Here is a 1,153,433-nt window from a genome sequence, read left to right on the forward strand (position 1 = left end):
GATAAAGACCACCTACGCTCAACACCTGCATAACCTCATACATGCACATCAAAACAAGTGTGTCAGCCACTCCGACGTGATGGGGTCGTTATTTATCCTTTCGGTAGAGCCCCCTGACAACGCAGGGATCACTCTTCCGATGCCTGAACTACTAGCACCCCACTCATCCCAAAGTGTAGATGCCCATTTTCCCGGGGCACAGGACTCCGGTAATGACCGTCGTGCCAATGGCCTTTGCTACAACTGCATGGCGCCCTTGGACAAAGCCCTTGATCGGAGTAGGTGGCATCAAGAAGGACGTTCTGCATATGAAACGTTTCAAATTACAACAAAACAGTGGTCATTCTGATCCAACCGTCTCATGAGACTGGTCTAGAAATTTCGTTGTGGATAGTTACAGTGTTCAGTCTCATTAATGTGACCACCGCATATGTTCGAAGTCAATAAATAATAACCACTCACAGGCGGCTGATGGCAGCACTAACAGTAGAGGATAAAGCACGTCGTAATTCGGGAGCGGAACGATTTACCTGACGCCCAAAAGGGTATGGTCATTGGCTTTCACGCCAAGGTTGGAAGCATTTCTGAAACGGCTAAGTCTGTAAACTGTTCATATGTCGCTATGGTTGAAGTATACCGTGCCTGGCAAAATGGAGCTATCGAAAAGTGGCGCCGAGGCATCTGTGGTGCACCACTGGCCATAGACGACAGGGGTGAACGACAGCTGCGGATATGTGTCCGGGAACAGACTTGCAACTGTTGAGCAACTGATCAGAGTGATCACCCGGATGAACAGATGAGCCAAGCGGCTACCAAAGCCGTCTTTTCACTGACCGTTCAGTGAACGTTGCCGTGCATGGGCCTTCGGAGCAGATACCTGTTTCATGCATTCATGCTGACAGCTGTTCTTTGGCGAAGAAGGTTGGAATTTGCACGCCAATACCGCAACTGGACGTCCACTGAGTGGCAACAGGTGTGATTTTCAGATGAATCTCGTTCTACACTTTACCGGACAGATGTCCATCTAAAAGCAAACACCTTGCAACAATCATTGGAAGGATGGAAGGCGGAGGAGGAAGCGTTATGGACTGGGCAATGTTTTCATGGCATTCCATGGGTGCTCTTGCCATTCTGGAAAGAACACTCGATCAACACAAGTATGCATCTATCCTTGGGGACTATGTCCACCCCTACAAGCAGTTTGTTTTTCCTCTGCCTGTTGGCCTCAACTAGTAGGACAATGCAACGTGTCACACAGCGTGCAGTGTACAGGCGTGGTTCATAGAGCATCAGGATGAGTTCACCGTACTGCCCTGGTTATCAAACTCCCCGGATTTAAACCCAATCGAAAACCTGTGGGATAATCTCGATCGGGCTGTTCATTCCATGGATGTCAACAGAGAAAGCTAACACAGCTGGCCATGTCATTGGAGTCGGTATGGCTCCACATCCTTGTCGGTATCTTCCAGAACCTCACTGACTCTCTTCTTGCACGTCCCGCAGCAGTCCATGCTGCAAAACGTGGTTATTCAGGTTTTTGACAGGTGGTCACATAAATGTGACTGGACACTGTATAGCCCTACTGCTTTCCCTACTTGCTTAGCCACTGGGAAGAGGGACAAACCAGACATATTCGAGCGAAAAAAAAGTTGTTTAATGCTTAATATGTACTCGAACTGATAGGGTACTTTTACTTTACTGCAACAGAGCCATTATTTTTTGTGGAATATATTGAAGATAAATTTTGAGAATTGAGTCTTTGGGAAATTGCGCAATGGATCGCTATTGGTTGAAGCCTTCTCTGCTGCGCAATCTGCATCTCTTTAGGAATATGATCATGTGGGTGACATCCAGTGACAATGACCCACACAAAATTTTAAATATGGTCCAATGAATCATCTTCCAGAGAGAACTTTCGCTTCAAATAGACGAGGAACTATGGACAAATCTCGAGTAGCAAGGCATACATTTTGTCTGACGCATCCAGGAAGGTCCCAACGATAACTGGATACTGGGGCCTGTATTTTAGCCTTTGAAGGGAATGTCGACCTGGGAAAAGTTTAAGTCAAGGTGTTCAGTGTGGCATGAAACGTAACGTTCCACCACCCATGAGGTACTTCTGCTGCTTACACATTGGTCGTATGTCATCCCGCTGTACGATGGACCCAGGATTCGAAAACTATGGACGATCCCTATATCAAGTTAGTCCTTGTGAGCAATCACCTTTGTGTGTCAATTGGTGCAATTGCCCATTCTTCAAGGAAGAAAAGGAAATACAGAAATGCAAATATATTGACTGCCTATTATTTACTGAGGACTAAAAAAATGAACGTCTACATCCTATTGATATGATGACCAATCAAACGAAAGTCACAGTGACTGTCTACATCCTGCTGATATGACGACGAATTATCCGAAAATCACAAAGAAAAAAAAAAAGTTCAAATGTGTCTGAAATCTTACGGGTCTTAACTGCTAAGGTCATCAGTCCCTAAGCTTACACACTACTTAACCTAAATTATCCTAAGAACAAACACACACACCCATGCCCGAGGGAGGACTCGAACCTCCGCCGGGACCAGCCGCGCAGTCCATGACTGCAGCGCCTCAGACCGCTCGGCTAATCCCGCGCGGCCTGAAAGTCACAGCCATCACTTCTACTGGCCTAACTAACCTACCTCATTTTTTTCTAAACTGGTACTCGCATCACCCTCCTATCTTGTGGATCCCATGACACTGTCTTTGAGAACCGCTTTCCATACCCATATGAAGGGACAGCTTCCTCCTTTGGTGGTTGCTGGTGACAGGGTTACTTCTCAGGACCCCTATTCCCAGAAACCCTCAGAATAGAAGCCCAACGCCAGCCAATTCCTGAAGGAACCGCGACCTGTGGGTTCCAGGGCTGTTTGCAATTCATCAACTTCCACACTCATAGTGGATAGGTCCTTGCAAGAATCTCAGCCGCCAAAATCTGCGAAGGAGAAGAAAAAGAAGAAGGAGAATAGGGACAAGACTACTCCTGTAACCCAGGAGGCACTAGATCACCCCGCGCCCTCGGATTTAGAACCAGTACTTCTTAATGTGGTTCCATCCATGTGGGTGACAGGCAGTGATCCCGGATGTGACAGGTTCTATTGGCTTCTCCACAACTAATCTAATAATTAGTAAAACTGTAATGGATATTACTGTCACCTACTGAACTGCAACGCCTTATTTCTTCCTCTACTGCAATTTTGCGTTGTTCTATAAGAAATTGACTTTCCTGACAATCATTCCCCAATGCTCCATGGTTACTGAGCATTCTGTCGGAACTGTGCTGGCTCAGAGATGGCATCTGGATGCGTCTGTTCATTGGTTTGTCAGTGAGTGTATTCCCTTTCATATCAGATTGGAAGCAAAAGTGGTGCAGTGCACACGACCTCAGCGATCACCATTTGCAACTTTTACTTTCCTCCAGGGAGGCTACTTACTTACATTGAGTTAACCACATTAATCTAACAATTCTTTATCCCCTTTTCTCCTGCTTGGGAACTTCAATGCGCGCCACCCCCTGTGGGGGAGTACCACTTTGTCTGGTAGGGGCCTTCTGCTTCACCAGTTTCTACCTGACCATGATCCGCGTCTCCTCAATGGTGGTACTCCTGCCCACTTCAGTGCCACTCGTAGCAGCTTTTCAGCTCTCGATCTAACGATCTCTTCCCCCAATCTCATAACTGTTTTATATTGGTCACTACTTGACACTCTTTCTGACAGTGACTACTTCCCAGTTATCCTGTCGTTTCCTTGCCACCGTCAGATGGATCAGATGGATAGACTATCACACTGGGTATGCCTCTGCTGTTACCTTCGCCCCCTCCATGTCAAATTGCATTCATCATGGTTGTGCAGGACGTCTCCGACGCGATCATCCACGCCAGTGGAATTGCTGTCCACCCCTTCTGCATGTCTTCTCTGTAGCCTAACGGTGCCATGGCGGATCAAAGAGACAGAAATAGCTGTTCAGGATCGCCAAAAAGCCTTACAACGTTACAAGCGACATCCTCCACACGCTACCCTTACCACTTTTAAGCGACTTCATGCTAAGGCTTGCTATCTGATTAAACACATTAAGAAGGAATGTGGGGAGTGCTAGTCTCTTGCTTGTGAAAGTACGCTTCTTTGTCCCAGGTGTGGGCCTAGCTTTGTAGAGTTCTGGATCACCAAGGATTCATGACTGTACCAGGTCTCTTCCTTCAGAATGACCTCAAATGTTGATGAACTGGCTCTTTCTCGGTACTTTGTGACCCACTTTGTGACGGAAACGTTCTCTTGCACAGCTGTCTTCTGGATGTGTGAGTGACAAGCTGAAGACATTCGTCTATCCTCTACCACTGGGCATATCGAATTACATAATGAACCTTTCACTGGCTCGGAATTGCTTCAGGCTTTTGATTCATCTTATGATATGGCCTCAGGTCCTGATTCCATTCAGAATTAAATGACATAGCATCTGAATCTTACTCGGTGGCTCAATCTTCTTAAGGTATTCAACTATATTAGGTTCAACGATGTCTTCCTACTGCAATGGCGAGATAGACTCATTCTTCCAATCCTTAATCCAGGCAAAAACCTAAAATCCATCGACAATTACCGTCTGATTAGCATCACCAATGTACTCTGCAAACTGCTTGCAAGTAAGGTTGCCCGCTGATAACGCTGGGTTCTCGAATCTTGGAGTCTTTTTTTCCCTCCAATCACTGCGGCTTTTCGGAGGGACGATCTTCATGTGACCATGTGGCTAGGTTAGAAACATCAATCCGACCGGCTCTTTCTAAACGGCACTTGCTGTTCTGGATTTGAACTGATGCTTCACTTAATTGTCCAAAGATTCAAGAGAATGGCGTCCTGCAAAACTCCATGCTGAGTGTTACATTCTTTCTCATCACCATCGATGGGCTTGTGAGCCACTCGTCACCCTCTTGACGTATATTGACGGCTTCTTATTTGGTACAGCTTCCAGTCTGTAGTCTCAGTTGTACGCGAGCTCCAAAGTACCTGCTTGGACCTTTCCCCATGGTTTCAAATTCTCAAAGGCTGAATTGCAGGTTATGCATTTTCAATTTTGACCCAGCACTTGGAAGTTGTTGCACAGTTCCAATTTTTGGGACTCCTCTTAGCACAGTACCAAATTTGGGACTCCTCTTTGACAAAAAGCTGACAAAGTAATTCCATATTCGACCACTAAAGATTATTTGCATGCGAAAGCTTAACGCTCTCTATTTCCTTGCCCACACCTCTTGGGGTGCAGATCGTGCTACTATCCTGCTTATCTACTGGGCTCCAGTCCAGTCTCATTTGGACACTAGTTGCCAGGTTTATCGTTTGGCGGTGCCTTTGGCTTTTAAATTGATAGACCCAGTCCGTCAGTATGGATTTTTATGGATTAATGATGCCTACTGACTAGTTCTGTAGAAGTCTACCGAATTAGGGATCTTCCCTCTTCAGTTCTGATGGTACCAACTCTTGTTCATTTGTGTAAATGTCATTCCATAATTTCCTTGTCACCCAACATATCCTATTCTTTTTGCACACGAGGGACATTGGCCCTCTGACATCCACCAACCCTCATTTGAGATTACCAGTTGGTATGTTCCTCTGGCCTTCTACGATTTCTGCTATCCTTGTTAGAATATACTCCTCATGTTTCCTCAAAACCTCCTTGTTTGCTACCAGACATCGAATTACGAACCATCTATTTCAAGTACGTAAAGTCTGTTCCTTTCAGTTCTTCGTGAGTACTGACATGCTAGCGTCCTTTAAACTGATGGTTCTAAAACCATGGATAAGACAAGTTATGCTTTTACATCTCTCCCCATTCAGAAACACCATTCCTTGGGGGAACATATAGTGTTTCTATGGCGGAGCTGATGACCATTAACAGCGCCCTCCGTTTTATTAAATGGCCCGTCCTTGACCTGTTTTAATACAAGGAGGTTCAATGAGCCGTGTCCAGGCCACTGACAGATGTTACCCTGTTATCCTGTGATACTTTCTTTTTGGACTTAAATGTCTGCTGGGTTGCTTTTCTCTGGGTCCCAAGTCATGAGGATACTCAAGGGGATGAGCTGACCTACTGTTTGGCTAGAGAAGCGATTGCTCGCCACCTATTCGCTTTGACGATACCAATAGCGGATTTGCGGGTGAAACTAAGGCAATTCCTCGTTCAGAGATGGAACAGCATCTGGTGGGCTATTTCACCCTCTAATAAACTCAGTACTATCAAGGAGATACTGCTGTGTGGCACTCCTCCTCTCCACAGAGAATCCACCACTGTGCCTCCTACGTAGTTGTCATGATCCATAGTTTCATTTTACGTAACGTACCAGCCCCAACTACTACCCACCTCCCGCATTGTGGTTGTGAAACCTTACTGACAGTTTCCCCCCCTCCTGACTCTTCATGCTAAGCATGGTCATCCGAATTTTTTGCCTTCCATTTTGGCAGACGAACTATAGATAGTTGAACTGGTTCTCCATTTTCTCGATGACAGTGGTTTTTATTCTCAGATATAATGTTTTAAATTAACGCCGGGGGGAGGGGGGCGGGGAGGGGATAAGAACATCTCCCACACCACGCTGGGTTAGGGCGACCCTCGATCCTGCCTCCTTTTGCTGCTGCCTCTGCCATCCCTCTTTTCCTCTATTTTAATTGCTAGTTGGAGATTAACGTCATTTTTGCTGCATCCTGTTTCCCTTTTTAAGAGTGGCTCTCTGCTTTTTAGCATGTTTTATCCTCTTTAATACTTTGCCTATGACGTGTCGGATGGGGCTGTGGGAGTGTCTGCCCTTTCGCGTGCACAGCCCCGGGGACACGCCTCTGCAGCCTTAATTACGAGGGGCGTTCAATAAGTAATGCAATACGTTTTTTATTGGCCTATTTAGGTTGAAAAACGCGAAATTTGTTATGAGATATCGCGGAGTATTCCCCGTTTCAGCCCCTTTGGTTTCATGCAGTTCCGGTAGGTGGCAGCACTATATGTAGCCTTTAAGTGTCTGTAAGAGAGGTGTGTTCCAAACAGAGAGCTGTCATTGAGTTCCTTTGGCGAAAAACGAAAGCATCGCAGATATTCATAGGCGGTTGCAGAATGTCTACGGACCTGGCGGTGAATCGAAGCACGGTGAATCGGCGAGGCGTCTATCATCATTGCAACGAAGTCATGCAAAGCTGCCCAATCTCCCATGTGCCGGCTGGTCATACACAGCTGTGAGTCCTGCAATGTTGGAACGGCGGACATTCTCATTCGAAGTGATCGACGGATCACAATCAAACACCTCGCTGCTGGTAATGCGACAACGACGTCTTCTGGGACTCTGAAGGGGTTATTGAGTTTGATGTCCTCCCACATGGTGCAATGATCAACTCTGAAGAATATTCTGCTACCCTCAGGAGACTGAAGAAGCTACTTCAGCGTGTTCGTTGCCACAAAAATGCAAACGAACCTCTCCTTTTCCATGACAACGCAAGGGCTCTCTGCGCACCCGAGAGGAACTCACAACATTTCTTTTAACTGTAATTCCTCATCCCTCTCGCACCTTCCGACTTCCATCTGTTTGGCCCAGTGAAGGATGCACTCCGCTGGAAGCAGTACGTGAGTGATTATAGAAAGGGGCTTGCCTTATATAACCTACATATTTTTCAAAATTGTCATTAATTAAAACAATGTTCATAAAAGCGTCATTAATCAAATATGAGTGAGTGAACTAAATCACACAAACTTCATGACTTAGGTGGAACTGTTTTTCACATGACTCACTTCGAAACTTTGACTACTTCCAAGAGCTAAAGAATGCATTAAGTCCAACAAACTCAGATCTTTCAATATTTGCTTAACCAACTTCCATTAAATAAAACAATATTCATAAAACCATTATCAATAAATTATAACTGCCATAACTAATCCTCACAAGCTTCATAACTTACATTGAAACTGTTTTTCATATAATTCACATCAAAACTCCAAAACTACTTCCAAAACTAAGGGGGTGCATTAAGTCCAACAAATAAAAATCTCTCAATATTTGCTTAGCCAACTTCCATTAATTAAAACAATATTGATAAACCCACAATTAATCAAATCCCAAACATGCTTCAACTAACATAGAAACTGGTATTCATATAACTCAGGACTCGGCTAAGAACATTAATCCACTTAAGTCCAATAAGCTCAGTTCTTTGCACAATTGGTCTTAAAATTTCAAACAAATTAGCAGGATTGTAATACATTCAATATAATAATAACATATGAAATCGTCTTAGCATGGGACCGCCTCAACTTTACGACAAATTGGTGATGGACGCGAGCAAACCGAAAAGTTCTAACAGATTCAGGAGATGCACGGACCAGAAGGTGAAATAAAAATATATTCAACTTTGATCTACAAGTAAGCTTGCGGAAAACCACAACGCTCCACCGGCAAGATGGAATTACCGCACGTTAACAACGTAATCATAGACACCGATCCACGTCCTTAATTTTCACTCTTCTACCGTGATACCCCGATCGGAGATTGTTCGCGTCGACCACCGCCATTATCTGAAACATGAACACGTCAGCGGCAGACAACGTTCTGACGCAACAGATACACAAGGATATTAACCTAACCAATTATCAAAAAACTTTTAATTCTACGCAGCACAAATGAACCTTAAGCAGACATAACACACGTGACAGTGGGTCTTAAGATCTGATTAGAAACCCTCTAAAACAACAAATAAAATAATAAAATAGAAAAGGAATTAGGGAAAATATTTCGGCCCGCTTCTGAACGCCAGGCACAACAAACGCACTATTTGGTATGCATTAATCACGGCTTCATGTCTATTGGTTGTGCGTCGCTAGCACTCCCTTAAATGCCGTCAACATATCAGACAGCAAGATCAAAGGTAACTGAAACAGCTAAGATAGTTTTCAGTGCACAGCGGTATTCAATTATTATGAACAGAATCCACCAATGAACACTTCGACGACTCCGGTTCATTGGCTTTGAATCACATGCAAGAGACACGACATATCCTTGAAACCCAAATCACCGTCGGCAGCGGATCTGCATTACAGCGGCCAAACATACCGCAGCAGCGACCCACGCTCCTTCGTCGAACCGACTAGGTCATTCGCCACGCTGCATACAGGCACAACGCCGGACGTGACTGTCGCTGACACAGTTGATACCCAAACTGAACACTCAGGAAGCGCGCGCGCCGCAGTTAAATAGCCATCCGCCAAGGATACGAAGCCAAGCAGGCATCGAAAATCAGACGATCGTGATGAGAATCGATGGAGACTGGCGCCAGCGGCGTACCAGCTCATCCTCTTTTCTTGCTATTCCTCTTCTATGACCGCGTCACCTGGTCGATCTACTAGTTTCTGGAAGTCGTTATTCAGCACGTAAGGAACTAATGGCCGACAGAGCTTTTAGAACACGATGAGTTTTGAAATAAACCAAGGGTCATGTTGACATCCGCCGAGCATCAGCGACATGTCATTGTGTTTGTTAGGTGTGTGTGTGTGTGTGTGTGTGTGTCTGTGTGTACCAATTTTGTTCCATGTCGATATTAGTGGCAGACCGAACGTTGTTAGTTTATGCATTCCGACCTACGTTTTAGATAGCAATGGAAGGACACATTCTACAATCTAACAATCTAACCGAAGGATCGTCGAACGAACGCACAAAACTATAGGCACGTTTCTCTGACGTCGGTCAGCTGTAGAATTTTGGAACATGTTTTATGCTCGTGCATTATAACATTTCTGGACTCGAAAATCTCCTCTTTAGGAAGCATCATGGGGTCCGAAGACAGGGATCGTGTGAAACCCAGCTCGCTCTGTTCGTCCACGAGAGGCAGAAAGCAATAGATACAGGCGCTCGTGTAGATGCCGTGTTCCTCGACTTCCGAAAGGCATTTGGTAGAGTTCTGCACAGTCATATAATGAACAGAATACGAGCGTACGGAATACCAGAACAACTAAGTCAATGGACTGAACAGTTTCTAACAAACAGAACACATCATATCATTCTAAGCAGAGAAGCCTTCTGACGCAAAAAGTAACTTCTGATGTGCCCCAGAGGAGTGTTACAGGGCCATTACTTTTCACATTATATACACATCAAAAAAAGTTTTTCATCACACATTTTCCAGAACCCCTGAAGATAGACGTTGACTGTGGGTATTGTATCACAGACACAGTCTCTTTGATTGTAAACAACCATGCATGAGCAGCGACTATTAGACGGGGGGGGGGGGGGGGGGGGTGGCGGTCCGACGGCCGATCAGTTCCAGTCATTCCATCAGGATCAGGAAGTAGGTACACGGCTCGTGTTGTCTGTAGTTCAACCACGCGTAGATGGTCAATACCGCAGTTCAATCGTGTCAGCATTGTTACCCAGGCATCTCGGAGTTCGAAAGCGATGCTGTTCGGACATGGAGGAGATAGAGAGAGACAGGAACTGTCTATGACATGCCTCGCTCAGGCCGCCCAAGGGCTACTACTGCAGTGGATGACCGCTACCTACGGATTATGGCTCGGAGGAATCATGACAGCAACGCCACCGCGTTGAATAGTGCAGCCACACGACGTCGTGTTACGACTCAAACTGTGCGCAACTTCACTCCCGACGTCCATGGTGAGGTCCATTTCTGCAACACGACACCATGCAGCGCGGTACAGATGGACCCAACAACATGCCGAATGGACTGCTCAGGATTGGCATAACTTTCTCTTCACCGACGAGTGTCGCATATGTCGTTGGAGACGTGTTTGGAGGCAACCCAGTCAGGCTGAGCGCCTTAGTCTAAACTGCCCAGCGAGTGCAGCAAGGTGGAGGTTCCCTGCTGTTTTGGATTGGCATTATGTGGAGCCGATGCACGCCGCTGGTGGTCATGGAAGGCGCCGTACGGGCTGTATGATACGTGAATGCCATCCTCCGACCGATAGCGCAACCATATCGGCAGCATATTGCCGAAGCATTCATCTTTATGGACAACAATTCGCGCCCCCATTGTGCACATCTTGTGAATGATTTCCTTCAGGATAACGATATCGCTCGACTAGTGTGACCAGCATGTTCTCCAGACATGAATCCTATCAAACATACCTGGGATAGATTGAAAAGGGCTGTTTATGGACGACGTGATCCACCAACCACTCTGAGGGATCTACGCCGAATCGCCGTTGTGGAGTGGGACAATCTGGAGCAACAGTGCCTTGATGAACTTGTGGATAGTATGCCACGACGAATACAGGCGTGCATCAGTGCAAGAGGACGTGCTGCTTGGTATTGGAGGTACCTGAGTGTACAGCAATCTGGACCACCACCGCTGAAGGTCTCCCTGTATGGTGATACAACATGCAGTGTGTGGTTTTCATGAGCAATAAAAAGGCCGGAAATGATGTTTATGTTGATCTCTGTTCCAATTTTCTGTGCAGGTTCCGGAACTCTCGGAACCGAGGTGATGCAAAACTTTTTTTTGATGTGGGTATATAAATGACTTAGCAGACAACATCGGAAGTTCTATGAGACTTTTCACGCACAATGCTGTTGTATGCAGAGAAGTCATGACGCCAGAAAAGTGTAGCGAAATAGCCCCGGAGACATCCAGAAGTTCGACGCTTGTAGCAGGGCGTGGCTGTGACCCTCAACATTGACAAATGTAACGTATTGCCACTACGTAGACAAGAAAATATTTATTTATGATTACACAGTTTCAGAACAATTACTGGAAGTACTTACATCCATAAAAAACCTAGGAGTATGCGTAAGGAGCGATTTGAAACGGAAAGACCGTATAACGTTCATCGTGAGTAAGACAGATGCCAGACTGAGATTCATTGGAAGAAATTTTCGGGAGATATATTCCATCAACAAAGGAATTAGCTTACAAAATGCTCGTTCGACTAATACGTGAATATTTCTCGTCAGTATGGGATCCGTACCAGATAAGATTGATAGAGGCAACAGAGAAGATGCAAAGAAGAACGGCGCACTTAAAAAGCACGTTAGTGTCACGGAGATGACAAAAAACTGCAACGGCAGACGCAGCAGCAGAGGGGGCTCTGCATCGTTTTACGGTCTATGGTTAAAGTTCAGAGAGCATACACCAATAAATTGCTTTCTCGTAGGTGTCTCTCACGAAAAGACTATGAAGATAAAATTAAAAGAGATTAGAGGCCACACGGAGGCTTATCAGCAACCGCTCCTCCCGCGAACACTACGCGACTGGACAGGAAAGAGGGAGAAAGACACCGGTACACGAAGTACCATGCACCACACACCGTAAGGTGGCTTGCGGAGTATAGATTATTATTTTTTTTTTTTTTTTTTTTTTTTGTCATCAGCCTACTGACTGGTTTGATGCGGCCCGCCACGAATTCCTTTCCTGTGCTAACCTCTTCATCTCAGAGTAGCACTTGCAACCTACGTCCTCAATTATTTGCTTGACGTATTCCAATCTCTGTCTTCCTCTACAGTTTTTGCCCTCTACAGCTCCCTCTAGTACCATGGAAGTCATTCCCTCATGTCTTAGCAGATGTCCTATCATCCTGTCCCTTCTCCTTATCAGTGTTTTCCACATATTCCTTTCCTCTCCGATTCTGCGTAGAACCTCCTCATTCCTTACCTTATCAGTCCACCTAATTTTCAACATTCGTCTATAGCACCACATCTCAAATGCTTCGATTCTCTTCTGTTCCGGTTTTCCCACAGTCCATGTTTCACTACCATACAATGCTGTAATCCAGACGTACATCCTCAGAAATTTCTTCCTCAAATTAAGGCCGGTATTTGATATTAGCAGACTTCTCTTGGCCAGAAATGCCTTTTTTGCCATAGCGAGTCTGCTTGTGATGTCCTCCTTGCTACGTCCGTCATTGGTTATTTTACTGCCTAGGTAGCAGACTTCCTTAACTTCATTGACTTCGTGACCATCAATCCTGATGTTAATTTTCTCGCTGTTCTCATTTCTACTACTTCTCATTACCTTCGTCTTTCTCCGATTTACTCTCAAACCATACTGTGTACTCATTAGACTGTTCATTCCGTTCAGCAGATCATTTAATTCTTCTTCACTTTCACTCAGGATAGCAATGTCATCAGCGAATCGTATCATTGATATGCTTTCACCTTGTATTTTAATTTCACTCCTGAACCTTTCTTTTATTTCCATCATTGCTTCCTCGATGTACAGATTGAAGAGTAGGGGCGAAAGGCTACAGCCTTGTCTTACACCCTTCTTAATGCGAGCACTTCGTTCTTGATCGTCCACTCTTATTATTCCCTCTTGGTTGTTGTACATATTGTATATGACCCGTCTCTCCCTATAGCTTACCCCTACTTTTTTCAGAATCTGGAACAGCTTGCACCATTTTATATTGTCGAACGCTTTTTCCTGGTCGACAAATCCTATGAAAGTGTCTTGATTTTTCTTTAGCCTTGCTTCCATTATTAGCCGTAACGTCAGAATTGCCTCTCTCGTCCCTTTACTTTTCCTAAAGCCAAACTGATCGTCACCTAGCGCATTCTCAATTTTCTTTTCCATTCTTCTGTATATTATTCTTGTAAGCAGCTCCGATGCATGAGCTGTTAAGCTGATTGTGCGATAATTCTCGCACTTGTCAGCTCTTGCCGTCTTCGGAATTGTGTGGATAATGCTTCTCCGAAAGTCAGATGGTATATCGCCAGACTCATATATTCTACACACCAACGTGAATAGTCGTTTTGTTGCCACTTCCCCCAATGATTTTAGAAATTCTGATGGAATGTTATCTATCCCTTCTGCCTTGTTTGACCGTAAGTCCTCCAAAGCTATTTTAAATTCCGATTCTAATACTGGATCCCGTATCTCTTCTAAATCGACTCCTGTTTCTTCTTCTATCACATCAGACAAATCTTCACCCTCATAGAGGCTTTCAGTGTATTCTTCCCACCTATCTGCTCTCTCCTCTGCATTTAACAGTGGAATTCCTGTCCCACTCTTAATGTTACCACCGTTGCTTTTAATGTCACCAATGGCTGTTTTGACTTTCCTGTATGCTGTATCTGTCCTTCCGACCATCATATCTTTATCGATGTCTTCACATTTTTCCTGCAGCCATTTCGTCTTAGCTTCCCTGCACTTCCTATTTATTTCATTCCTCAGCGACTTGTATTTCTGTATTCCTGATTTTCCCGGAACAGATATAGATATAGATGCAGAACATGATTCAAACAACGCTGCGTTACACCAGGAACATTACATCTCTTCCGCGGGTCGTATAGGAGCTGCACTGAGTTGTTAATTCCGCAGCATCCACCTGAACAAAACCAGTTACGTAAAGCATGTTGCATCCAACCCCAAAACTTCGAATGTTTCCAACTCCCGAACTAAAACTGATAGAAATCTGAATTAAAATTATTTATACTCGGTTTATATACAGTAACTACGTGTTAAAAAATAATGTTCTATTTAAAAATTATAAATCATTGCTGTAGCTTGTTGGAAAGTAACCAAATAAAAGATGTGCATAGCTCCGCAGTTTATTATGGTTACCTATTTAAAGAAATATACTTTTCACTTATTATTTTATAAATTACAGAGGAAAACACGTTATCTGACACACGCCGTATTTATATAATTTTCATTCTCTGCTCTGAAGGTTAGGGTGGTAGAGAGGGCTGTTTGAGGCCGTATCCATTGTGGAGCCCAGATCTTCTCAGCCATATACGAAATGAGCTTTTTGCGGCGTAGAGAGGATCCGAATTTGGGATATTTGAGAGAGAATTTCCAATTGCGGTATATGTCTAACAACCAAGGGAGTATCTCAAAAACTCTGCATCTGAACTAGAGGATTGGAGCTGTATTTATTTATTTCTGAAACAATATGCGCCAGACACAAATACGAAGGCCTAATGCATGTTCGAGTATCTCCCTGTGTGTTCAAACATAGTGAAGTCGACGATTTGCTCGACATGTTCAGTGCATTGTAGCTACTCGTGCGTCAGAGGAAATAGTAAAGTATATTTTATATGAAGAGTTCACAGTAAGATTGTTTTGTGCTAGCTTCTGCTGAATATTCATCGGAAGCAAACGTGAATATGAAATTTTCAACAATGTTTGGACGGTGCGAAAAAAGAATCCAAAAGGGATTCTTCTTATTGACTACCCTGCAGATGTTAAAAAAATAACTGGTTAACTATACGCAAGTCCTCCCGTCAAAAGTATGAAAGATAATACGGGAGACAAGATGAGTGGCGACGGACATCCATTACGATTCTTCTTCTTTTGCTTACACCTTCGTCCCGCAGTCGTGCAGGGTCGACGTGGTTACAATCGGATATGACAAGGTTAGTTTTAAGGGGTGGCCGGATGCCCTTCCTGCCGCCGCCCAACGGTACCGACTGGCCGCCGCGTCATCATCAGCCCACAGGCGTCACTGGATGCGGATATGGAGGGGCATGTGGTCAGCTCACCGCTCTCCCGGCCGTATGTCAGTTTAAGAGCCGCTACTTCTCAGTCAAGTATCTCCTCAGTTTGTCTCACAAGGGGGCTGAGTGCACCGCGCTTGCTAACAGCGCTCGCAGACTGGATGGTCACACATCCAAGTGCTAGCACAGCCCGACAGCGCTTAACTTCGATGATCTGATGGGAACCGGTGTTAGCACCGCTCAAGGCCAAAATATTGGCAGTGAGAATTTCATCCAACACAAGAGCTCTAACTGGCTTACCATCGAGTCGAGAGCCACTGCACAGATGTGCGTTAGCGACCTCGGCTACTTTTTTATTTTGTTGTTGAAGTAACTAACCTTCTCTTCTGGAAAGAACTAAAACGCGTATTTCCTCTGAAGTGTAAGTTATGATAGATTCAGCTTCTTTTAAGGAAAAATGTAACCTGAAAGGCTTTAGCTGCTGCATCGTCCGGCATTGGCAAGAAATGGTAAATAGAGTCGGATCCAAAGAAAAGTAATAAAAATAAGATATTATACATTTTCATTAGAAATCTCTTTCTGCATTCCTGGAGAGACCAGGAGACGGTGTTACAAAAGAGGTTATTGTAAATTATTCACATTCTTGTGCTAAATTATAATACGGAAGTTTCGAAAACACTGTTTGTTTTTCTGCGATTTATTTAGTTTAAAGTTTTATGCTGTCAAATAAATCATAATATGTTCTAACGTTGCAGCTTTTTTCTAATTATATTGTTCGCAAAATTTCCAAGTATCCATGTGTAACAGTTGGATTTTGTGCTGTGGTATAAACTCCATTCTGGATAGCGCACCTCAAATGATTTTGTACGCAGCTGGTGGTCTAGTGGTTAGCGTTGCTACCTCTGGATCACGGGGTCCCGGGTTCGATTCCCGGCCGGGTTCGGGATTTTCTCTGCCAGGGGACTGGCATCATTCATGAAAGAGGCTAGACTGGACTGTGTACAGATTGGGAATGTGTACGGGCGCTGATGACCGCGCAGTTGAGCGCTCTACAAACCAAACATCACCATCGTCATCCAGTGATTTCTGACGTCCTGTTGATAACTGCAGGTTTTTTCGTGTCCAGTTCCAGATCTTAGTGGGATCTCTACAAACGTATGTGCTCGCGTGTCTACCAGTTGACAGTGGTAACAATATGGACCAGCCTTCAGTTTAATCTTCTACAGTTTTTCTTCTCTTAGAACTTTATAATTGACAGTATCATACCATATAGATTTTACGGCTGAAGTGGGGATATTGCTGTTCAATTTTTGGTTGGATATTTCAGCTTTACAGGGTTTCGTAGTATCCCCCTAGTCAGTGAGACGTATAACTTGGCAGTGACATACCGGTGAGGGGCTTCTTCCGTACCTTGGATACCTTGACTGATTCTGGAGGCATCGTGACTATATCTCTGTGATTGCTTGATGCAATTCCTCTTCACCAACGAGCGGCAGGTTTAGGTGCCAGACCCCTCATCCCAGTAAACATTGCTGTTTCAAGTAGTGAGCCGTGATGCGGCAGGCACAATGGTCCGAAAAGTTAATAGGTCGTATCTCGCAGTCAACCGCATTATGTAGAAAAACTTAAGCGGCATAAAATCCTTTCTAGCCTACTTGTGGCGGTGCTACTGGCACACACTATGTGATCAAAAGTATCCGTACACCCCCAAAAACATAAGTTTTTCATATTAGGTGCATTGTGCTGCCACCTACTGCCATACTGCCAGGTGCTCCATATCAGCAACCTCCGTAGTCATTTGACATCGTGAGAGAGCAGAATGGGGCGCCCCGCGGAACTCACGGCCTTCGAACGTGGTCAGGTGATTGGGTGTCACTTGCGTCATACGTCTGTACGCATGGTTTCCGCAGTCCTAAACAAATGTTTTTTATTTTAGGTACATTGTCCTGTCACCTACTGCCAGATACTCCGTGTCAGTGACCTCAGTAGTCATCCTACATCGTGAGAGAGCAGAATGGGATGGTCTGCGTAACTCATGGACTTTGAACGTGGTCAGGTGATTGGGTGTCACTTGTGTCATGCGTCTGTATTCAATATTTCTACACTCCTAAACATCCATAGTCCACTGTTTACGATGTAATAGTGAAGTGGAAACGTGAAGGGACAAGTACAGCACAAAAGCGTACAGGCCGACCTTGTGTGTTGGCTGACAGAGACCACCGACAGATGAAGAGGGTCGTAATGTATAACAGGCAGACATCTATCCTGACTATCACTCAGGAATTCCAAACTGCATCAGGATCCACTGCAAGTACTATGAGAGTTAGGCGGGAGATGAGAAAACTTGGATTTCATGGTCGAGCGGCTGCTCTAATCCACACATCACGAGGGCAAATGCGAAACGACTCCTCGCTTGGTGTAAGGAGCGTAAACATTGGCCGACTGAACAGTGGAAAAACGTTGTGTGGAGTGACAAATCGTGATACACTCTGTAGCGATCCGATGGCAGGGTATGGGTATGGCGAATGCCCAGTGAACGTCATCTACCAGCGTATGTAGTGCCAACAGTACAATTCGGAGGCGGTGGTGTTATGGTGCGGTCGTGTTTTTTATGAAGGGGGCTTGCACCCCTTGCTGTTTTGCGTCGATCACAGCACAGGCCTACATTGATGTTTTAAGCACCTTCTTGCTTCCCTTTGTTGAAGAGCAATTCGGGGATGGTGAATGCATCTAAGCATCTTTCAGCACGATCGAGCACCTGTTCATAATGCACGACCTGTGGCGGAGTGGTTACACGACAATAATATCCCTGTAATAGACTGTCTTGCACTGAGTCCTGACCTGAATCCTATAGAACATCTTTGGGATGTTCTGGAGCGCCGACTTCGTGCCTGGCCTCACCGACCGATATCGATACCTCTCCTCAGTGCAGCACTCCGTGAAGTATGGCCTGCCATTCCCCAAGAAACGTTCCAGCACCTCACTGAATGTATGCCTGCGAGAGTGGAAGCTTCTACCGTATCTTCCTTCGTCGTCGGCGTTGTCGTTGTTGCCGTGAGGCACCGTTATACCAAGAGGAAAGGCGCGTCGATCTTAGAGCATGAGATATGATAACCTTAAGCCATTGACAACACACAACGGTCACGGTAGCACCTGATTCCAGAATAGCTGCAGTAGTTAGGATCTACGAACTACCCCCTCTTGACCAGGTCCCCAAAACTTGTAACGAGATCCCTTCGAAACAAATTGTCATAACGATCGTCTATAAAGGCTTCGTACAACGAGAAGAAATTTTACAGTTTATGGAATAATAACAGATACGACCAAACTGTCTTGTTTCTTCTGTTTTATTTGACATAACTTTGTTCACAGTTTTATTTCGCATTCACCACTCATTCACCGAAACCCTTTGATGAACAGGTTTGGTTGCTTGACACCAACATAGTGATACAGTTTTTCTCCTTTTCATAAATGGAAGCCCGCTCTCCGCGACATAATAAAAAAAAACGGTCTTAATACCGCATCCCTCGTGAGATGCGTATAGATTTATCCCGGAATTTACCGCCCTGTAGGTGTACTCAATTTAATGACCACACTTCGCTGTCCACGATTTCGTGTAACTAAATGTCCATTTGTTAGTCTGATTGTATACCGTAGTTATTTAAAACTCACCCCTATATTTTTTCACTACGCACAATTAGCACTTCTTTACTTGTTTTTTTCCTAAGAGTAAACGAAAAACAAAAAAATTACGCCGTTTCATCGGCTTCGTCGATATAAAGCAAAACAAATCAATATGCCCAATTTTACTTCTTCTTATAGGATCGGCTACCTTACTCATTAATTTACTACATGTTGTTGTTGTGGTCTCCAGTCCTGAGACTGGTTTGATGTAGCTCTCCATGCTACTCTATCCTATGCAAGCTTCTTCATCTCCCAGTACCTACTGCAACCTACATCCTTCTGAATCTGTTTAGTGTATTCATCTCTTGGCCTCCCTCTACGATTTTTACGCTCCACGCTGCCCTCCAATAATAAATTGGTGATCCCCTGATGCCTCAGAACACGCCCTACCAACCGATCCCTTCTTCTAGTCAAGTTGTGCCACAAACTTCTCTTCTCCCCAATCCTATTCAATACCTCCTCATTAGTTATATGATCTACCCATCTAATCTTCAGCATTCTTCTGTAGCACCACATTTCGAAAGCTTCTATTCTCTTCTTGTCCAAGCCAGTTATGGTCCATGTTTCGCTTCCATACATGGCTACACTCCATACAAATACTTTCAGAAACGACTTCCTGAAACTTAAATCTATACTCGATGTTAACAAATTTCTCTTCTTGAGAAACTCTTTCCTTGCCATTGCCAGTCTACATTTGATATTCTCTCTACTTCGACCATCTTCAGTTATTTTGCTCCCCAAATAGCAAAACTCCTTTACTACTTTAAGTGTCTCATTTCCTAATCTAATTACCTCAGCATCACCCAACTTAATTCGACTACATTCCATTATCCTCGTTTTGCTTTTGTTGATGTTCATCTTATATCCTCCTTTCATGACACTGCCCATTCCGTTCAACTGCTGTTCCAAGTCCTTTGCTGTCTCTGACAGAATTACAATGTCATCGGCGAACCTCAAAGTTTTTATTTCTTCTCCCTGGATTTTAATACCTACTCCAAACATTTCTTTTGTTTCCTTTATTGCTTGTTCAATATAAAGATTGAATAACATCGGGGATAGGCTACAACCCTGTCTCACTCCCTTCCCAACCACTGCTTCCCTTTCATGCCCATGACTCTTACAACTGCCATCTGGTTTCTGTACAAATTTTAATAGCCTTTCGCTCCCTGTATTTTACCCCTGCCACCTTCAGAATTTGAAAGAGAGTATTCCAGTCAACATTGTCAAAAGCTTTCTCTAAGTCTACAAATGCTAGAAATGTAGGTTTGCCTTTCCTTAATCAAGATTCTAAGATAAGTCGTAGGGTCAGTATTGCCTCACGTGCTCCAATATATCTACGGAATCCAGACTGATCTTCCTCGAGGTCGGCTTCTACCAGTTTTTCCATTCGACTGTAAGGAATTCGCATTAGTATTTTGCATCCGTGACTTATTAAACCGATTGTTCGGTAATTTTCACATCTGTTAGCACCTGCTTTCTTTGGGATTGGAATTATTATATCCTTCTTGAAGTCTGAGGGTATTTCGCCTGTCTCATACATCTTGCTCACCAGACGGTAGAGGTTTGTCAGGACTGGCTCTCCCAAGTAGTTCTAATGGAATGTTGTCTACTCCTGGGGCCTTGTTTCGACTCAGGTCTTTCAGTGTTCTGTCAAACTCTTCACGCAGTATCGTATCTCCCATTTCATCTTCATCTACATCCTCTTCCATTTCCATAATATTGTCCTCAAGTACATCGCCCTTGTATAGACCCTCTATATACTCCTTCCACCTTTCTGCTTTCCCTTCTTTGCTTAGAACTGGGTTTCCATCTGAGCTCTTGATATTCATACAAGTGGTTCTCTTTTCTCCAAAGGTCTCTCTAATTTTCCTATAGACAGTATCTATCTTACCCCTAGTGAGATAAGCATCTACATCCTTACATTTGTCCTCTAGCCATCCCTGCTTATCCACTTTGCACTTCCTGTCGATCTCATTTTTGAGACGTTTGTATTCCTTTTTGCCTGCTTCATTGACTGCATTTTTGTATTTTCTCCTTTCATCAATTAAATTCAATATTTCTTCTGTTACACAAGGATTTCTACTATCCCTCGTCTTTTTACCTACTAGATCCTCTGCTGCCTTCGCTACTTCATCTCTCAAAGCTACCCATTCTTGTTCCCTTAAGCTCTCCCTGAAACTCTGTACAACCTCTGGTTTAGTCAGTTTATCCTAGTCCCATCTCCTTAAATTCCCACCATTTTGCAGTTTCTTCAGTTTTAATCTACAGTTCATAACCAATAGATTGTGGTCAGAGTCCACATCTGCCCCTGGAAATGTCTTACAATTTAAAACCCGGTTCCTAAATCTCTGTCTTACCATTATATAATCTATCTGAAACCTGTCAGTATCTCCAGGCTTCTTCCATGTATACAACCTTCTTTTATGATTCTTGAACCAAGTGTTAACTATGATTAAGTTGTGCTCTGTGCAAAATTCTATCAGGTGGCTTCCTCTTTCATTTCTTAGCCCCAATCCATATTCACCTACTACGTTTCCTTCTCTCCCTTTTCCTACTACCGAATTCCAGTCACCCATGACTATTAAATTTTCGTCTCCCTTCACTATCTGAATAATTTCTTTTATTTCATTATACATTTCTTCAATTTCTTCGTCATCTACAGAGCTAGTTGGCATATAAACTTGTACTACTGTAGTAGGCGTGGGCTTCGTATCTATCTTGGCAAGAATAATGCGTTCACTATGCTGTTTGTAGTAGCTTACCCCCACTATTATTTTTTTATTCATTATTAAACCTACTCCTGCATTACCCCTATTTGATTTTGTATTTATAATCCTGTATTCACCTGACCAAAAGTCTTGTACCTACATACTACATATTATTTCCAATAACACCAAACAGGTATCGCCGTTATATTTTAATTGTATTGAAAACCATGTTATTATTATTATGACCGACCAAATCGTAACAAATCGCGCGGCGTGCGTTTTTAACGATAGCTTTACACTCGCCCAGCCTTTATTCATGCAATATTATATATAAATATACAGACAGGACCAAAAGATCGCTCTCTCTACCGTAACCAATAGAGGCAAATACGCTATTCAAGCTGTCATCAAGGCTAAGGGTGGACCAACACCATACTGAATTCCAGCAATACTATGGAGGGCGCCACGAATTTGCAAGTCATTTTTAGCCAGGTGTCCGGATACTTTTGATCACATAGTGTACATATAACCTATAGAACACGGGTGGAGATGCATCCATGTGTTTATTATGGAATATAGGCAGTAGCTCACAGTTGGTTCATCTCTTATTTTAACAACAGTAAGCAAAAGGTCATTATTCACAGTGTTGAGAATGGCTATGATGTGAGGGCTGAGTGGGCCACAGTCACATTGGTGGTGCCCCAGGGATCAGTCCTGGGGCCTCTCCTGTACCGTATTTATATAAATGATATTCCCTCTAGTATTACAGGTGATTCCAAAATATTTCTTTTTGCTGATGACACTAACTTGGTAGTAAAGGATACTGTGTGCAACACTGACACTGTGGAGTTCATGACAAAAGTTCATGGCTTTTAGAAAATAAATTAATGCTAAATGACAGTAAGACTCAGTTTTTACATTTCTAACACACAATTCAAAAGAAAACGCGACGTTTTAATGGGCATTTGGTTAGTGAGACCGAACTGTCGTGGAAAGCCCACGTTCAGGATCTTGTTGAAAGACTTAATGAGATCATTTTTACAATTTGAACGGTGTCTGAAGTAAGTGATAGTTCGATACGAAAAGCAGTATACTTGGCTTATTTTCATTCGCTTTTGACGTGTTGTTGTTGTGGTCTTCAGTCCTGAGACTGGTTTGATGGAGCTCTCCATGCTACTCTATCCTGTGCAAGCTTCTTCATCTCCCAGTACCTACTGCAACCTACATCCTTCTGAATCTGCTTAGTGTATTCATCTCTTGGTCTCCCCCTACGATTTTTACCCTCCACGCTGCCCTCCAATACTAAATTGGTGATCCCTTGATGCCTCAGAACATGTCCTACCAACCGATCCCTTCTTCTGGTCAAGTTGTGCCACAAACTTCTCTTCTCCCCAATCCTATTCAATACTTCCTCATAAGTTATGTGATCTACCCATCTAATCTTCAGCATTCTTCTGTAGCACCACATTTCAAAAGCTTCTATTCTCTTCTTGTCCAAACTATTTACCGTCCATGTTTCACTTCCATACATGGCTACACTCCATACAAATACTTTCAGAAATAACTTCCTGACACTTAAATCTATACTCGATGTTAACAAATTTCTCTTCTTCAGAAACGCTTTCCTTGCCATTGCCAGTCTACATTTTATATCCTCTCTACTTCGTCCATCATCAGTTATTTTGCTCCCCAAATAGAAAAACTCCTTTACTACTTTAAGTGTCTCATTTCCTAATCTAATACCCTCAGCATCACCCGACTTAACTCGACTACATTCCATTATCCTCGTTTTGCTTTTGTTGATGTTCATCTTATATCCTCCCTTCAAGACACCATCCATTCCGTTCAACTGCTCTTCCAAGTCCTTTGCTGTCTCTGACAGAATTACAATGTCATCGGCGAACCTCAAAGTTTTTATTTCTTCTCCATGGATTTTAATACCTACTCCAAATTTTCCTTTTGTTTCCTTTACTGCTTGCTCAATATAGAGATTGAATAACATCGGGGAGAGGATACAACCCTGTCTTACTCCCTTCCCAACCACTGCTTCCCTTTCATGTCCCTCAACTCTTATAACTGCCATCTGGTTTCTGTACAAGTTGTAAATAGCCTTTCGCTCCCTGTATTTTACCCCTGCCACCTTTAGAATTTGAAAGAGAGTATTCCAGTCAACATTGTCAAAAGCTTTCTCTAAGTCTACAAATGCTAGAAACGTAGGTTTGCCTTTCCTTAATCTTTCTTCTAAGATAAGTCGTAAGGTCAGTATTGCCTCACGTGTTCCAGTATTTCTACGGAATCCAAACTGATCTTCCCCGAGGTCAGCTTCTGCTAGTTTTTCCATTCGTCTGTAAAGAATTCGTGTTAGTACTTTGCAGCTGTGGCTTATTAAACTCATTGTTCGGTAATTTTCACATCTGTCAACACCTGCTTTCTTTGGGATTGGAATTATTATATTCTTCTTGAAGTCTGAGGGTATTTCGCCTGTTTCATACATCTTGCTCACCAGATGGTAGAGTTTTGTCAGGACTGGCTCTCCCAAGGCCGTCAGTAGTTCCAATGGAATGTTGTCTACTCCGGGGGCCTTGTTTCGACTCAGGTCCTTCAGTGCTCTGTCAAACTCTTCACGCAGTATCGTATCTCCCATTTCATCTTCATTTACATCCTCTTCCATTTCCATAATATTGTCCTCAAGTGCATCGCCCTTGTATAGACCCTCTACATACTCCTTCCACCTTTCTGCTTTCCCTTCTTTGCTTAGAACTGGGTTTCCATCTGAGCTCTTGATATTCATACAAGTCGTTCTCTTATGTCCAAAGGTCTCTTTAATTTTGCTGTAGGCAGTATCTATCTTACCCCTAGTGAGATATGTCTCTACATCCTTACATTTGTCCTCTAGCCATCCCTGCTTAGCCATTTTGCACTTCCTGTCGATCTCATTTTTGAGACGTTTGTATTCCTTTTTGCCTGCTTCATTTACTGCATTTTTATATTTTCTCCTTTCATCAATTAAATTCAATATTTCTTCAGTTACACAAGGATTTCTACTAACCCTCTTCTTTTTACCTACTTGATCGTCTGCTGCCTTCACTACTTCATCCCTCAGAGCTACCCATTCTTCTTCTACTGTATTTCTTTCCCCCATTCCTTTCAATTGTTCCCTTATGCTCTCCCTGAAACTCTGTACAACCTCTGGTTCTTTCAGTTTATCCAGGTCCCATCTCCTTAAATTCCCACCTTTTTGCAGTTTCTTCAGTTTTAATCTACAGCTCATAACCAATAGATTGTGGTCAGAGTCCACATCTGCCCCTGGAAATGTCTTACAATTTAAAACCTGGTTCCTAAATCTCTGTCTTACCATTATATAATCTATCTGATACCTTTTAGAATCTCCAGGGTTCTTCCATGTATACAACCTTCTATCATGATTCTTAAACCAAGTGTTAGCTATGATTAAGTTGTGCTCTGTGCAAAATTCTATCAGGCGGCCTTTTCTTTCATTTCTTAGTCCCAATCCATATTCACCTACTACGTTTCCTTCTCTCCCTTTTCCTACACTCGAATTCCAGTCACCCATGACTATTAAATTTTCGTCTCCCTTCACTATCTGAATAATTTCTTTTATTTCATCATACATTTCTTCAATTTCTTCGTGATCTGCAGAGCTAGTTGGCATATAAACTTGTACTACTGTAGTAGATGTGGGCTTCGTATCTATCTTGGCCACAATAATGCGTTCACTATGCTGTTTGTAGTAGCTTACCCGCATTCCTATTTTCCTATTCATTATTAAACCTACTCCTGCATTACCCCTATTTGACTTTGTGTTTATAACCCTGTAGTCACCTGACCAGAAGTCTTGTTCCTCCTGCCACCGAACTTCACTAATTCCCACTATATATATATCTTGACATATGGTATTATACACTCCTGGAAATTGAAATAAGAACACCGTGAATTCATTGTCCCAGGAAGGGGAAACTTTATTGACACATTCCTGGGGTCAGATACATCACATGATCACACTGACAGAACCACAGGCACATAGACACAGGCAACAGAGCATGCACAATGTCGGCACTAGTACAGTGTATATCCACCTTTCGCAGCAATGCAGGCTGCTATTCTCCCATGGAGACGATCGTAGAGATGCTGGATGTAGTCCTGTGGAACGGCTTGCCATGCCATTTCCACCTGGCGCTTCAGTTGGACCAGCGCTCGTGCTGGACGTGCAGACCGCGTGAGACGACGCTTCATCCAGTCCCAAACATGCTCAATGGGGGACAGATCCGGAGATCTTGCTGGCCAGGGTAGGTGACTTACACCTTCTAGAGCACGTTGGGTGGCACGGGATACATGCGGACGTGCATTGTCCTGTTGGAACAGCAAGTTCCCTTGCCGGTCTAGGAATGGTAGAACGATGGGTTCGATGACGGTTTGGATGTACCGTGCACTATTCAGTGTCCCCTCGACGATCACCAGTGGTGTACGGCCAGTGTAGGAGATCGCTCCCCACACCATGATGCCGGGTGTTGGTCCTGTGTGCCTCGGTCGTATGCAGTCCTGATTGTGGCGCTCACCTGCACGGCGCCAAACACGCATACGACCATCATTGGCACCAAGGCAGAAGCGACTCTCATCGCTGAAGACGACACGTCTCCATTCGTCCCTCCATTCACGCCTGTCGCGACACCACTGGAGGCGGGCTGCACGATGTTGGGGCGTGAGCGGAAGACGGCCTAACGGTGTGCGGGACCGTAGCCCAGCTTCATGGAGACGGTTGCGAATGGTCCTCGCCGATACCCCAGGAGCAACAGTGTCCCTAATTTGCTGGGAAGTGGCGGTGCGGTCCCCTACGGCACTGCGTAGGATCCTACGGTCTTGGCGTGCATCCGTGCGTCGCTGCGGTCCGGTCCCAGGTCGACGGGCACGTGCACCTTCCGCCGACCACTGGCGACAACATCGATGTACTGTGAAGACCTCACGCCCCACGTGTTGAGCAATTCGGCGGTACGTCCACCCGGCCTCCCGCATGCCCACTATACGCCCTCGCTCAAAGTCCGTCAACTGCACATACGGTTCACGTCCACGCTGTCGCGGCATGCTACCAGTGTTAAAGGCTGCGATGGAGCTCCGTATGCCACGGCAAACTGGCTGACACTGACGGCGGCGGTGCACAAATGCTGCGCAGCTAGCGCCATTCGACGGCCAACACCGCGGTTCCTGGTGTGTCCGCTGTGCCGTGCGTGTGATCATTGCTTGTACAGCCCTCTCGCAGTGTCCGGAGCAAGTATGGTGGGTCTGACACACCGGTGTCAATGTGTTCTTTTTTCCATTTCCAGGAGTGTATTTTGGGATAACTCTTCCCATTCTCAAAGGATATCTTTGGCTCAGAAACGGGAGGTTCGTGCAATCAGTGGTGTTAAGTTAGCGAACCTCTTGTCGACGCCTGTTCACTAGTTCGGATATTGTGACATTGACCACTGTCTTTTTTGTTAAGAATATCAGTGTATTTCCAAGAATTAGCAGCTTTCACTCACTTAATTCGAGGCAGAAATCCTATCTGCATTTGGATCACACTTCCATGACTCTTGTGCACAAAGGTGTGCAGTATACTGCTGCATCCATTTTGAATAAGCTACCACAAGAATTCAAAAGTCTCAGCAGCAGTCCATGCGCTTTAAAATCGAAGCTGAAGAGTTTCCTCTTGGGTCACTCCTTCTATTGTGACGAGGAGTTCCTTGAAAAATTAAGCTGCTTCATGTGTTATATTGTTGATTACATTTACATAAAGTTATGGCTTGTTTTTTTGGGTTCATAGACATATTATCTTATCTGTTATTACTTCTATGTTATAATCTCATGTACTGACACGTTCCATGACCTTGGATATTTGCTCCTCAATTTGGTCCTACGGAAGTCTAATCCGCTTTTAATACACTCAGCCTTTCGCAGAAATTAAACTTATGACGTTGATCGCCCCGACAATTACATTACCTCGAATGTCTGTTAGTGGATTCACTATTTTGTCACGAAACAAAGTGCCTCTGCTATGTTTTCACGTAGAGCCAGTCGCGGCATAAACAGGGCGCGGAAAAACAGTTTGACTTAAAGTGTAGGGCTGAAAGACAGCATGAAACGAATGAATTTGAGTATAGGTACTAGGGAGTCACAGTTTCGTATTTACGACGCTATATGCATCAACATCAACTCCGGCTGTGTGACGGTCTTCAGATCTAAAACAAGTTTATGTATGGCAGATCTAAACATACTGAACCTTACTCGCTGTCGGTAGATGGGATTGATGTTCAATGCCGAATGATGTTTTTAAGTGCCCTTTGGTTCAAATGGCTCTGAGCACTGTGGGACTTAACTTCTGAGGTCATCAGTCTCCTAGAACTTAGAACTAGTTAAACCTAACTAACCTAAGAACATCACAAACATCCATGCTCGAGGCAGGATTCGAACCTGCGACCGTAGCGGTCACGCGGTTCCAGACTGAAGCGCCTAGAACCGTACGTACACACCGGCCGGCTAAGTGCCCTTTGATCGTGATCAGTAGGCACAGTGCCTCGACTAGAGCAGGTACCAGAGTGAGTGTTGTGAATCAGCAACATGGAACATAGTTTCGAATGAAATGAGTTTAGTAACATGCGCTTGGCCTATGGCGTTGCTCACGGCAGCCCAAGGGCAGCTGGTAGGATTTAGCAGGAACGTTATTCACCTGACTCAGAAAAATACTTTTGTGTCAACCGTCATGTGTATGGGATATAAGCATGATACAGGCAAGAAACGCGCTGCACAGTCTGACGAAGGTGTGTTGCATCACATAGAGCAAGATCCAACGACAACTACCAGACGAATCGCTCATGATCTGGGCGTGGACAGGTGTCACGTCTGGAACGTCATTCATGAGACTAGTCTACATTCTTTCCAGCGACAAAACGTACAAGCTGTGGGTCGGACGACTTCCCCAGCCATCTGGAACTGTTGACTGGTTTCTACAGCGAGTACCACGACACCCGCATTTCGGTGTGTTGTTTACGGACGAGGCTTCCTTTAATCGTAAAAACATTTTCATTTCACACAGCAGTCACGTTTAGGCACTGCAGAGTCCTCATGCAACGTACGTCCATGGTTATAAAGACTGATTCTCTGTTAACATGGGGGCGCGAATTGTGAATGGCCCGCTCATTAACTCCTCCATGTTATGTCGAAGGTTGAATGCTCACGGGTACCTTGTGTTTTTGCATGAACTATTGCCTACACTCCTGGAGATGCACCGCTTGGGGTCAGGCAGAACCTTTGGTTCCAAAATTCCACATTTTATACATGCTGTCTGGGATTACCTAAAAATGACGTTTGCTGACAGATGGATCGGACGCGGTAGATCAACGCGATGGAATCCACGCTCGCCAGACACAACTGGATTTTACTCTCTGATGTTCCATGAAAGGCAGCGCTTATACAACACCAATTGAGGATGAACAGGACTTATTGGCTTGCATTACGGCAGCAGCAGAAGTGATTCAGACTACTTCTGGTGTGTTTCAGAGAACACGCCAACTCCTGCATCACCAGCTAAGCCAGCTTGCTAGAACATGCTCATTTTAATTAAGTATAACAGCATACTCATTTTTCACTTACTTTGACTTTTTAGGGCATGTTGTAACATGAAACATGCACTAAAAAAGTTGTATGTTACGTCAGCTAAGTATGGTACACGTGTGTACGATGCTTTAAGTTTTTTTCGGTGACATCGCGACGATTAGTTACTGCAAAATTTTCTTTATATATAAATTTTCTGTGGATTTCTTTTCATTTTGAGTAAAGACGTGCATAGGTCAGATTTAAGTTACGTTCATCAAACGCCGTAAATATTCAGCTGCGATCCCTAGTCCTATACGCAAATTCATTCGCTTGATACTGTCTTTCTGCCCTATATATCTGATCAAATTGTTTTTCCGCACCCTGTATATTTACTAAGAGCAGATCGTGTATTTTTTCCGCAATCTCTCTGCTACTTTCGAGTATAGATTGTGCTCGACCTTATACATTACTAGTGTCCCAAAATTTTATCCTAGGTTGATGATAACATCGCATTCAATTCTGTTAATATCAACAGTAGGTACCATACACACTGAGATGAAAAAACTCATGGGATACCTGCTAAACCCTTGCCCGACGTAGTGCAGCAACTCGACGTGGTATGGATTCAACTAGTCGTTGCACGTCCCCTGCGGCAACATTGAGCCATTCTGCGTCTATAGCCGACCACAACTGCGAAAGTTTTGCTGGTGTCGGATTTTGTGCACGAACTGATCTCTCAGTTATATCCATACATGTTTGACTGGATTCTTGTCGGGCGTTGGAGGTGGCCAAATCATTCGCACACGAACCCTACCTGAAATCGGTACTCATCTGACCACTTCACGGCTTCAAGTCAGTCTAGGATGCAACCGATATGGTGACGAGTTCAGGAGAGGCGTTGCAGGCGATGTCGTGCTGTTAGCAAAGCCACTCACACCGGTCGTCTGCTACCTTAGCCCATTAACGACAAATTGCGCCGCACTGTCCTAACAGATGAGTTCGTCGTACGTCCCACATTTATTTCTGCTGTTATTTCACGCAGTGTTACTTGTCTGTTAGCAAAGCCAGCTCTACTTAAACGCCGCTGCTCTCTGTCGTAAAGTGAGAGATAATGCCCTAAATTTGGTATTCTCGGTCCATTCTTGACACTGTGGTTCTCGGAATATTGAATTCCCTAACGATTTCCGAAATGTAATGTCCCATGTGTCTATCTCCAACTACTATTCCGTGTTCAGAGTTTATTAATTGCCGCTGTGCGGCCATAACCATGTCGGAAACTTTTTCACATGAATAACCTGAGTACAAATGACAGCTCCACCAACGAGCTGCCATTTTATGCCTTGTGTACGTGATACTACTGTCATGTGTAAATGTGAATTATCACTATCCCATGACCTTTAGTCAACTCAGTGGATGCTTGCTTGACCTGTATCACCGGACCACGCAGTCATCCTGTCAGGAACGTTGGTGCCTGCTGTGTCCTTGGGTTTCTGTCTTATCTTAGAAGCTTACATTAACACCTTCGATACCGCTGTTGTATTGCCTTTTTCCAACAAGTTCCACTCGAAACTTTCTGTGCCGTATTTCTTGAGTATTTTTTTGTGAGTTCTGCCGGGGGTAGCCACTGAACCGTGGAAAGGCGCCTGAGACCGCACGGCTATCCCGCACGGCTTACGTATTTGGTACAGCACGCATTTTTTTCCGTGCACTTTACATCAAAGCAAAACAAAATACTTTCTTATTTTGCCATTAGCATTGGTACTTAAGAAATCGAAAGGTAACTTAGGGGTGGAGATTGATTTAAAGATACTTACGAACTGTTGTCAGCATAATCTAACGTATACAGTAAATAGATCACAACTATGTCCTAGTATTAAGTCGAACTTCCATTGTTCTTAACAAATGAAAAAATCCTCTGAGGCATTGGTTCTATAAGGGCAGTGATCTCTTCTTCTGAGAGTGAGGTCAACACCATCCGAATCGCAGTTTTCACGTCGGCCACAACCCAAATTGTCATGCAGTATTATAAATATGCTAGGATCTCTCATAGAGTCTCCATGGGATTTAAATCAGGGCTTCTCGATGGCCAGCTCAGAAGTGGAATTCCTTTGTCTTGAAACCACGGTTTTGTCTTGGCAGACCTATGAATCCCAACGTTACGTTTTGGAATAGTAAATTATCATCGTCAAATTCCTCATACATACTAACCAATTCAATTACTAGCATTCCTCTATAATCATCGAATTTCATTTTGGGGTGCAGCCATGGTATGATGAAAATTGCTTCGTTCCTTTCTACGGTACACAACATTTATGTTCTTCCGCAAACTTCAGTCGAGCCTCCTTATGCACATTGTTTAAAGGTAGCTTACGGAGCCATTTTTCGAATGCCATATTAGCGTTTTGAGCTAGGATTTGTGTAACGGGTCTGGAAGTGACTGATAATTGCAAATCGGGGCGATTTGAGAGGAACACAAGCCGCTGACTTCTGCTTTACGCAGAATCAATCGCGTATCTGATGCTGATGATTTCCCTGTCCGGCCATTTTTGCCATACTGTGCAACCAATCAGACGAAATCATCAATAAAACAACCGGAACATCCTAATTCCTTAGCAGTCTGGCGATTAGACAGGCCCATTTCTTTGTACTCGTAAATACTAACTTGTTCTTCAATCGGCAGAGACTTTCCATCGCGGAGTTATCACAATAACTCCCGTACGACGTTAGCAGACACATTTACATACTATAACTGAAGCGTAGTGCTGACATTCACCACTGTGCACATCATCAGTGTACTCGGCCCAACTCTAATGGTGAAATGAGAATTTATTTTGTTTTGCTTTGTTGTTAACTATACGGGAAAAATGCTTGCAGTAGCAAACAAGTAAATAAACATGTTTTTCCACAAATAGCCAAGTGCCTTTATACTAATTTCCACCACTGTATCTCAAAAGTACTGTGGCTCAGAGTACGATGAATATCTGTCTCCTCGAACGTCTTTCTACAGTTTATTACGGACCTGTCTTCTGACTCTTCACTCTGAAATTGTTGTTTGCCGGATTCCTCCGTCTTTCTACTTGTCTCTTCGCTAGAGGCAGCCAGCTTTTGGTTTCCTGTTTACTTCAGCACTGAGTGCGGCTGGCCCTGAAGCCTTGAATTATCACAGGGAAAGAAGGCACTTTTCCTGCTCCCATTATCAACTTTAAAGTGTTTGTATGCTTGCCACTGCTCGGCTGTCGTTTGTATAACCTTGCTGACAGTGATAGGGCCTGTAGAATATATTCGAATTCTATCCCATCTGGAAGATTTAACACTCGAACTGGACGAGGACCTAACCTAGCAGGTTGTAACACTGACAACTTCACCTTTAGAATTCCGAAACTTAAAAAATGGTTTAAATGGCTCTGAGCACTATGGGACTTAACATCTGAGGTCATCAGTCCCCTAGAACTTAGAACTACTTAAACCTAACTAACCTAAGGACATCACACACATCCATGCCCGAGGCAGGATTCGAACCTGCGACCGTGGCAGTCCCGCGGCTCCGGACTGCAGCGCCTAGAACCGCACGGCCACCGCGGCCGGCTTCCGAAACCTCACGGAACCGCGTGCCTGCGTCATTATTCGGATACAAGTTGCGTCGTCTGCTAGCTTTGCAAACACAGAATTAACGAGACAATCGTATGTGCAACCAACAACTTACTCATCTTTCAAACAAATATTATCGTAAAACTAATCGACAATTTCGTACGCTTTTGGTCGTTCACGTACGTAAAGAATTGAAAACTTTAAGCAAAACTTCCTATACTTCGTATCCATAGTGTGACTGTAGAGGCAGTATTCACAAGCTTAACCTGGCAGCGAACGCCAGTAACAACGCGCAGAGCGACTGTAGCCGTGCGACCGCACATCACCCCTGCCGACCGCGGAATAATGGCTGGGTTCGAACTCAGGACTAGAGGCTACGGAGGTGGGTACGACGTTAAAGTGTCAAAGCGCAAATAGTATCAGTTTGAAACGAACCTTTGTGGCGCGTTGACAGACTTAAAAGCACCCGCAAGCCACGTTGTTCCGTTCCTCGCTTTGCTGGACGGCACTGAGAATGAAGGTTAACTCTTACGTCCATTAGACAGGTCCTGTGAGAAAGGTTTCCTATGGAGAAAAGAATCGTCTTTAGAAGGGCGCAAAACTTTTTTCTTGAGCAGTTTAGGCGAAAGAAGCGGTGGGAGTATATCACGACAAAAAGTTACCAAACGCACCGTAGCCCTACAAAGAATGGCCATAAATGCGTTGCACAAAATTAATGAAGAACAGTGTGATGAATCTGTATAACCCCCATCCGACCACCGAGATGTAAGTTTCTACTCTTTCTCTAACTCATTTGAGGTGAATTTTACATAACTGAATAAAGAGTACCCACTGAGGAAGGCACGAAGATGCTGAAACGCGTTTGAGATTTATACGGGTTGAATCACCTAAAACTTGCACCGCAAATATTGCGGAAATGGTAAGTGCTATTGATGTGGTATTTTCACAGACTGGATTGGTAATCAGAAGGTTGTATTGTTAGCCAATCAACAGACTGTATTAATATTTGGAAAGTGAATTTTTTGTGCAAACATGCATTTTTTAATGGAACAATGCCTATTGAGACTAACAAACTAAAAATAGGGTAAATTAGAATGTCAGTGGTGTTTGTTGCAGGAGTCTAGTGCTAGTCGTTTACGAGATATCATATTTTGAAAAGTTTCCGCACCGACACTTGTTTTTGCCATTCAGCTTGCGTAGTTGCTAGATAAGGTGTTGTTAAGTTTGCTTACAGTGTGCTTGTGTGGTCCTTGAGTGCATTGCGACTTGCTAGTCAATTAGTGTGTTACGGTCCAAGCAATAGGTCAAGACTGGACGATGGGACTTATCAATGCAGAAAAAGCGGACATGCTCAAAGTGTATGGAGAGTGTAGGAAAAATGTAGTTCGTTCTTGTGCGGTGCATGCAAGATATTCCAATAGACATCAACTATCTTGGCAAATATTTATCAACCTCTTCCACCATTTACGTGAAAGTGATAGAGTAACACCTGGACAACGTAACAGAAGGAAACAAGTGACACAAAAGAGGGAGAAATTAATATTCTTGCTGCTGTTGCAATCGATCCGCACGTTAGCTCCCTCGCAATCGCACGAGGAAGGGGCCTGAGTCAGTCAAGTGTCCTAGGCATTCTCCGTCGACATAGGTTCTATCTCTGTCACGTCTCTCTCCATCAGGAACTGCATGCGAAAGACTATGAGAATCGTGTCAACTTCTGTACCTGGACATTTAGACAAGATATTCCAGATGTATTGTGTATCTTGTTCAGAGATGAAGGCACATTTACCAATCATAGTCAGGTTAACCGCCGAAACATGCATTAATAGTCTGTTGGCAATTCCCATTGGCTTCCTCAGGTGGAACGTCAGCGTCCACGGAGTGTAAACATGTGGTGTGGAGTAGTGAACCATCAGCTCTTAGGCCCGTTTTTCGTAGACGAAACAAATAACGCGCACAAGTATCGCAGCTTCCTAATCAGCTAGAAGACGTTCCTCTGCAGACTAGGAGGAACCTCTGATACCAGCATGATGGCTTTCTATCCCTAGTGTACGAAGTAATATAGCACGTGTTCCCAAATTGTTCCCAAATCGTTGGATTGTGTAACACCTCCGATTTTTATCCCGACCTGATCTGATCGAATAGCAGTCCAATATTTATTATTAATATTACCGTGAACCTAATGGGGCTGGTAATCGGAATTGACTGCTATGGAAGTTGTTACTTTCCAGTTCGTTCTGCTCAATACTATAATTCTGAATGTCTGGTAATGAGGAACACCAACACAGTTTTACTAATTACGAACTTATATTCTTCTCAAAACACAAAACAGGAGACAGCCACTGCCTTCGTCATACATATCTAATTACGGCTAATCTCAGCACAGGCTTTCTTCATTTTCCATTATCGTCACACGCTAATCCATCACTGCATCCAACACTGCAATCCAAGGTTAGACCGGCGCGGTAGACGCGAAACCAAATATCGGCACTAGTAACGTCACTGATCACTTTCGTAATGATACTTCTTCACTTTTCCCGGTATTAATCTATTACATAGGGGTCTAAACACGGCGATGGCGACACCCTTCTCCGTTAAAGACCCTATTTCAACAATGGCCTTCACACACACACTACACCCGCCAACCACTCTGGCGCAACTCCACCCTTGCTCTCGCTACACGTCACAATCGATTGTTCGCCCTATCGACCTGTGCCGAGTGCAAAGTTATAGTAAGGGCCTATGGACCCCTTACAATTGGACGCAGAGGGCCTGAAGCTTGGCCGTCCCGTTCCCCAGATCTGACCACTGTAGGCTTTTTTTCTGTGGGGAGAGCTGAAAGACACTGCCTACAAGGACATACCAACTACACCAGTTGATATGCAACGTCTGAAATGCTAGCATGTGTGCGGCGGTCGTTCCATACCAGATTGGAAGTGTGTATTGTCGCAGCCAGTGTTTATTTTCACACCACCGGTGATGGTCAGTTATCTCGTTATTGGTCAGGATCCACTTAACTAGTTGTATGCATATGTAGTGTGTGCTACCACAGGTATTGTAAAGTGTTGGAATGGGAAATTTTCAAAGTATGATCTTTCGTAAACGACACGCACTAGGATCCTGCAACAAACACCACTGAAATTCTAATTTACCCTACTTTTAGTCTGCTAAAGTCAACAGGCACTGTTCCATTTAAAAAGTGTATGTTTGTACAAAAAGTACACTTTCTAAGTATTATCACAATGTGTTGATTGGATAACAATACGAGCCCCTGATTACTCGTCCATTCTCTGAAAATCGCACATCAATAGCACTTTAGATTTCCGCAATATTTTCGGTGCAAGTTTCAGGTGATTCGCAGAATATAAAAATAGTTGTTTGGATAACATGCGGACCTGAAACTAGACTATAGTTATATTTGAAGCTGCATCATCGTATGATTGACTGATACCTAGTCTGGACTGAGGACTGTGGCTAAGACAGCGGTCTTTCGTCGGTCCCATCTGTTTGCATAGGACATCAGTCTCGTATGTCCCCTCTCTTTTCTTGAATATTTTGTCGAATAAGATTTGCAAATGACCTGTGCCAGTTAGCAAATTATGATCTTTAACTGTAATCGGTCCACCACGTCTGGAACGGGAAACGCAATATGATCAGCTTTTGGATGTGAGTTCCTTCCCATTTGGCATCTTGCTACAGTCAATAGCTGCGTTTCCTTTGTTCTCTCAAGTCTGATGCCTACCTCACAAATTCACAGACGTTTGAAGCAAAATAGTGTGATGTCGGTCGCTGCATAAGTCACTCACGTAGTCATTCCATGGCTTCCTTCCCGTGTGTCGTACGGTTCAATGTCATACCAATATGACCTCCGTTTCTAGATCATGAAGTTCCTACATCTGTTACAGAACTTTTGGACAATAATCTTTACTTCTTACAGTTGTTCTTTTTTTTGATTTGTTACTTTCTTTATGCCGGCGCCAAAGAGTCCATTCATTCATTTTATTCACTATTAAATCTAGTTTTCATGTTGTGTCCACACTTTTTTCAATTAATTTTGCCTAGAACCTTCTAGCTGTGGATGTATCGCTTGGTTTCTTTGACAGTGGTTTCTGCAGAGGGAACAGATGATTCAGAATTCGAGCCAGTCTCCTGCATACGATGCAGAGTTACTGTATTTTTTAGTTGCTGATGCTTCGCTGAGCCTGTCTGACAACGTTCCCATCGTTTTATATCCATGACTATATTCTTTACAGTGCAGTGACAAAAGTCATGGGATACCTCCTAATATCGTGTCAGATGTTCTTTTCCCGGATTAGTGCAGCAACTCGACTTGGCATGGACTCAAGAAATGTTGAGCCATGCTGCCTCTATCGCAGTCCATAAGTGCGGAAGTGTTGCCGTTGCAGGATTTTGTGCACGAACTGACCTCTCGATTATGTGTTCACCTGGATTCATGTTGGGCGATGGGGGTGTCCAAACCATTCGCTGGAATCGTCCAGAATGTTCTTCAAACAAATCTCGAACAACTGTCGTCCAGTGACACGGCGCATTGTCATCCAAAAAAATTCCATTGTTGTTTGGGAACATGACGTCCATGAACAGCTGTAAATGGTCTCCAAGTAGCCGAACATTCAGAGGACCCAGTCCATTCCATGTATACACAGCCCACACCATTATGGAGCCTCCAGCAGCTTGCACAGTGCCTTGTTGATAACTTGGGCTCATGGCTTCGTGAGCTCTGCACCACACTCGAACCCTACCATCTGCTCTTATCAATTGAAATCGGGGCACATCTGACCAGTACACGGTTTTCTAGCCGTCTAGGATCCAAGCGATAAGGTCACGAGTCCAGGAGAGACGCTGCAGGAGATGTCGTACTGTTAGCAAAGGCACTCGCGTCTGTCTTCTGCTACCTTAGCCCATTAACGCCACATTTCGCAACACTGCCATAAAGGATACGTTCGTCTTATGTCCCACACTGATTTCTGCGGTTATTTCATGCAGTGTTGTTTGTCTGTTAGCACTGGCAACTCTACGTAAACACCGCTGTTCTCGGTCGTTAAGTGAAAGTTGTCGGCTACTGCGTTGCCCGTGGTGAGAGGTAATGACTGAACTATGATATTCCCGGCCTAGTACTGACTCTGTGAATCTCGCAATATTGGATTCCCTAACGATTTCCGAAATGGAATGTTGCTTGCGTCTAGCTCCAACTGCCATTCCAAGTTCAAAGTCTGTTAAATCCGTTCGTGCGGCCATAATCACCTCGGAAATCTTATGACATGAGTCATCTGAGTACAAATGATAGCTCCGCCAATGCACTGCTCTTTTATATCTTTGTGCAGACGGTGCTACCGCCATTTGTGCATGTGCATATCGCTATCCCATGAGTTTTTGTCACCTCATTGTATATTGGCCTGCTAGTATTTGAACATTCCCTATAACGAATTATTTGAATTTGTTGCTCTAATAACGACACGTTGGCCAAACTTGTGATCGATCAATAGAATTCCAGTTTCTCTTTACATGAATGTTATTCTACCCAGCAGATTATTAGTGTGTGTTGCCAAGCCGACGCCACTATAGCTCCCTCAAATGTCTGCTGCTTTATTCTTGTGTAGCGTGAGGATAATGCTTTTATGAAAGATCGATGCCACATCTCCCTTTTCATAGAGTTTAGGACACAAGAGGAAATGACTTAGTAGGTCCTGATTCTGCCACTGACCTTAGTAATTCCGAGAGTATGTCATCGATGACTGTTGTTTATTTTCTTAACACAGATTTTTCAATACTTTGTCAAATTCGACTAGCTCGTCTACTTCTTCTGTAAACGGGGGAAGTCAGTAAGTTTTAATTAGCATCTCATAAGAAATTAAGCTACAAACTCTGAAAATTTTGATGGTATTAGTTCTTCTCTGTGTACTGGATGGTTAAAATTAAAATGCAGTTACTTATGAGGATCAGTGTGAGTAGTAATTATCGTATGGCAGTGAAACTTGGTAAGCGTTAATATAGAACAGATTTACCCTGGAAAAAAAAGTTCCAATTTTGGTCACCACGTGCAAAGCTGGTGCTGTGAATGCAAGAAAGACATATAGAAATGTTTCCATATATAATAAATTACGGATGGGACGAGGGCGGAAAAGGTCAAACAAGAGAGGAAAGCACAATGTTGATGTTATTATTTAGCGCTGATTACGCAGGTTTGTCCAATATGAGCATCGGAAACACCGACGAGATGCTGTACAGCGCTACATTCGCACCTGGTGGCCAAAATTAGAACGAATTTTTTACCAGCTTAAAACGGTTCTGCGTTAATGCATTGGTATATCTACTCAGCTTCACTGCCATACGATAATTACAGCCCACAGTGAGCCTCTGTGAGTAGCTGCAATTTAATTATAACCGCCAGTTTTTACCTTCCAATGGGGAACTTTTTCCGACGTAGGAGTCTGCCTGCATATGGGTTATTCAGCAAACTTTCCACCTCGAGGATCACCTCGTAGTCACTCTGGAATTCCCTTAAAGCAACTGTTTCTTCATCGGGGAAAGGAGGAATGAGTCACCCTGTACCATGTCAGGAGCATACGGGAGCGAGGCAAAATTTGATAGCTGAAAGAAGCAGCACGTGTGATCGTTTCCCGTGCAGAATGAACTGGGGAGTCGTCATGGAGCAAAAAAGTCCCCTAGGATAGCTTCTTGCGACGCTTCACCAACCTCCTGCAACCTCTTCATACTTCGATAGTATGCATCTGTCACAGTTTGCACCTTATGAGCAAAATTTGTTAGCACTGCACCATGACAGTTCCCGCCCGATCGAGGCTGGGTCTTCCGCTTTTCAGAGGCAGGGAATCGACTCGTTCCACTGCTCGCTTTGCTTCGTAGCGCTCGTCCATGATGGTTAGGCGGCTGAAGGGATCATCTGAATTGGCCTCATATAGCCGCGACGTTTCCGCTGCTGCCTGGGTTTGGCAGAGTTTTTGGATGAGTCTGAGCAATCGTGAAACCCAGGGGCGTCGACTTTGTAACGTTGAAAATGTTGTGCAAGCTTTCGAAAGCTGGTCCATGACTGATTTTCACTTTTTCCACTGTCACTTACATTATGATGTGTCAGTGTTCTATTGGGTTGGTGCTTAAGTCCGTAGCGTTTATCCATAAGTTTAATAAACACAACAGATACTCATAAAAGAGATTTAGTGATCAATAATATAATCTCCCTCGCTATTTACAACAGTCTGACAACGCTGTAGTAAACTTTCGCTTCCACGACCGTAGAAATTACATAGTTTTGAGGCGAATTATTGGTCGAGAAGTTTTCGGAGCACATTTTCATTCAGGAAGGTGAAAATCTGTGAGGGCAAGATCAGGTGAATGAGGTGGGTGCGGAATGACTTCCCATCCCAATACCTTTACAGTATTTTTTGTGTCTAGCAGAATGCGGACAGGCCTTATCGTGGAGTAGCATCACTTCATGCAGTTTTCATTGTAGTTGTTCTTGGATTGCGTCAGCAAAACGTCTCAGATGTTGGGATAACTGTCAGCAGTGATGGTTACATATCGTGGAAGGAATCCGTAGTACACCACACCGTAGGTCTTCCACTAGATGCATAATTTTATCTTTTGTGGATGCTTACAGTTCTTTGTACAGGGCGTTGCTGCTTTGTTTGGGCTCAACCGTGCCCTTCTTTTCCTTATGTTAGCATAAAGACACCATTTCTCGTCACCCATAACGATACAATATTGGAGTTGTGGGTGTTGCTTACGAGTCAATTGACGACGAGCAAGCAGAGATGGATTTGTGGCCACCCGCTGATTTTTGTGATTTTGGCATAGAGCATGCAGTACTCGTATACCAGATTTTTTAACCTTCACCACTGCGTGCAGAAGTCGCACGATGGTGGAATGATCACAGTTCACCACATTTGGTAGTTCTAGATTACACTGACGTGGATCATTGTGGATTAATGCGTTAAAATGATCTTCATCATATGGCAGAGGTCTTCCTGAACTTGGAGAATCAGTAATGACAAAACGATCCTCCTTAAAACGATAAAACCATTTTCCTGCCGTGCTCTGTCCAGCAGCACAAATGTTTGTGGCTGCCTCCACTGCTGTAACCCCTCTATTGAACTCAAACAGAAAAATATGTCGGAAGTGTTCCAATTTCTCCATTTGGCACTTCATTTTCTAGAGCCCACAGCTCCACTCACTATCTCCAAATGACAAAATGACAATACGTGAATTCAAATAGCAACAGTGAACTACAATTAAAAAAGGACAACCGGAATACCTGTATGCAAAATAAAAACGCTACGAACTCATGCACCGACCTAGTAGGACCAGTGTTTGCACTTCTTTGCGTCTTCACACAGAGATGGTTTCTCACTTCTTCCTTCAGCATGCCGAGTTGTTTAGCGACAATCGTCTGTGCCACCTTACCACTGTGTCACACGATGATGCACTATTGCCGTATACTCCCACCAACTCGTCTTCGTCTGTTGCAGCGTTGTTCCCTTTCAAATGCAGAAAACGATACTCAACATCGACACTCAACACCATCAATGGCCTGCTCCATTTTTTTGGCTACTCTAGCGTTGTGCAACGATACTGTGGCGCGGGGATTTGAATGTGTACTAGGACTGCAGGGGAAAAGTTTCTTAACTTGGTTTTTCCGAGGTGGTAAACAAAACTTTTCCATTATTCCTTCCAATCATCTTCTTTTGTTTATCATAATGACACGCCCATCTTTCGCCTGTTACACGCTGCCGTGTTCTTTTCCTTTTCACACTTTTTCACTTTGGACCAAACGCGAGCAAGTCATCGACTTAATTCCCTTCAACACTTTTAGACAAAATCTTTATATTTATGACTCAGATATATTGTTCCAAACACAAATTTAAAGTTCGTCCAAGTTCCCGGTTCCGCTGGGATTTGGAGGAAAGAAACGAGCTTTGCAGTGTGCTAGATCTCTCCACCCCGCCCCTTATATTATAGAATTTTATTTTATGTGTCATATGATGACAGGAGAAGTACTTGACAATAATTTACAACAATATACAGAATGATTCAAAATTGCTGTTCCAGTGGTTGTAGAGGTAAGTTAGTTGATGAAGTTTTGTTAAGGAACTCAAATCCAGAAGCGTGCCGCTTGGATATAAAATAAGGTTGAAAATCGCATCGCTTTAAATCTCCCACTTCACGGGACGTACAGAAGCTCAGTAGAGGTGCCGTCGGCAGTCCCTGTTGTTATTATGACATCATATAATAGTTTGACTACAGCAGTGGCTGGGAGAAACTAGTACGTGAGAAATTGGGAAGGTTGGTTGCGGTGCTCCACAGACGCGCTGCACCCTCAACTTTGAAGAAGACATCCTTCGTCACATAGATGAGAACTCAAGGACGAGTAATCGAAACATTGCCCATACCATGTGCTCCTACAGTATGCTGGTCAGAGTTCAATGTCTCCGCTGTGTGCGTACCATGAAGCGGGAGATTTAAAAGTGATCTGATCTTCAAAAGTATTTTACATCCAAACGGTATATTTCCGGACATGGGTTCCCTATCAGAACTTTCTCCCGTAATAGGAATTTTGAGTTATCCTGTCTACATTTCTACATACTGTAGATACGTACAATCTCAAATTCATAATGTTGAAATCCAGTCAGAAGCTTCAGCATTCAAGTTATGAAGATCTTGAGTTCATCCTTTGAATGCTCTGAGGGAAAACTCAAACGTCATGTGGTGTATTGTCTGCTACTCTTCGCCACAGCCACATTCAGGGGAGGACTTCAATGCCAGTTGGTGCTGCAGTGCTCCCCATCTGCCTCAGTCTGTTCGATCCTATTTAGTATGCACCATTGTTGTCGGGGTAGGTGAGAACCTCCTGGGCGCACCCAGGAAGCTTTGGTAGTTGGTCATGCTTGAAGGAAGACTGCTCATACCACTGAACCTTCCAGGCTTCTTACATGTCGAAGTTAACTGTCCTGCAGGCTGACTGCTGTGCGTCACAATGTTTTTGGCAAATGGTTCAAATGGCTCTGAGCACTATGGGACTTAACATCTATGGTCATCAGTCCCCTAGAACTTAGAACTACTTAAACCTAACTAACCTAAGGACATCACACAACACCCAGCCATCACGAGGCAGAGAAAATCCCCGACCCCGCCGGGAATCGAACCCGGGAACCCGGGCGTGGGAAGCGAGAGCGCTACCGCACGACCACGAGATGCGGGCACAATGTTTTTCTAGATCTCAGTCATTGGTGCTCTAACAATGAAATTTTTGAATGAATTGGTAATTCTAGGTTGTTTTTGTACTCTTGTCCATACATTCAGCAATAACTGCAATCTTCTTATGGATCATGGCGGAATATTGCTAAAGACCAGTAGCCAGTACGTGTTTTTGGGGCGAATACAGCCTGCGAAGAGGCTCATTGCTAGACTGAGTTCTGTGTCAATTACGAGGGGGAGTTGGAAAATAAGTTTCCCCTCTCGACTGTGGGCAGAGTTGTGTGATATGGGCGAAAGACGACACGGCAGGTGAGCGCGCACGTGCAAGACACCGATACACCATTGGGTAGAGGTCGACCGCGATCAAGCAGATGGCGCTGTCGCAGTGCCTGCGCAAAGTGGAGGCCAGCCGCTCAGTCTTTTTCCCGGAGCTGTGGAGAGAAGGTGCGTTTTGGAGTCGTGGTCGAAGGCGGAAGTGTGAGCTGTTATCCGCTATGAATGGGCACGTGAAGTATCAGGCACAGAAATTCATAACCGCCTTGTTGAGGTGTATGGGTCAGGTCTGTTGAGGTGTATGGGCCAGGTGTGATGTCGAGGCAAATGGTGAGGAGATGGTACCAGCAATTCAGTGATGGACGTCAGCAATTGCAGGACATACCGAGACCAGGACGGACGCGCACGGCCACTACAGATGCAAATGTCAGGGAGGTGAATGACATGATTAAAGTGAACCGGCGTATCACCATCGATGGAGTAGCGGCAGAATTTGGAATCGGACATGAACGAGTTCACAAGATCATCCACGACATTCTTCGATACAGGAAGGTGTCAGAACGATGGGTGCCCCACCAACTGACCCCGACACACTTGGAACAACGCATGGCGTTCAGTCTGGAACAGCTCGTGCGTCACTATGAATCTGGCAACGACCTTCCGTTTCGGATTGTGACGGGGATGAAACGTGGGTCCACCATTAGACACCCGAATCGAACGCCGCGTTCAAGGAATGGAAACATCCGTCATCACCTGTCCGAAAGAAGTCAAAAGCACTCCGTCTGCAGGTAAAGTGCTACTCACCGATTTCTGGGACGCCAAAGGAGTTTTGTTGCTGGACATTCTGGAGGATGCAACCATCAATGCTGCGTAGTACTGTACCACTCTGTCGAAATTGAAAAAGACTCGGAAACAGCGGCCTGGCCTTCTCGTATCTGGCGTTCTGCTGCTGGATGACACTGCGAGACCACACACAGCGACGGCAACGCAAAACCATATTGCAGCTCTTGGTTGGGAGCGCCAACACCATCCGCCTTACAGTCCGGATCTCGCACCAAGCGACTTTCATCTGTTTCCTGCTTTGAAGAAGGCTCTCGGTGGAAGGCGCTTTGGCAGCAATGCTGACGTCAAACAAGCCGTTCAACGCTTCTTCCGTATGCAACGCCCTGATTTTTTTCCTGGAAGGCTTTTTGAAGCTTATAAAGCTGTATGACAAATGTATGAATTTACTTGAAAATTATGTAGAAAAATAAAGATATGTCTTGTCTTTAATGTGTCATTCTCTTTTTCTTTTTCTTTCACACACAACTCTGACCACAGTCGACAGCGTAAACTTATTTTCCAACTCCTCCACGTATTTAAGGGGGAACACAGTCTAGCCAGATGGTACAGCAGTATTCTCTAGCTGAGTATGAAAGAGCTGAAGCTGATGATCTGAGGTCTCTTGCAGTACTTATATATTCCGTAGTCGAAAAGTTGATCCAATGATCTTTCGAGGATTCGGTTGGAGACAATTATGTCTTCGATGTTAGTGTTGCTTCAGTTTCCCTAAAGCTTTTATCCTGAGAGACCAGGGAAATATCGTCAGTATAAATAAATTTCCTGGACATTATTGCTGGAAGGTCGTATGTACACAAACTAAAAAAGAGTGAGGACAAAAAAGAAACTTGTGGGCTACCGTCATTTATTTCGTGGACTCTGCATTTAGAGTTCTCTCAGAACATCTGGAAGTATCTATTGTTGTCATGTCGCCAATTAGAGTGGTTAGTTTCCGACACAGAATGACACAGGTGAATCTGAGCAGGGGGCTGTCACATCGTAATGTATCATAGGCTGCAGTTAGATCTAAGAAGACACCCATGTTTATCATCTGCATTTCAAAACCATTTTCAACATGAGTTGCTATTGTGAGAACCTGTTCCTCACATCATCTTTCCGGTATAAAATCAGCTTACTCTATGGGCATGTATTTGTTGATGGCCCAGCAGATTCTGTTATGAATGACTCTCTCCAAGAGGTTGAACGTGACACTAAGGAGAGCAATGGGGCGGTAGATTTCAACATATGAGCAATTTTATTTGTTTTGCTTCAGTACAGCAATGATCTTAGTTTTTTTTAATATTGGTGTCACATGATCTGACTCTAAGATGTTTGAAAAGGTGTACAGCCATTTTACAATAGCAGGACCGCAGCGCAACAGAAACTCGGCGAAGATACTGTCAATGACTGCTGCCGTTCTAGGCTTCATGTACTTTATACACATATCAAATAAAAATTTTGCATCACCCCGGTTCCCAGAACTCCTGAAGACAGACGTTCACTGTGGATATTGTATTACAGACACAGTCCCTCTGACTGTTCAGAGATGTCACTAAACCTGCCCAAAGATGTAAACAAAATGTTCAAATGTGTGTGAAATCTTATGGGACTTAACTGCTAAGGTCATCAGTTCCTAAGCTTACACACTACGTAAGCTAAATTATCCTAAGGACAAACACCCACACCCATGCCCGAGGGAGGACTCGAACCTCCGCCGGGACCAACCGCACGATGTAAACAACAATGCGTGAGGAGCGCCTATTAGACGGAGCGGACCCGACGGCCGATCAGTGCTGGTCATTCCACCAGGAAGGAGGTACACGGTTCGTGTTGTCTGTAGTTCAACCATGCCTAGATGGTCAATACCGCGGTTCGATCGCGTCCGCATTGTTACTTTGTGCCAGGGAGGACTCTCAACAGGGGAAGAGTACAGGCGTCTCGGAATGAAACAAAGCGATGTTGTTCGGACACAGAGAGACAGGAACTCTCGATGAAATGCCTCGCTCAGGCCGCTCAAGGCTACTACTGCAGTGGATGACCGCTACCTGCGGTTTGTGGCTCGGAGGAACTCTGACAGCAACGCCAACCAGACAATCGTTGGAGACGTGTTTGGAGGCAACCCGGTCAGACTGCACGTCTTAGACACACTGTCCAGCGAGTGCAGCAAGGTGGAGGTTCCCTGTTGTTTTGGGGTGGCATTCTGTGGGGCCAACGTACGCCGCTGGTGGTCATGGAAGGCGCTGTAACGGCTGTACGATGCGTGAATGCCATCCTCCGACCGATAGTGCAACCGTGTCGGCAACATATTGGAGACATTCGTCTTCATAGACGACAATTCGCGCCCCCATTGTGCACATCTTGTTAATGACTTCCTTCAGGATAACGACATCGCTCGACTAGAGTAGCCAGCATGTTATCCATACATGAACCATATCGATCATGCCAGGGATAGATTGAAAAGGGCTGTTTATGGACGACGTGACCCACCAACCACTCTGAGGGATCTACGCCGAATCGCCGTTGTGGAGTGGGACAATCTGGACCAACAGTGCCTTGATGAACTTGTGGATAGTATGCCACGACGAACACAGGCATGCTTCAATGCAAGAGGACGTGCTGTTGGGTATTAGAGGTACCTGTGTGTACAGCAATCTGACCACCACCGCTGAAGGTCTCGCTGTATGGTGGTAGAACAAGCAATGTGTGGTTTTCATGAGCAATAAAAACGACGAAATGATATTTATGTTAATCTCTATTCGAATTTTCTGTACAGATTCCGGAACTGTCGGAACAGAGGTGACGCAAAACCTTTTTTGATTTGTGTGTGTGTGTGTGTGTGTGTGTGTGTGTTATATATAGCATCTGTGTGTGTTATAGCGTAGGTTGTACTGAGAAATTAATGTCGTTATTCTCATAGCATACAAGAGAGTACTCAAAACTCTCAGCCTCTGGCTCTTCTCATAGCATACAAGAGAGTACTCAAAACTCTCAGCCTCTGGCTCATGTTTAAGCCTTTCTTCCATCCCATGTCCAATTTTTGTATCGCTCTCATGTTTGGCAGGCCACTTGAATCTGTTTGACTAACTTTATGTTAAATAACTCAGAAACAGTGCAATGTATTGAATTTTTTCTAACAATTATTCTTCAACACAACTTACCTTGCAATACTCTTACATGTTTAACAGACTGTTTCTGACCACACTATATATAAAGCAAGGTGTATGTGTGTCGTTTGGGATCTCCTCCCAAACCCCTCGATTGTTATCAACCAGATTTGGCTTCACGAATTTCAGAAATATGGCGTTTATAACCTACTAGCTTCAATAAGAGCGATCCGCCCCCAATAGCTGAGCGGTCAGTTCAGTGCATTGGATTGGGGCTCGGGTATCGATTCCTAGCTGGGGTGGCAGATTTTCTCCCCTCAGGGACTGGGTGCTGTGCTGTCCTCCTCATTTCATCCGCATTGTCGACAGGCAAGTCGCCCAATGTGGCGTCGCACTCGATAAGACTTGAACTTGATGGCGTAACTTCCCACCTGGGAACTCCCAGCCACTGACTTTATACAATCATTTCCATTTCAATAAGAGCGGAGGTACGAGCAAAAATGTTTTTCCCATCCCATGGCGTCTAGGCAGCCATGCACAACAGCTATGTTGTGTGAGAGCGGTATTGGACAGCCAAATCAACCTGCTTTGCAGGACAGCCTACATGATAGAGGCAGGAAACAGTTTTGCGGGCCTCATCATGTAGGCTGCCCTCTGCATGACAGGTATATTGATGAAGTACTTTCAGCCTGCTTTATCGACTTGCTTTGCATGGCGGTCTGAATGCCAGGGGCAAATTGTCTGCAAGCTCCTAAAGTGCAGTCTGCCTGCATGACAGGCATGTTGTGAGAGTAGTATTGGTATGTGTTATTGAACTACATGGCAGAGGCTACATCTGTCGATGAATATGGCTGGGGACAGATTGAGGTAGATGGAGGAGGGGATGGATAGAGTGAGAGAGAGAAGGAAATCGACAGAGAGAGGAGAGGAGGGGAGATTCATGAGGCAGGTGGAAGATATTGAGGAGTTGTCGGCAAGTGGAAAAGGAAGAGGGGAAGGTGGAGATGCAAAGAGAAAGGGATGGAAGATATGGTCAGCAAGAGGGAGTGAAAAAAAATGACAAAGGGGAGGAGGAACTGAAGAGACAGAGAGGGTGCAGAGAAGGACACATACAGATAGAGGTTGGAGGATGTGGTGGATAGACAGAGAGAGGCAGAGGTGGATATAGAGAGGGGGAGGAGGATGTATGTTCAATATACGTGTCGAACGCATTTGCAGGCGAAACCATGGGGAAATGGCTAGTGTGGCTGCTGTTGCATGCCAACTTTGTACAAGGCAGCAAACAGCTAAATTTTCAAAGTCCTATAGTGAAGCTATATAGCTTACATATCAGCAGTGCCATTACGAGGCCGGTGTGAAGAATGACATTTTACGATGTAGAGTGGGTCAGGGGAAAACGCAACATTGCCACTTCTGACGAGCCAGACAGCAGACATCAGCAGAAATGTAGTGGGGCAGAGCAGCTAGACAGGATCACATCACCTTCATCACATGATGAAAGATACGCTATTGCTAATGCAAGAACGCATACCAAGAGTCTTTACAAACCAGTCCTATATTATAACTAACTTGTTAAGCAAGTATGGTAGAGTGAGAACTGCTGATACCTTCGCAAAAGCAAGACCTATGCAGTTGTGACAAGTGACGTTGGGCAATTGTTAGCCACTACTTCGCTCCATAAATACCCCAGCATTTTAACTCTAAGGCAGTCTGTCAGATGGATTATGGTGTAAATAATGTTCGCACTCGATTGCCTGAGCACAGTAAAGTGACATCTGGCACAAGTCTGTTGTAGATTTCGTGCACGCTACGAGCCACGACAGTAGATACTGGGTGATATGGCTACCTCAGTATAATCACCAGTCACAGAGTTCAACACCACAATCTGCCACTATCGTAAATGCGTGGGCAAGGAGGTCTTTCCTTCTGCCCCAGGTGAAGGCACCAGCATTCCTGATGCTTTGACGGACTGGCCAAGCGCAACCGGAATGGTAGGCCAAGATCGCCAAAGTATATGGCTACAGAGCAACCGCCATCACGGTTCAATGAACGAAGAAGAATGGCGGTGAGCGGGAGGGGACAGAGCACCTCACAAACCGGGCTGTGTGAGTTCAACACACGCGCCGCCTTCACTCACTGCTGTGGCATCACTGTAGGGCCAACGCCGGAGTCACCGCGGATGGTGAACCGCCATTGCAGCAGTCGGCCAGGAACACAGTGTGTGGCTTCAGCTATCTTGAGCGGCCTGAAGGCCGCTTAAGACGCGAATCCTCGACGGGCATCGACAGCGGATGTCAACAGCTCGTCAATACACTTATTGCAAATTATGGAAATAAATAACTAATTCTAAATCCTCTTTCCCTGCGCCCACTGGCGATGACTGGTCACTACCATTCTTCCGAGGAAGAGGAAATGGGCAATGAGCGAACTGAGAGAGAGCCTACCGACACAGAAACACCTCTACTTCCGCCCTCCCATCAGTCGCTTTTTGTACATGTCACCGCTATTATTCGTGCCAAAGGCGGACATACCGACATACCAACTATTAGGTTCGTGATCATTATGTTTTGGGTGTTCAGTATATACACTCCTGGAAATTGAAATAAGAACACCGTGAATTCATTGTCCCAGGAAGGGGAAACTTTATTGACACATTCCTGGGGTCAGATACATCACATGATCACACTGACAGAACCACAGGCACATAGACACAGGCAACAGAGCATGCACAATGTCGGCACTAGTACAGTGTATATCCACCTTTCGCAGCAATGCAGGCTGCTATTCTCCCATGGAGACGATCGTAGAGATGCTGGATGTAGTCCTGTGGAACGGCTTGCCATGCCATTTCCACCTGGTGCCTCAGTTGGACCAGCGTTCGTGCTGGACGTGCAGACCGCGTGAGACGACGCCTCATCCAGTCCCAAACATGCTCAATGGGGGACAGATCCGGAGATCTTGCTGGCCAGGGTAGTTGACTTACACCTTCTAGAGCACGTTGGGTGGCACGGGATACATGCGGACGTGCATTGTCCTGTTGGAACAGCAAGTTCCCTTGCCGGTCTAGGAATGGTAGAACGATGGGTTCGATGACGGTTTGGATGTACCGTGCACTATTCAGTGTCTCCTCGGCGATCACCAGTGGTGTACGGCCAGTGTAGGAGATCGCTCCCCACACCATGATGCCGGGTGTTGGCCCTGTGTGCCTCGGTCGTATGCAGTCCTGATTGTGGCGCTCACCTGCACGGCGCCAAACACGCATACGACCATCATTGGCACCAAGGCAGAAGCGACTCTCATCGCTGAAGACGACACGTCTCCATTCGTCCCTCCATTCACGCCTGTCGCGACACCACTGGAGGCGGGCTGCACGATGTTGGGGCGTGAGCGGAAGACGGCCTAACGGTGTGCGGGACCGTAGCCCAGCTTCATGGAGACGGTTGCGAATGGTCCTCGCCGATACCCCAGGAGCAACAGTGTCCCTAATTTGCTGGGAAGTGGCGGTGCGGTCCCCTACGGCACTGCGTAGGATCCTACGGTCTTGGCGTGCATCCGTGCGTCGCTGCGGTCCGGTCCCAGGTCGACGGGCACGTGCACCTTCCGCCGACCACTGGCGACAACATCGATGTACTGTGGAGACCTCACGCCCCACGTGTTGAGCAATTCGGCGGTACGTCCACCCGGCCTCCCGCATGCCCACTATACGCCCTCGCTCAAAGTCCGTCAACTGCACATACGGTTCACGTCCACGCTGTCGCGGCATGCTACCAGTGTTAAAGACTGCGATGGAGCTCCGTATGCCACGGCAAACTGGCTGACACTGACGGCGGCGGTGCACAAATGCTGCGCAGCTAGCGCCATTCGACGGCCAACACCGCGGTTCCTGGTGTGTCCGCTGTGCCGTGCGTGTGATCATTGCTTGTACAGCCCTCTCGCAGTGTCCGGAGCAAGTATGGTGGGTCTGACACACCGGTGTCAATGTGTTCTTTTTTCCATTTCCAGGAGTGTATATATATATATCTGTCTACCTCCTTCTCTGCACTCTCTCTGTCTCATCAGCTCCTCTTTATATATGGTGGTCCATTGATCGTGACTGGGCCAAATATCTCACGAAATAAGCGTCAAACGAAAAAACTACAAAGAACGAAACTTGTCTAGCTTGAAGGGGGAAACAAGATGGCGCTATAGTTGGCCCGCTAGATGGCGCTGCCATAGGTCAAACGGATATCAACTGCGTTTTTTTTAAATAGGAACCCCCATTTTTTATTACATATCTATGTAGTACGTAAAGAAATATGAATGTTTTAGTTTTACCACTTTTTTCGCTTTGTGATAAATGGCTCTAAAATAGTCACAAACATATGGCTCACAATTTTAGACGAACAGTTGGTAACAGGTAGGTTTTTTAAAATTAAAATACAGAACGTAGGTACGGTTCAACATTTTATTTCGGTTGTTCCAATGTGATACATGTACCTTTGTGAAGTTATCGTTTCTGAGAACGCATGCTGTTACAGCGTGATTACCTGTAAATACCACACTAATGCAATAAATGCTCAAAATGATGTCCGTCCTCCCAATGACGAGTAGTTTGCCTTCCGTAATGTTCGCACATGCATTGACAATGCGCTGACGCATGTTGTCAGACATTGTCGGCGGATCGCGATAGTAAATATCCTTCAACTTTCCCCACGGAAAGAAATCCGGGGACGTCAGATCCGGTGAACGTGCGGGCCATGGTATGGTGCTTCGACGACCAATCCACCTGTCATGAAATATGCTATTCAATACCGCTTCAAACGCACGCGAGCTTTGTACCGGACATCCATCATGTTGAAAGTACATCGCCATTCTGTCATGCAGTGAAACATCTTATAGTAACATCGTTAGAACATTACGTAGGAAATCCGCATACATTGCACAATTTAGATTGCCATCGATAAAATGGGGGCCAATTATCCTTCCTCCCATAATGACGCACCATACATTAACCCGCCGAGTTCACTGATGTTCCATATGTTGCAGCCATCGTGGATTTTCCGTTGTCCAATAGTGCATATTATGCTGGTTTACGTTACCGCTGTTGGTGAATGACGCTTCGCCGCTAAATAGAACGCATGCAAAAAATCTGTCATCGTCCCGTAATTTCTCTTGTGCCCTGTGGCAGAACTCTACACGACGTTCAAAGCCGTCGCCATGCAATTACTGGTGCATAGAAATATGGTACGGGTGCAATCGATGTTGATGTAGCATTCTGAACATCGACGTTTTTGAGATTCCCGATTCTCGCGCAATTTGCCTGCTACTGATGTGCAGATGATGCAGTTGTTTATCGACTAGTAAAGTCATCAGCAGATCAAAACAAGTTGCAAAACGATCTAGAAAGATATCTGTATAGTGCGAATATTGGCAGTTGACCCCAAATAATGAAAAGTGTGAGAGCTGAAAGGAATCCGCTAAACTTCGTTTGTGTGATAAATCAATCACGTCTAAAGGTCGCAAATTCAACTAAGTACTTAGGAATTCCAATAAAGAACAACTTAAATTGGGCCACATATAAAATATTGTGTGGAAGGTGAACCAAAGACTACGTTTTATTGGCAGAACACTTAGAAGATGCAACATTATCTGCAAGAGAGACTGCCCACACTACGATTGTCCGTCCTCTTTTGGAGCACTGTTGTGCGGCTTGGGATCCTTACCAGATAGAATTAACGAATACATCGAGAAAGTTCAAAGAAGGCAACACGTTTTTTATTGTCGAGAAATAGCAGGAGAGTGCTACGAACATAATACATCATTAAAACAAAGGCGTTTCTCGTTGCGGCATGATCTTCTCACCAAATTTCAATGACCAACTTTCTCTTCCGAACGAAGGAAAATCAGAGCTCGCAAGGAAAGATATAAGTGTTCGTTTTTTCCGCGAGTTGTTCGAGAGTGAAATAATAGAGCAATATGGTGAAGGTGGTTCATGAAACCTCTGACAGATACTTCAGTGTGATTTACAGAGAAGCCATGTAGATGTAGACGCAGATGGATAGTTCCACAATGGAATACGCGTTGTTGTGCGCAGAAATACAATAAGTGACTACTTGAGTGAAGCTCAGTAGGTACAGAATGTACTGTTAACAATTGGTAGATACAAAAAAATAAATGGAAGATTGCTACGGAACCGTGAATGGCTTTCCAAATCTCTGAAGCTCGCAAACGCAAGCTAAAAAACGGAACGAAGATCGATATAAGTGAAATCCTGGAGTAGCAACACAAGTTGCGGAATAAACCTCATAAGTTGTAAGTTGCTTAGAGCGAAGCCATCGCTAACACTAAAAGCGACATTTACTCAAGATTCAATAAAGTACGCCGCTCTCTCGACATGACCTTACAACCACGCGTCTCCACACCGTCTCTCCGTCTTCTCTACATTCCTCTCCGCTCCCAAAACCCGATGACTTGGAGGGGAGGATTCACGGCTTTCACCACAGTGACGAGTATGAATTTCGCTAAATACACCAGAGCGCAGGGGAAGCCTGCTAAGACTTATCCTCGCTTAACTCAGAGATTTTCCCGCCCTGGAGACGGCAAAATGGCCTTTTCGCGTGTTTTGCATCAGCCTACAAGCTACGCAGATTCGTGACGCCAGCAATACTCAGGGTACCTCCTACGCTGCAATTTCAAAAGGCCTACGCTGATGCGCAGACAACAGAATAAGGTCAGCTTTCCACAGAGCAGTTCTGCGAACCCACTGCCCAATAGGGGTTGTAAGCCATTCAGTACTCAAAGCACTGAGACTACTTAGGCTTCTTGCAACACAACCACCCTGGCCTGTCTCAGGGGAGAGAAATTTAAGGATCTTATTCCAGAAGCCATAGCTATATATTTCCCTTCAGCAAAGTTAAGAAAATACACTGGCGAAAGTTAATAATTATAGCAAAGCTATATGTGACTCTATTGTTACAAAGTCTCTGGTTTACGATAAGATTAGGGTGTACTACGAACGGTTGAAAGCAAGGGGAAACTACAGCCGTAATTTTCCCGAGAGCGTGCAGCTTTACTGTATGATTAAATGATGATGGCGTTCTCTTGGCTAAAATATTCCGGAGGCAAAATAGTCCCCCATTCGGATCTCCGGGCGGGGACTACTCAAGAGGATGTCGTTATCAGGAGAAAGAAAACTGGCGTTCTACGGATCGGAGCGTGGAATGTCAGATCCCTTAATCGGGTAGGCAGGTTAGAAAATTTAAAAAGGGAAGTGGATAGGTTAAAGTTAGACACAGTGGGAATTAGTGAGGTTCGGTGGCAGGAGGAACAGGACTTTTGGTCAGGTGAATATAGGGTTATAAATACAAAATCAAATAGGGGTAATGCAGGAGTGGATTTAATAATGAATAAAAAATTGCAGCGCGGGTAAGTTACTACGAACAGCATAGTGAACGCATTATTGTAGCCAAGATAGACACGAAGCCCACGTCTACCACAGAAGTACGAGTTTAGAAGCCAACTACCTCCGCAGCTGACAAGGAGATTGAAGAAATGAGAGAGAGAAAAAAAATATTCAGATAGTGAAGGGGAACGAAAATTTAATAGTCACGAGGGACTGAAATTCGATAGTAGGAAAAGGAAGAGAAAGAAGAGTAGCAGGTGAATGTGGAATGGGGGCAAGGAATGAAAGAGGAAGCCGCCTGGTAGAATTTTGCACATACAATAACTTAATCACAGCTAACACTTGCTTTAAGAATAATGAAAAAGGCTGTATACGTGGAAGAGGCCTAGAGCCACTGGAAGGTTTAAGATAGATTATATAATGGTAAGAAAGAGATTTAGGAACCAGGTTTTAAATAGTAAGACATTTCCATGGGGCAGATGTGGACTTTGACCACAATTTACTGGTTATGAACTGTAGTTTAACTCCGAAGAAACTGCAGAAAGGTAGGAATTTAGGGAGAGGGGATGTGGATAAGCCGAAAGAACCAGAGCATGTAGAGAGTTTCAGAGAGAGCATTAGGGAATGTTTGACAAGAATGGGGGAAATAAATACAGTAGAAGAAGAACGGGTAGCTTTGAGAGATGAAATAGTGAAGGTAGCAGAAGATCAAGTAGGTAAAAAGACGAAGATTAGTAGAAATCCTTGGGTAACAGAAGAGATATCAAATTTGATTGATGAAAGGAGAAAATATAAAAATGCAGTAAATGAAGCAGGCAAAAAGGGATACAAACGTCTCAAAAATATCGACTGGATGTGCAAAATGGCTAAGCAGGTATGGCTAGAGGAAAAATGTAAAGATATGGAGGCATATATCACTAGGCGTAAGATAGATACTGCGTACAGGAAAATTAAAGAAACCTATGGAGGAAAGAGAACCACCTGTATGAACATCAAGAGCTCAGATGGAAAACCAGTTCTAAGCAAAGAAGGGAAAGCAGAAATGTGGAAGGCGTATATAGAGGGACTATACATGGGTGATGTACTTGTGGACGTAGATGAAATGGGAGACACGGTACTGCGTGAAGAATTTGACAGATAACTGAAAGACCTAAGTCGGAACAAGGCCGCGGGAGTAGACAACATTTAATTAGAATTACTGATAGCCTTGGGAGGGCCACCCCTGACAAAACTCTATCATCCGGTGAGCAAGATGTATGAGACACGTGAAATACCCTCAGACTTCAAGAAGAATATAATAATTTCAATCCCAAAGAAATCAAGCGGTGACAGGTGTGAAAATTACTGAAGTATCAGTTTAATAAGTCACGGCTGCAAAATATTAATACGAATTCTTTACAGACGAATGGAAAAAACTGGTAGAAGCCGACCTCGGGGAAGATCAGTTTGGATTCCGTGGAAATGTTGGAACACGTGAGGCAATACTGACCTACAAATTATCTTAGAAGATCGAAGAAGAAAAAGTAAACATACGTTTCTAGCATTTGTAGACTTAGAGAAAGTTTTAGACAAAGTAGACTGGAATACTCTCTTTCAAATTCTGAAGGTGGCAAAAGTAAAATATAGGGAGCGAAAGGCTATTTACAATTTGTACAGAAACCAGCTGGTAGTTATAAGACTCGAGGGGCATGAAAGGGTTTTGGGAAGGGAGGGAGACAGGGGTTTAGGCTATCAATGATGTTATTCAATCTATATATTGAACAAGTAGTAAAGGAAACAAAAGAAAAATTTGGAGAATGAATTAAAATCCATGGAGAAGAAATAAAAACATTGAGGTTTGCCGATGACATTGTAATTCTGTCGGAGACAGCAAAGGACCTGGAAGAGCAGGTGAACGGAATGGACAGTGTCTTGAAAGGACGATGTAAGATGAACATCAACAAAAGCAAAACAAGGATAATGAAATATAGTCAAATTAAGTCAGGTGATGGTAAGGAAATTAGATTAGGAAATGAAACACTTAAAGTAGTAAATGAGTTTTGCTATTTGGGAAGCAAAATAACTGAAGGTGGTCGAAGTAGAGAGGATGTAAAATGGAGATTGGGAATGGAAAGGAAAGCGTTTCAGAAGAGAAATTTGTTAACATTGAGGAAATCTTTTCTGAAAGTATTCGTATGGAGTGTAGCCATGTATGGAAGTGAAACATGGACGATAAATATTTAAGACAAGAAGAGAATAGAAGCTTTCGAAATGTGGTGCTACAGAAGAATGCTGAAGATTAGATGGGTAGATCACGTAACCAATGAGGAGGTACTGAGCAAAATTGGGGAGAAAAGGAATTTGTGTCACAACGTGACTAGAATATGGGATCGGTTGGTAGGATACACTCTGAGGTATCAAGGGATCACGAATTTAGTATTGGAGGGCCGCGTGGATGGTAAGAATCGTGGAGGGCGAACAAGACATGAATACACTAAGCAGATTCAGAAGGATGTAGGTTGCAGTAGTTACTTGGAGAGGAAGAAGTTTGCACAGGATAGAGTAGCGTGGAGAGCTGCATCAAACCAGTCTCTGCACTGAAGACCCCAACAACAACAACAGCAGATATTGTAACGAATATGTGTTTTGAAGCGACAGTTTTGTTAACGTTGGATTAAGCAATTTCTTCATTACATTCTTGTAAAATTTAAGTAATGACATCTAACAAATAATAAATCTATGGCGGCATTGCAGGTGGAATCAATGTGGGGAAGAATTTGACTGGTCGTTTGACTCGTCAGAGAGAGAGGGTCACCTATTATTGCGACAAAATTGCTCTACTCCTGAATGGGAATACGGAACACTACATCATAGGCGGCGATTTTCATAGCGTCTTGGATCCAGCAAACCAAACACCGCACTATTCGACATGCCCGGCACTACGGGCAATCGTACGATATCTGGCGCTACACGACACGTGGCGTCTCCTTCACGGGGATCGCCGTGGCTATACATCTTTCACCGAACACTCTGCCAGCCGCCTCGACCGGATTTACGTCTCCCGAGCACTCAGCTTTGCGACAAGGGACGCGGAACTGTGGCCAACAGCCTTCACCGAGCATTTGGCATACATTTCCTCGGTCACACTCCCCCGACAACTCAATCCTGCAGCCGAGGTCCATGACGCTGAACGTTTTCTACCTGTACGAAAACGCATGGCGGCGGGAGATCACTGATACGTGGGACCGCTGCCTCCGGAGTTTACATGCACATCCTTCCATCTTACGTTGGTGGCTCGACCTCGCCAAGCCGGCCCTCCGACGAACGCTCACGGGATACGACCGTGACAGAGCGTGCTTTCGTCGGGCAACTTCGGAATTTTATTACACTGCGCTAAGGGAACTAAAGACCCAGACGCCATCACGTGAACGGCAGACAGCAGTGAATCGTCTCAAAGCTCGCCTATTCCATCTCACCACGGAACAGCTTGACGGAAGCCGAGTCCGGGCGAGGGTGCAGGATGCCATCGCCACCGGAATAGAATCCGTATATCACGTTATCAGAGAGAGACACCACCGCAAGCGCCACCTTATAAAATCAGTAGTGGCAGTAGAGGGTGGACGTGTCGACTCGCAGTGTGCCATCGCTGCGGCATTCGTCCAGCATTACAGGACGTTTTACGCCGAGGACCCACAGACTGTTCGCTAGTATGAAAACATCCTGTACGGTCTGCCTGACTCCCGAGTAGCGGCCCTGGCTCCCATAACTGCTGAAGACTTAACAGCGGCATTGGCACGCGGCGCCCTGAACAAGTCACCGGCCAGACGGCTTACCGAACGAATTCTAACGCGCCTGCTATCCTCTGATGGGCGCTCATTGGATTCAGATGTTTCAAGACCCCCTCCGTGACGATTTTATCTTTCCCACGGATTTCCTCGGATGCATCATGATACCAGTTCCCAAACCGAGCGGTTTTCATCGTTGTCACGACTATCGTCCTCTTACGCTCCTGATCGCGGGTTATAAACCTTCGCCCGTATCCTCCGCACACGTCTTTAGACCACCATCGGACACATGATCCCTCTTGACCAGACATGTTAGGTCGTGACAACAACATCCACAGGGCACTTGGCGCCTATCGCGGCGTCACGGCGCTGGCAGCGGCCTTGTCGAAGTCGATTTTGATCACGCCTTTGATCGTATCGACCACAGTTTCCTTCGCGTCGTGCTCAAACGCATGGGCCTCTCGCAGGTGTCAGCAAAGGTGAGCTTCCGCTTTATCCACGGGGCGCGCTCCCGGATTATGGTCAACGGCCACCAAGCTGAACACATCATTCTTGGCCGGTCGGTGCGACAGGGATGTCCTTTATCAGGAGTATTATTCGCGGCGGCCCTCGAACCTACAATGCACGGCCTTCGCCGACGACTGGAAGGCATCCGCGTTCGAGACGTGACCTTCCGACGTGTTGCCTTCGCCGACGACGTGGTGCTCCTGGTGCGGTCGGGCGAGGAAATCCATGCGACGCTTCAGTGGTTGTGTCGCTACGGCGCGGTATCAGGCAGTATCGTCAACATGCACAAGACGACGTACGTGGATGTCGGGAGAGGTCTTCTCTACGCGACAGCGATCCTCTTCCAAAAGGTTCCCTCACTGAACGCATTGGGGGTGCAGTTCTCCCGTACAGTTCGCCGGACTGCGACAGCCACATATCACCGGCTACTACAAAGGACACGGCGCTGCTCTGTGATAACAGATTTCGTAATATGGATTTGATTCTCCGAACGTGCTACTTCAACACATAGCTAACGTCCAAACTTAATTATTTTGCGCACATTATTCCGCTAACAGCCACCATGAGCGACAGTTTCCAGGTGGCGTACGGATAATTCGTGAGTGCAGGTCATATATTCAAAATTCGCTACACTACTTTAACGAGGTCTCAACTGGCAGAGGGACTGGAGTTCACTCGTCCACAACCGCGCGCGAGCATTCTACCTGCGGACGATGCGGCTCGCATGGACCGCGGCCAACGACAACTTGACGGGGGCGCTGCTACAGATCGACGCGCCGCGAGATCTTCGTCCACCGGCCGCTGTGGACCACATAGCTCCGTGTCTTGCCCACATCCGCGATTTCCCGGTCGAACTGAGCTACATGACCGAGGATCTCCCAGCGGCGAGGGTGCCGAGCACGACAGATTACTGCCACATCTATCAGGCACGACAACCCCGTAACAACGTCGAGCAACAACACCCAACCATCCGCTGGACCAGGGTGTGGCGAGCCGTCCGCACCCCATACCTGCCCACGTACGCTCGTTCGTTCCTGTGGTAGGTGGTGGTGAACGGCAAATTAGCCACACGCCATCGCCAGCACTCCACCCATCTCACTGACGACCCTTTGTGTCCGCGTTGCGCAGTCGTCGATTCGGACGTGCACCGCTTGACATATGCTGTGACAGGCAACTGCTGGGATCTTGTACAACATATGCTGGCACTCCTGTTGCGACGACAGCCAGAGTCTATCACGCCGAACGAACTCCTACACCCAGATACCGTTTCCTGTCCCGCTACCAGAAAGATCGCCGTCAACTGGCATTTTGCAAGCCGCGTCCAGAAGCACTCTGGACTTGTGGTTCCACCTGACGACGACTCATGAGGCGTTCCGCCACCATGCATTGTACCGAACACGACTGTCGAATTATTTAGGCGCATTATTCGAGGATCCTCCTGCCCATTGAGGCGTTCCGAGTACTAGAAGGCATACTTGAAAATGATTCATGGCACACGATCGATCCTCTGAGAAAATGGTTGAGAGTGAGTCCCCCTTACATTCATTATGCGTAGAAGACTCGGAAGCTTCTGGTGGCGGTTGTAGCATCCAGTTAAAAAAAATACATGAATATTTATACTAGGCGTGTTTTTTAAGTAAGTAGCGTTTTGAAATTTAAAAAAGACGTGCTAAGATATCTCAATAATTTTATTTTTACATGAAAGCCTGTACCTTAATCTACTTTTCCACATAATTTCCGTCGACATTGAGGCACTTGTCATAACGTTGTACCAGTTTTTGAGTACCCTCCTCATAGAAGTCTGCCGCCTGACTTGTTATCCACTGCATCACCACTGTTTTGACTTCGTCATCGTCTTGAAGACGCTGACCGCCAAGGCGTTTCTTCAAGTGCAGGAACAGATGGTAGTCACTGGGCGCTAGATAGGGGCTGTACGGAGGATGATCTAGAGTTTCCCATCGAAAAGATGTGATGAGATCTTTGGTCTGATTCGCCACATGCGGACCGGCCTTGTCTTGCAGCAAAACGATGCCCTTGCTCAGCTTCCATGTACTGTTGCTTTGATTCTGGTGTGACGTAGGCCACCCACGTTTCATCGCCCGTAACAATTTGCTTAAGAAATCATCACCGTCGTTGTAGGACCGCTCAAGGAAAGTCAATGCACTGTCTAAACGTTTGGTTTTGTGCACATCCGTCAACATTTTCGATACCCAACGTGAGCCCAATTTTCGGTAATTCAAGTGCTCGGTCACAATGCCATACAAAACACTACGAGAAACATTAGGAAAGTCATCCCGCAAGGAGTAAATCGTAAAGCGTCTGTTTTCTCTCATCTTATTGTCCACATCCTGCACCAAACTTTCGTTAACGACCGAAGGACGCCCACTCTGTTGTTCATCATGCACATTTGTGCGGCCGTCTTTAAATGCTCTCACCCACTTTCTTACCATTCCATCACTCACAATGTTTTCTCCGTAAACTGCACAGATCTCACGATGAATATCGATCGCTTTTAGGCCTTTAGCACTAAGAAATCTTATAACAGCCCGTACTTCACAGTCGGCGGGACTCACGATTATCGGAGGCATCTTAGACACTCAGTACACAACGTAAACAAGGAAGAATCAGCCTGTAATGGCGTCAGTACGTAGATTAAGGTACAGACTTTCATGTAAAAATAAAATTATTGAGATATCTTAGCACGTCTTTTTTTAATTTCTAAACGGTACTTACTTAAAACACACGCCTCGTGCTCGTATATTGGGTGTAAAGCCACACTGCTGTGGACGAAGGCCGAAGACTCTCCTGTGTAACTGCAGTCGATCACATCACGATCCCGTACCTTAGCGAAAGCGTTCAAGAGACAGATGGGCCTGTAAGTCTTTGGGTCTGTCTGGTCTCTCTCCTCTGTTTTTTTTTTATGATTAAGGGTCGCAGTTTCTCAGGTAGCAGTGACCCTACCTTGCAGCAATGTTTCATTCAGTAACGCTGTCAGAAATCTGTGCAACTGTATTTTTGAGTGTTTCTGAGTGTATGCCTTCTGGACCAGGAGTCTCCTTATTCTTTAATTGTTTAAGTGATACTGCTACCTCTTCTTGTGCAAATGGGACAGTAACGGGGCCATCTGCGCAGGTGTCATCCACTTGTCTGTATGATGTTGCTGCTCACTCGTCTTTTCGTCATCAGGGAGAAGCTTGTTCAGTATGTACCATACTGACATCCTCAGCCCTATGCAACAGCTCATATCTTCCTATTTTCAAGATTGTCTTTTGTTTTATATCTTTTGTGCAGAGGGTGCTCTTCATCAAGAAGTTAAATAGTTGCATCCTTTTCTCTTAAACAAACAAAATAATGGACGACAGGAAACTAGTTGTCCAATGTCTGAAGTGTGTCTACATGGTCTGAAGTGAGCTACAGATTTTGTACAGACCTACTTTTGCTCTTGCAAAAAGGAGGCATTTTCATAATTCAGTTGGCCAGATTTGTAGAGAGAGTATTTGCGCTGAACTTCAGAAGATTCCGCTTCCGGAGTGCTTTATTCCAAACGTGTACTCTAAAAGAAAAGTAAAAGAGGATGTAGACATTTAAAGACGTGTCAATAGTTATTTCTCCTTCATTCCATACGAGGACAGAGCAGGAAATGGAATCGGATGCGCTCTGTCAACAACTGAAAAGTAGTTCCCGGGAAATGATGTATACTTACGCTGTGCAACATAATTAAAGGGTCACTTTTCTGAAATACCATAATTTGCCTCCAATTGTACTGCAACCTGTCGTTTTTGATCGCGAAAAATGTGTGGGAATAAACGCCCCAAGGGACAGGGTGATTTCATTGACGCCCTTTCTGCCATCTCATCAGTCCTTTGCCTGTCGATTCTGAGCGGCGGTGCGTTTTCAGCGGCCAACCGTAATAAAATAACGTGATTTCGAAGGCGGGCGTCGCGGTTCCGCCCTCTATCTCAGAGGGGTCGAGAGAAGAGATGAAGTGGGTAAGAGCGGGTGTGACGATCTTCCATTCGTGTGACGATCCACACTGGCCTTAGCCGTAGTGAAATATGGTGCCAACGTGACGTCATTAACTCAACTTGCACTTCACATGAGCTTCAGGTCTCTACCCTTTTGCCGCGTGTATTGACATCTTGCTCTGTGCAGCGTCGCCGAGTCCGTGGATGACGTCGCAAGGTGCCACGCTTTTGCAATAATGCAGAGGAAGGTTGTAGGCACCTTTGAGCCAAATATCAAACTTCTGCCCTGCAACGGGAGACAATTACTGGGTTTCCAAAACTGACTCAATATTGTGTTGCGCAGTGTAGATACTTCGTTTTTGAAATTGAAGTTCTGTCAAGCTCATGCACAAACTGTAGGTCATACATAAATACCCTCACCTGTTTCTTTGTCCCAAAGAAAATTTTATGTGAAGTTATAAAGAGGTCAAATGATGGAGAGGTCAATGTATCATGTATGAGGTTTGTCGCAACCTAGAGCAGGGTCCCTCTTGTTCTGTAAGCTGTGAACTCTGCTGTATCATGAGTTATTGAGGTGTGTGTGTCAGTTATAAGTCATACGTAAGGCATGGTTTTCGTCGCTAAAGTGACGTGATGAGAACCGCTGATCTGAGGAGTGCTCAATAAACTGTAAATCAGCTACCATGCAATTGTACATGAAGAGTCTAAGCTAATTTTAGTTGTACCGTCCATCAGTGTGTTAAGGCACTTACCACATTTCACGGTTACAGAGCAATTTTGATAGCGAGTATCAAGTTATTTTTAGTAACCAGTACGTCCACTGTATTGTTTGTTGACGCGTGGTATTGCTTCGTATTTCTCTAAAGTTAAATTTGAAAAAAAAGGAGCTATACAGTATTAAAGAATTATTTAATTCTTGAGTATAAATTGGCTCTCGTTCACGGGCTAACAGTTGTCGTTCGAGTAGGTACATTCGAACAATTTAAATCATTTAAATTTTCTGTAATGTTTACGTGTGACGTGAAGAACTGGGTGCTATACACACCTCCTGAAAATTTACACCCGAGGTACCAGACGGGAATATATTACACAGATAATTTTCAAGTGACGTGCTTATCAGAGAAATAGCGGTTTTCCGTGAACCATAACCAGCGGTTTTATCTCAAATATGATTAAGCTTCTGTTGTCACGCAATTTTGTGTTTTCTTATAGCACTTCCTCACCTCTACTCTGCAAGCCTTCATATGGTGTTACGTCCACAGAATTTCGACAGAATTGTGTTCCAGTGTTTCGTCAACTGTTGTACAGTATACCAGCAATAAAAAATACTATTTTTTCATTTGTTTCTCTAGTTATTTATTATTGCGGTCTTTGTTTCTGGTTATTAGCGATACTGATGAAGATGCTGTTCAGAACGGTGCAGAAGTAAATGGCAAAGAATTTGCAACTGCTAGTACTGAATATACAAAATAGTAGCACTCTAAATTAAGTAAACAAACAAACAGCACAAAGATTTGTAGTGGGGCACAACTTAGCAAAATCGAATGGACAGTCAGTCAGAGTTGGCTGTATCAGTAAGTGTTGAGTAACTGAAGTCTGTCTGCTGGTTCATTAATTGTGCCTCTTGATCTCCAAAATTCAAAACTGAGACAGTGTCTTCCCACTGTGTCCAGTTTACAGTATTTCTGTAAGTATGCCTGGTTTCCTGACAATAACGCGCAAACATAGAGTGTTTATTCTGCAGCTTCCAGCTTCCGTGGTATTCCTTATGTTTAATGCACGCTGATCTGATTCTCCTGTGGATTATGAGCCACACTCTTCGCAACTAATCTTGCGGACTTCATTTTTCTTAAATTGTACCCCACTATATATGGATTTGCCAGTTGTTTACTTTAGTATTGTATGACTGCGAATGCATTGTTTTGTATGTTGAGTCCGTTGACATATAATCTTGAAGTCTGGTGTTCCTGGGCTGGTTTTTCTTCCAATACGTTGCTTTCGCAACATATCGTAGTTCATGCTGCATTTGGGACCGCCATTATGAATCCATTGGTGGACCACTTCATCCAACAACAAGTTAAACAGAAGCTGTGAAAACTCGTCTCCTTGACAAACGCCTAGCTTTATTTCAAAGCTTTCCAACACTGAACTTCGATACCTGGGGCTAGCAGTTTTGGTTTTCAGTGTGCCAGTTGTTTACTTTAGTGTCATACTCGAATTTAGTCTTGCAAACATAGTTTTATTTCCGGATTTCGCGTTCTTCTATAAAATAAAGTCCTTTTATATTAGAGAGAAATTTAAAATACATAAAAACAATAAAAATCTTGTGATACTCCCTGGCGATGCTTTATTTCTGGCATTACCGAGGTATCGAAATAATTTAAGCAAGTGTAGATATCACATGCAGGGAGAGGTTTAAACACCGCTCGGCACAGCCGACAATATAAAGTGTCACGAGTTGGATCTGCTACGTTTCTTATAAGCCCGCAGCTACAATCTTACAATGAACATTGCAGATCCATCATACATCACGCCCTGCTGACGATGGTGCCAAAAAAAGTTGAACCCTCGAGCGCGTTACCACCAGGACAATGAATATCTGAGGGTGCTCGTGTCTGATGAGCAAACTAGTCAAATAAATCTTATAATAAGGAACCTGTGATGGTATATCTTTATATTATAACAGATACAATTTCAGATATTGGTATCGATATCAAATACCATATCGAATCTGCTATGCCTAATAAGGTCGTTCAAAGGGCTTTCCGGAGTTCATGGAAATCCTGTCCTTCTGCTGTTCCCTGTATTGTACTGGCAGAGTACCGGAGTACCCGACATTGTCTAAGTACGTATTTATTCTATTAGTCCATCTTCTCCATCTCTCTATCTCCTTCTCCACCTCCTCTACCTGACAATCCCCTTCACCCCCCACTCTTTGTTCATCTCCTCCTGACTTCTCTCAGTCCATCTCCTCCTCTCCTTCCCTCTGTCCATCTCTTCCTCCCCCTCTGTCTGTCAATCTGCTCCTCCCCCTTCTGTCCTTCTGCTCCTTCTCCCTCTGTTCATCTCCTCCTCCCCCTCTAATTCAATCACCTCCTCACATTTCTCTTTTTCCATCTTACACCCCCTCTCTCTGTCCATCTCTTCCTTTTCCTCTCTCTATTCATTACCATCTCCTCCCCTCAGTGTTTATCTCCCCCGCTTTCCTTTCTTCATCCATTTCCTACTCTTCTCTCTCTCTGTCCATCTCCTCCTCTTCCATTTCTCTGTCAATTTCATCCTCCCCCTCTCAATGTTCGTCTCTTCTTGCCCCCTTTCTCTGCATATCTCTTCCTCCCCTATCTCTTTTCATCTCCTCCTCTTTCCTTTCTCTCTCCATCTCTTCCTGTCCTCTCTCTCTCTGTCCATCTCCTCCTCCCCCCTACGTGTGCTCATCTCCTCCTTTTCCCTCTCTGTCTGGCCATCTCCTGGCCCACATACTCTCTCCATGTTATCATGCTCACCCCAATAGGAGGCCAGTGACTCTTACCCCCACATGATTTACTTCGATGTGGTAACTAATAGGTGTACCAAACTTGGTTGAAATCGTTCCAGTGGTTTAGGATGAGCTTTTTACCGGTGGCTATTCCCGTAAACGCACATGTCAAATGTAGTTCACATACATGTAACACATTTCACACGTATTTGTTCACGAAATACACCTGTATCTCTAGCGAGTTTCGCCCTGCCATTTCATTTTCACGTAGCTCAATGTTTGTGTCGTCAAATCTCCGAACTCTGTGCTGTACAACAATATAATTTTGCAGGTACATCCACATTATATGTGGCTGTTGTCTGTGAAATGTGTTGCGACCAGAGTTAGTAGTAAAGGAATAAAAAATGTAAATGTTAAGCACGATGCGGCAGTTTTTCACGCATTTCAGTATTTGACGTCATACCTCCTGAACCATGCTGTAATTTTTCTGGTATATTCAGTAGTATACATGAATACTGTCTGCAAAACGTGTCGCAAATACAGTAGTTAGCGGTAAAGAAATAATAAATTAAAACGAAATGCTTCATGCCGCAGTTTTGTTGCATAAACAGCGAAAATGTAGAAAGCGGTCAACTTTTTACTTTTCATTATTCTTTGGGGTCGTCAGGAAGACAAAATTTTCGTAACGGTTTAAGTTATATGTAAAGTTTGTTACAAGTATATATAAGTGAGTATGTGTGTGTGTGCATTAGATACAATTTCAATATTTGTATCGCTACCAAATATCGCATCGAACCTGGTACTGAAACTTTCCTACATACACGCTTAGCAGAGTCGTTGGGAGGGCGCTATAAAGTTCATGGAAACCTTGTCCTGCATTTCTCTGCATACACCCCACATCCTAATTTAAATGTCCCCACATCCTAATTTAAATGTCCCGTGCATATGACATCGTTTGCACGTTTGCTGTTGGTGTCACAGGTTTGTAAAGGTTTGCGTATAAATGTAAACACGCTACAGCAAAGCAAACGGAGTGAAAACAGCAGCGCCTGCAAGAGGTTTTGCTGAGACAGCGGGCGAGAAGTTATCGTCGGAGGGATCAATAAAAATCCCGGCAGAGAGGCTCGGCGCGCCCCACCTGTGCACTGCCCCAGGCGATGGTGCTGGTGGTGGTGGCAGTGGTGGCGGTGGTGAAGGCGGTAGTGCTGGGTGCTGGGTCGGACACGAGGCTCCCGGCGAGGCGCAGCAGGGCGCGCGCGTATTGATCGGGCCGTTAACATAAACTTCGCAGATGGCCAAATATCGCCCGGCCAAGACGGCGGCTGCGGCCGAGCCAGCCCCGCCTACCGACAGCACCTCCGAGCCCCGCCCGCCGCACTCGACCCCCTCTTGGGCCACAGGAAAATTACTGCAAGCGGGATACAATAACCGTTACCCCAACACGGTGTTTCTCACGAGCACAGGGAGTCTCCTGTTTCCTGCGACTCGGTCTGACGGGATGTACAGTGTATAGTGCTCATAAAGCTGTAGTTGAGGGACTGGGAGTACAAATGATACAAGCGTCATTTCACAAGAAAATGTTTTAGGCGCACATTTCTTAAGCTAAAGCGTGGATCTCTTCAGAGTAAAAGATGTACAAATGGTTCTACACTCTGTGGTGATAATGTTTAGATTCTAAGCCAACGCCTAGACTCCATTTAGAAAAAAACTACCACGAGTAAAATGGCGGACGAAAGGAGGATTTTTTAAAGGACATCATATTTGCCGTTGACCGTAGCAATTATCTATTTGGCTATTTCGGCCATTGGGTCATTTTCAAGTGCTGCTGCAAAAGCTAAAAAAAATAAGAAGAATACACAGAATTGCAAAAACATGTCCTGGAGACAGTAGCACATTAAAAAACTGGCGAAAATAATATATCACACTTTGCTTCAGCACATGCCAGACTTTAAAATCCTCCGACATGTATGTATGCCACTGTGTTCTTCTTTTCCTTTTTTGTCCTTTCATTCCCCTTATGGACAGGGGTGCGCTGTCTGCGGGTACAAGTAGCTGCTTTTTAGCCATATGATAGTAAAATGTTTAAAATATATTATAAAATTGGACTCAATGATTGACAAAATAAATGTTTGACATAATAAAAAGACATAGATTGAGCCGCATAATTTAAAATATAAAAGACGGATTCGTTGATTAAGTAAAAGATTGATACAGATGAAACAGCAAATGAATGTTTCACAAATGATAAAAGATAGAGGGACAGTTGCGTAAGTAAAGAATATAAAGAGCCGGTTTGTTGAATGATTAAGATAGAGACATGGGCAAGTGAATTGATAAGGGGGCCTAGACGCCAAGAAAAGTGGTATCGTGGGAAACTTAGCAGTTGGGGTAGTGCGTTAGAGGGTGTTTCGAGGAGGAATTCGGGTGAGTGAAGTGCCACTTTGGGCCAAGCTTTAAGATGTGAGTGGAGAGTAGTGGAGAGGAACTGAGCCCTGACCGGGGGAGGTGGGGTAGGTTCTGTTTAGATCTGATAGTTCAAAAAATGGTTCAAATGGCTCTGAGCACTATGGGACTTAACATCAATGGTCATCAGTCCCCTAGAACTTAGAACTACTTAAACCTAACTGACCTACGGACAGCACACAACACCCAGTCATCACGAGGCAGAGAAAATCCCTGACCCCGCTGGGAATCGAACCCGGGAACCCGGGCGCGGGAAGCGAGAACGCTATCGCACGACCACTAGCTGCGGACGATCTGATAGTATGGGTATATATCAGTATGGATTTCATTGTCGCTGAGGAAAGACGATTAAAATTTCGGTGGGAGAGGATGAGGAGATTGGGAAGGTGCAGCGTTGGTTAATGTTGTGGCAGAGGCGTCGCAGAGGTCCAGAAGCAGTGATCAGGGAGGGAGCGTCGAGCTTATGGGTAATATAGGATATTCGGAGGTGTTCAAGATGGAGGAGGAGGGTGGAGGATATTATAAGTTGGTAGAGGATACGGATGAGACAGTGTAAGTGGATTCGACGTGTCATCGTTTATTCCTTTCTTTTCCTTTTTTTTATTTCATGCCCCTCGCCCCATGTAGGCATGGGGTCTCCACCTTCCAGCCAAGCGAATTAAAAAAAATTATAATGAGAATATACAAACAAAATTTGGGACATTTTCTATTTTAAAGTAAAATACAAACATGGACAGTTAAAAAGCGAAAATATATACATATTAAAAACACATTGCATGAGGGTAAAGTTCTTCTGATAAAAACACTGAAGCACTGCACATTCACTTAAAATCTGGAGGACCTGCACTCGAGTTAGAAGTATTGCTGGAGGAGAGAGTAAGTTCCATAGGGTTGAGAGGTGTGGGTAGAAAGATAGGGGTCTGTGAGGTAGGAAAAACATGGAGATGAGAGGTAGGAGTTGAGGTGGATAGTGGGAAATACAGTTCTACATCTACATATGTACTCCGCTAGACACCAATCAGTGTGCGGCGGAGGGTACTATTCGCGTCACAGCCATATTTCCCCCTCTGTTACACTCGCGGACCGCGCGAGGGAAAGACGAATGCCTGAACGCCTCAGTACGAGCTCTAATTTCCCTTATCTTTGAATGGTGATAATTGCGCGAATTGAAAGTTGGTGGTAATAATGTACGCTCTACATCCTCGGCGAAGATCGGATTTTGGAATTACGTGAGCAGCCCCTTCCGCTTAGCGCGTCGTCTGTCTGCAAGTGTGTTCCACTTCAAACTTTCTATGAGATCTGTAACGCTCTCGCGATGCTTAAATGTACCAGTCACGAATCTTGTCGCTCTTCTTTGGACCTTCTCAATCTCTTGAATCAGACCCAACTGTTAAGGATCCCATACATACAAACAATACTCTAAGACTGGACGAACTAACGTATTGTAAGCAATTTCCTTTGTTGAAGGACTGCATCGCTTCAGGATTCTATCAATAAAGCGCAATCTAAGAGTTCGTCTTACCCGTTACTTGTGTAATCTGTTCGTTCCATTTGAGATCATTTGGTGCGAAAGACAGAGTGTGAGGAGTAGTGTGATTTGTTGATAGGCAGTGGTTGCAGTAGTAAATGAATGGGGATGGATGGTAAAGGAAAGGAGGGAGGAGCCCTGATATAGATTGGAATAGGTGGGAAAGAGTTAAAGTTGGTAGGAGAGATAAATATTGGGACGGATCTCATTGTCTGGGATAGGGAGTTGAAGTTGCGTTGGGATGGGATATGGTGCGTGTGGTATAGAGCCGTCAGAAACATATCCCTCCGAGGGAAGACAATGGGGTGATTAGAATCTAGTCTGTGGATAGTGTAGGAGATGCAGAGGTGTTAGGTGTGGATGAGGAGTGGTGGGAATTTGATGAGATGGTAGACGATCCAGGTGAGGGAAATAGAGTGCATGGCGTTAGATTTGGAGGAACTCACAGATTTTGGTGGTGTGGATATCCATGCAACAATTTCATAGCAGAGGACAGGCCAGACCAGGAGTTTGTAGGTGTGGAGAATAGTGCAGAGGTGTAATCCCCATGTTCGGCCTGTTAGTGGTTCTAGTCTAGTGTGGGCCTTCTGTTGGAGGGATAGTAGGTGAGGTTCTCACGTTAGTTGAGGTCGAGGGTTAGTCAAAGATATTTTAGTGTGTCATATCATCGGCGAAAATAAGCCTTTCCACTGTAGAAATACAGTAACATCAGTGAGAAGCTCTGTACATCTGAGATGATGTAAACTACGTGAAATGTTACCGATGTTAACATACTTCACATAAATCGCTGCAAATCAATTTTCTAATACACTGTTTATATGTGAACTAAGGCCGTTGGCGTGAAAATACATTCACAAGTTGTACTATCTGTGCACTAATCAGAGACAGTACATCCCACTAATAGGAGTTGTACGCTTCAAATCGTAACATCATTTTATAACTGTTGAGTACATACAGCTTTCTAGGTGGTGATATAGTCGTAAGTCGCTTGCGGAAAATCTATTTATAGTAGATTACCATAAAAATACAAATGTTCAAAAATGGTTCAAATGGCTCTGAGCACTATGGGACTCAACTGCTGAGGTCATTAGTCCCCTACAACTTAGAACTAGTTAAACCTAACTAACCTAAGGACATCACAAACATCCATGCCCGAGGCAGGATTCGAACCTGCGACCGTAGCGGTCTTGCGGTTCCAGACTGCAGCGCCTTTAACCGCACGGCCACTTCGGCCGGCTAATACATATGTTATCCGCTCTAAAAGTCTCACACTGGCTTGGGTACTCATACAGAACATGGCAACAGTAATCTTACATATTGCTTTGTGTGCGTACACATTGCAACTGGTGAAAAACCACAGAAGGCGCAATATGTACGCCAACAGTGGAGCACTACAAATTTGGACAGTAGATCCCAAGACGCTACCTCATAAATACAGGATACGTCTTCTTATGAAGCCCTAATATTCTATTTGACTGCGAACCCCGATCGTGAGAAATAAATTAGAAAGGAGATTTGCTGCTATCTTTACTGAAACGTCAGTTAGGCATTATCCGAAAGTAGTGTAATAGCCAATGTATATGCTTTTAAGACTACTTATAGTAATACTGTATTTAACGCATGTTGAAGTAGACCCTGTTTTGAAATAGTGGATGCACATCTTGAAGCAAAATCATCATATTGACACAATAGATATCAAGTTACTTGAATAAGGCTATATGAACATGATATGTGATAATGCAAACAAACTTGAAATATGTATCTGTTCCTCAAGACAGGAGGGAATCAGTGAAGGAGGTCAGCCTAGAGTTCTCCGTAGCTGAAATGGAAACAAAAAACTTTCTTTCAATCAAAGCCATGTATGTCTCAGCAAAATACAAAGTTGCTTCAGACACTCAAGGAAACAAAATGGAATGGAGGGATATGACTAGGATCAGAATCAGCAAAGAAAATCCTCTAACGATGCAGTTTAAGTGACCATTACAACGTCATCTTGAGATTATTGAAGCGGATGCACAAAATGGCTCTGAGCACTATGGGACTTAACATCTATGGTCATCAGTCCCCTAGAACTTAGAACTACTTAAACCTAACTAACCTAAGGACATCACACAACACCCAGCCATCACGAGGCAGAGAAAATCCCTGACCCCGCCGGGAATCGAACCCGGGAACCCGGGCGCGGGAAGCGAGAACGCTACCGCACGACCACGAGATGCGGGCGCGGATGCACAATACTGGTCGCCCATCAGTGCCTCTTCTGCAACCTTTGCATCAAGATAAGTATGAAACGAAATTTGAGAAGTGGAAATCTTGAGGAAATAAAGAACTACATCCTTCCAATTTATCATGAGTTCTGTAACAATATAATCCATTCCCAGACAGCAATTACCATGATCCATGTTTCAGATCTGATGATGGCACTTTCAGAGTGCGGAAACCGGTCATCTAATAAACGATTGAAGCGATAGTGGCTTTTCCATTATTTTAAAAACAGAGTGATCGCCCCACGACACACCATGTGTTCACTGCAAAATGACCATGAATGTAAGAAGAGAGAGTGGAGAAAGAAGTGGACGTGGCCAAAGAAGGGGATGACAAAGACTGAAAAATGAACAACACAGTGGCACAGCATCTCGAGTGTTGTTCCAGCAAGGATATTCTTCAAAAGATACCACAGAAGGAAATGGTTCTGATTCTATATTAAGGTACTAACTGTAAGAGGGTTATAGAAAGTGACAATGAATCATCTCTCGTACGTGTTAAAACCACACAAATATATTTTCGGGGTGTTTTTTTTGCAATTTACAGCTTGTTATATTATTTCTGCATTAATTACTCAAATATTCTTGTTTTATAGCGAACGTGTATTGTACTATGAGTATCGTAGGTGTTGTACCAAAAAGATCTCCATAATTAAGCACAATAAGGAAGATCTTTTCGCACTTGTACCTGTTTTACTCTAAAAAAAGGTTATGATGCAAGAAACGTAAGTATTTTCAATATATTATAAAAAATAGCGATAAAGCACTACACTCTCGGACCATATCTACAGCTGTACACCTAGCGAGGTGGCGCAATAGTTAGCACACTGGACTCACATTCGGTGGGACGACGGCTCAAACCCTCGTCCGGACATCCTGATTTAGGTTTTCCGTGATTTCCCTAAATCGCTTTAGGCAAACGTCGGGATGCTTCCTCTGAAAAGGCAAGGCCGATTTCCTTCTCCATCCGTCCCTAATCCGATGGGACTGATGAGCACACTGTTTGGTCCCCTCACCGAAACCAACCAACCAACCATCAGCTGTACACGGACTAACTGATCATTAGAAAAAAATATCTGATGTTTCGACAGTAACTCAAGTAATTTATAAATATCCATTTAACTATGGCAGTCATTTACTCAGTTTACTTGATCAAGCACCTGTATCACTTGTATTCTCAGACCCTCAATCGTCACTACTTCGCTACATGTTCACCTATCAACGCGACGCCTGTTCCGGAAGTGGGCAAGATCTTGTTCGTAGAAGTCGAAATTTTGGCTCTTCGGAGAACATTCCACCTTGAAAAATACGTCATTCTGCAGATACCTGGTACGCAATAGCTTCTTCGTATGGAAAAAGAGGAGGGAGTCACTGCCGGCTGCGGTGGCCGAGCGGTTCTAGGCGCTTCAGTCTGGAACCGCGCGACTGCTACGGTCGCAGGTTCGAATCCTGCCTCGGGCATGGATGTGTGTTATGTCCTTAGATTAGTTAGGTTTAAGTAGTTCTAAGTTCTAGGGGACTGATGACCTCAGATGTTAAGTCCCATGGTGCTCAGAGCCATTTTAGGGACTCACTAGGTGCCATGTCAATACCAATCTGAATTCTAAAAGCGACGGTCGTGTGAAATCCAGATTGCTCTGTTCGCCCACGAGAGCCAGAAAGCAGTAAATAAGGGCGCCCGGGTAGATGCTGTATTCTTAGACTTCCGGAAGGCATTAGATATACACTCCTGGAAATGGAAAAAAGAACACATTGACACCGGTGTGTCAGACCCACCATACTTGCTCCGGACACTGCGAGAGGGCTGTACAAGCAATGATCACACGCACGGCACAGCGGACACACCAGGAACCGCGGTGTTGGCCGTCGAATGGCGCTAGCTGCGCAGCATTTGTGCACCGCCGCCGTCAGTGTCAGCCAGTTTTCCGTGGCATATGGAGCTCCATCGCAGTCTTTAACACTGGTAGCATGCCGCGACAGCGTGGACGTGAACCGTATGTGCAGTTGACGGACTTTGAGCGAGGGCGTATAGTGGGCATGTGGGAGGCCGGGTGGACGTACCGCCGAATTGCTCAACACGTGGGGCATGAGGTCTCCACAGTACATCGATGTTGTCGCCAGTGGTCGGCGGAAGGTGCACGTGCCCGTCGACCTGGGACCGGACCGCAGCGACGCACGGATGCACGCCAAGACCGTAGGATCCTACGCAGTGCCGCAGGGGACCGCACCGCCACTTCCCAGCAAATTAGGGACACTGTTGCTCCTGGGGTATCGGCGAGGACCATTCGCAACCGTCTCCATGAAGCTGGGCTACGGTCCCGCACACCGTTAGGCCGTCTTCCGCTCACGCCCCAACATCGTGCAGCCCGCCTCCAGTGGTGTCGCGACAGGCGTGAATGGAGGGACGAATGGAGACGTGTCGTCTTCAGCGATGAGAGTCGCTTCTGCCTTGGTGCCAATGATGGTCGTATGCGTGTTTGGCGCCGTGCAGGTGAGCGCCACAATCAGGACTGCATACGACCGAGACACACAGGGCCAACACCCGGCATCATGGTGTGGGGAGCGATCTCCTACACTGGCCGTACACCACTGGTGATCGTCGAGGGGACACTGAATAGTGCACGGTACATCCAAACCGTCATCGAACCCATCGTTCTACCATTCCTAGACCGGCAAGGGAACTTGCTGTTCCAACAGGACAATGCACGTCCACATGTATCCCGTGCCACCCAACGTGCTCTAGAAGGTGTAAGTCAACTACCCTGGCCAGCAAGATCTCCGGATCTGTCCCCCATTGAGCATGTTTGGGACTGGATGAAGCGTCGTCTCACGCGGTCTGCACGTCCAGCACGAACGCTGGTCCAACTGAGGCGCCAGGTGGAAATGGCATGGCAAGCCGTTCCACAGGACTACATCCAGCATCTCTACGATCGTCTCCATGGGAGAATAGCAGCCTGCATTGCTGCGAAAGGTGGATATACACTGTACTAGTGCCAACATTGTGCATGCTCTGTTGCCTGTGTCTATGTGCCTGTGGTTCTGTCAGTGTGATCATGTGATGTATCTGACCCCAGGAATGTGTCAATAAAGTTTCCCCTTCCTGGGACAATGAATTCACGGTGTTCTTATTTCAATTTCCAGGAGTGTAGTTCGACACTGCCTCCTAATTAACATAATGCGAGTGTATGGAATATAAGACCAAGTGTGTGACTGGATTGAATAGTTTCTAGCAAACACAACACAGGATATCATTCTGAACGGAGAGAAGTCTTCAGACTAAACGTAACTTCGGGAATGCTCCAGGGAAGCCTTATAGTTCCATTAATTTTCGCGGTATATATAAATGACACAGGAGATAACGCTGGAAGTTCCATGAGGTTTTTTGCGGATGATGCTGTTGTATACACAGAAGTAGCTACACTAGAGAACTGTAGCGAAATGCAGGAAGACCTGGAGCGGATCGACGCTTGGTGCAGTGAGTGGCAATTGGCCCTCAGCATAAAAAAATGCAAGATATTGCGAGTACATAGACAGAGTGACACGTTCCCTTTATTATATGATTATAAAATTGCAGAACAGTCACTGGAATCAGTTACTTCCACAAAATATCTAGAAATATGCGTACGGAGCGATTTGAAGTGCAAGCGCCCACATAAAATTAATCGCGAGTAAGGTAGATGCCAGACTGAAATTCATTGGAAGAATCCTCAGGAACTGTAATCCATCAACAAAGGAAGTAGCCTACAAAACGCTCGTTTGGCAATACTTGAATACTGTTCCTCAGTATTGGATCCGTACCAGATAGGACTAACGGAGGAAATAAAGAAGATTGAGAGAAGAACAACACATTTTGTTATAGGTTCATTTAGCAAGCGCAAAAGTGTTACAGAGATGCCCAATCAATTCTAATGGCAGACGCTGCAAAAGAGCTGATCTGCATCACGTTACGGTCTACTGTTAAAGTTCCGAGGGCGTAGTGATACGGGTTGTACTCCGCTACGCGATACCAGTTTGGGAGGTACTGGACCAAGCATTAGCGACTGCCGCGAACTATACGCGACTGGAACAGGAAAAGGGCGAAATGAAACTGGTGCACAAGTTCCCTCCGCCAGACGCTGTAAGGTGGCTCGTGGAGAACAGATGTAGACGTAGACAATACGCTGGAGTGAGACAATATTGGATGTACCGAAAAAGAAGCACTTTTGACCGTCTACTGCGCAGAGTGAGCTGGCGTGGTATCGTAGAGCAAATACAGCCTCTTGGACAGATTCCCACGAACTATGAGTGATTCTTGATCTTCGATACTGTGGAACAAATCTCTTCTGCTGCAAGCTCTTTGCTTCCCATATTTTTGGAAGTGGTAATATGGGCAAAAACTAGATGAAAATGTCGAGTAAACTTGTTCTCTAAAACGCATACCTTAAAAGTTATGAGTACTTGATCATTAGAAGTGTTGTGTTTAAAACTAGCGAAGATGAACAAGTGCTCATAGCTCTTAAGGTATACATATGCATTTTAGAGCACATGTTTAATGGACTTTTTTTCTTGTTTTCGCCCACACTGCCACTTCCCAACATATGGAAAGCAAGGAGATTGCAGTAGAAGAGATTTGTTTCACAGTGCCGAAGATCAAGAATTGCTCAAAGCTCTTAATGTATGCGTTTTAGAGCCCAAGTTTACTTGACCTTTTTCTGTCTAATGATCATTCTTCTCATATCCCCGAATACTGAACATCACTTCTGAAACACCCTGTATGTAATGCAATAAAAACAAAGAGGCGAAATATATGTAGGTCGATAAAGATAGTTGGAACAGGCAATCTTCAAAGTTCAAGATGTCAGGATGGAATTTGAAAAGGAGGGACAGCAACCTTTCCTCGACGTGTTAGTTGAGAGAAGACCGGACGGATTCCTGGGTCGCAGTGCATGTAGAAATGCCACGCACACTGACTTCTGTCTCCACGCCACGAGTTATCACTATTCATTACAAGGAACCTGGTACTTGGTTTGGAGCACAGCATTGTATGGTAGCGGAACATGGACTATGGGAAAATCGGAACAGAAGATAATCGATGCACTTGAGATGTGGTGGTACAGCCGAATGTTGAAAATTAGGTGTACTGGTAAGGTACAGAATGCGGAGATTCTCCGCAGAATCGGCAAGGAAAGGAATATATGAAAATCACTGGGAGGAAAAAGGAACAGAATGATAGGACATCTGTTAAGATATCAGGGAATAACTTCCATGGAACTAGAGGGAACCGTAGAGGGTAAAAACTGTATAGTAAGGCAGAGACTGGAATATATACAGCAGATAATTGAGGACGTAGTTTCTTAGTGCTAATCTGAGATGAAATGGAGAGGAACTCGTGGTGGGTCGCATCAAACCAGTCATAAGACTGATGACTGAAAAAAAATCTCTGGTCCATAGATTTCACTTTCAGACAACGAGGGCCTCGCTGAAGAATTATACCTACGAAAAGTGTCCCGAAGGAATGTGTGCTCAGATCATCAAAGTTAACTGGCGTTGCAGTCAAAATCAAGAACGCTCAAGGCAGAAGTTGAGACAGAGAAAGAGAAGCCAAAAATTTCGTATCTGTGCTATGCTGGACCTATATTTTAAAAGATCGGTTGACCGCTACGGAAACATGGAAACATTGTATCCAGTATATTTCGCTCCCGTCAACAAAGAAAGAAGGCTTCTCTCTAATTGCAAACACGATGTATGTCTCCGAAAGCTGGTTGTGTACCATGTTCCCTCTAGTTGAGGAGGGATTCAAGGAACATCAGCGACACAGCCGACTAAAACAACCAATAAGGTAGCTGCTGTCAAATACTTCCTGGAATATAATCATGAAATGAAATTCCATGAGACCAGTGTTGTGGTGCCAATGTATAACTACTGGGACATCGTAATTAAGGAGTCTATCGAAATAAAGATATCGGATAAATTAATAGAGACAGAAGTATCAGTTTAAATTAGGACTGAGATCCGGCACTTAATTCATTAATATCTCGCCGGCATCATATCCACTAGAGCTGGGATACGCTGAGAGAAAGAGTGTTTCATGGGATATAGTGCGGGCTCTGGAAAAAAAAACAGCATTAAAGAGTGTGGTTGGAATCTGGAGTCGAACTTTGCTATGAATAGCGGCACTTGGTCAACAGAAGTTCAGTATGGTTGAAGTCCAGACAACGAGCACAACTCGCAGCACCTGAAGTAGACGACAGGTCGGTCACCGAAATATTGCGTATAAAATTAAATAACAGCTCAGCTAAACAGCTGGAAGCTCACGTTTAATTGTAAGATCATAATATTAATTATGATGTCTCCTAATATAAAGTTCTCGGGGTTGCCAGCAGGGTGACTTCGTCGAACGGTGGAACGTTTTTATGAATGTTATTTCCATCGTCTTTTGCTTCAGCTTTTTACTTGAATAACAAAACGTAGTAACAGCTCAAGACCGCATATCTTAACGTCGGATCGAGAATAAAGGAATTGATGAGTTTAGGGTAGGCGTTCTTAAGGTAGGCGTTTTAGAGCCAATGTTTACTTGCTTTTATTTTTTTAATGATCATTCCTGTCATATCTCTGAATATTGACCAATCATTTCTGAAACGCTTTGTACATTTGTTATTCATTCCTCAAAGATGGCCGGCCGATGTGGCCGTGCGGTTCTAGGCGCTGCAGTCTGGAACTGCGAGATCGCTACGGTCGCAGGTTCGAATCCTGCCTCGGGCATGGATGTGTGTGATGTCCTTAGGTTAGTTAGGTTTAACTAGTTCTAAGTTCTAGGGGACTAATGACCTCAGAAGTTGAGTCCCATAGTGCTCAGAGCCATTGAACCTCAAGATGTGAACACCAATTGTAATGAATCAAAACGTGCTTGGAATGTGCCTAAATATCTTGGCAACATTAAATGTGTTACCCAGCCGTTTTCTAACGGCGCACTTTCGGAACAAAGTAGCACTATCTGCATAAAGAGCTGATGGCGCTTATTACTGGCGGCAAGGGCGCACAGAGCGGGGAGGAGGAAGGGAGGCGGGGGAGAGACAACTGACTGGAGCTGGAGTGCGGGCGCTCGACGCCGCGGCGGTAGTCGCCAATTAACAGCAGCGAGCGCGCCTAACGATCGCCCTTGTCGGGGCTGAATGGGTCGGGACGAGTACACAGCGCGAGGCGCCACGCTACACGCCGCCGCCATTCAGCGTCTTCTGCGTCTGCAGTAGCCATCCCGAGACGGCAGTAAAGGCCGTCGCCACAACGGAGCCGACGCCGCCAGGTGCCGCTCTTGCCCGATCCGAAACACCAGCAGACAATGATTTCGACACAGCTTATTTCATCTTCCGCTATTAAAAGAGAAACTGACGCGGAAACTTGTATTATACACTCCTGGAAATTGAAATAAGAACACCGTGAATTCATTGTCCCAGGAAGGGGAAACTTTATTGACACATTCCTGGGGTCAGATACATCACATGATCACACTGACAGAACCACAGGCACATAGACACAGGCAACAGAGCATGCACAATGTCGGCACTAGTACAGTGTATATCCACCTTTCGCAGCAATGCAGGCTGCTATTCTCCCATGGAGACGATCGCAGAGATGCTGGATGTAGTCCTGTGGAACGGCTTGCCATGCCATTTCCACCTGGCGCCTCAGTTGGACCAGCGTTCGTGCTGGACGTGCAGACCGCGTGAGACGACGCTTCATCCAGTCCCAAACATGCTCAATGGGGGACAGATCCGGAGATCTTGCTGGCCAGGGTAGTTGACTTACACCTTCTAGAGCACGTTGGGTGGCACGGGATACATGCGGACGTGCATTGTCCTGTTGGAACAGCAAGTTCCCTTGCCGGTCTAGGAATGGTAGAACGATGGGTTCGATGACGGTTTGGATGTACCGTGCACTATTCAGTGTCCCCTCGACAATCACCAGTGGTGTACGGCCAGTGTAGGAGATCGCTCCCCACACCATGATGCCGGGTGTTGGCCCTGTGTGCCTCGGTCGTATGCAGTCCTGATTGTGGCGCTCACCTGCACGGCGCCAAACACGCATACGACCATCATTGGCACCAAGGCAGAAGCGACTCTCATCGCTGAAGACGACACGTCTCCATTCGTCCCTCCATTCACGCCTGTCGCGACACCACTGGAGGCGGGCTGCACGATGTTGGGGCGTGAGCGGAAGACGGCCTAACGGCGTGCAGGACCGTAGCCCAGCTTCATGGAGACGGTTGCGAATGGTCCTCGCCGATACCCCAGGAGCAACAGTGTCCCTAATTTGCTGGGAAGTGGCGGTGCGGTCCCCTACGGCACTGCGTAGGATCCTACGGTCTTGGCGTGCATCCGTGCGTCGCTGCGGTCCGGTCCCAGGTCGACGGGCACGTGCACCTTCCGCCGACCACTGGCGACAACATCGATGTACTGTGGAGACCTCACGCCCCACGTGTTGAGCAATTCGGCGGTACGTCCACCCGGCCTCCCGCATGCCCACTATACGCCCTTGCTCAAAGTCCGTCAACTGCACATACGGTTCACGTCCACGCTGTCGCGGCATGCTACCAGTGTTAAAGACTGCGACGGAGCTCCGTATGCCACGGAAAACTGGCTGACACTGACGGTGGCGGTGCACAAATGCTGCGCAGCTAGCGCCATTCGACGGCCAACACCGCGGTTCCTGGTGTGTCCGCTGTGCCGTGCGTGTGATCATTGCTTGTACAGCCCTCTCGCAGTGTCCGGAGCAAGTATGGTGGGTCTGACACACCGGTGTCAATGTGTTCTTTTTTCCATTTCCAGGAGTGTATTTGTTAAGTACTACTTCGTATACAACGGTAAGGAGAGGTGGGCTTACAGGGTGGTGCAGTAAATGTCATCATACGGAAGCTGGACAAGAGCAGAAATGATTCGCGGACAAGTAAATACAGTAAACTGAAGTTTTACTTAACCTCTGGTGTGCCACAGGGGAGTGTTATGGGACCATTGCTTTTTACTATATATATAAATGACCTAGTAGATAGTGTCGGAAGTTCCATGCGGCTTTTCGCGGATGATGCTGTAGTATACAGAGAAGTTGCAGCATTAGAAAATTGCAGCGAAATGCAGGAAGATCTGTGGATAGGCACATAGACAAATGTAATGTATTGCGAATACATAGAAAGAAGGATCCTTTATTGTATGATTATATGATAGCGGAACAAACACTGGTGGCAGTTACTTCTGTAAAATATCTGGGAGTATGCGTGCGGAAAGATTTGAAGTCGAATGATCATATAAAATTAATTGTTGGTAAGGCGGGTGCCAGGTTGAGATTCAGTGGGAGAGTCCTTAGAAATTGTAGTCCATCAACAAAGGAGGTGGCTTACAAAACACTCGTTCGACCTATACTTGAGTATTGCTCATCACTGTTGGATTCGTACCACGTCGGGTTGACAGAGGAGATAGAGAAGATCCAAAGAAGAGCGGCGCGTTTCGTCACAGGGCGTGATAGCGTTACAGAGATGTTTAGCAAACTCAAGTGGCAGACTCCGCGAGAGAGACGCTCTGCATTGTGTAGCTTGCTGTCCAGGTTTCGAGAGGGTGCGGTTCTGGATGAGGTATCGAATATATTGCTTCCCCCTACTTATACCTCCCGGGGAGATCCCGAATGTGAAATTAGAGAGATTCGAGCGCGCACGGAGGCTTTCAGACAGTCGTTCTTCCCACGAACCATACGCGACTGGAACAGGAAAGGGAGGCAATGACAGTGGCACGTAAAGTGCCTTCCGCCACACACCGTTGGGTGGCTTGCGGAGTATAAATGTAGATGTAGATCTACTTAACTTATAGTTTTGTCCAAGCTTTGCTAAAAACTGTACAAAAGAACAAACAGGAATAAAGTACACCTATTAGAAAAATAAACTAAAGAACATCCTGCAGTGTAAGGCTTCTGCTACTAATGCACGAGCGAACTGTTGAAGGCTGACTAAGACTGAAGACCGTCGAAGGCTGCGACTGAGACTGGGCCGTGTACCTGCCGTCGGCCACCCTCCATCGCGGCGGCAGAGGGTGCTCGTAGTCGGAGCCACTGAAGGAGTGGCCAGTGGGCATGCATCATTGGATCCACTGGGTCCCCGCGTGTCCGCTGTCGGCGTCTGTCGAAAACGTGCGTTTCCGTTGACAACTGCGATACTGTGATACAGTACTCTTGTGTGTGAAGCCTGGAATCACTTCAGTATTACTCAGGCCTGCACTCTACGCTAGACCAGTGGCTCTCAATCTGTGTGCTTCCGGGCCTTGCTGGGGAGATATTGCAATATTAGAAACCTTTTGCATGTTCTTTATCAGCTTAAGGTGCTGTACGTTTCATGCAGATCTTAACGTGCGAATATCAACATGCAGCAGGATATCAGAGTAGCAATACTTCCCAATTTGATTCCAAGATGTGAGTACACAGTTACATGCACAGATGCGAAAAGTTGAGCATAAACAACAAACTAAAAAAAAAAAAAAGTTCAATTGTGTGTGAAATCTTTTGGGACTTAACTGCTAAGGTCATCAGTCCCTAAGCTTACACACTACTTAACTTAAATTATCCTACGGACAAACACACACACCCATGCCCGAGAGAGTACTCGAACCTCCGCCGGGACCAGTCGCACAGTCCAGGACTGCAGCGCCTGAGACCGCTCGGCTAATCCCGCGCGGCCAACAAACTCAACCCTCCCCTTAATTATAATGAGTGGCCAGAGACCAAGGTAAGGCACAGTGACAAGAATTGATCATCTGCTGCTGAAGCCTATGTGGTGCATTTTGAAGTGCTGCGTGACGAAGTAAGCGAGCACAAATTCGAGATGGGGCAAAGAGAGCCGAAGTGAATAGGCTGCCCGCACCAGTCATTGTGGCTGAGCATAGAAGGCATGACGGATCCCTAGGATTGTTTGACCCCAAAGACATTAAACGTATCTTTATCCTTACACAACTAGATCCAGCAAAGGTTTCTGATGCGTGGTATCTCTGTAATCAAGCAGCCTGAGAAAACCTGTGCAGTAAGAAGTAAGATTGAAACCAATCGTACCCTCTGAAGATACGGGGGATCTAAGAAGCAAAATATGGGATAAATTTCTATTGGTTTTAGATGAACATAACAACCCTACTGGGTACGTATCGTGCATAAATTGCCTTACACTATTGTGTTTCCAGTCGGGAGCGACTCATTTAAAGAAACACAGTTGTAAGAAATCCCACACAGACACAGCTCCTTCAGGGATACAGGCAATAATAAAGGAATAGGATAAGTATGTTGCAATGTGTGCTAAGGATGTGGGACCTTTTAATGCTGTTCTTGATGAAGGTTTCAAAAAATCAGGCCAAGAATTAATATATCTAGGTGCACATTTAGAAGAATTCAGCGTTTGGGAAGTCATACCACATCTCTCTACTTTAAGTAGACATGTCAAAGAACAGGGTCATGCAAATGGAAAAACCATAATGCCTTCTGGGATAACGGAAGTGCTAACAGAACATGCGCTGCAACAGTAGATATGTAGAATGATTCGCAGAATCGGGTGCATTATTCGACACTTACAGCACGTCACATAAATAGAGATTGACCTTTTATGAGTAATGTTTTATTTGCTTAGCGCTGTTGCGACAAGTTCCGGGGGTCCCCCGTTCGAAATAGTTCAAATGGCTCTGAGCACTATGGGACTTAATTTCTGAGATCATCAGTCCCCTAGAACTTAGAACTACTTAAACCTAACCTAGGGACATCACACACATCCATGCCCGAGGCAGGATTCGAACCTGCGACCGTAGCGGTCGCGTGGTTCCAGACTGTAGCGCCTAGATTTCATCCGCTCGGGGACTGGGTGTTGTCCTCATTACCATTTTTTCAGAAGCGCCAGTCACCGAAATGGCGTCAGATGCAAATACTTGTATCAGACCTCCGAACTATCCCAGACATGGTCTCCCGGCCAACAATGCCACACGATCATTTCATTTGATAACTACATTCGCTGACGTTAAGAAGACGGGAGTAGATGTTATGACAAAAACAGGTAAGAGGATGGTTGATTGAATACTTCGCTGGCCGTGTTGCATAATCTTGTTTTTGTCTCCCACCAGGATGCCAATATACTGTAATAAAAGTTTTGCAGTATCTCAAAAGAGTTCCTTGGGCAGCTCATTGTGTAAGAAGAGTACTTAGCTACACTCTCGATGAAGACAATTTCTTGTCCACTCACACTCCGACCTTCACACCGACAATAACCACTGCAAACTGCATTGTACAGTATATGAAGAAAAATGGTTTTGCACTTCTTCGAAATCATCTGTGAAACATAAGGCCAATACTCGCTGGAATAGTTTTTACACTATGCTGGAGTCCTTACACATTCGCGAGGAGAGCACGACAAGTGCCATAAACCCGTTTCCGCACAAACTTCGCTCAGTGGAAAAAGGTTCAGAATAAGCGAACGCTTATCTCGGCTTAGATACTTGACCTTTCCTGAGAAAAAGGCGGTCAAAATTTTCGACGTAGTTTATGTGCCTTTTAGCGAGCATGTAATTCAACGGAAACGGTGGCACCACTGTGTTTAGCATTACGGCTTAACACTTTTGCACCCCATGTTCCAAACCTGTCCGCAGCTCGTGGTCTAGTGACTAGCGTTGCTGCCTCTGGATCACGGGGTCCCGGGTTCGATTCCCGGCCGGGTTGGAGTTTTTCTTTGCCCGGGGACTGGAGGTTTGCGTTGTCCTCATCATTTCATCATCATCATCATTTGTGCAGTGGCTAGACTGGACTGTCTACAAAAATTGGGCCGTGTAAAAAGTGGGACCTGCGCCGATGATCGCGCAGTTGAGCGCCCCACAAACCAAACATCATCATCATGTTCGAAGCCCGACTATAATTTCTATTTTTGTTTTCCGATTTTCTACCCATGTCTGTAGAAGATTACTACAGGAATGTTTTGCATTGTATATTGAAATAACGTTGTCCTTATTCGTCTACTAATTGTATGTCTCCTGAATGAATTTTAAAAAAGCAATAAATGAATGAGCAAATTATTTGAAGTTGTCTTCTGTGCAATTCTTGTAGTGTATCTCGATTCAAAATTCACTTCAAAGAAGTGGTCCGTTATGCGTGGCTTGCGGCGAAATTATTGCCAATGCGTGAAACCTTCAGCAATGTTAACGACGTTTCTTTCCTGAGTGAGATTCATATGGAGGAATATCACTGTAGCAAACCTGCCTTCGGGCGTTGTTCGTGGTATTCGGAATTTCTATGCTTCAAATGTTGATACAATCGGTATGATCCAAGAGAATGCACCAAATTATCCTGAAGAGCGAACATAAGAATCAAGTATAAGAATTTATATAAGAATGAAGTATAAGAATATGAGAATTTAAAAAATATTTAACTCCTGAAAATACCATACATATATACACAGGGTGAGTCAGGAAAAAAGGCACAGGCTTTGAGGGTGATAGTGTAGTGATTCTGAAACTTCATATGGACATATGCCCTGTTGCGAATGGTTTCCTAGATAGAACATATGTAATAATATTTTGTTACTTGCTTTCTGAGTTATTCAAACATCGTTATTGTTCACAACGTACGATGGCGGTGTAGAGGAAGCTGAGACGAACAGTTTGATACAGGTCACTTGTGTTCCTTCAGGTCGGGAACTACTTCAAATTGGGCTTCGATGAGTCCCTAAGCTACAGCGTATGCTCGTAGCGCCAGATTTCCAGTACCCTCAGGCTGTCTTTGCGCAAAATGTAAGTCCTAGAGAAACATGAATAGGTCATTTTTTTGTAGGAAACTGTAGTTTAAAATTTTGTACAGCGACATGTTTTCGCTGGAGGGTGCGGGTTTCGAACGATTCAAGAAATGGTACAAAAGTGATATTACAAGTGTTCTCTCTCGGAAAACATTCGGAACATTGCATTTGCTCATATGGAGTTTTTTTATTCATAATCAGTACAATGCATGTACCTTTCCTCCTGACTCATCCTGTATAATACACACATCAAAAAATGTTTGCATCAACCCAGCTCCCAGAACTCTTGAAGATAGACTTTGACTGTGGATATTGTACCACAGACATTGTCCCTTCAACTGTTCAGGGATGTCACTAAATCCTCCCAAAGATGTAACCAACCATGCGTGAGCAGCGCCTATTAGACGGAGGGGGTCCGACAGCCCCTCAGTTCCAGTCATTCCACCAGGAAGGATGAACACGGCTCATGTTGTCTGTTGTTCAACCATTCCTAGACGGTCAATACCGCGGATCGACCGCGTCCACATTGTTACTCTGTGACAGGAAGGGCTCTCAACAAGTGTCTAGGCTTCTTGAAGTGAACCAAAGCGATGTTGTTCGGACATGGAGGAGATACAGAGAGATGGGAACTGTCGATGCCATGCCTCGCTCAGACTGCTCAAGTGTTACTACTGCAGTGGATGACCGCTATCTACGGCTTATGGTTCGGAGGAACCCTGACAGCAACGCCACCATGCTGAATAATGCTTTTCGTGCAGCCACAGGACGTCGTGTTACGACTCAAACTGTGCGTAGTAGGCTGCATGAAGCGCAACTTCACTCCCGACGTCCATGACGAGGTCCATCTTAGCAATACCGACACCATGCAGCGTGGTTCAGATGGGACCAACAGCATGCCGAATGAACAGCTCGGGAGTGGCAACACGTTCTCTTCACCAATGAGTGTCGCATATGCCTTCAACTAGACTACTGTCGGAGACGTGTTTAGAGGCAACCCGGTCAGGCTGAACGCCTTAGACACACTGTCCAACGAGTGCAGCAAGGTGGAGGTTCCCTGCTGTTTTGGGGTGGCATTATGTGGGGCCGACGTACGCCGCTGGTGGTCATGGAAGGCGCCGTAACGGCTGTACGATACATGAATACCATCCTCCGACCGATAGTGCAACCGTATCGACAACATATTAGCGAGATATTGGTCTTCATTTACGACAATTCGCGCCCCCATTGTGCACATCTTGTGAATGACTTCCTTCAGGATAACGACATTTCTCGACTGGTGAGGCCAACATGTTCTGCAGACATGTCTGTTTATGGACGACGTGATCCACCAACCACTCTGAGGGAGCTACACCGAATCGCCGTTGAGGATTGGGACAATCTGGACCAACAGTGCTTTGATGAACTTGTTGATAGTATGCTACGACGAATACAGGCATGCATTAATGCAAGAGGACGTGCTACTGGGTATTACAGGTACCGGTGTGTACAGCAATCTAGACCACCACCTCTGAAGGTCTCGCTGTATGGTGGTACAACATGCAATGTGAAATTTTCATGAGCAATAAAAAGGGCAAAAATTATGATTTGTTGATCTCTAGTCCAATTTTCTGTACAGGTTCCGGAACTCTCGGAACCGAGGTGATGAAAAAATTTTTGATTTGTGTATAATAAATGACACTGTGAAACCCAGTTGTAATTTTACAGTAAATACAACGACCTTGTGTCCCCTAACTTGATAAGAAATATTAGTGTACTAACCTACGGACATGGTAGGTAAATGAGAAAAATAAAAAAAATAAAATAAAAACATTAACTGGGTATCGACCACTGGGAGTCCACGACGCCAGCCAATGTGCCACCATTTCGAACGATAAAATCGCCCTCAAAACGACATCTAAACTAAGCCGACTACCTTGACAGTCATTTTCTCAGAAATGGTCGATTATCTACGGATAAGACGAGACGTGTGTTTGGATATTTTGAGCCTTCTTCCATTGAGCGAAGTTTCTGGGAAATCGGGTTATGGCACTTGCTGTGTTCTCATCGTCAGTATAACGAAGTTACTGCATTACTGATGGAAAAGAGTTTCGTTCACAGATTACAGGGATATGATAACGAGCTTACATGAGGAATTGTGGTTGTCCTGAAATCAATGAAAGAGGTCGCAAATGAATTAGAAAGTGGAAAAAGAACCTACAGCCCAGTTAGAATTTTTTTTTGCTTACATATAATTCAATACATATTCTTCAATATTATACTAGGAACAGATAGACTTGTAAGTAACTAATTTAACTGAGAATTTTTAACGGGAAGCGCAAGGGGTTAAAAATCGAACTCCGGCTTTTCTAGGTGAGAAGGTTGTAATTACTTCTAAACATAAAATTGCTACGTTCCATCGGCCGCCTTTCCAGGTACGCCGTCATGATTTCTACATCAGTTATGTACTTACATTAATTCTCTCTCTTTTGTTTATTGACACAGAGCCTTCAAGTGCGTTGTCATCGCCACCGCGAAAAAAAGACGGTTCAAGTACTGGAAGAATAGCAAACCTTACGCAGCAGATTAAGTACAACTCTGCATTTTGATTAACCCCGGTGATGATGATGACACCTTAAAGTGGCGGAGCAGACCTGAATAGTATTTACCAGATTTGGTTGCAGTTCCAAATAGTATCTTATGCATCCTAGTAATAAGCACACCTAGCAAATGGTGCTTTAGTAAAGCTGGCATGTTATTAGCAATAGCCGTAGCCTATTAAATATAGATCGCGTCAGTGATATACTGTTGAAAACGTTAACTATAAATTGTATTCTCTTTCAAGCAAATGGAAAATTGAAAAGTTGGAGTAGTAATTATATAATCGTCTTAGGACGGTTTCTTTGTAAAGCCTGTCGTCTCCTCAATTTCCAGGATTGTATTCATTTAATGTGTACTTAGTTTCCTGTTACTGACGGGCTGAATAAGTCTTCTGTTTGGAAATTGGTTATTTTTTTCTGTGATAGTACTGGAATATCAAATGATTTTCAATGTGCTGTATGAAGTAAACCATGAAGTAAACATTCTTGGAAACGTCCGTGTTAAGAGTGTGTGTAAGAGAGAGAGGGAGGGGAGGGGAAGAGGGAGGGACGGAGAGAGAAGAGAGAAAGAGGCGTTGGATTTGTGCAGTGCGGCCAGGAGAGGTGAGACGCAGGTGAAGTCCGGTCATGCTCAGTTATTCATGTGTCCGGCGTCCGTACAACAGACATGGAGCGGGTACATGGCCGAGTAGGGTCACTTGAGGCCGCCCACTAGCCTCTCGATCTCCCCTTCAGCAGGCGAGCCGTAACCTATCAAATATGGAGCTTTCCAGCATTGTAGGGCTTTTGCCTCCGTACAGTGCTGGCAGAAATACGTTCCTGACGCCCCACATTCAAATGAGCATGGATGTGACACATAGCAGACCGTCAATCGCCTGAACGCGCGACGTACTGCCATGTTCACATCTCTCTGTAAACGGATCCTCTGATATCGTGTCTATACTCAAGCCATACACATCTAGGCGCAACATTCGACCGTCATATACGACCCACCTCCAAATGGATGACTCAACTAAAATTACAGACAAATCTGTTGATAAATTGTAAAAATAATTTATTTTTTAAAAACGTGTTTCATTCATTTTTATCTTTCTAGTTGAAACCAGCCGCATTTGCTGAGAGCTCCCACTGCATTAGATGGATCATTGCTTGACTTGGGGCTATGCTGATTAGTTCTGACATATCAAGAACGATGGGAACCAATACAGTTTGTGAACTGCTGTGCTGAGCATTTCATTGTCTCGGGAAATAGACCCCAAATGGAAATACACTAACAAAAGTCATGGGATATTCCTAATATTGTATCGGACATCCTTTTGCCCGGCGTAGTACAGCAACTCGGCGTGGAATAGACTCAACAAGTCGTTGGGAGTCCACTGCAGAAATACTGTGTCCTGTTGCCTCTATAGCCGTCCGTAATTGCAAAAGTGTTGCAAGTGAAGGATTTTCTGCACAAAGTGACCCTCGATTATGTCATGTAAGTGTTCGATGGGATTCATATCGGGCGATCTGTGTGATAAAAACATTCGCTCGAACTGTCAAGAATATTTTTCAAACCTATCGCGAACAATTTCGGCCCGGTGGCATGGCACATTGTCATCCATAAAAATTCCATCGTTGTTGGGGAACATGAAGTTCGCAAATGGCTGCAAATGGTCTCCAAGTATGTGAACATAACCATTCCCAGTCAGTGATCTGTTCAGTTGGACCAGAGGACCCAGACCATTCCATGTAAACACATCCCACACCGTAATGGACCCACCAGCAAATGGCACAGTGCCTTGTTAGCAATTTGGGACCATGGCTTCGGGGGTTTGCGTCACACTCGAACCCTACCATCAGCTCTTTCCAACTGAAATCCGGACTCATCTGACCAGTCCACGGTTTTCCATTCTTCTAGGGTATAATCGAAATGGTCACAGGCCCAGGAGAGGCGCTGTAGGCGATGTCGTGCTGTTAGCAAAGGCACTCGCGTCGGTCGTCTGCTGAAACAGTCGATTAAAGCCAAATTTCGTCGCACTAGCACTGACATATCTACGCAAACGCCGCTGCTCTCGGTCGTTAAGCGAAGGCGTCGGCCACAGCGTTATCCGTGGTGCGAGGTAATGCCCGAAATTGGGTATTCTCGACACACTGTTAGCACTCTGGGTCTCGGAATACTGAATTCCCTAAGAATTTCCGAAATGGAATGTCCCATGCGTCCAGCTCCAGCTGCCATTCCGCGTTCAAAGTCAGTTAATTCCCGTTGTGCGACCGGCAACGCACTGCCCTTTTATACTCTGTGTACACGATACTACCGCCATCTGTATATGTGCATGTCAGCCGCGCGGGGTAGCCGTGCGGTCTGAGGCGCCTTGTGACGGTTCACGTGGCTGCCCCCGTCGGAGGTTCGAGCCCTCGCTCGGGCATGGGTGTGTGTGTTTCATAAGCATAAGTTAGTTTAAGTTAGGTTAAGTAGTGTGTAGGTCTAGGGACCGATAACCTCAGAAGTTTGGTCCCATAAGAACCTACCACAAATTTCCAAAATTGTATATGTGCATATCCTTATCCTATGACTGTTGTCAACTCAATGTAAATATGTAGAAACGCTCTGTAGAATTTGGAGCGTAAGAGTGTTGTTGAGGCAGAACAGAAGCTGTGAAGACGAGTCGTGAGTTGTTCCTTTCTTCTGTTATATTCTCTTTCAGCTTTTATCTCCCTGATGCAATGAAATACTGTCGCCGAGTAATACCAGCTTAAGTAAAATCATCGTGAAATTTGCAACCTTTCTTCAGCTGTCAAAACACGGAAAAGCTGATGTCGTAAAGTCACGTATGCCAACGTTAAAATGACGAAGTTCGTCCACAAAACTGGATTCGACCTAGCACTCCCCGTCCTGTTCCTACGTGAGCTGCCTTTTATACTCCAAGAGGGTTCGTAGCCATGAATTTGGACACCTCTAGAAATATGAGTTATTTGAGATATTTTCGCCGATCAGCGTTACTGGTTCGTTACCCATCAGTGAGTATTCCCATAGGTTATGACCATTTTCAGGTACAATCAAGTCTCTGCTTGATGCTGCAGGGCCGGCCGGTGTGGCCGTGCGGTTCTAAGCGCGTCAGTTTGGAACCGCGTGACCGCTACGGTCGCAGGTTCGAATCCTGCCTCGGGCATGGATGTGTGTGATGTCCTTAGGTTAGTTAGGTTTAAGTAGTTCTAAGTTCTAGGGGACTGATGACCTCAGTAGTTAAGTCCCATAGTGCTCAGAGCCATTTCAATCATTTTTTTTTTTTTTTTTTTGATGCTGCAGGCACACAGAATCTTTTGTAAATTAACGATTCATAGCACGCTGAAGTCCCGCCCCATCTGGAAGATTACTCCAGAGCTGGTGTTGCGTTCTTGCTGTGGCAGTCCGTGTCCATAACAGTGAAAATGCAAAATGCAGCACCACGCTCAGGCTAGCAGCAGTGTGGAGTGACAAAAGAGAGGAGTCGGTGGTGGAAGCGGGAAGCGGCATCATCAGCTTGGAGCCTGTGCAAGGGGACGGGGATGGCGTAGACAACAGCGGGACAGGACATGACGGGCAGCCTTGGATCATGGTCGGCGCGCGGTCGGGTCTTATAGGGCAGGGACTTGTCTGGTGAATAGCGCTGCGTGGAAGGACGAGTGGTGCTTGGTGTTGGCAGCCATCTGTATGGAGCACTGGCCGACGGCTGTCATCATCACGAGGATAGGCAGGTGAGAGGAGACTGAACTGGGACGTGACACTGTGAAGGCGGCCAGCGAGAAGACACGACGGGAAGAGAGTATCTGAGAGGGCAGTCAGATGGATAAGGCGATGCAGGAAGTTCGGCCAGCAAAGCAATGGGAAAAGCTTGCACTGGCTTGCTGTCTTCAAGGGTCATTAGTTCTTGTCTGGGTGAAAGGTCGGTGTTTGGTATCTTGGATCCGTGAAAGGTAGTGTCGGCAAGATACAAGCTGATATTTAAAACAAACTTTATAATATGGGAATCAAAAAATAAACCGCTTACAGTCGTTGTATGATCCTTTAATAGTACTATCAGTTACACGACATTAAAGTTGCGTCTTCAGATGCATCTAATAAAAAAAATAGCGCATGAGCGAATTAACAATTACAAAAATTACAAGTTAAAGATGAAGGTAAAATTGTCATCAACATGAAGGTTTGGTTGAACAGGAAGGTTTGGTTGAACAGGAAGGTTTGGTTGAACAGCACAGTGTTTGACTAGACACTGGAGGTGGCACGCACTTACTCTGCTCCAACCTTTGAATTGACTTAACCAGCTTCAATAAAAAAAGATCATTCTGATTCCGTTATCTAGTCTTTAACTGTGTAAGGTTTCTATAAAAATTTATCTACAAATTAAAATACTGAATATCCTTTTTCAAAAACTTTCTCCTCGTATAACGTGTGCTTTAGATATCGTGTTCAACTGCTGAGCAATATTGACTGTTGATTGGCCCTGTGTTGTGCGTATGAACAGTGTCGTGAAACAAAACCTTAAACTTAGTGAAATACTGAATTTAAAATACTGAAAACTAACCTAATTAAGTGCCAAAAGTAACTTATGGTGAACCCAATGAAACTATTAAATTGAAACTCAATACTGAAGTACATGTCCGCCCCCGGTAGCTGAGTGGTCTGCGTGACAGAACATCAATCCTAAGGGCCCAGGTTCGAATCTCCGCTCAGGGACTGGGTGTTGTGTTGTCCTACTCATCATCATTTCATCCCCATCGACGCGAAAGTCGCCGAAGTGACGTCAAATCTTAAGACTTGCACCCCGTGAACGGTTTGAAATGTCCACAAAAATAAACTACTACTCTACTCAGAAGAAAAATGTTTGAGATTACCTTCACTATTCATTGTAAATTAATCTGCTTGCTTCGCACAACACCTGATAATTCTGACTACGAATTGTTTCCACATAAGAATGCAAAGTGAGCTCTGCCCTGAAGTAAGAGTAATTTATCTCATGCTCAGTATGTTGTTTTGTTTCTAGTGTACTGCCGTTCTCGAAAGCAAATAGAATCACCAAATGCGGCAAAGAAAAAAAACTGCTTACTACAAAATTGGTTTCTTGCTTGTCAGAAACAATCTGTGACTTCGTGTGGCCTAAGGTGCAATGCACACACGACGAAGTATTGAAAACTTTACTAAGAATGATGGAGGACGGTTTTACATTAAAGAGAGTCGTTCTTGGAAAATTAGACTCTAATTACTGTCAAAAAAGACTGTGCGACATAAGAAGACCCTAACAGGTACGAAATTCTCTCGATACGAAAGTTACATACATCTCAGTGAACTGTGTTATTTGCGATATAATGAACACAAAAGAGATGTGATTGACACTAATCACAAATGTTATTATCTGAGGGACAAAGACTTCCTACAATTAATACTTGTGACAAAAAATATTTCATTATTGTGTATGCATTGCTTACCTTGAAAAATTCCTCCATTAAATCTTCTCCATCAATAGAATCCATAACTTATGTTTACAAACAAGTTTTCATCCCAATAATAAAGTATTCCAGATAATTTCTCTCATATTCACAAATATCAAACCCCCTTCAATAAAAACTCAACTGCTCTCCACTATGCCTCAAGTAAAAATGCCCCAGCGCTGCACAACTTACAGGCGAGTAAGCGAACCACAGATAAAATTAAACACACTCAAGGATCTTATTCATTACTCGTCCAGCGCTCTCATGTATCTTTTTCCCCCTACAATAAAGCTGAATTACATACAGTGGTAGGAAAAATCCGAAAACCTTACAACTGCTATTTATAATTTTTCAGGTATTGAATGAAACAGAAGTAGCTCTCCCTCAACATCACTGATTGGCAAATAACTGTGACAGAGGAGAATAAAAACGAACTAACCTGTTTCTACCCATAAGAATTACTTGTAACTTGGACGCCATTAAACTGCTATGGAAACGTAATGATACAGAAGACTTCGCAGGCTACTCTGTCGCTAGGGGTGGCTTCCATAATCTGTTATGGGAGGAGGAAGAGAAGAAGAGTGAAACATCTCCTCTACACTTTAATCATCACGAAAGAAGTACTTCAAACGGGTCTAAGCACTATTGGACTTAACATCTGAGGTCATCAGTCCCCTAGACTTAGAACTACTTAAACATAACTAAACTAAGGACATCACACACATCCACACCCGAGGCAGGATTCGAACCTGCGACCGTAGCAGCAGCGCGGTTCCGGACTGAAGCGCCTAGAACCGCTCGGCCACAGTGGCCGGCAAAGAAGTACTAACACAGTTACGCAAAGAAAGATGGAATAGAACGATTGTGAACTTGATGGAGAAGTATTTTCGTCACCCTCCAAAAGTGAATGCATTCAGATTACATGAAATCCTAGACAGTAACATCTCTACTTCCGAATGTCTAATCCTAATCATTGCACGATTTAAGCTCCTAAAGCGGTATAGAGTAACGATCAAAACTAAATTCAGGACGCTTTATCGGATATTTGATCCGCTATTTCTCGGTACGAGTTATGCATTCATTATATCTGTTATGGTCTCCCGTTGTATTTATGTATTAAATTATACGCGCTTTAGACAAGTGCAAGGAACGACAAACTGATGTCAACAAAGACATGCCATCAGACTGGTGATTTTGGCTGTGAACACTGCTGGATACTTCTTGGGCTATCACGAGAGTAACAGCGTAGACGAGAAGCAAGATTTCGACTCGTCACCTACTCCTCATTTTCGCGTGAAAAGACGGAACACTGTAGAAAGTAATCCTTTATAGAAATTGGACAACCCCCCTCTTACTCCGAACCCGAGGAACGTGGTGTCTACAGCATCTAATGGAAGTTTGGTGGTATGAAAAAATGGCAGAGGAAGATATGATGAAAGGCATTGACATTTACAACCGGGGAAACTTACCTGCCTACCAGAGATTTGTAGAAATCATGTAACATAGAAATCCTTATGATCTGGAGGCGAATACGGCAGTGTTGCAATTATATCAGCTGAAATACTGTATTTAGAACCACGTAGTACTTGCCAAATACTTTAGAAGACACTCATTTCCCCCAACAGATTTTACCCTATGCATGTTCCTGGCAATTGGCACTAAACTAAGAAAACTGCGAGGTCATCCACATGTGTACTAAAAGAAATCCGATAAATTTTGGGTATATGATAAATCGCACAAATCTAAGGGCTGTCAATTCGACTAAATACCTAGGAATTACCATTACGAGCAACTTAAATTGGAAAGGCCACATAGATAACATTGTGGGGAAGGTGAAACAAAGACTGTGCTTTGTTGGCAGAACACTTAGAAGATGCAAAAGGGTTCAAATGGCTCTGAGCACTATGGGAATTAACTTCTGAGGTCATCAGTCCCCTAGAACTTATAACTACTTAAACCTAACTAACCTAAGGACATCACACACATCCATTCCCGAGGCAGGATTGGAACCTGCGACCGTAGCGGTCGCGCGGTTCCAGACTGTAGCGCCTAGAGCCGCTCGGCCACCCCGGCCGGCTAGAAGATGCAACAAACCCACTAAAGAGACAGCCTACAATACACTTGTCTGTCCTCTGCTGGAATATTGCTGCGCGGCATGCGATCCTTACCAGATAGGATTGACGGAAGACATCGAAAAAGTGCAAAGAAGGGCAGCTCGTTTCGTGTTATCGCGCAATAGGGGTGAGAGTGTCACTGGTATGATACGCGAGTTGGGGTGGCAGTCACTGAAACAAAGGCCGTTTTCTTTGCGGCGAGATCTATTTACGAAATTTCAATCGCCAACTTTCTCTTCTGAATGCGAAAATATTTTGTTGACACGCACCTATGTAGGGAGAAATGATCATCATAATAAAATAAGAGAAATCAGAGCTCGAACGGAAAGATTTATGTGTCCCTTTTTCCCACGCGTCATACGAGAAAGGAATGATAGAGAAGTAGTATGAAAATGCTTCCATGAACCCTCTGCCAGGCACTTAAGTGTGAATTGCAGTGTAACCATGAGTTCGAGTTTCGGTCCGGCACACAGTTTTAATCTGCCAGGAAGTTTCATATCAGCGCACACTCCGCTGCAGAGTGAAAATCTCATTCATGTAGATGTAGATGTAGATTACAAGTAAACAGCTTATGGAGAGTCCAATGAACGAGATCCAGCAGCAGAGACATTCAGGGTTTCTGGAATAAAGTTCTGAAAGAGTCAGAAATTAGATGGTCCATTCCTATGTTCAACGGCAACGTCCAATAACCAACCACAGACGGTAGGTAGCAGCACTAGGAGTGGAGGATATGTGAAGTGTAACAGGAGGACATGGAAAACTGAAGTCGCTTTCGTAATGCACCGGAAACGGTGCGGTTTTTCCGGCTTTCAAAAGGGCATTATCATTGGCTAAGTTTGCAAACTGCTCGTGTGCCACCGTGGTTAAAGTATACCACGGGCCATGGATGACAGGAGTGAACGACGGCTGTGAAGAAGTGACGGGCAAATAGACGTGTAGCTGTTGAGAAAATGACCGTCCAGATGAACCAAGGAAATACCAACAGTGTACCGTTCAGCGAACGTTTCTGTGTATTCTCTACAGTAGGCTCCCTGTTTCATGCACACGTGGTGACTGTTTTTCATCGACGACTAAGGCTAGAATTTTCATGCCAATACTGGAACTTTACGTCCACTGAGTGGCGACTGGTCGCCTTATTCGGTGAATCACGTTTTATGCTCCATCAGACAGATGGCCCTTGGTAAGTACAGCCCTGCTCCAATCATCAGGAGTGTCGAGGCCGCAGGAAGATGCGTCGTGGTCTGGGTAATATTTTCGTGGCATTCACCGAGTGAACTCTTCATTCTGAAAGGCACCATGGATCAACATGTATGCATCTATCCTTGGGGCCATGTCCACCCTTGCATGTAGTTCGTTTTTTCCTCGGCACGATGGCATCAACCAGCAGGACAAAGCAACGTGTCACACAGCACGCTGTGTACGTGGTGGTTCGAAGAACAATGGGATGAGATTACCGTACACCCCTGGCAGCCAAACTTCCCGGATTTAAACCCAACGAAGAATGGGGAATGGGGAACGGGACCACCTCCTTCGGGCTGTTCGCGCCGTGGACCCTCAACCGGGAAACCTAGCGCAGATGGCTACTGCACTGTAGTTGGCATGAGTGCATATCCCAGTCATTACTTTCCAGAAACTCACCGAATTTCTTCCTGCGTACCCGCGCTGCAAAAGATGGTTATTCATGCTTTCGACATGTGGCCACATTCATGTGGCTGGACCGTCTACGTCGTGAACAACTGGGTTTACTGCGACTAATAGAAAATTTGTTTGCCATATTGTTGGGAACACATTTCAAACGATTGTCAAGAAAAAGCTTTTTCTGTTTCTTCGTGATGTTGTCGCAACAAAATTAATGCTTTGAGTTAAGGAATATGGCTGGAAAGAAGAAGATAAGAACACAGTCTTCATAGTAATCAAGTGTTACTACAATATAACTGTACGCAGATTGCACAACATATTGATAAATAAAAAATTAAGGTATTTTGAAATTTGTGAACCTTAAACAAACACTTATTAGCGGAAATACAAGGGGTGTTCATTAAGTAATGCAACACATCTCTTTCTCTGCCAGTTTCAGTTTAAAAAATGCAGAATTTGTTGTGGAACATCGTGGACTATTCTTTCTTGGCAGCCCCTATAGTTTAATAAGTTCAGATGGGTAACGGCGCTACGCGTAGCCTTCAAAATAGCGTCTGCAACGGAGGTGCGCTCCAAGCAGAGAGCTGTTGTTGAGTTTCTTTTGGCGGAAAACCAGAGCTTCGCATATATTCACAGGCGCTTGCAGAATGCCTACGGAGACCTGGCAGTGAACAATAGCACGGTGAGTCGTTGGGGAAGGATCTGTCATCATAGCAACAAAGTCGCGCAATCATGTCCGATCTCTCGAGTGCCGGCTGGCCGCACACAGCTGCGACTCCTGCAATATTGTAACTTGTGGACACTCTCATTTGAAGTGATCGATGGATCACAATCAAACATCTCGATGCTCAACTGAATGTCTCTGTTGCTAGCGCTGTCACACTCGTCCACCAGCTGGGATAATCAAAGATCTGTGCCCTATTGGTTCCTCGCCGCTTAACAGCAGACCATAAGAGCAACGAAAGACCATCTGTGCGGAATTGCTTGGGCGTTACGAGGATGATGGTGACAATTTTTTGTCGAACACGATCACAGGTGATGGAACACTGTTTCATCACTTCTAACTGGAAACAAAACAATAATCCATGGATTGTCGCCACATCACCTCTCCTCTGAATAAAGTCGCAGCCTCTTGCTCATAAAGTCATGTTCTCGGTCTTCTGGGACTCTGAACGGGTTATTCTGTTTTTATGTCCTCCCTTATGGTGCAACGACTAATTCCGAAGTGTATTGTGCTACCCTCAGGAAACTGAAGAAACGACTTCAGCGTGTTCGTCGCCACAAAAATGCAAACGAGTGTCTCCTTCTCCATGACCACGCAAGGTCTCACACAAGTCTAAGCACTCGACAGGAGCTCACAAAACTTCGTTGGGCTGTCTTCCTCACCCAACTTATAGCCCAAATATCACCTCTTCCTACTTCCATCTCTTTGGCCTAATGAAGGATGCACTTCGCTGGAAGCAGTACGTGGAGGATGATGAAGTTATTGCTGTAGCAAGACATTGGCTCCAACGTCTACCAATCGAGTGGTACCATGTGAGCATGCAGCCCCTGCCAGTAAGGTAGTGTAAGGTCGTCGCATTGAACGGAGATTATATAGAAGAAAAAGAAATTTGTAGCCAAGAGAGCGGGGAGTAATATGGTGTATTGGAATGCTGAATAAAACTAACCTGCTTTCAGAATAAAATACGTAGAATCACTTATTGAGCGCCCCTCATATTTTGACCTCGTACTTCGACAGAAGTACTGTACATCAGATGCACCAAAAAGTTTTTCTAAATAAATGTCAAAATAAGACGAGAAGTTTTGTCATCTACATACATCCTCCGCAAGGTGTCGTATAGGGAAAAGCGAGTCTCTAAGAGCCCTAATTTCTCGTATCTTCGTTGACCTTACGCGAAACGTAGGTTGGCCGTAGAATCGTTCTGCAGAATCGTTCTGCAGTCAGCTTCAAATGCCGGTTCTTTGAATTCTCCCAATGGTGTTTCGCGAAAAGAACGTCATCTTCCCTCCATTTCAGTTCAAGGAAGTATAATGATCGAACCTACCCGAGCCAAGTCTAGCAGTGCGCCTCATATCAGGATTCGTAGGATTAGTTGATACACCGCGCGATGTGGCCGAGCGGTTCTAAGCTCTTCAGTCTGGAACCGGGCAACCGCTACGGTCGCAGGGCCGAATCCTGTCTCGGGCATGGGTGTGTGTGATGTCCTTAGGTTAGTTAGGTTTAAGTAGTTCTGAGTTCTAGGGGACTGATGACCTCAGATGTTAAGTCCAGTAGTGCTCAGAGCCATTTGAACCATTTGATTAGTTGATACAAGTCACCACCACAAAATCTATTACGTTACTGTGAATAAGGGGTGCTTCTGACTTCCGATATATGTTAGTAAAGTTGGGGATAGCAGGAACCAAAAACGAAAATATTAAGCACACGAAGAAAGGTCATGAATTAAATATAAATAAGAACACTGGCACGGAAAGAGACGGATAATTTCAAGCAATTTTGTGTATGTGTTATGCCAAATTAAATCCATCATTTATTATGCTGAATTTAAGTTATAAGGAACGAAGCAGTTCTCATCTGAAGCAATCGATATCGGATAGTTTCACAAACTGCGACATCATCGCGAAAAAATACAGTGACCCGTATATGTAATAAGTTTCCTTTAATTTACGTCTATGATCACAATTTTTTCTGTTTAACAGATTACGGGTTTCGGTCTTTAATGACCATCATCAGATCTTTCTCATAAAATCAAAGTCCTAATGCACTGCAGCCATAGTGGCATAGTCAACTGTTAAATGCGGAATCAGCACCAGCACCGCATTTAACAGTTGACTATGCCACTATGGCTGCAGTGCATTAGGACTTTGATTTTATGAGAAAGATCTGATGATGGTCATTAAAGACCGAAACCGGTAATCTGTTAAACAGAAAAAGTTGTGACCATAGACGTAAATTAAAGGAAACCGATATCGGATAGATCTGTTGGTCGCAATAGATCTCGTAATTACGAAAAGTACGGAACTTGTATAAAATTATACCACATCGTGGTCTGATCATACTCACCACATTATCGACAAACCATTGTATAGGGAGTGAACCCTTACAGTTTTTTGATCAAGTACATACAAAGAACCTTATCCGAGGGGTCATAGCACGTCGTATATTGCAACATTTGCAAACGTGCACTTAAGAAACAGGTCTCTGAGAATCCCGATGTGTACAAATACGCCTTGCGGCAGTGCGTTCTTAAGGTCTCTGGTAGTGGCAGCACTGCGCCACATGTTTTTTATCGACCGTTGTATTCAGTAACATAGTTACATAATCTCCATTTAGGATTCCCTTTAGATACTGGTTAAATAGCTTCCACGTCCAGCTTTAAGGTAGGAGCCTTCGGGACAGTTAATTCAAGTTTCAGCATTCAGGTTTCCACTAAGGGCTGTCGATAGTAAAACGCGTAAGCAGTTCAAAGTGCATTCTCCGTCTCCAAGCAAAATGTTAGAAGCAATTTCAGCTACCACAACCTACTTTCATTGTGGAATCTATACCTATACGAGCAAGCCTCAAGTCAGGTCGTCATTTGAGGTCTCAGAAACTACATTCAGCATCATACTGAAAGTGTGCATTGCAATCAATCGAATACCCGACGTTTGTTAATAACTGTCGTACGAGACGAAGAAAATGGCGTGTTGATTAAATTGTCGTTATCCTTCAGCAAGGGTAATGTTCTCCAATTGTGATGGTAATTAGTGTCACATAAATTGGTGCGAAACAACCCCTGTTAATGTATACGGCGATATATATTGCCCTATGAGTCTGTAACCCACAACTGCTGCCCATGCATTAATTTTAAATCGAACATGATGCCATGTTTTCCTGCCCCTTTCATTTACACGCACGTTGTTATTGTGCTAATTTTTTCGCCTTTTCTGTGTGGATCACGCATTATCCGTAAATAAACTGCAAACTGTGAATTGCGAATCTTCAGTGATCCGTCTATTGATGGAACTGTAACCTGGAATGGTGGTTAAAATGGCTCTAACCACTATGGGACTTAACATCTGAGGTCACCACTCCACTAGACTTAGAGCTACTTAAACCTAACTAAAATAAGGACATCACACACATCCATGCCCAAAGCAGGATTCGAACCTGCGACCGTAGCAGCAGCGCGGTTCCGGACTGAAGCGCCTAGAACCGCTCGGCCACAGCGGCCGCCTGGAATGGTGGTCTTGTGGCCTGAAAGCCTGATACACTGTATGAGAAATGAGTAAAATAACTTCACTTGAGGAACTGACGACACAAAAGCGTAGTTTACGCCTTTAGTATTTGCAGTTCCTCGCACACTTGTTTCAGGAACATCTTCTACTCCTTGAAACATTCGCACCTCCACGCCTGGTGTCCGAAATGTGCATAGTCTACTGCGATATATTGTCGTTGCTGCAAACGACCGCGTGTCTCCAAGTAGTTAGCCGTTGGCTAAACCTTAGCAGATTACTATTCTCACAATTTCCTGTGGGGTACGGTACGACCGTATTTGACTGTTTACGATGTTTGCACTCCTTGCAATCACTATTTTTTTTTTCTGACGCCAGCACAACCTCTAAATGATACGTACGGTATGGCTGGTGTACGAGAGAGCTATAAGTCCTATATCTGACAGTGGCATCGTTGTCACAGGACTAAGGCCACGTACAAATGTAGCTAATAACATGTGAGTAATGAATATCAAAAAGAAGACTGCCTACATCGCTGACTACTGACTGACTGTCCTCGAAAGAAGTAAAACGGCTCCTATTTCAACAATTATTAGTTTCCGGACATATGAATCGATAACTGCAGGAAGGGAGCTCGTCCGAATTTTATAAATTTCCGTTTTTTGACGATGTTGATTGTGAGTGAATCAATGTACTTTTTATCGCAAAAAGGAATCCTGTTTGCACGATAACACGGACCTGGCAACGCTAGTAATTTTCTTTTTCCTGGAGACAGGGAACTAGTCGGGGACATGGTGGTGGCGCCACGCTGCTAGTTAGCGAACTACGCTTAACGGGAAATGACAGTTTTCATCCACCATAAATGTGAGGGAGGAAAGGGCACAAATAAATCGTGTTGGTGTTGAACTGGTACATCGAAAACAAGTCTGACAAGGATGTAAAAATGTTATATGTGATCGAGGACAATTTTACGAGCCACAATAAGAACAATCCTCTGGTTAAGATGATAATGGCGCTTTGTAAGATCAAAAAATTGGATGACTTTGAAAAGTATTCTTCCCATTACAGGTCACTCGTTCACATCGAATGATAGGGATTTCGGGATAATTAGGAGAAAGCTGAAGAAGCAGGGTAGATACCATGCAGCGGATACCGTTGCTGAACTCGTGAAACATTCATCAAAACAAGTTTTCCATTGGTGAAATGAAGGTGGATTCATTTAGGGACTACAGTTCCTAGTGGCCTACATCCTTGAAAAGAACCTGCCAGAGCGATAAGTGAAGGCGTTCGATGCAGTTCAGCACTGTCGCCTGATAAACAAAGTAAGAGCCTACGGAATATCAGACCAGCTGTGTGGCTGGATTGAAGAGTTTTTAGCAAACAGAACACAGCATGTTGTTCTCAATGAAGAGACGTCTACAGACGTTAAAGTAACCTCTGGCGTACCACAAGGGAGTATTATGGGACCATTGCTTTTCACAGTATATATAAATGACCTAGTAGATAGTGTCGGAAGTTCCGTGCGGCTTTTCGCGGATGATGCTGTAGTATACAGAGAAGTTGCAGCATTAGAAAATTGTAGCGAAATGCAGGAAGATCTGCAGCGGATAGGCACTTGGTGCAGGGAGTGGCAGTTGACCCTTAACATAGACAAATTTAATGTATTGCGAATACATATAAAGAAGGATTCTTTATTGTATGATTATATGATAGCGGAACAAACACTGGTAGCAGTTACTTCTGTAAAATATCTGGGAGTATGCGTGCGGAACGATTTGAAGTGGAATGATCATATAAAATTAATTGTTGGTAAGGCGGGTACCAGGTTGAGATTAGTTGGGAGAGTTCTTAGAAAATGTAGTCCATCAACAAAGGAGGTGGCTTACAAAACACTCGTTCGACCTATACTTGAGTATTGCTCATCACAGTGGGATTCGTACCAGATAGGGTTGACGGAGGAGATAGAGAAGATCCAAACAAGAGCGGCGCGTTTCGTCACAGGGTTATTTGGCAAGCATGACAGCATTACGGAGATGTTTGGCAAACTCAAGTGGCAGACTCTGCAAGACAGGCGCTCTGCATCGCGGTGTAGCTTGCTGTCCAGGTTTCGAGAGGGTGCGTTTCTGGATGAGGTATCGAATATATTGCTTCCCCCTACTTATACCTCCCGAGGAGATCACGAATGTAAAATTAGAGAGATTAGAGCGCGCACGGAGGCTTTCCGGCAGTCGTTCTTCCCGCGAACCATACACGACTGGAACAGGAAAGGGAGGTAATGACAGTGGCACATAAAGTGCCCTCCGCCACACACCGTTGGGTGGCTTGCTGAATATAGATGTAGATGTAAATGTAGATAATTCGTATGGTAAAGTCATTCCCAGAGTCCTGAAAAAGGTTCTCGCTATTTCAAATACCGTGCCATGAGATGACCTGAAAATTTACATAGTGTTATGTGCAGCATGAATATTGCTGGCTTGACGATGGGCACTTCTGGCTGTAAGGTCTGTATAGTCTTGGGACTATCTTCAAAGAAAGTTCACATATCTGTACTGCCTGTAGATGACAATATAATGGACGACATCAAGTAGTATTTGGCCTGTATCTCTCAAGAGAAGACGCAATTTTGGAATTCAGTCACATCATAGCCGACAATAACGGCATCTCGTGTTTATTACAATAAATGACAGTTATATGTACAATTCTATTTTAAAACAAAATATTTAGTCCCAAAATTAATTTAAAAATCCAATGTACTGCAGAAAGGGAACATGATTAACACCACCAAAGTCGCTTCCCTCTTTCCACTTTCGTAACACTTGACTTTTACATGTATATAATAAGCAAGTACACCTACACCAAGAAACGAGAAATACTCGTACATATAAGGATATAAAGTACGTTAAAGGGATTGTATTCATTTTTTTTGTCTCTACTGTAAAAATGGGAATGTGGACTCGTTGCCTTTCTCCAGTAAGCGGCTCATATGTTAGTAGAATTTTTTTGGCTCTACGTGTACTCTCTTCTGTATGGATACGATGCATGTTTTATTTTTTGTATTGCACAATAAAATAAATATTTCCTGTATCATTGGAATACCTTACTGTGACTATGTCGCAACGTGTGAATTGTTTGTTTTATTTTTTATCACGCCATATACACGGTGTTTCGAACTCCACCGACAAAATTACAGAGCTTGATCATGGATATTTTCTGAGTATTTTGGTGTCAAAGACCTGTGGTCTCTGGTGCCTCGTTACAAACTGCATTTTATTTGAGTTCCTAGTTTCAATAGTGTAGATGTCGTATTCGTGCCCAGGTGTCTTGTTTAGAAACAAATTGTTCCTGTCAGTCACGGTACTCCCTTTTGAGGATCGTAATACCCAGTATCCTCTTCACCCCCACAAGCTTGCTCTGTCTCGGGTTCGTTTATCCGCCAGAGTTAGTTGTCCGTTGACAGTGATACACAACAGTATTGATACGGGATATGAAATGTATTCACAGTTGCGAATATGGACAGCCATCAGCTGTACACTGGAATGACGACAATACATATTTGTGCCGCACCGGAACTCGAACCCGAATTTCTCGCGTATCGCGAGCGGTCGCCTTACCATTAGGCTATCCGAGTACGCTTCACGGCCAGTCCCAAATTTCCATATGTCATCAACCATGTGACTACGGCCTGCACACGTGTATCTATTAAGTGTATTCTCGTATAGGAGAGACATTTTAACTGAAAGTCGTTTGCCTGGTGTTGCTCAGAAATGCCTGTGTTACTCAGGAGTACGACGCATTGTTCCTTCCGACACGCATGCAGTTCCGAAGGAGCAGCCATTGTGACGACTACAGCTGACGGTTGTCCATATTCGCAACTGCGAAAACATTTCATGTATTTCATAATAGCAGTTTTTCGAGCCTTCGCTGCCTAAAATTTCAATACCTGTTGTCCATTTTAACCTCCTAACCCGAGAGCACTATGAATTTATTGACCCGGCCCCGCTACGATAGACGCATAAATTTTGTATACGACTGGCACTGTTGCGCTGGTTGAATTATCAGTGACACATGAGCATTTTGCTGCAAAGGGTATCTTCGAGTGATGTGGGTTTGGAATTTCAGTGTACACGTCGGCATACTTAGACACTCAGAACTCAGTCACCGACTCACCTTGAAGATGCCTGTACGCCTTTTTTTGTGTTTATTGGCCTTCGATTGCACCCTTATAGCCAGTCCAAACACAGAATCTCTTATAAAGTTAAAAAAACTGCAATTCCGTGGTGAATAATACAGAAAATGATACATTCAGCGTCTTTGAGAGTTAAAACAAAATCATACACGCAGTAATGCATTGGTTCCTTAAGTAAACAGTCACACACACACACACACACATGCACACACACACACACACACAAACATACGACCCAAGGCATCCAAACTTAATAGCTATATTTTAATTCCAACTTTTAAAACAAATTCCACCAGTAACTTATAAATATCTAAATTTTTCGTAAACAAGAGAATTAATATACGAGGAGGCAGTGATTGATGCATCAAGACCACCTCCGTAATCAGCCAGTCTCGGATTCTGTTCCGTATCGAGTGCAGCCGAAGAAGATGTGATTAATATCGTGGAGCTCACCGCAGTCGCAGTATGGCGATGGTGCGAGATGGATACTATGAAGTTGTTGTCGGTGGCAGCTGTAGTTGAATTTTAACCTGGCAGTTTTCCCCAAAAGAATTGCCTCGTGTTCCCTATGCTACGTAAGTTGCAGTTCGGTTCTGCCTTTGCAACATACTGTTCAGCATTCGGTGAATGTGGGTGGATTCGCCTGTACCAGGTGCCCTTGTGTACATCTCCAGTCTCTCATGCCTCGTTCCACTCATTTTTGGTAAGCCTCTAACCACAGCAATGAGATCTTCCACGGGAATGCATCGCTCTTCTATGCCACTTGTCGTCGCTTCCTTAGCCAATTTGTCGGCTGTTTCGTTCCCCACAATCCCAGCATTCTCCCTGGTCCACACAAATGAGACGCCGTTACCTATTCAATACGACTCCGATACAGCAGCAGGTGTTCGGCATGTAAATCGACCTCACCAATTAAAGTAAATGCTTTCACCGCGGAGAGCGGGTCCCTCAGTAGACAAGATGGTCAACCGCTATGATCGTGCAGTAACTTACAAGAAACCCGTTGAGTGTGAGGTCGCAAAAGCCAATAAAGTTAACTGCACTCGTCGCTCCACATATTGTCTACCAGGCAACTGCAATGTTGGCTGCTAATGGCAACAGGGGGCGGGACTGAAGGTATCCGATGGTGAGCACAGCATCAAACTACGGAGCGTTGTTAACTTCGTAGTCAACGACTAACTCACAACAGTGCTACAATGCTAGTGGCGTTGATACAATGCAGAACAATGGCAACGATGAACAAAGCAAAGATTGCACTATATAACCACGACAGCTGCTGAAGTCAACATTTCGTCGGAAAGGAACCCAAGGGATTTCGCAGAGTGAGAAAGAAGTGGTAGGTGAAATATTTACGTTTCTGCAAGATGAGTCAGTGGAATGCGAGGTATCGTACACGCTCGACTGTGCGGACAATGTAGATGAGGAGGACAATAATGACGATACGTGCTTAACAAGTGAAACTTACAATGAAACTGGTGTCGAGCCACGTAGTTTATCATCTTCGTCGGACAGAGAGCCACAAATCCCGTCTCCTGTGAAACGTAGCAAAGGACAATTGTTGTCCAAGAAGCGGGTGCTAAACGTAATTACGTACATGGAAGATCATTCGCAGCATAGCAAAAAAAGCAATATGACTTTTTAGTGCATAGGAATAACTACAGATATTCAAGGGAGGACATGGCGCACTTGTTATTAAAACAAGTGTTTGCACGTTTCAAGGATGCTCGATACAATTTATGGGATGTGCACGATAGTGACCTACTGCTTTATGCACACTAAATTGTGCGTGACATAGATTGTGGTGATTTCAAGGGAAGCTGTGGATGGCGTCATAACTTCAAACAGTGCTACAGAATTCGAAGACATGAGATAACGAAATATCAAACAAAGCGTTAACTTGACGATTCACAGTAAACTGTGGAGTCGGTCCGAAAATTTGTAGATGAGATAAACAAACTAATCAAGTCGTTCAGTAAGGAATTTGTTAATCTGGCTGGCTGGAAAATTATTTATTGTCTCGCGAGAAGTTGTAAGTTCTCTGCATCCTGCGATTCTTTCTCATGTGCGTGGTCTTGCAAAGGTAGTAGGGAATATTTACGTCACAAAAACGGGGCAAATGGGAGCAGAGAACTACAGCTATGGTACGAGCACTGATTTTGGCCAGTAGCTTGTCAAAATAACTTCCTTTACTTGATTCCTGGCCTGCGTATAAAAATCATACATCTTGAGAGCAAACAATCCCTCCTAAAAAGTATGTGACATTGCAATTCCTACCACACAGAATCAGTGAACAAATTCGGGTTTTGTATTTTTTATCCGTGCCTATAAAACATATTATCGCACTATCTGCAGTTTCGCCTTAAAGGATAGCCAGTTTCACGATAAGCTCCACCACAGATTGTTTCGCATTCGGTTGCATGCCATCACATTCCAACAGTTCTCGTCACCCTGGTACACCAATAAGATTCTGTATGCAGTCTTTAAGAGTGGGTACCTAGCTGAAGGCCCTGCGCGGTTTGTAGCTCCCAAGGAATTCGCCATCGAGCTTGATGGTGCGAACCTATGTGATCATTGTGGCGTGCTATTTTTCATTCGGTATTCATGGCGCAAGTTAATGGTCTTTTTTTCTTGATTGTGATGATGTCCATTTTCTGTAGTGTAATACATACATCCCTTCCGGACACTAATTTTTGTCGCCCACCTGACGCACACGGTGAGTCATAGCAGATAATATTTTCCTGTCATAATTGTTAACACAACACATTCGAATGAGCCTTACTAAAGATGTAACTTGCGACCTCGCACACAAGGGGTTCCTTGTTAGTGCCCCGTCAATGCTAGAAGTTCACCCGCGTAAATTGACGCCTCTTTTGGTAGACGAAATAGTTCACTCTTATTACTTGTAATACCAAGATACGCACAGTCGACGGAGTCCTTGTATTTAGAACTGTCGGTTTACATACCTGGCCATTGGTCGAGAAGGCTTTCTAAATTACTGTCATTGAATACTGGGTTCTCAAAATAGTCCAGACTAATGTGTACCCTAGTGCCTGAATTATAAGTTCGTACTCTTGCTCTCAATATGGCACCAACCGTGTTCGTTGAATTAGGTGCTGATAGCTACTTCGCGATGCCCCAACAAGTGGTGGTGCTGGTTTCTGTGTCCAGCAACGGCCGGGGTAGCATCGGACTGTAGAGTCGCAGATTTTGTTTCTTAGCACGTCCTAGAGCCATTGTTGGTGTTTCAGAATAAATTTTCTGCTGAGGTACTGCCTACATAGTGACAAGGGTGCACCCATTAAAACGACTAACAGTGCGTACGTCGGGGTGCATCCAAGAGCTCCTATGCATAATCGCAGAGCTTTGTGTTGGTATCTGTCGACTACCTAAGGCTGAGCCATACATCATCAGGGGTAACCAAGTGATACATGACATGCATACGGACGGCCATCAGATGTACAATGCATATGTATCCGAGCATACATTGCATCATACTTCTGAACAGCACAGACGGTGTATTGTCGTACGTAACCTAAGTGAGGTCGCAGCCGCTCGATTCATATGTAAAGATATTACGAGATACATACCTCATGTGGCCGACGTACGAGGGTTGTAACTTAAATAGTGGCAACTATTTATTCACATCCGATACAAAAGAGTTACGTGTTTGCACCTGTTACTGTCCTTCAAAGGACGACCAGTGTGGCCGAGCGGTTCTAGGCGCTTCAGTCTGGAACCACGCGACCGCTACGGTCGCAGGTTCGAATCCTGCCTCGGGCATGGATGTGTGTGATGTCCTTAGGTTAGTTAGGTTTAAGTAGTTCTAAGTTCTAGGGGACTGATGACCTCAGATGTTAAGTCCCATAGTGCTCAGAGCCATTTGAACCATTTTTTGTCCTTCAAAGCAGTCACCAGCTTTGTGTAGAACCCGTTGCCAGCGATGTGGAAGGCGTAGTATACCGTTAGCAGAGCCTGTTCTGTTGATGGTGCGAATGGAGCGGCCTACTGCCTGTCGAATCGCTTCAGAATGCCACGAAGTGGTTGCTTCATCTTCGGAATCAAATCAAGGTCACAAGGACTTAAGTCCGGGGAGTATGGTGGATGGTATAGAACTTCCCAGTTGCATCGACCGAACAGAGCAGCACTGTATGCGTCCGCGCATTATCGTGCAAAATGATGGTGGGTTGCGCTTCTTTCGCAAAGCTGGTAGCAGGTGATGCTTCAAAAACGAACAGTAATACTGTGCATTGACGGTCTGCCGTGGAGGAACGTAATGCGTTAGGATAACACCAACACAGTCGTACACGAGAATCACCATAACTCTAGACCGCTCCATTCGCACCATCAACAGAACAGGCTCTGCTAACGGTATACTACGCCTTCCACATCGCTGGCAACGTCTTCTATACAACAATGGTGACTACTTTGAAGGACAGTAACAGGTGCAAACATGTACCTCTTTTGTGTTGGTTGTGAATAAATAGTTGCCACTATTTAAGTTCCAACCGTCGTATATTCAGAGCTCTTTCACGCCTTTCTTTGATATGGGCTTTATGGCGGGACCATCGTAGTTTATTTTCTATATGAAGGCCTTGATATTTAAGGCGTTCTTGAATGGAAATCTGGAGGTCACCTAGTCATAAGGATTCAATCGCTGTGCGGAGAATATATACTAAAAGCATTTAAAAAAGAGACTATGGAGGAAAACTTCATTTTACTTAAAGCCGTTAGACACGGAAGAAAAGAATTTTAAAGAAAAGACGCACGTGTGCAAAATACTGTAATAAGTTAATCATCACACCCCAACTGCGAAAATCAGAAAACATTCGACGGCTCCGTAATGCTATGTATGCGCAAATGCAAACTGACAAATAGCATAGCGATGGAGGAAATATTGTCCAGGATAACTCCGCCAAAGTTTGAGAACATGACTGAAACCGGCCAAGCCGACAAGTCAGCTTATGCAACGTTTCACATTAGCTGAACTACAAATAGTTATCAAATCACTCGATAATACAGGATGTTTCAAAATGAATACACGGGTTTTAAGGCTTTGTAGCATTTATTACATTTAACTTACAATTACAAATAGTACGTACATCAAATGAAAGAGCAACTCAATTTTTTGTGTAAACCTGTGCACAAAAGGGAAGAGTACGGAACAACCGAGAGTGACTGAGAAACGCGATGAACGAGTGAGAGTCTTTCAGAAATAACCAAGAAACTTTCCGTGACATCAGTGTAAAGACTTCTTAGCAGACGCTTACAGGTACGTTCTTATTGTTTGGAGTTGTCACAAGCTCTGAGGCCTGCAGACTATGGTTTGCGTCTCAACTTGGCAAACGAAATGTTGCTACGTGATATGAAGATTTGCTGTGTCGTGTTGTCTTCAGTGATGAATCGGCACTTCACCTAAGTGGAAATGTGAACACACGGAATACGCGCGTCTGGGGGAGCAGCAAATCCCCACGAGATGGTACAGTTGCAACGAAGCTCCCCTAAACTGACTTTTTTATGTGCCGTATCACGGCGGGAAGTTTATGGTCTTTTCTTTTTCGGCGGAGCAACAGTAGCTGGTGTTTCTTATCCTGATGCGCTAGAACTATGGCTCTTTCCTCAATCAGAAGAAGCTGAACGACGCAGCTTTATTTGGCAGCAAGAGAGTGCGCCACCTCACCTGCGTTAACTCAGTACGCAGTCGGTTAAGCGACGTCGTATCCGGTCGCTGGATTGGCCGCAATGGGCCGGATGACAGAGCCTGTTTGCATGACCTCCACGTTCACACACCATCTGACGCCATGTTATTTTTATCTATGGTGGCTCATGAGGTATCATACGTATGTGTCTCCGTACCAGATGAAAGAGAGTACACTGATCAAGGTCAGGGAATAGCTCGTCTATCGACTCGATGTATGACGAATGGTGCTCACAGTAAACACTTATAAGTAAAACTGATTGAGTTTTTCTTTCTTATGATGTATTATTTATATGTTGAGTGTAATAAATGCTACAAAGCCTTAAAAGCCCTATATTCATTTCGAAACACCCTATACATTTCCCGGATTTGACAATGTCTGCTACCCCATGATCAGATTCTTGTCCTCACGCGGGAAACAGATTTTACGCATGTTAAAGACGGTGCGGAAAGATCGCATAAGATCGCAGATATAAAAACGATGAGCATTGCATTCCTTTTAAAGGGAAGAGAAAGAAGCAACGTGAGCGTACGTTGTCGTTATCCTGTGTAGATGGCATTTTAGAACATACGATCAAAAGGCGATTGGAATAAATTGTACGTAGAGCATTTTGAACCAGTACCCAAGTTACAGCTATGTTTCCGGTGAGGACAGGGTACGATAGATACGCTATCGCACCTGATAATGGACATCTAGTTATGTTACACCACGAATAAATATTTAATGGAATTTTATACGGATTTAAGTCATGCGTGTGACAAATTCCTGGCTGAACAAGAGAGGAACTTGCAGCTACCAGAAAGTATCGTCGGAAGCGTTCTGTCCCTGTTTCAGAAAAGGAAGATAATAATGTCTTCAGATCAGGCACTGTCGGACCGAGGACGAGAAGCAGGGGGCTGGCACAAGTTCTCTCCCCTGGCTGTTTAACATTTATACGAGTGACCTCCGATGCATCTTGTCAGATAGAATTAGCACACTGCAACACGTAGACGATTCGTGCATTTATGCTAGTGACGCTTCCCTGGAGGCACTTCAGAATAAATTGAGCGAAACAGTATCCAACTTCGGACACTAGTTACAGGAGAACGAATTTACCATTACACGTTGTAAGTCGCTGTCCACGGCAGACAGACGAAATGTCGCGAGATGAAGCATTGCTGAGCCGGGTGCACGCCGGAAAGATGACACAACGCTCTGTCCGCGGAGAACATTTCCAGAAACACAAGCTAACTCCAAGTCGGTTGAGAGAAGTGACGTAACCACTGCTCCACCTCTGTGCCTCCCTAGTTAGACAGGCTCTGGTGGATGCAGGATCTCAGCTCGGTGGCGAGGGGGCGAGAAACTCGTTTTTTACAGCGTCATAATTCACACAGTATAAAACAGACGTATAACACCATTATCAGTATTTCACTAAAGATCACGATTGTGAATCCAGTGTTGGAGACTGTGGCTCTGCAAACATGTAAATTAGGAGAATACTGTTTCTTTAGATTAGATTAGTTTAGTACTTGTTCCATAGATCATGAATACGCCTCTTCGTAATGATGTGGAACGTGTCAGGTTAATAAAAGGTGTCTATACACATTAGACAAAATATTACATGACACTCAAAAAAAAAAATATATATATATATATATATTTGAGGTTGGGAAATTACCCACTTACTATATCCAAAAATTCATCTAATGAGTAGAAGGAGTTGCCATTAAGAAATTCTTTTAATTTCCTTTTAAATGCTATATGGCTATCTGTCAGATTTTCAGATTTTTGATGCTATTAGGTAAGTGACCAAAAACTTTTGTGGCAGCATAATTTACCCCCTTCTGAGCCAAAGTTAGATTTAACCTTGAGTAGTGAAGATCATCCTTTCTCCTAGTGTTGTAGCCACGTACAATGCGATTACTTTTGAATTCGTTCGGATTGTTAATAACAAATATCATAAGTGAATGTACATATTGTGAGGATACAGTGAAGATTTCTAGCTCTTTAAATAAGTGTCTGCAGGATGATCTAGGATGAGCTCCAGCAATTATTCTGATAACACGCTTTTCTGCAATGAATACTCTTTTACTCAATGATGAGTTACCCCAGAATATGATGCCATAAGAAAGCAGAGAATGAAAACAGGCGTTGTAAGCTAATTAACTCAGATGTATATCGCCAAAATTTGCAATGACCCTAATAGCGTAAGTAGCTGAACTCAAACGTTTCAGCAGATCCTCAGTGTGTTTTTTCCAGTTCAACCCCTCACCAATGCGTACACCTATAAATTTTGAATATTCTACCTTAGCTAACGATTTCTGATCGAAGTCTGTATTTATTAATGGGGAACTGTATATACTGTGTTTTGTCAAAGTTTAATGAGAGCCCATTTGCAGAGAACCACTTAATGACTTTCTGAAAAAGATCGTTAACAATTTCACCAGTTAATTCTTGTCTGTCGGGTGTGATAGCTATACTTGTATCATCGGCAAAAAGTACCAGCTTTGCATCTTCGTGAATACAGGATGGCAAGTCATTAATATATATTAAGAACAGCAGAAGTCAGTCCCTCCATTTTCGTTCTCGTTAGTGGAGGTTGTTCCCTTTTTTCTTTACTAAACACATGTGCTCTGTCGGTTCTACCTGTGGACTCACGAACGCTCGGAGCAGCAGGTTCGGTCGGTGTGTGAATGTGTCCCTTTACCTGACATCCACGTAAACAGGCCCTCACGCAAGCAAGTCATAAGTATTCTATGTTAAAATTAGTTTGTAATATCTATAACTTCTTGCAAGTTTCGAGACTTTTTATTATTTCTTATTTTGCCTGATCAGTTTAGGGCCTTAAGAACCTCTCTTGCATCTTAACAGGAATAACACATACCAAAGGTCTCACAAGAAATTCAAGGAAATAATAAAATAGCGATTATCAAAATGCTCCATGATTATTGTACCTGGAATCAGAAAACGAAGACTTAAATTCTTTGGGCATATTAAAAGAATGGCATCCACTAGATTGACAAAACAAATAGTAGAATTCTACGAAAACAGAAGTAAGGCCAGAACTGAGCCAATTAAATGGATCGCTGCGATTAAGGAAGATCTTAAAGTAGCCGGTATAACTCAGGCAGACGTTTAAGATAGGAAAACATTCAGATAAAATTTGTTTGATTGGAAAGTTGGTCATAGGGACATTAGTAAACAGACTGAAACAGCGTGGTCTGATGAAAGAAAGAGACTTAATTCTGAAAGGATGAAACAAATTTGGACACAAAGGAAGACCAACCATCAAAAGGGACATTGATTCATTTTGTACCTCGAGGGGTTATATTGGGTCAATATATGAATAATAATAATAATAATAATAATAATAAGAATAAGAATAAGAATAAGAATAAGAAGAAGAATCAGAATAGGCATCCGGTATGTTCCGGCAGTCGTAAAAGGCGACGAAAAGAACAAACTACTAATAGGGCTAACCCCCCTTTTAGTGTGATTAGTTGGTTCAGGACAGAACTAATGAAGCCTCAGACAAGCGCCGTCATGGTCGGGGATGACGCTTGAACCCTGTGCCCGCCCACAATGGTAACGACACTGCTAGCCAACTGGAAGAGGATTTAAATCCAAATAGAGGTGTTTTGCAGGATAGGCTTCCTGCAACAAGCCTATAAGGAAAACAAAGACAGAGGATGAGATGGTCAGATGAAGTTAATCGATACCTCATGTTCTGTTATTACCAAGCAACAAACCTAGGAACCAACACAACTGGATACAGATCACAAGTATACACAATATTTATTACCAGATACCCAGAATTAAAATTTTTAACAGAACAACGACTAGCTGATCAGATCCGTGTAATAATAAAAAATAACAGGATACCCCAGTCAGAATAAGAAAACATCAAACAACAAGTACAACAAATACTGGAACAAAATAATGTGCAATCAGAAGACGAAGAAAATACAGTAATGGACTCAAACAAAGAACAACACGCATCAATTAAACAATCAGAGGAAAACGAAATCTTAAGACAGCCACCAGAACAAGCACAAATAGAACACGAAGTGACACACATGTTAGATATAGAATAAAAATTTCAGCTGACATATATAGAATACAAAGACACAAATACAGACATTAGACCATTCTTGCGTAGACCGCCAAATAACCCACATGTCGAAACAACAATAAAAACTATCAACACTATCATACACAACAAGATAAATGAAAACACAACTATGGAAGAGTTACAACTACTGGTTTATATAGGAGCACTCACTACACTAAATGTACACACTAGGCAGAGATCAGAACCAACCAACACACAGAAGAAACCCACAAAACTAACATGGCAACACAGGCTACAGATCAGAATAGAAAAAAAAATGGCTCTGAGCACTATGGGACGCAACTGCTGAGGTCATTAGTCCCCTATAACTTAGAACTAGTTAAACCTAACTAACCTAAGGACATCACAAACATCCATGCCCGAGGCAGGATTCGAACCTGTGACCGTTGCGGTCTTGCGGTTCCAGACTGCAGCGCCTTTAACCGCACGGCCACTTCGGCCGGCGAATAGAAAAACTGAGAAAAGACATCGGACAGCTAACACAATTTATAAGAAATGAAATGTCAGAAAAAAAACGAAAAAGGTTAGGTAAAATCTCACAACAAGAAGCGATAGAGCAATTAGATGAAAAGAAGCAGAAATTACAAACATTGGCCAAACAACTTAGAAGATACAAAAAAAAGTGAAAATAGAAGGAAACAAAACCAAACATTCAACACAAACAAAAAGAAATTTTACCAGACAATAGATAACACACACATTAAAATAGACAATCCACCAAGCATAACAGACATGGAACACTTCTGCAGCAACATATGGTCAAAGCCAGTACAACATAACAGGCATGCACGGTCGATACAAGCAGAAACAGACACATACAAGATGATACCGCAGATGCCTGAAGTGATAATTTTGCAACATGAAGTCACCCAAGCAATTAATTCTACTCACAATTAGAAAGCCCCTGGAAAAGATAAAATACCAAATTTCTGGCTAAAAAAGTTCGCCTCAACACATTCACATCTAACTAAATTATTTAACAGTTACATTGCAGACCCATACACATTCCCTGATACACTTACACATGGAATAACTTATCTGAAACCTAAAGATCAAGCAGACACAGCAAACCCAGCTAAATATCGCCCCATAACATGCCTACCAACAATATACAAAATATTAACTTCAGTCATTACACAGAAATTAATAACACATACAACACAGAACAAAATTATAAATGAAGAACAAAAAGGCTGTCGCAAAAGAGCACAAGGATGTAAAGAGCAACTGATAATAGACGCAGAGGTGACATATCAAGCTAAAACTAAACAAAGGTCGCTACACTACGCATACTTTGATTACCAAAAAGCTTTTGATAGTGTACCCCACTCATGGTTACTACAAATATTGGAAATATACAAAGTAGATCCTAAACTGATACAGTTCCTAAACATAGCAATGAAAAATTGGAAAACCACACTTAATATACAAACAAATTCTAATAATATCACATCACAGCCAATACAGATAAGCGTGGAATATACCAAGGAGACTCATTAAGTTCTTTCTGGTTCTGCCTTGCTCTGAACCCACTATCCAACATGCGAAATAATACAAATTATGGATACAATATTACTGGAACAAACCAACACAAAATCACACATTTTCTATACATGGATGATCTAAAACTACTGGCAGCAACAAATCAACAACTCAACCAATTACTAAAGATAACAGAAGTATTCAGCAGTGATATAAATATGGCTTTTGGAACAGACAAATGTAAGAAAAATAGCATAGTCAATGGAAAACACACTAAACAAGAAGATTACATATTGGATAACCACAGCGACTGCATAGAAGCGATGGAAAAAACAGATGCCTATAAATATCTAGGATGCAGACAAAAAATAGGAATAGATAATGCTAATATTAAAGAAGAACTAAAAGAAAAATATAGACAAAGACTAACAAAAACACTGAAAACAGAATTGACAGCAAGAAACAAGACAAAAGCTATAAATACTTATGCTATACCAATATTGACCTACTCATTTGGAGTAGTGAAATGGAGTAACACAGACCTAGAAGCACTCAATACACTTACACGATCACAATGCCACAAATATAGAATACATCACATACATTCAGCAACAGAAAGATTCACATTAAGCAGAATGGAAGGAGGAAGGGGATTTATCGACATAAAAAACCTACATTATGAACAGGTAGACAATTTAAGAAAATTGTTTCTAGAACGAGCAGAAACTAGCAAAATACACAAAGCAATCACTCATATAAATACATCGGCTACACCACTGCAATTACATAACCACTTCTACAACCCTCTAGATCACGTAACATCAACAGATACGAATAAAGTAAATTGGAAAAAGAAATCACTACATGGGAAGCACCCATATCATCTAACACAGCCACACATCTATCAAGTCGCATCCAACACATGGCTTAGAAAAGGCAATATATACAGTGAGACAGAAGGATTCATGATTGCAATACAGGATCAAACAATAAACACCAGATATTACAGCAAGCATATTATTAAAGATCCCAATACCACAACAGATAAATGCAGACTTTGCAAACAACAAATAGAAACGTAGATCACATCACAAGCGGATGAACAATACTAGCAAATACAGAATACCCCAGAAGACATGACAATGTAGCAAAAATAATATATCAACAACTTGCCTTACAACATAAACTTATAAAACAACACGTTCCCACATACAAGTATGCAGCACAAAATGTACTGGAGAATGATGAATACAAATTATACTGGAACAGAACCATTATAACAGATAAAACAACACCACATAACAAACCTGACATCCTACTCACCAATAAAAAGAAGAAATTAACACAACTAATCGAAATATCCACACCCAATACAACAAATATACAAAAGAAACCAGGAGAAAAAATTGAAAAATACATCCAACTGGCTGAGGAAGTCAAGGACATGTGGCATCAGGATAAAGTTGACATTATACCAATTATACTATCAACTACAGGAGTCATACCACACAATATCCACCAGTACATCAATGCAATACAGCTACATCCAAACTTATATGTACAACTACAGAAATCCGTAATTATTGGTACATGTTCAATCATCCGAAAGTTCCTAAATGCAATATAACATATACCGTACAGTTAAAAGGAAGTCACGCTTGATCCAGGTCCGCGTCACTTTCCATTTTTTACCAGACATAACGTCTGAGAAAAGAAAGAAAGAATAATAATAAAATAGTGACTGATACTATTAATGATAATAATAATTGACAATAATATTAATGATAACGAAAATAATAGTTGATACTAATAGTACTAATGATAATAATAGAAAAGGGCATTAAGAATTATATAGATTAGTACAGCACATTTGAATACATAGTTAGTATTGTAGAATCGGAATGGATAAAGAAAGAGGAGAAGATTGAAATTACAGTGAATGTTGCTGTTAGAAATGAACAGAATTTAAATAACGTGCTGGCATGGGGGAGGGAAAGGTTCTCGGGAAGAGGGGATTGACGAGAATGAGCTGCAGGTTATTATACGGGAGAGACGACTTTTGTGATAGAGGCGGGTCTCTTACTGTCTTTTGAAGTTCGGAAGGAATTTAATTTCTATTGTTTTTTGAGGAAGGTTGGATTCCTGATACAGAAAATAACTTAGAGGACATGGCAGTGTTATGCGATGGCACAGAGAAGATTATACTTCGATCAGAACAAGTATTTCTGTTTAGATAGTAGCGTAAGAGATGAAGTTAAATAAGAGGGAGTGCAATGATTGAGAAGACGATAGAGGAGGCATAAAGTATCACTGCCGCTACGCTTATGGGCATCCGCAGGCGGGAGTGATACGGTCGAAATAACGTACCTCACTAATGCATCGCACACAGGCATTCATCGCCAGTTCTAGACTGCATGAGCATTCGTTCGAAAGTCCTTGGAGAACAGCATCACAATAGTCAAGTATGGGGAGTATTAGTGTCTCTACAAGTTTCTTTTCACACTGGGAAGAGAATTTTTTTTGTAGTTCTGTAGTGAATGAACTGAGATGACACCTTATTACAGACTGCAGTTGTGTTTTCAATCCAGTCTGAGTGATGGTCCAGAATTAACCCTAAGTTCTTTGCAGAAGACTATAGCATTATTTCTGAGCCGTTTATGATTAAGGGTGGAAGAGAGTCTCTGAACTGAGGGATAATGAGACTTTTTGGGCAGTTAAAATTGATTACATTTTGAATGGGTCGAGTTTGAAACATATGCTCTGCGCCCTCTCAGAAAGACAAGTAAATCAGCATTTACATGCTGGATGGCTGTGCATAAGTTTATTGGTCTTGCACTTAGATTCAACTGAAGGTCGTCAGTGCATATGTGATATTTGCAGTGGAAAAGAATAGTTGATACATCATTAACATACACACATCAAAAACGTTTTGCACCACCCTGGTTCCCAGAACTCCTGAAGATAGACGTTGACTGAGGAAATTGTATCACAGATACAGTCGCTTTGACTGTTCAGAGATATCACTGAACCCGCCCAAAGATGTAAGCAACTATGCATGAGCAGCGCCTATTAGACGGAGGGAGTCCGATAGCCAATCAGTTCCAGTCATTCCACCAGGAAGGATGTACATGGCTCATGTTTGTAGTTCAACCATGCCTAGACGGTCAATACCGCGGCTCTACCATGTCCGATTTGTTACTTTGTGCCAGGAAGGACTCTCAACAAGGGTAGTGTCCAGGCGTCTCGGACTGAACCAAAGCGATGTTGTTCGGACATGGAGGAAATACAGAGAGACGGGAACTGTCGATGACATGGCTCGCTCAGGCCGCCCAAGGGCTACTGCTGCAGTGGATGACCACTAACTACGGATTATGGCTCGGAGGAACCCTGACAGCAACGCCACCATGTTGAATAATGCTTTTCGTGCAGCCACTGGACGTCGTGTTACGACTACAACTATGCGCAGTAGGCTGCATGATGCGCAACTTCACTCCCGACGTACATGGCGAGATCCATCTTTGCAGCCACGACACCATGCAGCGCGGTACAGATGGCTCAACAACTTGCCGAATGGACTGCCCAGGATTGGCATCACATTCTCTTCACCGATGACTGTCGCATATGCCTTCAACCAGACAATCGTCGGAGACGTGTCTAGGCGTCCCTGTCAGGCTGAGCGCCTTAGACACACTGTCCAGCGAGTGCAGCAAGGTGGAGGTTCCCTGCTGTTTTGGGGTGGCATTATGTGGGGCCAACGTACGCCACTGGTGGTCATGGAAGGCGCTGTAATGGCTGAACGATACGTGAATGCCATCCTCTGACCGATAGTGCAACCATATAGGCAGCGTATTGGCGAGGCATTCGTCTTCGTGGACGGCAATTCACGCCCCCATCGTACACATCTTGTGAATGACTTCCTTCAGGCTAACGACATCGCTCGACTGGAGTGGCCAACATGTTCTCCAGGCATGAACCCTATCGAACATGGCTGGGATAGATTGAAAAGGGCTGATTATGTACAACCTGACTCACCAACCACTATGAGGGATCTTCGCCGAATCGCCGTTGAGGAGTGGGACAATCTGGACCAACAGTGCCTTGATGAACTTGTGAATAGTATGCCACGACGAATACAGGCGTGCATCAATGCAAGAGGACGTGCTACTGGTTATTTGAGGTACCGGTGTGTACAGCCTTCTAGACCATCACCTCTGAAGGTCTCGCTGTATGGTCGTACAACATGTAATGTGTTGTTTTCATGAGCAATAAAAAGGGTGCAAATGATGTTTATGTTGATCTCTATTCCAATTTTCTGTACATGTTCCAGGGCTCTCGGAACCGAGGTGATGCAAAAATTTTTTTATGTGTGTATAATGAAAAAAGTAATGGGACAAATAGTGTTCCTTGTGGGACTCCTGATACTACATCTCTCCATTGTGATCTTTTGGTTCCAATCATCATACACGGTTGGTAAGACGTTAGGTGTGAGTGGAACCATTGTACAACACTTGAAGAAACATTTTGACTTGTGAATTTGGCAAGTAGAACGTCAAAGTCAACAGTGTCGAAAGCTTTGCTGAAATCCAAGTTAGTTTTCAGCCTGCTTTAGTCTCCGAAAGTTAGCTGCAAAATTTGAAATTGATTTGTAAAACTATAAAAGCTTCTACTAAGATGTTTTTTGCAGGCGCGTCGCGATCCGCCACGACCCCACTCTTGTAGGAAGGTGTGCATTGAATCAATTTCTCAGACGTGGTCGTAATCCCAGCGTCAAATCAACGCGGCGCGACTGTTTCTAGGCTCGTTCATAAAAGCGAAAGAAAGCAGCGAGACTGGGGCGCCACCGCAAGTGCCCAATCTGGCGGCAGTCTGCGTAACCCGACCGGGCGGCTGAGCGTGGCTTTCGGAACCCGACCCTCCTGGCGCTCTAATCCCCAGACCCGGCACCAGACCCAGCCTGCTCTCCGTATTTCCGTCTCAGTAGCCGGGGGAGAAGCCCTGCAGCCCAACCCGCCGCAACCCCCACCGGCTACAAAAAGTCTTCTCCGGGAAGCCTGCCTGTACAGCCAGGGAGTGGCCAATCCTCCGGCGGATGCTATGTTTTTGCCAGAAAGCGCGCGGGATGTAGTTACGTAGCGTCGCAAGATGAAATATAGCCTCTTTCGTTCCATCCGATTTTTCAACTGTTTGATGCGTCCCGATGCGAATTCCTCTTCTGCGTCAATCTCTTCATCTCAGAGTAGAGCTCACACTTTACGTCCTCCGTTATTATCACAGAATATAGAGGGCGTTATAAATTAGTTATACAAAAGTAATCTTTAATTGTGAAAAGGGTGATTTACTTACAGAAATGAATGATACAGTACTGAATGCAGTGTATCTTCAAGCTTCATCCTCACCAAACACTGTCAGTTCGCGACGTTCCCGCTAGGTGGCATGCGCGAATGCGTTATTCAACAGTCATCACGGAATCGGATAACTGTTAGCGTGTGCGAAGTTTTCTTTATGGTTTCATGAATCTAAAACCGCTAGTACAGTTCAGAGGCAATTCATGACTAAATTTGAAAGCCACCTTCTCAAAGATAAATTGTTAACTGGCATAATCACTTCACGGAAACTGGCTGTATATCACATAGGTTGCCGGGTCTGGATCGGAAAGTAGTCCTTAGCGCAGCAATTTGACAAGTTCGACAGTTTTAAATTCGTCATCTAAATAAGTCAACGAGACGTGCCGGCTTAGAATTCAATAGGCTTAATGTTGCAGTGTGGAAGGTATATGGAAACGACTGTCATACAAACCCTACAAATTGAAGAGACAGTGACAAATAAAAACGAGCTGAGTTTGTGTAGAAATGTATAACAAAATGTAGGCTGAAGATTATTTTCTTAAGAAAACTGCGTTCAGTGACAGAGCCACCATCTACACTTGCGGTAAGTTAATCGGCATAATGTTCGGATAAGAGGTGACTGGAAATCACGTCAGCTAATCTAACATGTATGGCACTCGAATAAGGTAAATGTTTGTTGTGCTGTAAACTGTAACAACATTCATGGTCGTTTCTTTTATGCTGAGTCAACTGTAAGTGACATATCGCATCTGGACATGTTTGAACATTATCTAATGCCTCAATTACAACTGGATGTAAGCACAGAATTTTCCAACAAGTTGGTGCGCCACGACATTATCATCGTGAAGTTATAGTGTATCTCCATAGGATTGTGCCACTTCGGTTGGACATGATGGAACAATATCCTGACCACCGCGATCACCTGATTTAACCTCAATGGACTTCAGTGCATTAAAGACATAGTACTTGCCCTTCCAGGAAACGTCGGCTAGCTGCGACAACGGATAACACAAGACGTTGCCACTGTACATCAAGACTTGTTTCATAGGATTTCGCAGGAAACTGATTACAAATGAATGTTTGTCGTTTTACGAAAGCTAGTCACATTGAACATTTGTAAATAAAAATTGAATATGTACTGCATCCCGTGCTGTATCAAACAAGTTATTTAGGTTTTTTACAATTAAAAGTTACTTCTATATATCTAATTTGTAAACACTTTATTCCAGTCTCTGTCTTTCGCCAAATTTTGTGCCCCCCTGCAGCTTCCTCTAATATCATGCACTCTCTAATATCTTAACACATGTCCTATCATTCTGTGCCTTTATCTTGCTTCCCACATATTGCTTTCCTTGCCAATTGTGCTGAAAAAATTTCTTAGAATACTATTCCATCTTATTTTGAACATCCTTTTATAGACCACGTCTCAAACGCTTCGATTCTCTTCGTTCTCAGTTTTCCCAAAACTCATTATTATTTCCATTCAGTTCTGTGCTCTACACGCACATTTTCAGAAACTTATTCTTCAAATTAAGCCCTATGTTTGATACTAGCAGACATCCTTTAGCCCTCTTTGCTTGTCTTAGTTGTCTTCTTATATTGTGATTGCTTTCTCCTTGCCTCCTTGATTCCAAGTAGCAGAATCCCTTCACTTCATCTACACTTTGTCTCCAATATTGAGCTTAAGATTATCTCTCTAACTAGCTGAGAAGCCCAGCGTATCCCGGATTCCTTAAGTTGATTCGACTGTAGGAGTGTCTTAATAGTAAAGGATAAATATATTATAACTCACTTATCTCAGTGTTTATGACGTTATATCTCTTGAACCATGATATATTTGTGTAAGTACGTTCAACGGCATGTGTAGATATTGTCAGCGAAATATGTTGCGAATAAAGTTAGTGGAAAAGAAGTAATAAATTCTAACGTCAAGCACGATGCGGCAGTTTTTCGCACATCTCATTGTTTACGACATGATATCTCCCGAACTATTACAGGTAGGTTCCTACCCCTAATGCTATTGTTGCTTGTGACAGTAAGGGATGTGAACACCAAGTTTCGTTGAAACCGGGTTCCGTGGTTCAGGAGAACTGGAACAAACACACACACACACACACACACACACACACACACACCTTTATAGTATGTATGGATTTTATTTCTGGTATCACTTATTGATTTATTCTCACTAATCCAGCTGTTCCATGATTTTAGTCCTCACGAACTAGACACGACAGCAGGCATGAAATGAATTTAGAGACCTGCTGCCAGTTGGCTCAGTTTGAACCTTACCTGTTAGTTGAGACGTTTTTCACGTAAAATGCCTATGTTGGAAGTTGTATTTTGTGCATGATTCTATGAGTTCACAGGACTTAGCCATGCACTGAAGATGGTCACTCTGTGGTTTAAACTGATATACAATAATAATAAAAAAATATCCAGTTCATACGACCGATACTGGAGTTTCCTTTGTTTGCAATAAAAGTATAATTCTCCACATTTATTGTATGCTCAAGTGCGATCTATGACTCCTCCATTACCCTTCCAAGTTCCTGCAAATGTTTACACCTATATTTAAATTTTTATCAAGCCACTGTACACTTCACAGCCTTGGGTACTTTGTACCAATGTTACCTATTTTCTGTTTTATTCTATTCATTGCTCGTTATATGCCTCTGTATTTGTCCTTATCTCTCTTATTTTTATTCTCACCTGTTTTATTCTATTTACTGCTCGTTATATGCCTCTGTATTTGTCCCTATCTCCCTTATTTTTATTCTCATAATCTCGACGCGAGATATACAGTGGAGGTAGGGTAACGGTCGCCCAGTCTTCTTCGAGCAGTGGTTCTCTAAATATAACCAACTGGGTTACGTGAAAACAACGTCATCTTTATTCCACGGGCTTCCATTTAAGTTTCCTGAGCATTTCTTTTGAACTTGACAATACCGACCTTTTAGGATCCTAGCAACATGCCTCTGAATACGTTTCATGCCTGCTGTCGTGTCTAGTTGATGAGGACTAAAAATCTTGGAACATCATCATTGGTTGCACTAGCGTCTTATATGCCATTTTTTATGCAGATTTACTGTTCTTTTCCAAAACTCTTCTAACAAATCCAAGTCTTCCCTGCCCTTTCCCTAAAACTGATTTTACCTGATCGTCTAACATCTTACCTCAGTGTTCTCTCCAAATACTTGTACCATGTTGCGTGTTCAGTCTATCGGATTTGGTGGGATGCAAAAGAGATTATTGCTACTGATTACCTTGCAAAGGGTAAAAAACTAACTGACGAATCATACTTGTGGACTAACTGCATGAAGTCTTACGCGAAACACAGATTTCAAAAGGAAACATCAATATTTCTTGAAGACAACAGATCTGCCCACAATGATACCTAGGCACTTTGAGAATTGAGAAATTCGTCGTACAAATTATAACACCTGTCAAAACTATCAGGTTTACTTCCACATGTGAATAAATTTATGTTTCAGGAATTAAAGAGATTAGTTTATTTATTTACTTAACCTGATCTTATTAGGGCCATTAGGTCCTCTCTTACATCGGTCCAGGGTTTCATATTTACAGTGTCTTTTTATATAATAATGTCCGCTTGCATAGCTGCGTGGTAACGTGATCGCCTCCCATGCAAACGGGCCCGGGTTCGATTCCCGGCCGGGTTGGAGATTGTCTCCGCTCGGGGACTGGGTGCTGTGCTGTCATCATCATTTCATCCTCATCACGGGCGCGCAAGTTGCCCAATGTGGCGTCGAATGAAATAAGACTTGCACTTGGCGGCCCAACTTCCCCGGATGGGGTCTCCCAGCCAACGATGACATACTTTCATTTTTTATATGATAATTATCTAAGAAATAATTATTTTAATAAGACAAAGAGTATTCAAATTATATGAGTGCCTGTAGAGGCAATGTGAGTAAAAAATATTGACTATTAACTAATAAAGATAATACTGGCAGTACTTCTACTACTTCTGCTGCTGCTGTCACTAATAATGATAATAATAATGACAATAATAACATTAATGGTTGTAGCAGATATAAAAAGAACTTATAGGTGTTCGAAAAAGACCTTTTCTGATATATCGAGTTCTGAGGAAAGTAAATTTAAGGAGATTGTATCAGCTAAGAATACTAGCAAACGATCGGAATCTGGTTGTGAGAAGGGTGTAAAGGGATAACGAGGGCGTACAGTAACAGTGGTAGTCATCGATGTTGCTTCAGTAGATGTGTCATTAACTGTCTTCTGAAGCAGAAGATGTTACTCAGGTCTCGAACATTAAATCCAGAATCGTGTTCCTGCTACTGAGGAGGACTTCGAGAAAGTGGCTGAATGATGGAATATGACAGAAATGACTTTGCTTTGATGGCAAACGGTGTTTTTTCCTTGATGTTCAGACAAGAGCATTAAGGTCGAGTAGAGATACGAAGGACAGTACACATTGACAAGACGGTGGAGAAGACAGAGGGTATAGAAATCTCTGCGCTTGTCTGCACGCAACCAGGATAGCTGTGCAAATGATTGTGAAATATGATCAAAGAGTCGAACATCACAGATATAACGATCACTAGGACTCGTAACCAGTTCCAGATGCCGTAAGTTTTCCTGAGAAATACCTCGCAGGATAACATCGCTGTAATCAATAGCTGGTTGTATAAGTGTCTGTACAAGTTTCTTTTTCGGGTCAAGAGGGAAGAGTTTTACATTTTTGTAGGCATGGAGAGATGGTGATGAATTGTTGCATATTGCTGTTACAGTGCAGTCCAATTTAGATTTTCATCTGTTATTACACCTACACTTTTTGTTGAGGGAGAGAAGTTGATATTTGTCCCATTTAAGAATAAAGATGGCAGCGATTCCCGATATTTAGAGCTAATGAGTGTAGAATGACCAACCAGTACCGCTTGAGTCTTTGATGGGCTGAGCTCTATTTTGAGCCCATTTTGATAGTCACAGTAGCCGGTAGTGAGAGTATCGATAATTGTCTTCAGATTTATTGGTTTTGCTCTTAGATACACGTTGACTCAAAAGAACGGGAAATTTTGGAACTGAGGTTAATCGATGAGCACAGCTACTTTACACATGTTTATTTATGTCAGTACAGAGTGTGCCTATATTGAATATCTCATCCGACAGATGAGCTCATCCTAGGTACACGCATTCCAGCAGCCTGATAGGAACGTTATGCAAGGCTTGACCAAGCACTTCATGGAGATTTCTTTCCGTGTTCTTGTTCCAAGTTCTTCGGTAGTAGCACGTCAAGTACGGTAAACCGCGCTCTTAAGGTAGCCTCACAAGAAACAAATCACACGCTGTCAGGTCAGGCGATCTTGGGGGTCATGATGAAATGATATGGTTATCAAACAATCATCACACAGCTCCCTCCGATATCCGTCTGTATGCGCATTTGTTGCGTCATGTTGGAACCAACTATTGGCAGGAAATGCGGGCCGTTCATGCACGACAAAACTTTCTACCAAGACAATGTACCGAACAAACGTTGCAGTGATTATGCGCCCATCATCATCTTCGAAGAAGGGGCATATAACGCCACTCGAAGACATGGCGCACGTGATGACTGGGTGTTGTGTGCTGTCCTTAGGTTAGTTAGGTTTAAGTAGTTCTAAGTTCTAGGGGACTGATGACCATAGATGTTAAGTCTCATAGTGTTCAGAGCCATTTGAACCATTTTTTTGAAGACATGGCGCACCATACTGCTGTGCAATGGGCGCTCGTGCAGTTGATGTTGATTTTGCTGAGACCAATAGCGAAAATTGTGTCTGTTGACAAAACCACTGCCGTTGAAGTGAGCTTTGTCGTCGTCGTGCACCTTTGTAACACGAGTTCAGCATATTGTGTACGCATTACCAGATCGTTAGGTTGAAGTTTCTGAGCGATCTGCAGCTTGTACGGATGGAATTTTAAGCCCACTTTCAGTATTCGTTGAACACACGAACGATGCAACTGCAGATGCACTACGTGACGTTGAACAGAGTGCTGTGGGCTTTCTAAGAAAGCAGTTCGCACAGCCTCGATATTGTCTCCCGTACGAGCGGTGCGGGGTCTCCCAGCAGATTGCTTCTTTAACGCAGAACCAGTTGCTGAATTATCGACGTGCGGCCTCCACACTTCCATTCTTGTAATAGGCTTTTAACGCAAAGCCACGAAGCACACCGTTCCATTGCTCCATGTTTACTGTTTACTAAATGGCCAGATACTGCGAGCAGCATTCCATGTGTCATCCGGCGCCACATACGGCGCAGCGTTGCCACAGTAGTTCCAAATTTTTCCATTATTTTGAGTCCCCCGTACAACCGGAAGTCATCATCATAGATATGGTACTTGCAGTTGGACAAAATTGATAACGCTTCGCTGATATACAGTGGCAGCGGGTGTGGGTATTTCGCTCTACACAGGCAGAATCTGCTCACGGGGGGAAACGTTGGACACAGAGCAACGACCTAAAAGGCACCTTCATGAATATTTGAAACTATGTTACGCTCGTTAACCGTGCAGTGCCATCGCATGATGCCTCACAGCTGTTCAAAGTCGAAACGCCCGCGCTCCTACTTATGTGTGGCAAGCGACAGAAATAATGCGACGTATTACCCCACTGATTAGTGAAGGGAACGTTTATCGATGGACTCGAACCAATACTTGGCAGTGCTCCAGTTGCGAAAGAGCGTTGTTAGTGAGGGTCGCCAGCCTCGCTGTGACCCGCGAGACAAGCTTAAAATAGTCGTTCCTCCAAGAGTAACGATAAATTGCCTGTAGCAATCTATTCGCAAAAAGACTCCAAGGTCCGATCGCCGGACTGGGAAACGTGCGCCTTAAAGACGATTGCGTCATCTCCAACTGGATCCATGCAGCTTCCGCAGAAATCGCCACTAAGACGAAACAAGTAAATGTTTCAAAGCTATATTGATCTCGTGCCCATGTATTTAATCGCATCATTACATTTACATTCCGCAAGCCATGTTACAGTGTGCGGCGGAGAGCACTTCTGAAATCGCGCTGCTCTTATCTCCTTTAACTCTCCTCTTGAAATGAAATGATCGTATGTCATTAGTGGCTGGGAGATACCATCTGGGGTTCTTTGGCCTACTAGTCCAAATTCTACTTTATTTGACGCCACTTCGGTGACTGCGTGTCTGTGACAAGGAAATGATGATGAGGAGAAAACAACACCCACTTCCCTGCCGGGAATCGAACCTGGGCCCCCTGAATGGTAGTTTTCTTTTTTCATGAAGGAGGGTGAGGTGGGGAGAGCGAGGAGGGGAGAGTGGGCAGGTGTCGTAACCCGAGGCTTGGCCGCGGTGCCCCCTCGCCGTCAAGATATTAGGAGTTGTGAGGGAAAATCAATAGTGGCACCTTTTTTAGTTTTCATATTTATATTTTTTTTCGTACCACACCTGTTGTTGTTGTTGTGATCTTCAGTCCTGAGACTGGTTTGATGCAGCTCTCCATGCTACTCTATCCTGTGCAAGCTTTTTCATCTCCCAGTACTTACTGCAACCTACATCCTTCTGAATCTGCTTAGTGTATTCATCTCTTGGTCTCCCCCTACGATTTTTACCCTCCACGCTGCCCTTCAATACTAAATTGGTGATCCCTTGATGCCTCAGAACATGTCCTACCAACCGATCCCTTCTTCTGGTCAAGTTGTGCCACAAACTTCTCTTCTCCCCAATCCTATTCAATACTTCCTCATTAGTTATGTGATCTACCCATCTAATCTTCAGCATTCTTCTGTAGCACCACATTTCGAAAGCTTCTATTCTCATCTTGTCCAAACTATTTATCGTCCATGTTTCACTTCCATACATGGCTACACTCCATACGAATACTTTCAGAAATGACTTCCTGACACTTAAATCAATACTGGATGTTAACAAATTTCTCTTCTTCAGAAACGCTTTCCTCGCCATTGCCAGCCTACATTTTATATCCTCTCTACTTCGACCATCATCAGTTATTTTGCTCCCCAAATAGCAAAACTCCTTTACTACTGTAAGTGCCTCATTTCCTAATCTAATTCCCTCAGCATCACCCGACTTAATTAGACTACATTCCATTATCCTCGTTTTGCTTTTGTTGATGTTCATCTTATATCCTCCTTTCAAGACCTACCACACCTAGAATACATGCAACTAGCACCGCATCGTGCACGAAATAAAGAAAACAAACAGACCCGGCGCTTTCTTGTGCCAGGGTAACATACATGGGAAAACGGGACAAGAGCTTCGTAGCACGATGCAGAAGAGCGGGCCGCTGTTATCCTTACGCTTGATCATTCAGGTATGTCTTCAGGCACATCGTAAGTTATACCACAGACAATCGGTCATGTTCTCGTCAGCTCAGTCAATGGGTATCTTCTCATTAACTGTTGATGATCCAGCCGCTGGAAGGTCACGTAGGGTACTACTTAATTAATTAGAAAAACATTGCCCGTATTTTGGGTTCCGTACATTCTTAAAATGACGTTCTTGTAGATAGTTTCAAAAGTTCAATTCGTCTTTAGATTCATCGTGGTTCACCGCATGCCCGCGGACTCAGGTGACTGCGTTGGCTTTGGTGCGTGGGAAATACAGTTCATTCGATAAAAGTAGAAGCCGAGATTCAATATGTTCCGAGGTCACTTGTAGAAAGTACGCCAAAATTTGTCGTACATTGCTCCCTACGTATTCTGTTGCGCCACATCTAAGACGGTACTCGTCCGTGTCTGGTACTCCGCATTGCGCACATAGAGACGAGTCTGCCGTATCTTATGGATGCGTGATCGGGTGCCCCGTTTACCGCTGACTATGATGTAGCATATCAAACGCAAGTCTGTATCCATTGGAATCGCGTCTATCGTCCCCCACACCAGTTTCCATCTAACATGATGATTCTTGGCCTCCACGACGGTTGGCGGAAGCCTGCTTTGGAGGACGCGATATGTTTCCCTCGCCGTCCCCTGTTTCATCGTTGGTACTGCGATGCGGACAAAGCTGTGTTCAAGGTAAAAGTGACAGAAAGAGTAGAAAGGCGGGGTGTGCCTTGCGTCGTCAGTGAGCGCGTAAGGGAGGGTGGAGACAAGGACTGCAGCAGCAAACCCGTCAAACTTTCCAGGCGGTGGGGCCACAGCTTGACGTGCGATCTGACTAAAAGGGCTACCGCTGTGTCGTGGGCGTGGACTAGGCCAAGACCTCCTCTATCTGGGGGGGGGGGGGGGGGGGGGGAAGTACGCGCGATTCATAACTAACTTTGAACAGCATACCTGTAGATGCGTTGTGTGTGTGGAATGCATGATGCTAGATGAATTCTGACGAAATGTGTCCTTCGAAGAAAGTCGAGTGTCCATAGACGAAGGATGACGAGCTTGACCCGAATTTGTTGCAACAAGGGGCGGTAATTAAGGACCATTGTGCAGCGTACGTCGTCGTGAAACTCCCAGAGACATTTGATAGTACCACTAAGCTGCAGGGAATCGACACACGCCGGGAGCAACCCGTCTCCTGTGTTCGTTCGACCGAGTTGGTGGCACTGAGACGACTTCCGGAAGGTACACTGTATGTGTCATTCCATTCTGGTAGTTTGCCGTGCTGACCACTCAGCTTCGGAAGCGGGTACTCTTCTGCTAATCCAAAGTGGAAAGGTCTCAGACAGACTAGCAACACTCTAGAAAGGTTCGAACACGTGTTTCGTAAGCCATTGTTTTTCTGTGTGAATTAAATTTTCTTAAGATTATTCCACTGGTTTTTCTACTTTTTGTTTTATGTGGTCATTTGACCTCAGGCCTCAAAAGACGGTTACTCGCAGGTATTTTACCGTTTGATTTTTTGTGAACAGTGTAATCCTGTCACATTTTCGCCCACTACGTTACATTTACTTACGTTCAGGGTCAACTGACAGTCCCTGCATCAAGCTTCGATTCTCTGGAGGTCTTTCTGCAATTCGCCACAGTCTTCTGGCGTTGTTACGTTCATATAGAGAAATGTGTCATCTGCGAACAGCTTCATGGAACTTCCGATGTTATCCATCAGATCCTTTATAAGCTTTGTAAATAGTAACGGACATGTAGAAGTAATCTGTATGGGTGGCTTGTGAGTCGTGCCTGCCTACATACTGCAAGTGGTTCGGGCATTGCCTGCGAGAGACAATGTTCCTGAATGAATTCCGGTCCATAACACGGAAGTATTCCTGCACATACCGAGACCTGCAAGATATAAAACTATGAAACTTGAGATACAAGTCTACGAATATCTCAGTTTTAGATTACAGATGTATCTACACATATCTCAACTTTAAATTACAGATGTTCAATATGTCGTCCAGCAGCGCCACGAACAATATCACATGGATATTCGAATTCCTCCCGTACTCGGGTAATCAAGTTCATCGTCACTGATGATATGGCAATACGGATCCAGTTCTTCCACTCTTGTAAATTTTTTTGTAGTTTTGGTGCATAATCGCTGTCCTTAATGAAACCTCACAGGAAGAAGACACAGGGCGTCCAATCCGGTGATCGTGGAGGCTGGCTGAGAAGTGCTAAGTCGCCGGCTGTTTGATAATCTATCCAACGGCTCGGTACAGTTTCATTCAGATATTCGCGCACTTGGCGACTCCAGTGACGGGGTGCCACGTCTTGTTGAAAAATGAAGTTGTCCTCGTTCAGCCTTGAAAACAACCAGTTTTGTAACGTAACTAGATACTGCTGGTCGTTAATGGTGTTTCCATCAAAGAAGAATGGGCCGTAAACAGATGAATGGAATCTCGCAAAAAAGCACATAGACTTTGGGTGACTCTCGTACATGTTGTCTGTGTGCATTGCGTTCTGTAAGCCCCAAGTTTGGACACTGTGTTTGTTTACTTTCTCACTAAGGCGGAAAGTCGCTTCGTCACTGCGTTTCTCGTCATGACGTAGAGCCCGTAACAGCTCTACTAGTACGGCTTCATAACCAACAGTTATCTCAAAAGATGACAAATTGTTATTTTAGGCATTTTTAACTCCCGACTGGCACGACAAGCTGACTTTGTAGGACTACTCTGGAAAGCAGTTTGAATTCATGTGACATTTTCGCCGGAAACACAATAGCGGCCAGGACTCTCCTTTATGTGCATATCCTGTGTCTATAAACTGTTGTTACCGTCTGCGATTGTCCCATCCATTCGGAGGATCACTACGGTAAATGAATCTGAAACGTCATTGCATTGTAATCACGGAATTACACTTCGCAAACTCGACAACACAAAATGATTTCTGCTGCGGAGTAGCCATTCTGCAATATGTGACCGTAACCAAACAAATGAGAAAACAACCAACATCTAGAGGCAATTGATATAAACCAGAAAATGTATTCGTCACTCCAATAACCGAGCCGTGGTGCAGCGATCGATAGTTTTGGCAACATAATATTAGATTGGTGCATAAGTTCAGAGCGTAGTTTCATAAGTATAATGAACACGGCAGATATACATAACAAAGACATTAGGTATCAATAATACACTCTTTTCACTATTTACAATAATCTTCCGACGCTGGGGTGACTTTTCGATTATGCGACTGTAAAAATCACATTGTTTCGAGTCGAAGAACTTGCCGATCCACGTTCGGAGCGCATTTTCATCCAGAAAGGAAGTTCCTTGAAGGCTGTTCGATAGAGAGCGGAAAAGGTGAAAATCTAGGGGTGCAAGATCTCATGAATAAGATGGGTGTGGAATGACTTCCCATCCCAACTCCTGTATGGTGTTTTTTGTTAGTCTAGCAGAATGCGGGCGGGCGTTGTCGTGGAGCAGCATCATTTCACGCAGTTTTCCTCGTCGTTGTTCTTGGATTGCGTCTGCAAGACGTCTCAGTTGTTGACAATAAATGTCAGCAATGATGATTACACCTCGGGGAACCAATTCGTATACACCACACCGTCACTGTTCCAGCAGATACATAACGCTACCTATTATAGATGCGCGTTGGTCTTTGTACAGGAAGATGCTCCTTTGTTTGGGGTCAACCATTCCTTTCTTTTCCTTACGTTAGCGTAAAGACAATTTCTCGTCACCAGTAACGATAAAGGACAGAAACGGTCAGCGTAGTTCACGAACCAGTTGATAAAGAAAAAGCAGAGTTACACATATGGCCACCTGATGACTTTTGTGATTTTGTTTAGAGCATGCGGTACCCATACACCTCATTTTTGAATACCCCATCCATTGCGTGCAAACGTCGCACAGTGGTGGAATGGTCACATTTCATCATATTTACCAGTTATCGAGTACGCTGACGTGGATCATTGTGGATTAATGCTATTAAACGATCTTCACCAAACCCCGAATTCTTCCTGAACATGGAGCGTAGCTAATGTCGGAACAACCCCCCCTTAGAAAGAGAAAACCATTTTCTTGCCGTGCTTTGTCCAATGGCGTTACCCTCATACACGGCGCAAATGTTTCTGGCTCTCTCCGCTGCTGTCATCCCTCTATTAAACTCGAACAGACGATTATATCGGAAATGTTTTGGCTTCTGCACTTGGAACTCCATTTTCTAGCGTCCACAGTTCCACTCAGTATCCTCAAATGCCAAAACGACAATGTTTAAACTGGAACAAGTACAGTGAACTACAAAAGAAAAAAATGACTGTCGATGAATAAGTCTGTAGCAACCGGAATGCCAACATGCAAATCAAAAACGCCGCCAGCTTATGCACCAACCTAATTCTTTGTAATACGTACATTCTTTTTGAAACACCCTGTATAATTGAAAGGTGTACCTTCTACGAGGGTCCTTCAATAAGTAATGCCCCACTTTTTTTCTCAGAACATATTTATTGTTAAGGGTCAGAATTTGGTGACAATATACATCAACATGTCTTGTCCATGTCCTATTTTTCTACGTAGTCTCCATCACTTTCTATGGCCGTACGCAATCGTTGTGGAAGAGCATGTATTCCCTGCTGGTAAAAGCTCTTGTCCTGTAGGCCTAGCCCTGTTTTCAGTGTATGACTGAGAGTCTCGTCATCTTCAAAGTGTGTTCCCTGTAGAGAATATTTAAGCGGCCCAAAGAGATGGAAGTCCGAGGATGCCAGGTCTGGACTGTAGGGTGGATCAGGCAATCATGTCCAACCCAATTTAGCTATGTGTTCCCGGATTCTCAGACTTGTGTAGGGGCGTGCATTATCGTGTTGGAGCAAGATTTCTGATGGATTCTTGTCCGACCGAACACGTCGGAAACAGTTCTTGAGTTTCAAGTATGCCTCTGAATTAATGGTTGACCCTCTTGGCATCACATACACGAGAATGTCATCACAATACCAGACTTTTCCGGCAGAGGAGGTTGTCTTGAATTTCTTCTTTTGTGGTGAGTGAGTATGATGCCACTCCATGGACTGCCTTTTTGTTTCCGGCGCAACGATCCGTGACAGAAAGGCCTCTCCTTCGGTCTCAAAGCGCTCCAACAGTTCAGATGAAATGGCCTCTCTTTGAATCTTGTGGTCCGCTATGAGCATTCGTAGAACCCATCGTGAGCACCTCTTTGACTATCCGAAAGTCTTAATCATTGCAGACGCATTTCCAATGCTGACCAACAACTGTAGAGCCAATTGTAGAGTTGTGATGGCATCCGCACGACGCAGCATGTCTGGAGCAGTGGCTGTGACGGGGCGTCCCGAGCGTGGCTGATCTTAGAGCTCTGTTTCTGCATTTCCTGAGGCTGTAACTTTCTTTACCCACCGCCCAACTGTACTCCTATCAACTGCAGTATCACCATACACTGCGCACAAACGTTCATGGATGTTCACCATGGATTCTTTTTGTGCACACAAGAATTCAATAAGAGCACGCTGCTTGTAAGGTGAATTGTATTCGTATGTAGACGCCACTTTGACGCTGTACTGCGGCTCTGCCATCTGCCAGAGCGGTTTGAAACTTCGCCGGCGCACATAGCAAACATCAAATGTGAAGCACCAACAAGGACGTTTGCCTATGTACAGCATTGGCTTAAAAAAAACAAATGTCGGGCATTACTTGTTGAACGACCCTCGTACTTCTTTGATGTTCGTCTCAGACTAGGTAGATATGAGAATTAAACAAAAAATGGTGATATGTGTCAGCGGGTTTTCTCTGGGCGCCCGTTATCCTGGTTACGCTAACGATACTCTGCCATCCACTTGGAGTCGCTGAAGAGTGTCTGGTAGCCCGCGGCGGTCGCTGGCGCATCCCTGCGTCCAGAGCGGCAGCTGCAGTGTCACCGGAAGAGGAGCAGGCGAAAGCGGTAGCCTGCGACGGAGACAGTGAGGCTGGCAGCGACAGCGTCAGCCACGGCACCCCACTTGCTCCACTCGCGGCGGGGGTGGGCGCCACGCCTCTCCATCACCGGCCCGCACAATGCGGCCGCACAATGCCGCGCCCAGCTCGCTCTCCACAGAGGCGCGTCTGGACACAAACTCCCCTACGGCCCGCCGGATGCTTCAACCAGTGGATCGTTCGTGCTGTTTCGGAAACGGAATAAATGCTACAGCATTGAGACGAATAGCCCCTGTAGAGGAAGACAGATTGGAGTACATCCAGCAAATAATTAAGGACGTAGACTGCAAGTGCTATTTTGAGACGAAGACGCTGGCACAGGAGAGGAATTTGTGTCACGCCGCATGAAACTAGTCAGAAGACTGATGATTACGCAGGGCCAGTTAGATAACGTTTCTCCACACAAGCGACATATCATTTGCCTCCCCCCTACCGTCTTCTTTCTCTCGAGTCGGATACAAGACTCTATAGCATCGTAATTTCTTAAAGATCATATTACTGGGGCGTGCTAAAAAATAATATCTCCGATTATTTATTGAGTACTCTTAAAGCTTTCTTTAAAATAAAACAAACGTTATTAACATTTTTCATCTTTTTTTCTTCATGTCTATATGTTTATGTCCCGGCATAGCCACACTGCCGACGAACACATTTCTCCGAGTGGGAGACCAGTTTCAAATGACTCTCAGCACTACGGGACTGAGGTCATCAGTCCCCTAGAACTTAGAACTACTTAAACTTAACTAACCTAGGGACATCACACAGGCGCTAGGGATACACATTAATCTGGACTATTTTGAGAGCCCAGTACTCAATGACTGTAATTTATAAACCCACCTCGAGCAATGACCAGGTATGTAAACCGACAGGTCTAAATACAAGGACTCCGTCGGCTCCACCTATGTTGATGTTACAAATAATAAGAGTGAACTATTTCGTCTACCAAAAGAGGCGTCAGTTTACGCGGATGAACTTCTAGCACTAACGGGGCACTAACAAGGAAACCCTTGTGTGCGAGGTCGCAAGTTACATCTTTAGTAAGGCTCATTCCAAAGTGTAGTGTTAACAGTTATGACAGGAAAAATATTAGCTGCTAATAACTTACCATGTGCATCAGGTGGGCGTCAAAAATTACTGTCCGGGTGGGATGTATGTATTCAAGTCGTTCGAAGCAGTATGGGACTTAACATCAGAGGTCATCAGTCCCCTAGACTTAGAATTACTTAAACCTAACTAACCAAAGGACATCACACACATCCATGCCCGAGGCAGGATTCGAACCTGCGACAGTAGCGGTCGCGCGGTTCCAGACTGAAGCGCCTAGAACCGATCGGTCACAGCGGCCGGCGGAGACCAGTTCGTTGACACCGTAACGGAGCCACAAACTCACCTTTGCTTACACCACCTCATCACTACCAAAATGAAGTCGTCGAAGGTGCGAAGATGTTCTTTAAGTTTTGGAAACATAAAAATCGGATGAAGCCCAGTCGGGGCTGTATGAAGGATGATCGACGACAGTGAACTCAAGGCGTCGGGCTGTTGCAGGCCTCGCAGAGCTCGTCTATGGTCTGACTCTGTAATGATGAAGAAGAGGGTGCTCCATGTGTGGAGGAACTCTTCAAATTTTTGCATTCAGAAACTCGATTACGACACGTTGTCACTCACGCACCAACATAGTAACGTTGCACACTGCCATGTTATACGCAACAATTCGCAGCACTCTTGTGGCAGAGGGTTGCAACTTGTGCCAGCAAAGCGGGATAGTCGACCTAGTAATATGAATGACATGTTGGCTTAGTTGATATTGAAAACAGAATAAAAAATTCGGAAGCACTACTTATCAGCACGCTCTCGTACTTTTTTTTTCCTCCTTAATTACAAACCTATCTGCTGAGTGTTAGTAAGCAATTATACTGTTACAATTCATTCATGCATATAATATTCGTAATTTTTAGAAATAACAAAGTTTGCCAATAAGTAAATGAAGTAAGCTGTTTGTTACCTCATCCAGCACTGGTTCAAATTCTTAAGAAACATTTGTAATTGTAGTTAGATCATCAAGTAAGTACTTCTATTTGGAGAATATCATCTTTACAAGATTTTTCACCACTTGGACGCAGCTTAAGAAGCTTTAATATTCTTAGCTTGTTATCAGCTTACACAGAACACTGTAGTAACATGAGACAATAGAACTCTAGGAGACGAACGAGACGCTGTACCGCCCTCTGGAGTCAAATGTTACATATTGTTTAGATGTCATAGTCGGCTATGCAGTGGGAAAGCAGAGGAGGCAGCACGCGTATTTCTGTGTTCCATAAATAGTTTACGTCTCACCTCAGCGCACTGACGAAGCGCTCGTTATTTTGCTTTGATTGTGAACAGTTGCAATTTATAGTCGAAATACTCTGAGGTCCATCATATACACTCGAAAAGATTCTATTCAAACACTGATCATGGTAATCCCTGAACGTAATTAAGGAGTACAACGCATTTCTTACGTCATTTGTATTACACCCCTTGTGTATAAAACTTTAAGATGTTGACAAAGAATATCGTATCAGGCTCCCTCTTAGTTCTGATGAGTACTAAGCTGTACGACAATATTCGGTAGCAGAGGCAAGTAAAAAGGTAATGGTGAGGTGATGAGGTCTAAAGAATGAACCATCCACTGCTAGGAGAAAAATGTTGCAAAGTACAATACAGCTACAAGATCTACCACGTAACAAGTAAAGTTCCAGCCTTCATCAGGCTACTTGCATCAAAGAGCTCTCTAGAAACTCATGAAGAGGCGTGGAATGCTTATCGTTATTGAAAAAGAGTCATATCTAATTCTCACTACATAAAAGAAAAGTTTTCTGGTAAGTGAAACACTGCACATGGACAACGAAGTTGATCGACACAGTATGCGTGATCTACCCCCAGAAAACCTGGAAATTACGAAAACTGTTCATATAGACAATGATAATGACCCAGTACCCAACAATGACGACAAAGCCCACGACGTTCAAGAGCCAGAAGACAGGCATAGGTTCTCCCCCAGGCTAGTAGATGGGCAAGATATATTCTGTGATGTGTTGGTCTACGTACACAAATGGAAAATTTCATATACAAGTAGAAATCAGCGAGAGATGAAGAGAACTTGAAGGGGTGTCCTATGACATCCGCCCACACAAAACAACGCGAATAATGACGAACAGAATGAGGGAAAAAAGCGGTAAAGAGCTTGCGTTTAAACCAAGAGTTGGCGGGAACGAATCCTAGTCACACCTCGGATTTTTCAGTTTGCGTTTTAATCTAGCTTTCACCTTTCAATGATATGAGGAGCTGCCAGCAACGATACGTGATTCGGATTCCATGTTAAAATGTAGGTTCCCTTTCCCCGGTTGTATAATTGGGGTAGGTTAACGAGACGCAAGATTTTAATGTGAAATCCATTAGACCATGGCATAATAGACCGGAATATTTTATTAATTGTTATATTTCCGGCCGTGAAAGTTTACATTTTGCAACTTGTACGCTGGCAGTGCCACGTTCCTAGGATCCACGATGCCAAACACCATCCACTCGCCTAGACTGGAAGTGATGCCCCATGTTGATTTAAATCCAGAATAACCTAGACTCCAGAGTCGTCCAGGTTGCCTCGATGCTTTGCTGTAAATATTTTCTGCTTTACATCGTCTAGACGACTGCCCTCTTAGAAAGTTACTAGCTGTGTTGCCTTCACGCTGGCCATCACGATACTGTCCGAGGCTCCCTCTGATGACGCCAGGGCTGCCCCATCCTCCATCTACATGGAGCAGTTATCACTGGCCAGGTTCCTGGCCCGCCATTCTGGGGCATAAACAAGTCCGGCCGCCGCAAAATTTATGGTCCGGCATCGAATGAGATATTGTTTGCCATTGTCCATGGTACACAGCACTTGCTCGAAGTTGGTGCCGCTTCCTCCTCTCTCCGGCGACTCAGTCCCCGTTGACACACATGGCCGCTTGTAGCTTTGGCGTGCGGCTGCATTTGGCAGACTAGTAGATACGCATGTCCCCTACTATGATATCTGGGGTCCTCCAAGGAAGTGTTATAGACCCTCTGCTGTTCATAATTTGCTTGTATACAAACAATTTAGAAGACAGTATGACCAGCCCTCTTAGATTATTTGCAGAGGAGGCTGTCGTTTACCGTCTAGTAAAGTAAGCAGAAGATCAGAACCAATTTAAAATTATTTAGACTTCTGTATGGTGTGAAAAGTGGCAGCTGGCTCTAAATAACGAAATATGTGATGTCGTACACATGATTACTAAGAGGAATCCGTTAAATTTCGGCTATACGATAAATTACATAAATGTAAAGGCCGTCATTTCAGCTAAGTATCTGGGGTTTACAGTTACGATCAACTTGAAGTGGAACGCTCACCTAATGTCGTGGGGAAGGCACACCAAAGATCGTGTTTTATTGGCAGAACACTTGGAAGATGCAACAGGTCTACTAAAGAGACTGCATACACTACGCTTGTCCGCCCCCTTGCGGAGTAATTCTGTATGGTGTAGAATCCGCATCAGATAGATTGATGTAGGATACCTGTATCATCAACGAATTTTATCATTGATATCCTTTCACCCAGAATTTTAATCCCACTCCTGAACCTCTTCTTGTATTTACGTCATTGCTTCTTCAACGTACAGGTGGAACGGTAAGGGAGAAAGACAACATCCTTGCTTTATGCCCTTTTTGATATGAGTACTACTTTCTTCATTTATTCTCACTGTTTCTTCTGCGTTCCTGTGCATATATAGTGCGTTTAAAATATAATGGATATTTTCGATTTTTCAAAGAATATTGCTTATTTATCTGCATCAGTATTATTCCATTCAGCATAGTCCCTATCAGATACCATAAACTTACGTCAGAATTTTTTCCACACCCTGAAACAACTCTGAAATTCAATCTCTGGAGTATCTTCTATCTGTCTCAGCGATGCGTTTCTAATCCAGCCTCATCATTGTTTCTAAAATGATGACCCTTTAAGATTTTCATTATTTTTGGGGACAGAAAAAAGTCATACGGAGCCATGTCTGTCAAATATTGTTTTCGGCAAATATTCATAAACAAACAAGTGTTATTAGATGCTTTATCGTTGCGCAAATGTCATGTATCGTTTCGTCACAAATATTGGCGTTTTCTTAGATTTCTTACGCAGACGACGTCGAACTTATAACTAGTGCGCCTTACTGATCGTTCAACTTTGTGACAAGAACTCATAGTGCTTAATCCGTTATAATCAAAGATCACAGTCAGCACCGCACTCGTTGATCTTCTTTCGGTTTTGATGATCCAGAATGCTTCTACTGGGATGATTGCGCCACAGGTTCGACGATATACCCTTAAACACTTGTTTCAACACCTGTTACAGAACGTATAGGTAATTATAGATCGTTCTGACTTCAGCTAGTGACTTCTGAGGAACTTGAATTCACTACTGTTTTTGTTAAAATTTCAACAAATTTTGCTGTCACGTGTTTCATACCAAAAACATCCGATAAAATTTCTTGGTATGATAAATCAATATCATCTGCGACCTATCTGATTGTGATTCGGTGATTCTTCATAATGATTACTTTCACTTTTTCTTCCATTTTATCTTTTGAATATATGCCATTTTTATACTAACTTATTAACATTTCCTAATACACTCCTGGAAATGGAAAAAAGAACACATTGACACCGGTGTGTCAGACCCACCATACTTGCTCCGGACACTGCGAGAGGGCTGTACAAGCAATGATCACACGCACGGCACAGCGGACACACCAGGAACCGTGGTGTTGGCCGTCGAATGCCGCTAGCTGCGCAGCATTTGTGCACCGCCGCCGTCAATGTCAGCCAGCTTGCCGTGGCATATGGAGCTCCATCGCAGTCTTTAACACTGGTAGCATGCCGCGACAGCGTGGACGTGAACCGTATGTGCAGTTGACGGACTTTGAGCGAGGGCGTATAGTGGGCATGTGGGAGGCCGGGTGGACGTACTGCCGAATTGCTCAACACGTGGGGTGTGAGGTCTCCACAGTACATCGATGTTGTCGCCAGTGGTCGGCGGAAGGTGCACGTGCCCGTCGACCTGGGACTGGACCGCAGCGACGCACAGATGCACGCCAAGACCGTAGGATCCTACGCAGTGCCATAGGGGACCGCACCGCCACTTCCCAGCAAATTAGGGACACTGTTGCTCCTGGGGTATCGGCGAGGACCATTCGCAACCTTCTCCATGAAGCTGGGCTACGGTCCCGCACACCGTTAGGCCGTCTTCCGCTCACGCCCCAACATCATGCAGCCCGCCTCCAGTGGTGTCGCGACAGGCGTGAATGGAGGGACGAATGGAGACGTGTCGTCTTCAGCGATGAGAGTCACTTCTGCCTTGGTGCCAATGATGGTCGTATGCGTGTTTGGCGCCGTGCAGGTGAGCGCCACAATCAGGACTGCATACGACCGAGGCACACAGGGCCAACACCCAGCATCATGGTGTGGGGAGCGATCTCCTACACTGGCCGTACACCGCTGGTGATCGTCGAGGGGACAGTGAATAGTGCATGGTACATCCAAACCGTCATCGAACCCATCGTTCTACCATTCCTAGACCGGCAAGGGAACTTGCTGTTCCAACAGGACAATGCACGTCCGCATGTATCCCGTGCCACCCAACGTGCTCTAGAAGGTGTAAGTCAACTACCCTGGCCAGCAAGATCTCCGGATCTGTCCCCCATTGAGCATGTTTGGGACTGGATGAAGCGTCGTCTCACGCAGTCTGCGCGTCCACCACGAACGCTGGTCCAACTGAGGCGCCAGGTGGAAATGGCATGGAAAGGCGTTCCACAGGATTACATCCAGCATCTCTACGATCGTCTCCATGGGAGAATAGCAGCCTGCATTGCTGTGAAAGGTGGATATACACTGTACTAGTGCCGACATTGTGCATGCTCTGTTGCCTGTGTCTATGTGCCTGTGGTTCTGTCAGTGTGATAATGTGATGTATCTGACCCCAGGAATGTGTCAATACAGTTTCCCCTTCCTGGGACAATGAATTCACGGTGTTCTTATTTCAATTTCCAGGAGTGTAAATATACCGAATAAAAATACTCTTGAATGCTGATAACAGACTAAATATCCGTTACGGTGAAAATTTTTAAAAGAATTTTCATACATATTTACTAAACAATAACGAAAAAGATGCCGCGAATCGTGCTAATAAAAAACACTAAATTATAAAGGTCCCACTACTGTTTGCACATATCTCGTATTTCATATAGTCCGTTTTTTCCCATGATTTACACCCATTTTTCTGAGAAATTCAAACATCTAGTGCCAGGTATTTATTATTTTTATGCTTCAAATTCCTATGAAAGTGCTTTGATTTTTTCATTCGTTCTGAAGCTCAAAATCGCAAATCTCTCTCTGGTGTCTTAGCCTTTCCTAACGGCTAACAGGTCGTTATCTAGCAGGTCCTCAACTTTCTTTTATATTATTTCGTATTATTTGTGTCAACAGATTGGATACACGAGCTGTTAAGCTGACTGTGTGACCGTTTTCGCATTCATCTACCTTTTCGATACTGACTGATTAAAGTTTCTTTCAAACTTCCTGACAGATTAAATCTGTGTAGCGGACAGGGACTCGTTTTCGGAACTTGGCCATTCGAAGGCAATTTTCTTAGCGGTACTTCTTTTAGAAGATTCACTGAAATATTCTTAAAAACTAAATTCTTATTTGAGAAGAAAAAAGTCTTGAAAGCGAAAATTATACTCAAAAACAAAGACTATTACCGGAAAATGAAATTCTCATTTAAACCTAAAGTCTTTCCAGAAGCAAAATGCACTGACCAAATGCAGTGTATTTGAAATGTAAAATCTACGCGTATTTTGAAATTCTTATGGGACACTAAAATATTTTTGGAGGTTAAAATAGTTTTGGAGGTTAAAATATTTTTGGAGGTTGAAATATTTTTGGAATGTAAATCTTCTTGAAATATAGGACATTTCCGGTAAACTTAATTATTTTTGCACGTGTAAGATAAAACAAATCATCTTTTTCTTGTATTACAACTTAAATCTTCATCATTAGGTAATAAACATCGGGTATTAGTTACTTTCAATAACTCAAGGTAAAACAGGAACTAAATCAGAACCCCCGTCCCTGTAATGAGACAAGTGGAAAGGTAAACAAGCGCTATGGTTCTTAGCAGCTAGTAAAGGGTAGTGCTGGCGACTGAGTTATCCACGTACGACTCAAGAGACGCCCACACAATTCAGTTCTAACAGTAACTCTCTCATGCTTTCCAAACTTCACAGAAACTGTCTCTCGTACCTTATTGGACTAGCTCCTCTGGAACAAAGCATATTGCCGAGAAAATGCCTAGCCGCCTCCCAGATGATTGTTTATAGAACGAAACTTTCATTCTGCAGTGGAGTTTTTTGTTTAATCAGTATATTACTGGTACTAGAGAAGACGAACGCTCCTGCTGTTGACGGAGCCATTGCAAAAATGGTTCAAATGGCTCTGAGCACTATGGGACTTAACTTCTATGGTCATCAGTCCCCTAGAACTTAGAACTACTTAAACCTAACTAACCTATGGACATCACACAACACCCAGCCATCACGAGGCAGAGAAAATCCCTGACCCCGCCGGGAATCGAACCCGGGAACCCGGGCGTGGGAAGCGAGAACGCTACCGCACGACCACGAGATGCGGGCGGAGCCATTGCCTCAGGTGTAATATTTCCTACTGAGAAAGACGTTAAGTGTTGAAACCAGTATAGCAAACAACAATATGTGTAAGCATTACCTGATAGCTTCTGTAATCAAATATAGATCTCGAGGCTGAACCCAAAGAGCGGACTATCAGGGGAAATTTTGAAGTAATGCGATTTTACAGCAATTTTCGAATTAAAAAAATGATTCAAATGGTTCTCAGCGCTATGGGACTTAACTTCCGAGGTCATCAGTTCCCTAGAACTTAGAACTACTTAAACCTAACTAACCTAAGGACATGACACACATTCATGCCCGAGGCAGGATTCGAACCTGCGACCGTAGCGGTCGTGCGGTTCCAAACTGTAGCGCCTATAACCGCTCGGCCACCCCTGCCGGCTCGAATTAAAAGCCTATAATGCAGCATTGAAGGTTTATTCTTTAATTCTATAAAAAGTTCAGTATACAATTTAGGATTTGGTGAATGACATTAAAAAATAAAAAGAATTTTCGTCCGGCACTTCTGGTTTTAAACTCCTCTTTTTTACTGGGGTCCATAATTATAGATTTCAGGGTAAAGTATGACAATGGTCTTATTAGACTAATAGCTCTACTTTGGGTTTACATAGTTATTTGGCTAGGCTGTTGTGTCCAGCCACTACAGCATTATGGGTATTGCATTACAATGACAGGTACAGTTGTTATATGTTATAATGAGGATGTCAACAATTTTTTTTATTTGCTGCCGGTAGCTAGTAGTAAAATTTGTACGACCACACGATTATTTTTATAAAAATAAATACCTATTTCAAAGAAACGCATTTGTATAGCTGACTTTCGATGTTTCTATAAATACTCATGGTTGTCACGTGACCGTCTTAATACGACACGAGACAGTAATCGCTCTATCAGACACTAGTTTTTAAGGTGTCCTATAGGTTCCCCGCGATGCCTCGTTAACGAATAAAGTTATCTGAAAATTGTTTCCCACGTTTTCAAGAACTCAAGAATCCGTCCCCGGCGACAGGAGGCAAAAACGTTCATGGACTCGTTTCATTAAGCGGAGGTACGAAACAAATCTGCTTTCCACTAAATCTGGCTCACACTGACTTGCCGAAATGCTGTTAACCATTCTCTTAAAAGTCTGCGGTTTTGACATTTGACCGGATGCCACTGGAAATTTGATGCGAAATTTGTGAGATGAGCGCTGACTTCTTGCATATCAGTGACCATAGCTCGTGGTCTAGTGAGGAGAAAAAAGTGGTTAGCTTTGCTGCATCTAGACTTGCGGCGTCCCTGGATCGATTCCCGGATCGGCTGGTAATTTTCTTCGCTCTGGGACTGGGTGTTTGTGTGTCCCTTATCATTTCGTCTCATCTTCATCGACGTGCAAGTCAGCGAGTTGACATCAAATAGAAAGACTTGAAGCAGGAGGCTGAACAGTCACAAACAGGGACTCCCAGCTAATAAAACACCGACGGAAGAAATAGCAACACCAACAAGGAGTTGTGCGATATAAACGAAAGTTGGTAAGTTTACATATTGAACATAATATCTGTTCAAATTTGGTACTAGTTGCTTAAGAATGGCGCTAGTAGCGCCACTATCAGGATGCTAATCAACTTTGCTTTAAATATACGCTGTAACGGTAATGAGTGCTAGTTACAGTTGAGACTGGACGTGGTGCGTTGATGTTGTTCAAGAAAGCCTTTAAGGCGACAAAGACGCCATTATGAGCACGTGACTGAGTCTGAACGAAGTTTTGTAATGGGGCTGCGAGAAGCTGGGTGTTCCTTCTGCGATACTGCAGAAATACTTGCCAGGAATGTAGCCACTGCATATGACAGCTGGCAGCAGTGTTCACGAGAATGTACAGACGCAAGATGACCGGGCTCCGGATGACCACGTGAATCCACCAAGACGGAAGGTCATCGTGTTCGGCGTATGGCCCTGATGCAGCGTACTGAATATCCAGTAGCAATCTGAGCCGCAGTTGGAACCACGGTGACACAACGAACTGTTACAAATCATTTACGTCAAGGACCGCTCCGAGCCAGACGCTCTGTAGCGATCATTCCAGTGACACCAAACTACCATCATTTGCGACATCAGTGGTGTCAAGCGAGTGTTCATTGGAGGACAGTGTGGAGGTCTGTTGTGTTTTATGATGAAAGCTGATTCTGCCTAAGTGCCAGTGATGGCCATGTGTTTGTTACAAGGAAGGCAGGGCCTGCAGACGACCTGTCAGCGTGATGGACACACTGGACCTACACCTGGAGTTATGGTCAGGGTGTGGTTTCATACGGCAGCAGGGGTACTCCCGTCGTTATCCCGTGCACCTGGACTGCAAAATTGTACGTCAGTCCGGTGATTCGACGTGTGTTACCATTCACGAACTGCATTGCAGGGTCTGTTTTGGAACAGGATAACGGTTGCCCACATTACCCAACGTAATCTACAGTGTTGACATGGTGTCTTGGCCTGCTCAGCCCGGAGAACTAACTCGAATCGAGCATTTGTGGGATATTATCGAACGACAACTCTAGCATCATCCACACAACTAGCTTTAACCGTCCCTGTATTGACCGATCAGCTGCAACAGGCATGGAACTCCATCCCACAAACTGACATCTCGCACGTTTCCTTGCTTGCATTCAGCATTCTGGCGGTTCCATACACTACTGGCCATTACATTTGCTACACCACGAAGATGACGTGCTGCTGCAGATGCGAAATTTAACCGACAGGAAGAAGATGCAGTGATGTGCAAATGATTAGCTTTTCAGAGCATTCACACAAGGTTGGCGCCGGTGGCGACACCTACAACGTGCTCACATGATGAAAGTTTCCAATCGATTTCTCATACACAAACAGCAGTTGACCGGCGTTGCCTGGTGAAACGTTGTTGTGATGCCTAGTGTAAGGAGGAGAAATGCGTACCATCACGTTTCCAACTTTGATAAAGGTCGGATTGTAGGCTATAGCGATTGCGGTTTATCATATCGCGACATTACTGCTCGCGATGGTCGAGATCCAATGACTGTTAGCAGAATATGGAATCGGTGGGTTCAGGAGGGTAATACGGAACGCCGTGCTGGATCCCAACGGCCTCGTATCACTAGTAGTCGAGATGACAGGCATCTTATCCGCATGGCTGTAACGGATCGTGCAGCCACGTCTCGGTTCCTGAGTCACAGACGGGGACGTTTGCAAGACAACAACCATCTGCACGAACAGTTCGACGACGTTTGCAGCAGCATGGACTATCAGCTCGGAGACCATGGCTGCGGTTACCCTTGACGCTGCGTCACAGACAGGATCGCCTGCGATGGTGTACTCGACGACGAACCTGGGTAGACGAATGGCAAAATGTCATTTTTTCGGATGAATCCAGGTTTTGTTTACAGCATCATGATGGTCGCATCCGTGTTTGGCGGCATCGCGGTGAACCCACATTGGAAGCGTGTATTCGTCATCGCCATACTGGCGTATCACCAGGCGTGATGGTAATACGGAACGCCGTGCTGGATCCCAACGGTCTCGTATCACTAACAGTCGATACGTCCCGTCACCTCTCGTTCGCATTGACGGCACTCTGAACAGAGGTCGTTACATTTCAGATGTGTTACGACCCGTGGCTCTACCCTTCATTCGATCCCTGCGAAACCCTACATTTCAGCAGGATAATGCACGACCGCATATTGCAGGTCCTGTACGGGCCTTTCTGCATACAGAAAATGTTCGACTGCTGCCATGGCCAGCACATTCTCCAGGTCTCTCATCAACTGAAAACGTCTGGTCAATGGTGGCTGGGCAGCTGGCTCGTCACAATACGCCAGCCACTACTCTTGATGAACTGTGGTATGGTGTTGAAGCTGCATGGGCAGCTGTACCTGTACACCCCATCCAAGCTCTGTTTGACTCAATGCCCAGGCGTATCAAGGCCGTTATTACGATCAGAGGTGGTTGTTCTGGCTACTGATTTCTCAGGATCTATACACTCAAATTGCGTGAAAATGTAATCACATGTCAGTTCTAGTATAATATATTTGCCCAATGAATACCCGTTTATCATCTGCATTTCTTCTTGATGTAGCAATTTTAATGACCAGTAGTGTAAGTTATTAATGTGCCAGAATTTCACCTTGGTAACGACTTGTCTGTCATATTAACCTGTACTCTTGCAATGTTAATCACTTAAATATGTTACCTAGAAAAACGTATTCCTGAAATTTCATTGCGTTTTTTTTTTCGACAGTGTAGCATGCCATCATTCCATTTCATTCACAGTTGAAAAAGTCTTTAATGATTATGAGAAGGCCCACATCACAGTTTTAAAACAACTCTAAACGTGCATGTCTAGATCGCCTGTGCGTGAATGCAGCCCTGTTTGACGCTCTGACACTAACTGGCACCTTTCCGCTGTGTTGCAGCGAGCACGTCGCGCAAGGGCCAGCAGCAGCAGCAGCAGCAGCACGTGGCGGTGCCGGCTGGCCTGGCGGTCACCTACCCCCCGCCGCTGCCCCACAAGCCGCCGCAGCAGAAGCCTGCGCACCTGCAGCTGCAGCAGCTGCAGCGCTACCCGCTGCCGCCCCGGGACTCGGGCGTGCCGCTCTTCGGCGCGGGCTACGCCGCACCTTCCAGGCACCACTCGCCTGCCAGCTCACACCCAGGTACCGCCCCACGTATACACCAGTTATACAGATGTTTGTATGAGTATTTTTGCTTAAATCGCAGTGAAGTCGGTATATTTCCATCTTCAGAAGTTCTGTAAATACGGAGTGGTTATAATTAAACTTTCCCTATTTAGGGCGGGTATGACATGCTGGCGAAGCATATCCCAGTAACACTGGCCAATCACGCTGCACGTCTTTTTGGTCCTTGAGCGCCAACAAGGAAACTAATTACCGTACGAGGACCAAACTTGGTAGCATTAATGTGAAGGACATGGGGAAGGGAAATAATGCAGAATCAATCCAACTGAAACATTTTTAATGTGTTGCTACAATACATCATACCGTTACATACAAGTACCATTAATGCTACAAGAGAGGCTCAGTATGGCTGTCCCGGAGAGTCTGAAGCACAAGATTGCATTCTTCACAGTAGAACGAAGCATGTCCGTAGGTATGCTAGCTACCTCTCTTGATACGCTGCGCTTCAAATCAGCACATGTATGATTGTTCCCCTCGTAAACCCTGTCCTTCAGGTAGCCCCGCAACCAGAAATCACAGGAAGTAGGATCAGGTGATCGCGTCGGCCAAGCATTTGGAAACGATCGGCTGATTATTCGACTGTTTCCAAATGTGTTTCGGAGAAGGAGGTGAACTTCACGAGCGATGTGTGATGGGCCCCCATCTTGCATGAAAACTGTAGAGTTCTGTGCGTCTCTGTCCTGTAGGGCGGGTATGACATGCTGGCGAAGCAAGTCCAAGTAACGCTGGCCAATCACGCTGCACGTCTTTGGTCCTTGATTGCCAACCTGTTCAAAAAAGAATGGACCAATGAACGTAGCCGTGAAGCCACACCATACAATGACGCGTTCGCCAAGCAGAGGAACTTCTTGTACAGTGACTGGAGGTGAAGATCCCCATACTCGGCAATTCTGTGTGTTCACGTCACCCATCTGTCCATAGGATGATCCAGGGCCAGCCCTCGTCAACGTCAGCCCTTGCAGAAAATGGAGAGCGAAGTCAACACGTCGTTGTGCGTCCTGTGGTGCAAGCTGCTGTATGATATGGATCTTGTACGGATACCATTTGAGAATGATTCGAAACACGTTCCGTACAGTGGTTCACGTAATGTTCAACTGTCGAGACACAGCACGCGCATTGCCTGATGATCGGGAATTGCGAGCAACGTTGTCTGCCAGAGCAACAGCATCAACCACCTGTCGTGCAACCGGTCGTCGGCCTCCTCCCGGAATGACGCCCAGTTCTCCAGTTGACTAACTTTTTCGTCATTCTCGGCACAGCAAGTAGAGAAAGAGGTCCCTTCCGTAACCCTTTCAGCTGACGATATTCTTGAAGTGTAGCTACAGCATTACTATTTTGATAAGAGAGTTTCACGAATAATGCCTTGCTCCTTTTGTCCAAGGCCATGTTGACATGTCAACAAGTGCACTTCGATTGGTCAGATGTGTGAGACTATGAATTACGGTGACTGCTCATGGCACCTGGTAGCCAAGTCGGAATTGGACGGTGGCCCTGTGACGCATGGAAATCGTGCACCCCATATTCTAGACATTAATGCTACCAAATTTGGTACTCGTACGGTAATTAGTTTCCGTGTTATAACGTGTTAAATGGGGAAATTTTAATTATAACCACCCGGTATATTAACAGGTGATGGTCTAGATGTCGTAAACTGTAATCATGATCATAAAGGTATTATACAGAATGAGTCAAGAAGGACTTTACAGCTTTTGAATTATATGGAAATTTATTGAGATAACTTACAGAATCGATAGGTGTGTCACTTTGTAGCAAAGAACCTCAATTCTGATTAACATAGTGTATTAGTACCTCATTTCGCTGCCAGGAGTGAAAGCGTAGGCACAGTTGAAATGGTTACTTTCACTGGTGCGCAGTATGTTCGCAGTCTTTTTTGATTTCTAGATACATATGTTTGAAAACTTTTGAATTCTACACATCGATGAAGATGTCAGAGATGGGATGGCTTACAACCAGCAACACGGAGCAGCACCTTATTTCCTCATGGAAGTTCGAGGTTTCCTCGATAATCGCTTCCCAGGTCGGTGGATTGGCCGTAAAGGGCCAACCGCATGGCCATGTCGCTTCCCAGACGTGACAACACTGGATTTCTTTCTCTGAGGTTTCATTAAATACCGTGTGTACGACGTTCCTCCCCTACCAAACAATTTACCCGACCTGAAAAATCGAATCTACGCTGCCACTGGACAAGTTACGCTGCAAGTCGTGTGGGAAGGAACTGATTACAGGTGGGATGTTTGCCGCATCATAAATGGTAGTCACACTGAACCAAAATGACACTTGACGCTTTTAGAGAAACTTGAGACTGTTTGCTCCAAAATGACACACCTATCGATTCTGTGTGTTATCTCAATAAATTCGTTTCATTATAAAGTTTTAAAGTCCTTTATGGCTCACCCTGAACATTCGATTGGTGTTTTTACCATGTGTGTAATATCGATGCTGCTGTACGCTGTCTTTGTTGGAATTTGCATTTAGACGTAACCTCTACGCTCGTTGAAGATGTACTGTTATATCTGACTTTTAGATACACATTTGTTAGGTCTTGTGCGTTACTTTCTATTTTCACAGCCTGGGTGACAGTGGATCAGCGATATTACTTGTTTAACAGTTATCACTAGAAGTGGTACCACAACGGACTGTAGTGCCCGAGCACACTTCTGTCATTCTAAAGCTCACAAACTCGCATTTTCCACGCTATGTTTAACAGACTGATTAATCGACAACTACAAGACAATACAGCTTAGAAGGAAATAAAAATCTTAGAATACACAGCACAACAAAACGATTATGACTCCGAAATTATACCATAGTAAAACACAACCAAACACACACACACACACACACACACACACACACACACACACACACACACACAGAACGAAAAAGAAGAAAGCAACATACGTAATCACAACCCATCTAGGAAACATCTCAAACAAAACAAGTTATTCAACAAGACCAACATCGCCTTTATATATCATAACAGACACAGCCGTAAATTTAAAACCACAAAGGCAACATGACAATTGCACAACATAACAACCCTGGCATCTACAAAATTTCACATAACAGAAGCCACAAATTCCACAGAGGACAAACCGGCAGAAATTTCAACATTAGGAACAAAGAGCACGCCAGAGACAGTGAAAACAACCCATCCATATTCTTTCATCTTCTGTAAACAGAAAAACACAATGTAAAGTTCATAAACGAAGCACTGGAAATCCTCCATATTACGCAAAAGGGAGCAATCATGAACATCCTTGATGAAACAAAGATATATTCCCTCTAAATTTCCTGAAGGAACAAACCGATCTCAAGCACACAAAAAATATAATGAGAACTTCACTGACATTATATTGATATTATAAAGCAGGAAAACAGGTCAAATAAACAAACCAGAGATACTAAATAACACATATCCACTGTAACAGCATAAATACCTTAAAACATAGATATGACATCACAACTCATAAACATAACAAAATTATTATGTAAAAAATAAAAAATAAAATTAAAACATGATTATCTCAACTCAAACCAGATGAAATTTCAGGTAAACAACATTATCATAACCGAATCTAAGAAAAAAACATAACCGAATTCCCACACTTCACCTACTTCTAATGTAATATCGCTGATCTACTGTGATCCACGCCGTCAAGAGGAAAATAACGTACAAAAACCAATCTGTATCTAAAAATCAGATAGAACAGTACGTCAACGACGTACATCCAGATAACATGTAAATACAAATTCCAACAAAGACTGCATATAGCATCACCGATATGACACATCAGGTAAAAACACCAGTCGAATGTATAATACTTTTAAGGTCATAGTTAAATTTTACAACAACTGAACTATCACCTATTAATGTGTTTACAGAGAACCTGACGATGTCAATATGTAGAAATGAGTTCATTGTGATTTACGCAATAAAAGTTATATATAGAGCAGTGATACGTGTATTTCATTACCATAATCACGCCACTACAACATATATTTTGCACTGCGGGCTCCAGAGAACAAAAATTATCTGTCTCTTGTTTCCCACCCAAAGGGCAAGAAGGTGCACTGAAACTTTGTCTGTAGAGCTAAGAGGCGGAAGTGGGAAGTGTCAGTAAACCCCATTCACCTCAAAAAGACCAAATTATATTATTTTCAGGATAGTGCTGCACTTAGCACAAAAAACGATGTGGTCGAAAGATATCGTGTGGTTATAAACAGAGTGCAGCTGCTCACAGTTGCTTAGTGTGGGCTGCAATTATTGTGGGGTAAGATGGGGCTAAATGAATAATTTCAACTTTTTGGGCCCCAAAGCGATAGTAAATATTTTACTATACATCTTAAATTGTAGCGCTAAATAGATCAAAGTTTTGTGTGATAAAGGTACTTTGCTTTAAAATCTACTCATTCAGCGTAAATAGCTAAATTCAAAATGTTGAAACAATCGAAAAAAATTTATGCAGCTATGTGAATCATAAATGGGATTACCTGAATCATTGTAAACAATCATACAATTATACACAGTACGGTAGATTACACTTTTTTAGCTGTTCCAGTAGTTGTTTCGTGCATTTCCCACAGCAGAATTGGTTACAATCAGCAACTCTCACACAAATTTTGTGAAACAACACCTTGCACTTGTCATACCTGATACATTCCTCTGTCTTCACATATCAGGGTTCGTATATCTGACGTTCCAGAAACCACAAGGTACGTTGTCTTCCACTGTCTCAGCTTCCGATAACGATGAAGATGAATCCTCTTCTGAGTTTGAAGGTTCCGCTTCAACACCCAGCTCATTTCTGCAATCCTTTACCTTCTTCCTACGGGAGTTTTCAAAATACAATTTACTCTTCCACCTTCTATGACAGAGATGAACTGAAGATGGCAAGCTGAATTTTTCTCTCTTCTCGCACGTGGGTACCTATGGTTTTCGTTGGAATTAACAAAACAGAAGAAAATGGTGAAGATGATGCCAGGTTAGCCTAGAGCGCTAATGCGCTGCTTCCTGGACTCGGGTAGGTGCGCCGGCCCCAGATCGAATCCACTCGGCAGGTTAACGACGGGGGCTGGTGTGCCGGCCAGTCTGGATGTTGTTTTTATGCGGTTTTTCACATCCCCCTAGGCGAAACGAGTCTAATCCCCATGTCCCGCCTCAATTACACGACTCGCAGACATTAAAAAAACACTATTTCATGGCTTACACTAGATGCAGACAGCTGGGGTACACTCATTCCGTCTCGGAGGGTACGGGGTGGCGGCAGGAAGGGCATCCGACCAACCTCCGACACTAACATCGCCAAATCCATAGTAACAAGGCCGACCCCGCATTGAAGTGGACAAAGGCCCCAGCAAATGATAATAATGATGATGTTGCTGAGCTCCGACTTTCCGAATTTCTAGGATTGTTAGAAGGATTTGTAGAGCCTGGGTTCACTTTTAATTCTGTGCTAACGAAGTAGGACTCATTATTCAGGGATGTGGACGAAGGAAGGAATTTGTGCGATAGTATTTTGTTGGGACTGAAGGGTAAATTTCCTGTGCTCTCAAATCCCTTCACAGCATACCCTGCATTAGCTCCACGTCTCCACGCGACGTAAAAAAAATTACTGAAAACAAATTTTGTAGTGGACGCTGAGGGATTATTGTGTGTAATTAGGTTATATGTATACTCTGATAATGAGTATTCCTATTCAGAAAGCCACACGAAGACTGATTCACATAGCGCCATTCCGTTATTTCTTGAATGTAACTAGTTGCTCAAATTCATGACGGAGTCGCTAGTTGTTCCATTGACCGACCTGGTGGATCCTATGCAGCTAGTATCGGAAAGATTTATAATTAGCATTCTTACATTTCAACAATACACCTTATTCTAAGCAGACTTACTATTGCATGGCGGATTGTTATGAGCGATACTGTCTTACCTCTTCTGTTTCCTTCTGGGTGACTGCTGGCTGGATGGAATACATTTGGGAGAAGCTTCTTGCCGCTTGTGCACGACTTGTCTGGTAACGGTCATATGTCATAACGGCGTCCGAGCTGTGCACACGGGCTGAGCAGTCGAATATCTTCTTATTTCAATCCACATAGCCCCATGATTCACAATGCCCCACCCTAGGGCAGCAACACTTATTCTCTTGCGTTAATGCAGAACCCATTTATGCTGAAAAAATTAGTTCCAATTCCGGCCAACAGGTGCAAATCTGGCGCTGCGAATGCAACAAAGTCGTATAGAGATGTTTCCATATGTAATGGATTAGGAACGAGACATTGCTAGAAGAAGTCAAACAAGTGAGGAAGACATAATATTGATTTTGCAATAACGACCGCTGCTTACACAATTTGTATAATATAAGCACAGGACACGGCGACAAGAGGCTTCATCCGTAATATTAAGTGATCAACAGTTGCACACAACAGCTCTGTTGGAATCTGAACAACGTGTTCCTATACCTGGCCTTCAGATCATGTAGATACCGACATGTCCCTGGTAAACGCGTTCTTTTAGATACCCACATAGATTCAGACGTGCATCTGGCAACATGTTCGTGGAAGGTTGCATTAAACATATCTATCACTCGGCGAGTGACATGAGATGCTGTCTCATATTGCATGAAAACAGTGGTATCCACGCAGTTGCGCTCTTTCAAAGCAGGAATAACATGCTGTACAAGGAGGTTTCAATAACGTGCAGACGTCACGACACACATGATAGGCCCTGGTTGTATTCTCTTAAAAGAACAATGGACCGAAAATAAACGTGCTCATCAACATACACCACACAGTGTGCAATGGCTCTCCGTATACAACATGCGGTTTAACAAAACGCCAAATTCTGCAGTTCTGCGTGTTCATTGCACCCTATAATGTAAAATGTGCCTTGCTACTCCATAGAATATTGCTCGCCACACGTCATTAACTTCGATCAATGCCAGAAACCGAAGAGCAAATACAGAATGTTGCTGCGGATCACGAGGTTTCAGCTGCTGCACCGTATGGATCTTGTACAGGTACCAGAGTAAAATGTAGAGCACAGAACTTTCCAAAGTATTGACATGAGATGGACAATTCACGTGACACTGCACTGCCCGGGGCACGTACTACGTGGTTAGTTATAGCAACAGCAACCTCGTCAGTGACTTCCACTGAGAAAGCGCACCTTCCCCTTGTAGGTGCCACAGCATGCTCATCCTAGTTTTTGAATTTCGTAATCATCATCTGTAAACCATTTAACGACATTAGACCTCTCTTCAGACTTTTCAGTCGGCGATACTGTCTCAATGCAGCACTTTAATTGCTGGCGTTCACAAAAACGGTTTCACTAACAGCACACGTATCTCTTCTCGACAGCCATACTTTTCACTTATGTTATGGCTTGTCAAATGACAGCGTGGATGTCATGGCGTCATAAAAACGGTGTACAGGGCCATATTTGTACCTGGTGCAAAAAATTGGAGCTAATTTTTTTCTGGAGTAAATCGATTACACATTAACGCAATAGCATATTTACCAAATTCGCTGCCATCTGATAATTACAGCCCATACTGGACCTCCATGGGTAACTGCACTTTAATTAGATAATTCTTGTGTATATTAAGGCTGCTGTAATGTACTTACATAGGCCCATGAAGTTTGTACAACTAGTCCTTACACAGGGTGATTTAGCTGTCCCTACCTATGGGTGTTATGCAACCCGCAACACCTTGTAATACAGCATGGAAGATCTTCATATTCTCTCACTTACATGAACTGTTAATCCTATAGAAATATTAACAGGACCTTTCTATCGGAAATTTAATGTAGTTGAATTTTGTATTGTGATACGTTTTCGCTAGAAACCATAGTTTTCGAATCATTCAAGAAAAACGGACAAATGTGACCTTCAAAGGTGTTCCTCTTGAATAAATCGAGAACTGTGTCCTCCAACGAATAGGCATCTCACCACAAAATTTAAGTACATAAAATTTCCTACACAAGGGTCATGTTCATTATTTTCTGTAGGGTCAATAGTTTGCACATGGAGCGAAAGAATGTGAAAATCTCGTGCCTGGTTTTCAGAGGCGTTGCAGGTAGAATAAAACCCTTAGGTAAGGGAAATTGAATCATCCTGTGCAATAAATTATTGATTCAAATGCCACACTCAGGTCCTCTACTATAATCATTCTGATAGTAATTTTAGTGCATTGTTGGCAATTAAAACAACAGTACATAAATTATTTCCTCAGAGTAGAACTTTCGTGAAAAGTTCAGAACAAAATCACGACATTCAGTTCTCTCTTCAGATCCAGTTGTTCATAGCATCTTTTTATTCATCATCTGGTTATTCATTCCAGTCTTGCATAGGAGCGTAGAGTAACATGCATGCCCCATATTTATTCGCATAATTACCGTCGTCTGTCTCCCAGCAAATTTCTTCTGTCAGTACCTCGGCTTGTGCCCCGTCAGATCAAAAAGTTAACAGGGTGGTTTCATAGTCTCCCTCCCCCCTCCCACTTTAGTACAGCTCATAGAAATTTCATATAACCGTGTCAAACTGTCAAAAAAGTGCTTTTTTGGGCTGACATTCAACTCGCGCGTCACACTGGCTTGGATGTCGGTTACATCGTAAAGCGTTAACCCTTCGTGTAAGTCTGTGCACTTTGTAGTCTTGTGGTAGATTCACACTGATAACACCAAGTCTCATTATCCATAATGATTTTTGAAAGAAAAGAATTGTCACGTTTTGCGTTTCTGTCAAAACGTAGGAGGCGTCCACGTATCTTTGTTTTTAGTTCGGGAGTCACGGTGTGTAGGAAAAACTTTGCACACACTTTCCTCTTCTTCAGAAGAACACTTTATTTTGAGATGTTTCTCTATGCGATTTGTGACCCAATAACGTTGACACAGCCGCACGTCCATTTCTTAACACTATTTGCATCTGACTGGTCGAATGCACATCTGTTGTTTACAGTTAGTGCAAGCTACCACCGTAATACTGCTCTGTCGTCGGAATAAAATCAGTGTCGGATCGTTTTGGACGGACGGTGTATACTGTACGTCGTTTAATAGGAGGACTGAAGTACATTCGCTCGTCTTCTCTGACCAGCAACACGTCGCTGCTTCCCCATACACTCTACGTATCAGCAGACTTCGAGCGTCGTTATAAATTGTGAGTTTTGCTGAAGCATGCTTTATTTGAGTCTGTTTCCTGTAGTGCGTCAGCTCTTGTGCTGTGACTTGCTTTCGACTTGTAACGGACAACCGACTGTGATCAATTTTTTGAGTGTTTTGGAGGACACAGTCAGCTATTGTGATACGAGGGGGACTTGGTGCACTGTCAGAAAGAGACTACATGTTCTGGGTCTCCTGTAGACACAGTTCTGCTGCCCCATAATGTGGGAGTGAAATGGAGCGACAAGTGGTTCAAAAATGGTTCAAATGGCTCTGAGCACTATGGGACTTAACAGCTATGGTCATCAGTCCCCTAGAACTTAGAACTACTTAAACCTAACTAACCTAAGGACATCACACAACACCCAGTCATCACAAGGCAGAGAAAATCGCTGACCCCGCCGGGAATCGAACCCGGGAAGCGACAAGTGGAAACGCACCCCAGAGTTAAAGTATGCTGGACAGTACGATTCTTGTAGGAAAAAAAATCCAGACAGATGTATCGTGAAATACTGGTTGGACAGGGACAAAATGCAATGTAGCGTCCACCCGTAGTGAAATAGTACCAATAATTTGACGAGTATGATGCTGATCGAGAAGGAAGCCCATCGACATCGATCGTAGACATAATGTCGAGGCAGTGTAGGAACTGATTACCAGCAATTGCAGACTTTCCGACGAAGAGGACGTGACCAAGGAACAGATTTCTGTCATCGAGGAATTAGCGCTGTACAACTCGACAAACTGAAAATTATTTTTTTTGAATTTTCTTGTTTTTCTTAGATTATTAGCCATACATTGAAACAGGACAAGGTGAAAAACAAGTGCTACATACGTTAACTGAGTACATACGAGGTTATTTCAAATGGAGTCAATGGGCATGATAAGTCGTTACTATTGGTGGTAAGGTAAAACCCAGTTCCTTCAGTTACACATAGGGCTACCTGACAGAGAGCACACTTCCATCTGCCTCTGTGATGTTCCTTCTTTGTATTACAGTGTACACAGTGCCTTGACGTGCCATGTATTGCCAGATGCTTCGCTTCAGTCATGTAGTTTGCAACTGGAGCAACAGTATTACATTTTTTTTGGCAACAGTTCTTTGCTTTCACTCTCTGAAATAATGCAAGACAACACTCGTTTTTCGTTCGAAAATTGAAATTACTGCCTTCAGCTAACACATCATCCCCATTTTCATTGCTACTGTCGATCTGAGTCGACATCACAAGAAATACATTCCAAAAACATGCCAGATTTTCCTCTTCCTTTCTGGGAAAGCAAATTGTGTGAAACCGGAAATACAACAACCTGTCACAGCTACTCATGTTGAACTTAGAGCCACAGCAATTTCAAGAGGAACCACCACAATAATTATCAAAATGAATACGTAAATATAATTATTATCGCAATACACAAGTATAAATGTGAACAGGACAGTTTTTTGTACCTAATCTATGTGCAAAATATGCCTTATAGAAAGAAATTCAATCACGGTTTGAAAACAGGCTACGTTTGTTAGTCTACCTTCTAAGACTCGAAACATATGAAGCATTACGGTATATTGATAATTTTTACTTATGGACCGTCTGAAAGCAACTGAGTAATACACAATTTTAGTGCCATACGCGTTTCACCTTTATTTTCTGCAAGGCATCATCACTTGCCTGGAATATGTACATTTGTTTGCTATTTAATTTACATATTTGTCACTGTACCTATAGGTTATAAACAGTTCTGGTGGTTGGTATTTCCTATTAAGTAATAATGTTTTGAACTGTACTTACAGGTTGGGTAGACAATTTCTTACATGTTACGCTCCTGTTGCAAATGGTTCAAATGGCTCTGAGCACTATGGGACTTAACTTCTGAGGTCATCAGTCCCGTAAACTTAGAACTACTTAAACCTAACTAACCTAAGGACATCACACACATCCATGCCCGAGGCAGGATTCGAACCTGCGACCGTAGCGGTCACGCGGCTCCAGACTGTAGCGCCTAGAACCGCTCGGCCATCCAGGCCGGCAACCTGTTGCATTTTTGGTGTTGTTCTTCTTCTTATGCGTGCCAATTTGCGGTTTTTTTTCCCACATTCCACAGCACTATGAACTGAACGCTTGTTTCAGTGCAATGTTTTGGTTTCTGTTGCCGACTGTCAAATGTTTTTGCCAAAGATCGAATGTTATCGTCAAACTTTCGAGTGTAATTATTAAAGTATCTGTGATACCACACCAAAACACACACACACACACACACACACACACACACACACACACACACACACACACACACACACACATATACGGAAACGCACAGACAAATGTATACACAAACAGATCACAGATAGTTTAATAATTACACTCGAAAGCTTGGCAATAACATTCGATCTTTGTCAAAAACATTTGACAGTCGGCAACAGAAACCAAATCATTGCATTGAAAGAAGCGTTCAGTTCATAGTGCTGTGGAATGTGGAAAAAAAACCGCAAATTGGCATGCATAAGAAGAAGAACAACACCAAAAATGCAACAGGAGCGTAACATGTATGAAATTGTCTACGCAACCTGTAAGTACAGTTCAAAACATTACTACTTAATAGGAAATACCAACCACCAGAACTGTTTATAACCTATAGGTACAGTGACAAATATGTAAATTAAATAGCAAACGTATGTACATATTCCAGGCCACTGATGGTGCTTTGTAGAAAATAAAAGCGAAACGCGTATGGCACTAGAATTGTGTTTTATTCAGTTGCTTTCAGACGGTCCAAAAGTAAAAATTATCAATATATCGTAATATTACACGCAACTGAAGAAGACAGGACTTCAAAAGTTGAAAACATATGTAGTTCAAGCTGCAGCCGCTAAAGGGCACATGTATTAGCAGCAGATGTACTTACTGTGCATATGCCGCAAAATGAGTAAATCCCAGGCAGCGACATCGTCTGAAATCGTTAACCGCCGTTGTTTATAGAGACTTGCTGACTATGTTGAAAAATAGTGTCGTCTGTCTGTGTCGCTTTGAAGTGTAGTGCACTATTCAATTAAAATTACTTAGCTTGCCATGATAACATGTAACTTACTTTTTGAAATCCTCTCGTAGTATAGGACAGTTAAAATATTGTCTACCGTACGGCTACACACAATGCCACATACCGTATATTATTACGTATTGAGGAATGTATTAGGAATCATAGCTGAGAGCTCAGATTCTTGTTCAGACATAGTGTCAGAAGTGTACTTTCGAAACACGCTTCTCCACGTTTATGATTCTGTGTACTTTTATGTGTGATTTTTCGGCTGCTTAATTTAGTTCTTTATAAGGAATATATAGGGCAATGTGACGGACTACTCACCATCGGGTTTATTTATGAGTTGAAATAAAGATTAGTGACCGTTCTCTATGAAATATGGTCGATTCTGTCACGTTATTTCCGACTATTCTAAATCTGATTCTTCCTGAAGGTCTAATTATTATTATACACTCCTGGAAATTGAAATAAGAACACCGTGAATTCATTGTCCCAGGAAGGGGAAACTTTATTGACACATTCCTGGGGTCAGATACATCACATGATCACACTGACAGAACCACAGGCACATAGACACAGGCAACAGAGCATGCACAATGTCGGCACTAGTACAGTGTATATCCACCTTTCGCAGCAATGCAGGCTGCTACTCTCCCATGGAGACGATCGTAGAGATGCTGGATGTAGTCCTGTGGAACGGCTTGCCATGTCATTTCCACCTGGCGCCTCAGTTGGACCAGCGTTCGTGCTGGACGTGCAGACCGCGTGAGACGACGCTTCATCCAGTCCCAAAGATGCTCAATGGGGGACAGATCCGGAGATCTTGCTGGCCAGGGTAGCTGACTTACACCTTCTAGAGCACGTTGGGTGGCACGGGATACATGCGGACGTGCATTGTCCTGTTGGAACAGCAAGTTCCCTTGCCGGTCTAGGAATGGTAGAACGATGGGTTCGATAACGGTTTGGATGTACCGTGCACTATTCAGTGTCCCCTCGACGATCACCAGTGGTGTACGGCCAGTGTAGGAGATCGCTCCCCACACCATGATGCCGGGTGTTGGCCCTGTGTGCCTCGGTCGTATGCAGTCCTGATTGTGGCGCTCACCTGCACGGCGCCAAACACGCATACGACCATCATTGGCACCAAGGCAGAAGCGACTCTCATCGCTGAAGACGACACGTCTCCATTCGTCCCTCCATTCACGCCTGTCGCGATGCCACTGAAGGCGGGCTGCACGATGTTGGGGCGTGAGCGGAAGACGGCCTAACGGTGTGCGGAACCATAGCCCAGCTTCATGGAGACGGTTGCGAATGGTCCTCGCCAATACACCAGGAGCAACAGTGTCCCTAATTTGCTGGGAAGTGGCGGTACGGTCCCCTACGGCACTGCGTAGGATCCTACGGTCTTGGCATGCATCCGTGCGTCGCTGCGGTCCGGTCCCAGGTCGACGGGCACGTGCACCTTCCGCCGAGCACTGGCGAAAACATCGATGTACTGTGGAGACCTCACGCCCCACGTGTTGAGCAATTCGGCGGTACTTCCACCCGGCCTCCCGCATGCCCAATATACGCCCTCGCTCAAAGTCCGTCAACTGCACATACGGTTCACGTCCACGCTGTCGCGGCATGCTACCAGTGTTAAAGACTGCGATGGAGCTCCGTATGCCACGGCAAACTGGCTGACACTGACGGCGGCGGTGCACAAATGCTGCGCAGCTAGCGCCATTCGACGGCCAACACCGCGGTTCCTGGTGTGTCCGCTGTGCCGTGCGTGTGATCATTGCTTGTACAGACCTCTCGCAGTGTCCGGAGCAAGTATGGTGGGTCTGACACACCGGTGTCAATGTGTTCTTTTTTCCATTTCCAGGAGTGTATTTTCTGACACCTGAATAGCTCTTGAGAAACAATTTTTGTCTGTGCCATTAGCTTCCAGTTATCAATATCTACAACCATACCCTGTAATATGAGTAAATGGTGCCAACGAATCGACGGTGTATTCTCATTAGATTTTATTTACACATCTGCATCACTGTTGCAACAAAATTGATTAAGATCACGGTTGCACTGTTATGGAGGTAGTTTATTTCCCAAAGCAGTGTATGCTTCTGAGATTACACCGAGTGCTACAAGTTACTGAAGAACGCTATGTAAGTGGTTCAAATGGCTCTGAGCACTATGCGAGTTAACTTCTCAGGTCATCAGTCGCCTAGAACTTAGAACTAATTAAACTTAACTCACCTAAGGAAATCACACACATCCATGCCCGAGGCAGGATTCGAACCTGCGACAGTAGCGGTCGCTCGGTTCCAGACTGTAGCTTCTAGAACCGCACCGCCACTCCGGCCAGCAAGAACGCTATGTAGAAAATTTAATTCAGTAATTTCCTTGCTGTGATTTGTCAGAACACTAACGTGCTACTGATCTGCTTATTTCATTATGGAGCTAGGCGGCTTAGTGGTTGGCTAGTACACTGCTCTTGCATCTGACTCGCATCTGATGTGTTCTGCCTACGAGGCAGCTCCATCGATGAAAGTTCAGCATTCCCCAATCCTCCTGGTTTTCCGCCATCATTTCTATAGCCCCGTGTGATGCACTTGCCTTGACGTCTTCAACTAGGTGATATCTTCTTCTGCCTCTGATCCTCTTCCCAGTCGCCTTTCCTTATGGGGCATTCTTTATGCTGCAGTCTCTTCTCACACAATGTCCTGCAAAATTTATTTTCCCTCTCTTAATTGTTTCCGGCATCTGTCTTTCCTTATTCAGCCTGTGTAACAATCACATTACGTATTTCATCTGTCCATTTTACCGCTTCCACTCACCTCCAAATCACTTTTAAAAAGCCTATAAGTATTCATCTTCTATCCGTTGCAGTGTCCATGTTGCGGAACCACATAGAGAAACACTTCATACAAAACACTTCACTAACCTTTTCCTTAACAGTTTATTTAACAGATAGCAGCAAATACTTGTAGATCATATGATGTAACAGGAACTGGTAGGGCTGCGTTGGGCGGTGAGTGATCATAACTGTAAAACTTTTATTTAACAACATAGAAACTTCATATTATAACCAGTCATAAAAACCTATAACAGCAATGCGTTAAAATTTAACAAGTGGCTGAATAACAACAGATATTCAGTAATCAATGCTCTCTCAGTCACAGCAAAATACAAGACTCATTACCGTTAATTAAAATTCATAATCAAGTAACAGACATCAAAGATACTAACCAAAATACCGAAGAAGAGAACACAGAATTGTACTTGGGAAACCCACGAAATGAGAACAATTTAGAAACACATACCAGATTCAAAAATTTGGTTGACTGCACATGCCCCGATCACCAAGCAAGTCTTACTATAACAGTGATAGAATGTAGGCCTACATGGAAATTTACTCTGAATAATCGTGCTCACAGTCTCTGCCAAATAACACAGTGGCAAGAAATCAGAAATATAACGAGGCATAAGGAACTTCGTAGCAATTCAAAATTAGGATGAGATAACTTGGCAAAATAATGTTAGTCCTTGTACTCAGAACCGGCGTTATGGGCAACAACGTTAACAATAATATGAAAGGTTCGTAACTCACTCATTGCAAAAGGAACCAGAGCGATAATTCAACAACACTAGATCGAAAGCATCATAATTTGCAAAGGGTCTACTTCAGTTAGAAGAACATACATCATTTGATAAAAGGTACAATAACATAACCCATTGGTTAACTGAGTAGCACCGCACAACTGTGCGAAATGATTACAAAACAAGTGCTCATAATTAGGGGTAATCTATTACAATGATGCTTAACAGCCACCCAATAACAAACAGTCACCATTGCGCCGACTACGAACGGATGTACAAATCAATAATGCTGTCTGCTTCTTCCATTAAGCACGATACCGGTCGCATAAGGGATAGAGTAACAACCTGCACCAGAGGGAAGCGCTGTATGACAACACACACCCACAGCTCCAGGCACTGCCCCAATTCATTCATTCCAGGAACAGCTAAGAACAGACTGCTCTACAGCAAACAGCACCAGGCGTGGCGTATTTCCACTACTCGGGCAGCACACTCTTCTTATCGTCTGCAGACTAGAACATGGCTCCCATGGCGTCCTGTCAAATCCCCGTGTCTGGCTGCACAGTGGTACACCAAGGTTCCCTCTCATGTTACTTGCTCGGTCAGACTCCCAGTTCTGCCTTATGTGCCCAGGTGGTCTCGCACACCGATTCTCACAGAGCTGGTGTCACGGTCCGCTCGCTGACAGTACCCTTGATGGAGTCACACTGTCACAGCCGCAACTCTGTTCCCACGGCTTTTCAAACTGCCGCGGCTAAGTGACGTATTGTGACGACACATCCTCCCTGCCACAGTCTTCGTTGGCCGGGGATAGGAAAGAGGCTGGAAAACTCCCACGTGCCGTTTGGTAACATCAAGGCTGCGCTTAGACTTACAGTTTACATAAACTTTACGTTACAGAGAACCAACAAACTGACACATTAAAGATCTATGTTTTAATAAAACAGTATTATCGAACAATAAAGATCATAGCAGAACATGTTCATAAGATTAAAGTTAGAAAAATAATTCTCTGGCTCCACCTTAATATCTTTAAGAAAATGTCTACATCAGTTATGGCTTAGTCTGGGTGATCTTGAATCTAAAAATACATCTATTCTTTGGCCCCATTACCAGAAAAATAACCAGAGTGATGAACCATGTGATTTGAACCGGACCCTTGAAACGTGGCAAAAGCCTGTCTATGGCCTTATCGGCGCTTGCACTCAACAAACCGAAATTGTTAGCAAAAATCTGATCCCCTGGCTGAATGGCGTGATCTAGCTCCTCGGGTTATAGCGCTAAGCAATACTTTCATAATTTATTCTTAATTTTTTCCTTGCCCTTTTCCATCTGTCTCGGATTTGCGCAGTCAGTACATTATTGAAGGACAACAGATTGAAAGGGGTGAATTAAGCTTGAAAGAAAAGTTGAGATTGGCCGGTGTGGCCTTGTGCACTTCATGTACAGCGGTGTTAAATGCTTAGTTCAATCAACACAAAGACATATCCCATTTAGTACTGTCGTTGTGGTAGAAGGTGATGAACTCTGCACGTAAATTTCGATTAACGCGCTTTGCAAATGATGGATTCAGTTAGTAATGTTGTGTATGCGCTATTCCACCACGAAGCAAAAGTCTCTAAAGGTCACTGACGTGAAAGCAGTAGTATTATCTGACATTAGGATCCTGTAAGGTCCAAACATTGCAAAAATACGCTTCAAACATTTGATATTTGTTGGTGCATTAACTTTACTCATGGGGAGTAGCCAGCAAAAATGCGAACACGCGTCTACACACACGAGCGCGAAACGGTTGAACACTTTTGACCTATGAAATGAACCAACATAATCAATGTACATCTTTTGCATCAAGTCCTCAATAACGTTGGAGGATAACAAACCTTGCTGTGTGTTCGACAACGGTTGACTGAGTCAAGAAGTCTTACAGAGGAGGAGGAGGATATTAGTGTTTAACGTGCCGTCGACAACGAGGTCATTAGAGACGGAGCGCAAGCTCGGGTGAGGGAAGGATGGGGAAGGAAATCGGCCGTGCCCTTTCAAAGGAACCAACCCGGCATTTGCCTGAAGCGATTTAGGGAAATCACGGAAAACCTAAATCAGGATGGCCGGAGACGGGATTGAACCGTCGTCCTCCCGAATGCGAGTCCAGTGTGCTAACCACTGCGCCACCTCGCTCGGTAAGTCTTACAGACCTGTATCAATTCTGCATCTACTTCTCTATCTCATTCCAAATAAAATATCGTGGATCTTCATCCTGATCTTAAATTTACCTTCGTGCCCTCCTACAGGTATTTCATGAGAGTTAAATGAGACTGGTGTCAGTTGCAATGTAAAACTATTTTACCTCTGTGACGTCCCCGGGGCAGACATCACAAGCCATTTCCCCTCGTAACATAAAGATTGACTGTCTTCGCCTTTCTCAAATGCTCTTTGATGGGAGCCAACACGGGATCTGCGTCTTGTTGGTGAGAAACTAACTTGAAAAGGAGGGGAAGTCTCGTCGAAAACGGGCGTATCACTTCACCTGCTTCGATGCCAACCACCTGCATGCCTCCCTCGCTGTCTTCGTCGAACATGCAGCTCAGCAGATCCGTGAAAAATTTCTCCGTTCCTCAAATATGTTTGAAATTAAAATGAAATGTGGGTTCCTCACCGCCGACGTGGCCACATGTCCTGTTCTCCTCAGCAACACGATCACCGGTCTAAGGGCTTGGTTATCAGATTTAGGTGAAAGGTCTGAAGCTATACATGCATTTTAAACTTCTCTAAGAAAAATAAAATGGCCAGTGCATCAAATTTATACACTGAGTACTTATCTCCCAGCAGAAAAAGGCCCCGAGAAGCATAAGCCGCCAGTCTTCTACCGTTAGGGTGTTCCTGGAACAAAATCTTAGTCACCCCTTATGTTTAATCATCCTTCTGGACAATAGATTAATAAATTATTTTCAAAATCTGGCATCGGCTTGCCAGAGCCGTATTTAGACCTTCAAACGACGCCTGCTGAGAAGCACTCCACTCAAATTTCTTTCCTTTTTTGCTTTCGTGGAAATCCACAGTCTCTAAGTGTTTAATAAAAGAATACATTGTACGTTTTGGGCTGTATTGTACTTTATTAAAATTATCCTTAGCTCAGTAAGTGAGGTTGCTAACTCAGCAAAATCGGGCACGAACTTTAGGGAGAAATTTGCCATCACTATGAAGTGGACAGCTGCCTTTTTATTCCTACGCGGTGGGCAGTTGTAAATCACTTCTGTTCGACTCTGTTCTATCCTACCGCCCACTGAAGACCCTGTCCCTATATGACTCGGAAAGGAGATCTCTGGATGGGCAAATTTCACCTTAGACAGTTTGACAGTAAATCTTCTTCAGACAGGCGCTTAAGTAGTTCTTTAATATGGTCCTAATACGACTGAAAATTTCTACTAAAGATAATCAAAATTATCCATGTTGTGATGAACGCAACAACTTCAGATCAGAAAAGATATTCCAGAATGAGATTTTCACTCTGCAGTGGAGTGTGCGCTGATATGAAACTTCCTGGCAGATTAAAACTGTGTGCCCGACCGAGACTCGAACTCGGGACCTTTGCCTTTCGCGGGCAAGTGCTCTACCATTTGAGCTACCGAAGCACGACTCACGTCCGGTACTCACAGCTTTACTTCTGCCAGTATCTCGTCTCCTACCTTCCAAACTTTACAGAAGCTCTCCTGCGAACCTTGCAGAACTAGCACTCCTGAAAGAAAGGATACTGCGGAGAGCTTCTGTAAAGTTTGGAAGGTAGGAGACGAGATACTGGCAGAAGTAACGCTGTGAGTACCGGGCCTGAGTCGTGCTTCGGTAGCTCAGATGGTAGAGCACTTGCCCGCGAAAGGCAAAGGTCCCGAGTTCGAGTCTCGGTCGGGCACACAGTTTTAATCTGCCAGGAAGTTTCAGAAAAGATATTATCTAAAATACGGCTGCCCCAGTCGAGAGTTCGAAGGGAACGCTATTGAACTAAGACAGGTTCCAGTCAGTCGCAAAGATACGGGTTTCGACTCTTCCGTTAACGGTAGTTGGAAAAAAAAGTTTGGTCAAGATCAAAAGTGGTGAACGCATTAGCCTTTTGAAACCAATAAAAGTAGAAGAGCAAAACTTGTTACAAAATAGACTACAAAACTGTTTCCTTACTGAGTGCACAATAATCTGTCACAGGACTCACCCCACCCTGAGGTATCCGAACCAGAAAAAAGGGAGACGAATATGAAGATTTTGATTGTCTAATAACTCCTTCCCTCAGCATTTCATCCACAGCGACCTTTAATTGATTCATGAGCGGTGGGGATAGACGATATAGAAAGTGTGTAACCGGAACACTATCACTTAGTTATATTTGACACTCCCTGCACTTTACCAGCTCTAACTGGTGAGTGAGGACGTCCTTAAATTCTTTACAAGAGGATCCCGAAAAGTGGGTGCTGCAAGGATCCTATAACATCCTTACGCTCGTCGTGGCACCTGGCTTCTCTGATGTCATCCGTTGGTACCTTTATCCTTGTCAGGACATTTCCTGAGCAAGTGACCCAGGTGGTTACACCCATAAAAATCTTATTTTATCCCTATTGTATTCCCTGCTCGGCCACTTCGTATCCTTCTCCTGTACCAGTACTACAGTAATCTCATGCAAACGTTTCGTATCAGTTCCCTCATGGTCTCAATTTGCGACATAAGCTCCAGCTGTTTAAGCTCCTTGGTCAGGTACTGAACATTATTCGCATGCTATCCACTGAGCACATACCTTCCAATAAATTATAAACAATTTTCTTCTCAAAAATAGAAACGGAAATTCATTAGGCTCCCTGTTGAATTCTATTAATATAATTCTCTAGTCTCTGTATGTCCATCTTTATACAGATCGTTGCAGGACCTCGTCTGTTCAGAACATAATGTCGAATCAAAACACCTTTCAGCCATCTAAATTTCCAATTGTTATTTTATCCAGCAACCAGTTTCGGTGACATATTACGCCATCGTCAGGTCCATGACCGACGTGTAGGGAGATTCCCCTCTCTGGTCCAATCAAAACAGAGGCCATCATTCAATGACTGATATCTTGACACAGTCTTCGATCATACTTCGTCGGCAAGTGATGATCGAAAGGATCGCTGTGTCAAAGATCTACGAATACCGGTCATTAAATTCTGGCCAATATTTTGACTCGATCAGAGATGGAAATCTTCCTACACGTCGGTCTGTGGCCTGAAGATGGCGTAATATACCACCGAAAATGGTTGCTCAATAAAACAATTGCACATTTACACAGCGGAAAGGTATTTTGACTCTTCATTGTCTAATTCTCTAGTGGTTCATGTGAATGCTGCACCACCAGGTACAGTTTAGCTACTGACTCAACGACGAGTTCTACTGGAGAGATTTCTACTGCAGATCAGTTCACGAAATTGCGTACACGGTAATTTTCACTCCATAACTTCCCGTAACGCCTGTTATAAACGACCAGAGGCTATTGGTACCAACAACTGATAAAATTGAAACTCCTTTAATCCTAACCTATCTCCCTGGTCCTATAATTCGAGAAGGAACTGTATGGTATGTTCAATATCCACGCGATTTTTAACTGTAAGGCTCTCCATTACGCGCTAAACCTACCAAGGCATTATACAGCTTTCTAAACATTTCAGAGTACGTTCAACGTACCCATATGCCAAACCTTCCTTATTTTCTGTCTCACTCCCACAATATTTTTCACTCCACAAAAGGTTCCGAAAGATTATTCAATAGCACTTGTGTGTTATTTTGGAAAAACTTCACTTGATCCTGTAACGATGTGATAGTGTTCTCAAATTTTTCTGCTTCCCTGACCTACGTTAATCCTCGTTTCTGTTCATATCATAAAACAATCGCGACCGAATTCTACTAACCTGAAAACGTGATAGTTCATTGAGGCTAGCTTGGAAAGTGCCAACTGAACGCGGGAGAAGGCCACACGCGCCTCTGCCAACTGTAGGTGCAATGGACCCACCAAGTGGTGGAGCACCTCCGATGACACTGCGCAGTTTCAATTGCGCTTCCCGCGGTATACGCGTTCCTGATCTTAAGTTCATACTTCATTTCATACTTGAGTAGGTCCATCATCCTGGTCACGTCACATATGTCCACGCTGGAACAAAACACCATGCAGAGTAGTATTGACCATAGTAAAGAACCCAACTAGTTATACCAAAAAATTCTCTAAATTAATTCCGTCACTGAGAGCTCATCTCGACCACAACCATAGACTGCTATCATAGTATGACGTAGCAGGAATGGAAGGACTGAGGTGAGTGATAGGTGATCATAATTTTAAAACTTTACATTAAACATATTGCAGAAATTTTGCATTATAATTGATCTTTAAATAAGTTATATAAGAGCAGTGAGCTAAAATCCAACAAGTGGCTAAATGATGACAGATATTCAGTTATCGACCAATGATCTATTAGTGAAGACAAAATTCAAGAACCATTATTGCACACATCAAAAACAGTTTTGTATCACCCCAGTTCCCAGAACTCCTGAAGATAGACGTAGACTGTGGATATTGTATCACAGACACAGTCCGTTTGACTGTTCAGAGATGTCACTAAATCCGCCCAAAGATGTAAACAACCATGCATGAGCAGCGCCTATTAGACCGGGGGGGGGGGGGGGGGTCCGACAGCCGCGATCAGTTCCAGTCATTCTACCAGGAAGGAGGTACATGGCTCGTATTGTCTGTAGTTCAACCATGCCTAGACGGTCAATACCGCGGTTCAATCGTGTCCGCATTGTTACTTTATATCAGGAAGGGCTCTCAACAAGGAAAGTGTCCAGGCGTCTCGGAGTGAACCAAAGCGATGTTGTTCGGACATAGAGGAGATACACAGAGACAGGAACTGTCGATGACATGCCTCGCTCATGCCGCCCAAGTGTTACTGCTGCAGTGGATGACCACTACCTACAGATTATGGCTCGGAGGAATCCTAACAGCAACGCCATCATATTGAATATTGCTTTTCGCACAGCCACAGGACGTCGTGTTACGACTCAAACTGTGCGCAGTAGGCTGCATGATGCGCAACCTCACTCCCGACGTCCATGGTGAGCTCCCTCTATGCAACCACGACACCATACAGCGCGGTACAGATGGGCCCAACAACATGCCGAATGGACCGCTCATGATTGGCATCACGTTCTCTTCATCGATGAGTGTCGCATATGCCTTCAACCAAACAGTCATCGGAGACGTGTTTGGAGGCAACCCGGTCAAACTGAACGTCTTAGATTCACTGTCCAGCGAATGCATCAAGGTAGAGGTTCCCTGCTGTTTTGGTGTGGCATTATGTGGGGCCGACGTACGCTGCTGGTGGTCATGGAAGGCGCCGTAACTGCTGTACGATACGTGAATGTCATCCTCCGACCGATAATGCCACCCTATCGGCAGAATATTGAGGAGACATTCGTCTTCATCGGCGACAATTTGCGCCCCGATCGTAATTTGCGCCCCGATCGTCCACATCTTGTGAATGAATTCCTTCAGGATAACGACATCACTCGACTAGTGTAGTCAGCATGTTCTCCAGACATGAACCCTATCGAACATGCCTGGGATGGATTGAAAAGGACTGTTTATGGACGACGTGACTCACCAACCACTCGGAGGGATCTAAGCCGAATCGCTATTGAGGAGTGGGACAGTCTGGACCAACAAGACTTGATGAACTTGTGTGTAGTATACCACGACGAATACAGTCATGCATCAATTCAAGAGGATGTGCCACTGGGTATTAGCGGTACTGGTGTGTACAGCAATCTGACCACCACCTCTGAAGGTCTCGCTGTATGGTGGTACAACATGCAATGTGTGGTTTCCAAGAGCAATAAAAAAGGCGGAAATGGTGTTTATGTTGATCTCTATTCCAATTTGCTGTACAGGTTCCGGCACTCCTGGAACCGAGGCGATACAAAACTTTTTTCGATGTGTGTATTAATTAAAATCCAAAACCAGGTAACTGGCCCCAAAGACACTAACGATAAAATGGAAAAGAAGCAACACAGTAAAATTACACTGGGGGAATTCATAGAATGCGAACAATTGAAAAACACGTACTAAATACAAGCATGATTTGACAGAGCACAGGCCAGTACACCAAATAAAATTTACTATAACGACGAGCAGAAATATAAAATTTATAACAAAGTTTGCTCTTAATAATCATGCTCACAGTTTCTGCCAAATAACAGAGTGACAAGTCATAAATATAACAGGGCGTAAGTTATTTCGTTACAATTCAAAATTCCAACAAGATCAGAACATGCTTCCAAAAAAGTTTCAAAAACAGCTTTATGTCTTGCATTCAAAACCAGTGTTACGGCCAGCAATATTAACAAGAAAATACAAGATTCACTCATTGCAAAAGGAACCAGAGCAGTAATTCAATAACACCAGTTCAAAGGCAGGAAGATATACTAAGGGTTTGCTTTACTTAGACATGCTTACATTACATGCCAAAATGGAAAATAACAACACCGTGGTTCACTGAGAACTGCTGCAGAACTGACCTGCAGTACAATTTTACTGCCGCCAACTTACATTTCGCGGAAAGACCACAAAGATAAGATAAGAGAGATTAGGGCTCGTACAGAAGCATATAGGCAGTCATTTTTCTCTCGTTCTGTTTGGAACAGGGGGAGGAGATGCTAGTTGTGGTACGAGATACCCTCCGCCACGCACCGTATGGTGGATGGCGGAGTATGTATGTAGATGTAGATGTAGATATGATTACTGTAGAATTATTGATAATGAGGCGTGATCAATTACAAAACTGTTTAACTGCAACGCAGTAATAAATACTCATCCCTGCACAGACTAGGAACGTATGTACACCAATAATACGGTCTTTTCTTTCTTTTAAGCACGATACCGGTCGTATAAGGGAGGGAATTAACACAACTTGTACTAGGAATCACTCGCACACCCCAAGACGCTGTCCCAATTCGTCCATTCCAGCAACTACCAGGACCAGACTGTTCTATAGCAAACAGAACCGGGCGTGTCGTACATCCACTGTTCGTACAGCATGCTCCGTTTAACGGCCGCCGACTGGACCACGACTGTCCAGACGTACAGTCAAATCCGCCCCCTTCGCCTGCTCGATGCTACTCCAGGGTTCCCATTCATGTTTGTCGCTCCGTCGTACTCCCAGTTCTGCCCGCGTGTACAGCTCGTCTGGACCGCCAACTGGCGCCAGCGCTGGTGTGACAGTGCTCTCGCTGACAGCGCCCTCTGGAGTCGCGCTGCACCTCCCGCAACTCTGTTCACGCGGCATTTCAAACTGCCGCGGCTGAGTGATGTCTTGTGACTTCAAAGTTCACTAAAATAATTCCTTACCAATAGCTATCCTTGTTATTAGTTCCTTGGTCACAGTTTACTTCGCGTTCTAGTTACATAACGTTATAAACTGGTTCTACTAACTCACACAATTTTCAATTTTATCTTCCTTGCTTGCGTTGTACAAGTTAAAATCACTGGACTTATTTTTCTGACACAGCAACAAAATGCGTTTTGCTTTCTCAGTTTCAACAGGAGTAATTCAGTAACAACTCTACAGTGTTATTCTCGTCGAAAGTTTGGCAGTGCACATGATGGTACCAGCAGTTTCAAGATACTGGTTGTTTATGTAAGCCGCCATTCACAGTTGGCTCTCATGTGCTTGTTCAAGACATATAGCGCATTCTAATAGAATTTTTCACATCTACTACAGAAGCCTAGTGTCAGCCGAGTATTAGTCTACCTGGTGTTTTCTGAGGTGCTGTTTGTTTTCTGAACCATATAGGCTTCAACTTCTGTAAGCCTTCATGATGGTCATAAACAACATCGTGGAGATCGAAGAAACCTACCTCACTTCGCGTTTAGTGTTCAGTGATGACGGTACATTGCATTCAAATAGAAATGTGAACAGCTATAATGTAGCCGCCACATGTGAACACGAGAGAGGTTCTCCAAAGCTTCATCTGTTTTTCGCTGTTTTCCGAGAAAAGTTTTGTGGCCAGTTTTTCTTCTGGAAAAGACGATTACAGGATTCACGTATGTGGCTATGTTGAAGGTCTGGCTTTTCCACAAATACGTGTCTTGTACCTCCACCGCGATATACACACTGCATTATCCATAGACCAATTCCTCACAGCAGATGTTTAGTTTCTGTACCATATTGTGAAAGTTTTCTCTTTTTCACTTAGTAGTACCACATCATTGGCAAATCTAACAAAATATCTGATCAAAAGTATCTGGGCACCTGTTGACGGACATTAATATGGATTATGTCTATTCTCGGCTTTGTGGGGTCGTGAACCCTGCTGGAGACACTTTCAACGACGAACCTTTCTGGAAGGTTAAAACTGTGTGCCACGTCGGGACCTTTGCCTTTCGCGGGCAAATGCCTTACCGACAGAGCTACCCAGGCAGGTATCACGATATCACGATCCATCCTCATACTCCCGCCAGTATCTCATCTCTTACCTCCCTCGCTTCACAGAAGTCCTCCAGCGAAGGGAGGAGGAAAAGGAGGAGGAGTAGGAGGAGTCAGAGCAGGAGTAGAGCGTTACACGTGCCGTCGACAAGAAGGTCATTAGAGACGGTGCACAAGCTTCAATCGGGGAAGGATGGGGAAGGAAATCGGCCGTGCCCTTTCAAAGGAACCGGCAACGGCCTTGCCGCAGTGGCTACACCGGTTCCCGTCAGATCACCGAAGTTAAGCGCTGTCGGGCGTGGCCGGAACTTGGATGGGTGACAATCTGGGCCGCCATGCACTGTTGCCATTTTTCGGGGTGCACTCAACCTCCTGATGCCAATTGAGGAGCTATTCGACCGAATAGTAGCTGCTCCGGTCAGAGAAAACCACCACAACGATCGGGAGAGCGGTGTGCTGACACACGCCCCTCCTATCACATCCTCAGCTCAGGATGACACGGCTGTCAGGTGGTCCCGATGGGCCACTTGTGGCTTGAAGGCGGAGGGTGCTTTCTAAGGAACCACCCTGGTATTTGCCTGAAGCGATTTAGAGAAATCACGAAAAACCAAAATGAGGATGGCCAGGCGTGGGTTTGAACCGCCTTCCTCCCTAATGTGAGTCCAGTGTGATAACCACTGTGCCACCTCGTTCGGTTTGTCCAGCGAAACTTGCATGACTAGCACTCTTGGAAGAAAGGATGTTGGCGAGACATGGCTTTGCCACAGCCTGGGGGATGTTTTCGGAATGAAATTTTCACTCTGCAGCGGAGTATGCGCTGATATGAAACTTACTGATAGATGAAATCTGAGTGCTCTACCGAGACAAGAACTCGGGACCTTTGCCTTTCGCGGGCAAGTGCTCTATCGACTGAGCTACCCTAAGGACGACTCACGACCCCTCCCCACACATTTGATTCTGCCAGTCATACTTGGGTAGCTCATTTGGTAGAGCACTTGAAGGTGAAAGGCGAAGGTCCCGAGTTCGAGACTCGATCGATACATACTCGTAGTTTTATTGCATACATGTCCGAAGGAACACTGCATCGTACTAAAACTGGCACTGCATCACCGTATTTATCCATCAATACCACGCTAGCGACTTTCGATTAAATATCTTCCATGTACGGCAATTGCAGCAAATGTGGACCTACGAATGCTGGTTAATGGCACATCGACGACGACATATGGATGTTTGGGTCTGGCCACGAAGCGTGCACGGATAGCAGAAATTTTTAAGGTGACGGCTCGCGACAAACGGGAACTCTGCGTACGAGTTACGGTCCTGCACAAATTTTCTATGTTGTCATTCCATTCTAGAGCTGGAAGCTACCAGTATTCGCAACTGCGAATACATTTCTCGTATTTCAAAGCGGCTGTACTCGCCGCAGTGCCTATTCCTTTACGCATGCATGCATGTCCCAAGGAATGTTGTATCATACTTCTTACAAACACACACTGCAATATCGCATAAATCTCATAGTTTTAACACCATTATAGCTATGTAAAATCACGAGCTATTATAAACAGTTGTAGGGGCAAGGTACGAAAATAGTATTTATCTATTTATTCATTTACGTGAATACAGGTGTCACTACCAAAGTCAGTGCAACACATCATCAGCTTTTGTGCCAGTTTCTGTCTTCCATTTTAAGTTATAGTGTATATACACTAAAGATCGATATTTTCAATAGTCGTATGGAGGATGAGGTCTGTGATTATTGAACTACATCAGAAAGGTCTACTTCATCATTCGCTATTCTATTCGGCCATTAACCGGCACAATGTCTTTGGAGGACACATCCTCTTTATCACGTTCCTTTGCGTTATGTTGTGTTTCTGTTGCTGTTGCATGCTCATCTTTAGCGTTTCAATCACGTGTGCCAATTTTGGGCGGCAGTGTAATTTTGAAAACGAAGCTGTTTACAAAGGAAGAGTGGGTGATATTATATACACTCATAGCTGTTTCAAAAGAGAGAATTGGGCTTTTGTACACCTTACTTAATCGATATGCTAAAAAGTAGGTGTTACAACTCACGTAAAACATGCAGAATAAGTGGCCCATGCAGGCATAGAACAGAACAAAGATAGCAAAAGCCTAGTTTAGTAGAGCACTTTAAACTTCGGATGCACGAGCGTGAGCAGCGGAGCCGTGAACACTGTGGGCGTAAATACCGTAGGCGGATTGCGTCAGAGAGTGAGTGATCAGAGCACCGTACGGAGAACCAATAAGAGGAGCCAAGTCCCTATCTTGCCTGACACAGAGTTCCAGTACTAAACTACACACTTGTAGCTTTTTTAAACCAAGAGAATAGCCTAGGGGATGTTACAGGCCTATTTTAGCGCATGACGATCAGCTTCATTGAGAGTGTATTGACAGTGCGCCGTGCAGCCGGTTTTATACCCTCGTCTCCGGAAAAGAGCGTCGCCAACGCAACCGCTTCTTGTGCATCATTTTAGTACAGGCATCGACCGAAGACCATTGTAGCTTGCAGACGTTATTGGCATCGACTGTAGAGCGCGGTGGAAAAATCGGATTTTTGCCATATCCACATAGATGAGGCTTGTAATCGTCCTTACCACAAGAAAAACTGGTCGCAAAACTTTTCTCGATAAACGGTGAAAAACACATGAAGTTTTGGTGAATCTGTCTCGTGTTTGCATGTGGCGTTTACGTTATGACGTTTCACTTTTCTACTTAAATGGAACGTAGCTGACAAGAATAATATACAGAAGAATTGAAAATAAACTTGAGGAACTGTTAGATGACGATCAGTTTGGCGTGAGTAACTTTAAAGGCACGGGAGAGGCAATTCTGATGTTACCGTTGATAATGGAAGCAAGATTGAAGAAAAATCAAGACACATTCGTATGATGTGTCGACCTGGAAAAAGCGTTCCACAATGAAAAATGGTGCACGATGTTCGAAATTATGAGAAAAACAGGGGACAGCTCTAGAGAAAGACGGGTAATAAAAGAACCAAGAGTGAACAATAAGACTGGAAGACCAGAACAAAGTGCTCGGATTAAAAACTGTGTAAGGCAGGGGCATAGTCTCTCGCCCTTACTGTTCAATCTATGCATCGAAGAAGGAATGACAGAAATAAAAAAAAAGGTTCAAGAGTGGGATTAAAATTCAAGTGAAAGATTCATTGACGACATTCCTTTCCTCAGCGAATGTGAAGAAGAATTACATGATCGGTTGAATGAGATGAACAGTCTAATGAGTACAGGATATGGATTGCGAGTAAATCGAAGAAAGACGAAACTAATGAGAAGCAGCAGAAGCGAGAATACCGCGAAACTTAACAGCAGAATTGGTAATCACGAGTAGATAAATTTAAGGAATTCTGCTACATAGGCAGCAAAATAATCCATCACGGACGGAGCAAGGATTACATAAAAAGCAGACAGGCACTGACAAAAATGGCATTCCAGGCCGAGAGAAGTATCAAACACAGGCCTTAATTTGAGGAAGAAATTTCTAACGATGTTCGTTTGGAGCAAAGCATTGTGTGGTAATGAAACATGGGCTTTGGGGAAACCGGAACAGAAGAGAATCGAAGCATCTGACATGTGGTGCTACAGACGAAAGTTGAAAATTAGGTGGACTGATAAGGTACGGAATGAGGAGGTTGTCGGCAGAATAGGCGAGGAAAGGAATATATGAAAAACTCTGGCAAAAAGAAGGTTCAAATGGCTCTGAGCGCTGTGGTCATCAGTCCCCTAGAACTTAGAACTACTTAAACCTAACTAACCTAAGGACATCACACACATCCATGCCCGAGGCAGGATTCGAACCTGCGACCGGAGCGGTCACGCGGTTCCAGACTGAAGCGCCTTTAACCGCACGGCCACACCGGCCGGCAAAAAGAAGGAACAGACTGATAGAACATCTGTTGATACATCAGGGAATGACTTTCATGGTAATAGAGGGAGCTGTAGAGGGTAAAAACTGTAGAGCAAGACAGACTGGAATATATACAGCAGTTAATTGAGGATGCTGTTTCCAAGTGCTAAACTGAGACGATAAGGTTGTCACAGGAAGGAATTCGTGACGGGCCGCATCAAACCAGTCAGAAGACTAAAAAAAGAAGCGTGTCATCACTGAACACCAAACATGAAGTAAACTAATTTTCTTCGATATCCACGCCCAGAAGTAATTCGCGGAACTCTTATGGCGTTGTTTATCACTTTCATGACGCCACAGAAAACAACAGATGGACAAACTCTCTGCTGACACTAGACTTTTGTGGTCGACAGGAAAAATTTTGTTAGAATGTGCTCCCAGTCTTGAACGAGCACCAGAGGACCAGCTGTAGATTGCGGCTTACGTGACAACAAGCAGGCCGTATCTTGAAATTGCTGGTACCGTTATCGAATTCTTCGCGTTGTAGAAGGTGCACTGCCAGTCTTTCGACGAGAATTACCCGCAGAGTTCCACTTGTTGAAACAGAGAATGCAAAGGGCATTTTGTTGCTGTGGCGCTTGACTAGATTAGTTAATGAACGAGCGAGCTAACTGTACCAGAAAGACCCCTACTGGCAACCTCATGAACCGACAACTTACAACTAGCTCCAAGATAAATTTTAAATCAAACTTAAAAGTCTCTACATTCTTGTATACTTTCTAAATATTAGAACCCAGTGCGTTGTCCTGGATGGCGGGTGTTCATGAGCGGTAGCATCTACACTCATGCTCTTAAATTAAGGATAATGCTGATACATGGTGAAACAATGTTCTGGTTGGCGGTTTGCGGGTTTAAATCACCTGGGGGTGTGACCATGAGATGCATTTGACCTGCGGTCGTCGCACGGTGGCGCTGGCAGAAGTCCACATACGCAGAGGTGTGTTGGTGCATGTCACAGTACGCTGCAGCGAGTAAGTGTGCAGACGTTTCCAGACGTGCTAATGGTGACTGGGTGTTGAAAATGGCTCAAAGAACACATATTGATGACGTTATGGGTGGTAGAATACTAGAGAGACTGGAGTCTGGTCAAACACAGCAGGTCGTAGCACAGGCCCTCCGTGTGCCACAAAGTGTGATCTCAAGATTATGGCAACGATTCCAGCAGACAGGAAACTTGTCCAGGCGCTACAGTGCGGGACGTCGACAGTGTGCAACACCACAAGAAGACCGATGTCTCACCATTAGTGACCGCAGACGGCCACGGAGTACAGCAGGTAAGATTTCTCGGGACCGTACCGCAGCCACTGGAACAGTTGTCTCCAGACACACAGTCTACAGACGACTGAACAGACGTGGTTTATTCACCCGGAGATCTGCAAGATGCATACCACTAACCCCCGGTCACAGGAGTGCCCGTAAAGCCTGATTTCAAGAACACAGTACATGGTAATTGGAACAGTGGTCCCAGGTTATGTTCACGGACGACTTCAGGTATAGTCTGAACAGTGATTCTCGCCGGGTTTTCATCTGACGTGAACCAGGAACTAGATACCAACCACATAACGTTCTTGAAAGAGACCTGTATGGAGGTCGTGGTTTGATGGTGTGGGGTGGGATTATGATTGCTGCATGTACACCCCTGCATATCTCCGACAGAGGAACTGTAACAGGTCAGGTGTATCGGGACGTCATTGTACACCAGTATGTCCGCCTTTTCAGGGGTGCAGTGGGTCCCATCTTCCTCCTGATGGATGATGACGCACGGCCTTACCGAACTGCCATCGTGGAGGAGTACCTTGAAACAGAAGATATCAGGTGAATGGAGTGGCCTGCCTGTTCACCAGACCTAAACCACATCGGGCACGTCTGGGATGCTCTCGGTCGACGTATCGCTGCACGTATTTCATACCACTAGGACACCTCAGGAGCTCCGACATGCACTGGTGTAAGAATGGGAGGCTATACCCAACAGTTGCTCGACCACCTGATCCAGAGTATGCCAACCCGTTGTGCGGCTTGTGGACGTGTGCATGGTGATCATATCCCATATTGATGTCGGGGTACATGCGCAGGAAACAGTGGCTTTTTGTATCACATGTGTTTCGGGACGGTTTTCTCAACGTATCACCAATATCGTGGACTTACAGATCTGTGTTGTGTGTGTTCCCTATGTGCCTATGCTATTAGCGCCAGTTTTGTGTAGTGCCACATTGTGTGGCACCACATTCTGCAATTATCCTTAATTTATGAGCATGAGTGTAGATCCGTCTTGACGTGTGATCGACCTGCTCTTGTTTCCTACAGTATACTGGGTGAATCACCTAAAACTTGTACCGCAGAAATTGGGGACATGGAAAGGGCTATTGCAGCGCGGTTTTCACAGAATGGATTGGTAGTCAAGGGCTCATACTATTAGCCAATGAAACGATTAATAATACTTAGAACGTGTCTGTTTTGTGCAAATATATACTTTTTTATATGGAACAATGCCTATTGACATTAAAAAATTAAAAGTAGGATAAATGATACTGTCAGTGGTGTCTGTTGCAGGATTCTAGTACGAGTCCTTTCCAAGACATCGTATTGTGCAAAGTTTCCACACCGACACTTGTTTGTGCCATTCAACCGGCGTAGTTGCTAGGGACGATGTTGTGTTTGCTTACCGTGTGCTTTTGTGTTCCTTGAGTGCGCTGCCACTTGCTAGTCAGTGTGACAGTCCAGGCAGCAGGCCGTGAGTGGACAATGGAACTTACTGATGCAGAAAAAGCCGAGATGCTCATGGTGTATGGAGAGTATGGAAAGAATGCAGTTCGCTGTTGTACGGTGTATGCGGCAAAATATTCCAGTAGACGTCAACCATCTCGGCAATTATTCATCAACCTCTTCAACCACTTACGTGAAAGTGGTAGTGTAACACACAGACAACGTAACAGAAGGAAACAAGTGACGACAGAGTTGGAGAAATTAATGTTCTTGCTGCTGTTGCAGTTGATCCACACGTTAACTCCCTCGCTATCGCACGACGAAACGACATGAGTCATCAAGTGTTCTACGCATTCTCCATCGACATAGGTTCCATCTCTATCACATCTCTCTCTATCAAGAGCTGCTTGGAAACGATTGTGAGAATAGTGTTAACTTCTGTAAGTGGACATTAGGACTGGGGCTCCAGATGTATTATGTATGTAGTTTAATGATGAAGCCAATTTACCAACCATGGCCAGGTAAACCACCGAAACATGCACTATTGGTCTTTTGACAAGCTCCGTTGCCATCGTCACGTGGAATTCAGCGTCCCTGGGGTGTAAACTTGTGGGGCGGGATGTGAACCATCAGTTCAATGGCTCTTTTATCATAGACGGAACATTGAACGCGCACAAGTATCGCAGTCTCCTAACAGACCATCTTCCACGGATGCTAGAAGACGTTTCTCTGCAAACTAGAAGGAACCTGTGGTACCAACATGATGGCTGTCCATCCCACAGTGCACGAAGTACAACAGCATGTCTTCAAGAACTGTTTCCAAATTGTTGATTTGGCGCAGACGACCTGTACCTCGACCAGCCCGTTCCTCGGATTTGACGCCTGTAGACTTTTATTTTTTTGTGGGGAAAGCTAAAATACGCTGTCTACAAGGATATACCAACTACACCCGTTGAAATGTAACGTCGTATTACTGCAGCCTGCTCGAATATCTCCACTGAAATGCTAGCACGCGTGCAGCAACCGTTCCATACCATACTGGAAACGTGTACCGCTGCTGTCGGTCGTCGGTTGTCTAACCCTGACATAACTAGTGTATGCGCTTGTGTTGTTCTTTAGTGTATTCTACTACACGTATTGTACAAGCGTTGAAGTGGAAACTTTTCAAACTACGATATCTCGAAAAGGACTCGCACTAGAAATCTGCAACAAACATCACTGACATTCTTATTTATCCCACCTTTAGTTTTTTGTCAGTAGGCACTGTTCCACTTAAAAAGTGTATGTTTGCACAAAACACACACATTCTAAATATTATTACAATACGTTGATTGCCGGCGGGAGTGGCCGAGCGGTTCTAGGCGCTACAGTCTTGAACCGCGCGGCCGCTATGGTCGCAGGTTCGAATTCTGCCTCGGGCATGGATGTGTGTGATGTCCTTAAGTTAGTTAGGTTTAAGTAGTTGTAAGTTCTAGGGGAGTGATGACCTCGGAAGTTAAGTCCCATAGTGCTCAGAGCCAGTTTGAATACGTTGATTGGCTGACAATACGACCCCCTGACTACCAATTCATTCAGTGAAAACCACAGATCAATGGCACCTTCCACTTCCGTAATATTTACGGTGCAAGTTTTAGGTGATTCACCGCGTATACATGCATGATCTGAGGGATAGTGTGAGCGGCAGTTAGGGATAGTGTGAGCGGCAGTTTTGCTGATGAGGCTGTAGTGTGGGGGAAAGTGTCATTGTTGAGTGATTGTATTAGTATACAGAATTACGTGGACAGCATTTCTATTTATTGGAAAAATTGTGTATGTTAACCCTCCCATCGGCTATTGTCTACGACTGAATCAGGTTCTGGGGGCAGGACGCTTTGTTGAATCTGGAGTTTAGGGCTGGTCTTTTCCTAATCCTCAAAAATGTATTGTAGCTGGAGACTACTTTGCTGCCTTACAGGTTTGTAGTTTCCCACGATGGTCTGTGCTTCCTGGCAATTATTGCAGATATACTTGTAAAAGAACTGTCAGGGAGAAGAATGTTGCCGGAGACCATAGGCAGCAGCAGGAAATGGCCAATGAAAATGCCTAAATTCTGATCACGTTTCAGATTGGCTGAAAGGGCTACACTTTATAGCAGTCTGGAGCTCGCGAAATAGAGGAGTCGGCCGGCAGACATTTTTTGGGTTGTGATGGCAGGTCGTGGGCCACCTGAGGCGAAGTCTGTGTTTTAAACTGGTTATTATTATGAACGTCTGGATTTAGTGATCCTTCGTAATCAACGAGGTTATTTTGCGGTGCAGAAAAGCTACAATGCATTCGAAAGTGCGTTCGAGTGTGCGGGCGACGAATTCATCTTAAATACTTTCTTGTTTTAGTTCGCCTGCAAAGCTGAGTGGTCAGTGTGGCTGACTGCTATGCGGAGGACACGGGTTCGGTTTCCGGTAGTAACAAATATTTTTCCTTGGTGGGAAGACGGGAACGAGGTGCTCTCAGCCTAGTGAGGCCAATTGAGAAGCTACTACGCCAATTAGTAGTGGTTCCAGATCACGAAAACTGAAAACAGCCCCTCCATACCACACCCAATGACGCCAGTGGCTGAGGATGACACGGTAGTTGGTCGGTACTGACGGATCAGCCAGGAACTGTGGACGGAGTTTTCGCTACATTTTTTTTTTTTTTGCGTGTTAGTGAACAATGGCTTGTTCGATAAAAAGAGTCCACTGTACACAATGTGTGACTTTTGGCTGCGGCCACATGTGGGATTTGGTGCGACGCTACGGAATCCCGAAGGCACTGACGAAAGGAATGTTCGAGAATGTAAGTAAATGAAGATGAGTAGGAAAAACAATCCTATAATATTCGAATACAGTATTAGCGGTTTGCTGCTTGACACAGTTATGTCGATTAAATTTCGTAAGGCGACTAGGAATAGTATGAGCACGTACGGTCTGTTGCAGGGAAGGCCAATGGTCGATTTTATTGCGTTGGGTGATTCTACGAAATTGTAGCTCATCTATAAAGGAGACAGCGTACAGAACATTAGTGTGACCCATTCTTGAGTACTGCTCGAGTGCTTGGGATGCCCATGAGGTCGCATTACACGAAGACATCGAAGCAATTCAGAGGAGTGCTGTTAGATTTGTTACTGATAGGTTCGATCAAGACGCAAGTATTACGGAAATATTCCCTGGACTCAAATGGGAATCTCTAGAAACAAGAAGATTTTCTATTCGCGGAACGCTATTGAGAAAGTTTAGAGAACCACAATTTGCCACACACTGAAGAACGATTCTACTGTTTTGTACATATTTCTAGCGTAAGGACAGCGAAGACAAGAGAAATCAGGGCTCGTATCGAAGCGTATAAAAAGTCCTTTTTCCCCTTGCATCGTTTGCGAGTGGAGCAAGAAATGGATTGATCAGCAGTAGTACAAGGTATCCTGCGCTATGTACCATACTATGGCTTCGGATTATGTGTTTACATATAGATGCAAACGTAGGCTGTCATCTTGGAGAGGGGAACTCTGTGGTGGCTTCCTGCAGTTAGTATTTATCATGACACCCTCGTAATTTGGGATCTTAAGCCTGTTTTAGACGAGAGACTTTCTGATCAAAATCGACTACTCGTGAGTGTGCATCAAGGGTTTGCATGTAAATCAGCCGCCAACCACGTCGCCTGTGGGATACATACGTGACTGTGACTGTACCGAGTGTAGAGTTCTGAATCCTGAGAATGCTGCAGTCTGCACAAACACGGGGAACTTAGCGTCGTCTGCTGACCACAGAGAACATTACTATTACAGTAACGGATTTGTGCTTATGAGTCCTCTTAACATCCTTTTACTTTGTTCTAGTGACGCACTGCAAAGATTGCACTAGAGCCCAGTATCTTTCCTACTAGTATTCTCCCATAAAACAGATGAAATGTCTGAAGGAAAAACGGTATTTACGTTCTGTAGACAGATAAATCTTGCACAATGTATAAATAAGAAGTTATTTAAAGAGAAATTTATTTTCTGTTGTTTTATGGCATTTAGAAAGAAAACAAAACACAAAGGTTGAAATAATAATGCACTGTTCGCTGACGTCTAAATATAGTTTGGCGTATTTGTAAAAACCTATTTTCTTCATCGGATAAATGCAGATCTTTAAAACGTATGAACAATGCGTTTCCTATTCTTTTAGTTCTGAGGAATGTGAAAAACTTACTACAATCTTTGTCAAGAACATCAATTATGAATTTTGTTTTGCTCATTAATAAACTCTGTTATCATTGTTTCTTCATTCATTCTGTTACTACACGCAGGGTGATTCAGCTGCCCCTACCGATCCGTTTTATTCAATCCTCACTATGTATCAGGAAAGATATCCCGACAGGCGACAGCCGCTTAATCGACGTAAGTTCGCTCTCAGAGCTTTAGGCGACTGTGAGCTGACGGAGTCATGCGGCAAAAAATACAAGTAAGGATTGGCCATGAGTTAAATGTTATTTTTGGACCAAGATATACCGTACTTCTGCCATACTGTGTCTCCAGTCTTTCTTTTGTAATTAGCGGTGTATCCATACAGGTTTTGGATGTCTCCGTAAGTTTATCCCGTTTACAATATTTACGAATAATCTTTCATAAATGATCCAGAAACGTTGCCATATAAACTGTGTTGCACCGTCAGGCGATATCAAAATGGGAAGGGTAGAAGTAACGGTTTTCCGGCATACAACCCAATGAAAAGATTAATATAAGGGTGATTCAGCTGCCTCTACCGATTTCGTTTTATGCAACACCACATGACAGAACAATGTTGTTGGCGGGTTCGCTTTGTAAACGTGAAGCATATTGTCAAAATGTCGCAGAAAAATTGGTAAAGTATACGAAGACGTTGAACCGTGAATTTAGTTTCAAAACTTTTTCTTAAGAATTTACTTTATTTACTAGCGATTCATGAAGAACATTAACACATTTAATCACACTATGTGAGCGTGGAAGTAGTTGCCAGTGGGTAACTGATGAAAACAAATCAAATGTCTTTCAACAAATGGAAATTTTATTCCTAAAAACTTTTTTTTTAGAAACAGATTTAAAATTATAATCAGAAAGCACCCTCTAAATATCAAATTACAATTTATTGAGAGGCAGAAAGAACAAATTTTTGACAGTATGAGTTTTCGGGCTGAGAACCTTGCCGCTCCCTTTTGACACGGTTGTAGTCACGACCGCTCACTACAACCTCTGAAAGACTACACTGGTGCAAATCTGCAACACACCAGATTACTTTAAACTAAAACTTTTAACAACTCACACAAGCACATAAACTATGCACCCCGTAGGAGGTTCAAAATGGCTCTGAGCACTATGGCGCTTAACTTCTGAGGTCATCAGTCCCCTAGAACTTAGAACTACGTAAACCTAACTAACCTAAGGACATCACACACATCCATGCCCGAGGCAAGATTCGAACCTGCAACCGTAGCGGTCGCGCGGTTCCAGACTGTAGTGCCAAGATCCGCCGGCGCACCCCGTAGGAGGGATGGAAATGGTACAAAACACTAACATTAAAAGATTAACTTGTCACTGAACGAGCAACTTGATAAAAAAAAAAAAAAAAAAAACCTCATACGGTGGAAGGGTGGCAACTTAATATACTAAAATAACAATTTAACTAAAAACCCATGAAATGCAATCTTACATAAAATATACAAGGTTAGCCAAACATGATCTACATTACACATATACCGCCTCTCAAGGTGATAGGCAAGATAAAAACATATTTCAGGAATTCGGCCGTTTCACTTCAAGCACATAATTTCCTTAACATCGAATCCGACAAACATGACAGAGGCAGCTATTAACGTACGGCAGGCCAACAGACAGACAGACAGACACTAACTGCCTAACAAATGCGGACGAGAGACTGACCAAGAAAACAAGTAGAATTTAACAAGTAAATGAAACAACATATCACCAATCACTTAACTTCTAATAAACTCCGATTTCTGGCGAAGAGCCGGCGCAGCACCCCCAAAACGCTCTCCCTAACCGTCCGCTGCCAGCCACTTCAACGGACGCAGGAAGGCGCGCCCATCTCCCGTCTCACGGCGTCGCAGCTCGCACCGGCCACACCGATCTCGTGAGTTGACTCCTGTTGCTCTCGTGTCAGCCGCGAAGCCACTGCCCCTCGCTATACGGCGCGGCGCACTGGACCAGCACCGACTCAAAGGAAGGCCTCAGCGCTTGTTGGTGACGTCACGTCAGCTAGGCACGGCGAACGCCAGGTCTGTTGCAGGCAGAAACGCCTGGGCGTGCTTATCACTATAAATCTCTTATTTTTGGACTAAATGCTTGATATTGTTTTGGATTCTGCAGTTTTATTTAAATGAAAGATTTTCTTACTATCGTAAAGCTACAAATGAAGATCATAATTCTGTATTACTGAATCCTCTCAAAACAAACGTCGATCAATATGAGAAGATGCTTTGCCCCATTGCAAGCTTCGGAAATTTTACATTCAAGTAACTATATTTACTTGATCCATTTTGTTATCGTAACTTACCCCAACCCCCTTACAATTAACTCGTTTCTTTTATTTATTTATTTTTATTTTCGTTTGACATCGTCACTGGAAATGTGAACTAATTTACATGTGTAAATGTCCAACTGTTGCCAGTCATTAGATTACAGTCGTCTTCAACGAAAGGAATTCTAAACAGGAAACAAAATAGCTTCATACATCGTAAATACTGCTGAGCTTAAACTTTTTTTAAACATGCACATTAGAAAAGATAAATATTCCCCTCTTGCAACTGAAAGGAGAAACTTTATAAGATAAAAAAATTTATTTGATAAAACAAGTATCTCTCTTTTGCCTCTTCTTCTATCCCCCATCCCCTCCCCCAACGTGTACAATCGCAAGATATTTGATTAACATTCAGTGCCCCTCAACCCATAGTCAACCAAGATACCTAAAGAAGAGCATCAATATGTTCACAGTTTCTTGTAAAAGCAACCCAGTACAAACGTAACTTCCTCAGATTTACAAATAAGGTAAAGAAGCACGAATTCTGTTGCTGCTGGACCGTGAAGTTGTTTTTGTATGTCAGTCCTTAAAACAGGTGGAAATTTAAGTTCCGGAGTACACTATTTGTTAAGAAGTGTAATGAATTGCACAATTAATTGATTGCAGAAATCTCTCAGAACAATGTGTGTTGGTCAACTACCGCCAATAGTTTCACATTTTCCTGTGTCAGAGAGGGAGACACCCCCATTATGAGCATCCCTGCAACAGACCTGGCGTTCGCCGTTCCTAGCTGACGTGACGTCACGAACAAGCGCCGAGGCCTTCCTTTGAGTCGGTGTTGGCTGGACCCACGTGGCGACGTCACATGCGCCGACGCTCAAGGCGGACGAGTCATCTTGTGTCTCAGTGCGCGACCGACCAACCGATCGATGCAAGCGGCCTTAAAGGTCGATGCGAACGACAGACATAGTGGCACTCCAGACGACACACAGACACTGATTGCCCCACACTGACCCAGCTGACCAACTGACCGACTGGCGAGCTCATAGCGCCCCTTAAATGCACGTGAACAGGCAACCTTTCCCCTTTCCCACCAGAGGGAGACACCAAAGCTGCGATTGCCACAGCGGCGCCACCGCCAGAAACGGAGGGCAACTGATTCACACTACGCGCTGCGGCGCGCTCTTCAAAACAGCAATTTTTACCACGGCTCAAATGTCTTAGGCCTATTTTACAAACGTTGTATACGATACTACTTTAGCACATCAACATCAGTGTGTTATATATTAAGTGGGTTTTCATTGTGTTATGTTCCAGAATGTTATTACTTCTACAGTTCTCATTTTGATGTCTCCTGTTAATTTTGTTGCTCGCAATGGTGAACACTCTTTATAAGGCAACATTCCTGAATCATTTACGAAACATTATTTGTAAATACTACAAATCGAATAAACTTACAGAGACATCCAAAACCTGTATGATTACACTGCTAATTACACAAAGAAAGATTGGAAGCATCTGGATAAGTATGGCTGAAGTAAGGGATATCTTGGTCCAAAAATATCATTTAACTCATGGGCAGTCCCTATTTGTATTTTTTACGGTACTGTGCGGTTTGCTAACGGTCGCCCAAAGCTCTGAGAGGGTACTCATATCGATTACGTCGTTGTCGCCTGTCTGTATACGGTCCCTAATACAGACGTAATGCAGGTTACGTAAAACAGATCGGTAGGAGAGCTGAATGTACTGATTTTATAGTAAAAAAACATGGCCCCTCGTACCCTTAATACCACGATTCAAGTGCTTAACTGCTCAGGAAATAGTTCTCGCAACACACGCAGTTTTGACGCTGACTTGTAAACGAAAACTACCACTCGTGGCAGGAGAGGCTCAGTCTTGTAATATACAGCAGAGGCGCTACTGTAGACCAAAGCCTTCTACACTCCTGGAAATGGAAAAAAGAACACATTGACACCGGTGTGTCAGACCCACCATACTTGCTCCGGACACTGCGAGAGGGCTGTACAAGCAATGATCACACGCACGGCACAGCGGACACACCAGGAACCGCGGTGTTGGCCGTCGAATGGCGCTAGCTGCGCAGCATTTGTGCACCGCCGCCGTCAGTGTCAGCCAGTTTGCCGTGGCATACGGAGCTCCATCGCAGTCTTTAACACTGGTAGCATGCCGCGACAGCGTGGACGTGAACCGTATGTGCAGTTGACGGACTTTGAGCGAGGGCGTATAGTGGGCATGCGGGAGGCCGGGTGGACGTACCGCCGAATTGATCAACACGTGGGGCGTGAGGTCTCCACAGTACATCGATGTTGTCGCCAGTGGTCGGCGGAAGGTGCACGTGCCCGTCGACCTGGCACCGGACCGCAGCGACGCACGGATGCACGCCAAGACCGTAGGATCCTACGCAGTGCCGTAGGGGACCGCACCGCCACTTCCCAGCAAATTAGGGACACTGTTGCTCCTGGGGTATCGGCGAGGACCATTCACAACCGTCTCCATGAAGCTGGGCTACGGTCCCGCACACCGTTAGGCCGTCTTCCGCTCACGCCCCAACATCGTGCAGCCCGCCTCCAGTGGTGTCGCGACAGGCGTGAATGTAGGGACGAATGGAGACGTGTCGTCTTCAGCGATGAGAGTCGCTTCTGCCTTGGTGCCAATGATGGTCGTATGCGTGTTTGGCGCCGTGCAGGTGAGCGCCACAATCAGGACTGCATACGACCGAGGCACACAGGGCCAACACCCGGCATCATGGTGTGGTGAGCGATCTCCTACACTGGCCGTACACCACTGGTGATCGTCGAGGGGACACTGAATAGTGCACGGTACATCCAAACCGTCATCGAACCCATCGTTCTACCATTCCTAGACCGGCAAGGGAACTTGCTCTTCCAACAGGACAATGCACGTCCGCATGTATCCCGTGCCACCAAACGTGCTCTAGAAGGTGTAAGTCAACTACCCTGGCCAGCAAGATCTCCGGATCTGTCCCCCATTGAGCATGTTTGGGACTGGATGAAGCGTCGTCTCACGCGGTCTGCACGTCCAGCACGAACGCTGGTCCAACTGAGGCGCCAGGTGGAAATGGCATGGCAAGCCGTTCCACAGGACTACATCCAGCATCTCTACGATCGTCTCCATGGGAGAATAGCAGCCTGCATTGCTCCGAAAGGTGGATATACACTGTACTAGTGCCGACATTGTGCATGCTCTGTTGCCTGTGTCTATGTGCCTGTGGTTCTGTCAGTGTGATCATGTGATGTATCTGACCCCAGGAATGTGTCAATAAAGTTTCCCCTTCCTGGGACAATGAATTCACGGTGTTCTTATTTCAATTTCCAGGAGTGTAGATACAAAGTCTACGCTCAGCGGCCATATTGGCACGTGACGTCACAAACTGTTGGCCACCTTCAGTCGGCAGTCCTGTTGGTGTGTATGTTGTGTTGAAAGTGTGTGACACGTGAAAGTGATATGTATTTCATACAGTATTCGCCTAAAGTTCTTCAAAGTATGGGATACAAGTGCCGCGTTCCCTTTTGCCAGGGAAATTATAAATCCCAAAAAGGCATGAAACTGCACATGTTTCGATTTCCCAAATGTGTGAAGTTGAGAAATCGCTGGATTTCAGCTATTCCCAGACGGTAATTTGTGTCTACGGATCATTCAAGGGCAAGTAAATGACAAAAAATTTGTAGCGTGTTATTTGTTTCCACTGCACCACATTTGCGAATTGTTTCTAAAAGCAGTTGTATATCATGTACCAGCATCATTTGTTTCTTAATTCTGGACCATTGCTGCGAGGTTAATACGAAGCTGGCTGTGAAATGTCTCTCATATTTGCAACTATTGTCACACAGAATAGTTATATTAATTAGTGTCACTCGAAAATATTTAGTATTCCTTATCATTCCTACCAGATTATTGAGTTTATAAATAATTTTATTTGGAAGAGCTACAGAATGATTTTGTTCAGTTTTACATATACAGCTATTCGGAAATAATTTCAGTTTGAGTAAATTATCTTAGAAAATTGCTTTAATGAATTCAGTGTTCGACAGATTAAGCAGTATAGAACGCAGAATATCGAGGTAAGTGCATTATAATTAAATTAACAGCACTCTGTGACACGAAATTCAATCATGGATATAGGAGAAACAATCTTTTCATGTTTAAGGTTCTAAAGTTCTGGAGAAACAGGGAAATAAAATATTTATTCGAGTGTTTTGATTTATTAAACATTATACCAGGAGGTGCTCCATTTCGTCAAATGAATTGAGTTTCGTGTGAGATCAGCAAATTTTGAAGTGGAGAGGAAAATTTACGAAAATAACCAAGGAAACAAATTCTTAAATTCTGTAGGAGCTCCAGCTGCTTTATTTAAAAGCGAAAACGTCTGCTTGTTGTTGCATATAGCCAAGTTTTTACTGCAAGAAAGCGTAGCTCCTGAGGTAAAAGACAGAATTTAAAATTACGGTTTGTATTCAAGCCTAGAAACGCGTATTTAAGGCAAATCGTCAGAATAATTTTACATCTTGAAATACCATAGGGCAGTTTTGTTCAGTTACTTAACGCACTGATATAAATTTCCATACTTTCATTACAAGGACATGTAGAAGAGGGAAGCACGAGAATCTCTATGCGGTCTCAGTTCTAAAACTCGTAAAGTTCGTATAGCTGAAGAGTGCTTAACAGGAGCGTTGCGATACAGGCCATCAGTATGTGACATCACAAGTGTGCGCGCAGGCCTGTAGTCTAGGTGGTGTTGTGTAGACTCGCTTGCCACGAGTGGTGGATTGGTACAAGACAATGGTTTGCACGGAAGGGGTTTGACACGGCAGATGCCAACCGACACGAAGTGGACACGTTCCTTAGCAGGTGGTTGTTCTGTGCAGGAGGCCACGTGGGGATGTACGGCAGCGGCGCGGTGCGCGTGCTGCCGCCGCCGCCGCCCCCGCCGCCGGCGCACCTGTACGGCGGGCTGTGGCCGGTGTACGTGCCGGGGCGGGCGGCGCCGGGCTACCAGCGGCCGCGCGGCCACGGCTACGGGCTGGCCGTGCTGCCCGCGACGCGCCACCGCCACCCGCCCTCCTACGAGGCGGCGCTGCGCGCGCGCCTGGTGCCCGGGCCCGCCGTCTCGCGCCACGGCGGCTACCCCAGGCTGCCGCCGCCGCGCCTCATGCCGCAGGGCACCGACGCCGACGGAGACTTCGCCGAGCGCCCCGACGCCGACATCCGCCACAACGAGGTCAGTCTCTCCGCCTAAGTCACACCACCCCTCGCTACGAGCGAATGAAACTTTCCTGCATCAGGATAACACTAACTCACCATTCATAACCGTCGTATCTGGTTAACTAACTCACTAAAATTCCTCCGTTGCAAACTAGCACAGAAACCGCATATACAAACCAATTACGAAAGTGTCCACGATAGACTAAAACAAGGAATCATTTCCTGCATTGCCTATACTTAAATTTCGAAGTAAACACTTCATTGTAGGGAGCACATTGTGCTCATGTGGGAGCGATCTAGATGCTTGTAAAACAATAAACTGGTAGCAAAGATCGCAGGAATACTTTTTACTCCATGATTACCGAAACTAAAACCGCCATCATCGGATCTATGGAGAACAGAAAACACTATAAAAGTGGGCTTTTTTTTCTTTATTGAATTTCAATTCCCCCCGAAGGGGGCAAGCTGGCAGCAGCTTAGTATGCCACTCTTCAGCCTACAGACTTTGTTTTAAAAAGGTGAAGATAATATATAATAAAAAAAGGCGATAAAATCGAAGACTTAAAGAGTAACATGGCGAAAAAAAATCGTGGAACTTAAAACAAAGAACAGAGGGATGATAAAATACATACGAAGCACACAGATAAAACAATAGACAGACAATTAAAAAACACGGCGACAGTCTGGTTTCTGTTCGCAAAAGATATAAAATTCACACCTAGCGACAGCACGGTTTCTGTTCGCAACATGAGAAAGACGAACAACACTGAACAGTCACCGAAACACTGCACGAAAGAGTTGGCAAATGTGACATACCACAGCCAAGAGCAGGTGGGGGAAACCGGACAGATGATGGAAAGATAAAAAAGGTGGGAAGGAGAGGAAAAGCGAAGGGGGGGGGGGAAGGCGGGAAAGGAGCCGATGGAGGTTGAGGACCCATAAGAGGGGTGGGGGGTGCTGGGCAGATGCGACAGGAAGTGGGGAACGCAGAGGAGGGGAATACAAAAGGACTCGGGGGGGGGGGGGGAGAAGGGAGGTAGGGAGAGGTTTGGTGGGCAGAAAACAGGATGGAAGGGGGGGGGAGAGGGAGCCCAGGGAAAGGACGGAGGAAAGGAGGTGTCGGGGTGGGGATCAGAGTTGATAGGAGGGATAGATGGAGGGAGAGAGGGCATCATCTGGGAGGGGGAGTTGATGGAAGCCACCTTGGGAAAGGAGATGAACGGTGTAGAGATGGAGAGTAGGGGGTACACAACAGTGAAGGCGTGGCAGGGGGTGGGGATGAGTGAGGAGAGGAGAGGAGCAACCAGTGGGTGAGGGAGATCAAGGCGGCGGGAGGTGTAAATGTGGGCTTGGATTCCACTTATATAACATGTATCATGTATACATATAAATTTAGTTACATACCTTAGGACACATACAGGTTACAACATCAAGGCAAACAATGATGATATTAATAATTGCTTACAACACGCAGGTCTTCCAAAAAAATGGTTCAAATGGCTCTGAGCACTATGGGACATAACATCTATGGTCATCAGTCCCCTACAACTTAGAACTATTTAAACCTAAGTAACCTAAGGACATCACACAACACCCAGTGATCACGAGGTAGAGAAAATCCTTGACCCCGCCAGGAATCGAACCCGGGAACCCGGGCGCAGGAAGCGAGAACGCTACCGCACGACCACGAGCTGCGGACGCAGGTCTTACAAAATTGTTGAAAGTAGCATACAGGCGTCCAAGAGAGATGACATTATAAATGTTAAGCGTCTCCATCACATACAAGTGCAAGCTAGGTACTACCGCAACTCTGGCTCTGTTCTTACACTACAGGCCCTGTCGTGAGATGGCGCTAGCAGAATAGGCGCCAATGAATGTCACAGCTCGCGTCATAACAGGCTCTGTGTGTGTGGTAACACTACGTCATTAGAGCTTGTACATAATTCTAGAGATTACTGTATCACGTAAACATACACATAACTTATGAAAACTGCAGACCTACTCAATTGCACATCTTCCTGGTCACGTATACGACATATCGAAAAGCAAACGCAAATTTCATGAGAACTGCGGAATTACAAAAATGTATATCTGTCTAGTTCCATACATAACAAGATACGATCATACATAGATATTTTATGGGATCTGCAGGGTTATACACAACACATCACGATCATACATAGATATTTTATGGGATCTGCAGGGTTATACACAACACATCAGTCTGGTGATATATAAAATCTACCGAGAGTGTATACAAATTTTAAGAAGATTACAGGCTTACACAGTCTATACCCGTTTGGTCATATATAAAAATTCCAATGAAACACACCTTCCGTATGCGCGCAGATTTTTCCAGTCATATCAGAAGCACATCTGCCTGGTTACATATAAAACATACCGAAAAGAAATGCAAATTTTCTGGAACTGCCGAGTTACGTAAGTTCACATCTGTCTGGTCGTATATAAAACCTACTAAAAATCATATACAAATTTAAGAACACTGCAGGGTAACACAAATGCATATCCGTCTGGTCTTATATTAAAAAAACATACCGATAAAATACACATTGCGTATGAGCCTATGGGTTTTGGTCTTAACAAAACCACTTAATAATGGAAGTACAACTACGTGGCAGCCTCATGTAAATGAACCACAGTCATCTAAGTGGAATTCAAGCCCACTTCTGTAGTGTTTTCTGTCCTCCCTAGATCCGATGATGGCGAAAAAAAAAAAAAAAAAAAAAAAAAAAAAGGGGGGGGGGAGAGAAAGCACACAATCCAAATATGTGTGGGAACTGCATATACATCCTAATCTCCTTCCCTCCTCTGTCTCTCTCCCCCTCCACCTTTCTTCGTCGGTCTGCTGATCCTTGCCTCTCTCTCCGTCCACCACCTCCTTCCACTCTGTCTGTCCTTCTTCTTCTTCTCCCCCCTCTCTCTCCTTCTCTTTCGGCCCCCTCTCTCTGTCCCCCCCCCCCTCCCTCAATCCATGACCTCTTCCCCGCTTCCTCTGTCCATCTTCTCTTCCTTCCCCCTCACTCCATCTCCTCCTGCTTCCTCTCGTTGTCCATATCTTTCCTCCCATTTTCCATGTCCATTTCCTCCCAGCCCTCTGTCCCTCCTCCTTTCCCACCCCCTCTCTCTGACGTTGAGCCTAGTTTATTGTTATTCCAAATTCAAAATTCTGTAGTAATAATTTCTAATCATAAACCAATAAGCTGTAAATACAGCTTTCCAGTGTTACCTACCAACGTTTAACTATTGTATATTGTATAGAGATATACATTTATATACTTGCAAGTATATATCTATATGTGACTAAATATTTATTGTACTAACGTGTAAAAATTTGAAGCATATCGGAAACGTACTTTTTGATATTTTCGGTAACAATTAGAATTAGTTACCTAAAAACACCCACGTATTACAACCCAACATAGTTTGAAAATTTCACAGCTATCACTCGACAACTTTCAGAGATTAACGAATTTGAACAAACCAACATTTATATTTTTGTAACGTTTCCCCTTTTATTACATACATATTTTACATATATACCAGATGGCATTCGAGTAGGTACATAAAAATGCGTAAGTATTCGAATGCAATGTTCCGTGAAAATTTCAAAGCAACCCGAGAAGAGCTTTCGGAGATGAGATGTTGAAGAAACGAACATCTACTTTTGTTCTTATATAGAAACTGTATATGTTCCTAATTGCAAATTCCGAGAGTTTTTGACGAAATGCTTTCAAATTTTGTCACAACGTTGTACTGGAATATGCATGTGTTCTTATATACATATTATTAATATACGTAATATATAATTTTTATATATTTGATAATAGGGAGACGATAATGTGCACTAATGGGTGACCGGATACTTCTGATAAGGTTATTTATTAGTTACAGGCACAAATATCAGATATCTAAATCCATTTGTGCAATGGAAAAAACCATTCCTTATTTCATTTTAAATACACAGTCCAACTACTCTTCTATAACAATGTCACCTGGATGCCAACCGCAGCTAAAGTTCTATCGCTAACGACACAGCCTAAGGTGGTCTTTTGTGGAGAATGCGGGGAGCGAAAGACTGGCATCGGCTAGTAGCACGCTGGCTGCTGTAAGAAGCCCCAGCTCCTTCTCCCAGGGCTGCCACACCATTGATTATAAGAAAAACAGGATGATCCGTTACCTGTTGACACGAAGGTTAACTAATCTGCACTAAACAAAAATTAAAAGTGTCATTGCCGGCTTGTGTGGCCGAGCGGTTCTAGATGCTTCAGTCTGGAACCGCGCGACCGATACGGTCGCAGGTTCGAATCCTGCCTCGGGCATGGATGTGTGTGATGTCCTTAGGTTAGTTAGGTTTAAGTAGGTCTAAGTTCTAGGGGACTGATGACCTTAGATGTTAAGTCCCATAGTGCTCAGAGCCATTTGAACCATTTTGTAAAAGTGTCATTACAACATATTGCTGGGGATGCTCATAAAGAGGAGGAGATTTTTAACAAGGAAAATTGCCAAATAGCCGTGCTGTTTGAGAAGTTATTTTATTTTATTTTATTTTCACAACCAGTTTCGGCAGTTCAGTATGCCATCTCGAAGCCCCATATGTACTTCACGTATAGATATTCGAACGTATTGATATTGACATCTGGAGCTATCAGTATCTGGATGTTGTGAACTCGTATTTCAAGTACTCCCTTCGAAGACTTGATAACAACTAGCAACTATCAAGTTTTCGAAAAAAGCACTTGCAATACAAATTCACAATGTCCATGTACTGATAGCTCCAATATGCCAATATCGATAAGTTCGAATGTCTATACATGACGCGCATAAGGGGCATAATATTGGCATATTAAATTGCCGGAACTAGTAATGAAAATAAAATAGCTTCTCAAATTGCACGGTTGTCGTCCAATATTTCACCAGCCGCTGTCCCGCGTCCACAACGGATCAACCGAGACAAGGAGGTAGTTATGAAGATATGTATTATTCTTTATACTGAGAGAATACATTCACATTTAAAGGACGGTCAAGGCGTATACAGGAGGTATTCAAAGCGTCAATCATTCCTTTCACAATATAGTTCTGCCTTTGTACACGATCGCTATCGCACGCATCGGAAAATCTATAGGATACCCCAGGTCGTATTGTCAGCAGTCACTATTGCATTCCACAGATCTTGTGTTATGCAGCTAGCAATACACAAGCTCTTTCATGTGGCCCACAGCCAGAAGTGATGAGACCGGGGGACCGTGCTGACAACACAATAGGTGCGTTACGTCCAGTCCACCTCCCGGGATAATGTTGATTCAAATAGCGGGCCACAGCGCGCTGATAATGTAAAGGAGTTCATTATGAAGCAGTCACACCTTCTGTCGCGCTGCAAGCGGAACATTCTCCAGTAGATCAGGCAGGATGGTCAGAAGAAAATGCAAGTAATTGACATCTCTTTGTCGTCCAAGTAGCTCAAACAGATCGAATAGGCTGTCAATAACGATTCCTGACCAAACGTAGACGGAGAACTGATGCTGGGAATCGATCTCCAAGATGGCGTGTGATTTTCTTCGTCCCAAAAATGGTAATTGTGTTGGCTGAAAACGCAATTTATGCTAAATGTTCATTGCCGTATTATATCACAGAAAAGCGTTTCCGGCAGTAAGTTATACTGACACTTTTAGTTTATTTTTTAGTATAGAGTCGAGCTTTACAGTCGACAGTTACGGATCACCCATTATAATACTCACAGCTAAATATATAGCATGAAAGTTAATGGCAAGCCGCTAGAAGGACCACGTACAGACCTCACTCTCATTTTTCCGAATAATAACAATTACTTCTACAAGGAGCACCGTACTTGGGATGCAATACCGTTACATACCTAAGGCTTGTAACGATAGTAAATCTTACATGGCTGTCCGAAATCAGCCTACTTTCACCGATGAGAAAAGGGCCACGTGATGCTGCACGATAAGTTTTCTCCTCCCCCACGCCTGCACAATCACGCCCAATCGGTCTTACAATTGGATATTCTCCACCATCTATCCGGACGACTACCCATTTCCCACTACCTGACCATGAAACCCCCCGTGATCTACCCATCCTTCCAACTTTCACAGAACACTCCTCTCCTCCCCATAACCCCCCCCCCCCACTCCCACACACACACACACACACACACACACACACACACACACACACACTCCTTCATCCGCCACTTTCCAAAAGCTTGGTTCGGGGACCTCCACCCAATCTTCCATCCCACATCGTTTTTAACATACTCTTCGTCCAACAACTCTTCCCATATGCTTATGTTCTGTAATTTCAATAAAGCGAAGCGCTTCGTTTTTACAAAGACTGTTGTCAATTGACTGTACAGCAAGCTCCTGATTGGCCAACATAATACGAACCTAAAAACGCGGACAATCTTAACAAACAAATTTTTACCGAAAACTGCTGTTTCCTGTATTTACAAAACAAGCTACATTTCGCATTTGATACAACATCCTTACGTTACTATTCAATGGCAACTAGTGGAACAGAAAAGTTCAATTGATCCTTTGATCTGCATAGTCTAATAACATATCAATGAATTTCAGTGCATCGGAGTGCGTGATAACAGGTTCCTATACACCCCTGGATTTGTATTCCCTCTCTTACTCTACAGAAATATTCACTACTATCTGAAAAACATGACATTTCACTTTGCCAATTTCCTACTGGAAACGAAAACAAAAAATCAACTGCGTTTGTAATGAGATATCGAAAGAATTTCGTTTTCATGTGTGCGTGAAAACACATTTGAAATTTTGGAACGGTCTTACCTGGAAATATGCATAATTTGCAGATTTATAAGTACAACATTCCGATTAAGAAACGTAATCCCTGACAGTGTCGGTACGCTGGGCGCAGGTGCTTCACGTGTCTGCAATGCGATTTTGTAAACGTCTCTATGGCAACGCCTCTTCATTGCTCTATAGGACAACTGTTTTCGCCTAAAACCGCTTGCGCTTCGCAGTTGAAAGCTGTCAAAATCACTGCCAGATGTCAGGGATTTCCAAAAGTTGACTTAGCTTTAGGTGTGTCTTAGTAGAAAAGAATAAATGAATTAAACTTAATGTATGATGTGACATTTTTTCACGTATTCCCGTGTTTATGACGTAATATCTTCTGAACTATGTGTGGTACCATGATAAACTTTTGTAGAGTTGCAGAGGTCAGTAAAAGCTACGTGGCCTATCATAATAACGCGTAACTTACTTTTTGAAGTCATCTACGACTTTCGAATTAACTTGTGGCCCTGACTTTCAATGGTCACAGAGTGATTTTCTAGTCGTGGCCATTGAAAGACGGCGCTACAAGTTACTGAAAAGCTGTGCATAAAAAAGCACATATATTCACCTGACGATGAACGGTTGAGGGTCGCTCAATAATAATGCCCAAATTTATTTTATTTTACAGCCGTTGATATACGAGGGGTGTTCAGAAGGTGAGTTGCGATGTATCGCGCAATGGAAACCACAGTGAAAATCCGATGAAGCTTTGCACAGACGTGTTGGGCAGTGTCTCTAGTATGCCCGTCGACAGCGTCACGCTGCACTTTGCAGTCCTGAGCGCACAGTGAACACGTTAAGATGCCTAGAAAATAGTGTCTCCCGCCACGTGTGGGTACCTGCCGAGATATTTTGCCTGATTTCAAGCAACCACACATAACGTAACTGTCATGCTGTTTCTTCTTCATGACAATTCTCGATCGCACACTGCGGCGGACAATGAAGACGCTCCTGCAGCGTTCTCCATGGGAAATGTTCGATCATTCACCGTACAACCCGGACGTGGCTCCCTCTGATTTTCATCCCTGATGACATAAACGAGCTGCAGACCAGTGTGGAGAATTGTCGAAAAGCACAGGCGGCTGCCTTCTATGACGAGGGTATTGGTAAGTTGCTACAGCACTATGACGAATGGCTAAGTCGGAGTGGCGACTCTCCATGCTGGCTGGAAAGTATAGCTAACTGTTGCAAATAAAAAATTTTTGATTTTCAGTGTGGTTTCCATTTCGCGACCAGTCGGAACTTGCTTTCTTGACAACCTTCGTATCTGGGAAAATGTCCTTTTTAGGTGTTTCAGAATTGACGTTTCTTCTGCACCTGTGCGAAGTTTCGAACAAACCCCACAGATCGCAGAACCCTAGTTAACCATCAAAATGACATCTACGCAAGATACTGGTTACAAGCAAACTGCTCTAATCGAATTCTTGGAAGGATCACGAAGAAAATGTTGTGTGGAAGGCGAACCAGGGACTACATTTTAATGGCAGACCACATTAGGAGATGCAACAGATCTACTGAAGAGACTACCCACACCACGCTACCTCTTGGTCTCTGAGGAGTCCTTATCAGATAATACTGACGGAGGACATCGAAAACAAACAAGGGTAGCTAGTTCTGTAACACCGTGAAACAGGGAAGACAGCATCACGGATATGATACGCGCGCTGGTGTAGCAATCATTAAAATCAAGGCGTTTTTTCGTTGCAGTGAGATCTTTTCACGAAATTTCAATCATCAACTTTCTCAGACGAATTTTAAAACATTTTGTTGGTGCCAGCCTACAAAGGAAGACATGACTATCACAACAAAATAAGAGAAGTCAGAGCTTGCACGGAAAGATTTTTTCCGCGGGCTGTTTGCATGTGGAACGATGGAGAGATACCAGAATGAGATTTTCACTTTGCAGCGGAGTATGCGCTGATAGAGAGATAGTCTGAATGTGATTCAGTGAACCTTCTGCCAAGTACTTAAGTGTGAATTGCAGAGTAGCCACGTAGATATAGGTGTAGATGTAGGTGCACCTAGCGACATATGGGGATACTGACTGCGAAATTTATTGCGAATACAGTAGGGGGCACATAAGTAATACATTTAAACGTCATATATGCTGCGGCAGTTTCTCACGCATCTCATTGTTAATTACATCATATCTCCTAAACTATGATAGGTGGCTGGTTCTTACATCCAAAACGATTGTTGCCTGACAGTAAGAGATCTGCGTACCAAGTCTGGTTGAAATCGGTCCAGTGGTTTAGGAGCGAATGTGGACCACACACACACACACACACACACACACACACACACACACACATATATATATATATATATATATATATATATATATATATATATATATATATATATTTGAAATATGTGTGGATATCCGCGTCACTTAACTGCTCAAAACCCTCTTCATAGGCATCGCTATTTAACCACTTGCGGATGTTTTCGTCATGCACGTCGATAGAACCAAAAATTCGTATTCTAAACAAAAATGTTCGTTATAACAAAATACTTCAGGCTTTGTTTCTTTATCTTTGCTGAAATCGGTGAACTGTGCTCGGAGAATCCGCAAACCGGGCAATCCACATGCGAGTAATCGAGGGCTTGATGTATTTAAAAAAAAAAAAAGAAAAAAGTCATTTAAAATCTTCAGCTTATTAAAGCATGTTTTAATAATTGTAAAAGCTTTTAGAGGCTTTCAATTTTATTTTTTTATAAACTGTGTTTGAGTGTATTATTAATGCTCTCGACATAAGGGCGGCAATGTACCCTTACCAGCTTAAACTCGTTGCAAGAATATAAATGAAGAATTATGCATATACACACCATCAAGCCTTCAACAGTAGCTATTCAGTGATAACCTCATATTTCACGCATTTCAGAAACGTGATGGTATGGACACACACTTACCACTACGTTCGTGAAACATACTAGATACAACGGATTTACAAATTTATGTAGCTCTGAGTCATCTGAGTCATGGGGAATGTGCTCAGGATCCTGGTCAGAGATACGAGTATCACTGGGATCATCTGAGTTTTCTTGCAAGTCGTCAAAAGTGGCTGTAATCTCTGAATACGTGCAAAAGTCCCTCTTAGAACCAGCCATTTTACGTGTCGCTTGCCATTATGCTCCCATGGGAGACAGCCACTGGCATTTACCATGAAGTATCGCCCTGACCTGTGTTGAGTGAAATTACAACTTTTCCCTTTTCAGTGTATCCCAGTTCCATTAGGACTGTGTCTGTGAAAAATAAAAGTCAAGAATAATGTTCACAAAATAGTGTGCCACTGTGTGAGTACACAGCTGAAATCATTTTAAAAATGTTTTGTGACAGTCACAATAGTCCTTTTTTGGATTTGCTTGTGGTACTGGTGTACAGTTCTGTTGAATGTCCTTAACTGCGTAGTGACGGTGTCCTTTTACTGCCAAATTCAATTTGGATAACAATCAGAAGTCGCCTGGGGCGGTGACCCAGGACTGTGATCCGTTTGCTGGCCGAACATTCGCGCACGACCTTCGCTTTGTGGGCTGGGGCGTTGTTCTGGCGGAGCGAACGACCACAACCTTGCCCTTCGGTATTCGGCTCGAATGCGACGAATTCACTGGGTAATGTGCCTAACTTCACAAAAAAATGATTAATATATCTGACCATGTCATAATAGGAAAAAGCGATCGTAATCAGATAATCAATTATTCTAAAATTTCAAAATATTAAAGACTCGCTATAAAACTTTTTAAAACTTTCGGAATTTTTCTGTATATTGTCTCAAACGCATTTAGCATCAAATACTTTTTTATGAAGTGATGACCAATTTCGGTGGCTTAACTAATTAACGCTAATTTAAGATAAGAATATTGTGGACAATGCAGTGGCCTTTGTATACAGTGAATGCATTTGGTCTGAAGATGGTAGTTAAGCTACCGAAACTGGTCATCACAGTTTATAAAATTTTACAATAACTGAACAAAACTTGATATTGCTTCATTGCTCCATCGCCATTTTACGTGTGTCATCAGACACATACTGTTACATTCGCAGCCGGGACACCTGCTTTGGCCGTCTATGAAGTGCGACAATAAAGTAAGAGACTGATTTTCTTTGCAAGATGTGGCAACCGTGCTGGCTTGCATAGGCACAATATCTTTGACCTCGTTGTATAAGCTGCTTTTAGTTCAAGCAGCACATCGATGCAACTGCTCAGTCGTGAGTTGTGCTATATTAACACGTGTTTGTGTCTCTCGTAATGGAAATGGAACCGCATAATTTTGCGCAACGGTATGCCATTTCTTTTTGCGTTAAATTGGACGAAAAAGCGACGACAACTTACCGTAAGCTTCAGAAAGCTTTTGGAGAGGAGGTTATGTCAAGAGCTCAAGTTTTTCATTGGCATAAGATGTTTGGTGAAGGCAGAACGAATGTTGAAGATGAAGACCGCAGTGGACGACCATCAACCTCACGGACCAATGTCAATTTGGCCAGGGTGCGTGAACTCGTACGATCTGATCTAAGATAATCTGTGAAAATGATTGCAGAAGAACTGAACATCAATAGAGAAATGGTTCGTCTAATAATAACTGAAGATCTTGGTATGAGAAAGATTTGTGCAAAAATGGTCCCCAGAAATCTCACACCACAACAGCGACAAACACGGAAAAATGTGGCAGCCGATCTGTTAGAGCAAACGGAAATCAATCCAGAATAGTTGAGCCGTGTTATCACTGGTGATGAAAGTTGGTTTTTTCAGTACGGTCCAGAGACAAAACGCCAAAGTTCGCAATGGTGCTCAAAAGTGAACAAAAAAAGCTCGCATGTCAAAGTCAAAAGTGAAATGCATGCTTGTGTACTTCTTTGATTCCAAGGGAATTGTTCATAAAGAGTGGGTGCATCCTGGACGAACAGTTAACCAATATTACCACAAAGAAATTTTAAAAAGACTTCGTAAAAGAGTTCTTCGTGTCCGTGCCAACATTGCTGATAATTGGATTCTGCATCACGATAATGCGCCATCCCATACTGCTCTGTCAGTACAGCAATTTTCAACCTCAAAACAAATTTCAGTACTACCACAGCCACATTATTCACCAGATATCGCTCTGTGCGACTTTATTCTATTTCCAAGAGTCAAAACGGCGGTCAAGGGACACCATTTTCAAACAACACAAGATGTCCAAAAAACAGTGACGAGGGTCTTGGAGGATATTACAGAAGAAGAGCTCCAGAAATGTTACCATCAATTCCAGAAGCGCTGTAAAAGTGTGTGCAATCAGGAGGGAACTACTTTGAAGGAGACAACACTGAACTTGACTAAAACAGTAAGTAAAAATTTTTTTTCTCATGTCTCGTTACTTTATTGTCGCACCTCGTGCACAGCTGTTATTGGAATTTCAAGCACCGTAACGACGCAATTCACCACAAGATAGCACTGTAGTTTGGAATTTCGTACAAGGTGTCCCTAGTGAACTGGGAACTGTGTATTCTGCTGTTTGTTGGCAGCACCGATTCCTCTGTAACAAAATAGACGGTAGAGGCGCCTACCTCTGTTTCCCTCCAGCCGCTCATATCTCGAAGCTATTTTATGCGAGTAGTAGAAGTGTAAGGTGTCAGGCAAATCCAACACCTTCCATGAAAACCCTGACATGATAGCAAATCCGGCAGTACGTCACATAGCTCCGAATAAATCCTGGCATTAAATTAACCATAGTAATACGATCAACGAGTGAGCAAACGGAATACCACAGACTAACACAAGAACACCTAAAGGCATGTCATACCTTCCCACCGTGAAACAGACGCAGTTCCGAGGGGAGAAACGAGAACAGAAGCCGAGAGCAGAACCGTGTTAAGCTAGAAGGCCCTACGACAAGGGACGGACACCCACATATCCGGCTGACCGCCAGGACTACCCCCTAGCCCATGTTAAAACATATAGCCCCGCAGAAGAACAGTATAGATCTTACGATAACACTAAAAGGGCCACACCAGCTGCAAGTTTTAGCGTGAGACTTTTTCGCGTCTCTGTTACGTTGCAAACATTAAAAACATTGCCTCACCACGAAAAGTATAACGTTTCTCGTTGGGTAGACAGAATTTTTGTAGGCGGAGCTTAAGGTTAACATTGAGACCCTGATTGGTCAGTTGAAAACATAGCCAGATAGGTTTTCTTAAACCAACTACGGGAAATTGTAGTAAAGAGAAGTTAGAAAATTGCTTCCGAGACGGCGAGGTGTGTGGAGCTGCGCTGCCCGCCGCCCCCTGACGCTGCCTAAACACCGACAAGGTAATGAACACACTCGATGCCGCCCGCATAAGAGCGCATAAGGCTTCACTCAGAACTGCAGAAGTCTCATCTGTTACATCCCCTTTTTGCGTAATACTAGTGTCGATCGTCAATTAGAGCTGATGGTATTCACATTTGCTAATTGAAGTTAAAATCTGAAACGCGATGATTTTTCTGTAATATAATTATTGAGAAACCACATCAGCCACTGTAATTTACGACAAGTTAAATAAATTAAAGTTAATTGAGGGTCACTGTAGACCATTTTTGATAGTTTTCTCTTTTATGAAACTTAATTTAAACCTAGATTATACACTGCTGGAAATTGAAATAAGAACACCGTGAATTCATTGTCCCAGGAAGGGGAAACTTTATTGACACATTCCTGGGGTCAGATACATCACACGATCACACTGACAGAACCACAGGCACATAGACACAGGCAACAGAGCATGCACAATGTCGGCACTAGTACAGTGTATATCCACCTTTCGCAGCAATGCAGGCTGCTATTCTCCCATGGAGACGATCGTAGAGATGCTGGATGTAGTCCTGTGGAACGGCTTGCCATGCCATTTCCACCTGGCGCCTCAGTTGGACCAGCGTTCGTGCTGGACGTGCAGACCGCGTGAGACGACGCTTCATCCAGTCCCAAACATGCTCAATGGGAGGCAGATCCGGAGATCTTGCTGGCCAGGGTAGTTGACTTACACCTTCTAGAGCACGTTGGGTGGCACGGGATACATGCGGACGTGCATTGTCCTGTTGGAACAGCAAGTTCCCTTGCCGGTCTAGGAATGGTAGAACGATGGGTTCGATGGCGGTTTGGATGTACCGTGCACTATTCAGTGTCCCCTCGACGATCACCAGTGGTGTACGGCCAGTGTAGGAGATCGCTCCCGACACCATGATGCTGGGTGTTGGCCCTGTGTGCCTCGGTCGTATGCAGTCCTGATTGTGGCGCTCACCTGCACGGCGCCAAACACGCATACGACCATCATTGGCACCAAGGCAGAAGCGACTCTCATCGCTGAAAACGACACGTCTCCATTCGTCCCTCCATTCACGCCTGTCGCGACACCACTGGAGGCGGGCTGCACGATGTTGGGGCGTGAGTGGAAGACGGCCTAACGGTGTGCGGGACCGTAGCCCAGCTTCATGGAGACGGTTGCGAATGGTCCTCGCCGATACCCCAGGAGCAACTGTGTCCCTAATTTGCTGGGAAGTGGCGGTGCGGTCCCCTACGGCACTGCGTAGGATCCTATGGTCTTGGCGTGCATCCGTGCGTCGCTGCGGTCCGGTCCCAGGTCGACGGGCACGTGCACCTTCCGCCGACCACTGGCGACAACATCGATGTACTGTGGAGACCTCACGCCCCACGTGTTGAGCAATTCGGCGGTACGTCCACCCGGCCTCCCGCATGCCCACTATACGCCCTCGCTCAAAGTCCGTCAACTGCACATACGGTTCACGTCCACGCTGTCGCGGCATGCTACCAGTGTTAAAGACTGCGATGGAGCTCCGTATGCCACGGCAAACTGGCTGACACTGACGGCGGCGGTGCACAAATGCTGCGCCGCTAGCGCCATTCGACGGCCAACACCGCGGTTCCTGGTGTGTCCGCTGTGCCGTGCGTGTGATCATTGCTTGTACAGCCCTCTCGCAGTGTCCGGAGCAAGTATGGTGGGTCTGACACGCCGGTGTCAATGTGTTCTTTTTTCCATTTCCAGGAGTGTAGATGTGATATGGGATAGGTCATCCTCCGATCCATTGTAGAACTTGGAAACACATTCAGGGAATATTCATTCACATTTTTGTTGAACGCAGTTGGTTTTTATCATCCTGTATTAAAACATTTCCTTTTATCAGTAGTGCAATTTATAAACAATGTTTTGTGAGTAGAATGAAATTTCCAATGGTAAACTTAACTGCTTTTTCGGCGTTATTTTACCAGCTAGCTAAAAATAGGAAAGCCTTTAACCCCTTCCACCAAATTTAGTTAGTATTAAGATTCTTTTACAGGGAGTGCAGTGGAGCTGACGCTGAAATCATTAAGTATTTGATTAAATCATCGCTAGTCTCACTGAACTCTTCTGAACTCTACATGTCATGTCTGGCGTCTCCTTACCAGCAACAGGTCCCAGGTTCAAACTAGTCAATTCCCTAAAAAAAAAAAATCACTCAGAACGTCGTTGCGCGAAAGTGGTAGGGAGACACGACTTCGAACAAAGAGACACCACGCAGAATGTTAGAGAAGTATCGCGTGGAGCAAAATTTCTGAAGGTAGCGAAAGGAAGTAGACAGCGCCTTCTCCGTCGCTTACCGCTGACGCTGTTGGCCGCTGTCCGCAGGAGGAGCAGGTGGAGGACGAGGAGGTGTACCCGTGCACGGACGTGTGCCGCGCGGGACAGTACACGTGCGTGAAGACGTGCGCCTGCATCCCGCCGTCGTGGCGCTGCGACGGACACACCGACTGCGCCGAGAGCGAGGACGAGGACGACTGCGCGCCCGCACCCGCGCCCGGCGCCGCGCCGCCGCCCGACGAGGTCAGTCGCAGCACCGTGCCTGCATCTTTCTTTTGTTTCTGTCACTGCTTCTTCACTGCGTAGATTCAACAGCAGGCACGAAAAACTATATCCCTGTCTTGTTGTTGTTGTTGTTGTTGTGGTCTTCAGTCCTGAGACTGGTTTGATGCAGCTCCCCATGCTACTCTACCCTGTGCAAGCTTCTTCATCTCGCAGTACTTACTGCAACCTACATCCTTCTGAATCTGCTTAGTGTATTCATCTCTTGGTCTCCCTCTACGATTTTTACCCTCCACGCTGCCCTCCAATACTAAATCTGTGATCCCTTGAAGCCTCAGAACGTGTTCTACCAACCGGTCCCTTCTTCTTGTCAAGTTGTGCCACAAACTCCTCTTCTCCCCTATTCTATTCAATACCTCCTCATTAGTTACGTGATCTACCCATCTAATCTTCAGCGTTCTTCTGTAGCACCACATTTCGAAAGCTTCTATTCTCTTCTTGTCCAAACTATTTATCGTCCACGTTTCACTTCCATACTCCATACAAATACTTTCAGAAACGACTTCCTGTCACTTAAATCTACACTCGATGTTAACAAATTCCTCTTCTTCAGAAACGCTTTCCTTGCCATTGCCAGTCTACATTTTATATCCTCTCTACTTCGACCATCATCAGTTATTTTGCCCCTCAAATAGAAAACTCCTTTACTACTTTAAGTGTCTCATCTCCTAATCTAATTTCCTCAGCATCACCCGACTTAATTCGACTACATTCCATTATCCTCGTTTTGCTTTTGTTGCCGGCCGCTGGTGGCCGAGCGGTTCTAGGCGCTTCAGTCTGGAACCGCGTGACCGCTACGGTCGCAGAACGCTCAGAGCCATTTGAACCATTTTTTTGCTTTTGTTGATGTTCATCTTACATCCTCCTTTCAAGACACTCACAATTCCCTGTCTTACACCCTTTTTAATCTTTGTCTCCCACTCTTATTGTTCCCCCTTGGTTTTGTACAAATTGTACATCACCCGTCTTTCCATATAGCTTAATCCTACTTTTCTCAGAATGTCAAACATCTTGCATCTAGTCCAACGCTTTTTCCAGGTCGACAAATCCTATGAACGTATCTCGATTTTTCTTCGGCCTTGCTTCTAACCTGTCTGAAACCAACCGCCAAAGAATGGCCAACAGTTTTCGGGTTGATGCAACACTCCACTTGTAGAGGGACTGTGTCAGAGCGGAGACATTCCGCGTGGCGGCTTGCATGATGGATGAGCTGCTTCCAACATGGGGTCAGTGCGGCACTGAGGTCGCGGAAGAAGCAGCAGAACACGTTGCAAAACGCACGAAGATCTCCGTGCATATCAAAACCCTGCCGCAATTCCTTCTCCCTGTCCTCCCACGTTTATCGAATTTCTATGCCTTCTTACCGTTATAATCCATTATAACAAGTGAATTGAAGATCATTGAGAATATAAGCCCTTTTTACCAGGATTCTTGTCTGTATAGCTTTTACATTACCAGCCCAAAAAATAGATTGCATATTGTGTGATCTTAAACTTTTCCGCCGAATCTACTGTTTGTACTATTTGCGGGTGTCCAGCTGGGTGAAGTCGTCTTCGTAACACGATATTCAGAGAGCGTACCTTGCCTGTAGAATGAGAGACTTCACTACTCTCTGCCGCCTTTCTATTCTGATCTCGCCCTACCCCTTCCAGAAGTGTTAAGACGGAGCTCATCGTTTTGGGACGGTGTGGTGAAGGACGCTATTAAAATTCGAGTAGCTGACGGGCTGATCGACAAGACAGCGGCTATACCCTAAGCAAACCTTAGGACCCAGCACTCAGGCAAGTAAAATAGCAGCGTCGGCCGGGAGCCACTTCCGCCCCCGAAGAGGGCTACAGAAGCTATGATGGACCGAGGTACTCGCCCAGGCCTCAGCGATGCCGTCCCCCCACCACTCCACCCGACGCGTCCTGCGACCAGGTATTGGGGGAAGGGGTGGAGAATGATTACGCTGTAATGGATGCGGGATGTAGCGAAAACGCTCACCCTAGTGGTATCACCGTAAAATGACGGCAACGTACGCTGTCTAAACATCATATTACGATGACGACTGCACCCGGCTGGACACCGAGAACAGCACAAACAATAGATTGCATATTGACACCACTCTTCAATTTTTCAGCTCTGGTATCGACCTGCTGTCTTAATGTTGCTATCCTGTCCTGTACGTTGTTTCGAACCGATGCTCTTTTATCCAGAGCATACCTGTTTCTGTTAATGCCAGCAGTTACTCTTTCAAAGGACTCCCACAGTCACATTAAACTGAAGATTGTATTTCATGCAATTATTTAAGCTGAACGTACACTCATAGTTGCCACCATTAGTAGAATAATTAACTGATTTATCGTGGAAGCCTACAGATGGATTCTACCATACGCTTAAGTTGAAAACGCTACTAGAGCTTCACATTGTCCCTTGCAGCATGTGCTTTAAGTCAGCTGACAACTGCTGCACGGTCTAATATGGTTTATGATTTTATCGAGACAAAATATAAAAAACTTTAGGGAAACGGGAAAGTACCTCATCCCCTGCTACTGATTTGGTGGTAGTATCGATGAAAATTTGTCCTTTCAGTATTGTCCACTCACCTAATCCAAATGTCTTCTTTTTCTTCCTGATTCATAGTAACATTGAATACAGTACTCATAACGAAGTTGCTTTGCCAGAGGTAAAACTTAACGACATGAAGTGCTAATTGTTACTGGTAATAAGTTCAATAGTCGTTATCGTTCCTATCGCCTGCGACCGGCAGCGACCGAGGTACACTGCACATACCAAATAAGTCATCGACTTCACAGGCCTTTATGTACTTGCCTTGAACCTATTGTCTCAGAATTAAATTACAAATAGTTCCCAATTCCCTGTTGTGACCAAGATTTTCGGGTGGTTCTTCTCCGTTGCGGAGGCAAATACCGAATCTGTAAATCCCCTACCAAAATATTGCGAACTGAGACTCTCTATCACCATACCAGCTGGCCTCTTAACTGACCGAAGAGATGCCGACTCTGCAGTGGATCATAAGTGGGAAGGTCCACTCTGTCTTCATGGATAGACAATTACAGATTAAAAAAAAATACTCTGTCTCAAATCCCGTATCCATCTTACTTCTCTCACATGCAACTCTTCCATCTCATTAAATACCCTCTTCTCCAATTCGAAGATCATAAATCCTACAAATCCCGCAAACTTTAGAATCCCACTGTCTTTCCAATTCATCCCAACCCTAAGTCGCTATACATGATGTCCAATACATAATGTCTCTTTTACATGGTTATTCAGAATGATCTAGATACATTCAACTGACTGTAACACATGATTATACTGATATCAGGTGCTATAGGTTATGTATATGGAAAAAGTAACTCAAGATTTTTTTGCCATGTTCACAAAGGTTCAATGTGTGAACCATTAGTCACAAGGCAAAAGTCGAGTCTTTATTCGCTCTAAAGTGTCCATATCGATGTCAGTTATAGCTGCCCTGGTACCTTCTCGTAAGTCAGCAATGTTATGGGAAAGGGAGGTGTGAAACACTGTCTTTGATATAACCTCATAGGTAAAAATCACATGGTGTCAGGTCTGCAGACGTTGAGAACCATGTCTGCAACTGCAGACTGCTAGCTGACATACGAGCAATCCATCTTTGTAGTAGCTCAGTATAGAAGAACTCACAAACATCATTGTGGAAATGTAGTTCAAATGGTTCAAATGGCTCTGAGCACTATGGGACTTAACAGCTGTGGTCATCAGTCCCCTAGAACTTAGAACTACTTAAACCTAACTAACCTAAGGACATCACACACATCCATGCCCGAGGCAGGATTCGAACCTGCGACCGTAGCGGAAATGTAGTCGAGCCGCCATGAACTACACAAAACTCTCTCTCAGTTGGTCTGGCAGCCATGTTGTTGGAGATCACAATAGCAAAAAAAAAAGCTTCTTAAGTTGCTGTTTCCATATATATAATCATATAATACGTTATCTCAATAAAGAGATATTTTACAATCACTTCAATCACTTGAGTGTGTCTAGATAATTTTGAAAAACCCTGTTTTTTGTTCATGATCAGCCAAAAAAAAGGTTGCAACATTCACTTTATTCCTCAGATTTCGTTCCATCTTATATTGTAGCTTGACAACGATTCGGTCCAGTTAGGAACAACGACAACACTATACCCACCATATTAGAATTTCAGGGATGGAATCTACTCAGCTGGAAAACGTCCAACCAAGTGCACTGACCGAAAGGAAGTTACAACAATAAAGCGTTTTTGACTGCCAGCTCGTGATATTTACACCATTTACTCGTAAGCTGCTAATTTAGCAGCGGAGGGAGCAGCAGGATGTTAATACACGGTTGGCCATAAGTCAGTTGTCACAAACAGTTTGAGTTCATGTTGTTTGATGTTATCTGAGAAACAATAAATGGATAGTTAACTGCAAAACATTGTTTATTTGTTTTGCAAACGTGGTGGAAACATGACCATAATTACAGTGCTCATTGTGATTTGTTTGTAGACTGCTTTCCAAATATCCAACCCCTTCATCTCGACGAGGCAGTCAGTAGTTAAATTTAAGATTTGAAGTGAGTGGTCGGTAGCGGATCTTCCTCGTTCAGTTGGGAAAAAGTCTGTTACTACAGTAGAGAATCATAATTTCCTGTACCATACTTTTCACAATCATCGACTAAGCATCAAAGTAAATCGTCCAAGTGTGACGTTCGCCTGCTTTGTTTCCTCGTTGGTTGTCCTCGGTGTCGACGTACTGCATTGCTATTCTGGCTGAAAAATGGGGGTGAAAGTTCAACACTGTACTTTAAATGATGTAGCCGACAGGTGCACATTTGCGTTTCACAGTTCTTTACTTTCACTGTTCACAACCCCCCCCCCTCCCCCCCCCCTCCAATATACACATTCAATATGGCATGTTAACTACTGTTTAACTTTCGATAAACCTCATTAATAAGTTGCAGGCACACATCCACATACTGCTACAATAGTTTACTGTTGAACATCTACGAGCAGTAAAAACCTAACCACACGTTTCACAGTATTTCAAATAAACTGAACAGACACTCTCATTCCTTTAACACATATTTCACAGTTAACTTGATGCACTGTTGTTCATCTAACCAGTACGGGTTCCGCATCTGAAACTCGGCCGTGGACGGACTGTCTCGGGACCAAAATTCGGGCCTTTATATATCCTTACAATAATAGGCTCTGGAACTACACATTGTTCGATGTTTAATTTACAGAAATTACAATTAAAACTTCACTCGTTCAATTAACTGCATACATCGAAAAACAGCGTCTTTTTAGCACTTTCTTCTACTACAAGGGTTAAGCCATATTATTTGTTTAAATCATGAAAATAACAAATATAGTTACGCCAACAATACTATTTACGAAATTGGAAATTAAGATCGCATTAATGCACTGAATTTAAAATTAAATTTTTTTATTAGAAGATAATAAACATATAATAGAACTACAAGAATACTTATTTACAATGAACACATTACTGCACTGATATGGTGCAGAAGTTAGATTGTACTTTACACACACACACACACACATGGTAGTATGCGTCACGTTAAAGAATATGAGTTGGTATTGCTAAGCTTTCTGTACAGCCTATTGCTTCAGATTGCCGCGTTTAATAGTGTGACTTAGATCGTTGTAGCCACAGGTTACGTCACTAGATGCGGTACGTTGAAAGCATTTAACGGACATGTCAAAAGAAAGTATATACTTACTGACGAAATTAAAACTGAGTTTCCATTCCTGAAATTAGAATAGCAAAGAGAGAAATTATTTTGCAGGTTCTGTAAAAGTACTTTTTCAATCGATCATGGATGTCGATCTGATGTTGTGGCACACATTAATGTGATAAAACACTAGCTAGTTGTTTCAAATAAAACTTCGTCGTAAAGTATGATATCTTTTCTTACAAAAAATGAAAATTGTGCCATTAGAAATGATGAATAAAATCGTCTTGCTGCTGGGGAAAGTTTGCTGGAAAGTTTGCTAACTATTCACACAATGAAACATTACCATTCCTTCAGGTATTTGGACAGCACTGCTGTAGTCATCAGGAAACCGTTTCAGAAGAAATTTACCTGTTCCAGAACAAAGTGTGAATCTATAAAAGCTGTTGCATTGGCTCCATACACTTTGCATTATATTTGTGAGGAACTGAAAGATGCTAAGTACATTTCAGTTTTGATGGACGCTTCTAATCACAAAAGTGTATAATTGATACCAGTGATTGTTAGATATATTGTGCCAAGTAGCATTCAAGTAAAGGTGATTGACTCCCAGCACATAACATGTGAAACGGCTGCTGTTATAACAAATCTTATCTGGAAGTTCTTAAAAAAATGTCATGTGAGGAATAAAATTGTTGCATCTACTCCTTTCGTGTTGAAGAACTAAAAGAGTTTTGCGAGTTTTCTGAAATGGGATATGAACAGCTGTTTGGCAGTGTTAAAAGCAGATGGCTTTCCTTGGACGTGGCTGTTCGTAGAATTATTGATACTCACGATTGTTTGTTGTTTCAAGAGAAATGTCCTACAATCTTAAAATAAATCTTTAGGGATCCCCAGTTACTTTTTTGGCTCTGTTTTATTCAGAGCCGACTGAAAATGCTTACATCGACAGTAAAATCTAATGAGGCAGCAGGTATGTCAGCAGATGAATATTCATAAGGAAAATGCAGTCGAAGAAACGGAGAAACTTTCAAACCATGAAAATTCATTCTTTGATAAGTTCAGTGCAAGAAGATGGCTCTCTGTAAAATTCAGATTGCTTGGACATTTCAAGTTTGTTTTATGAGACATTAATTGCATGTATTCAAAAATGGGCTTACCCATATCACGTGCTTAAACCATTTAAATAAACTGGGTTCAGCTCAAACATTCTCTTTTTTGGAAATCGGTTCATCAATGTATAAAAACTTTAGCAGATTTTGATGAAAATATTCCGAAACAAACATGTGACGATAAATTTTTTGTGGAAGTGAGCCTTGTTAAAATGTATGTGAAATCGAAAACGATGAATTAAGAACTGTTAAGCGTGTTGGTGGAAAATGGTCTATCATTGTCAACTTCCTTGCATCTCAAGATACTTGCTGCAAAATTTGCAGCTCATTGCTACATTTGTATTGGTTGTACCTGGAACTAATGCTGATGCTGAAAGAGCGTTCTCTATCACAAATGCTTTATAGACCGAGGAAAAGATGGGGTTTGGTGTGGCAACTGTGAAGGTAATACTTATAGTTAAAATTTCTGTTCAGGAGACATCATGTGTTGATTTTTATAAAATTCTGTTTGAAAATACCAAACTCCTGAATGACATCCGTTCTGTGATTCTTCAGCTTTTATTGACGTATTTTTGTAACGGAATAGTTCACAGGTGAAAAGCCGAATGTCAGTGTACAATGGGGACAATGTCTCGGCAAGCGATCACTTTACCGTACTGTACATGTTGGACACTGACATCCCGCTGTTAATCTGTGAACTGACATACACTTTTCTGCAAAGTATAATTGAGAGTGAGAAGTGAGTAACCTATGTAAGTGATAATCATTGACTACCCTAGTCAAAGATCGTATTATATTAAAGTGATGTACTGTATTTGCAAGTGACAGCAATAAAATATTTATTCAGTTTTTGATGAAAGGTATTTTGATGTACTTTTGTGCGAGTTTTTACAAAAACGTATGATGATCTACGTAGATGTAACATAAACCAAATATTTTAACGCAAATATACACATCAAAAAAGTTTTGTATCACCTCGGTTCCGAGAGTTCCGGAACATGTACAGAAAATTGGAATAGTGATCAACATAAACATCATCTCCGTCCTTTTCATTGTTCATGGAAACCACACATTGTATGTTGAACCACCATACAGTGAGACTTTCAGAGGTGGTCTTCCAGATTGCTGTACACATCGGTACCCCAAATACCCAATAGCACGTTCTCTCGCATTGATGCATGCTTGTATTCGTCGTGGCATACTATCCACAAGTTCATCAAGGCACTTTTGGTCCAGATTGTCCCACACCTCAACGGCGATTCGACGAAGATTCTTCAGAGTGGTTGGCGGGTTACGTTGATCACAAACAGCGTTTTCTAATCTATCCCAGGCATGTTCGATAGGGTTCACGTCTGGAGAATACACTAGCCACTCTAGTCGAGCGATGTCGTTATCCTGAAAGAGGTCATTCACGATGCGGGCGCGAATTGTCGTCAATGAAGACGAATGCCTCGCCAATATGCTGCCGATGTGGTTGCACTATCGGTGGGAGGATGGCATTCACGTATCGTACAGCCGTTACGGCGCATTCCATTACCACCCCACAACAGCTGGGAACCTCCACCTTGGTGCACTCGCTGGACAGTGTGTCTAAGGCATTAAGCCTGACCAGGTTGCCTCCAAACACGTCTCCGACAATGGCCTGGTTGAAGGCATATGCGACACTCATCGGTGAAGAGAACGTGATGCCAATCCTGAGCGGTCCATTCGGCATGTTGTTGGGCCCATCTGTACCGCGCTGCATGATGTCCTGGTTGCAAAGATGGACTTCGCCATGGACATCGGGAGTGAAGTTGCTCATCATGCAGCCTACTTCGCACAGTTTGAGTCGTAAGACAACGTCCTGTGGCTGCACGAAAAGCATTATTCAGCATGGTGGCGTTACTGTCAGGGTTCTTCCGAGCCACCATCCATAGGTAGCTGTCATCCACTGCAGTAGCTGAGCGAGGCATGTCATCGACAGTTCCTGTCTCTCTGTATCTCTTCCATGTCCGAACAACATCACTTTGGTTCACTCAGAGACGCCTGGACACTTCCCTTGCTGAGAGCCCTTCCTCAAAGTAACAATGCGGACGCGATAGAACCGCCGTTTTGACTGTCTAGTCGTCGTTGAACTACAAACCAGACGACACGAGCCGTGTACCTCCTTCCTGATGGAATGCCTGGATCTGATCGGCTGTCGAACCCCCTCCGTCTAATAGGCGCTGCTCATGCATGGTTGTTTACATCTTTGAGCGGGTTTAGTGACATCTCTGTACAGTCAAAGGGACTGTGTCTGTGATACAATATCCACAGTCAAAGTCAGTCTCAGGATTTCTGGGAACCATGGTGATGCAAAACTTTTTTTTATGTGGGTACTATATAGAGATAGCATTGACGAAATTTTCCGCAAAATGTCGATTCATTTCAACTTCTGATTTGTGTACCATATCGGGAATCGAACTCGGACGCCCTTGCATGGGACGCGAGCATGTTACCATCCAGCTAAGCAGGCGGACTCTTTAAGCACTATCTTAGCAATACAAACGCATTTTCAATCATGTATACTACCAACGGGGTGTGGGGCGGCGGCGTACTTTATGATACCATTAAAAAAAATAAAGAAATGTATATTTCGTCAATTGTTGTTGACTTTCAACGATAACATAATTTTTAAAGAGGTACTTATTAGTAAGTAGGGTCAGGAAACTGAAAATATTTAATATGACATCAGTTCTGGAAAGCCACATCTACCACTACCTACTTTAATTTTTGGATTAAGTTTACTTGAAAAATTTTAAAACCATTAAAAATCTGGTAAAAGAATTCATTAAAAACAATAAATAATTTTTTCCAAATTTTAAAATATACGGTACACGGTTGGATTGCAATACTTAAGAAACGTGAGCATCAAATACCCCTACACAACCACCCTTTCGGCAGATATTGCTGGGGTTAATGCTAAATTAAATGCCTTCTTGGCAGTGTCAAAATCTACGAAGCTGATGTCCAGGCTGATTGTTTGTGGGAGGTCAAAGGCCGGCGGCCGGTCGGCACGGTGTTCTGAGAGCGGCCTCTCCTCATTAAGGCCAGTGGCTTAAGGAGAAGCCCCAGCTGTGCCACCTTCAAGTCTCTTCAGTTGAAAAGCGTGGTGCTGAGGTTATCGTTCGAAACACAACATCGATATAGTAGTAGCTTCGTTGGTGTTAGCAAGAGAAGACACACATTGACAGTTTGCTCCATAATTAAAAATATCGGTTAATAACTTGCTGCTTGTGCTGTAACAAACTGACCTTCTTTTCAGAAACAAAACTCCACTGTCATCACATATTTACGAATGATTTCGACAGTTCCTAAAATTTAAAATTGAAGTATTACACTGTCCGCATAGGAACCTAGACCTAAATTGAAAGAAACAGCCGGCCGGAGTGGCCGAGCGGTTCTAGGCGCTACAGTCTGGAACCGCGCGACCGCTACGGTCGCAGGTTCGAATCCTGCCTCGGGCATGGATGTGTGTGATGTCCTTAGGTTAGTTAGGTTTAAGTAGTTCTAGGGGACTTATGACCTCAGAAGTTAAGTCCCATAGTGCTCAGAGCCATTTGACAGAAACATATCTTGCCTAATGATGGTTGGGTCTTCGCCTTTTTCAGCAGTGGCAATTCGACATATTTCAACCTCTTTCTTTGCTCCTTTGTCATAGAGATACCCCCAGCACTACTGCATGCTGATTCAGATGCTAAAGAAGTCATCTGGACTGGCCTGACACAGCTGCAACATTTCCGCTGCTGCTTCGGCTCGGCTGTCTTTTTCAAATGGCGTGAGCAGTCGCGAAACACAGCGGGCGGCCAAATTATCCGTGTTAAAAATGTGCTAAGTGTTGAAAAGTGCTCTACGGCTGATCTGATGCTAACCAGTGAATGATTATTTTCCATTGTCACCTCGGCTGTCATATGCCAGTCTTAGAGCACCAGGGCCTCCCATCCTCTTGCAATTCCCGGTTATTCAAATAGAGATGGTTTGCCACTTCGTTCTTCGTCATTTTGATTTGTTTGAGAACATTGTATGCGTAGACACCACCTAATCACGTGTTATATGGCGACGCGATGTTGCCGCACATGTCCTCCATCTTAGCTAGGGCTGCCGCAGCGTTGCTCCCGTCGAAATGCAGAAATCGAATCACCGCACGATACTCCACATCATTCTTTTTATGTCCTGTAGCGGCGGGCTACGGAATCCTGGCTCGGGGATTCTAATGTGTAGCACGACTGCAGACGTGTACCTATAAACAAACAAAAAATACGCTCTAGTAGAAATATGTACCATCAGCCGTTATTTTTGGAAACTTTATTTAGGCTACTAGTTTCAACGTCTCAATAGCGTGTTTTTCAGGCCAATACATCGAATGTCCGGAGTATTCCATTCGTATGTGTACATAATGGAGGAACCACTGTAGTAACTGGATTCCGTACAAGTCTTTCGGACAGTGTGTGCTCTTTCCACATGTATCACAGTTGCTGTTACCTGTGCAGTGAGCACACACAGTTGGACAGACTTGTCCGGAATTCACTTACTACAGTTGTTCCTGTGTTATATGCACGTACGACTGGAATACTCTGGATGTTCGATGTACTGGAGCCTGAGGAAGACGCTATTGCGGCGATGAAACTGGTAGCCTAAATAAAGTTTTAAAGAATGATGGTCGATGTTAAACGTTTCTAACACAAATCGACCGGCCGCTGTTCCTCAGTCCGTATATTTTTATGATGACTGTACGATTACAAAATATGCTGTACGAAAGCGTATGGACGAAAGTACTTTCTTCATGAGTGCCACTGCCAAGAAACATAGCTCGGTGAAACTTGGGGCATACATAGAATGAACTGCTGCTGTATAGTACAGTACAGTACGGTGCTGTAGGTAACTGAAAGAAATACGCCACGAGACATACAGAAATGGCACTTTTATTCAAAGACATTAATTACACCGCGAGGTATGATGGTCCCCTGGACGTTGCAAAAGGCGGGAAGTGGTTCCTCATAGGGTGTGTGATCAGTACGGACAGCAATGCAAGATGTTTAACGTACTACCGTGCTCGCCGCACAATTGGTAAGGAGTTGTTGTAGGGCGTTCCATTCCTCCACCAACGCATTTGAGAACTGTTGCCGGCCGAATGTGGCCGAGCGGTTCTAGGCGCCTCGGGCATGGATGTGGGTGATGTCCTTAGGTTAGTTAGGTTTAAGTAGTTCTAAGTTCTAGGGGACTGATGCCCTCAGAAGTCCCATAGTGCTCAGAGCCATTTGAACCATTTTGAGAAGTGTTGAATGGTCGTTGGTGCGTGTGGAAGTGCTGCAGTACGTCTGCTCGTCGAATCCCACACGTGCTTGATCGAATTTAAGTATGGGAAACTGGCGTGTAAGTCCACTCACCGAATATCCTCTCGTTCTTCCATCTGCGCAGTTCGATGTGGTCGTGCATTGTCATCCGTAAAAGTTAAGATAGCGTCGACACCTTTTTATACATGTTTGAAATTCATGACTCTACAAAGCTATTCCTATGGTAAAGGAAGAAAACTTCACAAGAAAAGGTCGCTAAAAATTCATTTTATTGGATGACCAGTTTCCTCAAAGCTGTGCTGTCGTGTGCCTCGCGCATGGATGTGTGTGATGTCCTTAGGTTAGTTAGGTTTAAGTAGTTCTAAGTTCTAGGGGACTGATGATCACAGATGTTAAGTCCCATAGCGCTCAGAGCCGTTTTTTGTGCTGTCGTGATCGGATCTTGTGCTTTTGAATTTTTACAACATATTCAAAAGCTTAAGATACGACGATGACAGCATAACTCTGTCAATAACCCACTAAAACGCATTTTTAAAGATTTTGGCTTGTGAAGTTAGCTTTAGTTGCCATACATTGCAGACCGCCCCCAAATGAACCGTGTCGGTAATATATAACTATTGCTATTGCTTGTAAGTGCTAAACTAGACCATGGTTGGCAGGAGCCTGCTGGAAACAGACTATTAGATATACACTTGATGATAAGTAAGAGTTCATAAGAACAGTATAGCGTTTTTGGTGTTGTGGTCTTCAGTCCTGATGTAATCCTGATGTAGTCCTCCACGCTGATCTATTCCGTGCAAGTCTATTCATATCTGCATAACTACTGCAGCCTACGTTCATTTGACTCTGTTAACTGTACTCAAGTCTTGGTCTCCCTCTATAATTTTTACCACGACCCCTCCCCCCCTCCCCAACCTTCAAGATTACCAAACTGACAATTCCTTGATGCCTCAGGCTATGTCCCGTCAATTGGTCCTTTCTTTTAATCGATATGTGACATAAATTTCTTTTTCCTCACTTCGGTTCAGTACCTCTTCATTAGTCACCGGTTGTAGCCATCCAACGTTCAGCAGTCTTCTGCAGCACCAAATTTCAAAATGTTCTATTCTCCTCTTGTCTGAACTGTTTATCGTCCACTTTTCACTTCAGTACAAGACTACGGCCCTTACAAACTCCCCCAGAAAAGGCATCCTAAGACATAAATGTATATTCAATGTCCACAAATTTCTCCCTTTTGGAAATTCATCTTTGCTCTTGGCAGTTTGCATTTTATATCAGCTCCACTTTGCTCCTCCCCAAATAGCAAAATATACCTTCTACTCTTCTACATCGTTTCCTAATATAACTGTTTCAGCATCACGTGAAAATAATTCTACTACTTACTATTAATTTGTTGTTCTTTTATTAATATTAATGTTACATCCCGTTTTCACGACGCTGTCCATTCCGATAAACTATAAAAACAATAATTTCTTGTAGCTGAATGGCCGGTAGCAAGTCTTTCAATTGGACGCCACTTCCGCAACTTGTATGTTCCTTATCTACCCCAGTTATCATACTAATAACATAACGTGGAAACTGAATAACGTGTCGCTCCAGGTGACTGCTCAAATCATTGAGGGGTGAAGCCTACATTAAAGGCAGACTGAAAACTTCCGTAGTCCGACTGGGTTTTGATCTTCTGACCTCTCGGTTTTCAACCGCGCTGTCCACTCCGGTCAACTGCTCTTCCAAGTTCTTCGGCCGTATTTTCTGTACGTATGCGTCTGAGTACTGTCTATACATATGACCGTAATACCCAAATCTGGTTCGTGTATGCTGTTCGCATTTTCTGTCTATATAGTACTAATGCACCTGAAAAATGTACAATTCTCTATCCGCAACTTTTGAAAGAATTCTTACAAGACATACAAAACAACATTTATTGATAATTTATATACACAGTGAATAACACGGGATTAAACTGGAAACCCAAATGTGTACCAGTGACGTTTTATCATATCTTGTGTTACCAGCAGGATTTTTATAGCATACTACCTGTGTGTATCCTGTATTACATCTTCGTTCTTTTTACTCCTCTGAGTACACTGTAGATGTGAAATTTGTTTTCCGTCGAAATCTGTCCTTTGTTAAGCCAGGGTACGACTTAAATTAGTGTACGCTCTGATTAAAAAAAGTATGTAGTGTAACATTTCCATGTATGGGCAGGTTCCTAAAGCCAATAAAGTAAAAAGAAGTTCTTCCCTGTCTCTGACAGAATAACAGTTCCATCGCCGAAGCTTTTTTGCTTCACCCTGAAACGCAATACCCTGTCGAAATTTCTCTTTGATTTCCATTATTGTTTGCTCGAATTTTAGATTAAAAATCATTGGAGAGAGGCTACAACCCTCTCTCACCCCCTTCTGAATTATTACTTCCCTTTCATGTCCTTCAACTACAGACTGGTTTCTGTAGATAAACTTTCGCTCTTTGTATTTTAACCTTGCTACCCTCAGAATTTCGAAGAGTGTGTTCCAGTCAATATTGATGTGTGTAGAATATCATAGGAGTGTACGTTAAGCGCAGTAATTAGAGTTTCCTGTAAGGCACAGTGATTTTGTGGCATTGTGTACGTTCGGCGCATTTTTGGAAACGGCCGTATAGCGTGCTTCCTTCCTGCAGAACGAGCCGACCACCGGGGAGTGCCTGCCGTCTGACCACCGCGTGCGCTGTCCGCACACCCGCAAGTGCATCCGCGAGGACTGGCTGTGCGATGGCGAGGACGACTGCGGCGACTTCTCCGACGAAACACATTGCGGTGAGATTTATTACTAAGGGTAATAACACACACACACACACACACACACACACACACACACACACACACACACACACACACACACACAGCTCAGAACTATCGCCAACCATAAGGTGCATGCAGGATGGTGTTCTGGTCGTGTGGTTCATAGTGCCTGTATAAAAATGGTACACTACTGGCCGTTAAAATTGCTACACCAAGAAGAAATGCAGATGATAAACGGGTATTCATCGGACGAATATATTATACTAGAACTGACATGTGATTACATTTTCACGCAATTTGGGTGCATAGATCCTGAGAAATCGGTATCCAGAACAACCACATCTGGCCGTAATAACGGCCTTGATACGCCTGGGCATTGAGGTAAACAGAGCTTGGATGGGGTGTACAGGTACAGCTGTCCATGCAGCTTCAACGCGATACCACAGTTCATCAAGAGGAGTGACTGGCGTATTGTGACGAGCCACTTGCTCGGCCACCATTGACCAGACGTTTTCAATTGGTGAGAGATCTGGAGAATGTGCTGGCCAGGGCAGCAGTCGAACATTTTCTGTATCCAGAAAGGCCCGTACAGGACGTGCAACATGCAGTCGTGCATTATCCTGCTGAAATGTAGGGTTTCGCAGGGATCGAATGAAGGGTAGAGCCACGGTGGTGACACATCTGAAATGTAACGTCCACTGTTCAGAGTGCCGTCAATGGGAACAAGAGGTGACCGAGACGTGTAACCAATGGCACCCCATACCATCACAGCGGTTGATACGTCAGTATGTCGATGACGAATACACGCTTCCAATGTGCGTTCACCGCGATGTCGACAAACACGAATGCGACCACCATGATCCTGTAAACAGAATCTGGATTCATCCGAAGAAATGACGTTTTGCCATTCGTGCACCCAGGTTCGTCGTTGAGTACACCGTCGCAGGCGCTCCTGGCTGTGATGCAGCATCAAGGGTAACCGTAGCCACGGTCTCCGAGCTGATAGTCCATGCTGCTGCAAACGTCGTCGAACTGTTCGTGCAGATGGTTGTTGTCTTGCAAACGTCCCCATCTGTTGACTCAGGGATCGAGACGTGGCTGCACGATCCGTTACAGCCATGCGGATAAGATGCCTTTCATCTCGAATGCTAGTGATACAAGGCCGTTGGGACCCAGCACGGCGTTCCGTATTACCCTCCTGAACCCACCGATTCCATATTCTGCACTCACTGGATCTCGACCAACGCGAGCAGCAATGTCGCGATACGATAAACCGCAATCGCCATAGGCTACAATCCGACGTTTATCAAAGTCGGAAACGTGATGGTACGCATTTCTCCTCCTTACACTAGGCATCACAACAACGTTTCACCAGGCAACGCCGGTCAACTGCTGTCTGTGTATGAGAAATCGGTTGGAAACTTTCCTCATGTCAGCACGTTGTAGGTGTCGCCACCGGGGCCAACGTTGTGTGAATGCTCTGAAAAGCTAATAATTTGCACATCACAGCGTCTTCTTCCTGTCGGTTAAATTTCGCGTCTGTAGCACGTCATCTTCGTGGTGTAGCAATTTTAGTGGCCAGTAGTGTATAAAGATGCCAAACAACAAATGCACACACCATGCTAGAACTGGAGCTAATCAGCTACACGGAAAAAAAATCGGCAACACTAAAAAAGATGGTAGTCGTGTTTCCACATCTGAAAGATGATCTGTTGAATCCTGTGTAGTCGTCGAATATGGGGTGTCTAGAAAACCTGCTTTCTCGGATCGGTAGACATTCAAATAAATCGTATTAATGAGTTTTATTACGAAAACTACACGACAATAATTAACTTTGAGAATTGCATAGAAGTGTCGCAAGCAAAGGGCGACCGACAAAATAAGAAAGCTCTTCAGTATAACAATTGCAGTTTGAGCTACCTAGAATGTACGAGCAAAATAATGAGCTTTGACTCTTGTATTCAGGTCGCTAATCGTGAAGGTTCTGTTCAACTGGGCCGCGGCTAGTCGGGAGCGGCGTTTATGCTCTCTTTGCATAAAGGCTGCTGTTGTCGCATTGTCGTCCTGGAGAGAAGTCGGTCAGCGTGCAACTGGCTGAAGTGTTCTTCGCAGCCCACTCTACTCTCTCGTTCCCGACTGGCACGCCGGCGCTTGACTTTACGCCGCAACATGATGCTTATTCAGATTTCGCTCTAGTGGCATAAGAGTGGCGCTAGTAGTGCCACTATAATAATGTAAATCAGGTTTGCTATAAATACACGCTGTAACGGTCGAGAGCATTAGTTGCCTTTGAGATTGGACGGGGTGAGTTGATCTTAGTCAGGTTGGCCAAGAATGCTTTTAAGGTGACAAGGATGCAGTCCTATCAACACCTCACTGAGTTTGAACGAGGTTTGGTAACAGGGATAAGAAAAGCTAAATGTTCTTTCTCAGATATTGCAGAAAGACTTACCAGGAATGTAGCCCCTGTACATAACTGCTGGCAACAGTGGTCACAGGAAGGTACTGTCTCAAGAAAACCGGGCTCCGGTCGGCCACGTGGCACTACCAAGATTTAAAACCATCGTGTTCGGCGTGTGGCTCTGGCGCATCGTACTGCATCTGCAGCAGCAACCTGAGCCGCAGTTGGCACAACAGCGACACAATCAACTGTTACAAATCGGTTACTTCAAGGACATCTCCGAGCCAGACGCCCTGTAGCGTGGAGTCTACTGACCTCCAACCACAGTAATTTGTGACTTCAGTGGTGTCACGTGAGAGCTCTCTGGAAGGCAGGGTGGAGGTCTGTTCTGTTTTATGATGAAAGCTGGTTCTGCCTCAGTGCCAGTGATGGTCGTGTATTGATTAGAAGGCGGCCAGTGCAGGGCCTGCTGCCTGCTAGACACACTGGACCTACACTCGGAGTTGTGGTCTGGGGTGCGAGTTCGTATTACAGCAGGAACACTCTCGTGGTTATCCCACACACCCTGACTGCAAATCTATATGTCAGTCTGGTGATTAGACCTGTTGGACTGCCATTCATGAAAAGCATCCCACGGGGTGTTTCTTAACAGAATGTGGACATGTTGCTCGATCAGCCGATCTGACTCCAATCGAGCACATGTGGTACATCATCGGACGACAACTCCAGCGCCATCCAGAACCGTCCCAGTATTGACTGACCAAGTGCAATAGGCATGGAATTCCGTTGCACTAACTGACATCTGGCTCTTGTGCAACACAATGCATGCCTGTATGCATGCTTGCATTGAACGTTCTGGTGGTTTCACCTGTTATTATTGCAATAGCATTCCACATTTGCAATGGCTTATCTCGCGCTCACATTAACCTGTGATGTTGCGATTTTAATCACTTAAATACGAATGTATTCCCGAATACTCTACTGTTGGGGGTGCAGTTTTTTCCCGTCAATATATACCAAATTGGAAGACAGGGGATGGACAAAAATAGGAAAACTCCTCTACAAACACAACACATTACCATGCCTAATACGGTGCAGGAAAACCGTAGTTATTCAAAACATCTTCCAGTTGTTTCAGAATGGATGAACGCAGGTAGGTCCTGGGTGGTTTTCTAGCGAAACTTATGTCATTCGTCTTGCAAAATATTGGCAATTTCAGGTAATGAGGGTGAAGGAGGATAGCGATAACGCACCAATCTCTCCTAAGTAGACCAAAAAGGCTCGATAATATTGAAATCTGGTGACTACTTTGGCCAAGGGAGATGCGACAATTCATCCTGATTCTCGTACAACCAATCCTGGACGAAGTGAGCTATATCAACAGCGCCCAGCCGTCATGGAACACAGCATCAGCGTTGGAAAGCAAATGTTGTACCATGGGATGAACCTGATCAGTCAAAATGATCACAGAATCCTTGGCAGTAATTCGACCTTGTGGAGTAACCGTGGGTCATATGGAATACTACGATATGTCTGCCCAAATCATCACCGAATCCCCGCTATGTTTCACTCTTGGGACACATATTGGGCTGGAATTTGGATACAGTGTGCAACAAGACTCATCCGACCAAATGGCTTTCTTCCATTGTTCCATAATGGAGCTTCGGCACGACGTTATCTGTTATGGACATTAGCATCACCAATGCGTGGATTTGGAATTCCAGCTCGCCCGAAAATTCCCAGCTTCTGGAACTCACTTCCTATTTTTTTGGTGCTGATATGTTATGCGACTGCGACATTCAGTTCTGCAGTGACTTTTGCAGCTGCTTTTTTCGTCACAAATCTCTTCAATGACCCTCCGTCACGATTACTGAACATACACTGTTGTCCTTGTTGTGATTTAGCGGATGATGGTTTTCCGCTTTCCCAGTAAGCGGTATAAATCTTCAATACGGTGCCTCTTGAAGCACCAAACACTTGGGCTAACTTGGCAACGGAAGCACCCGCCATACGAGCACCAACAATTCGAACTCACTCACCTCCCGCGTAATGAACTCAAAACTACACCAAACACTGTTGTGACCATGGCTGACACTTGCAAATGAACTGAAGACATTGCACAGGTGCCGTTCGTGGTCAAATACAGTAGCAGAACTTGGAGACTTGGTTAGCATCTGCATTTATGTTTAAGCATACATTTCTCGCGGTTTTTTCGTATTTTTGTCGACATGAACAAATTGGCCGGTGGCATGGGGATGAGAAATGGTGGCTTAGAGTAGCTGGCATTCCGTGTAAGCAGTGATGAAAAGAATGTTCAACAATTAATTCATTCAGCACAGTACATGTTTCAGAAGGTTAGTTACCCTCATCGGGTATGGTAAGGTGAATAATTAAACTATTCTCATGAATGGATAACCGGTGTAAGCACGCCAGCCAAAATATTGTCCACACCTGAGGAGACATCACGCCCATAAAAAGTAAGACAATTCAGTGAGGAAGAGAGCTCACAAGTTTTTTCAGCCTTATCCGGCTGAAGAACTCATTGATATTTACATTTCGCAGAGCTACCACACTACGAATATGTTCATGCTACGTTTCATATGCTGTTCCAAAAAGTCCCACACATTTTCTACTGAATTAAGATCAGGGTGTTTTAGCGGGCCAATCGAGACGCGGTGAAGTAGCAGAGTGATCACTAAACCACAAACATAAGTTGCAGCGCTGTGAACACAGCTGTTGTCATTTTGGAAAACGGGAGTGTCCACAGCACACGCATCATGAAAAAATGGCGGCACTTGCTCACTGATAATGATGAAATAAGCATTCTTGTTCATCTTCACGTTAAACTGAATGTGTGGGCACAAGTCATGGAATGAGAAACATCCCCATGACATGACACAACCACCTGCTGCCATCCGCGCTCGCTGTCACTCGCCGCCTCGGCTGTTTACACTCACAGCTTACCTTTGGTCCAACTCCAACTGACATGACTTCGCCGGCGCAGACAACTGTTCGGACCTCTCACTGCGGGCCATCCGCCACAGATATTCCAGCCTGCCGATATATCAATAGTAATCTCCAAAGAGATTGATTTAGCTGGCGTGCATACAGCACGCGTTGCTGGAATTGTTATAGGTTCACACTCCACGAACAGTGCCAATGTTAGCCACTCGTGCTGGTGAAACGTCATAAAAATCGCCAAACAAACGTTGGGCTAAAGTTCAGAGATGAAAGCCAACAGACAATACGTCAACAAAAGGTCCCGATAGCCTCAACAACTTTGTGTTATTCCTCTGACAGCCTTCTCAGATACGTTGTGGAATGCATAAATCAGTTCACTGTGGCAGAGGTAGCACTCCTGCTTGTCACTGGTTTTCTTTAGGCTACCACAGTCGTCACTCCTTCAAAGATTAACAAGTTTCTCCCTTACGTCTGTTTTTACTTGAGGAGACAAGAAATTGCCTCCACTTTGGAAACTGCACCTGACTGGACACACTGAGTCGATGAAATGACGAGGAACGGATATGATATTCACTCCCTTCTGTTAATTCTCCTCTAAAACAGAAATGGTAGCCTAAAGTAGTCTAGGGTGCTAAAATTAAGGACGGAAATAACTTTTGCACACCAAGTTACATAGCTCAATGAAACTTGGACCCTGTGTAGAAAGTACTGCTACAGAATAATACCGAAGGTAACTGAAAATAAATACGCCAAGAGACAAAAGATTATACTTTTATTCAAAGGCAACGTTTACCTGCGCGGGGTAGCCGTGGGGTTTGAGGCGCCTTGCCACGGTTCGCGCGGCTCTCCCCGTCGGAGGTTCGAGTCCTCCCTCGGGCACGGGTGTGTGTGTTGTCCTTGGCGTAAGTTAGTTTAAGTTAGATTAAGTATGTGTAAGCCGAGGGAACGATGACCTCAGCTGTTTGGTCCCATAGGAACATACCACAAATTTCCAAAAGCCTTCCGCTGTGGCCGAGCGGTTCTAGGTCCTTCAGTCTGGAACCGCGCTGCTGCTATGGTCGCAGTTTCGAAACCTGCCTCGGGCATGGATGTGTGTGATGTCCTTAGGTTAGTTAGGTTTACGTAGTTCTAAGTATAGGAGACTGATGACCTCAGATGGTTAAAATGGCTCTGAGCACTATGGGACATAACTTCTAAGGTCATCAGTCCGCTAGAACATAGAACTACTTAACACACACATCCATGCCCGAGGCAGGATTCGAAGCTGCGACCGTAGCGATCGCGCGGTTCCAGACTGTAGCGCCCAGAACCGCTCGGCCACTCCGGCCGGCGATGTCCTCAGATGTTAAGTCCCATAGTGCTTAGAGCCAACGTTTACACTGAAGTCTCCGCCATTTTTTATGATCCGCTGGACATCACAAAAGGTGGGACAGTGCTCTTAATAGGGTGTGTGAGCACCACGGGTGGGACACGCTTGTTCTGCAACGTGCTACCATCCTGGCTACAAGGTGGGTTAGGAGTTCTTTGTGGTAGGACGTTCCATTCCTCCACCGGCGTGTTTGACAGCTGCTCGATGGTCACTGATGAATATGGACATGTCTCGACAGTGCATTCCATGCATGCTCGATGAGATTTAAGTTGGGAGAATGGGCAGGCCGGCCCATTCGTCGAATATCCTTTCATTCCAAGAACTCCCCCACGTGCGCTCGTCGTTGCAGTCGCCACATTGTCATATTAAAAAATGAAGTCAGCACCAGAGTGCACTACTGAAAAGATGCATGTGACGAAGCAGTACAGAATCACAATAATGATGACAGGTGAGTGTACCGTGTTCAAAGATTTGGAGTCCAGTATTCCCACGCAATAGCATACCTCCCCACACCATAACACCTGGCAAAACGATTATGATCGGCAATGTTTCTGGGTTCTTTACGTTACCCACCTCTTACCATATTGCGGTACGTAATGTAACCAGGAATATTGTCAAACACGACTCTTTTGGTGTTTCACGTATTACAGTGTGGCGAGGCATAATGTTGCATGGGCGTACTGATTTCCAGATCTTTGAACACGGCACACTTAGAGGTCAACGTTATTGAGACACTGTACTCCTTTCCCACGTGCTTCTTTTCAGGAGTGCATTAGTCCGTGATTCCATTTTTGTGGATGACAGTGCGCAACTACATCGAACACCGCTGGTGGAGGATCTCTTCGAACGGCAGGATATTCGACGAAGGAAGTTAAATCTCATCAAACACATGTGGGATGAGTTGGAGATGTGTATTGCACCACGTCCACATGCACCAGCGACCATCTAGGATTTGTCAACCACGCTGGTGGAGGAATGGAACTCCCTACCACGAGAACTCCTTACCAACCTTGTGCCGACCATGCACAGCAAGCATTGCCCCGTCCGTGATGCTGGAACACACTGTTGAGAAGGACGTCCCGCCTTCCCTAATGTACAGGGGATCATCCTGTATCATGTCTTTTGTCAAACGTCTTTTCTGTTCGTCTCATTGCGTATTTCTTACAGTTACTTTCTCGTTATACTGTAGCGGTTCAGCTATGTATATTCCAAGTATCAGGGAGCTATGTTTCTTTGCAGTGACACACCATGCGAACGTTACTTTCGTCTTTAAGTTTTGCACACCAGTGCATATTTTATATTTTCATGTCACTCACAAACGTATTCGTATTGCTTATACGGGGCGTTCAAAACGTCTCACCGCAGTGCCGTATAATTGTCGGCCGCGCCTGCCGTATGCCGCAGTGAATAGACCGAAATCAAACTCAGTGACCTACAAGTTATTAATTTATTCATTTTTAGTTTTACTTAGAAATTTTCACATTAAATGTTGAAAGTGTCCCCCCCCCCCTGTTGTTGAACACACAATTCAATTCGTCTAATCATGTTTCTAAACACAATCTGTAACATTTCTTCTGTAACAGAAGCAGTGAAAGTGGATATTGCAGTTTTCAATTCATCGATGGATTTTGCACGGTTTTTATGGACAGTTGCTTTCGGTGCACCCCAGAAGAAAAAGTCGGGTGGTGTTAGGTCAGGCGATCGTAGAGGCCTGTGAAATTATGCGATCACCAAAGACATTAGCAAGCAGTGACATTGAAACGCGAGCTGTATGCGCGGTTGCACCACCTTGTTGAAAATAACCGTTCAGTATTTTACTTAACACAAGTTCTCCTATGAATGGGTGCAGAATATCACTGCAGTATCGTTGTGCGTTTATTGTTTCGTTGAAAAATATGGTACCCACAATCCAAACTCCTATTTTCACAGAATGAAGTGGTTCCTCATGAATACACAATGGATTTGCAGTACTCCACATACGAGAATTTTGCGAGTTCATGTACCCGGATAAATGAAATCAGGCCTCATCAGTGAACAACGTTTCATTAAGAATATTCCTTCCATTTTGTTGAACGAAATTTTTGAACCATTGACAATAATACAGTCTCTCGCCATGATCAGTATTTTTCAGTTCTTGCACGACTGTCACTTTTTATGGGGAAAGTTATAATTTTTTCCTTGCAGCTGTGTGGCCCGTTCCGATACTAACTTCGATTTCCTGGGAGAGTTTTCTTACTGAGTTGTTCAGACTCGTGGACATTTTATCGGAAATATCGAGTAGTTTATCCTCAGACAAAACGCTAGGACGACTACTTCTCCGTGCATCTGTCACTGAACCCGTACTTCGAAATTTGTTAATCAAATCTCGCACAGTATCGCGATGTGGGAGTGTTGCCTCCAAGAAAACTGAATTAAATGTTTGACGAACTGGAACTGTGTATATACCGCCAGCTTTGAACACTTGTTCGACTAAAAACACACGTTCTCCTATGGTTAGCATTTTAACAGTGCCAAAACGAAACAAACGAAGGAACTAAACTTAAACGTTCACGTCAACACGTAACGACACACACCAACGATACTACTGACGCTGGCTGAGATAAACGAAACAGTGGAATGTTGGGAGAGTCCACTTGAAGGGAAGTAACCCAGGCAGGCGAACAATCATACGGCACTGCCGAGAGACTTTTTGAACACCCCGTAGTAATCACTAGATGTTCATCTGTTGAAAGCTATTTCACCAAGTGCTCGTGTTTCGGAGGAGTCACCAGGTGGCTGCGTGAGACGCAGGCAGCGGTGTTGTGTGCTCACGGGCTGTGGCTCTTGTGTTTCAGCTTCCGAGATGAACTGCACGGCGGAGGAGTTCCAGTGCGACAACGGCATGTGCATCCGCTCCTCGTGGCGCTGCGACGGCGAGAACGACTGCAAAGACTACTCTGACGAGTACAACTGTACGCGCAAGAAGTAAGTACCGCGCGACGAAGCTGTACTTGCTGCTGCGGCCGCAGGACGGAGAGGCCGCTGTGCCAACCTCTAGAGGAGGACTCCACCTCTGGAAAAAGGAAGCGAGCGTCTCCGCCAGACAGAAACGGCCTGCTCAGCCCTTATGAAGAATTAACTAAGCTGCGTCCAACTCAGAAACATTAGATGTAGTCAAATGACCGTAAGTCAGTTACCGGATACGGTTATTGAAGATTTGCAAATGCAAAAGTGACGTGTCTGTAGGAAATAAAGTATGACAGCGTTGACTCTGAAACGCGGTAGGTCAGAGGCCTAAATAAAAATACGGCTTGTTTGAAAAAGATTCTTCCAACTTCGTAGTTCTATACACTGGCTAACCAAAAGATTATGATGAACTGTTTAATAACGTGGTGGTCAACGTTTGGGACGCAATACAGCAGCTATTCTACGCGGCACGAATTCGACAAATCCATGGTATGCTTCCGGAGGTATGTGGCTTCAGATGTCTACGCACGGGTCACGTTGTTCCCGTGGGTTGCGGGCTCGGAGCTGGCGCCCGATAGCCACGTGAACACGCGGAAAGCTGAGGAACCCCTTATTCAACAATGTGCGCTGGAAGTTCTACTTCGGAACACTGGTGCCTATGTGAGTATTGTACCACAGTCTAAAGCCGTCGACACATGTGACGAGGCAACTAACGTCGACGTGCACGCAGATGGGACATCCAGCGTCATGAGACACAGCACCGTCGCCACATGTCGCGAGCTGGTTAATCTGATTTTTGCGCTCTCCAGCGGCGGTTAGCTCTATTTGGCATACAGTTTCTTCACGAAAATGGACGTGCGTAGAATTCCTACGTTAGCTCTAGTGAAAAGCACGTTTTTCCCCATGTGCGTGTGCTAGTCGTGTTGTCCTGTCTGACCCGACAGGAAATAAAAATTTCAATATCCGTGAACATGTCGTAAAACAAAAATGAAAGATACCTGTCCGGTCAATAAGGGCTCCAGCTTATAAAAGTCCACCAAATTGAGGAAATTCACTCCTGACACAGAGCGCACTTTACATAACACGAAATATTACAGAAATACAGTCGTTCTTCGATCAACAACGCTACGCTAAAATTCTGTTACTAGCGGACAGAAAGCTACACTGCTGACTACAATATCAGATGAATGCGAATAGTATCACTTATATTGATGTGTAACATAGCTTCTGAAGTAAGGAGCGTATGTAGTGCCATAAAAATCGACAGTAGCTAAAAAATGACACCACAATTGTCTTTCTTTAGGTTCTAACGAACCTAGGAAATATGAAACGGTAGATTACAGGACTGTTTACTGACGACTCTTTTGTAACCTACAGATATTTTCTGAAGAATGTCGTTTTCTTTTAAGAACTAAAAAAATGGCTAGTCAACAGCATACGACCTCCACGTCCTACATCCACTGAAAAACGTGAAGTTTTGTTCGCTACACTTCCAGTCGAATCGGTGGATATTGAACGTAGACACTTATGTGGAATGCAATACTTACACTGTTTAACGTACCAAATAAGCCACCACAACCGTGGCTGAAGGTAAAACCACACAGTATACAATTCCTGCTATATCTAAGGCACAAACGGCAGGAATCATCAAGACATTCACCTTTGAAGCAAAAGTAATTATATTTACAAAAATAGGAAGGTCGAGTGAAGTGTAAGAACGTACGGGTCATCAGACTCCACAGAAAATTATTAAGTGTCAAAGAAAGTGCCTATCATAATAGGAACAGACAAAAACAGAAATATATGTTTCTCATGTGTTTGTATTTTTTTTCAGCAGAAAAAGTTGCATTTGTACACATATTCTGAAGTATTTCTTTCATTGTGGATTTAGTCACTGAAACCTCGAGATTCGGCTGCTTTCGTGTTTATTTCAGGATAATTCATGACTCTTGATAATTTGTTAATGCTTGGAAGGCAAAAATGTAATAAATATTTCGTTAATTATGTAAGAAAATATCTGAAAACACGCATTAATCTTAAGACTAGCTTTCTCGGCGCTAGGAGCGCTAGTGTCGTTCCAACTGTGGGACCCTAACAACTTTCGCATCAGTGAGTATCGAGACAGTGTATGTTAGACTGTGGTCGTACGTAGTTTTAGATGATCCATCATTGAAGTGGACGTGGGACTGCGACTGATCACAAGTTTATAAGGAATACCAACAGCCGTACCTTTTATAAAATATATTAATTACGCGACCAATTTGGACACTGCATTAGTGTCATCTTCAGCCCCTATGCAAACTAAATAGTGACATCCAACCCCTGTGCATTAGGACAGATACGTATATTCCTTGAGACCAGTGAATATACGTGGAACTTGCCCTAACGCACCGTGGGTCAGGTATCACCAGTTTGCATAGGGGGCTGAAGGTGACAGTATTGTAGTATCGAAACTGGTCACTTAATTAATATATTTTATAAAAACTACGGTTGTTGGTACTCTTTATTTCTACAAGTGATCGTACTCTGTCGTCAGGACAAGCACAGATCGCCCTCTGTTTTGCTTCACAGAGCAGACAGGTGTGCGACTTCGCATTCTGTGATGAGACGCCTACGAGCAATAGCTTGTCACCTACTAGTGGTTTCACAATCGTTCAATCACTTTCAATTGATGCTCACGATAGTAGCTCGCGAACAATCGACCATATTTGCTGATTCCGAGATGGTCGTTCCCAGCCGCCAGACAACAAGTCGAAGTAGCTTATGTCAGTAGGTTCCCTCACTTGCAGCACATGTAGTCACTAGAGTGAATGCCCATTTATCTCTGCGCCGCTTATACGGCTTGCCCCAGGACGTATTGTCAATATTCAGGGATATAACAGGAAAAATCTTTTCAAGCAAAAGAAGACATATACCCTATTCTAAATGCTTTCCGATATAAAACACATTTAGTGACATTGTCGCCAATGTGAGTATTGTCGACACGCTGTACCGTATCTGAAATCGGTACAAGTTCTCGCAAAGTTCGTCATACACGTGTTTATGGTTCGTTGATGGAGCAGAATGTCACCACGCGCTGGCAGTAGGACCACAGTAAAGTACTGCTGTTCCTGAACTACACGTTCAGAAGAAAAATGGGAACTGTTTAAGGCAGCGCATGGAAAATCCACGGAAATAATCTGTGATCAGGAATTCGACCTGTCGGAAAGCGCGGGCAATATTCTTAGAAAGCAGCAGTAGTAGTACCACCGCAGAAGCCGTAAACATACACTATATCTGCTTGTTCTTCATTAGTACAGACGTGTGGCATTTTTGCCAGCGCGTGAACGAACAATTTAACGGATGCTTCTCTCGTCTCAAACCCTTGCACTACTTCACTCACAACACACTGTGGACAACTGCGAGTTCAACAGGCAGAAAGACGCCCCGAGCAAAGATGTTGAGAGCAATGAGGTTTCGAAGTTCCCCTGCATATCTCACATATTGCCTCCAAACGCTTCTGTCTTATGCCACTTCCTGCCAGTTGTTTATGTCCATCTTGTTGCATAGTCTTTTAATTTTATTTGTGCATTTAGTCCTTGGTCTCCCACATGGTCTCTTACCAAATGACTTTTCTAAAAATATTCTTGAAGCCACTTGATCCCCTTTCATTCTCATCAGATGCCCCCCCCCCCTTTTTCAAGTTTTCTGGAATTTATTGTGCTCATTATTGCTAGTTGTGACAGCATGCGGATTTCTCTGTTGTGCCTTCTCTTGCAACTTTGCGATTCATTATCATAGTATGGACCATTCATTTTCTTGTAAACTTTGTTTTCAGATGCTTATGATTGATGTTTTTCTCTCTTAATTAAACTTCGTGTTTCCGCTCCATAGGTTAGGACTGGTCTGTTATTGTGTTATAAAGCTTAATTGTAGTTTTCCTTGTCAGTAGTTTAGACCCTAGAAGTTTTTGTATGGATTAGTAGGCTATATTAGCAGTTTTCACTCACATTTTCACTTCTACTTGTTTTTGATTTTGTTCCTCTATCGTTACTAAGTTCTCTTTCAGGATTCTTATTTCATTGGAGCCGTTTCCTGAGTATTTTATATGCTTGTCTTCAGTTTTCACAGATTATTCATCAAGCCATTTCTTCCTGCCTTTTTTACCCTCAGTGTATTACGTGCAGCTGTGAGGATGACTTCTTTTATTCTGTTCCCGCACTCATTAGTGTTCATTTTATGATTTTCTCCCATACTACTTAGAACCTCGGATTGATTTGAAACTTCATCATTGTATTTTAGTATTTCTTCTGCTCCTATTACATTTTCCAGCTCAAGTATGGTCATATTTCCAGGTTTAATTTTCGTTTTAGGTGCTGCCTTGAAACTGAATCTCATTGTTCTTATAATTAGATTGTGGTCCCACTCCATTCCCTTTCCTTAAAATCATCGTGCATCTCTGCTTCTTTTCTGTGTCTGTTATCTATGAGAACATGCTCAATTCGATTTACTGTTTTCTTATCACTTTAATTCCAGCTTTCTTTGTGTATACGTTTGTGAGAGAAGGGAGAGCTGTTAATAATCATGTCCGTTGATGTAGCAAAGTTTATCGACCGATAGACATTTAATTACTTTTATCACGTAAACTGTCTTTCCAGTGGAAGGTTTGTAAATATCGTCTTTTCCTACTTTTGCATTAAAGTTCCTCATGACTATCTTACATCGTGGTTTGGTATTTTGTTCCATAAGTCTGATATGTTTTCGTAGAAGTTATACTTTTTGCATCATCTGTATCATTAGCTGATACATGACGGTTTATTAGGACAAGTTGAACTGATTGGAGCTTACTCTAAGATAGCATAATCTTTCATCATCTGCTTCAAAGGATACTCCTGTGGATACGAGCTCATTTCCTACACAGAAGGTTGTTTGAAATTCGCGGGAACCAATTTCTTTACCACTATTAAAAATTGTATGTTTATCCATATATTGCACATTTCTGCCCAACAATCTTCTGTCCTTTATTGTTGCTATTGTTACATAACAAACGTGTAATTTTTTTTACTGAGGCTTCTAAAGTATCTTGTTTTAATTCGTACATTCCATGTTTCCAACTTCATGTTCGTTTTCTAGCTAAAGGTCGTCATATTTTGGGGCCCACATTTCATCTGAGGCATATGTGAGTTATTCGTCTTCTCGGAGTCTTTTCATAGACGGTTTACTAGCAGTGGGTACAACGCCAAACCTGGAGGACCGGACCTTTTTGTGTAAGGATCTCCCTCCACTAGCCTTTCTAGATTACGCACCACAAGACAGCAGTGCTGGTTTTGGTGCACCCAGAATATTTTCTTTCCTCAGTATCCCTCATATGTGATGGATGGGCATTTCCCTGTCCGCCATCTCTGGGGGTTGGGGGGGGGGGGGCGATGGGGTAGCAGCACCTCCACACGGGAACGAGGTAGGTGTCAGGCTAGAATAAAACTTCAAAGAGGTTGGATGGGGTAAGACACATACATGTGCGCCACTAGCCCAAAAACAAATGTACATTACATGTGCTCTATCTCGTAAACCGTACAGAACTGGGCATTGTACACATGAAAATGTTTTGCTTAAAATGGGCGTTCCCTGGATACTGACCATTTCTTCTTGTACACTCCGCGTACTTTCCTTACCATGCCACGTGCTTGCAAATTCACAAGGCGGCATTCAATCTCGCATTGGACAGTGGCCGTAATTTTTGGCTCATTAGGTAGAAACTTGGTAAACTTCAATTTGCACATAAAAACTAAAAACTCCAGTTGCAAGTAGTCGGTTCGTGTGGTTGCCGTAAGGGGTCTTTCTGGCGCAGCTGGGTCGCTCGTTCGCTCTCTCGTTCACTGCCCAATGTGCACGTAGCTGAGGTGGCGATAAAACAGCAACAAAAGACTTTTCGTTCTCATTTTCTACTGATGGAGCAACAGGTGAGAGCTTATCTTAAAAATGAGCTTCTTCAACGATGGTTTGGTTGTTAGTTGTGTACGCAACTCGCATTGCAACGTTGTTCTCCAGAGTCGCCAGATCCATGTTTCTCATTTTCCCTCAGTCATCATCTGCCGCCGACGCACCGGCCACGCCATTCTGGCCCGGCAGTGTCAGTGAACCGCCGTCGCTTGTGCCTCCTCTCTCGCCCCACCTGCCTGTCTCCCTTTGCGGGTATCGGCAATCAGCAACAGAGTCTACGTAAAATCCCGTTTCACCAACTTCGGGTGGTGTTCGCCGTCTCACTTAGCCACAGCAGCGAATGAATTAACTTCAGACACGCTCGCAAAAGTATGGGACGAGTTTTTGTATCGTCTGGATGTTTGTCGTATGTGTAAGGTTGCATATGCACCTAAAAATATACTCTTGTAAAACCGAACAGTTGTTTTGAAAGCCAAAGCTTTCTATTCCCTCTGCGGAGCGGATGGGTGTCTATAGTGTTTGGTAGAGGCCCTCACTTCAGCGAGCTGTAATTCACCCGAGGACTGTGGCGCACAGTTTCTTGGATGCTACGTCACCACCTCTCTTCCCGCAAAAATTTTCTGTCTTCCGTTAATGAAATCTCCTTTCATCACTTGGACTAAAACCGGCAACCACCGAGACGATCGACATCGCACTAGGGTGCGTTAAGCCTAGTCTACAAGGTAACGATGTTGTGTATCTTTGCTGCCACGATCCGGTGTCTCGCATCTGTTCTGGGACAACCCCAAAATAAAAAGTCTTATCCACACTGCGTGGGACAGTTCTGCTCGAAAAGTGTCGAGGACTTGCCTACGCATGTCTCTCTGTTTCGGTTTTACTTCTGATTAAAAATCGAAATAAACAAAAACGGAAAATTGGTGGATACGGAAGCTATTCAGTGCTATCAGTAAATCAGACCGTGATCTCCAACACAAATTAAAAGTGGAAGGCTGCAGTGAGTTTGTGATATTTTGAAAGAAGACGGTGATTTTGAACACCTTGTACAAATGGTTCGATACAGGATCAGTAAATAAACCATGAACTTAGATTTCGGCCGTCAACTATCCTTCGATACCTTGCTAGTAGAGATTCTTTTAAAATCTAATATATATATTTCCACGATTTCTAAACGAAGTATATCTTTAATTGTCCCAGTAGTGTGTGAAGTCATCATAGTATTTTGAAGGCTTATATTAAAGTACATGGAAAATTTCCCATTTTTTCTCCTACAACAGATTTGTTATTGCTTTATTTTTTTATTTATACATTGTGGATATAAAATTGTAACAAAATGTAGTATATAAGAAACACAAAATAACGAAATAAAACAACAGCAAATTATGAAACAAAATAATTAAGTATTGTATTAACTTTGTAAATACGACAGGTTGATCTCCGAGATTCTGCCTGCTTTCCTCTAATTTCTTGTGTTCCCACCGCTTTTCAAAGTGTATATCTTTTTCCCATTTCCGCAGTGGAAACGTAAATTTTTCCGACAAATATTTTAATGCTTGTCCTCGTTCGTCGCGGTTTCAGTTCTCGATACGTGGGATATCCCATAAGCAGTAATTCATTTGAAGATCTTTAGTTAGTTTAAAAGTAATTTCAATCGTCCATATTTTGCAAGATACCCACATCAAAAAAAGTTTTGCATCACCTCGGTTCCGACGATTCCGGAGCCTGTACAGAAAATTGGAATAGAGATCAACATAAACATCATTTCCGCCCTTTTTATTGCCCATGAAAACCACACATTGCATGTTGTACCACCATATAGCGAGACTTCAGAGGTGGTGATCTAGATTGCTGTACACACCGGTATCTCTAATACCCAGTAGCACGTCCTCTTGCATTGATGCATGCCTGTATTCGTCGTGGCATACTATTCACAAGTTCATCAAGGCACTGTTGGTCCAGATTGTCCCACTCCTCAACGGCGATTCGGCGTAGTTTCCTCAGAGTGTTTGGTGGGTCAGGTCGTCCATAAACATCCCTTTTCAATCCAACCCAGGCATGTTCGATAGGCTTCATGTCTGGAGGACATGCTGGCCACTCTAGTCGAGCGATTTCGTTATCCTGAAGGAAGTTATTCTCAAGATGTGCACGATGGGGGCGTGAATTGTCATCCATGAAGACGAATGCCTCTCCAATATTCTGCCTATATGGTTGCACTATCGGTCGGAGGATGACATTCACGTATTGTACAGTCGTTACGGATCCTTCCATGACCACCAGCGGCGTACGTCGGCTCAACATGACAACACCCTAAAGCAGCAGGGAACCTCCACCTTGCTGCACTCCCTGGACAGTGTGCCTAAGACGTTCAGCCTGACCGGGTTGCCTCCAAACACGTCTCCGACGATTGTCTGGTTGAAGGCATATGCGACACTCATCGGTGAAGAGAACGTGATGCCAATCATGAGCGGTCCATTCGGCTTGTTGTTGGGCCCATCTGTATCACGCTGCATGGTGTCGTGGTTGCAAAGATGGACTTCGCCTGGACGTCGGAAGTGAAGTAGTGCATCATGCTGCCTATTGCGCACAGTTTGAGTCGTAACACGACGTCCTGTGGCTGCATGAAAAGCATTATTCAACATGGTGGCGTTGCTGTCAGAGTTCCTCCTAGCCATAATCCGTAGGTAGCGGTCATCCACTGCAGTAGTAGCCCTTGGGTGGCCTGAGCGAGGCATGTCATCGACAGTTCCTGTCCCTCTGTATCTACTCCATGTCCGAACAACATCGCTTTGGTTCACTCCGAGACGCCTGGACACTTCCCTTGTTGAGAGCCTTTCCTGGCACAAAGCAACACTGCGGACGCGAGTGAACCGCGGTATTGACCGTGTAGGCATGGTTGAACTACAGACAACACGAGTCGTGTACCTCCTTCCTGATGGAATGACTGGAACTGTTCGGCTGTCGGTCCCCCTCTGTGTAATAGGCACTGCTCATGCATGGTTGTTTACATCTTTGGGTGGGTTTAGTGACATCTCTGAACAGTCAAGGGGACTATGTCTGTGATACAATATCCACAGTCAATGTCTGTCTTCGGGAGTTCTGGGAACCGGGGTGATGCAAAACTTTTTTTCAGGTGGGTATAAAATACAACCATGTCAGACGACGACAATAACTCTGGCGACTGCATGCCAGACTGAGCAAAACGTGCCCCTAGTATGTCCATACTTGGAAGGTTACGCAAAATTATTTCAGTGAATCCGCTTTCGATGGGATTCAAATCTTGTATCGCTTTAAACCTGCGAAACACTCCGAGGACATGGAAACATGCTCTGGGTCTGAACAGCAGCAGTGCCGATTCAGACTCGATTCAGCTGTGCAGCAAAAGTGTGCAACATTAAATCCTGGCGTGGACTATGAATGAGGGATATCAGCTGCGAATTCAGGGTTTCAGAACTGCTACAACATTTATTTCGGTTGAGTGCTAAGATAACTAACTCGTCCACTGGCCTCAAATGGGAAAGTCACATGTTGTACGTTCTAGAATTTAGAACGAATTTAAATATTGGCAAGTTTCCAAGTTGCGTATCCCTTTTCATGATACAATTCATGCTCATATTACACAACTAGTTATTGATTTGCTTTGGGAATTCTCCTAAGGAACTTCAGAACAGTCCCAGTCTGCAGACTGCGTACTATAGCCAGGACCTCACAGCCTAGCCCTCTTTGATTATGTTTATAATTATGGGATTTGAAGCTCAATGCCTGACGTAATTCCCTAAAGCAGCGCGAGAAATTTAAAAAAAACGAAAATAGCGCATTTCAAGTTCATAAGATCTCCAATGCTATATAAAACGTTTGTTGATTATTAAATTCGCTGGTAGCTGTGTGCGTAGCATGAAAGTCTTGAAATCTTCAAGTCGCTGGTTCGTACCTCACAACAGCAAGTAATTTCCTTTAAATTTCATACTTATTAACCAAATTCAAAGGTAAGAAGAAAGATGTATGCGATGTAAGATGTCGAGGTAAAGCATTTTTTTAACTCATTCATATTTCGACAAAATTTATTCAATTACAAAATTCGTGAACATTTTTACTAAAACTGGTTTATTGACGGGTCATCTGCCTTCTTTCCCTATTGCACTATTTGTTAAAAAAAAAAAAAAAAAAAAGGGTTCAACTGGCTCTGAGCACTATGGGACTTAACTTCTGAGGTCATCAGTCTCCTATAACTTAGAACTACTTAAACCTAAGTAACCTGAGGACATCACACACATCCCTGCCCGAGGCAGGATTCGAACCTGCGACCGTAGCGGTAGCGCGGTTCCTGACTGTAGCGCCTCGAACCGCTCGGCTACCCTGGCCGGCCACTATTTGTTCAAAAGTATATGGAGCTCACTATTGCGGAATTGAGCACTAAACGTCATGAGAGTCGGATCCGCCAGTACATGTACATCTAAATAGATACTCCACACGCCACCGTACGGTGCATGGCGGAGGTTATATTGTACCACTGCTAGTCATTTTCTTTCCTTTTCCAGTCGCAAATAATGCGAGGGAAAAACGACTATCTACATGCCTCCGAATGAGTCCTAATTTCTCGTATCTTATCTTCGTGATCCTTACGCTCAATGTATGTTGGCTGCATAAAATCATTCGGCAGTCAGCTTCCAATGCCGATTCTCTAAATTTTCTCAATAGTGTTCCTCGAAAAGAACGTCGCCTTCCCTCCATTGATTCCCATTTAAGTTCCCAAAACATCTCCGTAACACTTTCGTGTTGTTAGAACCAACCGTCAAGAAATCTTGCAGCCTGCGTCTGAATTGCTTCGATGTCCTCCTTCAATATGTGGTGGTGCAGATCCCAAACATTCGAGAGCAGTATTCAAGAATAAGTTCTACCCATGTCCTATATGCGGTCTCCTTTACAGGTGAACCACTCTTTTCTTAAATTCTCTCAATAAACATAAGACGACCAATCGCCTTAACTGCAGTAATACTCCATTTCACATCGCTTTGCATCGTTACGGCTAGGTATTTAAACGACGTGACTGTCAAGCAGGACACTACTAATGCTGTATCCGAACATTACAAGTTTGTTTTTTCTACTCATCCACATTAACTTACATTTGTGTACATTTAGAGTTGATTGCCATTCATCACACCAAGTAGAAATTTTGTCTATGTTGTCTTGTATCTTCTTACAGTCATTGAACTTCGGCACCTTACCGTACCGCACAGCGTCATCAGCAAACAACCTCAGATTGCTGCCCACCCTGTCCGCCAAATAATTTATGTATATAGAGAACAACAGTGGTGCTACCACACTTCCCTTGGGCGCTCCCGACGATACCCTTGCCTCTGATGAACACTCACCGTCGAGGAAAACATACTGGGTTCTATTACTTAACACGTTTTCGAGGCACTCACATATATGTGACCTTAGTCCACATGCTGGCACCTTCGTTAACAGCCTGCAACGGGACGCCGTGTCAAATACTTTCCAGAAATCTGGAAATATGGAATCTGCCTGTTGCCTTGCATCCATAGTTGGCAGTATATCAGGTGAGAAAAGGGAAAGATGAGTTTCGCACGAGTGATGCTTTCTAAAACCATGCTGACTCGTGGACAGCAGCTTCTCAATCTGCAGAAAATTTATTATATTCGAACTGAGAATAAGTTCAAGGCTTCTGCAGCAGAACCGAAGTCTGTAATATTGCGGGTCTGTTCTTTTACACTTCTGATGCACAGAAGTCACCAGCGCTTTTTTCCAGTAGCTTGGGCTTTTATGTTCGGTGAGAGGTTCAAAGGTTCAAATGTGTGTGAAATCTTATGGGACTTAACTGCTAAGGTCATTAGTCCCTAAGCTTACACACTACTTAACCTAAATTATCCTAAGGACAAACACACACACCCATGCCCGAGGGAGGACTCGAACCTCCGCCGTCACCAGCCGCACAGTCCATGACTGCAGCCCGATAGACCGCTCGGCTAATCCCGCGCGGCATGGAATCAGCCTTGGAGGGTGGGCTGCTGTGAAATGGCGGTGCTATTGTGCTTGTGGTATTCACTCCGTGGTCTCTTTACATGCATTGGTCTATCCTGTGCAAACCTCTTCAACTCTCCACCACCAATACAACCTACGTCCATTTGCACCTAATTATTGTTTTCGAGCCTTGGTCTTCCTTTGCAATTTTTACGTACCACACTTCCCTTAACGATTACTTAATGCCTCAGAATGCATACTATAAAACGATCTCTTCTTGTACTCATGTTATATCATAAATTCCTTTTGCGTTCAGTTTGCATGAATACCTTCTCAATAGTTGGTCGATCTTCCTCTCTGATCTTCAGCGTTCTACTGTAGTACTAAACTTCAAAATTGTCTATTCTCTTCTTGTCTGAACGTCTTACACATTTCACTTCCGTACAAGCCTACACTCCAAACAACACCGTCATAAAATACGTCATAACATTTACCTTGATGTTAGATGTTAATGAATTTCTCTTTTTCAGAAATACTTTTCGTGTCACAGCCAGTCTACATATTTGTATCCTCTTTATATCGGCCATCATTATTAATTTTACTGCTAAAATGGCAAATCTCATTTTCTACTTTACATGCCCTCAACATTTATTTAAACTACTTTCCATTAGTCCGCAGCTCGTGGTCGTGCGGTAGCGTTCTCGCTTCCCACACCCGGGTACCCGGGTTCGATTCCCAGTGGGGTCAGGGATTTTCCCTGCCTCGTGATGACTGGGTGTTGTGTGATGTCCTTAGCTTAGTTAGGTTTAAGTAGTTCTAAGTTCTAGGGGACTGATGACCATAGATGTTAAGTCCCATAGTGCTCAGAGCCATTTGAACAATTTGAACGTTCCATTACCCTTGGGCCGGCCGCGGTGGCCAAGCGGTTCTAGGCGCTTCAGCCCAGAACCGCGCGACAGCTACGATCGCAGGTTCGAATCCTGCCTTGGGCATGAATGTGTGTGATGTCCTTAGGTTAGTTAGGTTTAAGTAGTTCTAAGTTCTAGGGGACTGATGACCTCAGATGTTAAGTCCCATAGTGCTCAGAGCCATTTGAACCATTACCCTTGTTTTATTTTTGTTGATGTTCATCTTGTAATCCCTTTCCAAGATGCTATGCATTCCGCTGAACTACGCTTCCTCCTTGCTTTCCTTCATAGCTTGCTAAATGTGCAGATTGAATACCCTCAGGGATGGGCTACAATCCTGTCTCATTCCTTCTCAATTTCAGCTTCCCTTTCATGCCCTTCAACTGATTTCTGTAAAAGTTGTAGATAAATTTTCACCCCCTCTATTTGATCCCAGCTACCTTCATAATTTCAAAGTGTATATTCCAGGTAACAATGTCAAAAGCTTTCTCTGAATCAAATAAAGCTATAAACGTAGGTCTAGCCTTCCTTTAATCTGTCTACTGAAATTAGGCGTAGGGATAGTCTTGCCTCCCATAGTGTTCCATTTCTCTGAAACCCAAACCGAACTTCCCTGAGGTCGGCTATCACAATTTTTCCCTTCTTCTGTAAATAAGTCGTCTCATTTATTTGCGACAATGGTTTAATTAACTGATAGTTCACTAGTGTTAACACCTTTTAGTATCTGCTTTCTTTGTAAGTGTGAGGGTATTTCGTCGTTGTGATGTAGGAGGGGCATTCAATAAGTAATGCAACACGTTTTTCTGAAAGCTAGTTGGTTTTATGCAGGCTTCCAATACACCATATTATTTCCCACTCTTTTGGCTACAAAATCGTATTTTTCAACATGATCTCCGTTCAATGCGGACCCTTACGCCACCTTGTTGGGAGGGCCTGTTTGCCACTACACTGGTCGACGTCGGAGCCAACGTCTTGCAGCATCAGTAACCTTCCCATCACCCACGTAGTGCTTCCCGCTGAGTGCATCCTTCATTTTCCAAACAGACGGAAGTCGGGAGGTGCGTGATCCGGGCTGTGCGGTGGATGAGTAAGAACAGCACAATAAAGTTTAGTGCGCTTCCCTCGGATACGCAGACTTGTGTGAAGTCCAGCGTTGTCATGGAGAAGGAGACTAACACGCTGAAGTCTTTTTCCTCAATTTCCTGAGGGTGTGTGAGGCCGATCGGCACGCAGATCAGACAGTTTTACGCAACGTTGCGATGATGACAGACGCCTCGCCCAACGACTCGCCGTGCTTTTGTTCACTGTCAGTTCTCTGTCGACATTCTGCGAGCGCCTTTGAACATCTGCGGTGCTCTGGTTTTCCGCCAAACAAAACAAAATGACAGCTTTCTGCTTGGAACGCACCTCCGTTACGGACGCCATTTTGAAGGCGCCACCACCAATCGAAACTTTGTGAAACTTTAGGGGCTGAAGGGAGAATATTCCACGATGTCCCACAAACATTCAGCATTTTTTCAGCCTAAATTGGCCAAGAGAAAAATGTGTTGCGTTGCTAGTTGAACGCCCCTCGTATCTTGCACAGGAGGTGGAATAATTTTGGCCGTGTCTGTCTCTCCCGTGGATCTCAAAAATTCTGAGGGAATGTCGCCTACTCCAGGAGTCTTCCCTGAACTTAAATCTTTCAGTGTTCTGTCAAATTCTTCTAGAAATGTCATATCTCCCCTCTCATCTTCATTGACATCCTTTTCAGTTTCGACAGTAATGTCTTCATTTTCGCTTCTTAGTACTGACTCCCCAACTAAGCTGTTCTGCAAAAGTCTCTTTAGTTTCCTCACACGTATCATCTATTTTTCACCTAGTCACACACACACAGTTGTTCTGTAAACTATATCCGTTTAGCTGTTTTACTCTTTCTGTCAATCTGATTTTTTAAACATCTGTATTTCTTTTTGCCTGCTACATCCGATGCATTTCTATACTTTGTACTTTCTTCAATCACATTCAATACAGCACATGTTATCAGAGAATTTATACTGGGATTTGTCTTTTTTACTGTGCTGCCTTCACTGATTCATCTCTCAATGCTCCACATTCATCTTCTGTTGAGGAAGAACAGTCCAAAAGCCTGGTTCGAAAGTACTGTCTTTCCTGATCGTGATGTTTATTAATTTATTTATTCCAAACATGTCATAGCACATGTGTGACAAACGTTGATACTTTACGTTCCAGCTTGTTTAGCCACCCAGAACATCAGTATGGATACCATCACTGTCGCGGCACAAAATGATGCGGCGCCAGGTCCTGTGTGAAGTTTTCCGAAGCAGAGGCATTGTGATTTCTTTGAGTGTCTCCCTAACCGCTTGCTTCAGTTGTTTGGTATCGTCGTTTCACTATATGCCGCTCAGTTATTCTCCACAGGGAATTGTCGCATGATGTCAGATGTGGATTTCTCGGAGGCCACTCGATCGTCGCTGACAGATACACTGATCCTACCTCTGGGGTAACACTCCATCCAAGAATTCTCGAACACGGAGAGTGTAGTGGGCAAGAACACCATCTTGTTGAAGCCGAATGTCACTAAGAATGTTCACTCTTTGGAGCACTGGAATAAACCATTCACGCAACATGTACAAGTAAGAATGTTGATTTACTGCACCGTCAAAGAAACACGTATCTGTGAGGTGCCTAGTGGACATTGCAGCTCATATCATAACATGTGGGGGATTAGTTCAAATGGCTCTGAGCACTATGGGACTCAACATCTGAGGTCATCCGTCCCCTAGAACTTAGAACTACTTAAACCTAACTAACCTAAGGACATCACATCCATGCCCGAGGCAGGATTCGAACCTGCGACCGTAGCGGTTGCGCGGTTCCGGACTGAAGCGCGTAGAACCGCTCGGCCACACTGGCCGGCGGGGGGATAAGTCTCTAACTGTTATTAATAATATGGATTTTCCTTGCTCCAGACAAAATACCCTTATTCCGTCAAGATCAATAAACTGCACATTCGTTTGAAAATAAAACTTTGCCCCGTTATGGGAGCATCACAAACACATCGATTAATCTGGAGCAAGCTTCATGTCTTCGTCGCATGTCTTCATCACTGAACTCATTTACGAATATTGGCCCTAAAGATTTTATCTCCTCATATTTTCTCGCGTGTGTGAGCATAGTCTTTTTTGGAATTCCAAGTTCAACAAACCTTTTCCGCAATGATTTTATGGAAGATCTGGTCACAGAATCCGCCACTGATGCACATGTTTGTTGTTGTGTTCATGCTCGAACTGTCTTCTTTCCATCGAAAATGGATCCAGTTCAGGAGAGTTTCTGTTGTTGTCACAGTATCATTCGCTTTAGTAGAGCTTCCTTATGGAATCCTGCCGCAAAACCCCGTTGCGCATCTCTTATGGTTCTCCGGATTGTACACGTTACTGAACCCATGACTTGCCAGAACGCATTCGTCCACACTGTAGCTACTTGTGTCCGCCATCTGAAAAGAAAGAAAGGCATAAGGAGTATAAATATACAGGGTGATCAAAAAGTCAGTATAAATTTGAAAACTGAATAAATCACAGAATAATGTAGATAGAGAGGTACAAATTGACACACATGCTTGGAATGACATGGGGTTTTATTAGAACCAAACAAATATAAAAGTTCAAAAAAATGTCCTACAGATGGCGCTTCATCTGATCAGAATAGCAATAATTCGCATAACAAAGTAAGACAAAGCAAAGATGATGTTCTTTACAGGAAATGCTCAATATGTCCACCATCATTCCTCAACAATAGCTGTAGTCGAGGAATAATGTTGTGAACAGCACTGTAAAGCATGTCCGGAGTTATGGTGAGGCATTGGCGTCGGATGTTGTCTTTCAGCATCTCTAGAGATGTCGGTCGATCACGATACACTTGTGACTTCAGGTAACCCCAAAGCCAATAGTCGTACGGACTGGGGCCGGGGACCAGGGAGGCCAACCATGACGAAAATGGCGGCTGAGTACACGATCATCACCAAACGACGCGCGCAAGAGATCTTTCACGCGTCTAGCAATACTTTGTTTTTTTTTTTTTTTTTTTTTGTTCTAATAAAACGCCATGTAATTCCAAGCAAGTGTGTCAATTTTTACCCCTCTGTCTACGTCATTCCGTGGTTTATTAAGTTTTCAAATTTATGCTGACTTTTTGGTCACCCGGTATACTGGAGAACAGGGGATTGAAAGGAGTTTCGGAACTTACTGTATTGCTTTCCCTTGTTTGTCAGTCGTTGCCTACTGTTCAACTTGACTCTTAACAGTGTCTGATTCATTCAATTTATCCTCGTTCCCATCTCCCTTATTTCTTACCGTTCTACAATTTCTCCAGTTTTAATTTGCAGATCTTCAGTTTTAATAACCAGTAGATCTAACTTACGCATCTGCTTCTGGAAACGTTTCGCAGTGTAAAATCTGGCATATAGTGAAACATTAATATTCCGACAATATGGGCGTATAGCGTCAGGTCATTTGCCGGTTATGGTAGCTTTCTCTGCTCTCGTCCAATAGAAAGGATCGTTAATTTGGGGAGTGTCAAAGCAGACGCAGGTGTGCGAACAGCTGGGGGAGGCGGCGCTGCGCGGGTGGGGCCGTAAGTAGGGCAGCGGCGAGGCGCGAGCGCGGACTCGGGGGCGGCGTCGGCGGAGGAGACGACGCGCGGGTGGCGGGGGCGGCGAGGGCGGAGGCTGCGTGGGGCGCTCTTCATGAATGGATCCAGCCAGCGCCGCGCTGCGTGGAGCCGTATTGATCCGCCGCCGGCGACGCCAGCGCCCGGCCCACCCGGCCCGCGCAGCTCACGGCCACCGCCGCCGCCGCCACCCACGACACAATTAGAATCCAATTCCGAGCGCTAAACTAACAGGAAATAACGGCACGGCGCCTCCTCTCGCCATGATTCCCGTGCTGCGCTAAGGGGACACCTCCCATGGGGGGCGTGTCCGCCCGCGCATCACTGCGACACCCGAGCCGCGGAAGGTCGTCAATAAGCGTGGCTACTCAGCATGAACCTTTATCTTCTCTGGAGGCATATCGTTACCGCTTGTTCAACAGAGGCTAGTCCATCTCCCCGGCTTCCGTATGCTGACCCTCTAGCGTAGTGCACGAGCCACCGTTCCCGAGCTCAGCTTGTTTGTAGTCAGTATTGCATTGTTTAGTTTCAGTACTGTATTGTTTCAGTTGTGGAGCCATAATTGATATGAGCGGACGCGGTTACACAGTTAAGCGGCGATTAGTAGCGGGTCTGTGAGCGCACAAACATTTAGGGCAAACAGTGACAGTGACTGCTGTGCACTGAATGCAAAAAGTAGGGACGAAAGTAACTTTCGCAACATGTGACACTACCATATCATAGATACACTGAGGTGACAAAAGTCATGGTATAGCGATATGCACAGATACAGATGGAGGTAGTATCGCGTACACAAAGTATAAAAGGGTAGAGCATTCACGAAGTTGTACTTTGTACTCGGATGATTCGTGTGAAAAAGTTTCTAGTGCGATTGTGGCCGCACGACGAGAATTAACAGATTTCGGACGCTGTATGGTAGTTGGAGCTAGCCGCACGAGATATTCTGTTTCGGAAATCGTTAGGCAATTCAATATTCCGAGATCCACAGTGTCAAAACTATGCCGAGAATACCAGATTTCAGGCATTACCTCTCACCACAGACAACGTAGTGGCCGACGGCCCTCACTTAACGACAGAGAGCAGCAGCGTTTTCGTAGAGTTGTCAGTGACAATAGACAAGCAACATTGCTTGAAATAACAGCAGAAACGATTGTGGGGTGCACGGCAAACGTATCAGTTAGGACAGTGTGGCAAAACTTGGCGTTAATGGGCTATGCCAGCTGACAACTGCCGGCCGGAGTGGCCGAGCAGTTCTAGGTGCTACAGTCTGGAGCCGCGCGACCGCTACGGTCGTAGGTTCGAATCCTGCCTCCGGCATGTATGTGTGTGATGTCCTTAGGTTAGTTAGGTTTAAGTAGTTCTAAGTTCTAGGGGACTGATGACCTCAGATGTTGTGCCATAGTGCTCAGAGCCATTTGAACTAGCTGACAACCGCTTTGCTGACAGCACGACAACGCCTGCAGCGCCCCTTCTGGGCTCTGACCATATTATTTGAACCCTAGACGACTGGCTGATCAAATGAGTTCGAGTGTGGCACAGGCCTCACGAAGCCATGGACCCAAGTTGTCAATACGGCATTGTGCGAACGGTCTACCCGACGGGAGGCCCTAGCCACACGACATTTCATTTTTTGTGAAAACTGGCGGGTGCTCTGTAATGTTGTCGACTGTGTTTGTACGCAATGGACTGTGTCCTTTGACCCAACTAAACCGATCATTGACTAGAATCGATTATATTCGGCTACTTGGAGACCACTTCCAGCCAGTCACTGACTTAATGTTCCGAAAAAACTGTGGAATCTTTACTGGTGACATTGTGCCATGTCACCAGGCCAGAATTGTTTGCGATGGGTTTGGAGAACGTTCTGGACAATTCTAGCGAACTATCTGGCCACGTAAATCGGCCGACATGAATCCCATCGCGCATTTATGGGACATAATCGTTAGGTCAGTTCGTACACAGACACCGTCACTGGCAACAATTTCGCAATTACGGACGGTAGTAGAGGCAGTATATCTCAATATTTCTGCAGGCGACTTCCAACGTCTTCTTGAGTCCACGCGGAGTCGAGCTGCTGCACTACGCCAGACAAAAGGATGTCCGACACGATAGCCAGACGTATCCCACGACTTTAGTCACTTCAGTGTAGAAAGAACTGATAAAGTATGGTATAGAAATTGACCGAAAGAAATACAACATTCGACGAACGTCAATTAGACTTTTATTGAAAGACAGTAACGACACTGACGTCATCGCAATTTACACCGCAGTTTATGATGGTCTTCTGGACATTAAAAAAAGTAGCACACGGTGTTTAATACGGTGTGTGATCACGTCAGAAGGCGCAATGCATTTTGTGCAACGTGGTCACATGCTGACCACAACATTGGTAAGAAGTTGTAAGGCGTTCCATTCCTCCATCAAAAAATGGTTCAAATGGCTCTGAGCACTATGGGAATTAACTGCTGAGGTCATCAGTCCACTAGAACTTAGAACTACTTAAACCTAACTAACCTAAGGACAACACACACATCCATGCCCGAGGCAGGATTCGAACCTGCGACCGTAGCGGTCTCGCGGTTCCAGACTGGAGCGCCTAGAACCGCACGGCCACTCCGGCCGGCATTCCTCTATCAACGCGGTTGACAATTGCTAGATAGCCGTTGGCAAATATGGATTTGCTGCATGCAATACGTTTCCCCAACGTACCCCACACGTGTTCGATCTACATCTACATTTACATCCCTACTCCCCAAGACACATGACGATGTGTGGCGGAGGGTACTTTGAGTATCTCTATCGGCTCTCCCTTCTATTCCAGTTTCGTATTGTTCGTGGAAAGAAAGATTGTCGGTATGCCTTTGTGTGGGCTCTAATCCCTCTGATTTTATCCTCATGGTCTCTTCGCGAGATGTACGTAGGAGGGAGCAATATAGTGCTAGACTCCTCGGTGAAGGTATGTTGTCGAAATTTCAACAAAAGCCCGTACCGAGCTACTGAGCGTCTCTCTTGCAGAGTCTTCCACTGGAGTGTATCTATGATCTCCGTAACGCTTTCGCGATTACTAAATGATCCTGTAACGAAGCGCGCTGCTCTCCATTGGATATTCTCTACCTCTTCTATGAACCCTATCTGGTACGGATCCGACACCGGTGAGCAGTATTCAAGCAGTGGGCGAACAAGTGTACTGTAACCTACTTCCTTTGTTTTCGGACTGCATTTCCTTAGGATTCTTCCAATGAATCTCTGATTTTCCGACGATTAATTTTAAATGGGCATTCCATTTTAAATCACTCCATTCGCCGAACATCCTCTCGTTCCAAGAGCTCCTCCACATGCTCTGTTCCATGCTGTCGCACATTTTCACCTATAAAAGTGACGTCAGCGCCAAACACATCCACGAAAAGACGCAAAGCGGGAAAGAGTACGGCGTCCCAACAACTTTTACCGGTGACTGTATGTTCAACCCACACCAAAACATTCTGACCACCACAGTGGTCATGTTTGGCAATGCTCCTGTGTGAGTTACGTGTTCCCACCTCTTCCCATTTGACTTTATGTCCATAATCTCTACTCAGACTGGATCTATTCTCATCCGAGAAGCGCTCGTGACCCCATTCCTCGTTGGTCCAGTCCACGTGCCCTTGGCGCCATGGAAAACGATACCGTCACTTTTCGGATGCCAACGGAATACGACTTACTGGTAGTCGGGCAAAGAGACTACTCCATGCTGTCTCCATGTCACTGGGGAGCCAGAGATTGCGAGCCTCGCAGTTTTGTTAAATGTGGTTGCAATTGCACTCCGTGAGTCCCTTCTTGCCTGTTGCACAATGTAGCGGTCATCTGGTACTGTAGTTGACCGTGGTCGACCATCTCCTCTCCTTCGGGCAGCAGTGCGTGTGGTTCGCAACGCTCCTCCACGCATGTGAAACAATGCTGTGGGCAATACTAAACTCCTGGACTACACTCGTCACACTACGTCCTTCTTCCAGTTTCTCGATAATTCCTGCGTATGTGAAATCGTCCAAATGTTGTCTCCGAGCCATGTGAAGAACACTACCACAGTGTTTTGTAACTGCTCGCTGATTTACACACACTGTCTTTTCCCATTCCTTCCAATGCCTCGTGTTGCGATGTGCAATGACTGTCCGATGACTCCTTCCATAATAATTACAGGCTCCTGCGATGACTGTGTGATGATAACTAGCCAATTGAAACTGTGGGTCCGCCTTTATCCGCTGTTATCGGATGATGTTTGTTTGCGAACTACTTGTCTGACGTTATACAGAAGTAGGATGTAGTCCTTCTGTTGAGAGCTCTCGGTGACTTCAGAGTATAATTATGGTGGAGGGATTGTACTGTGTGTATGATGCATTGTGGAAGCATATGCACAATCTATGTGGCGCCTGTGTGGCAGCACACTGGAGTCTGGCCCTGCTGTGTAGCGCCCTCTGTGTACGTATCTGAAAGCTGACACACCGATGATATTGAGTGCATTTAGGGATCGTTTTCTCGAGCCCCATCTCATGAAGTAACTCTGGTTGATTTCGTTTTAGGTAGTATCAAGGACAGGAAGCGTAGTAGGTGTAAAGAAAACGTTGCAACCGTCACTGAATCGGCTGAGCGGTCTTAAACGAAATCCTTTGCCAAAGGTACAGTTAAATTTCGAGTATCGCTGTCAGCAGTGCATGAGTTCATTAAATTTATGCGACTGAGGCTCATGTGTATGAGTGAATTATCTGACAATGACGTGAAACAACGTGTTGCAACCTGCTGCGCTTTGTTGTCAGAACTTCCAAGTGTCGTGTCTCGTTCAAGTGTTATTTTCTGCTGAGTGTGCTAGACATCGCAGTTTACGAAGGGGAAAATCGTATCCTGGTGTGTTGAAAATCCCCAATAGTTGCAAGGGTTGGAAAGAAACCCGCCTCATATAGTGGTACAGGCCGGGACATCATTACGAAACCTCTCGAACTGCATTTTTATGAAGGACGAGCTGCACACCCGTGCTTCGCAACGAAACTTAAAGAAGAACCTTTGCATACCGCCACTTTTTAGGATTCCGTACCTCTATCAGTAAAAGCTTCCGTCCCTATAGGATCACTTTGTAATTAAATTCGTTTTTCGTAACCAAGAAGTCAAAAATTAATTATACATATCGAATAATGCAAATCAATTTCGTCAAGTTTTTAATACACAAAGCGAAATCAACAGATAACTACATCCCAGCCATGTAAATTCAATGTTAGTTTGTATTCGTAAAAATAAGATTGCGGCGCTTAATTCTAACACTGTCGTAAACTTCCAAAAATACTTCTGTCACTGAGGTTTAAAAAAAATACTAACAGCGCCATCTATTCGTTCTCTGGTGTACTACAAAACTAATAGCGCCATCTAATAGTTCTTTACAGTAGTACGTCGTCACTAAGGTAAACATGAGAACTAATAAGCTGAGTAGACTCCTAAAACTTTAAATTACGATTTTTTTTTTCTGTGATCTGATTTTGATGAAATAAAGGTTTATGTTGGCCCAATTTACGCTTCGGTTACTCTCGAACTTCCAAAAATACTTCTGTCACTGAGGTTAAAAAAAAATACTAACAGCGCCATCTATTCGTTCTCTGGTGCACTACAAAACTAATAGCGCCATCTAATAGTTCTTTACTGTAGTACGTCGTCACTAAGGTAAACATGAGAACTAATAAGTTGAGTAGACTCCTAAAACTTTAAATTACTCCCATGAAAATTCATCTGGAGTTTTGGAGATCAGCGTGTCCAAACAAGCGGACAGACATGACGGATTTAGATAAAATGTAAATCACAATATTTTTTCCATAATACCATTTTTATGAAATAAAACCTTTATATTGCCTCAAGTTGCGCTCAAGTTACCTGTGAAAACCATATGAGAATTTGTCTAGTGGATTTGGAGATTAGTTTGTTCGAACAGACACGATGGTTTTATAGTTTTATTGTTAGCGTAGATACGTGAAACGAAACATTGTTGCAAACTTGTTTAACATCTCAGCTCAGATACATGAAAATCATGGATATTGTGTGGTTACAGCAGGACAAATCTCCAGGTGTCTAGGTTCGTGATTTCCTTCCGAGGCCCCTGGGTATGGTGTAGCGCCATATCCAGCCCCGTTGGTAAGTTCCTATGGGACCAAACTGCTAAAGTCATCGGTCCGTAGGCTCACACACTACTTAATCTAAATTACGATATGGACAACACACACACCAATAGCCGAGAGAGGACTCGAACCTCCAACGGGAGGGAGCCGCGCGAACGGTGACAAGGCGCCCAAGACAGTGCGGCTACCCCACGGGGCTCCAGCCCCATTGAAATGATCACCACGAAGGCAGGGCATTACCAAGACAGGCAACTCATTATGGGAAGTATAACTCCTCAGGTGCTTCGCTAGATGCGAACGAGGACATGGAGATTCATATATCTGTATGTAGACGATGGTACACGCACATATCCACTAAATACGTAGTGTTTATATGTAACTACTCTAATACACAATGTACAACCTACTTTTTTGACATAGGGGTATGAGAACTTCTCAAACACGCCCTACATCCAAGTCAACGTATGATGTATGGTAGAGGGTACTTCCTGTTACATTATCACTTCTGACCTTTCATGTTCGAGTGACGAATGGTGCCCGGGAAGAACAACTGTTGATAAGTTTGAGTGTTTCTAACTGTTTCATGAACGTTTCGTGAGATATACGGTATCTGGAGGTAAAAGTACGCGTGGGACAAGAGTACACATCAAGCTTTCAGGTTCCTAGAGCAGAAGTACACGATGCTCCCGCCAGGCAGCGCTTCTTCAGATTTGTTCTGGAATCTCGTGGCAGTGACAGCAACAGCTGGAGGAAATGCGGTAGGTCACTTTTGTACCTTTTCAACGTTAAATCTGTGTAGCTTTGATTGAGTGTTAATAAAGAGCTTTTGACTACGATACGGACTATTTGTTTTGCAAAGTGTGAGTGCAATCTTCGGGAAAAATGCACATCAAGAAAATCGAGAGAAAATGACGAACCATGCATTGCCTACAGTCTGACATAAAGCGGAAGAAACAAACTCAGGATATCCATTTAAAACAAGAGCATATGGAAAAATTAATACCGTTGAAAAGAGCACTCAAAATGCCACGACAGCCATTACATCACTGCGGCACCGATATGATCACAGGTTGAGTTCCCTGTATAGCGGCTGCTGAGGCTACCAAGATCTTCTGACCTTCCGGCATGTCTTTTGTATCTAAAATTATCTTAGGAGCAGCATATTATACAACTTGTACGTGTCACGATCTCAGAACGGCGAAGTTGTGTAGAAACCCCTTGAAGGTAGACAACCAGGAACTCGTGATGGTCTTCCTGCCTTTCCCAATCTGAAAATCGTGCCTCGTATAGAGTGTAAGAGCGTAATGCTAGCCAGAACCATCCTGGTGACACCGCTTCTATATCAAATTCTTCTTCTGAATGAGCGAAAAATTTAGAGACAGGTGGCTGAAGCATTCTGCAAGGAATGCATCCGAGTATTTCGCAACAAGCCATATATGAAAAGACGAAGCAAAAAATAGTCAAACAGAGGGGTTGGCGTATGGGGATGCACATTTAAATTTTAAATTTGCAGGAAAGAGATTACAGGTAGAGTGTACACAGATTTCTGCAGTCAGCTCCAGTTCATAAACAAGTAGTAGGACGGCTTCGTTTGTAATAGTAGCAGAACTGCAGTACTGTCTGGTTTTGTAAAGGAATGAAATTAATATTTACATACCGAATGATGCAAATCAGTTTCATCAAAGAGTTAGTTTCACTAACATTCGAAAAAAATTGTTTTACATCCGTTGAATGAATCTCCTAAACATTTCTCAGAGAGATACTATCACAACGTCTCTGTTAATCTACCTTGTACTATATGTCTTCCGTGCTTCGTCCGTTGCAGTCCCCAGTTTTGTTGTTAGGTCAATGGTTAATCTCATTTCTGCTACTGCTCATTACTTTTGTATTTCTTTCGTTCACTCTCAATTCATATTCTGTGTTAATCAAACTCTTTATTCCGTCTAGCAGGACAGGTCTTGCAATTCTTCACTTTCACTGAGGACAGCAATGTCATCAGCGAATCTCATCACTGATTTCCTTTCACCTTGAATTTTAATCCCACTGTTGAACCTTTCTTTTATTTCCGTAATTGCCTCTTCCACGTGTAGACTGAACAGTTGGGGCGAAGGACTACATCCATGTCTTGTACCTGTACCCTATCTAACCCAAGCACTTTGCTCTTGGTCTTCCACATATGGTATTTTTCTCTCTTGGTTCTTGTGTGTATTGTATATTACCCATCTTTCTCTATGACTTAGATCGTATTTTATGAGAACTGATTTACATTGTCGGACGCTTTTTCCAGGTCGACAAGTCATATGAACGTTCGTTGATCATACTATCAAATGCAACGTCAGAACTTCATCTCTTGTACCTTTAGGTTTCCTATTGCCAAATTATTCGTCATCATACAGATCATCAGTTTTCTCTCTTTTTTGCTATTATATATTATTCTTGTCAGATGCTTGATTGCATCAACTGTCAAGCTGATTGTGAGACAGTTCTCGCACTTATTCGCCCTTGCTATCTTCGGTATTGTGTGGATAATGTTAATGTTTCTTGTCTAATAAATTCTACACATTAACTGTAATAGTCACCGTTTCCCCTATTGATTTTAGAAACTCCTATGGTATGTTATATCTGCCTTCCACCTTATTTGATCGCTAGTTTCAGAAACTCCGTTAAACTATTATTTTAATACTAATTACCCTGTCTTCGAAGTCGACTGCCATTTCTTCTTCTGTTATCACACAGTTTCTTCCACTCGTAGAGATATTCGATGTACTCTCTCCAAGTATCCGTTCCCTCTTCTGCATTTCACAGTGGAATTTCATTGTTCTCTTAATGTTGAAGCATTCGCTCTTAATTTCCCCGAAAGTTGTTGAGAATTTTATATATGTTGAATCTGTCTTTCGATTTCTTTTCCCAATCCTTCACATTTCTCATGCAGCTATTACAAATTAGCTTTCCAACATTTCCTATTTATTTCATTCATAAGTAACTTATACTGCCACATCCTGTCATTTCCCAGTCATTTTGTGCTTTTTTTTGTCATCGATCAACTAAGTATTACTTTTGTTACTCAAGGTTTATCGCAGTTTTCTTCCTCTTAGCTGTATTTGTCTGTCCAGATTCTGTGATTACCTACTGTAGAGATTTCTATTCCTCTTGAAGTGAACTATTTTCCGTGATATTCTTCATCGCAGAATATACTGACTTAGATTTATCATGGATCAACCGACTGGTTTCAACAACCGATTAACCAGTCGCCTGCTTTTTCGTTTAGTCGTTTTTCCGTCCAATGAAACAACTTGCTGAAACTAGTATCTTCGGCCAAGTCAGCTCTATGAATATTTTCTGTGCCTGATTGATTTCACATACATACTTTTTCATTCTTTTCGGTTATACATGAATCGTGCTTGGAATAGACAACGTTTTTAGAGACAAATAACGTATCTTATTTTAAGGAGTTGTAAAGGAAAACCGCTCGTATATTCCTAAAAATGAAATACTTTCAAAATTCAAGCATTTATTTGCGAAATACGAATATTTCATACTTCTTGCATTAAATATGGATTTGTAATTGTTTTTAAAAGGCTAATAACTGGTACTACATTATGGTATTGTGTTTAAACTAGCTGAGAAACTCAAAGTTGCCCGGGTATTTATATGAGCTGTGCCCGAGACATCGCACATGAAGGTTTTATTTTTGACTTAGAAGGCTCCTTCGTATACAACGTTTGAAGTAGTACAATTGGAGGCATGGACGGAGAGTTAGTTTGCTTCACTAACGTGGGAGAGAGCCATGTAGAATTGGCTATGTGAAAAGAAACTGACATTAAGATCTATTCCCGCAAAACACAATGTCTTGGCTTGTGCTTTGTTCCTAGTCATGGCACAGCATAAGTTCGCCATGTAAAGCGAAATAGTAAATTGTTAGGAATTAGTGGCACTGCAGGAATAAAAACTCACTCGACTGCGCCACTACCCATCAAAATTTCCGTTTCTATGACGTTACGTTGAAGGGACGTAACTTTAAGCTTCTTTGAGTGAGGGGTCCTGAGGTACGAGCTAGTGCATGACGTTCTCGATCAGAATTACGTCGCACCTCGCTTTCAGAATGAGTCTCCAACGAGCGATTTAAATCATGATGTTCTCGAGCCGCAGTACATTCCGCCTCACAATCTTTATTGGAGTCTTGAGACTGCATAATCCTCAGTTTTTTAGCTGTTATGGTCTATTCAGAAAGATTCGATCGTTTTCTAGGCATTGTAAACAAAATGAAATCAAAATGTAATGATTAGGCGCTATAGAGACCATTGGTAGGCAGCCAGATCACAAAGCGAGCTTAATACGAGTATATTCGTTTTTCCTGGTAAAGAATATAAATAAAACTAGTCGAAAGAAGCAAAGCAATATCATTAAATTTTTAATATACAAAGCGAAATCAGTGAATCTTTACATACTTGACAAGTAAATTCGCTTTATTTTGTATTTACAAGGATAAGACTGCGGCGCTTAATTGTGATACTAAGCTGAGCAGACGATTTTTGATAATACTTTAAATTACGTTATCTTTTTTTATTGATCGTATTTTTATGAAACGAAGCCTATATTTTGCCCCAAGCTACGCTCATGTTACCTGTGAAAACACCACGAAAATTCGTCTACTAATTTTGAAGACTAACGTGTTCAAACAGACAGACACAATGGTATGTTGATAGTGCCACAGATGCTTTGCCTTTATTCTTCCCAAGGCATCTTCAGTGTTACATTTCGAAGATGTTGATCTACAGCGTGTGTTCAATTCCTAATGCTGTGTAGTGTAAAAAATCTAAATTTCAAATCGCAATTATCGGAAGAAGAAAAGCTATAACAAAGAAACAAGAACACAGCATGTAGATCAACATCTACGAAATATACCACTGAAGATAGCTTTCAACGAATAAAGGCGAAACACATATGGCACAAAAATTGTGTTTTATCCGGTTGTATTATACGCTACTGAGAACGACAAGACTACAAACGTTTAAGACACAGCGATTTTATTTTTTATGATTGGTATAGAATAGATATAGATGAATAAGCAATTGCTTTTATATTTAAATTTATTGAAGCTTTTCTCTCTCTCTCTTTCCGCTGGTGAATAATGAGGTGGTGTAAACTGAAATGATATAAGATGTAATTCCTTTAATCGTTTGGTGACTTAGTCGCTTGCTACTGAAGAACTATCGGAAGTATTTATTTGCGAGAAATATTTGACATTATTCTTTAATCTGCTTTCAATTTATCTAATTAATATAGTTTCGTAATATGAATCATACTTGCAGTTATTCGACATCGCATTTAATTTATCTTGAGTATCACTTTTTATCCAGTCATGTCATTTCTTCCATTCCGATGCCACTGAGCGTTTCACCATTCTGATCCAAACACGAATTAACTACTAAGAAAAGCCTGAGTATAAATATGGACGAAAAACAGAGCTAAAAGCTACTTGTTGGCACTTAACAGATAGCAAATATCGGAAAGGCAATAAAAGTGATTATAGTCGATAATAGAGTGCAGTCAACCGTAATAATTTAACAATGCCAAAATGACAGAATGTTTCCGCTCAGGACTGAGTGCACCAGACTGTGTAGACTATTTTCATTCGGTTGCTCTCAAAGACTGATTTCTCTCGAAAGAAATGAGTGAATAATAATCCTACAGATATCTAAAACTACAGTCGTCTGAATCGATTCTTTCCATTCGGTTGTTCCCACAGACTGGTTTCACTCGAAAGAAATGAAGAATGAATGAATGAATAATTCAACTGATACGTAAAACTAAAATTGAATGAGTCGATTGTTTTCCAACAACTGACTGAAACTATTGTTTTCATTCGGTGAGACCATCAAAAGCATATCATTCTTCTGTACTTCAACTCCTTTCCACACTGATTCTTCTGGACGATTCTGTTAACCTGCAGTCTACTCTTCATCATCACTAAATTGTGATCTGGGTATATATCTGCTTTTGGGTACGCCTTACAAACCAATATGTAATTTTGGTATCTCTAATCCAGGAGCAATTTTCAATGTCTCCTGACATTTTCCAAGAACACCAACTTCTTTAGTGATGTTTGAACAGTGTATTCTCTATTACTAGCTTAAATTTATTGCCCAATAAGTCTTTTTCCTCTCTCATTCCTGCTACCGAGCTCATATTTTTCCGTCTTCTATTCCTTCCCCTACTACCGCGTTCCGATCACTCAAGATGATCAGATTTTCATCTGCCTTTATATACTGAATTAACGATGGTTATCCTCATATACTTTCTCTATCTCTTCATCTTTTGTTCGTAACGTCGGCATGAAATATTTTTTGTTTACGTTGGTTTGCTATCAGTTTTGATGAAAATAATCCTAAGCTGTTCACAGTAACTCACTATCCACCCTACCCTCCTATTCATGACGAATCCTGTTCCTGTTACACCTTTTTCAGGCGGTGTTTATATTACCCTATATTCTTCTGGTTGTAAAGCCGTACCTTCTTTACATTTCACGTGACTAAGTCCCAATGCATCTAAACTGAGCACCTTCAGCTTTTCTATTCAGACATGTGACATTCCAAGCACCGACTCGTAGAATGCTACCTTTCATAGGTTATTCAACCCTTTCCTCGTGGTATCCTCTGCCCCAGCAGTCCCCTCTCGAAGATCCGAATGTGGGGCTACTTCGGAATCTTCTCCCAGAGTAAATATAATCATCACTGATTTTTAATTATAGGCCAAATGTCTTGTGGATACACATCGTGTGTCTTCAAAGCAATGGATTTTATTTGCTCTTTGCACCTCACGGCGTTGACATTTACTGAAAGTTACAGTTTGCCACCCCACGGGCAAGGGAGTATCCCAAACCTCTGTACAATCTCCCGTCCTCTTCGTCGAGGTTGAGTCCGTCACTATCATAGAGCTACCAAATTGCAGGAACGTTGATTACTGCGTTTCACCAGTACAGATCAACATGTTGTTAGGTTTCCTGCAGGTATTTCTGGCTGTACTTGCGTCAGGTCGACGAAGTGATTAAGTTTGTTCATTTTCCAGAACGTGCATTTTAACGTAATCTACGGTGACTGGGTATTGTGACCGAAACCTCACGATTTTATTTAAATTCAACTTGTGCTTTCAAGTGGCAACAAATTGGGTACAGTGGCTTCAAGTTTCTTGTTTGACAGTTACACTGAAGAGCTAAAGAAACTGTTACACCTGCACAATATCATGTATCATGTAGCCCCCCCCCCCCCCCCAAGCACGCAGAAGTTCCGCAACGCGACGTGGCATGGACTCGACTAGTGCCTGGAGGGAACTGACACCATGAATCCTGCAAGGCCGTCCATAAATCCGTAAGAATATGAGGGGGTGGAGATCTCTTCTTGCAAGGCATCCCAGATATGTTCAATTATGTTCATGTCTGGTGAAACTTAGTGTTGCTGGAGCCGCTTTGTAGAAATTCTGGACGTGTGGGGTGTCGCATTGTCTTGCTGGACTTGCCGAAGTCCGTCGGAACTCACAATGGACATGAATGGATGCAGGTGATCAGACAGGATGCTTACGTACGTGTCACCTATCAGAGCCGTATCAAGACGTATCAGAGGTCCCAGGACACTCCAGCTGCACATGCCTCACACCTTTACAGAACCTCCGCCAGCTTGAACAGTCCCCTGCTGACATATGCAGGGTCCATGGATTCGTGAGGTTATCTCTGTACCCGTACATCAGCTCGATACAATTTGAAACGAGACTCGTTCGACCAGGCAACATGTTTCCAGTCATCAATAGTCCAATGTCGGTGATGACGGGCCCAAACGAGGCGTAAGGCTTTGTGTCGTGCAGTCGTCAAGGGTACACGAGTGCGTCTTCGGTTCCGAAAGCCCATATCAATGATGTTTCGTTGACTGGTTCGCAAACTGACACTTGTTGATGGCCCAGCACTGAAATGTGCAGCAATCTGCGTAAGGGCTGCACTTCTGTACCATTGGACGATTCGCTTGAGTCGTCGTCGGTCCCGTTCTTGCAGGATCTTTTTCCAGCGGCAGCGATGTCGGAGATTTGATGTTTTACCGGATTCCTGATATTCGGGGTACCTTCCTGAAATGTTCGTACGGGAAAGTCCACATTTCATTGTTGAAGTGGGGAGATGCTGCGCCCCATCGCTCATGCGCCTATTATAACGCCACGTTCAAACTCAAAAATTGCTTCAAATGGCTCTGAGCACTATCGGACTTAACAGCTGAGGTTATCAGTCCTCTAGAACTTAGAACTACTTAAACCTAGCTAACCTAAGGACATCACACACATCCATGCCCGAGGCAGGATTCGAACCTGCGACCGTAGCGGTCGCGCAGTTCCAGACTGAAGCGCCTAGAATCGCTCGGCCACTACGGCCGGCCGTTCAAACTCACTTTGTGATGTCCTTAGTTTAGTTAGGTTTAAGTAGTTCTAAGTCCTAGGGGACTGATGACCATAGATGTTAAGTCCCATTATGCTCAGAGCCATTTCAAACTCACTTAACTTGATAACCTGCCACTTCAGCAGCAGTAACCGATCTAACAACCACGCCAGACACTATTGTCTTATACAGGTGTTGTCGATATCAGCGCCCTGTGTTACCTGCTTACATTGTATTTAAATACGCATGCCTACCCCAGTTTCTACGGCGCTTCATTGTATTATAAAACTAAAATTTTTGTGATCTATTGATCTTATTATTGTTTTTTGTGTGTGTTAATATCACTTAAATGTATCAACAATTGTTAAAGCTTTTATACTAAATCGGCCGCTGCTCTTGAAATCGGACGCCATTGCAGCCGTCTGCGTAGCGTGGCGCGTGACCTTGGCTGTAGCACAGATCGTCATTTTTATCCTGGGCAGAATTTATCAGTACACACAAAAGATTCATCCTATCGCTCAATGGAGCATTTGCACTATATTTATGCGACGATTAACGATATTATTACGTGCTTTCTTTGTGAACTGAACCGTGTGCGTAGTAAATGGATTGTTGTTGAACAATTAAGACGATCGATTATTCATTCCTAAGTAACTGATCGATGCAGGGGATCGATCGTAAAATTCGCCCACATATATAAAAACAGTGCCTTAATCATAGCACTGCCTACCTTCAGTATCATTTTGATATTGTGAATACATCCATTCGCTGGACAGTTTATTTTGTTGGCGCAGAAGATGGGATGAAGGAGTTAATTTAATTTTAATTGATTTGGAAATTTACTGCGAATTTAAAAGCTAATTTATTAATTGTGCTTTATGCTCAAAACTCTAAGATGAAAGCCAGTCATACTGATTCTAATGCCATGTTCCAGCAGCCATCTTTAAACTATTTTACGTAATGAATTATTGAAAATTATTAACTGGATTGTGAAGTTTCAGTTACCAATGTTTACGCCAGCAAATAGAACAGTAAAAAGCTTAAATTAATCCAGTTTGAATCATTTGTATTGTTAGCGTCGTATTCTGAAGTACTACATTCTGAAAACGATGTGACGATTTTAAATATCGTAGTTTTACACAAGTTATTATCTGTAATAAATGACAAAGGATTTAGGAACGAATAGTAGTGGAATAGTCAAATAAAGGTCTGATCACTGTTACTAATTAACTATAATGTTAAAATTGTTATTTCACTTTTGGCTTTCGCCACTGCTACTCCATTTACAAAATTACTTTACTGAACAAAATGAAAGTCTTGACTTTTCGTGGTTTGCGTTATCAGAAGTGTGATCATGCTTGCGCCTTTGGATGGGTGGTGGACAATGGTGTCACTCAGCTTGTTCACGTCTCTGATTCATTAACACACGTAAATGAGCATGACGCTTTCCAGAGCCACTGTTTCAACGGCAGCGGCAACTATGGCTTACAAATTTTCTCAGAATCTTAAGTCCGGAAATTCTTGCATCCGCAACTTGATGATTTCAGAGACGATTTAACTCCATGTAAGTGAGAAGCCACACCACTCTGATGAAGATTCGACGCACTTTTTAACACCAAAACAATTTTATATCTGCGGTTATCGACAAAGTGTCTACACCTTTCAAGGTGTCTCTACAGTCTGTCTTCCCTCTCCTGTTGCTCACGTCAGTATGGAGCGCCCAAGCCAATCGTCCAGTCCGATGACTTATCTCCATGGTATTAATTTTACTTTTGATTAAGTGACAATATTATGAAATGGATATATTGCTACTTACCATGTAGTGGAGATGCTGAGACGCAGACAAGCACGAACAAAAAAAATGGTAAAGAAGTAAGCTTTCGGCCAAGAGGTCTTGTTCTGAATTAAACATACACTCAAACACAACGCAACTCACACCCACATGACTACTGTCTCTGTCTGCCGAGGCCAGACTGCGAGCAACAGCTCTGCGACTCAGCATCTTCGCTATATGGTGAAATGCAATCTATCCTTCACATAATATTGTCATTATTCTGTCCTGGGTTTCCCATTGTTTGAATTATAATTAACTCATTGTTAGTATAGTATTGACGATATTCTCTGAATAGTAAAAAAATCTGATTAGGAGCGATAGGTACGCCTATGATCTTTTAACAACGTGAGTATATTGTAGACATTTCTTTACTAATTTTAATACCCTCAAAATGTGATGACACTGAACTTCGCTTTTTACCACGTAGGCTCACCTGATGATGTAGCTTAAAGGCGCGAAACCGGTCATGTTTTAATGCACAACAATTTTACCAGCTGTAAACGGAATTCTTCCTAACATTATGCCTTTCGACAGCTGCGGTTGCCCGGAAAAGAAAATAGTTTGCAATCAGTTCATTTTTTAAGCCCTTGGAGTAGAGCAATCACTTACTATCAAAGAAACAGAGAAATCGATATTACATCTTTTCATCGTCTTATATTAATGCACATTTTACAAGTTTACAAAGATATCTCTATTACCAACCTCTATTCATTGTTTCAAGATTAATCGATCGATAGCCGTATCGAAAGAGCTTTTGAAACAATTGTTGATATTTTTGGGTATAGCTACTCTGTTACAACATTTTTAGATTATGATATCGGTACACGCCTGTCAATTTTTTTGGAATAAGTTACGAAGACTCTTGGAGAATATACGACGTCAGCTAAAGAAGTTAGTTTCGAAAGGAATCAGTTGCAGCCTGATAAACTAACCTGAAATAAAGCTGTGGTGAATTTTATTAACATTTCAAACACAAGCATTACGCCTGGCAGCGTAGCCAGAAGCCACTAAATTTCGAAAAGGGTCTTTCTTATCGTTTTAGGAGAATAAATGCTGATACATCAACTTGGGCTACTCAGCATGTTCGGCCATCTACATGTGTCACTGTGCACTCGTGGCGTCTCCAGAGCCACAGCCGTTGCGTCCCGTGTAAGGTGCAGGCGGCGCCGCCGCCATCCGCAGGCGCGGTAGTATTTCTCCGGCAGGCCGGTGGGGTGGGGTGTGGTGATTCAGCGCTGCCCCACGCGGCCCCGCCACCACGCCGAGCGAGCGCTCAGGCGCGAACCAGATAGTGTCAGGCAGGGCCCCTCTGTACAAGAGCTGCCTGACACTTCCGCCGCACGCGCTTCCCTCATCTGCTCCGTCCGCGCGCTCACGCCGTCAGCAGCAGCAGCAGTAGCAGCAGCGTCGGTTATGACGTACCAAGTAGACCACAGATATAGGCGCGGATCCAGTGTTCGATTTCTGGGGAGGGGCCACAGTTTGTTACTGTCTCTCCAGCCCTCTGCCACCCCCTCCCCCCCCCCCCCCCCCAATCCCCTATCGCCGAGCTTCAAATACAGACCAATTATAAACTCCATGAAGCATATTAAGAAAACGGTATAGGTAAATGGCTAAACATGACACAGTGCGTGAAAGACAAACCCTTGAAGTCTTTTTTTTCTTTACATAGTGCTAGCAAGTTATTTTGGAAAATCGGCGTATGTGTTGAAAATGGCGGCAAACCAGGCAATAAAAGCATTTTGTTTGCTACAACTTGCCCGCTGCTAATCAGCACTGATTGCTGCAAAGAGCTGTACACGGCAAGTTTCACAAGATACCGTCAGTTTACAACAGTACAGCCAAGTCGTACAAAAAAGTAGAGGGGGATAGTTGTTTCGACAGTAAACGTTCGGGCTGACAAGACGTGCGATAACAGACAGTGCGCCGTGTGACGGACATGATTTGAAGTTCCACGAAGTCTACCTATCGAGATAGCGCAGAAATCAAGATCCCTCAGCCAACATAACTTGCGGCGCGGCACGCTTCTTTTTACCGCCCTGCCAGTGTCCAGCAATGTTCATTTGTCTAGCTGAAAGCTGTAGTAGAAAATACTAGACCACTACTGTCTACTGCAGGTCGCAACATACATAGAATTGTCCAGTAAACGGGATGTGGCCACCTACTGAAATAAAAGTTTTAACTTGGCAATGTAAATTTTCAGGTGTATTTTTACGATAAAGATCACAGTTGATACTGCCAAGTCCGTACTAAGTGACTACACAATGTAAATTTCACACGTACACCACAACCACACACGTAGCCAGTTTATGGTATTTACACCCGTAACCGAAGTTAATAGAGTTCACCCGATCGCTTAGTTATGAAAATGCTCGCTCAAATGTTGTGCACTCTGCTCTACACGTAACACCTGTTCCAGTCTTAGATCGCACAACGCGCCACGCGAACTAACAGTCAAAAGCAATAATTTTGATATTCCGTCCGAAATTCCACACGACTTCCACTATACCGTTCACTTAAATACACTTTGTAGTACTTCGCGAACTCGTAATTAGCATTTTTCCGCGATTTTACAGTACTTTCGTCGGAGCTGCTTTCAATGAGATCTTACTAGTTCGAACCCTCAGCCCCGACTTTCCTAGATAACACCAAAGGCTTTGTTCCCAGCATAGATTGGCGCGAGTCTGCATTTTTCTGATTGGCTGATAACACAAACAGCAAATCAGGTTGCAGTATTATCCCGCGCTAACCCGCGCTTTACTTCAATGACCAATCATAGTAAAACATTTATTTCTATGGCAATTGCTAAATAAATAAATTTAGAAAAGTATCAAATATAAAATTACTCCTTCCGAAATTACCTATTACTTTGTGTTCTACTCACGATTCATTAGTACCATAAACTGACTGCACATTTAATTACAGTAAATTCCCTGTAGAGTTTAACTGGTACTTCGCGAATAAACAAAACAATTTTCATTTACTTCTGTTCTTCTTCACTCATACAACACTCACACTGCTAATTACTACACATATAAAACAATTATAATTACGCAAATACATTAAATATTAGTCAAACATAACTTTACAACATTGTTTTGACTACGACTGCTGGCACTGTCCGTCAACTGCTGACCTCTGCCGCCTACTAGTACAACTATTTGTAGCTCTGTAACTCAGGTCCATGTCAGCTGGTGACATCTATCGATGACTCATGCCTATAACGATATCGTCCTAAAAAGTGACAGGAGCGATGCGAAGGCGCTACGCCTCACACTCCTGATATGCCGGGTCGGGTATGGGCAGAAATGGAGAAATGGACTACCGAACAGGTGTGTGTTGTGTGATAAAAGGCAGACAAATAGAAAATAAAAAATTAGGAAGAACTTTGAGAGTATGTCTTTCACGTATTGTATCATTTCTTACATTGATCTTAGACATTTACCTGAACAGATTTTTTCAAATGTTTCACGGAGTTCATAATTACCCTATACGACTTGCCATCAACCTGAAAGTTAACGCTTCAAAAATTTTAATAATAACAATAAAATATACAAAAGTCTTAATATAATAATGATAACTTGGACAGGAAAAGACTGGTTACGAAATTCGTTGTAACAAAATAAAAACAGCTTTCCAACTCACAATTATAATTAATCTGAAAGTGTTCAGACTGTTGCAGTGTGGACTGTATACAGCTCAGGACGCTCAAACATCATAGGTATGTTCAGTTATGGGTTCGCTCATAGAGTATACTGAAAACAATAATAGTTCCACTTTCCGCCACCAGGTGAAAACATGGGGCTGTAAGCATTCAGAATGTTGTTTGATGTTTGGCAACATATGTTGATTTCTTTTGTGAAGTGAGTGTTGGTCCAAAGGGTTAAGAAGGTTGACGTTTTGCATACAGAACGCAAGTCGTTTTATCAGAGCGGCAGCGATAACAGCTCTGCATTGCGGGAATATCGCCTACAGAAACAGCTCCAAAGAGGCCCTATGTCAAAAAGGGGTAAATAATAGGATCAAGAAATTGAAGAAACAGGTGAATTAAATCGATCAGCAGGGAGAGGGACGGTTGTTGGTCAAGTTATTGTAGTTGCAACCGATGGTGCAGCACATGCGTCACATTCCACAGCCAGTGCTCGAGCTGTGTCGTGGGAATTGTCTCTGTCTTTTACACGGGTATCTCTACAACTTTCAGAATATGCACCAAATGAAGCCTCAAGATATGCTACAAGGCCTTGTCCGTTTTTTAGAACGCGTAGTAATGGATGCCACTTGGCCAGGGAATATAATCTGGATGGACGAGGCACATTTTACTGTGCACAGTGCCAAAAAAAAAAAAAAAAAAAAAAAATGGCTCTGAGCACTGTGGGACTCAACTGCTGAGGTCATTAGTCCCCTAGAACTTAGAACTAGTTAAACCTAACTAACCTAAGGACATCACACACATCCATGCCCGAGGCAGGATTCGAACCTGCGACCGTAGTGGTCTCGCGGTTCCAGACTGCAGCGCCAGAACCGCGCGGCCACTTCGGCCGGCTGCACAGTGCCGTGAATGCACAGAACTGTCGTATATAGGGCTCATACTTCACCACATGTTGTGCAGGAACATCCACAGCACTCATCTTACGTAACTGTGTGGTGTGGTTTCACAAGCTCATTCATTCTTGGTCCATTTTTCTTCGAGGAGATGATACTTCAGTGACCTGTTAGGTGTACAGTGACACCTGCAGGTTATAACGACCTCCTTTTGCAATACGTGATCCCTGGTGTCCACACCACTATTTTCATGCAAGATGTGACGACCCCACATATCGTTAGCCAAGTGAAATATTTACTTCGGGAAACCATCGGTAACGAGTACGTCATCTCCAGACAATTTCAAGATATGTGGCCTTCCAGACCCTACGACCTAAATCTATGTGACTTCTGGTTGTGGGGTATCTGAAAGATTGTGTCTATGATGGATGTATCCGGACCCTTTCTGATCTGAAGGTTATCATACGACGACATATCACTCTGACTACACCGGATGCACTGTGAGCAACTGAAGATCATGCAGTGTTACGGATGCAGCATGTTGCTGGGTCGAGAGACCATACTGAACACATGTTGTAACGTAAAAGGCACTATGCAATGAATATTGGTTACTTTTTACAAAAACTTTCACATAGCATATTTCCACCACAGGTATACATAGGTAGGCCAAGTAATAAAATGTCGTAACTCATTCCATGGAATGAGCCTGATTCTAGGATGCCCAAGAAGTGACTGAATACATTCATAAGACATACATGTTGCACGTTACTTATTTCATTATTAGATCGTTATCACCGCATGAGATGTGGTATAGCTTCAGGTTTCATGTTGTGATGGACGGCCGTCGACCACCTGGATGTAGTTTCCGGCGATGTGATTAACTCATGCCGCACCTATTTTAGCCGTCAGCGCTCGTCACATCTCCGTGAAGCACGTATAACAAGTAAAAACAAACAAAATACTTTTTTATATTAAACAATAATGTTAACATAGTAAATTCATTGGATTAGAAATACAGTGTGTCCCATAAATGTTACGACAAACTTCGAGGAGTTTTAGAGGGTGTCCTGAGGAACAAATCGGGGATAGGAACCCGTGCCCCGAAACATCATCCAACGACGCTACAAAGGTGACTTTGTACGCTGACGGACCATCGACAGAACACCTCGAAACGTTGTTTGTTATTCAGTGATCATTACTGACTGCTATGATCGCCAATGGAGAAGATGGAGCTAGTTTCTCCGTAGCACCTCCTTGCCTCGTATGTGTTGTGGATTGGCAAAACAGCCAACCCACTATGAGAGGAAGCCGAAAGGCACGCGTTTTAGCTCACGCAGGCTGGCGTGAGGTCTGGAATAGGTCAAGGAAATGAGACTAACAAAAAACGTACGTAGCTGCTGGAATACTTAACTTTAATCCATAATTGGTGAACATCGCTCTTGACGGTACATGTTTTACAGCATCAATAGTAACTGGTAATGGCGCTTTGCTAGGTCGTAACAAATGACGTAGCTGAAGGCTATGCTAACTATCGTCTCGGCAAATGAGAGCGTAATTTGTCAGTGAACCATCGCTAGCAAAGTCGGCTGTACAACTGGGGCGAGTGCTAGGAAGTCTCTCTAGACCTGCCGTGTGGCGGCGCTCGGTCTGCAATCACTGATAGTGGCGACACGCGGGTCCGACGTATACTAACGGACCGCGGCCGATTTAAAGGGTACCACCTAGCAAGTGTGGTGTCTGGTGGTGACACCACAGTATGAATGCGGTGCTCTGTTGCCCCAGAGGATGAAGGTTTCGGACGTGAGTTTCCCTCCGGAGTTTATTTTTTTCCTGGAACACTCTAAAACATCCAGTACTTTTCGGTGTACAGGAGAAAAATAAACTGTAGATGTAAACCTGTTTCTGGAACAGTCACCCACCAAGGCAACAGAGTGCCACATTCATAGCAGAAAGGGCCTGTCTATGCAGCAGCAAGCTCCATCTTTTTCACTGGCGATCGTGGCAATCAGTCGTGATTACTGAATAACGGACACCATCGCAATACATTGTGCTTTATGGTCCGTTAGAGTACAAAGTCACGTTTACTGTGGTCCTGCGGCAGGCGTCGACGCCTATAACTTCGACGCTCTGTAGTGTCGTTGGATGATGTTTCCGAACACGGATTCCTATCCTCGATTTGTTCCCCAGGGTAACCTCTACAAGGCTAGAAGTTTATCGCAACATTTCTGGGACACCACGTGTACAATAACATAAACCGCGAAGGTAGCAAAGTTATCTGTAATAATGAGCAATTTATGTATCATCTGTTCTTAGTGATAGCTGAATCTGAACTGGAGAAGGAATTGGAAGCAAGTCGCCCACGTCTTTTTACAAGAACAAATCGGTATTCGCCTCAGTCGATTTAGTGAAACAATAAAAATCCTAAATCAGGGTGGTCTGATGGCGAATCGGATGCCCTCTCCTCACGAATGCAAGTTCAGTGTGCTTGCAACTACGCCGCCTGCCGCGTGACGATGAGTGGATGCGCCGGCATCCACGGCCGCCGCGCTCCTGGGACGTGGCCAGTCCCCGAAGAATCGCTCGGGGCTGCAGGGCAGCCGAGACAAGCGGGCTAGTCTGGGAACGAAGGCAGCGAGGCGCACGGGCAGCGCCCGGCCAGTATCGTGCCACCTCGCTGGAGCCTCGGCCCACGCTGAATAATGCAGGCGCTAGTCGCCAACTAACGCCGTGCCGTATCACAGGCCCCATTACCTGGTTCACAGGCCAACTTTGTCCCTAAGCTCAAAGTGTCTTCGGTATGCTCCTGCCTGTGTATTACTCAGTGTGCCCCAGTTCTGGCTACAAAAAATATAAGTCACAAATTACAGTCCAAAAACACTCTATTTTTTACTTAATACACAGCTGAAATCGTTTTAAAAGTGTTTTTGAAACAGTCACTGACGTCATATTTTGGAATTGCATTTAGTACCGTAGTACAGTTTACAAAAAAAAAAAAAAAAAAAAAAAAAAAAAAAAAAAAGTGGTGCAAATGGCTCTGAGCACTATGGGACTTAACTGCTGAGTTCATCAGTCCCCTAGAACTTAGAACTACTTAAACCTAACTAACCTAAGGACATCACACACATCCATGCCCGAGGCAGGATTCGAACTTGCGGCCGTAGCGGTCGCGCGGTTCCAGACTGTAGCCCGTAAAACAGCACGGTCAGGTACAGTTTTCCTGGATGTTCTTAACTGCCTCGTAACGGTGTCCCTTATTTGGCACCTTCCAATTGGAGAACAAGCAAAACTCGGCTGGGGCCAAATGTGACGAACACCGTGGGTGATCTAGGAGTGTGATCCATTTCCTGGCCAAAATCTTGCACATCATATCCACTCTCTGGGATGGGGTGTTGTCTTGGCGGGAGACCACGAACCTGCCTCTTGATATTTGGGTCAAATTCGACGAATTCTCGCCCAGAAACACAGAACTTACTACAAAACTTGATGTTCCCTCGCCGCTCCACCAGCATTTTCCGACGAGTGTCAGGCACGTACTGTTATACTCGCGACCAGTATGCCTGCTGTTGCTGAAACTCCAAGGATCGTAACGCCGCAACTCGCCACAAGAATGCATTGCAGTTTGGTGTTTCACACAAGCCGTGAAACGTATCTGGGACACACTGTGTACGTCAGAATCACGTTTTTTCAGTTCTTTTCTGAAGCTCCGTACATTTGCAGGCCCCTACACACGTACCAGTTTGTCGGCCGACCGACCGACAAATTGCGTGGCAGCCTACACACGACACGACCGATTAGCAATTACAGCATCTCCCTGTTGTTGCGATTTGTTTCTCTTAGTTCATTGCTTTTATATTCTACAGATTCCGCTTGGTTTTATATAGGAACAAAAACGGAGTTTAGCTTTGGTTGTTGCTGAGGTAATAAGATAAAAAAAAGACGAGAGAAAGCTGCGGACAAAGAAGCTAGCTACATAACCGTTTCTACCCACTGGCAGAAGTTAAGGGGACCTCAGATTCGTTGCTGCTGTATCCAAACAAGTATTAACTAAAATGGTTCTTCAACCCTGCAACGTCATTTATTGTTGACTGAGGAAATACATCATGATAACGCAAACCAAATAAAACAAAGGACGTTCAGGTAAGCATTATTAATTTATTTATATATGTAGCATGAAAGATGTCCTGTAAGTGTAAGACACTCATTTCAGATTCGAACAAGAAAGACTACACATGGTGGTGGCACACTTCAGCTAATAAATGCGACAACAGATAGATAAGAAATGAAGCATTTAACACATGTTAGACCTGTAAAAAATGTCTCACACATTACTTTACATAGTAGCAGTGTTGGATATAGGCTGGACTTTTCTAACATTTACAGCAATGAATCAAGTATTGTATATTTTATGAATTAACGTCCGTAGAATGCCGATATTTCCGTTTGTAGGTTTCATATCCACTAATTATCGGAAATAAAACCTAAAAACAGAAATAAGGAATACAGAAGGTCGACGGACTTTTATTCCCTCTATGTGCCACACGAAGCCATTATGGATTCGTTAAAAAAATGTAAACAGTGCTTCATATCTTGCATCTATATTGCTATACTGCTTGCGCGACGTTTCCCACACACATCTGCATGCAGTCTTTAAATTTCCGCAGAAGCTCCGCCCTTAAAGTTTCGTCTGCCTCGCACCCTATAATGTACATGCGAAGAGCATTTAATCCCGCGAGCGGAGGGGGAGGGGGGGGGGGGGGCGAGGTTGGAGGCGTGTCTGCTGTCTGGTGGTCCTACTCACCCGACATTCCGACAAGGAATGTTCGTCGGTCGGTCAGTCAAAACTTCTACACACGTCAAATTTGTTGGTTGGTTTGTATGTGTATAGGGCCCTTAAGAATTTAGTGTTGCTGAATGAGTTGTGTTGTAGACTTCAGTCAGAAGATTGGTTTGATGCTTCTTCCCGCGCTAGTGTATCTTGTGCAACCTTTTCATCTCTGCATAACTACTGGAGCCCACCTTCACTTGAACTAACTTGCTATACTCAAGTCTTCCCTCTACAACCGCTACCCCACCTTTCATACCACCAATTTCTTGATGCTTCACAGTGTGTACTATCATCCGACCCCTTGTGTTACTCAAGTAGACCTACAAATATCTTTCATTCCTGATTCGAGTCACACCATCCTCATTAGTTATCTGATTACCCATTTAATTTTCTGTAGTCTTCTGTAGCGCCACATCTCAAAAATTCCTCTTCTCATCTTGTCTGCAAAAGTTTTATATATTCTATGAATTAACGCCCGTAGAACGTCAATATTTCCGTTTTCAGGTTTCATATCCCGTATCTATCGGAAATAAAACCTAAGAACAGAAATAAGAAATACGGATAGTCGACGGACTTTTATTCCCTCTATGTGCCACACGAAACCATAATGGATTCGTTAAAAATACTTTTGAAATTTGTGGAACTGGGAAAAAGCCCAAGAATGGTTCATATGACATTTGGAAAGTAGGAAGCAGAATGTTGTCCTCCATTGTGAACAAACAGGGAAGCGGTTCGAATCTGAGTGGCGTCATGTAAAATGGGTTTGCCACAGGATTCTGTAGCGGTTCCGTCGCTTTTCTTGGTAAGTATCAATGATCTGCTTCTTAACACGACAGATGAGTCAAAAATTTTTCTCATTGCAAATGACACAAGTTTAGTTGTAAATAATGTCGAATTTAATACAAATGACGTATCTAATATCGTAATCAGTAACATCAGTACATAACTTTCAGAGAACAGGTTTGAGATTAACTAAACCCAAAAGGCCGTGTATTGAGTTTCCGAGACATAAATCAAACAGTCAGTGAAGCCAACCATTTTAAATTCTTACAAGGAAACCTCCCCATCGCACCCCCCTCAGATTTAGTTATAAGTTTGCACAGTGGATAGGCCTTGAAACACTGAACACAGATCAATCGAGAAAACAAGAAGAAGTTGTGTGGAACTATGAAAAAAATAAGCAAAATATACAAACTGAGTAGTCCATGTGCAACATATGCATCATCATGGAGAATATGAGCTCAGCAGCGCCGTGGTCCCGTGGTTAGCGTGGACAGCTGAGGAACGAGAGGTCCTTGGTTCAAGTCTTCCCTTAAGTGAAAATTTTAATTTTTTATTTTTGCAAAGTTATGGTCTGTGCGTTCGTTCGTTGACGTCTCTATTCACTGAAATAATTTTAGTGTCTGTGTTTTGCGACCGCACCTCAAAACCGTGCGATTAGTAGACGAAAGGACGTGCCTCTCCAATAGGAACCGAAAACATTTGATCGCAAGGTCATACGTCAACCGATTCCTCCACAGGAAAACACGTCTGATATATTCTATACGACACTAGTGACGGCATGTGCGTCACATGACGGGAATATGTTGTCGACCCACCTAAATTGTACACTTGGCGAATGGGTAAAAAGATTATTCTACCTTGCCCGATTTAGGTTTTCTTGTGGATGTGATAATCACTCCCAAAAAAGTGATGAAAACATAAGAGAGTGTCACATAAGCTGGAACAAATAAATGCAACAGTTTCACATTCACACAGTTTTCACTGTGCTCTGTCAAAACATATGTTTTTAACGTTTTCAAATTTTTCCGTGTGTAGACCGTCAAATCCTGCATATGTCCAAGCAAATCTGAACATGTCCTGGAATTTTGGAGAGCGAAGTTGATTATGTGTAAGTGCCTGAACTTTCATAATTGTCTGAAAATAAAAAATTAAACTTTTCACTCGAGGGAAGACTTGAACCAAGGACCTCTCATTCCGCAGCTGCTCACGCTAACCGCAGGACCACGGCGCTCCTGAGCTTATGTTAACCTTGATGTGGCATATCCTTCGCATGGATTACTCAGTTTGTATATTTTGCTTATTTTTTTCATAGTTCCACACAACTTCTTCCTGTTTTCTCGATTGATATGTGGTCAGTGTTTCAAGGCCTATCCACTGTGCCAACTTATAACTAAATCTGAGGGGGATGCGATGGGGAGGTTCCCTTGTTAGCACTTAAGGATAGATAGGTGTTCTTGAAAGTATGACGTCGAAGGTCTTGTACAGTAACCGAATGCTACTGTCTTCACTATAAGAAACACCTCCACTGTATGTAACGCGCAAACACTTTTACTTATATTTTGGGCATTCCTGTACGTATATTCCATCATAGCCTTCTTGTTAACTGTAATGATTCTTTTAGAAGAAACTCCAACATTTATTCAGTGAAAACTGAGCGGAAAAACGGTGAGCATTTGGATAAAACTTCCTTAAGGATTATTTAGAAATTTGTACACTATTCACGAGGTTTCATTTGAAATGGCTTCCAGCAGAACCGAAAAAAATTAGCGATAAACCTGAGTATTCAAATACAAGCTAAAAGGTTTGACTTCTTCTATTGTTTAGAGGAGTTTCTCACAATCGCTGACGACTTTTCTGTGTAATGGCACTCTACGTAGTGCTACTATCCACTCTTTCAGCAAAAATTATGTCTTTAGGAGAAGTAATGAGGAGCATTGCGTTAACAGCCGCTGTTCGGTAGCCGCCAGTGTGGTGACATGTGCGTCGCAATAACAGACACGCAAGTGGAATGCGAAGCCAGAACAGCAGGATGCAGCAGCAACTTGTACCACACAGTGATAACTGTGTAGCCAGTGGGATGATATCACCACTAGAGTCCTGCATGACCGAGTAAGCGAGCACAAAATACGAGATGGGGCGAGCACACCCTAACTGGATAGGCTGCCCGCACTAGTTCTAGTGACCGAGCATACAAGCCGTGACCGAACACGTAGCACGCAACTTCAATCACATTACACGTGTCATTATCCGTGTGAGACTATAGCCACTACGGGCTTCTCATTTCCGGTGTGTCTGTAATCATGCAGCGCGAAGAAACCAGTGCAGTAAGACGTAAGATTGAAACCAATGGTTACACATTGAAGAAATACGAAGGTCTAAAAGGCCAAGTATGGAGTACATTTCTGTTGGTTGTAGACGAAATCAGTGCGTCTACTGGGTACGTATTGAAGCATAAACTGTTCCACATTATTGTGTTTCCAGTCGGAAACCACTCATTTAAAGAAACACAGTTGCAAGGAACCTCACAAAGATACCGGTAGTAATAAAAAATAGAATTACAGCAAGGTGTGTTGCAATGTGTGCTAAAGATATGAAACCTTTTAATGCTGTTTCAGGCGAAGGTTTCAGAGAACTAGGCCAAGAATTAATACATCTAGGTGCGCATTATGGAGAAGTTAACGTGGCAGATGTCATGCTACATCCCTCTACTATAAGGAGACATGTAAAAGAACAAGCTGATGCAATACGAAGCAGCATAATGCCTTCTGTTTTTGCGGAAGTTATTAATAAAACATATGCTGCGACAGTTGATATGTGGACTGATTCGCATAATCAGGTGCACTATTGGACGCTTACAACACATTACATTAACACAGATTGGTCTCTAGTGAACAATATTTTATTTATAACAAAATTCCCGGACGTTAAGAAAACGGGAGTAAGTATTATGAAATAAATTGAAGAGCGGATGGTTGATTGGGACATTTCGCAGGACATGTTACACAGTTTTGTTTTTGTCTCCGACCAGGGTGCCAATGTAGTAAACGCTTTGGAAAATCACGAAAGGATTCCTTGTGCTGCTCATTGCATAAACACAGCACTTACCCATACTTTCGATGAAGATAACTTCTTGTTAAATCATACCACGAACATCGCATCAACTATAAATACTGTAAAATGATTGTAAAGTGCGTTATGAAGAGTGGCATCTGCTCGTCTTTGAAATCATCGTTGAAACAAGAGGTCTTCACACGCTGGAACAGCTTGTACACTATGCTGGAATCCTCACACACTCAGTATAACGAAGTTGCTACTTTCTGACGGAAAAGGACTCTGCTTACAGATTGCAAGGATATGATAATAAGCTTGCAGGAAAAACTACGGATTTTCTGAGACCATTTAAAGAGGCCACAGATGGATTAACATAATCGTTTTTGCGTAGTTAGTGGATATTGTACTATAGAGAAACGAGAATGTTATTATTCTTATAATATTTCATTAACGTAAAACACCTCGCTTTTACGAGAACGTTTCGATGATTTCCACATCAGTTCTGTATTACTTGTTTCTTTTGTTTATTATCATAGATGCTTCAAGTACTTTGTCATCACGAGCCAGAAAGAGATATCGTTTCCAGGAATGGAGGAACAACTGATCATACGCAGCAGATGAAGTAGAGCTCTACATTTTAATGCACCCCAGAGATGATGATGATGACATCTTAAAGTGGTGGAGCAGACATGAAACAGACCTGCCAGGCCTGTCTGCAGTTGCAAGACGTATTTTATGTATCCCAGCAACAAGTGCACCTAGTGGAAGATGCTTTAGTAAAGCCGGCATGTTACTAACAAATCGCCGCAGCCAATTAAATCCGGAACACGTTAGTGATTTACTGCCGTTGAACAATAACTAAAATTTTGTTTCTCTTCCAAACAAGTGAAAAGTACAAGCTACGTCTGTAAATGTTTAATGTTCTTTGTATGCTTTCTTTATGAAGATGGTTGTCTTCTAGATGACAGGGACAGCACTTATTTAATGTTTCCTATTAATGAAAGGAAAAATATGTCTTCCGTTTGGAAATGAGACTCGTCTGCTATCCGCGATTGTACTGAAATATCATTTTACTTTCGAAGTGCATTATAAATTTAGCTGTGCCACGTACCCGTTCTTGGAAACGTTACTTTTGTGTTAAAAGAGAGGATACAGAGTTAAATACATTGTTTGCGTGTGTGTGTGTGTGTGTGTGTGTGTGTGTGTGTGAGAGAGAGAGAGAGAGAGAGAGAGAGAGAGAGTGTGAGAGAGAGAGAGACCCGTTAGATTTGTACAGTACAGTGCAGCGAGCCGGGGCGAGGCGAGGTGAGACGTCAGCGGTGACCGGTCATGCTCGGTTATCCGCGTGTCCGGAATCCGGACAACAGACATGGGGCGAGTACGTGACCGAACCGAGTCTTGTGGGGCCAGACACGAGCGGCTCGGCCCCCTCGTCAACAGGCGAGCAGTGACCGGTCAAACATTGAGCGCTGCAGCACTCTAATCACCACACCAGGGCAAGTCTCTTGTTTCGCGCGACGTGAATAGGTGCTGGATTTTAAAGAAACAAATTCGCGGCTGAGGCGTATAAATAAATCTGAATTTCGAGGCAGGGATCACTTCCCGCCACAGGAAAACACCAGCACCATCACAACACCAGGGATATGCGGGACTGCGAGACGACTGGGCGACATCCACAGGCCAGCAGCACCCAGGCGTTTGAGACGGGGCTGATCCTGCCGCCAGCACTGTGATTTCACAGGACTTTTGCATCACATCCCCGCCGGCCGGAGTGGCCGAGCGGTTCTAGGCGTTACAATCTGGAACAGCGCGAGCGCTACGGTCACAGGTTCGAATCCTGCCTCGGGCATGAATGTGTGTAATGTCCTTAGTTTAGTTAGGTTTAAGTAGTTCTAAGCTCTAGGTGACTGATGACCTCAGAAGTTAAGTCCCATAGTGCTCAGAGCCATTTGAGCCATCACATCCCTGCTAAGCTGTCATCCGAGCCTGCTGCCACTGACACTGACTTTCTAGTGGGACTTGGCGGCAGCACGCTAGCCACTTTCCGGTTCCTGCGAGAGGCCAGCGAGTCGTGCTCCTAGCACAGCCGTCTCCTCATGTCGCTGCAGTGACACGAGAGAAAAGAGGGACCGTGCGGGCTCCGTGGCGGCGAGGAAGTAGCGCACTGGTGACGTCAACGGCCGTGGCCTCTAAAGCTTGCCAGCCTACCACTGTCAGCAGTGCAGGGTCCCGTCTCAGCAGGCCGGGCGGAAGTTGCTGCCCGTACGACAGCACCCGTCAGCGACAAGAGAGAGAGAGGCGTGCTTGCCTCGCTACGGCATGTCGATAAAAGTCACTGTTAACTCTCAACAGTGTCCCCCCCCCCCCCAAAAAAAAAGGTGTGTGAAATCTTTTGGGACTTAACTGCTAAGGTCATCAGTCCCTAAGCTTACACACTACTTAATCTAAATTATCCTAAGGACAAACACACACACCCATGCCCGAGGGTTGGACTCGAACCTCCGCGGGGACCAGCCGCACAGTCTATGACTGCAGCGACCTAGACCGCTCGGCTAATCCCGAGCGACAGTGTTTCCCCTGTACCCTTCATATCTTTTCTTTCCTTTGTATACGTTTTCTTGTCAGCATTCTGTAAACTATGTACTGAGTCGTCCCCTAACCGTGTAGCTTTGGCTTGCATGGTCTCTCGCAACCTGATACATAAGTAAAATAAATATATCTGCTGTTTGTCGCCCACGTTTCACTCCCATATAAAACTGCACTCCAGACAAATAGTTCCAGAAAATACATCCTAAGCTTATATTTAGATTATATATTTACATATTTATCATTTTTCAGAACAAATTAAGAGTAAATCGACATTTGACTGCGTATTACTACACAGCGTGTTTCCTTAAGAGCTCGCAAAAATGTAACAGGACATAGAGAATGCTCCACTGAACAATTTAAGGCAGGGAACCTGGGGTCGGAGAAGCCAGCTTAAGGAGACATGAAAGTAAACTTGTCTACCGCTTTGTCTAGCATTACTATTTTCCAACGTATTTACAGTTAAAATGCGTACAAATTTACACGTACTGTGCTGTTAATTTACATGTACATTCTTTATTTACTGCAAAGAAATAAGGAGAACAAGCCTGATTGCTAGGTAGTCATGATGCAGGTTTTGTTTACTTCACTTGTCCTTAAGGTGGCTCTGTTGTATCGTATTTACATTGTCCCATTCCTGAGAGGATGTGAATACAACATGACGGCGCACCGCCTCACTTCAGTGTTGATGTCCTCAACCATCTCAGTGCTGTATTTCCCGGTAGCTGGGATGGAAGGGAAGGTCCTATTCCATGGCCTGCGAGGTATCTCTGACCTGAATCCCGTTGATTAATTCCCACGGGGATATGTAAATACACTTCTGTATGAGACCCCAGTGGATACGCAGACGGAATTAGGTGCCAGAATTGCAGCTGCCTGTAATGTGATTCGAAACACACCAGGGTCCGTTAGAATCTTGTTCGCCGATGTCATGCTTGTATTGAGGTTGATGGCCATCAGTTTCAGCACATGTTGTAAGATACAGTACAAATGATACGTTCATTGTGATGATGATGGTATTTGCACTTTATTGTAACTGACGTAAATAAAAAAGTACACAGTAACGTGATTTTATTCCTATTACCTTCTTAACCTGGCTTCTCCAACCCTAGGTTCCCTATCTCAAATTTTTCAGTGGAGCATCTTCTATGTGCTGTTAAATTTTTGCACATTCTTACGGAAACACCCTGTATTTGCCTTTTGTACTATCCAGATTTCCGTTTTCATGCCATTATCAAGTACAATGCTAGAAATGGTTAGACCACTATTAAGTCATGTCTATTAAGACAGCCCAAAACAGGTAAACAATGTTAACGCATGCCTTAGCCTTGTTACCTTGTTTAGTTAAACAAGGTAACAAGGCTAAGACATGCCTTAACAGTCATGATTTAATAATGGTCCAGCAACTTTTACCATTGTACCTGATAATGGCCTAAAAGCCGAAATCTGGAAAGTACAAAAGGGAAATATAGCAATACACAGTCAAATGGCGGTTTACTCTTTTTAAAAGTATTGCATGACTTGGCTCAAAAACTTTTCAACTTTTATACCTACTGCAAATCTAAATTTTATACTCTCTGAGTTTCTATCAGACAGAATACAAAGGTCTTGGATACAATGTTCCATTTCTCCCGTGACATTTTGTATCATCTCCTGATTGTCTCGTCTCTAATAATGTTCGACCTTTTAAACACGTCTACTTCAACCGTGCTTCGTATCACTGTCAAATTGTACGCCTGATTACAGCAGGCTGTCTAAATCAGTTCACAGGTAAGAAGGTAACGGCATACTACAAGGCTATGTACAACACAGATACGTCCCAACTTCGGGTTCAGGACAGATTCTCTTACTGTCAGAAGTGGATTAGCTCACATGAAGTTTTTTGCAATGAAAGAGATCTATTCCTCTCGGATACTGGTGTGAAAATGAGTGAGAAGTTCCTAAAGATGTGCGTTTGCAACACAGCAATGTGTGGAAGTGGAATGTGGACGTCAGAAACACGCGTAGAAGAAACATGAAGCACTTAAAACGCGGTGCTTTCGAAGAACATTAAAGGTAAAGTGGACAGAGAAGTCCGATATGAAGAACTACTAAAAAGAACAGGTACGAAAGAATTCTATGGAATACGGAACAGGTTAATGTGGCATCTGCTATAACCTCGATGATGGGAGGTGAAGTGGAAGAGAAGTACTATTGTAGAGCATAAGACTGCGGTATGGAGAACACTGTAGATGATGTGCGTGTAGTACCTACACAGGCTGAAAAGATTTATATAAGATAGGAACAGACGGAGGACCCCACAAATTCAGTCAAAGGACTGATGCGTATGTACTCACTACTCATGATGGGGAAATGATTTTTTACAAGAGCAGTGCGTTTCAGTGAACAACATAATTTAAAGCAACAAAGGACAGTAGAGGAATTTGAGCTTCACACATTTTTCTCACTAAACAGTTCGTGTTTGAGCACCCCTTTCGCTTTCCCAATTCAGGTTTTCTGTAGTTTGCCCGCACTACTAAAGGAGAATAGGATGAAGAATCTTCTAGGAAGGTTACTCATCTCCTTGCCAAAATTTGAATAAGGATTCGACGTTAAACCCTAATAGTCTTACCTTCATCCACTGATAAAGTACTTTAAATCTAATGATTTCTTCATTGTTGCGTCCACGTACCTTTTAGCGTAACAGAATAAACTGTGCTCCGCAGTTCTGAATTACTGTTGTTACGAGGTGCATTCAAGTTCTAAGGCCTCCGATTTTTTTTCTCCGGACTGGAAAGAGATAGAAACATGCGCTTTGATTTAAAATGAGGCCGCGTTCATTGTCAATACGTCCCAGAGATGGCAGCACCGTATGGCAGATGGAATTTTACCGCCAGCGGCGAGAATGAGAACTGTTTTAAATACTTAAAATGGCGACGTTTTCCTTGCTTGAACAGCGTGCAATCATTCGTTTTCTGAATTTGCATGGAGTGAAACCAATTGAAATTCATCGACAGTTGAAGGAGACATGTGGTGATGGAGTTATGGATGTGTCGAAAGTGCGTTCGTGGGTGCGACAGTTTAATGAAGGTAGAACATCGTGTGACAACAAACCGAAACTACCTCGGCCAGGCGGCATGATCAAGAAAGTGGAGAGAATTGTTTCGGGTGATCGCCGAATGACTGTTGAACAGATCACCTCCAGAGTTGTCATTTCTGTGGGTTCTGTGCACACAATCCTGCATGACGACCTGAAAATGCGAAAAGTGTCATCCAGGTGGGTGCCACGAATGCTGACGGACGACCACATGCCTGCCCGTGTGGCATGTTGCCAAGCAATGTTGACGCGCAACGACCGCATGAATGGGACTTTCTTTTCTTCGGTTGTGACAATGGATGAGACGTGGATGCCATTTTTCAATCCAGAAACAAAGCGCCAGTCAGCTCAATGGAAGCACACAGATTCACCGCCACCAAAAAAATTTCGGGTAACCGCCAGTGCTGAAAAAATGATGGTGTTCATGTTCTGGGACAGCGAGGGCGTAAACCTTACCCATTGCGTTCCAAAGGGCACTACGGTAACAGGTGCATCCTATGAAAATGTTTTGAAGAACAAATTCCTTCCTACACTGCAACAAAAACGTCCGGGAAGGGCTGCACGTGTGCTGTTTCACCAAGACAATGCACCCGCACATCGAGCTAACGTTACGCAACAGTTTCTTCGTGATAACAACTTTGAAGTGATTCCTCATGCTCCCTACTCACCTGACCTGGCTCCTAGTGACTTTTGGCTTTTTCCAACAATGAAAGACACTCTCCATGGCTGCACATTCACCAGCCGTGCTGCTATTGCCTCAGCGATTTTCCAGTGGTCAAAACAGACTCCTAAAGAAGCCTTCGCCGCTGCCATGGAATCATGGCGTCAGCGTTGTGAAAAATCTGTACGTCTGCAGGACGATTACGTTGAGAAGTAACGCCAGTTTCATCGATTTCGGGTGAGTAGTTAATTAGAAAAAAAATCGGAGGCCTTAGAACTTGAATGCACCTCGTATAAGAGGCACCGAAGCAACTGAGTCGTAAACAAAAGCTGACTGAGGTCTCTCCTTGAGCGAGAGCAGTCGTGCCTCACTGTTAGCTCCGCTGAACGCTGCTGAACAGAAACGTCCAGCTTAGGTTCAAAAATGGCTCTGAGCACTATGGGACTTAACATCTGAGGTCATCAGTCCCCTAGAACTTAGAACTACTTAAACCTAACTATCCTAAGGACATCACACACATCCATGCCCGAGGCAGGATTCGAACCTGCGACCGTAGCGGTCACGCGGTTCCAGACTGAAGCGCCTAGCCGGCCGCGGTGGTCTCGCGGTTCTAGACGCGCAGTTCGGAACCGTGCGACTGCTACGGTCGCAGCTTAGAATCCTGCCTCGGGCATGGATGTGTGTGATGTCCTTAGGTTAGTTAGGTTTAAGTAGTTCTAAGTTCTAGGGGACTGATGACCACAGCTGTTAAGTCCCATAGTGCTCAGAGCCATTTTTTGAAGCGCCTAGAACCGCACGGCCACACAGGCCGGCTCCAGCGTAGGGGTCACGCCAGTTGAACATCTCGTCGTCACTCGAATTAAGTCTCATTGCTGCTGCCGCTCTTCATTACGTAAACGAGAATGTTTACCTTGTATTCTGACTAAAATCCCGTGCCTTTTTCGCATAAAAAATTCGACATGATACACTGAGGAGCGTTACAACGTGACGACACTTTTCCGCTCGATGCTGGAGAGATGGCAAGGCTACCGTATCGTATCAAGAGGAATTGTGATTCCCATCCATCCATCCTGACTTAATCTTACCGTCAATTCCATAAAACTGCAGGCGTACGTTGTGACTAAATCCTTCCGTCCAAGAACCCTCTGGTTAGTTCCCTCCCACATTCTCGTTCGACTCGTACTTCTTCTCCGTCTAAGAAGCGTTAAGATCAGTTGTTCTTCTTTCATCACTTCATAACGTAGTCTAAAATAAGTAGTTTTTTTGTTGTGGTTTCCTTATATTTTCTTTACATCCGAGGCATTATTACAAGTTACTAAATGTTCACCTCTACCTCTACACATTTTTTCGTGCTTAGCTGCTAAAATCGATGTAACAGAATACAATTGCAGAATTGGTCTGCACCGAGTGTTATGAATGTTTCTGAAAAAAAATCGTGATTTGGCACAACATTTGAAAATCTGATTATTAAAACTAGTAGTTTTGGTCAAACAACAGTCCATTCTTAGGTATAAAAAAAAACGGCTTTAATCACAGGAAGTACGTCCCATCATGATCATTTGCATTTATATCAACAATATACATTAACTGAATCAAAATTATAGAATGCAGGAGACTAGCAGGTTTCTTCTTCGGGTGTAGAAAAACGACCGTAACTGGCTGTTTTGATAGATTAGAAAAGTGAAATGATCGTATGGCATTGTTGGCCGGAAGGCCCCTTAGGGGGAAGTTCGGCCGCCGTGTTGCAAGTCTTATTGCATGTGACGTCACATTGGGCGATTTTCGCGTCGATCACCAGCCCATGGGTGGAGAAAATCTCCAACACGGTCCGGAATCGAACCCGTGCCCGCTGCATGGGAGACAAGCACGTTACCACTTTTTTTTATTTTGTTCGGTATTGTTCATTGCGTTTGGTCTGGGCAGACGTCACAAGTCATCCGTTCAAGTTGATCGTTGGTTCCTTTACTCGTTTTTTTTTTTTTTTTTTTAATTTTATTACAGAGGGTGAGCAGCCCTCTGAGTGAAGACGATGAGCTACTGTGCCGGCGTTCTTTTTTAAAATGGTTCAAATGACTCTGAGCAATATGGGACTTAAGATCTGAGGTCATCAGTCCCCTAGACTTAGAACTACTTAAACCTAACTAACCTAAGGACATCACACACATCCATGCCCGAGGCAGGATTCGAACCTGCTACCGCAGCAGCAGCGCGGTTCCGGACTGAAGCGCCTAGAACCGCTCTGCCACAGTGGCCGGCCGCACCACTCAGCTAAGTAGGTGGACTTAATAGAGTAATATTATGCTAATGTTCCAAATAATTATTTTCCAAAGATATTTAAGAACTGTAAAGCATCACTTCCTTAAAAGTAATGTGTGACGGATTCCATTAGCAAATATACAAAAGACATCGTTAACAACTCTCTCGTGAATTCTAATTGCCACCTCCTGCGTACTCGGCCAATAATCATGTATTATGTTCATGATACTTCATTCGAGCCAACACTGTCAGTATTGTTAAATACAGAGGTTGGACAAAAATATGGAAACACCTCGAAAAATGCATGTTTGAACATATGTGCAGATGCTTTCTAAGTCTGTATGTTGCTTTCTCGTATATGACCGCGAACGGTACCTGTACAATGTCCTCAATACTTGGCAAGTGTCAGTCATGGTCAGAACAGTGTTCTGAGTAGTTGTGAGAGCATTAAGTTGGAGCTCAGTGCATTCGAACGTGGGTAAATTGTAAGTGGGTACATCAGTAACCGAGGCAGACGAAGCGTTTGAAGAAGCACAATACCGAAGATTTATACCGCTTACAGGAAAAGCGGAACAACGTAATTCGGTAAGTCAGAACGCTCACGAGAGTGCGTGTTGAGTCATCATGACAGACGTCATTGAAAGGGATTCTGACGAAAAATAAGATGCAGACAATCTCAAAGTCACTGCAGAACTGAATGTCGCACTCTGGTGTCGTGTCAGCTCCAAAACAACACGAAGGAGGCTCCATAAGCTGCGAATTGCAGGGAGAGCAGCAGTTATACAAATGCCCGTAAAAGGAGAACGTGGTGTCGAGGCCATGAAAACTGGACTGTGGTGCAATGGTGGAAAGTCGTTTGGTCCTCGGACACTGCTTCCAACTTCTGGCCGAGGTTTCTGTCCAGAGAGTGAAACATTGCAGAGTTCCAGTGTCGATTTGGGCAGCCAAATCGTGGTATTCCATGGGCCCCGTGGGTACTCTTCAAGGTCGTATTACTGTCAAGGATTATGCAGCCATTTTGGCTGATCAGATCTGTCCCATGATACAGTGTTCGTTCTCATCGGTGACGTAGTGTTCGAAGGGCCCTTGTTCACACAGCTGGTTTTGTTTTGTGACCACTGTCATCAGATTTCAGTATTATTGAGCCTTTCAGGTCTAATTCGGAGAGAAATGTGCTTGATGGCTATCCACCTCCGTCATCGTTAGCTGAGCTTGCCACCAGTGCTATAAGATTGCTTTGAAAACCACACAGCACCAGTATTTTTTCGTTCCGAGACGACTGGCAGCTGTTTTGAATGCCAGAGGTTTTCCTACATCGTATTAGGTGTGGTAACGTGTTATGTTTTTGACGTTTCCGTGTTTTTGTCCACCCCTGTAGCACAAATGCACAACCATTGTCACTAACTTTTTAAGAGATTGAAATAACAGTTTCGTACTGAGGATGTATCACAATTCATCAGGAGACATAAGTAAGTGAATGTAGACGGTTTCCTTTTCTGGTACCATTTGACCTGTGTGCACCTGTCTTGAAGTAAATAAAATATTGCGGTCACTGTGGCTTGCAGACGAATCTTGATTTTTCTGAAAATTTCTTGTGAAGTGGACGTAGATTTTCGGCTGCCGAGCAAGTTTCGCGACATTCGTGGGTACAGGAATTCCCGTTTTGAAGACTGCCTTGTGGAATTTGTTTGACTGGCGTAAGGAGAAAAACCAAACAGTCATTTAAATCTGCCAGTTCTGAACGGAGCCATCCGAGATATTAATGGTCAAAACTTTGATTCTGTAGAGCCGTTCAAGATTCACCCGTTTCTGCTACGCATTCTTATTACTGATGTCAAGTACGTTGCAAATATGAACACCATTTCTATTTAACGATGAACTGTCAGACCCTTGCAGAGTTTCATTTTCTCATCATCTGAGACGGTTTTCTGAATCCATGCCTAAGAACGAATGTCCCTTTCGTTATTGAAACTTCTAAGGCTGAATACAGTATACAATATTGTCAACGAAAAATGTACAATGGGAGCAACGCAAACAAAATGTTTATGTTGTAACTACTATTGTCACACCTCCTGTAAAAAAAAAAGACTGCAAGAAGTTGTTTTATGATACAAAGAGTACAAAACCTTAACTACTTACCAATAAGAGCACGTAAAGCTGCCCAACTGTAGAACGCGTGTACACGTGGAAAACCCCAAGGCAATCATACACCTCAGAATATCATGTGCCATAAAAGTCAATCATTCATGCTGTGTTTGTAACATTTGGTTCACTTTCACTAATTTTTGTGATTATCAGCAGAACTCTTGCCTGCACTGAAACTAAATGTAACATGCAAGATGAACCTAATCATTTTAGCGGACGGTGCTGTTAAATGGCGCAAGCATAGCTTTCAGAATGGGCTGCAGTTTCCATTACGCCAAATCCCACTCGCAGACTGCAGAGAATGTTCAAGATGGCTTTGACGAGCATCAAATTGAAGTAACACGTCTTTCTCTGTTTCACAGCTGGTGGAAACATTTCGACCCTTCATGGTGCGTATTGCAAAAATTGAAGTGCCTGTTTTTGCATCATCCTGTATTTCTCAAGAAGTTGGAAAAATTTCTTTGCGACGAATGTTATAAAATCAAATTGACCACGGTAATGAGCGTCCCGAAGCAATCAACCTGTTTTTGGCGACAAGGGTAGCTGTGTTAAATACTGACCGAGTGTTTCATGTCCCTTTGGACAACCCTTGTCTAACTGGTTTTTCTTTCCATTCTTTATCCATAAATGGAACTCCAGAAAACACCAGTAAATGACACAGACAGTGACCAGCTTACACTGATTTGCGGAGTATACGTATAAATGTCACCGTGAATGCAATTTTTTAAAAAATCCAGGTTCAAATCCAGACGCTCTGCTTGAGCAATCTCTTTATGATGCCAGTTGAAAGAGCTCCAGGATTAGAGCGGATGTAGAAATAGCTTCATTGATTTCCGTGCTGCTATGGACGCTAAATCTGGACTATCGACCAACGCAAACATGTAATGTGATTCGACGACTGTTACGGTTTTCCCCGACGGAGGACACATTTATTTATCGTGAACACGAAGGAAGCATTGAGTCCAGATTGTTTTCTGCCATCAGCGAAGAATAATGGAAGAAACACACTTCACATTGGGCTGCAGAGTATAAAAATAGACGCAGAAGTTCTCCAACATTCCTTGCAGTCGTATGCTACAGGTAGTCTAGTATTGACAGAAAAAGCAATAGGTAATCATTTCATTCATGGAACAAACATTGTAGTAGTAGGGAATTACATTTTCATGATTATAAGCCCCCAATGCTTACTGTGTTAGATATTTTATACACCTTTAATCCACAATCGTCCAACACCATACTGCACATTTACTTCATGTTTTCATCTGTTGTTGCAAGTTGCAGTTCAGGGACGTCCTTGAAGTAGTTCATCACCAAGCGTCAAAACTTAAGGACCAGGTCCTTTTACAAAATTCACTTTGTACGAATTTCCATTGATGATAAATCATCCAAAGAGAAAGGAATTCTGATGGCACAATGATCCAGTTTATTCATTTGAATTAACAAATTTAAAATTAGTAAGGAAGTAATAACATTAAACGTCGTGCACAATGCTGCAGTCTTTCACGCATCGAAATCTTTATGACATCATATCTCCTGAAATATGTGTGGAAAGAATTTTGTAGGTGCGTTTAGAGGCATGTGTGGATGCTGTTTGCGAATAGAGTTAGTAGTCCACAAGAATTAAATTTAAAGCTGCCTGATGCAGTTTTTCTCGCAACTCATTGTTTACGACGTCAAATCTCCTGAACTATGGTAAGCAGGTGGCTGAAATCGGTCCAGTGCCTTAGGAGGAAATGTGTACATACATACACACATACATACATCCATTTTTATAATATGTGTGGATAAAGGTACATTCGGTGGAATATGTGGATACCGTCTGCAATAGAATTGGTAGTAAAGAAGTAATAAATTAAAACGTCATGTCTGATGCGATAGTTTTACTACTTGAACACCGAAAATGTAGAAAGCGATTAACTGTTTCTGTTTCATCATTCTGTGGGGGCTGTCAACGAGGAAAAGTTTGGTAAAAATCAAGAATTATGTGTAAAGTTTGTTACAAGTCATTAAGTGCTCCCTTTCTCAGAAACTGGATGAATGTAACTTAGGTATTTGCGCACAGTGAGTTTTGCTGCCTGTAAAAATACACAGTTTTTAACTGTAATACTTGTCTTACTGTATTAAACCTTCAGTATAATATTGCTCCTCTTAATGACTAGATTATTAGAGTATTTTGAAATTGCGAAGTACTGAAAATCAATTTCTTGACACCGTGGAGGTCGTTTCACAAGCAACCTGCAACTGGAACCGTGAACCACGAACCGTGAGCCGTGGACCGGCATAGTCGTTTAGTAATACCCTAGGACAGGGATGCCCAAACTTTCGGCTTACCCGCACCCCGTTGAAAGACGACGAGTATTTTTGGACCACACATAATATACTTAACACTAACAATTAACACTGAAAAAAAAAATTCCAATCAGGGAAGAGCATAGTGTGGCTGGAGTTTCAATTCTAAAATATTCAATTTATCATAACCTTATAAAACTGGATTTTCTACGATGGGTGTGTGATATGCTCCCTTCTTGGGCCACATTAAAACTTGTCTTGGGCGCATGTGGCCTACGGGCCGCAGGTCGGACACCCCTTCCATAGATACTCTTTGGATATGAAGAGCTGTGGTAAATGCCCACAGAAGCAGTTCTTTTCATACTTTCCTTCTGAAAATCAATACTTTTAATTGAAATCTTTTGGAAGTTTACGGTCTCGTAGACTGACACACGACCGGGAGAGAGGTGTGCTGACCACATTCCCCTCCATATCCGCATCCAGTGACACCTGTGGGCTGAGTATGACACGGCGACCGGTCGGTACCGTTGGGCCTTCCAAGACCTGTTCGGAAGGAGTTTAGTAGTTTTGGAAGTTTAGGTTTACACAGAATGTCGTGTACGAGTATGTCGCCTAGTACCTCCAGTTGACAATAATAATAAGTATTTACTTTGTGGCTGTAATGTGACTGAAAGCCCTACATGACCTCATTATTCTCTGTGTTCATAAACTTGTGTTTACGCAAATGTGTGTACATATGCATTTTCACGTGAAAGATTCGAGATATTTTCTCAAATTCATCGTGTAAATGCCTTGAGCGAAGTACACTGTCATGTCATGAAACAATGTTTTATGGCTTTAGGTGAAACAACAGTTGCATTGTTAGCAAAGACTACTCGCATTCCTGTCAAAGCCTCTACCGCTATTCTTCAACGGTTCAAATTAGATTACTCGGTCATTTCAGTCTTAAATCCCTTGCCGATAAGTCAAGATAAATCATGTAAAGTCTGTGAACATGTATATGTCAATGAGGATATAAGATGGGAAAGACGAGTGGAATGTGTGGAATACTTACAAGTATTTTTCAGATACATAAAAAAGTGCGGCACTTAAGGTCCCATGCCGCGCCATTCCTCTAGGTGGACGCTTGGTACTAGTTGACCTTTCTGGTCAAAAAAGACTACTCGTTGCGGGTGCGCTCCACTTGTAATAAAAAATAATTTTGAGCACGAACTTGGCTGCAAAAAAATCCTTTAATGTACATATTATTCGCCCCCTTGTCATTTCCCATTATGAAAAACTTCAGTGACAGGTTTCAGTCCAATACAAAAAATGCCTGATAAATTAAAACTGTTTGCTCGAAAGGGGCTACAACCTTGGACTATTGCCTTTCGCAGACAACTGTTCAGCCGACTGACCTATTCATTCACGAACGTCGGAGGGACGTGCGTAACACATGGTGCGTAATGCAGTGCCGTAAACAGTATCGTGATCAGTTCACGTAGGAGTATCAGGACTGGCTACGGCATTGTATTACGCACCACGTCTTACGCACGTCCCTTTATAGCACAGTTTTTCCTCGCCTTCACTAAAGGGAAACTGGTTGTTCTGCTGGTGTTGAGCTGATCTGGTACCTTAGGTTCCGCTTAGTGTGATGGCATGATCTCATTTGCGAGCACACATTCTACAACGCAACACTCGCATTCACATCTTCCATAACGATCTACGTAATCGCTAATGAGTGATTTTGTAACTGTCGTATCGTAGCATATTTGATCTTTTTTTTCATGTTGGAGAAATGATATTAGCGACATAGTACAACATTGTGTGATTTATTAAAAGTTCTTATACAGGATGATCAGCGCTGCACTTGTGACAGCAAGGTGTCACTTTTATACCTTGAGGTGACAAAAGTGATGGAATAGCGGTATGCACATACACAGGTGGCGGTAGTGAATTGGCGGAGCTGTCATTTATACTGATATGATTCACGTGTAAAGGTTTCTGACATGATTATGGCCGCTAGGCGGGAATAAAAGACTTTGAACGACGAATGGTAGTTGGAACTAGATTCATGGGACATTCCACTTCGGAGATTGTTTGGGAATCCAGTATTCCGAGATGCACAGTTTCAAAAGTATACTGAAACTTCCAAATTTCAGGCATTACCTTTCATTACGGACAGCTTAGCGGCCGATGGCCTTCACCTAATGACCAGAGCAGTGGCGTTTGCGTAGAGTTGACAGTGCTAACAGACAAGCAACACACCGTGAAATAATACCAGAAATCAGTGTGGGATGTACAACGAACATATCCGTTAGGACAGTGCGGCGAAATTTGGCGTTGATAGGCTGTGGTGACGCTGTGACCGACGCGAGTGTCATCGCTAATAGCGCGAAATCGCCTGCAGCGCCCCTCCTGGGCTTGGATCATATCGGTTAGACCCTATACGACTGGAAAAACGTGACCTGGTCAGATGAGTCCCGATTTCGGTTGGTGAGAGCTGATGGTGCGGTTAGAATGTGGTGCAGAGCCCACGAAGCCATGGGCCCAAAAGTTTTCAATAAGGCATTGTGGCTGGTAGTGGCTTCATAATGGTGTGAGCTGTATTTATAAGGAAAGGACTGTGTCGCCTGGTCCAACTGAACCGATCAATGACTGGAAATGGTTATGTGCGGTTACTTGGAGACCATTTGCAGCCATTCATGGAATTTATGTTCCCAAACAACGATAAAATTGTTATGGATGACAATGAGCAATGTCACCGGCCGATTTGAAGAGCATTCTGGATATTTCTAGCGGATGGTTGGTTCAAATGGCTCTGAGCACTATGGGACTTAACTGCTGTGGTCATCAGTCCCCTAGAACTTAGAACAACCTAACTAACCTAAGGAAATCACACACATCCATGCTCGAGGCAGGATTCGAACCTGCGACCGTAGCGGTCGCGCGGTTCCAGACTGTAGCGCCTAGAACCGCTCGGCCACTCCGGCCGGCTCTAGCGGATGATATGGCCTGCCAGACTGAACCGACGTGAATCACACCGAATATTTATGGCTCATAATCGAGAGGTTAGTTTGTGCACAATATCCTGCACCGGCAATACTTGCGCAAATATGGATGGCTATAATGCAGCACGGCTCAATATTACTGCAGCTGTTCGAAGTTTTAGTAAGCATGTATTCTCTCAAGCAGATAAATGCAGATGTTCTGAAATGTCTGGACGACACATTTCCTGTTCTTACAGTTCACATGAGTGTGAAGAATTTCACGTTTGTCAAGGACGTGCACTGTGAATTTTGCTGTGTTCACCCAAGAATAGTATTAATATTGATTGTTTTTACATTATGCCGAGCAAGGTGGCGTAGTGATTAGCACACTGGAGTCGCATTCGGGAGGATGCCGGTTCAAACCCGCGTCCGACCATCCTGATTTAGGTTTTCCGTGATTCCCCTAAATCGCTTCAGGCAAATGCCGGGATGGTTCCTTTGAAAAGGCACGGCCGACCTCCCTCCCCATCCATCCCTAACCCAATGGGACCGATGACCTCGCTGTTTGGTTCCCTCTCTGAAGCTCACCAACGAACCTACATTACATTACTGCACAACCTTTTCCTGAAAAGGATGGTCCCTCATAACCCCTCTTTCGACTCTTTCGCCCTTCAGGTGCCAGTCTGCACAACAGACAGGTCTCACAACTCACGCAGTATTGACGCTAACGTGTAAACGAAAACGCCCAGGCGGACTCAAAAGAGGACATTATCGATTGTTGTGTCCTCTTCCACCTTTAGAGATACCCGAGCGTTGTTCAGTGCCAAAAGTTTCTAACTTCTTAACGGATTCGTTGGCAGCTCAGTGATCAGCGTAATATGTTTGTAATCCTGAATTCACTGGTTAGTCTGGCCAGAAGCAACATTTACTTTTACTTAATTCTTTGGCTGCCAACTTTTTTTGACTGAAAGATATTGATATATAGTTATTTTAATTAACGTCAGTCAAAAGTAAGAATATGAAAAACAATATTTCTCTCCCTTACAGAAAGCGGACAACACCACTTGGTAGAGCAACTCTCCAAGTTTTTAACTCACATTACAGGCACTCAAATGGGCACCGTTAGTGACGCGCCAAACGTCATTACGTGCGTGCAATTCACCGACACGAATTGTCAGGGAAAGTGTGGCAGCAGCCCGCTTTGCAAATCTGTTTATTTGGTTGCCTATCCACAGGCGCGAAATAACTCGATGTCATAATATGGAGGACAATAAAACGTGAAGAGAGCAAAATCTACATTTGCAGCTGTAATTACTAGAATTCTGCAAATCATTAGCAGGCTGCCCTTCACTAATGGGACATTGTTACGTAGCAATTACATGCAGCAAATTCCCACTGGTTGTATGATACCCTATCGTGGGACAAATGTATCCCAACTGTAGTTAAAGGGGTGAAGTCCATATTTGTTAGCAAATATAAATGTTAATCAACAATTTCTGCGTCATAATTATTCAATAAAAATAACAATTTTTATTCCTAATTAATGGTTATAAAGAAATAAATTACAATTTTATACAGACTTGCAAAATACCTTTTTGTTAAATGAAAAAAATTAAATATTTTAACATTATCGTTTAATATGTAGAATAAAAAATATTTTATTTTCTATTTCATGTTTTAAATTTTTGTACGAAGTTTTATGTCCGTACTCTTGAAAGCAATAATTTAAAAAAAACAATTAAGATATGGACGTGCAGCTTCCTAGTGGTTTTATTCGACATAAATTTCAAGTTATCGTTTATCGTTAAGTAGACAATCAGCACATTAGACATCATGATAAGAGTAATCACACATTCATTGATCATGATACAGTTTAAAATCCACCTGCATTTTATCACATTTGCCATAGTAAAAAACATGTCGGCTTGGAAGTCTCTAAAAACATTCACAAATTAGTTCTCGACTTCTTTTAAATGCACTCTTTGGTGCACAACTCTAAAAAGGTACATAAATATACTTCAATTGACTTCCCATGTATTAAACTCTACAGTACTAGGCCTTAACATTATTAAATGGCGTTAACCTCGCATCAATAGCTCTCACATACATTCTACTTTCCGTCATACAAAGTGTAATTATTGTCTTGGAAATAATAGCGCCATTTCCGTTCGTCTCATTGCGTATTTCTTTCAGTTATCTTCTGCACTGCACTGCACTGCACTGCACTCTACTGTAGCAGTTCCTTGTATGTACGGTCGAAGGTTCATTGACTATGTTACTTGGCAATGACACATCGTAACAAAATTACTTTCGTCCTCAGATTTTGCACGCCAATGTAATATAGAAACTTTTTTACTTAAGAGAGCTGGGAAATCTGCTAATCTTCGAAGACGATTTTTCGAATTTTGTGGACAACTGCGTCGCACCGTTTTAGGAAATCCGTGTCTGCGCACTGAACATTAAATCCTACAAATATCAAGAAGATAGATGACAGCCAATCCACCAGCTTCCCTTGTCACTGTAGGAATAAACACATCAAGGGCGCCACGTAGACTTACTCGCCACGAACAGGATATTGAAACAAGCAAGTCGAGCATATATGTCGCGTCCCAGTCAGGACGTTGATGACAATGTGGGCTGAGATCTGCTAAATTCCGTTTAAGGAGTGACAGGGAGAAAGTGTCCTAGGATATTTACCAGAAGTGATCTTGGAACGGAGAGGAGAAATTTTGTAGGAAGCGAATAAGGATGCAAACACTTCCAAATACAATTTAAGAACACTTTACGTTACTCAATAATACAACCTTACTCGGGTAGGTGTCTAACAGTTGCTTTTTATCCATCAGTGATTACACTCTACCACTCTAGCAACCCCAGTTCTTGAGCACTATCTTTCTCTGTCAGAAGCGAGTGCTTTGCTAGAGATTCGTTCCGCTGATACCATCAAAAACTCGAATCAATACAAGAGACGAGTGCTAGACAGTGCTCTTTTCTTCCTGTACATTGAAAACTATTAATTATTCCTCGTTACGACTGAAGCACCTAAACCCGAGGACACACGTGTAAGGCGACACTTGTTCCTCTCTATATTCTGACCGCCAGAAATATTATCACATCTCAATACTATCACACCTCAATACTTGTAACGACAGACTCTACAGAGCCCGTTCTTTGCTAACAGGTAGAAAACTTGGATACGCATACGTAATCAATGTTTCCCTCGAATGAATACAGTCTTATCGTAGTTTACTGCAGCATCGTTGAACAGTCACTTTACAGTGACGGTCCCCGACGACTCGGCTCCTCCTTGGTGATGACTCCGGCTCCGACAAAGCGACTCACTCGCTGCTCTGGTAGTCTTTTACTCTCTGCTCTGACTTCTGACTCCTAACTGATGACTCTCGAATTGTCGTTTATATGCTGCCCTCTCAGAGTTTTGGAGGAATTTGAACTGGTAGTGTTGCTTTCCACTGCTTCCCTTATAGGTCCTTTTAGTGACCTAAAATTTCTCAAAGCTTCTGCAACTCCTCGAACAGTATAGTAGCTTCGTATCTGTTCCAAAACTCCCCTGTTTCGGCCTCGGTTAGCTGGCCGTAGGTACTTCCGTCGCTTGCATCAGGTTGTCGGCCTCCTAGTCACAGTGGCGGCGGTGGCCTATCGCTTTTGCCCGGAGTTTGTTAACCGCTGCTTGGTTGTTTCACTTCCTGATGGCCACTTGCAACGTGTCTTCTCCAGCGTCAAGCCTGTGCCTTGATAATTAATAAAGTTTCCATTGTTTTCATAGCATCTATGCCACTCCTTACATCAATAAATCTTGACAGTCATCACATATACATTGACGTGACAAAAGTCATAGGAAACCTCCTAATAGCGTGTCGTACCTCGATGTGCCCAGTGAAGAGTAGGATCTCGATATACCATGGACTCAACAAGATGTTGGAAGTCTCCTGCAGAATGACTGAGCCATGCTGCCTTTATAGCCGTCCATAACTGCGAAGGAGTTGCGGGTGCAGGATTTTGTGCACGGACTGACCTGTAGATTATTTCCCGTTAATGTTCGACAGGATTCATTCTGGGTGATCTGGGTGGCCAAATTATTCGCCAGAACTGTCCAGAATGTTCTTCAAATCAATTGCGAACAATTGTGGACATGTGACATGGCGTATTGCCATTCATAAAAATTCCATCTTTGTTCGGGAGCCGCGCGGGGTAGCTGCGCGGCCTAAGGGCGCCTTGTCACAGTTCGCGCGGCTCCCCCCGTTGGAGGTTCGAGTCCTCCTCGGGCATGAGTGTGTGTGTGTTATCCTTAGCGTACGTTAGTTTAAGTTAGATTAAGTAGGGCCCGATGACCTCAGGAGCTTGGTCCTACAGTAACATACCAAAAAAACAACAACAAAAATTGTTCAGGAACATGAAGTCCATGAATGGTAGCAAATGGTCTCCGAGTAGCCAAACATACCATTTCCAGTCAATTATCTGTTCATTTGAGCCAGAAGACACATTCCACTCCATGTAAACACAGAGCACTCCATTATGGGGCAACCACCAGCTTGCACAATGCCTTCTTCGCAAGTTGGGTCCATGGCTTCGTGCGGTCTACGCCACACTCGAACCTTATCATCTGTTCTTACCAACTAAAATCGGGACTCATCTGACCATGACACGGTTTTCCAGTTATCTAGAATCAAACCGATATGGTCACAAGCCCAGGAAGGGCGCTGCAGGCGGTGTCGTGCTGTTAACGAAGGCACTGACGTAGGTCGTCTAGTGCATGGTTGTGCTTTGGGGGAGGAGACCAGACACCGAGGTCATCGATCTCATCGGATTAGGGAAGGAAGTCGGCCGTGGCCTTTCAAAGGAACCATCCCGGCATTTGCCTGGAGTGATTTAGGGAAATCACGGAAAACCTAAATCAGGATGGCCGGACGCGGGATTGAACCGTCGACCTTCCGAATGCTAGGTCGTCTACTGCCGTGTCCCATTAACGCCAAATTTCGCCGCACTGTGCCAACGGATACGTTTATCGCTCCATACTGATTTCTGCTTATTTCACGCAGTGTTGCTCGTCTATTAGCACTGATAACTCGACGCAAACGCCGCAGCTCTCTGTCGTTATGTGAAAACTGTCCGCCATTGTGCTGTCCGTGGCGCCTGAAATTTGATATTTTCAGTACACTCTAGACACTGTGGAGCTCGGAATACCGAATTGACCAACGATTTCCGAAAAGAAGTGTCCCGTGTGTCTAGCTCCAGCTACCATTCCGCGTTCAGGGTTCGTTAATTCCCGTCGTGAGGTAATAATCGCGTCGGTCACCTTTTCACATAAACTACGTGGGCGTAAATGATAGCCCCGGCAATCCACTGCCGTCGCACACTTTTGTGTACGCGATACTAGCGCCATCTGTATGAGTGCATATCGCTCTCCCCAGACTTTTGTCACGTGAGCCACTCTGCCTGGCGGAGTCCCGCCGCAGCCCTTCACGGCGCCCCGGCTCGGAGGCGAGAGGGCCGGAGCCCAAGGTGAGTTCTGGGAGGGGGGCACTGGCGCCCGGCGCGGTTGTTGTCTCTGCGCTCCACACATGGAAATAACGTTAATGGCGCGGAGGGCGGCGCGAATGGCCAAGTTTCATTACGAGGCGGGGGCCGCCGTCTTTCAGAGAGGCGTCTAACGAACCCGCGGCGGCGCGTTCGGCCCTTTTGTCCGCGCCCGCTCGCCCCTGTCTCGTCGTCGCGCTCCCTCGTCGCTCAGCAGGCACAGTGTGGCGGCTCCCGCCTTTGTTCCTCGCTGAAAGCGCACAACCTGGGGCGCATTGTCGCCGCCCGAGTTGACACCGTCGGCGCTCTGATGACGAAGTGCATACGGAGTCTTTTAGTTCGCAAGGGGGCCGATTGGCTCTCAGAAAGCTGTGTACGCGGAGAGGTAGGGGAGTGTATTACCATCATCAAATAACTGTTTCTAAATGTTTGGAAGAGGATAAGGGAAATCGCAGAAGAGGAGAAACGGAACGATCAGCTGTTGCGGAGAATGCTTTCCAGCCAGGGAACCACAATATTCGTTTCGAGGAGACGCAAGTACTAGCGGCCACAAGCGGATATTACGAAAGGCTCTACAGGGAGGCAATCGAAATCGCTAAACACCCAAATAATTTCAATCGTAAGGAGGAGGGTGTGAAATTAAACGGCATATGGATGACGGTGTTAAAGAAGATGTGTACCACCCACCCACTACTGGGTGATGGCAACGGCGATTGACGGCGACGGACAGCGGCCAATTGCACTGATGTTTTCAAAACACGTGACGTCACGCCGCGGCGTGGGAGCGCGCGGACACGGAATTTAGCGGCAGTCAGTAGCGAGCCAGTGGGTGTGTTGGACCTTCCATTGAGCTACGGACCCCCTTGAAGATGTCTCCCGCAGTCGGAGACGAAACGTTGGGAATCGACACAGAATTTGTCAACCGACCACGGAATAACAGCCCGGATAATTATAATGGACATGATTACCATCATCGCCACACGTTTCGCGCTTGCGAATAATGCAAGTCACAGCTTTTTCTTAAGTTCGCATCGAATTGATCCACACTATTTATAGCCTTCTAGTGGCTATGGCGTATCGTGCCAGCACCAACTCAAAAAACCAAGGTGTACTGTTTATAATGCTAACGACCAAAACGAAGCTCTGTCTAACAGAAATTTGGAGTATTTCATATCATTACTGACCAAATTTAAAAATTTAAAATTCTGTCATAATTCGGGTGACCAGATGCAATTGTGTAGAAAGGAGGACAAACAGCTTCAAAAAGGAGGACAAAGGAAGAAAAAAGAGGACACATCAAACGGGTCAACTGCAGATGAGGTTACCACTCGTCAGCTTTAGGCAAGTCACGCGACTGCCTGGAATTACCAGTAAAACTAGTAGTTAATTGTTACTGGTGGTCAGATGGCGATTCCCAGAGCAATATTTTTTATTTTAAATTAAAAACATTGAATGTGGTGACAGTGTGGCATCAATTGTTTTTATATTTACGCGTAGTTTTAAGATTAACAAAGATGGCTTCCTAAACGCCACGCCTGATTGGCTACTTTCATGTGACTTGTCCAAAGTTGACAGGTGGTATCCCCATCTGCAGTATTCCCCATCAAACATACGTTCAATTTTAATAAATGAGTTTATTATTTATAGACATAACATACATACACTCCCTAACAATTATTGATACTTCTCGGAGGAAGTTTAGGTTTACTTAACAGATAATTCTAAAATGACACAAATGAAAATACTTTTAAATTAATTTGGACCATCAACAGACCTTTCAAAAAAATCCAAATGGCTCTGCGCACTGTGGGACTTAACATCTGAGTAACATATGAGTAATGAGTGGATGGGCAAATGTCTATAAGGTACATTACATATGTAGAATAGTGGACAGTTGGGAATGTGAGTCTCACGGGAAGCGTGCAAGGGATAAGTCCGTGCAGTCGCGCTATTCATCTGTGTCTTCGGTGGCTCAGATGGACAGAGCGTCTGCCATGTAAGCAGGAGATCCCGGATTCGAGTCCCGGTCGGGGAACACATTTTCAGCTGTCCACAACGAGGTATATCAACAACACCTGTCGGCAGCTGAGGGTTTCAGTTAGTCATCATTTACTCCAGGGAAAAGCTACACGGTCACCAACAGTATTCTGCTCTTTTGAGAACAGTGCCCGCAGCTCGTGGTCGTGCGGTAGCGTTCTCGCTTCCTACGCCCGGGTTCCCGGGTTCGATTCCCGGCGGGGTCAGGGATTTTCTCTGCCTCGTGATGGCTGGGTGTTGTGTGATGTCCTTAGGTTAGCTAGGTTTAAGTAGTTCTAAGTTCTAGGGGACTGATGACCATAGATGTTAAGTCCCATAGTGCTCAGAGCCATTTGAACCATTTTTTTGAGAACAGTTACTGTCTTCATACATACATCCATGCCCGAGGCAGGATTCGAACCTGCGACCGTAGCGGTCGGGCGGTTCCAGACTGAAGCGCCTAGAACCGCTCGGCCACACTGGCCGGCTAACAGACCTTTCACTGATTCAAGGTTTAATCTATTCCTCTCATCAGTCACTTGGGTGATAATTAGAGAAAATATTCTTTCGGTATTAGCATTATGCCCTGAAATACTGAAAAAGTATTCAGCAAGTTTCAGGAACTCTGAGTGACAGTCAACTGACTTACTGTCACAAAAAAACTTTGTCCATTTTTTACTACAAGATAAAGTCCTAAATTCTGGATCATTATTATTCCTTTTTAGAAATTTCCTGAAATAGCAGAACTGATCAAAACATTTTGCATCTTCAATTTCAAAGGCTTTACATTTCTCCTGCAAATACGCAAGGCTTTTCTCAACATCACTGTAACAAAAATCATTTTAAGTGACATCCACCTAAAACACGAGAAGTCCTCAAACATACAGAGCCACCGTTTCAAATATTCATTTAAGAAAAGAGCATTAGAACTGGACGAATTGTAATTTTAACTGTATTACGATTAACTTCGCGAAAAAGCCGGACACTGTAAAAATCCGCCCGGACCCCGGACAAAGAGCTAAAAAGGAGGACATGTCCGGATTAATCCAGACGTCTGGTCACCCTAGTCATAATCTATTCGTTAAAAGGTATAATCTTACGTTAAAGGTTTAACACGGCAATTCAAGTATTCGAGTTAGAACTTGCGTATACAGGATGAGCCAAAAAAGACTTACAACTTTGGAATGATATAAAAATTTACTGAGATAACTTACAGAATTGGTAGATGTATCATTTTTCAGCATACAAACTCAAGTTGCACATAAATGTATCATGCGCCACTTTGGTTCGATACGACTACCATTTCTGATGTGGAAAACATACCACCAGTAATCAATTTCTTCCCACACTCGTTGCATCACGATGGGCGTAACTTGAGCAACGGCAGCGTAGATTCAGTTTTTCAGGTCAGCTAAATTGTTTGGTCGGGGAGGAACAAACACACGGGCTTACTCCGAACAATTATTGCAGAATTTGTTTCGTTAAACGAAAACACACAGCGAGCACACTCCACACCAGTGAAAATGGCCATTTCTACTTTACACTGTGGCGGCGCTCCTGATGGCGGAGAGGGGTATTGATACACTAAGTGAATCAAATTTGAGGTTGCTTGCTACAAAATGATACATCTGCTGATTTCCATATCATTCCAAAGTTGGAAAGTCCTTTTTGATACACCTTGTATCATTTGTGACAGTATAACTCATCGTGAGCAAATTACCCAGACTGTGTTCACCCAGTATTTCAGAATGACAGTACTTAGCTACTTCCCAATTTAACATATAGCTTCAAACAGTTGCGAAATTTTGCCTCTCTGACATTCGCCATAAAATAATGAAAGGAAAAAATTCATCTCTTCCTGTATTTTCGCTGTTCATCCAGCAAAACTTTAGGCATGATTTTTTTAACTTATTGCTACTTTATTATTATCTGTATACGCGACACCTTTTGCAAACAGTGTTCACATATACCACTGAATGTACCTGCAAAATTATACCATTTACGACACATTGTTCAGAAGGTATAACAACACATGGATTGAGCTGTGTGGGAACGAAATTGCAGGGCGAAATTCGCTACAGATACGGTCAGATATGTTAAGTCCCATAGTGTTCAGAGCCATTTGAATCATTTTTGAAAGGTTTTGGCTTAGCTTAACAATGATACGTAGTAAAAGGAACAAGCTGTGCATCAGCTCATGTCAGTATACTACACTACTGGCCATTAAAATTGCTACACCAAGAAGAAATGCAGATGATAAACGGGTATTCATTGGACAAGTGATTACATTTTCACACAATTTGGGTGCATAGATCCTGAGAAATCAGTACCCAGAACACTATCTCTGGCCGTAATAACGGCCTTGATACGCCTGGGCATTGAGTCAAACAGAGCTTGGATGGCATGTACAGCTTCAACTCGATACCACAGTTCATCAAGAGTAGTGAATGGCGTATTGTGACAAACCAGTTGCTCGGCCACCATTGACCAGACATTTTCAGTTGGTGAGAGATCTGAAGAATGTGCTGGCCAGGGCAGCAGTCCAACATTTTCTGTATCCAGAAAGGCCCGTACAGGACCTGCAACATGCGGTCGTGCATTATCCTGCTGAAATGTAGGGTTTCGCAGGGATCGAATGAAGGGTAGAGCCACGGGTCGTAACACATCTGATATGTAACGTCCACTGTTCAAAGTGCCGTCAATGCGAACAAGAGGAGACCGAGACGTTAACCAATGGCACCCCATACCATCACGCCGGGTGATATGCCAGTATGGCGATGACGAATACGCGCTTCTAATTTGCGTTCACCGCGATGTCGCCAAACACGGATGCGACCATCATGATGCTGTAAACAGAACCTGGATTCATCCGAAAAAATGACATTTTTACATTCGTTCACCCAGGTTCGCCATTGAGTGCATCATCGCAGGTGCTCCTGTCTGTGATGCAGCGTCAAGGGTAACCGCAGCCATGGTCTCCGAGCTGATAGTCCATGCTGCTGCAGACGTCGTCTAACTGTTCTTGTAGATGGTTGTTGTCTTGCAAACGTCCCCATATGTTCACTCAGGGATCGAGACGTGGCTGCACGATCCGTTACAGCCATGCGGATAAGATGCCTGTTATATCGACTGCTAGTGATACGAGACCGTTGGGATCCAGCACGGCGTTCCGTATTACCCTCCTGAACCCATCGATTCCTTATTCTGCTAACAGTCATTGGATGTCGACCAACGCGAGCAGCAATGTCGCGATACGATAAACCGTAATCGCGATAGGTTACAATCCAACCTTTATCAAAGTCGGAAACGTGATGGTATGCATTTCTCCTCCTTACACGAGGCATCACAGCAACGTTTCACCAGGCAACGCCGGTCAACTGCTGTTTGTGTATGAGAAATCGGCTGGAAACTTTCCTCATGTCAGCACATTGTAGGTGTCGCCACCGGCGCCAACCTTGTGTGAATGCTCTGAAAAGCTAATCATTTGCGTATCACAGCATCTTCTTCCTGTCGGTTAAATTTCGCGTCTATAGCACGTCAACTGCGTGGTGTAGCAATTTTAAAGGCCAGTAGTGTATATAGTCCATACAACGTTGCTATAGCTTCTGTTTGTCTTCGTTAGTGTATCGGCCAATTGCGAGTTGAAAGAAGAGTCACACATGAAGATCCCATACGATTAGATCAGACCCAAAACTGAGAAAAGAGGGAATGCTAGCAAATGGAACGTTTCTGAGCCACCCTGGTTTTTATTATGAATCATTGTACTGTTTGCCGCTAGTGAAGGTGGAATTTAATAGTGAAAAGTATAACGTAGAAAATGACATTGTCGATAATTTGTCTACATTATGTTCCTGGAAGCGTCTGGACTACAGGTTTTCACCACTGCCTATGTCTGAAGTGATGTCGTAGTAAAAGAAACGTGTTCTTTAGGTACGACATATGTCTCCCTTTCTGAGGCGTATGACAGAGCTAATACAATTTGCTAAATCTAGCACTTGAAATGAGCAATAGTTGGTAAGCGTCTACTAGCAACACAGGGTTCCCAGTCCTAAGCTGAACAGTAGGGCGCCGCCAGCACCCGCAGTGGAGCAGACAGATGCGCCGCATCCATCAAAAGGAGTGGAGAGGAGAGGAGAGCAGAGAACTGAAGACAGCTGCGCACAGCTGCTGTTGTCTTCTGCGCCAGGGCCGCCACCCTCCATGGCGGAAGTCGTTCGTCACGAAACTCTGGCGACTGACTTCAGCAAAAGCCTGAGATACTGTTCTCCGTGCCGTGCTCAGTTTTGACTCTGAGAATGCCGAGCGGTTTTGTTGTTGGTGTGATGTTCAGTCAGAAGACTGGCTTGATACAGCTGTACATCCTAGTCTATCCCGTTGATGCCTCTTCATCTCTGAATAAAACTGCAGCTTACATCCATTTGAACCTGTTAACTGTATGTAGTCAGGGCTAGGTCTCCGTCTACTACTCCCCTCCAATACGAAACTTACTATCTTCACAATCCGCGAAATAATCGCGAGTAAAACCAGTGAGCTACGATGTGCAGAATTGGTTTTTCTTTTATTCCGGTCTACTATCGCAAAAATTATCGTCAGACTAACGACTAACGGTCTATGATGAGCGTCCTCGGATCTATTTAAAACGTGTCCTAATACAAGGTTATTCAAAAACAAGGATCCAATTTAATTAATTTTTATTTCTTCAAATACAAATTGGAAATGACTAATTTACTCTCCGCTAGGAAAAAGAAGCTCTTTTTTTTCAATTATCGCTGCTATAGCTAGAGTGCTCGCACCAATAGGCGTCCAGTTCGCATCAGTTGTAAGATTGCTACCATACAACTCAACGTTTTCTGCGTACTTGAGTTCAGAAGTGAATCGCCAATTTCAGTACAGACGACATTTAGTTCCCTATTCTGTACTGAACAACCAACTAGAAAAAATTCAAGCCACTGTTTTAAGCAACTTCGGTCACTGCCCATGCCAACTATGACACCGTGTTAATCTACAGCTTATAAGTCTGACATGCAGCAAGAGGCGATCCACATTGAACCGTTATAGCTCGTGTTTGTAAACTTCAGCTTTCTGTTTCCATATATATATTTCGTGAAATGAATGCTGTTTACAGTTGATTCATCTTTTTTAATAACCCTGTATATAATACAAAGGATATGTTTTAAACTCATCTGAAGGTGGTCACTACAGATCGAAATATATGATAAATATAATAATAATATAACAAACGATGTGTTTTAAACAGATCTGAAGGTACTCAGCTTAGACCGGAGACGATTCTCTGTTGGCAAATTTTGTGATCATAGACTGGAATAAAAGAAACAAATTCTAAATCTACTATTTCTTGTTGCCTCAGGTTGTTTTCTATCAAACGATCCCTTATTTTAATTATGTTGCATGGTAAACTTCTATTTTCCATGATTGAACTCAGTACCTCTTCATTAGTTATTCCCTCTTCCCATTTAATCTCCTTCATTCTTCTGTAGCAACACATTTCAATAGTTTCCATTCTTCTCCGGACTGTTTATCATCCACGTTTCACTTCTGTGCAAGCCTCCAGACAAATACTTACAAAAATTCTTTACATTTAAATTTATATTAGATCACAAAAATATTCCTCTTTTCCAGAAATTCTTACCTCGCTGTTGCCATTCGGCATTTTACATCTTCTCTACTTCGCCCAACGATAGTTATTTTGCTGCCCAAAACGAGAAACTCATCTGCTACTTTTAGTGTCTCTTTTCTCAAAAAAAAATGGTTCAAATGGCTCTGAGCACTATGGGACTTAACATCTATGGTCATCAGTCCCATAGAACTTAGAACTACTTAAACCTAATTACAGCATACAACACCCAGTCATCACGAGGCAGCGAAAATCCCTGACCCCGCCGGGAATCGAACGAGGGAACCCGGGCGTGGGAAGCGAGAACGCTACCGCACGACCACGAGCTGCGGACAACTCTTTTCCCAGTTGAATTGCCTCACAGTCGTCTGATTTAATTCTGCCACGTTCCATTACCCTTATTTTATTTTTGCCGATATTCATCGTATAACCCCTTCTCAAGTCACTGTCCATTCCATTCAACTGCTGTTGCAAGTCCTTTGCTGTCTCTGGCAAAATTCAGAATTTTTATTTCTTCTCCCTGAACTTGAATTCACTTTCAGATTTCTCCTATCCTTCACAGCTAGCTCAATGTAGAAATTGGGTAACATCACGGGTATACTACAACTCTGTCTCACTCTCTTGTCACTTATTGCTTCCCTTTCACGTCCATCGGCTCCTATAACTCCAGTCTCGTTTAGATACAAGTTACAGATAACCTTTCACTTCGCATACTTTATCCCTATTAGTTACAGAATTTGAAAGAGTCTATTCCAGTCAACATTGTCAGAAAGATTCTCTAGTCCTACAAATGCTGTAAAAGAAGGTTTGATGATAGCTTTTGTTTCCTAAGAACATCCTTTAGGAATGAAACTTCTGAGTGTTGGAAGCAACACCTTACAAGTAGTGTCAGCGTTAGCAATAAATGATCAATTGAGGTGCCTATATTCTGCTTTGGAGGATGACGGGCTGAAAGGCTTCCATATTAAAATAATTTCAAGAAGGGGTTTAGGCTCACGAATTCGGAAGGCAGCCAGTAGCCCAGGCGAGGGTAGGACGGGAGTCGTATGCTCCCTAGGGCGAAACTGTTTTAAAAAGCGTTACGTGTAACAAGTGGGAATGAATGATCCTCAGCGATCAATAAAGTTCTTCTTCTCCTACGAAAAACTGAAACAGTTGTCAAGTGCGATTCCTGTGCATAGGTTTAAAGGGCTCATCCATTTCCTGGTTTTTGTAAGAAAATTAGTTAGTTCGTTTCTTACTTACTTGCAGGTTCCATAGATCATATTCTCGATGAACGTTATGATTTGAAAATCTTGAACGGACATACACGGTGACCACCGTCTATATTCGATGTCGACGTGTAATAATCAATCACAGACGGAAGGCCACAGCACTAGTAGTGGAGGCAACAGGATATGATCACTGGCTTTCGGGCCAAGGGTGGAGGCATTTCTGAAACGGCTAAGACTGGAAACTGTCCGTGAGATGTCACGGCTAAAGCGGGAGAATGGCAAAATGGCGCTATCCAAACCCCGCGCCGAGGCAACTATGGTGCGCCACGGGCCATAGATGACGGAGGTGAACGATGGCCGTGGAGATGTGTACGGACAAACAACGTATAACTGTTGAGCAACTGACCGTCCATCAACCAAGGGGCTACCAACAGCTTCACCTCAAAGACCGTTCAGCGATCGTTACTGCGTATGGACCTACACAGTAGGGGGGTGGTTCATGCACCCACTCCGATTGCTACCCGTCGGCAATGGAGACTGGAATTTGCACGCCAGTATCACAACTGTACGTGTACTGAACGGTGACAGGTGGCCTTTTAAGATGAATCACGTTTTATGCTCCATCGGACCGTTAGCGTGTATCGTGTGAAACGTCTGAAAGCGAACACCCAGCAGCAGTTGTAGGTATGGACAAACCAGGAGAAGAGAGAATTATAGTCTGGGGAATATTTCCGTGGCATTCTCTGAGAGATCTCGCCCTTCTGGAAGACATACATAAATGTGTGGCTAGGGCCTCCCGTCAGATAGACCGTTTGCTGGGTTCAAGTTTTTCGATTTGACGCCACTTCGGCAACTTGAACGTCGATGGAGACGAAGTTATGATGATTAGGACAACACAACATCCAGTCCCTCTACGGAGAAAATCTCCGACCCAGCCGGGAATCGAACCCGGGCCCTTAGGATTGACATGCTGTCGTGCTGACCACTCAGCTAACGTGTTAGGACCCTGGAAGAGATTTTGGATCAACACAAGTATGCGTATACCCTTGGGGACCATGTCTACCCCTACATGTAGTCTGTTTTTGCTCCGCACAATGGCATCTACCAGTAGAACAATACAACGTGTCACACAACTCGTAGGCTGCGTACTTGGTTCGAAGAGCACAAGGATGGGTTTACCTTATTCACCTGGCACCAAACTCTCCGACTTTAAATCCAGTCGAGAATCTATAGGGCCACCTCGATGGGTCTGTTCGCGGCATGGGTCCTCAACGGAGAAACGTAGCGCAGCTGGCCACGGCACTGGAGTCGGTATGGCTCCACATCCCTGTTGGTGGTACCTTCCGGTACGTCACCGAATCTCTTCCTGCACGTCTCGCTGCGGTACGCTCTGCAAAGGTGGTTATTCAGGTTTTTGACAGGTCGTCGCATTAATGTGACTGGACAGTGTGTAATACATTTTTTTTAAAAATTAAAAAAAAATTTGTGCAGTTGCATACTGTGCATTTACAGGTTGTTTCCTGTGTAAATGACTGACTCTTTCCATTTAAGGTTTTCTGTATGGTATAAACGGAGTTATTAAGTAGGAATTACTTTAATATGTATTTTAAAACTCTTCTGTTGTCTGTCAGACATTTTGTATGAGTGGGTAGAATGTCAAAGGCTTTTGTAGCGATACAGCTCACCCGTTTCTCTGCCAAAGTTGGATTCATTCAAGAGTAACGCAGAACATTGTTATACTTATTCTCAAACTTAGATGAAACGTTGGTAACACGTTTCATAAGCTAATATATATACTGTGAAGGGAAGATGTTCAGGTGTTAACTCTACACACAATTCTGATTACTTTCTTCTATGCAATAAGAACTTTTCTACCTAAGAGAGGAAATACCCCATAACATTACCCTGTGAGATATCTGTGAATGAAAATCTACAAAATACGTTAACTTCCTGCCTTCTACATCCGCAAAGTTGCCATTTAACATTAGGACGAGAGTAGTCGGACCTAAACGTTTTTGCCGGCCGGAGTGGCCGTGCGATTATAGTCGTTACAGTCTGGACCCGCGAGACCGCTACGGTCACAGGTTAGAATCCTGCCTCGGGCATGGATGTGTGTGATGTCCTTAGGTTAGTTAGGTTTAAGTAGTTCTAAGTTCTAGGGGACTAATGACCTCAGATGTTAAGTACCATAGAGCTTAGAGCCATTTTTTGAACCTAAACTTTTTAGCAGGCCTACTATTTGTTTTTTTCCATATGTACATCTACACTCGTGCTCATAAATTAAGTATAATGCTGATACATGGTGAAAAAACGCTCTGGTGGGCGGTTTTCGGGTTTAAATCACCTTGGGGTATGAGGATGCGGTGCTGTATTGGTGCATGTCAGAGTACGGTGCAGCGAGGAAGTGCGCAAACGTTTTCAGACGTGCTAATGGTGACTGTGTGTTGAAAATGGCTCAAAGAACACATATTGATGACGTTATGAGGGTTAGAATACTAGGGCGATTGGAGGCTGGTCAAACACGGCACGTCATAGCACGGGCCCTCCGTGTGCCACAAAGTGTGATCTCAAGATTATGGCAACGATTCCCACAGACAGGAAACGTGTCCAGGCGCTAGAGCACGGGACGTCCACAGTGTACAACACTACAAGAAGACGGATGTGTCACCCTCAGTGCCCGCAGACGGCCACGGAGTACTGCAGGTAGACTTGCTCGGGACCTTACCGCAGCCACTGGAACAGATGTCTCCAGACACACAGTCTACAGACGACTGAACAGACATGGTTTATTCATCCGGAGACCTGCAAGTTGCATTCCACTGACCCCTCGTCACAGGAGATCCCATAAAGCCTGGTGTCAAGAACACAGTACATGGTCACTGGAACAGTGGTCCCAGGTTATGTTCACGGACGAGGTCGGGTATAGTCTGAACAGTGATTCTCGCCGGGTTTTCATATGGCGTGAACCAGGAACCAGATGCCAATTCCTTAATGTCCATGAAAGGGACCTGTATAGAGGTCGTGGTTTGATGGTGTGGGTGGGATTATGATTGGTGCACGTACACCTCTGCGTGTCTTTGACAGAGGAACTGTAACAGGTCAGGTGTATCGGGGCGTCATTTTGCACCAGTATGTCCGCCTTTTCAGGGGTGCAGTGGGTCTCACCTTCCTCCTGATGGATGATAACGCACGGCCCCACCGAGCTGCCATCGTCGAGGATTGCCTTGAAACAGAAGATATCAGGCGAATGGAGTGGCCTGCCTGTTCTCCAGGCCTAAACCTCACCGAGCATGTCTGGGATGCTCTCGGTCGACGTATCGCTGCACGTCTTCACACCCCTAGGACACTTCAGGAACTCCGACAGGCACTGGTGCAAGAATGGGAGGCTATACCCCAGCAGCTGCTCGACCACCTGATCCAGAGCATGACAACCCGTTGTTCGGCCTGTGTACGTGTGCATGGTGATAATATCCCATATTGACGTCGGGGTACATGCGCAGGAAACTGTGGCGTTTTGTACCACTTGTGTTTCGGGACGGTTTTCTGAACTTATCACCAATACCGTGGACATACAGAACTGTGTCGTGTGTGTTCCCCATGTGCCTATACTATTAGTGCCAGTTTTGTGTAGTGCCACGTTGTGTGGCACTACGTCCTGCAATTATCCTTAATTTATGAGCATGAGTGTAATAACTTAGAACATTCTAGTCTGTTCATTATTTCCTGTTAGTGTGCTAAGTTTAAAGGAGATGGGATATTTTTGATTATGCAAAACTGTATGAACTCTGTTGTTTCAAAGATTAAAGTAACCCATTTGTGCGAAACCAATCAATAACTTTCGTAAAAACATCTATATTTTCTCTGTTCTTTTACCATGCATTTCATTGTCAAAATTAGACTGTTCTGCGATGTACACGCAATATTCACGAAAACCAACGATCTTACCCTTTTCATCTGTGACAACAGAATGACCTGCATGCCAACCAGCAATGATTCTGGAGACAAGGATCGTGCGAAACCCAACTTGTGCTTTTCTCACATGATTTCCTGAAAGCCATGGATACAGCCTTTCTCAACTTCTGAAAAGCGTTTTTCACTGTACCATGCTAGAGATTAGTTAAAGTACAATTATATCGGATATCAATAAAAATTTGTAAATGTATTGAGGGTATCTTAGTAGGGAGGACGCAGAATGTTATCTTGGATGGAGAGTCGTAGACACAAAGGTAGATTCAAGCGTGTCCCCAGGGAAGTGTGACGACGTCGTTGTTAAACTGCCAGACAATGTTAGTAGTAACCTCAGAATTTTTGCAATGACACAGTTATCCATAATATGCTGTCTGAAAAAGCTGCACAAATATCCACTCGATGCTCCGCTTCTCTAGAACGGTTGTCCTAACTGACTCGGCCATCTACACACACTTTCCGTCCGACCCAAATTACCAACTTTCCAATCGCTTGCATCAATGACCCCCTCCCATTAATCCCCTACTCGACGATTTCCGTAGGAGTTCGAACCTTGGTTGCTCATCCGCACCGAAACTTTTCCATCAAATATCCGTCGCGCCCACAGGCTCATGCAATTGAAGACATGATTCCGACAGAACAGACACAACACGTAGCTGTAATTCTATGAGTGCGACGGCTGTCTAGTGATAAAGTTTCGGTGCGGGTGCACAACCAGCGTCCGAACATCTACGGGAATCACAAATCTGCAAGTAGGGGGTTAACCGGTGCAGTTGGTTGCGTTGCGGGGAGCGGGAAGATGGGTATTTGGGACTGCCGCAGATCGTGTTCGGATGGCCGAGGTGGTTAAGGCAACCGTTCTAAAGAAGCAGAGCATCCGGGTTCGCGTGCCACTCCGGCAGAAATTTTCAATTCTCACAGTTACATTGCGCGCAGCTCGTGGTCGTGCGGTAGCGTTCTCGCTTCCCGCGCCCGGGTTCGATTCCCGGCGGGATCAGGGATTTTCTCTGCCTCGTGATGACTGGGTGTTGTGTGATGTCCTTAGGTTAATTAGGTTTAAGTAGTTCTAAGTTCTAGGGGACTGATGACCATAGATGTTAAGTCCCATAGTGCTCAGAGCCATTTTCACAGTTACATTGCTGCAGTGGCCTATGTCTTTCCCATCCCGTTTCCCTTCCATTCCTTTTACCCCAGTTATTCATGTATATATCCTAGCTGCTTCATCGCGAGCAGTGTCTGTTCTGTCGGACAGGTGCGACAGAACACTCAAATCTACAAATAGAAATAGCCGACTGTCAAACTGTTCCTCCAGGGTTATCGGTGTTACTGTTATTAATCTTGATATGTATAAAGACAAACTAACTGTACATTCCACACTCACATGGGGGCCGCGCCTACTCGTCACCAGCGATTTTCTCCAAATTTATGGTATCTGTGAGGCTTGGCAAGAAATAAAAGTGACAGAAGAACGAGCTCCAGATGACGAAGCGTTTAGAAAGAACAGCATTTTTGGCGCTTACGGGCGATGCATTACCAATCTACGTTAGTGTAATTTCCAGGCAACAGTTGGCACAACGGAAACAGTCGGTAACCCGAGGGTTGTGGGGTCGAATTTCTCTCAGGATTTTTTCCTTTCTTACATTGCAAATAAAACGAAATAATGTTCAATATATCACGTTTACTAATATTTTCCTAGAAAGAATGAAAAGGAGGCGAGAGCTAGCAAGCGAATGAACTCCATAGTCGTAGGTAGTGTTGTCCCCAACGAGCGATAGGCTAATTTTACCTGCACCGAAGTCTGTTGTTCGCATGCAACTGCCGGGGGCTGCTCGAAGGTGAAAATTAAACTAATGTAGTATGAAGTTCTGTGCACTTCAATTATAATAATCCCTTCTCGGAATGTTATTTGCAGAGTCATCTTGCACACTATATGTAGAATCATATCTTGGAAATTTATTTGCAATCCCAAACTTTCCTTTGCATTTCCTTTTCGTGTCTTTTATGAAAATGTTGAGAAATACAATATACTGAGCTATATATGACGGTAGTATCTGTTCCCGTTGATGACCATGCAGCTTTGCTAGAAATGAAATGGTAATTAAATGGACACCCTAGCTGCAAACAGGCGTTGATATACTTCATTGGGGACATGTTGAAAATGTGTGCCCTGACCGGGACTCGATCCCGGGATCTCCTGCTTACATGGCAGACGCTCTATCCATCTGAGCCACCGAGGGCACAGAAAATTGTGCGCCTGCAGGGACTTATTCCTTGCACGCTCCCCGTGAGACTCACATTCCCAACATGTCCACACCACTACTATGTTTGCCCATCATACTCATTACTCGTGGCAGATTAATCTACCAAGATCCGTACGAGTTCGGGCATAGCGTGTGCGTTCGCACAAGAAGGTCAAAGGCCGGGAAGCCATATTTTAACTATATATGACGGTAGTATCTGTTCCAGAAAGTACAGTTACCGTCGATGACCATGCAGCTTTGCTAGAAATGAAATGAATAGATTAATCTGCCACGAGTAATGAGTATGATGGGCAAACATCTAGTAGAATGTAGTGGTGTGGACATGTTGGGAATGTGAGTCTCACGGGGAACGTGCAAGGGATAAGTCCCTGCAGGCGCACTATCCTCTGTGCCCTCGGTGGCTCAGATGGCCGACATGGTAGCTCAGCGTGTTCGGTCAGAGAGCTGGTTGGCCTCTGTAATAAAAAATTGAGCGGAAGGATCAACAAACGAACTTTAACGGATGTCATGTGACGTCCGCAACGACCAAACACAACGATCAACAACGAACAAAATGCAAGAAAAAAAAAAGAAAGATGGATAGAGCGTCTGCCATGTAAGCAGGAGATCCCGGGTTCGAGTCCTCGTCAAGGCACACATTTTCAACATGTCCCCAATGAAGTATATCAACGCCTTTTTGCAGCTAGGGTGTACATTTAATTATCATTTTAATACACTTAGCATTATTTCATTTTATTTGAAGTGCAAGTACTGTAAAAACTGAAAATTAAAAAACTTCTGTGCATATGGACTCGACTCCATTACCCTAGCTTTACAGTTCTGAACTCTTTTCGCTGTGCCACCTACTGCCTGGAAACTAAGCTAACACAAATTGCTCATGCATCGTCCGACTCGTGCCAAAAATGCTACTTTTTTCTAAACTCTTTACCATCTGCAGCTCCTATTTCTGTCACTTTCATTTCCGATCAAACCCTGCATATCATATAAATTTGAACGGAATCGGTGATTACGAGTAGGCGCTGTCCCCTTGTCAGAGGGTTTGTCGTCTGGTTTTTCCGCAGCAGCTGTGGCCTACTCGCGTCTCGCCTATAGGTCTACACCTCAGACGTGTCGACACATTTTTCTTATACCAGTTTTAACCTAACTATTAAAACCAGTGCCCCAGTTTCTTCCACAAAAAGGCAACCAAATGTAGCAATTAGAAAACGCAGGACATGGGCTCCGTGTGTATGTAGAAATCTAACAAGTGCTTCGAATAGGAAGAGCTGATACCTCGGTTATCTGCGCGTGTGTGAAAACGTGCTCCAAAATGAGTATAATCGCTTTCTTGTCCTGCACGGAATCGAATTGATTCTTATAATTGGACCTCAATTTCGTAAACTTATAAGAATGTAACTATCAAAAGGCTGATCCAGTGCGACTTCGTGACTAAACTAGCAAAGGTTTTCACACACGTTTTCAAACACGCGCAGACAGGCTTCTGTGCAAGTCTATCTCAGAAGTTTTCAGGAACAAATACTTCCAAGTGTATACAATACGGATCAGTTAGTGGTAAAAAGAAAAGTGAGAAAACTTTCCAACAACAAAAACTCACCTATGGTGTAGCGCGTTGTCGCTACAGTCGCTACAGACGTGTTCAGAGCGCTTGAGTTTTCGTGGTTTCTTTGATTCACTGCGGATAAACACCTCGATGGCTCTTCTGTGAACACCATGGCCGATTGCTTCTGCAAGGGACTAACCAACCGGGAGCCGCCGAGCTATTTTTACCGTGCTGTCTATATCGATGAACAACAACAGAATTGTCTCTTTGAGAGAGCCCTTGGTGCGTGAAACTCCGCAATCCCTTTTTGGAACGTGTCATGCCAGCCCATGAATTTTAGCGGACCGTCATCGACTATCGAGTGTAAAAGCGCGCTTCTGCCTGTGAAACCGTGATAGCCTCGAAACCGCAACCTATTTTTGTCATTCAGACATTCCGCCATGCGCAAGCACACACACAAACACACACAAACACACACACACACACACACACACACACACACACTATACTGAAACACTAGTTTATTCAAAGGACCGCAACATATGGAGCACTATTTAATACTTATCCCATCGCAGCAGACTGGTGGTACAACTCTATAGCTGCATATTGACTAATGTATTGTTACATCTATATTGTGCTCTTAAGAAAACAGTTTGAGCACCTGCTAATGTAATGCAGAATCAAAGTGACACTGACGAATCTGTTTGCGTGCCATTCTTCTGAGCATTCTGATCGTTTAGTTATGATTCTCTAAAACTTTATACAAGTACATTTTTCGTTCACGTCAGTCGTTCCAAAACCGAAAACCGACGGAAACGAAAAGAAATGGAAAAGTATATGGAATCATTTTGCTTTTTGGTTCCAAAGAGACCATTCAAGTAGTTAACAGTGTAATTATTTTGTCACTATCAGGATACTGATCACTGATGGAAGAACATCATGCATCAAGCATGGTGAAAATTTACTATCATGTTCTTTTTTTTTCATCAGACACACCGTCACACCGTCACCGTGAGACACACACCGTCATTATAAAAAAGGATCGAACAGTATGTGGTTGCAGGTTTGAGTAGGACTATCCAGAAACTATGTCACTTCTTTGAATCACAATGAAAATACATTTGACTTGTATGCCTAAGCGTTATACTGTCACATCAAACGTCCGATTACAAACTATCACACAGCATCCCAATTTCATAGTCTTCATAATTCTCCGAGGTAAATAGAGCTCTGCAGGAAAGTTATGATTGGTATCGTTCGACACCTTTAATTCGAACAGTATAACAACGCATTTCCAGAGACAATGCTCTCAGCACTCAGCTCATGTGGTTAAGACACTAAAAACGCTCTTGACAACCCGACGATCAGACCACTGTGTCTCTAAATACGTTGTGTAAGGTACGGGTAAACTGGTTGAATGCTAGCAATCATTACTGATGAAGTATGACATCCGCTATCTCAGGGCGAAGAATGGGTAGTATTAATTCGCTCCTCAGGCATTCTCCAGGCCCGACAACTCCCGTCTGTGTGCTACAGCATGTGACGTTACCGATCACGCCATAAAGCCTTCTTTCACTGGACCACTGATCAGGGACGCAGCTGTTTTCGCCACTCTAAATGACGTAAGGAAAACAACCCAGACTATCACAACAACACACTCGCAACGACGTTATGCGTTGGTTGTTTTGATAAATGACTTCCAAGCAGCAGAGCGATAAGCAAACAGTTCTTTCGCCTGCAGATGGATCTTTTACGTTAGTTACTTTTGCGCTTGAGCTGCAAAGGAAGTCTTGTGCAATATTCGGGAATGTCTGATGTTTGGTACAACGAATAGTTTTCGCTCTTGCTACTGAATTTTAGGCCTCTCTATCATATCAACGTCTCTAACGAGTGACAGATCCGATGAAAGGGTGCTGCGTCGAGCGATAGTAACATCACGGACCAGAGTCAATGAGTCGTACTCCACGGGCTGCGAGGCGAGCCGGTAAGTTTAGCGCAATACGACGCACTACACATGACCTCTCCTCAAATTCCTTGAGTACCTTCACAAATCCCATACACCCCGCAGACTCAATGACCCAGTTGCTACGTAGTCCTCTACATCTATGTCTACATCACATCCATGCTCTGAAAACCACTGTGAAGAGTATGTCAAAGAATACGTCCTATTTTACCAGTTATTAGGTATCAGTTCCGTTCACTTATGAAACGCGGGAAGAATAACTGCATAAATGCCTCTGTGCATGACGTAATTAGTCTAATCTTGTCTTCATCATCCCTGTGGGAGCGACACGTAGCGTGTTGTAATATATTCTTAGATTCATCATTTAAAGCTGGTTATAGAAACTATTAAGTAGGTTTTCACTGGATAGTTTACGTCTATTTTCAAGGGTCTGCCAGTTCAGTTCTTTCAATGTCTCTCTGACCACGCCCGTGAGGTGTAGTGCATACCTGATCCATTTAGGGGAACCCTAAAGTTCTAAACCCTATGGCGCATGTCTAGGAAGTCACAGAACCTTCGCAGCCTCTGTTTCAAGCCATCCGCTCAACTCAAGACCATGGGGTCACAATCTGTTCAAGCTTCGTTGAAACTCTGTGAGCAATGTTGGTATTCCCAACCTTCCCTACTATTTGTTGGAATGAGCCTCAGAGCCCAAACGACAGGTATCTTTTGTCCCAATGAGAGCCACAATCTACAGTTGGTTGCACCCTGTTCCCTCAGTGACTGTCGGCATAATCTCTTCAACATGCTGAATGAATCTCTCACGCATATGCATTGAGTGTACCTTGCGTTCCTTCCAATTCCCTCATCCCATTTGCCTAATGGGTACCATTTTTCACTGTACGTCTGAGCTACTGACGACTAATAGATCCTTACCTATTTCGATTCGCCTCCTCTGGACACAACACACAGCTGGTTCCCCAACAGGTGACGTGAGTCTGACTGGCTCTGTTTCACTTTCAGTGGAAGACAGCACCTCAAACTTGTTGTCAGTTGGATGTGAATTCTCCAGTCTTGGGCTACTGTCGCGACTATACCATCGCATCACTCTCTCCCATCAGCTCCAACCGTTACCGCTTGGCACACACTGGTGTCAAAACTTAAAGACGAAAGTAACTTTCTCATGGTGTGTCACTGCCAAGTAACATAGGTCGATGAAACTTCGATCATACACAGAAATAACTGCTACAGCATAGTACAGAAAGTAATTGAAGCAAGTATGCGATGAGACGAACGTAAATGACACTTATTTAATTAACTTAAGTCACCACAATCTACGATGGCCCCCGGACATTACAAAAGGCGGCACGTGGTTCTTAATAGGGAGTGTGATCGCCAAGAACGACAACGTATGCACTCCGACATGCTCCCACACTTGTGGCAGGGTTGGTAAGGAGTTCTTGTGATCGGCGTTTCATTCCTCCATCAACGCAATGCACTGCTGCTGGTTGCTCGTGGATGAATACGGACGTGCTGCAATACCGCTTTCCACCGCATCTCAGACGTGCTCGATGGGATTTGACTCGAGGGATCTGGTAGAAAAGTCCATTCGGTGAATATACCGTCGTTCCAAGAGCTTTTTCGCCAGCGCTAATCGATGCCGTCGCGCATTGTCATCCATAAAAATGAAGTCAGGGCCGAATACACAACTGAGAAGAGGCACATAGGAAAGGAGTATAATGTCACAATAATGTTGGCCGATGAGTGTACCGTTTTCAAAGATGTAGAGGTCAGTATTCCCACACCATAACACATGTACCATCAAAAAACATCATGTTCGACAATGTTTGTGGGTGCATTACGTGTCCCACCTTTCTGTACGTCGGGTTACGTTCAGAATTGTCATAATGATCATTTTGCTGGTCCAGGTGTTTTGGTGTGTGAGGGTATAATATTGCATAGGCGTACTGACCTCCTAATCTTTAAACTTGGTACACTCACCACTCAACGTTATTATCACACTCTTTCCCCATATGTGTCTTTTCATGTGTGCGTTTGGCCCTGACTTCATTCGTATGGATGACAATGCGCGACCGCATCGAGCTACGCAATTGGGGAGCTCTAAAAACAAGACGGTATTCAGCGAATGGATTGACATGCCCCTCCCCCCGACTTAGATCCCATCGAGCACGTGTGGGATCCATTAGGAAGGCATACTGCAGCACATCCAAGTGCACCAACGACCATCCAGCTGGTGAAGGAGTGAACGCTCTGCCTCAAGAACTGTTTACCAACAACGTGGCCAGCATGAGAGCTGTTTGCAGAGCATGGATTGCCGTCCATCGGATCTGATCACACTCCCTATTTAAAACCATTTATCGCTTTTTTTTAGTGCCCGTAAGACGATAATAAATCGCTGTGACTTTGGTGTGATTATAGTTTTTGTGTTAAAGTGTCATTTCTGATCGTTCATTGTGTATATCTTTCAGCTACCCTCCGTACTATACTGAAACAGTTCTTTCTATGTATGGTCCAAGTTTCATCGGGCTACCCTATAATGTACCAAACTCTAATTGTCATAAAAACTGTCTTCTTATTCAAATCGCAACAATTTTTCGTCTATCGGACTTCAGTTTGGATACGGCACTGAATCAGAGACAATAATATAACATCTGGATGTTCAATTCAAAATTTATCGACGATATAAATGTGTATTGTAGGTAGAGAGCTGGCACTTTCTGTTTCCGCTACGCTGGGGGCTACTTTCGCTCTACACTGCTCTCCTTTTTCTCACTCTTGGCCGTAGATGATGAGACTGACTAGTCCCCACTGCTTCACATTAACCTGGGCTCTGAATAGGATTTTATGACCAACAACACTGAAAGGCGGCTCTCCATTTCATGGAAAAAAAAGAGCCCAACATATACACAAATAAGATAAAGTATAAAATTTTGTTACTAATTTTCCTGCTGAGGTATTAACTATAACACTATGAGAAAAATAGTAGTTATGAATTTGCATTCCGTAGATGCCCAATAAAAGTAACTGAGCTTATTAAACAAAAGTTAACCGAAGCAATTAAGCCTGTTGTTCGAAATCATACAGGTCACAGTTCTATACAGTCATAAAATGCACTTACTTGCGGTGTCTCCATTGCACTGAGTTCGGCGAGACCAAACTATGCAGTACCATACCTGCTCGGACATCGTTTCCCACTAAATTTTCCGAAAGAAAGTTAGCAGAGTCAGTAATTTACAGTGGGTTAGAGAGATAACTCGTAGTTTCAAATATATTTTATGAAAGACGTGATTTCAGCGAACATGGTACCTTATACATGAAATTCTGAAACACTGCTACAGCGTTAATAACAGATAGTAAAATGTCCTCACAGCAAGTCTTCGAAACTACAGGGATTGTTTTACCGTCTTGTAAAACAATCCGGTAGTGGTCCCTTCCTTCACACAGCGCAGCAAATTGTAGCCATCTATAGTTTAGAGCTTGCAGAACAGAAATTACTAGTTGAATTAGCCCGTAATTCTGAGTGTAGTCTCCAAGACGGTAGCGACTGCGTCGTCGGGCGATGCCAGTACCTAGTAGGACCGGGTGGGGCGCCCTCTTTGGCCGGGCCGCGCTGGTAACCCTTGCTGGCTGCTGCTGTCGACACACAGTGGCGAGCTACCGCCTCTGACTGCTTCTGTCACAAACGAGCCGCTCACGTACCTGTTACACCACTCCGCTACTCTCTAAGAAACGTTCTCATTGTCCGTACTTCTCCCTGCTTAGTTACATCAACATTTTAAATTCATGTCAGGTTCATAATGGTACAACAATATAGTACTTATTCTCTTTGTCTAAAATAAGACATTACAATCTTATTTAGAAATAAATATAATAGTTTACATAATAATATAAGAAGAGGTCTCTGAGTTTGGCTCTCATGTTATGTGTAAATTATAGGCTTTCTAACTGATGTTGGGGACGCTCGCCCCACTATTTCTTTGTGTGCTGTGTATAAGATTCAAAGACGTTCGTTTTTGTAACCTTCAATAGTACTGCATTGTATCTGAGAACTTTTGACAAAAATATTTTGTGTCAAAATATAGCAGAACCGTTGCACATCTCTTGACCCCCTCACACCCCCTGTCCTAAGCCACGGGAAATTCAAAAGGTTCCCTCCTCATAACCGGAAATCCATCCTGATATCTACCCAGTTACTGCTCCAGTCCCAGTATCTTTTCCTTAGATCAAGATCCAGTTCCTCCCTCGACCTTCTGAACCATCCTCCCTCCTTCGTGCTCCAGCCTCCATTCAAACGTCTCACTTCCCAATCCTACTCATCTGCCCCCGCCCCCCTCCCCCCACCTACCCACTTCCAGACATGGCCAACCCTTACCTGTATTGTCCTGTGCCCCTCATCCCGCTGTTCTTCCTTGGTCCCTAACGACACACCTACTGGCAGCTGACCTCGAGGGTCTTTCTGAATGTTTTGTAAGCTACCCGCTCTATGGGCGGACTACCCTACACAAATATTCTTCCGACGAATCTGTCGGGTACCTTCTTTTATTATTAGTTTAATGTCATCGTTCCGTACTCATATTCCCAGTTGTTTAATGGATATGACTGCTTCTAGTGCTCGTCCGGCAATCGTATAATCAGTCAATAATAAGTATTTTCGCCTATTTGTGTGCGCAGATCGTAACTCCTCTTGTTGATAGCCAACTGCCACTGCCTACAGCAAGCATTGGTCCTCCGTAGGTGCTCCTGCATTTCGTTACAATTTTCTAGCGTTTCGATTTCTCTGTATAAAGCTGTATCATCTGTGAACAGCCTCGTGAAGCTTCCAACACCATTCACCAGGTCTTTTACATATACATGGTGGGGCAGCTAAGTCATAGCACCCCTTGTATTTTCCAACCGTAATTAATACAAAGATGCCGTTTGGACAACGAATTGAAGGGACAGGGGCTACTTGAATACATCACATTTCATGTTTGTGCTATTTTTTATTACAGAGATATGAGGCCATCTTTGGTTTTTTTAAATGGAACCCTATGTTAAATTTTAGCGTAACATGATGGGCTTAGCCCTTGACTGCTCTAGTGGGGTCCCGGAGAACCCCAGACGATAGAATACAATACATAGTACGTGAACGGAAAAACAGATGGCACCTGTGTTCTTGGTAATCCTCAGTTAAGTGCTTTCAATGCGGAGTGTTGAATGCGGTGTTTCCAGTATTATTGTGTGAGATAAAGAAAAAGAAGTCTCAGAATACCCCACCAGAGTATTAACGCAAGTTGTTTTCGACTATCTCAATTAGTGTTTTACGCGACTGAAATCTTGGAGTACTTCGAAACCAGCACACTTTGGATGATAACGTTAATTGTTAAGGTTATTACTTTATTACTATTACTTTATTACTATATCTTCGTCGTTTACCAGCCATTGCTGGACAGACTGCGTCACAAATACAATGTTTATCAACTAACATTTATACAACACCATATACAAAATTTATATTACAAATAAAAGAAAATATTTATGCAGTGCACAAAAACACATAGAACATAGAGGGAATGAAATATAACTAAACAGGAAAGTAAAGCTTCATAGCAGCAAATGAAAATACCATAAAGCAAAATGTTTACAAGTCCATGTAGATCACACACACAAAGTTTCATTTTGGCAAAATATGTACTTTAAGTAAAACACAAAATTAAATGTGCAGTTAACATAAAAAGAAGATTAAATTTATGCAAAATTATATATAAAACATAACAATATTTATTATTTTGTCCATTCACTAGAACCGCTGTTGAAAAACTCTTCCAAGGAATATAGTGGATGTTGTTTCAAGTCCTGAGCAATTTTTTTCCGAAATAATTCAGGTGGCAGGGATTTCACTTCTGGAGGCAGTTGATTGTACATTTTTACGGCGACTGATGGAAAGCTGTCTTGTGTACTTGATAGGCGACACCTTGGCACTTCAATGTTCCTCTTACAGCGAGTGTCATGATTATGTATTTCTTGTCTTATGCTAAAATTGCCTTCATTTTCTTTTATATAACTGAGGCAGAAAAACACATACTGGCTAAAAACAGTCATTATGCCTAGCCTGGTGAAAATAGGCTTACAGTGGTCCAGTCTTTTGCTAGAGGATATGATACTGATGGCTTTTTTTTTGTAATAGCAACACATCTTTGCTGCCTGAGGAGTGTCCCCACAACAACAGTCCATAGCTAATGTGGCTGTGGAAGAGTGCATGGTAGACTATTGTGAGAAACTGGTCAGTTATTACCCTCTTCAGCTTCCTCACGAGGTATATCACACGAGAAAGTTTGGTGCATACATATGCAGTGTGATCATTCATGGAGAGTTTGCTGTCAATCTTGAAGCCCAGTAGTCTGACAGTCTCCATGTTTTCTTGGTCTTCAATGTTGGTTAGACTGCATATCAAATGTTGGGTTTTTTCTTGATTGATCTTCATTTTGTTTATTACGAACCATTCTTTTATTTCTTCAAACATCAAAATTGATGCACCAAGAGCTTCTGCGGCTGTATTTCCTTTGGCAATAAGGGTAGTGTCATCTGCAAACTGCAACATTTGACTATTACAGCTCATATCATTGACATATATGAGGAATAGGAGAGGTCCTAAGACTGATCCTTGGGGCACTCCATGTTCCAGTTTTTGTTCAAGAGGAGTTGCTCCGTGCACTGATACTACCTGCTTTCGGTTTTCCAAATAAGATTGGAGTGTTGATAGAACAACACCTCCTGCACCATAGCCTCTTAACTTGGCTATTAGTGGTGTGTGTGAGATGCAGTCAAAGGCTTTGCTGAGGTCACAGAGTGTCAATGCCACACTCTCTCTCTCTTCAAAACTCTGTCGAATTGTTTTTAATAGGTCCAGTGTGGCTGTCATTGTTGATCTCCCTTTGCGGAATCCGTGCTGTGTGTTTTGGAGTAAGTTGTTTTCCTCAAAGTAATTCAGTACCTGGCGGTGCATCACAGACTCAGTAACTTTGGCTAGTACTGGTATCACTGAGACTGGTCTGAAGCTGGACACCTCACATGGATCCCCCTTCTTATATATTGGTACTGTGCACGCCAGTTTAAGGAAGTCTGGGAAGACACCAGAAGATAGACATTTGTTTATTGCTATGGCTAGTGGCTGAGCTAATTCTGCAATAATTTTCTTTAGCAGTGTGCAGGACATGCCATAGATGTCTACACTTTCTGAGTGTTTGTAGGAGTTCACAATTTTTATCATGTCTTCAGGGTGTACTTCCTTCCAGTTTTGAATACTGCAACTGTCTGCATTTCTTATGTTTGCAGTCGGATCTAGGTCAGAGTGTGGAATTTCACTCACTGTCTTTTCCACTATTCTGACAAAATATTCATTGAAGTCATCAGGGCTACATGAATTTAAGCAGGAGGTAGTCTTCTTTCCGTTCTCATTTACAAGATTCCAGGCAGCTTTACAAGGATTTTGGGCCTCTTTAATGTATGTATCATTATATTTCTTTTATGCTTCCTCTACTGCCTTCCTATAAGCTTTCTAGGCTTTTAGGTAGTTGCGGTGGTGTAATTCTTTAGCTGGAATGTCTAAAGCTGATTTCATTAGGTCCTTGCACATTGTTACAATACATTTCAATTTATTGAGCTCGGCAGTGTAGCATTGTTTCACATTGATAACTTTCTGCCGGCCTTGTGATTTGTCCACAGGATTCTTCACTGGTCTTACCGGAAACATGTCATCAAATATTGCTTTTAAGGTTTGGAACAGACATAAGAAAGAATCACTGCCTACTAACTCTGCAATTTTCTGCTGCCAGTTTACACAAGATAGAGCTGCTTTGAGATCATTTAGTCTCTCTTCTTTAACAAATCTTCTTTTTAATGTGTAGTTTGAATGCCATGTGCTTATCTGCGGTTTGCTCCTCATACTAGTTTCCATTACTAGTGCACAGTGAACTGCTATCATGGGTTCAACTACACTGAGTTTATAATCCCAGATGTTGAGGTTGGTGATTATGGTGTCCAGGCATGCACCACCCCTTGTTGGGAGCTTATTTGCAATAAACAACCCATAACTGGTAATTAATCTCATAAAGACCCTCTCTATGGCATCTCCATCACCTATGTGTATGTTAAAATCTCCACACAGTGCAATTTTTGACTTTAGGAGTGTTAGGTAACACAAACAGTTCTCCATAGGTCCAATAAAATTCTCAAAGTCACCATCTGGTGAATGGTACACAGAAACAACAACTAAATCGATATTTGTTAATAACAGTGCAGCTAATTCAAGATCAAAATCCACACAAAAACTGCTTAAATCAATTTCCTTGATGCTATGGTCTCTGTTGGCATACACAGAGACCCCACCGTGGGTTGCAGTTCTTCGAAACCAAGCACTGGCCATGTCTAAGTATTCAAAAGATTTATAGAAATCACCTTCTGCTTCAGCTAGCCAGTGTTCACAAATACATAAAACATCTGGTTTAATTTCTTCTATAAAAAATGATAGGAGATCCATTTTGGTTCTTATGCACTGCACATTTACACTTGCAATGATTATAGGCATATTGTTTTCAGTACTAGAAACATTCTTGTGCAGTGATCCTTGATCCTCGTTTTTAACTTCATAATCTATTTTATTGGCATAACGGATGGTCTCCGGAACAAAAAACGCTTAATTACAACATTTTTGGGCCATACAGCAGTGTCTATTAGCTTTTCTTTTAGATGAAAGTCTACACCAATCTTAAAACTACTAATTACACCCTTAGATTCCAATTTCCTACGTGAAAGTTGCTATGACCTGGTAGGATTTTCTTCAAAAAGTTAATTACGTTTTCTGCTGTCGTTCCACTTTTCACCTTTCCTAAATGAAACCATGCTCTCTTTTCCACATACAGCATTCCTTGGTCATCACCAGTGCCTATTATTTTATTTTTCCTGTCACTAACACTTGAACTTCCAACTACTGTGATGGCATTGGTTGGAGGAGTTGATCTGATAGTCACTGTCTGTGGCAGTTTGCATGGTATATCTGTATTTAGCGCTGTGTTATTTGTTTGTTGTTCTGCAGAAGTTGTTGGGGTTTTCTTGTCCCTATGGCGAACACTTCTTTTCCTAGAACTTACTACACGCCACTCTGTATTGGGTGAGAGTTTATTTTCTGAGGAATCTGCAGAGTTGCAGACTATTTTCGTCTTTATTAACGCCAGATACTGTTTTGTTGACCGATACATTGTTGACATCAAAACACTCGTTTGATTCCATGATATCAGTTTGATTACAATTTACGGTTGGAGTTTTTTCGTCTGGAATGATCTGTTTTCCTTGTTGCAGAAAGGGATTTGAACAGTTTCTGTCACTACTTACATTATTACAGCATTCATCAGCGCCGTTTTCTCGATCACCAACAGTTGTTTTGGATGTGTGAGTCGGGTTGCACAACACATTAACCACAATATGGTGTTTATGTTTATCTGCCACCAAATCCGTTTGTTTACCATTTGCAGTACCAATGTTTTCCTGCACAAATTCACTTACTTTGCTATAAACCACTTTCCAAGGAGTCAGCACCGTTTACAAGTGGTTTCTCCCATATATTTACGTTATATTTTGGAGACTGCAATTCTTCAATCTTAGAATCAGCACTGATAATTGTATCCAGCTTTTTATTCATTGATAGGTTTTCTTCCGATTTTTATTTGTTAACTTGAGTATATTTTGCAAGTATTCTAATAATTTTACGTCACCGTTCACTTCAATATCACTTTTGTGTTTCTGCACTTAAGGTTTATGTAAATTTTCGCTACCTAACCTCTTTTCGCAGGACACACAGTGAAACTTAATTCGGTCTTTAGAACACGCTACTGTACGAGCTTCACTGTTACTAACGCCTACACACTCGTTGTGAAAGGATTTATTACACCATATTCCACAAACTAGTACTGTATCTGTCGTTTTAATAACTTTTTTGCACGCTTCACATGATTGAACAACATCAGTTGCCGCCATCTTGGCGGTGAGTATGAATGCATTATTTTTCAGAATGGCATCATCGAAGTCATTAACAGATGACGATTTGGAAAGAATAGTGAATGATCCTGCGTTTTTTGCAATCTGATGAGGAAACCACAGCAGATGAGGATGAATTTATAATAAGTGATCATGATTCCACCTCTGAAGCTACATCAGAAAGTAGTTTTGAAGAATCAGATGAAGAGGCGTGTATCAGACCTTCCCCTGACAAATATTTTTATTGAAAAAAGCAGTGCTACAAGTGGTCAAAAGAAGCTCCTCCTACAACTCGTACCCGTGCTCACAATATAGTCATCTTCCAGGTGGTAAACGTAAAGCAAAAACGATTGATTCAACTGACATATTATCTGCTTGGGAACTGTTCATTAGTGAAGATTTATTGCAACTGATACTCACCAATACAAATGTCAAGGTACATGACATGTCAAACAAATACAGAGCTCCTAAGCCAGCGTTCATAAAGCCGCTAGATATAATACAACTGAGGGCATTTCTGCTTTATTTATCTGGAGTAATGAAATCCAATCACGAGAATGTTGTTGGACTTTTTGCTAATGATAGAACTGGTGGTGATGTGTTTCGAGCCACTATGAGCGTTCAGAGATTTTTATTCATTTTGCCTTGTTTGCGATTCGATTGTGCTGCTACAAGAGATACTAGGAAGGCTGATGACAGACTTGCAGCTATTAGAGATGTGTGGGAACTCTTTATAGACAAATGTCAAAAGTATTATACTTCAGGAGCGTACGTGACAATCGATGAAATGTTAGCACCCTTTCGTGGTAGGTGCAAATTTCGCATGTATATGCCCAAGAAGCCAGCCAAATACGGCCTCAGAGTTATGTGCCTTTGTGACTCACGAACATTCTATTTATGCAATGTATTTGTTTACACAGGAAAAGGGACAAATAAAAGTACATTATCAATCCCAACACAGGATGTTTTGAAATTAATAACACCAATTGAGGGAAGCAATAGACATGTGACAGTAGACAATTGGTTCATGTCACTTGAACTCTGTGATCGACTAGAAGCCAAAGAGTTGACTGTCTTAGGCACTCTAAAGCAAAATAAACCGCAGATCCCAGAAGAATTCAAACCAAACAGAAAGCGCCCAGTAGAATCTGCATTATTTGGGCATAACGAAGGAAAGACAATTTGTTCTTATGTTCCTCGGGAAGGTCGAGCTGTTGTGTTGCTTTCATCTATGCATCACGATCAGAAAATCAGTACTCAACAGAAAAAACCTGAAATGATCATTGATTACAATGCCACAAAGGGAGGAGTGGACGCACTGTACCAAATATGCGCCGACTATTCGTTATCACGGCGAACACGCAGATGGCCAATGTCTGTATTTTATGCCATTCTAAACATAGTAGGAGTCAATGCTGCTGTCTTGCTTCAGTGCACCAACCAACTTGATGAAACAAATGATTTAAAAAGAAGAGAATTGCTACAAAAGCTTGGAATGGATTTAGTAAAGCCCCATATACAACGTCGAGATGTCCCACCCCTTTCTCGTGAACTGAGAGACGTTGTTGTTAAACTTGGTGGTACTCCTCTTACCTCAACATCTTCAGAGCCAGAACCCATGAGGAAAGCAAGATGCCACCTGTGCGCAAGAAATGTACACAAGAAAACCAAAATAGTGTGTGAAAAATGCTCAAAACATGTTTGCCCCAACCACAGATTTTCAGTGTGCCAAAATTGTTTGTAATCATATCTCAAATATGTAAAAATGTTTATAATATTCAGTGATAAAAGTGCAATTCAAAATAAAATTTACTTAAATTACAGTTTCGTTTTTCTTATTGGGGTACTCCGAGACCCCACTAGAGTGTTAGTGTATGAGCATTTCAGTAGAGTAGTTAAGGGTTAAAAAGACGGTTTCAAATGTGTGTATTTCATAATATTTAGGCAAATGGTTTTTGAGACACAGATATGTTCTCGTATCGTTCAAAAAATGGTTCAAATGGCTCTGAGCACTATGGGACTAAACTTCTGAGGTCATCAGTCCCCTAGAACTTACAACTACTTAAACCTAACTAACCTAAGGACATCACACACACCCATGCCCGAGGCAGGATTCGAACCTGCGACCGTAGAGGTCGCGCGGTTCCAGACTGAAGCGCCTAGAACCGCTCGGCCACTCCAGCCGGCGTTCCGGAACTGTCGGAACCGAGGTGATGCAAAACTTTTTTTGACGTGTGTAGTTCTGCTGCTCTTCTCGAGTATCGACACATTAAAGGAATACGGAGAGGTCATCTTTCCGCACCGGAGTTGAAGAACATGACTGGAAATTAACTGCTGATTTGGGAACTGCTCCTGGGAGAGATCGGCGGCCAATTTCGCCACCAATTGTTGAAAAAGTTACTTTGCCATGATTGAAAATGCTGCGCGATCTTGAAACAGCGCACGAACCGTGTCACGACAGCTGAGCATTCCATGGTCCACTGTTCGAAGAGTGCTGCGTTCACTTATGAAATGGTGTCTAGTGCGGTTTCAGGCTGTCGTGGATGCAGATGGTCGTCACATTGAGAAACGTTTGTAACCAAGAACCTAAAAATGCTACGCGATGAAAAAATGTTACCCTCTTACGCGGAAATTAAAATGTGTTTCCTTCAACAATTTATTCGCTGTTTCTCTTTTGCATTTCATTAAAAATGTTTACACGAAGTTTTATTGTCCTCCGAACAGTCGTTTTTCATGGGGGTTCTCTCAAGTGGGAAAAGTTTATTTATAAGCAGCCTGTATTATAGCCCTTCTTTCTTTGCGTTGTCCAAATTTCATCGAACTCTCTTACCTGGCAGTGACACGTCAAGCAAAAGTTACTTTTATCCTTAAGTTTCGCACACCAGTGTATTTATCGTATGGCCTGCAGTTCTGTGTGTGCTGTTTAGTCGGCCGTGGTAGTTTCCTCTGAGGCCGCTGTGTTGCCATCCCACCCGTTCCCGTCGCAGAAGGACTTTAAAGATATATTACTGTTGTATTGATGCATGATGCGTAATAAAGTAAACTTCAATTTCATTTACAGAGTAGTTTTGTTTACACGGTTTTTAAAGCAGAGGTATGTGAAAGCTTCTTTCTAATCGATAACTGGTATAGTATGCCATCGCCAAATTCTTTGTTTTACAGGTAAAGGAACTTAATCAAAACTGATAACTGTTTATAAGGGGTATGCTTCTTGCAAAAGGAAATCATACAGTTTTAAATTACCGATCCAACTGATTACTGTCAGTATTTTTACAAATTTTCGATATCATCTACAATAGAATCTGTGAGGGCAAGCCAATAAGTGAGGGCGATTTCTTTTTCGCTTCCTAAGTTGACAGCACTGACTCAACAATGACTTATCTCAAACTAATGGTTGTTTTTGTGCTTAAGCTATTTTATTTCAATGAATAGCTCTGTTCGTAATTATTTCATAAAATTTTATTACGGGTGCTATGTCCGTATGCACAAAAGGAGAAATGAGTCGAGTGATTCGTTTTCTGTATTCTGCATGGACTATAATTGCGGAAATTATTCTACATCTACGTTCACACTATGCAAACCACAGTTGAGTACGTGCCAGTTATTAGGACCTTTTACCGTTCCATTTGTGTACGCAACACGCGAAGAATGATTACATTAATGCCTCTGAGTGCGCTGTAATTAATTTAATCTTGTCTTCGCGATACGTAGGCGGTTATAGTATATCCATAGATTCATCGCATAACGTTGGTTCTTGAAACGTAGTAAGTAAGCTTTCACGGGACATGAGTTATCGGTACCGGTTTCGAGCAATGGCTCATTCTAAAGCGGTACCTGTATTTAACCAAGCTATGATATGCACATATATGTACATGTAAATGTCTAATATTTGGTTGTATTATAATTTATTACTTACAATATAAGATCTTAAATCTATTTTTAAGTATTATCTACTTCTGTATTCTCATTTCTGTGCTTGGTTGTTACATTTCCGATGTATGTATCAGGAAAAAAATCCAAGAAACTTGTGCCAAAGTCCAACTAATTTTAAAATCATACAATTAATAACGGAATGAAGTTAAAAACTACAAGACAGGGAAGCTGCCTTATATACACTCCTGGAAATTGAAATAAGAACACCGTGAATTCATTGTCCCAGGAAGGGGAAACTTTATTGACACATTCCTGGGAGCATACACAATGTCGGCACTAGTACAGTGTATATCCACCTTTCGCAGCAATGCAGGCTGCTATTCTCCCATGGAGACGATCGTAGAGATGCTGGATGTAGTCCTGTGGAACGGCTTGCCATGCCATTTCCACCTGGCGCCTCAGTTGGACCAGCGTTCGTGCTGGACGTGCAGACCGCGTGAGACGACGCTTCATCCAGTCCCAAACATGCTCAATGGGGGACAGATCCGGAGATCTTGCTGGCCAGGGTAGTTGACTTAAACCTTCTAGAGCACGTTGGGTGGCACGGGATACATGCGGACGTGCATTGTCCTGTTGGAACAGCAAGTTCCCTTGCCGGTCTAGGAATGGTAGAACGATGGGTTCGATGACGGTTTGGATGTACCGTGCACCATTCAGTGTCCCCTCGACGATCACCAGTGGTGTACGGCCAGTGTAGGAGATCGCTCCCCACACCATGATGCCGGGTGTTGGCCCTGTGTGCCTCGGTCGTATGCAGTCCTGATTGTGGCGCTCACCTGCACGGCGCCAAACACGCATACGACCATCATTGGCACCAAGGCAGAAGCGACTCTCATCGCTGAAGACGACACGTCTCCATTCGTCCCTCCATTCACGCCTGTCGCGACACCACTGGAGGCGGGCTCCACGATGTTGGGGCGTGAGCGGAAGACGGCCTAACGGTGTGCGGGACCGTAGCCCAGCTTCATGGAGACGGTTGCGAATGGTCCTCGCTGATACCCCAGGAGCAACAGTGTCCCTAATTTGCTGGGAAGTGGCGGTGCGGTCCCCTACGGCACTGCGTAGGATCCTACGGTCTTGGCGTGCATCCGTGCGTCGCTGCGGTCCGGTCCCAGGTCGACGGGCACGTGCACCTTCCGCCGACCACTGGCGACAACATCGATGTACTGTGGAGACCTCACGCCCCACGTGTTGAGCAGTTCGGCGGTACGTCCACCCGGCCTCCCGCATGCCCACTATACGCCCTCGCTCAAAGTCCGTCAACTGCACATACGGTACACGTCCACGCTGTCGCGGCATGCTACCAGTGTTAAAGACTGCGATGGGAGCTCCGTATGCCACGGCAAACTGGCTGACACTGACGGCGGCGGTGCACAAATGCTGCGCAGCTAGCGCCATTCGACGGCCAACACCGCGGTTCCTGGTGTGTCCGCTGTGCCGTGCGTGTGATCATTGCTTGTACAGCCCTCTCGCAGTGTCCGGAGCAAGTATGGTGGGTCTGACACACCGGTGTCAATGTGTTCTTTTTTCCATTTCCAGGAGTGTAGATAGTTGGGAACGTGCCATATCTAAAAGATAGATCATAATTCAGAATCAGTTGATAAAAACGTCAAAGTACAGAGTAGCCTTAACAAACGTAAATAACTGAATAAAAGACAAATCATACTTGAGAGTCAAATGATAAAAACATCAAAAAGTAGCGCCAAAAATATGAGTAACGTACTGCAATTTCGAAGGTTGACGGTCATATAGGAGATTGTCCAGTTTTATGAGTGGAAGCTAGATCAAAAACTCATTACTTGCTATAGTATAATAGGTATTACCGTGAGAACATACATGCATCGGTTTCAGGAACTGTCAGATAACAACCGAAACTAGTTATCTAACTTTAATTGTGATAGGAAAATTGCGGTCTAGGCATTAAAATTTTTCCTTTTTAAAAATTTTTATTTAATAAACCACATTAATACCGCCCTCTCCCCCCTGACCATGTCAGGCTTCACTGATACTTGAAAAATAGTGTTTAAGATCTTATATCGCAAGTTAAAAATCATACAATCAAACATTAGACATTTGTAGGTGAGTATATAGATAAATGTGCTGACAATAGCTTGATTGTATCTAGGTACTGCTTGAGTACACATTTCATACAATTTGTTGAGGCTGCAGAACAGCACACATAAGAATGCTATTCGGGATAGTTGGCCTCTCTCATGAAGCGTTTGCCATTTCAGTTCTTTTAGTGTCAGACTCACCTACAACAGATACTGAGTGAATATCCATCGGTCACCTATAACATTTAGTTCTTGTAGCATGACACAGTGACACATATCGGAAGAGACCAATTCATTTTAGAATCTTGCCCCCTGCCCCCTCCCCCCCCCCCCCCCTCCTCCCCCCTCACTCCTAGATAAAGCTCTGCGGACTCGCATGCCCATGGGTGAAACAGACTTACAACCATTCGTGCTGATATTCCTTGCATACATTCAGTATTTTCTGTTTCTCCTATTTGTAACATTCTAGCATCTAGGATCGTCGCAAGAATGTTTTGTGAGTAATCTCCTCTGTAGACTTATCGTATTTCCTTAGTATTCTATTAATGAACCAAAGGCCGCGACCCGCCTTACCTATGACTGAGCTTATGTAATCGTTGCCTTTCATATCCTTACAAACTGTTACACGCAAGTACTTGTATGAGTTGGGCGAATCTAGCTGTGATATTGATATTGTAGTCAAGGAATATTTTGCGAAGTGGAAGATGTTACATAGGATATTGTCTTCGAAAATGAACAGTCACGTCGAGACAGACGAGCCAATGATTCGTGATGATGGTCTTGCCAGAACTGATATTTTAGCTTTTTAGTATTAAGTGTGATTGCGCGGCAGTACACCTGGAAGATTTTTAGGTGTATACGGAATGAGTTTTTCCATGAGAAAACCGATTTTTGCGAAAACGAATTTTCGAAATATTTACAGTCTCCCGTTTAAAATGGTGTATAAAATATTGAAATGACTTAATTAGAAGTATTTTAAATTGCTTTTTAACTGTGGTATGCGATGTTCCGCACCTGATAAGGCCTTCCTTGCCAGAGATATAACTGACCACAAGAGAGTTATCTTTTCTATTGGCTACATTGCAAGATAGTTAACAATCGATTTTGCGCAATTTGTACTGTTCCCTTCGTGATTAAAACCATGTTCTTGTTGTGAAAGTCATATTCGGTGAAGTCACTGATTTTTCTTCCCTTCGACATGCAATGACCTAGTCTAAAGGTACTTAAAAAGCATGTACATTGGCGCAAAAAGTAAAGGGTACTCAGAATTTGCCTGATTTATCGTCTATATCAGTATTTGACGTCGTAGTACCGTCTAACCCTTACACTTGTAGTGACACTACCAGCTATGTTTTGTTCAGACAATGAACGGATCAGGTCTTCAGATACTGCAGCAAAAAGCTATTCGAAAATGGCTAGACAACATAGGAGAGCCATCAAAAGGAATTTGTTGTACAATTCTGATGATACTAGCTATGGAGCAGGCATGCACGGAAGTAAAAACTTTGAAGCTCATTTCCCGTAACTTTAATCTTTTTGTGTGTAGGGTACATTTTCTCAGAGTCTATTTATGGTACAAAGAGGAAATTTTCAGAAGTTGTTCCTTTATATCTGAATTAAGAGTTTTGTGAAATTATTTTGTATCAAGACATTTAGAAAAAATAAAATGTCTCAAAAACTAAAGTTTCTTTTTTTCAGAATCATTAACTGTGTAGAAAACTGAACATGTGTCCGCGTTCTGTAAAAAAAGGATCAAGAGTATAGACCGAGTAACTCACGAGAAAATGTTCCTGACTTCTGGCTCAGTCGAGCACTGTAAGCATAGGACAGTCCTTATACGCATAATGAGATTGGCGCAGGGAGCCTGCGTGTAACGGAGGAATGTTTTCATCGCTGTCACATGCGGCCCTGTGTCACGCCGAGAGCTTTCAGTCCTGCGTGGAGTGGCCTCGCGCCAGCGCTTTCATTAGCTTACGGCGCCGGCTGCTCCTCGCCCCGCTTCGCCACAAGCGGACCTTCTCATCGCAAACTGTGGAGGGTGGTCTGCCCCGCGGCCGCAGGCACTTGCTGTCTGTCGCCCGTGAGTGTGTCGGCCGCACTGAGCAGCCGGTGGGCAGCATCGCGCCCTCCTGCTAGGCGCTCATTAGCTGCGCCACCCTCTCCTCATCCGGCTCGACGGCGCTTTTTAATTTGTATCAGCCCTGCGCACGAGTCGCGCTTTGTCTGCGCCTGCCTGCCCGTCGTACGTCCCTTGTGTCTGTCACGCTTTTTATCGAATGTACTCTATTACAAGCCCCTGCGTGCAATTAGAAGCGCGTGATTACAAGTTCTTAGCCGTATAAACAGCCAAGAACAGGCATGAGGGCTCAGAAAAAAATGTTATTCTTACGTACTGTCCGCGTTGTTTGTTTGCTTCGTAAGGATCGGTTCGCGCTATATAGAACGGAAAGAAACTCGAAACCTTCGACAATGTATTCGGTGGTCATAATTAAACTGGCGTTGTTCCGAGTGCTGATGTACGGGCTGCGTGCCTGACAGGAAGCTGCAATGAAAGTGTGTTCATTAATCGCTGCGCTCGCGGATTATGCTGACAAGGGAACCTCCCCATCGCACCCCCCTCAGATTTAGTTATAAGTTGGCACAGGGATAGGCCTTGAAAAACTGAAGACGGATCAATCGAGAAAACAGGAAGAAGTTGTGTGGAACTATGAAAAAAATAAGCAAAATATACAAACTGAGTAGTCCATGTGCATGGTAGGCAACATCAAGGATAGTGTTAGCTTACGAGCGCCGTGGTCCCGTGGTTAGCGTGAGCAGCTGTGGAACGACAGGTCCTTAGTTCAAATCTTGTATCGGGTGAAAATTTTAATTTTTTATTTTCAGATAATTATCAAAGTTCAGGCACTCACACATAATCAACTTCGCTCTCCAAAATTCCAGGACATGTTCAGATTTGCTTGGACATATACAGAATTTGACGGTCTACGCACGGAAACATTTGAAAACGTAAAAAAACATATGTTTTGACAGAGCACAGGGAAAACTGTGCGACTCTGAAACTGTTGCATTCATTTGATGCAGTTTATGGACAAACTCTTATGTTTTCATCACTTTTTTTGGAGTGATTATCACATCCACAAGAAAACCTAAATCGGGCAAGGTAGAAGAATCTTTTTACCCATTCGCCAAGTGTGCAAGTTAGGTGGGTCGACAACATATTCCTGTCATGTGACGCACATGCCGTCACCAGTGTCGTAAAGAATATATCGGACGTGTTTTCCTGTGGAGGAATCGGTTGACCTATGAGCTTGCGATCACATGTTTTCGGTTACTATTGGAGAGGCACGTCCTTTTGTCTACTAATCGCACTGTTTTGCCGTGCGGTCGCAAAACACAGACACTAAACTTATTACAGTGAACAGAGACGTCAATGAATGAACGGACAGATCGTAACTTTGCGAAAATAAATAAAGTAAAATATTCGCTCGAGGGAGGAGTCGAACCACGGACCTTTCGTTCTGTAGTTGCTCACTCTAACCACGAGACCACGGCGCTCATCAGCTATGATTGTCCTTTCTGTTGCCTATCTTGCACATGGACTACTCAGTTTATATATTTTGTTTATTTTTTCATAGTTCCACACAACTTCTTCCTGTTTTCTCGATTGATCTGTGTTCAGTTTTCCAAGGCCTATCCACTGTGTCAATTTATAACTAAATCTGAGGGGGATGCGATGGGGAGGTTCCCTTGTGAGATAAATTATAGTTCCACTTTCTGCCACCAGTTGAAAATATCGCGCTATGAGCAGTCAGAAAGTGAAATGTTTCCTGTTTTGATGTCAGTATGCTCTTTTTCGCTTGACGTTGAATGCTGATTTCCTTTTTTAAGTGATTGTTGAGCGAGTTGAGTAGGCTGAAGTTTTCCGTACAAAACGCAGTTGCTATTGAGAAGAAAGACCGTGCATTGCCGGTAACATTGTTTTATCAGAAGCAGCGTTGCACTGCGGAAATATCGCCGACAGGAACAGCTGCGACGAATCCCCGCGTCAATAAATGGGCTAAAGAATATGATCAAGAAATCTGAAGAAACAGATGAATTTGGTGGTGCATCAGGAATAGGGAGGTGGCCCATTCCAATGACATTTGTTAATGAGGTTGCTGTAGCTATAGCCGACCGGACAGGATATGCTTGAAATTTTGAAGCCAGTGCTCGAGCTGTGTCACGGAATTTCTCTCTCACCTGATCAACAGTTCAAAAGATTTTGCTGCGCATTTGATTCTGATATCCCTATAAGCTACAGAATGCGCACTAAATCAAGCCCAAAGATAGGCTACAATGCCGTGACTTTGCCCTTCGTTTTTTGCCAAGCATGGAAATGGATGGGATATAGCCAGAAAATACCTTGTTTGGACGGACGAGGCACATTTTGCTCTGTGCGTTGCCGTGAAAGCACAGAACCCTCGTATTTAGGGATCTACTCTAGCAAATGTTGTGCAGGAAAATCCACTGCACTCAGTTTGTGAGACTGAGTGACGTGGTTTCACAATCTTCTTCATTATCGAATCGGTTTTCTTCGAAGAGATGACACCTAGTGGGCGTGTTAGACGTACAGGGACATCTGTTCGTTCTATGGGTCTTCTTGTGCTTTGCAAAGACGCTACTGTGTCCACACCACTATTTTCATGAAAGATGAGGTGACAACATATGTCACTTGTCAGCTGAAAAATTTGCTTCGAGAAACCTCCGGTAACGACCGCATCATCTCCAGACACTTTTAAGATGTGTGGCCTTTCCCCGAGCTAAAACCATGTGGCTTCTGGTTGGGGGATAAACGAAAGACCATTGGGGATCTTCCTGATCTGAAGGATAGCGAATGATGACACATCGTTCTGATCCACTATATATGCTGCGAGCAACTGTCGGCCATACTGTGTTACGAATGTAGCATTTTGCTGAGTCAGGAAGCCCTATTGAACACATGTTGTAACATGTGACCATATCCAAATAAACGTGCCAAAACAATCGCGTGTTTGATCGTTCCTACCCTTTTCCTGCGTCCGCATCAGATTCTAACTGCTTACAGACTCGTATTTTCACCTGGCGGCAGAAAGTAGAACTACTATTTTTTTCAGCATACGCCAAAAGTGCACCTATTAATGAAAATACGTACGGTGTTTCAGCGTGCGGCGATGTATACAACCCGCACTGCAACATTTGGAACAGCGTCAGTTTAATTATAACCATTTGTTATTTCAAATAGTGGCATTCATGGATACTAAGAACGGAATGGGATGTTTACCGGCAAAAAATCTAGCAACACTCCTATGACTTTCTTCGATATCTTTCTTTAATCCGATCTGCTGGGGATCCCAAACACTCTACAATACTCAGGAATGTGGCACATAAGTGTTTTGTACGCAAAGTACTTTATAGATGAGCTACACTCTAGGAAAATACTTCCGTGACTGGAGGCTCCAACCCAGCCCATCCAAAACAGAGGCCACTTGTTTCCACCTGAATAACAAATTAGCAAACAAAGAGCTCAAGATCCGCTTTGATGGCGGCATTCTTCCATATAATAGAACACCAAAGTATCTGGGCGTGACACTTGATAGAACATTGAGCTATAAACAACACCTTGTAAACACTGCTGAAAAAGTCAGAACTAGAAACAACATTGTCCAAAAGCTTTGTGGCACTAGTTGGGGGTCCACTGCCTCCGTTCTGCGTAGCTCTGCACTAGGACTTGTCTATTCTGCAGCAGAGCATTGTTCCCCAATATGGTTAAATAGTGCTCACATCAAGAAGGTGGATGCAGTCTTGAACCAAACGATGAGGATTATCTCTGGAACAATCAGGTCAACTCCTGTCCAATGGCTGCCTGTATTGAGCCATATCCCGCCGCCACATTTGCGCAGAGAACACGCACTTGTCAGGGAGTGTTGAAAAACCCAAAATAGCCCAGATCTTCCTATCCACACCCTGAGTAATGGAATTGAGCAAAATAGATTGAAATCCAGACACCCCCCTCTCGCAAGTGCCAAAGATCTGGTAAAGAACGCTTTTATTCTTGAGGACCGCTGGAGAGAAGAATGGGAGGAAAAGACACCGCCTCTGGTTAACACCTTATTGGGAACATCTAACAGACCTCGGGGCTTTGACTTGCCCCGCAAAATCTGGTCTACCCTTAACAGGATCAGGACGAGCCACGGCCGTTGTGCGGACTCCTTGTACAAATGGAGCATAGTGCCATCACCACAGTGCGACTGCGGCGCTGACAGGCAGACAATTCACCATATCGTAGTAGAATGCCCTCTGAGGGCCTACCCTGGGCCAACAAGGGACTTCATGGATGCGACTAACAGTGCAATCGATTATATTTCTAACCTAGATGTTTGTTTGTGATATTGTAACTGTTTTGTGTGTTATGTACTTTCAGATTTTTCATACGTGATTTGTACTTGCCATACGCTAAATAAACAAATACTGCTAAAATTCTCCCAACAGGCCAAGTCGACCATTCGCTATCCCTAAAACTGAGGCACGTGGTGGTTCCATCTCATGTCGTTTTACAAGGTGACGCCTACATATTTAATCGACTTGGCTTTGTCGAGCAGCACAACACTAACACTTCCGTCTGCATTTTTCCACATTTACAGCAAACCGCCATTCATCACACTAAGTCATCCGGTATCCTACTACAGTCATTCAATCCGACGCTGTAGCGACAGCAGAGAACAGTAACAGATCGCTGCTCACCCTATCCGTCAAATCGTTTATGTATACAGAGAGCAAGAGCGGTCCTGTAACACTTCCTACCCTGACGATACCTTTGTCTCTGATAAACACTCGCTGTCCAGGACAACAGACTGCGTTCTATTACTTAAAATGTCTTAGAGTCACTCACATATCTGAGAATCTATTATAATTGCTCTGGCCTTCGTTAAAAGTGTGGAGTGTGGTACTGTGATTGGCAAGCTGATTTTCGCACTAGCGTTGCTCTCCGAATCCGTGTTCTCTCTCAAGGAAATTTATTATATTTTGACTTCAAATTCGCTCAAGAATTCTGTAGCAAATCGACAGTAAGGAATTGGACTGTAATTTTGTGGGTCCGTCATTTTACCCTTCTATATACGACAGTCGGGTCAATGGCCTTGCTGCAGTGGTAACACTGGCTCCCCTCAGATCTCCGAAGTTAAGCGCTGTCAGGCTTGGGTAGCGCTTGCATGGGTCACTGTCCGAGTCTGTTAGGTTCTGTTGGCAGGCGGGGTGCACTCAACCCTTGTGAGGCCAACTGTGGAGCTACTTGACCCAGAAGTAACGGCACTGGTCACGAAAACTGACAACGGCGGGTAGAGCGGTGAATTGACCACAGGCCCCTCCGTATATGTATTTGGTGACGCCTAAGGGCTGAGGACGAAACGATGGCCGCTCGGTACCGTTGGACCTTGAAGACCTGTTCGATGTTACTTCTTATATACGACAGTCACCTGCACTTTTTACAAGCCACTGGACACTTTGCTTCGGACGAGCTAAATGGAAGCTAATCTGCATACGCACTGTCCACATCTGCGTCCCCGGATATAAAATTTTTGTAAACCGTTGTAACCCTCTCGGTATGTCGATACTGAGGCATTATGTCTGCGCTCGAATTGATTTATCGTCTAAAGTCTGAATCATAATTAAAATCCCTAATAAAGGTAATAGAAACCAGACTTGATCGCACTGTAATAAAATACCGGGTGATCAAAAAGTCAGTATAAATTTGAAAACTGAATAAATCACGGAATAAAGTAGATAGAGAGGTACAAATTGACACACATGCTTCGAATGACATGGGGTTTTATTAGAACCAAACAAATATAAAAGTTCAAAAAATGGCCTACAGATGGCGCTTCATCTGATCAGAATAGCAATAATTAGCATAACAAAGTAAGACAAAGCAAAGATCTTTACAGGAAATGCTCAATATGTCCACCATCATTCCTCAACAATAGCTGTTGTCGAGGAATAATGTTGTGAACAGCAGTGTAAAGCATGTCCGGAGTTATGGTGAGGCATTGGCGTCGGATGTTGTCTTTCAGTATCCCTAGAGACATCGGTCGATCACGATACACTTGCGACTTCAGGTAACCCCAAAGCCAGTAATCGCACGGACTGAGGTCTGGGGACCTGGGAGGCCAAGCATGACGAAAGTGGCGACTGAGCACACAATCATCACCAAACGACGCGCGCAAGAGATGTTTCACGCGTCTAGCAATATGGGGTGGAGCGCCATCCTGCATAAACATCGTACGTTCTAGCAGGTGTTTATCAGCCAGGCCGGGGTTGATGCGATTCTGTAGCATGTCGGCGCACCTCTCACCCGTCACGGTAGCAGTTACAAAACCAGAATCACGCATTTCCTCGAAAAAAAAAAGGCCCGACAACGGTAGATGTGGTAAATCCAATCCATACTGTGACTTTCTCGTCGTGCAATGGTGTTTCCACGACAGTTCTAGGAATTTCGGTAGCCCAAATTCTGCAGTTGTGGGCGTTGAAAGACGCTCGGAGCGTGAAATGAGCTTCGTCGGTCCACAACACAACCAATCGTCATCTTCCACCATCTTTTGAAACGCCCACTGCGCAAATGCCCTCCGCTTGACTAAATCGCCAGGTAACAGTTCATAATGCCGATGGATTTTGTACGGATAGCATCGGGGGTACGCCTAAGTGTCAACCAAACAGTAGTGTATGGAATGCCGGTGCGACGTGCGACTGTACGAGCGCTGACTTCCCCGTGCATAGACGAACCCGCTACAGTGTCCATTTCTTCCTGAACGGTCTCAGCAGCATTACACCTTGTGCTCGGGGTCTATCGTCTAAACAACCGGTGGCTTCGAACTTCGAAATCATTCTCCCCACAGCTGCATTTGTCAACGGACCTTTACCCGTTCGAATCCCTTTCCTATATCGATAGGATCGTAACGCTGAACTAGCACATTCCCCATTCTGATAATACAGCTTCACTAAAAGTGCCTTTTCAGGTAACGTCAACATGCTGCGACTGCTGGCGCATCTGATTCTCTCTCTTTTTCTTCTTTATTGTATTTCAATTCCCCATCGGGGCGGGCTCGCAGCAGCATATGCGCTGCTCTTCAGCCGAAAGACATAGAACAAACAATAGAAGACAGTGAAAAACATACAAAGGAGAGAATATGGTGAGCATAGATATAAAAAAGGGGGAACATCATGTAAGGCAAAATTCTCTCTCTCATTACAGCTCCTTTTATACACGATTGTCATGCGCAGTCACTGACGTTTTGCTGTCCAGCGCCATCTGTCGGACATTTTGTGAACTTTGTTTTTTTTTTTTTTTTTGTTCTAATAAAACTCCATGTCATTCCAAGCATGTGTGTCAATTTTTACCTCTCTATCTACATTATTTCGTGGTTTATTAAGTTTTCAAATTTATACTGACTTTTTGATCACCCGGTATAATAACCTGTCATATTCTTGATATACCCCGTACGTTACCTTCCTCGAAGTGGCTTTCACGTAGAAATTTGCCAGTTTTCTAAATAGTCACTAAAATGGTGGTCGTGTGAAGTAGCAGTCCCTTAGAAATCAGGACCGTTTTTTGGCAGCCACATCATTAAGAAACAGCGTCGTTGCAACAAAAACCACCACCATATGTAAGGCCTGTTCGAGTACATTTTCCCACACAAACGAATTATCATTTGCCGCCTTGCCGCTCCCTTCTTGCCCCTCGTAGACTTTCACAGTTTTCGCTACTAATTGTGATACGCAGTCTGTGCAAACCCTGCACTTGGTCGCCTCTTGCGCCCATCTCAGCTCGGCTGCCCAAGCGGCGGCTTGTGAGCGCCCTGGCCATCTGCAGCTTCGCGACGTAGAAAAGTCTACTAAGAAGACTGACGAGTTCTTTTTCTTTTCTTTTCTTTTTTGGCGCAGCGCCTTCATACACTCCTGGAAATTGAAATAAGAACACCGTGAATTCATTGTCCCAGGAAGGGGAAACTTTATTGACACATTCCTGGGGTCAGATACATCACATGATCACACTGACAGAACCACAGGCACATAGACACAGGCAACAGAGCATGCACAATGTCGGCACTAGTACAGTGTATATCCACCTTTCGCAGCAATGCAGGCTGCTATTCTCCCATGGAGACGATCGTAGAGATGCTGGATGTAGTCCTGTGGAACGGCTTGCCATGCCATTTCCACCTGGCGCCTCAGTTGGACCAGCGTTCGTGCTGGACGTGCAGACCGCGTGAGACGACGCTTCATCCAGTCACAAACATGCTCAATGGGGGACAGACCCGGAGATCTTGCTGGCCAGGGTAGTTGACTTAAACCTTCTAGAGCACGTTGGGTGGCACGGGATACATGCGGACGTGCATTGTCCTGTTGGAACAGCAAGTTCCCTTGCCGGTCTAGGAATGATAGAACGATGGGTTCGATGACGGTTTGGATGTACCGTGCACTATTCAGTGTCCCCTCGACGATCACCAGTGGTGTACGGCCAGTGTAGGAGATCGCTCCCCACACCATGATGCCGGGTGTTGGCCCTGAGTGCCTCGGTCGTATGCAGTCCTGATTGTGGCGCTCACCTGCACGGCGCCAAACACGCATACGACCATCATTGGCACCAAGGCAGAAGCGACTCTCATCGCTGAAGACGACACGTCTCCATTCGTCCCTCCATTCACGCCTGTCGCGACACCACTGGAGGCGGGCTGCACGATGTTGGGGCGTGAGCGGAAGACGGCCTAACGGTGTGCGGGACCGTAGCCCAGCTTCATGGAGACGGTTGCGAATGGTCCTCGCCGATACCCCAGGAGCAACAGTGTCCCTAATTTGCTGGGAAGTGGCGGTGCGGTCCCCTACGGCACTGCGTAGGATCCTACGGTCTTGGCGTGCATCCGTGCGTCGCTGCGGTCCGGTCCCAGGTCGACGGGCACGTGCACCTTCCGCCGACCACTGGCGACAACATCGATGTACTGTGGAGACCTCATGCCCCACGTGTTGAGCAATTCGGCGGTACGTCCACCCGGCCTCCCGCATGCCCACTATACGCCCTCGCTCTAAGTCCGTCAACTGCACATACGGTTCACGTCCGCGCTGTCGCGGCATGCTACCAGTGTTAAAGACTGCGATGGAGCTCCGTATGCCACGGCAAACTGGCTGACACTGACGGCGGCGGTGCACAAATGCTGCGCAGCTAGCGCCATTCGACGGCCAACACCGCGGTTCCTGGTGTGTCCGCTGTGCCGTGCGTGTGATCATTGCTTGTACAGCCCTCTCGCAGTGTCCGGAGCAAGTATGGTGGGTCTGACACACCGGTGTCAATGTGTTCTTTTTTCCATTTCCAGGAGTGTATTTGTGAGAAATTCGAGAATTTTTACATCTCTATTGGAGTTAAAAAACTAATTATACTACTGCGTCCAACTGGTCACCATTGTTTTATCAAATTTGAAATCCCAGTTTCAGGACTGCTGTGAGAATACCTTTTTTTTACAGCTAAAACAACGCACTTTATCATCGTAGTGACAATTCTGCTTAATCGTTGGTTTCAACTAAATTTTCACATTAATTGCGGTCATATTGTTCCACCTTGCAGGAAATTATATCCATGTTGTTAGTGTTATTAACACACTCACAGCCGTGTTAAACTCCGAGTTCTTAACTGGTCATTCATGCAGTACAAAGCGTTAACTGAGGATGGGAGAAACTTCACAACTCGTACATCGCAGGTAGTTACTGGCCAGGCACGCCATTCCTCAGGCGCATCACAGGCTACACGCAAGACAACACATCGGCAAGAGAATCAGGCGCAGATCCAAAAGGGGGTGGAGTAATTATGGCTGTCGAGACACCGCCCCCCCCCCCCAGCTGCACCCCCCAAAATACCACGGCTCTGCCAAGCACGGCTACATTGGTGTCGTGAAAGAGTTGTCTGGAGAGAATAGCGCTCTGTTGTCTTCAGTAATGAGAGTAGGTTCGGTCTGCATGCAAGTGATGGACATACTCGTGTGTCGCATAGACCTGGTAAGCAGACTATCCCATTGTGCATTCGCCCGCGACACGTGGGTCCCATCCCCGGCTTCATTATGAGGGGAGCTACAAGTTACAACTCGAGGTCACACTTGGGTTTTCTGCAGGGTAAATTAACCAGTATCCCCTACATTGCACAGGCTGTTATCACCGTGTTACTGCCGTTCCTTCGACAGGAATGTGATGTGCTTTTTCTACGGCGCAATGCACGTCCATGTATGGCTGCTGCAACGCAACTTTCTCTTCGTGGTGGACAACTGCCTTGCCTAGCAAGGTCACTAGTTTTCTCGCTAGTGAACAGTAGGGGACATGATGATGCGGAAACTCACTCATTCTGCAGGGCCTGCAAGAACCGTTGCCGAAATGCAACAAAAGGCGCAAGATGTTTGGAACAGTCTATCGCATGATTCCATTCGGAACCTTTATGATCGTTTGTATTCGAGAATACACGCCTACGTTGCTGCTGGGGTGTACACTATGCATTGATGCGACTGTTCGGGCACGCTTTACTGTGACATATGTGTTTCATTTCATCTGAATTTGTTGTCATATACTCCGACATTGATGAACTGTCACCACACTTGTCGACAAAATAACTTTGTCCTTGAGGGTGTTGCATCTGTTCTCCGACAGTGTGTATTATATTAGCAAACGGCTGCACCGGTGCGAGGTGTACTACGCAGTGTGCCAGAACCAGTTGCATGTTGCCTAACTGCTGTCACTGGCAAAAAGAATTTTATTTTTAATATTTCGTATATACTCACTGAAAAAAATTGTACACTTGGAAAGATGACGTCGATTTTGATCCGATGATGGTGTATGCCACCTTTGGAATAATACACGGATAATGATTTCAGCATCGTCCGCCAATAGATAGCATTGGATAGCACTGTGGCGTAGCTACCGGAGTGCCGTCTGCGCCTACTCTTCTTAGGAAATGTTCACAGCCAGAAGGCTCAGTGTGGTGCAACCTGTGAAGCAAGCAGACAAACATGCCACGGAGACGCACTCGTCCTTCCTACAGCCAACTCAGCGAGTTTTAAAGAGGTCAAATTCTGGCCTTCCGAGTGCGGGATCCTCCTTTAGGAGAACTGCCACACAAGTTGGACGTGTTACGTCGGTTGTTCAACGATGCAGGTATCACTGGTCACGTGAACACTCTCACATCCGCAGACGATGTTCGGAACGTTCACGCACCGCAGATGGTTGCCTGGTTCCTCAAATTGCAAGGATAGTAGTGGTAGACCGTACAGCTACCACATCGCAGATAAGAGGGCTCGAGATCCAAGACGTGTCAACACGAACTGGTGAGCACCATTACTAACAGTGGCACTACCGGTATGCATACGTCCAGCCCGTCGTCCTCGCGTCACAGCATCGATGTGCAACGGCCGATTGGTGCTATCAGAGGATCGCTTGGAAGATGGAATGGCGCCACGTGGCCTTCAGCGATGAAGAGATTCTGCCAGCACGCAAGTCGTGGTCGTTGCAACGTACGACGTAGACCTGGTGAGCGCTGTTCCGCAGAGTTCATGCGTCAATGACACTCTGGCTCCAACCCAGGCCTTATGGTCCAGGGTGCGATAAGCTACAACTCTCGTTCACCTTTGATGTTTCTCGAAGATACGCCAACCAGCGATCGGTACATGCAGAGTGTGGTTAGGCCCGATCTTTTGCTGTTCTTGCAACAGGAAGGTAATGTTTCAGTAAGATAATGCTCACCCACACACTGCCCGTGAAATTCAACGTGCTCTGCAAGACGGACAGCAACATCCCTGGCCAGCACGATCTGCAAACTTGTCTCCAGTCGAGTATGTGTGTGATTTGATGGGACGAGAAATTCTCCTGCCACTCATCAACCAACAACCCCTACGAAACTACGTGAACAGTTCCAGCAGGCGTGGAATAACAAAAAAAAAATGTTAACATGTGTATGAAATCTTATGGGACTTAACTGCTGAGGTCATCAGTCCCTAAGCTTACACACTACTTAACCTAAATTATCCTAAGGACAAACACACACACCCATGGCCGAGGGAGGACTCGAACCTCCGCCGGGACCAGCCGCACAGTCTATGACTGCAGCGCCTTAGACTGGAATAACATATCCCAGGACAGTATTCGCTGTCTGAACGATCGACGGGATGCCAGAGTCACCACCTTCATTACCGCCTGGAGGCTAGCGTGGGTCGATATCTGGTAACTCAAAAGTGCTTGCGCTATTGATATGAAAATGTAATCATTTCATGTACTCCATATTCACTGTTACAACAATAAGTCTTGATCGAAGTGCAGTATTAGTGTTAGAGACAGTGTATATATAACTTGAGATAATGTAACCCACGGTGCGCAAGTGACCCGTACTATTTTCACGCAGTACTTTAGAACGAGAGCTCTTAGTGACTTCCACGTAGTTCGGGAGATACGGCGTATTACATACGGGAGTTCGACTCTTTTTAAGAATCGGGATCGAGGGGAGGCCTTTGCTGTTTTAATGTAAAGGGAATGGGCGTTTCCATACGGTCACGGGCGAGCACAGGCGTGCAGTGAGCCACCTGCTGCTGGCTGGCCTTGGGCCAGCAGCGTGGGTGGCAGTGGTCAGCGGCGCCGGGCCGCGCCGCGCCGTGACTTCTGACATTCCGGCCATGGCCTAGGAGAACACGCGCCGCTGTACGCCACGTGCGCCCGCAACACATGCTCCACCACGCCCACCTCGACACACCCCCGCGGCGCTCTGTACGTTACGGCTCCTTTGTTCCCCGACTCATCTTGCCACATGCGCAGCCCCGCAACGACGTAACCCTGCGCCCCCAGCAGAATTATCAAAACGCTCTTTGTTATTTAAATAATAGATCTACTAACTGAAACTTAGTAACAGTAAACTGGTTGGAGTGGCAAGTAAATTACATACACAGCACCCCAGCTCTTTGCTTGCTTTGTCGACCGTCGCGTCTCGCTCCTTAGTCAGCAAAAATCAGAGGACCTAGGTCACATTGGTCATTGCACCGACAGTGCACAGTACCATTATGATCCAAAAAGCCGCGCGCGAAAATGCGATTTTCCAGGTGGTCATTTCTTGGATTCTATTGATCATAAAATTATGGGTCAAGTTATTTGGATAGCCCTTCGCGAGCCACCATTTGTATACCTATCGGAATAACGCGTACACAGTATACAGGCTGAGTCGCGTAAGACGTAACACCCCCATTATTCCGGGGGCGATTGCACGTATCGACAAGCGGTGTTCGGCGAATCATAGCCGACTATGGGGCACATACTTTGGTACATGCACAATAATCACAACGTTTATATTGACCGAGATAATGAGGCAAGTACATGTTATTTTAAATAGGACGCTATACTTTTTTTACCGTCGTTCGAACGCTCTGGAAAAGACGCATATAGTGATGTAACGCATGTTGCTATATGTAATTCAAATTTCGCTTAAAAGACGCTAGGAAATTGAAGGTCGAGGCGGTCGGAAGCGGCTGCAGACTGTAAACACGCCTCGCGCGACCCGCGGGCCGAGTTGCCGTGCTCTATGCAGCATGCACGGCCTACGCTACGTAGGTAAATCCTCATCCGCCCTCTTTTAAGCAAAGTTTGAATCACAATATCAACATGCGTTACATCACTATACGCGTCTTTTCCAGAGCATTCGAAAGATGGTGAAAAAAGTATAGCGTCCCATTTAAAAAACATGTACTTGCCTCATCATCTCGGTCAATATAAACGTTGTGATTATTGTGCATGTACCAACGTATGTGCCACATAGTCCGCTATGATTCGCCGGAAACCGCATGCCGATTCGTGCAATCGCTCCCGGAATAAAGTGGGTGTTACGTCTTATGCGACTCGCCCTGTATATCCTACAGCACAGGACCAAATTACGAACATTACACATTTCCTCCAGTCCAGGCAAATTGAGCAAACCCGTTGAGTCTTTTGCACTAGGTGTGGTCTAGTGTGAGCCTTCGGCGGCTTATAAAAGCACTATTTGCTCATTGGCGGTTTCTGAGAAAAACCCCAAAAAATTCATGAATTTTAGGTACGAAAAGGACCAATTGTAGGGAAGGCCACTTACATAATTTTTATTCATGGGAGATCGCCGAAAACTTTATGATATGTTCTTAAGATGATATTCTCGGGTGACTTCGAAACTTTTTTCGGTATTATTGTCCTTCACCGAGACGCAGAGGTTCAAAGTTGCCGTACTTATGAACGTAAAATATGCACTGAGCCTTAAATGTAGTTTTAGCCGACGCAGTGGTCACAAGAGTTCTAGGGCCATCGTAAGGGTTCTGAGGTCACCAGACTATGTTCTCAGTCAGGATTTTTTCACTAATAAAATTTTATGACGCACTGCCTCTGTATAATGGGTACTTCGCGCCTATAAAAATATGCCCAAAGTGGTACTGCAGTGATAAGAAATGGGCTTAAAAGGATATGAACATGCCTGAAAAGAAATTAACATCATTGCCAAAAATTTTTTAAACCTGGAAAGACTGAAAATTCAGTAATTTCTAGTAACATTTTTACTCTTTTAAGATATAAATCATAAGCCAGGCGTTTTCGATGAATTGCGATCGATGAGTAAAGTATCCAGAAAAAATGTAAAGCAAACGATTTTGTGTTAACCTTATACTGTGTGTACTTATTTGCTGTTTATATGCGTCAAAGTATACACACTCACTTCCTGAGACACTACAGAGAGATTTGGAATTCAATCCAGGACACAGGTCCTAAGATTGGAGATCAGGAAATTTACATTATTATTGCAATAAATGAGCAGAATGTATTCTAGATTTATGTCTCATAGGGAAAGTTACACCTACTTTAGTTGATAGGTTTAAAGCTTTATGGATGTGCTATAATCTACAGTACTACACTGGTGAGCCAAAGCATTATGCTCACCTGCTCCACCTTTAGAAATTATAGCAGCTGTTGTGCAGTCCTAAGGCATCGACTACCCACCGACAAGCGCAGCGCCAAGAAACGGCATCAAGAAGGCGCTGACACTCGCGCCACTCGGAGAGCGGGCAGCGCCACACCTCCTGGAAAACAGAAATCAGCACGCCCTGTCAACACTGACTTAACCAGCCGCCCATCACCGGTCGGCCTAATTCGGTCGCAGACATCGGGAGCATCAATACTGACTAATAGGAAGACGTTACTGAGCCTGCGTCCTGCGAGCAGTAATACGGAGTAAAGTACGCTACTGGCCATTAAAATTGCTACACCAAGAAGAAATGCAGATGATAAACGGGTATTCATTGGACAAATATATTATACTATAACTGATATGTGATTACATTTTCACGCAATTTGGGTGTATACGTCCTGAGAAATCAGTACCCAGGACAACCACCTCTGGCCCTAATAACGGCCTTGATACGCCTGGGCATTCAAAAAAAGCTTGGATGGCGTGTACAGGTACAGCTGCCCACGCAGCTTCAACACGATACCACAGTTCATCAAGAGTAGTGACTGGCGTATCGTGACGAGCCAGTAGCTCGGCCACCATTGACCAGACGTTTTCAATTGGTGAGAGATCTGGAGAATGTGCTGGCCAGGGCAGCAGTCCAACATTTCCTGTATCCAGAAGGGTCCGTACAGCACCTGCAACATGCGGTCGTGCATTATCCTGCTGAAATGTAGGGTTTCGCAGGGATCAAATGAAGGATAGAGCCACGGTCGTAACACACCTGAAATGTAACGTCCACTGTTCAAAGTGCCGTCAATGCGAGCAAGAGGTGACCGAGACGTGTAACCAATGGCACCCCATACCATCACGCCGGGTGGTACGCCAGTATGGCGATGACGAATACACGCTTCCAATGTGCGTTCACCGCGATGTCGCCAAACACGGATACGACCATCATGATGCTGTAAACAGAACCTGGATTCATCCGAAAAAATGACGTTTTGCCATTCGTGCACCCATGCTCGTCGTCCAGTATACCATCGCAGGCGCTCCTGTCTGTGATGCAGCGTCAAGGGTAATCGCAGCCATGGTCTCCGAGCTGATAGTCCATGCTGCTGCAAACGTCGTCGAACTGTTCGTGCAGATGGTTGTTGCCTTGCAAACGTCCTCATCTGTGGACTCAGGGATTGAGACGTGGCTGCACGATCCGTTACAGCCATGCGGATAAGACGCCTGTCATCTCAACTGCGAGTGATACGAGGCTGTTGGGATACAACACGGCGTTCCGTATTACCCTCCTGAACCCACCGATTCCATATTCTGCTAACAATCATTGGATCTCGACCAACGCGAGCAGCAATGTCACGATACGATAAACCGCAATCGCGATAGGCTACAATCCGACCTTTATCAAAGTCGGAAACGTGATGGTACGCATTTCTCCTCCTTACACGAGACATCACAACGACGTTTCACCAGTCAACGCCGGTCAACTGCTGCTTGTGTGTGAGAAATCGGTTGGATACTTTCCTCATGTCGGCACGTTGTTGGTGTCGCCACTGGCGCCAACCTTGTGTGAATGATCTGAAAAGATAATCATTTGCATATCACAGCATCTTCTTCCTGCCGGTTAAATTTCGCGTCTGTAGCACGTCAACTGCGTGGTGTAGCAATTTTAATGGCCAGTAGTGTATTTGTATATAGGAGGCTCTGGAAGCATATGAATAAAATTAAACAATGGTTCTCTTCTTATTAAAAACAAAGTTTTCTATTAATTAGAGAGTGTTTTGTACAGATAATTTTGGATTTCTGCCACCGGCCATCGCAACTTCTCTCCTTCCTCGTTTGTGTCAGTGCTGACTCCGACAATAGCCGAGACAGCAGCCATTACGCGAGGCTAGGATTCGACGAGCCATTGGTTGCTTTCCAGAGGTAAGTGGCACCAGATAGCTGGCTACACATTGATCACGACATTCCCGTAAATTACGGGCAGGTGGTTTGTGGGTGCGGAACAGGTGCCCGATAACATCCCAGACGTTTTCCGTAGGGTTCAGATCAGGCAGACTTGGTGGCCAAGATACCAAAATGAGTTCGATAGCACGCTCCTCAAACCACTACAGCACGAATGTCGCCCAGCGCCGTCGGCGAAGACAGCATAGCTCTAGGGACACAATTGCTCCACAGTATCGTAGCCCGCAGATATCATGGTGCTTTCGATCACTACGACAGGCCCAATTGAAGCCCAGGCGAATGTCTCCAGTAGCATATTGTTGCACTTATCGGCTTGGGTCCGTGGTGCAGAACATGATCTGAGTATCTGTTCGCCTGGTTAATGGTGTATCTGAACACGACCTTCAAGAAATGTGATTCATTCGACCAAACGACACGTTTCCATTGACTCACAATACAATCTCGATGACGCCGTGACAACCGCAATCGTAATTGAGCCTCACGTTCAACGATGTGCTCTGAACTGTGTGTCCGGAAACATTTTTGCCTGTACGAGCATTGTACTCTGTCTTGAGATATGCCACAGATAGCCGCCTATCCGGCCTCATAGAGCGGACAAGGCGCCGATGAGATGTTGTCGTCCAACACCTAGTCAGCTGCTCGTGATTTCACAGTCCTGCGACTGCTATTTACACATCATGTGACAATAGCACACGAATAGCTGACCAGCTATGCCGTTTCCCAGACACCAAATTATAACAATTTGCTCTTTGTCGAAGTGTACTTACCATTTGTTACGTGTGCCGTTCATAGAATGATACCACATTCGTCTCTGTTCCACGTTCCTTCGTGCATCACGTTCCCACAACGCCACCAGTGGTCATAATGTTTTGGCCCAGTAGCGTATATCAGTTCCTGTCGTCTGACACAGGAGAGTCCTGTTTGTGATGACACTCTGCAGATTCGATGGGGCGTCGTTAGTTGTATGTTGCTGTGCTGACAGTCGTTGTAAGGCGAAGACATGCTACCGAAACGTACGTGCGCGTGTTGTACAACTATAGCCATTTGTCCCATTATGTATCTGAGAGAATTGGACGTATCTACGTCTAGGTGGACAGCTGCACTACTGTAAATTGTAAAGGATTGTTCAGTGCGGAAACATGTCGTACACGCGTTAGCGATCAGTTTTCGATCAGCGTCCAGAGCAGAGCAGCGCCTGGAGCACCGAAGTCGGCTATTGGGAATCCTTTACTTACAGCGGGACAGTGAACGCGTGTGTCTCTGGCCGGGCTACTACTTACAACTAGATTAGTTACCTCTCACTCCAGCTGACGTTAGTGTATCTCGCACCACTGCTGATTCACTGTCCAGCCTGCTTCTACCACGATATAGATGTGGCCTTCAATTCTAAACTTCCTACTTCTGGCTTTGAGGACTCACATTGTCATCAGCGCGTTTATACATGGTGTTTCCGTAAGAACGCGCTAAAAGTTAACAAAACATAGAAGATGCTCCACTGAACAGTTTGAGGCAGAGAACCTGGGGTCGGAGAAGCCAGCTTAAGGAGATAATAAGATTAAAATCACATTAGTGCGTACTTTTTTATTTAAGTTAGTTAACTGCAAATACCATCATTGACACAATGAATGTGCCATTTTCATTCTATCTTACAAAATGTGCTGACACTGACGGCCATCGACCTCAGTGGAAGCATGACATCGGCCAACAAAATTCTGACGCACCCTGACAAATATCCCTGGTGTGTTTCGAATCACATCACAGGCAGTTAAAGTTCTGGCAGATAATTCCATCTCCGTATCCATGGGTCTCGGACACAAGTGACTCTAGGTATCCCCATAGGAAATAATCAAGGGGGTTCACGTCAGGTGACCTCGCAGGCCATGGAATAGGACCTTCCCTTCCAATCGAGCCACAAGGAAATGCTGTACCGGTACTGCTCCATCGTATTGTACTGTACGTCTCTGAATATTCCTCAGAAAGAATGGATCTGCCTTTGATTCATAGCACTTTCTGTCATGGGACAATATAAATACGATACAACAGAGTCACTTTATGGACAAGTAAATAAAACCTGCATCGTGATTTCCTGGTAATCATGCTCGTTCTCCTTGTTTCCTTGCAGTTTATGTAAACTTGTAAGCATGTCAGTTGTAAATAAGGTGGAAAACAGTAATGCTAGACAAAGCGGTAGACAAGTTTACTTCCATATATTCATAAGCTGGCTTCTCCGACTCCAGGTTCCTTACCTCAAATTGTTCAGTGGAGCAATCTGTATGTCCTGTTAAATTTTTGCACGCTCTTACGGAAACACCCTGCATATCGTTATATAGGATGGTCCAATGTTCGTGACCGGGCCAAATATCTCACGAAATAAGCGTCAAACGAAAAAACTACAAAGAACGAAACTTGTCTAGCTTGAAGGGGGAAACCAGATGGCGCTATGGTTGGCCCGCTAGATGGCGCTGCCATAGGTTAAACGGGTATCAACTGCGTTTTTCTAAAATAGGAACCCCCATTTTTATTACATATTCGTGTAGTACGTAAAGAAATATGAATGTTTCAGTAGGAACAATTTTTTCGCTTTGTGATAGATGGCGCTGTAATAGTCACAAACATATGGCTCACAATTTTAGGCGAACAGTTGGTAACAGGTAGGTTTTTTAAATTGAAATTCAAAACGTAGGTACGTTTGAACATTTTATTTCGGTTGTTCCAATGTGATACATGTACCTTTGTGAACTTATCATTTCTGAGAACGCATACTGTTTCAGCTTGATTACCTGTAAATACCACATTAATGCAATAAATGCTCAAAATGATGTCCGTCAACCTCAATGCGTTTGGCAATACGTGTAACGACATTCCTCTCAACAGCGAGAAGTTCGCCTTCCGTAATGTTCACACATGCATTGACAATGCGTTGACGCATGTTGTCAGGCGTTGTCGATGGATCACGATAACAAATATACTTCAACTTTCCCCACAGAAAGACATCCGGGGACGTCAGATCCGGTGAACGTGCGGGCCGTGGTATGGTGCTTCGACGACCAATCCACCTGTCATGAAATATGCTATTCAATACCGCTTCAACCGCACGCGAGCTATGTGCCGAACATCCATCATGTTGGAAGTATATCGCCAATCTGTCATGCAGTGAAACATCTTGTAGTAACATCGTTAGGACATTACGTAGGAAATCAGCATACATTGCACCATTTAGATTGCCATCGATAAAATGGGGGCCAATTATCCTTCCTCCCATGATACCGCACCATACATTAACCCGCCAAGGTCGCTGATGTTCCACTTGTTGCAGCCATCATGGATTTTCCGGTGCCCAATAGTGCATATTATGCCGATTTACGTTACGGCTGTTGGTGAAAGACGCTTCGTCGCTAAATAGAACGCGTGCAAAAAATGTAACATCGTCCCGTAATTTCTCTTGTGCCCAGTAGCAGAACTGTACATGACGTTCAAAGTCGTCGTTATGCAATTCCTAGTGCATAGAAATATGGTACGGGTGCATTCGATGTTGTAGTAGTATTCTCAACACCGACGTTTTTGAGATTCCCGAGTCTCGCGCAATTTGTCTGCTACTGATGTGCGGATTAGCCGCGACAGCAGCTAAAACACCTACTTGGGCATCATCATTTGTTGCAGGTCGTGGTTGACGTTCCACATGTGGCTGAACACTTCCTGTTTACTTAAGTAACGTAACTATCCGTCGAACGGTCCGGACACTTGGATGATGTCAAAATGGTTCAAATGGCTCTGAGCACTATGGGACTCAACTGCTGAAGTCATTAGTCCCCTAGAACTTAGAACTAGTTAAACCTAACTAACCTAAGGACATCACAAACAACCACGCCCGAGGCAGGATTCGAACCTGCGACCGTAGCGGTCTTGCGGTTCCAGACTGCAGCGCCTTTAACCGCACGGCCACTTCGGCCGGCTTGGATGATGTCGTCCAGTATACCGAGCAGCATACATAGCACACGACCGTTGGGCGCTTTGATCACAATAGCCATATACCAACACTATATCGACCTTTTCCGCAATTGATAAACGGTCCATTTTAACACGGGTAATGTATCACGAAGCAAATACCGTCCGCACTGGCGGAGTGTTACGTGATACCACGTACTTATACGTTTGTGACTATTACAGCGCTATCTATCACAAAGCGAAAAAAGTGGTCCTGCTAAAACATTCGTACTACACGAATGTATAATAAAAAATGGGGGTTCCTATCTAAAAAAAAAACGCAGTTGATACCCGTTTGACCTATGGCAGCGCCATCTAGCGGGCCAACCATAGCGCCATTTGGTTACCCCCTTCAAGCTAGGCGAGTTTCGTTCTTTGTAGTTTTTTCGTTTGATGCTTATTTCGTGAGATCTTTGGCCCGGTCACTATCAATGGACCACCCTGTATAAGGCACAATTATTCAGGATATTTGCATTACACATCAATCGTATGGTCTGTAGCAAATCATCAAATCACAACTAGACGCACATTCTGATTACTTACTTACAATGCAACAGACACTATTCATGCAATTTAACAGTTATTTTGCCTTCGTTACTTTCACTAAACAGGTGATGTCATACCCGAATTTTAGTAGAGATAAAAGTTCTCAGTGCTCGGTTTTCTTATTCTGGATCTTTACTTTCCTTTACTTCCATTCTTGACATGCAAATAAAACAGTAACAGACATCTATTCTCTTCAAATTCTGAACAGTTTAACACACCATAAGTTTTCTCTGTATTCTCAATTGCCAAGAAAATGTTTTCCATTTTTTTCAATTCCTCAGCCCATAGCTGCACGCAAAGTAGAAAGTGCTTCTCGAGCACCTCAGTCTAAATGTCAAACTGACAAAACGATAGTCTTCCCGATTGCATATTCGCTTTCTCTCTCTACGAAGTTGCGAGAATGAGTGTTTTGTGGACGTCCTCTGGTGGACATGTCACCTGTTTCACACGCACTGACCCAGCGATGTGGAGCGGTGGTAAGACGCTGAAGTCGCACTCGGGAGGACACCACTTCAGATCCCCTCAAACCCCTTCCGCCCATCCAGATTTACTTCTTCCGTGATTTCCGTAAATCGCTTAAGAGGAATGGCAAGAGAGTTCATTTGAAACGGGGCCGGCTGATTTCCTAATCTAGCTCGTGCTCCGGCTCTAGTGACCTCGTGGTCGACGGGACGTTAAACCACAAGGAAGTAAGCTTCATAAGTCCACTCCGGAGTGCAGCTTTCTCTTATGTTTCAGCAGAAACCACTTTGACGAATTTGTTATGCTTTACTTTCTTTTTTCTTGCAGCAGGGAAAAAGTAATGATACAAGAAAAAAATGGTTCAAATGGCTCTGAGCACTATGGGACTTGACATCTGAGGTCATCAGTCCCCTAGAACTTAGAACTACTTAAACGTAACTAACCTAAGGACATCACACACAGTCTGGAACCGCGCGACCGCTATGGTCGCAGGTTCGAATCCTGTCTCGGGCATGGATGTGTGTGATGTCCTTACGTTAGTTAGGTTTAAGTAGTTCTAAATTCTAGGGGACTGATGACCTCAGAAGTTAAGTCCCATAGTGCTTAGAGCCACATCACACACATCCATGCCCGAGGCAGGATTCGAACCTGCGACCGTAGCGGTCGTGCCGTTCCAGACTGAAGCGCCTAGAACCGATCGGCCACACAGGCCGGCCCAGAAAATGTTGGAATTATATGCAAACTGAAGGTGGAGAGGGGAAGAAACGAAAGGAAAGGGAAGGGATCACTGCTGTCAGCTGCATTGGGACATTAATCGGAATCGCCGGCGACGAGTGAAAATGTGTACCGCACCAGTGCGGTACACATTTTCACTCATCGCCGCCGATTCTGCGTAATGTAAAAAACTGGAAATTTGTGGTAAACCAAACTGCTGAGGGCATCGGTCCCTAGGCTTACACAATAATTAATCTAGCTTAAACTAACTTACGCTAAGGACAATACACTCACCCATGCCCGAGGGAGGACTCGAACCTCCGGCGGGGGCAACCGCGCGAACCGTGGCAAGGCTCCATCGGGCCGCGCGGCTACCCCGGGTGGCTCTGCTTAATGTCCCAGTGCAGCTGTCAACAGTGATCCCTTCCCTTTCCTTTCCTTTCTTCCCCTCTGCACCTACAGTTTACATATGATATATAACAGCTGCAGATTCTCCGCGGTGTCTGTTTTTTCGGTCACGTCCCAAAGGACAGATACCATACATTCATATGAAATCCTGGAAGTCGCGATTTAGATGCACCATTCTGTTGCTGCCACAAGTCTGTGCGCACACATCACAATCGTGTTCTGTTACAGTACTCCGCTCAGCTTTTCATTTATTCAGAGGAAGCCTGGTCTACACTGCCAGAACGCGCACCATTACGCATCAGAAAAGCCCCACCAGTATTTTACAGAGGCGTTGCGTGAGCTCGAGATTGGTGTGACGGAGCACCAACACGCATCGCTTTGACAACCCTGTCAGCATTGCGTGAGGTGTATGGTGAGGAGAGGACGATCAAAGGACAATCAATAGAGGCAGTGCAATCTCCTGAACACTTCGATCTCCTCGATCTCTCTCTCTTTCATTTAGCCTATGGGGGAAACTAAACTGTCAGATGGTCGCAAATAATCCTTATACAGTGGATGAGCTGCAGCAGAATATTGAAAACGCTATTGTTGTTATCCCTCAGGCAAAGCTGATACGCGTGCCTCACAGTTTGATAATTCGAGCACAGCGCACTCTGAAGTCAACAGTGGTCATTTTCAGCCTCTTCTTTCGTGCTCGTTAACAAGGCCCAGTCCCGCGTCAGTCTCATCGTAAACATTTTCCGGAACAGTTTTATTTGGCCCATGTTGCATACAGCTAATATCAAATAAGCCAGGGCGGGAATGATGACTGCAAATAATATCGCCTCTTACTGATATGTTCAAATGGTTCAAATGGCTCTGAGCACTATGGGGCTTAACATCTGAGGTCATCAGTCCCCTAGAACTTAGAACTACTTAAACCTAACTAACCTAAAGACATCACACACATCCATGCCCGAGGCAGGATTCCAACCTGCGACCGTAGCGGTCGCGCGGTTCCAGACTGAAGCGCCTAGAACCGCTCGGCCACAGCGGCCGGCTGCTGATATGTACCTCAGGACTTAATCACAATGGCTAGCTAAGCAAACGAAGAAATGCATGTAGCAGTAATCCGTTGAATTACAGCTCCATATCAGTAACGTCGATTTGCAGTAGGATTTTTGAACTTGTACTGTGTTCGACCATTATTAATTACCTCGAAGAAAATGACCTATTGATACATAGTCAACAGTGATTCAGAAAATATCGTTCTTTTGAAACACAATGAGTTTTTTATTCACACGACATAATGAGTGCTATCGATAGCTGACGTCAAACTGATTTCATATTTCTGTACTTCCAAACGGCTTTCGACATCGTTCCTCACAAGCGGCTGCTAATGAAATTGCGTGCCTATGGAGTATCGTATCTCTTATGCGACTAGTTTCATTTCCTGTCAGAAAGCTCACAGTTCATAGTAACCGACGGAAAGTCGTCGAGTAAAACAGAAGTAATATCCGGCGTTCTACAAGGTGGTGTTGTAGATCCGCTGTTGTTCCTTGTCTATATAAACGATTTAGGAGACAAACTGAGCAGCCTTCTGTGGTTGCCTGCCGATGATGCTCACATTTGCCGTCTTGTTAAGTCATCACATGATCAAAACTAATTGCAAAATGATTTAGCCAAGATAACTGTATAGTACTAAAAGAGGCAATTGACTCTAACTGGTGAAAAGTGTGAAGTCACCCACATGAGTACTAAAAGGAATCAGCTAAATTTCAGTTACTCGAAATCACACAATCTAAAGACTACGAATGCAACAGAGTACTTAGGGATTACAGTTACGAATGACTTAAAGTGTAACTGTTATGCGGAAATCGAACCAAACATGCGATTTATTGGCAGAACACTTAGAAAATGCAACAGATCTGCTAAAGAGACTGCCCACACTACGTTTGTCGGTCCTCTTTTGGAGTACTGCAGCGCGGTGTGGGATCGGTATCAGACACGATTGACGGAGGACGTCGAAAAAGTTCAAAGAAGGGTAGCTCGTTTTGTATTATCACGAAACAGGGGAGGCGGTGCCACGGATATGATACGCGAACTGGGGTGGCAATATTTTCTTTGCGGCAGGATCTTCTCATGAAATTTCAGTCACTAACTTTTTTCTCCGATTACGATAGTATTTTACTGAAGCCCACCCACACAGGGAGAAATGATCATTATAAGAAAATAAGAGAAAACAGAGCTTACACAAAAAGATTTAAGAGCTCGCTTTTCCCTTGGGCCGTTCAAGATAGAAACGGTAGAGAAATAGCTTGAAGGTGGTTCGATGAACCCTCCACCAGCCAATCAGTTGTGAAGTGCAGAGTTATCATGTAGATGTATATGTAGGTGTTATAAGCTAATATACTTTCATCTAACTAGGCGAAACAATGGAAAATCCCTTGCTTGATACTTCAGATCTTCACTATACCTATTTTCTGCATTCAAAAATCGAAAACGAGTCACAGTACGTAACCGGTAATGTGTTCGAATATCTAAAAGACATAGGCAATATATGAAAGGACTTACTGAAATTCATGTCATTATTGCGATCGATCTTAAATGAATTATAAGGTAGGAACCATTACAAAATGAAATAAGGAAAGCTAAGGACACCTTGTCAATGAGCGACGTAGTTTAGATGGTAGTTCTCGATTTATACAGCATGTTTCCTGGGTTAGTACCCAAGCAAACAAACTGAAAAGAGGAACTTCACATAGGGAGACGCTGTATACTGAAATTAAAGAAAAAAATGTTAACTAAAAGATCAAAAGACATGTTCTCGAAACGAATCTTAGGAAAATAACAAAACGGGAGACGTGATTGCTTGGAGTGCTTTTTAATTTCTAGTGACTGAATGTAATAATCTGCCACTTATTTACAAAATATGGGTAGAAGACGTTCGCGGAAGAAAATGATATTGTTTGTTATATTTGGTTAAATTCATAAACATGAACAGAACTAACACAAAACAGCTTATTTAGTAGGCACCGGTTTATAACAGTGCATATGGAACTCCTCGTTGCGAGCATGTAGCGCATTCGGAAACACAATAGATAACGTTATGATACTAATCCTTACTAATTAGATGGTTAGCACTTTCCTCTGCCGATCTCTCAAATTGTTTATTGAGGATTGTACAAGGGTAACACGGAGAAGCTTTAAAACCCTTTCGGCGTTTAGCTTTACATGGAGCAAGTACTATCACAATGCTAACTAGAACAACAATGTAGCTTCTAGTGTGAAATCGAACTCTAACAAAAAGTTCATCCAGGAACTGCCAAACTAGATATAAAATCTTCAGATAAATTACAATAGCTTTGTCTTTGAATGTTTACTTCTCACTGCCTCACAAATCATGTCTGCAGACACTTAAAATGTATGACGAACCGTGTTATTCAAGGAACACCCAATACGTTTCGTGTCATAGAGTCGGTTCTTGTTGTCATTATCCTAATTTATATAAGGTAGAAAACTGCTGCAAGTTAATTCTCTTCTCAAAAAACAATGGCCCTTTAAACTAGAAAGTATTAACAGTGTGAGGTAAGGTTGGAGCTCCGTAACTGACCTCCCGCTGTAGGAAGAGCCGTGGAGATTCCATCGGGTGTGGCACACATTCCAGGGCCGCACCCGAGTGACAATATCAGCGTCCCTAGCATTTAAATGGTCTTATTGTGTTAGCATTCCCAGCTGGAGGCGGGACCGTCGGTCGGCCGGTTAAGAGTAGGAACAAATCAACTCAACTCCATGTATCAGTATGGCAAAAGACCCACGCTCAAAAGTAGGTAAGGGGACAATGCACTCAAGATAACAGTCAACAGGCAGGTAACGATTTAAGTACTCGTAGAATTCTTTTTTTTTTTTTTTTTTGTGCTCTACAATGCGAAGACTGGTTTGATGCAGCTGTCCATGCTATTCAATCCTGTGCAAGCCTGTTCATCTCTGCATAACTACTGAACTACTGAACCCTACCTTCTTACTGTAGTCAAGCCCTTTACAATTTTTACTTCCTACGTTACCCTCCACCACCGAACAGACCATTTCTTGACGTCTCAGGAAGTGCCCTACAAACCGATCCCTTCTGTCATTCATGTTGTGTAGTAGATGGTTAGAGGGACGTCGCTGTTTAGTATGAAATGAAAATTAAAACACCTGCAGCCATCTATTTTTCATTTAATTTATTTGCGCAACCAGTTTCGGTGTTGCTTTACACCATTTTCAGGTCCTTGACAACCTAAATAGGAAGGAACCTGATCTCGTGTGCAGTCATAACAGGAGCCAATATTCAATAAGCGGGGTCCTTAGATCTCTGTTGAAAGACTAACTAATCTGAATTCTTTGAATAGACATCTATGAACACCAGTTATTTAATATTGGATTTTGTTATGACTACGCGCGAGATTGGATTTCTCCCAATTTCCGTTTGTCAAGGGGTCTGAGGATGGTATAATGGAACAGCGAGTCTTCTCGTGTAAAGAAATGAAATGAAAAATAGACGGCTGCAGTTGCTTGCTTTAATTTTCATTTGATTTCATTCAGTGCCACTTCATTAGTTTTCCGATTTATCCATCTCATCTTCAGCGGTCTTACATAGCAATATATTCCAAAATATCTATTCTCTTCTTGTATGACCACAATTCAGTTCCGTACAAACCTACGCTCCAAATATCTTCAGAGAACGCTTCGTCACACATACATTTACATTCTACGTTAGCAAATTTCTGTTTTTCAGAAACGCTGTACTTCCTATTTGAAATCCGTATTTCCGGCTCGTTCCTGTCGAAATTAAGCCCTAATTCGAAGCAAAGACTTCTAGTAAACATGGGCTCTAAAATTCATACCTTAAGAGCTATGATCAGTTCTTCTGTGCAAGAGTACTATTTGGCGGTAGCAAAGATGGACAATTGCTCACAAATCTTAAGGTACGTGTTTCAGAGCTCATTTTTATTAGAATTTTTTGCTTCGAATGATCTTTCCTGTCATATCCCTGGTTACTGAGCATAGTGCGTGACGTACTTTCTTTAAATTGTCTGCAGGGAAATAATTTTTGATATCTATCAACAAATAATTTAATACTCTAGCCATTTTGGTAAATCTAAGACTGGTTTGTAGCCTTTCGCCCCTACTGTTCAATCTGTACATCGAAGAAGCAATGATGGAAATAAAAGAAAGGTTCACGAGTGGGATTAAAATTCAATAACCAATGACGGACGGAGCAAAGAGGACATCAGAAGCTGCCTAGCACTGGCAAAAAGGGCATTCCTGGCCAAGAGAAGTCTACTATTATCATACATGGACCTTAATTCGAGGAAGGAATTTCTGAGAATATACGTTTGGAGCACAGAGTTGTATAGTAGTGAAACATAGATTGTGGGAAATCCGGAACAGAAGAGGACCGAAGAGTTCGAGATGTGGTGCTACAGCCGAAAGTTGAAAATTAGGTGGACTGATAAGGTAAGGAATGAGGAGGTTTTGCGCAGAATTAGAGAGGAAAGAAGCATGTGGAAGACATTGATAAGGAGAAGGGACAGGATGATAGCACATCTGCTAAGACATCAGGGAATGACTTGCGTGGTACTAGAGGGAGCAGTAGAAGGCAAAAAAAGTAGAGGAAGACAGAGATTGGAATATATGCAGCAAACAATTGAGGACGTAGGTTGCAAGTGGCGGGCGGCATCAAACCAGTCAGGTGATATATATACAGTCCCCATAACGCCGCAACTCTTAGCCATCAAGGAACCGCCCAGAGTCTAGAAATAAGGATTTCAGCAAGACATATTTACAGAGAAGTATGGGGGGGGGGGTTGCTTGTTGATTTTACATTGAATCTTTTAGAAAAAAAAGAAGTAAAATGTGCAGACCAAGACTAGTGGAAACAATAATCACAGCTATTGTTGCACTGAGTGCATCACAAACAATAGCGATAACTGACACGGGTGAAAGCATACGATAACAAGTAAAAACGTCCAGCAAGCACAGGTCTGCAAACGAACCGTTTGCGAGATACAAGATTGGTCAGAAATGTGGAAAAACTGCGAGAAATGCATGTTTGAACATTAATGCAGACGCTAGCTAAATCTGCAAGTTGCTGTATTTGGCCACGAACGGCACCTATGGACTGTCTTCAACGTTTTGCAAGTGTCAGTGTTCTGTGTAGTTGTGAGTGCATTATGCCTGAGCTAATTGACTGCTGCTTGTATGGTTCGGTGCTTCCGTTACCAAGGGAGCTGAAGTGGTTGGTGTATCTAGAGGAACCAAATCGAAGATTTATACCGCACACAGGGTAAGCGGATAAATATCGTCCGCTAAGTCACAACGCGGACAAAAGCGTGCGCTGAGTGATCCTGACGACGGACACTGCGTATGTTTGTGACGAAAGTCAGCTGCCAATGTCACTGTAGAACTGAATGTCGCACTCGCGAATCCTGTCGATACCAAAACAATGGGAAGGGAGCTCCTAAACCAGGGAATTTTGGGACGAAATGGAATTCCAAACGCACACACCATTCATGCAAATGCTCGTAATAGGGAAACGTGGTGCCGAAGTCATAAAACCTGCATTATGGGGGAAGGAAGAAAGTCATTTGGTCGGAGGAGTCTTGTTTCACACGCTGTTTTCAATTTCTGTCTCAGTTTACATTCAAAGAGTGAAACATGGCGGAGGTTCGCTGATGATTTTTGCGGCTATGTCGTGGTCCACCATAGGACCCATCGTTGCTGTGCAAAGCCGCATTACTGCCAAGGATTATGGACCCACCTGTCTTATCAGGTCCATCCCATGATGAAGTGCTTGTTTCCCAAAGGTAATGCTCTGTTCCAAGCCGACAGGGCCACTTTCCACACGGCTCGCATCGTCCAGGAGTGGTTCTGTGAGCACTGGCAGCAACCGTTACGTCACCTGTGGCCACCACAGTATCGGATCTCAATACCGTCGAGCATTTATGGTCTAATTTGAAGAGCAGGGTGCGTGATCGCTATCCATTTGTATTATCGTTACCGGTACCCAAACGTGCCCCAATTTTGCACGAAGGATGGTATCAGTTTCCCTTGAAAACTTTCAGAACCCATATTTATCCATTTCGAGATGACTGGAAGCTGTTTTGAATGCCAACAGTTTTCCTAGATTAGACATGACAATGTGTTGTGTTTGTGTGATTCTTGAAGTTTTCCCGGCGTATTGAATGTTCGATGAGATTTCGGGATTGTAGCCGGATCATGCTGACTTCTTGCCACGATATTTCGGCTGGAAATCGTCCAGCCATCTTCAGATGAGTGTCCGTCACTGGAGGCTCCAAGTTTTTTTTTCCTTTATTGTTATTTTAAACGTGTACAACAGGCAGGCTGTCAGCAGCATTCTACGCTGCTCTTCAGCCATAGGATACACAATGAGAGAAAAACACGGAGAAGACACACAAGTTACAGAACGGTGGGCAATAAAACAGGAGACACATAAAGACAAACATGGAACCGTTCACACTCGACGGTAATCCACACTGCAAACTGTTGATACGACACACAAACACTGAAGAAGACGATGGCACTGGTGAACGATGGAGTGTGACGGTGAACACTGAACACTAAGCATGACGGCACACACGAGACACTGATGGCGGTGATCTCCGGCGCGCGAATATCCACTTAGCGTGTGCGAGTCCGGGGACCTGCCAAGAGGGGAACGGGGGTGAGGTGGGGGAGAGGGGAGAACAAGGATGCCAATGGCTGAGGATACGGGGGCGGGAGGAGAGGGACAGGAGAGGGGAAGCCCGGGGGAGGAGCAGGGAGAAATGGAGGAGGGAGGGAAAAGGGAGAGAAGGGAGGGAGGGTGCCCAGAGGAGCAAGCACAGGAGGAGGGTGGATCAAAGTTGGTAGGAGGGGTAGATGGAGGGGAGGAGGGCATCATCAGGGAGAGGGAGCTGGCGGAAGCCACCCTGGGAGAGGGTAAGGAGGGTGGAGAGATGGTGACCGGGTGGGACGTGGGAATACAGGCGCGGCAGCGGGCGGGGGTGGGAGAGGATCGGGGAGACGAGCGGGTGAGGAGGATTGAGTTTACGGGATGTGTACAGGATCTGTATCCTTTCAAGGAAAAGGAGGAGGTGGGGGAAGGGGATGAGATCGTACAGGATCCGCGTGGGGGAGGGGAGACGGATGCGATAGGCGAGGCAGAGAGCATGACGTTCAAGGATTTGGGGGGATTTGTAAAAGGTAGGGGGGGGCGGAGATCCAAGCCGGATGGGCATAACAAAGGATAGGGCGGATGAGGTGTGGAGGATGGTGGAGGGGTCCAGACCCCACGTACGGCCGGAGAGGAGCTTGAGGAGACTGAGTCGGGAGTGTGCCTTGGCTTGGAGGTGGGGAGTCCAGGAGAGACGACGGTCGAGGGTGACGCCAAGGTACTTAAGGGTGGGGGCGAGGGCGATAGGACGGCCATAGATGGTGAGATAGAAATCAAGGAGGCGGAAGGAAGGGGTGGTTTTGCCTACAATGATCGCCTAGGTTTTGGAGGGATTGACCTTGAGCAACCACTGGTTGCACCAAGCGGTGAACCGGTCAAGATGGGATTGGAGAAGGTGTTGGGAGCGCTGCAGGGTGGGGGCAAGGGCAAGGAAGGCGGTGTCATCGGCAAACTGGAGAAGGTGGATGGGAGGCGACGGCGGCGGCATGTCCGCCGTGTACAAAAGGTACAGAAGGGGGGAGAGGACGGAGCCTTGGGGCACACCGGCGGAGGGGAAAAAGGTGTAGGAATCTGTGTTATGGATTGTGACATAGGAAGGACGGCGGGAGAGAAAGGAGCCGATCAGACGGACGTAGTTAATGGGAAGGGCGAAGGTTTGAAGAGGAGACCGGAATGCCATACGCGGTCATAAGCACGTTCGAGGTCCAGGGAGAGGAAGATGGCGGAGCGACGGGAGTTAAGCTGGTCGGAAAGGAGATGAGTGAGGTGAAGGAGAAGGTCGTCGGAAGAGAAGGACGGCCGAAAGCCACACTGGGTAACGGGAAGGAGGCGGTGCTGGCGGAGGTGCTGGTGGATGCGGCGGGTGAGGATAGATTCCAGGACCTTGCTGAAGACCGAGGTAAGACTGATGGGATGGTAGGAGGAGACGGCAGACGGCGGTTTGCCAGGTTTAAGGAACATGAGGATATGGGAGGTTTTCCACAGGTCGGGGTAGTAACCGGTGGACAGGACTACATTGTAGAGCCTGGCCAGGGTGGAGAGGAAAGAGACAGGAGCTTCACGAAGGTGACGGTAGGTGACACGATCGTGACCAGGAGCGGTGGTGCGTTTTGTGCGGAGTGTAGCAAGGAGATCCTGTGTAGTGATAGGGGCATTGAGTTCCGTGTGTGCAATGTTGTCCAAGTACCGGAAACCATGAGCGAGGGGAGGGACAGAGGTGTCAGTTCGATCGCGGATATCCGGGAAGAGGGAGTAATCGAACTGGGGATCATTGGGGATGGAAAATACATAGGAGAGGTAGGAGGCAAAGTGATTGGCCTTACGAAGGGTGTCAGGGAAGGGGTGATCATCATGGAGAAGAGGATAGTAGGGGGAGGGTTTAGTTCCGGTAAGGCGACGGAAGGCTGACCAGAACTTGGACGAGTTGATAGGGAGGGTAGCATTTAAACGGGTGCATGTCTGTCGCCAGTCCCGGCGTTTCTTAGCCGCGAGCAAATTTCGAATGTGTCGCTGGAGTTGCCGGTGGCGTCGTAGTGTGTCCAGGTCACGCGTGCAGAGGAAGGCACGGTAGAGACGGCGGGATTCACGGAGGAGGAGGACGGCCTGTGGGGGTAAGGTAGGACGGTGGGGGTGGATGGCGACAGTAGGGACGGGGGCCTCCACGGCCTCAGACAAGGTCTGCTGGAGAAAGGAAGCGGCATGTGTGACATCGTCGGGGTGGTGGTAGGTGAAAGGGTGGCTATCGACCTGGGTGGAGAGGGTATCCCGGTAGGCATTCCAGTTGGCACGGGAATAGTCATGGACGTACTTAGGGGGAGGGTCATTACGAGGGTCGGGGCGGAGGCGACGACCGTCTGAAACTGTGAGGCTCCAAGTTCCCGGAGTCAATTTTATAGCAAAACATTGGCGCGAAAACGCATGCGCATTGGCCTCCGTCACAGGAGCGTCCTCTATCGAAATCCGCGCCTTCTGGAGCTACTGTTCTATCTGTGGCGCGCCGGCGCATGCGTAAGGGTGAAAAATACATGTCCGCCTTCTGTCGGAATGCGTGCCCGCCTCGCTAAAAACAGACGTCAGATGTCGCCAGACGTGTGATAATGAATAAACTGTCTTCTCTCAGAGGAAATTAGAGAGATCACCGGGTCTCAAGCCTTGTCAAGTTGAAAACCACCATCACGATTTATAAGATTTTGCGCTAGGCGTATCTCCACAGATTCTTTAATTACTGAATCCCGGAAAGTTTTCGCTGGGGCCAAGATTTTCGTGGTAGAAAAATCCATAGCGTGTCCTGTGGTAATACAGTGCTCAGCTACGGACGACTTACTGGGTTGCGAAAGGCGAGTGTGGCGTTCGTGTTCAACGCACCTTCCACGTACTGTACATCTGACCGATGTAAGCTTTACCACACTGGCAAGGAATTTTATAGAGCCCGGCCTTCCGCAGACCCAGATCATCCTTTACTGAACCGAGAAGGGCACTAATCTTTGCCGGTGGCCGGAAAATTACTTGATGTTTCTTTAGAATCGTGCCTATTTTAGACGAAAGGTTGCTGACGCGTATTTCGATAGAAGACGCTCCTGTGACGGAGGCCAATGCGCATACGTTTTTGCGCCAATGTTTTGGTATAAAGTTGACTCCGGGAACTTGCAATCTCCAGTGACGGACACTCACCTGAAGATGGCTGGACGATTGTCAGCTGAAATATCGTGGCAAGAAGTCAGCATGATCCAGCTACAATCCCGAAATCTCATCGAACTGTTGTGTTTCTGTTGTTTTCTATTTGTGTTCACCCCTTGTGCTTGCGAATGTGTAGATATCTGCTGTCACTGACTTTAGTATGGAATATTGTCGTAGTGAGTACAAATTTATTTGAAATCTAACCTTTCCAATAACTTCCCATGTCGTTGGGCTGGAATGTTACACATGGCCCGTGGTTTAGGAATGTGGTAGATCCATGATCGGAGAGCGGCACATTTTGTTGGTGATGGAAGATGGCATACAGTGATAGGACACATCATTCGAAGCAAAAAAGTACATTTAAAATGGGCTCTAACACGCATGTCTGACGAACTATGAGCACTTGTTCAGTAGAAGAGCTTCGTTTTACAGCAGAGAAGGAGAGCAAGTGCTCACGGCTCTTAAGGCATGCGCTTTAGAGTCCATGTTGACAGAATACTTCTTTCTTCTTTTGCTTGATACTGCCAAATCTCGAACTATGGAAAGCAAAGAACTGGTAGTAGGAGAGATTTGTTTCACAGAACCGATGGTGAAGAAATGCGCATAGCTTCTAAAGTATGCATTTTAGAGCATATGATTACTAGAATTTTTTGTTTCGAATAGTTGTTTCTGTCATATTCCTGAATATCGACCACTCGCCCTGGAAATCTCTGTATAATGCACCAAAGTGTATATATCGAGCAGAGCGCCCAAGGTTATCCGACCTCAATCACCTGCATTTTCTGTCCGGTGTCATCTCAGAAATGAATTATACGATACTGTTGTTGATAGGGATAAAGAACTGGAGCAAGTTATTGTACAGTTTTGTCAATATTTACGAGATGATCCAGGTATCTGGAAGAATTCGTAACCCGCTGCACGTACGAGTGTAGCATTCCATGCAAATTCCAGGGTGACATGTGGAACATCCCCTTTAACAGTAGGAGTATGTAATAAATTGTAGCACGCAATGTGTCGAAGTAGTGTTGATTTCTTGCTAAGGAAGGCAAAGGCTGAAATTTTAGCCCAGTTAGAATGGGACTTAACCGAAAAGTTTATATTTCAAATTTGTTCTGATTAGGACAATATTTCATACTGAAGTCAGTAGCAACTCGTAATCGCACATTTGCAATTATCTTCCAAAGGGGTCGTTTACGGACCCATCCCTAACGGGAGCGTTATTACTTCTGTTATCCTAGGTTTTACTTTCAACCGTGCCTGTTTTTTCTGTTAATTATGACACACTCTGTGTAACTGCAGCATAACGAAGGAGTAAGCTATAGTAAGAAAATTCGATTAGTGAGACATGTTATACTTAATAGTACGAAGTCGACAAAAATATTGCTGACAGCTATGAATGAAATCTGTCCGGATATTTGTTTCCATTTCCTCTGTCCCTATTACACATGTGACAATATTTCAAGTAATCGCGGCAGTGTAGTTCTTAAACTGCCGGCATCGTTCGGCGCCGTATATTGCAGCAACTTCCTTCTTTAACCCACAAGTTAATTTTATGGTTCGCTGAGTGTGAGGGAAAGTGATCACAAGTACAAAGCTTCATGGTTCATTCCTATGTTGGTGTTAGGATTTTTCTGAAACTTAAGCTTTTTTTTCATCTGACGGTAGTGTGTGTGGTTGAGAAATGGCAAGTTGAGCAAAGGGTCATAGTTCATGCTCAACTGTACGTCTCCCTATGACTGCTGGGTAGTTTAGTTCAAAGGTCGGAAGGAAGACATGGCGATAATCAATCAATCTAAGAACTGACGGCAACATTTTCTTAGTGAAAGCTCACTCACTCGCGGAATGTGTCTCGTGTACATTTGATCTGTTTCCGGATCGTGTGTCGTCTGCTTACTACTACCATCTTCAGAGTGTTCATTCTAATTTGGTGGTTGCTGTCATGTCAACAATCGAGGAAGAGGGATCTTCATCAGTTCATTGCTAACCGTTTGTGTCGATGTTTCCTCCTGTGAAAGGCTGGCTTTGTATGTCAACAAAATTTAAAACAATAAGTAAAACAAAATATGACCCTGTAACTCGCCCTTATCGAATACTACCGCTTCTACCATTAGAATTGTCATGCATGGAAAAAAGCTGCTAATTTAATAGAAATTTATAGATGTGTCTGAATCAACTTTTTATGCAACAGGCAAAGAAATCACAGAGAGCGAATAGAGGTCATAGAATACCTTAGACATTAGTGGTCGCTGTGAGACTAAAACCTACTGGGTGCTTAAGACTTTTTTTCCTCGTCTATTTCAGGATATTATTGAGCCCCTTGAGAGTGCCAAAGACCCTGGGAAAGATCCTAGTGCGACGGGTCAACCGTCGAGGTAGTAGAGGAGAAAAATGTCGTTGCCTAATCACACGAAATATTTTACCTTCATAATCTCAACTTGAATAAAGAACTAACAACAGTGAACATTAGATTTAAATGAATGCGAGGGAGCGAGTCGGCATCTGCTACACGCTATTCCACTACAGAAAATACATTTGAGCCATCTGCGTTCATTTTCGACTTAGTATTTCATTCAACATTTTACTCGTCATTGCATCTAGTTATATAGCATATACCATATTAAACATGAAAACTGGTGAAAGTATATGAAAATAGCCTTTCGAAATTAGTTGCACAGCATGTCGCAGTATGTATAAAGGACAAGACATTCGTCATTTTAATCATATAAGAACCATCTTATTATTGCCACTTATGTCCGCCCCCGGTAGCTCAGCGTGCTCGGTCAGAGGATTAGCCTCCCCCTGTAATAAAAAAACTGATTTGATAGATCAATAACGAACTTAAAGGGTGTCTTACGACGTCTGCCCCGATCAGATGCAACGAACGAAAACGGAAAAAAAGTGGTCAGTGCAATGGACTGTCAATCCTAAGGGCCCGGGTTCGATTCCCGGCTGGGTCGGAGATTTTCTCCGCTCAGGGACTGGGTGTTGTGTTGTCCTAGTCATCATCATTTCATCCCCATCGACGTGCATGTCGCAGAAGTGGCGTCAAATCGAAAGACTTGCACCAGGCGAGCGGTCTACCCGACGGGAGACCCTCGTCACACGCCATTATTATTATTATTGCCACTTATGTGGTATGAAATAGTACGAAGTAAAAGTATCACGCCCGTTGTCAACAATTTTACACTAGCAGCAAAGGTAATTCTACAATGAGATCATAAACAAAGTAAATCTTTGGCAGTTAGATCTTCTTTAGCGTTACTGATAACAAGACATGTGGAGTATGAACTTTGTCACTGCGTACAGGTTTATGCAAAGGAAATAGGTTTCTTATCATTTTATTAAATGGCGGCTGTAGCTAATGTAATCAATATAAATAAGGCAAGCATATTAAGAAGTAGATCACACGATAGTCACTAGCAGACGTGTGCAGTTACATTTTGTCTAAGACCAACACATTCTTATTATACGAAATAAAGAACTGAAAATTAACAACATCCACCATTTTACCAGATTATCCCGTACACGTATGATTGGGGAAGCTGTGAGAGATGGTGGCATAAACAAAAAACTGTTAAGGTTGACCGAAAATTATCTAGAAGTATTTTATTACACAATTCAATCTAGTGATTTAACAGTACATGTGGAGATCTCTGCAAGCAGTTATACAATTCAGTTTCTTCCAATATATCCATCTGCTTGCTCTTAGGCAGTACATGTAAGATGTTCGCCGGCCGGGCTGGACGAGCGGTTCTAGGCGCTACAGTCCGGAACCGCGAGACTGCTACGGTCGCAGGTTCGAATCCTGCCTCGGGCATGGATGTGTGTGATGTCCTTAGGTTAGTTAGGTTTAAATAGTTCTAAGTTCTAGGGGACTGATGACTTCAGAAGTTAAGTCCCATAGTGCTCAGAGCCATTTGAACCATTTTTAAGATGTTCAGAGCTGCGTTTGTGTGTCTAACCAGGTATCCATTGTCTCGTAAGTGTTCTCCAAATGTATAAATAATTACTCTCAATGTGGGTGATGCAGTCTTTAAATCAGTTTTTCAATGTAGCGCAAGTATGCCGTCTGTATTTCACTGGATATGAATTATATGTTACCTGATATCCACCTTGAAAGATAGCACAGTGAGCAAGTTACTGTTAACAGTTTACTGTTAACAGTTCAGTGATAGAGTTGTTTTCATTAGAATCAACAGCAGACCAACGCCAACAATAATAGTTCAGGTATGTCACAAGGAGAGTATGAAGCGAAAGTATACGAGGACGTTCAACGAGTATTTCAGTACGTCCAGGGAGATGACAATCTAATAATCATGGGGCATTGGAATGCGGTAATGAGGGATGAAATGGAAGAAAGGGTTACAGAAGAATTGTTAGAATGAGCAAGGAGAAAGACTAATTCAGTTCTGCAGTAAATAGTGAATACTTTGTTCACGAATCACAAGAGGAGGTACGCCAGTAAAAATTGGGGATGCACGAGAAGATCGCATCTGGATTACGTAGGGTCAGAGATATCGAAATCAGGTGTTTCACTGCTTTGTGTACCCAAGCGCAGATAGAGCGTCGGATTACTATTTAGTAATGATGAAGAGCAGGCTGAAGTTTAAGAGAATCGTCCAGAAGAATAAATTCGGTAAGAAGTAGTATACTGATTAACTGAAGCATGGTAAGGTCTGTTTGAAGTTATCTAAGGTTGTAGGTACTGAGATAGTGAATATCGCAATAGATAGTTGTATTGAAGAAGAATGGATATCGCCAAAAAAGGGAAAACGCGGAAGTCGGACAAGCAAACACAGTACCAGGAAGAAAAGTGCGAAGAAACATTGGATGACAAAATAAATACCTCACGCTATTTTGTCAAAACTGATATTTGACATCGTGACTGTACACAAAATACAAGCTGATCCTTGCAAAGAAGGAAACAGCAACTAGCTAGTGTTAATAATGCTATTTATTTACAAAAATAGCGCCGTTACCTATTTCGAATCGACAAGTTCATCATCAGACAACTGTTCACGTTTATATTATATTTGTTGTCGTTTACATAAGTTGTTGGCTGTTTTTCCCCCACATGAGGAAATGTCCTCGGGGTGGTGATACGCAACAGCAAAAAAGATACGAGAAACGGCCTATTTAACTTCAGCTGTACCTAACAACGAATGAAAACAAAATAAACAAATCTATAAGGTAGCTGTTTCAGTTGTAGATTACGTAGCTCAAAATTCCCGTGTCATTACGTTTCACTGTTGACTGCTTATGTTCACGAAATATTTGTCCCGAATACTGTAATCATGCGAAGTGGCTTTTCTCTACCGTTTATGCACAATATGTTACATTTATTTACAGGATGAAGTCCTAGTACCTGAACGAAACATCTATCCTCTATAGGTTTTCGAATAATTCGCTACAGTCTGATTGTTACCTACTTATAGACAACTGCATCATCTGCCAATAGCCTTACGGAACTTCCGACATTATTCAATACATTGTGAACAGTAATGGTGCAGCCACAATTCTTTGAGGTATTCCTAAAATTACCTTTACATCTTCCGGTTCTGTTCCGTTAAGACCGACGTGTTGAGCTGTGTCTGTAAGGAAACCCTGAATCCAATCCGATACGCGCAAAGTTCGTAGTTTGTTCACCAAACCAGGGTGCGGAACCGTATCGAATGCCTTCCTGAAGTCGAGGAATGCGACATCGACCTGGGAGCACTGGACGAAGAGGGCGAGCTGATTTTCGCAAGATCCCTGTTTAGGAAATCAAAGTTGATTTTTACGCAGAGCTTTGACTCGTAATGTTAAGAAAGTCATCGAAAAATACGTTAGATTTTTATCGACTACCGTCTTTCGCTGTAAGGCAGAGGAAAACTTGGTCTAGTAGTCTTAACGTGAAGAGCTGCAATGTAATTGAAATCGGAGCTTAGCAGGTGGAAATTTTGAGGAGGTGCATGAAACGATGGCGACTGCGTGACAATGACGGACGGTAGCTGACAGTGGTCCCGCGGCCGCCGTCTGTGTGGGAGTGTGGAGTGTGGAGCGGCATATGGACGGCGGCGGCGGCCAGCTGGGAGCGGCCGCTCGCGTTGCCATGGCGACGGCTGCAGCCTCAGCCCCGGCGGCCTGGCCCGGCCTGGCGACTATCGATCCGGCCCGGCCGCCCACGCCTCGCTACCGCCGCCGCCGCCGCCGCCGCCGCTGCCTCTACCTGGGACACCGCCAGAATTAAATAACACCGACAGTCCACTGGCCGCGCCGTCATCCGCACTAATCTCACGTCAAATTCCTCAACGTACCAAGGTCCACACTGTCCGACAACGCGCCCTTTCCCTACACTCTCGGGCCTGTTTCATTACTCGTCAAAGATAATGACTACAGACGCCCTTGCCCTACCTCATTGCAGTCACCAACACCCAACAACACTATTTTCATCATTCAGTGGTTAGGCTAAGTAACCTGTTTTCCATTGTTCTCTTATAAACCTACACCTACATACATAACCCACAAGCCGCTGTACGATGCATGGCGGAGGATACCACCACTAATCATTTCCTTTCCTGTTCCATTCGCAAATAGAGCGAAGGAAAAACGACTATCTATAACCCTCTTTACGAGCCCTAATTTATCTCATCGTCGTGATTCTTATGCGAAACGTACGTTGGTGGCAGTAGAATCGATCTGCAGTCGGCTTCAATTTACGCAACAGTGCCTCGCGAAAAGAGCGTCATCTTCCCTCCAGGGTTTCCATTTACGTTCACGAAGCATTTCTGTAATACATGCGTGCTGATCGAACGTACCGGTAACCAATCATTCATAAAGTCTCTGAATTGCTTCGATGTCTTCCTATGATCTAACACGTTGGGGTTCCCAACCACTCGAGCAGTACTCAAGAATCGGTCGCACTAGCATTGCATAAGTCGTCTCCATTATGGATGAGCTACACTTTCCCAAAATGCTCCAAATGATGTCAAGCATTCGCCTTCCCGTCTGATTACCTGACGTGGTCATTCCATTTCATAACGTTTTGCAGCGTTACGCTTAGATATTTAATCGACGTGACTGTGTCAAGCAGCATTCTACTAATGGTAGGGCCATTAACATACCGGCCAAATTCCTTTAAATGTTCTCCAATGTCCTAAAACTATGTCCTTTTAAGGCATTTTTCAATTTCTGGAAAGAAAAAAGTCACAGTGACTCATATCAGATGAACAGGGGGCTGTGGAACAACAGTAATGCCTTCCGAGGTCAAAAATTCCCTGTTAAAAGTGGCCGTATGACATGCGACGTTGCCATGCTGCAGCAACCACTTGTCTGTAATATCCAGTCTCACCCAGTTCACCTCTTTCCTAAACGTTCCAGTAACATCTCTGTAAACCACGTGGCTGACAGGCTGTCCAGCAGGAACGAATTCTGTCTGTTATGACAAGAACCCGCACACGTTCGACGTTTCCATTTGTCTTTGAAGTTCAAGGCCTCCCTGAGCGAGGTTCATATTCAACGTGTTCTTGGCCTTCCAAAAATGGTATGTGCCAGCGAAAAGTTTGTGTTCTTGATAAGGAACGTTCCCAAAGGCCTTTTTCAACTTTTCAAAGGTCATATTCGCGGATTCCCCAAATTTAACACAAATTCCGCTATTCCATTTTCGTAGCACACAACATAAGCATAACTTCACTGATGGCGCTTTCAAAAATCACGCGATGAATGTACGGATCTGAAACTCGGTCTGAGCATCTGGAAGGGATGGACACAAGGTTCTACACAAGTATTACAACACAGCGTTGCCAGATCGCTCACAGTGTTGTCAGTCTCATTACTTTTCCCAACCATCTCATAAATAGAAATTAAAAGCTGGACTGTCACACTTCCCTGGGACATTCCTGACGATGCCCTGATGAACACTCGCCATCGAAGCTAATATATTGGGTTCTGTTCCTTAAGAAGTCTTCGAGCCACTCACATACCTGGGAACCTACCTAATCCCTACGCTCGGGCCTTCGTCAACAGTTTGCAATGGGGAGCCGACAAGTGAAAACATGTGACGGTGTCGGCCTCGAACCCGGGATCTCCTGGTTACTAGGCAGTTGCGTTAGCCACTGTGCCCCACGGTCACAGTGGTTATCACAAGTGCGCGCAATATCTCTGAACGCCCCCCGGCTGATCCACACTCCCGCCTACTGATGCATATCCTCAATCTCAGTCCACATCCTCCATGCTCGCTAATTTTCGGTTTCCGCTGGATGTTGACTGTAAATGTGTATCCGCACTGGAAGTTGTAGATTCATTACCCATCGAGACGAATCAATTATATGGATGAGTGGTGTCCATTCTTTCAGAAATTCCCAAAAGCACACATTCATATATTACAATCAGTGCGTTGTATGTTGTCATGTAGACTGAGCATCGTTATGACATATTATAATTTAACTTTCGTATGTACAAGCATCAGTCAAACTAAGTACATGACAAAGTTATATTGTAAAATGTGTCATAACTATGCTCAGTTTACATGACAACATATAACGCACTGATGATAGCTACACTGTTAGCTGAAACCTAGATTTGCATTATAATACAGATGACATTACGATAGATTCTGACCTTCTTCCTGCGCTGGATTACTTCACGGTCGTGGAGCACAATTGTTCCCATGTAATCAAACCTGGTGAAAAAAATTCGTCACCTCAGGAGACGCTGTGCATCACTGCCTCTAGACCTGATAACGGCCTCAGTTTAGCGAGGAAGAGAGAGACCATAAGTTTCTTCGGGTGTGCCGTATCCAGCTGAAGCCATTAATTGATGCTTAGATCCCGTAGAGCTTCCTAACTGCTGGGATGTTGATTGGTACTTTCCATCTGTTGTTCCAAATAGTCCCAGACATTTTCCATTAGATTAAGGTCGGATGATTTGGCGGTACAGGGTGCATGAGTGTTAGCCAAACCATGAACGTTTGCGTGCGGCACTGTGAATAGGGTTGCTGTCATTTTCATAGACAGCAGTGTTCAAAACGTACTCATCCCCAAGATGAGGAAAAAACGGCAACGCTTGGTCATCGATAATGCTGAAATAAGACACGACATTAGCTGCCAGTGGGCACTGATGTAGATCAACGAGGAAAGTTGAAAATTTTTTGCCGACCGGGATTTTTATCTGGGTCTCCTGCTTGCTACGCAGATGCACTGGCCAGTACGCCATCGGATACCGTGGTCAGCACGACCACATGGACTGCCCTAGCACGCCTCCCCGCTCTGACGGGAGTTGTGCTGGTGTAGTCTGTGCGGTTGTGCTGAGCAGTATGACCGGATGGCGCAGTGGTTTGTGTATCTGCTTAGTAAGCAGGCAAACCGGGTTCAGATCCCGGTCCAGCACAAATTTTAACTTCCCTCAGGCCAAGCTCACTGGCAGCTAATGAATTTAATTCTTTTGTGTCTTGATTCATAGTAGCTGCAGGATCATATGGTGTCCTTTCGGACATGAAATAAATAGCCCCGCTCATGTTCACGGTAACATGGGTGAATGGGCTCCAGCCAGGGTATGAAATGCATGCTGTTCTATTCGAAACGTTCGTTCGGAAACTGAGAAGGACCTCCATTCACCGACATCAGGAAATCTGTCATCGACAAGGTGTGATACTCGTCTCTCGTTCCTGTCTCGTTGTACATACGCTAGGTTACATGGTTGAGAGCGGTACACCGTTCCTTGCAGACACGATCGACAGTCCGCTGTGGGTCTAAGGTGCTGCAGCCATGGACTGTGCAGCTGGTCCCGGTCGAGGTTCGAGTCCTCCCGCGGGCATTAGCAGTTAAGTCCCATAAGATTTCACACACATTAAAAAAAGTCCGCTATGACACACCAACAAGCTAGCATCCTCACACACAGTGTGGTCATGGGCACGTCCAAACACGATGGTTTCTGTCTACCACGTCTACTCATCCCACTGCGCTGATTCCATACGGCTAACTGGCAGATAGACACCCTTTCATTGGCACGTCTTACGCGTGCGATAGAGGGTGACGCAGCCGCCTGGTACCATATCTATACCATATAAGGGGTGCCCCAGAAGATGTTTGGCTTGTGGGGCACCCGTACAAATTCCCAACCTTTGCTCAGTCCAATCTCACCGCTTTCATGAATGATGATGAAATGATGAGGACAACACAAACACCTAGCCACCTCGAGGTAGGTGAAAATCCCTGAGCCCGCCGGGAATCGAACCCGGGACCCCGCGGTCGGGAAACGAGAACGCGACCGCGAGACCACGAGCTGCGTACGGGTGCCCCAGGAGGAATGGTCAATATTCAGGAATATGACAGGTACAATCATTCGAAGCAAAAATATTTAGTAAACACGGGAACTAAAATGTGTACCTGAGGAGCTGACTACTTCTTCATCTTCGATACTGTGAAACGAATGTCGTCTAATAGGTGCCTTCTGTTTTCCATAGTTTGAGAGGTGTTAATATGGCCAAAAAGGGCCTTGCCGCAGTGGTAACACCGGTTCCTGTCAGATCACCGAAGTCAAACGCTGTCGTGCTTGGCAAGCCCTTGGATGGATGACAGTACGGGTCTGCCGAGAGCTGCAGACAAGCGGGGTGCACTCAAACCCTATGAGGCCAATTGAAGAGCTACTCGACTGAGAAACAGCGCCTCCGGTCACGAAATCTGGCAACGGCGAGGAGTGCGGTGTTCTTGACCACCAGCCCCTCCATATATGCATCCAGTGACGCCAATCGGCTGAGGACGACATAGCGGTCGGTCAGTACCGTCGAACCATCCGATGCCTGTTCTGACGGAAGGAGCAGAGGAGTATGCACCAAAACGAGAAAAAAATGTCCAGTAAGTGCATATCTTAAGAGCTAAGAGCACTACTGTGAAACACTTCTATTCTACGGAACCTATCTCTTAAGGTATGCATTTTAGAGGACATGGTTTACCTGAAAAAATTTTCTTGTTGCTCTCCATACCTCTTCTTCCCAAAATATGGAAAGCAAAGAGCTTGCAGTAGAAGAGATTTGTTTCACAGTATCGAAGATGAATAAGGCTCATATCTCTTAACGTATGTAATTCAGAGTCCATCTTTACTACACTTTTTTGCTCCGAGTGATCATTCGTATCATATCCCTGAATGTTGACCATTCCTCCTGGGGGGAGCATTTCAAAGCAACCACTGTGCTCTTTTTAATGTTATACATAATATTTTTGACTGGTGGGCTTACCGTTCTAGCTAATCCCCTTTTAGCGAAAAAGCCCCATGTCCAATGTTTTCGCCCGCATCTCGTGGTCGTGCGGTAGCGTTCTCGCTTCCCACGCCCGGGTTCCCGGGTTCGATTCCCGGCGGGGTCGGGGATTTTCTCTGCCTCGTGATGGCTGGGTGTTGTGTGATGTCCTTAGGTTAGTTAGGTTTAAGTAGTTCTAAGTTCTAGGGGACTGATGACCATAGATGTTAAGTCCCATAGTGCTCAGAGCCATCTGAACCAGCCATCCAATGTTTTCTCTTGAGATTTCGTTGCTGAAATGTTCTCAAAATACCACATTTCAATCGTCAAAACCTCTTAATTTGAACTCGTCAGCCTAGCCACAAAACGTGGAAACAGATGGAAGTCAGAGATGATCAAATCTCGTGGCTGATTCAACAATTTATATTTCAAATCCCTGGTCAGTATTGAACATATTCAGCATCTAAGTTGTATAAAATTCTCTTATAGCTTATTCACCACGTAAAATGTACCGCAGTCTATCTCTTGTCGTGCTAATGGTGTGAACAATTTAACACTCCGATAGTCCGGTACCATATTCCAAACGCTCTTGACGTCCTCATCTGCGGCTGCACTCTCCGAACGCTCTTCACGTGAATCATTATCAAGAGATGGGCGTCTGCGTTTGAATTCAGTTGCCCATTTATGACCTCCATAAATTGTTTCTACAATTGATGATGAATATCTGTCGGCAATCAACCTACTATTATGATCGCACCGTATTCCAGTTTATTTATTTAAATGAAACACACACGGTTTCGTTCCTTTTCCTAACATTTACCACGTCATAAGAGTCCGCTACTTCCATAGTCTACACCTACATCTACATCTACATGGATACTCTGCAAATCAAGTGCCTGGCAGAGGGTTCATCGAACCACCTTTACAATTCTGTATTATTTCAATGGGGGAAGTGGCAACATAACGACTATTCACGTTGGTGTGTAGAATATATGAGTCTGGCGATATACCATCTGACTTTCGGAAAAGCATCATCCACACAATTCCGAAGACGGCAAGAGCTGACAAGTGCGAGAATTATCGCACAATCAGCTTAACAGCTCATGCATCGAAGCTGCTTGCAAGAATAATATACAGAAGAATGGAAAAGAAAATTGAGAATGCGCTAGGTGACGATCAGTTTGGCTTTAGGAAAAGTAAAGGGACGAGAGAGGCAATTCTGACGTTACGGCTAATAATGGAAGCAAGGCTAAAGAAAAATCAAGACACTTTCATAGGATTTGTCGACCTGAAAAAAGCGTTCGACAATATAAAATGGTGCAAGCTGTTCGAGATTCTGAAAAAAATAGGGGTAAGCTATAGGGAGAGACGGGTCATATACAATATGTACAACAACCAAGAGGGAATAATAAGAGTGGACGATCAAGAACGAAGTGCTCGTATTAAGAAGGGTGTAAGACAAGGCTGTAGCCTTTCTCCCCTACTCTTCAATCTGTACGTCGAGGAAGCAATGATGGAAATAAAAGAAAGGTTCAGGAGTGGAATTAAAATACAAGGTGAAAGGATATCAATGATACGATTCGCTGATGGCATTGCTATCCTGAGTGAAAGTGAAGAAGAATTAAATGATCTGCTGAACGGAATGAACTGTATAATGGGTACTCAGTATTGTTTGAGATTAAATCGGTTGAAAGACGAAGGTAATGAGAAGTAGTAGAAATGAGAACAGCGAGAAACTTAACATCAGGATTGATGGTCACGAAGTCAATGAAGTTAAGGAATTCTGCTACCTAGGCAGTAAAATAACCAATGACGGACGGAGCAAGGAGGACATCAAAAGCAGACTCGCTATGGCATAAAAGGCATTTCTGGCCAAGAGAAGTCAACTAATATCGAATATCGGCCTTAATTTGAGGAAGAAATTTCTGAGGATGTACGTCTGGAGTATAGCATTGTATGGTAGTGAAACATGGACTGTGGGAAAACCGGAACAGAAGATAATCGAAGCATTTGAGATGTGGTGCTATAGACGAATGTTGAAAATTAGGTGGACTGATAAGATAAGGAATGAGGAGGTTCTACGCAGAATCGGAGAGGAAAGAAATATGTGGAAAACACTGATAAGGAGAAGGGACAGGATGATAGGACATCTGCTAAGACATGAGGGAATGACTTCCATGGTACTAGAGGGAGCTGTAGAGGGCATAAACTGTAGATGAAGACAGAGATTGGAATACGTCAAGCAAATAATTGAGGACGTAGGTTGCAAGTGCTACTCTGAGATGAAGAGGTTAGCACAGGAAAGGAATTCGTGGTGGGCCGCATCAAACCAGTCAGTAGACTGATGACAAAAAAAAAAAAAAAATATTCCAATCTCGTACAGCGCGCGGAAAGAATGAACGCCTGTATCTTTCCGTACTAGCTTCGATTTCCCTTATTTTATCGTGATGATTGTGCCTCCGTATGTAGGTCGGTGTCAACAAAATATTTTCGCATTGGGAGGAGAAAGTTAGTGATTGGAATTTCGTGAGAAAATTCCGTCGCAACGAAAAACGCCTATCTTTTAATGATTTCCAGCCCAAATCCTGTATCATTTCTGTGACACTCTCTCCCATATTCCGCAATAATACAAAAAGTGTTGCTATTTATACATTCATACCACAAATAGTACAAGCCTTAAATAACAGTATATCGTCAGTTGGTATTTTCACGATCTGTACAAGGCCTTCAATTGTGTAAATAATGATACTCTCTTCACGTTTTATGGAACTGATGGCTTTTCACAAAGATGGATGACAAACAGGATGCTAAAGATTGTGCTGAATAATTAAGACAATGTCGGAAAGGTAAAATCGCAAAGGGAGTGATACAGGGTTCAATTTTGGCTCCACTCCTATTCCTTATTACTTGGATGACCTTCCACTTAAGATTCAACAAGCAAAATCGGTAATTCTTTAGATAATACTAGTTTTATTTTAAATCTTACTACAGATGAAGTTTCAGCAGAGATAGTAAATGATATTTTTCAGACAATTATTACGTGTTTCTCTGAAAATACTCTCCCTAAATCTGGAAAAACTACACTGCATTTAGTTCTGTACAAGAAATAGAGTCAAACTGACAATTGATGCAGCACGTGTGCAGGTGTCACTAAGTAGGGTAGAACGCTCCAAATTTTTCGGTGTACATATTGATGAAAACTTGAACTGGAAGAAGCATATTACTGAGCTTCTCAAACAACTAAGCTACTTCTGCTGTTCATATAATTGCTAATCTTGAAAACAAACGTACCAACATCCTGAGATATTTTTCATATTTCCACTCAGAAATGTTGTATGGAATTAATTTTCGGGGTGATTCATCATTTAGAAAGAACGTATTGACTGCACAAAAGCGAACAATAAGAATAATATGTGGTGTTAATCCACAGACGTCATGTACGTGTCTCTTCAAGGAGCTACGCATTTTAACTGCACCATTACAATACATATTTTCGCTGGTGCAATTCGCCATAAATATTCCATCACAGTTTGAGAAGAACAGTGATATACATAAGGGTTGGAATTTAAATAGTGGCAACTATTTATTCACAACCGATACAAAAGAGTTATATGTTCACACCTATTATCGTCCTTCAAAGTAGTCACCAGCGTTGTGTAGAACCCGTTGCCAGTGATGTGGAATGCTTCATATACCGTTAGCAGAGCCTGTTCTCTTGATGGCACGAATGGAGCGGTCTAAAGTTATTGTGATTATCATGTACGACTGTGATGGTGTTATCCTAACGCATTACGTTCCTCCACGGCAGACCGTCAATGCACAGTATTACTGTTAGTTTTTGGAGCATCACTTGCGACCAGCTTGGCGAAAGGAGCGGAGACACTTTCCACGTAACCCACACATCATTTTCCAAGACAATGCGTTGGCGCATACACCGCAAGCTGTACCATCCACCATACTCCCTGGACTTAAGTCCTTGTGACTTTGATTTGATTCCGAAGATGAAGGAACCACTTCGTGGCATTCGCTTCAGAACTGTTCCAGAGTTTCGACAGGTAGTAGACCGCTGCATTCGCACCCTCAACAGAACAGACTCTGCTAACGGTATACTACGCCTTCCACATCGCTGGCAACGGGTTCTACACAACGCTGGTGACTACTTTGAGGACAGAAACAGATGCAAACATGCATATCTTTTGTATCGGTTGTGAATAAATAGTTGCCTCTATTTAAGTTCCAACCCTCGTACCTACTAATAGAGGGGAAAATTTCTTTTATTGCCCATTGTCAAAGTTGTCAGTGGCTCAGAGAGGAGTTCAATATGCAGCAATAAAAATTTTTCATCATTTGCCCAATAACAGAAAAGTGTGACAGGTAGCGAAGAAAGTTTTAAATCTAATTTGAAATAATTTCTTCTGGAAACTCCTTCTATTCCAGAGACGAATTTACTGGCATCCAGTAAAAAAAATTGTTTTTAAGTTAGCTGCATGAGTATGAATAAAATGATAATGTGTTCGTTAATGTTAACGCTAATCATGTATACATATCCTATAAACTGACAGTTCCGCATCATTTCGATAAAAGAATCGTTCATATGATCTATGGAACATGTTGTTAACTAACTAACTAACTAACTGAGCACAAAGCCGCCTAATAACCACAGTATCGCTTGTATACCAGACCAAAAGGTCGTAAATCCGTCGTGCGGCTTCGACTCGGGTACGGTTCACATACCTGTCTCGCCAGCTAGCGCCCTGCGCAGTAAGCTATAAAAGCAAGTCAAAGAAACAATCACAATACGATACTTTAAAAAAGCCAAATAAACGAAACTATTCTGTAGATAAAGTTTTCACTTGACCCGTGTGATTGCGCAAAGTGCACCAACATAATAAATACTAATTTTTATTTGTACCGACGTCATCTTACCTTTGTAGGTGTTCGTCAAAATGTGTTAGAAGAAGGTCGGGTAGAACCGGAGAGGTAAGCTTTTCGAAATTATAATTGTTATTCGGAGGGCTGTATTGGAATATTGTTGGTACTAAATAATGCTGTGAAACGTAACTTAATAGAATTACAAAACTCAATGTCATAAGAATAAATGTTCGATGATTTTACCTCCTTTTGCGGGTCGGTCGTTGTCTGCCTAAATAACTGAGTGGTCCGCGCGACAGAATGCGCGCAGCGGGCCAGAGTTCGATTCCCGATTGGGACAGGAGATTTTTTTTCCGTTCAGGGACTGAGTGCTGTGCTGTCTTCATCATCATGCTCTTCGACACGCAGGTTGCCGATATGGCGTCAACTAAAAAGACTTGCACCAGGTGACCGGTCTACACGACGGGAGGCCCTTGCCACAAGCACATTTCGTTGCATTTCGGTCGTTTAAATTAATGGAGTGTTGTGTCTGACATGAAATTACACTCATTTTCAGAAAATACAAATCACCTTGAACGACTAGAGATAGGACGTTCATATTTACAGGACATATACGTTAGTATGTTCTGCAGAAATGATTGGCATTTCAGTCGCCTCAGTTCAGCATATGCCCTGTTATCTACTAGTCATAGGGTCCGCCGTGGGCCCTGATAACTTGTTCCACGAGTAATGGCATCGACGCGTACAAGGCGCGAATGGCGTCCTGTGGTGTAGCCATCTATGTTGCATCCACCTGGCTCCAAAGTTCATCAGTGGTGATTGACACTGGGTCACAGCGCTCCACCCGTAGTTTCACTACATCCCACACGTTTTCGATTGGATACAAGTCTGGTGATCTGGCGGGACAGGGCAAAAGGTTGACCTCCTGTGACACCAAGAAGACAGGTATCGTGCAGCAACATGTGGTCGTGCAGTCGTGCATTGTCTTGCTGAAAAATGGTGTCTGTGATGTTGTCCAGAAAGGGTATGGCTACGGGTCGCAGGATATCATTCACGTGGGTCACACTGATCACAGTGCCCCAGGCACGCCCCAACAGTGATATGTGGCTGTACCCAATAGCACCCCACACCGTAAGGCCTTGAGTGGGCGCTGTATATCTTGTGCAAATGCAGTCACTGTGATGCAGCTCCCTGTCTGCGGCGAACCAAAATGCAGCCATCATTTTCAAACAAACATAACCTTGATTCATCCGAAAACACTGTCTGATGTCATTCATGTCCTCAGTGACGTCGTTCCATACACCACTCCCGTCTATCACGTTTCTGCAAATTCGTGAAAAGCAGGTGGAGAAGTGGACGACGCGCAGGTAACGGCGACGGAGTGTCACCCCTGATAGTGTACGATGTGTTCCACTGTTCCACTGTTATGCCACAGCCGAGGAGGAGGCATATCTGTCCTGCAACACCATTCGGATGAGGTGTCGATCTTCTCGGGGGATGGTCTGGATGGTACGGCCTGACCCATCTCGTCCTGTTCCTTCCGTGAATTATTATGCTCACACCCGCTGCACTGCCGAAACACTTCGTCCCTCACGAGCAGCAATTTCCCCGATGGATGCGTAACATTCTCTCATGGCAATAATACGCCCTCTTTCAGACTTACTGATTTGATGGTACGGTTCGCGAATACATCTGCAAGGCATCCTGCACGTCTGTCCGAGTCACACTGATCCATTACCTTCATTTATAGCGAAAACGACAGCCGCAGGCACATTTTACCGGTAGGGGCGATGTGCCGCGGTGACGATGTTGACCTCGAACCAGTGGGCCGACAATGGTTCAAATACTAATCATTTCTGCAAAACATATTGATGTATATATCCTGTGAATATGAACTTCCTATCTCGAGTTGTTCAAGGTGTTCTGTTCTTTCTTCTGAACATGAGTGTACAACGCGTCATTTGGTTGCAAAAATGGTTATAAACATTAAATTAAGTAAGTAAAAGTTATACGATGTACTTCTATAGTTACACGTAGGACGAAAGTTGTCTCCAATAAGAAAAATTCATAATATAGTTATTAAGTTAAAGTTTAGAACAGAATAAGCCCTTGATTTAGAAATTCATGGCAAAGAAAAGAAAAATTGGTAATCATATATGTTCTTGTAATGTGTCCAGATGACAAAAGAAAACAACATTTGTGTAACTACAAAATCGTCTGTTTCGCATGGAGGCCTTTTCACAGCTTCCCTAAGGAACGTCAATACTTGCTCGTATGCAGCTTCAGTCTGCCGTGGCACACCACCATTAAAATCATCAAGCCAGCTCTTGTCCAAACTGCCCCACTCTTCAACGTCTATTCTGCGTAAGTCGCGCAGAGAAAGCGGTCGTTGTGGACGACCAGAAACAGCTATTTTCAATCGACCCCACGCATTTTCCATTCAGTTTATGTTCCGGAAACAGCTAGGTCTCTTCGTTATGATGATCCTATCATGCTGAAAGAACGTGCTCACGAGAACAGCACGATGAGCCCACGAGTTATCATCCATCAAGGTGAAAATGCCAGCGAAATGTTGGCGATACGGTCCCATTATTGGGTGCAGAATCTCGTCCTTGCCCCGTATAGCAGTGAAATTGTCCTCAACAATCACGAGAGGTGTACGCTGGCCCCCGTACTGCCATCCCAGGACATCACTCCACCACCACCTTGTTGCACATGTCGGCTGCAGTGTTGGACATTACCGAATTGCCTCCAGGCAATTTGTTTCCCATTATCAGGGTACAAACAGACCAGAGTTTCATCCGTAAACATGACCCGAAGCCAATACTGGAGGGACCAAGCTGCAAAAACACTTGACCATCAGTAACGGAAACAATGATGTTGTGCCCCACGACCGTAGCAGCCGCGTGGTTCCGGACTGAAGCGCCTAGAACCGCTCGGCCACAGCGGCCGGCATTTATCTTACATCAAGATGGACAGGATCTGCTAGTGCTTATTAAAAATGGAGCCTGATGTGTGAATCGAACACAGTTCTTAAGCATATGAAGCTAGAATCATCCCAACAGACCACCTAACTATATAGAATTATTGTTCATGATTTTGTCATAACGAAAAATACCCCACACTAGATGGGAATTCTGATTTCCTGCAGATTGATTACAACCTGTTCGAAACATTCATATCTTTGTTCATTCGCATCACTTGTTGCCTCAGCTACGCAATGCATATTTTCGAGTTGATCTGTAATCGCTTAAATAAAATCACATAACATCCAGCTGCACAAACTAACAACTGAGTAGGATGCGAAAATTTCTGCAGGAATATTGCTATCCAGTTGAGCCTGTGGTGTGTCGTATGAACTTCCGGTCTAGCGGTAAATTTGGCGCAGTGTAATCGTAATGGCCACATACTGAGCACATTCTTCTGTTATATGTTTAAACCGAATGTCAGGTCATATATTTACGTAGGAAATGGCGGCGTGACATTTCCAGATGCAACACAACGTATGAAGAATATCGATGTATGTAATTTACCTGGACAAAATTTTCCTGAAAAAGGTAGGTTAGTGCAAAAGTTCGTGGAGATTTTGTTTGGTTTGTTGACACATACAGGTTGCTATGAGTATATTTACCAGTCGTCGTGTTTTATTTTAGGTTATAAATCGTTCTTGTGGTGACTTGAGTGTTGCACTTTTAAAGATTATGGGGATTGTTGTTTAAGCACTAGAAAAAGGTGTACCAAGTGGGAAAAGGTCTAACATTTGTGCAATTTTATTCTCTTTGGATTAAACATAGGGTTTCGGGTATTGGAGGCAGCTGGTAACATTTTTTGCCGTGGACTGGGTAGCTGCATCGAAGCCATCACCTCAGAAAATAGTTTTATCGTTTCAAGTAGGATCCATTCGACGTGAATTATTTGCCACATTACAGAAGACCAAATGGTTTCGACGAATGGCGTGTTTCGAGTTTGCCAATTTGGTCTACCGGATTACTGGCAAATGTGATGATCTGCGACCACTTAATCTTCGTGCGACACTTGCGGCCAGTGAGTGATATTTGGGAAATAGAAAGAAGGAAAGGACGGTTGGGGTTAAACGTGTCGTCGACTACGAGATCATTAGACGAAGCAGAAGCTACGGTTAGGAAGGATGAGAAGGAAGTCAACTGTGCGTTTTCAAAGGGAAGATCTCAGAATTTGCCTTAATCGAAAACTTAGATCAGGATGGTCACAATTTGAACCCCCGTGTGTTAATTTCATAGAAAGCAAATAATGGTTGGTTCTAACGAAAAATATCTGAAGCAAAGACCATCGTGTATCCTCAAAATATATGTTATCCATCTCGTGGCACAAAGGTGTTTTATGTTAAGAATTGCATCCCAGGGGTGTGCCGATTGTAGTTGCCAACTACTGAGAAGTCTTCCTGCCGCAACATTAGAAAAATTACCAAGGAAACTACAACAAGTGTTGCTACTGTATGAGAACGCTCATCTACACTCTGCTGATTCGACAAAAGAGCCTATCCAGAAAAGTAATTCCTACTGCACGTATTCTTCTGATCTTGCGCTCTCGAACGTTTACCTAATCGAGCAACCATCAAGAAAATGCTTTTTGGACGAGAATGCACTTGAACTGACGACGTCTTTACCTCCGAACCAATAGCCTTCTGCAGAGAGGAATCAAAACTGCCTGAGCATCGTCAGTCTATTCTAGTTAATGTGATAGAATGTACTGTTGATGATTAATTTCTCTCTGATGTTTTTCTGTTACATCCAATAAACTAACGAGAAACGGTCTAATAGAAATGAATTACTACTTATCATGATACCCTTACGACAAAGGTTACATTTAATAAAACAAGAAAGAAATGAGGAACGAAAAAGAAATGAACCTAGCGGGTGTGTGCACCGCCAAATCGATTCCTGCCTCCGCTAACATGAAAGGAGAAGGTAACACAAAGCTTTGGCAGTATTGTCTGTAATATGCCTTCATTAAGCGGGACTTACATTCAGTCTTCAATAATCAATAGAAAGAATAGTATCATCCGCTCGTAGTGCTTTGTCAATGAAGGTAAAATGCGTCTGATGAAAGGCCGTGTCAACTTGCATTGCACTCCAGACGAAGGGAAACCAAAATGTCAGTAAGAGGTTCATCAAGCTGAGCATGGGGCGAAGATTCTATTTAGTTCTTCTCACTTGCCGATGTATGCTCTTCAGTTACTTCCTGATTTTCTCATACCAGCGAAGACTCTAGGCTATAAGAAACTTCATATGAGAATTATGAAAGTGTAATTGTTAAATCAGACTACTACATTAAATAGCCTCTATTTGTGGCTGAATGTCACCCAGTCGGTGACGTTAATTTTAATTTCATTTCATCTGCTGATGGTGTTCAGAATGATCTGAAAGTAGTGTTGCCGATCTTGTGAAAGCTGACAATGAGAACTGGTTCAGACATTCGGGAAGTTCTTCAAGTAGCTCATTACGGCAATTCTTTGCTTACTATAGTTATTGTGTTACTTCCACTTATAATTTGCATAACAAATGTTATCAGTTGGCGCTCAAGTAAACTGATGGTCACTGCACATGTTCTGTATGTCACAATTTAGACTGCTACCTATCTTTCAATTTTCAGAATTTTACTGAAAATACTTGCATGGAAATTCCCAAGATAAGAATATCTTTTTGTTGATTCATTCCCGTCTATATCTCACTTCGATGTCCCACTACGATATCACAAGCAATACAAAAGCTCAAAACAAACGCTGAAAGCCGAGATGCTGGATGCTACTAAATGTTTTGCAATATTACACAAATGCCTAAACTGTTCTATCAGAATGGCTCATTCTAAAACGTTTACATAGGAACCTTCGACAATTTTTTTGACTCAATTGCATTTAAATTGAAAACCGAAAAGGAAAAGAGTCATTTCGTTTTAGCAGCGATTTCACAGAAGAAAGATGAAAATTGAGTGTGTGATAAGATAAGAAGTGAGAAGGATCGCTGTAGAAACGATGACGAAAGGAACAAGTGGAAAACATTAATTAAAACAAGGTGACAGGACACGTATTAAGACATATGTGAGACCTGCAAAGAGCAGAAGGTCTAGGGGGAAAGAGATATTGGAATACGTGCATCATAGAAACCGTTTAGTGCAGATGAAGAGACTGGTACAGAAGAGGAAGTATGATTTTGCAAACATGTAGCAACTTACCAAAAACTAATTTTTGTTGATATCAGCGTCAACTCTGGCAGTCAAACTTCTATCTTACCTTTGCAGATATTAATGTTGTAAAATGTTGTAAAAGGAGGTCGGATGACAAAGCACACACAACGTTTTTCAAAATTACAATTTTTCTGTAAAGATTGTATTGGAACACTCTTCACATGAAATAATACTGTGAAATGGTACTTAATAAAACTACAAAACTCAAACGTTCGTTGGTTTTTCTCCACCCTTTGCTTTTCTGTAGTTTAAATTTTTGGAGGATTCTGTGTGACATGAAACTGTAGCGTGTGAAAAAAAAAGTGGGGTGAGGAAATCTTAAACGGAGAATTATGCGCATATTGCCGTTGTTGTCTTCAGTCCGAAGACTGATTTTATGCAGTTCTCTACGCGAACCCAACATACGTATCCTCCTTATCTCTACAAAAGTACTGCAGCCTGCATCCACTTGGACCTGTTTACGGTATTCCAATCTTGTTCTTCATCAACTGTTCTCACTGCCCCCCCCTTCCCCGTCTCCACCCACACACGCCTTCCTCCATTACCAAGTCGACGATTCATCGATGCCTCAGGACGTGTTCTATCAAAGGATCCTTAGTTTCAGTGAAGTTGCAAGATAAATTACTTTTATTCTCAATAACTCCACAATATTCGATCTACCCATCTAATCTTCAACATTCTTCTGAAGCACTCCATTTCAGAAGATTCTATATTCTTCTTGTCGGAACTGTTTATAGTTCCGTTCAAGGTTACATTTCACACAAATACCTTCCGAGAAGACTTAAATTTATATTTTATGTAGACTACTTTCGCCACCCGTGTGGCCGAGCGGTTCTAGGCGCTTCAGTCTGGAACCGCGCGACCGCTACGGTCGCAGGTTCGAATCCTGCCTCGGGCATGGATGTGCGCGATGTCCTTAGGTTAGTTACGTTTAAGTAGTTCTAAGTTCTAGGGGACTGATGGCGTCAGATGTTAAGTCCCATAGTGCTCAGAGCCATTTTGTAGACTACTTTCTCTTTTTCAGAAGTGCTTATCTTGCTATTGCATCCCGCTTTTTCTATCCTCTCTACCGTGGCCATCTTCACTTATTTTTCTGCCTAAATAACAAAACTAATCTACTACTATTAGTGTCTCATTTCTAAATCTAATTCTCTCAGCATGTCCTGTTTTAATTCGACTACATATCGTTATCTTTGTTCCAATTTTGTTGATGTTTATCATTTCACATTTTTCATTAGATTTTCCATTTCGTACGACTCTCTTCTTAGTTTTTTACCGACAGAATTACTATGTCAATGGTAAACTTCAATGTTTTCGTTTATTTACTCTGACAATTAATTTCCTTTCAAAATTTCTCCGTGGTATCCTGTACTGGTTCTCAATGCGCAGAGTGAATAACAACAGGAATAGACTACAACACCCTTTCACTACTTTCTCAACAACTACCACCCTTCATACCCGTAAATTACGGCATGTTTTTGAACGAGTTGTTAATAACCTTTCACTCCCTGTATTTTATATCTGCTACTTTCAGAATTTCATTGTGCCTTCCAGTCAGTACTGTCAAATGTTTTCTCAAAATCGGCAAATGCTAGAAACATAAGTTTGCCTTTCTTCGACCTACTTTCTAAGAGAGAGCTAGTATTGCCTCATGTGTTCTTACATTTCTCCGGAATTCAAACTGATCTTTTCTGAGCTTGTCTTCTACTAGTGCTTGGATGCTTCTGTAAATAATTCGTGTCAGTATTTTTGAACCATGACTTATTAGACCTATAGTTCGGTAAGATTTTCATCTCTCAGCAGCTGCCACCTATGAAACTGGAATCATTACGTTACTCTTGAAGTCTGAAGATATTTCGAATTCATCAATATTTCGCCTATATCACTTATCTTGCATACCAGATAGAGTAGTTTTGTTATGGTATTTTCCCACGAGGATTACAGTAATTTTGAGGCAATGTCGTCTACTCCTAAGGGCTTCTTTCGTATTATGTGGTTCAATGCTCTGTCAGTTCAATTAAGCATCATCAGGATTTTGTCTATCACTAAAGGTGTTGTCAGTATTAAGCCTTACAGCAATAATCTTAACCAGAGGGATTTAGTTTTAACAGTAATTTACTTTCACGAACTAACAATAGACAGTGCATATATTTGAGTTACGAATCAAGATGTGGGGCCTGCGTAGTGTGTGGGGTCATGGAATGTTGATGCAATTAACATATAGATGTACAACGTTTTCCTTGTTTGAGATTAGGTATGGGTTAAAAACACAAAACGAACAGCTGCTGTTGAATTGTGTGTGGCAAATGAGCTTTACACCTTTGCCGTATGCATAAGACAGAAAAAAATAATTACAACAACCACTGGAGAATAGGCCTACCCAAATAGTTCCCCCTGATCTTAATTAATGGAGTTGAGGTTGCAGTCAGTGAATCAGAAAATTATTCGCCACTACTCTTTAGCTTTAACCACTAGTTACTGAAATACGAATAAAATTCATTGGCATGTTCGTATATGATAAACTTGGCAGCGGCTTGCCCGATGTTTTTCAACACAAGTAGGAGACGCTCAAGAATTAGCTCAGGTGTGGAAACGTATTTTTCCTGCTACTAGCTGGAGACCTGATGACTTCCCAGAATATGTTTACCAACACTGTGACCTTAGACTTACTTCCTGGAGTAGCGGAGAATTATCGTGCAATATTCTTATCATTTTGAGTAAATACTCTGGATGACTCTCAGTTATGGGACGACATAGGGTTAGCGAATTTATGTTTTTGAGACCAGGAAGTTTGTTCCATGCAGAAACTACAACCAGTTTCATATTTTACATTGAGAATCATCCCTCATGGCCATCAGAGGGGCAGTCGTCTGCTAGCTGAGTGGTAGAGTGTTCACCGTGTGAGAAGAAGACTGTGGTAGCTGTCGGGTTAAATCTCGCTGCAGACAAGAATTCTACTTCTTCTGTGCAAAGCTACACTCAGGAAGTTCAGTAATCAGTAAATAATTCCTCAGAAAACTTCTCCGTCACAAGCGTTCTTGTTACCTTGATTCAGTACCCTGTAGACCTAAAGGTGAAAAACCTGTAGATCTGCACACCCGTTATGCCTGCTTTTTCTGCTTCTCCCGAGATAATTTTTAGTTTTCTATGAAGCAATTGTATTGTCTTAATTATGTCACCGAATAATTTGTTAACTGGAATTCATAATGTGTCTGCCCCCTCCGCTACGTTTCCGTACTTTCTGGTAGTCCTGTATCACTCCTTCAGTATGATCGTGACTGCACGTAGACACAGACGGCTTTTATGATAAAGGTGCTTAATATCTCAACAGTTCTTAACGATGTGGAGACAAACATTTCGTATCTGTAGATTTTACACTGCCATACAGTTAAAACTTCAAAATGTAGCAGAAACACAGTACATCTACAGTATTTACAATACAATATTTGTGGAGAGTGGCTGAGAGGAATTTTTCTTATGGCTACGTAGTACGTACAGCAATAACGTGCCAGCCAAATGTAAAATCCTTTAATAAGTGTAGAAAGAAGTAGCAACACTGTAAATTGTTCAGTAATGTCGAACACGGTGTTGGATAATAAGATAAAAAGTTTTGTCGTATAGTATATTTGTCATGAGTGACACAATTTCATTCCCATTACTGTATTACAAAAGTTAATCAACAGTACCAAAATGAGAAGGCAGTATCCTATACATAAATTACAGGAGGCCTACACTTTTTCATATGTCTCTCTTTAAAACATTGTACAAATGTAATATGCTGTACCAAATACATTAAAATATCCAGCACACACAACCACAAAATATCAATAACGAAAATATTATTATTTCACTTCTGTACTTTACAAACATAACACATAGGGCTATTGGAATTTAATTTTCTAGTTTTCTACAATCACAGCAAAGAGAGGTTGTTTATTTTTTCAACAAGCTGCTTTAAGTTTAACATGCAGTACAGTAACGTGTACTGTAGTACACTTAAGGTAATCAGTTATCTTTAGTTTTTGCATTTAAGATCAGCGTATGCATTTTGCATTTGATGATGCATTCCTTTTAATGCCTTGATACTGTCATTTGTATTAAACTCTTCTTTGAGAATAAGAAATTTTTGTAAAGTTTTCACTGCACTGAAAGCTTCACTAAATCATGGCACAATAAAGTGTTCTTCTCGTCCATTTTCATGTTCGTAGACCACATGTTGGCTTTGTATCTCAGCTACAGTTTCTTCTTCGCTTCTGCACTCGCTGAGGCGTACACATCAAGATTGTTCTCCACCTGGGCGAAGCTTTTTGTTTCTCATGTTCACAAAGATGGGCAAAGTTCTTGCACTAATTCCTCCAGAGAAATGTTATCCCCACACTCATCATCACCATCAGCTGTCGCCCTCACCGTGGAATGGTGAAAAAAGGGCTTTGAATCATGCGTGTTTAAAACATTGACAATTGTCTTGAGTGACATTTTCCCAAGCCTTCGATATCATTAAAATTGCATAACGAACGTTAAAAACTGTTTAATTACTTTCTTTGGTTTTTGTAACATGTCCATCAGCTGAAGTTTCGTGCACTTAATATTCAGAGGTTTTTTAACTTCTTAGTCCATAGGTTATAAAACTGAAGTGACGTTTAGAGGTAAAAACACAAGCTTTATGCATTGGTAGATTGTCTACTATTGGATGAGCAGGACAGTTATCGGACAAGAAAATAATTTTTCGTTTCTTTTGTTTCAGCAGAGAATTCCAGTTACACGACGACTTTTCAAAAATATCAGATGCCACCCAAGATTTTGCGTTGTTTTCATAAACTATAGATAAGGGCTGAAGGTTTTTAAAAATCTAGGTTTCCTCGATTTTCCGGTCACTTTTTTCTTACATGATCCTGTCGTGTTTGCATTAACCATAACTGTGATTCTTGTCTTAGACTTTTGCCACGTGAACACTGATCACTTATGAATTTCAGTGTCTTATTTGGGGTCTTGTTGTAAAACAGCGAGTTTCGTCTGAATTGAACACATGATCTGGTTCGTAAACTTCACACAGAACAGGCCACTTCTTAGACAGCCACTCGCCTGTTACACCATCAGCTTCGCCAATAATATCATGACGAGCTCGGAAACGTTGTGGCCGAGATGAAGAACGACTGAAGTTCGGATTCCCCAGCAGACGATCGAATTGAATGGCTTTCGCTTGAAGAAAAGGTCCATTGTTCGGCACATTACTTGATTTTTGCCGCTTAAGTCATATAAGTAAAGCTTCTTCAGTATCGTTGTGCTCAAATGATTTTTAAAGAATTGAGTTCGAAAGGAGACTGTTTTCTCTCCTTCTAAATTGCAAAAATCGTTGAGTACGAGACACACAGTTTCTTCGCGATGCAGACGTATGTTTGTTTCCTATCTTTTAATCACCATTTTACGTGTAACCTTTCTTCAACATTCTATACTTTTCTCATTTCTCGTGATATATTAAGAGCAATGCTTGCATTGACTGTTTAGCACACATACTAATTTGAAACCAACAGTCTACAGAAAACAAGTCTTTGAAAATTAAAGTTACTTTGTTGTTAGCAATTTCCAAATTCGTAACAAACAAAAATTAACATTGAACGTTACAGTAAATATGTATCTCCGAAAATGTGATAAAAATACGTCGTTTTACACGATAAGTCGCAATAAGCGATGTCGTACTAAGCGATTTTTTTTAGATATAGCGTTTACATAGGACTTAGAAGGGACCGTTAGATTTCTTTGTTATAACCAATACGTCATTTAAAACAATGTTGCTATAAACGGCATCCACTTAGTATGTTATTTGCAGCTTGCAATATTTGTGGATCTTCGCGTTCCGTAATCAGTTATATACATGTTGTCTTTTCACTTGTTTTATTATGTGTTGCAGGTGGCGCCTATGAAAATATTCCTAAAGAAGATTGTTTTTAATTGTTTAATATTAAAAAGATAGTGACTGGTGATGCTAAAAAAGCTAATCACGTCCGGTAAATGAGATTTTTAGTTTGCAGTAAAGACGACATAAAAAAGTAGCTGCAACAGTTACTGAAGATAAGGCCTGCGCAAGTAATTCCCCAGCTCTTTATTTATGATGTTAGAGTTGCAGTCGACACATCTGGGTATTATTCACAATGATCCTTTAGACACAAATCACAGTTATAAAGATCCTAATAAAGCTCACTGGGCTATGCTTAAGCATTTCGTCTCCCAGTCAGCGCATTGGCAGCCGGCGCTGTAGTGTCTCCGAAATGTGACCTTCCCAAGCTAACCAGCGGAACACATCGCCTGAGCAAACGTTTTCTTCCTGTCGCAAGTCCGATGGAGAATTGAAACATTGTAGAATGCGATTGGCAACTATGTGACCATCGATTTGTTTCCTGGATTAATTCTGAACTGTCCTTCTAATTTCATTTGCTATTTCCAACAAATAAGCTGGGTGATTCTGACTTAAGACGTAACACTGGGTTGTCAAATTCATTAGTTAACTCCAGGAAAGTTGTTATACGTAGAATTCATAACTAATCTCAAATTTAACATTGTGAATTATCTGTGTTGTCGATCCCTATGGCAATGAGAACATACCGCAAGGCACTATTGGTTCGCTAGCGAAGTGGTTAGGTGACTGCTTCATGAAAGGGAAAATGAGTTAGTTCTACGTTCTAATCTCGCTGGAGACCTAGACAATTTGACTGCTTTATGCTTCCTGTCTTACCAAGCTACAGCCTTCCAGGTCGCCAATGAAATGAGAAATCTAAAGTTTAAGTCTTACCGCAATCTTGATCTCCAAATGGTTCAAATGGCTCTGAGCACTATGGGGCATAACATCTGAGGTCATCAGTCCCCTAGAACTTAGAACTACTTAAACCTAACTAGCATAAGGACAGCACGCACATCCATGCCCGAGGCAGGATCCGAACCTGCGACCATAGCAGTCGGTTCCGGACTTAAGTGCCTAGAACCTCTCGGTCACAGCGGACGGCAACTTGATCTTGTACACCATGTATCTAAAGGTGAAAAATTTAAGAAATTGTGGCGTTGCACCCTTGTTAAACTACATTTCTTTATTTATAGGACACACTTTTCAGTTTTTTTGTGAACACACAGTTGGACTGATTATTTGTCCCATCGAATAATTTGTTAACTGGATTTCTTGTTGGATCTACTCTCACTGCCAGGTAATCCCTAAACGCTTCTTGGGTAGGACACATGACTTCACGTAGGCATACAACATATCGGGGGCAAACGTGAGTACTATGTTGCTAATGCATTATATTCTTGGTAGACTCGTATTAAAGATACTGCATACTTTATTAAATGTGACATTTTTGGTAAGGCTATCATGATAAGTAGTAATTCATTTTTATCTGAACAGGGCATATTTTTAGAGCGCTTCTCGTTATTTTATTGAATATAGCAGAAAAACAGAAGAGAGATTGTAATCATCAGCCGAATATTATCTCGTTTTAAATGAAGCTATATGATGCTCAGAGACTTCCTGGATTCGACACTCGTAGAAAGCTACTGATTCGGACAAGAAGATGTCTTCAATTCATGTATATAGTGAGTTTTCGTCAAAGAAAGAACTTTTCTTGATGGCTGGTCGATAAGCAGTGAGAAAGGTAAACATTTGAAGGCGCTAGACCAGAAAAATATGTGCGGCAGAGACTGCTTTCTAGCCAAGCTCCTGGATAGATTCTTTTGCGAAATTAACAGAGAGTAGACGGCCGCTCTCGTACAGTGGCAAGACTTGATGCAGTTCCGACGGTCACTTTTCTTATGTTGCAACAGCAAGATGTCTCAGTTGTTGGCAACAGTTGGCCACTGTGATGGACATACCCCAGGGATGCACTTTTTATCACAAAACATCTTCGTGCTACCGTGTGCCTTGTACCCACAAAATTAACCCTGCACAATGCGAGCTGTCTGAACAGGGGCCCTGTCGTCTTGGAACACAGCACCACCATGAGGAAACAAACATTATGCCATGGGATGGACCTGGTCAGCCAAAAGGGGCACATAATCTTTGATAGTAAGGCGACCTTGCAGAGCGGTCAAGGGGCCTAGAGAATACCACGGTCTAGCTGCCCAAATCATCACCAAACACCCACTATGTCTCACTGTTGGGACGTAAACTCGGCCAGAAACAGTACGAAACAAGACTCGTCCAACCAAATGACATTCCTCTCCATAGCCCAGGTTGTATGCTTTCGGCCACACGTTCTCCTCTTACGAACATTTGTATCACTGATGAGTGCTTTTGAAATTCCAGTTCGCGATTTCCTGCTCCTGGAGCTCCCTTCGTGTTGTTTTGGTGTTGACATGCTTCGCGAGTGCGACATCCATTTCTGCAGCTGTCGTCCTCTTATTTTCGTCACAGTCCTGTTCAATGACCGTCCGTCGCGAACCCGCAACACACACTTTCGTCCGCGTTGTGACTTAGCGGATGATGTTACCTGCTTTCCCCTTATGCGGTACAATCTTCGATGCTGTACCTCTTGAAACACTAAACACTTCGGCTACTTTGGTTACTGAAGCACCCACAATACGAGCATCAACAATTTACCCAAGTTCGAATTCACTTAGCTCTGGCGTAGTGCAGTCAGCACTACACAGACGGCCGTTCTTACTGCCACTGACACTTGCACTGTATCGAGGACATGGCCCAGGTGCCGTTCGTGCTCCAATATACAGGGTGTTACAAAAAGGTACGGCCAAACTTTCAGGAAACATTTCTCACACACAAATAAAGAAAAGATGTTATGTGGACATGTGTCCGGAAACGCTTAATTTCCATGTTAGAGCTCATTTTAGTTTTGTCAGTATTTACTGTACTTCCTCGATTCTGATGATCAAATTGTAAATTTTCACAATCAATATGTGTGGGCTGACGAGAATCCACACGTAATTGTGCAATCACGTCATCAACACAGATTTTCTGTGAACGTTTGGGCAGGCATTATTGGTGATGTCTTGATTGGGCCCCATGTTCTTCCACCTACGCTCAATGGAGCACGTTATCATGATTTCATACGGGATACTTTACCTGTGCTGCTAGAACATGTGCCTTTACAAATACGACACAACATGTGGTTCATGCACGATGGAGCTACTGCACATTTCAGTCGAAGTGTTCGTACGCTTCTCAACAACGGATTCGGTGACCGATGAATTGGTAGAGGCGGACCAATTCCATGGCCACCACGCTCTCCTGACCTCAACGCTCTTGACTTTCATTTATGGGGGCATTTGAAAGCTCTTGTCTACGCAACGCCGGTACCAAATGTAGAGACTGTTCGTGCTCGTATTGTGAACGGCTGTGATACAATACGCCATTCTCCAGGGCTGCATCAGCGCATCAGGGATTCCATGCGACGGAGGGTGGATGCATGTATCCTCACTAACGGAGGACATTTTGAACATTTCCTGTAACAAAGTGTTTGAAGTCACGCTGGTATGTTCTGTTGCTGTGTGTTTCCATTCCATGATTAATGTGATTTGAAGAGAAGTAATAAAATGAGCTCTAACATGGAAAGTAAGCGTCCACATGTCCACATAACATATTTTCTTTCTTTGTGTGTGAGGAATGTTTCCTGAAAGTTTGGCCGTACGTTTTTGTAACACCCTGTATAGGGGTCAGGCAAAATAATGCGTAGTGGTAGTAATGGGATGGTTGTGTTTGACTGTCAACAATGTAGGTAAGGCACGTGTCGCGCTGGACTGTGAGTGTTCAGTACGGACTAGGCATCAGTGCAGGCTGCTTACGAGTAGTGCACACTTCGCATTTGCCTTCAGAGGCCGAGGTCGACATGCAATGAAAGTCTTAACAGAGTGTTTCAAAGAGGACACATAGTGGAGGCCCGATTACCCGGAGCATCAGTAACCAAGACAGCCAACTTTTTGAATGTTTCAAGAGCAGTTGTTTCAACAGTCATGACAGCATACACAAAACATGGAAAGACATCATCGGGTAAACGTAATAGTGGGCTCAAATCAAATCTAAATGACAGAGATCGTCGTACGTCAAAACAACATAAAACTACAGCGGCTAAAGTGACTGCAGAGCTCAATAACCATATTCGTTTCTATCGACACTGTCCTCTGAGATCTCCATAAAGCGAATACTGATGGGCGAGCTGCTGTACCGAAACCCGTTAGTGACGACAACCAACGCAAAGATGCGTAAAACATGGTGTCAGGAGCATAAATCCTGGACGCCAGATCAATGGAAACACGTCATATGGTCCGACGAGTCAACGTTTTCATTATTTCCAACATCGGGCCGGGTTTACGTCTGGAGAACACCAAAAGAAGTACCCGACGGGAGGCCCTAGCCACACGACATTTCCCATGGCGTGATTCCGACGGTTAAAAATGGAGGTGCTATGATGTAGGTAGCCATATTATGGTGTTCTGCTGGTCCCATCATTACTTCAAAGGCCGTGTTGCAACCAACGATTATGTGAACATTTTGGGTGATCAGGTGCGCCTCATGATTCAAATGTTGTTCCCCAACAACGATGCCATAGTTCAGGACGATAATCTACCCATTCACACAGCCAGGACAGTACAATCGTCGTATGAGGAGCATGCAACTGAACTTCAGCGTTTTTTCTGGCCAGTGCACTCCCCGGACTTGAACTTTATTGAGCCCTTGTGGGCGGTATTGGAGCGCAGACTTCAGAGCAGACTTCCGCCTGCCTCGTCACTACAGGAGTTAGAAGAGGTTCGATCCGAATAGTGGCATAACATTCCACTGGAGACTTTACAATCATTATGAGCCAGTATTACAAGAAGAATCGCAGCTGTATTACAGGGCCCAATCCCTTTTTAATAAACAATTCCCAAGGAAATGTAGGGGTTCACATTATTTTGCCTGTCGCTGTAAGGGGGTATAAAAAAGTTTTTTTTTATTTCGGGGTGTTGCTGCAGGATATATACAAACGTAGTGCGACTTCGATGTGGGTATGTAGGCACTGACATGTAGGTAAGGAGTTAATTTGGCATTTGTGTCTTCCCGGCGTACTTGCGGTAAATGCGGAGAACTGAACTGTGACGACGTTATTAGTAAATGCTTCCAAGTTAGAGCAACGTCTTGTTATTCTTTTCTTGGTTGCCGAATGACAAACAGCGGTAGACGTCCACTGGAGTATGAAGAATGTATATGGAGCAGCATATCCGTCGAAAACCACCGTTGTGGAATGGTTTCAGTTGAACGCAAGACAGCTGTCGATCTGGAAGGACAACAGAAAGTTACACCAACAGTAGTGGGAGACACTCAAGTCACCTGATCTCCCCTCATGCGATTACCACACCTTTGGTCCCTTAAAAAAGACCTTTAATGGTCGACAGTTCTGGTTGGACGAGGATATGTAACAGGTAGTTGCGGACTTCTTCACCCAGCAGCACATGGTGTTTTGCCAAACGGGTATCGTCAACCTCGTGCGCCGGTGGGGTGATTTCCTCAATCTTCAGGGCGATTTTGCCTGATTGTCATACCGCTGCTGGACTGTACGGCCTTTTAAAGAAAACTTTCCACTACACAATAGCGCAACCTGCAGCATTTATGATCAAGCAAGCGTTCCTCGCGCTATTTCCATATGCTTATCCGGCTCCTGTATACTACTTCGCTGATTCCATACACCAACTGGGACGTCCTACACACCAGTTCACTCCCACGACTTACGTCAGCGGTGAAAGATAAAACAGCCATTTGGTGCCAATTCTACACCATCTACTGCGCCCCAAAGGGAACGCTGTGTTGAAACGTCCCCTTAGAAAAATTATAAATGACTGTGCTTAAACTGACACACAATATTTTTTGCGCAACGCAATCTGACTTTTAATAATCCCTACAAAAGAATGGCCCTGACTAACAATAACCTATACCTTTCATGAATCACTTACCTCACAAAAATCTCCGTTACTCAAACTACTGCAATACAGCGAGCGTCAATACTACTGAAGGCACTAACTACTGATAGGAATAGTTAGCAAATAAAAGATTTTGATAAAGAACAAACAGTGTATTTACCTTAAGAGTGTTCAAAAGTCATAATATATATCTGTTCATGACATCCAGTCTCACAAATTTACTGTCTCTGATGGACACACGTCCAGATCATCCATTCTCAAAACTCCACCATCTCTCTCCCCACATCCACCACTGCTGGTGGGTCACCTCCAACTGCGCAACGCTACGCGCTGTTAACAGCCAACTGCCCAACACTACAATAGCGAACAACAATGCAAACCAGCCAGACTGCACACAGCACAGCCAGAGATTTTCATACAGAGCGCTACGTGGCGTTACCAATAAAAAAAACCTATACAGCCTACTTACAGTGTGTCTTTAAGAGGGTGATTAATACTTTGTCCAGCGAGTTTGTGCTGAATCTATGATGTTCTCTTCGGCCCTACAAGATTTGGATACTCCGTACGATGCTCCTCAGAGCTAACACACACACGCCGGCCGGAGTGGCCAAGCGGTTCTAGGCGCTACAGTCTGGAGCCGGGCGACCGCTACGGTCGCAGGTTCGAATCCTGCCTCGGGCATGGATGTGTGTGATGTCCTTAGTTCTAAGTTCTAGGGGACTGATGACCTCAGAAGTGAAGTCCCATAGTGCTCAGAGCCATTTGAACCATTTAACACACTCTCTCTCTCTCTCTCTCTCACACACACACACACACACACGTGTGCGCGCACACGCATGCACACAGAAAGAGAGAGGGACAGAGAGACAGAGAGACAGAGAGAGCCGTTTTGTGATCTCTATGTGGCACTTAACAGCAGATGCAGTCTCGCTTTTAAGCTTTTAATTGCGACATGAATTGCTGGCAGAGGCCTTTTAGTCGGTCGGGACGGTTGACGCGCGGCGGCCAGAGGCAACGCCCCCGCGCGGCAGCCCCTCGGAGCAACAACCCCGCGCGCCTCCCCCGGCCGTGGGCGGCGCCGCGTGGGTAGCGCGGCGCGGCGGGGCTCCCTCTGCAGAGCCGCACCAAAACGCGCCACCAGCGCCGGCGCTCAGCGCATGGCGGGCAGCGCCGATTAGTTCCGCCGCTCAAGTGGCGCGTGGGCGGCGCCCGCCCCGGAGTCCACCGCCAGTCTGCTGTGCGATTAACACACTTCGCAGCTACGTGGGCGCCAATTACGCTTCAGCAAAAAGCGAGCGAACTGCTCTCTCCACACCTTTATTAGTGGCTCCATTCCATTCGGGCCGCCCCCGCGATCTACCGTTATCAGGGAAAGCTCGTATGGCGGATACCCTCCGCGGACCCCTAATGGTATCGCAGCCGCCACGGTCCTCGTACCGTGCCACACCTCTGTGCTGACGCCGCCTGCGTGGGGGGTCGCATTTCCATTTTTTGAAGCTCAATTATCTGCTGCAGTGGCTGTCATAATTCTTATTTTTCCCCTACTACACAGCTTCGGATCTGTAGCCATTTTCAAGCGAAAACGGACATACGCTGCGGGAAAAATAAATTAATACACCTGGAAAGACGACGTCGATTTTGGTCCGATGATGACATATGCCACCTGTGGTATTATAGATGTACTGATGATGGTTTCAACGTCGTCAGCCAACAATTAGCGTAGCCCTTTAATAGTGAACGCTCACAGCCAGAAGGCTCAGTGTGACGCTAACGTGTGAAACAAGCAGGCAACCATGCCATGGGGACTAGAGATGGGCAGACTCGTTCATCCTTGGGAACTAGTTCACTGGTGATCGTTCTTTTTTGGGAGCCGTTCATTTTTACTCGTTCACCGTTCAGTTGTGGTTGGTATATGTTTCTTATGAAAAACTGAAAACTAGTAGTGTAGGTGACTGAAGGATGGAGGACACCAAGATGGGTACTTGCCTCCCCCTGGAGTATAAGGATTTTATTCATTACAGAATTCTCACACACTTTTAGAAGTAATTTCTGTGATTCTGCAGAACCTCTCGTTTAGCCAACTGTAGCCTTGTGTGGTTGATCACAGGGAAATAATATATGGTGGCGCACTGAAAACCGGCCCCGAGTACAGACTGCTCGCCAATTACGCACGATTTGTTGCCCGTTACGGGCAGATACAACAAACAGATAAAGATGTAATAATTAGGCAGTGAAGAAATAACAAATAAGCAACAACTGCGAAACAATCAATGACGATTGTTGGGGAACAATGGGCAGTCTAGCGGTCGGGGCCGATTTTTCGTGTGTCGGCCTGTACCACTGAAACAATATTGTAGAAGTTATCATATTTTCTTTGCAACATTTGACAGCCGACACTCGATTATGGAGCGCAGGCTTCTTTCGGTTGTAAGTCGGTCTGCCTTCCATAGCAATGAACATGCCGTTTTACCTTGGATCGCCGGCTGGAGTGGCCGTGCGGTTCTAGGCGCTACAGTCTGGAGCCGGGCGACCGCTACGGTCGCAGGTTCGAATCCTGCCTCGGGCATGGATGTGTGTGATGTCCTTAGTTCTAAGTTCTAGGCGACTGATGACCTCAGAAGTTAAGTCGCATAGTGCTCAGAGCCATTTGAACCATTTTACCTTGGATCAAAGAAAGACGGAAAATAGCCGCTCGTCTACAAGCAGACAAAGACTCGGTGGCCACTTGGTCAGGTAAAGACTAACAGACAGGCCGGCAGGCTCAGCGCGAACGGAAGTAAGGATTTAGGAGCTAAAACGCGTTTACGACCCAGCACGGCCACCCCAGAACACAGTCGCCTTTCGAAGGAAGATCGTAGCAAGTGCAACGTCTTTGTTTTCTGTTCGTTTACGTAAAATAATTCACATTCGCAAGGGAATTACTCGCATTACATAACGGGCCAGTAATGAGTCGTCTACCAAACCAACATTAATCGTTTTCATTTGAAATTTGCTGGTGTCTACATCATACTGTCTGCGCATCAAACTGCCATACTGTGCGGGAACTGAAGTGAGCTGATATGCCCTTTTGTTACTTGTAAAGAGGTACCTATTACATACAACGTAATTTTTATGTAATTTACGTAACTATAAAATACTTTTTAATTACCGGTCGCGGACGCTGAATAGCCAGAACCATGTGCAAGAACAGTTTGGAGCACATGTAAAATGTGCGAGCGCAGTGAACGAATCGAACAGCTGGATACTGAACTAACTAGGGGTAGTCGGCAGTGGAACTGCGACAGGTAGTCATGCGAAGAATGACGAGTGCGGCCGAGGGAGACCGAGACTGAGACGAGCACAGGACCGAGGCAGGAACGAGAACTGCCGAAGTGACCGCCGCGACCGAAGTGAAATAGTGAACTATGAACCGATCGTTCCTCGTTCCCGCGGACTATAAGTAGACCGCCGCAACCGAAGTGAACTATGAACCGATCGTTCTTCGTTCCCAGGAACTATAAGTAGACCGTCGCGACCGAAGTGAACTATGAAAGACAGTTTCTTCGAATTCGTTCCTCGGTCCTTTCGTTCATCTTGGTGAACCGTTCCTTTGGACCCGTTCGTTCGCGAACTACCCATATCTAACGGAGACGCAGTCGTGCTTCCTAAGGCCAACAGAGCCAAAAGCGTCAGATTGTGGCTTTCTGAGTTGCGGGATGGTCCTTTCGGTGAATTGCCACTCAGGTTGGACGTGCTGTGTCAGTTGTGCAACGGTGCCGGTATCAGTGGTCACGTGAACATTCTCACATCCGTAGACGAAGTTCTGGACGTCCACGCAGCACAGACACCCACCAGAATCGTCGTATTGTAAGCGCAGCTACCAAAGAACAGATAACAGACCACGTGAGCCCTTATTTATCAACACGTACTGTTGTGAACCTATTATTACCAATGAGGCAATGGGCAAGCACACCTCCAGCCTACCTTACACTCACGCCACAGCATCGATGTACACTGCTCGACTGGTGCCGTCAGAGCATGACTTTGAAAATCGAATGGTGCACCGTGCTCTTCAGCGATGAAAGCAGATTCTGCCTGCATGCAAATCATAATCGTTTGCACGTACGACGTAGTTTGGTGAGTGCTGTCTCATACACTGCATTCTCCCAAACCACACTTGCCACATCCCAGGCCTTATGGTGTGGAATGCGATAAGCTACAATTCTCCTTCAGCTTTGGTCTGTCTGGAGGGGACGCTAGCCAGTGCTCGGTAAGTGCAGAATGTAATTAGACCCATTCTTTTGCCATTTTTGCAACAGACCGGCCGCTGTGACCGAGCTGTTCTACGCGCTTCAGTCCGGAACCACGCTGCTGCTACGGTCGCAGGTTCGAATCCTGCCTCGGGCCTGGATGTGTGTGATGTCCTTAGGTTAGTTAGGTTTAAGTAGTTCTAAGTCTAGGGGGCTGATGACCTCAGATGTTAAGTCCCTTAGTGCTTACAAGGGAACCTCCCCATCGCACCCCCCTCAGATTTAGTTATAAGTTGGAACAGTGAATAGGCCTTGAAAAGCTGAACACAGATCAATCGAGAGAACAGGAATTAGTTGTGGGGAACTACGAAAAAAAAAGCGAAATATACAAACTGAGTAGTCCATGCGCAAGATAGGCAACATCAAGGATAGTGTGAGCTCAGGAGCGCCGTGGTCCCGTCGTTAGCGTGAGCAGCTGCGGAACGAGAGGTCCTTGGTTCAAGTCTTCCCTCGAGTGAAAAGTTTATTTTCTTTATTTTCGCAAAGTTATGATCAGTCAGTTCGTTCATTGACGTCTCTGTTCACTGTAATAAGTTTAGTGTCCGTGTTTTGCGACCGCACCGCAAAACCGTGCGATTAGTAGACGAAAGCATGTGCCTCTCCAATGGGAACCGAAAACATTTGATCGTAAGGTCATAAGTCAACCGATTCCTCCACAGGAAAACACGTCTGATATATTCTATACGACACTGGTGACGACATGTGTGTCACATGACAGGAATATGTTGTCGACCCACCTAACTTATACACTTGGCGAATGGCTAAAAAGATTCTTCTACCTTGCCCGATTCAGGTTTTCTTGTGGATGTGATAATCACTGCCAAAAAGGTGATGAAAACATAAGAGTTTGCCACATAAACTGCAACAAATGAATGCAACAATTTCACAGTCGCACAGTTTTTCCTGTGCTCTGTCAAAACATATATTTTGTCTCGATGTTTGTTTAGGTGTAGCATCCCCACACTACTGCGCAGTTACCTCGCATCGGACGGACGGACGAACAGATAATAATTGTCTGAAAATAAAAAAAAAATAATCTTTTCACTCGAGGGAAGACCTGAACCAAGGACCTCTCGTACCGCAGCTGCTCACGCTAACCACGGGACCACGGCGCTCCTGAGCTCCGATTATCCTTGATATTGCTTATCTTGCGCATAGACTATTCAGTTTGTATATTTTGCTTATTTTTTTAATAGTTCCACACAACTTCTTCCTGTTTTCTCGATTGATCTATGTTCAGTTTTTCAATGCCCATCCACTGTGCCAACTTATAAGTAAATATGAGGGGGGTGCGATGGGGGGGTTCCCTTGTTAGAGCCATTTGAACCTTTTGAGCAACAGGGATGATAATGTGTTGTTTCAACAAGTTACCGCTCTCCCAAACACTGCCCATGAAACTCAATGAGCTCTGCAAGATGTGTAGTAACTTCACTGGCCTGCACGATTTCCGGACTTACCTCCAATCGAACACATGTGGGAACTGATGGAATGAGAAGCGACTCCTGAGACTTGACAACCAACAACTCTTACACAACTACATGAACAGATCGAGCAGGTGTGGCATCACGTATCTCGGGAGTATCCGCCATCTGCACGGTCGACTGGATGCCGGAGTCAGCGCCTGCATTGCTACCCGTGGAGGCTAGCTAGACCACCTAATATAGGTGTTCCAGCATGGATCGATACCTAGCACCTCAGAACCGATTATGCTACTGATCTGCAAATATAATCATTTCATGTACTCCATACGCACTGTTGCAGCAACAAATCCTAGGTGAATTGGAAACCTCTAAAATTGTGTACAAATTTTTGTTTCTGCCAGTGTTTCGCGGTGAGTGAGTATGATACGCAAGCTCTCATTTTTTGCATTTGATGTGCTTTAATGTAGCATTCGAACCGCTGTAAGTTCATCGTCAGATGGAGGTGTGAGACGAACATTATCTTGTGAAAAGTGTCCAGCTAGAAGCTAGAGTCATTGTGATTGCAGTGCGTTTTGGTATCCGTAACAAATTCAGTTCAATAATGTACACATTAGCAAGTTTACACACACACACACACACACGCACGGTAAGGTACCCCTTATTCGCTGGCAAGAACACATTTTACTATATTTCCAGTTTTGGTATTTCGCACACGTGAAGTGAATGTATCAGTGCCGTAGTACAAGTGGAGTAAGGAGCGAGCGGTAGCTTCCCACGCTGGCTAGCAAAGGCCGATTTCAGAGACAGTGGGGTGAGGTGCCCATGCAGAAATCGCTTGTGACGTCAGCAAATAGATACGTAGGGAAAGTGGATTTGTCCTAGAGCGAAACCAATGTCTGAAGTAAATGATAATTAATTGAAAACCTCAGCTGCCGACAGGTGTTGTTGATATACCTCAATGGGGACAGCTGAAAATGTGTGCCCCGACCGGGACTCGAACCTGAGGTCTCCTGCTTGGATGGCAGACGCTCTATCCATCTGAGCCACCGAGGACACAGATGAAAGCGTGACTGCAGGGACTTATCCCTTGCACGCTTCCCGTGAGACCCACATTCCCAACTGTCCACAATCTACATTCGTAACGTTCCTAATATTTTCCCATCCACTCATTACTCGCGCCAACTAAGGTGACGATTCCCGTAAGAGTTCGGGCAACCTGTGGGTGGACAAATATCACGAACACTACGAATGTACATTGTGGACAGTTGGGAATGTGGGTTTCACGGGAAGCGTGCAAGGGATAAGTCCCTGCAGTCGCGCTATTCACCTGTCTCCTCGGTGGCTCAGATGGATAGAGCGTCTGTCATGTAAGCAGGAGATCCTGGATTCGAATCCCGGTCGGGGCGCACATTTTCAGCTGTCCTCATTGAGGTATATCAACAACACCTGTCGGCAGCTGAGGGTTTCAATTAATTATCATTTATTCTAGAGAAGCTGCATGGTCATCAATGGTATCTGTTCTTTCGAGAACATTACTATCTTCATATAATGTCTGAAGTAGTGCTGGAGGAAAGTGACATTAAATCCTGCACGGCTGTCCACAAACCCGTAAGACTACTAGGAGGGAGGGAGATCTCTTCTGAACAGCACGTTGCAAGGCTTCCCAGATATGCTCAATAATGTTCATATCTGGGGAGTTGCTGTCCAGTGGAAGTGTTTAAACTGAGAAGAGTGTTCCTTGCCCATGGAGCCACTCTGTAGCAATTCTGGACGTGTGGGGTGTCGCATTGTCCTGCTGAAATTGCCCAAGTCCGTCGGAATGCACAATGGACGTGAATGGATGCAGGTGATCAGGCGGGATGCTTATGTACGTGTCACCTGGCCCAGTCGTATCTAGACATAACAGGGATCCCATATCACTCCAGCTGCACACGCCCCACACCATTAAAGAACCTCCACCAGCTTGAATAGTCCTCTGCTGACATGCAGGGTTCATGGATTCATGAGGTTGTCTCCATCCGCTCGACACAATTTGAAACGAGACTCGTCCGATCAGGTAACGTATTTCCAGTCATCAACAGTCCGATGTCAATGTTCACGGACCCAGGCGAGGCGTAAAGTTTTGTGTCGTCCAGTCGTCAAGGGCACACGAGTGGGCCTTCGGTTCCGGAAGCCCTTATCTATGATGTTTCGTTGAATGGTTCGCACGCTGACACTTGTTGATGACCCAGCATTGAAATCTCCAGCAATTTGTGGAAGGGTTGCACTTCCGTCACGTTGAACGGTTCTCTTCAGTGACCGTTGGTCCCGTTCTTGCAAGATGTTTTTCCGACCGCAGCGATGTTTTACCGGACTCTTGATACTCGCGGTACACTCGTGAAATGGTCGTATCGGAAAATCCACACTTCTGCGCTACCTCGAAGATGCTATGTCCAATCGCTCGTGCGCGGACTATAACACGACGTTCAGACCCACTTAAATCTTGATAACCTGCCATTGTAGCAGCAGTAACTGACCTAACAACTGCGCCAGACCTTGTTGTCTTATATAGACGTTGGCGACCGAAGCACCATATTCTGCCTGTTTACATTCTTTTTTGAATACGGATGCCAATATCAGTTTTTTTGCCGCTTCAGTGTATATGTTAACAGAAGTTGCCTTTTGCCACTTAGACATTAGGAGGAGTTGCGGTTCATAAATACTATTTTTCGGTAATTTTACTACGCTAGGAAACGTTGATATTAATAAATAAACCGAAGATGTATGATCTTGTACGAACTATACCGAATGTACGATCAAGTTACAGACTTTGCACCATAGTCGGCTGTCGTCGATAGGATCGATCAAGTCATGTAGTCGACCATGCTCTCGTACCGTTAATTGTTAGCTTATAACCAGTGTGAACAAGTTCATTTTATGGTGTTTCTTAAATAAACGCACTGTAATGGCATCCCATGTAAAAACTATTTGCACAAAAACATCTTCCTGCTTCATTATATAACACATAGACAGTAGCACTGCACTTTCAGATTCCGATTGCGCTGCTACGGTTCCAATAGGGGCAAGGGGACATGAAACTACGAGAGTATCTCCATACAACAGGTAGGATGAATTTCTATGCGGCAGCTCACTAAGTCAGTTCAAGGACGGACTGGCTTACTGGCTTAATTCTTGCAAAACAGACACACACACACACACACACACACACACACACACACACACACACAGGGTTTTACAGGTATAGCTGAATATATTTTTATATATAGTACCTTAACATGCACACAGATCAGTGTTTTTTTTTTTTTTGTCTCTCTACATTCAACAGTCTTCCCATAAACACATCACAAACTTTAAGAACTGATGTTTTCTGCACTGTCATAACTACATCACTAAGTGGAGTATGACTGTCAGTAGAGGCTAACCGTCTTGTGTCAACGTGTCCACACTTAAACGCCCGACCTGCTGTCCAGGGCCGGCCGCGGTGGCCTTGCGGTTCTAGGCGCTGCAGTCCGGAACCGCGGGACTGCTACGGTCGCAGGTTCGAATCCAGCCTCAGGCATGGATGTGTGTGATGTCCTTAGGTTAGTTAGGTTTAAGTAGTTCTAAGTTCTAGGGGACTGATGACCTAAGATTGTTAAGTCCCATAGTGCTCAGAGCCATTTGAACCATTTTTTTGCTGTCCAGGGGAAAATAGGCATTAATAGCTTGTTCTTACCATGTTTAGTTGGAGCTACTAACCAACATAAAAACATATGACTTGTAATAGCCATAATTATTATTCTGCAAATAACGTAAACACTGATGTAGTGCTGTACAGTACAACGTTCTCACTCCCCACAGAAATATCTGCACTTGTAGGCACTACACCATACGTAGTGCTACAAAACGATACCGACAAACTTCGAGTGGTTGTAAAGAGATGCCACGAGAAACAAATTGAGGATAGATGCCCACGTCTGTAAACATTTTCAAATGCACTACAGAGCGTCAAAGTTATAGTTACCGGCGCCTGCCTCTAGCCACGCCTTCGGTAGCAATCATGATTTGTACGCTGACTGACGGTAGGTAGCACGTCGCGCAGTGTTGCCGTTCAGCGACCTCCAATGAAGAAAATGTAACTAGCTGCTTCGTGACAGTCCTTGTTTCTGTTGTCTCAGTGGATGACGGTTCCAAATAGGTTTTCCATCCACAATTTGCTGGCCGGTGTGGCCGAGCGGTTCTAGGCACTACAGTCTGGAACCGCGCGACCACTACGGTCGCAGGTTCGAATCCTGCCTCGGGTATGGATGTGTGTGATGTCCTTAGGTTAGTTAGGTATAAGTAGTTCTAAGTTCTAGGGGACTGATGACCTCACAAGTTAAGTTCACAGTGCTCAGAGCCATTTGAACCATCCGCAATTTATTATTCTCCTGGAACCCTCTAAAGATTTCATTGTAAAACTCAACTCAAGACAGTCAAATGTTCTGCGCGACTTTTGAGTTTTGTGCATATGTAGGTATGCCAATCCAGAAGCTGTGTTCTTTAAATGTTAACGAGTATGCAATGATGCCTGATAAACGTGTCAATTTGAAGCAAGGAATCCTGGCCGGAAACGACTGGCTCGAAAGTTATAAGCGAAAATCATTCTGAAACCTCTGTGAGCGGAATACATCTGTCGGATCTGTTATTGCTAAGATTGTAGGGCAGGCACCTTTCAGAGGTCGCAGTATGGACGAAACTAAAAAGAAAATGTCCAGTGAAAGTGGCTCTAGAATGCATACCTTAAGAGCTACGGGCACTTGTTCAAGAGATGTTTTCCACAGTATCGAAGAAGGACAAGTGTTCATAGTTTTTGTGGTACGAATTTTGGAGCTCAAGTTTACCAGGTATTTTCACTTTGTTTTGGTCCACACTACCACCTCTGAAAGTTGTCTACACTACAATCTTAGCAATAACAGTAACGATAGACGTATTCCGCTGTCAGAAGTATCGGAACTATTTTCGCTTATAACTTTCTACTTGGTAGTTTGGGGCCAGGATCCATTGGTTCAAACTGCACATTCTGGAAAGCTTGTAACAGCACAGAATCGTCCTCTATATTTCAATGAGTGACTTACTTGTTATGAGTAAGGTCTTCCAAATGCCACATTGCCGAAATCAGCTGATCGTGTGAACATTTTCGGCTACAGAGGCAGCATGGTTCGTATTTCTGTACGGGACTTCAAGCGACTTGTTGAGTCCATGCCACGTCGATTTGTTGCACGACGCCGCCCATGAGACGTCCGACACGATATTAGCAGGTATTCCATGACTTTTGTCAACCCAGTGTAAATCTTTCCGAGCAATCTGATTTCTCTTATTTTATTGTTGTTGTTGTTGTGGTCTTCAGTCCAGAGAATGATTTGATGCAGCTCTCCATGCTACTCTATCCTGTGCAAGCTTCTTCATCTCCAAATACCTACTGCAACCTACATCCTTCTGAATGTGCTTAGTGTATTCATCTCTTGGTCTCCCTCTACGATTTTTACCCTCCACGCTGCCCTCCAATACTAAATTGGTGAGATCTTGATACCTCAGAACAAGTCCTTCCAACCGATCCCTTCTTCTAGTCAAGTTGTGCCACAAATTCCTCTTCTCCCCAAATCTATCCAGTACCTCCTCATTAGTTAAGTGATCTACCCATCTAAACTTCAGCATTCTTCTGTTGCATCACATTTCGAAAGCTTCTATTCTCTTCTTGTCTAAACTATTTATCACTCATGTTTCACTTCCATACATGGCTACACTCCATACAAATACTTTCAGAAAAGACTTCCTAAATCTATACTCTATGTTAACAAATTTCTTTTATTCAGAAACGCTTTATTTTCCATTGCCAGTCTATATTTTATATCTCCTCTACTTCGACCATCATCAGTTATTTTGCTCCCCAAATAGCAAAACTCATTTACTACTTTAAGTGTCTCATTTTCTAATCTAATTCCCTCAGCATCATCTTATTTAATTCGACTACATTCCATTATCCTCATTTAGATTTTGTTGATATTCGTCTTATATTCTCTTTTCGAGACACTGTCCATTCCATTCAACTGCTCTTCCAGGTCCTTTGCTGTCTCTGACAGAATTACAATGCATCGGCAAACCTCAAAGTTTTTATTTCTTCTCCGTGGATTTTAATTCCTACTGCAGATTTTTCTTTTGTTTCCTGCACTGCTTGCTTAATATGTAGATTGAATAACATCGGGGATAGCCTACAACCCTATCTCACTCCCTTCCCAACCACTACTTCCCTATCATGCCCCTCGACTCTTATAACTGCCATCTGGTTTCTGTACAAATTGTAAATAGCCTTTCGCTCCCTGTATTTGAGCCCTGCCACCTTCAGAATTTGAAAGAGAGTATTCCAGTCAACATTGTCAAAAGCTTCCTCTAAGTCTACAAATGCTAGAAAGGTAGGTTTGCCTTTCCTTAATCTATCTTCTAAGATAAGACATAGAGTCAATATTGCCTCACGTGTTCCATTTTATTATGATAATCATATCTCCCTATATGCGTGGGCGCCAACAACATATTTGCACACTCTGACGAGAAAACTGACGATTGAAATTTCATGAGAAGATCCTACCGCAACGAAACACCCCTTTGTTTTGATAACCACTACCCTAATTTGCGTATCATTTCTGTGGCACTCTCTCACCTACTTCGCGAAAGTACTAAACGAGGATCCTTCATTGAATTATTTCGATGTCCTCAGTCAGTCTTATCTGATACGGATCCCACACCGCACAGCAATACTCCAGAAGAGGGTGGAAAGTTTAGTGTAAGCTGTCTCTGTAGTAGACATGTTGCTCTCCCTAAGTTTTGTGCCAATGAATCAGAGTCTCTGGTACGCTTTCCCCTCAACATTATCTATGTGATCGTTCCCATTTCAGTTCTTTAGGGATAATGCAATCCAAGTTACTACAGACAAAGCGCCAGTTTATTGTCATTAAAAAAATTTATTTAAGATGTGAGCTCCGTTGCAACTCAAATAGCGTGATATTTCAGTCGGCGATGTCTCTCGATACCGGCAGTGAAAAGGAAAACAACTCATGCGTGGTCTCCCTCAGAAAGCGAAATTCTGGAAGGGGTCGTGTAGGCACTGTTGTGCCCAGGTGAGTCCTGGGATCCAGAAGAAATTCTTTATCCCATTATCCATCGATTTCGCACTTTTAACTTATTTAGTTCCTGTCACCTCCATGAAACAAAGTTACTTGCTTCATTGTAGGCATTCATCGATCAGTGAAAGTAGTGTCAAATAACACTTACTGTGCGCCGTGTCAGAGAGATTATTAAAATTCGAATTAATGTTCGAAAGAAATCTTCAAAAATTCATAAATAGGAGATCGTATGTCTCCTAAGCCATCCTGCCCCGATGTCCTGCCATAATGGAGAACATGAACTGTTATCAGTGAACACTGATCTCGCTGTTTCACATGGATTTATATCACAGAATGCACCCAGAAACTTTCTCTTGCACGTCTTCGTAGTTGCCTTTCACTCGTAAGGAACTATCAAAAAGACATACTCGAAGGGTAATTTAGGTGGTCATAATTAAACTGATGGTTTTCCGAGTGCTACAGTGCAGGCTCTATACATTGTAGATACGATCATTAACCGGTTCTTTTACGGAATATGCGGAAAAATAATAGCTCCACTTTCTCCCATCAGGTGAAAATGTGACGCCGTAAGCAATCAGAATGTGAAATGCTTCCTGTTTCGACGTCGGTTTGCTGTTAGGCGCCTTACTGTTAAGGATTAAGAAGGTTGGAGTTCCTCGTAGGAAGCGCAATTGGTATTAAGAAGAAAGACAGTGCGCTGCTAGTAAAGTTGCTTTATCGGAACGACAGCAGTAGCAGCAGTGCATTGCGGGAATATCGCCGACAGAAACAATAAATGGGCTAAAGAATACGATCAAGAAATTGTAAGGGACAGGTGAATTAGGCGGTGCAGCAGGAAGAGCGAGGCTGCCCATTCCCACTGCAATTGTTGATGAAGCTACTGTAGCTATAGCCGACCGTGCAGCACATTCCTCAAATTCTGCAACCACAACTCGAGATGTGTAACGGGAATTGTCTCTCCCCTGGTCAACAGTTCAAAAGATTTCGCGGAACATTTTACTCTGGTATCCCTACAAGTTTCAGAATGTGCACCAAATTGCTACAACGCCGTTTGAGGAGCTGTCTGCGAGACAGCTTATTCTAACACAGCGAATGAATCAGATACAAAAGATTCTCGATCTACAAGAAGTATAGGTTATCTTTGGTACTGTAATATGGCACCAGGAAAGGTGCCCCCAGCGGGCAAGACTCTTACCGACTAAGCTATCCAGGTACTACTCAGCAGCCGCCCTCCAAGCTTAGTCGGAGGGAGCAATGCCCGCGAATCACAAAGTTCCGGATTCGGCTCCCACGCTGGCAAACAGCTTCAATTTGTCGGAAATTTTCACAACAGCGAACACTTCGCAGCAAAATGAAGATTTTTTACATTGAAGTTTAAAGTACAATACTATAAAAAGCTATTAAAATTGCGGAATTCGTGGTAGACTCGCTTCAGTTTATCCGGTAACGTACTGAAACTTTTTAAAGATCCTGTTTAATTTAAGAACGGCCAAAGGGTAGCTTTTGACAGTCTTTCTTCTTGCTAATGGAAATCTTCAAATTTCATATAGATTCACTTCGGGTTTAAGGTATGTGACAGCTTAAGGTCAACTCGCATGTTCTCTTGTTTGTAACCTGCATCTCTGATATGTGAAGGTATTGCAGATTTTATTGGTATCATGTTAGAATGAGTTTGTACGTTCCTTGAATATGGAGTAAAAGGTACTGCCAGTTTGTACTGAATATTCGGGAGAAAGTTAATTAGAACTAATTTTGAAAATGCCACATTTCATAAATTTGTCGTCAATATTTTAACAGCAGAGGGACTTGCCGTGAGACGACTAATTGTTTTCTGGAAAAACTTGTATAGGGATTAAAGGTTTTTTTGAGGAATGTTGCAATTGCAGTGCCATAAAACGTAACAAGAGTGTGTGTCACACTTAATGTCGACCAATCACTAAAAGAATAATAGGTCAGTGCTTGACAGAGTAATTCTCATTGTGTCGTGTGGTAAAGGGTCCTCATCACAGAACCGTTTAAGGGGCAACTAGGGAAGAAGAATTATTTTATGCTCCTGTTGTTGTGTTGTGTTCTGAAGTCCAAAGTCTAGTTTGATGCAGCTCTCCACGCGAGTCTACACTCTGCTGGCCTCTTCAAAAAATGGTTCAAATGGCTCTAACCACTATGGGTCTTAACATCTGAGGTCATCAGTCCCGTAATCTTAGAACTACTTAAACCTAACTAACCCAAGGACATCACACACATCCATGCCCGAGGCAGGATTCGAGCCTGCGGCCGTAGCAGCAGCGCAGTTCCGTGGTCTGTTCATCTCTGCATAATTAGTTCTGCAACCGGCATCCATTTCAACCAGCTTACTGTAGACGAGCTTTGGTCTCCGTCTACAAGTTTTACCTCCCACAATTCTTCAGTGTATGAGGATGTGACTCACCTCCTGATCCGTTTATTTTTTTCGAATTGTACCAGAAATTTCTTCTCTCCCCCACCCTGTCCAGTGTCCCTTCTTAGTTATTCGACTTTTCCACCTAATCCTGACATTTCATAAGCTTCTGTCTCCTCTGAACAGTTTGTCGTCCACGTTTCACTTCCGAGCAAGGCTGCACTCCAGCCCAATACCTCCAGAAAAGACTTCCTAACACTTAAACTTGCATTATAAATTAGCAAATTTCTCTTTTTCTTCCTCTTGCCAGTCTGTATTTTTATGTTATCTCTACTTTGATCGTCTTCAGTTATTTTACTGCCCACGTAGCAAAAGTCAACCACTACATTTAGCGTCTAGTTTCCTAATCTAATTATCCCAGAATCGCCTTATTTAATTCGGCTACATTCAGTTTCCCTCATTTTATTTTGTTTTGTGTCTCATTTCATCTTCCAAGTTTACTGCCTTCTCTGAATTAATTACAATGTAATCGGCAAGTTCCTAGTTTTTAAATCTTCTGTCTGAACTTTACTCCTCTTTCCAAATTACCTCTTGATTTCCTTTAATAGTTGCTCAATGCACGGATTTAATAACGTTGAGGATATGCTGCAATGCTGGCTCATTCGCTTCTCAGGTACTGCTTCCCTCTCACGTCCTTCAGCTATTTATAACTGCTTAATGGTTTCTGTACAAGCTGTAGATAACCCGTCGCTCTGTGTATTTTATCGCTCCTAACTTCAGAGTTTGAGTCTATTCCAGTCACCATTGTCAAAAGTTTTCTCTCAATCTACAGATGCCATAGACGTCTTTCTTCTAAGATACAGCACAGAGTCAGTATTTGATCACGTGTTCCGATGTTTCTCCGGAACGCAATGCTCTTCGTTTCGGTCGGCTTCTGCCAGTCGCTCCATGCTCCTAAACATGTTCTAATTAATATACTCGTGCCATTAGGATTCCCAGGAGAGCGTCTGCGACGTACGAATCGTCCCTTCACTTAGTCAGCACAACCATGTTACTGTATGTCGACCGAGGCTCATCTTCATTTGCAGCCAAGTTCCTGCTGGCAATCAGTCGCTCGCTCTCAGCGTTCACTTCGTTCCCTGCTGATGTTCTTGGTCATTACGGCACTTCAGTACCCCAGCCCACTTCCACTATCTGGACAAATCACGTCATCTGATCTCCTCAGTCATGACTCCCTATGGCACATAAACTGCGTGCCTTTAATGTTAGTAACAATAATGCTGAAGTCTACCAGATATTATGCAGTATGATACCACGTAGCGACGCACCTTCTACTCTGATGAAACGATGAACCTCTAACAAACAAAACACAACACAGTTCGCGGGTAACAAACAACGATTGTTTTTAATAGGCAGCTGCTTTTATAAAATTTATCTTGTGTGTCATAAACATGAACATGAAAAGTGGAGATAACTTCTATATCCAAACTATCAGAGATTCGACAGTGCTCGGTGACGTGATTTATTTAACCGACTACCGTTGTTTTTACTCACGAACTTGAGTGATGTCTATGTTAAAATCTTTCGGAACAGTGTGTGTGTGTGTGTGTGTGTGTGTGTGTGTGTGTGTGTGTGAGAGAGAGAGAGAGAGAGAGAGAGAGAGCAAGCTTCTCAGCTCAGCCGCGATTCCGTAGACAGTGTCAAAGGTGACATACCGTATACTGGTCAAGCCTTTCCAACAGAGACTGCGCTGGTTAGGATGATCCTTTGTTGCGTTAGCTTAATGAATTGACTCATAGGGTTTCATCCCATCTGCACTCTGTGTAGCTCTCGTGGGAAACGCAAGTAGGTGACCTGTGATTCTAAATAGTGTAGCAAGTAGGTAGTTCCCATGAAATAAGGTCCAGGATGCCATTAAGATGCGTTTATTTGCAAACGCCGTAAAACAGGAATAGTTTAGTGTTGTAAAACTATTCCTTTCACAACATTAATAATTTCCGAGAGCACAGTAAAGCTAAATATTATAACTGAATAGCATCTGCATACATTCTGTCGCGACTCTCACCTATGAACAGGCTATGTACGTCCTATCGCCGACTGGCGAGCTTGGCGCAGCCGAAATCTCTTACTTACATCGTGACACTTCGTAGACAATCGTGCATCTTCAGTATGTTAACAATATCCATGTGCCTATTGAATATACGAGCGTATGTATGAAGCCCTGATGACTCGTAGGCTCATGCTAGTACCAGTTATGCAAAAAGATGACTTTAATATTAATATTTAACAAAGTAAAATCCACACTCTACTGTTATGACTCATCATCGCGCCATTTGGTCCAGTTGCTGACTTTTTCTCCGTGGGGGCTTCTTGCTCCCTGCCGGATTATTCTGCATCACTACATAATGCAGCGAATTGACTGCGGCTATCTGCCGAGTTTTAAGAAGCGTAAAATTTGGAAAAATAAATGCCCTTAAAAACAAGAGACACCTCACAAGTAGGTGTGGGAGAGTGGGTGTGAGAGAGTGAGTGGGGTAGAGTGAGTAGGTGGGAGGAGGCTGGAAGGAAAAATCGACAAGTAACGGAGAAATAGGGAGTGGGGAAGTAAAGCGGCACTAAAGATAAATTCACAACAGAATTGGTTCAAATGGTTCAAATGGCTCTGAGCACTATGGGACTCAATATCTGAGGTCATCAGTTCCCTAGAACTTAGAACTACTTAAACCTAACTAACCTAAGGACACCACACACATCCATGCCCGAGGCAGGATTCGAACCTGCGACAATAACAGTCGCTCGGTTCCAGACTAAAGCGCCTAGAACCGCTCGGCCACACCGGCCGGCTAAAAGAATTGGTTTAGCATGTCAACCTTAATTTGGCTGCTGCAAATGTCTCAGTATCGACAACGTCTGAACACTTCCTGCCGCAGTTCTGATACGGTACAAAGTTGTGCAACACAGTGCGCCCAGCTTTAGAAGAGAGAACAGAGAGTTGACTAAGAAGTAAGGCTGTGGCAGAAGTAAAGCTGTGAGTACCGGGCGTGAGTCGTGCTTCGGTAGCTCGCTGGTAGAGCACTTGCCCCCGAAAGGCCAAGATCCCGAGTTCGAGTCTCGGTCGGGCACACAGTTTTAATCTGCTAGGAAGTTTCATATCAGCGCACACTCCGCTGCAGAGTGAAAATCTCATTCTGGACTAAGATGTAGTTGGGCAACGATTGGTATGTCGGTCATATGAACTGAAAACGGGGAATGTCACTATCACTCATCAACCCCTTCCTCTCATGACTTCCTTCCTCCCTCCCTCCCCCTCAATCTAATCAAAATCTAGCTGTGGGGGACTAGATGCAGGCGGAACTTTGTAGGGTATACAATTCAACACTGTCTTCATACGAATGGACTTCCTGCAAATCGTAAAGTGAGATACTATCTATACTTTTTTACTTGCTAACGATGACTGAACGTCCAACTCACAAGTTATAACATACGATTAACACTAAAAGAACAGCCGTCAACCTGAATTATTATTTATTATATCCGTTTATTACGTCTTGCTTAGTATTGTAGGACGTTTCTGTGACAGTTTTCTCTATTGCATATCTCGAAAAGGCATTTGACCGAGTGCCACATGATTTGATTTGGCTTGCTCAGAGAGAGCATGGAGTACCTGAAGAACTCGTAAGACGGCTCAGGCTGCATGGATGTGTGCGATGTCCTTAGGTTAGTTAGGTTTAAGTAGTTCTAAGTTCTAGGGGACTGATGATCTCAGAAGATGTCCCATAGTGCTCAGAACCATATGAATCATTTTCCTAAACTGAAGGAAATACTTCACGGCATTCTCTTCAGAGCTGCTACAATTCGTCGGGCAATAGACCGCGCCGCTCGAACTGTCACCACAACTCGCACTGCTAAGAGTATCTTACGACTTTCACATCGCTGGCAATGGGTTATACACAATGCTGGTGACTACTCTGAAGGGCAGTAAAACTTTGATACACGTATCTATTTTGTACGAGCTGTAAATAAATAGTTGCCACTATTAAAGTTCCGACCCTCGTATTTGTCTTGCGACTAATACACGCTGTCGGAGAAAATCTGACTCGTTAGCTTTATCAACGTTGCTCACTCCTATATTGAAGAGTGTACAGTTTCAAGATGCTTTAGCATGATCGAAAGCAATCAAAACTATTGAGGAAACTCTCAGTAAGAATGGGCAACACTCTGATACATCGCATGCAAACAGAGAAGCCATATTTGATTTATATAGTGAAAATTATAAAATAGCAAGAGAAAAGAATAATTTGCAAACTGGAACAGAAACGAAAGCACCGTGACACTTTGGTTACTATTTGAAAGATCACCTTCTAGAACTTGACCGAGATCCATTAGAATCATGGACTCACGTCACCGACACTATCCTGCATATTTGAGCTGCATAGCAACGTCGGAGGTTCTGGAAGACTGTTCTCAAAAGCGGGTTGTGTTCTCCGCCAGCATCGCAGTAGACTGAAAGCGAAACTTTTCTCAGATATGTTAGCTTCACACTGAGGTGACAAAAGTCGCGGGATACCTTCTGATATCTTGTCGGACATCCTCATGCCCGTCGTAGTGCAGCAACTCGCTGTGGCATGGACTGAACAAGTCGCTGGAAGTCCCCTGCAGAAATATTGAGTCACACTACCTCTATAGCTGTCCACAACTGCGGAAGAGTTGCCGGTGCATGATTTTGTGCGCGAAATGGACTCTCGAGTACGTCCATAAATGTTCGATGGGATTCATATCGGGAAATGTGAGTGGCCAAACCATTCGCCCGAATCTTCCAGAATGTTCTTCAAACCAAATGCTAAAAATTATGGCCCGATGACATGGAGCATTTTTATCCATAAACATTGCCAGCCGCTGTGGCCGAGCGGTTCTAGGCGACTCAGTCCGGAAGCGCGCTTCTGCTGCGGTCGCAGGTCCGAATCCTGCCTCGGGCGTGGATGTGTGTGATGTCCTTAGGTTAGTTAGGTTTAAGTAGTTCTAAGACGAGGGGACTGATGATCTCAGATGCTAAGTCCCATAATGCTTAGAGCCATTTGAACCATTTTGGACCATAAAAATTCCATCGTTGTTTGGTACATGACGACCATGAATGTCTGCAAATGGTCTCCAAGTAGCCGAACATCCAGAGGACCCAGTCTATGCCCTGTATGCACAGCCGCCCACACCATTATGGAGTCGTCACCACCTGGCACAGTGCCTTCTTGACAACCTGGGTCCATGGCTTCGTGGCAAACACTACCATCAGCTCTTACCAACTAAAATCTGTACTCATCTTACTAGACCATTGTTTTCCAGTTGCCTGTGGTCCAACCGATATGTTGACTAACTCAGGAGAGGCGCTGCAGGCGATATCGTGCTGTTAGCAAAGGTCTGTCATCTGCTGCCACAGCCCATTAACTCCAAATTTAGCCGCACAGCCCTAACGAATACGTTCGTCGTACGTCCCGCATTGAGTTCTGCGATTATTTCACGTTAGCGCTGGAAACTCTGGGCAAACGCTACTGCTCTCGATCGTTAAGTGAAGACAGTGAGCTGCTGCGTTGTCCGTGGTGAGAGGTAAAGCCTGAAATTTGGCATTCTCGGCACAGTCTTGACACTGTGGATCTCGGAATATTGAATTGCCTAAAAATATCCGAAATGAAATTACCAGTGCGTCTGGCTCCAACTACCATTCTGTGTTCAAAGCCTGTTGATTCTCGTCGTGCGGTCGTAATCACGTCGAAAAGTTTTCGTGTGAATCGCCTGAGTACAAATAACAGCTCCGCCAGTGCACTGCTCTTTTAAACCTAGTGTACGCGATACTACCGCCACCTGTATATATTTTTTAGGCCGTTCCTCTGTCCGCAGCTCTTGGTGTAGTGCTTAGCGTTGCTGGCTGTGGCTTTCAGGCTCCCGTGTTCCGCTTGCCGGTTGGGTCGGACATTTGCTTCGCTCGGGTACTGGATGTTTCCGTTGTCCTAACCATTTCGTCTCATTTTCATCGCAGAGACGCTTAAGACAATGAAGCGGCGTCAAGTAGAAAGACCTGCACCAAACGTCCGAACAACCTCAGAAGGGATCTCCTGGTCAATAATGCCAAAGGGCCATTTCTTTTTTTCGCCATTTGTCACGTATCTTCGATATTTTTGAGGTCGATTGTTATCGATGTTCAGACGTCGATGGTAAAATCTTAATCACAATTGATGCTCTACTGTACCAACATCGCACATCCCTAGCTGTGTCGCCAAGTTTAATGTGATGGGCACGGAGTGGTCCCACAGACAAGCTGGGGAGGCGCGCTGTCCTGAAGACGCTAGCTGAGGGCCCCTGAGGCAGCCTAGCCTGGGCCGGTCGCGAGGCTGAGGCTGCCCAGGGCGGCAGCGGGCCGGCGCGCCATCGACTGCCTCACCGCGCCGTCCTCTGCCGCTGCCACTGCCGCTACTGCCGCCCACGCGCCGCCGCTGGAGGCGGCAGGGCCTCAGGGCGGCCTCCAGCTCCTTCTTACACTATCGTATAGTGCATTGTCCCATCTGCCTCAAATCGTGGAAATCAACAGGGATTTCTCGTACAGAGATCTCGTGACACTGGTCGCTTTGTTCCTCGACGAGATCCAGACGCCATAGACAACGGCGCCCTTCTTTTCGGAAGTGCAGTTGTACCCAGCTGTTAAGTGAACAAAATAACGTGTGCTGAACCAGATTTGAGACTTGATTCGTGACTTCCTAGCAGACTGGACTTAACACGCTGTACTTCACGGGACGTAATCGACATACAGTGTTATAGGGCTGGTACGAAACGGTGGCTCAGTGATTCGTGCCACTCTGCTGATCCGGTGTCGAGCCGTTCCGTAATAGAACGGACAGAAATTGCGTGACGAGATAAGGAACTCAGGCCTCGGGAAAAGAAACCTTGAATTTTAAATTACATAGGTAACAAGAGATCATTTTAGTTTGTTTAAGAACATCATTTAAATGGAAAAGATTAATTCCATTTAAATATACAGGACATAGAGAATACAAAACTGAACAATTTGACGCAGGGAACCTGGGATCGGAAAAGCCAGCTTAAGGAGATATGGACGTAAACTTGTCTACCGCTTTGTCTAGCATTACTGTTTTCCAGCTTATTTACAAATAACATGCGTACAAGTTTACATGTACTGTGCTATTTATTTACATGTATAAGGGATGTTCAAAAAGAAACGAGCTGGAGGCATGATTGCAGAAACAAGTACCTGTATGTTAGAAGTATTGACCCTGGCTGTTGAGACACTTGTCCCACTGTGACACAAGGCGGTGAATGGCTGTCTCACAAAATTCCCGGGGCTGCGATGTGAACAAGTTCCGCACGTACAGCTGGACGTCGTCGTCCGCACGAGTGCAGCAAAGGTTATGCTGACGTTCTTATTTGACCAAGATGGCCCCCTTCTGATTCACTTCCTGCAGCACAGGTCAACAGTGAATGATCAGCGTTACTCGCAAACCTTCACTACCCTTCACCAAGCGATCAAATCAAAACGACCAGGCAATCTCACTCATGGGGTTATTCTGCTCCACAACAATGCATACGGCCAACACAGTCGCGGCACTCCAGCAGAAATTCAGTGGGAGGTCCTCGGCCACCCTCCATACAGTCCGGATCTCTCTCCCTGTGATTTCACCATTTTTGGCCTCCTTAAAGAGGCTCTGGGGGGCAAACGATTCACCTCGGACGGAGACGTCCAGCTGTGCGTGCGGAACTTGTTCACATCGCAGACCCAGGAATTTTATGAGACAGCCGTTCACCGCCTTGTATCACAGAGGGACAGGTGTCTCAACAGCCAGGGTCAATACTTGTAACGTACAGGTTCTGGTTTCTGTAACTAAGCCTCCGGCTCGTTTCTTTTTTAACGCCCCTTATATATCCTTTATTTCCTGCAGCTAAACAACGAGGACGAGCCTAATAGGAAGTCTTGATGCAGGTTTTGTTTACTTTACTTGTCCATAAGGTGGGTCTGTTGTATTGCATTCACATTGTCCCATGACAGAACGAGCTATGAATCAACGATTTCCTAACAGGCATCAACTTTCTCTGGATTGACGAATGCGGGAGACTGGTTCACTGGAAAGAAGAAACGAGGGACTGGCAATATGAGGACCACTCGCACACCCGATTTTGAAGACGAGAGTGGGTCAGATTGTTGTTCGCCGATGTCATGTTTGCATTGAGGATGATGGCCGTCATTTTCAGCACATTTTGTAAGATACAGTACAAATGATACTTTCATTGTCACGATGATAGTATTTGCAGTTTATTGTAACTGACGTAAATAAAAAGCATACAGTAATGTGATTTTATTCCTATTGTCTCCTTAAGCTGGCTTCTCCGACCCCAGGTTCCCTAACTCAAATTGTTCAGTGGAGCATCCCCTATGTCCTGTTAAACTTTTACACGCTCTTACGGAAACTATCTGTACATGTAAGTTCAGAAATTAATAAGAGAATGAAGAGGGCGTGACCCTTGCCCTGCACTGTACCGAACATTCTGTGTGGACGTATTGTAATTTGCAGATTTGTATATTCTTCCTGACAGTCTGTGCCTCGTGGTTTCTCCTCTCGGCTATAGTTCTTACATTTCTATAAAAATTTATTCGCAGTCGCGGAATCTTTCTGATCTTGTCTGCGTTAGGTATGAACATTTTGCCCAGGACCGGGACTCGAACCCGGATTTCGCGATTGTCGCGAGTGATCGCGTTAACCTCTTCGGCTATCCAAGCACACTTCCAGGACCGACCCAAACTTCCAGACGTCGTAATATCTGCAACTCTATCGCTCAGAGCTTGACTTGAATTCCTGCCATAGGTTTTCAAGGAGACGAACGTATTCAACGTTAGTGTGTCTGAAGTAACAGACACTGGTGGCGATCTTGCAGCTGTACTAAATTTATGAAATTTATTCGCTATTTTGGAGTGCTACTGACATGCGCTGCGTTAGGTATGAAGATATTACCTATTGTTGACACATGAAAATTTGTGCCGGACTGGGACTCAAACATGTATTTCCTGCTTGTCGCGAGTGGTCGCCTCAACCACTTCGACTATCCAGGCACGCTTCCAGGACCAAGCCAGACTTCCAAATAAGATGGATTCTGCAAGAGCGAATAAATTTCATAAATTTACTACCGCTTCAAGATCGTCATCAATGTCTGCTTCTTCAGACATTGTTAAAAATAAATTAAATAGAAGAGATTAATTCCATTTAAAATATATGTAAATTAAGTAAAGGAAATATTTAGTATCACGAAATATTTAGTATCACCGCCTACGGAACAATGTATCACGTGGGCCGCGCCCGGGCGGCCACTAATCGCTTGTTCTGTGCTGTACGAGGAGCTCATATTGTACACATCGTATAACAATCCTGCTTTGTATTTGGACTGTCTCGTTTCCGCTGTTGACATACATTCAGTGCCTGGCTTCGACGACTTTCGGTGAGCGGTTTTCGTTTTCGTGACAGGAATTCACAGAAAAAGACGTTCCTGGTGTTTCGCTGACTCTTTTTTATTATTTGCTTTGTTTTATTATTACTCGCGTAACAACTAATATATGAGATAAAATATGTTACTACGAAAAGAGCCCCGAAATACCTTTTAGTGATGCTGTGCTGTGACTTTCTTTGGATCATTAATTTTCAACAAAACAAAATATATTATGTTCTTATTCTTCTGGATCTGGCTTTCTATTAAAGGAACATTTTTTCGTTACTGTAACTCACTATAAAGTTCAACATATCTTCCTTACTTTATAGTTATAGAAAAGGTTAATGAAAATTACTTTGTTATCAATACTAATGTTACAGTACGCAATGATTGTTCAACATCAAAATTTTGCAGTGGATTTTTGTTAACAGTAAAACACCAATAAGTACCACGACTAACACTAGAACATGAGACTATTATCGGAGAAAAAAGATGTTTTTACTATAAGGTTGCCAGACCAGAACTACGCACAGCAAGATTTCTTTTATGTTATGAAGGTAAATTATCTTTTTGCACTGTTAGTAATATATTATCTGCAGCCCGCGTCAACCTGTAAAACACACCATAAAATCTGCTGCTCTGCTCTGCAATTCCGAAAGCTGAAAGAAATAATTTTACTTCACTATTACCTGCCCGCTTCTTTGCGGTATGATAGATTTCATTTAATGCAATTTGAATGCGCCGCGGCAGCGGCTCGTTCGTTCGTAGCGCAGCTCTGCCCCACGAATAATATTTAAATAACTGAAAATGTCTTAAAGGGATGGCATAAAATACCAGGCAAGCTTATTACAAATCATAATGCAAGGTTTCACTAAGTAACTCTATTCAAAACATTTAAACAATTCAATTAATTACACACCTTTCCAAGGCTATGTCTAATGGCGTCCCTCTTACAATCTTGACAAAAGAATGCTACGCTAGCGTACAATATAACGTCACAGGCTATCCTACTCACTTAACTCCAAGAAGACGACAGAGAAATTAATGTTCGTTCTGTATTATTTATACTAGTCACATATTCTCATCTTTGTTTGATATTTAATAAGTATTGTCTGTGGCGGTTTCAGTACTCACCGACACAGATATTATCTAAACTAAATAAAAAAAACAGTACATAATTTTATACAAGAACAAAACACGACACATTGTGCTTTCTCTTTATTACATAATATGTCTTTTGCTAAGAGACGTTACAGGTGCCAACAAAGCTGCCAGCACACCGACCCTAGTCGTTAATGCATTGTTGGAGTCGATCCGAAGCTGCTCGCCTTCCAGAATCCAGGAAGTTACATGCTAAAGCTCGTGACTATCCGGGTAGGTCAACGAAGAAGAAAAGTAATTTACGCAATTATTTGTTGTAATTGTGTGATTCATTTATTACTGATTTACTTATTTATTTCCCTATAAGACAAAGTCAGTTACAGTTAAGTGTCAGTAAGGTCGTCAATAGGCCACACCACTCCAGAGACCCAATCACGGAGCAACCGATAAAACCTGCAGCTACCAAGCACGTGATGAGACGCACTGCTATTTCTTTGCGTCTTCTTTAATTCCTCTTCGATTCTACTTCTTAAAGGTCTGAGACTGAGGAGCACTACCTGAGTATCCAGAATGAGATTTTCACTCTGCAGCGGAGTGTGCGCTGATATGAAACGTCCTGGCAGATTAAAACTGTGTGCCGGACCGAGACTCGAACTCGGGACCTTTGCCTTTCGCGGGAAAGTGCTCTACCAACTGAGCTACCCAAGCACGACTCACGCCCCGTCCTCACAGCTGTGAGCTTAGGTAGTGAAACTTCCTGGCAGATTAAAACTGTGTGCCGGACCGAGACTCGAACTCGGGACCTTTGCCTTTCGCGGGCAAGTGCTCTACCAACTGAGCTACCCAAGCACGACTCACGCCCCGTCCTCACAGCTGTGAGGACGGGGCGTAGCTGTGAGGACGGGGCGTGAGTCGTGCTTGGGTAGCTCAGTTGCCAGACTGCTACCCAAGCACGACTCACGCCCCGTCCTCACAGCTGTGAGGACGGGGCGTAGCTGTGAGGACGGGGCGTGAGTCGTGCTTGGGTAGCTCAGTTGGTAGAGCACTTGCCCGCGAAAGGCGAAGGTTCCGAGTTCGAGTCTCGGTCCGGCACACAGTTTTAATCTGCCAGGAAGTTTCACTCCCTAAGTATGGTTTTGTAAGCTGCCTTCTTGGTAGGCGGTCTCACTTCCAGAGGAATCTTCAGAGTTAAGATTTGCATTTGGCTTTCCTGCGATTGATTTTATGTTACCATTAAATATAAGTCGTTCCGTCTGCGTACTCCCAGGTATTAAATGGGGGTGGCTGTACCCAGCAATTGTTCACCATTCGTGTAAGTAGACAATAACGTGTTTTTCGCTTATTTGCTCACGGTAAGTTACGTATGTTTATGTTGAGATTCAACTGTCAATGCCTGCACTAAGAATCGATCCTCCGCAGGTCATACTGCAGTTTGCTACAATTTTCTACAGTTGCGACTTCATTACAGAAAACAGCATCATGTGTGAACAACCTGACGTAATTTCCGACGTTCTCCATTCGGTCATTTATGTAGAGGGTATAACAAAAGTGACACTGATAAACCTCAAGGACTTGTAGAGGGTGTCTTGAGGAACAAAGTGAGGAGAAAAACCAATGTCCTAACATGTTACGTAAGGACGTCGAATTTGTAGGGTGCTACAACCAGCCAATAGACCTAACCGTCGGCAGCAAACGTTGAGTTTCTATGCTGCCAGACTGCGAGCATTACTGTTGTGACAGGCGCTGACGCGTTGGACGTTATCCGACGTCCTGCGTACTGTCAGGCCCATTGCGAAAAATTTCATTTGCGGTCCAGTTTCGTACACACACATTATAGCTCTCACCATTGTAACTCCGCCCTCTGCTGGGGTATTCCGTGCGTGTTATGGTATCTTCACCAAATGGGACTGGTGGACGACATCGAAAAAGTTCAAAGAAAGGCAACTCGCTTTTTAGTATCGCAAAATAGGAGAGAGTGTCACGGATATGATAAGCGAGTTGCGGTGACAATCACTAAAATAACGGCGTCTTTCGTCGCGGCGAGATCTTTTAACGAAATTTCAATCACCATCTTTCTCCTCCGAATGTGAAAATATTTTGTTGACCGCAGCCTACGTAGTGAGAAATGATCATCGCAATACGAGGCGTGCTTTTAAAGAAAACGACAGTTTTGAAATTCCGGCTCCTCACCGCTGCAGACTGCATTTGGCGCTTGCGCATTGTGCACCGCACTCTGTTGGCAAACCGCAGACTCCATTTACGAGTATTTGAAATGCCTCCTCCAACTGATAGTCCCGCCGTGAAACACTGCTGTGACTAGTTTTCTTAGGACTAAAGGCGCGAAAGAGGCTGAAATTCTTAGTTGGTCCAGTGAAATGTATGGAGAAAACATAACGAGCAATGGGATGGCACGGAATGGATGAGAGCTTTTAAAGACACCCGTAGCAATGTGCATGGTGAGGAACGATGTGAACGACCTGCAGTCATTACTGACAATTTGATGCAGAAAGTAGATGAAAAATGAAAGAGAACAAACGCCTTATAAGTCCATAGGCTTGCACGGCTGCTGTTATTTAAAATAATTTTGGGTTTTGGGCCGTGTCATTGTACACTACTAAAACAACTGAACTTCCGATATTTCGACCGACTTGCTCTTCAGGGAGGTTCACTGAACACCGCAATTTAGCTGGCCATTTAGTTGTTTTAGTGGTTCACAGTGACATTGCCCAGTATCTTTTATCTAAAATCCTTTGTGATTTCGACGTTATGTGATGAGTTTTCTCAAGTGTCAAGAGGTGTACTTGTTTTCAATTGTTACAGAAGACTTAAATTATCGAAAGTTATCTTATTAGGCGGTAGATTTCTACGAGGACGGTATTCAAAGTCTAGTTGTACGCTTTTATATTGATAGGGATTATGTAGAAATGTAGATTAAAGGACATGCATCCACGTAAAATAAAACTGCAAAGGAAAGTCTATTTGTTTTATTTTTGTTTCAAAGGGGCACTTACTTAAAAACGGGCCTCTTAAACAGTAGCACTCAGTTTAGGCCATGCGTACATTGGATCGCAGCCGACAAAGAGCAGGTTAGAGCAGCGCAGCGAAGGGAATATTCTGTGACACAGGCTGTACGCATATTGGGAGGCAGTTTTCATTGTCGCGCTCACTCCGCAAGAGCATCCCGTCTTATGACGCCCGTCAGCTTAGTGAAGCTCGTGAACTATGTCCCAGCTACCGCGCGGCGAAAGCGGAATTAGGCACTCTGCTGCAATCCTCTGCCCTGCCCTGCTCTTCGTCGGCAACATCTTTTGGACTTTGAGAAAGGTCGAATAATTGCCGTGAGGGACACTGGAGCATCATCAGAGACTGATAGCATAGACCGTGGTCTATAGCAAAATGACTTCAGATTGAGAGGTGAAGCGATGGGCTCAGGAAAACGGTGTGGCAAGAACAATAGTTGTCGATCCTTCCAGGAGGATTGCAGAACGAGAAGATCGCAGGATTTTTCGACTGGCTCTGACTAATAGACGGATGAAAACAGTTAGAATCCAGACAGAAGTTACAGGCAGAGTGTCACCACAAACCATCGTGAACAGATTACTGCAGTTAGGATCTCCAGTTACCATGCATCTTTTGCCACGGACAACGCACTACGCCCTACAGAGATTTTCGTGATGTACATCCGAAGTCAAATGGGACAATGTGGCGTTCTGTGGTGTTTACCGATGAGTCTCGCTTCTGTCTGTAGCGCTCAGATCGACTTCAGCATGCCCGTAGACTCCTTGCTGATAATCTCAAACTCATGGAATCATAGCACAGGGTGATTCAAAAAGAATACCACAACTTTAGGAATTTAAAACTCTGCAACGACAAAAGGCAGAGCTAAGCACTATCTGTCGGCGAATTAAGGGAGCTATAAAGTTTCATTTAGTTATACATTTGTTCGCTTGAGGCGCTGTTGACTAGGCGTCAGCGTCAGTTGATGCTAAGATGGCGACCGCTCAACAGAAAGCTTTTTGTGTTATTGAGTACGGTAGAAGTGAATCGACGACAGTTGTTCAGCGTGCATTTCGAACGAAGTATGGTATTAAACCTCCTGATAGGTGGTGTATTAAACGTTGGTATAAACAGTTTACAGAGAATGGGTGTTTGTGCAAAGGGAAAAGTTCTGGACGGCCGAGAACGAGTGATGAAAATGTAGCACGCATCCAGCAAGCATTTGTTCACAGCCCAGGAAAATCGACTCGCAGAGCTAGCAGAAAGCTGCAAATTCCACAATCAACTGTATGGAGAGTCCTACGAAAAAAGTTAGTTATGAAACCTGAACGTCAACTACCCGAGGCGATGGATCGGCCGCCAGGCAGCCCGTGACAGAGCACTTCATCACTGGCCTCCAAGAAGCCCTGATCTTACCCCCTGCGATATTTTCTTATGGGGGTATGTTAAGGATATGGTGTTTCGGCCACCTCTCCCAGCCACCATTGATGATTTGCAACGAGAAATAACAGCAGCTATCCAAACTGTTACGCCTGATATGCTACAGAGAGTGTGGAACGAGTTGGAGTATCGGGTTGATATTGCTCGAGTGTCTGGAGGGGGCCATATTGAACATCTCTGAACTTGTTTTTGAGTGAAAAAAAAACCTTTTTAAATACTCTTTGTAATGATGTATAACAAAAGGTTATATTATGTTTCTCTCATTAAATACACATTTTTAAAGTTGTGGTATTCTTTTTGAATCACCCTGTATAATGAGCTACTGAACATGACAACAGGAAGCATTAGGTAATCGTTGAAGGGAGACAGTATGCTCGTCAGTGTGTGCCATGAGTGGTACGCCTTCTTGTGACTTCCTTCACGACTTATCCCAGTAGCATAATGCAAGACCCTATGAACCGTGGTTTATTTTCAAAGAATATTCTTAAGAATTTATTTTATTTACTAGCGGTTCATCAAGAACATTAACACATTTAATCACACTATGTAAGCATGGAAGTAGTTGCCAGGGAGTAACTGATGAAATCATAACCAGATTCCTTTTAACAAATGGGTATTTTATTCATTTTAATAGTGCCTAAAAGCATTTTTTAAAAGAAAGATTTAAAATTATAATCAGAAAACACCCTCTAAATATCAAAGTTACAATTTATTCAGAGGCAGAAAGAAACAAGTTTTGACTGTATGAGCTTTCGAGCAGAGAACCTTGCCGCTCCCATTTGACACGGCCGTAGTTACGACCGTTCACAACAGTCTCTGAAAGACTACACTGGTGCAAATCAGCAACACACCAGATGACTTTAAACTAAGAGTTTTCATAATTTACACAAGCACACAAACTATGCAACCCCCGTAGGTGGGATGGAAATGGTACAAAACACTAACAATTAAAATATTAACCTTGCCACCGAAGGTGCAACTTGACTTCTAAGAATAGTCTTACGGTGAAAGGGTGGCAACTTTATATACTAAAATGATCATTTAAATAAAAGGCCATGAAATGCAATCTTATATAAAATTCTACAAGGTTGGCCAAACAATAGTTAAGATGCTCTACAGTACACAGATACAGCCTCTCAAGATCATAGGCAATAATATCAAAGTTTCCAAAGATCAAAACATATTTCAGGCATTAGACCGCTACACTCCAAGCAATAAATTCGTTAACACACCAAAACCGACAAACATGACAGAGACAGCTACTAACGTACGGTGGATTGATAGGGAGATTACCGAACAACCCGAACCGCAGGTTGCTCTAACCCGCCCCTACTCCACAAGGGAAAACGGACCACCAATTTATAAACAAACACCTTCCCACGGGTGGGCAAACGGAGAAGAATGGTGGGACGACCCCAAAGCAAAACGGCTGGTGACCTCACCAAGAAAACAAGTAGAATTTAACAAGAGTAAATCAAACAAGATATCACCAATCACTTAACTTCTAATAAACTGCGATTTCTCGAGAAGCACCCCCAAATCGCTCTCCCGAACAGTCCGCTGCCAGCCGCTTCAACCGACGCAGGAAGGCGCGCCGATCTCCCGTCTCACGGCGTCGCAGCTCGCACCGGCCAGACTGATGTCGTCGGTAGACTCCTGTTGCTCTCGTGTCGCCCGCGAAGTCACTACCCCTCGCTATACGCCGCGGCCCACTGGACTCACGTGGCGACCTCACATGCGCCGACGCTCAAGACGGACAAATCATCTTGTGTCTCAGTGCGTGACCGACCAACCGATCGATCCAACCGCCAATGACCATTTCCTGAGCAAACTCGAGCAGACTGGCGGCCTAACGAGCAGACTCAGATGCAGGAACTAAGGCCCGACCGAGCGACCACTCGCTGAGTTCTCTTACTGGCGGAATTGCGTGCCTACGGAGTATCGCCTCAGTTGTGCGACTGGATTCGTGATTTCCTGTCAGAAAGGTCACAGTGCGTAGTAAATAGACGGAAAGTCATCGAGTAAAACAGAAGTAATATCCGGCGTTCCCCAAGGAAGTGTTATAGGCCCTCTATTGTTCCTGATCTATATTAACGACATAGGAGACAATCTGAGTAGCCGTCTTAGATTGTTTGCAGATGATGCTGTCATTTACCGTCTTGTAAAGTCATCAGATGATCAAAACGACTTGCAAAATCTTTTATGTAAGATATCTGTATGGTGCGAAAAGTGGCAATTGACCCTGAATAAGGAAAAGTGTGAAGTTATTCACATGAGTACTAAAAGGAATCAGCTAAATTTCGATACGCGGCAAGTCACACAAAGCTGAAGGCTGTACATTCAACTAAATATTTAGAGATTACAATTACAAATAACCTAAATTGGAACGATCACATAGATAATATTGTGGGTAGAGAAAACCAAAGACTACGATTCATTGGCAGAACACTTAAAAGGTGCAACAGGTCTACTAAAGAGACTGCTTACACCACCCTTGTCCGCCCTATTCTGGAGTATTGCTGTGCGGTATGGGATCCGCATCAGGTGGGAGTGACGGATGACATCGAAAAAGTACAAAGAAGGGCAGCTCGTTTTGTATTATCGCGAAATAGGGAGATATTGTCGCAGACATGATACGTGAATTGGAGTGGCAATCATTAAAACAAAGGCGTTTTTCGTTGCGACGGGATCTTCTCATGAAATTTCAATCACCAGTTTTCGCCTCCGATTGCGAAAACATTATGTTGGCACCCACCTACATAGGGAGAAATCATCATCACGATAAAATAAGAGAAATCAGGGCTCGCACAGAAATATTTAAGTGCTCGTTTTTCCCGCGTGCCGTTCGAGAGTGGAACGGTAGAGACAGCTTGAAGGTGATTCATTGAACCTTCTGCCAGGCACTTTATTGTGAATAGCAGAGTAATCACGTAGACGTGTAGATACAGATGTATCTGTCATACATTTCTTCAATATCTTCATCATCTACGAGGCTAGTCGTGAGTGTTGCGTTTGTGTCTGTCTTAGCTGTAATATGCGTTCATTATGCTGCTCATAGTAGCTTATCGGCATTTCTATTTTCTTATTCATTATTAAACCTATTCCTGCATTACCCTATCTGATTTTGTATTTATAGCCCTGTATTCACCCGATAAAAAGTCCAGTTGCTGCTGCCACCAAACTTCAGTAATTACCACTACATCTAACTATAACCTATCCATTTCCCTTTTTAAATTTTCTAACCTACCTGCCCGATTGAGGCATCTAACATTCTATGCTCCTATCCGTAGACTTGCCGGCATTAAAGATTGACCCGAACGACAGACATACTAGCACTCCGAGCGACAGACAGATACTAACTGCCTAACAAATTGCGGACGAGAGACAGACTAGCAACCTGGAGACGAGAGGCTGACCCAGACTGACCGACTAGTGAGCTCATAGCGCCCCTTAAATGCACGTGAACAGGCAACCTTTCCTCTTTCCCACCAGAGGGAGACACCAAAGCTGCGATTACCACAGCGGCGCCACCGCCAGAAACGGAGGGCGACTGCTTCGCACTACGCGCTGCGGCGCGCTCTTCAAAACAGCAATTTTTACCACGGTTCACCCTACACTGATGTTCACATCACAGACGCCGTGAAGAATATACAGATCAGCTGGCCTGCCCAGTCCCTTGACTTGTCACTCGTAGAGGACTTCTGGGACGCGATGAGAAGCCGTGTACTTTGATATCAGCCTCCAGACAATAATCTTCATGAACAGACACAGCGTGTGTTCCAGGCATTAGACACTCCTCCAGATGAAATTTGGAGGCTATTTCTTTCCATGCCACAACCAATACAGGAGTTTATTTGTGCCCGTGGGGAGCTACACCTCGTTCTGACGTTGATAATCGATGTTATCGTCGAATGGTGTGAAAGTTTTATCATTTGCTCCCTATTATGTGATCAACCTCTCCAGCAAAGGCTCGCGCTTCATGGTATAACACTTGGCAGTTCCATCAGTGCACGAGTGTTCCGTTTCGCTGCCCTCCTTCTCGTATTTTTCCTCGTCAATGCGAGACACGGCCATTACATTTATATTCATAATATACTGTTACCGGGACATGTACAACTATTGCTAAATTTTATCATAAAGAATAAATCCGCTCCTGTTGTACTTGACAAACCTTTATTTGGATAAAATCGTACACACGACCCATGTTCCTGGATGTAAATCCTATCTTCAGCCCTACAAAAAAAAGCAATGAGAACTAAGAGGGATTCTTCATAAAATTAATTAACATACCAATGAGAACATCAGGTCATACCTTTGCCGTCATTTCTTAAGCCCATGCCACATGTTGCTTAGTCATTCGCAGTTAGTTAATAGGATACATGAGGCTGGCAATGTGTGCTTATATGCTGTTACATTCATGGTTTTTTTTTCGTTACGTCCCGATTACCCGTTGTAGTACTGTTTGAGTGAGAGAATCTTTTCGTGCCTCACCCGCCCGGGATCTCGCAAGATTCTTGATAAATTTTCTGGTTTTTTTTTTACGTCACTGGTGCGACTTTCTCATACGCAATCAAAGTATGACCTGATATGAAATGATCGTATGGCATTGTTGGCTGGGAGGCCCCATGCGGGGAAGTTCGGCCGCCGTATTGCCTTTTTAGTTGACGCCACATCGGCGACTTGCGAGGAACACACAACACCCAGTTATCACGAGACTGAGAAAATCCTTGACCCCGCCGGGAATCGAACCCGGGACCCCGGGCGCGGGAAGCGAGAACGCTACCGCAAGACCACGAGCAGCGGGCATGACCTGACATTCGTATCTGTATGGACCATTCTAATGTTAGTTACTTTGATGAAGAATCTGTCTTAGTTTTCCTTGTTTTTTTGTAGCGCATGCAAATGGATTTATATCCTGAAATCCAGGTCAAATGGCTCTGAGCACTATGGGACTTAACAGCTGAGGTCATCAGTCCCTTAGAACTTAGAACTATTTAAACCTAACTAAACTAAGAACACCACATACATCCATGCCCGAAGCAGGATTCGAACCTGCGACCGCAGTGGTCAAGCGGTTCCAGACTGTAGCGCCTAGAACCGCTCGGCCACCCCAGCCGGCAAACCCGGGTCGTGTGTATGATTTTATCCAAATAAATGATTTGTCACGTATAACTGGAGCGGATTTATTCATTATGACCCGGGTTCGATTCCCGGCGGGGTCAGGGATTTTCTCTGCCTCGTGATGACTGGGTGTTGTGTGATGTCCTTAGGTTAGTTAGGTTTAAGTAGTTCTAAGTTCTAGGGGACTGATGACCATGGATGTTAAGTCCCATAGTGTTCAGAGCCATTTGAACCATATTCATTATGAAAAACATTTGTATTCATCACAGCCGCTTTTCGCACTAATACCTTGAACACTGGTAATAGGTATCCCCCATTTTCCATTCTCATTTCAAAATGTTCCCACATACTGCACATGAACTGATATCCTTAAATCGCTATTCCTCGTCTGGCTTTCTTTGTTTTTTGGATTCTGGCCCATTTACTTAGTACTAGTTGAGTACCCAGTGTTGCCAGGGTTTTATTTATTCCAGTCTTCTTTTAGTCCATGTCCCCCTTCTTCCTTGCCATCTCCTCCCCCTACCCCCCTCACTGTCCACTTCCACCACCACCCCACTCTGCCATTCCCTCCTCCCCCTCTCTCTGTCCTTCTCCCACTCTCTTTGTCCATCTCCTCCTCCCCTTGTCGATCTCGCCTCCTCCCCTCTCTCGCTCTCTCTGTTTTCTCCTCCCCCTCTCACTGTCAATCTCCTCTTGCGTAACAAGATTGTCTGAAACAGATCCAGGGGTTTGGGAGGAATTTTTACACGTGCCATGGACCACGTACGCACATGTCACATATATTTCACACAAATTTCACATGTATCTCTAGCGAATTTCACCCTACAGTTTCGTCTGCACGCATCTTAATAATTATGAAGTCATATCTCCTGAAATATGTCTTATAATGATAAAATCTGGTAGGTACCTGCAGTGGCATATATACACATTACTGGCCATTAAAATTGCTACACCAAGAAGAAATGCAGATGATAAACGGGTATTAATTGGACAAATATATTATACTAGAACTGACATGTGATTACATTTTCAAGCAAATTGTGTGCATAGATCATGAGAAATCAGTACCCAGAACAACCACCTCTGGCCGTAATAACGGCCTTGATACGTCTGGGCATTGAGTCAAACACAGCTTGGATGGCGTGTACAGGCACAGCTGCCCATGCAGCTTCAACACGATACCACAGTTCATCAAGACTAGTGACTGGCATATTGTGACGAGTCAGTTGCTCGGCCAACATTGACCAGACGTTTTCAATTGGTGAGAGATCTGGAGAATGTGCTGGCCATGGCAGCAGTGGAACATTTTCTGTATCCAGAAAGGCCCGTACAGGACCCGCAACATGCGGCCGTGCATTATCCTGCTGAAATGTAGGGTTTCGCAGGGATCGAATGAAAGGTAGAGTCACGGGTCATAACACATCTGAAATGTAACGACCACTGTTGAAAGTGCCGTCAACGCGAACAAGAGGTGACCGAGACGTGTAACCAATCCCACCCCATACCATCACGCCGGGTGATAGCCAGTATGGCGATGACGAATACACGCTTCCAATGTGCCTTCACCGCGATGTCGCCAAACGCGGATGCGACCATCATGATGCTGTACACAGAACCTGGATTCGTCCGAAAAAATGACGTTTTGCCATTCGTGCACCCAGGTTCCACCATCGCAGGCGCTCCTGTCTGTGATGCAGCGTCAAGGGTAACCGCAGCCATGGTCTCCGAGCTGATAGTCCATGCTGCTGCAAACGTCGCGAACTGTTCGTGCAGATGGTTGTTGTCCTGCAAACGTCCCCATCTGTTGACTCAGGGATCGAGACGTGGCTGCACGATCCGTTACAGCCATGCGTATAAGATGCCTGTCATCTCGACTGCTAGTGATAGGGGGCCGTTGGGCACCAGCACGGCGTTCCGTATTACCCTCCTGAACCCACCAATTCCATATTGTGCTAACAGTCATTGGATCTCAACAAACGCGAGCAGCGCCGGCCGGGGTGGCCGAGGGGTTCTAGGCGCTACAGTCTGGAACCGCTCGACCACTACGGTCGTAGGTTCGGATCCTGCCTCGGGCATGGATGTGTGTGATGTCCTTAGGTTAGTTAGGTTTAAGTAGTTCTAAGCTCTACGGGACTGATGACCTCATAAGTTAAGTGTCATAGTGCTCAGAGCCATTTGATTTCAACGCGATCAGCTATGTCGCGATACGATAAACCGCAATCGCGATAGGCTACAATCCGACCTTTATCAAAGTTGGAAACGTAATGGTACGCATTTCTCCTCCTTACACGAGGCATCACAACAACGTTTCACCAGGCAACGCCGGTCAACTGCTGTTTCTGTATGAGAAATCGGTTGGAAACTTTCCTCATGTCAGCACGTTGTGGGTGTCGCCACGGGCGCCAACCTTGTGTGAATGCTCTGAAAAGCTAATCATTTGCATGTCACAGCATCTTCTTCCTGTCAGTTAAATTTCGCGTCATATTGGTGTTGTAGCAATTTTAATGGCCAGTAGTGTAGATACTGAATCGAAAATATATTGCAAATAGAGTTAGTAGTAAAAAAATCGTAGATATTCGATTCGGCAGTTTTACAGAATGAACAACGAAAATATAATTTTTTGGAAGCGTGTCAGCAAGAAAAAGTCTCGTAAAGGTTTGAAATAATGTGTAAGATTGGTTGCAAGTCCCTAATTGCTCTCTTTCTCAAATACTGGATGCATGTAATCTGGTTATGTGCGCGCAGTGAGCTGCACTTCTTTTTCACTGCCACCCTTTGACAGGTAGTTGGTCCTTACCCCACAGGGATTCTTTCCAGACAGTACGGGATATGTGTAGTAAGGTTGGTTGAAATCGATCCAGTTCGTGAGATGGAGGTGTGGAACGTACATACATACAGACACTCTTATAAAATGTACGGATTTCAGCAGACATGATAATGACTCTGAAAACAGCAACAGACGTAGACCAAGTGGATAACTCACAACGACGGCAACATAACTCGCGTGGGTGATGCACTGCATTTACTCACTGCAAGGGAAACGACCCTTTGTTGTGGCCCAGTGACAGGGTGGACAGCTGCCGCGTGATGCTGATAGCTGTGATTAGTGGAATTTTTCACTGTCAAATTAGAGCACACAACCCAGTTTTGGAAGATTCATTTTTATTTACAGTTGTCTTGAAATGAAATGATCGTATGGCATTTATTGGCCGGGATACCCTCTTCGGGGTTCGGCCGCCGTATTGCAAATCTTTTTAGGTGACGCTACTTAGGCGATTTGCGTGTCAATAATGATGAAAATGATGTGAAGGACGCACAACACCCAGCTCCCTGCCGGTCCCTCTTACGTGGTAGGTGGTAACGTTACCGCCGCGCTTTGGAGTCGGACTACAGTTGTCTTACCACAGTTTACTGGTTTCGACTCTTGTGAGACGTTATTCGCACCAGTATCTTATTAAAAAATTAATACCTTGAAAGTTAGTTAGTCACATGTTAAGTAGACCATTTGATTCATCGAAACGTTATGGAATGGGGCAGTTTATAAGATGTATATACATGGTTAGTTTTAGTTGTTGGCTGCATGCCAGGCATTTACAAGTTCCTAAATAGCATAGGCCAATGAATATATTATTTTTCAGTCTTGTTCATTCAACTGCATTTAAAACTAGAGTTATTTTTTAAAGGATAATAATTTATAAATAAAGCTGTGTCAATGCAAGAGAAGAAGTTGTCCACATAAAACAATATGAGGTTATATTTAAAACTTGATTCACTACCAATGAGACATTTTATGTTGCTGGGCAAATGACCACTGAAAGCTTTAATAATCAGCAATAAAGGACAGCCTTCTTCTAGGTATGGAAATCGCTATTCTTCTTAAATTGTGGTTAATTATTTATGAAGAATTTCAGTGGGAATATATGTTGAGAACATGCAATTTAAATGGCTATTTCCTTGAAGAGGTACCTGCAAGATCACGGAGGTAAATATCACTAATTATTCTCACTGCTCGTTTCTATGCAATTAGTACTTTCATTATAAGTGACAAGTCACGGCAGAAAATTATCCATAACACATTCTTGAGTGGAATTAAGGAACATATGTCGATTCGTAGGGTTCCGTGACTAGCAAAACTTAATTGTTTGAGATAGTCAGTGCTATGTCTATTCCAGTTTAAGTTTCCATCAATGTGTACACCGAAAAGTTTGAAACATTGTACCCTGTTTAAATGGTTCAAATGGCTCTGAGCACTATGGGACTTAACAGCTGAGGTCATCAGTCCCCTAGAACTTAGAACTGCTTAAACCTAACCAACCTAAGGACATCACACACATCCATGCCCGAGGTAGGATTCGAACCTGCGACCGTAGCGGTCGGCCGGCTACCCTGTTTACTGACTCCTGTTCATGTGCTATCTGAACTTTTGGTAATATGACTCTACTTGTTGTACAGAACTGCGCGTGTTTGCTAAAAATTACGAGAGAGTCCGTTTTCATTTAATAATTGTTTGAGAAAATCATTAGCACGTTCTTTGGTTGCTGTCTCAGTAATGAGAGTTACTATAACAGTAGCATCGTATGCAGAAAGTACCAGTTTTCTGCTTGATGAATGTTAAGTGCTGCCTGCCGGTATGGCCGAGCGGTTCTAGGCGCTTCAGTCTGGTCGCAGGTTCGAATCCTGCCTCGGGCATGGATGTGTGTGATGTCCTTAGGTTAGTTAGGTTTAAGTAGTTCTAAGTTCTATGGGACTGATGACCTCAGAAGTTAAGTCCCATAGTGCTCAGAGCCATTTGAACCATTTGTTAAGTGGTAGGTCATTCACATTCTGTTTACAGGCTGGCCAGAAAGTATAGAAAGCTTGTAAGAATGTTGCAGGCTAGACTGCGCTGAAAAATAATTGTTAAGAAAAAATTCGATACGTTGCCCCGTTTCCGAGTTAAGTATCATTGAAGATAGCCAATCAGGCCCTTGCGCGCGCAAATTCAAGCGGCCTGACGGAGGCACTTTTTTCAAACGTGTTCTTTGGTTTCCTAAAACCGAACAAGAGAGCGTTACAGCAACTGGACATGGGACCGTAGTACGGATTGAACCAAGCCAAACCAGAGCAGTCTCGTGCGCTATCCTCTGTGCTATGAGAACAACTGATAGTAATTGTACCTGGCGGGTCGCTTGAATTTGCACGAGCAACGATCTGGTTAACTAATTTCAATGCTAATTAACTCGGAAAGGGCACAAGGTATACAATTTTTCTCTCAATAATTATTTCTTAGCACAACCTTTTCTGCAATGCCCTTACAAGCTTTACAGATTGTTCCTGACCACCCAGTATAAGCAACAGAAGTGGAACAATAACTGAACCCTGTGGGGCACCCCTCGGCAATTATCCCTACTCACTAAAATCTTCTCTCCTTCCAACGTTGTTTTAACTATTTGTCACAACTTTTTGTATTCTCCTTGTTAAGTCTTATGCAAACCAGTTGATTATAAAACCATCATTTCCCCATTTTTCTAAGAGAATAAAACGATCTATATACTCGAACGCCTTGGACAGATCACAAAAAATAAGATCTAGTGATATATTATTATTTAAGGTTTGTAATATTTGGTGTGCAACAATATTTTGTAAACTAACGCCCAACTCGATCACTTGAAGATTGTGAATAAAAAAAAGTACAGCTGTATTTAGACGGAGTCAGTTTCAAATAAAAAAGCGCAAAACAACAAGTAAATTTAAACAGACTATAGTCATTCTCCCGACGCTCCAACCGTGAATGAAAGGAGAGGAGATCTTAATACACGATTCAATTAAAAGCGTCCCAGTCATCCCATTCACAGAGATCTGTATAGGAACAGTCGTAGGAGACTTGCAAAACGGGGTGTATTGAAACGCGAGAGCGCTAGCACCCCGCGCTGGCGCGTCGGTTTTCGGGGCACGCGGGCAGAGCGCCGGACCCCCTCCCAGGCGTGCACAGCTGGCTTTGTCATCGCGGCCGGCGCGTGTCTAGCGCGCTCGTGTGGAAGGCGCTGTCTGAATGGAGATAACAGCGGCCGCGAGTTCCGCGGGAAGGGGAGGCTGGCGGCCAGTCCAGTGCAGTCCAGTCCAGCGCAGTCCAGTCGGCGGCCTCCCTGGCCGATAGAGCGCCGGAAGCGCGGCGGGTGTGCGCCCGCCCTGCCCAATGTCCGGGCTGCGCTCTGCGCCGCCGCCGTCTGCTGGGGGAGCTGCTTCTCAACAGCTACAGCACAATAGCACCGGAAACACGGGGACGCTGCGCTAGCAACTAGCACCAGACGCAACATTCCTAACCGGCCAGATGGAATTGGTTGCACATTCTCTTCATCTCCTTTGGGGAAGAGACCGAGGGAAATGGCGGACACTAATCGTATTCTATTATGTGAATTCGAGCACAACTTCACAGCACGAATCCCAAGGGCAATCGATAAATATGCCCATATCAATTGCAGTACCTTAGCGTGAAATGAAAACTTATCATTATAACCAATCATACACTATGTGATCAAAAGTATCCGGACATCCCCAAAAACATACCTGTTTCATATTAGGTGCATTGTGCTGCCACCTACTGTCAGGTACTCCACATCAGCGACCTCAGTAGTCATTAGCCATCGTGAGAGATCAGAATGGGCACTCAGCGGAACTCGCGGACTTCGAATGTGGTCAGGTGATGGGGTGTCACTCGTGTCATACGTCTGTACGCGAGATTTCCAAGCTCCTAAACATCCCTAGGTCCACTGTTTCCGATGTGATAGTGAAGTGGAAACGTGAAGGGACACGTACAGCACAAAAGCGTACAGGCGGACCTCGTGTGTTGACTGACAGAGACCGCCGATAGTTGAACAGGGTCGTCATGTATAATAGGCAGACGCCTATCCAGACCATCACGCAGCAATTCCAAACTGCATCAGGATCCACTGCAAGTACTATGACAGTTAGGCTGGAAGTGATAAAACTTGGATTTCATGGTCGAGTGGCTGTTCATAAGCCTCACATCACGCCGGTAAAAGCTAAACGACGACTAGCTTGATGAAAGGAGCGTAGACATTGGACGATTGAACAGTGGAAAAACGTTGTATGGAGTGACGAATCACGATAAACAACGCGGCGATCCGATAGAAGGGTGTGGGTATGGCGAATGCACGGTGAACGTCATCTGCCAGCGTGTGTAGTGCCAACAGCAAAATTCGGAGGAGTACGTGTTATGGTGTGGTCGCGTTTTTCATGGAGGAGGCTTGCACCCCTTGTTTCGTGGGACTATCACTGCACAGGACTACATTGATGTTTTAAGCACCTTCTTGCTTCCCACTGTTGAAGAGCAGTTCGAGGATGGCGACTGCATCTTCCAACACGATCGAGCACCTGTTCGTAATGCACGATCTATGGCGGAGTGGTTGCACGACAATAACATCCCTGTAATAGACTGCACAGAGTTCTGACCTGAATCCTATAGAACATCTTCAGGATGTTTTGGATCGTCGACTTCGTGCCAGGCCTCACCGAGCGACATCGATACCTCTCCTCAGTGCAGCACTCCGCGAAGAACGGGCTGCCATTCCCCAAGAAACGTTCCAGCATCTGATTGAACGTATGCCTGCGTGAGTGGAAGCTGTCATCACGGCACAGCTAAGGGTGGGCCAACACCATATTGAATTCCAGCATTACCGATGGAGGACGCTACGAACTTGTAAGTCATTTTCAGCCAAGTGTCCGGATACTTTTGATTACATAGTGTATCTCGTGATCAGGAGAATCAAAACTGGCATTCTACGGATAGGAGCATAGAATGTTAGATGCCTCAATCGGGCAGGTAGGTTAGAAAATTTAAAAAGGGAAATGGATAGGTTATAGTTAGATGTAGTGGTAATTACTGAAGTTTGGTGGCAGCAGCAACTGGACTTTTTATCGGGTGAATACAGGGCTATAAATACAAAATCAGATAGGGTAATGCAGGAATAGGTTTAATAATGAATAAGAAAATAGAAATGCCGATAAGCTACTATGAGCAGCATAATGAACGCATATTACAGCTAAGACAGACACAAACGCAACACTCACGACTAGCCTCGTAGATGATGAAGATATGAAGAAACGTATGACAGATACATCTGTATCTACACGTCTACGTGATTACTCTGCTATTCACAATAAAGTGCCTGGCAGAAGGTTCAATGAATCGCCTTCAAGCTGTCTCTACCGTTCCACTCTCGAACGGCACGCGGGAAAAACGAGCACTTAAATATTTCTGTGCGAGCCCTGATTTCTCTTATTTTATCGTGATGATGATTTCTCCCTATGTAGGTGGGTGCCAACAGAATGTTTTCGCAATCGGAGGCGAAAACTGGTGATTGAAATTTCATGAGAAGATCCCGTCGCAACGAAAAACGCCTTTGTTTTAATGATTGCCACTCCAATTCACGTATCATGTCTGCGACAATATCTCCCTATTTCGCGATAATACAAAACGAGCTGCCCTTCTTTGTACTTTTTCGATGTCATCCGTCACTCCCACCTGATGCGGATCCCATACCGCACAGCCATACTCCAGAATAGGGCGGACAAGGGTGGTGTAAGCAGTCTCTTTAGTAGACCTGTTGCACCTTTTAAGTGTTCTGCCAATGAATCTTAGTCTTTGGTTTTCTCTACCCACAATATTATCTATGTGATCGTTCCAATTTAGGTTATTTGTAATTGTAATCTCTAAATATTTAGTTGAATGTACAGCCTTCAGCTTTGTGTGACTTGCCGCGTATCGAAATTTAGCTGATTCCTTTTAGTACTCATGTGAATAACTTCACACTTTTCCTTATTCAGGGTCAATTGCCACTTTTCGCACCATACAGATATCTTACATAAAAGATTTTGCAAGTCGTTTTGATCATCTGATGACTTTACAAGACGGTAAATGACAGCATCATCTGCAAACAATCTAAGACGGCTACTCAGATTGTCTCCTATGTCGTTAATATAGATCAGGAACAATAGAGGGCCTATAACACTTCCTTGGGGAACGCCGGATATTACTTCTGTTTTACTCGATGACTTTCCGTCTATTTACTACGCACTGTGACCTTTCTGACAGGAAATCACGAATCCAGTCGCACAACTGAGGCGATACTCCGTAGGCACGCAGTTTAGTTAGAAGACGCTTGTGAGGAACGGCGTCGAAAGCCTTCTGGAAATCTAAAAATATGGAATCAATTTGACATCCCCTGTCGATAGCACTCATTACTTCATGAGTATAAAGAGCTAGTTCTGTTTCACAAGAACGATATTTTCTGAAACCGTGCGGTCTATGTGCCAATAAATCGTTTTCTTTGAGATACTTCATAATGTTCCAATACCCTACTGCAAATCGACGTTAGTTATATAGGCCTGTAATTCAGCTGATTACTCCTACTTTTTTTTTGGTCTTGGTGTGACTTGAGCAATTTTCCAGCCTCTAGGTACGGATCATTCCGTTAAATATGGAGTTATTTGTCAGCATACTCTGAGAGAAACCTGACTGGTATACAATCTGGACCGGAGGCCTTGTCTTTATTAAGTTATTTAAGTTGCTTCGTTACACCGAGGATATCTACTTCTATGTTTCTCATCTTGGCAGTTGTTCTTGATTGGAATTCAGGAATATTTACTTCATCTTCTTTGGTGAAGGAGCTTCGGAAAACCGTGTTTAATAACTGTATTTTATTGGCACTCTCATCAGTGACTTCACCGTTGTTATCGCGCAGTGAAGGTATTGATTGCGTCTTACCACTGGTGTGCTTTATGTATGACCAGAATCTCTTTGGGTTTTCTGCCAGATTTCGAGACAGAAGTTCGTAGTGGAAATTATTAAAAGCATCTCGCACTGAAGTACGCGCCATATTTCGATCTTCTCTAAAACTTTGCCAATCTTGGGGATTTTGTGTTCTTTTAAGTTTGCCATGCTTTTTTCGTTGTTTCTGCAACAACGATATGACCCGTTTTCTGTACCATGGGGGATCAGTACCACCACTTATTAATTTATGTGGTATATATCTCTCAATTGCTGTCGATACTATCTCTTTGAAAGCATTCTACAACTTTTCTACACTTACATGTTCAGATCGGAAGGAGTCAAGACTGTCTCTTAAAAAGGCGTTAAGAGCATTTTTTCATCTATTTTAAATAGATATACTTTGCGTTTCTTTTTGATGGCTGTAGATGTTACGGTATTCAGCCTAGCAGCAACTGCCTTGCGGTCGCTAACCCCTGTGTTCGTCACAATACTCACTATTTGTCCAGGATTATTTGTTGCTAAAAAGTCAAGTATGCTTTCGCAACCATTTACGATTCGAGTAGGCTCATGAACTAATTGTTCAAAATAATTTTTTGAGAAAGCAATTAGTACAATTTCGGATGACGTTTTATGCCTGCCGCCGGCTTCAAACGTATAATTTTTCCAGCAAATCAAGGGTAGCTTGAAGTCACCACCGACTATAATTGTATGAGAGGGGTACTTATTTGAAATGAGACTCAAGTTTTCTTTGAACTGTTCAGCAACTATATCTTCTGAGTCGGGGGGTTGGTAAAACGGTCCAATTAATAGTTAAGTCCGATTGTTAGGTATAACCTCTACCCATACTATTTAACACGAATTATGTATTTCAATTTCGCTACAAGGCAAACTACCTCTGACAGCAATAAATACGCCACCACCAACTTTATTTAATCTGTCCATTCTGAACACTGTTAGATCGTTTGAAAAACTTTCGGTTGAACTTATTTCCGGCTTTAGCCACCTCTGTGTACCTACAGCTTCAGTGCTTTCTATTAGGGCTTGGAGCTCTGGTTCGTTCCCAACACAGCTACGACAATTAACAACTAAAATACCAATCGTTTCTACAACTACCTTACTGTGTTTTACCTGCCCACTTTTAGACGGACGTCCCTTCTGTGGTTCCCCGTACCCTCTAACCTAAAAAACCGCGCAGTCCCTTCCACACAGCCCCCGGTATCCGTGCAGCCGCCTCCTGTGTGTAGTGGACTCCTGACCTATTAAGAGGAACCCGGAAACCCACCACTCGATGGCGCAAGTGAAGGAATCTGCAGCCTGCACAGTCACAGAACCGCCTGAGCCTCTGATTCAGACCCTCCATTCGGCTCTGCACCAAAGAAGCACAGGCGGGTCTATTGACGATGCTGAAGATGGTGAGCTCCGCCTTAATCTCGGAAGCAAGACTGGCAGTCTTTACCATTTCCGCTAGCCGCCCGAAACCAAGCAGTATCTGCTCCGATCCAAAGCGACACACGTCGTTGGTACCGACATGAGCCACGACTTGCAGTTGGCTGCACCCCATACTCTTCATGGCATCCAGAAGAACCCTTTCCACATCCGGAATGACTGCCCCCCTGAATGCACACGGAGTGCACACTGGCTTCCTTCCCCTCCTTGGCAGCCATGTTCCTAAGGGGCCTCATTACGCGCCTAACGTTGGAGCTCGCAACTACCAGTAAACCCACGCTCTGTGAATGCCCAGATCTTGTGGGCCGAGGAGCTTCCTCTGGAACAGGGTGGACGACTGCATCTGGCTCAGAGACGTCGTCAGCCACAGATAACACCTGAAACCTGTTCGTCAAATGAACAAGGGAGGCCCTGTGATTGGCCCCTCAGAAAGTTTTTCGCTGCCTGCCAGACTTTGGAATGGTCTCCCACTCGACCATGGGTGAGAGCTCAACCTCAGTGCAGGCAGTACCCGGGGTGGCCACAGCAGTGGACACGTGGGACGTGCTCGACATCTCTCGCATCCCCACGTTCGATCCCCCACAGTGACGCCCCTTGGCAGCAGCCTCAAGCTGTGTGACAGAAGCCAAAGCAGCCTGGAGCTGTGAGCGAAGGGTCACCAACTCAGCTCGCATCTGTACACAACAATCACAGTTCCTTTCCATTACTGCAGTTGCTCCTGTCTGAAGCTCGTAAAAATATGTAACAAGTGAAAGGTATACTCGCCTTATTAGTAGCAGGAACCAACGGTGCTGCTCTCGCTGACGGCCTCACTGATAAACGAACTTATTCAGATATTTAAAGGAGGTGAAAATTAAATAGTGACTGGGGACTGGAATTCGATAGTAGGAAAAGGAAGACGAGGAAAAAAAGTAGTAGTTGAATATGGACGTGAATATGGACAGGTGGGAAAGAATGAAAGAGGCAACCACCTGGTAGACTTTTGCACAGAGCATAATTTAATCATCGCTAAGACTTGATCTGAGAATCATGAAAGGACGTTGTATGCATCGAAGAGATCTGGAGCATCCGGAAGGTTTCAGATTGCTTATATAATGGACAGATAGAGATTTCGAATTTTAAATTGTGCCGGCCAGTGTGGCCAAGCGGTTAAAGGCGCTTCAGTCTGGAACCGCGCGACCGCTACGGTCGCAGGTTCGAATCCTGCCTCGGGCAGGTTCGTTAGGTTTAAGTAGTTCTAAGTTCTAGGGGACTGATGACCGCAGATGTTAAGTCCCATAATGCTCAGAGCCATTTGAACCATTTTAAATTGTAAGACATTTGCAGGGTCAGATGTCGACTCTGACAACGACTTACTGTCTATGAACTGCAGATTAAATCTGAAGAAATTACCGAGCACGAAAACCACCAGCTACACAGGCAAGCATATCAACTGAGTGTACTTTTGAAGAAAGGCGGTACATGTAATGGATATTGACTAGTAGCAAGTGTACGCAGAATTTACACCGATGAGCCAAAACATTATGTTTAAAGCGTGTTGTTCAACATTTCAAATACAGCACAACAGAGATTCCTGTGAGCTTCTGATAACACTGTCTCACACGGTTCCGCGGTATTTCCGTGTCTTTACAGTGCTCAGTTCACATATACGCTGTTAGCACCTCTTATATAGCCTTCCACGTCTGGTAACAGCACTAAACACGAACAATACGAATGCACTCTGGCGGATGTTGTGCCTGTCACAGAGAATTGCAACTCTAATCATATACACATCGGCCAATGGTGTGTACATATACAGTAAACGACGTTAAACTGACATCCGACCATGAGTTTCGGGTGCTTCACTTTGTCAAGCAGTGTATTCGTGAAACTAATATGATTTCCTTCCTTCCCCCCTCCTAGCTCAGATCCTATGTACGCTCTTAATAATTCTTCTAAAAATGGTAAGCTTCTGGGCTCTGTCACATCGTTTAAATACCTTGGGCTAATATGACAAAGCTATATGAAATGCGGTGAACACACAAAATCGGTAGTAGAGAAGATGAAAGAAAAATAACATTTTATGTATCGACTGTTATTATATCCATATATTCCCATTTGGCCTATTATGTCATTTTCAAGTGACAGCTCACTATGAAGTGCGTCAGTGCATCGCTGCTTTTAAGAGAACACTGTCATCGTGCCAGTCACGTTTGCGTACTCTATGTGCATAATAACAGGTGTATATATAAACTTGGACGACACAAGCACAGCGATGAATAAATGCATTTAACAACAATCAGTGTGGCAAACATCTTTTCTACAATAATGCATGACGGTGGACACAAGTAAACCGAAAATCATCGTATCGTTACGCGTTAAATAGTTATAGCTGTTGTAATCGCTATTATCATTTAGAATTATTCTGTATGAAACAGTAAAAACATGCCATGCACAATTACGCATGGCATGGTCGTCACCAGGCAGGACCACGACTTAAGTGACAGTTAGGACATGTTCTGGTTCAATGAATGGGGTCGTTCCCCCGGTTCTGGCTAGCCTATCAGCTTCTTCGTTACCAATAAATCCTTACTGACCAGAGACCAACAGCTGGTTTACTTTCCCCTGGCCTCACATGGGATACATGCATTCTGCCGCGGCCTTTGATCTCGTTGCAGGGGCTGATACAGATTTCAGATGTGCTTGTCTGTCTGAATGAATGTAGGTGTTACGATCGCTGTAGCACTTGCGTAGATTCCCCTCCGCGCACATTCTGATAACGAGTATCTCTGCCTATAATACCGTGGCTAGTTTCGCTAGAGCGGTTCCGCTATATGCCCCATATACCCAGGACCTAGGATCTTCTTCTGTTTTCGACCCGTCAGTAAACCAGACTGTGTCACCTGAACGGTATCGTGGTTCATTCATTCTCTGCTTCCAATTGTTACGCTGGAAGGCTTCTTGAAGCAGATAGAAACTACTGCATAGTCAGCAAGTATTTCCCCGAGTGTTTCTATATTTATCACATGCAGAATAATACTGTGGAATTCGGGATGTTCTAAAGATTCCTCGTTTTGTCCAGTTTTTAACCTATATACCCTAGACACTTCCTCCATTGCAACCCAAAGATGAAATGGGGACATGTGCATCTGCTGGTACTGCCTGTTATGACTAGGCAGGCAAATCTCAGCATCTCGAGCTGCTTAGCAGCCGCCTTTGTTCTACTTTGTTCCACCATACTGTATATAGCCTCATAGGTCACTGACGTCAGGAAAAATTTTACCAGTGTGCTGCAGTGTTGTAGCCACGGACAGTTTATTCTGGAAAAATTTTACCAGTGTGCCGCAGTGTTGTAGCCAAGGACACTTTATTCTATCTCTTGAGCCTTGTCCCACAGTTACGCAGGATCAACCATCGTTAATCGGATTTGGCATGTTAACGTTGAAGGGGTGGCCGGATGCCCTTCCTGCCGCCACCCTATACCCCCCAGGACGGAATTAGTATACCCCAACTGTCTGCATCGAGTGTAATCCATGGAATAGTGCGAAAGTGTGCAGATATCTGCGAGCCGTGTAACTGAGGCAGAACATGGGGACCAGCCCGGTATTCACCTAGCGGGATGTGGAAAACTGCCTAAAAACCACATGCAGGCTGGCTGGCACATCGGCCCTCGTCGTTAATCCGCCGGGCGGATTCGATCCGAGGCCGGCGCGCCTACCCGAGTCCAGGAATCAGCGCGTTAGCGCTCTCGGCTACCCTGGCGGGTTTTGTAGCCAAGGACAGTAATTGTAATTATTGGATATATTAATGTTATGTATATAAACTGAATTGTTTAAATACGGTATATCCAGATTTTATAATTATCAGATTAACACCGCAAGAAATAAAATAAAATGAAAGATAGTAATAGTGGGAATCGAACAAAAGCTAACAAATTGTCAGTCAGTGGGCTGGACGACTGACACCGTTACGTCAACCGCTGCTCTAAAATCCCTCCAACTGTATGCTTCCCGTTATTTTCCATGCAATTTCAAAGAAAAATGCTGGTCTGGTGCTGCGGGCAACTTCGCACTCATAGCGCCGGAGGGAATTATGTCATATCAAAGCATGTGCAGTTCTTCCGTTCATCCGTTCTCTGAGTTGATCGTACCTTGGCTGACCGTCGTTTCAGCACTGGAGATTGTTTTCTAGCTATCGCGGAGAGAAAGCTATAAAACATGTTTTCGTCCATTTTATTTGCATACCAGCACACATTCGAAGACACATGGCGTAATTTTAGTGCAGTTTATAGCTCGCATTCAAAGAGAAATGCCGTAACTTTAGTATGATTTCCAACTTGCATTGGGAGAGGCGTGATTAATGCATTTCCGGCTCGCATTCGAAGAGAAATGGCATAATTTTTGTGCGAAATTTACGATTAGCTGTAGCAGATTAGCACATGATAACCGTCTGCCACTGCCTTAGGTTGTCCATAGACGTTCTTACAGAGACCTACATCCACGCCCTTCTAGCGCACATGAGAACATCTTTTGCCTTGGCACATCTGCTCTTTATGTGAGTGGTCTACGTTAGTTTCGTATCCAGGGTTATATCTGGTTCCTCAAGAACGATACTACAACAGTTTCCTGGGACTAATCCTTAGATCTTGTTTCTTACGCCTGTCTTGCACAATATTTACATTGCACTACGCCTGTGTTCTAAGGATACTTGCAAATTTGTCACTATTACTATGGATAAAACGACTGCGAATCCTTATCAAAAGGAATCTATAGTATTTAACTACTTAATGAATTCGTTCAAAATAGTACATCGTAATCCCATCTTGTGGACACCCCCTTATGGTTTTGACCTATGTTTTCACATCCATCAAGGTGGCTTCTCAGTATGGTCTTAATCCACCTACCTACAGTAATCTTAGTGTCATGTTTTCTGCAACTCCACCCACGGACTCGAAGGTCGTACTGCTCTAAAAGATGCAGAGAGCTTTTGCTACTTCCCCACCAAGTTGGTGGCGTTCTGATTCACACTATTTGTATATTTGTTATGCGTACTGTTTTTCATGTACAGGAACCTCAAATGACCTCTCTTCTCTAACGCGCACATTAATCAGTGTTTCTAATGTGTTCAAAAGAAAAAAAGGAGAGACTGACTGGCCTCACAGCCTTGTTTTCGTCAGTTGTCCCGGCTCTGTCTTGCTGCTAGACTGGCGCTAAATCGCATAAAAGTCTGATTATTAGGGCTCAGGCTCGTCGTAGCAGAACCAGCAAAATTCCGTCGGGGCCTGCTGACTGGAACGAGTGAAACGTTCGCTCCTCACACTGGATTTTCTTGAAGTCAACACCTTCTTTGATAGATTCCCAGTTCTCCCGTTGGTTACCTGTAAACCATTACCTCACAGTGACTCAGCCTTGGCCTCTATCATCTTCCAGAGTTCTTTGATGAAAGTGAGTCTTTTGGAAAACACACAGAGTCTCATGTACTATCCTAGTATACCCACCATCCTCCTTCCTTAGTAAGCCTCCTGAATTTGTTGGTGAGGAATTTGGGAAGTTTGGCCCTCACAGCTTTACCTTCCAACTCCTCACAGGAAACCTTTCAGGATGATTGTTTCGTTTGGGTAATAGCCTCTCAATATTTTACCCGTCGACCTTTCTTTCTTGAAAAGTTAAACAGTGTTCTTACCTGCTTTCTTTGCAGTTCAAGATTATTATTTGACAAAGGTATATTCCTATTTGTGTACTTATTTGTGATTGAACAGTTTTCTAATTACGATGTCATGATGCCAGACGTCACTTCATTTGCGATTTCCTGAAAATCTACTGAGTTTCTTATCGAAGTTTTAACTTCAGGAAATATTAAGTCTCTCCTATGTAAGTCCCAGTCCGTTTTCACGGGACTCTTAGAGACTATGATCTGTTTAGCACCCATTTCAACTCCGAAAGTAAAACACATGTGTCAGGTAAGGATGGCCCTGTCATCAAATCCATAACTATCCATTAAGCTGGACCCAGAAGTTATGTCAGTTACTTCTTCCCTTCTTCTATTCGTCAAGACAGGTTCTGTGGTGCTGTCTGAAGAGCGAGGTGCCACGGCGAGATTGGTACCTTGCGACGGAACCACATCTAAACATGGTCGCTGCGAGAAGCAATGACGAATGAGAGACGGTAACATGCCATGCCGCTCAGCCCGAGTCAACAGTCACTGCCGAAGACGACAGCGTCGTCTCTCTACCGAGCCGGCAGTGCGGTAGTAGTATCAGACAGAGCTCTGCATAAATGTTCATCGTCAGTTGTCCTTTGTGAGAAGAGATTAGTATCTTGTCTGTATCAAGAGTTACATTAATGATCCATGACAGTAATAAATACTCCTGAATTCCTGTTCAAGTTGTAATAAAGTGATCTAATATTTTAGGTGTTTTAGTATCATCTTGGCCCTCTAGGAGTAAAGCTAAGAACCTGCCACAGTACAGACGAGTGTTATTTCGTTCGGTACAACAGGTTCCTTACCCCTGTCCGAGATGTTTAGATTGCTCTCCAGTAGGTACTCACCTCTGCTGTTTGTGTCGCTGCTTCCCCATACGATCTTGTGGGCATTTGCGTCACAACCAACCAGCAGTTGTCCATTCAGCTGCAAGCATCTGCCAGCCAGATTCCTCACTTCCTAGGAAAAATGAGCATTGTCCTCTTAAAGAAGGTAAGCTGAGACCAATAAAAACTCCTTCGTGCTTCCTTCCTCACGGAATTTCATTCTGAATTCTCTGGAAGCAAGTTCGCCAGGAACAAGAATGAAATTCCATTTTTAATATAAATGCATGTTCTGGCGTTTTTAGATTCCTAGAACAAATCAGCTTACCAGCATTTCCCCCTTTATATAAATAGGGTTCTTGGCTCAGGGCCATGTCCACTTCCTATATTCCCAGAAGGTGACTCAACGTGGCAGTTGCCGTCTTACTGTGCTGCAGGTTTATCATAAACATTTTCATCCGCCAACTTTCCATCATTGTCGCTTCTAATATCTTTAATCACCCTGTCAGTAACTTGCTAGTCCCTAAGTACTGTTTTAGGCCCTGTTCTCGCATTGCCCTCAGAGACTTCTCACCGACGTCTATTACTAGGGTTTGACCGACAGATACAACCTTCTGGTTAATTATCCTCCAGTCACTTGTAGAGACTTTCTGGTTCTGAACTCGTATCTTCTCGAAGGTCTTTTGAGGAACATCCTTAAGTAGTTTATGTACCCAGACAGATATCTTTGCGATCTTGAAGAGTTCCTCTGTTTTTATCAGTAGCTTCGCCTCTCCCGAGCGCGACATCTTGGACATCATCTCCTTCAGCAAGTCCATTGTTCCCATTCTCAAATTTGTCCAGTTACACTCTCCTCAATTTGGAGCCTTTTCAGAGAGCCATCTAAATTAGATCCTCATGCTGCGAGGTTAACAAGTGAATGTCCACCGCGCGACTGCTACGGTCGCAGGTTCGAATCCTGCCTCGGGCATGGATGTGTGTGATGTCCTTAGGTTAGTTAGGTTTAAGTAGTTCTAAGTTCTAGGGGACTGATGACCACAGCTGTTAAGTCCCATAGTGCTCAGAGCTATTTGAACCATTTTTGAAGTGAATGTCCTTGTCGGATTGCCGCCATTCTAAAAAACCGAGACTGCAGTACTAAAGGTCTGTTTCCTGGTTTCCTGCCTCTGCTTTTCCTGAGTCCTGTTATCCTGGGACGTTGACGTAATGAACTGCCTTGTTCTTTCATACCGTGTCTTGGAAGTGGAGGGATCTGTTTACCCCTTTCATCTAGAGACAGACTTTTCTTCGAGATCTTTCAATTTCCTCCTTTTGTTCTTAGGAAGACATTTTTCGCCTTTCTTTTTTCTCTGTTCTCTTGGAAGTTTCCTCCTCCATGCCCAAGACAAGGCTTTGATCTTGATCTGTCCAACTTCTCAGTGATCATTTCCACTTCTCGGTCTGGTCCATCACCATATACAGTTTCGGAAAGAATTTCTATCGGTTCAACGACACTTTTTGAGTATTGGAAGTATCATCTGGTCCACAATGTTTTAGATTAATTTCTGTGATACTTTTTTTTTTGGTTCCACGAGAATTCGGGATATATCGATCCACACCTGCGGAGTCTCATGCCAGTATAAGGCTAATTTATCAGGGAGGTCGCCCGGTATCCGTGAGGCTCTGTTCACGACAAATCTTTCCATGTGGCACGCATCTGTCGCGTCGAACTATATCACGCAGTCGGTTGGGTAAGTGCTTTCGTTTCGGCCTGTGCTATCTGACAAACGTTTTCAAGTAAATCAAATGGCCCAAGAAGGAATACTCGTCCCCCTCATCTCTGATGATGATGATGATGATTAGTATTTTAGGGCCCCCGTTCCCAAAATAAATGTTGATGAGTGCAGCCAAGAACTTTTAAACAACGATCAATTCAGAGCCGATCTTTGCGAGAATTGTAAATGCTCGAATTTCAAGATTGGTCACAGCACATCAAAACATGTAGATAAAACGAAAAATAAAAGAATAAACTTTTCCATGGAATCAACTCCCCAGACAAGAAAGTAAACACACTCTTGAGGGAGGCACAGATCCATAGAGGAATTAACTTTTCTGTTGCTCTGTTCACGAGAAGAAAAAAAAAAGTCATGTAAAGAAGATTAGGAGTTAGCGACCCGCCGATCACAAGGTCATTAGACACAGACCAAAAGTTCGGATTTGGTGTGGGTGGGGAGAAAATTGAGGAAATGGGCGGTGTCCTTTTCAAAGGAACCATCGTACATTTGCCTTAAGTGATTTGGAAACAGCACAGAATACCTGAACACACGAACGGGTATTGTCTAGCTTTGCCTCTATAAAATGAAACTCGTAAGAAGAGGTTTTCCATGTCTGAAGTTCACTTTCACAAAGACAGATTTTTAGTAACTGATCTATTGTTGGAATTAAGAGAAAAATAATCCATAACTTTTAAGACACTGTGTAGTGTAGTTATTCTTGGATGAATGAGTTTATCACATTGTATTAGCATATGAAAATGCCCTCTTCCATATGGACTGAATGACGTCTCGCAATAAATTTTAACAAATGTATCGTTTTACTAGCGTTCGTGCGACCTGCTCTTAGTCTGTTAAAAGTAAGAATGTCCTTTCTCGTGAGCGCCGAGTTGAGAAACCGAAAGTGGCGTGGAATATTTTGCTCAACCGGCCACTTACCATGTGCCTCTGCTGTCGTGGTCCTCGTCCACTAAAATGGTCCATCCCGTTTTTGCGTGTTTGGCGAGTTTACTATGAAAATCCCTGTGTGGTGCGGGTAAGATGGTGGGAAGTATTAGGTTGGTGCCTAAGTTCGTAGCGTTTTTGTTTTGCATGTTTCAATTCCGTCTGGTATGAGTTTGTTTATGGATTGTCATTTTTATTTGTAGTTGATTGTTGCTGTTTGAGTTCACATATTAAGATTTTGCCATTTACAGATAATGAGTGAGCTATGGACGCTAGAAAATGGAGTGCCACATGGAGGAATCTGAACACTGCCGACATATTCTTCTGTTTGAGCTCAGTAGAAGGCTGACAGTAGCGGAGGCAACCAGAAATGTTTGCTGTATATAACGCCATTAGACAGAGCACGACAAGAAAATTGTTTCCTCGTTTTCAGGAGGATCGTTATGACATTAGTGATTCTTCATGTTCAGGAAGACCTTCAAGGTTGTGATGAACTGCGATCATTCCACCATACTACGACATTTGCATGCTATATGGAAGGTTCAAAAATCGGGTGTATGGATCCGTGTGCTCTAAGCCGAAATCTCAAAAATATGCAAGAGGCCGTACGTGCAACTTTGCTTGCTCGTCATCAATTGACTCGTGAACAACACCGACCATTTCTGTCCTATACCGTTATTGGTAACGAGAAATAGTGTCTTTATGTTAACATAAGGAAAAGAAAGGAATGGTTGAGCCCAAACAAAGCAGCAACTCCCCGTTCAAAGACCTGTGCGCATCCACAATGGGTAATATTATGCACCTGGTGTACCAGTGACAGTGTGGTGTACGATGAATTGCTTCCCCGAGGCGTAACCATCACTTCTGACATTTATTGTCAATAAAAAAAAATGGTTCAAATGGCTCTCAGCACTATGGGACTTAACATCTGTGGTCATCAGTCCCCTAGAAACTAGAACTACTTAAACCTAACTAACCTAAGGACATCACAAACATCCATGCCCGAGGCAGGATTCGAACCTGCGGCCGAAGCTGTCACGCGGTTCCAGACTGAAGCGCCGAGAACGGCACGGCCACACCGGCCGGCTATTGTCAATAACTGAAACGTCTTGCAGACGCAGTCCAAGAACAAGACTGCATAAAGTGACGCTACTACACGATAACGGGTACCTCCTTTCTGTTAGACTGACAAAAACCACTGGACGAGTATACGGGAGTTGGGTTGGGAAGTCATCCCGCACCCACCTTATTCACCTGATCTTGCGCCCTCAGATTTTCAATTTTTCCGCTCTCTATCGAACAATCTTCAAGGAACTTCCTTTCCGAACGAAAATGCTCTCCGAACATGTCTCAACGAATTCTTCGCCTCAAAAGCACGTAGCTCCTACATCCACGGAATCGAAAAGTTACCACACCGTTGGTAGACTGCTGTAAATAATGACGGAGAATATATTATTGATGAATAGAGTCTCTGTTATGTGTATGTGTCGTATTTATTAAACTCATAGAAAAACGCTACAAATTTATGCACATGGATGGGGATTTGAACTGACATTCGTCCGGAGACCAGTATCTCAACTGCTGGGCTACTTCGCTCGGTACGAGTAGAGAGGGGAGTGGAGTGACAAAAATGGTACGAATTTCCCTTATATCGCACGTACGAGTACACGCTATTCGTGGGTCTGTACAGTACCCGACAGCACGGCAGTCCTGAGTGAACCGTGGTCAGCATTCTCTCACACGCGTCTGGCAATGATTGCTTATCTTTCATCCGGAAGCGCTCCCATACCCCGGCTGCGCGGCTAGCCGGGGAGAGCGCTGATCGTTAATTGTTTGCGACGGCGCATCGCGACGCGCAGGTGGGCGGCGCCGCCCACGCACCGCCAGCGCCGGCCGCGTGGGCGCCGCGGCGGGCATGGGCGGCGCCGGCGCCGGCGCCCCCGCCCGTCAGCTGTCTCCGTCCGCCGTCTGCCCCCGCACCTCCCCCGCCGCTCGCTGTAACGCATTCCCTATGAAAACTTAACCCCGAAGCCCAAGGGCCCACTCATCGGACGAAAATAACCTCATAACAATAGAGTGCAATATAACTTCGACGTCCAGAAAAATAATATCTCGTCTGGACTGTTCTATTAGACAGTCAAGATCATGTGTCGTGAGAAGGAGAGCTCGGCTTCATTTCTTATCACGACAGGTAGCAAAAGCGACCGAATCGGGGATTTGAAAGAGAATTAGATATACACTGACGTGACGCAAAACATGCTGTACTTTCTAATATTATGTCGGACCCCCATTTCCCAGCGTAGTGCAGCACCCCGATGTGGCATGGACTGCAGAAATATTGAGCTATGCTGCCTCTATAGCCGCCCATATTTGTGCAAATGTTGCCGGAGCAGGATTTTGCGCACGAACTGACCTTTCGATTATGTTCGGCAAGTGTTCGATGGGATTCATGTCGGACTATCTAAAAGGCCAAACCATTCGCTTGAATTGGCCAGAATGCTCTTCAAACCAGTCGCTAGCATATGTAGGCCAGTGACATAGTGCACCGTAGTATGGGAACATGAATTCCATAAAAGGCTGCAAATGGTCTCCAGGTAGTCGAACATAACCATTTCCAGTCGTAAGAGGCTCAGCTGGACCACAGAACCCAGTCCATTCGATGTAAACACAGCCCACGCCATATGGAGCACCTCCAGCTTGCAAAGTGCCTTGTCGGCACCTTGGGTTGATGTCTTCGTAGGGTCTGCGCCACACTCGAACACTACTATCAGCTCTTACCATCGTAAATCGACACTCGTGTGAACAGGCCACCCTTTTTCCAGTCGTCAAACGTCCAACCGATATGGTCCCGAGCCCGGGAGAGGCGCTGCAGGCGATGTCGTACTGTTAGCAAAGGCATTCACGTCGGTTGTCTGCTGCCATATCCCATTAACGCCAAATTTAGCTACACTATTCTAACGGATACGTTCGTCGTAGGTCCCACATCGGTTGCTGATATTTTTTCATGCAGTGTTGCTTGTCTGTTAGGACTGCAACTCTACGCAAATGCCGCTGCTGTCGGTCGTTAGGTAAATGCAGTCGGCCACTGCGTTGTTCGTGGTGAGACGAAATGATTTAAATTTGGTATTCTCGGCACACTCTTGACATTGTTGATCTTGGAATATTGAACTCCCTAACGGGTTCCAAAGTGGAATGTCCCCTACGTCTAGCTCCAACTACCATTCCTCGTTCAAAGTCTGTTAATTCGCGTCGTGCGATACTACCGTCATCTGTATATGTGCATATAGCTATCCCACGACTTTTTTCACCTCAGTATACACTCGAGAAAGAAAAGGAAAAAAAGATACGACGCATCACGAAGAAGTTATGTAAATTGGTCAGAAATTTATATTCATATAAGTATCGATGGAAAATGCAAAATTGTAAACTTCGGCGGCCGATAGACGAGTATGTGACGCTGCAGCGCAATTTCACCGCACAGCTAGCAAGGATAGTACACGCGGGACATGTAGGTATTCCGTGTACTCAGCTGGACAATAACTGTGCCTCGCAGACAGGGGTGTGAATGATATACGCAAATGTCAGCATTTTAGAGAGGATATGTAGTTGGGCAGAAAGAAGCTGGTTGGAGTAGTCGGAGAATCATTCGACATTTGAGTCGATGGAAATATTCGACGATGTTGACAGGAATGGGTGAACCATGGCCGAACACAGTGTCAAGAAGGAAGCCGTCGACCTGAAGGGACGATAGAACGAGAGGACTAAGCAATCGAGGCGCTCAGAGACCCGCCAGATTCATAATTACCATCGGTCAACGTGCAACTGCTGCTTCCGTGACCACAAGGACCATTAACGGGCGCCTCACGATGTCCCATGCGCCGACTACGACTGGCCTCTGTCCAGCTTTGTCGACCACATTCGGGCTGAATCAAACCAGCATTCAGACTGAAGATCACAACAGCTGCAACGTAGTGAGGAGATCCTGGAGGATGCAGAAGATGTAACACAACAAGAATATGTAATATACATTTACAAAAAAGATATATTGTAATGTTCCGTCTACATGACCTAAATGAAATGGCCATCGCGGATGTGGAATAAGTCATAAAATCATAAATGTATTTTCATTTGAGATATACTTACATACTTCAACATAAAGCATGTAAATGTACAGTACACCGAGGCGCATATGATAATTCTTAGCCAGCCACTGTGGCAGAGCGGTTCTAGGCGCTTCAGTACGGAACCGCGCTACTGCTGCTGTCGCAGGTTCGAATCCTGCCTCGGGCATGGATGTGTGTGATGTCCTTAGGTTAGTTAGGTTTAAGTAGTTCTAAGTCTAGGGGACTGATGACCTCAGATGTTAAGTCCCATAGTGCTTAGAGCCATTTGAACCATTTGATAATTCTTACACTATTCTCTCCACGCATCTTCAAACAGAAAAACAATTTACAACATTTACATTTGATCATATTATTGCGCTAAAAATGTGTAAATATATGACTTTACGTAAAACTCAAGTTATTTCATATTAATATAGATATAAACTTCAGTCGATGCCATTTAGAAATTTGTCAGCGGAATAGATACATCTAGAGACCAATAAATCAGCTTGAGCTCCTCTTAAACTGAATTTCATTAGTAGTTAAACTTTTTATGACTGGTGAAACGTCACTGATAATGTGTGTTCCTGAGTGAAGGTCACCTCTGAGGACCACAGCCGTCCACAATACGAGCACAAAGAGTCTCTACATTTGGTACCGGGGTTGCGTAGACAAGAGCTTTCAAATGCCCCCATAAATGAAAGTCAAGAGGGTTGAGGTCAGGAGAGCGTGGAGGCCATGGAATTGGTCCGCCTCTATCAGTCCATCGGTCACCGAATCTGTTGTTGAGAAGCGTACAAACACTTCGACTGAAATGTGCAGGAGCTCCATCGTGCATGAACCACATGTTGTGTCGTACTTGTAAAGGCACATGTTCTAGCGGCACAGGTAGAGTATACCGTATGAAATCATGATAGCGTGCTCCATTGAGCGTAGGTGGAAGAACATGGGGCCCAATCAAGACATCACCAACAATGCCTGCCCAAACGTTCACAGAAAATCTGTGTTGATGACGTGATTGCACAATTGCGTGCGGATTCTCGTCAGCTCACACATGTTGATTGTGAGAATTTACAATTTGATCACGTTGAAATGAAGCCCCATCCGTAAAGCGAACATTTGCACTGAAATGAGGATTGACACATTGCTGGATGAACCATTCGCAGAAGTGTACCCGTGGAGGCCAATCAGCTGCTGATAGTGCCTGCACACGCTGCACATGGTAGGGAAACAACTGGTTCTCCCGTAGCACTCTCCATACAGTGACGTGGTCAATGTTACCTTGTACAGCAGCAACTTCTCTGACGCTGACATTAGGGCTATCTTCAACTGCACGAAGAATTGCCTCGTCCATTGCAGGTGTCCTCGTCGTTCTAGGTCTTCCCCAGTCGCGAGTCATAGGCTGGAATGTTCCGTGCTCCCTAAGACGCCGATCAATTGCTTCGAACGTCTTCCTGTCGGGACACCTTCGTTCTGGAAATCTGTCTCGATACAAACGTACCACACCACGGCTATTGCCCCGTGCTAATCCATACATCAAATGGGCATCTGCCAACTCCGCATTTGTAAATATTGCACTGACTGCAAAACCACGTTCGTGATGAACACTAACCTGTTGATGCTACATACTGATGTGCTTGATGCTAGTACTGTAGAGCAATGAGTCGCATGTCAACACAAGCACCGAAGTCAACATTACCTTCCTTCAATTGGGCCAACTGGTGGTGAATCGAGGAAGTACAGTACATACTGACGAAACTAAAATGAGCTCTAACATGGAAATTAAGCGTTTCCGGACACATGTTCACATAACATCTTTTCTTCATTTGTGTGTGAGGAATGTTTCCTGAAAGTTTGTCCGTACCTTTTTGTAACATCCTGTATATACCGGCACAGTTAGGGATGTAAAGGAAGGGAAATAGCTTTTCGACTTATTTGGCAGCTTCATATTTAAATCAAAACATGTTGATATATTAGCTTTTTTACATGTATTTGCGCGTTTCTTACTCCTTAGTATTAGTACCCTTGTCATTTTTTAATATAATGCATAGTCTCAAGGAAAGTAACATGATGTAGGACGGCATGTCGTACAACATGTCATCATGTCATCCAACATGGCATTTGTCATGTCGTGCAGTACGACACAACGTGTCATTAAAGTTGAGGAAGCATGCATCCTCACTCTAGGATACTTCCCACTGTGCACTGATGAGCCAAAACATCATGACTTTATGACCACCCTCGTAATACCTTGTTTATCCGTCTTTGGAACGAAACACATCACTGATTGTGCGTATCAGGGACCCCAGTTTGTCGGTAGGTTTGTGAAGAAGGTATGTGGCATTAGATGTCTACCCACATCTCGTGATAATTCGCCTAAATAACGGGCTGCAGATTTGTGTACGCGGTGATGGCGCCAGATAGCGACCCAAATGGGTAGGATTTACATCAGGCGAATTTGGTCACCGAAACGTCAACGTGAGCTCAGTATAATACTCCTCAAACCACTGTCGTGCGGTTCTGGCTCCAAGTTATGCTGTTGAAGGATAACTTCGCCATCGGGGCAGACGTCAAGCATGAGGGGATGCAGACGGTTCCCAGCTGTCAGCGTGTTTTCGATCCCATACAAGCGCAGGAGGTTGTCCCCCGTAGCATAATAGCGCTCCTGTCAGCCTGCGTCCGTGGAGCGCTGCACGTTTCGAGCCGCCGTTCACCTCGATGAGCGTTTGTGGAAATGACCGTCGACCTACTCGTAGTATAACAAAAATGTGATTCACCCGAAGAGCCGAAACGTTTCCATTGATCGACGGTCGAATCCCGATGGTCCCGTGCCCACTGAAATCGTAATTGAAGATGTCGTTTGGTCAACGTGAGAAGACGTAGGTGTGCTGCGGAGCTCCATGTTCAACAATGTACGATGAACGGTGTGCTCCGAAAGAGTCGTGCATTGTGCACTTTCGACCGAAAAGCAACAGATCATCAGCTGTCCTTCTTTACACAGCAGACAAACCTCTGTACCCCACGTCCAACGGTTTAGTGCCTAGTGATAGTTTCACTGTCCTTCTACCTCTCTCTGTAGATGCTCACGGCAATAGCAAGTGAAAATTCGACCAGCATCGCCGTTTTCGAGATACTCGTTCACAGGCTCTGCGTAATGAATATCTGTCGTTTACCAAAGTCGCTTATCTCAATGGAGTTTTCAATTTGCACCCCGTACCTTCGCTATGGTGACACTCCATCCGTCTCTGCTCAGCTTACATACTTTTCATAGCTCGTCACGTGCCCGCAATGTCACCTTCACGTGATGGGCAGTGATCATAATGTTTTGGCTTATCAGTGTAGACTCATTTCCCACTCTCGGATACTTCCTATTGTAGATGCACCCTACTCTCTAGAAGCACATAAATTTGTGTCTATTTGTTCTTACACCCCTCACCACACATGTAACAGGGTATGGGTCCGGGGAAGAAGTGGTCCCCTCTGGGTAAAAAAGAATCCCCCATGCAAAAATCAGAAAATTGTTTTAGCGGCCCCCTCCAGAAATTTTATCCCCCCGTCCCCCAAAAAAAACCTTTTTAGCTATTACATGTACGCACTTCAGCCATATGAAATTATATATTGTTTACAACGGTTGGCGAATCTTCTGGGTTTAGGGGGCTTTAGCCTATAAGTTGCAAGACGCAGGTGTGCCAACACCTTGCAGCTAAGAAAGCTCACTGTGCTTGGAAATTAGGGATAACTCGTAAAAAAGCGCAATTATATCAAGATTTTTTGATTCAGATGTCTTTGAAACCACCAGATAAATCGAAAAGCTAATTCCCTTCTATTATGTCTCTAACCCAGCTGTAGTAGAGTTTTACTCTACCATAATGTTAACATTAGACCACCATAGCTTGGCAACCAGTGTAGATTTTTGTTGACTTGGGCGACGACTGATCCGGTGTAGCTTTTTTTTACTTGTCATGTTGCCTGTATCGTCTCAACAAATTTAGCTTTCACAAAACAAGAGAACGATCATTAATTACGTTTATTTGTCCACCTTCTTACAAAATTCGAACTGATCCGCACAAGTTTGAAACAAAGAAGTGGTGCGCGTTGAAAATACCCATAAAAAACATGTTTCTTGCACGTAAAATCCGAATGCATATAGTTTTGAAATCGAGTTTTCAATTTTATCATAAGAATGCATCTTTATCCGATTAACTTTAAACCGTTTCAGCGCATTAAATTCACGAGTTAACGAATTTTAGGTGCTACAATTAACTTGACTTTAAGCCACCGTATCTCGACAACGAATGAAGGTTGCTAGATAAAAGAAATTTAGTTTTATCTTTATCCATTTATCTAGCTTCGTGCAAAGTTTGAACCGATTCGTACAAGTTTAAGGTATAGGAGCAGTGCCCTTCTAAAACCTCCTAGAAAATGTTTTTGCAAGATTTTACACGTAAACTCAGAACGGCGCACATGCAAATGTTGCCATTAACTGAGCATAATTTCAGTCAAATTAAAATGTTTTGCAAAAGGAATTAATCGATGCTCACAATTTTTGCTTAATATACTACAACATAAATACAGTAAAGCAGGCGTTCGAATGGCTATACAAAAGGCCGCTGATCTGGGCCTAACCAAAAACTTTTTACCCCACGTTCCTAGCACAAATAGGAATTGAGCATCCAGACCACCCTAAACTGAGATTTTGCACACTCCCTTTTCAGATATATTTTTTGTGTATATGCATTTACAATCTTAGAGATCTAGTTTCACAGGGATGTAACATAACTCTAACTTGAACTCTTCACTTCAGTGGAACCTTGGCCTTCCGCTACAATTTTACAGCCTACCTCCCCCCCGGCAACCTCTACATCTACATCTACGTGATTACTCTGCTATTCACAATAAAGTGCCTGGCAGAGGTTTAAATGATCCACCTTCAAGCTGTCTCTCTACTGTTCCACTCTCGAACGGCACGCGGGAAAAACTAGCCTTTAAATTTTTCTATGCGTGCCCTGATTTCTCTTATTTTATCGTGATGAACATTTCTCCCTATGTAGGTGGGTGCAAACAGAGTGTTTTCGCAGTTGGAAGAGAAAACTGGTGATTGAAATTTCGTGAGAAGATCCCGTCGCCACGCGGGATTAGCCGAGCGGTCTTGGGCGCATCAGTCATGGACTGTGCGGCTGGTCCCGGTGGAGGTTCGAGTCCTCCCTCGGGCATGAGTGTGTGTGTTTGTCCTTAGGATAATTTAGGTTAGCTAGTGTGTAAGCTTAGGGACTGATGACATTAGCAGTTAAGTCCCATAAGATTTCACACACATTTGAACATTTTTTTTTTATCCCGTCGCAACGAAAAACGCCTTTGTTTTAATGATTGCTACTCCAATTCACCTATAATGTCTGTGACACTATCTCCCCTATTTGGCGATAGTAAAAAGCGTACTGCCCTTCTTTGTAATTTTTCGATGTCATACGTCAGTCCCACCTGATGCGGATCCCACACCACACAGCAATACTCCAGAATAGGGCGGACAAGCGTGGTGTAAGCAGTCTCTTTAGTAGACCTGTTGCACCTTCTAAGTGTTTTGCCAATGAATCGCAGTCTTTGGTTTGCTCTTTTTTTTTTTTGGTCGTCAGTCTACTGACTGGTTTGATGCGGCCCACCACGAATTCCTTTCCTGTGCTAACCTCATAGCTCAGAGTAGCACTTGCAACCTACGTCCTCAATTATTTGCTTGACGTATTCCAATCTCTGTCTTCCTCTACAGTTTTTGCCCTCTACAGCTCCCTCTACTACCATGGAAGTCATTCCCTCATGTCTTAGCAGATGTCCTATCATCCTGTCCCTTCTCCTTATCAGTGTTTTCCACATATTCCCTTCCTCTCCGATTCTGCGTAGAACCTCCTCATTCCTTACCTTATCAATCCACCTAATTTTCAACATTCGTCTATAGCACCACATCTCAAATGCTTCGATTCTCTTCTGTTCCGGTTTTCCCACAGTCCATGTTTCACTACCATACAATGCTGTACTCCAGACGTACATCCTCAGAAATTTCTTCCTCAAATTAAGGCCGGTATTTGATATTAGTAGACTTCTCTTGGCCAGAAATGCCTTTTTTGCCATAGCGAGCCTGCTTTTGATGTCCTCCTTGCTACGTCCGTCATTGGTTATTTTACTGCCTAGGTAGCAGACTTCCTTAACTTCATCGACTTGTGACCATCAATCCTGATGTTAAGTTTCTCGCTGTTCTCATTTCTACTACTTCTCATTACCTTCTTCTTTCTCCGATTTACTCTCAAACCATACTGTGTACTCATTAGACTGTTCATTCCGTTCAGCAGATCATTTAATTCTTCTTCACTTTCACTCAGGATAGCAATGTCATCAGCGAATCGTGTCATTGATATCCTTTCACCTTGTATTTTAATTCCACTCCTGAACCTTTCTTTTATTTCCATCATTGCTTCCTCGATGTACAGATTGAAGAGTAGGGGCGAAAGGCTACAGCCTTGTCTTACACCCTTCTTATTACGAGCACTTCGTTCTTGATCGTCCACTCTTATTATTCCCTCTTGGTTGTTGTACATATTGTATATGACCCGTCTCTCCCTATAGCTTACCCCTACTTTTTTCAGAATCTCGAACAGCTTGCACCATTTTATATTGTCGAACGCTTTTTTCAGGTCGACAAATCCTATGAAAGTGTCTTGATTTTTCTTTAGCCTTGCTTCCATTATTAGCCGTAACGTCAGAATTGCCTCTCTCGTCCCTTTACTTTTCCTAAAGCCAAACTGATCGTCACCTAGCGCATTTTCAATTTTCTTTTCCATTCTTCTGTATATTATTCTTGTAAGCAGCTTCGATGCATGAGCTGTTAAGCTGATTGTGCGATAATTCTCGCACTTGTCAGCTCTTGCCGTCTTCGGAATTGTGTGGATGATGCTTTTCCGAAAGTCAGATGGTATATCGCCAGACTCATATATTCTACACACCAACGTCAATAGTCGTTTTGTTGCCACTTCCCTCAATGATTTTAGAAATTCTGATGGAATGTTATCTATCCCTTCTGCCTTATTTGACCGTAAGTCCTCCAAATCTCTTTTAAATTCCGATTCTAATACTGGATCCCCTATCTCTTCTAAATCGACTCCTGTTTCTTCTTCTATCACATCAGACAAATCTTCACCCTCATAGAGGCTTTCAATGTATTCTTTCCACCTATCTGCTCTCTCCTCTGCATTTAACAGTGGAATTCCCGTTGCACTCTTAATGTTACCACCGTTGCTTTTAATGTCACCAAAGGTTGTTTTGACCTTCCTGTATGCTGAGTCTGTCCTTCCGACAATCATATCTTTTTCGATGTCTTCACATTTTTCCTGCAGCCATTTCGTCTTAGCTTCCCTGCACTTCCTATTTATTTCATTCCTCAGCGACTTGTATTTCTGTATTCCTGATTTTCCCGGAACATGTTTGTACTTCCTCCTTCCATCAATCAACTGAAGTATTTCTTCTGTTACCCATGGTTTCTTCGCAGCTACCTTCTTTGTACCTATGTTTTCCTTCCCAACTTCTGTGATGGCCCTTTGTAGAGATGTCCATTCCTCTTCAACTGTACTGCCTACTGTGTTATTCCTTATTGCTGTATCTATAGCGTTAGAGAACTTCAAACGTATCTCGTCATCCCTTAGTACTTCCGTATCCAACTTCTTTGCGTATTGATTCTTCCTGACTAATGTCTTGAACTTCAGCCTACTCTTCATCACTACTATATTGTGACCTGAGTCTATATCTGCTCCTGGGTACGCGTTACAATCCAGTATCTGATTTCGGAATCTCTGTCTGACCATGATGTAATCTAATTCTTCCCGTATCTCCCGGTCTTTTCCAAGTGTACCTCCTCCTCTTGTGATTCTTGAACAGGGTATTCGCTATTACTAGCTGAAACTTGTTACAGAACTCAATTAGTCTTTCTCCTCTTTCATTCCTTGTCCCAAGCCCATATTCTCCTGTAATCTTTTCTTCTACTCCTTCCCCTACAACTGCATTCCAGTCGTCCATGACTATTAGATTTTCGTCCCCCTTTACATACAGCATTATCCTTTCAATATCCTCATACACTTTCTCTATCTGTTCATCTTCAGCTTGCGACGTCGGCATGTATACCTGAACTTTCGTTGTCGGTGTTGGTCTGCTGTCGATTCTGATTAGAACAACCCGGTCACTGAACTGTTCACAGTAACACACCCTCTGCCCTACCTTCCTATTCATAACGAATCCTACACCTGTTATACCATTTTCTGCTGCTGTTGATATTACCCGATACTCATCTGACCAGAAATCCTTGTCTTCCTTCCACTTCACTTCACTTCACTGACCCCTACTATATCAAGATTGAGCCTTTGCATTTCCATTTTCTAGTTTCCCTACCACGTTCAAGCTTCTGACATTCCACGCCCCGACTCGTAGAACGTTATCCTTTCGTTGATTATTCAATCTTTTTCTCATGGTAACCTCCCCCTTGGCAGTCCCCTCCCGGAGATCCGAATGGGGGACTATTTTCCGGAATCTTTTGCCAATGGAGAGATCATTATGACACTTCTTCAAATACAGGCCACATGTCCTGTGGATACACGTTACGTGTCTTTAATGCAGTGGTTTCCATTGCCTTCTGCATCCTCATGTCGTTGATCATTGCTGATTCTTCCGCCTTTAGGGGCAATTTCCCACCCCTAGGACAAGAGAGTGCCCTGAACCTCTATCCGCTCCTCCGCCCTCTTTGACAAGGCCGTTGGCAGAATGAGGCTGACTTCTTATGCCGGAAGTCTTCGGCCGCCAATGCTGATTATTTATCAAAATTTGGCAGTGGCAGGGATCGAACCCGGGACCGAAGACGTTTTGATTATGAATCAAAGACGCTACCCCTAGACCACAGGTACACATTTGCTCTGCCCACAACATTATCTATGTGATCGTTCCAATTTAGGATATTTGTAATTGTAATCCCTAAGTATTTAGTTGAATTTACAGCCTTCAGATTTGTGTGACTTACTGCGTAATCAAAATTTAGCTGATTTCTTTTAGTAATCATGTGAATAACTTCACACTTTTCTTTATTCAGGGTCAATTGCCACTTTTCACACCATACAGATATTTTATCTAAATCCTCTATTACCAAAGTAGCTATACTTGATGCCTCAGGGAGCCTCCCGTCAACCGACTTTTTCTTTTAGTCACATTGCGCCATAAAACACTCCATAATTATGTTCAGTGTCTCTGCTTTAGTTATCCGATTTAATTTACATCTACATCTATACCTCTGCACCGGGGGCACTTTGTATACCACCAGTGTCACTCCCCCCTTTTCTAGTTCCAGTCGCGAATGGAAGAACCATCGCTGATAAACCTCTCAGTGGTCTTGAGCCTCCCTAATTTTATCTTCATGGTGTTTTCGCGAGATATACGTGGGAGGAAGCAATATATTGGTCGGCAGTTCTAGGAACGTATGCTTTTGAAACTTCAGAACACTTAGGTGACGTCATCCTCCGTTTCTTCGCACCTGGTCCTAATCCTGCTCCTTAACGTACTTTCTACATGCAACTTGCTTGCTGAACTGACTTGTATGTTTAGTCTTCGTTTCTACGTTGTGCTCATGCACCGGTCGTTCCACCACCAAGTTAGCTGTTGTGGGTACCATAGTAGAAGGTCTACCAAACCATCCCTTCTTCTGGTACAATGTACTGTGTACTTCCTTTCTCAGCTGTTCTTCTTACTACGTCTTCATTTCGTGCTTTATGAAGCTCTTAAGTTTTAACTTTCTTCGGTTGCATCATACACCAAACGCTTCCACTACCTTCTTCTCGGGTTTTCATATACTCCACGTTTCACTTCCACACAATTCTGTATTGCAGCCGTACAACTTCTGAAATTTATCGGGTCAATAGAGCAGCCCTGTTGAAGAACCCTTGCCTCGCATACGTCAGTCTGATCTTATCAGCCGTATTTTGACGTCTTATTGTAGTCTTGATTCTTAGCTAGGCCGATTTCTACTTGATCTTTATCTATCCTTCCCCTTACCTGCATTCTATGCTGGATGTGGTACTGATAGTGTTATATTTGCCACCAAACTCATTCTTACATTACATGGCCAAGAAAAGCTATAAGCGAGCTTTAGCACTGGCATATCTGCTCTCTTGCCAGTTTTATTCTTCTTCCTTTCTTTCGCTTTCTTCAGTCGTTCTTCGATTTACAATTTAAGCAACTGTGGCGATAAGCCATAATCTTTTTTTAAACTTTTTCTGATATGAGTTCTCGGGAAGCTCACTCCGTTGACGAAAGAGGGAGATTAGAAAACCTTCATTCAATCGATACCCGACTTGAATATTGCTTTTTGGTCTGTGATTCGTGCCAGTTGAGAATGATTGAGGAAATAGAGGATGTCACAAGAAGAGTAGTGTGTTCTTGTCACATGTTCGTTTAGCAAGCGCGAAAGCGTCCCGGAGATGCACATCGAACCCCAGTCGCAGACGTCACAAGAGAGGTGTTACGCATCAAGCCGTGGTTTATTGTGAAAATTCCATGAACCTATTTTCCATCAAGTACCAACCAATATATTGTTTCCGCCTAGGTAAATCTCGCCAAAAGATCATGAACACAAAAGTAGACAGATTCGAGCTCACACGTAGACTTACCAACAACTGTTCTTCCCCCGCACCAATCGCGACTCGTACCGGAAAGGGGGACGTGACAGTGATACACAAAGTACCCTTCGCTATACACCATAACGTGGCTTGTGGAGTGTAGATACAGATGTAGAAGTGGCTATGTATTAATTGATTTTTCAGTTCCATTACTCCCGCTAATTTTTTGTAGTTTTTAAAATGAGGCGTCTGTATCTGTAGCTCAGACACATTCGTCTTTGGATATCGGATAACCCTTATTCTGCCTTAAATCGTTGAAGTTATTCTCTAGTTCCCGAAATGCTAAATATTTTTTCATATTTCATCTTCGATTACTAACTGCAGGGACACAAATGCTTCTCTGTGCTATTGCTTTTCGTGAAACCAAACCAATTTTCACTGAGTATGTCCTCAGTTCTTCTTCCTTTTCTTGTCTGCATCACAAGCGTTTTATCTGTTCGTATTCTGTAGAGTCATTACCATAGTCTTCTTGAACCTACTCGTAAATCTGTTTTCGAAACCAAATGACCTTCTAGTTCCCATACCATTCACTGATCTTGCTAACATTGATGATACGTCATCTATTCCTGTTGCATTGTTTTCATTTCGGATCATTCAGCACACTGTAAGGATGTCAAATCTGGGACACCAGTCCCACAAACGTAGGACGATCAGATGGCCTCCTGCGAGACTAAAACAGCTGTCGTCGAAAGACATTCCGCTAAAAGGTAAACAAAATTAGTTCAAGCTCAAGAGAGGACATACCAAACATTAGGAGCACACATCTATTTTTAGGATTAGTAGGAGCAGCGCAAAGCGCTTAAACTATTAAAACCACAAGACATTAGGTTTGCCTTATATGGTCCTGGCGGAGGTTCGAGTCCTCCCTCGGGCATGGGTATGTGTGTTTGTCCTTAGGACAATTTAGGTTAGGTAGTGTGTAAGCTTAGGGACTGATAAGATTTAACACACTTTTTTTTTGCCTTGTAAAGAAAGAGTAAACATTAGGTTTGTCCGTAAGGAAAGAGCGTACGCCCTGGCACCATTAGCGAATAATGAATTTGTTCCACGCGTCTCCGCTTCTATCACATTTTGCAACAACTCTTGTTCCAACTTCCGTTACAAACCTCCGGTACAGATTTATTACTGGACTGTATTCGTTTGCTTCCGGCGGAATAAGTCTTCGCTTTATTAGCGTTCCGACTCGATCTGTGGAAGATTGGATCACTAAAGCCACGTGTAAATGCTATAGTCTTAGTCCAATTATCCTGTTGAAAAAGTTCACCACAAGAGTACTTCACCATAATAATCGATCAACCAACTAATGGCCACAAAACAGAGATTTTATTCTTTTGGTAATATTTGCCACCTTTCATCCTTCTGTCCTAAGGAACACAGGACCAGAACAAGAGATGTTGGCAATGGATGCTGAGTGTTATTGGCATTTTCAGTCTTTGAGGGTATCCATGAGAGCGGATCAACTTGGAAAATCCCACTCTTCAAAGGTTAGTGTCTGGGTGAGGATCCCACGCCAACACATGTAGTTTTAACTTGTCGCAAAGGTTCGCCTCAGTGAATATATCGTAAAACCGAATTCTCGCCCCATGCGGTAGCAGGATAACTTTAACGACATTGCTTGACTGACAGCCGTGACGGGAATACAAATCAAATTGTAGGAAGACAAAGGTGAACTATTCAAGGTAAAAATCTTTTAGGTTTATAGCTCGCATCATATTCCTCTTCAGTTTCTTCGCACATAATCAGGGCCCTCGTGAGAACATTTATCCACACAAGCGACTTATCATTCCCCCACCCTTTTTCCTTCGTATACTCTCACCCGAGTCAGTTTTTGGTACGCACTGTTTATAAATCTTGCACTTGGGCGTCCCTGACTCCCTTTCAGCCTGGCGTCCCAAGCGAAAGCCCCAGGGTGTAGACAAAAATATGGAAACTCCAAAAAACACATTACCACGCCTAGTACGGTGTAAGGAACCCGTTGGCTTTTAAAAAATCTTCCACTCGTCTCGACATGAATAAATACAGGTATTCAAGGTATACCTTTCTTCCTGCAAAACAGTGCCAAGTTCAGTAAACGACGATGGAGATGGATAACGCTCCCGCACTTCCTTCAAACTTCACAGAGGCTCAATAATATCGAGATCTGGTGATTGTAGTGGCCAGGGAAGATGCAACAATTCATCCTCGTGCTCACAAAGCCAGTCCTGGACGAAGCGAGTTGCGTGAATGGGAGCATTGTCGTCTTGGAACACAGCATGGCCATTAGGAAACGGATATTATTCCACGGGATGGACCGTAGCAGCCAAAATGACTACGTAATCCTTGGCAGTAATGCGACCTTGCAGGGTAACCATGGAATAATACGATATGGCCGCCAAAAACATGCCGATCTCCGCCATTTTTCACTCTTGGCAGCAAGCAGTCTGCATCCTAGACTTGGGACGGCGTACGCCTCGACCAGAATTTGGAAACAGTGTGAAATAAAACACGTCCTACCAAATTATTTTCTTACATTGCTCCATAGTCCAAGGCCTGTTAGACCCTGTTACGGTCATTTTCATCAGTGATGTGTGGTTTTGAATCACAGCTCGCCCTTCAATTATCTACTTTACGGAGCTCCCTTCGTGTTGTCCTGATGCTGACAGGATTCGTGAGTGCGACATTCAGTTCTGCAGTCACTTTGGCAGCTGTCGTCCTCTTATGTTCCGTAACAGTCCTCTTCGATGACCGTACAATACAGTCGCTGAACACAAACTTTCGTCTGCGTTGTGGCTTACGATATGACGTTTTTCAGCTTTTCCAGTATGCAGAACAACGAGACGTTGCCTCTTGTAACACCAGTGATTCGGCTGCTTTGGTTACGGGAGTATCCACCATGCGAGCACCAACTTCCCACATTCGAAATCACTTAGGTCCGACGTAATACACTTACAACGACACAAAACACTTTTCTGACCACGATTGACTCTTGCAACGTATTGAAGGCATTGTACAGGAGCCGTTCATGGTCAAATACAGCAGCGCCACCTGCAGGCTTGGTTAGCATATGCATTTACGTTCAAGAATGCATTTTTCGTATGTTTCGTGGCGTTTTCATATTTTTTGTTCAATCCCTGTACGTCTTGAACAGAAATTTGACAGCTGATGCTCCTCTCCGCTTGGCGCCCAGACGGCGGCTTGTGTCACGGACTCTGCACATAATCGATGTTCCAATCCCTCTGTTTGGATCTTCTTCAGAATTTTCGGGTGTACCTGTTTATCTGAACACTCACTGGTGACGCGCTCATTTATATGAGGTGGTTTCTGAAGAATCGTGGTTATTGGGTGAATTTCTTTCGGCTACTATTGGTGGGCCATCATCAATAGCGTAACAGACAGAGCAAAATATTATTGTCGTGCTGTGACGATGACCAATCAATAATAGCCACTAGAATTTCGCCCAGTAACCTCAGTCCTCCAGTCCTTGTATAAGTGAACTAGCGACCCGGCCCAGCTTCCCTAAGTTTGCAAGGCCGGGCGAGTTGTTTGTAATATATATACGAACCTTCTTCGTGAACCAGTTTGTATATTAGTGAAACTTGTACCAAAATCCGTATAGTGGTTCCTGAGATTAGACTCCACATACAGACAGAAAAACGGGCCGAGGGACTTTAATTTATAATATGTGCAGCTGCGACATTGGTCTTCGACAGTGTTGAGCTAACCGGGAACACCACAAGACGATTAAGAAGATGCCAACAGATAGGTCAAAACGTCGATTGTGTAAGACATAATTTTTAGCTTTTTGTGCTCAAAAACTGGTTGATGTTGATGTTAATGTGTAAGAAAAAACGAACACTGCGTGCCCTGACGACCTAGAAGATTTTACCTTCAACGACTAGATGGGTCATCTCCCCCCCCCCCCCCCATCCCCTCCCCGTACTCTGCATGACAGGATTTTCATTCATTACAGAATTCTCATACACTTCTACAAGTGAGTGGACAACCATCAGTTTTCTGGAGTGTAATAAGTTCTTGTGACACCTGCAAAACTTAGTCCCCGTATATGATATGTCTCGAAACAGATCAACTTATTCCTCCGCCTTGGATAAGTTGCTGCGGGTTCCCACATTTGAGTACAGGAGAGAGTGCTGTTCCTCTGAACACTTTTCAGACTTTTGTCCCGTAGCAGTGATTTAACATATTTTCTAATTCCATTTTTAAATTGTAGCATTAGTGTCTTATGTGCTACAGTCTTTTTCTGAAACTACATAAATTACTCCCGAAAATTAAGGTTTTTTTTTTGGGAGTGAAAGCATGTTTATGTTCCTAGGAACCAATGTTCTCTCGAAATTTAAAAGCGCTGCAATAGAAAAAATCTTTATACCGTGTTTAGTCGCGTACGTGTTACATTCTTACTCTAGTATACACCAGTAATAAGTAAGTGAAATTAAATTAAGCAGAAGTGTTATCAAATACTAGTTACAAGTTAAATACATTTTGAAACTGAAGCTATTGGAAACAAAAATAATCCATTTTCAAGACAGGAAAAGTTGTTAACGCGTTAAAGAAACTCAGCTAATTTGCAAATATCATACGTTCCATGTTAAAGGACCTTGCGCTACTTCAAAGTTCAAGATGGTGCATGACCAACGAAATGTGGCTTAACTGCTCACAGTTATACAACTAGTTTTAAAAATGAACAAAATTTTAGTTGCCTTAAAAATTTGTAACTGAAGAGTTAACAGTATATTCCAAATAACTTCAATATTTCATACAACACTCAAATGATTAAAACTCGAAATATTTACAAATGCTGCACGAAGCACATGTTCAACTGTAACAATAAAAATTGTAGAAAATGGCAGAAACTGCTTATGGTTGCCTGTAGTTCGTATTCCTTCGTGTGATTCTAACAGTCACTATATTAAAGTACCGATAAAAGACATGTGTTCCTACGTACACTATCATCTAGGTACAACGCTCTCCCCTATTGGTTGGTTCGTTGATTTGGCTAGTGGACCAGACAGCGAGGTCATCGGTCCCATCGGGTTAGGGAAGGAGGGGGAAGAAAGTCGGTTATGCCTTTTCAAAGGAACCATCCCGACATTTGATTGAGCGATTTAGGAAAATCACGGAGAGCCTAAATCAGGATGGCCGGACGTGGATTTCAACCGTTGTCCTCCCGAATGCGAGTCCAGTGTGCTAACCACTGCGCCACCTCCCTCGGCGCTCTCATCTCTTACTTCAGACACTGTCGGCCCGTCATTTCTTCACTTAAAGTTATGAAGCCTATTGCCAGTACGTTCCTCAGTAGGACTACGAAACTATCAGAAAAAAATTTACCGTAACGCAGATCGAAGATAAAAGTCATGTCGTAATTGCGAGAATGCTGTATCAATTCACTCTGAATGCGGAGTCGGCGGTCACTTCCCAGACTTTCAAAAAATTGTATTTTGGCTTCAAGAACTTGCCCATATCTAATAAACCTCTCTCTTCCTTCACGATCCTGATTCGTGCAGTGAGATTAGCTTTCTTTCGTCTGACGCGCTCGTTTATTTCTCCGCACTCCACAAAGTACAAAGACTGCTCATAGCAAGTGAAAACATTATGTTCCCAGCAAAGCTTTAACTTGACTTCCAGTTTTAGTTATTTGTATCAACTTTTAAACCAGTTACTAGGATTACAGAGACGATCCTGAAAACGTAAATGAAATAAGATATCCACTAAGTTATGAAAAGGTGCACGCGATTTTGTATAGGGTGTCTCAAAATGTACGGTACAACTTTAACCTGTTACGGCAGCCACATTAATTAAGATGTTCGTACCATGTTCGGCTTATGTGACTCACTATCTACAAGTTTTTATGCTATTCAATCAATTTCAATATTTGTGCCTTTGGTGGCACACCACAACATCAAGTCTATATTCAAACTCTATACACACTCGGCGCGACGTATCCGCATCAACTGTGGCCACGGCAGCAACGATTTGGTTTTTGAAATCATTGATGTGGTTGACAGGCGTTTGATGGACTCTGTGCTCGACTTATCCCTATACAAATAAATCCATCGGTGTAATGTCATGAGATCTGGGAGACCAGGGGACTGAACCACTCCCGTCAATCGATTTGAAAACACCTGGTGTAGAGCATCCCGCACAGTCTGAGCTCAATGTGGCGGTTCACCATCTGTTTGGAAAACAACCGTGTCTTGGCAGTCATCCAGTTGTGGTAACTCAGACAGCTCTAGTGTATCAACGTAACTATTAGAATTAACTGTTCCTCTGAGGAAACAGAGTGACCCCACAACGCGATCGACCATCAAACAACACCACACCGTCGCTGTCGGGCTGTCACGTACCTATTCCACAATATGCGGACTGGTTGTGCCCCAGATTCCAATATTGTGTTTGTTTGCCTTACCACACACGTGTAGTGTTGCTTCTTCAGAAAGTACTACGTTGTATGGAAAATTTTCATCCTCTTGTAAAAGGGTAAGAATGTCCACAGCGAACTGCATACGGTTGTGGCTCGTCGTCCGGAATCAATGCGTGCAGCAGCTGCAGTCGGTATAGATACGTCAGTAAACTGTCGCCCTAGGGCCTTGCAACCGGGGCGACGCCCTTCGAATAGACTTGTTCGGTGAACGTCGAAAAGCCAACTGTAACCGTTCTATGTCAACTTCGCATGTTCCAGGTCATCCAGTATGATGCTTCACATCAACGCTTCCTTTCAGCATAAAAGTCTTGCACCACCGACATATCGACGTCCGCGGGGGTGGATACTCCCTATACCTTGTTTGGAAGTTCCTTTGAAAGTGCGTCCCGAGTTGGTCTCAATAAACCGTTCAACATACTGAGCCTTTTCTTGAACCGTTTTTATTATCCTTCACATACGACAATCTGGAACACACACAGACAACTCTTTTTGTGTTTGTCCGTCACACAAGCCAAACGTTGTGTAAATACCTTTATTAGTTTGGCTGCTATAACACACTGAGACTCCCCGTATTATGAGCCATTCGTTGTCGTAAGAAATTCGTTTCATTTATGCCTGTTTTATCGTAGCTCTCCATTACAGTTATGTTCGAGTTAGTATCCTGCATGTCTGTCTTTAGGGACAAGCTGTCTTCCTTATAGCTTATGTAATATGAATCTATTGCATTATGCCAACTTCTCTTACAGATGTTACATCACTGGTACACGGCATTATTCCTTTCACTTTTGTTAGAGGTTGTTTCGCCAGGACCAACACACCTTTCCTTGATGTGTACTTCTCTCCAACATCCCCCATGTATTTTCGTTTTAATGTATTTCCAGTTGTCAATGTTAATTTTTCTTTATTGTGCGTTATTCTCCTGTTTTCTGTTGCTGGGAGTGCACTCGTACTGCTCTGTTAGTCGTTTTTGCGATAATAATGGAGTCCCAAAAAAATGTTGCTGTGGTCAGAATCGTAGTTCTCTCATACTCCATTGAATGTCCAGTGGAAATACAGTGTTCGGCAGTCGCAGACCTGCTTGATGGAACAGGCGAATGCAACGTTAATGTTGAGTGCAGCGCTGTCCCGTAGTGTGTGCAGTCTGCCCTATATAAGCCATGCCACTTTTGGCAAGGTATTTTGTAATTTCCGAGCGTGTCGTCCTCCACTCATCCCAAAACGTCTGCAATCTTAGATCGCGGATGGACAATCGAAGACGACAGAGTGCGCCAACGGCCGCGGCGAAGGGTAATGCAGAGGACAGCTGAGTTCGCGGTTCCAAGCAGCGAGTGCGCTACCGCTCGGAAGTGTGGTCTCCGTCAGTCAGCTGTGTATATTGTGAAACGGAGCTAGTCTTCGTCAGTCTTCGATGGCCCACCTGAAGATGAGTGGCAGATGCCGAGTCGAAATATCGTAGGATGTATTAAGTGACGACCGGCTGCAAGCCCGAAATTTGTGCCGGCCGATGTGGCCGAACGGTTCTAGGCGCTTCAGTCTGGAACCGCGCGACCGCTACGGTCGCAGGTTCGAATCCTGCCTCGGGCATGGATGAGTGTGATGTCTTTAGGTTAGTTAGGTTTAATTAGTTCTAAGTTCTAGGGGATTGACGACCTTAGAAGTTACGTCTCACAGTGCTCAGAGCCATTTGAACCATTTGAACTCGAAATTTGATTGAACATTCAATTCGCAATGCAGTTCACATGTAGCGTAAAGCTTTATTCACGCACTTCAATTACCGAGTATAAACTTTCGCATTTTCTTATTGTGTCTAGAGTTTGCTTCTTGCCACGCAGGGTTTATTAGCCAGCCATGCAACACGAGATGAAGTAAATGTATCAAGAAACTCATTTAAAAAATCCGCTACCTAATGCAGGAAATCCTCATGTTAAGGAATACCAAAAGAGAATATTCTCAGTTGATGCTATTTAGGTTACTCTCCTATGGCAGAGGTTGAAAATACCGCTTCAGATGTAAATTACTTTATTTTCACACGACCGGTTTCGGGCTGTTGTAAGCCCATCCTCAGGTGTCGTAGCTGTGCTGTGGTCCCCGAGCGCCGCATGTAGCAGGCGCGGTGTGCTGCCTATGAGCACAGAACAGAACTCTGTTCTGCACTCATAAGCAGCACATCGCGCCTGCTACACGCGGCGCTCGGGGACCACAGCACAGCTACCACACCTGAGGATGGGCTTATAACAGCCCGAAACCGGTCGTGTGAAAATAAAGTAATTTACATCTGAAGCGGTATTTTCACACTCTGCTATAATGCAAAGCTGCTGATGTTCTGCGAACAGAAATGTACTCTCCTATGGATCGCTTTTTTGTATTTACTAAGTTCCTTCCTCATAAGGAAGTTAAATGTCGAGTGTCCAGAGTGTTTCAGATCTTCTGGCAAGTTATTACGCTTCTCAGCCTGGTGTCGTACTTCGAATGGAATAAAAAAGAAAAGGAGGAGAAGCTTTTCAGAGATTGAAACTCTGAGTTGGTGCGACTGACATGCTTATATATACTTTTTGTATTTCAGACACGTTTCTTTTCAAGCTCATGGAAGAGCTTAATATTTTTTCACTTTATGCTAAAGACCCTAATTCCATTTTGAACAGATTTTATTTAATCGTATGGCTAGCCCGCCCCCCCCCCCCCCCTTCCCCCCGTCGGGCAGACCGCTCGCCGGGTGCCGGTCTTTCAATTTGACGCCACTTTGGCGACCTGCAGTTGATAGGGATGATAGGATTATGATGAAGACAGCACAACACTCAGTCCCTGTACGGAGAAAATTCCCCGACCGAGCCGGGAATCGAACCCGGGCCCAGAGGACTGACTGTCACCCTGACCATTCAGCTATCGGGGGCGGACCTTTGAACAAATAAATCGAACTGGAAAACAAAAATACAATGAAAAACTTTGGAGACCTTGTTAGAAAAGTGATGCTAGCCATGAGGGCCAATTGAATGGAATTAGTTCTACGGTAATAACAAGTGAGCGATGGTTTATGCTAACAGTCCTTCATAATTCTTTATCGTTTATTCAGTGCGTTTCTTTGATGGTTAACTATAATTTTCAGTCTATGTATCTACCCCGGCATGACTAAACACCAATTATAAATGTTGTATATAGACGCTAGACACTACGGTCGCAGCTTCGAATCCTGCCTCGGGCATGGGTGTGTGTGATGTCCTTAGGTTAGTTAGGTTTAAGTAGTTCTAAGTTCTAGGGGACTTATGACCTAAGATGTTGAGTCCCATAGTGCTCAGATCCATTTGAACCAAGACGCTAGACAATGGTCTTTGACAGGAACTGGACGCACATTAAAGAATAAATTAAGCAGCAGCTTAACGTGTTATATACCGTCCCTTCTCAAATAACTAGGCGACCTTTTCCTCATGTTGCCTACTTCTTTTGTTTCTCTTCAGAATTTGCTTATATTAAATTCCTGTTTTTGTATGCCAGCCAGCCTTGTTCCGATTTTAAGTTTATATCTGTCTCTCATAATCTTCAGTTGCGATGGTTGGTATATGACTCTAATTATGTCTGTTTCCAAATTTTCTGAAGCAGTTTTTGCGCGACTGTGCACCCCAGCCAGCATCGTCTGGTGTTCTTAACGGTCGCTAACTACGAGAATATGAGAAACGAGTGTAACCACTCCCTTGTGGTTCCTGCCCTGTGGAGAGCACAGAGAATCCTGTAACTTAGTTTTTACACAGTACATTCACATTAATCCGACCTCCAGTCAATAGCCTGAATAACCATTTCTGCAGCGCCCGCTACGAGACGTGCGGGAAGAGAGTCAGTGAGGCTCTGGAAGGTACCGACAGGCATGTGGAGCCATGCCGGCTCCAGTGCCGTTTCAAGCTGCCCTAGGTTTCTCGGTTGAAGATCACGGCACAAACAGCCCGATCGAGATGGTCTCACTGATTCTCAGTTTAAGACCGGGGAGTTTTATGGCCAAGGGTGCACGGTAAACTCATTCTGGTGCTCTTCGAACCATGCACGCACACTGCGAGCTGTGTGACCTGTTGCGTTGTCCTGCTGGTAGATGCCACAGTGCGGAGGAAAACCAGGCTGCTTGTAGGTGTGGACATGGCCCCCAAGGTTAGATGCATAGCTGAGCTGATCCACTGTGCCTTCTAGGACGACTAGATCAACCAGGGAACGCTACTAAAACATTTCGCAAACCATAAAGCTTCCTCGACAGTTGCAGGGTGTTTGCTTTCAGACATTTCACGCCGTGCATACCAGAGGCCTTCTCTCCGATGGATCATAAAACGTGATTCATTTCAAAAGGCCCCTCTGTCGCCACTCAGGGGATATCCAGTTGCGGTACTGGCGTGCAATTTCCAGCCTTCGTCGCTAATGAACAGTAGTCAGCGTGGGTGCTCGAACCAGGCGCCTGCTGCGGAGGCCCACACGCAGCAACATTCACGGAAAGGTCGTTGAGGAGACATTGTTCGTAAGCTCTTGGTTCATTTGGGTGCTCAGCTGCTCAACTGTTGCATGTCAATTCGCTCGTACATACCTCCACAGCCGTCGTTCAACCTTGTCAACTATGACCCGTGGTGCACCACAGTTTTCTGGGGGCAGGTTTTGGATAGCACCATTTCGTCATGTGTACGTTAACCACAGCTGCAAGCGAACATCTGCATCTACATATATACTCCGCTAGCCACCAAGCGGCGTGTGGCGGAGGGCACAATTCGCGCCAAAGTCATATCTCTCCCCCCCCCCCCCCCCCCGTCCCCCCTCTGTTCCACTCGCGGATGGCGCGAGGGAAAAACGACTGTCTGAACGCCTCAGTACGAGCTTTTATTTCCCTTATCTTTGAATGATGATCATTACGCGATTTGAAAGTTGGTGGTAATAATATATGCTCTACATCCTTGGTGAAGATTGGATTTCGAAATTTAGTGATTAGCCCCTTCTGTTTAGCGCGTCGTCTATCTGTAAGTGTGTCCCACTTCAGACTTTCTATGAGATTTGTAACGCTCTCGCGATGGCCAAATGTACCAGTCACGAATCTTCCCGCTCTTCTTTGGACCTTCTCAATCTCTTGAATCAGACCCAACTGGTAAGGGCCCCACACAGACGAACAATACTCTGAGACTGGACGAACTAGCGTATTGTAAGCTGTTTCCTCTGCTGAAGGACTGCATCACTTCAGGATTCTAACAATAAACCGCAATCTAGAGTTCGCCTTACCCGTTACTTGTGTAATCTGATCATTCCATTTGAGATCATTTCGAATAGTCACACCCAGATACTTGACTGATGTTACCGCTTCCAAAGACTGATCATTTATTTTGTACTCGTACATTAATGGGGATTTTCGCCTTGTTATACGCAGTAGGTTACACTTACTAATACTGAGGGATAGTTGCCAGTCATTACACCACGCATTTATTTTCTGCAAATCCTCACTGATTTGTTCACAACTTTCTTGTGATACTACTTTCCTGTAGACTACAGCATCATCGGTAAATAGTCTAAGGCCGCTGTCAATACCATCAACCAGATCCTTTATGTAAATCGTAAAAAGCAGAGGACATATTACGCTGCCCTGGGGCACACCTGAAGTTACTCTTGTTTCTGTTGAAGTTACCCCGTTCAGGACGACATACTGCTCCCTGTCTGTTAGAAAACTTTCTATCCAACAGTTTACAAACTTTCCGTTTCGGAATGCTTACGACCTTGGCCCGAAAGCCAATGATCATAACCTGTTCGACGTCAGATAAATCGCTCTCTTTCCGCATTACGACAGTGGCTGCATTATTTTGCACCTACTCCAACATGCTTTATGTACCCTCCATTGATAGTGCTGCTACCTGCTGCCTCTGAGTGGTTATTACACATTGATATCGAACATAGGCGTGACTACATTAATGTGACTGGAACGTGTACTTTTAATAACTACATGGAAGGCTTGTTCGTTCTGCAACTCCTAGCAGACTTCTTTACTCAATCACCTTGTGGATTAAAATGTTGTCAGAAAGTCAGTAAACAAAACCTGCAATTTAATATACCAATCTATTCGAAAATATCACAACACTGTAACGTTCCTTTCCCTTCGTTTCTCGTGGAGACCTGTCGCCGTCTCCAGCGTGGTCCAGGTAACGTGAGACACAGACGACTTCGCGATGTAATATCACCACATATTCGAACCCAAATGAATTACCATACTCCTATATTAGATGAAATTATTTTCGTAATGCTCATCAGGCTCGGTTTGATGTGCTTTGCTGCAGTTCCTACACCACTGATTTTAGCCGCGCAGTAACTTGATCACAGTCAGATGAACTCCTGAATGGTTTATTACTTTATTCATTTTTGGAGAGCGCTGCTGTTCCGCAACTGTGTACTGAATTCATGAATGACCACTCCAGTTGTTAAAAAGCTCTTCATTTTACTTCACGACCGGTTTCGGCTATTATATTAAACCAATTTTATAGTGGTGTCTGAAAATTACACTCTGGATTTACTACTAGATGGTGCCTGAAAATTGTGCTGTGGTTTTATTAATAGCATAGAAGTCGAAACCGACCGTGGAGTAAAGAACTTTTTAACAACTGGAACGGTTATTTATTAATTAATTTACTCCTGAACTAGTCACTGGGTGAGATGAACGGGCAGATTCTCTCTTCTTAGACTATCGAAAAGCTTTGGTACTGTACCACATGGTCGAGTATCACCTTTGTATAAACATACAGAATATCTTCGCAGATATAGTATACGAGTGATTCGATTAATTTTTGACTAGCGGAACCCAGTTCATCTACATCCAAATCTATACTCCGCAAGCCACCTTAGGATGCGTGGCCGAGGGTACATTATGTACCAATTTTCCTTTTCACGTCGCAAATGCTTTGCCGGAAGAACAATTGCTGGTAAGGCTCTATGTGGGCTCGGCCTTCTCTGATTTTATCTCCTTGGTCTTTTCGCAAGACATCCGTAGGAGGAAGCAGTATATTGGTTGACTGTTCCAGGAATGAACGCTCTCAAAACTTTAAGTGTAAACCACACTCTGATGCAGAACGCCTCTCTTGTAGCGACTGCCGCGCGGGGTAGCCGCGCTGTCTCAGGCGTCTTGTCACGGTTCGTGCGGCTCCCCGCATCAGAGGTTCGAGTCCTCCCTTGGGCATGGGTGTGTGTGTTGTCAGCGTAAGTTCGTTTAAGTTAGATTAAGTAGTGTGTAAGCTTAGGGACCGATGATCTCAGCAGTTTGGTCCCATAGAAATTACCACAAATTTCCAAAAAAATTTGTAGCGTCTGCCACTAGGGTTGACTAAGCGCTTACTAAATGAAACTGTGACGAAACGTGCTACTCTTTTTGGATCTTCTCTGTTTCCTCTGCCAGTCCTATCTGATAAAGATCCCAGACAGGCGAGCAAAACTGAAGTTTTTATCGAACAAGTGTTTTGTAGGCTTCTTATTTTCTTTATGATCCGAGGATTCTTCCAATGAAGCTGTCTGGCATCTGCCTTTTCTGCGACTGGTTTTATGTAATCATTCCATTTTTAGTCGCTCCGTTTGCATACTCGTAAGTAGTTTATGGAAGTAATACTTCTAGTAGTTGTTCTGCAATCGTGTAATCATGAAATAAAGGGTCTTTCTGTCTACTTATTCACAGTACGATGTTACATTTGTTTATGTTGAGGGTCAATTTCCACTCCTTCCACCAAGTGTCGATCGTCTGCAGGTCTTCCTGCATTTCGCTTCAACTTTCTAGTGTCGTGACTTCTCTGTATGCAATAACATCACCTGCGGAAAGCCTCGTGGAACTTCCGACGTTATCTACTAAGTCATTTATATATACAGGATGTATCAAAAAGAATCATACGATTTTTAAAAAAATCATAACTATTATGTTATTTGAGATAGCATCACCTGCGGAAAGCCTCGTGGAACTTCCGACGTTATCTACTAAGTCATTTATATATACAGGGTGTATCAAAAAGAATCATCCGATTTTAAAAAATCATAACTATTATGTTATTTGAGATATGTGCATGAACAACGTACTGTTGAAAAGAGCAAACTCTCGAGTTCTACACGGCTCCAGCTAGGTAGCAGCAGTGTGTGCCCAGTTCAGTTCTAATAAAAATGGTGTCAGGACAACAGAAAGCGTTTTGTGTTCTACGTTTTGTACAGAGCAGGTCAGTAATAACTGTTCAGCGTGACTTCGTACTAGTTATGGTGTGGATCCTCCTACAGCTCAGAGCATTAGACGATGGCATGAACAATTCCGAGAAACAGGTTGTTTGTGTAAACACAAATCGCCAGGCCGTCCCTGAGTGTGTGACACAGACGTCGAACGCATCCGCCATAGTTTCACAAGGAATCTGCAGAAATCCATTCGCCGTGCAGCTCGACAGCAAAACATGCCTCAAATGTCCGTCTGGCGTGTAATGCGTCGTAGTTTACGTATGAAACCATACAAAATAAATTCAGCTATTGCAAGCTCTTCATGATGGTGACAGACAATAACGTATGGAGTTCTGTAATTTTATTCTTGGCAAGATGGAAGATGACAGTTTTCTTTCATGCATAGTGTTTAGTGACATGGCAGGAATCCATTTAAATGGAAAGTTGGACCGTCATAATGAGAGAATATGGGATACGGAACAACCATATGAAGTTGTACAACTTGAGATGGACTGAGCAAAACTTAATATATTTTTTCCATTTTCACGGGAAAATGTGTATGGTCCATTTCTCTTTGCCAAGAACACTGTTACAGGAAGCACACATCTCGATATGCTTGAGAACTTTCCTTTCTCACAGTTGGAGACTGATCCGAACGATTTCATTTACCAACAGGAAGGGGCACCGCCACACTGGCTTCTGGAAGTGTGGAAATTTTTAAATCAATGGATTACTGAACGATGGGTCGTTCACACTGGACCAAACGATTCAGCCTTACATTACTGGTCTCCAAGGCCACTGGGCCTGACTGTATGTGATTATTTCTTGTAGGGGTTTATGAAAGACTCTGTTTATGTGCCTTCGTTACCAAGAAGAATGAATGAACTGAAACATCGCATAACAGCAGGTGTGGAACACCTGTAACTCAAGACGTTCTCGCTGGACTGTGCGGCTGATCCCGGCGGAGGTTCGAGTCCTCCCTCGGGCATGGGTGTGTGTGTTTGCCTTAGGATAATTTAGATTAAGTAGTGTGTAAGCTTGGAGACTGATGACCTTAGCAGTTAAGTCCCATAAGATTTCACGCACATTTGAACATATTACTTACAGAAATGTAGACGTACCAAATCGGGTGATTCTTTTTGATACGCCCTGTATATTGCGAAAACTAATGGTAGTGTAACACTCCCTTCGGGTACGTTTTAAATTACCGACGATTTCTCGCCGTTGAGAATGACATGCTGTGTTCTGTTTGCTAGAAACTCTTCAATCCAGTCACACAATTGGTCTGATACTCCGTATGCTGGTATGTTGTCCATTAGGCAGCAGCATGGAACTTTATCGAACGCCTTGCGGAAGTCAAGGAACATGGCACCTACCTGCGCACTTTGACTACTGCCTTCTGAGTATGTTGTACAAGACGGAGAATGTTCATCTAAATCAGAGGAAAGCACACATACCTTCCATACAATGCGCACATTTTCTAACATGAAGTTTGCACTCGGCCGGAGCAGTGTCTTCATCATTGGTCAATCAAGAGCTCTCTCCAGAGCGACGTAACACTATTGGCTCTATTAAATTTTTAGCGTGAACACAACTGATTCTCACACACTGACGAGATTGTGCCGTGACGTGTGTTATTTTAAGCCATACAGAAAAGAAGGAATGTCACTCTCAGTTATTGTCTGGGGCCGTAGGGTGGGCGTTGCGTACAATGCCCATGGCAGCGTTGGCGAGGGTGGGTGGGGGAGGGGGTGCAGGTGCCAGCCACAGGCTGGATCATTGCATGGGTTCTGTGAACTGCCTGTTCTTCCAAAAGTCTGACCCACTCCAGCTAATGAGATTCACTGACAGTCTTTCTACTGACAAGGCTATAGGGACACGTCTGATGACAAACCTCCCACCAGGGTGGGCATAGGGCTGCTGTCTCAGAAACACTGCTCCAACTCACTAAGTAACTGTGAAATATCCACAGAAAATGAAATAGTATAGCATAACTATACATGAGAGTAACGTCACATCACCCCCCACACTGTTCCAAAGAAGGATAATAAGAAAACGCCAACAACGCAAAACTCGTTCGTCATGTAGGTTGGACATCTTCATATTCAGCTAAATCAGGAGTCCACCGCAACCAGTAAACGACTACCAACAGTCTTCCATTAGGGCAAGCAAAACGCCAACTTGTAATATTGTCTGATTATTCTTCACTAAAAGCTTGAAAAGGGTATGGCTGTGGTACCTCTAATCTGAATATGGATCATTTGCGTATGTTTACAAAATTAATGCTTGGTCTGAGCTATGGTCTAAGCTTGCTATAATAAACATAGATATTAAACAACAATTTTGTCTGACATAAAGTAAAAATTTCTGTGTTTACAATACAAAACGTCTTCAAAGAAATTTAACAGTTTGTATTCTTCTTGTGCATAATTGATAAAATAATGTTCCCTACTTCAGGATATTCTGCCCATGGCTTCAATAATATCGAAGTTAGACTTATTAATTTGATTGAAGACAAGGTCTTGAACTAACTGAATTATTCTTTTAGTGAGTGACGTGTTACATTATTAAACAGTGGTAACCACCATGTTTTCTGTGTGAGAAGTGAGTGCATGAACATTTCTTGTAGTTATAAAAAAAAAACGGTAGAACTGATTACATTCATGTGCCTGCTATAGCTCAGAGTGTGCATTTACATTGCCGAATCTTCTGGAGAACAGATGGCCAACCGCACTATGAATTCACTCACCCTGACACCCGTCAGCATCCCCAGCTTGTCAGGCCGTTCCCCATGTGTACAGTCTTGCGCTGGCCTATCTTTGCGCTTCCGCACGTTGGCCAGTGGGGCCGGTAATCCTTTCTGGAAGTCGAAATGTCCGTACCGTACCTGTCAATTGACACCTCTGAATTCTCCCCGTATCTCGCCTGCTTCCAAAACCATCGAAACTTCAATGAGCGGACTATGGATACTACATACGGCCTCAGCACACGACAGCATAATCTTGTCGCTACATTTTATGATATAAATGTGCAATGAACGTAAATGATCAACCAGGGCACACTTTAATATAAAGTTACTTTGACTTGATATTTAATTTTAATTCACTTACTCATGAATCTAAGCAAAGCAATCAAAGCTGCTCAGCAAAAGTTACAAGCAAATATTTCATTAGTGAAATTGCCTCTATCAAATATCATTGCATTAAAATCTTAAGTTTAACAAATTATTATTGGTACTCAACAATGCATTTGCCCACATGGTGGTCAGACGGAGAAACGTAATGCATTAAGTTCCGAGAGGATGGTGTAAGTTCACATTAACAACAATCTCAAGACAGAAAGGCCGGTGAATATATTAAAGAAGTGACATCAAGGAGTACACAGTACCCAACGAAAAACATGATCTAGATCGTTCAGCGCTTTTCGGGCGAAATTGGTGTCTTACAAATCTTAAAATCTATGCAGTAAGTATTGTAAGGCATAGATCAAAACACTCACAATGACATCTGTAGTGTGTCCTTTGACCACGCAAGATACGAAATCTATCAGTCCTCCTTACACCACGCACTAAAGATGCCTTTTACGCTACACTATGATTCGCTGCTCCCCAAAAAGACAAATTCACTGTCTCACCAGAACACTTATTCATCACATCGCTCAGCGTAAAGAAACAATACAACCAAGCGACGCACCACATGAAAAATAGTTTCAGAGGAATGATACTGCACATTGTTAACTTATCTCCTTTGTATTGCTGCACCACCACAAGAAAATTTTAGAGGAGTGATACTGCACTTTGTTAACCTATCTCCTTTATATTTCTGAAATAAACAACAATACTGAGTCCAGATGCACTGATAATTCTTGCTGATAGTGACAGCACTACAGTCTGAAACGATCGCGAAACACGCCTGATGTTTCTGCGATAAATAAGTGTTGCACCATGCGATTTTGCGATCACACAGATTTAAAAATGGAAGCAACTGCACGAGGTTCATCTATCTCTGACGCCCTAAATGTCTACTCGTTTGTACCTCACCTCGTAGAAATACATGTGCACACAAAAAATATACTCAAACAAATTACACCGAATAAATTCAATGTTCATCACTAATAAAACTCATAGGTAAGGTGCTTCTAACATACACTCCTGGAAATGGAAAAAAGAACACATTGACACCGGTGTGTCAGACCCACCATACTTGCTCCGGACACTGCGAGAGGGCTGTACAAGCAATGATCACACGCACGGCACAGCGGACACAACAGGAACCGCGGTGTTGGCCGTCGAATGGCGCTAGCTGCGCAGCATTTGTGCACCGCCGCCGTCAGTGTCAGCCAGTTTGCCGTGGCATACGGAGCTCCATCGCAGTCTTTAACACTGGTAGCATGCCGCGACAGCGTGGACGTGAACCGTACGTGCAGTTGACGGACTTTGAGCGAGGGCGTATAGTGGGCATGCGGGAGGCCGGGTGGACGTACCGCCGAATTGCTCAACACGTGGGGCGTGAGGTCTCCACAGTACATCGATGTTGTCGCCAGTGGTCGGCGGAAGGTGCACGTGCCCGTCGACCTGGGACCGGACCGCAGCGACGCACGGATGCACGCCAAGACCGTAGGATCCTACGCAGTGCCGTAGGGGACCGCACCGCCACTTCCCAGCAAATTAGGGACACTGTTGCTCCTGGGGTATCGGCGAGGACCATTCGCAACCGTCACCATGAAGCTGGGCAACGGTCCCGCACACCGTTAGGCCGTCTTCCGCTCACGCCCCAACATCGTGCAGCCCGCCTCCAGTGGTGTCGCGACAGGCGTGAATGGAGGGACGAATGGAGACGTGTCGTCTTCAGCGATGAGAGTCGCTTCTGCCTTGGTGCCAATGATGGTCGTATGCGTGTTTGGCGCCGTGCAGGTGAGCGCCACAATCAGGACTGCATACGACCGAGGCACACAGGGCCAACACCCGGCATCATGGTGTGGGGAGCGATCTCCTACACTGGCCGTACACCACTGGTGATCGTCGAGGAGACACTGAATAGTGCACGGTACATCCAAACCGTCATCGAACCCATCGTTCTACCATTCCTAGACCGGCAAGGGAACTTGCTGTTCCAACAGGACAATGCACGTCCGCATGTATCCCGTGCCACCCAACGTGCTCTAGAAGGTGTAAGTCAACTACCCTGGCCAGCAAGATCTCCGGATCTGTCCCCCATTGAGCATGTTTGGGACTGGATGAAGCGTTGTCTCACGCGGTCTGCACGTCCAGCACGAACGCTGGTCCAACTGAGGCGCCAGGTGGAAATGGCATGGCAAGCCGTTCCACAGGACTACATCCAGCATCTCTACGATCGTCTCCATGGGAGAATAGCAGCCTGCATTGCTGCGAAAGGTGGATATACACTGTACTAGTGCCGACATTGTGCATGCTCTGTTGCCTGTGTCTATGTGCCTGTGGTTCTGTCAGTGTGATCATGTGATGTATCTGACCCCAGGAATGTGTCAATAAAGTTTCCCCTTCCTGGGATAATGAATTCACGGTGTTCTTATTTCAATTTCCAGGAACACAAATTACACACATCGAATCAAAGAACCTAAGATAACCCAGCTCTATAAAAACTTTTAAGTCTGACTCCCCAATATGTCCAACTCTGCTTTACTTATAAAGACAAGGCGTTTTACTCCGAATGGCTCCACATACCGGAAGCACAGTTTTTCAGCTGCCAGGAGAGGTGGTAGTTTCTCATCAGAACCTTATGACTTAGGTAGAAGAATCACTGCTTCATATTCCTAGCATTTCTCCTTTCCCATTGCCTGCCGCTTTCCTTATATTATTAACTGCTTCTTCCGCCCTCTGTCTATGCCTTGTCATCTGCTGTGGCGGAAATACAACCGCTTCTCAGATTCTATCCTCTGGTTCTTGATACAGTAAAACTCTGATTGGACCAGTTTTAGTTAAACTATGAGGGAGCTGGTTCATCACTAACTGCGTTTTACTGGCTGAACACTTAGAACGTGCACCAGAACTAGACTTTATACACTACGCTTCTCTCTGTATAAGTGGAGTGTTCGAGCGGGGTATGGGATCCTTATCAGATATGGTTGACGGTGGACACTGAAAGAGTCCTGACAAGTGCAGCTCATTTTGTATAACGCAAAATAGGGACGACTCTGTCATTAATGTGATAGCAGAGTTGGGCCGGCAGTAACAAAAAGAAAGCCGTTTTTCGTTGCGACGAGGTCTTGTCACGAGGTTTCAATCACCACCTTTGTGCTACATATATCAAGAGACAAAAAAGTGTGAAGTCCCAGAAGATATGGCCGGATTTCAATGTAACGTGGAACACGTACACACTGTCGGCGGGTGTGTAAATGACTTGAGCTGCAATTCTCTGCGACAGGTAGAGTTGCCACCAAAATGCGTTAATGTTTAGTGTTGCCACCACGCCTGGTACGGTACATATGGGGTGTGAACTGCGTCAGATGCGTGAATGACACGGAGATGCTGCGTACTTGTAAGAGACAACATTATCAGCACCTGACAGTTTGAAACGCGCCTCAATGGCAGTCTCCATTCGACCAGCTGATCGAATAGTGCAACATCCATGTCTGTGCAGCACACGGACGTGACAGTGACCTAATGTCAGCCTGCATGGGAACGTGAGAGTAGGCATAGTCGTCCGGTCGACCACGTCTGACTTCCACAAGGGAGGATCACCGTCCTGCGCATGAAAGATATCGTAACTCATTGACATCTGCGCCTACCGTCGATGAACAAGTAATGTACCCCCTGGAACTTTCTGTGTCATCCTGCATCACTGGTCGGAGGCTAACAGCAGCCGGATTAGGGAACTACCGTCCCATACGTCGCCTGCCGTTGACACTACTAAACAAACATCCGTGTTCAGAGTGGTGCTGTGGCCGTGATGCATGGATTGCTGATGAACGGCTCACACTGTGTTCAGCGATGAATCAAGGTTCTGCGCTAACCCTGATGACCATTATTGGCGAGTATGACGGCGATAAGGGGAGCTGACACATTTTCCAATGTTTTGGAGAGGTAAATAGTGTTAGTCCTGGCGCTGTGGCGTGGGAAACCGACAAGATCTTCAGATCATGGCTGATAGAACTCTGGACAGCACAACGTTATCTCATGGACATACTGCGTCCTCATATATTACCTCTCATGCGACAGCATTTTGATGCCATTTTTCAACTAGTTTGAGCCGTGCGCGGCTCGTGTTCATGCCATTTATTGCTTGTCACCTTGTCTTTACGGTACTGTCGCCTCTTTTCTTATTCGATTTACTGGTGTCACTAAGTTGCGGGTTTGCTTGCCCGTGAGTTGCAGCAGCTGTGCTTATCAATAAGTACACTGTCGTACTATCTCTGGAGCGACCGCTAGTATTTCCGCGTCACCCTCTGTCGGAGTTCAGTTACGACGGAGCACCAGTGAGCTCCAAGCAACCAGTACTCACCCGACCGCTGGGGACACACATCCACTGTCCGCGGAAGGAGACTTGAGCGGCGACGACCGTTGGTTGGTCGTTCGCTCGGTCGTCCCATCGGTCGACGTATATTTGGTCTTCCGGTCGCTTCTGGGCCCTTTCAATGGATCATCTTGCGGGACTTTGGTCGGTTCCTTCCTCGTGCAGAGATGTCGGGTGGCCAATGGGCCGGTGTCCCCTCTGCATGGTTGGGTTTAATCCGGTGTCTCCGAGACGTCGTCCGTCCGAAGGAAGTCGGCACGGAGCAGCAGTGAAGTCTGGACAACCATGACTCACCCAATCGTTGCCGACACACGTGACTTGAATGTGAACGACCTTGGTTGGTCCTTCGGTCGGTAGTCTCATAGGACGACGTGTATTTGGTCACCGACCGCTTCTGGGTTCTCTGTTTGTGTCGACTTGTGATTCATTCTTGTTGTTCCACAATGATTGGTTTTAGGATTGTCGGAGTTCTTGGTGCAAGTGTTTACGTGGAACTGTGTGTAGCTTCTGTGATTTCCACTGCTCAGTTATGAATGCTGTCTGCGTACTGGAGTAGGCAGTCGGTCGGTTGGGACAGAGCAGCGAGTGTGTGTTTCCTCGCTGTGTTGATGCTGTCCGGCACGGCGTGTAGTTCGACAGCCTTGGTGTTGTTCATACATTTTTTGAGTGGTTATTGTGCCTTGATTGTATTTAGACGCCAATTGTCAAGTTGTAGTGCTGCTTGTATCTTCGTCCGCGCTTATATTTTCGGTTGTCGTGCCGTTGGTCGGGTGGAGGGGAATTGATTAGGTTGTTGGTTGGTTCTTCCGCCGTCCCTAGGTCGTGTTGCCATCTGATTAATTAGTATTACGCTTGGCTGCCTGTCTCACCTAATCTTACGTTAGTTACCTCCTCAGGCCGACCCTTGGAACACTTCAGAGTACCATTTCTTCTGTTGTTTTTAGATTGTGATTTTTGTCTCAAGTGTGGCGCGAGGCCTTCAGCCGCCTATTAATTTAGTTTGTTTTAATTTTTAAATAAGGCCTTCACTCGTCTTAAGTTAAAATTTTGAAGATTCTTGTTAGAACTCATTTCTTTAATGAAAAAATGGGAAATTTGCTCTATTGCAAATCCTTGTCACCCAGGCGTTAAGCCGTGAGTTGTTCTATGTTCAGTATGTGGCCCTCAGGCGAGTTTTTATGTAAAATTTGGTAACTAAGGCCTTCAGCCGTGTGTATTCCTTAAGGGAATCTTAATAACTTGTGTTCGGGCCTTCAGCCGGATTGTTTTGAATACTTTTAAGGTTCAAATGGCTCCGAGCACTATGGGACTTAACTTCTAAGGTCATCAGTCCCCTAGAACTTAGAACTACTTAAACCTAACTAACCTTAGGACATCACACACATCCATGCCCGAGGCAGGATTCGAACCTGCGACCGTAGCGGTCGCGCGGTTCCAGACTGTAGCGCCTAGAATCGCTCTGCCACCCTGGCAGCCAATACTTTTAAGGGCATGTGTGATTAAGTGTTTTAGCAAAATAAAGTTTGTGTGTTTTGTGTAACTAACAGTAACTGATGTTGGCCCCTTTCCACAACCACAAACTGATCCGCTCTGTCCTGCGAAACCAGATTTCAATGATAATGCTCCTCCACTCATGAAACGTGTTTATATAAACTGTCTACGCGATGTTGAGGTACTGTGGTGGCTACCAACATCTCCGGATGTCTCCCCGACAGAACATGAGTAGGAGCGGGTCGGACGTCAACTCCGGATCAGTGCTGGTATCCAGGACATCAAGGACGAGTTATGACAGTTAGCCTCAGGAGAGGATACATCCACTTTATGACACCCTTCTCAACCGAACCAGTGCATGCATCCGAGCCAGACGTGGTGCTATGTTCTACTGATAAATTGACTCATAGTGCAAAGTTCTACCTGGCGGTCAGAAACAGTTTGAAAAGCTTGAAAGGGTGACAGAGGGTAGATTGTGGAGTAGAAATCACAGTTAGCATGGAAAGATTTAGGTGCTCATTTTCACCAGGTGCTATTCAACGTTCATTAGCTCCATACTTAACAATCGTATACAACCGTTCGCTCGATGAAAGATCCGTATCCAAAGACTGGAAAGTTGCACAGGTCACACCAATATTCAAGAAAGATAGTAGGAGTAATCCACTAAATTACAGGCCCATGTCGTTGACGTCGATATGCAGCAGGATTTTAGAACATATATTGTGTTCGAACATTATGGATTACCTCGAAGGAAACGGTCTATTGGCACACAGTGAACATGCGTTTAGAAAACATCGTTCCTGTGAAACACAACTAGCTCTTTATTCATATGAAGTGCTGTGTGCTATTGACAAGAAATTTCAGATCGATTCCGTATTCCTGGATTTCCGGAAGGGTTTTGACACTGTATCACTGTCAGTACTCACCCGGCTGCTGGGGACACACACATGCACTGTTCGACGGAAAGAGACTTGAGCGGCGACGGCCGTAGTGAAATCGCATGCTTATGGAATATCGTCTCAGTTATGTGACTGGATTTGCGATTTCCTGTCAGAGAGGTCACAGTTCGTAGCAATTGACGGAAAGTCGTCGAGTAAAACAGAAGTGATTTCAAGAGTTCCCCAAGGTAGTGTTATAGGCCCTTTGCTGTTCCTTATCTACATAAACGATTTGGGAGACAATCTGAGCAGCCATCTTCGGTTGTTTGCAGATGACGCTGTCGTTTATCGACTAATAAAGTCATCAGAAGATAAAAAGAATCTGCAAAACGATTTAGAAAAGGAACTCATTAAACTTCCATTACACGATAAATCAGTCTAATCTAAAAGCCGTAAATTCAACTATATACCTAGGTATTACAATTACGAACAACTTAAATTGGAAAGAACACATAGGAAATATTGTGGGGAAGGATAACCAAAGGCTGCGTTTTATTGGCAGGACACTTAGAAAATGTAACAGATCTACTAAGGAGACTGCCTACACTACACTTGTCCGTCCCCTCTTAAAATACTGCTGTGCTGTGTGGGATCCTTACCAGACAGGGCTGACGGAGTGCATCGAAAAAGTTTAAAGAAAGGCAGCACGTTTTGTATTATCGCGAAATATAGGAGAGAGTGTCACAGAAATGATACGGGATTTAGTCTGGAAATCATTAAAAGAAAGGCGTTCTTCGTTCCGACGGAATCTTCTCACGAAATCCCAATCACCAACTTTCTCCTCCGAATGCGAAAATATTTTGTTGACACCGACCTGCATAGGGAGGAACGATCACCACGATAAAATAAGGGAAATCAGAGCTCGTACGGAAAGATCTAGGTGTTCATTCCGTCCGCGTGCTATACAAGATTGGAATAATAGAGAATTGTGAAGGAGGTTCGATGAACCCTCTGCCAGGCAATTAAATGTGATTTGCAGAGTATCCATGTAGATGTAGATGTAGAACGAGTGCAACGGTAGAGAAATAATTCAAAGGCGATTCTGTGAATCTTCAGCCAAACAAACGCTTCATTGCGGTGTAATCATGTACACGTACATCTGCCAGTACTAAAATCTGAATCAGATACAGCTATACTGTGATAAACCATTCACTGCAGTCTCAATATGCAATTAGTTTGGTTTCATGTGGGGTGCCAGATGCAGCAGTTCGCCTCCCGGGTAAGTACTCGGTCGCTGTAATTGTAACCAGAGTTAGGGGCATAAAAGAGGTGCACCGGTAGAACCACACGGTCTTTGAGGAGCACAAACGCGTGTACATTTCAAAGGCCTCGGAGCGCCGCCAGCGGAACACGTGCGGCTGGCGCGGCGCGGCGCGGGCTGTGGAGCCGAGTGGTGGGCCGCGGGCGTGTGCCGCCCTGCCGCCCTGCCGCCCTGCCGGGGCGGCGTGGGCGGTCAAGGCCCTGCGTGGGCGGCCTGCGGCGCTGACACCCCCGCGGCGCCGCTCCGCACCGCCCCTCGCCGGCCCCCACAACACGGCGCATCGACCAATCACGCGGCGGCCGGCTCCTGTTTCCCTCACTACTCCCGAATCCGCCGTCCGACTGCGAACAGAAAAGATTTCGAGCACTGTGTGATCGCTCAACTGTGGCTACGAATCTTACGTACTGTACGCGCTTCGGCCTCACAACTACCCAATGTGGTAGTCCTGGGTGTCCGTAGAAATTTACCCAAGAAGAATACGAAGGAAGGAGACGCGACAAAGTAAAATTGCCATAGAGGGTATCCCAGAAATGTTGCGACAAACTTCTAGGGGTTTCAGAGGGAGTCTTGAGGAACCTATTGAGCACAGGAACCCGTATCCGGAAACGTCATCCAGCGACGCTTCAGAGCGTCCAAATTACGGGCGCTGACGAACAGTAGCCGGGAACGTCTCGCAATGCTGTTTGTTATTCAGTGATCGTCACTGATTGTGACGATCGTCGATGGATAAGATGGGGCTAGCTGCTTCGTAGACGGGCTTTGTCTCTTACGAATGCGATTCTGTGTGGCCTCAGTGGATGACAGTCCCGGACACGGGTTTCCATCAGCAGTTTATTTCTCTCCTGGAACCCTCTAAAATCTCCCGTGTTTTTCGGTATACGGGATAAAAATGAACTGTGTCAGCATAGAAAGTCAAGTCTGCTGCCGAAAGGTTGCCCTGGCGGCGGGCGGCGGCGCCTGTAACTTCGACGCTTTGTAGCATCTTCGGATAATAGTTCCCGGCACAAGTTCCTGTCCTCAATTTGTTCCTCAAGACACCCTATACAACCTCTCGAAGTTTGTAGTAACATTTTTGGGAGACTCGCTATAAATGTGTATGTGAGTTTGAATATGTGTCATGCCACAAGAACTAAATGTTACGTTAGGCAAAGAAAACATTGTATTGCATAGATCTGCTGGTTATTGCTCAGGGTCATACTGTTCCAGGAAGCCAAACGTCTCGCATTTGTTACCACTTGGAAGTGGGCAGCAGATGATACTTCCCATTGTACGAATTGTTAGGGTTTCCACCGTGGCAGTCACGTGTGTAGAGCGGAAAGAATGACTACATAAATTCTTCTGTGCTGTAAGTAATCTAATCTCGTCGCCGCGAACCCTATGGGGGAATATTGTAGTACAAGCTGCGATCACAAACTTTGAGGGCGTTGCTGCAACGTATATGTAACGTAGCGTCATTCTGATGTGGGTATACGGGAACCGATGCGTAGGCAATGGATTTGTGCCGCATTCGTGTCTTCCCGACATGTGTGTGTGGCAAATGCGGCAGCGTCAACTATGGCAACGTTGTCACCAAACGCGTCCAAAGAGGACCAACGTTCTGTTATTCTTTGCTTCTCTGCCGAAGGATAAATACCGGTAGACACCCACCGGAGAATGAAGAATGTGGATGAGAAGCATGTCTGTCGGAAACCACCGTTGTGCAATAGTGCACCAGGTTCCGTGCCGGCCGGGGTGGCCGACCGGTTCTAGGCGCTACAGCCTGGAATCGCGCGACCGCTACGGTGGCAGGTTCGAATCCTGCCTCGGGCGTGGGTGTGTGTGATGTCCTTAGGTTAGTTAGGTTTAAGGAGTTCTAAGTTATAGGGGACTGATGACTTCAGAAGTTAAGTCCCATAGTGCTCAGAGCCATTTGAACCATTTTGAACCAAGTTCCGTGCTTTTAGTGATTGATGAGGAAGGCTGGACACTCGACATTGGGACATTCGAGTACCCATCCTACAGTCCCGATCCCTCCCAACACGAATATCACGCTTTCGGTTCCTTCAAAAAGGTTTTGAAGTGTCGAAGAGTCCCCTCGGACCATGATGTGCAGCAATCAGATATGAACTTCCTCACACAGCAGACACAGTGATTTATCAAACGGGTATCTTCGACCTCAATGCCGACGGCGATTTTACGCAATTGGCAAACTGATTCTGGACGGTGCGGCATTCGAACAGAAACTTTTGGATCAATCCCTGTATGCACCTAGAGTCGCCATTTAAAGCCGGTTTCTTGAAACTTTGTAAGTTTTTTTTCAGGCGGTACTTTGCGTCTATTTCAAGAGTCTGCACGTTCAGTTTCTTCAGCATCACTGTGACACTCTCCCAAGGGTCAAATGAACCTCTGAACATTTGTGCTGCCCTTCTCTGTCAGTGTTGAATATCCCCTGTCATTCCAGTACGGTGCCCACACACCTGAGCAAAATTCTAGAATGAGTCGCAAGAGTGATTCGTAAGCAATTTTTTTCGTAGACTTATCGGTTTATTGGTAGGATACCCTGGAGAATGCAAAGCCTGCTTCCTTCTTTACATATGGCGTTGCCTAGGTGATCGTTCCATTTCATACCACTACAAAATGTTACAGGCAGGTGTTTGTATGACTCGACTGATTCCAACTGTGAATCGTTGATACGGTAGTCATAGGATAGTACATTATTCGTTTTTTCGTTTCTTTTGCGAAGTGCATAATTTTACATTTCTGAGATTTCATAGCAACATGTCGATCTTTGCACCACTTTGAAATCTTAACAAGATCGAAATGAATATTTTGTGCAGATTTTTCAGTTTCATTACACATAACCGCATCGTCCGCGATAAGTCTGTGGTTACCATTAATATATTAATTAATAGAAGTTTAAATTTATTGTATGAAGCGGTGTTAGAAGAACTGTTGAAAAACAGTGATAATGGGCGAAACAAGGTACCTGATTATACAGTGCTGGTTTCGCTACTTTGTGAATGCTTGTCCTTTCCATGTTTTGGGCAGCAACGAAGGGAGGCGGGGGAAAGAGGCTGTTCTTTTGTGACATACTGACTTCAATTATTGTTTTTTCGACATACTGTTGTCAGGTAGATTAAGTGACGTAGCCCACTTATTAGGGTAATCATATTCCCCGTACTTTATATCGTTAAATTATACTATAGAATATAGTGTAAGCCCTACACCCTACGTCCTTTTTATTGAAGTGTGCCTTGTTTGCAGGGCGCGTGTTACATGCGTGGGTGATCAAACTACTTGAACTGATAGAAATCAAACGAAATTAACAGATACTGACTGATTTCTAAATGCTACTAATGCGACCTAGTAGACAACACTGTCTAGTGCATCTACTTCTAAAGAGCTAAAGTTGGTGAAATGTTAAGTGTAATTGATTTTGGAATCATCTTATTTACGGAATGCTAGACCCATTGTCTGCTAAGGCTGGTAGTAATTGGAAAGGGTTCGACACCGATTACTGGAAATGAATTTCAGTACACATCTCCCATCAATCACGTCACCAAGAATTCCCTTAGAGCGCACATGTAAAGAGTTATTCATAAGTGCCGCTAGGGTCTCAGAAGACGATTGCGCGAAAACTACAAGACATGTAGGAAAATGACTCATATCAGTGAATAGCGTAGCTCTCAAGGTTTCGATTCGAAATTCACGCCCTGGCTTGTCACAACTGGCAGACAAATCATCACTACACAATGTAGCATCGAATTAGTTTGCGCCTGCAGATAGGCGACCAAATGAACATATTTCCAAAGTGGGTCACTGTGGCGCCTTCAATGGCAAACGTTTGTTCGGTGCAACTGAGTTCACATCCTTCACTGGACAAAATTGGAAATTTGTGCTAAGGACTATGGTACCAAACTGCTGAGGTCATCGGTCCCTGTGCTTACGCACTACTTAATCTAACTTAAACTAGCTTACATTAAGGACAACACACACATCCAAGCCCGAGGCTGGACTCGAACCTCCGACGGGGGGAGCCGCACGAACCGTGACGAGGCGCCCGAGACCGCACAGCTACCCCACGCTGTTCCTTCACTCGAACAAAGGCATTGTAGAATGGAGATTTTGTTCCTTTTCGCATGCCCTTTTCTGATAATAGAGACATTGGAGAAGGAACAAGACCGTATTTCAGAAAGGTTTTTAGTGCTGTAATGTTTCTTCCCTTTGGTTTATTAAACAAATCATTTGGAAAAGAGATACAGAATGAACAGAAATAACTTTAATACTCCAGGTTTTATAGCACTGACCGCAGAAAAGAGAGCCACAACATTTCTCTATGAAACTGAAAATTGTCACCGACTATTCTTCTCATACTTGTTTCCCCCTCTTCGTGACACACGACAGTTAATATTCTCAGTGCACTAGCGAATAAATGCAGCAATTTCCGCTAAATAACAATTCCTACACACTCTTTCTTATAACAATATTAACGTCATTCAGCTACAAAACATGTACGGCATCTGTACGCAGTTAGTCTTACGTGCCACAAGAAACAAAAACGACTGTGTTAGTAGGTACTGAAGTAATGTCATCGGTGCTGCTTATGCTGGCCATGCCACAAAGTGAGATATTCAGTTCCAATGTAAAATGTAGCATGTAAGATATTTCCACTATACGAAGAGGAATTGAAATGAAATAGCTCAAAAACTTGGTATTTTCATGTTTTGCACTAAGTTTGAATTTTTTTTTTCGAGCTATATCCCCCTTGGTATTGGGTACAAGAAACGTTTTAATCAGACCTGTAGAAATTTTTGCGCTGTTTTAAAAAGTAAACAGACGCTAAAGCTCTAGGAGCACAAGAAACTGAGATTTTTCGAAAACACTGAAGAAGTCCGAATGGTTCAAATGGGTCTGAGCACTATGGGACTTAACATCTGAGGTCATCAGTCCCCTAGACTTAGAACTACTTAAACCTAACTAACCTAAGGACATCACACATATCCATGCCCGAGGCAGGATTCTAACCTACGACCGTAGCAGCAGCGCGGTTCCGGACTGAAGCGCCTAGAACCGCTCGGCCATAAAAGGCCGGCGAAGTTCGAAATTTTCAAAGTTTTTGACTATATAACGTGTAGCCAATATAAATTTTGTTGACGAAACTTGGTTTTCGAGTGTTTCCAACCGCATGAACGCGTTAAAAGAAATAAAATCTTCTACCTCACGTTTCGCAAGGTATATGCTTTTTTCCGACATTTTGACTGGACTAACAGAATTTCTCATTGTGGTTGTGAACATTATGGTAGAACTGCCTGTACCTGCCGTTTATCAGATTCAACAACAATCATTTCTTTAGAAGTATATCAGAATTCTGTAATGAATAAAAAGTCTGTATTCCAAATCCGGGGAGAAAGAAGGTGGCAAGCGCCTTTTTTGTCCCTCACGGAAAGCCGACGCAGGTATCGTTGTTTTTGTTGTTGGTCTCTTCAGTTCGAAGACACGTTTGATGCAGGTCTCCGTTCTAGTCTATGCTATCCAAGACTCTTTATCTCTGCATACCACCACGTACATCCATTTGAAACTGCTTACTGTATTCAAGTCTTGATCTCTTCTACAACTTCTGCCCCTCATACTTCCTTCCACTCAAGGGCGCCCATGCCCTGTGGCAAAAAAGCCCCCCCCCCCCTCCCCCAGGTCTCAAGTTCTCAGGGAAAGGAAAAAGTATTGTGTATTCAAACCGTATTTCTTTCAATAAAATGATTTAAAAGTCGGTGGTACGTGGGTTTGTAACAGAGTCGGAACTGGAATTTTTTGATGACTACTTACAGGTCACCACTCGTCTTCCATAATAATAAAAATACTCCAACCCTCCACGACTAGCACTCCCCCACCCCGTTACAAACTATCGTATGGGCACCCTTATTTCCATTATCAAACCGACAGTTCCGTGATGCCTCAGGATGTCTCCTATCAACCGATTGCTTCTTTTAGTCAAGTTGTGCCATAAATTTCCCTTTTCCAGAATTCGATTCAGATGGTGCTATTATGAGGTATCAGTGAGCAAACCTGACATACGGTCAACATTTGTATTAAGAACTTCAATTTTGATATGGAAATCTCTGTGATTAGAGGCATCATTCTAATATGTCGCACAAATCACGATCATCTGTGACAAGTTCAGTTCGGATTCCTACCTTTCACAAGTAGTTCTCGCCTGTAAACGCCTCACGAATCGAAGTTTCGACTGTCTGCTGGATTCTCGCCACTCTCAAATTCCATAAAAGCAAGTCACCATGAGATAGTTACTAAACTGATGTATGCTTCTGCAACGATGATACGATATTTGGCGTAACATATCTAGTGTAACGTTCACCTCCGTAGTTGACGTGTGAGTGGTCAGCGCGGGCCACTTCTATGCTGAGGACACGGATTAGATTGCCGGTGCTGCCAGGGATTTTTGCTTGGTGAGAGGGCTGGAACAGGGCGCACTCAGCCTCGTGACGCCAATTAAGGAGCTACTCGACCGAGTAGTAGCGGTCTAGGTCACTAAACCTGTGCGGTGTGCTGTCCCAAAGCCCACCACACCGCATCTGCCAAGTTTCACTGCCGTACGAGAGTTACAACCCACACTGGACCTCCGTGAGTAACCACTCGGTATGTTCAGGTTCACTGCTGCTGTAACAAGTCGTCAGCTGACCCGCAGCTCTGCCTCTGTCGGTATTACAACAGTAGCTTAACATAGCGCTATTTTCCCCAGGCCAATCACTACTGTGATGACAGCTGTTAACTTGAGATTTCTTCAGTATAAAATCTGTGGCGCAGGTCCGCGACCGGACTATTGGCATGACTGTAGGTAAAGTGCAGCCTTTGTATTCGCGACGGCACTCGTCCATTCCACATCCAGGTCACTAGAGAATAATGATGCAACTTACGACAAAATTGGAATTCTGATATGTCGATTAGGATAATATTATCACTGAAGAGTATTTTCTCTCTGCTGATTTTCTTTTCTTGGCGTATCTACAAAAGTCACATTTGTATTTATTTATTTATTTATTTATTTGTCTTAGTCTTCGGACTGATTTCACTTCATCCATCCTTCCTAGGCGGAATGATAGGACGACAGCCAATATACACGGTGATTCATCTGCCCTTACCTATGAGTTTTATGCATACCTCAACACCTTCAAAAAGCACGTGCAAAATTTTCGTATTCTCTCGCCTGCTAGGCGTAAACTATTAGTCCTATCGAAAAAATGGTCAAGACCCTATTGTAGGAATTTTAACGTAGTTAAATTTCGTACTGTCGTACTCTTTCGCTAGAGGCCACAGGTTTCGAGTTATTTGTTCGTATTTCTTGAATAATTCGAAAACTACGGCCTCTAGCGAAGACGCATCTCAGTACAAAATTTAACTACATCAAAATTCCTTCTGAAAGGTCCCATTATTTTTTTTCATTATTAATACTTTGAGTGCAGCAAGGGAGAAAATATGAAAATCTGACTCACAGTATTTGAAGGCTCTGCGGGATGCATGAAATTCATACGTAGGGTCATCTGAATCACTCTGTATATATAACCAGCAATAAACCGACAACTGTATTCCCATCTCCGAATTATTGCAGAGGCAGCCGGTTTCAGCATTCCATTAGCCATCGTCTGGTCCTCTCTCGTAACGTAGTGGCTGAGCTTATATTCTCAGATAAAACAGCATGAGAAAGCGAAGCCGTATCCGTAGCAGTATATGTGACACGGCTATGTACTCGTAAACAACCTGACAGCAACTGATTTGATACGACCTGTCACGACTTTCTGTCCCGTGCCAACCTCTTCATCTCAAAGCAGCGCTTACATCCAGCGTCAGCGACTATTTGTGGAACGTATTCCAACCTCTGTTTTACTCTACAATTTTTATCCACTATAGCTCGCTCAAGTGTAATGGAAACTATTCATTGCTATCTTAACGTGTATCCGGTCATCCTCTCTCTTCTTCTAATTAATGTTTTCTACACATTCCTTTCACTGCCTATCTGCACAGAACCGTCTCGTGTCTTATCAGTCGATTTAATTTTCTATATCCTTCTACAATGAAGCGCCAAAGAAACTGGTATATGCATGCCTATTCAAATGCAGAGATATGTAAACAGGAAGAATACGACGCTGGGGTCGAGGACGCCTGTATAAGACAATAAGTGTCTGATGTAGTCATTAGGTCGGTTACTGCTGCTACAATGGCAGGTTATCAAGATTCAAGTGAGCGATGAAGTAGGGATTTTCCCGTACGACTATTTCACGAGTGTACAGTGAATATCAGGAATCCGGTAAAATATCACATCTCCGACATCGTTTCCGCCAGAAAAAGATCCTGCAAGAACAGGACCAATGACGACTGACGAGAATCGTTCAACGAGACAGAATTGCAACCCTTCCGCAAATTGCTGGGCCATCAACAAGTGTTAACGTGCGAACCGTTCAACGAAACATCATCGATATGGGCTTTCGGAGCCGAAGGTCCACTCGTGTACCCTTGATGACTGCACGACAAAAGCTTTACATCTCCCCTGGGCCCGCCGACACCGACAGTGTACTGTTGATGATTGGAAACATTTGCCTGGTCGGACTCGTTTCAAATTGTATCTAACGGATGGACATGTACGGGTATGGATACAACCTCATGAATCCATGGACCCTGCATATCAGCAGGGAACTGTTCAGGCTGGTTTTCTTTCATATCCACTTAAATCCGTAGCTTTCGCCACTCACTTACAGCTCTCTCTGGATGAGAACCCCAGGCTAATTGTTTTCCCAGATTTGTTGGAAAACCTACGACAATAAAAATCCCACTCATGAATGGAACTGCCTAGTTATTGAATAAAGGTTTCTGATTCGAAACTGATGTATTCTTGTATGCAACGTATTCCAGAAGGTTAGTCTGGTGTTGAGTTTTCATGCACTTAGCTTCCTGAAAATAGGTGAATAAATGGGTATTACGTCTACTTAGAGTTGTAAAACTGTTGTAGGCTAACGTAGACTACCATAAGTAAGCTTCGACTATGATAGTTCCTCTAACAGCCTTCGTCAGTCAAGATCGTAACCGCGTTATCCGTACGTTAGGTGTGTTGCAAATCTGTCTGGCGTTACCTCATTTCAGTCGCTTTGTTTGCGTATGCGATCCGTGCCTTACTACGTAGATTACCCTAGAAACCGAAAGCGACGGACTGTCTAGAAACTGAGTGAGCATATACACTCCTGGAAATTGAAATAAGAACACCGTGAATTCATTGTCCCAGGAAGGGGAAACTTTATTGACACATTCCTGGGGTCAGATACATCACATGATCACACTGACAGAACCACAGGCACATAGACACAGGCAACAGAGCATGCACAATGTCGGCACTAGTACAGTGTATATCCACCTTTCGCAGCAATGCAGGCTGCTATTCTCCCATGGAGACGATCGTAGAGATGCTGGATGTGGTCCTGTGGAACGGCTTGCCATGCCATTTCCACCCGGCGTCTCAGTTGGACCAGCGTTCGTGCTGGACGTGCAGACCGCGTGAGACGACGCTTCATCCAGTCCCAAACATGCTCAATGGGGGACAGATCCGGAGATCTTGCTGGCCAGGGTAGTTGGCTTACACCTTCTAGAGCACGTTGGGTGGCACGGGATACATGCGGACGTGCATTGTCCTGTTGGAACAGCAAGTTCCCTTGCCGGTCTAGGAATGGTAGAACGATGGGTTCGATGACGGTTTGGATGTACCGTGCACTATTCAGTGTCCCCTCGACGATCACCAGTGGTGTACGGCCAGTGTAGGAGATCGCTCCCCACACCATGATACCGGGTGTTGGCCCTGTGTGCCTCGGTCGTATGCAGTCCTGATTGTGGCGCTCACCTGCACGGCGCCAAACACGCATACGACCATCATTGGCACCAAGGCAGAAGCGACTCTCATCGCTGAAGACGACACGTCTCCATTCTTCCCTCCATTCACGCCTGTCGCGACACCACTGGAGGCGGGCTGCACGATGTTGGGGCGTGAGCGGAAGACGGCCTAACGGTGTGCGGGACCGTAGCCCAGCTTCATGGAGACGGTTGCGAATGGTCCTCGCCGATACCCCAGGAGCAACAGTGTCCCTAATTTGCTGGGAAGTGGCGGTGCGGTCCCCTACGGCACTGCGTAGGATCCTACGGTCTTGGCGTGCATCCGTGCGTCGCTGCGGTCCGGTCCCAGGTCGACGGGCACGTGCACCTTCCGCCGAACACTGGCGACAACATCGATGTACTGTGGAGACCTCACGCCCCACGTGTTGAGCAATTCGGCGGTACGTCCACCCGGCCTCACGCTTGCCCACTATACGCCCTCGCTCAAAGTCCGTCAACTGCACATACGGTTCACGTCCACGCTGTCGCGGCATGCTACCAGTGTTAAAGACTGCGATGGAGCTCCGTATGCCACGGCAAACTGGCTGACACTGACGGCGGCGGTGCACAAATGCTGCGCAGCTAGCGCCATTCGACGGCCAACACCGCGGTTCCTGGTGTGTCCGCTGTGCCGTGCGTGTGATCATTGCTTATACAGCCCTCTCGCAGTGTCCGGAGCAAGTACGGTGGGTCTGACACACCGGTGTCAATGTGTTCTTTTTTCCATTTCCAGGAGTGTACATTGATGAACCAAATATTATGACCATTGCACATTGCGACGTTGGACGCCCCCTGGTGCCGTTGCGGGCACGTGATGCGATGACAAACGTACAGAAGCAGAGCAAACACGGACGGGGATAACCCTAGCTGGAGACGGGGAAATCCACTGAGATAAACGACTCTGACGAAGAACAATTATTATTACGCAGAACCCGTGAACATGGATCTCGAAAACGGTACTCTAGTAAGCATCTACAGAAAGAGGTAGAATAACAGTGAAACTATCACTAGGCGCTAAATCGTTGGATGTGGTGTTCGGAGGCTTGTCTTCTCTGTAAAACGGATAGATGGTGATCTGTTGTATCTCTGACGAAAGAATGCAATGCTGGTACAGGCCCAAGTACACTGAAGCGCCAAAGAAACTGGTATATGCATGTGTATTCAAATACAGAGATATGTAAACAGGCAGAATACGGCGCAGCGGTCAGCAACTCCCAAGTGTCTGGAGCAGTTTTTAGATCGGTTACTGCTGCTACAATGGCAGGTTATCAAGATTTAAGTGATCTTGAACGTGGTGTTATAGTCGGCGTACGAGCGTTGAGACACAGCATCTCCGAGGTAGCGATGAAGTGGGGATTTTCCCATACGACCATTTCACGAGTGTACCATGAATATCAGGAATCCGGCAAAATACCAGATCTCCGAACGGATGGACGTGTACGGGTATGGAGATAACCTCATGAAACCATGGACTCTGTATGTCTGCAGGGGACTGTTCAAGCTGGTGGAGGCTCTGTAATGGTGTGGGGCGTATGCAGTTGCAGTGATATGGGACTCGTGATACGTCTTGATACGACCCTGATAGGTGACACATACGTAAGTATCCTGTGATAACCTGCATCCGTAAATGTCCATTGTGCATTCCGACGGACTTTGGGAAGTCCATCAGGACAATGCGACACCCCACACGTCCATAACTGCAACGTAGTGGCTCCAGGAACACTCTTCTGAGTTTAAACACTTCTACTGGCCTCCAAACGCTCCCGACATGAACATTAATGAGCATGTCTCGGATGCATTGTACCGTGCTGCTCAAAAAAGATATCCAACCCCTCGTACTCTGACGGATTTGTGGACAGCCCGGCAGGATTCATGGTTTCATGGTTTCAGTTCCCTCCATCACTACTACAGACATTATTCGAGTCCCTAGAACGTCCTGTTGCAGCACTTCTGCGTGCTCGCGGAGGCCCTAGACTATATTAGGCAGGTGTATCAGCTTTTTGGGCTCTTCAGTGTATATCATTATTCCATAAAAATGCATTATTGTTGCATCAATTTTCTAAACATTTCTTTTTTAACAGGAGATCTACAGGACTATAAAGACAATTTAAGGTAGAACCATTCAACGAAACATCATCGATATGGATTTTCAGACCCGAAGGCCCACTCGTGTACTCCTAATGACTGCACGACACAAAGCTTTACGCCTCGCCTGGGCCCGTCAGCACCGAAATTGGACTGTTGATGACTGGAAACATGTTGCCTGGTCGGAAGAGTACCGTTTCAAATTGTATAGAACGGATGGACGTGTAATGGTATGGAGACAACCTCATGAATCCATGGACCCTGCATGTCAGTAGAGGACTGTTCAAGCTGGTGGAGGCTCTTTAATGGTATGGGGCGTGTGCAACTTCAGTGATATGGGACCTCTGATACGTATAGATACAACTCTGGTAAGTGACACGTACGTAAGAATTTTGTCTTATCACCTGCATCCATTCATGTCCACTGTGGTTTCCGACGGACTTGAACATTTCAGCAGGACAATTCGACACCCCACACGTCCAGAATTGCTACAGAGTGGTTCCTGCAACATTCTTATGAGTTTAAAGAGTTCTGCGGCCCACCCCAAAACATCAACATTATTGAACATAACTAGAATGCCTTGCAACGTGCTGTTTAGAAGAGATGTCCACTCCTGCTATTTATGGACAGCCCTGCAGGATTCATGATGTCAGTTTCCTCCAACACTACTTAAAATATCATTCGACTCCGTGCCACGCCGTGTTGCGGCACTTCTGCGTGCTCGCGGGGACCCTACACGATATTAGGCAGGTGCACGATTTTCTTTGGCTGTTGGTGTATTTAGGAGCACACCATTCATCGCACGTTGTTGAACATGGGGCTCTTCAACACACCACCCCTACGTGTACGCATATTGACCCAACGAAACAATCAATTGCAACTGCAGTGGGTCCGAGAAATCGGGATTCGACCGTCGATCAGTGATAGCGTGTCGGCTCTTCGGATGAATCACATTTTTGCTACGTTAGCTCGCTGGTAGTTTCCACAAACACAGTCATCGAGGTAAACGTGCAACGCGCCACGGACGCAGGCTTGTGGGAGCCCTATTATGCTATGAGAGATATTCTCCTGACATTGCATGGAACCTGTGGTAGTAACCTAAGACACGCTCACAGCTGCGAACCACCTGCATCCCTTCATGTTTGATATCTTTCCCGAAGGTGATTTCATCTTTCAGGATTATAATTGTCCGTGTCTCGGAGTCAGAACCGATCTACAGTGGTTTGGGGAGTATTATAGTGAACTCACTTTGATATCTCGACGAAAAAATTCGCCTTACGTAAACGCTATGGACTCTATCTGGATCGCTATCGGGTGCGGCTCGTTATTTACTTGATTTACATGACCTGTGCGTAGACATCTGATGCCACATACCTCCACGAACCTACCAACAAACTGTCGAATCCCCGATATCGAGAACCAGTGATGTATTTCGTTCCAGAGACGGACAAGCAAGTAGCTAGTCATAATGTTTTGGCTCATCAGTGTACAAAGAGCCGCGCTACTTAAAGAAAACTTTTGTTCTACATAGCTATCCTCCTACCTGTTACTTAAAGTATTTACAGCAAAATTGAAACTCTCAATGTTAAATTCAGATTGTATTCGAAAATTGTTTATTTGTGACGTGAAACAGAGGAGTTGGACTAAAAATAAAGAAAATATACACACTTATCATACAAAGCTAAAAAAACGCAATTTCATGAAAAACAGATAAAGCTAAAAAAACACAAAACAAAAAACAGCAAACATCGCTTTAATATCGAGCTTACATGTATATAAAACAATTTTCTGTTATTCATAAAAAATTTCACACTGATCAGTAATAACAGGAAATTCTTACCTCAGATAATGATGTACTTTCTATAGCGTACAAACCAACAACAATAATAAATAGATTTCTATATTTGTGCACATAAACTGAACTTGCATCAAAATTAATTGCTTTGGTTACATGGTCCGCCCTGATTGCGCCGGCACGGTAGCTCAGCGTGTTCGGTCAGAGGGTCAGGTGCCCTCTGTAATAAGGAAAAAAAAAAAGAGTTAATCGACCAACGACGTTGCTTAAAGGGATGTCTTACGACGTCCGCCCCGAGCAGATACAACAAACGAAAGCGAACAAAAATGAGATTAAAAAAAAAAAAAGATAGCTGAGTGGTCAGCGCGGCGGTCTGTCACGCCAAGCGGCCCGGGTTCGATTCCCGGCTGCGTCGGAGATTTTCTCCTCTCAGGGACTGGGTGTTGTGTTGTCCTCATTATCATTTCATCATCATCAGTGGAAGGCAACGGGAAAACACCTCTGGAATCACTTCCCTAGGCGCTCATGCGGTGGACCTCTCTGACGAGGCTTCCCCCATGACAAAGACCTGCCGTAAGGCAGAACACAAAGCACCAAGGTTTTTTTTTTTTTTTTTTTTTTTTTTTACATGAAAGAGGGAGCGGTGTGCTGACCAACCACACGCCCCTCCTATCCGCATCCTCAGCTGAGGATGACACGGCGGTCGGATGGTCCCGGTGGGCCACTTGTGGCCTGAAGACGGTTACATGAAAGAGCAGAAGTACCGCAATCAGTTAATTTCTATTACTTACAATATGCAATTTATATTTTGTAAGGATATAAAATGCGCAATGGGCTAACACTGAAATATGCGGCTCTAATTCTGTGCAAAACAAAGAAAGAGAAGTTGTCGGTTCCCACTTTCTCTCTCGCACATTCATTTGTGCGTCTTTCCCCACCAAGACCACCAATGGTACCAGTAGTCCTACCATTTGCTACGTCATATATGTACTATACCAAAACTACCGAACCGTCTTTTTGGTAGAGTACAACTCTAGGTCTCACTGTGACAAACGGCTTCAATTTCTTTCGTTGGGGGAGTTTACAGGCCTTTTCTCCCCGTTATGAGAAAGCAGTCTCGGAGAAAACTGAGACATCAGCTCGGCAGGACAACGAAGGACGCCAATCTGGCGACGGCGCTCGACGCTCTGCGCAAGCGCCGTGGGCCCATTCAGCTCGAGGCGCCATTCACAGCGGTGCGCGCGCATGCGCATTGGCCGGTGGCTGCGTCGAGGTCACGGCGAGTCGTCGCCGGAGCAGGGCGCGGGGTTGGCGGGGAGCGAAGGGAGACGAGACGCCACCCCCGCACCCTCGCCGCTTCCCATCCCTTACGCGTAACCGGGGACAGCATCCAGCGGAGGGTCTGCGCCGAGGTCTGCAGTCTCATTGACTTGCCCGCGAGCTGGGAGGGTAAGCTGTGCGGAGACAGTCTGCCAAAGCAAATCTCAAATCCATGTCACTCTACCTGTCTAGTACACAAAGGGAGTATTCGATTAACTCCGCGATTATATTCACGAGTTTACCGGAATCTGAACTAAGCACGTATGTCATGCACATGTACGTATGGGATCTTAGGCGCATCTTAAAGTAGTCCCCGAAGGAATGAAATTTGTTTTTAACTTTACTGTCGCGTTTTGACACCGTAAGTCCTATGATGTCTTTGTCAGAAGTGATTGTTGCTCCCTGCATAGATCAAGAAAATGTGATAGGTCCGTTATTAGTTTCATAAACGAACAAAAACAGCATGGAAGGTGTGCTGAAACTGAATTGGCAGGGGAAGCGTGAGATGATTTTGTCTAATAGCATTAAACAGGGTGCTTTATTCTGATAGATTCTTCATTATCATGAAGACAACGCTGTGTTCATCATTATTCACGTTGCACCTAGAATCCACTACAGCCAGCAACCATTGCCCGCCTCCCTTAGCGATGTCATTAACGTCCGCCAGAGGGGTGGCCCCAGATGCGACATTATCCACTGGAACCATGCTGCTGGAAGAAATTACCATCACCATGATTTGAGCAGCGTGGGAGGTATGGAGACGTAAAATTCATTATAACAGAGTTTCATTTCCATACCCATCCATGACAACTCAAACACAAGATTACAATCACTCACAGTTATTACAACAGCCCACACTACAGCAATACACACTGCATACAGCGTAACAGATCGAAGGATCGCAATGAGAAACCGTCTCGATTAGAACTTCGTGAGATTCCACATTGCCCCCAACAGTAACAACGACTCTGATGGAAACATCACATGACATTTGTGGGATTAATCTATTCAGTGGAATGACCGCCATTTTTAAAGTTTCTGGGATATTAAAACTGCGTGCCGTACCTGCAAACAGTCCCTATTCCGTGACTAACAACGGGAGGCCGCCAATTGTGAAATTCAGATTCGACTCATACTGCGCATAATAAAAGCTCATGGCCAGAGGTGTAATGTGGCAAAGCACCAAGATGCACTTCTCAGCCATTGTCGAGAAAATCGACGGTAGAAAGAAACCGTTGCGGTGAAATACTCTCTACGATTAATACTTTTCTACAGCGCCGTGGCGCAGCGGTAAGTGCTCGGGTTCGTAATCCGAAGGTCGCCGGATCGAATCCCGCGCCATGCAACTTATATATATATATATATATATATATATATATATATATATATATATATATATATATATATATATATAAAATTTCACACTGATCAACTGATCAGTAATAACAGGAAATTCTTACCTTAGATAATGATGTACTTTCTATAGCGTACAAACCAACAACAATAATTAAATAGATTTCTATATTTGTGCACATAAACTGAACTTGCATCAAAATTAATTGCTTTGGTTACATGGTCCGCCCTGATTGCGCCGGCATGGTAGCTCAGCAATCAGTTGCAACAATTATGCGTATAATAAGTTGTTGAAAGTCGTTTGTCGTGGAAAAATAAAACTTGAAATAAAACACAGTATCACAAATAATATTCAAATGGATACAATTTATTGAAAAGTTCGGTATACACTCGCACATAATTAACAATTAGTGACGAGAAGTAGCTGGAGTATCGCACGAACCAGAGTGATAGTTATCACAGAAACATGGAAAGCAGAAAACAGCACGACATCGAGCGCATCTCATAAACGATGCGTTTTTACAAGAACAATTGTTTTTTAAATTATCTGTTGGGAAACACCTGATTGACATTCTGAAAAATTGTTCTATCGTTCGTCAGGTTTGATGCATACCACGCGTATCGTATCATATCGGCAAAAATCGGAGAAGACAATTGGTGGTGGACGATGGATTGGATTTATTTTAAGTATATATATATATATATATATATATATATATATATATATATATATATATATATATAGGGTGAGTCACCTGACGTTACCGCTGGATATATTTCGTGAACCACATCAAATACTGACGAACCGATTCCACAGACCGAACGTAAGGAGAGGGGCTAATGTAATTGATTAATACAAACCATAAAAAAATGCACGGAAGTATGTTTTTTAACACAAACCTACGTTTTTTTAAATGGAACCCCGTTAGTTTTGTTAGCACATCTGAACATATAAACAAATACGTAATCAGTGCCGTTTGTTGCATTGTAAAATGTTAATTACATCCGGAGATATTGTAACCTAAAGTTGACGCTTGAGTAGCACTCCTCTGCTGTTCGATCGTGTGTATCGGAGAGCACCGAATTACGTAGGGATCCAAAGGGAACGGTGATGGACCTTAGGTACAGAAGAGGCTGGAACAACACATTACGTCCACATGCTAACACCTTTTTATTGGTCTTTTTCACTGACGCACATGTACATTACCATGAGGGGTGAGGTACACGTACACACGTGGTTTCCGTTTTCAATTACGGAGTGGAATAGAGTGTGTCCCGACATGTCAGGCTAATAGATGTTCAATGTGGTGGCCATCATTTGCTGCACACAATTGCAATGTCTGGCGTAATGAATGCCGTACACGCCGCAGTACATCTGGTGTAATGTCGCCGCAGGCTGCCACAATATGTTGTTTCATATCCTCTGGGGTTGTAAGCACATCACGGTACACATTCTCCTTTAACGTACCCCACCTGCAAATTCCGCAATTAACACTAGGCTGACCCTTGACAGGATGTTTTGCTACGGGCGTTTCATACGACGTGGAGGACGCATAAATTGGCCAGCCCGTTCTCCTGATCTTACACCTCTGGACTTCTTTCTGTTGGGTACGTTAAAGGAGAATGTGTACCGTGATGTGCCTACAACCCCAGAGGATATGAAACAACATATTGTGGCAGCCTGCGGCGACATTACACCAGATGTACTCCGGCGTGTACGACATTCATTACGCCAGACATTGCAATTGTGTGCAGCAAATGATGGCCACCACATTGAACATCTATTGGCCTGACATGTAGGGACACGCTCTATTCCACTCCGTAATTGAAAACGGAAACCACGTGTGTACGTGTACCTCACCCCTCATGGTAATGTACATGTGCGTCAGTGAAAAAGACCAATAAAAAGGTGTTAGCATGTGGACGTAATGTGCCGTTGCAGTCTCTTCTGTACCTAAGGTCCATCACCGTTCCCTTTGGATCCCTACGTAATTCGGTGCTCTCCGATACACACGATCGAACAGCGGAGGAGTGCTACTCAAGCGTCAACTTTAGGTTACAATATCTCCGGATGTAATTAACATTTTACAATGCAACAAACGGCACTGATTACGTATTTGTTTATATGTTCAGATGTGCTAACAAAACTAACAGGGTTCCATTTAAAAAAACGTAGGTTTGTGTTAAAAACATACTTCCGTGCATTTTTTTATGGTTTGTATTAACCAATTACACTAGCCCCTCTCCTTACGTTCGGTCTGTGGAATCGGTTCGTCAGTATTTGATGTGGTTTACGAAATATATCCAGTGGTAACGTCAGGTGACTCACCCTGTATATATATATATATATATATATATATATATATATATATATATGTGTGTGTGTGTGTGTGTGTGTGTGTGTGTGTGTGTGTCTACATTTGAATTACAAAAAAAAACAAATAATAAAAAAAAAGTTGCATGGCGCGAGATTTGATCCGGCGACCTTCGGATTACGAACCCGAGAGCTTACCGCTGCGCCACGACGCTGTAGACTATAATTAATCGTAGAATTTCACCGCAACGGTTTCTTTTAACTGTCGATTTTTCTCGACAACGGCTGAGAAGCGCATCTTGGTGCTTTGCCACATTACACCTCTGGCCATGAGCTTTTATTACGCGCAGTATGAATCGAATCTGAATGTCACAATTGGCGGCCTCCCCTTGTAAGCCATATCCCCGGCATATCCCTTCATCCATGAGCGGTACTCCGGCAAGGAATGTAAGAGAGCCTTTTGTGACGTTTGGAAAATAGAAGAGACATACTGAAAGGTAAGGTCGTGTGTCGTGTACGGATAGCTGAGTTTCGTTCCTTCGTTCGCCGACACTTGCAGTAAACAGCCAGTTGTTGCTGGAATTTAAAATCTGTCCGTAAGCGAACATATTGTGGCGACTGTTGCAATTCTGAGGCTTACTTTATGTAATTTACATCTACAGTGCGTTTAAGAAGTACAGGCACAAACGAATGAAGCGAGAAGAGGACAATGAAAGAATCAAAATCGTGATGAACCCCTAGGTCTGGAAACCAATGGTTTCTCCGATAGGATGTATTATGAATGAGTATTTGAACTCATTATAACAGAGCCGCCGTACATGTGAAGGCAGGTTTCAGAATGTCTTCTCGTCGATGCCTGTACACGTTCAAAAATCCCAGGCGTGTTCCAAATACATTGGCAACTACACACAATGTGTGCCCCAAATTCATCCACGCTATCAACACGACTGCGATACATTTAAGCTTTTAAATATCCTGGCGCAAAAAAATCCACCAGATTCGAGGGGACCGGGAATACTGGCGAGCCACAACCGATACGTTTCTTATCACAGAGTCGTGCTACGTATTCCCGAAATGCAACATCAGATTTTGCCGGAGCATCATCATGCACATACCACATATTTTTACATAGACTCTCCGCAAGCCACCGTACGATGCGTGGCGGAGGGTACCATTTACCACTACTAGTAATTGTCTCCCCTGTTCCACTCACAAATAGAGCGAAGGAAAAACGACTATCTATATGCCTCCGTATGAGTCCTAATTTCTCATATCTTATCTTCTCGGTCCTTACGCGCAATATATGTTGGCGGCAGTAGAATCGCTCGGCACTCAGCTACAAATGTCGGTTCTCTGAAGTTTCTCAAAAATGTTCATGAAAAAGAACGTCGCCTTGCCTTCAGGGATTCCCATTTGAGTTCCCAAAGCATCTCCGTAACACGTGTTGTTCAAAGCTACCGGTAACGGATCTAGCAGCCCGCCTCTGAACTGCTTCGATGTCTTCCTTCAATCCGACCTGGTACGGATCCCAAACACTGGAGCAGAACTGAAGGTCAGGTCACAGAACCGTCCTATATGCGGTCTCCTTTACAGATGAACCACTCTTCCCTAAAATTCTCTCAATAAACCGAAGTCAACCGTTCGCCTTCCCTACCACAGTCCTCACATGGTTATTCCATTTAATATCGCTTTTCAACGTTACACCCAGATATTTAATTGACTTGACACTATTATACTTTATCCGAACATGGCAGGTTTGTTCTTCCTCCTCATCCCCATTAATTTACATTTTTGCACATTTACAGCTAGCTGCCATTCATCACACTAATTAGAAATTTCGTACAAGTCCTCTTCTATCATTCTACACTCACTCAGCACCTTACCGTACACCACAGCACCATCGGCAAACGACCGCAGATTGCTGCCCACCTTGTCCACCAAATCATTTATGTATATATACAATAGCAGCGATCCAGTCGCACTTCCCTGGGGCACTCCTGACGATATACCCTTGTCTCTGATGAACACTCGTCGTCGAGGACACATATTTGTGAACTTACTCCATATTCTCCTATGTTCGTTAACAGCCTGCAGTGGTGCAATGGAGCACCGCGTCAAATGTCTCCCGGAAATCTAGAAACACCGAGTCAGCCTGTTGTCCTTCATCCATAGTTCGCAGTATATCACATGAGAAAAGGACAAGCTGAGTTTCGCACTAGTGATGCTTTCTAAAACGATAGACATAACGTTCTCAGTCTCAAGAAAGATCATTATACCCGAACTGACATTATTTTCAAGGATTCTGATGGAAACCGAAGTTAGGGATATTGGTCTGTAATTTTGCGGGTCCGTTCTTTTACGCTTCTTAGCTCTTTTTTCCAGTCGCTTGGAACTTTGTGCTGGACGACAGACTCAAGATAAATGAAAGAGAGATAAGGGGCCAATGCCGTGGAGTACTCTTTATAAAACCGAACTGGGATTCCGTCTGGACTTTGTGATTTATTTGCCTTTAAACATTTCAGCTGTTTCTCTGCGCCAGGGATGCTTATTACTGTGTTGTCCATACGGGAGTCTGTCCGATGGTCTAATGACGGTATGTATATACGATTGCCTGAACGATTTCTTAAATGTGAAATTTATAACTTCGGCTTTCGTTTTGCTATCTTCAACTGCTGCAGCAGACTTGTCAACAAAGGACTGAATGCAAGCTTCAGGCCCGCTTAGTGATTTTATATACGACCAGAATTTTCTCGGGTTCTCTGCCAGATCTTTTGCTAAAGTGTGACGCTGGTAGTTGTTTTATGTTTCGCGCGTTGACCTTTTCACCAACGCACAAAGCTCTACTAACCTTTGTTTTCATTATTTGTGCGTTGTCTGTTGAACAGTGAGTGCAACAGCCTTTGCTTCCTCATCATCTTCATAAATTCGTTATTAAACCGTGCTGGGTCTTTTCCATCCTTTATCCACTTACTAGGCACTTTAACTCTCCAGATCATGATTTACAATCTGCTTAAACATTACCCATATTTCCTGTACGTCCATCTTACTGGAACTAAGTGATGTCAGTTCACTAAGTGAGATGCTAACAAACGCTTATCTGTTCTGTATAGCAGAAACACTGATTTATGAACTTTCGTAACCACATTTGGTATAAGACATCATGATCGGTAATCCCTGTTTCTATACTGAAACTCTCGATAATGATGATGAAGTCCCATACTCCTTGACAAGGCAAGGTCCTAGCGGAGGTGGTTTTCCATTGCCTTCCTCCGACCGTAATGGGGATGAATGATGATGATGAAAACGACAGAACAACACCCAGTCATCTCGAGGCAGGTGAAAATCCCTGACCCCGCCGGGAATCGAGCCCGGGACCCCATGCTCGGGAAGCGAGAACGCTACCGCGAGACCACGAGCTGCGGACATAAGGTCCGCCTATTTGTAGTGAAAAGATCTAAGATATTTCCATTGCGTGTGGGCTGCCGAGCTAGATTCTCAAGACAGTTTTCAGAATAGTGTTCAACACTATTTCTAACGACTGTCTGTCTGCACCCCGCACATAATGACTCTGTAGACATCCCAATCTATACTCGGTAGGTCAAAGTTGCCTCCAACTAGTGTTGCATTATCTGAGTATTTAAGTGATACTGACCGCAAACTATCTGTAAATGACTCAAGAACTGTCATAGCGTAATAGGATGGCCGGTAAAAACATCCAACAATTAACTTGGTTTCACTTACACCTTTTATACACGATCAGATAACCTCATTGTCACACTCAATTTCGACCTCAATAGAGACAATATTTTGATGAACTGCAACGAATACTGCCTCGACTCACTAAATATCTCAGAGCTTTCCTCTTCGGATTTCATCCAGCTCTCAGTCTCAAGAATAATTTGAGCGCGAGAACTTTCCTGGAGTGCAGTAAATTAGGGAACTTCATTACGAGTACTTTGAGGATAAAATTTACTCTAACTGCCGTCTGACTTCCCTTACTGCGTATCGACTGGCAAGTGTTCATGAGAGCATAAAAATTCTCACGTGCTCTTCACAAGTACTCTGACACCCGAGTAGCTACTTCCTTTGTGTATAGCACCGCTGACCAATCCAGGGGAGTCCCACAAATCCCAACACGATAACGCAGGTTTATAAATCTGCAGCCAAAAACGTCACAGAGTCAACGAAGCCTTTGGTTGAGACCCTCCAAACTAAAGAACGCCAATCAGCTCTCAGAACAATGCTGCAAATTGCTGGCTCTGCTTGCACCCCGTGAGCGAAGCTAGCACTCTTCGTCACGTCTGCCTGACGCTTGTATAAACTGAGTATGGCCTCAGAACCCATTCGACAGGCGTCGTTGGTGCCGACGTGAGCCAAACTTGCAAACGACTGCACCCTGCACGCTCGATAGCCGCAGGCAAGGACGTCTCCACATCTCGGATGAGGCCCCCCAGCAGATATACCGAGCGCACATTGGCTTTCTTTCCAGCCCTGAACGCTATCTGCCTAAGGGGTTCCATAATGCTACTGACCTTGGAGCTCCAGATAACTAGTAAACCCTCTCCCCGTGTGCCTGCTCGGGCCCTGCTGAAGGAGCGGCCATTTGTTCACTCACAGGGTGAATGGGAGGCCACGCAGCCAGTGTCCACATAGGCCCTCCGCCTCGAGCGACGCGAACGCGTTACCACCTGCCACTCACCCTGCAGTAAAGGTAGATCCACCGCGTCGGATACACTAGGAAGTGCATCGGAAGCAAAGCCCGTGGGTAAAACAAGTGAGGTGTCCCACGCGGCGCGCCAGATTCTCCGCTACCGCCACACGCCGAGGCAGCAGCCGAAACCGTATTCGGCTGTTCGCGGAGTGCGGCCAGCTTTCCTGCATCCTCACACAGCCCAGACACATCCTGACCATCCTAGCAAGACTAACTAAGGAAGTAAAATCCCAGATATGCAACTTGCTACCTTCCTGATTTGTCTCCAATGGACACTGATGCGTTAATGAGCTATGCAGCTGGCGATTCAGTGAACAACTAATGCGCTACAGACTGAGTGAATTTACTCTGAGAAAGACGCGAGATTGAAACTCTTAAACAGAAAATAAATATTTGCAGTCCTCTGCTGGAGGGCTCCGAATTGTAACGCGCTACATGGCGATGTGTAACATAACTATGTAGGTGCGTGAGAAACAGCGTGGTGTATACGAGTTTCGACTACGAAGAGTTCGTCCACATACGTGGTATGACAATGCCAGACCAGAAACGAGCTCTGCAACATCCGCAACAATCCATGCCTTAGGTTCACTGTTACTTTCCTGTTAAACGTCCGCAGCCCGTGGCCTTGCGGCAGCGTTCTCGCTTCCCGCGCACAGGGTCCCGGGTGCGATTCCCTGCGGGGTCAGGGATTTTCCCTGCCTCGAGATGACTGCGTGTTGTGTCGTCTTCAACATCATCATTCATCCCCATTACGGTCGGAGGAAGGCAACGGCAAACCACCTCCGCTAGGACCTTGCCTAGTCAGCGGTGCGGGTCTCCCGCATCGTCCCCTACACTCCTCGGAGTATGGGACCTCATCATCATCCTGTTAGAGATTTAGTAATTAAAGTGTCAGCTTTATGGCGATTGGTTGTAGCGCTTTCGAAAACATCTATATGTTGTTAGTGAGGGCTATATAAAAACTAATGAAACAAAACTTATTAAATTTGGAATTTCTGACATTCGTAATATTCTCCATCAAAACTTCCATATGATACTGCACAAAATTTCTGGAGGATGCTGACTGCGTAAGGTGGCATTAAGTGCATGTTGCTCTCTGTCAGTGCACCAGTACATACTGCGCGAGATAATTTCCCTAACAGAGCGCATTTCATTCCCTTCATGCTGATGTAATTATTAAACGTTTTCGTTTTAAGTGTTGTTATTATTACTAATCTTTTGACTAGCTATTTTTTATCCAATCACATCGACATATCAGAACTGATAAGTGTGAAAATGTAAATGCTTGATGTGTGTACACTATGTGATCAAAAATATCGGGATAGCGGAATTGACCGTAGATGTTACGAGATACTGACCAGCCACTGTAAAAGGAAGCGGCGAATATTGTGTTGTTAGTAGACAAGCAATAACAGCAGAATGGATCCATCAGGAGAGTACAGTTACCTCGAACGTGAGAAACAAGTCCATCCGGGACATTTCAACTTTTCTAAAACTGCTCGGGTCGACTGTTGGTAATGTGATTGTAAAATGGAAACGCAAAGGAATAACTGCTGCCAAACCAAGACCAGGGAGAGCTCGTGAGCTGATGAAAAGGAACCGTCGAACATTGCAGAGGGTCGTTGTCAAAAATCACTTGAAATCAGCGGAAGGAATTACTCGTGAGTTCCGAAGTGTTACGGCAGTCCAGCCAGCACAATGACCATGGTGCATAGGAAGTTAAAAAGAGTGGGGTATAATGCTCGAGCAGCTCCTCATAAGCCACACATTTCACAGAGAAGCCAAGATTGAGGTGGTATGAAGAATGACGCCAGGGGACAATTGGTAATTGGAAATCCGATGGCAGCGTTTGGGTTTGGCCAATGCCTGGAGAACGTTAGGCGCCATCATACGTAGTGGCAACAGTGAAGTACAAAGGCGAAAGTGGTTACGGGAGGTTACGGTATGGCGGTGTTTTTCATGGTTAGGGTGTAGTCCCCTCATTGCTCTTAAGAAAACGGAAAATGCAGATGGATAAGAACACATTTTACACCATTGTGTTCTGTGTGCAGTAGAGGAACAGTTCTTGGACTATGGTTGTGTCAGCATGACATTGCATCTTGTTATAAAGTGTCACCTGTAAGGTAATGTTTTGTGGACAACAGCATTCCAGAAATGGACTGGTCTGCCCAGAATCCGGATCAGCTCCCAATGGAACACATTCGGGATGATTTATAACGGTGACTTCGCACCAAATCCCAGCGTCCAACATCACTACCTTGTCTGATTTCGGCTCTTGAGGAATAATGGGCTGCTATTCCTCCACAGTCATTTAGAAATCTCATTGAAAACGCCCCCAGTAAAGTTCAAGCCTTCGTAAAGATGAATGGTGGACGCACCCCAAGTTAATGTCCACTAATCGGTGCCCGGATAGTTTGGTCAGATAGTGTAGTTGCCTGTAACGGAAGGTCTCCAGATCATGCACATATCAGGCCAAAGAGACACGTAATTGAAGAAGGTAAAGTATTTTGGAATTATTGTCCTAAAATAACTCTGAAACCCCGCCAAACGACATTATCGTGGATTGTAGTGAAGACTTTCTCGGCTGGTATATGACCCTCACTACCGTCCACTATTTTTGATAGCTCTGTAGTTCTCAGATAAGTCTGTCCAGTCGCAATCTGACGTGGGCTGTATCCGTTGTTCAGCAGGTCGTGCCACGAGAACGAGTTCCACTGCACGGACGGCAGCTGCCTCTCTCTCACGTGGAAGTGCGACCTGGAGTCCGACTGCCCCGACGGGTCCGACGAAGTCGACTGCCGTAAGTACCCTTCATGCGTGTTTATGTAGCGAGTGACATTGATTACTGCATTAACATATTGTTGTTGTCACATTCCCGCCACTGATGTGACAAAAGCAACACTACGGTGGTGTGTTATACAGTTCCACCGAGTTATTGCCCGCGTAGTGTTGGTAGCGCTGAGGAACAAGTACTGCATTCTTGTCTTCATACGTAACTGTGCACATGTCAGCTATAAAACGCTTTACTTCGCATAAGAAATCGTAAATCAAATTCAGAAATAAGTTTCCAGAAACCACATTATTGTTTCAAAAGACTTTGGGACTGTATGTTGGTGGATCTTAGGTGATATGACGCGTTTATAATTAAGGAAGTCGAAACCTGCTGGTAGTCAAGGGAAGGCAGGAATCGGTTCCGATTGTGGACGGGGCCGTAATCAGTTACTATTGGTTGCCTTTTACAGTTACACACAATTTATTTCAAACCAATAATTCCAGACTCAACAATAAATAAAAATACCACGCGTTATTAATGAAGGAATAAACAACAACGTAAATAATAGTATTTTCAGTGAGATACAATTTAACAAATCACCATTAAATACAAATACAACAGATAATGTTTTAAAAGCAAGCCACTGTGACCTGGGCAGAAGGCCTTACTCGCCAGGAACGGCAATAAATTAAGAATTGTTTAAAACTCGCTGCAACTTACAAATCACAGGTATTGAAATATCAAAGGCAAGTCGCCACAAACACAGCAGACGGCATCAGACGCCAGGAAAGGCAGTAAATAAGGTTTTAAACTCTTACCGCGTAAATACAAATACCAAATTACAATTTTAAGGCAAGCGACCACAAGGACGTCTGAAAGCCTTACACGCCAAGAATGGCAATAAATTAAGAATTGTTTACAACTTACAGGTGTTGAAATATTAAGGTAAGTCGCCACAAACACAGCAGAAGGCATCAGACGCCAGGAATGGCATAAATAAGGTTTTAAGGCTTACTGCTAAAAAACAAATACCAAATTAGAATTTTAAGGCAAATGACCACAATAACGGCTGAAGGCCTGACACGCCAGAAACGGAAATAACATAAAAAAATTGAAACCTGTTGTAAAACAGCAAATACAATAGTAAAAGTCAATTAAAGAAACAAGTAACTGATCCCGACTGTGCTCCAGAATTCGACCTCTGAGAAGGTCCGGCAACAAACACTTTCGCGAGCGACGTGATAGGCACCCAAGAGTTGCATTTACTTCACAAGATGGTAACTCAGACTAGTGGCAGTCTAACGACTGACTGATGATAATCTTGATGAAGCTACCTGACGTCCGATAAACCAAATGCAACGATGGAACAATATGTCAAAGCCGGAACCGGCGGTCTGCACTACGTCCAGAATACTGTGTTTAGAGCCCTCAGAACGAGAAAAGTATCAGTACCACCAGAGTAATCACCAACCGGCCTACAACCAAGAAATCTGTCAAAACTGCACGCCTTACCGGACAGCAGTGGCAAGGCGAGGAAACGTACACTGCCGTTACATACACTAACCCCCAGGGCAGGTAACTGGGGCGTTAGCGGCCACCAGGCAAGAAAAATTACCGCTGGTTGAACTTATGAAATTGTAACAAGTTGAACGCAATAAACAGTAATAAGAAGTCGAGGAAAGTTAATCAGATCCACCTTCCCCAAGCACTCCACTTGCTGCTCTTCGCCTCGGCAACACTACGGCCAGCAACACGAACCCAAGTCACTGGAGAAGCGCGGGATCTCACAATGGTGGAGGTGACTCTACTAGGATTGAAATGCACTCATCTTAAAGCTTGCTGGATCCGGTTTACGACGAACTCGTGCACCATCGTGACCACAGCCCTTCCATCCGGCAGTCCATGCGTTCCGCCAGCGGTCCCGGCGTGTTCTGGCACTGCGCGGACCTGGCTTCTCCTCATTCCCCAACCGAAATCGCCACTCACACGACCTGGGAAAACAACGACGTCGCCCCAAAGATAGGGTAACAGTTACTACATATCGACAACCGCCGCTGCTGCCACTAGCGGACAGGCAACGTTTTCGAAACCGAGTGGCGCCAGTCAACACGAGACGAAGAGAAATAAACGCAACCATGCCAACTAAACGATACCGTCTCGCCTCCAACAGAGGGCGGAAACCTAGAAGCAGCACGGCCCAGAAGTGCTAGACACCGCATACTGGGATGAATCTGTTCTATCTGGTCAAGTCGCAAGTTGTGAAGTAGGTAGCTGTTTTATTAGAGTTGTAAAGCTTTATTCATAACTAGCTGAGTACCCGCTATTGCCTGGGCATGTTATTATTCCAATCTTCTGTTATTCTATTTCCTCCTTCCCCCTCTCTCTGACCAATTTGTCCTTCCCTCCCTCTCTGTCATCGATCCGTCCATTTCTTCCAGTCCCTCTCTCTCCTCATTTCCTCCACAGCCTACCTCGATCCGTCTTTTCCTCTTCCCTCTCTCTGCCCACCTCCTCCTTCCCCCTCTCTGTCTGCCCGTCTCGTCCTACCCCCTTCACTCTACACGTTATCACTCCCACCCCAATAGGTGGTAGTGGTGGTTCTTACCCCCATAGTATTTCTGTCCAGATCGTAACTAATACGTGTACCAAATTTGATCGAAATCGTTCCGGGAGTTTGGATGAACTTTTTATCCGGGGCTTTGCCCATGAACACACATTTAAAATTATTTAACATACGTTTGAAGTATTTCACAAGTATTTATACACACATTTCATCTGCGTCTCTAGCAAATTTCACACTGCAGCTACATTTTCACGCAGCTCAATGTTTATGATCTCGTACCTCCTGAACTATGCATCATACACATTTTTCAGGTATCACCCAGTGGTATATATGTCTACTGTCTGCGTGTTGTAAATAGAATCAGTAATAAAGCAATAATAAATTAAAACGTCATGCATGAAACGGCAGTTTTAACACATGTCAGTATTTGACTTCATATCTCGTGAACTGTGTCATAGGATAATACATTTTTGTAGGTACATTCAGCGGCATATGTGGATACTGTCTGCCTAATGTATTGCAAATAGAGTTAGTATCAAATGACAGTTTTCACGCATCTCAGTGTTTATGACGTCGTATGTCTTGAACTATGTGTCACACAATGATATAATTTTGCAGGTACATTCAGTGGTATATGTGAATGCTGTCTGCAAAATGTTCTCGAATACAATTAGTAGTAAAGAAGTAATAAATTAAAATATCATGATTCATGAGAAAGTTTTACTGCTTGATAAATGCGTCAAGCGACAAACGTCGTACCGGTAAGCGATAAACTTTTTTTTCCGTTCATAATTTTGTGGGGTTGTGAGCGAAAAAACTTTTGTAATGGTTTGAAATCCTGTGTGAAGTTCATTGCAAATCGCGGAGCGAATCCATTCTCGACTACTGGATGAATGAAGTATGGGTACTCGCTTGTCGTGGGCTACACTGCTTTCTCACCTCCTACTCCAAACCCTTGGATAGGTGGATGGTTCTTACCACCACAGCGATTCTCTCCAGCCAGTGAGTGATATTCTACCAAGTTTGGCTGAAATACGTCCAGTGACTTAGCATGAGATGTGGAACATAGATGCGGAGGTCCAGTGTGGGCTGCAATTATCAAATGATATCGAAACTGCTAATGGATTAATGTCGACCCGATTTACGCTGGGAAAAAAATATTCGTTCCAATGATGGCCACAAGGTATAAATTTGGAGCTGTACACTGTTTGTATACCGGTATGACAACCACGCTATTATTTGACAAAACCGTAACGTGACTGAACAGTAAGGCTTTCGAGAAGAGACCGTGAGCTGTTAGTGCAACTGTCATATGTGAACGGCAGTAGTTACAGTGTTGCACCGAGAAAGTATCGCCGACTGAAAGGTCCAGGGAGAGGCCTGATGTCATTAACCTGTTTAAAGAATGTGATAAGCAAATTCGAAAGCACGGGCGAGCTTGGTGTAGCACCTGGAATAGGAAGTTATTGAGGAGGTTGCCGTTGCTGTAAGTGACACGCAGCACCTGCCCCGGGTAGTGCTAGTGCTCGTGTAGTGTCACGAGAGTTGTCCACCCCGTGGTCTACAGTACTGAGAGATTTGCGGTCTATTTTACACTGGTACGCTTACAACATCCAGACTCTGCAGTACCTGAAACTTCATGATCAGCAGCAGCGGTCTGAATCTGCTTTTCGGTTTCTGGTACAGATCGAAGATGGTGACATGTTTGCAAAAACAGACATAATGTCTGATGGGATAGCAGCAATCAATGATTGTATGTTACTTAAAATCCGTCTTGATCGCAAAATTTTTTTATTCATATGACCGGTTTCGGTTCATTCAGAACCATCTTCAGATCTGATATTTCAGTTACAGGAGTAACCCGTCCAAATCCAGCAACTTTCACATGTACACGAGGAGCTACTGCACACGCCGTATGTGACATGTGGCGTATATTCACAAGCATGTTTACTCTCGGTCCATTCTTCTTTGAACAGAATACTCTCGGAGGGCTTGCCAGCTGTACCGCGACGAGATCTCCTTGTACAGCATGCGATCCCCGATTTGGAAGAGCGCAGCTGTGTAGAAGCCACTGTTCTCATGCAAGATGGGGCAACACCTCATGTCGCTCCCCCAGCGGGGGACCTCCTTAATGCAACCTTCCACGAACGTGGTATGCCCTGCGATTTTCCAGATTCATGGCTTGCAAGATCATCTGATCTAAATGCATGTGACTTTTGCCTCTGGGGATATCTAAAAGAAAGCATTTACCAAGGACACGTTCAATCTCCTCCTGATCTGAGGACCAGTATACAGGAACACGTTGCTCAGATTCCACCGGAACTGCTGCGAGCAATTTTTGATCATATCACTTTACAGATGCAGCATCTCGTCGACGTCTCCGGTGCTCATACTGAACAAATTCTGTAAGCGGCGATTAATAATAAAATCAACATTATGTCTGTCTCTGACCTTTCCTGCCCACGTCCCGTTCCTAATCTATTACATATGGACACATTTAACATTTCTATGCGTCTTTCTTGCATTCACAGGGCCAGATTTGAACCTGGCGGCCAAAACTTGAACTAACTTTTTCCTGCGTAAATCGGCTCCGCATAAACACCTACCGTGTTCCGCTACCATACGATTATTACATCTCACCGTGGTCCTCTGTGAGTAGCGGCAATTTGAGTAGGTGCACTTCCATTACAACTACCTGGTACATCCATTTTTACACTGAATCGTCAAAGAAATTGGTATACGCTTACGTATTCAAATACAGACGTACATAAAGAGGCAGAATACGGCACTGCGGTTGGAGACGCCTATACATGACAAGTGTCTGGCGCAATTATTAGCTCGGTTACTGCTGCTACAATGGCAGGTTATCAATATTTAAGTGAGTTTGAACGTGGTGTTATAGTCGGCGCACGAGCGATAGGACACAGTATCTCCGATGTAGCTATGAAATGGGGATTTTCTCGTAAGACCATTTCACGAGTGTACCGTGAATATCAGGAATCCGGTATAATATCAAATCAGGTTAAGAAATAGTATTTTGTGACGATGGAGAGTTCTGTTAATAAAATGCGATGGTTCACGACATCGCAAACTGTTGTAAAGTGTCTCGAAACATCTTCTGAAATATCGTTTGTTTCGTACCCATCTTCTGTATCTTCCAAGTTGATTTTCTGAGGTGTGTAGTTTTGTCCTGTTTTCAGGCATGCTTGTTCTGCAGTCAGCAATGGATCAATCTCTTCCATAAATATTTTCAGTACTAGGCTCTACGTTGCCTTCTAAAAGTGACAAAGCAAGAAAATCATCCAATAGCTTCTTCAACTGTTTCGACCTTTCTTAGGTATACATGGCCGCAGTCTTAATCTTCTCCATATTACAGTAATGGACGCAGTTTTTCAGCAACTGTAGTAATTAGTTCTTTGCTATGGACCAAAGTATGTAATTTGATCCAAAGTTATCCAGGCCAGGTTCTTACCCCTCCAGCATTTCTATAGAGCCTGTTCCAATTCATCTAACGTCAAAAACATGAAAAAGCCGTGTTTAATTACGCCTCTTATGATATTTTTCTTGTCTACTTTGGTGGAAGAAATTGGTTCCTCATTTAATAAATGTCGGTGAGCAATCTGACTTACTTTAAAACTGAACAGGTATCTGCTTGATAAGGTTCACTACTCAAGCATCTTAATAGTCTCTAGATTTGCTTGTGCCTCACTCATGTCAGTTTCCGTCATCAACTTTATCCATAGTTCCCATTGAGCCTAAGCTGCGAGTAAGAGTACAAAATGTGCTGTTTGAAGACTCTTATCGCATAAAAAGTTTTCATTGTAGAGTTTAATCTTTTAGAATAGCAGCTGCACGAAATGTTATCCCTCGCAGATAATTAATTCTGCAGCTTCTTGTAATAGCTGTCCATGCTCTGCATTTAATAGCGTACACAGCGCCCTCTTAATCATCAGAGCTGGTAGGAATTACACAAATCTTTCTATGAAGAATAGAAGAAAATCACTTCCAATCTGTGTTTCTAAAACTGTACCTCCGTTTGAAACGAACTTTCGTGGGTCTTTTAGCTCGGAAGTTACCGTACGTAATTGGTCTGTGCTGTGCGTGTACACACAGATTTTGAACAGTTCTGCTACATTCTTTCACTTTCAAAGAGTAAATCCGGGTTATAACATCTCAGCTAGCCGGCCGCAGTGGCCGTGCGGTTCTAGGCGCTACAGTCTGGAACCGAGCAACCGCTACGGTCGCAGGTTCGAATCCTGCCTCGGGCATGGATGTGTGTGATGACCTTAGGTTAGTTAGGTTTAATTAGTTCTAAGTTCTAGGCGACTGATGACCTCAGAGTGCATAGAGCCATTTGAACCATCTCAGCTAGCTTCTGGTACTGAATGGAAGAGGAGGTTTGTTGTTGTGAATAAAAGAGAAAAGAGCATCTTGTCGTTGCGAGAGGAGCCCTAATGTGCCTTTAAGTTAGCTTAAGTTTCCGTGTTTCAGCATATTACTGTAAAGTTTTCACGGATTTCTTGCTTCCTAACCCATTCGGATTTGCCAGTGTGCTGATTCTTTGGTGTGAAATGTCATAGTGTTAGGTTTCCAGATCTCACCGCTAAACACGAAGTGAGTTGGGATTCCCCAATTAGTGATTCACGGATGTTTAATGTGTGGCTCAGAACTACTGTGTGTGCCGTGAAATTTTCTTCTATCCAGAGGCCTGAACATAACAGGTTCATATTACGACTAGCTCTGTTTCTTAACGTAAATTATAACACATGGCCCAGTCATATTAAAGTGACCACTGCGTGTGTTCGACGTCAGCGTGCAATAAACACTCGCAGACAGCAGATAGCAGCACTAGCAGTGGAGGGCACATAAAGCGTGTCGACGTGGAGGAGGAAAACCGTACAGTCGTTGTCGTACTGCAGAAACGGAGCGATTTAACTGACGACCAAAAGGTCATGACACTGTCTTTCGGGCCAGTGGTGGAAGTACTTCTGAATCGGCTGTTTGTAAACTGTTCGCGTGCCGCTGTGGTTAAAGGTGGAAAAATGGTCCTATCCAAACCAGCGTTGAGGCAACTGTGGAGCATCAAGGACCGTAGATGAGAGGGGCGAATGACGGTTGCGGGGATGTGTACGGGCAAATAGACTTGCAACTGTTGAACAACTGAATTTCCAGATGAACCAAGGGACTACCAACAGTGTCTCCTCAACAACTGTTCAGCGAACGTTGCTGCACATGGGCTTCCCGCTGTAGGTGCCTGATTCATGCATTCATGTTGACTGCCGTTCATCGCGACGAAGGCTGGAATTCGCACTCCAGTACCGCAACTGAATGTCCACTGAGTGTCGACAGGTCGCCTCTTAAACTGAATCACGTTTTATGCTCCATCGGACAGATGGCCGTTGGATCGTCGGAAGGGTCCAGAACAGAGGAAGGAGCGTTATGTTTTGTTTGTTTATCTGGTCGTCAATATTCTGACTGGATTTGTGTTGCTCGTCACGATACCCCTTCTGCGTCAACCACTTTATCTCAAAGTAGCACTTGCACCCAACGCCTATAACTATTTGTTTTGAGTATTCCAATTTGTCTTCCCCTACAGGTTTTACCGTCTATACCTTCAAGTATCGTGGAAATTATTTTCTCATATCTTATCAGATAAGTTATCATCCCGTCTCTTCACCTTATCAATGTTTTCTACATGTTCTTGTCTTTTCCCGCTTTACCACAGTCCATGATTCACTTCCATACAACGCTTTGCTCCAAACAATTGCCTTCTGCATCTGTAACAGTTTGCTTATAATGTCCTCCATGTTTCGTCTATCATGTGTTATGTTGCTTACGAGGAAAAGAAGCCATTCAATTGTCAGTTTCGTGTTCCCCAATTTTAATGTACAGTTTATCGCTAATGACGTTTCTTCTACTCCTCATTAGTTTCTTCGGTTGACTCTCAATCCATAGTGTGTTCCCACTAGACTGTTCATTCAATTTACCAGCTCCTATAATTCTTCTTCGCTTTCACTGAGAATAGCAATATCATCAGATAACCTTTCATCCTAAATTATATACCACTCTAAGTCTTTTATTTACGTTACTGTTTCTTCGATGTATAAATTGAACAGTAGGGCCGAAAGTTTACATCTCCAGATTTTACCATTTGTAATCTCAACATTTCGTTCTTTGTCTTCCACTCTTATTTTGCTCTTTTGTTTCTTGTAGATCCATAGCTATTACTCAAGTGGATATATGAACATATGTGCCACATCTCCTGCTGAAATGAAATGAAATGATCGTATGGTATTGTTGGCCGGGAGGTCCCATTCAGGTTCGGGAGCCAAGTGCAAGTCTTATTTCAGTCGGCGCCACACTGGGTGACTTGATGAAGAGGACAACACAACACCCAGTCTACGAGCGGAGAAATACTCCATCCCGGCCGGGAATCGAACTTGGACCCAGTGCACTGGAGGCAAGCACGTTACCACACAGCTAAGCAGGCGGACCATCTCCTGCTAAACTACTGGATCGATTTCAACCAAAATTGGTACATATACTCTTACAGTCTGAAAAGAGCCCCTGTGAGCGTAAGAACCACGTATCCCTCAGAGGGATGGGGATGGGAGTAAAAAAGCCCCGTAACGCACGGCGCGCAAATAACCGAAATATGTTTATCGAGTATTTGACAGTATTCCCATATACCACTGATAGTACCTCCCAAAAACATACCATTGTGCGGCACATAGTTGACGAGATATAATATCATAGCCAACGAACTGCGTAAAAATAAAACTGCAGGGCGAAATTGGCAAGAGATACAGGTAAGCTGGCCGGAGTGGCCGAGCGGTTCTAGGCGTTACAGTCTGGAACCGAGCGACTGCAACGGTCGCAGGTTCGAATCCTGCCTCGGGCATGGATGTGTGTGATGTCCTTAGGTTAGTTAGGTTTAAGTAGTTCTACGTTCTAGGGGACTGATGACCTCAGCAGTTAAGTCCCATTGTGCTCAGAGCCATTTGAACCATTTGATACAGGTAAAATATGTGTACAATCAAGTGTGAAATACGCTACTAGCCATTAAAATTGCTACACCACGGACGTGCTATAGACGCGAAATTTAGCCGAGAGGTAGAAGATGCTGTGATATGCAAATGATCAGCTTTTCAGAGCTTTCAAACAAGGTTGGCGCCGGTGGCGATACCTACAACGTGCTGACATGAGGAAAGTTTCCAACCGATTTCTCATACACAAACAGCAGTTGACCGGCGTTGCCTGGTGAAACGTTTTTGTGATGCCTCGTGTAAGGAGGAGAAAAGCGTACCATCACGTTTCCGACTTTGATAAAAGTCGGATTGTAGCCTATCGCGATTGCGGTTTATCAAATCGCGACATTGCTGCTCGCGTTGGTCGAATCCAATGACTGTTTGCAGTATATGGAATCGGTGGGTTCAGGAGGGTAATACGGAACGCCGTGCTGGATCCCAACGGCCTCGTATCACTAGCAGTCAAGATGACAGGAAACTTATCCGCAAGGCTGTAACGGATCGTGCAGCAACGTCTCGATCCCTGAGTCAACAGATGGGGACGTTCGCAAGACAACAACCATCTGCACGAACAGTTCGACGACGCTTGCAGCAGCATGGACTATCAGCTCGGAGACCATGGCTGCGGTTACCCTTGACGCTCCATCACAGACAGGAGCGTCTGCGGTGGTGTACTCAACGAGGAACCTGGGTGCACGAATGGCAAAACATCATTTTTTCGGATGAATCCAGGTTCTGTTTACAGCATCATGATGGTCGCATCCGTGTTTGGCGACATCGCGGTGAACGCACATTGGAAGCGTGTATTCGTCATCGCCATACTGGCGTATCACCCGGCGTGATGTTATGAGGTGCCATTGGTTACACGTCTCGGTCACCTCTTGTTCGCATTGATGGTACTTTCAACAGTGGACGTTACATTTCAGATGTGTTACGACCCGTGGCTCTACCCTCCATTCGATCCCTGCGAAACCCTACATTTCAGCAGGATAATGCACGACCGCATGTTGCAGGTCCTGTACGGGCCTTTTTGGATACAGAAAATGTTGGACTGCCGCCCTGGCCAACACATTCTCCAGATCTCTCACCAACTGAAAACGTCTGGTCAATGGTGGCCGAGCAACTGGCTCGTCACAATACGCCAGTCACTACTCTTGATGAACTGTGGTATCGTGTAGAAGCTGCATGGGCAGCGGTACCTGTACACGCCATCCAAGCACTGTTTGACTCAATGCCCAGGCGTACCAAGGCCGTTATTACGGCCAGAAGCTGTTGTTCTGGGTACTGACTTCTCAGGATCTATGCACCCAAATTGCGTGAAAATGTAATCACATGTCAGTTCTAGTATAATATATTTGTCCAATGAATACCCGTTCATCATCTGCATTTCTTCTTGGTGTAGCAATTTTAATGGCCAATAGTTTATTTAAAATGTATGTGGGGTGTATATAACATGTGCGCATGTGGAAAAAGCCAGGGCTAAGAAACTCTTCCTAAACTTCTGGATCGATTTCAACCAAGTTACTAACAGGAGAGAAATACTGTGGGCATAAGAAACAGCAAGCTCCTATTGGAGTGGGGGTTGTTGTGTCCGACTTCTTGGATACTGAGATGACTAGTCATAATGCAGTTAATGAGAACACTCTGAATGAGTAATACTTTATTAGGTGCAACAAAACTTATCTTTGCTCCCAGGCTTGGCTGTAGCTATATGAAACTGCACACGTGGACTTGGGGCTCAGAACACACTAAATGACCCACAGTTACTGAGTGGCGAATTGATACAAGTTCAGAATGACCGTACCGTGTCCTCACTACAGTCACTAGAAAACACAAGTTCGTAGACACTAGTTGATACAGTTCTGACAGCGTTGGCGCGTAGGCACAGTTCACTGGAGACATAAGTCTCTTCACTCTCCGACGGTTGACAAGGGCTACGTCACTACGAGCAGGCACCATAACGACGTTATTCCGACAGGAACTTCCTGGAAGTGGACCGGATATCACCACCAACAGAACTGCCCTCCTGGCTTCTGGCGATGCTACTTCATGGAAGAGGCGCGGTGCTTCCGCCTCGGAATTACGGAAGGCTCGACTTCTTCCTAGCATCTCACTGGTGCCTCCTGATACCGCTTTGTTGCGCAGTATACTTGCGGTGGTCGGTACTTCTTGCGCCGCTTTCGATACTCGACTACACCGCAGGAGTGTCAGCGAGGAGTGAGAAAGGGGGAGGAGTATATGGACACATACAGGGGGCAGGAGGAGATGGACAGAGAAAGGGGAGAGTAGGGGATCGACTTGAGGAGGTGAGGTTGAGCTACAGGGGGAGATGGACGAAGGGGGAAGGAGAAGATAGACAGAGGAAGGAAAGAAGAGGAGACGGACAAAGACAGGGGGAAGAACAGCTGGACGACGGAGGGGCAAGGAGGAGATGAACTAATAGAATACTGGAACAAATGCGTACCGGAGCACTAGAGTTTACATAATTAGGCAACTAAAATTTTAATTTTGTTAGTGGCACGTTTTGAATAGACGTAAAATAAAACGTGTAAGAAGCATATGAGTTCAAATCACAGAGAAACGGCCCCGCTATTCATAAGCGCTAAGGCTTCCCCGGGACCTGGAACCGGCCACGCTACACTGACAATATTGTCAAAGAATAATAGCTAAGCAAACAGTAAATGAGCTTAGTGCAATTAAAAATTTATATTCTTGGCTCTTCATTCGCACTTAGCGTTGTGACACACATGACTTGCATTCTGGAGCAACGGAATACAAATACCCGGATGGTCATCCGGATTTAGACTTAGATTTTTTTGAACCAAACTCGTTAATCCTTCTTTTTGTTGAAGATCCTGCACTCCATATTTAGAGGAACCAATACAGTCATAACTAAGCGTTTCAGCCAGTAGGTGATAGGTTGATAGAGTGATGCTGAATGAAAGGCGTTTGACAGTCAAGAGGGCAATGGGTCATGCCTTCAACGAGCACCATAGCAGCATATCGAAAGAATATCTCTACAAAACCCAAAGAAATTCTGGTAGTATGTAAAGGCTCTCTTAGTGGTACCAAAGTCAGCGTCCCAGGTATTCATAGAGGACAAAGTAACTGAAACTGTGGTTAGCAAAACAAAAGCAGAAATACTGAACTCAGTTTCCAAATGTTACTTTTACAAATGAAAATCAAGGAGTGTTGCCCAAGTTTAATTCTCGTGCGTTACTGTAAAGGTAAGTGAAGTAGATATTAGTGCCAGTGGCGTTGAGAAACAGCTGGAATCGTTAGTTTTTATGTCGAATTTGTGGCCGAGTTAACCCCTCTTTTAATCTTACTACACCGTAGATTACTCGAAGAAAACTCCGTGTTGGAAGAAAACACAGGGCACATCGTATTCACAACCGAGTACATGGTACGAGCACGATGGGTGTCCGATTCCATATCCGCTCATGGGTAGGAGAGTGTTCACCCAGCTTTTACCCGGTCGCTGTATAGGACGTGATAGCGTTATCAGTTGGCCTGCCTTGACGCCTCTGAATTTTTTTCACTGGATTGTAGACACGAAGTCAACGCACGAGTTCCGACGACCCAAGAGCGCATCGTTGGAGCATGTGCAATGGTATCACAGCAATCGCTTGTCACTTTGGACGCACTTGCAAGAGTAACTGTAAACGCGTATTGCGGTAGGTGGAGATCATTTCGAATACTTCGTAACATGATCGACATATTAAGAAATTTGCCACGACCACAATATTTTGTGATTTCCTTTTTGTTGCTGATATAATTTTGGAGCGCAGTTTTGTATGTTGACATTAAACCTATGACGCTAAGTTATTATTTTACATTCTTTAAACTTCAGTTCCCTCTTTCATAAATCCATTCAAGTTTTGACGCGCACCTGTCTTTCAAATCTCTGACGGAAACGATAACTGTTACTGTAGTTAACTGGTGAATCATCCTAACCTACCACTTCCTTTGCCTTGTACAAAACAGATACGTTCTAAGTTCTAAATTTTGAAATTTCACCGAAAATGCTGAGCGGATCTTGAAGAGTATAACGCCGTTGAATTCATCTGTTTATAACTGCGATAATATCAGCAGAAATTACCATGACCCTATTTGAAGAAGCGAATCTTTGTAATTAGTATAACTAGGAGAAAAAGACTATATGTCATTTATGGAGGGTTTTTTAACAATTCATTTGGGTGAAAAAAGAGTTACGGTATATTAAACTGTTCAGGATATACACTGTCCAGTCACATTAATGTGACCAGCTGACAAAAGCCAGAATATAAACCTTTAACATCGTGGACCGGTGCAAGAAGTGCAGCAAGAGATTCATTTAGGTTCTGGAATTTATCGACATGGCTGTGGAGAGGGGCAGACTAGTGTTGAAGCCAGCTGCGCTATGTTTCCCGGCTGAGGCGCGAGGAGACAGATCGAAGTGGCTCTATTGATTCTCTATTGGATTTAAATCCAGGGAGTTTGGTGGCCAGGGGAAAACTCATCCTGGCGCTCCATGCACGCACAGTACAAGCTGTGTGAAACGGTGCACTGTCCTGCTGGTAGATGCCAGCGTGCCGAGGAAAAACAATTCTCATCTAGGGGCGGGCATGGTTTCCAAGGATAGGGCTGCATACTTTTGTTGATTCATTGTGACTTCCTGAGTGCCGAGATCACCCAGGGAATGCCAATAAAACGTTCCCCGGACCATAACGCTCCCTCTTCCAACCTGGATCCTTCCAACGATTGTTGTAGGGTATTTGGTTTCAGATGTTTCTGTCCAATGGGGCATAAAACTTGATACAAATGAAAAGGCGACCTGTCGCCACTCACTGGATGTCCAGCTGCGGTACTGGCGTGCAAATTCCAGCCTTCGTCACCGATGAACAGCAATCAGCATGGGTGCATGAACCAGGTGCCTGCTCTGGAGGCCCAGCCGCAGCAACGTTCGCTGCATGGTCGTTGAGGAATCACTGTTGGTAGCCTCTTGGCGGTCAGTTGCTCAACAGTTGCTCTTCTGTTCGCCCATACATATCTTCGTAGCCGCTATTCATCCCCGTCATCTATGGGCCGTGGTGCACCACAATTGCGTCGGCGCGATTTTGGATAGCGCCATTTCGTCAAGCACGGTATAGCTTAACCACGGTGGCACGTGAACATTTTATAAACTTAACCGAGTCTGAAATGCTTCCATCCTTGGCCCGCAAACCAATGATCATGTGCTTTTGGACGTCAGATGTATTGCTCCCTTCCCGCGTTACGGCAATGACTGCACTGTTTTCCGCTTTCCCCTAACAGGCTTTATATATCCTCCACTGCTGCCATCTGCTGTCTGTGAGTGCTTATTACACACTGACGTCCAACAAAGGTGGCGGTCACATTAATGTGACTGGACTGTGTATTTGAAGCTTAGCTGAATCACCCTGTATATCAGTTTACAAATTTAACAGCTAACTTTCAGAGAATAGAGTAGCATCAATATGAAGAGTCTCGGAATTGTCGAAGTATTATTATATAAATTACAAGCTGCATTTAACACAGGACACTTTTCAGTCGCTTGTGTGGGGGCGTGGCCACGCCGTTGGACTTCTGAGCAGCAGCAAAAGCCAGGCAAAGGCGCACTTTCTCAGGCTGACAGTACCTGCTATCAACAAGAGTTCGTAAATACTCAGCTAGAACCGAAAACCGCAGAAAGTTGAGTAAGGGAAGACAGAAACGGAAAGATTCTCCACTTAGGAAAAAAAATGAAACCAGAAAGACTGGAAATAGGGGGTAACGACTGAAAGAAAAAGTGTTCTCCTCACATTTACACGCTCACATAGCCACAGTGTTCAGATCCCTGTTCACAGTCTTAGTGTGAAGTGAAAAACCGACTATGGAAATACATAATTCGATTTTATACTGTGTATCTTTGTTAAAGATTCGACAGTTTCGTACTGTTATGCTGTAGCTCTTAAATTAATTGCATTATTCTGAAACTTTTTGACGAGTGCAATTTCTTGGATGTTACGCTAAAGCGATGCAGCAAGTACCGATGTAAGTAAATTATTAGTATATTAAAACATTTTATACATTTTATTGTTATTATAATTATTATAATCATAGGCATCTGTGGCACGCTAAAAGTATAAGAGACCAAAAGTAATATCTGCAGGATGGGAGCAGGAGGGAGGAGGCAGTAACAAACTGTGACACCACGACCCCAAAAGATAAAAAAAAAACAACCTCGACGCCGTGCCAGATCTCACTGGCCACGCGGGTTCAAATGGCTCTGAGCACTATGGGACAACTTCTAAGGTCATCAGTCCCCTAGAACTTAGAACTACTTAAACCTAACTAACCTAGGGACATCACACACATCCATGCCCGAGGCAGGATTCGAACCTGCGACCGTAGCGGTCGCGCGGTTCCAGCCTGTAGCGCCCAGAACCGCTTGGCCACCCCGGCCGGCGGCCACGCGGGGCTAGTGCCTGAGAGGACATAAACTTCACTCGGCCGTGCAAGATTGTACAAGCACATCATATACCTTGAGTCAGGGGCTGCAATGACGTCTGGAGCACCATGCACTGTCAACATGGCTACCATTATTGCAGCTTCGTTTGATGCGGCAGCAGAGAGAGGGGTGCAGACAGCGGTGCACCGAACGACAACTGTAGACACACGAGTGGTTTAGTGTACAGCGTCATGATGAATGTATCTGTGTGTGGAGGCTCCGAGGAGAACAAACGTGCCAGATGTCATTCGTCTTCGCAATATGGGCCCAGCGTCACATATGATGGCATGTGGTGCCATTAGGTTCACAACTCGATCACCTCTGATTTGCATAGCCCATAATTCGAACAGTAGGCATTATATATCTGGTTGGCTAACACTGGTGGCTGTGCGCTAGTTTCGAAGTTTTTGTGATGTTTTTCAACAAGATAACGCAAGACCATATGTTTCTCTGTGCTGTTATGACTTAGTTCGATTCATAGGTTGTTCGACTGTTGTCCTTGACTGGATGCTCTCCAGAAAATCCATTCAAAACAAATGGTCATGGGATAACGATAGACTGACACACACCCCTCGCCACCCACTACGATTGTGAACTCTGCTACAAAGGTGAAGCAGCGCGGAATGACGTACCCACATCTGTGATCCAAGCTCAGGTAGATCGATGTCCAGCTGGGTTAGCGTCGTTGTAGAGGTAGCAGGTGTGAGTACTAAACTTCGAACGCCGTGTAACCCCGAGTTACCTACAAATGTAATCCTGCATACGCACAAGAAGCAAAATTTCGTCTTTGCTGTCCTTCCTGGTGTTGAAATTTTAGTAGCCAACTGTTTGGAAGTACTTCCATGGTGCACTTTACACAGATCTGAATCCAGACGACAGTAGTAGGTGTCGCAGTGGTGAGACACTGGAAACAAATTCGGAAGAACGACTGACCAGATCACGGCCCATCCAGATTATGGTTTCTCATGGTTGCTCTAAATAGCTTAAGGGAAATGACAGAATAATTCATCTTCCTTTGAAAAGGACACGGCTGATTTCCTTTCCTCATCCTTCCCCAAACGAGTTAGAGTCCCTTTCTAATGATCTTGTCGTCGACGGGACGTTAACCCCTAACCTACCTTGTTTGTCCAACTGAGTATTTAAGAGGCAGTCTCGAACATCGTGTTCGTTTCATCTGTTATGACTGAGCAACGCATTGCTTGTACTGTGACTCGAGATACTTCTTAAAGGCTCTCAATATTGTTTTAAATCACCATGTCAAGGCAGGCGGGATGAATATATCAGTTTTATCACTCAATTTGATCAGTTTCATGTAAATAGTAAATTTTAATTACTGTGGAGAGAACTGAGCTCTTGTCTTCCTTGCAGCTGCTGTTGGACCTCTGGCTTGCGAGGACGGCGAGTTCCTGTGCTCAACCCCTCGCTGTGTGAGTATCGAGTTTCGCTGTGACGGAGACGACGACTGCGGGGACTGGAGCGATGAAGACGACTGTCCGGAGATGGGGACCAGCTGCAGCCCTGGAGAATTTAGGTCAGCACAAGTTAACACTCGTTTCTGCCTCTAGCTACGCTTATCGTTATCACAATGAACGACGCTATTAACTTACAACAGCAATAATTTTACCTTGGATCTCTTCCATTGGTCCGTGTTTCCATTCAAAACCAACAATAGCGGAACTGTGGGTCCGCCTCGATGCAAAACACTTTTATTATTTATTTATTTAATTATTCCCCAAACTAGTTTTAGCGACAAATATCGCAATCATCAGTGGGTTCTTTAATTCTAAAACAGAAATAGCATAGTTATGAAACGTTGTAAAACGTTATTACATATGTACTGTTTGTTTTTTAAATATTGTTTTCTGTGAATACTTTCATAATACCCTATTTACTTTACGTCACAACATGGTTTTAAGATTGTTGTCGCTGTTTGCGGCATATTTTCTGTGTTTTCTGTTGCCGTCTTTCTCGACATACATCATGTCATCTGCAACAGTCTCAGCGACTATTCGTAAAGAAATACAAAAACGCGAACCTAGTATGTCAGCATCATACAATTGGGATTGCGGTAATGTTGTGGATACAGTTTTGCTGTATACGTCGTGTACTCACGTTCGTAGGACAGCTTGCAGCTACTTTCAGACACAGAAAAACATAACTTTCGCATTCCGTCCGTAATCCAGAACATTACTTCATTTTGCTGTTTACGTGCGTCCCAAGAAATGTATCTCACCTTGCAATAAGGCTATGGAAATTGTATTGGGAGTTCTGACGATTTCTGTTCCTCATTTAAGTGTCTGTGTGTGTTGGGGGAGATGTTCTGTTGTGTGTGTTTTCTGTATCCTGTGTCAGTCGTCTCAGAGCAGTAAAGAGTGTGTTGTTGCAAAGCGTTGTATTTTCGTATATTACGTTTTTCCCTTCCACTGTAGCCCTTTGTATGTAATAATTTTCTTCTATTGTTAGTTATCAGTATAAATTGTTGCTGTGTTTCAGAATGTGTGGATCACTTTCGATATTAGGGGGGGTTTATGGTTTTCGTTCATTAGGTATTCTGCGAAAGTGGAATATGTACTGTCACTCTTTAGAGCTCTCATATGCTCTGTGTACCTCGCTCGGCAATTTCTATTTGTTTGTCCTTTGTTCAGGAATTAAAAAAAAATCTCATGAACGGAAACAGCTCTGAACCAGAGACACGCTTACACACCATACATTCCATGAACGCTTGATTAATTTTTCTGACATAACACTCAAAAAGCAAGAACAGCAGCTACTTGACAAAGGCCCCAAATACGATTTGAACACCCACATAAGACCCTAGAGAATCTTATTACTGAGACTGATTACATCATAGGCCAACACAAAAAGTATGCCGCAGGCAGCGACAACAATCTTGTAACTAATAGTGCACCAGAATTATAGTGCCGCCATAGGTGAATCAGCTAAAATCTCCAGTGATAGGTCTACCCAACAGTACCAAATGGCACCACGCCAGACGGTCATCCAGTCTCACAGTGTGTTAGGATCTCTACATTTGCATGTGCATCTATACTCCTCGAACCAGTGTGAAGTGCGTGGCAGAGGGTACGTCCCACTTTACCACTTGTTACGGCGTTTTCCTGACATTCACACATGGAGCGCATTTGGAGAATGATTGTTTAAATGCCTTTGTATGTGCTGTAATTAATTTCGTTTTCTCCTCACGATCCCTATGGGAACTGTATGTAGAGGTTTGTAGTATATTGCCAGAGTCTTCGTTTACAGCCAGTTCTTGAAACTTTGTAAGTAAGCTTTCTCGGTATAGTTTACGTCTATCTTAAAGATTCTGCCCGTTCAGTTTCTTCAGCATCACTGTGACACTTCCCACTTATCAAACAAACCTGTGACCATTCGTGCTGCGATTCTCTGTATACGTCCATTATCCCCAGTTGGTATTACTTGGTACGGATACTTCAAAGTTGAGCAATGTTTTAGGATGAGTCGCACGAGCAATTTGCAAGCAATCTTCTTCGTAGACTTCCTGCATTTCGCTAGTATTTTTCTACCAATAAACCGGTCTGCCACCTGCTTTACCAGTGTCTGAACGTATGTGATCGTTCCATTTCAACTCCCTACAAGTTGTAACACCCACGTATCTGTATGAGTTGACCGATTCCAACTGTGATACATTGATACAATAGGCCCTAGGTAAAAGTCTGCTCAGATGCGGATATCCGCAGTAGTTGTTACCTTACGAATAAAAACGTGCCCTGTTACCGATGTCGGCGAGTTATCTGCGAATATCTTCAATAATAATTTCTTTGTATTTAAAAAGTAAAGTACAATATCAATCTTACATCTTACGTCAAATTGTGTTACCTGCACTTAATGAATGAGGCTATTTTAATCGGCATTGGAGACTGCACGACTGTTGTAACTTGAAGTCTGTGGGCCCGGGTAAATAGCAAGTGCTTACCTTCCGGCCACGACCGCTTTTGCTTCACCCAAAGGACCTGCACTTAGGGACTATGAGTTTCTACGACACTTATCTATCGTGCAGTCTGAGAAGCACGTTCTAGATGGCAACCCTGGCCACTGGCTGCCTAAGAAGTGCGAGTTGCCAAGTTTCTGCTGCCTTGAGTTAACGTTTTGAAGTGACTTGAGTGACCACGTAACGAATACATCAGAAAAAGCATTAGTGACGGCGTTTTAATAAAATGCACTCCATGAACAATATTTCATGTAAAGTGAGAGAAGGTGCTTTCACATTATTGCGAGAAATCGATCTGGAAGAAACTTGTTAATGTATTTGACGTAAATGAGATATAGTGGCTCGTTTTGCGTACAAAATAGTGTATTCTTACGCTGGACACAAAACAAGGACTGTTTGTTAAAACATGCCTGTGAGACTGACAAAGTGTTATAATTACTTTTTTAATTACTAAGAGAAACATAAGGGTTCTTGAAGTCTGCCGAATTTGAAAATAGCTGCCAAAAAAAATCATCAATCTTGACAGAAAATATGTGTGGAAATGGATTTCTCAAGACACCGTAGTGCCTTATTGACGTGGGGGCCTAAGTACGGTGCAGTGAATGTCAAGGAATTGGTATCTCATCGAACTACCATTTCGGGAAATTTAAAGGAAACCGCTGACCATCTGCATGAAGCTGTTTCTACGGAGGTGAAAAATATTTTCAGAAAAATAGCAGGGGTAATAGCAGTCGATTTATGGTGTGTTTCATATCGTAAAATGAACTACATGGCAGTGACTTTAGATTACATTAGCAATGAAGAAGCGAAAGTTCTTACTGTGCACCAGAGATTTCAAGCATGAGATTAAAGGAAACAAAAAAGCTGGTGAAAATATTACACATGAACTTTCAGAGATATTAAGGTCGTTCGAGTTATTCAGCACTGCGAAGAGCGTCATGTTTGTTGCCGACACAGGTCCAAACATTGCAACAGCAGTTAGTCAATATACGAGTAAAAGGCTCTCCTGCTCACCGCACATCCTCAATATTGTGCTAGAGCACACGACTCTAGGAGGTATCAATGATAAGAAGAAAAGATACACAGTAGTTAACAAGTTCTTGTCTTAGAGATATTGTCTTTAGCCCGCATCTCGTGGTCGTGCGGTAGCGTTCTCGCTTCCCACGCCCGGGTTCCCGGGTTCGATTCCCGGCGGGGTCAGGGATTTTCTCTGCCTCGTGATGGCTGGGTGTTGTGTGCTGTCCTTAGGTTAGTTAGGTTTAAGTAGTTCTAAGTTCTAGGGGACTGATGACCATAGATGTTAAGTCCCATAGTGCTCAGAGCCATTTGAACCATTTGAATCTGGTCTTTAGAACTGACTGCAGAAGTCGTTGATAGGAGATGAGGGCGCACAAGAGGACAGTAAACTAGACATGTTCAAGTCAATTACCTTGCAGTTAGTATTTTTGCAATTCCCAACAAGAATATTTCACTTCAACATTAGATTTGTTAAATATTATGAATCTGAATAATGACGACTGTCAAGTATATACCTAAACTTTCAAAATGCATGAGTGATGAGTGTACAGTAAGACGTTGATTATCCGAACGTCCGTCAGGCGAATGTTACTCATTAGCTCGTGCCTCCCCCCCCCCCCCCCCCCCCCCTCTTCCCGCCCTCACCGAATGCCGGGTATACTAACAGTTTGCGCTCTGTTTTAAACACTGTCAACTTCGCCGCGTAAAGTAAACTTGTGACATAATACGCCTAACCGTAAGCGTGTTGTCCTTTCTTTCAAAGATAAATATGAGATTAATAAAAGGCTAGATGATGATGATGATTGGTTTGTGGGGCGCTCAACTGCGCGGTTATCAGCGCCCGTACAAATTCCTAACCTTTGCTCAGTCCAATTTCACCACTTTCATGAATGATGATGAAAAGATGAGGACAACACAAACACACAGTCATCACGAGGCAGGTGAAAATCCCTGACCCCGCCGGGAAGCGAACCCGGAAAAGGTTAGAGGAAGGTGAATCTGCAACCATGTTACCTAATGAGTACAAGATTGGTAAGTAGACAGTTAAAAATAAAAGACGAGCGTCATAAACTTTATACCTAATCTTGGTACTATTGATGGATCCACAAGTCGTGAAAGTATGAAGCTCGCCATGAGCACGTATCTACATGATGCTGTTTACAAGTGGTTTATACACGAAAGGTCTCAAGGAGAACCTCTCTCTAGTTACATTCTATGTGACAAAGCAATTAATTTTAATGAAAATCTTGGAGGATTCAAATTTTAAGGCAATGACGTCCTGGTTAAACTGCTTTAAGTGACGACGTGAGCTTCAAATGCAAGAAGAAATCTGTCTGCCAATTCTTCAGCAGCTGATTCTTTCAAAATCAGACTAAGGGCTGTATTGAGAGAAGAAGATTATGCTCTTGAAAACGTTTACAGTGCTAGCGATTGACTCAACTGAAAAAGTTTGACATGAAAACTTCTTGCTTCACGTCGTGAATTAGCAGCACCTGGTCATAAAATAAACAAAGGTTGTACTACTGCTTTAGCTTGCACTAATGATACTGTTAACGATCGGTAGCCTATTCTCAGCATTAGTAAAAGTGAGAAACCGCGTTGTTTCAAAAACTTGAATATGCATGCAATGTCAGTTGTTTACACCTCACGAAAGAGCGCCTTGATTGACGGAACGATTTTCACGGTATTGTTTATGGACGGTTTTGCACTCTGTAAAAGTTCAACAGTTATGAATGGCAAAGGGAGAAAACATTAAGCCTCCTAGACACAGCATCACCTTATACATCATGTGATACCTGGAACGAAAAGGACGAGTTCATAAATGTGGTGTTTTTTCCACCTAAGGTAACCTCCATACTACAGCCCATGGATCAAGGCATTATAAGACTTTCAAACGGTATTGTGGAAAAGAATTGCTACGTAAGAAAGAGAAGAGGAGGGAGAAGAAAGTCTGTTAAGAAATCGAAAAAGTATTGATTTGAAACATGCCTCCAACACGATCGGAGCAACATGGCATGTGTAACGAAACAGAATTTGAAAAAAGCCTGGATCAGAATGTTGGGTATGGCGGAAAGTTCGCAGAACTAACAGAACTCAATTACAATGAATGTGATGAGGAAGATGTTCAAGAATGGTTGAGTGTCGACAATGCAGATCCAGGACACCAAATCATGCAGGATAGCTAAATTGTAAACCTCGTTACCGATAAAGTGGATACCTCTAGCATCTCATCAACTAATGGTCCATAAAATGAAGATGAAAATATGACAGCTGTTTCTGAAACATTTACATGTTTAGACACTGCTTTCGTATGGTTTTGAAAGTCAAGGCGAAAGCGAGCAATACCAGATACCTGCCCTGAAAAGTATGTGTGAGTTACAAGGGGAGGCCACGACTCTGGCATCACGGATTTACTTCAAACTTTGAACACCTTTAGTAGGCCATTTAAACAACGTATGGTGCAAGTAATAAGGTACAAAACTTTGGCAATTCCGAAATAAGTTTTACTCGTCTGTTATGTAACTGAGGTATCTGTGCATAGGTGCCGGATGCTACAGTTCACGGTGGTTCAGTGATACCGGCACGGTAGCTCAGCGTATTCGGTCAGAGGGCTGTTTGCCCTGTTTAGTAAAATCACTGGGTAAAGGAATGAACGATCAACTTGAGCGGAAGCGATGAGACGTGTGCCCACACCAATCTCAGTGAACAACACCGAACAAAACGATGAGGAAAACGAAAAGGGTAATTAGCGTTCGAACATCGTAAGACGAACGTATATGAGGCGACGGTTCGACTCCCACTCAAACCTTAATTTTTGTAGTACAAATGTAAATTTTCTGATCTTAAAAATATTTACACCTACACTATTTGTTCTTGCTGCATTAGCAACGTCTCACCGCTACGAAGGTTAACTGCCAAATGGGGCCAGCCTCCGTGTCTGCAGCTCGAACCGTAGAGGTGCAAAGTAGTTCCGGGTACCTTGCCAGGTTGCATGTATAAGGGATATCCCAAATCACGACTGGCATACATTTTCAAGAAAACTATTTACTTGTCGGTATTTATAAATATGTTTGTTCTAATAATTAAATTTAATTAAAAGTAGGAAGTGGTCAAATAACATGAAAATCACTAAAATTTCATGCAAATAGACGTGGTTTTTTTAAAATTATGTTACCTCTCAAATGTGGTACAAATTAAATAAAATGACCAGTTATGAAAAAATATTGATTAAAGATAAGTCGGTGCGAGAGTCGAATTGTCACTTCATGCACATTCGTCTTAGGAGGCTCGAGCGCTTACCACTTGACCACCATGAATTCTAACGTCCATCCCCTACCCACAGATACATCAGTTACATAATAGACGCCTAAAACATCTCTTGCCATTTTCTCGGAATTGTCAGAATATTGCACCTTACTGCTTGCCCATCATGTTGTTTTAATGGCCTACTAAAGGTGTACAAAGTTTGAAGTAAATCTATAGCTGCTACTAAGCGGGTAGGCTTGCTTAGACAGACGAAAATTAAGAATTGTTTTAAACATTAATTCTATGCATATGTACTGTATATATAAAATGAATATGCATTATAGATTTTTGTTTACTAAGCTGTACTGCATACATTCTCATTACACGTACCTTTATAATAATAAAAGAGATCACGTTATTATAAATACATGTAATTTTTTCTGGAAATCTGAGAAATATAAGTATACAGATCGAGTATCCGAGTAAACAGAATTTCCTAACCCCATGTCCCCAAACTATTTCGGATAATCGACGCTCTATTGTAATATTATTCTAGAGCAGGCTGATCCTAGAGCACTGTTTTCTGTGAACGGTCAAGTGGGCAGGCAGACTGCGGAGCATTGCCGCAGGCTGCATCAAAAAGAATCATTCAGTTTTAAAAAATTATTTCTATTATATTATTTGAGATATGTGGGTGGACAATGTACTGTTGGAAAGAGCAAACTCTCAAGTTTTACATGGTTCCCGCTGGGTAGCAGTATCTGGAAGTGCGGGAATTTTTAAATCAAAGGATTACTGAACAATGGACGGCTCGCACTGGACCCAATGATTCAGACTTACATTACTGGCCTCCAAAGTGACCGGACATTACTGCGTGTGTTTATTTCTTGTGGGGGTTTATAAAAAACTCTGTTTATGAGCCTCCGTTACCAACAACAATCGATGAACTGAGACATCGTGCAACAGCAGTTGTGGAAGCTGTAACTCAAGACATGCTCGCTGCGGTGTGGGACCAATTTGAATACCGCATTGACATACGCTGTGCATCTCAAGGGGGCATATTGAATACCTATGAAAAAAAAACTTTTCGAGTTTCCCGTTAATCAAAAAACAAAGTTCATTGTATATGTTTATTAGTTTAAGAAACATAGAGGTGTCAAATCGGATGAGTCTTTTTGATGCATCCTGTGCAGTGGAGCCTTGCGATCTGTCCGTCACGCCACACGTGATCGCCGACCTCATATTCGTAGCGCCCCCACGAGTTGTCCGAGCCTCTGCTGTGGCCACTCCGGAGATTCCTGTTCTCCTGCTCCGTGACACACACTCTTCGTTACTTGCTCTCCGCATCAATAGGGGACCGCGCCGTCTCGATAAATCCATTTCCACAAACATCTTGCAAAGCTTCGTGCAAGACCCAAGTTATAATTAGTATAATTAGTATATACAACTTTAATGGATAACGCGACTGATATATGGCCCTAGCTGTGGATCCTAAAGTGGAATATTGCTAAGAAATATTTTTTATATGAACGGAAGGTATTAACGGAAACAATCTTTGCATTAACTCAGTAATTTATTCATTTAAAAACGCAATGAATCCGATCGGATAATGAACGAATATGAAACGTTTGAGAAACACTTTATGTGAACTCTAACTAATGGATTTAGTGGTTTTCAGCTTTACTTGAATCAGCAAGAAGCACGCGCCTCTGACGCAACCTACGCTCCGAAAATTATTCTCGAATTTTTAACCCGAACAGAAATGCTACTGTTGTCATGATAGTTGTACTGAGAAACTCACACATCCATCAGAGCGTTGTTGGACCTGAGGCAGGTGATCGCAGCTGAAGTATCCACATACTTAGGAATGATCAAAGGCATTTTTAAAAGATTAACTTTATTGAATAGATGTAACTCGGTTATAATGCCCTTTGATAAAAACCCACACAAAAATGTCCCCCCTATGACGTTGTCTGTGATGTGCCTACAAGACGAACACTAGTTTCGTAGCAGGCGGCGATGTGACGGCTGAAGTGCTCCGTTGCTGACCGGGTCTGCCGGCGTGGAGCGCTGAGGCGAAACTGTTGATACTGGCAACTTATAGTGCTGCAACTGAACTGCTGATGCGGCTGGACGGAACTGCTGGTACTCTCGATTCGCGGTCTAGGATTTAACTGACTTAGCACAGTCCGGCGGTGGCCTAAATAATCGGGCGTGGATGGATATCCGCTTGGTGCTGCTAGGGCACATGACCTGGCATATCAAAATACTGCCCTGCGTACAGCACTTTCTTCTGCGACAGCCACGCTGACTGTCGGCGAAGTTGGCGCCCTCAGGCGCTGTAGAGACCTCGTGTGACTCCGTGGTATACAAGGAAATACACTACTGGCCATTAAACTTGCTACGCCACAAAGATGACGTGCTACAGCGCCAAATTTTACCGACAGGAAGAAGATGCTGTGATATGCAAATGATTAGCTTTTCAGAGCATTCACATAGGGTTGGCGCCGGTGGCGACACCTACAACGTGCTGACATGAGGAAAGTTTCCAATCGATTTCTCGTACGCAAACAGCAGTTGACCGGCGTTGCCTGGTGAAACGTTGTTGTGATGCCTCTTGTAAGGAGAAGAAACGCGTACCATCACGTTTCCGACTTTGATAAAGGTCGGATTGTAGCCTATCGCGATTGCGGTTTATCGTATCGTGACATTGCTGCTCGCGTTGGTCAAGAAGCAATAGCAGTCAGGGGAATATGGAATCGGTGGGTTCAGGAGGGTAATACGGAACGCCGTGCTGGATCCCAACGGCCTCGTATCACTAGCAGTCGAGACGACAGGCATTTTATCCGCGTGGCTGTAACGGATCATGCAGCCACGTCTCCATCCCCGAGTCAACAGATGGGGACGTTTGCAAGACAACAACCATCTGCACGAACAGTTCGACGACGTTTGCACCAGCATGGACTATCAGTTCGGAGACCATGGCTGCGATTACCCTTGACGCTGCATCACAGACAGGAGCGCCGGCAGAGTGGCCGAGTGGTTCTAGGCGCTTCAGTCTGAAGCCGCGCGACCGCTATGGTCGCAGGTTCGAATCCTGCCTCGGGCATGGATGTGTGTGATGTCCTTAGGTTAGTTAGGTTTAAGTAAGTTCTAGGGGACTGATGACCTCAGATGTTAATTCCCATAGTGCTCAGAGCCATTTGAACCATTTGAACAGACAGGAGCACCTGCGATGGTGTTCTCAACGTCGAACCTGTGTGCACGAATGGCAAAACATCATTTTTTTCGGATGAGTCCAGGTTCTGTTTACAGCAATGATGGTCGCATCCGTGTTTGGCGACATCGCAGTGAAAGCACATTGGAAGCGTGTATTCGTCATCGCCATACTGGCTTATCACCCGGCGTGATGGTGTAGGGTGCCACTGGTTACGCGTCTCGGTCACCTATTGTTCACATTGATGGCACTTTGAGCAGTGGACGTTACATTTCAGATATGTTACGACCCATGGCTCTACCCTTCATTCGATCCCTGCGAAACCCTACATTTCAGCAGGATAATGCAAGACCGCATGTTGTAGGTCCTGTACGCGCCTTTATGGATACAGAAAATGTTCGACTGCTGTCCTGGCCAGCACATTCTCCAGATCTTTCACCAATTGAAAACGTCTGGTCAATGGTGGCCGAGCAACTGGCTCGTCACTATACGCCAGTCACTACTCTTGATGAACTGTGGTATCGTGTTGAAGCTGCATGGGCAGTTGTACCTGTACACGCCATCCAAGCTTTGTTTGACTCAATGCCCAGGCGTAGCAAGGCCGTTACTACGGCCAGAAGCTGTTGTTCTGGCTACTGATTTCTCAGGATCTATGCACCCGAATTGCGTGAAAATGTAATCACATGTCATTTCTAGTATAATATATTTGTCCAATGAATAGCCGTTTATCATCTGTATTTCTTCTTGGTGCAGCAATTTTAATGGCCAGTAGTGTATCTCAGTTTTGATGAGAGCTGTTCACGCACGTCCACCTGGCGGGGCGGCCGCCCGCACGGCCTGCCTGGTGCATGGAGGACTCTTATCACCAGGTGAATACAACAGCAATGACTTAACCAAGTGCGGAGCAAGAAAATGCCCTGTCGCCCTAGTTATGCCCATCGTAATTATACATCAACAGTTGTTTAAATTATCAAATGTGTGTGAATTCCTAAGGGACCAATCTGCTGAGGTCATCGGTCCCTAGACTTACACACTACTTAAATTAACTTAGACTAACTTATGCTAAGAACAACACACACACACACACACACACACACATGCCCGAGGGAGGACTCGAAACTCCGGCAGAAGGGGCCGCGCAATCCGTGACAGAGCGCCTCAAACGTGCGGCCACTCCGCGCGGCTGTTCATCAACAGATCTGCAGAATGCCGCCGTCATGCTAACGGCTCTGCGGTAGAGGACGTCGGTCGCTGCTCGTCTGCTAAAATAGGCACACCTCCACGTCTTTCAGGCAACTCTCTAGATGTGGACAAGATGTGCATACCTCTATGCTTCCAAACGAACTCTTCTGGTGTTCAAAAGATATGTACGCTTCCCTGTCTCCAAATGAACTCTGATTTTTTTTCTGAATCTTACACCCTGCTGTTTCTTCCCCCTAAAAAGGACATGGCCACAAATAGCAGCTTATGCGTACTCGGCCAATCAATATCACAGTTTCTTTAAGCGTAGAAAATCCCGCCAAGACAACGCATCGCAATAAGAACCCCAAACACATTACAATACCCCCTTCTATTTCCGAAAAGCAGCGGATTCGGCTCCATCTACCTGACGGTACTAGCATTTGTATCAATCGTGCGTTTTTGCACCCAGAAACTAGACTTGCATCAGAGGTCCTCTGAAAGTAGGTAGTTGCTCATGAGGCTACGTCATCATTTTCTTCAAGCCGCATTTCTCTCGAAAGGCACAAGATGGTTATCTCCGGAGAGCACTCTGCAGAACACGAGAAAGTGCCAGCCTCCTGCTGATGGTCACTTGCCCGGCCTCAGTTCGGCCACTGGGCAGGGCTCGATTGTAAAACGTACAGTGTACCTCGCAGCCGTCCCTGGGCTGACGGCAGGGCGGACCCATTTTTTCGTTGCATTCTCTGCCTTGTCTGTTCCAAATCCAGCGTGCTACGCGTTTCCAAGAACACACAGAAAGAGTAGAGAAACAAGAAAGTCCTGCACCATGTTAAATTTAAAGATAAGAAGCTAGAAGTTCAACACCTACAATCACTGTGATTCGATTTACTTTAATATGGAAATTGTTATTGTAATCCACACCGCTATTACCCTCTAATTACTGAATCATCCTCATATCAAATGAAGAATGTATGCAATATGGCAGCCTCGCGGGATTAGCCGAGCGGTCTGGGGCGCTGCAGTCATGGACTGTGCGGCTAATCCTGGCGGAGGTTCGAGTCCTCCCTCGGGCATGGGTATGTGTGTTTGTCCTTAGGATAATTTAGGTTAAATAGTGTGTAAGCTTAGGGACTGATGACCTTAGCAGTTAAGTCCCATAAGATTTCATACACATTTGAACATTTTTGCAAAATGACTTGTCGTGTCTCAAACTTCGAAAGATAAAATGTTTTTGCTGACAAGATTGACGAGTGTTTTGTCATGACTAACTTCAAATACCTGCGGGTGCAGATAAGGAACTTGCAGAGGCGGATAAGAGTCTTGCGGATGCGGATAGCGTCTTTCATATCAGTGCGTGCCTCTGCTTATTGGATACTACGTTTTCTTTCGTTTTGCGAAGTGCACAGTTTTACATTCATGATCATCCAAAGCAAGTTGCCAATCTTTGGACCACTTTGAAACCTTGTCAGGATCTGGCTGGACATTTTTGCAGCTTCTTTCAGACAGTACTCCATTACAGATAACTGCATCATCTACGAAAACTCTGAGGTCGCTATTAACACTGGCTGCAAGGTCATTAATATACAACATGAGCAGCAAGGGACCCAACACACTGCACTGGGGCGCATACTAAATTATTTCGTGTGGTGCAATCTAACGATACATTTGTCAACTAGTGAACCAGCAGGCAAGAGTACTCACCAATGTAGCGGCTTTTTTCAGGAGTGCCGGTATGGAGAAGGCAGCAAAAGCTGTTGAAGGAACAAGAATATAGGTATACAGTCCTAATGTTGACGCGGCGGAAGATTTTGCTCCTCCTCGGTTAACGCCATGAGACTAAACTGTAAGTCAAATCATAGAATAATATAATACCACTACAGACAGTGGTCCACCCAATGAAACCAAGCCAATATTTTTTTTTTTTTTTTAGTGTTGGAATTCAATGCTGCAAGTATCTAAATGCATATGCATATGACATGGTTTCCGCCAAAATTATAATCGGACGACAGAAGGAAACAGAAGGCACAAAAAATTGATATACTCTCCTCATCACCGGTGAAGAATGTTTTAGAACAGAAACAGAAGGGTAAGGATGAGAAGGAGAACCGCAGGGAAGGGAGAAAAAGAAAACAGGATCTTCTGTAACCGAAAAGAAACCTTGTCCTGCAAAAAGAACATCGCTCATAACTCCCGATGCAGGTCGCAGAGTACTTACTTTGAATCTCACAAGCAGACTGGAGGTGTCGTCAGATCTGATATCATCCGTTTTAAGTACGTGAGTGGCTACCTACGGAAGGCTAGATTGTGGCGAGGGTCAAGCTAATATTTTTCGGGTCTTTGTGATTTGTGATAGTACAAAACGAACTAGATGTCAGGATGAGGAGGTAGATATAGTGTTAATAAGCAAATAAGAGTCTGGGTTGGGTTTCGGTCTGTTTTTAATGCTTTTCGCGTGTTTACATGAACATGCCAAAGAGCACAGCCACTGATTTATAACTATAGAGTCCTAAGACAAATTTAACATAAGCGTAAAAAACAGACGAGGTTTGTAACCACACGCGATTGTTACATGCTGCAATCAATTACTGGAACAGCCATACCAGCCTAGCACTCTACGTATTAGGAATAGGGTATACTTAGTAATGTGTGGTACTTCAGGCTATGAATCATGAAACAAGCCAGTTACTAGTTCTTTAATCGAAGCCTTAGGTTCAGTTACACATTACAGTGTGTATGGCAACCAGATAGGCAGATGTAGGAAAGATTCCATTAACCATAGTCCTGAGGTATCTAAAGGCAAGTTTTTCAAGTCCTTTTTAGTGTACAAGCTTAACTGAGTGTGATACTTCGCATTCAAATAGTTCCTGCGGTCAGATGGTAAACATCCGAGGCGCTAGAAGTACATTGCTGCTTGTCACTCAGCCTCGCTTGCCGACTGGTAGCTTCTACACACATCAAAAAAAGTTTTGGATCACCACGGTTCCGAGAGTTCTGGACGCTGTACAGAAAATTGGAACAGAGATCAATATAAGCATCAGTTCCGCCCTTTTTATTGCTCATGAAAACCACACATTGCAAGTTGTACCACCATATAGCGAGACCTTCAGAGTGGTGGTCTAGATTGCTGTACACACCGGTACCTCTAATACCCAGTAGTACGTTCTCTTGCATGCGTGTATTCGTTATGCCATACTATCCACAAGTTCATCAAGGCACTGTTGGTCCAGATTGTCCCACTCCTCAACGGCGATTCGGCGTTGATCCCTCAGAGTGGGTCACGTCGTCCGTATAACAGCCCTTTTCAATCTATCCCAGGCATGTTCAATAGGGTTCATGCCTGGAGAACATGCTGGCGACTCTAGTCGAGCGATGTCGTTATCCTGAATGAAGTCATTCCCAAGATCTGCACATTGGGGGCGCGAGTTGTTGTCCACGAAGACGAATGCCTTACCAATATGCTGCCCACATGGTTGCACTATCGGATGACATTCACGTATCGTACAGCCGTTACGGCACCTTCCATGACCACCAGCGGCGTACGTCGACCTCACATAATGCCGCCCAAAACAGCAGGGAACTTCCACCTTGCTGCACTCGCTGGACAGCGTGTCTAAGGCGGTCAGCCTGACCGGGTTGCCTCCAAACACGTCTCGGACGATTGTCTGGTTGGAAACATATGCGACACTCGTGATGCCAATCCTGAGCGGTCCATTCGGCATGTTGTTGGTCTCATCTGTACCGCGCTGCATTGTGTCGTGGTTGCAAAGGTGGACCTCGCCATGGACGTCGGGAGAGAAGTTCCCCATCAAGCGGCCTATTGCGCACAGTTTGAGTCGTAACACGACCTCCTGTGGCTGCATGAAAAGTATTATTCAACATGTTGGAGCTTCTGTCAGGGTTCCTCCGAGCCATAATCCATAGGTAGCGGTCATCCACTGCAGTAGTAGCCCTTGGGCGGCCTGAGTGAGGCATGTCATCGATAGTTCCTGTCTCTCTGTATCTCCTCCATCTCTGAACAACATCTCTTTGGTTCACTTCGAGACGCTGGACCCTTCCCTTGTTGAGAGCCTTTCGTGGCACAAAGTAACTACGCGGACGCGATCGAACCGCGGTATTGACCGTCTAGGCGTGGTTGAACTACTACAGACAACACGAGCCGTGTAACTCCTCCCTGGTGGAACAACTGGAACTGGTTGACAGTAGGAACCCCTCCGTCTAATCGGCGCTGCTCATGCATGGTTGTTTACATCTTTGTGCGGGTTTAGTGACATCTCTGAACAGCCAAAGGGACTGTGTCTGTGGTACAATATCCGCAGTCAACGTCTTTCTTCAGGAGTTCTGGGAACTAGGGTGATGCAAAACGAGTTTCGATGTGTGTATATAGTGCGTTTGGGCCTGTTTGCTTACAGATGGCGCGTGACCGCATAGCCTTTTGCGTCCAATTCGCGGTTTATTAATGCGTGTGACTACATACCGTACTGGAGGAAGTGAATGGCGTTGTCGGTCTCAATCTAAGTTACAAGGCTTGCTAATAACATTCGTATCTAGAGGATTTTTTATTTTTTCTTGCAACCCTGCATGACTCGGTCACTACACTCCTTAGAAAACTAACTCAAGAAAAATGCTTTTTCCCAGGCTGCGGACGTGATTTTGGTGAAGACTGCTGCAGTGTGATAAATGCAAAGAATGGTAGCATGATGACGGTGCGTAATATGAGGGTGTAAGTGCGACCATTTCTGAAGAATTTCATGTGCGAACTCTCGCTCAGCTGTATGACCACTCGTGACCGCCTGTGCTTATTAGGTTACGATAGTTAAATACAATAACATATTAAGTAGGTATTCGCATTTTTCTTTAACTGTGTATTCTCATCCCGATGCTTCTTTATACAGCTCGTATAATCAAGATTATCAATTACTTCTGGTAGGAAGTTCGTCGATGGAGTAGAAAGAGCTTGCTGCCAATAAATCCTTCAGGTCGCTCTAATCTTCCGGTATGTGGACATACGTGTTCCAGAATAACAGACACTTTTTTTTGTCCAAAGTAAGCGCATTCGAATTATTTTTATAGATTCGATACAATATTGCAGTGTCTGTGTTGTTCATAAGTACGATGCAACATTCCTTCGGACATGTGTTATGAAACACATTAAATATATTCGCAGTTGCTAATAAGGACAATCATCAGCTGTAGAATGGAATGGCGATAATGAAAATTTGTGCTGGACAGGGACTCGAACCTATCCGACGACGCCTCACAGCCAGACGCAAAGGTCCAAACCATCAACCATGCGATTGCGAATACATTTCATGTAGTTCATAACGGCTGTAGTAGCCGCAGTGCCTATTCCTTCGGGCATGCTGTATGTCTAAAGGAATATTGCATCGTACTCCTGAATAACAAACGCTCTGCAATATCATATTTATCCACCGACACCGGGCAAGCGACTTTCAATTAAAATGTTTCCCGTTTTCGGGAATATACACTCCTGGAAATGGAAAAAAGAACACATTGACACCGGTGTGTCAGACCCACCATACTTGCTCCGGACACTGCGAGAGGGCTGTACAAGCAATGATCACACGCACGGCACAGCGGACACACCAGGAACCGCGGTGTTGGCCGTCGAATGGCGCTAGCTGCGCAGCATTTGTGCACCGCCGCCGTCAGTGTCAGCCAGTTTGCCGTGGCATACGGAGCTCCATCGCAGTCTTTAACACTGGTAGCATGCCGCGACAGCGTGGACGTGAACCGTATGTGCAGTTGACGGACTTTGAGCGAGGGCGTATAGCGGGCATGCGGGCGGCCGGGTGGTGTACCGCCGAATTGCTCAACACGTGGGGCGTGAGGTCTCCACAGTACATCGATGTTGTCGCCAGTGGTCGGCGGAAGGTGCACGTGCCCGTCGACCTGGGACCGGACCGCAGCGACGCACGGATGCACGCCAAGACCGTAGGATCCTACACAGTGCCGTAGGGGACCGCACCGCCACTTCCCAGCAAATTAGGTACACTGTTGCTCCTGGGGTATCGGCGAGGACCATTCGCAACCGTCTCCATGAAGCTGGGCTACGGTCCCGCACACCGTTAGGCCGTCTTCCGCTCACGCCCCAACATCGTGCAGCCCGCCTCCAGTGGTGTCGCGACAGGCGTGAATGGAGGGACGAATGGAGGCGTGTCGTCTTCAGCGATGAGAGTCGCTTCTGCCTTGGTGCCAATGATGGTCGTATGCGTGTTTGGCGCCGTGCAGGTGAGCGCCACAATCAGGACTGCATACGACCGAGGCACACAGGGCCAACACCCGGCATCATGGTGTGGGGAGCGATCTCCTACACTGGCCGTACACCACTGGTGATCGTCGAGGGGACACTGAATAGTGCACGGTACATCCAAACCGTCATCGAACCCATCGTTCTATCATTCCTAGACCGGCAAGGGAACTTGCTGTTCCAACAGGACAATGCACGTCCGCATGTATCCCGTGCCACCCAACGTGCTCTAGAAGGTGTAAGTCAACTACCCTGGCCAGCAAGATTTCCGGATCTGTCCCCCATTGAGCATGTTTGGGACTGGATGAAGCGTCGTCTCACGCGGTCTGCACGTCCAGCAAGAACGCTGGTCCAACTGAGGCGCCAGGTGGAAATGGCATGGCAAGCCGTTCCACAGGACTACATCCAGCATCTCTACGATCGTCTCCATGGGAGAATAGCAGCCTGCATTGCTGCGAAAGGTGGATATACACTGTACTAGTGCCGACATTGTGCGTGCTCTGTTGCCTGTGTCTATGTGCCTCTGGTTCTGTCAGTGTGATCATGTGATGTATCTGACCCCAGGAATGTGTCAATAAAGTTTCCCCTTCCTGGGACAATGAATTCACGGTGTTCTTATTTCAATTTCCAGCAGTGTACATAATGAATGTACGAGTGCAGGTTGTGGACAAATGGTTGACGACGTATGGAAATTTGAGTCTGCCCATGAGTTGTGCTCGGAAAACCTAATGGTAAGATACACGCTCACGATATGCGGGAAATCCGTGTTCGGGTCCTGGTCTGGTACATATTTTCACTGTCGTCATTCCGTTATACAGCTGAGGCTGTCCGTAATCGCTACTGCAAATACGTTTCATGTATTACTGCTAGTCGATCTGTGTCCGAGCTGTTGGCTACTTTCACTAAAAGCATTATCATTGACAATCTTTCTAAAACATACACAGGGGCTTTTAATTCTATGTGAAAAATTGGAAATACCTATTGCTGTGTGATTAACACAGAACATGTAACTGGTTTGTAGGTGCAACAGTGGCAAATGCATCCCAGACCGTTGGCAGTGCGACGACGAGAAGGACTGTGAGGGAGGAGAAGATGAAGAGTCCTGTGCTGAGAAGAAACCACGCACTTGCGCCCCTGATGAATTCTCCTGCAGTTCTGGAAACTGTATTTTGGTGAGTCATTACTTTGAAACCAGGCAATTATGTGTAGCAGAGTAGTATTGTCCTGATATTCATAAACAGTCTTTATAGAAAAGCTTGGAATGTTAGTCTCTCGTTTTGCAAATTGCTCGTGTCAATGCTTTGAAAACATGCCTTAAGATACCTCGCTAAATAAGTAATATTTTGTAAAAGCTTCTTTCATCGATGTTTGCTACCGTGCGTAAGTCTGGCTGTTGGATACCTACCTTCTGAACGACTTCTTTTCTACACACATCAACAACAATTTTGCATCGCCGCTTTATTTCTAAAGTATTGGTACAGAAATCAAAATTTGGCTCTGAGGCATGCGTATGCTATATATTCATTTACAACGTGGTCAGATCACCAAATAAAAAAAATTAAAAAAAATCATAATGGTAAACTCGTCAGTTTCCCCATTGGAGGGGGGACTGGTGGGGGGGGGGGGGGGGGCTCAACAATGTCAATACATGGTGTAACGTCCCCTTGCTCGGGTGCAGGTTCTTGAATCTGTCGTGGCATACCATGTCATCGAGGAAGCCCTAATCCAAATCGTCCCACTCTTCAATGGCGATTCTACGTAAGTCGCCCGGAGTACGAGGTCGTTGTCGACGTTGTTACGTTTCTATTTAAAATGACACTTAAATATTACAATAACGCTGAGACATAACGTGTTTTCCTTTAAATTCAAATGTATTTGTGTAAATTACAATCACAAGCTCGTTGTGAAATATAAACAGTCTATGTGAGTAATGCAACACAGTGATGCTGAATATTTAATTTGAGATGTGCTCTTTGTCCCGGAGTTCTTGCAGAGAAGTGGGTTCTCTTTCTAGATTGAGTCAGCGTGTAATATGAAATAAGAGACAGGTACGCCTTAACACTTCTCGTTCCAGATTTATTGCACATGTTGACACAGACGATGCGTCACAAGACGTCAGACCAACGACCCGCCAGCGAGCTGGCTACCGTTCTTTTGTAGGTCCTAACTTGGTTTTCATTATTGTTATTGTAGATTTGAAAATAATTAAATCTGATTGAATAGACATGCGTAGTTTTAAATACTCTCATCCGTATTAGATACATAATTCAGCCAAACTGCAATATTTTTACAGGAATTCGCATTAAATATGTAAAGTAAACAATCAACTTATTACTTTTCTCAATTCCGTGAAGACGAAATTACATTCAATGTTCCTACCGTGTGTCCATGTGTGTGGCTTATGTATGATAATATCCTTTTATTAATATGCGCAGAAATTCTGTTCTTTTACATAAAGATTCCGTTTGGCAATATGTTTATAGATTTTATTATTTCGTGAATTATTTTAATTACATCGATAATCAAAGGCATTACAAACATTTGTCTCACGCGTTGACAGTAGCAAATCACATGTTATTTCAAGTACTGAGGCCAATGGACGAAAATGAAGAAACACTGCGTTATATGATTTCATTGCTCGATAATTAGAACAGAATGCAGTGATTTCAGATGTTCCTACCAATTAATCGAGCTCTGTAGGTTTAATGCATTGCCGTTTCAATATTATATACAGTTCATATGGTTCTACAAGTAGGAATTACTGGATGGACCTTGTATTTACATTATAATTATACTGTTACTTGGAATCTGGACGATTACATCAGTACAACGTAAAACCACCCAAAGTTGCAAATTTTACTTTGTTTATTCACTCGATGACTAGTTTGGGGTCGAGACCCATTTTCAGACCATCGTAAAACGTGCAACGATCAGTTACAGCGCATAGAGGTATCTGCATGCGCTGTAACTGTTCGTTGCACGTTTTGACATGGTTTTCACATCTTCGGAAATACCATTTTTGACCATGTTACGACGGTCTGAAAATGGGTCTCGGCCGGAACCTAATCATCGAGTGAATAAACAAAGTAAAATTTGCAACTTTGTACTAATTTTTCGTTGTACTGATTAATAGAAGTTGCCGACCCAAAATTATTTTAGCATGCTGGAAATTCGCTGCGTGATTACATGTCCTAAATGAACTAAGGGAGGGTAGTGTCCTTCGATGTAGGAAATCTCCTAAACTGGACTGTTACGTATCAGCATCCCAATACGTTCGTTTCAATCGATTCCATACGTGTTCTGAGAAGCAGGCAGACCACTCCATTCTGTTGATCCTAGCTAGCATGCTGAAGACACGCGTTCGCGAGAACAGCACCTGAAGGATTAAGAGGTATGGTGCAACATTTTGACCACAGCATTGAAGGACAAATGGCAGTTATGTAATCAAAAACAGATTTTACTACCAAAGTATTTACAGTTTAAAGATTTCATATAAAATGTTTACATTGTGCGCTATTAGCTCCAATATCCAGCACAGAGTGAAAACCACCTGTTTTGTTGGAGGAAAAAAGTTGGCAATTATTTCATCGAAGTTATACATCATTTTGTCTTTTGACATTGGCCACTTCCATGATTTCTTAGACGTTTGCATTGGACTTATTGTAGATCCATAATCGTTTGCATTAGTAATTAATTCAGGAAAATATTCTCCTTCATATTTGAAGATTACATACAAGCCCACAATGTGCACAACTTTGCCAAATTCTGAACCACTCCTCTTTGGCCTGGTTACTAACTAGGTGTCATCCACATCAAACTTGATAGGTGATGGTGATATTATCTGTGATCTGCAATAATCCTCATCTTCAGAAGAATCTCTGAGGGAGGTGCTTCAGAGTCTTCTTCTGGACTACTTTCTTGATTTTTAGGACTTTTTCTCAATATCTTCATAACTTAGTCCTGCATCTATGTCATACTTTTACCGGGAGTCACTGTAATCTTTGTCTGTTCTGGCAATGCCAGTACTCCATGCAGATCTTTTATTTTGAAGGGATGCATTGAAAGAGTCATGTACTGCATCTTTGTCATAAGTCTGTGAAAGGAGATGACAAAGAATTTCATCAACATTGATTGGACATATGCCGCACTTTCTGAAACCTGGTATTAGATTCCTTGTTGAGTTTTTGTGTAGTGTATTCATTAGCCATCTTAACAGAAATGGGAAATGCTGTTTCTGCAAGACAGTGTCTTTGAAGGCTTGCTCGCTGCTTTTCCACTCTGTGAGGATTTGTCTCCACACTGCTTTCATGGGCCCAAAGATAGAAACTCTCAAAGGCTATATAATGTGGGTACTGTTCACTGGCAGACAGATGAATGAAATCTATCACCTTAGAGCTGTGGAACATAGGTTGTCAAATGTGAGAACAAACTATCACAGATTACTACCTTCTTTCCTTCCAGCTTTTTCAATTTTGGTACCATTAACTTTGTGAAACACTAACTGTGTTACTGCCAAACCATCGGTTAGGGCTATCACATCTTTAAGTTCAACATGCGAATGTCAACATATTCTCTGAGAACATGCTTATTGACAGCAGCTCTACTCCTTTTAATGTTGGCTGCAAACTGCATGCAAAGTTCAGGGGAACCTGAGAGCCATTCACGGCCTGAACAACTGCCTGTGCATCAAGGAACTTTATATCCCTGTCTGTCGAGGAGTGACTTTACAATCATTCGGAGTCCCACTGGAGTGACAGGAAACCCAAATTCACTCAGATGCAAAACACGTTACAAACTGTGCTTCTTCTCCATTAATAAAAATTTATGGGAACCCTGACTGTGAATTAATTGCTTCCTTCTATTTATGTTTATTAATTAGGGTTCCTCTTGTGATATTAAAACTTGGTTCAGCTATCTTCTGTGACATCATCGTTCTTCTCATGGCTGGTAGGAATTTCTCCAGACCTTTTAGAGTGCAATCACAGTATCACCTAGTTCCAACAACTCTCTTTGTGCTTTGATGGCATTTTCACCGATCTGAAAGAGATTGGAAACATTGGTCACTGGCAGGAGTACACTATGGTGGACAAGAGCACCTGTATGATAGTTTGTAGGGAGGCCTACACTTAGGGCATGGAGTTTTTTTATTGTTTTGGAATAGGAATGACGACTTGTAAGTAGCCATAAACAAGTTCCAGTTCTGCCCTGTTAAAAACCTGTATAACACTGACTTTTAAATCATTTTCTCAATGAAAATCACCTAACTACACTATATTTTTCCCCCTGAGAGCTGGGGGCAGGAGGGGGGTTGTGGGGCTCCCTATGCCCCCCAAGTATGGGCACCCTTGGCCAGTGGTAAACTCAGTCTTTAATATTCATAGATCTGTAAGAAATGCACCCTGGGGAGACTTTGCTCCACTTTTTTGTCTTGCAAAGTTTCTCTAAAATAAGAAATTTCACAACCTATCAAGTAAGTCAACAATGACATGAACGATACTCCATTAAATGAAAAACAATGATACTTTTCAGACCTAGGCATTCTGAGTAATGAAAGTTATGGTGATTGACTTTCACAGTGAACAGTTAACCCCATGGGACCGGTGGGGTGGTGGGGGCAAGAGATTCTTCCAGTTTTATTTTTTGTATGCTTAAGCACATCTTTACTCGGATGCTCGCAAAAATTTCAAAATAGTCAGCACTCAAAGAGGTAAGAAAGGCTGCCAAACTAAAAGTGTTACCTTTCGCAGAAAAACCACTGCGACTAAAGTTCTCCTTCCCCTCCAAGCGGAGCACTGTTTGACCCTATAGAGCAAAGTAACCCAAAATAGTATACAGTTTTTTTTTCCTTAGAGGGGGAATGCTCCAAATACTGTGAAATATGTTTTTACTATAAACAAGTTTATAGTTTCCCTCTGCACTCTCTGCTTTTATGTTCATCTCATAACTTTTCTGTAAACACTGTTATGAAGTAATTGTTGAAGATTCGGTGAAACTGAATACTTCTATGACCTGAACCTAACTGGCTAGCATATTTCTTTTTAACATTTTGTCACTATGGCCAGGTAAACCAGTGACTGTTGATTTTATTTATAAACTACTAATGGTAGTTGGGTCTAAAAGCAAACTGCCAACAGCATTTGCTTTATTTACCAGTAGAGAATTTTATCATGGCCAAATAATCCGAAGAAGCACATTAACAGCTGTAGTTATCCTTGATCAATATTGTTTGACCAAAACAGAACATTTGTATTCATCAAGATGTATCTATTTGATTTCAGCAATTTCCTGTGATGTTCTGATAAGAACAATACATCTTGAAATCGCTGGACTAGCAGGACAGAGTGGGTGAGGTTAATTTGTGGAAAGGGGCCAAAATAAGTTGCTGTCAGTTGCACTCAACATATAAACTTCCTTTGTTAAAACACACAATAACATAAGCAAGAATTAAAAACTCTCAAGGTTTTAATGAAAGAGCTCCTTTGATTGGCTAAAGGTCACATACAAAAATCCAAGTTCCAAGGCGTAAGCAAGGAATTGAGGTACAGGGGTTCTTCTGGAAGTTTCACTTCTTTTAAAAAAAATTTTTTCTTCAATAAAAATAGGCTGAAGGCCTTACCTTAAATCTCTCTTATGGAACTCGGCTGAAGGCCACACATTAAGCAAGAACAATGTTACGGCTTAAGGCCAAAACAAAGATTTTCAACGTTAATTCTAAATAGGTTGAAAACTCGGCTGAAGGTCACATATCAACAAAACAATTTAATGGCTTAAAGCCTAGGAAGAAGAGCTTTCAATTTAGAAAGGCTGAGGGCCTTAGCTTAAAATATTTCATGTAAAACTTGACTGACAGCCTCATACTAAAGAATAACAATCTTATGAGTTAAAGGCAAGACAAAGATTCTGAATTTTTAATTTAATTGAGAATAAAACTCAGCTGAAGGCCACACAGCGTGCAGAAAACAATTTTACAGCTTAAGGCCTAAGAAGAAAAGCCTTGCAAATTTTAATAAGGTAAAACTCAGCTGAAGGTCACACGCAGTACTTAAAACTAAAGGAAATCACTATGTAAAACCAAGGGGCGGCACTCAGATGGTTCCAAGGGTCAGCCTGACAAGTAACACTAATGCACATTTAGGTGAGACAGGCAGCCAGACCGACAACCTCTTAATCAGAAGGCAACCCAATCGAAGGCCAGCCAACAAACCAACCAACAATATCAGTTCTGCTCCACCCTATGAGTAAAACGAGAACAAGACTTCAATAGCTCAACGTTCTGGATACTGGTGCCCAATCCAGCCAAGTCAGAATAAAGGCCCAAAACTACCAACACACTTCATCTGTCGAACTGCACACCATGCTGGACAGCAACAACACGACAAGGAAAACACACTGTCATAAACTATGTCAATGCCCCGGGCAGGTAACTGGAATGTTAATGGCCACAAGGCAGAAGATACCACTTGTGCACTTCATTAATGAAGGAGTGAATTAAATTAAGTTAAACCCCATCCAAGAAAATGGCTACAAATCTAGCTGATTTCAATGCACACGTGTTGTTGCTCGCAGGAATCTAGCAGAAAGCAACAGCGAGGATCAAACAAAGAGAAGTGATAGCAGTCGAGGCTTGATAGTAGGTTAAGTGAGCACTAAACTTTAGAGTCCTAGATCGGTGTGTGACAAACATTGTAACCTTTGCAAGAAGCACCTCACAATTCCAACTGCGCATGCACGCTGCCAGCGGCTCCAGCCTGACTCTGCGAGATAGGGACCTCCTTGCTGCTCTGTGCCAACTGACCAACTTGCAGTGCTGCTATGTCCAGACTGACTGCTGGTCCATCCATGACTCCCTTGATGTCCATTCGCAACTCGGAGACACCACGATGCAGAGAGGGTGGCTCGTACCCAACCACGCAGAGGGAACATTTCGGCATCTCTGCACAGGCAAGGAACCAACCCACGTCCAGCGAGATGACCAATTGAAGGGACCCAGAAACAGTATGAGAATCAGTTACACGTTGCCCGATGAGACGACTGACCGCACGACCAACCAACGGTCATTCCCACTCAAATCTCCTTCCATCGAACAATGCATGTGTGTCGCCAGTGGTCAGGCGAGTACTGGCTGCCCATGCCTCACCTGTGCTCTGTCCCCGACTTTGCTGCTGCTGCATCCTGACTGAACAGCCAACTGACCTCCAGACACACGACGGTCCAGAAATACTATCGGTCACTCCAGAGATGGTATGAACGTGTACGATTGATAAGCACTGCTGCTGCCACTCATGGGCAAGTAAGGCAGGAAGTTCGTGACACCAGTAAATGGAATAAGAAAACAAGGTGGCAGTACTGTAATAGAAGGTGACAAACAATAAACATGAACACAAGCCGTGCACAGCTCACATCTGCTGCCATGACATCTGTCTTTTCATTTTTCTGTATATAAATGAGAAGGTCATCATTCTTAGTTATGGGGCTTTGATTTTTTGATGTAAGAGTCGTCATTCTTAGTTGCAGGACTTTGATTTTTTTATGTAAGACTCCAAACAGATGTTCTTTTAGATCCATAACTTTGTGTAAGCAGCAACATTTTGTTTTTCTTATCTGTTTCAACCATGTGTGGCCCTTTGTTTTGGATGAATTGATACTATATAGGCCAAGGCCACCTGGTGGAAGTGTTTGATGTGATATGAATACTGATTGAATGGATGTTAAGTAATTAGTAGCAATGAAAGTAGTCTGTCACCAGAAGCATTCAGATTAGAGATCCAAATGGTGCCATATATGGTGCGACCAAGAAAGATTCCTCGATCACACCCATGGATGAATATCCCTTTCCTCTGAGCAATTTTCAGAATTGTAAATTAACTAAGTAATGCTGCTTCAGCCAGGGCTTAAAGAATGACACAGTTTTCACACTAGTATGAGGAACATTCTCAGCAGTGTGCCTAATGTCATTTTCAATTAAATTGATGCTGCAGTCAGAATGTCTGCACATTTTACTATTATTATATGATCTTCACCAAGAACCTTTTGTTATAACCCAAATCACAAGGAAAATCTCTCAACTCTACACCCAGCTTGAAAGTACTAGTTGCTTGGTAATTGTCTCCCAAAGAGCTCCGTAGTAGAATGTAATTTTCACTCTGCTGCTGCTGATATGAAACTTCCTGGCAGATTAAAACTGTGCACCAGACCGAGACTTGAACTCAGGATATTTGCCTTTCGTGGGCAAAGGCAAAGATCCTGAGTTCGAGTCGTGGTCTGGTGCACAGTTTTAATCTGTAAGGAAGTTCCTTATCAGCACACACTCCACTACAGAGTGAAAATTTCATGCAGGAAACATCCCCCTAGGCTCTGTCTAAGCCATGTCTCCTCAATACCCTTACTTCTGGAAGTGCTAGTCTTGCAAGGTTTGCAGGAGGACTTCTGTGAACTTGGAAGGTAAGAGATGAATTCTGGTTGAAGTTAAGCTGTGAGGGCGGGTTGTGAGTCATTCTTTGATAGCTCAGTCAGTAGAGCATTTGCCCGTGAAAGGCAAAGATTCCGAGTTAGAATCTCAGTCCACCACACAGTTTCAAACTGCCAGCAAGTTTCGGCTCTGTAGTAGTACTGACATTCACTCTGTGTCTCTGTGACTCAGCAATAAGATCTTCTTCATCCTCTTAACACTTTCTTTGCAAAACTTTACCTTTTACCTATGCCATTGATATTCCCTTGTGTCTGATTCATTGTCAGTTTCTTTCCATTTGATCAGATGTGCTGTCAGACCACTGACAATTAACTTATACCATTTTGTGATTTGTCTGGCGTATTTTTGCCACCAGAAGGAAGAATATTTTTGCAGTTTGTCCTAAAATTGCCTCTAGGAAGTCCACCATATACTATACACAAGCTGTTAGGATCAGCACCTTAAGGTATCAGTTTTATTTAGAGCAGAGAGGCTAGTGTGATGTTGCTGCTTCATGTATTGTTTGAACGCTACATGAATACACGTGCAGCAGCTCTTGGAAGCAACAGAATAATCAAAAGTTGCAAAATTGTGTACAACTTTGGACCAATATAATGCAGTGACAGAACTCGTGGGATACCTCCCAGTATCGTGTCAGACCTCCTTTAGCCTGGCATAGCACATGTCAATGTGGCATGGACTCAACAAGTCATTGGAAGTCACCTGCAGAAATATTGAGCAATGCTACCTCTATTGCCATCCATAATTGCGTAAGTGTTGCTGGTGCAAGAGTTTGGGCATGACCTGACCTCTCAATTATGTCCCATAACTGTTCAATGGGATTCATGTTGGGCAATCTCAGTGGCCAGATCATTCACTTGAGTTGTCCAGAATTTTCTCCAAACCTAGTGATGTATTACATTGTCATCCATAACAGTTATGTCGTTTGGGATCAAAAGGTCTCCAAGGAGCTGAACATGACATTTCCAGTCAATGATCAGTTCAGTTGGACCAGAGAACACAGTCCATTCCATGTAAACATAGCCCACACAATTATGGAATCACCACGAGCTTGCACCATGCATTCTTGACAACTTGGGTCCATGGCTTCATGGTGTCTGCACCACACTTGAACCATAGCATAAGCTATTATCAACTGAAATTGGGACTCATATGACAAGTCCACAATTTTTCTGTTATCTAGGGTCCAACCAATATGTTCACGGGCTGAGGAGAAACACTGCAGGTGACATTGTGCTATTAACAAAGGCACTCACATCAGTTGTCCACTGCCATGGTCCATCTCCCCACTGTCCTAATGGATACATCCCACATTGATTTTTGCAGTTATTTCAAACAGTCTTCCTTGTCTGTTAGCACTGACAACTCTGTGCAAACACTGCTACTCTCAGCCATTAAGTGAAGGCCTTGGGGTATTGTGTTATCTGTGGGCAGGGGTAATACCTGAAATTTGGCATTCTCAGCACATTCATGACATTGTGGATTCAGAGTATTGAATTCCCTAACGATTTCTGAAATGGAATGTCCCATGAATCTAGCTCCAACTACCATTCCACATTCAGAGTCTGTTGATCCCCATCGTGCGGCCACAATCACATCGAAAACCTTTTCGTGCGACTCACCTTAGTACAAAGCACTCTCCTTTTATACCATGTGTATGTGATTCTACCGCCATCTTTATGTGTGCATATCACTATCCCATGACTTTTGTCTCGTCAGTCTATTTACTTGTCCCAGGGCGCTGCCAATCTTAGCTCAGCATATTATGCATTGAACACTGTCACTATTGCTGCTGTTCTATGTTGTCTTTGCCATGGTGAGATTTGCTTTGATTCTTGTTAACTCAGTGTGTCACACATCCTCATCTGTATTCAAAAGCAGATGAATGGCCAGACTTCATACTGTCTGTAATGATATGTAGTTAAGTTGGCAGCAAGAGAAAACTGTCAGTGCCAGTCGAATACATTCAGTTTGTATTGATTTCACCCTTGTCAGCCACTGCAGTAAGTGTCTTCAAAGATTGCATGAATAGTGCTATGCTTAAAGTTAGCAGGAGGTGTGTTCTCAGTATGCTTCAGAGTAATTGAAAGTAGTTTATCATAGCTTTCTTGCTCATATCCTTGGGCTGATTTTGTTAGTTTCTATATTCATTTGAACCTATAATATTTATGGTATGCTTTAAATATACTGAAGAGCCAAAGAAACTGGTACACCTGCCTAATATTGTGTAGTGCTGAAAGGCCAGCCAGGGTGGCTGTGTGGTTCTAGGCACTACAGTCTGGAACCGTGCAACCGCTATGGTCGCAGTTTCGAATCCAGCCCCGGGCATGAATGTGTGTGATGTCCTTATGTTAGTTAGGTTTAAGTAGTTCTAAGTTCTAGGGGACTGATGACCTCAGAAGTTAAGTCCCATAGTGCTCAGAGCCATTTGAACCATTTTTTAGTGCTGGAAGGAATTGACACCATGAACCCTGCAGGGCTGTCCATAAAACAGTAAGAGCATGAGGGGGTGGAGATCTCTTCTCAACAGCACATTCAAAGGCATCCCAGATACACTAAATATGTTCGTGTGTGGGGAGTTTTATGGCCAGTGGAAGTGCTTAAACACAGAACAGTGTTCCTGGAGCCACTCTGTAGCAATTCTGGACGTGTGGGGTTGTCACATTGTTCTCCTGTAATTGTACAAGTTCATCGAAATGCACATTGAACATGAATGGATGTAGGTGATCAGACAGGATGCTTACATATGTGGGACCTGTCAGAGTCTTATCTAGACATATCAGGGGTCCCATATCACTCCAACTGCACATGCCCAACACCACTACAGAGCCTCTACAAGTTTGAACAGTCCCTTGCTGACATGCAGGGTCCATGGATTCATGAGGTTGTCTCCATAGCCTACTCATTCATGTCCATCCACTTGATACAATTTGAAATGAGACTTGTCTCACCAGGCAATGTGTTTCCAGTTATCAAGGGTCCAATGTTGGTGTTCACGGACCCCGGCTTTGTTTTGTGCAGTCATCAAGGATTCATGAGTGGGCCTTCGCCTCCAAAAGCCCATGTCAATGTTTCATTGAATGGTGCACATGCTGTCATTTGTTGATGGCACCACTTTGAAATCGGCAGCAATCTGTGGAAGGGTTGCACTTTTGTCACGCTGAGTGATGCTCTTCAGTCTTCGTTGGTCTTGTTCTTGCAGGATCTTTTTCCAGCCACAGCGATGTCGGAGATTTGATGTTTTACTGGATTCCTGATATTCATGGTACACCCGTGAAATGGTCGTATGGGAAAATCCCCTCTTCATCACTATCTCAGAGATGCTTTGTCCCATTGTTCATGCGCTGACTATAACTCTAAGTTCAAACTCACTTAAATCTTGACAACCTGCCATTGTAGCAGCAGTAACCGATCTAACAATTGGTTCCAGACACTTGTTGTCTTATATAGGCATTGCCGACTGCAGTGTCATGTTCTACCTGTTTACATATCTCTGTATTTGAATACGCATGCCTATACCAGTTTCTTTGGCACTTCAGTTTATGTTCTTGAGGTAAGGTATTTGTATATATGTAAGCCTTGGTCTTGGCAGATTCGATCAACGTTTGGGATATATCCCATAGCATTCATTGGACTTAATATTGGGTTTTCTGCTAACATATTGTTTGAGTCTGGTTTCTGTATAAGTTGCACACTGGATGGCATTTTCCAATGAACAATTGAAAATGTTCAGCTCACCCATTATGTTCAAAGAGTCTGCAATGGGTGTTTGATATCTCTTTCAATTGGTTGCTGTGTTTTATTTGATGGTTTCATTATCTGGGTGGCTTTATTGAGTTGATGACAGGCTTTGAAAATAGTATTGGCTTGTGATGACTTGTTATCTATTGCCTGTTGTTGACTTTGTCATTTGTACAAGCTTGGGCTACAGAGGGAGATGTCTTATGAGTGATTTACCCAAATGTCGTACAAATGTTGGCATGAAGAGTCACAGCCACTGCATGGTACCAGCCAAGCAGTGATATAGTGTTTGTTTATTTTGGCTAATATACTGTTTATGTAGTATGTCATGTCATGTATTAGGTTTCCATAAGAATGAATTGTTGGTACACTCCCAGGTACGTGATGACTTTAACATCGAGATAATTATGTGGAGATTTTTTTATGAAAGCAGTCATAGGTATTATGGTCATTCTAGCATGCAGTAACTGCTTCTCATTTTTGTTATTCTGACGGAGAAAGTCTGTAGGCCACTGACAAAGCTGCATTTGTATATACACTTAAGCGTCAAAGAAAATGGTATAGATATGCGTATTCAAATACAGAGTTATGTAAGTAGGCTGAATATGATGCTGCAGTTGGCAATACCTATGTAAGACAACAGGTATCTGGCGCAGTTGTTAGATTGGTTACTGCTGCTGCAATGGTAGGTTATCAAGATTTAAGTTCAGTTTGAATGTGGTGCTATAGTTGGTGCAGGAACGATGGGACACAGCACCTCTGAGGTAGCAATGAAGTAGAGATTTTCCCATACGACCATTTCACGAGTGTACCATGAATATCAAGAATCTGCTAAAACATCAAGTCTCCGACATCACTGTGGCTGGAAAAAGATCCTGCAAGAACGAGACCAACGATGACTCAAGAGAATCATTCAGCAATGACAGAAGTCCAACCCTTCTGCAAATTTCTGCCAATTTCATTGTTGTACCATTAACAAACTACAGTGTGCGAACCATTCAACGAAAACCATCTATATGAACTTTCTGAGCTGAAGGCCCACTCATGCATCCTTGATGACTGCACAATATTAAGCCTGGGTCCATCAACACCAACATTGGACTCTTCATGACTGGAAACATCTTGCCTGGTGAGACAAGTCTCATTTCAAATTGTATCAAGTGGATGGACGTGTATGGGTATGGAGATAGCCTCATGAATCCATGGACCCTGCATGTCAGCAGTGGACTGTTCAAGCTGGTGGAGGCTCTGTAATAGTGTGGGGCATGTACAGTTGGAATGATATGGAACTCCTGGTGCATATAGATAAGTCTCTGACAGGTGGCACATACATAAGTATCCTGTCTGATCACCTACATCCATTCATGTCCACTGTGCATTCCTATGGACTTGGACAATTGCAGCAGAACAGTCAACACCCCACACATCCAGAATTGCTACAGAGTGGCTCCAGGAACACTCTTCTGAGTTTAAAAACTTCCGCTGGCCACCAAACTCCCCAGACATGAACATTATTGAGCATATGTGTGATTCCTTTTAATGTGCTGTTCAGAATAGATCTCCACCCCCTCATACTCTTGTGGATTTATGGACAGCCCTGCCGGATTCATGGTGTCAACTCCCTCCAGCACTACTTCAGACATTAGTTGAGTCCATCCCACATCATGTTGCGGCACTTCTGCATGTTCTTGTGGGCCCTACATGATATTAGGCAGGTGTATCAGTTTCTTTGGCTTTTCAGTGTAGATCACATACATTGCTGTGTCAGTTTAGGTTTAAGTTATTTGTGTGTTAACATGGACTGTAATTGTGGAAGTAGTCCGTTTTATGGTTAAACCATCATATTACACTGACCGTTTAGGCGATTGTATTAAGCTACCGTCCTTTTCTTCTTCCTTATAATGTTTTATACATATCTATGTACAACTCCCCTCTCTGTCAGAAACACTCTGTCAAAGCTTCCTTGCTCATATCCTTGGACTATTTTTAGAATCATTGACAGAAGTTCTGCTAAATGTGGGATAAAGTGTATACTTTTTCGGGTTGTGATGTTTCCTATGTTGATTATGTTTGTTTCTGAAACTTGCTTTTCTGGTGGGTTATAATTACTGGATATTTTGTGGCTCACCTTATTATTTATTTTTGACCATGGATACTAAAAAGCCTGTACTTCTTTGGATTTTACAGTAGACACTGGAAATATAAAACTTTGCATTATATGCAATTGCATAAATACTCCAAACGATGAACATATTTCTTGCAGTATTGCACAATTAACTCATAATGATGAACAATTCTTTCTCTGGGAACATTACAATGACTATTAAACCTCAGACAATCAATGTAATTGTCAGCTTAACAGTTTCAAATTAATATGATTTGATGTTGGCTCTCACTCCACTACTCTGACCTGGGGCCACGATATGTGGATTGTGCACACACACTCCTACAGATATTTACTCCTGAGTAGTTACCGCAGTCATTGTCCCACCACAATGATGTGTATCATCCCTCAAGATGACTCACTATATACAAAATAAAGAAAAAAATTGCATTAGATTAAACAATGGAAAATAAAAGATGAAAATAATTTAAGACTAACCGAAATCACTTACCAAATAGTAGAAAAATTGAGTTACTTACAGACACACAAAAAAGAATGAAAACTCATAGCGGTTGGAAAAATCCTTATTTAGTTATTTATTTGCAAACATTTTTCATCAGAATGATAGGTGTAGGGTTACACAGTACTCATATGGAATGATACATAACACTGCAGTGTCCACAATCTGATAGAAATCAGGAAGCAAGTTAATAGATAAAGTATTGAGGAAAACTTGGAGACACTTCCTGCATTAGTATGCTGGCAGTTTACACATCAATAGGCATTATTAATAACAAGTTGTTTGGTGCTGGTGCTTCCAACAGTGCTTACCGGGAAGTTTCTCTGTCTCGCATAATCAAAAACTGGTTAAATTAGGGAGGAAGAGAGAAAGAAGGGTGGGCTTTGGGCAGGGGGTGGGGGGAGGCTGGGAGGGAGGAGGTGTCACATCTCACCGATCTTAATTCATTGCAGCAGAAATGGAGTCAGTTATTTCAAATTTTCAAGACATTTCTATTTACATTCTTTTACTATTGGGATGCTGCCATCAATGTATGCCATAGTAAGGCGTATAAGTAGCTCTCTCTTTGTGCCAATGTTCTGTTTTGTCATTGCCTAATGCTCTTCAGACTTAACAGACTGAAGCCAAATTATGTTGAATGCTAATAAACTAAGCTTCATTTTGCTGTAGTACATCTCAGTATGACAGAAAGGAGAAGAAATACAGTTGAGGCTGTGGAAAGATGCTAAAATGATATAGACTGACAGCTGATTCAAAACACGTGCATGTTTGGTGTACATTTTATATATTTTTAGAAGAAAGACATTTAGTGTTCTAATGTTAAAGTACCACTTTTGTTATTAAATTCACATTTGATTACATTTAATCACAACCACATCCCCCAGCCTAAAAAAAAGGAAGTTAGTAATTGACATACTCAAAAATCTCAAACAATTTGTCTGTCAGTGAATCACAGGCAGTGTGAGTGAGATTGAGACAGGCAACATATAACCCAATGACAGCTAATCTATAAGTCTGGATTAATAATCTTCATAAATATTTTGCTTCGTTCCATTTAGCCACAGAAAGAAGAACATATTATTCTTTCAATAATGTACAGAAAAGTGTTTACAGATTTGGTTATAAATTTTTTGAGAAGTTTTTATTGTATTCAGGTTAATAATACTGTTGTCACACATGTGACCTTTGACAAAGTGCATCTTTGACTTCTCACTCTAATATCTGAATTGTCTGTTTCTTTAGAAAACCTGGGTCTGTGATGGAGTGCCTGATTGTTCTAAAGGAGAAGATGAAGCTTTATGTGAAATTACATGTGAAGAGAACCAGTTTCGCTGTGAGAACATCACTTCTGCCAATGATACATCATCCTCAAGAAGTTCTGTTACTTGTATCAACCGTAAGCATATGTGTGATGGCAAGAGAGATTGTCCTAAAGGAGAAGGTATACTTATAATCATGTGCAAACTGATTACTCATTTCTGGTTAAATAATGTATGATTTGCATTATAATTGTTTGGAAACGTTCTTAATTAGTTACTTGTGTCAGTTTAATGTTCAGTACTTATTTATTGTTACTGTAATTGAAAGAGCTTAGGCAAGATAAATGTTTGTTGAATGGAAAGGAATGATTAACAAGCTTAGCATAGCAGTAGGTATAACAACATTATTATGTTATATTTAGTGCTGAACTGAAGTATGAAAATAGTCTTATATTAAGTGAGATACAAATCAGAGGCTTTTTTATTAGATTTATAAAAGATCATGCAAGTTTAACTTAAGATAAGTTGTGACCTTTCAGGAAATAGTATAACATATGTTTTCACCAGTAATCCAGGTGATAAGTTGTGAACTTTCAGGGAATAGTATAAAATATGTTTTCACCAGTAATCCAGGTACTAGACAGGTGATCAATTAGCCTGTAATGTTACTGACCTTTTACATTGCCTTGTGGTTCTCACTGGTGTCAAAAACCTTCTCGCTTAATTTTAGGTTCATTCAAGTGAATAATGAGACAATAGCACAACACAGTCAAGTTCATCTATTTTGTTCATTGCATTTATTGCTATAAATCAATGATGATCAGCTTGTGATAAGTATTTTTACAAGTTATGATATTGCTGGTTTGGAATTCACGTAATGAATCTATGAGTGCCTTAACAAAGTTTTTCAAGTGGTAACACAGATAATCAACATTGTAACACATGGTAAAACCTAAGATTTATTGCATAGTGAATGCTAGTTTCCGACTTTGAAATCTACATGAAGTTTTAGGTTTCACTCTCGGGCACTGACTGACAAAATCTTCATGCACAATGCCTATTTGTAGTCGTAAGTACTGCATAAAAATATAAATCAACAAAGTACTGACTATTATGTTTTATTCATTAACATAAAAGACAGCAAAATTGAAGGACACATGCAACAGACAAAGAAGCAAGTTTATTTAACTAGCAGCTGTATAACCAACAAATGACAGAATTGTAGGTGCTGTTTTATGGAAAAGCGGTTTTATGTGCACAGGGATCCCCAAAGTTCGCCAAGATATTTTTAGAAAGTGAAATTTTCTAATTGGACTAATTAACAAACTAAGAGGCAGAATTCAACAATGGTAAATCCAGTATGGAATGTAAGAACATTATGAAAAGAATAGTTGTTACTCACCATATAGCGGATGTTGAGTCGCAGATGGGCACAACAAAAAGACTGTCAGAGAATGAGCTTTTGGCCCTACAATCGTGTGTGTGTGCGTGTGTGTGTGTGTGTGTGTGTGTGTGTGTGTGTGTGTGTTCTACCTCTGATGACGGCTTGCTGGCTGAAATTCATTTTCTGACAGTCTTTTTGTTGTGCCCATCTGTGACTAAGCATCTCTGCTATATGTTAAGTAGCAACTATTCTTTTCAGAATATTGTATTGTAACAAAGTAAGAGGGTATTTAAGTGAAAGTATATATTTTCATAAACAGAAGAATCAGAGTTACAAAACTATGGTACTGAATTTGGGAAATAACCACTTTGTAAAAATAAAACATTCTAGAACATGAAAATTTTGGATTCCGTACAAATAACTTTTGAAACATAGAGTTTTTGGAAAAAGAAAAACATTTATTGAACCATGGAGAACGAAGACTTTTAAATGAGGTAAAACAATCTAGAAACAATCAACTGCCAGCAACACTGAAAATTTATGTTCACATGTCAAGAAGATGTTTAGATAAGAAACAAATTTCCTACTATCATCAGTAGTTTGAAAACTTTCCTGTGATAATAAATTTTATTTAAATACTGCTTGAATAACAAATTGGTTATTTCATAATATGTGGAAATAAGAGGAGGGGAAGAATTAATATTGGCATCAGGAGTAGTATAAGAACAAGTAATGTAACCCTACCATGCTCTGTCATGAGCTAGGACTGAATTTTGAGTTGGTGCTGCTGTGGCTTCCAGTAGCAAGTAATTGAGATAAAACTAAAGCAGACTTAAAAACATGTTCATTATATTAAATATGATCCAAGTGTTGGAATAAGTATTGCTAATAGAAACAAATAGAGTATAACAATAGAAGGGGTCTTCATGTTTTTCACTTCTCATTGAGTGGTCAGAAGTGCTACAAATTTAACTCAGAATTTCAAACTTGAGCTTAATACTAAACAGGAGTGATGTACCCACTACTATTCTACAGATTGCCATATAATTATTCCAAAGACTTCCATTTTCTGCTAATACTTGGAAAGGGATCTTATACAGGAAGAGGAAGTACAACAAAAATGGTATTTAGAAGATTCAAACTCTGATCTGCATATTCAGATGTAAAATTACCACAAATTCCCAGAATTACTGCAGTGTAAGATCAGAATGATTTACTCTGTAAAATCAAACAAATTACTATTCACAGACATTTTCAAGTATCAGTTTCCTTGATTTGCTTATTGTTTATAAGGCATTAAATACCAATAATCAAAAATAAATTTCTTATTTAATCAATTTTTCTTGGTTTATTGTATGTTATTTAACAGGCATTTCAGTGTTCTGTAAGGCATTACCAAGACAATAAATGTTGCTGATACGTCTGAAGCATTGCACTTGGAGGCATCACAAGGGGCTTCAAACAATTGTCAGCATAACCTGAAGATGAGAAGCAGATTCTCCTTTGAAACAGTGTGAAGTTTAATTGACACTGGTATAGAACAAGGTCCGATTTCAACCCTCTACTTTGACCCATGATGTAATATTTCAAGTAGGCAACAAAGTTTACATGAGTTTCTAAGACAACCACAGATAACATTTATTAAGAGGCCCATTACAGCCTTCATGATCGTGACAACAAAATAGACAGTTAAGGTTGAGAAGAAATGTAGAAAACACACAAAATATTTCAGTCAGCTAATGAAATTAACGTAAAAACTATGAAAATTAGGGGGTTGTGGACAGGAAAAACTAAAAAACGTCAGTAAAGCTAACATCATTCCAAAGCAACAACAGACTTAGAGAATCACATAATGGATTCCTCTAGAATAAACTGAATGAAAAAGTACAGAAAACACAAAATTGGAGTTTAACCATTTGGATGAACTATATGGCTCAAAGGAAGAAAGAGATACTGGACACGCCCCAACACAAAACAATGACATAATTGAAAAATAACACACACAAATTCCTCTGGAATAAAGCAATGTATATATGCAAGTGAAATCACAGTGTGTCACAGACATATGTAACTCAAACTAAGACAGCAATACCAGACACTTTCCCAAAAAGCCACCACATAATCAGGAAATGGCACACTCAGATTACTACAAAATAAACTAAACAAAAAAATGCAAATGACACACTAATGGAATCGAATATTTCACTGAAACCGAGACATGCAAACCAAACACACACCAAAAAAAAAAAAAAAATACGAATCCCTCCAGAATAAACTGTAATTGCCGTACAAATGAAAAGTAACAAGTAAAAAACCAAAAACAAATAAATAGCCAATAAATACCAAATACTTTATCCCACTCAACTGAACCATTACTACAAACCACATCCCAAAAACGAACACCCACCACAGGAGTGAACCACCAGTAAGAGCACTGCCACAAAAAGAACAATCTATTTCTTATACACTGCACTTCCACACACATGCATGGACAACCATGCACCCGCGCGCGCGCACACACACACACACACACACACACACACACACACACACACACACACAAAAACAGCCAAATATTTGTACGAACAAAAACTATAAATAACATTACTTCCTGTTTCACTCATGACCAAATGAGCTCTGCACTTAGTTTCCTGCCTAACCTCACCTCAACAAATGTGCCACATTACAAAAGCAGCCAAATAATTGTTAAGAACAACGGTATAATCATAATCACTAATAACACTTTACATGCAATAATTTAAATTATGGTCTTAAGTTGCTTCTAAGCCTTACCCTTGCAAACCATGCCAAATACAGAAGAACACACTCATACTGGTAATAAATAAAAATGTAAACATAATTGGTACTTGCTTAAACTATGCTCTCAGGTTTCACACTAATCACACTTTTGTACAGCACTACATATTTGGAATAAATGGCATAGTTTACAAACATCGTAGACTTCCTCGTTAACTAAAAAAACCACAGATAATATTTAATAACAGACTGCTTAAATTCTTTGTAATGTAAACTCATAACGTCACACACGATGTCACATGTCAAAGCAGATGTGCAGACTCGTACTGTGTGCTTGAGCCGTTGACACCATGGCAAGCACCTTAGGTGCAGAATTTATAATATTTTCAATACTTGAATGATTCTACAGTCTATTTTCAGTGTCAGCAGTCACCTTTTACTACAGAATCATATCTGTACCATCAGGGTGTCAGCAGTCACCTTTTACTACAGAATCATATCTGTACCATCAGGATGTTATATGTTTTAACTATCTATGCTAGTATCATGAATACTGTCTAACATGACAGAACAGTCTACAATTTAAGCTTGTATTTCAGCACTAAAAGTGATGTATCCTCTTATATTACCGTATGTTTCCTACATTCATACCTTATCTCTTATATCTATGCTCATTTCATTTTTCTGTAATGTGTTAGTTTGAAATGAAAACTGTAAAGTTTTGCTGTAGGAAGACTTGACAAATAGTTGTTATCAAGATACCCTGTCTTCATATGTTTCTGCCAGATGAAGAAAACTGCCCACAGCGAAGAGAATGTGAACTACGTTCAAGATGTGAACACCTCTGTGTTACCAATGCAGATGGAAGCAAAGGGTGTGCCTGTCGCACGGGCTACGCTCTCAGCAGTGATCACTACAGGTATCTACTTTTTAAAAGACATGTGGAGCACTACTAGACAACATTGTTGTTGAACAATTCTCAGTTGTTTATATGAGCAATTAATTTGTATTGTACATTAGTAAAGTGTGCATTTAGACTTACAATTTTTGAATATTAAACTTACTCTTAATACAATATAAAGAGTAGATTACATTATTTTTAAGACAAGTGAAACTCAACCCTTTGAGATGTATAACATGCCACCTCAAATCATTGTGCTTCAGAAGGCACAATAGCAATGGGATTGCACATTGCTATCTTGGAAATATTCAAGGGATGTACACAACAGGCTGTTGCTAGTAGATTATTGCTACTGATAATTGGCAATGAAAAATACAACAGCAAGGAGCTAGCACCAAAATGAAAGACTAAAATACAACAGAAATGTTCTTCCAAAATTGCCTCACAAATATCAAAATTACAGACACTGAGATAATATAGCATTTAATAGAAAAACAACTTAGGTGCTCAACAGAGGAAAAGTCTTGACAAATTCTGGTTTTGATGATAATTAATTATTTGGCAGTGTTTAAAGAAGTGCACTTCAATAAAACTTATCCATGTAAGACATTCTTGGATTAGAAACAACTGACTGAGCAAAGAGTAATTACTACAACATTATTAAAGACATAGAAAAATAATTAACTTTTGACAAAAAATGACTAGAATAAAGCAATACCGGAATGATTCTATATAGATTATGCAAGAAAATCATTCACCTACTAGCAGCTGTTTATTGTAGGTTACTGGAGCACTAACGTATTGCAAGCAGTTGGGGAGACAAGTGGGTTATTCCCATTTTCTAGACAGATCATTGTGCAGATGAGCATAAATATAGACCTTAATCACTGACATCAGTCTATTGTAAAATTGTGGAATTTACTGTGTTAAATACTCATTTATTATGACCTCCTTGGAGACCAAAACATTGGTTCTGTAAGAGTCAGTATGGTTTCTACAAATAGCACTCATGTTAGTCTTGGTTCAGTCTGTTCATTTTTAACATCCAGACATTCAGGATGCAGTAGATAGCAGTGTCCAGGTTGATGCCATGTTTGTTGACTTTCAGTGGGCATTAAGTACAGTTCTTCATTGTTTTCTGTTGAACAAAATGGAATAACAGACAACCTTTGTAATTCATTGGAGAACTTTCTAGTAGATGAAATGACATCTTTATTTGGGAAAAGGAGTGTTATAATGTCATTGCTATTCACTGTATAAATATAAATGCTCTGGTGTGTATCATAGGAACTTCCATGAGACTGTGTATTCCATTCCATTCCATTATGGCAGCTGCAGCAATAGTAGATAATGATTCAGATGAGTGAATATTCTCTGTTGCTATTATGTAACTATTTTATTAATTCCAATTACACATTTCACTCAGTTAGCGCACCATCAGGGTGAAACAACAAGAAAATAATTACAGCTCAAACACATGAAACTAGTGATCAGCAGATCTAATATCACTAAAAGATGAGTAAATTTAGAACACTTTAAAAACTTCTTGGTTTAATGTTGAATACATTAAATATGGGGCCCCGGTTGTAATGTAAAATGGTGGTAAAAAACACGCTTGTCAGGAACTACAAGTTAATGCAGGGGAACCATAAAAAAGGTAAGAAGATAAATAGTGAAAACATTGAACATAACAAGTTGGGAGGGGGTGGAGGAGTGACGGATAAAATATAAAGGTAATTAAGAAAGCGATGTCATGTAATTAAAACTCGCCATAGCAGAAGGAAGAGTCAGGTGCAGCGGTTGATACATGTTTACAGTGAACAAACTGAATGGCGTGGAACTGCAATGCCCTCACCAACCATAAACATAGAAATGGTGTAGCAAGTTTACAGAATACGAACTGTGTCAGTTGAGGGCCAGCCAGGTGATGGTTCTGGATCGGGAATTAAATAAGGTACAGGGGAATGAGGAGGGAAGGGGAGGAAAGGGGTAGGAGGAGGTAAAGGGAAAATGGGAACCTCAAATATCAAACAATGGAAACTCCATATATCTAATATGGAAGAATGGGCAAAGGGAAGGAGGGGGCAGAGGTAAAGGGAAAATGGTGTGATGTGAGGTTCATGTAAAACAGAGGGTAATATAATAATAACAGGAAGGGAAATTTGTCATACTGTTAGAGGAAAAGACTGGAAAGAAATATGCCAAAAAGTATTGGTAGAAAAGGTAGGAAGGGGTATGGGGGAGGGAGGAAATTGGTTTTAATACGGAAATAGGATAAGGGGGGGGGGGGGGGGAGAAAGGGGTGGTAGAATGGGAGGGAAGGGCATGAAAATTCCATTTTGGATGAAAGATGAATGAAATGTTCCTTCCTCCCCCTCCATCTCTACCACCCACCCAACTATCTGCCCTCTTATCCTGCTTCCTTGTTAAAACCAATTCCTCCCCTCCTGTCTTTCCTATGAATGCTTATAACACCTTTCTTTCCATTCATCCCAGGTCAAAATTTTCCTGTAACAATATGACAAATATCCCTTTCTGTCATTATAACAATATTATGAGAAGGAAATCAAACAATCGAAAATCCAGGATGGAATGTAACAATACCAGAGAAGGAAAGTTGCTACTCACCATATAGCAGAGATGCTGAATCACGATAGGCACAACAAAAAGATTCACATAATTATAGCTTTCAGCCATTAAGGCCTTTGTCAGCAGTAGACACACATACACACATCCACGCACACTCACGCAAACACAACTTGCACACACGTCTGCAGTCCCAGAGAACTGAATCCGCAGTAGCAACTTTCCTTCTCATAATATTGTTACATTTCATCCTGGATTTTCCATGTTTGATTTCTGTTATTATAACATTACCTGTATCTTACATGAAGTTCACATCACACCACTTCCCATTTACCTCTGCCCACACTCCCCGTTGCCTGTTCTTCCACATTAATACATAAGGTTCCCATATATTTAACTTTCTCCCCTTTTCCCTCCTCCCCACCCCCCTCCTCCCCTTCCCTCCCCATACCCCTACACTTAATTGAAATTCCCACTGCTCCAGCACCATCACCTGGCCGGCACTCAATTCATGCAGTTCCTATTCCATAGCCTTACTACACTATTTTTGTGTTTATGGTTGGTGAGGGCACTGCAGGACCACCCCAATCAGCATGATTGTTGTAAACAAGTACCTACTGGTGCACCAGCTCTTCCTTCTGCTATGGTGAGTTTTAATTGCATGACATCTCTTTCCTATTACATTTTTACGGGGTGTTGGTGGGGTCAGGAGGTTGATGGAGTCAGGTGAAAGGTTTTGTAGGGGGCCTAAGGTTCTGAGGATTCCTTGAAGCTGTGCCTGGACCTCAGGAATGGGATTACCTTGGCAAACTTCGTATGTGGTGTTGTCTGAAAGCTGACGCAGTCCGTCGGCCACATACTTCCGACGATCAAGTACCACGGTGGAACCCTTGTCCATCGGAAGAATGACGATGGAGCGGTCAGCCTTCAGATCACAGATAGCTTGGGCTTCAGCAGTGGTGATGTTGGGAGTAGGATTAAGGTTTTTTAAGAAGGATTGAGAGGCAAGGCTGGAAGTCAGAAATTCCTGGAGGGTTTGGAGAGGGTGATTTTGAGGAAGAGGAGGTGGGTCCCGCTGTGACGGAGGATGGAACTGTTCCAGGCAGGGTTCAATCTGGATAGTGTCTTGGGGAGCTGGATCATTAGGAGTAGGGTTAGGATCATTTTTCTTCGTGGCAAAGTGATATTTCCAGCAGAGAGTACGAGTGTAGGACAGCAAATCTTTGACGAGGGCTGTTGGGTTGAATCTGGGAGTGGGGCTGAAGGTGAGGCCTTTGTATAGGACAGAGGTTTCGGATTGGGAGAGAGGTTTGGAGGAAAGGTTAACTACTGAATTAGGGTGTTGTGGTTCCAGATTGGAATTTTGAGGTTTTGGAGGGAGTGGAGCTGGAAGTGGGAGATTGAGTAGATGGGAGAGACTGGGTCTGTGTGCAGTGAGAGGAGGTTGAGGTTTGCTGGAAAGGTTGTGAAGGGTGAGTGAGTTGCCTTTCCGGAGGTGGGAAACCAGGAGATTGGATAGTTTTTTAAGGTGGAGGGTGGCATGCTGTTCTAATTTGTGGTTGGCCTGTAGGAGGATGCTCTGAATACCTGGTGTGGATGTGGGAGAGGAAAGATTGAGGACTTTTATTAAGGATAGGAGTTGACGGGTGCGTTCATTGGCTGAGTTGATGTGTAGGTGAAGGATTAGGTGGGTGAGGGCAATGGATTGTTCAGTTTGGAACTGGTATAGGGACTGATGGAAAAAAGGGTTGCAGCCAGAGATGGGAACTGTGAGGCCTTTGGGGGTAATGCCAAGTGTCAGACAAGCCTGGGAAAATAAAATACGGGAGTGGTCCTGACATTGTAGCTGGTTACCAAGCCCCCACAGAACGTATTTCTGCCTACGTAGATCAACACCTTCAACCCATTACATGCAGTCTCCCATCCTTCATCAAAGACACCAACCACTTTCTCGAACGCCTGGAATCCTTACCCAGTCTGTTACCCCCGGAAACTATCCTTGTAACCATTGATGCCACTTCTTTATACACAAATATTCTGCACGTCTAGGGCCTCGCTGCGATGGAGCACTTCCTTTCACGCCGATCACCTGCCACCCTACCTAAAACCTCTTTCCTCATTACCTTAGCCAGCTTCATCCTGACCCACAACTTCTTCACTTTTGAAGGCCAGACATACCAACAATTAAAGGGAACAGCCATGGGTACCAGGATGGGCCCCTCGTACGCCAACCTATTCATGGGTCGCTTAGAGGAAGCCTTCTTGGTCACCCAGGCCTGCCAACCCAAAGTTTGGTACAGATTTATTGATGACATCTTCACGATCTGGACTCACAGTGAAGATGAACTCCAGAATTTCCTCTCCAACCTCAACTCCTTTGGTTCCATCAGATTCACCTGGTCCTACTCCAAATCCCATGCCACTTTCCTTGACGTTGACCTCCATCTGTCCAATGGCCAGCTTCACACGTCCGTCCACATCAAACCCACCAACAAGCAACAGTACCTCCATTATGACAGCTGCCACCCATTCCACATCAAACGGTCCCTTCCCTACAGCCTAGGTCTTCGTGGCAAACAAATCTGCTCCAGTCTGGAATCCCTGAACCATTACACCAACAATCTGAAAACAGCTTTCGCATCCCGCAACTACCCTCCCGACCTGGTACAGAAGCAAATAACCAGAGCCACTTCCTCATCCCCTCAAACCCAGAACCTCCCACAGAAGAACCACAAAAGTGCCCCACTTGTGACAGGATACTTTCCGGGACTGGATCAGACTCTGAATGTGGCTCTCCAGCAGGGATATGACTTCCTCAAATCCTGCCCTGAAATGAGATCCATCCTTCATGAAATCCTCCCCACTCCACCAAGAGTGTCTTTCCTCCGTCCACCTAACCTTCGTAACCTCTTAGTCCATCCCTATGAAATCCCCAAACCACCTTCCCTACCCTCTGGCTCCTACCCTTGTAACCGCCCCCGGTGTAAGACCTGTCCCATGCACCCTCCCACCACCACCTACTCCAGTCCTGTAACCCGGAAGGTGTACACAATCAAAGGCACAGCCACATGTGAAAGCACCCACGTGATTTACCAACTAAACTGCCTACACTGTGAAGCTTTCTATGTGGGAATGACCAGCAACAAACTGTCCATTCGCATGAATGGACACAGGCAGACAGTGTTTGTTGGTAATGAGGATCACCCTGTGGCTAAACATGCCTTGGTGCACGGCCAGCACATCTTGGCACGGTGTTACACTGCCCGGGTTATCTGGATACTTCCCACTAACACCAACCTGTCAGAACTCCGGAGATGGGAACTTGCCCTTCAGTATATCCTCTCTTCTCGTTATCCGCCAGGCTCAACCTCCGCTAATTTCAAGTTGCCGCCAGTCACACCTCACCAGTCTTTCAACAACATCTTTGCCTCTTTACTTCTGCCTCGACTGACATCTCTGCCCAAACTCTTTGCCTTTACAACTGTCTGCTTGTGTCTGTGTATGTGCGGATGGATATGTGTGTGTATGCGAGTGTATACCCATCCTTTTTTCCCCATAAGGTATGTCTTTCCGCTCCCGGGATTGGAATGACTCCTTACCCTCTCCCTTAAAACCCACATCCTTTCGTCTTTCCCTCTCCTTCTCTCTTTCCTGACAAAGCAACCGTTGGTTGCGAAAGCTAGAATTTTGTGTGTATGTTTGTGTTTGTTTGTGTGTCTATCGACCTGCCAGCGCTTTTATTCCAAATAAACGTATAGAGAGACTGATTAATGTTTGATTAATAGTTTAATATCCTGAGTGACATAACATGGAACAGTGACACAAAACTGCGTCCAGAAACAGAATGTGAAAGGGCAAAATGATAGTGATACATGAACTAATTTCTGCTTCATCGTAAGCAGAGCACATGAAAATTTAGATGTTGATGCACATTCGTATTGTGATGGGCAACTGTCCGATTTGCTTCGTGATTGTTGCTGCTCTCATCATCCTCAATAGTGGCAGAACTTTGACCTACGCTAAGCTGTGTACATTACAGAGTTAGGTGACTCTGTGGTAAATACAGATGACTTATATTCTGCAAGAGTGGGGCTCAAATACTTGTTCAGTGATTGTGGTTTAAATTTTCCATGGTTTCCCTAAGTCATATCAGGTGAATATCAGTATGAGTTCCTTAGCAGGCCATGACAACTTTCTTGATCTGTCCTTCTGCAGCTGATCTACACAAGGTTATAAACTCTAACCTCCTTTGTATCAAATAGCTCACCTTGCACAATCAAAAATATTTGGCTGATTACTGGCAACCTTCGTCGTACAGTATAATTAATAGTTTACTGATGTATCACACTACAACTGATTGCATCTGCCTTCAACAGTCTCCTGGAGTCATTGCATGCAGACTGATCAAATACTAAGGAGCATATGGAGAGATATATGGAAATGACTAGCAGCAAACTTAATACTTCTTGGCTGCTACAAATAGTGCCAAAATGCTTTTAAGTTAACACAACAACTGAAGTTGCTTCAAACTATAATGCTTACTAGAACAATGATCCAATAATGTTCACAAGCTGAGTCATTACTTATAAAAAATTTTCATTTATAATTATTGTAGAGTGTTACTCTTTTTACATACCTGTAATGACAGTGTGTAAAATAATGGAAAGGAAACCACTCACCTGCAGTTGATTGATCTGTGAAGCATCGAACCACCTAACAAGAAATTGTTTTCATACTAGCTTTATATCTCTCGCTCTTTTTCTAGTAAAAGTAAACACACACACACACACACACACACACACACACACAGTTCACAGCACCCTACCTCACACTCCTGTGGCCACTGTGAAACTCGTTATTGAGTACTGATTATTGAAAGCAATTGTCTAAGCTGATGGAGGTGGGGAGGGGGTAGGGGGGGGACAAGGAGGGTATAGTGGGAAAGAGGCTCCACAGATGCACAATGAGATGAAAGAAGTATGGAGGGTCGAGTAAGAAGGGTTACTTCCTCTTTCTATATCTTTTTTTGCTCTGTTCCCTGTGTATCTTTCATCTTACTGTGCAGCCATCTGTCCCACTACACCTCCTTGCATCCTTCCCTATATCCTCCCATCCTCTATCAGCTCAGGCAACTGCTTTCAATAATCGATACTCAATAGTCAGTCTTACCATGGCCACAGGAGTATGTGTTTGGGTATATGTGTGGTTGTGTGTGTGAATGCGTGTACGTTTATTTAAAAAAAGAGCAAGAGCTTGAAAGCTAGTGTGAATGCTGTTTTCTGTTCCATGTTTCTATGCTTCACACACTAGTCTGCTATAGGACAGTGGTTTCCTTTTCCTTATTTTACATATTTCTGCACCCAGGAATTTCCATTTTTGTTATGTAATGACAGTGTACATCTATATAGCAAAGCTAAAGAAATGAAAATACTCCCAATGCTAACAATGTGAATTCTTTCTTCCACAGTTGTCATGACATTAATGAGTGCCTGTTTGAAACAGATCCTGTCTGTAGTCAAACATGTAATAATACTATGGGGTCATTTACATGTGGCTGCATGACTGGCTACATATTGCGCCCTGATGGCCGAACATGCAAGGCTATGGGTGCTGCACCAACGTTATTGTTTGCCAATAGAGTTGACATTAGACAGGTTAGTTCTGTAGATAATTATTTGATAGAAATGGAAAAAATATGTATACTTTCTAATATAAATTTAGGTGTTTGTAGAATTTCCCATCTTGATGGCTAAGAATGCAGTATGCACCTCCTGTGAATGCTTTTAAAATTTTATTGTTTTATGTCTTGGTTTGTAAATAAAGGTTTTCTATAGTACACACACTCATACATCGTATTCTTAATTTTTAAAGCTGTTTTGTCATAAAATCACTAAATAACCATAGGAAATCAAAAACAGGGAAATCTTGCTTTCTGTTGAGAGGGCAATACATGAATTTGCTTCAAACATTGCACATGGATTCCATTAAATAAGTATCATACTTGAGATTCTCTTATATATTAAGTAGGCTGAAATCAGTACAGCACAATATATTTGGTAAACCTAAATAGCTTACAATACAAAGAGAAATAAAATTGTTGTGTATATAATTTCAATTCAGAGGCCAGTCTGTTGAAGACTGAACACTGTACCATGAAACCCAGAAAGATTCTGAAATATAAACTATAACTTGGTGTATGATAATGCACTGCTGCTCACCGCAGAGGGCAAAGGCTGAGCAGCAGACTGGCATGTAATAAACACAAAAAAAATTGAACAGTCTAGTGCAGGACGGAGGTTAATAGAGATTGTTTTAGGATGTACCAAAAATGTATGTGCAGGGCCAAGTTAGATGACTTATGGAAAAAATGTATAGAGAAAATTGAGAATATCAGTGAAAGGTGGGGTATCCATAGTATGAAAACTACCTCTCTTTCCACTTCATGCATTGTCATTTCTGTGCCACACATCTTTACCCCCAATTGCTAATGAATTTGTCAGGTAGCAGTGCTGAGAGACAACAGTGCCTGTATATGTTTTATTATCTGAACTGAAAGACTTCATCTGAAAGCTAAAACATTTTCTGCCTTTACTTAGTGCTGCTGCTCAGTGCTTGGCCTATATGGTTGTTAAGGATCTATTCATTTATATGTGTGTGTTGAGCAGACAGTATTAATAGTACCTTCAGGCTTTTTGCAGATGACAGTTATGTATAATGAAACACTATATTTAAAAAAGGTGCACAAATACCTAGTCAGATCTCCACTAGCTTCAAAATTGTGAAAAGGTTGGCAGAATGTTTTAAATGTACAGAAATACAATATTTTACTCTTCAAAAAATGCAGAGAATTAGTATTCTATGACCACAACATCAATGAATCACAATTCAAATCAGTCTCTCACACAAATACCTCTGTGTTACAATTTGAAGGGATGTGAAATGCAATCCTCATGTAGGCTCAGTCATAGGTAAGGCAAGTGGCAGACTTCATTTCATTGACTGTTATATATATATGAATGAAGGAACACCAAATGAGGTTTATGCCTCTATAAGTTAAGACAGAAAGACAGAATAATACAACACTTCAATATCTGAGCTAGTGCCGGCACTGGATCAACCCGATGACTTAAGTGCTGAGTAGTAGAAGTCCCTGTAGCATCCCATTCCAGGTATAGGCAGTAATCCAGATAAGGGTGACCAAATGATGTGGCATTTGATATTGCCGAGTGAGGGGCCATGTGTGCTTATAAAGCCCTGACGTTGTAAAGATATGCCTGCCATCAGTGAGTCTGTGATGGCATGGCACAACGTGGTTGGTGCAATACTGTCGTGCAATTGTTTGCTCTGGGTAAGCCACAAGGGTGTTGCTGCATTACCACAGAGGCAGCTACATGAATGGTCCGCATCTGCACTGTCCAGCTGGATGCTGATATGCATGAGCCATGAATGGCTGGCCATAAGCTGTGTGAAATGTGACCTGCAGTTGCTGGGCAGCAGGTGTTGTAATGTAGGCATTGGTGATACCCCACTGTTTCCCTTCCCCTCCACTCCCCCCCCCCCCCCCCCCCCCCCACACAAAAAAAAAAAAAAAAAAAATAAATAAATAAAAATAAAAAATAAAAAAATTCCTCAGTGTGGTGGCATGCTGTGAGAGGCCACGGCAACAGTGGAGGCATCCAGCAGGTTGATGAGGTCAGACCCAACGGAGCTGGGTGCAGACATGTCCAACTGGCATTCCAGCATTTGCTCCATGGGCCCTGGAAAAACCGGAAGAAAAACTTGAGGCAGAATGCGACTCTTGCCAATCATGATGTGGCATAGGTGAATCCAGGTCCATGGGTGTCTCAGTAATGACAGCGATTAGGATGGCGACTGTTCCTGGGGAATCAGGAGGTACGCCGTCTGTGGTGGCTGCTGCAGCAGTGGTGGCACCGTGGGTTGCAACACTAGGTGCTGTGATGGCTGGGGCTGCAGTGATGGAGGGAGTGGTGCTGTGAAAGAGGTGATCCAGGTTTCGAAGGCTGCCGTAACAGTGGTCATGACTAGGGAATCCTGCTGGTAGTGCCAGGCTGCTGGTATGAAACCTGTCTTTGATAACTGCCATGGGAGAAACTGTCTGCTTGCACAGTCTTTGGAACAGTAAGACCTGACCAGTCTCAGAAACAGTATGAGGACATATCTGATTCTAATGTCTGTGATGATGGTGTCCCAATCCAACCCAAATGACATAGGTTGCTCTACTAACAGATTTGACTGTAATCCCAGGCTCCAAGGAATGACCACTGTTAAAGAGCCTGAAATATGCCTTGGCACAGACCTGGAATTTTGATGGAGCAAGAGGAGTATCCGTGGACTGAGGAGGATGGAGGAAATGCAACGTAGAGAGACCTGCCATTCAGAAGTTCAGCCAGCAACTTATCTCCCTGATGCATCATACAGAATAGAAGCAGAGTATTTTCTTTGGAGTGGGGCTGCCTTAACTTCAATATCTACACCTTGAAGGTATGCACAAATTGTTCTGCTTCACTGTTAGATTGTGGTGAGAAAAGTGCTGATCTGACAAGGGTGATGCCACCTGCCTTGCAGAAAAACATGAAGTCTTTTGAAGTCAGTTGTGGGCCATTGTCAGATACAACAATAGTTCGTAATCCTTCTTGACAGAATATAGTTGCTAGAGACTGAATTGTGCTGGCCGATGTTGCGGAATGTGGAAGGACAATAAAAGTACATTTGATTAAAACATCCACCACAATAAGCCATCACAAATATCAAAATGACCGTATGAAATAGATGTGAATTCCTTGCCATGAGGTGGCTGATCAGAGCTAGTCAAAAAACAGTTGGTGAGGAGCAGCCAGGTCCACTGGACAAGTCCGATGGGTGTCAAGAACAACCACCACAGGTGGCAACATTTCCAGCTCTGTGCTGTTCAAACGATTCTGTGCCTCAGTTATGTAAATAACAACCTCAAGCTATCAGGTCCGATGGTTTGAGGACTTCCACCAGAAGTTGGGAATCAATAGCATTTTAAACAGTAGTGTCCCACAATTCGATGTCCATGTGCAGTTTACTGAAGGGACACACAAATTTGCAGATGCAAGTCATGCCCCATAGCCCCCTAAGCTGCTACTGATAGGTCTGGGTAGGTTGGCACTTTGTTCAGGAGAACTTATATCATGCAGCAGCTATCACCACCTGAGAGTCTAAATACTTGCCAAGAGTGGCAGTGACCTGCAGGAAATTGAGTGATTCAGGTTCAGTAAGGGGGAAAAGCTTAATGCAAATGTGCAAAATGTCCACACCAACACAAGAAAGGAACATCATCCAAAATGTTGTAGGCTGTAAAATGTTGGAAATAGCTGCAGTTTGCATTTGACCCACTCCTCTGTGACCATGTTGGACTTTGAAATGGCAGAGCCGATTGGTGTCTGTTGCTGTTGTCATCAGCCTGAGTCATGCATTGAAGCAGGGCTTGCTGCAGAAACTATTGGTCTTTCAAAAGCAATGACTCCTTGTCCATCAGTTGAGCAAACTGCATCAACTGAAAATTAAGACATTCATTTAATGACACAGATTCCTCCTGTAGGGTGGCAGCCATGACGAAAAACTAAAAAGAAAAAATTGTATCATGATCCACTGTCAAAGGGGATTAGACACAGATCTGGAAAGCATGGATGTGTCACCATGGCAGAAAATGGAAACCATCACAACAACCAGCCTCTGTTACTACTAATTTGTTGTATCTGAAATGGTGGAACAATAAATAACAGAAGGTGTGAATTATCAACAAGGTTTATTCCTCATCCATTAAAGACAGAAGGATAGGTCAATACAGCCCTGCAGTACCTGACCTAGCACTAGCATTGGGATGACGATCAACAAAGTCCTTGGGTGAACCATATGGCTTGAGTGCTGAGTAGTAGAAGTCCCTGAATAGTCCAGATCCAGGTGTAGTTGATAATCCACATGAGTGTGAACCAAATGATGTGGTGTTGAGTATCAGCAATTTTGAACTCCAAGACGAGACTGCCAAGTTGCCAAGTGTGTGCATATAAAACACCGGCAGTGTAGGGGTATGGCCATCGTCAACGAGTCAATGATGGCGTGACATAGCATGGTTGGTGCATTACTGTTGTGCAGCTGTTTGATGTGGGTACACAGGCAGGTTATTTCTATGTTACCATGGAGGCAGCTATGCGCATGGGCCATGTCTGCACTGTCTAGGTGAGTTGCCTTGCACGTGTGCCAGTAATGGCCAGCCATAGGCTGGTGACACATGACTCGCGGCCACTTGGCAACAAGACTAACAAGGGATATTAAACATGTACAAGGAAATGCAGCATGAATGGTCACATTTTTGTTTGACTAATGGGGAGTGTCACAAAAATGCTGAAAAATTTGAATTGCTAGATGCTCAAAGATAGGCATCACTTATCTCACGAAAGACTACTTACAAAATTGCAAGAACCAGTATTAGGAGAAGTATCTAGAGGTATACTTTCAGTCCCCAGAAATTGGAACCACAAAGTCAAGATTATGGTAATTACAGTGTGAACATATAGTCCAGTGAAACTGTCAGAAAAAAAGCCTGTACCTTGCAAAAGGTGAGGTAGAAGATTTTATTTTTTTAACTCGTTCATATTGTTGGAAAGGTTACAAAACCAAGATTTGTCAACAAAATTTCTCTTGGGAAAACTTTCTGCAGTCAAAAAACTTCGAAAATTTTGGACTTTTTTCAGTTTTTTCAAAATATCTCAGTTTCATTTGCTCCTATCACTTTAACGTCTATTTTCTTTTTTAAAGAGCATAAAATTCTCTACAAATTTGATTCTTACCATTTTTTTCTACTCCCAGTATCTAAGGCGCTACAGCACGTCAAAAAATACCAATTTTTCAAATTTCGAGCAAAGTGGCAAATTACCTAATTTTTGAACACTGTTATTTCAGTTTCTATTTGTGTATTATAAACATATTAATCATCATGTTATTCATTGGAATTTACCATCTCAGGACCAGGACAAACAGCATCATATTCAGTAACTACGAACACATTCACGTTGGATTGCGTGAAGTTTATTTATGTTACAATATGTAATATGATTGCATGCAGGTGCCGTACATTTTCTACAGTTGATTGACGTTAATGATCAGTTATAAGAAAAAGTATGTAGGAATTGTTCTTTAGCGGACAAAAGCGTATTTATTCTTTGGCGGGCGGAAGGCGATTATCTCTGGTGATTGTTCACAGCACGCTGACAGCTATTAGCACACAACAATAAGGGTCCTACAGTTTGGAGTCGCTTCCATTCAGTATATGTTGTGGTGCTGAAAATGAGTATGTCTGACATGAGTTTGTGTTTCATTTGCGAAAAAACTGTGGTGAATTGTGGACACAATGTGAAAAAGAAGCCGGTCGGTGTGGCCGTGCGGTTCTAGGAGCTTCAGTCTGGAACCGCTACGGTCGCAGGTTCGAATGCTGCCTCGGGCATGGATGTGTGTGATGTCCTTAGGTTAGTTAGGTTTAAGTAGTTCTAAGTTCTAGGGGACTGATGACCGTAGATGTTAAGTCCCATAGTGCCCAGAGCCATTTGAACCATTTGTGAAAAAGAAAGGACTGAGCACACTTATCGATTGTAGTGCTAAACGCACTGAGTCTGCCCACCCATTTTTTGAAAACGCTCACCAAGTGATGTTGCATGAAGCATGCTACAAGAAGTACATTAATGAGAGAATGATAGCAGCTAGCCTTCGACATCCTCAGGAACCAACAGGCGTGCTAAGTCGGTCGCAGGAAAAAGGTCAGTTCAATTTCAAATAGAAATGCTTCTTATTTGCAAAAGGGAATTCTGATGACTTTTTAACCAAGCAGTTAAGATTGCCATATGCTGAACGAAATTTTGTTTACAAAGTAATGAAATTGGAAGTGCAATCGACAGTATTAGAACAGGCTAAACGACGTCGTGATGAATTTGGTCAACAAGTGATAGAGTGGATTCAAAATGTAAATGATTTGGTTGCTGCAGATAGGTGATACCACAGATTTTGCTACAGATAGTTCTTTCACCGTGTTTCAGCTACTGGACAGAATTGAGGTTACCGACCTGCAACACAAGTAGATGAAGGCATGGAGGCTAATTTGCCTACCTGGAAACCAATACGGAAGAATGTCAATTTTCTATGGACGATCTGTTAGAGCAAATACCCACATCACCCCGTCCTGATATTCGAACTGTCAAGATTCGCCTTTTCCGGAAATATGGTGACAATGTGGTGATAACTGAAACACCTTCAAAGCCAGGCACAAGAAGATGCTGACGTTATGATTGTAACATCTGCCATTTCAAGAACCAATGATTTTGGAAGTGTTGTCATTGTAGGAGATGATGTTGACCTGCTTTTGCTCATGACCGGTTTGGGGCAAGGCATTGAAAACCTACTTTTCTCAAAGCCAGGAAGAGGAAATGTAGAAGACAAGTGGTTTTCCACTGCATCTTACAAGTTTGACAGTGAATATATTCTGTTCACTCACGCTTTTAGTGGATGTGATGCAACATCCGCTTTTTTTGGTCAAGGAAAAATTAAGTGCTTCAATATTGTTGCGAAAAATGAACATCTATCCTCAGCGCTTTGCACATTCAATAAACCACTTGCTACCCGTGAAGAAATAATAACAGCAGGAGAACAGGTTACTATCGCATTGTATAGTGGAGGTGTCAGCAGTTCCCACACACTAGACCATTTGCAGTACCAGTTATTCGCCAAGTCTGCCACAAAAAGCAAACTGAATCTTGCACAGTTGCCACCTACACAAGATGCTGCACGTCATTCGTTGCGGACCTACCAACCAGTCCAAAGTTGGATGGGAAACTGGAAACCTCCTGAGAAATGGGGCTGGAATCACAGTGACCACAGTCCAATATTCGTTATAATGAGCTAAGATTCAGCACCTGAAGCACTTCTTCACATTGTTTCATGCTCACGCAAGCTGAACTGTGGCGGAGCGTGCTCCTGTAGAAAAGCGCGTTTGAAATGTTCTTCAATTTGCGAGAAATGTATTGGGGTCAACTGTGAAAACGTGCCAAAATTTTTATATGAAGACAGTGAAGAAGATGTTATGGAGGATGTTGAGGAAACGGCTGACGAAATCAACGAACTTGCTGAGACTGACTCGCTGTTTAAAGAAGAGGTCAATCTGGGATCAACTCTATGTACAGACCCTGAATCCGTAACTCAAGGTATTTCTGGTGACACTGAGGAACCTGCTCCATCAAAACGTTGGAAGGGATGCTCATACCTGTCTCAAGTGCACTAAAGTGCGATATTACAAGTATTACACACCCAGAACTGTCAACATTTTTTAGTAACTGACAATGCATTTTAATTGTAATAAAGCTACTTGTTTTTAATGTCAACTGTGTGGCCTTTATACACAAGAATAATTACCTACCTAATTAGGTTGCCTATTGCACTAATATAGTTCAGTTTCCTGAGACAATTTATTTTGTGTGTGTGTTTGTGTGTGTGTGTGTGTGTGTGTGTGTGTGTGTGTGTGTTAATGATGTATTTTTATATTTATAGTTTTACAAATACCAGGGCTGAGGTGGCCCATAGTGAACTTCAGGTAGTGATGTAAGAATCACAATAGTTGGGTGCCCAGCAATCCTCATGTTGCATACAGAGAAACTGAATACCTGAAAGTGAGGTGGTAAATTCAAACATATAGCATGATGTATAATGTATTTATACTACACAAATAGAAACTGAAAAAATAGTGTTCAAAAATAAGGTATCTTGCCACTATGCTAAAAATTTGAAAATTTGGTATTTTTTGACTCCCTGTAGTGCCTTAGATACTGGGAGTAGAAAAAAGTGGTAAGAATCAAATTTGTAGAGAATTTTGTGCTCTTTAAAAAAGAAAATAGATGTTAAAGCGATAGGAGCAAATGAAACTGAGATATTTTGAAAAAACTGAAAAAAGTCCGAAATTTTCAAAGTTTTTTGACTGCAGAAAGTTTTCCCAAGAGAAATTTTGTTGGCAAAACTTGGTTTTGTAACCTTTCCAATAATATGAACGAGTTAAAAAAATAAAATCTTCTACCCCACCTTTTGCAACGTATATCTGCAATTTGACTGGACTAATAGGTTAAAAACAGTTATTCTTTTCACATTCCATATGCTGTTCTAGTGGGAAGAAACATAAACATTTGGTACAATGCTAAGCTTCCTCTGCCATGCACTTGACAGTGCTTTGCAGAGTGCACATGTAGACGTATATACTTGGTTCCGTCCTAAATTGTCCATAAATGCACGAAATATGAATTAGTGAATTTTGTTACAATTAACAATTTGTGAACTATATTATTAGTGTAGTGGTGTACTGATAACATAGCATGTCCTCCACTGTGAAATCTAACTGTTATCCCTAATTTTTACTGATGTGATTCTAAAGCTCTGAGAAAAATTGGAGTAATCTGAACATTCATTGGTGCTTGAGATTCACTACTGAAGCTTATTTGATTGGATACTTTGAGAGAAGGCAACATATTTGCATTTGGGCACATGGTGGGGTGATCATTCAATGTTTGAGTTTCAAGAAAATCAAGGAGCCTTTTGGTGCCACAATGGAAACTTGGCAGACAACACACCATCATTCCATAAAGTGGTCTGTGGACACACCAGTCCCATGCTTTTGGATGAGAGGCACATTATGCTAATGTCAGAGGTATGCAATAGAGGTAACACAAAAGTGTCAGTGAATGAGTTGAGAAAAATCTTGCCAACACAACACAATGGGATTGTGGTCACATGCTCTGGTATTTATTCTAGGTGTTGGCATTTTTTAATACCAAAAGTCCCTTCAGGACCCAGACATTGGGTAGGTGATGCATCATGTGCCCCTTATTTGTGAATTTCTCAACTTCTTGTATCAGGTAACAGGCACACACTGGTGGCAGGAAGGTTTGCTTGAAGTAACATGTAACCGTCCGTAGTGATGATGCCTCAAATTAGTGCAGATACCTTATCATCCCTTGTTTGAGTAATATGGGTTCATTGAAACTTTCTGAGAACCTAAGGAGTACTGGGCTCAACGGTGGGTAGGTCTGTCCAGTTTGGACCATGGCTCTACAATCATTATACTGATGCTTTGGCAGTACCACTTCCATGTTATTCCACAAGAGCAATATCTGGCAGTTTTATTACTGTTGGCGAGTGGCGAATGGTACAACCTTTCAACAAGTCTGACCCTCTATCTGGATGATTTTATTGGGCTTTTACTTTTTTGAGACAGTGTGTGACTGACATTTGACTACCAGCTAGCTCTGTTTTTGGGATGAGCTGTTCATCTCATACTTACAGCTTGGGATGAACTAATGTCTCTGTCACCACCTTTTGACAGTGAAAAAAATTGATTGTTATTGGTGCACACAGTCTTTGCATAAAATGAGAGATTTACATCACAGTATTGCAGAGGGTGCTCTGTTATCTAAAAGTAGGACTGAAAACTTGTTACTGATGCTATTTGGTGAGAGATAAAAAAATGAGAGCCCTGTGTGAGAGCCTGTTGTCACCTAATCCAGGATTTTGGACAACTATCCTTTTCATTCAACAACTTTTTTTTCTGAGAATTGAGATTCAACTATCTTCTTGTTCTGTCTGTGAACAGTGCTTCAATGCTCCAGTTGTGGCTGATAAGTAGATGTTCCTCTTCTCTTATTAGCATTGCTATTATTCACTTTTTCAGTATAGATTGAACTAGATGAAGCATGAGGTGATAATTTCTGAGAAAACCTCCCTGTTTTGCTGCCCCTTCTAGATTATTTTATTAAAGGTGGAATTATATTTTTTGGATCCACAATTAGTCTCCTGTTGTTGAGAATCTATACAAGATGATATCTTCAGAGTAATAAGACAACCAACTATGTCGTCCAAATTCAGACATACTGTCCAATTGTGTGTAACTTGTGTACTGAGGAAACAGCGTCAAAATTATCTTAATGTGAAATGGTGCAATTACTGAGAAAAATATTCTTCCTTCCATTTATTTATTTATTGGTCCTGTGAACCTAGGGCTGTACACTGTACAAAAGATATTGGATGATTCCTTAATTACTATATACATTTCTTGAAGTATTTTTACACATATTAGTTTAGCAAAAAGAAATATTACACATTACTTATTATTCTGTACACTTTAAAAATTCAACCTTAATGGTGCTACAGTTTTGTTTTTCTAGTTAGTCCCTTACTGCATGCAAGCAGTGCTTGGCCACGTAATCCTTCATGGTGGATTTGAAATTATTTCTGTCTCTTATTTTTGTAAACTTTGGTATTTCATTGTACCATTTGAGGTTGGCTGGCGTATGCATTTCTGTAGTAGTGATGTATGTATCTGTTTTAAGTGTACATCATTTATTTCTCTTGTGTGGCAGCTGTGTACAGATTCATTACAGGTGATGCGTGGACTGTTGTTGTTTGATTGTTCATTTAAAACAGTTACACTTTCTAGTATGTAAATAGACGAAAGGTGTTGTATTTTATTTTTAGTGAATAGATGCCTGCATGATGATCTTTGTTCTACTCCTTCCATTAGTCTGATAATGTTTTTCTGTGATCTAAGTGATATCAAAGTTACTCCACAGTTTCCCCAAAATACTATACCAAATTTCAATACTGAGTGAGCATAAGGAAAATATGTGTTCCTTAAATTATCACATGATAAACAGTTTCTTAATGTTTGTATTATGAAACATGTTTTCCTCAATTTTCTGTTTTGTAGTCTACATGTGGTTCTCATTTCATATTTTGTGGTATCCATATGCCAAGAAATCATATATTCTGTTTTCCTACTGTTTGTCCATTTATTTCAATGGCAATGTGTTTTCAGTTGCCTGAGACTGCAGTCATGTGTGCGAGTTGCATTTGCATGAGTGTGTGTGTGTGTGTGTGTGTGTGTGTGTGTGTGTGTGTGTTTTCTATTGTTGACAAAGGCCTCAATGGCCGAAAGCTTTAATTGTGAGAGTCTTTTTTGTTGTGTCTATCTGTGGCTGAGCATCTCCACTGTATGGTGAGTAGCAACTTTCCTTTTCATAATATTGTTACATTCAATCCTATATTTTCCATTGTTTGATATTTCAATGTGCGAATTAGCTGGTGTCTTATTCTTGGGGATGAATATATTGTTTGCAACAATATTTTGCAGATTTCTAATCAAACTGTTTGCATAAAAGTAATCTGTTCTATTCTTGGTGATGGTCTTAATGTTGTTTTCAAAGGTTTCTTTCATATTTCCTGGTGTCATCTAAAAATTGATATATTTTTTTTCTGTTTCTGCTGTTTACATCCAAATCATTGATGTGTAAAACAGGATTGGACCTAAATATGGAACCTTAGGGATTCCGTGGTTGACCACTAATAAATTTTACTGATAGATCGGTAAATAGTAAATATGCCATTTACTTCATATATATATATATAAAATGGAGGAAAACATTCCACGTAGGAAAAATATATCTAAAAACAAAGATGATGTGACTTACCAAATGAAAGCGCTGGCATGTCGATAGACACACAAACATACACACAAGATTCAAGCTTTCACAACAAACTGTTGCCTCATCAGGAAAGAGGGAAGGAGAGGGAAAGACGAAGGATGTGGGTTTTAAGGGAGAGGGTAAGGAGTCATTCCAATCCCGGGAGCGGAAAGACTTACCTTAGGGGGAAAAAAGGACGGGTATACACTCGCACACATATACCATATGTGTGGATGGATATGTGTGTGTGTGCGAGTGTATACCCGTCCTTTTTTCCCCCTAAGGTAAGTCTTTCCGCTCCCGGGATTGGAATGACTCCTTACCCTCTCCCTTAAAACCCACATCCTTTCGTCTTTCCCTCTCCTTCCCTCTTTCCTGATGAGGCAACAGTTTGTTGCGAAAGCTTGTATTTTGTGTGTATGTTTGTGTTTGTTTGTGTGTCTATCGACGTGCCAGCGCTTTAGTTTGGTAAGTAACATCATCTTTGTGTGTGTGTGTGTGTGTGTGTGTTGTGTGTGTGTGTGTGTGTGTATATATATATTTATATGTGTGTGTGTGTGTGTGTGTGTGTGTGTGTGTGTGTGTGTGTGTGTGTGTGTGTGTGTGTGTTCCTCCCTCCCATGGAGTTATGAGTTTGTGGTGACATCAGACAATAAGACTGATACAAGTTGAAACAGTTTGAACATTAAAATTTAAGGATCTTTTGTAAAAAATTAAAAAAAAGTACATGTTCTTCGTACCTTTGTTCTTTGATAGTCGAGTTTGGTTGTAGGTTTGTGTTGTACTGTGGAGTTTATGTGTGTGTTAAATTAATGTGTACTAATCATGAAAATGAAGTACACAGTGCATTCACATCCAGTGTACATTCTTTTATTTAAGAGGAAATCATAAATTTCCCACAAGTTAAGCTAGTCACATGCTATTCCTCTAATACCCCCACTCTTAACAACTAGTTTATCATAGTTGATGGCACCAGAGGCGTTTGATAAGTCTAGGAATATGCCCAAGGTATGTTCCTGGCTATCCAGGGCCTGTAACATTTCCTATAGATAACAAGACATTGCTGTTTCAGTTTTTGCTGTTTTTCTTGTGGTGGCAAACATCCACTTTGAAATGTGAAAGTCATTGATGAACCTGAAGATTTCTGGGATTGTTTGTGTATTATTATGACTAAGTAATGAAATTAATTGTAACCAAACCTTACATCATACCCTTTCCTTTTTCATCATCTAGCTTATCCTATCCTAAATACTAACATCCCTTGGCCACACACCTTTAGTATTTTCCACTGCCTTACTTCCACAGCTTCACAATGATATTGGCATCTGTATGATGACTGTCTTTCTTTTGTACAAGAACTACTTTGCTTCTGACAGAACAGTCCACAAATGTACTGCCGTGGGGCACAGTACGTACTTTGACAGGTGCACACATGGACTATTGTCAACAAAAACTCTTTGAGAAGCTAAATAATCACTCTCATATGAATCTCATGCCATAACATTTGCTCACTCCTCAGTTCATTGTAGGTCCTACATCACACTTTCTTTGATATTCTATTGATTTTCCCATACCAGCTATAGTCACTGGTGCATTGTTTAGTACGACACCTAAACTGTCACCAGAGCAAATAATGTATTATCCTTATAGTTGTGTCTCAAGTAACTGACTTGCATGGAGTACAATACCTGTTGTTCTCTGCCTAAAGTAAGTAATGATGTCTTCTCTCTCCATTTCTTTATGCCTTTATTCTGAACTGTGTTAGTGACAAGAACATTAAAAAAAATTCTTCTCATTATTGTACTACAGTAACAAAATTCAACATTTTGTGCTATCATTAAAAATATATTTCTTCTTACAGGTTAGTCTCAACAATGCTAAGTTCACAGCGGTGTTGAAAGGCCTACACAATGCAATTGCTGTTGACTATCACTACCATAAAGGACTTATTTTTTGGTCTGATGTATCAATGGATGTCATTCGACATGCAAGTCTGAATGGTACAGGACCAGTAGGTGAGTTTCACAATAGGAAGCAATGTAGGAAGGTACAGTATGTAATAACTAGAGCGTGGAATAACACACATCATTCTTTATGTTATTATTTTAATGTATATCTGTATTACTTTTACATCCTTATTCTGATAGTGAAAGGTTCTAGTGGCATGATACAATCAGTGTAAGTAATGATCTTTTGGATGTGAAGGAAGAGAAATGTGGGAGAGGGGGAGTGTTAAGGAATTGCCTATAGGGGAAAGAAGGATGTGGTAACACTGTGTTACCATTTGTACTGTACTGGCACCTTGGCAGCAGTTACCACAACAGGATGCAAGGTGCCAGTGCAGACTGTCACAATTCAACTTGCCTACATGGGTGTCCAGCAGCACAGATCCAGCTGCCAGGCAGTGGCATGCTCAAATATTGAAGGTAGCTCTGTGTCAGCATGTGCAGCCAATGAACAGCACCACCAAGAGAGACTGATAAACAATCAAACAATCTCACTGATATAATCCCAGAGCGGAGTCTGCTCGGCATCTTTCTGTTAAAGTGTTTTCTTGTGTTATCTGGACTTTGCTCTAGGGCTCTCTGCATTGTATTGGATTGATTGTACATGAAACTTAACTTTTATATGTGTGTGTTGTTACTACAGGGAACAGAGTAACATAGGCTGCTTCTACAACTACTTTGACATACATACTCCACAAGCCACCATATAGTGCATGGCAGAGGGTACCTTGTACCACTAACAGTCATTTACTTTCCTAAGCCATTAGCAATTGGAGTGAGGGAAAAAAGACTCTCTGTATGCCTTCCTGAGGGGAGGAAAGGCAGGGGCTATTTTGCACATTGGAGGGAGGTGTAGAGGTGACAGGGGGGAGGAAGACAGGAAATATTAAACCTGCCAGAATGCAGAGAACCACCTGTATAGCCAAGAGGATTTCAAGCCAAATGAAACCTCCCTTGATCCCTTCTCTCCTCTTGTTATCCTGATCCTGTCAACTATGTAGATAGGGACTGTGCCTCTACTACAACCATCAGTTCTAAATTCCTTCTGATTTGGACTGCCAACATTCTCTTGTTAAAACAGTTACTAAGCTTTTCTAAGCAGATTTTTGTGACATACAGCGAAAATCCCTTTTTGCACTTTTCAGCAGACTGACCAAACAGAAAAGTAACATGGAGGAAAGCATATGAAACACAACAAGCAAAAAGCAATGAATTACAATTACTGTTATTGTCTTAACATTGTTCGTAATATGAAATTAAAACAATTTAAATTTTGCCCATTTAAAAAAAACTGAAATAATTAATTGCTTCTGTTTCTTTCTAATTGAAATTAGCTCTACTCTTTCATAAAACCACATTAAAAAGATACTAATGTTCTAATGTGAGACTTATATTAACAATCATTATAAAATCATGAAAAATAAAAATTGTAACACAATGTTGGTTAAAACACTAAAGTTGACAGTCTTCGTAAACAGAGAACAGGATGAGCAGAAGGCAGGTTGCTAGTAGAGTCACTATTGTCAGATTGTGATTATTATTCAGGCAGTGACTCTGTATACTTCCTCACCCTTCCAAACACTGCGAACCTATAATGTAGGTGGCCATGATCCAACCCGCTGACAATGAAAATCTTGCTTCCACACTAATGCTGTGTTACATTATCAATAACTTTGCATATAGTCTGTGATTTTTGTTTTGTTCCTAGGCTAAATTTGAGCAGGAATATAATGCACTTTTTGCAAAAATCTTTATGAAAATCAGTGTTAAAGGTTGTGATAATGTCAAAGAAATCTTAAAATGTGGGAAATGTAACATGGAATTGTTAATGACGGAAAGTATTTTATTGAGAAAATATGTCTTTTATTGGTACCAAAAAAAATGGATGTAAAAGTGGGAAAATGTAAAATGTGGGAACATAAAACAAGGTTTTACTGTAATAGGTTTCTTTTGCTAAGGCACAAGGTAAATGTATTTTTCATTGCAATAAAAGACAAATTAATATAACTTTTCTCATATAAATCTGTAGAATCTTATAGTTAGTTTTAGTTTATTATGCAGTCTCAAATTTCACTCACTGAATATTAATCAAAACTGAATGCCAAATTCCATAAATGTACTGATTGACTGTCTGACTACAGACTGAACTAATTAATTAATGGAAATTACGTGAGATCCCAATGTAAACTGAATGAACATTAGCTAAATTTCTGGGATTTTTCTGAAAAAAGGAAGAAGAGAAATACTTACACCATTGTATACATGCTGTAAATTGATTTTCGATGAGGTGGCTAATTGGAGTTGCTGAATTAATAGAAGTCACAAGGTGCAGATGTTTGCCAACCAGTATTCACTTGTTTCCATTCACTACCAGCTGTAGTGAACAATATTGAATGTGGTTGCATTTTAGTAACTAATTTATGTTGACTTTGCCAGGCCAAGTTTTTGCAGCAAATGTTAACTCCAAGTGTCATTTCTGATTTTGTAGATGTAGATAACACAGTGTTGGTAAGAGCCAGAAATCAGTGAGTATGTTCAATATCATTCAGTTTCTATTGATTCAGCAACTCCCAGTAGTCATCTCACATTTGCCACTCTAGGATTCATGTATAGTACAGATACTAAAGTTGAAAAATAACAGTGGAAACAAATAGTAGCAGGCTACCACTTCTCTTCAGATACCTACAACCACGGAGGTGGCAGTTTTCTGAAATATTCCTGGTGGATAGAATATTCCATCCTCTTCTGGGAGTGAATTTGGAACAGGATTTTTTTCTGACATTTTGGCTGATAAGTGTACAGCTATCTTCAAGATGAGTTATTGAAAGAATTAAAACTATTTGGCACAACACTGTGGAGTAAATGCATGTGCATCAGAAATGAGATACTCAGCAACAAGAGCATCAGTCAAAGATAAAGCTTTGTATATGTAATAAATAAAACATAACAAGCACCAAATCAGAAAATCCACATTGCTTACAAATTATGTTATTGATTATTAGAATGGATGGCATGTGTTGAAATGCCAGGCACTGGTGTCTCAGAACAATAATTCCTTTGAGAGCGCAGACATAAAATGAATCATTTCTGTGATTTTTCAAGCTGGAAACCCTCATCTTTATCAAGCAAAATTTCTGATAATTGTACTCCCGCAGCTTTCTTGACCACTGAACCTCCATGGAATGTTGTCAGACTCATTAATCCTGTAATCCTGGAGTGGGCAGTGGAAATACAGTGTTCAACCTCTGCAGATTTGTTGGGCTGTAGAAGGCAGATGTGTCACTATTGTTCAGTTTATACTTGCAGGTGTGTAGCTGCCACCATATTTTCCAAACTGAGCGTATTTAAAACTTTAGTACATTGGACCCATGTAGTGTCTGACAGGCTGTCAAATGAACTGGTACTTGGAAGAGGCATTCAGTAAAAATGAATATACAGAACATGAAATTAAGAGTGCTCTGCAAGCGAAAACACCAGACCAACCAAAGGAAGAGCATCAAGAAAGAGGTGTAAGGTCTACAGACTTTCTACCACATATGGGAAATATTTCTTCCAAAACTGCTAGAATAGTGATGTGGTCTTCATTCTATCAGCCAAGACTGCAGCTCTTCTGGGATCTGGGATAGATAATCTACTTTCAGAAAAGATGGGTATTTATGAAATCCTTTTGTCAGTGTGGTAAAAGTTACATAGGACAAACAACACACAGTGTACAAGAATGGTGCATTTAGCAGCAGCAACACAACCACCTTCTGCAGTTCAGCAGATCTACAGTGGTTGAAGATGTATTTACACAGGTCATTCCATGGGTTATGGGAGATTCAAGATATTGGCCACAGCCTCATCCTATTGGGATTCAGTGGTCAAGGAAGCTGTGGAAATACAATTAGAGGACAACCTGCATAACCAAGATGAGAGTTTCCAGCTTCATGAGAACCATTTGTTCATGTCTGTATTCTCAGAGGAATTTTTGTTCTGTGTGTTTGTTGCCTGGCATTCCAACATATTCCATCCATTTTAATAAGTAGCCACACAATTCATAGACACTGTGGATTTGTTGATGCGGTGCTTATTACATTCTGTTCTTAGATGCATGAAGTTTTATTTATGATGGACACTCTCTTTGCCATCTGTCTTATCCCTGAGGCACAAACAATTATTACTCCACAATATTGTCAACTAATTTTAATTCTATCACTAGTTTGCCTTGAAGATGATTATCTCCTGAAATGTTGGAAGGAAAAATAATATTGTCCTGGATGCATGCCCAAAAGATGATGGAATACACAGATTTAAATGTTTACTTTTGTGTGTGTGTGTGTGTGTGTGTGTGTGTGTGTGTGTGTGTGTGTGTGTGTGTGTATTTGAGTATGAGGGGTGGGGGTTCATTCTGGAAATTCTACTATCTATCTCAATAAGAAGGATTTTAAAATGACTATTATTTTCAAAATACTCTAATATTATAATAGTAATTGTCCTTTAATTGCACCAAAAGGAAAATTTGGTTGAGAAACCTGTAAAATAACAGAGAGATAGAATGGGTGGTCATTATTTACCTCCAGCAGGTAAATTCCTAGCACTGCCTATAGACAAGTATAGAAGTGAAAGCATTAATTCTAGCTTTTGGAAGTATTAGTTCCTTCCTCAAGGTGTAAACAAGGATAAGTTAGAAAGGTTACAAAGGAGCACCAGGTTACTCTCTTGACATTGGAATGAGAATAACTCACCTGTAATAAGGATGAAGGGAATCAAAGGTATCCTTTGTCACTCAAGCTAAAACGTTGATGATCTTTTAACTAGAATACACAACTTAATTACTTTCTCAACCAAAAGAATCAATAAACAAAATGTGATTGTTTTTGTGTGGATGCATATGTTGATTTTAGCAACAGTGTGTCTCTCCTAAGAATTGTCAGTTGTATTTTCAGTGGTGTTTTGGCAAATATTTGCAGTCTTGTTTTGCGGTCTGTAGCTGGAGTCAGCCCAAACAAACATTGTTCATCATATCCTTCATGCGATGCCCAGTGTCAACGGAAAGCATTGGTTTGTTTCCCATTAAAAACTAAATAATTTTTAAAATTGTGTTTTATGTGTCCACTTGACAGAGCCATCTCAGATTAGTCTGGTGTGATATTCATTTTATTGGTACGTGTTAACAGGGACAGTAAAACTCTAGCAACAACTGGGCTGTACTGCTCCATGGCAGTAGCAGTCAGCGCAATTCAGTATGATGCTATTGATGCTGGAGTACTGGTTATTCTTCATGTTTTACTGTTCCCATAAATGCATGTTGATAACAAATATTGGAGTGGACTAATTTGAGACCAATCAATCAAATAAACACGTAAAATTCTGCTTTAAAAATAATTTTGTTTGTAATGGGGAACAATCCAACACTTTCCTTCAATACTGGGCATCAAATGAAAGGCGTGATAAGCAGTATTTGTTTGGGCTGTCTCCAGCTACAGATTGTAAAAGTGAAATTGCAAATATCTGCCAAAACACCAGAGCAAATGCACCTGATAACTCTTTGGAGAGACAATTGGTGTTTGACCTGATTTATGCACTTTGTAACATATTGATATCCAGATACTGAGGTTCAATAAATATACAACATACCTCTCTCATAGGAATCCCACACTCATCCACCTTTAGAAATACAAATGCAAGTAAGTGTTGCATGCATGAGTAAAGAATTAAAGCAAATATAATTTTCTGTACTGAATCACTGATAATATTCTGTATACTACACATAAGACAGTGATTTTTACCATTTATGATTCTGAATTGCAAAAGAAAATTTATATGATGGAAAGGAGGATTGCTCTTATAAACCTCATAATTGGTTTCTAGACATTCAACTCTGGACTTATTCCTTCTCCTGAGTGCATGCCACAAAATGCAGATAATCTCTCATTGGTGGCACACTGACTTCAAAAGGCAGTAAATCTGGGTTTGAGTCCTGATCCATCAGACAATCTTTTTTCTTATTATATCCAATAAGCCTATCAGACTTTCACATGTGTATTGCATTTGTATAATTGTAATTGAATCACTATATATGCACATTAAAATCCTTGTGAATCAGGTTCCCCAGTTATTGGAATACAACAGTATTCATGTAGTTTAGTTGAGCTTCTATCAAGATAGTAAGAACTTTCAGTATGTATAATTTTTACAGTACAAACAAAACTTTAGAATATATGAGCCAATAGTCACTGAAGTCCACTCATTTCTTGTTTTTTGTTTGACAAGTTACCAGCTTTAATTTCTTATCTAGAAATTAAATATGTGATTCCTAAAATTATTTCCTGTGTTCTAGATGTCATTCGATGGGGTCTGGAGAGCCCTGGTGGACTTGCAGTGGACTGGGTGCATAATCTTTTATTCTGGACAGATTCTGAAACGAGGCGTGTGGAAGTAGCAACACTTGATGGAATTCATCGTGCAATCATTGCATCAAATGACTTAGACCGACCACGAGCTATTGCTGTGCATCCAGGAGAGGCTTTCATTTTTTGGACAGACTGGGGTACAAATAAATAATATTTTATACTGTTATTACTCAGTTGCATCTGATTTAACAGTATTTGTGCACACTGATACACTTAACTTCCATCACAATCTATTTATACTTTCATAATATTTCATGAAAGTCTCTTGAATTTACAGGTCCAAACCCAAAAATTGAACGTGCTGAGATGGATGGAAGCAGTAGACGAGCTGTCATAAGTGAGTCCCTGTTTTGGCCAAACGGACTTTGCATTGACTATGCCATGCGCAGAATTTACTGGGCAGATGCCAAGCATCATGTAATAGAGACTTCAAAATTTGATGGCTCTGAAAGAAAAAAGGTGCTGTTTTTGATTTATCACTCTACAGTTTAATAAAAAAATCTTGGGCAAACCTAATATCACATATTTAGTTGTAGTATATAATTTAGTCAGCATTGATACACAAGATATAGCATGTAATTAATTATTGTGACGTAGAATTAGTCATCTTTTTCTTGTCAGCTGTTTTTTGTCAATAGATGATTAAATAACAGCAAGGGTAGAGACTTGACATTTATGTGTTTGATTGTTTGATTTCTTACTCTACTACCAAACAATGTGGCACAATGATAAGGTACTGGACTCGCATTTGGAAGGATGGTGGGTCAAATTCCCATCCAACCATCAAAATACATAAATTTTCTGTTGCTTTCCTAACTTGGTTAAGGCCTACACCAGGATGGTTTATTTGAAAAAGCATGACTGATTTTCTTACCCGACCTTCCCCAATACAGTATGTTTTCCATCGTCATGACCTCATCGTCACTGGATTGTTAAGCGCTAATATTTCTCCTCCTCCTCCTCTCTCTCTCTCTCTCTCTCTCTCTCTCTCTCTCTCTCTCTCTCTCTCTCTCTCACACACACACACACACACACACACACACACACACACACACACCTGGGCACACTTTCCTGTGGGCAGACACACATAAGAACTACTTGCTTCTATTCAAGTACTTTCGTTTATTATTGTTGGCATTATGAAGAAGATGTAACCCCTAGTTTCCTTTCAAAACTGTATTTGTTATCTGTGGTCATTTTATTTTGTTTTATTGTCATCTCAGCGGCTCGTTAGTTTTCGATTTTCTCACCCAAGCTTTCAAGCCTGTAATTAGTAGGTTATGTCGTGGATCACAAGTAGACCCTACCACTCAGCAGTGTATTTGCTTTACAGTCAGTAAACTAGGGTCACATACACTCAAAAATTATTGCATCTGTGTGCGAAATTTTTTTTTTAAGAACCACTACTTGATAAAAAAATCTATTAGGGCATTTCTGTTTTGTGTAACAGTACTAACATTGACCAAATTTATTTAATAGTGAACAAATGGATGAACTTTATGTTAGGGTGCACTCCCATTATTTTATTTCACACACTACTGATGGAACCATTCATTACTACTGTGTCATTGAATTTTGTGCACCAGTAAACACAAATTTCATTAATTTAACATCTTGCAAAATGTTTTTCTCTGTTAGCTTTCAGCTTACATTGGTGTAGTTAACTTTGTATTTTCTTTTTCTTAATATTGCTCCTTTGATGTAGATTTTAGCAGTGTAGTCTATTAGACTCATAAGAATTCCTGGATTCACTTCCACCATGTCTCCCTAAAGCTATTTCATGAGAAACACAACATTTAAGGTAGTTGGTGATCTTGGAATGGGAGTCTCTATTTTTTGGATGAGTTTATTACGTTGCACCACTCAGTCTTTACGAGATGGTTGAAGCATGTCTATGTAGTCAATCGATCACTTTTCACTAAATTGGCCTTCTTATATATGTGCTTGTGCACAACATGCTTCAGAGATATTTAATGAATCCATCTTCAGTGACATCAGGGTGTTGATTCTTTTGGAAACCTGTAATTCTCAGGCAATGACAGCATATCTGGAAAAATTGGGAAAATCTCAAGGAATATCATTAAATCTCAGGGAATTCTGTATTTTTAATATAGCACTGGAATTTGATTTCATTGAGTTTTATAAATCCAGTGTGTAAATCTCACTTTCTGTAGCTTGTACACATATTGAATGACTGTAGGTTAATGTTGTACTGGTGAGATTAGGAAAGTGGATGAAATTCAGAATTTGGTGCTTACATTCTGCAAACTCCACACAAACAGAATGATTGTAGATTGATGATTTATGGGTGAGGTTAGCAAAACAAATTTTAAAATTTGAAAGTGTGTGAATTACATGAATATTACTCAGTATACATTATCGAAGTTTATAAACTGCAGTCAAACTACTGCTTGTGGTTAGTGTAACTCAGCTGAGAGGAAAGACAACTCATTACTGTGTGATGCTCACTCCTGCTCCCCTCGCTCCCACTCATCGTTAATTTATCAAGAACTTTTTACAACACCATCTTGCTTCCCATACCCGGAATTGTCAGGGAATTTTTTTCCAAGTTTGAGTAGCCACCTGGTGAAGCTCAATTTCCAGTCCATACAATATTTGTGGCACTATTTTTAATTCATAATAGGAGGAACAGGAGAGTGAGAAGAACACTCCTCCAATCACATCCAAAGATCAACTTTCTTTCTTACTTACTTGTGTTAAGGCCCTTCATCTACCATTTATGTTTGTTAACTGCTCTGTATGTTAGTCTATCATGTGCCTTAATGTCATATTTTGTGTTTATGCTTGAAACTGAATTTTCATTTTTTTGTTATTAGTTTGAAGAATACATAAACAAGTAGAAATGTATAAGCACAGTGATCTCTCAGATGTGACACCTGAGCAAAATTCATGTGAAGCAAATAGCAATCCCATGTGAGAGAGCAGGCTTTGTAGCCCAGACACCTTGATAACAGCCTGGCCATGGGGAAAACAATGAAACCACAGGGATAAAGAGAAACAGTATTGTGTTGGTGTGGCAGTCCCATGGAGGGAAGTGGCATTGTGTGCAGCACTTGATTCGTGTTTTGTTAACCTGCTGAATGATGTACAGATAGTGTAAATTGCTCACAGTCATCACTCAATGGTGGTGAAAGTGATCAGACTGAAAATATGATTATCAAGACTTCATAAATTTAATTTATAGGATGAGTATTATAATTTCTTGGGGTGTTCTTGGAGTAGGATTGGGGAAATTGAGGGATGAAGACTTGCCACCCATTCTTTAGATGCCAGGTGAGTCGTGTGATGGAGAGTCTGGTTAGTTTCATGTTCCGTGGATCATCTGTACAGTTAATCAGAATGATGTGGAACTAGTAGTGTTAAGTAAAGCTACATACTGACCACATTTTACGTATTACATAAATTGAAATTTTTCTGTGGAGTAGGACATGTTGTCAAGGAGAAACATTTTCAGTTTGTTTTGAAATTCGATTTTGCATCTCTCAGCCATTTTATATCATTGGCTAGCTGATAAAAAATTTTTGTAGCACCATTATGCACTCCTTTTTGGACTAAAGTCATCCTGTAGTTGTTATTGTGGTCTTCAGTCCTGAGACTGGTTTGATGCAGTTCTCCATGCTACTCTATCCTGTGCAAGCTTCTTCATCTCCCAGTACTTACTGCAACCTACATCCTCCTGAATCTGCTTAGTGTATTCATCTCTTGGTCTCCCTCTACGATTTTTACCCTCCACGCTGCCATCCAATGCTAAATTTGTGATCCCTTGATGCCTCAGAACATGTCCTACCACCTGGTCCCTTCTTCTTGTCAAGTTGTGCCACAAACTCCTCTTCCCCCCAATTCTATTCAATACCTCTACCCATCTAATCTTCAGCATTCTTCTGTAGCACCACATTTCAAAAGCCTCTATTCTCTTCATCCATGTTTCACTTCTATACAATACAAATACTTTCAGAAACAACTTCCTGACACTTAAATCAATACTCGATGTTAACAAACTTCTCTTCTTCAGAAACGCTTTCCTTGCCATTGCCAGTCTACATTTTATATCCTCTCTACTTTGACCATCATCGGTTATTTTGCTCCCCAAATAGCAAAACTCCTTTACTACTTTAAGTGTCTCATCTCCTAATCTAATTCCCTCAGCATCACCCGACTTAATTCGACAACATTCCATTATCCTCGTTTTGCTTTTGTTGATGTTCATCTTATATCCTCCTTTCAAGACACTGTCCATTCCGTTCAACAGCTCTTCCAAGTCCTTTGCTGTCTCTGACAGAATTACAATGTCATTGGCAAACCTCAAAGTTTTTATTTCTTCATGGATTTTAATACCTACTCCAAATTTTTCTTCTGTTTCCTTTACTGCTTGCTCAATATACAGATTGAATAATATCGGGGATAGGCTACAACCCTGTCTCACTCCCTTCCCAACCACTGCCTCCCTTTCATGCCCCTCACTCTTATAACTGCCATCTGGTTTTTGTACAAATTGTAAATAGCCTTTCACTCCCTGTATTTTACCCCTGCCACCTTTACAATTTGAAAGAGAGTATTCCAGTCAACATTGTCAAAAACTTGCTGTAAGTCTACAAATGCTAGAAATGTAGGTTTGCCTTTCCTTAATCTTTCTTCTAAGATAAGTCGTAAGGTCAGTATTGCCTCACGTGTTCCAACATTTCTACGGAATCCAAACTGATCTTCCCCGAGGTCGGCTTCTACTAGTTTTTCCATTCGTCTGTAAAGAATTCGCATTAGTATTTTGCAGCTGTGACTTATTAAACTGATAGTTCGGTAATTTTCACATATGTCAACACCTGCTTTCTTTGGATTGGAATTATTATATTCTTCTTGAAGTCTGAGGGTATTTCACCTGTCTCATACATCTTGCTCACCAGTTTGGATGTTGTACATTAAAGAAACCTGACAAAAATGGTTAAGAGTGCAATAGTAAATTATTGAAGTGATTTCTAATGTGAGAATGTATAAATAATCGCCAAAAGTTTGATTGTAAGTTCCATAAATTCTACTGCTGTCTGTATTATACTTTTCAGCTCTCTTTGAAACATTGCAGACAACTCTCCCAAGGTGTTTTGGCGCACTTTTATGTCAGTCTCAAGTGACTGATACAAGCTTATGTATTTATGTAATTGATTATGAGCATGAAACTTCCTGGCAGATTAAAACTGTGTGCCCGACCATGACTCGAACTCGGGACCTTTGCCTTTCGCGGGCAAGTGCTCTACCATCTGAGCTACCGAAGCATGACTCACGCCTGGTACTCACAGCTTTACTTCTGCCAGTACTTCGTCTCCTACCTTCCAAACTTTACAGAAGCTCTCCTGCGGTAGCTCAGATGGTAGAGCACTTGCCCGCAAAAGGCAAAGGTCCCGAGTTCGAGTCTCGGTCGGGCACACAGTTTTAATCTGCCAGGAAGTTTCATATCAGTGCACACTCCGCTGCAGAGTGAAAATCTCATTCTGGATTATGAACATATTTACTTTTCTCTCTGTAGATGTTACTTTTCATTTATAATCACAAACAAAAATATGTTAGAGTAAATAAAGGCTATGATACAAGCTGACCAGTGACTGTGGCTTCTGTACTTGATCCATTGGTCAAGAGAAGTTAGGTTGGATGCTGTGTCACCTAATGGATAGATTTTGTCGGACATCATCAAGGCCAATATTGCACCCAAAGAAAGCTTTTTCAATAACAGTAGAATCTCATTTGACAGGAATTCTCCATGATTTTGTGAGACAGTTAAATGCACAATACAATGTAATTACTGATAGAATCGTCTGTAAGAAACTGAATGACTAAATGTATTGAGTTTTTTTAATGTATTCGAGAGTCATTCCGTTAATTGTAAAACAAAAGCTTATTCTGTCCAAAACATGATTTGCTTTAGTTTTCAATAGGAATCTATAACTACTGGGCTTTCATCATGGGTAAATAAAACAGCTTTGGAGTTTTACGATACATGAAGTGGTAAGGCAATGGTACTTATTTGGAGCAAAAACATTACGAGAAAGGAATACCCCAAGCTACAGTGATTTAGTCTTATGCAAGTTTATTTTCTATTATGTGACAATGTAAATCAATGTTCAGCTTTCCATCATGTAAATAAGTTCTGTGTCAACATTTTCAATATACTGCTCAGATCAGTATCAAATTTATCCAGACTAAGTCCATGCATGGGGAATAAATGAATACATAAATGAATAAAAGTCAGTATCTCAGTATCTACGTAATTGACTAGATACATTTTTTTTAAAGGCCAAGGACTTAGAAAGCTGCTGAGTACAGACACATGTGCAGATGATCAATTCATACAAGTGATAGCAAATTTATTTTTCTCATAGATGATGAAAGCCTGTCAAAAAATATAAATGAAAAGGTACTCTGAAATAAATCAGTAACAAGAGAGATTAAGATTGGTAGTAAACAAAAACAATGTTGGACAATGTTATGATCCCATTACTGATCTTAAGTCTGAGCTAATTGTAGGTAAAATCATCACACAATTTCATGTGCAGCTGAAGAGGATAACATTTTGAAAGAATATTGTGTTGGCTATATTAATAACAGTAAATTTTGTGAAAGAGAAATAAATGGAGGGTGGTTGGAAATGACATTCTAAATAGCATGTAACAAAATATTAGCAGTCTAAAATAATAATTACATACCATTTCAGGTTCTTACTAAAGGTTTACCTCATCCATTTGCTCTTACATTATTTGAAGATGCTCTGTACTGGACTGACTGGAACACTAAAAGTATTTCAACTGCCAATAAACACACAGGAACTGGTCTTCGCACACTCCACTCAGGACTTCACTTTCCAATGGATATTCGCAGGTATGATACACTCTGCTGATATAGTTAGTTAGTTGCATGGGTCATAGCTGGGACCTCAAAATATAATGTGGAATGTGTTCATTTTAGAAATGAAGTGTTCCCTGGAAAAACAACTTAATATACACTAAGTTGTTTTTCCATTTTCTACAGTAATTGCATCTGCACAATCCTGTCTTTGTGCACACAAATTATCAGCACTCTATGACAGACAGAATGCCCTCTAAAAACATTTGACCATGCTGTTCCAAGTAATTATTCCACTGACTGCCACTGCCAGTATGCAGCTTCCATGCTACTCGTACCTGTGTTGTGTGTGCACTGTGCTGAGACATATTTGTCAGAGACGGGATAACTGTACCATGGAATTTACGTTTGCCAACATGCATAGGAAGTAAATAGTGACTGTAAACAAAATATGGGAAGTGATTGTGATAGTATATCCAGTACAGAGTGTGATCATGAGAACCACCTAATTGTAAGGAAACACAAAATTCAGGAAGGAAAGTGGAAGAAAAAGGCCATGAAGAAGAAGAGAAATTCAGGACAGTGTAATGTTTCACAGAAAACTGGTAAGAAAGTCTGTTGTAAGAAATTTGCAGTCACTAAGAAATGTTATCCAAAGGAATGCTACCTAAGAATATTACCAACAGATCAGTAACAGATCCATGAATGATTTTGGGTTTTAGTTGATAAGAACACACAAGCTACATTGATGTTAAGTTTAATTGAAAGGAAAACACTATCTAGAACATCTAATGCACCTAGGTCTGGCTGAAATTGTAGCTCCACCTATATATACCATCTAAAATACAACAATAATAAGGCAGTAGTCTGTAAATCCCTATTCCAAAATATCTTGCGAGTTACTGAGCATTGTTTGAAAACAGTTTTAAAGGTGTTGAATGATACTACTATTACAGTAGAACACAGAAGAGGGAAACACAGCAACAGACAGTGTAAAACTGCAGTGAAAATTTGGGGCATGGTCTGTTCTCTCTGTGACCAGTTTCCTTTCAAACCACTACATTATTGTCAAGGCAAGTCTGAAAGGAAATATTTTGACAAACCTGATCTTAGTGTTGCTAAATTATTCACAGCATTTATAGATCATTTTCTCCATGAAATGAATATGGTTCTCCAGATAAAGTATAAAACTTATCGTAAGTTCTGTAGGGAAAATAATCCATATTCATTTCGAAAACAAGGAACTGATACCTGTAATTTCTGCCAAGAGTGTGAAGTTATATTGAGTGTTAATGCAAATTATCTTCGTAAAGATGAATCTGAAGAACACAAAGTAAAGATTGTGAAGTACAATACAGTCAAGGACAAGTATTTGAGGCCAGACAAACTTGACAACACAGATACCGTAGTGCTCGAGTTTGATTACACACAGAACCTGCCTTTACCTAAACTAAGCTTTACTGTATTACTGTACAATTCTGTAAGAGGCTACTGTGGTTCTATGTACTTAATGTTCACTGTCACAATGACCAATCAAGTACATTTCATTGTTTTCTCAAAGGTTTGACAAAAAATATTCAAATTCTGTTTGTTCCTTCTTATACGACTTCATAAGTAGGAAACTCCAGGAACCAAACAATATTAAGACTATTATACTTCTATTGGATTCATGTGGAGAGCAGAATAAAAATATGAACATGGTATGATTTTCTGCTGGGATTTCAGAATCAAACATCATAACCATGCGACATGTATCTCCAGTTCGGGGACATTCATACAATTGATGTGGCCATAACTTCAGCCTGTATGGAAAAAGTTAAGAAATATTGAAAACATTGAGAATGTGCACCAATATGTTTCAGTGCTTCAGAGCTGCAGAAAGAATCCAGTACACTTTTAGGTCGTGAAAGGAGTGGACATTATTGAGGACTAGGCATCAGCTTTACCACCATACTACATCACAAAACCAAAGGAAAGACACTACTTGGAATACAGAAATACATCATTTTGTATTACAATGGAAACACATTTTACATCTTGTCTAGTTATGCAGGAATATTCTGTCCTTACCAAATAAAGAAAAGAGGATGCACATTGCCAATGCAGAAGATGGACATGGCGATGGTGAAGACATCTTGTCCTGGGATTAGGATGTAAAGAAGAAAGATATTTTCTGAATAGTGATATGTGGTGAGGGGATGCAAATTGATTAATAATTGCTTGAATAATTGAAAAAAATTTATTGGAAAGAATAATTGAAAGAAATTTGAAGGTAATTTATGAATCAGTGCACAGTCCTGGGTGAAATTTAACTGATACCAATGTCAACAGTCCTTCAGTATCAACGCATTCAAGGTCAATATTTATAATTTGCATTACATACTGCTTCACATTTATTCCATTGTGTCTAGTCTTGATTGTGACAATGTCGATACACGATTGCTCCTCCAGATATCGAGTAAATTCTTCTTGTCTGCTTCGAACCTCTTGTTGCAGGATGTTGGCGGTTAGTGAAATGATGAACAGATAGGAGTGGATGTTGTAAATGCGCAAATAAATTTTGCTTTCCTAATAACTTTTTATAACACTTTTAATGTACGGTTGAAATATGCATTTTTAACAATGCTGGTATGATGGATCCAAGCATACGTCTGTACACTACCACTTATTGAAACAAAAGGGTGAAGATACAGGAATTAATAACTTGAAGAGCTGATTTTGTTTCATACAGACATCCAACAATGCATCAAAACATTATCCTTGCCACAAAACAACTCATTAATTCCCTTTGTTGGTGCCTGTGACCCATTCAGTTTACACATAGCTTATATAAAAGAAAAGAACAAAAAAATAATATGATTCAACACACTTCGCAATACTCAAGTTCCTTAGAGAAGACAATGCAGAAATTCTGAAGAATACTGTCGACACTTATGTTTCTGCGATAGACAATGACTGCTCAGGATGCAAAATAGACACATGATCGGTAGTAACCATGCCTAGACTGTTGCAGATCATTGTTGAGGACACTGTTGTGTCCTACATATGTATATAATTGACTGAATGCATTTCTTTCACATTGTGGATGATTATGTTAATACTAGGTTTGTAAGGAGGATTATTATGTCTTATGTTCATTTGTATATATAATGTCTTCAGGAACGCCTTTGTAGTGTGCTGTTGCTTTGAAAACTAATTATTTTTGTTGAATAAAAATATATTTTGTTACTTTACAGTCTAAGTACGTGCTTTTAGATTTAATGACTGTTTAATAGTCAAATATGGAAAATGTCGTTCTCTTGTTCGTGTTATACAGTGATCGATAGAAGAACAACTTAAGTGTGGTACTGTATTACCAGTTCAAACCAGTATGTGAGCCATACAAAGTACATTATCACATCATTTATTCTAAAACATCATCATGTTGTCTCTATTTGACTGAAATTTTGTCCATGTATGAGGGATTGAAATGAATGAAAACACAACGTCAAATATTTGATGCTCTGTATCCTGATTTCCATTATTGCAATTAAGTCCAGAGAATGCCTCAATTATATTACACTCTCTCTGTGAAAAACATGGCAACATGTTGACCTTTTATTTATAACAATGAAAATAATTAGTTATTTATAATATAATGTAAATGGATAGATAAAAAAAATCTACTCACCTAGTGGCGGCAGGGGAAGACACACCCAAAAGCATTTAACTTTTACAATCTTTTGGAACCAGTGGCTTCTTATTCTGGCAGAAGAGTTGAAGGGAAAGGAAGAGGGTGAAGAAAAAGGACTGGAGAGGTTTAGGGAAAGGGGTATAGTTCAGAAAAGTCATCTGGAACCCGGGTCATGGGACACTTACCAGATAGGATGAGAAGGAAAGACTTCTCATGCCATCCATTAAGTTTCCCCTGACCCGGGGTTCTGGGTGACTTTTCTGAACTGTACCCCTTTCCCTAAACCTCTCCAGTCCTTTTCCTTCATCCTCTTCCTTCCTGTTCAACTCTTCTCCCAGAAGAAGGACCCACTGGCTCCGAAAGCTAATAAAAGTTAAATCCTTTTGTATGTGTGTTTCCCTGCCTCCACTTGCTTTATATAATTTATGTAATTCCAATATTTTGTTGGGGAACAACCAGCAGCTTAGATTTGATAATCCTTTATTTAAATTTGTCCTAGTTGCAGGTAGCTTGTACTGGTGACTAGTTTTGAAAGTAGCCGTTCATTTTCAGACAAGACGTACAGAACATTGCATTATTAAGAAACATGTCAGGAAAATAACATTAACATTATATAACATGCACAGTTCTTAATACTGCAATGAGTATTTTTTGATTTTAATGCATCTACACTAAAAGTGCTTACCAAAGCAAAATTTCACTGACATAGTTGGGTAACATCCACATGACACATAGTCATATATCAGATATGGCATAATCTTATTATATGTGTGATACATTCAACAGATGAAACTGCGCTGAATACATGTACTACAGACAAGATTACAGGAAGTCAACAGGTGTCACTAGTTTCCCGCCCCGTATCGATGCAAATCATCCACGGCAAATGACATAGTCACAATGTAATGTATTCAAACACGCTGCCACAAAATAGTGTACCATAGTCCTCATTAACTGCTAAGTAAAAGGGACAAACTGTATCCATTCTTACAAATTTCGTTATGACATTTTAATCTTTTACTATTGCAATGATAATGTAAACACATGATATGGATTAAGAAAACATGGGGAACAGTACCAGTTAGCATCTGCCATGGGAGCTGACGCCCTACAATTTTAATTTTTTTTTTTTTAAACATCAGTCCATGTGAATGTTTGATGAGAGAATACACTGTACTAAAAGCTACCGCACTGCGGCCCACTGTGTCAAATATACAAAACATCAAGTGACACTACATTATGTTATACCAGAACTCCTTGTCATGCTGTTCTAAAGACAATATTTGCTTACATTGCCATCTCACACAGAAGATGCTAAGATGGGATTATCTATATGTGGTTAATGTTAAAACAAACACCAGTCATAACACTAGATACATGTAAAGGCCATGAACATTACAGTGAGGAACTGCCCCTCTATAAATCCCAGCATCATGTTATTAATGCCATCAGCTAACCACTTGGCTTGTCTTAGAAACCGTACTATTGAAGGCTCATGTGCTGTGATATTAAAATTATCACAGGGTAGAAACCTTTAAATTATTCCGCTTGCTGGAATATGACATGAAGTATTATTGGCACGTTGTGTCCCAACTAATAATCATCAGATTGGCCCTCGAGACTCCCACTATTTGTCATGTGAATAATACAGGAAACAGAAATCTGTCACAACAGCATGTGTGACCATTAAACTATTATTAATGGCTTGCACACTCCTCAGTTGCAGCTATTTGATTTGTAGCCTGAAGTTAAACAAACAAAGATTTAGCATCTAAGAATTGGGCTGCAACTCTGAAACTAATTTCAGAGAGTGAAGTATAACTAAGTAAAATAAACAATACATTACAGCTGTAGAACTTCTGTTTTCAGAAAGTATTGTAGTTGATTGTTGATAGCACACTTCATAAGGTAGCAAATGTTCTGAGACCTGTTGTCAGTGTGCTCGAACTGTTTAGAGAGATGTCTACAAGAGTGTCAAGAGTGAACACCACGTATTATTCTTATTAGAGACTTCTGTGCAGCCAACAATTTCTGTCTCAATGACAAGTTGCCCTGGGATATGGTAGCATAAGACATTAGTGAATGAAAAATAGGAAAGTCAACTATTTAACATAGTCATCTCGAAACTCTGATATTGTCCCTAATCCTCCCAGATTTTTAAGATGATCTGTAACATGTGACTTCCATTCCAGGATCTTATCAGTATAAACACCTAAGAATTTATAATACAGTGTACTCCCAATAATTCGTTTGAGGCTTATTCATGCATTTTTTATTTAAAAAAATATAAAAAGCACATGTGTCACTCACATAAGAACTGCCAACATGGGTTGCCAGCTGCTATGGGCACCAGTGAATGCTAATCCAGACCGGCAGCAGAAGATGATTATGCCGAACTGCGCCTGAGCACATGCAGATGTCAGCCACCAGCGCTGTCTCTACTAGTCTCCACTACCCGTTTAGGAGATGTCCCAAATTTATGTTTGAAAGTTTCTTGATTATTCATGTTTTTTGATTATCCATGCATCTTCTCCGCCACACAACCCCGAATAATTTGGGAGTATACTGTATTCTGTTTCATGTATAGATTTACCCTAATGCTTTATTTCTAATGGGGTTGTCAAGCCTTGTGCAATACCGAATATCATCTATTGTGTTTTATCAAAGATAGGAACAGTCAATTTGCAGAAAATGAGTTGTTTAATTTCCTTTTTTCTGAATTGTTTTCTGTCTTTAGTTTCTTCTGAGATTTTCTTTTTGTGTTTCATTCATCCAACTGGTCTTTAATTTACTTGTGTTAATGATGTTAAAAATTTTCTTAGTGAGTCTATTTTTATTTGTTGTACGTAGATGTAAGTAGAACTATAAGCATCTTTTCCTAAATTTATCTATGATGATGTCTGTGTTTTTTATAGAGTTCTTTAGTTAGTCATTTGATCCAAGTTTCATCATGGAGAAAAGAGCCATTGATTTTTCTAAGAATTTTCCATTCTTGTTTCTTGATGTCATGAATTTTTGTCATCCTTTTAATTATTGTGGTTTTTGCAACACATGAAGCTTCTGGTAAAACAACTGTGTTGTAGTGTCAGTATTATAAAAAGGGTATTTGCTACTCACCGTATTGCAGAGATGCTGAGTCGCAGATAGATACAACAAAAAGACTGTCTGGAAATAAGCTTTTGGCCGACAACACGTTTGTTGGAAATAGATAATACACCACACACACACACACACACACACACACACACACACACACAATATAGGATATAGTGAAGGAGGAGGAGACCGGTAGTACCAGACATGAAGAGGGACAAGTAACATTAAAAGTAAATGATACATTGGTGACAGATGTGTGTACTGTTGCAGAACTTTTTAACAAACATTTTATAACTGTTACTGAAAAGATGGGGTTGTCATGTTCTGCTGCTGTGGAATACCTCGGACCAGACATTTCAAGTAATTTCCATAATATGAATTTGACCCTGACTACCCCAGCAGAAATAATGACCACCATAAAATCTTTAAAATCAAAAACATCTTTTGGGTATGATGAAATATCAACAAAGTTAGTTAGAGTGTGATTCTGAGTTAAGTAACATATTAAGCTATCTGTGTAACCAGTCGTTTATCAGTGGAATATTTCCTGAATGGTTGAAATATGCTGAAGTTAAACCAATGTTTAAGAAGGGAGATAAAGAACTAGCATAAAGTTTCCATCCAATTTCACTCTTGCCAGCATTCTCAAAAATTTTAAAAAAGTGATGTACAATTGGCTTTATAACTATCTTATCTCAAAAAACACACTACATGCAGTTCAGAACTTGTAAGGGATGTCCCACTAGTATCGCTGATCATTCCTGGGGTTGTGAAGGTTGTAATTAAATTCTGTGATGGACCAGTATTAGTCTCTTCACTCATTTCAGAATAAAAAAAGAACACAACGAGCAATGCACAACTCAAAGCATTGGGCTAAGAGTATACAGGCATTTAACGCATTTTTTTGTGATAAATAAGGCGAGAAATATAGACACACAGTTGTGGTATATGATGTGGCTACATGGTACTGAAATTAAAGCACATTGTGGAAGGGCGGTGCACCCTGAATGTCGCAACACAGACATGTGGGCCTGTGTACATGTGGGCATGTTTAAAAATTGAAGCACACCATCAAGTTTGAATGTCCAGGAATGTTGAAGGATGTTACCATTATGTAGCAGGATAATACCCACCCATGGCTTTCCAGGGTACTTACTTTCTGTGCTGGGGCAAGAGCATCTAAAATCTCTTCCTTGAAAATTCTGCAGCTTTCATGGTCTTATCATTGCACAAAAATAGATCTTCCTCAATGTAAATGTGGTCCATCCATGGGCACATTAGCAGGTGTTCAATCATTTGTGTTTCTCCACATTCACACTGGTCATCTTCAGAGTAGCCCCACTTAACCATGTTTACTTTGCATTTTGCAACTCCTGTTCTTTATCTATTCAGTGCTCTCAGTGTACTATATTTACATTGCTCCCCTTGTGTGATTTCCTCTTTGGGGTGCAAGTTTGTATTTTGCAGAAAGTCCAACTATAAAGATAGTTGACAGGTCTTAGGTCGGCCTTCTGGCAGCAATCTCTGTTTGATAAAGCTCATTCTTGACTTAAGTTGTAACTGTTTGGTGGTTATGCATTAAGTGCCATGGGTCATTTTCTTGCTGCCTCCCCTCTATTTCACTGGCTGCTTTGTGCCTAATATTTTGTGGTGCTGTGGCTGCAGGTGGGTACATTTTATGGTCAGGTGCAGGCCTCTGGTGACAATCCTGACAGTCTCATTTAAAGTGACATCTACTTGTTTAGAGTGGCTAGACACCTCCCACACTGGTGCCACATATTCTCTGGCTGCAAAACAGAGCCCCATTGCTGATGACTGAAGAACTTTAGGTTGTGCTCCCCATGTTGAACTAGTCAGTTTACACACATTTTTCCTTTGAGATCAGTGCAGTGTTTTTTAAATAACAGTGCACAATGTAGTTGTAGCCTAACCCCTCTCTGTTCTATTTCCAACTGTCTTGAGACTTCTCTATTACGCTGGTGGAATGAACATACTTGTGTGTGTGTGTGTGTGTGTGTGTGTGTGTGTGTGTGTGTGTGTGTTTTTCTTTTCTTTTCTTCATAGTAGCCCCCCAAGGAATGCAAAGACTGTGTCAGTTTTCTTTAAACCTCTCCAAATGTTCTTCCTTGAGCAATAGTGGCAGTACCATCTTCATATATGTATCTCTTTATTTCCTGCTGGTGTGGCTGGTCCTTTGTGTACATATTGTACAAAATAGTGGAAACAACACTACCTTGTGATAATCCATTCTTTTGGTTTCTCCATTTACTTTTCTTCCTTTGGAGGGTAACACAGAATCTTCGATTCTGCAATATGCCTCTTAACGAGTAAGGCAGTTGAATGTCCTTTGTTATTTCTCAGAATTTTGTGAGGAGATGTTGATGGTTTACTGTATCATATGCAACAGGAAGGTCAACAAAGAGAGCAGCAGTTGTCAGTTTCCTTTCAAAATCTTCAATGTGTTAAGTCAACATGTTTCCCTGGTCTGAATCCAGCTTGTTCAGGTATAAGTCTTGTGTCGGTTTTGGTTGCTATTCTTAACAGTGTGATTGTTCCAAATAACTTATATAGGTGGCAGATTTATAAAATAGAACGGATTGTTTTTGGATCTGTTGGCTCTATGCCAGGCTTTAGTAATTCTACTACTTACGCTTTCCCAAACAGGTTGTGAATCTGAAATGTTTCCAAACATTTGTCTGGCATCCTCACTAGCCATTCTTTAGTTTTTGGACCAAACTGCTTTATTTGTTCAGTTCATATGTCATCAGGGCCTGCTGCTTTATTTTATTTCTGTTCTCACACTGCTCTTCCCTCTTCTTCAGGTGAGAACGGAGTTTCTAGAGATTTGCCCTCTCCTCCTATGTTTCACTTGAGACTCAACCTAGTCACCTTCTGTCTTGACTTGCCATTCAGTAGCAGCTGGTAAGTAATCTTTGCTAAGGTTATTTTGACTATTCAGCAGAAGTGTTGCTGGGAAGCTCTTACAAATCCTGCACACTGCACCAATCTCTCCCTGTGATTTCCATATGTTTGCAGCCCTGAAGAAAGACATTCATGACCATTGATTTGCATGCCTGGGCACACTCATGGTTCTGTAGCCATTGACAATTATTTTTGCATGAAAGCACTGACTATTTTTGTCTCACAGTGTGATAAATCTATCAACAGTTATGGTGGTTATTCTTGAAGTAATAAACGGTTTGCTTATTTTTCCCTCTGCCTCATTTTCATTTGACTTTTCTTTGTATACTACACTGAAATCAAGAGTCTTGGATGCCTACAGTATCAGTTGTTCATACCCATTGATGATTTTGTGAGGGGATGGCCCCGACATTGTGATATTAGGCATCAGTGACCTGACTGAGGTGCTTAGATGAGCCATTGGTACTTGCTTTCACCATAGGAACCTTTTCAAAAAGCTATTTTCTTTATTTACTTATTTATTTATTTTATTTTTTCATTTTTAATGGCTTCCCAGTACAAAGGTCATGGCAAAATATAAGTGGACCTTTGTCAGTGCTGTACACCTGTTTCTTCCTTTATAGACACGGGGGAAGGCTAGGAAGGCTACTGCCTCTGTGGATGAAACATTAGTTTTACCCATTTAATGATAGTAATTTTACAGTATGGTATGGCTCCATATCCATTTTATGTTGATTGTTAAGGATGAAATTGTTCACAGTTGAATGGTCAGGTGTCAGTGTTCAATGGGCATAGTATTTCAACAAATGACAATGCTGCCATCATCAGATGTGTTGATGAACTGACTGCTTAGAAGCTGGCACTGTGCTTGTGTCTCTTCCCTACCATCCTCGGTTCATGCCTAAGGGAGGGCACATGTCCAGCATCTCCTCTTGCCAACATGTCACTCTGTCTGAAGCTCATGTCCAGGGACAAGACATGGTAGCATATCTGCTGTTACTCTGCCTGCTGCCAAAGACAGTTCATTGTGGGATATTTCCTTCCTTCATCAGACTATGTGCAAGTTAGCAAGCTTTACTAAGGATATAGACACTGTCACAATTGATCAGTGGTTCCCTTACTTGAATCTCGACAGATACTTCAATGACACAGTCCAGAAGTTAGATATCTGTGTCATAAGCGTAGGGTGGTCATAATCTATTCTGTGTAGTTCCAATAGAATGTGTCCTGTGACTGCCAACTTGTTAGACTGCCACAGTCTGGTGTGCTGTTGGTATTCTTGGCAGTGATCTTCAACAGTGTGCACTGTGTACTCCATACATTTCAACCCACATTGGCAGGGGATCTGAGAGAACCCAAATTTCCAGTTCAAGGTAATCTTTGACACTGCCAAGAAGTGCCCATATTAAAGCTGGTGGCCAGAAGCCTGTCTTCAATTGGTGTTACTGGAGAATTCCTCCTACCTTTCCATATAATGCGCCATAAACTGCAATAAACACAACGGCTACATCTTCCTGTGGTTCCTCTTCTGATTCCACTGTTCGTACAGTCAGTATAGCACACAGGGCTCTCCAAATTTGCCGCTCCAGGCAGCTGTTCTTCCAGAACACTGCCCTCCGATGTTCAAGTTCATGGTTGATACTCTCATTGTTGGGAGCACCTTGTTCATGACCATATGATGAAGATGTCATCAACATGGAATTGTAGGTTTCCATTGGGTTGATTCCAAGCTTCATCCTCAAAAATGTTCTGTTTAGATGTTGGTGGCATTTGGTGTTACTGGATTCCCCATAGCTACCCCTTCTGTTAGCAGTCATATAAACCACCACTGAAAATAATGTCAATGTCAAGAAATGCCTAAAAAATAAAGATAAATAGCGTAACGTAATTACTAAAGTAATTAAATTGAAGTACCGTGTGTAACAGAAAACCTTTTTTGAAAATGGATCATGTCAGCCAATCTGGTTATGGTGTCCTAATAGTTTTTCTTTCTACCTAAGGAAAATATAATGCTTAATCTCTGTTTTTCGCAGTGTAAGAGTGCCTATTTGTGGAGAAATAGTACACTTAGCACTTTCTGTCTGTAGCATTTAAACTGTTGTGAACAGCAATTCATACAACAAATAACTGAGGATCTTGGGTGTAAATACAATTCTTAGATGCAGAGGCTGACCCTGGATAGGGGCAGCATGAAACGAGCTATAAGGCTGATGACAAAATAACGGAAACCAGTGTGAGGAAGTGCACTGTAGAAATGAGAATAAGTTTGCCAAAATTATCATGTGCATGAAGATGTGCATGATGTTCCTATGTGTGACATGTATAGTGTGTGTGTGTGTGTGTGTGTGTGTGTGTGTGTGTGTGAGACAGAGAGAAAGATAGATATCTTTGTAACTTGAAGCACATTCATTACAGCTATCATCCTCAGCGACAGCCACAGTACCGAAACAGATGTATGGGTCCTGATGGAAATTTTGCCTGTTCACACATGTGCCTACCGAACAGAAGCAGCTACCAATGTGTTTGTCCAATGGGACTCAAACGGCAACCAGACGGGTGAGAGGACATTATATTGATTTATGAAAATTTTATTGTATAAAATGCGTGTTTCACCATCAGCTGCTGATATTTGAAACACAAATATCAACTTGTTTCAGTCATAGACCATCTTCATGGATTAGGGTTAAAACAATTTCAGCCACAAAATCACATCTGTGATGACATACATAATGGTCATGTCTCATGTGTAGAGCATGTCACAAATTCCAGTATACAACACAGGAATTTTAGAAGCAAACATACTAATACCCTTGGTAGCTGAGTGGTCAGCACAACGGAATGCCATGTGAAGGAGCGTGGGTTCGATTCCCGGTTAGGTTGGAGATTTTTGTCCACTCAGGGACTGGGTGTTGTGTTGTCTTCATCATCATCTCATCCCCATTGAGACGCAAGTTGCCGAAGTGGTGCCAACTAAAAATACTTGTACCAGGCAACCAGTCTACCTGACAGGAGGCCCTAGCCACACAACACAACATTTCATTTCATTTCACTAATAACAAATGTAAACAAAGCAGCAGAGAGTACCTCTCTGTTTACACTTGTTATTAGTATGGTTGCTTCTAAAAATCATATGTTGTATGCTGGAGTTCATGACAAGCGCTATGCATGAGATATGGCCATTATGTAAGTCATGACAGATGTGATAATGTGGCTTAAACTGTTTTTTAACCTGAATCTGTGAAGATGGTATGTGACTGAAACCGATTGATATTTTGGTTTAAAATAAAAGCAGCTGATGGTCAAACATGCATCTTATACATTACTTGATGGCTGTTGGTAGTCATCTCCCAAAAATGTTGGAAAATTTTACTCCTAAATATTGTAAAGAATAGCTTCAGAATGAAATTAATAAGAGCAAATTCTAATAATATGGATTGTTATAAAATAAAATAAACTCATTAGATTTTATTTCAGTAAGTGTCTGTTATATACTTTGTCATAGCATTTAACATAAAATAAATGTGGCATTTGTTTCAGTCTCGGGTAGATAATAGCTACTTAACAGATAGATACGTTAACATTTAACCCTCACATTTGTCATGTATTGCATCAAGGGGAGCCTTGTGTACCATATTTACTCGAATCTAAGCCGCACCTGAAAAATGAGATTCGAAATAAAGGAAAAAAAAAAAAAAAAAAAAATTTCCCGAATCTCAGCCACACCTGAAATTTGAGACTCGAAATTCAAGGGGAGAGGAAAGTTTTAGGTTGCACCTTCAAATCGAAACAAAGTTGGTCCATTGTAATATGAGACACAATTTAGGTCGAATGAATGACGATACAGCTACAGTAGTTTGGTTTGAGTTGTAAGCTTAGCAGTTAAGCTTTACCAGGTAGCCATTGCTATGCGTCAGGCGCTCCGTCCGTATTTTTTGTATTACATTGAAATGCTGCTGCATTCGAAGATGAGCAATGCGGAATTTGTATTTACTTCATTGGATAATGTATGAAAATGCAGTGGTCGAAACTCGGGGAGGAGAAAAAAAGCTCATCATCCACCTTTTTTTTTTTTAATTTATTTACTGACGCAGAGGTTTCGGTGCCAGTATTTATCTTTGTGCCTACAAATCATGCCTGTGTAGCGCTACATACATTCGACAGCAGAAGTTAGTTGTGGCGGTACCTACCAACATTTTTCGGAACTTCCGCTTGCGTTGCACTCGATTCTAAGTGCAGGCGGTTTTTTGGATTGCAAAAACCGGAAAAAAAGTGCGGCTTGGATTCGAATAAATATGATAGTTAAACAGATTGACTACTATATACACCATGTATTTAAACTTCATATTTCTATGTCTTCCATCTTATGACACTGTCTTCACAACAAGGAAAAATAGAGAATAAAAGTAAAATCAAGGAACAAAGTGTGCTTTGATCTGCACTACAGTTGTCTTCTTTACTTTTTAGTGTTTTTGGTGTGAAAGAGTTTGAAATATACAAAATCATGTCAACAAAGACAATAGCTCACTATATAGGAGTGTCCTCGAGCAGTCAATAGACACATGAAAGGATCTTGCTCATTGCATAGCTATTAAAGGTGTGTGTGTGTGTGTGTGTGTGTGTGTGTGTGTGTGTGTGTGCGCACGCTCGCCCTCCTCTCTGGGGGCACTGTTTGTCTGTGTTTATACCATTTTTGTTGGGGGTTTTATTCATAATAGTATAAGAATATCACATAGTTAAGTACTGTGACACACTGAGAGAATTTACGAGTTTTGTAATTATTCATAGGAGAACGTGTGATGCATCTCAGGATGAGCTCCTACTATTTGCAAGAAAGAAAGATCTGCGAATTCGTCAACTGCATGCTGACAGCAACAACAGTGTAGATATGGTCATTCCACTTGATGGTGTTCAGTCAGCTGTGGCATTGGCATGGGACTCTAAGACAGATTCCATTTTCTGGACTGATGTTGATGCAGATACAATAAGCAGAGCTCATCTTAATGGAAGTAATGAGGTTGTTATTGTATATTCTAATTTAGGTAAGTGTCTAAAGAAAGAACAGCAAAAAATTAAGCCAGTACTGCAAGATGATACATATGCATTCAGAAGTTGATAGATTGGCTAATTTTCACAAACTGTGGTTTCTTTATCTGATAGGTGAGACACTAAGTGTCAGAATAATTAAGATTTTGATGATTTTCTATTTACTCCAACCCTAATTTTACCATGTGCTCTAAAAGCTGGTCACTCCATCAGTTTCTGCCTGTATCTTCCAACAAGGTGCAACACAGTAGCTATACTTTTCAAGTCAAGTTAGTTGTGTATGAGAGAGTCAGTATATACTGTGGTTCTTCTGCAAGATATTATGGATAACTATCATGAATTCATTTTTGTGTTGTGTAATAGGAAGTAAGAAATAAAGAGGCACACCATTCACAGCACAGACAGGAATGTATCAAAGAATGGGGATAAAGGAACTGTATTCTCTATCCTGTTGCTTTATAGACAACTATTTCTTTTCATACCAAGAATGAATTAATTTTTTCTCTCCTCCTAGTAAATATCAAACCGGGATCCCCATATTATGGAGTATCTATAAAGATGGATAGAAATACATTACTTCAGGTAAGGAGTTCACTATACTGAACATTTATGACAAGTTGAAGCTGTGTGCTAGGTGTCTGGGTTAAAGTTGTAGTCTGACAACCAGTTACACCCGATCATGGATGATGGATAATTTGGAATTTGTTGGTTATTTGTGTTTCCTACCATGGGTGCTCATAGTCTCTCTCTTGATAATTTGTTCCATTGTTTACTAAAGATAGCTTTACTTCTTCATTGCCAGGACTTTCTGCTATGAGTAGACAGTGATATTCATACAAGTTAAAGTCCAAGATTATTACTAGCCTTTGTTGTCTTAATGCTTCGGATATTTAAAACATATGTGTAAATTGATATTGGTTGGATTTAATAGCAAGAGGGAGTCTTCAACTGTCTGAAATTTACAGCAATTAATGTTCTGCAATTCAAAACAAAACTAAATTCTTGATTGATTTTAATATTTTCCAATTTTCCTAGTTTAATCTGCATAGACATATGCACTAGAAACTAACAAAATGTCTATGCAGTCAGCAAATGGGTCATACTTACCCGATTACAAGACGACGTTTTTCTCCCAGATCCATCATTCAAAAAATAAAAGGGTCAGCTCATATTCACAGATTACGCAATTGCTACTGAGGTCAATGTTTTTACATTGTTCAATAGATTAATATAGGGATTGTCTTACATTTACAGATGAGCTTTGGCTACTGAAGTTTCATACAGATTAATTTGAATAATCCCAAAGGGTATAGTGTAGCAAACAATGCTTGCATTCAAATAGGCTTGAGATTTCCTGATACGCCAAAGCACTTGACACAGTATCGATCTTGCTTGACCAGTGACGTGACATTTGACTCACAATGCTAGTGCAAGGGATACGCAAGGAGCTATGTATTACTGACTACAACACTCTAATGCTCTGCTTAAAAACTGACAGTTTTGTGAAATAACATTAAAGCCTTTCAACTTACAAACTTTTGTTGTATTTGAACAGATTTGTAATAAATGTTCTCTTACATATGGATACCGTATGCATATATTTATTCATCTTTTTAAGTAAAGATAACACTCAAAGGCAAAAATATTGTTCTTCAAAACAATTACTTGACTCTGAACCTAAGTCAGTATTTTATTTGTTAGAATAACACGGAAAAACATTACCAACTTTTTTTAATCAGCTTTGGAGCAAGGTAATGAAATTTCTAGTACCTTCCACCGCGGAAGTCGAACATGCGCCAGGACAAATGGACATGGTCAGCCCATAGAGGGCTCCGCCTCCGCGGCAGCTATTCCGCGCAGCGGCTCTCGCACAGCAAGGGCGCCACCGCTATGCCACGTGCAGACAGCGGCCAATAGCTGCTCCCTCCAGTTTCGTATATAGGGACCCGCTCTGCCCTGGTCCAGTCAGTCTTGCACTCACTCTGGATTTCGTTTCTATCTCGGCGGTACTGCGTTCTGATCGTTGCTCATTGTTGACATTTGCCTGGCTCTGGTTCTGAGTGGATTTACTGTTGGTGTTTGGTGTTGTTGTTTCCACAAGCCTCCATTGTTTATCTCTTCCTTGTTATATCGGTCATAGTCGGTTGTTGTCAATTGTCATTGGTCTGTCGCCCGACTCGTCCCGTGTTTACCCGGTGGTGCATGCTCCACTGCCAGCGGCTTCCCCGCCTGGCGGCTCCGATCCGCAGCCCAAGGCGTTCCCGCAGTTGGTTTTGGTTACTACAACATTCAGATGAAACAAGAAAGAAAATTAATTCAGAATTAAATTTCTAAAAATGAAATAAATCACATTAAAGTGACTGCAGTTATCACAAGAATAAATTATGGCTGAAAGACCTGTTTCCAATATAGTAGGAACAGAGATAAGTACATTGCAGTTTCAAGAGTTGGACTGGATCATGATTGCGATCTTTTATTAATGTATTAGTTGCTGTTCTTACATATGACCCGTACCCTGGAAAATACTGCTGTCCATGTTTCACTGTTGCTCAAGAACAGCACTATGGGACATTGGATGGGGCACAGTGAAAGAAGCTTGGCTATGAGCGAGCAGAAATTAAGTTGTGTTGCCAACCATGGGAATGCATGATGGGTACTTTGGGTCTTTATGAACATCTGCCACATTTAAACTGCAGTTTTCCTGGATTCATTTGCATTTGGAATTGAATTGACTTTAAAACTGGGCAGCTACTCAACAATAACATACATTTTTGCAAGATATGCTAAACGTCTAGACTGAGGCCAGTGTTGCACTTACGTGTTCTATGCAGCAATGTTGTCGATGCTCTCCATGAAGTATGATGGGAACAAGTGGCAGGGAGAGGTGATGTCAGCTGCTGGTTTTTCACAGGCAACAAGAGAGAGCAGCAGGCAGATGATATGTTTGCAAGCAAGAGACAATGCAACATCCTCGTGTCAATATAGAAGTGAAATTTGCTGTGATTTCTTTGAGGTGGGGGGGGGGGGGGGGGGGGGGGGGGAAAGCAACTGTGTTCTCAGATCCCACTGCAAAATATTTGGATGAGGCAGCTAAATATTTATGACAATGAAGATAAAAATTTAACAGCTGTCCTGTTAAGATGATGATGATGCTGATGAAAAATAATGGTACCACAGATGACAGTCTAAGTGAACAAAAAGGCAGTAAATTGTTTGTATTTATTTATTTTATTTCTTCTTATATTATCAGAATGTAGATAATTAAAATTTAAATTTTTATTTTCATTGCCGCAAATATTTAGCTGCTTTATCCAATATTTTGTGGTGGGATCTGAGAGCGCAGTTGCTTTCTCCCCCCCCCCCCCCCCCCCCCCCCAAAGAAATCACTGAAGACTAAGGGCTCTCATGGTTATGATGGAGTGTCTAGCAGTACTGTGCTGCACATATTAACCCTGTATTTAGACATATTTGTAATTTTTCCTGTAGGGATGGTCGGTTTCCTGAACGATTCAAGTACTCAGTAATAAAGCCACTTTATAAAAAGAGAGAAAGAGATAGTATAGATAATTTTAGACCTATTTCTATGCCATCAGTGTTTGCAAAAGTTATTGAAAAGGCTGTGTATGTAAGGATAATTGATCATTTTATATCACACAATTTGCTATCAGCTGTACTGTTCGGCTTTAGAAGTCATTTAACAACAGAAAATGCTATATTATCTTTTCTCTGTGAGGTACTGGATGGGTTAAACAAAAGAGTTTGAATGCTTGGCATATTTTTGATTTAACTAGGGCATTTGATTGTGTTGGTCACAAAATATTGCCCCAGAATTTGGACCATTACAGAATACGGGGAGTAGCTCACAATTGGTTCACCTCTTACTTTAGCAATAGACGGCAAAAGGTGTTGATAATGGCTGTGATGTGGGGTCTGAGTGGGGTATGGTCAATGGGGGGGGGGGGGGGGGGGGTGCCCCAGGGATCAGTGTTGGGACCATTCCTGTTCTTTATTTATATAAATGATATGCCCTCTTGTATTACAGGTAACTCTAAAATATTTCTGTTTGCTGATGACACTAGCTTGGTAGTAAAGGATGTTGTGTACAACATTGGCTTGGTTTCAAATAGTGCAGTACATGACCTAAGTTCATGGCTTGTAGAAAATAAACTAATGCTAAATCACAGTAAGACTCAGTTTTACCAATTGCTAACCCACAATTCAACAAAATCTGACGTTTTAATCTCACAAAATGGACATATGATTAGTAAAACTGAAAAGTTCAAATTTCTAGACATTCACATAGATAGTAAACTGTCATAGAAAGCCCACATTCAGAATATTGTTCAAAGACTTAATACTGCCATTTTTACTATTCAAATGGTGTCTGAAGTTGGTGATCGTTCGACACGAAAATTAGTCTACTTTGTTTATTTTCATTTGCTTATGTTGTATGGTATTATATTTTGGGGTAACTCTTCCCATTCTAAAAGGATATTTTTGGCTCAGAAATGGGTGGTTCATACAATAAGTGGTGTAAGTTCATGAACCTCTTGTCGACCCCTGTTCACGAGTCTGGGTATTTCGACATTGGCCTCTTAATAAATATATTCCTTGTGAGGTAACGGATGAGCCAGAGGAATCATGATACCTCAAAAAGAAACATGTACATTACTATTATTTGCATAATGATTTGGATGGTGTAATAAGATTTTCAATATCTTTATTAGTTTAAAGTTTAGTATCTGACGGTAAATTATACAAGTAACACCGAGCAACAAATTTCCAAAATATAAACACTTCATCTGATTTTGTTGATTGCCATGTCTTTAGAAAGCTATTAGTTTAAACCTAAATTGGTATGAATTACAGGCATGTAACTTATATAGTTCATGAATTATTGGAGGTCAAAGTGGTCGATTACTATCAATCGCGTCAGACCATAAGTACTCCACAGTTACACAAAAAAATGGTAGCAGCATGCTTATAAACATACTTATTCATCTATGTCTTTGTTTATATCCAATATATACTATTCATGAAGAAACTGGTTAAATATTTACTGTGTTTTAGAAAGCACAGAGACATTAGGCTATTGGCCTACCTTTTGTTCTATTCCTTTGATATATGTTTATTTAATTTGTTTATATATCTAATAATGTGTGTGTTAGAGCATGTTTATGGTCCAGCCATAGGAATATTTATTTAATTTCAAGTTATTTAAATGTAACTCCAGTATCTTGCATGTTTCATTATGTTTGTGAATGTGCGTTCGCTTGAAGCTATGGCGGGAGCACTCTAGCCAATCACAGCGCTCGTGAATGGGGAGACTGGATGGAAATGAGAGGAGAGTTACACAGGTCACAGAAAGTGCTATGAGGTTCAGCATGAACCTTTTACAGAAGTTAATGTAGTGCAAGGCTGATATTGTCAGATGAGCTATCCCATATGAAAACAAATAATGACAAACAATATAAGTTTAAAGCTCTAAAATTGAAAACTTAATGTATCATCCTTAACAATTTTGTCTTTCTACTTATGAAATGATTTGTGTTCCAGAGTCTCCTGCTGGCTTAGCAATGGACTGGGTTACCAATAAATTATATTGGACTGATGCTGGCACTAACAGAATTGAAGTTGCTAATCTTGATGGAAGTATGAGGGCTCTTCTTGTTTGGGAAGGACTTGACAAACCTCGGGACATTGTTGTTGATCCCATTGGTAAAGCATTTCAGTATTTTTGCAGATTTTTGGCATGTAATGGAGTCTTTAGTAATTAGCATATCTCCTAGTTCACCATTTTACCATTCACCTTTGTGAGTTATTTCATGTATAGAATGTTTTAAGAACAGAGACAATTTTCAAAAATAATTGCAAGGAAGCTTCTTGAACATTTGAATTTTCCACAGATATACTGCCTTAGGGGGACAGACGACTCACCTCGTCTGGCCCATTTACCTTATTCTGATGATATTTTTCTATTAACTCAGAACTGATATTGATACCATTTGTATGACCTGAGGCAGAAAAGCACAGCGTATTTCTCGAAAATTCATTTGATTTTACAAGATGAAAGGTAGTAACCTGGGGTAGATTTTAGTTTACCTGTAGGACTACAAAGCTTTTTTCCCCCTAAAAGAACCATTCAGCTTTACAAATGTTTATTTTTTACATGTATATACAAACAACCATGGGGTGCTTTTTACAATTAAGTTTAAGATCAAAGTCTTAATTTACCTTCCACAAATGTCCATTATGCTTTCTCCTTACATAAACTATCAGCATCTTGAAACTCCTGGTGCAAGTGTTGAATGCTTTGAGCTGTAGGAGGTGCAGTTGTATACATGTGATGAAAATAATGCAGCACAGTTGTAACTGACTTGCACCTGTTGAAACAGAAAATGGATTTGGTTGCTGGGTTATTTTCATGTTGAGTTGACACCCACTGGGTATTTAACAGGTTAGTGAGTGAACATACAAACTAACTGTGCCAGCTTATACCAAAGTAAACTTTTAATTTTGATGCCTAAGTTAAAATTCACCCACAGTCTCTATTTTATTTCGTGCAGAATATATAATCTTGTGGAGCTGGATGAATCGTTGTGAAGCGCCCTGTCTAATAAAAATATTTCGTCTTAGTTTTACTCAATTGCTGTTTCACATCCAACTATAGAGAGGATATTATGAAATCACAATCATGTAATGTAAGAGGATAACAACTAATTTTAAAAAATACTGAAACATCAACCTGAAAACACACACACACACACACACACACACACACACACACACACACACACACATACACACACACACAGTCTTTGCAATTTACTACAACAGGGACTCAAAGCCATTATTACTATTGAATGACAATGGCTTTCTATAAAATGAATTGTAATTGTTCTTTCATATAAAGTCTGGCTTTGCTTTCTTTAATGTAAGACATGGTTTTGCTGTTAAAATACTTTTAAATGTTTGTAATGCACTTTTTGTTAGACATACTTTACAGGAATCTTCAGTGGCTTTTAGTACATGCTTGCAACTGAATATAAACACTAAGTGTGCAGAAATATAATTTTAATGTCACGTAAAGAGAAAATTGTATTTGATTTTGAGACATACCTTTCAAACACTGATGGGTTGACTATTATTATGGATTTTGATATAACATATCATGTTCTACAAGAACAAAGGTCCAAAACTGGTAACAACATGCAGTATGGTATATCACAGTAATATTTTCTATGAAAAAGAAACTGAGATTTCTGCTCTTGAAAATTAAGAAAAAAAGGAAAGTGAAAAAAAGATGTTAAAAATTGACACACAGGGGAGAAGGATTATTCCATATGCACAATGAGTGACTCCTTCTTTAAAGGAAAAGTCCATAGTCATCCATTCAAATACCATATTTATGATTATCTAGTAATGTTTGTCTAATGAATCTGTACTACTGCAATGTTAACTAGTAATTCTTGCTGTTTCTACTTGTCATTTGATGCTGCTATGCTGATGATACTATTTCAAAAGATAGTACAATGTGGGTGATAGGCACAAAGATAGCACGATGTAGGTGACATTGCGGAGGGTTGGGTCTCAAGAGACAAAAGGAGTATTCAATACATCATATTTGGAACTGAGACAATCTACAACACCTGTGAAGAGTTAGTCTGTGTATTATAACTTACACTTTTTGCAAAATAACATTACATTTCCTACTGAGACCCTGCATGTCAGTAATCCACAATGGATTGAAATTTTTAATAAAATTGTTAAAATGCAGGCAAACTGCCATTTTGTGAATTTCCCAAGCATTATGCTGGGCCAGCAAGTCACAAAAATCATTGAATATGATAATAATGGAGTCAGAGAGTGGCCATAGCTCCTATACCACTCCATATAACTGACTACATAATGAATGTAATAGAGGGAAACATTGCACGTGGGAAAAATATATCTAAAAACAAAGATGATGTAACTTACCAAACGAAAGCGCTGGCATGTTGATAGACACACAAACAAACACAAACATACACACAAAATTCAAGCTTTCGCAACCAACAGTTGCTTCATCAGGAAAGAGGGAAGGAGAGGGAAAGATGAAAGGATGTGGGTTTTAAGGGAGAGGGTAAGGAGTCATTCCAGTCCCGGGAGTGGAAAGACTTACCTTAGGGGGAAAAAAGGACAGGTATACACTTGCGCACACACACACACACACACACATATCCATCCGCACATACACAGACACAAGCAGACATTTGTAAAGGCAAACAGTTTGGGCAGAGCACCTTTTCCTTAAAGTCCTCCATAAAGGAGTTGGCCACCAAATGTGACAAAGGACTACCCATGACAACACTTTCAGTCTGTTCATAAAATTCATTATTAAATAAAAAATATGTCGAGGTACATGCAAAGTTTTAAATCCATGGCTTTTCTGTCATTCACGGGATACCTATAATCAGAAATAGGACAGATGCTCAGCAAACGCAAAGTAAAAGTGATTTTTCACCCTTCACAAAAGACAGCAGTACTCTTGAGTTATGTTAAAGATGATTTGATGCTTCGGAAGCCTGGTGTTTACAAGATCCCCTGTGAGTATGGCTATTCATACATTGGACAGATGACACTTACAGTCCATGAGAGATGCGCAGAGAACCACAGGTACATCTGGCTCTTGCAGTCTAATAAATTGGTGATGGCAAAGAACTGTATTGACACTGGGCACTCAATGGTATACCATAATGTCAAAAGTTTAGCCTCGACTTCACCTTTCTGGGACTCAGTAGTGAAAGCAGCAATTTAAATTTGGTTTGCAATGAATTTAATTAATAGAGAAAGTGGCTTCAGATTGGACAAATGATGCAATCAAGCAGTTTATGTTATAAACTCACAAAGAAGTCACAACAGTGCAGCTCACAGTGATACGTCAATATCAACGTTGGATCAACTGTGCAGCCGTAGATCTAATTTCATGCATATGTTGTACCTCTTTGCCGCTGATCATCGTCTCTGACACCTTTTGTATCTATAGCCGCATGCTCAGTGGCATAGACCACGGGTTTAAAAGGATGGGCCGAAATATCAGACAAAAAATAAAAAATTTGTGTGGTTGCATGCCCAAAATTTTGAGGATAATTGTGTTGTGTCCAATTTCTTGGACTCTGAGGTGCCTAGTCATAATACATGTAATTAGACCACCCTGAATAAGTAAGACTTTATTAACTGCAACAAAACTTATCTTTGCTCACCAGACTCAACTGTATTTATGAAACTGCTCAGGTGGACCTGCAGTTGACTAAATGAGTCATGATTACTGAGTGGTGAACTGATACAAGTAAAGGAGGACTGTACAATGGCTTTACTACAGTCACTATAGTCCTTTAAAATTACTTGATAGTAGATGTCTGTCACTTGCCACTACGGTGTTGCCACATCAGCCACTGGCTACAGCTCAGTTATATGTGAGACATAAACATGGCAAGTTGCTTCACAAATGCTGTTAATGTGTAATGTGTTGGAAGTCACCGCCACAATGTATGTTGAAAGGCGAGATGCTGTGTCGACGGCTGATATTAAGTAACCAATGACTAAACCATTTTGTAGCCCTGAATTTAAACTCATGTTCTAAGCTAACTGTAGCTCCATGGTGTGTAATGTATCCACGAAAGTGGTTTTTCAACAATCTGTGGCAAAACTACCTATCACTTTGTTCATGGGTATTAAAGCTAACCTCTATGAACAAAAAAGGACAGGGAAAGTTCAGTTCCATGACTAAAAGCAATATTGTAATTTCTTGATATCATTGGTTACCCAAAACTATCCTCTCACTGGCCACACAAGGAGCCAATTTACCAGCCTATGAGCAGTGCTCGTTGGCACTTAGTGGCAGGTTATAGGTGACCCAAGCAGATTCCAGACATAAATGGAATGATAGGTAGAAAAATAAGAGCAAATAAAAAACAGTCAATATGATGATGAAATGAGTGGCAAAGAATCATCATCATCATCATTTAAGACTGATTATGCCTTTCAGCATTCAGTCTGGAGCATAGTCCCCCTTATAAAATTCCTCCATGATCCCCTATTCAGTGCTAACATTGGTGCCTCTTCTGAAGTTAAGCCCATTACTTCAAAATCGTTCTTAACCGAATCCAGGTACCTTCTCCTTGGTCTACCCGGACTCCTCCTACCCTCGACTGATGAACCCATGAGTCTCTTGGGTAACCTTGCTTCTCCCATGCGTGTAACATGACCCCACTATCTAAGCCTGTTGGTCCTGACTGCTACATCTATAGAGTTCATTCCCAGTTTTTCTTTGATTTCCTCATTGTGGACACCCTCCTGCCATTGTTCCCATCTACTAGTACCTGCAATCATCCTAGCTACTTTCATATCCATAACCTCAACCTTATTGATAAGGTAACCTGAATCCACCCAGCTTTCACTCCCATAAAACAAAGTTGGTCAAAAGATTGAACGGTGCACAGACAACTTAGTCTTGGTACTGACTTCCTTCTTGCAGAAGAGGGTAGATCATAGCTGAGCGCTCACTGCATTAGCTTTGCTACACCTCGCTTCCAGTTCTTTCACTATGTTACCATCCTGTGAGAATATGCATCCTAAGTACTTGAAACCGTCCACCTGTTCTAACTTTGTTCCTCCTATTTGGCACTCAATCCATTTATATCTCTTTCCCACTGACATTACTTTCGTTTTGTAGATGCTAATCTTCATACCGTAGTCCTTACATTTCTAATCTAGCTCTGAAATGTTACTTTGCAAACTTTCAATCGAATCTGCCATCACAACTAAGTCATCTGCCTATGCGAGACTGCTTATTTTGCCTTCACATATCTTAATCTCCCCAGCCAGTCTATTGTTTTCAACATATGATCCATAAATAATATGAACAACAGTGGAGACAGGTTGCAACCTTGTCTTACCCCTGAAACTACTCTGAACCATGAACTCAAGGTTGTGAGGGGAAATGACATGGAAGATCTGTTTGTGGACTAGGTCTGGGGCATAGTGCCTTGGTGAAACCCTCAGCATACGGAGTAATGGAGTTGTCACTGCAGATACGCTGTCCCCTGGTAACCAGGCTGTATGAGAGGAATTTTTGGTATGAAAGAGATGGTAGCTGTCAAAATGCAGGTACTGATGATGGGACAGAGGTGGAGATGGATCCATCAGAGAGGAAAAGGTCAACTTCTAGGAAAGTGGCACTCTGGGTTGAGGAGGAACACGTGAGGCGGATGGGAGAGAAAGTGTTGAGGTTGTGAAGGAACGGAGATAGGGTGTCTTGGCCCTGGGTCCATATCATGAAGATATCATCAATGGAGTGAACCAGACTAGGGGTTTGGTGTTTTGGAAGGCAAGGGAGGTCTTCTCTAGATGGCCTATAAAAAGGTTGGCATAGGAGGGTGCCATGTGGGTGGCCATGGCTGTGCCGTAGATTTGTTTATATACATTCCCTTCAAATGAGAGGTAGCGGTGGATTAGGATAAAGTTAGTAAGGTGTATGAGGACTGAGGTAGTTGGTTTGGAGTCTGAAGGACAAGACCATGGGCATGAGTGATGGTGTATAGGGAGGTGGCATCAACAATGACGAGTAGGGGTCCAGGAGGTAAAGGGGTGGGGATGGTGGAGAGTGGGTGAAGGAAGTGGTTGGTGTCTTTGATGTGGGAGGCTAGATTACAGGCAATTGATTGGAGGTGTGCAGAAATTCTTTCAGTGGGGGCACAATAACCAGCCACAATGGAGCATGCAGGATTGTTGGTTATATGGGTTTTGTGGAGCATGTGGAAGATTGGTGTGCGGGGTGTCACAGAGGTGAGGAGGGAAATTGGTTCATGGGAGATGTTCTGTGAAGGGCCTAGGGTTTTAAACAGGGATTGGAGTTTGTGTTGGACTTCTGAGATGGGATAACTCTGGAAAAGTTTATAAATGGAGGAGTCAGACAGTTGGCAGAGGCCTCCTGCCAGGTAGTCACTGCGATTCACCACAACAGCGGTGGAACCTTTATCTTCAGGTAGGATGATTAGGTCAGGATTTGTTTTGAGGTTGTGTGTGGCTGTTCTTTCTTCTACTGAAAGGTTGGTGTTATGAGGAAGGCATCTGGATAAGGATGGTGAGGCTATGTTGGAGGTAAGGAATTCCTGGGTTTTAACCACGGAAAGGTATGCTTTTCTAAATTGGTGCAGAAAGTTGGAGCAAGGTCCATTGTGGCAGGAATGGAGTAAAGGAAATGGAAATGATGCAGAAATGGGCAAAATAGGTGTTGCTGGCTGTGGAAGGAGCGGGATATGTGAAAAGACAGGTAAAGATGTGTAAAAAAAATACGTAATGCCACACAAAAACATGCACAGATATGTAAAAATATGCACAAATATGTAAAAATATGCTAAAATACGTGAATCTGCATGAAACCACATAAATTTATGCATGAATACATTAAAAATGTACAGTAACATGAGTGAAAAGGAGTGATGAGGGCTGGGAGTATGTGCATGTGTGTTGCAATAAACAAAGAGAGAGGGCGGGGGGTGGGTTACATCAAGGATCAAAGGTCATGTGGCATGGGCAGTAGTGGAAAACGAAACACTTAAGTACATCAGGATGAGGGATGAAGTGCAACCCACTACATCATTGCTCATATGCCATACTAACTTTATCCTAACCTACAACTACTTTTCATCTGAAGGGAAAGTATATAAACAAATCCGCAGCACAGCCATGGGCACCCGCATGGCACCCTCATATGCCAACCTCCTATGGGCCATATAAAGGAGACATTCCTAGCCTCCCAAAACACCAAATCCCTAGTCTGGTTCCGGTTCATTGATGAAATCTTCATGATCTGGATCAAGGACCAAGACATCTTCATTCCTTCACAACCTCAATACCTTCTCTCCCATCCACTTCAACCAGTGTACCATCTCCCTAGATGTTGACCTTCTCCTCTCTGATGGTAGCATCTGCACCTCTGTCCACATTAAACCCACCAACCGCCAACAGTATGTACATTTTGATAACTGTCATCCTTTTCACACCAAAATATACCTCCCATTTAGCCTGGCTATGTGGGGACGGCGTATCTGTAGTGACAAAGACTCCCTTGCTTCGTATGCTGAGGGTCTCACCAATGCCTTCATAAGCAGGCACTATGCCCCAGACCTAGTCTGCAAACTGATCTCACTTGCCATTGCCCCCTCACAACCCCAATCCTCCCATCACCCCCAAAACCAGCCATTAAGGAGTGTCCCCTTCCTCACCCAGTGCCACCCCAGACTGGAACAACTGAACCACATCCTTCACCAGAGTTTTGATTATCTATCATCATGCCATGAAATAGAGGACATCGTACCCAAGATACTTCCCACCCATCCTAAAGTGGTGGTCCATTACCCACCCATCCTCCACAACATCCTAGTCTATCCCTATGCCACTCACAATCCCAACCCCTTGCCACAAGGCACAAATCCCTGTGGAAGACCCATCTGCAAAACCTGCCCAATCCACCCACCCACCGCTTCCTATTCTAGTCCTGTCTCAGGTTTATCCTACCTTACTGGGACCAGGCCATGAAATCAGCCATGTTATTTACCAGCTCTGCTACAATCATTGCACAGCTCTTTATATTGGTATGACTACCAACCAGCTGTCCACCAGGATGAACAGCCACTGCCAAACTGAGGCCAATTGCAAAGAAGACCACCCTGTGGCACAACATGCTGCTGAATATAACACACTTGATATCAATGACTGCTTCACTACCTGAGCCATCTGGATTCTTCCCTCCACCACCAGCTTTTCTGAACTGCACAGATGGAAGTTATCCTTACAACACGTTCTCCACTACTGTAATTATTCTGGTCTCAACCTACAGGAACATACAGTCCCTACACCCTCCAACCAATAAAGTTCACCCCCTCTGCTCTGTCATCTCCTTCCCATTATTGTCTCTCGTCCTGGTTATTTGCAGCCCTCTGCCAATGCATCCGTCTGTCTTCCGTCACTCCTCTCCTGTTTTGTTCCTTTTTACCTGCCCCACATCATCCTGATGCTGCAACACAGCATTCATCTCTCTCCCCATCCATTCACTACTATCCCTTCCCTTCCCCACCCCCTCCAGATTGCTGCTTGAATCCCACATGATGTTGCATTCTGTCACGAGATGCTGGTCATGTGTCCATGAGGTGTGTGTGTGTGTGTGTGTGTGAATTCTTGATATTCCTACCTGCAGTTTCCATTGTTTGAAATAAAAACTTGCATTTAAATCAATAAATTAAATAAAAATGATAATCAAATTCTTTTGATTAGATTTAGAGAAAAAGAATTAAAACATTTGATGAGATTTGAATGTACGACATTCAGTGTTAGAAGTTATTATGCTAACCAGTGCACTAAAGTACAACACCGAGTCAAATTGTTATATTTTTGACAGTGATCACCCAGTCATAATGTTGAACTGCAGCCTTGAAAAGCTCAGTTTCATGCAATGTTGTGTGAAATTTATCTAATATAGGCAGATCTCTCGCACATGTGATGCTGAACTGCAAATTGTGCGGTTGCATCCAGTGGTGTTTAGTTAGTGCTGTGTATGAAATGTGTGTATTTCATTAGCATCGTTATGTATGTAAGTGTTGTGTGTTGTTTGTGGTGTGGTTATCATTTATGATGAAATACAAAATAAAAGTGCCAGTCCCATTATTTGGGATCCAGACACATCAAGAAAGAATGCCAGACAAGGCATCGGAAGTGAAGTGAAGTGAGCTGACCAATTGTGGCACTTTGGCAATGGTGAATCGTTTGTACATGACATTGAGCACTCTGATTGGCACAAAGTATGGAGATGTGACACAACAGTGGGATTGGAGGGGGGGGGGGGGGGGTACAGAACACCAACACAAATGCGGAGGTAGGTGCCATAACTACAATCGGCACTGAGAACCCACCTGCATCCCAGTATCCATCCTGCAAGTGGCTGGAAATGCCAACCAGGAAACCAATCACAGGGTGTGCATTCGTGGCCATAGGTGCAAAGACAGACGATGTGTCAAGTGGGCAGCTGGAGACAACATCTTAGTCCTCCATGGCGTCTGGCCAGGCAGCTGTGTCATGGGCTGACAGCATGACTGCAATGCTGGTGTTGGTGCCAGGTTGATGTCGATGGGCATCTCGCACTGCAGAGAGGACTGTGCGCCAGATGTGACATCTGTAACTGTGACAGCGGCTGCTGCATGCCCTGGCTGCGTGCCGGATCTGTGAACGAAAAGTTGGTGGCAGAATCTCCCGAGTGGATTGGTTCAGATGCCTCTGTGTAAACCCATTGGACTGTGGATGATGTAGGTGGAATGGGCAGGACCTCAAACACCTCTCCCCATTCCCATTTGCAATCCCTGCCAACACATGAAGCAACACTGGTTGCTGAGGCCAAAACTGTGAATCAGAAGGAGGGGCATAAAGTCTTCCCATGTGTGAGTGGCTCACAAATTGTCTATCTGTGATTTGAAGATACTTACAAAGTGTTCAGCTTCATCATACGACTGAAGATGAATATCCATTCTCTGCACAAAACTGTTAAAACTTCCAAGATGTGAACTGTGGCCCATTATCTGACACCATTTGTCAGTAAACCTTCAACGTAGAACATTGACAAACGAGTTGATACTGTGCTGATGGATGTGGTAGACTTCATTGGAATGATAAAGGGAAACTTGCTGAGTGCATCGACAACCACTGGACAGCATATGTTCCAGTATGGCCCAGCTAAATCTATGTACAGATATTCCCAAGGCCCGTCAGGATGTGGCCACACAAAGCACCACTGTGGGGGAGTGGATTAATACTCTGCACACATTGCACACTCTGAAGTCATGGCCTCAATTTGTGAATCCATCCCTGGAAATGTACAATAGCGCCTTTCCAACTGCTTGGTGAGAACAATATCCCAATTTCCTTGGTGCAACAACTGGAGAATTTCACGCTGGATAGGTTAGGGACCATGACTCTTGCATTACCATTGTCAGTGTGCATCAGGAGGTTGCCCATCTATACAGAGATGGCAAGCTGATGAGCAAAGTAGCAATGAACCACCAGGAGGTGGATCTTCTTGAGACTCCGCAGTCACCCACAGCGAACAAACTCGAGCACCATCTACAAGGGGGGTCTGATTCCATCTTGTGCGTCACAAGGTGGAATGTGACTAGAAAATCTTCCAAAAGACATGTTTCTTCTGGATCAATGTGGTGACAGGAGTCCTTGGAGGAATCAGATGCAACATTGGAGCCAGTAGGGAGCCTCAATAGGAGGTCAGTGTTGAGTGTTTGGTAGTGGGCCAATATGACAACTTGTATTGATAATTGGACAAGAGAAGCGCCCACTGTTGTAAATTCTGTGCGGTGTGTGCTGGGACAGGCTGGGAGGACCCAAACACGGCCATCAATGGTCTGTTGTCTGTAACTAGAAAAAAGCGGCAGCCGTACAGGTGTTGATGGAAGTGCATGATCCCATTGATGATAGCTAACACCTCCTTTTCAAGCTGGTTGTAGTTGTGTTAGGCCTTGGTCAATGTCTTTGACATGATCACAATAGGCCTTTCATTGGAGACTACTTGGTGTGACAATACTGTACCAGTGCCATAAGAGGAGGCATCTACTGCAAGAATGACAGGCTTGTTGGGGTCGATCATGTAGTAGTGCATCTTTCAGCCACTGGAAAGTGGTCTGACAATCAGCCAACCATATGAACAGAATGCCCATGTAGTATAACCGATTTAGAGGTGCCACGATCTGAGTAGCATTTGGGATAAAATGGGTGTAATAGGACAGCTTCCCCATTAGAGCTCGCAATTCTGATACATTTGTTGGCAGATGACCACTTAGTGCAACTCTGATAGATGGATGCCATGCACATTAATCACATGGCCTAGATACTCAATTTCAATGAGAAAGAAGGAACAATGAAAACAGTTGCATGTCAGCCTTGCTTTGGACAACACTTGGAAAAATGGTTCTAAATTCTGTAGGTGTTCTGCTGGCATACGACCAGAGACAACTATATCATTCAAATATTTTGAACAAGAAGGTACTTGCGAGGTCAGTTGCTCAAGATACCTTTTAAAATATCTGGGATGGAAGTGCTACCACATGGTAACCATTGAAACTGGAATAATCCCTTGTGTGTGTTGCTAACAAAAATCTTCTTTGACTCTTCATCTAAAGGCAGCTGCAGGTAGACCTCCCAGACATCAGTTTTTAAAGAAAAAAAAAAGACCCTGACTTAATTTGTACATCAAATCCTCAACCTGGGGCAAAGGAAAAGAATCAACAACATTTCGTGACTTGACAGTTGATTTAAAGTCTGCACAGAGTCTCATCCTGCCGACAGTTTAATAAGGACCATCAGGGGTAATGTCCATTGGCTCACCAACACTGATTTGATGACATCACTGTCCTGCAGTCACTGCAATTCTGAAGCTACTCGGCCCTCTAATGCATGAGGTACAAGATAAGCATGAAAAAACTTTGGCTCCACATTGTCTTTCAGTGTTACATGGGCCTTGCCTAAACTATCATGGAACAGAGAACTGTACTTGCCACATAATGTATTAATATTAGTCAGAAACCCCGATAAATTAATTTGTAACACATTACCATGAACTGACAGTCTGAAAAGGTCAAAGCTACACATGCCAAATATGTTAGTAGACTCATGAGAGTGCAACACATGAAATAACACTGCTTTAATAGTACCACGGAACATGACTGGCAAACTGCATGCACCAAGCATTGGAATAGGTTGGCCCTTGTGTGCTGACACCGATTACATTGTTCATATGTAGCGTGGTTGAGCAATCTAACAGTAACACCAGTGTTTAACTGGAAATTAACACACTTCTTGAACACACGCAACTGAACATACAACTTATTCGATTGTTGATTGATTAGTTCAGAGTTTGTGTCCTGGTAGTCTGACAAAACAACAACAGGACTGGCATACTGTTGTGCAGCAGACACAACATACACCTCATTAGAATCACTGTCTGACATTAAATGTGAAAAATGTTTAGCGCCATCTGCACTTAGTGGCCATGTTTGCCACATGTAAAACACATGGCTTTGTATCAGAGGCACTGTGCCTTGTCATGTGTTTGAAAGCAAAGTGGGCAGGATTTCCATGATTATGTGGGCTGCGCCGTGGCATGACAGTGCGACTGGTTCAGACGTGACCTATATGTGAGGCAATGTCTGACCTGACAAAGGGAGGAGGGGGTGGGGGGTCAAAGTTGGTCCCTGAACTGTCTAACTGTTTTACTCATGATAACAGATATTGCAGGTGCTTAAAAATCGTGCTCAGTTACATTGACAGTGGCCTGTGACTCACTAACTGAAAATACTGTACTGAGGTCAGGGTTTGGATGCTTTAGTACGGCAGCACGAATATGGGACTAAGTTCTGTTACCATTTGTTTGTATGACTGTCCTGGTTGCTGTTTTAATCTGAAAAACTTACAATGAGCAGCCACTACATGCACTTGTGATTTAAAATGATTTGACAGTTTGTCTACTAATTTGTCATAGGGGACCTCATGAGCCTGGCAATCTGGAAACTGTTTTACTACCAACTTTAGTACATCTGAGCCTTTGGTGTAGACATCTGACAGCAATGTACATTTTACTTCCCAAAACACTAATACAATATAAAGAAACAAATATTTCTGAGGCCCTGACAAAGCAGCCATCTGTTTTACAGGTTTTATTTTTGGTTTTCTTCATGGAACACCCTATTACTTTTCATTTTTACTAGGCTCACTTCTGCACATCATCCAGCATCTGTCCACTGTAGCTAGACACTATCTGGGAAAACTCTACTGCATCCCTAAAACTGCCACCTCAATGCTATCAGAAGGACCTTAAACAGAAACTGACAACAAATCTTCTTCAGATGAATGGATTTTAAAAAAAAATCTTCATGTTTGAGACTCAACCACATTTTTAAATTTGTATGTCTGTCAATCCTACCTTTGATACTCCTGTTATGTAGCTGGTAAGTTAAGGTGAGTATTATATGAGATGGATACCTTGTTATTAAATTCAGTGAAATTAGAGGGGGAAAGTGTGTTCTTATTTTCAGGTTTTCTGATAACTTAAGAATCACAAATAACAGCATAAATCTTACAATTACAGGAGGCTACATGTACTGGAGTGACTGGGGTGAAGTCCCAAAAATTGAACAAGCAGGAATGGATGGCTCAGACAGATCAGCTTTAATCACACAAAGACTTATTTGGCCAAATGGATTAGCAATTGACTATGCCCGAGGTCGTTTGTATTGGGCAGATGGAGGAACAAAGGCTATAGAGTATGCTTCACTTGATGGAAGTGGAAGAAGAGTTCTGATAAGTTAGTATATTTATGTTGTTTCTACCTTTTGTGCCAATTTAGACTGCAATGGTTTTCAGATATTCTCCATGCATTTTTCATGATGAAAACATATGAGATTTTTTTATAGGTCCGCACAATGCTTTTCTGCATGTTAGTGATAAAAATATCTAAACAGTCTCATCTTGTGCTCAATTATTATATTAGCTGTGAACTTGTGGTGTGATATTGATTTATTTATTGTGTTCCATAGTACTATTGATGGTTCCTTTATTGTATCCTTTAGCTCTGAAATTATTTCAGTATTACATATACTGATCAAGAGAGTTCACTGAATCTACGGTGAAGGCAACATGAAGGAAGAACTTAAAGAGCTCTGTACCACATTCACAGCTAGCAGAACAATGAAAAAAATCATCAGCAGAATCATATCCACAAAGAAGAAGAGTGACAAGACAAGGAGGTGTAATAGCAGCTTTCACTCTCCTATTACATGTGCATTGAGTCACCAAGCATGCGAGGAAAATTCTTCTCAGAGTGCTCATTAAATCGATCTGTCAGAATAACAACAAAATTACATTCTGAGGCCCACAAAGATGCCATTTTGTGCTACTTTCACTAGGTATTTATGATGTCAGTTGTGGCTGCTGAGTAGTTTACATTAAAAAGACTGGGTGACATATCAAAATACAGCAGAAGGAGCAACACGTATGACTCAACATCATAAATTCTCAGTCGTAGAAGACCAAAATGAGTGTGATAAACATATAAAGTTTGGGGAGGTTTTTGTGCAAGGTAGGTAGCCACTTAGCTTCAAAGGAAAGGTGTGAGAGAAAATTAGAAGATGGTGGCTCACCAACATGATTCACAATGATGGTTATGAGCTTCCATTGTCTTGGCTGCCAGCTGTAGCCAGCATAAAAATGGACTATGCTCACAAGGCTGCTCGTTGGGCATCCCTGAAGACACGTCTGTGAAAGGCACACAGTATACTTACCTATTCTAACTGCCACCAAACACCATGGGAGCCACACTACATCGCAGAAGCAATTCTGTCCTGATTTGGCTTTGTGGACTAAAAAATGTCTTACCAATAACAATTAATAAACATCATCAGCTCCCTTCTACTCTACTCCTAGTATCTAATCAAATGATGATTGGAAGGAATTATTAAGTTGGTGCATAAGTTTGTAGCATTTTTGTTTCGCATGTTGTTATTCTGGTTACTATGGGTTCATTTATTGACTGTCATTTTTTCTTGTAGTTCACTGTTGCTATTTGAGTTTACACGTCCTGGTCAGCCAGAACATTATGACCACCAACCTGCTATTGAAATAAACCCATCCAGGCAATAGCAGCTTCACCTAACTGGGAATGACTGCTAGTTCAAAATAGTTCAAATGGCACTGAGCACTATGGGACTTAATATCTGAGGTCATCAGTCCCCTAGAATTTAGAACTACTTAAACCTAACTAACCTAAGGACATTACACACATCCATACCCAAGGCAGGATTCGAACCTGCGACTGTAGCGATTGCGCGGTTCTGGACTGAAGCGCCTAGAAGCGCTCGGGCACAGCGGCCGGCGACTGCTAGTCAGACACATGCATGGTGCATGTAGTATCAATAAGCATGCTGTCTGTGTGCAGAATGGGGGAGCATGTAATCTCTTTGAGTTTCACTGAGAACAGATTGTGATGGCCCACAGGGTCGGCATGAGCATTTCAGAAATAGCATGACTTGTCAGGTGTTCGAGGAGTGCTGTGGTGAGTGTCTTCATGAGATGAAACCATGTCCAGATGTTGAGGGGTTGGGCAGCCACTCCTCTTTACAGATGTCAGACGTTGTAGGCTGGGCAGCCTGTTAAAACAGAACAGGCAGCGAACTGTGGTGGAACTAACATCGAACTTTAATGCTGGGCAGACTATAAGTGTGTCGGAACACACAGTGCACTGAACACTCCTAAAAATGGGCCTCCGATCTGACAGCCCCTGTATGTGCCAATATTAACACCATGGAATTGGCAGTTATGGCTGAAATGGGCATGTGACTTTGGCACTGGAGATTGGCACAGTGGCAGAGCATTGCATGGTCTGATGAATCCCAATACCTTCTTCATCGTGCTGATTGGAGGGTGTGAATCCTTTGCCTTCCAGGGGAACAGCTCCTTGGCACCTGTACTACAGGAAGCTGATGCCAGTCCCACTATGCTCCAGGGAACATTCACGTGGGCATCCACATGTCCAGTGGAGCTTGTGCAAAGCACCATGGCAGCCAAGGAGAGTCATACATTGGTTGCAGACCACGTACACCCCTTCATGACGATCATGTTTTCTGATGGCAGCAGCATTTTTCAACAAGATAATGCACCATGTCACAAGTTGAGGACTGTGATGGAGTGGTTCGAGGACACAGTGGCAAGTTCCAATTGGTGTGCTGGGCCCCCCAACTCACCAGATCTGAACCCGATCATACACATCTGGCATGTGATTGAATGTGCTATTGGAGTTCATCACCCCCCTTCCCATAATCTATGGGAATTAGGTGACTTGTGTGTGCAAATGCTGTGCCAGTTCCCTCCAGTGACCTACTAATGCCACACTGCTTCCATGCCATGATGCATCACTGCTGTTATTCATGTCAAAGGTCGACATACCAGCTATTAGGTAGGTGGTCATAATGGGTTCTGGCTGATCAGTGTATTGTCATTTTGTCATTTGGAGACTGTGTAGAGATGTAGACACTACAAAATAGAATGCCAAGTGAAGAAATTGAAACATTTCTGACATCATCTTCTGTTCGAGTTCAGTAGAGGGGTAACAGTTGCAGAGACAGCCAGAAACATTTGCACTGTATATGGGGATAATGCCATTGGACAGAGCATGACCAGAACATGTTTTTCTCATTTTAAGTAGATTGTTTTGACATTGGTGACTCTCCAGTTTCAGGAAGACCTGCTGGGTTTGATGAAGACTGTATAAACACATTAATCCACAATGATCCACGTCATTGTACTCAATAACTGGCAAAGGTGTCCCATTTGCATGTGGTGGGGAAGGTTCAGAAATCGAGTGTATGGATACCGCATGTTGTAAGTCAAAATCACAAAAATCATTGGGTGCTTCTCTGCTTACTCATCATCAATTGACTCATGAACAACACCAACCATTCCTACCCTGTATCATTACTGGTGATGAGAAATGGTTCTTTGTACTAACATAAGGAAAAGAAGACAGTGTGCAGGGTAAATATCATAGAGGGAGACCAAGAAATATATACACTAAGCAGATTCAGAAGGATGTAGATTGCAGTAGTTACTCGGAGATGAAGAAGCTTGCACAGGATAATGTACCATGGAGAGCTGCATCAAACCAGTCTCTGGACTGAAGACCACAACAACAACAAAGAAAAGAATGGATTGGTTGAGCCAAAACAAAGCACCAACTCCCCATACAAATTCCTGTGTGCACCCACAAAAGATAATGTTATGCATCTGGTGGAACAGCAACAGTGTTGTTGTTGTTGTGGTCTTCAGTCCTGAGACTGGTTTGATGCAGCTCTCCATGCTACTCTATCCTGTGCAAGCTTTTTCATCTCACAGTACCTACTGCAACCTACATCCTTCTGAATCTGCTTAGTGTATTCATCTCTTGGTCTCCCTCTACGATTTTTACCCTCCACGCTGCCCTCCAATACTAAATTGGTGATCCCTTGATGCCTCAGAACATGTCCTACCAACCGATCCCTTCTTCTGGTCAAGTTGTGCCACAAACTTCTCTTCTCCCCAATCCTATTCAATACTTCCTCATTAGTTATGTGATCTACCCATCTAATCTTCAGCATTCTTCTGTAGCACCACATTTCGAAAGCTTCTATTCTCTTCTTGTCCAAACTATTTATTGTCCATGTTTCACTTCCATACATGGCTACACTCCATACGAATACTTTCAGAAATGACTTCCTGACACTTAAATCAATACTGGATGTTAACAAATTTCTCTTCTTCAGAAACGCTTTCCTTGCCATTGCCAGCCTACATTTTATATCCTCTCTACTTCGACCATCATCAGTTATTTTGCTCCCCAAATAGCAAAACTCCTTTACTACTTTAAGTGCCTCATTTGCTAATCTAATTCCCTCAGCATCACCCGACTTAATTCGACTACATTCCATTATCCTTGTTTTGCTTTTGTTGATGTTCATCTTATATCCTCCTTTCAAGACACTGTCCATTCCATTCAACTGCTCTTCCAAGTCCTTTGCTGTCTCTGACAGAATTACAATGTCATCGGCGAACCTCAAAGTTTTTATTTCTTCTCCATGAATTTTAATACCTACTCCGAATTTTTCTTTTGTTTCCTTTACTGCTTGCTCAATATACAGATTGAACAACATCGGGGAGAGGCTACAACCCTGTCTTACTCCCTTCCCAACCACTGCTTCCCTTTCATGTCCCTCAACTCTTATAACTGCCATCTGGTTTCTGTACAAATTGTAAATAGCCTTTCGCTTCCTGTATTTTACCCCTGCCACCTTTAGAATTTGAAAGAGAGTATTCCAGTCAACATTGTCAAAAGCTTTCTCTAAGTCTACAAATGCTAGAAACGTAGGTTTGCCTTTCCTTAATCTTTCTTCTAAGATAAGTCGTAAGGTCAGTATTGCCTCACGTGTTCCAGTGTTTCTACGGAATCCAAACTGATCTTCCCCGAGGTTGGCTTCTACTAGTTTTTCCATTCGTCTGTAAAGAATTCGTGTTAGTATTTTGCAGCTGTGACTTATTAAGCTGATAGTTCGGTAATTTTCACATCTGTCAACACCTGCTTTCTTTGGGATTGGAATTATTATATTCTTCTTGAAGTCTGAGGGTATTTCACCTGTTTCATACATCTTGCTCACCAGATTGTAGAGTTTTGTCAGGACTGGCTCTCCCATGGCCGTCAGTAGTTCCAATGGAATATTGTCTACCCCGGGGGCCTTGTTTCGACTCAGGTCTTTCAGTGCTCTGTCAAACTCTTCACGCAGTATCATATCTCCCATTTCATCTTCATCTACATCCTCTTCCATTTCCATAATATTGTCCTCAAGTACATCGCCCTTGTATAGACCCTCTATATACTCCTTCCACCTTTCTGCTTTCCCTTCTTTGCTTAGAACTGGGTTTCCATCTGAGCTCTTGATATTCATACAAGTCGTTCTCTTATCTCCAAAGGTCTCTTTAATTTTCCTGTAGGCGGTATCTATCTTACCTCTAGTGAGATAGGCCTCTACATCCTTACATTTGTCCTCTAGCCATCCCTGCTTAGCCATTTTGCACTTCCTGTCGATCTCATTTTTGAGACGTTTGTATTCCTTTTTGCCTGTTTCACTTACTGCATTTTTATATTTTCTCCTTTCATCAATTAAATTCAATATTTCTTCTGTTACCCAAGGATTTCTACTAGCCCTCGTCTTTTTACCTACTTGATCCTCTGCTGCCTTCACTACTTCATCCCTCAAAGCTACCCATTCTTCTTCTACTGTATTTATTTCCCCCATTCCTGTCAATTGCTCCCTTATGCTCTCCCTGACAGTGTGATGCACTACAAATCATTCCCCCAACGTGTAACCATAACTGCTGACATTTATTGTCAACAACTGAGACATTTTGCAGACACAATCCAAGAACAACGAGCTGGAAGACAGTGTCAAGTAATGCGAGTCCATGATAATACCCATCTGCATACTGCTAGACTGACAGAAAAACACTGTACAAGAGCTGGATTGGGAAGTCATTCTTGCACCTACCTTATTCACCTGATCTTGCTCTCTCAGATTTTCGCCTTTTCCATTCTCTGTTGAACAACTTTCAAGAAACTTCCTTTCTGGATGAAAATACACTCCAAAAATTGCTTTATGAATTCTTAAAAATTGCTTCACGAGTTCTTTACTTCAAAACCACATCACTTCTACATTTGCAGAAATGAAAAGTTACTCCAGCATTGACAGACTGTTATAAATAGTGAAAGAGAATGTATTACTGATGACTACAGTCTCTGTTAGACGTATCTGTTGTGCAAACTAATGGAAAAACACTACAAAAGTATTCACCAATCCAATATAATGGCAGGAGTGAAGACATTAGATCAGAGTTAAAGTTACGTTTCTCTGGTAGTAGTAAATATCCTGATAAAGGCCACCTGCAACAGTAGCCAAAGCATTGGTACTGCATTTTACAACATAACCCAATCTGTAATCCAGAAGACTATCATGGAATGTGACTGTTGCCTCAGAAGCTTGGAATCTGTATTGCATGTCCAGTATCAAGAAATCCTACATATGTATCATCAGCTAACAAGTATTTTACACTCTATTTGTGGAATAAATGAGGAAAGAAGGACTGTTATATGCTGCTTTGTGAGCTGTTGTTAGTCTAATACTATATACACAGTCACCATGGGAACAATATGTGGAAGCATAGTATCAGTTTCCAAGAGTAAACTGATTTCCAAAATCTGTCAGTTTGTTCAACGTTATTTCGACATTTCATACTTGAGTGGAATTCCAGTAAATGTCATACAAGAATTTTATAAGCAGTCTTTTTGTAGCCACATTAAAATTTTTCTATTCCTTATCATTGGAGGATGATTAAACAACTTTCATTTAATAAATATAAAGAACTAATGGAGTTTTACCAGGCAACAATAAATGCTGGAAATCATCATGTCATAATGTTTGCTTTGAACTACTCTTTTGTGTCTTGATCACTTTTATCACTTATGCTCCTTATATTATACAGCATCTGCATGTTCCTGATCATTATAGCACTATCTTTGTAATCAGCAAGACGTAGTGCTCTTTTCTATTTCTCCCGTTCATGACTCGATTTTGATTTTCATATATTAAAGTTTATATGACATTCAAAGTTTGGTGATCTTGCAGTTATGCAATTAAATTTAATGAGAAACCACACACATCACTTGTATAATAAAAATACATAACTTTTACATTGTAACATTTTCATTATCTTTCATCAAATGTGATGAACACTGACGTACAGATTGAAATGTTATGGGTAGCCCAGTTACACCTAAAACACACAGTTTTGGCTGGATGATGTGGTGGTGTGTTTTGACCATTAGTGGAGCCAGTTTGACTTTGCCTTCTTCAGCGCTGATGAGATTGAGCACAGTTATGAGATAGCTGGTTTCAGTGAGTGAATGGCCACAGTGGTGCAGGATATTTTAGCTGCATGTTAAAATGTGTTAAATTTCATTCTTCCAGGCATGTAGATACGAATCACTTTTACCAAACAGAAATTAAATGCCTCACAAAGCTACAGCATACTGAAGAATTTGTTGAACTTTACACACCACAGCTGCTTCATTATCTGAAAGTGCTTCTTGGCAATGCAGTGACTGATAATATGCTAAAAAGCAGATGGTTACTACACTTATCAGAGTATACACAAAAAAAAAACCTCTGAGTATGCACCAGTAACCACAATATTCTGGCCAAAACAGAACATTCTATGATGAAAATGTATTTATCCACGTGTATTGCTACTATTACTACTATTTAATTGAAGTGCTGCTGGCAGAAAACATTGAACTATCAAAAAGTCATCAAGCAGCAATTTTACTGTTTGCACACACAAGAGATCTATTGTTCCTTTGGGTCTCTGTACATGATCCTGAAAAAAGTACAATATATGGTGTCCCTGTGGTGATAAGATAGCTTAATATCTGAGTAGTTCTGTACATTCTATACATTGAAGACTGTGCATGGAAATTCTTTGGCAGCTTTTTTTAATTATTATAATTATTTTATGATAGGTTTCCTTTGCATATTTTACCACATTCCGTTAGATTACCCACTGACCCACAATACAATTAGTAAAAAAGACAATGCTGAGAAAAACTGCAGAGTTATTGTGTGACTATAGAGCGTCTGTAACACCACATTACAGCTACATGTAGGTTCATTTGTTTGATTGAACATGTTCATATTGATGTTATTAGTGGACTCCTGTATTCAAATGTATATAGATACTGTTTGACAGCAGTTGATCACTTCTCATACTGACCTGAGTCCTTTCCAGTGGCGGATACAACACCTGCAAATATCACAAAAACTTTCTTTCAAAGCTTGGTAGCACAATTCAGTGTACCACTTCACGTTGGAATGGACTAAGACAGACAATTTAAATCTTAATTGTTCTACATGATATGAATCATATTTGGGCAGTCACTACCATTGGACTGCAGACATTAGTAGAGTACCTGCACTACCAGTTAATAAAGGCATCCACTTCTCATGACTCTGAACAGCGGACTGAAAGCATACCCCTAGCCTTATCAGGCTTGGGGAACACCACCAGAAAAGACTCAAATGCTACAACAGTTGGTCTAGTTGTGAGCAAATGCTAGAACAGAAGAGTTCTTTGCTGATGCATGAAATAATACTGTAGAACTGTTGGACTTCATGCAGCAGTTGCATTCACAGACTTCTAAATTACAACTGCTGCGTGGGATTAGCCAAGCGGTCTGAGGTGCTGCAGTCATGGACTGTGCGGCTGGTCCCGGTGGAGGTTCGAGTCCTCCCTCGGGCATGGGTGTGTGTGTTTGTCCTTAGGATAATTTAGGTTAAGTACTGTGTAAGCTTAGGGACTGATGTCCTTAGCAGTTAAGTCCCATAAGATTTCACACACATTTGAAAACATTTTTAAATCACAACTGTCTATGCCAAAGGAATATGGGCTCATGCACCATTCATTTTCTAAGACCTATACAATTATTCAAAAACATCATGTTTTGTGATTCCACCTGAAAGCCATTTCAACACCATATTGACAAAACATGTTCATTAGAAGAAAAAAAAGAAAAGAAAAACACTGGATGCATTTGTAAATAAACCTATTGCCTTAACACTGTTTGTGCCTTTTTTGTATCCTCTGTCAAATTAAGTTTTTTTCCTTGTTCCATTAAATGAGTCAGTAGTAGTCCTTCACCATCCAAAGGATAGTGACCATAACCTTTTTTGACAAAATGTGTGGCAGCATTTCACAAGTTCTCTTGTCGCTTGCCTTGCTGTGAACCTACTTTATATACTGCTATTTCATCTCATATTTCACATACAGAACCTGTGTCTCATAACACTGGACAAAAAATTGTTAAATTTGCCTGCATACCGTAGAAGGTACATGAACTCTTAATTCATTCTGTTTACTCTTATGATTTTCAGCAAGAAATTTGGGTGCCCAGCCAACACAAAGCTTGCAATAACCTTATCTGTCAATTAGCATGCCATACAAAAGTCTTAATGGAAAAGTGGAAACACCTCAATAAGTTTTTGGTCTTAAATCGATCAGTAAATATTTTATTCATTTTTCTGCAGATGTTCATCAGTAACTATATATTGTGTGGTTATGCATATCATTTTGTCTGTCCTTAATCACGTAATACTGTTGTCTCACACCACTGTAGCATTCTCTCTGTACATTAAACAAATATTGTCGTGAATAGCTCTGGTTTTCCTATCATTCTAAGACTGCTGCACAGTCAATAAGATTATAGGTTCTAACAGTATAGTCAAACTGCTTTGCTGATGTATTCATACAGTTATTTATTGGACATTGTATACTATTTTTTATGTATGCTTTTAAAATATTTAGATACATGTCATACAATTGATGAAAAAGAGACCACATATTGCTTAAACAAGATGACGTAACTTGGTTTGAGATTAATGATACTGATTATTATAGTGAGGTATATAACAATAGGAGGCATATACACACCCTGTGAAGCACTTACAGTAATACATTGGTCCATACACAATTTGTGTTCCATCAATTCCATTATGAATTTACTGGATTCTTTCTGTTGTCATTGGTGGTAGGTGCATGTACGTTTATGATGGTACAGCCCTTGCTTGTTAATATAGACAAGAGAACTGATATTTGCTCTGATGGTGATGCAAAACTTGTTACAGATTCTGTTGGATTCCATTTGAGCTTGAAAGCTGTTCCAAGCACAGTGACTTTATGTGTATTCTTTATGGCTGGTTCCCTTTTAAAAATCCTGTAGCCCTCTGATTCAAGTGTGTTTTCATCTTCGTATCTGGTTCCTGAAGAGCTAGTATGAGTCTGTGTAATACATCCGTCAGCTGTTGTAAGTTTCCCAGTCTTTAGTAAAGTGTTGATGTTCAGTCTGCCTAGCAGATGTTTTTTCTTAGGCTGTATATGAGAAGTTCTAGGAAGCTCTGAGTCCTCCTTATAAGATGCTCTAGGCTCTCCAGAATCTGATGGCTTAGTTGCACCTCTGTTTCCAGTGATGAAGGGTTGTTTATCTCCTGGAATACTTTTCCGTTCAGTCATGTCTTGGTTGAAAGTAAGTTAGTAAGGGGTGTTAATCCCTTATGGGATGTTGCATATGTGATTTATTCATCAGATGGATCTTAACAGGCTGCGCAATGTGGGAACAGATGTCTTTTGTAACTGACCATTTGGTAACAGATGCTACTGATTTTCACAGCAGTCATCAATATGTAAACAGATGCTGACCTTGTAACACTTGTTGCATGTCAGATGCGACATGGGTTTTTGCTCCTCTTGGTGTGTTGCTTTTACCACTAAGTCCTCCATACTGAGGTTCCCCTCTCTGCCTTTGCTGCTGTTGAGGTATCACTGCCAAGAGAAGATTACTTAATCACCTTCTTTCCCATTGAGATTAATATCTTCATCCACCCCAGAAGCCGTTAATCTTATGGAAGTTGCCAGAAGATCACGTGAATTCATAGTGAAGTGCAGCATTACTCTTTGGTGACAAGTGCACAAAAAAACCTTCTTTACTCATTGATTTTTATTACTTTTTTGTATTGACATAGATTTTTCAGTTCGTAGAGTTTGAGCTTAAAAATAAAAAGTTATTTCCTAACTGTTTCATTGAATCTGTTTAGCAGACAGAGGTAAGCTGTAGTTGGCTAAAGTGTTGACCCCATAAATTGAATTCCATTGTAGACAAACAAATGCAGCACCATTCAATATCATCTACCGAAGAGTTGGCATGCCTACATGGCAAACAGAGTACTATGGATTGGCAGAACACTTTGTTGAAGCACACCGAAGATTTATGAACCAACACTGAAAACCAGAAAAATGCTGCATTGAACTTTTCTATTGCATCAAGGAATGACCGTTCGGCGGATAACTAGCAAGATGAAAATACGCCCACTGCAGTTCATTCCTGATAAATCTGAATTATGGTGTGCAATGCTTGATCTGACTTTATAGCACCACAGCATAGTAAACGAAGATACCAAATTTATGATCACTGTTAGTGGGCCTGACAATAAAACAGCAATGATCACTGCATATATAATACTCTGCCCACCCACCATGCCAAAGTATGTACATTTTAAACAGTTACTCCTTGAGCAGTTATGTTGGCCAGTGGAACAACATATCCAACAAGCACTGCATGGTTAGAGGAGAGGAGATTAGCCCCCTTCAGAATTTTAGCAGCATCTGCAAAGCTTAGTCGATGACACTGAGTTGCCAGATACAACACTGCAACGTATATGGTACATACATTTGCTAGAGGCAGTTAAAATAACTGTGCCACTTTCTGACAAACACGGTATTTCATCATTGCTCTCAGTAGCCAACAAGGTCTATGCCTCATTAGATGCATGGCATACGTCGTTGGTGACATTTGAGTACAGCAATACAGACCTTCAGGAAGCTGCAGTGATATGACAACATCAAAAAGCTGGATCACATTGACGGCTTGTGGCGACTGATATTGACATTGATCGGAGGCAAGGCAGGCACATACAAGAAGAGCAAGGAAGATGGCAGCTTGTCTAAGGAGTATATCTGCTGGTACCACCATCGCTTTGGAAACACGGCAACATGGTGCAGGTCACACCAAACGGCAACAGTGGCTGGCAATAGGTGCCTCCAGTCATGAGTTTGAGCACCAGCACCTACCACTGAGAGGTGAGAGTGGTGACGGGCAACTACTGGTGAGTAACCTTTCTTCTTTACCCTCACTGTCCCAAAGACTTTTTGTCACAGATGCTAAATCTGGCCATACTTATGTAATGGACTCAGGGTTGGATGTTGGTGCAATGCCTGTTAGAAGTTGTGATGTGAAGCTTTCTCCATCTTAATCAAAGCTCACAGCAGCAAAACAGACTTCAGTAATGATTTACGGAAAATGCCAGATAGATTTAGACCTCAGTTTCCAAGAACGTTTACCATGGACTTCTGTGATTGTCGATGTGTCAGACACAATATTGGGTACAGATTTCTTGTTTCATTGTACTGTTGAAGTAGCTATTGGCTCATCAAGCTTCTGCCGGGGTCTGCAGTGCACTGAAGGCACCCTGGAATGAGGTTCTCTGCCTAGGTTTGATGAAGACGGCATGACGCCACATGTAGCAAACTGCGAATCTGTACCATGTGCACAGCCAGTTAACCACACATCATGGTCCATCACACCAGAACTACACCCAGTCAACCAGTGTCTCTGTGCCTGTGCCAGTTAGCACTTGATCATTTCACTGCAGTGAAGGCAGAATATGAAGAACTGTTGCACTCACAAGTTGTCTGTAGATCCAACAGCCCATGGCCAACACCACTTCATCCAGTAAAGAAAGAAGCAGGACCTGGAGACCATCTGGAGACTACTGGGCGCTCAGTACCCATACCGTACCCAATCGCTATCCGATACCACATATTAGGGATTTTATGCGTGTGCTAGCAGATGCGACCATTTTTAGTGTCAATGATTGCCGGAAAGCATATCACCAAATATCAGTTTCAGCTGCTCATGTACCAAAGACCACTGGCATGACACCATTTGACTTATTCAATTACCTCCGTAAGCCATTTGGTTTGAAAAATGTGCCAGAAACTTGACAGCGGTTTGTCAATGATGTACTAAGAGGTTTACTGAACTGCTTTGCATACTTCAGTGACATCATGGTCTTTTCAGCATCCGAGAAATTGCATGAACTGCATCTAAAGACTGTTTACCGACGCATTGGTGCATATGGCAATGAATCAAAGTGTTTTCCATGACAATGTCAGGTGCCATTCTTGGACTACTTCGTGACAGCAGCTGGTATCAGCCCGCTGCAAGATAAACTTGCCCTTATTGTAGAGATGGCTCACTCTGTCAATTATCACCAACTATGTCAGTTCCTTGGAGCAGTTAATTTCAATAGACAACATCAGCGTAATGCGGCAGCCATCCAGGCACCTTTGATATATGCACTAGCTGGCAAGTACGCAGTGGGCAAATGGCCTTTGCCGTGACATTAGAGATGCCAATGGCATTCGATAAGGCCAGGCATGTCTACCTCAGGTAATCATGATGGCACACCTGGTTCCTCAGGCACAACTGGCAGTTGTTGTGGATGCTAACCAGCAAGCCAGTGGTGCAGCTCTACACCAGCATATCAAAGGCCACTGGCAGCCCCCGGGCTTCTTCTCCTGTAAATTCATGTCCTCACAAGTTAAATGGAGTGCTTATGATAGGGAATTTCTGGCAGTTTAAAAAACTGTCAGACACTTTCTGCCGCAAATGGTTTTCACAGACCATAAGTCAATTAATTTCGCCTTCAGTAGGAACAAGGATGGTTGCTCATTGTAACTATTTAGACAACTTGAATTCATCACCCAATTCATGACAGACTTGCAGTATATAAAAGGAGCTGAGAATGTCATGATGGATTTGCTGTGTCAGTTGGAATTGATCTCTCAGGCTACTGACTACAAGGAGTTAGCTGCTGCGCAGGAGACAGACCAACAACTCACCAAATTCCATTGAAATAGTACATCCAGATAAGTCACTGTTAAATACAACCTTCTGGCGAATGTTTCCAAGTTTGGTGTGACGTATCACAGGGAAAACTGAGACCTTTTGTAGCTTGGAAACTGTGATGGCAATTATTTGACAGAGTGCATAGGCTGGCTCACTGGGGAATAAATGCCAGTCTCAAACTGATGATGGACAGATTTGTGTGCCCCAATATAAATAAGGACTGCCGTAGTCAGGCAAAAACATGCTTAGATTGTCAGAGGGCCAAAGTTGGACAACAAATGCACAAAATGGTAGGAGATTTCCCACTTATGATGCAACATTTCAAACACATGCACCTGGACATTGCGGGACCTCTGTTGTCATCAGAAGGGTACTGTTACCTCGTTACTGCAGTGGACCACTTCACCAGATGAGCGGAGGTGGTTCCATTATCAGACATTTCCATGGAAATGGTAGCACAGGTGTTTCTTTCATTGTGGATCGCACATTTCATTTGACCTTTACATGTCACCACAGACCAGGGGCATCAGTTTGAATTGATGTTGTTCTCAGAATTGCCCAACCTCTGCAGTTCACACCATCATCATATCACGACATACCACCCAACAAGCAATGGAATGATGGAATGCTGACATATGACATTAAAAGCTCCGTTAATGTTCCACACACTTTCTTGGTCGTCAGCTTTGTTACGGGTTTTTTGGGCCTTCATACGACATTAAAAGCAGATTTAGGAGCATCCATTGCAGAATTGGTTTATGGTGAACCCTTACAACTACCCACAGAATTCTTTGCTGATCAGACAGAACTGCCAAATGAACTGCAGACAGTGCACAAACATATGGTCAGACTTAACTCAGCTGCTGTCTCGAGACATGGGGCGGTAACTACATTTGTGCACAAAGATCAGTGGTCATTTACACATGTGATGCTACAGATGGACGCTGTCAAATTGCTGCTGCAGCCCAGATATTTTGGACCCTACAGTGTTCTCTCCCAGGACAAACAAACCATGTATGTAGATCAAAATGGGAAGAACCAAGTGGTATTGTTGGAACGGGTCAAACTACAAATATGTTACCAACTGAAGAGGTGTACACGCTGAATACAAAATGTCACCTTCTGCACTTCTGGACATGGATGACACCATCTCAGAACCACAAGAAGTGGTATCGTCATTGCCAGCACTGGAGACTGAAGAAGTTCAAGCAATGCCTTCAGTACACATGAGAGCTTGGTGTCAGGTGCAATACAAGTGTCCCCACCAGGAGAGAATTCGCAGTGAAGCGAAGCATTATTATGTGGCGAAGAGTGCACAGACAACATTCTTTACTGTTTGATTTTTATTGCTATTCCTTTTATTGACGTAGATCTTTCAGTTCATGGTGTTTGGGCATAAAAATAAAAAGTTATTGTCTAACTACTTCACTGAATCTCTTTAGTGGACGAAGACAAGCTGCAGTTGGCTAAAATCTACCTTATCTCCCACATTGCTGACTAATTGGCTTCCTCTCTTTTCTTACCAAGGGACCAGTTATTATAAATAGACTGGTTGATTGCACATATTTTATAAAACACCATTATGAAATTTTATTGCTTGCATTGACCTTCAATTTGAAACCCTTAGTTTCACATAAGTTTGATATTTCATAAACATATTCACAGTTTCTATTTCTCTACCAAAAATTCAGACTTATAGTTTGTATCAATTTCTTCTGGTGAATTATTTCTTATTTGTTTTCTCAGTTCATAGATAAAGGTTTTGATGTCTACAACAGAAATATATGTTTTTATTGTATTTACTGTGGCATTTGCTAGAACTGTAGTAGAAGTCCTAAAGCAATGACCAGACATGAATGGGAGATACATATATATGACTCTGAACTGTAGACAGGAGGTATATATATTACTTAAAAGCATAAAACTTGCTTCACAATATGCTAAAAATTATTTTTTAAGAAAGATATACAATATACAGGAGAGCAGCTAGCAATTTTTTGTTGTGTTTCCTCCTGTATGTATGTGTGTGTGTGTGTGTGTGTGTGTGTGTGTGTGTGTGTGTGTGTGTGCGCATGTGCGTTTGCACTATGACTTGGCTTTAACACCACGAGAAGGGAACACTTGTTGGCAGATTTGTCAGTGTAATGTGGTCTAAGTTACCTTTGATTCTTCTTCTTCCAGTGTAGCTGCATTGTAGTTTTTGTTCTCGTGGTGTGGCTGCCCTGTTCTAGGCCTGTGCATGAACTTACTCTTCTTGACTTCGAATTCAGGCAGGATGATGCTGTGAAAAAGTGTTTCATACTTGCAGCTATTAAATGATGAACATGTCTTCAATGATAATCTGTATTGTTTCAACTATTTACATCAATTATGAGGACAGATCCAAATGGCAGTAACTCACAAACATAAACACATTGCTCAATGTGTCCAGTCACATCAAACTCGACTTAAAATCTAAGATTTAAAATCTTTATTTGTCTTGAGTGTTTTCATTGTAGCATGTCCATTTTCTCTGAGATATTCATGACACAATCAAGGAGAGTATTCTTATTAGAAAGAGCAGATAAGCAGTTGTTAACATCCCACTTAGTAAATGAATCGACTTCATTTACTTCCAGTATGATGAATGTGGAAGAATTATGGGCAAATTTTAAACACACTGTAAATCACGCATTGGACAAGTATGTGGGTTACAGATGGAAAAGACCCACCATGGTTTAACAGCGCAATTCAGTGAATGCTCAGGAAGCAAAGACAGTTGCACTCACAGTACAAGAAAGATCGGGAGAATGAGGACAGGCCAAAGTTAGCAGAGATTCGTGCTGCTGTAAAAAAGAGCAATGCGCGAAGCATACCTTATCAAATGATCTTGCTGAAAACCTAAGGAAATTCTGGTCTTATGTAAAATCAGTAAGTGGGTTGAAGGCTTCCATCCAGTCACTCACTAATCAGTCTGGCCTGGCAATGGAAGACAGCAAAACAAAAGTTGCAATTTTAAATTTAGCATTTGAGAAATCTTTCATGCAGGAGGATCGTACAAACATACCACTGTTTGAGTCTTGTACAGATTCCCATATGGAGGACATAGCGATAGACTTCCCTGGGGTTGTGAAGCAGCTAAATGGGTTGAAAATAGCCGGCCGGTGTGGCCGTGTGGTTCTAGGCGCTACAGTCTGGAACCGCGTGACCGCTACGGTCACAGGTTCGAATCCTGCCTCTGGCATGGATGTGTGTGATGTCCTTAGGTTAGTTAGGTTTAAGTACACTCCTGGAAATGGAAAAAAGAACACATTGACACTGGTGTGTCAGACCCACCATACTTGCTCCGGACACTGCGAGAGGGCTGTACAAGCAATGATCACACGCACGGCACAGCGGACACACCAGGAACCGCGGTGTTGGCCGTCGAATGGCGCTAGCTGCGCAGCATTTGTGCACCGCTGCCGTCAGTGTCAGCCAGTTTGCCGTGGCATACGGAGCTCCATCGCAGTCTTTAACACTGGTAGCATGCCGCGACAGCGTGGACGTGAACCGTATGTGCAGTTGACGGACTTTGAGCGAGGGCATATAGTGGGCATGCGGGAGGCCGGGTGGACGTACCGCCGAATTGCTCAACACGTGGGGCGTGAGGTGTCCACAGTACATCGATGTTGTCGCCAGTGGTCGGCGGAAGGTGCACGTGCCCGTCGACCTGGGACCGGACCGCAGCGACGCACGGATGCACGCCAAGACCGTAGGATCCTACTCAGTGCCGTAGGGGACCGCACCGCCACTTCCCAGCAAATTAGGGACACTGTTGCTCCTGGGGTATCGGCGAGGACCATTCGCAACCGTCTCCATGAAGCTGGGCTACGGTCCCGCACACCGTTAGGCCGTCTTCCGCTCACGCCCCAACATCGTGCAGCCCGCCTCCAGTGGTGTCGCGACAGGCGTGAATGGAGGGACGAATGGAGACGTGTCGTCTTCAGCGATGAGAGTCGCTTCTGCCTTGGTGCCAATGATGGTCGTATGCGTGTTTGGCGCCGTGCAGGTGAGCGCCACAATCAGGACTGCATACGACCAAGGCACACAGGGCCAACACCCGGCATCATGGTGTGGGGAGCGATCTCCTACACTGGCTGTACACCACTGGTGATCGTCGAGGGGACACTGAATAGTGCACGGTACATCCAAACCGTCATCGAACCCATCGTTCTACCATTCCTAGACCGGCAAGGGAACTTGCTGTTCCAACAGGACAATGCACGTTCGCATGTATCCCGTGCCACCCAACGTGCTCTAGAAGGTGTAAGTCAACTACCCTGGCCAGCAAGATCTCCGGATCTGTCCCCCATTGAGCATGTTTGGGACTGGATGAAGCGTCGTCTCACGTGGTCTGCACGTCCAGCACGAACGCTGGTCCAACTGAGGCGCCAGGTGGAAATGGCATGGCAAGCCGTTCCACAGGACTACATCCAGCATCTCTACGATCGTCTCCATGGGAGAATAGCAGCCTGCATTGCTGCGAAAGGTGGATGTACACTGTACTAGTGCCGATATTTTGCATGCTCTGTTGCCTGTGTCTATGTGCCTGTGGTTCTGTCAGTGTTATCATGTGATGTATCTGACCCCAGGAATGTGTCAATAAAGTTTCCCCTTCCTGGGACAATGAATTCACGGTGTTCTTATTTCAATTTCCAGGAGTGTAGTTCTAAGTTCTAGGGGACTGATGACCACAGCAGTTAAGTCCCATAGTGCTCAGAGCCATTTGAACCATTTTTCGGGTTGAAAATAAATAAATCGCCAGGTCCTGATGGGATTCCAATTCGGTTTTACAGAGAGTACTCTACTGCACTGGCTCCTTACTTAGCTTGCATTTATCGCGAATCTCTTGCCCAACGTAAAGTCCCGAGTGACTGGAAAAAAGCGCAGGTGACGCCTGTATATAGGAAGACTTCTTAAGTAATAGAACCCAGTACGTTGCGCTCGATGGTGAGTGTTCATCGGAGGTGAGGGTATCATCAGGAGTGCCCCAGGGAAGTGTGGTAGGTCCGCTGTTGTTTTCTATCTACATAAATGGTCTTTTGGATAGGGTGGATAGCAATGTGCAGCTGCTTGCTGATAATGCTGTGGTGTATGGGAAGGTGTCATCGTTGAGTGACTGTAGGAGGATACAAGATGACTTGGGCAGGATTTGTGATTGGTGGTAAAGAATGGCAGCTAACTCTAAGTATAGTTAAATGTAAATTAATGCAGATGAATAGGAAAAAGAATCCCGTAATATTTGAATACTCCATTAGTAGTGTAGTGCTTGACACAGTCACGTCGATTAAATATTTGGACGTAACATTGCAGAGCGATATGAAGTGGTACAGCCATGTAATGGCAGTTGTGGGGAAGGCAGATAGTCGTCTTCGGTTCATTGGTAGAATTTTGGGAAGATGTGGTTCATCTGTAAAGGAAACCACTTATAAAACACTAATACGACCTATTCTTGAGTACTGCTCGAGCATTTGGGGTACCTATCAGGTCAGATTGAGGGAGTACATAGAATCAATTCAGAAGTGGGCTGCTAGATTTGTTACTGGTAGGTTTGATCATCACGCGAGTGTTACGGAAATGCTTCGGGAACTTAGGTGGGAGTCTCTGGAGGAAAGGAGGTGTTCTTTTCATGAATCGTTACTGAGGAAATTTAGAGAACCAGCATTTGAGGCTGACTGCAGTATAATTTTACTGCCGCCAACTTATATTTCGCGAGAAGACCACAAAGACATGATAAGAGAGATAAGGGCTCATACAGAGGCATATAGGCAGTCATTTTCCTTTGTTCTGTTTAGGAGTGGAACAGGGAGAGAAGATGCTAGTTGTGGTACAAGGTACCCTCCACCATGCACCGTATGATGGATTGTGGAGTATGTATGTAGATGTAGATGTAGCATCACCAAGGCATAAACGTCCACATCCAGCAAGAGATGCTGCACTCAACATACCGTGCCTTGCCCTTCCCGTTGTGTTATGTTACTACATACGCACCATCCACACAGATCACAGATTAGTGTGCACACATTGGATTTTTTCTACTACATAAAATGTTTATAAGAGACACGACTATCCTCCACCAGTGTGAGCGTCCTGAGTAGAACGTACATTATTCTCATGAAACACTCATGTTACACTAAAAGATGATGTTAATTGATAGTTTATTCTCATGAATAACTCATGTTACACTACAGGGTAATGTTGATTGATTACATAAAATAGTAGAGCCATTCTGTAGGATCTGATATAGAGTGGAGTGTGCAGTTCAATTTTAAGTTTTCTATTGGGTCTCAACCTAACCAACATGTCAGCAATCAAGAAGTATTTTGATAGAACTACCAAAACTGTAAGACAGTCATAATAATTGTGAATGTCATTGCTGCTTGTTTAATTTGTGACACTTTAAGCTGTATTCTTTTTCTTGTCGGCGGCAGATGTGGTCATTTCCACGTCTTTAATTGTTTTATATATAGTCTGTCTTGCACGGCGACGGCGACTGTATCTTCTGTAAGGCATCTTGGCAGCATTCAATGCAGTTGCATGTGCAGCGGCAGCAGTGCGAATGATCCGCTACGCGGGCAGCGCTCGCTTATATGGCCGCGCACTGGCACGGCGACAGATAAGGGACTTAGACGATTTCACAGTGCCAGCCGAGAGTTATCCCAGACGCGGGCACTAGTCGCACTAGGCGCTCGCGTCCGCTGTTCGTCGGTGTATACAAACTTATCGCCACCTTGTAAATCATGGCATATCCTGAAATCATATGTACACCACACACACTTTGGTAATGTCTCCCTGCAAATCAAAGTTATTGCTTTCATTATGACATAATTTTCCAGTAAATCTCACTTAGTTCCTATATTTTCCACAAGAGGCGCCACTTCTCTAACAGAAATTGGTTTGCAAAGTAAACAGCAGAGGCACATTCATAGCTCTTGTCTATTGTTGCCTGGTTTCCTTCTATTTTGGCTAAAATTTCATTTCATTAACTATCATGAACATGGCTTAATGGTAATGAACAATGCTGCACACAGTATAGTTATAACTAAAATAAAGAAGAGGCCACTCACTTTTAGCAGACTGCTGTGTGTGAGTGTGTTTGTGTGTGTTTGAGGGTGGCGAGGGGGGGGGGGAGTTGGCACATAGACATACATAACAAAACATGGTATTAAAATGATTAATGGAAAATCTCATATAAAGATGTGAAACAAATACTAACAAAGAGATAGAGGGGCTGGCCAGTACTTACCTCAGCCCAGTACAGCCAATAGATACACATAAAACAGAACTGAAAATTTACGTTCCTAGCTTTCGCAACAAATGTTCCTTCATCGAGGAGGAGAGAGGGGAAAGAAAGGGAAGAAGGGAAAGGAGATTCAGTTACTCACAACCCAGGTTATGAAGCAACAGGGAAAGGAAAATAGGGAGGGTAGCAAGGATGGAGGCATGGTTGTCAGAGGGAAGCCAAAGATATTCTACTGTAAGTACTGTGCCAGCTTCAAACCAAAGAGGATGCATACAGAAGTAAAGAGGTATATAGTATAAAGATAAACACAACTATGTAGGATGAAAAGATGCGTGAATGGCCATCTCCTTTCCCTTCTTCCCTTTCTGTCTCCTCTCTCCTCCCCGATGAAGGAACATTTGTTCCGAAAGCTAGGAACGTAAATTTTCAGTTCTGTTTTATGTGTATCTATCGGCTGTACTGAGCTGAGGTAAGTACTGGCCAGCCCTTCTATCTCTTTGTTAGTATTTGTTTCACATCTTTATATGAGATTTTCCATTAATCATTTAGATCACCTATATGGTCCACATCCTTCATTGTTTTGTCCCTTTTGTTAGCTATCACTTACATCTGTCATCTTAACACTTTCTCTTCTTCAATGTTTTATATATACATAAATAAATATTTTCGTCACCAACTGTGCTAGTTTCATCTTCCTCCTATTATCTTGTTCCGTTTATACTCCTCATCTCTTTTTTATTTATTGCTTTATTTATTCAACATTCCATAGTTTTAACGTTCGTTATTCGCTGTTTCCCAGCCAACAGTCACTGCCAACAATCTCTTCCACACCTACCAGTATCATCCATTTCCGTCGATTTCTTGTTGCTGGCGATATTTTTGTGCCATTGGCTATCTTTCTCTGCCACAAGAAAATTTTTTTGGGACATTTCTGCACCACCCGCGATCTTTTTTGCGGCACGCGCGATCTTTTTTGCGGCACGCGCGATCTTTTTTGCGGCACGCGCGATCTTTTTTGCGGCACGCGCGATCTTTTTTGCGGCACGCGCGATCGCTTCTGCGGCACGCGCGATCGCTTCTGCGGCACGCGCGATCTTTTTTCGCCACTCGCTATCTCTGTTTTTGGGCAACGTGTGTTCTTTCCCCCTGATCTGGACATACTTGCTTGGTCTGGTCAACTTTTTCCGTATTTTTCTTATTTAGTGGTCTTCCTTTGGTATTGAACATTACCAACACAATTTCTTTCCTTCTCGTCCTTCCCTCCGTGTTTTATTCCTTCTCATGATTACTATTTCAACTTTAGTTATTTAATTTCCCTACCCACCAGTTACCCACTATGTGCCCTAATCTTGTACTACATTATTTACGTTCATTCCGGAAACATGCATTCACTGTAGCCAAACTGCAATCCCACATGCTTTTCCTCCGGTCCTGCTTAACCTTTGGAATTACCCCTAAAGGGCTTCCCTTAAAAGTTCCCATCTCCGGGTGCAATTCCTCCTTCCACCAGTCTCTCCTGGACTTCCAGAACCTTCAATCCTTAGCCCTTACCCAACTTGTCCTGAATCTCTACACTACTTCATGTAACCACCACTCCCAACAGCTCCTATCTCTCTTCAAAGTCCTCCACCTCTCAAACCCTTGCTTGGAGAACACACTCAGGAACATCATCCTAGAAGCCAGCTGCAAACTTGAGTTCCATGCCACACACCACCTGAAAAAACTATCCACAGTGCTAGTGCAACACCTAAGAAGTGGGGTCCCTCTCCCTATCCCTCACAAACACCAACCACAACAGAACCTTCAACAAACCCCCCTCATAGCCAACAAACCTAGCCTAGCCACCCTACACAATCTTCCCATCCCAGCACATACCCCACACAGACCAAATCTCAACTATAACCACAGTCAAATGCCACATATCACCAGTCCCAATTCAGTCCTAAACCTCTCATCCAGATCCCTCTCTCCTCCAGAGACAACTGTTCTATGAAAAAGCTTAACCTTTAGCCCCACACCTAAATTCAACCACACTGCCCTGGTTAAAGATCTCCTCTCATTCACCCGGAACCTCAACTGGAAATATCACTTCACTGCCCAAAGACAGCCCCCAAATACTAGACCCAGTGTTGAACCCTGTCTAGAACAGTTCCGACTGCCTTCTCAAAGGGATCCTCATCCCCTCCCCCAAAACCATCCCTTGCAGACATTTCAGGAATTCCTCACATCCAGTGTTGCTTCCCAGTCCTTCTTGAAGAACATCCCGACAACCCCCAACATCACCCCAGCTGAATCCCGTGCCATTAAGGAGCTGAAAATAGACCGCTCTATTGTCATCCTCCCGGCGGATAAAGGCTCCACAACTGTCGTACTTGACCGTGTGGAGTATGTGACAGAAGGACTGCGTCAACTCTCTGACACCTCAACCTGCAAAACTGTTACCCAGGATGCCATTCCCTCCATCCAGACTGAGCTGCAAAAAATCCTAAAAATCCAAGGTCCCTCACAAGACCTCACAACGGCTTCCATAGACTTACTCACTCCACCTGAGCCACGTATCCCTACCTTCTACCTATTACCCAAAATCCACAAACAGAACCATCCTGGCTGTCCCATTGTAGCAGGCTTCAAAGCCCCAACCGAACGTATCTCAGCTCTGATAGACCAGCACCTACAACCTATCACCCGCAGACTCCCATCGTACATCAAAGACACAAACCACTTCCTAGAACGCCTCAAATCCATTCCCACTCCTCTCCCACCTGAAACCTTTCTTGTCACCATAGATGCTACATCCCTTTACACAAACATCCCACATACCCATGGTCTCTCTGCCCTTGAGCACTACCTCTCCCAACACCCACCCGAAGATCTTCCAAAAACCTCGTTCCTTATCACACGTACCAACTTCATCCTCACCCATAATTACTTCACTTTTGAAGGCCAGACCTACAAACAAATCAGGGGAATGGCCATTGGAACCAGGATGGCTCCGTCCTATGCCAACCTCTTCATGGGCCGCATGGAGGAGGCTTTCCTGAAGACACAGCTGCTTCCCCTGGCCTGGTATAGGTTTATAGATGACATCTTTGTGGTCTGGACTCATGGTGAAGAAACACTCCTTAATTTCCTCCATAACCTCAACTCCTTTTCGAATCTGAATTTCACCTGGTCCTTCTCCAAAACCCAAGCCACCTTCCTGGATGTTGACCTTCATCTTGTTGAAGCTCACATCCACACCTCTGTCCATATCAAACCTACAAACAAACAACAGTACCTTCACTTTGATAGCTGCCATCCTTTCCACATCAAACACTCCCTTCCCTACAGCCTAGGTATTCGTGGCAAACGTATCTGCTCCAGTGACGAATCCCTCAACAATTACACCAATAACCTGACCAGTGCTTTCCTCTCCCGCAACTATCCTGCAGACCTTGTCCACAAACACATTTCCCGAGCAATACATTCCTCCCCGTCCAACAACAATGTTCCTACCCCTAGACCACACAGAAGCATCCCCCTTGTCACCCAATATTATCCTGGCCTCGAAAACATCAACAAATTACTCCGCCAGGGATATGACTTTCTCAAGTCAACCCCTGAAATGAGATCACCCCTTGACAAAATTCTCCCCACACCACCCAGAGTTGCCTTTAGTCGCCCCCCTAACCTCCGTAACATCCTTGTTAAACCCTACAATATTCCCAGACTACCTTCTCTACCCAGCGGTTCCTACCCCTGTAACCGACCCCGCTGCAGAACCTGCCCCATGCATCCCCCCACAACCACCTACTCCAGCCCCGCTACTGGTAAAACATACACAATTCAAGGCAGGGCTACGTGTGAAACTACACATGTCATTTATCAACTGACATGCCTGCACTGCACAGCCTTTTACATTGGCATGACATCAACTAAACTGGCTGAGCGCATGAACGGACACAGACGAACTGTCCGCCTAGGAGATGCCCAATACCCAGTAGCGGAGCATGCCCTCCAGCATAATTCTAGGGACCTAGGAACCTGCTACACCGTATGTGCCATTTGGCTTCTCCCACCCAGCACCAGTCCCTCTGAACTGCGGAGATGGGAACTTGCACTCCAACACATCCCTTCATCCCGCCATCCCCCTGGACTGAACCTACGTTAAACAACCTCACTCCCATTCACTCTTCAGTCTTCTCCTCTTTCCCTTTCCTCTTTAGCCATTCACGCATCTTTTCATCCTACATAGTTGTGTTTATCTTTATACTATATACCTCTTTACTTCTGTATGCATCCTCTTTGGTTTGAAGCTGGCACAGTACTTACAGTAGAATATCTTTGGCTTCCCTCTGACAACCATGCCTCCATCCTTGCTACCCTCCCTGTTTACCTTTCCCTGTTGCTTCATAACCTGGGTTGTGAGTAACTGAATCCAGTTTCCCTTCTTCCCTTTTTTCCCCTCTCTCCTCCCTGATGAAGGAACAAAGTTCCGAAAGCTAGGAATGTAAATTTTCAGTTCTGTTTTATGTGTATCTATCGGCTGTACTGAGCTGAGGTAAGTACTGGCCAGCCCCTCTATCTCTTTGTTAAAACATGGTATTAACTACTTTTGAGCTCTGGCACTTCTTTTGGCAGAAGGTGCACACACACACACACACACACACACTACCACAGACATGGCAACATTGATTTTTAGAGAGCAGTTGCCTAGGCTGATGGATGTGAAAAGGAGCTAGGGAAGGACGCATAAGGTTAGGAGGAGGTAGTGAGATAACTTGAAGTGGGAAAGACAGATGACTCAGTGGCTGCACAAGATGAAAGGAGTTTTGAAGTGGTGGAGTATGTAAGAGATATAGAGAGAGGAAGAGCTAGGAAGGGAGAAGAGACGATGGTAGAGATGGAGTGGGAGAGAGGGAGGGGAGAGTGGTGGTAACAGGAGAGTAGGAAGAACAGAAAGTGCTCTTGTGATCATCCTGGGTTTGAAAAGCTCAACCACATCCTCCACCAGGAGTTTGGAGGTCTCTTATTGTGCAATGAAATGAGACATATCCTACACAAAATCCTCTGCATAACAACCAACCCCCCCACCCAATGTACAGAATATCCTTGTCAATCCCTATTCCAATCCTTCTTCCATTGTTGCACCCCATGGGTCATTCTCTTGTAGACAACTCAGGTGTAAGTCCTGTCCCATGCACTCATTCTACCTCCTCCTGCAGTCCAGTCACAGGCATTTCCTGTGCAATAAAAGACCAACTGTCTACTCTCATGAATGTACATTGTCAGTGGCAAAGTGCAAACTTGACCATCCAGTTGCTAAACATGCTGTGCACCACAGCTGAAATGGATGTAACATTTGCTGCACTACATTAGCCACTTTGATATCCATTCCAGCGCGAGTTCCTCTGAACTATAGAGGTGGGAAGTGTCTCTCTAGCATATCCTGCATTCTCGCAACCCCTCTGGCCTAAACCTCTGCTAACATGTTGGCCACTGCCTCAAGTCACTGTTTTCCCTTTCTCTTCTGTCATTGTTCCCTGTCCAAATCATGTACTGCCTTCTCCCTTCACTCTTCCTCCTTCCCTGTCTATGTAGGCTTTCTCTCTTTCTCTTTGTCTCTTCCTCCCTCCCCCCTTTCAACCCTGTCCCCTTCTCTCTCTATTCCCTTTCTCCCTCTCTGTCTCCACCTTCCTATCTTCTCCCTCCCTCTCCCATTCTCTCTCTCTCTCTATCTACAAATATCTATCTATCTCTATCTCATATGCTGTACCCCTGAGAACTCCTTTTATCTTGTTGTCCAGCTGCTGAGACATCTGTCTTTCTCGGTACTGCCTCGCACTTTCCTTCTAACCCCTTCATTCCTCATGCGTTCTTCCCTACCCCCTCCTACACATCATTCCTTTCTTTTTCTCACTAAGGCTGAATGGTGGATAGTGTAAATCATTTCTCCTTCTGTCACTGTGAAGGCGAAACAGAATAAATTTTCATAGGGAACTTGTCAACTGATGATTTGGAACAGTAAGATGATTGAAATTCTGTAGGATTTATTGAATCCATACACATTATAAAAATTAATGTTCGTTTGTGTGTAGGTATGTTCCACACCTCCTCCTAAACCACTGAACTGAATTTAACCAAATGCGGTACACATATTACTCAGTGTCTGTAAACTATCGTTAAGGTGAGTAAGAACCATCTACATATCAAAGGGATTAGTGGGGGAGGGTGAAAAAGATGTGTAGCCCACAACAAGCGAACACCCAGATTTTATTTATCCAGTATTTAATAATGAGAGAACTTTGCGACTTGCAATAAATTTTACACATAATTTCAAACATTTACAAAACTTTTTCTTGCTGACAATCCCCACAAAATGATGAAAAGAAAAAATTTACTGCTTAATGCATTTTCGTTGTTCATGCAGTAAAACTGCTGCATCAGGCATGACATTTTAATTTATATTTCTTAACTATTCAAAGTACATTTTGCAGACAGTATTCTTGAATCTGCCTGCAAAATTATATCATTGTATGACACAGAATTTGCAAGATGTGCATCATAAGTATTGAGATGCATGAAAACGAAACTGCAGAGTGAAATTTGCTAGAGATACCAGTGAAATATGTGTACACACTTATGTGCAATATGTTAAAAACGTGTGATGTGTGTACTTGGAGACAGCTGTGGGTAAAAAGCTCCTCCTAAACCTGTGAATCAATTGCAACCAAACTTGGTAGACATACTACAAACTATCTGGGAAGAAATACTGTTGGGGTAAGTGCCAGAACCTCCTGCTGAGGGTAGGGGTGATAACATGGAGAGGGGAGTGAGAAGAAGAGATGGACACACGGAGAGGGGGGTAGGAAGGAGATGCACACAGATCGGGGCAAGAAGGAGATTGAGAGAGGGGGAGGGGAGGGGGAAATGGAAAGAAAGGAAAGAGGAGGAGAGAAAGGAGAAGGAGGAGATGGACAGAGAGGGGGAGGATATGGAGAAAGAGAGGGAGAGGTGGAGATTTACTTAGAGGTGATGAGGAGGAGGTGAACTTAGAGGGAGTGAGGAGGAGATGGACTTAGGAGGAAATAGAGATGGAGGAGGAGATGGAGTTATAGGGATAGAGGAGGAGACGGACAAAGGGGGAGGAGCAGATGTACAGAGAGAGAGAGAGAGAGAGAGAGAGAGAGAGAGAGAGAGAGAGAGAGAGAGAGAGCGAGGGGGGAGGAGAATATGGATAGAGAGGAGGGGAGTAGGAGATGGAGACAGATGGGAGGGGGGGGGGAGGACATGGACTAATAGAGGATTGGAATAAATACATACGCAACTCTGGGCATGCAGATAATTGTTATTAATAAATTCTGAGACAGAATTGCCATCCTGTACTTACATTTAAGAGGCAAAATATGTAGTACTTCCGATTGACATGTAGAAGTAAATGTGACACATTTTCTAGGTTTTGGGACTAACAGGTTGTTCCTCAGGGAGAAGAGAGGGTTAGGTTGGGGAAGCTTAAAGAGGAACAGGTGTCTCAGACGTCAGGATAGTTATAGATTCTAAGAATAAGGGTTAGGCAGCTAAAAAATTAACACTTTTTAACACTGTAAAAGAAAGGTAGTGAAGATTTAACTGCATAATAATTGAGACAGGTAATCAATTTATGTATGTAGAATAACTGAAAATGATGAGGGGATACTGAATAACTTAAAACTTTCAACTCAGAAACTTGAGTCATGGTCAAAAGTAAATTTCCTAGATACCTAAAACAGAAATTATATTAACAATGTGGGCTAACTGTTCCAACCAATGACAATGACACATTCAACTTGTGTGTGCTAAGCATTCCTTGGAAATAAATATATTGGGGGCAGTGAGAAGGAATAACAAGCTAATTGGATGTATAATAGAAAATGTAGGACTTGCTTATTTCATAATGAGCCCTATAAAGTTTAAAAATGAATGAAATAAAAGCAGTGGAAAAATTCTTGGTAACCACACACTACGTAATTAGGGCATTGAATGGTAAGCAGGCATTTCAGTGAGACTGAACTTATAGCTAAGCTTCCATAAAATGTTCTACCTTAGAGTTAACACACACACACTCACAGATACACACACAGATGCAGCTACAGTGTCCTGGCACTTGAGGGAGGACATTGTCTGAAAGCTTTGCTACAAGTATTCTCTTGTTTATGTGCTTATCTTCTGCTACATTCCTCAACTGCACCATGTGTGGTTACATTTATTCTTCCCTTGTTATATTCCACCCAGAATCCCACAATATCAATTTAAATGGAACGGATGTGGCACCTAGCCAGACAAACAGACTAAAGATACCCTTATGGAAGATGTTCATGTGAAACAGCATATGAATCAGGGAACTGACAGGACATACTTTGTTGTATAGCACTGTAACTTGTGGTACAGGAAAACTGCATGAATTATTTATTCCTCAAGCAGTGAGTTAAAATGGTTGGTGATAATAATTATGAGCCCCTACAACAGTAGCAAAATATTCATCTGGTAATTTATAAGGGTAAGTAATGAAGACATTAAAAAACTAATAACATTTAGAAGCAAATACATTGATTTATTTATTTACAGTATGATGAAAACAAATACATATATACAACATTTTATGCTGCACGGGATTAGGCGAGCGGTCTAAGGCGCTGCAGTCATGGACTGTGCGACTGGTCCCAGCAGAGGTTCGAGTCCTCCCTCGGGCATGGGTGTGTGTGTTTGTCCTTAGGAAAATTTAGGTTAAGTAGTGTGTAAGCTTAGGGACTGATTACCTTAGCAGTTAAGTCCCATAAGATTTCACACAACATTTTAAAGAAATGTGCATGGTCACAAGCATGGGGCTATCTTACATCTTCAGATCTAATTCCCTGATCCATTTGACCACATTATTCAGTGTGTGGTGAATGGCCATTATTGTTCCTTTGTATGCTTAAGGGGACAGTCAGCAGTCACATGGTTGATTGACTGTACATTGCTTCACATTCATATGTATAACTTTTAATTATCCTACACCTTACCCCTGGGTTGTGCTAAGAAAGCAACAGTGATAAGATGAGACCTAACTGTCAGAAAAGAAATATAAGAAGTCAGACAGACCTTTTCAGGACCCACATGTTCATATAATTTAACCATCTTCATGCATTTGTGACTTACTATTGAATGGATAGATTGATCATGCCATAAACTTGAAGTAATCAGACTACCAAAGAAACTGTCCATCGCAAAGGAAAGTAAGGAGAAAGGAAAGCTAAGTGGCCAGAAATATGTTGACCTGTATCAAAGATAAAAACTGCATGCTGAAATGATGTTCTTTGTTTTATCCTCACTTTAGGTGGCATCTATTAACTGAGCCATACAAGTATTCTTTGTGGAAGATACAATGTACAACTTCGGTCTGCTAGAAATTAGGTAATTAGGAGCTGTAGAAGAAAATAACTGATGCTGGATGAGCCTTTGAGATGTTATTAGAGTTTGCTGCAAGAATAAAGATTTGAATCTGTGTCTCAGTTTAGAATCTAGTTTTAACTTGTCATTTGAATTAATAGTAGTGAACACTCTGCTAGAAATTATAACTTAAAAAAAAGACCAACATATGGACCGAGTCCTCTGAGGGAGAAAATTGACAGATATGATGAAATCCTTTGTAATGATGATGATTTGTCTCACTTTTGTTACAGCTTCATCTAGTTTTTGCTTTCTATGTAACTAACTGATTTTACCTACTTCGAGTCCTAAGATAAAACATCATAAACATTAAAGAATTTCTAAAGATAATTTTGATTTTCTGATTACTGATAATACTCTGCTTTGAGTAAAATTCTCTCTTTGAGACAAAATGCTGCAACAATTCGCAATGCCCAGTTTTAACTGAATTAACACTTTGCTGTCTTGTGAAAGCTTATTTTGAAGGGCCAAATGCCCTGTTTCAGTGGGTGCTTCATATCCTTGAACTCATGGTGTTGTGCGTGTATAATTATTTGGAGAGTTTTATCATTTTTATTTACTTTGTACTTATTGTGCACGTGTCTTTACTGTTACTGTTCTTAAAAGTTTTTGGTACCAATTTTGACACTCTAAGCTTACTATGCAGAATTTACTCGTACAACTATTAATATGGACTCAGTGTGTCAAAAATCTTGAGCTCATTTTTCTAATCAGTATGTTGATATATGCTCTTTAGAATGTTAATCTGTCAATTATCATCAAATTATCCTCATGCACCACTACATTCACAATATTTTCAGCGTTATTGCAGAGAACTTTAATGTAATGGCAGTATCTCAGTAATATGTGTACTGGAAAGTTTTGTGTGACCATCAAACTTTAAGGACCCCTCTAAATACATACGACTTTTTAAGGAATGTCTATGTACAGAATAACTAGCTAATGTGTCTGTTCCTAGATACTGATATCCCCCATCCCTTCGGTCTGGCTGTTCATGAGAACAAAATCTACTGGACCGATTGGGAGACTGCAAGTATTCATATGGCTGACCAGCTAACTGGCCAAAACAGGAGTGTTGTCAGGTTTGTGAATTTTATCTTTCTGTTTAGTTACTAAAGAATGGAATGTATAATCATGAAATTAAATGTATAAAAGCACAGCCATAAATTCTAACACATCTGGAAAGTACACACAGTTTTTCTTATTGTGCACCTGATTGTATCATAGCAATTGATGGGAGGAAGTTGCTCTACATCTTGAAGATATTGCGTATGATAAACAGTCCACTATAATAAAATGTTGCCCTCATATAAGTGTTATGTGAAGTCTCAATTGCTAAAGGAGCTTTGATAGGAAAGGGACGGAGGGGGGGGGGGGGGGGGGGGCTAGAATAATTATGATATCATTCATCCACTAGAAGAGGCTGCTTAAGGCAGTTTCTGAAATTGGTAAACCTGATGTGAGAGATTATCTGAAGCCCCACACAGATAAAAAGTCCCATAGTAATCTATTTCACTTAATTTGTATTCCAGTCAGCATTTTGGTTTCCTGTCCAAAGTTTCCTCATACATGCCAACTTCATGACTAGAACTCTGCATACTTTTCTCAGCAGATAACTGAACATAAACTTCAGTTGTTACTGTTGTTCATATACACACACAAATTGGAATCCAAGTCGTATGTAGATGTTCATGACTCCTGGTAGATATTCATTAATATTAGTCTTAAATGACCTCAGATGGAAGGATATTCAATCATAGCATCCTACATGAGAAAAATCACTGAACTCTGTTCCTATTAAAACCTTCACTTGCCACATGGGATTGTTTATTTTTGGTGCCCAACAAACTCCAGCAAGATAAATCAAAGTTGTTTCTCACATCACTACTCTGAGATTCAAGTCCAGTGTGTGACTACATTCACTCTGAATTTAAAGTTCACTAAAACACACTTCAACTGGGAAATCTATAAGCCTATACAAGCCAACTGCTTAATAATCCTAAGTTCTGTACTGTGACCCTCAGCACCAGAAACAAAGTCCTTACATTGCATGTGCCAAAATTTTGAAGTTTAACTGTTGTAGCTTGTACTTACTCAGTAAATGTCATGAATCTTGAAATAAAACTAAATTCAATTCCAAAGACTCAGAATGTCAATGACTGCATGCACAAGGGGGAATGAATTCCCTACTGGGTCTCTCTAAATCTCCCTAAATTTGTTCACTTCATCGTTATTGACTGGTTTATTTTGAAGGATACTTTCTGTAGACATTCCCTTCTCATTTAGTGATTTGTGTGTGTGGGGGAGGGGGTGTAATCTTGATGTACATTCATTCATTCATTATGTTTCTTAGATCCCATCAAATAGGAGAACCTTCAGGAATGTGTAACGAGTCAAGATATACATCAACAAAAGAGAAGCTACTTTTAGAAACATAAAAACTTAACTATTAATAAATACTAACAAAGAGATAGAGGGGCTGGCCAGTACTTACCTCAGCTCAGTACAGCCGATAGATACACATAAAACAGAACTGAAAATTTACATTCCTAGCTTTCGGAACTTTGTTCCTTCATCAGGGAGGAGAGAGGGGAAAAAAGGGAGGAAGGGAAAGTGGATTCAGTTACTCACAACCCAGGTTATGAAGCAACAGGGAAAGGTAAACAGGGAGGGTAGCAAGGATGGAGGCATGGTTGTCAGAGGGAAGCCAAAGATATTCTACTGTAAGTACTGTGCCAGCTTCAAACCAAAGAGGATGCATACAGAAGTAAAGAGGTGTATAGTATAAAGATAAACACAACTATGTAGGATGAAAAGATGCGTGAATGGCTAAAGAGGAAAGGGAAAGAGGAGAAGACTGAAGAGTGAATGGGAGTGAGGTTGTTTAACGTAGGTTCAGTCCAGGGGGATGGCGGGATGAAAGGATGTGTTGGAGTGCAAGTTCCCATCTCCGCAGTTCAGAGGGACTGGTGCTGGGCGGGAGAAGCCAAATGGCACATACGGTGTAGCAGCAATACATTCCTCCCCGTCCAACAACAATGTTCCTACCCCCAGACCACACAGAAGCATCCCCCTTGTCACCCAATATTATCCTGGCCTCGAAAACATCAACAGATTACTCCGCCAGGGATATGACTTTCTCAAGTCAACCCCTGAAATGAGATCATCCCTTGACAAAATTCTCCCCACACCACCCAGTGTTGCCTTTAGTCGCCCCCCTAACCTCCGTAACATCCTTGTTAAACCCTACAATATTCCCAGACTACCTTCTCTACCCAGCGGTTCCTACCCCTGTAACCGACCCCGCTGCAAAACCTGCCCCATGCATCCCCCCACAACCACCTACTCCAGCCCCGCTACTGGTAAAACATACACAATTCAAGGCAGGGCTACGTGTGAAACTACACATGTCATTTATCAACTGACATGCCTGCACTGCACAGCCTTTTACATCGGCATGACAACAACTAAACTGGCTGAGCGCATGAACGGACACAGACGAACTGTCCGCCTAGGAGATGCCCAATACCCAGTAGCGGAGCATGCCCTCCAGCATAATTCTAGGGACCTAGGAACATGCTACACCGTATGTGCCATTTGGCTTCTCCCGCCCAGCACCAGTCCCTCTGAACTGCGGAGATGGGAACTTGCACTCCAACACATCCCTTCATCCCGCCATCCCCCTGGACTGAACCTACGTTAAACAACCTCACTCCCATTCACTCTTCAGTCTTCTCCTCTTTCCCTTTCCTCTTTAGCCATTCACGCATCTTTTCATCCTACATAGTTGTGTTTATCTTTATACTATATACCTCTTTACTTCTGTATGCATCCTCTTTGGTTTGAAGCTGGCACAGTACTTACAGTAGAATATCTTTGGCTTCCCTCTGACAACCATGCCTCCATCCTTGCTACCCTCCCTGTTTACCTTTCCCTGTTGCTTCATAACCTGGGTTGTGAGTAACTGAATCCACTTTCCCTTCCTCCCTTTTTTCCCCTCTCTCCTCCCTGATGAAGGAACAAAGTTCCGAAAGCTAGGAATGTAAATTTTCAGTTCTGTTTTATGTGTATCTATCGGCTGTACTGAGCTGAGGTAAGTACTGGCCAGCCCCTCTATCTCTTTGTTAGTATTTGTTTCACATCTTATATGAGATTTTCCATTAATCATTTAGATTAACTATTAATAAACTAACACTGAACTACTTAATGCTATTTATGCTTATTCCAGCTAAATTTAACCTAGTAAACAGAAGGTAAGTAGCAACTTTGAAAGAAAAAAAAACTGCTGCTTTCTAAGTTATTTTAATAACTGCTATTTATCTTACATATGTGTTGTGATATTTACTTGATTACAAAGGTGTTCTTCAGGGAAAATTGTTACATACATCAGTACAACAGAGATCTGTTGAGAGTACATTACAGATTTGCATGCAACTTAATGATGAACATTGAGACTTAGCAAGTTGCTAACAGGAATTTTCAACCCTGGAATCAAGATAATCAGATAATTTTTTGAGGGAATGGCTTATGAGTTACGATTTTAATTTTAATTTTAATTTGATATAGTTAAGATACCTATTTTCTCACTTATGTCAGATGAAGTCTGTTGAAGACCTTTTGACCAGAGTAAATCTACATAACTTCAATCTGAATTGTAGGAAACGAGGCAAAATAGGGTCCAGTGCATAAAATGCAAAAATGTAGTATCATATGATTACAGTATCATTGAGTTACAACTGAAATCAGTCAACCTGTCAAATACCTGAATGTAAAAAATTGTGGGTATATGAAAAGGAGTTATCACATGGGCTCAGTAATAAGTGAAGCATGTAGCAGATTTTGGTTCATTGGTAGGATACTGAAAAAGTAAAAACAGTTAAGTTTATTTTTCTCACTTGTAAAGACAGTACTGCTGTCTTGCTAAAGTAATGCTGCCTTCAATGTAACATCAGTCTTTTGAGCATAGTTGTGACTCTGAAATACACCTGTATTCGACTACAGATCTATAGCTTCAAATGCACATACATGTGTGTGTGTGTGTGTGTGTGTGTGTGTGTGAAAGGGGGGACTGCTAATGATTCATGAGATAAAAACATCAGACATCTCACTGTGTAATTATGTAGGTATGTATTTATTTTTGAATGATCTTCTTAAAATCTGAATTAGCATTGTACACTACATAAAAAAAGCAAACTTTGCATAGCATTTTCTTAATATTTAATATAGTCATCTTCATCAAGCCCAGCCAAAACAAATTTTATCTGGACTATACATACTCATCAGATATACCATATAATTAAACTGCAGTTCACAATGAAATCATCATCCTAAACAAACACATTTTAACTGATTGAATGATAATTTATCATAGAATAAGAAATGAAAATTTTGCATAATGGTAGTAATAGTGGAAATAGAACACTTTATTCTGATAACTTTATTACGTATTAAATTTTTGCAGATCAGGAATAACTGGATTAATGGATGTTAGAGTATTTCATCGTAGTAGGCAAACAGTGCAGTCATCCTGCCGTGTTAGGAATGGTGGCTGCAGTCATCTTTGTCTTCTGGCACCTGCACCGAGACGTTTCTCTTGTGCATGTCCAATAGGTATCAAACTTCTGGTAAGCACTGGCAACTTATTTGCATAAACAAGACTTTCATAATCACAGAAGTGTACAACATTAATTTTACAATTTATTTTGGCAGCCTGATCAGAGGACATGTGCCCATGGTCCAACAAATTCATTAATATTTGCACATCGTGTTGATATACGGCAGATTTCTCTAGATGTCCCATATGTAGTCGATGTGGTTCTACCACTGCCACCTTTGAAGAATGCAATTGCTGTTGATGTTGACAGAAAAACAGGTTTGTTTTCACTATAATGACAATACAGCTTCATACACTTTGTGAAAAATATCTTGAATCAGTTTAATAAATATGACAAAAAATATATTAAAAAATTTAACCTATTGTAATTTATTTTTGGGATGATTGTCAATACACTGTGATTGATAATGCTTATCAGTGTCTGCCTGTCGCTCTCTCTCTCTCTCTCTCTCTCTCTCACTCTCTCATTTCCCTAGCAGGTGAATAGTAAAGCATTTTTCTATCACATATTAATATGATTTCTCATTAGTATTGTGGCAGATGTTCAATGATTAGCAGCAGAATTAAAAAGATATACCACAACGAAGAGATAGCATCTTAGTAAAACAATTCATCATGGAAAATGATCGTGGACAATCATGTCAAATGACTGTTGGGATTACTGTAATTTGGATGTAGCTATTATTACCACAGCCAACGACATTAGAATAGTGATGGTTGTTATAAGGCATTTCATCTTGTAATAGCAGGTTACATTTTGTCAGGTTACTTACCAGTTTGGAACTCGAAAACCATGAGGGGGCAGGGATATAATCCAGATGTCCTAGCTATTGCTCCCAAGTGAGTCTCTCCACAAATGATGTTATGGGAACGGGATACGATTATTGGTCGAATGCAATAACTATTCCCATTAAATTTCACATAAACATATATTTCTTAGTTAGTCATAAACGTGTACACAGCTTGAGATACAGAACATGGAGGCTCAGCAGAGCAATAAGAGTCCAACGATGGTGTTAATCATTGTCGATACGACCTATCAATACCACACAGACCCCCCCCCTCTCCTCCCCCCTTCACCACAGTATGGAGTACCACCTGTGAGGCTTCAGTGGAGGTCATATCAGCGTCGAGTAGTAGTGGTGTGAGGCGGCAGGCGCACAGCCGGAATTTCCATCTTGGTCAAGGCGGAGTGCACAGGCGGAGTGATTGGCTGCAGGTCCACCTCATAGCTAGTCAAGCAGTGGGGGCGGATGATGCGTCGGCCAGCCTGAGAGCAGGTGTTTGGAATGGCCTGCAGTGTGGTGCAGTCATGCCCACCCCGGATGCAGATTGAGCCGTCCAAGGAGATGAACACGCGAATTTCTGATGGGCCGCACTCACGGAGGAGTGACAGGTCATGCACTACCCTGACATATAACTGCGCGTGAGGTGAGGCCACGGTGTCTGTTAGGAGCACGCGCACACTGTCATCGAAGGTGATGATTGACACGTTGTCCATGCGGCGTGATGGCACGTTGCAGCACGGGTTGAATGTGAGTGAGTGAGTCTTCGCAGTCGGTGAAGTGGTGGCAAAACCCACACATAGGGTGGATTGCGATGTGCCTGGAAACCTGCAAATGGCAACGATGAGTCATGGGTTGGAGAAAATAGCGCCATAGGATGAGACAAAGTATTTTCAGGCTCTGCGGTGGAAAAGTAATCAGGAGGGTCCGACTGAGATGGCATAGGGGCGTTGAATACCATGAAAGCAGGTTTGAGCCTGTGCAATGAAATAGTTTGAGGACGATCTTTAACCATAATGTCAAATGTTGTCTCACCACTCCAGAGTACTTTAAAGGGGCCGAGGTAGGGTGAGTGCAGGGGCTGTCTAATGGAATCATCCCTGAGCATAACGTGGAAGCAAGTATTGAGTGTGGTTGGCACATAAGTGTCCGGCGGGGAACGGCTGATAGGCGGGTGTAGCCATGCATGTTTAAAGTGAGTGCGCATGTGACTAATGAACTCCAGGGAGGGGGGACAATCATTGGGTGCTTGAGACAGAATAAGTTCCGTGGTAGGACTGGGTTCTCCCCAAAAACGAATTCAGAGATGGTTCCCTGTAAGTCTGGTGTAAAGATTGAACGGAGACCGAGTAATACCCAGACCAGAGGCAGTCATGGCACCTGAGGGCAGTTTTGAGGGTGTAGTGCCACCGTTCAACTAACCCGTTGCTTTGCGGGTGGTAGGCTGTTGTATGAATTTTTTTAATGCCGCAGATGTTACATAAAATAGTGAACAGGGCAGACTCAAACGGCCGACCTTGGTCGGTGTTGATGGTGGTCGAGCAACTGATATTTTTCCAAATGAAATGCTCAGGTATGAGCCGTGTGGTGGCCCGGACGCCAGGGGGAGTGTGGTTATGCAAGGCGTCGAAGGCTTGCCAGCGCATCGTGGGTGGGAGCAACGGCTGCAGGTTGCCGGTAGAAGACTAACACCACACCTCATCCAACACAAGAGATATTTGAGGATTTGCGAGGAGAGCATGAGATTCCTCATCAGAGGCCTGGAGAGTGGCCACATTGTTGATAAGTCAATGATGCGTGAGACAGTATCGATCCACGAGAAAAAATCAGCGGGGATGTTTTCTGTGCCTTTGATGTAGTGAACGTCTGTTGTGAATTGAGAGACTAAATTAAAGTGGCAGAAATGCTCAGGAGGTGGGTCCTCAGGAAGGTTGCAGAAAGCGTCTGCTAGCGGTTTGTGATCAGTAAGGATGATGAAGGAATGTCTCTCAACGTTGGGGTGAAAGTGTTTGACAGCTTCATAGACCACCAGAAGTTCCCTATCAAAAGCGGAATATTTCTTCTGAGCTGTAGACATTTTTTTTTTAGAGAAGAAATGAAGTGAAGAAACCATGTTGCCTTTGCATTGGTGTAGTACTACCCCCACTGCGATGTGCTGGCGTCCGTAGTGATGAACAACTTGGCCGACGGGATGGGATGGGCGAGTGCCACGGCGTGAGCTAAGGAAGTTTTTAGAGCCTTGAAGGCTTCCAGCATAGGTTCAGTCCAGCAAACTGGTTTAAGGCCTGAAGTTTGTTTGCCTGACAATGAGTCTGTCAGCAGGGCGTGCATGGTGGTGGCAGAAGGCAGATGCCGACAGTAGTAATTTACTGTACCCAAGAAATGTCGGAGTTCTTTGTAAGTAGCCAGAGGCGGCATTGATGTGATGGCCTGCGTGCGGCATTTGGGAGGCTGTATTCTATCTGTGGAGATGGTGTAACCCAAAAATGTGACAGAAGACTGGCGCAATTGGAATTTGTCCTTGTTGACCTCAAGTTGAGTTCAAGGTTTGGAGGACCTGGGATAAATGATTTTCGTTTTGGAACAAACTGAGCGGCGTGATAATAGCTGTCTTTGGAATGTCTTCCAGTGCTACTGGAATCTGGTGATAGGCATGTTTACAGTCAATAACACTGAAGATTGTGGTGCCTGATAATATATGAGTGAAATCATTTATGTTTGGCACTGGGTAATTGTCCATGCCGGTACGAGCGTTTAAGCATGTGCAGTTGCCGCACATTTGGAAAGAACCGTCGTGTTTGATGACGAGGTGAATCGTGAAGACCAGTTGCTGCCTGACAGTTGCAGGACACCTGCCTCCAAAAGTTTGTTAATTTGCTGCCGGGCCGCGTGCAACTTAATGAGGTTGAGGCATCTAACCTTGTGCCTAATAGGAGGGCCGTCAGTGGTAACTATCTTATGTGTCATTCCGTCAGTGACGGAAGAAACTGAGAACTGCACATGAGACTGAGCAATGTCCTGACATGAAGTTTTTGGATGAGTGGGGCGTGACAAGGCATAACCGTTAGAGTGAGTGGGAAAAGGCAGCACGAAAGTCACACGCCTATTACGTGAGCGCCGCATGCGCTTCTTTGGAGAGGTCGGCTGTCTGCTCAGTGCAGAGCGGGTCAGGACATACAGCAACTGTCTGTTGTCAGCCTTGCCTTGGGTAACCAGCATGGGCGAGAGAGGCGTTGGCGCCATTCAGGGAACAGTGATGGTCACTGAGTCATGTGGCTGGCGCGCAAGAGAGGGGGAATGTTTATCAACACGTGGGGCAGCTGCCTGTGCAGTGGTCATGGTCATATCATGTGCATGACTGTCATTAGAAGCACTGTTTGAAACACATGGCACTGAACATCGCGAGTGTGTCAGGGGTGCGATGTCTACCGGATGCAAATCGTCACACGCAATTAATGTTTTTGGACTAACCTGCTGAGTGTCCGAGCTGGTGTCTGCTGGAGAAACATGATTAGGTGGAGGCACTGTGGACTGCAGTTTCAGCAGCGAGGTACGAACCACAACGAGCTCATTGTAAGTGTGTGCTATTCATTGTTTCAGCTCATTGTTTTCCCAGCAGAGTTGTGCACCCGTGAGAGGGAAGCACTCGCGTACTAAGTCACATGTTGCAAGAGAAACAGAATGTGGAACATAAGTGCGGGTGCACGGTATCTGAGTATTAGTGGGATGATGTAGCACTGAGCCTGAACCACGTTTGAAGAGAGTTTGTAATGTGAAAAAAAATCCATACCAAGAATTGGTTCGTTGATGTTGGTGATGTAGGAAGTCCACAGAAAACACAGAGGAGAAACATGATTAGGTGGAGGCACTGTGGACTGCAGTTTCAGCAGCGAGGTACGAACCACAACGAGCTCATTGTAAGTGTGTGCTATTCATTGTTTCAGCTCATTGTTTTCCCAGCAGAGTTGTGCACCCGTGAGAGGGAAGCACTCGCGTACTAAGTCACATGTTGCAAGAGAAACAGAATGTGGAACATAAGTGCGGGTGCACGGTATCTGAGTATTAGTGGGATGATGTAGCACTGAGCCTGAACCACGTTTGAAGAGAGTTTGTAATGTGAAAAAAAATCCATACCAAGAATTGGTTCGTTGATGTTGGTGATGTAGGAAGTCCACAGAAAACACAGAGGAGGAGATAGGTGCACCATAACGTTGACAGAGCCTAAGGTTTGTAACATTGTTGCGTTGACATCTTGTAGAAGTGATCTCATCAGTGAAAAGGTGGGAGGAGCCAACAATGTGGGTGTGATAGACATGTCGGTGCCTGTGTCGAATAGGAAGATGAGCCTTTGAAATGTCGGTCACATATAAATGACCACTCGGCTGGGTGGACGAGTGGATGGAGTGCAATGTGTGAGGACGCCTGTGAGGTTCCCCGCAGGACATGGCGTCTTCTAGATCCTGTGGTCAGTGTTTGGGTGCTGGCAAGGTAATCAACACTTTTTGGCAGCATCGCCAAAAATCTTGTGGTACCAACAATATGGATGAACCGGATGTGATGGTCATGGCGAATGTGGCAGGGGAGGAGGCTTGTCCTCATTGATTTGTTCCGGGACGGCCAGTAAACAGGAGCAGTTGTGCCAAACAGTGGTGGGTGGTGTGTTGGTCGGTGGTGTTGTAGCAGTGCATACAGCTGGTCTGTGATGCGAAGACAAGAGCTGATTGACTTGAAGTACTGCGGTAGCAGGTGAATCTGTAGGTTGGTAGACAACTTGGCAGACTGTACTGCCCACTGAGTAATGTCCAGCATCATATGTTCACTCACAAGTAATTGAAGGCGGCGCCAGAGTTGTGATGAAGTTCGGTCCCCCAGGTGCTCCTCGTACAAGATCTTGATGATTAATTCTTGTGATGAGCAGGCAAGTCGGTTCAATATTGTTTTCTTTGCGAACTCCTACTTTGGTGGAGTTGGTGGCAAGAGGAGTAGATCACAAATTAAGTCTGAGTGATCATGGAGGTGTGTGACGAGACATAGGAATTTAGAGTTGTCATTGGACACATGTGTAACTTGAACAGATGCTCCACAAGCGCAAACCATGATATGGGGTTGTCCTCCTATAAAGGGGGTAGCTTTGGCATATGGCCGGGTGGGGGGGGGGGGGGGGGACGAAGGTGCCTCTGGTGTATCTTGGAAGGCCTGCCGGTCCGTGGTAGGAGGGGTTGTACTGCAGCCTGGCACCATAGGCATTGGTGTGTTATTTATTGGCAAGCATGTCTGAAGCAATGGCGGGTTGCATTGTCCTTGACGTGTCGTGAAAACACAATGTGGCTGACATGGTCAGTACCGTAGGAGTGGAAACAAATGGTTGTGCAACACGTGTGGCAGTCCTGTAAACTGGACCGGAGGTTAGAGGTACAGATTTGAAATTGTCCACTTCAGAAATCATGTGGAAGGCTGGCGCGGAAGACACAGGCAGAACTGTGGGACAGGCGAGCGGCTGAACGGTTGGAATCAGGGCCTCCCACACATTTTGGGGGGGGGGGGGGGGGAGGGGGGGAGCTTGGTGCTTCATGTGACAACAGTGTGAGTTTTCTGTGCACTTCGGGAACACACCCCATGTGGTCAGACTATAAATCACCAGTGAAACTTGCTGAAGATCACATTGTTGCAGTAAAACGTTCCTGTAAGCCAAAGCGCCGTAAGATGTGCTTGAGCCCACATGGTCAAAAAACTGAGCAATAGGTCTGGTGGGTGAGCAAGAGTAATTTGGTGCATGAAAATGTCCATCATTAGTTTGTAAGTGAGGCAAAACCGGAATAGGTTGATAGCATGTGCGTTTTGCACAAATGGCGGCACTGCACACGGCACGACTGTAACTGACGTTGCAGCCCGTTGAGAGTCAAAGTATGTGTGTGAATGTAAATCACTTTGAACATTACATGATCGATCAGTAGTTACATAGTTCTGAAAATTATCCGCTTCACATTTCACATATTGGCGAGCACAGCCCGGTGACACAAAACCTGAGCCCATTGTTTGAGTTAACGGTGTAGCACTAGACCATTGTATAACAACAAAGTTTAAGGTTAACTTGGTTGGAGATTGCGAATCACTGTCAATTAGTGGAGAGCTGGCCATTAGTGAAGGATTGGAATGGCTTGGTTGTCGTAGTAGGGCCTCCAAATCTTCAAACAAAGTGTTGGGGGCAGTAGCCATGGCATCGTGTGCATAACCTGTTGATTTACAACACCCGGTGCGGAAGTCACGGAAGACGTAGAAACTTCTGGATCACCAGTATGGGAACGGGATACGATTATTGGACAGATGCAATAACTATCCCCATTAAATTCCACATAGAGATATATTTCATAGTTAGTCATAAACGTGTACACAGCTTGAGATACAGAACAGAACCAAAAACTAACATGGAGGCTCAGCAGACAATAAAGAGTCCAAAGATGGTGTTAATTGAGGTTGATATGACCTATCGACACCACAGTGTATTGCACAGGACAGAGGTTTGCATGGGCGCATGAGGATCACCATTACTTACCTAAATGATAGCGAAAGGTTCCCTGACCTGATGAGTGTACATATTCATCCCCACAAATGGCTTGGTTTGAAAGCATGACAGAGCAGGGTACAAGGTAGCCTGGTATGGTGTCCTCATATGGGGAATGTTGATATAGCATCCACAGCATTCACCATAAATGAATTTAAACACCAGATAGCAGATCATGTGGACATGTTTCTTCATCTTGGGCACCCAACTGGAATTTTTTATTTTCAGTGAAACATTGTGACATTTAAGTGACTATAAAGGTATATGCCTGAACACAATGATATTAAGTAAATATTGGATGTTGTCATGAGTGATATGTGTGTGTTTCATTGTGCTCCATGGCCTGAGTTGTGACAACTACAGAGCAGTAATGGAACATCTTTCATTTGTGATTTCCTCCATTGTATAAATGGTAGCCCTGGAATCTCAGTATTTATTCCAGTTTCCATTGGTTTTCCAACAACTGCTTGGTACTTAATTTAAAAAAAAAAAAAAAAAAAACACCTTCTTAAATTTTCATACCCGTGGAGAAATTCATACCAGCATCCTATCAATTCAGTGAAATGTCAAGTGACACATTGTACGCACTAAGAGCAAATTTAATTTTAATTTTATTTGATTTTGATATGTGTTCTGTTGATACATTTGAGAAATACTTTGTTATGATAAGGAAGAAGTAAGTCTTACAGGCTAGAATGACAATGATGTGACAAAAATGTATAATAGAAAAGTGTATATAATTATGTAGTAATAATTAAACTAGTAGTGCATTTGAAATACCAGGAGCAGTTTTACAGTGCTACACCATTATAGACCTTAACTTGAATTATTATGCTAATATATATTGTTCAGCTGAATATTAGAATTTGAGTTACTAAGTCAAACAATGGAAACTCCAGACTGGCATAACAACATGGAATATAGGTTGCTACTGATCACATAGAGAAGGTGTTGAGTTACAGACAGGCACAATGAAAAGGACTGCTAAAAAAGTTAAGCTTTCGGGTAAAGCCCTTCTCCCAAAGTAGAAAAAATGCACCAGTTCAGACTTGCACAACTCAAACCCACATGGCCACTGTTTCCAGGCACTGTGGTCCAACTGCTGCAGCATCTGATGTAATCAACAATCTGCTGGTGTGTGTGATAGGGGTAAGGAGGAGGCATGAGATGGGAAGGGGTAGGAATAGTAGGTTAGGGGTTGGGGAAGACCCTGTCCTGCTTTTAAGAGCGTACAGGGATGTGGTGGGAACAGTATAGGGCTGTTAGGTACAGTGTCAAGGAAACAAAGAGGGGAGAGGAAAGAAGTAGAGAAGAGTAAAAGAGTAGTGGGTGCATTGGCAGAATAGAACTGCATGTAGTGCTGGAAACAGAACAGAGAGGGGATAGGTAAGTAAATGACAGGAACTAGTCAAGGTTGAGGCCAGGAGGGTTACAGGAACACAAGATATGTTTTAACAAGAGTTCTCACCTGCCCAATTCAGAAAATCTGGTGTTGGTAGGAGATGGTGCAGGCTTTGAAGCGGTCATTGAATCGAAGCACATTATGTTAGGTGGCATGTTCAGCAACTATGTGGTCCAGCTGTCTCTTGGCTACAGTTCGGTAGTGGCCATTCATGCAGATGGGCAGCTTGTAGGTTGTCACCATGCATAGAAAGCAGCACGATGCTTGTAGCTTAGTTTGGAGACAACATGGCTGCTTACAGAGATGGCCCTACCTTTGATGGGGTAGGAAATGCTTGAGCAGGACTCAAGTAGGTGTTTTAGTGGGAGGATGTATGAGACAGGCCTTCCATTTAGGCCTGTTGCGGGGCTATGATCCATGAGACAAGGGTTTGGGAGTGCCACTCCCACTGCCATCTATTCCAGTCCTTTCACAGGCATTCTGACAACATGTACCCTGGCCGACGGATTGGAGAACGTGGTCTACCTGCAGGGCCCACCTGGTCATCAGACCTAATCCTGTAGATTTATATCTATGGTGGCACATAAAAGAAGTCATGTGTGAACAGCCCGTCCCATACATGCAGATGCTGAAACAATGTATTCATGCTGCCTTTGATGGCATTTGGTGATAGTTTCGCACTTTAAAACATGTGCATCAGTCACTATTGCATCATGTTTGTGCATCATAGAAGCCATTGGAGGCCATTACTAACATTTTGTGTAATGGTCATCTCAGCACAACATGTCATGTATTGTATTGTACTGTACAGGCATGATGAATTAATAAATGCCCTTTAACATAGACACCATGCATATTTAGCTATATGTCCATATTACCTTTTTTACTACTAACCCTCTCAGGGATTGTTACATACAGTTTGTTCCTATTTAGAAAAATCATTCTGTTAATATGGGAACCAGAAAGGCAATGTACAATGCAAAGCCGACAGATACCAGCAGAGTTCTCTTCCAAAAATCATTTATTCGTCCACTCTGCCATCTCTGTGTTTCTGGAAATGTCAGAATGTGATAGAAGGAACATAACCAAATTTAATCGAAATATGATCATACAGTGCCAGAGTATGAGTCAGGAACTGCTAAATTTCTGTGTTCAAACACTGTGAAACTGTTACTTTAAAATTGTAAAATTCAAATGGACAATAGCATATCAACACAAATAATCAATATTGTGTCACTATAATAAGTTTGGACATAAAATTTTCTTATGCTTCAGGATTTTATACAGATGTGTTTAAGTGAATATGAATTCCCTAACAGTAAAAATCAGTTTTCTGCTGGGTGTAAAGAATAATGGAAAAGCAGATTCAGAATATGTTTCATTAAATAAACCACAGCTCTGAGTCTTATAGAAAAATACAGGTTGTAACTATCTTACTCAGAAGCTTGTCTGTCTCTGTAAGTGGGAGTGGGTAGATATAATCAATACTAGTAATGAGTAATTACTGTATTGGCATGTACTGATGTATGCATAAAAGTCCAGCCTTGATTTGTATTCCCACGTTTGAATAAATTGTTTCATCTCAGACTTATCATGTAAAAACATCTACCATCAAATCATACCATAATGTTCTTATCCACTGCAGCATAATATGTACATATGACACAAAAAATGATTCAGAGAACAAATAAGGAAATAAATAAGAAATATGAAAGTTAATGTTCCCCTAAGATTCATATCAATTTGTCTTCCAGACTTAATCCATAAAAATTGAAATGTAATGCCATTTTAAGTAAACTCAGCTGAAAGTAAACACCCAGTTTGTAAGATATTGACTTCTCTGGAGAAAAAGAAAGCCATGTTATGTCCAAACTACCAGAAAAGAAATACCCTACTTGACACAGTCATATGATATGCAGTAATGACTTTAAGTTATGTCCCAACATAAAATTATCTAGAACAAAAACATTAGATGCAAGAGTCTCCATTTTAAAGCAAGTGTTTAGTAATAATACAATATGTTCATTCATTGTGTTACAGTTTTCACAGAATGCTTGCATTAATAATTGTTTTAGGTGAGATATATTGGACAGATACTGCAGAAGATGTAATCCAAAAAGCTACTCTTGATGGAAGACGAATTGAGACCGTTATATATGATGGTCTGGAGACAGCAGATGGCATAGTCATTGACTCAACAGGAAGGAAGGTAAATAGTTAATTTGCAAAGCATTCTGGTAATTCACACAACCATTCTTTTTTTTCAGATTATTAAGGGATCCAATTTTTGGGTTATTGTTGATTCTTTTACTTTTGGGGTATTTCAGAATGTGATGTAATGTTCTAAATTTGTCATCCCAAGATGTAATTTAATGCAAGACTGATACTTGTTACTAAAATAAATTGTGCCTGGTTAAGTAAGAGGCATATCTCAAAAAGTAAACAACTGCCTAGAAAAGGTCACAAAAGATATGGATCAAATATTTATTCCACTCATTTTTCTACATAGTTCCCATAACTCTGCTTACAGTATTGATATCATGAAACATGGGTTTTGTAAGTGACTGTTTGAAAAGTTCTGATCGGATAGTTCTCAGTCATCAAGATAGCGGAGATGACAGCATGTGGATGTATAGTGTCACATCAGTTTACAACCTAATTGATTCTGAATTGCATCTTTCAGTTTCAAAAGTGTGGGGAAATCTGGTCATATACTCACTGGAGAACAGAATTATTCAGCAGTGTTTTGTAAGACTGAGGTTTTATTACATGATATACTAATGCAAGAGATATAAACAACAGTACATGAGAACAAGATGGAGCTGACTAATGTCCTACCAAGGAGCTTAGGCTAAAGCTGCAGAGACTATTGATGTTGTAACTGTCGATAGTCGCCATAAATATATGTTAAATGATGGAAATATACAATGCAATACAATGATGTGAAATGATGCAGCACACAGACACATTTAAAAGTAGACTATGCTACGAGATGGATTCCTTCTTCAGATGTAGAAAACCAAAAACACACACACATATTCATATATGCCTAACTCTCACATACATGGCCACTGACTAAAATTTTCTCAGTTAATATACAGTGTCAAGAATAAAATCCCAAGCTTGTGATGACTTCCCCACCAATAGAGGGAAAAGTCTGCCTATTATGAAACAGACCAATTTCCCACCTATATGGCAAAAGGATGGCATCTGATAGATGACCTGCAGCACCACCTCTCATATCAAGTGATTTCTGCAGCTTCTTTAATCACATAATCCCAATAGTTTGAAGTATGAGCCAGAAGTGTCATATGAAGCCAAAAGTGTCATATGAGTATGCTCAAACATAATATTTTGTTCACTAGACTGTGCTCTGCCACTATTGATTTGTCAGATTTCCTGTGCTTGAGGTGAAATCAAACAATGAAAAGTCCAGGTTGGAAAAATCAACAATATTACAAAGAGGATAGATTGCTATTAACCATACAGATGAGATATTGAGTTGCAGACATGCACAACAAACAACTAAAAGACTGTTACACATTGAGGTTTTGGCCAGAAAGAAAACACACACACACATTCACAAGCACACCTCATGCATACATGGCCACTATCTCCTGCTACTCCAGACAGAATGCTGAGGGGACATCATTTGTAGCCAAACATTACACAGAAAAAGAAGTCATGTAGTTTATCACCTGATATGATTGGTGGTACTGCAAGTGACACCCCACAGTGAGCAAAACTGTAATCTGTGGATTCTGGTTGGAAAACACAGAGATAGCAGTCATGTGTGCGTGAGGTGTCCTTGCTTGCATGAATGTGTGTGTGTTTCCTTTCTGAAGGAGGCTTTGACCTAAAAACCAATGCCTAACAGTCTTTTTGTTGTACCTGTCTGCAACTCAATGTGTCATCTTTATGGTGAGTAGAAATCTATACTTTTCATAATATTTGAGGCAAGTCTTGCACTGCTGCAAGTCAGCCACAAATTAAATGTGTGTGACGTGTGTGTGCTGGCAACTTATTTCATCATGGCTTTTCTTCTTACCCTCATTTACACAATAAACAGTGGCATAAAGGGAACAAGAACATTTATCATGAGGAATTGATACATTTATGACTTATTTTCCGGCCAGACAACAATGGCCTCAACGCTGTCCAGGAATCACAAGGGAAAGTGGATGTGCCGGCCTGACCAATCTGGCATGGCGGCTGTGGCCCAAGTGGGCTGGAAGGCTGCTGGGTGGTCATACTGGATGGGGTAAGCAGGTGGTCGGGTAGAGGTGCCTCGGAGGCATCCTCAAATAAAAAATAAGGTTTGACTCGATCAATAAAGACTGTGCTGCATTTATTATTGAGCAGGATGTCTAAGATCTTGTCAGTGCTTGAGAGGATGTGGTGGGGTCTGGTGTAAGACAGCACGAGGTCTGGTTGCACACCATCCCAATGGAGCATCACATGGGAGCTGTCTGTCAATTCCTTGTACACGAAGGACAGACACATGCCATGGTGTGATGCTGGTTGAGGTTGCAATTGTTTGGTGTGGTCCCTGAGTTGTGCTATAAAATCTGATTGCTGAAACACATCCCCTGACAGAGAACTTGACTTCATAAATTCTCCTGGTAGCCGCAGTGCTCTCTGTAAACAAGCTCCACAGGTGACACATCGAGATCCAGTTTGTTTACTGATCATAAGCCAAACCACACAAGAGGCAAAGCCATGGTCGCTTAACATTATAACACATTAGTGCTGCTTTGAGTGAGCAGTGCCACCTCTCTACCGTACCATTGCTCACACGATGATAGCCAGTGGTTGGATGGTCGTAGTCACTGCAGAATTTGCTAATCTGTGCAAAGATTGTGGACTCAAATTAGTGTCCCCCTGTCCATCGTGATGTGGAGTGGGCACCCAATTCACATGACCCACTGAGATAAGAATGCTGTCACCAGAGTCTCGGTGGAAGTATTTTTTTGGAAATTGCCTCTAGCCAGCGTGTGAATCAGTCCATGATTGTCAGCAAGTAATGTTTTCTGTCTGATAGCAACAAAGGTCCCACAACATCCACATGGATGTGGGTGAACCTTCCAGTAGTGTCTGGAAAGTCACCAATGGGTGCATGAACATGCCAGTTGACTTTACTGTGTTGGAAAGCAATGCATGTATGTGTCCATTGTCAGCAATCATTTCAAAGTCCTGGCCAAGTGTACCCCAAGATGACAAGCTTCACAAACCCTCTGACTCTGGGGTGGCAGAGGTTGTGAAGAGCATGAAGGATGTGTTTATGCTAGCTCATTGGTACATAAGAGTGGTTTTCTGCCCATTGAAGTGTCACAGTGTAGCTGAAAATTGGTGTGTGGTGCATGAACAAGTTCAGGTTGCAGTCCAGTCTGAGTATTGTGCAGCATGTTGCACAGTTCCTCATCTGTTTGCTGTCCATCACGTAAGTGAGTAAAATCAATTTTCTCAGTGACTGCGCTAATGCGAAAGAAGCAGTCTACTATTACACTGTTGAGGCCGCAGATGTAAATTGGTAGTAAATTATGCAATGTACTCCAGTGATTCAGTTTTCTGGGAGAACAGTTTTACTGTTTTGCCAATATGTGAATGTGAGTGGCTTTTGGTCAGTGAATATAGTGACTGTTCTTGCCTCTAGTTGGACAAGAAAGTATTTGACTGCTGCTAGATAGCCAACAGTTCACGATCATATTCACTTCATCGCTGTTGCAGTTGCATTAACTTAGGATTAGATTAGATTCAGTTTTCGTTCCATAGACCCAAAAAATGAGATGATTCTTGTGGGTGTGGAACATGTCAGAAAAGGAAGCGAGAGGTTGCCAGTTCCCATTGACATATTGTTGCAGTGCCGCTCTGATTGCTTTCTGACTGGTGTTGACTAAAAGTGCCTGGGGGGCATCCATTTCAGTTGTGCAAGTAGTGCAGCTTCAGTGAGGGTCTTTCGTACCATTTAAAATGCATTTGTCATTGTTGGAGTCCACTGTAACAATGCTTTATCTTTTGCATTAGGACCGGCCAGCACAGCTGTGAGTGGTTCCTGCAAAGTAGCAGTGTGCGATGGGTGGAATCTGTAGAAATTAGACATGCCAAGGAACCTGCACAGCTATTTTGCTGTCACTGGATGAGGAATATTTAACACAGCCTTTGCTTTATCAGGGAATGGATGCCACTCTTCCACAGAAACACGATGGTCCAAAAAGTCACTCATGGTCATCTGAATGCCCTTTTTGACATGTTCAGGATGATACCATACATGCTGAAGCACTCAAAGACCTCAGTCAAGTGTCGGCGTTGCAATTCTGGAGTGTCGGGGTAGATGAGAATGTCTTTAAGGTATGCAAAACACTGTGGCATGCCCCGTAGGACAGAATCAATAAACCTTTGCCATGTTTGGGCTGCATTATGGAGGCCAAAGGTCATAAATAGGCTCTCAGATAGACCAAAAGCTGTGATTATCACTGTCTTTGGCACGTCTTCCTCTGCTACCAGAATCTGTATGTAAGCTTTGGCACAGTCAGTGAAACTATATACTTGCTTTCCACTCAAAACATGATTATGATCTTTGAGTTGCAGATCCGGGTATCAGTCAGGAATGTTTCAAGCACTCAGGGCATAATAATTGCCATATGATCTTCATTCAACTTTCTTCTTAGGGTCAAGAACCAGCAGGGATGGCCTAGATGGACATGTAAGGCCTTTTGCGAGCATAGCATGAAACTCAGATTTGGTGATAGCATATCTGTCTGGAGCTAAGTGTTTAGCTCTACATGAAACCGAAGGGCCAGCTGTGGTATTGTGAGTGCAAGAAACTGGTCGAGCTGTCTGGCGTACTTGTCTGCCATCATCTGGATGAGTTTGACATCAGAGCTGACCATGTGGCATTGGTAACTAGTCACTGATAACCCGGTGATTGTATCTCGGAGACAGGCATTGGTGACTTTGGGCAGCAGGTGATTGTGGGCAAGCAGGTCCGCAGCAATAATTGGTTCCACGACGTCTATTCCAATGAGTTTCCAGACTATACCGCAGTGTAGCTCCAGATCTAATTCCATGTACTGTGTACTCCAAGTCAGAATGTCTGAATTGTCGGCCATTGATAGCTTGAAGGTGGTGACCAGGCGATATTTGTGTGTCCTGTCCCTTGGCAGAATACTCAGATCGAAGCCGGTGCATGTCAAAAATTTATGGTCCCACTTGCACTCTTTTAAGAACAGGTGGGTAGAGGCACAGGTAGGCACGCCGACTTCTGCTTGCCATTTGGTATTTCTGTACTCACAGGGTAAAATACATTTATGGGCTTGATCTCTTAAATGTATGTCATCCATTGGCATGTTATCTTAATGTAGTGTATTGCTTGCAGAGCAGCTCCATGATCGCCATCAGTAATTGTCCTTAGTACCACATTCAGCAAGCAGCTAGCTCAGTTGTTTGGTCAAGGCTTCAACATAGTTACATAAGCCATCATTCAGTTGTTGCTCCAGTGCTGTTACCTTCCGGGATAGTCTGTCATAACTGGGTCGCACATCTACTGAGGTATTTCCATACATTACCACATTACTGCCAAGTTGAAGTCAGAGGCAGGCATGATAGCATCTTGGATATGGTCAGCTATGGTAGCTGTGTCATCCAAGGGGCATATCTGTCTGTGTCACTATTATGGCTTTGACTTGTACCGGCTGTCTGCTGCTCCACAGGGTATACAACAACATGTCAGAAACTGTATTTGCATCCACTTTCCATCGCAAGTTGCATAATTACTGTGAATGCTTTTTATCGCCAATGTCTTAATGCATAAGTATTTGGCATACTCTTTCCTCTTGTAAAGCAGAAACATGACATACATGCTGACCTCCGGTGGGGAAGTAATAATGTCTTGGAGTTACACTGCAAATTGGTGTTCCAATTGGCTCTCTATGAGTGCAAAATCTGTGGAATCCGCATTCACTCCAGAGCATTGGATGTTTGCGTCCACTTGCATGAACCATAAGGTGGGATTCATCAGCCAGAAGGGCAGAAGTCACATCGTGAATCTCGAAATGTTACAGGTGTTCTCATCCACCACTCTCACACTGCCAGGAAATGTCCTTCATTGCTATTGTAATCGTTTGAGCATGATCATGTTGGGGTCACCATTGAGGCAAGTCTTGCACTGCTGCAAATTGACCACAAATTAAAAGCATGTTATGTGTCTGAGCGATAACAGAAAAGAGTGCTGGCAACTTATTTCATTTTAGCAATTCTTCTTACTCTCATCTATACAAGAAACAGTGATGTAAAGGGAACAAGAACATTTATTGCAGTGATTCGATACATTTATGACTTATCATCAATCCCCATAACAAGAGAGAAATTGACCACAGTTTAAATCACCGACCTTCACTGTGATGCTCTTTGCACCATGGAGTAAGCACAGAGGCAATGCTCCGCGGCATGTACACGCAGACCTCTCTGACTGAAACTGGTAAATAGCAGATCGCACCCATTGCATACACACTCTGTACTGGTCGCACATATTGAACAGTGGCAAATCCAAGATGGAATAATGACAGTACTATGAAAAGGATAAATTGCTTCTCACCATATAGAGGAGGTGTTGAGTTGCAACCAGGCACAACAAAAAGACTGCTGTACAATTAAGCTATTGGCTAAGATGACGTTCTTCCAAATTAGGAAACACTTACACAGAAGCACAACACACACACACATGACCACTGTGTCTGGCCACTGGGCCAGAGAAAGTGGTCATGTGTGTGTGAGTTGTGGCAGTGTGAATGTGTGTGTGTTTTCCACTTTAGAAGAAGGCCTTTTGGCTGAAAGCTGGCCACTAAGGCCAGGGGCAGTGGTCATTTGTGTGTGAGTTGTGTTAGTATGAACGTATGTGTGTTTCCTACTGTAGATTGAGAGTTAAATGTAGAGCAGTTGTTTCAACATGCCTATCTGCAATTCAGCATATTCTCTATATGGTGGGTAACAATCTGTCTTTTCATAATATTGGTGTACTTAATGTGACATTGATGTTCAATACAGCATAAGTAACAGCCTGTATAGACTGCCGCATGTAATTGCAGCCACACTCACAAAGAATTTCATAAATTTTGGGTACTCTTAGGCCAGAGTTATCATTAACTAGTTGCAACATTTCTTTTTTAATTTTTTCAGATGGCAGAAAGACCTGTCTGACACCTTGCCTGTATGGGACTCTACCTATTTTGCTCCTTGTTACACCACAGAATGGAACCCATGCTATGCGTTGGTCCTCCTGGCATGGTTGAACTGGAGTGTGCTTTGGTGTGCTTGACAGAGTTTACATACTGTCATGGACTAAATACCCATTCTTAAAGAGAGCAGGGGTCGTCTTCCGAGGCCTGGCCTCAATGTCCCATTCCTGCCCTCCTACTGCCAAGGGAAGGAAAGGGGTTAGATAGGATCTAGAGAACTTTATTGGATCAAATTTGTTGGTTTATAAGTTTTTTTATTTTTTATTTATTTATTTATTGTTCCGTGGGACCACATTTAGGAGAAGTCTCCATGGTCATGGAACGAGTCAATACATGAAATTATAACACGATTGTAGAAACACATAAAATGAAACAAGTCGTTAGTTTAAATAAAGAAAATCAAGAATGTAACACTGGAATTTGCTTAATTTTTTATCTCTTCCAGGAGCTCCTCGACAGAATAGAAGGAGTGAGCCATGAGGAAACTCTTCAGTTTAGACTTAAAAGTGTTTGGGCTACTGCTAAGATTTTTGAGTTCTTGTGGTAGCTTATTGAAAATGGATGCAGCAGAATACTGCACTCCTTTCTGCACAAGAGTCAAGGAAGTGCATTCCACATGCAGATTTGATTTCTGCCTAGTATTAACTGAGTGAAAGCTGCTAACTCTTGGGAATAAGCTAATATTGCTAACAACAAACGACATTAAAGAAAATACATACTGTGAGGGCAATGTCAAAATTCCCAGACTATTGAATAGGGGTCGACAAGAGGTTTTCGAACTTACACCATACATAGCTCGAACAGCCCGTTTTTGAGCCAAAAATACCCTTTTTGAATCAGAAGAATTACCCCAAAAAATTATACCATATGACATAAGCGTATGAAAATATGCGAAGTATACTACTTTTCGTGTTGAAATGTCACTTATTTCAGATACTGTTCTAATGGTAAATAAAGCGGCATTTAGTTTCTGAACAAGATCCTGAACATGGGCTTTCCACAACAGCTTACTATCTATCCGTACGCCTAGGAACTTGAACTGTTCCGTCTCGCTTATAACATGCCCATTCTGTCTGATTAAAATGTCAGTTCTTGTTGAATTGTGGGTTAGAAACTGTAAAAACTGAGTCTTACTGTGATTTAGCATCAAATTATTTTCCACAAGCCACGAACTTACTTCATGAACTACATTATTTGATAATGTTTCAATATTACACACAAGATCCTTCACTACCAAGGTGGTGTCATCAGCAAACAGAAATATTTTTGAATCACCTGTAATACTAGAAGGCATATCATTTACATAAATAAGGAACAGCAGTGGCCCCAGCACCGACCCTTGGGGAACGCCCCATTTAACAGTGCCCCATTGGGACTGAACATCATTACCACTCTCAATATTGCGGAGGATTACCTTCTGCTTTCTGTTCTTAAAGTAGGAGGCGAACCAATTGTAAGCTACTCCCCTTACTCCATAATGTTCCAACTTCTGCAGTAATATTTTGTGGTCAACACAGTCAAAAGCCTTCGTTAAATCAAAGAAAACACCTAACGTTCTCAACCTTTTATTTAATCCGTCCAAAACCTCACAGAGAAAAGAGAATATAGCATTTTCAGTTGTTAAGCCATTTCTAAAACCAAACTGTACATTTGACAGCAAATTATGTGAATTTAAATGCTGCAGTAACCTTGTATATACAAGCCTCTCGATAACTTTAGCAAACACCGATGGCATAGAAATAGGTCTATAATTGTCAACATTATCCCTGTCTCCCTTTTTATAAAGTGGCTTCACTACCGAGTACTTTAATCGGTCAGGAAACCGACCACTGCTAAAGGAAAAGTTACAGATATGGCTAAGTACTGAGCTAATATACGTGGAACAATACTTCAGTATTCTGCTAGATACCCCGTCATATCCATGAGAGTTCTTGGTCTTTAGTGATTTAATTATTAACTCAATCTCCCTCTTGTCAGTATCATGGAGGAGCATTTCAGGTAACAGTCTCGGAACACTTTTTTCTAAGAGCGCTATATGATTCCCTGTTGGGACTAGGTTTCTGTTTAGTTCACCTGCTATATTCAGAAAGTGATTATTAAGTACTGTACATATATGCGACTTATCAGCAACACGGACATCCCCACTACGCACTGATTCTATATCCTCGACCTGTCTCTGCAGACCAGCCACTTCCTTTACGACTGACCATATGGTTTTAATTTTATCCTGAGACTTAGCTATTCTATCTGCATACCACATACTTTTTGCCTTCCTAATAACTTTTTTAAGCACCTTACAATACTGTTTGTAATGGGCTGCTGCATTTAGATTTTGACTGTTTCTAACGTTTTGATATAATTGCCACTTTGTTCTACAAGATATTCTTATCCCTTTAGTCAGCCACCCAGGCTGCCTGTTTGTGCTAGTACCCTGTTTTAAACGTTCTAACGGAAAGCAACTTTCAAAGAGCACGAGAAAAGTCTTGAGGAAAGCATTATATTTATCGTCTACTGTATCAGCACTATAAACATCTTGCCAATCTTGTTCCTTGATAAGGTTTACAAAAGTCTGTACAGCAACTGGATCAGCTTTCCTAAAAAGTTGGTAACTATATTTAACATGTGTTGAAGCACAAAAATCTTTTAGACTTAAAATTTGTGCATCATGATCTGAAAGGCCATTCACCTTTTTGCTAACAGAATGCCCTTCTAATAATGACGAATGAACAAAAATATTGTCTATGGTTGTTCTACTGTTCCCTTGCACTCTCGTTGGAAAGAATACGGTTTGCATAAGATTATATGAATTAAGGAGGTCTACCAGCATCCTTTTCCTTGCACAATCACTTATACAATTAATATTGAAGTCACCACATATAACTAACTTTTTGTATTTCCTATAAAGTGAACCAAGAACCTCCTCTAGCTTTAGCAAAAATGTTGTGAAATCGGAGTCTGGGGATCTATAAATAACAACAGTAAGAAGTTTAGCTCCACTAAATTTAACCACACCTGCACAACATTCAAACACCTTTTCAGTGCAGTACTTTGAAACATCAATTGACTCAAATGGGATACCGTTTCTCACATACATGGCTACTCCCCCACACCGCAAAGAGCTCCTAGAAAAGCTGCCAGCCAACCTGTATCCTGGTAAAGGAAGCCTCTGAATTATCTCCTTATTTAAGAAGTGTTCAGATATACCAATAATTTCAGAGTCAACATCTATAAGCAGTTCACTAACTTTATCTCGAATACCTTGTATATTTTGATGAAATATACTAATTCCCTCATTAATCGGATACCCAAGCTTTGTAGAAAGTGGTTTCTTTGTTAGAGAGACTTCCCTTAAGCAGGAATACCTATCAGCTGACTTCAATCTAAAAAAGGTACAGCTCTAACACCCACAACTACCGGAATTTTCCCATGAGTGATCCCACCACCCCCACCTATGCTGTCACCTATAAGTTTTGCCAACCTCCCCTTCCCATACCTGTTGAGGTGCAGGCCATGTCTAGTGAAACCCGTCCTACTGATAGACTCCACCGACACCACTGAAATGTGACTCATGCCTTCTGTCATCAGCGCACCCCCAAGTCTCATGTTATTACGCCTGACAGCTATATTAAGATGAGGCCGATCGTGACGCTGAAACAGTTCCACGAAATGCACATTCGTGTTGCCAGTCTGAGTGGCTATCTTTTCCAGGTCACCATCTATGTCATACTTCCCATCCCTATCAATACTATTACCAGCCCCACCCACAATCACTACCTGATCCTCTTTAGTAAAATCCCTACATAACCCCCCTATGTTAAAAGTCACCTGAGCCAATCCTGCATTAGGCTTCACAATGCTGGTGACCTGGTACTCACTCCCCAAAACTTCCTGCAACTGCTGGCCTACACCTCTACCATGAGAACTACCTAACAGCAGAACCTTCTTCTTTCTCTTAGACTTTGCAACTGTCCTAGCCACCGTAACTGCTGAGGTCTGCTGCATACTTCCTACATCTACAGCTACTAGAGATTCCTCTCCACTAGACTCTGACAGTTGGTCATATCTATTACAAACACCAACAGTAAAACTATCTGAAAATCTCCTTCTCCTAGCAGATCTCTTGCCAACAGCCAGCTCCCATTCCCCAACCCCCTTCTCCCTCCTCATCCTATCTAGCTCCTCCTGTGCGTTTTTCAACTGCACCTGAAGGGCACAGATCTTACGCTCCTGCTCCTCTATCAACTTACTCTTGCTACATAACCTGCAGTTCCAGGAGAGGATCTCACCAGAATGCCCACTGGCTTCCCCACTGCATTCCCCCCAGTGAAAATACTTCGAACAAGTCTCACACCGCAATCCACTACTCACAAACCTACGGCAAAGCCCACACTTCTCACTCATGGTAAAATTTTACAATTATTGAAACAAGAAAACAACTTTATCTAAGTTCCGCTACTACAATAAGAAGATGTTAAAAACTGACTACAATTATCACAAACTTGCTCTACAAGGGAAGTAACTACTATTATTGAAAGTATTAATCAACAACAAATGAGAATATAACAAAATACTAACACAGAAAGAAAATCAAACGTCTAATGACAGTAACGAAACTGAAAGCAGTTCGCAAAAATTTCTTCTGAAGTTATTTCACCGGAAAACACCAAGAACACCGGTTGAAGACCACTAAAGTTCCTAAATAAAATACTATACACAAACAATTAATTAGTACTTAGCTTTCGATGCGCCGCTACAGCTGCAACTGGTCAGCGCGGAATGTAAACACGGGTAAGAGGTTAAGTTGCTCGATACGAAACACTCACAAATATCAGGCCACAACACACGAAATGCAGAGGTGAATGAAGAAACCACTAATAAGTCACTTATATAGTAAATATTATCACAAAAACAGTTAAAATATATATCTGAAAACTAAAAATAGATGAAAACTTAGAGAGCGATCTCACACGCAGTCACGCGCTTATGACATCTATATATATAAATATTTCCCATGTATTTATTTAGTTTTATATTACATATGTATATTTAATGGGATCCTACCACCAGAAGCTTCCGAGACGTCTTCACATATAATGAAAGTAACGGGGACTCCCTCTAAACTGTTTGCTCTGAGGATAAGTCGTGTGACATGAATCATTTGTAAGTGTGCCTTCTAGTACTACCCAATGGGCAGGAGGATCCTCGAATAATGTGTCAATAGTTGTGTGCGGTACAATGCATGGTGGTGGAATGCCTCATGAGTCATTGCCAGGTGGACCCGCAAGTCCAGAGCATTTTCAGGAGCAGCTTGCAAAATGTAATAAAGCACCATGCCCTTCAGCCAGTTGACGGTGTTCGTTCTTGTAGTGGGAAAGTAAGTGAGATCTGGGTGTAGGAGTTTGTCCGGCGTGACAGACTCTGGCTGTCGTGGCAACAGGAGTGCCAGCATACGTAGTGAAAGATCCCACCATCTGCCTGTCACAGCACATCAGGCGGTACGCATCCGAATTGACGATGGCACAGTGCGGACACAAAGGGTCATCGGTGAGATGGATGGCATGGAGGAGCTGGCGTGTGGCTAATTTGCCATTCACCACCACATACCACAGGGAACAAGCGTACGTGGGCAGGTATGGGGTGTGGACGGCTCCCCACACCCTGGACCAGTGGAACAAAATAAAAACAATATGGTATATATTGAAAGAGGAGACTGGTAGACCCAGAAAGGAACAGGAGCAAATAGCATTAAGGGTAGATGACGCATTAGTAACTGGTGGGCATAGTGTGGCAAATCTATTTAACAAGTACTTTATATCCGTTAATGATGGAATGGGATTGTCAGGATCAGTAAATAATGCCCTTGAATATCTGAAACTAGCCTTTACAAATAGCTTCAGGTACATGAATATGTCACTCACTTCACCAAAAGAAATAACTTCCATAATAAAATCTTTAAAAACAAAGCATTCTAGTGGTTAAGATGAAATATCAACAAAGGTAATTAAGGCACATTCTTGTGAGTTTAGTACAATTCTAAGTTACTTGTGTAACCAGCCAGTTATAACTGGGACATGTCCTGACTAGCTAAAATATGCAGATATTCAAGAAAGGGGATAAAGAGATACCATCAAACTACAGACCAATTTCATTTTTGCCAGCATCCTCAAAAATTTTAGAAAAAGTAATGTACAGGCAGCTTCTCAACCATCTGACCACGAATAACATATCATCAAGAACACAGTTTGGATTTCTGAAGGGTTCTGATATCGAGAAGGTTATTTACACCTACAGCAAAAATGTACTTAATTCATTAAGTAACAAATTACAAGCAGCAGGTATTTTCTGTGCTTTGTCAAAGGCATTTGATTGTGTAAACCACAACATCCTTTTAAATAAATTAGAATTCTATGGTGTCATGGGCAGTGCTACAAAATGGTTCAAGTCATACCTCGCTAACAGGAAACAAAGGGTGTCAGCGCAAGGGACTATTGAATTAAGTCATCAGTCATCATCAGAGTGGGAAGAAATTACATGTGGTGTCCCACAAGGATCCATCTTAGGCCCATTGCTTTTTCTTGAGTACATTAATGATCTGTCATCAGTTACACTGCCAGAAGCAGAGTTCGTTTTGTTTGCAGATGACACAAGTATTGCAATAAATAGTATGTCAAGTGTAGTTCTAGAAAGATCTGCTAATGATATTTTCATGGATATTAATAAATGGTTTAAAGCCAACTCACTGACATTTAACTTCGAAAAGACTCACTATATGCAATTCAGAACCTGTAAGAAGTTTCCACCCAGCATATGCATAAAGTATGAAGAAGAGCAGATAGAAGAGCTTGACAGTCTTAAATTCCTGGGATTACAACGTGATAATAAATTCAATTGGGAGGGGCACACCACATAACTGCAGAAATGCCTTAAAAAATCTGTATTTGCAATTCGAGTGTTAGCTGACATGTTGTTGTTGTGGTCTTCAGTCCTGAGACTGGTTTGATGCAGCTCTCCATGCTACCCTATCCTGTGCAAGTTTCTTCATCTCCCAGTACCTACTGCAACCTACATCCTTCTGAATCTGCTTAGTGTATTCATCTCTTGGTCTCCCTCTACGATTTTTACCCTCCACACTGCCCTCCAGTGCTAAATTTGTGATCCCTTGATGCCTCAGAACATGTCCTACCAACCGATCTCTTCTTCTCATCAAGTTGTCTCACAAACTCCTCTTCTCCCCAATTCTCCCAATAGCTGACATAGGTGACATAAAAATGGAAAAGCTTGCATACTTTGCCTACTTTCAATCCATAATGTCATATGGTATAATATTTTGGGGTAACTCTTCAAGTCAAACAAAAGTTTTCAGAATCCAAAGGCATGTAATACGTATTTTTGTGGAGTAAATTCACGATTGTCCTGTAGAAACCTCTTCAAAGAACTGGGTATACTAACTACTGCCTCTCAGTATATTTACTCCTTAAATGAAATTTGTCCTAAATAATATATCTCTTTTTCCAACAAACAGCTCAGTTCATACGTACAATACCAGGAACAAAAATGATCTGCACAAGGACTTAAAAGCACTTACTTTAGTTCAAAAAGGGGCCCACTACTCAGGAACACTCATCTTGAATAATTTGCCAACAAACATAAAAAAATTTAGTTACAAATAAAGATCAGTTTAAAAGGAGCCTGAAAGACTTACTAGTGGCCAACTCCTTCTAAACCATTGACAAATTTTTTAATAGAAACAAATGATGTATTGTATATATTCATACTTTTAGTATTGTTATTGCAGCTTAAAAAAAAAAAGACATGATCCACGTACATGAGGATCTCCTCAGTAAGGATCTATGGAACAAAAAACTAATCTAATCTAATGTAATCATGGTTGTATGTTCTTGTTCGATGTTGTACGGGGTTGTTATGCCTGATTGATGTGGTAGTAATCTCTCATGCTTGGTGTCCTCGTTGCTGGTAGACCCTTGGTCATGTAACTCTGTTTGACCAGAAAATCACAGATGTGGGCAAGAGACAGAGCAGTGTGTCCCACGGCGACTGGTGGACGAAGATATCGCGGGTGAAAACAATGCCTATTGAGATATAAATCATATTTGTCTTTTTTTGATACAGAGAATGGCTGAATCGTCCATCTGCTTTCTGTCTGATCAGCACATGTAAGAAAGCCAATTTCCTGTCCTTCTCTATCTCTGCTGTAAATCTTATGTGTGAATGTATGTTTTTCATATGGTTATTGTACTCTGCAGTGCCTCACTGCCTTGTGCTGTGATTAAAAATGTATCATCAGTGTATCTGGAGTAGCATGATGGATGGAGAATAGTGATGTTAAACACTTGTTCTAAATTCTCCACGAAAAATTTGACTGTAACTGGTGATAGTGGTAAATCCATGGCTGTTCCATTGGTTATTTCATAATGTGCAAATATATGTGGTCATCTAGGTCTGGGAAAACAATTGTAAAATTTCAAGGGGAGAAATGAACAGCAAATGGTTTTAATGTTTGTTCTGCTGACACTTTCATAAAAATGAGGCCGAGCATGATTTTGCTTGGGCCTGTACTCATGTGATTTACAATCTCTTACAAATATTTGAGAGTTTTTAATACGATGCTACAATGGCCAACTGTAGGAGCCAATAACTTATTAAATATTTTGCCAACCTATACTTAGGAGGACAGATAGTGCTGATGATGAGTCTCAGTTTTAAGACTTCTTTATGTATTTTATGCAGACTGTACAAGTTGGGTGGCCCAGATGCTCATAGTATAATCAGTAAATTTGAGGATAACTTTAGCATTCCCCTGCTTAGTCAGTAAGACAACTAACTTTTCATCCTTCTCCAGCAGTTTCAGTTCTTGTTTCTCCACTCTGCTAATACTGAGCTTAAGAGGCTGAAGAAGATAAATTTGTTAATATTGAGTATAGATTTCAGTGTCAGGAAGTCATTTCTGAAAGTATTTGTATGGAGTGTAGCCATGTATGGAAGTGAAATGTGGATGATAAATAGTTTAGACAAGAAGAGAATAGAAGCTTTTGAAATGTGGTGCTAAAGAAGAATGCTGAAGATTAGATGGGTAGATCACATAACTCATGAGGAGTTACTGAATAGAATTGGGGAGAAGAGAAATTTGTGGCACAACTTGACTAGAAGAAGGGATCGGTTGGTAGGACATATTCTGAGGCATCAAGGGATCACCAATTTAATATTGGAGGGCAGTGTGGATGGTTAAAATCATAGAGAGAGACCAAGAGATGAATACACTAAACAGATGTAGGATGTAGGTTGCAGTAGGTACTGGAAGATGAAGAAGCTTGCACAGGATAGAGGAGCAGGGAGGGCTGCATCAAACCAGTCTCTGGACTGAAGACCACAACAACACAAGAGGCTTTGATGACTTTAAAATCTGGCTGGTAGCCACTCTTACCTCATGTGGCATTACCTCATGAATATGCCACACTGCTTGTTCTAATGCACTACTAATTCAGTACTTTCTTCAGAATTGAGATGGTGGCTTCATCAAGCTCCTTTTCAGAGAAGTTGATAACCTGGCATTGAACTATAATAGATGCAGCAGTTCCTGACTACAGCCAAGCTCCCTAAGACCAATGTTATAAGATTGTAGGAACAGGAACTGAAATTGTAGGGGAAGGATGAGGAATTGACTGCCTTATTGGCCAACAATGGGAATGTAACAGTTGCTCACAGTGTTACCAATTATCATAAGATGGTGTGTGTATTATTGCAGAGTAACACAACTAGGTTCTTAAATGAGGTCCCACATTTGCACTTAAAAGAAAGGCAGGAGAGCTACTAAAGAACTCTGGCACCTCTCTGATGAATTAGTGAAGAATATATGGCCACAAGCACCTAGGACATGCAGGTTTCATGGTATGCCTATAATACATAAGGAAGGGGTACCACAGAGATCCACAATCAGTGCTATCCACTCTTCTACCTACAGGCTGGAAATGTATTTAACTAAATTATTGGCACCTGTGCCTATTATTGACACCATATTAAGAGCTCTCAAATGTTTGTAGAGATAGTAAAGTACATGAGGATATGCCCAAGTGAAATCTTGGTCTCCCTTTTCATAAATGTGTCAGTGGAAGAAACATTTAATCCATTGGCTGCTAATTTCTCCCCTGCTATTTTAAAATTGTTTTGATGCACCTTGATGAAAACACATTTGTCTGTACAGTGAGAATTAGTATTAATGATTGATGGAGCAGCATGGTTTCATCATTATCACTGTCCATAGCTTATTTTTTCATGGTGGATTTAGAAAATCAAACACTGAACAGTTCCTCTCCATCCATCCTACGCCTTTATACACTGCCGCTAATTAATTTCAATACACCCAATAAATGACGTCTAGTTCACTGTAGATGGGTACGGGTGATTAAGCAAAGGAATAGTACAACAGTTGTACACATGTCATGATTTTTGTTTGTGATCATCGAGATACAATAGTATCCAACAAACAGTGTTGTGTACATAAATGTTATGTACCTATCTGATATGTTTGTTTACCTATTGCCGATGGACACTGCATTTGGTGTACCTGTGATGTTCCCTGTAGTGATGTGATGTCTGCAGCAAATGGCAAGCATTGCTACGATACATAACATGTGGTTCCTGCACGTCAGTGCCTTTGTTCCATTGAAGTATGCACATGGCTAGTATGGCTCGTTGAGTGGAGATATCCATAGAAAAATGTGCTGCAATTGTAGCACTTAGCCAAGCAGGTTTATCTATTTACCAAATTGCGAAACAGTGTAGTGTGTCTATGGGGAGGGGTGTAATACACACTTCACTGCCAGAAGACAACATGTAGCAATAATGACATACCATGACCAGGATGACATCGTAAAATAACTAAAAGTTATATAAATAATCAGAATTACCAGTAAGAGAAACAGATTCAAAACAGCACTCCAAATCCATGCAGAATTGGTAGAAATGAACACAATAACAATATCTGATGCAACAGTAACAAGGAGATTGACTGAAGCCAGCTTAAAAGGATGTGTCACAGCAAGAAAACCCATTCTAAGGCTCATAAATAGACAGTAGAGACTTGAATGGGCAATAAAACATTGTAAGACATCGGAAGAGTGGAAGAAAGTGTTATTCACAGATGAATCAAAGTTCGAGATTTTTGGAACCAGAAGGAGAATATTTGTTCAGTGATTTGTAGGGGAAAGGGTAGCTCAGCTGTGTGTTCTACCTACAATTAAAAACGGTGGAGGTTCTATTATGGTTTGGGGATGTTTTGCCGGAGATAGAGTTGGTGACATTGTGAAAATAGGAGGAGACATTGTGAAAATAGGAGGATATATGGATCAGAAGCAGTACCACCACATACTTCACTATCACGCAATACGAAGTGGATTGTACTTAGCAGGGAAAGGGTTCACGTTACAACAGGATAATGATCCAAAACATCAGTCAGCATACTATATGAACTACATTGCATCAAAGGAAAAACAGAAAGTGCTGAATGATATGGTATGGCCATCCCAAAGCCCCGATTGTAATCCCATTGAAATGGTGTGGGATGAAGTGGACACATGTATCAGGGAAGTTTATATATCCAGCAAGGAATATTTTTGGAATATTGTTAAGGATGTGTGGAATCATATAGATTCATGATACCTACAAAAACTGATTGACCTCTTGCCTCGAGTTTGTGGGGCAGTCACTAAATCCAAAGGATGATGGTTTGATGAAAGTAAAATATAATGATTGTGGTTGTATTATATTGTGGAAGTTAAAATAATTATATTTTGTGAGAAATAATGTTTGATTTATGTTGTACATTTGAAATACCAGGGTGTATTGAAATTAATGAGCAGTAGTATATATGCTGATGATATATATTTAATCTGGTCACATGGAAGTGAGATGCTGCATCAATTCATTGGCCACATAAATGGTGTACATCCAAACATAAGATTTTTACAGTGATGGAGATAGACTGGCGGTTGGCCTGCGTAGAGATGCTAGTTGAATGGAAAGCAGCTGGACAACTCATCCATTCTGTATATTGAAAACTGGCACTTATGGATCTACAAATTGTATTTCAACAGGTGTAGTTTCATCATCCAGCTCAGAAGGGAGCTATACTGATCCCACACCCTGCACCATCCAAAATACACACAGTCAGTGCTGTTTTGGACAAAGATCACTTCAGCTCTGAGGCTAATCATCTGATAGTGGTCTTAAGAAAGAATAGGTGTTCAGTCTGTGACATTATGAGGTGCAGCAATGAGCAAGAAAGATAGAGTAGTAAATAGGCAAGGTATCAGACAGGTCTTATGCCCACCCAGGAATATTAAAGAAGTGAGTGTAGGGCTAAAGGTGAGGCTGAAACCTCTGTAGAACTGAGGGTTTTGGTGGGAAGGTTAACAACAGTGTTACGGGAATGTTTTGGCTCTGGATTTGATGGAAGATTGGTAGGGAGTTTTGGAGAATGTGGTGAGTTCGAAAGGTCAGCTAGGCAGGGATTAGCTGCTATGAAGGGTGGACAAGGAGGAACACTGTAGGCATGATAGGGGTTGGATAGTGGTGCAGTAGGATGTCAGCAGCTTGGATAATTTATGGAGGTGGTGTCTGGAATGCTCCTCCAGGTGCTAGAGAGCAAGGGACTCAGTTTCGGAGATGTAATGTATGGAGTAGAGATTGCAGAGTAGAAGTACCTTGCAGAGTGAGCAGAGGTGGTTCTGGGATGCCTCTGCCATGTAGAAGGGTTTTTGCAGTAGCAGGTTTATGAGGGCCAGGGATTGGCAGAATCTGAAAAAGTGTAGATCATTGTGAAAGGAGGGACAGGATGTAGAGAAAGGAATATGTACAGTTACGGCATTCGGGGGGGATTCCATTGTTTAGGCAGCATTTGAGAAACAGGATGCAGGACTGGGTTTTAGCCAGGGAAAGGGATACTTTTCTAAAACTGATTCTGAACAATAGAGCAAGGGTTCACTGTGGTAGTAATGGTGCAAAGGAAAAGGGAATGATCCAGAAATGTGCAAAATATCTGTTGATGGTTGTGAGATGAACTGGATACGTGTAAAGATGCGTAAAGAATACGTAAAGACATGCAGAAACACACAGATTTGAAAATATACACACAGATAGGGTACACTGAGAAGAGTAATGCTATAGAGAAGAGTAATAAAGCAAAACATCATAGGGTTGCAGGATGGAAGAAAGCCGTTCAGCAAAAAACAGACAATGGAAACTCCAGGTAGGAGTATCAGCAATGTAGGAAAAGACAATTACTACTTACCATAAAGAATACATGTCAAGTTGCAGACAGGCATGATTGAAAGACACTCATATGTAGCTTTCAGCCACATCCCTTGTCAATAAAGTGACACACACACACACACACACACACACACACACACACACAAGCAAGCACACCTCATGCACCTATGACTGCCAACTCCAGCATCTTGGGCTGGAATGCAGCATCATGTGTGATGCAAGCACTAATCTGGAGGGGATGGGGAAGGGGAAGGGAAAGGATAGTAGGAGCTCTTTGCGGTGTGGGGGAGTAGCCATGTATGTGAAAAACGGCATCCCATTTGAGTCAATTGATGTTTCAAAGTACTGCACTGAAATGGAAATGTCGTGTGGCTAGAGCCTCCCGTCGGGTAGACCGTTCGCCTGGTGCAGGTCTTTCAATTTGACGCCACTTCGGCGACCTGCGTGTCGATGGGGATGAAATGATGATGATTAGGACAACACAACACCCAGTCCCTGAGCGGAGAAAATTTCCGACCCAGCCGGGAATCGAACCCGGGCCCTTAGGATTGACAGTCTGTCACGCTGACCACTCAGCTACCGGGGCGGACAGTACTGCACTGAAAAGGTGTTTGAATGTTGTGCAGGTGTGGTTAAATTTAACAGAGCTAAACTTCTAACTGTTGTTGTTTATAGATCCCCAGACTCCGATTTCACAACATTTTTGCTAAAGCTAGAGGAGGTTCTTGGTTCACTTTATAGGAAATACAAAAAGTTAGTTATATGTGGTGACTTCAATATTAATTGTATAAGTGATTGCGCAAGGCAGCGGATGCTGGTAGACCTCTTTAATTCATATAATCTTATGCAAACCGTATTCTTTCCAACGAGAGTGCAAGGGAACAGTAGAACAACCATAGACAACATTTTTGTTCATTCCTCATTACTAAAGGGCATTCTGTTAGCAAAAAGGTGAATGGCCTTTCAGATCATGATGCACAAATTTTAACTTTAAAAGATTTTTGTGCTGCAACACGTGTTAAATATAGTCATCAGCTGTTCAGGAAAGCTGATCCAGTTGCTGTAAAGACCTTTGTAAACCTTATAAAGGAACGAGAGTGGCAAGATGTTTATAGCGCTGATACAGTAGACGATAAATATAATGCTTTTCTCCAGACTTTTCTCATGCTCTTTGAAAGTTGCTTTTCGTTAGAATGTTTAAAACAGGGTACTAGCACAAACAGGCAGCCTGGGTGGCTGACTAGAGGGATAAGAATATCTTGTAGAACAAAGTGGCAATTATATCGAAACAGTCAAAATCTAAATGCAGCAGCCCATTACAAACCGTATTGTAAGGTGCTTAAAAATGTTATTAGGAAGGCAAAAAGTATGTGGTTTGCAGATAGAATAGCTAAGTCTCAGGATAAAATTAAAACCATATGGTCAGTCGTAAAGGAAGTTGCTGGTCTGCAGAGACAGGTCAAGGATATAGAATCAGTGTGTAGTGGGAATGTCCGTGTTACTGATAAGTCACATATATGTACAGTATTTAATAATCACTTTCTGAATATAGCAGGTGAACTAAATAGAAACCTAGTCCCAACAGGGAATCATATAGTGCTCTTAGAAAAAAGTTTTCCGAGACTGTTACCTGAAATGCTCCTCCGTGATACTGACAAGAGGGAGATTGAGTTAATAATTAAATCACTAAAGACCAAGAACTCTCATGGATATGACGGGGTATCTAGCAGAATACTGAAGTATTGTTCTATGTATGTTAGCCCAGTTCTCAGCCATATCTGTAACTTTTCCTTTAGGAGTGGTTGGTTTCCTGACCGATTAAAGTACTCGGTAGTGAAGCCACTTTATAAAAAGGGAGACATTGATGATGTTGACAATTTTAGACTTATTTCTATGCCATCGGTGTTTGCTAAAGTTATCGAGAAGGTTGTATATACAAGGTTACTGGAGCATTTAAATTCACATAATTTGCTGTCAAATGTTCAGTTTGGTTTTAGAAATGGTTTTACAACTGAAAATGCTATATTCTCTTTTCTCTGTGAGGTATTGGATGGATTAAATAGAAGGTTCTGAATGCTAGGTGTTTTCTTTGATTTAATGAAGGCTTTTGACTGTGTTGACCACAAAATATTACTGCAGAAGTTGGACCATTATGGAGTAAGGGGAGTAGCTTACAATTGGTTCGCCTCTTACTTTAAGAACAGAAAGCAGAGGGTAATTCTCCACAATATTGAGAGTGGTAGTGATGTTCAGTCCCAATGAGGCACTGTTAAGTGGGGCGTTCCCCAAGGGTCGGTGCTGGGGCCACGGCTGTTTCTTATTTATATAAATGATATGCCTTCTAGTATTACAGGTGATTCAAAAATAATTCTGTTTGCTGATGACACCAGCTTGATAGTGAAGGATCTTATGTGTAATATTGAAACAGTAACAAATAATGTAGTTCATGAAATAAGTTCGTGGCTTGTGGAAAATAATTTGATGCTAAATCACAGTAAGACTCAGTTTTTACAGTTTCTAACTCACAATTCAACAAGAACCGATATTTTGATCAGACAGAATAGGCATATTATAAGTGGGACGGAACAGTTCAAGTTCCTAGGCGTTCGGATAGATAGTAAGCTGTTGTGGAAAGCCCATGTCCAGGATCTTGTTCAGAAGCTAAATGCTGCTTTATTTACCATTAGAACAGTATCTGAAATAAGTGACACTTCAGCACAAAAAGTAGTCTACTTCGCATATTTTAATACGCTTATGTCGTATGGTATTATTTTTTGGGGTAATTCTTCTGATTCAAAAAGGGTATTTTTGGCTCAAAAATGGGCTGTTCGAGCTATATGTGGTATAAGTTCGAGAACCTCTTGTCGATCCCTATTCAAAAATCTGGGAATTCTGACATTGCCCTCACAGTATATATTTTCTTTAATGTCGTTTGTTGTTAGAAATATTAGCCTATTCCCAAGAGTTAGCAGCTTTCACTCAGTTAATACTAGGCAGAAATCAAATCTGCATGTAGAGTGCACTTCCTTAACTCTTGTGCAGAAAGGAGTGCAGTATTCTGCTGCATCCATTTTCAATAAGCTACCACAAGAACTCAAAAATCTTAGCAGTAGCCCAAACTCTTTGAAGTCTAAACTGAAGTGTTTCCTCATGGCTCACTCCTTCTTTTCTGTCGAGGAGCTCCTGGAAGAGCTAAAAAATTAAGCAAATTCCAGTGTTACATTGTTGATTTCTTCATTTAAACTTACGACTTGTCACCTGAATATGTTTTTTTATATTTCATTTTATCTGTTTCTAATATCGTGTTATAATTTCATGTATTGACTCGTTCCATGACCATGGAGACTTCTCCTTAATTTGGTCCCATGGAACAATAAATAAATAAATAAAATAAAAAGTGTACGGGTGGGAGAGAGACAAATGCTGTCTGGTGCAGTGTGCGGGAGACTAGACTGCAGCAGGCACAGTGTCAGGAGGTTGTGGGGCAGAGAGGTGGGGAAAAAAGGAACAAAAAAATGATAAGAGTGCGGAAAGATGGGTGGATGCAATTAGCAGAGGGTTGCAAATAAACAGAGTGGGAGATGAGATTTGGGAGGAAATGATAGGACATAGGGGGTGGAAATTGGTGGGTGGATTGTTGATGTTCCTACCTGGAGTTTCCACTGTTTGATTTCAAAAGATTTTTAACATATGGCCAGTGCTGTCTATGGGCACTGTGAACCGTGTTCTTGATTGAAGCAAGAAGTGGGGTGCACAATAGGTGTAGGGTGAAGAGGGAAAGGGGTAACAGGGCAGGGCTATGGAAAAATGTAATGTTGTCTGTGTGGGAGCACACAGTTATGTGACAGGGACAGGATTGTGGACTTCCAGAGTGTATGTTGGAGGGAGGAGGGGGGATGTGGAAGGCGAGAGGAGAAAAGCAAAGAAGAGAAATGACTATTCAGGTTCACTGCAGGGAGACAGAAGGCATGTTAGAGGCTGAAGTGGGAGCAAGGAAGTTTGGATGAGGTGGGGTGGGGGTTAAAGAAAAGAGAGAAGCAGAAAGAAGAAAGGACTGTGCAGGTGAATGAGGTCTGAGTGGGAACAGGAAAGGGAACAGGAAAACCTGGAAAATTGACTAGCAAAAGTTGCGGCCAAGGTGTTATGGGAATGAAGGATAGGTTATAAGGAAAGTTCTTTATGTAATCTGCTGACGCCAAGCCTCTGTGTTGGCCATGAAACAAACAGAAAAACATTAACATTTTAAATATTTTGTAGTATTTTGCAAATTGTACTTAATGTAACAAAATCAGTTGCTATATGCTACAGCTTCAAACACTGAAACAGGTCCTCCCCAGCCTCATGATACATGGTTGAAGCCAAAATAAATACAAACTAGGCTTATAACTTTGTAAAATGCTAAATATTTTCTCTGTTTCTATATTACAAACTTCTTCATACTATATACTCTGGACATCATAGACATATAAATTTTGAAACAATTTCTTTCAATTGATGCACATGATCAGAGTTCATTTATCACTAAACATTGTATTACGCAGGGTTGCCACAGGTTCTGGAAATCAGGGAATTTCAAACACTTCAGGAAAATCAGGGAAATTTGAAAAAAAAAAACACTGGAAGAATCTCATTTTTGTCTCAGTAGATGAAATTACTTGTTTACTGAGGTGTCATGCATTGCTGATTCAGATTCTTTATTCACGATTGACCACCTGAGGTGGAATAGGCAATTTACATGGATATCATATAACATTTTCCTTGAATAGTACCTTAAAGCTAAATGAGCATTGCAAATAGTGCCCATAGATGATAACATACACCATAACATAAGCTAAATACATTCAGTGACATCACATAATGAAATCCTTAAAAATTAATGTCGATTGATTTTATATTCATAAATTCTGCTATATTGTAAAAAGGATTGATTAGTAACCAATTTAGTAGCTTGCTCCTGAAGCTACTTATGTGAGCTGACCGAGAGGAAAATGGAAGTTTATTAAATATTTTTAGACTATTGATTCGATGGGAATTCCCTGTTCTTGTCAGCCTGTGCCTAGGTATGTCTAATTTTGTTTTGCCTCTGGTATTAGGGTGGTGTATGTTTTCCCTCATTTCAAAATCTGCTATATTGTTTTTTGCATACAATGCTGAGGCATATATATAAAGATTAATAACTGTTAATATTTTCAGCTGAATGAACAATGGCCAGCAGTGCTCTGATCTACCAGAATTGCTCATTGCCCTTATCACTTTCTTCTGAATTTTTAGAACTTCAGTGATGCGAAGAGAGTGTCCCCATATGAGCAGTCCATACTCTATATGTGACTGAAACAGTCCAAAATAAATAACTCTTAAATATTCTTTTGTCACCAGGCTCTTCAGTTTGCACATTAAATACGTAACTTGAGACAATTTTGCATGGGTATGGTTGATGTGTGTTTCCCACGTTAAACTTAGAGTCTATGTGTATTCCTAGAATTTTAACTGCTTTCACCTCTACCTCTTTTGACAATCCCAGTACAATCCGTTGGTTTTTACCAGGATTGCAAAGCAGTGTATTTGATGAGAACCAATTTAGTGCCGCTTCCAGGCCATCTTGCATCATATCTTGCAGAACTGATATGTTCTCGTGCTGAGCAAGCAAAGTTGTGTCATCAGCATAACAAATAACAGTATTGGGGATACAATGGGGTAAATCATTGACTGCAATTATAAAAAAGAACAGCCCAAGGACAGAACCTTGTGGGACTCCTGTCTTAACTTCTAGCAATTGAGAATCTCTGTTTCTGACAGAGGCAAACTGCTTCCTATTGTTTAGGTATGATTCAATTACTGCCAATGCAGAGTCTTGTATGCCATAGAATTTGAGTTAAGCAAGTAAGATATCATGAGAAATGCAGTCAAATGCCTTACTTAAATCACATAAAAGAAGTGAGGCTTTATTTTTATTCTCGAAGGCTGTTATTACTTCATTCACAATTGAAAGAATAGCAGTGGTGGTATTTCTTCCCTTGCAGAAGCCAAATTGACTATTAGAGAGTAAGGTACGTGACTCAAAGTAGTAGTTAAGTTGGTTATAAATAAGAGATTCAAATATTTTCGAGCAAATGGGAACTATTGAAACTGGTCAGTAATTTTTGAGATCATGTTTGTTCCCTTTTTTATACACTGGGATAACTTTCGATATTTTTAGAGTTGTAGAATAGACTCCAAACTCTAGACACCTATTAAACAGAAAGGCCAATGGTTCACTAATTATATGCAGTGTTTTTTCAATTATGTAATTGGACAACCAAGAGTAGTCCATGCTCTTGGAGTTTGAGAACTTTGCCACTACCTTTGCAATCTCAGTGGGTGCGATTGTCCTCCATTTAAAGGTATTCTTTGCAGGTTGTTGTTCACTAAGTTGATCACTTGCATTAGTGGTTGTTGTTTCAATTTTGTTCCTAATATCACTTACAGAGTCCATGAAAAAACGATTAACTTTATCCGGGTCAAGAGCTATGCCATGTTCATCCTTCCTGCAATGCTCTTGTGCAACAACATTCCGTGCAGCTTTGCACTTATTAGGAGCCCCTTCAATGTATCTTTCATATGCTGTTCTTTCTGCAATTCTAAGCTTAGTTCTGTAGGTTCTCTTACATTGTACAATTCATCTTTCTGCTCCATTCCATCTTTAAGAGAATTTTTATACATTTGGTACAACGATAACATATTTTCCCTCGTATTGGTAAGTTCATCTGTGTACCACTTAATGTTTTTCTTTATAGGTTGGCTTTTATGATTGATTTTTATAAGAGGAGAATAAGAAAACCACAAATCTAAATAAATTTTAATGAAGTTCTCAAAAGCAGTTTCAGTTTTATTTATTCCCACTTGACAGTTATATATACAGTCCCACTTAATATCTCTGAGTTTCTGAATGAACTGGTTTACTACTTCTTCCTTCTGCCCTCTAACCCACATTACCTTTTCCTTAGTATTGGCATCTGTGTTGGAGAGGAGTCCTTCAGTTTTGTTTTGGTTGAGTGTGAGGAGTATTGCATCATGGTCTGCAAATCCCCCACCTACAATACTGACAGTGTACAAATCCCTATCAAAGTTAACAATGATGTTATCTATACATGCTCCATCACGCGTGGCATTTCTATTGCTACAATATAGATTAAACATTCTGAGGAGGTTGAAAAAATCCTTTGTGTCTTGCTCACAATCATTTCCCATTTCTGTATTGAAGTCCCCACAGATAGCAATTTTTGTTTTAGATTTTAACAACTTTTCCATTATTAATTCAAATTTCTCAAAGAAAACACACATGTCGCCATTTGGTGATCTGTAGAGACTTACAATAATTAGGTTATGATCCACAAGATTTACACAGGTGAATTCCCCATCCATTTTGGAACAGTATGAGCTAATATCAATTTTTCTGAATATTGTCCCCTCTTTAACAAAAGTGCCTGCCCCCCCCCCCCCATTTTTTTTACTTCCCGACACATTACATCTGCAGCAACATATCCTTGAGGAATAAAGCAATCTACTTCATTACTCCTCAGCCAGTGCTCTGATACACAAACAACATCTACTTTCTTATCAATGCAGAAATGCTCCAGTTCCAACAATTTATTCTTAATGCTACATAAATTCACTTGCATCACAGTTAATGTTTTGTTAATATGAGAAAGTTTTTTAGTCATATTCTGTGTCATGTCCTGTTCTGTGTCCTGGTGAGCCTCCAAAAATCCTTGAGAAGCTTCTACATTTCGATTATTTTTACGATTTTTATATAGAGAAGATATTTTTGATTTGTCACCCCCTACAGACAGCATCAGTTTCCCTTATTTTTAATTATTTTACAAATATCTACGACCATTTTACTAAAAGTCATTGAACCAAGTCTGTTTAAATGAACACCATCCCTACCCAGACATTTGTCACTCAGGAATTTGTTTGGGTCAACGAAAATTGCACCAAGTTCATTGCACTGTTCCCTAATGCCACTGTTTAAATTGTTTATGTGAGTATTACTCACTTAGCATCTTTGTAAAATTCCACTGATTACCAGTCTTGAGCCTGCATAAACAGTTTTAGCACAGCGAATTACATTTCGTGTTTCATTTATTATTTCTTCCTGGCTGTTGCTTTGTAATGAATTTGTCCCTGCATGTATTATAACAGCTTTGAAATTTGTCTTAGGACCACTATTATTTCTGGAGTTAGAATCATGCTTTTTGATATTTTTTAAATGTTTTGCGAGTTGTTGAGGTTGAATGCCAGGGCGAACGTCGATGTCACAGTTCGGAACTACCACATTTTTCAGTATGGAGTCGCCAATAGCGAGAAATTGATTTTCGTCAACCTGTTTTGATGAGATACCGGTATTTTTGAGTTTGTTCTTTTTCTTGTATGTAACTGTTTTCCAAGTGTATTTGTTTACAGATTTTCCACTTGGTAAGTCCTCTGCGTCTTTTTTCACTGAAATTTGCACATGAGAATCGTCCTTGTTTTGTATTGTACTTGACAAAGAATTTCCACATACACAGGAAACTGTTTCACTTGCCAACTTTGCGTTTGCTTCTTTCAGAGATTTAATCTCCTTTTTCAGAGATCCAATATCACTTTGTAGCAATTTTATTATTTCGTCTTTCAACTTTATTGTACTTACAAGTTTGGCTGTTTCACACTGCAAACAGTCAGAGCAAGACCATGGCAGATCGTCACTTATGAATTTTAGGTTAACTCTAGCGCACTTTTCATGAAGCCAATAGTTGCACTTTACACATAAGATTCCTTTCATAACACACTTTTTACACTGTTTACACAATGAACTGTTGTTTTTACTATTTTTGTACAGATGCGATGTGTCATTACACTGTTCAGTCGGCGCCAGCTGGCTGGGTGCAGCTGAGTTCATGTGGCGCTTACCTACTCCATCATTCCTACTGCTTTTCCTCTTCCTATCGCTCCCCTCAGCTTGCAGTCAGTGCTGCCACTACTTCTTGTGGCTAGCCTAGCAGCTGCCGACGAGAGGCAGGGAGGCATCAGGAGTGTTTTTTTGGTTCTGATTCTCAGAGACTGTAGAGGCAACGGCCAGAGATGGCGGTCTTGAGGGCCTGAGTTGTGTCTGAATGATTGTGTGAATGTGTGTGTGTGTTCTTGTTTTCTGACAAAAGCTATGGCTGAATATTTAGTAGTAAGAGCATGATTGTTTTTTCTGCATGCCTGTCTGCACTCAGCAATCATCTTTACAGTGAGTTGCTATCTATCCTCATTATTAGTGGTTGTCAAAGTATTTGAACAAGTTATCTGTTGCATAGTTGACCACCATGGTGTAATTTCTCCAACATGCTGTCTGTGGATCTGTGACAGGCCAAAACCGGAGGTCGTTTCTGCAGGTATCTGTAATGGATCGGGTGTGCTGATCTGAAGCTATTCGGTTCCCACTAATGTGCAGACCCTGCCCGTTTGATCTAGTCTCACCAATCTGCCCACAGGCTGGGTCTGTTTGTGTGTGGCACAATCCAGTGGATTTTCATTGTTTATCCATGGACCCAGAACTGCGGTGTTCCTCAGCAGGAACCCCAGGGGCTCACGGTTCTTTCGTGAGTTCGTGCATGGCACACATATGATTCCAAGCTATTGAAGCCAATTCTTCCTTCCCTGGCTTCATATCTTTCACCCTGCCCTCCCTCCCTATCTTCACTCCTTCCCCATTGCCCCCTCCTTCTCTTCTCTTGATATTATTTATTTGTTTAGCATATGGCCAATACAGACATATCATAAAATTAAATTACATGTACATATGTACAGGGTTATTACAAATGATTGAAGCGATTTCACAGCTCTACAATAACTTTATTATTTGAGATATTTTCACAATGCTTTGCACACACATACAAAAACTCAAAAAGTTTTTTTAGGCATTCACAAACGTTCGATATGTGCTCCTTTAGTGATTCGGCAGACATCAAGCCGATAATCAAGTTCCTCCCACATTCGGCGCAGCATGTCCCCATCAATGAGTTCGAAAGCATTGTTGATGCGAACTCGCAGTTCTGGCACGTTTCTTGGTAGAGGAGGTTTAAATACTGAATCTTTCACATAACCCCACAGAAAGAAATCGCATGGGATTAAGTCGAGAGAGCGTGGAGGCCATGTAAAGCCCTACACCCCATTGTGCTATTCCTGCTTTGACTCCTGACAGGTAGACCTTGTATTCTCCCACTTCCTGGCCTGGCAGCAGAAACCTGAAGTGCGGCTTCAGCCGAACAAAAGTTTATGAGTTTTTCTACGTATCTGTAGTGTGTCATGACCATATGTCAATGAATGGAGCTACACTGAATTTATGAAATCGCTTCAATGATTTGTAATAGCCCTGTACATATTTACACACAAGGAACTTAAGTTTGGCTTTACAACCGAATGTCCAGTCCAGTCCAGTGCACTGCATCTGGAGTTGCTAGCAGGAAGTCCTCTTCAGCACTGTGCTAGGCTCGAATCCTGCATTCACTGACAATGTGGTGAATAGTCTGGTATGGAGTCCCACAGTCACAGGCTGAATTAGGCAGCTTCTTCCACTTAAAGAGAGCATCCCTGCATCAGCCACAGCTGGTATGGATTCTGTTGAGAGTAGTCCAGGTCTTGCGTGGTAGGTCGAAGCCACTTGGAAGTTTAGCACCTGAGAAGATGTTATGCAGGCACACATCTGTCACTGCTTCCCACTGACCTCGGTGTTCTGATTTTTATCAACCTGGATATCCACCCGGTTTCCAGTATTGTTGTAATTTTGTTCATTCTGCCCGTTCTTTCATCCTTTTGGCATTTAGGTTACCACTTGAGGTTTGACCTCCACTTTTAAATTTTCTGTTTTTAGTGTGAACCATTTGGGGAAGAATTCCTTCCCCAGCGTCTACAGAGTGGATTCCTTTGCCCCCCCCCCCCCTTCCTTCCCCTCTCCCTTTCTCGCTGTAGCCTACTTCCACCCCACTAGGTCACCAGCATGTCTAGTCAGTCCTTGTAATGGGGCTTTTATGTACCCATCTGGCTGAGCACCCTGACAATACAGGGATGACAGTACTGATACTTGAGCTGTTCTCTCCCCATGTATGCCAAGGAGTGGTTGCTTGTCTTCTTGGAGCATTGGAACTCCTGGAAATGGATGCCATGCCAGATGCCCCTTGTAGCTGGGTGGAGCCCCTACTCAGAGTGGGTGGTATCAAGGCAGATGCTTGGTGCATGAAGTGTATCAAGCTGCAAAAATCTGGCTGTTGTCAAATGGCCATCTCTTCGAATGGTGAAGGAGCATTGAATGTTGATTCACATGACCTGGCAGCCTTCCCTTCCCTGTTTACACCATGGGAGGAGGGCCAGGCTCGCCATCTTGGGATGAAACACTTTCCCCGTGATGAAACACTTTCCCTGCTACCTTGTTTATACTAGGACAGATTGGAACACATTCACCACTACAAAGCCACTGATTTTTTTGGAAAGTGGTCAAGTGGAGTCTCTTAGTAAGATGCAGTCAGGCTCCCTGCTGTCCAAAGCTTCTTCTGCCACCTAGCCCACACTTCTTCATCCCTGTGATCATCTTGACAATGTCCCAGTGTCTATTACTCCTCACCAATCTCTGAACATCATCCAGGAAGTGAATTTTCATAGGGACCTCATCCTGCAAACTGATGAGGAACTCCAGGCTAATGTGGAGCGATGCGGCGTTAATTTTGTCCGATGTGTGCAGAAGTGTATCAAGGATAAGCGCATCGATACCAGTGCCTTAATTCTGGCTTTCAATTGGGATGTCCTCCCAGAAAAGGTCAAGGTTTTGTGCTACAGATGTGATGTGAAGCCGTATGTCCTAACACCCATGAGGTGCTTTCGGTAGCTGTGTTTTGGGCATAGCTCTTCCCGCTGTACGGCTGACCCCTCTGTGTGGTGATTGTGGACACTCATTCCGTGAGGGAAGCCCCTGTGTTCCGCCACCTGTGTGTGTCAATAGCTGTGACCACCACTCCCATTGCTCACTGGATTGCCCAGCTTACAAGAGAGAAAAGAAGATCTAAGAGTAACTGGATAACCTGTCTAATGCTAAAGTCACCAAAAGTATGAGAGACTCCATTCAGAGTCACTATGTTCATCTTTTGCCTCTGTTACATCCTTTCTCCCTCCTACTCTTCCTTACTCCAGCCCCGTCCCCCCTACCCTCCCCCACCCCTGCAATTCCGATGACCTCCCATCCAGGAGCCACTCCCCCTCTCTGACCAAAGAAGTGCCCCCCTCCTTCAGCATCTGCCAGTGGTCGGGCTCCCCGCTGGGACCCCTCTCTCAGGCCAAAAGCCTCCCACGACCACTCAGCCATGAGACACACTACCTGTGCGCCCCAAGGTTATCCGCTTTCTTTCGGTTCCACGTCTTGCAGATGCCTGTACTCCCTCTGTGCCCTGCTCTCCTCCACCTTTGAAAAAGAAGAAGAAGAAGAACATAAGTCCCAAGACAAGGCCCGCTCAGTGCCCCCAGAGGTGCCATCTCCCCCCCTCCCCCTCGCAACCTGAGTCTGACAACTTGACAACTTATTTATGGATATCACCCCACCCTTGTCAGTGATGACCACTGACCAAGTGACCGAGTGGCTTCTTTACGTCTAACCTGGACTCTCGCCATACAATCATCCATTGGAATTGCAACAGATACTATCATCACCTACTGGGAATACAACGTCTTGTCTCCTCCTATTCTGTATTCTGTCTTGCTCTTCAAGAAATGCACTTCCATGATGACCACTCTCTAACATTTCATGGTTATTAGGTGTTCTGTCGGAACTCTTGTGGCCTCAGGGTAGCATCTGCACTTTGATTCACTCTGATATCTGAATGACTGGATCCCCCTACATACCAACATGGAAGCAATGGCAGTTAGAGTGCAAACGACTCTGGCAATTACCATTTGCAATATCTTCCTCCCTCCAGGTAGACCACTTCCTTACATTGAACTGTCTTCCTTAATTCAGCAACTTCACCCACCCCCATTTCTCCTCCTTGTGGACTTCAGTGCCCACCACTCACTGTGGGGGAGTGCCACTTCAACAGGTATGGGTCTCATAATTGACCAACTTATTTTGGACCTCAATTTGTGTCTGTTCAGTGATGGTTCCCCTACCCACATCAGTGATGCTCATGGTACCCTTCTTGCTATCGATCTCACGATCTCCTCCCCTGCTCTTGTGGCTTCCCTACACTGGTCATCCCATGATGAACTTTGTAACAGTGACCACTTTACAGTGATTCTCTCGTTCCCCTGCTGCCACCAGGCAGACAGGCCCCACGTTGGGAATTCTGCAGGGCCAATTGGCTTTTATATATGTCTGCTGTGCACTTCAATACCTCCCTCTCAAATTCCATGGATGCGGTCATGCAAGGCATCTCTGCCATTATTCTTCATGCTACTGGCAGTGTTGTCCCCCTATCCACAGGTCCCCCTTGTCATTGACAGGTACCGTGGTTGACCAAGGATGTAGAAGGAATGCAAGGAACACTATGTTTCCTCCCTTGGGACGTATGCCTCTTGATTGCAGGTTTGGTCCAAGCTCCGTTGCCTTTTGGGCTGCCAGCGACAGTCAGCTGTCCAGGGTCTAGACCTCCAAGCTGCTCTGTGCATTGATCCGTTGGTCCTTGTAGAACATCTCGCTACACATTTTGGTAAGGCATTGGCGTCCTCTTCCTATCCTGCTCCTTTTCTCCAGCAGAAATGCCAAGTTGAACAGCCCCCCCCCCTCCCCCCTCTGTTTCAACCATCATTACACTGAATCCAATAATGAACCCTTCACTGATTGGGAATTCTTGCTGGCTCTTACCTCTTCACCAGACACAGCCCCACACCCGGATTCCATCCACAGCCAGATGATTCAACACTTGAACATTCCCCAGAGGCAACATCTCCTCAGGGTCTTCTACCACATTTGGCTCACATGTGCTTTCCCATCACAATGGTGAGACAGTGTAGTTATACCCGTCCTTAAGCCGGGAAGAACCCAATGTGTCTCAACAGCTAGAGTAATAGTAACACCAGTCACCTTAAATGACAATCAAGGCTCTCTGCGAGAAATTTTTGAGATGTTGTGACTGTGAGGTAACCTAATGGAAACAGAGCAATCAAACTGGGATTCGTTTCCGAAACACTCCAGCGGAGTATAACTAACAGTAAACAAATGTATCAGGGAACAGACATTCTCCAAGCATAAAAGCAAGTTGTAACATTACATATTAAAATTGGTCACCAGCCTAATTAGGCATTCTTGTGACAAGCAAAATGATAAAGCAGAAAGCAGTGCTAAGGCTAACCTGACCTTCCTTGACACACACACCAAACTCTTTCCTTATACGAGGGTTATTCGGGAAGAAAGGAACAATCAGTCACGAAATGAAAAATACAGTGAAAATCTGATGAAGCTTTGCACAGATTGCATCATGTCGCTCTTTTCAGTTCTTAGGTCACAGTGAGAACATAAAGATGCCTAGAAATTAGTGTCTCCCACCAAGTATGAGGGCCTGGCGAAAGGTTTCACCTGAAGCTATGCGACCCACATAACATAACTGTCATGCGGTTTGTTCTACACAACAATTCTCGGCTGCACTGGAGGGGCAATGAAGATGCTCCTGCAGCATTTTCAATGGGAACTGTTTGATCACCCACAATACAGCCCGTAATTGGCTACCCCTGAGGTTCATCTCTGCTCAGATGAACCACTGGCTATGAAGACAATATTTTGACACAGACGATGAGCTGCAGTCCAGAGTAGAAAATTGTCAAAAAGCACTGGTGGCTGTCTTCCATAACGAGGGAATTGTAAAGTTGGTACAACGCTATGACAGATGTCTAAGTCTGAGTGCTGACTGTGTAGAGAAGTAGCTGGAAGGTATAGCTAAACGGTGCAAATAAAACAGTTTTGATTTTCACTGTGGTTTCCATTTCGTGACATATCATTCCTCACTTTCTGAATAGCCCTTGTATCTGTTCACAAAACACAGTAACCTAACCTTGCAGATAAATGTGCTACTAACTAGTAATTCAGACAAACAAATGGGCAATGAGGTGGTAAACAGCAACATATGCCTCTCAACAACACTTACCTTAAATGAACTAGACGCAACAGTTTATAAAACCAATTGCTGACACACATGAAACTAGTAGCAATACTGAATAGCGAAAAGTTTGAAATGATTCTGAATTTAAATCAGGGAGTCTGCTAATAATCATACTCTATAACTTAATTGCTTAGTACAGGCTCTCTATGCGTGTGCGTTAACCAACTTGCATTAGAATAGGTAGCACAGGAAACAGTTCTTTCTTAAACTCGATTTGAAGTAACTATACAGAATGAAAATCTAACTACACTGGCTCTGAAGGAGCCTCTGCATTGCTTCATTATCTAACTAGCCTAGTACATGAGGATCCTTAAACTTTCATGGTTTGAAGAACCATGCTCATTGACAAAACTACACCTGTACGTATGAGAAATGTAAAGTATTCTTATCATTAATTATTAATTAAGTAAAGCACAACAAACTATAACTCTTTAAATAACAGACGTGCTTTGATAAGCAGTCTTTTGGCCTACTAAGAAGTATAATTGGCTGTGCATGACAACACAACATTAAATTCAAGTTCAACCACTTTCTCATAATAAATTAGAACACTCAGAATTAAATTCGGTAGGCTACAATTCCTGTCCAGGTTTGTGACTTGTGATAATCATGGGTGTAAGATAGAGTTTTTAGCAACACCATGATTATTACCTAAATCAACCAAATTCCACAAATACCTGGCCCATTTACAGAGTGGCAAATATAAACAATTTAATGGAAGGCTGGTAGAACTGAAAATTTTTATAGGACCATGATAATGGTATCTCCAAATGCACCATCCAAGGCCCATAAATACTGTCCTTAAGCTCTTCTGGTCTCAAAACTCCAGGAATATGAGCCACAGTGATCCGCTGCTGCTAGCAAGATGTTAACCACAGCACTGCTCAGCCCAGATTCCTTACCCGGCACAAAGGACGAGTTGCCCCTTGCGCGGCAACCTCACCTTCTCCACTCCGCAAGGGTGCTTCCTTAGCTGTGGGGCTTCCCCACATCTTTTACATTCAGCACTGCATTCCCTAACTATGGACCAAGTTATTTACAGTACATTATATAACAATAATTCCAGTAGTTATTTAAATTCCTGAGCACATTTTAAACAACCATCGTTCAAAAATTTTACGTAACTGAAACATGTAGACATAGTGGGGAATTTCCATGATAGATTCAATACTCTACATAAGCAACACTACAAATTGAAGTAGAAATATTGATAATCATACAAAATAGGTCAAAAAAAGGTGTTACATATGCCCCATGGTTCATTGATGTTTCCTGTTGGGGATACATCAATGAAACAACAATAACACTTAAACGGAGCCAAGCAGTAAAAAAATAAATAAATAAATAAATAAATAAATAATCAATCCAACCAGAGTTGGGCATGAAAAAGAATACATCACAAAACACACTAAAACACTATGTACCTTATACAAATCATTACCAAAACAAGACATAAGTATCAATATTCAATTCTGTACACCTATCATAATTGACTCTCATTTTGTGAAACAGTAAGGTGAATAGTAAACAAATTTTTTCTGTATAGCCAAGAATATTGAGTAGCATTTTGTAAGCATTCAAAATATGTACTATACAAGTATACACCTAACAATATCACAAGAAATTTACTAATCAATAAAACTGCAACACCTCTTCTAATAATAGCAGTCCATTCTTTGATATTTACATAAATATACAAACATATTTAAACTGAACTTAGTATACTTTTCTCACAGCCCTTATTTGAAACAGACTGCCCGTCTTTGAAAAGCATAGCAAAATGCATACAACACTAAGCAAGATAATAATCAAATAATTGTGCTGCCTGCAATAGCATTTGGCAGTTCATGTTTGCAAACATTTCAACACTCTATATACACTACTGGCCATTAAAATTGCTACACCACGAAGATGACGTGCTACAGACACGAAATTTAACCGACAGGAGGAAGATTTTGTGATATGCAAATGATTAGCTTTTCAGAGCATTCACACAAGGTTGGCGCCGGTGGCGACACCTACAATGTGCTGACATGAGGAAAGTTTCCAACCGATTTCTCATACACAAACAGCAGTTGACCAGCATTGCCTGGTGAAATGTTGTTGTGATGCCTCGTGTAAGGAGGAGAAATGCGTACCATCATGTTTCCGATGTTGATAAAGGTTGGATTGTAGCCTATCGTGATTGCGGTTTCTCGTATCGCGACATTGCTGCTCGCATTGATCGAGATCCATTGATGGTTAGCAGAATATGGAGTTGGTGGGTTCAGGAGAGTAATACGGAACGCCGTGCTGGATCCCAATGGCCTTGTATCACTAGCAGTCAAGATGACAGGCATCTTATCCGCATGGCTGTAACAGATCGTGCAGCCATGTCTCTATCCATGAGTCAACAGATGGGATGTTTGCAAGACAACAACCATCTGCACGAACAGTCCGACGATGTTTGCAGCAGCATGGACTATCCACTCGGAGACCATGGCTGCTGTTACCCTTGACACTGGGTCACACACAGAAGCACCTGTGATGGTGTACTCAACGACATACCTGGGTGCACGAATGGCAAAACGTCATTTTTTCGGATGAATCCAGGTTCTGTTTACAGCATCATGATGGTTGCATCCCTGTTTGGCAACATCACGGTGAATGCACATTGGAAGCATGTATTCGTCATCGCCATACTGGCGTATCACCCAGCGTGATGGTATGGGGTGCCATTGGTTACACATCTCGGTCAGCTCTTGATGGCACTTTGAACAGTGGACATTACATTTCAGATGTTTTCCGACCCGTGGCTCTACCCTTCATTCGATCCCTGCAAAACCCTACATTTCAGCAGAATAATGCACAACCGCATGTTGCAGGTCCTGCACGGGCCTTTCTGGATACAGAAAATGTTCGACTGCTGCCCTGACCAGTACATTCTCCAGATCTCTCACCAACTGAAAATGTCTGGTCAATGGTGGCTGAGCAACTGGCTCATCACACTACGCCAGTCACTACTTTTTATGAACTGTGGTATCATGTTGAAGCTGCATGGGCAGCTGTACCTGTACACGCCATCCATGCTCTGTTTGACTCAATGCACAGGCGTATTAAGGCCAGAGGTGGTTGTTCTGGGTACTGATTTCTCAGGATCTATGCACCCAAATTGTGTGAAAATGTAATAACATGTCAGTTCTAGTATAATATATTTGTCCAATGAATACCCGTTTATCATCTGCATTTCTTCTTGGTGCAGCAATTTTAATGGCCAGTATTGTATATCACATTATCAATTGGCTGCTCACTTTGGGTTTTGGCAGTCTATTTCAGATTTATGTTCTTGCCCCATTTTGGCAAGTCTTTTATGCTGCCCACTCTGTATTTAAGGCAGTCCACGTTTCTTTTCAATTTAGCAACATTTGTCATTTGAATGTAGGGTTTCACATATTTTACAACAATTTTTAGAATCTGAAACTTACAAGAAAGTATCAGCAATTTCATATAGGTACTAACATTTTTGTAAAGACATAAATTACAGATAAATACAGTACAGTAACTTCATAAGATAAGTGTATTTCTTTTACTGTATAATATAAAATTTTTTCTGGTATCATTTCTGAATATACTTCATTTACTCATTCCTAGGGACATACAGTTTGAGAGCCACTATGTTATGGACACCAAGGCACTTCTTGGACTCTGGATAGATTAAATAGTATGCATTGTTGTGAGGTATAGTCTCCAATCTTGAACCTGGAAAAATTGAGATTCCTATTGAGCATTTTAAATCTCGCTTCTGCTTTGTTTTTTTCTTTCTTCTGGGCTAATCCCAAATCTGTATGTGGTGGGAACTCTAGTTTTTCCTCAATTAAACATTTGCTCTTATTGTTGAGCAGGATTTTCTCTGGTGTGAATCCAGTATTAATGAGGCAAGGTATTCATTACACTCTCAAATTTAGATTCAAATTGGAGGATCTGCACTAGCAGAATAGAAATGCAGAAAAAACAAGTCTGAAAACAGTTTACTGGACTCACCAAAACGAAACAATAATACAATCAAAAAGAACAACAGACTTGATCCCAACTGTGGACCATCCCAAATATAAAATAACAAATAATAATAGAAAAAACCCATCTCTTCATGGGGAGTGATCACATTAAACAATTCTACAATGTCAAGATGTTTGTCGACTATACTAAGGCCGTCTGCAAGAGATTGGCCTGCTAGAAGAGGTGTCTGGCCATGGCTTCCAGGGTGGCAGCTAGGTATACTTCCAAGCGGTGCACCAAACTGCACTTTGCTGGCAGTGCGCCACCCTATTAAAGCCTGTTTTTAGATGTATGTGCTGGAATTATTTGTGATCACGTGCCTGGTGTATCAAAATAGTTCCTGGGCTAGCTGCGACCTTTGGTGAAGCTGTTCTGCGAGGCTCCACAAATGGGTAGCAATCCCTTGCAGCTGTTGGTGGAGACCTGGTGTTGTGTTGTGGCCACTGGTAAATATTTGTGTTGACAACACAGATGACATAGATTTTCCCGGCGAATATACACCCTGTGATGTAGGAATCCTGTGTTGGTTGGACATGAAGTGGGATGCCGATGCAGTAGGCGCTATGGTGTATGAAGTGGGCAGCCACAGCAGACATCCCCCCCCCCCCCCCCCTCCCGTCCCCACCTGGCGGCAGCACAACCCACCAACGATCACTATCACCCAACATGAGGAGGACCCCATTTCTGACAGACAGGTCCTGGCGGTGGTGCCAGTAGGCCCGGACCTCTGACTGTGGCAGCTGACAATGGTCTGATGGCCACCCATGCTGAACATGGTGCATCAGTGCCTGGAGGGTCGGGTCATGTGCCATGTGATGTGCGACTGGCTTGGCATCCAGCAGCGCCTTAGCAGCGGCATCATCGGGGTGGAAACAGGCAACCATATCAGCATTGAACTCAGGGTCGGCGCCCACCAGGAGACAAGAGAGAAGATCCGTGTTGGCATGGAGAGCTGTGACCTGAAAATGGTTGTCGTAGGAATATGCCGCGAGGAACAATGCCCAGCACTGGAGGTGGCGAGCAGTCCTTGTGGGGTGGCAGAGATAGCACTGAACAATGAGACCAGAGGTTTGTCCTTGAAGTATAAGGTGAAGCAACGGCCATAGATGAAATCGTGCAATTTCTTAAACCCAAAGATGATGGTCAAGGCATCCTTCTGAATTTGGCTGTAGTTACACTGAGCCAGGGATAGCGGCTTGGTGACAAAGGCCACCTGACACTCGACTCCATTGATGATGTGAGACAAGATGGCCCCCACACTATAGTCTGCCGCATTGGCAGCCAAGGTGGGGCCATATGGGACAAGGCAAGCTGGTGTTAGGATAGAAGACTTTAGATGGCAGAATGCCCTATCACAAGCCAGCGACCAGTCCCAGGTAAAATTCTTACAGAGGAGGCAGTGAAGGGGTTCCGCCAGAGCTGCGGCATCTGGGATAAAACGGCGGTAGTAATTGAGTTGACCCAGGGCTGACTTGAGCATGGAGATGTCCTTCAGGGGCAGTAGCTGCTGGATAGCTTCAACATACTGGGGCGTTGGTCTAATGCCAGTAGTGCTCAAAACATGGCTGAGGTAGGTCACCAGAGGAACAGAAAAAAAAGACATTTCTCCTTGTTGCAATGTAAGCCGGCACCCTGAAGAACATGTAAGAGGCACCGGATGTTCCAGGCCATGTCTGGGGTGGAGACACGCCAGCAACTTAGATGTCATCAAGGTATTTAGCTGCCCCAGAATGTCTTTTGTCAGTGTTTCCAAATAGCACCGGAAGATGGCCGGAGTACTGGTGACCTGAACAGGACTCATCCAAATTCAACTGGAGGTAGGTTGCCGCAGGTCAATTTTGGCAAACACCTTGCTGCCAAGCAACCTAGGCAGGGTGTCTTCAACCCTGAATATGGGATAGGAGTCAATAACAGACGGAGCATTGACAGTGGCCTTAAAATCCACACAAACGTAAAGAGATCCCTTCGGCTTCTCAAGGACCATGATGGGTGTAGCCTAACGACTGTGGTGGACCAGGTTCAGGATGCCCTCAGCCTCTAGGTGATGAAGCTCCTGCTGTAGTTTCTCGTGGAGGGTGAATGGTACCAAGCAAGCCTTGTGGAACTTTGGGACCACCGAATGGAGGGGTTTGATATGGGCCTCGACCCGGAGACCCTTGGAGATGTGGCAGAGAACATGTCTGGTAAGTCATCCAGAAGCTGCGGCAAGTGATTGTCTGCCAACAACGACTGGACGGTCGGGACCGAGTCGCGTATCTTGAGGCCCAGTAAGGGGAAAAGATCCATTCCAAATAAGTTGGTGGCCTCGGGGGTGGCGAGAAACAAAACTTGGGCTGTGACATCGTGAGTGAAGTACTGGACCCAAGCCAAGAACAACCCCTGCAGTTGGATGACATCGTTGCTGTAGCTCTTCAGGGAAGTATGGAATGGAAGAAGTGGCAGTGAACCCAACTGACGGTGGGAAACCCCATCGATGGTGGTGGCGGAGGACCCCATATCCATTTGAAAAAGGAGAGGAGTGCTGTCCAAATGCACAGTCAGAGTGATCGCTGCCGTCATTGCGGAAAAACTGACTGAAAGACGGTAATTGGCAGTAGTGGGTCCATCTAGTCCACCACAGAGTTGGAGGCGCCCAATGCAGTGTGGTCCACGGCCATCAACAATGACAACTGACAGACCTCGGCTCTGTGACCCTGCTTTCTGCAGGCCGAACAGGTCACCCTCTGGAAGCCTCAATCTTGCCTCTGAGGTGTGACAAAGCATTGACTACAGGAGGGAAACTGTTGTCGCTGCTACTGCAACTGCTGCTGCTGTGGCCGCTGCCCTGGTCCTGGAGGGCAGGCGCGGCCTCAGGAGGGAGCCCCTGGTGCTGCTGTGGTGGCTGCAGTGATGTGAACTGGCGTCACAGGGGGTGGGCGGCGAAGACCTGCACCGGGGACTGCAGCATGGAAGCAGAGCGAAAGGACTGCTCATGAGCACAGATAACGGATAAACAGGTGTCTAAAGAGGGATCTTTCAGCTTCAGAAGATCAGTCCATAAGGGATCATCAGAGGCATGGACAAGAATCATATCACGAATGAGTTCCAAACCATAAGACTACTTGCAATGGGGGTTGCATCAGGAAAAATGACAGTCACAGGAGAGACCTTGCAGTGTAGCAACCCATTCCCTGTATGACTGCGCAGGAAGCTTCTGTTAACAGAACTCGTGATATGCTGTCACCACGAGGACCTGAGTGCCAAAACAATCCAGTAAACTAGAAGTCAATAGCGCGTTGGAGAGAGCATGAGGTTCTGCTTTGGGATGCAACTCTTGCAGGTGATACACCTCTGAGCCCACATAGGCAAGAAAAAATGCACAATGCTGAATGTCACCAGTGAGCACAACGCTGAATGTCACCAGTGACATCATGAGCAATAAAGTGTTGCTCCAGACAAGCCACTTAGCTGCCTCAACTCTCAACGGATTTGTTGAACTTGGGAAATGCAGGGGGTGCAGCACGGCGCCTCTGAAGTGGGCAAGCTGGGACCCCTGCATAGGCACCCCACAGAGGGGAGGGGGGGTGGACATTGCCTGTAAACACTGAATACTGAGCTTGTTCATTTGTTGCACACTTTCCAACAGTGCTTTGACTCGCGCTGAGGGTTCATCAACACCTGGAATACCATCTGCCATAGCGGACAACAACCGAGCAGATGCGGGAAAACTCTTAAACCAACTTGTTGCCACTGAAATATCTGTGCTAGCAGAATAGAAATGCTGAAAACACAAGTCCAAAACAATTTATTGGACTCATCAAAACGTAACAATTATACAATCTCCAAAAAAACAACAGACTCACTCCCAACTGCAGATCGCCCCAAATATAAAATAACAAATAATAATAGAAAAGACTTGTCTCATCATGGGGAGAGATCACAATAAAAAAATTCTACAATGTCAAGATGTTTGTCAACTGTGCCAAGTCTGTCTGCAAGAGATCAGGCACCTAGAAGAGGCATCTGACCATGGCTGCCAGGGTGGCAGCTCTGCATGCTTCCAAGCGGTGCATTGAACTGCCCTTTGCTGGGAGTGCGCCACCATATGAAGCCTGTTTGGTACATGTATCTGCTGGAACTATTTGTGATCATGTTCCTGGCATATCAAAGTAGTTCCTGGTCTAGCAACCTCTGGCAAAGCTGTTCTGCAGGCTTTGTGAATGGGTCGCAGTCCCTGGCGGCCATTAGTGGAGACCTGGTGTTGTGTTGTGTTGTCGCTGCCGCTAAATATTTGTGTTGACAACACAGACAACGTAGGTTTTCCTGGTGAATATATGCCCTGTGATGCATGCATCCCATGTTGGTTGGACATGAAGTGGGATGCCGATGCAGTAGGTGCTACGATGTATGAAGTGGGTAGTCACAGCACAAATATGACCCATGCTCGTTGGTTATGGTGGCAATAGGTTCTACATAACCTTCCTATTTCCCTTGCAGACCACCTATGTCAGGTGGTTTCTTCAGTTTCTTGAGTTAAAAGTTTTTAATTACTTGAACTCTTCATCGAAATGGTATTGTATCATCAGGTGTTTCTCTCTGTCTTTGTTTGTTGAGTAATGATGTCAGAATTTTGTTTGGAAACATCGTCATTGGTTGGTACAACGTTGCAGTTAGTTGCATCTTCATTGGTTTCAGGTATACCAAAATCTTTGTCTTCCGAGCAGTCATCCAGATCTGACCATTCTATTTCACTTTCTTGTTCTAACATGAAAGCTTTTCTAAGACAGGCATTAAGTTCATTTTTTGACTTCTCATCAGATCTTAATTCAGGCTTGCAGTTTTCTTCTGATGAGCCATCATCCTCATCAGCTCTAATAACATCCACAATTATTTCATACTTTGTATAATCTTCATGTCTTCCAGATCACATAGACAATTGTCTATATTTTCATAGTCTTCAAATTCCTGCGTTTTGATAGCATTAATGCTGAGGATTTTGTCCTCCAACATCCTTGTATCCATAACTACCTTTTTATTGGCTGCACATGAACATTGTGCTGCGCTTTTTATTTCCTCCTTATTTTTGGGTCATGTCACCTTATTGATGTCCCTATTATCTCTCCTACCTTCAGCTAACTTTTTGGTCACATATGCTTTTTTAAAATCCTCCTGTTCACATTGTGTGAGACCCCTATACAGATTGTCCATCTGCACACTCTTTTTCAGCAGTTACATTACTATTTGTACTGTTACTTGTGCCTTCTCATGCGTCTATGAATCCTTCCTCTCTTTCCTCGACTACGGAACTATTATTTGCCGTAGCGGTTTCACTTCTATCTACCGTGACATTTACATTCTGTTCTGCCACCACATACAGAAGCTTCTCTTGGAACAGCACAGGTCGTTGCTCTCTGATAGCTTGTAAGTTTGCTAATGTCATGCCTGCTGCCTGCTATCAGGAAATTACCATAACGTGCACCTGTCGTAGGTGTTGCGTCGCACTTTGCCGTGCGAACAATTTCCTGTTTCATTATTCGGTGATTATTTTAGTAAAAGTTACTTCGTCTGGGCCAGTAATTTCTTTCTGTGTCAGTTAGACCTTCAACATCAGTGGTATTCAGTTTTCCATATCGCTCTGGTGTGCATTTCGTATGGAAAAACCTCTACCTTGACTGACAGAGTTTCCTCTCCCTCTTCCCTTACCTCTACCTCTTTGAATCACATTGATGTGATAGCCATCGTTGCCTTTTGTTTGTTATGATTACAGATGTTACTGTTAGAATTATTCTGGCAGTTATCCCTGTTTCCTTGCCAGTGGTCTTCATCTTTTATCCTTTCTAAGAATGCTAAGAAGCTTCAGTGGTTGTTTCCTATGTATCTTTTAGAATCTTCTGGGGGATTTTTCCACAGTTCCCAGATAATTTCTGATTCTGATCGTCTACTTCTTAAGTGTGTCAACTTCCAGTACCAGTACTCACAGAAATCTCTTAAAGAATTCCTGCCCCTATTAATATGGAGTTCAGCCATGATAAACTCTCACCATAAGCAATTCTGCTTTTGTTAAGACCAGTATTCTTCTTTGAATTTTTGTTTAAATTCATCAAACGTTATTTGTTCAGTATTCAGATTAATTCCCCCATGCTTGGCATCACCTGCCAAGGCACAAATCATCATGTTTATCTTTTTCTGATCAGATAAATAATCAGAAAAAATTCTTTCGTAATTTTTTACGAAATCTAATGGATGCCATCCATTATTTTTCTTGATGGGATCAAACCTTTCCTCACCTTCCAACAATTTGTTAAGAGGTGTTCTGTTAATAATGACACCACGCCTGTCTCTTATTTTACATTCGAGGTCAGAAATTTTTCCTTGAATTTGCGAAGTGTTTTGATCACACTTCTGTATGCATCAACAACTTGTTTACTTAAATTTTTTTTGGTATCTGAAACTGTTCTTCTCAAATGTGAGATTTCGTTCTTGCACTCGCCAACTATTTCAGTTTTCAGACCAAAAGTTTTTTCATCCACTTTCATCACTACCAAAGACTCTATTTTTTAGATGTTAATGATTTCAACATCAAACATTTCATTAATATCATTAATTTGTCCTGGCATGCTCATTTTTCATTTTTGTAATTAATTCCATTTTTCATTTCAGTAACAGTAAAACCTAAAGTACCTACTTTTTGGTCTACCTGTTCAATCTGTTGACTTAATTTTGTGTTATGAAACTTCATTTGACTTTTGAGGTGGCAAACCTATAGTTTAAGCTGGCTTTCAAGATTGCTACCTTGGGTTGCAATTCTGTTGTCAAGACCTCTGATTTGTGTTTCTGTTTGATCTGACGACATCTTTCGTGTTTTCACTTGATCAGACAACATTTTTAAACAGTCAATCACACTCAACAGTTGTCTTCTTTCTTGTTCTACCAAATTTTTGAGCTCTGACTCTACCTCATATGCTTCTTTTGGTTCTTTCCTTATTTGTGGCCAATCAAACATATCAACTGATTCGTTCACATAACTGTTACCATCTACCAAGTCCTCATCATTTGCATCCTCTATTTTTTCTTGTTTAATTTGTGACAGTCTCAACATTTTGATCTGTTCATTTACATGTCCATGATCTTGCATGGTACACTACCATTCAATTGTCCGCCCCGGTAGCTGAGTGGTCAGCGTGACAGACTGTCAATCCTAAGGGCCCGGGTTCGATTCCCGGCTGGGTCGGAAATTTTCTCCGCTCAGGGACTGGGTGTTGTGTTGTCCTAATCATCATCATTTCATCCCCATCGACGTGCAGGTCGCCAAAGTGGCGTCAAATCGAAAGACCTGCACCAGGCGACCGGTCTACCCGACGGGAGGCCTTGGCCACATGACATTTCCATTTACCATCCAATTAGCCTGATGAGTGTCCCTTGCAAATCACTTGAGAGGATAGTTTGCTTCAGATTATGTTGGGTACTCGAACCTCGGGGCCTTCTGCCCTGTATCAGTGGACTTCTGGGCAGGACAATCACCAACTGCCCATTTAATCAGATTGGAAACAACCTTCTGAAAAGCTTTTACTAACCGCCAGCACCTCATTTCGGTCTTCTTTGACTTATGTAGGCATACTACATGCCTTGGTGCCATCAGAGTTTAGTTACCCTCCATGACTGGCACTTCCGTGGCCCCCTTCTGAATTCTATCCTTGAGTTTTTGTCTCACCTGCTCTTCCAGGTTCAAGTTGTCACTTCACTCAGTGCCCCTCGGATTCAGAAGAAAGGTACCACGCAGGGTGTCACACTCTTCTTCATAGCCATCAATGGGTTTGTAACCTGTTGGACCCGTGGTTACCCCAGCATTGTACGTTGACAATTTTTGCACCTGGTGCAGCTCCCACTCAGTAGCATCTGCTCATAGCAATAAACTTCACACAATCAAGGAGTCTACTGCAGTTTCGTGCTCTTCCTTCTGCTCCTCTCAGAAGGAGTCTACTGTTTTATGCCGTCTATGCATTGATAATACCAGGCTCGCCCATTGTTTCCTCCTGTGTAACGAACCACCACCATAATGCAGTTGTGGAGCCAGACTGACAGTATCCCACATAGTGGTGGAATTTCCCCTTGTTTTGGCCATTCCTGCTCAGTTTAGTCTTCCCGAATCCTTAATTTTATTATTAGCAGATGATTCACGGATGGTTGAAGTGGTCCTCAGTTTCCTCCGTGAAAGTGATTTTTATTTTCAGGTGTAATGTTTTGCTTGACCCTCATGGACAGACCGCCTTGTTTGCAGTTTTTAGATTTGGTCTCACTTTTTATGCCTTTTCTGTGTGAGTTTTAATTTCATTATTTTATAACTTGACTCCCCTGACTGGACCCATCCACTTTTAGCCAATGCTCTTTCTTCTGTGAGTAACTTCAGAATCACAGGAGTGATGCTCTCACTGTTTGGTCCCATAAACGCTAACAATTAATCAATCAAGCCTCAGCAATGAATTTCAGGAATTGCAACTGGGCAATGCATTTCAGGAATTGCAACTGTCTCACCGCAAGTACATTGTACAGTCTGGTGTTTTATGGACATTTTATTTGTTCTAGTACATTTTGGCACTTCAAAAGTAGTTTATATGTTAGATAGTATGGACGATAAGGAGACAAAAGTTGGGTCAGTCGCTGGCATACTCATATATGTACTCATATATTTCTCAAAAGAAGAATTACACAATACCTTTAAATAATAGATAAACACAGTGCGTAATAATGGACAATAGCGAACATAGTAGAACCAACATTTTATAGGCGGCCACCTACAGTGTTGGTTTATGCAATTCTTCGCTGCCCTATGCACTTCTTTCAAGAGACCTACTTTTTCCTGAGGTTTTTTCTGAAATCAGTGAAGGTGTTTTGAATCTGTCTTGCAACTCCAAGAATATGCGTATTTTTTTCACCAAATGTGCTTCATTTTATTGAAATGAAACATCAGTGGTCTTAATGAAACACATATACTTTTTGGCTTGCTTTCTCCATCTAAACTCAGTTCATTACTAAAGATGTTGATGTTAGTAGTTAAGATTTTTACGCACATCAAGGAACGCCATCTGCTTGCAAGTTTTTTTAGATATTTCCTTGTTTGCACTATTGTTTCTTGTACCATAGCTGCAAAGACAGACTGTCTGCATACATCATAACTTACTGTTGAGATCCCAAAATTTGTCAGGAAAAAATGCTAAAAGTTTGTAATGGAAAATTCTAAAACTTATATGGAAATCAGGGAAATATCAGGGAATTTCACTTGGAGGAACTTGTGGCAACCCTGTTACTACATTGTAAAAATATTGTTTTTCTTCTAATTGACTCTTAGGTCAAAGTTTCTTCACCAATAACTATTTAAACATTAATACCTTCTATTGCAGTTACATGTCCCTTTTTATTGTGTATATGTATCATTCTGTCTTTCTCAAGTATAATCTCGCATAGCACATTGAACTACAAAGTCCCAAAATTCATTGTTAGCATTTGCCCACTAACTGCTTAGTGAAAGTCACATAATCATCTGATAGCCAACAGGCTTTTTCCTCTAGTTCACCTTGTACACCTATATAAAGGGTGGTCAGAAACAGTGTGAAAAACATGTAAGGGTGTTGCAGGGAACGTTATGCTGAGAAGTAACTGTTAAGAAACAAATTTCATACATTGCACCATTTCTGAGGTATTTACCATTGGAGTTAGCCAATCAGTTCGTCACGTGGCAAATTCAAGCAGCCTGCTTGAGGCAGTGTTGCCAAACGTATTCTTAGTTTGGTTTCCTCAACCCAAAAAAATGTAGATTTTTCTTACTTAACATAAATTTTCACTTCAAAAAAGGCATATTTTAATTGGCAATGAGCATTTTAACAAGTAGTAACTCACAGGCCCATATATGTCTGTGCATTACCACATTTTACTGCATGCAAGTGCTTGAAATTGTGCTGTGTACTGGACATACCTGATCAAATTTGTGGAATGTGGTGATTCAAACTAACAATGCAGAAATGACTGAAGACTAACAATACTGTTCCACTGATAAACCTCAAATAACAGAGAGCTATTGGGAATTGTATTGTCTGACAATTTTCTGAAAATTGCTTTACACTGTTGAAAATTTTTTTATTGAGAGGCTGGTTCACACTATTAGTTCTGGGTGGAATCCAAATTGCACTAATAGTCTTCTCATTGTCCTCCTAAAGATAGGGGTGTCATAATGTCCAAGCCAGTTGTCCAACAAAAGCAATGAATTATTTTATGCAAATGGGAGGAAGACAGTTTGGAAAATGATTCTCTCCCATTTTTCCAGATCGTGCTACATTGATTACAAGGTTTTACAAGTAAATGGACCATTTTTAAATTTTTGGTTCTAATTTGCTTTGATGTTCCTGAAGACAAATATAAAAGTGTGGGAAATGTAGTTGGCACACAGATCATGCACAAAACCTGACTAATTGAATTTATACACAACATTTTAGGAGATAGCAAGAAGCTTCATCTTCATGTTAGATATGAATTTTTCTATAGTATTACCTATTAGTGACATCTCTGCAAGTTTACTCGAGATAAACTTCATACTTTTATGACTTCTGTTTCTGAATAATTCTCTGGCTCTGTTTAACAAGGTTGAAGAAGCCTGGAAATCTGTAAGTTTCATGTCACTTGCAATTCAGAAATGCAGTCTCATAGATCTTCCTTGGTAAAGGTGCGTTTAGTCTCACAAGCAGTTCTAAATATTTCAAATAAGTTTCCTTTCACACTTTTGTGATTTTCTTTTCGGTGCATATGTCATACTTCATGTAAATCTTGCTTCCATTTATACAGTTTATGTTTTGATTTTACAAGATGAAACCGGCTTTGCACACTGCTTAAGTTTAAGTGTTTTCTCCCTCCTTTGTTTAACCAAAAAGTTTGCAGCCTTTTCTTTGTCAGTGAAAGATGTTGCTGTACACATTTCCTTTGGGCTTGGAAGATACTTAGTTTTTGTTCTGAATGTTCCCACAATTTTTAACAAAATGTCAACATCATTTGAATGAACGTTTAAGGAATTAGCTAATAAATAACATGCATGTAGGTCTTCAGAAGAAGTAGGTGATTTCAGTTGCATATTACATTCTTCATAGTTCATCTTTGCAAGGTTGAAGACATAATTGGATTCCGCATTACTGTGAACTCCGGAAGCTGCACAAAGACAGATACTTTTAACAAACATATACTGTATGAAGGAATCACAAAGAAAAGTAATTCAATTTTACATCCATTGTTAACATTTATCTTTTATATCCATTGTTAACATTTGGCAATACCACTAAGGCAACTGCTAATTATTACAGATATTAAATGAGTTGCAAATTCAAACAGTTAGTAACTGTGAACAATTGTATCAAAGAAACCATCAAATAAAAGTGAAATTTGCCTTAAAAATTATGATCACAATGTGCCGTGTTATCTGTTTACTGATATACCATTAGCCAAGGATGTGTGCCTGCCATCGTTTGCATGCGCTGTGTACTAGAGCCACAGTGGGGGTGTACTTTCCTCCAGCCACCTGGCGAGCTATGAATTTGGCAAACTTCAACATTAAAAAAAAAGCTTGCAATGTGTTTTAAAAGCTAAAAGTCTGGCATTGTGTTTCTGTCAGCATATTCTTTCAGTATAAAAAAATTTGAGGGCTGGTTTTGACATGTCAGTTTGGACTGTCCCCTTGTTAGAAAGTGTAATGGATAATTGTTGATAGTGGCTCAGAGTATTTGTCAGAAATGGTGGGCAACATCTTCTGAATTTTATCTTCAGTTCTTCCACATGTAACCATTAGTGTTCCTGTGCTTTATTGCATGCATATATCTTGTTTTCTTTATATGCATATCAATTGTATCTTTCAAACAGACCAAGTTATTTATAAAGAAATCATATGATTTCTGTACCCCGCCCTTGTCTAGTTTACAGTGCAGATAAGTGAGCAAGTTGACGGATATTCTGTAGATTTCCCGCAGGAATGTGGTTTTAAAATGACAGTACAACAGTGTGCACAGTAAGACCACAGTGCCAGTGTTAAATCACATCAGGGTGATGTGCAGTAGCAAGGGGCAGTGCACAACATGATGCACCAGCCATCTGCATCATTCTGGCAGTATTGTCTGTTGTGTGCACTTTGAGGCATGCATAGAACATTTAGCATTGATTTTCGTGCTAGTGAAGGAATGATGAGTTCATTGTGTGTTACATAATGCAAACACACGTATTATGTTAACGAATCATAGCAACAGTTTCATTTATCAAGGGAGTGTTAGAAGCAGGAACAACGTACCAATATGAGCATATGCCAATGTTATTAGCTGGAGGAGAAAACTCCTGCATTATGTGCTGTGGAACAGAGGGGAAAAAAGCATAAATACGCCACTGAAAAGTATTTTCCATCTCTTTCTAAACAGAATGCTCGACACACCAGCCTTCTTTCTTCGAACAGGATTCACTTAGTCTTACATAATTACATTCTGTGAGTCCAATATTAGAAGCATTTGTGATGTAACTTAAAGAAAATGAGATACATAACTTTTTATAAAACATTAAGGATTGATCTAGAGAAATGTGAAAACAAAATGCAAAAATTGAAAGCCTAAAAGGAAAATTTGTATTTGATGTACTCCAGGAGATAAAAGTGTAAAAAACACACTACTTGGGAGTTTGTGTGCCGGGCGGGGGGGGGGGGGGGGGGCAGGTGTATGTCTTGTGTAGATGGAAGAAAATCTGTTGTAATCTGTGATGATACGGTGAGTACACATGGAAAATCATTGGTCATGTGCTGCTTCCAAGACTACAGCGAGATAAAAGAGACTCTTGATTAAATAAGCAAAGAATGATTGATTGCACTACATAGATGTAGTGTCTTTTTGTGAACAAAGAATTACATGGATCAGATTTTTAGTGGCAAAAAAAATTTCTAATTATTCAAATTCTTTTGTGTCTGGGATTCAATTTTTTGCAGACTTCCATTGTATGAGCCTAATGTTTGAAGCATTTATGATATAGCATTTTATTTGTTTTCTTTATTGCAGATATACTGGACTGATGCAGGCCGCAATAGCATAGAAGTAGCGGAACTAGATGGGCGTAACCGAAAAGTGCTAGTGTGGTCAGGACTGGAATCTCCTAGAGCCATAACACTTCATTATAGTAGAGGTCTTATGTACTGGTCCGATTGGGGCAAGAATGCCAGAATAGAACAAGCTGACATGGATGGGAGGAACAGGTATCCTCATATAAAATTCATAGTATTTACTGTTTTCACTAACCACCTTTGTCATATAGCTCAGCAGCCTGACAGTTATGTAAGAGAAGGTCCAGATATTTGCATCACACACACACACACACACACACACACACACACACACACACACACACACACACAATGATTACAAAGAAAATTCTTCAGTGCGTATGTGGAGTTTGTCCTTCTAATGCTGCTGCATATTCAGTGCCGTAAATTTTTTGTGCCATGAATCTGATGTAGAATGTTCATAGTAATTTGTACAGCTTTTTAATTGTTAAGAACACTTTTGACACAGAGTGTTCCTTACAGGCAAAACAAAAAGATAATATTTCAGTTGTGTCGTTTTAAATGTACTTTTAATTTGCTATGGGACAATATATATTTACAAATATATTTGAAGATTATATGTACAGTTGACGGACAGAAAAATAAAAAAAAAATCTGTTTGTTTCAGAAGCTAGTAGTATTAGTTGTAGTAGTAGTAGTTGTTGTTGTTGTTCTAAAGAATGATACACAAATGTCAGAAATTTACTTCATGAGATTGCCCTAACCAATTCTTCACATGTTATACTAGAAGTGTATAATGAGATGTGAACTGTTTTGGACTCAAACTTCCTACCCCTCTTCTCCAACTACTCTTCTAGGCTTTAGATTTCATTGGGTGTTGTTCTTCAGATTTAGATATTATGGTGTGAAAATGTGAGGGGGTGGGGATATGGAAAGGTATATGTCTATTTTCCTCCAAGTAAACTGAACACATTGTTTCAAAAGCTTAAGATGATAATATTAGTACTCCAAATGACAGCAGTACACAGTCGTGTTCACATAGTCTTCTGATTTCATTTTAACATAAATAGACTGTGTGCTGTAAGTGTGAAGATAGTGGAGCATTTTCTGCTCAGTGGCTTATAAAAATGCTGGATATTCTACATTTTTGTTTTATTGTCAGGAATATCCTCAAACTGCCATAATGAACAATCATAGTTTAGACTGATCCTATCGGCACACCACAAAAGATGGATTGGAAACAGCTTCAGAAGTGCCAGACTATTAGAATTTACACCCATCATGAAACGGTGCAAAGAAATTAAAAATTGTTCGTAGTTGTCAGAATAAGACTAAATGAATAGTCAGAAATCTTTGTACTCTTTAAAACTACAGCATTTACTACATAGAAATTTTACAATTTTATATTCATATTTTAGTCTAAGCCATTAGAACACTTTTTTCATAAAATTTCATTCATTATTCTCTTTTAGGAAAAAAACGTTTTGCTGTCTCTTTCTTTCTTGCTTCTGAAAATTATGCCTCTTTGAGAGCTCATCAACAACAGTCAATGACAAGAGGAACTATTTCTTTCAGGAAGACATTGATATCAGAGGGACTAATATGGCCAAATGGCCTTGCAATAGATCGCCCAGAAAATCGTCTATACTGGAATGATGGAAAACTCAATACCATTGAAAGTTCAGATTTAGATGGCAATGATAGACGTGTCATTGTTAGCGATGTCCCCCATCCATATGGATTAGTGATCATGGGGTCACATATATATTGGACAGATTGGGAGACTGAGGCCTTACATCGAGCTGACAAGCTAACAGGCTCTGGAAATGTTAAAATTAGAGAGAAGTTGGAAGGGCTAATGGACATAAGATCTGTGCAGGTTAGTACATAAGCAGTTTTTGAAAACATCGATGTACAAATAAGTAAATGAGATTTGCTCGGATGCTGTATTAAGGTAAATCAGATTTATTACATGTGTGTCTAATGTTGTGTGCATATTGTGTATCAAATAATTTAAAATTTTATCATTTGAATGAAGTAACACTGTTTGTTGACACAAACAAAATAAATGTACTTTTCATCATTTCCTGCTGTCCCTCCTAGTACTTACCAAGACAAGGAAAACAGATGCTGGGAAAATCAGAAAAGTTCCTCCATCTCAAATTGCTCTCTGCATTAAGCTCAGCTAGTTTGGGCACCCTTAATTGGCTACTGCTCAACACCACCAATGTTCTATTATCATAAACTCTGGGCATGGTTCAGTGAGCACTGTTGAACGTCAGACAGTGAATGTGTCTCGATATGTGCCTGAACCAAATTTTATCAGGCTTACCCAGGAAAGCATTGCACTGTTTGCGTATACCTGTAGTTCCCCAGCTATTTGGGACTTATAATTCCCCACCTACTAATGAAGTCAGACTTGGAACCTTTAAGTTCAAAACCAAAATATTGCAGTGGAATGGGTGTATCACAGTTAATAATTAACTCCAAACGATTCAAGAAGTTAGCCCTCCTGAGTAGTCTTTTCCAAAGATTTGACTGAAGATAAATAATATTGTTTCAAAGCATAATCATTGTTGGATGGAGACAAAGAAGACACTTTTGTAAATTGACACAGAATAGAGTCACATTTCTCCTAGAGATAAGTAATGTCTCTCTCCTAGTCTACCTTTTACTGCTGTAGCAGTTACCACATTAAATCTGCAGGAACTTTCTGTATCTTATTTGCATTTAATCTGAGGCAAGATGTATGATGCGAAATATCGTGCTTGTAAACCTAGATAGTTATGGTGAGGGTGGACAGATGATGGTGTTACAAATATAATATGCAGACTGAAAGGAATAGACAGACAACTGGAGAAGTCTGGTGCCTTTACTTTGATATTTAACTCTACTATCTTACCTGAATGTGTCAAGGCATGTGTGGAAGCAGGCTTGTATATTGCAATCCCATTCATGGTAGAAGGGCCTGAATAAAGGTCACATTATACTCACAAGTATAGATCATGCCAATAGCAGCAAATTTGTCCTGGAGCACATCGTTGTGGATTAATAGTTCAGAAAGCATCCAGCTGAAAATAGAGACTATTGTGTGTTTGCTACAGATACATTAAAAGTAGATGCATTCACACAGGCACCAACAGTGGACATATCTACCATCACTTGTTGATGAAAATGTTCATGTAAAGCGTACCTCTCTAGTATACTGATACTAGTTCGCCAATTTGCCATTCTCTCCAAAGTAATGAAAAACATTTTAAGTACAAAACCCACCACAGTTTCACAGTCTTCAACCTAAAATAATTTATCCATGTCTGCATTTCAGACATCACAACAAAATGTCTGCCAAGACATCTGATTACATGCTTTATTTTTTTATTTCATGATGACGAATATGTATGGGATATTAAGTCCATTTACATCTTGTGCAGTCCATGTTGCCAAAGGGAATATGCTGTGATAAAGAAAACCATCTGCTGCCCCTGTCTTAAAAGACTACAAGCTTCACAGGAAAGAAAAGGTTACTGGGTAAAGAGCAAAGTTGTCTGATTATGTTTGTCAAAGCCACTTGTCACAACTCAGCCACCTCTCTCCATACCAGCTTACAGGCAGTTACCATAACTTTTCATTTGCTCCAAAAAACCATCATTTTATCTGCAATTATCAGCATCTTGACAGGACCAGTCATGTTGAAATGAACAAACCACTATTAACCACTTTTCTATGTAGCTTAATCTGCCAGGAATACCCAGTCCATGAAGCTGCCAAAATGGGCAGTAAGCATAGTAAAGTGCATGTTATGTAGCAGATTTTCTATATTTGAATCAAACTCAATATCCAAGAGGTGGCTGAGCAAATTACAAATGTTATGCCATCCTCAAATCATCTGTTTGGAGAAGGAAAAAGCCCTTTCCCCAGTGGGATGATAAGAGTCTCTCTGTCACAGAACCTAGCAGCTTCCATAGACTTCCAGAAATACTGCAGTCATTTGGCTGCATTCATCACTTAAGGAAGTTCACAAGGAAGATCTCTGCTGAAGACAGGTGGCCATTTCACAGTTAAGCTACATACTGGAGAGCTGATTACCTCTCCGCCCAGTATATCCCGGGCAATATCAGATACTTTTGTTGTACTATATTAGGTAGCAAAGAATGTGAAATACGATTTATTTGACAGATAATCTCTCATTTTTCAAACATTTAATTTGTTACACAAGAGTTTCATGTGAAACATATGCCCTCCGCCCCCTCCCACAATACATTAAAATATATCATCAGGACTGTCATCAATCTGCCAGGCAACCATGAAAACTGTGGTTTCACATGTCCCCTAGTTCACACCAGCACCTCTTCCCTAAAGTTGCCAGGAAGAGACTTGCCACAACAAGAATTTTTCCAGATTAAATGTCATATGTATATGGCAAGTTAGGTTGAAATTGCTACAGGTATTCCAGAGTTACGTTTGCGTGTGACATTTTACTACTCATCCAGAGATGCTATGTGTGTATTAGCCTACCTCCACAGTATCTTCTTTTTCCTAGATGGAAGCCTTATGTGTGCCAAATTTGATTGAAATTTCTCTTTCTATTCTACAATTAAGCATACATGTCACTCACTTCTCTCCTCTACTCTGTACCCTTTGCCTTAATAGTGCTAGGTGTGTCCCAGTTCTACAGTAATTTTTTTGAAAGAGGTAGTTAATATGTGTGCTAAGTTAGGTTGAAGTTGCTGTGATCTACAGAATTATATTTTATGTATCACCTCTTTCTGTGGCCACCCCTGCCTCTAAGAGTTAAATTGCATCAGAACTGAACCCAAGATATATTTCAAAAGAATCATTCATGAAATTTAAACAATGGATAGTCCAGGTTGGGACATCAACCTGAAATTTAGGAACATACATTATTCTTCACATTTTCCATCCAATAATTACTACATTTCTAGCAGAGAAACCCCATGTGGCCCAGGTATTGATTTATTGCTGTGCATCCACGCCTATTTCATGCAGCATCTGGCCTTGTGCGTAGTGTTTATGATGTCCTATCTCCTGAACTATATATCGTACAGTGATATAATTGTCTAGGTGCATTCAGTGGCATGTGTGGATACTGTCTGCAAAATGTGTTGCAAATGGAGTTAATACCATATTTTATGGGCTGTAAAACAGATATTAATTTTTCAGAAACTTTTTTAAAAAATAACATTTTTACTATTTTTATTATTAGATTGTATAGCCAGACAAAAAAATCTTAGTTTGTAAAACCGAACTGACCTTTGAAATCCCTGAAAATTATCATCTGAACTTCCTTCTTCGTCTTCTTGTTCTTCTTGTTCTTCTCCTGCTTCATCATCATCATTGCCCGTTTCATATATAAGATGGTCGTCACTATCATTAAGAGCATTACTTACACTGCACTTCTTGAAATATTTAACAATAATGTTTTTCCTCACTCTAGACCATGATTGTTTTATCCACTGACATACATGTTTGACTGTAGCTCATTTTAAAGCTCCCTTCAGTGTGAATTCATATTCAGTTTCATCCATCATCATTTGTTCCATTCCTCTCTCATATACACTGTAAATGGTTTATTTATCACGACATCAAAAGATTGCAATTGTGAAGTAAGTTATCCCAGAATAACAGCAAGCTCTGTATTCTCCTGTCTCAGTTTCTCTTTCACAGAATTTTTCGAATGACTGTTAGACTGATCTAGCACAAGAAGAGAACTCTTCTTCAGTAAAGCTCATTTCCTTTTTTCCCACACTCTGTTAATCCATAATTTCATACCAGCCTTGTCCATCCAACTCTTGTCATGTACATGAACAACAACACCTGGCAGTACTTCAGAAGGTTCTGGCATTCTTTTGTGCTTGAAAATTATCGTTAGATTAAGTTTAGTACCATTAACAACAACATGAAGGGACAACAGTCTAGTGCATTTTTTCATGGCAACAGTTCTGTTACTTGGTACATCAAATGTGAGAGGAGTTTTGTCCATATTCACTATTTGGCTTAGTTTCACACTGGTTTTCTTTTGATGTTGAATAAGAAAGTAATGGAAATATTTTCTCTTCATACTCTTTTGGTGTTTTCTGAAATTATTTGGTTTTGGTTCGCATGCTAAGCGTATCACGCTTCATAAAAGTTTAGCACCAACCAGTCTGTTAAGTTCCTCTGTACTTCTAGCTTACAAGCATGTATTTGAATCATTTTTGTATTAATTCCAGTGCCAGTTTGACGGTGTCCCTGAATCCATTTCAATACGTCATCTTTTAGCTTTGGCCATTTTGCATTCAGTCCTCTATTTGCACATTTAGTCTTCCACTTTTTTTTTCAGTTCTTCTTTACTAGCCTGCCAATCACAAGTGGTTTGTTTCTGTTGGTGGAGGGCCAAAATGTCACTCAGCTGCTTTATTTCCATGTTCTTCTGCATGTGTTATTACTTACAGTTATTTTCCTTTACAAAACTAGCTACTAATAAAAATATTGTACTGTTACCAATAACACAAGTCACTTTCAGTTAATGTAGACTGCAGTGACACACCGTAGGTTAGACAATGTTGTGGGTTTTTAATGGTGGAGCAGGAGGAAGACTGTGTTACCGCGCTTGTGAATCGCTGCAACTCAAGTTCGGTACATCAGTGCACTGCTGCTGCCAATTGAATCAAGTGTTGCCTGATAGCGAGAGGTTTCCCATGGTATCAGATATATAACAATATTTAAGACTGGCAGTAATTTTAAATCAGTGACTGGACATTTCTATATTGATTTCGAGTATAAAATGCACCTGAATTTTGGAGACAATTTTTTGGAGAAAAAATGCATCTTATAGTCCATAAAATAATTATGGTAGCAATGAAGTAATAAATTTAAATTCATACACGATGTGGCATTTCTCCTGCACTTCACTGTTTATGACATCATCTCTCCTGAACTACATGTTGTACAATGGTATAATATTACAGTTACATTCAGTGCTATATGTGCATACGGCCTTCAAAATGTATTGTTAATACAGTTAGTAGTAAAGGATTAATAATTTGTTGCATCATGAGACACTTTTACTACATGAACAGTGGGAAAGTAGTTATTGATAAACTTTTTTCCTTTCGTCATTTTTTTAAATAATGTGTAAATTTTGTTGCAAGTCCCTAAGTGCTCTCATCCCAAAATACTTAGCGAATGAAGTCTGAGAATTAACATGTTGCAGGCTATGTTTCTTTCTCACTCCCTACTCCACCCCTTTTATAAGTGGGTGGTCCTCACCCCTTTAGTAAATGTTGCCTGACCGTAAAGTGTATGTGTATCAAGTTTCTTGAAATTGGTCCAGTGGTTTAAGAGGAGATATGGAAAACACACATACACACACACACATGCATTTTCTAAGATTGGCTTGGTGCATAAATTCATGGCATTTTTCCATAAGGTTAATAAACACAACATGGCAACGGCCTTGCCGCAGTGGATACACTGGTTCCCATGAGATCACGAAAGTTAAGCGCTGTTGGGCGTGGTTGGCACTTGTATGGGTGACTATCCAGGCCGCAATGCGCTGTTGCCATTTTTCGGGGTGCACCCAGCCTCATGATGCCAATTGAGGAGCTACTCGACCAAATAGTAGCGGCTTCGGTCAAGAATACCATCATAACAAGCGGGAGAGCAGTGAGCTGACCCCACGCCCCTCCTATCTGCATCCTCCACTGAGGATAACTTGGGGGTTGGATGGTCCCAGTAGGCCACTCGTGGCCTGAAGACGAAGTGCATTAATAAACACAACAGATACACATAACAGGGACTTAAGTCATCAGTCATCAATCTCCTTCACTATTTACAACAGTCTGCCAATGTTGGGTTAATTTTTGATTCTGAGATTGCAGAAATCATGTAGGTTTGAGGCGAAGCACTCATCAAGCCATGCTTGGAGTACATTTTCATTTGGAAAGGAAGTTCCTAGAAGGTTGTTTCACGGAGAGTAGATTAGGTGAAAATTGGAGGGTGCAAGATCAGGTGAATAGGGTGGGTGTGGAATGACTTCCCAACCCAACTCCTGCATAGTGGGTGTTATTGTGGAGTAGTGTCACTTTGCGCAGTCTTCCTGGTCATTGTTTTTTGATTGTGTCTGCAAAATGTCTCGTTTGTTGACAATAAATGTCAGCAGTGATGGTTACACCTCAGGGAAGCAATTCGTAGTACACATCTGCTGTTCCAAGAAATGCACAACATTATTTTTTGTGGATACGTGCAGGTCTTTGTACAGAGAGTTGCTGCTTTGTTTGGGGTCCACCATTCCTTTCTTTTCCTTGTGTTAGCATAAAGACACCATTTCTCGTCACCAGTAATGATACAGGATAGGAATGGGTGTTGTTGTTCACAGGCCAATTCATGTCAAGCAAGTTGACATGCGCATTTGGCCACCTGCTGATTTTTGTGATTTTGGCTTAGAGCATGTGGTACCCATCATCCAATTTTTGAACCTTCCCCATTGCATGCAAATGTCACATGATTGTGGAATGATCACAGTTCATCATGTTTGTCTGTTCTCAAGTACACTGATGTTGATCATTATGGATTTATGCATTAAAACAATCTTCATCAAACCTTGAAGGTCTTCCTGAACATGGAGAGTCACTAATTTCAAAACAATCCTCCTTAAAACAAGAAAAACATTTTCTTGCCATACTCTGTCCAATGGTGTTATCACCATTCATGGTACAAATGTTTGATCCTGCTTCCATTACCGTCATTCCTCTACTGAACGCAAACAACCCCACTCGGTATATCCAAATGAGAAAATAAGAACAGGTGAACTCATATAGCAACAGTGAACTACAAATAAAAAATGACGATCGACAAATAAACCATAGCAACCGGAATACCAACATTCAAAACAAAAATCTTGTGATCTTATTCTCCAACACAATATGTAAGGATTTCAGAATGTCCTTTATTGTTGCAATTAAATTGTACAAAAATCATTGGTCTGAGCTAGATTTGTGTAGCATACATCCTTTTTTCATTCATTCATCCATTTATTCAGTTCCATAGATCCCACTATGAAGGAGAAATTTCAGGAACTTGGAACAAGCCATAACATACATAAAAAAATATATAAACAAATCATAGAACAATAATCTGCACACTGCTTTAACTATAAGCTACCACTATACTGCTTGATACTATTGATAATTACATCAGCTAAATATAGCATAATAAATTAGAGACAAAGCCCCTGTTTTGAAAAAGCTGCAGCATCTTAGTTTATTAAAGAGCTACTTGTTGTCTTTGCCAGCAACTGAATTACTTATTTAAATTGTCAGTTTCAAAGAAAATAGTTACTTACATTTGTAATGACAGAGGCCTGTTGACAGAATGCTGCTACTTTTCATGCAGCTTTACAATGTACACTGCTACTTCCGTTGTGGCAAAATGAACTTTTAATTCCTGAATCTACCTAATTGGATAGTTATATCTAAAAACAAAGATGTTGTAACTTATCAAATGAAAGCATTGGTATGTTGATAGAGACACTAACAAACACACACACAAAATTCAAGCTTTCGCAACCCACGGTTGCTTCATCAGGAAACAGGGAAGGAGAGGAAAAGATGAAAGGATGTGGGATTTAAGGGAGAGGGTAAGGAGTCATTCCAATCCCGGGAGCGGAAATTGGATAGTTAAGTTCCCCCCCCCCCCCTCCCCCCCTCAGATGGAAGCAAGCTCCTTGAAGACCTTTGCACCAGGGTACACAACTCCTCTCTGAATCCCGGCAAATTAAATACAATGTAAATTGTTTTGTGCCTTGTATTATAAGTGTGCAAATCACTTAAGTGGAAACTGATTTTTATTGTCATTTTTAGTGTTTTGTATTTATTATCAGCAACAAAAAGCATTAATGAGTAAATGTTCTGTGAGATGAATGTCTGAAATTTAAGATCATCAAACAAAACACTGCAGATGTCTGCTTTAAACAACATTATTACTCCTCACTCCTGATGAATAAATACTTCATTTTTTAACTTGCATTATAGTGCTAGAAGACAATTCCATACAGCAACAGGGATGAAAATCTATTGATTATACCAACACTTATCTCTAGATGAATACAATGAGAGGTATTTCTAAGAGAAAAACATGCTCAACTGAACCTCTCAATTAATTGATCTATGTATTGGCTCCATGGATCCCAAAGAACTTTATGCACTGTGTTGTGGTTAGTGTATGACTGCTGATATCTACTTCTGGCGCTACTACTATATTTTGCTCATTTGGAATCATGTACTATGAGTCTTTGTCAAACAAAGACACATTTGTCACTGTGAAATTCTATTTTCTCTTAAGATGAACAGAAAGTTTTGAATGAGTTTTCCATTTTTATTGTATTCAGTTTGCTTTTTATCTTAATATCATTATTTTTAGAGAGTGATCTGTTTAGTTACTGGTAATCATTTCTTTACCAAAGCTTTAAAGAACATTTTTTCATGTATAGAACACAAATGATGCAGAGTCAGGAAAATGTTTCCTGGAAGGAAACTACAATAGTTTTAACATAAAAAGCCTTAGGCCATGGCTGAGAAAACAGGTGAAAAAGACTAGTTTTCAGGCGCAATTTTCACGTTATCTGCTAAATGATAGAAAACAGATAGATGAAACATGATTCTTTAAGAAGACTATGAGAAAGTAACTTTGAACCCTGGGTCAATGAAGACACACCAGAATAGAAATGGGAACATCAGTGAAGTCTTATGTGCTTGTACATGTAGAAGTTTCAGTGAATAAATAATAACTGTGAATTCCTTAAACCATCCACCATGTCATAATCATTCATTTGTGTGTATCTTTAATTACTCTTGACTACTTGTACAGAATAAGTAGTTCCATATTTGTCTTATAGATTGGTAAGTAAAATGTCAACCTAAAAGCTTTGACTGTGAAATATATATTTTTTTGATTCTTCAAAAGTCATTAGCACCATTTTATGATTTTATTTAATTGTAATAACCAGTTTTGAATATGTTGTTCTTACTTTGCCTGCGTGAGCCTGTCCTGCAGTGTATTGGAAGATCTCTTACTTGTTGCTCTGGACTTAAAAAGAATAGACCAATGCATATATACTTTATGATGGTGTTGTTACTGGCATACAACATAAATTGTTACCTGATGATATTAGATAATTTGTAAAACTGGTTGTAACAAGTAAATAAAATTAAAAGAAAGACTTGTAGTGTGATTTTCCTTTTCAAATGATAAATGAAAGAAATATATTTCTATTTCTATATTGAAGATATTTAAGCATGTAACATTGTAAAAATTCCAGATTTTTGGATTTTGTATGTGTGAGTATTGAATTACAGATGGCAGACTTGTTACTGAGTAGTTATTTTTGCATGAATGTGACAGCTCTTAGGCTGCAGCAGTTTGAAGCTGTAATAATTCCCGCTTAATTATTTTGTTTTTGCATGGGTTGTTGGAGAACCTCATGTCTTCTTTTCTGACTGGTTTTGTGTGTGGTAGCATAAATAAACTGCAGTTAAAATTACTTTTATGTGTTACTGGAAGATAACTTGAGCATTCCCATTTATTATTAAAATGTGGACATTGCTTAGCTTATTAATTTTATTTGTTTGCTATATTACATCATCATAAAAGTTAAAAATTATTTACGTCTTCCCAGTGTCACTATACTACCTGTATTGCACTTTCCTAAAACTAGCTGCAAAATGAATAGCTAGATACAGTTGTATCCTCAAGGAAAAGTAATCAAAACAAAGTTTACATTAAATTCTAAATTCTACATTTCTTCCCCATTTATAATGATTTCCATGTTTTATTAACAAGTGACATTTACAGTAAAACAAATCTAAGTGTTGTATTTTATTTTGTGGTCTCAGTGCTAAAATTAGGAGTTAGTCAGCAGAGTCTAAATTTCAATGCATATACTCCTTTTAGTTAATCTCTAATCAACAGCTATTAAGACTTGTTTTCTCAGTCTTCCTTTATAGTACCTGCACCCAGCATAAGTGATTGTGTTATGATGTTGGTAGATAAATAACAAGTCATAATCATGTTAGTTCTGCTGGAGTTGCCAGAGTGCTGGTCATGAACCACTCTCTTTTATCTAAAGCTTTGGATTTGGACTGCATTGGAAGAATAGTGTTTTCACTGGCTCCTTCTTAGGCAATGCTTTGATTGATAACTGTTGTAATGAGTAGTAACAGAATGACAATCTACTGTATCATTTCCTCCATTTTACTACACTGTGGAGCTATCAAATAATCTCTTGCAGTGCGCATCATTAGAATACTTACTTTTCTATATGTCATAAAGGAAGTGTACTTTATATAAAGCACAGCTGACAAATCTAGTTAGAGATTAGATTAGATTAGATTAGTATTTGTTCCATAGATCATGAATACGACACTTCGTAATGATGTGGAACATGTCAGGTTAATAAAAGGTGTCTATACAAGATATTACATTACACAAAATATTACATGACACTTAATATTTTTAATTTTTTTGTGTGGGTTGGGGAAATTACCCACTTACTATATCCAAAAATTCATCTAATGAGTAGAAGGAGTTGCCATTAAGAAATTATTTTGATTTCCTTTTAAATGCTATATGGCTATCTGTCAGATTTTTGATGCTATTAGGTAAGTGACCAAAGACTTTTATGGGAGCATAATTTACCCCCTTCCGAGCCAAGTTAATGCATATGAATTGCAGGTGGCAAGTAATCACACAGAAAGATTAAGTACTCACTTGTATCTTTTGATGCATCATTCCACTTCTGACTCCAGCACACATAAAACCAGACACTCACTTTGTAGCTACAGTAGCCAGTGAGACAAACCTTTATATACACACTTCTAGAAGAATTTTGCATGCCTATTATTGTATCGAATAGAGGTGTGTCACTAACTGCATTGACTTATATTCTTTTTGTGTAACACTGTCATGAATCTTAATTAATGACTCAATCAGTGGTGTTCTGAAATAATTGCTTCTGGAAGGCCTCTGAATGAGTAAACAATGATAAAATTCTATTTTCCATGGGTCCATTTCATTGTGAACTGTGTTACAACCAGAACATAGTGTGCAAAATCAGCACCTCATTTTATTCAACTCGAAAAGAAGGAAGGAAGATTTAGAGTTTAACATTCCATCAACAATGAGGTCATTAGAGATGGACCACAAGTTCAGATTAGGGAAGCATTGCAAAGGAAATCAACTGAGCCCTTTCAGACCATCCTAGCATTTGCCTTAAGCAATTTAGGGAAATCATGGAAATTCTAAATCTGGAAGGCCAGTCGAGGATTTCAGCTGTCATCCTCCTGAATGCCAGTCAAAGTGCTAACCACTGCACAACCTCACTCAGTTCATTCAGTGGTAGAACTGCAACAGGGACAAGATATGAAGAGCAGAAAAGAGTAAATCAATTGCAGCATTTCTCATCTGTTTGAATTGTGCATGTTGCCAGCTTACATAGCATACAAATGGTGCATGTTGCCAGCTTGCAGAGCATACAAATGACACTTTTTTTATTGCACTTGATTGGACAGAACTGGTTACATTGCTGATAATACTGTGGAAGCCTCTTTACTTTTTCAGAGAGCCAGAAATGAATTACTTGGCGTACCTTTATAGATCACAACACTCTGACCATTTGCTCTAATCTGCAGAGTATGCTTCATACAACTGATTTTTTTTACTAAGTACCACATTTTCTGTCCAACAGACAAAACTTTAGTTGCATCATTAGTTTCAGAAAGAGCAAGGAAAAATAAGCCCTCAAGAGAAAATAAATCCTCAACTTGATTTGTTTACATGTAATGTTAGATAAAGGAGGAGAAACGTCACTTGAACATGTCGTATCCGTGAGAAAAGACTTGGCCACTTTAAAAAATATTTCTGGTAATTTTACTTACTGGAAAAAGTAAATCCACTGAAAAAAGTAAGTATTAAAACAATAATGGAAATTTCTGGATTGGACAATGCATAAAATAAAAAGTTGAATAATGTTTGGCACTTAGATACAGGTAACAGAAAACAGTATTCACATTAGCTTTTGAGCTCATGCGCTTTTTCTAGCAAAAGTACACATATTCACATACACAACAACATGGATACCCAAACACACACTCCCATGACTGCATCCAGACTGAATATTGATTATTGGGAACAGGGGCCTGGGCTGATGGAGGTGTGGAGGAGTTGGGAGGGAGCACAAGGCAGGGAGGGAGTGGCGGGATAGTATGAGGCAAGTCTTTTGAGAGATGATTCAGTGACTGCACAACAAGAAGAAAGAGTTCAGAAGTAGAGCATGAAAGAGATATAAGGAGAGGGGGAGGGAAGAAGGAAAGGAGAGGAGGATGGAGGTGAAGACAGGGATAGGGAGGGAAAGAGAAAGTTAGAGGTGTGGAAAAGGGTGAGGGAGGGAGAGAGAGAGAGATAATGCTCACTATGAGACAGGAGGAAGAGCAGTGGGGGAATGCAGTACAATATCTGGACGGGGAAGGAGAGATGTGTGCAGGAGAGAGAATGGAAATGTTGAAGTGAGACACTGTGAAACTGGTTAGCCAATGTTTAGGTCAGGGGGGCTTGTGAGAGCACAGGATATGCTGGAGAGACAGTTCTTACCTGCATAGTTCAAAGAAACTTATGGTTGAATGAAGTATCAATATGGTCTGCATATTGAAGTCATTTCCATTGTGGTGCACAGCATGTTTGGCAACTGGATGGTCAAGTTTGCCCTGTGCCACAGTGTGACAGTGACCATTCATGTGAGTAGATAGTTGGTTACTTGTCATGCCCACATAGAATAAACAAGCCCCTCAACAGGCTATGAAGGCCCACATAGAATGCTGAACAGTAATTGCAGTGTAATTGATATATACCTTGGGTATGGTTACCTGTCATGCCCATATAGAATAAACAAGCCCCTCGACAGGCCATGAAGGCCCACATATAATGCTGAACAGTAATTGCAGTGTAGTTGATATATACCATGGCTACTTTTACACATGGCACTGTGTTTTATTGGGTAGAAAATGCCTGTAAATGGATTGTGGTAGGAAGTGGTTGGTGGGTGTACGATCCTGGTCTTGCACATGTTCGACCACAAGGGAGTGACTCGTGGGGTCCAAGTTTGGAAGCAAAATCGGGATAGGGGTGGATAAGGATATCCTGTACATTGAGTGAGTGGTGGAATTTGAGTCCATTGGTGTTCCAAACCACTGTATGGAATAAGTATTTGAATGTTGTGAGGTGTAGTTGAATTAAGTGGAACTAAACTTCAAATTGTTGTTATTTGTAGGTCCCCTGACACTGATTTCAGAAAATTTCTGCTCAAGCTGTAGAAGGTTCTTGGTTCACTTTATAGGAAGTACAGAAAATTAGGTGCATGTGGTGACTTAATATGAATTTTGTAAGCAAATGTTCAAGAAAGAGGCTGCTGGTAGATCATCTTCGTAATTCATATCACCTGATGCAAACTGAATGCTTTCTATAGACAACATTTTTGTTCATTCTTTATTACTAGAAGGTCATTTTTTTAGCAAACAGATGAGTGGCCTTTCAGGCCATGATGCACAAATTTTAATGCTAAAAGGTTTTTGTGCTCAATTAAATGTTAAATATAATTATAAACTATTTAAGAAAGCTAATCCAGTTGGGGTAAAGACCTTGTTAAATCTCATTTAAGGATCAAGAGTGGCAGGATGTTTATAGTGCTGTTTACCTAGAAAATAAATATAATGCTCTCCTCAATATATTTCTGATTCTCTTTGAAAGTTGCTTTCCATTAGAGCATTCAGGGTATTAGCACCAACAGGCAGCCTGGGTGGCTGACTAGAGGGAGGTAAATATCATGTAGAACAAAGTGGGAATTATATAAAACGTTAGAAGCAGTCACAATCAAGCTGCAGCAGCCCATTACAAACAGTATTGTAAGGTGCTGGAAAATGTTATTGGCAAGGCAAAAATTATGTGGTATGAAACTAGAATAGCTGATTCTCAGGATAAAATTAAAGGCATATGGCCAGTCATGAAGGGAGTGTCTGGTCAGCAGCACTATGTTGAAGGTATAAAGTCAGTGCATAGTAGAAATGTTACTGAGAAGTTGGACATATGCACAGTATTTAGTAATCATTTTCTGAATACAGCATGCGAACTAAATAAAAGTTCCTGCTGGGAATCACATAACTATCCCGGGAATCACATAACTATCGTAGAAAATAATTTTCTGAGACTATTACCTGAAATGCTCCTCCATGTACCAGACAAGATGTAGACTGAGTCAATAATGAAATCACTAAAGATTAAGGACTGTCATGGATATGGCAGGGTATCTAGCATAGTATTGAAGCATTATTCTGCGTATTTTAGCCTAATACTTAACCATACCTGTAACTTTTCCTTTCAGAATGGTCAGTTTCATACCTGATTAAAGTACTCAGTAGTGTAAGGGATAATGGAGTAAGGGATAATGGAGACAATTTTAGACCTATTCCTATGCCATTGGCGTTTGCAAAAGTTATTGAAAAGGCTGTATATGCAAAGGTAACCAATCATTTCAATTCACACAATTTGCTGTCAGATGTACAGTTTGGTTTTAGAAGGGATTAACAGCTGAAAATGCTATATTCTCTTTTCTCTGTGAGTTTCTGGATGGATTAAATAAAAGGCTGTGAATGCTAGGCATCTTCTTTGATTTAACTAAGGCATTTGATTGTGTTGGTCTCAAAATATTACTGCAGAAGTTGGACCATGATGGAATAAAGGGAGTAGATCACAGTTGGTTCACCTCTTACTTTAAGAACAGACAGCAGAAGGTCATTCTCTGCACTACAAAGAATGCCTGGGACATGCAATCCCAATGGGGCACAGTTAAATGTGGGTGCCCCAGGGGTCAGTGCCGGAGCTGCTGCTGTTTCTTATTTATATAAATGACATGCCCTCAGTCATACAGGTGATTCTAAAATATTTCTGTTTGTTGATGAAACCAGCTTGATAGTGAAGGATAGTGTGTGCAATATTGACACAGTACCAAATAATGCAGTTCAAGACATAAGTTCATGGCTTGTAGAAAATAAATTTATACTGAATCACAGTAAGACTCAGTTTTTACAGTTTCTAACTCACAATTCAACAAAAACTGACATTTTAATTATACAGAATGGGCATATGATTAGTGAAACTGAAAAATTCAGATTCCTAGGCATTTAGGTAGATAGTAAGCTGTCATGGAAAGCCCATGTTCAGGATCTTGTTCAAAAATTAATGCTACTTTATTTACCATTGGAACAGTATTGGAAATACACTGAAGTGCCAAAGAAACTGGTGTAGGCATGCATATTCAAATACAGAGATATGTAAACAGGTAGAATATGGCATTGTGGTCGGCAATGCCTTTATAAGACAAGTGTTTGGCTAAGTTGTTAGTTGGGTTACTGCTGCTACAATGGCAGGTTATCAAGATTTAAGTGAGTTTAAATGTGGTGTGACAGTCAGTGCATGGGTGATGGGACACAGTATCTCTGAGGTAGCGATGAAGTGGGGATTTTTCTGTACGAGCATTTCACAAGAGTACCATGAGTATCGGGAATCCAGTATCAGGAATCCAGTAAAATATCAAATGTCCAAAATCACTGTGGTCTGCAAGAAAGGGACCAATGATGACCGAAGAGAATTTTTCAACATGACAGAAGCGAAACCCTTCCACAAATTGCAGCAGATTTCAATGCTGGGCCATCAACAAGCGTCAGTGTGTGAACCATTCAATGAAACATCATCAGTGTGGGCTTTCAGAACCGAAGGCCTACTCGTCTACCCTTGATGACTCTGCAACATAAAGCTTTATGCCTTGGCTGGGCCCATCTACACTGACGTTCACTGTTGGTGAGACAAGTCTCATTTCAAATTGTATCAAGTAGATGGATGTGTACAGTTATGGAGACAACCTCATGATCCATGGACACTACATGTCAGCAGGGGACGGTTCCAGCTGGTGGGGGTTCCATAATGGTGTGGGGCACATGCAGTTTAATATGTGTAGATATGACTCTGGCAGGTGACACATACGTAAGCACCCTGTCTGATCACCTGCATCCATTCGTGTCCATTGTGCATTCCAATGGATTTAGGCAATTCCGACAGGACAATGTGACACCCAAAATGTCCAGAATTGCTACAGTGTGGCTCCAGGAACACTCTCTTATGTTTAAACACTTCCGCTGACCACCAAACTCCCCAGACATGAACTTTATTGAGCATATCTGGGATACCTTGCGACGTGCTGTTCAGAAGAGATCTCCACCCCCTCGTACTCTTATGGATTTATGGACAGTCCTGCAGGATTCATGGTGTCAATTCCCTCCAGCACTACTTCAGACATTAGTCATATCCATGCCACATCGTGTTGCAGCATTTCTGTGTGCTTGCAGGGGCCTTACACAGTATTAGGCTGGTGTACCAGTTTCTTTGGCTCTTCCATGTAAGTTACAGTTCAATATGAAGAGTAGTCTACTTTGCTTATTTCCTTTTGCTTATGATGTATGGTGCTGTTTTGTGGTGTAGCTCTTCTGATTCAAAAATGAGGTTTTTGCCTTGAAAATGGTTGGTTAGACCCTTATGTGGTAAGTTTGCAAACCTCCTATCAACCCCTGTTCAGCAATGTGGGAATTCCAACATTGACATCACAATACATATTTTCTCTAATGTCATCTGTTGTTAACAACATCAGTTTATTCCCAAGATTAGCAGCAGCTTTCACTCATTTAATACTTGGCAGAAGTCCAATCTGCATTTGGAATGTATCTCCTTGACTCTTGTGAAGAAAGGCATACAGTATTCTGCTGCATCCATTTCCAATAAGTTACCACAAGAATTCAAAGTCTTAGCAGTAATCCACACACTGTCAAGTCTAAAGTGAAGAGTTTCCTCATGGCTCACTCCTGCTATTCTATCTAGGAACTCCTTGAAAAATTAAAAAATTAATCTAATTCCTGTGTTATGTTGTTGATTATGTTTATTTAAACTTTCGGCTTGAGATCTGCTTAGGTTGAGGTCAACAGTGTGGGAAAAGATAGATTGTTTCTTATTATCATAAAGAAGACATGTTAAGCTGCAGACAAGCACAGTTAAAAGACACTTACACAAAGCTTTCGGCCACAGCCTTCACCAGCAAAAGAGAAACAGAGGGACACACACCATTGATACATACAGGCAAGCACACCTCACACACACATGATCTCCAACTCCAGCAGCTAACACCAAATGCGAGAATGCATTCAGGTCTGAGGTACCAGAGCTGGCGATCATGTGTTTGTGAGATATGTTTGCTTGTATGTATGAATGATGTGTGTTTTTCTGTTTCTCTTTTGCTGATGAAGGCTGTGTCCATAACTTAATGTGTCTTCTTTTCGTCAAATAGCAATCTGTCTTTTCCTACATTGCTGACATTCCTACTTGGATTTTTTAAATCTATTATTACTCTTCTGTTATAATTTCATGTACTGATTTGTTCCATGACCATGGAGACTTGCTCCTCAGTGGTCCTACAGAACATGATATACACTACTTTCAATGGTGTGGGCAGGATTTTGGGTAGGATATCCCTCATATCAAGACATGGGGAAAGATAATCAAAGGCCTGGTAAAGGATGTGGTTCAGCTTTTCAAGGATGAGAGGAATACTGGTCAGGGGCTGACTAACAGGTTTATCGATGTTAGAGGAGGAGATGACATGAGAGATCTGTTTGTGGATGAGCTGGGTAGAATATTGTCTGTCAGTAAAAGCTGTGATAAGGTTATTGATATGTTTTGGTAATTCTTGGTTCCCACTGCTGATGCAGTGGTTGGCAAGACTGTAAGGAAGAGGCTTTTCGATTTGGAACAGATGACAGATATGAAAGTGGAGGTACTGCTGGTGGTTGGTGCATGTGATATGAATAGATGTATTTATGGAGCCATGTAAGAGGTGGAGATCACCATTTAGGATGGTGGCTCATTGAGTTGAAAAGGATCAAGTGAAGCAGATTTGTGAGTAATGTTGAAGTTATGGATGAAAGAGCAAAAGATTGTCATTGCCTTGAGTCCAGGAGGAGGAGGAGATTAGTATTTAATGTCCTGTTGACAAGAGACAGAGTACAAGTGTGGATTAGGGAAAGTTGAAAAGGAAAGTGGCTATGCCCTTTCAAAGGAACCAACCTAAATCAGGATGGCCAGAAGCAAGTTTGAACCATTGTCCTCCCAAATGCAAGTCCAGTGTATTAACCACTGCGCTACCCCACTTGATACGTCTAGATTATGAAAATGTCATCAGTGAATATGAAGCAGACAAGGGGTTTAGGTGTTGACAAGATGGGAAGGATTCCTACAGATACCCCATTCAATTGGCTTTGGTTGGCACCATTTGAGCACCTATGGAACTATCAGATTTGTGTATGGATTTGGCCTTTGGAAGTGAAATAATTATGGGTCAGTATGTGGTTGGTTAGGAGGATTAGAAAATAGGTGCTGAGTTTGGTATCAGGAAGGTTTTGGCCTTATGACCATGAACTTGAAGGATGTTGGTGTACAGGGATGTTGCATCCACAGTGATTGACAAGGAGTCTAATGATAATGGGACATGAACTGCGGAAAGGTGCTGAAGGAAGCATGCAGGGGCTTGAATGCATAAGTAGGAAAGTTGCCAGAGACCCTCAGCCACATAGTCACTAGGATTCATGACCACTTTGGCAGAGCCTTTGTCTTTGGGACAAATGGTAATGTCTGGAGTGGTTTTCAGGTCACGTATGTGTTCCATAGGAGTGATGCTGGACCCCCTGGAGGGTGGTTTAGGAAAAGAAAGCCAGGTCAGGTAGAAGTGAGGACTTGTTGAAAGGTTGGTTGGAAGGGGAGGGAGGTCACTGTTGTGAAGATGTTTGAACTGTTTTGAACAAGGTTCTGTGTGGGGTACATCAGGAAGAAATGTTCCCAATTCAGAGAACAAGTAAAGAAAACAACGTCTTTCACATGTCCATCTTGGGTGAACTTATGTTTTGGGCTAAATGTGAAGGCTTTAAAAATACTATGTGTAAGGGTCAGCATTTTGGCAGAAAGGTTGACGGAAGTGTTATGGAATGCGTGATCAGGAACTCTGTGTTTCGTGGAGTGTGTAGAAAACTTTTGGGTATGTGAAAGTTGGATCAATTCAGCAAGGCATGATTGGGAACCTGTGAGGGGACTGGATCAGAGTGGTAGGTTCTTTCTTGGCAATAGGTAACCACTTGCAGGCATAAAACAGTAGACATAGCTGGCACATCTTCCTCAGATGGTACTTAGAATAATGCTTTTCTAACTGTTGCATGACAAAGAGTCTGTTTCAGGGACAGCTTTCAGAAAGTTGTGGTCACAGAGTAGAAGGATTTTGCAAAAGGAGTAGAGGCTTGAATTGCATTATTAAGAAGGATGAGATTAGTAAGGACAAGGGTGAGATACTGATGGAAAAGGTGAAGGTTCTTGTGGTAGAAAGAGTGATTGCCTGATCTGCCTTTGTTGACTAACACTTCCAAAGTATTGTTTGCAATCTCCCATCCTACATTCAATACAGTCCTCACTTCCTTCACTGCCTTTCCACGATGTCCCATTATCACCAGACTCCTTGTTGGTCACTGTAGATATGATGTCCTTATACACCAACATCTCCTCTTTCCTAATCCTCATAACCAAGCACATCCTAACCCACTTTTGTTTTGCTTTTAATGGGCAAATCTGTAAACACATCTGTGGTACTGCGATGAGTACTCACATGACACCATCATATACCAAATTATTTATGAGTCATCTGGAAGAATCCTTCCTATTCAGTCAACATCTAACACCCCTGTCTGGTTCATATTCATTGATGGCAATTTTTCAATCCCAACTCTTAGAAAGGACAATCTTTGCTCTTTTCTCCATAGTCTCACCATCTACTCCAAACTGCTTCACCTGGTCCTTCTCAGCTCAATGAGCTACCTTCCTTGGTGTCGATCTCCACCTCTTAGATGGCTCCATATGTACATCTGTTTGTATCAAGTGCACCTACAGCTGTCAACTGTTCCATGTAAAAAAGTCAGCCTCACCATACGTGGATGACACATCTGCAGTGGAAAGCAGAAACTGTCGAATTACATTGTGTGCCAGATAATATATTGACAGACAGTATAAAGAACTCGTCCATAAACAGATCTCCATGTCATCTCCTCCTCTGACACCAGGAACCTGTTAACATGCCACTGATCATTACTGCTCTGATCACCCAGTATCACCTGGGCCTTAAAAAGCTGAACCACAGCCTTCACCAGGGCTTTGACTACATCATGTCATGCCCTGAGTTGAGGGATATCCTACCCAAAATCCTATGCACATTACCCAAGTAGTATTCTAGTGCCAACCCAACCTACAGAATATTGTTGTCCATCCATATTCCAGTCCTGCCCACAAACCTGACCCAGTAGGTCAATCCAGGTACAAGACTTGTCCTATACAACCACTCACCACCTCCTACTGAAGTCCAGTCACAGCATTTCCTACCCCTTAAAAGATAGGACCGTATGTGAAAGCAGCCATGTTATACATCAGCTATGTTGCAATTCCTGTACAGCGTTCAGCATTCTCCATGGGCTTAACAAGTTAATGACTGTCCGTCATATGAATGGCCACCGCCAAACAGTGGCAAAGGGCAAACTTGACCATCCAGTTGCTGATCATGCTACACTCCACAACATAAATAAATTCAACAGCTGCTTTGTAAAGTGGGCAATTTTGATACTCCCTTCTACCACAAGTTTCTCTAAACTATGAAGGTGGGAATTGCCTCTCCAGAATTTCCTACACTCTAGTAATCCTCCTAGCCTAAACATCTGCTAACTTATTTCACACTGCCACACCTGAAGTTTCTCACTCTTCCTTCAGTCCAGGCCAGTCCTTCCCTGCCCATATCGTGTAGTGCCTCCCCTAACCCCCTTGCTCCCAACACCTTGTGGGCATTCTCTCCCTCCCTCCCTCTCTCCCTCCCTCCCTCCCTCCCTCCCTCTTTCTCTCTCTCTCCCACTCTCACTGTCTCTCCCTGTGTCCCTCCCTCTCTGCCCCCCTTTCCCTCCTTTACCGCACCTCTCCCTTTTTCTTTCCCCCTCCCTGTTTCTCTGTTCATCTCCACCTTTCTCTCCTTTTCCTCCCCCCCCCCCCCCACCTCTCTCCCTCTCTCTGTATCTCCTGTGTGCCTTACCTTCTGAACTCCTTTAGTCCGTCAAAAGACCTCACTCAGACTATCTCACTACCGCCTCCTTGCTTCATGCATCCTTCCTTACCATCTCCCCAGTTCTCATCTGCCCAAGCAATACTGTCTTGACACAGCTGTGGGACTGTGTGTTTTGGTATCTGTGTGGTATTGTATGTGAATGTGTGTCCTATTGCTAGTGAAAGAGCAAGAGCTTGAAAGCTAGTGTGAATACTGTTTTGTGTTATGTGTGTATGCAGCACACATCAGTCTGCTATAAGTATTAGAAACCATAGACCAAATAAATTAAAAGAAAATAAAAACACTGAGAACTTTTCCTGTGCTAAGAAAGAAGACTTCATATCTGCAGGTGTGAGACCCATGACAAAACTGATGAATTGCACAAGTCACTTAGCTTTCAGCTTCGAAAATCCTCACCACAACACAATTTCCCCTCCTTGTGGAACATGTATGTCATTAAATTTTGTTTCTAATTCTCCACACCACCATACTTAAGATGACATCATTGAAGGATCTTTGCCTTCCATTGTATGATGCCATTGATTTTCGGTGAGATTCGTTTACTGTCAGGGTACATCTCCCAGCCACATGGTAGGTGTTGCCTAAACTCCTAGATTACATTGCTGCAATATGTTGTTAGTGTGTAGTGTTAACTGTTTACCAATATGAGGCATGATTCAGGCATATCACTTTAAGAAAATAAGGCATTTCCCATTTTCTTAAATCATTAATTAGATATTGCTTTTCGATAGTTGCTAGAAAGTGTAATATACTGGGTGTTTCAGGAGGTATAGTGAACATATTAGGAGGTGTTAGCATTGGTTAACTATAATGCATCATTCCATACAACATGTCTACAATTTTTATTGATTGCATAGGTGCAGCTATTGGAATGCTATTCAAACAAATAGCCACAGAAGTTGTTAAACAGAGGCAAGTAGTTAAGTTCAATGTTGATTTCCCTAAATTCTACCTCTGACTTCGATGCACTTTTGAATTTTCGTGATAACACCACATAACATTTCTGAGGTCATCTCAATGTTCTTTTAGGGCAGCACAATTTATAATGAACAATCAGTTTATCTCTTGTTTCTCCTTTTTATTTGTAGACTTTGCCTTTCTAGTGGCCAAAAAACATGACCATTTCTGCTGATGCACCATCTGGAGAATGTTAGGTTTAGACAAATTGTCATCTGAGTACTAGAATGTGCTCCCCCATCATATTGGAAGAACATATTCTTGTAGCCAAAGGAACTGCTTCCTGGAATTATGGAAGCTTGTTTTGTGAAAATGTTTATAGCGGGTCCCTGTAAGATGATGCAGTGACACAACAAGTCCAATCAGCTTATTATGTGTCATACTGTACCAATCATTTACAGAGAAGCATTTTCAAAATGTCTCTTCACAAAGTTGTATGGGTTTTTGTTGAACCACCAACGTGAATTTCAAGTGTTATTGATATAATCATGAATGAAAGTAGCTTCATCAGTGAACAGTACTAATGGCATAACTCAGCAATTTGCAATTAGCTAACAACAAAGTTCTGGTCATATACCTTCATCTCCTTTGTGAAGGGATTGAATCTGCTGTAGATGAGGGTAAAGCCCATGTACATGTAAAGTCCCCCATATTATTGTGCATAGAACAATCATATGCCTAAGAATTCTGAGTGTTCTTGTTGGACTATGTTCTGCCAATGGAATAATATCTTCTACTTCTTCTATACTCTGTTCATTTACATCTTCAGACTAAATATGACTGCAGGGCTCTTCACCAGTCCCATACAGCATAGTGAAAACATGAGTAAACATTCTTGACTCTGGTATTCTGCAAACAGGAAATAATCTACCATTTTCTCTACATGCAGCAGCACGATTTCCATTACAAAACACATACCCTAATACTATATCAGCATATTCAGCAATTGTAAATATGTTAGGTGTGCTTGAATGATACAGTAGAACTTGCTAACAAACCACAATTACAATTACAGTTGAAAAATTCAGTTATATAAACTGAAGCATCAGTTCACAACTTGAACCTCAAACCAAAAATAACAACTGATAAATAAACCCATAACAGTTGGTGTTCCAACATGTGAAATGATAACTTATCACTGTTCCCAATAAAAATTGGACAGATTTTATATGGAATGTTTTGTTTGGATTAATGTATATGACCACTCCCTAAAATGCTCACTATTCCTTCTGAAACAACCTGTATGAAGTAAATGTTGATAAGAGTTGATCAGTTGAACAAATGAGTACCCTTTACCAGGTTGAAAAAAATTTTTTGCCACATTAAGGAAGAGATATTTTTGACTCCTAATGTGGTTATAAATGACCTACTGTTATTTTAATAAAATTATCTTAATAATTTTCAGCTGTTAAAATCAATACACTGCAAAAAACAGAGAGATAATCACTTTTCACAAATGATTTTTATGAATATTTTTCATTTTGCTCATACATTCTCAAATATTTGTAAATGTTTGAAATATCTAGAAGGCACGCACTAGGTCAACAGTCCAGCTATTATAATACAAGAACTTTTAGATATGCTTATTTTTTAAAAATATTCTTATTTTTTGGTCGTAACCAATGTTAATGTAAAGGAAGATATTGTTATTCAGAATAAGATTGCAGTATTAGTACACACACATCTGCAGTCAATGGAACATTCTTTTATGTTTATGTTTTTTTTTAAATATGTGCTTAAATTTCATTTCAATTTATGCTTATATCTTTTAATTATGTTACTTTTTAATGTCTTCAGATAGTGCATTGCATATGACAATATTAAGTATTTTGATACGTAAGAAATGTTATATCAGCTGGGAAGAGGCCTATCCTGCATGTCGCTGCTTTCTGCTTCTGCTCAGTGTTAATATTTTGTATGAAAGCAGCCTTTTGTCTCTCTGTCTCTGCCCTGCCCCACCAACTGCAGGTTGACAATGTGGAGGAGAATGCCTGTGGTCGTGCCAATGGTGGCTGCTCACATTTGTGCTTACGAAGGCCTGGAGGATATTCTTGTGCTTGTCCAACTGGCATCCTTCTCAATGAAGATCATCACACATGTAACTCACCTCCTTCCACATACCTCTTGTTTGCCACACGAAGTACCTTGGCAAGAGTCTCACTTGATACACCAGAGCTGTGGGATGTTACACTGCCAATACCAGATGTGCACAATGCCATTGCTGTGGACTTCCATTGGAAGCATAAGAAGATTTATTACACTGATGTTCATCTGGATGTAATCAGGTAGGAACTGATATTTCCATATAGTGTGGAATGGTTTTTATTGTATTTCTTGATAAAATTTGTTGTTTCATTGTGCTAAATATCAAATAAAATGTTCAAAACAAAATTCTGTTCACTGTTCAGATATTAATTTTCAGCAATTGTGTACTATATTTCTCTTTTTTTTCTTTTGAAATTAAGAAGGCTACCATTTAAACTCAAACTGGTGAAATAAATAGTTTATTGTCAGTTGGGTGGAAATTCTGCAAACAGAGAGGTAAACAGTGATAAATCTAGTACAGAAATGAACCAGAGAGTTGGTTTAATCAGTTTTTTATAGGTGTGACAAAATTAGCCAGACCTAAAGTAATAAGGTCCAAATTTAACTCCCAGTTTCATTCATTCGTTGCAGTTTATATCCCTCATTTTTTGCTGTTTCATTCATTGTCCAGTACTACTTTGTAATTTATATCCTACATTTCTTCATGACTATGCAACAGGAAATACAAAAAACAAATAACTGTATTATAGGAGGTGGAAAGGAGGAAAATCCTGCACCTGGGAAAACTGGGAAAAGGAACCTCAAATTTTATTACAAGTTTTACTGGCCTAGAAATGAAGCAGATACTAAGAATGGAGTGGGGCATTACACAAATGCATACATCAGTTTGAGTGTAGTGCGAAAGAGTGCCATAGCCATATTGTGTGTGTAGTTGAAGGACAAGAAATGTGTATGAAGTCCATCCACTACACTTAGGATCCTCAAAAGAAGAAAGGGCTGACTTCATCAATAACTTGGAAGCACATGTGGAGTGTGAAAATAATTGTAATAGATGATTTTAATACACAGGTTGCCTGACAGTGAACAGGACATAAACACCCTGTGAACCCTCATGTGCTAGGAGGTTGCAACTGAAACTCGGGCTCGTTTACTACCTATTTTTCACGTGGCTCATCTGCAAAGGGGGTTGGTAGTAAATGGTTGCATTTGCGCCCCTATTATTGAGTCTGATATTGGCTGGCTTTTGAAGAGCAGTGAATTGAACTATACACGTTCAGATTGAAACTTATTTATTCAAAAGAAACACTTTAACGTTGTGGCCATGCATTTTTAAGTTCACAAATAATAATCAGTGCAATTCGTACACTGTTTGTCTCACACCCACACACTTTCACTTTGTTCCTTCGCATACCCTGGCGTCCATGCTTGCACTCGCGGCACTTTGCCGCTCCCAACTCGCCACCACAACGGCCAACGACAAAAGACCCCGATTTTCCCGTTCATATCCACAGTCCTGAGTCGGGTCACAAGACACCACAGTAGTCAAAATAATCGCTGAACATGGCCACAATAATTTTACAAATTATCACCACACTTATATAATTCGTTGCAATTAAAAGAAAACCAAAACACTATCCAACGGAACTACAACGTCCATCAAAACACAAAACAAGTATTTTCTGGTCTACTTTGCCCAGCATATTATCTCTGCTGCTGTGCTTTAAATTTTAAATTACTTGAAAGAGTGCCATATTATCCCCTGTTACCTTACATACTTGAAAGAGTTCCATATTATCCCCTGTTACCTTACATACCCCCACTTCATGGAGACATTACCTTAGTAACAGCAACATGAAGTAGCACCAAATGGAGTGAACCCATATTACTTTATATATTAAACATTTTAATTATAACTATAATGGCACCAAAACATGTAGAACAGTGTTAATAGTGGTGAGTTAATCAGTGTAAGTACTGTCATTAGAAAACATATATACATAATCCAACAATGTATCCAACTCAAATATACAATTAGATAGTATCCTATTGAGTCTGATTGGGCAGGCAAAATAAATGCCCATGTTAGTCTATATGTAGGTTGCACACTCACTGCACATTAACACTTCCACTTTTTACACAGTTGTTTTAAGTTGCACGAAGTTGTTGTAACCAGATCCTTGTGTTCACAGGTTTATGCATTGGAATACAGTCTTTCCAAACTTGTCAGCCAGCAGCACTGTGCTTCCTCTTATTAGCCAAGCCATCCTATCAAAATTTAATCAAATCCTCATAAATCTTGCCTAGACATGCAGACCCACATTTCCCAGGAATCAGGCTATCCAAATCCTCCCTGGAACATCCTGTTTTCACTGATCAGTTCTTATTGAGGTTTGTACAAATGACAAACATGAATACAAATCAAACACAAACATGGCATAGTTAAATATATTCTATTTCACTCTTCAAATGTTCCCAGATCAGGACCTCCGACACTTCTACCCCCCCCCCCCCCCCCCTCCCCCTGCCCCGCATCAAGAGAATTTATTCCCAGATGCTGATTCTTATCTTTTTTTTTAAGCATCCATACAGCTATATCACTGTACATAAATACACTCAATATATTTTTTTTAAATTCCTATATAAATTTTCACATAATATTTCGCAATATCTTGAAACCCATTCTTTTATGACATTTCCATGGCTATCTAGATTCAATCATAAATGGCAAACAAACTCACCAAGGTCATAAACTTTTACAAGCATCCACGTAGCCATTAGTGTTCTTTCCCTCACTTCCCTCATGAACATCTTATAATAAGCAAGTTAATTATTTCCCATATGCCTCTACAATTTGCATATTTAGTGATTGCCCTACATGACTGTCCCAGCAACAATCCTACCCCCACACACCAGTATCAACTCCAGGTGCCACAGATACATTAGAAATTTTAATAAAATCTCAACTATTTTTCTTTAACAAACTATTTGCAGATTTCCTCCCTCCTATATTCTCCACACATTTATACAGAAGTAGACTATATGTACAGCAGGTTTCAGTTCCCATATGACTCAACAAGGCTTCTATCCTTTGTAAATGAGTAATTGTCTCACCTCCTTTTAATCCCCCTTTAAATTTTATTCTTCGTCTATTTCCACCAGCATCAAATTCTACCACTCTGTCCTTTACAAAAATGCTACAGTCATACTTGTACAAGAAGTCCATACCTAAAATTACATTCAATTCCAAACCCTTCACCACAAAGCAACTAATATCAAAACAATACTCATTACTATTAAATTCCAGTAATACTTCCCTGCTGATGGGCTTGCTACGTGTCCCAGTTGCTGTCTTAACTTTGACTCCTGCAACTGGTAATTCTATTAATCCTAAACCTTTAATTTGCTGCCAGAAAGATTTAGAGATTGCAGATAAACTTGAGCCAGAGTCTAATAATGCTATATCTGCAACTCCTCCCACACTGATATCAATTATTGGCTGTATCACCTCTATTTCTACTCTGTTCAGCCCTGATTCCTGTAATAAATCTCTTTCTACTTCACTCCTGCTTTCCTCTTGCATAATGCAAATATCTTTAGGTCTTTCTCCAAAACATACATCAGTATCCCCTTCAAACAGATCCTTAATAGCAAACTCAACATTCTCTTCTTCACTTAATTCTTCCAATTTTCTGGCAATTTTAAATTTTATTTTACCCCATTCTTCAGGCATCAAAGCTTTATGTAATTTTGCATAGGACACCCAATCACTCAAATCATAATCAGCCTCCTCCTTTCATAACCATCCACAACTAACATCTTTGAGGCTTGCATCATCAGTTAAGAAAACATAGGTTTCAATTTTATCTTCTGGGCAACCTACAGCAACATTCTCCATATCATTATGCCTTTCCATATCCACACTGAAGTCATTATCATTTCACAGTTAACACCTGCACCCACAAGCACAGTAACCTTATCAGTAGGTAATTTACCAGCATTTTCCACATTGTCAAATACACCACTCATATTAGCCTTTACATCACACTGAATAACCCTCTCCTCACCTTTTCCACAATTCTCCATACTATTTCCAATAGACATCTCTACCCATTCATCACACCCATTACTACTGTGAACATTGCCCCTTAATTCCATATCCACTTCTGTTCCCCCTTTTGATGAAACTACCTCTGTCTCTGATCTTTCAATGAATTTTGCTGCACACAAACCAATATTGTCCTCCTCTGCTTGTAATTTCTCTTCCCTTTTAAACATGTCATCAATGTAAAACTCACGCTGTTCATTGCTGATATTAGCCTTGTTCCCTTTTTTCCTCTTATACCTTTTATCTGTATTTCTATAATTGTTAAACCCCCCCCCCTCCCCCCCCCCATAGATTTTCATTTCCTAAGACAGCATCCATATGACATATCCCAATTTCCCTATTTTCCTTGCTGACTTTATTACTCATCCCATCATGTCCTTGTCTGGCCCTGTTCACATAATCACAAGCCCCCCTGCGGACCTTAAGTGAGGCATCAATTAGTTTTTTGATTGCCTACCCTGTCCATTTGCATCCAGCATTCCTACTCTCATACCTTCTCTATCACTCCTCATCTGATCAAAATTGTCTCTTCTCCCTCCAAAATTTCTGTTATACCTTTGTGGCTTGCTTCTCCAATCTCTATCCTGATTATTCTGATCACTTCTATCTTCTCTCCACCTGTTATGGTTATTACTGTATTCATAATTAATACTGTTTCCCCTTTCATGATACCTTCTACTCTCCCTATGTTCCATGTATTTAGGTCTGTAACACAATGCCCTGTCCATATTATCCACAAAATTAAGAAATTCTTCCACTGAATCTGTTGCACTGTGAATCAAATCCCATTGCAAATGCTTTGGTAATCTTCTCTTTGGTGTAGATATCTCTGTTAATACGCCCAGTGGCCTATCCAGATGATTTAATTTATTCAGTTCTCTAACACAGAACTCTCTCATACTTTCCTTTCCACTCTTGTAACTGGATCCATTCAAAAGATCGTTTTGCAATCTTAATTGTTTTGCTTGGCCCCAGTATTTGTTCAAGAACAGGTTTTTGAAGGTTTTAAAATCACAAAATTTATCATCATTTTGGTTTGCCCATGTTTGAGCTCCCCCTTCCAACTGCCTCTTAACATATTTAATTTTTGCCTGCTCACTCATCCTTGTCACAAAGTTATCCTTACACGCAGCTAGAAAGTCAACTGCATGGTATTTATTCTCCCCATTAAAAGGTTTTAACTGAAATCCATGCCCCAGAGGATATCCCAACAATAAATTTCCATTCCCTGCTGCCACAGTATTAACTGTTTCCCTCAAGACATTCATTTCCCCTTCTAATTCCTTCTTATTGTCAGTAATTCCCTTATGGCAATCCAGCACTCCTATCTTAATGGATTCAATGTCTGCCTCTGTTTGTCTTTGAAATAATGTGCATTTCTGTTCCTGTACCTGAATCTGCCCCACAAGATTACTTTGCACAGTGTCCACCTTGGCTACTAGGCCTCTTTCAACCTCATCAACTCTCTCGATAATTCCCTCAACAATTTTAACTGTGTTTTCAACTTTATCTGTAATTTGAGTGAATTTGAGATCTAGCTGATCAAATTTTTCGCTCACTGTCTTTATTTTATCACTAAGCCTTAATTCCATATCCCCTATTTTCGAATCCATTTCTCCAACTATTGCAGTTTTTATATTCCCTATTTTCGAGTCTATTTCTCCTAATTTACTAGTAAGTTTTACAAAAAATGTGCTGAGGTCACTTCCTGGTATCCAGCCTATTTCTTTTGGCATGCTAGGACTACTACAGGTACTCCTAACATCCACTGATTCGCCTTCACTTTGAGATTCACGCGTCTCATCGGCCATGGCTAATGAAAGGACACAATTTTGCAATGTAGCTGCTGGCTGTACTTATCTTTTATATCCTCGTGTGACGCGACGTCTGCAGTGAGCTCCACAGCACAGCTATGCAATGAATCGTAATCGGCGGCGTGGACACACAGCAAACTCAACCAGGAGCGAGAACACGTTGCGTAGGCCCCTGGCAGCATGTAGTCGTGTTGGTCGGTGGCACGGACGACGGCGTTGATCGTCGGCAGCACGTGGATACAGCTTCGACTGCTTTACCCGTAGCAACACATGGACGTGGCACGGACAACGGTTTCTTCTCGCGGCAGCACGTATCGCGGCACGGACGACTGTTTTACCCGCGGCAACACGTGGACACAGCAAGCATGGCGGTTTTACCCACGGCAACACGTGGTCGACTCATCAGGCTGTGTAACTGACTGGTTCACAATCGTGGTGGCCTTATATCGGCGTAACCACGGGGCAGCGCATATCTTGTCCAGCACAAACACTCCGGTACTGCTAATGCACCGATTTAGCTCAGAGCCCCCACACTGACTGTTCAAAAGCCTAACATCAGACGGCCATTCGATTCCGAAATACTATGGAATATGGAAGAAAGTCATATCCCGGACGAGCCCCCAATTGCAACTGAAACTCGGGCTCGTTTACTACCAATTTTTCACGTGGCTCATCTGTAAAGGGGGTTGGTAGTAAATGGTTGCATTTGCGCCCCTATTATTGAGTGTGATATTGGCTGGCTTTTGAAGAGCAGTGAATTGAACTATACACGTTCAGATTGAAACTTATTTATTCAAAAGAAACACTTTAACGTTGTGGCCATACATTTTTAAGTTCACAAATAATAATCGGTGCAATTCGTACACTGTTTGTCTCACGCCCACACACTTTCACTTTGTTCCTTCGCATACCCTGGCGTCCATGCTTGTACTCGCGGCACTTTGCCGCTCCCAACTCACCACCACAGCGGCCAATGACAAAAGACCCCGATTTTCCCGCTCATATCCACAGTCCTGAGTCGGGTCACATGTGTCACAGTAGTCAAAATAATCGCTAAACATGGCCACAATTTGTTTACAATATTTTATAATATTTAAATACTTAAATCTAAATACATTATATAATTTTATAAATTATCACCACACTTATATAATTCGTTGCAATTAAAAGAAAACCAAAACACTATCAAACGGAACTACAACGTCCATCAAAACACAAAACAAGTATTTTCTGGTCTACTTTGCCTAGCATATTATCTCTGCTGCTGTGCTTTAAATTTTAAATTACTTGAAAGAGTGCCATATTATCCCCTGTTACCTTACATACTTGAAAGAGTTCCATATTATCCCCTGTTACCTTACAAGGTAGCCATGCCGAGGGAGAATGTATAGTAGATCTGTGAATGAGAAACATCATGAAGTTTGACAACATTGGTTCGCAAAAGGGAATTCCCATGAAATAACAACTTATAACAGAGTTTGTAAAACTGGTACTGCAACAGATTGCATACTGACAAATTAAATTGTTTGCATGATTGTGACCGACATCAAAGCTACTCTAAGCAAAGACTTACGTACAGGTCATAAACTGTTAGCAGCAAATTTTGTGCATAAAAGGTCTCCCAAAATTTGTAGAAAAGCATCTCAAAATAATAACTTTACAACTTGCAGAGCAAAGCTTGAACAAAAACTTGAAGAAGGTGTCCGCAAGATGTTGCCATGAGAAGAACTACAGTTAGTAGGCAAAGAATGGGGTGCTCTGAACAAGGTTGATGTGGGTATAGGAGATACAGAATATAGACAACAAAGGCAATTATGAAAACCTGCAGAAACAGTGTGATGAAATGTGAATATTAAAAACACCATCAGGGATAAGAGCTGTGCAAGAAAAGCCCTGCCTCAGGCAAAAAAACAGGACCTAAAACTTACTACGTGACAAGCTGTCAGTTGGTAGGCAGAAAAATTACACGCCATGTTGGCTGTAGCAGAGAAACATAAAAACAAGAGATGCCTTGTTAGCGGAATAACACAAGATGGGGACAGAAACTCATATATAACATCATACAGTCCACAACAACTGAAAATAAATCTATCCAAACAGTAGAACTTCCCAGTGGTGAGGCAATGAGTGAGAAGACTCAAATATTACAGGAGTTATTTTTTATAATGTAAATTAACAGATAAAAAATCAATTCACCAAGAGGCAGTAGGAGGAGAACACACACACACAAGGGTTTAACTTTCACAAGCTTTTGGAGCCAGTGACTCCTTCTTATGGCAGAAGGGTTGAAGGGGAGGGAAGAGGGGTGAAGGAAAAGGACTGAAGAGGTTTAGGAGAAAGGGTACAGTCCAGAAAAGTCACCCAGAACACCAGGTAAGGAGAGACTTACTGGACAGGATGAGAAGGAAAAACTTTCCTTGAAGAGGAAGGAATAGGGGTGAAGGAAAAGGACTGTAGAGGATTAGTGAAAGGGGTGCAGTTCAGTAAAGTAACCCAGAACCCCGCATCAAAGGAGACTTACTGGATAGTTTTCTATCCAGTAAGCCTCCCCTGATGCGGCCATTCCTTTTCCTTCACCCCTCTCCCTTCCTCTTCAGCCCTTTTGTTTGTGTGTTCTTCTGCTGCCACTTGGTGAGCAGATCTTTTATCTATCCTTTTACTTTCTATTGTCTTTAATTGATTATTTTAGGAGTTTTTTAAGGTATTTAGGTACTTTATATAACTTTAATATACATGATAATTTGTTCATCAGTTCACAACACCACAAATACAATGAACTACGTTAAGTTTTATAAAATTTTATTTATGTGGGGGTCCACAGCCTCAAAATGTTTTGAGAGTGAAAACATGGTCCAGGTTGGTTGTATTCTTTTTATTATCTATGCAGTTGGCCAGTTCCAACCTTTGGTCATTTTCAAGCACCTATCTTAAGCTCCCAGCTTCATTTTACATTATAATATATCGCTGTTAAATGTGGACAGGAAAACATCCTATTTCTGTGCATATGAGGCATGAAAACAGTACACTATTGTATGTGGATATGTCTGTTAATAGATTATTCCATGTATAATAGTGTAATGTTTTTATGCCCCCCCCCCCTCCCCCCCCCCCCCCCCCCACACACACACACACACACACACACACACACATGGAAGTAAGATGTCTTCCTGTCCACATATACCAGAAATATATTATAATGTAAAATAAAGCTCAAGGCTTAAGATACCTGCTTGAAAATGACCAAAGATTTAAATTGGCCAATTGCATAGATGATAAAATGAATGCAACCTACTTGCACCATGTTTTCATTCACAAAACTGTCTAAAATGAAAAGCAACAGGTCTGCAAGATCAGATGAATTCCTTGTAAAAATGATCAAAGCATCATCTAGAGAGCTCAAGAAAACAAGGCTATATAGAGTTCTAAACAAGATTTGGAAAGAAAACAACATCATGCCAGTATTTAAAAAGGATGACAAAGTGACAATCAACCACACTAATATAAGAATCTTTGGTTACTGTCTTTCCTGATGATGAGAGATAAGATAAAAGAAATTATTTAATTTAGTTGTGATGAGGGATTGGAATTAAATAGCAGAAAAAGTAAGAGAAGAAAAAGTGATAACAGTGCGTGGACTGCCAGGAAAGAAATTAGAGGAGATGCTGCCTTGTGGGATTTTCACAGAGTACAAATTAATCATTGCTAACACTTAGTTTAAGATACATTCATGAAAGAAGGTTGTATACCTGGAAGATACATAGAAATACCAGAAGGTTTCAAATATTTGGAGCTGGAAAACATTTTGAGGAGCGTATGGGAGCACTGACCATGATTTACTAGTTATGAAGTGTAGAATAACGCTGAAGAAATTCCAGAAAGGGTGGAAATTATGGAGATAAGACCTGGTTGACTTGGAACAGTCAGAGGGAACTGCCAGTATGAAAGGGAGCATTAGCCACTCTAAATGAAAGAAGTGAAAGAAATACAATAGAAGATAAATAGATGGCACTGAGAGTTGATATACTGAAGGCAGTAATGTGAAAACCAAGCAGAAGGAGAAGGCTCACTAGAAATATTTGGATAAACACAATTGATACCACTCTCTATTAAGATTTTACATCATTTGAGCAAGTTGGCTAGGAAACAGGGTTCCTCCAGTGGAAAGCTGCTGAACACTCACTCCAGATCTTAATCTTATTCACACAACCTTTATTACAGTAAAAGCTGTTATCCTTGGTACTCAAAAGATATACACTAATAAAATTTCAACTCCATTAATCAGTAAATGTATTATTCTTTAAAAACCAGAACATGCAGGACCAAGTCCGAGCAGAAATAACATTAATGTAAAACAGAATTACATAATTAAATGGGGACTATTAACCTACAGTTATGTTTTAAAAGAGAACAGTTTTGTTCAATTCCTTTTACATCAAACAATATACAACAATATAACACTAAAGCAAATTGCAATGAGCTCTTCCCTGTAATTTGAAGTTATTAAAGGTAGTTTTAAAGTATTCACCAGAATTTTTTATTGTTTACAAATACCAATAGGTGACTGTGTAAGGTCAGCTTTAACCACCTTCTTTGTGGTACATTGCAGCAGATAAAAAAATCATGTAACTTTCAATCTAAGAACAAAATGCTATCAACAAATGACAACTAACCGTTGGTAATTGGTTACAATAACACTAAGTTAGAACTAAGCAGTAAAATACCCTTGAAAACTTAAGCCCAGAAAATTCATGTACCACTATACCATGATGTTCAGCTCAGTTTAACATTGCAGGACCAGAGCCAGAATATGCACCATCTTCCTGTTGGTTGTCCAAGAATGGACAAAGCCACTGCAGGCTGCTTGCAACTGCAAAATGACCCCGTGGTAGCACAGGAAACCTAGAGCACAAAGTATTATCAGGCTTCTGCAGCAAACACAGAACTGAAATTAGCTAATTCAAATAACATACACTTCAAGACATGAACCTAATTAGCAGTTGCATTGTGTACAATTGATGAAACACAGCAATCCAAAATGGCTGTTTCACAAATGTCACACTTGGTGGCAAAATATGTCAACCCTCCCAAATAGTTTCTCTTGTGATTTCAACTTTTAATGAAGAAATTTTTAGCAGCCACTTGAAAAGAGTGTTAGGTGAGATTAACACTAGCAGTTGAAGCCTTGAAATTCCCACAAGGAAATTCAGAGTCCAATGACTGCAATGCAGGCAATATCTAACATGCCCAATGAGCTCCAATACCAACACAGTCTCCTAAAGTTCAAAGTTCCATCTAGCCATAGAAACAGCTGCCTCAGAGCCCACAGGATGTCTGCACATTGCATTTCATCTAAACAAGGTGTCTAATCCAACCTGTGGTGTTCACTTATTCCTGTTGTCCACACAAGTCTCTTGTGACTGCCACACATAGAGCTATTGCTGGCACCAGAGCCTTCCACACTGCCTTGTGGGCCACTTGACAACCTCCTGGTCTGTCCACTACTGCCTTGCATCCAGTGCACTGCTTAAGAGCCTTTTTTTCATCGTGGAAAATGCGCCCTCCATCAACCCACAGGTGATATCACTGGAGTAAATTGCATCTGTGTCAAAATTGGTCAGGATGCACCAATAATGTATTAAATTTCATTTATGTAAGAAGTAAATATGCAAATGCACCAAATGAAGCAGGTGAGAGGATTACATAGGCTCAATCATAGGTAAAGCAGAAGGCAAATTTCAGTTCATTTGTAAAATACTGGGAACATGCTGTTAGTCTACAAAATACTCGTCTTTACATCATAGAGTCCTGCTTAAGTGGTATGACCCATACCAACTAGAACAAACAGGCATTAATAAACATATGCAAAGAAGGATGGCACGAACAGTGACATATTTATTTGACTCTTGGGGAAATGTCATGGAAATGCTGAATATCCTGAATTGCAAGAGCTCAAAGATAGATGCCAGCTATCCCATGAAAGCCTTAATTATAAGGTTTCAAGAAACAGTGTTAAGTGAAGAATCTAGTAATGTACTACAGCCTACGTATCACTCCTGAAGGGCCTGTGAAGACAGGATTACAATAATTACAGAGTGTTGTGAGGCATTTTAGCAGTCATTCATTCTGCATTCCATATGCAAATGGAATGTGAGGAACTAATATGTGATACAATGGAAAGTACTCTCAGCCATGTACTTCACATTGTAATAGGTGTAGATGTAGACAAAACCCGAAAGAGTATAATGACAAAGCAGGAATGAATAGAGGAGAAATGCAGTCCTGTAGAAGGTTGCATGGCTATGGGAAAAATAAATGCCATGTATTAGAAAATGAATGGAATCTTTGGAGAAAAGGGAAACAGCAGTTGAAACATCAAGAGCTGAGATAGCAAGGCAGTACTAAACAAAGAATGGAATGCTGAAAGGTGGAACAAATGTGTAGAAGATCTATGTACACTGATCAGCCAGAACATTGTGACCAATAACCTACTATCAATATAAACCTGTCCAGGCAATAACAGTATCACCTAGTGAGGAATGACTGCTAGTCAGACACAAGCATTGTGCTTGTGGTATCAGTGAGTGTGCCGTCCGTGTGTAGAATGGGGAAGGTGGGTGATCTATCTGAGCTTGACTGAGGGCAGGTTGTGATGGCCCACAGGCTCAGCACAAGCATTTCAGAATCTGCACAACTTGTTGGGTGTTCAAGGAGTGTTGTGAGTGTCTTCAAAACATGGTGAAAACACATCCAGATGTTGAGGGTTGGACGGCCACCCCTCATTACAGATGTTGGATGTTGTAGGCCAGGCAGACTAGTAAAACAGGACAGGTGGTGGAACTAACATCAGACTTTAATTATGGGCAGTGTACAAGTGTGTCCAAACACACAGTGCACTGAACATTCCAAACACCGGGTCTCCGCAGTTGACGACCCGTGCATGTGCCATTTTAACACCACGACATCAGCATCTATGACTGAAATGGGCATGTGACCACCAGCACTGGACATTGACACAGTGGCAGAGAATTGCCTTGTCTAATGAATCCTAATACCTTCTTCATTATGCTGGTGGGAGTGTGTGAATCCGTCATCTTCAAGGGGAACAGCTCCTTGACACCTGTACTGTGGGATGGAGACAAGCTGGCAGCGGCTCCATTATGCTCTGGGGAATATTCACTTGGGCATCTGTGGTTCCAGTGGAACTTTTACAAGGCACCATGATGGCAAAGGAGTATAGTACACTGGTTGCGGATCATGTACACCCCTTCATGACAATCATGTTTTCCGATGGCAGTGGCGTTTTTCAACAAGGTAGTGCACCATGTCACAAGGCCAGGAATGTGATGGAGTGGTTCAATGAACAAAGTGGCAAGTTAAAATTGATGTGTTGACCCCCAAATAGCCAGATCTTAACACGATCAAACACATCTGAGATGTGATCAAACATGTCATCAGAGTTCTTTGGCCCCCTCTCCAGAATGTACAGGAATTAGGTGACTTGTGTGTGCAGATGTGGTGTCAACTCCCTCCTGCAACCTACAAAGGCCTCATTGCTTCCATGCCATGATGCGTTGCCATTGTTATTCATGCTAAAGGTAGACATACCGGTGATTAGGTAGATGGTCATATTGTTCTGGCTAATCAGTTTAAGTGGGAAAAAAATATAAGACATTATTATGGAAAGGGTAGTGGATGTGGATATTAATGAGATGGGGAATGAATAATTTGACAGAAAACTGAAAGACATAGTTTGAAACAAGGCACCTAAAGTAGAAGATGTGGCCTCAAAATTATTAAATGTCGTTTGAAGAACCAAATATGACAGAACTGTTTTATCTTCTACATGCGATGTATGAGATAGATAAAATGTCCTCAGGTACTAAAAAGAATGTATAAGGAGGCAGATGCTGCCAGGTACTTGAGTGTGAATTGCTGAATAGTCATATAGATATTGATATAGATTGCAGGGTATCTCCTTTCTCTTCCTAGTCATACAAAGTACAGCCATAATAAGGCTGTAGCTACAGTCATAGCTGATCAGCTGATCCAATCCTGATGGGCTCTTTAATGACATATCCCAGCATTTTGATGTCTGTGTTGTAGTAATCCATTCTGAGTAATGTTGATACTGCTCTTCAATCATTTACATGTTGGGCTGTAGTAATTAAGTATACTGTTAGTGCTTTTGGCAGCAACTTTGACTGTACATTCTGTCTGCACCATGTATGTGTTGCTACATTGCCAGGGGATTTGACAGGCATTAGACTTCTGTAGTCCAGTGCCATCCTTGCCACTGCCTGTGTTTTAGCCAGTGGGTAGAAAGCCTTTACATTGCATTTCCTGCGAATTTATGCTAATTTCCCAGATAATACACCACTATGTGAAATAAAAGCAGTAGCTACATCCTTCTCAGGATCCTCCTCCATTTCCACAGTTTATATTGTTGTTTAGGGAGAAGGGCTTGAAGAATCTGTCACTCTGTACTTGCATGACCTGTATCTGCTTGCAATGAGCTCCCACTGCCCAGTGTAGGGACAAATAGTGCTAACCACCTTATCAATAGGGCATGCATTATCTCTGACAAATTGAAGTCTCCCTCCTGAGTTAAAGCAGCTAAAGAAAATATTCCATGAAAGTTGGTACACTAAAGTGCAAAGAAATGAAAAGATGCAGCAAATGCAGGAGAAGAGGAAAGAGACAGGAGACTTGCCATTCGCTCCTATAAGGGGCACTTTCAGACAAGATGCCAAAATTGCATGGAAGATTTAACATGAAAATTGTCTTCTGACAAGCACCAAAGATGAAAGATAATATTGTCTTTGCAAAGGATCCACTGAATCTTCACATATGATGGATATATAGCAACCCACGTGAAAGCGTTCACCAGTACATCAGGCAAGTGCGACACTGTATCTCTAAATGATTCAGTAACACGTTAGGTGTGTACATCTGGGTCAAATCTAAAACAACTGCCTAAATGAGCAATGTACAATTCATTTTGAAAGCACAAAGGTACTGGAATAAACCAGTGGCTATTGGGAGATCCAAATAAATGAATAAGGATGCATGAGAATCAGTAGTAATGAAAGTCATCAACTAATTCAGATTGGAATCCTCCCAAGAGCACATCCAGCAGTGGCTAGCACATGAGACAGATCAAGAATGCCCATGCAGAGATTTGAGCACAGCCCATACCCACGCTACCATTCCATCCCCAACCTTCCGCCTGTATTAGACACTAAAGCCCACAGTCAGGTGGAGTGGGTAGCTACCCCGTGCATATAAATGAAGGGGCATGCACAGTATCCCAGCATTTTGGCAAAAGGTATTGAGTTTGATATTTGTTGAAACATTATGAAATCTCAACACTACACCCACCTGGCAGTTTGAGAGCTTTTCATCAGCAGTATAAACTAGGAAAGTCTACGTTCACTTATGGGGCAGTTTTACATGGAGAAGATGCTGTGAAGCTTCAAACAGCTGCAAAAATAATGGGCTGGGAAGGCAAAACTTTCCAGCCCATTGGCCTTCTTGCAGTGGTGTCGAGATGAAAACATCTTATCACATTTGGGGAACTGTGTCAACTAGTGATATTGAAGAAGACCACTCAGATATTATGATTGGCAGGCATAGTGATAGTAAGGTAGCACATTCACTTCATATGGAGAGAGCTGGACAAAAACACACAAATCCTGCTCATATGCTGCCTACATATTTCAGGCAACTGCCAGCACAGACTTAGAAATGGGCAGACAGCAGAATGCTGACAGTGAAGTGCAGAAGCACCACAGTGTCACAAAACAGTTTGGTAAATGCAGTAGGCTTCCAGGAACTCAGATAGTGAACAAGGAAGCAAATAATAGAAGAGCAGTTGTAAATTTGATAGAGAAAGGACTGGGTGTAGCAACAGCTTTGACACACTCAAAAGGGCTGAACTATGCACAAGGCCCAAAATGGGACCTTATTAGTGATGTGGAAGAAAAAGTATGAAGCTTGCTGAAAGAAAAAGCAGATGAGATCAAGCGGGAAATCTGCAGTCATCAACAAGTACCTACTTCCGAAAGCAAAAGTGACAACAGTGGAACAAAAGACCTCCATCTAAGGATCCAGTCTACAAGAAGCTCAAGGATCCAATGACCATGATGACTAGGAAAATAATTCCTCTGTTGAATAGCTCAGATCTACCAAAGGAAGCGAGGAAGAAGCTGGACCCTAGGGTGCGAGCCACACCATGCCTGTATGGATTTCCCATAGTCCACAAAGAAGGGGTTGTCATGTCCACAACAACAAGTCAAGTCCTGGAAACAATATTGAAAGTAACTAAAATAAAATCAGAGTTTGGCATGGCAGAAGCAGCCACAGAGTGCCACACAGTTGGACTAGAGGGGTGAGATAACAATGGGGCCTATGAAATAAGTAATGTAACAGAATTAAGTAGGAAAGGTCCCTATATGATTTAGGAATGAGTAAGGTGAGAGAATCAATGCACCATGGTCCTTAACAAATAAAGATGTAAGTGATGTGTCAGAATTATTGAAACAAGGTTTGTGACGGAATTAATGAAGCAAGAGCCTTAGATAATAATGGGGTAAGAATTGAGACAGGAAGCAGGAGCTTCAGGAGAGAAAGAGAGATGGTTCACAGTGGGGAATGAACACATTATGAGAAGCCACTGAAAGGCTTGGGATATGGTAAGAGACTATGTAGGGAAAGTCTCTCTATCAGCCTATGAAGAATACTTGAAGGACAGTGCACTAGGGTAGCAAATAAGGTGATGACAAGCCCTTTGATGTTATGTCATGACAGGGACAGGTGGAAAACAGTGTCAAAGAGTTACTGTCTCTGCAAAAGGACTTGGTTACTATTGCGAATGCAGCTCAGCTAGGAAAATCATTTCTGTATTTGAGGTATTTGAGATTCTGAATAAAATGGAGGTGTTAATTGTATCTACTGAGTTGATTATTCTCCTCCTCATCCTTCAGTCCTATATATCCACCGCAGGTAATTCGAACAAGACATGCAAGCCTCCCTCTCATTTCAGTAAACTGGCTGTATTTCCTTTAGCATGAACCGCTATCACTAAATTCCTTGCAAAATTCGCACTCAGGACACAACGGGTGCCTTTGTGGGCAATAGTCAACACTGTTAACTCACCAACTTAGGACTGGCCCAAATCTAGCTACACCTCTAAAACCTGGCAATCCCCATGTGAAGAGCATGGTTGATTTCATGACAATTCTTAAGGGCATTTAACAGCAAGAGGAATGGTCTGCTTGTGAGCTTCCCTGATACATCCCTCTTCACAGAAGTTCATCTTCAAGACTCATAGACACACCTTGCTCATCAGAGGCAAACAGTAACACTCTTTGAATATGCACTCTAATGTTTATTTCAAGTGTAATGGGTAGTTTTATGAACAAATAGATGAAGTAATCATGATCCCTACTGGTGCCTGGGGTTGCATACCTCTCCATGAAATATGTTACAAGAACAGCTACCAACCACTAATTTAAAGACTTTTTCTTCTATTTAGATGGTAGTGTACCTGTGTAATTGGTGACACCGAAGAACAGAAAATGTTCTTGTGGATAGGTTATCTGCTGCGATTTGCACATATATTTTACAATAGTAACTAAAGAAACAGTTTTCTGCCTCGTTTCTTAATCTTATTATAATGTTACTGCACAACCTAGGTTTTGGGTTATAAGCCCATTTTAAGTATATTAATGATGAAAATGGGCTTATAACTCGAAACCTAGGTTGTGCAGTAACATTAATAACAAAATTGTGAAACAGAGCAAAAAACAGTGTTTGTTTAGTTAATTTACAATGTTTCACCAAGAACCCACAGTTGATTCAATTAAAATGATATGTTACAGTCATGATTGCCGCAAATAATCTACTGCATATCATCAACAGTGCCATTCAGGATGTTAAACATGAGACTGAATTTCTGCAATGCCCATCTACTGTATTTCAACCACTGGCTTCCACACCACACTCTGAGCTGACTGCAAACATCATGCTAACATCTGCACCAGTCGTGCCATTGATCACAGTGATGCGGCCACAGAACAATGTTTTGAATAGCTACACTGCAGTGTCAAGTGACATTAAACCCAATATGAGCATGCTCCCAGTCCCTCCACCCACACTGGTACTACATTCAAGGGCAGAAAACATTCTGCCTGTTGGCTTTCACGGTCCTCCACCAATAAGGGCCTCACTGTTTGTGAAACCAGATATGGTTTGTAATAATGGAGAACATTTTCGTCCAGCAACAAATCTGTGATGACCTCGAACAGTTCACTTTAGTGATCAGCAGCCTCAATCAATGAACTGCTTCTTTGGTGTCAGATATTATCTTGCAGCCTCCTCTGAAATATGCCTACAACACTTTCAAGATGGTACTGACCTCATGCAGCACCTAGGGATCAACTGCTCATAGAAATCCCTTAACACTAGAGGTGTGGTGAAAAGGGAGGTATAGGAACAAGAGACCTTCTGAATAGTGGAGATATTTGTGCATAATGATTGATGCCAGTATCATTTTGACCACTTTTGCTGTTCCAGATCTGGTGCCAACAATTGCTACCACTAATTAATCCAATCTCAATTTCTCTTGAAAGACAGATGTTATGCAAGTTGCTGATAGAGTTCACACTATGCTCAATTCACTCACTACAGTGGTCGCAACAACAACCTTCATTACTACTAAAGACAGCCACTCAATTCTGGTCCATTCTGATGAATCAATGCTTTGCTGTAACACTGCCTCTGCCCAACAACTGCCAAGTGTACCTGAGAACCTCCGGACTTTCTGCATTTCTGTCAAGAAACTGGCTAAGCAATTAGAGATATTGCAACTATGGACCACGGCTGTGGAGGGTTCATGTGCACACCACACCCTTCTGGCCCAGTCTTGTAGTTAAGACTTACCTCGAGCAGATATTTGCTAGTTTCAGAGACATTTCTGTCATAAGGCTACAAAACCGTGTTTGCATGCAAACACTAATCACAGTCTGGTTTACATGCAACAGACCATGACATTCATCTACACTGATTACAGCAGAAGACCCGCCATCACCCTACAATGCACATGGCATGTAGGGCTACTCACTGCACCATCAGCTGCAGTATGACTCCAACACTGTCACCCCCAACACAACTACACTCCACTACATCACAAAGGCTGTTTGCCACCAACCACTCTTCAGACTTAATGTTGTTTTTAATCAACACAGGATCAGATGTTGGCACATTTCTGGTCACCTACTACCCTGATGCCACACAGACCAGTATGGCCCCATTAATGGCAGTCAATGAGTCTGTCATACACAAGTGCAGTTACAAGACTTTGGTGTTCGACATCAGTCTCACCGATTGCTGCAAAGTGAACATTTGTGTTCATTATCATTGCTCAATCTATTCTGGGCACAGATTTCCTCACACAGCTTTGACTGTTGTTTTAGATGATACATTCCACAGATGGTTGCACTGTTCCTGTTGTAAAGGGTTGTTTGACAACACACACCAATCACAGGGCTGACAACTGAAGTACTTCTGTTTTGGACAATGATAGGGCCCAGTGGGACTTCTACCAACACAATTTGGTATCCAAACTTCATCACGTTGAAGAGGATTGCCTAACAGTCAAGTATGAAACTAACAGGGTATGTACAGAGAACAGTGTGCAAGAAGAATACTTTGAAGGAGACTGAATGCTAACCATAAGCAACCTTCAAAACATTAGAGATGATTAACGCTTTCAGATCCTCTGGCTACAATTGTGTACTTTAAATTTTACTGTGACTTCACTGCAACAAAAGTATTTTTGTCCAATGGAAACCTGAGGTAGACATTTGTGAATGTTCAATCTTTCTACCATGTGGAAGTGCTGTCAACTGTTGGGCAACGTACGAAGATATCAGTAAGTCAGTGTAGCAGTGCACAGCAGCTTGGACCACTAGAATACATGGATGTGGTTGGTTCACTATATTCTATTGTGTAATTGAATATTGTTATTGTTATTTTCCATGGTAATTATTGAATGATCATTTTACTATTTATTACTATAAAGAATATTTTGTTATTAGTTATTTTAGTCCATAAAATGAATCCAAGTGTACAAAGTATGTTTTGAAAATAGTTACATAATTTTGTATAAATCTGACATTTAAAATCATTAAGAAAATCACCTAAGAGCAATACCACATGAAAAAAAGTTTACTTCCTCCAGAAATAATTCAGGACTGAAAGGGTTCAGACACCTCTGCAGTGCAACCTAGCCTCTCAGACAGTGGTGCCCTCAGAAACACAGCAGACTATGAATCCATGGGCCCAGACACAACAGTGCACTATATATGTATGATCATCGGTCTGCCTGTTTTGTTACGCACCCAACAGATCACACTGGAATGACAACATGAGACCAAAGCCATTGTTGAAGAGATGCTTCAGGACGGAGTCACACATGGTTCAGACAGCCCTGGTCCTAAACATTCTGTCTAGTACACAAGAAGTATAGTTCATGGCATCCTCTAGGTGATTATCTGGTTTTGAGCACCCAAACAATCCCAATATCAAACATCCAGGATTTCACAAGTTCTTTAGCAGGTGTGGCCATTTTTAGTGTGTTAAATGGCCAAAAGTCAAGTAATCAGATTCCATTCACAAATAATGACGTATCTAAAATTGCAGTGATAACACCGTATGGACTGTTTGAGTTTTTGGTTATGTCTTTTGGGCTTAAAAATGTGGCCCAGATGTGGCTTACCTCGACTGCATGCTAATATTTTCCGAAAATGCCCTCTCACGTGAACAGCACTTCAGGGTGGTGTGACAGAGATTAACTGATTGTGGAATTACACTCAGCAAGAACAAGTGTATCATCAGTGAACCTGTGGTAACATTGCTCGACTATAAAGTGTCGGTACAAGGTATCACACCCTTGCCTGGGAAGTTGGACACTTTATGTGCCCTTCTACGGCCACAGAATAATTAACATTTGAGGTGTTTACCCAGAATGGATAATTTTTACCGGTGACACATTGGAGGAACCGCTGCAAGACAAACACCTTTCTCAGACACACTGGCATGCCACCACACAATAATTAAGCACCGCCTCCAGTGGACCAGGAGAATGGAAACCATTTTCAAGGATGCAAGAGAGCCTCTCAGACAATGTGGTGCTCTCTCACCCTGTTCCACATGCTTGAGGCCAACCAATAGCTATCAGTGTAGCACTACATCAAAAAGTGAATGGACACTGGCGACCTCTGAGTTTCTTCTCCTAAAACCTGAAACCCAGCCAAACACGTTGGATCACTTATGATTGGGAACCATTTGCAATCTAAAAGAGCATCTGACACTTGCGCGGATTTGTCAAGGCCCGACCTGTCAAAATTAACACTGACCACAAACCCATCACTGCATTTCAAAAGGTATGTCACAAGTGCTCTCCACACCATTTCAGACACACTGAATAACTCTGCCAATCTACAATTGACACTCTCTGCAGTCATGGTGGCAATAACATCGTAGCCAATTACTTTTCTCACACCAGCAGCCTAGTGCTGGTTTCAAACTACAATTACCTTGCCAGTGCTCAGTGTTCCGATCAACAATTTCAAATGTTATTTAATGACTCCCGGCCTACGCCTCCAACTTTTGGGTGTATCTAGAAACAAATGCAATGCCTTGTGTAACAACTCAGTTCTGACAGATGGTTTTTGACAGCCCCACAACTTAGCACGCCACATGGCCAATGCCACAGTCAGACAAATGATCAATTCATGTGGCCTTCAACCAGGAAAGATGTGCACAACTGGGTTCACATAGGCATATAGTTCCATTGCAAAAAGATCAGATGTCATATGCACACAAATATGGGACATTTTCCAGCTTCAACAGTGAGGTTTGGCCATGTTCACATTGACCCAGTCAGCCCTCTTCCCACACCTGCAGGATACCGATACATGTTAATGGTTCCAATGGCTCTGAGCACTATGGGACTCAACTGCTGAGGTCATTAGTCCCCTAGAACTTAGAACTAGTTAAACCTAACTAACCTAAGGACATCACAAACATCCATGCTCGAGGCAGGATTCGAACCTGCGACCGTAGCGGTCTTGCGGTTCCAGACTGCAGCGCCTTTAACCGCACGGCCACTTCGGCCGGCACATGTTAATGGTGGTGGATAGTTGCACACGATGGACACAGGCTGTTCCGATCAAGGACCAACAGGTATCTGCTAAGGACATTTATCAAGACCTGGTTGACACATTTTGGTTGCCATCTTCACAGCACTACAAACCAAGGGTGACAATTTGTGTCCAGATGTCAAAATGGTGTGGTTTCCAGCACAGTCGTATCACAAGTTACCACCCACCAAGCAACCACATGATTGAGAGATGGACAGACTTTAAAAGGCATTTAATGTGCCACAGTCATACCTGGGCTCAGCTGTTTCCCCTTGTTCTGCTAGGCCTATGAATGGTTCTGCAAGGCATATGAACAGTCTTCAAAGAGGAACGCAGTTGCTTGTCAGCATAGATGGTCTATGACAAACCTCTGTGCATCCTGGTAGACATTCTCACTCCCTCATCACCACCAGATGAAACACAGCTTTCCCATCTGGTACAACTACTACATGAACACACAGCATGGATATGCCACCCTCCTGCGTCACACCATAGAACTCACCCAGTTTTCATGAACAATGTGTTAGCAGAATGCTCTCAAGTCATGCATAACATGGAACTTATCTGCACTCAGCTTTAATTCCCTACTACAGACCCTTCCCAATTCTATGACGAAATAACACACAATGGAGATAGTCCAAAATAGCAATTGAACTAAAGCCTTCATTGATTGTGTTAAGCCTGCATGAGTCTTACCACCAACTTCTGAGAGTGCCATAATGATACCAGGGAAACTAACACTTCACACTCCTCCCCCACTGTCTCCTAGCGATGGCCTTACAACCTCCATACCCTAGAACCAGCTGTGTTACTGCAGTTACGTATCCATCATGCTCAGCCATCCACAAAAGAGCTGGACACAAGGTCAAATTCAAAGTGTTCCACAGTTTAGGCAGTGTGACTGCATGGGAGTGATATAATTGACAAATCGATATGAGACAAGTGCAGTGTTTCTTCAACTTCTCATGCTCTTTGAGTTTCCTATTCTGTTTAACTTGTATATATTTATGCGTGGTGATTTGTTGGCTGTGTATAATAAGAGGAAATTATCATATCAATACTTCATGTGTCTATTTTATGTGTAAACGGTAACATTCCTACAACCAGTTTTGAACTTTCGTTCATTGTCAGGTGGCTGCATTACAAGGTGAACTGCTAATTAGACATTGGTTGTTATGTTTGCCATGCTTTCAGTGAACATGTCTTGATAGATTTGGAGACTTGAGTTTTTGTTATTTTCTGTGTACCATGTAGTAGTATCATGGTAAAAGTGTCCCAGCACTATAAACAATTCCACAAACTCACAAAGTAAAAAGTGGTTCACCAGTAGCTCTTTTTCAGTGAACAGTCTGATTTCAACTACACTCCACATATTTTAACACAAGTACATGAAGTGTATGCAAAATCATATTATGATGCAAAAAGAGACAGCCAGAGTTGCAACAAAAATTATTTAGTCGGTGACCAGTTTTGGGCTACGCCTATCCTCATTCATTAACGAATATTATCTGGGGCCATACACATATGTACCAACTTTATTTGCTGCTATTTTGGATGGACATTTTACTTAGCAAACATTGGTTTGTTTGAGAATGGACATAGCACAAAACCAGTAACCGACCAAATAAACATCCATTTTAGTTGCAACTCTGGCTGTATCTTTTTGCATCACAATCTAAAATGAGTTGCTGTCCTGCATTACCCAGCACACTGTCATTATGCAAAGTCAGATTATTCATTGAAAAAATGCTATTGTTGACCAACTTTTTACTTTGTGATTTTATGGAAGTGTTTATAACTTTGGCATGCATTTACCATGATACTAAAGCATGGTATATGGAAAATAACAAAAAAATTAAGCCTTTACTGACACCACAGCAAACAAAATAACCAACATCTGACTAAGAGTTCATCTCATACTGCAACCATCTGAGAAGAATGAAAGTTCAAAACTAGTAACAGCACAGAAAAATAAAATGTGTTGAAAAAAAAAGTCTTTAAATTAATGGTTGGCAGATGTTTTTATAACATATTTTGTACAGGGTTATTCTAAATTAGTTGCCTAAAACAATTTTATGAAAAGGATAGTTGTTACTCACAATATAGTGGAGATACTGATTCGCAGATAGGCACAATAAAAAGACTGAGCCCTCAGCTGTCAGAGACTGCAGTCGTGTGTGTGTGTGTGTGTTTGCGTGTGTGTGTGTGTGTGTGTGTGTGTATTTTTGATAAAGCCCTTATTGGTTTGAAGCTCACTTTCCGATCGTCTTTTTGTTGTGCCTATCTGCAACTCAGCATCTCCTCTGTATGGTGAGTAGCAACTATTATTTTCATTATATTGTTACAGTCCATTCTGCATTTTCCATTGTTTAGTTACCTAAAAGAAACAGTAAATAACTTCAAAACCATTACCAGAGTGTTGTCTGGGAGCTCTTCAAACCTCTTCCCACATTCTAGCTGCATTAATGTCAGTCCATTCGTTCATTCTATGGAGAGAGTGCGTGACCACAGTAACAATGGAGGTGCATAGTGGTCCAGAACAGTGCTGCTTGTGGTACCACAAAATGCAATTATTATAAGAAGACATGTCAGAATGGAGTATCACAAAGCGCCACCCCAGGCAAATGCTATAAAAGCATCGTATGCTCAGTTTATGGAAACAGGTTGTGTGACACATTGAGAGAAAAGTCAAGATTGCCCATGGAGGTAGATTCTGGGATAACCTCATGCATCTGGAAAGAAATTTTGTACAGATGGGGTATCTGCCATGTGATGAGAGACACTCGAATGGTACAAATGTAGAACGAAACTTATGGTTCTGTCAGGTTCAGAACTGAGAATAAATTATTTCAAGTAAGTAAATTTCATGTGCTATTTAATGCTACTTTTAGGTATGTTATTTAGAATCACCTTGTACAGCCACAGAGCCCTCACAATGTCAGTTACTGGCAAAATAACTCTACATGACATATTTTGAGGATGTGGCATTTCAGAGTGCCCGTCTAAAACCCAAGCACTTCTGTTAGGTTGATGACACATTCATGGTGTGAAAGCATGGCAGATAGGTGCTGGAAGAGTTTCTGGATCACTTAAACAGCATTCATCAAGATATTATAGTCGTGGTGGTACTAGAAGTGACTAGCCGTCTTCCTTTATTGGATATTCTAATAAGTAAGAAGGCAGAGTATACTCTAGGCCATGCTGTTTATAGCAAGACCTTTACAGACCTGAATCAGCACGCAACAAGCCACCACCATCTAATGTACAGTGCTAACCAACAGGTTAGATAGAGCACACATTGCCTGTGACAAGAAAAAACCCCAGCTGAGCTACACCACATGCAGGAACTGTTCAATCAGATTTCATTCATGAAACAATTGCACTTAGAATAATACACACAAATAGAAAAGGAATTTATATGTAAAACAATGTAAGACTTTTTTATACCTTCAACTTTACAGAAATTATATTTTAATTGTTGATATATTTTATCACTATTAAGCACCACTGGCAGGAGTCTCTGAGGTTTCTTTTCATCTTATTTAATCATTCTGTTTCTTTTTCTGGTGTTTATTCTTTTTTAGTTGTAAGTGACTCTTGAAACATTTTTCCCTTAATTAGGAGTGTGGACATGCACAACCTCTCCAATACAAGTGTTGTGGTATCAAAAAATTTGGCTACACCAGATGGTTTGGTGGTTGACTGGATAGCTGATAACATTTACTGGACAGATGCTGGCAGGAAAGTTCTGGAGGTTGCAAAACTGGATGGAACATGTAGGAAAGTGATAATAAAAAATGGTTTAGATGAACCAAGGGCACTTGCAATGTTCCCAAGGAAGGGGTGAGTATATGTTGAATAATTTTTGTGTATATTTTGAATCACCCCAAAAATTATGTTACATATTTTGATTTCAAGTTTTTCAATTGTGTGACTTTATGAGTAATTTTTCTGAATAGGTACATGTACTGGACTGACTGGGGAGACAACCCAAAAATTGAAAGAGCATTGCTGGATGGTTCCAACAGAACAGTTGTCGTTGGAACTGAACTAGGTTTTCCCAATGGTCTAGCTATTGACTATGCTGCCAGAAGACTTTACTGGGCAGATGCTCTTAAGGATAGAATAGAAACAGCAGACCTGAATGGTAGAAACAGAATACAGCTTGTTCCTGCTAAAACACATCCATTTGGACTCACTCAGGTACGCAATGATTGACATATACAGTGAAAATCCTGTTTTACATTTTCGTGTGGTCCAGACTTAAAAAATGCAGAATCAAGGAAAGTATCAAAACCCCCAAAATGTGAACAAAAACATATGTAATTGGCATATATGATTAAAAATCGTAATCCTTTCCAATACTTTCTAAAAAATCTGGATAAGTGAAGGACATTAAATTTACAATACAATGTTTATACAATAATTTGTGGTAATGAATTTCGTCAGTTCTTAAAAAGTTACAGGTGTGTAACAGCAAGTAAAAATTTGTCAAAAATTTGAAATTGATGTCTGGGTACAAGGTAATCGAGTTATTTTCCAAGCAACAACAAATTATACATCAAAACATGCATTTTTGAGAGATCTTTCCTTTGTGCTCACCCAGCAATTTGTGGCCTTTAGAAATGCGAGAATTGTATGGGGGATCTGAATCACCCAAGTTGTGAAAGAATTATCTGTCTTCCTTGTGAAACTCTGTGTAATGCTCTGCTGCTAGAATTTCATTTCTGAGCTCTTTCATTCAGGCTGAAAGCTTGGAAGTACCATCTTGGTAGATTCTTATGGCAGTCTTGGGAAGGTAGGTTGAATGATGGAAGATTATCATAATTGATTTGGTACTTAATTGAAAGGTCATATTGCTTTAGGGATTTATGGTAGAATACAAACTGGAAGAGGCACTAAAAATATCACACAGCAGTAATATGCATTCCAGTCATGTACTGAATGGTCTCTAAAGTATATTTGGTGATTATGTGAGGCATATTAAAATTATGAGGCTTCTTTTGAAATTAGCATGTCAGATTAGGGAATAATAAACCAATTAATGTACTTTACCAACCAGAAGATGTATAAAATATGTTTCAATAGGAATGGAGTTTAAACTTTAAACATCTTGTCATTGGAGACTGAGAAAAACTCTGACAGAATACAGGTAAAGGAAATAATTAAACAATGAACCTGGCATTGATAAAATCCAAATTAGGCTCATGAGATAGGGATATGAAACCTGCTGCTCCAGTGAGGAATCATAACTACTACATCATCTTTATTCATTTGCTCAGTGTAATACTTCCAAGGGAGGAAAAAAATCATTAATGCAGTAATTGACATTGCCTTCCATTTATTTTAAGATGGCAGTCTACTGATCAACTTCCAGTTTCTGTAGTGTATATTGTTTCACAAGAGCTGACAACTATAATGGGATTTGAGCTGATGAGAGAGATCACAAGCAAAAGATTTCAAGTTTGCACTGCATACACCCTCTGGAAGTTCTTGATTCAGACTGTTTTTACTAAAAATGTCGTTGAATTTATTCAACTATTTCAGTATGGTGACCATATCTACTGGACCGATTGGTACAAGAAGTCAGTGGAGAGAGCTGATAAGAAGACAGGTTTAGATCGAAAAGTAATTCGCAAAGACCTTGATGGAGTAATGGAAATACGAGCTGTAGCTGCTGAGCGGCAACCTGGCTGGAATCCTTGTGCAGTCCATAATGGTGGCTGCTCTCACTTATGTCTTTACCGACAAAAGGATTACATCTGTGCTTGTCCTGATATACCAGATGATCGTCATTGCTCTACAGGTTCGTATATGTTTTTTTTTTTTTATATGTGAGCCACAATTTAAAGCAACATAGATTGGTGAATAGCATAATAAAGTGTAAATTATATTTTTAATAACTCTCTTTACAGTGCCCAGTGCTCATGTACCAAACAAGAAACAGAAAGAATTAAATCCCCTTATGGATGTTGAGGATTACACAGGAGAAGATGAAGATTATGACAACATGCCTATTTCTCCAGCCTATCCAAATGAAAATGATGAGCCTGGTATAAAAGATGGTGTGGATGATGATTTAAATATGTTGGCAGGCACTGGAAGTGCAGAAAAACCAAAGGAGCATGGAATACCATCACACATTATGATTATAATAATGGGCCTGTTCAGTTTGATAGTACTTGCTACTTTGGCTATGGTCATACTGCTTTTATTCCATCGACACAAAAAACAGAAGAAGTATTTATATGCTACAGGGCGAAGTGTGCTGACATTTTCTAATCCAAATTATAATGCTTCTAATATGGATGTTGGAGCTAGTTCCCATCCTGACAAAAAACCATTCATTTGGAAAAGACTCAAATATGACAAGTCTCAGGTAAGAAATCAACTACATTTGTTGACTGCAGTATTTAGTGTGTTCAGACAAGAAATAATCAGAATGATGTTTTACTAAACTATCAGCTATGAAGCATGTGTAAGAATAAAATCATTCTGTGTTTATCTTATCAGTACCTTTGCTTCTTCTCCTTTTTATTACTGTGAGAACACCATTCATAAATAACTCAGAGAGACCTCAGCTGATATGTTGTGGTCACAGGCTTTTAAGAGATGTTCCTTATCTCAGATGACCTTGGATCTGACTGTGCTATAAAATATCTAGAAATTGATAGCTATAGTTATATTCATAGTTTTTCCTGCATCTGTGTATGAGTATATGTGGAAACGTGAGTCCATCTAAACCAGAACACAAGTTTTATTTTGTGTTCAACCAGGAAAAAAATGTACTTTCTTCCTACAATAGCTCAGATACATGGTCCTGTCATATTAATGTGACTACCACTCACAGACAGCAGGTGACTGCTCTATCAGTGGAGGCTATATAAAACTTGTCGGGGAATGTGGAAGACAGTGCAGTCATTTTCATAATGCAGAAATGTCTGATTTATCTGCTGTCCAAAAGGATATGATCATTGGCTTTCAGGCCAAGGTTGCAAGCATATCTGAAGCAGCTGAGTTTGTAAACTCTTCATGTTACATCGTGGTTAAAATATACGGTGCACAGCAAAATGCTGTTATCCAAAACTAACACCAATGCAATTGTGGTGCACCACAGGCCATAGATGACAGCAAATGCATGGCTCATGCACCCATGCTGACTGTTGTTCATAGGCAATGAAGGCTGGAATTTGCATACCAAGAAACCTAGCGCCCCAACCCCAGCACTGGAGTTGACATGGCTCCACATTCCTGTAGGTATCTCTCAGAGCATTATTGACTTTCTTCCTGCACATCTCACAGTCATCCACAATGCAAATGGTGTTATTCATGCTTTTGACTTGTGGTCACATTAATGTGAGTGAACAGTGTATAACAAGACATTTGTCTGCAAACTGGAAAGTCTTGAGGATTTATGTCATAGATGTGGGTGGCTGAACAGGAAACTCCCTAGCTCCATTGGTCCCACAGTTTGACAACATGTGTGTTGTTAGTAACATGATGCTGCACCAAATTTGCGTAAGTGGTAATAAGGTACAGATGAAAAGCTGGGCAGCGCATGAGGATGTATGGAGATATGGCAGATACATTTACTTCATTAATACCTTCCAATAAGGACATCCCCATTGAGGGGTAGAGGAGAGAAGAGCTGCTCCCCCCCACCCCCCCAAACTCCCAACCCTTTAATATAAAAATTCACGAACTTACAACCTGCCCCACCAGACAGAAGATGTACCATTTCAGTATCAGTTTGAAGAAAACCAAAACATGCAGCAGGTGATGATTAGTAGCAAGTGTACCCAGAGCCATTTGTCATGAAATCTCAAACCAATTTTGTTGTCCACCATGAAACTAACATGAGTTGCCTCCTCCCACAAAATCTCAGCTTGTGGGTACACTCTTGCTGTCAAACTAATAAATAAAATTAAAGTATTGTAATGGGTAGTTGAAAATACTTTTGCCTTGCACGGTTACCATCTTATTATACATCTCCCAGCAGCAAACTTGATTCATCTCAAGAAAGTATTATTACCTTCTATGAAAGTGTCTGAACCAGTTTCACAAAGATTTTATAGTGGACAAAATAAAATTAATAGTTTAAGGACATTGAGCAGGACATACAGCAGGACGTACTGCATAGTACAATAAATCTCATTTTAAACTGTTTTTATCAGGTGACTTTTGTGTCTGTTTGGCTCAAAGTTTGCAGTTGATTTTAAACTAACTTCCTGATGTGCAAGAAAATTTAAACTTTCAACATAGTTAAGAACTGGGTGACATTGCAGTATTAACTCACTTTCATGTCTGATATGTGACAAAGGGCACTTTATGTACCACTACTGTTTCCCTTATTTCCTGTTCCAGTTGAGGTCATTTCATGGTAAGAATGATTGCTGGTATGCCTCCATGTGAGCTCAGGTCTCTCAAATTTTTACCTTCATCATTTACTCATGAGATATTATGCAACCTTTACCTATTGCCTGTGCAGTGTATTTTTCATTTTTAGTTTTTTAAATGTTGTCACAGCCATTAAAAATCCCAAGCACCATTTTCAGGACCACCTGTTTGAGTTTAGAAATGTGTATGTGGCTAGGAGAAATTATTTAATGCTTAGTCCAATTTAAAAATGTGTTATATTAAAAAAATTTTTATATAAATAATTATTGTTTATATTCTCAAGATTCTGAAGCAATGCTAGCACAAACAATACATGTCTTATTCTCTTTCCTGTGGATATTGTTCAAAGAAGGAAGGCTGATGGTCACCTGAAGATATTCGTCATTGGGCTCTGAATGTAATCCGATGCAGATATCCTTGAATTCTTTGTGACCAGACATTTCTCTGTTCTCTGTATCTCCATCAGCCAGTATGGTTCTTTTGATGCTGTTTGTTTACGTGACCATGTCTCACTTTGTAGTCGTGAAACAAGCACATGGACACACACATACATAAAATGATAATGGAACAAATGAAAAGGTCAGCTGTGGATGAGGCACATGGAGATAAGAAATTAAGTTAGAAGGGTGGAACGGGTAGCAGCATTTGTGAATGGTGTAAGTGATAATAGCAGAATTTAATGTAAGTTGGAGCTAGATGGAAATGAGAATGATTTAGACCTGCAATAATGTGTGTTCAGGATTGCTTACGAACATGATCTGGTTTATATGCACTGCTGATATAAACAGTTAATGATAGCTCTAATAAATAACAGTGACACACATGTAACTAGAAACCCATTGGACATTTGAATGCCGTTCACCTCATCTGTCTGGGTTATGAAACAGATTATAATAATATAAATGTATTCTTCAAGACCACAAGTCTCAATAAATTTGACAGTAAAGAGCAAATTGTCAGATGATCTAACCACGTAAGGCATTTAATTGAAAAGATACGGGATGGCATCCACTTATTTCAATAGTAATCACACAATGTTGAAAACAGCTACTACCATATACACTTAGTAGTTGGGCTACCCGTCAGACTGTGACAAACAATTTGTTTACTTCTACAATGAAATTTTCACTCTACAGCAGAGTGTGCACTGATATGAAACTTCCTGGTAGATTAAAACTGTGTGATGGACCGAGACTCAACACGAGACCTTTCCCTTTCGTGAGCAAGTGCTTCACCAACTGAGCTACCCAAGCACAACTCACGCCCTGTCCTCACAGCTTTATTTCCGCCAGTACCTCGTCCCCTACCTTCCACACTTCACAGAAGCTCTCCTGCGAACCTTGCAGAACTAGCACTCCTGGAAGAAAGGATATTGCAGAGACATGGCTTAGCCAGAGTGGGAAATGGGGGGGGGAGGTGGGGGGGGATGTTTCTAGACTGAAATTTTCACTCTACAGCGGAGTGTGCACTGATATGAAACTACCTGGTAGATTAAACTGTGTGCCAGACTGAGACTCGAACTCGGGACCTTTGCCTTTCGCGGGCAAGTGCTCTACCAACTGAGCTACCCAAGCACAACTCACGCCCTGTTCTCATAGCTTAAATTTCGCCAGTACCTCGTTCCCTACCTTCCAAACTTCACAGAATCTCTCCTGCAAACCTTGCAGAAATAGCACTCCTGGAAGAAAGGATATTGCGGAGACATGGCTTACCCACAGTGGGGGAATGTTTCTAGAATGAAAATTTCACTCTACAGTGGAGTGTGCACTGATATGAAATTTCCTGGCAGATTACAACTGTGTGCTGGGCCGAGACTCGAACTCGGGGCTTATGCCTTTTGTGGGCAAGTGGTCTACCAACTGAGCTACCCAAGCACAACTCACACCCCGTCCTGACAGCTTTAATTCTGCCAGTACCTCATCCCCTACCTTCCAAACATCACAGAAGCTCTCCTGCAAACCTTGCAGAACTAGCACTCCTGGAAGAAAGGATATTGCGGAGACATGACTTAGCCACAGCCTGGGATATGTTTCTAGAATGAAATTTTCACTCTACAACAGAGTGTGTGCTGATATGAAACTTCCTGGTAGATTAAAACTGTGTGCCAGACCGAGACTCGAACTCGGGACCTTTGCTTTTTGCAGGCAAGTGAGCTACCTACTGAACTACCCAAGCATGACTCATCCCTCGTCCTCACAGCTTTAATTCCACCAGCACTTTGTCCCCTTACTTCCAAACTTCACAGAAGCTCTCCTGCGAACCTTGCACAACTAGAACTCCAGGAAGAAAAGATATTGCGGAGACATGGCATAGCCACAGCCTGGGGTATGTTCCTAGAATGAAATTTTCACTCTACAACAGAGTGTGTGCTGATATGAAACTTCCTGGCAGATTAAAACTATGTGCCAGACCGAGACGTGAACTCGGGACCTTTGCCTTTCCCATTCAAGTGCTCTACCATCTGAGCTACCCAAGCACGATTCACACCTCATCCTCATAGCTTTAATTCCACCAGTACCTCGTCCCCTACCTTCCAAACTTCACAGAAGCTCTCCTGCGAACCTTGTAGAAGTAGCACTCGTGGAAGAAAGGATATTGCAGAGGCATGGCTTAGCCACAGCTAGGGGGATATTTCTAAAATGAAATTTTCACTCTCAGTGGATTGTGTGCTATATGAAACTTCCTGGCAGATTAAAACTGTGCGCCGAACCAAGACTCGAACTCGGGGCCTTTGCCTTTTGCGGGCAAGTGGTCTACGAACTGAGCTACCCAAGCACGACTCATGCCCCGTCCTCACAGCTTTAATTCCGCCAGTTTTAATCTGCCAGGAAGTTTCATATCAGCGCACACTCCACTGTAGAGTGAAAATTTCATTCCAGAAACATCCCCCCTGCTGTGGCTAAGCCATGTCTCCGCAATATCCTTTCTTCCAGAAGTGCTAGTTCTTCAAGGTTCGCAGGAGAGCTTCTGTGAAGTTGAGAAGGTAGGGGACAAGATACTGGCGGAATTAATGCTGTGAGGATGGGGCATGAGTCATGTTTGGGTAGCTCAGTTGGTAGGGCACTTGCCTGCGAATGGCAAAGGTCCCGAGTTCGAGTCTCGGTCCGACACACAGTTTTAATCTGCCAAGAAGTTTCATATCAGCACACACTCCACTGTAGAGTGAAAATTTCACTCTAGAAACATCCCCCCTGCTGCAGCTAAGCCATGTCTCCACAATATCCTTTCTTCCAGGAGTGCTAGTTTTGCAAGATTTGCAGGAGAGCTTCTGTGAAGTTTGGAAGGTAGGGGACAAGGTACTGATGGAATTAAAACTGTGAGGATGGGGCGTGAGCCGTGCTTGGGTATCTCAGTTTGTAGAGCACCTGCTCGCGAATGGCAAAGGTCCCGAATTCAAATTTCAGTCCGGCATACAGTTTTAATCTGCCAGGCAGTTTCAATAATTTGTTTACTTATTTATTCATTCACCCAAAAAATCTTTCCAGATTGTGGGATGCAGAACAAACAAAACAGTACACAACACAGGAAAAATACAGTATTGTTTCAATAGATACATAAATTTTACCTTTATCCACTGAAGAGCTTGCACTGCTTGCAGTGGCTGCACTGTCTTGTTTCAAGTCCATTGTATCTCGAATGTTCTAAAAGTTCTGCTGCAGAATAGGAAAAAAAAATAGAAAAACATGACATGTGCTTCATTTTAAATTATACTAACTTAACGTATGATGTTCTCACAGTATCTCATGATGCCTGGAAGAATTAATGGTGAAATTTTGTTCACAATTGACGATTCAACTGAGTGGAAAACTGTAAACATGATAAAAAGTTGATATGATGGAAGCGTATGAGATACCACCTGGTATTATATGTTACAGTAACTTATTTATGGGTATCATGCTGATTCAGAAGGCAAAGCAATGATTGTATATGGTTTAGATTGTCTTGTAGTCAATTTCTTCAATTATGAAATAGTTACCTGTGGTGGTGATAGGAAGATGCATAAAAATAGTTCACAATTGGGCATAGTCACTACCCACAATATATCAAAGGTCAGGAGGATAGTTGGCAGCACAGTGCCTGCTATTTGTTGTAAATTGGAATGGTCTCATAATCTCCAGCTAAAGGTAAACTGGTGTTACAAGTGACTAGTCAGAAACAGTTACAAGAAGAATGGTGAATATGGCACATACTGGTTTTGGCACAGTGAGAGTGGTACCTACCTTATGACTGGGAAATGGATTAAAGGGACACATGCAGTGTACCAAAATACTGCAGAATTTGAGAGGAGAGTGAAGAGCACTCAAGGTAGCATGGGAGAGCCTTAACACATTTTAGAGTATGGCAAGAAATAATAACACAGCCTGAGAAGTAGTCTGATGAAACACAAGTGAGAATGGTATTGTAAAATGAGAGGCATGCTGCTTTTATTTTCGTGCAGTTACTTGTTAGTTTGTGGAGTAACTAATATAGAATGGAAAATCTGCTTATGAAGTAGCATGTTGAGGCAGTTGTGAGTAGTGAGAAAAGAGAAGAAGCAAGCTCTACACTTTCACAAATAATCTACAGTGGGTCAGATATGTCTGACACAGATGTTAATTTTGCAGAGATGTCTGAGTAATGACAACTATGAAGGTTCAGCTTTTTATGTTTGATTGTTTGCGTATCTTTAGTGAATTTGGGGATTCCTGCCAGCATGAAGAAAGTTAACTTCAAGAAAGGTGACATGAGAGTCAAAAAATGACAATGATAATTTTGTCCTAGACATTGCATCACGTTATCTGAGAAAATTTATCAGTCTAAGTTCACCATGAATTAATATGGTGCAAAACAGCCATTGCCCGACAGTTGGTTGCTGTTTTGTTGCACCCAACAGAGTCCGAGTTGCAAGTCTAATCAAATCTGAAGTCGTGAGCCAATGTTGTTCTCAGCACACCACAATTTGGTGTGCATATTATAATCAGTCCAAAACACAACCAAAACCAATCCAAAGAACACAGAAAAGTAATAAATACTGGACTAATATGTCATATACAAAACATCTATATGCAAGTAACAAAATTGCCTGTTGCTGCACAGCCATATTTGATCAACCAGGTGTGCCTGTGGGTCACCCATCAAATATGTTTGCTAAGATACTTATGAACAGCTTGGACCCCAGTGCTGTAAGTCTGCAACTTAATACAACCTATGCTGCTTGTATCAATATCATCTTCCAGGAACATCGTATTTAAGAAATTGTCACATATTCTTTCTGTCCCCCCTGCGGGTCCGGGGTAAGAATAGGCCGGAGGTATTCCTGCCTGTCGTACGAGGCGACTAAAAGGAGTTTCAACCGTTTCGGCCTTCCATGTGATGGTCCCCCTTGGGGTTTGACCTCCATTTTTCAAAATTCTACAGAAGTACGAGCCTTTTGGGGAAGGACACCTTACGTGGTGTACCACTGGTCCTAAGTGCACTAAGACCTTGGCACTCAGCATTGCACCGGCATTGTAACCATACCCACTATTCCTCAAATTAGGCCTAAACGCCTGATGGGTTGTCCAAGTTACGCCCATAGTGCATCTCCATCTGCACCAGCGATCATGATGGACTTTCCATGGCACCAGAAATCCAGCACGGTAGCCAGCCCGTTGTGGTGGGGTCGTCATGTACCCTCTAGGTTGTAGCCCCCTGACAACACAGGGATCGTACTGCCGATACCTGAGCTGCACCCTCCCCACGTCGGCCATGGAGTAGATGCCCGTCTCCTTGGGGCATCAGGACTCCCGGCACTGGTCATCCTGCCAGGTGGCCCTTGCTGCGGCTGGGTGGCGCCTGTGGGGAGAGCCCCTGGTCAGAGTGGGTGGTATCGGGGCGGACGTTTCGCAGATGAAATGTCAACACGTATCAGGTCACTCTGTGGCCGAGTCTTTCAAAAGAAAAGGTACCGTTTCTAGTTCTGGTTCTCCTGCCCTTTCCCCCTTGGCCACTCCATGGGAGGAGGGACAGGCCCGCCGGCTTGGGGCGAAGTACTTCCCCCGCTATTTGGTCTGTTCTCGAACCGATGGGGGGACATTCGCCACCTCCAAGCCCATGTTCTTTGTTCAGCACATTGAGGACATCTTCGGGGAAATCGAGGCTCTCAGCAAGATGCGTTCAGGGTCCGTTCTTATCAAGACCACCTCCGCCACACAGTCGGCGGCACTCCAGGGGACATCCCAGTATCCATTGTCCCACATCTGGCACTAAATAGGACGCAGGGGGTTATTTTTCATTGTGACCTCCTGCTACAATCTGATGAGGAGCTCAGGGCCAACCTGGAGCGCCGAGGCGTGCATTTCGTCCGGCGAGTCCAGCGCGGCCCCAAAGACCGTCGCATCGACACCGGGGCCTTTATCCTCGCCTTCGAGGGGGACGTTCTCCCAGAGAAGGTAAAGGTGTGACGTGCGACCTTACGTCCCGCCTCCTATGCGCTGTTTTAGGTGTTTGCGCTTTGGGCACATGTCGTCACGGTGTGAGGCTGAGCCCCTTTGTTGCGATTGTGGACGTCCTCTTCGTGAGGAACATACATGCACCCCACCTCGGTGCATTATTGTCCTGGCGTCCACTCGCCTAGATCCTCAGACTGCCCCGCATATCAGAAGGAGAATAAGATACAAGAAATCAAAACTTTGGATCGGCTCTCTTATTCTGAGGCCAGGAAGAAGTATGACCGCCTCCATCCCGTGCCATTGACCACTTCGTTTGCCTCAGTTGTGTCCACTCCTTCCGCGGTATCCTCACCCCTATCCTGTCCCCCCCTCCGCCTCCTCCGCCCATCAGGGGGCTCTGCCTCCGCCTCCCAACTCCCTCCCTTCCAAATCCTCCTCCCCCGTGGCCCCCACCCCCTCTGCCCCAGGGGCCACCCTTCTTCCTCCTCCTCCTCCCCCCACGCCACCCGAGAAGCGATCCTCTTCTCAGGCGTCCATCGGGGAAACGTTCCGGACCCCAGCTTCCGAGGTCCGGCGTTCCAAAACGGACCCCGCGCGTGAGGACCTTCTTCGGGTCCAGCCCACCATCCCTATGCCTCCTCGGCCTTCCAAGAAGGCCTCCAAGAAGAAGTCTCTATCCCCCTCTCCACCCCGGCGCGTTTCGTCTGACGCTCCATCCGTGAGTCGCTGCTCCCGGCCGTCCTCAGTTTCGCCGGGACGCTCTGCTGCCAGGCGCTCAGCTGGCCTTTCGTCGGCAAATGATGCTGCCCCTCCTACACAACCAGGGACAGCGGCCGCAGCTGGTGACGAGTCGATGGAACCGGATCCGCCTCCCGTCGGTTGTAGCGTTGTTCCCTCGCAACCTGGCCCTCCGCGGCCTTCGAGGTGACCAGCTCTTCCCCCGTCTCGTTCCACCAACTTTTTGACTAGCGATGGCGTTGTTTCATTGGAACATAAGAGGTATTCGATCTAATCGGGAGGAATTACAACTGCTCCTCCGCCTGCACTGTCCGCTCGTCCTTGGTCTCCAGGAAACCAAGTTGCGCCCGACTGACCGTATTGCCTTTACCCACTATTCCTCGGAGCGGTACGACCTCACCCCTGTGGACGGTATCCCAGCTCATGGTGGGGTCATGTTGCTCGTTCGGGACGATGTCTATTACCATCCCATCCCATTGACCACCCCACTCCAAGCAATAGCTGTCCGCATTACTCTTTCTGCTTTTACTTTTTCAGTTTGTACCATCTACACTCCACCGTCATCTGCTGTTAGTCGGGCTGACATGATGCACCTGATCGTTCAGCTTCCCCCGCCGTTTTTATTGTTTGGCGACTTCAATGCCTATCATCCCCTTTGGGGTTCTCCTGCATCCTGTCAAAGAGGCTCACTCTTGGCGGATGTCTTCAACCATCTCAATCTTGTCTGCCTCAATACCGGCGCCCCTCTCGGACTCTACTCATACCTACTCCCACTTGGACCTCTCGATCTGTTCTACCACTCTTGCCCGTCGGTTCGAGTGGTATGTCCTTTCTGACACCTATTCGAGCGACCACTTCCCTTGTGTCATTCGTCTCCCGCACCACACCCCATCCCCACGTCCTTCGAGCTGGAACATACTGAAAGCTGACTGGGGACTTTACCCCTCCCTGGGGACCTTTCCGGACCACGATTTTCCCAGTTGTGACAGTCAGGTCGAATACCTCACGGCTGTTATCATCAATGCTGCCGAATGTTCCATTCCTCGTACTACTTCTTCTTCACGTCGCGTTTCCGTCCCCTGGTGGAACGAGGCTTGTAGCGACGCTATCCGTGCTCGACGATGTGCTTTACGCACCTTTCGCCGCCATCCTACGTTGGCGAATTGTATTGAATACAAACGACTCCGTGCGCAATGCCGTAGAGTCATCAAAGACAGCAAAAAAGCTTGTTGGGCCTCCTTCACCAGCTCCTTTAACAGTTTTACTCCCTCTTCCGTCGTTTGGGGTAGCCTGCGCCGGCTGTCGGGCATTAAGGCCCACTCCTCGGTACCTGGCCTGACCTCAGGTAATGAGGTCCTTGTTGATCCTGTGGCTGTCTCCAACGCCTTTGGCCACTTTTTCGCGGAGGTTTCAAGCTCCGCCCATTACCATCCTGCCTTCCTTCCCAGGAAAGAGGCGGAAGAGGCTCGGCGACCTTCCTTCCACTCGCTGAATCTGGAAACTTATAATGCCCCCTTTACTCAAACGTGCGCTTGCACTGTCCCGGTCCTCTGCTCTGGGGCCAGATGCCATTCACGTTCAGATGCTGGCACACCTTTCTCCGGTGGGCAAAAGCTTCCTTCTTTGTACCTACAATCGCGTCTGGACCGAAGGTCAAGTCCCCATGCGTTGGCGTGACGCCGTTGTTGTTCCTATACCCAAACCCAGGAAGGATAGACACCTTCCTTCTAGTTACCGCCCCATTTCTCTTACAAGCTGTGTCTGTAAGGTGATGGAGCACATGGTTAATGCTCGGTTAGTCTGGATTCTTGAATCTCGACGGCTAGTTACTAATGTCCCATGCGGCTTTCGTCGCCGCCGCTCCGCTGTTGACCACCTTGTGACCTTGTCGACATTCATCATGAACAACTTTTTGCGAAGGCGCCAAATGGTAGCCGTGTTCTTCGACTTGGAGAAGGCTTATGATACCTGTTGGAGAGGAGGTATCCTCCGCACTATGCACAGGTGGGACCTACGCGGTCGCCTGCCCCTTTTTATTGATTCCTTTTTAACGGATCGAAAGTTTAGGGTACGTGTGGGTTCCGTATTGTCCGACGTCTTCCTCCAGGAGAATGGAGTGCCTCAGGGCTCCGTCTTGAGCGTAGCTCTTTTTGCCATCGCGATCAATCCAATTATGGATTGCATTCCACCTCATGTCTCCGGCTCTCTCTTTGTCGATGACTTCGCGATCTACTGCAGTGCCCAGAGAACATGCCTCCTGGAGCGCTGCCTTCAGCGTTGTCTAGACAGCCTCTACTCATGGAGCGTGGCAAATGGCTTCCGGTTCTTTGAAGAGAAGACGGTTTGTATCAACTTTTGGCGATATAAAGCGTTCCTTCCGCCATCCTTACATCTCGGTCCCGTTGTTCTCCCATTCGTGGACACAACTAAGTTTCTAGGGCTCACGTTGGACAGGAAACTGTGTTGGTCTCCACATGTCTCTTATTTGGCGGCCCGTTGTATACATTCCCTTAATGTCCTCAGAGTTCTTAGTGGTTCATCTTGGGGAGCGGATCGCACTGTCCTGCTTCGCTTGTATCGGTCCATAGTCCGATCGAAGCTGGATTATGGGAGCTTCGTCTACTCGTCCGCTCGGCCATCCCTCTTACGCCGGCTCAACTCCATCCACCATCGGGGGATACGTCTTGCGACTGGAGCCTTCTACACTAGTCCTGTCGAGAGTCTTTATGCTGAAGCTGCCGAGTTACCATTGACCTACCGGCGCGACGTACTGCTGTGTCGGTATGCCTGCCGGCTGTTGTCTATGCCCGACCACCCCTCTTACAAGTCCTTCTTCGCCGATTCTCTCGACCGTCAGTACGGGTTGTATGTGTCTGCCCTGCTGCCCCCCGGAGTCTGCTTCCGTCGCCTGCTTCGACAATTGGATTTTGCCCTCCCTACCACCTTCAGAGAGGGTGAGAGCCCAACACCACCTTGGCTCAAGGCTCCGGTTCATATTTATCTCGACCTCAGCTCACTCCCGAAGGAGGGTACTCCGGCTGCAGTGTATTGCTCACGGTTTGTCGAACTTCGTGCTCGCCTTGCCGGTCACACCTTTATTTACACCGATGGCTCCAAAACTGACGATGGTGTCGGCTGTGCCTTTGTCGTTGGGGCCGCCACCTTTAAATACCGGCTCCTCGACCAATGTTCCAGCTTTACGGCCGAGCTTTTTGCTCTCCATCAGGCCGTTCAGTATGCCCGTCGCCACCGCCATTCATCGTATGTACTCTGCTCTGACTCACTCAGTGCTCTTCAGAGCCTTGGAGCTCCATATCCGGTCCATCCCTTGATTCAACGGATACAGCAGTCCCTCCATTCTTTCGCTGATAATGGTGGTTCTGTCAGCTTTCTGTGGGTTCCCGGACATGTAGGAGTGCCTGGGAATGAGGCTGCGGATGCTGCAGCCAAGGCTGCAGTCCTCCTGCCTCGGCCAGCCTCCCATTGTGTCCCGTCATCTGACGTTCGTGGGGATGTATGTAAGAGGCTTGTGGTGGGATGCTTGGTCATCCCTCCAAGGAAACAAGCTCCGGGCAGTAAAACCGCTCCCAACTGCTTGGACAACATCCTCCCGACCATCTCGGCGCGAGGAGGTCCTCCTGACCGGGTTGCGGATTGGGCATTGCCGGTTTAGCCACCGCTACCTGCTCTCCGGTGACCCAGCCCACAGTGCCCTTGTGGTCAGGCATTAACAGTGCGCCATGTTTTATTGTCGTGTCCCCGTTTTAGTCAATTTCGTGTTGTCCTGTCCCTGCCATCTACTTTACCGGATGTTTTAGCTGATGACGCTCGAGCAGCTGCTCGTATTCTGCGTTTTATAACTTTAACTGGCTTGTCCAAAGACATTTAACCTTTTTACTTATTTTATCTGCATCTTTGTCAGGTCCTCCTGGTGTCCCCCCCATGCCCTTGAGTTTTACCGGATTCCATGTGCTCTAACAACAGTGACTGGGCGCTAATGACCTCAGCAGTTGAGCGCCCTTAAACCCAACAAAAAAAAAAAAAAAAAAAAAAAAAAAAATTCTTTCTGTAGCTGTTCTCAATTTGATGACTCGTAGTAAGTGGATGTACTTTCTGTAATAATGTTTTCTTTGTGAATATTCATTAGAAAACCCATTCTTTTGATCCTTCATTGCCAGTAAATTACAAATAAAATAGCTTAACAACAATGTCGAAAAGACAGATCACTATGTACCACACAGAAGACATGTTGAGCCAAAGATAAAAACAATGAAAAAGAACACTTGTAATATCCAGAAGTCAGAGAGAGTCCTTGTCCAAAAGCTGAATATTTCTAGCATTCTTTTCCATTTTACCTGTCTGTGATTCAGTACCACTCAAACAAGGACTTTGTCCAACAACTGAACATTTTTCTAGCATTCTTTTTCATTGTACATGCCTCTGACTTTGTGCCTCCTCTATGTGGTGACTAGCAATCTATCATTTTCATGTAGCTTTTATTCCTCCCTGAACTTTCCATTGTTTAAATAAAAGAACTTAATGACATTCAAGTTTAGGTTTGAAAAATCTTTCTATCAGGGAATTAGTTCTGCCATACTGCATTATTTCTTATCCCCTTATAGAAAAACACTGTTCTGTACCAGGGCTAATCATAAGTTTCAGTTTTTGAAGTAAACGACTATGGCATACTTAACAACATGAATTTTTAATAATATAGCAATATGTTGGTAAAATCATAATTTAATTCATGGTTATCATGATAAATTTCTTTTAATAACCTCATGAAAATATTCTTTAAAGAACTAATTAGTAGAGATGGATCAAAGCTTAGTCACCAATGAACAGATTTTGCATCTGTTATTGTATTCACATTGAGAATAGCATCAACAAATATAATGTAGCTGTATAAACAGGGGCACCAGGCAAGCAGTTGTGTGCCAAAAATACGAGTGCTTCAATGAAATGAATGTTCTCGTCAGAGTGACTATTCAGTGAAAGTCATATTGATTCGAACATATAACTTCTCTGAAAAATGATCCATAAAAAAGATACATCTTTAACATTGGACAACATCCACACAATATTTATTGTCTGCAGATATATAAAGAAATAAAAAAACTAAAATATATATGTGTGGATGGATATGTGTGTGTGTGTGTGTGCGAGTGTATACCCGTCCTTTTTTCCCCCTAAGGTAAGTCTTTCCGCTCCCGGGATTGGAATGACTCCTTACCCTCTCCCTTAAAACCCACATCCTTTCGTCTTTCCCTCTCCTTCCCTCTTTCCTGATGAGGCAACAGTTTGTTGCGAAAGCTTGAATTTTGTGTGTATGTTTGTGTTTGTTTGTGTGTCTATCGATGTGCCAGCGCTTTTGTTTGGTAAGTCACATCATCTTTGTTTTTATTTTATGAATTAATAGAGGGAAACATTCCACATGGGAAAAATATATCTAAAAACAATGATGATGTGACTTACCAAACAAAAGCGCTGGCATGTCGATAGACACACAAACAAACACAAACATACACACAAAATTCAAGCTTTCGCAACAAACTGTTGCCTCATCAGGAAAGAGGGAAGGAGAGGGAAAGACGAAAGGATATGGGTTTTAAGGGAGAGGGTAAGGAGTCATTCCAATCCCGGGAGCGGAAAGACTTACCTTAGGGGGAAAAAAGGACGGGTATACACTCGCACACACACACATATCCATCCACACATATACAGACACAAGCAGACCTCTTCCTGATGAGGCAACAGTTTGTAGCGAAAGCTTGAATTTTGTGTGTGTTTGTGTGTCTATCATCTTTGTTTTTAGATATATAAAATATAAAGTCAGTCATTTATCACCTAGTCCTCCTCAACAAAAATCACTACTGCAACATTTTTGACAGTATTCATATATAAAGAAGTCGAGTTGAGAGGCATGAAAGGGAAGCAGTGATTAAAAAGGGAGTGAGACAGGTTTGTAGCCTATCCCTGATGTTATTCATTCTGTATATTGAGCAAGCAGTAAAGGAAACAAAAGAAAAATTTGGAGTAGGAATTAAAATCCATGGAGAAGAAATAAAAACTTTGAGTTTGCCGATGGCATTGTAATTCTGTCACAGACAGCAAAGGACTTGGAAGAGCAGTTGAATTGAATGGCCAGTGTCTTCAAAGGAGGACGTAAGATGAACATCAACAAAAAGCATAACAAGGATAATGGAATGTAGTCAAATTAATTCAGGTGATGCTGAGGGAATTAGGTTAGGAAATGAGACACTTAAGGTAGTAGATGAGTTTTGCTATCTGGGGAGCAAAATAACTGATGATGGTCGAAGTAGAGAGGATATAAAATGTAGACTGGCTCTGGCACCAAAGCGTCCTGAAGAAGAGAAATTTGTTAATATCAAGTTTAGATTTAAGTGTCAGGAAGTCTTTTCTGAAAATATTTGTATGGAGTGTGGCCATGTATGGAAGCAAAACATGGACGATGAACAGTTTGGACAAGAAGATAATAGAAGCTTTCGAAATATGGTGCTGCAGAAGAATGCTTAAGATTAGATGGATAGATCATGTAACTAATGAAGAGGTACTGAATAGAATTGGAGAGAAGAGGAATTTGTGGCACAACCTGACTAGAAGAGGGATTGGTTGGTAGGACACGTTCTGAGGCATCAAGGGGCTACCAGTTTAGTATTGAAGGAAAGTGTGGAGGGTAAAAACTGCAGAGGGAGACCAAGAGATGAATACACTAAGCAGATTCAGGAGGATGTAGGTTGCAATAGTTACTTGGAGATGAAGAAGCTTGCACAGGATTGAGTAGCATGGAGAGATGCATCAATCCAGTCTTTGGGCTGAAGAACACAACAATAACAACAACATATAAAGAAGAACATAGTAAAACATTATGGGTATAATGTTTGGCAGTTATGCACTTTGTTCTTTCTTCTTAGGTACAAGTTGTACAAGCCCATAATTGTGTTGGAGTTGCAGTTCAGAGGAACATTTGCTGCCTGATTTCATAATATTTGTCATTTTACATTGTCCAGTTAATGGTATGTGATACATATGGCTGATGAGTATTTCTTTGATTGATTTAAGTCACGCTGTATTTTAATGTTGTTAAGAGTTCATAAGCAGTTGTAATATCCACCCTGAACATCACATACATCCTGCCCAAGGGATATATTGATTTTTACAGTTAAATGTAAATACAAATATCATCATTTGTAGAAATTCATTCTGAGTGAATATCATTGACAGTTGCTTCTCATTTAATGTCTCTTATTTTCTTCCTAAATAGGAACGAGTTTTTAATATTCATGATGAGAAACAAGCTACAGGACCTGAAGTGGTATCACTGATTCCGGCTGTTATGGTACCAAGCAATGATGCTACAACACCAGAGCATATTGCTACACCTCCTCCAACACCTCCCCAAAGATTAGACAGTATTAGCTTGAAGGCTGGGTGACCAATCTTCAGTAAAATTTGTGTAATGTTTTTGCAGGAGGAGCCATCCAATACCACAAAATTAGGTAGGCCAAAATGGTATAAATGTTTGTAAAACTGTCAGTTCTATAAGAGAAAACATAATAAAAATGACAAATAAAAAGTCATATGTAAACAGTAATGTAAATAGGGCCCAGTTTACAAGCCCTTGTGACAAATTCAGAATAAGAATGTGTAACATCCAGCCTGTTAATAAATTGTTTCCCTATAATTATATGTAATACTTAATTTGTTGTTATTACTTGACAGCCTTCCATACAGAGTGAAATACTGGAATTTTAGATAGTTACTGTACCATACCTAAGACTGTATTTGTGTTTGGTTTTGTATTGTTTTTTAAAATTAAATGTGAGATGAAAGTCACCATAATTTTTGTCACCAAGTAAAACCAAATATTTATGTGTTTTTAATTCTTTGAATGTGTCATATTAAAATGATTTTATTGTTGTTGACACTGGAATCATGCTCAAAATGTTTGAAGGAAAACGGCAGATGAAGAGTAAGAATATGAATCGTTGGTGAGAATGTTGTGAATTATGATGAGAGTCTTGTGTATATAATAGTCAAATGAAGGAAGAGTATTAATGAAAGTAAATAAAACTAAAATTTTATTGCATGGAAGTTCCCCATGTCCACCAGTTATGACTGTCGTTTCATACAATAGTTATCTCATAAGTTTTGCAAATGCAGTATTGATGTTCCTTATTATTTTTAACTCATAACAAAGTAATAAAATGAAAATAAAGTGTTTTTTGTATTTATCCTGTACATACTTTTTATAAAATATTGAAATGTTATAGGTAATTATGAGAAAGTTTCAAATAGTTTTATATATTTGCTCAGTTTTACTGATATAATTAAAATATTTTGTTGCTGCTTTTCTTGCAGTTTGTATGCTAGTGCCAATAATTGAATAAGGAAATGATTTTTTTTAAAGAGAATATTCAATTGGTACTGCGGAGAATCAGATTTTCAATGTCTGCATGTTTATCTCAAAGTGAGAATATGTAAGACATACATTTTATTCAAAATATTATTTTCACTCTTTCTCTCATTTAATAAGTATTAATGTTTATGAGGCTCCAAATATTGTCTTAAAATTTTATAGCTATTTATGCAATTATAATTCATGTTCATATGTTAAATACATTTTTAAAGAAGCAATGCACACAGTAGTGGTTTAAACAAATGTACAATATATGCCAAAAAATTATTTTATATAATACAGTTATGTCAAACATATCAAGTTCTATTTCTTCTAGTATTTCCATTTCATTATTCATAATCTGTTTGCCACAGTATAAAGGGCATATTTAACGTCCCCTTCCTTATTTTAAATAGTCCTCTATTGAATTCATAAATCATACTCTTCTGATTATGATGAATACTACAGCCAATAAATCAAAATACATGCTCAAAATGAACATACAGGAAGATTTCTTGGAACAAAATCAGTTTCCCTTTGAACCATACAGTTAAATATCACTATTAAAATATAAAGATTTTTCTTTACAATTCAAGTATTTGAAAATATACATTTTCCAAAAATTTATTCCAATTTTCTGTTTCTTTAAAAATACTTCATGCAGAGTGGGCAAATTTTACAGTATACAAAAAATCCATGACCTTTGGTAGCCAAATTAAGTCCTTGGTTTTTATAAGAGGAGTTAAAATAAATTGATGCGATTGGGGTTTCGATAACAGAATCATATTTAAAATTATAAGGTGTCACTCCTGGGATAGCTGACAATAGTAATGTCATCATTTCATCCACTGTCACACAGTTACCTTATACTCTTACAGAGTAGCTATTATGTAATAGTCTAAAAGTAATTAGAATGTACTATATAATTATTTCTCATGTGTGTGACCAGTTGGAAATGTGTGCCACATATTGATATTTTTGTATAGTTACCACCACATTGTTCCCTACACTAACCAGTATTTGAGTGTCCATTGTTCTAGAAGAACACGTTGCGAACTCTTGTGTAACTTCTTGTTTCTAGTGCACTTGAATTAGAAGCATGTGCCATCATTTATTCCTTCTACATTACCTTCATTTCTATAATACTCTTTTTATCCTAAAAGGATTTTGTGGCCCCAGAAACCTTTTATTCAATTATTCAATTATGATTTCAGTTTTTAAATCTTCTTATGTTATTTTAATATTGATATACAATATATTATATTACTATGTCCTGAAAGTGTGTATTGACTGAATGTATAATTTTGTTGTTTTTGGCTCATTGTCAGTTTTATTTTACATCTAGTGTTTCATGCACACATTATTTTACTTATGTGTCATATACTTTTGTTTATTCAATTGATTTAGGAAGCTAAATAATCCTGCATAAAGACTATAACATTGTCTGCCAATTAAACTTGCAGACCTAAGAGCAAAACACACACACATTTATACACATGGAGAGAGAGAGAGAGAGAGAGAGAGAGAGAGCGAGAGAGAGAGAGAGAGAGAGAGAGAGAGAGAGAGAGATATGGGGAGGGGGGTGTACTTTTTAAAAATGTATAATTTTACAAGAAATGCATCTCTCTTGCACAGGAGTAACTTGAACAAAATCAGTGTACTGAGGAGAATTTTTTCTATACTCTCTACAGCACGATCTTGGTGTTCTCAACTATACAGAAATTATGAGTTATATACGAAAATAATGGAGCATTCTTAAATTCCTTAAGTCTCAGTTTTTTTCTATACTTTAGAATAATGGCTGTATTTGGTGCTCTTAGCATTGAGGGTGTTGTGAGTGTATTTTGGTTCTAATTTTTTGTGACACATTATTTATGCTCAGATTACTCCCTAAACTTCTGTTAATGTTTCTTGAGTTTATTAGAAGTCTTTTGAGTTATTTACTACAGATACTTCTCCTAACAATCTACAATGATGTTGCAGGTGACATTATTGCCATTGAGTAACTGGATTTTTGGAAGTAATGTTCCATTTAGAGATTTAGTCTCTCTCATTTTTTAAATATGGATCTCACACATTCAGTGTGTTAGGTTGAGCAGTATATATATCACTGTCAGCACACTGATTAAAGGTGTAAATAACTTCATATCAGTGCTAAATATGGCCTGGTGCATTCTTCATATATTTAATATATGACATACTTCTTTTGTGAGGAAAATTAGTTGGATATAGTTCAAGTTTCAACTGTATGATTTATGAAATTTTTCTCCTTAGTGCTCCATTTCTGAAATATGTAACATACTGACTGCATTTTTAAAACACTCTCAACATCATCTTTGTGCTCCACACATTATATCTCTCACAAATGTGTGTACTGAGCAGAGTTTTCCTCACTTTTAGTACTTTCATATTGCTTTGAATTTCTTTATTTTTCTCATTGACTATGAAAAAATAAGCAACTGCCACTAAAAATATAAGTAGCATCCCTTGAGTTGGAATGTTTCTACCACAGCAGTGTGGAGTAACAATGCCAGTTTTGGTAAGTAAAATGCTTTCATTTATTTTTTTAATATTGATTGTTTTGAACTTTCAACAGTCAGATTCCTGCTGTTTTTGTTTTTCACTTCCTCATTAAAATTTCATAAATCTTATGTCATTATTTCTACCAAACTTCCAATGTCATAGTCAGTAACATCAAGGAAAGAAAGAAAATTAAGTTACCATGGATAATACTACAATCTATAACACCAGAGTTATACCAGAAATATGCCATACAAGATTCCAAGCAAGAGTCCCTTTTGTATTACACATAAATTTTCAGAGTGTTTCTTGCTTAAATAATTATATTTTCAATTTATTTATTTAATTGATGATGAAGTCCACAGAGTGCTTTTTTCTGCAGAATATTTCTGGACTGTAGTCACTCTTGATCTATAAAATTAATGAATTATACACCATACTATAAAACTGTGCTTTTGAAATTACAAAACGATCATATGCACTCTTTACATGGTTACAGACTTTTGTATCAATGTGTTGGCTGATAGACCACACCAATGAAATGAAAGGCCTCAAATAACATGGCTGATGTGTGGCAGAGTTGGAACTTTACTTGTTCAAAACATTGCATGTGATACACATGTGAAGATGTATGCATTAGTGAAGTTCAGTGCAGTGGGGAAAGGACAGGAGGGGGGAAGGAAGAGGGGGATTCTTGTTATTGATGGCAAAACAAGTAATACTAAATTGCAGAGTTGACACTGAACAATTCATTAAGAGAAATAATAGCTCAGAGGTGTAAAATTGCTCTGTAGCTGACTGGAGTTGCCATCCTTGAATTAGTTTTTTATTGCTTTATTGCTTCAAATTATGATTGATTTATTTATTTTGTGATCAAATTTTAAGCATGTAGATGAGTTGTGAATTGAGATACTGTGTTCTTGGTGTTGAAAATTACATTCAACAAACTTTTTAAATTGGTTCTTATTCTTTTGAAAAAGCAGTTGATTATGGATGGAGACAAAGAATAACTTTGTTGCATCCTAGGAACTTTGCCTTAGATTTTGTGTCTATCTGGATGGTTTTAATTAAGGCTAATAGTTTCAGGTCAGCCCTGAATTCATCAAGGATGTTTAGCAAGATCTCATAGTCTTTGAAGTTGTATGCTTTTGTAGACTACCTAATAGTGTATTTAGGTTGAAGCTTAAAGTATCTGGTAATTGTTTATAGGTTCCATATATAGTCTAATGTGGTGTGGCTTTTCCTGAAACACCCATGGTATTTGCTTATTTCATACTCAACTTGAGCTTCTGATCATTCCAGAATGGCAAGTATTGGAATTTTGTAGGTAATCAATAGCAGGGGATGCCTCTACAATTGTTGACATTTTTTGTGCTGCCTTTTTATGCTGTGGCTAGATGAGGGCTATTTTACAATCTTCGTGAAGGGTTCCAAATTTCAGATTTCTTCTATTTAGTGTTGCAAGATTTCAATCTGTCCTTCATTGGAATATTTCCAGAGTTCTGTGACTTTTGAGTCTTTCCTTGGTACCTTGTTGATTTACGTTGGACAAAGTGATGTTTGATTTCTTCTTTCTTGGTGGCCTGCTTCCAGGAATCTTACTTTGGGTGCCTTGCTTTCAATGGGACCTCTGGATTTTCACGCTTTGATAAGTTCTTGAAGTTGTCTACAAGGATCTCATAGTTTTCTTTGACTGAGGTCATCAGAATGCCTTCCTATCATTGACAGTACAACAACAGTTTCTGGTAGTCCGTGTGTTTCATTTGAAGCCTCTGTAAGATCTGTGGTTGCATTTCCCTTGAAGTTTTACTTTTCAGTAAGAAGTTTTTCATATCTGTCTGTTTTCAGCTCAGATCACAGCTTTGATGGTATTTGGGGCTTTTCCTGACTGCTTTGTCTCGAGTTTGTTGCTGTGTAAGTTATGACACATTTGGGTGTCATACTGGTATTGGCAGAGATTGTGATGAATGTGATACTTAATGTGTATGGATCTGAATCGATGATCATGACATGATCTATCTGGAACTATTCAATGGTTTAGACTGGCTATCTCCTGTTGGCAGTTTTCTGGCCAGATGGTGAAAGTGGGCCAGCATGATCTGCTAGTTGTGTTCTTTCACAGATAGAGTAATAGCTTGCCTCTTAAGATGGCTTTCCGCACAGAGGTACTTCCAATGATTTTTCACATATTGTTTGGTAAGTTTGGCCAGCTGTAGATCCAGTAAGTCCCAGAAGACTTCCGCTTCATCTAGGTCTGATCTCTTATTATAATTTGTACTTTTTGATGTACTTGATTGTTAATAATAATCTGTTGTTCAGTGGCTTGCAGTTAGTGACTATTTTGAGGAACCTGGTTTACATGGTAAGCACAGTTCTGAGCGCTTGAAGATACAATAACCTTCTGATTCAAACATCTAAAATATAAGGGAAAGGACCAATTGTTATGCACCATAAAGATAACACATTGAGTAGCAGACAGACAACGAAAAGACTGTTCCACTTTAGCTACAGCCAAAGCCTTCTTCAGGAAAGAAAACATGCATATTCTTTCACCATGATAGCACACCTCACATGCACTTGGCTGCATCTCCAGCAGCTCTGATCCAGAGATGGTGGTCATGTGTGCTTGCTTGTGTGAATCAATGTGTATGTTTTCTTTTCTGAAGAAGGCTTTGGCCGAAAGCTAAATCATAACAGTCTTTTCGTTGTGCCTGTCTACAACTCATTGTGTCCTCTTTGTGGAGAGTAGCAATCTATGATTTTCTTCACGTTGTTGATATTCCAACCAGGAGTTTCCATTGTTAGATTCAAAGACTCTTCATCTGAGTACTACATTTCTTGTTGGATGCTTATAGAGCTCTATTTTTGTGTAGGGCTTGGTAAGACTGTTTAAAATCATTTTTGACAGCCATAAACAGGAACAACCATGTTGAATAAATAAATGAAGGCAGTGAACCAATATCACATCAAACTTCTGAGCTGATAAAGGTTTTCAGCTGGTCCATTGATATAAGGGTATTTGCATTGGATATTAGCAGATAGATTTTGAATCTAATGGCAGTTATATTGCATGTCTCTGCCAAGATTTTGAATTTAGTTCTGAGTGTATATTTGTATTGGACATTCAGAGATCCCATGATTTATCTCAAGTATAATGTAGAGTCTCCTCCAGGATCTGAATAAGAGTTACTGCTTTCATGATGGAGGGATTCATCAAACTCTTATCCCATGTGGTAACTTCCTTAAAACATGATGCCCCCATGTTTGGCTTGATTTTGTTGCGATTGTTACACATATATGAAAACTAGAGTTGTGAGATGTAGAGGCTGCCTCAAGATGCTTTCTGGACATACTGTTATGACTTGCTTATATGATGGGCCTGGGATGAGTGACAGAAAATACTGAGCTATTCCATCCACCCTGTGGATACTGCAAGTGGAGATTTCTTTCTTATATGTTGTATTGTGATGTCCAGCATCATACAGTTTCTATTAAACTTTTATTCCTTTTCTGAGCTGTAACATGCTAATACAAAAGTTTTAAATACAGTGCATTTTTATCCAAACATTTTGAGATAAATACCATAATGGAAATTAACTGTATGTAAATGGATAATAGTGTTAGTTGTGAAGCACTAAAACAGGTACAGCAAGAAGAGTGTTGACAGAAAAGCTTTGAATCTCAAGTTCAAAATGTGGCAGATCTCTCTGGAGGGGGATACAAGCTGTGTATGAATGGAAACATTTAGTCACTCACTTCAGCAAAACAGTAAAATGAAAAGTTTCTCAAAACCCATGACAGGACTTCCTGTCACAGAAAATTATTCAGATGCACTGCACAGGCTAGTAACAGCCTATACAAGATCCATTGTGATTAGCCCTGGAATTCATGCAAGACAATAGACTTAGGTTAAATGTTTGTTGAAAGTATATGTTTTGCCATAGTGTTGTGTGTAGATTTAATCCACTTTAAGATATTTACACTTATTTTTTCTCGAATATCTCAGCATACACACTCAAAATTGATACACATTGTTCATCATCATCAACTTCAGTTAGTCCTTTCAGCAAGCCATTTAGGTTGTTTCTGAATGATTTTATCCATTTATTTCTATGTCGATATATTTCCTCCTGCACTACAGAATCTCCCCTTTTGAGGTCATCTTTAATCTGGACCAGCCACCTCTTTCTTGGAGATCCAACTGCTCTTTGTCCTGGATACTTTCCTTTCCAAGTATTGACTCGTAATACAATTACACTGCATCTATTTCACTAACCAAACAACTTCCAACTCAGTGCACTTAGCCTTTTCTATAGGGTCACTTCCATTTCTGATCTTGTTTCTCTTTGTCTTATGTAAAGCAGACCAAAGGAATTTCATTGCACTACCATGTTACAGAGCAGCTCTCCAAAAGACAGAAAATTATGGACAGAATTGTACTGAAATTCTTTTTTAATGGTTCAAATTCATTTCACTACTTAATCCAAAATATTAGCTAGAAAAATCTGGTATGAAATATGGTAGGCACATATTGAGAATGTTGGCCTGCTGTAAACTGCTTTAGCTGCAGACACAGTTCAATATGCTTTGGCCAAACAAGTCATTTACCTTTATGATGTGCTTTTAATCAGCTAAAAACTATGTCTTCTGTGATGGTCAATTTTAACAGCTCGAAGATTATTTTTACATATATTTATTTGGCTGTCAACTCTGCAGACAAGGTGCTTATGCACACTTGCACAGTGCCACAAGACATAAAATAGCCTGTTCGAACCTCCAGTTAGAAAAAGTTTGTATCAGCATTTGGTAATCATGGAGAGGACAGGAGTCACATACACTTCATACTAACCATAGCATATTCAGTGTCCTGGGTTAAAATCTAAACATCTTGGCAGTGTTTCCTGGAATGAGGATATGTGACAGTGTTGATTATCTGTCCACACTATTCGAAATGAACTGGCTATATACTGACACAGAGTTACCCTTTCTCTACTCTCTCTCTCTCTCAGATCACCAGCAACATTATCATCACACTCCTTGCAATCACCTTCATTAAATCAGTTATACTTAAAGTGTGATATACATGCTGCCAAACTGGTGGCAATTAAAAAGGCTTGGGTGAAGCCGTGAGTGGTATGAAATGATGATACAGTAATAGGTTGAATTGTTGACATCAGTGCAGGTAAGTATGGTCAGTTTTCTTCTGTACTTGTCCTTACTTGTGGAACAAGTAAACTACATAAATGTCAACATGGAAGAAAAATGAGAAAGAAAACAGACAAAATGGGGAAGTAAAAGCCTGAAAATTGAAGGCTCTGTAGGTAACTATACAGAACAGTTTTTTACTGAAAAAGGTACAAGAAAATCCTACATAAAAAATTCATTGAGCAAAGTATTATGCTTAGATAGCCTGAGAAATAGGAGCTAGCCGCTGAAACATTTTGAGTTTTTGCGACTTTTCACTTTTCCTCATTATCTTCCTCCTGCAGCAACTTTCATTGTTCAGTTCCTTCCTCAATTAGTTTCCACTTTTAAGCAACTGAGAAATAAGTATCTTGTGAATTCTAGTCACTAATTACTGGTAACTGATGTCTGCATGTAATGTTAAATAGCATTTATGTCCCCAGGAGTTAAATTTTGCATCCTATGAATCCATTGTATAAATGTATACCTTCTAACTCTCAAATGAATTATGTGAATATATTTGACGTTGCATCTGAGACATGTGTAATATAATTCTTTTGTATGAGAAATATAAATTTTTGTAAGTGTAAAAATCACTCTGAATACATTCACTGACACATAAACTTTCAAATTTTAACCATGGTAAATGAACACTACTGTTGCTCTGAACTATCACTAAGGTAAAGTCTAAAAACACAAGAAGAAATCAGCTACTTCATTATGATTTGCACTGACAAAACAGCTCTAGGTAGATATATTGTCTGTACAGTAAATGTGTTTTTTGCCAGTTATAAATATAAATATTGCCAGTTGTCATCATTCAATAATGCGTTATTGTGTGACAAAGGGAGCTGCAAATTCCAAAATTTTGGTTCAAACTTATATTCTTTTCTCTGTCATTTAATAGATTAAGACTTTCTTTTCAGTTTGATATTCCATAAGTTACAAACAAAATGTAACACAGAAAATGTAGATACCTGTGCTCTCAGGGAAATAGCAAATTTAATATCTGGAGGAAAGAATACTTGGGTTAAAATTAATTTATCATGGCATTATGAGCCTTCCATGGTATCAAATTTTTCTGACTAAATGTTATTCACTCTTGTTAACCTTGGCATATATATATATATATATATATATATATATATATATATATATATATATATATATATATATATATATATATATATATATATAATGGAAGGAAACATTCCACGTGGGAAAAATTATATATAAAAACAAAGATGAGGTGACTTACCGAATAAAAGCGCTGGCAGGTCGATAGACACACAAACAAACACAAACATACACACAAAATTCAAGCTTTCGCAACAAACTGTTGCCTCATCAGGAAAGAGGGAAGGAGAGGGGAAGACGAAAGGAAGTGGGTTTTAAGGGAGAGGGTAAGGAGTCATTCCAATCCCGGGAGCGGAAAGACTTACCTTAGGGGGAAAAAAGGACAGGTATACACTCGCACACACGCACATATCCATGGTGGATGGATATGTGCGTGTGTGCGAGTGTATACCTGTCCTTTTTTCCCCCTAAGGTAAGTCTTTCCACTCCCGGGATTGGAATGACTCCTTACCCTCTCCCTTAAAACCCACTTCCTTTCGTCTTCCCCTCTCCTTCCCTCTTTCCTGATGAGGCAACAGTTTGTTGCGAAAGCTTGAATTTTGTGTGTATGTTTGTGTTTGTTTGTGTGTCTATCGACCTGCCAGCGCTTTTATTCGGTAAGTCACCTCATCTTTGTTTTTATATATATAGTTATAATAGAGGGAAACATTCCACGTAGGAAATATATATCTAAAAACAAAGATGATGTGACTTACCAAATGAAAGTGCTGGCAGGTCGACAGACACACAAACAAACACAAACATACACACAAAATTCAAGCTTTCGCAACAAACTGTTGCCTCATCAGGAAAGAGGGAAGGAGAGGGGAAGACGAAAGGAAGTGGGTTTTAAAGGAGAGGGTAAGGAGTCATTCCAATCCCGGGAGCGGAAAGACTTACCTTAGGGGGAAAAAAGGACAGGTATACACTCGCACACACGCACATATCCATCCACACATACAGACAAAAGCAGGCATAGAAATATGTCTGCTTGTGTCTGTATGTGTGGATGGATATGTGCGTGTGTGCGAGTGTATACCTGTCCTTTTTTCCCCCTAAGGTAAGTCTTTCCGCTCCCGGGATTGGAATGACTCCTTACCCTCTCCTTTAAAACCCACTTCCTTTCGTCTTCCCCTCTCCTTCCCTCTTTCCTGATGAGGCAACAGTTTGTTGCGAAAGCTTGAATTTTGTGTGTATGTTTGTGTTTGTTTGTGTGTCTGTCGACCTGCCAGCACTTTCATTTGGTAAGTCACATCATCTTTGTTTTTAGATATATATTTTTATATATATATATACTCATGTCATTATGCTCTTGTAGTGTAATGGAGGCAGCTGCATTTAATTTATCTTGTTATTTATCTAGTGTAGAGCCAGCAAAGTAAAATTTTCATTATTATTGTTGTAGAGCCAGCAAAGTAAAATTTTTGTTGTTACCAATTTAATACCTCAGTAAATGACACTTGTCACCATGTATGAGTGTTGGAAAAAAGTGTTGATTGTTATTGTAAATGTCTATGTTAAGATTATATTCGTTTTTTTTCTGTTTCTAAGTGAAGTGCTGCACATTAACACTTGAGACACTTCTAGTTAAGAGTACCATATTGTGAACTATGCTATTATCTGTCATCTACTTTTGAAGAGATTCACATGGAGTGCAACTCATAGAGACAATAAAGAATACAACAGTGAAGAAATGCTGACAGAGCTGGAAAGTGTACAGGAGACCTTCACGATTTGACAACAGAGAAAAATCTAATTTTTTAAGTGTGTAAAATGTGATGAAGCACAACTGTGAAGAAATCTTAGAAAAAAACCTAAGTATTGAAATAATGTTTATGAGTGTGCTACTTTCTGCTGTTAGATACACATGCAGGATATTGCTGAAGGTCGGTGCTTTGGCAGGCATGGCACTTTTCATGCAGCCGTTTTAATTCTACTTTTGTGTTCTTTGAAAACAAACAGTTACAAATTGTAAAGATAAGAAAACGTAAGACTGAAGAAAATATAACTCATCACTAAATGAATTCCCAAATATTATATTATTTTTCATAAAAAACTGTTGTGTGTAATACAGTGAATTCTGAATCTGTCTCATTGTATGCTTCTTGCTAATAATCAGTAGCATTAATATTCAGTATAGGAAAGGTATTATTGGAGTTGTTGTTGTGACTTATCAGATATACAATAAATTTATCTGTTGTAAAGGTAAATGTTAGATGTACTGTCTGATCATAAAAATATTGACTGAAATCTACTTTTTTTTTTTTTTTTACAGTGCTGCTTTAAAATGGATATAGTAAAGTGTTTGTTTTTTCAGTATCCATATTTTTCTGAGACATTGAAGCAATACTTATCTGTGTTATTTCTAATAAAATGTTCATAACAACCAATAATTTAGGACTCATTTAATTTATTTTAAATTCCATGGATTTCTTGTAAGTCTTGTGATATTCTGTAAGTATGTAGAGTTTATCATTACTTAAACAATTTGGATTGATGTTACTACTGTTTACATTGAGTTTCATTTTTGCAAAATTAGATGTCCACTTTGAGAGCTGCTGTAAGGAGTTTGAACTGATAATCATTATCATTCATTTCATGTCATTAGATGCAAGCCATCTACAAAAGCAGCCATTTGATCAACTTCCTTCACTGTAATCATAGCATTCTATGAGGGCATGCTGAAAAAATAATGCTTCCAAATTTTTTATTCTCTTCTCAATATCGGTTGTTGTATTACATATCATGCACATTACTCAGCTGACTTTCACGTTTTGCTGATGCAAATTGCAACCTTCTGCCACTAGCGAGCTCCAAATTGTAGCATGTGACATGGCAGTGTGTAATGTAACTATGACTCTGTGTGAGAAACAGCATGCTGTAACTGACTTTCTAACCGCAGAAAACATGCCACCAATTGGAATCCATAGAATAATGAAAGCTTTGTACAGTACTGATTGTTTTGACATCAGCAACAATTGCAACAATCCGATACCCTGAGTTCACTGCACCTCTTATCCTCTATACAGTCCCGCGTTGGCCCTGCCTGATTTTCATGTTTTTCTGTAACTTAAAGAACACCTTTGAGGATTTTATTTGATAATGATAAAGTGCTGCAAGCAGAGGTGAGGTTGTGGCTACATAATGAAGTCAAACATTCTACAGTGATGGTGTCAACAAACTAGTCTCTCATTGGAAGAAATATGTTTGTTGCCAGGGTGACTCTGTCAAGAAATAAATATATACATGGACAATAAAGATGTAGAATGTTAATAAATTTTTTATGTAAAAAGCTTTAAGAGATGTCACATAAAATTTTTGGAGGCATTACTTTCCAGCGCGGCCTCATATATATGAGTATGACCAGTAACCTACTCTCCCTCAAGATGAGTGGCTACTGCCAAGATGCAACAAACGCCATCTGGACCACCCAGTTGCTGAGCATTATGCTCAGCATAAGATGGTTGACTTCATTGGCTGTTTCAAGAGCCTTACCATGTAAATCCTTCATCTTTCTATTCCTCCTTTCCTAACATCAGAACCTCTGAATTATATAGTTCGAATATGCCACTCCAGCATATTGCTTTGACCTTAAAAACATCCAGGTCTCAATCTTCACTACTTACTGTCCTCCAATTACCTCATCCTCCACTTCTGTACCACACTTCTTTTGACATTCACCATTCAGTGTGACATATTTTTCCCAACAATGGATGACTTGGTGGAGACCTCATTTGTAGTAGTATGCATTCTAGCTGTTCAGGAAATATTCCACCTGAAAATTCCCCTTGACATCATTGTAGAAATTCCCACCGTGCAAGGTTTCTTCAGCTGGATGTACAGGAGGTAGCCATAGATGCCATGTCGGGAGAATACTGGAGTTGAGGCAAAATTTGATAGCCTAGAGAAGCACATCTACACATCTACATCTACATCTACATCTACATGATTACTCTGCTATTCTCAATAACGTGCCTGGCAGAGGGTTCAATGAACCACCTTCAAGCTGTCTTTCTACCGTTCCACTCTAACGGCATGCAGGAAAAACGAGCACTTAAATTTTTCTGTGTGAGCCCTTATTTCTCTTAGTTTATCATGATGATCATTTCTCCCTATGTAGGTGGGTGGCAACAGAATGTTTTTGCAATTGGAGGAGAAAACTGGTGATTGAAATTTCATGAGAGGATCCCGTCGCAGCGAAAAATGCCTTTGTTTTAATGACTGCCCCTCCAGCTCATGTATCATGTCTGTGACATTATCTCCCCTATTTCATGATAATACAAAATGAGCTGCCCTTCTTTGTACTTTTTTCAATGTCATCCGTCAGTCCCACCTGATGCGGATCCCACACCACACAGCAATACTCCAGAATAGGGCGGACAAGCGTGGTGTAAGCAGTCTCTTTATTAGACCTGTTTCACCTTCTAAGTGTTCTGCCAATGAATTGCAGTCTTTGGTTTGCTCTACCCACAATATTATCTATGTGATCGTTCCAATTTAGGTTATTTGTAATTGTAATCCCTAAGTATTTAGCTGAATTTACAGACTTCAAATTTGTGTGACTTATCGCGTAATCAGAATTTAGCTGATTTCTTTTAGTACTCATGTGAATTTTCTTTATTCAGGGTCAATTGCCATTTTTCACACCATACAGATCTTATCTAAATCATTTTGCAAGTCGAGAGAAGGAAAGTTGCTGCTCACCTTATAGCGGAGATGCTGAGTCGTGATAGGCACAATAAATAGATTCACACAATTAAAGCTTTGGGCCATTAAGGCCTTTGTCAGCAGTAGACACACATACACACACACACGCACACACACACACACACACACACACACACACACACTCACATAAATGCTGTGAGCTGAGACTGCATCTCCAGTATATGGTGAGTAGCAACTTTCCTTCTCCAGTATTGTTACATTCTATCCTGGATTTTCCGTTGTTTCATTTTGCAACTCATTTTGATCATCTGATGACTTTACACTTCCTTGGGGAATGCCGAATATTACTTCTGTTTTACTCGATGACTTTCCACCTATTACTACCAACTGTGACCTTTATGACAGGAAATCACAAATCCAGTTGCACAACTGAGGCGATACTCTGTAGGCACGCAGTTTGGTTAGAAGATGCTTGTGAGGAGTAGTGTTGAAAGCCTTCTGGAAATCAAAAAATATGGAATCAATTTGACATCCCTTGTCGACAGCACTCATTACTTCATGAGTATAAAGAGCTAGTTGTGTTTCACAAGAATGATATTTTCTGAATCCGTGCTGACTATGTGTCAGTAAATCATTTTCTTCGAGGTACTTCATAATGTTTGAATACAGTATATGTTACAAAACCTTACTTCAAATTGACGTTAGTGATATAGGCCTGTAATTCAGTGGATTACTCCTACTTCCCTTTTTGGGTATTGGTGTGACTTGAGCAATTTTCCAGTCTTTAGGTACAGATCTTTCTCTGAGTGAGGGGTTGTATATAATTGCTAAATATGGAGCTATTTTATCGGCATAATCTGAGAGGAATCTGACAGGTATACAATCTGGACCGTAGGCCTTGCCTTTATTAAGTGATTTAAGCTGCTTTGTTGCTCCGAGGATAGCTTCTTCTATGTTTCTCGTCTTGGCAGTTGTTCTTGATTGGAGTCCAGGAATATTTACTTCATCTTCTTTGGTGAAGGCGTTTTGGAAAACCATGTTTAATAACTCTGCTTTAGTGGCACTGTCATCAGCGACTTCACCATTGTTATCTTGCAGTGAAGGTATTGATTGCGTCTTGCCACTGGTGTGCTTTATGTATGACCAGAATCTCTTTGGGTTTTCTGCCAGATTTCGAGACAGAATTTCATTGTGGAAATTATTAAAAGCATCTCGCATTGAAGTACGGGCTATATTTTGAACTTCTGTAAAATTTTGCCAATCTTGTTGATTTTGTGTTCTTTTAAATTTGGCATGCTTTTTTTGTTGCTTTTGCAACAATCTGACCCGTTTTGTGTACCATGGGGAATCAGAACCATCACTTATTAATTTATGTGGTATATATCTCTCAACTGCTGTCGATACTATCTCTCTGAAAACATTCTACAACTCTTCTACACTTACATGATCAGATCAGAAGGAGTGAAGACTGTCTCTTAAAAAGGTATTAAGAGCATTTTTATCAGCTTTTTTAAATAGATATACTTTGCATTTCTTTTTGACGGTTGTAGGTGTAATGGTATTCAGTCTAGCAGCAACTGCCTTGTGGTCACTAATCCCTGTACTCGTCACAATACTCACTATTTGTCCAGGATTATTTGTTGCTAAAAGATCAAGTATGCTTTCGCAACCATTTATGCTTCGAGTGGGCTCATGAACTAATTATTCAAAATAGTTTTCTGAGAAAGCATTCAGTAAAATTCCGGATGATGTTTTATGCCTGCTGCCGGCTATAAACGTATAATTTTTCCAGCATGTTGAGGGTAGATTGAAGTCACCACCAACTATAATTGTTTGAGAGGGGTACTTATTTGAAATGAGACTCAAGTTTTCTTTGAACTGTTTGGCAACTATATCTTCTGAGTCGGGGGGTCGGTAAAATGATCCAGTTAATAGTTTAGTCAAATTATCAGGTATAACCTCTTCCCACACTATTTCACATGAACTACCTCCTTCAATTTCGCTACAAGGCAAACTACCTCTGACAGCAATAAATACTCCATCACCAACTGTATTTAATCTATACTTTCTGAACACTGTTAGATTGTTTGAAAAAATTTTGGCTGAACTTATTTCCAGCTTTAGCCAGCTCTCTGTACCTACAATTATTTTAGCTTCAGTGCTTTCTATTAGGGCTTGGAGCTCTGGTTCTTTCCCAACAACAATTTACAACTACAATACCAATCATTTCTACAATTACCTTACTGTGTTTTACCCGCCCCCTTCTAGGCGGACAGCCCTTCTGTGGTTCCCTGAGACCCTCTAACCTAAAAAACTGCCCAGTCACTTCCACACTACCCACGTAGCCACTTCTTGTGTGTAGTGGACTCCTGACCTATTAAGCAGAACCTGGAAACCCACCACCCGCAGGAGTGGAGTAGGGATGGACAAGAATACAGCATAGGTTCAGTGGGCAGCAGGATATCACTGCAGAAGGAGTGGGGAGGATATTCCATCTTTTATCTGAGCTTCTGTATGTTGATAAAATTGGTGTTTTAAGGGCAGGATGAGAGATAGTCAAAACCCTGGCTGAGAAGGTGATTCTGTTGCACCAGTCCTCGGTGATTGTACCAGTTATGCATAGTAATCTATCAGACTGTGTGCATCAACCATCCACACTTGTTTTGGTTACATTTCTTGTAAAAATATAACAACTCATTGATGATTTGTAGCAGTTAAACAGACTGGATAATATCACGAGGTTATATCCAATCGACTCAATTATCTTTCAAGGTTGCTCTGTGTCAATTATTTCTTTGATGTCTAATTTGAAAACATCGACTTACTTTATAGCATGCAAACCTTCAAACAATGGGCACTGTATCTTCCATCTTTCCATGAGAAATTTTAAAACTGCTGGTCCCATATGTAATGGATCAGGGGCAAAAACAAATCTAATATGATTAATGAAGAATATTGTTTTAGTACCTTGTGTGAATTTTATGTGACATAACTTCAGTGTTATCAGTTGCCAAGCTGTTCATAGATCCTAAGCCAAATGCCAAAATTGGTACAGATTGCAGCTGCTACTGAAAACACTCTGCACATTTCATCTGAATGAGGAGAGTATATGCAACTAATATTTATCACTAAGTCACTTAATGATTCTGTTTCAAATACTGTCACTTCACAAATAGCATAGTGTTGCATATAAACTTTCAAAGATATCACACACTCTGTTATAGTTTGCTTCAATCAAAGTATCATTCATGCTTTCATTTCAGGCAAAATACTTCCCTAGAACCTTTCATTATTTTCATTTTACGTGAACTTTTAAATAATTCCCAACACAGTCCTGTACTTTCTCAACAGTTATTCTCTCACATCACTTGATTGCAAATCATTCATATGCTGATACATGAATTTAGGTTCACTTAAAAGAAAGCTATATGAGGTACTGACACTGAAGTGTTATTACTCAGTGGATGAATTCATGGAGGACAAACTGGAAGTTTGAGCTGGATACAACATGTTACACATTCCAAGAAATATTCTTATAGTGTTATTATTTGTTGTAGTGCTATTATTTATTAATGTAAAACTCATTGTTACTGTATTACAAATTTTTGGCATGTCTCCTGTACACAAACCAAATCGATTGCAAATGTACATCATGGGATGAATAAAACACAATTCACAGTACTGATAGAGATGTCTCTATGTCAAAGTACAAATATGAACTGACTTTATTGAAACATACATAACATTTTCTCATTACGTAAAAAGAACATCAATTCCCATTTGAATAACAGTCACAGGAGACAGCCACAATGCCAATGGCTTCCTCGGGTGGCTGCCTGTTCCATGACAATAATAACTTGCTTCTCAGGTTGCAGCAGCTGTGCTGGGAACTCCATCACCCTTAAAAAATAGTTGCAAATACTCTCCTTGTTCAGATAAAATTTGTTTCAAAATATACTGAAGTTACATATTAACCATACAGTTTCAATAGCAGTTACCATCTTTACTGATTTTGACATTTGGTTTAAGGTTCATGGACAGCCTAGCAACCGACAACATTGAAATCAGAATGAAATTTTCACTCTGCAATGGAGTGTGCACTGATATGAAACTTCCTGTCTGATTAAAAATATGTGCTGGTCCGAGACCCGAACTCAGGACCTTTGCCTTTCATGGGCGATTGCTCTACTGACTGAGCTACCCAAGCGTGACTCGTGACCCATCCTCGCAGCTTTATTTCTGCTAGTACCTCAATTCCCACTTTCCAAACTTCCCCCAGGCTGTGGCTAAGCTATGTCTCCCAATGTCCTTTCTTCCAGGAGTGCTAGTCTTGCAAGTTTCACAGGAGAGCTTCTGTGAAGTTTGGGGGGTAGGAGGTGAGGTGCTGGCCAACATAAAGCTGTGAGGACAGGTTGTGAGTCATGCTTGGGTAGCTCAGTTGATAGAGCAGTTGGCTGCAAAAGGTAAAGGTCCCAAATTCGAGTCTCTGTACGGCACACAGTTTTAATCTGCTAGGAAGTGTGATAACATTGAAGCAGTATCACATAAAATTCACATGAGGTACTAAAAGAATATTCCTCATTAATGGTATTAGACTGGTTTGTGCCCCTGATCCATTAAGTACAGGACTTGCAATGTTAAAATTTCTTGAGGAAAGATAGAAGCTGTTACGCCCAAATGTTGAAGACTTGCACACTGTAATGCAAGTTTTTGCTTTTTATTTAGACATCAAAGAGATTATTTTTACAGAGTAATCTTCAAAAATATTTGAATCGGCTGGATACAGCTTTGTGGAATCACACAGTGATGTAACTAATGAATCACCAGTGTGTAGTTACGGTATGCGTACAGAATGAATGTAACCAAACAAATACAGACTTTTGAAACACATGAGCTGAGAGATACTCTACTATGCACAACTGCCACATTTTGCAATTAGGAGAAGCAGCTGTCAGCTTTGTGTCTGCTTCATCATGACCATCAAACAGATAAAACGCAAAAGCAACCAACAGTATTTTGTAACAAACAGTCCTTTAATGCTGGAATCACTTACAATGTATCATAGTTATCATAGTGCACATGAATTAGGGTGTTTACCTCAGTAAATACGACACAGAGCCATGAGAGGAGTGCTCCTTTGTGGCCATACCATGGGTATGTAGAATGTGATATGGGGCTGGAGAGACCAGGCACAGGAGATCTGTTTCTGAACAAGGTTAGGAGGATAATTTTGATCTGTGAAGGCCTCAATGAGACACTTGGCAAATTTGGAGGCCTGCTTGCCACCATAGATGCAAAGACCATGGGTGGCTAGGCTACACGGAAGGGAGTTCTTGGTATGTAGTGGGTGGCAGCTGTCGAAGTCGAGATACTGATGGTGCATAGCATGATGTGGACAAAAGTACTGATATACAATATGTGATCAAAAGTATCCGGACACCTCCAAAAACATATGTTTTTCATATTAGCTGCCACCTACTGACAGGTACTCCATATCAGCGACCTTAGTAGTCATTAGACATTGTGAGAGAGCAGAATGGGGCACTGCACAGAACTCATGGACTTCGAACATGGTCAGGTGATTGGGTGTCACTTGCGTCATACATCTGTAGGTGAGATTTCCACACTCCTAAACATCCCTAGGTCCACCGTTTCCAGTGTGATAGTGAAGTGGAAACGTGAAGGGACATGTACAGCACAAAAGCATACAGGCCGACCTCATCCGTTGACCAACAGAAACCGCCGACAGTTAAAGAGGGTCATAATGTGTAATAGGCAGACGTATATACAGACCATCACACAGGAATTCCAAACTATGAAAGTTAGGCGAGAGGTGAGAAAACTTGGACTTCACGGTTGAGCGGCTGCTCATAAGCCACACATGCTGGTAAATGCCAAATGATGCCTCACTTGGTGTAAGTAGCATAAACATTGGACAGTCGAACAGTGGAAAAATGTTGTGTGGAGTGATGAATCATGGTACACAGTGTGGCAATCCGATGGCAGGGTGTGGGTATGGCGAATGCCCGGTGAATATCATCTGCCAGTGTGTGTAGTGCCAACAGTAAAATTCGGAGGAGGTGGTGTTATGGTGTGGTCGTGTTTTTCATGGAGGGACCTTGCACCTCTTGTTGTTTTGCATGACACTATCACAGCACAGGCCTACATTGATGTTTTAAGCAGCTTCTTGCTCCCACTGTTGAAGAGCAATTTGGGGATGGCAATTGCATCTTTCAACACGATCAAGCACCTGTTCATAATGCACGGCCTGTGGCGGAGTGGTTACATGACAATAACATCCCTGTAATGGACAGGCCTGCACGGAGTCCTGACCTGAATCCTATAGGACATCTTTTGGATGTTTTGGAATGTGACTTCGTGCCAGGCCTCACCGACTGACATTGATACCTCTCCTCAGTGCAGCACTCCAGGAAGAATGGGCTGCCATTCCCCAAGAAACCTTCCAACACCTGATTGAATGTATGCCTGTAAGAGTGCAAGCTATCATCAAGGGTAAGTGTGGGCCAACACAATATTGAACTCCAGCATTACCAATGGAGGGCACCACGAACTTGTAAGTCACTTTCAGCCAGGTGTTCAGATACTTTTGATCACATAGTTTAGTATCCTTGAAGTGGAGGTCAACATTGAGGAGAGTGGCTTGTTGGTTTGAGGTGGACCATGTGAAATAATTGGAGGAGAAGATGTTGAGGTTCTGGAGGAATGTGGATAGTGTGTCCTCACCTTCAGTCCAGATCTTGAAGATGTGATCAATGAATCTCATCTAGGTGAGAGATTTGGGATTCTGGATGGTTAAGGATTCCTCTAGGTGGCTCATGAATAGGTTGGCATTGGATGGTGCTGTGGGGGTGCCTCTTTTTGTACCATGGATTTATCTGTAGGTGATGCCTTCAAAGGAGAAGTAACTGTGGGTGAGGATGTAGTTTGTCATGGTGACCAGGAAGGAAGTTGTAGGTTTGGAGTCAGTTGGGCACTGGGAATGGGAGTGTTCAGTATCAGAAAAGCCATGGGCACTGGGAATGTTAGTGTAAAGCAGTGGTCCTCATACTTTTTTGCTCAAGAGCCAGTACTGACATTTTGGATGGTGCCTGAAGCTGCACATGTACTGATCTTACTTCTAACTGGTAACCTACCTAAATAAGCGTGTTATGAGCCCTCAACATACTAGCTATAGACAGGACATGATAAGCTGGCCACTGACCACGAAATACTGGTCATTGAAAGTTGGCACCATTCAGAACACTCCATGTCAGTTATTTTCTGTGTCAGATTGCTGCCACCCTCACTGACCCCAAAGTTATGACATTGTAATTGCCTGACAAAATGTTATTGTGTTGTCTGTGTGAGCAGATGATTAACTGATTAATAACAGTAGCTGTACTTACATTTAAATGCTTTATGTAATATGAGACATGATCATGAATGTTTACAAAATGTCATTTTTCTTCTACTCATTGCTTTGTCTTACAACAACTTTAATTTAATTTCATACTCCTAGCTTCAAGATGTATCACATTTGAAGATAGCTGTCCCTATAATGAGCGGTCATGAATACATGTTATTTCCATTTTAAATTTGTACTATGGCAGCTGATCTGTACAGGACATGCACACCTATGAGCGGTCAGTATGGGAAGACGAACAATAAAACATCCCCCCCCCCCCCCCACATACACGCACACACACACACACACACACACACACAAACACACACACACACACACACACACACACACACACACACACACATCCTTTAACCCTGCAGTGGCCACACTAGTTTCCCTTCTCCCCTGAGATAAGTGCCCAGTGTTACTTAGCTCAAGGTGAAATTCACCAGTTTCAATTAAAATTAAGTATTTCTTAAAAATGTTAATGTCTCTGTAAGTATTTTTGTTTGTTAGTAAGGAGGAAAATCACATTCTTCAGAAGTTCTTAACACTAATTGACGTTTTGGTTTCAACTATTAGTTTTTAGATTTGGCTGTTAGTTACTTGGTGCATATTATTATAAAATATGGCTGGGAGCTGCGGCTGCACAAATATTTCATTCAGGATGCATGTGGTCTGTGGGCTGCAGTTTGACAACCACGTGCACAGAGGGAGGTGGCATCAACAGTGATGAGGGGGCCACTGTGTAGTAGAGGAACAGGAACTGTGGAAATGGAGGAAATGTTGATGTCTTTTATATAGGAGGGTCGGTTACCGGTAGTTGGCTGAAGGTGTTGGTCCACAATAGCTGAGATTCAGTCAATGGTGGCACAATAACCAGCCACAATGGGGCATCCTGGATGGCTGGGCTTATGGACTTTAGGAGGGTTGCTTACAGAAAGTGTTTATACTGGAGGGACTGGGAAAAGAAGAGAAGGTCTTTAATGAGTCCAGCACAATTTAATTGGGAAGTGAAGTGAAAGATTAGGCCTTTGGAAAGGAGTGATACTTCTTAAGGGACTGAGTGTTTAGGGGATAGGTTCATGACTGTTTCACGTTTGTTTAGATTTTGGGTTCTGTATGGTGGTGAGAGGGAGTTTCTGGGGGTGAGGTAAATTTAGTAGTTCAGCAAGACAAGGTTTGTTGGCTGGTAGGGGATGCAGGGGAGGTTTCGAGAGTCTTTCAGAGTTGATGTACAGTGGCATTCCAAGATGAGAGTAGGAGATGAACAGGTTGGAGGGGTTTTTGAAGTAGCATTGTGCATGCTGCTGTAGTTCCTGTAGGGCAAGAATTTCAGTCTGGGAGGTGGGATGCATGAATTTGGGATTGCAGAATAGGAGAATTTTATGTATGGAGAGGATGTACCCTAAGCAGGTTTGTGCCTGATTTATACAGTGAAATAACTTTTGATTGTGATGTCTATTATGACAGTTATTTAACCATATGATAATTACGACTATGGTCCATGATGTTTTCATTGTCAAGAGCATACATATTGGAAAAAACTGCTCAAATTTGGTGATCACATTTTGACCAACAAGCAAGCAAACACAAGAAAGAAGTCAGATAATTTCTTCAAATTCTGCCATATTAACATAAAATAGCAGCCTACAAATGAAATAAGTGCAAACATGTCAGGCAGCAACGTATCCATGAAAAAATGAAGGTGTAATAAAATGATTTAACTTTAATCCCCTGAAAGGTAATTGTTAGGAGGTGGGACACATCACAGTGGTCCTTGTAAAACAAGGATATTTATAATTTTAATGTTAACTTCTATTAAAACTCCTACTCAGCCAAAGACAGCTCCATTACCTGCTAGTTTTTTATTTCTTTTAGAATCATCATTCGGGATTTAAAAAGCTTGTTGTCAGTGGACTGTGATAATATGAAGTAAACAGTGCAACAAATGATTTGCATTACACAAAAACAGTAATCAGACTTCATAATAAGAAATTTAGATTGCAAGGTTTCACTTATAAAACACAAATGTGTATATGACGATGTGCAACCGTCACGTCACCAAACCAACCCACACCCCAATGTAGTTTAATACCTGAAAGTCAAAAAAATTCTGTGTATACCATTAGTAAAGTAATATACAGTAATTGCCTCTAAATAAAAACACAAATGGACTTAGATAACATTATTATTATAACCAAAATGACAGAGAACAAGGTTATGCATCCTCACATGAAGACAGTTGTGGGACAAAAGATAATAAGAAGGAGACTTTAGATGCCTCAATTATTGTGAAAAATATGAGACATGAAATTACATTAGTGATGCTAATCATTTGCAACAATACAGACTGCAATTTTATCTCTAATTTAGTGAAATATATTAATTTATTAGAACGCTCCCTTGAATGATGAAGGCAATATCTGTTACAGATCTTATAAGACCCATTCATCTGAATTACACAGGGGCTGTTCTTTAATTACTGTTAGTATATGGTAGTAGTAATTACATAGTTACATTTAATCAAGACTGAAGTTGATTTATCAACAAATATTTGGAAGTTGTCATGTACCAGTCTCATATTTCATGTAAATAATTTGAGACATGATTTAACAAGGCAATCATTATGCATTGCTCAACATCTTGGTAATAGACAATTAGGTTTCATGGATTAGTGTGGAGAGCTGGAATTTTAACTGAGCGCAAGATTGTTAATGTGAGTATTTGAAGAACAAGTTCTGTAATACGCTATTTACAGTTATTGGCATAAATTAACACTGCTCTTTATCAGTTTAATAATTTCTTGCAGTGAGTCTTTGTTTACATTATCATGGTGAGTATTTATCAGTTCAGTCATTTCTGTAGCCAGCATAGTCAATGAGTTATGATACACGAAGTTGTCACAATAAAAGGAAGGTTAATATTGCTTTGGTTTTTTTTAATAATAGGCATTACAGTTCATTTGGTGCTGGCTTGTTAGAGTAGTTTGATGTTGTGGTATGCTTTGACCAGGTGCAATGGATCCTAGGATAGGATGCACATGACATCGTCGGCTGTGGTAGGACCCACCTTAGTGATCAGGTTCTGGATAGAAAAGTCATCGACTGGAACAGAAGGTGGGACTTCCTGCTCTATTTGTCTCTCCAGGTTGCCACATTTAGTTCAGCATTAGCAGGTTACATGAAACAGTGGTATATCTGAGTTACACTATGTAATGTGTGGCCTATACAAATTGTACTGAAATAAATTGTTCTGAAGATACAAGTAAAAATATTACATAAATTCAAATAACAATGTATAACTTTAATATAGTAAATGGCTCCTTGTTTAGCATGGGAGAATCTTTTCCTGCTTCCTTTATAAAGCATCATTCTGTGCCCATTCCACGGTGATTTAAACTATGTAAAGTTAGTGATGAACACGTTTATTAAATTGAAATCACTTTAATAATTATTTTCCACAACATGCACAACGCGAGTGTCCCTACTGGGCAAGTTTTATTATTTTAAACACACAGTTCAACTCAATAACAATGGTGCGCAGAGCATTTGCAGTGACAATCAGGACTGTCATCCCACCTTGCAGGATGATTGTAAATCACCAGTGTACTGTTGACTCTTGCACCTGGAAACTCTGAATTCTTTAGCGTGAGTGTTTGTGAAGAGTGTCAACAGGTGTCATATCTTACACTCAGAAACTTCATCATTCTGCACCACACCAGGAGCGGATAGCATATAGCTGAATTCACAACAGGTAAATACAAAATTCATTGTAGAGCATGTGCCAGCATTTCGGTTCTATGGTCCATGACAACATGCCCCAACATTGTGCTAGTTCAACTGTTCTGTTAATATTCTTGCCAAGTGTTCATCATTGTCCCATATCCTCATCATATACTCACCAGCACTGTAACCTTTTCCTTAGACACTGTCCACAGTGTCACAATTCATTAATGTACTATTTACAGTCTGTGCTTTTGTCTCTCCCATGTGGACCTCAAGTGCTCATAATAAAACATAATTAGATAACAAGTGTACAAAACAAATGTGTACATCCCTTTGTGGACAGTACGTCAATATATTACAACAGAAATCGGGGTGGAGGGGGGGGGGGGGGGGAGGAGGAGGATAAGTGCACATCTATGTGTCTTTTGTTAAAAAGTTTGATGTCGCCACATTCCAGGGAAGTCAATACATTACTTACTTTCATCCTCCTTAGTAATAATGTTTGGCATCCAACAACACTACAAAGGACACTTAGAACATTTTCGTCATAGAATGTACATGCAAGTTTAATCACTGCTTCACACAAGTCTGTATTCCTCATTCAACACATGCTAAAAATATGATACAAGGGATTTTTTATTTTTCATTTCACATATGTTAAACACCATTTTCATTTACAGTTTTCCTTACATGTCTTTGTATAAGTGCATTAAATTTTATATGACTTACACAAAGAAATTAAAACATGAGGTAAATTTGCTCCTTGTAACTATACATAATTGTCATTTTAATATTAGCTGATATGTGAGATCTAACACATTCACTTATATACAAGTTTATACATGAATTTGTCACATCATTTTCAATGTTTGCATAACAGTATTTAAAAACAAGTGAATAACATCTAAGAAGTTGTTTTTGCCTTTAAACTCATAAGGCAACGTTTCCATGACAAGTTACTTCATGTTAATTCCCGTGGTTAATAAATAATTTATGTTTACAATTTTTATGATGAGGTATAACCCTCTTTAGCTTTTAAACTCATGACATAATCTTTGTTTACATGAATAATTTTCAAAACGTGTTACACATCATTAAAATCACTCCAGACCATAACTACTGCAGTGGCACTAGTGCAGCAACTGTAATATATCTTTAGATACAGAAAAACAGTCTTTGTTGCATAGGATAGGTTTACTTAATCTTCACATGTGGCATGTTTCGCCTTTTCTAGGCATCATCAGACACTCTGGGGAAATTACAACCTGGTACAAGTATAAATTGTTATTAGGGGAAAAAAATGGAAAAAAAAGACAGAAGGGAGACAAACATCAATTGGACTAAGGAGCACAGGGCCACATTTGTGTTTCATGGGGTGGTGAGGGGTATCAATTTCATCTCATAAAATATTGCACCATTACTGAGCTTACTGAATAAAAACTCTTGCTAATCATGACTGCAGTGTCGAACGTAATGAAAAGTCTCTCAGAATCAGGAAGTGACAGCCAGATAGTCGCAGTTGGTGCCTCATTACATAATTGGTAAAATTCTTCCTACTCATATCTGAGGCAAGGAGCTATAACCTCAGCTATTTCAGAGCTGCTACAACATGAATGTGTGAACTCTCTCTCTCTCTCTCTCTCTCTCTCTCTCTCTCTCTCTCTCTCTCTGTCTCTCTGTCTCTCTCTCTCTCTCTCTGAGGGTGGTATCAATAAAGAATTACACAATCTGCAGTTTGTAGCATATAAAAATGGTTACAGCCCTTCAATGGTGAACCATTTCTATAATGAATGAAAAAATGCTGTAGCATCTACTATTAATATTTCACTTACATCTGTGGTGTGCAGAGGTACAGGGCATGTGGCTATCCCATTTCTTGGGTCCTTTTTGTACGACTTGGATAAGTTATTTCAGCATACCAATGTTTCTATCGTTTTTTTTTTAAGGGCTCTCCCATGCAATACACACTCCCCCTTAAGGATCAACTTATCAGGAATTTATTCTCCAAGACAGGTGTTTACAAAATATTCCATCGAGTATATCAGTCAAACAGGGAGATCTTTCGCTGTTAGGTTTAAAGAGCATCTACTGACAAAGAAAGGTCAGGTGAAAAAATTTTCCCACTTTGCCCAGCAAAATCTTCTGGCCAACAGCCCCCAGTTTTAGAAAACTTTAAAAATCTTCTTCTGGCCAACAAAAGCAAGAAACGGAATTTATTGGAAGAGTTAAAAATTTCTAAGCATATATTTTTCAAATTTCTGTATGTAATAAATGAGCAAGTCTGTTTGAAACATCAAACATATTTTGATAAAATGATGCATATCTTTAATAGTACTTGCCACCAATAGTACTTACTGAATATTTTATTTAATCCTCAGAAATCATCTAGTTAAATTTTAACGTGCCATCTAATGAGCCTTTCCTCACTAAAGCTCCACGGGGCCTTGACAGTTGCATGGCAGTCTGGTTGCCAGCATGACAGCACGTGCTCAAAGTGTTGTAAAAGTTTATGCTTATACCAGTCTGTAATTTCCCCAGATTGTCTGATAATGCCTAGAACAGGTGAAACGTGTTACACGTGAAAATTAAATAAACCTATCTTGTGCAACCAGGACTGTTCTTTCTGTATGAAAATGTTAGATGTCTGGAGTGAAAAAATAATATACTTATATGCGGTCTGATGATATGCATGAACTACTACCATCATCTCTTTTAATTCAAGCATTTGTGATTCCAGATCGCTAACAAAGGGAATAAAGAACTCCACTCTCACATTTCCGACACAAACAAGCATTACTACACTTAGCCATGCCTGTCTCAAATCTACTGTAAGGTGGTCTATGAATCTACAGGGAGTTATTATAAGAAATGGAAATAAGAATTTATCGTCTGCTGCTGAAATCCATATTTACACATCACATAATAACTGAGCAAATTCTCTGTGAATGCTTCTTTGTGTTTTATGGCAAACTATTTACTCAGTGTTTGCTGCACTATAGATAAAATTCTAACATCATTGTGTCATACAGGTTTATTAATGACATTTGTTTAGAAGTACCAGTAATGATTGTACTTCACTGTACTTAATTTATACTTTTCAGTGTGGTATACAGTTCCTGTCTACTATCCAATGTATATATCCTATGTATATGTATATAAATGCTTTGGTGTGAAAGTTGTGTCAAAAGAAATCTTCAGGACATTCAGCTGAGCTATGATCATGTGGAATGGTGTCTTCAACACTTGTATTCACGATTCATATTTGTTACTTGCATTCTTCAATGTGCAGTCCGACCCCCAACCCCTCCTTTTCTTTCTTTCTTTATTCCATTTTTTTAATAATATGCTAGTACAAGATCTTGACTTCACTCCATGACATTTTACATGCTATAACTTCTTTATATTTAAACTATCACATTCAAACACATTTATGTATAAATAATTGCTCATATTGTGATGTGGGCCATTTCTTTTGGTACTAGCTACCTAAATTCTGGTTCTTCTCATTATTGGGATGTGTCCTTGCATCATTCCCTGTAAAAAAACTTATTAAACTTATACATTAAGTAAATCAAACAATGGAAAATCCAAGTGGGAATGTAACAATACTATGAGAAGGAAAGTTGCTACTCACTATGTAGTGGAGTCTGCCCCCCGTAGCTGAGTGGTCAATGCGACAGAATGTCAATTCTAAGGGCCCGGATTTGATTCCCAGCTGGATCGGAGACTTTCTCTGCTCAGGAACTGGGTGTTGTGTTGTCATCATCATCATCATCATTTCATCCACATTGATGCGCACACACACACACACACACACACACACACACACACACACACACACACACACACATAGTTTAGGCAGCGGTTTTTACCACTCGTCCATTTCTCATTTCTTAAACATTAATTCAGTTGGTGTAAAACCTGTCTAAGTGTGGTTTAAGTTCCTTGAGACTGCAGTCGTGTGTGTGTGTGTGTGTGTGTGTGTGTGTGTGTGTGTGTGTGTGTATCAGTTTTAATCTTATAGTGCAGACATTGGTATTTATTTTGGTAATCAATTTATATTATTAATCTTTTGGGTATATTGTACTTGGTATATAGATGCTAGTGTCAGCCAAGTATCTATCATGTTAAGCAGCATGTTGAACTCATCTTGTCTTCATGCATGCGTCGAGGTAACTATCTTATGACGCAAATTTCTGCTGAGCTTGCGCACTGCCTCTCTTCATAATGTTACATCATTTATTTCTCGCCACCATATTTATAAATTTGCGGTTCGAAGGTATACATATTTTAGTTGTGAATTTGCATCATGGTGATTAAATTCAGCTTATTACTTATTTCACACCATCTTTTTCTCAGTGAACAAAATTTTTAATAGCTAATGATTTACCTTCTTTCTATTTACACACATATAAATAAGAGAGAAACTTATCCTAAAACTAAGTGAACATTGTTCATAACTTATAGTGAAATATTTTCACTATACTTCAGCACAGTAACTTCATGAGTTGGTTTAAGCTTTTGTCAAACCCTTTCAGCATACAAATTCCTTTAGGTCCTTTTTTGGATAAACGTCCTTATTCTTTCCACTTATGGGGTATATTAGTCTCTGCAGTCCTGGATGACAGACTTATGTACTTACAAATGGGTCATTGGATAAGAGTTACCATTTTTGGTTAAGTATTCCATGTTTGGTAGATTTGGGTGCATTTGTAACAATACTTCTTGTCCCATAGGGAGTTGTACAGTGCGTCCTAATATTTTGTTGTAAGACTTTTTTCTCTGCTTGGCCTTTTCTCCTAGATTAATCAAGACTTGGCATATTTTTTCTTCAGATGACATATCTCCCTTGGGTAGTTTAGGCAGTGGTTTATCCCACTCGTCCATTATTCATTTCTTAAACATTAATTCAGTTGGTGTAAAACCTGTCGAAGATGTGGCAAGATATTAATGATTTGCTTAAATGATGAGACTAATTCAATCCATTTTATATGTTTCTGTGGTGTGTAGCAGCATATAAATCTATCAAATTCCTTAAACACCCTTATATGGGGCTTCCTTTTGCATGGAATTGTGATAACAGTATGTTTTATTTTATTTGTGGTTGTGAATTCCTCCCATCTGTTACCTGTGAAGTATGGTGCATTATCAGTTAATAGTATCTGCGGCTTCCCTAGTCTCATGAGATAGTTGTCTAAAATTCTTCTGATAATAGAACAACCAGTCACTGACCTCACTGCATACAACTTAACATACTTGGAAAAAACATCATATAAGGCAATTATACGCTTAACACCCACTTTTCATATTGGACTACGACCAGCAGCATCTAATGATGCTAATTTTAAAGGTTGTGTGGGAACTATTTATTTATTACTATTTTTCAGTACATATAATATACACAAGAAATTGGACAGAAAACCTATTTAGCTGTTGGTTTTACAACCATCAAACATTCATCCTTTAAATTTATAGCTTATTTCTACAATTAAGAGTACGAATTACATTTTTACTTGAATAAGATATGGTGACATTGAACTGCAGCAGTTTTGCAGTAGGTAGGCTGCCACTAACTTTTTAAAGTTTTGTAGTTTAGGAAGAGATTTTATATGTCTTGGTAATCTGTTGTATAGTTGTGTTCCTGCATGATTTACACCTGTGATCAAAACTATCCAGACACCCCCAAAAACATATGTTTTTCATATTAGGTGGATTGTGCTGCCACCTACTGCCAGATAGTCATTATCAGAGACATCAGTAGTCATTAGACATCATGAGAGAGCAGAATGAGGTACTCCACGGAATTCACAGACTTTGAATGTGGTCAGGTGATTGGGTGTCACTTGTGTCATATGTCTGCACATGAGATTTCCACACTCCTCAACATCCGTAGGTCGACTGATTCTGATGTAGTAGTGAAGTGGAAACGTGAATGGACACATACCGCACAAAGGCGTACAGGCCGACCTCATGTGTTGACTGACAGAAAGCCAGTCGGTGTGGCTGAGAGGTTCTAGGTGCTACAGTCTGGAACTGCGTGACCACTACGGTTGCAGATTCGAATCCTGCCTCGGGCATGGATGTGTGTGATGTCCTTAGGTTAATTAGGTTTAAGTAGTTCTAAGTTCTAGGGGACTGATGATCTCAGCAGTTAAGTTCCATAGTGCTCAGAGCCATTTGAACCATTTGAACTGAGACAAACTGCCAACAGTTGAAGATGGTCGCAATATCTAATAGGCAGACATCTACCCAGACCATCACACAGGAATTCCAAACTGTATCAGGATCCACTGCAAATACTATGACAGTTAGGCAGGAGGTGAGAAAACTTGGATTTCAGGGCTGAGGGGCTGCTCATAAGCTACACATCATGCAGCAAAATGCCAAATAACGCCTCACTTGGTGTAAGGAGCGTAAACATTGGATGATTGAACGGTTGGAAAAGGTTGTGTGGAGTGAAAAATCATGGTACACAATGTGGCAATCTGATGGCAGGATATGGGTATGGCAAATGTCTGGTGAATGTCACCTGCCAGTGTGTGTAGTGCCAACAGTAAAATTTGGAGGAGGTGGTGTAATGGTGTGCTCGTGTTTTCCATGGAGGGGCTTGCACCACTTGTTTTGTATGGCACTCTCAAGGCACATGCCTACATTGATGTTTTAAGCACCTTCTTGCTTCCCACTGTTGAAGAGCAATTTGGGGATGGCGATTGCATCTTTCAACACGATTGGCACCCGTTCATATTGCACGGCTTGTGGCGGAGTGGTTACATGACAATAACATCCCAGTAATGGACTGGCATGCACCAAGTCCTGATCTGAATCCTATAGCACACCTTTGGGATGTTTTGGAACAATGACTTCATGCCAGGTCTCATCAACCAACATCGATACCTCTCCTCAAGTGCAGCACTCCGTGAAGAATGGGCTACCATTCCCCAAGAAACCTTCCAACACCTGATTCAACATATGCCTGCGAGAGTGGAAGCTGTCATCAAGGCTAAGGGTGGGCCAACACTGTATTAAATTCCAGCATTACCAATTGAGGGCACCACGAACTTGTAAGTCATTTTCAGCCAGGTGTCTGGATATTTTTGATCATGTACATCTACATCTACATCTACATGATTACTCTGCAATTCACATTTAAGTGCTTGGCAGAGGGTTCATCGAACCACAATCATACTATCTTTCTACCATTCCACTCCCGAACAGCGTGCGGGGGAAATGAACACCTAAACCTTTCTGTTTGAGCTCTGATTTCTCTTATTTTATTTTGAGGATCATTCCTACCTATGTAGGTTGGGCTCAACAAAATATTTTCGCATTCAGAAAAGAAAGTTGGTGACTGAAATTTCGTAAATAGATCTCGCCGTGCCAAAAAAGTCTTTGCTTTAATGACTTCCATCCCAACTCGCGTATCATATCTGCCACACTGTCTCCCCTATTACCTGATAATACAAAACGAGCTGCCCTTTTTTGCACCCTTTCGATGTCCTCCATCAATCCCACCTGGTAAGGATCCCACAACGCGCTGCAATATTCTACCAGAGGACGAACGAGTGTAGTGTAAGCTGTCTCTTTAGTGGACTTGTTGCATCTTCTAAGTGTCCTGCCAATGAAATGCAACCTTTGGCTTGCCTCCCCCACAATATTATCTATATGGTCTTTCCAACTGAAGTTGATCGTAATTTTAACACCCAGGTAATTAGTTGAATTGACGGCCTTGAGAATTGTACTATTTATCGAGTAATCGAATTCCAACAGATTTCTTTTGGAACTCATGTGGATCAACTCACACTTTTCGTTGTTTAGCGTCAACTGCCACCTGCTACACCATACAGCAATCTTTTCTAAATCACTTTGCAACTGATACTGGTCTTCAGATGACCTTACTAGACGGTAAATTACAGCATCATCTGCGAACAACCTAAGAGAACTGCTCAGATTGTCACCCAGGTCATTTATATAGATCAGGAACAGCAGAGGTCCCAGGACGCTTCACTGGGGAACACCTGATATCACTTCAGTTTTACTCGATGATTTGCCGTCTATTACTACGAACTGCGACCTCCCTGACAGGAAATCACGAATCCAGTCGTACAACTGAGACGATACCCCATAGGCCTGCAGCTTGATTAGAAGTCGCTTGTGAGGAATGGTGTCAAAAGCTTTCCAGAAATCTAGAAATACAGAATCTAGAAATACAGATTCCCTGTCGATAGCGGCCATTACTTCGTGCGAACAAAGAGCTAGCTGCATTGCACAAGAACGATGTTTTCTGAAACCATGCTGATTACATATCAACAGATCGTTCCCTTCAAGGTGATTCATAATGTTTGAATACAGTATATGCTCCAAAACCCTACTGCAAACCAACGTCAATGATATAGGTCGGTAGTTCGATGGATTACTCCTACTACCCTTCTTAAACACTGGTGCGACCTGCGCAATTTTCCAATCTGTATATACAGATCTATCGGTGAGCGAGCGATTGTATATGATTGCTAAGTAGGGAGCTATTGTATCAGCGTAATCTGAAAGGAACCTAATCGGTATACAATCTGGACCTGAAGACTTGCTGTATCAAGTGATTTGCGTTGCTTCGCAACCCCTAAGGTATCTACTCATGCTAGCAGCTGTGCATGATTCAAATTCTGGAATATTCCATTCATCTTCCCTGGTGAAGGAATTTCGGAAAACCGCGTTCAATAACTCCGCTTTAGCTGCACAGTCGTCGGTAACAGTACCATCGGCACTGCACAGCAAAGGTATTGACTGCGTCTTGCCACTTGTCTACTTTACATGCGACCAGAATTTCTTCGGATTTTCTACCAAATTTCAAGACAATGTTTTGTTGTGGAACCTATTAAAGGCATCTCGCATTGAAGTCCGTGCCAAAATTCGCGTGTCTGTAAATTTTATCCAATCTTCGGGATCTCACGTTCTTCTGAACTTCGCATGCTTTTTCGTTGCCTGTGCGACAGCATTTGGACCTGTTTTGTGTACCATGGGGGATCAGTTCCATCTCTTACCAATTTATGAGGTATAAATCTCTTAATTGCTGTTGCTACTATATCTTTGAATTCGAGCCACATCTCATCTACATTTGCATAGTCAGTTCAGAAGGAATGGAGATTGTCTCTTAGGAAGGCTTCTAGTGACACTTTATCCACTTTTTTAAATAAAATTATTTTGTGTTTGTTTCTGGTGGATGTGGAAAAAATGGTATTGAGCCTAGCTACAACGACCTTGTGATCACTAATCCCTGTATCAGTCATGATGCTCTCTATTAGCTCTGGATTATTTGTGGCTAAGAGGTCATGTGTGTTTTCGCAACCATTTACAATTCGCATGGGTTCGTGGACTAACTGCTCGAAATAATTTTTGGAGAAAGCATTTAGGACAATCTTGGAAGATGTTTTCTGCCTACCACCGGTTTTGAACAAGTATTTTTGCCAACATATCGAGGGAAGGTTGAAGTCCCCACCAACTATAACTGTATGAGTGGGGTATTTATTTGTTACGAGACTCAAATTTTCTCTGAACTGTTCAGCAACTATATCATTGGAGTCTGGGGGTCGGTAGAAGGAGCCAATTGTTAACTTAGTTTGGGTGTTAAGTATAACCTCCACCCATACCAATTTGCACAGGGTATCTACTTCGACTTCACTACAAGATAAACCACTTCTGACAGACACAAACACTCCACCACCAATTCTGCCTAATCTATCTTTCCTGAACACCATCTGAGACTTCGTAAAAATTTCTGAAGAACTTATTTCAGGCTTTAGCCAGCTTTCTGTACCTATAATGATTTCAACTTCTGTGCTTTCTATTAGCACTTGTAGCTCAGGGACTTTCCCAGCACAACTACAACAATTTACAACTACAATTCTGACTGTTCCTTGATCCAAACACGTTCTCTATTTGCCATGCACGCTTTGAGATTGCAGCCCATCCCGTACTTTCCCAAGGCCTTCTAACCTAAAAAACCGCCCAGTCCACACCACACAGCCTCCGCTACCCGCGTAGCCGCCAGCTGAGTGTAGTGAACTCCTGACCTATTCAGCGGAACCCAAAACCCCACCATCCTATGGCGCAAGTCAAGTAGTGTACATCTTTGTGGCATAATGTGTTGTTACAATGATTAACATGTATGCCACTGTTTGACCTGGTACTGTAATCAAGGACATTTTTGTTTTGAGGAAAAAGGTTTTCTTTTTTCAGTATAATTTTTGATGTTTGATACTTGTTGATCATCCATTTTATGATATACAATGATATAGCTCTTGTCATATGTTGATACAAAAAACTTAAATAATAGTTTGTGTGTACAAATAACCAAATACATAACCCACACAAATTCTAAGTTTACATTATACCCAATAAATCCAGTAACACATGGCGAAATTTAACTTAAGTTATGGATGTCTTCAAATTCATAAAATTCATGTACTCATGAACACTGTAAAAGCTTTCACTTAGAATCATTTTCTTAAGATCATTTTTACGAATGTGCAGCTTTAATATTGTTTTAATTCTAACGGGAAGCACACTGAAAAGAATTTTGAGATGATATATTATACTTTTATGATACTGGGCTTTCTTAAGTATTTCTCTATGAGAGTCACGAATAACTTTCTGTTCTTTGAATATTTCTCTACAGGACTCCGTAGGTACCACCTGTTTTATAATTCTTATTGCTCATTTTTGAATAGTAAAAGAGTGTTTTGCTGAACTTGAAATACTCCAGAACAATTCACCATATGGCAGAGGACTATGCATGAGTGCATAATAGGCACTCATGACTGTTTCTTCACTGCAGGTATTTTTGAGCATTCTAAATATGTATCGGCATTTACTGTATTTTTTATAGAGCCATTCTATACATTTATCCCATTCAAAATGCTCATCTAACTGAATTCCTAAAAAATTAGTAATTGAGGTTTGTAGTATTTTCTGTTCACCAAACTTTACCATTATGTTAGGGTTTACTTTATTTGATGTATGCCTGAAATTCTGCCATTATGTTTTTTTCTCATTAACAAAAGTAGATTGTTATCTCTAAACCATTTAATTGCTTCTTTAGTTGTTATTTCCTTTTTTTAAGTCAGTCACATTGTGAGCTTCAATAAAGAGATTAGTATCATCAGCAAACAGTACAGCGTGAGCTTGTGTTAAATAACTTGAGAAGTCATTTATGAATATCAAGAACAACAGGGGTCACAACACCAATCTTTGGTGTACTCCATACGCAAATTTCTCATATTCAAAAAAATAAGACTTACCTTCATGAACTATTTCTGCTTTGTGGTATCTATCAGATAAGTATGATTAAAACCTCATACGAGCAGTGCCACGGACACCACAGCAGTATAGTTTGTCAAGCAAAATTTTATGATCAATAACATCAAATGCCTTAGACAAATCTAAAAACAATCCACAGGTTACTTCTTTGTGATGAATGGAATTTAGAACAAGTTTCAGGAAAATATATATAGGAGTTTCAAACAATCTATTCTTTTCTAAAACCATTTTGTTCATTGGCAAATATTCCACCGTTGTACTAAAAGGTAGAGTCTTCCATATGTTAGTCTTTAAAAAATTTTTGAGAAACAAGGCAACTTTGATAAAGGTCTCTAGTTTTTTTTTTTTTTTTTACATCATAAGGATCACCATTTTTATACAGTGATTTTATTATTGATAGCTTAAGTTCTCCAGGGAAAGTACCAGTGCTGAAAGAAGCATTAATTATATCAACAAACAAAGGTACAATATGTTTACTTGTGTTTAATTACTTTATCTGGGATGCCATCTGTACCATGCAACAATTTATTTTTTAGTTTGCTGATTACATTGTCTGTGTCTTGCACTGTTACAGGATACAAAAACATTGTTTTGGGATTTACTGAGATGTTATGATTAGCTTTATATGACTTTGGTTTTTATAAGATTTTGTACTACACTTGTATAGTGACTATTGAATATAATGGATGTAAAGGATGATTTATAGTTTTGCCCTTGCTTTTAAGAACAATGTTAGTTTTTGCTTCACTTATGCCTAAGTTTGTATTTATCACATTCTGAACTGTGTTCATTTTTTTGTTACCCTTCTTTTTGTTGATATATGAATCGTTGCTTAATTTTTTTGCTGCTGTAATTATTTCTTGTACACTTTTCCGTAACAGTTTATATACTGTTTCAGAGCTGGATTTTCACTAGCTAACTTAGAAGTTGCTCTGAAGATTTTCTTATCACCTTTGTTATTCAAGAGGCTAGTTCTGGTTTTTACTTTAATTTCTTAAGGGAAAATACAATTTTGTACTTGTGTTTGTAATAAGCTAAAATGACTCAAACTTCATTCTGCACTGTCATACTTATCCAAAGACCAGTTTGAATTTTTTACCAAAGAATTAAAAAATCCTAACAATGAAAATTCCAGGTAGTAATATGTAAAACTTACCACATTTTGAATCGTCAATCAAAAACTGAATTTTTGAGTCTGTCTGCAGATGGCATTTATGAAATACACCCCAACAGTAATGTTTACAAAGTGTAATTAACTATGAGGATGTAAAAATCATGTTTGCTAGATGTCACTGTCATCTGTGTTTGATTCCAGGTCATTGTCATTGTCAGTTTAGGGCATGGTATTGATGGCAACTTCATTGATTGCCATTTCCATTACTCCTTCTCATGTCCAATACTCTTTCTCCAGATGTGGCAGTTTCCTGTAGTAACCTTACCACACCTGTACAGGAACTGAAAGGAAACCAGAATTTACAAAATTCAGCAATCTTTCCTTCGACATGTCTCCAGTAACACTGTCCTCCCTGAAATTGTGTTTTATTTTGCCCCATACCAGTCCTATGAGATTCAGACCGCAGTTGTATCGTGGTAAACAGGCTACTCTGTGGCCTCTGCTCTCAGCAATTTTATCCACATCATACATCTTCTCAGTTCATATGTTTTCCTGTATTTTAGTTAATAGTTCAGCCTTCCTCACCAAGTCATTGCAGTTTGCTTTCTGTCTCGCAGCCACTCTTAACATCATAATCCTGAGGTCATATTTATTAGGCACTCTGACAAACTCCTTACTCTGAAGTTTATCATAATTACAGAATTACAGAACTGGGAGAAATATTAGGAACCACAACATCTGCAAATCACTTTCCAAAATCAGCAGAGTTCATGATAATCACCCACAGTTGACTTCGCCCAGAACTGGAGGTGTGACTGCTTGACGAATCCTTACTTGGATCCTACCTGAGCAATGATCAATCTCTTTGAGGTGCTACCCCACACCCATACCTTTGATTGCCAGCATTTGCTGAACGTCTTTTGTTATCTATTCAACACTCAACCAAGTAGAATACCTCACCAGTATCTTGCCTTATGTTGTTTTTTTTTTCTGTATCAGGAAACTAGACTGTCGAGACACAAAGCAGGACTCTCCAACAATACAGTTCATTTATTATGCACTTGGTGCGGAACAAAACCCACTGATTTAAAAACTATTGTGAGAGAAATACATCCCCATCTCCATCCAGTCTTCTCTTGCAAAACTGACCAAAGCTTCCACAAGTTAGACACAACCAGCTTGATGTTGTAGAATTTCTCCAGGATGCTTTCGGATGATCTGCCTACTGAAATCATCTGTTTTGCACAGACATCTCTGTGCCTCATCCTAAGTGAAATAATGTATATCTTTCAGATAGTTGGACAGTATTGATGGTATATCAAAAATAAAAATTTAACAAAACTATAAGCACACTGGAGTTTGGCATTTTGTGTGAGGAATGCTGGGAGTGGAGGAATAGAAGACTACTGTACATTTACTCCCACCCTGCCATGTGATGCGTCAAAACTGTGATGCTCCTACAGTAATCCTGTATATGCACAACTGAGCTGGTTTTAGGAATAATAAGGTACATATTACTGAAAAATTGAACACATTTTTCTAAGTAATTGTGACCTTATAAGCACTCATCATGAATTTCTGACGAATTTTTGAAAATGTTGGAAATTTGGAGTTATAATAATTCAAGAAACAGTTACCTTTTCTTTCCAGGAACACTATGTGATTCACCTGGGTGAGATTTGGAAAACATCCTCAGCCGTGTAAAACTGGAGACACTCTTTCCTGCTTATGTAGCAGCTCTTAATTGAAGCTGCATAAGTGGTGGCATTTCTCCTCCTTCACTGCATCACAGCTCTCTAATATGTTCTCCATCACTTTTCATTCACTGCTGCGAATTACTGGTTTCCTTTTCCTCTTAGGAGCCAACAGTGAACCAGAAGATCCCCATGATGATCCAGGGTTGGCCTCTTGACTCATTTTATAAAGTAAAGACATGCAAACACAACAACAACAATGCAACACGCAGCAGTAAGCAATGATCCAGTACTATTGAGCTACTTCTGCAAGTTCTCTGAAGTGGAAACACTCCTGCCCCCATCACCCCCTTGCCACACACCCATCAGTGGGCTAATTTTGTCAACTTCAGAAAGTTGTTTCCGCAATTAGTGGAAACCGTTTCTTGCATGAAACTTCATGGCAGATTAAAACTGTGTGCCAGACTGGGTTTCCACACTCGAGCCCCCTGCCCAACACACAGTACTGGTCTGCCAGAAAGTTTAAAATGAGTGCACACTCTGTGCAGGGAGAAAATTCATTCTAGTTTTTTTGCATCTTGCTGCACATACTTAATGAATTTTTCAGTTCCTGGAAGTTTTTGTCGAACTTGCAGAAGTTGTGTGTGTTCAGTATTGGTGCAAAAATATTAGTGTCAAAAAGGAGAATGGCACAAAGACAGATGGGTTGAAAGAAATGTGCTTTTGGAATCCCTAAACACCCGTAAGAATTGGCGCCACCAGTCAAGAAAGTGCAAAATGGGTTTACTAATAAATCTGGTTCACCAGGAAGGAAAGTAGAAAGGCAATACAGATGTATTTAAATTTGTTTTTTAATGTTACTGTCAATGTACATTCCTTACATTTGTAACAAAAGTAATAAATACTGCTTGCAAAAATCAAAGAGTAATTAAAAAGGCAGTCTTTTGGTGAGATAACTCACTGCATTTTTGTTTTCTGTTATCAAATATTTCATTATCAATGGACAAGAGATGTTCAGAATTTACATACTACATCCTCAGAAAGTTTCTCATGTAAGTGAAGTACTTTGATTTTAGTTATTAGTGTTTCTTGGTTAAATTACTATGTACTTCTGTGACATTTCTTTTTTTCTCTTTCGTTATTTCTGTGTTTCATCCTTATTTTTTATCATTAATAACAATAATACGAGGGCAGTTCAATAAGTAATGCAACACATTTTTTTTCTCGGCCAATTTTGGTTGAAAAAACCGGAAATTTCTTGTGGAATATTTTCAAACATTCCCGCTTCGTCTCGTATAGTTTCATTGACTTCCGACAGGTGGCAGCGCTGTACGGAGCTGTTAAAATGGCGTCTGTAACGGATGTGCATTGCAAACAACGGGCAGTGATCGAGTTTCTTTTGGCGGAAAACCAGGGCATCTCAGATATTCATAGGCGCTTGCAGAATGTCTACGGTGATCTGGCAGTGGACAAAAGCACGGTGAGTCGTTGGGCAAAGCGTGTGTCATCATCGCCGCAAGGTCAAGCAAGACTGTCTGATCTCCCGCGTGCGGGCCGGCCGTGCACAGCTGTGACTCCTGCAATGGCGGAACGTGCGAACACACTCGTTCGAGATGATCGACGGATCACCATCAAACAACTCAGTGCTCAACTTGACATCTCTGTTGGTAGTGCTGTCACAATTGTTCACCAGTTGGGATATTCAAAGGTTTGTTCCCGCTGGGTCCCTCGTTGTCTAACCGAACACCATAAAGAGCAAGGGAGAACCATCTGTGCGGAATTGCTTGCTCGTCATGTGGCTGAGGGTGACAATTTCTTGTCAAAGATTGTTACAGGCGATGAAACATGGGTTCATCACTTCGAACCTGAAACAAAACGGCAATCAATGGAGTGGCGCCACACCCACTCCCCTACCAAGAAAAAGTTTAAAGCCATACCCTCAGGCGGTAAAGTCATGGTTACAGTCTTCTGGGACGCTGAAGGGGTTATTCTGTTCGATGTCCTTCCCCATGGTCAAACGATCAACTCTGAAGTGTATTCTGCTACTCTTCAGAAATTGAAGAAACGACTTCAGCGTGTTCGTAGGCACAAAAATCTGAACGAACTTCTCCTTCTTCATGACAACGCAAGACCTCACACAAGTCTTCGCACCCGAGAGGAGCTCACAAAACTTCAGTGGACTGTTCTTCCTCATGCACCCTACAGCCCCGACCTCACACCGTCGGATTTCCATATGTTTGGCCCAATGAAGGACGCAATCCGTGGGAGGCACTACGCGGATGATGAAGAAGTTATTGATGCAGTACGATGTTGGCTCCGACATCGACCAGTGGAATGGTACCGTGCAGGCATACAGGCCATCATTTCAAGGTGGCGTAAGGCCGTAGCATTGAATGGAGATTGCGTTGAAAAATAGTGTTGGTAGCTAAAAGATTGGGGAATAACCTGGTGTATTTCAATGCTGAATAAAACAACCCCTGTTTCAGAAAAAAAACGTGTTGCATTACTTATTGAACTGCCCTCGTACAACAATAGGGGCAACTGATCTGTTCTTATGCATAACTGCATTTCTGCAACAGGTACTTGAAGCTGATTTCTGAAGTTAACATGCCCCAGTGACTTTAAGAAGTAAATTCGAATAAGTTCTTGTTATAATGAAAACACCTTAGCAAGTGCTTTCAAATTTTACTTGCTAGTGGACACAAGTCTTCCAATGCTTTGTGTCTGTGGGCAGCCTGACATTGGCAGCACTCAGAGACAAATGATTATGTCTCAATTAGTGCTAATTTTCTCCACTTCTGGTAGTGCTAACAAAATTGTCTACTTACCATGACCAAACAGTATATATGGATGTCACTGAACTTACACTTGCCACAAATTTTTTATTCAATTTCGATCTTGTAATGATATTGCTTGCGATTTTTGCTTTAACTTCGCAGCAATAACATTTTCCAGGTCAAACCATGATACTTTTTTTGCGTTGAATACACAAAGACTCATCCTTTTTTATCTTTTCACAGAACTCGATCTTCATGTACCTTTTTTCATTGCCATCTTAAAGAGCAAAGCTAATGGATGCAGTTCAATTAATTTTGGTTTGTTGGAGTGCTTGGTCTTCTGACAAGGAATATAGTTTCAGATTACTCAAAGAATTTGGTGCACATGTTGATGAAGTAGCAGTGCATGTTTATCTTATCAGTGTATTTAGAAACACCATACTGCCCCATATGTTATGAGTGCAAAGAATGAATTCATCTACAAACTTTTCAGGTACATATAGACAGTTATAGCCTTGCCACCTACTACTGTAGAGATAGCATGGGAAAAAAGTGGAATTGCTATTTTTGTTTTAAAAAAAATCTTAACTTTTGTATCTGTAGATGTAAGGAAATATTGCACTGACCAGCAGTTTGAAGTATGTGCAGTAGAAGTGACACTAAATAGTTCAAAATTAATAGTGGTTACAGTCTACAGGGCACCAGGAACCAATTTCACAATCTTTATGGTCCAGTTAAAATTGATACTATCAACCATATTTTCAAAAAAAATAATGACATTATCCTACTTGAGGACTTTAATGTCAATTTTGCAACCAAATGCAACAAAAAAGTGGTTGACTTTCCTACTAGGATCACACTTGACTGTCAATCTCGGATAGACAATATATTGTTAGATGAAAGTTTATACCAGTACTTCACTGTCACCCTAATCTTAAATGGCATATCAGACCATGATGGACAGCTCCTCACTCTACATGACTACTGACCTCTCAAGAAAGTAGTCCCAACCTGGAAGGCAATCAGTCTTAAGAACAGAGTCCCTGGAAATTTTTAACCATAAGCTGCAGCATGAAGACTGGAATTCAGTACACAGAGTAGATGATGTTGATACACAGTTTAACATATTCATAAATGAATTCCTATCCCACTTTGAAGAAGCTTTTGCTAAAAAGTTTATTAGGAACAATATTTCCTCATTCTTAAAGAAGCCATGGATCACAAAGTGCATTAGAGTGTCATGTAAATGTAAGAGGGAACTTAATATTGCAACTACAGGGTCCAGGGACAGAGAATTAATCAGCCTTAATAAAATTTATTGTAGAATCCTAAAGAAAGTTATTCAGACGTCAAAAGCACTGGATTATGTAAAAGAAACTGATACCTCCAATAATAAAATGGAGACTGTCTTGCAAATAGTTAACAAGAAGACAGGGAACAATGAAAAAAGACCCGTAGAAAACTACAAAGTCAGACATGAAGGGAATCTTGTGCAAAATCCTGAGATCATAGCTGAAATCTTTAATACACACTTCCTGTCAGTGTCTGAGCAATCATTCAAATGCGTATTAGACCTATTACAGTATCAGAAATTGAAAGAACAATTGCCTCCAAGAAAGCCAAGAACTCCTGTGGAGTAGGCAATATTTCTAGCAAATTGTTAAAACAGTGTTTTACTTCTGTAAACACTATACTGTGTCATATTTTCAATGCCTCTTTGCAACAAGGAATTATTCCTGATAGACTAAAGTATGCTATTGTTACAAATTTCAGACTGTGTTTTCAGAGGTACTAGAAAAACTTGTGTATTCTAGAATTTTAAAATACCTAAATAAATTCAATATTCTTAGCAAACATCAGTTTGGTTTCCGGAAAGGTCTGTCAACTGAATAAGCGATATATGCCTTTATAGATAAGGTTTTGGAATCTCTAAATGAGAAAATGGTGACAACAGGATTATTTTGTGATTTATCTAAAGCCTTTGACACTGTGAAACAACAAATACTATCACTGAAGGCAGACCATCTAGGAATACGTGGTGTTGCAAACAACTGCCTTCAGTCATACCTGACAGATAGGAAATGGAAAGTAGTCTTAGATAAGTCGGACAATTTGTGTGGGGGGAATGATTTCATCAGAATGGAGAGACATAAATTGTGGAGTGCCACTGGGTTCTATTCTTGGTTCTTTACTGCTCCTGTTATTTATAAATGATTTACCTTGTTCTACCATGATACAGTGTAATTTTGCCATCTTTGCAGATGACACGAACATAATGGTTAATGGTCATAAATGGGAAAATGTTCAAGAGTCTTAATATTATTCTTATAGATTTAATGAAATGGTTTACTGCAAATGGTCTTTCACTAAACCTTAGTAAGAGTATATTCAGTTCACCCCAACTGCCAAAACTGAGGAAAAAATGACTGTTAAATACGCCACACAGGTCATAGAAAGAGTTGAAGGAACAAAGTTTCAAGGCATGAAGAGTAAACTGGTCCCATCACATTTTAGATCTTTGCAAGAGACTCAGTTCTTTAATTTCTGCAATGAGGATCATCTCTGATAGTGCAAACTTAAGCATTGAAAAAGCAGCATACTATGGTTACTTCCATTCTTTGATGGCATACAGAATTATTTTCTGTGGAAATCAACCTCTTGCAAAGAAAATATTCATTGGTCAGAAGTGTGTTGTAAGAGTGGTGTGTGGTGTAGGCCCTAGGTGCAGTTGCAGAAGCCTATTTCGGAATCTGGGAATTCTTAGAACTACTTCTCAATACATATATTCACATGTGTGTTTCATAAGTAAAAACACTGATTTATACAAATGTAACAGTGAATACCATTAGTACAACACAAGGAGGAAATATAATTTCCACACTGAAGCTAAAAATTTGAAGGTTCTGCAGAAGGATGTACAGTACTTTGGTATAACGATATTTAATGCTCTTCCTCCAGAAATCAAATGTGAAATGGCCAACAAATCTACATTTAAAGAGCTTCTGGGGCAATTCCTTTTAGCCATGTCATTTTACAGTATGGAAGAGTTCATGAAACACAGTGATGAACTGCCTTAAAATAAAATAAGATGTATTATCATATAAATTGAACAGTAAGCTGTACATTCTTGTCACATATGTAAATCTTTTAATGTTAACTGCTTATATTTAACTCTCTAGGTTATATGACCATTTCATATTTAATTTACTATGTTTTATACTTTGTAATCTGTAGGACTAAGGTTTTTCATTTCATCGTATTGTGTTACAGATAATTGTGGAAGTTACGTAACTTTCTATCTTTACTTGTAAACATAGTGTATACGTACTTGTCATTGACAATTTAAAAATTGATACACACTACTTCCATGTGAAATTCTCACAGTTGGATAAATGGTGTAAGTAATAAATGAATTTAAAAAAAGTATTAAACCGTTCACAAATACACCAACTCAAGTGAATAATCTTCGAACTGAAGTAGATAAGTTAGTAATGCAGTTCAAAGCTTCGAGTCAACACAGAATGATATCCCCACAGAAGTACAGAAACAAGCCCAAACAGAAGTAGCCAAGGCATTGAACATTGAAAATCACAATCTTGAAACGTCAGCTCACAGCAACGAGGATGCTGGTACTAACAGACAAAAGAACATTGAACATTTGCCGACAACCTCTACTGCAGTGCATAAATAGACCAAGTTTCGGTAATCAATCTGTATTACCCCAGCAGTTTGTTTCACAAAGAAGTTCAAATTATGAAGCAGGGTGTACTAGCAATAAAGTCAGAACACTGCATGCTAATGACAACAACTCCATGCACTGAAGTACCTTAATGCATGAAGAGAGCTCGATTAAACACCGCCAATTCCAGGTATTCAATGAGGAGAGTAAAAAGAATATTCATCCCGTAGTTTTTATTAGAAACTTGATAAGCGTTCTTCCAAAGTCTTGGATGGAGGAACAGAAAATCCAGTTTGTTGTTTCACACATTTCCGGTGACGCATTGCTCTGGATGTAGAACACAGCAGAAACATGCAAAACATTTAACGAATTTGAGAAGGCATTTCTCAACCACTTCTGGTCAGTTTAGATTAGAGATTAGATTAGATTAGTACTTGTTCCATAGATCATGAATACGACACTTCATAATGATGTGGAACATGTCAAGTTAATAAAAGGTGTCTATACAAGATATTACATTAGACAAAATATTACATGACATCCAAATATTCATCTAATGAGTAGGAGTTGCCATTAAGAAATTCTTTTAATTTCCTTTTAAATGCTATATGGCTATCTGTCAGACTTTTGATGCTATTAGGTAAGTGACCAAAGACTTTTGTGGCAGCATAATTTACCCCCTTCTGAGCCAAAGTTAGATTTAACCTTGAGTAGTGAAGATCATCCTTTCTCCTAGTGTTGTAGCCATGTACACTGCTATTACATTTGAATTCGTTCGGATTGTTAATAACAAATTTCATAAGGGAATATATATATTGTGCCGCTACAGTGAAGATTTCTAACTCTTTAAATAAGTGTCTGCAGGATGATCTTGGATGAGCTCCAACAACTATTCTGATTACACGCTTTTGTGCAATGAACACTCTTTTACCCCAGAATATGATGCCATACGAAAGCAGAGAATGAAAATAGGCGTGGTAAGCTAATCTACTCAAGAACAACTAAGGAAGATTGTATATAACACAGAAAAATATAACCTGAAGACAGGCTCTTTGAGGAAAAACTTTGAAAAATATATTAATATGACAAGGTGCTGGGATGAACCAGTAACCATACAAGACCTGTTACGAGTATTGAAGGCTAGATTGCCAATAGATATCAGAGAGAAACTGTTCAACGTCACAGATACTGATCTTAATGAATTTTTTATGTGATGGACTCGTTGGACTTAGTCCAAGAAGACGCCATTAAAAATTCTGACGCAATAAATAGTGCCTACTGTTCTAACGGAAAAGGTTCCTGGAATGGAAGCAATGGAAACAGAGGCGAAGGCAGTCCCAAAAGCCCATGGCAATGGAAAGTGTAATAATAGTAAAAACCATAACAATAAAATATCTGATTACTTCTGTAATAATAATAATTACCTGGAAACCAATGACTACCAACATCCGAATGGTAATCAAAGGCAATGTAGTAATGAAAATGCCAACAATAATAAAAATTCTAATCTTAAAAGACGAAATGAAAATAAATCTAACAGCTCGTACAATGATAAACCAAAAAACATGCGTGGTGACAATGAATATTGGCAACAACCAGGGCCAAGTCATTGGCAGTCGCAACAAAATTTTATGAATTCAAGTTAGCTAGTAAATTACTTACACAGGCTATACCCATATCGAATAACCAGTATCCACAGTGGTGGGACCCGAGTAGACCACTCTGACTGTAGAATCACAAAATGTAAAAATGTGGCGGTATCCCCAGAGCCGAAACAGAATATACTGAAGTCAACAAAGTAATCTCGGTCACTGTAGGCCTTCGCCAGGAGACCGTCAATACGATACGCTATCAGGATGGTAAGAAAATCGAAGATGAACTCTATCAAGAATCTGCCGTTGCTGATAGGGAAGAAAAAGAAAGTATTCAGGCAAGCATCAGTGGAGCCATCAATGGCGTAGCAACCATTAACCTCCGCGACACAGGTGCGAGTGTATCGATGATGAATGCCCAATTTTTCAAGAGATTAATGCAAATAAAAAGATTGCCGATTTTACCTGTTACGAACTGCAAAGTTATAGGAGCGCTGGGAAAGAAGGCACAGGTTGAGGTTTCCTTTGGATATGGTAGCGTTATATGCACGTTCCTATTAATGGAAAACTTATCGATACCGGTGTTACTAGACCTTGAGTTTTTACGGGACAGAGAGGCTATAATAGATCTCGCCCGGGGAACATGTGTACGTAAGTACCGGCAGCGACCAATAATGCTGAAGGTGAATCGGGAGTTCGGTGTGAGCCTTCCGCTGACAAGGCGATTAGATGTATCTGTTGGCAAACAAAAATTGTTGAAGCTAGAGTATGATCACCGACAAAAGTGTCATACTAACCGAAACAATGATGCACCCAATACCGTGAGTGACATCGGCGCAACGATAGAGGAGAAGGTGAAAGAGGCATTTTGCATTGACGCTTCACAGGCTGGACAATTAATAAAACTGATATCCAGATAGCATAAAGTATTTACAGATCGACCAGGTATCATAAAAGATTATGTTTATGATATGGAAGTCTATCCTCTTAAGACCTATTGTAGAGCTCATACTCGGTCCCCTGGACAAAGAAAAATGAAGTACTGAAGGAAATCCGAAAAACGCTGAACTGGGGAATTATTGAAACATCAAATTCACGATTTAGTAGTCCCTTGCTGGCCATAAAATGGGTAGAATACCTAAATAGTTTCATGGAAATCTACAATAATTTACTACACATATCAACCAGTTTTACACCATGTGAACTAATGAACGAACAGGAGAACAAAGTGAATGAGTGGGCTAATGCCATACCAAAGATCCAAGAAGAAAAAATAACACATCAGGAGAAAATGGATATGGCATTACAGATGAATATAAGTAGCCAAGAAGAACTCTGCAAGGCGAAATTTGGTAAAAAACTTACTAACAAACAGGAATACTGTGTCGATGAATTAGTATTGCTAAGAACGCATCCCAAGGCATCGCTAATCAAAAGGAAGAATAGAAAATGGCATTTATTGTACGAAGGACCATCTAAAATAATTTCAATTCCACATGACGGATGTCATGTACTAGAAAGTGTCACTAGGGGAACCAAGCCGAAAATGAAATACTAGGATAAAATGACACACCACTTGCTTCTCGAATAGGTTGATAGCTTTAAATCTAGTGTAGTGCACAATTCATAAGGTGGTCGTAGTGGTACTGTGTTAATGGCGTGCGCCTCTTGTGTTTATTTTCAGCGCTAGAGCTCAAAGCCGTAATAAACAGGTGCTGATCTAATATCGGTAAGACACACAATGCTCTAAACACGTGGTTTATTATATTGTTATCAAAAATGTAAGTGAAGGTCATGGAACCGTATTCTTTTCGTTGTTTCTTGACTACAAAGTTTTTGTTGATAGACATAAGCTGGTCATGCGTCTGTTGTTCCGAGTACAAAATAGCTGTCCAGGGTAAAATGATAAACCAGTTACTTGGGTATAATGAAACATTGGGTCATTTTACCCATATATAGTGTGCTATTTTACCCTGGCAAATAAATCGTATATTTTGAATGTTTATTGTTGTATTTACGTATAAAATTAATTAAAATACTAAAAACAACAAAACAGTGTTAATAAGATAATGCAATTATACATCGCAAATGTTTTATATACAGAAATATTTGTAGGCTTAGGCTATAACTGATAGCTGATAGTAATTGATGCAATATAATAATATCATATGCCTAACTTTAAGTATGCTGTCTATGTAGGATCATAAAACAATAGATGCATAATACTGAGCTTCTTTTCAGCACAAATGGTTGGGACCCACAAGAGAGAGACAGATCGTCAGTCATGGAGCGAAGACTCAATGAAACAAGCTATTCAAGGTATTGAAGGAAAAGATATGGGATGGCTAAAAGCTTCAAAGACATTTGGTGTTCCAAAAGCTACGTTTCCTCGAAGACTTATGGGAAAAAACAAACGTATCACTGGAGCAGACAAAGGCTTGGGACGACTCATCCCTACATTTTCTAAGAGACTTGAAACATTGCTGGTCGATCACATAAAAGATTTAGAATCCCGAATGTTTGTCTTACACGTAACGATATACGAAAATTATCTTTTCAGTTAGCAGAGCAAAATAGAATACCTCACAGATTCAACAAAAAAAGATGAAATGGCAGGCTGGGATTGGCTTAGGGGATTTCGAAAGAGAAACCCAGACATTTCTCTCAGAAAACCAGAGCCCACTTCAGCAGCTAGAGCCCGGGCTTTTAACAAACCGCAAGTAGAAAAGTTTTTTAACATTCTTCAACAAACATTACAGAAAAATAATATTAAGCCCGCTAGAGTATGGAATGTTGACGAATCAGCACTTTCAACAGTGCAGAAACTTCAAAAAATGTTTGCGGCAAGTGGTAAAAAATAAGTTGGGACAATCACCAGTGCAGAGAGAGGACAGCATGTTACTGTTATATGCTGCATAAGTTCATCAGGAAACTTTATCCCGCCGACTCTACTTTTTCCAAGGAAAAGATGGATGCATGAGCTTTTAGATGGCGCACCTACAGGATGATTAGGGCTGCCTGGTGAGTCTGGCTGGATGACAGGAGATTCATTTCTCACTTGGCTTAAACATTTTCAAAAGTATACAAATGGAAGCTAAGATAACAAGGTTTTATTACTATTAGATGGACATGGTACGCATAAAGGCTTAGAAGTAGTCACTTACGTGAGAGAAAACGGCATAATTATGATTTCTTTCCCTCCTTATCGCACACACAAGCTGCAACCTCTAGACGTATGTTTCTATGGTCCCCTGAAGACTTACTACGATCAGTCCGCCACAATGTGGTTAAAAAATCATCCTGGAAGAGTCATAACTCAATTTCAGGTAGCTGAAATATTTTGTGAGGCATATGGGAAAGCTGCTACTATTAGTAATGTCTTAAGTGGTTTCAGGAAAACCAGAATTTGACCGTTCAACCCACAAATATTTCCGGGGCACGAATTTTTGCCTTCTTTAGTAACAAACATTGATGAAGAGCGCGAAGAGACTGGCAATGTAGAAGCTACAGTGGAGAATATAGTTGAGCCAACACATTCAGAAGAACAACTATCCAGAATGACTCGACATCAAAAGAAGACGTTACACTTCCATACGGTTCTAATGAAAATAGTGAGAATAGTCCAGATACCCCTCTACCAGACCCAACATATCCGAGTTTCACCACAGGATATATTACCAGTCCCATCAGCTTCTGGGTCTTATGTTCGAAACAAAAGAAACCGGGATGGTTCCCAAATTTTAACCAGTAGTCCATATCTATTAAATTTACAAGCAAAGGTTGCGGGAAAGCGAGCATTAGAAGACAGAAAAGCGGGAAGAAATGCAAAAAGACAGCTGACAGTCAGGGATGAAAGTGAAGACGAAGCAGATATTTTGGGTGGAGATACTGACGAGGACGATACTCCTTGTATTTACTGCAAACGACCTTTTTAGTCGTTGTAAGCCTAGGGAGACTTGGCTGGAGTGTGTAAAATGTGCCATTTGGGCACATGCTGAATGCACACGTCTTCCTAGGACAGCTAAGAGATTTGTATGTGACATATGCAAAGACTGAATACTTTATAACATGATATTTTTACTAGGGTAAAATGACCTACACGTGTTTTATTTTACGCCCATTACCTAGGGTAAAATGAAACACTGAAGTAATTTTGCAATGCTAATCTTCTGCAAAAATATTTTCTTTTTTAAAATATCTTGTGTACTAAAACATGTGTTTGTTAGTTATCTTCGTGTTTGCAACTTTGTACAAACAAATATAAATAAATATCGAGTACAGAGTCAGTTTTGCTTAGGGTGTGTTATTTTAGGCCAGGTTCCGCTACATGGAACCTAAAAGGACTGTATTGTCGTAGAAACATTAAGAAATATTTGCAGTAGGAAACCACTTTTGTGTCCCTGTAAAGAGAATAAATACGTTCAGTGCAAATGCACAATAGCACAAATGTAAATGTGTAAATAGTAGTTATAGTGAAAATGTTATCATAAGTAATTTCATGGATTTAAATGTACTGTCAGTAGTTACACTGTAAAAAGGTCATTTACTAGATAGAAGTTAGTGTAAATGCTATCTCAGTAAACATAATTTTCTTGTCTTTTCTGTGTAGGTTATAGAAATTGCCAATATATATATATATATATATATATATATATATATATATATATATATGGATACAATGTTTATTCATGTACGAGGGTAAATGAGCCATAAATGTTTCTATGAACCTCACCTATGTAAACGCACACACGTGACGGATGTTAATTGCGTGTGAGTTCGGGTGTCTGTCTGTATCCGCATTCGCTCTTTATGGAGCGTTTTCCTGTGGTTCACCGTTTTGGGTACGTTTTTCCTTACGCAGTTATCTTTGCCGTTTGCTGTCATGAGCTTTTCTCTTGTTAGGTGAACCGAACACGGACATCTGCCCCATAATCTGGTAATAATTCCAACAAGAATATGAATGAATATTAATGAACATGTCATCAAATAAGGAAATGAACTGGAATCTACACAGTTCAGTGTCGATCTTATGGTCAGAACACTGTAGATGATTCTAACAGTCATCTTGTCTTTTTTTTAGGGTATATGAGCTTTGTTATCATGTTTTTACAGTATGGAACAATGTGAACATGAACAAAAATCATTACTTTGTAAAGTGTCAATTGTACAGAAGATTGTCTCTTGTATGATTTATGAAACACTAGCAGCAGTCAGGACAGTAAGCTTGTCTCACAAGAACTACGAAAGTCTAGTGGACGCGTGAAAAACTGAGTTTTCTTTTAAGGAAAGTGATGAACAGTGATTACAACTGTGATCATTGATCGTATGGACGCTCATAGAGGGTTAATGTTAGTGTGGTGTCACCGCAAGGCATCACACTTGCTAGGTTGTAGGCTTCAAATCGGGCGCGGTCCGTCAGTACACATCGGACCCGCGAGTCGCCACTGTCGACGCTAGCAGACCGTGTACCGCCACTCGGCTGGTCTTAAGAGACAAGATAGCGCACTGGCCAGTTCTACAGCCGACTTTAATGGGAATGGTTCACTTGTTATAGCTTCGAGATCTCATTTGCAGAGACGCTAGTTAGCATAGCCTTCATCTAAGTCAGTAGCTACGACATAGCCAGGTGCTACATACAGTTTATGCATTGACAGTTGACCTATATGTGTGAAACAATCAGAATTGTAAAGAAGTATTTGCAGTTCAGTCTATAACTGCACTTGTAAATATTATTGTACGAAGTCAAGATCGATGTTTACCGCTGATGCTGAATTAAAGCTAAGTATTTAATTCTATTCCTGTCTACTAACTTTCCAATCACTTAAGACGTTCCAGATACATCCCGTCAAGTATAGTTCATTGATCCTCACGTCAGCCTACGTGATCAACGCGTGTAATTAATGGCCATACCTCGTGATCAGACTAAAAGTCAAATAGTTCCTGTTATGTGTAACAGTTAGCAGCAACGAACGACATGGACGTTGAAAAATTGTTACCAGTATAAAAATTGATACAAAATTTCAGACCTCAAATAAAGCTGTTACGAGTCATCTTCGCGTGCAAAATGTTATGAGACACGCTGTACAGCCAGCCGCGCGGCAACAATGAAGGTGAAACCGTCAAGAGAGTTGGAAAACGGTAATGAAGACACCTCCAGTAGCGGCTGTGTGCCAAATCCGATATCTGGTCGTGGGCTGTAAGATCCAGCATGATGACATGACAATTCGAGGACATCTCACAAACGGAAGGCCGCCGCCTTCTTAGCTCGTTGGTAGAGCACTGGTTTCGTAAACCAGGGGTCGTGACGGTATAATGCAACGCTGGCTACGCAGAGCCTCGCGGAAATGTTTGCTTACCGCAGAAAATTAACAGAGCACACTATGGACACCAGAATGATAAACGGTGTTAAGATGCAGGACATTGTCCGAAAACAAACTGTATGAATCCGTGTGAATGAAAGTGAACTTGAAACTAACATTTCTTACACAGGATGAATATAATAATTACCTTGTTACTGACACCCCTTTTCGACATTTCACATACCCACCTTGTACGAGAGGGACATGGAACGAGCGAAGCAGGACCTGCTGCAGTAATACTTCCAGAGAGCAACAGATCTAGACCAGGGTGCGGCCGACGCTCCATCCACGCGGACGGGGCCGCTCCAGCAGCGATTTCCACGTGTCTGCGATCCTGCGGCTCGACGCGGGGGCGGCTACGCGACGTCGTCAGGGAATCGTTATATGAACTTTTGTTATTTTGAACTACATGAACTTTTAATTTTCATGTTAAACCTCATGAACTTTTAATTTTCATGTCAAACCTCTGTTAAAGAATCTCTTGACCTCTGATACAACTAAACACAAACATAAATACTTGTGTTCAAAATATTATCTGTTATAAACATGTCAAGCCTGACACATAAGAGTGGGTAGCTGTATTTTCTTGAAGCCCCTTGCACGGTTTTGTTCCCGGTTTTCCGGATCCAATGAACCCAGATGGGGGGTTGGGGGTGGGGGGATAGGTTAACCCGAGAAGTCTCCGCCACATTTTCCAAGATTTTACAGTTACTGAAGTCATTTACACAATCACATCAACACTAATTGTGTGATAAGTTACTCAATGTTATATCTTTACATTTGCATGATGAGAACAGTGTGTTAATGAAGTGAAAGTGATCAATAAGCAACGTGGATATGGTGGTCCGATAAAAAAGTATAAAATACATCAACTAGTTTTTTTATCTCTCAGACGAAGGGGCAATGTAATATCCACGCCTATGTTTTGTTCAGAATAATATTCGCGACAGCACGGTGTGTGGAATGTGAATGAACATTAATTGTATTCTCATGATATTAATAAGAAGCACTTCATCGTTAATAAAACAATAAATAATTGTTGTCAATGATAATTTAATATTTTGTAAAAAATTATATCTCAAACAATACCCATGGAAAAAGATAATGGAAATCTCAATCTTTTGGTATCTATGATTCTTCTAGAAAAATCCGTCTTCTTGTTCGAACTATTGTACTGATAAGATGTGATTGGTGCCTCTTAACACAGAGGCCGGTAAAAAAAAAACTGTATTACGTTGCTAATTTAATACTTGAAAAATAGAGTTTATGTGTCAATGAAATGAATCGTCATTGTTTGGAGTTTTATTTCATGGTAATTCTCCTCCTGTATAAATGTCAAGTTTTTTGCTCAGCTACAAAAGAGTGCAGCCATTAGCACTATTGATCTACAGCGCGGTTTATTGGTAAATGCTGAATAATAAGCGATTAACATTGAGAAATATTTTCAAATGTAATGCATATAGTGAAGGTAAAAAAAGATTTACTGTATATTATTTGTTAGTAGTAAAACAGAGGTTGAAGCAGAATCCATAAGTTGTTGTCTTATGTTAGCTGGCATCTTGGTGAAATACTGCAGCGGCAGTTTTAAATTGATTTGCTATACAGACATAAATGTTGTTGGTCATAATCGAGGTCATAATTGTGGACTGGTGGCCCAGAGCCCACTCTGAGGTAATAAATTCCGGTTAGACTGTGAATACAGTGAACTTTTATGAATGCAAACAACATATTACGTGATATAAATTCTTATCTGCTGATGTATGAAGCCTGGTTATTTCGTAACATTTTTTATGAAACATTTTGACAGGAAAAAACACATTAGTGTTGTGTGCGTGTGGTACTGTGTGACAAGAGTGTTCATTTTGCTTAAAGAAAAGTGTTGTCACTTCGAATAACAGTAGCGTTAAATTCGATAAACGATCTGTAACTGCTTAAGAGACTATTATACAATAGCAATGAAAATTACTGAAAATCATTACTCTTGTTTAGTTCAGATCACTTTTCATACATTTTGCTTGTTTGCTGGTTGTATATGATTACTTTTGTGCATGAGCTTAGTGCCATTTACACTGCTTGACAGACAAATTGCTATACGTTCCCAGGTAGAGATTTCTTTAACAAATAACGACAATTAGCCGGAAAAAGCAGTGATTAAATGAAACCTCATGTACATTGATAATAAGTAACTAGTTTTAATGTAATCTTGCTGAAATTGTACAACACGCAATAAAACCATACATACTATAACATCAACAAACTGAACTATTACTGAAATGCCAAAGAAACAGAACTGCACGGCGGTGTACCTCCATGCAGAATAGAGTTCTTGTTTTATTAGATTGTCAGTACATTGGTTTCGTAGTAGTTACTCATCTTTTCATTTTGAAATCTTACTTAGGATGCGTCAATCAGTGTGCGACCAATAATAGCAATATATAGGGTAAAAAACATATTTATTAAACATGTTTCAGCTTTGTGCAATACTATAAACTTGATTCATGGAACGGTTTCAAGCGCTGAGACACCGTGAAACTGATATTTCGTTTTAACATGTGTAAAGGTCACATTTTTAGTAATGATGTAACCTTTCCAACAGTAGCCTGTTTACTTCCTTTTCCAGGAATATTTCTCGCCGTTAACTCCGTCAGTTTTTCAGGAATAACCAAACAATTAGACTTTACTACTACTTTGATCATCTGCTTCGTTTTACTTTTGAATTTCATTTTGAGGTTTTCAAAGTATAGCAGTCTTTGTCATCCTTTGTGATATACCAGTTGTTAGTCAGTTTCATGTTCCATGTATCATTCGCACGACAAGTGTTGTTTTTACATTAACATCAGTTTCATTTGTAAAAGTGCCTCCATGCTGATCATTTATTAGTTTGTTTTTTATTTTTTAATTGAAGACATTCAGGTGTAAGTCAGTAATTCCTAGTCACCACCATTTACACATTACAGTAATAGGTAGTCTTCTGCGGAATAAGAGGAGTTACCAAAGAGAAAAGTTTGCAGTTTAGTTTCAAATTTTACTTTGCTATCGGTTAGGCATTTTGTATCAATGGGTAAGTGAGCAAAACTTTTGGTTGCAGCATTGTGAACCCCTGTTAGTGCAAAGACGACCTTAACGTGGCGAAATAAATGTCATTTGTTCTCTTCTGTTATTGTAATCATCTACAACGTTGGTTCTGTTGAAGCGCAGTGAATTCTTTACAACAAACTTCACGGGGGACTAACTATAGTTTACACTTTTAGCAATTAATGTATTTTTGTTCGTGGCCGCCTCGTCGTCAGGATAGTGGTAGCCTGCTCGCTGACTGCCCCTCAGCTTCTTTCCTGTATGCCAGTGCGGTGTGTGGTCGTCTTTGGTCTCGTCCACTGTTGAAATGTAATCTCAGGGAGGTAAAAATAAAGATACAGTAGCCGTACCGTAGGTGCAACCACAACGGAGGGGTATCTGTTGAGAGGCCAGACAAACGTGTGGTTCCTGAAGAGCGGCAGCAGCCTTTTCAGTAGGTGCAGGGGCAACAGTCTGGATGATTGTCTGATCTGGCCTTGTAACACTAACCAAAACGGCCTTGCTGTGCTGGTACTGCAAACGGCTGAAAGCATGTGGAAACTACAGCCGTAGTTTTTCCCGAGGGCATGCAGCTTTACTGTATGGTTAAATGATGATGGCGTCCTCTCGGGTAAAATATTCCGGAGGCAAAATAGTCCCCATTCGGATCTCTGGGCGGGGACTACTCAGGAAGACGTTGTTATCAGGATAAAGAAAACTGGCGTTCTTCGGATCGGAGCGCAGAATGTCAGATCCCTTAATCGGGCGGGTAGGTTAGAAAATTAAAAAAGTGAAATGGATAGGTTAAAGTTAGATATAGTGGGAATTAGTGAAGTTTGTTGGCAGGAGGAACAAGACTTTTGGTCAGGTGAATACAGGGTTATAAATACAAAATCAAATACGGGTAATGGAGGAATTGGTTTAATAATGAATAGGAAAATTGCAATGCGGGCAAGCTACTACAAACAGCATAGTGAACGCATTATTGTGGCTAAGATAGATACGAAGCTCACGCCTACCACAGCAGTACAAGTTTATATGCCAACTAGCTCCGCAAATGATGAAGAGATTGATGAAATGTACGATGAGATAAAAGAAATTATTCAGATAGTGGAGGGAGACGAAAATTTAAAAGTCATGGGTGACTGGAACTCGATAGTAGGAAAATGAAGGGAAGGAAACGTAGTAGGCGAATATGGAATGGGAGTAAGGAATGAAAGAGGAAGTCGCCTGGTAGAATTTTGCACAGAGCATAACTTAATCATAGCTAACACTTGGTTCAAGAATCATAAAAAAGGTTGTATTCATGGAAGAAGCCTGGAGATACTGGAAGGTCTCAGATAGATCATGTAATGGTAAGACAGAGATTCAGAAACCAGATTTTAGATTGTTAGACATTTCCAGGGGCAGATGTGGACTCTGACCACAATCTATTGGTTATGAACTGTAGATTAAAACTGAAGGAACTGCAAAAAGGTGGTTCGAGTCCTCCCTTGGGCATGGGTGTGTGTGTGTTTGTCCTTAGGATAATTTAGGTTAAGCAGTGTGTAAGCTTAGGGACTGATGACCTTAACAGATAAGTCCCATAAGATTTCACATACATTTGAACATTTTGCAAAAAGGTGAGAATTTGAGGAGATGGGACCTAGATAAACCGAAAGAACTAGAAGTTCTAGAGAGCTTCAGGGAGAGCATTAGGGAACGATTGACAACAATGTGGGAAAGAAATACAGTAGAAGAAGAATGGGTAGCTTTGAGAGATGAAATAGTGAAGGTAGCAGAGGATCAAGTGGGTAAAAAGACGAGGGCTAATAGAAATCCTTGGGTAACAGAAGAGATATTGAATTTAATTGATGAAAGGAGAAAATATATAAATGCAGTAAATTAAACAGGCAAAAAGGAATACAAACGTCTCAAAAATGAGATCGACAGGAAGTGCAAAATGGCTAAGCAGGCATGGCTAGAGGACAAATGTAAGGATGTAGAGGCTTATCTCACTAGGGGTAAGATAGATACTGCCTACAGGAAAATTGAAGAGACCTTTGGAGAAAAGCGGAACACTTGCATGAATATCAAGAGCTCAGATGGAAACCCAGTTCTAAGCAAAGAAGGGAAAGTAGAAAGGTGGAAGGAATATATAGAGGGTCTATACAAGGGCGATGTTCTTGAGGACAATATTATAGAAATGGAAGAGAATCTTGATGAAGATGAAATAGGAGATATGATACTGCGTGAAGAGTTTGACACAGCACTGAAAGACCAAAGTCGAAACAAGGCTCAGGGAATAGACAACATTCTATTAGAACAACTGACAGCCTTGGGAGAGCCAGGCCGAACAAAACTCAACCATCTAGTGGGCAAGATGTATGAGACAGGCGAAATACCCTCAGATTTCAGGAATAATATAATAGTTCCAATCTCAAAGAAAGCAGGTGTTGACACATGTGAGAATTACCAAACTATCAGCTTAATAAGTCACAGCTGCAAAATGCTAACACGAATTCTTTGCAGACGAATGGAAAAACTGGTAGAAGCTGGCCTCGGGGAAGATCAGTTTGGATTCCGTAGAAATGTTGGAACACGTGAGGCAATACTGACCCTGCGACTAACCTTACAAAATAGATTAAGGAAAGGCAAACCTATGTTTGTAGCATTTGTAGACTTAGAGAAAGCTTTTGACAATGTTGACTGGAAAACTGTCTTTCAAATTCTGAAGGCGGCAGGTGTAAAATACAGGGAGCGAAAGGCTATTTACAATTTGTACAGAAACCGGATGGCAGTTATAAGAGTCGAGGGGCATGAAAGTGAAGCAGTGGTTGGGAAGGGAGTGAGACAGGGTTGTAGCCTCTCCCCGATGTTACTCAATCTGTATATTGAGCAATCAGTAAAGGAAACAAAAGAAAAATTCGGAGTAGGAATTAAAATCCATGGAGATGAAATAAAAATTTTGAGGTTCGCCGATGACATTGTAATTCTGTCAGAGACAGCAAAGGACTTGGAAGAGCAGTTGAACGGAATGGACAGTGTCTTGAAAGGAGGATATAAAATGAACATCAACAAAAGGGAAACGAGGATAATGGAATGTAGTCGAATTAAATCGGGTGAGGCTGCGGGAATTAGATTAGGAAATGAGACACTTAAAGTAGTAAAGGAGTTTTGCTATTTGGGGAGCAAAATAACTGATGATGGCCGAAGTGGAGAGGGTATAAAATGTAGACTGGCAATGGCAAGGAAAGCGTTTCTGAAGAAGAGAAATTTGTTAACATCGAGTATTGATTTTTAGTGTCAGCCATGTATGGAAGTGGACGATAAATAGTTTAGACAAGAAGAGAATAGAGCTTTTGAAATGTGGTGTTACAGAAGAATGCTGAAGATTAGATGGATAGATCACATAACTAATGAGGAGGTATTGAATAGAATTGGCGAGAAGAGAAATTTGTGGCATGACTTGAATAGAAGAAGGGATCGGTTGATAGGGCATATTCTGAGGCATCAAGGGATCACCAATTTAGTATTGGAGGCCAGCTTGGAGGGTAAAAGTCGTAGAAGGAGACCAAGAGAAGAATATACTAAACAGATTCAGAAGGATGTAGGTAGCAGTAGGTACTGGGAGATGAAGAAGCTTGCACAGGATAGAGTAGTATGGAGAGCTGCATCAAACCAGTCTCTGGACTGATTACCACAACAACAACAGCTCGTTTGAAAAGTAGGTATATTGAAGACAACGAACTTGGTGTGACTTGGGAGAGAAGGAAGTTTCAGAAACGAAGAAAGCATGTTGGAGGGTATGAGGCAACGGGCGAATTGTGGCGCCCTGAAAATATTCTAAGTTGGCGTGGCGGCACAGGCCGCTCGGCCAGCCGGGGCCCGGCAGCAAACACATGGTGACGAACAAGGAGGTATATAAACTACATAGAGTGGCTATCTGTGAAGTAACAGCGCTCCCAGCGGCAGCAAAAAGCAACACCGGCCGCCATTTTTTTAAACGTCTACATGTCAGTATATTTCCATGTGGTGTATAGTACTGGCGTTAGAAAATCACTGTTTTCCGGTTGTAATTTGTTTTAAAAGTCTTATTGACCGATCGCGAATCATGCCCAGTGTATGTGCAGTGTACAATTGCGCTAATAGAAGTGATAAAACAACTGGAATATCATATTTCAGGTGAGTATCTAAATGAGTGTTGTATTTAGCTTCTTGTGCATCATTTTCGTGTTTAAGCTGTATACAAAATGTAAATAAGCTGCTGTATACACGTCTCTTTATTTTTAGATTTCCCCTGAAAAAGAAAGAGTTGATAAGTCGATAGGTAGCCAATATGAGGCGAGATAAGTGGCAGCCAACTCAATATAGCTACATATGCTCGTTTCACTTTGAAGATAGATACATGTATAGCACAAACGAGAAAAGGCGACTTCTGGCAAACGCAGTACCGATAATATTTACGTTTCCTGACTGTCTGCAGAAAACAACTATAGTATAGAGACAACCAAGGAAACGGCCTGTCAGTGAAGAATCAGCTTCCTTATCAAATGAACCAGGTAAAATAGTTTGCTGTTATTTATTTGCTATACGGGTTATGCGTGAATTTTACTATTAATCAATGTATGTTTAAAGAAAAATAAAGCTTAATGATAATACTTCATTTTTGTAGGTGAAAGAGTGAATCAGAATGATCATACAGATCATTCTTATTGTTTGCCTAGCCCCAAAGAATTGAAACAGAATTATGAGGCACTACAGAAAAGAACCGAGAAGCTGAGGAAGCAAGCGAAATATGCAAGGCAAAGTGTTTCAAGAAAGAAGAAACAAATTGTGACATAGAAAACAGTGGTTGTAGGCCTAAATAAGAGACATCAAGACTGTGCTTCTGAAGTGATAGGATGTGACAAAAAAAAATAGTGATATTCTGAAGCAACTTTTTGCAATGCAAAACAAATGTTCAGTTCCTGAATATCCTAAAGAAATAAGATAGTTTGCCCTTACACTCAATTTTTACTCCTCCAAAGCTTATAATTATTTGAGGAAGTTTGTTAAATTACTCCACAGGTGGGCAACTACAGTAAATTTCAGTCCTACATTTACAGAAGAAAGCTTTAAAAAATTAGCAGATGAGGTTCAACGTAGTTCAGGGCCTATTTTAGCTGCACTTATGTTCAATGAGGTTGCTCTTAAAAAAGACTTAATATGGGATGGTAATAAGGTCTGGGGTTATGTTGACTTAGGGCAAGGATGTGAGGAAAGTGATGATAGCCAAATAGCAAAAGAGGCACTAGTGTTTATGGTCACTGGGATTAATAAGAGTTGGCTATTGTTTTCTTAATGGTTTAACAGCAAGTGTGAAACTTAATTTACTGCAGCAGTAGCTCCGTAAATTGAAGGAAACTGATGGAAAACAGGTTTCATTGCAATAAAATGTATCAAAAATACTTTTTATACTGCTTCAAAGGGTGTATTCAAATTGTTAACAGTGGCAGAAAGGGTTTTCAGGGACTGTCAAAACTTAATATGGAAGAAGAACTTCCTTCTGTGGTTGTGTATGGAATTGTTCAGAATGTTGGGTGACAGGCCGAATTTATTTACTCGATTTTGACCATCTAATGGTGCCAGCTGAATTTGGAGATGAGTCACATTACTCTTTTCTAGTCAGGATGCTGTTAAAATAGTATTTTATTTGTAGGTTACACCATTTGTGCAAAAACTAGGCCAATGGAAGAAAGAGGGAAACATATTCGGCAAATATATACAAACTTAAATTGTTTAAGAGACAATGAAAGGTCCTGCGCTGTCAGTTGATCGTTTTTGGACCTACTGAACTATTTAAAATTGTTTTTGACCTGATCTATATGGCATTTCAGCGAAATGAACTGCAACATTTCGTAATACACTTTTCAATTAATCGATGTCAGAAGTGTGTTTCATTTCTTTTAACCTTCATCACTATATGTTTTACAGTAGAGAAATCAGATTCTCAGTGCAGATTGGCTTTTTTTTATGCCATGCGTAGTAAACAATAACAACATTCAGTATTAGCAGACGACGTGTAGGTTGCACCTTGACGTTACAAGACATGGCGGCTCAGTTTTCAAGTTGCTTCAAAGATGGCGGTGCCATAGCCAGTCTATGTTGTTTATATAGGTCGTTGGTGGCGAACGTTGGCCAGCGAGCGGCCTGAGCTGGCGAGGCGAGCGCATCGCTGCCGTTGCGCGCTTCGCTTACTCGGCCGTTGAGAGCTCGTGAAGAGGTTTTCTGTGCTGTGGGCGCCGCGGATAGCAAATTGTCGTGCGTTGTTTTGACAACGCGTGCAAATTGTCGTGCTCCGCGCCTCGCAGCATGGGAAAGAAGGGTGCGCAGAGGAAACCTGCCGCTACGAGGGGTCCTTCGGTTGTGCAACTCACTGAGTCTGCCGACCGTGCAAGGAACTCCCGAGAAGACGAGTCGCGGCCTGTCCCCCCTTTGTACGTCAAGTGCAAAGGCGGGTGGACAGCGCTGTTCGACACCATCACGAACTGCGCTCGGAACGAGGTGGTCTACGAGTCTGTCGATACAGACTCGCTGATCTGCGTTCGAGCTGCAAACGTGGCCGACCACAGGGCGATCAAGGTCGCAGTGACCGACCACATCGTCGACGCGCCGCCGGCGCGTGAGAAGGCACCTTCCGTAGGAAGGATGAAGACGACTAAGGCACTCCTCAGGGGGTTGCCTTGGTGCTGTGATGAGGCAGCGGTCCGGGAAGGGCTGCTGCGAGCCGGGTTTGGTAATGCAGCCGCAAGGTTGCACAACCGGACCAACAGGAAGAGGGCGCCGCTCTATGCCGTGACCGTGCAAACGGTCGACGGCGGGAGCGACATCCTCGACTTGCGGAAGTTGCTGGGCTTCCCGGTTACGACGGAGGCTCTCCCGACCGCCATGGATCCTCAGCCCCAGTGCTTCAGGTGCCAGGGCGAGGGCCATGTTGCGAAGTATTGCCGCAACGTGGCGCGGTGCGTCAAGTGCTCAGGTGAGCACGACAGCCGCGCCTGCGACCGCGGCAGCAACGCTCTGCCGACTTGTGTCCGGTGTGGCGGCCCGCACGTCGCCAGTTGGTGCGGTTGTGTGGCTTTCTCTAGCCGCAACCGTGCCGGGGGCGGCGAAGCGGCCGCGGCCGCACCGACGCAGCAGCAGAAGAGAAGACGACGTCGGAAACGGCGTAGGGCGGAGAACAGCCCGGTGCAGCTGAGGGACGGCGCAGCAGCAGATCCACCTGCCAGGGGCGGGGACGGCCGCTCGGAAACGGGCAGCCAGGACGCAGCTCGCCCTCCCGCGAAGAGATGTGACCTCGAGCTCGGCATCGCCGTGAAGGAGGCCACAGCAGCCCTCAAAGCCGTCATGGAGAGGGCTGCCTTCGCAGCCGCCGTGGCTGCAGAGAAGGAAGAGGCCTTGAGGCAACTGCGAGCAGTCTTCGCCCAAGGCCTCAATGCAGTCGTACCTGCGAACACTCTTGCGACCTCGCAGAAGGACGTTCGCGCGCCTGTCCCAGCGGTTGCCCCAGCAGCACCGCAGGTGAAAGGTGCAAAGAAGAAAACCGCCAGGGCAGTCTTCATCGCGCAAGCGTCGCCGCGCTGCCGCGCCGAACTTTTATGTTACAGGGAGTAAGCCACTGCGGCCGGCCCAGGAGACAACGAGGGAGCCCAGCCGCGGCACCGGACTGACCCAGCGAACGACCACGCAGTACATAGGTAACGTTGCACGATACCTCACGCTAACCCCCCCTCACCTTGCATGCTCTGTCGCAGCTAGCAAACCGCTACTGCTCTTACTACCCGTCCTACTGTCGCAGAGGTTTTTTTCCCTTGGCGCTGGCCTTGGCACTTTTTTTCCTCTACTCTTACAACCGCTACCCTTCGATCGTTTTCGACCACTTCTATCTCCTGATGGACCATGTTAATGAGTAGTCTTACCCAGACGCATGGATAACATCACAGCCTGCATCCTGTGACGCCTGATTCAAAACTAACATGCATACGGAGGTGACAGTAGAACTTTTGTGTTGGTCACCACGTTGGTGCGGGCGTGGAGGGGCCCCATCCTTTGTTGTTTTTGTTTTGAACGTTGGCCAGACGACTGAGACGAGAGGGGTAGCTCCAGCGCATGGTCCAGCCGCGTGGCTGGGAATTCCATTGTGACACTGTGTTGATGAAGGAGACACGCCGGGAGTGCCAAAGACGGCGGACTTTGTGAAACCTTAATGGAAAACATTTCACAGTTCGTATAGAAATTAATAGTAGCCAGATGAATCACGATACATCAAAAAGAAACATGTACAATACCATTATTTGTACGACGATTCTGATGGAGTAATCAGATTTTTAATATCTTTATTAGTTTAAAGTTTAGTATCTTTAGAAAGCTATTATTGTAAACCTAAATTGGTATGAATTACTGGCATGCAACTTGAATAGTACATGAGTTATTGGAAGTCAAAGTGGCCAATTACTATCGATAGTGTCAGGCCATAAGTACTCCACACATACACAAAAAACGGTAGCAGAATGCTTATAAATATATTTATTCATCTATGTCTTTGTTTATACCGATATATACTATTCATGAAGAAATTGGTTAAATATTTACTCTGTTTTAGAAAGCACAGAAACATTAGGCTCCTGGCCTACGTTTTGCTTCTTTTCTTTTGATATATGTTTATTTAATTGTTTATGTATTTAATAACGTGTGTTAGATCGTGTTTATGGTCCAGCCGTAGGAATAGTTATTTTATTCCAAGTGTTTAAATGTAAATCCAGTATTTCGAATATGTTTCATTATGTTTGTGAGTGTACGTTGGCATGGAGACATGAAGGGAGCGCTCTAGCCAATCACAGCGCTCGTTGCTAAGAGAGACGTATGGAGGTTGGGAATGAGCATCGTTTGCGGAGAGAACACGAGGGAGTTCAGAATAGAGATGGGTCGAACTCGTTCATTCCCGTGAACTACTTCATTCATTTCACTCTGCCGTGAAGCGTTCAAATGAAGTAGTTCATTCCTAAAGTGCGGAAGCCTGGCGAAGTTGCCCAGTTCGCCGCTCAGCCGCGGCTACGCTCTCTTCGCCTCGCTCATACAATAAAGATTCGTAATACTTCATAATTTTACCAACAGATGCCGAACTATGCAGTAACGTGCACGCAACATTTTACGCTCTTACAGCGTCGGAGCTAACTTAAGTAGAGCATGGTCGAAGGGGACAAAGGAAAGATAAACAGAGAAGCTTGTCACATATAAAGAAGGTATTGCATTTAATCTTGTTTGACATTTTCTCATGAAGCGCCCAAAAAAGTCTCTATCTGCCAAGTGAAACATTATTTGTTGTATTCATGGACTGAAAACTAGGGTTACGAACGAAATGCAGTCCAATTTTACGTTCCTTTTCAAATTTAGTCCAAAATAGAATGTGTATGTTTACCACTGTCACAAAGTCTATATATCTACGTTAAGTGATTATTGAGAAGTTTTCCTGTAGATTTTATTTTTGTTGAGAATAATAACCCTCCAGATTCAAAACGTAAACTGTCACCTGTAATCATTGGTACGATTTCAGGTAAAATCCCTCTTTCACTGTTATTAACAAACCTTTTATTTTCATGTTGGCTGTGCGTGCTCACACAGTCAGCCTCTTCGTTTGTATCTGTAATATTCATTTGTCCGCAAGCGCTGCCAACGGTAGGCTACCGGTGGTCTGCACAAATAGTCACGGGTAATGATGTCAACACTGTAGGAAGCAGCTGACGCTGCCTTCCCCTCGTCCCTCACCCCAACAACCCCTCGCAAACCTATCGTTTCCCACAAACGCCGCGCGATTCGTCGACAGGCAGTAGAGGGGGAACTGAAGTGAAGGGAGAATGAGTGACGTAGCGCAAATGTAATGGGATGAGGGAGAGGGGAAGAGAGTGAGTGAACTAGGAAAAAGTGTGGAGTGTGTTATCTGTGAAGAGTTTGAAGTATCAGTTCATTGAAATTGAGTGGTTAGCTCATACTTCACTGGACTGAAGCGTTCATTTGAACGACTCATTCACTAGCTCTCCATCACTAGTTCAGAACAGTGCGGCGCGGGGGAGGGTCGCGCAGGACACGGACAGTGCGGCAGTTCTGGGTAGTACGGCAGAGGACACGGAAAGTGCTGGACGCGACGGACGCACGGTCGCGAGAGAGACTTGGAGAGTGTGGAGCGGTTTGCGCATGGTTGGGACAGATAGTGAAGATGTAGTGTGCGTTTAGAAGTGAATATCTCGCGAGCTATGTTGTCGTGCAGTAGGAATCTATTGTTTCCATCGACACCAATAAGTGTTTGGCAGAAATATACCGCATTCTCAAAAGTACTTCTACTATTGTAATCATCATTTAAAGTCGTTAAGATAGAACCGGAAGAGTTTATTTTATTGTACTCATCATTTAAAGTCGTTAAGATAGAACCTGCAGAGTTTATTTAATTGCAATCTTTCATTTAAAAATGTCTATATTACGTTCAAAATTCGCAATTGCCGAGTTATAGGAACCTTCGACCATTCGATTCATGTGTCTATTCATATTGTACACTGTAGACTCTGCACTATTTGACTTGTAATGCGGCAACTACGTATCCCAGCCCCTAGACAACGAAACCAGCCAAAACATTTAATATTGCAACTTTGAGTCTGAGGGTACGTAGTTGAGGGCCACCTCATTACATTCATTTTCTATTTGGAAGCCCGCAAGCGTCACTAAAATTTACTGTTCCCAGATTTGAGAAAACGTGAAAGAAAATAAGTATTATTAGTATTAGTGTACAATAGTCTTCTAAATGACCATTAGTTATGGAGTTATGTTTTACAATACAGAAAGTTACTTTATTAACAAGAAGTGTAGTGCGCTTGTCAGCTTTGCCATATAGATATTGACATTATCTTGACAACTGGTGTAAAATCGTTGACCGTTGTTAGCAATAGCAATGGTGTGTGATTAAACGTAACTTTACATATAAAGGAAACAAAAGAATGAAGCTTGGTTCAGCCTTTCTCGGTGTAAAACTTTGTAAGGAACTCGAAAGTAAATAGACTCCTGGAAATGGAAAAAAGAACAAATTGACACCGGTGTGTCAGACCCACCATACTTGCTCCGGACACTGCGAGAGGGCTGTACAAGCAATGATCACACGCACGGCACAGCGGACACACCAGGAACCGCGGTGTTGGCCGTCGAATGGCGCTAGCTGCGCAGCATTTGTGCACCGCCGCCGTCAGTGTCAGCCAGTTTGCCGTGGCATACGGAGCTCCATCGCAGTCTTTAACACTGGTAGCATGCCGCGACAGCGTGGACGTGAACCGTATGTGCAGATGACGGACTTTGAGCGAGGGCGTATAGTGGGCATGCGGGAGGCCGGGTGGACGTACCGCCGAATTGCTCAACACGTGGGGCGTGAGGTCTCCACAGTACATCGATGTTGTCGCCAGTGGTCGGCGGAAGGTGCACGTGCCCGTCGACCTGGGACCAGACCGCAGCGACGCACGGATGCACGCCAAGACCGTAGGATCCTACTCAGTGCCGTAGGGGACCGCACCGCCACTTCCCAGCAAATTAGGGACACTGTTGCTCCTGGGGTATCGGCGAGGACCATTCGCAACCGTCTCCATGAAGCTGGGCTACGGTCCCGCACACCGTTAGGCCGTCTTCCGCTCACGCCCCAACATCGTGCAGCCCGCCTCCAGTGGTGTCGCGACAGGCGTGAATGGAGGGACGAATGGAGACGTGTCGTCTTCAGCGATGAGAGTCGCTTCTGCCTTGGTGCCAATGATGGTCGTATGCGTGTTTGGCGCCGTGCAGGTGAGCGCCACAATCAGGACTGCATACGACCGAGGCACACAGGGCCAACACCCGGCATCATGGTGTGGGGAGCGATCTCCTACACTGGCCGTACACCACTGGTGATCGTCGAGGGGACACTGAATAGTGCACGGTACATCCAAACCGTCATCGAACCCATCGTTCTACCATTCCTAGACCGGCAAGGTAACTTGCTGTTCCAACAGGACAATGCACGTCCGCATGTATCCCGTGCCACCCAACGTGCTCTAGAAGGTGTATGTCAACTACCCTGGCCAGCAAGATCTCCGGATGTGTCCCCCATTGAGCATGTTTGGGACTGGATGAAGCGTCGTCTCACGCGGTCTGCACGTCCAGCACGAACGCTGGTCCAACTGAGGCGCCAGGTGGAAATGGCATGGCAAGCCGTTCCACAGGACTACATCCAGCATCTCTACGATCGTCTCCATGGGAGAATAGCAGCCTGCATTGCTGCGAAAGGTGGATATACACCGTACTAGTGCCGACATTGTGCATGCTCTGTTGCCTGTGTCTATGTGCCTGTGGTTCTGTCAGTGTGATCATGTGATGTATCTGGCCCCAGGAATGTGTCAATAAAGTTTCCCCTTCCTGGGACAATGAATTCACGATGTTCTTATTTCAATTTCCAGGAGTGTACTAAGTAAACGGGTTTTTAAGGGCCATTGATACCTGATTGATAAAATATTGGTGGAATCGGACTTGTTAGCATGGGTTTAGGGTGAGATGAAGGTTTGCTTCTTTGGACTTTGCTGTGAATGATACAGGAAACTACTGTCGAGTGTTTTTAGTTTCAGTGAAATACTAATATTTTAGTTTGATTAACGAAGGTTATTCTAATTTATTATAATATCACGTGTGGCAAACTTAGGAAAAGGTTTTTGGAAGCCACAGTGTGACTGACTAGTACTAATGTCACACACTGAACCATAAGTCGTGTTAGTGTCGATCAGTTTGATGTATCTTAAAGGTATGTAGTAATTCCATAAATAATAATCCTAGGCATTAGTAACAAGGGGTTTTTCTCCTGATGAGTGAATAATGTGTAACTTCAGTGCTCCATCCGAACCTCGTCTTCTTAGGAAGAATTAGCTCTTTGTGGTCAGATGACATTTAATAATTGTACTGTAGTTACGTTCTTTATCGTTTGTAGTGTGACATGAAGGGTGAGCAAGGCGCGATTTTCTGCGAGATGCGAAAATTTGGTGTCTGTTACCAATTAGGTATCTAGTTTAATCGACGATTGACGCCTAACCTTACTAGCGCTTACATCAGTGTAACCTATAAAATGTCAATGACATCCACCTACCAGTAGTATACTGGAGGACAAGTAGTAACGTACAGCTACAGAAATCACACTAACTTCTAGTAAAACCCAGAAAGAAGGGCTTGGTGAACGATGATAGCTATCATTAACTGATGTTAAACCGGGGAAGTCGTCCTGTGTAAGATACCTAATCTGGTTTGGTTTCTTATGTGGTATTGGTTACGTTAACCTAAAAGCATTCGTATTGGTACTGATCCCAGTACATAAATGGCTGGGCTTGCGATTATAATTTTACTGCTTTGCAGGAAGGTCCTTTTCTATTCGATCAACACACTTTGTTGATTTGGCATTGTTCAGGATTGACCGACAGTACTCACGTGGCTTGTTTGATACAATGGTCGCGAACAGTGTATTGATTGGTTGATGAACCGTGTGTTACTCGGTAAGTCCTTGACATCCACACTGGCACAGTACAACTTCTAGAACTCCACTTGCACCCAACAGGCAATAATTTAACCAAAATATACATACAGAAAACTGCATCCAGTCCCTTTTCGAATCATCACTTGTTCCCATAAATGGGAAAAAGATGAAACTCTCATGCTACCTACCTAGAGCTGTAAAACTATTGTAGGTTACTGTAGACTGTCATAAGTGTAGACTATGGTAGTTTCCTTTGTAGCTTTGGTCAGTTAAGGTCATATCCACATTACCTGCATGTTCTGGATTTTCCTAAAACCTGGAAGCAGTGAACGGTCTGGAAACTGAGTAAGGATGTATAAAGGTCTAGGTAACCTACAGAATTTTTTTTTCTACATATCCTACTGTCTATGACTTCAAAATAAACAGTATAGGTACCAAAATAGAAATTATCAATGTTTAATTCAGGTTTTGATTTCTAATGTGAAACAGAATGGTGATGCAGTAAAAGTAAAGAAAAGAACACAGATTTATCATATGGCTCTAGAAAATGCAATTTCGTGAATAAAAAGGTTAAATAAAAAAATAAAAAATGTATCATAAATACCTGATATTGTTGGCTGGAGAGCGTTTAATTAATTCAATGAAAAAAAAAGCTTCTGACATGAAGTTTTTTTTATTGATTTGACCATGTGTGTGTGCACTGGGTTATTGGTTTCCACTGGGCTAAGCTGCCATCTTGAAATTCAGAGAGTAGAGATTATGAAGTCATGCTGTGCAATAAACCTCATGTTTGTATTCATACCATTGTAAAGGACTCACAATAAAAAGAAAGTAGAACATTAAAAGACATAGCTGTGTCTACATGGCTAGACAGAGTCGTAGAAGAGTGGCACATTACGAAGTGCTGCATGTGTGTGGCTTGGCTGGCGGCTGCATATCAGAAACTATTTTTATATTAAAAGTATATGAGACATCGCTTTAATGCTTCGTCGAACTTACATGTCTGTTATTCATAATTAAGTTCCGCATTTATCAGTTGTAACAGGAAACTCTTGTCTTTGGTATGATGTAGAACGTATAGCGTCCCCAGTGCCAAATTTTTTATCATGTAACCGTAAAATAATAATTTCTCTGTGTAGGATTAGATTGCAAAGAAATAATTTATGACAGAATGATCTAAAGAGACGACAAGATACGCTCTTTTGTTAATTTTTTAGTCGACTTCACTTCCTCTTTTGTCTTGAATGTGTCTAGAGGGACATCTTGCGTGTGCTGACGAATGTAAGCATATTTGTATGAGTTAAGCATATAATATACTGATTTAATATTATTGTGCACTTTTAATTTGTAGGAGGTGATCCCGATTTCATGTCCGCCTTCCTTGAATTAACCTGCATTCAAGTAATTTACAGCTCAACAATCGCAGCGGCCGATGCAGCCAACGACGCCATTACGTGGCGATATTAACTTACGAAAAATTAGCGGAAGCGGAAAACTCGCCAGCTATTAACATAATATTAATTTTTCTCCACAGCCGCACGAAGTTGCAGAAATACATAGCTTTAAGATTCTTATTTTCAGTACCATAGCTGAGAGCCAGAGCCAGGACTCCGACTACAATACAATGGTCAACGGAGGTAAGAAAAATACTCTCGCGCGTGTGTGGGCCGCAATTTTAATTAATAACTAAAGATTTCTTGCTTTAAAGTGAACTGACTAGCCGAGTTTATTACATTGTTCAACTTAAATATCATTTTTATTAAGGCCCACCACGTAAGTCGGCAACAATCAAAAAATAATAATAACAATAATAATATATACATTAAATTACGACGGCCGACGGACGCGAGATTGGCGCCGCAACTTTGGGCCCCGATTAATATGATTCTATTGTAATGAATGTAATTATGTATGTGTCTAATTGTTGTAAAATATTAATGCTTGTATGAATTCTTTTACATGTACAACAACAAAACCACACCCTGAGGAGATCTGGAGAGGAAAAAGTGTAGAAAAGAAAAAGGATTGCGAGAAAGAAAAATAAGTAAGGTAAGGCCTATTGTGCAAGCATCCTGTGTAGCTCTGTGCGGAATATCGAACCCATGTGCACATGAGATACCTTCGGTGTTTTGTGTATTATTATGTGTTTATTTTTGGAGGGGATAATTATTCGTTTTGTGTATTTATGTGTTTATTTTTGGAGGGGATAATTAATCGTGTGTGTATCAGTGTTAAAGATTCGTCAGTGGCTTAAAGTGAATTTAGTATGGGTAAGATAGGACAACCTAAAGCATCCGTACCAAAAGAACAAAATTCTGTTAATATGGAAAGTGAGGATCATTTGCAATACGTAAACGAATCCCAAGCCACCGCCTCGGATAACATAATTTCCGGAGCGGGGGGCGAGGATCTGTGGACGGTGAATGGCGCTCCACAGCAGAATGGGAATAGAGTAACAACTCCACTGCCTGGGCAGGGGGGCCAATCGAGTGCTAGATTAAGCGAGGCACCAGTATGCTCACCGATTGCAGACCCTTTTACTGAATTTCTGCGCAGGTTAGAAGAAAGAGATAGGGAGAGAGACGAAAAACTGGCTCAGATGCTGCATGAGCAGGAGAAAAAATTAACGCAAAAGCTCATTGAGCAAGAGCAGCGCAGTGAAGCAAAGCTAGATAGTATCCAAAGCGAACTTGCCGAGATGCGGGACGCTTGCAAAGAGATCCCCGATCTTGTGCAAAGCTTAGCCGGAGAGATGCAAAAATTACAGATATCGCAGGCTAGGCTTGAAGACAATGTCCAGACTTTAACCAACCGCGTGGATAATGTGGAGATAGATGCACGGAAAAGTATTGACGCATATTTGGAAGTGCAAGCTCAAAAAGTAGAAAAAGAATTAAATGAATGGCTAGAAGTAAAGGATCGCGAGATATCTGCAAAGATTGAAAGCGATGTAAAAACAGCTGTAGAACAAGCGACTGCGGCCGCGAGTGTAAATATTGACGCTAGCGCTGCCGCACTACGTGCCGAATTAACACAGATCAAATCCCGTGTGACTGCGGAGTTGCCAAATTGGCAACAGGAGGTCGCGCGGAGACTGTCTGCGTTGGAAAGCAATGTAAACAGTGGCGGACAGATCATGAATCAGACTCCGCGCACTGATTACTATAATAACGCTGACGGTAGGCAGGGTGCGAGTGCGCAACCGCAACCTAATGCGAATTATGAGCACGAACAACACGCGATACCGTGCAGCGCACATCACGAAGTGATGAATGTCCCAGAATGTAGCAATCAGATGTGCAAAAAAGAGGACAATGTAATAAAACACAGGACATTCCAACCCTTCAATAGTGAAAAACGAAATGTCCACCCTGTTGTATTTATTAAGAGCTTCAGGAATGTGTTTCCCAGGACATGGACGGAAAGACAAAGAATACAGTTCGTGGTCTCCTTTATTCAAGGTGACGCGGCACTGTGGGCCACCGACGTGTCCGAAAAATGTCTAACGATGCAACAGTTTGAAGGTGCATTCTTGCAAAAATTCTGGTCCGATAGCGTCCAAGAAAGACTACGAAAGGAGTTGTACAGTCCAGAAATGTACAATCCTAAGATGGGAACGTTACGCAGATATTTCGAAAAGTATATAAACAAAACCAGGTACTGGGACGAGCCAATGTCCGATCGTGACATAATCAGATTAATAAAAATGAAGTTGCCCAGTGAAATTAAAAGATATTTCATCAATGTGCCGGAATACGATATAGAACAATTCATGGAAATAGTGGATTCTGTTGACAAATTGATCGAAGATATGAAAACCGAAAACAAGTGGAACCATGCAGGCTATAATCAACACAAAGCCGATTACAATAGCAGCCACAGTAACGGTAGTAACTTAGTACCAAATGGTAACGGGAATAAGCAAGAGCACCGGCAACAGAATCAAGGCACAAACAATGGCAATGGTTATAACGGCAACGGTTATAATCGTGAAAATCGAAAGAGACATCATGATGGACGCATGAGTAATGGATATAATGGTAACGGCAATCCGCAATGGCGGAACAACCGAAACCAGTGGCGTGGTCGTAACGAACCGACACCACAGTGGCAACAAAACACAGCGCCACAATGGAACGCCAACCCAGGTCCGTCACAGAATATGTCAGGGAGTTACAACCGACCACCACAAAACCAGAGCCATACACAATATCAAAATACACCATCGGGGAGGCAGGGCGGCCAACCCAACAGTAGCAACAACAACAACCAGAACCACAATGTGAGGTTAGTGGAAGTGACAGACAACTGTCAACCCACTAATGCTCATCCGTTAAACTAAAGACAGCCACAATACGCTCTCCGTTGTTGGCTGCAGGATGGTGTAGTGAGGGTACATTCACGGATGACAGCCATAAACTTTGTATGCTGAGATACAATGAAGGAACAAAAATAGAAAAGGAACTTGTAGACATACCGCAGAAATGTAACCGAACCGACAAAAGTGTTGTGCAGGCTGTATTGCAAGCAGATATGTATGGAGCACCAATACACATAATAGTCGATACCGGTGCGTCAACCAATGTCATGAGTGCAAATTTTTACAAGTACTTGAGTCAAAATAATAGAATACCCGTATTGCGAGTGAAGAATTGTCGTGTTACAGGTGCAATAGGTGCACAATCTCATATCATAAAGCACCAGGTGCAAGTCGAGTTTACGGTAGGAAATAAAGCAATGAAAAGCTCGTTCCTAGTAGTAAAGGGATTAGGTGTTGCTTGCATCCTGGGGATGGAATTTTTACGCCAGAGGGACGCAAAAATCGACCTCTTGTGCGGGGAAGTAAGCCTTATGAATGAGGGTACACGTGTAGTTTTGCCATTGTTGAGGACACGGGAAGTGCACGGTAAATATTGCCGGAGCTTTCAAACGAGATTCGAAGGAATACAGGTAATGAATTTATATTCTGACTTAAGTACAAGACAAGTATATTTTAAAGATTTTATTACTGAAGACAAAGAGGAAAAAAGGAAACTGATAGCCATGAAAGTTAGGGAGTCAGAACATTTGACTGAAGCACAACAAAACGAATTGACTCAGCTACTTACAGATTATGAGAATGTGTTTTCGGAAAAACCCGGTGTTATCGAGGGCTACACCTATAACATCGAAGTGGTACCTCATGATACTTTCTGTCACGCAAACTACACCATCCCGTGGTCAAAGAGGGAGGCAGTTACGAAGGAAACAAGTAAAATACTTACAAAGACTTAAAGAAGTTCGCTCAGTAGAGCAACGTTTACATATATGAGTAGTAGGTTAAGTTTATAGTGTATTTTTTCTGTGTGTACATGTTCCGATTTTAGTGTAACATTTAAAGACAATGAGGCACACAAGATTAGTGCGATTCAATTTTGTAGTTGTTAAGGAATAATAGTATTTTCAAGCAATTGTATTTTGAAGGAAAAAATGAACGTAGGTTTAAGATTAATTTGCAAACTTCATGTTTAAAAATGCTTTAAAAATATTTAAAAAAAATTCAATAGCATGTAATGATGACAGATTTTTTCATTAGAGTGTCATGAATATTTTTGAACTGTAGTAGTAATGAAACTTATGAGAATTTAATATTATAATGTATATGTTGTTCCATGTATTTATGTCTATACCGATCTTGAAATATGCTCAATCATAATTTACTAAACAACATGAGTGCAGGGTGTACATCACCCAAGGTACCTCATGTGTTGTGGACAAGGTACAAAGCAAATCAGTATACGCGACTACCGCTTAGCAGTGTTAAAATATATTGCCATCTGCTAAGGCAGAGATTTGCACGAATTTGTAGTGCAAACAAAAGTCACAAATCTAACATTAATCTAGGAACTTGCACCTAGGCCTAGATTATAAAATGTGTACAATAATGCGAGAGGCAAGGTTTTGTAAAGTCGAGCCTGGCTCTGGAGGGCAAGTACGCAATGAGTGGGCAGACATGACATGGGGACTGACCTCAGATGAGACGGAAATACAATTGTGTAGTCAAAAAATCTGAAGGCAAGTACGACTCTAAGTGGAAAAGGAAAAGAGACAAGTAGTGCGAGAGACTGGTAAAATCCAGCACAAGCCAAAATCCAGTTCAGACTGAATGAAATACATTAGTGTTTGTGAACTAATCGAAACAGTTACTTTAAACAGTGTGAAATACTGTGAAGGTGAAACTGTGATATGGACAGTGAAGTGCTAGTATTGAACGTTCAACAGCGGTGAGGACGCCAAACGCCAATATTACGCACGAAAAACTGTGAATTTGCTTATAAATGTGAACTGTTAACGTGAAGTGAACCCACAGTCAATATTTTTGGGACAGACTGTAGTTTCAGTGAGCAAAATAATGCGAGATTGGAATGCGATGCGTGGACTGTTGCAAAACAGCGACCGCAGAAACGGCGAATGTTTGTGCTAAGCTCGTATTGGGACACTCACCAGTGCCTGCGAGTGCGGCGAAAACATAAATAATTTTATCAAGACAAAAACTGACGTGTAATGGAAACAGTATTGCATCAAAACTGCATTCACGGGAGAAGGTCCATGTCATGTTTTCTGCAAGACAGTGCTAGCTTGACACTCGGAAACTGGCGAAAACTTAACAACTGCCGCACTAATAAATGCTCCTTTCCCACTAGCGTAACCATCTGCAGCGGGAAACAAATATTACGTTGGTTGTGTGTGTGTTTCATGTACTACGTCGGAGATGCGTAGCAGAGCTGACTCCTGCCAACAAGAGCGGGGGGCGGATATCATCCCACTCCGCCACGCCCGGCCGAGACAGAAGCGCATCGCCAACGGTGCAGCCGATCAGCTGATTCTGACGTTCCGCGACGGCGAGGAACACGCTGGCGTCGAGCGGGCGTTGACCTCACCGCAGCCGCCGCGAACGCCGAGCACCGAACACACCAACCGACGCCGTCGCGAGCCAAACGTCGCGGCGTAGATCATCAAGTGTTATAATGACCTCATTTTTTGCATAGTGCAACAAAAATATTTGTATGCACATCCTGTACTCCAATGACATTCCAGAAACAATTAAGTGAAAGTGACCAAAGCAGTTAGTCTGTCGCTCCGCCGAGGTTTTCCTCAGGTTTCCCTACGGCCGCGCCAAATGGGGAGCGAACAGTTGACACCCCTGGGACTTCAAATATTCCGGACTAACTCGTGGTTGTATACCTTGAACTTCATCTGTATTACACTTTGTGTGCAACGCACCTCAGTAATTACAACATACGATGTGACATATATAAACTGTGAAAGAAAAATCTACGTGTGGACACTGGACATGAAAGTGGAAATATTTGTGTCAAAAAACACGAACATTTTTTATGATACAAACATTTCGGGCGGCAATATAGCGTCCCCAGTGCCAAATTTTTTATCATGTAGCCGTAAAATAATAATTTCTCTGTGTAGGTTTAGATTGCAAAGAAATAATTTATGACAGAATGATCTAAAGAGACGACAAGATACGCTCTTTTGTTAATTTTTTAGTCGACTTCACTTCCTCTTTTGTCTTGAATGTGTCTAGAGGGACATCTTGCGTGTGCTGACGAATGTAAGCATATTTGTATGAGTTAAGCATATAATATACTGATTTAATATTATTGTGCACTTTTAATTTGTAAGAGGTGATCCCGATTTCATGTCCGCCTTCCTTGAATTAACCTGCATTCAAGTAATTTACAGCTCAACAATCGCAGCGGCCGATGCAGCCAACGACGCCATTACGTGGCGATATTAACTTACGAAAAATTAGCGGAAGCGGAAAACTCGCCAGCTATTAACATAATATTAATTTTTCTCCACAGCCGCACGAAGTTGCAGAAATACATAGCTTTAAGATTCTTATTTTCAGTACCATAGCTGAGAGCCAGAGCCAGGACTCCGACTACAATACAATGGTCAACGGAGGTAAGAAAAATACTCTCGCGCGTGTGTGGGCCGCAATTTTAATTAATAACTAAAATTTCTTGCTTTAAAGTGAACTGACTAGCCGAGTTTATTACATTGTTCAACTTAAATATCATTTTTATTAAGGCCCACCACGTAAGTCGGCAACAATCAAAAAATAATAATAACAATAATAATATATACATTAAATTACGACGGCCGACGGACGCGAGAAACGTTCTATTGAGTACAAAATAACAACAACGATTCTTACGTTCGTGCGTGTAAACTGTGCTTGCATAAAAAATAATTGCTATTTGCGGAAGTTACGAGATCAGCTAATATGAATTATACAAAATGCAACGTATTTTCTCTAATGATATAAAATATACAATGGACTAACACTGAATGCCGTCCGGTTCTAATTACATGCAAAACAAAAAACCAAACAAAAAAAAAAGCAAAAAGAAGTCGTCGGCTCCCAGGTTCCCTCTCACACACTCATTTACGTTTCTTTCGCTACGAACACTGCCGATAATACTACCATTTAAAAAGATAAACTCAGTCCGAACAGGCCTCGGAACTGCCAGCGGCACCCTCCGACCGCCAAGTCATCCTCAGAAATAGGCGTCACAGGATGCAGATATGGAGCAGCATGTGCTCAACGCACTTGCAGCCGTTGCTAGTTTTCGTGACCAGAGCCGCTACATCTCAGTCAAGGTGCTCCTCAATTGACCTCACGAGGGTTGAGTGAAACAGCCCGGACGGTCAGCCATCCGAGTGCTAGCCAAGTTCGACAGCGCTTAACTTCGGTAAGACGGGAACTGATATTACCACTGCAGCAACGGTGTTGGCAATACTATTATTTATTACGTCATTTGTGTAGTATATAAAAGCTATTGAGGCATAGTTTTGGTAGACCGCAATTCTAGCTCCATATGAATACGAAGTTGAAAATGCTCGAAAACTTATTCACATGAGCAGGAAAAAAAAAAAAAAATCGGAAACAGACTGGTTACAGTTTTCTGTCTTTATATTCAGTGTACAGCTCGGGGTTTTACAACATCCGTAATGGATAAGCTAGCTTAATTAACGGATAATAATTTATTCGGAACATAAGAACACCAGACTCAACACAAGAAAACAATATCTTTGTCAAAAATTTGCCAATAACGTGCACACGAATTTGTCCTGCGACCACGCGGCGCGGCGTGGTCACTTCTTGATGCTCTCGGAGGGGTAGCCGAGGCGGCGGAAGCAGCGCTCGCAGCGCGGGCAGATGTCGGTGATGACGAAGCCGGCCGGGCGCGACAGGAAGGCGCGCTCGTCGGCGTCGCGGCGGCCCTTGCCGGCGGCCTGGTCGCGCCACGTGCACACCAGGCCGCCCTGCGCCGCGTGCTGCAGCACGGCGCGCCGCCGCCGCTCGGCCTGCGCCTCGCGCTCCAGCGTGTCCAGCCAGCGCCGCTCCCAGGCCAGCTTGTCCTCGCGCCAGCTCCGGTCGCGGCCCAGCTTCTCGTCCTTCTGCCCGCGGTTGAAGTCCGCCAGCTCCAGCGCCTGGCGCCGCCTGTCCCGGAACGCCTGCTCGTCCGACGGCAGCCCCATCAGGTCGGGCAGCGCCTTGTCCACCACCTGGTACATACGTTCTACTTGAAGTCCCAGCTTAAAGCCAGTCAGCGTCTCCGTACGAAGAAGCGTTCGAAACGTGCAAATATTGGGGCGTCATTCTTGACGAAAAAAGTAATTTGTGATCTCATATTAAGGATCTTAGTCAGAGAACTAATGGATGATCCATTACCCTTTGTTGGCTGTCGGTACTTCTAAGTACCACCTCGTTCAATCGTTCTTAATTCTGATGTCACACGTATTTCCCACAGCCTGGGCTGATGGTACGCTGTACGTGTTAATGTTGAGTTAGAAGCAGTTGACTGCCTTCTAGGTCTCGTTTGCTACTCAAAGAATACCTGGTGTTCAAAAACTCAGTATAAATTTGAAAACTACCACGGGATAATGTAGATAGAGAGGTAAAAATTGACACACGTGCTTGGAATGACATGGGGTTTTATTAGAACCCAAAAAAGCACAGTTCACACAATGTCCGACAGATGGCGCTGGACAGCAAAACTGCTACCGTGACGGGTGAGAGGTACGCTGATATGTTACAGAATCGCATCATCCCCAGGCTGGCTGATAAACACCACCTGGAACGTACGATGTTTGTGCAGGATGGCGCTCCACCCCATATTGCTAAACGCGTGAAAGATCTCTTGCGCGCGTCGTTTGGTGATGGTCGTGTGCTCAGCCGCCACTTCCGTCATTCTTGGCCTCCCATGTCCCCAGACCTCAGTCCGTGCGATTATTGCCTTTGGGGTTACCTGAGGTCGCAAGTGTATCGTGATCGACCGACATCTCTATGGACGCTGAAAGACAACATCCGACGCCAATGCCTCACCATACTCCGGACGTGCTTTACAGTGCTGTTCACAACATTATTCCTCGACTACAGCTATTGTTGAGGAATGATGGTGGACATATTGAGCATTTCCTGTAAAGGACATCATCTTTGCTTTGTCTTACTTTGTTATGCTAATTATTGCTATTCTGATCAGATGAAGCGCCATCTGTCGGACATTTTTTGGACTTTTGTATTTTTTTGGTTCTAATAAAACCCCATGTCATTCCAAGCATGTGTGTCAATTTGTACCTCTCTATCTGCATTATTCCGTGATTTATTCAGTTTTCAAATTTATATTGACTTTTTGATCACCTGGTATGTTTGTATAAACTTTGGTGACCGCTGAAGGTTTGTTTGGAGAGACTGTATTTGTTTTGTTTACCGTCACACAACTGTTAGCAACTTTTGTGTTTACTAGCACAGATACGATGAAGTTTGGGTCACATTTTCTTCTAATAGAGCCAGTGGCGTAGCTGAGAGGGGGAGGGGGCGGTGGGGGGCGGTCCGTAACCCTATGCGAGTAATCTTTTTATATGCCGGGTGTTTCAAAAAGAACCATCCGATTAAAAAAAAATCAAAGCTGTGATGTTATTTGAGATACGTGCGTGAACAACTTACTGTTGGAAAGAGCAAGCTTTCGAGTTTCACATAGTTCCTGCTAGGAAGTTCTAGTAAAAATGGTGCCGGGACAACAAAATGCGTTTTCTGTTCTACGTTACGCGCAGTACGGGTCCGTAATAACTCTTCATCGTGACTTTCGTACTATATATGGTGTGGATCCTCCTATAGCACAGAGCATCAGACGATGGCATGAACAATTCCGAGAAACAGGTTGTTTGTGTAAAGGCAAATCGCCAAGCCGTCCGCGAGTGTCTGACACAGACGTCGAACGCAACTGCCATGGTTTCACAAGGAGTCCGCAGAAATCCATTCGCCGTGAAGCTCGACAGTACAACATGCCCCCGATGTCCGCCTTGCGTGTGTTGCGCCAACGTTTACACATGAAACCAAACAAAATTCAGCTAATGCAAGCTTTTCGTGAAGGTGACAAACAACAACGTGTGGAGTAGGTAATTTCGTTCTTGCAGGATGGAGGATGACAGTTTTCTTTCACGCTTTGTGTTTAGTGCCCAGACAAAATTCCATTTAAATGAAAAGATGAACCGTCATAACGCCGGCCGATGTGGCCGAGCGGTTCTAGGGGCTTCACTCTGGAATCGAGCGACCGCTACGGTCGCAGGTTTGAATCCTGCCTCGGGCATGGATGTGTGTGATGTCCTTCGGTTAGTTGGGTTTAAGTAGTTCTAAGTTCTAGGGGACTGATGACCTCAGATGTTAAGTCCCATAGTGCTCAGAGCCATTTCAACCATTTTTGAACCGTCATAATGAGAGAATATGGGGTACGGAACAACCACACGAAGTTGTACAACATGAGAGAGACTCTCCAAAATTTAACGCGTTTTGTGCAGTTTCACGGGATAAGGTGAATTGTTCATTTTTCTTTGCCGAGAACACTGTTACAGGAAGCACATATCTCGACATGGTTGAGAACTTTCTTTTCCCACAGTTGGAGACTGATTCGAACTTCACTTACCAACAGGATGGGGCACCGCCACACTGGCATTTGGAAGTCAGGGAATTTTTAAATCAAAGGATTACTGAACGATACTGGACCAAATGATTAAGCCTTGCGTTACTGGCCTCCAAGGTAACCAGACTTGACTGCAAGTGATCATTTCTTGCGGGGGTTTATAAAAAAACTGTTTATGCGCCTCCGTTTACCAACAACAATGAATACATACAATGTACAGTAGTAGACAGGTAGTTCTCAGGGAAGGCCATTGTCTGGCAACTGGAAAGCTTTAACGAAACACCACGCTAACTAATGCTTTTCTTGAAACTAAAAAATATCTGTTTTTCACTGCCTTTCATCACTTTTTTCCACACAGTATCATATACAGAATGTACATAAAGTCTGGGAACACTTTTAATTATTTATTGCACAAGAACCAAACATTATACAGATATCATACATATGTGATTTTGAAGAGAAACCCTGAAAGTTTTTTTTTTTCATGTATACCGCCGCAGCGTAGTTTGGTAATTTGCCGATAGTCAGCACTAGTCGTAAACATGGCGGGTTCAGGTCCGGAGCGAGCTTTCTGTGTGTTGAAGTTCGACAAAAACAACGGATTTTTAGAATCAAGTACAGTAAGAAACCACCAAGAAAGGAGGCCATTTACCACTTACACAACAAATTCGTTATGACGGGTTGCTCGTGCCCGACGAAGAGAAGCGGACGTCCCAGTGTGGCTGAAGTGAATGTGGAGCGCGTTCGTGAGACATACATAAGCAGTCCAAAGAAATCTGTGCGTCGTTCATCCCGAGAACTCTAAATGGCTCCAATGACAGTATGGAAATTCCAGCGACAGAAGCTATCTAATTGAAATTGGAGCCAGTGCAGAAGCTCAATGCGACGACTAAGACAAGCGTTTTGAGTTTTGTTAGCAGTTGCAACAATTGAATGACGATGGGGATGGCATTGTTGATCGCTTAATTTTTAGCGACGAAGCCACTTTTCACACTAATGGGGAAAGTGAACAGGCATAACTGTCGAATCTGGGATACAAACTATCCACACGAATGCATTGAATTTGCGCGTGATTCCCCAAAGCTAAATGGTTTTTGTGCCTTGTCACGTCGAAAACTGTACGGACCATTCTTCTTCGCGGAGAGCACTGTCACTGAATATTTCTACTTGGATATATTGCAGCAATGGCTGATGCCTCAAATTCAATCGGCCTCTCCGTTCATCCTTCAGCAGGATGGGGCTCCACTCCATTTTCATCGTTAAGTTCGTGGGTTTCTGAACACAGAGATGCCGCATCGGTGGATCGGCCTTGCTACAGAAGGAAACAGCTGTTTCATGAAATGGCCTCCCCGACCACCAGATCTCACTCTGTGTAACTTTTTTCTGTGGGGACACATTAAAGACATGTTGTATGTACCGCCTCCACCACGTGATGTAGCAGACCTCCGGGAGAGAATACGGTAAGCGACTGCCACAGTCGACGATGCCATTCTGGGACGGGTATGGCAAGCATTGGATTACCGTATTGACGTCTGCTGGGTCACTCATGGTTCGCATATCGAATGTTTATAAAAAAAACTTTCAGAGTTTCTCTTCAAAATGCAATATGTACGACGTCTGTACAATGTTTAGTTCTTGTGCAATAAATAATTGAGTGTTCCCGGACTTTATGTATACGGTACCCTGTATATGAATCGGCTATACTGATTGACAATACTTTTTATAGGCGCGCGTACCAAAGACCTAATAAAATACAGATGCCTCAAGGAGTTCATACATCTAAAAGAAAAAGTGGATTTCAGCAGAGAAAAGCAAAATGGGCTAAAGTTGATACACTTCAGAGCATATTTGGCACCATGTTAATATGGTACAAAAACTGATGATAGCCAAAGTTCATCAAAGAAACTGATTCTCACGTTGATGCAAGGAATGATTCAGACAATAGCAGTTCATCTTCACAAGGCAACAGCGGCAATACAGGTATGATGATAACCCGTGAAGAAAACGAATCAGAAAAAGTACTGAAAATGACTGTTATAATACTGACAATGTTATTACTATCAAATATTGTAATAATATACACTGAAACGCCAAAAAAAACTGGTATAGGCATGAGTATTCAAATACAGAGATATGTAAACAGCCAGATTACGGCGCTGCGGTCAGCATCAAGTGTCTGGCGCAGTTGCTGCTACAATGGCAGGTTATCAAGATTTAAGTGAGTTTGAATGTGGTGTGTGAATGTGGTTTTATAGCCGGCGCACGAGCGATAGGACTCAGTATCTCCGAGGTAGCGATGAGGTGGGGATTTTCCCGTAAGACTGACTATTCAAGGGTGTACCATGAATATCAGTAATGCGGTAAAACATCAAATCTACGACATCGCTGCGGCCGGAAAAAGATCCTGCAAGAACTGAATCAACGACTACTGAAAAGAATCGTTCAACGTGACAGAAGTGCAACCCTTCCACAAACTACTACAGATTTCAATGCTGAGCCATCAACAAGTGTCAGCGTGCGAACCATTCAACAAAACATGATCGATATGGGCTTTTGGAGCCGAAGGCCCACTCGTATACCCTTGATGACTGCATGACACAAAGCTTTACGCCACGCTTTGGCCCTTCAACACCGACATTGGACTATTGATGATTGGAAACACGTTGTCTGGTCGGACGAATCTCGTTTCAAATTGTATCGAGCGGATGGACGTGTACGGGTTTGGAGGCAACCTCACGAATCCATGGACGCTGTATGTCAGCAGGGGACTGTTCAAGCAGGTAGAGGCTCTGTAACGGTATGAGGCGCGTGCACTTGGAGAGATATGGGACCTCTGATAAGTCTACATATGACTCGGACAGGTGACACGTACGTACGCATCCCGTCTGATTACTTGCATGTCCATAGTGCATTCCGACGGATTTGGCAATTCCAGCAGGACAATGCGACACCCCACGCGTCCAGAATTGCTACAGAGCGGCTCCAGGAACAGTCTTCTGAGTTTAAACGCTTCCGCTGGCCACCAGACTCCCCAGACATGAACATTATTGAGCATATCTGGGATGCCTTGGATCTACATCTACATCTACATTTATACTCAGCAAGCCACCCAACGGTGTGTGGCGGAGGGCACTTTTTTTACGTGCCACTGTCATTACCTCCCTTTCCTGTTCCAGTCGCGTATGGTTCGCGGGAAGAACGACTGTCTGAAAGCCTCCGTGCGCGCTCTAATCTCTCTAATTTTACATTCGTGATCTCCTCGGGAGGTATAAGTAGGGGGAAGCAATATATTCGATACCTCATCCAGAAACGCACCCTCTCGAAACCTGGCGAGCAAGCTACACCGCGATGCAGAGCGCCTCTCTTGCAGAGTCTGCCACTTGAGTTTATTAAACATCTCCGTAACACTATCACGGTTACCAAATAACCCTGTGACGAAACGCGCCGCTCTTCTTTGGATCTTCTCTATCTCCTCCGTCAGACCGATCTGGTACGGATCCCACACTGATGAGCAATACTCAAGTATAGGTCGAACGAGTGTTTGGTAAGCCACCTCCTTTGTTGATGGACTACATTTTCTAAGCACTCTCCCAATGAATCTCAACCTGGTACCCGCCTTACCAACAATTAATTTTATATGATCATTCCACTTCAAATCGTTCCGCACGCATACTCCCAGATATTTTACAGAAGTAACTGCTACCAGTGTTTGTTCCGCTATCATATAATCATACAATAAAGGATCCTTCTTTCTATGTATTCGCAATACATTACATTTGTCTATGTTAAGGGTCAGTTGCCACTCCCTGCACCAAGTGCCTATCTGCTGCAGATCTTCCTGCATTTCGCTACAATTTTCTAATGCTGCAACTTCTCTGTATACTACAGCATCATCCGCGAAAAGCCGCATGGAACTTCAGACACTATCTACTAGGTCATTTATATATATTGTGAAAAGCAATGGTCCCATAACACTCCCCTGTGGCACGCCAGAGGTTACTTTAACGTCTGTAGACGTCTCTCCATTGATAACAACATGCTGTGTTCTGTTTGCTAAAAACTCCCCAATCCAGCCACACAGCTGGTCTGATATTCCGTAGGCTCTTACTTTGTTTATCAGGCGACAGTGCGGAACTGTATCGAACGCCTTCCGGAAGTCAAGAAAAATAGCATCTACCTGGGAGCCTGTATCTAATATTTTCTGGGTCTCATGAACAAATGAAGCGAGTTGGGTCTCACACGATCGCTGTTTCCGGAATCCATGTTGATTCCTACATAGTAGATTCTGGGTTTCCAAAAACGACATGATACTCGAGCAAAAAACATGTTCTAAAATTCTAAAACAGATCGACGTCAGAGATATAGGTCTATAGTTTTGCGCATCTGCTCGACGACCCTTCTTGAAGACTGGGACTATCTGTGCTCTTTTCCAATCATTTGGAACCCTCCGTTCCTCTAGAGACTTGCGGTACACGGCTGTTAGAAGGGGGGCAAGTTCTTTTGCGTACTCTGTGTAGAATCGAATTGGTATCCCGTCAGGTCCAGTGGACTTTCCTCTATTGAGTGATTCCAGTTGTTTTTCTATTCCTTGGGCACTTATTTCGATGTCAGCCATTTTTTCGTTTGTGCGAGGATTTAGAGAAGGAACTGCAGTGCGGTCTTCCTCTGTGAAACAGCTTTGGAAAAAGGTGTTTAGTATTTCAGCTTTACGCGTGTCATCCTCTGTTTCAATGCCATCATCATCCCGTAGTGTCTGGATATGCTGTTTCGAGCCACTTACTGATTTAACGTAAGACCAGAACTTCCTAGGATTTTCTGTCAAGTCGGTACATAGAATTTTACTTTCGAATTCACTGAACGCTTCACGCATAGCCCTCCTTACGCTAACTTTGACATCGTTTAGCTTCTGTTTGTCTGAGAGGTTTTGGCTGCGTTTAAACTTGGAGTGGAGCTCTCTTTGCTTTCTCAGTAGTTTCCTAACTTTGTTGTTGTACCACGGTGGGTTTTTCCCGTCCCTCACAGTTTTAGTCGGCACGTACCTGTCTAAAACGCATTTTACGATGGTGCTGTTCAGAAGAGAACTTCACCCCGTCCTACTCTTACGGATTTACCCCTACAGGATTCATAGTGTCAGTTCCCTCCTGCAGTACTTTAGACATTTGTCGAATGGGTGCGACGTCGTGTTACGGCACTTCTGCCTACTCACGGGGGGCCTACACGATATCAGTCAGGTGTAGCTGTTCCTTTGGCTCTTCGGTGTAAATGAATCACTACAGGACTTGAGACGTGTCTCTCACAGGAGCACACCTGTTCCTGATAATGTTCGCATTGCGTTCATGAGAAAAGGAAGTGACCATTTCCAAAACAGGGAAGGGCGTTTGACACTCATCTAAACGGATTATAAACAAAAGGTGACGTGCGGTATCTTTCAAAGGAATGGTTTTATAAGGTGATGCTAGAAAATTATGATGTCTTGGATGGTTTACTCTCCAACAAATAACAACCTCTTCTGCTTCTGCTGTTGTTTGTTTGCTGTCACCCATAGTGCTAACGCAAGTTCTATATTTGTGACTGGATTTCAGAAGTGGTGGAAACTGAATCCTAAAATGGAGGACCAGAATGAACACCGGGAAAATCTTGAAAAGTGGAAAATTTCGGAAATGAGACTAAAATTGCGTAAAACAATAGATGACGCAGCCTTGCAATTAATGGATACTGAAAAAGTGAAAGAGGAGGATCTTTTATTGAGGTTATTGAATATGACTTTCTTTTGTCTGAACAAAACCTAACATTTAGTGGACATGATGAAGTACAAGCTCTACAAATAAAGACAATTTCTTAGAACTAGTGGAACTGATTTCAAAGTATGATGTAGTGTTGAACGAACACATCTACGCTTGTCAACGACATTAAATCGTCTAAATATTTTGGTATTGTGTTTGATAGCACAGATGACGTCCCACACATTGATCAGGAGTCTGAAGTGAAAACTGATAATCGAGAGGTGGAAGTAAAAGAAGTTTTACTTGGATTTTTTCCTCTAAAGGAAAAAAACCCGCTGATCTAAGTGACGAAATTGTTACGAAGCTTGAAAATGAGGGTTTGGTTGGATATTTTGATCACTCAATTAATTTATGTGGCCAGCATCCCGTTGCACAAAATGTTTCTTGTGTAACATTTTTCGGAACAGTAGAGACCATTTTTACCTTTGTTCATGCTTCCACTAGCCGCTGGGATGTTCTTATTAAACGCAGCAAAGTATCTGTTAAAAGACTCAACAACGCATTGGAGTGCTCATCGTGCTGCAATAAAAGGACTGGGGGAAACTTTTGATAGGATTGTCGCTGCAGTTGACGAATTATGTGATCAACAAGAGAATTTGGACAACAGAGATGCTGCACAAGGTCTTATGCCTGTTGTATGTAATTTCACATTTTTTATCTATAAATTTGAAATGATGTACCGAGAGAAGTAAATTTTACTCAGATTGCATTGAAAAGTAAGGGCTTGAGTCTTGATTAGCTAGTCTTGGTTTTTTGAAATCCATCGTGGAATTGGATTTTAAAAACACTCTTCCAAACCTTATGCGCGCTCTAAAATTATTTATGATGATTTGCGTATTAGTTGCTTCATGTGGGACGAGCTGTAGTAAATTAATTAAATATTACTTACGATCAACAATGAGCTGCACCAAGCTACACAATCTTGCCATATTTATTTAACCATCGAACCTGAGAAACCACAAAATATCAGTTTTGGGGAGGTGATATTAGAGTTGGCAGCTGTTAAAGCTATAAAGAAATTTTAAGTGTTTACGTCTCGCTTTAGCAAATAGTTTTCTGAAGAATGTATATCTATGCATAGAGAATAATACTATATACTAATGTACAGCATATAATACGATATGCTAATGTATAATGCATAATAAAAGAATACTATTATATACACAAGTCAAAAATAGTTTTGCATCACCCCAGTCCCCAGAATTCCTGTAGATAGACGTTGACTGTGTATATTGTATCACAGACATAGTCTCTTTGACTGTTCAGAGATGTCACTAAACCCGCTTAAAGATGTAAACAACCATGCATGAGCAGCGCCTATTAGACGGAGGGGGTCCGACAGCCGATCAGTTCCAGTCATTCCATCAGGAAGGAGGTACACGGTTCGAGTTGTTTGTAGTTCAACCATGCCTAGACGGTCAATACCACGGTTCGATAGCGTCCACATTGTTACTTTGTGACAGGAAGGGCTCTCAACAAGGGAAGTGTCCAGGGCCTGGACTCCAGGAGTCTCGGAGTGAACCAAAGCGATGTTGTTCGGACATGGAGGGGATACAGAGGGACAGGAACTGTCGATGACATGCCTCACTCAGGTCGCTCAAGGACTACTACTGCAGTGGACGACCGTTACTTACGGATAATGGCTGGGAGGAACACTGAGAGCAACGCCACCACGTTGAAAAATGCTTTTAGTGCAGCCACAGGACGTCCCTGGCGAGGTCCATCTTTGCAACCACGGCACCATGCAGCGCAGTACAGATGCGCCAAACTATATGCTGAATGGACCGCTCGGGATTGGCATCACATTCTTTTCATCGATGAGTGTCGCACATGCCTTCAACCAGACAATCGTCGGAGACGTGTTTGGAGGCAACCCGGTCAGGCTGAACGCCTTAGACACACTGTCCAGCGAGTGCAGCAAGGTGGAGGTTCCCTGCTGTTTTGGGGTGACATTATGTGGGGCCGACGTACGCCGCTGGTGGTCATGGAAGGCGCTGTAACGGCTGTACGATACGTGAATGTCATCCTCCGACCGACAGTGCAACCATATCGGCAGGATATTAGCGAGGCATTCATCTTCATGGACGACAATTCGCGCCCCCATCGTGCACATCTTGTCAATGACCTCCTTCAGGATAACGACATCGCTCGACTAGAGTGGCCAGCATATTCTCCAGATATGAACCCTATCGATCATGCCTGGGTTATATTGAAAAGGGCTGTTTATGTATGACGTGACCCTCCAACCACTCTGAGGGATCTACGCCGAATCGCGGTTGAGGAGTGGGACAATCTGGAGCAACAGTCCTTTGATGAACTTGTGGATAGTATGCCACGACGAATACAGGGATGCAACAATGCAAGAAACCGTGCTGCTGGGTATTAGAGGTACCGGTTTGTACAGCAATCTGGACCACCACCTCTGAAGGTCTCACTGTATGGTGGTACAACATGCAATGTGTAGTTTTCATGAACAATAAAAAGGGCGGAAATGATGTTCATGTTGATCTCTATTCCAGTTTTCTGTACAGGTTCCAGAACTCACGGAACTGAGGTGATGCAAAACTTTTTTGAGGTGTGTATGTTGCAATTAGATGATTAATGACTGTCAGGCCTTTATTTGTCTTATTTAAATTCAGTCTTGACACATATCCAGTTTTATTGGTTTTGAGAGTTTTTATTAGTGGAGTGACGTCGCTGATACCTGCTGCGGGTGCCACCCAAGCTGGCTACGCCGCTGCATGCACCTCTTTAATTGAATCTGTAGTTTTTATTTATGAAATACGTGGAAAATCGTATGTTACTTCAGAGTATCTGCAGACACTACAATACACAGTAGGGGTCATACGCAGGCGGTCTTTCAGCTGTGTTGTCACCGTGAACTATCTCACTACGTCGCACTACATTGAAGCTTATATGCATGCGGTGCACACATATTTAACTCAACGCAGGCTTAAATGTAATCGAGATTTTCCATGTTTTAGTATATTATTGTTATTTTTATTATGCTTTACATTAGTCAAACCATTTTTTTTTCATACTGTATTATTGTGTAAAGTCTCCAAAGGGCGTCATCCTCTTTCATCATATCAGAGGGTACTGAATTTTTTTCTGGGAGAAGAGGCTCATGCAGGCTAAGACCTCATGGACCTGCAGATCGGGGAAACCCCCTATATTGTCATTTTAAACTCTTTCGTTCTGAATTTTTTAATTTTCTTTAATCTTTTGTCTTTGTTCACTCTCAGTTTGCTTTTTTCTACCATTGCATTTTTCCCCTTACTGATAGCTTTCATTCTGATGAAAATCCATGTCTATAAGAGAAACATTACAGCAAATTCCTAACAAAAGATAACGCTTTATAAGATAGATAATATAAAGTGTCAGCCATTGCAGTATCTTCAGATGACCTGTAAGTACACTGTCCTTTTATAACCACTTGTCGGCGATTCAGAAAAAGAACTCTGAATCAGTTTTTGAACATGTTGTAAGTTTAGTAACTCAGCACTGCATCGACAGAGACGATCCTGTATATCTGCATTCTTTTGGCTGAGGTCTTTTGTTTGTGTTTCCATTATTTCTAATTGTTGGCGTAAGCACGCATTGTCGCATTCACAGCTGTGTTTGTTTTCAAGGTTGACGTTTTGGTCTAGTAGTAATTTCTTCATTAGTTGGTAATTCTACTTCTTTACGTTAGCTTCGTTTTGTGCCCGAATATTTCTGTTATTATTAGGCTCATTACTAAGTCATAAATCAGCACTGGAGGATGGTAGATTTAGAGTTGCAACAGCACCAGCAGACACGAGCATTTTCGACGGAAAACGAATCTGCCGATTTACAAGCATTTATCCGTGTTCGTTTCGTCGCGTTATTTTCAGCAAGTATATGAAACTTAATACCTAACTTACTTAGACTACTTCTTTGCTGTGGTTAGTACAATTGGCGATCGCATGGCAAATCATTATTTTAATTTTATCCATATTTGGCAGCTTCAAACTTGGATGTATTAAATACAGTGAAAATATGAATCAAAAGACGCCTTTGGTAAAAAGAAAAAAAAATGAACGGATGGCATCGTTGGGCGGGAGGCCCTATCCGGGGAAGTTCGGCCGCCAAGTGCAAGTCGTATTTCAGTCGACGCCACATTGGGCGACTTGCGCGCCGGTGATGAGAGTGAAATGATGATGAGGACAACACGACACCCAGTTCCCGAGCGGAGAAAATGTCCAACCCGGCCGGGAATCCAACACGGGCCCTCTTGCGTAAAAAAATTTCGTGTTTTATTAAATACACAATGCATTTATGACCCCGTTGGTACATCATCTGGTGTAACTTGTCTTAATACATGATTTATTTTTGCTCTTGAGTGAGATGAAATGCACATTCCTGTCACGGAAGAGTTCGATGTTAGGTTATGAATTTCGTAAATCAAGTGCGTAAAATATGTGCGAAATAGTGGATAAGTGAACGGTGTAGACTTGCCACATAATCCAAGAAAAGCGTTTTTAGCTTTTTAATACCATCATACATTTTCTCCTCTATCTGTTCCTGCACACCACTTCACTCAAGTTGCACATTTGCATACACACATTTGTAAACACTTCACAGATGTTACTGTACATGGTTTGATCCTGTGGCTTGCGAAATCCGTTTGTTCATTTAGCATAGATTCCGGTTTTTTTTAATTTATGGAGGTATATCTACAGTTCTTCTAACAGATTTAGGTTCTTACCATTGGCTTCATTATGTAGTACTACCATACTGTTGTCTAGACAGTTGATGCCATGTTTCGTTTACAACATATGTATGTTCCTCTTAAAAACTTACTCTAAAAATCCTTCTGTACACTGATAATTACGGTGTAACTCTGTACTCAACTGGAAGTTACTAATAAAAATTCACACTGCCGTAAACAGCCTTATGTTCACTTGTAAACAGAATTACCACACGACAGGTTATAATAATTGCGGGCTACTGAGTGCAAGTCAGCGGCGCAGCTTGCTACTGCGCGTACACCACATGATGCCTACCGCTCATTGTAGTATCCGTGAGAGCACCACCTGGCCGTATGTGCATTTTTCGTGTATTGTCACGTAAGACTCTTGTTTGTTGCTTTATTTGACACTTTTCTCTGCATTTTACTAGCTTTGTCCACCTAGTTACACAAGGGTCCGGCCCCTTTTAGTGTTGGCAGCAGTTCTCATTACTGTAAATGTTGTCTCACAGAAAAGTGCCTGGTTTTGGGCTTTGGCAATACTAACAGACGACATAATTGTTGCAGCTCTTCTAAAAGATTTACCAGATGATACGGACGTTATGGAATCAGGGCATGATAAAGGCAATAACAGTGATGCAAATCCTGCAGGTTTAGGTTTTGAGGAGATTTTTTAAAAAGATTTAGATTTTGATGCAAATTTTTAAAAAGTTTTGATGGAATGTGCACCAGTGGAGCTCGAAATAAATTTATCTTAAACCGTGGGGAAATGTGAAAAACAAGGGATAAATGATTGCTTACATGAAAACCACCCCAAAAGTAGAAAGATATTTAAGCCTAAACTTGATGGGAAACAGAGGAAACGTAATAAGTTGATTATTTTCTTCAAAGTAAGAAATTTGGTGAAACAATACAAAGCAATGAAGCTTGTACAACACGAGTACTAACTTCAGCGTAGTGCAGACGTGAATAGCTACATTCTTGCCTTAGATTTTTATCAAACGAAAAATGAAGCGTTGGAGAGGGAATCTGAAAATTGTGCATTAGGGTGTACTTAGGTCTTCAGAGATGTTTAGGCGCAAAAACAGGAGACTGGCATTTGATAACCGTTTTACTCACTTTTTCTTTCCTGCAGGGCAAGAGTAAAGAAAACTTTGGGTTGTGGCATAATGACGGTACGTACATAAAGTTTCCCATCAGGCCTTTCACGTTCTAGTGAAATGAAAAGAGGTGACTTTCATTAGACGATGTCATCCTCTGAAATTGGGGTACTTTGTTGAAAAACGGCAAAATTGAGTATTTGGCTTCCAATTACCATGGAGCAGAAGTTATATTTGCCTCCAGGAAGCAGGAGGACGGCAAGAAAATCAATATTCAGAAATCAACATCCAGTGCTCGTTTGTAGTATAGTTGTAATATGGGATTTGTCGATTATGCTGAAGAAGTAGATCTGCTTATGGGCTGGGAAGAAGATCCAAAAAGTATTTCAAACTGCTTATGAACTGTACTCTGAACTATTCGGAAAGATTCTGATGTGATGATGATGTGTATGAAATCTTATGGGACTTAACTGCTAAGGTCGTCAGTCCCTAAGCTTACGCACTACTTAACCTAAATTATCCTACGGACAAACAGACACACACCCATGCCCGAGGGGGGGCTCGAACCTCCGCCGGGACCAGCTGCACAGTCCGTGACTGCAGCGCCTAAGACCGCTCGGCTAATCCCGCGCGGCGGAAAGATTCTACTTCAGGAGTTTAGGAGATGTGGTGGTGGTTGTGGTAAGTTCCTATGGAACCAAACTGCTGAGATCATCGGTCCCTAGGCTTACACACTACTTAATCTAACTTAAACTAACTTATGCTAAGGACAACACACACACACCCATGCCCGAGGGAGGACTCGAACCTCCGACAGGGGGAGCCGCGCGAACCGTACAATGCGCTATAGACCGCGCGACGACACCGCGCGACAGTTCAGGAGAAATGTTGCTCAGGGACTGATGCAACAGATGAATGCGAAGCATATCAATCCCGGAGCTAAAAGTCACATCCTGACAGAAAGCAATATATAAAACAAAAGGAAGAAATTGGCGCCAGAAAATGTAAAATTAGAAAAGAAAGGCGTTAAATTTTGTCACTTTTGCAGTAAACAGAGGAATATTTGATGTATGTAGTAAAAGAAAGGTTCAGTCTCTAGCAAACACATGATGTTTATTTTGTGGAGTATTTTTCTCCTGCAACGAAATTAAAAATATTTTTGCTGAACTCCACTTAGTAACTGTGTAATTACCTTCCTAATGTTCGCTGCTCTGTAACCTTAGTGCAGTCTAAGATATTTGGATTTGTTACAGAGGAAATGTGCTGCAGTGAGAACTGTTGATCGGCAAGGCTCTAGAGAATCAGACGATACTATAAAGTACCACCTTCATAAAATGGCAAAGCACATTTAAAATTCCGAAAATTTCATTATTTTATTGTTACTATTTACTGCTGCTATCCATTAAAAAAACTGGGAAATGTGTGTTTTTGATGGTTCAGGCAACGAAGGGATAAAGAGCGCAACTTCTTGAAATGTCGTGCATTTCCATTTTAGTAAGTTTACAGCGCTGGATCTTCCACGATCTTCACCTGTTTTCACGTTGGAACCGTTCGCAGACTCCGTATAATGGACGGACCACGTGTTCTCCTTCTTCTTCCGTACTGCAGCAGCCCTTGGGAAACTTCGCCTCTTCAACTATTTTTCTCCATGCTTATCTGTTTTTTGCAGCTCTTTTCCACCCCTGAATTTCGACACTGGTGAGATCCTCCATTTACATCGTCAATCCACTTTTATTTTCTGTTGTATTTTCCCCCGCCATTCTCTCCATGTGACATAGCCATCGCTTTCCTTGTGATTTGATAAATTGCACTATATCTCTTTCTTGTATTAATGCTTAGAGCTCAGTGTTATAGCGTATTCTTCAACCTTCTCCTCCCTTGCTGGGACATAATTTTTGCGTACTATTTTTCGCTCAAACGTTGTAAGTGCGTATTTTTCATATCTGTCAGCGTCCATTCCTCTGACCCATATGTGACACTGGGCGAACTAGGATGTAATCACGCAAACCAGAATACACAGTAGGGATCACGAGGTATGTACGCAGACGCAAACCGCACCGATGATGTTAGAGTGAACCCAACCGGCGCTAAGTAGCTGGCAGTTGCCATAATGTATTGTGTGATAATTTCGTTTACGAGTGAAAACAAGGTTATTTACGGCAATGTGAATTTTTATTAGCAACTGGCGAATTAGTACAAGTCGTCTCTGTTACTATCAGTATATTCGGAGATTCTTTTTAGATTATGTTTGTAGGTGAAAAATAATGCTTTGCTGCACGATCGCCAGTTGTACTAATCACAGCAGACAAGTAAAAAGTTAGGAATTAAATGTCATACATTTCTTAAAAACAATGAGACGAAACGAAAATGAGTAAATGCTTGTAAACATGGAGGTCCATTTTCAGTTGAAAATGCTCATGTGTAGTTGAAAAACCTCGTCTAATCAAACATTTTACTGATTCGGATTATTAAAGGGGCATGAAAAATGAACTGCTGAATATTCATTAGAAGTACAAGCTGAAGACTGATGCTGTTTTAACTCCAAATGCCCCAACCTCAGATGAAATGATAGAAATATTCAGGCACAAAAACGAAGCACCCGTAAAGAAATAGAAGATACTTTACAGGTCTATATATTACTAGCCAATGAGAAATTTCCTCTAGACAAAACTTTAACCATGAAAACAAAACACAGCTTTGAATGCGGCAATGCGTGCTTACGCCAACAATTAGAAGTTATGGAAACAGAAGTAAAAGACCTAAGGTAAAATATTGCAGATTTACTAGATAATCCCTCTCGATGTAGTGTCGAGTTACTAAAATTGAAATATGTTCAAAAAGTGATTTATGGCTCTTTCTCCGATTCACCAACAAGTGGTTACGAAAGGACAGTGTGCCTACTAGTCATCTGAAGATATTGCAATGGCTGCGATTTTATGTTGCTTATCTTGTGTTATCTTTTGTAAGGACTTTGCCGATGTGTTTCTTATGGACACGGACTTTTATCTGAATGAAAGCTATCAGCAAGGGGAAAATGCAAAGGTAGTAAGCGTATTGAGAGTGAACAAATACAAAAGTTAAATAATTGAAAAAAAGTTGTACATAACTTTCCAGAGTGGAAAAAGAAAACCTGTTAGTATAGTTAAAGAGTTTATAATTACATTATAGAGAGTTTCTACATATTGCAGGTCTATGAGGATTAAGCCTCTGTAAGTCTCTTCTCCTAAAGAAAGAGCAGTGCCTTCCGAGATAGTGAAGGAGACTGACGTCCTTTGGAGGATTTACACTAGCATTTCACCGACCGTAGAAAAAGTAGTCTTACTGATGAAAATCTTAATAATAACAACAGTAAATACACTAAAACATGGAAAATCACGATTCCATTCATATCTGCGTATGCGTTAAATTCGCGTGCGTATAAGCTCCAATGAAGTACGGCGTAGCGGGGGGTTTCATGGTGACGTCACAGCTCACAGCCCGCCTGTGTGTGACCCCTGAAGGTGTAATACGCCAGGAGTTTAGTCCTTATAACAAGGCTGTTGATGAAGAGGAAGAAATGTATTCGCAACTGAGAATACAATTAGACTTCAGTTGCGTTATTTATTGGTGTCATATGAAAATTTATGCCAGACCGGGACTCGAACCAGCATTTCCCGATCTACGCGAATGGTCGCCTTAACATCTTCGGGTATCAGATCTAACCAAACCGTTACTACGCATCCAGGTCCTGCAGTTACACAGTTGTGACTCTCTCATAAGGAGAGACTTTTACTATCACAGTCTATCTGGGCATGTAATATGTATTTTGCAGCGTCTATGTTTGATGGTGTACTATGCAATGTCATTCAGACATGCATGGTCGGACAGCCGAAGTAGTTGATGTGAGCGCCTCACATAAAGTGGAAAGCGCGTGTTTGAGTTCTAGTCTGCCACTAATTTTCTTATGGCACCTATAAATTATGCAGCTGAAGTCTAATCGTATTCACAACTGCGAATACATTTCTTTTGTTTGATACAGCTGAAGGTCGTAACCGTGTGTGTCCCTTCAGATATGCGTGCATATCTCAAGGAAAGGCGTAGTACACTGTTAAATGCACTGCAAAATAGTGCTCCTGAAGAGCTGTAGGTTTGCAAAGTAAGCTCTGTTCCCCGGTTATATCTTTTGTCTTATAGCCTCCCCAATGCGGTTATCATTTCTTATTAAGGCTCCCAGGTAGCTAAAAGAGGCCACTCCTTTGAAAAATTCCTCATTTATATTTAGCTCTGTAAGGGTTCTTCTGGCCTCAGAGTGCACTTTTTACTTTATTTTATTTTCATTTACTATGAGGATGATTTTTAATGCTTCTGTTTCCGTTGCCAGGTAAATTACTTCAAGTGTGTTCGTATTTTTTCCTACTATTGCAATGTCAACAACATATGCACATATCTGGCAATTTTTCCTAAACATGGTGCCTCTTTCATTTATTTTATTTACTACCCTGAGCAGGGCTGTATTGAATAAGACAGTGGAGACGCCAGCACCTTGCTTCACACCTTTATTAAAGACAAGGCCTTCACTTGTCCTACTGAATATCTTTACTTTTACTCTTGTCTCATTGTCATCCTGATTAGATTTATTAGATTAACACATCTATCAACTTTTCTCCACTTTGTGTAAAATTTGCTTGTTTATGCTGTGAAAGGCTTGTATGAAGTCGAAGAATAGGAAATTCGGATGTAAATTATGTCCATACAACTTTTCCATCGTTTGTTGGTTGACAAAAATTTGATCAGTTGTTTCTCTGTCTAGTAGTAAACTAGATTTTCCCTAAGTACACCTTCTACGCACTTTTATATCCTTTCATTTAGTATACTTATGAAGAACTTTTAAGTCGTGCTTAGTAGTGTTATACCTCCGTATTTTTCATGTGCTGTTATATCTCCTTTTTTATAGATGGGTATTATTAATCTAGTTTTCCCGTTTTCCGGAATGGTTTCAGTTTTCCATGTGCCTGATGTTATTGCGGTCTACGTAATGGAACCAACAAATCGAAAACCGGTTGGGTTGTGTACATTAAACCCTCGGGTCACGCTCGTTTTGGTCGTTCTGCATGCGGGGATTTCTGAAAGATGATGTGCACCTTTGGGCGTATAAAATGAAGCTGACACAAGAACTGACACCATACGTCCCAGGAACTCAAAGGCCTAGGCTTTCTTTAATAGAACATACCATATATCGTATCTTGGAGGTGGAGAGGAACACTTGTCCATGTATCTGCAACACGCGTCCTATCTTGCTAGTCGTTGCGTCACAGTATGTATGGAATGCAGCCGGTTTGGCCTGTTCCGCCTATTCACGAGACGCCTTTGGCAGTGGCACCTGAAAGGTTCTGCACTCTCTCCTTTGCTGTAAGCATTTTCCATGAACACGCGTCTTAAATGTTGAAACTGAGACTGTGGATAGTTGCCGTCAGAAATAATCTTTGCCCTGGCTAGTAAGGAGTTCAGGACCGCTTACTTTCGTATAGGGTGATGAAAACTGTTGGAATTAAGGGTATCCGTCGGTGAGCGTACACTTCATCCATAATGAACGACGAAGTCGGCCTCCTGCCTTCCGCTCAACTAAAACATCCAAGAACAGAAGCTTGCCATCCTTCCCCATCTCGAAGGTAACTTTAATATTGGGTTGAACACCGTTGACGCGGTCGACGAACTGGTGCAGTGCATTTTCACTCTGAGAGTCTGAGGCCATATCCCGAAGGTATTATCAACGTACCAAGGGAAGCAAGAGTTAAGAGGTTGCTCCTCAAAGTGCTCCATCACAAAATTCGTTGCGGTAAAGGAACGATGAAGCAGTTTGACGACCCTCGGTGGAAACTGTTGCGTCATAGCTCAAAATGCTCCGAGGACGCTGCTGCAACATTTTTGGTGTGAACTGGATCGCGTGGATGCTGAGAAAGTTTAGTATGAACAAAATGGCGCAACCTGTCACATATCAATTGCAACAATGGACTCGTTATGAGAGTACTTCCTTGTTCTGGTGAGTTATCACAAGGAGACTTGGCCACCCAGGTCTTGTCATTTGACAGCTTGTAATTTCTTTCTGTGGGGTACATGCGGCGTTCAATAAACAATGCAACACATTTTTATTTCTTAGGCAGTTTTGGTTAAAAAAATGCAGAATATGTTGTGGGACATCGTGCAATATTCCCGCTTCAGCCTCTGTTGTTTCATGAACTTCTGATAGGTGGCGGCGGTATAAGTAGCCTTCAAAATAGTCTATAACGAAGGTATGTTCCAAGCAGATCGCTGTCTTGAAGTTTCTTTTGGCGGAAAATCAGAGCATCACAGATATTCATAGGCGCTTGCAGAACGCCTGTGGGGACTTGGCAGTGAATAAAAGCGCGGTGAGTCGTTGGGCAAGAGGTCTGTCATTATTGCAACAAGGTCGTGTAAACCTCTCCGATTTCCCATGTGCCAGCCGGCTGCACATAGCTGTGACTCCTGTGACGTTGGAACGTGCGGACACTCTCATTCCAGATGATCGACGGATCACAATTAAACAGCTGACTGCTCAACTGGACGTTACTGTTGGTAGAGCTCGCAAAACTTCATCCATCCTACAGCCCGCAACTCGCACCTTCCGACTTTCATCCTTTCGACCCAATGAAAGATGCCCTCTGAGGGAAGCAGTAGGTGAATGATTGGGAGGTTACTGACGCACCAAAACGTCGGCTCCAACTTCGATCAGTAGAGTGGCGCCACACGGGCATACAGAGTGGCGTAAGGCCGTCGCATTGAACGGAGATTATGTTGAAAAGTAGGGTTCTGTAGTCAAAAGAGTGGGGAAAATGTGGTGTATTGGAATCCTGAATAGAGCCAACCTGCTTTCATAAGAAAAATGAGTTGCATTACTTACTGAACGCCCCTCGTACTTGCATCTCGTGTGTACTTCAGTAAACCACTATCACTTCCAGAGCTCAAGAGAGAGATTTAGAGGGTAATTTTAGAGCTAGAAGTGCAAGTACATCGGAAAGTTATGGAAAGCTTCATCGAAAGAACGAGAGTTTGCCAGCAGAGTCGTGGAGGACATTTGAGTAATACAGAGTGGTGCAGATAAAACCGGCCCGAACCGGAATGTGAACGCGCGTGAGTAGCATTACTAGCTTGTCAATTTCTTTTCTATCTTCCAACAGCAGTAGCGTGTGAGTAGTTCATACGGAAAATAGTCGTTATAAACCGTGTACATCATTGTCATGCCTTACTCCACTGAAGAACGTGTGCTCATTGTTGAAGAATATGTGCGGTCTGAATCCATTAAAGTTGTTCATGACACTTTTCATGAAACGTTTCCAGGAAGTACTATTCCTGCAAAATCAACCATTCAGGATCTAGTGAGAAAGTGGCGTTCGACAGGCAGTGTTGTTAATTCAAAGGTAAATAAGGCACCGACTGTACATACACCTGAGGTTGTGGCAAACATTGAAAGAAGTCCCTACAAGTCAACACGACGATTATCACAGCATTGTTGAATATCTCGCAGGTCGTGTCAACGCATCATTCATGGCTTAAAAATGAAACCTTACCGTGTGAGTGTTGTTCAGCAAATAAAAGAAGCGGACAAGAGTAAGCGTACGCATTACTGTAATTGGGTGCTGGAAAATATCGCTGGAGGACATTCTGATCTGTTCCTCCTTTTTTCGACGGATGAAGCTTGGTTTCATCTGTCGGATTTCGTTAATTCACTAAATCCAAGACACTGGGATACAGAGAACCCCCATGGCATACTGCAAAAGCCGTTACACGGGTTAAAAATTGGTGTATGCTGCGCTGTATTTGGTAACAGAATTATCGGGCCATTGATCTTCAACGAAACTGTCAACACACGTTTACTTGCAACTCTACAACTCTACAACGAAAAATGTTGTGCATATTTCCAGCAAGATGGCGCAACTTCTCATATGTCGGACTTGTCCTTAGCTCGTGTACATACTGATTTTACAGAAGAGAGGACCAGTAGTAAGAGCTTGTGGCCACCCCGCTCTCCTGGCTAGTCACCATGTGAATTTTAGCTCTGGGGATTTCTAAAGGCTAGAGTCTACCGCAACAACCCCAGAACGCTTAGCACATTGAAAAACAACAGATGTGAAGAAATTTCGAACATTCCTCAAAGAGTACTGAAAAGTGTTTTCCTTAACATGCTTTGACGTGCACAACTTTGCTTGGATGTTGGTGGAGAACATTTTGAACACAGACTTTAAATTCCTTTCTAAAAATGCTTATTAAACTAATAAAAATAAATCTGTTACTCAAACTGTTAATTACATAGTTAATAGTGAAACTGCACAATAAAAATGTAAGAAAGCGATAATGTGCATTGATTTTCTTCATTCATATTCCTTTCAGCGCAGGGGCCGGTTTTATATGCGCCACTCTGTATATTTCATACGTAATCACTTATAGCATACACGGCAATATGTAAACTGCTTAATTTCATGAATAAATTTGTATATTGTTATTCACTCAGAAGTTATGTTATCAGTGGGGCACCCCTTACAAAAGTTATGCGTAAGATTACGACACTATTTACAAATGAATACCGGCTATCAATATCTGAGTTGAAAAAGTATCACGATGCCGTTTTGACAACAATATTCAGCTTCGCAGCAGGTATGTGGGATTGCAAAATTACGAAGTGAACATGTCGCAGACAAATATGGGTCGCATCCATAGAACTCATGCTGATGGGCTCTTTTAGTAAAACGCCTATCGAAGCACTCCTCGTCTTGTTAGTAATTTGCCCCATAGACATATAAAACGATATCTATGGACTTGTCATTGACTGCGCAGAGGTAAGCTAGCGAATGTACTAGACTTTACTTGCCAGAGTAGCAGTAATATGAAATAACGGAGTGGGACGCGGGTGCTGGGTTTTCCCAGACATCGGTGAAAGGCTTCAACTAAATCATACGAGAGGCCTTCAAAAAGTAAGTTACACATGTCAGCCCACGCTAAGGCCATTACGCAACTAGAGTGGCGCCTTGTCAGAAGAGAGTACATATTCTGGTTTCTCTATAGGGCAGTTGATGAAAAGCCTTTTCTTTTATCTCGGGTGTCACAAGACGAGGCTCAACGAAGTATATATTAATATTGTCATTGTAGATAAGATAATTGTGCATTTTATTTGTAATTTTTTCTCTTTCCGCGCGTTTCGGGCTTATTTCTTTATTTAGATATGAACGGTTTTTCACACTCTTCCGTCTATACTACCACGAAAGATGGCGGTTCGCGCATATCGAGGCACGGACGGGAATGGCATTGTTGATGATTCCAAGCGACAGTTGCGGTACGCGCACAGGCAAGCTTTCCGCTTGAAGGCAGCATATATCCTGCAAATTATGTCTCTCCCTTGCTTATGCAGAATTTATCATTTACCACCATCATCAGTAATGACAACTCGCAGCAAACGAAATATAAATGCACTAAACAACTCTCTACGTTCATGTTTAATTCTCGCTTTAGCTACCGCTTTCAGAGCAAAGCACTCAGAACCCTACAGAACCCTCATTGGCGGTCGGAATATGCGTGACATAGGCGCGCAGAACAAGTCTAAATTCGACCGCCATCGTTCTTGACTCCATCTATAGTACTGGCTATCCTCAATTCGAACCATCATACCAGGTCACCTCCGGTACATGTTCTGTAGCAAGCCAAACCATCAATGAAAGTAGAGATCTTTTGTACCTAAGAACCTGAGGATGTCTGTTATACTGCAACGCCAAATTTGCTGAATGCTCTCTAAGTGGCCAAAATAGTTCATTCTAAATTCCTCAAATGAATTTTAGCAATCACGAAGTTCGTTTTTCATATTACGTTAATCTAAAAAGCACATGTCTGAAAGAAGAAGTTTTTCTTACATACTAAGGTTTCTTCGCGCTACGCTGCATACCACCGGAATCCGCTGAACCATATTTTTCCCCAACTTTAATCAAAAGTTTGTTCTAAATTTAGAAATCCTATATTCTGCTAAATGGCCTCAAAGTCATTAGCACACATTCCCACATACTTATCAGCCTCTAAGACTTTGGCCTCCTTCAGTATATATATGGAGTGAGAACATGTCGTAACATACACAAGGTTCCCGAATGACCATTTAGTAACTTTTTACACAGTTTGAACTGCGATTCACCTACCGATTTATCTAAAGCTGCCTCATAAACATAGGACAACGTTTCCTCAGCTGGACGTGGTCACGTTTCGTGACTGCTGCATATTCTACAGTTCTTAGCTGCCTCTGGATCACGGGGTCCCGCATTCGATTCCCGGCCAAATCAGGGATTTTCTTTGCCCGGGGAATGGGTGCTTGTGTCGTCCTCATCATTTCATCATCATTCGGGAAAGTGGCGAGACTGGACAGTGAAAATATTTGGAATTTGTATGGGCACTGATGGATGGTTCTGAGCACTATGGGACTTAACTTCTGAGGTCATCAGTCCCCTAGAACTTAGAACTACGTAAACCTAACTAACCTAAGGACATCACATACATCCATGCCCGAGGCAGAATTCGAACCTGCGACTGTAGCGGTCGCGCGGTTCCAGACTGAAGCGCCTAGAACCGCTCGGCCACACCGGCCGGCGGGCACTGATAACCACGCAGTTGAACGCCCCACAAACCAAATATCATCATCATCATCATCATCATCATCACCTCCAGTATTTAATATCTCCTCAATCTCCTTTAAGTTTGGTTTGTTCATTCTGCAGCTCCCACCGTTATGATAAATGAAGTGCAGTGAAACTTCCGACGCAAACATATACTTGGCTGGTCACGAAGGACTGATAACACTAGCTGTTGTCAGGTGCAGGAGGCTGAATGGGTCCCGTGAAGCTTGCCAGGATTGTGGATACCCAAGCTGACCTGCTTTAACCATTGTGCTTCAGTACACAGGTACTCTTGTGTCTCCAGTGAGACTGAATAGGTGCAGGGAGGCTGGAAGGAGAGTTTGTACACCTCTGCTACAGACACAGTTCTGCTTGGTACGGATAACTGGTGCGTTGCAGTATGTGAGTGAGGTGCGTGCCAACTGGAAACGTATTCCAAAACTAAAGCACGCGGGACAGTACGATTCTTGTGCGCAAACCGCTTAAACTGCACGAAGAGCCGCCATGAGATTATGGCAGTGTATGGGCCAAACGCAATGTCTCCTCTAGCCTTAGTGAAGGGTGTTAACAATCTGACCAAGGCCGTGCGACGTGGGGGGTGTTGCTCAGGAAAGAAGGCCACTGACATCAACAACAGACGAGAATGTCCAGGCAATCGAGGAACTGTTTGGCAGCATTTGGGGACTTCCCAACGATGACCACTTCACACAGAGGTTCTTGGATGACTCCGTGACCAAAGAGTGAATAACGTCCAGGAGTTGAACGACTGGTACAACGTTCCAACTGTTGTTTACAGAGACTTGGTGTCTGTGTTGGAAAATAGTGTCATGTGTCTGCGAACTTCTTAGTCTAATGCATCATTTAAAAAAATGTACTTGGCCTTACATAATAGTGTCTAACTTATTTGATGAAGCCCCCTCGTACGAACGCCTCCAAAGCGCTGATGCATTTCTTATAGGACTTAACCTTGATCCTGTCTAGAATTAAGAAGATTAGTACACTGTGGATTGGTAGGCACACCTAAAAACATTTTCTTCGAATACGATCAATGTACTGTCAACGGCAGTGCCGCAGTTGAACACCGGTTCCCGTCAGATCACCGAAGTTAAGCGCTGTCGGGCTTGGCTAGCACTTGGATGGATCTCCGTCCGGGTCTACTGAGTGCTCTTGACAAGCGAAGTGTAGTCAGCCGTTGTGAGGCCAATTAAGGAGCTACTGGACTGAGAAGTAGCGGCACCGGTCACTAAAACTGAATGGCTGGGAGAGTGATATGCTGACTACATGGTCCTCCATACCCGCGTCTGGTGACTTCTAGGGGCTGAGGATGACACGGCGACCAGTTCGTACCTGTGGGCTTTCAAGGCTTGTTCTGACGCTGTTTGTTTGATCATGTACTAAATTTAGACAGACAGTGCATATAAGATCTGATTGTGTATATGACATAGTCCCTAACAAAGAAAAGTGGAAGCCGTTTGATAATCTAGCGAATTAAATACACAAAGCTAAACTTAATGAATATCAATTTTAGACACTGCAGATCAGCAAGATCTAACGACCACTGCAGGTGGAGAATCATCACTATGAGTTGTGTCAAGATCAAGACGTGGTCTTTCCAATGATGCGAATCGTCGAGTGTCTACAGAAGATCAGTTACAAAGGGAGTACTGATAGAAGACAATTTTTCCTAGTATAACTAAGCGGCGGAGCTGCGTGTCCGTTGCTGTGTTGTGCCGGGACAATCCGGGAGAAATGCCTGCCGGCAGGGGTGGCCGAGCGGTTCTAGGCGCTACAGTCTGGAACCGCGCGACCGCTACGGTCGAAGGTTCGAATCCTGCCTCGGGCATGGATGTGTGTAATGTCCTTAGGTTAGTTAGGTTTAAGTGGTTCTAAGTTCTAGGGGACTGATGTCCTCAGCAGTTAAATCCTATAGTGCTCAGAGCCATTTGTACAATTTTTTTTTTGAGTCCCATGGGATGCGATGTTGGATGCTGGCATACTTCACTCTGTGGATGTAAAGCTAACGATGTGATACGAGGACAACTCCCCTGGTCACACAGTGGTCATCTCGCGCTCAAAGACAGAAAACAGTTACGAGTTAGAAAGACTTCCAGTGCTTTCTATAGTGTAAAATTCGACAGAGTAAATCATTAGAACTCTGACTGCAGTACTTAAAAAAAAATTGTGTATAGTTATTGTGTATAGTAATTATTAGTTTTTCTTGAATGGTGAAAGGGACCTGTAGCCACCTTTCATTAGTCCGGTAGCCCATTTTCATTACCATTTCTCTTTCTTTTCCTTGTTTCTCTTTTCTCTTTACTCTCATAGTGGCGTGATTGAATGAATGTGGTTGTGTGTCACGTTGCTAGACGGTGGCGTAGTCTGCTGCAGAAAGTCTGCGATAGTCGTACAGATTCAGCAGCAGTGGTACAGAATAGCCAACTCTCGTAGTGGTCAAGTCGGCAAAGAGGTTTTCACTACTTGTGAGAAATCCACCTGCGTTAGGTTGGTGGCGGATATGGCATCTTTGGGTTTTCCGGGCCACGCGGAGAGTGGAAGAGGCTGGAGAAGCGGGAGGCAGTCTGCCGCCGGTACGGGAAGCGTCCACAGCTGTGCTCCAGTCGAAGAAGGGTGAGTTAGACTGACCGCGTGGCGCGTTGTTACTTGGCCATGGGAGAGCTGTTAGCTTTTGGTCTCGCTTTTCAACTCTGAAAGATTGCTTTGCCTTGTCGCAGCAAGGAATGCAAAACTTTGGCAGATGTTTCACTTAGTAAATTTCTATAGCAGACTTGGATCCACTGGAAGAGCGCCACACAAAGGTGCGTCTCCACAAACCACGTGGGCACGCGGGTGTACTGCGAAACGTGTACCGCTTTACGAGTTATTGCGATCAGGCAACAGCAGTGGTATGAATGACTCACACCAATTAATTTAGGAGTAGATTATGACGGTGAATGTATCGATGTTTTTCTTTAATGTCTTAGGGATAAATGATTTTATCCACAATTTTCTCTCGTGTTCCGAGGTTACGTTTTACCACTCACCTCATAGCTTTACCATTAGCACATCCAACGCGTTTCCTTACGCACAGGTCCAGTGATTAGTTTCCTCTTTTATTTTAAAACAAGTGCTTTAGATTAAGTCTTATTTTCAGGTGTGTTCTGGGAGCTGATCTTATGCAGTGTTCATGCATTTTCTATTTTATTTTAAATGTTTGATTGTCGTGAACAGTGCGCGGGCCATACTATTAATTACATTGTATCCGCTATGAGCGACATCACAACGTATTCATTTTTGTGAGTTTTTGGTCTGTGATCAAATTAATTTATTTTCCGACTAGACCAAACCTTCGATTAGTTGTATGGTTAGAATCGGTGGCGGCCCTAATCTTCTTACGTTATCTTCCCAAGCAATATGTATTTACATTCCCAATAATAACGTAATAACCCGTAGAAACAGGTTAGTTACAATGGTTGAGTATAGACGGGTTACGGAGCACCAATCACTGCAAGAATACCAGGTCATAATTTCTATGTACAATGGCAGATCTACTCAGCGTGGCATACTTTCGATTTCAGTTTTATGGGGCTATATGGTAAGTTCTTAGGATAGATTGTCCTTGCTGTAGCAAATTAATCAGCATCGCACGATGATTTATGAATTCACACTTAAATATTTGTACAATTATAATTGTAGCGAGACTCCAGTTTCATTTGCTATTAGCAATAAACGAATAAATAAGTACTTACCTTGTGCTCCCTGCTGTCCCTTTCTCGCTTTTCCGCCCACTGTACCATGAGGTCACCTCGCTGGGTGTCCATCGCCGCCTTCCGCTCTCTCGCTTCGTTCCACCTGGCTTCCTCAGCGGCTCGTATGAGATTTCTCAACGTTTCGCAGTCTTCCTTGTGCTGCTTTTCCGCTTGTTTCTGATCCGATTCGCGTTTTTTCCTCGCCATCTCCCGTATCTCCACGTAGTACGCGTCATTCTCGCGTGGTGACGTGGGCCGCTGATAAAGCACATCCGACATAGGCGGCGCCTGAAACAAGGTTTGACATAAGAGACTTCAGTTTCGTCGGGGTAATACAGAAACAGAAAAGACTTAAGTTTTTTCGGTTAACACAGAAAACGGAAGCTATCAACAGGACTGAACGTCAAACGGAAAGCACACACACATACAGTATACCAAACTCCTACGCGTTTCTCTGTTGCAGCCATTGACGCCGAAGCTGGATTGGATCAGTCACTTTTCTTTTTTTTTTTTTTCAATTTGTTGGCTTTCAGGCCGTACCCAGTCAGCCATCTCCATCTCCATAGCAGTGTGGTTAAAGGCGCTGCAGTCTGGAACCGCAAGACCGCCACGGTCGCAGGTTCGAATCCTGCCTCGGGCATGGATGTTTGTGCTGTCCTTAGGTTAGTTAGGTTTAACTAGTTCTAAGTTCTAGGGGACTAATGACCTCAGAAGTTGAGTCCCATAGTGCTCAGAGCCATTTGAACCATTTTTTTCCATAGCAGTGTCAATTATGAGGATACGAGATTATGGACAATACAGCACCCAGTCCCCAAGTGGAGAAAATCTCCGACCCGGTCGGGAATCGAATCCGAGCTTCTTTGCTTAGCAATCCGATGCACTGACGGCGCAGCTACCGATGCGAACGAGCACATTCTTTGCAATTCCACATCAAAATGCCCTGCATCGCTGATATGTTGTGCACTCTTGGTTAAGAGTGCAGGACGGAATTCTTTTGATATGGGAAATGATGGGTAGTATGTTTACGTTTGCCTTCATAAGGACTGATTATTTCTGGGGTTTCTTCTTTCCTTTTTTTGCGCACAACGAACGAGCTTCGAGGCTGAATGAAGTTCGTCCGCTGTCGACTGTAAACTGACCGCTATTGCGTCTGCAGTCAGGCCAAATGTGTTAGGAAGACGAACTTTACGACTCCATGCAGACGCTGTCCTTATTTTTTTAAGAGTAATTATTGTTAATTGCTTTTCTGGCTCATCGATAAAAGTTTGGAGGAAAGCGGAGCATCCACGGGTTCGTTAACTCCGATGAGGGGAATGTTACATCGGTGAAATAAAACTGGTCCGGACGAGTGGATACGAATGGATTATCATTTGTGGCAGCATTAACGGAGGAGGAAGAGACACTTACGTCCAACAGGATGGAGCAACTGCTCATACAGCTGGCCGAACCTTGGAGCACATTTACATATTCTTCACGTCTGGAAAGAGTTGTTAGCAGAGGTCGGTCTCGTGGCGGCCGTAGCTGGCCACCCACGTCACCTGATCTGTCAGTGCGCGATTACTTGGTGTGGGGGTGGGGAGCCTCTGTTCACTGGGCCCACCCTGTACTACATACATAAAAAAAAGGTCTTGCATCATCTCGGTTCCGTGAGTTCCGGAAACTGTACAGTAAATTAGAGTAGATTTCAACATAAACATCATTTCCGCCCTTTTTACTGCTCATGAAAACCACACATTGCGTGTTGTACCACCATACAGTGAGATATTCAGAGGTGGTGGTCCAGATACACAGCGGTGCCTCTAACACACAGCAGCACGTCCTCTTGCATTGATGCATGCCTGTATTCATCGTGGTATACTATCCATAAGTTTCTCAAGGCTCTGTTGGTCCAGATTGTCCCACTCCTCAACGGCGATTCGGCGTAGATCCCTCACAGTGGTTGGTGGGTAGCGTCGTTCATAAACAGCCCTTTTCAATCTATCCCAGGCATGTGCGATAGGATTCATGTCTGGAGAACATGCTGACCACTCTAGTCGAGCGATGTCGTTATCCTGAAAAAAAGTCATTCACAAGATGTGTACGATGGGGGCGCGAATTGTCGTCCATGAAGACGAATGCCTCACCAAAATACTGCCGATATGGTTGCACTATCGGTCGGAGGATGACATTCACATATCGTACAACCGTTACAGCGCCTTCCATGGACACCAGCGGCGTACGTCGGCTCCGCATAATGCCATCCCAAAACATCAGGGAACTCCACCTTGCTGCAGTCGCTGGACAATGTGTCTAAGGAGTTCAGCCTGACCGGGCTGCCTCTATACACGTCTCCAACCATTGTCTGGTTGAAGGCATGTGCGACACTCATCGGTGAAGAGAATGTGATGCCAATCCTGAGCGGTCCATTCGGCATGTTGTTGGGCCCTTCTGTACCGCGCTGCATGATGTCCTGGTTGCAAAGATGGACTTCGCCATGGACATCGGGAGTGAAGTTGCTCATCATGCAGCCTACTTCGCACAGTTTGAGTCGTAACACGACGTCCTGTGGCTGCACGAAAAGCATTATTCAACATGGTGGCGTTGCTGTCAGGGTTCCACCGAGCCATAATCCGTAGTTAGTGGTCATCCACTGCAGTAGTAGCCCTTGGGCTGCCTGAGCGAGGCATGTCATCGACAGTTCCTGTCTCTCTGTATCTACCCCATGTCCGAACAACATCGCTTTGGTTCACTCCGAGACGCCTGGACACTTCCCTTGTTGAGAGCCCTTCCTGGCACAAAGCAACACTGCGGACGCGAGTGAACCGCGGTATTGACCGTCTAGGCATGGTTGAACTACAGACAACACGAGCCGTTACCTCCTTCGTGGTGGAACGACCGGAAATGATAGGCTGACGGACCCCTCCATCTAATACGCGCTGCTCATGCATGGCTGTTTACATCTTTGGACGGGTTTAGTGAGATCTCTGAACAGTCGAAAGGCTCAATTGGCTCTGAGCACTATGGGACTTAACTTCTTAGGTCATCAGTCCCCTAGAACTTAGAACTACTTAAACCTAATTAACCTAAGGACATCACACACATCCATGCCCGAGGCAGGATTCGAACCTACGAGCGTAGCGGTCGTGCGGATCCAGACTGAAGCGCCTAGAACCGCTCGGCTACAGCAACCGGCGGAAACAGTGAGTTGCACAGCCGCGATACTGCTATAGAAGGGGCGCAGAGGAAATTAAGCGACCGTTGACGTGTGTGCAGTGGCGTTTGTTTTGAAGGAAAGTATTTTCACAAACCAGGAGAAACTAGATATACTGCTTCTTTACGGAGAACACAGAAGGAACAAGAAGATAAAGGACAAAGATATCCCGACAATAGGTATCCAACAAGAACGACAGTTCAGCAAATCTGGAAATCAAAGTTATCTGAAGGGCATTAGAATACTACGTGGAAGGTATGGAGCAAGTCTCCAACTAGCAGAGCGATGGAAACAGATCGGCTGTTGCTCAATATCCACATGTTAGCTCCAAAGAAACTGCGAGTGCCTGTGGAATATCAGTCCAGCGTTGTACGCATTTTGCACACAAACAGTTTCAATCTGTGTCGTGTGTCGTTTTACCAGGAGATTCACCAGTGGGAATGCAGAAGACTCGGGGAATTCTGTTGCTTGGTTCTGATTCGATGTAGGACAAAGGGTTCTTTCGTTAAAGAATTCTCTTTACCGACGAAGCTACCTTTACAAATCATGAGAAAGTGAATATAAGAAATATGCGTGACTGGGCTGCTGAGAATCCGCTCTGGCTGCGATCTGATGAACATCAACGGCAGTGAGCTGCGAACTTTTGGTGCAGGATTATTGGAGACTAAGTGATTGGTATTTACTTCACTGAATGAACCTCAACGCGCACAGATGTGCACAATTTATTACCTATGAGCTACTGGCTCTCCCAGAGAAAATACCACTTCAAATGCGGAGATGTAGGTACATGGTACCAGCACAGTGTGTGTTCGGCTTACAATTCGTTAGTGGTTGGGAGAGCGCTCACCGAGCTCTTACTTGGACGCTGGATAGGATGTAAAGGTGTTATCTGTTGGCTTGCACGTTCGCTTTTTCTCTGCCATAAATTCAAAGATGGAGTCAACGCATAAGTTCTGATCACCCAAGTGGAGTTAAAACATCGCATTTTTTCTTCAGACTCTCCAGAAGTCCTCGCACCAGCAACTGCTAACATGTATGCAGTAAACGGATGTCATTTCGAACACTTCATGTGATGCACTGTATCTTAAGGAATTGTTTACCACCACATATTTTGCGATTCCTTCTTTGTGCTGATATAACAATCTTTATACCTCAGCTCCTTGTTACCGAGCGAGGTGGCGCAGTGGTCAGTACAATGGACTGGCATTCGGCAGGAGGGCGGTTCAGACCCGCGTCCGGCCACACAGATTTAGGTTTTCTGTGAATTCCCTAAACCACTCCAGGCAAATGCCGGGATGGTTCCTTTAAAAGGGCACAGTCGATTGCCTTCCCCATCCTTCACACAATCCGAGATTGTGCTCCGCCTCTATAGACCGCAATGTCGAAGAGATGTTAAACCCAATCTTCCTTCTTCAATTCCCTGTTTTACTAATGTTTTAATTTTTGACGCGCATCTTTCTGTCAGGTCTCTGGCACAAACAAGAAAGAAGCTATTACTGTAGCTAAGTGGTGAATCATTTTATACGCCACGTCCTTTGCCTTCGGGTTGGTGTGTTGGTCCAACTACATGAGCCAAGTGTGATTAGTGTAAGGTTTAAGCCGGCCGAAGTGGCCGTGCGGTTAAAGGCGCTGCAGTCTGGAACCGCAAGACCGCTACGGTCGCAGGTTCGAATCCTGCCTCGGGCATGGATGTTTGTGATGTCCTTAGGTTAGTTAGGTTTAACTAGCTCTAAGTTCTAGGGGACTAATAACCTCAGCAGTTGAGTCCCATAGTGCTCAGAGCCATTTGAACCATTTGTAAGGTTCAAATTAAACTTTTCTCCGGCATTCCGCTTTTGCAAGCGGTCTTTCTTAGCTGCGTCGAGCTGGAGCGCCCCATCAGCCTGGTGCGACATAACAACAAGGACATTCGCGTGCGTGTTCAGAATGGATGAACAACACGAACATCCGCTTAAGACATATTCGAAACAGATAAATTGTAAGTTCTGAAAACTGTAATATCTGATTCTGAAAAAAAAAATGCCGTTGCATTTGGCTCTTTAAGAACTACGACTCTAGCAGCAGAAATTACCATAGGGCATTTGAAAAAGCGAAGTTGATACAGGTCTCTCTGCAATTAGTGTAACTATGAAAAGGCACTACACGCTGTTTAGGGAGAACCTTCTTACAATTAATTTGGATGATAACAGAATTACGATATCTGAAAGGGTCTAGGAGCTCAACTGAATCAACCTGTATATCAGTTTCCAAATTTCTATGTTTCAGAGAATAGAGTAGCAGCAGTACGAAGAATCTCGAAATTGTCGAGGTATTATATAAACCAGCGGAAAAATGCTCCTATATGAGTACAAAAAGGCGAATATGTTCCCCTTCATTAAAAGACTCTGATTAAAAAATGGGGTGAGCTGCCTCGCTGTATCTTCCTCAGTGCTTTAAAAATTTTCACAAAAATATCGACATGCGAACATGTAACTCACCTCTTACTTCCAAAAGCTGCCGTAACTGTAACTGACTGACACCCACTAGTCCATTGTCGAAAGTCTCTCATGCCCATCCACTTCCAACTACCTATTCTCACTAATTCATTCGGCTCAACTCATTGTCATTATATCTTTGTGGCTCCCCAATCTCACTGTCTCCTGTCTCACAGCCACAGTTGCCTTCTTTCTGTCCTCCTACTACTGTGTCCTCTTACTCAATTGTCTCTCTGTTTCTCTGTTATCTCATTCATCCCTTCCCACTGCTGCTCACTGTCACTACCTCTCTCTTCCTCGTTGTCACTGACACAGACTGCCTGTCATTGTCACTGGGTCTCACTCACTTTCACTTTGCCCTTCTCTTTTTTCCTCTCCCACTGGCACTGTCTCTTTCACTCTTTTCCTAGCACTGTTCTCTCTCTGTCTGCTATGTTCCACCGCCAATGTGTCCCTCTCTTTCGCTTACCCTGCTCTTTCTATACCACAATCACCATCTACTATCTTCCAGTATTTACTACTTCTCGGTCTCTTTCCTGCTGCCACTGTCTCGTTCTCTCTCAGCATATAAAAGCGCGAATGTGTTCGCATGCCAACATTGTTGCGAAAATTTTCAAATGTGCTGAAGAAGGTGAAATGAGGCATCTGGTGGCTCACTTTTCAGTCAGTCTTTTCAGTCAGAGTCTTTTAATAAAGAGGAGGGTCCGCCGCGGTAGCTGAGTGGTCGGCGTGACAGACTGTCGATCCTAAGGGCCCGGGTTCGATTCCCGGCTGGGTCGGAAATTTTCTCCGCTCAGGGACTGGGTGTTATGTTGTCCTAATCATCATCATTTCATCCCCATCGACGCGCAGGTCGCCGAAGTGGCGTAAATCGAAAGAGCTGCACCAGGCGAACGGTCTACCCGACGGGAGGCCCTAGCCACACGACATTTCCAATAAAGAGGAGCATATTCGTCTTTAGTAGTCAATAGTATGAAAAGAACTTTACGCGTCGGTAAAATTTTGATAGTTTACTTATGTGAAATTGAAATAAGGCAAAACTAATTTTACATTTCAGATCGGATTATTACATGCAAAAAAATTTTCCATGTGCTACAGTACTACAACGTGGAGTTTTCAGAAGCTTTCTGATGATAACAGTGACACTTTACATCATATTTCTCCATGCTACGTCATCTTATAAACTACATTTTCGACTCGATCGCATTTACGTGCAAAATTAGGGTTACTTTGAACTTCTTTACCTCGGTAACGCATGAAGATATGTATAAAACTTTCAAGGTCGTTCGGAACCGGAATCTTACGATTATATCGTAAAAATTACAGTCATTTGTCGAGCATAGCTGTCTTGGAATCTGCGACTGTGGTATGGTCCGTTGCTGATGGCAAAGAAATGATGGAGAATTCCTTTTTGGGGGGTTTCCTCAGGAACTGCCCATGAATTTATGCAAATGCTTTTATTCATTTATTCATGGATACACCCGTCAGTTTAATCAAATTATCGGTTTATCACGTCTACACCTGTCATCAGTGAATTTCTTTAATTTTTACGTGCATATTTTACTTGTTACCCTTAACTCTGAACCTCTGTTCCAGGGAAAGGGATAAAGACGTGTAGAAAATTTTCAAGGATGTTCGAGATTGGATTCTTAGGAATGTACCGTAAAAAATTCAGCCGTTTGCTTGCTAGCCATCGTGGAATCAACTGTACCCACAAAATTTACGCAGCAGCACCTTTCATTCATTCTGTCATTCATCACGGGCGTACCCGTCAATTTAAATCCGGGGTATCAATTTATGTAATAATTTTTTTCGTTCTTGTATCACTTGTACTAGTAGTGTAACTGTGAACCTCTGTATTTTGGAAATGAATAAAGATATCAAGAAAATGCTCAAGGTCGTTCGAGATCGGGATCTCAGGTATACATCGTAAAAAATTCAGTCATTTGCTGTGCGTAGACATCTCGGAATCCTCGGACGGGTTTTGGCTCGCTGGTGACGGCGAAAACATAGTAAAGAAATAATTTTTTGGGCGTTTTCCGAACCTAACCTACGTTAGCTTCATTTTGTTTGCACTGATATATGATATATTATTCACCAAACACAGCCTCATAGTGACCCTTATTTTCTTGTGCAAACTACTGAAATTTAGCGCAGCACCTTTCTCAAACTGAAACTATGAGATGCGTGAGAATGAATCTTTTTTACTTAATAGTATATTTAAAATCGTTCGAGAAATGTTTCAGTGCAGTCGCCGCGCACACGCCTTTGTACCCCCAATGTAGCCTAGGTGGGCAAAGAAGGTCGTTCGTAACAGGCGATGTGCGGAGCTCGGCCGTAGGTGGCAACTCCCGAGGCGGCACCCCTTTCTGAACAGAGGGGGTGGACTCGTCCACCGCCGAGAATGAGAATTTCTGCGCACGGGACAGTAATCTTGCATGAACTGTAACGGCTCTTATAATTGTTTATATAGTCTATTATCACTTGTTTTAAAAAATATAAACTATTTGGAAACTGAATATATTTAGTTAACTAATCTACACACCATGGCAGGTTGCCTATGTTCTGTTAGGGGACATTGTTGTATCTGGAGGATAGCGATCCTAGGAACACATGTTGTTTCGTGGTCGGTATCTCAATCTGTGACCGATTTTAGAATCGCATGAAGAGACGTGCAATAGAGACTGCCATAAACAGTTTCTGTCAATTTATTCTATCTTTGTTGTTTTGAGACATAAGGTTGTGTTTGATGCAGAGTCCGTAAATATTGCAAGTTCAACATATTTAAGTACTGAATAATATATTACAATTGTTTTGAAGGTATTGTTAATTCTTCAGTTACAGAGTTTTATGGTGACTAAAATTCCACATAACGTATTCACGGTTGAGTCACACATCGTCTGTCGTGCACTATCTTGTGCCTTGAAACTAAAGGTCTTGTACCATGAAACATGTGATATCTACAAATGAACTGAATTTTTTAAAATGTTTTAACAATTTTCTCTGTCTTCAAAATGGAAATCTGTGTTAGTTGCCAATAGATGCTATTTCAGAAAGTTTTTAATTTGTAGCTGGTTTGTGATAATATTTATTCTTCATTTGATTTCATTTACTGATTATCGGAGTGTAGTAGAATAATAATGCAACACATTGACTATTAACTACAGTACTTGCAACATTTTCTCAATTGCAACGCTTTTAAATTTGAACTGAATATTTGTTCCTCGGTATATGACTATGGACGTTGGAACAGTTTTTCACATTTGCAAATATCTTACTTTTCCGGAGTAACCTCCGTAATTTCAGAAAAAGACTGCAGGGAACATAAAGTTAATTCCAGAATGAAATTTTCACTCCGCGGCGGAGAGTGCGCTGATATGAAAAAATGTGCTGCACCGACAGTCGATCTCGGGGCCTTTGCCTTTCACCGACAAGTTCTCTATCAACCTTTTTTTCTGCGGGCAAGGGCTCTACCAACTTTTTTTTTTTTTTTTTTTTTTTTTTTAATAGCACAGTCAGCGACAGGCTGGTGGTGGCGAGACGGGTAGGGGTCGGATACCGAGGCCTAGCCACGATGCCTCCCCCCTCCTACCACTTAAGCGTACCATAACATTTTTTAAATTTAATTTAATTTTTTTATAAGAAGCAAAAACAAGGGAGTCATACGCCAAATATTATGCCGATAATGTGAACTAAAAAGGCCATCCCGCCCACTGGCATCGCCTTATCGAAGCGGGCGGCTAGTAAGAAGCGGTCGTCATTGCAGTGGACTTCGCCAGTCATCAACCGTCGGAGCGTCCGGGGCCGCTGCACACAGAGACTGTTTCTGTTACCGTAGGGAAATTGTGGAAACATCACGTCTACAAGTCAATTTCTTCTCACACGCGGCAGACCCGAGCTGGGCGGTGGGTCCATGAATGACGATCCCAAATAGTTAGCAGAAAGGTTCCGGTATTCCGTTCTGTTCGTTAAGACCAGGATCTCGTCGATCACGTATTGCCACAAATCGAGGACTTCCTTTTCGCCGTCGTGGTACATGTAATGTATCGCTATTGCTTGTATCCAAGTGACCGCATTCATCCGGGTCATCTGCAAATAGACAGCGTCGGGATGAAAGAGTTCCAGGGGCACAATCGAAACATAGGGGCGGCGTAGCAGGAAAGCCAGTATCCGGCGGGTGAGTTTCCAGCACTCGCGTGCGGGGCCACAGTTCAGTCTGTGTTCGCCCGTGTCTACCGTCGCGCAACGGGGGCACACCTGGTCGTCAGTTAGGTGAATGGCATGTAGCCTTCGTCGGGTCGAAAATTTCTCGTTAGTGACCACATACCACGTCAACCGCGCTAAAGTTGACAGAAAGGGAGCGTGGATAGCTCGCCAAACCCGTGTCCAGTCGACCGTGGGGTGGCGTCATACGATGTCGTTAGCCGGATTCCAGCGCTGGAGAACACTATAATAAGTCTTTACTGTCGGGTACCGTGTCTCCGGTATAATTCCCACAATATAGCTGTGCTCCTCGAAAAACGTCCTAATATGTGATAGCGAGGGCATAAAAGTCCAATAGGTACCTGAAGGCACAGCGTGTGTGGGGCCACCTCTGCTATCGGGATGCCAGGAAGACTGTCTGTTGGTGAAAGCCAGCGACAACGCTCTGTTCTTGACGTGAGTGAGTCCAACACCTCCTTTGTAGATGGTAAAGTAAGAGTAACAAAACAGATCTTAAAAACGGCACCGGCTTTCACCACGTGTCCAAACACTGCCTGTATCCTGGAAGCTATCGTGTGTGTCATCGGTAGTACGCCGGCGTCATGGTTAATGTGAGAAGCCATGTAGACATTAACGTATTGAGCGCGTTTCAAAATGTCCAAAGATCTGAATTTGTTGAGACGGGCCTCTATGCAGAGTCGTCGTATGACTTTGCGATACGTGAAGGCCGCCGTACGTTGTATTTGTCGGTGGAGCGATATCCCTAAACATTTGAGCATTGAGACCTTTGTCAAAGGTAGATCCAGTTCTGCAGGCATGCCTCGTCCCACCTCCATGTAGCGTGATTTCCGGAGGTTGATCACACTGCCTGCCACCGCCCCACACTGTTGGAGCCAGGAAAGCGCCGTTTGTATTTCGTCACCACTCCGTGCGAAGAACATCACATCGAAAGGTCACGGAGTGGAGGCTAAGTCGTTCCAAGTGTCTCCGCAGTCCGTGAAGAGCTGGTTCGAGGGCAATGGCCAATAACATGGCAGAAAGAGGACAACCCTGTCTGACGGACCTGTTGACACGGACGGGGGCGGACCGATAGCCATTTACCATAATCCTCGTGACCGCCCCATGGATCAAACGAAGCACAACAGTGTCGTCATGCGCGGGATACCAATATGTTCTATAACTGCACGCAGGAAACCATGTTCGACGCGATCGAAAGCATGGTCAAAATCCAGCGCAACAAGAGCGCCGTAGAGGCGGAATGTTTGCTTGAGCGTCACCACGTCTCTATAGGTGCTTAAAGTCGTAAACGTGTTAGTGTAACCTCCGAGGCAGGTTTGATCAGTGTGAATGGCCGCCATTACGGTAGATTTGAGCCTCTCATGGAGGATGCGTGTCAACAGCTTGTAATCGGTGTTTAGCTTTGTCAATGGGCGAAAATCAAGTGGGCGACAGCCTCCTCCGGGTTTGGGCATCGGAATCAAGACACCCTCAGTGAATTCAGATGGTACCTGAAAATCGGGATACAGGAGTCTCTGTACATCCTGACCCACTTTGGGCCCATAAGATCAAAAAACCTTTTGTAAAATTCAAGAGGAAGTCCGTCAGGGTCTGGTGTTTTGTTGGGAGCACCGCGCAACGTAGCTTCTCGTAGTTCTTCTAAAGTCACCTTTGTGGGTCCGGGAGACGTGCAGGCCAGATAGGACTTCCTTGACTCCTACATCCATGTTGTACTCTCGCTCGTAGAGAAGTGTATATGACTGTGTGAACGCTCGGACGATGTCCATTTGCGTTTCACCTCGTCGTCCGTCCTCTGTCTCGACCTCCTTAATGAGCTGCCTCTTGAGTCTTCTCCCACCTTGAATGATATGGCGGAGGGAAGGTCTTTCTCCGCTAACATCATCAGTTGTCCTCGCTCGCACCCGCACGACCGCGAGACTAATGGCGGTGATACGTAGAAACCGTGCCTTGGTGTTCTGCCCATTGTCGTTCCGGCGACAGCGGTTGCACAGCCAGTTCGCGGAGCGCAAGCGCAGAAGAAATCAGTGGTCGCGGTACACCAGCGCGCTCTTTCTCGTCCATAACTGGCTAGTATTCGGCACAAGGCGGGTTTAACACACCGTAACCACCATTGAAGTACGGCACAGTAGGCGGGTAATCGCCGGTGGCATTTACTCCTTGTGGACTCAACATCGTGTCTGCCATTTATCTCATCAAGAAGGGCCACATTGAGGCGCCACGGACCTCTACTTCGTCAGACGCGTTGGCGGGGGACGGTGAGAGTACACACATACGCTAGGTGATCCGTGAATGCTGCCGGCCACATCTCAGCGTCGGCAACTGCCGAACGCAGGCTGTGTGTGACGTAGACTCGATCCAAACGGCTCGCGGAATGACTAGTAAAGTACGTGTATGCTTTCGGTCGTCGTGTTGTATGACCCAAGTGTCTGACAAAGCCAAGTCCTTTACAAGTGCCTGAAGTGCTGGGCAGATGATATAGTGCGGCACCTGGTCGGATGGTCTGAGCACACAGCTGAAATATCCGCCTACTGCCCTGGAAGAGCAGAGCTATGTCTTCGGCATTAAAGGTGAGGCGTTGTCTCTCTCTGTCCTTGCCAGAAGGAGCATACAGGTTCCCCAGACGAACTGTACCAACCGTGAGTGCGACCGCCCCCCCCTCCCCAACCTCCCACCCCACAGGCCGACGATAAATAGGAGACATCAGTTGCCATAATCCCTTCCCACAGCAGAATAGCCGCATCTGAAGGCATAGTGTAGGCGTCATATCCGTAGATATCGAAGCAGAGTCCTGATCGGACTTCTTGAAGGAAAACAACATTCAGATCCACAGCACGTAACGTATCTTGCAGCATACTGGTTTTGAGAGCAGAAGTAACGCCTTTGACATTGATCTTGGCGACGCGGTATGCCTGTTGCATCAAGTCGCGGGGGGGGGGGGGTCCTTGATATTATAGGTGGGCGGTAGTTGTGGTGCGGTGGTGTGGAGCGCCGTTAGGGCTTAGAGATAGGAAGCGATGGGTGTGGGTCATGCTGCCTAGGCGTCTGTCGCCGTCAACGTAGACGCTGCCAACGGCATCGGTGTATCGACAGGGTCCTGAAACGCATCCTGCATCTCCATCTCCTGCGCCCAGTCTCCCAGGGACGTCGATACCACTGGATCTCGAGAGGCACACATAGTCGTGGGTGCATCTCCGGGGTCGGGGCTTCGGTGATCTCCCGCATCTTCACTGTGCGCAGGCCCACCGGTAGTGGGAGAAGACGTCGAACCGTGTGGTACGTTAATATCGCCCGTGTCGGATCGGTTTATCGGCTGACGCACTTCATCATCCATCGTTGCTGTCTCTGACTGTTCTAATGCATTGATTGTTATGGCCGTTTCTTATTGCGTTTCGGCGATTTCTGTTTACGCTGTCTCGCCCCTGTATCTGGTGCCAGCAGGGGGTGGGCGCGCCATCCTGTTCTTCAAGTTCCACCGCCCCGTCGGCTTGTCGGTGTAGCGGTGCGCCTGGGCTCGATCAGAGGGCAACAGAAGCACTGGCGCTGCAAGACGCTGGGGGCTCCTGAGGAACTGTTTCAGGGGCCTCCAAGGCTTTCACCAATACAGATGGGTCGTCATAGACAGCTGGCGTCTCCCGTCTCGCCTTACCTTTATCGGAAAACGACATCTTGGCGAAAATTACCATCTTTTTAATGAACTGGAGTAATGATGTACAAAAATTATGCAAGAATGCCTTTGTCTGCACGGCATCACATCATCATCATCAGCAGCAGCGTAATCATGTAATGACCCGTTCGGATCCATTACATACATATAGAGTTTATTGAATGTACGACAAGTCGAACTTGAGGAAAAGAAAGTGACAGAGACAGAGAAAGAGAAAGAGAGAGAGAGAGAGAGAGAGAGAGAGAGAGAGAGAGAGAGAGAGAGAGATAGAGAGAGAGGGAGAGAGAGAACAGAGAAAAATTTCAGATTACAAATTGCAATCATAAAGTACAAATAACAAGCAATACAAAGTAAATGATAGATATATGTCGTGTCTGTTTTATCTGATATTTTTTGATCCAGCAGCCATTATGAATTAAGGCACAAAGGAATTACAGATACTGGCTGCGAGCAGCCATTTCAGTCAATGACAGCTCGCGGCCAATGTCAGTAATTCCTTTGTGTCTTAAGTGGTAGGAATTCTCCATAAGTACAAATTCAGTTCACAAAAGCTGTGTCTGATAACTCAAGAATTGAAACCATGGTTCTATCATAAATAACTTAAGTTATATTTAAAGGAATTTTTGTGTCACTGCTGTTTGCGCTGCACCTATGGACAGTTTTATTTTGCTGTAGATCCCCGGTTCTATTTGAAAGATACTCATTTGCAAACAGAATCGATTCATATTTGTATAGGCTTGAGAGACTTATTATTTTCAGCTGAACAAACAATAGATTACATGCTTCAAGTCTCTGTAAGTTGCTGGTAGCCATGACAGATTTTTCCTGTATCCTACAAACTTTTAGGTTGGGAGCTGAGTTTCATCAGATTAACCCGTACCAGAATAGTAAGTGAAAGTATGCTTAATGTGCCTGAATTACTGTTCACCTGCTTGAACTTTGGCTGAGAACACGAAGAGCTAACAAGATTTTCAGATCTTTCTTTCCAGTACTTTCACATGACAGTCCCATTTTAATTTCTTTTACAGATATATACCTACAATTTTAGCTTCAGTAACTCGTCTCAGTAATCTGTTGTCCTGACGTGGTGTAGTATCATGTTCTTGTATAAATAGAGTAGAGTGGAAATTCATGAAGACAATTTTTTTCTTTATTTATTGTCTTATTTTTTCTAACCACCTAGTAATCAGAGAGACTCAAGCATCTATGGCTGGTGCCATAGACGTTCTATTCGAAGCTTTAATAAAAATTATACTGTCATCTGCTTTAATAAAGTCATTTACGTCATCATCATAAAGGAGGAACAAAAGAGGTCCTAGGACATAGCCCTGTTGTGCTCCGTAGGGCTACTTCAGCTGTGATTTGCTGGATATATGTGTTATTGCTGTAATGACATTTTCTTAAATGTCCTCATGCCTTAATGTCGGGTGTTTATAATTAAAGAGTAGTTACTCACGGAGGTCCAGTGTGGGCTGTAATTATCGGATAACAGAGAAACTTGGTAGATATGCTATTGCGTAAATGCGGAACCGATTTACTCTGGAAAAAAATTAATTCCAATTTTGGATACTAGACGCAAATATGGCGCTGTACAACATCTCGTCGACGAGTCCGGTGCTCATGTTGAGCAAAGTGCGTAAGTGGTGGTTAATAATAAAGTCAACATATGCCTTTCCCACTTGTTTGACCTTTTCTGTCCACGTCCTGTTCCCAATCCATTATATATAGAAATATTCAAATACTTCTTTATTGCATTCACACCGCCAGATTTGCACCTGGTGGCCAAATTGTAACTAATTTTTTCCAGCGTAAATCGGTTCTGAATTAACGTATTAGAATATATACCAAGTTTCGCTGCCATACGATATTTACAACCCATATTGGACCTCTGTGAGTAGCTGCACTATAATTATAACCACCTGATATTACCATTTGATGCGTGTCTTCTATGTAAGACTTTAATCCACGGATTTTGGACCACTCTGACATCTTTTTGCGTTGATTTGTGCATAGGAATGTCATTATCAGTTATGTCAAGTTTTTTTGACCAATCTTTAAAAATATCTGTAACGTGTTCTCACTTATCCAGTTCTTTAAAGATAGCTTCTAACAAGGAAAAACCGCCAAATTTGAAGTAGAAAGAAGCATACTTGCAAGATATCAGTCTCACTAAGCGATCCCACGTGTAAATATGGGCCATAATTATGACAGTAAACAGTTACGACTTCGCACTCCGGCATTAGGCGGCTGCAGTGGGACGCAGTGAGTGACAAACAACTGGTGCGTACCGAAATTTAAAGGCTGTGCATTCAGAAGGTCATAACTGAGTACTATCAGAATTATGGCCCAGAATTTCGCGCGGCGTCATTGCTGAGGCTGATATCTTGCTAGCGTGGTTTTTCCTACTTATAATGTGTGGTCGGATTTATGATATCTTCCTTCGCACACTTGTGCTCTTAAAGTGGAGTTAACGATTTCTCTAACCCACTACAATCTGTATCCGACTTGAAGCACTGAGATTGATCTTACAGAGGAAACGGCAGAAACTAATTTCTGGACAAAGATCATTTGTAAGAGAGCTATGTCGTTAACCATATTTTCTTATACATAGTGAAAATGGCATCTTCTGAATGTCATAGATTGTTTGTTAGTTTCAAGTAACGAAAGGGTTCTGGCAGGATAAATATGTAATGTAATATAATAGACATTTCAGCCCTACAGACACTTTTTGATGTTGAAATTTTCAGAAACGTTAGTGTGGATGATACTAACTACACGGTTCTTTAGGTCAGTGTGAGGATGTCTTATGAGGAAACCGAATGAAAACACATGAAACTCAATTAGTGGTGCGGGGCTTACGTTTAAATTCCTCTGCTTTTCTTCCATCATGTCCATGCGCCGTTGCTCGCCGATATGTTTGTTGTAGAGAGCGAATTCTATATTTCTTGACCGACGCGCGTCCGCCTCTTTCATAGCATCTATTGCGCCTCCTGCGTCGACCCTCATAATATCCAGGTTTATCACCTGTAACACATTATGTAAGACATTCGTTAGCAGAAATAAAGATGAAATACGGAAGTTCAGATAACAAAAAAGTAGAAATCTGTATCTTTAGCTGTGAAAGTCCCAAAATGAAATATATGATTTCTGTAATACAAATCCACAGGACGTGACCCATTGTAAGAACGGTTCAGAACGTATACCAGTCAGGTTCCTTACAGAGTATGCTGATACAGTTTCTCCATATTTATCAATTATATACAACCGCTCGCTCGTAGAAAGATCCGTACCTGAAGACTGGGGCAAAAAATACCGTTCTTGTGAAACACAGCTAGCTCCTTATACTCATGGGGTAAGGAGTGCTATTGACAGGAGATTTCAAATTGATTCCATATTTTTAGATTTCCAGAGGGCTTTCGACACCGTTCCTCACAAGCGTTTCTAACAAAACTGCGTGCCTATGGATTATCGCCACAGTTGTGCGACTGGATTCGTGATTTCCTGTCAGAAAGGTCACAGTTCATAGTAATAGACGGAAAGTCATCGAGTAAATCAGTAGCAATATCCGGCGTTCGCCAAGGAAGTGTTATATGCCGTCTATTGTTCCTGATCTATATTAACGACATACGAGACAATCTGAGTAACCCTCTTAGATTTTTTGCAGATACTGCTGTCATTTACCGTCTTGTGCAGCCATCAGATGACCATAATGAATTGCAAAATGATTTAGATACGATATCTGTATGCTGCGAAAAGTGGCAATTGACCATGAATAAAGAAAAGTGTGAAGTTATTCACATGAGTACTAAAAGAAATCAGCTAAGTTTCGATTACTTGATGAGTCATACAAACCTGAAGGTCGTAAATCCAACAAAATACTGACGAATTACAATTGCAAATAGCCTAAATTGGAACGATCACATAGGTAATGTTGTGGGTAGAGCAAACCATTCATTGCTAGAATTCTTAGGTGCAAAAGGTATACTAAAGAGACTACTTTCACTTGTCCGCCCTATCCTGGAGTATTGCTGTGCGGTGTGGGATCCGCATCAGGTGGGACTGACATCGAAAGAGTTCATAGAAAGGCAGCTCGTTTTGTATTATTCCGAAATAGGGGAGATAGTGCTACAGACATGATACGTGAATTGGAGTGGCAATCATTAAAACAAAGGCGTTTTTCGTTGCGACGGGACCTTCTCATGAAATTTCAATCACCAGTTTTCTCCTCCGATTGCAAAAACATTCTGTTGGCACCCACCTACAAAGGGAGAAATGATCATCACGGTAAAATAAGAGAAATCAGGGCTCGCACAGAAAAATTTAAGTTTTCCTTTTTTGCCGCGCGCCGTTCGAGAGTGGAACGGTAGAGAGACAGCTTGAAGGTGGTTCATTGGACCCTCTGCCAGGCACTTTATTGTGAATAGGAGAGTAATCACGTAGATGTAGATGTAGATGACATCTAATCCAGGAAAGTGGCATACAGCGATGACAGCATTTGACATGTCCGCTGCAAAGTGTTGGCGTAAAATTGAAACAGTTATCAACCTGATATTTGGCTTTGAACACTTCAGTGTTGGATTTGGTACTTCTAGACTTTCGAAAAATCTTTCGATTTACCACAACATTACCACTACCGTACCTAAAGAAAATACGAACACACAGCACATATAGCAAGGTTCACAAATGGATTTGTGAAACGATTGGATGGTTTGCTGTCGACCGACCTGTGTACCTACAAGTAGTGCGTTGGCTGCCGGACAGACGGCCGTTTGGGACACCTCCGACTTTCGAGTTCCCTGGGAGAATTTTTACGAGAGTTTTGAGAGGTGGTTTCTAGATAGGTGTAATATTTTATATACGTTGGCAAACATAAATAATCTGATGACTAAGTGTGGTATAATCGTGGATGTATGCGCAGCAAATGACGTAAATGCGTGAAAACGTTGTAGAATGAACAACTGTCAAACAAAATCAAATTTGGGACCTATGATCTCGGCAGTTTGATCCCATAGGAACTTAGCGAAAAATCAAATTTGTAACTGTCAAATACCGACAATGCATCACTTTAAAGTAATTCATCTCTGTATTAAATTCGGCGACTGTTCTTCTAGATGATGTAAACTAGAGCCAACGAAGTTAAGTCTTCACTTTTTACGAGTTATCGAGAATTAAAGTGTATCACAGCATTTATTGATTAAGAAGAACTAAGAAATACAGTTTCAGATGTCAGACTTCCTGAGAGTGCAGCACTCTGCCCTGGGATATGAAATCATCTGTAATCACTACAGTAATACTAGGCATAATGTAGGGAGGTATGATAGACGTGAAACTGTTCCTGTTTTACAGTGTTCTCAAACTTAGGATCAAAATCATATAGATAGCAAAGGATGGTAGACGGGAACTTTTAGATAAGGAACTCATGGACAGAAAGAAATTCATACGCCTTTAGTTTTTATTGACATTAGCAACTCTCACCTTGTGGCAATAGCTTAAATTCATGGCAAGTGTTCCATGTGAGCATCACCAATTTTGATGTATTCATCGACAGAACTGAACTGTGGATTCAAAATAATTTGGCACCACTGTCTGGATACACGCATTGTGATAGTACTAGATTCGCTGCTCCAACTTGTGATAGTACTAGATTCGCTGCTCCACCTCTGCTCTTCTACGTGTGCATTTTACGAACTAGTTGCAGATTGCTTACTGATGAATTTCCGGAGCAAAATCCAGAAGCAGCTGCTGAAATTCTACTGTGCGAATAGTTTTATTGTCGATAAGCCTGGCCAGCTCTGCGTTAGCTGAGTAGTCCAGTTTCTCGTGAACTTCAATCCACTACAATAAATGTCAACGGTTGTTGCTGCAACATGTATTAAATCTCGATTGTACATCCCTGTAAATAGTAATGCCTCATATCTGACAAGTCATGAACATGAAGCAGTGGTTAACTCCACTGTAGACACAGCACAGGTGTTTGCGTGTTACTACTGCACGTAGTACCGCTTATGTTGATGAAGTAAACCGTTAAAAAAAAGAAAACAAACAAACAAGAAAGCAGTTTACATACACATACCCCAAACATATTTATCGGCTTTAGGATGTTGTCTACTGCCATCACAAACATAGAAAATGAAAGGTCCATTTAGAGGATTCTGAGAATGAATTAAGCGAACTATTGCCTGCTATTATTGCGATGGCACCATGCGAGATTCTACGTAATCAGTTAACAGAAAGACTCTTTGATGAGTTCCACACAGAACAGCGAAATAGAGATAGAAATTGGGAAGCAAATATAAAATGGGGGATGACATGGGTAATAGAGGTCACTCTAAGAAAACAAAAGCATTATAGGATCCTGTCGCCAATTAAATATTAAGTCGGTGATTTGCCTCCAACTAAAACGCACACACAAACGAAGTCAAGCACTAGAAACAAGAAAATTCAAAAATTTCATCGCGAATAAAAGCAACGCTACCACATATGAAGGGTGAGTGCTCAAACGTCATACAACGAGAAACACTGCGATAGGCAAAAAGGAAAGCTATTACAGATGAGAATAATGTTAAAGGTGTAATGTAGTAGGAATAGGCGAACAGGACTATGTTTATGTAATGGAATGGGGAAGCTAGTGACTTTGCATAATGCAAATAATGTGCATCAGGTGTCTGATGGATGACCTCCATTAAGCTAAGTACACTGAGGTGACAAAAGTCATGAGATAGCGATATGACACATACAGATGGCGGTAGCATCGCGTACACGAAGTAAACAGGACAGAGGATTGGCAGGGCTGTCCCCCCCCTTTCCATCCTGTTTTTCCCCCACCTACCCTCTCTCTGCCTCTCTTCTCCCCCCTACCCCCGAGTCCTTTTCCATTCCCCTCCTCTGCCTTTCCCCACTCCCTCTCGCGTCTGCTCAGCCCCCCTCCCCTCTTATGACTCGTCCTCCGTCGGCTCCTTCCCTCCCTCCCTCACTTCGTTTTTCCTCTCCTTCCCCCCTTTTCTTTCCCATCATCTGTCTAGGTTCCCCCCATGTGCTTTCAGCTGTGGTGTGACATATTTGTGCCAACTTTTAGTGCAGTGTTCGAGTGAGTGTTCAGTGTTGTGCGTCTTTCCAAAGTGTTGCGAACAGAAATCATGCTGCCGCTGGGTGTGATTTTTGTATCTCTAGAGAACAGAAACCAGACTGTCGCTGTGCTTTTTCATTGTCTGTCTATTATTTTCCTGTCTGCTTCCTATGTATTTTATTAGCATCACCAACCCTTTTTTAATGTTTTAAGTTCCACAATTTTCCGCCATTTTACTATTTAAGTCACCGATTTTATCACCTGCTTTTATTATTTATTATCTTCATTTTTCTAAAACAAATTCTGTAGGCTGAAGAGTGGCGTACTAAGCTGCTGCCAGCCCGCCCCCTTCGGGGGGAATCGAAACTCAATAAAGGGAAAAAAAAGAAGCACAGCTGTCATTTGTACTCAGGTGATGCATGTGGAAGGGTTTCCACGTGATTATGGCTGCAAGACGGGAATTAACAGACTTTGACCGATGGAGGTGGCGCAGTGGTTAGCACACTGGACTCGCATTTGGGAGGATGTTGGTTCAGACTTGCATCCAGTCATCCTGATTCAGGTTTTCCATGATTTCCCTAAATCGCTTTAGGCAAATGCCGGGATGGTTCCTTTGAAAGGGCACGGCTGACTTTCTTCTCCATTTTTCGCTAATCGGATGGTACCAATGATCTCGCTGTTTGGCCCCCTCCCCCAAATCAACCAACCAACAGACTTTGAACACGGAATGGTAGTTGGAGATAGATGCATGGAACATTCCATTTCGGAAATCGTTAGGGAATTCAATATTCCGAGATCCAAAGTGTCAATAGTGTACCGAGACTACCAAATTTCAGGCATTACCTTTCACCACGGGTTCCACAGTGGCGATAGCCTTCAATTATTGACCGAGGGCAGCTGTGTCTGCATAGAGTTGTTGGTGCTAATAAACAAGCAACACTAGGGTAAATAACCACAGAAATCGATTAGGACGTAAGACGAACATACCCTTTAGAACAGTGTTGTGAAATCTGGCTTTAATGGGCTAAGGCAGCAGACGACCGATGTGAATGCCTTTGCTGACAGCACGACATCTCCTGCAGCGCCTCTCATGGACTCAGGACCACACAAGTTGGACTCTCGATGACTGGAAAACCGTGGCCTAGTCAGATGAGTCCTGTTTCCATTTGGTAAAAGCTGATGGTAGAGTTAGAGTGTGGTGCAGGTGCCATGAAGCCATGGAGCCAAGGCACTGTGGAGGCTGGTCATGGCTCGATAATGGTGTGGGCTGTGTTCATGTGGAGTGGTCGTCTGGTCCAAGTGAACCAACCATTGACTGAAAATGGTTATGTTCAGCTACTTGGAGACCATTTGCAACCATTCATGGACTTCAAGTTGCCAAACACAATGGAACTTTTGTGAATGACAATGCACCACGTCAGAGGGCCACAATAGATTGCTATTCGTTAGAAGAACATTCTGGTCAATTCGAGCGAAAGATTTGGTAACTAAGATCGCCCAATATGAATCCCATCGAACATTAGTTCAGTTCGTGCGCAGGTTCTGCACTGGCGATACCTTCTCAATTATGGATGGCTATAGAGGCAACATGGCTCAATATTTCTGCAGGAGACTTCCTACGACATGTTGAGTCCATGCCACGTCTAAATGCTTTACTAATCAGGGTAAAATAAGGTCCAACTCGATATTGGGAGGTATCTGAGGACTCTTGTCGCCTCAGTGTACATTAACTTACTTTCACAATAATAAGTGATATGTGTTTACATCATATTCCATAGTTTTTATCACTGGGATAATACGAATATTTTCTTTTCTTTTTTGAATCATGCATCACCAGCACAGACAAAACAAAGGTTTCTTGTATAGTGCCTATAAATAATGCCACTTAGGTTCACGTTTTCAATGGAGAACCTGTTCGTAACTTTCCCTATTTAACAGAGCGGCAGAATAAAATGCTTTCCTGAACTCATGAAATACTGTATCTACCTGACTGCCTCGATCGACTGCTGTGAGGAGGCCATGTCATTTCGCATGACTGATGTTTTGGGCATCTGTGCTGGTTGGCATGAAGATACCACGTAACCCCCTCAGTACTGTTTAACAGTAGCTTGCGTAGCGCAAGTGCTGACTTAGCGGCTGTGCTTGAGGAGAGGGGAGCGGTGGCGCCAGTACTCACCCGCTCCTTGGCGGCTGTGACCTCCGGCGGCTCCCTGGGTGCTGACGCGGCGCGTTCCTCCCTCAGCTTCTTGAGCTGGCACACGTAGCACAGGCGTGGGTCCACGCCCGGCGGTGGGGGCGGCGGCAGATGCACCACGCACTCCACCTGTACACACACACCTGCCACGTCACACATAACTGCTTCGCAAACTGAATAATTCAAACAATGTCAGGCAGCTGAGAATAAATCACGAATAGAGTCCCACAGGGTTCAGTTTTGGGTCCAGCTCTATTACTTATACACACTGTTCCAACGTTTTTGCATCAAACCTGCAGAGGTGATAGATCACGTCATGGGGAAATACTTTTGTTAGAGACAAAATGATATTCACTGGCGAATCCTGTAGACGTTAGGTAACATTTAGTATTTGGTGACCATGGGACGATGAGTTTTCGTCGAACTACCAGGGTTTAACACTTGGTTTAAGAATCATGAAAGAAGGTTGTATACATGGAAGAACCCTGGAGATACTAAAAGGTATCAGATAGATTATATAATGGTAAGACAGAGATTTAGGAACCAGGTTTTAAATTGTAAGACATTTCCAGGGGCAGATGTGGACTCTGACCACAATCTATTGGTTATGAACTGTAGATTAAAACTGAAGAAACTGCAAAAAGATGGGAATTTAAGGAGATGGAACCCAGATAAACTGAAAGAACCAGAAGTTGTAGAGAGTTTCAAGGAGAGCATTAGGGAACAATTGACAGGAATAGGGGGAAAGAAATGCAGTAGAAGAAGAATGGGTAGCTTTGAGGGATGAAATAGTGAAGGCAGCAGAGGATCAAGTAGGTAAAAAGACGAAGGCTAGTAGAAACCCTTGGGTAACAGAAGAAATATTGAATTTAATTGATGAAAGGAGAAAATATAAAAATGCAGTAAATGAAGCAGACAAAAAGGAATACAAACGTCTCAAAAATGAGATCGACAGGAAGTGCAAAATGGCTAAGCAGGGATGGCTAGAGGACAAATGTAAGGATGTAGAGGCTTATCTCACTAGGGGTAAGATAGATACTGCCTACAGGAACATTAAAGAGACCTTTGGAGAAAGAGAATCACTTGCATGAAAATCAAGAGCTTTGATGGAAACCCAGTTCTAAGCAAAGAAGGGAAAGCAGAAAGGTGGAAGGAATATATAGAGGGTCTATACAAGGGCGATGTACTTGAGGACAATATTATGGAAATGGAAGAGGATGTAGATGAAGATGAAATGGGAGATATGATATTGCGTGAAGAGTTTGACAGAGCACTGAAAGACCTGAGTCGAAACAAGGCCCCCGGAGTAGACAACATTTGCATTAGAAGTACTGACAGCCTTGGGAGACCCAGTCCTGACAAAACTCTACCATCTGGTGAGCAAGATGTATGAGACAGGCGAAATACTCTCAGACTTCAGGAAGAATATAATAATCCCAATCCCAAAGAAAGCAGGTGTTGACAGATGTTGAAAATTACCGAACTATTAGTTTAATAAGTAACAGCTGCAAAATACTAACGCGAATTATTTACAGACGAATGGAAAAACTGGTAGAAGCCGACCTCGTGGAAGATCAGTTTGGATTCCGTAGAAATGTTGGAACACGTGAGGCAATACTGACCTTACGACTTATCTTAGAAGAAAGATTAAGGAAAGGCAAACCTACGTTTCTAGCGTTTGTAGACTTAGAGGAAGCTTTTGACAATGTTGATTGGAATACTCTCTTTCAAATTCTGAAGGTGGCAGGGATAAAATACAGAGAGCGAGAGGCTATTTACAATTTGTACAGAAACCAGATGGCAGTTATAAGAGTCGAGGGGTATGAAAGGGAAGCAGTGGTGGGGAAGGGAGTGAGACAGGGTTGTAGCCTATCCCCGATGTTATTGAATCTGTATATTGAGCAAGCAATAAAGGAAACAAAAGAGAAGTTCGGAGTAGGTATTAAAATCCATGGAGAAGAAATAAAAACTTTGAGGTTCGCCGATGACATTGTAATTCTGTCAGAGACAGCAAAGGACTTGGAACAGCAGTTGAATGGAATGGATAGTGCCTTGAAAGGAGGGTATAAGATGAACATCAACAAAAGTTAAACGAGGATAATGGAATGTAGTCGAATTAAGTCGGGTGATGCTGAGGGAATTAGGTTAGGAAGAGACACTTAAAGTAGTAAGGGAGTTTTGCTATTTGGGGAGCAAAATAACTGATGATGGTCGAAGTAGAGAGGATATAAAATGTAGACTGGCAATGGCAAGGAAAGCGTTCTTCAGGAAGTCATTTCTGAAAGTATTTGTATGGAGTGTAGCCATGTATGGAAGTGAAACATGGACGATAAATAGCTTAGACAAGAAGAGAATAGAAGCTTTCGAAATGTGGTGCTACAGGAGAATGCTGAAGATTAGATGGGTAGATCACATAACTAATGAGGAGGTATTGAGTAGAATAGGGGAGAAGAGGAGTTTGTAGCACAACTTGACTAGAAGAAGGGATCGGTTGGTAGGACATGTTCTGAGGCATCAAGGGATCACCAATTTGGTACTGGAGGGCAGCTTGGAGGGTAAAAATCGTAGTGGGAGACCAAGAGATGAATACACTAAGCAGATTCAGAAGGATGTAGGCTGCAGTAGGTACTGGGAGATGAAGAAGCTTGCACAGGATAGAGTAGCATGGAGAGCTGCATCAAACCAGTCTCAGGACTGAAGACCACAACAACAACAACCAGGGTTTACTAACCAGGTGTTCCATGTACTCTCTACCCCAGTAAACTGACAGAGTGATTTTCAACTAGGAAACCTTAAAAATGAGCGTCTCTAAGAGGATAAAGATATTTTAGAAGCGAATCAGTTACTTTAATTTTGGTGCGCCTATCTTTTTTGATGCGGAGCGGATGGCTGGATTATAGGCAATGCGCAATTCATACACACGCCTTACAGTGTTTACAGCCTGCGCCTCTCAGGGGCATATCAATACAATCGACGCATGACATCGCTGGGAAGCGTCAGCGAACGTTTTGTCGGTAATAAAAGCTATTCTCCATGACGTGATCTATCACCCCCTAGACGTTTGATTAAGATAGTCTGAAAACAGCTTGTATATATGAATGGCTACTACTTTACATTCATCAAGCGGAACAGGTACTTTTTTCAGAGTATACTACAGTTATAATAAATCCCATTAGAGAGAAAGCAACAGAGGAAATTGTTACTAATGTTCTTCAAAGAGAAAGACAGGGTAACCAGGCAAGGCACTAGAAACTACCACAATCAAGGGAATGATAACGTTGTGACTGACACTTCACAAGTTGTGAATATTTTTAATGATCGCTTTCTACATGTACTAACAAAAATAGGATTAATAGGTTCAGTTGAAGAAGCTAGAGATTTTATTTGAAATGTCACCCAATGAAACGTTAGGCAGCTAGAAGTGTAACCTACCTGAATCACTGAACATAGTAGAATTATAGAAGTTCTCAAAAACAAAAGCTCATATGGTGCTGATGCAATTTCCAAGCGAATTCTGAAGAGTTGTTGTAACTCAATATGTAATGGGCTTAGTGATATGTATCATGCATCACTGGCAAGAAAAACTTAAATAACTATCAAAAAAAGGTTCAAATGGCTCTGAGCACTATGGGACTCAACTGCTGAGGTCATTAGTCCCCTAGAACTTAGAACTAGTTAAACATAACTAACCTAAGGACATCACAAACATCCATGCCCGAGGCAGGATTCGAACCTGCGACCGTAGCGGTCTTGCGGTTCCAGACTGCAGCGCCTTTAACCGCACGGCCACTTCGGCCGGCTAAATAACTATCACCAGTTTCCTCAATTACGTCTTTTTCTAAAATCTTCCATTCATGGACATCATGTTCCCAAACAACGGTGGAATTTTTATGGATGTCAATGCGCTGGATCAGTGGGACACAATTGTTCGCGATTGGTTTGGAGAACATTCTGGACGATTCGACTGAATGATTTGGCCACACGGATCGCCCAGCGTCTTTCCCATCGATCATTTATGGAATATAATCGAGAGGACAGTTCGTGTGCAAAATCCTGCCCCGGCAATACTTTCGAAATTTTCGACGGCTGTTGAGGCAGGATGGCTCAGTATTTCTGAAGGGGACTCCCAACGACGTGTTGAGTCCATGCCACTTCCAGTTGCTTCACTATGCCGAGCAAAAGGAGGTCCAACACGATATTAAGAGATATACCACTAGTTGAAAAGAACAGCGATGTCCATACCAACAGTAGAAGGAAAAAGACATTCATTAATCTGTACTAAAGCAATCACTGGCTAAGAAAGGTTTACGATGTACATCAACAATATTTTTGATCATTTAACGAATAACATAAAACGTGTGAAGGTAATACAAGAAGTTTTAATTTTTAATCTAAAATCCCTTAGTCTAGACAACTCCTTGTAAGTCATAGAGGTATTTTGATTTAAAAACTTGCAGGCTGAAGGAACCCTAGCTTCAAGTGCAGCTGCGTGAAAGGAACTGAAAATTAATGTGTTCATTAATGTTAAATTTAGGCCATTACGTAATTTAGAAACACGTAAACGGCCAGCATTAGTCATATATATATATATATGCTGTCGAGGCACCTTCCAGTGGCTCCGGCGAGGTGGTGATGGGGGAGGGGAATTCCCCCTCATTTAGGATAAGTGATTAGTGGTGGCTGTTAACGCGATTGCATCGCTCGAGGCAGAGAGCTAATAGGAGGCTGACCGTCTGGTCTCACCCGTTCAACGTGTGAGTGAACAGGTGGCCATCCCATCACCAGCGTGCGAGCAGGCACACGAGGGAAGGGGTTTCCTAGTTTTCGGGATCTCCACTGTTAGGTGCATTATGGAGCTTCTTAGGGAAATAGTATTCAGGGCAGAAAAGCAACCCAATGTGCACTCGGTATGTCTGCCGGGTCTGACAGATGTAGCCCAGGAGTTTGATATTGCTCACAGCATTGTTCCACGTGCACGGAGTTCCGAACCTTGGGAACTCTGCTGCTCGAAGCAGAGCTGGTGGTCGACGACTGTCAACTACAGCAGCAGATGACCGCTGCATTGTGTAACAGGCAAGAAGGGATCCATGTCAAACAGCGGGTCCCATTGCAACCAGATTTAACAGGGCTGCAAAGCACGCAATCTCACCACAACGGCACGGTGATTTCATCAGGGCGTTCGTTTTGCCCGACCACCAGTACGTTGTCTTCTGCTGACACCAGCACGCCGGCTGTACTGTTTGCGATGTTGCCAGGAGCATAGGGAGTGAACCAACGAGGAGTGGAGTCACGTGCCCTTCTGAGATGAGAACAAATTCTGTCTGAGTGATTGTTCTCGACGTGCCCTCATATGGCGGTAGGTAAGAAAATGTAAAGCACCCAGTAACATTGTCGAACAAGATCGTTTTGGTGGTCCAGGTGTTATGGCGTGGGAAGACATAATATTGCATGGGCGTACTGACCCCCAAATCTTTCAACACTTTACACTCACCAGTCAGCGTCATTGTGCCACTGTAGTCCTTTCCCTTGTGCGTTGTTTCGTGAGTGCATTCGTCTCAGATTTCATTTTTATGGGTGATAACGCGTGACCGCATCGAACGGCGCTGGCGGAGGAGCTCTTCGAAAGTATTCGGCGAAAGGACTGCCAATTTCTCCCAGATAAATCCCGTCGAGCACGAGTCAAATGCGTTGGGGAGACTTACTGCAACGTGCCCAAATGCGCCAACGGCCATCCAGTTCTCGTCAAACACGCTCGTGGAGGAGAGCAGCGCCTTACCACAGGAACTCTTCACCTACCTCGTGCCTGGCATGGGAGCACGCTTCAGAACATTCATGGTTGTCCGTGGTGGACACACACCCAATGAAGGACCATGTACACCATGTGTAATGTCCAGGGCACAACTGTGAATCGTGTTTTTATTTCAATGAAATTATCATCATTGTATAAAAGATGTCATTTCTGTTCGTCTTGCGTATTTCTTTCAGTTACCTTCTGCGCTGTACTGTAGCAGTTCTTTATATGCATGCAGCAAGCTGAATCATCCTACGTTACTTGCCAGTGAGACATCACGCGAAAGGTGCTTTCGTCCTTATTTTTTGTACACCAGTGTATTTGATCAAGTTCTACTCCACTACGTAGTTCAAGTCATCAACGAAGCCTCTGTTCAACACCAGAGGAAAAAATATTTAATTCCATTAGAAAGGTCGATGTAGTAATTCGGCAGCTATAAAAGTTAAAAATTAAATTACATACGTCAGAATATCCACCACATTGTCCGCTGTAACTTATCGAAAATAGAATATCGAGTTATCTACTCATTTTGGATATATCTGGGTTTCCCTGTCTTAGCTGTCTGACCATGTATGATTCTGAGCCGTTGACTGACTTCACGTAACATCAACACTTCTCCGTCTGTTTCATCGGTTCAGTAGATGCGATTTTTCTTGCGAGATTGTTTGAACCTTTTCAGAGATGGACCCCAAGTTGGATTGGCCAAGGACGGGACAAATATTCATCCTTGTCCCTTTCAGAGGAAACTTCCCGGCATTCGTCTTAACTGACTTCCAGACACCACAGAAAAGTTATTCTGGGTGGACTGACAGGATTTGAATCTCGATCCTCGTATATGTAATTACAGTTTCAAACAATGGAAAATCCAGGATGGAATGTAACAATATTATGAAAAGAGAAGTTGCTACTCACCATTTAGCGGAGATGCTGGGTCGCAGATCGGCACAACCAAAAGACTGTCACAGTATAAGCTTTCGGCTATCAAGGCGTTTGTCGAAAATAGACGACAGACACACAAACACACACACACACACACACACACACACACACACACACGCAAACGCAACTCTCACACATATGACTGCAGCCTCTGGCAGCTGGTTGCAGTCGTCTATTTTCGACAAAGGCCTTGATGGCCGAAAGCTTGTATTGTGACAGTCTTTTTGTTGTGCCTATCTGCGACTCAGCATCTCCGCTATGTGGTGAGCAGCAACTTTCCTTTTCATAATTACAGTATTATAACGAATGCACGTTCACGTTACGATTACAATTGTCTTTGTAAACAGCTATAACATATGGTGTACACTTCACAGACAAGTGCAAAGTAATGCGTTCTAAAAGAAAAGTTTACGTAGTGAATGTAAAACGATTCATTCCACTTCATTGCGATTTATCGTGTAAATGATCCATTGAACATGAAACTAACTAATCATAGCTATATCATTTGTGCGACACATGCTCAAAATGGTAGTCAGAGCAGTATTATCAGAGTACGTCATCGTATTTAATTTTTCGGATCCCTTATAGTAAATTACGTTATCAGGCCGCCGTGGAAGCATGTCAGTTTGGCTCAAAATCGGAAACCGTATTAAAACCATACCCCTCCCAGCGCGTTCATTATTCTCATTGTCTTAGTCAGGAATTGCAGCATTAACTCTTGTTTACACCACTAACTCTGACATGAAGACCAATGTAATGCTTCCAATACCAAAGATGGCATGTAGTGATAGGTGTATTACCGAATCATCAGTTTAACAAGATGTAGTTGCATAATAATTATAAGAATGATGGAAGGTGGAAAGACTGTCAGAAACCGACATGGGGAGAAGATCGACGCGGGGAGTGAGGTAGGAAAACGAAGGCAATACTGACTTATAAAATAGATTAAAACAAGGCATATCCGTCTTCACGAAATTCTTAGATTTAGAAAAAGCTTTTGGTAATAACGACTGGAATACATTCTTTGAAATTCTGAAGTTATAAGAAATAAAATACAGAGAGCGAAAAGTTATCCATCTACAACTTGTACAGAAAGTAGATTGCGGCAGTAAGAGTCGAAGGACGTGTAGGTGTGAAGCAGTAATTGAGAAAGGAGGAAATTAGGATGGAGCCTATGCACACTATTATTGACTTCGTAGATTACACTATCAGTAAAGGAAAGTAGGAGAAATTTAGAGAAGGGATTACAGTTCCGGGACAAGATGACACTACTTTTCTGTCAAAGATGTTAAAGGACTTTCAATGATGGTTGAACAGAATGAAAAGTGTCTTGAAAAGATAAATCAGGTGATGCCGAGGTAATCCGATTATGAAATGAGACCTTAAAACGCTACTTAGGTAGCAAAATAACCAGTGACAGAAATAAAGAGGATATAAAATGCAGACTGCCGATATCAACGAAATCTTTTCTGAAAAGAAGAAAAATGTTAACGTCGAATGTAAATTTAAGCACTACGACTTATTTCCTGAAGCTATTCGTATGGGTGTAGCCTTGTACGAAAGTGAAACGTGGACGATAAACAGTTCACACAAGAGAATGGAAGCTTTGAAATATTGTGCGACAGCAGAATGCTGAAGATTAGATGGGCAGAGCGAATAACCAAAGTGGAGATACTGAACCAATCTGGAAAGAAAAGAAATGTAGACCTATGGCACAACATGCCTAAAATGGCGTATAGGAAAAGTTAATTTGTCGATGGAGGTACGTGAGGGAGGTAGACACGTAGGGGGCGACCAAGGTTTGAACACAATATTCGGACTGAAAACAACAACATATTACTCTTTTGTGCCTGTTGTTTATAAATGTTCTTGTTACGGTTGATCTTAAACACGTAGCACACAATCGTGCTACCATTACGTCATACAGACAAGAACTTACATAACATACAGCGAGTGGTACATACGACGGAAAGATTCTACATACCTCCGTGACTTCTTCAGGCACCGGTGGCGGACCCTGTGGCTTGTGACCGGAAGACCTGCGGCTAAGACGGCTGGAAGATTTTTGGCTTCGAGCAGTCTCTGGTGCTCGCGGCGTACCAGCCGTGGATGCAGGCACTGATGGTGGTTTCTGGTGCGGAGGGGGCGATTCGGTCTGCCTAGTCTCAAGGCGCTCTGATTTTGCTTCATCGTCGGGAGGTGGACGACCTGGGTACATTTATTTTTATATTAATTTATGCCGAATTTCACGGATCCATGAAGCGGGAATATCGCTAGAATGCAAAACGATTCAGATGTTGAAAATAACAATCAAACATGGTTAGTTAAAAGGCTTTCAGTCATGTTGATAGATAATGGATGACATGCACCATAAAATACACCTGACTACAGAAAAGTCAAGACTCAGCATCATTCATTAAAATACCGAGTGCACAAAAAAGGACGAGATAAAGTGATGTATCTGGAAACCAAGTTTGGAAAAATAGTAAGAGAAGGCAAAAATCCCAGAGAATGCATATATCTAAAATACACTTAATACAGACGAATAAACAACGGGCTAGGATGGAGGATCTCGAACACGGACTGAAAAAATATAATTATAGTGAAGACAGAAACATTTTATGGCCAGCATGTCTTGACATTGAACAACAAAGGGAGAGCGAAGATCTAGAGAAGAAAGAAACAAATATCTCCAGGAAGATGTTAGCATCAGACAGAGAAAAATATAATTTATGGAGAGATAAGAATAGATCTTCACGGACAGCCAGGAAATGGGACAGACCTGATACTCAAGTAAAATTGTAAATTATATGTGCACATTACAAGAGACAACGAAAGCAGATTCCCCCAGAAAGATTTTTAAATATGTCATCAAATTAAAAATGGCTACAGAATGGCTGGAGAAAATAAATAAATACTCGGAGGAAACTGAAATCGATCCATAGCAAATCTGGAATGAAAAGTTATTCCCAACTAAGGTCAGGAATTTCGAGTCAAAGATCTAGCTCACTTGTGAAGAAGAAAATGGGAAGACACTCAATGAAAGGATGATGGAGGAAGAGAGATAATTCGGTAAATCTTTTGTTCCTCCAGTCCACTATTGGCCAAATCAATTAGAAAGAAGAAAGATGTACAACTGTCCCGGTACTATGCACATAGCACACAAGTTTTTGCAGTATAAGTATGAAATATATCACATCTAAAATTCTGAAATTTTATACATTGTCAAGGTCTTACAGTTTTCGAAAATATAATGTTTTCCTTTTTTCTTATTTAGTCAGGTCATTTACAATAGATCTGCAAAGCGGTGTACGAGCATATCTTTTGGCCCGAAAAATTTACTCCTTTTACTAACATGCTGAAACGTTTCACGAGGGGCGTTCAATAAGTAACGCAACACTTTTTTTCTTGGCCAATTTAGGTAAAAAAATGCGGAATTTTTTGTGGGACTACGTGGATTATTCCCGCTTGATGCGCTATAGTTTCATGAAGTTTCCGATAGGTGGCGGCGCTGTACGTAGCCTTCGAAATGGCGTCTGTAAAGGTGGTGCGTTCCAAGAACAGAGCTGTCATTGAATTTCTTTTCGCGGAAAACCAGAGTATCTCAGACATTCATGGGCGCTTGCAGAATGTCTCCGGATACCTGGTAGTGAAGAAAAGCACAGTCAGTCGTTATGAGTGGCGTCTGTTAATCATCGCAACAAGGTCGCACATACCTATCCGATCTCTCACGGGCGGGGGGAAGTCCACATTCTCAGTATTTTTTTTTTCCTTTATTGAATTTCGATTCCCTCCAAAGGGGGCGGGCTGGCAGCAGCTTAGTATGCCGCCCTTCAGCCTACAGACTTTGTTTTAATAAGATGAAGAGAATAAATAATAAAAACAGGCGATAAAATAGGAGACTTAAATAGTAACATGGATAAAAAATTGTGGAACTTAAAACATAGAACAAAGGGGTGATGATGCTAATAAAATACATACGAAGCAGACAGGTAAAATAATAGACAGACAATTAAAAAAACACGGCGACAGTCTGCTTTCTGTTCGCAGAAGACATAAAATTCACATCCAGCGACAGAATGGTTTCTGTTCGCAACACTAGAAAGACGAAACAACACTGGACATTCACTGGAACACTGCACTAAAAAGTTGGCAAATGTGACATACCACAGCCGAGAGCAGGTGAGGGGAAACCGGACAGATGATTGAAAAGTAAAAAAGGGGAGGAAGGAGAGGAAAATCGAAGGGGGGAAGGGGGAGGAGCTGATGGAGGATGAGGACCCGTAAGAGGGGTGGGGGGTGCTGGGCAGACGCGACAGGAAGTGGGGAACGCAGAGGAGGGGAATACAAAAGGACTCGGGGAGGGGGGGAGAAGGGAGATAAGGAGAGGTTTGGCGGGGAGAAAACAGAATGGAAAAGGGGGGGGGGGAGAGGGAGCCCAGGGAAAGAAAGGAGGAAAGGAGGGGGGGTGAGGATCAGAGTTGATAGGAGGGATAGATGGAGGGAGAGAGGGCATCATCCGGGAGGGGGAGTTGATGGAAGCCACCTTGGGAAAGGAGATGAAGGGTGTAGAGATGGAGGGTAGGGGGGACACAACAGTGAAGGCGTGGTAGGGGGCAGAGACGGGAGAGGAGAGGAGCAACCAGGGTGTGAGGGGGATCAAGGCAGCGGGAGGGGTAGAGAATGCGGATATGTTCGAGGAATAGGAGCAGATGGGGGAAAGGAATGAGGTCATAGAGGATCCGCATAGGGATGGGAGGCATATACGGAACTCGAGGCGGAGTGCATGATGCTCGAGGATCTGGAGGGACTTATAGAATTAGGGGGGGGGGGGGTTAGATATCCAGGCGGGACTGGCATAACAGAGGATGGGACGGATTAAGGATTTGTAGATGTGGAGGATGGTAGAGAAGTGCAACCCCCATGTCCAGCCAGAGAGGAGTTTGACGAGTCTGAGGTGGTTGTGGGCTTTGGACTGGATGGAGCGGAGATGAGTGATCCAGGTGAGGTGACGGTCAATGGTGAGGCCAAGGTAGGTGAGAGTGGGGGAGAGGCGGACAGGACGGGCGCAGACAGTAAGGGAGAAATCCAGGAGCCAGAAGGAGCGAGTGGTATGACCTACGATGAGTGCCTGGGTCTTGGAGGGATTGATTGTCAGGAATTACTGGTTACACCATGCGGCAAAAAGGTCACGGTGATTCTGGAGAAGATGTTGGGACCGTTGAAGGGTAGGAGGGAGGGCGAGGAATGCGGTGTCATCGGCATACTGCAAGAAGTGTACTGGAGGGGGGGGGGGGGGTTGGAGCATATCTGCCGTGTACAGGAGGTAGAGGAGAGGGGAGAGAACAGAGTCCTGGGGCACATACTCAGGAAATTGAAGAAATGACTTAGTGTGTTCGTCGCCACAAAAAAGCCAAAGAACTCTTCCTTCTCCAAGACAACGCAAGGCCTCACAGAAGTCTGCGCACCCGAGAGGAGCTCACAGTACTTTATTGGACTGTTCTTTCTCATCCACCCTACAGCCCGTGTCTCGCTCCTTCCGACTTCCATCTGGCCCAATGAAGGATGCACTCCGCGAGAAGCAGTACGCGGATGATGTGGAGGTTACTGTGGCTCCCACAGTGACCAGTAGAGTGATACCATGCAGGCACACAGGTGCTCCTAGTAAGTTGGCGTAAGGCCGTCGCTTTGAGCGGAGATTATGTTGGAAAACGGGGTCTTGTAGCCTAAAGAGTGTGTAATAATATGGTGTGTTGGAATCCTGAAGAAAACCAACCTGCTTTCAGAAAAAAGTATTGCATTACTGGTTGAACGGCACTCGTACTTCTCTTTGTAAACCATATTTATTTATTGTACATTATCATGATCATAGTACAGACTTTTTGTTGTGTGTTCTCTGTGAATCGTACCAACGAAGAATGTAATTGAAATACCGTATTGGTGTAACACAGTCACCTTTCCAGAATGAGCTTTTGCAACAGCGTGTGGAGTGGACTGCATTCATCACTCACTGCGATGTCTCTCTTCTAGATGGTAAAAACTGGTTTTTCTGTGATTGGTTCGTTCTGGATATCCAATCATACCACAGGAAGAACAGAAATAGTGACATCTTGTAACTGTGATCGTATTGCTGTTACAAGTACGAAGGCAGTTCAATAAGTAATGCAACACATTTTTTTTCTGAAACAGGGGTTGTTTTATTCAGCATTGAAATACACCAGGTTACTCCCTAATCTTTTAGCTACACAACACTATTTTTCAACCTAATCTCCATTCAATGCTACGGCCTTACGCCACCTTGAAATGAGGGCCTGTATGCCTGCACGGTACCATTCCACTGGTCGATGTCGGAGCCAACGTCGTACTGCATAAATAACTTCTTCATCATCCGCGTAGTGCCTCCCACGGATTGCGTCCTTCATTGGGCCAAACATATGGAAATCCGACGGCTTGCTAGGTCGGGGCTGTAGGGTGCATGAGGAAGAACAGTCCACTGAAGTTTTGTGAGCTCCTCTCGGGTGCGAAGACTTGTGTGAGGTCTTGCGTTGTCATGAAGAAGGAGAAGTTCGTTCAGATTTTTGCGCCTACGAACACGCTGAAGTCGTTTCTTCAATTTCTGAAGAGTAGCAGAATACACTTCAGAGTTGATCGTTTGACCATGGGGAAGGACATCGAACAGAATAACCCCTTCAGCGTCCCAGAAGACTGTAACCATGACTTTACCGCCTGAGGGTATGGCTTTAAACTTTTTCTTGGTAGGGGAGTGGGTGTGGCGCCACTCCATTGATTGCCGTTTTGTTTCAGGTTCGAAGTGATGAACCCATGTTTCATCGCCTGTAACAATCTTTGACAAGAAATTGTCACCCTCAGCCACATGACGAGCAAGCAGTTACGCACAGATGGTTCTCCTTCGCTCTTTATGGTGTTCGGTTAGACAACGAGGGACCCAGCGGGAACAAACCTTTGAATATCCCAACTGGTGAATAATTGTGACAGCACTACCAACAGAGATGTCAAGTTGAGCACTGAGTTGTTTGATGGTGATCCGTCGATCATCTCGAACGAGTGTGTTCGCACGCTCCGCCATTGCAGAAGTCACAGCTGTGCACGGCCGGCCTGCGCGCGGGAGATCAGACAGTCTTGCTTGACCTTGCGGCGATGATGACACACACTTTGCCCAATGACTCACCGTGCTTTTGTCCACTGCCAGATCACCGTAGACATTCTGCAAGCCCCTATGAATATCTGAGATGCCCTGGTTTTCCACCAAAAGAAACTCGATCACTGCCCGTTGTTTGCAACGCACATCCGTTACAGACGCCATTTTAACAGCTCCGTACAGCGCTGCCACCTGTCGGAAGTCAATGAAACTATACGAGACGAAGCGGGAATGTTTGAAAACATTCCACAAGAAATTTCCGGTTTTTTGAACCAAAATTGGCCGAGAAAAAAAATGTGTTGCATTACTTATTGAACTGCCCTCGTAGATGCAATAATTCAAGCCTAAGTGTTTTGTTGAGTTGTGTTCCATGTTTTTCATCTTTTTAATTGTCCACGTCTGCAATTTTGTGCTGCATAGGAACAAGATGAACTATGGCTTTTGGGATTAAATGAGGGACCGTGTTACGTGAACCTGGCTATAAGAACTGGTCAAAATTATATAAGTATCACATTTTGAAAAAAATTATTTCCGATTCATTTGCAGTGCACTGACTTTAAATTTGTTTTGCCCTTGTACTACGTATAAAATCTCAGAAACTGTTCTGATCTGATCATTCGGTACAACTGTTATCATTGTCGTTGTGCGAAGATATACCGTGATGTCGGTCTTAAAGGCTTCTAGTGAGGCCAAGTAGACGTTCCTCCTTCAACTGTTGCATCGGTGACAACGGACACATATAGCTAGGCGCGTCTAGAGCCGCTGGACTTATTTATGCTGCCTTTCCGCCTCATTTCTCGTGTGTAATATATTTTTCAACAGTGCTGTATCCTCTTTGGTGGCGATAGTCATTTATAATTTGGTGATGACCTTGTAAGCTGAAAACCGGTCAACCAAGAAACATAATACTGTAGGATGCCCACAGTTTTGTGCCTTTCATTTATGCAAGGTACAGTTTAAATTCTACGGCCACCAGTTATCTTTATCACAAAATAGACGCACAAAAAATTTGATACTTCAGTCATTTCTCAAAGAAGTATCGCAGCAGTCCTACAGACCTACAACGACGTCGACGACATTATTCAATGGCCGCTGTGAATACTTCGTTAAGAGTCTGCTTTGAGCACTGAAAAATAGTTACACAGGAAAACTTGGTAAACTGTGTCCACGGAGTATCTTTTCATCGTTGGAGAGCGCCAAAACTCGCTAGGAACCAGGTGAGATGGGTAGGGAGCATGTGAAACCACATCAAAGTACTTTTCACGATGAAACTCGCGTTGACCCAATCCGTTGGTGCATTGTCAAGGAAAAGAGCACACGCACAGCCTTTACCGTCCGTTTTTCTAGCAATGAGAGAAGAAACTTGTTCTCCAGACATCTTGGTAGCACGCTGCTATCGCTCTTTGGAACATAATGTGTTAAGCATTGCATTGTCACTCTCTCAATACGTGACCATCATCACTTTTTCAGCTCCAGTCTTTACCCGAAGTTTTTTGGTGGCGGTGAATCTGTGTAATTTCACTGAGCAGAATGGCGTTTTGCTTCAGGATTGCAACACGGCAGCCACGTCTCTTTTGTTGTCACAAAAAGATGTCCCACTCGTGCCGCCATCAACGTGTAAACATCGTCTGGCACATTTCCACGCGCGCTGCCATGAGGTTGTCCGCCAGGTATTGTGGCAGCCATATGGGGGACACTCTCCGCATTTTCACCTCGTCTTACGGGATTGTGTACACAGATAGTACGGAAATGCCAACTATGAAGACGATGTCCTTCGCACTCAGTAGTGTTATCCTCCAAAGCGATCTGCTGCACGATCCGATCGTGTGGTCAGACCGACAGGAGTGAGGCGAGATTGTTCTGGTTCGTTGTGACACTACGTTCGGCCTTCATTAGACTGTCGCACCCATGAGCGCTCATTCTTCACATTCATGATACCATCACCAAATCTGTCACTGAACTTCTGATGACTATTAATGGAGAAAACGAATGATTACTCGCTGCTATTGTAACAAAAACGTCCCCATTTCTACAGTTCTGCGGAGAAGTTCCCATACCCCTACGTCGAATCAGTATAGTGAATATTGGAGTACATATATATAAAAGTTATGTATTCAGCGGATCTCTGTGTGCACTATCGTGCCTTACTCAGAAGTATTTGCATCTCCATCTTAGAAGCTATTTTCAGAAAGGGATCATCAACATTTCTGCACAATTTTTCATTGGTCTCATACAGCGATGGAGTCACGCGAAACTTCATTATTCCTCATAATGGGATGTATGGCATGGCAAGGTCCGAACAGGTATCTTGATAACATCCCGGCCTATAACACAACATGAAGTGGGTTCCTATCCATCTCTTGCACAGAATGATCTCCCTTAGATCAGGAAACCCCATTCCTTCTGTTTAAATGCAATGCCCACGTGTTCGGCGGTCTACCTATGGACCATGGTGTTATTGAGTGAGTATGAAGAATTTACGATGCAAAAATTGTAAAGCGGCTAGATAGTTTTCTGTAGTTTACATCAAAGTGGTAACAGAGATAATAATGTGGGAGGTACATGTGGTAGTAGTAGTTTAGTAAAAGTGAAGGTTAACAGTAATAACTAGCAGGTAAATGCTCCTAAAAAAAAAAAAAAAAAAAAAAAAAAAAAAAAAAACAAGCGAATATGTATTTACGAATAGAAGATTCTGACTGAAAATTTGGGTACCAGCTGTCCCCTTCCACCTTCTTCAGCACCTTTAAAAATTTTGCCAGAAGTTTTGGCATGCGAACATATTCGTGCGTTTTTTAACATGCAACTCACCTCAAACGCCCGCAAGCTCCCCTAACTGTAACTCGTTCACACCCGCTAGTCCATCGCTGTTAAGTCGCTCATACCCCGTTGCCCTTTCTCACTCACTCATTCAGCCCAGCTCATGGTCATTATCTCTTTGTGTTTCTCTGTCATTGTCTCCTGTCACACAGCCACAGTCCCCTTCGATCTGGCCTAGTACTACAATCTCCTCTCACTGTCAATCTACCTCTTACACTCTCTCAATGCTAATATGTCTATCCTTTTTCCTTCCTACTGCTGCTGTCTCTTCTCACAGTCATTGCCTCTCTCTCCCTCATTGTCATTGCCACAGACTGTCAATCACTGGTTCTCACGCACTTCCACTTTCTCTTTCTCTATATTTCTCCCCCCCCCCCCCCCGCCCCCTCCACCTCCCTGGCTGGTATTCTCTCCTTCCCTCTTTTCCTAGCAGTGTTCTACCACTTCAACTATGTTCCACTGTGACTATGTCCCTCTGTTTCTCTCGTACTGCCATTGTCTTCCAGTATTTATTACTTTTCCGTCTCTTTGCCACGCCACTGCTTTTTTCTCTCTCGGCGTAAAAATGCGCAAATATGTTGACATGGCAAACTTTTTTGAAAAATTTTTAAAGTGCTTAGGAAGGTAGAATGAGGCAGCTAGTACCCTACTTTTTCGTCAGTCTTTTAAATAAACGCGAATATATTCGCACTTTTTGTGCTCCGACAGCATTATTTTTCTGCTGTTGCCCTTCTTTTGCCTGCTCCAGCAAGGCATGTAGCTCATATGAAAGGAAATTTATTGGTCAATAAAATTTAAATCGTTTAATTACGTGAAATTGAAATAACGCAAAACTAATTTTACAGTTCAGGCAGGATTTATGTACAAAAAAAAAAAAAAAAAAAATCCATGTGCTTTTCTGTACTACAACATGGGATTCCCAGATGATAACGGAGACTGTTTACAGCATATTTCTCCTTGCTATGTCGCTTTATAAACTAAGTTTTTGCTCACATTTGACTTTACGTGAGTAGTTTTTATGTGTACAACTAGTCTAACTTTGAACCTCTGTATCTCGGAAAGGGATAAATATATGAAGAAAACTTTCAAGACTCTTCGAGATCGTGATCTTAGGAATACATGGTAAAAATTGCAGTCATTTTCTGCTCATGGCCGCCTCAGAATCCGCCGCTGAGTTCGATAACCAAAAGGAAAGGGTTTGGGGTGTTTCTTGATAACGGATACAGTTTTTTGGAAATGAGGAGATGAATCCTCTAGATAAATGCCTATAGAATATACCGTTAAATTTTGAGCAAATTGCTGTGGTTATTTGTTACTTAGATTTCGCCTCTTTAGGGTTTTACGTGTAGAAGTAGGGTAGCGCTGAATCTCTGTAACTTGGTAATGGATAGATATGTTGAGAAAATTTTCAAGGTTGTTCGAAATATCAATCTTGGGGATATATTGTACACATAACTGTCTTGGAATGCTCGGCTGGGTTTTGGTCCGCTAGTGGCGGCAGAAACATAATTGTGGGGCTTTCCGAGGAACCGACCATCTTAAGTCCTATCACGACCACCGTAGACCTCATCATCTGCATAAAAGAAAAAAAAACCGACTTTACTCCATTTGCCTGAGCAGGAAGAAGTGTGTAATATTCATACTTTGACCCTGTGCTAGCCGGCCGCGGTGGCCGAGCAGTTCTAGGCGCTTCAGTCCGGAACCGCGCGACCGCTACGGTCGCAGGTTCGAATCCTGCCTCGGGCATGGATGTGTGTAGTGTCCTTAGGTTAATTAGGTTTAAGTAGTTCTAAGTTCTAGGGGACTGATGACCTCAGATGTTAAGTCCCATAGTGTTCAGAGTCATTTGAACCATTTTTTTGATCCTCTGCTGTAGAATAGTGACACTAAGACTATCCTTCAGTTTGGTGTACAAATGTGGCAAGCCCTTTTATTCTCCGCATTATGGTGAGGTGTCGGGATGCATACGTAAATATAACACGTGTTTTCCACAAATAAGGTCGTAAAACACTTTTCACTTCACCAAAACACAAAAAACACTTGCCCCACGAAAACATGACAAGCTACCTGTAGTAAATAATACACAAGTGATCCGGAAAAATCAAGCACACCAAGTGTAAAGAGTAAATAAAACGGAAACCCACTGATTATGGCACAGTGGTGCTGAAACATGTTTGGGTACTGAGAAAAAACGGTGTTTTGCATATCTAGCAGACCTCACACCCTACAGTTGTAACTGCAAACACGGTCAACACAACGAGCTGCAAATCCAAATGATTAGTATTATTGATATTTATATCAACAATTTTATCGTATTTTTTGGCACTCAAAACTGAAAGTTTCACCAAAAATGTTGTTTTTATTTACATCATCTTTCGAGATATGTTGACTACATTACCAGCCTCAGAGAAACAAAACGATGTCTCTAGTAGTTGACCTGTAATGTGTACCTATTCAAGGAATACATTTTTTAAAGTTACTGTACCAACGCCATTTTCTCGACAGGATGAACCACAACTCCACAGACATACTTTCAGAATTGACAGAGTGGACGAAAACAAGAAAAAAAAGCTGATAGGCATGGGCTGTAAAATGCATACCTTAAGAGCTATGAGCATTTTCTCATCTTCGCTACTGTGAAACACACCTCTCCTGTTTTACAAGTGCTCATAAATCTTAAGCTATCATTTTAGCGCCCATGTTTATAAGGCTTATTGTTCTTGTTTTTGTCTATAATAACACATCTGAAATTTTATCAGTGGAATTCTGGTTCACCCTGTGCAGAAATCTCTGCACATCGGCTCATAACCATACCGATAATTAAAACTAACTGTGCCCTGTTTCATCTTATAACTGTGTACTTAGCAAACTTTTGAAAGCAAATGACGCTGTCTCTGACAGCGTGTACTATCAGAATCGCTCCTCGCTCTCGCCGCAGCCCCTAGAGTTGCGTGTGCTGTACAGTGTTGCCATCGGCGCCGTTCATACAGGAAGAGTGCCCGCCTATCTTAAGCCAAACCATTTCTACTGGGCGGTCATATTTACAGTGCAGCTACTCATGGAGGCCGCCAGCGGCCTCGCCGCAGTGGTGACGCCGGCTCCTGTCACATCACTGATCATAAGTGCTGTTGGGCTTGACTAGCACTCGACTAGGAACGGGAGATGGGCACAAAAAGTAAAAAAAAAAAGTGAAAGGCACAATGTTGATTTGTTCAATATTACCTCTGGAGACGTCGACGAGATGCTGTACACCGCCAGATTTGCGTTTGGTGGCCAAAACTGGAACTAATTTTTTCCCGCTTAATTCGTTTCCGCATTAACGCATTAGTATATCTGCCAAATTTAGCTGGCATACGATAATTGCAGCCCACACTGGACGTCCATGAGTAGCTGCACTTTCATTAAAACCGCACGGTATCTGCTCCTGATTCCCCGATTCCGAGAAAGAAACTCGCAGACCTTAGAATCTGAGCACATAACTTAAATGAAATTATTCTACCGAGCAGTAACGGATGAATAAATTAACACGATTTCAAAACGAATTTTCAGTCTGCAGCGGATTGTGTGTTGATGTGAAACTTCGTGGAAGATTAAAACTACATGCTGCGCTGGGATTCGAAAAAGATCCCTTGTCTTCTGTGGGCAAGAGCTCTACCCATTGAGCTATCCAAGCCCTAATCACACCCGCCTTCACAGCTGTGCTTCCGACAGTACCTCTCTTCTACCTTCCAAATTTCACAGAGTTTCTCTTGTAACCTCGTCCACAAAAGGCAAGGGTTCCAGGTTCAATATCGGTTTGTTCGGGAGGGCTGTTTAAGGGCCTAGACAGTGACGATATCTCTCCCTCGTTCAAGAAACTGTCTATTTGGAGTCAGTGACTTTAGCCAGAAATTTCTCCGAACTGTGGTAGTTTGTAGCAGAGGTAAAATTGAGGCACTGAAAGCAATATTGATGGCAGAGATGAGAAATAAAAGTGAAATAAAAGTGTATTGGCTGGCCAGTATGCAGCCGCCGCGGTGGCCGTGCCGTTCTAGGCTCTCCAGTCCGGAGCCGCACTGTTGCTACGGTCGCAGGTTCGAATCCTGCCTCGGGCATGGGTGTATGTGATGTCCTTAGGTTAGTTAGGTTTAAGTAGTTCTAAGTTATAGGGGACTGATGACCACAGCAGTTGAGTCCCATAGTGCTCAGAGCCATTTGAACCATTTGGCCAGTATGCAGGTCACAGAACAGTTAAGGCACACTCCCAGCAGGGCTAATCTACGGTCAGAGGCACCTCACCTCACCCACATCTTACACTACCCCCCCCCCCCCCCCACCTCTTTCCCCATCAAATCAACAGTATGACGTGCAGAGACAATAAGGGAATAATAATTGTTTGAAGCAGGGACATTCTTAATAGTAAAAGTGAGAAGGCTATAAACTGAGGTGACAAAAGTCACGGGATAGCTATATGCACATAAACAAATGGCTGTAGTATCGCGCATACAAGGTATAAAATGGCTGTGCATTGGCGGAGCTGTCATTTGTACTCAGGTAATTCATGTGAAAAGTTTTCTTACGTGATTATGGTTGCTCGACGGAAATGAACAGACTTTGAACATGAAATAGTAGTTGGGGCTGGATGCATGGGGCATTCCAATTCGGAGATCGTTAGGAAATTCAGTATTCCAGGATCCACAGTGTCAAGAATGTGTCGAGAATATCAAATTTCAGGCATTATCTCACACCAAAGACAACACAGTGACCGACGGCCTTCACCTAACGACCGAGATCAGTGGGTTTGCCATTGTCAGTGCTAACGGAAAAGCAACACTGTCTCAAATACCGCAGAAATCAATGTGGGACGTAAGACGAACGTATCCGTTAGCACAGTGCGGCGCAAGACGATCGACGCGAGTGCCTCTGTTAACAGCACGACATCGTTTGCAGCGCATCTCCTGGACTTGTGACCATATGGGTTGGACCGTAGACGACTGTGAAACGGTGGCCTGTGCAGGTGAGTCCCGTTTTCAGTGGGTAAGAGCTGGTTATAGGTTCTAGTGTGGCGCAGACCTCACGAAGTCACGGGCACAAGTTGTCAACAAAGCACTGTGAAAACTGCTGTCGGCTCTATAATGGATTATGCTTACACAGAACTGAATGGGTGCTCTGGTCGAACTGAACCAATCATTGACTGGAAATGGTTATGTTCGGCTACTTGTAGACCAACTGCAATCACTCGTGGACCTCATGTTCGAAAACAACGATGGAATTGTTATGGATGGCAACGCGCCGTGCCACCGGATCACAGATGTTCGCGATTGGTTAGAAAAACATTCTGGACAATTCGAGCCAACGATCTGGCTATCCAGATTGCCCGACGAGAATTCAATCGAACATTTATAGGACACAATCGAGCGGTCTGTTCGTGCACAAAATCCTGCACCGGCAACACTTCCACAATTGTGGACGGCTATAGAGGCAGCACGTCTCAGTATTTCTGCAGGGGGCTTCTAACGACTTGTTAATTCCATACAACGCCGAGCTGCTGCACTATGCCGAAAGGAAGGAGACCCGACACGATATTAGGGGATATCCCATGACTTTTGTCACCTCGGCGTAAGGTGAGAGAAATAGTGAATTCGGTAGATGGTAGCACGTAGTGGAGTTTGCCCCCGGGCTCAACATGCGACACCGTCCCACACCACATCAATTATAGTCAAAGTATTAAAGGTGTGAACAGAACCCACTCTCTCAGAGGAAAACATGTCAACTACTTCTGCTGTTCTTCCATCATCAGCTAGTCTCAAGGATGGTGAATCGTTAAGATCTTATATTCACCGGAGTGCTACTCCTAAGAAACCAAAAGAGGGTGCGTGGTAGAACAAAGGGCTAAACACATCTGGAAGCAGTTAAAACAGAGTAAGAGGTGGGTGGCAAGGGCGGCTGGTAGAGCAGATAGAGTCGAGTGAGACACCCCAACTCAAATTACCCCACCTCCGTTCCGAAAGCAGTTTAAAACATTATTGGAATCCCGGTCCCGGTCGGGCACACAGTTTTTATCTGCCAGCACGTTCAACTAAGATGCTATTAGCACGGTGCTTGTACGCGGTTCGGGCACGCTCGCCTGTCGTTCGCCTACGGGCTAGCGACTTCCTGTCACCTGAAGGTCACTCGGCGTGTCGCGGAAACCATTTCGTCACGTAATGTGCAAGTAGTTCCTCGTTCTGTGGCTGCTAATATCGGGTTTCTCTACCCAGTGGTGACTGAGAGAAGTACAGGTAAAGAGACATTTGTAGTTCTTTCGCTGGTGTTTACGGAAGTACGAGGGGCGTTCAATAAGAAATGCAACATGTTTTTTCTTCTACCAAATTCGGCTGAAAAGATGCGGAATTTGCTGTGGGACATCACGAACTATTCCCCCTTCAGGCCCTATAGTTTCCATAAATGCCGATAAATGGTGGGGCTACACGTAGTGTTGAAAATGGCGTGTGTAGCAAGGTGCGTTCGAAACAGAGAGCCGTTACTCAGTTTCTTTTGGCGGAAAAATCAGAGCCTGGCAAATATTCATAGGCGCTTGCGTAATGTCCATGGAGACCTGTCAGTGAACAAACGCACTGCGATCGTGGGCGAGGCGTCTGTCGCCATCGCAACAAGGCCACGCAAATCTGTCCGATTTCCCGCGTGCCGGCCGGCCGCACATAGTTGTGACTCCTGCGGTGTTGGAACGTGCGGACACTCGTATTCGAGATGATCGATGGGTCACAGTCAAACACCGCACAGCTCTACTGGACGCCTATGTAGTGCTGACACATTCTGCCACCAGTTGGGGTACTCAAAGATGTGCGCACACTCGGTTCAAAAATGGTTCAAATGGCTCTGACCACTGTGGGACTTAAAATCTGAAGTCATCAGTCCCCTAGAACTTAGAACTACTTAAACCTAACTAACCTAAGGACATCACACACACCCATGCCCGAGGCAGGATTCGAACCTGCGACCGTAACGGTCACGCTGTTGCAGACTAAAGTGCCTAGAACCGCACGGCCACACCGGCCGGGCCTACTGGGTTCCTCGCCGCCTAATATAAGACCGTGAAGAGCAACGAAGGACCATCCGAGCGGAATTGCTTCGCGTTACGAGGAAGATAGTGACAATTTTTTGTCGAAATCGCGCAAGAGACAGAACATGGGTTCATCACTTCGAACCGGCAACGAAACGGCAATCCATTGAATAGCGCCACGCCGTACCACATCGAAAGAAAAGTTCAAAGACGCACCTGTCGTCGGTAAAGTCATGGCGACCGTCTTCTGGAACTCTTATTGGGTTCTTCTGTTTGATGACCTCCATCATTCTGCAACGACCAGCTCTGAAGCATATTGTGCTATCCCAGGAAATTGAAGAAACGACTTCAGCGTGCTGGTCGCCACAAAAATGCAACGAACTTCTTGTTCTCCATCACAACGCAAGGCCTCACACAAGTTGCACTCGCGAGAGGAGCTCACAACTTTTCATTGGACTTATCCACCCTGCAGTACCTTCCGACTTCCGTCTGTTTGGCCGGATGAACGATGCACAACTCGAGAAGTAGCGCGTGGATGATGGGGAAGTTACTGACACTGCAAGACATTGGCTCTGACGTCGACCCATATAATGGTACCATGCGGGATAGAGGCCCTCCCAGTAAGGTGGCGTAAGGCCGTCGCATTGAACGGAGATTAAGTTGAAAAATTGGGTTTTGTAATCAAAAGAGTGGAGAATAGTATGGTATATTGGAATCCTGAATAAAACAGACCTGATTTCAGAAAAAAATTATGTTGTATTACTTATATGACCCGTAGCAAGCAGACAGAGGCGGAGATATCGGATTATTAAAAAAAATTTTTATAGGGTTCCAGGATCAGAAATAGAAGATATGATAGAGGAGATTCGTGCTCTCCAGACCTTACAAGTGATGAATCACGTAAGTTTATGTTTCGTTTGTCTGTAAAACGAGTAGTTCATTTTGTTTCGTGACTGAAGTCTCTGTCTTCATTTCCATTTCTGACTTCCAAGTCCTGATCTAAATGTTCTTTCTATGTTCAAAGATTGGTACACAATATCAGTCACCGTCTGTAGTCGCATGTTTCTGTCTAATGGAAGTGAGCAAGAATTATGGGAAATAGACGATCAGCCACAACAGCCAATGTCCCAGGAAGAGGTGGGTATATCCTCTCAGTTTTCGGGCTTTGATGACTGTATAATTCGTCACATTAAACGTGAAAAGAATCGGCATGCTGGTAACTTTACTGCAACAATGAAATGTTAAGACAACCTAACAGTAAACTACGTGTAGTGTAAACGGTCTGCAGCAAAATTAAGTGAACTTCACTGATTTTTCAATATTACTATGCATATGTGCTTCCTTAGATTCCCAAAAGTCACTGATTACTGCTCAGCAGTCTCGTTTTGGGGTGCGGATTTGAATAAGTTGATGCCTTAGCGTCCTGCAAGTCTTCCAGGATTACCATACCAAAATTAATTCTATCTGAAGCATAAAAAATAAATGCTTTGTGGTAATAGGGGAGAGACTCATGTTGTCACTTGAGTCTGAAAAAAGATGCGCTGTTTATGGCAGGTTGGAGTCTCTGTTGGAAGGAATCCTTGTCATTTGACCGCAGTGGTTCGTACTTTTGCAATTGGTGAATAGGACTGCTAACGGCAAAGGAATAGGCGGAGCGTAAGTGAATGCCTCGAGGGAAGCAGATCGGGGTAGGACGCGAGAGTGCCCACATCGAATTGGGGTTAGCAGCAGATCTGTCCTTATCGACTTGGCATAGTAGCGCAATAGAGGCTGCCACGCCTTGGAGTCCCACAAAGGTGCTGACGACTCCGTCGTAATGAAGGGAGCAGCACATCTGCAGTGCCACAGCTCGGCGCATCGCAGTCATACTTACGGTGAGCGTAAATCGCAGCACCTTAAGAGCAGTTCAATTTGATTTCATACTTGAGGAATCCAGGACGATCGCCTGTGTCATCATTTGCACTGGTAATGAATGTGTGGACTTCTGGTATTTAGTTACTAACTTCCAGTCACTGTTCTGACCGAGAATTACAGGATGTAGTGAGAGTGAAATTTTTTGCAAATTCCCCACTTTAAGAGCTATTACTAGGGCGGCAATTTTCGCATTATCCATGTAACTTTGTACGCAAAAATTTAGAGGTTAGTTCTCCAAGAGGTGGTCTGTCGACCGTTAGTTTTGGAAGGTTAAGGGAGAGTCGACACTGTGGGGTTTTCCAACGTTTCAGTACTATTTCTGTGAGTGCAGACAGGAACTTAATAGTGCCACTGAAGAGAGAAAGAGAGTAAATAAAATTTCCTTTCACGCGATTTTCATATTTCTTATTCTCGTTATATCGTCTATTTCAATTGTGTACACTAAAATAAACACACATTTCTATAACGTACATATTTTTCCCTTTCAATTGATGCAAGAATCATATTCCTGTCGAATTTTTGCATTTTGAAGTATAATTTAAAAGCATCTCAGCGACCCGCCCATACAGCCGAACGCATCAATGAACCACTTCCAGTATTTGAGGGGGCGAGCTGCCTCCGAATCTGCCACGCAGACAAACGACGAGGGTTGATGAGCCAGCCAGCCCGGAAGAGATTTTCAGGCAGTGTCACCATATCCAGTTAGATAAGTGGTGGCCAAGAGTACGGCTCGCAAGTCGTGTCCTGACGCAAGTGCCATAGGGCTCCACCTGGCTGCACACTTCCCCCACTGCCACACTTCACTGTCTGAGTGTGAGGAGGGGAAGAGGGGAAAACAGCGAACGTGCCACGTTGAAGTGACTGTGCAGTTGCCGTGTGTAGTAGTGTAGGACTTGGTTTTGTATTTCACACTATGCACAGCATAGATTACGAACAAAACGACTTTCCAGCATTATTCAATTACACTCCTGGAAATGGGAAGAAGAACACATTGACACCGGTGTGTCAGACCCACCATACTTGCTCCGGACACTGCGAGAGGGCTGTACAAGCAATGATCACACGCACGGCACAGCGGACACACCAGGAACCGCGGTGTTGGCCGTCGAATGGCGCTAGCTGCGCAGCATTTGTGCACCGCCGCCGTCAGTGTCAGCCAGTTTGCCGTGACATACGGAGCTCCATCGCAGTCTTTAACACTGGTAGCATGCCGCGACAGCGTGGACGTGAACCGTATGTGCAGTTGGCGGACTTTGAGCGAGGGCGTATAGTGGGCATGCGGGAGGCCGGGTGGACGTACCACCGAATTGCTCAACACGTGGGGCGTGAGGTCTCCACAGTACATCGATGTAGTCGCCAGTGGTCGACGGAAGGTGCACGTGCCCGTCGACCTGGGACCGGACCGCAGCGACGCACGGATGCACGCCAAGACCGTAGGATCCTACGCAGTGCCGTAGGGGACCGCACCGCCACTTCCCAGCAAATTAGGGACACTGTTGCTCCTGGGGTATCGGCAAGGACCATTCGCAACCGTCTCCATGAAGCTGGGCTACGGTCCCGCACACCGTTAGGCCGTCTTCCGCTCACGCCCCAACATCGTGCAGCCCGCCTCCAGTGGTGTCGCGACAGGCGTGAATGGAGGGACGAATGGAGACGTGTCGTCTTCAGCGATGAGAGTCGCTTCTGCCTTGGTGCCAATGATGGTCGTATGCGTGTTTGGCGCCGTGCAGGTGAGCGCCACAATCAGGACTGCATACGACCGAGGCACACAGGGCCAACACCCGGCATCATGGTGTGGGGAGCGATCTCCTACACTGGCCGTACACCACTGGTGATCGTCGAGGGGACACTGAATAGTGCACGGTACATCCAAACCGTCATCGAACCCATCGTTCTACCATTCCTAGACCGGCAAGGGAACTTGCTGTTCCAACAGGATAATGCACGTCCGCATGTATCCCGTGCCACCCAACGTGCTCTAGAAGGTGTAAGTCAACTACCCTGGCCAGCAAGATCTCCGGATCTGTCCCCCATTGAGCATGTTTGGGACTGGATGAAGCGTCGTCTCACGCGGTCTGCACGTCCAGCACGAACGCTGGTCCAACTGAGGCGCCAGGTGGAAATGGCATGGCAAGCCGTTCCACAGGACTACATCCAGCATCTCTACGATCGTCTCCATGGGAGAATAGCAGCCTGCATTGCTGCGAAAGGTGGATATACACTGTACTAGTGCCGACATTGTGCATGCTCTGTTGCCTGTGTCTATGTGCCTGTGGTTCTGTCAGTGTGATCATGTGATGTATCTGACCCCAGGAATGTGTCAATAAAGTTTCCCCTTCCTGGGACAATGAATTCACGGTGTTCTTATTTCAATTTCCAGGAGTGTATTTTTGGCGCATTCAAAAGATAATATACATGGTGATTATAATTAAACTTTCAAAATGCTGCAGAAATAACGCCACTGGTCAAAATGACGTCAAATTGCAACGGAATATTATCGGAGAAGGGGGAAAACATATCGCAGAAGCGCGGGGTAGCCGCGTGGTCTGTAGCGCCTTGCACGGTTCATACGGCTACCCCCGTGGAGGTTCGAGTCCTCCCTCTCGCGTGGGTATGTGTGTTGTCCTTAACGTAAGTTAAAGTTAGATTAAGTAGTGTGTAAGCTTAGGGAACGATGACCTCAGCAGTTTGGTCCCATAAGACTTTACAACAAATTAAAAGAAAAAAAAAGGCAGAAGAAAAACAATAGCGTGAAAATTGATCAATAGATGGTGCTGTATGAGTCAGAATACGTAAATGGAAACACCTGTCATGCCCACTACCCGTTGAAGATTGTACAAACACGCCGGGTACACGGCTTCTCCTCCTTTCGCGTCTGCGACGTTCACCATGACTGTCATTGCAGGATCGCGCTCTACTTGTAAAGCTGTATTACAAGAATGATGACTATGCACACGTCGCTCATCAGAAGTTCCGGACACTGAAAGTTTTGAAAAAAGGCATTGGTCCGATGACTGCCGTGGATGTGGAGAAAATGATTGGGAAATCCGAAAAGATGGGTTCTTTTGGTGTGCAACCTGGTAGAGGGAGGGAACGAATTGATTCGACATCAGTGGAAGCAGTCGACACAACAATGCAGGAGGAGACGAATGGTGGTGTGCAAACGTGTAGTGCACGAAGAATTACTCTAACATTGGACATACCAATGAGCACGGTGCGTAAAATCCTGCGAAACATCCTTCTTTGCTATCCATTCAAAATTACCCATGTGCACGAGTTGCTTCCTGTTGACCTGCCAGCAAGAGAGGCCTTTGGTTTGGAATTTCTTACTCGCATGGAAGTGGACAATGATTGGCTGTGGAAGATTTTGTGGACAGACGAAGCCCACTTCCATCTGACAGGATATGTCAATACACAGAATTGTCGAATATGGGCAACGGAAAATCCACACGCAGATCAACCAGTACCACTTCATGCTGAAAAGGTTACTGTGTGGTGCGGGTTTACAGCATCATTTACCATAGGACCATATTTTTTCGAAGAGACAGGTGCTTCAAGTCCTGTTACCTGTACCGTCACTGGTAAGCTGAGTGTCTTTTGTGCAACCACCTCATTTCAGCTCTCCAACAGCGTGGATGTGTGGATGGGATCATTTTTATCCAAGATGGCGCGCCTCCGCACATTGCAAATCCAGTTAAGCAGCTGCTGAAGTGCCATTTCGGAAGTGCTAGAATTATCAGCCGCCATTTCCCTACAGCATGATCGTCCCGATCACCTGACCTTAATCCGTGCGACTTCTGGCTGTGGGGCTATCTGAAAGATGTTGAGTTCAGTGTTCCAATTGCAAACTTAGCTGCATTGAGGGCACGCGTTGCGCAACACATTCTGAACGTGACCCCGGAAACACTTCGATCAGTTGTGGAACATGCTGTTCCTCGATTCCAGCTTGTTGCAGAAGACAGTGGACAGCATACTGAACATGTTTTGCGCCAATCAATCGGAAATTAATAATCCGATTTGATTTTGATTGATGCTTTTTATGCGGTTTTTGGCATCAGGACAATTAAAAACCGATTTTTCCCATCCGACGTGATACGACCTTGCCGTGGTGGATGGGCTTACGTTACTAACAGTACCAAATCTGTACACCCATGCACACTGAGTAGTACAGTTTGTTTAACGTCAAACGTACACCTTAGGCATTGTTGTATGATTCATTTGTCATTTGTAATCGACCACTATTAAATTATGATGCTTACAGCGCCACCTATTGCTACATTTTGTAACTATTTATTTTTCTTCTACCATACGTTTTCCCCCTTCTCCGATAATATTCCGTTGCAATTTGGCGTCATTCTGACCTGTGGTGTTATTTCTACAGCGGTTTGAAAGTTTAATTATAATCACCCAGTAATTGTCACCCGGTACAAATTGTCGGCATGCAGGCACACGAAAATAGTTTCACAGATTTTCGCACTCAGGTTGCCACGCAATCATGACTTATTTAGTTTCATAATCTAAAAAAGCTCTTTCACACAAGTATGTCGATCGAAATATTGTATCACTTTTACAACCTCGTTGTGGAGACGTGCAAACTCTACCGAAGGAAAGCAATGTAAATGGGCTAGATAGTCTTAACGTAAAAGGATTTGTCGCTAAAACGGGAGTCACCTTGCAGGTCAGTCATTTACATCTGTATATGCACAGTGGCACTTTCAACGAAATTGCAAAAGGTCTCCAAAACAGCTCGAAAACAGTTGTACGATTGGCAGTGTCCTGAAAACGTTTAGGAAACTACCCCGTAATTCTTTCAAGCTGCAATGAATTCTTCAAACATCGCGTTTTCTTTAACGGCGATGAGCTAGGGGAACTGGACTGTGTGTGTCAGAATTTGTCCCTTCTATAAACCAATTTCCTTTTTAAATGTATCCCCATCAAAACAGAAAGAAGCTGTTTCTCACTTTGCAGTGTCATACTATGGGCAGTGTGCAGACATGTCCACTTAAAATGAGAGGTCTGCAATCCAGTCTGGATGTTCTAATTTTTGTTCATGTACTCATTTTCTTCTTTATAAATTCAATAACAGCCAGTTTGAAACAAAAAAATCGTTCCAGGTATACCACGTGACTTAATCAGCGTACCTTGCAACAGTACATAAGTCTTCGTACTCTCCGTTGATTTCCATCGAAAATTGTTGCATGTGACAGTGGATTAATAAGTGCAACTTCAGGAATTTTACTATTCAAAACACTAATTTCTTCACACGCTGCGGCCTGGAAATTTTGCGTAAAGTGCTTCTTGATGTACAGAACAATGATCCCGTCTGTCGATTGTTGTAACTTTTTGCACTTTTTCATTGTCAACTAAATCTCTCAATTCTTTCTGAACGGTGCTGTAATATCGTTTCATAGCAAATTTGAAGTACCCGTTCCTTATGCGTCTGCATAATATATATTGAGAATTCTCATCTCTCTCTTCTGTCATTCCCACTCATTTTTAAAGGCTCATGACGTTAGATCGATAGACTACCTCTTTTTTTGCAGCCACTAGACCTGTGAACTTCCTTGATACCGCGAACAAACATCAAAGCGTAAATAGTGCTGACAACGATCTACTAAACTGAAGTGTGCCGAACAAAAAATATCACACAGCAACGTTTATTGAACCGAAAAGTAACCGACTATTCTGCTGCATGCATTTTCAAATAAGAACTAAGAAAATGTAGCAGTAATCCTGGCTCTTTCAAGTCCAAACAGAAGAATTCCCTCATGGTTCACTCCTATTCTATTGGGGAGTTCCTGGTAAAGAATTAAGTTAATTCCTGTGCTACATTGTTGATTATGCTAATTTAAAGTGTGATTCAAAAGTCACGTCCCATACGACAAATAGGGTGATAGTATGGACCAAACAAAAAAAAAGTCTAGTAAACATGGGGTCTAAAATACGTACCTTAAGATAAGAGCACATTTTCATCTTTGTTGCTGTGAAACAAATCTCTTTTCCTGCAAACACTTTGCTTTCCATATTTTGAGGTATGGCCGTATGAACCAAAACAAGGAAAAAATATTCAGCAAACAAGAGCTTTAAAGCGCACACTTTAAGAGTTATGAGCACTTGTTCGATAGATGAAATGTTTTTCACAGTAGCCAAGATGAACAAGTGCTCATAGCTCGTAAGGTACGCATTTTATAGTACTTATTTCAAAAATGGCTCTGAGCACTATGGGACTTAACAGCTGAGGTCATCAGTCCCCTAGAACTTAGAACTCCTTAAACCTAACTAACCTAAGGACATCACACACATCCATCCCCGAGGCAGGATTCGAACCTGTGACCGTAGCGGTCCAGCAGTTCCAGACTGAAGCGCCTAGAACCGCTCGGCCACACCGGCCGGCAGCACTTATTTACTGGAATTTTTTTTTCTTGTTTTGGTCCATACTACCACGTCTAAGAGTTTGTCGATGGAGTTCTGTTTCATCCTGTGTGTCCTGTGGGACACGCTTTTTGTATCACCCAGTATACTTGCTTAGGATTTGTTTTTCTGCTTAGGATTTGTGTACAGTGTGGTTCTAATCAAACGTTTGCTACTTGAGCCAGTGTCGACGGAGATCAAGCGTCATTGGAATGATATTAAGACTGCGCTGCAGGATTTGCGTTGTTAGTAGTGTTAAAGTCATGAGTTGCCGTTAGGCTCCGGTACTGATGCGGCGACGTAGGATTGAATCACAGGCATCAGTGTGCACCACAGTTGCAGACAGTCAACATGGATCTGGAAAAGGTGAGGAGTTCTTTGGTGATAAAGCGTTTTTATCAAAATAACAGCAACATTGCTGCTGCTCTTCGCGAATATCTACGCGATAAAAGGAGGTCCTCTTTCCGCGCTGGGATTGAGGAACATGATTCGGAAGTTCGAATTAAATAGTGATTCGGGAATTGCTCCTGGGAGAGGCAGAAGGCCGGTTGTGTGTGGCTGAGAATGTTGGACTCAGTGTGCGACATTCAAGCAGTGCGTGAGCTGAACATTGTATAGACGACTGTTCGAAAAGTGCTGCGAACAACTGTGAAGTGATATCCCTAGTGCGACTCCATGCGGTTTTGGATGCGTATAGTCGTCAGATTGAGCAAGGTGTGTAGTCCTTAAAGTAAACATGGTACGTAATTAAGAAATGTTACGTGTGTGAAATCTTATCGGACTTAACTGCTAAGGTCATCAGTCCCTAAGCTTATCCTAAGGACAAACACACACACCCATGCCCGAGGGAGGACTCTAACCTTCGCCGGGACCAGCCGCACAGTCCATGACTGCAGCGCCCAGACCACTCGGCTAATCCCGCGCGGCCTGTTATTATCTCATGTGGACATTAAAATGTGTTTGTTTCAACAGTTTATCCGTTATTTCTCTTCCGCGTCTTCTTACATACTCGTATGTTTTTAAAAGTTCATTGTATTACTATCAAAAAATATTTTTTTGTGTCTACAGTCGCAGTTTATTTGTTTTGCCTGCTGGCGACCGGTTTCAGTAAACAGTACCATCCTTAGGCTATCAAAAAATTCTATTACAACGTTAGAACAGTAGTTCTAGTGCAACTTACAAAAATACGGGGGTTGCGTAGTATACCGTTAGCAGAGCCTGTTCTGTTGATGGTGCGAATGGAGCGGTCTAAAGTTATAGTGATTCTCGTGTACGACTGTGACGGTATTATCCTAACGCATTACGTTCCTCCACGGCAGACTGTCACTGCACAGTATTACTGTTCGTTTTTCGAGCATCACCTGCGACCAGCTTTGCGAAGGAAGCGGCGACACTTCCTGCGCAACCCACCCATCATTTTGCACGACAATGCGCGGGCGCATACAGCGCAAGCTGCGCCTGCTCTGTTCGGTCGATGGGACTGGTAAGTACTGTACCATCCACCATACTCCCCAGACTTAAGTCCTTGTGACTTTGATTTGATTCCGAAGATGAACGAACCACTTCGTGGCATTCGCTTCAGAACTAATCCAGAGATTCGACAGGCAGTACACCGCTCCATTCCCACCATCAACAGAACAGGTTCTGCTAATAATATACTACGCCTTCCACATCGCTGGCAACGGGTTCTACACTACGCTGGTGACTACTCTGAAGTACAGTAACAGGTGCAGACATGTAACTCTTTTGTATCGGTTGTGAATAAATAGTTGCCTCTATTTAAGTTCCAGCCCTCATATTATACATTATGGCAGCAGACGCTTGATATATAGGGACCTTAAAACGCACAGGTAGCATCTTAGCCATGGCACACAGTCGTCACGCTTGCTTCCCAAGTAAGTGTGGTCAAATGCTAAAAGAAACTTTAAAAATATATAAATATATGTAAATTGCGGCCAGCAGTGATAAGAGTGCCTCATATACACAGAGTTTACTATTATTACTATTATTATTGTTATATTTATGTCTTTTACCTCGTCAGAAAGTCGCAACGTAAAAGATATCTAAAAATAGCAAAAATCTGAAAATAATAAATTAGTTAGTAAAATAGTCCCTCCCCCCTGTAATAAAAGATTGAAAGCAAAATCGCAAACGTATTCAGCTAGGGTTTGGGTTGTTTGGGGGAAGAGACCAAACTGCAAGGTCATCGGTCTCATCGGATTAGGGAAGGATAGGGAAGGAAGTCGGCCGTGCCCTTTCAAAGGAACCATCCAGGAATTAGCCTGTAGTGATTTAGGGAAATCACGGAAAACCTAAATCAGGATGGCCGGACGCGGGATTGAAGTATTCAGCTAAGATCACATTTTACCATTAGATAAAGTTTATGCCACTATCAAACATCGATGTGACCATGTTTCTTTAAAATAACGCAAGTGCCGTCGTAATAATGGCGTTACACAGTAAAAATACAAAATTAATTTTTATTGAAAAGAAATCGCGCGTCCAGGTGGAATAGTGACATACTGCAGCTGCGGTATATAGGTGATTTACAGTACTGGCCATTAAAATTGCTACACCAAGAAGAAATGCAGATGATAAACAGGTATTCATTGGACAAATATATTATACTAGAACTGACATGCGATTACATTTTCACACAATCTGGGTGCATAGATCCTGAGAAATCAGTACCCAGAACAACCACCTCTGACCGTAATAACAGCCTTGATACGCCTGGGCGTTGAGTCAAACAGAGCTTGGATGGCGTGTACAGGTACAGCTGCCCATGCAGCTTCAACACGATACCACAGCTCATCAAGAGTAGTGACTGGCGTCTTGTGACGAGCCAGTTGCTCGGCCACCATTGACCAGACGTTTTCAATTGGTGAGAGATCTGGAGAAAGTGCTGGCCAGGGCAGCACTCGAACATTTTCTGTATCCAAGAAAGACCCGTACATGAGCTGCAACATGCGGTCGCGCATTATCCTGCTGAAATGTAGGGTTTCGCAGGGATCGAATGAAAGGTAGAGCTACCGGTCGTAAGACATCTGAAATGTAACGTCCACTGTTCAAAGTGTCGTCAATGCGAACAAGAGGTGACCGAGACGTGTGACCAATGGCACCCCCTACAATCACGCCGGGTGGTACGCCAGTATGGCGATGACGAATACACGCTTGCAATGTGCGTTCACCGCGATGTCGCCAAACACGGATGCGACCACCATGATGCTGTAAACAGAACCTGGATTCATCCAAAAAAATGACGTTGTGCCATTCGTGCACCCAGGTTCGTCGTTGAGTACACCATCGCAGGCGCTCCTGTCTGTGATGCAGCGTCAAGGGTAACCGCAGCCATGGTCTCCGAGCTGATAGTCCATGCTGCTGCAAACGTCGTCGAACTGTTCGTGCAGATGGTTGTTGTCTTGCAAACGTCCCCATCTGTTGACTCCGGGATCGAGACGTGGCTGCACGATCCGTTACAGCCATGCGGATAAGATGCCTGTCATCTCGACTGCTAGTGATACGAGGCCGCTGGGATCAAGCACGGCCTTCCGTATTAACCTCCTGAACCCACCGATTCAGTATTCTGCTAACAGTCATTGGATCTCGACCAACGCGAGCAGCAATGTCGAGATACACTAAACCGCAATTGCGATATGCTACAATTCGACCTTTATCAGAGTCAGAAACGTGATGGTACGCATTTCTCCTCCTTACACGAGGCATCACAACAAAGTTTCACCAGGCAACGCCGGTCAACTGCTGTTTGTGTATGAGAAATCGGTTGGAAACTTTCCTCATGTCAGCACGTTGTAGGTGTCGCCACCGGCGCCAACCTTGTGTGAATGCTCTGAAAAGGTAATCATTTGCATATCACAGCATCTTCTTCCTGTCGATTAAATTTCGCGTCTGTAGCACGTCATCTTCGTGGTGTTCAAAATGGTTCAAATGATTCTGAGCACTATGGGACTTAACTTCTGAGGTGATCAGTACCCTAGTACTTAGAACTGCTTAAACCTAACTAACCTAAGGACATCACACACACCCATGCCCGAGGCAGGATTCGAACCTGCGACCGTAGCGGTCGTGCGGTTCCAGACTTAAGCGCCTAGAACCGCTCGGCCACTCCGTCCGGCCATCTTCGTGGTGTAGCAATTTTAATGGCCAGTAGTGTACTTTGCAATAGTCAGTTGACGATCTACAGCTCATGTTTGTCCAAGTTCCATTTTTCATGGGGGCCCCCTTAAGCAGTGTACGTTTAATTATTACTACCCTATACACTTTATTTTATCTGCTATTAATTTCCTGGCGTTGATTTCATGTACTGCCCCTCAGTTTGGTCATACATTGCTAGTTGTACAAAATAATTTAAAAAAATACGCCAGTTCAAACCGGGTATAAGGAGGCCGGTGTTGACTGTCGTAACTCATCCGACGGCAGCCAGCGAGGCAGTGTGTCGCCGTCCGGGACAAAAGAGAACGTTTGAAAACTATGCCTTACCACTGTGCGGCAGTTGCTGTTTGGGGATTCCGAGCGGCTTCAGGTCGTGAGTGGAAGGCGGCCGGTCGGAGCACTCGCAGCTGACGAACGCCGGCTGCTGAGGTTTGTCGCGCGGGGCCGCCTCCACCTTGGGACGCTTCTCCGGCGGCTGCGGTGGCGGCGGCGGCTTCGGCTGCGGGGACGGCGGCCGCAGTCTGCGCAGATTCTCCCTCTCGCGCCTGCGGAACTCCTCGAGGAACTGCCTGGTGAAGACCATGCGGGCGGCGCCGCGCGCCACCAGCAGTGTGCCCAGGCCGGGGAAGACTAGCGAGGCGCTGCCGGCGGCGAGGCGGCGGTCGAGCGCCCGCTGCACCGCCCCCAGGCACGCGTCCGCCCCCCGCAGGCCGCGCTCGCTCGCGCTCGCCATTGTGGCGGCGGTCATCAGCCGCGGCGCAGACTTCGGGCACCACTTCTTCTCGGCGCGGACGCCGAACTTCTGCAGCGCGCGGCCGTACAGCGTGAACGCCGGCGAGCTCTCGAACGTGTTCTTGCCGATCTGCCACTTGGACACCGAGAAAGTGCCCACATTCTTCAGCAGAGTGGCCTTCCCGTCCAGTAAGTTCTTCCTAATCTCTGCGGTGACAGCGCTCCAAAACTTTGTCAGACCTTCCTGACCGGCAATTTTCTCGTCCTTTGGCCAGAGGTTCTTGCGCGCCTCTTCTATAACGTCGCACGAACACATCTCGGTTTTCATCCTGGAACAGGATATCTCTGCAACTGGAGTCTGTACGGTGAGCGGTACGACCACTTATATAGAAACGTACCAGGAACTACCACAGAGACACTACAAGAAACGCTCACGGACGGAGACAAATAGGAACTATTAAACAAACACAAAGATCAAACCTCCAAAATTGGTCGTCCTATCTAGAAGCCACCCGTCATTTAGGCGTGGGGTCTTTGATTACCAATCAAAGCGTCCTCGGTTCCGGGTTCGAAATGCGGCACCGCTTAAATTTTGAAATAAAATCAGCAGTAATGACGGCCGAAGACTTCCAGCACAAGAAGTCTCCCTCATTGTACCAACAGCCTTGTCAAAGAGGGCGGAGGGGGGGACAGAGTTCCAGCGCACTCTCTTGTGCTTGGGGTGGCAAACTGTTTCTAAAGACGCTAAAGACGGAGGAAACCATTGCATTAAAGACGCAGAATGTGTATCCACAGGACATGTGGCCTGTAACTGAAAAGTGTCATGATGATCTCTCCACTGGCAAAAGATTCCTGAATAGCCCCCATTCGGGTCTCCGGGAGGGGACTGCCAGAGGAGACGACCATTAGAAAAAGATTGAATGACCAACGAAAGGATAACGTTTTACGAGTCTGGGCGTTGAATGTCAGAAGTTTGAACGTGGTAGTGAAGTTAGAAAATCTGAAAAGGGAAATGTTAAGGTTCAATCTAGATATAGTTGGGGTCAGTGTAGTGAAATGGAAAGAAGACAAGGACTTCTGATCAAGTGAGTGCACAATTTCAACAACAGCAGAAAATGGTATAACGGCAGTAGGTTTCGTTATGAATAGGAAGGTAGGGCAGAGAGTGAGTTGCTGCGAACAGTTCAGTGATAGGGTTGTTCTCATCAGAATCGACAGCAAATCAAAACATCGGCAGCAATAGTTCAGGTATACATGCCAACCTCGCAAGCAGAAGATGATGACATGGAGAAAGTATATGAGGATAGTGAAAGGATAATTAAGTTCGTAAAGGGAGATGAAAATCTAATTGTCATGGGAGACTGGAATTCGTTAGTAGAAGCGGTTATGGGAGAATAGGAGTTTGCGACTAGGAACGAGAGAGTAGAAAGACTAATTGGGTTCTGCAATAAATTTCAGCTAGTAATAGCGAATAATCTGTTGAAGAATAACAAGAACAGGACGTATACCTGGAAAAGTCCGAAAGATACGAGAAGATCTCAATTAGATTACATCGTGGCCAGGTGAGATTCTGAAATCATAAACTGGATTGTCAGGCGTACCCTGAAGCAGATATAGGCTCAGATTACAATTTAGTAGTGATGAAGTGGAGGCTGAAGTTCGAGAGACTAGTCAGGAAGAGTCAATAGGCAAAGAAGAGGGATACTGAAGTACTAAAGAATGAAGAGGTACGCTTGAACTTCTCTAAGGCTATAGATACAGCAATAAGGAATAGATCAGTGCCCAGTTCTGTTGAAGTAGAATGGACATCTCTAAAAACGGCAATCACAGAAGCTGGAAAAAAAACATAGGTACAAAGAAGGTAACTGCAAAGAAACCAAGAATACTTCAGTTGGTCAAGGAAAGAAGAAAGTATAAAAATGTTCAGAGAAATTCAGGAATACAGAAATACTAGTCGCTGAGGAATGAAATAAATAGGAGGTGCGGAGAAGCTAAGGCGAAATGGCTGCATGAAAAATGTGAAGAAATCGAAAAAGAAATCGTTGTCGGAAGAATTGACTCAGCGTATAGAAAAGTCAAAACAACTTTCGACAAAATTAAAAGTAAGGATGGTAACATTAATAGTGCAATGGGAATTCCACTGTTAAATGCAGAGGAGAGGGCGGATATATGGAAAGAGTACATTGAACACCTCTACAAGAGCAAAGACTTGTCTGACGACGTGGTAGGGGAGAAAATAGGAGTCGATTTAGAATAGACAGGGGATCTAGTATTGGAACCAGAATTTAGAAGAGATTTGGAAGATTTAATATCGAAACAGTCAGTATGGATAGAACATATTTCATCAGAATTTCTAAAATCATTGGGAGAAGTGGCAACAAAACGACTATTCACATTGGTGTGTAGAATGTATGAGTCTGGCAATGTACCATCTGACTTTCGGAGAACCATCATCCACACAGTCCCGAAGACTGCAAGCGCCGACAAGTGCAAGAGTTATCGTACCATCGGCTTAGCGGTTCATGTATTCAAGTTGCTGACAAGGATAATATGCAGAGGAGAGGAAAATGAAGTTGAGGATTTGTTAGATGACTGTTTGGCTTTAGGAAAGGCAAAGGCACCAGACAGGTCAATTCTGACGTTGCGGTTGATAATGGAAGCAAGATTAAAGAAAAATCAAGGAACGTTCATGGGATCTGTCGACCTGGAAAAGGCGTTTGACAATGTAGAATGGTGCAAGATGTCCGAAATTCTGAGAAAAATAACGGTAAGCTGCAGGGAAAGACGCATAATGTACAATATGTCCAAGAAACGAGAGGGAACAATAAGAGTGGAAGACCAAGAACGAAATTCTCGGATTAAGAAGAGTGTAAGACAGAGGTGTAGTCTTTCGCTCCTATTGTTCAATCTATACATCGAAGAAGCAATTACGGAAGTAAAAGAAAAGTTCAGGAGTTAACTTAAAACTCAAGGTGAAAGGATATCAACGATAAGACTTGCTGATGACATTGCTGTGCTCAGTGAAAGTGATGCATAATTACAGGATCTGTTGACTGGAATGAACAGTTTAATGATTACAGAATATGGAGTGAGAGTAAACTGAAGAAAGGCGAAAGTAATGAGAAGTAGCAGAAATGAGGACTGTGAGAAACTTAACATCAGGATTGGTCATCGCAAAGTAGATGAAGTTAAGGAATTCTGATACCTAGGCAGCAAAATAGCCTACGACGGACGGAGCAGGGAGAACATCAGAAGTGGACTAGAACTGGCAAAAAGGGGATTCCTGGGCAAGAGAAGTCTACTAGTGTTAAACATAGGCCTTAATTTGAGGAAGAAATTTCTGAGAAGGCACGGTGGTAGTGAAACATGGACTGTGGGAAAACCAGTACTGAAGAGAATCGAAACATTTGAGATGTGGTGCTATAAGGTGGACTAATAAGATAAGGAATGAGGGGATTCTCCGGAGAATCGTCGAGGAAAGGAAGATATGAAATACAATGACAAGAAGAAGGGCCAGAATGGTTGGGCATCTGTGAAGACACCACCTCCGTGGTACTAGAGGGTAAAAACTGTAGAGGAAAACAGAGATTGGATTACATATAGCAATTAATTGACGGCGCAGGCTGCAAGTACTACTCCGAGATTAAGATGCTAACGCAGGCGAGGAATTCGTGATGAGCCGCATCAAACCAGTCAGGACACTGTTGAGAAAAAGGAAAAAAAGTCTAGAAGGAAATGAGAATATACCCATATCGATTTAGATGAGCGCGAGGCGAGTGGATTAGCTCAGATGAAGACTCCGGCACAACGGATTCCTCTGACATTAACACCAACCACGAGACAAATGAACAGTAACATGTACATGACCCATACATGACACTAAATCACTAAACGACGAAGTAGTAATACACAGTCATAGACGAAGTAAATATTTCAGAATTCGAATAAAGTACAACTGCCAACATGAATAACTGAGAAGTAGGTATCCTCGGTGTAGCGAAGCAGCTTATGTTACTTAATAAGGGCAAGGCCTCCAGTCCAGATTATATGCCAGTCAGATTCATTTCAGAGTATGCTGATATAATAGCTTAACCCTTAGCAATCATTTACAACCGCTCGCTCGTCGAAATATCCATACACGAAGACTAGAAGGCTGCGCAAGTTACGCCAATACCCAGAAAGGAAATAGGAGTAATCCGCTGAATTACGGACCCATATCATTAACCTCGATTTGTAGTAGGATTTTGGAACGTACACTGTGTTAGAACAATATGAAGTGCCGCGAAGAAAACGATTTGTTGACAAATAGACAGCTCGGATTCAGAAAATGTCGCTCTTGTGAAACACAACTAGCTTTTTAATCTCACGAAGTAATGAGTGCTATCGACTAGGGATGTGAAACTGATTCCATATTTTTAGATTTCCAGAAAACGTTTGACACCGTTTCTCACAAGAGACTTCTAATAAAATAGCGTGCCTTTCGAGTATCATCTCTGTTGTACGACTGGATTCGTGATTTCCTATCAGAAAGGTCGCAGTTCGAAGTTATAGACGGAAAGTCATTGAGTAAAACAGAAGTAATAAATGGCGTTTTCCAAGGAAGTGTTATAGGCCCTCTTCTGTTCCTCATCCACATAAACGACGTATCAGACTATCTGAGCAGCCGTCTTATGTTGTATGCAGATGATGATGTCATTTAGCATCTTGTAAAGTCAGGAGATAACCAAATCCAATTGGAAAAGATTTAGACGAGATATCTGTATCGTGCGTAAAATCCGCATTACTACTAAAAGAAATCCGCTAAATTTCTGTTACACGGTAAACCACACAAATCTAAAGGCTGTAAATTCAAATAAATACTTAGGGATTAAAATTACGAATAACTTAAATCGTGGGGAAAGCAGACCAAAGACTCTAACTGTTCTGCCAATAATTCACAAAGTGCAGCAGGTCAACGAAAGAGACTGCTTACATAACGCTTGTCCGCCCTCTCTTTGAGCATTGCTGTGCAGCGTGGGATCTACAACAAAGTGGACTGAAGCAGGACATTGAAAAGGTTCAAAGGACAGCTCGTCTGTAATATCGTGAAACAGGGGAGAGAATGCCACGGACAAGTACGTGAAGGGGGGGTAGTAACCATTAAAACGAAGGCTTTTCTCGTTGCTGCAGGAGCTTCTAGTGAAATATCAGTTATCAATTTCTCCTTCGAATGCTAAAATATATTTTTGACGCCGATCTACATAGGGAGGAATGATCACCATAATAAAATAAGGGAAATCAGAGATCGCACGGAAAAATATAGCCGGCCGAAGTGGCCGTGCGGTTAAAGGCGCTGCAGTCTGGAACCGCAGGACCGCTACGATCGCAGGTTCGAATCCTGCCTCGGGCATGGATGTTTGTGATGTCCTTAGATCAGTTAGGTTTAACTAGTTCTAAGTTCTAGGGGACTAATGACCTCAGCAGTTGAGTCCCATAGTGCTCAGAGCCATTTGAACCATTTGGAAGAATATAGGTGTTCGTTTCCCCCCGCGCCGTTAGAGTGTGTAACTGTACAGAAATAGCTCAGGTCGGAACCAATGATGTGTGTCACTTTGGATCGGAAGAGATTCTCTCTGGTTTCGAGCGGCTAACAGAAGTGGTAAAGGTTGCCAGTCTTGCTTGCGAGAGGAAACCTAAGCTGACCATTTGCAACATAGTCGACGGAACCGATGGCGGACCTCTGGTACAGAGCCGAGTGGAGGATCTGAATCAGAGGCACAAACGGTTCTGCGACCGTGTAGGCTGCAGATTCCTCGACTTGAGCCTTAGGGTATTTGGGTTTCGGGTTCCGCCGAATAGGTGAGGAGTCCACTACACGCAGGAGGCGGGTAAACGAGTAGCAGGGGTTATGTGGCGTGGACTGGGAGGTTTTTTACGTTAGAGGGTCTCGAGAAAACACAAAAAGGGCTTCACTCACAAAGGGTGCACGCCGATTACTGGAAGAACGTAGATACAGGAACTGTCGGTATAACAGTTGTAAATTGTCGTAGCTGTGTTGCGGAACTACCAGAGCTCCAAGCACTAATAGAAAACAATGATGCTCAAATCGTTATAGCACTGAGAGAAGTTCAGCCGAAATTATTGCGAAGAAGCTAACGGTGTTCCGAAAGGATAGGGTAAATATCGTTGGCGGTGGCGTATTTGTTGCTGTTAGAAGTAGTTTACCTTGTCGCGAAACTGAAGTAGAGAGTTCCTGTGAGTTAGTATGGGCAGAGATCATTCCTGGTAACCGGAATAAAATAATAATTGGATCAATTTACCAACCTCCCAATTCAAATGATACAATTGCTGAAAGGTTCAAAGAAAAATTGAGTTTGATTTCAAACACCTACAGGACTCATACAATTATAGTTGGTGATGGCTTTAATTTACCCTCGATATGTTGGCGAGAATACATGTTTAATTCCGGAGGTACGCGTAAAACATCATCCGAAATTGTACTAAACGCAGTCTCCGAAAATTCTTTCGAGCAGTTAGTTCATAGCCCACGTGAATAGTAAACGGTTGTGAAAACACGTTTGACATCTTAGCAACAAATAATCCTGAGCTAATAACGAGCATCATAACGGATACAGGGATTAGAGAACACAGGACTGACATAGCGAGATTGAGTATTGTAACTCCCAAAACCTACAAAACTACAAGAAATATATACCTACTCAAAAAAGCAGATAAAAATTCACTTGATGCGTCGCTGAGAGACAATCTCCACTCCTTCCAAATTAACGAAGTAAAGGTAGACCAGATGCGGCTTGAATTCAAAGAAATAGTATCGGCGGCAATTGAGAAATTTACACCAAATAAATTAACAATCGCAGAGCTGATCCTCCTTGGTACACTAAACGGGTCAGAACACTGTTGCAGGAACAACGAAAAAAAAGTGCCACATTTAAAGGGAAACAAGATCTCCAAGATTGGCGATCTTTTACAGAAGCTCGAAATTTCGCGTGGACTTCAATGCGAGATGCTTATAATAGTTTCCACAACGAAACTTTGTCTCGACTCCTGGCAAAAAATCAAAGGAGATTCTGGTCGCATGTGAAGTATGCTTGCGGCAAGACAAAATCAATGCCTTCTCTGCGCGATAGCAGTGGAGATATTATCTAAGAAAGTGCTGCCAAAGTAGAGTTACTAAACACAGCCTTCCAAAATTCCTTCACCAATGAAGACGAAGTAAATATTCCAGAATTCGAATCAAGAACAGCTGCCAACATGAGTAACGTAGAAGTAGAGATGCTCGGAGTAGTGAAGCAACTTAAATCACTTAATAAAAGCAAGCAAGCCTTCTGGTCCAGACTGTGTACCAACTAGGCTCCTTTCAGAGTATGTTGATCCAATACCTCCCTACTTAACAATCATATACAACCGTTCGCTCGACGAAAGATCCGTACCGAAAGACTGGAAAGTAAAACAGTCACACCAGTATTCAAAAAAGGTAGTAAAAGTAATCCACTAAATTACAGGCCCTTATCATTAACGTCGATATGCAACAGGATTTTTGAACATATATTGTGTTCGAATATTATGAATTACCTCGTAGAAAACAGTCTATTGACACGCAGTCAACACGGATTTAGAAATCATCGTTCTGATGAACCACAACTAGCGCTTTACTCGCGCGAAGTGTTGAGTGCTATTGATAAGGGATTTCAAATTGATTCCGTATTTCTGGATTTCCGGAAGGCTTTTGACACGGTACCACACAAGCGGCTTGTAATGAAATTGCGTGTTTATGGAATATCGTCTCAGTTATGCGACTCGATTCGTGACTTCCTGTCAGAGAGGTCACAGTTCGTAGTAATTGACGGAAAGTCATCGGGCAAAATAGAAGTGATTCCTGGCGTTTCCCAAGGTAGTGTTATAGACTTTTGCTGTTCCTTATCTACATAAACGATTTGGGAGACAATCTGAGCAGCCATATTTCGTCGTTTGCAGATGACGCTGTCGTTTATCGACTAGTAAAGTCATCAGAAGATCAAAACAAAATTGCAAAACGATTTAGAAAATTTCAGCCTGGTGCGAAAATTGACAGTTAACCCTAAATAACGAAAAGTGTGAGGTCATCCACATGAGTGCTAAAAGGAAGCCGTTAAAGTTCGGTTACACGATAAATCACTCAAATCTAAAGACCGTAAATTCAACTATATACCAAGGAATTACAGTTCCTAACAACTTAAATTGGAAGGAACACACAGAAAATATTGTGAGGAAGGCTAACCAGAGACTGCGTTTCTCGGCAGGACACTTAGAAAATGTAACAGATCTACTAAAGACACTGGCCACACTACGCTTGTCCATCATCTTCTAGAGTACTGCTGCGGGGTATGGGATCCTTATCAGATAGGATTAACGAAGTACATCGGAAAAGTTCAAAGAAGGCCAGCACGTTTTGTATTATCGCGAAATAGGAGAGAGAGAGCCACTGAAAAGATGTGGGGTGGACATCACTAAAACAAAGGCGTTTTTCGTCGCGGTGGAATCTTCTCACGAAACTTCAATCTCCTCCGAATGCGAAAATATTTTGTTGACGCCGACCTAGGAGAAAACGATCACCATAATATAATAAGGGAAATCAGAACTCGCACGGAAAGATATAGGAGTTCGCTTTTTCCACTCGCTGTAAGAGATTGGAATAATAGAGAATTGTGATTGTGATTCGATGAACCCTCTGCCATGTACTTAAATGTGATTTGCAGAGTATCCATGTTGATGTAGATGTAGGTGGTTCGATGATCCCTCTGCCAGGCACTTAATTGTGAATTGCAGCGTAATCGTATAGATGTGTATGTAGATTAGAATAGAAAGTTGTTAATACATGAAGTTGGATACATGGCGGCCGATTATTGTACTAGGCGCCACGCAAAATGTGTAACTGACTACGCTGACGTAGAAAAACTGCAACACACGTAATCTAGCTAACCTGCATACAGAAAGTATAAAACACTAACGAAACTTAGGTATTTGAACAGTTATATGAGAGATGAACCGAATCGTGACATCCGAGACGTGAATTATCTCGTGTAACGAACTAACACGGCGACGCGCTGCTCAGAGACGTCCGCCTCGAGAATACATTCCGAGACCACCTTCCTGAGCAGCGCCGGCTAAGGAACGACTATCGCCGGCACTGGTGTTTTTTAACTTCTTTTTTTCTCTTCTTAAAAGTTAATATGTTTTAACTTTCCGTTTTGTACTTTCATGTACTAAAATTTCTAGAAGTAATCACAGCACAAAAGAGAACTAAAAACCTCCATGGAGTCCCACCTCCACGAGGTGCTGCATGGGCAACGGTGCCTACGGCTTTAGTTGCGCAGTCAAATTTCAGTGTGCGGCGGGGGGCCGTGAGTACTGGCTAAGTGGACTGAGTGGGAAACTACAGACAGCACAAGCCATGTCAGGTGATGGGCCGTAGTTGTCTAAATGAAATGCAGCCTTAGGGGAAAAAAAATGTAGCGTCTCACTTGCCCTCAGAAATACGCAGTACGGCGCTACTCAGAAGTACTTCTGTGGTTTCAGAAGACGACTACGCGACAACTGCCAAGACATACAGAAAACGGACACAAATCAGTGGATAGAGCATCTGTCCAATTCTCGATTCGCTATACGCGCTGAGGTGTAGTTGCAGTAGGGGGGCGGTATACGAATTTTTTTCTTCCACTCTAGTGTTTGCGAATACTGCAACACCCATAATTAATGCTCTGAATCACTCCCAAACCGGTAGATGTGTAGAACAGTGGAATCATAATAAGTGATTAAGATTTCAGAGTGATGGCATGCACGTAGGACCAGCAATGCTTCCTTTTGTGTGTCCAGACAGGTAAGTGTTATGCCAAGCTCAGTTGGTGCAAAGCTGTCGAACAAAGTAGAAATGTCCAGTCAAGTTCCGGTACGCCTCGTAATGTCAAACTCTGAAATAAAAGCATGTGAGCGAGCTCGAACGGGGTAGAATGATTTGTCTCCGGGAAACGAATTTGTCGCACTGTGACACTGTAGCCTGTACGGAGCACATTGGTGTGAGAGTAATGCCTGTGTGGAACCACTGGACAGAGAAGGGTCGCATACAGTAACAAGTGGTTACTGGACCACGCAATATTACCATAGCGCAGGATGACAGCCGTCTTGTTCGTGTGGCCGTACCTTACTTCCATAGCACTGACTCGATGTTAGAGTGCTGCAACGGGAGTGGACGTGTCTGTGTCGACGGTTTGACACCTTCCGCTGATTGGGCTGGTGGCACACATGTCATTGCGTCGGCTTCCATTGTCCAGAAACCACAAACGCCTCACACTGCTATGGCCTCGTAAATGCCACCTCTGGAGTGCTGAGTGGCAAAAGTCAGTAATTTCAGATGGATACTGCTTCTACATGTTCTACAGTGATGGTAGCATATACGTTACATGCTACCGTGTTGACAGCTGTCTGTTCATTGAGCGGCGTAACCGACAACACCAAATGTGATGGTTCCGGGCGTCATTGACTACAATGTGCAATCTCGTCTCCTATGTACTGAGGGCAATCTGAACAGCCCTCACAGCATCAGACACGTGCTAGAGCCCGGGGCACTGCCCCTTTTGCAGGCAGCTCCACATGCCATATACGAACACGACAGAGGCTAGCTACGTGTGGGGAGGAATGTGCAAACCTCCTCCAGAGAATGACGTGTACGACTAATTCCCAATCGTGCACGTGAGCCTGACCAAGTCGTCCATCACATTTGTCTGGAAAACGGTCTTCCAGCAGCTTGTTCGTTTTGGTTCTCATGCAACCACTGCCCATGGTTTGTGGCTGCTCCTACAAATAACGTGGCAGTGTTTCCCCCAACAGCATAAGGAGATCCTCTTTGATTCCATACCACGACATCTGGAGGCTCTGATTGCAGTATATGGTAGCTTCAAACCGTTAGTTAAACTGCATGTACAATTATGTAATTCTAATCATTTGTGCGTTGTCATTTCCCTAACCTGAGGAATCAGTTTCAATGAACCCACACGTCTCCTTCTTGGTGTTGCAATTTTCACGAACAGTAGTATAACTGTAGCACCAAACTTGTTCGTGTCTTCAGATGGGCACCCCTTCAGACAGATTTACAAAGTGAGCTGCAGTCCCGCCTTGCCGGTCAATTTCCCAGGCAATTTCCAAGCTGTTGTTGACGTTTGAAACATCACAAAGTGTGATGTGAGTTAAAAACTTTCAGACATGCTCTACCCATTGATCCCGTTTTTCTGTATGTCTTGTAGATTTCACACAGTCGCCTTCTGAAACCCCAGAGGTACTAATGAAAAAACCTATATGTTCTGCTCTGTAAGCTTGTGTCCTGCCTTACGGCAGGTCTGGTCATTGTGGAAGCCTCATCAGAGAGGTCCACCGCATGAGCGTCTAGGGAAGTGATTCCAGTGGTGGTTTCCCGTTGCCTTCCATTGGTGGCGGAGAAATGATAATGAAGAGACATCTTAAAAATTCGGCACAAAAGTCTAAAAACATTGGTATGGAAGTCTAGAAAGTGATACTGACAGGCCCTACAAACTTTCAAAGAGAAGTGCACTATGCAAGGCTATAGAAGCATGCACGACAACGGGAAAGACAGATGTGTATAGGAAAGTTCAAGAACCTGTTGTAAAAAGAGAAGCACCAGTACGAATATTAAGAGCTCAGATGTCAAGTTTGTAATAAGAAAATAAGGGAAGAAGATGGGTAGAACGAATACCTAGGGGATAGACAGAAGGGGGACAAATTTGAAGATACTGTTATAGCAAGACAAGAGGAAGGAAATGAAGATGAGATGAGAGGTATGATACTGCGAGAAAAATTTGACACAAATCTGAAGGATCTGAAACATCTAAGATGAAACGAGACGACGTTCTCTCAGAATTACTGAAGTCTTTCAGAGTGCCAGCCATGACAAAACTGTTCCACTTTGTATGCGAAATATATGAGACAGGTATAATGTAACTATCTAGCTAACTCTCCGACTTCATGAAAAGTAACATCATTTCTATTCCACAGAAGGCACATGCTGGCAGATCTGAACACTACGGATCCTATAGTTCAATCAGTCTTGGATACAAAATACTGACACGAATTATTTACAGAAGAATGGAGAAACTGGTTAGAAGCGAATCTCGGGGAACATCATTTTGGTTTCAGGAGAAATGTAGGAACACGCGTGGCGTTACTGGCCCTACGGCATTTCTTAGACTGAAGAAAGATAAGCCTACTTTTATCGCACTTGTAGATTTAGAGGAAGCTTTTGTCAATGTTAACTGGAACACATTCTTTGAAATTCTGAAGATGGTAAGGATAAAATATGGAGAGCGAAAGGCTATTTACAACTTGTACAGAAACCAGACAGCAGTTACAGGTGTCGAGGGGCATGAAAGGGAAGCAGTGGTTGAGAAGGGAGATAGGTTTGTAGCTTATTGCCGATGTTATTCAATCTGTACATTCATCAAGCAGTAAAGGAAACCAAAGCAAAGTTTGGAGAAGGAATTAAAGTTCAGGGAGAAGAAATATAAACTTTGAGATTTGCGGATGACATTGTAGTTCTGTCAAAGACAGCAAAAGACTTGGAAGAGTAGTTGAACGGAACGGATAGTGCCTTGAAAGGAGGATATAAGATGAATATCAACAAAAGCAAAACAAGGATAATGGAATGTAGTTGAATGAAATCAGGTGATGCTGAGGGAATTCGATTAGAAATAGTCTAAGTGTTATGCTATTTGGGCATCAGAATAACTGATGATGGCCGAAGTAGAGAGGGCGTAAAATGTAGACTGGCATTAGCAAGAAAAGTGTTCGTGGAATGTAGAATTTTGCTAGCATCGAATACAAAACTGTTATGAAGTTTTTGTTGTGTGTAGCCTTGTCCGGAACTTATACGTGGACCATAAACGGCTCAGAAGGAAAGAGATCAGAAGCATCTTAAGTGTGGTACAACAGCACAATGTTGAAGTTCGGGTGGGTCGATCCGATAACTAATGAGAAGATAGTGAATAGAATTGGGGAGAAAAGAAATTTGTGGCACAACTAACGAAATGAAGGGATCGGTTGATAGAAAAAATCCGGAGGCACCAAATAATAGTTAATCTGGTAATGGCGGAATGTGTGGGGGTTAAAAATTGCAGAGGGAGACAAGCATGAACACACTAAGTGGGTTCAAATGTATATAGATTGCAATTGTAATACAGCGTTGGAGAGGCTTGCACAGAATAGTGAGGAGAGCTGCATAAAACCAGTCTTCCGACTGAAGGTCACAACAACGGGAGAGTGAAGATAGGTTAAGCAACTGTAGGAAAAAATAGGCGCATGGAACCCCGAAAAGCTATTGTTATACACTATGTGATCAAAAGTATCCGGACTCACCCGCCCCCCCCCCCCCAAAAAAAATACGTTTTTCATATTAGGTGCATTGTGCTGCCACCTACTGCCAGGTACTCCATATCAGCTACCTCAGAAGTCATTAGCATGGGGCGCTCTGCAGAACTCACGGACTTCGAACGTCGTCAGGTGATTGGGTGACACTTGTGTCATACGTCTGTACGCGAGATTTCCACACTCCTAAACATCCCTAGGTCCACTGTTTCCGATGTGATAGTGAAATGGAAACGTGAAGGGACACGTACGCCATAAAAACGTATAGGCCGACATCGTCTGTTGACTGACAGAGACAGCCGACAGTTGAAGAGGGTCGTAATGTGTAATAGGCAGACATCTATCCAGATCATCACACAGGAAATCCAAACTGCATCAGGATCCACTGCAAGTACTATGACAGTTAGAGGGGAGGTGAGAAAACTTGGATTTCATGGTCGAGCGGCTGCTCATAAGCCACACATCACGCCGGTAAATGCCAAACGACGCCTTGCTTGGTGTAAGGAGCGTAAACATTGGACGACTGAACAGTGGAAAAACGTTTCGTGGAGTGACGAATCACGGTATACAACGTGGTGATCAGATGGGAGGGTGTGGGTATGGCGAATGCCCGGTGAACGTCATCTGCCAGCGTGTGTAGTGCCAACAGCAAAATTCGGAGGCGGTGGTGTTATGGTGTTGTCGTGTTTTTCATGGAGGGGGCTTGCACCCCTTGTTGTTTTGCGCGGTACTGTCATAGCACAGGCCTACGTTGATGTTTTAAGCACCTTCTTGCTTCCCACTGTTGAAGAGCAATTCGGGGGTAGCGATTGCATCTTTCAACACGATCGAACACCTGTTCATAATGCACGGCCTGTGGCGGCGTAGTTACACGACAATAACACCCCTGTAATGGACTGGCCTGCACAGATTCCTGACCTGAATCGTATAAAAGACCTTTGGGACGTGTTGGAACGCCGACTTCGTGCCAGGCCTCAGAGACCGACATCGATACCTCTCAGTGAAGCACTCTGTGAGGAATGAGCTGCCATTCCCCAAGAGACCTTCCAGCACCTGATTGAACATATGGCTGCGAGAGTGGAAGCCGTCATCAAGGCTAAGGGTGGGCCAACATCGTACTGAATTTCAGCATTACCGATGAAGGGCGCCACGAAATTGTAACTCATTTTCAGCCAGATGCCGGGTACTTTTGATCAAATAGTGTATGTATTTATTCACAGATAACCACTTTAGCTCAAGCAAGTATCTTGAAGTCCTCTGCATATTAATAATACTGCAAAGGAATATTTCACGCCAAAAAAATTATGGTGAACCATTATATATAGCAAAGTCTCTAATAATACATATCTATATACTCCATGTAATTTAATATCTTCACGCATGTTGTATTTCAATAATTTCATTTAGATGTAGCAGCTGATAATAATTATGTACTTAAGCCAAGAAACGTGCCATTAACATGATATAATACAATGAATTAGAATAATTAAGCTGTTCAGAGGGATTTTGGGCGTCTGCCGTAGTCCAGTGGGCAGCTCTTGAGCACCGGTTGTGCTACCAACTTATACCTTCATCCTCCACAAGTCAAGTACACAACACATATCATTACATCCCCGTTAATTTACACAGCAAGAACTGAAAAATCCAACGTATGTCGGAAAGAGTTGAAACAATCATTCATCCCATCATCGTACTTTTTATTGGACTTTGAGAGCTTCAATAACGTGTGTACCCCCTATGACCGTTGATCACCGCCTGACACCTACATGGCATGCTCCGTATAAGTCTACAGATGTAACTCTGTGGTATCTGTTCCCGCTCTTCAGTGAGAGTCCTTGAGAGCTCTTGGAGAGTCTGTGGTGGAACAGAGCGACCATGGAAATGTCTGTCAAACACGTCCCACAAATGCCTGATGGGGCTTAGGTCGGGAGTCACCGGTAGCCATTCCATTGCTTCAGTGTCCAGGTTTTGCAAGACATCCCTTTTTTTCACACGCCACTTGGACCCTAGCATTATCACGTATGAAAAGAAATTCAGGGCCACCAACGTATTCAACAGCCACCACATGGCCCAACAGGATCTGTTCTATGTACTGCCTGACGGTAAGGTGAGCTTGGACATTGACAAGATCTATATGGCTGTCAACACTGATGTCTCCCCGCACCATCACAGAGCCTTGGTCGAATCTGCGGATTTCCAGGACAACAGTTGCCACCACGGCGTCTCCACCCATGAACACAGCCATCAGCTTGTGTCAGAGGAAATTTCGACTCGTCTGTATATAACACTTTTCGCAACTGATGAAGTTGTTATTTGAAATGTGAACGACAGTAGTGAAAGCGAACAGTCGTGGTGTCAAGCGGGGTACTCGAACAAGTCTTCAGGGACGTAAGGTCCTTTGACGTAACCTGTTCCATACAGTTTGATAGGACACACCGGCTCCAGTGGCGCTTCTGGAGATGGTCTAGCAGAGCTCTGGTAATAGCCGTATTGCTGAGATGGCCATACGTTGGTCTTCATGTATGTTTGTAATGTGTCGCAAACTTGTGCAATTCGCCTTCTGTACTGACGTGTCGCCCTGTAGCCTGGCCACAACCTATCAATCACGGATGGAGAGACATTGGCATCTGCAGCAAAATGACTGACATTCCATCTTTCTGGTATCAAACGGATCGCCCTTACAACCTACACTGAAGGAAGATGTTGGTTGAATAGAAGTTCCACAATTGACAACTGTCATCAGTGTACCTCATCATAGAGCACTGGGACACCGGTACTCACTTCCTTCTGAGGGTCATCTGATACTGTAATGTATCAAGCAGTCAATACATGGAGAATGAGTTTAATTATTGCATATGCTGAAAGCGAAGATCTCTAGCTATGCAAGAAGACCACAGGTACAGCACATACCGAAATAGATTTAACATACCGGACGTTGATATAGATATTCCCCCATTTATTCTGAGCAGTGTATTTTGGCATGTAGTATTTCTTATGCAGTTTTATTAATATGTAGATGGCTTAAAGATGGTCGCTTGAGAGGAATTTTCAAGTGGTTAAGCTGCTGAAACCACAGTAGTTGCTAGTATTACTAAATTATTTAAAAATACTTCTCAGCCTACATGGTTAATATGAGCCATTTAGAAATTTGCCATTTATCAACTTTTCGAAGATGTTATTCACATAACTGTTATTAAATGACTAAACTTTCATTCCATCTGTAACTGGTTTCCATTTTCAACATGTGCCCCCCGCCCGATGCACTCGAATACCCTCTTGTATTCGTTGTGGTATGCAATTAAATACCCTCTGCAGAACTCACGGACTTCGAACGTCGTCAGGTGATTGGGTGCCACTTGTGTCATACGTCTGTACACGAGATTTCCACACTCCTAAACATCCCTAGGTCCACTGTTTCCGATGTGATAGTGAAATGGAAACGTGAAGGGACACGTACGCCATAAAAACGTGTAGGCCGACATCGTCTGTTGACTGACAGAGACAGCCGACAGTTGAAGCGGGTCGTAATGTGTAATAGGCACACATCTATCCAGATCATCACACAGGAATTCCAAACTTCATCAGGATCCACTGCAAGTGCTATGACGGTTAGGCGGGAGGTGAGAAAACTTGGATTTCATGGTCGAGCGGCTGCTCATAAGCCACACATCACGGCGTTAAATGCGAAATGACGCCTCGCTTGGTGTAAGGAGCGTAAACACTGGACGATTGAACAGTGGAAAAACGTTGTGTGGAGTGGCGATCCAATGGGCGTGGGGATGGGGGGCGGGGGGGGGGGGGGGTTATGGGTATGGCGAATGCCCCGTCAACGACATCTGCCAGCGTGTGTAGTGCTAACAGTAAAATTCGGAGGTGGTGGTGTTACGGAAGCACGGGCCTACATTGATGTTTTATGCATCTTCTAGCTTCCCACTGTTGAAGAGCAATTCGGGGATGGCGATTGCATCTTTAAACACGATGGAGCACCTGTTCATAACGCACGGCCTGTGGCGGCGTGGTTACACGACATTAACTGTAATGGACTGGCCTGCACAGATTCCTGACCGGAATCTTGTGGAATACCTTAGGGATGGTTTGGAACAAAGACTTCGTGCCAGATCTCACCGACCGACATCGATACCTCTCCTCAGTTCAGCACTCCGTGAAGAATGGACTGCCATTCCCCAAGAAACATTCCAGCACCTGATTGAACGTATGCCTGCGAGAGTGGAAGCTGTCATCAAGCCTAAGGGGGGCCAACACCATATTGAATTCTAGCATTACCAATGGTGGCCCCACAAACTTGTAAGTTATAGCCGGCCGGAGTGGCCGGCGGTTCTAGGCGCTACAGTCTGGAACCGCGTGACCGCTACGGTCGCAGGTTCGAATCCTGCATCGGGCATGGATGTGTGTGATGTCCTTAGGTTAGTTAGGTTTAAGTAGTTCTAAGTTCTAGGGAACTGATGACCTCAGAAGTTAAGTCCCATAGTGCTCAGAGCCATTTGCACCATTTTTTTGTAAGTTATTTTCAGCCAGGCGTCCTGATACTTTTGATAACATAGTGTATCTGAAAGTCTATGGATGAATAGCGGCCCATTATTGCTCAAGACAATGCTGTAAAACCATAAGCGCAATAAGTGACCCACACCCTAACCACTAAAAAAACCCACACCTTAACATCATCTCTTCCGTACTTCACTGTTGGCACTACACGCGATAGCAGGTAACGTTGTCCAGGCATCCACCAAACCTAACCCCTTCCACTGGATTGCCACATGGTATAGTGTGATTCACCACTTCAAATCACTTGTTTCCTGTTATCTACTTTCCAGTGACGTAGCTCTTTACGCCATCTGAAGCGTCGCTTAGGCACAATCACCATACTAGCTGCACAGTTAAAGAAGCTCTTTGAAACTCAGCGGTGATTCCTTCCGCTGATTTTACGCGAATTTTGTACAACCATACTCCACAATGTTCGACGGTATCTGTTCATCAGTATGTGAGGTCTGCCTGGTTTTTGCTTAGTCGTGGATGCCCTTCGCGTTTCCATTTCATAATCACTTCACAGTCGACATGGCAGCTTTGGAAGAACTGAATCGTTCGTGATGCATTGGTTACTCAGATGTCATTCAATAAGTAGTCCACGTTCCAAGACATGGATCTCTCCCGACCGACCCATTCTTCAGTACTCCCCGCCTCTTTTCATACTGGCGGGTCGGCTTCTCGTAAGATTTTACAGTCAATTCCGCATTACGTAGCAGTGTCCAAATACTGATTAGATGATGTATATTCGCTAAGGCTAAAGTTAGTACCTTACTTCTAAAATGCCGTGAAAGAATCTAAACAGGTAATGTAACCAAATGATTCTGAAATTATGTTAACTACTTAGCTCATTCACACATACCTGATAATTTTATGCAATCGCTGGCTCCGTGACGAAACAAAGTTCGTTTCCCAGAAACGACTAATAATGTGTCTCTTTGTTTCCCATTGTTATTGCCTCGCTTTCGCGAAGCTTAAAGCTGAACCCGATTGCAAAAGCATAGTCAGTTTTTAAGAAGTAAAATGACCCATAACTTTATACCTGGTTTGTCAGAGAACAAATACAAAGAAATTGGCCAGGTGTGAGTACAAACTTTCCGTACAAACTTTATTATGTATATAGACAGTTCATCCATTCAGGGAACCGAGAATCTCGAAGATCTTTGCCTGTTATCGATATTGATACTGTCAAGATATCGGTCCCTGTGATTCCAAGATTTTCGAGAATGTTTTAATTTAAAGCTTGAACTCGGATAAGAAATGACAAAAGAATATTTTTCCGTGTGATGAGAGTACTAAGAAGCTCCATTTTTTTTTATATCGTCAAGGGTTCATAGACTTTAATATGTGACATAAGTTTCAACTTCATACGTCTACCCGTTCCTGAGAAAAAGACGGACAGAAAGACAGCCTGATAACAAATGTCAAAAAAAATTTTTCGTCTGATAATTTTTTTTCCTTCGGCTGTGCTCTGAAACCTTGCTCGTTGGCAAATTTCACGATTCTAAGTCAACGGGAAGTGTCCTGTAGGCTTTGATGACTACGTTTTCGAGTATCAAGATATGATATAAATGGCCGTATCTTTTGATTGGTGTGACTTAGAAGCTTAAAATTCTTACACCGCCAAGAGACCATATACCTTAGAAAGTGATGCAAATTTGAACTCGTTGCGCCAATCTGCTCACAAGTAAAGTAAAGTAAAAAAACAGACAGACGGATGAAAAACAATAAAAAATATTTTTTCGTGTTATATAATTATAAATTAACAATTTTCAGATTTTTTACTTTATTTGTACTGTGAAACCTTGCTTCTTGCCTAATTTTATGATTCTAGGTCAAAAGAACGTAACCTATACGTTATGAGAGTGAGTTTTCGAGTATCAAAATAAGTCACATAAATGGCCGAATCTTTTGATTGAACTGACTTAGAAGCTTAAAATTTATACGCTGCCAAGGGAATACAAAACTTAGAATGTGACATAAATTTCAATTTGCTACGCCTACTCGTTTTAGCGCACGAAGGATATTAATTAGCTTTAATGAATAGCCTCAAAGAGCAAGGCACAAAAATACCGGCCGGCCGGAGTGGCCGTGCGGTTATAGAGGCTACAGTCTGGAACCGCGTGACCGCTACGGTCGCAGGTTCGAATCCTGCCTCGGGCATGGATGTGTGTGATGTCCTTAGGTTAGTTAGGTTTAAGTAGTTCTAAGTTCTAGGGGACTGATGACCACAGTAGTTAAGTCCCATAGTGCTCAGAGCCATTTGAACCATTTTTGAACAAAAATACCTTGGTACGCTGTTCGTTATGGTATCACCCAACAAAAATTTGTGCAGTATGTTACATAGTATCCGCTATGGACGAATTACGGCACATAAAAGTTGTGCCATGCTAAATTCTACTGGAGTCAATGTCACGTGTATTTTATTTTAAATATTTAAGACCAAGCTCTACAGTATTCGGCTACTACCTTCAATTATGCGTTTCAGTTGTTTATATTTGTGGGTCACATGCACATTGCACTAGGTGATTTTGTGTGTACATTTTCCTTCTGAAGAAGACAAAATTATATTTGTCGAAACCATGGTGAAGGGTTAAAAACCTTGCGCAACTGGTTGGCTGTTATTTTCTAATCCTATTAAGTTTCTACATTCACCATTGCTGAAGCACAGCCATGTTTAACTGTAAGACTTCATATTCTTAGATTTGCGTAAAACGTTTGACTCGGTGCCCCAGTGCAAGCTGTTACAGGTGGTCGCAGCATACGGTTTAGGTTTCGAGGTATGTGAGTGGCTCGAATACTAAAGTACCAGAAGCCGATACGTGGTCCTCGAAGGTGAGTTTCATCAAAGCCACGGGTATCGCCAGGATTGCCCTAGGGAAGTGTGGTAGGACCGTTCTTATTCTCTCTCTCTCTCTACGGGCACAGCTATCAGCAGCTGTTTGTTGACGACGCTGAGGAGTACGGGAAGGTGTCGTCGTTGAGTGGCTGTAGGGGATAAATGATGGCTTCAAAAAAATGTCTAGTCAGTATGATGAGTGGCAGGTTGCTCCAAATGTAGAAAACATAATTTAATGCAGACAAGAAGAATAAACAATCCCTTGATGTTCGAATACAGAGTACTAGTGTGCTGCTTGGCACAGTCACGTCGATTAAGTCGAAAGATGGGGGTTGCTTTTTCTATAATATTTACTTTACGCACTGGTGCTATCTGTCATCTCATCATGGCCTAACTGACGATTTTAGTAAAATAAGGGATACATCTTTCGCCATTTCATAAAACCATCATGGCCGGCCGGAGTGGCCGAGCGGTTCTAGGCGCTACAGTCTGGAACCGCGCGACCACTACGGTCGCAGGTTCGAATCCTGCCTCGGACATGGATGTGTGTGATGTCCTTAGGTTAGGTAGGTTTAAGTAGTTCTAAGTTCTAGGGGACTGATGATCTCAGAAGTTAAGTCCCATAGTGCTCAGAGCCATTTTTTGAAAACTATCATGAACAACCAGTGCCTCTGTATTTGCGACCTACAGTGAAGTCATTAAGAGATTTTAAAGCAATTTGGCCTTAAGACTTAACTGTAAAGCGCAACAGAACGTAACTAAGCGACTTCAGCACGACTGATCGGAGAATGAATGACATTAATCATGTGTAAAGACATTGCTCAACCAGGGCAGCTACTGTCAACCACAGGAGGTGGAAGGGTGTGGTGGATTGCATGTGGGAGAAATGACTAACGGACTATAATCCATGAAAGAGTACATTTATTACGAGTGAGATACTCTCTGCTGGATTTAACCAATCTTTTAATAAAGCGAAGTCATTTCTCTCTTGATATAATTCTCTCAGCAAAGGATAGTGTCATGAGAAGGATGGAAGACGGAGCTCTTGTGAACGCACTAAGACTCAAGCACTCGCTACAGGTGGGAAAGAAAGTTACTAGAAGATAAGTTAAGCAAATAACAGAGAAACCATCTGCCAATCTAAATGAAACCAAGTTAATCATTACAAGTAATAATTTCTTGAAAGCTGGCAGAAACAGACGCCTTTCTAAACATTTCGGCATAACATTGCAAGCTATGTGAAATGGAATTAGCCCTTAAGGACAGTAGTAGGGAAGGCGAGTAGGAACTTAGGCTTATTGGAAGAATTTAGGAAAGTGTTGCTCACCTATAAAGGAGAGCATGTGTGCGAGCACTAGAACGACTTTCTTCAATACAGCTCGAGTGTTTGGGATCCCAACTAAGCCAGATTAAACGAACACGTCGAAGCAATTTAGAGGGGTGGTGCAAGATTTGTTATCCAGAAGTCTGATCAACTCGCAATCATTACGGAAATGCGTCATAAACCCTAATAGCAATCACTGGAGGGAAGACAAAGTTCTTTTTGCGAAACACAATTGTAATACCTCAGAGAACTGACATTTGAAGTTGACTGAGGAACGATTACAACCAATGTACATTTCGTGTAAGGACCACGAAGATGAGAAAAAGTAGGGTTCGTAGGGGGAGGCATATAAATATTGTTTTTCCTCGCTCTATTTGCGAATGGAACAGGAAATGAAATAAGTGGTGATTCCACGTAACCTCCGCTACGCAGCGTACGGCGGCTAGCGAAGTATTTAAGTAGGTGTGGATAAAAAATTAGCGAAAAATGGCGATAGATACTGACTGAAGTTCCTTCTGAGACACACTGGAATCTTATTTCTTCTGTTGTCCATCCATTTGTGGTCTTTAAAAGCCCTACATAGAAAAACTCGTTACATAGTTCTTTGAAGTCATTTTTAATTTATTTATAGTGAGGGTAATATCTCTTTCATAAAAGACGGTAGGTCTTAAAAGAAATCTAACAAACTACTGCAGTGTTACGTCCTTTCATTCTTGCTTTCAGTGGTACTGTAGGGAACAAGCAAAATCTGAACATGATTAGCGCTAGGTGTCTTGAGTACAATCCAAAATGAAATCAATATTGAAATCACCACATTCAGTGGCTTCTCAGTTATTTCTACTGAGTCTTATTATTACTCTTCTTAAATGGCTGCGGAGTTTAAAACGTTTTCAGTTGCAGGTCTACACACTGTCGGAATCTCTATTTTGCATATCCTTTCTCGAGTGTCACTGAAGCACAGCACTGAAAAAAGCTGTTCAGTTCTATACTAATTTAGCTCTATTACCAGGGACTTCGTTCCACGTTTGTATACCTTACTACTTTTTCTCTTCCTTATATTATCTTTATAGTATTGCAATAGGTCTACTTATAAAAAATAAGCAATAAGAGTGTCAAGAAAACAAAATGAAACGTTTTCGCTGGATACCACATTTCTTTAGTTGAAATGACAGACGACACAATAACTAACATCAGTAAGAAAGTTACATAACAGTTCGAAAAATTCTTTGAATATTTTTATATTTCAAGGGAAAGGTCAGAAATATTGTTGTTTAATAACGAAAATAGTTACATCTCACCAGAAATGAGAGGTGATATGGATAAAGTCGTATGAGGTATGGAAAAAGGAGAAGCTACTGGAAATAATTGGTATTTCAATGGAAATGGTTCAAGCTGGAGTAAAGACGATAAAAAAGGAAATTGGAAAATTATTTATACAATATCAGTAATAAAATTCCTCCATAAGAAAGGAAAGGACAAGTCAAAACTATAGACATAGATGCTTATTATAAGCCATACAGGAAAGTCATTGGAAATTAATCAAGCAAAGCAACAAGCGGTCTGTAGAAGCGAACACAGCGTAAGTTAACGCTTACATGGCAATACTACAACTGTCATTATACTTCAGAAGCACAGCGGGAAAATCAAAATTATGACAGTCAGGTAACGAGATTCCACGTTACCAACATTATTCTCAGGCAGCACTAATTTTCTTGGTCCTTATTATGTGAAAACAGACAAAGATTATAGAAATGTTGGTTAATGAATCATAATTGAACCATCTTTGTTTTGGTGGTGCAATTCTTATCTTTTTGTACACATTGAACGTTGAAGCTCTAGTTTTAAGTCTAGACGCCTAGTAACTTCACTCATGGTGTCCCATCCAATGTGCCTATTGACCTCTGTTTCTGGTATGTGTAAGTATTCTTTGACTACAGTGTTTTCGATCTAAAACGGATCTCTGTCACCTAATTTTGTTAATTTCAGAAGAAGAAATTTGTGATACATTTGTATGATACGATTGAGCCTACGTGATTGTTCCATTTAAAATCCCTAAATGTTGTTTCATCCAGATATTTGTAAGAGTTCAAAAAATGGTTCAAATGGCTCTGAGCACTACGCGACTTAAACTTCTGAGGTCATCAGTCGCTTAGAACTTATAACTACTTAAACCTAACTAACCTAAGGACATCACACACATCCATGCCCGAGGCAGGATTCGAACCTGCGACCGTAGCGGTCGCTCGGTTCCACACTGCAGCGCCTAGAACCGCACGGCCACTCCGGCCGGCTTTGTAAGAGTTGAGTGACTGCAATTTGACTCCTCGATACTGTCATTTTTAATTATTTGGAGCTGCATAATACGAGGTTTCATAATATTAAAGGGTTACACTGTTCGATGTGAACTAGTTGTAAGCCAGTTCCATTATTCTCCCAGTTGTGTCTGCAATGGATTCTTTTGGGTCCTGTCCCAGTACACTTGTGTCATTATTAAACATGACAGTTTTTATGAGTTCTCCATTGTCCCTGGGAAATCATTTTTGGAGCTCAAGAAGACGAATGCACCAAGTACCAAACTTTGTGAAACAGCGTATTTAATGTTTCTGCACTACAACTTAGTATTATTTTCGTGAATGCATTACTTCATTTGACTCTCCTCTTTCTGTTGTTAAAATATGACTGTCCTTGTAAAGGGAATGCCTTTAATGCTCTTGTAAACACTACAACTTTCATTATACTTCGGAAGCACGGCGGGAAAATCAAAATTATGAGAGTTAGTCAGGTAACGAGATTCCACGTTACCAACATTATTCTCAGGCAGCACTGTTTCTCTTAGTCCTCATAATGTGAAAACAGACAAAGATTATCTGGCCTTTGTGGCCGAGCGGTTCTAGGCACTTCAGTCTGAAACCGCGTGACCGCTACGGTCACAGGTTCGAACCCTGCCTCGGGCATGAATGTATGTGATGTCCTTAGGTTAGTTAGTTTTTAGTAGTTCTAAGTTCTAGGGGACTGATGACTTCAGATGTTAAGTCCCATAGTGCTCAGAGCCATTTAACCAATTACATATATTAGTAGGCCACCAGTTGCCTTTGCTATGTCTGCAGTTATTAAGCAGGTCTGTCATTTGGAAATATTTATCCCGTAAAGACCTAGAAAAACAATGGAAATCACAGTACGGTATAACAAAGCGCATGCACTGGTTGCACTGAATACTTTTGAATATTCTTTCAGGAACTATTGCATGACTCTTCAACGGTTTACAAAAGCGTGGACGCTGTCATACTTATATCAAGACAAGGTTTTAGTACGATGCCTGAAATACCATTTGAAGATTTCATAATTTACCGTATATCTCAAGAAACTGTTAGAACAGGAAACCGTGATCTCTTCTCGTATACTGAATGAAAACACCGCCTGGATCACTGAGGGATGGGCAAGACCCAATCAATGCCTTCCCTGCACGATAGCTAAGGAAATACTATCAATGATAGTGCTGCTAAAGCAAAGTTACTAAACACAGCCTTCCGAAATTCCTACACCAAAGAAGACGAAGTAAATATTCCAGAATCCGAATCAAGAACTGCTGCCAACAGAGCGACTTAGAAGCAAATATCCTCGTAGCTCGCCGCAAATGGCTTCCAGCTCCAAATATGCCATTTCTACGAGCTAATAACCATTAAAATACCTCATGCTTTTAGCGCCCTAGAACCCTACCAGACTCCATCAACGTCTGCTCAGGCTGTTAACTTTCTAGAGACTCGCTCAAGGTACATCAGGTTGTAATAAAATCTTTAATAATTTTCCGTATACGAAAAATAGATGAGAGAGTAACTTGTTCTCTCTCAATATCTTCCCGGTTGACACTGCTGTGGGCAATGTCAGCTTTCTTCCTCTTTGTCGTTCTTAGTGCGACAAAGAGCGCTGGCCTGGCTTGTGTTGGCTTGGTGCTGGCTAGAGAAGACTTTGAGAAAACTTTGCATTTGCCCATAATACATTTCTGCTGCCACTGCCAGAACGGTTCGAAACTTCACCGGCGCACGGGACAAACATAAAATGTGAAGCACAAACAAGGACGTTTGTCTATGCATAACAATGCCTTTTTTTTAAAAAAAAGTAGGGCATTACTTATTGAATGATCCCGCATATTTAATCACGACAGCAGGCACTGGAGTTTTGTAATGCTCTAGCGCCGACTAAGTGACACCTTGTCAAAACGCGTCACTCTTTCTCATAGTTTCTCTATCTCTTCTATTAATCCAACTTGGAAAGACACCCAGACTCACTGTATCGTTTAGTGAGGTCTGTTTTATTCCTCATGGCTTATATTTTCCAGTGAGCGTCCTCTGACAACGGTTTCGAAATATTTTGGATCAAATATCATGGGTACGACCTATCTGTGAGATGAGGAAGTTGATGTATATGGTTGGCAGTAAAACGTGTAAGACTTCCTTTTTGCTGCAGTATTTGGCTAGTTATTAAAACGACTCTTCTGCGAAGGCTACATATCACCGTCTAAATCTTCACTCCGTACGCGGACAAACATGTTGCGACATCGCTGATGGCGAACAGTGATGTTTTTGTTTTGAGGTGGGATGTTTTTGTGGCCAGTGATGCAGGAGAAGAGGGACCAAAGACACTACCTCAGACGTACTGGCGGTGACACCCAGCCACCTTTCAAGAATGAATAAGTGATATTAAATTTAAGCTATGAGAGAGATTTGCCATGCCTAATAACACAAACTAACCCATCGCATAATCTACAATTTTCTTTTCCATTAGAGTCGTCAGTACTCCTGCACTGTCTCGCAATGATGTCAATGGATGTACTTCCATATCTTCACAACATAGAAGAAATGCAGCTTTTAAAATAAAGTAATCCTTAAGTAGAGGAGAGTTATTTACTAACTTTGTGTTATAGTAAATATTATTTTTTCCAGAGACAGAGAACGAGAAGTTTAGCCTGTCTACTTCTCATAGTCATATTCAAACCCACCTAAGGGGAAACTTTCATGAAACTGGCCAAAATAACAATTTTCAATTTACTTTTTATTTATTATAGCTGGAGTTACGAAGGATGGCGATCGAATTTAGGCTCGTTCTGAGCGCCTAAGTCACGTATTCTCCGTCAGCCAGTGAGCGTTCAGTAATGTTCTGATCGCTCTGCCGTGAAATTCATAGCTAGTGCGAGCATAGAACGTGATCGTAGCGAATTATTTAGTGATTTGTTATTTCATCTGTTGCTAGTTATCATCGCTGATGGTGGAGGTAAGTGACAAATTCTGCATTAGCAAGAAAGAAACATAACTTGCAGGTTATACGCTTTCTTCAAGCGCAAAGCATGTGTATTTGCGTACCGCAACTGTCGCATGCAACCAGCAGCAATTCAATCCTCATCCGTGCCTCGGCCTGCGCGAACAGCCATTGTTAATGAATCGGACTATAGTACTCGTAGAACTCATGGAAAATACGTTCCCAAGTTATAGTGATGAAACCGCATCTGAAGTGCCTGAAAAATAATGAAATGTGTGACGCTATCTTCCTGCCACGCCCACTTTTTAAAGCAATACTTCATACTAGCTCGGTGACCAATGATTCTGCGGATTCCTTTCAAGAAAAATTGCACAGGATACATCTAAAAGACTATGATATATGCTCTATGGCATTATAGATAATTTGTAACTCTGCTCCGTATCTTAGAAACAATATGAAGCTAGCTGCTTTGTTTATAAAGATGCCGTGTTCCTTTAATTTCGGAAGGCATTCGACACAGTTCTGCATGGCTGTTTTGTGAATAAAATACGAACTTATCGAGTACCGGACTAGATCTATGAGTGGATTTGGGATTTACTTTCAGGCTCAACTCAACAGGTAACGGAACAAAACTGTTTTCGGTAGTCTTCTAAGAGAGGGAAAAAAAGAGCCGTTATATATATATATATATATCCACCAGTCTTCTGACTGATTTGATGCGGCCCGCCACTAATTCCTCTCCTGTGCTAACCTCTCCATCTCAGAGTAGCACTTGCAACCTACGTCCTTTGTTACTTGCCTTCTACAACTCCCTCTAGTACCATAGAAGTCATTCCCTCACATCTTAAGACATGTCTTATCATCCTGTCCCTTCTCCTTATCAGTGTTTTTCATCATAATTCTTTCCTCTCCGATTCTGCACAGAACCTTACCTTAACAGTCCACCTAATTTTCAACATTCGTCTGTAGCACCACATCTCAAATGCTTCGATTCCCTTCCGTTCCGGTTTTCCCACAGTCCATGTTTCACTATCATACAATGCTGTACTCCAGACGTACATTCCCAGAAATTTCTTCCTCAAATTAAGGCCGATATTTGATATTAGTAGCCTTCTCTTGGCCAGGAATGCCCTTTTTGTCATTGCTAGTCTGCTTTTGATATCCCCTTTTTTTCCGTCCGTCACTCGTTATTTTACTGCCTAGGTAGCAGAATTCCTTAACCTCATCTACTTCGTGACCATCAATCCTGATGTTAAGTTTATCGCTGTTCTCATTTCTGCTACTTCTCATTACTTTCGTCTTTCTTCGATTTACTTTCAGTCCATATTCTGCAATCATTAGACGATTCATTCCCTTCAGCAGATCATGTAATTCTTCTTGACTTTCACTCAGGATAGCAATGTCATCAGCGAATTGTATCATTGATATCCTTTCATCTTGAATTTTAATTCCACTCCTAAACAAACCTTTATTTTCTTTCCGTTATTACCTCTTGTATATACAGATTGAACAGTAGGAGCGAAAGACTACATCCTTGTCTTACACCCTTTTTAATTCGAGCACTTCGTTCTTGGTCGTTCACTCTTATTATTCCGTCTTGGCTGTTGTACGTATTGCATATGAGCCGTCTCTCCCTCTAGCTTACCCCTATTTTCCTCAGAATTTCGAACATCTTGCATCATCTTACATTTTCGAACTTTTTTCCAGGTCGACAATCCTATGAACGGGTCTTGATTTTTCTTTAGGCTTGCTTCCATTATTAAGAACTGCCTCTCTCGTGCCTTTACCTTTCCTAAAGCGATCTGGCCGTCATCTACCACATCCTCAGTTTTCTTTTCCATTCTTCTGTATATTATTCTTGTCAGCAACTTGGATGCGTGAGCTGTTAAGCTGATTGTGCGATGATTCTCGCACTTGTTAGCTCTTGCCGTCTTCGGAATTGTGTGGATGATGTTTTTCCGAAAGTCAGATGGTATGTCGCCAGACTCATACATTCTACACAACAAAGTGAATAGTCGTTATGTTACTATTTCCCCCAAAGCTTTAGATATTCTGATGAAATGTTATCTACCCCTTCTGCTTTATTTGATCTTAAGTCCTCCAAAGCGCTTTTAAATCCTAATACCGGGTCTCCTATCTCTTCTAAATCTACTCCTGTTTCTTCTTCTATCACATCAGACAAATCTTCCCCGTCATAGAGGCTTTCAATGTATTCTTTCCACCTATCCGCTCTCTCGTCTGCATTTAACAGGGGAATTCCCAATGCACTCTTAATGTTATCATTCTTGCTTCTAATGTCACCGAAGGTTGTTTTGACTTTTCTGTATGGTGAGTGTATCCTACAGAAAATAGTTTCTTCTTCGATTTCATCTCATTTTTCATGCAGCCATTTCGTCTTAGTTTCGCTGCACTTCCTATTTATTTCATTCCTCAGCGACTTTTATTTCTTTATTCCCGAGTCTCCCGCAACATTTTTGTACGTCCTCCTTTCATCGATCAATTGAAGTATATCTTCTGTTACCAATGGTTTCTTCGCCTTTACCATCTTTGTACCTATGTTTTCCTTCCCAACTTCTGTTATCGCCCGTTTTAGGGATGTCCACTCCTCTTCAACTGTACTGCTTACTGAGCTATTCCTTACTGCTGTACCTATAGCCTTAGAGAACTTCAAGCGTATCTCCTCATTCCTTAGTACTCCCGTATCCCACTTCTTTGCGTATTGATTCTTCCTGACTAATTGTCTTAGCCGGCCAGGGTGGCCGAGCGGTTCTAGGCGCTACAATCTGGAACCGCGCGACAGCTACGGTCGCAGGTTCCAATCCTGCCTCGGGCATGGATGTGTGTGATGTCCTTAGATTAGTTAGATTTAAGTAGTTCTAGGGGACAGATGATCTCAGAAGTTAAGTCCCATAGTGCTCAGAGCCATTTTGAACTAATTGTCTTAAACTTCAGCCTACTCTTCATCACTACTGTATTGTGATCTGAGTCCGCCTGCTTAGTGGGTGGTAACGCGCTTGCCTCCCATGCAGCGGGCCCGGGTTCGATTCCCGGCCGGCGCGCAAGTCGCCCAATGTGGCGTCGACTGAAATAAGATTTGCACTCGGCGGCCGAACTTTCCCGCATGGGGCCTCCCGTCGAACTATGCCATACGCTCATTTCATTTCATATTGTGATGTGAGTCTATATCTGCTCCCGGGTATACTTTAAAATCCAGTATCTGATTTCGGAATCTCTGTCTGACCATGGTGTAATCGAACAGAAATCTTCCTGTATCACCTGGCCTTCTCCAAGTATACCTCCTGCTCTTGTGATTTCTGAACAGAGTATTGGTATTACTAGCTGAAGTTTATTACAGAACTCAATTAATCTTTCTCCTCTTTCATTCCTTGTCCCAAGCCCATATTCTCCTGTAACCTTTTCTTCTACTCCTTCCCCTACAACTGCGTTCCAGTCCCCATGACTACTAGATTTTCGTCTGTATTACCCTTTCAATATCCTCATACACTTTCTCTATCGCTTCATCTTCAACTTGCGATGTCGGCATGTATACTTGAACTATCGTTGTCGGTGCTGGTTTGCTGTCGATTCTCATAAGAATAACACTGTCACTCAACTATTCACAGTAACACACTCTCTGCCATACCTTCCTATTCATAACGAATCCTTCTCCAGTTATACCATTTTCTGCTGCCGTTGATATTACCCTACACTCATCTGACCAGAAATCCTTGTCTTCTTTTCACTTTACTTCACTGACCCCTCCTATATCTAGAGTCAGCCTCTGCATTTCCTTTTTCAGATTTTCTAGTTCCAAAAATGGTTCACATGGGTCTGAGCACTATGGGACTTAACTTCTGAGATCATCATCCCCTAGAATGTAGAACTACTTAAACCTAACTAACCTAAGGACATCACACACATCCATGCTCGAGGCAGGATTCGAACCTGCGACCGTAACGCTCGCGCGGTTCCAGACTGTAGCGCCTAGAAACGCTCGGCCACCCCGGCCTGCTTTCTAGTTTCCCTACAACGTTCAAGCTTCTGAAATTCACGCCACGACTCGTAGACTGATATTTTTTCGTTGGTTATTTAACCTTTTTCTCATGGTAACCTCCCCCTTGGCAGTCCCCTTCCGGAGATCCGAATGGGGGACTATTCCGGAATCTTTTGCTAAAGGAGGTATCATCATGAAACTTCTTCAGTTACAGGCCACATGCCTTGTGGATACACTTTAAGTGTCTTTAATGCAGCGGTCTCCATTTCCTTCTACATCCTCATGCCGTTGATCTTTGTTGATTCTTCCGCCTTCAGGGGCAGTTTCCCACCCCTAGGACAAGAGAGTGCCCTGAACCTCTGTGCAGTCCTCCGCCCTCTTTGACAAGGCCGTTGGCAGAATGAGGGTGACTTCTCACGCCAGAAGTCTTCGGTCGCCAATGCTGATTATTAATCAGAATTTAAACAGCGGCGGGATTCGAACTCGGGACCGAAGATGTTTTGAATAGGTATGAAAGACGCTACCCCAAGACCACATGAAACAATTAGTGAACTATAAGAAATAAAATCGTCATAACTAAGACGTGGTATTTACTGGAATTAACGAAAGCGTGGAAGGGAGGACCCACCAATGTAACTTTAGAAGAACCTGTTTATTTAATAATATATAATCATAAATTTTATTCTTATTTACAAAAGTAACAAATTTGTGAAATGAATAAGCTTCTGCAAGAGAAATCAAAACAAGAACAACATGACAATAATTATAAACTGCGATTTCTCGAGAAGACCTGGCGCAGGACCCCCAAATCGCTCTCCCGACCCATCCGCTGCCAGCCACTTCAAGGGACGCAGGAAGGCGCGCCGATCTCCCGTCTCACGGCGTCGCAGCTCGCACCGGCCAGACTGATATCGTGGGTTGACTCCTGTTGCTCCCGTGTCGACCGCGAAGTCACTCCCCTAGCTATATGCCGCGGCCCACTGGACTCACGTGGCGACCTCACATGCGCCGACGCTCAAGACGGACAAGTCATCTTGTGTCTCAGTGTGCGACCGACCAACCGATCGATCCAACCGCCAATGACCATTGCCTGAGCAAATTCGAGCAGACTGGCGGCCTAATGCGCAAACTCAGATGCAGGAACTAAGCCCCGACCGGGCGACCACTCGCTGAGTTCTCTTATGCCTAACAAATGCGGACGAGAGACTGACCCAGACTGACTGACTGGCGAGCATGCATAGCGCCCCTTAAATGCACGTGAACAGGCAACCTTCCCCCTTTCCCACCAGAGGGAGACACCAAAGCTGCGATTGCCGCAGCGGCGCCACGGCCCGAAACGGAGGACGAATGCTTCACAATACGCGCTGCGGCGCGCTCTTCAGAACAGCAGTTTTTACCACGGCTCGGTTGGCTGTTAATATTTGAAAAGTGAAACTTATTGTCTGTTATGAAGGAACGCTTTAAAACATTACATATGAACAAAGAGAACTCACTCGGTGGAACCACAAGATCCAATTAAAAATACACCAGTAATGACCCATTCTTTCAAAGACAGCAACGCACAGCTTAGTACAACAGGTTGTTCAGATTATAACTAACGCAACTACAACCAAAGAAGTGAACTGGTTAACATCTAAATCTAACCACAAGACCCCAGTTTGTTTAACGGCATCCTGTGCCTTGGTACAACTGTTCTGGCTGTATTTACGACCAGGAGCTGATTCATTAAAACATTAATGATTGGGTATAAACCAGAAAGGAAAGGCAATATCATATCAGAACAAATTTTCAAACGACAGCTAGTGTCTAGTATAATACAACGGCCTATATTTACGACTAAAGAGCTGACCGAGTAAAACTCTGAGGGTCGGGTACAAACCAGAAAATAATTAAGAGGTCAGGTAGACAATGACACAAATCACCGTGAGGATTACAGAATGTTACTCCCCTTTGTCAGAAAGCAGTTCATGGATCCACGGTGCATCGCTATAGTTACTGAGTGGTGCCGATGACAGCCAGGTAGAAGAGGGCTGCCAAGCCACGAGCGGTCGTCCGACACGAATGTTGCCAATCAACCGTCGGGATGTCGGTCTGCTGCTTGTAGTCGACGCTGACGCCGGTGAAGCACTCCGGTATCTTTCCTCTGCGCAGGCCCTCCTTGCGCAGCTCGTGACTTCGGCCCCTCGGACCCCGTGACCGCGTCTTATCGCGCCGCTACCGCCAATCCCCAAACCTGGTTCCTCCAGCTCTCGGGCCAGCGAACCCATGTATATATCGGCAAGCAAAGACGGACACAACCTACAGATACCAAATCTTCCTAATAGATATTGGCAAGAGGGACAGTCGATACTACCCTTGACCTAGTGGCGCCAGACGGAACAGTCTACTAACTTAAAGGCGCCACGGCTCAGTAAATTCTGTACAGTTTACCTTGGGGCGTTCAAACTGCACGGTTGGCCGCGGGCCGTTACGGGAATTAATATGTATCTGTATGGTTTGCTTTAGGGATGAAGACCACTTTCATTTGGATGGGTTCATCAATAAGCAAAACTGGCACATTTGGGGGACTGAGAATCCGCATTTCGCGACCGAGAAGTCTCTTCACCCTGAAACAGGTGATAGTGTGGTGCGCAAAGTCTAGTCACGGAATAACTGGTGCCATATTCCTTGAACGGTACGTCGAGGTTTTGGAAGACGATTTCATCCCCGTTATCCAAAGTGTCCCTGATTTGGACAGATGTGGTTTCATGCAAGACGGAGCTCGACCCCATCGAAGCAGAAAAGTGTTTGATGTTCTGGAGAAGCACACATCGATGTTCCGACACTTCAGCAGGTCATGCAGAATTTCGCTATTCGTCTGCGCCACATAAACGTCAGCGATAGCAGGTATATGGAACAAATCATAACCTAAATTCGAATATCTGGGTACGTTCATACGTTGTGTAAAGTGTGTGCACGCTGTAGTTTGTAACTAATTTACGTTTTTCTTCATATAGTTCAGTAATTGTCACCCTGTGTAAATGAATTAGTGGAGGATGTTGACAGGAACGTGAGGCTGACTGGCTGATCTGTAAGAAGGTTGCAACGGGCTGTGATGAAATGTGGGGAAACCTGCAAAGGAGCGACATTTGGTGCAACTGCAACTGGCAGCTGATCCGCTGAAGGAGAAGAAAAACACTCATTGCTCGTAAACATTTCAAGAGGTACGCTGTTGTCTTATTACACTATTGACAGTGAAGTCCCGGAAAAACACTACTGAAAAATACCTAGAAGCGGCCTAAACTGCTATGACCACATAAAACTATGTGCACGAAAAACATGCCAGGCTTTCTTTGGTAGACTCCACATGAAGTGTAATTCAACCACGAAAGAAGTACTTTAAAAAATATTTGTAAGACCTACTATCAGTATAAAGAACGAACAAAATGTATCCTTTGAGAGCGTTGATGCAGCGTATATGTAAGGTAGCGCGTCTCCAATGCGCGTATACAAGCACCGACATGTAGGCAACGGGTTAGTGTGGCATCCGTGTCTTCCCAATGTGCGTGCGGTAAATGCGGAAACGTGAACTCTGGTGACATTATTAGCAAATGTTTCCAAACAGAACCAACGCGCTGTTATTCTTTTCTTGCCTGCCGAGGGATAACCACCGGTACATATCCATCCTAGAATGAGGGTGTGTATGTCGGAAACCAGCGTTGTGGAATGATACGCCAAGGGGCTCTGTTGCTTCATGATAACGCACGTCCCCGTATCGCAAATGTCGTACCGCCGAAGTTACGCTAACTCATGTGGGAGCCAGTCGAGTACCCGCCCTATAGTAATGATATCTCCGCATGCGATTACCACGCCTTCGGTCCCTCAAAAGAGGCCTTGAACGGTCGACGATTGCTGTCGGACGAGGATGGGCAGCAGGTCGTTACGAATCTCTCCAGGCGCAGGATACGGCGTTTTACCAAATGGGTACCTTCAGCCAGGTGCGCCGGCTGGATAATTGCCTCAATGTTCACGGCGATTTCGTCCGATTGACGTATCAATTCTGGACTGTGCGGCCTTCGAACAGAAACTTTCATGTCTCCTTCTGTTTTTCATCAGTCTGGATTCCAAGTGGGATTGATGTAATGAGTGCTCACACTTCGAAATATTTCAGGGCAGACTTAATTGGAAATATAACCTAGATCTGAAGGTGCAGTCAAAGTAGATCAAGATGAAATGTTATTACTGTCGATTTTAGCCATATCAGTAGTGTGACAGCTGTATGACAGTAATTTCATTATTCTGTATTCTCGAGTACACTTAGAACCTTTGGATCAGAGCCGCCCAAATATTGAAGTGCTAGTATCCACTTGAAACATCTACGGTGAGTTATAAGTTTTTTGTGTGCGTGGTCTACAACAGAATTTTGTTGAAGAAACACATACTACGACGGACTTTAAGTTAATAATTTTTAACGGTTAAGATTCTTATTATGAAGACATATATAGGAGAGGCCACCACGACGGATATAAGAGTGATATCACTTCGCCGCCACTCGTTACCAAATGTAAGCCACACTTACAAAATTTTATTTTTATTTCATTTATCTTTGTTACAAGATGCTCTTTCTGCTGTCGTAAACGTCAGTTACATTAAGGTAGAAAAGTTGCTTGACCGTCTGCCTGTGATTAGTTGATATTTGTGCACTGTGTTTTTTTTGTTTCAAATGTTTGCGTGTTGTACTTCTCATATATAAGAGACCAACCAAGTATTGGTTTAGACGGAGGTGATAAACAATCCAACAACAACTATTAGGCAGGCAGAGAAAAATGTTCTCAACCCGGCATCCGGATTCGATACGGAAGTGGATTGCCTTGATGCATGTTAAGCGATACGAACAGTTTTTGAAGGACATCAACTTTACGACAGTGACTGTTATAAGTTTTTATTACACTACTGCAATTTCGGCCTTAGGCCACTATCAAGTGCTGATATTATGGCTTTAAGCCATGTCAACGTAATGTAAACTGACGCATTTGTGTGTCGTTGTCAATCCTGCCATAATGTCAGCCTTGATATGGCCTAAGACCGAAATTGCAATAGTGTAATAAAAACTTGTAACAGTGACTGGTGTAAAGATAATGTCCTTCAAAAAAATTTTTTACGACTGTGAATCCCAGCTACAACAAGTGCGATACGAACATCTTTTTGGTTTGTAAAGTACTCCACTTGGTCTGCTCTCTAGCTTGTATCGTTTTGTCGTTATATCATACAGACACGCTGTATCCATTGTCCGTAATAACAAAGAAGTGGAGTTCTTGGCTTATTCTTCATTCATTTCATAATGTTAACTTTCCAGATATTTTAAACACTCGTCAAAATTAGCAGTCGGGCCACTGTACGATCACAGTGCACCAGAAAGAAGTTTTCTCCAGGAGTGTAATGGTAACGGACAAGAAATTAGTCACCGCCAAATGTCATCCCGCTGATATACCATATAGAGTCACGACACTCCTGATCATTTTTGTTATACACTGTGACAACAGCGTTCCAGCCGGATATTAAAATGGCACTGACTAAAAATTTCACCTCATTTGATTTTCTTTAGATTTCTAAGGACTGTGGGAAGTATTGAACGGTACGTAAAAGAAAGCTTGTTTACAATTCTCTTCTAACTTACAGGTACACTACTGGCCATTAAAATTGCTACACCACGAAGATGACGTGCTACAGAAGCGAAATTTAACCAATAAGAAGAAGATGCTGTGATATGCAAATGATTAGCTTTTCAGACCATTCACACAAGGTTGGCGCCGGTGGCAACACCTAAACCTTACTGACATGAGGAAAGTTTCCAACCACTTTCTCATACACAAACAGCAGTTGACCGGCGTTACCTGGTGAAACGTTGCTGTAATGCCTCGTGGAAGGAGGAGAAATGCGTACCATCACGTTTCCGACTTTGATAAATGTCGGATTGTAGCCTATCGCGATTGCGGTTTATCGTATCGCGACATTGCTGCTCGCGTTGGTCGAAATCCAATGACTGTTAGCAGAATATGGAATCGGTGGGTTCAGGAGGGTAGTACGGAACGCTGTGCTGGATCCCAACGGCCTCGTATCACTAGCAGTCGAGATGACAGGCATCTTATCCGCATGGCTGTAACGGATCGTGCAGCCACGTCTCGATCCCTGAGTCAACAGACGGTGACGTTTGCAAGACAACAACCATCTGCACGAATAGTTCGACTACGTTTGCAGCAGCATGGACTATCAGCTCGGAGACCATGGCTGCGGTTACCCTTGACGCTGCATCACAGACAGGAGCGCCTGCGATGGTGTACTCAACGACGAACCTGGGTGCACGAATGGCAAAACGTCATTTTTTTTCGGATAAATCCAGGTTCTGTTTACAGCATCATGAGAGTCGTATCCGTGTTTCGCGACATCGCGGTGAACGCACATTAGAAGCGTGTAATCGTCATCGCCATACTGGCTTATCACCCGGCGTGATGGTATGGGGTGCCAGTGGTTACACGTCTCGGTCACCTCTTGTTCGCATTGATGGCACTTTGAACAGTGGAGGTTACATTTCAGATGTGTTACGACCCGTGGCTCCACCCTTCATTCGATCTCTGCGAAACCCTACATTTGAGCAGGATAATTCACGACCGCATGTTGTAGGTCCTGTACGGGCCTTTCTGGATACAGTAAATGTTCGAGTGCTGCCCTAGCCAGCACATTCTCCAGATCTCTCACCAACTGAAAACGTCTGGTCAATGGTGGCCGAGCAACTGGTTCGTCACAATACGCCAGTCACTACTCTTGATGAACTGTGGTATCTTGTTGAAGATGCATGGGCAGCTGTACCTGTGCACGCCATCCAAGCTCTGTTTAACTCAATGCCCAGCCGTATCAAGGCCGTTATTACCGCCAGAGGTGGTTGTTTTGGGTACTGATTTCTCAGGATCTGTGCACACAAATTGCTTGAAAATGTATCACATGTCAGTTCTAGTATAATATATTTGTCCAATGAATACTCGTTTATCATCTGCATTTCTTCTTGGTGTAGCTATTTTAATGGCCAGTAGTGTATTTACTGAAGAATGTCGCGTTCTTTTACGAGGAAAAAAATGGCTAGGAAACCACAGGAGAGCTGATGTTTTGCAGAAAGACGTCATATATCTATTCTACAAGTGAAGTTTTCTTCAGTACATTTGTGTTCAAATTAGTGAATGTGGAATGTAAAAAATTATAATGAAATGCAACATCTACATCACTGACCGCACCGAACAAGTCACCACAGCTGTAATTGAAAGTAAAACCACACAGAGGTGATATTAAAACATCAAGAACAATAAAAGTGTTTCCCGACACAGAAACAACCAATTAGTGGCTGGGCATTATGATGTACACTTCTCGCGTCGGAGTCTACTTCTGCATTTTGGTTTTAATGGGAGCCCTTTCACTGCAGTAATTTTCCTTGATATACTGCTACTATGGCGCGAAAATCTTTTAGTTAGTTGACTGTTCACCTCTACATGTTGACATTCGGTTTTACGGAAACGTACTCCACCATACCTTATTACTTCTGGGACATACCCCATTTTTGCAGGTAATCTGTTGCATGGGACTGACTATGAACGCTGGGTCTTTCCGTAATATGTATATTGTAACTTAACTGGAAACTACACCTGAAGATGCAACTGCAAGGGCTGTGAAAACAGTAACAATAAAAGGATTTTGCAGTTGAAGTGGTTTTATTTCTCAACATATTTCCACAACTGTTGCCACATCTGAGACACAAACAACAAGAATCCTCAACACATTAGCTTTTAAGGCAAAAATAATAACATTTACAAAAATATTCGTGTATTAGACAGTCGAGCGAAGTTGTGAAAATATACAAATAATTAGACTCCATACAAAATTATTACGTATCAAGGAAAATGCTTATCACAATAAAAAAAAGGCAACAGAGATGCTTCTCATGCATGAAACATGTTTTCATATCTTTTGATTACAGTCGAATAAGCTGCAGTTATACATATATTCGAAAGTATTTCTTGGTGAGTAACTTATAGCATAGACCACTGTTTCAGAGATTCAGCTGCTTTTACATTCATTTCGCTATCATTCATGTCTCTTCATAATTTATTAATGCTAGGAACGCAAAAATATAATTCCTATTTCGTTAATTAAGTATGCCGGCCGGAGAGGCGGAGCGGTTCTAGGCGCTTCAGTTTGGAACCGCGCGACCGCTACGGTGGCAGATTCGAATCATGCCTCGGGCATGGATGTGTGTGATGTCCTTAGGTTAGTTAGGTTTAATTAGTTCTAAGTTCTAGGGGACTGATGACCTCAGCTGTTAAGTCTCATAGTGCTCAGAGCCATTTAATTAAGTATAAAAATAATTAAAAATGAAAGTTAAATCTACAGTTAGTTTTCTCGCTGCTAGGGGCGCTATTGCTATCCCACCAGCTAGACGGTAACAATTTTCACAGCAGTGAGTGTTAGGAGTGTATATGCGTTATGACCTGATGAAAGTACAATCGCCTGGTCATAAATTTGACGTCTTTGATTGTTCTGGGAGATGGCTGATCGGTACTACAACGTATGAAACATTATCTCACTTTATTCAAGAACGATAAAACGATTTACTTATCTCTGTGTAATCCATAGCCACAGGATTTTGTCGAATATTCACAACTGCCTGAACAGTATAGCATGATTTGACTCATACGATTAGAAACTCTTCTCTGAAAGCACAAGTTCAACATTTACAAAAGTACAATTCCAGCTGAGACTTTATTAGCACTGGTGTCTGATGAGTGATTGCAGAACACATAGCTGCGGGACTAGGAGGACCAGACCCATTTAAGGATACAATATAACAATGCCCTTTTCAATTCCTTTATTTGCCTCAACATAATAGCATAACAGCATGGCACACTAGTATCGCCATAGATATTCAAGACTATATTCAGCACTACAGTAACCGATTATTAGCCGGTAAACTTTACTTAAATAAAATGTAATAATGAAACGTAAAAATAAAAATCACAATAAGGGAATTTATAGATTGGAGCCACTGGCGATTAGCCCGTGAAAGACAACACACACAATAACCAAAAGCGCAAATTCTTAAGAAAAACAGAATGTTTATCTATGAATGCGTCACTGTAAAACTAAATCACTCCTAGGCACGGTTAGTGGCACAGCTAGTGAAATTATATCTCAGCTGAACTTCAACTGCGGAGTCAAATATCGCAGTTCCGCAAAATATTACAAGAATACAATCAAAGCCTTGTCAAGGGGTCTTAGGGCAAGACACAATTTTGCAGCATTTAAACAAACTTATTTTAGAGAAATATAGAGAAAAAATACAAAATCCTTCAAGCAGCAATTTCAGTATGTCTATTCTACTTCTTACTTAAGATGGCATGATTTACAACTAAAAATTGTTTAAAAAAAAGTATTTTCTGATCAACATAGTGTTGCACCACCGCACACTTGAGAGAGGATAGGCGCCGCCGACTGCGCCCGACGGCGGCAGCACCTAGGGCAGCCCTGGACGATACAGGCAAACAAGTTGCACTATACAACATATGGAAAAACCAATAAATTTGTAACCAAGCATTGTGGCTCTTGTGAAGGCGTGAGCCTTTTACGCAGCACTAATTTAAGGTAGTGAACACTGAATTAACCGATCAGAGGAAGCAATTATTTCGGTAAATACCACACAGCTCGTATTATGACTCATCAACTTTCAGACAAGGACGTGAAAATTAACTGCAACAAGTCGGATTCAACCTTTCCTCTTTAGGTAGCCGCAGCGCAAACTCACAGCTTATTAGTATTTAATTACACAACACAAGTTACTGAAGCAGTGGGCGACTAGGATGCTTATTTAACCTAAATAACAGCGAATACCAGTAACGTTCAGCAGAGAGATTTGAAATTTACATCACACTTCCCAGATTGAACGTGGTTTAAGAATGACTAACAGAACTACAGGCGCTTAGATTTCAAAAATGGCTCTGAGCACTATGGGACTTAACTACTGTGGTCATCAGTCCCCTAGAACTTAGAACTACTTAAACCTAACTAACTTAAGGACATCACACACATCCATGCCCGAGGCAGGATTCGAACCTGCGACCGTAGCAGTCGCGCGGTGCGCTTAGATTTTTCGCTGGCTTCACATTAAAACATTTTCAATGGCACGTGCCTGGCGCAACTACAGAAACTCATTTATAAGGCACAACTGTTAACACAGATCACATGAACATTTAGAAGAAACTGATTTAAATATGAGTAGCAGCACAGAAAGGGCAGAGCTCGGGCACCCAGCATGGCTTCAGGGCTGACTGCTCGGGGCGACCGCCGTAGCCGTACCGCGTTCCGTACACGATGGTATTGCCCTCTGCCGAATATGCTCGTAACTGCCTCCAACCTCGCTGGAAACTCCGACCTGACAGCCCTTCTTACCTGCTCCTTTTAAAATTCACGTGGCCAATCACGCCACGCAAAGCAAGCTAAGGTGAAGAGCCGACACACAGCTGGCGCCAGAGATGAAGGGAAAGCGTCATGGCTCAGTGTCCTAACTAGTTGACGTCGACTGCTTCATCAGAGGTCGCGAACAGGGTGGAGCGAGTCCATGCCCGGCTCTATATTGACCTCCGCGTGGTGGCGCGGCGGTGCTGAGAGAGATAGGGCATTTCTTTAGGTGCGCCTCACATTCGTCGTTGCGGACAGCAGCGAGACATCGCTACTGTCTGTGGTATCGATGAACATTGCCGACTTTGCTATTACATCACGTCCATGGACGATATGACAATATGTTAGACAGTGCTAATGATGTGCAACATCCCCTCTAGGTTTCGTAATGGTCTCACATCGGCGAGGAAGGAAGTCCGTAAGTTTCTTCGGGATTCTTTACCTAGCTGAAGACACCGGTTGATTTTGAGATCCCTTAAAACTACTTTATTGTGGGATACTGATTGCAGCGTATCACCTACTGTTACCGATAGTGCTGACATTTCTTATGAAATTAGGATCTGCTGATTTGGCGGAACAGTAGACGTACGATAGAGTATGTAGGAATGAATGCATGCAGCAATCTCAACATGACTGTGATCATCCTGGGAGAAGGTAATGTCTACTGTATGGTCATCATGAATATGTAGAAGAAAACAAAACAATTGGTCGTGCAGAGTCTTGAAATAAACAAAGTGCTCCAGGTTCACGGTAAACTGAATGTACAAAGAACACTTACCAAAACACCAGAGAATTACCTGCAGCCTGAATCACACACACTGTGAGTTACCCACCTCACTGGGCTGTCGATGCACTCGACGCAAAAAGCACACCTTGTTGGATCGCTTTACACGCCTCCAGCCAGCTACCGTCCAGTTTCTGTGCTGCGAGGTGTCTCACTGCGCAGCCAATTACGTGCAGTCCCCATCGCAATGTTCGCTCGGAATTTGGTTGAGATGGACCAGAGTTCACCGACAGCAGCATACACATCTGCATCCACTCCTTACTCCGCAAGCCACATAACGATGTGTGGCGGAGGTTACTTCTGGTACAACTAAAGCATCGCCTCTACCTGTTCCACTCGCGAATGGCGCGTGGGATGAATGATTCTTGGCAAGGCCCGCATCTCGTGGTCGTGCGGTAGCGTTCTCGCTTCCCACGCCCGAGTTCCCGGGTTCGATTCCCGGCGGGGTCAGGGATTTTCTCTGCCTCGTGATGGCTGGGTGTTGTGTGCCGTCCTTAGGTTAGTTAGGTTTAAGTAGTTCTAAGTTCTAGGGGACTGATGACCATAGCTGTTAAGTCCCATAGTGCTCAGAGCCATTCTTGGCAAGACTCTGTATTAACTCTAATTTCTCGAATTTTTCTCGTCTTGGTCATTTTGCGAGATGTATGTGGGCGGAAGTAATATATTCTGCTTCTCCCCGGAAAGCGTTCTCCCGAAATTTCAGTAGCAAACCTCTCCAGGATGCACAACGCCTTTCTTCAAACGGCTGCCACTGGACTTTGTTGAGCATGTCTGTAATGCTCTTGCGCCGACTAAACGAACCGGTGACGAAACGCGCTACTCTTTGTTGGATCTTGTCTCTCTTTTCTGTCAGTCCTACCACGTCAGGGTCCCAGATACATGAACAAAACTCATGAATCGGTCAAACAAGCGCTTTGTATGCCTCTTCCTTCGTGGATGAGTTTCATTTCCTTAAGACCCTTCCTATAAATCTCATTCTGGCATTTGCTTTTCCTACTGTTTTTCTTGAGTGGTCGTTCCAATTAAGGTCGCTCTGAATAATTACTTCTAGATATTTTACTATATATACTATTTCTAGCAATTTGTCATCAGTAGCGTAGTGGTGCAGTAGTGGATTTCTTTTCCTTTGTATGCACAATATCTTACATTTATTTACGTTCAGGATCAACTGTCAGAGTCTACATCATTCATTAATCCTCAGCAGTCAATTCTGCAAATCGATACTATTTTCTGTCGTTGCCACTTTCTTATAGACAAACGCTTCATCTGCGAACTGCCTTAAAGATCTGCCGACGCTTTCTACTACACAGTTTACGTACATTGTAAACACTTCCTTAGCATACTCCGAAAATTACATTTATACCTGTCGGATTTGTTCTGTTAAGAGCGACATTTTGTGGAAGTCTTGAATCCTGTGGGAAGTCTGGTCCAATAACCGGTAAGCCTGTATTTTTTTTCAGTAAACGGCAATTCCTGTCGGGTCGGAAATCAAGGCGTCACACTCTTTACAGATTTCTATCGTTTAGGAGTTTTTGTAACTACTGTTCTTACGTCGTGTGCAGACCTTTTCGACGTCCGTGTAGGTACACCAACAAATCGGATAACTTGATTCACGGTGTGGTCATGGGCACGTCCAGAAACGATAGCTTCTTTTTGCCATTCTGTCACGGCTCCATGTGGCCCCATCCTGCTGCACTGTCTTGTAAACCAATTGACATACATATACCCCTCCACAGCCGTGATTTGCGTAAACCGTTCAACGTCTGGTACCAGTACTACACCATTAAAGCGCTCCGTTATGCTCTTTGGTGCTAATATATTGTCACGTGGGAGTATGTATAAGCTAGTAACTATAAATATCTGTCAATGTGACTGCTTGGATGTCAATAAATTTCCAGCAGCATACGTAATACTGTCATATAACTACAGCAACGGACTGTTGTTTTGTCTTAACAAGTGGCCGTGAAGTATAAGTTCTTGACGGATAGGTTCTTTTATTTCAGCTCCGTTTTTTCCTGTTGGTGTCGGATGAGGTCGCAGCACAGCGGAGCTTCTTTTGCGCGTCTTATTCAGAGCTGCGGTTGAGTTTGTGACTTGCCGTGATGGCTTGCCCGCTCGACACGGATGTGTGTCTGGTTGCCTTCACTCGAGGCGCTTGCTGTTGTCAATATGAAACACCACTCAATTCTTCGATAAGTATCATCGCACGAAAGAAATAACTTTCCGATTGGAGTCTGCGTCCACCTCATCAACGTTTCTACAATAAAATCAACATAAAATCTGAACCATTCCAGATTAGTAGTAATTTCGCAGTGCGATCTTATGCAACAAGAAACAATTGAATATTTTATTCCTTCGTCTTGTTCTTCACACTGCACTGCTGGACACTGATGCAGAGGTACTAAAGTACTACAGCAACGGATACAAAAAGTAATAGAGTCTCTTGATCCCATTTTCGGGAATTATAAGCAGCTGGCAATTAAAACTGCAATATCTCGGAGGAAGCGCGCAACAAACGTTAAATTGGGATGTATTTTACCACATGGTGGAATTCGCAGCGGCACGAAGTATATAGGAGTATTCTTTATATAAGAAAAGATTATACAGCAGATTTCTCATTTACAAATCGGATTCAAGCGTTGTTTATAGGAGTTCCTGTTATGCCCTGTCTGGCGGATAAATGTCTACTATAGTGCGTTCATCAAAAGGATAAACTTGACGTAAACATTGTACTACGTATTCTTTCGCGTTTGCATGACTCTCATTGGATTTCGTTTCACGTGGAGCGCAAGCCAAGCTGTCTTGAGTACAGTCAAGTACGTTAATGACAACAGAATCCACGAAGTCATTCAAGCGCCATATATTCTTCTCTTCTGTTCTACATCCCGTCAGCGTTCGGCAGCGACGTGTGACGGAGCTTCATGCATTAATTCCAGTAAGTCCGGCAGCTTAAATTTCCTGCTGTTTGTGGCGACGAATCCTTCAACCTAGCTAGAGATGAATTCTGTTGTGTTCAGGTTGCTGTGGTAGGGTAACAATTGAGAACATGCAGCAATTGTTAACTGTGTGCTAGATGCCGTGAAAATTGTTCTTCGTGTTTCTACGACTCCTATCACTCTTGTTCACGCCGGACCACATCTGTGGTGTAAAGCAATGGACATAGTCCAAATATACATTGTGCATCTTCATATTATCGCGGCGTAATGACTGTTCCATAAAATTTCGGGCCTGTAGCCGCACAAATTTCACTTCTTCTAGTAATATTTCGGCCGTATATCGTTCAGCGGAAATATTAGAAAAAGAAGTAAAATTTATGATGCTGCATGCCCGGAATTTTCTGGAACAAATCAAGATTATTCGATTTTCATTTTTGTCTCAAAAATCTAATTTGTAACGTTTTCTTAATTTTAATAAACTTTATTAATAATATTTTGTAAAATATCGATGGTTAAGATTTCAAATTTCTAATGAAAACCGTAATTTTAAGTGGTATTAGAAACAAGGAGATGTGCATTTACATAAAAATTGATGATTGTTGTTGTTGTTGTTGTTTTGGTCTTCAGTCTAGAGATTGGTTTGATGCAGCTCTCCATGCCAATCTATCCTGTGCAAGCTTCTTCATCTCTCAGTACTTACTGCAACCTACATCCTTCTGAATCTGCTTAGTGTATTCATCTCTTGGTCTCCCTCTTCAATTTTTACCCTGCACGCTGCCCTCCAAGTCCCTTCTTCTGGTCAAGTTGTGCCACAAACACCTCTTCTCCCCAATTCTATTCAATACCTCCTCATTAGTTATGTGATCTACCCAGTTAATCTTTAGCATTCTTCTGTAACACCACATTTCGAAAGCTTCTATTCTCTTCTTGTCCAAACTATTTATCGTCCATGTTTCACTTCCATACATGGCTACACTCCATACAAATACTTTCAGAAACGACTTCCTGACACTTAAATCTACACTCGATGTTAAAAAATTTCTCTTCTTCAGAAACGCTTTCCTTGCCATTCCCAGTCTACATTTTATATCCTCTCTACTTCGACCATCATCAGTTATTTTGCTCCCCAAATAGCAAAACTCCTGTACTACTTTAAATGTCTCATTTCCTAATCTAATTCCCTCAGCATCACCCGACTTAATTCGACTACATTCCATTATCCTCGTTTTGCTTTCGTTGATGTTCATCTTATATCCTCCTTTCAAGACACTGTCCATTCCGTTCAACTGCTCTTCCAAGTCCTTTGCTGTCTCTGACAGAATTACAATGTCATCGGCGAAACTCAAAGTTTTTATTTCTTCTCCATGGATTTTAATTCCAACTCCGAATTTTTCTTTTGTTTCCTTTACTACTTGCTCAATATACAGATTGAATAACATCGGGGAGAGGCTACAATCCTGTCTTACTCCCTTCCCAACCACTGCTTCCCTTTCATGTCCCTCGACTCTTATGACTGCCATCTGATTTCTGTACAAATTGTAAATAGCCTTTCGCTCCCTGTATTTTACCCCTGCCACCTTTAGAATTTGAAAGACACTATTCCAGTCAGCATTGTCAAAAGCTTACCCTAGGTCTACAAATGCTAGAAACGTAGGTTTGCCTTTCCTTAATCTTTCTTCTAAGGTAAGTCGTAAGATCAGTATTGCCTCACATGTTCCAACATTTCTACGGAATCCAAACTGATCTTCCCCGAGGTCCGCTTCTACCAGTTTTTCCATTCGTCTGTAAAGAATTCGTGTTAGTATTTTGCAACTGTGGCTTATTAAACTGATAGTTCGGTAATTTTCACATCTGTCAACACCTGCTTTCTTTGGGATTGGAATTATTATATTCTTCTTAAGATCTGAGGGTATTTCACCTGTACCGAGCGGGGTGGCGCAGTGGTTAGACACTGGAATCGCATTCGGGAGGACGACGGTTCAATCCCGCGTCCGGCCATCCTGATTTACGTTTTCCGTGATTTCCCTAAATCACTCCAGGCAAATGCCGGGATGGTTCCTCTGAAAGGGCACGGCCGACTTCCTTCCAAATCCTTCCCTGATCCGATGAGACCGATGACCACGCTGTCTGGTCTCCTTCCCCAAACCAACCAACCAACCTATTTCACCTGTCTCCATTTCCATAATATTGTCCTCAAGTACATCGCCCTTGTATAGATCCTCTATATACTCCTTCCACCTTTCTGCTTCCCCTTCTTTGCTTAGAACTGGGATTCCATCTGAGCTCTTGATATTCATACAAGTGGTTCTATCCAAAGGTCTCTCTAACTTTATTGTAGGCAATATCTTTCTTACCCCTAGTTAGATAAGCCTCTACATCCTTACATTTGTCCTCTAGCCATCCCTACTTAGTCATTTTGCACTTCCTGTCGATCTCATTTTTGAGACGTTTGTATTCCTTTTTGCCTGCTTCATTTAATGCATTTTTATATTTTCTCCTTTCATCAATTAAATTCAATATTTCTTCTGTTACCTAAGGATTTCTACTAGCCCTCGTCCCCTTTTACGTACTTGATCCTCTTCTGCCTTCACTACTTCATATCTCAAAGCTACCCATTCTTCTTCTACTGTATTTCTTCCCCCCATTCCTGTCAATTGTTCCCTTATGCTCTCCCTGAAACTCTGTACAACCTCTGGTTCTTTCAGTTTGTCCAGGTCCCATCTCCTTAAAATCCCACCATTTTGCAGTTTCTTCAGTTTTAATCTACAGTTCATAACCAACAGATTGTGCTCAGAGTCCACATCTGCCCCTGGAAATGTCTTACAATTCAAAACCTGGTTCCTAAATCTCTGTCTTACCATTATACAGGGTGTTACAAAAAGGTACGGCCAAACTATCGGGAAACATTCCTCACACACAAAGAAAGAAAATACATTATGTGGACTGGTGTCCGGAAACGCTTACTTTCCATGTTAGAGCTCGTTTTATTACTTCTCTTCAAATCACATTAATCATGGAATGGAAACACACAGCAACAGAACGTACCACCCCTCAGCCACTTTCCATTCACGTTCAAGAAAGTACCACACGAACAGTACACTAGCTTGCCGCTACCAAGATGTTCGTTCTTCGGACCGGGCCCTAGCAGAGTCGCTTATACGAGGGCGGTTCAGAAAGTAACCTCCGATTGGTCACAGTGCGGGTTGTGGGGGGAGTAGCGACGCCATCTGTGCGTTCACGCACTCAACAGGTCAGTCGGCATCAAACCGTGGTCGACTGAACGCCGTACCTGCGCTAGTTTAGTTTTTGTGGCAGTTTGAAATGTGTGCTGCAATAGAAAACCCCGCCAAATGTGAAGTGCGTGCTGTCATAAGGTTTTTTACAGCCAAAGGATATTCTGCAGCAGCTATTCATCGTGAGCTTTGTGCCGTGTACGGACCAAGAGTTATGAGTGAAGGAGTTGTCCGTGAATGGGTACGTTTATTTAAAAGTGGACGAGAAAACGTTCATGATGAAGAGAGGAGTGGTAGACCATCATTGGTGACTGACGAACTCGTTCAGACAGTTGATGCAAAAGTTCGTGAAAATCGACGTTTCTCAATGTCGGAGTTGTCTACTGGTTTTCCACAGATTTCAAGACTCTCTTGTACGAGATAGTGATAGCAAGACTGGGTTACCGTAAGTTCTGTGCACGATGGGTGCCCAAAATTCTTACCGACCACCACAAAACTCAAAGAATCGCCTCTGCATTAGACTTTCTGTCACGTTATGAGGACGAAGGAGAACCATTGTTAAACAGAATCGTGACCGGTGACGAAACCTGGATTAAGTACGTGAACCCTGAGACAAAAGAACAATCAAAGATGTGGGCACATTCAAATTCGCCTACCAAACCAAGAAAAGCCTCGCAAGATTTTTCTGCCAGAAAACTGATGGCAACGGTGTTTTGGGATGCCAAAGGGGTGTTGTTGGTTGAATTCATGGAACGTGGTACGACAATTAATCAAGACGTGTACTGTGAAACAATAAAAAAGTTACGACGGGCTATACAGAACAAACGCCGTGGTATGCTGACTTCCGGTATCGTTTTTTTGCACGATAACGCCCGTCCTCACTCTGCTCGCAGAACAACGGCCCTTCTTGAGTCCTTCAAGTGGGACGTTATCAACCATCCACCTTACAGCCCAGACCTGGCGCCAAGTGATTATTACCTCTTCATGCATTTGAAGAAATGGCTCGGGTCACAGCGGTTTGATGACGACGAAGAGCTCAAAGATGCGGTCACAGGCTGGCTCCAGGCACAAGCGGGTGATTTTTATGCAGAAGGAATTTCAAAGCTTGTGAAGAGATACGATAAGTGCCTCAATCGCTATGGAGACTATGTAGAAAAATAGCGCAAAGATGTAGTTGTAATATGTATATATTAAAATATTTTTATTTAACTTGGTGTATTTTTTTAAATCAACCGGAGGTTACTTTCTGAACGGCCCTCGTATCAGTGGATTTCCCCATTTGCGGCTGGTACAGTTGCTAAAAAGATTCCTCATCCGTGTCTGCTCAGCTTATATCTTTTTCTTACCGCGCCACGCGCCCGTTACGCAACCGGTGAAGGTGGACAGTGGGCATAACCTTTTGGCTCATGACTGTCTATTATTTTAGACTCGTTGTGATTAATTTTCATGACAACTTTTAAAGTTATTCTTTTAATATGAACTTCAAGTTTTCGGACGTGAGAAATATTCGAATAACTCGCAAAAATGAAGCCACACAATTTCATCATAATCTGTTGATATTTAGAGATGTATTCCTGCCCCCCTCCCCTTTTTCCCGTCTCCGCAGTATACAATGATCAGCCACAATAGTATAACCACTGACCTACAGTCGATATAAACCCGTCCAGGCGACAGCAGCGTCACGTGGCAAGGAACGACTTCTAGTCAGACACACGCACGGTTAATGTAATATCAGTGAGCGTGTTGTCCGCGTGCAGTAAGGGGAAGGCCCGAGGCAATTGTGTTGGCCCGGAGACTCGGGCACGAGCATTTCAGAAACTGCACGACTTGTCGGGTGTTCGAGGAGCGCCGTGGTGAGTGTCTTCAGTAGGTGGCGAACCCAGGTGAAACCGTGTCCAGACGTCGTGGTACTTGGCGGCCATTGCTCTTTACAGCTGTCGGATGTCGGTGGCTGGACACACTGGTAAAACAGGATAGGCGGCGAGCTGTGGCATCAATAACATCAGACTCTAATGCTGCGCAGAGTACACGTGTGTCGGAAAACACAGTGCACTGAACACTCCTAAGGATGGGCCTCCACAGCCGACGACCCATATGTGTGCCAATGTCAACACCACGATATCGGCAACTACGACTGAAATCGGCACATGACCATCGGCACTGGACGTTGGTCCAGTGGCAGAGAGTTGCATGGTCTGACGAATCCCGATACTTTCTTTACCATGCCGATGGGAGGGCGCGAATCCGTCTCCTTGACACCTGTACTGCGGGACAGAAAGTAGCTGGCGGCGGCTCCATTATGCCATGGGCATCCATGATTCCTAAGGGGCTCGTACAAGGCACCAGGACGGCCAAGGAGTATCGTACACTGGTTGCAGACCACGCACACCCCTTCGTGACGATCATGTTTCCCGACGTCAGTGGCATTTTTCGACAACATAATGCGGCATGTCACAAAGCCAAGAGTGTGATGGAGTGATTAGAGAAACATATCGGCGAGTCCCAATTGATGTGCTAGCCCCCCCCCCCCAAATCGCCAGATTATGACCTGATCGAACATATCTGTGAAGTGATTGAAGGTGGCGTCAGAGCTCATCGACCACGTCCCCGGAATTTACGAGAATTAGGCTACTTTCGCGGGCAGATGCGGTGCCAACTCCCTCCAATGACCTACCAAGGCATGATTGCTTCCATGCTATGGCGCGTCGCCACTGTTATACGTGCCAAAGTTGGACATACCGGCTGTTAGATAGGTGGTCGTAATGTTCTTGCTGAACAGTGTAAGTGAAAAAGCAGCCAACAAAGTGTAACAGTGACACTGCGGAGGATTTAAGCAACTGCCTGAATTTAGCTTGATCTATAAACCGCCATTTATAGACGAGTCGCAGTCTTCCGACCCCAGAAAAGGCAGGCGTTTTGGGAGAACCAGTTGTCTGTTGCTAGCCAAGGGTGATGGTTTGCAAGAACTAACAATGAAGTGATCACTTTTCAGCAAAACTTATAGTACCCCGTCACAGGCTACTGACTGTGATCGTGTTAAGGATGGCTAGTTTACGCAGTCGGACTCAGAGTTATTTATTCTTACACGAAATATACTGTAATCAGAATATAAAATAACGTGGAATTTAAATCGTTTCTATTAGGTGACATAAGAATTAGGTGACACAAGACTGCAATTAAGAATGCTAGCAAAACAAAATTACGATCTATAGTCCAATTAGTAACGATGAGTAACCCAAATACCAATGAATAATTAACAGTTATCATTAGCTATTTCATGAGAAAGCTATCGAGTCAAGTTTTGTCCGTAATATTTATTACACACTTTACAGTAAGACTTTAATTACTGGCATATTTGGTCCTGGCAGAGGTTCGAGTCCTCCCTCGGGCATGGGTGTGTGTGTGTTTGTCCTTAGGATAATTTAGGATAAGTAGTGTGTAAGCTTAGGGACTGATGACCTTAACAGTTAAGTCCCATAAGATTTCACACACACACACTGAGATATTCACTCCTTCATATTAACGGTTAGGAAAATACTGTGCATGGTTCTGACCAAAACAAAGAGAACCAAAGAAATTAATCTGAACCTGCACTTTCTTACAATCGAAGGTAGCCTTTATAACTGTTCAATTTATAACAACTCTCGTCAACGGATGCTACTAAAATGGCGATATTGATTTAGTGTACAATTACGCGCAACCTCCACGAGTAAACTGCATAATGAGTCATTGCTGCCCTGTCAATCGACGGGAAATTTCGAAACTCATATTTCATCAGCGACCAGCTAAAAAAAGTTTGGTGCAACTCAAGCGTACACGACAATTCCGCGTGAAATACGGACGACGACTCCCTCCTCGCATGCGGCACATGACTGTTGTGGTTTGGTATTCTGGAACGTGAAACAGCAAGTGAAGAAAAGTCACGCTCAGCTCCGGAAGTCGCAGAAAATCAGCGGTGTGTAAAGAACACAATTCATATCTTTGTCGATAGCAGTACCCTTTCTACACTTAGTAAACAGTGAAATGCTACACAAAATTTAATTATTTAATTTCAATATTTGTTGAATAATTCTGTTAGAATAAAGTTGCTTTTAGACTACTGGGGTTGCCTTGTCTTGAAACTCTATTTCTATTACAGCACTGCGCAGCAGTTATATTTAGAACCGTTTTCAACTAGATTCATTCGGTAAAGTTTTTTCAAGATAATATGAAATTCTCAGTCGTTTTTACGGACATAAGACGGTTTTCTCCGTATAAAGTAAAATTCAGGATTTGAGCCAAAACCCTACCACACATACTATGACTCGGGTCAGTAACAGTTCCCACGCATACGTAAATTAAATTATACTGAAAAAGCAACACACAATAAGTGCTGGACCACGTGATTTATAACACTAAAGAAAACGGTACGTTGCCTGGAGGCTGTGATTCGAAGCCTTGCATCAGCGTCATCAAGTGTTACGTGATTTTAGCCTCAGCGTTTACTTTGCTCGCACATGCCTATCCTTCTAATTAAGAACTACCACGGAGCAATTTTTAAACATTCCATATTTTTACCAGTGGAACCAACGACCAGCCGAGACAATAATTCCACGTAATTGTACAAATTTTAGCCTTGTTTCCAAACCGGTAATTGCTCACTATTGTGGCTGATTATTGACTGTAGCTTCGTAGCCAGTTGCGCCTTGTAACTTTTCCAAATGGCTGTAAGCACTGTGGCACTTAACTTCTGAGGCCATCAGTCCCCTAGAACATTAGAACATAGAGCTACTTAAACCTAACTATCCTAAGGACATCACACACATCCATGCCCGAGGCAGGATTCGAATCGGCGACCGTAGTGGTCGCGCGGTTCCAAACTGTAGCGCCTAGAACCGCTCGGCCACACCGGCTGGCTAACTTTTCCACACGCGTGCTTTTGCCTCCTTGACATGGAGGGATTTCCCTCCGGCTTTCCCTATCCTATCGCTACAATTGTGAATACCGACACTATACTCAACGGCCGGCCACAGCGTGCCGAAGTTCACGCGTGCAGAGTGTGCGTGCGGGCCGCGGGCGGGCCAAGGCGCGGCCCGTCACTCGGCTTCGCTCGGTCCTTCTCGCAAGGACTCGGAACAGCGCGACGTTCCATGTAGCACTGCAGTGTGGCATTTTTTGGTCGTCAGCACTCGTATGTTCGGCAGAATCGTGTTGTCAATGCTGTTTAACCTTCGCTGTTGGTTTGTGGTATGAAGGATGTTCACAGATCCAGAGGCTATTTGCACAAAAAGAGGAAATCTAGCGATCTAGCGTCGTAGTCGTTTAAAATCTATGGGAATGACGGAAGAGAGAGATCAGAATTCTCAATTCGGCTTAGCGACAGATACTGTATGTTTGCTATGAACCGACATTAGAATACCATACAGAAATAATTTAAATAGTTAGTTGACAGTGAAAGAGCAAAAAATTACAGCGATCGACAGATGGGGTTTTATTGCTCTGTACATAAAATAGCACATTATGCTAAATCTGAAGGCCTGGAGTACGTGAAGAAATCGGTGATACGAATAGAAAAATTTCTGAAGACGCACGCATCATTCCATTGTCAGCTGCAACCCTTTTCACTGGAACTGAGAAAAGAGTATGGAGACTTCATATATTACTATATTAGGGACCGCATTTATGGTCAAACAGCAACTTACGGAATCAATAACTAATTTTAGCTCCCCATCAGAACGAATTTCATTTCTGACGTTCAAGTCAGGCAATAAACATTACACTATTATAAATGCACATGCACCTATTAACCAACATAACAGAACAAATGTTGACAAAGTGGAAGATTTTTGGGAAATTCTAGAACACGAAACATCCATATTACCAAAAGAACATATCAACATTTCAGTGGGAGACTTTAATGCACAAGTTGGCAAAGAAATAAAATTTAAATCAGTAGTTGGAGATTATCCAGCACATGCAAGAACCAACAGAAATCGGGAAAGCCTCACAGATTTTTGTAAACAGTTTAATCTAAAACTAATGTCGACATGTTTCAGGAAACTTGCAAGAAAGAAAAAAATGGTAATAACGACTCGCAACTACAAGGAAATCTTGGATGTCAGAGTGAGGAAGGGCCTAAACATAGATTCAGACCATTATCTGACAGAAATAAAGACCATATTCCAACCGAACAAACCTAAACCAAAACCAAGAAGATTTCCAAGAGTAAACACTAAATTTCTCATGCAAAATCAGGACAAATTCTGTCATATACTAAACACAAGAAAAATGGATGATTGGGAAGAAATTAAAGAAACAATGCTAGAGTCAGTTAAAGAAATGGGACAGCCACGAAGAATACCAAAACACAGATGGTGGAACCAGCTGTGTGATGAAGCAATTGACAATCGACTAAAAGCATGGAAAAAATAGAACAGTAATAAGAAACAGGAATACTGGGAAGAGTTTAAAGAAGAAAGGATAAAGACAGCAAAAATCATCAGATCAGTGAAAAGAAAATATGACAAGGACAGATTAGAAGAAATGGATTCAGACTTTAAAAGAAACAACACTAGAGACTTCGATAAGACTTTCAGAGAAGTTTTAACAGGATTCCAGTCACCAAGTTTACATTTTAAAGATAAAATGGAAAAATGGTTTTAAGCAATAAAGAGAACTGCCAAATTTTAGCTGAATACTTTGAAAATCTATTAAATTGTGAGGAGCCTAATGACAGGTTACAATTTCAAAAACCACAACATGAAAATCCACCATCGGAACCACCTACAGTAGAAGAAATAGAAAAGATTATCAAAGCATTGAAGAATAACAAAGCACCAGGTGAGGATGGGACAGTAGCAGAAATGTGGAAACTAGGGGGCTTATCCGCATGGCAGAAAATTCAAAAAGTAATTAAAGACATTTGGACAAAAGGAATCATACCCAGTGACTGGAAACAAGCATTGATCCACCCTCTCCATAAAAAAGGAGATAAAACAGACACCAACAACTACAGGGGGATATCCTTGTTACCAGTGACATACAAAATACTTTCTAAAGCACTTTTAAATAGAATAGAGGAACAAGCAGGACCTATAGGAGATTATCAAGCAGGATTTAGAAAAGGTAGGTCATGTGCCGAACAGACTCTTAATTTAAAAACAATTTTGAGAGTGAGAGCTATACAAAATAAAAATACAGTAGTTACTTTCGTAGACTTCAAGAAGGTCTACGACTCAGTTGACAGACGAACACTATTCCAGATATTTTATGAATCAGGGTTAGATGAAAACACCAGAAGACTTGTTGAACAAACGCTCACAGATACAACATCAAGAATTAAGTTTCAAGGTGAAATTTCTGAACCATTCAAAATCAAAACACGAGTTCGACAAGGAGACGGACTGTCCCCAATTCTCTTTAACTTGGTTTTAGATAAAATAGTAAAAACATGGGAAAGCACATTAAAAAACAGAGGCACAAAGGGTATAAGCATGGGCCAAGGAAAGAACAAATTTGAAGTGAAATGTTTAGCCTTTGCGGATGATATGGCATTGATAACTGAAAACTGAACAGACGCAACAGTTATGCTAGATCTGTTACACGAGATTGCTCAAAAGACTGGGCTAAAAATATCCTATGAAAAAACCGAGTATATAGAATACAAACATAATACAGAAAAGTTTATGAAAACAAAGTATGGAAAAATTAAAAGAGTTGATTGATTCAAATACGTGAGGGAGTGGATAAAAGCCGATGGACTGGATAACACAACAAATAAAGAAAGAATAAAAAGTTAGAATTTGCATATAAATTAACACAGTCTTTCTATCGACATATTTGTGTAAAGCACCTTTCTCCGGTTATGTAACAAAATAAGTCATGATTATGTGGCATCTTGAGTGGAAGACGCTGTGAAACTGTCTGCATCTATTCGTATGCTGACAGTCTGTATCAGATAAAAATTATATTACGCCTTCAGTGCGCCACAAATTATCAAAGTAATACTGAAAATTTGTTTTGTTTGTCACCTTTGTCGCTGAGAAATGTGAAATATAAAACCAAGTAATTTGCAGTGCGACTTGCACTGCCATTTAAGTGCGGCACGTTCGCTGTTTCCCCCTCTTTATCCTCCTCGCGTTCAGACAGCGTGGCGTGGTGGGGGGGGAATGGGATTCGAGGCTGAGCGCCTTTGCACTCTTGCCAGGGCATGGCTCGCCAGTCGAAATCTTGGCCCCACTGCTGTACACGGTTCAGTAAATCATACAATATTATCACAGATTAAATACATAGAAACGGTTCATATTCTGTCCAAAAATCTGAAATGAATATAAGTATCCACAAAATACACGTAATACATAATAATAAACTATTAATTACCAATGACGTAAAGGGTTGACGAATAAACTCAACGTTTGGGTTTATGAAGCCTAGAAGCTTCGAACTGCCACTGTGATAAAAGTTGACAGCTTGGATGCAAAAGTGTTTTGTGCCATTTTTAGTTTGTTCCACTTTTAATTCTCAGGACAAGTATCAAAGGACACATATTCCTGGACAAGGCGGATCGTTGATGAGTAGGAAACAACGTTGGTGGAGGAACAGCTATTTATTTCCCAATGAGATGGAGCAGCAAATAGTCAAATCTGTCCGTGTAAGCTCATTGTCCACCTTGTAAGTGCGGTATACCAGTACATCCCTTCTCTGGTGACCATATTTTAAGCATATTTTCTACATATGTTGATGGAGTAGCGCTTCTGGGGGAAAGGGTATGCCTGCAGCGGCTTAGCAGAAGCAAATGTTCAAATGTGTGTGAAATCTTATGGGACATAACTGCTAAGGTCATCAGTCCCTAAGCTTACACACTACTTAACCTAAATTATCTTAAGGACAAACACACACACCCACGCCCGAGGGAGGACTCGAACCTCCGCCGGGATCAGCCGCACAGTCCATGACTGCAGCGCCTTAGCAGAAGCTTAAGTGCTGTTCTCATAATTAATCTTTCATTACACTTTTTCATTAAACTTCCTTATCAGGGTAACAGACTGGGATTAGGAATTGTGGACAATTACCTTATGTGAGCAAAACTGCAAGATGGGGCTTGACATGCCTCGGGAGCTTCGCTGATAGTCGAAGTAGCATAGGAACCCGGGTTCGATTAATAGTTCGCCAGACAGTTTTAATCAGTCATGGAAATTGACACACTTGGTTCCAATTCGCTAGAGAGTGATGTGTTCAGTCTGCTTAAGTACTAAACTTAATACTTAGGCATTTAATTACCATAATATGCTGTATTTCATAATGATTTTATCCAAAGAGTTTGGCGCTCAGAGAAGATACAACAGGCCAGTTCTTTATTGACATAGTAGATATACAGGCTACACCTGAGCTCTACGATCCCATTTTCACTGATAATATTAAAATTCAAAGACACTTTTCCCCAGCGCCACAAAATTTTTAAAGACCTTTCAACCGTCATTTTTTTCCATGTTTAATAGATGAAAATGTATTTTTTGGCAGGCTGATAGCTATTTTAACCGTTGCTTCCTTCTGTAGCTTCAGATACAGTCGACTTTAACTACATTCACCACTACAGTTGGTTCCAATTCGCTAGAGAGTGATGTGTTCAGTCTGCTTAAGTACTAAACTTAATACTTAGGCATTTAATTACCATAATATGCTGTATTTCATAATGATTTTATCCAAATAGCTTGACGCTCAGAGAAGATACAACAGGCCAGTTCTTTATTGACATAGTAGATATACAGGCTACACCTGAGCTCTATGATCCCATTTTCACTGATAATATTAAAATTCAAAGACACTTTTCCCCAGCGCCACAAAATCTTTAAAGACCTTTCAACTGTCATTTTTTTCCATGTTTGATAGATGAAAATGTATTTTTTGGCAGGCTGATAGCTATCTTAACCGTTGCTTCCTTCTGTAGCTTCAGACACAGTCGACTTTAACTACATTCACCACTGTCGTAGTTAATTTCACTGACACCTTCTGTAAATTATGCTAACGTGCTTGTTTGGGGCACGACTACTAGATCCTTAGTGGCTGTACTATAATTTTTGGAGGTTTTTGTGAGAAAAGTAGCAGAATAGTAAAATTTCAGTAACAATTAAAAATCCTTTGCGTAAAAAGGGTTACTCAGACATTGTGACACGTTATATCAAATAGTACAAAAAATTTTAAAAGCTTCACCACACTCATCCATGCGCTGAAATATCTGTAGTTGTCAGATCCCCAATTATATTTGCTTCGCCCTCTCGTCACAATAAATACATTAATAAAACGCACAAACTGTAGGGACGGATTGCTGACTGTAAATGGAAAAATGGTCCTCTGAACATGTGCCCGGAATTGCATCGTTGCCACGGTAGATAGCATTGACGAATGAAAGTTCCTCTGTAGCCCATAGATGACGATTATGCAGATTGATGACGCCAGTTCTGGTAAAGGTTGCTTCTGGTAAAGGACTGATGACAGATATCCCGTAACTGTGATGGTCTAGTGCAAAAACGATCGACAAAGTCCCTCCCTTAGAGGGGAAATTCGCTGCTGATAATCGTTGCACTCGTTGCAGGTGATACGGATACTAGCGGTTGTCATGCAGGATACACATAATCGTACTTTGGCTTACACCATATTGGCGGGCCACTTGCCTGCAGCTTGTACTAAGGTTCGTCTCACTATCCTGTAGAAACTGGTCCTCCAAATCTGGTGTAGGCACGGTGCGCCGCTTCCCCGCACGTTCGTCTGGTTGAAAGAAACCATGATCACACAAAAGTCCAGAAAGGGCTTGCAACGTTGTGTAATGGGTGGCGTCCGTGAGGGTTTTGATATAGTCGTGCTGCCTCTCGACCTTTTTCATCTGCTTAACGTACACAAGCACCATCTCGACTTGTTCCCGACATGAATACCGGGCCATTCTGCTGCTCACAGTAAGTTGTCAATCATACAGACTGCAACACACAAGGAACACAAGGTACATCATCACAGGAACTCTCATTCGTAAGTGCCATCTACTGTGGCATCGATGCATTTCCGGAAACATGTTCATAGTACCTTTTTTCCTCCATTTCCAGTCAGGAATCCTTGTTAATGTTCACTCTGCATAATGCACTCAGTAAAAATGTGGCGTACAGTGATTTGATCGCCACAGGCACAACTGACTGGAGGCTACTGTCGCCGGAGTATGAAGCCGTATATCAACGGACAGTGCCATGTTCAGAGGCGGGTCCCGGTTACTTCTTCCCGCTACAGAGATCAGTATGATTCACCACGGCGGGATAGTTGGCTTCACTGATTGAAGTTCTACATTCTCTCAATACCAGACACTCTTCGTCCTCTAGCTGCAAAGCTCTCGGAATAGGGTAATGACAGCCTGCAACGGAATAGCATATTGTGTCGCATTGTTTTCCTTCCCTGTTTCCTTGGCTGCTGTGTCTGCTCCTTCGGCCCATAGATACACAGGGTACATTTGCTGTAGCTCCAGTAGGACACGAAGGACTTAGGAGCGGATGAGAAATTTTTTACGATGAAGACGCTTCATCTGTTCCATAGCTTTCAGGATTGCATTTAACTATGCACGGAATACAGCGAATTCATTGTAAACGCGAATTCCGAAGACATTTGCGGAGCATGACTGTACACTTAAAGGAATCTTGTCTCTTGAACCGTCATCTTAGTTTTGAAACCATGACGCCTGTCTAAGCCGGCCGGAGTGGCCGTGCGGTTCTAGGCGCTACAGTATGGAGCCGAGCGACCGCTACGGTCGCAGGCTCGAATCCTGCCTCGGGCATGGATGTGTGATGTCCTTAGGTTAGTTAGGTTTAATTCTAAGTTCTAGGCGACTGATGACCTAAGAAGTTAAGTCGCATAGTGCTCAGAGCCATTTTTGAACGTCTGTCTAAACTGTTACAAAACGATGATTTAAAGGTTAAATATAAAATACGTTCTTTCTTAAAATTTGACATGTCTGAATAAATTATGTACCTCTTCAGGAGTCAAGGTGGAGGCGTACTCCAATCTTGCTAAAAAATTATAAAATCAGTCACATCCATCTGTAAAAGGCAGTCAATCGCATGCATCCCATAGGTTCTGTGGATTATTGAAAAGTCTTCCAGCTGGCTGTTGGGGAACTATATGGTATGCAGCCTTGTCTCTCAATGATTTGTCGCCGCCAGATGTTAAGCGGCAGTCACCAACATCAGCGCAGAGGCTCGGTATGGGGCTGGTTCCAAGGCACCGGTGGTCAACCTAATTCCTTCATAGAGTATTTTTAAACAGGAGGGTATTGCAGACCCATACACGGTGTATGCACAACCAAGCCGAGATCGCAAAAAGGTTCTGTAAACTACGAGCAGAGAGGTTCAATCTGGTCCTCGTGAACTATTAATACGTTCTAAAATAGAAATGGCTCACTACAAAGAAATTATTTGAATGGGACGAAAATCGGCAGATGTGAGGCACAAGCACAAAAAATTGGTTACAACCTCAGAAAAATTGGGTGATTCATTCGAGGAAAAGAGCTTCACAAATTGAGAAATTCAATAACGTCTTGATCCATCTCTGACCGTTACACATGCAGTTATTTGGTTTGGCATTGATTGACAGAGTTGTTGGTTGTCCTCCTGGGGGATATCGTGCCAAATTCTTCCAATTGGGACGTTAGATCGTCAGATTCCTGTGCTAGTTACAGGACAGTCCCCATAATGCCTCAAAAGTTCTCAATTGAGGAGAGATGCGGCGACCTTGCTGGCCAAGGTGGGGTTTGGCAAAAAGTAGAAACTCTCGCCGTGTGCGGGCACTATCTTACTGAGGTGTAAGTCCAGGATGGCTTGTCATAAAGGACAACAAAACGAGTCATAGAAAATCGACGACGTACCTCTGTACTGTAAGGGTGCCGCAAATGACAACCAAAGTAGTTCTACTATGAAATGGCACCCCATACCCATATCCCCGTAGTCACGTTCTTGTTCCCTTGGTGTGCGAGGCGTCTCCAGACACGTGTTCTCTGGTATTGGGCTTCAATTCGAAGCAATGCTACTCCAGTCAGTGAGATTCCAGGCCCAAATGGGGTCTGGAGAATACTATTTATTTTGGAGGGTGGAAAATAATTTTTGGAATTTTTTCAGGAAAGGGGTGAAAGCCAACTCGGTATATTCATTAAGGATATAGTCTGGGGTGCTGTTTTTGTATGTGTGTATTTCTATTCCTTCCAATATATTCATAGTAGTTCCCTTTCCTGCTAGGCATAAAATTTTTAAGTTGTTTCATACCTAGCAGAAAAAGGATGAGCCAACTGCCTTGCTGAAGTGCTAACACTGGTTCCCATCAGATCACCGCAGTTAAGCGCTGTCGGGCTGGGCTAGCACTTGGATGGGTGCCCATCCGGTCTGGCGAGCGCTGTTGGCAGGCGGGGTGCACTCAGCCCTTGTGAAGCAAAATGAGGAGCTACTAGATTGAGAATGCTGCTTCTGCTGATGAGTCCCGCTGAGAACCCTTCTCAGCGGGGCTCAGCAGCAGAAACAGCATTTTCCTGAAGACGGCGACCAGGTGGATCGCCGAAATATCGAGTCAAGTTGATTTTAGGATCCGGCAGCAAACCCGAAGAGACTTTCAAGACTTATTACGCCGGGAAAGCCTACGTAATCACGAGGATACAGGTTCCTCACGTAGTCCACCCACTACACACATATGTTGTGCTCTATCCCGTACATCGTTGATGATAAAAGTGAGACATATAATTAACAAATGTTAAATATTTCGAGAAAACATCTTCTCCAAGTTGTAGATAGTACCTGTAGTAGTACAAAAATTGCTTCATTACTTGCTTCGAAACAGACAAATGAATTAATTGACAGCACGTCAAAGCAGTTATTATATAAGAGCTACTAAAGTGCTGTACACTGTATTATTATTATTTCCTATCTCAGACGTTATGTCTGGTTAAAAATGGAAAGTGACGCGGACCTTGATCAAACGTGACTTCCTTTTAACTGTACGGTATATGTTACATTGCATTTAGGAACTTTCGGGTAATTGAACATGTATCAATAATTACAGATTTCTGTAGTTGTATATATAAGTTTGGATGTAGCTGTATTGCGTTGATGTACTGGTGGATATTGAGTGGTATGACTCCTGTAGTTGATAGTATATTTGGTATAATGTCAACTTTATCCTGATGCCACATGTCCTTGACTTCCTCAGCCAGTTGGATGTATTTTTCAATTTTTTCTCCTGTTTTCTTCTGCATATTTGTTGTATTGGGTATGGATATTTCGATTAGTTGTGTTAATTTCTTCTTTTTATTGGTGAGTATGATGTCAGGTTTGTTATGTGGTGTTGTTTTATCTGTTATAATGGTTCTGTTCCAGTATAATTTGTATTCATCATTCTCCAGTACATTTTGTGGTGCATACTTGTATGTGGGAACGTGTTGTTTTATTAATTTATGTTGTATGGCAAGTCGTTGATGTATTATTTTTGCTACATTGTTATGTCTTCTGGGGTATTCTGTATTTGCTAGTATTGTACATCCGCTTGTGATGTGATCAACTGTTTCTGTTTGTTGTTTGCAAAGTCTGCATTTATCTGTTGTGGTATTGGGATCTTTAATAATATGCTTGCTGTAATATCTGGTGTTTATTGTTTGATCCTGTATTGCAATCATGAATCCTTCCGCCTCACTGTATATATTGCCTTTTCTTAGCCATGTGTTGGATGCGTCTTGATTGATGTGTGGCTGTGTTAGATGATACGGGTGCTTGCCATGTAGTGTTTTCTTTTTCCAATTTACTTTCTTCGTATCTGTTCATGTTATGTGCTCTAAAGGGTTGTAGAAGTGGTTATGAAATTGCAGTGGTGTAGCTGATGTATATATATATGAGTGATTGCTTTGTGTATTTTGCTAGTTTCTGCTCGTTCTATAAAGAATTTTCTTAAATTGTCTACCTGTCCATAGTGTAGGTTTTTTATGTCGATAAATCCCCTTCCTCCCTCCTTTCTGCTTAATGTGAATCTTTCTGTTGCTGAATGTATGTGATGTATTCTATATTTGTGGCATTGTGATCGTGTAAGTGTATTGAGTGCTTCTAGGTCTGTGTTACTCCATTTCACTACTCCAAATGAGTAGGTCAATATTGGTATAGCATAAGTATTTATAGCTTTTGTCTTGTTTCTTGCTGTCAATTCTGTTTTCAGTATTTTTGTTAGTATTTGTCTATATTTTTTTAGTTCTTCTTTAATATTTGTAATATCTATTTCTATTTTTTGTCTGTATCCTAGATATTTATAGGCATCTGTTTTTTCCACCGCTACTATGTAGTCGCTGTGGTTATCCAATATGTAATCTTCTTGTTTAGTGTGTTTTCCCTTGACTATGCTACTTTTGTTACATTTGTCTGTTCCAAAAGCCATATTTATATCATTGCTGAATACTTCTGTTATCTTTAGTAATTGGTTGAGTTGTTGATTTGTTGCTGCCAGTAGTTTTAGATCATCCATGTATAGCAAATGTGTGATTTTGTGTTGGTATGTTCCAGTAACATTGTATCCATAATTTGTATTATTTAGCATGTTGGATAGTGGGTTCAGAGCAAGACAGAACCAGAAAGGGCTTAATGAGTCTCCTTGGTATATTCCACGCTTAATCTGTATGGGCTGTGATGTGATATTATTTGAATTTGTTTGGATATTAAGTGTGGTTTTCAAATTTTTCATTACTATGTTTAGGAACTGTATCAATTTAAGATCTACTTTGCATATTTCCAATATTTGTAGTAACTATGAGTGGGGTACACTACCAAAAGCTTTTTGGTAATCAATGTATACGTAGTGTAGCGACCTTTGTTTAGTTTTAGCTTGATATGTCACCTCTGCATCTATTATCAGTTGCTCTTTACATCCTCGTGCTCCTTTGCAACAGCCTTTTTGTTCTTCATTTATAATTTTGTTCTGTGTTGTATGTGTCATTAATTTCTGTGTAATGACTGAAGTGAATATTTTGTATATTGTTGGTAGGCATGTTATGGGGCGATATTTAGCTGGGTTTGTTGTGTCTGCTTGATCTTTAGGTTTCAGATAAGTTATTCCATGTGTAATTGTATCAGGGAATGTGTATGGGTCTGCAATGTAACTGTTAAATAATTTAGTTAGATGTGAATGTGTTGAGGTGAACTTCTTTAGCCAGAAATTTGCTATTTTATCCTTTCCAGGGGCTTTCCAATTGTGCATAGAATTAATTGCTCGGGTGACTTCATGTTTCAAGATTATCACTTCAGGCATTTGTGGTATCATCTTGTATGTGTCTGTTTCTGCTTGTATCCACCGTGCATGTCTGTTATGTTGTACCGGGTTTGACCATATGTTGCTCCAGAAGTGTTCCATGTCTGTTATGTTTGGTGGATTGTCTATTTTAATGGGTTGTTTTATCTATTTCTGGTAAAATTTCTTTTGGTTTGTGTTGAATGTTTGGTTTTGTTTCCTTCTATTTTCACTTTTTTTGTATCTTCTAAGTCGTTTGGCCAATGCTTGTAATTTCTGCTTCTTTTCATCTAATTGCTCTATCGCTTCTTGTTGTGAGATTTTACCTAACCTTTTTCGCTTTTTGTCTAATATTTCATTTCTTATAAATTGTGTTAACTGTCCGATGTCTTTTCTCAGTTTTTCTATTCTGATCTGTAGCCTGTGTTGCCATGCTGGTTTTGTGGGTTTCTTCTGTGTGTTGGTTGGTTCTGATCTCTGCCTAGTGCGTATATTTAGTGTAGTGAGTGCTCCTATATAAACCAATAGTTGTAACTCTTCCATAGTTGTATTTTAATTTATTTTCTTGTGTATGATTGTGCTGATAGTTGTTATTGTTGTTTCGACTTGTGGGTTATTTGGTTGTCTATGCAAGAATGGTCTAATGTCTGTATTTGTGTCTTTGTATTGTATATATGTCAGCTGAAATTTTATTCTATGTCTAACATGTGTGTCACTTCGTGTTCTATTTGTGCTTGTTCTGGTGGCTATCTTAAGATGTCGTTTTCCTCTGATTGTTTGATTGATGCATGTTGTTCTTTGTTTGTTTGCTCTGGGATGTTTGAGTCCATTACTGTACTTTCTTCTTCTTCTGATTGCACATTATTTTGTTCCAGTATTTGTTGTACTTGTTGTTTGATGTTTTCTAATTCTGACTGAGGTATCCTGTTATTTTTGATTATTACACTTATCTGATCAGCTAGTCGTTGTTCTGTTAAAAATTTTAATTCTGTGTATCTGGTAATAAATGTTGTGTATACTTGTGATCTGTGTCCAGTTGTGTTAGTTCCTAAGTTTGTTGCTTGGTAATAATAGAACATGAGGTGTCTGTTAACTTCATCTGACCATCTCATCCTCTGTCTTTGTTTTCCTTATAGAGTGGTTGCAGGAAGCATATCCTGCAAAACATCTCTATTTGGATTTAAATCATTTTCCGTGTGGCTAGCAGTGTCGTTACCGTTGTGGACGGGCATAGGGTTCAAGCGTCGTCCCTGACCATGACAGCGCTTGTCCGAGGCTTCATTAGTTCTGTCCTGAACCAACTAGTCACACTAAAAGGGGGGTTAGCCCTATTAGTGGTTTGTTCTTTTCGTCGCCTTTTACGACTGGCAGAACATACCGGAGGCCTATTCTTTTCCCGGGCCTCCACTGGTATTATTATTATTATTATTATTATTATTATTATTACACTGAAGCGCCAAAGAATCTCGTATAGGCATGCGTATTCAAGTACACAGATATGTAAACAGGCAGAATACGGCGCTGCGGTCGGCAACGCCTACATAAGACAACATGTGTTTGTAGTTGCTAGATCGCTTACTGCTGCTACAATGGCAGGATATCAAGATTTAAGTGAGTCTGAACTTGGTGTTTTGAACGGCGCACGAGCTGTGGGATCTCCGAGGTAGAGATGATGTATGGATTTTCCCGGACGACCATTTCACGAGTGTACCGTGAAAATCAGGAATGCGGTAAGACATCGACTCTCTGACACCGCTGCGGCGGGAAAAAGATCCTGCAAGAACGAGACCGACGAGGACTGAAGACAATCGTTCAATGTGACAGAAGTGCAGCCCTTCCGCAAATTGATGCAGATTTCAATGCTGGGCCATCAACAAGCGTCAGCGTGCGAACCATTCAAGTAAACATAATCGAGTGGGCTTTCGTAGCAGAAAGCCCACTCGTGTACCCTTGATGACTGCACGACACAGAGCTTTACGCCTCGCCTTGGCCCGTCAACACCGACATTGTACTGTTGATGACTGGAAACATGTTGTCTGGTCGAACGAGTCTCGTTTCAAATTGTGTCGAGCGGATGGACGTGTACGGGTATGGAGACAAGCTCGTGAATCCATGGGCCCTGCACGTCAAAAGGGGACTGTTCAAACCGGAGGGGGCTCTGTAATGGTGTGGGGCGTGTGCAGTTGGAGTAATCTGGGACACCCGATACGTCTAGCCACGACTCTAACTGGTGACACGTACGTAAGCATCCTGTCTGGTCACCTGCATCCATTCACGTCCTTTGTACATTGTGAGGGACTTGGGCAGTTACAGCTGGACAATGTGACACCTCACACGTCCAGAATTGCTACACAGTGTCTCCAGGAACACTCTTCTGAGTTTAAACACTTCCGATGGCCACCAAAGTCCCCAGAAATGAACATTGTTGAGCATATCTGGGATGGCTTGCAACGTGCTGTCCAGAAGAGCTCTCCACCCTCTCGTACTTTTACGGATTTTTGGACAGCCTTGCAGGATTCATGGTGTCAGTTCCCTCCAGCACAATTTCAGACATTAGTGGGATCCATGCCACGTCGTGTCGGGGCACTTCCGCGTGCTCGCGAGTACCCTGCACAATATTAGGGAGGTGCACCAGTTTCTTTGGCTCTTCAGTGTATATTACTATTGTGGCTGTGGTCAGACACAAGGCATTAACCGCCTGAAGTCTTCCAATTTCTGCCAGTTCAGTAGTATGTAGTGCAGCCATCAAGTGATTTACGAAAAGTAAGCATTGTGCACACATTTTAAGTTGGTTGATTTTAAATGGCGTTGCGGTGTGCAGGTCAAGCAAGTGGCGAAATAGAGAGGAGTAATGCAGGGAAAGCGTGTTTTGTAACGAGTGTCTAACCTCACTCTGGATAGTTAGCTTTCTTATCTGAGGAGGAGTTGTAGGTAGCACTTGCGATGCGCCATGAATTCCTTCGTCATTCATTCTAACACACACACACACACACAAACTAAATATCATTCATCTTTCATCATTTTAAAAATACAAATGTTCCAAGAAAAGCCTTTCAGTCTACAATTTAGTTAGGTGGTGAGGTTGGTGATAATGTGAGGGGGGGGGGGGGGGAAGTGACAGACACCGGGGGTGGGGGTACTAGCTAATGTCTAACTGAACTCTGGTGTGGTGGTATAAGAAAGTTTTTGGGAACCACTGCTCTGGATGCTTTGTCTCGTGTACACATTTGAATACTTTGTTCCTCGATATTTGCTAAATATGGTTGTGCAGATTAATTAGTTACAAGTTCCGTAGATCATTTGAATGAGTCTTTTATCGATATTATGTGTAACAAGTCAGTTTGCAAGCTATGTATACATAGTTAGTGAAAATTTTAATTAATATATTTTTTTTTAGTTCTACTCATGGAACAACACTTAACATCTGGCTATCAGCTTTTAAATAGATATTTGTCATTGGAATAGGAAAACGATTTTAAGATAGATTTAAAACTTGCTTTGCTACCTGTCAGGTATATTATGTAGTTGGGAAAATGGTCAAAACTTCATGTTGCTACATATCGAACTCCTCTCTGAGCCACTGACTGCTCTAATGATGGGTAATAAAGGCCAGTTTTCCCTTTAGCGTTGCAGATATGGACATTACTGTTCTTCTCAAGTTGTGAAGGATTATTTGCGATGGGCGAATATATGCTAAAATGCGTAGCTTCTTGAATAGGTACCTACGTGACGCCCAAGAGCGAATAGCACATATTATTCTCACTACTCGCTTTTGTGCAATCAATACTTCCTTTCTAAGTGGTGGGTTGCCCCAAAATTTATTCCATAAGACATTATCGAGTGGAACTGTGCAAGATATGTCAGGAGGTTGATTCGTTTGTTTCCAGGATTAGCAATAATACGGAGAGCAAAAGTATCTACACTTGAAAAGCTCAGTAATATGCCTCTTCCTGTTCAAGTTTTCATAAACATGTGCACTCAAAAATTTGGAGCGTTCTACCCTATTTATTGACTCCCGTTCATGAACTCCATCAATTGTTGGTCTGACTCTTTGCAGAGGGGCTTCGTTTCAGCTGTAAGTTACTTTCGACTTTGAAAGTAGAAGACAGCATGTTTTTTCAACATCAGTGATACTTAATTTCTTTGGCCAGATCTTCGATAGTTAAGTTCTTTTTGTTGCGATTTTTATATTCGGAATTACTAACTTGCCCTAAACCTCAAGCTGCGTGAAAATCAGCTACAACACTTTCTCCGTTGGTCATATGTTGATGAGTGATGTTTACCAATAAGAAAAACAAAGATAAAAAGAACGTCTGAAACAGTTTCCTCGGAGCAAAGAGAATAACTGGAGCTATGTCTACCAACACGTCTAAACTGTGAAATATTGCGCTACATTGTCTAAGAATTGACTCATGTCTTCCATCTCAAATGGAAGTGAAAGATTCTGCGATTTTCTTGCAAAAGCGTGTCTATAGACAGGAAACATATCTCAGTTGTCTACATACAAAATAGCTCGAGTGTCTATAGACACTGTCTAGATACAAAAATCGATCAACGTTTTATACTACTGTGTACAAGGCCTTAAACGCATGCAAATTTCAGCTGAAAGTCTCCCTTATTTTTGGGCAAAGCCAGCTGTATTGTCGTACACACGTGTATCATCACATCCAGGAGTCCACGAGTGCTCCATCGAGGAGAGTGGGGCAACAGCCACACATGAAGTACTTGAATACTGATAGTTGAAACCAATAGCTGTATTGTAATCCAACGATGTTTATTCAAAACATGCATCCAGTATCAGCGCTAAAGAGCATCATCTTCAGGCCGCAAGCGTAATCATTCATCAACGTACCCACCACAATGTCAAAGACTTCGTTGGCCTTTGACACTGTGGTTCGTACAGTGATGGCAGATTACGCTTGGGGCCTGATGATGACGCTTTTTGGAGCTGACACTGGTGGTATGTGTTGAACAAACGTAGTTGGATTACATTACAGCTATTGGTTTCGATTATCATTACACAAGTACTATAGGAGTGATCTTTCCATTGTCCTCGGCGGCAGCGCCTGAGGCTGCGACCCCGGACGCGGCTCCACGGCGCCGCGCGCCAACTGGCTGCTGATTGGCTGGGTTCCGCCGCTTACGTCACGTGTGTCCCGTTCGCGACCTCAGCAGCCAGCATGACGTAAACAGGAGCAGTTAACACCGGCAATCCACAAACGATACTCTTTTTTGTGACCTCATATTACTCTCTGTCTTTGGTTCGATGACGGAGTTGTTTCTTCAGATAATTAGTGGCAACTTGAAAGCTTAGCATGACTTGTGCTTTCTCCTAGAGGAAGCAATTAACTCCTTTGTGCTAATTATATTCGAGACTTTAACTTAGTAGGGTGAAGAGAGTGTAGAAAAACTAATGCAACCAGCGTAATCATTACATAGGGTGTGGCAACCAAACTCGCTTATTTGAAAGCCCAGTATTCCCTGTTTTAAGAAAAGTGTTCGATATTTTGAGTAGTGGTATTATGCATCAAAAAGAGATAAATAAAGCGTGCGGTGAACGTGGACTCTAGCGTGCATGCCTCAAGAGTTATGAGCACTTTTTGATCTTCTCTGCTGTGGAACGCACCTCTTCTACTACAAGCTCTTTGCTATTACGAACGACCTACGGAATGTGGTAAACAATGCTGTTTAGTGAAAAGATGGAACTACAACGTAAAAGCATTTCACAAACTTGTGAAAACAAAAACTGGTTCCATTAGAACTAATGTATGGGCTGCACTTACTCAGAACTGTCAACACACTTTTTGTAACGACGGTAACAGGTGCTTACTTCATGCTGTATCGATAGACAATAACAGAGGAATGTGTCCTCATTTGCCAACTACATTCTTTAGGTCGTTCGTGGTAGCAAAGACATTGCGGTAGAAGAGATGTGTTACAGATTAGTGAAGATGAAAGACGAGCAAGCGCTCATTGCACTACACATTTTATAGCATATGTTTACTGGGCATTTTTTTCCTTGTTTGATCTGCACCGGGTCTATACGGGGTGGTCAGAAACAATCCGAAAAGCTTGTAAGGTTTTTTTAGGACAGGGTGTAGTGGGAAATAATCGCTAATAAAAAATCGACACATTGCACCGTTCCCGACTTACTTATCATTGAAGTTAGCCAATCAGGCCGTCGCTCGCGCACATTCAAACGGCCCGCCAGAGACGCTGTTGCCAACTTGTTCTTCATTTGGTTTCCTCAAATCGAACAAGAGAGCGATACAAAATTTGGATATGGGACGGTAGTAAGGATCGAACCGGAGACAAAGGCTGAGCAGTCTCGTGCGATATCGTCTGCGCTTTGAGAACAACTGACACTAACAGTTTCTGGCGGGCGGTTTCAATTTGCTGGCGCAACGGCTTGATTGGCTAACTTCAGTGCTAACTAACTGGGAAACGGCGCAACGTATCGAATTTTTTTCTTAATTAATTCTCAGGTCAACCTACCCAGTAGCATCCTTAGGAGGTTTCTGACCACCCTGTAATATTTTTATTCCTCTCTTGTGTGTCTTCATAATTGGAAATTTAAAATTACGGTTTTTCAAATGATATTCGGAGAATGACGCCCCATATTTCAGTACACTAATTCACTCGAAATCTTACGTTTCGGTCTACTCTTTGATCATAGCGAAAGGTAAGCAGGGTGTTGCTTGGCGAATATTCTCGTTCAAGTGAGCATGGGACCTTAGATGATCCTGGATTCCAGACTTTTCATACAAAGAGATAACGAGGAGCTAAATGTGGCGAACGCAACAGCCAGGAAATATTGCCCGTCAACAACTTCAGATGCCAGGCGAAATGTTGTCGTAATTACGTATTGCAGTTCGCGCTCTGTATGCCAGCTTTTTATCAAACCACACACTCCCAACGTCAGTTTATTGAACATTCGGTAAAAAAAGTTCTGAATCATGTTAACAAATTTCTGAGAATTCACATTAACTGCATGCTCGTTTTCTTCAAAAAATGGACTAATGATGGCAACTTTGACAACGCGTATCAAACAGCTACACATTCTGAATTATGGGGCCCCTCATGACGTTCTCTGTAATTGTTAGAACTCTACCAGCACTATACGAGAATAAAAGAAACCTTCAGAGAAAAGGGAAAGGGGAGCACCTGTATGAATACTAAGAACTCAGATGGCAACGCTACAGTAAGTGAAGAAGGGTGCATGAAAAATGTAGAGCGTCTATATAACAGAAAAACTTGAATACAGTATTACAGATACAGAAGAATTAGATGGAAATGAGACAGAAGACAAAATACATCGAGAAGAATTTGACAGCTACTCCAGGTGGTATACTAGACATCAGTGTAGAAATACACCATACACACAACCCCGAAGATAGGAAGGGCAAATAAGTACGACCACCGTCGCACAATCACTTTAACACTTCACGCATCCAATTTGCTGACCAGAATAACATAATAAAGAATGGAAAACAAGATTAAAGTTTTATTAAAAGTGATCAGTTTGGCGTCAACAAAGGTAAAGGCATCATAGACTGGCGAAATATCAAGGAAGTCCATAGGCTTTCTCATCCTAGGAAATGCGGTAGCCAATGGAAATTGGTGCACTACGATCGAAATTCTCAGGAAAGTTGTTGTAAACTAAGCGGAAGACGGATAATGTACAATATGTACAAGAACCAAGATGGAAGAATAAGACTGGAAAACCAAGAACGAAGTATTCGGGTTGGAGAGGATGTAAGGCAGGAACATAGTCTTTCAACCTTTCCGTTCAATTTATACACCCCGGAAACACTGACAGAAATGAAATAAATGTTCCGAGTTGGATAAAACAAAATGTCGTGTGACTAGGGCCTCCCGTCGGGCTTACCGTTCGCTGGGTGCAGGTCTTTCGATTTGACGCCACTTCGGCGACTTGCGCGTCGAGGGCGATGAAATGATGGTGATTAGGACAACACAACACCTAGTCTCTGAGCCGAGAAACTCTCCGACCCAGCCGCGAATCGAACCCGGGCACTTAAGGTTGACATGCTGTTGCGCTGATCACTCAGCTACCGGGGGCGGACTCCGAGTTGGATTAAAGCCCAATACGAAAGAATATCTGTGATAAGATTCACTGATGACACTGCTGTACTCAGTGAAAGTGAAGAAGACTTACAGGATGTGTCAAATGGAATGACCAGTCTAATGAGTACAGAATGTGGATTGAGAGTAAATCGAAGATAGTAATGGGGCTTAGCAGAAATAGGATTAGCAATAAATTTAGCATTAAAATTGGGGACCATATGACACAGGAAGTAAGGAGGAACTGAGAATAGCTCTATCAAAGAGGGCATTCCTGGTCAAAACAAGTCCATTATAGAGTACTAGTACCAAACACGTTTTAGCTTGAGGAAGAAATTTCAGAGAATGTGCTTTTGGAGCACAATATTGTAGGGTAGTGAGTCCATGAACTGTGGGAAAACCAGAAGAGAATCCAGGCGTTTAAGAAGTGCTGCTATAGTAGGATGTTGAAAATTTTGTGGACAGGTAAGATAAGAAATGAACAGTTTCTCCACAGAATCGACAAAGAGAGGAAGCTGTGGAAAACATCGACAAAAAGAAGAGGCAGGATGGTAGGACTATGTTAAGACATCAGGTAATAACTTTCGTAGTAATTGAGGGAGCTGTAGAGGGTACAAACTGTAGGAGAAGACAAAGATTGGAATACCTGCACCAGAAAACTGAAGGCGTTGGGTCTAAGTCTTACTCTGAGATAAAGAGGTTGACACAGGAGCGGAATTAGTTGCGGCTCCATGAAACCAGTGAGCAGACCGATAATCTCAAAAAAGTGCAAGATATATCAGACAGGCCAAATACCTTGAGACTTCTAGAAGAGCTTGATATTTCCGATTCCAAAGAAGGCAGGTGCTGACAAGTATGAATATTGCAGAACCTTCAGTAAAATAAGTCATGCTTGCAAAATACTGACACGAATTATTAACAGAAGAATAGAAAAACTAGATGAAGCCAACCCCAGGAAAGATCATTTTGGGTTCACGAGCAATGTGGGAAGACCCGAGCCAGTGCTGATCCCATATGATATACAACAGTTTAAAGGAAGACAAATTAACTTGCAGCATTTGTGGATTTGGACAAAAGCATTTTCCAATGTTGACTGGACTACACATTGTAAAATTATGAAGGTAGCAGGAATAAAATGCTGGTAGCGAGTCGTTATCTAGAACTTACACAGAAACCAGATTACAGTGGTAAGAGTCGAATGAAATGAAAGGGAAGCAGTAGTTGAGAAAGGAGAGATGCTATTCAGTCTGTACATAGAGGAAGCAGTAAAGGAAATAGCGTGGAAACTTGGAAAGGGAATTACAGCTCAGAAAGAAGAAACTAAAAGTTCGATATTCGCCGATGCCATTGTAACTCTGTCAGAGATGGCAAAGGACTTGGAAGAGCCGGTGAATGGAATGGAAAGTGTCTTGAATATCGTTTATACTAACAAAGGATTATAGCTATAGCCGATATATCCGTCTTGTAAGAAACAGCAGCTTGTAACACCAAAAATGCAGATAACTTCAGCATCATCCTGAATTTTTTGATGTATAATATCCTCTGTCTATAAGCTGTATTACAGAAATTATATTAAATACGTAATGAATGTAATAGTGTATTTATTTGTGAATGTACAGCCGGCTTGTGTGGCCGAGCGGTTCTAGGCGCTTCAGTCTGGAACCACGAGATCGCTACGGTCGCAGGTTCGAATCCGGCCTCGGGCATGGATGTGTGTGACGTCCTTAGGTTAGTTAGGCTTAAGTAGTTGTAAGTTCTACGGGACTGATGACCTCAGATGTTATTTCCCATAGTGTTCAGAGCCATTTGAACCATTTTTTTTTGTGGTGAATGTATATAATTGAGTGTAATTATAATGTAAATATTGTAAACTGCTGGTTAATGATCAACAGAACTTTATTTAAATGTATTGATAGCAACGACGAAATGGTAGTAGCTGTGCCGTTATTTATCTTTGCGTATGGAGAGTCTCTGTCTTGCAGCAAGCAGAGAGGAGACACAGTAACTTGAGTCTTTCGTGCAGAAGTGTTTCTTGGGGTCTCCCGCACGCGCGGTGTGCAGTTATGACCGTGCTAATGTAGGTGCACCTACCTTATTAAGTAGCGAATATTGAGAGCACAGTCGGAACGGACAGTCGGAGGAGGCTACAATTCTGTTGTGCGTCCCATTAATATCTGTTGCTCTGGAAACGACTCGTGGTTCTCAACCAGCAAAAGCAGCAGCTCAGCATTGTCGTTGGCTACATTCTTCGTCGTCTGCACAGCTATAACATCGTAAGACTGTAAGATTATTAATTTGCAAGCCGTCGCTTACTTTAATCATAAATATATATCTGACTGACGCTAAATGTTATTTTTACATAAAGAAATGTATTATCTTTTTAATAACCTTCAAATCGTGAGCTACACTCTTAATTTTTGTAAATGAATTAGTGAATTTACTCATGGCACTTTTGTTTCCTATGGTTGCGGTCACTTTCAGACCTCAAATTAATAATCAAATTAATTAATTTAATAAGACTGAACCTTCAATTGTTGGTGCAGCATGTACCACCACAATAAAATAAAAACGGTGACTAGTCGAAAGGGTGCGAGTGAGAACAGTGGCGTATTTAAGTTTACAACGACAACTAGCTGATAAATCTTACCCAAAAATGACAAACACATATCAAAGAAGGGAAGGTATTTGATTGGCAAAGCATACATTACAGTGGAAGCTATACAAATTCTCCCCTGAATTAATCCCTTTTACAACACGATCTGACTTGGTTTATAAGAACCCACTGTGAGGCGCAACTCTGTTCAAATGGAATCAACTATAAACAAGTATACCACATACTATGGTTCACCTGAGGACAGGGGGCTGGGAATAACATTTAACAAGCCCAGACCATTGCAGCAGTATTTCACCCTTTCACCCTGATTCGGGCGGCAGCAGGAAACGGTGCACTGTGGTCGAGGAGCGGTGCGCTGCGGCAGATATAATGTTCTGACGCGTCCACGAAAATTTTCAAACTACATGATCTTGCGTTCAGATTATCAGAATGCGGGAAACTTCCCTACCAGAGCCCTGAAATTCCGACAGATTTCAGTGTGAAGTGCACCCGTTCGGTGGTCTGGTCAAACCAATTTGACACACAGGCACGGTGCTGCATGATGGAATTGTCAGACATGAGACGCCTTACTCAGGACGGTTTGGTTCCGAAATGAAGTGCAGTTCCATTGTCGGTTCAGTTGTAAACTGCGGCTGGCTCTTAGTCCACCACAAGACACAGACTACAAGTCTCACCCAAAAGGTATTGACCTGAGATTCTACACCAGGGTAGGACCAGAAGACGCAGAACGCAAAGAATCACAACCACTTTCTACCAAGCCTCGCCACATGAGCCGAATTAGCAAAAACGAAACCGTCCCAGCATTGCACAAAGCAATCGAACTATCCTCTGCTCATTGAATCTCCCCTCTTGACTGTTCTGTTGGCCTGGTAGCCAATCTAGACATAGCACCGGCGTTTCCACGCTGTGCAAACAAACCTGTACTTTGCATATCCTTAGAGGAGCCAACCAACAACTCCAAATCCCTCTTGTCTGGAAAAAGATTTTAGACTAGGGAGGAGTCGTTCTCACGGTAATAATGGCCATGTTTCGGCAAAAAACATGTACCTAGATGAGACCACAATCCACCGTTTATGGAGAGATCTAATCTTCCCGGGCCGACTATTTCCAGTTTCAGAAAGAAGGCTGTTAAGCTTCCCAAACAGTCGTATCCGTGAAATACATGTTTTTGCCGCTCGCTAAAAGAACATAGCGTGAGGGCGGGGTGACAGTTTTGCCTCTACTAAACACGTACACCAGCCACTCCGTACGTATCGTCCCAGCTTCTAATATGAGAATGCATGGAGTTTTATTATCTTCCCATCGTTTGCACAAAAGCTCAGTTTTCAGCAGTCCTAAGAGGAATGAGGAGGGGGCTTTGGCCAGAAGTCTCTCTGCAGGTTGGATACACTGAGCGCTGCTTCCCAGAGTCACCCACACAACCAGGTCGCCGCACTCAGCCTCTATGGCGCCCAATTCGTCTCTCTCCCTGTTCTCCATCGCCTACACTATGGCTCCTCAGGTACAAGTTCTCTACAAGTTACACATGCAGTTATAAGAACATTCTGCCCAAATTTCCCCATGTAAAAAGTCATAAACCACACATACCAAATGTAGTACTGGGGAACAATGAGATCATGACTTAAAATAATGAACGTTAATCTCACTGACAATGTTGTTAAAGTGAGAGAGTGGCGTCACAGAGTATTAACTACTGTTGTACAGACATTATCCAGTGGCATTTCTTTAACAAACTTTAATGACTGTCTTTCTTGAATATGTTAAAATTTGTAAGGCGGCTTTGCTGTCATTGGCCTCAGACACTGTTACCAAACAGGGTCCCTTTCCTTTCCATGGAGTCACCAAGTGTCGTAAAAATATGAAAACTGATTGGTTATCACTGTTAGCATTCAACCGCGATTCTTATACATATATTTTACCAACGCGTTTCAAGAGACAATGCTCTCATCATCAGGTTGTAAAGCCTATGTCATGAAATTTAGTCCTTTTAATTTCATGACATAGACTTTACAACCTGATGATGAGAGCATTGTCTCTTGAAACGCGTTGGTAAAATATATGTATAAGAATCGCGGTTGAATGCTAACAGTGATAACCAATATAACGAGAACTGCTACCTCGACTCCATAATGGATTATATTAAAATGAAAACTGATTAACTATTTTGTTTGCTAGTGACCACTTTCAGTCTATATTTTGCTGCCTCAGTAGCTGTTCATTCATGTATTATCTAATCTGTAGTTTTGAGTATTACCTTCACTCGCTTGAAGTGACGTTAAATTTCACTGGCAAAACTAATAACTAAATATACAGCACAAAATAAGAGTGCGCAATTTTATTTATTGTGTATTCAGCTTAGCGAGTGACCTCTGCTGGCTTGGTACGTATTTCATTCTTCTTATGTTAAAAGTAAATCAATTGCTCATTTGCTTAAAGTAAATCCAATTCAGTCTGTCAATAATTACAAGGGCCTGATATATGGACTGTGGCGCTACAGAATCGATGAGAAGTTTTTATCTTTGACGTACTACAATCGATAGTTAAAATTTTTTATCTTTGACAGGGTTTATCTCTGGTATCACGTGAAATCCAGACCACGCCCACTTTCCACAGTATTTAGGCCGCTCTTCGACCTCCGACTCGTTAGTCAGCAGGACTCAGCACAACCAGGAGCACCTCTGAAGATGTCCAACATAGCCTTGGACGAAACGTCAGGGATTAAAGAGTTCCATGGACCACGGCCATACAACCCGGAAAAGTTCTCCGTAGTTCCATTTGAAATATTTCAGTCCTTCTAAAGCTGTCCAAGTCGGCTGCTTTTGATGTGACTGTATAGAGGAAACAACAAGGAACAATCATGGGTAAACCAAGAGCACGCATTCCCAATATTGACGCATAGGGATTGTCGTGCATTGCGGAGGGTGGTTGTAAAAAATCGCATTAAGTCAGCGGAAAGAATCACTTGTGAATTCCGAAGCTCTACAAACAGTCCAGCGTGACAGTATGTAGGGAACTGCAAAGAACTGAGCACAATCGTCCAGCAGCTCCTCATAAGCTACTCATTTCTGCAGTCAGTGGCAAGCGACACTTGAAGAGATCCAAAGAGCAACGTCACTCTACATTGGATAACTGGAAATGAGTGATTCGCAATGATAAAACACACTATTCCCTGTGGTATGTTTAGAGTATGGTTCACGTATTGCGCTTAAGAAGACGTTAAATGCAGAAGCACATGAACATATTTTATAGCATTTTGTATTGCATACAGCAGAGGAACAGTTCCTAAGTGATGACTGATTACGTCAGCATGAGAGTGCCCGCTGTCATAAAGCAACGTCTGTGAGGCCTTTCCCTCAAAGTCCCTTCCCGTACCTAGTGCCTAACGTCACATCTATCAGCTAAGAAAGGGTGCATTCACTTCACTGTATATAATGTACAATATAACTCTCACCAAATATTGAATTAAATTATTACATTTTAGCGGTGGCTGTGTCTTGTACTGTCACAATACCCCTCAAAATTTTAAAATGAATACATTGTGATACGTGGGGAGGCGCCAGTGCCAGTCACTTTCTCCGTTCAATTCACCCGGATCGATTGTTGCCCTCTGGCTTTGCTTATCTTTGCCTCGTTGGCCGGTGGTGGTGCTGGTGGGCTGGCGAGGAGATTGGGTTTTGGCTTCGGAATGGCCGGTGCGTGTCGCTGCTCAGGGAGTAAAACTTGTGTTTGCGTGGAGTTAGCTGGATTTGACCGGTGTATGTGGCTCGGAGTGCGGAACCGGGCCTGTTATGGCAAGTTCTTGAGGCGTAACTGGGCCATGGTCTTCTGCACAGGACGCTGAGCAATGTGTTATTCATTTTGGCTAGTGGAGTTGAACTATGTATCACGCAGCTGTCTATTGAAGAAGTAGACATTCAAGCTTTCTAGTTTTGCACACGGGCCTACCTATGTTATCACTAGCTCCTACCTTTTCTTATGAGTGCCAATATTATATTGGAACTGCGACGTACTGGTGTAATAATATTATGCTTTGTCTTATCGTTTCCCTTTTAAAACTAGTCTGTTTGTGCTGGGGCAGTTTTACATATTTTGAAATTTGAGGTCTACAGTTAATTCTTTTAACCATTTTTAATTTGTCTTTGTCTTGATGTGATCTATCTTTGCAGAATTTTATCTTACTATGTTCTGGGGCTGTTAACATCGTTTCTTTTGGCTGTGGCTGTGTGTTTGTGCTTTTCGGTTGCAGCACTGCAGCGGGCACCTAGTCCATGTCTAAAGCGATGTCCAGCGCACGACGCCTTGGCCGACCAGTACCAGTGGGAACGGGAGGTTCTTTTGGCCGCGGGGAAAATGGCAACCGATACGGCGGCCACTGAGTTCTTCGGGTTGCAGTAAGTGGTGATCTTGCATTAAGTTAAGTTTTCTCTGCACTGTGGCACCAAGGCGTCTGTTCCGTTTGCTATACTGCTTACATATTTACCTTCAAAATCAAAAAGGAAGGAGACTAATGTTCTGAATTATATCTTACGTGCAGCGGGAGTTGAACTTATGTACATGTTAAAGAGAAATACTTGATGGGTAGCAGAAATTGGAAATTATGTGAACTGTCCTACTGCGCTTGCCCAGGTGACATACTTAAAAGAAACTTATTTCACCTTTATTATTCAAGTGCCCTTTGTTAATTGAAACTGATTTTACCTTTTATTATTGAAGTGGTTACAGTTAGTGTAGAAGTTTTAAGAAGTTCTTGTTTGCAAGTAATTCAGTCAGAAAGGTTTAGTGTAATGTACTTTTCTGACTTGTGTATCCTGTTCAAAAGAAACTTGTTTCACCTTTATTATTCAAGTGCCCTTGTTAAATGAAACTGATTTTACCTTTTATTATTAGAAGTGCTTACAGTTAGTATAGAAGTTATAAGAAGTTCTTGTTTGCACCTAATTCAATTAGAAAGGTATTTATTATGTAATGTATTTTTCTGACATGTGAATAAGAGACACTTGTAGAAAATGTTTGGTGAATACTGTGCCCTTTGGGTTAAACTGTTGATCAGTAATAAATTAGTTGTATCTTGCAAGTCCTCTGTACTTAATATTATTTCACTTGTCACAGGTTTGTACGTAAACTCCACGTTGCACATTGAATAGCAATATTTTAAGTATATGGCTGTTTCTCATAATATAATTAGTGTTGAAACAACAGATAAAATAAAATTGTCAGCAGCGTTCTCAGGGAACCAATCGACATTTATCATACTAAAATAATAATAATAATAATATTCCATGTAGGCTTTCACGGCCGGCGTCTTTATCAGTAAACTCTTCCGGGCTAAGTTGCCGTGGTCGATCTGTGGAACTTCTTCTCCCTGACGTTTCGTTCTCAACTGCGGAGAACATCTTCCGAGGTGAGTCGACGACTGGCTGCTAGGAGCTGGGGCCGCCGCTTATATAGAGATCGTAGGGGGCGCCACCACACGTCACATGGCGTCGATGTGCAGCTATCTCTGGCTATCGTCTGTTCTCTCGATTGCAGGCAATCGATTGTCACGTGATTGATGCAACGTCGACCGCCATATCTTATCCAATTTTAATCCTTCTTCTTTACGATTAAAATTGTATTGATGTTTGTGGATTTCAATTGCCTCTCTATACATACGTGTATAATAGTGCGACGTCCTTGCTAGCACGCTTGTTTCACCAAATTTTATGTCGTGATCTCCATCCTTAAAAACATGTTCCGCTACTGCCGATTTGTCGATATGTCCCAAGCGACAGTTTCTTTTGTGCTCCGTCAACCGTGTATTGATGCTTCTTTTGGTAGTTCCTATGTAAACCCTGCCGCAGCTACACGGAATTTTATATACCCCTGGGGTGGCTAGGGGGTGACGAGCATCTTTTGTTGATCTTAGGCATTCACTAATTTTCTTAGTAGGTCTAAAAATGGTCTCTACCTGAAACTTGGCTAGTACTTTTCCAATGCGATCCGTGATATTATGGATGAACGGAAGAAATACTTTTCCAGCTGATGGTTGTTGCTGTCTCCCATTTTTAGGCATTTTTCTATTTGGGTGAAGTGCTCGATTAATCTCGTTTTTTGTATAACCATTTTTCGCAAAGGCCATTCGTAAATGATTTAGTTCTTCTTGTAAGTAGCCTGGTTCACAAATATTATTGGCCCTATCCACTAGTGTTTTTATGACCCCCCTCTTTTGCCTAGGGTGGTGGTTTGAGTTCTTATGGAGGTAGCGATCGGTATGTGTACCTTTCCTGTAGACCTTATGGCCTAAGGTCCCATCCGCCCGTTTGATAACTGATACATCCAAGAAGTTAAGTTGTCCATTCTTCTCCTTCTCCATAGTAAATTTAATCTTTGGGTTGATGCTATTTAAGTGCACCAGAAAATCATTCAAGTCTTCTTCCTCATGATTCCATATTACAAAGGTATCATCCACATACCGATACCACTTCGAGGGGCTTTTTTTTGGCCGACTGCAATGCTTGATGTTCAAAATATTCCATGAATAAATTCGCAATTGCGGGACTTAGGGGACTTCCCATGGCTACCCCATCGATCTGTTCATAAAATTCACCATTATACTGAAAATAGGTTGAGGATAGACAGTGTTGGAACAAGGCTACTATATCAGTAGGGAACATATTGGCTATATGGGAGAGAGCTTCATCAATTGGAACCATCGTGAACAAAGACACTATATCAAAACTGACAAGTATGTCATTAGGACCGACAGTAATTTCCCTCAATTTCTCAATGAAGTGTAGAGAGTTTTTAATATGACTCTCAGTTTTGCCTATGTGAGGTTGTAACAAAGAGGCAAGGTGTCTGGCTAGTTCTTGGGTAGGAGCTCCAATTGCGCTGACTATTGGTCTCAAAGGAACATCAGGTTTATGTATCTTTGGTAATCCATATAATCTCGGAGGATAAGCCTCCGTTTCACAAAGATACTTTTTAACTTCTGTAGGAATTGAAGACTGTTTTATCAGACGCTTGGTGGCATTCAGCACATTCGTTGTGGGATCCTTTTTCAACTTCTTGTATGTGCTGGGTTCCAGGAGATCACTGATCTTCTTGTGATAATCCTCAGTATTCATTAAAACAGTAACATTTCCCTTGTCAGCGGCAACTATAATAACATTCTTGTCTGCATTGATCTCCCGCAATGCCTTCCTTTCCCCTTGAGACAGATTGCTGCTGGGTGGCTTAGCTTTGCGTAATATCCTGGAGGTTTCCATTCTAATTTCATCAGCAGAATATGATGGTAACTGACGAATTCCTGCCTCTATATTAGCAATAATGTCCTCCACAGGAATCTTGGATGGAGTTATTGCAAAATTCCCTCCTTTAGACAGAACAGAAAGTTCTTCCTTAGACAATTCTTTTTCCGATAAATTAATAACCGTTTGGGAATTGTTTGGAATCGCTGTTTCCTGTCGACCCTCTTGTAGACGATCAAACTTGTCCTTCTGCCTATTGGAAGACACTTCTGCAATAATCTCCATAGATCTAAATGTTAAACTGTCCACTTTGTTCCAATGACAAAACTGCATAGTATTGCTAATAAGTAAATGAAGATTTAGCAGTTGGCCATCACATACCGCCAGTCCTCGTCGTGTCTGATGTATCCGCTCACGTAGTAATGCCAGTTCCATACGAGAATAAATACGGTTAGCTTGTGGCGAATGAAACATTCTTCTCACTTTTAAAAACTTGGGAACTATACCGGTATCACGACAGCGTAGCAGAAAAGTGAGTGAGCAAAGTTGTTGACCTTTCTTCTTGCGTAGGTTCTCCAGTCGTCGTACCCTAGTTGAAATTTCCTCCCCGTAGAGGCGTCGAATCATTCCATGTAGGCTTTCACGGCCGGCGTCTTTATCAGTAAACTCTTCCGGGCTAAGTTGCCGTGGTCGATCTGTAGAACTTCTTCTCCCTGACGTTTCGTTCTCAACTGCGGAGAACATCTTCCGAGGTGAGTCGACGACTGGCTGCTAGGAGCTGGGGCCGCCGCTTATATAGAGATCGTAGGGGGCGCCACCACACGTCACATGGCGTCGATGTGCAGCTATCTCTGGCTATCGTCTGTTCTCTCGATTGCAGGCAATCGATTGTCACGTGATTGATGCAACGTCGACCGCCATATCTTATCCAATTTTAATCCTTCTTCTTTACGATTAAAATTGTATTGATGTTTGTGGATTTCAATTGCCTCTCTATACATACGTGTATAATAGTGCGACGTCCTTGCTAGCACGCTTGTTTCACCAAATTTTATGTCGTGATCTCCATCCTTAAAAACATGTTCCGCTACTGCCGATTTGTCGATATGTCCCAAGCGACAGTTTCTTTTGTGCTCCGTCAACCGTGTATTGACGCTTCTTTTGGTAGTTCCTATGTAAACCCTGCCGCAACTACACGGAATTTTATATACCCCTGGGGTGGCTAGGGGGTGACGAGCATCTTTTGTTGATCTTAGGCATTCACTAATTTTCTTTTAAGGATGGAGATCACGACATAAAATTTGGTGAAACAAGCGTGCTAGCAAGGACGTCGCACTATTATACACGTATGTATAGAGAGGCAATTGAAATCCACAAACATCAATACAATTTTAATCGTAAAGAAGAAGGATTAAAATTGGATAAGATATGGCGGTCGACGTTGCATCAATCACGTGACAATCGATTGCCTGCAATCGAGAGAACAGACGATAGCCAGAGATAGCTGCACATCGACGCCATGTGACGTGTGGTGGCGCCCCCTACGATCTCTATATAAGCGGCGGCCCCAGCTCCTAGCAGCCAGTCGTCGACTCACCTCGGAAGATGTTCTCCGCAGTTGAGAACGAAACGTCAGGGAGAAGAAGTTCTACAGATCGACCACGGCAACTTAGCCCGGAAGAGTTTACTGATAAAGACGCCGGCCGTGAAAGCCTACATGGAATGATTCGACGCCTCTACGGGGAGGAAATTTCAACTAGGGTACGACGACTGGAGAACCTACGCAAGAAGAAAGGTCAACAACTTTGCTCACTCACTTTTCTGCTACGCTGTCGTGATACCGGTATAGTTCCCAAGTTTTTAAAAGTGAGAAGAATGTTTCATTCGCCACAAGCTAACCGTATTTATTCTCGTATGAAACTGGCATTACTACGTGAGCGGATACATCAGACACGACGAGGACTGGCGGTATGTGATGGCCAACTGCTAAATCTTCATTTACTTATTAGCAATACTATGCAGTTTTGTCATTGGAACAAAGTGGACAGTTTAACATTTAGATCTATGGAGATTATTGCAGAAGTGTCTTCCAATAGGCAGAAGGACAAGTTTGATCGTCTACAAGAGGGTCGACAGGAAACAGCGATTCCAAACAATTCCCAAACGGTTATTAATTTATCGGAAAAAGAATTGTCTAAGGAAGAACTTTCTGTTCTGTCTAAAGGAGGGAATTTTGCAATAACTCCATCCAAGATTCCTGTGGAGGACATTATTGCTAATATAGAGGCAGGAATTCGTCAGTTACCATCATATTCTGCTGATGAAATTAGAATGGAAACCTCCAGGATATTACGCAAAGCTAAGCCACCCAGCAGCAATCTGTCTCAAGGGGAAAGGAAGGCATTGCGGGAGATCAATGCAGACAAGAATGTTATTATAGTTGCCGCTGACAAGGGAAATGTTACTGTTTTAATGAATACTGAGGATTATCACAAGAAGATCAGTGATCTCCTGGAACCCAGCACATACAAGAAGTTGAAAAAGGATCCCACAACGAATGTGCTGAATGCCACCAAGCGTCTGATAAAACAGTCTTCAATTCCTACAGAAGTTAAAAAGTATCTTTGTGAAACGGAGGCTTATCCTCCGAGATTATATGGATTACCAAAGATACATAAACCTGATGTTCCTTTGAGACCAATAGTCAGCGCAATTGGAGCTCCTACCCAAGAACTAGCCAGACACCTTGCCTCTTTGTTACAACCTCACATAGGCAAAACTGAGAGTCATATTAAAAACTCTCTACACTTCATTGAGAAATTGAGGGAAATTACTGTCGGTCCTAATGACATACTTGTCAGTTTTGATATAGTGTCTTTGTTCACGATGGTTCCAATTGATGAAGCTCTCTCCCATATAGCCAATATGTTCCCTACTGATATAGTAGCCTTGTTCCAACACTGTCTATCCTCAACCTATTTTCAGTATAATGGTGAATTTTATGAACAGATCGATGGGGTAGCCATGGGAAGTCCCCTAAGTCCCGCAATTGCGAATTTATTCATGGAATATTTTGAACATCAAGCATTGCAGTCGGCCAAAAAAAGCCCCTCGAAGTGGTATCGGTATGTGGATGATACCTTTGTAATATGGAATCATGAGGAAGAAGACTTGAATGATTTTCTGGTGCACTTAAATAGCATCAACCCAAAGATTAAATTTACTATGGAGAAGGAGAAGAATGGACAACTTAACTTCTTGGATGTATCAGTTATCAAACGGGCGGATGGGACCTTAGGCCATAAGGTCTACAGGAAAGGTACACATACCGATCGCTACCTCCATAAGAACTCAAACCACCACCCTAGGCAAAAGAGGGGGGTCATAAAAACACTAGTGGATAGGGCCAATAATATTTGTGAACCAGGCTACTTACAAGAAGAACTAAATCATTTACGAATGGCCTTTGCGAAAAATGGTTATACAAAAAACGAGATTAATCGAGCACTTCACCCAAATAGAAAAATGCCTAAAAATGGGAGACAGCAACAACCATCAGCTGGAAAAGTATTTCTTCCGTTCATCCATAATATCACGGATCGCATTGGAAAAGTACTAGCCAAGTTTCAGGTAGAGACCATTTTTAGACCTACTAAGAAAATTAGTGAATGCCTAAGATCAACAAAAGATGCTCGTCACCCCCTAGCCACCCCAGGGGTATATAAAATTCCGTGTAGTTGCGGCAGGGTTTACATAGGAACTACCAAAAGAAGCATCAATACACGGTTGACGGAGCACAAAAGAAACTGTCGCTTTGGACATATCGACAAATCGGCAGTAGCGGAACATGTTTTTAAGGATGGAGATCACGACATAAAATTTGGTGAAACAAGCGTGCTAGCAAGGACGTCGCACTATTATACACGTATGTATAGAGAGGCAATTGAAATCCACAAACATCAATACAATTTTAATCGTAAAGAAGAAGGATTAAAATTGGATAAGATATGGCGGTCGACGTTGCATCAATCACGTGACAATCGATTGCCTGCAATCGAGAGAACAGACGATAGCCAGAGATAGCTGCACATCGACGCCATGTGACGTGTGGTGGCGCCCCCTACGATCTCTATATAAGCGGCGGCCCCAGCTCCTAGCAGCCAGTCGTCGACTCACCTCGGAAGATGTTCTCCGCAGTTGAGAACGAAACGTCAGGGAGAAGAAGTTCTACAGATCGACCACGGCAACTTAGCCCGGAAGAGTTTACTGATAATAATAATAATAAATATTTAGTAGGGGAATAACCAGCTCGCATGTACACTAACAGAAATGGAGAACGACTTGTGGGACTCTGTAAAGCATTTAATCTCGTAATGAAATCAACGACCTTTAAGCATCTACCAAGAAGACAGAAGACATGAACTTCACCCAATAAACTCCTAGGAGAGTTTCAAATAGATCATGTTGTCATTTCAAGAAAGTCCTGTAGAGAAGTCCAGAATCAGAGAGTGTTAAGAGGGGCGACCTTGGACTCATACCACTACCCCTCAAAAACAAAGTTCCGATTTCTACCTAGGAATACAAAGAAGTCTCAAACTTCCAAACTTACCAAGTTTGACTGGAAAAACTGAAAACCTGCTATATGCTTACAGAGAGAATGCAAGGACTAGATCATGAATGCAACAACTAGGACCAACTAAGGGACTAATTAGTAAAAGCCGCAACAGAATTCGCCCTACTAAAGAAACAGAAGGAAAGTGAGTGGTGGACAAGTACCTGCGACCAAGCGATCGCAAAGAAACGAGCAGCTTGGCTAAGATAGAGCTCACAGAAGCCCGAAACAAAGAAGGAGAAGTTCATAGAACAGCGCCAGCTAACTGCCAAAACCATCAGGCACGTTTAACGCCAGATCACTCAGGACCAATTTACTCAATTAGATGATAATTTAAAGAAGAATAACACTAGAAACTTTTACCAAACTTTCAAACGAAACCTTAGAAGCTTTGCCCCACCTAGCTTACACTTCAGAGGACCATATGGAAACAAAGTCTATGATGACAAAGACAACTGCCGCATATTGGCCAAATATTTTGAGAATATTCTCAACTGTGAGTCCCCTAAAACCTCCTTTATCTATCAAGACAGTCCCAGACAATCACTCTCACCCTCCAACAGAAGAAGAAGTGAGAAATATCATTCAGTCCCTGAAGAATAACAAAGCACCAGGAGAAGACGCTACAGAATGAGATTTTCACTCTGCAGCGGAGTGTGCGCTGATATGAAACTTCCTGGCAAATTAGAACTGTGTGCCGGGCCGAGACTCGAACTCGGGACCTTTGCCTTCGCGGGCAAGTGCTCTACCAACTGAGCTACCTAAGCACGACTCACGCCCCGTCCTCACAGCTTTACTTCTGCCAGTAGCTCGTCTCCTACCTTCCAAACTTTACAGAAGCTCTCCTGCGAACTTTGCAGAACTAGCACTCCTGAAGGAAAGGATATTGCGGGGACATGGCTTAGCCACAGCCTGGGGGACGTTTCCAGAATGAGATTTTCACTCTGCAGCGGAGTGTGCGGTGATATGAAACTTCCTGGCAGATTAAAACTGTGTGGCGGAACGAAACTCGAACTCGGGACCCTTGCCTTTCGCGGGCAATTGCTCTACCCAGAAGGTAGGAGACGAGGTACTGGCAGAAGTAAAGCTGTGAGGACGGGGCGTCAGTCGTGCTTGGGTAGTTCAGTTGGTAGAGCACTTGCCCGCGAAAGGCAAAGGTCCCGAGTTTCTGAAGGTATTTGTATGGAGTGTAGCCTTATATGGAAGTGAAACGTGGACGATAAATAGTTTAGACAAGAAGAGAACAGAAGCTTTCGAAATGTGGTGCTACAGAAGAATTCTGAAGATTAGATGGGTAGATTACATAACTAATGAGGAGGTATTGAATAGAATTGGAGAGAAGAGAAATTTGTGGCACAACTTGACTAGAAGAAGGGATCGGTTAGTAGGGCATATTCTGAGGCATCAAGGGATCACCAATTTAGTATTGGTGGGCAGCGTGGAGAGTAAAAATCGTAAAGAGAGACCAAGAGATGAATACACTAAACAGATTCAAAAGAATGTAGATTGCAGTAGGTACTGGGAGATGAAGAAGCTTGCACAGGATAGAGTAGCATGGAGAGCTGCATCAAACCAGTCTCTGGACTGAAGACAACAACAACAACAAAAACAAAACTTCCAACTTAAACAAGTAAATTTTTCAAGGAAAGTTCTGGTTGAAACAACGATAGCAATAAGTTCTTCAGAAGGGGACGTATTGCAGTCATAACAGAAATTAACAATTCACTTTAAATTTATCGTGGAATTACTTTCACCACACTCACTTAACATGTTCGTAAGTACAATATCACAAATTTCCAGATAACTGGTTGCAAATAGAATTTAAAATTCTTTAACTAGTTTTCGACGCCAACTAGAAGCGCCTTCTTCAGAAGAACCTGTTACCTTTCATGTGGATAAAAGGAAATTTGAGCTACATCGCTCTAGTCAAAACATTAAAACCACAATAAAAACATTTTCCACCTGAATACATAACAGGTACAGTCAAAATTTTAAAACAATATATAAATATGCCACCATGGGCACTAGAGTGACGCTGTTATTCACTCGTGTCCTATACCACTATAGTGCCCTTACTGGCATATTTATGTATTGTTTTAAAATTTTGACTACACCTGTTATGTAATCAGGTGGAAATGTTTTAATTGTGGTTTTAATGTTTTGACTAGAGCTATATCGCTCAAATTTCCTTTTAACCACATGTAAGGTAACAGTTTCTTCTGAACAAGGCCCTTCTAGTTGGCGTTGAAAACTAGTTAAAGAATTTTAAATTCTATTTCCAACTGGTTGGCTGGAAATCTGTGACATTGTAATTAAATATGATTGCTGATCATAGCCGTGTTCAAAACATTATGTTCCTAAGTTCTTGGTTGTACTGTCAAAACATACTGTTGTCTGTTTCCTTGCAGCCCATCACCAACACCGAACCTCCTCTGATACCTCTAGCACTGTGGCTCAGGACAGCTTCAAATTCCAGGATGAACAAAAGGGTCCAAATTAGCATACAGTCTAGTGGCCACACACTCATCACATTTATCCATCTCAGCCTCTCTGACATATCTTGAAAAATAAGCTGCCAAGTTCAGGTGAACTCCTGTAACAAAAAATATTGAAAACTATACAGAGATTATAAAATAATTAAATTAATAAATATGAATGCTCAGTTGAATGCCTTACTTTAGAATTTGATCTAAATAATGATGCAAATGGTGATGTATGTAATTTATCCAGTTTATATACTGATCAAAATAAACAAATGTACTGTAATTTAAAAATATTATCCCACCCTCCCTGTATTGCATCAGTCATCACTCAGAAGCCATGTATTCTACTTTCACTTCCCATTAATCAGTACCTTCAATGTAACTACAGAGTAAAAAATTATCATAACCTTTAAAACTATGGAAGCAATAAATGTTATCCCCTGAAATTCTCAGATGCAGCAATACGAGATGTGATTTGTAAGTTTTAAGAATGGATCTACTACTGCTTACTGGTTTGGCCGGCAGGTACACGAAGGGTAAGGAGTGAGTCATTACCTTGTCCTTGAACGCCCTCTGACAGGAAACTGCGTTTCCTTTATTCAATTCGTTGTGGCAGCTGGTTGAGTGCCTGTCTATTAGTGCTTGTTGCCATATTCTGTCTGCGTGAAAATGGACGTAAAAACGGAGCCAAGAGTTTGTGTGAAATTTTGTTTTAAAACCCAGAAATCCGCTTCTGAGACTTACGAACTATTAAAAACAGCTTTTGGAGATAATTATATGAGCCAGTCAGATGTTTTTGTTTGGTTTAACTGATTTAAAAATGTTCGCGAATCATCTGAAGATGAACCATGATCCGGCCGTCGTCCCACCTCAAAAACGAATGAAAATTTTGTGGAAGTTCGGGAAATAGTGCACACTGACCGTATACTTACAATTAGGGAGATGGCTGATGAACTTAATTTAAATTTCTATGGAGTTCAGTCAATTTTAACAGAAGATCTGAACATGCGTCGAGTGTCCGCAAAAGTCGTCCAAAAGTGTTGTTAAGTGACCAGAGACAATATCGACTTGAAGTATGCCAAGAACTGATTAATCGGACTAAAAATGACTCAGATTTGTTAAATAGGGTAATTACAGGTGAATAATCGAGGGGATGTGTATATGATCCCGAAAGCAAAGTGCAGTCTTCGCAGTGGAAGACTCCAGGTTCACCACGACCAAAAGAAGCATGACAAAGTTGGTCGAAGTTGAAGACAATTTCGGTGATTTTTTTCGATTCTACCGGTATTGTGCATCATGAATTTACCCCTGGAGGACAGAAAATTAACCAGGAATACTACAAATGTATCCTTGAGCGTTTGCGCGGAAAGGTGCGGAAGAAAAGGCCTTGTGGAAAGACAGGAGTTGGGTGCTACACCATGACAATGCTCCGGCTCATCATGACGAAATTCAGAATTCCTGTGCTTCCACAACCGCCATATTCGCCTGATTTGGCCCCTGCGGACTTCTCTTTTCTAAACTGAAATTTTCACTGAAAGGGAAGCGATTTGACTCGATGGAAGACATCCAGGCAAATACGGAGAGCGTCCTTAACATACTTCAGAAAAAAACGTTCCAGGAATTTTTCCAAAAGTGGAAACATCGTTGGAGTCGGTGTGCTCAGTCAGAAGGGGATTATTTTGAAGGAGATGCACCACAGTAGCATGTAAGTACCGTCATTGCACAATTACAAGCCCATTCTTAAAACTTTACAATTCCACCTCGTATAATTTCATTTAACAAAACTAAAATTAAGACAAACAAATACAAATAATTTGAAAACTGACAATCATAATTTTTACACACTTCACACACACTGAGGCACTTCATCATACACTCATCTTTCATATATCCTCAAAATTCTGAACCTTCGGGTGAAGTTCTTCTAATAATTCAGTGAGTTTCTCCCTCTGTTCTTTATTTATCCCCTCAATCTCAATAATTGTATCATCAATTGCACAAAGTACCTTTTGCTTTTATAGCTCAAGCTGATCCCATTGTGCATAGTTAGCTGATTCATGGCACTGCTAGAATGAAGCTTAAAGTTTCTTGATAAAACCTTGTTAAATGAAACTGTAAAACTGTTATCACTTACTTTTATTTCAAACAGTTGCCTACTGCAGTTAATCATAGCATCTGCTTTTGCCATTTATTCCATATCCATACAAAATTCAGGCTCACATCTGGGATCACTAAACAAGCTTGACTAAATTCAATATCATATTTTCTGAATGTTAGCAAAATCTGCTTTCTTACCGGCTTACTTAGCTTATTTGGTGCTACTTGAATGTCCACCCCAGTGACTGAAGACTAAATTAACTCAGTGTGCTCTTATGTATACTCTACAAACATATCTGGTTCACCACAAACCTGACTCCCCCTATCCAGTAAAGATCTCTTATTTTTCCGTACACCGCTGCTTGTATTCTAGCACTAATTCTCTCCTCAGGCTTTTCTTCCTTTAACAAATCCCTCTGTAGTTCTTCAAAATTATCTTTAGAAGCAACTGACGGCATGGTTGCTGTGGTGTCACCGCCAGACACCACACTTGCTAGGTGGTAGCTTTAAATCGGCCGCGGTCCATTAGTACATGTCGGGCCCGCGTGTCGCCACTGTCAGGGATCGCAGACCGAGCGCCACCACACGGCAGGTCTCGAGAGACTGACTAGCACTCGCCCCAGTTGTACGGACGACTTTGCTAGCGATTACATGGACGAAGCATTGCTCATTAGCCGAGCCAATAGTTAGAATAGCCTTCAGCTAAGTCAATGGCTACGACCTAGCAAGGCGCCATTAGCCTTACATAGCTTGTATCTAAAGAGTCTCACTTGTATCTTCAAGAGCGATGTATACAACAAGGATAGATTAAAGTTAAGTATTCCAGAAGCTACGTACTTTTCTTTATAGCATTCATTACGTATCCTGTTACAGACCTATCTCTTGCCTGCGTGAACTAAACGCGTGCCTTTCGGCTACTTCCGTGGCGTGGCTGTCTTGCTACGCCACAACAGTTGCTATATTCCTCTCCTCCTCAAAAGGCTATTTCGAAATCACCATCAACAATTTATAATGTCATTTTCCAAGAAATATCCTATCTTACATTCTATAACAACTCCCTTGCGAACATGAATTTATTCTCTTTCCAGTAATTTACATATGTCTGATGGTATAGGAAAGCAAACTCATCCCAGTCTCTCTGAGTTTTATATTTCTATGTTTATAATGCCAGGCATTCTTCCCTATAGTGTATCATGTCCTTCCATTAATTTATTAACTGCTACACATAAGTCATTTCTCATATCATGAAATTCTTCCGCATCACCGTATTACGTGTTACATATTTTATTATTGAATTTATGTTTGACCTTAATCCCCTTGGTTTCAAAGTATCGTGTTCATTCGTCACAACTGTTGCGTTCGATTTCATCACTTGAAAGGTTTCAGCCCCAGTAAGACTTTCTGCACTATCAACAAAATGAACTGAATCATCAACAGTTACAGCACTGTGCAAACCAACTCTAGCATTAATAGCTTCATTGCCATTCATTTCATCATTTACAGAAATAAAACTACCAACCTCATAAACACGAAAATCAGCAACATTGCTTATAAAAGGTATTTTTACTTATGTAACTAGAGTCTTTTGTGCTCCATCGATATGCACATCACTAATATCAACATGTACTCTCTCACATTCATTCACACTATTTGGCTGCTGCAAACTTTTATCAATATCACTTCCTTCCAATGGTGCCACTGGAATAAACACTTCATTCTGCCCATTTAAAAATACCACTAATATCGTCATTCAACCACTACATTCTGCCCACTTAAACAAACGAATTTACATAAGACACTAGCTTCTGCTATTATAAACAATTAACGTAACTTATCATTATTTTCTATTACTTGGTCAGCTGATAAATAAACAGAATATTGATATGGAAATCAATGAGGCAGCTACGACAAACTTTTATAAGCATGCCTGGGTCGTAATTCGTGTAACTGTGAGAGTAGTCTTATTTGATGATGACCTTCTTTTTATTTTACTGTGTCTCTTCGATCTACTTTTCCATTTATATATGAGGTTAAGTCAATTACTATCCGCAAAGTAGTTATAAAATCATTTTGCGACATAGTCTCCTTGTGTTTGAACGAACTTGGTCCATCGTTGTACAAGTTTCCTGATGCCCTGATAAAAGAAAGTCCTCGGTTGAACTGCGAGCCAGGAATGCACCGCTTCTTTCACTGCTTCGTCCGAGACAAAGGGACTTAATGCCTGTTTGAGTGGACCAAACAAGTGATACAAGAGGCAAGATCGGGACTATACGGAGGATGATCCAGTATTTTAAATTTTAGATACTGGAGCGTTTCAGCAGTGTGGGCAGCAGCATGCGGACGGGAACTGTCGTGCAACAACGCAACGCCTTTTGACAGCAATCCTCGGCCTTTGCTTCGAATTGCAGGCTTTAGCCTGGCAGTAAGCATCTCACTGTAACGTCCACTGTTTATTGTTGTGCCCCTTTCCCCACAATCTTCCAGTACTGGACCTTGTGAGTCCCAAAAAACCATAAGCATCAGTTTTCCTGCGGATGGTTAGGTATTGAACTTTTTCTTGCACTGTAAATTTGGATGTTTCCATTCCATACTGTGCCGTTTACTCTCCGGCTCGTAATGAAGGATCCATGTTTTGTCACGAGTAATGATCCTGTCTAAGAAGTTGTCCCCTTCGTTACCATAGCGATCCAAATGTTTCTTGCAGATGCGTTTGTTTATGCAACTGTGTGGGTTGTTTTGGGACCCATCTTGCAGAAACTTTATGAAACCCAAGTATGTTGTGGATGATTTCGAAGACAGAACCGTGACTAATTTGCAGATAATGTGCCACTTCGTCAATAGTTAATCGTCTGCCTAAGAGAATCTATCACGTGAACTCTCAATGGTTTCTTCATTTGTGACGGTAAACGGTCGTCCGGCTCCTTCATCGTGCGTAACACTTACCCGACCATTTCGGAATTTTTTAATCCATTCGCAGACACTCCGTTGTGGCAAAACACTGTTCCCGCACTGTGCCGAAAGTCTCCGACGAATTTCGGCTGCTGATACGCCTTCCGACCGCAAAAAACGGATCACTGAATGCTGCTCTTCTTTGGTGCAAATAGACAGCGGAGCAACCGCAATTAACAGCACTACAGCGATTACGAAACTAACGCAGCAGCTTGAAAATTGCAAAGATATAACAACAAATAAACAAAGCATGCATCATAAACGTAAAACGACAGTACTACCAAAATAAACAAAAATATAACTAAATTGCGGATAATAACTGACTTACCCTAGTAATAATTCGCGTTTTTAATATTTTTTGGTTTGCTACATGTTGTAATTGATTGGCTGGTTGGTTGGTTGATTCTGGGGAGGGGACCAAACAGCAAGGTCGTTGGTCCCATCGGATTAGGGACCGATGGGGAAGGAAGGCGGCCGTTCCCTTTCACGGGAACCATCCCAGCATTTATCTGTAGCGATTTAGGAAAATCATGGAAAACCGAAATCAGGATGACTGGACGCGAGTTTGAACTGTAGTCCTCCCGAATGCGAGTCCAGTGTGCTAACCACTGCGCCTCCTCGCTCGGTCATGTTTCAATTGCTTACATAGTTGTGTGTCAGCATAGTAATAATAATGTTTTTAATAATGCTGTGTAATGGTAAAAAATGAATATGCGTGTGTGTATTACGTATCAGTAACAACGTTAGTTGAGGGAATACATGCGCGTGTTTTGACCCAAAGTACAGATACTAAAAGTTTAAAAAGAAAATACGATATTAGACACACAATAGTAAGAGTCATTTTACACAACGTTCCAAAAAAATGTTTGATATCTTATGGGACTTAACTGCTAAGATCATCAGGCCCTAAGCTTACACACTACTTAACCTAAATTATCCTAAGGACAAACACACACACCCATGCCCGAGGGAGGACTCGAACCTCAGCCGGGACCAGCCGCACAGTCCATGACTGCAGCGCCTTGGATCGTTCGGCTAATCCCGCGCGGCACTACGTTCCAAATAAGGGGGTTATGGGCAGAGAGTAACAATTAGAATAACATCACCTTATATAATTATGAGTGCATTTATATATAAATGTGTATATGCTCTGGAATGGCGTCAGTGCATGGTACCATTCTCTCTCTGCCGTAACAACTACTTTTTTTTTTCTTTGAAAGGAGTCTCGGGATCTAATCGCAACTGTTTACTGCACGGTATTACACTTGAGGTGTTATGCACCAGCTTCTGGCATTTGATGATAACGTCCGAACAGCTGTTAAGGCAAATGTGACAAGTTACGTTGCAAGCAGATGAAAGTGAAGTGCTGGAAGAAGAAAAAAAAATTAGGCGACAAATGATTTTTCTTCCTTTACGAATATCGAGTTCCCATATTTGTTACTATTGGTACAAAAAATAAGGTTTAAAAAGAAAGTATGATCCTCGATACGAAAGTTGAGTTTAGATAGAGATATCACACTTAGCCAATATTGGAATACCATTCTCGTAATAATAATAATAAAAAAACTGTTAAATTCTCTTTACTAATTGTTTCTGGAGACGATTAAAAATATACCCGAGTGTTAGAAACTCCTGTCCTAGGAAAAAAATAGTATTCGCTGTCAGTCCGCTTATGTCATGTTTCTGTTCATTAGAGGTTGTAAATAAAAACGAGTTTCTCTTACATATTTGGTACAGTTGGAGAACAACACTTCATAACACATGTAACAATCCTTTGGCTATGTTGTTAGATGGTGTCGTTCATCATGCGCTCTTTTTGTGTACATATATATGTAAAAAGCTTTGTTAGACGTTATGTTGAACGGTATGACAACGTAAGTGCTTTCTGCGTTGCGAGGCTTCTTATATTTAGTGATATGATACTTAAACCTTTTCCTCTCATAATGTTTTTGTTGATTTTGGTTTTTAGCTTTGCTTGGTTCTGTGCTCTTATTTTATTTAATATTTGAAGATGGCTGTAGACCGCAGCTGAAACCACTAGCTGTAAAAATAAACCTAGTACGTTTAGTCCAGTGTAATAACAAGAAGAAAAGAGATTTATCAGATGACCTTTGTCTCTCCATTCGCAGCGTAGGGGACGTTTTGTAGAAGGTAGCATGTATTAGTGGTTAAGCCAAGCACCAGGATTCATTAATAGTCTTACAAAAACAATAAACTGTGATTAAATCAGGCAGATAGTGGGGTACTTAACTCTGGAAAGAAAAGACGCTGGGTAGGTTTAGATATTCTATTTCCTTGTGAGTTGCACCATGTAATATATTGGAACAGGTATGTTATATCAACACCGAGAAGGTCACTGAGGCACAGCTGAGTCCTGTCTGAAAATTTAGTGAACTTGGACGCAAAACAAATGTGGGAACATCCAGCAGAATTGTAAACTACGCCCGCGTACAAGTGTGACTCCAACTAAAGAACTGAGCAACAAACAGCAGATCCTACACAAATGCCTGAGGCGCGTAATAACCAATGCTAAAATTTGGGGAACGTCGTAGAGAGAAGATGTAGATGAACTGGAACACTTTCGGAATTCGCATGAAAATAGGCCTCTAAGTGGAGGTCGGAGGAACCGAGGCCGAAATCGTATTACTCCTAGTACGCCGGGAACTGGCAGCCGCCGAAAAGATCAGAAAAGCTATAAGCATACAGCTACCGACAGAGTACTGCGGAGATCTCATGTGGACGAGAATGTTACTCTGGGAATTAAAGCCTCTACCATATTTCTACGAATAGTTCTACAGAACAGCTGATGTAATTTACGACTACTGCAAATATCAAAAGTCGTGTAATCGCGTCGACTGGCAGCAGCACTGTGAACGACCTTGAATTGCTCCTGGAAGACTTTCTCCAGCAGCTCGCGGGGATGGGAAGGCCCCAACTGTTCCAGGAATGGCATCGGCTGAAAACAATGTTTTCCAGGTCGCAGCCCAGCTCGTGGAAACAGTTTCTCTTTCGCGATCGCAACCGTCGCATTTCCCTGCGTTACGCAATGCGTGGTTCTCGCAAGGGAACCTCCCCATCGCACCCCCCTCAGATTTAGTTATAAGTTGGCACAGTGGATAGGCCTTGAAAAACTGAACACAGATCAATCGAGAAAACAGGAAGAAGTTGCGTGGAACTATGAAAAAAATAAGCAAAATATACAAACTGAGTAGTCCATGTGCAGGATAGGCAACATCAAGGACGATGAATGACCCGGAGTGTCGTGGTCCCGTGGTAAGCGTGAGGAGCTGTGGAATGAGAGGTCCTGGATTCAAGTCTCCCCTCGAGTGAAAAGCTTAATTTTTTATTTTCAGACAATTATTATCTGTCCGTCCGATGCGAGGTAACTGCGCCGTAGTATGGGGACCTTGTATGAAAACGTTAAAAACGTATGTTTTGACAGAGCACAGGGAAAACTGTGCGACTGTGAAACTGTTGCATTCATTTGTTGCAGTTTATGTGACAAACTCTTATGTTTTCATCACTTTTTTGTGAGTGATTATCACATCCACAAGAAAACCTAAATCGGGCAAGGCAGAAGTATTTTTTACCCATTCGCCAAGTGTACAAGTTAGGTGGGTCGACAACATATTCCTGTCATGTGACGCACATGCCGTTACCAGTGTCGTATAGAATATATCAGACGAGTTTTCGTGTGGTGGAATCGGTTGACCTATGACCTTGCGATCAAATGTTTTCGGTTCCCATTGGAGAGGCACGTCCTTTCGTCTACTAATCGCACGGTTTTGCGGTGCGGTCGCAAAACACAGACACTAAACTTATTACAGTGAACAGAGACGTCAGTGAACGAACGGACAGATCATAACCTCGCGAAAATGAAGAAAGACAATTTTTCACTCGAGGGAAGACTTGAACCAAGGACCTCTCGTTCCGCAGCTCCTCACGTTAACCACGGGACCACGGCACTCCTGAGCATACGTAATCATTGATGTTGCCTATCCTGCACATGGACTACTCAGTTTGTATATTTTGCTTATTTTTTTCATCGTTCCACACAACTTCTTCCTGTTTTCTCGATTGATCTGTGTTCAGTTTTTCAAGGCCTATCCACTGTGCCAACTTATAACTAAATCTGAGGGGGGTGCGATGGGGAGGTTCCCTTGTCAGCTGTGTAGCGACCTCATACGGCCAGTGGACGGCGTCGGGATGCTTCTGTCTGACGAAATATATTCCACGCATACCCACAATCCAAACTCGCGTTTACCACAACCTCCTTAATTTATATACATCCGTTCCCTTTTTTTTGGTCGTTGTCCCGGCCGATTAAATACAGTTCCCAGCTATTTATATGTACATTGTCGACTATATCCATACCACAAACTACAGTACATAGGAAAGTATCATTATTGATCACTTAATTTTCTGTGCCATTTATGCAGAGGGCGGGAGGGAATGGCTCCCTAAAAGCCCTGTTGTCTCTTGTTTTGTACTTACGGCTTTGCTATGAAACGCATCATATGAACAATTAACATTTTTTGGTTTTCTAGATTTATTCAACAGAATTCAAATCTGCATCCATCTTCAACTGAGAACGAGTATGAAGAGTGTGGTGTCTCGCGAGAGAAAAATTGCCACTCTTTTTACTATTCCAGACGAAAGCCTGGTTTACACCGAAGCCAACACAAGCGAACGAGCATCAAGCAACGAGAATTTTTGCTGATGTAAACGATAGAGAGCATGAGCGAATTACATTCGCCACGAGTTTTAATTCCACTCTTGAACCGTTCTCTCCCCCTCCCCCACCCTCTTGTAACAACCACTAAATACATTCACAGACAATTCCCTGAAATTGTATACCTTATTCTTCGTCCCTCTCCCCCGGTTGTTCCAACTTTCAGGACTAATGTCACATGTTCTGTATGTTGTAATTGTATTAAGTAGGATAATTGTGAGGACATTGAAAAGATTATGGAAAAAAATAAGATAAAAATAAAAATAGCGGCGCACGCACCGAGTGCCGAATGTATGTATTCCGTAATATCCTATAACATAAAACACTAATCTACGACTTATGAATAAGATTTTTTTGAAGTAAATTACAAAAATTTAGAAACAGTTACCATAAAAAAATCAGTACAGCTCTCAAATGTTATATTATTAAATAAATATTTATATTTAATTTTTTTGTTTATTTTGTAAGTAAAGAGGAAGAAAATATGAACAGATTTTCAGAACACCTGCATGAGAGCCCTCTAGTGGCTTTAGTTATTTATATGCCTTATTTTTGCATCATGCTATTCAGATAAAATGTGCCGGCCGGTGTGGCCGTGCGGCTCTAGGCGCTACAGTCTGGAACCGCGTGACCGCTACGGTCGCAGGTTCGAATCCTGCCTCGGGCATGGATGTGTGTGATGTCCTTAGGTTAGATAGGTTTAAGTAGTTCTAAGTTCTAGGAGACTGATGACCACAGATGTTAAGCCCCATAGTGCTCAGAGCCATTTGAACCATTTTTGAGATAAACTGTGGTATTTCGAGTGAGAAGGTTCCAAGATGTGCTTCACTCGACAGTAAATGTAAACATTGGGACATACGTGCACTTTTAACACATGTTGCGGCTTTTAACAATTGACAAGCATCTGATGAGTGCTACATATGCAGACAAGCGAAGTTCCATTAGGTGTATCTTAGCTTTTGTATATATTTTTGCCTGTGGCAGACCTGTCTAATTTTATTTTTGACAGTTGTGCGGAATGTGAAACATACCATCCACTAAGATGTTAACATGGCATGAATACTGAACGCACAGTGGAACATGACGCAGAACCAAACAAGTTTTTGAAGGTGTGTAAATGTATAATTGGCATTTCCTCATGTTTATTGACACAAAAATAATGGTGGTAGATGTAGTTTATGTGAATTCGTAATATTACAGATCTGAAGACGACAGTCGTACCTGTCGAAACCGTTTCATAAAAACAGTTTTGAACGCCATCTTGAATATAAAAAATTCTTTAACGTACATACAGTTCGCTCCTTCCCATGTCTCATTATGAGAAACTTCTATCGAACTGCCTTCGGTCGTTTTTGGTTCTCATTCGGTAGTGTCTACTAGTGTTGTGCTGGTTGTCAGTCATTTAGGAAACCATCAAACGAAGTGCGCTTCCTTTCCGCTTTGGCGCTAGCAATACGGAAATCTTTGCTCTGCTAACTACGAACTTTTTTATCAACATGAATTGAGCGATGGAATGGTTTGAAGAGGACGAAATGATGCTAATGGAAGAATATAGATACCAAAGGTACTTCTCGGATTCAACAAATCCACAACAGAAATGCCGAAGGAAAATAAATATGAATAGTAGAGAATTGGCGAAAGACGAAAGTTCTACCTGGAGACGAGAGAAAGACGACACATTCATTTGATGGTTGTATCAAGCGGAAATAGAGTTAACAAGCACAGTCTTCGTATTTCTTTAATTAAAACAGTAAATTTTCATGAAAGTAAGCAAATGCGAATATGTATCTACGGTGATGATTAAAAGTATACCAAAAACCTACTCATTCACGTTTCTTACGTCACGGTAAATGTAATAACGTGGCTGGCGTTTCACTGTCACGATTATCATACACTGATCACAAGTGTACGAACTGCTCTCTGTAAAGAGGAATTGAGTTGTAGAAGTCACGAAAGGCGAACCCTCCAATATAGAGGGAGGCGGCGGGTTTTGCATTGTCACTAGAGAGGCAGTAACCCCGGAAAGTGTCGGTTAGAAGACCTCAGTGATGAAGAACTTGGACTACTCAATGGATGTCGCTTGAGTAACAAATATATCAGGGATATTAATTTTCAACCCTTCTAAATTTGCCCAAGTCGGCTGTTTGTGATGTGATTCTGAAGAGGAAACGCCAAGTCACAACGACGGCGAAACCAAAGCAGGGCAGACTTCATGTACTAATGAACAGGGACTGTCGAGCGTTGCGGAAGGAGGTTGTAAAAAGTCGCATGAAATCAACGGAAGGAATCAGTCGTACGTCTCAAAATGTTCCAAGCAGTCCAGCTAGAAGAATAATAGTGCGTAGGGAATTAAAAAGCTAGAGTAGTCAACCAGATGCTCATAAGCCACACGTTTCTGCAGTCAGTGCTGTGTGACGCTTGAGATGGCATAAAGAACGACATCACTGGACGGTGTATAACTGGGAACGAGTGATCTGGCGTGTTGGATCACGTTGTACCCCGTGGCAATCCGATGGAACGGTCTGAGAGTGACGTCTGCCTCGAGAACTTTATCTGTCACTATGTCTAGTGCTAACAGCGCAGTACGGGGGTATGGAGGTTTTTTTCGTGGTTGGGTTGCTGTTCCCTTATTGCGCCTAAGAAAACGCTAAATGCAGAAGGATATGAACACACCGTACGGCATTGTGTACTGGGTACAGCAGAGGAACAGTTCGGAGGCGATGACTATAGTAGCACGACACTGCGTCCTGATGTAAAGCAGGGTCTGTGAGGCAATGGTTCTGGAAATAAAATACCCAAAATGGACTGGCCTGCGGAGAGCTCCGGCCTCAACCCAATGCAACAACATTGGGATGAATTAGAAAATCAACTTCGCTCCGGACCCCTGCGTCACTACCTTCTCTAGTTTCGGCTCTTGGGGGATATAGACTGCCATTGTTACACACCTCATTCAAACAGTCCTCAGCGTAGTTCAATCCATCATAAAGGCCAAGGGCGGACACACTTAATGTTAATTTCCGGATAATTTTGATCAGTTAGTGTAGAAGTGGTTTACCCCGGATCCCACTATCAGCCCTCTACAAACTATATAACAGATTTTATCAAGTAGCCTATGTGACAGGTCTTATGTATATTTCACAGTTCACTAATCATATTTTATGAACATTATCTTCTTTACACGTTAACACAATCCGAGGATTGCTTTGCATTTGTTACCGCAGGTATCAGAAACTATTTGTGGTATAGAAGTTATCGAAATGCGAAAAATCACTTAAGCAAATGTCCCCAGTGAGCCGTGAGCCTTCATTTAATTTTTTCTGTCTCTTCATTTGCTGGCTCCCTGGTAGGCGTCATAAATTACCCTTAGTTCCTGTGTGTTACCGCTGGCGCGGATTCTTGAAACACGCCGGAGCATGTGGAGTTGGGAAGTGACTGGGTACGTGGCGAGAGGGCCCTTGGCGCTATGTTTGCGGAGACTGATTAGTTGCGAGTGTACCGTTTGTGGCTGCATCGAAGTTCTCACCGTGCCCTTCGATGTGCTTCAGCTGAATTAACTTCCTCTATGTCCATGCTGTGCGCTATCGGATGCTGGCGATTTGCATCGAGCTGAGATTATGGAATGAGGACTTCTTGATGTAGCAGTGGTTGTTATCGCTCGCGCTGTGATATGCCCGCCTCTGTGACTCTCGTTTTATGGATCTCAGTTTTTCACCCATTGTATTTATTACTAACCACAATGGGTCTGTTTGAGTTTGATCCATTTAACGGCTGCTTGCCATGATAGGTGCTACTTGAAGATTTGTCTTACTGTTGCTTGTTTACGCTGCAAGCTGTCTGGTACTTTAAATATGGTGGCCTTCAAATAAGTATTATTTTTCTGCGAGCCGTCAGGTCGTTTGTTACCCCAGTGTTTAATGAAATTGCGGATTTAGTGCTGTTAAATTGCTCATAAGCTCTGAGGTAAATCTGGTTTATTAATTTTAACGCCTTGGAATATTTTCTCGGATTTACTATTTAATCGTTTAATTATTTTAACAAAATTTGTCGAGCTAATGTATGCTATTCAAATCGTGTTTTAGATCGTTCTGAAATCAAAGTGCCATGGAAGAGAGTCTAAATGCTAGCATTTAAGTATCACCTCTTCGAAGTAAGCTTTTGTTTCTAACATAAATTTTTTGGCGCAAACAAATCCCTAGCTGTGTAGCCTAGGTGGCTTACTGTTGATTTTTCTGTATGAAGTAACTTTCTATTGACTAAAGTTGTTTTGGAGCAGACCTTTACCACGACACCATTTAATCGTTTTATGCTATTAAGTGGTCTTTTCTCTGTGCAACTTTGAGTAATGTTACTGTTTATGATGGCAGATTTGGGATTTTTATGCCGTTAAGTTAAAGCGTGGGCAAATTACATTTGTTTTTAGCTTGCATCTTTTAGCTCATGTTTCACCTGAGCGGTGTTTAACAGCCCTTGGTTTCACGAGTTGCAGGTCCGCTGTTTGGGGCGGCGCTTGGCTGCGGGGGCCTGTTGCTGTTGCGCACCAGCATGGCGTTTATGGGGAGTGTTGGTGGCTGCCCGACAATACCTCTCTGGAGCTGTTCGCGCTAGCAGCTAATATTTGGCAACTTTGAGCTCACTTTCTCTGGTGGTCAGTATTTGAGATGTTTTTCTAATCATTCTGCCGCCACTTCCGTATTGTACTTATTCCATTAACGTAAAAGAAAATCTTGCTGGATCTAACTGTTGGCACTTAACTTAGCTTTCAGGATATGTCTGTCTTGAAAATTGAATATTTGGACTTGTGATTTGGTAATTAGTAATAACAGCTGCACATGTTCCTTCAAAGGCTAGTCTCATTAGTACCGAAATTAATTTAAATTTCTTTAAAACTGCTTTATGGGCTGTAAGTGACGATTTGTTCTTAAAGTTTTGGGACAGTAATTCTCTTAATTATTCCAAGTCCAAATTGCTTTAATGTCTTCCCTTATCTTGAAATTTTGTATTTATTACTGATTACTTGCTTGTGGCTCGGGGCCTTTGATCAGTGGCTTAAACCGATTACTTGTAAAAACAAAAAACAAAAAAAAAAAAAAAAAAACCGTTGCTCATTCTTTGGCATGGCTAATACTGTATTCGGTATATTAGTGTACTGTGTTATGTAAACACATGTGAACTGTCAAAGAAAAAATGATTCAAGTATCATAAGCCCTTCCATGTTCACTTTTCTTTTCCCATCTTATTTAAGGGGATTTAACTAGTTTCCTGATAATATCCATACTGTAAATGCTATTTTTCTTCGGGTTATGTTGGTCGTCGGTAATTACGGTTCTGCTTTAATTTCCTCCAATTGTAATGATAATTTAGCGAAAAGCGTCAAGCGATATCATGTGCAAAATATTGGCCTATGGCTAAGGAAAGGTGGGGCTGCAATTCAGTTTTAAGTGTACGATCTGCAAGTATTTCACGCTTACTGCAAATTCAGACACCTAAATTCCTCTTTCCCTATGCATTTTTGATTACTTCGTCGAAAATAGTGCGTTCACCTTTCGAAATAATCCTCTCTGCACACCAGGTTCGCGCCGTGACATCCTGTGTGTCGATTCTTAATGACGGAAGTCCATAAAGCTGCGATCATAGACTATGCTCGTTATCTCGTGCAGTCTCCCGTTCCCTCAAGTGTAAACGCTTGTTCACAGACAGAAGTGAGTGGTAGTGAGCACTGGCAAATTGTCTGCGAGTGCTCGTTCGCTTGTGCGCTCCGGTGAAAACCAGGCTTAACACGCCGATTCAGAGATGCTCGTTCTCAGTTGGTCCTTTGTCAGAGTCGTTTATGTAGATGGATTTCCCGTTTGTGGCTCCTACTGATGCTACGATCATTCTCATTCGTCTTTGTTCCACTTCTGTATTTTTTTCCCCTGCGTCACGTATCTGCAACGTCACAAGGCATTCATCATCGAGAAGGGCAGTAATAACATTTCGGCTTATCAGTGATGTGTGTGTGTGTGTGTGTGTGTGTGTGTGTGTGTGTGTGTGTGTGTGTGTGTGTGTGTGCGTGCCTAAAACACATAATGTCACATTTAATTAGAACTGTAACGGCCCACTTGTAGCGACCATATTAAATTACTTTATTGGCCAATACAAAGGTCTATTTGTCTAGGGATGTTGTTTAATGTAGAGGCAGCTGAGAATGTAACCGTGGCCCTTTATGAGGAGAATTTCTTTGTCTATTCCTAGTAGAAAAATGTTGCAGAAACACCGATGTAAATAACTTGTCGCCCTTGTGTGCAGCCCGACAGGTGGGACAGGCCACTAACTTCGGGCTTCAGACAGCGCGACGAGGCCGAGGCAGCCGACAAAGAGAACATAACCTCACCAGCCGTATCAGTTTATTTGAAGTATTGTAAAGTAAAGTAGTCCTATACTGTACTTAATCTTGTAACGATACAACCGCCAAGCTCGAATAGATTTCTACTGGACATAATTGTAACTTGATTCATTTCAAATTAGGTAATAGTAAGGGCGCTCTGTTGTGTAAGTACATCCCAATATAGGGTGATACAAAAAGAAAGAATAGGTTTTAGTTGCTTATTACAGACGAGCTATGAAAGATAGAAACACATTGCTCATGTCAATGGCTCGAGGAAAGTTCAAAGTTTTATGATGGCACAAACACTACACCATACACCCGAAACGAGCACCATGCGTTGCTCAAGATTCATCGAAGTGGTAGCCCACTTCATTTCACAGACAAATAAACAGGTCTCTGTTTATTGCATAGACAGTTTCAACAATTCGATTTCTCAGTTTTAGAAGAGTAGTCGTCATAGTTGGGAGAAAGACTCGTCTTTTATGTACCTCCATAGGACACACAACACCGTTGTTGGGTAAGTTGTAGTTCCTGGCCTGCCCGTCTAGCGGATTTCCGAGGGCTCTGTGTGAACGCATCTCGGATACGTCTGATATTTTCATCAGACGTGCGTAGACAACCATTGCCCTTCCCTCTGCATATGAAACAATCTTCCGAGAATTGTGTAAGCCAGTCATAAAACTGCTTATACAAAGGAGTCTTCTTGCTGAATCGATAGCGGAATGCACGTTGCACTTGAACAAGGGATTGACTTCACCCAAATTTCAACACACAATGATTTTTCTTGTGGTGTAACAGCCACGTTGCTACAAACAGCGCGCATGCTTCAAAACTTTGTACCTTCCTCCATCAAATGAATTGCGCAATGGGTTTCTATCTTTTATAGTTTGTCTCTAATACCCCACTGAAATCTGTTCTTTCTTCCTGAACCACCTGGTACAGTATAATTATGTGTATCTGAAGCAATTTTGACAGTAATTCGCAATCTGAGTTTCTCTAAACTTTTAGATGAGTTGGTAGGACGGGTTTCTACCGTATGAATGCAGAACTAGCCTGTGACATATTTAATAGGTAGTTGAAAGCATTTTTTATATATAAAGTGTCAAGCTGTTTATTCGGTGGAAGACTGTTAGTATGTCGTTTTGATGACTTTTGATCAGTGCTTTTGACAATATTAAAACTTCTGTAGGTACTATCGTCTTTCGACTCAAAGTGCGCAGTTAGATGTTAAATAACTGAGGGGCTGATAAGCTTCTATTAGGTGAAAATTCTACAGAGGATTTCATTATGTTTTCAGGTGGTGGTACCCCTCAGCTCGTAGATATATGAAAAATGTCATGATTATCGCTCTGAGCTGCTGATAAAATTGTCTTGACCCGACGTGTTTCGATCGGCTGACTGCCGTCAGGTTCCTATATACCAACTAAAACATTACATAAGTGGCTTTAGAGTCTTAAACTATTACGAATCTGTTAACAGATGCAAATGTTAACACGCACATAAAAAGTCACGCACTCGCATAAAAGTAATCATACTATCATGATAGGCGAAATATAAAATCATTAACGTCAGATGATAAAACCATGAATTAAACGTGGGAAAGAAAAGTATGCCGTTACACAGTGATGTGGATAATCGAGACCACAATCTTAATTGGTTCGCATTTGCACAGAGTTACGTTATAATATCGTAATATTAATTATATTGTTTATTAAAATGGTTCAAATGGCTCTGAGCACTATGGGACTTAACATCTGTGGTCATCAGTCCCCTAGAACTTAGAACTACTTAAACCTAACTAACCTAAGAACATCACACACATCCATGCCCGAGGCAGGATTCGAACCTGCAACCGTAGCGGTCACGCGGTTCCAAACTGAAGTGCCTAGAACCGCACGGCCACAACGGCCGGCCTATTAAAATCTGTAGTAGGCTGTACTCTCATTGCTCTCATTTATTTTATAGCTGCAGTTGGCGTTAACGCTGTGAATAGATTCCTATCACATAGATCGACTGCACAACTGATCACTGTTTACTGGTAGAGCCAGGAAAGGTCATAGAGGCCTTCATACATAGTGAAAAGTAGCTTACTGTCAACAAGCTACGTGTCGTCTACTGCAGTTACTACAGTGACAGTCACGACAGATGTTCTGTATGTTGCATCTAATAGCAGCTTCCGCGACAGTCACAGTTGCGGTGACAGAAAACAAAATACACACAAGTAACACCTCACATGCATTCATAGGCACTAGTGTGAAACAAGCTACTGCCTCATTCATATTCCATCACACAGTGACGTTTGTCTCAGGCGTACAGATAAACAGATTCTCACAGAAACGGAGACTACGTTGACTGAAAATTATATTGTATGAAGTTTGCACCTAATGGAAGTTTGCTGATTGCTCATATTACAACATATACAATTTAAACTCTTACTTAGACGGACACTGGCGCTAGAATGACCGCGTCAACAGAACGTCAGGCACAATAAGTGACTAAGTCTACCTATGTTTAATTTGTATTCACTAAGTTAACAGATACGGCAGATATGTTTACAGGTGTTTAAAAAGAATAAATACAGTTGTGCTGTTATTTAACAGATATGAACATCTATTTGCAGACGTCATAACACAAATAAAGACATGTTACGCTTAACACAGATAACTGAACATACAATGTGGAAAAGTATTTGGTAATTTGATACCAATGTAGAATAAAGACCAGAGGTATTGATGTCGCTATTGGAAAAATTACATGGTCTGCGGGTTGTCGTTAAAACCTTCGATGAAATTCCGATTTTTGATCAGCTTTTTCTTTTAAAGCAGTACAGGCCTTTTTTTGCGAATGGAAGTAAATTTCCAGCTCTTCTGGAATAATTATATGGTGCCCTTTGTCATTTCTGTAGAATAATTCTAAATTGTCCTGTATTTGAAACTGAATGTTTTCATTTTTCAGCTGTAGAGAGAGAGAATGTGGACTGATTGTTCTCACTTCTGCATATCTGTTCTATATATCTGATACATATTTTTCTTAAAGATTCTGCTACATAAAGGTTATCACAATCGCTGCACTCCGTTTTATATACTCCAGGCTGGTCCAACTGGCTTGTCGTATTGGTGGAGTGGACTGTTATTTCTGATGGTGTTGCTGATACAAAAAAACCACTGTGGCGTTAGTATTACGAAAAATATACGTTCTCTGCATACGGAAGTGTGACACATTCTTCTCTCTACATTTATTAGAGAAATTTCCTTTCGTTTTAGTTTCCTGTTAAATAATCTATCTGCTATGTCAGAAGTATGGCCATTGCGTGTTGCTATACATCGTAATTTAACTCTTTTAGCCCATTTTCCTCTGAGACAGGCACTTGAATTACTCGTTCAATCATTGCATTAAAAGGCGTGTTTGCGTCTTTCAGGGTGGCCAGAAGACTGATGTATGATAGCATCCTTTGAGGAACATACTGAAATCATGTTTACCTTTAGCATTTTTAATGCTCAAATCTAAAAAGTTAATTCCATTTGTTTTCCTCAATTTCAATCGCATAAGTTGTTACGCATATTATTAAAAATGTCAGGCAAGTCTCTAATTTTTTATATTTCCATTTATAAAAATTACGGCATGGTGCACATATCTTCTGTAGTGTACTACGTTTTTGCAACTTGAGTGTTATTTAAATTTATTCTGTAAATGATCTAAAAATGTGTTGGTGTGCCTGCTAGGCAACAACCCATCGCCAGACACATATTTTGTTTGCAAATCTTGTTATCGGAAAACAAACACGGCAGCATAAGTTCCAGTAACTCAGTTTGTTCTAGTTTTAACACTTAGTAAACTTAAATTATCTGTACACCTCATACAATATGATTTTAAATCAACAAACGTCTGTTTCTGTGGAAGACAGAACTGCAGCTTTAGTTTCTTCAGCGAGATATTGATATAACTATTTATCTATTAAATCGAGCGTGTTATATGAGTTATACTGTAATGTATTAGACTGCTCAGGTAGGCATACATTTTATATAATTGTATGGTCTGTTTCATAAAAGTTAACTACGTAGCTTGTTTAACCCTATTTTCTATGAGCGCATGTGCGCTATTACTTCCGTGTATTTTGCTTTGATTGCAGCTGTACTTGTAAGACGCGTAAGTGGCAATTACACTAAGGCGACAAAAGCCATGGGATAGCGACATGCCCATATCAGATGACGGTAATGTCGTCCACACAAGGCCAGTGCATAGGCGGAACTGTCAGTTGCACTCAGGTGAATCACGTGGAATGGTTTCCGACGCGATCATAGCCGCACGACGGGAATTAACAGGCACTGAACGCAGAATGGTAGTTGGAGCCTCACGTATGGGACATTCCGCTTCGGAAATCATTAGGGAATTCAATATTACAAGATTCACAGTGTGCCGAGAATAGAAAATTTCAGGCATTACCTCCCACCACGGACAAAGCAGTGGCGGACGGCCGTCAATTACCGACCGAGAGCAGCAGCGTGTGCGTAGAGTTGTCAGTGCTAACAGACAAGCAACACTGAGTGGAATAACCGTAGAAATCAATGCGAGACGTACAACGAGCGTTTCTGTCATGACAGTGCGGCCAAGTTTGGTGTTAATGGCATATGGCAGCAGACGACCGATGCGATTGCCTTTGCTAACAGCACGACAAACCGTGGCCTGGTCAGATGAGACTCGATTTCAGTTGGTAAGAACTGACTGTATGATCAGTGTGGCGCAGACCCCACGAAACCGTGGACCCAAGTTGTCAACAAGGCACTGTGCCAGCTGCTGGTGTCTCCATGATGGTGTGGGCTGTGTTTACATGGAATGGCTCTGAGCACTATGGGACTTAACAGCTGAGGTCATCAGTCCCGTAGAACTTAGAACTACTTAAACACACACATCCATGCCCGAGGCAGGATTCGAACCTGCGACCGTAGCAGTCGCGCGGTTCCTGACTGAAGGGCCTAGAACTGCTCGGCCACCGCGGCCGGCCTTCACATGGGATGGACTGGGTCCTTTGGCCCAGCTGAACGGATCATTGACTGGAAATGTTTATGTTCGGCTACTTGGAGATATTGTTCTCAAATAACGACTAAATTTTTATGGGTGACAGTGCACCATGTTACCGGGCCACATTGGTTCGCGATTGATTTGAAGAACATTCTGAACAATTCGAGCAAATGATTTGGCCACCCAAATCACTTGATATGAATCGCATCGAACATTTATGGGACTCAATCGAGAGGTCAATTCGTGCAGAAACGTCTGCACCACCAACACTTCCGCAGTTATGGACGGCTATAGAGGAAGCAACTCTTAATATTTTTGCAGGGGACTTCCAACGATTTGTTGAGTCCATGTCACGTCAAGATGCTGCACTATACCGGGCAAAAGGAGGTCCGACCGATATCAGCAGGTATCTCATGACTTTTGTCACCTCAGTGTAGATGCCACACACAAAACACCTACGAAGGTTGGAACTTAAATAGTGGGAACTATTTCTTCACAACCGATACGAAAGAGTTACATGTTTATATTAAAAAACTAAACACCCGCCTCGATTGCGGAAAAAGCACCTAGTGTTAAATGTTAACCCAGGTTTCGGCGTAGATAACTACACTGAGGCGTAGCGCCGTATAACGATCCTGCCTTGGAGGCGGTTAAGTGGGAGATGTGTCTCAGAGCTGGATAGTGACAGATGGTGACGCGAGACTGGACGCGCTCGTAGTTTATGTATCAGCCGATAGAAGGCAATATTGGATAGGGGGACTGTGATTTTAGTTTCGTTTGTGCCCACTAGAGTGCACTAAAGTAATAGAATGTTTTTCATAAACTGTTCTAGTATTTTCATAAAGTGTTATTATTTCTTTTTGTGTATGTAAAACGTTATAAATGTGTTTTAGCAGTATGAATGATGCGTGAGTGTGGTTTAAGGTTAATATGAAGATAATTGTTTAACGAGCTATGTAGTAGTATTTAGTGTGGGAACATTTCGAAGAAGTATGGATATGGACAAAGAGGATTTTTGTAGAATAGATTTGTAAAGTAAGTTTATGGTAAAGGGAAAGTTAATTCAGGTATAAATAACAATAGTAAATAACTTTATGCATAAGCAAAACTTCAGCATATTAGATAATTACATCGATAAAAAGTGCGGTCGTCAGGTTTACTATTTTGCAATTGGTTATTGGTGAAAAGCGCGTATTGACGCGAGAGAACGTTGTTTTGCTATTGGCTGTTGAGTGAACTGACCAATGGTAAAGCAACATTCTTCGCGCGCCTTTCTCTGCTGGTAGAGAAGACTTAAGAGTATTCTATGGAAGAGTCGGAGCCTAGCCAGGAAACAGTTCAGACGTGTGTAGTAGTAGTTCCGATGGAAATGAGAAGTTGCCGGATCTAGCAGTGTTTCGTAAACCAAAAGTGTTGTAAAGTGACGGCATAATTATTCCGATGGGCGTGTAGAAATTTCGGAATTTTTAAGTGAACTTTGTGACGAGAAAAGACATATATTCCGCGTGGCGTATTGAGCAGGTCGGTGGCTAAAAACTGTGACTGCATTTGGCATCAACAGATTTAATATTTGGCGAGCATTCTCAATCAAAAACAATCAGTATTTTTGTAGCTGTTAGGTTTTCGGGAAATGCAACACCATACACTTGTTAAGGTGAGTGAAAGGGATTGTGAGTGACTGTGTTAAGACTAGCATGGGCTTGGCAGTGATACTTGTTCACCTAAGTTTCAGAATATATTAATTGAGGACAAAATTTCCAAACTTTCATTTGTGTGAAAACTTTCTCCCAAAACGTAGATTAGTGACTTAAATTGCAGCTTGGTCCACGTCGAAGAACAGTAGGTTTCACTCGGCTTTCCTACTGATGATCTACTGAGACAATGTTCACAGGTAGGTGCAGGTCTGCCGTAAAGGGACGGAACGAACCGCGCCGCCGCAACACCTTCTTCAGGACAACAATAAAACCCACATGTGTCTACGAGGACCTTTGTCAATGATTAAAAGAACACCATAGCTATACATTTACAAACGAAAAAGAAAAGGAAAACACAAACAGTACATATGTACAAAGTCAAAACCACTACTTAACTTAATGGTGTACGCTCCACCTCACACCGGCCTATGTTCGATGGGCCATGACCTGCAGCTACAAACGGTCGCTCACTTGCAAGCCTGACATGCTATCTATGCACTAGACAAGGGAAGTTACTTGAATGCGCATGCGCATACGAATACGAGAAAGTTTATACATGGGTCGGGCCTAAATAGCCCATATATTCCCAACCGTGGATCAACGTATATCAAAAAATGAAATGAGTAGAACAAGAGACGAGCTAAATAGGAGATGAAAGCTAAAAATAACCGCACACGGTTGCTTATGCTCTCTTAAAAACTATACCTAAAGCCAGTAGTCAGCCTGGGGGGGGGGGGGGGGGGGGGGGGGTGAGAGGACGTAATCTAAAGACGTCGTGGTAATAAAGATATAGGGATAAAACGTGAGGTGTTCAACGGGCTAAAATCACCTTCATCGTAAAAGGAAAATGAGGATAAAAAGAAAGAAATGAACAGCTTGACCAATCGCGCTCGCCAATCAGCACGCGCATGTGATAATCGCCAGGTCATCAGATTTACAAGTATGAAAAACAAAGTAAAGGCGCGAAACCTTCAAAAAATTTCTATTTCTTAGTAAGAGTTGGTCATTGAGGCTATTGTCTTTAACATGTTGCAGATGCTTAAAGATCTGCATTTCTTCCAAAACATCCAGTTTTAAGCCCTTAACCTCGGCATGAAGTAACTCGATATTAGCTGGAGGGCTCGGCGCATGAGCCGTTTGCACAAGGTGTTCCGCATAAGTAGAGCCCTTAGGTATCTCGTTCTGAAGATTCTAAACTAGTATCGTTTGACGTAACGATTTTATACACTAATGTACCGGTCGACCACACACTGCAAATACTAGAGTGCAATTTACGTCACCATAAAAAACTTTTGGATGAAGAGGTCAATGAGTTGATGATGCTGCTACGGATCGTTTTAAAACACAACTTCTTTACATTCAATGGGAGATTTTACTTACATCCAGCAAATTTGGCTATGGGAAGCCCCCTAGCTGGCATTTTATCAGAAATTTTTATGAACTACTTAGAGTGTGATTTTTTTGCCAGTGACAGAGAGATTCTTAGGAGAATAAAATTTTACAAAAGATATGTTGACGACATTCTATTAATCACTGATGTTTCTCAAAATGATTTAGACCATATTTTTTCGATTTTTAATGAGCTTCACCATCATATCAGTTTTACAGTTGAACGAGAATCCGATACTAGGTCCTTAAATTTTTTGGACTTTAACTGTGGTTGACAGCCGCATTGAATATAATATTTTTCGGAAAAACACGTTTTCCGAAAATATTATACCTGCAGACTCGGCCCATCCGCACGCCCATAAGATGGACTTTTTTCATTCTAATATTCATCGAGTTACAGCTATCCCTCTTGCACCAGATGCGGTAGAAACTCAACTAGTCACACTTGAGAATATTGCTATAATTAATGGTTATAGGCCTCAGTTGGTAAGACAGATGTATTACAAGAAAATAAATAAAAATAATATTTCGTCTTCCACCCTAGGGGATGCGTTAGATGACAAACAGGTGGTAACGATATCCATCCCTTACGTAGGCAATATAAGTTAAAAATTGGGGCATTTACTCAGAGTCGCATATTCTACTAATAGTAGTTTACATAGGAATTTAATTCACTCCTTGCAGAGTAAGAGCGATAAACTTTCCCAATCAGGAGTATATAAAACTAGATGCGGTGATTGTCCAAAATTTTACATCGGACAAACGGGGCGAGCTCTGGGTCTCAGGTATAAAGAGCATATTACTACCGGAAGCGGTGACGGTACTGAGGGCTCTACTTATGCGGAACACCTTGTGGAAACGGCTCATGCGCCGAGCCCTCCAGTTAATATCGAGTTACTTCATGCCGAGGTTAAGGGCTTAAAACTGGATGTTTTGGAAGAAATGCAGATCTTTAAGCATCTGCAACATGTTAAAGACAATAGCCTCAATGACCAACTCTTACTAAGAAATAGAAATTTTTTGAAGGTTTCGCGCCTTTACTTTGTTTTTCATACTTGTAAATCTGATGACCTGGCGATTATCACATGCGCGTGCTGATTGGTCAAGCTGTTCATTTCTTTCTTTTTATCCTCATTTTCCTTTTACGATGAAGGCGATTTTAGCCCGTTGAACACCTCACGTTTTACCCCTATATCTTTATTACCACGACGTCTTTAGATTACATCCCCTCAGCCTCCCCCCTCCCCCCCCCCCAGGCTAACTACTGGCTTTAGGTATAGTTTTTAAGAGTTCCTTCCTGCTGTTGTCATAGGTAGCTTCATATTTAAGTTTCTTTACTAGCATAAGCAACCGTGTGCGGTTATTTTTAGCTTTCATCTCCTATTTAGCTCGTCTCTTGTTCTACTCATTTCATTTTTTGATATACGTTGATCCACGGTTGGGAATATATGGGCTATTTAGGCCCGACCCATGTATAAACTTTCTCGTATTCGTATGCGCATGCGCATTCAAGTAACTTCCCTTGTCTAGTGCATAGATAGCATGTCAGGCTTGTAAGTGAGCGACCGTTTGTAGCTGCAGTTTATGGCTGGTCATGGCCCATGGAACATAGGCCGGTGTGAGGCGGAGCGTACACCATTAAGTTAAGTAGTGGTTTTGACTTTGTACATATGTACTGTTTGTGTTTTCCTTTTCTTTTTCGCAATTGAGGCGGGTTTTTAGTTTTTTAATATATTAACCAACGATTGCTGACGCGCTGCGATGTTGAACGTTCTTAGTTACATGTTTGCACCTGTTACTGTCCTTCAGAGTAGTCACCAGCGTTGTGTAGAACCCGTTGCCAGTGATGTGAAGGGCATAGTATACCATTAGCAGAGCCTGTTCTGTTGATCCTGCGAATGGAGCGGTCTAAAGTTATGGTGATTCTCGTGTAAGACTGTGCCGGTGTTATCCTAACGCATTACGATCCTCCACGGCAGACTATCAATGTACAGTATTCCTGTTGGTTTTTGGAGCATCACCTGCGTCCAGCTTTGCCAAAGAGGCGGCGACACTTCCTGCGCAACCCACCCATCATTTTGCACGACAATGCGCGGTCGCATACAGCGCCATCTGTTCGGTCGATGGAACTGGGAAGTACTGTTCCATCCACCATACTCCCCGGACTTAAGACGTTGTGGCTGTAATTTGATTCCGAAGATGAAGGAACCAATTCGTGGCATTCGCTTCAGAACTGTTCCAGAGATTCGACAAACAGTAGACCGCTCCATTCGCACCATCAACAGAACAGGCTCTGCTAATGGTATACTACGCCTTCCACATCGCTGGCAACGGGTTCTACACAACGCTGGTGTCTACTTTGACGGACAGTAACAGGTGCAAACATGCAACTCTTTTGTATCGGTTGTGAATAAATAGTTACCACTATTTAAGTTCCAACTCTTGTATTACGACTATCACATGTATTTATAGCAGGAGACATTTGAGATTGTCTTTGCATTTTTCTACCGGTAAACAGGGATCAACCTTGCAGTAGTCTCCGTGTGGTATGAATCAGTTCGGAGCATTAACGCCGAATGCACACCTTTTATGAAATGACGATAATTTATTTTGCGATATGAAAACAGATAACTCTGTACAAGTACGAAACATTTACGTTCTTAAGTGTTCGTAATGAATCACATCACTTTGTCATAATATACTTTTGTTTCCAATGTGTAGTACATGGTTTTATCGTTTGACGTTAATGATCTTATATTTCGCTTAACATGATGCTGTGAATACTTTCATAGAGTACCTGAAATTTTATTGCGTGTTGTGGTTAACAGTTACAAAAAGTTAACAGATTCGTGGCAGTTTAATCTCATGTTACTTGTTATTTTAATTGGTATACAGGCACCTGCTTGTGGTCAGTCGACCGATACTGATTACGTAAATATTTTTTTCAGCAAGTTAAGGCGGTAATCATAGCATTTTTCAAATACGGAGAATTTGTCCTGGCCCTTTTACTCTGTGACATCTCCCTAGGCTGAATACCCATAACCACGGCTCCTAGGTTCCGGTGGGTCAGTTGGTCGATCAGATAGCTTCCAGCCAAGTATACTAAGCGCTCCGAGGATAGGAACACTGCAACAGTGTTCATAATTTTATCCGGAGGTTCCTCCATTGGTCCTGCTCGATAAGTAAAAAGACTGTAACCGCATTGCATAATTTTTATTATAGGGTACAAAACTGCCTTGAGAAAAAGCCTTTGTTACACTTAATTATCATTTTAACCACTCCTAATTGCGATGTCTGTTATTTCTATGTTAAAGTGTAGATCTCTTCCCGTTAACTTTGCGCACGGAAAAAACACCAATCCGTTCCCTTCCTCCAATTCATACATTACACTATCACTTTTGTAGGGTATGTTATCTGATCCACACAAAACATATGTTACAGTTCAGGCTTACCCCTAATCAATTAGCTGTGGGGCACCGCTGCGCACAGTCCAGTACGCTCACAGGCTCTTAAGTGACATATTACGTCACTAGACAAGAAGCACTCGGCGTCGGGGTGTAATTTCTAACTCGCATCAACGTGGTACACCTCGGGCAACGCTGTCAAGCGGCTAAAGAGTTAGGAACCTAGGCAGTCCGGACTATCTTACGACCTCCAGGATAACCGGACACAATGCAAGCGAAACAGGCGAATGGTCTTCCCCAAAGCCCTAGGGCAAAGACCGTGTCTGCCAGTTTAATATAGAAAACATAAACAGACCAAAGAGTGAATGTTTATCAAAGCTTCTTTTAGACCATGAGATTGACATCCTTTAATACAAGAAATATACACTGCAGACGAAGCACAGCTCCAGTCGATAGGAAAAATCCCAGGGTACAGATTGATTGGCGCAACATACCACCCAAACTATGGCACCGCTACCTACGCAAAGACAAGTATTGTTAATGTGAAGCTTGTCTCTAAATATGACAGCGACAATATCCATAACACTACCATAAAAGTGGAAGATTTAACTATCATTAACATCTACAAACCCCCCCGCCGTTTCCTGGCCAGAAAATCAGCTTCCACTCGTCGGCCACCCTGCCCTAAGTGCAGGTGATTTTTAATAGCCACCATACTGAATGGAAGTACAGGGAAAACGACGCAAACGGGCTCAGGGTTATGGAATGGGCTGAGATGCAGAACATGCGCCTAATCTATAGCCATAAAGACATGACAACCTTCAAATCAGCCAGATGAGGGTCGGAGACAAACTCCGGCCTTTGTTTTGTTTCCACCGACCCGAGGACCAAGCCAATCCCCAATCCCAGTTAATCGTCACATCGTTAAACACTTCCCGCTCAGCCAGCACAGACCAATCTTTCTTGTGGAAGGCATACAGATCCCCGTGATCCTTACGTCTCCACTGCCCTGGTGGAATTTCTCCAAAGCTGACTGGTCTGGCTTTTCAACAGATCTGGACTCTAATATTCGATTCATACCCCCTCATCCTCAGTATTACCAAAAATTTGCTGAAACTGTTAAAAATATCGCTAAAAAACACATTTCTAGTGGTATTAGAAAGCAGTATATACCAGGATGGAGTGAAGCTAGTGAACGGCTGAATGAGGACTAAGAGAAGAGCGGAAGATCTGAAGTCGCAGATGGCCTCCTGCATAGCTTGGACGAAACTAGGAGGGTCAAGTGGAGGAACACCATTGAATAACTGGATTTTAGACCCTCTAGCAGAAAAGCATGAAGCATTCTAAAGAAACTAGGAGCTAATTCACATGTACAACAAATTAACCAAGGATTACACTAGAGCAAATTGCCAACAATAGAGTCAAAACGTCTAGAGCATATGTCGATAAAGAACACTCACGTAAAATAAAGAAAGAACTAAATACATTAAAGAAAAACAGTCGTGAACAACAACACTTGACTAAATCGTTCAGTCACAGAAACGCTATAGGTCCTACAAGGCATAAGAAACGGCAAGGCCCCTGGTCTCGGCAACATATACCTAGAGTTCCTAACACACTGTGGACCAAAAACAAAGGAATGGCTGACGAAATTTTACTCCCAGATACTCCAGTCAAGAGTTTTGCCAAAATAATTCAAGAGGGCAAAGATCATTGCCATCCTCAAACGAGGAAAGCCAGACGATAAACCAGAAAGCTATAGAACCATCACTCTCTAAGTGTAGTATATAAACTGCTTGAGCGTCTTCTTTACAAAAGATTAAATCCAATCATACTGGAATCTCTGCCTATCGACCAAGCCGGCTTCAGACCCAATCGAAACTGCGAGAATCAGGTCCTCGCATTAACATTCATTGAGCGGGGCTATGAACAACGCCTAAAAACTGGTGCGGTTTTCCTCGATTTTACAGCAGCATATGATACTGTCTGGAGAGAGGGTCTAACATATAAGTTCCTAAAAGCTACTAGATGTAAAACGATGACCTCTCCTTTAGAGAACGCGTTGTCAAATAGAGTCTTGCATATCTCAATGGGTGGCTCTTTCAGCAAATCAAAACTTCTGAGTAATGGTCCCCCCAAGGATCAGTGCTTGCGCCTCTGCTGTTCAATCTCTAAGTAGCCGACCTACCAACTACAGCATCCAGAAAATTTATTTACGCAGATCACATCAATCTTGCATGCCAACATACTAATATAACTGCTCTTGAACAGACTCTGACCAAAGATCTGGTATCGATGATTGAATACTTCAGGAAACGGCGACTAATCCTAAGCACACTTAAAAAGGAGACCTCATGCTTCCACCTACATAATAGGCTGGCTGGAACACCTATACAGATATCTCTGAATGGTACTGCGCTTCCTTACAATTCCCATCCAAAATATTAGGGCGTAACATTGGATCGCACTCTCTCTTATAAAAAACACCTATCAAACCTCGCCGCAAAACTGAAATCCCGGAACAAAATCCTCCACAAATTAACGGGAACGACCTGGGGAGCTGGTGCAGAGACACTCCGTACCACTGCTCTAAGCTTGGTCTACTCAAAAGCTGAATACTGCGCATTGGTGTGGCTAAACAACCCGCTCATGGGAAAAGCAGACACGGTGCTAAATCAGACATGCGAATAATTGCTGGAGCTATCAAAGCCACTCCACTCTACCCAGTAATACAGCCCTGCCAATCCACAGGACCTGTATTTAGAAGACTCCAATCCAGAAATCCTCCTGTGAAGACTGCACAGCAACTTCTGAGCCAAAACTACATTGGTGTTGAAATCTGGCGAACGGATTGGAGAAACAGAGCCAATCCAATATAGCATACTCTATTTGAGACTCCCAATCATCCACTGGGCTTTCACCTCCCAAGGAACACCTGGGTAACACTGAACAGAATACGGACAGGTAATGGCCGATGCGGGTGCTCGATGTACAGATGGAACTTGAGACCTGACCCTGGGCACGACTGTGGTGCCAAATAGCAAACCATCCACCACATCGTCAGCGAGTGTCCACTGAGGGTGTTCACCGGCACGGATGACAACTTCTTGAGGGCAACAACACAAGCTGTTGAGTGGCTGCAGAATCTAAGTGTGGAATTGCAATCACTAAAAATACTGAAATCCGAACTTTATGCAAGCTTATTGTTTTGTAATGTAGTTATACATTTGTTGTTATCTGCCAATGTTCAATTTACATTATTTTGTTGTGTTTGTATCCCATATTTTAACGATGTATATTCTCTTTTATGCTGTTTCCATTGTAGTGTGTCATGCCATAAGCTAAATAAATAAACTCGGCGTCGTGTTGTTAATCGTCCTGTTATGTGGTCCAATATTGATTTAGAATAAGTTGTCATTTATTGTATGCCTACTTTTTTTAATTTTACTTATGTTTGTTTTTATTGTGTATTAGGACTGCTCCTTAGGGTCTTGCGAATGTGACCGTGACCCAAGTATTTCAATCTGATGACTTATACTATGTAAGTCTTTAGATTACGCAACAAATGATTGTTTTATATTTGTTTTAACTTACTTACACCTGATAGGTATCTTAATGATTTGAAAACGACTGCGCAGCCGAAATTGCGTAATACTGAATGCGAAACGAGATATGTCAACTCATCCACTGGAAAACAGTGTGAAAGAATTAAACAATTCAGAATTTTTTCAAATATCGTTACAACTGGTCAGCATAGAGCAGAAATAAAGACAAGAAGAAAAATAAAGATACCAAGACGGAGCCTGCGCGCAAGATCGGCTTGTGACTTGGAAGAACCTTGATGGGCAGGGAAAAAGAGCATGAGCATGAATATAGAGAGAAAGAGAGAGGGAGAGGGAGAGAGAGAGAGAGAGAGAGAGAGAGAGAGAGAGAGAGAGAGGCCGGGGGGGTGGTGGGGTGGGGGGGGAAGCGTTGAGGCACGCAATACTTTCCAGCTGATTGGCTGTGATAATTCACACAAGAAGAAGCTGTCAGAGATCTATGATCCATCCTGCTTGTACGTCCCACACGCAGAATGCAGTTTTTTCCTCCACCGTAATTTTTTACCGCCTTTCACGTTGACAGCTATGACTTGAAAAACATTTGTACACATAGCTCATGGCCTGTTGTGTCATCTGATGATCGAAGTTGCTGATCAGTCTCAACATGTTGTCTGTTACTGCGATGAGTGTTATCAGAAGATTTCTAAATTCACTAATTTACTTCCAATTTATTCGTAGTACACTGTTCTTTACATATTTTCTGAGGCCGAGTCAAATACTCACCGCAAGTTAGCTTTAATACTGTCCAACGTGAATTAAACTGACTAGATTACACTAGAATTGTACAGTTCCGTCCATTAGGACTCAACGTCCATATTTGCTCTAAATCAGTGGCACAAATGTTGTAGGTTTACGAATCTGCTGTCAATTATCATCATCGAGTAGCCACACTGTTCTAACACAGAAGGTCGTGTTATTCGATACGGTCCTTGGTTTTATTAAGAGCTAGCTACAGATTTTTTGAGTTAGTTTTTCTTGAAAATTGGACGTCTATGATTCTGCTGTGTGCATACACAAAGTCTTACTTAGTCTGAGGTATTAATACCGCGAGTATTAGCGAGCGGTTGGAAGTGAGCAAACGCAGCGTACGGTGGGGAGAAGCCGCGCGATATGAGAGATCGCAGCCCGCCATGATCGAATATCGAGGAGCGCACTGGACATTGGGCGCTCTTCTCTCATGGGGTTGACATATTTTTAGTTAGCTGCCCATTGAGCGTCATTTATGTTACACTATGACTTGGTATTCTGTTCTATTCAATTGACACATTGAAGTTAAGTCCTTACCTTGCATATTGTATGGGTATTGGTGAATTACTTTGTCAAATGTCTTTCCAAAACCTTAAGAGACTGAAATACACGCTAAATTTTTCTAGGCTTCTGAAGTCGCTGTTAAATCTCTATAATCGATTGTTTGGCAATAGTGTTTTACCTCGGCAGCACTTGCTCGGTACAGCAGCTCTGATAGCCCCTAAACCTGAATAAATTTATATTTGACAGAAAAAAATAAAAAAATTATATTTTGCAATCATAATGAAGCGTTATAAAACACATAAGGTTAAATCGAAGGAATGTTGTTCCCGTCAGTTATAATTGGGTACGTCACATATTTGCGACGACTAACCTTTTGAAAAACTTACAACACTTCATTTAGCATCAGACTTTTATTTAATGTATTGATGATGCACTGATAGGATTTACATGATTAAGAATGAAAAACATGGTAGTGTACTTTTTGGAATACAATGGGCGGTCAAATGAAAACGGACAAATGGGAAAAAAAGTCAGTAAACTGATTATTTCAAAGTACTCGCCATAATTGTGAGATAAGACGGTCAAGAATGTTTGCGGTTACATTACATTAATACTTGTTCCATAGATGATGAATACAACACTTTGTAATGATGTGGAATGTGTCAGATCAACGTAAAGTTTCTTTACAAGATATAACTAATTTTTTTTGCAATTACTGCTTCATATCTAGAAATTCATCTACTGAGTAGAAGCAGTTGTCATTCAGAAATCCTTTTAATTTGTTTTTAAATGCTAGTTGACTATATGTCAGGCTTTTAATGCTCCTTGCTAAGTGACCAAAGACTTTTGTGTCGGTGTAATTCACCCCTTTTTGTGCCAAAGTCAGGTTTAATCCAGAATAGTGAACATCATCCAAGTGTTGTAGCTATACACTTTGCTATTATTTTTAAATTGGGATGCGTTATTAATAACAAATTTCGTAAGTGAATATATGTATTGCGAAGGTACTGTGAATATCCAACGTTCCTTAAATTGTACACAGTGATCTTGAGTATGTTCCATCAATTATTCTGATTACACGACTATATGCAATGAATACTTTTTCTCTTAATGACGAATTACCTCAAAATATGATGCCATGTGAAACCAGTGAATGAAAATAGGCATAGACTAATTTACTGCAACAACTAATAGCATAAGTAACTGAACTCAAACGTTTCAATCAATCATTAATGCGTTTTCTCTAATACAATTTCGCATCAGGCACCTTCCCAGAAATTTTGAATATTCTGCCTTAGCAACAGACTGTTGTTCAAAATCTATCAATGGTGTTACGCCGCTTACTATACAGAACTGTACATACGCGTTTCCTCAGAATTTAGTGAGAGTGCATTTGCAGATAATCATCTAATAATATTCTGAAAGACATTATTTACAATTTCCCCAGCTAATTCTTGTATGTTGGGCGTAATTACTATACTTGTATCATCAACAAAAAGAACTAACTTTGCATCTTCGTGAATATACAGTGGCAAGCCATTAATGTATATTAAGAACAATGAGGGACCCAAGACTGAACCCTTGGGACAACATTCTTGACACCTCCCCAATTACAGCACTCTGCTGAGTTTAGCAGACTATCTGTACTGTTAATTTCAATATTCTGTATTCTTTCATTCATGCACTGTCTCACTCATACCATAATACTTAAGCTTAACTGGAATTTCAAACTAGTCTTGAATACATTACTTTTTCAAGAATTTTGGATAAATCTGTGAGAAGTGAGATTGGACGGTAGTTGTTAGCATCAGACCTATCTCCCTTTTTACGCAATGATTTAACAATATCATATTTCAGTTTATTTGGGAAAATGTCCTTTTTCAGTGTGGTACCAAATATGTGTCTGAGAATTCTGCTTACCTGTTGGAAACAAGCTTTTAGTACCCTGTTGGAAATACCATCAATTCCATGAGAGCTTTTACTTTTGAGTGAATTTGTTATTTTCCTAATTTCAGTAGGACATATATGGAAACTCCTTCTCCCTCCATAGTGTCTCTGCTTGCAAGTGCTGAAAGCTTATATCCATCTACAATTATCTTTCCCATATGTGACTATATGATATTCAGACCGCCATAGTACATATATTCTACGCTCAGCTTCTAAGTCTTATAACCAAACAAGGTAGTCATCCATTTTGTTTTTTAATACCCTGATATTCAGATGCAATACACTGAGATTATTTTTCACTGTACTTTTATGAGATTTTTGTGGTATTTTAATACATTTTAGCTGCTCATTAAGCTTAATTATATTCAATGTTGAATCTTTGGGCACTTATTTTAGCTTACATAAACATGACTGTACCCAGTCGTGCACCTGTTCGTCCAAAGGAAATCTAAGGGCACGAAAGAAGAAAGTCTGTCTTCAGGGCCCAAAAATATGGAAATCGCATGGGAAGAGATCCGGACTGTACGGAGGGTGCGTAACTGCTTCCCAGCGAAACCTCTGCAGATTAGTCGAAACAATCTTGGCAACATGTTAATAGTCCAATGACATAGTAAATTAGTTCTGGTAGACTCCTCTGGAACTGGTTTGTTGGATCCTGAAGTTCCTCGCATAGTAGTTTTGCTTCTATACTGGCTGAAAGCCTACCTTAGTTTCTTTGACAAGTATTTTCCCTATTTTCAGACAGTCTCAACTTTTACAAATTTGAATTTCAGTATATAATTCGTTTAGCATGGGGGATTTTGATACTGTCAGTCTCCCTCCGTGGGTGGTACACGACCTTTCAAATGTGCATTTGCATTGCCTGGAGCATAAAACCTGGGGTATTTTTAATAAAGTAAAAGCTCCAGAGTATTAGCAGGTCATTAAAATTTTCACATCACAATAGAAGTGAAATGTAATCAGTCAAAACAGTATTGTGTTCCACTTGATTTCACCTAATTGTGAGGCATGATCCTACAAAGCTACACAAATGATGCGTATTTTACACTATCAGTATTTTCCAGGTCCCTTACAGCTGCAACTGGTTTATCACATCAAAATATGATTTAAGTCACACCATTGATATGTTATACTAACAAATAACTATCGAAACTGAACTTACCTCTGTATCTGGATGTAATTCTCCAGAGAATGATGATAACATCTTGTGTGTGTGTGTGTGTGTGTGTGTGTGTGTGTGTGTGTGTGTGTGTTTGTGTCTGTGTGTGTCTGTGTCTCGAGAACAAAGGCGCGAACAGCAAGTGACTCTTGAAGTACCAAAAACGCTCGAGAAATGACAGCACGTGTTAGAGGCGTTGGTAGCTTCGTATAAAAGTTGCACCTACCGTCAGGAGCCCTTAAAAACAATTAACTTTCCGTTTATTGAGGTCCCTTTAGTATGATGCGAATTCACGGTAAACGGCACTAAGGGGTCAACATTTTCATCAGCGATTTTTACCTTTGTTCGACAATCCGTGCTATTAATTTATAATTGATGTTCACGTAGATGATTCGTGTTAGGTTCCCAATTACTTTATTTCCTGAGCTTTTAAGAACCAAGATCATTATACCTTCTGCAATGTCCTTTTGTATATTACTATCCAGATTTGCCGGTTTATTGTATTTACATAAAAGTTTATTTTTCATCTGTGCAAGGAAAATCGGGTGATCCTCTACGGGGATGCCGTCTGGTATGGGATATTTGCTTTTAAAGCTTTGTGTGATCACATATTACAGCTCTTCTTCGACAATTTCTGTTATTACATTCTCTTTTCTTTCTAAGCTTGAAGAAATGGAGCAGCAGGTTGTCAAGATTTACAAGATGAGCCAGGCATGTTTGAAATAATTCGTAACTCATTGCAGAGATGAAGGCAGTTTTGCGTCTAGATGAGAAGACTACATGTAGGGCACCTCTGATAGGTGCCAGAGTACAGTAAATTGCAACCAAAGACGTGCTGGGATAGTGCTGTACCTCGTGTTAAGATACACCGTGTTGAAATTTGAGTCCATTTCGGCGGGAGCTTAATCTGAAAGCCTACATCCCAAATACATTTGTACCAAGTAAGACAATACTTCATACTGAAGTTAAGGGCAGGTCGTAACCAAATATTTACAATTACGTCGCAAATGGATAGTTTACACACACATGTGTACTATCATGAATCTGGTTTGGCTGTTAATTATGATGCATACTGCATATCACTTTTTAATTTCTTTCCTTTTTTGTTGCTATTGTCCTATCGTCAGTTATTTTTTTAAAAAAAATTCTGGTCCCTCCTTAATTCACCAACATCACATACTACGCTGATTCTTGATTTTTGCTCTTATTTAGCACCCTTGCCCTTTCCCTTCTCCAGTTAATTAATTTGGTCAATAGTTTTTCTTCTTTAGGTCCAGTAGCATAATATGTGCCAGATAATGATATGATTATTAGAAAGATGCTATTTTCGGAGCAAAGTAATTGATGATGGTCGAAGTAGAGAGGATATAAAATGTAGACTGGCAATGGCAAGGAAAGTGTTTCTGAAGAAGAGAAATTTGTTAACATCGAGTATAGATTTAAGTGTCAGGAAGTCATTTCTGAAAGTATTTGTATGGAGTGTAGCCATGTATGGAAGTGAAACATGGACGATAAATAGTTTGGCCAAGAAGAGAATAGAAGCTTTCGAAAAGTGGTGCTACAGAAGAATGATGAAGATTAGATGGGTAGATCACATAACTAACGAGGAGGTACTGAATAGGATTGGGGAGAATAGAAGTTTGTGGCACAACATGACTAGAAGAAGGGATCGGTTGGTAGGACATGTTCAGAGACATCAAGGGATCACCAATTTAGTAATGGAGGACAGCGTGGATGGTAAAAATCGTAGAGGGAGACCAAGACATGAATACAATAAGCAGATTCAGAAGGATGTAGGTTGCAGTAGGTACTGAGAGATGAAGAAGCTTGCACAGGATAGACTAGCATGGGGAGCTGTATCAACCAGTCTCAGGACTGAAGACCACAACAACAGCAGCACCAGAATAGCTACTTATAATAACTAACCTTTATTAATGTTTTCGCATTTATCGCCATTACCAAATACTTCTGCAACACATTATCGAACATGAGTGCGACTTCTAGAATAATGTGACGTCCATATTTTGTCGTTAGTGAACTGCCTCATAATTGTCAGTGTTTTGATTAGACGGTAAATAATGTAGATATACTGAAAATTAATTATGGCTTGACTAAAGTTTGACAGTTCCATCCTTACGACCAGCAAGAATGTGTCTGGAGACGTCACAGACAGTGGTGGTATAACAACCTGTGATGTGCCATATGGCCCGACAACCAGTAATGATGGTGTGGGGTGCCACTTCATTTCATAGCAGGACCCCTTCGGATGTCATCATCTGCAACCTTACAACACAGCGGAACGTCGACAATATTCTACGTCCCGTTTTGATGCCCTCCATGACAAGCTATCTTGGGCTTACATTTCAGCAAGATAATCCCGCCTGCACACGGCGAGAGTTTCTATTGCTTGTCTTTGTGCTTGAAAAACCCTATCTTGGCCAACAAGGTCGCCAGTTCTCTCCCAAACTGAGAACATTTAGAGCATTATGGGCAGGACCCTCTAACCATTTTGAGATTTTCACGATCTAACGCGCTAATTGGATAGAATTTTGGACGATATCCCTCAGGAGGATATCTAACAACTCTATCGATCAGTGTAAAGCCGAATAACTGCTTTCGTAAGGGCCAGAGAGGGATCAACATGTTATTGACCTGCTCAATTTGTGAAGCTCTTTCTCTTTAATAAATCATCCAGTTTTTCTGAAATTGTAATCTTTTGGTTGTCTGTTCATGTACATCACATCTATCGATTTCTGTCTCATTCGGATAATTCCTACAGCCAATTATTATCTGTATGGTCATTAACGCCGTATATTGACGGCATTTGTTTTCCTTCTACTTTTTTTGACGTACGGTCGGTGTGTCACCAGGCTCCACATATGTGAGAGCTACATTTTCAGTATCTTGTGTGCCCACTTTGGGTGTTCCGAGGAACATTTTGTAATGTAGTTCTTTGTTCTTGCCACAGCTGTTGTCTGATGATGACGCTGTATCTAAACGCATCAGTGAACTATTTTGCGACCAAGGCCTTCCACAGTTCATTGTATCCCAACAATTCATTTTGGTATACCAACATTTTTCAAGTATGTACTGTGTGCTAGTACGTGGTCAGTTGTTCCACATGCTGTCTACGCTCGGGGCTGTAACGTTTCCCTGGTATCGAGACACAATTACGTATCAGGGTATGTGCATTTTTTAAATTCTTCTTCAGTTATCTCAGTTTCATACAGGTAAATTTTTAGCGTTACATCATTTTTCAAAAACGGCTTCGCATAAGTGGATGTTATTGGGTTAACCTACTCTGACGATATTTATCACGTTTTTTACCAATATTATAAATGTTTAGAGGCCAAGGTCAGCATGCGTTACAGTCCTAATGTTCCCATCGCTGTGCTTAACTTTAATTCAGACAGGAAACACTGAAATGAAACACAGAAGTTAATGGTGGTTGTGCTACCAGCGTTATCTACATTGATTGTAGGAATTTAAGATTTGTCTTGATATCATTATCTTCTTTTATTTATTTATTGAACTTGATCTGATATAGGGCCATCAGTCTCTCTCTTACATCGGACAAGAGTTTCACACATTCAGTACATTTTTACGTCATAGTTACCTAAGAAATATCAATTTTAAAATGACAACAGCTTTAAAATGATCTGTGTGTCTATAGTAACAATGTGAGTAAATAGTACGGACTGTGAACTAATTAAGTTAATACTGGCAGTGATACTCTAGCTGTTTCCACTAATAATGATAACTGTAATAATGATGACAATAATAACAATAATGATAGTGTCAGATATAAAAAGAATTTATAGGTGTGCAAGATAGATGTTTCTGATACAGCGAGTTCTGGGGAAACGAAGTTTACGGAGACTGTACCAGGTAAGAATTCTGAGAAAAGAGGAAAGATCAGGTTGGTTCAAAATGGTTCAAATGGCTCTGAGCACTATGGGACTTAACTTCTAAGGTCATAAGTCCCCTAGAACTTAGAACTACTTAAACCTAACCAACCTAAGGACATCACACACATCCATGCCCGAGGCAGGATTCGAACCTGCGACCGTAGCGGTCGCGTGGTTCCAGAGTGTAGCGCCTTTAACCGCTTGGCCACCCCGGCCGGCGATCAGGTTGGGAAGAAAGATGTACAAAGGTAACGAGTGCCTACAGGGACAATGACATATGAGCGAATTATCGAATATAACGAACAAAGGCACTTAAAACCAGTTCTAGGCGCCTTGAGATTTTCCTGAAAAGAACTTGCAGTAAACGTCTCTGTAATCAATAATTGGAAGTGTAAGTGTTTGTACAAGTTTCTTTTTCCGGTCAAGAAGGAATAGCTTTTTATAGTATTGTAGGGCATGGAGAGATGCTGATACCTTCTTGCACATTTCAGTTATGTGCTCACTCCAGTATAGATTTTCATCTATTATTTCTCAATCTATTAGCTTGAGCTAATTCAACCAGTTGCTGCGGTCTTCACAATAAAAGGTATTAGCTGGAGGAGTTAGGTTAAGAGGAGTTGGAACCTTTTATCCCGACAATGTTAAATTTAGTGAGTTGGCTTCCCTGTATTTCAGGAACCACTGTAACCATTGCCATGAAACTTTTACATGACATTAAACTGTATGTTCTGAGTCCACTGAACTACAATAATTGCATTTCAGCCACTGCTTTCGGAAATACTTTTTTTAACTACACGATTAAAATTTTGAGTACTTTTTTCTACGTTATCCTAAATAATTTTAATTATACCTAAAATTCTGTTCTTCTTTTACTTCAGTAGACTCAGGATACGTATGTTATTACTCCTTGAAAATTTGAATACTCTAAGTGGTTTCTGAGATTTAGGGAAAAATGTAACAGAAAATGTAAATTTTCAGGAACGCCTTCTCAGAAGCACCCTGCACCATACTGTATATCATCCTCTTGATCTTTTTCCAGGTTCTTTCTTCTTTTTCTTCTTTCTGGACTCTTTAGTGGCCTACTGTGCTGCATTCTCCGCTTTATCAATGCTAACCTTTCCCATCCGTTCAAGTTCTCTGATGCAGGTTGCTCCAGGATTAATTCCCGTATGCTATAGCACTTTCATCCTACCAATGTTGCCATCATTAAAAGCGATAACAGCCTCACTGAACCCCCACTTTAGTATCTTCATTCCAACAAAAACATTTTTAGGTAAGCGAGTCCATATAAGATTATTGAACGACCCATTGGGATTTTGAGTCTGACCATGCAGACACTTCTTCAGCAATTCAGGATTTGCCAGGTCTCTGTAAATAGGTTTTATGATATCCATGACTGCTCATGCGATGGAGTACTGGGAATTGCCGTAATTGCAACATGAATCAGGTTCAGGAGGGCAAAGGTGGTGGACTGGTTTTTCATCACTTAACAGCCTATGGAAGAAGGTAGCCCAGACTGTCTGCTTCATTTTCAACAAATCCTCTGTTTTATTTCTAATGGCCATCCCATAATACTGCTGTAGTTCATTCTTTTTGTCTGTCAACCTGCCTCTTATGGTTTTACCATCAGAAAGTTTCTTGTCTCTCAAACTTTGTTTCAACTTCCGCAACCTGGTGCCCATCCTCTTCTGGACATGACCAACACATTCCATTTTTGTGATAATCTTCTCAACATAAGGCTGAGCGGCTACTACACTGTTATATGCTTTTGAGTCTCCATTACCTAAGAACTTAGTGTAACACACTCCACTTTCGTTGACAGCTCGACTAAAAATTTCAATACTGCAGAGGCCTCCATACCATCACTTGTTCCTTTATAATTTCTGTCACAGATATGCCCTTCATTCCCTGATTTACACTTATAACAATGTTTGGTGAAGATCTAGAAATCTATTACCTTTCCAGTATCCACATTAGTCACCATAGCAACAGAATTCTCAGAACTGTAGCTGCACTTCTGCCAAGTGCCATAAAACGCTTATGGTACGTCAGTCATACCATCATTATTTTCAATAACTTCGTTTGCAGCACACTCCATTTACTCACATGCAACAGATTCCACAGCAGCTCCAATAAATCCTGCATACTTGTCGATTTTACAAGGCGGGCGTGGCATATTCATCACGGCACACATTGTTTCTGCTGCAGTGTGTCCTTTGCCAATAGCTCTCAATCTATAAAACCACTCATCATTTACTTCAAAATAATTATCTTTACACTTATCAGAATTCCAAAATGAATGAGTATATTTACAACTGGCACAATCAATGATAAGTTTCCTGGCTAGTCCATTTGATACCTCACTGTCTTCATGTAAACTAACTGGCCCTCCACATATTTTACAACACACACACTCACCTAACACCCTTGTTAGCATGTGTAAATCTATCAGAATATAACCTAACCTACGATTTACATCACTTTCGTTTTGAGAAAACTGTCTATCACAAGGTTTTATTGTAATCTTCGAAGCACTAATGGGCGTTTCTCTAGATACTGAAGGGTTTGTTTGTATTTCATTCTCTGTAACTTCACACGCCGCATTTTGAACATAATGTTTCCCTTTATTTGAAAATCTATTACCATGAAACCCACATTTCTTAAAAACACTTCGTTTTGGCGTCATACTTTACTTTTTGAGAGATTTACCAATCTAGTCGTCACTTTTCCTCGAAAAACGTTAACACTTCGACATACAACGCGTTTTTATACTATGAAAAGACATGATACTGTTTTTGACAGTGTTACTAATACAAACACGTAATTTAAGCTTTATAACACAGCAATCCAGAGCCTTCTATATAAAAAATTTCCGATTTTATTAGATCTTGAAGTAATGCACGTAAAAATTTTAACATTTTCAACAGGTGTAGATTATTTAAAAAAAATACTTCCCATGTGAGTTTATAAGTGATATAGATGTCATTTTATTAGGAGAATAGAAAATTCTATAATGAGATAAAAATCCGCAAAATGCGAAAAAATCCTTTTTCCGTTCTAACTTCCCTTAAGTGTACATACTTTTGCTAACTGACTTCTGTTTTGTGGAACTATGGTACACAACCGAGCTATGGATAAGCGGTAAATTCTGCTCGAATCAACATCACACTACTGATCTGATCATGTTTTCTGCTAAACCCGTTGTATGCGGCGATTAAATTAAAATTTTAGCATTCCCCTTCTAAAAATGCTACTCTGTCTGCGATTTATATATAAGAAACCTGTTTTGACTGTAATATACGCTCCAGGCGGTGTTCGACCATAGCTGATTTGCTTGGCGATTTCAGCGAGTGCTGAGGTGACGTTCCTTGCTGTTATCCTTGTCTAGTCGGGTAGTATGGTACATATTAAATGAAACTCTAGCACTTAATGTCGTATACAACCGACAGTAATAAGGTTTGTATGGTCATTATCCTTTGTTACACCGATTGTCAGTATGTATCTGTCTTGCGACCAGCAAAGCATTATTCCATTCAGCTGCCTGTTCAACATATGGCGCAGAAAAGTCAACAGAATTGCTATTTTTATTTCAGTGCAGCTTATAGTAGGTACATGCCGCACAGTAATCAATATATATTATAAAAGTAAGTATACAATGTGCGTGACGCTAAAACGCTAAAACTCAGAACGAGTCGCGGTACGATTAACGATATGGTGTGGTAGCCCTACGCCCAGTCCATGAAGGAGGTTCCCGCTTTTACCCGATGGGCGTGTTTTTGAAAATATAAGTGTTGGGATGTTTCACCCTCTAGAAATTTCTAGAACATTCCAGAGCATTCGAGAGTGCTCAAGAGCACTCCACAACATTCCAGAATATTCTGGAATATTCCACAATAACCTGAAATGTTCTGGAATGTTTGGGAATTGTCTAGAAGATTCGGGAAGATTCCAGAATGTTCGGTAACATCCCAGAACATTCCAGATCATTATGGAACATTCCAGAACACTTTCGAATATTGTGGAATGTTCTGGAACATTGTGGACCATTCTAAGCCTTTTTGGTGTGTTCTGGAATTCGCCACTGGTGGGGCTACCCTTTGGTAGGGGTGTATAATGGCAAGACCCAGCGTGGCTTCGACGTCCGTTTCTTATCAGTGCGAAGGGAAAAACCGAAATAGTAGTGCAGTTGAGCGAATAAAAACAAACAGTGAAGTGAACAATGACTGAATATGAATCGAAAATAAAACGTGAAAAGTGTGTAAAGTGTAGTTAGTGTAATAAAGAGTTGATTTGATTTATACTTTAGACAATGCCCAAACGTAAAAGAGGAGGAGATCTTGCCGCCGCGCGGAAAGGCCGTACGGTTTGAGGCGCCGTGTCACGGATTGCGCATCCCTTTCCACCGGAGGTTCGAGTCCTCCCTCGAGCATGGGTATGTGTGTTGTTCTTAGCATAAGATAGTTTAAGTTAGTTTAAGTAGAGTGTAAGTCTAAGGGCCGATGGCCTCAGCAGTTTGGTCCCTTAAGAATTTACACACTTTTGAACGTTTTTTTGAGACCTTAACAGTTTTGAAGCAAAACGGCAAAAACAAAAATACAGCGCAAGAACGTAACAGACGAAGAGCGCAAGCACGTTTAAGTCCCCAACGAACGAGAATGAGCACTGTGAGAAGCAGAGAAACCGAAGAAAACGAAATGAACGAACTGAAGAATCAAGAATTGCAACACAATCTTATAATAGAAGGCTGCGAAACTCAAGCCACCCATGAAAATATCACCTTACTAGAAGTGCGGATGAGGACGAGCCCATTGCAAAGCCATCTGGCTGCTGATCTATCTCATTATTGAAGCAGAAGTAATTATATATGAAAGGAATAGCTGCGAAAGTTATGTAAGCTCCTCCAAAGCTCCTGCTGACAAGCATTTGTGTTTGAGAAAGTTACTTTTTATAATATTAACAGTATCCTTGATGGGGATATTAGTCTAGAGATCCTTGACATATAGTGATATCCATTTGTAGTTACCTGGAATGCTAATATTTTCTATTTTAGAAACTAATTCATATGTATGCTTAACTGAGAACTGCCTATTACATACACACATAAAAAAAATTAAATAAATAAATAAATAAAAAATTGCATCGCCTCGTTTCCGAGAGTTCGGTAACCTGCACAGAAAATTGGAATATAGATCAACAAAAACATCATTTCCGCTCTTTTTATTGCTCATGAAAACCACACATTGCATGTTATACCACCATACAGAGAGACCTTCAGAGATGGTGGTCCAGATTGCTGTACACACAGGTACCTCTAATACCCAGTAGCGCGTCCTCTTGCATTGACGCATGCCTGCATTCGTCGTGGCATACTATCCATCAAGTTCATCAAGGGAATGTTGGTCGAGATTGCCCGACTCCTCAACGCCGATTCGGCTTAGATCCCTCAGAATGGTTGGTGGATCACGTCCTCTATAATCAGCCCTTTTCAATCTATCCCAGGGATGGTCGATAGGGTTCATGTCTGGAGAATATGCTGGCCGCTCTACTCGAGCGATGTCGTTATCCTGAAGGAAGTCATTCACAAGATGTGCACGATGGGGGCGCGAATTGTCGTCCATGAAGACGGATGCCTCGCCAATATGCTGCATTCGCTGGATAGTGTGTCTAAGGTGTTCAACCTGACCTGGTTGCCTCCAAACACGTCTCCGACGATCGCCTGGTTGAAGGCATTGCGCCGGCCGGAGTGGCTGAGTGGTTCTAGGCGCTACAGTCTGGAACCGCGCGACCGCTACGGTCGCAGGTTAGAATCCTGCCTCGGGCATGGATGTGTGTTATGTCCTTAGGTTAGTTAGGTTTAAGTAGTTCTAAGTTCTAGGGGGCTGATGACCTCAGAAGTTAAGTCCCATAGTGCTCAGAGCCATTTGAACCATTTTGAAGGCATTGCGACACTCATCGGTGAAGAGAAAATGATGCCAATCTTTAGTGGTCCATTCGACATGTTGTTGAGCCCATCTCTACCGCGCTGCATGGTGTTGTGGTAGCAAAGATGGCCCTCACCATGGACGTCGGGAGTGAAGTTGCGCATCATGTAGACTATTGCGCACAGTTTGAGTCGTAATGCGAGGTCCTGTGGCTACACGAAAAGCATTATTCAATAATGGTGGCGTTGCTGTCAGGGTTCCTCCAAGACAGAATCCGTAGATAGCGGTCATCCCCTGCAGTAGTAGCCCTTGGGCGGCCTGAGCGAGGCCTGTCATCGACAGTTCCTGTCTCTCTGTATCTCCTCCATTTCCGAACAACATCGCTTTGGTTCACTCAGAGTTGCCTGAACACTTCCCTTGTTGAGAACCCTTCCTGGCACAAAGGATCAATGCGGTCGCGATCGAACCGCGGTATTGACCGTGTAGGCTTGGTTGAACTACAGACAACACGAGCACTGTACCTCCTTCCTGGCGGAATCACTGGAACTGATCGGCTGTCTTATCCCCTCCGTCTAATAGGCGATGCTCATGCATGGTTGTTTACATCTTTGGGCGGATTTAGTGACATCTCTGTACAGTCAAAGGGACTGTCTCTGTGATGCAATATTCACAGTCAAAGCCTATCTTCAGGAATTCCTGGAACCGGGGTGTTGCAAAACGTTTTTTGATGTGTGTACATAGTATTTAAAAAATGCCTCATTTAGTTTGTGGGAGTGTCTATATGATGAAATTCCTACATAATTAACTATTAGTCTCATGGGTCTGTCTGATTTTTGGCTGAGCTCTCAGGCGTGTGGCTTGCATGTTCATAATCTCTATGGTCTTAGTAGTCTTCTCATCAAATAGAAAGGAAATATTTTTTAAAGAGCTTTTACTTTGTTTTGTAAAGTATTTTGTCGCATGTTTGAGCTTAACAATGCCATTCGTTTCACTAACATAAAGTATAACTAACGTATTACCTTCATCTGGCTTTAAGATAATAGTATCATTACTTTTTGTTTCTTATTAATATTGATTGCATACAAGCAATTCTTCATTATCTATTCTGTTTGTCTTATTGCAGCTGACGTTTTTGCTGTTTTTCAACAAAGCAATTGCTTCAGCAACTTTCCCACCAAGGATTATCTGTCTAGATCTATCAACTTTAAGAACGTCAGCTGCTCTCTTAACATCTACAATTAAAGATTTTGTGTCATTTCTGCACAATGGTTTGTCTATTCCATATTTATTGCCTTTCAGAAAAAAAGTCAGGTTCTTTGTTATTAAAAGCAATCTCAGTACAATTAACAACTATGTCGAAATCTCCCACTGAACCTCGTCGTGTGGCTGTTAGGAACTTTCTGCAGATGTTTAAGGATACAAATGATCCTATTGTGTGTATTAACAATTTCATTTCATTATTTTCTGTTATATAATCTGCATATGATAAAAAAACCATCAGACTGACTAAGACGTACATGCTCAAGGTGACATTGCTTAGGTAATTCATCTTGTTCTCTTTGTAGGCTCCTCAACTCCAGCGCCATCCATTGCAATTCACTTCTTGAATTATCCTTGCCACTAACATAATCCCGCTTCTTTTTTATTGTAATCTGTGCAAACCTTGGTGCAAAACGTTCTGCTAAACATCTCTTAATGAAGCTGACAGCAGCAGTTGTAGCCAATAGCTTGGTTTTCTTGGATATAAATCCACAGGGCCTTCCATAACGTGGTACACTATGTTCAGTTTGTGAAAGTCCATCCTTCTAGTGAATGTGGGACAGCGGCTGACAATATAAATAATGGAAATGAAACATCATAGCCGTATCTTCAAACTATTTGTTATTCAGACGACTAGTTTCAACGCTACATTTGCATCTTCCGGTCCTGTTTATCAAAAAACAATTCATATTGTTACAGTGCTTTTGTCTAATGACGTAATTGATGTAAACATTAAGATACAACTGCTTCAACATCATACAACCAAAGTACCCTGCGAGAGTACACATTAGTACATGGAAATACTTTGTATGTTATGTAATTCTTTTTTTATTAAACACAGGCAGAGTAATTTGATAAGTTGTATGTTGATGACCAGGACCTGATGATGCAAATATAGCTTTGAAACTAGTTGTCTGGGTAATAAATATTTTGAAAACACGACTGTAGCGTTCCGTTATGATTACTTATATTGTCAGCCGTAGTTCCACGTTCACAAGAAGATGGACTTTCACAAGCTGTACATTATCTCTCCCTGCTCTTGAATTGAATATGCTGCCATGTATGAAAGGAGCACTTTCCATTAGCTCACTACTTTAGTACATGTGCACAATATACTCGTTGAAGACAGGTGAACGACGAACATAAACAAAGCTCCGTGGCAACACAATGCCATATAGGATACGACTTAAATTTGGCGCAAATATTTTGTTGTCGGGTTGTACCTGGAAAGCCAATGAACGTCAGCTTTCATTAATAACTCGAAAAGGAAGGGTTTTCGGACATACGTTTATATGAACTTTTTTTCTTGTTTTGGAGTAAGAAATCTGTTCCAAAAGTTTCTAAACGACTTTTCAAACATCCTGCATATTCACTTTTCAGTGTGACACATTTTTGTCAACGGATGATGACTTGGCCGAGACCTTGTTGTAGAAGTCTGCACTTTGTTTGTTCAGGAAATGTTCTACAAAATGAGGCCCTTTGTACCTCCTCGCCAGACGGCTGATCGTATCGGGTTGGATTGTAAAAGTTATTGTCTCTGTCACATAACTTTTTATTACAACTGGTTTCCGGTTTCGGCTTTTCATCCGTCCCCAGATCCATTCTTGAAATGCATGAGGTGCAGTGCCTTCCTTAAGCAAAAGAAAGGGTAGCAAGTCGTGGGGGTGTTGCTAGGAGAATCCGGTTGGGAGGGTTGGAAGCGGGGGAGGGGGGAGGTGAGAGGCAAAATTAGATAGCTAAATAGAATGTCCTGTGTAGAATTGACAGAGGCGTTGCCGTGGTGGAGGAACACACATTGTGACAATTTTGCGCAACGCTTTGTATTGCCAGCCACCCATAACCCTGTCAGGAGACTTTAGAAGTATGCTCCTAGAGTGACGTGTTCCCCTTACGAGCATACTCTGTTAACGTCATACCATGGCAGTCCCAAAAAACACTCAGCATCACATTGTCCGATGACCGTTGGGTCTTCGGCTTTTTCGGCGGTGATGAAGCCATACGTTTCCACTGTTTGCGTTGCCCTTTTCTCTCGGGGTCATGACACTCCCAGCAATCGTCTATGGTGATTAGGTGGCTAAAGAAGTCATTTGAATTGGCCTCACACAACTCCCACGTTTCAGATGTTGTCTCGGTTCGGCGAACTTTTTCAGTAGGTGTGAACTGTGGGGAAACCCGCCGGACGCTGACCTCTATAATGTTCAAAATGTTGCGCAGGACGTTGAAAATTAATTCATTACTGATTTCCAATGTTGCCCCTATCACCTCTGTTGTGATACGCAGATCTTCGAGCACCAGGATTGTGTGATCCTGATGGAGAGGTTATCTGCACTTCGTTCTTCGTAGTTCAGAATGCCGTGACCACGCAAGCGTCTGCGGCACCTCACCATTATGGCATATGATGGTGCGTTGCTGCCGTACACTTTCGCCAACTCTACTTGGATTGTTGCAGCCCTGTTCCGCTTCAAATGCCGAATACGGCTTACCTTTTAAGGGATTCGTCATTTCACTGTGGCTCCTCTAACCGAGTGCTACGGTAATGTATTCCAGGACTGCAGCCATATATACGCTAATAAGCAGAGAGTAATTATGTAACTTCATACTGTCGACATGATAATTTTTTCCTCGTCCACTCACAGTAAGGTAGTTCTCTCATTCTTTTCTTGATTCTCTAGCACGGTTTTGCTACATTATCTCACTTGGAGAGCAGTAAATGACAGTGAGAGACACTGTAAGCTTACTACTTAGACGGGGCGGACAAAAATATGGAAACGCCAAAAATACATTGCCATGCCTAATATGGTGTACGAAAACCCTTGGCGTTCAAAGCAGCGTCCAGTCGTCACAGAACGGATAAATACTGGAGCTGTATGGTTTTAATGGAATCTTACACCAGTCTTCCAGCAAAATACTGGCAGCTTCAGGTAACAATAATGGATGTGGATAGCGATCAAGCAAGATTCTTTTCAATGTAGACCACAACGGATCAACAATATTAAGGTGTCATTGCTGAAGTGGCCAGGGGAGATATTTTATCTTCGTACTCACAGAACCATTCCTGGACGATGCGAACTGTCTTCTTGGAACAGAGCACCGCCACTGGGGAACAAAAAATTGTATCACAGCACGAACCTAATGAGCCAAAATGGTCACTTAAACATCGGCAGTAAAGCGACCTCGGCAGAGTAACCAAGGGCCCATGGAACAAACCACATGGTGAACACCCGCCATGTTTCACTCTTGGCAGCAAGAAGTCTGCATGCTAGGATCGAACGACGTGCGCGAGAAGTAAACTAAGACGGAAGTTGGAAAGAGTGAATCTGTTTAGTGTATTCATCTCTTGGTCTCCCTCTACGATTTTTACCCTCCACGCTGCCCTCCAATACCAAATTGGTGATCCCTTGATGCCTCAGAATATGCCCTACCAACCGATCCCTTCTTCTAGTCAAGTTGTGCCACAAATTTCTCTACTCACCAATTCTATTCTACACCTCCTCATAGTTACGTGATCTACCCATTTTTCTGTAGCACCATATTTCGAAAGCATCTGTTCTCTTCTTGTCTAAACTATTTATCGTCCACGTTTCACTTCCATACATGACTACACTCCATACAAATACTTTCAGAAACGACTTCCTGACACTTAAATCTATACTCGATGTTAACAAATTTCTCTTCTTCAGAAACACTTTCCTTGCCATTGCCAGTCTACATTTTATATCCTCTATACTTCAACCATCATCAGTTATTTTGCTCCCCAAATAGCAGAACTGGAAATGGAAATGAGCGTTTGGCGTCATTGGCCGGGAGGCCCCTCGCGGGGCAGGTCCGGCCGCCATATCGCAGGTCTTATTACATTCGGCGCCACATTGGGCGACCTGCACGCCGGATGGGGATGAAATGATGATGAACACAACACAACACCCAGTCCCTGAGCGGAGAAAATCTCCGACCCAGCCGGGAATCGAACCCGGGCCCAGAGGACGGCAATCCGTCACGCTGACCACTCAGCTACTGGGGCGGACATAGCAGAACTCATTTACTACTTTAAGCGTCTTTCTCTGGTTACAGTTAATCAATGCAATTGTTGACTTGTATTCGGAAGAAATATGTAAAAAAACACTCACAAAAGCAATTAAAATGCGAGTGGAATAAAACCAGTACTAAGACGCGCAACGAAAGGATAACTCACAAAGAGTTTTTATCGGAATAAACAGTCTGCATAGCACACTATTTTGGCAGAGGATAAGTGACATTCAAATGAAAGCAAACTCCAAGAGAAAAAAAAAACGACGCACCACGAATGAATTATCCGAATAGGACGGAAATCTATGGATGTGATTTACATGTACAGGCAAACAAATAATAACTATTTCAAAAAATTGGATGATTTATTCAGGGGAAGGAGATTCACAAACTGAGTAATTGAATAACTCATTGGTCACCTCTGGCCATTATTAAAGCAGTTATCTGGCTTGATACTGATTGACAGAGATGTTGAATGTCCTCCTGAGGGATGTCGTGCTAAATTATGTCCAGTTGGTGCGTTAGATCATCAAAATCCCGAGATGGTCGGAAGGTTCTGCCCATAATGTTCCAAACGCTGTCAGTTGGGGAGGGAACGCAACTTTACTGACCAAGGTAGGGTTTGGCAAGCACGAAGATAAGCAGTACAAACTCTCGCCATTTGCGATCGCGTGTTATCTTGCTGAAATGTAAGCACAGGATGGCTTGCCATGAAGGGTAACACAAGGGCACGCGGAATTTCGTTGACGTACCGCTGTGCTGTTAGGGTGCCGCGGATGACAACCAAAGGGGTCCCACCATGAAAAGAAATGCAGCTCAGACCATGACTTTTGGTTGTCGAGCCGTATGGCGACCGAGAGTCAGGTTAGTATCCGATTGCTATCAGGATCCCCTCCAGATATGTCTTCGATGGTCATCGGGGCTCGATTCAAAGCAGCACTCATCACTGAAGACAGTTCTAATCCAATGAGATTCCAGGCCGAAGACTTGTCTGGAGACGTTCCGGACAGCGATGGGATACCAATTTGAATGTCGGCTGCCATAAGGCCCCAGGAGTGATGGTGTGAGACCCATTTTAGTGTCATCCGCAGCAACATTACAGTACAGCAGTAAGTCAACGATATTGTACACTCCGTTTTACTCCCCTTCATGGTAAGCCATCCTGAGCTTACATTTCAGCAAGATAATGCCCATCCGCACACTGCGAGGGTTTCTGCTGCTTGTCTTCGTGCTTGCCAAACCCTGCCTTTGCCAGCAAAATCTCTGGATCTCTCGTCAATTGACAACGTTTGGAGCGTTACTTGCAGAGCCCTCCAACCAGTTCCTGATTTTGAAGATATAACGCGCTAATTGGACAGAATTTGGTGCAGTATCCTTCAGGAGGACATCAAATAACTCTACAATAAATGCCAAGCCGAATAACTGTTTGCGTAAGGGCCAGAGATGCATCAACGCTTAATTGACTTGCTCAACTGGTGAAGTTCTTTCTATTGAATAGATCATCCAACTGCTCTGAAATTGTAAGTATTTGTTTGCCTGTACATGTACATCACATCTATCGATTTCCATCCCATTCCGACATTTACTTCGTAGTCCGCCCATTTTCTTCATCTTAGAGTGTATTAAAGAAGTCTAACAGCGATTTGTTGCACATCAGAAATGAGCAGCAGAAAGTTAAATAATTCTCCTGTTCTGAAAACGAGATTATTCAGGAAGCCTAAAGCAGAAAAGACCGCCTCCGTAGCTGAGCGGTCAGCGCGACTGACTACCTTGAGGAGGACCCGGTCTCGAATCCCGGTACAGCCAGGGATTTTTCCTTGGTGGGTGTACTGGCACGAATTATACTCTGCCTCGTGAGACCAACTAAAGACTTTTTTCTATTCTCTTTTGGCTCATCAGTTTTATGACTGGTTTGAAGGCGTCCGCTACTTATTTCTCTCCTGTGCCAAACTTTTCATCTCAGAGTAGCAGTTGAACCCTGCGTCCTCAATTATTTGCTAGATATATTCCGATCTCTGTCTTCCCACAGTTTTACTTTCTACAGCCCCCTCCCCCTAGTACGCTGGAAGATATTCCCTTATGCCTTAACAGATGTCCTATCATTCTGTCCCTTCTTCTTGTCAGTGTTTTCCACATGTTCGGTTCCTGATTCTACGGAGAACCTCCTCATTTCTTATCAGTCCATTTAATTTTCAACATTTGCCTCTAGCACCACATCTCAAATACCTCGATTCTCTTCTGTTCCGGTTTTCCCACCGTCTATGTTCGCTACTGTACAATGCTGTGAGCCAAACGTGCATTCTCAGAAATTTCTTCCTCAAGCTAAGACCTATGCTTGATACTAGCAAATTTCTGCTAGCGATCATCCGCTATAGATTATTTTGCTGTGTAGGTAGCAGAGTTCCTTAACTTGGTCTACTTAGTGATAACCAGTTGTAATGTTTGTCGCTGTCCTCATTACTGTCGTTTTTCTTCAATTTACTCTCAGTCCATATTCTGCACACATTAGACTGTTCACTCCATTCAACACATCCTGGAATCCTTCACTTTCACTGAGGATAACTATGCCATCAGCGAATCGTATGATTGGTACCCTTTCACTATGAACATTAGCAAATTTGTGGTAAGATCCTGTGGGACCAAACTGCTGAGGTCATCGGTCCCTAGGCTTACACACTACTTAGTCTGACTTAAACTAACATACGCTAAGGGCAACACACACACACACACACACACACACACACACACACACACACACACACACACAAAACATGCCCGAGGGAGGACTCGAACCTCTGACGGGGGCAACCTCGTGAACCGTACAAGACGCCCAGACCGCGCGGCTACCAAACGTGGCATGAATTTTAGTCACTCTCTTGAAACGTTCTTTTATTTCCCTCATTGCTTCTTTGTTGTATAGATTGAACAGCAGGGGTGAAATACTACATCTCTGTCTTCCAACGTTTTTAATCCTAGCGCTTCGTTCTTGGTCTTCCAGTCTTATTGTTCCCTTTTGGTTCTTGTACACATTGTATATTACCCGCCTTTCCTTGTAGCTTACCTCTATTCTTCCCAGAATTTCGAACATCTTTCACCATTTGCCATTGTCGAACGCCTTTTCAGGGTCGACAAATCCTATGAACGTGTCTTGATTTTTCTTCAGTATTGCTTCCATTAACAACGTCAGAACTGCCTGTCTGGTGCCTTTTCCTGTCCTAGAGCCACACTGAGCCTCATCTAATAGATCCTCAATTTCCTTCTCTATTGTTCTGTATATTATCCTTATAAGCAACTTCAATGCCTGAACGGTTAAGCTGATTGTACAGTAATTCGCGCAACTGTCGGGTCTTCCTATCTTCGGAATTGTGTGGATGATGTTTTCCGGAAAGTCTGATGCTATATAACCAATCTCATACATTCTACACGCCAACGTGAATATTCGTTTCGTTGTCAGTTCCCTCAACGATTTTAGAAATTTCAATGGGATGTTCTCTATCACTTGATCTTAAGTCTTCCAAATCTCGTTTAAATTTTGATTCTCATACTGGATCACGTATCTCTTCAACATCGACTCCTGTTTCTTCTTCTATCACGTCATCAGACAAGTCTACCCCAACGTAGAGACCTTCAGTGTACTCTTTCCACAGTGGAATTCCCACTGAACTCCTAATATTACTGTCCTTGCTTTTGGTTTTGTGGTGTCACCGCCAGACACCACACTTGCTAGGTGGTAGCCTTTAAATCGGCCGCGGTTCGTTAGTATACGTCGGACCCGAGTGTCGCAACTGTCAGTGATTGCAGACCGAACGCCACCACACGGCAGGTCTAGAGAGACGTCCTAGCACTCGCCCCAGGTTGTACAGCAGACTTTGCTAGCGATGCTACACTGACAAATACGCTCTCATTTGCCGAGACGATAGTTAGCATAGCCTTCAGCTACGTCATTTGCTACGACCTAGCAAGGCGCCATTACCAGTTTATATTGAGATTGTAATTATGTATCAAGAGCGATGTTCTCCAATTATGGATTAAAGTTAAGTATTCCAAGAGCTATGTACTATTTTTGGCTACTATAATTACTTTACCTTGTTCCAGACCTCACGCCAGTCTGCATGAGCTTAAACGCGTGCCTTTCGGCTACCCGTCACTGTGGATTGGCTGTCTTGCCAGTCCACAACAGTTTGGCGACGAGTATAGAAACGGTCTTCTTCTTTATACTTGCTTAAATTACTTGTGTCATGGCTTCGCCACAATCTCCAGATGTACTGTCCGAATTTTAGCGCTTACAGAATCAGCAGACGCAGGCCTTATTGGATGCCCTTGGACAGCTCGTCCAGGGTCAACGTGCAATGCAAAACGATGCGGCTGCCGCCGCTCCACCGCTACCGCAGCCACAAAACGCTGTTGCACCACCTTTTCGTCCTTTTGATGCGGCACTGGAAAGCTGGACGGAGTGGTCACGTCAATTTGGATTCCATCTCGCCGCCTACAGAATTCAAGGTAACGAGCGGCAGCCTTTCTTATTATCGTGTGTAGGCGTCCAAACGTACCGAGTGATAGTGAAATTGTTTCCCCGACGCGACGTAGCAACTCTGTCCTACGAAGAAATTTTGTCTGCATTAGATGCATATTTCAAAGAATCAGTCAATGTCGTTGCAAAAAGGTATACGTTCTTTTGTACAAAACGTACGGCCGGTCAGACTAATAGGGAGTGGGTTGCACCCTTGCAAGGCCTTACAAGGGATTGTGCTTTTGAGTGTGAATGTGGACTCCTTTATTCAGATACTATGGTACGTGATGCAATTGCACAGAACGTTTCTGATGTTCGTATAAGGGAACAGATTTTGAAACTAGTCAATCCCTCCCTTCAACAAGTGATGGACATATTAGATAGGCAAGACACACTTGACTTTGCTCAGGAATCATTTGAAACTTCGCCAACTGTGTGTCACATTAACCGGCCCGCAGGGCGAGCTGCACGGAACAGTAAACAGCCCTCGCGCCCGTCCGCGCAACTGCCGCCAAGCTCTCCTCTATGTGTGCCGCGCCAGCAAGCAAATGCAGTGCTAAAGTCATGTCCGCGGTGTGCTACTAGACATTTGGATGAGAATTGCCCCTCACGCCAAGCTATTTGCTTTTTCTGTAATAAAAAAGGACATGTTCAGAGTGTTTGCCAGAAAAAGCTTAGATCGGACACTCACAACCATTCCAGGCCCTTTGCTTCGCACTGGAACCGAACCAAGAATACTCAGGCTCGTGAACCTTCGCCCATGGAAATTCATGTAGTTAATTCCACGCCACCCAGTGTCACTCTCCCTAACAGTGACTGTGTTCGTCCCACAAATAGTGTGCGTCAGCGCCGGAAATCGCGTCAAGTCGCAAGTGCTTCTGTACCAGTGTCTGTTCACATTGCACGAGACGGTCGCTCTTGTCGTCAGCAGGACAATAAACTTTTTGTAGATTTGGACATTTGCGGCACAGTGGTACCATTCCAGCTCGATACCGGAGCTGCAGTTTCACTGATCAATAAAGACCGTACAAACAACTGGGCACACCTCCGTTGCGTGTCGCAAATGTTACGTTAAATAGTTATTCAGGACAAGCTATCCCTGTGTTAGGACAGTGCATTCTTATTGCAACATACAAGGGACAAACAAAACTTGTGTCATTTTACGTCCTTTGTTCTTCTTCTGCAGTGAACTTGTTTGGTTTAGATTTATTTCAGTTGTTTAACTTGTCTATAGTCAATCAGGTCCTCTTGGTGAACCAGACTGTGCCTTCAGACAGTGTTTCTCGTCTATGTGCAGAATTTGCAGACATTTTTGCACCGGGCCTTGGTTGCGCTAAGAACTATGAAGCACATTTGGAACTGAAAGTAAACGCGCAACCGAAATTTTTCAGAGCGCATAATGTTCCCCACGCATTGCGTGATGAGGTCACAAGAACGTTAAACGATTTGGAATCACAAGGTGTGATTGAACGTGTGAAGGCTTCTCTCTGGGCCTCACCCTTAGTAATTTTGCCAAAACCTTCCGGAAAATTGAGACTTTGTGTGGACTTCAAGGCAACTGTGAATCCACAACTAGTGATTGCAACTTTTCCATTACCCCGCCCGGAAGATCTTTTTGACAAACTGTGCCCAGGTAAATATTTTTCGAAGTTGGACCTCGCAGATGCGTACTTGCAAATACCGGTGGACAAAGGATCCCAGCGCGTTTTGGTGGTTAACACGCATCTTGGTTTGTACTGATTCAAAAGACTGCCATTCGGGTGTGCATCCGCCCCCGCATTGTTTCAGCAATATCTGCAAACTGTTTGTGCGTCGGTCCCTACTGCAGCAAACTATCTCGACGATATTGTGAGCTCCGGAAAGACAGAAGAAGAACATTTAGCCAATCTCAGAACGTTATTTCAGGTCTTGCGACAAAATGGTCTTCGCTTCAGGAAGGACAAATGTGTGTTTTTTGCTCGTGACTTACCCTATCGGGGCCATGTACTCAATGCCCAAGGCATACATCCGAGTCCAGAGCACCTCCGTGCCATACAGGACTTGCCTTCGCCGCGGAATTTGAAGCAGCTACAGAGTGTGCTGGGAAAAATCAATTACTATAACAGATATGTGCGCCACGCCTCTTCCATTTGAGCTCCGCTTCATCGCTTACGCCGTAAAGGTGTTCCGTTCGTCTGGACGACGGAATGCGAACGCGCCTTTCGCCAGTTGAAATCGGCGTTGCTTTCCAATACTTGCCTTATGCCATTCGATCCCCAGAAACCCCTTTTGTTGATGGTAGATGCATCGGATTTCGGGATCGGTGCTGTGCTTGCGCACAAAGATGGTTCACACGATCGCCCTATTGCCTTTGCGTCCAAATTGCTCTCGTCTGCGCAAAGAAATTATTCACACTTAGAGAAAGGAGCTTTGGCTCTCGTATTTGATGTTACTAAGTTTCATGATTTCTTGTATGGTCGTCACTTTACCATCATCACAGACCACAAACCTTTGACGTCGCTTTTTCATCCGAACAAGCCTGTACCTCCACGTACAGCGCAGAAATTCATTCGCTGGTCTATTTTCCTCTCGCAGTACCGCTACGATATCTTCTATCGGTCCACTGCTAAGCACGGAAACGCCAATGCGTTGTACCGTTTGCAAACTGCGGAGAAAGGAACTGGAAATTCAGACACGGTATGGAATAAAGACTACTAGAAAATACAAGAGTCTATTGCAAACACTAGCAACAGAACTTACTGCTTAATGGAACGTTCGCTAATTCATCACGTAATAGTCAACTTAGTAGGAGACGGAACGGCAGAGACGAAAAATGCTACGTATAAACTAAAATTAGAATCCACAAGTCGATTAAGGTGGATGTTGTAGACTTTAAATGTCAGGAAAGAACGGATAAACGTCGACACCAAAGCCAGCCGAAATGCTAGTGGCTCCGGCTCTCCATCAGATCAATACTAAAATTAACAGTAGAACTGCCCCTGTGTTATGGAAGGAAACAAATTGTAACACGATAATCAACATTTATGCAGTAGGATGGCTTGCCTAATCTCGTCAACAAAGTATTTTGCTATTTTTCTGCGATATAATTATGACGTTCAGATACTCAGGGGAATGTAAAGAGTCATTATATATCAATTCATCCTTCAATTCTTTGCTAAATTTCACCAGATAGTCATTCTCCTTCTGAAAATCTTAAGGCAACAACGATTTTGGCTGGGATACAACAGATTTTGAAGTAAACTTCGTTCTCATAATGTCGACAATCTCGGGCGTTCGCCTGAGTGGAAAAACTACAAAGTTGTCCATAGCCCGATGGCTGGAGTGGAAACTAGAGTGATCTCAAATGCACGGTCCTTTTGAAGATCGTATGCCCTTGCTTTCTTCCGATCTTTTAACTGATCTACCCAGTCAGTAACTGGAGAAGTGGACTCCGGACCAGAGTGCAAATAGTCATGTTAATAAGTCATCGGCAGAAGTGAAAGAAGCGAAAACTGGCGGAAAAATCCTTGGATCTATTGGACATCAATCCCTGGACCTTTGCATGTGTAATCTCGCTCTCACAACTTGAGCCACCGCACCGCACGTGATACTGTTAAGAAGAGGGAAAAGTAATTATGCGGAGTACAGACATTTAGTTTTGCCTTTCATTAAACAAGGGGAGATTTTCTTGAATTGGTTCACATAAATGTGTGGCTGGTACGTCACGATTTCCAGCAGTAACAAGTAATACTTTTATTTCCTATAAGCCAATTTCAACCTCATGCTCAGTATCGAGCATTTGCATGTAAATGGTCGTATATCTACTATCTGCAGAATATCCACTAAACTTTAAGTGTGCTATACGACCAGTTACATGCAAATTCTTGATAATGACCATGAGGGTGAAATTGGCCAATAGCAAATAAAAGTGTTACGTAAAGCTGCAGCCTGAGCGGAAAAATGTCCTCTTTTTATCAGTATTCGATCATTGTGGACTTAGTTTCGAACATCACGATTTAAACACGTAATATCAAAGACGATGATGTAATTTTGTCATAAACACTTAGTTAATTGTGCCAGAGAAGTGCATGGGAGGTACGATGAAACACCTCATGGTAGACGATATTACGTTGAAGTTGACTTCAGATTCTGCTTTCAAATATTTAAAACACTCACCGTCAAAATTTACTACAAGAAATATCACTTTGAATTCAAATCCTATCGTAAGCTATAAAATTATGTCTCATTGCTCCCTTTTCTGGCAATCCTTACTGATTTTTGTCACAGTTTTATGATTACCAAGTCTATTATATTTTCCTCATTCTCTTCTTGGCATTCAGAGAACATTTGACTTTTAATCCTCTTCAAACAAGCTTCACGACGGTACAGTTCAATAAATTCAGTCTCAAAATTCTTCAAGTAATTTCTTATATATTACATTTCAGACCCTTATGATTGCACGGAGTATCTTCAGACATGTGATTCACTCGCAGAATGCTAGACTGATATGCCACAATTCATTATGCTGGACAGTGAATGTTCAACAGAAACGAAAGTAACGTTTTCTGTAGCCCAAGGAAGCGTAATATGATCGCCGGTGTTACAGTGTCAGACAGGATCAGCAGTACCACCTTGTTGTTCGCTGGTGTTCCTGTTATCTACTGGAAGGCAACTTCATTAAACGAGTGTAAGGATGTGTAGAAGGCCCGTGGTCTATATTTCAAAGCAGCGTGTGCTGGGAAATGTCGGCGGGGAACAAAAACGCGGAAACTGGTGGACATGAAGGATGTCTTCAATAGGAAAAATGAACAATGATCGATACAAAAGAAGTAAAACTTTCAGAAGACTCGAAAGAGGAACCAGAAACTTCGTAAAAGAGATTATCAAAATTAAAAGGTAGAAAGAAGAAAGGGAAGAAGATGACGGAGAGGATAATGAGGATGGTGACGCAGGAAACGACGAAAGTTCTATTCCTGAATCCGGCCCGGAAAATGTCGGGTGCAAGAGACAGAAAAAGGGTGGAGAACTTTACTTCATGACCCTAAAGAAAGAAAGTTTTGACATTCCACCACTCCAATTTCGTTGGTCATTCACCCTTTTTCTCGTGGTTACCTTCCACTTGGCAATCGTCTCTCGAAGAATCGAGTAGGATACTAATCTGGAGTCTTGTACCAATGGAGAACTCATCACGACACTTTTTTTACTTATAAGCTACATGTCCTGACATTACGTGATTTTAATGCCTTCATTATACTCATGCCGTTGGTCAACGTTGAATCTTGCGCCTTTTGGCAGTTTTCCACCCCTATAGCAAGAGTGTGCCCTGAACCTATGTCCACTCTTCTGCCCTCTTCGACACGCGGTTGATACAACGAGTGGACTTTGTATACCGGATTTCTTCTCTTGCTTTTGCTGATTATTTATATTCAAAATTTAAACAGTGGCTAGGCTAGAACCCTTGAATCATGAGGTTCTGATTGCCAGCCAGCTTTCTTTCTTTTGATCTGGTACTTGGTTGTCTTTTTCGTCAGTGGTTCTGTATGGATGTCTCACAACACCGTTCCATTTCCATCAATGAGAACTTTACTCAGTTACAGAACATGACCAGCTCTCTCGTCGAGCACGCTGAGCTACCATGACGGCATCCCTGGAGATTTTTATATATCTATCTATTTGCACTCATCTCCATCACAAAGGAAGAGTATATTTCAGAGAATCTTCACATTTGAAAATCAGTTACAGGATTCTGTTTTAAATTAGCAAACACAAAGAAAATTACAAATGTGATACGGGACATTACTCAAGTCACCACCATCAGACAGAGTGTAAAAAAGAGTTCTCGTATTGGACAAGCTGCAGAAGAGTGTGATGAAATCTAACGTCACAACAAATACTCAGATCACCATCATTATGACACTCTGGGTATTAGCCTTTTGAAATGTAAAGATATTACCATTCTATACGACTGCTGATAATTAACGGAATAATGCAGCTTCCAACCTACCACTGTGAAACAAAATCCGACAGTAATCCATATTTCAGTTCGTCATATAAACTGCCAGCGATATCCATTAGAATCAAGCACAAATCGAGGTCAGAATCATTGTAAAATACATCACAAAAGTTCAATACTAACTTAACAATCAAATATGATTCAGACTGAAATAAAAGTGAACAGAAAATATTTGTACAATACAGGATTCATAGGGAATGGATTTCAAGTGCAAAAAAAAAGTTGTAAAAATAATTAAAGCATGAACACAATGTTGGCAGATGCAGTTCTATCTACTGTGTCGTTTTGCACAAAGCTGAATAGTACAGTTAAAAATCAAATACTGTAGCAGCAACACTATAAAAAATCTTTCGTATGAATATGGAACGTCAAGGTTGCAGAAAACTGGAAAGTTACAACTTCTCTGAAATATGATGTTAGTAATGAGCTTCTGAAATTAAAAACTACCGCTAGTAAAAGATTTCTAAAACTGCAATAAAAATATTCGATTGTGTTCATATAAATTTTTGAAACATCGAAACAAACGTGCATACTAGAGTAGGCACCTGGATTCATTCTCACGGTGTTTTTATGAAAGTTTTTTTTAGAACTGCAAGAGATTATGTTTTGTTATTTTATAAACAAAATTTAAGTCACGTGACGTTTTCTTGAGAAGTATACCATTCTGCAAGATACTTGTGAAGTGCAGCACGACTATTATTAAAACTTGCAGAAGTTTATTCTTCAAGTAGATACCAAAGCTTTTACTGTTACTTTAATGAAATCCTTCTTCCGTGCATGATTAAAATATAGATAATGAGCATATCCTTCTCCACAAACACTCTTCATTATTATCTCCTACAGGTTAGCTTTCTCCAAATTTTCTTTCAAGAGCGTATTTATCTCTTCATCTGTAGTGGCTAATGTTCAGATGCAGATTTGTCATCACTCTTGCTAAAGGATTCCCCCATTTTTTTTAGGGCTCTGTGCCTCAGTCGGTAAAAACGAAGCCCGTATAGGATCGCTTTGTTGTCAGTCTGTCTCTACGACTGTTAAAAACCCTTTTCTCAGGAATAAGTAGACGTATCTTGTTGAAATGTATGTCACACACTGATGACTATGGTCCCTTGCAGGTGTAAAAATTGGAAGCTTTTAAGTCAAACCAGTCAAAAGGTACGGCCATTTACGTCACATAATTTGATACTCGCAAACTCACTCATCAGAACCCATTGGCCTAGAATCGTGATACTTTGCAAGAAGTAAGATTTCACCGTACAACTGAAGGGAAAAATCTGAAAATTGTGAATTTGTAATTATATCATAGGAAAAAAATTATCATTTTTTTTTTAATCCGACTGTCTATACGTCCGTCCAAGACCAATTTTTCTCAGGAATGGGTAGACGTAACAAGTTGAAATCTGTGTCAGATATTAATGTCTATGGTCATTTGGCAGTGTAATAAACGTTAGCTTCTAAGTTAGTGTAGTCAAAAGACACGGCCATTAATTGCGTATGTTTTGATACCCCCAAACTCACTCTTCAAAACCTAGTGTACTTCCCGCTGATCTAAAACGATGAAATTTTGCAAGAAGTAAGGTTTCACAGTACAAGTAAAGGAAAAACTACGAAAATTGTTAATTTTAGTTATATCACACGAAAAGAGTATTTTCTTTGTCATTTGTTATCCAACGTCGAACTTGAAATTACAACAATCAGTAGTGCTGCATTCAAGCTGACTGGGTCGCAATGGTAAAAGTCAGACATCAGGCAAGGAATGGCTTTATATTGCTCTTACGACGCGTTTCGAAATTTATCTCTCTTCAGATATACACGAGCGATTTCCGCACTCAGATGTGGGATTCCAAATTGTTTGAGAAACAAATATTCGCAGATTGTTCTTCGAATTCCAAATATATGTTTCACGTACAACTTATAACGCCATATCTACATGTAGTAATCGTTCCTGGGTATCTGTTAATGGATTGATTCAAAAACGCGTCATATGAGCAACAAAATCATCCCTTGTCTGATGTTTGACTTTTACCATTGTGAGACGGTCAGCCTGAATGGAGTACTATTGGTCACTATAAAAATGGTCGCCTGCCTCTTGCATTGTGGAAATTAAAACATTCTCGAAAATTTTGAAGATCTGGGACAGACATCTTAGTATTACTAATAACACCAAAAATGGTCGAGTTTCTTGATTCCCGTAACGGGTTATATATATATATATATATATATATATATATATATATATATATATATATATATATATATATATATATATATATATATTCCCGTTACGGGATCAAGAAATTCGACCATTTTTGGTGTTATTGGTAATACTAAGATGTCGGTCCCAGATCTCCAAAATTTTCGAGAATGTTTTAATTTCCACAGTGCAAGAGGCAGGCGACCATTTTTATACTGATCAATAGTACTCCATTCAGGCTGACCGTGTCACAATATATATATATCACCCGTTACGGGAATCAAGAAACTCGACCATTTTATATAATTACTAATAACACCAAAAATGGTCGAATTTCTTGATTCCCGTAACGGGTAAACTATTTATAATTAGGTTTTTACGGAACTGTCAATGCGAAAGACCTACAGGCAGATTTCTTCCCAGACTTTTTGTTGAGAAATTTTTTAGAGTTATGCTTTGAAGCCACTCTTTCAATGCTTTGTTTTTGGTAGTATAAGTACATATTTTAGACCGTAGCGATTTCTTCTGTTAACTCTCTCTCAGTTTGAATCACGGTTATATTTAGGTTTGTTGCTGAAAAGTGTAATTTGTGAAAAGTTTCGCTTCGTGCGAGTTACGAAAGTACTCTCTGGTTCAGCTTCGTTATTTACGGATTTTAATACGTGCAATTGTTGAAGTTCTACGATTTTATATCTGAGGCTGATTGGCTTAAAAATACTAGACTGCGTTTCTAAAATTTTGAAATCAGTCTCAATTCAACAACAGTTAAACAATTTTCATGAAAAAGTTAACTTCCGATCTCAACACAAAGCGGTCGGCTGACTGTCATTTATTTGAAGAATTTCACTGACTACATTGCGGCAACCTCTCTGACTTTCAGCGTGTAATCTGGCGCGAAAACTTAATTACGACAAATATAAGGTGTCAATACATTTACTTTCAAATCCGAGTTCTTGAAATTAATTCTAATCGAAAACAAATAGTATCTGTTCTTCGAATTAGATTGAGTTTGCTTAATAACAGGGCTTGTGAATAAATTATTTACGACGATTTCAAGCAACGTTACGTCAGCTATTACTGTTTTAAGAGATTTTAATGAAGTTTGTGACTCGTTCTTCCAGCTTTAAATAAAAATAAACTGAACACGACCCTGGAGATCGAAGACATCTTCACTTGCCAACTCAATAAACTAAAATTTAGCACCCATGGAAGACTACAAAAAGGGGGAGGTGCCACAGTTTTTTTTTAGTTTGGCTTCTTCGATCCTACATCGATTTTCACTTCTGAATTCGAATGGTCCTTTTAATTCATACATATCTTCGTCATACGATGAATCTTTTTTTTAATATCTTCCTTTAGCCCTCTTTGAACGCAGTGTTCGTTCCTGTGTTTCCTCTTCAAATTCTGAATATCCCTTGTTGATGGCCTGAGCTGCAGACCGCTTTGGTTTGTTGTTGGGAATAGGCACTCCAGAATTTTTGTGCTCTAAAAAAACTTAAGATTCTCTCTACAGTTTCGTCATGTTTTTAGTTTTCTTCGCGTCTAAAATACAACAAATAGTTTTCAAGACACTCACTTCCTTCTTACCCGGAATGTGTTCCTTCTCTTATAATGATCATACCTTTTGTCAAAATGAAACCCACAGAATTTCCGTGTGTTGTTTCTTAGAAGAGTGACCTTTCCGTCTCTGTTGAGCAGAACTCTGTGTAGTGACCTTACAGCAGAGGTTCAGTCAAGATGTGGTGGTCAAGGCAGTGAAATGAAAAAAAAAAAATAATAATAACGATTTCTGGCCAGACTAAAATGAGGCAACACCAACAGCAGAAGAAAATAGTAAAACTGGTGTAGCAGTTACTTTGAACAGTTGAGTGGTAGGGTAGTTCTCATCAGAATCGACGGC

General features: G+C 42.6%; 2 protein-coding genes, 1 non-coding gene and 1 pseudogene across 3 annotated transcripts; 2 read left to right on the forward strand and 2 right to left on the reverse strand.

Moving 5' to 3' along the window:
• The first annotated feature begins 177,605 nt into the window (after positions 1 to 177,605).
• LOC124790205 lies at positions 177,606 to 177,723 on the forward strand (annotated as a pseudogene).
• Positions 177,724 to 211,437: 33,714 nt separating this feature from the next.
• LOC124789608 (low-density lipoprotein receptor-related protein 4) lies at positions 211,438 to 830,422 on the forward strand. Its single transcript, XM_047257023.1, has 29 exons — positions 211,438 to 211,450; positions 226,281 to 226,416; positions 235,967 to 236,096; positions 531,890 to 532,002; positions 549,425 to 549,587; positions 567,975 to 568,125; positions 584,030 to 584,228; positions 588,974 to 589,106; positions 597,142 to 597,328; positions 611,067 to 611,220; positions 617,534 to 617,743; positions 617,884 to 618,065; positions 624,325 to 624,488; positions 636,559 to 636,699; positions 638,929 to 639,182; positions 644,743 to 644,904; positions 658,370 to 658,585; positions 690,043 to 690,166; positions 694,546 to 694,708; positions 694,794 to 694,956; positions 705,523 to 705,656; positions 758,186 to 758,379; positions 759,763 to 760,066; positions 784,400 to 784,716; positions 810,220 to 810,441; positions 810,558 to 810,801; positions 812,146 to 812,404; positions 812,514 to 812,977; positions 829,429 to 830,422. The coding sequence occupies exons 3-29, from the start codon at positions 235,975 to 235,977 to the stop codon at positions 829,597 to 829,599; spliced, it is 5,310 nt and encodes a 1,769-aa protein (XP_047112979.1). The 5' UTR covers positions 211,438 to 211,450; positions 226,281 to 226,416; positions 235,967 to 235,974; the 3' UTR covers positions 829,600 to 830,422.
• Positions 319,640 to 319,714, reverse strand: Trnat-ugu. Its single transcript has one exon. It is a non-coding gene; the product is annotated as a tRNA-Thr (tRNA).
• A 79,036-nt stretch (positions 830,423 to 909,458) lies between the features above and the next one.
• Positions 909,459 to 998,372, reverse strand: LOC124788794 (serine/arginine repetitive matrix protein 1-like). Its single transcript, XM_047256076.1, has 6 exons — positions 997,652 to 998,372; positions 969,793 to 970,016; positions 961,061 to 961,207; positions 954,678 to 954,842; positions 938,270 to 938,557; positions 909,459 to 909,872 (listed from the first exon to the last, which is right to left on the reverse strand). The coding sequence occupies exons 1-6, from the start codon at positions 998,370 to 998,372 to the stop codon at positions 909,459 to 909,461; spliced, it is 1,959 nt and encodes a 652-aa protein (XP_047112032.1).
• Positions 998,373 to 1,153,433: the final 155,061 nt, after the last annotated feature.

The sequence above is a fragment of the Schistocerca piceifrons genome, chromosome 3, assembly GCF_021461385.2.
Source record: "Schistocerca piceifrons isolate TAMUIC-IGC-003096 chromosome 3, iqSchPice1.1, whole genome shotgun sequence".
Taxonomy (NCBI): domain Eukaryota; kingdom Metazoa; phylum Arthropoda; class Insecta; order Orthoptera; family Acrididae; genus Schistocerca; species Schistocerca piceifrons.

What these genes read in the sequence shown, in the direction of transcription:
- LOC124789608 (XM_047257023.1), top strand. Translation starts at nt 235,975, where the DNA reads ATGAACTGCACGGCGGAGGAGTTCCAGTGCGACAACGGCATGTGCATC. An exon ending in CTCAGCAGTGATCACTACAG is followed by an intron (nt 589,107 to 597,141) that starts GTATCTACTTTT and finishes TTTCTTCCACAG; the next exon opens with TTGTCATGACATTAATGAGT. An exon ending in TGGACATAAGATCTGTGCAG is followed by an intron (nt 760,067 to 784,399) that starts GTTAGTACATAA and finishes CACCAACTGCAG; the next exon opens with GTTGACAATGTGGAGGAGAA.
- LOC124788794 (XM_047256076.1), bottom strand. Translation starts at nt 998,372, where the DNA reads ATGTGTTCGTGCGACGTTATAGAAGAGGCGCGCAAGAACCTCTGGCCA. An exon ending in TCACAGCCGCCAAGGAGCGG is followed by an intron (nt 954,843 to 961,060) that starts GTGAGTACTGGC and finishes AATGTGTTACAG; the next exon opens with GTGATAAACCTGGATATTAT. An exon ending in GGGACAGCAGGGAGCACAAG is followed by an intron (nt 909,873 to 938,269) that starts GTAAGTACTTAT and finishes CGTATGTACCAG; the next exon opens with GTGGTGGACAAGGCGCTGCC.